The sequence below is a fragment of the Natator depressus genome, chromosome 6 (genome assembly GCF_965152275.1).
Source record: "Natator depressus isolate rNatDep1 chromosome 6, rNatDep2.hap1, whole genome shotgun sequence".
Classification (NCBI taxonomy): Eukaryota; Metazoa; Chordata; order Testudines; family Cheloniidae; genus Natator; species Natator depressus.
Genome location: NC_134239.1, coordinates 95,110,193 through 96,263,625, shown reverse-complemented (window position 1 = coordinate 96,263,625; position 1,153,433 = coordinate 95,110,193).

Here is a 1,153,433-nt window from a genome sequence, read left to right as displayed (position 1 = left end):
TTGGACAATATTACAGTCATAGAAAGGATTTTCTTTTTCCAACTCCTCATGGTATCATTTAACATATTCTGCATTTGTTTTTCAAGTTTGTTTTAAATTTCTTCCATTTAAAAATTGCGGAAAGAGAAATGGAGGTATATGGGGGAAACCTATAGTAGGTTTTTATGAATGGATGTGAGTGTGGTCCATTGTACTGTGTTATGCCATTTTGGAGACAGCAATATAAAGCTGGTCTTTCTTGGGTGATTATTGAGAAACAGGACATGTTGATAATTGAGTGTAAGGGACTGTAAGAGAATCTGAGTTTAAGGAAGATGGCAAAGTTCAGATGTCTTTTTAACAAATCTTATTTGTTGTCCATGCAAAATTCCCATTAGAAATAAACAGGAATTTTGCCTGAACTAAGATGAAGCAAACAAACAAACAAAACAAACAAAAACAAACAGCTTCAAAATGTGTCTGTAACTGTATGCATATTTTCTGAATTAGGCACAGGCTATGTATATTTAGTAATCCTGTTCTAAATTATATGCATATCAATGGTCTCCATTGTATCTATGATTTTAATAAATTCCGGGCTCTTATAGATAGATAGATAGATGCAGTGTTAGTATAGCTGTGTTGGTCCTAGGATATTAGAGAGACAAGATGGGTTAGGTAATATCCTTCATTGGACAAACTTTTATTGGATTGAACAGAGACACTATCTATGGCTTATTACAACCATCTGTAACCCATTCACCCCCCTACCCCCCCCTTTTTTTTGTCCTATGATTGCCGGGATGTTAATGGGCCACTCAACCTTGAATGATCCCTTAGAATATGAGCTAACTACCTATGCTAAACAATCTGTTCCACCTTGTGTTTAGTTGTGGGGTTTGGAGTACCTTTCGCAGATCCAAAGAAGAGCTTTGTATAGCTAGAAAGCTTGACTCTCTCACCAAGAGAACTTGGTCCAATAAAAGATATTATTTCACTCACATTGTGGCTATTGTGTAGTTTTCTTCATCTATAGATTTAAAAGCCTTTCAGAAAGGAAGGGAAACACTATCCCCATTATACAGATGAGAAAATTGAGGAACAGAGAGTAAAATGACGTAAGTAAATGTTCCACATAGAATCATTTACTTTTCTTAGGTCCACAAAGCATGTGACAGATAAAAAACTACTGGCTGGTGAATATCTGAAGGTTGCTGGGAAGCCTACACACTCAAAAATTTGAAGGCTTTTCCAAATGATCAGAACATCCTGCATCCACAAAATGGGACTGGAAGAAGCTTTCTCATAAGATTTTTTGGTATTTTGTCATTCTGGCCATGCCAGAAATATCATCAGCAAAACCTTTACCCCTGTATTTTGGCAGTTGAAATAAAGGACAGAGGCAGAGAACATGAGTTTTTTCCTTTCTCTCTAAAGACGAACATTTTCAAACTTCATAGGTCAATTAGTATTTTAACTGGATCAGTTCACCCATTCCTAATAAGCACAATATGATTCTGGTCAATGTAATGTAAGACACCTCTGATTTGAATGTGTGTCTACAATTCCTATTTGGTTTAAGTTTCAGGCACTGATCATTGAATTTGGAGGGCAATTATAGAAAATCAACCTTTATTAAACAGCATCTGTTTAGAAAATGATTCAAGGGGGTGAAAAATAAATTTCACATTTATTTTGTTGGGAGAAGGCATAGGGGTTTGAGTGGTTACATTATAAAGAAAATCCTTTGGAAAGCTGGCCTCAAATTTTGAGGTATTCAACATCAATATTTAGTTGCTGAGGAAAAAATTATTTGACTCAATGTTAAGTGATATGTCGCCCATTCATTGCCTTTCATAGAACAAAAAAATTCTGAAAAGAGCTCCTTTATATTATGAATGACTGTTCTATAGAGATTTCCTGAGGGAATATTTTCTCAAATGCTTTATAAATATTGAAATGGTAAATTTATAAATGGTAAATTTTGCAGGTTTTTCTTAATTCCCAGTTCTCCTCAATTTTCTTTACAACACAATCCTCATTCTGAATAATTGACCATTCAATCTTAGATCCTTAGCTGTCTTTCCACTCAGCTGATCCAGGTTGTGACATAGTGGTTAGGAATGGCATGAGGAAAGCTTGTGTTGATACTACCTGTGCACATTCATTCATACAGACTATTCTTCTGATACCTTTCACAAGAACTAAATTCATTCCCAATGACCTTTGAACAATTTAATCCTGAGATTACAAAAAGGGGGAAAAAGAAACACTTACCTTAGATCATATAAAGTAGGCAAATATCTGAGTGAGGTGCAGAATAGTTAATGGTTTAATAAAACTCTAACATTGTGATCCTGGTAACACAGATGTACACGCTTAGCTTTTAGAAAATCAAATATTGTTCCTGTTGATGTTGTGACAAGTAATTTCAACAACAATACACATTTGGCCAACTCGACAATGTAGTACGCCTCATCCTTTGAATTGTGCATGGTTTTCACTGTGCTAAGAATGACAACAATTACAGAACTCACATGCATCTGCCAAGCGAACAGATGGCCTTGTAGATGGGAGAATGAGAAAGAAAGAAAGAAAAGACAAGTTAAAATAAAACCCCAAATCACAAAGATAACTAAACTAAAAACGGATACACAGGGGCAGGAAAAAATCATTTACAGCGTCAGGAAAAATGGAAACTGCACCTTTGACATTTTCAGGGGAGCACAAAAGCATTGGATTGAGATATTTTGGGTTCATAATCCACCACTTCTAATTCCAGCACCTTTGGTTTGGGTAGGCCATTGTTATATCTACAATAGTAATGCTCCTAATTCTGGTCCTGGTAAGACTGATGTGCAAGGACTTCATTAGGAACAGATTGTAAAGCAACTCTTAGTATTGTTGAAAAGTGTAGGGTATACAGATCTGGAGGATGAAGTGGTCTGTTTATCCATTACATGTGTGTAGCATGGGCAGCGGAAATACAAGCTTCTCTCACACAGCACCATCAATGGGCCTCAGCCTTGTTTTTGGAGACTGCCTTTATCATGAGCTGGGAGTTCTGTCTTTGTGGCTTGTTTAGCTCCACCTAAGCAGAGCATGCTAGTTAATTTAGTGACAAACACAGAGGTGGTATTTATAACATGGACAAGTTTCCAGCAGGAACATGTCCAAGAATGCTAAAGAAATTTCACACAGGCCACCAGAATTACCTGGTTTAACGATATTGGTTACTGCAGGTCCGAGCTTGATTTAGACCAGTGGAAGACTTGAACTGATGCACTCTGACCATCTCATCTCCCCAACTCGGGCAGTGGTTTTTTTTTTGTTTGTTTGTTTTTTTAGTACCCCAGTGACCAATGGTCGGAAGTATGATCCATATTTGATCAATGTCAATAGTAGACTATGAACTATAAACCCTAAAGATTATCAATATCACTATAATTGCCATAGCTCTTAGGAGCCCTAGTCATGAACTAGGACCAGATTGTGAAATGTACTGTACAAACACAGAACAAAGACAGTCCCTGCGCCCAAAGATGTAAGTATGATGTAAGTAGAAGATGTAAGTATAAGACAAGAGACAACACAGATGGATAGAGAGAGAGAGACAGGAGAGTACAAGGAAACCATGACACAGTGTTGGTCAACATGATAGACTTACTTAGGCTTAGAATCTCCAGTGCCTAGTGGCACATGAGGCAACCCATTTTTCACACTCCCTTCTGACCAGAGCAAGAAGTTTGACTCCATCGTAAGTTGTCTCCATGATGGCATATTTTAAAGAATCCCTATTGAGGTTACAGGGACAAAGCATCCCGATGTGTAGAAAGAATAGTAAATATGGTAGGCAACCAGCTTGGCATAACAGTGAAATCCTTGCTGCTCTTAAATACAAAAAAGAAGCTTACAAGAAGTGGAAGATTGGACAAATGACCAGGGATGAGTATAAAAATATTGCTCGGGCTTGCAGGAGTGAAATCAGGAAGGCCAAATTACGTCTGGAGTTGCAGCTAGCAAGAGATGTTAAGAGTAACAAGAAGGGTTTCTTCAGGTATTTTAGCAACAAGAAGAAAGTCAAGGAAAGTGTGGGCCCCTTACTGAATGAGGGAGGCAACTTAGTGACAGAGGATGTGGAAAAAGCTAATGTACTCAATGCTTTTTTTGCCTCTGTCTTCACAAACAAGGTCAGCTCCCAGACTACTGCACTGGGCAGCACAGCATGGGGAGAAGGTGACCAGCCCTCTGTGGAGAAAGAAGTGGTTCGGGACTATTTAGAAAAGCTGGACGAGCACAAGTCCATGGGGCCGGATGCGTTGCATCTGAGAGTGCTAAAGGAGTTGGCGGATGTGATTGCAGAGCCATTGGCCATTATCTTTGAAAATTCATAGCGATTGGGGGAGGTCGCAGATGACTGGAAAAAGGCTAATGTAGTGCCCATTTTTAAAAAAGGGAAGAAGGAGGATCCTGGGAACTACAGGCCAGTCAGCCTCACCTCAGTCCCTGGAAAAATCATGGAGCCGGTCCTCAAGGAATCAGTTCTGAAGCACTTAGAGGAGAGGAGAGGAAAGTGATCAGGAACAGTCAGCATGGATTCACCAAGGGCAAGTCATGCCTGACTAATCTAATTGCCTTCTATGACGAGATAACTGGCTCTGTGGATGAGGGGAAAGCAGTGGACGTGTTGTTCCTTGATTTTAGCAAAGCTTTTGACACAGTCTCCCACAGTATTCTTGCCAGCAAGTTAAAGAAGCATGGGCTGGATGAATGGACTATATGGTGGATAGAAAGCTGGCTAGATTGTCGGGCTCAATGGGTAGTGATCAATGGCTCCATGTCTAATTGGCAGCCGGTATCAAGTGGAGTGCCCCAGGGGTCGGTCCTGGGGCCGGTTTTGTTCAATATCTTCATAAATGATCTAGAGGATGATGTGGATTGCACCCTCAGCAAGTTTGCAGATGACACTAAACTGGGAGGAGTGGTAGATACGCTGGAGGGTAGGGATAGGATACAGAGGGACCTAGACAAATTGGAGGATTGGGCCAAAAGAAATCTGATGAGGTTCAACAAGGACAAGTGCAGAGTCCTGCACTTAGGACGGAAGAATCCAATGCACCCCTACAGACTAGGGACCGAATGGCTCGGCAGCAGTTCTGCAGAAAAGGACCTAGGGGTTACAGTGGACAAGAAGTTGGATATGATTCAACAGTGTGCCCTTGTTGCCAAGAAGGCCAATGGCATTTTGGGATGTATAAGTAGGGGCATAGCGAGCAGATCGAGGGACGTGATCGTTCCCCTCTTTTCGACATTGGTGAGGCCTCATCTGGAGTACTGTGTCCAGTTTTGGGCCCCACACTACAAGAAGGATGTGGAAAAATTGGAAAGAGTCCAGCGGAGGGCAACAAAAATGATTAGGGGACTGGAACACATGACTTATGAAGAGAGGCTGAGGGAACTGGGGATGTTTAGTCTTCAGAAGAGAAGAATGAGAGGAGATTTGATAGCTGCTTTCAACTACCTGAAACGGGGTTCCAAAGAGGATGGCTCTAGACTGTTCTCAGTGGTAGCAGATGACAGAACAAGGAGTAATGGTCTCAAGTTGCAGGGGGGGAGATTTAGGTTGGATATTAGGAAAAACTTTTTCACTGTGAGGGTTGTGAAACACTGGAATGCGTTACCTAGGGAGGTGGTGGAATCTCCTTCCCTAGAAGTTTTTAAGGTCAGGCTTGACAAAGCCCTGGCTGGGATGATTTAGTCGGGGATCGGTCCTGCTTTGAGCAGGGGGTTGGACTAGATGACCTCCTGAGGTCCCTTCCAACCCTGATATTCTATGATTCTATGGCAGCATCCCATGATGGCACTGCTCATCATAGAAAGTCACCTTTTAATAGATCATTCTGTGATACATCATTCTTCCTCCTCTAGTCCTTGTCTTCCCTGCAGGGGAAATCCTGCCTAAGACATACTTTGTGCTTCTGCCATTGTAGTCTGATGACATAGAAATTACTGAGAGTTTGGCACTCTAATTATGTAGTCCACAGTCTGCTGACCCATTCATATTCATTTTGTGTACTTCCACCATCTGACACATTTCTGAGGCATGCAATCTCATTTTGGTATGTAGATATATCTTCTTATTCTTCCAGATGTTTGTTTGACAAACAGGAAAATGGTCCACTGATTTTACCAATTCTAGCCTTCACCTGTTTAGTGAGCTGGCCATTAGCAGATATTGTAATTCCAATATAGATGCTGAGTAATCAACTCTTTGGTACTCTTCTCCACCAATCACACATCTCCCAATGTTGACAGAACTCTCTTATCTCCAAGTTCCAAGGAGGATAACGAGACAGCTTTGTGCCTGTTTAAGAGGATCTCATCCCAAGAGTGAGGGACAGCATGGGAAAGCCTGAAGGTCCTTCTTTGAAAATGTAACAAGTGCTTAATGGAGGCTGGCATCTAGATATAATGAATTGCAATAATCCAGCCTACAGGTCACAAAGGCACATTGATCATCATAGAAAGTCACCTTTTAATAGTAGCAGCATTGAGGAGTCTTAAAGAATTCCAAGGCATCAGGCTGATATGATAATCTGGCCTGGGAGTAAATTTCCTTAATAGAGGGTGACATAAAATTCTTTAAAGACAGGTTGGGAGTGTGATCAACCTTACAGGAAGAAGTGCAAGAAGCACATATTTGCTCCTTTCATCTCCAGGTAAAGAACTAGTACCTAGTGCTTTCCTCCTAGAATACATCAGGACATTGTCACTTGGTCACTTCAGCTCTGTAAGCCTTTTTCTCCTCACATCACCCTTCCAACCTATTCACAGAGGAGCAAGAACATGAACTTGTCTTCAATCCTGAAAAAGCTTTGCACATTTCTGTGTGGCAAAGCACAATTGGTAAAAAGAACTCTTTGTGCATTAGCATCCTCGTCAAGCGTGTGTGTGTCCTGCATATTTTCTTTTTATACGGACCTTACAATCAACAAAGTTAATGACACACCACTGGTATTTTTAATCTGAAACCTCTGGCAAGGTAGTTGAGTTACTATGTATGATTAATTACAGAAATGTGGAGATATTAACATATTAATGTGGGAAAAAATGACTACAGTCTGGAGGTCTTTCCAGGTTTTCTTTGGCTTCATACTATGTTTCTTTTAGTTACATTAAAAAAAGAACAAACAGACTGAACTCATTGTTAGGAGAGGCAAGTAAAATAATTTATATTAAATATTTGGAGACTGAACACAGCAGGGCATATTCTGATCTCATTTACTCTAGCGTGACTCTACAGTAACTTCATTTATTTCAAAGCAGGTACTCCTAGTTTACATTGGTATTAGTCAAAGTACAATCTGGCCCACTGATTTTTAAAGAACAAACAAACAAAACAGGCTATACTGGTTCAATTTGACCCACAGAACTTTTCCTTCTCACACATACATATTGGCTATATCTGCAGCTGCTATAAATCAACATTGCCCCACTGAAGTCACAATAGAGCTATGCCAATTAATACCAAATGAGGATGTGGTCCACTGACTTCAGCAGGAGTTGTACATGCATATATGTGGCAGAATTTGATTCACTGTATGGTGATCTACCTACCTTTCCATATATATGTCATCTCTTTCTATGACTGAGTCTGTCTCTTTCTAACTTCCAAATATATTATACTCTAAGTATTTATTCTTTTTATCTGGTAGTTTGGACAAAGGTCAATATCTTAAAGGTTAAAAGCCACTAGTTTTGTTGAATGCAGGGATTTGGTATTTGAAAATCCATCCTTGTGAAGATACACTTACTAATAAACTAGCGTCCCTGATGAGGTCTCAAGAATATCTCTTTATTTTCTTTAAGGAAAATCTATCTAGCTTTAAAGGTCAAATGTTAAATGACTGCTGGCGTTGATTTATGGCTAATAGTCACTTAATTTCTGTTATGGGAACTCTGGGGACAGGCTTGGTCTCCAGGCTGTGATAAAATGTGGTTTAAGTATACCATTTATTACTTGTCCCTTTATGATTAATTGATCATTTGGAATGCTGATTATTTAATCATCCAAAATATCAATCAGCAGCCAGTTAGACAATAGCCGTAAATTGCTTTAATACCAATGTCCAGGTGGCCGCTAGAAGAAAAAAGTCCCTCCCATTTAAGGGCTGACTTCGATTTTGCTGTCAAATAGGCGCTAGGAACATCATCTCCTCACCACTTCCTGCTGAAAGCTTAGTACAGCTCAAGTATTTTACCAAAAGTAAGTCTCTGAAACTTTTGAATCAGGACTTTTACTCAGCAAATGTCTGAGATGTTTTCATTTCCAAGATAAGTTACTGTCCACCATGCAGTCCATGTTCTGTCTGACTATCACAGGAACTTCTGTTTGGGTTGGCCACATAGAAATGTACAAAGTCACAGTAGATCAGGACATCAATGAAATTAGCGACAGTTCAGACTGCTACTGTGGTAGCAGCCAAATTCATATCACAATTAAGTATGTGCTCCCGTCCAATGAGATTGAATCTATTAGGGAAGAATACCGTTTTTGGCATCCTTCTCAATAATTGAAGTTAGCATTTAGTATTGTTCTACTGATATACGGTGGGCCAAATAATATGTTTGATGTAGATCCAGTGTAACTGAGATCACAATCTGACCTACTGAGTCTCTGTACCTGAAGAAAATAGCATGGTTTAGAATTCAAAGCAAGAAGCTGGGACTCATCACACTTGGGTTCTGTTCCCATCTCTACCACTCATTTACCATGTGGCCTCTGTTGTGATAATTGGGCCTACAAATTTGCCTTAAATTGAAAGCTCAACTGTAAAAGAAAAAAAAAGGGGAGAGGGGAGTGAAAGTTCCTAAATTGTCCCAATGACCTGTTATATAAATTTGTTTAAGAAACGATGTAAGAAGGAGCCCAAAAAACTGAATTAATTTAAGCAAAGGGTTTTACTGCTACCACTCAAGGACTGTGTTAAGATTATGACTGGTAAACAAGAGGAGTAGAGGACTGGAAATCAACTAACCAAAACTGATCAGCTAACCTAATGGATTCAGAAATGAGGCCTATAGGTGGACAAAATAATGAGAGGCTGGACTATTTCACCCACAACTCCCTTTTGGGCTTCTTAAAAAGGAAAGATGTTTGGGCAAATAAGCAGAGGAAAGCTGCTTCACAGCTGCCTATTAGAATGCTGGCTGACTTAAAGATAAAACATGGGGAAGCAGTGAGCTTTGCCATCAGAGCTGCTACCCACACTGTCTCCTGGAACCCTGGGCTTCATCCTGATTCTAAGAGATGTCCTGACCAGACTGGGCCAGAGAAAGGGACCCAGATGGCATTACCTCCTTTATCAGTGCTCCAGCTAAATCCCAGACACCAACTGGGAGGTGAGACTTTATCCCCCACATGCCATGTGCTCCCTCCCCAACTGTGTCCTTTTCCTTCACCATCTTATTTCTTCTCTTTCCTATCTCTCTTCTTTTACTGAGCCATTCAAGACTACAGGTTTTACAACACTGGTGTAGGCCTATGACCAGAGAGCAACTCAAAGGAATAGCCTAAACAGCCGCATGTGGGGAAATTTTGTCAGGTCTCAGTGTGGTTGATAAGACAGTGTGCTGTGCCTGTGTTTTTCCAGCAGTGATGCTGCAACTGAGAGTCAATGCCAGTGACAGAAGCTGCATTTTCTGTCTTGGCTAATCTTTTCTCTCCCCTTTTCTGTGTGTGCCTTATCTTTTTAGGAAATGGAATCAGACTTTAACAACAGTACCAATAACAACTAACTCCAGCCCATCTCAACCAAGTTCTCTTTTCCCCCAAAAAGGACAGTTATCACCTTTGATACCCTCCAAGAGTCTGTTAAACAAGGGGTGTTTCTTTTTAACGACTCTCTACAGCTAAAGGGAAAGGGAACTAGGGATGTTGTTAAAATGAGAGCATATATTTAAATTTCAAATGCTTTACCTGCTTTTCCTTCTTTTCTGTATCTTTAACAAATGGTTAAAAGGATTTTTAATGTTGGGTTTGCCCTAGTACTAAGCAGGCCGAAGTCTTCATCTGCCATTTCCTGAGCTTTGTTCAAAACTGGTTAATGGTGGACAGTGACTGGATTATATTAACACCTTTCACTTTTTGGCCCCATATTTTCCATCTAAATTAATACAACCCCTCTATGCCTCAATTTAGCCATTTATAAAATGGGTATAATAATCTTAACAGTTAAAACCAGTTTTTAATAGTGAGAGTGGGTAACCATTGGAACAAACTACCAAAAAAAGTGGTGGATTCTCTATCTCTTGATGTCTCCATATCAAAACTGGATGTCTTTTTGGAAGACATGCTTTAGTTGAACACAAATTAGTGAGCAAAACAGAGGGGTAACTGAATTAAGTTTAATGGCCTGTTGCATACAGGAGGTCAAAATAGATGATTTAATAGCCTCTTCCAGCTTTAAACTCAGTTAATCTGTGAAATCTATGTATCTTTATCTTTTCACAAGGGTGTTGAGGCTTAATTAATAAGCATCTCTTAGGTAAGTTAATAATAGGCTGTAATTAAATAATTATATATATATACACACACACATAGCTATAATAATAATTATAATCAAAACACTTCCTATACTTTAGCCCCTTGTTTGGGACTCTAATTTCACAGACCATTGCTTCAGAACATTGTACACCTCAGAGTGGAAACTAACTTCCGTCATGTATAAATAATTATGGTAAATTTCAGAAGTTTATTGTACATATTTGGTGTCCTATCTCCAAAGAGAGGAGAGAGGTTGCTGAGGAAGAGTGTGTGTGTGGGGGGGGGGGGCGGCATTGGAGACATTAGCCTGCTGCTGACCTATATTTCATTTTAATCTGAAATGACTCCTATATGAAAAATAAAATCCTTAAACAATATCATAAAGCTACCATATCATTTGGTACAATTGGCATTCCCTGCTTAGGAGAAGCCCTGGACACATGGTACATTGGCAGGGCAGTGCAGGGGCCCAGGACTGGAATTTCATGGCCTACATATGATATAATTGAGTAACAGTCACAGAAGTGTATGGGAGAAGCTTGAACAGCACCTGCGTTTACTATTCTTGGCTCAAGCTGAGCGCTGTTTGTCATTTGTCGGGGCACCAAATTTCCCAATAATTAAAAAAGACCTCCCATATATTTCAAATACCACAGAGTGTTGTTATCCTTTGAAAATGTAAATCAAAGAGTATGTTCCTCATGCTAGTATGCTAACTAAACAGTGTCTCATTTCCCATTCCAGAGGCCCTATAATTATTCTCCAAAATAACTGATTTTTTTTTTCTGAATGTCATCAATTTAGTGGTTTCTGTCAGCAAGCATTTTCATCAATGTTTCTTTATGGCTGTTAGCAGTTCCCTGTTGGTACGTGTCTCACCTCCTGATAAAGGCTGGAGAGGAGTGCCTCAGTGAAATCTGCATCATTCAACTTCCTTCAGATGTGGTGCAAGACCATAACTAAGAACTTAATTGCACATTTGCTAACCAAGTCCACGGAAAAAAGACATTGCAGGCAAATAATTATGATTTATTGGCAGCAATGAGTTAAGCCTACAAAGGCCAAAGGTTCAATCTGGATATATGTCTGAATTTATGTTAACTACAATAGTCTAGAAACCAGGATGCAAAAATCCCAAGAACAATATTTTCCATGTAAGGTCCTGTATTTCAGGGTCTGGTAACATTGGGAATAGTACTTGTCTTTTTTGTGGCACTTTGATATCTGATCCCAGCCAGATTAAGAGGGAAGAGATGCCACCAGGTTTAAAAGAAAAAAAAAACACACCTTTCTGAACTTAAAAGGTTTCATTTGTTTCTTATTTTACATGGACCGGTTCATCCATTCTAACTTATCAGAGTGGTCTAGATTTCGCAAAAAGAAAAGGAGTACTTGTGGCACCTTAGAGACTAACAAATTTATTTGAGCATAAGCTCACGAAAGCTTATGCTCAAATTTGTTAGTCTCTAAGGTGCCACAAGTACTCCTTTTCTTTTTGAGAATACAGACTAACACGGCTGTTACTCTGAAACCTGTCTAGATTTGTTATTGGAAATGCTGTATTTTTGTAAGCTTCCTATTAATTACTCAGAGGAGTTTTACTTAGTCTGTTTCTTCAACCACTTGCTATGCAGCAAATTACTACCTGTGTGGAAGGCTACAGTAGAGTAGAGCATTAAATATAACTAGATTAAGTACAATATGTAATTAACACTAAATAACATGAGTGAAATCTTGGCCCTGTTGAAATCAATAGCAAACCTTCAGTTGACTTCAGTGTGGACGAAGTTTGCTTTTAATATCCCCTATTGAAGTAGGTTTGTAGAGAGGCAGGACTCACCGGTGCAGGACCTCCCACTAGTCATCCGGGGAGTTAGCTCTTCCAGCCCAGGAGCACCCTCTGCAGGCCAGTGTCCCACTTGCCTTAGGCCCCCATGTCTCTCCCAGACCCCAGTGCCCCTTTATCTTGGGTGCTGCCCCCAGCAGTACATCCACTCCCACCCAGGGGAACCCCCAACCCTCTATCCCCACCTCACTTCAGTCTATGGCTACTGCCAGTCACCATCTAGCCCCCACTCACTGGGGCAGACTGCAATGTACAAGCCATTCATCATTGGCAAAGGGGGGGTTGGACCAGCTGCCTTTGCCTACCCTGGGCTGCACCTCTGCAACCCCAGTACTCTTCCCAGCCTTTAACAAAGCCTGCAGCCTGGGGGGTTTCCAGGCTGGAGCTCCCCCAGCCTTCCTCCAGCCCTGCTCGACTCTAGGTACCTTACTCAGCTCCAAAGCAACCAGGCCCATCTCTCTCCACAGCTAGAGAGAAACTGCCTGAGCTCCTGGCTCACAGCCTTTTATAGGGCCAGCTGTGGCCTGATTGGGGCATGGCCCCAGCTGAGGCTGCCTTCCCCACCAGCCTCGCCTTTGGCTCACCGCCCCAGCCCTATACCAGGGCTGGCTGTAACCCTTTCAGGCCTGGAGCGGGTGACCACCCCGCTACAAGGTTGTACTCAAAATGATAATTATATTAGTCTGAGCTGGTGAAATTGTTAATAATTATAGTTTATCAGACAAAAATGGCATTTTCACTATTGGCAAATAATATGTAAACTCATCTTAATTTCTGCATGTCTGAGTCATTTTGAAGTATGGTATTTGCAGAATAGTTGACACAAATAATATTCAGCATATGGGTTATTCACAGATTATTCCTCCTAACTATTTGTATGACATGACATTGTTCACACTCCCTGGCTGGATCACTTAGTTTAAACCGTAGAAGAAAAGGAAATAACGAATAACAAACTTTTGAGTGCGAATTTTGGACAAATATTCATTCATGAAACTTTTGGGTTTCACAAGTATTTCCCTGAATAACCTAAGTAAGTGTTGCAATCCTTGGAAAAAATAAATGGTATGTGACCCTATGAATAACATGAGAGTGAATTTGCTACACACATTCCTAACATAATTCAAACATCTTTATTTAGGCTTGTGACCAACTCTGCTATTAATGCATTATGTGAGTGTGAAAGTTTCCTCTCTCACACACATATTGGCAAGAACTTCACAACTGGTATCACTGGATTTCAAGGACATGTCCTGGGAGATATTTGGTTGGAGCAGGTTCTAAATACCTCTGGCATGTTCAGAAAGAAATAAGAAAGGAGCAGAGTGGAATACAGAAAGATAAAGGATGTTGAAGAGTGAGACTGTGTTACTATTAATAATTGTGGGCTAGATTGTCACTGGTAGGCATGCAGCCTTGTGCTGGGGGCAAGGTGGAGCTTTGCTACCTCTGAAGGAGAAGAGCTCTTGATTCATATGGGGAGGCACAGTAATTTATGACATCATGCTATAGGATGAAGAATGCTTACCCACAGCATGGCCACTCTGTCAAGCATGTGGGGAAAATTGGAGCCAAGTCTTTATCTATTCCCCTTGTGGAGAGTTGCTACTAGGGGAGAGCAACAGTAGCCTCTTTTCTCCCCTGAGAGGAGAGGAGCTGCGATTCTGGACCAGAATGCACACTATGCCATCGTATGCCATCATGTACACCTACATGGGCATAATCTAGCTTTGTACTTTTAAAGCTCCAACTTCACCACAACTCTACCGAGATTCAATAAATAATATTTAGCATACCACAAAATATACAGGGCCTGATTTTGAGTGGCTCTGGTTTTTTAAGTCCCAGTTTCCTTCTTGAAAATAATTGAGGTAAAATTGTATCTGTGTCGGCACAGTTGTTTGTGGGTATAAAACTGTGCCTGAAATTACATAGACCAGTTTGAGACACTTCTTTTTAGATCAGGTAAACTGTATAATAACCAAATAGGTGACTAAAAAGTTGGAGACAGACAAAGGAAAAGGCATCTGGCCCAACCCTGCTTGGTCATATAGAGGGCCACTGTGACACCAGGCTTTTCAGGTAGATGCAAACAGAGAAAATGAGGAATCCTGGGGGCTTCCAGTTGGAATTCTTGCTGTTCCGGCAAAGAAATATGGTGATGGCTGAAAAAGCTGTCTCCAGTATAAAGAACAGTCTGTGACCCAATATCATACTCCTAAAAGTCAAGTTTTATAAGTGACAAATTACAGTCAACGTATTGGGTTGTACCTGAAGCAAGCCAATATTTTTATACCTGTCACAGGTAGAGCAAGCAGAACCTACATGATTTAGTGCTGGTAGCCTGTGCACTTCACAATGTAATACTGTCCCTTTGTTAATCAGCATGGGACTAAAAGCTCTTTCAGAAAGTCCCTCTGCCTCATCCAAAGATATCCATCCAAAGTTTTACACAGCTGTAGCCCTAATTTAAACTTGAAGATGAGATTGTTTCTATTTTAGATCACGAGGGAAGCTTCTCGGGAAAAAGTGAACCTGTGTGGACATGCAAGATCGACTTACTTAAATCTGAGGCTCAATGTCAACTTAACTTTCTAGTGTAGACATGGCCTAAACGGTTACATAACAGTCCATATTCAAGTCATTGGAGTTGGTAAGTCAACAGCAACATCACAGTTAAAACTGGAGACTTTGGCTTGTAGCTCCTGCTCCCTCCATTACAGTTTGGCTTTATAAAATGTATTCTACGATAAAGTGATTTAAATACTGCTAAACTTCAATACCATGTAACATTGTTAAATACTGGTCTCAGTTATGAAATCCTTGACTCACGGTAAGCGGTTACTCACATAAACAGTCCTAGTCAATAATGAGTAAATTTACACAGTAAGGCCCTACAGAAGGAAACATAAATAGTTGTTGCCTATATTTTGTTGCCTTATTTTTGGCCCTAGTAAAATCAGTAAGAACTGATAGAGAAAAAGTTACAAAATGCAAACAAATATAAAATGTATTTTAAATAAAAATTAGTATTAAAATCCCATTATATTCCATGAACACAATTCATCCACAATTCAATTATTTTGGGTTTAACTTTTAATATATATTATATTTCTTGATTTTTAACTGTGCACATACAAATAAAACAGTAATAACATTTTGAGCTCAAATAATCCTACCATAATATGCAAAACCAGCCACGTAAAATCCTTACAAAAGCTTTAGTCTAATATTTTCTAATAAGTGGCAGAGATAAGGCCCAGAGAATAAACTTTATTGCATATTATTATTGTCCCTATCCATCAACAATTTCTTAGGTCAGAAAAGGGAAAACCCATTTCCCTCACTCATTTTTATCAGTTTGTTATTAGCTGACTTTTGACCAATAGGAGTTGGTGGATTATTAGGAGTCATTGATTCTTTTGTGAAAAAAAGTAGAACTGGGAATTCCAAGGATAGGTTCCTGGGTTAGTGGTTCTGTTGTGTGGTGTGTGGTTGCTGGTGAGTATTTGCTTCAGGTTGGGGGGCTGTCTGTAGGCAAGGACTGGCCTGTCTCCCAAGATTTGTGAGAGTGATGGGTCGTCCTTCAGGATAGGTTGTGATGCGTTGGAGATGATGCGTTGGAGAGGTTTTAGTTGAGGGCTGAAGGTGATGGCTAGTGGCGTTCTGTTATTATCTTTGTTGGCCCTGTCCTGTAGTAGGTGACTTCTGGGTACTCTTCTGGCTTTGTCCGTTTGTTTCTTCACTTCAGCAGGTGGGTATTGTAGTGGTAAGAATGCTTGATAGAGATCTTGTAGGTGTTTGTCTCTGTCTGAGGGGTTGGAGCAAATGTGGTTGTACCGTAGAGCTTGGCTGTAGACGATGCATCGCGTGGTGTGGTCTGGGTGAACCCATCACTCTCACAAATCTTGGGAGACAGGCCAGTCCTTGCCTACAGACAGCCCCCCAACCTGAAGCAAATACTCACCAGCAACCACACACCACACAACAGAACCACTAACCCAGGAATTTATCCTTGCAACAAAGCCCGTTGCCAACTGTCTCCACATATCTATTCAGGGGACACCATCATAGGGCCTAATCACATCAGCCACACTATCAGAGGCTCGTTCACCTGCACATCTACCAATGTGATATATGCCATCATGTGCCAGCAATGCCCTTCTGCCATGTACATTGGTCAAACTGGACAGTCTCTACGTAAAAGAATAAATGGACACAAATCAGATGTCAAGAATTATAACATCCATAAACCAGTCGGAGAACACTTCAATCTCTCTGGTCACTCGATTTCAGACCTAAAGATCGCAATATTAGAACAAAAAGACTTCAAAAACAGACTCCAACGAGAGACTGCTGAATTGGAATTAATTTGCAAACTGGATACAATTAACTTAGGCTTGAATAGAGACTGGGAGTGGATGTGTCATTACACAAAGTAAAACTATTTCCCCATGTTTATTTCCCCCAGCCCCCGCTGCTCCTCGGACGTTCCTGTTCACTGCTGGAAATGGCCCACCTTGATTATCACTACAAAAGGTTTTCTCCCACCACCACCAGCTCTCCTGCTGGTAATAGCTCATCTTAAGTGATCACTCTCCTTACAGTGTGTATGATAACACCCATTTTTTCATGTTCTGTGTGTATATAAATCTCCTCACTGTATTTTCCACTGAATGCATCTGATGAAGTGAGCTGTAGCTCACGAAAGCTTATGCTCAAATAAATTGGTTAGTCTCTAAGGTGCCACTAGTACTCCTTTTCTTTTTGCAAATACAGACTAACACGGCTGCTACTCTGAAACCTGTGCTCAAGTGAGTAGTTCCACTGAGGTCAATGGGACAATTATGCACGCATTTAAGTGTTTGCGGGATCATGGTCTTAACACCAATTTCTTTTAAGTTTCTTATGCAGGTAGAATTACAAGCTCCCTGCTGATGTTTGTAATACTGATATATGCTGTGTATGCTGTATATGATTTCTGACATTTTCTGGCTCTATGCCCCCGTTACCCTCTCACACACACAAACAAATGATCTGCAGGTCAAAGCCCCTTTGACGGAGATAAAAAACATTACTTTTTCTGATTCATTTATAAGAATTGTGCTGTCAGGCCTTTTCCAAACAAACAAGATACAGAATAAGAAAACCTTTTTGCATTTGCTAACATACAGCTCCTTGATTTGAATACCTTTGTTTAAAAGGTTCAGATATTTCTACATTGAAAACAGTTGACAAATTTCAGGGCTTCTTGCTGATGATTTTTTTTAAATTTTCCTCTCCCTCCTGCCTCAAATGAATATATAAAATTAATATAATTAACACATACGGATACTAATGTGACCCAGGTTGTATGAGTCAGAGTCTCAGCAGCACTATTTGTAAAATCTGAATTCCCCAGGGTGCCTTTTTATTTGTTGTCAAATAACACCTTGCAGCATAAGTGAGATCACCTATTCTCTGCCTGTGGCACATATAAGTCTAGTCGCCTGTGGGCTATAATACTTTGGTCTAATTTTGGTTGTTATAATTTGTGTATGGATGCTGAGTGGTATTGGTGACCTGTGATATTTAGGTCAGACTAGATGATCTGGTGATCCCATCTGGTCATAAACTCTGACTCTGTGACCTGGAATCTGACAAAGCCTGGGTCAATATCCAGTTTCATTTACCTAAGTTTTACTTGTACTGGGCATCAATATTTTGGCTCCCGTCACGTCTCTTCAAACTTAAATTATATATTTTTTTTAAAAAATGTTATTGAGAATCTTCTGCTTTACACAATTAATCCTGTGTTCTATGGATGCTGGGTGCCAGTAAAGACAGTGACATTTCTTTTACACTGCAGAAGCCCATAGTGAGCCATTTTTTAGCTCATTTCTTCCTGTGTAAATCTGCAGTAACTGCACTGGCTTCATTTACTTTGGATTTACACTGATACAGTATATCTGAGATTAGAATCTGTCCCAGAATGTTTTATTCCACTGATGTTTCACATTGGCAGGATAATTTGTGTCTCAAGTTTAGTAAAGGAGTAGGATTTTCTTCCAGACTTGTTTATTCTCTGATGTGAATGACATATGCTCAAACTGTAGGTCTGGTCCGAGACTTGTGAGTTTTTAATGGACAAATAAATACAAGTTATGCACGGAGATGAGCAATTTAGTCTTTTCAGTTTGTGAATATCTAGTTGAATCTCAAATTACTTGATTCTGCATAATGCAAAATTCAGTATCTGAAATTCAGTTCAGCTCTCCATGTGCCCAGATGTGATACTATGTAAAGGGGTTATTAATAAGGTTCCTATTAATGTCATGGGCAAAAATAGTATTAATTTCAATGGGAGCAGGATTGAGCCTGTATTTCACATTGGTATCTTTCACTAAAGGATCCCACAACACTTTACTAAGATTAGTTTAGTAATTCTCACAACTCCCCTGCAGGATATATATTATCCCTGTGGTATAGATGTCAAAACTGAGAACAAAGGGGCCAGCTTTGGGTGCCCTCATTTATGGTGAGTACAACCTGTCTCCGACAGGAGTTCCACCGATTTCAGTAGGATCACTCCACTTGTAGAATAAGCGTGAGTAAGGGTGTCATCATCTGGAACTAAGTGAGATGCATAAAGCCTGGAGCGGGTCAGTGGCAGAGGTAGGATTTTAACTTTATTTCTGAGTCCTTGTTCTTTGTTTAGACTATTAGAAAATGCTGCTGCTTAGGGCTAGTTTAGCTCCCTCATACAATATTGGCTGCCATTATTTTCTCTGTTTGGTGCAAATTACTGAGCACAGTTCTGCTCCTATTGAAACCAATGGGAGAAAAAAAATCCAATTAACTTCACTGGAAACAAGGTCAGGCAATGTTGTGATAGTGATTTGTATTTTCCCTGAAGTCAGTGATGAACTCTCCTATTGACTTCCATATAATGCAGGATTAGTTCCTAGACATCATAGCAATCTGCTCCAATACTGTGAGCTGTGTGGCACTGTTGGTAGAACCCAGGAAAAAATCCAATAGGTTCAGATATGGTGGAAGCCAAATCCCTGCAATTCCTAATTTAATGTATATTTTTCCTGCAACATCTTATACATTTTCAGGATTCACAGGAGGGATTTGAATTCACATCACCTACGTCCCAAGTAAGTCCCTTAATCACCAGCTATATAGTCTTTCTTACTCTTTCTTTCTTTGGTCCAATGACTAGTTAGCTATTTATAAAAAAGTGAACCAGCATCAGCAGGACAGATTGAGAGCATCTTTCCCCAGAGTAGCCTATAGCTGATGGCTAGGACACACACATGCATACACATGTTTTCTGAAGCTGACCAATTCCAAATATTTTCATAACCAAAGTAAATATTTGTTATGATTTTTCAGTTTGCTGGCCAAACTGAAACATCAATTATTTGCCCTGCTTAACCTATAAGGCAGTCCCTTAGCACAATTTTAATGGAAAGTACTTCTTTGGCTTTCTTTTTCCCCTATGACTTAGGTGAGGACAGTGACTCACAAGCCAATATTAGAGTCACTAATGATCACAGTTGTGATACTGTTTTCAGCATTGTTGAAGAAACTTCACAGTTTGGGCATTTGTGAGAAGGCCAATAAAATTTACTTTGATCAGTAAATGATCACCAATCATCAAAAGGTGGGAACATTAGCCCTTTCAAGATACTCTTCTCATTAAATCATTTGCTTCAGAAAACTTCTTTGGGAGGTCAGAGAACTAACATCACCAGCGCACAGGGCAGACAGATATTTCACTCGTGAACCCACATTTTCTTGGGCTGAAACCCTGTACATTGCCAACCTGAATGGTCTAAAAGCCCATAGCACTCCTGGGACCCTGTTGCAGATCTCTTGCTTCATATGCTGATTATCTTTTCAAATGAAGCAATAGTGGTATAAAGAAATGCTTAGCCTCCAGAAAAGATGGGCAGTTAGGGACTACTGTGAACTACTGAAGATTCTGGCTTCAGAATACATTAAAACAAGGTGTGTATTTGTTTGTTTGCTATTTAAAGCAATGCCAGAATGTAGTGTGCCAACAGGTCAAATGCGGGAGATTATGTCAGTTACCAATTTTGTAGAATATATTTTCCCACAGCCCCATTTCACTTCCATTTTAATGCATGTAGTGCAATATGATTTACAATGTAACCATAACATTGCAGCTATTCATTCTCCTCTTTTTACATATATATAAATGTGATGGACCCATCAAGATGAACTCATATCACAGTTGTGTATGTGATCTTATTACTGTACCCCAGCCATTATTTTTCAACGTGTGTGTGTGGGAGGAGGGAGGGGCAGGCACTCCTGGTGAGAACATCAGAGGCAGGGAAGTTCTGGGCTGTATAAAACTACAAGACACCAAATCCATTGCTTACACTTGCTACATACATGCTGCTGTGTATGAAAATAAACTCAGTCTTATTCTCCCCTTGTTTCCATTGTAGTTCCTTAACATAGCTGACTATGAGAACAGATCGTATACACAGTGCAGGAGGATAAGCAGTGCAGCAGGATAAGGCAGTAGTCCACCAGCCCAAGTTTCTCCATTCTGCTCCTGTCGTACTCAGGTCAGCTTTGGGTAGCACCAACACACAATCTCCCATCAGCAGCACCGGGTCAGAACTACTAGAGAGCGGAGGGGGAATGAGGAGGAGAGGGGAAAGCAGTAAGGAGAAAATGTGTAAATAAGCAAAAAAGAAGGGGGCAGGAGGGAAAAGACAACAAGGAATGGGGAAAAATAATAGACAGAAAAGAAAGCGTGAGTGAGAAAATGGACAGAAAAAAAGAAAGATGCCAGCAGCTGTACCAGGGAATGTGTGCAAAGGGTGCATATCGGCTTGTTCATCCTAGGGTAGCAGGCTCCACTGAAAGAAGGTTGGGAACAACTGCTGTACTTGTGGCCTTTATTTATCTCATCCGCCTCTGTTGTTATTCTCAACCGTTATGCGATCTCCACAATTAGATGTATAGCACTTTGGGGCAGGGACCAAGTCATGCATTTATATAGAGTATGCAGTGAAAGGAATCAGCTCCACTAATTTTCCCTATCTTCTCTTGCTTTTTTAAAAATAGAATTCAAGAGACAGGATGTCTCTTAATCTGTCTCTCAACTGGGGAACTATTTACAGTGACAAATTAATCACAGACCAACCAGTTCGACCTCCATATTTTGGGAGGGCCTCTGAATTGGTCCCCCCGCTTTAGTATGTTTTCCATCCCCTCCTCTCTGTGCTCTGGTAGTTTGAAGTAATTACGCACAATTTCTGGCTGTCTGCCCTTACTCTTATGACTACAGATGAGTGAATTGGTTCAGATTAAATAAGAGTTGAACCAAACTTTCATTCATAAATGGAATTGAAACCGAACACTTGAAGGTCCAAAGAAATTTGGCTAACTCTCTTTAGTCCATTATTTCTTCTTTGCACTTCCAGGTTGCATCCAGGAACAAAAGCAAAATGGTCTGAGAACAACCTTACAGAAGTTTTTAAGGGCTTTTTTCTTCAGTTCCAGCTAGGACAAGAAACATAAGCATAAATCATTAAAGGTAATGGGGGAAAATTGCTAATCTATTTTCAGTGTGATAGTGGTTCTTCTTTTTATGAGCAATGGCTGAGGGGAGTCCTACTTTGCTCTGAACTGGTTCTCCCTTCCTTGGTTTAACCTGCTGTAAGTATCTGAGAGACAAGGGTGGACCCCTTCCCAGCATATGATAGCCATGTTGAACATATATGCTCTTTGGTTTGGACAAGGCTTAATGACCTTTATTGATCCAAATGCTACTTAATTGCACATAATAGGAAGCAGTTATTCCTTAGTTATTCCTTCCTATCATTGATCATGGAGAATTAGCACATTGTGCAGATAAAGCAACTGTCCTTTGCTGGTTGGATATTCAGTAATGGTAAGTTTGGCAGATTCATTCCCTTGTGTGCTTATATTGCATATGACTGGGGGTTGCACATAATCATTCAGGTCCTTCCATACCTGATAGAAGGTGCTGAATGGACAAAGGAGGGTTAGTGGTTTATAGATTACTGTAAGGGGAAATAAATGCAGTGTTTTTATTAAGTCCATGATTCTTAGTGCCTCACAAAGTTATGAACTTAAGTTCTCAGGGTCGTCTTTTTAAGGCGTTGTGCAGGTTTCCTTTGAGGATGAGAACTCAGAGTTCAGATACTGACTGATTATTTAATGGAAAGTGTTCACCGATGAGTGATAGGGTGCTTTTGTCTTATCATGTTTCTGTGGGAGTTCATCAGAGAGTGTAGTGATTGTCTTGTTTCACCCATACAGTCGTTATTGGTATATTTAGTGCATTGGATGAGGTACACCACATGTTGTGACAGGCATGTTTGGGACACAGGGATCTTGAAAGGTGTGTTGTGGAGGGTATTCATTATCATAGTAGTGGAGATATGGCTGCAGGTTTTGTATCTGTTTTTATGGTAGGGTCTGGTGCTGCTTTAAGTTGGTATGTCCTGGTCTGTGGGGTGCTTGCTTCTGAGGATGAGCTTAGCGAGGTTGGGGGTGTTGTTTGAAGGCCAGAAAAGGGGGTTCTGGAAAGATTTATTGCGGGATGTGGTCTCTATCAAGAATGGGTTGCAATTGTTTAAAGATAGCCTATATGGATTCCAGTGTGAGGTGGCAGGTGACAACTAGATGTATGTGGTGGGATGGGTTTTTTTCTCCTTTATTGAAGCAGATTCTCTTGAGGTATTTGGGTGGCCCATTTCACGATGCCGTCTAATTATCTGGTGGAGCGTCCTTGTTTGGTGATGGTAGTTTTAAGTGTGATAAGGTGTATATCCTGGTTTTTCTCCTCAGATCATATTCTGTGCTATCTGAGTGGCTGACTCTAGCTAACAGATTTCTTGGTGTGCTTGGGTGGTTACTGGATCTGTGAAGGTAGGTCTGGTGATCCGTGGGCTTCTTTTTCGAATTGTCTGAAGGTTTCCATTGCTGAAGCTGATCCTGGTATCTAGGAAGTTGATGCCAGCATGGGAGTGTTCTAGAGACAATCTGATGGATGGACAGTGGTTGCTGAAGATGTGGTGGAAATCTGAGGGAGTTTATATTGTCTGTCCAGGGAATGAAAATATAATTGAGGTATCTCATTGATTTCATGGTTCATTTGTTCAGAAATTCTTCCTCAGGGTGGCTCATGAAGAGGTTGGTTTATTGCAGAGACATCCTAGTACCCATAGTAATCCCTGATGGCCAGGATAGAAATAAACAAGCATTTCTCTGCTCAGCATCCCTTCTCCGGTATCTCTTGTTCACATTCAAATTCTTTGGTTAGACAGAAGGCAAGCCTTATTAAGGAGGGTAAGAAGCCAAATTCTAAGATCCTTACTAAAGATGATCATGAATTTTCTGACTAAATATATTTTTTATTGGAAAATGCTAATTCATCAAAACTGAAATGGTTCGCAGAAAAGGGTCAGTTTTCTTGACTCTACCGACTTGAAAAAAGTTTCAAAAGTGTGAAAACGGTTTATTGTGATGGCCTGAAGGTTAAGATGCTAACCTGATATATAGGAGATCTGGGTTCAATTCCCTGTTCTGCAGACTTACTCTGTGACCTTGGGTGTGTTACTTAATGGATCTGAGCCTCAGTTCTTTATTAATAAGATAGGACTAATAGTACTCTACCTTACAGCAGTGTTTTTGAAGAGAAATACATGAAAGATTGTGAAGCATTCAGATATGATGATGATGGCCAAATTACCAAATTGGAATTTGAACAAAACCACTTCTATTATTGCCAAAAATACTATTAAGTATTGATTTAACAATCACACATGATCATGAGCTTGTAATTTCTTATCATCTGCAAGACAGCTCTAGCAGCATGGCACCCCTGAATGTTTGGTTGAGGCATTTGTTCAGTCCTTCAATGATCTGGAGGAAAGTGCCACATTTACTGAGTTAACACCACTATTTCCTGCAACACCTTGGGATCTCCTTGGTCTCACATCTATGTCCAGATACTGCTTAGCATGTGATATCTAATGAAGTGACAACTACATTTTCTATGACCCTTGATTCTTCTCAATGATACTCTACAATTATTCTTAATACTTATAATCATATTTGGAAACATGACTTAAGGAACCAATGGAACAGTGAAATGAGGAAATAATCTAAAAAGCACAATTCATTTTTATCACTTATGAACGCATTTGAAATTTGAAGTAAGTGATGGGTTATTGCTAGCATGCTCTGATTATTCCATGGAGATACACTAAAAATGAAAAACCCAGAGAGAGGCTGTAGTAACCAAATAATTGATTAACCAATTCATCATCACAAGTAAATTAAATTCATCAGATCCAAATAACATAGACAAAACAGAGACTTTATATAAATGGAGCTGAGATGGTAGTGATTAAAAAACTGCCAGCTGTTACTGTGATCAGGACCGTCTCTAGGCACTAGCAAAGCAAGCACGTGCTTGGGGCAGCACATTTCCAGGGGCGGCACATACATAGGTGCCGGCTTCACCAGGTGCCGGTGGGTGCTCGCACCCCCCCACCCCCGGCCCCACCCCAACTCCACCCCCATTCCAACCCCTTCCTCAAATCCCCAGCCCCACCTCCTCCCCCGGGCGCACCATATTTCCCCTCCTCCATTGTCACACGAAACAGCTGTTTCGCACAGCAAGCCTGGGAGGGAGTGAGGGAGGGGGGAGAAGTGGAGCAGCGTTGTGCTCAGGGGAGGAGGTGGAGCAGAGGTGAGCTGGGGGGGAGGGGGGCACGGGGAGGGCAGCAGGAAGTTACCCTCGGTGGGGGTCAGAGGAACCTCTCCCTGCCCCAGCTCACCTCCCTTCCGCCTCTGCCTCCTCCCCTGAGCGCGCCAGTGCTCCACTTCTCCCCCCTCCCTCCCAGGCTTGCCGCAAAACAGTGAAATGGGGGGAGAAGCGGAGAGGCGACCCTGCCTGTGATGAATAAACTCTGTACTGTATTGATCTGTGTTTGTGTGTGCGTATTTATATATAAACTAGTAGATTTTAGCTGATTAGCAAATTACATTTTTTTATGTCTTGCTTTATGAAGAATATGTGAAGCTCGGGCTGTATTATTACCACATAATAATCATTAATTACTTCTAAAGTGAGAGCTTGAAAATGTTTGAGGCTTATGGGATGGCTACCTTCCCTTTAACTAATGAGGTACTATCGTATCCATGTTTCAAAAAAGGATATTGAACCAAGGTCCCTTCAGTCCATCCATTTCATATGGAAATGTGTTGATTCCTGACAGGTTTTGAAAACAGTAGAGGGTAATTCCAGACTCCTGGATGCCATTAACGCCTTCTCTGTCTTTATAAGTAGCCCCTAATGTCCAAGTTGCTCGTGAACTTTTGCTGGGCATCTAATGACTTTCTCAGTGAACTCGTTAATATCTTTACAAAGCAATGAGTTGTGTTGTCTAGTGATTAGAGCAGGAACCTTTAGGTTCAATCACTGGCTCAGCTACTTGGGAAAATACTCTTTGTGCCTTAGTTTCCCCATCTGTGACATGGATTTAATAACATTTAACTATCTCACAAGGGATCCAACCCATCTTCTACTAAAGTCAATAGAAATTTGGAGCAAGCCCAAGTGGTATTCTCATGTATGATACTGAGCTCTTTGCACTTCTGTTCCCTTTCTGATCTCTGAGAGAAGCCACTCAAGTGTTAGGCCTCATGGCCTTACCTGTCTTGATGTGTTTTGTATCATAAACCATATGGACAACAGCTTCTCTACGTAGTGTCTTTATTCAGGCAACACATATGTGTCTGCAGTGGTTAGCAGGAAACCACCTGCTGCAGTTGCCAACAATGGACTATCCAGCCACACGTTTCCTTGTTTAACTATTATTATTATACACATTGTAGCATTTATCCCCTTTTAAATACTTATTACCCAATTTACAAAAGCAACAATAATAATTAGTAATACATTTCAAATTGCAAATAATAAATACATAGAGAAAGAAATTGATGATCTCAGTCACTGTTACACTGTATAATTCCATTACGTAGGTGGACCATTTCTCACACATAGAATGCCTCCATTCAACCTCTGCAAAAGGCAATTCCACCATCACTGCTGCTTTTTCAGGAACAACTTTTGGTTCAAACTTGTCATGCTGTGATGTGGTAACTTGAACAGTTGGTCCATGAGGCTGATCTTGTGTCAGGCTGCTGCCCCTCAAGACTTCCAGAACCTGGTGCTGAACCTAAATGGGGATTCTCCAGTGGCAATTCCATTTCTTCTATACTAACATCTCCAGTGTTTAACATAATCCTTTCTCTCAGTTGATCCACATGTCAGTATACAATCCTGCCATCTCCCAGAATTACCATGTAGGAGACTGGTCCTGTAATATCTTGAATGATAGCTGACATCCAGTTGGGATGAGGACCAAAGATTTTAAAATAGCTTCACCAACAGTAAAACTATGTTCTTTAGCATGTTTGTCATGTTGCTGCTTTTAATTCTGTTGTTTTGGTGGTATTCTTCCCCATTAAGTATGGATGCACAATGTCTAACCTTGACCTTAGTTTCCTTCCATTAACATCTCCACGAGGGACAGGCCTGTGGCTGACTACAGTGTTATCTGACAATTAAACAGGTAACGAGATGCTTTCATGTCTATAGTACATCCAAGTATTTTTAATAACCTCTTTAAATGATTGGATGATGGACGTTAAGGTGCCAACTTAACATGTTGGATGTTGTTTTGTTTCATAAACCTTTAGAATTCCATGCTAGTAAAAGAACTTCTGTTATCTGACACAAGTCTTCCAGGTAAACCAGGGATACTAACACTAGTCCTTAGTTTTTCTCGTGACTTCACTCGTGGACACATTCATGGGATAGATGTCTACCCATTTGGAATGTTTATCCACTAATATAGAAAATATTTTCCCCAGAAATGGTCCAGTATAAACAATATATACTCGCCTCCGAGTCTTATCTGGCCACTCCCAAAGATGGAACAGAGTCACAATATAGGAGCTTTTGGAATCTCTTGATAAATATAACAGGTTTGCACTTTACTCTCAATATGAGGCCAGCTTCCTATAACCTGTTGAACACTTCTGCTAAATGTTGTAAATGTTCTGTGTCTGTTGTACCAGTGATTAGTATAACATTGAGATATACTGCCATGTGTGGAATTCCCTGAATCAATCATGGTTCTTTGGAAAATAGCAGGGACTGAGGACACACCAAAAGGTAAATGATTATATTTAAACAGTCCTTTGTGACTATGAACAGTGATATACCGCTTGGAATTTTTTTCCAAAACAATCTGTTGGTAGACATGGCTCATGTCTAACTTGGTGAACAAACCCTCCTGCGAACACTGCAAACAGATCCTTAATTTCTGGAATTAGCTACTGTTCTAATTGTGAGACCGTATTTACTGTCAGCTTATAGTCACCACATATGTATGTGGAGTCACCCGGCTTCAACACTGGTATTATTGCTGCAGCCAATTCAGAAAACTTAACAGGTTAAATGATACCAGTTGCCTGTAGCCTTGTTTCCTGTGTGCTATTTTCACCTCCCCAGGCTCCTGTGGCTTGTGTTTGTAAGTCCTGTTCAGTTTTATTTGCAGATTCCATAGCCTGGGCCAATTTTAGAGCTGTTTCAAATGTTAACTGTGGTTCAGACAATAATCTCCTTTGCATTTTGTCATCATCAATGCCACAAACTAATCTGTCGCTTAGGTTTGCATCAGGCTCACCCCATAATTACAATCTTGAGAAAGCTGCCGCAGTGCTGCCACAAATGTCCCTACTGTTGCCTCTGCTTTTCTTGACAGAGAGTTAAACTTAAATCATTCTATTATTTCACTGGGTGTTGAGTTAAAATGATTTCTTTACAGATTTACTAGCTCCTCAAAAGTTTTATTTCCAGTTTTTTCAGGGGTTAACAGGTTTCTCTTTAAACTGTAAGTCTTGGCTTCTACACTGCTGAGTATGATAGCTTTCTTCTTACCTTCCTCAGTAACATGATCGGCAGTGAAAAAATAAGATATTTTACAGTATTCTTCCCAAGTTTGGTGTTGCAGATTAAATGGTGAAATAGTCCCAGAGGTTGCAGCCATTTCTCATGTATCTGTAAGAGTTTGTAGGCCTTACTTTCAGATGACTTCCCAGGCCTCTTTCTTTCTTTCTTTCTTTCTTTCTTTCTTTCTTTCTTTCTTTCTTTCTTTCTTTCTTTCTTTCTTTCTTTCTTTCTTTCTTGTTCTGGAGGTTCAGGTCCACCTTGTTGCCACATGGTGTGTTGTAAACCCACATACAGCAGCTTCTTAGGTATTAATAGTCTCTTTTTCTGGCAACACACATATGTCTGCAATGGTTCTGTAGATCCCCACTTCCTGCAGTTATTGACAACGAACAAACCAAACCAATGGACTATAAGGTAGATAGAAAGCTGGCTAGATCATCAGGCTCAGTGGGTAGTGATCAATGGCTCCATGTCTAGCTGACAGCCAGTATCAAGCGGAGTGCCCCGAGGGTCAGTCGTGGGGCCAGTTTTGTTCAATATCTTCATTAATGATCTGGAGGATGGCGTGGATTGCATCATCATCAAGTTTGCAGATGACACTAAACTGGGAGGAGTGGTAAATATGCTGAAGGGTACGGATAGGATACAGAGGGACCTAGACAAATTAGAGGATTGGGCCAAAAGAAATCTGATGTGATTCAATAAGGACAAGTGCAGAGTCCTTCACTTAGGATGGAAGAATCCCATGCACTGCTATAGACTAGGGACCGAGTGACTAGAGGCTACAGTGGATGAGAAGCTGGATATGAGTCAACAGTGTGCCCTTGTTGCCAAGAAGGCACAAGGCATTTTGGGCTATATAAGGAGGATTGCCAGCAGATTAAGGGACATGATCATTCCCCTCTATTTGGCATTGATGAGACCTCATCTGGAGTACTATGTCCAGTTTGGGGCCCCACACTAAAAGAAGGATGTGGAAAAATTGGAAAGAGTCCAGTGGAGGATAACAAAAATTATTAGGGGGCTGGAGCACATGATTTATGAGGAGAGGCTGCGGGAAATGGGATTATTTAGTCTGCAGAAGAGAAGAATGAGGGAGGATTTGATAGCAGCTTTCAACTACCTGAAAGGGGGTTCCAAAGAGGATGGATCTAGACTCTTCTCAGTGGTAGCAGATGACAGAACAAGGAGTAATGGTCTCAAGTTGCAGTGGGGGAGGTTTAGGTTGGATATTAGGAAAAACTTTTTCACTAGGAGGGTGGTAAAGCACTGGAATGGGTTACCTAAGGAGGTGGTGGAATCTCCTTCCTTAGAGATTTTTTAAGATCAGGCTTGACAAAGCCCTGGCTGGGATGATTTAGTTGGGGATTGGTCCTGCTTTGAGCAGGGGGTTGGACCAGATGACCTCCTGAGATCCCTTCCAACCCTGATATTCTATGATACTATGGTTCTATGAAAACCAGACAGCAACTCATTTCCTTTTTTTGACTATCTGCTCACTCCCCCAATGGTCAGTTCATTATACACATTATAACAGCGTGGAATTCCTCCACTATTAGACCTGTGTCTGGATACAACAACACATCTATGATTTATTAACATGCAGGTCCAGCTGGACACCTGTGTTTCTTCCCTTCAGGAGTTTGTGACCAGTGACAAACAGCCTTTTTAGAACACGTAGGTTTATGTAGCAAATGGGACAAAAGAGTAGAGAAAATTAATTTAAAATAACAGTCTACACACTTATCTAAACGTATTTAATTTTACATTTCATTGAAAGCCAAGTTACATAGGCTTCCCTCTTGAGTTACAGGAACAGAACAAACCTAACTTACATTCTGCTATCAAACCGAACCCGAACGCTAAGCACTTATGACCCAACCTGGTCTCAATTTTCCTTCCAGATATGTTCCTCAGCCTATGTCTACACTACAGACCTTACAGTGACACAGCTGTACCACTGCCGCGACACCTCTGTAAGGTCTCCTGTGTAGCCGCTCTACACCAGTGGGAGAGACATAGTGCTGTACACACCGTTGCTTTTATCAGTGAAATTTACGTCATCCGGGGGGGTGTTTTTACACACCCCTAACTAACGTTTTGCTGACAAAAGTGTTAGTGTAGACAAAGCCTCCGTCTGTTTCCTTCTATGAGGGAAATTCCCCTTTCTCAAAGCCCTACTCTCAAAGCCTTCTCTCTCCCTAAAGACCTTTGTTACAGGGCCTAGATGTGAAGTCGTTCTTTTGTTGCAGACTGTTTTTTCCCATTGACCAGCCCAGCCCATTGAAGGAAATGCCCTTGTGATAGTTGCTCCTTTGTTTGGCAGTTGGATCTATTCAGCCTTCATAGTTTGCAATCACAGGCCTTACGAGGGTGTGGGAATGTGCTGAAACTGTCTGCCCTTGACATTTCAGCCCTCCACCTCAGGAATCCGACAAAATCCTTTTGGGGTACAGAGCAATAGTAATCACTAAGCACCTACATATCCGATTTGCCAGATTTACTTAAATCTAAACTGAGAAAGGTATTCTAAGATTTTAAGTCATTAAGTGGAATGATTGGCTTTACATGGGTCATTCTAAACAGTCTGTTTTGGTAACCCAGTTACAATACCAACAGATCGGCCATAGAAAAGCTTTTGGAGCTGGAGAGAAGGCCATGGGAATCCAAATAAATGTTTAGGCCCGGACAGTATGACACATCAGCCAAGCAGAATTCAGGGATGCTGTGGGAGCTAGAGAGAAGGCTGTGGGCTTCTGAGACAGCACTGAGAATCTCCAAGTCCCAGGCAAGCAGCTGAGCTGAGACTGGGTAGTGATGGTTGCCCAAGACAGCACTGAGAAGCATAATGGAAGTTTGTGTGGTCAACTTACATATGTGTCACTTACCTTTATTATTTTCAATGTTGCTAAAATGAGCCCTGAATAAGGGAACCAGTACCCTGACTATACTACAAAACTGATGACTCTAAAACCATTTTCAAGAGCTACACTTAAAGATGGTTTTAAGTCAATGAACTGCTCATGTGCCTAAAGTTAAGCATGCACATGAGGATTTGCAGGATCATGGACACAGCTGACTATAGAAATAGATAAAATGTGTACAGTTCTGCAAACTCATGGAAAAAACTTTTAGAAGTTCTCTACAATTTAGTTCTTCCCTTTTAAGAATGACCCAATTGGCATTTTGGGGTAGAATCTTTTTTTAACATTTTAAAAATAAACAAAAGGTGTATATTTCCATATGAACACAATTTAACTGAGATACTGCCTCATTCTTGCTGAAAATGATGCCATTTAAGCATAAAAATTCTATGCAAAGCATGAAAAACTGAGTTACATTTCAAATTTGTAGCGACATGCAAAAATCTTGAGCATGTTGAATATTGTGGCAAATACTTTACACACCTTTTATTTAAGCAGTCATCTTCCACATTCTCTTTATTATCTTAGATATTTACATTATTTCTCCATTATAAATCATATTAACCTTCTGCATAATAGTGCAGTAAAATAATAATTCTCCATTAACAGGCTTTCGCCATGGAAATTAACATTGTACCACCAATTCAGATTCATGCTATATTTCTTCTTACACCATCTTTTGCTGTCTGTTTCCCCCCTCCCGCCCCCCACCAAGCATCACTGTTGTGGTTTCTTTTCCTTCTCCCATTCTAAGAATCTTCCATCCTGCTCTGTATATTTATCAGTACTTCCCTCTCCAGTCAGATCTCTCTACTTAAATGACACTTCTTCCCCTTCAATGACCATTCAACAAGTATAGATAGAAGAGATAAAATAAAATATTGTAGCAAAGGTGGCACAGAAAACAAGGAAAATCATGCATAATATAACTGGTTTTCTGGCTTGACTATAACACGTTGGAAAGTTTTTAGCACTATGAAAGTATCTTTGGTGGAAAATTAGTGAGTAAATGGGGTGGGAGGAAATTGTGATTGTCTTTTTTTCCACCCAGATATAAACATTTCAGAATTTAGAGAAAATTCATCAAGCTCAAGGAACCAGTATGTCAGTGTCTACTAGGCCTGGACAAACTAGTTTGGGAAAACAATAAAGCCCATTCCCAAAACTTTCCTCCATTTCCAAAACCAAAACCTGAAATAACATGTTAGACAATAGTTCTAGATAATACTCAGGTCTGCCATGAGTGCAGAGGACTAGACTGGATGACTTCTTGAGTTAGGCAAATACTGGAAAAAAGGCTGCTCTTGTCATAGTCCTGGGCCAAAGAGAGGAGGCATTAATAGTAATCTCCTGAGTCTATCTTTCCAGTCCAGTATTTCAGACTCAAGAAGTCTGGTTAATTCATTTAGCACCTGAACATTTCGGTTCTTATCTGGAAAAACAAAACTGAACTTGGAATATATTAAGGTCCAGCCATCACTAGTCATGAATAAGACCCTGGCCTTGTAATAGATATCGTGGTGTTTGTGGCCAGAAGGAACCATTAGAGCATATACTCTGACTTACTACATACCATAGGAAGTGAAACAAATAGGTAAGATTCAATTTACTCTGACTTTATGATAGAACAGAATTCACATTCATTGATATTGTAATGTTCCTGCTAATGTGAGCGTGCACCTCTGCCCTCGCTCGGTAGCGTCAGAGCTATTCAACTGTCTCTCATACTCCCTAGATGACTAACTAAAGGAGGTTCACCTTTAGCTCAGCTGGTAGGGGCCTGTGATTTTGGAGCATGGGGATGCAAATTTTTCCCCCATTTCCCCTGTGGACTTCCAAGGGGCTATAATGTGCAGCATGGTGACTAGATGATCCCTGTGAAGTTGCTAGAAGCCAACACATTCATTGCCACTCTGATTCACATAGATCAGGTCTTCAGTTCTCACATAGAAGTTACTTGTAATATTATTTCATTAAAAAAAAAGACAAACACACCAGTAATTGTGTGTGTGTGTGCGTGTGCGCACTCACCAAATAGCTGCTTAAAAGGGGACATATTCTTCAGTTGAATATTACATGCAAAGAATGTGTAAGTGCAGTTACCATGGCCACCTTGTTGGATTCCCAAATTGCCAATGTATCATTTAATTATCCCCAGGGATATCATTTGGAATAAAAGCTGCTTTTTGAATAGAGATGTAAGTGAAACGAAATTCTTTGACAGGACTCTTGACTGAAAAGATTTCTATTAGAATCCAATTATGTTAAACTGTGAAATGTTAAAAGCACTTCATCACAATGTACACCTCCCCCACCTCTCCTTAAATACAACCCTATGCTTGGTTCACCTGCGGCCCTCTTTTAATGGGAGCCCAGAGGAACTGTGTTATGGAGCTGGGGAAACTCAGAAGTATTCATCTCACTTCTTTTAAAGCCAAATTCCAACCTCTTTAATAAGCATTCTGACAAGGCACTGTATATACTCCCTGGGTAATCAACCAAGTTCACATGCAAGCCATAAGAGTGCAAAGCAGTGCTACCACAGTGATCTTACTCAGCATGAACAGCACCATTGTGCTCACAATAATGGTAAAGAGGTTGCTAGGTGAGAGTGGAATACAGTTTGGGGTTGACTTGCTAAGCTCTTTATACTGTACATCCTTGACAGCACATATTAGGGTGTAAAATTTACCATACACCAATACAAGTGTAAGTGGAGCCTGAGTGTAAGCACAAGTAAGATTATGTCCTAGGAGTAGCCCTCCAGTGTCAAAGGGTAGCTGACCCTTTGAGATCCTTTATTAAACACACCAACCACTATAACAACAGTGTCTGGACAACACAACAAAACAGAAACATCCAAAATATATAAATGTCAAAACCAGAGACCAAAAGTAATGCAAGAGAACACAACCTGCCCTTCCCTTTCATCATCTCCATTTCACTTGACAGGAGAACCCTGGCATTGAAGAGTCACCACATCCTTCAGATACAGTCCATTTGGCATCTTAAGTCCAGCCAAAGCAGAAGTCAACCACAACTAGTTGCCTCTGCTCAATCCTGCTATGGGTCCTCCTTCTCTCTGTAAAGTGCTCAAGATCCTGCTTCTGGGGTCCTCTCAAAACCTGGACACAACCCCAGGTCCTCAATACACAGAAAGAAATCCTTCCATGGAAAATAAAAGATAGAAAAAAACAAAGGAAAACAATCATAGCTAACAACAATAGCAACATGTTCACAGTCATTTCCAATGACCTCTTCCCCCTGATGTTATAGTCTCTTGGATAGTGATACAAGTACAGTGAACTGTACTGTTTGTCCAGCATACCCCCCCACCCTCCCGCACCAAACACAATAATCACTTTCCAATTCCCACCATAGCACAAACAAAATCACTCCCCCAAATCCTCTTACTCCTTCACCCATTTTCCCTGAACGTGCTCCCAAAGGTTTCTGGGTCAAAAGATGAGAGGCCAGACAAAAACTTGGACATACCTCTTCCACTTCCTCTAGGCAGTGCTTCCTCTCTGCACACCTCAGTACCCCCAGCTCCTTCCAGATTGTCTGTACCAACTCATCCAGGCAAGCCCAAATCAGTGGGGTTTCTGGAACACCACCTCATACCTCACTTTCCAGAGGGACATACATACAACTACATTGATGAGACAGAGGGTCTCCTTTACCCAGGGCCATCCCTAGGGCGGTGCGGGGCCCAGGGCAAATCAACCTGTGTGGGGCCCCCCTTATCATTTCTATATAGGTGAAATCTGGTTACAGTGAATTTCAAGGGCAGCTGCTGGCCGCAGGTTAAATATTGATAGCACCCAGCTGTATAATTGTAATGTTGTTATATGATATTGTAGTTCTTTTTTATAATTATAATGAAGTTCATATAATTTAAAAAAACCTCACCAATCCTGATCAGTGTCACGCTGCTTACATTCTGAAATCCACCTTCCTAGACTTCCTTGCAGCAAACTCACTTCCCAGGTGCATATCTTCTGTGGATTTTTAAAAAATGTAATAACACATTCACAACACTGAGATCCCATGTCTCGGGAACTGGGTGGCTCTTGGAGGGCCTATATGTGTCCTGGTGCTACAGGACCCCAGAATCCTCCAGCATGGAGGAGGGGCTCTAAGATCTGCTTTCTCTGGGGGCGAGGAGGGAGAGGGGAGGCGGAAAAGCACATACATGAAGAAGTACCCCAGTCCTGGTGGGTGGTGGAGAGAGCCGTGGGTGGGTGGTAGAGAATACCCCAGGTCCTGGTACTGTGGGGAGGGGGACCCCCAAGGCCGGAGAGCTGAAAGGCAAGGAGGACCCTGAGGCAGGAGGTTGATAAGGGCTGGCCCTGGCCTGGAGGTGTCATTGGAGGACCCCATCCAGTGCTGGGAGAGGGGAGAAAGGGCAGTGGAAGGGGGAGGTGTGGGGCACTGGAGGGACACCAGTGCTGGTTGACAGGCGAGGGATGATGCAGACTACTGGCTGGCACTCATCTGTGCTAGGGGCAAGGGGGGGCCTGTGCTGGTGGAGGGTCCAACTGGAAAAGGGAAGGGACTTTCTGAGGCAGAAGGGAAGGGTCAGGGTCAGCCTGGGTCAGCCTGCCCTGACACTAGTGGATGGGGGCACTAGAACCTTGTGGTGGCAGGCGATGCCAGGAGCCAGCAGAACGCAGTGGGCTGGGGCCGGGTCACCCACTGCTACTGCCGCAGAGACTGAGCCCAAGCCCAAGGGGGCTGTGGGCAAGAAAAATAAATAAACACCTGGGCCAGTGAGTGTGGGGCGCGGGCCAAGAAGGCTAATGACATATTGGGCTGCATTAGTAGGAGCATTGCCAGCAGACCGAGGGAAGTGATTATTCTCCTCTCTTCGGCACTGGTGAGGCCACATCTGGAGTATTGCATCCAGTTTTGGGCCCCCCACTACAGAAAGGATGTGGACAAATTGGAGAGAGTCCAGTGGAGGGCAACTAAAATGATTAGGGGCACGTGACTTATGAGGAGAGGCTGAGAGAACTGTGCTCATTTAGTCTGCAGAAGAGAAGAGTGAGGGGGGATTTGATAGCAGTCTTCAACTACCTGAAGGGGGGTTCCAAACGCTGTTCTCAGTGGTGGCACATGAGAAAACAAGGAGCAATGGTCTCAAGTTGCAGTGGGGGAGGTTTAGGTTGGATATTAGGAAACACTATTTCACTAGGAGGGTGGTGAAGGACAGGAATGGGTTACCTAGGTAGGTGGTGGAATCTCCATCCTTAGAGGTTTTTAAGATCAGGCTTGACAAAGCCCTGGCTGGGATGATTTGGTTGGGGATTGGTCCTGCTTTGAGCAGGGGGTTGGACCAGATGACCTCCTGAGGTCTCTTCCAACCCTAATCTTCTATGATTCTATGATTCTCCTGGGTCTTCTTCCCCAACCTCTCCAAACTACTGGCTCTCCTGAACCCTAACATCCTCTCCACTTGTTCACTGCTCTCAGGAGTAATAGTGGAAAGAAATCACCCTGCTAGGGCAGGGTCCCTAGAGAAGTCCTTCTCCCAGACTTGGAAGATGGCCCCTTCTCTGCTGCCCCAGACCTCCTGGGCTGCCCAAAACTGTTCTCCATTACCTCCCATTTGTGCCCTGCCATTAGTGAAACATCTCCAAATGCCTCCTTCTGTCCTCCTCCCTTTGTCATCAAACTCCTTCTTCTTCACCTCTCCCCTTGAATAAAAGCCTTGCTGAAGGGAATCAGATCTTCCCTGCAGATCTCCTGAGTCTCCAACCTGGAGCTACAGGACAGTCACCAACCCTCGTGACTCAGCAGTAACTGGGAGGCAGTTAATTAGGGAAGGAGTATCTAAGCAAGATACAAGGTTAAGGCAGGCAGCCTGAACCAGGTAGCCTGAACCAAACAAAAACAGTTCTCACAGGGCAGGAAGCCTGGGTTAAGCAAAAGGCAAGCTCCTAGGGCAAAAAACCTAAAGGGGGATCATGGAAACAGAGAGCTCCCTGGGAATCCTACCAGCCCAGAGATCCTAAAAGAAAGGTCTCTGGAGATGGGAATATCCTAGCAGAAAATCACAGTAGGCAGATAGCCTGGGAAGGTACCACATAGCTTTTGGAGTGGCCCTTGAGAGACCTCCGTGGACACAGACAGCAGAGGAAGACTCTACCTAAGCATCATCAGGAAACCTGAGGTGAAAGCAACCAGAATTCAAGAGAGGTGACAGATGAGTGGGACTAACTGAGTCCCTCAGCCAGGAAGATGAGATAGAAAGGTATTGGTGCACGTCTGTGTGAGACTTTCTGTTGAAGACTTTCTATTAAATAAAGGTCACCATCTGGGGAGGATGCTTTTTAATACCCAAGCTGTTTAAACTTGTTTATACTCCAGGTAGAGGGAAACTGAAGCAGGACTCACTTGCAATACTAGGCCTGACCTGGGTGGGGGAGGAGCCAGGGTGACCTCCCATACCTTCACGAGTAGTAAGTCTCAAGTGCCCTGTCAAATGAACAGGATAAAAAAGGGAGTGGAGAATGGAAATACCTGGGGAGACACAGATTTAAGCATCATCCTCATCATGCTAATGAGCTGCTTTGCTATGTGTTCCCCTCTTACACCACACTCCTGGCAAAGAGTGATGGCTATGCAAGCTGCACACCCATTGTCAGGTTCAGAGACCTGTGCACTTCCTGTTACACTTCTCAGTCTCTACCTTGTCCTTATACATACAACACTCCACTCCTGTGCTGGGCCAGGAGTCTCTATCAGAAGGAACACAGATTTTACTTGTTCAGTAAAAACAAAACAAAATTAAAAAAAAACCAACACTTTCTATGAATAGCAGATGTGTTATCAACCTGAGATTCTGAAAGCTCCAAATTCACTGGTAATGTCTGCTCAAAGCAAGAAATCTGGGGGCTGGAATAAATGGCATCTTTTAAAATCAATACTATGTAGTCATGATGTGTGTCTCAATACCTGTCATTTCAGTTTACACAGCATGTAATTTCAAGCTGCTGGCTCCCAGCCAATGTGCTTTTGTACTGTATTTTATTTTATTAATCTCTAAGCATTTGGTCTAATTACTCCAGATTTTGCTCCTACTAGGAAACATAGAGTCAATGATCTCCTCCATTACATTTCTTCCTGCCTTAGAGCTGGGCTGGAGGCATAGAAAAACAAATACTCAAATTAAGAATCAGAGTTGGCTCTCTAGCCCAATACTGTAGAGTGATGCCCAATGTGGGCCCAATTCTCAAATATGGAAACCTGAATTATGGGAATCCGATATTTGGATACTTAGGAACTTAGGTCTGGAAATTAGGCATTTGTCCACTTAAGTATTCATTTGAGCTAAATATGGGGTTTTGGATTTCTTGTTTCAGTGCCCAAGTCTGAAAGCTGAGCTTCCCTGTCTTACTACAGTCTTGGCCATTTATGATTATACCTATTCTGCTAGAGAAGAGCATCATCTTTAGAGGAAATCAGTGTTTTATAATAGAACTCATCCTTCAAGGCAGACATACCCCAGCAGAACAGAGGACCTTTTCAGTCCATAAGACTGTAATCCCAAGTGAGTGGATATGGATCCGAAATCTAAAGGAAAGGAGAGGAAAGCTGGAGGAGCAAACAGCATCTTCATGAAATATGGGGATGAACCTAATTAGGAGTGTCTAGTGCCTAGCAGCAAGGTCCACTCATCACTGCTGGGGATACCTTAAGTGGGGTAGAGAAAGAGAGACAGAATAAAATATAGCTCATCAGCTGTGGCCTAATTAAAGCTGTATGGCATGATCCGTATTTAAAATCTGGGGCATGGGGCCACAGTATATTTTCTTAGCTAAACATATGGTCAGAAAACGTGTTTGACTCACTCCTGTGTTTTGCTGTGGAATGTGACATTGTTCTGTTATATCTGTTTGTAGGGTGAGTTAAATTAAGCTTGAAATTATGTGAGAAAAGTCTGGCTCAGGGAAATTCTGCAGCTATTATGACCATGATTTGACAGTGGCAGAACGTACAGCAACACTGTAACAGAGGGCTCAGAGCAGCAGGCAAGAGGCATAAATGAGACTCTGGGTACCATGTCCCTTTGTTTGGAAAGGCTTTTGAGACAGGTCATGGTCATGAAACAATAAAAAAGAATTCTTCAGAAATACCCACTAGGTCCCCCCTGTTTTGCCACTGGCATACTCCTGTGGCTACTAGTTTGAGATGCATGTCTGGGAGTAAAATGGGGAATGGGTTCTAGTGGCAACCACTGTGTAAATGCAAAGTAATATGCTGGTCAGTGGTAAGGCAGTAATGAAAAAATGATCATAAGCACCTGTGACAGTTGGGAGTACCATTGGGCTAAAATAATTTCTGGATCTTGGATCCAGGCCTATAGGAATATGCTGAATTCATTGCACTCTTTTTCTTCCTCCCTGTAGCTGGTGGGTGGGAAAGGGATGAAAACTTGGGCCCATGCTTTCCTTCCCCCCCCCCCCACTCTCCCCACTTGCTGGCCAGAGTGGCTGAGTGAGTGCAAGAGTGATCAGAGTGGGGGTGAAGTAATTTACTGCTTGTATAGACCAGCAGTAGATTCCACCAGGAGGAAGCAGGGAGGGCATTGTAACTCAGAGGCACGTCTCCTAATCAGCGTTCTTCCTAGAATGGAATAGTTTATTTGTCACCCGTTGTCAAGGCTTCATCTAAATTAAAAATCTAGTTAACAGTGGGTTAAGAATGACTACTAGTGATTTGCCACAGAGTCATGTTCTGTGAGGGTCTATATGTAATGCTTTTTCTAAAGCAGGATGAGTTTATGGGGATTGGTTCTATAGCCATGTAAAATGATTGCGAGTTCTAGGGTCAACTTTCTCCTTGTGAGGAAAACAACCATTCAAGACCATTACTAGATTTCATGTTGTTTTTTTCTTGCAATTTGTAGCCACCTATTCAGAGGGTCAAGTATGTGAATACTGTAGGTACGTAGATGAGTACTCTGAAATGCACAATGAATGAAGGCGATGCACAATCTCCTACCTATCTTACAATAAAAAGGTAGTTTTCTTTATATTCGGGTGTTATTTTCTTCTAAGTTGTATAGAAAAGTGAATAAATGATTCTATTTGTATATATTACAATTTAATCTTGATACTGATTCTAGTTGCTAGATGTCTTAAATCTGTTCCCTTTCTCTTATACTTACTTCAACATCGAATGCAACATTTGTGGTCCGCTCAGGAGTATTTAACAAGTGTAGTAAGCAGATGACAAGGCCTTGATTATATTTTCTGGCAGCAGCAGTATCTTGTTGGGTCAGGGCTAGGTTTCCTAGCAAGTTTCTTGTCTGTTTCCTTTTCTGGTGGTAATCTAGCCACCGGAATAAAAACTAATTTTGTTGTTGTTGTTGATTTTTGACCTGGGAAATGTCTTATATTGTTAGAAACATGCACCATATTGTGATGTTGAAAAGAAGTTTGATGTTTGAGCTCTTAATTTCCCACGCTCAGCTTTGTTTTTCATAATAAGATATGAGTAATTGTCCTAATGCCCTATGCACATTTATCTCCACCTCCTTATACCATTTCCCCCCAGTAAAAATAAGTTATCAAAAAGTGTTGTTTCACCAGTGTCCATAATCTGGGCAGAATGCTGTTGTATTACTGTAAGAATTTGTAATGAGGAGATCTTTCTCTGCATGACATGCTCAAGGGGGAAAAAAAATCAAAGTTGGCTAATATGCCATTTCCATTTGGTCACAAAACACTAAGTAAAGGTGGTCTTTTATACTTTTGCATGCTTCAAAGTGAAAAAAAGTGGCTGGATGTGAATTTGCCCCAAACAAAATGGCAATGACTTGTCACCCTTTCAAAGCTCTAGATATTTATTATTTAATATTTATTCTATTTTCACTATTAAATCTGACTAGAAATCCTGCTTTCATTAAAGTTCACTCCTGATTTCTAGACCCAAATGTTTTAGATCTATTCAGATAATCTGATATACTTTCTAATATACTCATCTCAATGTATTCAGACGTCCAAATTCCTTGAGGTTTGCATATCCTTGTTCGAAGTCGAAACAATTTTCTTGTGTACACATTTTAGTACCTAGATGGAGACTGTGTCTGTTTAACTGCAATAGGTGGCCTGCTGTAGCTGTGCCACTTATGACTTGTAACCTTAGATTCTAAAAGATATGCACACGAACAAGATCATGAACTCTGTGTAGCAGGACACAATGAGCCCAGTGCCAAGGCAGTTGGCAGATACATGGAGTGGATGTGGGAACAATCTTTTAACTAGGTTGTAGGATGGCTGCAGAGCTGCTACAGAAAGATTAGTTAATTCTCATGGTCTTCAGCCTGCTTCAGAGTGGAACAGAAAGACAGGAGAATTGATAGTGTGCTGGATTTGCCCCTTAAAGAATAATAGCTACAATGAATATAGTAATAATACATACATGTTTCTCCAAGAGGATAACCACCACTCAGTAAAACTGGTAGTATGCAGTACTATAGAAAGGGTAAATGAGGAAAATAATGGAAATCCTGTGTTTCAGTTCACTAGTGGATCCAGCCAGCCCTGGATACTTGTTGAAAATAAACATATAGCAGATTTGGGTATGATAATGGTTTTTATGTTGAAGAATTGCCACTTCATGGCAGTACATTGGCCAAACTGGACAGTCTCTACATAAAAGAATAAATGGACACAAATCAGACGTCAAGAATTATAACATTCAAAAACCAGTCGGAGAACACTTCAATCTCTCTGGTCACGCGATTACAGACATGAAAGTTGCAATATTATAACAAAAAAAACTTCAAAAACAGACTCCAAAGAGAGACGGCTGAATTGGAATTAATTTGCAAACTGGATACAATTAACTTAGGCTTGAATAAAGACTGGGAGTGGATGGGTCATTACACAAAGAAAACTATTTCCCCATGTTTATTCCCCCCTCCCCCGCACCCACTGTTCCTCAGATGTTCTTGTCAACTGCTGGAAATGGCCCACCTTGATTATCAGTACAAAAGGATCCCCCCCGCTCTCCTGCTGGTAATAGCTCACCTTATCTAATCACTCTCGTTACAGTGTGTATGGTAACACCCATTGTTTCATGTTCTCTGTGTATATAAATCTCCCCACTGTATTTTCCACTGAATGCATCTGATGAAGTGAGCTGTAGCTCACGAAAGCTTATGCTCAAATTGATAACACTGAATATCATAGTTTGGTAGTTTTGATAAATTGATATTAAGACTCTGAATTTACTGCATTAATAAGGGTTGGATTAAAGACTAGCCAAGAAGAGCCTTCCTCCAAAATGCAAAAATGAATCCTTTACACAAGAGGAAGAAAATGAAATTTTGGCTCAACTATTTTATTCCCACTGTGAAATCTAATAACTTATGCTCAAATAAATTGGTTAGTCTCTAAGGTGCCATTCCTTTTCTTTTTGCTGTTGCATAGTGAACCTAAATCTTTGTTCCGCTGAAGTGAGTGGATAAAGTTCCCTAATTTTGGTCTTTAATCATAGACTCATAGGACTGAAAGTGACCTTGAGAGGTCAACTAGTCCAGTCCTCTGCACTCATGGCAGAACTAAGTATTATCTAGACCATTCCTGATAGGTGTTTGTCTAACCTGCTCTTAAAAATCTCCAATGATGGAGATTCTACAACCTCCCTAGGCAATTTATTCTAGTGCTTAATCACCCTGATAGGTAGGAAGTTTTTCCTAATGTCTAGCCTAAACCTCCCTTGCTGCAATTTAAGCCCATTGTTTCTTGTCCTCTCCTTAGAAGTCAAGGAAAGCAATTTCTCTCCCTCCTCCTTGTAACAACCTTTTATGTACTTGAAAACTGTTATCATGTCTCCCCTCAGTATTCTCTTTTCCAGACTAAACAACCCCAATTTTTTCAATCTTCTTTCATAGGTCATGCTTTCTAGACCTTTATTCATTTTTGTCACTCTTCTCTGGATTTTCTCCAATTTGTCCACATCCTTCCTGAAATGTGGTGCCCAGAACTGGATACAATACTCCAGTTGAGGCCTAATCAGAGCGGAGTAGAGCAGAAGAATTACTTCTCTTGTCTTGCTTACAACACTGCTGCTAATATATTCCAGAATGATGTTCACTTTTTTTGCAACAGTGTTACACTGTTGACTCATATTTAGCTTGTGGTCCACTATGACCTCCAGATCTCTTTCCGCAGTACTTCTTCCTAGGCAGTCATTTCCAATTTGGTACGTGTGCAACTGAATGTTCCTTCCTAAATGGAGTACTTTGCATTTGTCTTTATTGAATTTCATCCTATTTACTTCAGACCATTTCTCCAGTTTGTCCAGATCATTTTGAATTTTAATCCTATCTTCCAAAGCACTTGCAACCCCTCCCAGCTTGGTACTGTCCACAAACTTTATAAGTGTACTTTCTATGCTATTATTTAAATCATTGATGAAGATATTGAACAGAACCGGACCCAGAACTGATCCCTGCAGGACCCCACTCATTATGTCCTTCCAGCATGACTGTGAACAACTGATAACTACTCTCTGAGAATGGTTTTCCAACCAATTTTGCACTCACCTTGTAGAAGCTCCATCTAGGTTGCATTTCCCTACTTTGGTTATGAGAAGGTCATGTGAGACAGTATCAAAAGCTTTACTAAAGTCTACCACTTCCCACCCTATGCACAAGGCTTGTTACCCTGTCAAAGAAAGCTATCAGGTTGGTTTGACACAATTTGTTCTTGACAAATCCATGCTGAGTGTTACTCATCACCTTATTATCTTCTGGATGTTTGCAAATTGATTGCTTAATTATTTACTCCTTTATCTTTCCCAGTACAGAAGTTAACTTGACTGGTCTGAAATTCCCCGGATTGTCCTTATTTCCCTTTTGATAGATTGGCACTATAGTTTCCCTTTTCCAGTCTTCTGGAATCTTACCTGTCTTCCATGACTTTTCAAAGAGAATCGCTCAGATATCTCCTCAGTCAGCTCCTTGTGTATTCTAGGATGAATTTCATCAGGCCCTGGTGACTTGAAGACATCTAATTTGTCCAAGTAATTTTTAACTAGTTCTCTCCCTATTTTAGCCTCTTCAGATCCTACCTCATTTTCACTGTCATTCACTATGTTAGACATCCAATCACCACCAACCTTCTTGGTGAAAACCGAAACAAAGTCATTAAGCACCTCTGCCATTTCCTCATTTTCTGTTATTATTTTCTCCCCCTCATTGATTAATGGGCCTACCCTGTCCTTGGTCTTCCTCTTGCTTCTAAGGTATTTGTAGAATGTTTTCTTGTTACCCTTTATGTCTCTAGCTAGTTTGATCTCTTTTTGTGCCTTGGCCTTTCTAATTTTGTCCCTACATACTTATGTTATTTGTTTATATTCATCCTTTTTAATTTGACCTAGTTTCCACTTTTTGTAGGACTTTTTAAAAAATATTTTCATTAACATCTGAATATCCTAGCTTTATTCATAAGAGAGGGATTTATTGGAGTAGCAATATGGCAAGAACTGGTTATTTTTTCTTTCATTTGTGTTTATAAAAAGTACCTATCCCAATGGCTCCTTCAAAAATCATATTCAAAACATATTGTACCAATAGAAAGAAAATCTTCCAGTACAACAACCTTGCCTTCTTAGCCTCTAATTCAGCCCTGGCGAAAGCAATATGATCATCCATGATGACATGCAAAGCACTTCTTCAAATATGTATATCTTTTAGTCTAAATTAAATGCTTTTGGTTGCCGTAAGTGAGCCAAATATTTACACATTGTGAAACACAGCAAAACACTCTGATTGCTCAGGCCACAGCCAGTACGAATATGGTTAGCACTTAGATACCACGGTGGTGAGTGCTACTAGAGAGAAAATGCTGAGAGAGAGAGAGCTGGGTAGATAGATGGAGTTCTCTTTGAAACAATTTGCCCATCTGATTCTTGCATTTTATTAACCAGGAAACTGAAGCTGCATTGCTGCTCACACAGTCAAAAATTAATCAAAATTAGTTTAACATTTTCCACTAAATTAACATTCTGACCGGTGCTAGAATTATAGATTTTATTTCATCTTGAACCACATAACTCATTCTCATGCATGACATCCCAGCTGATTGGAAAGCTGGGTAATAGCTGGAAGGGAGCCAGTTGAGCCAGATCCAGTACCAAGTGCTAAGCTTTGACACATTACCCTTGAAGAGAATATTTGAAACAAAATTAAAATTTGTCTGCCAAAATTGAACGTTTTACACTATTCAGTAGCTAATTACTAGGGGGATCTCAGAAGTGCAGGCTTGTCTCTGTTCCAGTCCACTCGTTTTAAACTGTTTACTGTAGGTTCTATAATTTGCACTAAATCCTGTAGGTTTCCAGATGAAATAAGAGCTCTTCACACAAATTGCATGCTTAGAAGTCTCCACTTTTATCAAGAAACAGAGTATAGAAAACTATGATATGACGGAAGCAGTCACTTCTCTATCATGGTCTTTAATGAAATTTCATACCCATACAAATTTGACAGTGTAGCAACATTGGGAGTGCAAAGTGTAGACAGGTTTGTTAATATCCACTTGTCTCTTGTCTTATTCTTAAGTTGTAAGCTCTTTGAGGCAGGGACAATATGTTCCTTCTGTGTATGTATAGTGTCTAGAACAATGTGGTCCTTGTTCATGATTGGGGTTCTAGGCACTATCATAATATGAATAACCAGTAATAATAGTAAGGCTCCAGGTGGCCTTCAATGTTTTCAGCACCATGTCACATAGCTCTGTTAAGACTGGATCTACAAAATGAGGTGCTTAAATGATGGTGCTCTGGGCTATGCTATTGCTCCCTCTGTTGTGACCACCCCTTGTGCATCTGAACCTGTATTAGCAATGGTGGGGTATATTATTAAAAATATATCCAAGTGTAGATAAGACCAATGCAAGAAGCCACTTCAAGGAAAAATTGGAATTCCAATTAGAGCATTTTAATTAAACAGGATAATTACTAATACTAAAAATTAGAATGAGTTATTTATGGGAAGGTATTAAAAACAAGCCACCCTGAGCTTTTAAACACTAGATTTTTACTACATGCAAGGTCCTGATTCTGAATTAAGGAGAAACTATTTTTACTCTGAATGAAGAGTTCAATCCAAAGTCCATTGAGGATAATGAGAACCTTTCGGTTCTCCTCAATGGGCTTTATATCAGCTTCTCATGTAGGAAATTTGAACTTGTGGAATTTGCAGAAATAGATGGCACCAAGATCCTCCATTCACAGCCCATTCTCTAACTCTAAGCTTGTTACCACCATGAAGTGGAGATTGCTGTTAACTGGTCAGGAAGTCGCTGGAGAGTGGCATTCTTCCATAAATGCATAACCGGCCTCTACAGTGCTCCCAGCTCCAGCACCCCAGAACCTGGGCTTGTATCCAACAGTATATATTCTTGCCGATCTGACCACTGGATAGGCCAGCTAAATGCTGTGTCCTGAGTTGGAATATCGGTTCTTTGTGTTGAAGCTGCCACCATATTCCTTATCCAAACTGAGAACTAATGAATATGAAATTCTGTTGTCTGTGCTTGGAGGGAAGTGGTACTGAGCCTGATTGTCTCAATTATCTAAATAAGTGGTTTCCATATCTCCCTTCTTTGATCCCACCCAGAAATGTTAAAACACTCCAGCTTAGCTCTGTAAATTTGAGCAGTATTTTTCAGAAGTGGTTAGGGGCCTTGGCCAAAGTCCAGTGGGAGTCTTTCCATTGTCTTCAGTGGACTTTGGATCAGGCACCTGAAGAGCGGGACGAAGGATTGTCCAATTGTTAATGTACTAGCCTGGAACTTGTGAGACTTGGGTTCAGTGGCTTGCTCCATAATAGACTTCCTGTGTGATCCTCGGCACTTTAGTTTCTCTGTACCTCGGTTCTGTGAAAGATACTTTCCTACCTCTCAGGAGTGTTGTGTGGATAAATTAACAAAAAGGAGTGTGAGGTTCTCAGATAATATTGTGGTGGGGACTGTATGAGTATCATAGGTAGAAACAAAACTTGATAAGTAATTGGGAGGCTGTTCCAAGAATAAGTGATGGTGTCAGAGAGAGCATCAAAGAGAGCCTACTGAGCAAGAAGGAGCCAAAGAAGTAATGGGAAAAGAAATATAGACAGAAGCACAGTTATGACATACTTTAGTGCTTCTAAAATGAGGAGGAGGAAGATCATTTTGATATGCACTTCTAGAAGAACCTTACTGCTTATGACCCTTAGTCTGACTGCTGTACTTTCCTGAGTCATCTCTGCATCCATGACAGCCTCTGTTTAAAATGAGACCAAATCTGTCCTCACGAGCCTGGTGTCTGATAGAAAGATATCAAAGTGAGCAAAAGAGCAGATCATATAAGTAAACATAATGAATTTAAATAGGTGTATTTTCAAACCTTTGTGCAAGTTTCTATCCATCAAACCTCAACTCTCATCAAAGTCAATGGGATTCACTCAACTAAAACGTCACATCATACTTTGAAAATGTTTTCCCCTCAGGGAACATGTCGGAAAAAAATTTAAAAGAGTTTCATGTACAGCTAAGCAACACCTGATTTTTAATTTACTTTTCAGCTGCTAATTTATCTCCAGTCTTCTAATCAGTCTTCATACTCTGAAACAAAATTTACTTTAGAAACACATTTGCTTAATCTGATTTGTCCTAATCAGGCCTGGATCATAAAGGTTAATTTTTGAGCACTTAAATATAAAATGTGTGTTTTCAATAGTATTTGTGTGCTTTTCCCCTTCCTGGAGTGAGTGCTTCATGAGAGCCGAAGTCTACAATAGCCTAGGTGACAGCTGAACTGCCACTTATTGATCACCTTTCATTACTGGACTGTCCTAGGGAGCCACCTTTGTAGATTTTTGAATTTCATGCACTGGACATATTACAAACAGCTTTACATCAAAGATAATGAAGATCCCAATGAAACAGGTGGAGTGTATCAGTGGAAAATGAGGAGTTGACTTAGAATATGAGAGATCACACATTGGCTAAGATCAAAGACTTGTCTAAATGATAATGAAAAACTGGCTCATCAAAGCTGTGTTTAATCTTTATGCTTGTTAAATATCAGCTAATTTTCTTCTCACAGAAAAAGAATCCTTGATTTTCTGTGGGTGGGAGCAGGTGCATAAGAAGCCAAGGACCTTATCTTAGCTCTGTCTTTGGTATCCAATGCCATTTTATTAGCCAGCATATAGTTCCTAAGATCATAAATTGGAAATGGAAAAGATCTTACTGCAGTAATTCTTCTTCTTAAAGTGCCTAATTATGGTCCAGTTGCCTGACTTAGATACTCACATTGAAAATATAGGTTTTATTTACCTGACCAACACTACCAAAGTGAAGCAAATGGAAAGTCCATATAGGCAGAAACTGGCACGGAATTTCCAAATCCTGCAAAAAGCAAAGAAAAATGTTTGCTCCTTCTTTAAAAGCAATAATGTTCATAACATCCAAGCCTGAATCTTGGCAGACTTAGTCATCTGCTAAAGCTATTTCAGACTTCTCTCTACCATTAACATTATTAAGCCTGACATACCTCCCCACCCAACTCTGGTTGTGCAACCTCATTTCATTACATTATTTTTTCCAATTTATGCCATAGTTTTATCTGTGTTTAATAGTGCAGATGTTTAATAGCATGTCATAATAAAATACATAATAATGATGTGTGGCACTGTTCAAACATCAGTGAATTAATTATAAATATAGTAATATACAAGTTCAGAAGTTACGGGAAATTAAAGACACATAGTGATGCAAGATAACTTAATTCTTTAATGAGCTGGCCTCTCTTTTGCACAATTACATGGATGCTTTTGTCTAGGCCACTCTTGGATTTTACAGGTTAAATTTAACACAGACTTCTGTTGTCCTCTGCTACAGAGACCTGGTAGAGAGCTCCCAAGGTGGAAAGACTGCCATGGGGAGTTGAAGTTAGGAGGGCAGAAAGTAGCCGAAATCTCCTCTGCACTGAAAGGCTAATAGGAGACCTGCATTCTAAAAAAGTGGGCAGAACTGGCTAGGAATCACCAGCATGTCAATGGGATGTGTTTGCTCAGAACTTCATTACAGCTCCTGTTAGTAGGACTCCTCTAGAGCCCTTGCTGGGATTGAAAGAATTCTCCATCTGGTGAAATCTGACATGGAAGTCAGGCATCAACCCTGCCTGACTGTGCCCCTGGGTGAGCCCCCATCTGCCTCATGGGAGAAGTAGTTCACAACTCACTGTGCCATATTCAGTTCTACAATATAAGTGATGCAAAAAGAAGCAGTGGTTCCCAGCTCTTTCAACTGTATCACTTTAGCAGAATAAGATGTCAGAGGTAGTAAGCCAATGAACTCGAAGTCTCTGTGCTGAGGTCTGGTTAGCCCTCGCAACCTGATGCCCATTTAATTGTGCGTGGTCTAAAGTGCAGTGGAACATGGCCCACTCTGAATCCAGGAGTCTGAGAGACAGACTCTGGGAATTGAAACAGCTCAAGCTTCATTGTATAATAAATCACTTCTAATGTGATATTGCACATTCCTGCACATTGGAAAAAATAACCCCAACTATACATACAATATTATTGGGGCTAATTTAGCTACAGCTAATCAGGAAAAAGATCTTGGAGTCATCATGGATAGTTCTCTGAAGACGTCCACATAGTGTGCAGCGGCAGTCAAAAAAGTAAATGGAATGTTAGGAATAATTAAAAAAGGGATAGAGAATAAGATGGAGAATATCTTATTGCCCTTATATAAATCCATGGTACGTCCACATCTTAAATACGGCATACAGATGTGGTCACCTCATCTCAAAAAAGATATACTGGCATTAGAAAGGGCAACTAAAATGATTAGGTGTTTGGAACGGGTCCTATATGAGGAGAGACTAAAGAGGCTCGGACTTTTCAGCTTGGAAAAGAGGAGACTAAGGGGGGATATGATAGAGGTATATAAAATCATGAGTGGTGTGGAGAAAGTGAATAAGGAAAAGTTATTTACTTGTTCCCATAATATAAGAACTAGGGGCCACCAAATGAAATTAATGGGCAGCAGGTTTAATACAAATAAAAGGAAGTTCTTCTTCATACAGCGCACAGTCAACCTGTGGAACTCCTTGCCTGAGGAGTTTGTGAAGGCTAGGACTATAACAGGGTTTAAAAGAGAACTTGATAAATTCATGGAGGTTAAGTCCATTAATGGCTATTAGCCAGAATGAGTGAGGAATGGTGTCCCTAGCCTCTATTTGTCAGAGGGTGGAGATGGATGTCAGGAGAGAGGTCACTTTGTCATTAGCTCTTAGGCTCACTCCCTCTGGGGCACCTGGCATTGGCCACTGTTGGTAGACAGGATACTGGGCTGGATGGACCTTTGGTCTCACCCAGTATGGCCATTCTTATGTACTAATGAATAACAGAAATCAGAGAGGCGATAGCCCTCTTAGATCATTTCTGTCTTCCAGCAACAAAAGGAAATTTCCTACAGGAATGTTCTCTAGTAGTGCTTTGTCCAGCGTAGTTTCATAAGACTGAGACTATGAGGCTTCTACGTTGGTAAGCATTTCTTGTTTTCAGAACTGATGAACACTATGTGCTTCTATCAATATATCAGGAAAGATCTAACTATAAGCTCATATTGTGGGTATTTATTTTTTATATTAAATGTATGTAATAGATAAGTAAAATAGGTGCAACCATTGAGCTTCTGCTTAGCTGTCAATACAGCTGTTGGTGCTGGAAGGTAAAGACACCCTAACTTGACTGTTGTACACATTTTCTCATCTAAAAATTACAGAACAACATTTGAATGTAATATATAAATACTAAGGCCAATATTTTCAAATGTGGGGGCTTAACATTAGGTACTTAAATTTGTAAAGTCCAAGTGGTGTCTTAAAATTCCACCTGTCTTCTTGGGGACTTTCTGTTCTGCAGGTGAACTGGATTTTTTTATACTGAGTGACTGTTTAAAAAACAAAACAAAAACACTCTCTTACTCCAGGAGAGTTGGGATTGTAATGGTCTATCCCTTTATTTAGGCAACTAAATCAGTTGCCTGATTGTCAGAGGTCCTAAATAACTACCACTGCCTTCAATGAGAGTTTTACATGCTTATCACCTTTGGAAATTAGATCACATGTATTTAGGTACGTAACTGTTCAAACAGACACGAAGCAACCACACATTGATTGTTCATAAATAATGGACTTGTTTAATTTGATCACTAACACATGATCCTCCCAAAAGTTTGTCATCACTCCTCCAATTTTACTGATGCTACAGATGGAATAGAACTAAAATACTAGACCTAAACATTCCCAATCTTTGGACTGTTGTCCCCTACCTTTATAATAAGCTAAAGCAAATCTCCAGTTATGGATGACACTGAAATTTGAAGTGTTCAGAATCCTGATCTGGATCTGATTTTTGTATCTTGAGTCTACCTCCCATCATAAGGGCCTGATAATGAGTCAATTAAAATCAGTGGAAAAAACTCCAGTTGGCTTCAATGGTGAAGAACTTGGGCCTTTTTTCACCTTTCTGGCCAATTGGCTGAGTTGAGAAACCACTTAGCCTGTAGCCTAGCCTCAGAGCAGAAACTCTGTTGATTTCATGAACAAATCCATATTCATTCTCAGCAAGGAAATAGGGAATGAACACTTCATTTGTTCTCTTATTGATTAGGTATGAAAAAAAACAGCTGGGTTAGCAAAGTAATTGATCTGATCACTGCAAGTGTACAGTTCATTATGTAGGTCAGTAGAGACAGGGATATTAAAACTCATTCTGTTTGGTTTAGGTATCATTTTTGTAACACTAAGTGGCAATGAGCAGGGAAAGGGGTTTGTAATAGGAAGAGTCAGTTATAGAGACAGTTATTATCCCAGCTGGCAGCAGCTCCCAATCACTGGCACACTACTTGTTATTCAACGTTTGCCACTGTTCCTGGGCCATTCATCTTTCCCTTGCCTTTTGGTGTTAACTATGTAGCCTATAGGTGTAGGTATGTGCTAGGTAACCCATAGGCATAAGTTAAGGCAGTAAAGCAATGAGCCTACAGGCCTCAGGCCAGTAAGACAATAGCTTAGATAAACAAGGTATAAGGCCCCAAAAACCTAGCATACACAGTTAACCAGGTGTAACCCTAGGTCATATCATATAACAAGATGGAATGCTGTAATGATCAAACTGCTGACACAGGTAACCACAAGATGCTGGTTTATACCAGCTTGGGATATTGTAAGTTGGGTACATCAGCAGATGTCTGGCCACAAGATTGCCATGGTAACTAATTGTCTGCAGTGTTGTTGTAGCCTTGTTGGTCCCAGGATATTAGAGCGATAAGATGGGTGAGGCAATATATTTTATTGGACCATTTTATTGTTGGCATCTAATTGATGTGTATCCTAACAAGCTTGAGGTAAAAGGGGTAGTAACCTATGGGAGAAGTGCACCCCAGCATTAGTAGGGTGAGAAAATACAAATAAGGAAAAAGGGATGAAACCCGTACTGGATGTGCATTAGGCATAATGGCATCAATGTAACAGGTTATAAAAGTTGTATCCCGACCTGTGTGCCTTGGGAAATGTAACTATTGGGAGATGCCAGATGGTGACCACTGACAATGATGATGATGGTGAATCTGATGATGGAGGATGATGACTAACACTTTAGGTACTTTTGCAAGGGATGGTGTGAGTATATGGATGCTCAGACATACATTCTGTATTATCTCTATCCACCTTGCTAAACTGGAGCATTTATGACTTTACTAATTGTGTTTATAAAACTATTGCAAATTCAGAAGGTTTAACCTAAGTGTGAGGGTTGCAATTGTGGACATTGGGGTTTCCAACTGACCGGTAATTCTAACAATAATAGGCCTAACTTTGGGACAATAACCCACCAAACACCAGAGTGTTAATTAGGAGTTCTTAAGCAATCAATACACAATCAATAGATCAGGCAACAACTACAGTTCCTGCCCCAGTCAATACTAAATGGTGACCTTGTTGCTCACTATTTGTACTAGACCCTAGTGTATCTTTACTATTTATCTCTCATTAAATAAGAATGGGAAAGTTTAGACATCAGAGAAAGTTTCCTGTCACTGAGATCTATTAGGCTATACCAGGGATCAGCAACCTTTGGCACGCAGCCTGTCAGGGAAGTCAGCTGGGGGGCTGGGATGGTTTGTTTACCTGCAGCGTCCGCAGGTTCGGCAGATCACAGCTCCCACTGGCCGCGGTTCGCCGCTCCAGGCCAATGGGGGCTGCGGGAAGTGTCACAGGCCAAGGGATGTGCTGGCCGCCACTTCCCGCAGCCCCCCATTGGCCTGGAACAGTGAACTGCGGCCAGTGGGAGCTGCGATTGGCTGAACCTGAGGATGCAGCCGGTAAACAAACTGGCCCAGCCCACCAGGGGGCTTATCCTGGCGGGCCACGTGCCAAAGGTTGCCGATCCCTGGCTTAACATATTCACAGAAACATTAGAGAGAAATGGAAAAGTTGGAATTACCTCAATGGCATTCCAGTGTGAGCTTCTGCATATCATTAGTATCTCAGAAGATGGTCAGACAGAAGTCTGTCTTACTATATGGCACCAAAACGTGAAGACTTGTCAAGACCCTATCATCTAAACTCCAAGTTTTTATAAACAGCTGCTTTAGACAAAAATCCTTATCAGATGACCAGAAAAAATCACAAGTGAAGAGCTTTGGATGAGGATGAAGCAGAAACTGATAGGAAAGGAAATTATTAAATTAAAATGGAGATGGCTAGGACACACATGGCTAGAACAACGGGCACTGGGCTGGAATCCTCAGGGCAAGAGGCGACAAGGTAGACCAAGGACAACTTGGAAATGCACAACTGCAAATAATCCAAATGACATGGGAAGAAGATAAGAGACCACCAAAGATGGAAGGCAGTGGTGAAGGACCTGTGATTCCTCATGGAATACAGATGCATAAGTCAGTAAGAAAGGAAGTCACAAGGAATTTGATGGCAGTCCTGCTTGCATGTAAAGCCAATATCTAGGATTTCTATAATTTGAGGTAATCTTCCCACATTCACCAGTAAAACAATGTAGGACTCTAGCCAAGCTGGAAACATCGTTCCATATTCCAGGTGAAATACTGGAGTGATGCTAAACAGCGGAGAGCACAAGTCAAAGGTAGCTTAAAGTTCACCTTTAATTGCTCTGGTCTTGGAGTTGTTCTGTGCACTGTTCAAACACTATGAGGGCTGTGCTCATTTATGCCAGAAACAGGTATCCCGGCCACAACTCCTTTCTTATAGCCCATCACTGGCAGCAGGGAAGGTGTGTGGCCTTGTAGCCTTTATGCCAGCTGTACACCAGAAGAGTATCTTCCACAGCTGATCACACAACGTTTAGGGTCAGGCAATGCTGTCGAGGCAAAGTGGGAGGATCTGCTTCTCTGTTTTCCAAATATTTTTTTTCAATTGAAGACCAAAGGGAGTGAATTACAGAGTTGCTGTCACAATAGAAATAACATATTAAAAAAATAAAATTCTGGCCTGAAAAAAATATCCCTTCTTGTCAACATTCAAAAAGTGTAACTGATTTTAAATAAGAGACATAAACACACCAGACAAATTTAAATACATAAATAAAAATTCTAAAATAAAGAAAGGAGATCAAAAGACAAAACAGAAGCCCAAGAGGCTACATGGTCATGTGAGGAGGACTTAGAAAGAGAAAAGAATCCTTCTGTCCCTAAGAATGATGATTCTTGTAAGTCTTGGGGCCAAATATTGCATTAATTACTTATACCCTGTGCAACCCTATTGAAGTCAATGGAATTACATAGGGTGTAAATCAGCACAAAAATATGGTCATGTGATCCTCGGAAATAATTTCTATTTTTAGTAAATTTTCTAAAGCCTTTTGTTTTACATTATCTAAATGTGGTTCCTAAGCTACTTAATGGTGTCCTTTAAATAGTGTTACAAATGATCCATATTAATAGCTGCCAAAAACAGAGACTGATCTTTCATTACTTGAATGAGAATATGTTTCTTCAGTCATCATAAATATCATCATAATTCCAATTTACTTCGTCTTCAAAAAGAGACAACTAAAGATCAAATAAAGGAGAAGAAAGAAGCAGAATGATGGAGGAGGAAAGTGGATGAATGTTAATTTGATGTGTTTATAGAGTTTAGGTCTTTAAACAGTCCCCATATTTCACAGACAAAGTGAATGTATTTTGGAATGGAATTTTGTACAGTGTGTGGTTGTTAAAATGGGCTTCCAGGATGGATCAAAGTAATCCAAAATCTGACCAGGCCACCTTCATGGTGCAGTGTGAGAGCCAGCTCTTTGTAAAACATTTATTTATACCACAACCAGTATGATGATCAATAGAGAGATTACTCTCCAGTCATAATGTCCTTTAACGCAAGAAAGGAGAAGAAGTAGGAAACTCCATTATATTCACTGAGAACCTCATCATACAGATTGAATTTACTCACAATATGCTTGGATATGCCAGTGATGAGCATTATAGAAAATCTAAGGTAGGTAGGTTGGTGCAGAGGACTGGGAGATAACTTGGCCCTGGATAGTTTAAAGCAGAGATCTCAAGGAGGAAAGAAGGTCCTGGGTTCTACTGGCCCTGGGTTCTACTATGGACTCTGCCTGTTGCAATGTGCAACCTTGGACATCCGTCATATACTTCCTCTATTCCTCAATGAATCCAACTCTAAAATAATGGGACGATAACACTTATCGCCTTTGCTCAATATGAGACTTGATTAATCAGGGCCATACTCCAACTGAATAGCATCATACTTCACAGTTAGCCCCATTGGTTTAACTGGGACTACTTGTGAAGCAAGGTACTATTGAATATGACTAAGGGAAACTTAATATTAGTAAAGTATTTTGACACCCTGGAATAAAATAATCTACTATAAGAGTAAAATATTTTGTTGGTGGCTTTATTATTATCACCTTCATCATGCAAAGTCATCCTATTTAACTTTGGCCTTTCAGATGGAATAACCCTTTGAGCCTATGGTCCATTCTGCCATGCTTGCTCCGCTGCTTCTTCATGCATCTCTGAGTTATCCCTCTCTCAGCCCTCTCAGCTCCTGTATAAACATTTAATAAGTTCCAGGTAACTGTTTCATGTCAGGCTGCTATTTTTACTGACTGTTCATTTTAGTCAAGTATTCATTTTAGAATATGTTAATGATCATCTTCTACTGCTCTATAGACGGAGCACAGTGCACAGTGAATCCGAAACATGTAAATATCACAAAGGCAGTTTTTAAATGTAAGAGATTTGTCCAAAAGAATCAAGGAAACCACAAAGCCACAATCAATGTCATAAAAAAGGTACAAATTAACGTCAAGCTCTATAATTACCTTACAATTTAGAGCCCTCATATATATGCAGATAATATGTCTTTGTAATGTGACTGAAATTATATTTCTGAAAACAGATGCTTTCTCCTACCATCTGTGATAAGCCTGTTTGTACCCCTGCCTTACTCCTTGCCTAGAAGCCAAAATAAATAAAACAAAAATTGCTTCCTGAAAGGCATTGGTAAAGTAACCTCAGTTCATTAATTTTCATATCACATCATTTTCCCATTTCTGTGCAGACATCACTGCTTTCTGTGTTATTGGGATCCTCTATTAAAGTTAACCTACTAGTAATTTCACCCCACTGTAATTAGGACCAGACTTTGCCAGGCCCTGAATTAGGAGCACAAGTTGGGAGAGGGAAAAAGAAGTTTGAGGAGCCTTCAGGCCTCTTCTGCCCATGTTCATGCCACAGTCAACATTATGATCATTACACACTTTAAGTGCCAGGACCTAGGATCCAAGGTCCTGGCAGTTGTGCTAGAAACCCAGAACAGAGTGAGGAGGGGCTGGGAGTGGATGTGGTATGGCTCTCTCAAATGCATATTCCCTGACATATGCATTTGTCAGAAAGGCTTGCTCAAGGTGTCAGAGAGGCTGCATCCTTTCAAAAGGCATTGCAGTGTCAATTTTCTCTTTGGACTCCTAGAAGCATTCTAGTTACCATATGGGTATTTTTTTCTCAGCCTCCCCATAAGGTTTTGTGCCTTAGCACTGCCCCATATAAAGGGTGTGATTGGCAGCCACAATTTAGCTCTTAGACTTTAAACTCCTCCTGGTCAGGAACTTTATCATTCATTATATTTGCTTATAAAGCACCTCAGACACTTTTTGCTGCTACACAAAAAAGTCTTAATATAACCTTCAGCACAGCTGCAGACTAGGCTGAGCGGCAAATAAATAGGCAGCACAGCCATCTTGACTCTCTATCCAAAGGGGTGGGACTGAACAATGTTGGCTACTATTCATTTTCTTGAAACTTGCCACCATGCATTATTATCATAGCCAGGTTTGATGGCTAATTAGTAGCTTTGCACGTTTCATTTATACTCTCTCCCTCAATATTATGAAACATTTTTTCCCTTCCTCTGCACCCTTTACTTTTTTCCATGAGAATCTCTTATTTGAAATGTGAATATAGGAAGCAATAAAAAAAGGTAACAATAAAACCTGGCCTTGACAAAAACTGAGAAAACAATTTGAGAGAGAAAAGAAAAGATTCTGTGCCCACCTGAGTTTAATGGTTCAGAACACTGGGATTCAACATGAAGTTTATTTCTGCCCCTCATGTTCTGTTTGGAAGCCTCTGAGAATGACACTTCAACATTTTCTCATTTAGTGGCTATTTTATAGAAAGGACAGTACTGTGTCCCTGAGTCTTTTTTATGGCCAGGATACCACTGTGTCATTCATCCTTCCTCCCTCATTATAGACTGAAATAATTGTTCTGACTCAAGATGATATGGGGACCATCACAGCTGCAAAATGTAGAGGGTGAAACAAAAATACTTCAGATTATCCAAAAGTTTCTAAAGTTCAGTGCTTTCTTCAAGCTGAACCTTGGATATGTTGGAAGGGGATGAAACACAATGGTGTCAGACAGTAAACCTTTGAACATGTTGGGTCATTCATTGATGGTTTTTAGTCCTTTTAAAAACACCATTAATTGAAATATAGACTGGGCAGCCGAACTTCAATACCCAGAAAGATACTGTATTAAACAAGCAATTTATTCAACCAATTTGATAAAAGGGTGATAAGTAATGGCCAATATGGATTAGTCAAGAACAGATCATGCTAAAGAAACTAATTTCTTTCTTTGACTGGGTAACCTGCTTAATGGATTTGGGGAAGCAGTAGGTGTGAGCTTTAGCTAGGCTTTTGACACTGTCCCAAATGGCATTCTCATAAAAAAAATAGGAGAATATGATCCAGATGAAGTGAACATAAGGTGGGAGCACAACTGGTTGAATGCTGTTTTCAAAGAGTAGTTATCATTCGGTCCCACAGGGGTCTGTCTTGGGTCTGATTCTATTCAATATTTTTATTACTGACTTGGATGATGAAGTAGAGATTATGCTTATAAAATTTGAGAATGACACCTCAAGATGGGAGGGGTAGCAAGTACTTTGGAGGACAGGATTAGACTTAAAAATTACCTTAATAAATTGGAGAACTGGTCTGAAATAAACAAGATGAAATTTAAGAAAGACAAGTAGAAAGTACTACAAGTAGGAAGAAGAAATCCAATGCTCACATACAAAATGGAAAATAACTTGCTAGGCAGTAGTACTGCAAAAAAAGATCTGGGGGTCATAGTGGATCATAAATTGAACATGAGCAGACAATGTGATCCAATTGTGAAAAAGGCTAATATCATTGTGGGGTCTATTAACAGGAGTATCATTATGTAAGACATGCAAGCTAACTGTCCTGCTCTACTCATCACTGCTGAGGTCAGTTAGGGGTACCACATGGGAAGAAAGATGTGATCAAATTGAAGAGTCCAGAGGAGAGCAACAAAAATGATCAGAAGTTTACAAAAGCTGATCTATGAGGAAAGGTTGAAAGATCTGTACTTGTTTAATCTAGGGAAGGGAAGGCTGAAGGGGACAAAGAGGAAAAACATGATAATAGACTTAAAATATTTAAAAGGTTATAAAGAGAATGGTGACCAATTGTTCTTCATGTTTATCAAGATAGGACAAGAAGTAATTGGCTTAGTCTAAAGCAAGAGACATTCAGTTTGGCTATTAAGATAAACTTTCTACATATAATGATATTTAAGCACTGGAACAGGTTATCTAAGAATGTTGTGAAATTCCTGTCCATGGAGGATTTTAAGAAGAGATTAGACACACATCTCAGGGATGGTCTAGCTATACTTGATCCTGCCTGAGTGCAGGGCGATGTCCCAGGGTAACACTGAACCTTTAAGAAGGAGCAGGGCCAGTGCATCTTTATCTTATCAGCACACTCCAGTTTGGTCAATTAAGAGGCACCTGGGCCTACAGTAGAATAGAGACACAGAGAGAGAGAGAATTGGAGTTGCCTGAGTGGAAGTCAGAGACAGGTGAGATCTGTCAGGGACCAGGAGTCTCCTGGAAGATCTTGAGCCAGAAGGAAATAGATGGTGGTCCCTTATAGAAGGCTGAAGGCAGGGAAAGCTGCAGGTGGGGTTTGTTGGCTAACATCTCCAAGCTAGATAGCCAGGGCAGGAGGGCTGAAGGCAGGGGAGCAGCATAGGAGCTTACCCTCTGACATTTCCAGGATAGGAAGGCTGGAGGAACTGTGAGAGGGCCAGAGAGAGTAAAGGATGCTTCCTGGCAAGGATGCTCCCAGCAGGAAAGCTGCTTCCAGTGGGGAAGAATGGGGTTGCACTTGAGTTGGAAGGGCTAGGGTGGCTGTCCTGTAAAAAGGACAGGAGAGGACTGACAAAGAGAGTCCAGGCGAGATTGAAGGCACCAGTGAGTAATATGTGGGACATCAAGGAATAATAATATGTCTTGGGTTTTAATGACTGTTTGCACTGGGGTGAGAAATGGATTGTATGTTTCAGATTTATATTTTGGACCATTCCAGCCCTGTGGAGGGCATTATTGTAGCAAGAGAGCCTGAGGTGGAGTTACTGGGGACTCTGAAAGAGGAAACTGAAGCAGGCATGCCTATCAAGCCACCACATTTTACAGGGGTGGACTAGATGACCTCTTGAGGTCCCTTACCACCTTACATTTCTATGGTTCTCTGGTTATTGATCTTTTTTTTCCATTGGTTTATAATTTAGATGGAGTTATTTCCCCAAATTATATTGCATGTAGACACAGTGGAATAAATTCTGTTCCATGTTATAACCTCAGGATGCTGGTATTGTGTTCATAGAGGAAGATAGACATCAAAGTTAAAAAAGATATTTTTTAAATCAAAATACTAAAATTAGAGCCACTCAGGGTGTGTTTATGGCATGGCATATAGTTTGTATTGACATGAATTTGAATGACCGCGTTACATGTGAGTGAAAAGCCATGCACAAACTATGCAGGGTCACTACAATTGAGTACTAAGAAAAAAAAATGACAGTGAGAAATTTTAAATGTAGATGCTTAAAGTTAGGCATCTCCTAACTAAAAGTTAGCTTGATCTTCAGAGGTCTTAAGTACCCTCAATCTCCATGGACGTAAATAGAGCTTATAGGTTTTCATTGTTCCAAACTGCATGGAACTTGGTGCGATGAATGCAGGTTGCAGGAGGGAAGAATTTGGAAGCATCAGGATGTCAGTCTGCATGCACATGGCTAGAATTCTCAACCATAGTTGCAAAAGCCCTGTAAATAGTGCTTTAATAAACAGACATGCCATGTTGTTATTACCTAGCAATAGTATATGAAACACTTAGCACTACTGAAGATTAGACCACCACAGCCCCTATCAGAGCCCTCTGGGCTCCATGCTTTGGGGAGCCCCATGGGGTGGTGCGATTGGCCAGCATGGTCGGTCCTGAAAAAGATGAATCTGTCACTTCCGCCTCAGGCCCTGCACCCCCCTAGGGACGGCCATGGCCCCTATCCTGCACTGTTTAGCATTCAGGTGGATTGCTATGCCTGCTCAGAGCGTAGCTGAAATCCACAAGCTTCCACGAGCTGCAGCAGCTTGCTTGCTTTATACTCAGTGCAAAGTCAGGACCTTATTTAGATATATGATTATGGGTATAGTTTATTAATTTTGAGTACCCAAATAGGCCCACATCACATCACATGGCCCCATGTCTATAGCCTAAATAACAGAGGGAGGATATTTTAGAAAATCTTCAGGTCCAAATTCGTCACTGGACACTCTAAATTACAGCAAAAATTAATCATTACAATTTTAAAAATAAAACTGGTATGATTTGTAAATACCTTTGTTTCTAACTGCAAGTTGTGTTACTTTCAATATGCTGATGGTGTAGTGACAGAAAAGTTAGTCCTCATTTTCAAAACCGCTAAATATTTCCTAAAATATGCTTTTAAAAAAATCACCTATGTCACAATTATATGGTGAATTCTGGCAAGGAGCAAGGGGTAGAAACAAATTCTTTATACCATAAGACAGCTTGGCTTCCTCGTTCCTTATGTGATATTGCTTTCTTCTCTAATGATGATATTTCACAAGATAGCAGACCTTAAAACTGTCAGTGGTCCAGGATGGAAGACAAGTGCAACTTTCAATTCTTGCTTTTCCTTGGTCGACTTGTTTAGGGCACAGGAGAGAAAAAAACCAAACATGTTTGGGGTAGATAATTTTTATTAAAACAATAGAAGCGATGTGAAAAATAACAAGCCTGGAATCTTGATCAGTAGTTTTAGCAAAGATTATTGGGCAGAACGCAGATGAGGTCAACAGTGAAAAATAAACACAATTTGATTTTTGATGCAAGGACTTTGTTCTATTTTTGTAGAAACAGATACATTTATTCCTTTACTACCATGCTCATATAAGTGTTCTTTACACAGTGTGTGTGTGTGCGTGTGTGTGTGTGTATCTGTGTGCGCATGCATGCCTCTAGTTAGAGAGAAAATATGGGGTAGGGAACGGATTCAAAGAAAATACCTTTAAAGACATTTCATATCCACCTGACTTCACTGGGATTAGAAATAACATTGATGTAAATACAGCGAGAAAATTGTTTTCATGGACTATCCAACCCAATCACAAGGGGGAAATATTAGAAATCTTTCAAGAAAGCCTGATCCTGGGAGTGTTCCAGCTTGAAATGATTACTAGACCAAAGAGATTCAGAAATTTAAACCTTCAGAGTTATTGCCGTAAACATGGTTACATGAAAATGGATAATCCCCAAGGGACTTTAGTGGAGTATACCTCCAAACTGTTTGAGGTTGACCAATTATGGCATGTGTGTAGAAATCTCCAGAGAGAGAGAGAGAGAAAACCCATGTGGACATATAGTGGTTAAAGTGGATTGAAATAGAATGAACTCTATCTGCACCAGTCAGGAGGTGTGGGACTTGTGTAACAGTGCTGCTTATCCAAGGCAGGGAGAGTAAGGGGAGGTCTTTCTCTGTTTTGAACAGATGGGGAGCTGTGCTCATCCCCTGGGTCCCACTTATTGTAGCCTCTGGATATTCACAGAGAGTTACATATGGCCAGATCCGCCCAGCTGTAGTCAATTGGCATAATTCTACCAGACAAAAGTGTCTGTCTCATAATATAGAGACATGGAAAATAAAGGTATGACGTCCAGACTTTCTTGTACACACGTACACACACACACACACAGAGTATCTAAAGTAATTAACTAAACCTTGTGTAATGAAACTACGCTACAAATCTATCTGGGAAACAAAAAGATAGTGAACATGCTGTAGTCCTGCAATTTCAGCTCCCTTAATGCAGTTATAAATTAATGTATTATTAACTGTGAATTAGAAACTAGGCCATTCTTTTTAACAAGAGCTTTAATTTGAAACTTTAGGGTCCAGCCTGCCTATGTTATCCTGGAGCTGACATTGCCCTTTTCCACCTATATTGACTTATAGTTTGTCCAGTGGTTAGGGAGCCTAGGACTAGACCTAGGACTTGGCAGATCTCCTGCTTCACCACAGACTTCCTTTGTGATATGGGGTGAGTCACTTTGTCTTTCCGTGCCCCAGTTTCCTACCTCAGAGGGGTGTTGTGAGGATAAATACATTAGAGACAGTGAGGCACCAAGATACTAAGGTGATGGGGGAAGTACAAGTATCTAAATTAGACAGATTGTGTGTCCTGACAGACTTAGACATGAATAATGCAAAACTGCTTGTCTTTTATTTGTGTTTAGCCTCATTTTTGTCCATGTGTGAACTTAGGAGAATTTACATTTCAGATACAACTTGATTGTCTGTCTGGTTTTGCCTAGCAACTGTAATAAAAGGTAACCAAATCTAACCAAGGTTCAGTGCAAAGTTCAATACTGGTGTTATCTTAAACTAACACCCATAGAGTCCTCAAAAAGCATCCTTATTAATCCCACTGATCTTTCTAATGAATGACATTTAGCAACCCATTATTCAGTTATCTTGTTCCAATCCAGGTACCTGGTATGTGGACTACCTTACTCACTTTTTAATACCATGTGTTCAATCCTATGATGTGCTGAGTGCTGTAAAATTTCTCATTGGGAATTGATGGCCATTCACAGAAGAGGCTCAACTCCTCATAACAGTGAGCCCCAAATCAATCATTCAGTCAATCAATCAATCAGTCAAGATGCCCATTCAGTACATTGATCTAACAAGACTATGTATGTCATCCAGAGGGAAAGGACTTGTATTAATCCAACACTATAGGAAGATGTGAAGGTCTGGCAGTGAGTAGCTCACATTATGTTTCAAAAGTGTATAATTTTAACATTTATAGGTTAGTTTTAAATAATATCATATACTATAGTGGTACTTCTTCCAGAGAGGTTAATGAGGCAATGAGTTAAAGCACTAGTTTTACACTTTTGGAAGAGTGGCTTCAAATAACACTTAGGTTATAACATTACATTAATTTTATTTCAGCTACTCACTCCCTTTGGGGCACTTTTTACACATCACAAAAACACTGCATAGTTAAGATAATTGGATCATTAAGCCTTAGACTGCATATATTGCAGGGAAGGACTAAAATACTTTGGGATTAATAGATTTTAAGGCCAGAAGGAACCATGATATCATCTAGTCTGTATATATGCTATATAACATAGGCTATAGAATTTCACCAAATTACTCAGCATTCAGCCCAATCATTTGTGTTTGATTTACTATATTGTTATGACAGAGGATTGAATGAAACCTCTTTGAAGCTGGTGGGCATTACTGACACTCTTCATTCACGATAACTGTAATAAACAATCCTTTATGGAACCAAATACCTAGCTGAAACAATAAGAGCCACCATGCAAAATACAGGCAAATGGCAAGGCTTGAGTAGAAGCTGAACTATGCGGCCCACAGGGTTTCCCTAGAAACTAACATTGCAAATGCAGAGGCTGGAGTACTGATTGATGGAGCTCTGTGTGTGCAAGAGAAGCAGCGGAAACAAACAGAAGAGCACAGAGAAGGACCAAAGAGGCTCCAGACATAGCCAGAGAAGCCCTGTTAGCATGACCCTGAGAAAAAAGCTAAGACATAGAGAGCTTTTGGATAAAGTGCTAGCTGAAAGAGGCTTAGAAGTAAAGAAGCTATCTCCTGTTGTTTGATTCCTGCTGTGATCAAAAGGGAACAGGACTTTAGACATTCTTTATAAATTAACAGGATCGTACCAAAGAAATACCTGACTCCAACATCAGTTTCTCCTCCTAACAGAAATACTTTGCTAGACTCCAAAAACTGTCTAATTGTTTGGCTCAAAAAATGGTAACAATATCTTCCAGAAAGCCATCGAGTCTTGAATTAAAGTCTTCGAGAGACGGAATCCTCTACATCCCTGTATGTGAAACTTCAGTGCTTTCAGGTCTTTGCTTTCAATAGCATCATTTACTTCCCTTCCACGCACTGCATCTTACTGGCCAAACTCACTCATAGGACAAACCCTGCCCTCACTGAAGTTGAAGGGAGTTTTGTTATTAACTTAAATGAGAGAAAGGTCAGGCCAGTATCCAGTATATACATAAAGGATAAAAACCAAGGGCAATATCCTTGGCTATTGTAACTAGGGGGGCAGGTCCATTGACATCAATGGAGCTAGAATGATTTACACCAGGTCTGGATTCAAGTGAGCACTTCGACAACTGAGTTCATGCAATTAGTCCTGCTGGGTATGTGTGATAAAATAAACCTATGGCACTGAGTCTCAGAGCCTGGGTCAGCAGACCTGGGCTCAGGGGATGGGGCTAAAAATAGCAGAGTAAATGTTTGGGCTCAGGCTAGAGCCTGGGCTCTCAGACCTTTCCCCATCATGGGATCTCAAAGGCTGGCTTCTATATGGGCCTAAATGTTTACAATGCAATTTCATAGCCCCACAGGCCAAACTCCATGAGCTTAAGTCAGCTGATCTGGGCCAGCCTTGGCTGTGCCACCAGTCTTTTATTGCAGTGTAGACATATAGACACCAGCTGGACTATTCACATAAGATCTGCAAGATGGATCCTCAGCCCCTTTCTCAGGATGTAATTATGGGATAATTAGCAAGAATGATATAAATATTTTGTTTTACCTTTTAATGGTGAGGCTAGATCAACAGATGGGCAATCGAAAAGAACTTAGCTGCAGGATTAAAAGGCTAAAGTCAATAAAGAGAAATGCGTACAAAAGGCAAAGCTATTAGCAGAAATTTATTGATGTCATTCAGTGTCTTGTCCCAGTCTTGCTCTTTATTGCTCCCTCTATTTCTGTCCTTGCAGGAAGGAATCTCTCAGATCCACATAGGGAAAAGAAACAAAGCACCTACCACCCAAATCTCACTGCTTCCCTCAAAGCAACGGCTGCTTTCTTGGAACAAGTTGCTTCTGTCAAGTGCTGAGAGGCTGTGGTTTGATTCTAGGGGTATGTCTGTGAAGTGAAGAAAGCACAGTCGCAGCCATCAGCAGTGTGATTCAACTTTCAACAGCCCAAACATAGTTAAGCCTCTGGAATTGTTGGCCCCTAAAGGAAGATAAAAACCAAGGCAAGGGAATTAGTGTGATCTTGCACCATTAAACAGACATGTGCACCACTGTGATAGATTCCTTCTTTCTTATTGCCGCTATTTAGTACTGCTTTGAGTAATGGCACCAAAGAGCAAAGCACCAAAACAAAGGGGGAAAAGAGACAAGAAAATAAAGGGGATTAAAAAAAAACCCATCAGAGATTGGAATAATATAGGTTTCCCACAGGCAGTCCAAAAATATGCACAAGAGGAAGGGTTAGAGGAAAGAATCATGTCTGTGGTAAAAATCACTCTGACGAGCTGGTGCTCATTGGCTAATAGAAACTTCCTCCTGGAGGCTACAGTAATTTATATGATTCAGCTTTGTTTTTAATTAAAAGAGAGAGAGAGGTTTATACATTAGACATCGTAAAACATATGTCCTATCGGACTGTTTTTGGAAATTTTCACTTGGTGGAGAATGGCAACTCTCTTTAAATACAAGAGACCATTGAAGTTTGTGTTTCTTTAATCCTTCTCGTATTTTAGCAACAAAGGCAACATTAAGGTGGGGATTTATAAAGGAGCCTTCGGGAGTTAGGTGCCTAAATCTCATTGACTTACAATATGATTTTGGTGCCTAGCTCATGTGGAAATCCCAGCCTAAAAGCTCACATGGAAGCTCATGTGGAAATCCCAGCCTAAAAGACTGGCATAAATTAAAACAGCCTCAACACTGTTCTAATTCATGTCATGCTGCCTGTGGCCCAGTCCAGGGGTAGACAAGGCAGGAAGGCAAGAGTTGTTTTGGCAGAGAAGGATAGTCAGAGTGCAGGGAAGCCTGGGTCATACACACTTTTAGTTTCTTCCATACGCCTGGTCATACTCCGGAGAGGGTGGTGTAGGAACTGCTGCAACAGCTCTACACTAATAAAGATTTCCCTTTGTGGGAAAAATCTTGAGTGGTTTTAAAGCTCCTTTTGCACAGCTGGATCAGGATCTGGCCCCAAGTATATACATACACATATCCACTGCACAAAATGGAGAGGACTATGTCTTCCAGTTATGAAATCTTGATGTATTTTTGAATTTAGTTCAGCTTGCTCACATGTCTTAAAGGAAGAATCACCCTAGCCTCTTTAATCTCAGTAATTATTCCCACTTGGTATGAACTCATTTCTAATAAGTGATACCATAAATAAGAAGGAGACCTTCATGTGGAAAAAGGAGACCATGATTTTATTGACAGTTTAGATATAGGTTCTTTATGTATTTATTTATTTAGTCTCTGGCTATTATTTAATTTCCAGATTAGTTTTGCAGACTCCGTTTGGAGGCCGTTTCTTTCCAGTGTCTATGACGTCTCTGGGAAACACTTTAGTCTCTTAGCCTAATTGCCAGCTCTGGTGATATTTGTCTCCTGCCAATGGAGAGTGTGAGAAATAATAAGGGCTTTCTCTCTATGACACACAGATCTCTGCCTTTTTGGAAGTGATTCTGTTAGTTATCTATGTGTTATATACATATTTCTTTCTTGAAACACAACTATGGTGAAGGAGTTGCTGGGCCTGCTGAATACTGTCTGTGTTTAGTAAAGCTTCATTCTGCTCTTTGGGGGCTCTCAAGAATGTTGTTTTTTCCAACACTGTAGTGAATTTAAATACAAAAACATAACATGAAATTCACAGATCCTCTGGAGAATGAAAAGGAACTCAAATGGGTTATGTGTGACAAAGTTTCATTTCATCTCATTTTCAACATACAGTTTATATGAAAACTGAGGGATTTTTTACTCCCCCCGCCATCCATCTAAAGATGCTGGGCTAAATTCTACTCTCACTCATATTGATATAAATCCAAAGTAACTCTACTGAAATAAACAGTTGTTCAGGATGCACCTGGTTGTAGCTGGGAGTTGTATCTGCCCTGTTTCTTTCAAAAATAGCTTTAATTTAGTTCTGCATAGTAAGGTAAGCATACATAACACCGCAAGACAAGAATAAATTGTAAGTCAAAGGAGCTGAATGCAAGCATATATACAAAGTATGACAATGGCTCATTACTGACTCTAACAGACAAAGCCTAAGATCTCATCTTTTTGTTAGTTTTTGCACAAAGGAGGGTTAACTTCAGGAAGGCTTTGCAAAAACTTGCTTGAATTACAGGACAATGTGCCTCCACAAGAGGGCAAAACAAACAGGCCAGTTCTATTTTATTAGAGCAATTCATTGCACCCCACAGACAGTCCAAGAAATAGGGCTTTGTGTGCATGACCGGGAGTGGGGATTGTGTGGCATAAATCTAATCCTCCAAATGCCAGCTTCTGCAACTCCAGCCTTTGGGATGGAATGTTGGCTGCAGCTCCTCTGTGCCATTTTCCTAAAGTATTAGAACAAACTGGTTCCACATCATCATAGATACTGTAGCCCTTTCATGAGTCCTACTTCACGGTCACTCCATGTAGAGCCAATTAATATGCCTTCCGTGATATGCAGGCCCACTGGTGCAATGGCTCTGTTGTTTCCCAAACCCTACATAGCCCTGCTGTGGGGTCTAAGAAGTCACCCTTAAGGTAGTGTTTCCTAAAGTGTAGGTTGTGCCCAAAGAATAAGCAAGGAGGGGCATGGAAGATGTATTAATAAAGATGAGTAGACCTTAACAACAGGATGAAGAGTTACAGGATAGGGGCGTGATTGCATTCATTTTTCCTGAAGCTCAGCTCAGCTTTCAAAAGTCTGGGAAATTCTGCCTAAGTAATGTAGATCTTTCATGTGTGAGCATATATCAATCACAGAATCATAGAAATGTAGGGCTGGAAGGGAGCTTTACAGGTCATCTATTTCATCCCCCTGTACTGAGGCATGAGCAAATATGCCTAAACCATCCTTGGCAGGTGTTTAACTAACCCTGGGATCGGCAGTCTCTGGCCTGCAGCCCACCAGAGTAAGTCCCCTGGAGGGCCGGGCCAGTTTGTTTACCTGCTTTGTCTGCAGGTTCGGCCGATCGCAGATCCCACTGGCTGCGGTTCGCTGCTCCAGGCCAATGGGGGCTGTGGGAAGTGGCGGCCAGCACATCCCTCAGCCCGTGCCTGGCGGGCCACATGCCAAAGGTTGCCGATCTCTGGTCTAACCCTGTTCATTAAAACATCCAATTTGGGGGTTTCTACAACCTCCATTGGTAATCTATTTCAGAACTTATCTATCCTTACAATTAGAAAGTGTTTTCCTAATATATAACCTAAATATCTGTTGCTGCAGAATAAGTCAAATACTTCTTTTCGTACCTTCAGCGGACATGGAGAACAATTGATCACTGTCCTCTTTATATCCATCCTTATCATATTTGAAGACTGTTCATAGAATATCAGGGTTGGAAGGGCCCTCAGGAGGTCATCTAGTCCAACCCCCTGCTCAAAGCAGGACCAATCCCCAATTTTTGCCCCAGATCCCTCAGTGGCTCCCTCGAGAATTGAACTCACAACCCTGGGTTTAGCAGGCTAATGTTCAAACCACTAAGCTATCCCTCCCCCAGGTCCCCTTTCAGACTTCTTTTCTAAAGACTAAACTAAACAGACTAGCCAATTTTTTTTAACCTTTCCTCAGAGGTCAGTTTTTCTAAACCTTAATAATTTTTGTTGCTCTCTTCTGGTCTCTCTCCAATTTTTTTCTACATCTTTCTTAAAATGTGTCATCCGAAAGTGGACATAGTACTCCATGTGAGGCCTCACCAGTGATGAGTAGAGCAGGACTCTTATCTCTTGTGTCTTACATACAACTCTCTTGCTAACAGACTCCAGAATGATATTAGCCTTTTTGATAACTGCATCACATTGTTGGCTCATGTTCAATTTGTGATCCACTATAAGCCCCAGATCCTTTTGTGCAGTTATACTTCCTAGCCAATTATTCCCCATTTTGTATTTGTGCATTAGATTTTTCCTTCCTAAGTATAGTACTTTCTACTTGTCTTTATTGAATTTCATCTTGTTGATTTCCAACCAATTTATCAAGGTCATTTTGAATCCTAATCCTATTCTCCACAGTGTTTGCAACCTCTCCCAGCTTGGTGTCATTCTCAAACTGTATAAGCATACTCTCCACCTTATTATCCAAGTCATGAATGAAAAATATTGAATAGCACCAGACACATGTAGGACCCCAGCTGATACGTCCTCCCAGGTTGACAGCAAACCATTGACAATTGCTCTTTGAGAACAGTCTTCAATCAGTTATGCACACACATTACATTAACTTGATCTAGACCAGTGTTTCCCAGACTTGGGATGCCGCTTGTTCAGGAAAAGCCCCTGGTGGGCCTGGCCAGTTTATTTACCTGCAGTGTCAGCAGGTTGGCCGATCGCAGCTCCCACTGGCCGTGGTTCGCTGCTGCAGGCCAATGGGGGCTGCAGGAAGCGGCACGGGCTGAGGGACATACCGGCCGCCGCTTCCCGCAGCCCACATTGGCCTGGAGCGGCAAACCGCGGCCAGTGGGAGCTGCGACCGGCTGAACCTGAGGACGCGGCAGGTAAACAAACCTGCCAGGCCCCCCAGGGGCTTTTCCTGAACAAGCGGCATCCCAAGTTTGGGAAACACTGGTCTAGACCGTATTTCTCTAGTTTGCTGAGGAGAATGTTGTGGGACAGTGTCAAAAGCTTTACTAACATTAAGATAAATCATGTCTACTGCTTCCTCCCTATAAACTAGGCCAGTAACCCCATCAAAGAAGGAAATTAGTTTGGTTTGGCATTATTTTTTCTTGACAAATCAATGTTGCCCATTACTTATCACCCTATTATCCTCGAGGTACTTAGAAACTGATTGTTTAATAATTTGTTCCAGGATCTTTTCAGGTATCAGTTAGGCCGACTGTCTATAATTTCCCAATGTATTTGTTCCTTTAGGTGAATGTAATTTTTTACCCCATTAATGTTATTGTGAATGGCTTATTTCCATCTCCTCGGTATGGCTCGTCTAGACATGACTTTTCATGTCTTAAGATTGGCAACACTATCCAATATCCCAAATATGCACAAATGATGGTTGGATATTAGTGCCCAATATTGAAGTACGTACTTTGAATACACTTGTCAAATCATTGCTCAGTTTCTGGCAGCAGTAGAGGCTATGAGATAAACTGGCCTCTGTTATCTATCGGTCTAATATTTACTGTAATTTGCCAACTCAGCTTGGAGTAAATATTCTGATGTCCAGTGAACTCTGCTCACTATATATAGGTTTGGCAAAAGTCAATTTTTATTTTTATTTTTTCATTATTTTAACAGATATCAATGTTTATTTTAAGCATTTTTTCCCTATTTTTATCAATTTAAATTATCACTGTTTGGAAAATTATAGAGGGGTCAGACAATCTGAGGATCAGACAATAATTATTTAATGACAGTAGATCTTGAGATTTTAAAAGTTAAAGATTTATAACCATTAAAACACCAATTGTCAACATCACATTTCAAATATTAAAAAAAAGTTAATATCCTTAAGTCAAACTCTAACTTCTCAAATAGCATTTTTCTTACATCACCTCTCTGTACATTTTGATTATTGCCAGAAATACTTTGTTTTTTTTGTGTGTATGGAGAAATCAATATTTACTGACATTTACCAATAAAAATCTAATCCTTCTGAGCCTAAATATAGTGGGCCAAATTCTGCTCAAGATACTCCACCTTTACATCAGTGTAACTCATCTGAAGTCAATAGAGCTTAACTGTAGAATGCCCTCTGAGTCTTTTGCACAGCGTTCTAGCCAAATATAATTTTAAATATATTCTTTACCAGCAGAAGATTCCACAGAGAACCTCTGCTCATTTAAACCTGATTGTTCTTCAACTTCAGAAACAGGCTATAGTCTTTGTATTTTTCAGGACCATTTCCTCTTCGTAATGCCATTTAGGGCCTTATTGTACCCTTTTTCTCCCTGAAAATCTGTTTCTCTTCCTCCTTGAATACAATATTAAAGTGATCTAGGATAGATCGGATCTAGTATATTATTGAGTCAGAGGAATAAAGTTATTTTAGTGTATTCCCAACTCTGACTTTGTACTTCCAGTCTCTGATGCTCAGGAGGAAGAACACAATGTGATTCCTATGCTTAGAAGAGTATCAGTGACGGGTGGAATGTTTCCTCCCACTCTTTTGGACATAACAGTCTTAAAAGTAAGGAACAGAGACTGAAGAAGAAAGGAAACATACACTCATCTCAGAGACTGGAGACAAGACATGACATGGACATAAAACTCCACAAATAGCAGGCTCCATAATCACATGCTATGTTCTCACAGCCTGTTACTACAATCACTTGAAAAATAGGAAGAGATTCTTGTGAGAGTTTTCATGAAAGCTTTATTCCATTTTTTCAAATAAATATTTTAAAAACTATTCATCAGCTCTTCAGCTTGGTCAAAACTTGAGGTGACATTTATTCTTGAAAAAAATGGAAACATTTTGATAAAATGTTGACTGTTTTGTCTAAATTTTTTAATTACAATTTTTTTAAACATTTTGAAGTTTTTTGATCTGTTCTCCTTATTACTAGGTGTCAAGGTTCCTTCCCCACTCTGAACTCTAGGGTACAAATATGGGGACCTGCATGAAAGACCCCCTAAGCTTATTCTTACCAGCTTAGGTTAAAAACTTCCTCAAGGTACAAACTTTGCCTTGTCCTTGAACCCTATGCTGCCACTACCAAGCGTGTTAAACAAAGAACAGGGAAAGAGCCCACTTGGAGACGTCTTCCCCCCAAAATATCCCCCCAAGCCCTACACCCCCTTTCCTGGGGAAGGCTTGATAAAAATCCTCACCAATTTGCATAGGTGAACACGGACCCAAACCCTTGGATCTTAAGAACAATGAAAAAGCAATCAGGTTCTTAAAAGAAGAATTTTAATTAAAGAAAAAGTAAAAGAATCACCTCTGTAAAATCAGGATGGTAAATACCTTACAGGGTAATCAGATTCAAAACACAGAGAATCCCTCTAGGCAAAACCTTAAGTTACAAAAAGACACAAAAACAGGAATATTCATTCCATTCAGCCCAGCTTATTTACCAGCCATTTAAACAAAAGGAAATTGAAGGCATTTCTAGCTAGATTACTTACTAATTTAACAGAAGTTCTGAAGAGCATTCCTGACCTGGTCCCGGCAAAAGCATCACACAGACAGACAGACCATTTGTTCCCACCCCTCCATCTTTGAAAGTATCTTGTCTCCTCATTGGTCATTTTGGTCAGGTGCCAGCGAGGTTATCTTATCTTCTTAACCCTTTATGGGTGAAAGGGTTTTGCCTCTGGCCAGGCGGGATTTTATAGTTCTGTATACAGAAAGGTGGTTACCCTTCCCTTTATATTTATGACACTAGGTCACACCTTTGGCTCAGATCAGAGCAGCATGAATTTATGAGATCAAAAGGTCTGGAGTGCAATCACTAGTGATGATTATGGTGGCAATGCATGCTTCACACACTGTAAAACAACTCACTTACAAAGCTTCATTTTTGAATGGGATCAAGTTGCAGGCTTGAGCACATCCCATTACAGTAATCTAATAATGAGGTGAAAAAATCAGGGATTATAGTAGTGAAAGCCTACATCTGAAACAAAAGGTTGCATCTTCTTGCCAGATATACTTAAAAACTGCAGTTTTAGCCATTTCTGCTGTTTGATAACAAAAATTGGAGGGATGTAACAAGACCTTCCAAATTACAAATTCAAGTCACAGGTGTTGGACTCACCCCCTTAATCAGAGGAATTGAAATATTGTTTACTATATCTTCTTGTTGCTTCCTCCAGGCAACTAATATCCCCTCCATTTTACCCGCATTGAGTCACAGGAAGCTACCTTCTATCCAAGCCCTAGACTCAGTGAGACACTGCATAATGCCCTCATCTGGACCATGTGAATCAGATGAAATGGAGACAAAAAAAGCTGGTTGTTGTCAGCTGACTGAAGGCAACACAATCTGTACCTCCTCACCAATCCTCCTCCAAATTTAGAAATAATGTTGGGTTGACCAAAACTGCATTTTTTTGTTGAATAAACTATTTACCTGAAAAAATTCACCCAGCTCTAGACAAGACAGAACACACTGCAGTCCCAAAAGAGTAGCACCCTAAGGGTAGAGGAGCAAATACATTTGTAAACATAAGAGTCCTTTCATGCATAGATCATAAAAAGAAAAAAAACCCACTAAATACATTGCGTGATTTAGGAGATCTCTCCTTCACTGCTGACACCAACATCCACCTTGCCATGGAATAGTGTAAAGCTTGAAATCAAGCCAGTACTGATGTTTTCTATTGTGACAAAGTTCCTCCTCTACCTTGGGGGTCCTGCACTTATTGGCAGATTTGCTTGCCTCGGAGATTCACGGCAGCCCTCAGTTTGGCCACTTTTGCTAGTGGCTCAAACCTGTCATCCACTCAGCTAACCTCATCACTGGCCAGCATGGGGGAAACAGAGAACAATCCCCACAGTCTCTGTGTCCCACCTAGTGGGTCGGGGATAGGCCAGATCCCCTTCCAATTTAGACCTTCCCTTCTGGTGTTTCTCAAAGACCAGGTCAACTCCTCCTGTGTCCAATCAGGAGTTGGGTAGGGGATGGGGGGAACCTGGGCCCAGTCTCTACACCAAGTTCCAGCCCAGACCCCTGTGGACAGCAGCGGTCTACAATGTTCCCTGTATCAGCTGCGTGACAGCTACAACTCCCTGGGCTACTTCCCCATGGCCTTCCCCCAGCACCTTCTTTATCCTCACTGCAGGATCTTCCTCCTGAAGCCTGATCACGCTTGAACTCTTCAGTCCACCAGCAGCACACCTTCTCACTCCTTGCACATTCCCCTACTAACTGATGGCAGGTCCTTTTTAAACCAGGTGTCCAGATTAGCCTGCCTGCCATAATTGATTCTAGAAAGTTCTTAATTGGCTCAAGGTGTCTTGATTAGCTTGCCTGTCTTAATTGGTTCTACCAGGTTCCTGATTGCTCAAGGGCAGTCCCTGTTCTGGTCACTCAGGGAACAGAAAACTGTTTATCCAGTGGCCAGTATATTTGCCTTCTACCAGACTCCACGCCCACTGCTCGGTGTCCCCGTCCGGTTCCCTCCCTCTCACCCTTTGATTGAGGGGAAGAGCGAGAGACCCCAGCCCCAGCCGTTGCCGCTGTGGATACCATCATCACTGTCACCTAGGAGGGGTCCTATCACACATGGTGTACGTCTCCCCCACCCCCAAACTGCCCACCCCGCAGCCGTGCCCATCTTGTCGGGCACTCTCAGGAGAGGGATAATCGGTGACACGGGGCGTGGCACTAGGTAACTCAAGGGGGTGGAAGACCATGAGTGTCGAGGAAGCCCCCCCGCTCTGGGCCCAGGCTAGCCTGAACACTTCTCCCTCCTGAAGGCTGCTATGTTATACCTTGTGTTTGCTTTTGTTTTGTTGCATAGTTTTGCTTTATCCTTTTTGGTGATTCTTGGTAAGTGTTACACAAATAAAATTATTTTCTGCTTCAAAAACCAGACTCCAGTCCTCTGCTCGATGTCCCTGTCCGGTTCCCTTCATTTGACCCTTTGACCACACTCCTGTCCCTGTTGTTCATTAGTTGTCCACTGTAATTATTTGGTTTTCCAGGTCCTGTGGACCCTCCCCCCCTTAGGCTGGGGGGGGGGATCCTTTAGCAGTGGGCGGGCTTCGCCCACCCACTTCCTGGATCCCAATAAGACCAGACTCCAGTACCCCACTGGTCTGGGTCTGTCACACTATATATATCTATTAAAAGAGGAAGGATGGTCCATTAGTTAAGGGGCTCACCTGGAACTTATGAGATCTGAGTTCAATTACCTGCCCAGTCACAAGCTTCTCATGTGAGCTTAGGCAAGTCTTTTTACCTCTTTGCCCTTCAGTTTCCCATCTGTAAAATGGGGATAATGGTAATCCCTGTGTCACAATCCTGTTGTGAAAAGCAATACATTAAAGACTGTGAGGTGCTCAGATACTCTGGTGATGGAATATATATTACCAGAGAGATAGGGAATGGACTGGATCTCAGTGCAGTGAAATATAATTTTTTCTCAGAGACTTACTCATTTGATTACCATAAGGCTTCTAATTCATTTCAGTCTTGTGTACATGTTATAAAAAGACAAATATTTACTTAACTGTAAATGATAGCTTCTCCCTCACAGTTCATTATTGAAGAAGTCCTCTTGGTTGATATCTTGTTGCTACTTCCATTTTCTGTTTTCATCCTGTAGCTGAGTTAAAGTCTTGTTCCTTTTACAACCCACGTACTGATGCAACACTCATTATTTTAGATTCACTTTTTCCCAGATGATGGAGTGGTGTGGATTGCCAAACTTCATACACTATCTACCAATCTTTATTAAGGGGGAAGAAAAGGCTCTTTAAAATAAAAAGGGCTTATGTATCACTGGAAACAAAAAAAACCACCACATTCAAAGAATGTTTAAGGTGGCTAGAGAAAAAAACGAATGAAAGGAAATGTTAGTGAAGGGTGAAAGGTACCATATGTCCTCCAAAGCCTAGGCACAATGGGGAACCATCTTAATGGCTTTCTTAATGCACCCTGTTGTGCCTAGGTATTGAAGGGCATATGGTGCATTTCACCCTGAACTGTGAATTTCCTGAAACAGCTGTAATGTTCTTTTAATGTTTTTGTGGATAATTATATAGCTTCAGAATTTTTTTTTAACATTTTCCCCTCATAGTTATTAGAGGGCACTTATACTTTGCAACGGCATACTATGCCTAACCATCAAAGCTTCCCTCTTGAATACTTTGAGCTTCTGTTTGTTTTTGGTATTTATTATTTACTGTGCATACATTGCACCTTACTATATGGCCTTTATGTTGCATGTCCTTACATGGTGTATGCAGCAGGGAATGTGAGTCTGCTGTGCTCCTGCACAAGTGTCAGCAGAGGTGGTGCTTGGGCAGATGGGAGGTTAAGCAATGGGTTTAGTCCTCTGCAGCTGTTGGTAGTATGTGTCAAGCATGTTGTGTACCCACTATCAAGTACACAGGATAAAAAAGGAGACAGTGAATGACTACACAGTGAGTGTCTCTGAACAAACCTGAGATTAACTATGATCTCAGCTAAGCATGTTCTTCACTGGCCTCTTTCCTACTACTAGATAGGACCAGTGTGTGTGTAGAAATGTGGAGAGTATGGGAGTGCATAGGGAAGGGTGACAAACTGCTCTTGGTCAATCCCTAAAAAAGATTACTCTCTCCTTTCACCCAACAGCATGAGGGAAAATGTGTTCATGTTACTGTCAACCCCAAGCAATGAAAAATCATGACACTAGTTCAAAAGTCATAAGTCTTTATTTTAATACATTCTAAATATGGATTTTTATTTGTTCTCTAGTTTCTGAAATTTTTGTGTGCACTTGGGTCACTCAATCATAAGGACTAGAAACATTACTACTATGACTAAACTACTAATACCTAAAAAATAAAGTGTCCCACCTTATTTTTATAGGAGCTCTGATTACATAATCAATGTTGCCAGCTATTGGTATTTTACCACAAGTATTTCATGTACCAAGTGCTGGCTAATAACATAAGAAGACTCTACGCTCATAAAACGAAATTGACTTTTTATTGAGAGAACTATTGAAAAAGATGTCACAACTACAGATAGTATTGGAGCCATGTGTGCATAGTTTGTCTTCCTGGTGCCTTCTCCAATCTCTTCCAACCTGCAATCTGTGCTCCTCCCTCAAAGTTCCATACAGGTTGCTCCAGCAATTACTTTTCAGTACATTTTTTCCCCTAAAAGCTCAGGCTTCTGGAGTCATGTGAATACATCTGAATCCCAGCTTTCATTTTTGAAGGGACTCTAATGGGCTTCCCTTCCCCCCTTAGCTGTGTTGCAGGTGGGTGTGATTTGAGAGACAGGTTGGAGGAATGGGCATTGAAACAAAGTGTTCTTTCAGTGGGTTTGCTGCCTATCACCAACTCTCTAGGAGTCAGGCACTGTGGTCTGAGGGCTCTGGCTGCATTATTGGATTTTTAGATAATGTGGTCTTGCCTCGTTCCTTCAAATATCCTTGATGTTACAATTAGTTTCTAGCCCTCAGGGTTATGGAGAAAAGCCCCAATACACCCTGAAGGCTCAAAGAGCACAAGGCTAAAAATAGAGCATAGAATGTGTTTTGGAAGTCTGTCTCATGATTCTGGAATAGCTGGAGTTGGCAATACTCAATAATTGATACATCAATTAACAAAAATAAAAACAGTAAACAAATATTCAAAACACCTTCAAAAGTACTACTTAATATAAACAATGTAAGCCCATTTCTAGATCTTTATCTATTCCAGAGTCCACACGTGTTGCCCAGCTTCCCTCCCCAGGTTGCTCATGTATGGGTGAGTAATGAGGTTCTCTTTGACTCTCTTCCATGGGTCCAAGGTCCCAGTCATTTAGATAGGGCCTGATCTTCTGAAGTGCTGGGGCTGGACTCACGCAGTGCCAGAAATATGCTTTTGCTCATCAACCAACACATGTACAGTAGGTCCTGGAAAACATGCTCATGACTGAGTTTGACTAATTGTCACTGTATCTCTCTGGCTGTATTTTTTGCTTGAATGTTATGTTTTGCTTGCCAGGTCCTATATATCAAACCTTAAATCAATATAAGAAAGTTTTAAAAAACTGTTAAAAATTCCATTCTCTTTCCTTCTCTCATCCCCCATCCACCAACTTTCCTGTACAGTTTGTACTCATTTTCAACCCAAACACCACCTGTCATACATGGAAGCATTGATGGAAATGAAAACACCAGGAACTTCGACAGCAAAACAAATGCAGCAGTGAAAGATTTATGAACACAAGAGAATTTCTGAGCTTCTTTAAAGTTCAAAGCAGCTCTATCCAAACTTCCTTTTAAACCCAAAATAACTAATCTGATAGCTCAATAGCTGCCTATGGCTTGCAGATTAAAAACAAGCTGATCACTAAGGGTATGTCTATGCTGCAAATAGATAACCATGAATGGCCCATGCCAGCTGACTCGGGCCCTGGCTAAGGGGCTGTTTAATTGTGGTGTAGATGTTCAGGGTTGGGGTAGAGCTAGGGCTCTAGGTCCCAATTTTTGACATACTTAGTACCCATATTAAGAATAAATTCACTCCAGAGAAGTGGTCCTGTGCAAAGCCCCATGTACCATTTAATTCCCTGAAATCTATCATAAAGAGTTAAGGGTGGTTTAAATGATGCATAAGGCCTTGTTCAACATTACAAAAGAAGAACTATATATTCTTATCCCCAACAAATACGAATCAGCCTGTTTTCTCCTATTGCAAATTCATGAAAATTCAATCACATTTTTCTTTCACTTTTTTGGGTTGACATTTGGGGGGAAAAAAAAAAAAACACCAACAACTTTGACCAGTTCGATTATTGTTTGAAATGTCCATGCACACATCATGACCATGTGTCAAGACATAAAATTGTTGAAAATTTCAGCTAGCTCTACTCATTAAGAAACGAATGTACAAAATATTAGCGCCATCTGTTGGTGAAAATTTGGAGCTGCAAATTATTTTTATTTGCATAATAGGTTGAATTTTTTATAAACTGAATCAGTGACGTCCAATCACTGGGATGACTTTAAGATTACAATTACCACTGTATCCCAGTGGGTGATTCTAGTATGTCAGTTCAAGAAGGGTTTCTTTCTTGATGGATGAGTTTACCTAGGGGAGTTGAGAGTGTGCATTCTGTTAACAAATACATTGTCTTAAAAAAGGCTAGGTTGTGATTCTTTTAGTCAAGTGGAATAGTACCCTACGTTTCAAGTAGTCCCATTGAAGTCAATGAGGCTACTTGTTCAGTGAGGGTAATACTCATTATCAGGAAGACTGTTTGGCCCAAGTTTCTTGTTTCTTGTCTTTGTGATATCATACAAGTCCCAAATAAAGGAATTATGGAAGAAAATGTTTTATAGTATACAGTTTGATTATTTCATATTAACATGGTGGTTCCTGATTTTCTGTTGGACTTTGCATTTCTTCTGTATTATGGATAAATGTCTGTTTTAGAATTAGTCACTATAAAGAACTCTGAAAAGATGGTGGACTGATTGAAACAATAGATTCATGTTACATTTCAGAAAAAAAGAATGCATCTTTCTTTGCCTAATGTTACTGCTGAAGATTGAAAATGGACATTTGGCCTTTGGGCTTTATGCTACTGAAGGATCTTTGTGTTTATTTTATTTTAAGTGTGGAAAATAAGGCCCCAATCCTTCAAAGATCTCCTCAGGACTACAAGGCTACACCCACACAGATACTACTGCAGGACTGGGGCATTATAAACACAAAGCCTGCTATTTTAGAGACATGTTAAGATAGGAAATTTAAAACTGTAAAGAGTCACTAAGCGCAGGAGTTATATGTCTCCTTTAACAAGATTAATTTGGCTACAGTGCACAAACTTACCTTTGGTATTGTGTTGATGTAGTTTATTAAATTACATTTCCGTTTCTCCCCCCTTCAGCTTAAAGTGAATGGTGGGGGAGAAAAAGACTGAGGCCTTGTCTTGACTAAGATAAAGGCTGAGTTAAGGTTGAGGTTTACGAACTAAACCCAAATTTCCTAGTGCAGATCCATGCCAGGCAACATCTTTTATTTTACCCTGCAACTTGATCTGCTAAAATCAAGCTAAAAGTACTACCCTGCATCCACACTAGAAAAACTGGTCAAGTTTGACTGCAGTTTAGTTAGATCATGTAACGTAAATCTGACCTGAACTTCCACTTTTCCTAATCAAGACAAGGGCAGAGTGAGAGAGCAAGAGAAAGATATATTTTGGCAGTGCATAACCTTAACAGGGTTCAACATTTAAATGCTTCCACTTCGGCTTTGAAGATTACATGATTGAGATGCAGAAAGGTTTCATCCCACCTTTTGTGCTGCTGTTCTTTGGTTGGAGACAGTTCTCTGCATGGCTAGGTAATCTGTATCAGTGTGCATTTGCAGTGCAACAAGATATAAATGTCATATCTTTGTTAATGAAAGTGTAGAACTTGCAGAACACAGCAAAAATGTGGAGACAATCTAAAATCATGGATCCACATTTTGTTTTCACTCTCTTGTGCCTGATGTTAAAACAATTTTTGAAGCACTTTGCTGGGTGAGTTTCAGAGAGGCAGTTACAATGTCTATCATGCAAATAATCCAACCAGTAGTTTAAAAGCAGCGGCCTCTGTGCCTGTCAGACCAAAGGCAGAGAATGTGTGGTTTTCCCATTCCATATAAGATATGCAAAGGGCGTAGAGAATTTGTAACACTGCTAAAAATCTCATCAGATTTCTACTGAGCCTGATTTTCCAAACCTTTTTAACATTTTTTAATCTACTCCCCCTTCCCTCCACAGTTTCACACTTCAGCCATTTTTGTAGTAGCCACGCGGGAAATGGGGGGCGGGAAATGTTCTATAAACCTTTACGATGTAAACATTTTGATATTTTTCACCCTTCCTGAAATCAAAAATAATTGAAATAAATTTTCTTAAATGAAAAATAAATCATTTACACACGCACGTGTACACACACACACAAAATCAACTTTAACTCAGAGACTACATTGGTCAGATCTTTAGCTGACATGTATGGCAGTTTAGCTGGTGCAAACTGGCGTAGCTCTATTGAAATTAATGGTGTTACACCAGTTTACATCAACTGAAGATCTGGCCCCAAACATGGAAAGCTTTAGCCCAAAAGGATTTTTGTTTGTTTACCAGGGAGTCGTTATGAGCATCTGAAAAAGTGAAATATAATAAAACACGTAGCTAGCAATTGCCAGTGAACGCTACCGTTGATTATTGACAATGATAGCCCTCAATAGTCAAAATGACAATGGTATTTTCCATTAATGGAATGCAATACTTTGGTAAAAGTAGAAAGCATGAAGCATTACATATTCATTCCTTTAGTGACAGCCACTATTTAATAGTAACCACATGGAAAAGACAATTTGTTCCTGAGACTTTTCTATTGCGATTCCCTTGACTGCAGTGGGACTCCTCATGTGAGTAAAGGCTACAGGAAGAGGCACACAAAATGGCTGCACAACATTATGTACTGCAATAGTGTCTGATCACACACACCTTTACTCATGCAAGAAATATTTGCTTATGTGAATAGTCCTGTTCATGTCAGTGATGACTTGCATGAAGTAAGGCTTCACAGGGTCCAAGCTAAGGTTTGTTTCTAATAAGCCACCAAAGTTCAGTTGTTTAAGTTAACCTTTTTTTTTTTTTTTTGAAACTTCATAGAAGGTTCAGTTTGGGTTTGATTTGAATGTTTGGGGTGAAGGCCTGGGTTGGTTATTTTATATAAATGAGGTTGCCCATCCCATGCAGATAACTAGATATTTGGAGTCACTCATTTCTTTCTGATCTTTAATCTTAGATGTTTTTAGAGTAAGTGTTTTTCTCAAGGGCCCAATCTGCCCCATATTCTGGCATTTGTTTTTAAAATTCAGTGCTATGTAGGAATTTTATGAGTGAGTCTTATGCAGTTTAAAGAAGAGACTGGATATGGTGATTGGGGATATAAGACGATGCCTACCATCCCGCTTATTCCCAGAGAAGACAACACCTACCTTCCCAATTATTCCTGATTCAAGGTGGGTTCTATCTGTGTATCACCTTTGGCACACAAATGGGGAATCATATCCTAAAAAATATATGTTTGGAGATTAAAAATTAAACAGAAGGGAACCCATGGAACATCAGATAAATCCTAAGAGCATTCTGATTTATTTCATTTGTTTTAAATTAAAATGAATGATAAAAAATGTGGGGATATTGATTAATATACTGAATGAGTGGCACATCTGAAAGCCTTATGTAGTTTCATTGCTTATCTGCATGCTGAATTTATTGCAGTACATGGAGCATTATGAAAGACTGATCAAATTCCTTTTTCAGAATAAATGCCAAATAACATGGCATTATGAACTCATATGTCAACTGCCAATATACCTCATTCCTGACCCATAACACTTCCTTGGTATTTCAGTCTGCCTTAGCCTCTCTTGGACACATATCTTGTTGAAAGTGTACCAGATTATGTGACTGTTTTTCGAAGTGGACATATGAGGTGGTTAGATCTAGTATCCAATCCACCAGACCCATTTTCTCTTATGACCTAATCTGGTAGTTTTCAGCCTGTGGTCTGCAGACACTGTGGGGGGTCTTCAGAATATATCCGAAATTTCCAAAGGGGTCTGCACCTCCATTTGAAATATTTAGGGGTTCACAAATAAAAAAAGATTGAAAACCTCTGACCTAAGCCAATAATTCATCCCAGAGGTAGGTCATTGCACAAACCCACATTGTCATCTCCTACCCCATCTTGAGTTGCATCTGTACAATCACCATGGAGAATACTGGGCTTTGTATCATTTAAAGATGAGATCAGGTCTCCTACATAAGGAGAAAAATAATCACCATTAAATATAGCTTGCCAGATGGACTTCAGTTATAGTGTATAACGTGGACTTCAGTTATAACAGACCTGAGAGGTCCACAGAGTATGAGATATTTAACTATTTTGGGAGATATATCCTGAGATGAGTTAAAATCAACAATGTAGGAAAGTATGTCAGAGTGGAAGTGAGCTGTATACCACATGCATATAGATACATACTGACTGGAAAGCAAATATTTCTTATTTGTAATAATGTGAAGCTATGCATGAATGGAGCTGACTTATGAAAAGACTCAAAACAAGTATTGGTAGCCAGTGGCAGTTTAGAATGCTAAAGGGGCTAAGATGGAGGATGCAAAATTAATTCAAGAAGGAGTTCAGTTTAGATGAGGAACAGATGTATCTACCAATTCCTAAATAGCTCAGGTACGGTTTTATTTATATATTAGGGTCAGGGCACTTTATATATTATGATTATGTGGGCATGTACATTGATGCATAATAGCAGATTATTTTAAAATTGCATTATAATTGTGTTCCATTATAATTGTGTTTTTGTCCCAATTAATCTCCAGTCCTTATAATTATGAAGAAAACCTTCAAACCGTGAATCAAATGTAAACTGATGCAGTGTGGTTTGCTTGAGTCTGTGGACAGACCCCACATGTTCATTGTCAATACAAAAATCTGAACTACAGCAGAAATTGAACACTTTGGGCAGTGTCAAATAAGTGGAATGTTCTACATTTACAAAGGGTCAAATTCAGCCACCTTTATTCATTCTGGGTAGTGTGACGGGTTAGAATCCCCATTCCGGGATGCCACCTGATGTGCTGGGGTCCCAATGAGCCTGCCTGTCCCACTAGCCTGGGTTCCCCTTATTCTGTGCTGCTGTGTCAGACTCTCAAGCCCCCTTCCAACACACACAGGTAGGGACACACCCAGCCGTAAAATCACACAGAGTCTGCATTCAGCTTTGTGTAAGAGGACTCAGCTCAGGGATTGCCCAGCACTCAAGTGCACACACTCTCCGTAATGTAAACCAACAATTATATTGTCTTGAGCTGTATAGAGATCTATACAGCGTAAGCTCATGAAATTCGCCTCCTCCCTCAATATGGAGGAAGATATGTCCAGCTTTTTGCCCCTCCCCCAGTTATGAATTGCACAAATTGGGTTTTAGAATAAACAAGAAACAAGTTTATTAGCTACAAAAAGTATATTTAAGTGATTATAAAGGATAGCAAACAGAACAAAGTAGATTACTGAGAAAATAAAACAAAACACACAAACTAGGCTTAATACATTAAAGAAATTGGCTACAAATAGTAATTTCTCACCCCAGATATTGTTTTATGCAGGTTGAAGAGTTTCTAGAAGGTAAACTGCACTGCTTGCAGCTTAAATCTCCAGGTATTCATTTCACAGATTGACCTTTCTCGCCTGGGCTCAGCCCCTGCCTCCCCCCAACCCTGCCCCAGCTTAGTTGCTTTGTTTCTTCAGGTGTTTTCAGCAGTCTTTCTTCTTGGAGGGGAGGCAGTGGAGAAGAGCCTAGATTAACTCACTCCCCAGCCTTAAATAGCATTTGCATATGGCGGGAATCCGTTGTTTCCCAGTTTGACCCCCAGCCCCTTCCCATGGAAAAATACCAGCATTTCAAGATGATATCCGGTACCAGGTGACATGATCACATGACCCTGCAGTGTCAAAGCAGCATCTCATAGAATCATAGAATATCAAGGTTGGAAGGGACCTCAGGAGGTCATCTAGTCCAACCCCCTGCTCAAAGCAGGACCAATCCCCAATTTTTTGCCCCAGATCCCTAAATGGCCCCCTCAAGGATTGAACTCACAACCCGGGTTTAGCAGGCCAATTCTCAAACCACTGAGCTATCCCTCCCCCCAGACTTCAGGAAACTTCTCAGGAAGGAGGGAGATTAGTATCTTCAAAGTCCTACTGTCCTTCCTAATAGCCCACCCAGGCTGTTTGCATACTGTCTGGTGAAAACACAGTTGTAATTATTACATAGTCAATATTTCTAACTTCAAATACAGAAATGATACATGTGTAACCCTTCTGCCAGGCCAAGTTGATAGCAGCAAGGGCCGGGTTCAGTACACAGGGGTTCCCTCTCATCAAAGCAAATACAAAACTGGCTCGAGCCCCCACCCAGTGACCTGGGAAAATCTTACACACCCCCTGGGCGCCTCAAAGAGGCAATACTTCCCCTCTCGCAAGCACAGAGTCTCGGTGTAGTAGAGAATCTTTAATAACATGAGGTAAACGACATCAGCATTAAATTGGGAAAACACCACAACTAGTGTTCATTAACCAAACCATGAGCAAAGACCCACCCCAGAAAATTGGGCCACATCCTTTCCCTCGGGTTCTTGAGTCCCAGAACCCAAACGTCTCTTGAGTCCAGCAATCCTCAAATCACCCAAAATCCAAAAAAAGTCCAGCCCCAGAGTTCAAAAGTTCATCTGCAGAGTGTTACTCCCCAGTCTGGCTAAAATGTGCCTGGGTGTGGGGGAAAGAGGTAAGGGGTACCTTACGTGTCCTGAAGCTGACTGCCCCACAGGGCTCTGCTCTGCTACGCTGTCTCACGAACGGCTCCGCTCCACCACGACCGGCTCCGCTCTGCACAGCTCGCGGTCTCACGAACAGCTCTGCTCAGCTCGCCGTCTCATGACCGGCTCCGCTCCACCACGACCGGCTCCGCTCGGCACAGCTCGCTGTCTCACGAACACACCGCTGTCTCACGACCGGCTCCCTCTGCACAGCTCGTCGTCTCACGAACACGCCGCTGTCTCACGAACGGCTCCGCTCCACCACAACCGGCTCCACTCTGCACAGCTCGCCGTCCCACGAACAGCTCTGCTCAGCTCACCGTCTCACGAACACGCCGCTGTCTCACGAACAGCACCACTGCACTCTAGATCTTCCGGCTCCCCACTACTTGACCCAGTGCTCAGTGATTTCAGCTCTTAGCGATTTCGGCTCATAGTAGTGGGGGCCTTAGTGCTGGTGCACCATAAGGCCAAAGTGAATGCAGCACAGTACCTGTAGCAAGACTCTTAATAGACCCAAAATTAGCTCTGACATTTCACAGTGGAGAGAGACAGAGGTGCAATTGGTGCTTCAGGCCCTCACAAAGGGGCCCACACCACCAGGTACTAATGCCTGTCTCAAGTCTCTCTCCCCTCACAGAGTTTTGGAACCCATGTCCCTTGCCTAGCGAGTGCTACTCAGTTGATGGTGAGTCCCTCCATCATAACAAAAGGCCAAGTACAGTTCCAAGCACAGTTCCCATAATCAGGGTAATAACAATTTACTCTTCCTGCCCCAATAACAAAGACACTGGGGATCCCACAACAGCCAAAGTGACCATTTGAGCAGTTATGGCCTCATTCTAGGCGGGGTGGGTGTGCCTATGCAAATTGAGATCAGCCCCTGAAGTTCTTTTCCACTACTTGCCACACCTCACCACCAGATGTCAGGGTGGAGCCCATCCTGACTCTGCTTACACATGCATACACATTGGATAATCATTTTCAGTAAATCATAACCTTTCCAATGATACCTCATATGACCCATATTGCATAAAACATATCTTAGTTATGACATATTCATATCATAACAGTATTTATATGAAGACTATGGGGCATAATGTCACAGCTAGTATTTCACTCTGACCTGGATCTTACATCACTGAAGTCAATGGGAGCTTTGACACTGATTTTAATAAAAGCATGATCAGGTATCTGTGAGCAGTCAAATTGAACTATTCAGATGAAACTATTAAGGTAGCAACTCACTATTCAGAGGAAAAGAGGTAAAATGTGGCCCCAAATTAATCAACGTTTATTGTGTTATCAAAACATTATATACCAGATTGTGCATTTACATTTCCCTGACACTCACTTACTCTGTACTAACCCATCCACACCAGCTCAGAGGTGCTGGCTAGTGTGTCGGGGATGTGGCACCAAGGTTCCACGCACTTCCCACCATTCTCCACACCCTATGCATGTGCTCTGGGGTACACAACACCCAATTACCCATCCATTACTATACCCAAGGTCCTGTGAGGGATATGAGGTTGTCTTACTCCCTTCTAGGTCCCTGAACACATGCATAGGCCAGGCTAGGATTTGTCCCTATATTCCCTAATATGGTCAGTTACCAGCATACTTTCTTGTATGCGCTAACCTTTTAGTATTCCCTTTATTTGTCTGTTTATTTTTGTTTTTACTTTTGCTTCAAGAATGCAAGGTCTTTATGGCAGAGGATGTCTTCTGTTATATTTAGAAAGTCCCTATCACATTGTGGTATTCCTACAAACAAATAATCAATAACAGGAATGAAGAGTGGATTCTTTAGTAATGACTTTACATAGCAAAGTTGGTGAATGAATACATGGGGTTTCTGAATGCGAAGGGGAACTCCCAATGTTAAACTCTAATTGCAAATACAAATATCTCAAATATAGGAATACTTCATGGCTATGACTGAGACAGCGTGACCTGGATTTGGCTTTCTTAGGGAAGATTCAGTAATGAAACATTCTTGCATAAGCAGCGGTAGACATTTGAGTTAAGTCTGTGAATTGTAAGTAAGTACAGACTAAGAGTTCCTAACAGGATGGTTGCTTGTGTCTTATTAGCAAAGATGAAAAGCCAGTGAGTCTTCCAAGTGTGCACATCACTAAAGCTCCACAACCACATTAAAGCTGGAGAAATGGCTGAAGGAAAGCAATTTTAGAATTTTCTATTAGACTTGGGGCTCCATTGAATTTTTAGATTGTAAATAATGCTACAATTATGGTTTAAACATCAAAAATCTTAATACTCTTGGACAATCTCCTTTGATATGTTTTTGTCTGTCTCTGGGTTTTTTGTTTTTTTTTTCTTTCCCTCACTCTACAGAGAGAACAAAATGCTGTTTTGACAGAAAATTCTTAGAACCTTCACAAAGAAAGTTTTAGCCTCAGAGCGAACCCTGATGAATGATTCAAACACAACACCAATCTGATCCCTGAATTTGAATTGCTAATAATAACAAAATTTGCTGCTCATGCTGCTGCTGCTGCTGTTCACTCCTGCTAAGCCAGATGTCTATTATCCATCCTTCTTCACACAAATTAACTTGCTTTCTTTTAGAGAGCCTTTCTCCTGTTTACTGCACTGATTTCTAACATCCAGGGGCAAATTCATGCCTGGTTTAAGCTCTGTTGTAAAACTGTTTTAGACTAGGAATGTTTTTGACTCAGAACCTTCAGACAGATCATATCACAAGGTGCTTTAATATAATCAATGTGGATGGTAAACTTAACCTGCCTTCTAAATTTGATGTAACTGCATTTGGGTACTTAAAACTACTTCGCCAATGGTATGGCTCAGTTGGAAACATTGTCACTTCTGAGCCAGGCATATTTGGTTGAAAGGTCCCCACCAGGACTTGGACTTATACTTAGCAATGACCTGAGTAGTACTGAATGGTAGTTGTCCTTTTAGAGCTGCCATTATGTTGGTGAGAAGCTTGCTCATCTCTTGTGTCTATTTATCTACTTTAGATTGTCCAGTAGTGCCCTTCACTATTGTATCTGAGCACTGTTAGTTTGCAAGGTAAAGACTACAGAACTGTCAGCGCTGGGAGGAACAAATATAAGGTAATCTAGTAATAATAATATTATGTTATTACAGTATTTAGAAACTTTCCTCTCGGGATATTAAAGAAATTTAAAATATTATTTTATTTGTATTTTTGTTGTTTTTACAGGTGGATAAACTGAGGCACTGAGGAATTAAGTTGACTTACCCAGCATTTCTTAGCACATCAGTAACATAGTCAATAATGGAATCCAGGAATAAATCCCTGGCCTCAATGAAAGCAATGGGAAAACTCCCATTGTTTTCAATGCAGCAAGAATTTTATCCCAGGACTACTGACACTCAGTCTCCAGCTCTATCCTCTTACTTTCTTTCAGGACCCCAGCCCCTCTAGACTATCTTCAGTGTGTTCTCATCATGGCATGATTGGAAGATGACTTATCATTTTGGCTTACTCACCTTATGGCTCTATTGTGAAAAGAGCTTAAAAAGAATGTAAATGGTACCCTGGAAAGTAGGAAGAGATAATCTGAGTCTGAAAGGTGCTATTACAATACAATTCATCTTGTGCTGGCACTTGTGAGTGTGTGGTACCAACACAACTTTTGTCACAGGATGCTATTGGCCATTTCATGTGGTGATGTGCCAAACAAAGAGAAAACAGAAAAAGAGAAAACAAAACAGTATTTATTTCCAAACCCTGGGGTATTCCCTGACATAACCTTTCAGCATTAGACCTGCACTGTTCTTGTTATGCTTGTGTATTTCATGAACAGCAATAACGTCTGGATGTACCTGGTACATTTAATAGTATGGCAGGTACATTCTATCTGGATATACTTTACTGTTCTACCAGGATTCAGCTAGTACATTCAACAGCAAAGTAAGTGCTTTAGAACTGGATGTACCTGGCCTATTTAATAGCAAAGCAACTGGTCTTGATGTGTGCATATTTGATATTTACAGATTTACTTAAACTGTCAGCTTTTTGGGGCAGGGACCATATTTTTTTGTTCTGGATTCCTGATCCATGACTGGGGCTCCTGATCATTACAACAATACAAATAATAAATAATAACAGCAATAAAACAGACAGGGACAGATCATATGTTTTAATCTTTGACCTTTACATCCAAAATGACAAACTGTCAATAAATCAACTCTCACATAAAACAAAAACAAAACATTTTTCCACCTCGGGACAAAGATTGAAAATTAAAGTTATGACCCACCCAAAACTCTTATTTCTCCTCCATTCAAGGGATAGAATTTCATCTGCTAAATTCAGTCTCTTAGGCCTCTATCCTCCAGGGAAAAATTGAGCTGATTTTTACTTTACAGGTGCAAAGTTGGCTGAAAACCACCTTCCATGGTGACTAGGAAATCAACCCAGTGTTCAGGGAGGCTCAGATGGGCGTAGGGAAATGGAGTAGGTGTGACTATGGGAAATGGGCTTGGTTAATTCTCCCTTATGCCCTGGAAAGCTCTTGGTGCTGGAATGGCCCTTGACACAGTGAGCAGCTCATGCAGTTAGAACAACCTTTGAGAGGTTCCAATTTACTCCAGATAGGCACAAAGAAGGTATCTGAATCTGAGAAACAAAAAAGTAGTTTAAAGCGCCCCTCTTGAGTATTTGTCAACCAGATCTCAGGATCAGGGTCCACCCTGCTAAGCCATACATGTTGCTGTCACCTGCAGGAATCCTAGAACATTGAAATACTTCCCCAGCCGAACAACCTCCAGCTTCACCAATTTTATCCATTAGCCACATAAGTACCAGCCATAGAGAGTGTGTTATTGTCAAAACTCAGAAGTACATTAGATCATTGTTCTTGGGCTACATAGGTGCATCTTTGCTGGCAGCACCTAAAGGATTCAGAAATGTTTACACAAGCATTTTTCATATGAACAAATAAATCTAGTTAAAAGTTAAACCTGCTCACATACCCCTGCCATTACAAACACTATTTGATGGGGCACTGTGGTTATGCCTTGGTTACTTTCAGTCTCGTCAGGTTGAAACTTGGCATCCACGCTGACAGCCTAGATGTGATTTTCTTTTTTTCCAAGCAAATGTCTTACAATCAGATATTATGTTTGGTTTATTCTACCCAGGGAAGTTTAGTTCAGATAGCATCTGTTTTTTCAGTGAGGACCTACTTTCCTTTGATCCCAATTTCCTGGCTTGGGTGTCTGAGACACAAAAGAGGTCAAATGACTTGCCTGAGGTTAAAGTTAGGTAGAAGGTCATCATCAGCAATTACAAACATTTGGCCCCAGTCTTATCCTCTCACCTTTTTATGGGTATTTAAAGAGTATAAAACCATAAAAATGCAGTGATATGTGTGCATCACTCTCTATGAGTACCAATGAGGATTGTATGGCTGAAGTCCTGTACATCATGTTGAAAAATGAAATATTATAAATGACCATGCTTAACTGCTAAGCTATAATAATAATGATGTGTTTGATTTATTTACATAAGTGTTCAAGGCATTCAATGCATTTTCCAAATGTAAAAAAGGGCATAATCTCTGCCTTGAGAAGCTCACTAACTCAATACAGACAAATAAAAGACACCTTATTTAGTGTTAAGTGAGCAACATTTGCATAGTTATGTCCTTAGACTCCAAATGTGGTGACTAGGCACAAGAGAGTGGTTTGTAGTTTGATGGTGGTAGCCTTGAATTTGAATTTTCTGGCTTAGTGCATGTTTTAATTAAGCCCTTATATTTTATTTTAACACAGGTTTTCCCTTATTAAAGAGTATTGTGATTAGGTGGAGAATTATTGCTGGTGTCCCTTTTGAGATTAATTACTTAAATTATTTTTTTAATATTGCCCATCCTATTTATGGCCATGGAGGTACCTGAACATAAAGAAAACTGTGCAGATCCACTAAACATGGTAGGAAAGCCATGCTTCAGGGAGCTATCAGAGGATTACCATTTCATGTGTAGTTAAGAATTGTGCACTATGGAGATTTCCTCTATCACAATTTACAGTAGTAGTTAGAGGATAGGGAACAAAGATAGCTTGGATTGGGCTGAGCTGTATCAGTGCTAGCTGTAGGAATAGATATTTCATTATTAGTGTGGGAGTGACTATTCAAATAAGCATTGTAAACCACTGTGCTGATGCTTCCAGAAGCCTGAGCTGATGCAGAATGAGCTGAGTGTTCCTTCACTTAATAACAATGCTGTGCTTTCTCTCCTGAAAATCATGACACCTCAACATTTACTAAACAACACATTAAGTCCTCATACTTGAATCCACTCAACTGGCCATGAAGCAATACGCCCTGTGAAAAACAAAACAATCAAAATGTACTAAAACCCTTAGCATTCCAATGGTTTCTAACATTTGGCAGAGGTGGCTGGGAATAGGAAAATGCTATCACCATATTGGCTGCTATGAACTCTTGTCATATTCTTGAGTGCTACAGGTCAGGTTCAAGACATTTGCACAGAGGCTAAATCCATATCCTGGCATCACTTCAGTGGAGTGACTTGAGAGTATTGACACCAGAAATTAATTTGGCTTCCTGGGAGACAATGGCCTGATCCGGTGCCCATTGACTTCAGTGCATAGCTCCCATTGACTTCAGTTGACTTCAAGAAGACAAGTTTAAATTTCTGTCTTGTTTAGGTTTTGTTTAACATAAAGTAAAAAACTGATTATCTTAGAAGTTTTGATTAGGTAATTCTGAGTCAATTATTCCTAATTAGGGGGAATGACTATTCTCCTGTCGCCAGATTAATAGCTTTCTGTTTCAATCTCCATGTACTTAAACACAATTAATTATAAATCTGCACTTTTATTCAGGGAAAGAGCCCAAGCAACATTTCACATTGCTCATTGGGTTCTTATTTTCTTTCATTATTTAATTAGAAACAAGAGGAACTGCAGAAGGTTCAATCTGGACACACACCCTACATTTTGGATGACTGTCCATCCAGGGTAAAATAATGGAGAGGCTGATATGAGACTTGATTAATAAATAATTAAAGAAGGGAAACATAATTTAATGCTAATCAGCAAGGGTTTATGGAAAATAGATACTATCAAACTAACTTGATATCTTTTTTAATGAAATTATAAGCTTGGTTGATAAAGGTAACAGCATTGATTAAAAGAAAAGGAGTACTAGTGGCACCTTAGAGACTAACCAATTTATTTGAGCATAAGCTTTCATGAGCTACAGCTCATTTAGATATATGTAAGTCTTATGACTTCATATCACATGATATTTAAACTAGAAAGATAAAAAATTCACCAGGCACACATTAACTAGTTTAAAGACTGGCTAACTGACAGGTCTCAATATTTATGCAGTGTAGTTCTAGCCGTGTCAGTCCCAGGATACTAGAGAGACAAGATGGGTGAAGTAATATCTTTTGTTGTTGAGAGAGACAAGCTTTCGAGCCACTCGGAGCTCTTCTTCAGGCAGTTGAAGAAGGACTTCAAAGTGTAATAGTAAACAGAAAATCATCATCAAGCAGATGTGTTTCCTTGGGTCCCACAAGGTTCAGTTCTTGGCCCTATGCTATGTATGCTTTTTATCAATGATCTGGAAGAAAACAAAATAATCACTGATAAAGTTTACAGATGATTGGGAGAGTGGTAAATAAGGAAGTGAACAAGTTACTTATACAGAGCAATCTCAATTGCCTTGGTAGTCTGGGCACAAGCAAACAAAATTTGTTTAAATACAACTAGGAACAAAGGCCATACTTACAGGATGGGGGAACTCCATCCTGGGAAGCAGTGACTGTGAAAAAGATGTGGTGGTCATTGTGGATAATGAGTTGAATGTGAGCTCCTAGGGTGGTGCTATGGCCAAAACAGTTAATGTGATCCTTGGATTTATTAACAGGGAAATATTGAAAAGGCATAGAGAGGTTATAGTACCTCTGTATTTGGCACTGATGCACTACTGGAATATTGTGTCCACAATTTAAGAAAGATGTTGCAATATTGGAAAGGGTTCAGAAAATAACCATGAAAGTGATTAAGGAGCTCATTTTATTTGGTTTATCATAAGGAGGTTAAGGGTTGACAATCACACTACTTATATGGGGATCAAATATTTGATAATGTGCTTTTCAGACTGGCAGACAAAGATAAAATAGCAACCATGGCTGGAAGCTGAAGCTAAAAAAGTGTAGACCGGAATTTTTTTTAAACAGTGAGGATAATTAACCATTCAAAAAAATTAACAAGGGTTGTAGTAGATTCTTCATCACCAGCAATTTTAAAATCAAGATTCTCTCCCCCCCTGGCCCGCCCACCTAAAATATATACTTTAATTAAAACAAAAAATGATTCAGGGAAGTTTCATGGCCTGTGTAAAAAAAGGAAGAAGGAGAATCTGGGGAACTACAGACCAGTCAGCCTCACCTCAGTCCCTGGAAAAATCATGGAGCAGGTTCTCAAGGAATTCATTTTGAAGCACTTGGAAGAGAGAAAGGTGATCAGGTACAGTCAACATGGATTCACCAAGGGCAAGTCATGCCTGACCAACCTGATTACCTTCTATGATGAGATAACTGGCTCTGTGGATATGGGGAAAGTGGTGGACATGATATATCTTGCCGTTAGCAAAGCTTTTGATACGGTCTCCCACAGTATTCTTGACAGCAAGTTAAAGAAGTATGGATTGGATGAATGGACTATAAGGTGGATAGAAAGCTGGCTAGATTGTTGGGCTCAATGGGTAGTGATCAATGGCTCAATGTCTAGTTGGCAGGCGGTGTCAAGCAGAGTGCCCCAAGGGTTGGTCTTGGGGCTGGTTTTGTTCAACATCTGCATTAATTATCTGGATGATGGGATGGATTGCACCCTCAGCAACTTTGCGGATGACACTAAGCTGGGGGGGAGAGGTGGATATGCTGGAGGGTAGGGATAGGTCCAGAGGGTGACCTAGACAAATTAGAGGATTGGGCCAAAATAAATCTGATGAGGTTCAACAAGGACAAGTGCAGAGTCTTGCACTTAGGATGGAAGAATCCCATGTACTGCTACAGCCTGGGGACCGACTGGCTAAACAGCGGTTCTGCAGAAAAGGACCTGGTGATTAAAGGGGATGAGAAACTGGATATGAGTCAACAGTGTGCCCTTGTTGCCAAGAAGGTCAACGGCATATTGGGCTGCATTAGTAGGAACGTTGCCAGCAGATCGAGGGAAGTGATTATTCCCATCTATATGGCACTAATGAGGGCACCTCTGAAGTATTGCGTCCAGATTTGGGCCCCTCACTACAGAAAGGATGTGGACAAATTGGAGAGAGTCCAGATATAGGCCATAAGACTAATGGGGAGAAATTGTCTCAAGTAAATTGTACTCCATTTTGCTTTATTTTGTTAGCCTTGAATTAGTAAGAAGAAATTGTTTTGGTTTTATTCTTTGCTTTACGTGTTATTGTTTTTAGAAGGATAGAAGTGTTATGGCTACAATTCTTGCTTTTGAAATTATTTACTGTTTTGTGTGTGAGTAAAGAATGTATAGCATGCTAACAGAGACCAATTCTGATGGGCTGGATGGTCAGCAGGGGAGTGGAGAAATCAAGAGGAATCACCCGGATGGCATATTGACGACCCGAAAGCAAAGGCATATGCCCCAAGGACAAGGTAAAGGGTGGAGCCAGAGGAACGAGATAAGAAACAGCTGCAGATACTCCCAGTGACAATGTGATTAGGAGCAACCTTGGCAAATATTCTCAAGAGCACCATCTTCTGCTCATTACTGCATTCAAATTAAAAGAAGGCTCAAATACTTGCCTTATCTAGAGCATTAATGAGAAACACCCATTAATTTATGCATTATCGATATTAAAATAGTACCTAGAGGTCACAACTGAGCTCAGAGCCCCATTTTACTAATCACTGTCCAAGCACGTTTTCCCCATTTTACAGACTGAGAAATGAGGCACAGAGAGATTAAGAAACTTCCCCATGGTCACACAGGAAGTTTTCAGCAGGTTCAGGGATTAAACCCAGAGCTCCTGCATCCCAGTCCAGTGTCATAATTAAATGATTTTCTCACAGGGCTATCTTTCATACCCAGTACTTTGATGTCAGTACTCATGAAAGTAACACACGATCCATGCATAGAATTGGCATGTGGTGTATAAGCTTCTCCTATGCGGTTTTGAACCTCACTTACTTTGGGACTTAATTGCAACTAACTGTGCTATGGCAATTCTGGTCTAAGCCGCTCTAGCAATGCACCTCAATCTGAGGCAGTCAAACTCTTTTTTCAGTTATGACCTAAGTCTTTGAACTTAGTTCTGTAGAGTTGAAAGGTGGGTGCACTAAGCTATTGTTCCATTTACTTCTCTACATTAGTACCTAATTTCTCTTCAAGATAGGCCTTTTCTGGCAAATGTCTATGGCAGTTTTCTTGGCAGCTGTAGACACAGTCTGGGTCACTGTGCTGGAATTTCACTGCCTATGGTTATAGTCTGTGCCACCTCTGACACCATTATGTCATGAGATGAGCACACAAGTGAGTAGATGATGATGGCGATTTATTCTGAAAAAAGAGCCAGAATGACCTGAAGGAAATTCTTTACACTAAGGACATGGTATATAATTAAGAACATTTATGAACTTAGGAGCTGTTTTGATGTTTCTTTCTATATTTTCTCAAGACAATACTCTTAATGACCTCCTCTATAATTGAAAAAATGGAAAGTCTCTATAAATGTCCGTTAAACTAATACAGACATCACAGAAGATATCCACACAGTATACAACACAGAAAAAGATATAGATACTGTGAGCCAGATCCTTAGCTGGTGTAAATTAATGAACTCAATGGAGCTATGCTGATTTACACCAGCTGAGGATTTGGCCCTCTCAGTGTTCTTGGTGCCTCAGAAAACAAGAAACAAGACATTTCCCTGCTGTGGAGAATGTACAATCTAAATTCAACATAGACAAACAAAACTGGGGGGAAGAGGAGAGGAGAGGATGGATAAGACTAGTAGTTATAAGACCATGCAGTTAGTAAGTCATTGGCACATCTTGTAAGCTCCATTAATTGTTGCTGCTCCCCTCCCACCTCCCCCACACCCATTTAATACAGAAGATACAAATGGCATAGGTGGTATGCCGAGCAAAAGAGAAGGCGTGCTGGGAGTCAAAGAAAATGGAGCTGGAGGGCAGCATTTCCCAGTAGTCATCACTGGCATAAAGGCCCATGGGGAACTATTACATTCTGGTGGAAGTTAGAGGAAACTAAGGCCAATTTTGCTACCTCCGCCAGGATTAGCTTTAGAGTCACCTTTGATATCCACCTCACCCAGCTATTCTGAGTCTTGTCCCAGCACAACTGAGAATTTAACCCTCAAATGCATAGTGAGATCATATGCAGAGATGGCAACAAATATTATTTTTATGTCATATGAGAACAACTAATATATTTGATTAGTTTAGAATAATTACTGTCACATAAATCTAGCCCTTTCAGTAGCATGATCACTGTTTTCCATTATGAAGCAGAGGAGTGAAATCTTATCTGTGTGTACAGAGTTGATCTTAAGATTTGTGGGATGCCAATAGAGAAATTAGATGACGGATCAATTCTCTTTCTAGGGTCATTGTCAAAGTGGACTGATCTGGAGTTGGGAGCAATTTTCTTGTTCCAACCAGCTCCTGGCATTAGAGAAGGAAAGATCAGACTGCCCTCTGTGTCAGCACGGAGCTTCCACAAACAATGGGTATCTAAGTAATCATTTGTGTTGCTTGTGTCTCAGGCTGAACCTGTTAGTAGGGGACAAAACGGTTTTCCTTTCCAGGATGACACTATATATGCTGTATGAGTATATGTGAGACATACTCATAATGAAGTCTTAACACAGATGAGATCACAAAACTTCAGAAATTGCCTGATTTCCTGCTTTATTAAAAAATGAACCAAACCAACTGGTAGGAAGAATTTAATTTAAAAAAGGGTGAAAGACAATTGGGAATCATTTAAGAACACCTTATTAGATGCTGAAAAACCACAAGCCCACAATCAAGGAAGAAGGCCATACTGGTGAAAAAATCAACCTAGTTTAAAGAAGTGAAGTATAAAAATTAAGTAAATAATAAAATAATAATAACAATAATAATAATTAATAATAAATGCAATAAGAGGAAGTTGATAGTAATATATATCAATCAGATATTAGGAATTGTAGAAAATTGATAAGGGAAGCTAATGGACACCAGGAGAAATCCAGAAGAGTTAAAAACAATAAGGAGGTATTTCTTTTCATATATTAGGAACAAAAAGAATCCTGACCATGGTATTGGTCCAATACTAGATGGAAATGGCAGAATTATCAATAATAATGCCAAAAAGCTAGACATGTTCAATCACTATTTCTGTTCTGTATTTGGAGGAAAAAAAGATGACATAGTCTCATCATATGGTGATGATAACACTCTTTCAATTACATTAGTATTCCGGAGGATGTTAAACAGAAGCTACTAATGTTAGACATCTTTACAGTTAGCAGATCCAAATAACTTGAATCCAAGAGTTGTATAAGAGGTGGCTGAGGAGCTTGTTGGATCATTAATGTTGGTTTTCAGTAAGCCTTGGAGCACTAGGGAAGTTCTAGAAGACCAGAAACAAGCAAAGGTTGTGACTTGGTACTGCCAACAGTTTGATCAAAAAACTAGAATAATATAAAATGAACATGGCATACATTACATTGACTAAAAACTGCCTAACTGATAGGTCTCAAAATGTTCTAATAGATGTGTTTCCAATGGGGGCCCACAGGGATCAGTTCTTGGCCTTATGCAATTTAATATTTTTATCAATGACTTGGAAGAAAACATTAAATCATCACTGATAACATTTGCAGATGACACAAAAATTGTGGGAGTAGTAAACAATGAAGAGGACAGTTCATTGATTCAGAGTGATATGGATGCTTGTAAATAGGATACAATAAGAACATAAGAATGGCCATACTGGGTCAGATCAAAGGTCCGTCCAGCCTAGCATCCTGTCCCAGCAACCAATGCCAGGTGCCCCAGAGGGAATGAACAGAACAGGCAATCCTCAAATGATTCATCCCCTGTTGCCCATTCCCAGCTTCTGGCAAACAGAGGCTAGGGATACCATCCCTGCCCAAATATGTGTTTTAATACAGCTAATTGTAAAAGTATACTTCTAGGAACAAAGAATGTAGGCCATACTTACAGGATTGGGGATTCCATCTTGGGAAGCAGTGATAATGAAAATGATTTGGAGATCATGATGGATAATCAGATGAACATAAGCTCCCAGTGTGATGCTGTGGTCAAAAGAACTAATGTGATCTTGGGATGCATGGGACAGGGGAAGCTCAAGTAGGAATTGGGAGGTTATTTTACATTTGTGTTTGGCTCTGGTGTTATCACTGCTGGAGTACTGTGTCCAGTTCTGATGTCCACAATTCAAGAAGGATGTTGATAAATTGGAGAGCATTCAGAGAAGAGCCACAAGAATGATTAAAGGATTAGAAAACATGTGATACAGTGATAGATTCAAAGAGCTCAGTTTACTTTGCTTAACAAAGAGAAGCTTAAGGAGTTACTTGATTACAGTCTATAAGAATATGAGAATAGCCATACTGGGTCAGACCAATGGTCCATCTAGCACAGTATCCTGTCTTCCGACAGTGGCCAACGCTAGATGCTTCAAAGGGAATAAACAGAATAGCTAATCATCAAGTGATTCATCCCCTGCTGCCCATTCCCAGCTTCTTGCAAACAGAGCTAGGGACACTGCAGAGCATGTTTTGCATCCCTGTCCATACTGGCTAATAGCCACTGATAGACCTATCCTCCATGAACTTATCTAGTTCTTTTTTGAACCTTGTTATAGTCTTGGCCTTCACAGCATCCACTGTCAAAGTTTTCCATGGGTTGACGGTGAGTTGTGTGAAGAAATACTTTTTTTTGTTTGTTTTAAACCTACTGCTTATTAATTTTATTTGGTGATTCCTAGTTCTTGTGTTATGAGATGGAATAAATAATACTTCCTTATTTACTTTCTCCACAGCAGTCATGATTTTATAGACCTCTATCATACCCCCCCTTAGTTATCTCTTTTCCAAGCTGTAAAGTCCCATTTTTATTAATCTCTTCTCATAATCTGCCCTCATGCCTTACAAAGCCCTCCTGAAGCCTGAAACAATACAGTCTCTCACTGTTTCCCTCCAGATACTTCCTCAAAATTCCTTCCTTTCACTCTGGTTTATCACACAATCCTCTACTTCCACTCTACCTCAGCTTCTCTCTTTTCTGAAATTCAACTTTTAGTGCTGTAAATCACCAACATATTTTTAAATCTAAGTTCAAACATTATTTTAAAAGCAAATTAGAAGTCATGTACGTAAAACACTTGATATTATTTTACTGTAATGCCTGAAGTTTACATCAGTCCCTCTGGAAACTACATCCCCCAGAATGCCTTGATCCTGGATAAGGGGGCTTACCCAGCTTAACCTGGGCCTTCTCTAAAAAGGTCAATACCCTCTGTTATTGAGGGACATTAAGTGGCTTCAGTGAGGGCAGGTGAAGATATTGCCAGAGACTCATTAGTGAATTAGGTTCTGAAATTGAGAGATGCTGAATTCTTGCAACTCAACATTTCTGGGCCTGATGTGTACCTCACTTACATGGGTATAAATCATGAGTAACTCCATTGAACTCATTAAAAACTCAGTAAAATGAGAGTTTGGTCCAGAGCTCTTGATTGTGGGTTGTATAAAGTCAGCAGTCTAGGTGTTGCATTCCAGGTGCAGAGTAATTTTGGTATAACACCATCCCATGTCTTCAGCAGTTTGTTGTTGTTTTTATACTTGAAATTTCAACAAAAAAAAACAGGAGGGAGAAATTTTCTGAATTATTTTCAAGAAATGCTGTTGTTTGGTTTTGACCAGCGCTAAGGAAAACACAGTGGAGAATTGAGCCCAATGTCTTCCTCTGGCTAGCTTCTCAGGGAAGGGATATAATTATCACTATACTCAGTGCAGTCCTGCTTCATCATCATCCCTGGTCTCCATAGATCAAAAGTGAGGCAAATGAGATTAAACAAATATACAAGTGGAGCTTTTAAAGGGGAAAATGTGTGGAAAACCTCATAGTTTCATAGTTGAAAGCTGATTCGGCCTCATCTCTAGCCAGTTATGATTTCAAGATAAACACTGTCTGTCTGGAGCAGCTGAGTCTCCTTTTGTTTCAGGAAATCTGTCTTTAGCCCATGTAAAATGGATTTGATTTTGCCAGATCAGACTGGTTGCATTGTCAAAATAATGGTTGAACCTGCATTGCTTTAACAGGATACTCTCTCTCACATACACATGCACTGTTTTGACTCCTGCCACCCCAGTTGTGGCTGTCCTTCAGCGTGTTTGACAATTAGATGAAGAGTGGTTAAAGCTTCTCTGGGAAGGACCACAAAATATAAATCACTTTGGACAAAGAAGGTTTTGAATTCTCTTATGGGAAGCAAATTTCTTTGCTATGCAGAAAAGAAATAAAGTAAATAAAAATAAAATGAAATCAATCACATTTAGCCATTGACAGAATATCAGCAGCAGCAGAGGATAAAGGTAATAAGTGCCACAGTTGAGATGATTTGAGATTTCAAAGGAAGTTTACTGCTCTGAATTTTATTTCTGCTGTGACCCAGGCAGGTTGGCATGCCCACCTTCAGGTCCCTTGCATTCATCACACATTATCTCTCACTATTTCATAGGCAGACTGCTGAGGCTGGTATGATTTTTTTTCACACCTGGTTTCCTTAATACAGTCTCACAACCTAGAACTCAGAACAAAGTAGGGATGGGAAAGCTCATTTCCTAAGAATGAACAGTTAAAAAATGAAAACTGGGCAAAAAGGAGGGAGTTTCACATTCCTTCCCCATTTCAAAAATTAAGAGATCACAAGTTCACACACTGTTTTTAATCTATCAGACTGCATGCCGGTTTGAGGTTGGAAAAGGTACAGATACAATGCAGGCTTCTCTCTCTGCCCTATTGCAATTTATCCCTGAACTTGGGTGACTTGTTCTGGGGCAAAAGGACAAACTTAGCCAGGGCCTCATTTGATGAAAGGCAGAAGATTGTGATCAAGTGCATATGGGATCAGGGTTGGAGGAGAGGTTGGCATTTTTATGGAATAATGATGATTAGTAAAAGCAGACTTCTGAAATGTTTCTGTGAATACCTCTACAGCCCAGGCTTCATGGTGTCCACAGATTTATCATCTATAGACAGAAATATAACAGAGGCTTTCAGCACTAAGGTATCTCATTTTGGATAAATCCTGTCATAGAGCTGAAAATCCTGTGCATCATGGACAGCAGGAGCCAAATAGGTCACTCAATGTTTTCCATTCTCATGTCATTCTCTGAAGAACCTCACGACTTAAAAGCTCAATAGTTTGAAGAACAGGTAAAATTGATTCAGTTTCGTAGTGGAAAAGAGGATCAACAATCTGGTAAGGATGGACAAACATATTTGGACAAAAGAGAGACCCAACAACTGACAAGTACTGAATGGACCTGAACTTTTGAAGATTTTTGTTTGTTGCATTTTTCTTAAAATTATTTGCATATGCCTTGTACTCCATGGTTAAGGATAAGACTGAAATCAAAAATATTCCAAAAATTGACACGTTATTTCAAACCCTGACCAAAACTGGAAGTACTGACAACCCCACGAGAAAGTCTGTTCTCCTAAGGCTTTATTGACTAAAGCACTTTCTGGTCTAAAAAGACTTAGATAAGATTCTGAACATTTGAATATGTATACCAAATAAACCTCTGAACTGTCTTTATTTAAGAGGGAAAAATACTATATTTATTTTTCTTTACACTTGTATTTTATAGAGGCAGAAGGAAATGCTGTCTCCCGAAATCTGACTATGATAGGAGATGGGCATCTCTGTGGGGGACAGTGAGAGATAGGAGCCTGAGAGCTGACAGAGATAGAGGATCGGGTAGCAGAGACTAGGCCGATTAACAGGAAGGATAAATAAACGTGAGTATGGTCTGAAAGAAAGAGGAGAGAGAGAGAGAGAGAGAGAGAGAGAGAGAGAGATTGTATGTCTGACAAATCAGGGAGCAAAGAGAAGCTGACAAGATAGAAAAAGACAGCGTTATCAAGGAGATATTTCCTTGGGACATACAGTATAGTATTTTTAGCCAAAGTGGCTGTGAAAGCCTGAGAGATCTGGAGTATATATATATGTTTTTCTTTCACTCCAAAATGAATCAGCAGCTGGATCTGAAATCTGTTATGATCTGACTTGGGCTTATTCTCTTTCTGTGTACAATGTATGTCTTTAATCAAAGGAAATCCAGACCAGGAGACTTATAGGATTATTTTTTAGCAGCTTTGGAAGACAGTTGCTTGTAAAACATGCCAAGAATGAAGTTTCCAGTGGCAACGTTTAACACCATTGTACTTTATTCCCAGGAGGGCATGTTGGCATAGCTTTAAACATACTGAGCTGCTGTTTCTGAGTCTGTGACAAAATACAGCATAAACCTCTCTCTCTGCTTCCTTTGCTTCTCATCCCAACCCCTAAGAGGATAATCTTAGAGGAGGAGCCTAGAGACTAAATCACTTTTCACCCCCAAGGTAGAATCCTTTTCAAGGCAGAGGAATAATGACAATGAACATAAGTTTAGACAGGATATGCCATTCCTAAAATTCTCAAGCCACTTTACAAACTTACAAACACATTGAAATACAAAGGTTAGATACTGGTAGGGGCCACCTCATCCATTACCATTAAAATGCAGCCACCTCAAAGGTGAAATCTGGAAGCTTTTCAGCAGCTCACATCAACACTTAACCAAAGCTTGTGACAGGAATTGAAGATTGTGGGCTCGATTTTCAGTTGCTCCATTCCTGCACTCGAGGCAGGGGCAAATGTAGCTCTTAGCCTCAGCACTGCTCTATCTTAAATTTGGCTTCCCATCACTAGCCAAAAGTGCAAATGCACTCTAGCTACACCACCTCTCTAGCTTCTATTCACCCCAGACATGCATACAACACCCCCTAAACCAGGAGCTGGGAGCAGAGCCAATGTAGAGTCCTTGATGCAGTTCTACACCACCCAGATGCTCCTGTGCAGGTTTTTTTTTTAAGGGTAGCACTTATCCAAATTGCAACTGGATCAGGAAAATAGGATTAACACCAACAACTACTGAGAAAAGAGCTATGGGACCTTTAACAACCACCAATGATCAGAAAACATGGAAGTCTTCAGAAGGTTGGTGAAGCAGGATTTATTCATCCCTTAAGAGAGAGACCCCCATTTTCTTCTTCTGAACCTTTAGAAGGAAACACATAAAACAACCCTGGGGAAATAATTCCCCCACTAACAGTGTTAAGCAAGTCAAATACATTAATATATCAGGTGCTTTAAAATTTAATGAAAAATGGATTAGTTAGCGAACAACAAAAAAGCTAATCTTTACAGCTGAAGCTGCAGCTCTTCCCCAAGCTCCTCTAAATCTTTTCAGTGAAACATATTTTCTGGCTTACTCTTTGATCCCTATCATTTTACAACAGTATGCATCCAAGATATGACATTCTCTTTGGTTTGAAATGATGAAACAGCATATCTGGCAGGGGTACATGTATTGGTACCTGTCCACCTGGGAGTTCCTGCATGTAACCAATCACTGCCGTCACTTCCTTCGAACACACAGCCTTATTTAGAAGAAAATTTGGCAGTCTTTTTCAGACTAAGGTTGTGACATTGCCCCTGATTGATGGTTCCATTTACCGACCTTTAGCAGCACTGCGATTGGCACACAAAGAAAGATGAAATGTGTTCAGGAATCACTGAGTTCATTCTGTTTTTATTAAGGAAGCAGAACATCTTCTGTGTTTTCATTTTATATTATGACTTTTCTTTGGCAATTTGAATGAAAGCTATGCAGAGACCTGAGTTGAATTTAAAGGGGCAGGGCCCCTAAAGGTCTGAAATATGGTATTTTATTTTCTTATTTGCTAGAGCTACTATCTATCTAAGATACATGCATGGCTACCATTACCATAGTATCCGAGCACCTCACAACCTTTAATACATTTATCTTTACAACATCCCAGGTGGTAGGGAAGTGCTTTTACCCCCATCTGCTAAACTGAGACCCATTTGTAAGAAATGAGGCATAGCGAGACAAAATGATTTGCCAGGTTCACTCAGAAAGATTGTGGGGAGAGCAGGGACTTGAACATAGGTGTCCAAAGTTAACTCCCCACCCACTCAACCATCCTTCTTCTACGCTAGAGAATTCTAGAGAGTACACTATATGCTAGAGAATAAAACTCCTGGGATCTCTTTTTATTGCTAAGTCATTACAAAAGACTCCTACCCCACCACCTCATTCTTACTTGGTGATTTTTCTGTCTCCATTTTTATTTTGACATTTGGGGGTTTGTTCTATTTTAGAGTGAGGGTAACCACCCTGGAGAAGGCAATCAATCTACCACACCCATCATCTCTGGAAGCTGAACTAACCAGGAGACAGAAAAGATGGGCAGCTGAGAGGAGTCATAAGAATAACAGAATAAAATAAGCTGCAGTACAAAGGTTGTAATAACAGGCTGCTGATAGTCTCTTCTGTTATTACTATCCATCCCTGTCATATTCTCATCAGACTGTAATTAATGCCTATCACATGCCCTGTGCTCTTCCAGTTTTAGAACTCCCTTCCCACTCTCAGCTCATTTATTTCTTTGACATTACTGCAGTTCTATGTATCTGTGCCTTTTCTAACTTAAGTTATTATAAAGATAATACTTTGCATGGCAGGCAGCATTAGTGAATGTTTATATAAGGGAACAGAGTCCAGAGACTGGGATTCAAAAGCTGGGTCCGCAACTGATTTACTCTATGACCTTGGCCAAGTCATTTGTTTCTCTTTAGCTCAGCTTCCTCATCCGTTAAATGGGGATACTTGATGCAAATGCACTATATAAGAGAAAAGTATTACTATTTATTGTCTGTGATATGGGGACAATTATCATCAGAAAGAAATCACTGTGTAAGTGCAAAGAATTATAGCAAATTTCTAGATCGTACTTTTCCCTCTGGGAACCTGAAAGTGCTGTTTAAATATGCATTAATTAAGCCTTAGTATAGCCATGCAAGGTAGGTAAAGGAAAAGTACTTACCTATAAATTTTGTTCTCTGAAGATATATATCCTAATGGATCACCCATCTTGGATCAATTCTTTCTTAACATGGCCATGCATTAACTCTGATAGCTGGTAAGTCCTCACTTGTTAATTTATGGGTGCATACACATACCCCTGAGGTAGCTTCTCAGACTGCCCATTACAGTTTTATAGGAAGTCATTTTATTTTAAAGGAAAGGTAGGGAATTGGGAGCATAACTCCGCAAAGAAAACCCAACTAAATATAAAAGGGAATGTTTACTGATGGTAAGGTACTACACTTAGCACTACATTGAAAAGGAATAATGAGGAACATCTACAGAGAGTTCATTTCAGCTCTTCATTGTATATATTTGCACTAGACACCTTATCCAATCAGATATAAACATGCCGTGTGACCTGTGTATCCATTCAAAACAGCTCAAATTGGGAATTTCAAAAAAATGGAAGAAATACTCATAGAACATATACTTTCAATCAGCTTCCATCGGTTCAGGTAAAACACTGATGGGATTATTGGGGGGGGGGGGGGATGGTGGAAATTATGAGATGTTCACAGACAATGAAGGAAGAGAACAAAAGGCAAAAGAGTTTAAATAAATTATTTGTATTAGTTCTTTCAATTCTAGTGCTGGATGATTATAACTGATATAGTGGAGTACAGAAATATAGGTAATATCTTTGATAGAATGGACATAACCCACTAAGAGCTTTATATCTCACGTTCTCACAGCCAGGCTTAAAGAGACTCTAGGAATGTCTCACTGAAAAAAGAAGCTCTGTTTTTCTATATTTGATTTAACATCTGCTCTCAGAAGTGGCCTAAAATAGAGCTAAAAGAGTGCTATATTGTTTTGATACATTAGGCAGTTTGACCTCTTCAGATTAATGTCAAAAGTATTGGCATAAATCATTGAAAGCATAGTGAAGAAGAGAGGCTTTGCAATGCACTGGGCTGCGTTGTGTCAACATGCTTTCCAGCATCCTGCACTATCAAACATGCTAGGAATGTGTAATGACAATTGAAATTTTCCTGCATTTATCCTATGGAAACATGGCCAGTCTGGTTGTTTTGCACTGACTTGTTGCACGCAGTTCTGTCAAGATCTCAATACCACAAGTATGCAGGAGAAATTGCAATTAAACTAAAAGACCTTTTTTAAAAAAAAAAAAAAGTATTTTTAAAAGTGAAAAGGATAAAGAATATCCCTTACTACCACTCAGGGATGAGAAAGTCTCTTTAAACTTAGCCTTTAAAACCATTGTGATTTATAATGTCATACCTTACCAGAAAAAAATCATATTCTTCACTATCCATTGCATTATAAAGAAGGAATGTTAATTATCCTTTTTGTACTTCCAATAGCAGGACAGCCTTAATTCCATCTACCCTGAAAATATGCTCCGACCACAAGTATTCGAAAGCAATGTAACACCTGTGAGTCACACAAGAATGAAACAATGACAGCAAAGAGCCAGAATTGTCCTTCTTTGGTGTGAAATGCGTTCGTGATATTATCAGACTGGTCACTTGACATGAAAAAGAGGTATTCACAAGTCTGTCTGTCACAGACTTATGTCCTGTCCAAAGCCTACTGACTTCAGTGGCCTTTGGATCAGGCCCATACTAAGGACCAAAATATCTATTCGTGTAAATGGGCAACATTCAGTTAAAGTCAATGCCGCTACGCCCACGTACGCAAGCAGAGAATATGGTTCTCATAATTAACTGTATAAAATAGCGGTCTGTGCCACATAAGCTATATTCTGTTCAAAGCTGGCCAGAGGATAATAATTCCATTTCACGACAACTTTTGAGGTTTCAAAAGCCAAACCTTTTGAATGTTTACACAAATTACAATTGTGTGGAAATGTCCATTTTTTATTTAAAAGATCTGTTTTTTATTCATCTCTCTCTCACACTAGAAGTAACTAGACCTGGGCCCCTGAAGCCTTCTGGTCAAAAACGTAGTTGAAATCAGTATGTCTCCTTGAAACATTTCAGCTTCAACAAAAAGCATAATTATATTAAAATACATTTAATTGAACATGGTCTGACCAGCTCAAATCACATTTACAAGGTAGGGATGACCCTGAGCCCGGATATATGTGTAGCCCGGGTACTCTTTATACTCACACAAGATACACCTTTGGGAGACACATTTTTAGAACCCGGTCCCACATTTTTCTCTCAGAATCTGAGGGTTTAATTTTGCATCCACAATTAGTTACAGGCATAATTTAGGGCTAGAGTTTCAATGTCCTAAAGCAAAATATTGTAGCCTGATCTATAGATTATGAATAAAAATGCCCAGTTATCACTTTGAAGGTTGATAGGGTCCTTGTCCCAAGATCAGGCCCAGTATTATTAAAATTATTATATAGTTGGGAACCCCGATGTGCATAGGTGCAACACTCACACTATCGGAACTCTTTTCTATTTACAAATCAATAATTTATTAATACCTTGAGCACAGTCACACACACTCTAAGCAGGAAGGTAGATAGAGATAATACAGAAAGTGCATCTGAACATCCATTCTCGCATCATCCCTTGCAGAACACCCTAAAATGTTAGCCTTTATCTTCCTCATTACTGTCACCTTCCTCATCTTCACCATCATTCTGACCCTTCCCAAGAGCTACATCTCCCTCTTCCTCTGCCCCAGGCTGGGATGACACTTTTATAATATGTTACGCTGATGTTACCATGTTTAATGCATCGTCAATAGGGGTTTCTCGCCTCTTCCTGATTTGTATTTTCTTCCCTCACCAATGTTAAGGTGTCCTTCTTCTATAGGTTAGTGTATTTATGATTTCATCCCATTATCGTATATATCAGTTTGTTGCCATGGCACTCTTTTGGTCGGATGTTCCTTCCAAAACCTTCCAGAAGCTTGTGTCAGTTCATGTTCTGTGGTTGGCTGATGTCATTATGGACAAAATTCCCCTCTAAACTCTACTTTCAGTTCCCCAAAACCTAAGTTTATCCATACCAAAATTCATAGGCCTCAAGCATAATGCTAAGTTTCAGAGTAGCAGCCGTGTTAGTCTGTATTCGCAAAAAGATGAGGAGTACTCGTGGCACCTTAGAGACTAACCAATTTATTTGAGCATAAGCTTTTGTGAGCTACAGCTTACTTCATCGGATACATTCAGTGGAAAATACAGTGAGGAGATTTATATACACACAGAACATAATGCTAACTGCTGAAGCCAATGTCTTACAGGATACAAGCCTGTAGGTTCCTTTCAGTATTGCTGAATATAATAAAGCAGAATATAATGCAAAACAGTGAATATAATACAGGTAAGCTGGCCCACTAGGCTATAATATAGGGGCCCAAGCTCACCATACAAGCATATATGGCATTTTCAGAAGGACAATTATGACCTGTGCAAGACCTGGAAATAAGGTATAAATTTTTAACAGTGAAAATAATTAGCCATTGGAATAATTTACCAATGGTTGCGGTACAGTCTCCATCACTGACAATTTTAAAATCAAGATTTTTCCTCTAAAAGATCTGCTCTAGGAATTTGGCGGGGTGGGGGGGGAGTTCTATGGCCTGTTTTAAACAGGAGGTCAGATTGGATGATCACAATGTCCTTGGAATCTATGAATATGCAGGTTCAAAGTACCTAATTGCTCCCACTACTCAGGTATTTAGATGTCTAAAGGACATACACTTCACCCTCAGTTATTTTCACTTGCAATATTGTGGGTCGAAATCTGTCTATTTTGTCATTTATATGGTTTCCATCACCATCAATACCCGAGAAGCTCACAAACATTAGCAAATTTGTCCTCAGAACACTGCTGTGAAGTAAGGTAACATTAATCCCGTTTTACAGATGAGGAACTGAGGCATGGAGAGATAGAATGACTTGCTGATGGGTCACTCAGGAAGTCCGTGACCAAGAATTGAACCCAGGTTTCCTGAGTCCTGGTCCTGAACCATGAGAGCCTTCTTCCTCTCCAAGGACCATTGGGTAAGACCAGGCTGACAATTAGACCTTATGTATCCTGTGTGTATACCTTCTTTTTCCTTCAGAGTTCCTTGAAACTCCATCCAAGATTTACATGCAGATACATCCCACTCCCTACGCAGTTATTCTGTATCCTGAAATCCTAATATACTGAATGTTAAAGGATCCCTAAATAAAGGGCTCATGAAATGTTGTGTTGCCATCATATACAATAATATTTTGCTTTGATTATGCAAATGCAATGTCATATGAATCCATTATGTAAGGTAAATTCTTAAAGCTTGTTACCCTTTCTTCTCCATTTTAACTTGTTTGACTCTAGGCAGAGCTCAGTGGGACCACTCCTGTATAAATGTACTCATGTGCATATGTCAGGGTTCCCTCCCCGCTCTGAACTCTGGGGTACAGATGTGGGGAACCGCATGAAAGACCCCCTACACTTATTTCTACCACCTTAGGTTAAAACTTCTCCAAGGCACAAATCCCTTCTTGTCCTTGGATGGTATTTGCTGCCACCACCAAGTGAGTTAGACAAAGATTCAAGGAAAAGAACCACTTGGAGTTCCTGTTCCCCAAAATATCCCCCCCTAGACCCTTCACCCCCTTTCCTGGGGATGCTTGAGAATAATATCCTCACCGATTGGTACAGGTGAGCAAAGACCAAATCCCTGGCTTTTTAGGACACTAAAGCCAATCAGATTCTTTAAAAAACCAGAACTTTATTAGAAAGAAAAAACAAAGTAAAAGAAACACCTCTGTAAAATCAGGATGGAAGGTAATTTTACAGGGTAATCAGATTCAAAACACAAAGGATTCCTTTCTAGGCAAAACTTTAAAGTTACAAAAACAGGGATAAACCTCCCTCTAAGCATAGGGAAAATTCACAAGCTAAAAAAAAAGATATTCTAACGCATTTCCTTGCTATTACTTACTATTCCTGTAATTTTAGATGTATCATTCAGTAGGAGCTGGATTACTTGCTTGGTCTCTCTCTTTGTCTTCTGAGAGAACACAACACAGAGCACAAAAACAAAAACTCCCCTCCCCACCCGCCCGCCCCAGATTTGAAAGTATCTTCTTTCCCCATGGTCCTTCTGTTCAGGTGCCAACTAGGTTAATTGAACTGATTAACCCCTTACAGGTAAGGGAATTCTGTAATTCTGGCCAAGAGGGATTTTATATTACTGCATACATAAAGGTTGTTACCCTTCCCTTTATATTTATGACAGCATATATGCATGATTGGGGCTTTAGACTGTCAGTTCTCTGGGACCGGGAATTTACTTATCTATGTCTGTCTGTAAATATATTTAAGTCTGTATGTAAATTTACATAGGACTTTGCTATGACCTTATTCAAAGCCTACTTAAGTCAATGAAAAGATCTCCTATTGACTTCAACATGCTTCAGACCATCAGTATCAAATAATATGAAATGCACAATAATACCTACATAAGGAAGTTAGTTTATCACATTTTTGGCATTTTCTTTGGTCAAGCAATTGAGTAGTGAAACATTATATAGACATGAATATGGTTTTGTTCTTTCTGTTCCAGTGTTTAAAAATAAGCAATCTGAGCCAACACCACCCTGGAAGTGCAGCATCAGGGAGAAAGCAAACAAACAAAAACCATACACCTCAGTGACAATTCCAGAAAGTGCAATATGATAAATACACAAAGCACTATGTTACTGTGTTTCAAGGAGGAAAAAATGCTATTAACACCAACCAGGATTTTTAATATCTATGTAAGGCTTTTACTCAGATCTTTACTGCTTGGTATGCTGTAGTAAATGGTTGAGGTCAGTAATGCTGTGGTCTAGAGTGTTGAAATATTTATCCATGGAATGGCCCAGCTTGTTAGTAATGAGAATAGATTGATGATGTTGGAAATGCTTATTAGATCATTTCTGGTTTTACCTATTCATCATTTATCGTTGGCAGACTCTGTAGCATGGGGAAGACAGAAAACATTCTGTAAGGAGAAATTGGGCAAAAAATGAATTTTCAAGTATAGGGGGTTTGTCCCTCGTACATCTATGGAACATCTGAAATGGCTTATTGGCAAGGAGAAATCTGGACAGTAGAAATGCTGAAAGAGACCTAGGGTTGTCTCAGGGACAGAGGTTTGTTGATGAGTTTCCAGTGTAATATGTTGGTGAACAAGACCAATGAAATTTTGAGGCTGTATAAGCAGAGGAAGTTTGTGACAGAGCAGAGAGATAAGAGCCCTTCCCTGTGTGGCTCTGGTTCAACCTCAACTGAAATGTTTTTAATTCTGGGAGCTTCATTACCAAATCTATATTCATAAACTGCAGGGAATTTTGAGAACAGAATTCCGGGAAGGGTTGTCTGCAGGGATTCCTTTTGCAAAAAAATGCAAATTGCAGTCACCTGAAATTCTGAGGCCACTGTGTCCTGGTGTGCTTCAACCCTGGCATACAGCAATCAGAGTGTGCATTCCCCAATCAGGTTCTACCATGGAAAGGATGATTAAAATTGAGGTTGGGGCTTCCCAGAGGCCCAGCTAAAATATGCTGATTTATGCCTCTTCCCTGGTCAGTACCACACTCTTTGCGCGGTTTAGGTGACCAAGGCTTCTCAGCAGAGAGAAAATTGTGAATTCTTTACTCTGGAACCACCTCCCCTCCTGATGAACCTTCTGCCATGGCATAAATTCAATAGTTCAGAAATAATGGAGCCCTATGAGAGATAAATACTATGGCTCATATCTTCTGGTGGTGTATTTAGAGTAAGTCAATGTAGCAATGCCACTTTACACCAGCTGGGGATATGGCTTTGTGTATATATAGCTTGGGAAGAGTGCAACTCATGAAGGATATGGTAACATTCTGCAAGTATTTGAAGTCTGTAAACACCAAGGATGGAGAGAAATTATTTAGGGTCACAGAAGGGGCCATAATTAGAAGTGATGGGATGAAATTAAGAGAGGATAAAAATAGACTGAATATCAGGAACAATTTTCTGACAGTGAGATACATTAGACCAGGGATCGGAAAACTTTGGCATGTGGCCTGCCAGGGTAAGCCACCTGGCAGGCCAGGCCAGTTTGTTCACCTGCTGTGTCCACAGGTTCGGCCGATCACAGCTCCCACTGTCCGCGGTTCGCCGCTCCAGGCCAATGGGGGCTGCCGGAAGTGGAGTGGGCTGAGGGATTTGCTAGCTGCCGCTTCCTGCAGCAATGGGTTTTATTCATGTGATGGCTGAAGAATAAGGTTATTACTTATTTTATCTGTAATAGTTTTGAGTTGTTGTCCTAGGTAAGTACAATTTATTCTGGCTTCAGTTTGTTTCCTTCCTTTTTAGGTTGTCTGTGTGTCCATGAAATGCAAATGCAAAATAAACTCAACTAGTCCAGAAAAAAATAATATTTGATTGCTGTGAAATCACAAAAGCAAATTAAGAGAAATGAAAACATGAAAAACAACTGCACCCTGCAGAGATCTCTATGCCGACAATATGAGATCATCAGCCCTAGGGATACAACTACAGGATCACATAAATAGATTGTTTTACAGAGCGCAGTACATGAGTAAATGCCAAGAAGGAGGAAGCCTAATGGATTGATCTCATGAAAGAGAAATTCATCCCCCTGAATCAGGAAATGTACAAAATTACAAGAAATGCAACAATGAGAGCATTTTGAAGTAGTTTGGCAACAAATTGTGCTTAACCACTGCGGGGATGAGAGGCAGACAAACCCTAAATACGAAGCAGCTTTTATTAGCCTACTCTTTTCATTACATGTATTCTACCTGGTCAAATTATCCTGTCAGTTACACCAAGGCCAATTTAAAATAAGGTCATGTAAAACTGGATTGCTCAAATATTTCTGAGAAGCAAGCACGAGGGAGGCAGGAATGAGGCCAAAATGAGTTCACTTATTGGGCCAGATTCTCTGGTGTGGCCACTTTGCTCTGCAATGCTGGAGCAAACTGGCCCTAAGCCCAGTATAGCCAGTTCATGGGGGGCATGGAGGTTCTTAAGCCACTCCCTCTGCCTGCTACATGCATTGCAGGGAGAAGAATGTGGTGCAGATGCCCCTGCACTGTGGCCATTCTGAGCTGTGTTTTCAGCTCTTTGGGGGATATTTCAGCCTAACATAAATTCCATTCAACTCAGTGAGAGTTGCAGATATTCAGTGCCTCTCAGGATAAGGCCTTTAATATATGTTTGTTCTTGTAGCAAAAAAATATTTTATGTATAGAACAAAAATGAGAAGTGAGAATGAAAGCTCTCAGCCATGACAGTTAGGGTCTAATCCGTCAGCACTTGACTGACATGCACTTATGGCTGATGTTTACACAATAATAACCAAGCAATGTGCAAAGGATGGTTAAAGCACCATTGCAGTCCCCTGAACCTGCTGTTGCTGAATGCAGGTCCAGTCTCTCTACCCCCTATCAGGGTAGCCTGGTGGTGTTGAATTGCATTGAATGCAAACAGCCCCAGGACACAGAAAATACAGCTAAGTATTTGCATGAAACAGGTGAGTCTGTTCCCCAGTTCTTTCATGGTTATTGATTTCCAATTAATTCTGAGTAAAGAGCTGGGGAATTGTAGGGTTCAGTCCCAGGATCAGGCACAACAGAATCAAATTATTTAGTTCAATTTCTGGGTGGGAACCCCAGCACACACAACAGAGAAACTCACACTCTGGGCAAAGCAAAGCTATAACCACTTTTATACTCTTATTAGCACAATTAGTAAAGACAGAAAAACTCAGAAACACATAAAAAGATAGCAAAAATACAGAGTTAAGGTCATCTCTTGTACCATTACTCACTCATATGCTCCCCACTTCCTTGGGGATCTGGTCTTAAGAGACAAAGGTCCCGCCCTATCCTTGGCATGCCAAATGAGTCCGATGGTCCAAATTGCTTTCTTATATGGTGCTCTGGCTTATTATAGGACCTAGAGCTGTCATAACTATTCCTTCAAAAGCCCAGCCTCCCTTGTCCATATCTAACTTCCTCTCCCTAATAATGTTGGGGTACCTTTATCCTCGAGGTTAGTATATTAATGATTGCAGCTAATTATCATATACTTCAATTTGTCGCCAGGGCAAGTTCACAGTTAAGCATTTGCCAACACTTTTATCCTAAAATATCCAAGTCTAGTATCAACATTCAGTGTTCTTGGTGTTACCTGGTATAAACTTCCCCCTTAAACACACCTTTCCCAGTTCCCCAAAACTCAGGGTGACTGTTCAGCCATTTACCTATGTCAAAGTTTACAGATCTCAAACCTTATGTGAACTATGTAGTTAATGTCTTACAGGATACAGTCCTGTAGGTTCCTTTGTGTTACTGTTGAGTAAAATAAAATGCTAAAGCTAACTCTATTGGCTGCAAGTCCATGCTACACTGGCAGCAGGAAAGACACTGATATAATTGCCCCCACATGTGCTCTATGCCAGTGTTTCCCAAACTTGGGAAGCCACTTATTCAGGGAAAGCCCCTGGTGGGCCGGGCCAGTTTGTTTACCTGCCGTGTCTGCAGGTTCGGCCGATCGCGACTCCCACTGGCAGTGGTTTGCCACTGCAGGCTAATGGGGGCTGTGGGAAGTGGCGACCGGAACATCCCTCGGCCCACACCGCTTCCTGCAGCCCCCATTATTAAGTAATATTAAAACAATACAGTCTACAGTGTTTCAATATACAGTGCTCGGTTTTATATCATTGCCATTTTATACCACTGAGTCTCTTGATTACATCAGCGTCTAGCTCTAAATGAAAACAACCTCAAGGCTATATCTTGTAGTGCCTATTCAGACAAAACTTTCACAAAGTCCAATGTGACTTTTGCCAGGAGAATAGAGGATTGGGCCAATATTTTAGATTTTTTTAGGCCTATTAGCATGGAAGCTTCTGCTTCTCTAAGTAAACATGCTATTTCACCTTCTGAGGCCACTCATTATATGGTGGGTGAAGAACATTGGAATTAATTAGGGCAGCGCAAGAGAAATATGCCTTTCATAAGTGTTCCTCATGATAAATCTCTAGGTCACACAGGCAATGTAGTTTGCTCTAGTTTTTATGAAGTCAGATAGTGATTTATTCTCTCTCTCTCTCTCTCTCTCACTCTCCCTCATTTATTTATTTATTTATTTATTTACTTACTTACTTACTTACTTACTTCGTATTAGGGATGGCCATAAACCAAGATGTTCATTTCATAAAAAATTTGGAGGTTCTGGCATTTGTTTTCATTCCGCATCACAACGAAAACAAGCTCTATCAAAAGTTTTCTCAAAAAACATGAGTGAGAGCAAGAGAAGAGAATGTTCTAACTACCGGGCTACTGGTCTCCTGGCTATTCTGGGGTCTCTCTCTTTCTCTGTCTCTCTTTTTTTCTTCCCCTCCCCTTCGGGACTCAAAAACCTTCCTGACAATTGGCATTTTCCAACAAAAAATATTTCATCAAAAAATTCCTGACTTGTTCTACTTATTAGCTACCAACAAAGAGGAAATAAGTTGTAGGCATGTCTCTAAGGAAGGAGTACTATAGTGGGTTATGGTAACAGTGGGAGTCAAGACTGCTGCATTCTATTTCTTCCGATGTTATCAACCCTCTGTAGGGCATTAGGAAAGTCATTTATGTATTTCTCAGATTCTCAGTTTACTCATCTGCTATATGGGAATAACAACACTCATGTCAATTATAACATTTAAATTATGCCTGTCCCCATGTAGATGCTGTGAACACTTCCATCTTGATACAGCCAATATTTGGCTGTCACTGATCTGATGCAGAATTGGGTGGTCCAGAGGACGTACATAAAAGAAGGGCTCCCCTCTGGCTCTTTTGCTTCATATTGGTGAGACAATTCTGAGGAAGTTGCTACCTACAATATTTTGAAGATATGTTGAGGTCCCCTGCCAAGCTCTGGTACCTGATCATTGCACTTCCTCTGCTCTTCACGGTGGTTCTTCAGAGGCATACTAGAAATTGGGCTTAATATGTTTGTAGAGTGATTTGAGACCCGCACAGAACATGCTATAGAAGGGCACAAGGGCTTTTGATAGAAGAGTTCTTGTTGCCCCTTTCTTTTTTGCATTTCTACTTTCAACCCTAGGACAGTCTGTCTGTCTATCTTGATTATTTATTGATTAACTGGAATCATCTTATAATCATTTAAATAAACCATCTTAAATCACCCCCCCCCCTTTTGAATACACAATCTGAAATGTTTTATTGGCTAGAAAAGAATAGCTTGATTGGAAACTGGTGTCATGAGGGAGACTTGGTGGAGATTTCAGCCAAAGCAGGAAGATTCTTGGCAGCTATGTGGGACTTTATTAAGGTACAGGCAAGATGTGTTTTGATGTCAGCTACTGAATTACTACTGGAGCAAATGGATCTTCAGGATCTGAGAAATACTCCAAAATGTGGTTGGTTTAGCTTGAGTGATACATAGGAAATGGAATCACTTTCTCAGTTTTCCTAACTTTGACCATTTTCAGAGGTTTACACAGTCAGAACCAGGCTGGAATGGGAAACAAGAAAACCTGTTCACAAACAGTAAAAAATAAAATCCCACAGCTGATTCAGAGCAGAATATTGTGACTCTAATGATCCTGAATGGCTAAGCTTTTTAGGAGAAGCTGCAGTCTATCACTCAGGTTTACATGCACACTTGGTGATCGACATCTTGGGAAGACATCTGCTATGGTTCAGTGACAACAGATGGTTTGTGTGAATAGCCAAATGCCAATGGAAAGTCTCTGGATTTTCCTTTCTTTTTAATTTTTAATGCAAACAGAATTCAAATATATATATATTATATAAATATATATATATTAATAATTGAATAAACAAGGTCCACTGTTCCGGAATTTAGAGAAGGACCGGGATATCATACAGGAGGATCTGGATGACCTTGTAAACTGCAGTAATAGCAATAGGATGAAATTTAATAGTGAGAAGTGTAAGGCCATGCATTTAGGGATTAATAACAAGAATTTATGTTATAAACTGGGGACGCATCTATTAGAAGTAATGGAGGAGGAGAAGGACCTTGGAGTATTGGTTGACCACAGGATGACTATGAGCCGTCAATGTGATATGGCCGTGAAAAGAACTAATGCGGTCTTGGGATGCATCAGGCAAGGTATTTCCAGTAGAGATAAAGAGGTGTTAGTACCATTATACAAGGCACTGGTGAGACCTCATCTGGAATACTGTGTGCAGTTCTGGTCTCCCATGTTGAAGAAGGATGAATTCAAACTGGAACAGGTACAGAGAAGGGCTACTAGGATGATCCAAGGAACGGAAAACCTGTCTTATGAAAGGAGACTCAAGGAGCTTGGCTTGTTTAGCCTAACTAAAAGAAGGTTGAGGGGAGATATGATTGCTCTCTATAAATATATCAAAGGGATAAATACCAGGGAGGGAGAGGAATTATTTAAGCTCAGTACCAATGTGGATATAAGAACAAATGGATATAAACTGGCCATCAGGAAGTTTAGACTTGAAATTAGATGAAGGTTTCTAACCATCAGAGGAGTGAAATTCTGGAACAGCATTCCAAGGGAAGCAGTGGGGGCAAAAGACCTATCTGGCTTCAAGATTAAACTCAATAATTTTATGGAGGAGATGGTATGATGGGATAACATGATTTTGGCAATTAATTGTTCTTTAACTATTCATAGTAAATAGGCCCAATGGCCTGTGATGGGATGTTAGACGGGGTGGGATCTGAGTTCCTACAGAGAATTCTTTCCTGGGTATCTGGCTGGTGAATCTTGCCCACATGCTCAGGATTCAGCTGATCACCATTTTTGGAGTCGGGAAGGAATTTTTCTCCACGGCAGATTGGAAGAGGCCCTGGGTTTTTTTCCCTTCCTCTGCAGCATGAGACATGGGTCACTTGCTGGAGGATTCTCTGCACCTTGAAGTCTTTAAACCATGATCTGAGGGCTTCAATAGCTCAGACATAGATGAGAGGTTTATTGCAGGAGTGGGTGGGTGAGATTCTGTGGCTTGCATTGTACAGGAGGTCAGACTAGATGATCATAATGATCCCTTCTGACCTTAATATCTATGAGTCTATGAAGAGTCAAGCTCAGTCCCTATCACAGAGAATATTTTATCCTTAACATTTTGTAACATTTACAAAAGTTAAGGGCCCCTGTAGGCCTACACTCCTTGGCTGCATAGAGATACGCTGTTGTTCATGGTTATCAACTATAACACATGACACAAAAATCCCAAAACATATAGACAATTTGAGATGGATAAGACTTACAAAGACACTGAGCCTGTTCTTTCACCCTTCTTGATATTGGTGCAGGATTGCACTTTAGGGTCAAGATGCAATGTATTCAATGATTCTGTGGCCACAGAATTTGCTGAAGAATTCACCCCCCGAGTCGCAACTGTTATCTAGAAAGATAGCTTTCTTTTTCTTTTTGTCTTCCAGAATTTGCAGAAATGCCATAACACTATCTCTAAGAAGAATGACCTGCCTCTGTCATCTCACTCAGACTCCTGTAGACCCCACAACTCCACAACCACAGAACTTGACTTTTCAAGGTGCTATGAGGTTCAGCATTCTTTACATGGAATTTGCCATTTTGCCATAGCAGACACCTGGCATTTTTTTCCTACCTATCCAACAGCTACCTCTTTCTCTTCATCTTTCCAGAGGAGAGGGGCTTAGGTGGATTACTGTACATGCTACCTGCACTGTATCAGGCCAGACACCAGGGGTGAAGGAGCCAGTGTTGGAGTCCAGTTTGCAGACCAGGAGTGGGGGTGGGAGTCAGAAATGTAGGCTAGCCAGCAGGACTGCCTGACAAACAGTGCAGAAGCCCAGGCCCAAAGAGTCAATAAAGCTAGCTCCAAGTTCTTCACTTTTCCAGCACACATGGAAGAGAAGAGTTTCTGCCAGGGCACCTGGACAACATTATGACTGCCTATGGAGATGAAACATCTGCAGAATGCCACAAGAACACAAAACAGAACCCATCACTGGAAATAATCTGTGCTAAAAATAAGGAGGAGTGAATTTTACATCCAGGAGTCTCTTCAAATGTGAGTCATAGCTGTGTGGATGTCTAGGGGTGATTGGGCTGAAAAAAATAAGACTATTTCATGGAGATAGAATACATTAACATTGCCAAGGAATTTAGGGGTGCTTGCTACAGAATTAGGTCCCATTGCAACATGGTTTTCATGCAGCCGTACTTATGGTACACCCTCAAGGGCTTTGTCAAATTTCAAATGATTCAGGACATATGATTTCCCCTTGGGAGACTATTGAACCATTCATTATTAAGAAAATGATCTGGACATGCGGGTGAATGACAGACAGACACAGGGATGGATTTAAGCAGCAAGCTGTAGCTTTATTAATATAAAAATGGGCACTCAGATATCAGAGTGGCTGAGGTGGCTCGGGCTAGCAGTCTGAGTCCAAACCCACCTGACTCTGCTACAGCCCGTGTCATTAGGAACACACGGCACTGCTATTTTTAGCACAGCTGTCTACCCACACTGGGAAGCATGCTCATGGATGCTGTGCAGACCCTGAGTCCAGTGTGGGGTTACAGGACCTCCACCATTTAACCAATTACTCAGGGTTGACACTCTTAAGCCTAACCCCTAGGACTCAGCTTGCCATCCCCTCCATGAGGGAATTAGAGTGTACCAAGGGGGACCTCGTTCTACAAAGACTTCAGGTCCCTTTCTTCTTACAAGCAAAAGGTCCACCAACTATATCTCAGGCCTCATTTACCTCTGGCTGCTGGCCCTTTTAGCATTTAAGACCCACAAGTTGCAATGAACTAATTATTCCTATGTTTCTCCTAAATTTAAATTTCCTAGTCCTCGCCTGTATCTCCATAACATTACAAGGAACTTCGAAAATCCTTCTGGACCACTGCCAATTTGGCCCAACAGGAAAAATTATCCTTCCTAGTCCCCCAAACAGACCTGCAGTATCCTGGAAACATGGTTCAAAATACGCTAACTACAGGGATGGAGGAAGGACAGAGCATCAATCAGAGCAGGCTGCCCCCCCCCAGTGTGAGAAATCGGGGCCTGCAGCACAGTCAGTCACTCGGCAACCTAATGAATTCTTTTGCCTGTAGTAAGTTGCCTGATTGGCTGTACCACCTGACTGGTTGGCAGCATCAGCAGCAGGATCTCAAGCCCAGCAGCAGTTCAGCGGAAGTTCAAAGCCTTTGCCCATGGCTATGATAGCTCCTATGCCTGCTTGATCCCAATCCTGCTTCTTCCTTGGCCTTAACCTTGCCCCATTCCAGGTAACCCTTTCCTTACCCTCGGCACTAATTCCTAATTTCTGACTCTGTCTATGGGTTCCTATTCCTGACTATCAATGCCTGCTCTAACAACTGGGCACAACTCCCCACATTGTGGTCTCTGACACCCACGTGCCTTGAACTGTGCTTCGTAGTTTTACCTTATCATTCATCCTACTTATGCCCCTTTGACCACACTAAACAATTTTCTTCCTTTGAGGAGTAAGTGAGAGCTCCTTAATAGAAATACCACATGAATATTAATACTGTTCCTTTAAGCACTGAATCTTTCCCTGACTGCCTAACAGAATTGTCCATCAACAGGATAATTGTCCATCAGTAGCTTCCCATTGGTGGAAAGCTGTAGAAAGGAGGGCAGATGCATTTAGTTTCACTTTAACAGCAAGAATTAAACAAAGGGCCTTTTGATATAAGAAGTTGTGTGAGTACTCGACCATTTTTCATGTTATGTTAAAGCATAACTTTACAACTCTAGTTCTAGTATGGCGGGAGGAAAGCTCCATTTTTGCTTTCAAGTGAAATCCATACAATTTTTGGCACTTTTTGTCTGTGGTTTTCTCTGTTTTTATTTTTGTTTTATTTTGTTTGTTTTTTTTAAAGGATGGGGGCGATTGCATCCAAACCTCAGACTGATTGGTTTCAGGGCTATAAACCCATATGAACTGAAACGCTGAAAAAACATTTACCAAATGCCCTGTGAAATGAACCTTCTGAATTCCCTATCACTCTGACAGTTTCTCCTTCAAATGGGAAAATAGTAAGAGTTCTTAGAGAAGTAACTTTAGATGAGGGTCAGTACAGATTTGGGGTTAATAAATAACCATCAGAAATAAAGACCTGCATGCCAGGGGTTTGAGTATTCATAATTGTCTCTCATTTGTGATTAAAACTGCAGAGATAAGAGGATCTGATGGAAGACCAGAGAGATTTTATTTCCCAGTTTTAATAGTTGGAAATCAATCAAATCTCCCTTTATTTTATTAATTTCTTTATTGGCAGTATAGTAAAAAAAAACCCTATATATTGGCAGAGCATGTTTTTATGCACTGAGGAGATGTTGTGTTGTTTGTTTGGGCGGGTTTTGCAGTTCATACACATGGTCTTTCTTAGCCTCCTTCTCAGTGACATAAGAACCACACTTTTTTCTTTGCGTTTGATAATAGTGTGGGTAAAATTGACCAGAAAAGAAAAAAGGACACTGAAGATTTGATGAGTTTTCCAGCGCCAACACTGCAGTATGTGATTCGTACTTACAAGTGTAAATTTGCTTCCAATTCTATTCTGCATGTTAAACAGTGACTGATGATGACGGCTGCTGATAATAGGCAATTTAATGGGGGAAAAAAGAATATGTTGATTTAGTGACAGCTGACAAGATAGATTATATTTCAACCAAAACTCTGATCTCAGAGAAAGCTTTGTCGCTGTGTCTAACTTAACTTCCAAGATGCTAATATGGCCTATCATTTATGCTTTATCAGTTCTAAAATCAAGATTCTCAATGGTAATGAATATAAAATGGTAATAAATATGAAATTCTTAAATGGGACATAAGCAGTGCAAAAACTGTCTGGACAGTGTGAATTTTACATTCAGGATCACCACTCAAAAGAGACAGCAGGAATATATTTTGGGATCAAAGTGATTTAAACATGAATCTATCATTTTTGATATAATCAAATCTTCAAATGCTGTTTAGCAGTAGTCACTGAGGAACCTCAAAAGGTCTGGAGGTTAATTTCAGATTAGCACTTTGATTGCAGATAGCTTCTTACCTATACTATTGGATCTACAAAATTGGGACCTGTGTGAAGTGCTGAGTGCTTTAAGCTACCCTTCGTTTCCAGGAGGCTTTGATACTCTCAACAAATGCTCCTAAGATACAGCCCTTGGACAAAATATTTTGTGAAAATTAGATGTCTGGTTCTTCTTGCTTCTTATCAGAATGGAATTACCACAAAAACAGCCATTCTTGTGGTATTTGAGCTGTGTGACAATACAGCTATGTGGGGATCCTTCCTCGCACTGGCGACGTCAGTAAGACTACTCACATAGGAGTGTGAGCATGAGTTATACTATAGGGCTCATGAGGTATAAAACTATGGTGGGGGAATATTGATAAAAGAAGAAATTCGGTTTAATTTGGAGCTATGTTGTGCTTCTTCTTATTATTATTTTATTGTTTATTTATTTTTGGTAGTACCTAAATAAAGCCTCAGTCATGGATGAGACTGTGTGCTAGATTCTGTACAAACAAGGAATAAAAAGATTGTAATCTCTCTGTGGCATAGACACTCTAAGTATAAGAGGAGCCAAGCAGATGCAGCTGATGGAAGTGTGAGGCTGACAAGACAACTCAGGTCAGAGCAATAGCCAATTCACTTGTCTGTGATTATCAAAGAAATGTAAAGTGTACTAATTTACTTGAGTGTTAATTTAGTTCAAAGGACATGTGAATGATATCGTTTTCACTTATTGATTGATATTGATTTACATTAGGTATATCCCTGTACTTAATTAACCCTAGATCAAAAGTATGTGTTAGTATGAAGATGGTAATTTACTTGATGTGTATATTCATGAAAACTAATGAAGGATTGTTTCTTGCTATCACTTTTTTATGTTTACCCATCACATGAGATTGGAACCTTGGAAATGTAAAAGATTGCTAACTTCAAAACACAGATAATTGTGTTCAGCAATGGAAGTTCAAAGACTTGTTTACATTTAGTTAACAGAGGAAGAGCCCATGCTGTGAATGAACAGATTCCCTTCCATGGAAAGACACTATAAGGGATCAATCCTGTATCTCTGAACTATTTTGGATTCTAACAGAATAGAATACTGAACATGTGGATAGAAATCCCTAGAATTATCCTGGGTAACTCTGAGGAACTTTTGAAAATCTAGCAGTTACTACAAACCTGTTAACATTTTGGACTTACAAACTTTGACTCACCTGTTAATGTATTTTACCAGCTTTAACCTCTCATTAACTCTCATTTATTTTCTTAGCTAACAAACCTTTAGTTAAAAACTACAAGGAGTCTGGTGGCACCTTAAAGACTAATAGATTTATTTGGGCATAAGCTTTTCTGATTAAAAAAACACTTCTTCAGATGCTTCTTCTCCATGCCTCTGAAGAAGTGGTTTTTTAACCATGAAAGCTTATGCCCAAATAAATCTGTTAGTCTTTAAGGTGCCACCGGACTCCTTGTTGTTTTTATGGATACAGACTAAAACAGCTAACCCCTGATACTTGAAACCTTTAGTTAGTTTACTAGATAAATTGGCTGCAAACGTTGCCTGCGGTGTGAGATTGAGTGTATCCATTGACCTGGGGTAAGTGATTGACCCTTTGGGGTTGGGAGTAATCTTATGTGATGTGATATCTGGTATAGTGACAAGTATCACAAATTTCAGTTTGTCTGGGTGGCAAGGTAGGCTGGATAGCTTAAGGGATTCCATGGTAACTCCATGGTAAGACTAACGTAGTGATTGAGGAGTGTACATTTGTTACTGGCAGAGTGAAATCTAATTATAGAATATATCACAGTTTGGGGTGTCTGCCCTGTTTTCTGACAGTCTGACCTGAAATTGGCACTCACAGTTGTGAGCCACGTCAGACAGCATGATAATTGGAGTAGTCGGCACAAGATTCACATGCTGCGGGTCAATTAGACTTAAAGATCAGAACGCAACACTATTGAAAGTTTAAATTTGATATTGAGAGTTTTAAGGGTTAAAAATTAGTCACAATGAGTGAATAACAGTCATATGAGGGGTCTTGGGAGAAAAGACCTTGAGGATTTGTGCTCACAAAGAGTATTATCCTTTAAGAAAATAAACTTAGATCAGGAGCTGAGAGCTTAGCTCATGGACTTTGACCAGAAAGCAAGGTCTCAGTTCCCCCCACCCCGCATACCCCAGAGTCTGCAGATTCCTCTGTAGCAGAAATGATTCAGACGAGGAACCTGGAAGCCAAGAATCAACATAAGCATGAAATAAGGATGGTGGAACTCTGAATGGAGGAGAAGAAAGATGCCGTGGAAGCTGAAGAGAAAGCCTGCCAAAGATGCAAAGCTGATGCTGAAATTGAGGTGAGAGACCACCAAAAACTCACAGAGCAGCTGAAAACTGAGAAAGAAGCTCACACACTGTGGCTCCAAGTCCTGGAGAAGCAAATGGATCAGCCTCAGCCAGTGGGTATATTCCTTCTCAACAGCAAGGAATGGCATAAAGCTTGCCTAATTTATCAAGAATCCAACTGCATTTCGGAATTCCTATTCATCTTTAAGAGACTGTGTGATATACATAATATTCCAGGGGATAAATGAATGCCTATCCTCTAAACTAAATTGACTGAAAAAGGCAGGCAAGTCTTTAACAAAATGGAGGTGGATGATGCTATGATATATAAGAACTTTAAAGAAGCTCTATTAAAAAGGTTTAAGATCACCTCTGAGTCCTATCAACTGAAGTTTAGAAATTTAAAAATGTCTGACACTATCACTCATGTGGAATATGTACATAATCTGCGTAGCTAGGTGAAAAAATGGATAATGGGTCAGGGGCTGATGGTAGCTTTGATAAGGTGTTAGATTTGGTGACACAAGAGTAATTATTATGGGTAATCACGGAGGAAATAAAGGAAGACTTATGTGACAAAAAGAGTCCACAATTTTGGTGGCAGCAGAAATTGCTGATGAATATGTTGAGTCAAGGGCTTGAAAGGGGTGCAAACTTCATGAGAAGGGTAATCCCTCTGCTACCCAAGTTAAAAGGGATGAAAGGTTTATAACTAACCCCAACTTTGTTCAAAAAATCTCAAGGGAGCCCCAATTTTAAAACCTCTTACACTAAGGGAAAGCCAGTAATCTACCATGACTGTTGGGCTCCTGGTCATATAAAACCAAATTGCCCAAAACTTAATGTCACCCCACAATCTGTGTCCACAACCCCCAGTGTGAATGCCAATGCGACTACCAGTTTGCATGCAGTGTCTGTCCTGTTTTCTGACAGTCTGACCTGAAATTGTCACTCTCAGTTGTGAGCCACTTCAGGCAGTGTGACAGAAGGAACAAAAGGAAACAATGAGACAGTATTGGTCAGCATGATAGGCAGCAGTTTTAGTACATCATCTGACAAACTGTTCAGTTTTTTTGTACGAATCACAGTAATGGACAATTTTAAAGTAAGGAGTTGAAGGAAGATAATGAAGTAGCTTTGAAGATGTTTACAGGGGGAAGTTTCTCCCAAACCTGGGGGCAGCACGGGAGAAAGCATGAACTATGAACTGGAGGCAACAATCCTATTCTAGCAGGGAGATGGACTGGAAGATCTAATAAATCTTTTCTATTTCTAACTTCTATGATTCCTCTCTTGCATGTGTTTTCTTTTTTTGTTTTTCTTGGCTGAATGCATAACACACATTATGAGGTTCTTACGAGAATAGTAATTAGTGCTCTTGCATGATTTAATTAACAGTGAGGAAGTAAGATTGCCACAATGAATATATTTTCATGAGATTAAGTCAATCTTCCATTTATTTTGAAATATAGGAAGATTTGTTAATTTCTTCCTGCCTACTAGATGTGGGGGGAGACATCCAGACAGCTTTTCTGAATAGGGAATGGATATCTTTATCTACACATTCAGATCTTGAGAATTTATTTGACACACTTAATTCATTTACAGGGAATAAAACATGAAACCACAGTGGTGTCCTGTACATGAGATCTGTTTGTTCAGCATGATCATTACACTGTTATTGAAGCCATGCAATTTCATAATGAAGAATACGAAATCTAAGCCAGACATACAACAACATTATTCTGTCTTTTATCAAACTGGGTGTCCGTGGCTCTTTGAACCTTGAGCTTTCAATAAAAACAGCTCCAGCAATGCAGTTGCAATGTGCAAATTTTTATGAGATTTCAGTGCTGATGTCCTTAACATTATCAAGAAAAAGAACACTAAAAGGACAGTTTAAAAAGCAAATAAAGTTGTGATGTTATAATACCTATTATTTATTATCCCCCTCTGTAAGCAAACACATGGGCCCCAGCTTCTTGCTGATTGAAAACATAAATGTTACGCTCTAGTGTCTTTAAATTGCTGATGTAGCAGATGCTGCAGTGTCTCCTCTCAGCATTACATCAACATATATGAGAAGAATTCCATTAGCAATTGATAACAATTTGACATCTCTGTGATGCTTTGGGTTCTGAATCCCCATGAATGAAGTTGGGATTGGTGAGCTAATTCAGATACAGTTAGAAACACATAGCCCTTTTCACCCACCCCAACCCTGATTTTAAACTGGAACCAAATGTGAATTGAACCTTTTTTGAAGACATTAGTTAACTTTTAAAATATTCTATTTCATTTTTTAGAATGGCTGTTCAGCCTGATATCAGCACTAGAAATACCATGAAACAGGATGGTCTTCAGAGAATTCAGTTCCAAGTCTGAAGATTCAGGAGGTTGAGATATGCATCTAAAATGAATCAGAATTCTCATACTGGATCAAACCAGTGGTCCATCTAGTCCAAGACTCCATCTCCAACAATGATCAATACCAGCTGCTTCCAAGAAACATCCTGGAAACTGTGCAGTGTGATGTTATGGACTAACTTGCCCAGGAGGAATGTTTGTTCCTGTCTCCAATCAGTTAAAGGTTGGCATATCCACTAAAGCATGAGAGTTTATATCCTCTCCAAAAGGGCTGCCGCCATTCAACAGTTTATTGTAAGTTCTTCATTAGATTGATATTCACCTCTTTTGTGAAAAAGGTGATATCATAAATCCTTATGTAGCATTGCTCACTAGGTGATGATTTCACACACAAAAATATGATTATTATCACAGATTCATCTTCTTGATGGATAACATCCTCATCTGAAAATAATGCAAAAGAATCTGCTGAAAAGATATATTTTGTTTGCCAAGGTATACTCTTACATGATTAATCTTTTCCCCCATAAGCATAGCTGATATGGTTATGAACTATATTATATCACCACAAAGGAATTGCCTGAAAAGTTTGTCATAAAAACATCTTGGGATTTTTTCTCTCTTAAGCTAGAATCTGTCTTGAGGTTTTAAAGCATTGGCCTCTATCTATTTCGATGGTTCACACAAGGAATCATGAAGCACTTATTCAATAGTGCAGTTCTCCAGATGAAGTCTTTTTTCATGTGTGGAAAATGTCCCACCACTCTGATGATATCTGCTATTACTCAACTGATTATGGACAAAATGTACCCTGGTGACAATAACACGTTGGAGAAAAGTGTATTGGAAGGCGATGGACCAAACTAACCCAGTACAGCAGCCTTAAAGTGCAACAGAAGATCCTAAGCTGCTGGTTCAATTTGACATTCAAATTAGGGTCAGTCATGCCTTCTAATCTAGAGTGATGATGGAGGTATGAAGGAAGCATTAACACTTCAGAAACCAAGTGTGGAGTAGAAAAACATTTCATGGAGGGCATTTTGCCCTATTGGAATATTGCACTGATCATCATGAGCTACCATTCAAGAGAATAAAATTCACATGAGATGTGCATTTTGTTTTGGCCCACACAGTTATGGAAAGAATGCCTCACTAAAACATGCAAACCTCTTGCCTGCACCTCACCACAAGGGACATAATTTTACATTCAAATTTAGATCTGATTCACACAAACCTAGGAATAGCTCCCTTTCAGTATTATAGCTAATTAGCATGGTTATGTGTGTAGGATCATATCTCTGTACCATTTTGGATATGAATTTAAACTACTTTGTGATATGACATATATATGTATATATATTTTTCAATTTTCACATCATTTCTTAATTCCTTTCTTTTGTCAAACAGACCAAGTGAACCAAGAATAAAAGTCAGAGAAATACATTGTAAGCAATATTTTTAAAAGGCAAAACCCTGAAGTCATTCTATCAAATATTTCCAAAGTCTGACACTTTTGAAAAAAACCCAAAACCACTGGAAATATTCTGGATCTGTTTTAGTAATGTTACTAATTCAGACAGACATTACCACGTGGAATGAAATAGATGTTGAACTCTGAAAAAAGAAAATAAAAAAGGATAAAAACATCTATTATTCACCTACTGTTCGGTGCCATAGCACAAAATCAATGAATTAATGCCACTAAGCTTGTTATTAAGTAAGAGTGCTTACTGGTGGAGGTAGTTTGCTTTGGAAGTCAATGCATTCTCCTGAAATTTGGCCAGACTGCACAAGCATGATGTAGTCTGTTCCATGTGTCTTGCCCTTGAAACATTATTGTAATATCTTTCCATTCCAACAAATCTCACAACCTAAATATGGTGGGGAAGGAGGGGAACAAAAACTGAAGTATAAAAGAAAAATAATATTTCAATAAAAGTTAAAATGACGTTGAATTAATTTATTCAACAGAAATTAGATCTAAAATATCAGTTCCATACTATCAATTGTATTTATTTCTTTAAATTTAAAATAGTGTCTACCCAACTTAATGATTCAACATATACAATAATAATAATTATTAATGTAATAATTTGTCATCCAGATGGATGGTAATGCCCCATCTCAATACAACACTGAAAGTGGAGAAATATATTTTTGGAATGAACTTATTTTCACCCATTTGAGAAAAATTACAAAAATAAGTAGGCACTCTAGGTGCTTATATGGCCACTATCACCATAGTATCTCAACATCTCCCAAGTATTTATGGTTTTAACCCCACAAGAAATGGAGATGATAATAATTCTTCACTCACATCAGATAAGTATTTTTTGTCTCCATTTTTTCCAGATGTGGAACCGAAGCCCGGAAAGATTAAGGGTTTAATCTTGTTCCTTTGCAATCTATAAATGTCTTGCCATTGATTTCAACTGGACTAGGAGCAGATTCAATATGAATTGCTCAGAGTCACTCAAGAAGTCTACAGTAAATCCAGAAATTGAATCCAGATCTTCTGAATCCCAATTCAGTTCCCTAATGGCAAGATCATCCTTCTACCTCTAAGAGAAGTTTGTGAAAATGAAATAAGTAAATAAATAGATAAATAAATAAATAAAAAGTTAAGCAAACTTTTTCAGATTATTCTGAATTTCCCATTGCTGATTGGGACTAGAATTAGCAGAAGAGAAATGCCTGAAAGAGGTTCTTCTTTTGATATGATTGACTGGAAACTGGAGCTTACAAGTCTTACAAGGCAATGAAATATAAGTGGCCAATAGGATTAAAAGCCACAAGAAGCCATTTTTAAACACATTAGAAACCAGACAAACCCTAGTTCAGGTTTAGGTCCATTGCTAAATACAGATGATAAAATTGTAAGTAGCAATGTAGAAAAGGCAGAAATGTTCAAAAGATATTTCTGCTCTGAATTTGGATACAGGGATGAGAATAAAATTAAGCACACGCACAAGTGTATGCAGAATAAGAAAGTGTGTGTTGTTTCTCTTTATCAAAAATCAAGTTTGATTCTCAAAAAAATGATAGCTTAGTAACACTCGTCTCCCCCACGCAAGTTTCTTTCATCCTATGTTGCGTACTTCAATTCTGTTATTAAGCATTCCAATTCTATTCCATTTCTGAGCCAAGACATATCCATGTCCCAAGTAATTCTTGTGGGTTTTCTGATGGTCACAAATAGGAACTATGATGAAAAACATCAGATTCGCTTTCACTTATGATAGGATTTGAACTCAAATTTCCAGCTGTGAAAGTCTAGTTTGTTAACTGACTGTAATCCACATTGCTCGTCATTTGCAACACTGTACGGTAAAGGCTTCACCCTTCACCTGAGAAGTGCAACGCAGACCTTGAACCAGCTGGTGTAAATCAGCCTAGCTTTACTGATTCACTGGAGCACCATTCATGTACACCAGCTTGGGAGCTGGCTTTAACTTTTAGCTTCTAAATTCCAGTACAAACTTGACAGCATACTTCACATTCAGATAAGCACAGAGGATTAAAAAGAGAACAATCCCTCTTCTTGCAATGTCAGACTGTTATCCTATAGTGGTTCTTTGCTTTCATGTAAATTTCAATTTCAATAAATCAAATAGAAAGCAAAATCAGGATAAGAGCTGGCCTCAGTTAGGCTAGCTCATTGTCGTGCATAACACTTCTGGAGAGAATGAAGGTTTGTTGGGGAATTACAGGAATCATTTTTTTCTGTTCAATAGACACTAGAAATTATAGCATCTAAAAATATTACCTCACAAATCTAAATTTGGGCCAAATCCTGAGGTTGTTATTAAGTGTCTATTCAATTTTCCTTCAAGAAAATCTCCCATTGACTTCAGAAGGAGTTTGCCTAAAGACTGAGGGTTAAATATTAGTTTCCCATGAATTTCTCTTGATTTATACCAGTGTAACTGAGGTCACAATAAGGCCCTTAGTCATTTTCTTGCCAGCTTCCTCTGCCCAATACTGATGTCTCACCAAGGCTAGATTCTGATCAGTTACACCCACTAAAATGGGTGGAGTTACTGCAGATTTATATCAACATAGCTGAGATCAGAACATGTCTCGCAGACCACTCTGTGACTCCTTCCTTGAGTCAGAAATAAATCTAGATTTAAAATGTATCATTTGGGTGATATGAAATTACAGTTTCTTGTGCCTTTCAAAAGTAACAATCTGTAAGTAAACACAAATAAAAATATGCCATTCATTCCCTCCCAGGTCTACTCTTCTGTGTTATAAAATTTCTATATTTTTTCCCTTGGATTTTTTCACACTGATTCATATTTGTCATAAAGCTATGCTTCCAGGCAAGTTTATATACAATACCATATCGATGAATAAGAGATAGCTTGACTGCTTACTTATGGCACAATAGATTTTTTCTTTCTTTACAAAAACACTTTTTTGCATTTTTGAGTTTTTGAAAAAGACTCCTTTCATGGTGTTTTTGGTCCACCTGGAAGCAGGAAAAACCACAAATACTGACAGATTTTTAGTTCAAGATCCTGATCTTGCATCCTTTCCTCACGTGAATAAATCCATTTGTCCTGATTCTGATCTCACATTGAAATAACAGCATTGTCTTCAGTTAGGTTTCTCCTGATATACACCATTGCAAGTGAGCTAAAAATAGGTTGAAATTAAAATATTCTCATGGGAAAGGGTCACAGATCAAGCTTCACGTTTGCAGACTCAAGAGATTTTGTTGATTCAGGAAAGCTTTTGACCCATGTGTTACCTCACACTTTCAAGGGTAAGCTTTCCCTTTGGAAAGATATATATTTTCATACACAGTGAAAGAAAAAATGTTGAACATATTTTAATATTATATTGAGCAACCTTAAAATACAGCGTACATATGATTTTTTAAATAAAAAATGGAAATTGCATGTAGGCTATTTATATTTAGTCTTAAACATCACCTGAACTGCGCCACTATTGGCATTTCTTGGAGTCATTATGTATAATTGGTTAATGGGGTATTTATTCTTGTGTTATTGGATCACCTCCAGGGACAATCATTGATGAGTTTCAAATCTCCAGAAAGATTTCACCACAGAGATAAATACATTTTTTTTTTAGATAAAACCAAATACTTTTATTTACATTCCTTTTTCTTTTTAAGTAGTCAGTCTGTTTTAGGGCCTCACTGTAGTTTCAAGAAGTGATGCATTTACTGTTCTTTGGTGCTTTGAATTCCATCCTAGAGCCAAGAAAGATGATGAGAAAAGGAAACAAAGCCCACAGATCTAGACTTCATGAAACACACAGTTAGGAAGTCATGTGCCTCATACATAGAAGAACTTAACCGGTGACCTGTGCTTGCTGTGATTATTTTGGTGGCTAAATTTTTTGTTGCCAGAAGAGGGAAGCTTCCTAATATGTCCACACAATGTGGGAAGTCTCAGTAGTGGTCAGATACCCTGGTATTTTGAAAAGATTACAGAGATGCTGTAGTAATAAATTAAATTATTAGCATTAGTACAACTGCAGTTACATGATGAAGACGCTTTCAGAGCATGATGGTATGACAAAGTCACATTACCTTAGCAACATGTTTTGGGTATGTTAACAAAATGAGTACATTTTATGATTATGATGATAAGCAGCCCCCACTCTGCGATTATCTCTCCATCATATTATCTGTAGGTTCGTAGTCACTACATTATTGTGAATTTGTTCATAAAGGTTAACAGACTTTATTACAGATGGTCCAAACCATAAAGTCCAAATTTGTCTAACGTAATGATTCTGATGGGGAGGATGGAAAGTTCTGATCTCAGGCTTTGTTTGGTCACTTTTACAGATAATGGATATTCTCAAAGTTCAGATCTGGATCTGGATCTGAATCTGGATCTGGCTTGGAAATTTCTCAGAGCTTGGGAGTGTCCAGATCTGGTTTTTTGTTTTATTTGATTTGTTTTCATTTTGATCTATATTTTAGTTTTAGGGTTACAGTTGTCATATTAGAGGAAGGGATATTTAGAGTAAGTATTTAGAGGAGATTGATGCATTTTTAATGGTTGAGCATAGAATTTAGGTTAGGATTCTTGGGGGTTTGTTAGGGTCACCTTTCTGTGCATGTTATTTGGGAGGGGGAAAAACTGGGTTGGGTGGGAAATAGATATTTAGTATCCTTTCTTAGCACCTTTCTTCTAAGTGCACTGATTATTTCATAATATATTGAGATTCTCTACTTTTGCTGCATTCACAGGGTAAAAGTTCAATGAACTGCTCCTCTTCCTAGAATGACAGGTGATTTATACTGCAGTTCTCTCCAGTATGGGTATCGACATGTTTTTGTCCATCATCTATTATTCTTCCAATTACAGGGTAAGAAGCTAAAGTTTAAAGGGATGAAATGATCTTTCACTAAACATGTGGGTCCGGGTTAGATTTAATCATGTGAATATTATAGTATTGGCTTCCTTATTTCTACAGCTTAATCATACAGGTTGACAAGATCCTCCTTGACCACGGTGCTATTAGGATAATTTATGGGATCTTAGGTCTGAGAACTGGGTAACTCAGCAGGGCCAGATAGAGCCTTTCTCCTATATGTCACTAGTTCAAATCTAGCTCATGCAGTATGCACCAAAAGCTGTGATTGTTCAGTGGCCTATTTGAAATGCTTTTGTTGATCTTAATCTTTGTCCGTAGTGACAAGTGTCTCCATCATGAGGCTTTGTAATTGAGCATACCAAGTCAATGGCAAAGCTCTCAATGACAGCAATGGGCTTGTCAATTTTTTTTTAACTATCAGCCAGGAAAAATGACTTTTGTTTCCTAAATAATAATAATAAAAATCCCTAAATAAAATAAACCCCACTAACCTTCCTTCTGTTATTTGAATGTGTTTTGGCCCATGGGATCAAAACCTAAAAGTGTCTTTAGAAACCTGCCTTTCCATTGATCTTGGAAAAATAAGTCTGATGAGAGGTGGGGTGTAATGGGGCTCTTGTGCAGCAGCTGCTTCTTGTGCCCCAGCAAAAGAATCAGCGCACTACCTGTGACTACAAGGTTTTGTGAAAAAGTGGCAAAAAGTCAATAAATACATTAAAAATTACTTAGACTAAATTTCCCAGACTCACTGACACCTCTGCAGATGTCAGCATGAGTGTGAGAGACAATAAATTGCGTGAAATACTACCTTGGAGGAATCATTTGGGGTCTTTACTGCTAAATGATTTGTCATGTAGGTAGGGATAGACAGAAAAATTAAGCTAGATACTGCTAGGCTCCTGCCTCCTCAGGACCCACGTCTGACATGATACATGAAGCCTACATGGCAGAAATGTCAGTAACAACATGTATGTATTGTATATCATAGTAATGCGATTACAATAAATAATAATAAGGATGGGGCAGATTCTGTGCTGGTGCTACTCTACTGAAGTCAATGGAGTTATGCCAGAAGAGAATCTGGCCCAGTAAATTGTTTTTTTCTCCACTAGGCTATGCACAAATCTTTTCCGAGAAAATGAATATTTCTACTGCTGTAATCCCCTGTCCTTCCTCCTACAACTTCACCTTTTGTTGTGTCATGTCTCTAAGTAGACCGAAAACTCAATAGGGCAAGACAATGGCTACAATTTTCAAAGGCTTTTAAGGGATTTAGGTGCCCAAAGCCCATTAAAAGTCAGTGGGATTTGAGCACCTATCTTTATTAGGCTCCTTTGCAAATCCTTTCCTATGTCCTCTTATTTGCACTCTAAGGCACCTCATGCTGTTTTTTGGCACTGAATAATAATAAATAATTATTATAGCTATTGGATTGGCTCATCTCTGGATTGGATCACATCTCTGTAGAACTCAGCTGGTTCAGGTATCAGGAGCTCATAGAAACACTGTTTCATTTCATTTGAGAGTGCATCACATGTGTTTCACCTCCCTTTTGGGTTTAAGCATCCAAAAATTCAAATTAAAATGCAGAAGAAATTATTGAATTTCAAGATCATTGGATTTCCCATTTGTGCTCTAGCACATGATTTGAAAGAGAGTAACTATGAACACCTCTCTCACGCTCTCTCAACAAGGAAAAATAAAGTCGTTTCTGACCCAATTAATATTAACAGACTTTATTGTAACCATCTAACTAATCTAATATTTCCAATTCACTCATCAATGTAGTATCTAAGCACCAAATAAAAAATTAAAAGTCCCAGGTCATTATCCCCTGCTGTCCTCTCCACAAGTGGAGACACAATCTGAGCAGTGCTGAGCAAGGGGGAACGTACTTCCCCTGTTCCCCTGCCCGGCTGAGTAAGGGCTGCGACAATCTAGCTCCGTTTTGTTTGTTTGGTTGTTTGTTTGTTTGTCTGTGATTGCACAATCACTATCACTTGTGCCCATTTATTTTCTTTGCACCAAATCCTGAAGACCTACCTGAGCTGTTAATTGTTTTTTCCCTTTGGAATTCATTTTATTGTAGATTATTTGAAAGAATACCACAGAGATTTCCAGTACATCTAGGAGGACTTTGACTTGATAAACATAGCTCCTGGTCTTGAAGACACTTAACTTTACTTCCATTGACTTCAGTGAGCATTATGATGCAAATGTGTAAGTGGTTACAAGATCAGGGCCATAAGGAATATAATTAATGGATTTATCTGTTTAGGTCTAATAACTCATACTATTTGTTATATGTTTTCCCAGTATTTAAGTAGTTCCATAGCATGTGTATTAAGTCAGCACTTTCTTTATTACATCTCTCAATATTTATATACTTGTGTATCCATATTTTTACCATCTCCGGCAAAGAACATGAATCAAGAAATAAAGTTCTATATTACAATTTTTCACATAATGCTATATTTTGTATTACTGCACAAGTGTATTAGTGACCCATTTTCCAAGTAATGGAAGTCTCCAGCTCTGTTTCTGACACACATTTTTCATGGTTCCACTTTTCTTCCACGACATCATTAATTGAGTTATAAGTATGAGTAACAAATTTAGTTACATTTATCCAAAAAGTTTCTTGTCTATTAGTTAACTGTGGTTTATTCAGATCTTGAAGAATGGAAATTGAGAAATCAGTAGGTATTGTTAAAACTTTTTTGTAAGAATTCAGCCTTGAATTGCTGAAGAGGTTTGAAATATTTTGATTCAAAAAGATAACTTATAAAATTAAAACTCCACTCCCACAAACCTTCTATTTCTTGAGTTCTGAATAACTGTAAGAAAATGGTATTTCACTTTGTACTCCGGCAAATACCCACTGACATCAGAGTAACAGCTGAGAAAGATGCCAAGATTTGACTCTCCAAAAGAAACAAGCAAAAGTTTTTTTCATTAACATAACTCCATATGTCTTAAGCACAATAAATAAATAAACAAATCTTGTGAGCGCTTGATGCTCTAAAGGATAGTAGACACTTCTTAGCCAAGCCAATAAGTACCACTAATTTTGAACAAACACTCCTTTAGGAGGCCTTTAAAACTCAACTATTAGATTTTCTCGAAAGTTAACAATATTTAAATGGCAGAGAGGTAAATCTCATTCATACATTACACTGCCTTGTTCACAAATTTATATGGCACCACTCTGACCTCTGAGTAAAAGAAGGGACCAGGAAGGAGCAAGAGAAAGCACTGAGTGCCGTACCCACACAATTGCACTACTCAGGTATCTAGGTTTGTAATTAGATATTTATAATTTATACACACACTGGCATTTTCCTCCCCCATACACTGCATGTCTGTCTCCCAATGTTAAACAATTCCAAAGATGCTATCCCATTTTTCTTAGCTTAATGAAAGAAGCAGAAGACATTTGTTTGGAGATAGTTTGTCCTGGAAATTCCCAAGGAACTATTGGGCTTTGCAATCCTATCAAGGAGTTGGGTAAAATTCAGCTCTGGCATCTAGTCAGGTGATGTTTGTCTTGAGTGTTGGCTGCATACTAGCCTCAGGGAATCACAAATGTCACTGATGTACTATGCTATAGCTTTGTTGCTTCTCTAAAGAATCTCCTCTGTTAATCTATCTGGCACGCCTGGTAACTTTCAAAACATAAGTAGAGAGGCAATACTGTGGAGCAGAGAGAGTAAGAGAGATTCAAAGGCACCATCCGTCTTGTTGTAGACAGAGAAAATTACCAGTGTGCAGTTGGTATTTTTCATTACTAAGAACATGCAGCAGCTCAGTTTCCACCAGGGCTAATTGATTTTCACAGCTGGTGCATGAAAGGCTAAAGATATGAAACTTGAAAGAGACCCTTTGTCCAGCCCCTGAAGCTTCTCATATCTGCAGGGACATGAAATTTTGTTTGGAATGGGAGAAGCTAAAATACCCAGAAGTAATCCAGGTCACTAGTGTGCTAAGGACACTTATTGATATGTGCATGGTGCGGATAGTTTACAACCGAACATATGGTATTCCTTTAAGCATACAGCTTTTATTGCATTTACATTTATTCGACTCATGTTACCACAATGGTGAAATCAGATCACGTCACATGTGGCATAACTGTCCATCTAATACAATAATGTAAACGTGTTACTATTCACTACAGACAAAAACAGATCTTATAGGAGAGGTGGTTTGATATAGTGTAGTCAATCCTTCAACTTGGGGTACATGTGAAAAATAAGGCCTACAAAATTTGGAGGGGAAAGTAATCATGCATTGCTCTCTCTTTCAAGTCATTTTTTTTCTGTGCATTCATTTTATCAGTTTTCAGCTTGCTAGCCTCTGCCGGTATGTTCTTCCTTAGAAAGTCCAGTGGTAAGACAGGGAGTGAGTCATGGTAATTCTGGAACAGCAGAATACCGCAGTTCCGTCGGGGAAGGTGGGGAAGGAGGTAGGAGCCCCTAACTGATGAGATGGTTGGTTGTGTAGAGACCCCAAGTGGTCTAGGCCATCCTTGTACCAGTCTGGAAGATGTTTAGGAGACAAAATGCTTGCAACCATAAACCACTAAAGGGAAGCTGTAGGACAGAGATACCTGATTTTGATATAACTCATTTCTACCATTAGATAGTATGAGGACATGGTGCAGCCACTTAATTATGGGAAATAGCTAATATTTAAAAACATCTGGGATTTTGTAACAGAAGCATAATATCATAGGATGAACGGGCTGAAAACATTTAGATATCAGCTATCTAGATATTTGGCCCTCAGAAAGGCAAAAATTTAGCCACTTTCATAACAGCAGCTTCTTCATTGTGGGTTCAGTCTGTTCTATGAGCCTCTCTCAGTCTGACAGCTGTGCCTTTAAACTGGGAGAAAACAACATCTGCAGTCTTAAGGTGGCCATTCGTTTCAGTAAATTTGAGGGGCTGAGCAGAACTGGAATTCAGATGCAAGACTTCCAGGGGCCCAGCTCACCTATATTGTGGAAGATACAAAGTGTCACACACTGCCCTGTTCTCTCTTCTAAATGGATGCCAGTCTGTTGTAACCAGACCCAAATCCTGGCTCCACATGTTTCTAAGACCCTTAGGTCTGGGTAGTGATTGGTTACTCTTCCTAACTCTGGGTCTCTCAGGAACACTCTCAGGTACAGACCCCATGTCTGATACCCTTCTTGAGCACAAGGATGCAGAAGTCTGGTCACCAATACCTCAGATGTCCTTAGCCCCCAGTTGCTTAACTACATTCCCCAAGAGTCCACCTGGATGTGGGAACCCCAGTTTCTGCATTAACCCCTACAGGGATTACGTGACACGAAGGCAAGGAAAAGAGGTTTAACAAAGGAATGTCTGAACTACAGACACTTTACTCTTACTGAAGCACACTAAAGAGTTAGATCTTTGACAAACAACAAAATCCTGAATGCAGCCACCCAAGTCTGAGTTCATCCATCATGTAGGCACTAAGTTTGGTCAGAGTCCTTAGGGTATGTAGTTCTTCCTGCCTTTTTTCTTCTTGTATGTGGGCATGGTTGGCCCCTTGCTCAGAGAAGCAGCCATCTTTTAAAACACTCTCTGTCCCTCTTGTTGACCATGTGCTTCCACTGAGGAAATTTCAAGCTCCAGCCCCCACATTGGGTTCTGTGCAGAAAGTTATTCAAAGTGAATGACCCTACCAGTAGAAAGCCCCATGTTCCAGCAGTGAAGAGTCATTCTATGTTGATGCCTTAGATTGTTCTGTGCCCACTTCTCAGACATTGTCTTTCAACTAGGTGTCAAGCCCCCACTACAAAATAGATTCTCTAATCCAGAATGGAGGTTGTAATCCAAAGTGAATGTTACAATGAACAGTACAATTAAAAATGGCTTTCACAAAACAAAATGGAGTTCACTATTTGACACAGACTGCCACCCCTCCCCCACCCCACCCCCCAATCTGTCACACCTACATCTCCTTCAATAACCAGGACTTTTTCATTCATTCTCAGGCCTGATGTATTCAATGGACTCATATCAAGTCAGAGCCCTGACATACATCCAGCAGTGTGACATACATCTAGGTGTGCATGTGAGCAGCATATATAAAAATTACAAAACTTAAATTTGCGTATCATTCTTGGGGAAAAAATATCAGAGACCGCTGTCCTAGATTACAGTTACCAGAGAGAACAGGGTAGGGAAAAGGGGCCCTGTCATCGTGGATATGTTCTCCCTCTCCCCCAAAAGCTGTGATGGTTTCCTCCTTCCATGAGAAATGGTGGGAAGAACACTGAGCTCTGGGAAACATTCATACTAAAACAGCAGTGAAGTGATTTTATTTTTAACAGGGGTGCGGTAGGTGGGAAAGACAAATTTGAGACTGCAAACATTTTGAGACTATAGAGTTTGGGATAATACATGATTGACTTCCTCTTCTCCACAAAGCAGTGCCTTTCTCTCACGCTCCATTTCCTTGCAGCTACTAAACCCTAATAAGATAGCAATGCCTTTATAGTTCTATGTTCTACAGCTATCCTTTCTCACTTCGACTCCTCTGGAGGCTAATATATCTGTCTGCTTACCCGATTACATGAACTCAACACCCACAATAGTTCTATCTATCTATCTATCTATCTATCCCTCAACAAACTTGAGAAAAAAATATTGCAGAGAGGAGAGGGAAGAGGGTAAGTCTGTTGTAACCAGACCCAAATCCTGGTTCCACACGTTTATAAGACCCCTGGGTCTGGGTAGCAATTGGTCACTGTTCCTAACTCTGGTCTCTCAGGAACACTCTCAGGTGCAGACCCTATGTCTGATACCCTTCTTGGGAAGTAGGACACAGCAGTCTGGAGACCAATACCTCAGCTGTCCATGAGCTGGGAGGAGAGATTCCCAGCTCATGGACAGCTCAATATAGCTTCTAAAATAGCAGTGTGTCCATGGTGGCACGAGTGGCTACTCAGGATAGCTGCCCTGAGTACAATCCCATGCGACCTTCTAGATGCATACTTGGGTGGCTAGCCCGAGCTGCTGCTGCTGCCACCGTGGATGCACTGATATTTTTGGGCACTAACTCAAGCAGAACTAGCATGGGTACATCTACACAAGCTATGAATGTGTTTCTCTTGTTTAAGAGTGTTTCTCTTGATTAAAATGTCAGTTGGGCAAGTTAAACACTAGCACACTGCATGAAAGCTTATTGACCCTTTGAGGCCTAAAAAACGTTTTTTTTTACTCTGAAACCTGTTTTTTTAATTGTGATTCCCCACCTTCTTTCTCCTACTGAGAGATTAGTTAGAGTTGCTATTTTGAAAGCAGATGATAACTGTCTACTGAGAACCTCCCCTATTTGGCTAATGCAAGTACCCAAAGTAAATACAGCAAGATAATGATGCCTGCTGGAAAGAGTTTGAAAAAGCCATCATTGTAAAATATGGAGAGGGAACAGGTTACCTAATAGGTCTTTTCCATTACTAGTTTTGATGCTTCTAAGGGTACGTCTACATTTGAGCTGCGAGGTCTGAAAAGTGGTCAGTACACACCTTCTAAAAATCAGGCCTCTGTGTCAGGTGTCTCAAGTTGGGCACCCAAAACTGGAAGCAGGCAAAATCACTTGTCACTTGGTAATAATCAAGGCTGCTGAGTTTTCAATGGTGATTACTCTGCCTGCAGCTTACTTATCCCAACTATTATGTTCGATCAAAGCTTCTATCATTGCTCTAAAATGTTTGACACTAAAATGTTTGACATGTGAGTGAATTTGGCCTTTTTTCTTCTTTGTAGCCCTGCTTCTTTATTTATCTATATTTATTCTCTCTTCAAAGGCATTTGTTTAGAAAATTTATAAATTTAACAAAAAGAAAAAGAAAGACGTTAAACACTACAGGATATGAAACAGATGGTTTACATTATAGGCTAATCCATGCATGCTCTTGGCAAGATATACAGCTGATTCTGTAGCTGGGAGGTTAAAGGTCTGAGTGCATCATAGAAGAGTTATCAGGCATGACTACAGGTGAGCTGAAATCAGGGCAGCTGAATTTGAGTTAAGGTGTGTTTGAGACTGGGTGGAGAAGTGTCATTTGAGGGCATCTCTGCTTATCATCTTGGCCTACCCTGAAAGGCTGCTCTGTCAGAGGCCAAAAGGGCACTGTAGGAATAACTGAATTGTCTTGGGAAAGGAGTGAACTAGCACTGTTGGATCTGTCCACCACTGAAGGTTTCTCAACTTTAAGGGCAAATTGAGTCATGTCAAAAAATGACTATATTTTCGTTTTTGTAGTATTTTATCTTGAGTATTTAAAAAAGCCTACTTTGTTGTTTTTCTGCCCTGTTTTGCAATATGCATCTCCACTGTTGTGTACCTATGTGTATATGTCCCTTGAGATAATGCTAAGAAAACCCTTGTGCTGACTGGCACTTTCTGTATTTGTTTGTTGGTTGGTTTATTTACTTATTTTGAACAGTTGACTCCAAAGTTGTTGACTCCAAAACATGTCTGACTTGCCCTGCACGCAGGAAGCAAACAGCTTCCTGAGAGCCTGGAAGAAACCACATCCCACTGGTGGTGTCTGTGGATGTGCTATACACACAGAGCAACCAGCACAGCAACTCTTGCCACAATACTATGGTGATGACAGAGAGAGAGCTAATCTTCTTTCTGTCACCTCATCATCTAACTTACACCAGTTTAGACCAAGTTTCATTCCCTTAGACTCAGTTAGTGACTCCGGGCCAGATTCTGTCTCCAGTGGTGCTGAGTGGCTGTTATCTCGTGGAATGTGACTGAGATTTTCCATAGTGTGTGGGAGTTCTCACCTGGAAAACGACTGGCATGTCCGGCTTCTGTGCCAGCCCCTTCCTGTTAGTCCCTGTGTAGGGAGCATGCAACGGGAGTGGTCAGTTTGTTTCTGCGCTACATCTATTCTCAGCTAGTGGACGATACCTTTTGTACTTCTATCAGCTGGCGAAGCTTAGAGCAGACTTAGCCTCAGACTATTCTGGCTTCAGTTTGGAAGTAGGCTCAAAGAAAATAAGGGAGCTAACTGGCTTCCTGAGAGCACATCATGAGCAGGTTTTCAGCTGCAGTAAGCTTTCCTAGACTCATGCTCACTTACTGATGTGTATCTTAGGGCTTGTCTACATAACCCGCTGGATGAACCCATTAGTACAGACATGATAAATCGACCGCCAAGCACTCTCCCATTGACTCTGGTATTCCACCAGGGTGAGAGGTGCAGGCGGAGTCGACGGGAGAGCATCAGCTGTCGACTTACCACAGTGAAGACACAGCGGTAAGTAGATCTAAGTACGTCAACTTTGGCTACATTATTCACATAGCTGAAGTTGCGTAACTTAGATCGATCCCCCCCCCTCCACAGTGTAGACCAGGCCTAAGACCCTCTTAAACTTCACTTCAGGCTTTGACTTGCTGAGTCCAAGGGAGTCTAAACTTATGTACGTTACTTGCTGAAAGGCCAGGAGAGAAGGCCAAGAAAAACAGCTAATATGAGGGTGTGACGTTATTGACATGAACTGAGATGATATAGATCATTGTTGCAACCACTGTTATATATTTGCAGCAAATATTGTACAAAGGTTGTTGAGTGAGGTGCCTATGAAAAGATTATGATCTGCTGGTTATGATTATGCTATCTGTGTGCATGTATCAACTTTATGAATATTGGCTATGTACTTGTATCTCAATGTGTTTGATTCTAAGTAGAATTAGTGAAGCATTTGGTCAGCTTCTTTAGAAAGGAATTTGCAGATTAAGTGCCCAATCAAGAAACATTTAACCAGCAAATGGACCTTGGGAGACTCCCAACGCTTAACTGACAATGGACCTTGGGAGACTCCAATCAACATGAGAAGTCTTCCTGGGAATGTCCAAGGTAGCATGTGAACAATGGCTGCTCTCCCTGTAAAGAACTGAGTCATGAATGGCTTGCCCATGTAGCTTGCCCATGTGACTCCAAACTCCATCTTGCTGCTGTGATTTTCCACAGTAAGAACAAAGGGGTGTCCTTTCACATGGCAGAGGATATAAAAGGCCCTGGAAACCCCTCCATCTTGTCTTTAGTCTTGCTTCTTACCTCTGGAGGAACTTTGCTATACACTGATGCTCTGAACAAAGGACTGCATGACCCATCCAAGCTGTGGATGTACTCCAGAGACTTAATTTGAACTTGCAGTTTATTCCATCACTGCTTCAAGCCTGAACCAAGAACTTTGCCATTACTGTATGTAATTGATTCTATTTAACCAATTTTAGCTTTCATTTATATTTCTTTCCTTTTATGAATAAATCTTTAGATTTTAGATTCTAAAGGATTGTCAACAGCATGATTTGTGGGTAAGATCTGACTTGGTTCTGGGGCTTGGTCCTTTGGGATTGGGAGAACCTTTTTTCTTTTACAGGGGTATTGGTTGTCGTAACCATTCATCCCCATAAGGAGCGGTGCTGGTGGAGAAACTGGGAAACTAGAGTGTTTAAGGGAATTACTTGTATGACTTCTGGTTAGCCAGTGGCGTAAAACCGAAGTCCTCTCTGTTTGGCTGGTTTGGTGTGCAAGGAACCCCAGCCTTTGGCTGTAAGTGCCCTGCTCTAAGCAATTTGTCCTTAATTGATACTCTCCGTAGTGTCCCGCCAGAGGCGGCATCATTACAGAGGGTGTAAATTAAAGTGGGTTAATCTATACTGATATAATTAAAACAGTAATACATTCATAAACATCTCTTTAAATAGATGTGTCAGGTCATTAAGGCAGCACCTGAGTTTGATGCAACATGTTTCCTTGAAGCAGATGGGATCCCATCAGTTTGGCGGCGGCCCAGTGAAATTTGCTGGTAGGCTGCACTGTAGCCTCTATGTTTTTACAGTTAGTTTATCTCCAGATAGGAAACTCTGAATAAGAAACAGATGGTAATTAACTCTGGACAGGGCAGAAGTGAAATGTGAAATGAAGAGAGTAGTTCACTGAGCATCAGGACTCCTGGGTTCTATTTCTGACTGCCACTGATTCTCTGTGTAAGGGAAATCACTTAAATTCTGTGTGTCTCTGTTTAGCCATCCGTAAAATGAGCATAATAGTATCTATCTTACAAGTGTGTAATGTAACAACAGCAATATATACTTTGCAGGTGTGTTGAGAAGCTTCTTGTTGTTAATTTATAAGCCTTGAAATCCTCTGAATTTAGATTCACCTTTTACTAGGTATTGTTAATAGTTATTGAACGATAGTCATGTAGACATCTTTTAATATTTGCCTTAACTAGAAAGCTCCAGCCATAAACTGTATCCAGTTTCTCCCTGAAGAACTCTTCAGACTAACTGTCCCCAGGTCTCTTTATTATGTCATCTCTGTTGGCCTGTAACTGTCTTGTTGGATACTGGGGAAATGATCAGACATTACAACTGTCATAAATATAAAAGGAAGGGTAACCACCTTTCTGTATACAGAACTATAAAATCCCTCCTAGCCAGAGGCAAAACCTTTTCACCTGTAAAGGGTTAAGAAGCTAAGATAACCTCGCTGGCACCTGACCAAAATGACCAATGAGGAGACAAGATACTTTCAAAGCTGGAGGGGTGGGAACAAAGGGTCTGTCTGTCTGTGTGATCCTTTTGCCGGGAACAGATCAGGAATGCTCTTCAGAACTTCTGTTAAGTTAGTAAGTAATCTAGCTAGAAATGCGTTAGATTTCCTTTTGTTAAATGGCTGGTAAAATAGGTTTTGCTGAATGGAATGTATATTCCTGTTTTTCTGTCTTTTTGTAACTTAAGGTTTTGCCTAGAGGGATTCTCTATGTTTTGAATCTAATTACCCGGTAGGGTATTTACCATCCTGATTTTACAGAGGTGATTCTTTTACTTTTTCTTTAATTAAAATTCTTCTTTTAAGAACCTGATTGCTTTTTCATTGTTCTTAAGATCCAAAGGTTTGGGTCTGTGTTCACCTGTGCAAATTGGTGAGGATTTTTATCAAGCCTTCCCCAGGAAAGGGGGTGTAGGACTTGGGGGGATATTTTGGGGGGAAGACATCTCCAAGTGGGCTCTTTCCCTTTGCTTTGTTTAATATGCTTGGTGGTGGCAGCATAGGGTTCAAGGACAAGGCAAAGTTTGTACCTTGAGGAAGTTTTTAACCTAAGAATAAGCTTAGGGGGTCTTTCATGCAGGTCCCCACCTCTGTACCCTAGAGTTCAGAGTGAGGAAGGAACCTTGACAACAACTGTGAATTTCAAATGGTACTTTCTCATGCAAATCAAACAAAGAAGCTTTTATTCCCTCTTACACAATAATATCTGTCCAACGTACTTGTTCCCATATCACGTAGCACATGACCCTAGTTGCTTTTAAATATCAAGATCAGCTGTTACATAACTACATACTAGTGGCCACGCTACTTTCCCTTTATACCAGAAAATGACAGAATCATAGTTTCATCAAAAAAGAGCACCTAAGCCCCCTTTTTGCATGTCCATTTGTTAAACACTTCTATGGTCACAGCAAGAATCACCAGCCAAAATATCACCAGCTGCTCCATGTTGTCAATCAAAACCATTATGTTCTAATCAGGGGAGACCTAGGTTTCTGCTGGAGACATTCATGGGAAGGAAGCCCAAAGCAACTAAACAACAACAAGCTAAGCATTTTAACTTCTTCCTTTTCCACTTGCTTTATTCCCAAGAGGATATGGGCCACATTCTCTATTGGCATAACAGCATTGGCTTCAGTGGTATTATGGTAGCACATAATTTGGAGTATGCACTCCTGTTATGTTCAGCACCAAAATACCAGTGAAAATGAGGTAGGATCAAAGGAGGCTAAAATAGGAAAGTTAAAATTTACTTAGACAAATTAGATGTTTTTAAGTCACCAGGGCCTGATGAAATGCATCCTAGAATACACAAGGAGCTGACTGAGGAGCTATCTGAGACATTAGTGATTATCTTTGAAAAGTCATGGAATATGGGAGAGATTCCAGAAGACTGCAAAAGGGAAACTATAGTGCCAATCTATAAAAAGGGAAATAAGGACAATCCGGGGAATTACAGACCAGTCAACTTAACTTCTGTACCCAGAAAGATAATGGACCAAATACTTAAGCAATCAATTTGCAAATATCTAGAAGATAATAAGGTGATAAGTAACAGTCAGCATGGTATTTGTCAAGAACAAATTATTCCAAACCAACCTGATTGCTTTCTTTGACAGGGTAACATGGATGGGGGGAAGCTGTAGATGAGGTATATCTTGACTTTAGTAAAGCTTTTGATACTGTCTCACATGACCCTCCCATAAACAAACTACGGAAATGCAACCTAGTTGGAGCTACTATAAGGTGGGGGCAAAACTGGTGGAAAACCATTCCCAGAGAGTAGATATTAGGGTTCACAGCCATGCTGGAAGGACATAACAAGTGGGGTCATACAGGGATCAGTTCTGGGTCCAGTTCTGTTCAATATCTTCATCAATTATTTAGATAATGGCATAGAGAGTACAGATAAGGTTTGTGGATGATGCCAAGCTGGGAGGTATTGCAAGTGCTTTGGAGGACCAGATGAAAATTCAAAATGATCTGGACAAACTGGAGAAATGGTCTGAAGTAAATAGGATAAAATCCAATAAGGACAAATGCAACGTACTCCATTTAGGAAGGAACAATCAGTTGCATACATACCAAATTGGAAATGACTGCCTAGGAAGAAGTACTGTGGAAAGAGATCTGGGGGTCATAGTGGACCACAAAGTAAACATGAGTTAATAGTGTAACACTGTTGCAAAAAAAGTGAACATCATTCTGGGATGTATAAGCAAGACAGGAGACGTAATTCTTCTGCTCTATTCTGAGCTGATTAGGCACCATATTTCAGGAAGGATGTGGACAAACTGGAGAGAGTGCAGAGAAGAGCGACAAAAATTATTAAAGGTCTAGAAAACATGACCTGTGAGGGAAGTTTGAAAAGATTGGGTTTGTTTAGTCTGGAAAAGAGAATACTGAAGGGGGACATGATAACAATTTTCAAGTACCTAAAAGGTTGTTACAAGGAAGAGGGAGAAAAATTGTTTTTCTTAACCTCTGAGGATAGGACAGGAAGCAACAGGCTTAAATTGCAGCAAGGGAGGTTTAGGTTGGACATTAGGAAAAAATTCCTAACTGTCAGGGTGGTTAAGCACTGGAATAAATTGCGTAGGGAGGTTATGGAATATCTATTGTTGGAGATTTTTATGAGCAGGTTAGACAAACAAATATCAAGAGTGGTCTAGACAATATTTAGTCCTCCCATGAGGCAGGGGACTGGACTAGATGACCTCTCATGGTCCCTTCCAGTCCTATGATTCTTTGATTCTATGAAATAATATGGAGATTGGAGATCTATAAAATATGCCAGAAAGAATGAGTGCTCCTCCAACTGTGGCACCATCCAGCTTGACATTCTTCCCAAACTTTTCTTTGTTCCACACTATGTAGTGAGGGTATTCCTTTGGCCATCTATATACATAATATGATTCACTACAGTCACCTCTGGGTGATGAAGGTGGAACATGACAGCTGCATAACTGCACGCTGCAACATTATTTCAGCAAGAAGTGAGGAAGAATACAACATGGGGTTTAAATATAAGAATTACCAGAGATGGAATTGGACACCCTTGAAATTGCAACATATGTCCTGGGATCTTTGATACCTATAAATGATCAGGATCTCAATGTTACAGCCAGTATGAAAAAGGACCTCTCCAACATCATAGCGACCCATGGCATCAGACTGGTACCTTATGACAGTAGTGCTAACTCAGTAGGAACTGTAACACACACTGAATCACTTGCATTATGTCTGTGCATTGGTGGAGTTTGTCTGTGTATAACTTGCACTTGCAAGAGATAAGAACATTTAGTGGACATTAAGGAATGTGAAGGGGAAAAAGTAGGAAAAACATATAGCTATGAAAATAAAAAGGATGGACCCATTTCAGGAAAGAAAGAAAAAAAAAACCCTTTAACAATGTTCACTCATGACAGGTGGATATAAATCTGAGCAAGTGATTTACCTGACTGATTAGAATGAAAAGAAACTTGAAAATGGTTCCTTAAATAAAACAAACCCCCACTCATCTCAGAAGGCCAATTTTTTTTTACAATAAAATACGATAACATTTAAATGTTGAAAGGGAAAACAACTCAGGAAATGGTTCTAGTGAATCTGAAATTTTACTTGGGATAATTAGAGGTGTGATCTGCAGCAAAACCATCAATCATCTCCTGTGTCAGACTGCTATTTCTGTGGTTAAATTCCAAGCATAACTGGTGTGGTTGGTAATCACAAGTCAGTGGAGACATTTACCAGGATCAAGGTTACCCTGGGTCATATTCTCTTGGATGTAAGTGGCCTCAGTTATTGATGGGCCACACTCAGAAACTCTAGGGTTCAGTTCAAACAAAGCACCCCAAAATAATGGTTAAAGTTAGCTCTATAATGGGTACATACAAGGCTTGATCGAAAGCCTATTAAAGTCAATGGGAGTTTTTCCACTGGCCTCAATGGGCTTTGGATCAGGCCCTAAGAATGTATAGATAATCAAATACTAAGATTGTCATCTGATCCTTACCTGAAATATTCAGGTCCATTGGGTCTGCAAAACTAAGCTGGATATCTCAGAAGATCAGATTTTAACATGGCTACTTTTTACCTTTTGTTTCCAGACACAGTCAGAAGCCATAGTAGAGAAATAATGAGAATACATGAAGAATAATTTTCAAATCTCAGAAGAAAACGTAGATCCAGGGGAGTTTCATGAGATGGTGCAGCCTGACCTTGTTCACTCATCTTTACTAGTCCTCCTTAGGTCCCTTTTTTGTAATAATTCCACCCTGAAGAGTTGTCATTCCTGTTTCATTCTGCTCTGCCCATCCATTGGAGAGAATCAAAATCATACTGATCAGCAACGATGGCAGCCACCCTTGCCAATTCTGATAAGGAGTTTTGGAAAGAAATTTAAGTTACAGCAGAAATCTAGTGTAGGTCTCTCCTTACTGATTCATTAACAATTAAAATGGTTGAGATCTTCCTAACTTTTATAGATGTCAGAAAAGTCTCCTAACTTCTGGATGTTAATTGAAACTGAGCCTGTGCACAATATCCACTTAAGAGAGTGCTCAGCAGTGGATCTTGGATTGTCTGAAAGCTCGATAATAATTTTAAAATGAGAGAGACGAGGTGGGTGAGCTCATATGTTTTATTGAGCCCACTTCAGTTGGTGAGAGAGACAAGCTTTGAAGCTGCACAGAGCTCTTTTTCAGGTCTGGGATGTCTCAGTATGTCACAGCTCAATACAAAATTGAACAGATAGTTTAGCATAAGTCGATGCATGGGTGGCAGGTGAACGAGCCATTGGGAGAGGCTAGCTCCCTCCCCCTCTGCCTGAGGCCCTTCCCCTTCCCCACCCCTTCTGCTCCCAGCTCTGTCCAGAGCCCAGAGCACAAACCTCCCCATTACCGCGGCTGCCAGCCCCCCTGTGCACCAGAGGGCTTGGTGAGCGGCTTTACCTCAGCTCCCCCACCCCAGAGCACTGGGCAGGTGGCATGGCTGGAGCACTCCCAGCCCCGAGTGCAGGGCGAGCAGCATGTCTGGAGTGCCCCCAGCCCCATCCCTGGAGCGAGGGTGGGCAGCACGGCTGGAGCACCCCCAGCCTCAGAGCACAGGGCAGGCAGTGCAGCCAGAGTGCCTCCCGCCCCAGCCAGGTGGGCAGCATGCCCGGAGTACCCTCAACTTCATCCCTGGAGTGTGGCATGGCCCCAGTTCCAATGGCCCCAGCCCTGGGCCATGTGAGCACTGGCCCCACCCTGCCAGCCCCAGCCTCTTGGCCATGGAAGAACGGGAAGGGAACTGGAAACAGGTAGGAGAGCATCTGGGGGCGGAGCATGAGTGGAGCCATGCCAGGTTGTTTGGGGAGGCACAGCCTCCCCCAGCCTATGATACCTGTCACTAATGAGTAGATAGCACATATTTTAAGGGAACATTCAAGGTGGAATGGCCCATTAATATCCCTGTAGTCAAAGGACAAAAATGTGGGGTTAGTGGGTTAAAGATTGTTGTAACAAGCCATAAATCCAGTGTCTTTATAAAGACCATTATTTTTAGTGTCTGGATAAGTTGGGTGGGGGGTTGTTTGAAGGCTAGAAGAGGGGGTTCAACAAAGATTTCTTTCAGTATGGGTATGGTTGTTGTTGTTTTATGATACCCCATATGGGTTCCAATGTGGGTTGGTAGGTGATAACTAGTGGTGTGTGGTCAGAGGGCAGTTTATTTGTGTATTGAAGCAGATTATCTCAGGGTATTTGGATGGACTGTTCCATGATCCTCTCCAAACTCATCATCAGAAGCAAGATCCCCACAAACCAGGACATACCACTCAAAGTGGCAACAGACCCCACCAGAACAACGGATGCAAACCCTGCAGACACATCTTCACTGTTATACTGATCAACACCCCCCCCCCCCCCCACACACACACAACATAACTTTTGAGATCCATGGGTCCTACTCATGCGTATCACAACATGTGGTGAATCTCAACCAGTGCACTAAATGCCCCAATAACACTATGTGGATTAAACCAAACAATCACTGCGCTGTCAGATGAACTCACACAGGAATATGATGAAAGACAAAAGCACCTTAGCAGTTGTGGGTGAACACTTTTCACAAACTGATCACTCTATATAGGACTCATCAGTCCTTACCCTCTAAGGAAACCTGCACAACATTTTCAAAAGATGAGCCTGGGAGCTTAAATTCATAACTTTGCTAGACACTAAAAATCATGGTTTTAATACAGACACTGAATGTATGGCTTATTACAACAATCTGTTACCCACTAAGACACCCTTTTTGTCCTATGTCTACAGTGGTGTTAATCTGCCACTTCTGCTTGAATGATCCCTTAAAATATATACTAACTACGTATGCTAAACTATTCCCTTAGAGAATATGTGCTATTTATGCTAAACAATCTGTTTGATCTTGTGTTTAGCTGTGACACTCTGAGTACCTTTCCCAGACCTGAGGAAGAGATCTGTGTAGTAGGAAAGCTTGTCTCTCTCACCAGAAGAAGTTGGTCCAATAAAAGATATTACCTCATCCACCTTGTCTCTCTAATATCCTGGGACTGACACGTCTACAACATGGCATACAAATTTAAAAATCAGACAGCTAGCTAGACCTTCTCGAGCATTTTTGAAATCATTAGAAACTAAGAAGATGCCTCTGTGGATACAGTTACTTTTCTCCAGATGCCCAAAGGAACTGGAATGTGTATGTGCACCTGTAGCATACTGGAAGGATGGAAAGGGAAAAAAAGAAATGAAAGAGCAATTAGTATGAAGCACGGAGTGGCTGCAGAAGTTAAAAGAAAAAATATTTCTGTTCTTTTCCATCAAAATTGGAGAGGGTTTTTTTGAATAAAAGAATTATTTTGTTTTGGATTTTTTTTATAGTGAAGACAAGGCTTCTTAGGGTAGTCAATATGTGAAATATCTTGTGAGAATGTCTGCATCCAATGGAGCACCGGTCTGATCCAGCATGGCCGTTCCTATATTCTTGTGTAAAAGAGTCGCTCCACTGAACTCATGCAGAGAGTATAAAATTGGTGTAAGTGAGAAGAGAACTGGACATTGCAGCTTTTATTGTCTGTTAATCATTATGCACATTTGATGAGGCTAGACAAATAATAACTAATGTTAATACTAGTAATTTCTTAGAAACGTTAAAAACTCTTTTTTAATCTGGTCCCCTGGACAGGTAAGTGATTGGAGAGAGAAAATCAAATGAGGAAAAATCAGAGCAGTATAGACAAAGATATAATTTCCAGGTTTAATTAACACATTCTTTTTTAAAGTCACAGAAACTATATGGCCAAATGAATGATTGTTAACAGCAGGCAGGCAGGCAGTATTTTTGATGCAAGCTCTGTAGGTTACCCAGGCTACAAACTGCAGATCTCAGCAAAACTGTGCATTCATGGCATAGAAATGAGCCCCTCCTCCTATGGGAGACCAATCCTTAGACCTAAAGAATGAAAGGCCGAGTGTTTGACATGTTTATCTATGACAACTGTGAGCCAAGGATGATCATGTTTGGCAGTTTGAAGTGGGAGCATTTGAGTTGTTTCAACTCTTTTCGGTATTCCCTTCAAATTACAACAGGCTGCTTTGGGTAAACATTGTAAATTGCTCATGATGGCAGGGAGATCGAAGGTCTCTCTCTCTCTCTCTCTCTCTCTCTCCCCTTCCTACACCCCTTTGCTATTATCCCACATTCAGCTTGAGATGCCAGGAGAAAAAAATCAAGGCAGCCTATGGTTCTTCTTTACAGTCATTGATTTCCATTTGACTCTAAACTTTTCCCCCCTTTCCTGATATTCTGGATGAATACCACAAAATGTTACCTGTGAGTATACCTTAGAATTTTAAGTGATGATGTGTGTTGCTATCTTCACACCCATTTAGGCTAGGTACTACAACATTTTTCTATGTCTGAGCATAGTTGCCAAAAGTTGTGTTGACTGATATGATGCCACAGATATTTTCTCCTGGTTTTTGGGGACCACTTAAGCATGTTTAGCACCATGTCAATTAACACCAAACATGTTGAAACATGGCAATAACATCTGACCATTGTAATGTAAGACATGGCCTTAGTGTTCACTTTTCACAAACACTTGAACAATTGACTTTACATGCTTGAATATTTCTGGAAAGTGACTTTCGACCTTGCACATGGAAATACTTGCCCCCGAATTACTTATTATTACAGTAGCACATAGAGTCTTTACTGAAATCATGGTCCCATTGTAGAAAACACATAGAAGCAGACAAATTTCAATATAAATAGATAAGACAGATGATGGGCAAGTGAAAGGAAGTAGCAATACTTCCATGCTAGAGATGGAAACTGAGCGCAGAGAAAATAACGGTTTGATTCATATTTTGTCTTACACAGTTCACCCCTTCCCACTATTAGGCCAGGTTGACGCTACCACTTACTTTGGTATAACTTATGTCACCAAGGGGTGTGAATAAGCCACCCATCTGAGCAACATAAGTTACACCGACCTAAGCACCAGTGTGGACAGTGCTATGTCAGCAGGAGAGCTTCTCCCGCCAGCATAGCTACTGTCTCTCATGGAAGTGGATTATTTATGCCAGCAGGAGAGCTTTCTCCTGTCAGCATAGAGTGTCCTCACCAGATGTGCTACAGTGGAGTAGCTGTGTCAGTGCAGCTGTACTAATGTAGCACTTTGAGTGTAGATTAGCCCTTATTTTCCTTAAAAATCCCAATTATAGTAGCAATCAGATGAATACAGAGCGTTGACATTTCCTTTGTGTCCTGAAACTTAACATGTTCTTATTTTCTGAATAAGATGACCTTTCAAAATAGCATTCAAATTCCTCATAGCTCATCTCAGCACATGGGGACTGTACAATTATTTTACTGCTTATTTAAATTAGGCCTGGAGCCGAAATACAAAATTTGACTTTGGAACCAAACTGCTGTAAAGTTTAGGGAAGTTTTGGTCTGGATTTTGGTTTAGGGCCACCTCTGAAATAGATCATACCAATTCTTTTATATGCAAAATAGGACTGGAAATCTCATGAGAACAATGATGGGAACCCAGATAGGTGAGAAGGTAGATGGGTCATGCTTTCTTCCCCCATTTCCATTTGGAACCCGGAAGAACAGAGTAGCACAAAATAGATAAATAAATAAATGAAATTTAATAATGTCAAGAAAATGTTTTTCATTTCCAAAAGATTCAGGCTCATTTCAAGTCTTGGGCAAAGCGTTGAGTTGGTCCTTATTTTAGCCAAACCACATATACTCATCCATGACATTTGCGTTGAAATTTGGGTGGTGCAAAATATAAAGGTACTGATCCTTTAAAGCCTTACATCAGCCCAGATATGATATCCTTACTCCTGCTGAATAGTGCCTTACTCCACAAGTGGTCCCTCTGAAACCAGAGGGGGGCCCTTATAAAGTACTGCTCATCATGAATAAGTGTATCAGAACTTAGCCTTCTATAAGTATTCTGGCGGGATTCAGTAGTCAGTGAGACTGCTTAGCATGGGCAAGGCCTACTTACTTGTATATGGATTTGGAATATTTGGACCCTTTTGCCTTTTCACTCTTGGGTTCATCCTGCACAGGGACATCAGCGTAATGAGTTTGATGATCCCGTTATTGCCTTGTGCTGAAAAATATTTTGTGACATGTGAAAACCACCATCCACCGATTAATCCTAATGGGTATCTCATGTTACTAGAGATGATTGCTATCAGGAATGGAAAGGGCATTCACCATGTACAGGAAGTTTCCCCTGCTTTCACTATGCTTGATTCCCGCCAGGGTGGACACCTTGAGTTTTCATAAGCACTATAATTCTCCATCTACTCACAAAACATCTGCTTCCATCAGAAAGGTATTGCAAAGAATAACATTTCACCAGTTATATTAGTATTACAAGAGAAAACTCTAGGAAATGCTGTTACTCAAACAGTATTTACTGATACCAGCATGAATGTTTTCCTGATTGTCTTTTTACACATGATGTATTACATCATTTTTTGTACTTATCACAAATGACCCATTTCTAAACTCTTATTAGACGCAAAGAATGACTAATATAAAAAAAGTGTTCTCTAGCTGCTAGAGCAGGGGGCCGAGTAACAGGACTCCTGGGTACAGTTCTTGTCTCTGCTACTGTCTCATACCACGTGATCATATTGTTATTCTTATTATTTGATTGCAGTAAAGCCTAGAGGCCCCAACTATGTATTGCCACTGTGATAAGCATGGTACAAACACCTGGTGAGAAACAATCCTGTCCTTGAAAAGACTACAGTCTAAACAGAAAAGCAAAACAAAGGGTGGGAGGGAAAACAGAGGCACAGAAAGTGCAGAGCAGTGGAAGTGCTAAGAAGGGAACCCAGATTTCCTGACTCCCTGCCCAAATGTACTATTCACTAGACATGTCACTTCATACCACTGTGCTTCAGTTTATCCATCTCTACAATGGGTATAATGTAGTGACTATACTTCATGGTGGAAAGGCAGAGAGGGTGGGGCTGTGATGCTTAGTTAACTGATGTTTCTACAGGGCTTTGAGCTCCCCAGATGAAAGGTCCAGGTGTAATTATTGTGGTTGTGAGATTCCCTTTGGTATTTTTTGAGAGAGAAATGTGACAAGATCAGAAAACTCAAACTTAACACCTGGCCAGAGATTTAAAGAGACAAGTTATTATTGTCCCCAGGGTACAGGGTACAAAGCACTGCATGTAGCATTCTACTCCAGTTTAGCAAAGAGCCAGCAGGTTTCCTTTTACGCTGACTGTCAGAATTATTTTCAGCACATTTCCTTTTTAGATGTTTTCACTGAAGAGGCTACTGTGGTGAAGATAAGACTACAACTTCTCCTGTCTCACTAAGCTTTCCATCCTCCTTCCCTTTCTTGTATCCAAGTCCCTTTCCTGCTGGTTCTTTCCCCCTTGAAAGGGCTGCTACAAAGCCTTTGACAGGACCCTTTGATTTACGTTTATTGAGAGTGTTCAGCTCTTAGAACTACAGCCAAGGTATGTCTGAAACTTTCAATAAAAGGAGAGAGAGACAGAGCAGGCCTGGTGGCTCAGCAGGCAAATGTAAGGTTTGCCAATAAAGACGGTGGGAGAGGCTCAGAGGTAAAACTCCACATAGCTGATGGAAGGTGGGGAGGGGAAGATAAGTAAGACGCATGAGACCTGTTTTCCCCATTAGCCATTTTGGTCAAGTACTAGAGATGGATGTAAATTCTGATATTAAGGAATTAGGGGTGTAACTGGGACTGATCACTCCAGAATAAAGCTACATGAAAAATTATAATCAGTCTTCCCCTGCCCCATTTTTTCAGTATTTTGGAATTTCTTCACAATGTTCAAAATTGGCTTTGGTCATGTTGGTTAATTACATAAGCCTGTATATATGGTGTTTGTAGTAACATTAGTAAGTCATGTGATATTATTTCCCTTTCCTGATTCAATGAGTCATTTAATTAACCAAAACAATGTGGATTCTGAATTTGAATAGTATATCTGAATGTACTGTGAAAACTTTGCTTTCTATACATTTTGGTCTTAAAATTTACGCTTTGCAAACATGTTTGCTAGGGAAGTGCTACCGCTTATATATTTGCAGAACATGGACACAAATTCACTTTCAAAGTCAAATGAGTGTTCACAGAAATGTTTTACCTACTATTCACCCAACTCTACTTAACTCCAAGAATAGTAAAGGATATTTGAGTTGGAAACAAGCCATTCCTCTGAAGGTGACTTAAAGGATGTGTAAAATGGCTTAGGTAAATGCTTTGTTACGGATAAAGGAAAAGAGAAAATTTTGTTCCCAAGCCTTATAATTAGAGATGGGCTTGAATTACAATGTCTGTGTCTGAGCTTTTTGAAAGAGTCGGGGTGTTTCTATCTGAGGTTTTGATTAGTTCATTGCAGACATGAGGTCAAATGCGGATCACATAAGTTTGGGGGTTTTCCAAGTCTGTTCTTTTGGCTCACACCCATCTCTGCTTTGAAATACAGAGGGTGAAAAATCAACCCCTTTGATCCAAACTCTAAATTCTAATACACCTAACTTCAGTCAAATTCAGATTTGGATTTACGGTTTGATTTATGCCCGTTTGTGCTCAATCCAAACATGAACTTGCATGAAGTTCAGTGTATTTGGATTCATTGTTGATATTTGACCTATTTTAGAGAGGTGTCATCTGTGAACTTAGAACACAGGCTGGATCTGCATTCAGGTTTAGGTTTAGGCTCAGCTGTGCTTATAGGCAAAAGAATAATATACTAAGGTGTACAGACAGACAGAGATATGGCCACACAGAAAGAAACATGGAGTGAGAGTGAGAAATGAATCCTGGTTGCGTGCCACCTGAGGCACGTAGCGCATACGCTAAGAAGAAGTTCCTCAGTTTTTGAGATTACTTGAGAATTCTTTAAAATCTGAAGGTAGAATATGTCCCCAGGCTAAAGACCAATCAAATGAATTATTATTTTTGTCCATCTCAGGAACACAAACAAAGAAAATGTGGGGTGAATTATATCAGGAGAAATTCCTATTGGTGAGATCTATTAGATAGGGGAATAATCTCCCAAGGGAAGTGGTGGAACCCTAATCACTGGAGACAGTTAAAACTAAACTGAACAAAACATTGTAGACTATATTGTAGGAAACAAACCTTACACTGCCTAAAGCGGTTGGACAATGAGTTTAAAATATTGTTTTCCAGCTGTACTTTATACATGCTATGGGAACCACTGGAGGGGATTCCTTGTCACATTGCTGTGACAAATTGTCTGGAAAGCTTCAAAATGCACTGAGCAGAAATTCAGTAAACAATGATAAAGGCAAATATGAATATTTTACAGTGGTGTGTGTGTGTGTTTTTATGCAGGCGTAACATACATAAGTTTCATATGAAGTAGCCACAGACAGACACAATTAATACAGTAAAAATATTTTAGGTAAATGAAGGGGGTGGGGGGAGCACTTGGAGTAAAATATGTGTTATCCTTCTTCATTGAAACAAAAAATCCAGTGTCCTCCCCTTCCCTCCCCCTCCCACCAATCTCAGGGATACTTAATGCCTTACATAGCAGCCTGGTGAGCATATGTTCTTGGTTAGGGACCCATTGTTTGTGAAATTGTTGCAAGTTTCAGATTTCTATGTGGCAAGCAGAAAACCCAGCCCCCTGGGTGGTAGCAGTTGGGGCCATTCTGAGGTAGGTAAACATTAAAGTGAGGAATTTATGAGTCTACCACTCAGCTATATGGAACACTGGGCAAGTCTGGGTTGTTTTTTTGGTTTGGGGGTTTGTTTGTTTTTCTGTTGTTGCTTGACTTCAAACACAGCAGAGAGCTACCTGGCTGTAGGTAAAAAGATCAACATCTGCAAATAATAATTGCCACCCTTTGGATTGCAGCTTGCACAAAGGCTGGAAAGAAATTGTGCATGTTTAAAAATGGAGAAAGTTGTGTCTAAGTTCATTGCCTAAAGCATCTTTGCCTAAGAAAATTGACTAGGTTAAAAGAAATGGAGTGGGAGAACGAAACATAATTAGGGGAGCTACGACGTGGCATTCTGGTTACTGTCTGAAAATGTACAAAAGAAAACCCTGGGGATCCTGGATAAATCAAAAATTCAGTGGAAATGAAGCTTGATATTTGGAACTGTGTAAATAAGAAAAAAAAGGTGCACATACAGCAGAAATGGTCTTTGCTTTGGCATACAGGGTCTGCCCAGTGGAACTGCAACTGAGTTTGAGGAATTTCACCACAACTGTAAATGTTTTCATCTGTGAAAGATTAAGGTCAACGTTCATTTTCAGCCATCCCTATTACTGGGTCTTTCTCTGAATGTTCCCCCACTTATTTGCAATATCCACCTGGGATAACAGAGAGTGAGAAAAGGAGAGCAATGTTGTGGTCATTCATTAATATGTGGACCAGTGGATAGACCTTTTGTTATATTTATAGGATAATTTAGGGCTCATTCCTGCAAACATGTAGTGTAGTCCATATTGCTGAGAGTACGATGACCAGATGTCCCAATATTATTGGCTTTGCCTTACATAAGCAACTATACCCCCGCCCCCCCTCAAAAAAGTGTCCCAATTTTTACACTTGCTATCTGGTTACCCTAGCGGAGAGTAACCCCAGCAACTTCACCATTTTCCATCTGTGTGATGTGAAAAAACAACCAGCTTAATGACAAACAAACTTCCGAAGTGATTGACTTCAATGGGACTAACTTCAGTAGTAAGAGTGTTCAGTCGCTGATGTTGGCAGTGTTGGCCTTTAGAGACAAATTCTCGGGTCCCTACTCAATACCTATTTAGGGTTTGGTCATATCATTTAGGCACAGTCCTGTGTTGGAGACATTCCTCCTGAGCTTGCCTGTATGCAGAGGGACTGTGACTTCTGCTGCCCACCTTAATGCTGCATTAGGTCCATTCCCCCACAATCTGTGCCTGCTGCTGTGTCCCTTTATGTTTCTCTCGGTCACCAGATCCACTTCTTTACCCCTCCCCTTTTGAGGCAATGTGCACACTGAAGGGCATAAACAGGGAACTTTCCCTGCACACCAATAAGCAGAGGAACTGCATTGTCACTCTTCAAAGGCTATTGTGAGAATTGGTGCAAATGGGAAGGCTCCCCAAACTCCCATAGAAGAAACAAGCCCTTAGGTTAATCTGGCTCTACAATTTCCCTCAGTGCAGGCTGGAGGTTAATAAGCATAATGGAACCTCATGTGGAGGAAAAAAATAACTATGGTGTGTGCAAATAACAAAAATGTTTATAAAACTCCACAAAACTATTTTCAATTTCCTTCCAGGACATTGCTTGGCCCAGACATTAGGTTTATTGAGAAATTGTTGTTTAGGACTCTTAGACACTATGGTGATGATGATAATTATTATTATTATTATTAATAATAATAATAATAACAAAATAATACATAATTATAATGGTTATTTTTGCATCATAACATCCTAAAACTCAAATGTACGCACTTGTTGAGGCAAAAGAGCTTCATATTAAGAAAATTTGAAATTCTAAATTTTGAAAAAGTTTGAGGTTTTGTTCAAAATATGATCTCTTGTTCAAAGGAGGTCGCTTTTTATAAGGAAACTGACCTATTTTGTTCTTTTTATTAGCAGAAGCAAAAAAAAAAAATCAAAAACATCCTTGCTCAGGCATTTCTGGTAATTTAACTGATTCAAAACTGAGTGTGGAAACTACTAATTCTGAAGTTTTGAAATTTGATTGTGGTTATTTTGTCCAGTGTTAGTTTAAATAAAGCCAAGAGCAGAGCAGGCAAAAAAGAAATTATGTATTCGCTCAGATGAGACTTGCAATTCTGCAGAAAATGACAGGCAGTCACTTCCACATGTGATGGCAGTTGAGTGGAGATCCCTGTTTTTCAAAAGCAACCCGGTTGCAAATTTGCAACATGACAGCAGAAATTCATCAGACAATGCTGAATTTGCAAAATTGATCAAAGGTCTGTATTAACCCTGGATGAACTTTTGGTGGAATTTTGCAACAGCAAAACTCAGAAAGTGTCACCCTGCTTTAGTTCAATCCATTGTAGACCTATCTGATTATAACAGCGCCAAGGTCAAAGGTCTGTCAGTGTGTTTTCAATCCATTTAAGACTCCACCATGACAATTTGTGTTGGACTAAAACCCTGGCATGCAAGTCAAGAGACGGTTTTATTTTTCCTTCAATACATTTGAAAAAAAACCTTGTTTTACGCTGTTGGTTTTTTTTAAAGCTGAACATTAAAAAAATGGCTCCAGGTTTGTTTGTTTTTTACACCCACATAAACACTTGTTCTTTTTAATGAAATTTGAGATGCAGTTACAGGAGATCATAGCATGAGCCACATGCATTTGGGTCCAATTCTACTTGTATTTAAACTGCTGCAAGCCCAATAACTTCAGTGAGATAGCATAGGTGAACCTCAGGGAAGAATGAAATCCATATTTCTCTGGTGCGCGAACAGGACTACAATATACACACATATAAGGTTGTGGCCTGAGGGCCACTTGTGTCCCTTGATGTGCTAAAGTTCAGCTCTTGAGTGAGTTTCTGTAAAGACTGCTCCCTGCTGCTCCGTAAGGGTAGCTCTGAAGTGAGCCAGTAGTGCTCCAGACAGCTTCTGTTCCTTCCCAGCTGATCAGCACCCCCACTAGCAGCCCGCAGCATTGCAGGAGACAGAGTAGCTGTGGCAGCTGCATTGCCTGTTCCCCTGCCAGGCTGTGGGAGACTCTACCAGAGCAGGATAGGAGCTTGACTGACTCTGTCTGAGCCTGAGGAAATAATTACAGTATTGATTGTAGTCCCTTGCTCTTTCTGGTAGAATATATTTGATCCTCAGACCAGGCACCACTGATTGAAGGGATTATTTATAAAATAAACTACTGATGATGCAAAATTCTTCTGGGAATCCATTTTAAAGTTTTGATATAACCTTCCACTCCTCCTCACACACACTGAGAAGGGAAGAAGGGCCAATCCAACAGAAGCCAGTGTTTCTTGCTGCTGACCCATGAAAAATCCGTAAATCTCTCAGGCTCCACAGCTGTGAAGGATACTCCTAGTTTTGGAACCTAAATTTTTCCCTCTCCTATGTCCATGCAATTCAACCACCTTCCTCAGAAAACCACAGGTATTTTCATCCTGATATCTAATGTATTACCTGCCCTCCTTAAATAGCCTAATGACACATTGTACTTGTCAGATGTTATCGTTCAACACTGGGGTAGCCCTGTGAGGAGTAAGTGTCTTTTATTTGTCTTCAATGAGGCAAGGGGATGTAATTGTCTAACACTCTAAACAGTATCACAATAGTGCTGCTGCATAACTGCAGGCCTTATGTGTACAAAAGTGTTTCTTTACTGCTCCCTAAGGTATAATTACCATGAGCTTATTACCTACCTTTATGAATAGCTAGGAGAACAAAGTCCTATTAAACTTCTTTCTTCTCAAGAACTTTAGCCCAATGGACCACAAAGGTACCTGACCAAGAGCATGATTTATTGATTTTGCCCTCACTATGTGATTGTACCCAAGCTCCAACAGCCAAAGCTGGAGGTCCCTATTCAGTTTTTAACTCTCCTTTTACTTAGGCAGAAAACTCTTTGACTTTAATTAGAGTTTTCCCTGATTTGGCCCTCTGACATTTATGTGGCACAGAGGAGTGGATTACAAAGGAGGTGTTTATAGTGGTCTTTAAAGCTGTTTGGAGCCTAGAAAAGATTGATGTTATATCAGGGAGAAATTTAGTGAAGGAGCCATTTTGTTTAAAGTGCTCTATCCATATATATATCTGTGACACAAGTACAGGCAAGAGCCTAACTCCAATGTGTGATGACTCTGACATTTCTGTCTTCCTTTCCTTCTGCTGAGTTCTGGATTGATTCGGTGATGTCTCCACTCTGATCCTGATTGTACCCAAAGAGATGGTACCTCCATACCATTATAAAACACATTCCTCAGTTTGTGTCTGAACTGTATCCTCTCTGTATGATTAGAGTTTCAGATTTAAACAGGGGCCTTGCCTTCTGCATTTCCGCAGTGCTAACCATGCAGTGAGCATTCAGTGTATGGTAACTAACAACAGTTATGTAACAAGTACAATACTCCTTACCCCCGAGAGTTGCTAACAAAGGAATGTCAAAGTTATGGAGTGAACACACCTCTATGACAAAATAAAGGGAGGATGGTTAGAATATAGAATATGGTGTGGTCCCCAGAGGGAAACATATTGCAAACTTATCATTTGTTGTTTCTGGGGAGGGTCCAATAAACCGGCAGCCAAACCTGTATTGCGCTTTTCAGTTACAGAGTCAGTGACCCAACTGTAACAAATTCTACTTTGCCTACCATGGGGTTGCATGTGGTGTAAGTGCTCACTACAGATTTTTACAAGTATTTGGTTTCTATGTTGGCCATCCTAGCTCTTGGGAAGTCTTGCGTGCTGATTTCCCCCAAATACAGAGCACAAGCTTCCCTTGAACTGGGATTTTTTTTAAAAAAATTAATCTCTTTTGAAAATAAAAATCAAGGAAGGGGGAAATTTCAGGGGGAAAAAAGTCCCTGAGCTCTTTTCTAACCCCCCATCTTAAATAGCTTGAAATTCAGTAGGTTCACCCATCGAAACTTGAAATTTAGGACAAGGAACAATGGTCAGAGTAGTGAGAGAGGAAGATAATTCTGGTATCAGTGTTCTGGAGAGTTTAGAGGGAGGAAGAAATTAAGAATAATTTCTATAAGACTATTAAAGAGTCTTGTAAGGGAAATGGTGAAATCCCCATTTTTTTTTCTGGTAATTTAAAACTTGACCAAGCAAAGCATTAAGAGGAAGAGCTCTGTGTAGCTCAAAAGCTTGTCTCTTTCACCAACAGAAGTTGGCCCAATAAACGATATTACCTCACCCACCTTGTCTGTCTAATATCCCAGGACCAACATGGCTACACCACCACTGCAAAAAGCATTAACAAGCAGTGTGTAAGACTCCTGCTATGACCAGGAAATGGAGTAGATGACCTAACTGATCTTTTCCATCTCTAATTTCTATGATTTTGTGGTATCAAGATTAGTGAAATTCATGCATATCAGTACTTCTGTACAGATAATCACCTGGTTATCTTGAGCAGAATGAGTTAAAGTCAAAGGATAAAATTTCATTCGTAACTTTGAACTTTCCAGCCTTTGTCAGTTTGTGTCTAAACCTCAGCGTCTCTAGAACTTTGATGTTTTACTTTAAATGTATATTTGAAATAATGTATACTGGTGCTGCATTTTCAAGGAGACTGTAATTTTATCATGGGAGTCCGGTGACAATGACAAACCATGCAAGCTTTGTTTTTAAGGCTGATGGAGCGAGGAGAGCCCTGAAACAAGATTACTGCCTTCCACTGTAAACTTTGGGGTTTAGCATATATTTTATGCTAAAATTCCAAAGGATGGGGAAGCTCACTACTCCTGATTTCCTTCTCCTTCTGCAATATAGCTTTTTACGAGATAACATGGTATCATCAAACTGTGCAGGAGAATAGAAATGCATTAGAAATAAAATAAATGTGGAGATTATATCTTGTATGTTTCAGAAGGCATATAATTTTCATATTTTTAGTATGCAGTGTCTCTACTGAAAATAACAGATCAAGCAACCCTGTTTTTTAATGACACCAGCAAATGTCTTCATGTTTCTATTATGGACGTCTTTATGCATATAGTGGAAACCAATGAAAACTCAGTATTCATTGCCCTAATTACAGTAGTCATGGCATCATTCTTCATTCAAGACATGTTGTGATCATAGTGGAGTGGCAATATCAAGACTTTAATGGTACCCACTATATACTGAAAATAGATATGTCTAAAATGCCAGCCTTCAGATCACTGTGAACAAATAGGCACAATAGAGCATGATGGTGATGATGATCATTTATTTCATCTTTTATCTAAAGTTCCCAAAGTACTCAACAACTTTACAAACTGATTTACAAATTATGGCCCAAATTCTGAGGTCTTTACTCAGTCAGGAAAACTTGAAATTAATGGGTAAAATCTCAGTAAACACCGAGTAAGGAACTCTGTTTTTAGACTTATGTATACATGAATCACTTCACCCTCTACTGAAATGCAGCCAACTCTTGCATCATCAGCAAATACCGCTGAAGTACTATGCACCTTGATTGAAAAAAAATGCTATGTCGTCAGTGAGAATGGTCCACAAATTATGCTGTGAGAGATTCAGGAATTCATGGAGTTGAATGGAATTACAAATTTCACCATAGCGCTGTACCATCTTCCATCATCCAATAGTCTATCTGACCTGTTTACTCTAGTGTAAAAAAAAAAAAAAGAGCATTCAGAAAATAGAAACTGACCAACTTCTTAGTTACATACAGAAATGCTCCACACAACAGCAAAGGCCAGGCAACATTTTTTTTTAACCTTTGTCATTGATTGCATCTCTTTTAACCAGGCCTTCAAAGATCTATTTATAAGGAGCAAGTAAAACAAACTCCCAGTCAGCAATATGTCATTTTGAGTCAATTGTACATAGACAAAGAGTATGACTTCTTTGGAGGTCAAAATTAGGTCCTATGTACTATTCAATCAAACTTAAATCATATGTTGCATACAATGAAGGCCAAAGACAGCAAAATCTGGCACAGACATATAGATCCATTCAATGTGGCATTGACACCACCTAACGCCCGCCTAACACTAACCATCTTGATACCTTGATTATTACCATAAACTGAGTTACAAACAGAAAAATCAAAGAACTTCTGCAGCTTCACCATTGCAGTCAGAGGGGAATAAGAACGAATCAGTGTTATCTCCAAGCTCAGTACAGATGATAGAAATGTTAACCATACTTACTGCTAAGATATGAAAAGAAAAAACAAACCAACACCAACAAAACACCAGAAGCTACTGATGGAGAGGAGGAAATTGCAAGGTATTGGACAGAGTAAGAGAGCTCCTCTAGAGGTGTTTCTATTCTATACTTCAAAATGTTCTGATGTATTGTTTCCCCTCCTTATTAATAAAGTTAGTTCAAGACTGACTATAGCTGTGTGTGTCTGTCTATATGCCTGTGTGTGTAAGCATTTGCCCCAAACTGCAACTTTTCTTCATGAAGATGTTACAACTTGCCAGCATTTACTGTGTTTCTCAGAGCATTTTTATTGGGCTGTCCTGTAAACACATATCAGTTCATCTACTTGGGTAGCAAATCTAAATAAATTAGGTATGGTTTGACCTCAATATTATAACTATATTTCCTTTATAAAAATGAGAGCAACTTCATATCCTGTGACAGCAACATTTTGTATTGTCATAGGAACATCACACTCTGGAGCACAAGAATGTAAATGCCTGTGATGCGTAGTCGCGGCTCCCAGCGCTGGGTGCACTGTCTATACCGCCACTTTACAGCGCGGAAACTTGCCGTGCTCAGGGGGGTGTTTTTTCACCCCCCCGAGTGAGAAAGCTGCCGCGCTGTAAAGTACCAGTGTAGACAACTCTTTATTCTCTTGAAATTATCTGTGGGAATAAGATAATTAAGGAAGGTTTTCATTTTTCAATCTAATCTAGCCTATTCTTCTTTTTCTACCTCCTAAGAACCCTCTCCTCATCCCATTACGATCTATGGTAAACTCCCCAATGAGAGTAGGAGAAAGAGCAGTACCCAAGTGTCATTATTGGTTTTGGATATTTCGCAGATTGGGACACTTTCTTAGGGGGTTCACAACCGCAGGTCACCATTTAATTCCCCTAACTCAGTGAGAGAGAGGTTTCCTTGTGTTAAACTGGGTGACGGCTTCCTGTTTCCACAATCTGTTATGTTCCCACCCCACACCCAACAAGCTACTTGGACTCTGCTAGCTCTTACTTTGACTTACAGGTTAACACTTGGTATTGCCCAGTTCTCAAATTTCCCAGAAGCATACTCCTGTAGTGTCCAGCCCCTGTCACTGGACACTCTCTGTAAAATCAAGTCCCCAGTCCCCAGAAAACCACTGTACACACCAGTTTACTTGATTCAACTGAGAAGACACATGCTACTTAATGTCACAGCACTGAGGTGATTGTATAGTAAAAGGAGAAAACAAAGAACAGAGATTCACAGATCTAAGTGAGTATTGAGTAAGAACAAAGGAAACATTGATGGTTACAAATAAGAAAAAGTATAACACTTCTAAGAGACTAATCATTACTTTTGACAGGCTAAAATCTTTGTCTAAGATAAATTTCTCACCTAAAGAAATCCTCCATGTCACTAGCTCCCAGGGAAAAGATCCAATGTCCATGGATGCAAAAAGGGCTGTCCTTTTTGCAATTTCAGTGATGGATAACCAGTAAACCTTTGAAATGTATCCTTCTGAAGTATACCCCAGATAAAGTTATTCTTTTCTGCTGCTTGTTCTCTTTTGAATGGACACCGGCTGTTATCTTTCTGTTAACTTGTTTGTCCTGTTTTCCTCAGATGCAAATGTAATTCCCATTGTTTTAGGCTTACTCTGCTTGATTTACATCAGAGACCTGGCAGACAGGTAAACCAATATTCGTTTGTCTGGGAGCAGCTTGTTTATCAACGCTGCGTGGTTACATAGTTTAAACATATTTTCAGTACATACATACAACTTCTTTAATAGCACCCATACATATATCTCGTAATGCTAATAACGATCAGTATGACGTAAGCTTTCATTTAACACCTCACACAACATTCTTTATAGATAAATACAATGAGTTTGTCAGGACCGACAAAAATTGCTGACAGAGTAGGTAACTACCAGTGGGTGTCTGTGTCACACAGCCATATTTTACTGGCCATCTATATTGTCCTATTTTCCAAATTGACTGTCCCTTGAGGTTTACACTCTTCACTTTTCTTCCTGGGATGTTGCCCGCATTATTGAAGGCAGGGAGCCTATTGCCAGTCTCCCTAAGGCAGTGGTTCTCAACCTATTTACTATTGTGGGCCGCATCCAGTACTACCTGTATGGCCCTGAGGATGTCACATGGGCTGCAGCTGTGTGCTGATTGGGCTGCAAGTGGACCACAGGCCGCAGGTTGAAAACCCTGCCCTATAGGGACAAAGTAAATGTATCCCCTGTGGGATAAAAGAAAATCAAACAGGTGTGTTTAGAACAGTTGAAAGGATAATTTAGACAAATATTTTCAGTGTTGGATCTAGGAACATTTCAAGCATTTAGTTGTAAAAAATAAAGGCTAAGTTAAATGAACAAAATGTAAAGAATCCCTTGGATCTCACTAAATGAATAAGTTCTCAAAAAGATGGAGGGTTTCTTTTTCTTTATTAAAAATACATCTGAAATTTGCAAAGACCACATCATTCAAATGGAATTTTTCCCCCCTAATCTTATCTAATGTGATAGCAGCAGCAATGGCATTCCTGTGAAAGAACACTTTGTCAAACCTAAGCATAGCTGCAGGGATTTTATCTGCTCTAACATCTTCGTAAATTTGACAGCTGCCTTTATTATTAAATAAGGAGACATTCCAGCTTCTGTAAGTTATAGCTGTATCTTGGGTGCAAGCTTAACAGAAAGTGATCTTATCATAATTACACTACAATAACAAGACAGGGCTTTTGTAATCTATTGACATGCCCTATAATGTTATCTGATTCTATGGGTACGTGAAGCCTCTGCTTTTCAAAACGTAAGCTGATAAAATAAATGAAGACCAGGCCATATTTCCCTTTGCTGTCATAGGGGTTGGGGCTCGGATGACATATTTTAAGGGGCAGATGAAGTTGGAGAAGTTTCTGGTATGGATTTTGCGGTTTAACCACAAAGACTGTTGAATCTGAGTTTCTGTGACCAGTCTCCGAGGATGAAGAAACAGAGCATTCAGCGTGGAACAATGTTTGTATCCTGGTACCAAGAGTAATGCTAGTCTAAACAAAATAATGCCAGTTTGTGGGTGGTTCTGCTCTAGAGTTGAGCAAATAGTTGATTTTTTTTTCAGTTTGAGGGCTGAACCAAATAATCGGGGGGAGGGAGGGGAATCATTTGAATTTGAACCTAAAGTAATTTGGAGGGCGGGGAGTTAATGAAAATAAAAAGATAAAATGGCCAAAAGAAAACATTTCAAAATGGTCAAAATTAAAAGGATTGAAACTAAAAGTTGAAATGTTTCATTTTCAAATTACCAAAATGAAGCATTTTTAAAAAAATCTGTTTTTTTCAGCTGAAACTAGTTGCCAAATTCCACCCAAATTCAAAAATAGTTTTGGTGACTGCAAAAATGTCTTTTCCCCCCTGAATTTACTATTCATCATCATCATCATCAAAAAAAAAATCACTTGGCTCTAATTGGCTCACCCATACAAAGAAGTAAGGGGAAAAGGTGTGTGTGGGGGGGGGAAGGAGTGAGGGAACACACACGGTGCCAGATATTGAGTCGGGGCATGGTGTCCTCCCTCCTCCTACGCCCCAGAGAGAAAAAAAAGGAAATCAAGAGACAGATGATGACTTTCTGAATCACAATACGGTTCCTAGTCTGCTCCTGAGCAGTGCAGCTCTGTGTTGTCCCATACATAAAGTTCATGGCAAAGCCACAATAGACCTTCGAATGATTAACGATGTATGAACCTCAAAATGTTTCGCAGTTTGATGGAAAAGACATATTAGGTTCTTCCCCCTGCCAATGCAGGATTGCTGCCTACTGCAATTTTTTTGGATTTCATCCAGTCTATTTTCAGTTTCTCGTGACTGCAAAAATTGCACTTGAAATCTTAGAATGGGCTGTTTAAAGACATTTTCACTTCTCTCTGCATGCAGTCTCCCTCACAGTATTTCCATATTTTTACTTCTGGGTGGAAGCAGGAAGTGAAAAAGAAGTGACCCATCACGTATAGAAATCCAGAAAAAAGATCAAATGGAGTTTTTCTTTAAAGCTGCCTGTCAGCTGTTATTTTCCACAGCCCACACTGGCCATGATCAGATATCATGCACAACCACCAGCTTGTCAGGAATGAGTCTGCAAGGTTCCTCCTGAACTAGATGCAGAGGTCTGGGACTGGGTTTGAGAGATAGCACAGGCTCGAACTCATCCAGGCCATTGTCCCTGTGGATTACATACATTTGCATCTTTGCAAGACAAGATGATCTGCGTAGCAATTTAGCCTTTTAGTGAAGGGATATTGTTTACAAACCCTGACCATATTCTATATTTGAGAGCGGAGTTTGGTTTTTATCAGTTGTCTTTGTCTCAGTGGACCCAGTAGGAGACAACTTTATTATTATATTTATTATTTGTTTTTCAGTAAATGTCCAGAAGCCGAAGTCAGCATCAGGGTCCTGTTATGGAAGGTGTTGTACAAGAGATTGTCGGTGCCCTGAAGAGCTTACAATTTAAGACCCCAGTTCTGCAATGGGATGCACGCAGATGCACCCTTACACCCACAGAAAACTTTATTGACTTCAGTGAATCTCTGCAGGCTGGGGAAGAGAGTAGGAATCCAGTTACATGCATCTTATTTCAGAGTCAGGGCTGAAATTAAAATGCAACAAGTAGGTTGCAATCTTAACCAAACAAATTAAGAGAATGGCTCGGGTAGGGAGTGAGTGTAACAGTGACAGGAACATGTGGTTACCTAGACTAGCTCAGCACACCACTAGAAAGTCTTGATATATCAAAAATAAAAATAAATAAATAATAGTTATTGGTAAAAAAGATAGATATCAGTGTCCTGACTGGCCATCTGCCTAGCTGTTATCAATTGGCAGTTTACCATAGGCCTCATAGCAAAAGTAGGACTGGAGGAAGGATTTGGAAGAGCACAGGTTGTCTTTACATATTAGTTTGGACAGAGTGTTGCATTCATAACAATCACCTTGGGAGGAAGTATGAGCTGCTTGTGAGATAAGTGGAGAAATGGAAGAGAAAAATCTTACATCGTTGATAAAAATAATAGGGAGGGGGCAACACAATAAGATATGCACTTGTGTTGCTGAGCCATTGTAAATGACACCCTACTCAATAAACACAAATGAGAGACTTATTTGTGATAAACTGATTTGCTACAAAAGGTTGCAGACCCAACTAGGAGATTCTAATGCCTTAAATAGAAACAGAAGCCCTAAGAACACCAGGAATGAGAACAATGGCTCTCTCTTTCTTTCTCAATAGGGGAACAGAAAAATAAAAATAAAACTGTGCTTTGAAGCCTATATTTATAGGCTTTGATTAGCAGTGTGCTAAATTCCCAACCTATGCAACATGGAAAATATTCCCCTGAAAAGGGCTAGAACAGGCCTTTCCAAATTCCTGCATTTCATAGGCAATGGCAATGTTGTTCGTGCCCTTAAGATATATAGTTTTATGGAATGGGTTCACTTCAAACCATTCAGTTTCAAAACTAATTTTTAAAAGTAATATTAAATAGCAGGTTAAAAACAACACATGAAGCCATAAAAAGTTCCCATTTGTTCTCTGAAAAGATAAAAAGGCAGCAGACTTCTTAATATTGCCTATGGGGGAGTGGGGAAGGGAGGAAAGAATTTTATTTTTAAACTTGGAATGAAAAAATCACTTGATTGACAAATAAAATACAGTCCAACTTTTAAAGAACATCTTAGGCTAAAGCTGTGAGCAGGAATTAAATTAGGTTCTGTGTTCTGTCGCATCTATAGCAAAATTTGAATGTTCCTATTGATAGACGCCGGCAGCCCAAGAAAACACTTGTTTAACAAATTGGGAAAAAATGTCCCAGCTGTTGTTGTTGTTATTATTATTATTTTATTATTTATTATTTATTATTATTTTTATTTTTATTTTATTTTATTAATTAATAATGGTAAGAAGAAAGAAAATCCATCGCTTTGCTGTGCCTAGGTATCACGATACATAGAGGATATGGGTTTGGGTCCTGGTTCTTTAGGAGTTTTGCAGGTGCCCAGCCTCTTTCAGAATCCGACACAGGCCTTCCAATCCTGCAGTTATTACGCTGGTTCGATTCCCACTGATTTCAGTATTATTTCCTCCAATCAAAGAGGAATGGCAGGTTGTGTCTCATATTACATAAGAACATACACTTTACCCAGTATGGAGTAGGAATAGATAATCCACCTTAGTCCAATTGCATGTGAATCATCCCCACTGAAACACTGTAGTGGCCTTGTTCTCCCCATTGACTCCAAGGAAAGTTACTCATACCTGTAGAGAGCTACTTCAGAGGAGAATGAAGATTCATACAGTTTAAGGGCAGACAAAATCATTAGGATCACCTAGTCTGATGTCCTGCATTACATAGGCCATAGAACTTCAACCTGCTTTGGTACATCATAAGTAGTCTCAAAAGTTTCCAAGGGAGGATTACATTCAGGGAAATGTCTGACAACTCACAAGCCAAGAGAATACTTTCAAATCCGCCTTGCACCAGTTGGTTCTGCAGGTGCTAAGCACTTCTCTGCGTTTGACCAGGAATGAGCATCCAATACATCCAAACCTCCTGAGTCTGCAGATTTAGAATGAAGATCACTGCAATCAAGAATAAGCTTTTTTATTGTGGTAGCACCCCAAGGCCTCAATTAGGTTCACAGCTCCATTGAATCATAGAATATCAGGGTTGGAAGGGACCTCAGGAGGTCATCTAGAACAACCCCCTGCTCAAAGCAGGACCAATCCCCAACTAAATCATCCCAGCCAGGGCTTTGTCAAGCCTGATCTCAAAAACCTCTAAGGAAGGAGAATCCACCACCTCCCTAGGTAACGCACTCCAGAGCTTCACCACCCTCCTAATGAAAAAGTTTTTCCTAATATCTAACCTATACCTCCCCCACTGCAACTTGAGACCATTACTCCTTGTTCTGTCATCTGCTACCACTAAGAACAGCCTAGATCCATCCTCTTTGGAATCCCCTTTCAGGTAGTTGAAAGCAGATATCAAATCCCCCCTCACACGCAGACTAAACAATTCCAGTTCCCTCAGCCTCTCCTCAAAAAACGTGTTCCAGTCTCCTAATCATTTTTGTTGCCCTCCACTGGACGCTTTCCAATTTTTTCACATCCTTCTTGTAGTGAGGACCCCAAAACTGGACACAGTACTCCAGATGAGGCCTCACCAATGTCGAAGAGAGGGGAACGATCACATCCCTCAATCTGCTGGCAATGCCCCTACTTATACAGCCCAAAATGCCATTGGCCTTCTTGGCAACAAGGGCACACTGTTGACTCATATCCAGCTTCTCGTCCACTGTAACCCCGAGTTCCTTTTCTGCAGAACTGCTGCCGAGCCATTCGGTCCCTAGCAGGGGTGAAAGTAAGTTAGAGGACTTACCGGTACGCTGGAGTCCTGAGCAGGGGGCGTGGCCTCAACCGGAAGAGGCAGGGCCTTAAATCCCCGGGCCCTTTAAATCTTGATTTAAAGGGCCCGGGGCTCCAGCTGTGGTAGTGGCGGCTGGGAGCCCAGGGCCCTATAAATCACACCCAAGCTACCAGCTGCAGAGGCTGCTGGGAGCCCTGAGGCTCGGGGGTGATTTAAAGGGCCCAGGACTCCAGCTGCCACTACAGTAGTGGAGCCCTGGACCCTTTAAATCACTGAGGAGCCCTGGGGGCTCCCGGCTGCTACTGCTACCCAGGGCTCTGGGCTCTGGCAGAGCTTTAAAGGGCCTGGGGCTCCACTGTGGTAGCAGCTGCTGGAGCCCTGAGCCCTTTAAATCCCTGTCTAAGCCCTGCCGCCCGAGCCCTGGGGTAGCGGTGGCCGGGCTCCATCGGGGATTTAAAGGGCCCCGGGGCTCCAGCTGCTGCTACCACCCCGGCCCTTTAAATGCCCGTTGGAGCCCCGCCACCGCTACCCCAGGGCTTCGGCAGCAGGGCTCAGGTGGGGATTTAAAGTGTCCTGGGAGGGTAGCGGGGGCTGGAGCTCTGGGGCCCTTTAAATCCCCAAAGGAGCCCGGCCACCACTGCTACCCACCAGGGCTTGGGCAGCAGGGCTCAGGTGGGGATTTAAAGGGCCCTGGGGGGTAGCAGTGGAGGAGCTCCGGGGCCCTTTAAATCCCTGCCGCCACTACCCCAGGGCTTTAAATTGCCCTCTAGAAAAGCCGGTCCTGGTACAGCGCACCGGCTCTTACCGGTACGCCGTAACGGGGCGTACCAGCTTACTTTCAGCCCTGGTCCCTAGTCTGTAGCAGTGCATGGGATTCTTCCGTCCTAAATGCTGGACTCTGCACTTGTCCTTGTTGAACCTCATCAGATTTCTTTTGGCCCAATCCTCTAATTTGTCTAGGTCCCTCTGTATCCTATCCCTACCCTCCAGCGTATCTACCTCTCCTCCCAGTTTAGTATCATCTGCAAACTTGCTGAGGGTGCAGTCCACGCCATCGTCCAGATCGTTAATGAAGATATTGAACAAAACCAGTCCCAGGACCAATCTCTGGGGCACTCTGCTTGATACCGGCTGCCAACTAGACATGGAGCCATTGATCACTACCCGTTGAGCCCGACAATCTAGCCAGCTTTCTATCCACCTTATAGTCCATTCATCCAGCCCATTCTTCTTTAACTTGCTGGCAAGAATACTGTGGGAGACCGTGTCAAAGCTTTGCTAAAGTCAGGGAATAACACGTCCACTGCTTTCCCCTCATCCACAGAGCCAGTTTGAATATATTGAGCTGCATGAATATATAAAGATATGGTCCCTCTCCCCAAAGGAGTTTATAATCTAATCTCATGGTTTTTTTAGAAGTTTCCTGCCTCTTAGTCCGGTTGGAAATATTGCAAAAACGGATCCTCTCACAGTTTTTGGCGCTTTTTATCTTTCTGTCTGCTATCTTTCTTGCTGGAACCCAGAGGTGCAGAAAATAAAAAATAATTCAAGTAAAAACTAACTAAAATTTTCAGAACCTTAAGCATGATTTGGCTCAGATTTTGTGTTTGTGTCTTGGGCAAAGATTTAGGTTTGTTCTTATTGTTTCGCCACCAGTTTACCCGTCCCTTTCGGGGTCATATAAAAGAATGAAATGTGATCTCACAGTGCTGCAATCTGTGGGCCAAGTCAGAAGAGCATGAGGAGGAGTTCATATCTGAAATTTGGAGACTCCATTTCATGGAGTTTGCCTGTTTGAAAAATTTCAGGACACAAAAAACAAAGCTTTTTATCATCGTTATTTAGAGCCAGATTATGGCCTGTCTTGCATGCCAGCACAAACAAGGGAGTGGGCATAATGTGTCTCCTCACTCCCTTGTGCCAGTGTACATTACCATCACTTCAAGAACAGGGGAGTGTGGCAGGGTCTGCAAAATGGCTATGTCCTCCCATTCACACAGCTGAGTGGGAAAGGATTGAGAGGGAAGGTAGCCTTGACTTCACCTTCAGTGTGTCTGGACGTGTATAGACCTGTCTCAACAGACTCCCTTCCAAGAGGGAGATTGTGATTCCCTGATTGTGTCACCAGATGACACCAGATTCTGTCATTGTTATCATTATGAGCAAGAACTTACTGTGAATAGTCTAGTTGAAATCAGTGGAGTCAGGTACAATTCAGTTTGAATAAATATGGTGGAGTTTAGATATCTGTGATTACTCACCTCATCCCTTCACTTAATATAGTCTCCTTTTCTGATGAGCTGCATGAAGACTTATACCGATGAGTTTTAATGTTACCCAGGCACAAAGACAACAAATCAAGGTGCCAGTCACATTTTAAAAAATATTTTTATGTCTAATTTCAGTCAAAAACATCTGCTGTTTCAGAGACTCAGCTGTGCCCACCATTGAGAGCTGCTTCAGCTAACAACAGCAAAGAAGATTTGATTTCATGGTGTGCTTGAGGTTTTTTTTTCAGGGTGATGTGTCCAAATTCTTCAATTTGTTTATTCGGATGGCAAGCTGTATGCCTTACACAGTTTAAAGGTTGTTTTACTAACTGAGGGAACAAAAAGCAACATGCAAAAGAGCATCATTTAATGGCTCCCTAAAATCTCTTTTTTTAACAATTCTTGGGTTGTTTTCCTCCGTGTTCTTTCATGTTCTAAGTGTTGAGGAACCAAGTTAAAACTGAAGTTTTGAAGAAGCAATACAATAGGGAAGAGGCCAGGAAGTTTTGTTTGCAGCAACCCCAAATATGGAAATGATAGCACAGGGACGAAATGTAGCGCTCAGATCCCCAGCATGGATTTAGCCTGAGTGAGAACTCCTCTCGCTGGGAGTGCTGGGCCTGCAGAAAGAGCAGGATATCAGAGATGTGATCTACTGTTTGGATCTTAGAGGAGAATTTTTGCCCTGGATGATGAATGTTTGTCTTTAGTTGCAGTCAGAGAAGACACATGAATACCCTAAACGGCCTTTTACACTATTAAATTAAATACAAATACAGGGTACATCAAACTGCCCTGTAATTATGTTCAATTTACTAGCTCCACACAAACATGAACTGTGTAGCCTGGCATTTTATTGCATCTTTTTTTTTTCCACAATGGCTCAAGAAATAGCAGAAGTTAAATAAAAAAGACAAAAGAATTAAAAATTAAAGACCCCTATTGTCCCGGACATGGACTGCTACAACTGCATGATTTTTCTCTCACTGACCTTCCCTTTTATCTAATCTGCCCATTTATATATTGTTTTTACTGGACAAGTAAAGTGTGTTCTTACACTCAACATGCTAGCATTTGTCAGTTTGCCTGGTAGAGGTGGAGGAAGGTGAACTCTGGTATGTGGGGAAGAGAAGTATGGGGAGAAATGGGGTGTGGGGGAGCACATACAGCTTCTGGTATGGGGGGGAGGGGAGAATGGGTGACAATGGTATGGGGGAGAGAGACTTGGGGGTCAAAGAAATTCCCTGGCAGGAAGCAGAGGACAGAAAGAGGGGGCTGCAGGAGCCCCTGGCATTGGGTGGGGGGGAGAATGGGGAACCCTGGTATGGGTATAGGGAGAATACTGGGGACACAGATCCCCTGGCATGAGGGAGGGGGTGAGAGGTTGCAGTGGGCCCCTGAAATAGAAAGGGATGGGAGATAGGCACACAGGAAGCTTGTGGGGAGGAGCAATTAGTGTGTCTAATGTATTCAGCCTACAGTAGTACCTATAACTGTTGTAACCAACAATCATCCACATTTTCTCACATATCTCTCTTGAACAAATATCTTAAAAAAAAGAAAAGGAGTACTTGTGGCACCTTAGAGACTAACCAATTTATTTGAGCATAAGCTTTCGTGAGCTACAGCTCACTTCATCGGATGCATACTGTGGAAAGTATAGAAGATCTTATTATATACACACAAAAAGCATGAAAAAATACCTCCTCCCACCCCACTCTCCTGCTGGTAATAGCTTATCTAAAGTGATCACTCTCCTTACAATGTGTATGATAATCAAGGTGGGCCATTTCCAGCACAAATCCAGGTTTTCGCACCCCCCCGCCCACACACACACACAAACTCACTCTCCTGCTGGTAATAGCTTATCCAAAGTGACCACTCTCCTTACATTGTGTATGATAATCAAGGTGGGCCATTTCCAGCACAAATCCAGGGTTTAACAAGAACGTCGGTGGGGGGGGGGTAGGAAAAAACAAGGGGAAATAGGCTACCTTGCATAATGACTAAGCCACTCCCAATCTCTATTCAAGCCTAAGTTAATTGTATCCAGTTTGCAAATGAATTCCAATTCAGCAGTTTCTCGCTGGAGTCTAGATTTGAAGTTTTTTTGTTGTAAAATAGCGACTTTCATGTCTGTAATCGCGTGACCAGAGAGATTGAAGTCTTCTCCGACTGGTTTATGAATGTTATAATTCTTGACATCTGATTTGTGTCCATTTACTCTTTTACATAGAGACTGTCCAGTTTGACCAATGTACATGGCAGAGGGGCATTGCTGGCACATGATGGCATATATCACATTGGTGGATGTGCAGGTGAACTAGCCTCTGATAATGTGGCTGATGTTATTAGGCCCTGTGATGGTGTCCCCGAATAGATATGTGGACACAGCTGGCAACGGGCTTTGTTGCAAGGATAGGTTCCTGGGTTAGTGGTTCTGTTGTGTGGTATGTGGTTGCTGGTGAGTATTTGCTTCAGGTTGGGGGGCTGTCTGTAGGCAAGGACTGGCCTGTCTCCCAAGATTTGTGAGAGTGTTGGGTCATCCTTCAGTATAGGTTGTAGATCCTTAATAATGTGTTGGAGGGGTTTTAGTTGGGGGCTGAAGGTGACGGCTAGTGGCGTTCTGTTATTTTCTTTGTTAGGCCTGTCCTGTAGTAGGTGACTTCTGGGAACTCTTCTGGCTCTATCAATCTGTTTTTTCACTTCTGCAGGTGGGTATTGTAGTTGTAAGAATGCTTGATAGAGATCTTGTAGGTGTCTGTCTCTGTCTGAGGGGTTGGAGCAAATGCGGTTGTATCGTAGAGCTTGGCTGTAGACGATGGATCATGTGGTGTGGTCAGGGTGAAAGCTGGAGGCATGTAGGTAGGAATAGCGGTCAGTAGGTTTCCAGTATAGGGTGGTGTTTATGTGACCATCGTTTATTAGCACTGTAGTGTCCAGGAAGTGGATCTCTTGTGTGGACTGGACCAGGCTGAGGTTGATGGTGGGATGGAAATTGTTGAAATCATGGTGGAATTCCTCAAGGGATTCTTTTCCATGGGTCATTGTAAGGAGAGTGATCACTTTAGATAAGCTATTACCAGCAGGAGAGTGGGGTGGGAGGAGGTATTTTTTCATGCTTTTTGTGTGTATATAATAAGATCTTCTATACTTTCCACAGTATGCATCCGATGAAGTGAGCTGTAGCTCACGAAAGCTTATGCTCAAATAAATTGGTTAGTCTCTAAGGTGCCACAAGTACTCCTTTTCTTTTTGTGAATACAGACTAACACGGCTGTTACTCTGAAACCTTAAAAAAAATGTCTCTGAAAAAGATTGGCTGGGGTGGCTAATCAGCAGAATATGATGAATGGACTATAAGGTGGATAGAAAGTTGGCTAAATCATTGGACTCAACAGGTGGTGATCTATGGCTTGATGTCTAGTGGGCAGCTGGTATCAAGCGGAGTGCCCCAGAGGTCAGTTCTGGGGCCAGTTTTGTTCAACATCTTCATTAATGATCTGGATGATGGGATGGATTGCACCCTCAGCAAAAAGAAAAGGATTACTTGTGGCACCTTGGAGACTAACAAATTTATTTGAGCATAAGGTTTCGTGAGCTACAGCTCACTTCATCAGATGCATTCAGTGGACTTCCACTCCATACAGCTAAATTCAGTGCCCTGCATAATGACAGGTTTCAGAGTAGCAGCCGTGTTAGTCTGTATTCGCAAAAAGAAAAGGAGGACTTGTGGCACCTTAGAGACTAACCAATTTATTTGAGCATAAGCTTTCGTGAGCTACAGCTCACTTCATCAGATGCATTCAGCAAGTTCGCGGATGACACTAAGCTGGGGGGAGAGGTAGATATGCTGGAGGGTAAGGAGAGGGTCCAGAGTGACCTAGACAAATTGGAGGATTGGCCAAAAGAAATCTGATGAGGTTCAACAAGGACAAATGCAGAGTCCTGCACTTAGGACGGAAGAATCCCATGCACTGCTACAGGCTGGGGATCGACTGGCTAAGCAGCAGTTCTGCAGAAAAGGACCTGGGGATTACAGTGGACAAGCAGCTGGATATGAGTCAACAGTGTGCCCTTGTTGCCAAGAAGGCTAACAGCATATTGGGCTGCATTAGTAGGAGCATTGCCAGCAGATGGAAGGAAGTGATCATTCCCCTCTATTTGGCACTGGTGAGGCCACATCTGGAGTATTGCGTCCAGTTTTGGGCCCCCACTACAGAACGGATGTAGACAAATTGGAGAGAGTCCAGCGGAAGGCAACAAAAATGATTAGGGGGCTGGGGCACATGACTTACGAGGGGAGGCTGAGGGAACTGGGCTTTATTTAGTCTGCCAAAGAGAAGAGTGAGGGGGGATTTAATAGCAGCCTTCAACTACCTGAAGAGGGGTTCCAAAGAGGATGGAGCTAGTCTATTCTCAGTGGTGGCAGATGACAGAACAAGAAGCAATGGTCTCAAGTTGCAGTGGGGGAGGTCTAGGTGGGATATTAGGAAAAACTTTTTCACGAGGAGGGTGGTGAAGCACTGGAATGTGTTACCTATGGAGGTGGTCGAATCTCCATCATTGAGGTTTTTAAGGACCATCTTGACAAATCCCTGGCTGGGATGATTTAGTTGGGGTTGGTCCTGCTTTGAGCAGGGGGTTGGACTAGATGACCTCCTGAGGTCTCTTCCAACTCTAATCTTCTATGATGAGCTTTCAGTGTGATATAATGGCCAACAGGTTAACATGATCCTGGGATGCATAAACAGAGGTATCTGGAGTAAGAGTAGAGAGGTCATTTTTTCTCTCTGTTTGGCACTGGTGCGACTGCTGCTGGAATACTGTGAACAGTTCTGGTTTTCACAGTTGAAGAAGGATGTTGCTAAATTGTGGCTTCAGAGAAGAGCCATGAGAATGATTAAAGGACTGGAAAATGTGTTTTTTAATGATAGATTTAAGGAGCTCAGTGTATTCAGGTTAACAAAGAAAGGGTTAAAGGGTGACTCGATTACTGTCTGTACATAACTACATGGGGAATGAATACTTACTAATGGGCTCTTCAATCTAGCAGAGAAAGGTGTAACATGAGCCAAAGGCTGGAAGTTGAAGCTATGCACATTCAGGCAGGAAATAAGGCATACGCTGATAAAAGTGAGGATAATTAACCATTGGAGCAATTTACCCAGGGTCCTGGTGGTTTCTCCATCACCGGCACTTTTAAAATCAAAATTGGATGTTTTTTTTAAAAAAAATCTGCTCTAGGATTTGTTTTGGGGAAGTTCTATGGCCTGTGTTATACAGGACATCAGACTAGGTGATCACAGTGGTCGTTCTAGCTGTGGAATCTATGAGCCCCTGAAAATAGTGCTGCACAGAAATGTGGTAGTGATGGTAGCTGCTGCAACTACACTGTCAATCCTGATGCCCAGAGTGTTGTGAGTGCTCCAGTGAAAAGCATCTTGTGGGCATTCAGTACATGGTAGATTGATACTCACATAGGGGGTCATAAAATAAAAGGGATCTTCAACCACAGTCTGGCACAGATCGGGTGAAAGACACCCATTACTGATAATAGAGTGTAGTTGATTAAAATAGTCACTCTAAACAGCAGCAAATGACATTTGGACTTAGCACAATGAATTATCTAAACTTCTAACTGATCACAGTCAGCACTATATCACCTCCAATTCTCCACGAACTTGTTTGCTCTTCTGGAGGGAATGCAGTGTTTGATCACAAGTATCCTTCCCCCATTCGAGTTCTAATAATTTTAGGGCTTCTCTGGACTGGGCAGGTGTCTCTCCAATCCATCCCTCAAACTTCTGACTTTCTGTGCTGGTCCTCATGGTAATTTGGTCTTTTTACTGCAGGCTGGAGCTGTATCACTGATGCAGACCATTATCCCATCAAGCTTTGATAATGCATAACCCTGGAGGTCTCTGGTCTTCCTCTGGTGTCAAAGGCACTTCTTGCAGCTCTCCCTTTTCTGGCTTCTTTTCTTAGGTACTTTCTTATTATTTTATGATGCCAAAGGGAAAAGATGTGGCCTCTCTCAGACTAACAGGTATCTTTCTGTAGGCTAGTTTCCTGGATCCTTCCCTCTTTCCTCAGGCTCACAAAGCTGCCCTCCTCTTTCACTTTCCTCTTTCTGCCCACAGAAGATGGTTCCCACATAGTCCCACCCCAAAAACAATTTGATTTTTTTCTATGGAAGGATTCAGCTGTCAATCAAAACATCTTCTGACTGATCCCAAAGCTTCAGATGGAAAGACAGCACTGGTACATTCAAGGTATTTTATATAAACTCTGTTTCTTTTTCATCTTCTGTTGACAGGGATAAAAGGCAATCCTTGCTCTCCTCATTCCCCCTACAGGACTATCAGAAGGTTAATCTCAAAACAATGGACCCCCAGAATCGGTGGAGTTAGCTTTAGAAATATGGGTGGGTCTGAGAAAGGAGGAATGGAATGGAATTTAAAGGGTTCAAGCAATTTGTAATGGAATATGGAGCCTTTTATTGTCTATCATAGGTGGCTGGTTCATAGCCCGTCAAGGATGATAGTGACCCCAAACTGTTACCATCTGAACACTGTTTAATGATCTATGTAAAATGAATTTGCTGGTCTCAGTTCCTTTCCAAGTGCCCAGGTGCGCACATGATATCTGGCACCATTTGGGGCAAATCTTACCAGAATGGCCAAGGAGAGAATGTGTTATAAAGAATGGAGAATTTCTGACTCTTGTATCTGACTCTTCCAGTTTAGAGGGGAGACAAACAGGCATGCACTCTGGCAGTTTGCACTGTACCAGTTCTGTGGATAAACAAAGGACTTCGTTCTCCATGGCTGCTGCTCTCAGACCTTTTATCAACATTAATTTCAATTGGCAAAATAATTTGCAAAATTGATCTTTCCTTGGGCAAGTGATTTCATATTGGTATTACAGAATTTTGTCCAAATGAGGCATCCATACACTCAAACAATTCCCATTTTGCCAGAATGAAAGCAACTTTAATTAGTAGCCAGGAGCAATGAGCTGAATTGATTTTCAGGTTCCAGCACCCACTGGTGAAAATCCATTCCCCATTCCTGCATACAGATTTTCCTCATCAGCGCTTGATGGAGCAATGCATATTTTCCTCATTAATAAATTGGGCCCTTAATTCTATAATTGTGTGTGTTAATAGTGCCAACACTGAATGATTCAGGACGCAGCAAAACTCTTGCCTTTACAGTATAAACACAGTTTAACTTCCATTTAAATTCATCAGCATGGTTTTAATGACACTGAGCTGTTGGAGGGACTGTTTTTGTGATGTGACATAAAGCAGATGAAATCCTGCCCCCTTTTGGTCAGCCAGCATCATATGGCACTGTTTTTTGCAAGTGTAGGTGTATTTTCCCTGGTGTTCTGGACAAATTCCAGTTACTGTAACTGTGGTACAGTGCATTCTGCCAACCACAAAGTCTGCCTCAAGTTCCTTCTGGATATTACATTCTTCTTTGGACTGAACTGTTGTGTAGAGTGGCTCTGATTAGTTGAGCTGCTACAGTGTTCCACACCGGAAAATAGAGAAAATTCTACCTTTATTATGGCTTTATTTCAGTAGAGGGTGACTTAATTCCATATGGTCCATATCCTGAGATATTCTGAATAGCTGGAACTCCCACAGAATTAAACAGCAGTTTACTGAGTAAGGATTGAGTGAAGAAAAGAGTAAGGTCCTCAGGATTTTGCATAATATTTCTCTATATTATCAAATTGCTCGGGGATGAAAGGTGTTATAGATTTAAGGTATTATTAATGGCATACATCTTAGAGTCCTTACTCAGCAAAACTGTTAGCTAAGTCACAGTCACCTTGGTATGCAAGCTCACAGAGTGAGTTCTCACCCCCATGCATGGTTCCTCCTCCACCCCCACCTCCAGCACCTTCTTACAGAGTGGAACCACAGTGGTTCCTCTGCCAAGGAGACCCTCCATAGCTGGAGATGTGTAGACTGGATTTTCTCATAAAACCATCTTACATTCGAGATGGGGCTGAACCAGAATGCCAAATTTGAACCCTCTGAACTTTGGTGAAGCTTGGACCTGGACGCAAACATGGCAGCTTGGGCCCATCTCTCTTTTAAATAGGTTTGTTAGTTCAGAGTTTTTATATGGCTTACTCAGTGAATGTTTGCTAAGCCCTTTGAGTTCTCCACATGAAAGACTAACGTACCCCATCTATAATCTCACTGTTCTTTCATCTCAAGTTTTTTCTGTGGCAGCCCCTTCGGCACAGATCGTACTCCGCGGCTGCAGCTCATTTTAACAAACAACTGGAAACTGTGCTTTTTCAGGGGTATTTTCAGTATTAGTCACTGCTGGTTTCTGTGTAGGTCTCCACCTCTACCCCTTTAAAGAAGGAAATGGTGCTGCAACACGTGACTTTTTAAATATTTTACCCAGGTTGTATATTGTTTGCTTGATGATGGCTTTAAGTACTTTGAGTGTTTGGTCAGTACCCTGAGTGCCATGCTGAGGATGAATTAATGACTACAGATGTAATAACAGGATCCTCCCACAGGAAAAGCACAGGAGGGCATCACACCTTACAGAAAAAAGAAAAGGAGGACTTGTGGCACCTTAGAGACTAACAAAATTTTTTGAGCATAAACTTTTGTGAGCTACAGCTCACTTCATCGGATGTATGCATGCATTGGATACAGAGTTTCCCTTCTGGTAAAAGCTGGGGGTCCAGCCCTTTAACCCTCATGAGAGTCACTAAGATCCACACAGATCTTGTGTGATACAGCTGTGTGATACAGCTGCTTCCATACTGACTCTGGGATTCTCTTCCTCGCTGCAGTGCTAGGGACTCCTGCAGGATCACCCCTTCAAAGCAGGATTGCAAGGCACAGAGTATAGAGCGATAGAAAATATGTTTAGGGTGTATAAACTTTCCCAAATATTCTCCAGAGGGCTTGGTAGGGGGAAACAGATGTCCCACCATTGGCCTGGTCTGACTTTATTCGCAGATCTCTAGCCTCTAAGTAAAAACTGAGGGCTAGACTGTGATTTTACTACAAGCCCCAATCAAGGGGCAACATGTAGCTGCATTGCCCCAGGAGCAGACTAGGGACCAGAAAGTCAGAGGCAGGGCCAGCTCTAGGTTTTTTGCTGCCCCAAGCAAAAAAATTGCTACCCAAAGGTCCGAGAGCGCAACTGCCCAAGCAAAAAAAATTTTAAAAAAGCATGGGCGGAATGCCGCCCCTGGAATTGTGCCACCCCGAGCACGTGCTTGCTTTGCTGGTGCCTAGAGCTGGTCCTGGTCATAGGGACACTCAGGAAAGTTCTCTAACCACTGGCCATCCTTGCTCTGCATAGTGAAAGAAGGTGCTCTCACTTTTGCTCTGTGACTCACAATATGTGTAGTCCCCACAAAGGAGTCAGGGGGCACCCGGTATACCCTTTTCCCCTGCTCTGCCATGTAATACAGTTCATAACTGAGAAAGAAAGTACTGCAGCATTTGGCCCATACATGTGTACATGTGTGAGGCATCTATAGCCATTACAGCACAAAACCTGCCTTGATATGTGGGTGTATGTATATCTAATTTTCCCAGGCTTATTTGACAGCAGAATCATATCCCCAAAAGAAAAAGTTAACCAACACAAACAAACAAAAAACATCCAAAAATAGCCCTCATTAGTTTATCAAATTTTGTGAAATGCCAGTTGCTCTTAATGACTACTGCATGCTAGAACTGAGACAGTAATATCAGCAAGCCAGCACAAATGGAAAATAGGATTATACCATTCCCTTTTAGCCCTGCCAACATTTGACACTGCAGGAATGCAAACAACCTTTCTGTTATATTATATGTCAGTTCGGCAATTGATAGGTGTGACGACCCCTTTGGTGTGTGGACTAAGTTAAACGCAATCACTTTCAGGTCTCCCGCTAATGCACTTTAAAAAAAAATGCTTTGGGGAGTCAAATTGGCACAATCTTTGCAAAGCCATTTCTCGAAAAGTAAAAGTAAAAACAAACAACTTGGCACCTCCAATGAAATGGCAGTAACCATTTTTTGCTGTTGTTTGGCTAATGATGGATGTCTTTAGGTTGCATGACTTGTAGGATCTTTGGGGTTGCCAATGGGAAGTTTTTAGTCTGTCTTGATGCAAATCTGAAATGAACACTCTGGAGCGGGCTAGCCAACTGGCTAGAAAGATATACTTTTTGGTTTGCCTTCGGAAACAAAACTGAACTGCTTCAGTCCCTTGTCCTTCAAAGGGGAAATTAAAATGAAAATATGACTGTTATAATAAAATGATATGGCTGTCACAAATGAAAGATCATCAACCCCTTCAGTAAACAGGATTATGGAAAATACTGGAGGGAGAGGGGAAAGGGAATAGGGGAAATAGACAATGTTTTTGCTACAAAGTGTTTTGATGTGTGATCAGCAACATTATGTCCTCAAAGGATTTCCCCGCAACACATACACGCACACAAACACACGCACACACACTCTCCCGCTGCCTCTGAATGCTCAAAAACTTGCATGGGACCCATCTGGCAAGCACAAAAAGCCAAGATAGCCCTAGAAAAGGTCTGTGTTGAATTGATTTCAGGAGGGGCACAGATTTAGGCTTATTTAAATTGGCTCAACCAGCCTTTCTGTGAAAAGTGGAAGCAAGTAAATAAATATCTGTTCAAAAAGCAACCCAAATGCTAGTATAAAAGCATTTACAAGGAGTGTATCAGTGTCCAGTCAGACACAAGCAAAGCTTTGATACACAAACTAGATTCAGTGGTACTGCTAATTGCCCTTTTTACCTCACTTCTTACTTCTTTTCTCCTCCTCATGATCTTTGCTGAAGCATTAATAAATTCTCTTTGAGTTAGGGCTTAGTCACTTTAAAGCTCATTTTCATCCTATTTAAGTGTTTAAAGGTATGGCATTCACACATGCAATTTATAGTAATGAGTGTGTTTCGCAAGCCTGTGTATCCATCAAAAGCAATCAACGTTACCATTGATATTTATTCATTTATTTTGACTTCATTTGAAGTGCCTGTCCCTGGCTATAGATGTTTTTAGAATAATAAAAATCTGCAAATATGAGAAAGGAATTTAACAGAAAATACAGGGGCATCTTCAGCTGCCAAGGGAAAACCAAACTAACAGCTAGCTACAGTGACGTTCCCACATCTGACAACTCACCCATCCCTGTCCTCTCCACAAGGCCCCAATCCAAAGTCCATTGGAGTTAACGGAAAGACTCCTATTCATGTCAGTGGGCTTTGAATCAGACCCAAAATGTTGTGTACTCTGAAGGTTAACAAACACAGGCTCTGCCAGACCAGTCCAGATGAAGATATCCATAGAGTTGGAGACATTTAAAAATGTACCCAACCTCTAGCTGCTATATTGTAAACCAAGGACATGTTATGTTAAGTATATCTATTAATGGCAACCACAGTGAATTATTAAATGATGATAAGGGTTTAGGTAACTGGATCCCAACATCTAGGACTTTATAGTTTAAAACCAACACCTTAAACTCCATCTGGAAGCTCAAAAGCAGACAGTGAAAATCATAGAGCACTAATGTGATCTGCTGTCAGTGGGAAGTGTCATTTAATAAGAAGATAATTGCATCCTGCTCTAGCTTCAGCTCCCTAACAGCATAGCCCCATGTTGACCTCACTGCAGAAGGCTAAATTTGAGGTGGCAAAGTAGTATGAATGGAGTTTCACTTCCTAGGAAAAAGCTGCAGTCTGCAATCTTCTTTCTTGAGAGCAGATTGCGATGGTGAGGAAACTACAGCATCTAAGGATCCAATTGACCCCCACATTTTAAACCTGCATAACCAATGGCGATGCGCACACACACACACACACACACACAATTTAAGATGCTTTAAAAGGGCCTGATTTTCAGAAAGTGCTGATCCCCCATGCTCTGAAAATTATTCCACTTTAAAGTGTTTCAAATTGGGGCATTCTAATAACTAGTCACTCCTGAAAGAATTAGCTGTAATTTTCTGCAACTCCTCTGGATGCTTCTCCCAGCCTGCCAACAGTAGTTCTGTCTTGATTGGAATGCCCCTCAGCCAGTTAGTCGTCCTCCATTCATGTCAATCTCATTCACACAGTGGGTCATACATACCACTGAGCAAGATGGGGCAGATGGGATGGAGAAATACTGGCTAAAATTTTCAAAAATAGGAGCCTAAAGTTATAATTCAAGGATAGGATTTTCAAAAATGTCTAAAACCCAGTTCATCAAAGGTATTTAGGCACCTAGCTCCCACTTAAATCAATGAGAATTAGGCTGAATCCTCAAAGGTATGTAGGTGCCTAAGTGACTTAGGGCACAAGTCTCATTGCAAATCAATGGGATAGGGCGCCTTGATCACTTAGATGCTTTTGAAAATCCCATCCTCATGTAACTAAATATGGAGTTTGGCTAACTTTAGACTCCTTTTATTTTATAATGCTAAAGAATGTGGTGGACACTTAACAGAACAAACAGAAAGGTGTGGTCCTTGCGCTCTAAGGGGTTTATGAGCTAGTGTAATATCTGAAGTATAGACCAGAGGAAACACAGTAGCAAAGACAGAGGGACAAGTTTTACAGTAATACTCTTTTGTGGTTGTCTGGCAGCCATATGCACATCTTAGTGCTTCAAATGAGGTCTTATTATTTATTAATATGAATATAGTTATTTATTAGTGCCTTTGTTCTTGTAGGGTCCATCTACAATGAGTCAGCAATAACTTATAGTTCCAAAGTATCAAACATGACAGAGAGCTAAACAAATCAGTGTGGACCTTTTACCTCCATCCGTAATTTGGACATTACTTACCAACACCACCAGCACAATTTCTGATTTATCCACAGTGAATGACACAGAAAGAAAAGACTCAGCATTTGTCCCATTTCTCATACTACCATGGAAACAGGACATTGTTTCCATGGTAGTAGAAAGCACAGGTATTATTCACAAAATAACATGATTTTTTCTCACAGCAAGAAAAATAGTTATAAAGTCCAACTAGGTGTCCTAGTTGATAGAACAGTTTTCTGTTGATAGAACAGTTTTCTCCTTCAGAGCCTTCTGAAAACTGACAGGGTCCACTAACTTTCCAGAACAAATCAGAGCAGATTATTCATCTCGCCTCCACTCACAAAATGAAGGAGGCAAAGATCAGCTCATGATAAAGGTGTAATCACAAGATCCGTTTGATACATTTTTTTAAAAGTCCCTTTTTCATTAAAAAAAATCAAAATTCAAAAAATGTTGACCATCTCTTCTAATCGCTCCTTCAATGAACTCAATCCCATCTCAAAGATGAGGTGCAGAGTGTGGTTAGCCATGTAAGTTAAATCAAAATATGCCTGGGACACTCCAATGTTTGTCCTGGCAGCTATACAACTTTAAGTCAACACAGGAGCATCAACAGCTGTGTAGACATTGAGGACACCAGGTAAAATCAACCTTGGCAATTACTCTTCTGCTTCAGAGATGAATCTAGTCAATACAGTTAGTGCATCTGTAGAGCAATACATAACCTTATTCCTTTCTGGGACCCACATATGTGATCAGATCTAGTTTCATAACCAAGATCAGTGGATCTCTAAACTCCATGACCTTGACATAGCTGCATCTCCACACAGAAAGATCCAGTCAGTCCTACAATGTTATTCAGCTAATTAACACATTCTTTGCTTCTGCAACAGTTTCACATTTGGAGGATGATAATTATCATCCTCTGAACCCCACCTCTGATTCTACAACACATAAAACCCCCACCGAACCAGTCCTCAAAATCATCAGAAATTGTTCATCAGAACTTGTTCAACCCCATTTCAGTCCTTGCACCCCAATACTTCCCTCCAACTTCAGATGCTCAGCACCAACCTCCTAGCCTGCTTTCCTCCCCCTCCTTCTCACTGCTATTATTCTCAGCCCCTGTCAAAGGTCACTGAGTAAAATGTTAAAAACTTCTTCCCTTCAGCCTAAAAATAACAAAATTACACACACACTGAAAAAAAGCATCTCTTCACCCTGCTGAATGCTGGTACTTGGTGGTAAGGTCTGGACAGATTGCACTTGTTTAGGGAGCTCAAAACACCAGTTCAGGGCTCTCTGGTGGTCCCATGTATGTATATGTCTGGATTGAGGGGGTTAAAAGGACTCATGCCCTGAGGGCTACAAATATCCGGGGCTGGCTCCAGGTACCAGCATTCCAAGCAGGCGCTTGGAGCAGCAGTCAGAAAGCAGCTTGTCCGTTCCGCCGGCCGCAGCAGCAATTCGGCAGCAGCTTCTCTCTCCCCTGCCGTCTGTAGCGGGAATTTGGCGGCGACAGGTTTTTCGGCTTGGGGTGGCAAAAACGGTAGAGCCGGCCCTGCAAGTATCTACTGGCACGGTGGTCAGATCACTAGTTAAGTTTTGTCACTGATTGAGTGGGAGCAGGGATAGCCTGTATTACTATGGGATAACTGGGGTAGTTGCAAATCAGGATTAGCATGGAAATGAAAGAGGTCTCAGCCTGGCACAAAAGGGAGTGTAGTAGGTAAAGACCCCAATGTATACCCCAAGATTTACTTGGTGTTTGTGTATGGGTGAGTAGTAGTATTGGAACAGATGGGTGTGATGTAGTTCAGAATTTAGGCGCATTGACCTATCAGTGGCAGTGGTCTTGGATTGTATCAACAGAGAATATTTCAGGTAAGGACTGATGCACATCAATAGAGCTGTGTGCTATTCCCCAGTTTTGCACAGAGTCTGCCTTTACTAATTGCCCAGCTATAGTCAGTGTCAATTCATCTGTCACGTTCCTGAGCCCAAACTACTTCACATACTAATATTAAAGTGAACATTCCAACACACCAGAAGACTGTTGGCTTTTAGGGCTAATTCTGATAAATTTACTGTGAAACATACACATAGTAATGCACAGTACAGTATGTTTCCTAGCTCCCCAAGGCCTGGCTAATGGGAAAGGGTGCCCTGTGTTTCATTTTACATCCAAAACCCAGCTGTACAGATGCAGAAATTTAAAATTAAAAATAACCTTGCAGCTGATTCCTTGCATAATTGCTATCTTGTTTTGTTAATACTGTGGCTGAATTATAACTTGCTGAAGCCCTGGAGTTTTGCATGCCGGTTTAGCTGCCTGAATTTGCATTGACATGCTTTTCAGTCATGTGAGTAACTAAATCCTGTGGCCATGAGCGCGCCTGGCAGTATTTGCATTGAAAATCAGTAGGAGATATGGAGAGAATGATATATGGTCTCTCCAGAAATAGATTCAGTGATGAAAACTTTGTGTAATTCAAAATGCTGTTCAGTTTCATTGACTGACTGCATCTGACATACCAGCAATGGCTTAAAAAATAATAATAAAATGAGAGGTAACAAGTAACCCAAGCCACCACCACAATGCAATGCAACTTCCTGTCAGTGTCGTGCAAAATGACCAGTTCTTGCTTGAATGCCATTCATGTTTTAAACCTTAGATTTTTGCTCATGTAAGCAGTGTCAGGATGAGCTCCACCCTGACATCTGGTGGTGAGGTGTGGCAAGTTGTGGAAAAGAACTTCAGGGGCTGATCTCATTTGCATAGGCACACCCACCCCGCCTAGAATGAGGCCATAGCTGCCCAAATGGTCACTTTGGCTGCTGTGGGATCCCCAGTGTCTCTATTATTGGGGCAGGAAGAATAAATGGTTATTACCCTGATTATGGGAACTGTGCTTGGAACTGTACTTGGCCTTTTGTTATGATGGAGGGACTCACCATCAATTAAGTGACACTCGCTAGGCAAGGGTCATGGGTTCCAAAACTCTGTGAATTGAGAGAGGCTGGGGACCAGTATTAATACTTGGTGGCATGGGCCCCTTGGTGAGGGCCTTACATGCTAATTGCATGTCCTTCTCTCTCCACTGTGGAATATCAGAGCTCATTTTCATTTCATTAGAAGTCTAGTTACAGGCTGCTGAGCTCACTTTGGGCTAACAGTGCACCAGCACTGAGGCTCCCCTGCTACAAGCTGAATTCACCAAAGAGCTGAACTGACTAAGAGCTGAAATCACTGAGTGTTGTGTTAAGTAGTGGGGGAGCCTGAAGATATATTGTGGAGCAGTTTGTGGGACGGCTTGAGTGCCTTGTGGACAGGCTGGTGGAGCAGTTCGTAGGACGGCGGGAGCTGCTGGTGGGACGTGGAGCAGTTTGTGGACCAGCTGGTGGAGCAGTTCGTGGGACGGTGGGAGCTGTTTGTGGGCCGCGGAGCAGAGCTGAGCTGAGCGAAGGAGTTTGTGGGGTGGTTGGCGGAGCAGAGCGGAGCAAAGGCCTATGGAGCTGTGGGGCGGTCAGCTTCAGATCATGTAAAGTGCCTCTTACCCCCATCCCATCTCCACCCAGGTTGGGAGGTAAAGCTCCGCAGATAAACTTTCGAACTCTGGGGCTGCCCTGACCAGGTACAGAGACTTTTGGGTCATTGGACTTTTGGGACTTTGGGTGATTTGGGGTTGCTGGACTCAAGAACCAAAGGGAAAGAGGCATGCCCCAATTTGCTTGGGGTGGGTTTTTGCTCATGGGTTGTGTTATGAATCCTGTTGGTGGTGTTTCCCCAACATAATGCCACATTGTTTCTCTCTGTTATTAAAAGGCTTTTTGCTACACTCAGACTATGTGCTTGCGAGAGGGGAAGTATTGCCTCTTGGAGGCGCCCAGCGGGGGTGGTATATATTTGTCCCAGGTCACTGAGTGGGGACTCGAGCCGGTTTGCATTGTGTTATTGGAATGGATCCCCTAGATATTGAACCCGGCCCTTGTTGCTGCCAACTCTGACGGGCAGAAGGGTTACACTCACATTTATGAACTTGGGCCACTTTGCTGATGGACAAAGCTTTTAATTTCAGATTCAGGTTCAGCTACATTAAGAAACCCTCCCATCATTAATTCAAATCTCAATCTAAATTCCAACTGAGCTTCTGAAATTAAAAAAAATTGCAGATAACACGTTTTCAAAAATTATTGATTTAATTTGTTCCATTCCTCTTTACTTCCAGATATCTTTCAAGTGACTAGTGCCCACAGATGGTGATCCTGTGAGACCATTTTCACAGCTAATATTGGAAATATCATGAGAACGTCAAAGACCTGGCAAAGCTTCTGTAATTGAGGATGCATTTTTGACCTCAGCCATTCTCTGAATGTTGCCATTGCTGCTATACGGTAACATAAGAACTCTCTATCCTGTTCCTCTCTGTGGCCAGTACCAGATGCTACAATGGAAGGTGCAAGGAACCCCATAATGGGGAATTATTGAGTAACATGCTTATGGGGTATCTTCTGACCTCCAAAGTTATTTGTGTTTGTCTTATCGTCTGATGGATGAGGATTTATAGCCTTTTTATGCTTGTCTAATGTAACTGGATAGTATGAACACTGTGTCAGGTAACAAAGCAGTTATAGCTGTAAATCTGGAACTCTGGAATATGCAGAAGTGTTATCCTATGTGAAATACAGTGTCTTTATCAGAATATTGCTATTTGGGTTTTATTAGAACAACTGTATTTGTTTGCTGAGCTTCTGAAAGCTTCTCAGTTAGCAGTGGAGAACTAGAGCAGATGGGTTTCATTAAATTGGCCCAGCCCTTTCTCCTTTAATCACCTTACTCATCCAATCTAAGGAGGGCGGGGAAATGTAGACATATGAAAAATCTCTCTCTCTTTCTCTGCAAGGCATCTGCTGAGACCTCATTCATCACCATGAAAGGTGTGAATGGATAGCTGTGTAATACCCCAAGGTCTTGTCTGCTCTGGTGTATAGTGCCTAACCTCTCCTCTGTTAAAGGAAAGGCTACATGTACTTTTGTCAACCTGTCAGCAAACACTTCTCCCTTGATACTGTTTGCTAAGTCCCCCCAGACAATGTCAACGTTTGGTAAATGTTTCATTTTGAAGGGACCCCTGGATATGGTTCTCATGATCATGTCTTTTTATTTTGTTCCATGATGAACAACTTTGTGTGTGTGTGTGAGAGAGAGAGAGAGACAGACACAGACAGACAGACAGACAGACAGAAAAAGTGAGAAGTGGATCTTTTGTCTCCCTTGGGTCTTGAGGCTTAAAAAAATCCCAGTGCCAGCTCCAAAATTAAGCTTTTTGACCATGGGTTTTATGGATGTGAATGACATATGTACACATCCATCCCTCGGTTCTTGCTCTTAACAGGAAGACTAGTCCACTGACTCATTCAGGATATAAGAGTAACCAATACTCTCATGCTGCTTAAGATCAGATGCTCAATTCTTTCCAGAAAAATCCTCCCTTTCTCTACTACAGCCTCATGCTGCATGTTTTTTGTTTTTTTTTTGTTTTTTTTCATATTCACAGATTATAACCCACATTGAACTTCAGTCATGGGTACCATGGCATTTCAGTCTAAAGACACCAAGACTGATGACTAGCTCAAATGGGAACATTTTTAGTCATACTGGGCCAAATCCGGAGTGCCTTACTCAGTTCTGAGTTACTCCTTCAGAAAAACTCTCTTGGGAGCTACTCTGTTTTTCCTTCTTCCTCACTCAGGCATCAAAGACATTGTCATCAGGATTTGGCCCAATAATAACAGAGAACCAAATCCTGGCAGTGCTGAAAGTTTTTCTGTATGAAGTATTTCCCAGACAATTTCAAATCATTAACAAATTTGTAAAAATCATGGCTAGTTTGTGGACAGTTTCATGAAGTAAAACAGCATTAACCTTGATAAGTAAGTTGTTCACTGAATAATTACAGTAGCTCTCAGGACCTTGAGGTGACGTCAATGGAACCTGGATCAGCCCTTATGCAGAAGTGTTCTCTCCTTTAAAAAGTTAAATAGAAATGAGAGATAGGTCCAAAATGGAATGTTGCATCCAAATGCCTCTGAATGTTGTGGAAAGATGTGGATTCAAACTCTGGACCCACACTTCAGTACATATATTGAAGTCAGAGCCTATTTCTATAATGATTTGATCCAGAACTTTGAGTTTGAACATGCCTGGAGGTTGATGGCGGAGGATCTGAAATCACGATGTGAATCCGGATCAAAATATTGCAGTTTTGGCTCATATCTTATAGGAACAAAACAATGCAAAAGAAAGGAAAAAGACTTGTTATTTTCAATATCCGATTCATAATGTAAGGAAGGATGCCTGCCTTCAAGACACAGCATGTCTATGAATGACCTGTCTTTTGTGGTATGGTTGCCAGAACAGCTCTGTTTCACATTCTCTCTGTGGTACCTCTCACAAGATGACATTCTTATACCCTAAGGAAATCCCTGGCAGTATATATTAATGTAAAGGAGAGATCAGAACTTTCCATGAAGAATCTGAGCTGAATGTTCATAGCATACACTGTAGCCACTGTGTTGCCTTAACAGCTAGATGTGGACCAGAGAGCTGTGAGGCCAGGGTGGAAAACAAAGAGATTAAAAATAAGCAGATTCAATAGTACTATACAATTAAACTACCCAGAATATTTTTTAATATACAGTCATTAGATTTCTTATGCAGCCATTGCAAACTGTGAAAGAATCTGATACAAGCTAGCTAAAGCAGTAACAGTTCAAATTAAGTGTCTTTGATAGGCATTTAATTTCTGTATAAGAAGACAGTAATTGCATGTTAAATAAATACCAGCAGATTATTAAAAAACAACAGGAATAACAGTTATGTACAAGCTAGCTAATAGATCTCACACAGAGTGAAACCTCATTAAGTATGTTTTTATTAGACAGTTGGTATTGCATCACCACTTAATAAATATCTGAAGCAAGCTAATTCTTTACATTTATTAAGATAGGTATCATAAATACAAACCAATTGATTGCCATAACTTCTAATAACATATTTATTGTCTCTCACTGAGGCATACATCTTAAGTAAAGGGAATTCCACAGTAATGTGAAAATACAGAAGTACAGTGAATACTGATTTAGAAAACATTTCTCTGTCAGTCTGCTTGTCTTATGTGCAATGGTGATAGCCATATGATAAATGGTACAGGCGTGATACATTGCAGTTGTCATGCTCTCTAAACCACCTGATCTTCCATCTGCTCAATAGTCTGTCTTCATTGGGATAACATTCCAAAGATCAGCCCATAGTCAATAGAGCTGTTTGGGAAACTATTTTTTCGTGGACAAAGATGACTTCATTTATCTCAAACTCAAGCTGATTTCTTTTTCACATATTACTGAAGCTCAGTAAGTTTGTTTCAGGTTTGATACAAATTTTGAGCAAAGGTTCAAATCGTTTCTTATCCAAAACAGCAGAGAATATCTGATTAAAATTAAATCAGCAAAACAGCAATGCTGCTGTATTTCCCTCAACCATTTTGACTCAATGTCTACTTGGGTAATTAGTTTATTTTAAGAAGTAATTTTCAGTGGCCATATGGGAAAAGTTTATTTGGTGCAAACTAGGAAGGCGGAGATGGAGAAATTGTAGCACAAGAGTTCTTAGGTCACAGCTTCCCCTGTTGTGTTCTCCCCCTCCCCCCCATACTTATCACAACAGATGCATAATGTACTCTTGGTTATTTACCTTTCTAGGAACAAGGTTAAAGCCTCCTAAGGGAAGGAACCAACAAAATATTCTCAGACAAAACAGAATCACTGCTTATATTTCCCTCCTTTGGAGGGTCTTGAACTTTGAAATTGATTTAAAACTCTTTACACTTCCATTGAAAACAACCCCTATGTGCTGCCTGTTCTATCTTCAGAGCACTTGTGTCTCTATAATGATTTTGGTTTTATAAGAATTGGATTCCTGAAACACGGTGCTAGATGAATATTTGGATATAAATAACTTTGTCTACCTATGAGTATGCTGCACTCTATATTCATGTGGCTATCCACAGTCAGTACTATTGAGCAGACAGATGGGCCTATCAGCTTGGATAAAATGGAAAAAAAAAGCCAGAACTGAAACTTTGGCAGAAACTTGGAATGAACTTTATCCATTTCTGAGGTTCAAAAAGTTAAGTTGTATTTGGGGAGTCAACATTGCCTAGTGGATAGAGGATTGGAGAGTGACTCAACAGATCTGATTTCTATTTCCAGCTTTGCTACTGGCCTTCTGGGTGATGTCACCTCCCTGTGCCTCAGTTTCCCCTATCTGTAAAATATGGATAATGATACTGATATCCTTTGTAAAGTGCTTTGAGATCTACAGATGAAAAAAGCACTATATAAGAACTAGTTATTTTTCATGCTTTTTTTTATACATTGGGCTTTTCCACCAGGATACTACTGGCTGGACAAGCCAGCAAGAACTGGAAGTCTTGTGGCAAAGTTCATTCTCATGATATATCCATCCTAACTTACTTTCCAAAGACCTTCCAAGAAATTTGGACATGAGCAGCCAGATTTCTGGATGTTTACGAGTGATATAGGAAGCCCACTGTGGCCTCTGATTGGGTAATAATGATACTGAGAGCAGGAGCTGAGGTGTCCTGTCATGGAACAATGGGAGGCAAATGCCTTACAGAGACACATTTTTACATTGTTATAGTGCAGTTTACTGTCATCCCTTCTATTCCTCCCTGCCAAGGGGGTTGGGTCACTCCCTTCAACACCCCATTTTAGACTGAATTTCTAACCCTCTGGACACCCTCTCCTCTGCCATATTTGGCATTCATGGGCTGTTCTCTGCCCTAGCTTCCTGAGTACCTTTGAAGGACCACCCTAACTCTCATTGCTGGTATCTCACTCTGTGGGCTGTCCCATTTTCTTCAGTGGGACTACTCATGGGGTAAGGGTGTATCTATGGGTGTGGGGGGGGGGGTAGTCTAAAGATTTTTTATACCACTTGATATAAAGGATGTTAGAATCACAGTGGTATGTGCTCACTGGTTTTTGGTTTCCATACCTCTCCAATAACTGATGCATTGGTTTTGCACACTGGGGAAAATCTGGGTCCCTGTGCTTTTCCAAGGCAATCAGAAATAAGCAGTGCTGCATGTCTAAAGGAAAACTCCTGCCTACTTTACATCCTTTCCAATTTGTGGTGGTACCAGCAGTGTTTAAAATGACAGTACATATGTTATGACTGTTTGAATTTTCAAAAGCCTTTGGTTAAATTCTGTATAAATTGGTTCCTACTTAAGATAGAAGCTTGCAAAGATCCTTAATAAGACATGGAAACAGATAAAGAGCTAGTGTAAGAAACAGAAAACAGATACTTCTAGTAAGAGAAACCACGTTCACTCTGGGGGGAAGTATTAAGTGGGTCCCACATGGATTAAGACTCAGATCTCTGCTGCCTTTTATCTGTACAACTGATCCAGACAGTAGGATCAAGTTTAAGTGGTTACATTTGCTGATGCTGATTGGAGAGCAGCAAACACAAAGATAGCTGCCAGAGAAATTCAGGAGGCATAGACACGTTTTCTAGCTGGGCTGAAAACTGACGTACAATATGTAATAGTCACAAATAGATGGTTTCTGATCATGTACTGGTTTCATTCTGGTACACCACCATTGATTTCAATAGATTTACTCCCAATTTACACACAGTAACTGAGAACAGATTCAGGCCCATCAAGCTTAGTATAAGTTTACATTTTTATTCTACAAAGGTAGGGGAGAGAAAGAGAAAAGCAGGTCCCCAAACAAAAACTGAATCAGACAGGCTTAAATCTCATAATAAATAAAGTACTTCTTAAGTGAGGAATTGAGAGCCCCCCAAACTACTCTTCGCACAGTGTGGGCACTATGCCCCTTTTCTGTCCCACCATGCACCCTGATCATAGGGACAACCAGAGGTTGGTTCAGTCCTGAGTCAAACTTAGAACAGCCTCAGGGCTTCTTTAAGGTACATCAGCTAGTAACAGCCCCCAATAACTTGCCCTGGATTCTCAGAGTGCTGGGTACTCCAGGCATGCCCCTCCCACACCCACAGAAAGCATCCTATACCAAGGGCCAGGGGAGGAGGGTTAGAGCCATTTCAGTTGGCTTTACATCACCATACAAGAATTCCCAACCAGTAACTTTAATCAGACTTTCAGTCCCTTTGTGCCAAAGAGCAACAAAAAGGGGTTGGATTAAGGCTGCGGACCTGGTGCTTCAAAACAAAGGTACAAATTAATTCCTGGTATAGCTCCACTGAAGCCATAAATAATTTATCTTGATGGGGTTATGCCAGGGATGAATTTGGCCCAACATGGCTACAGAAATTGATGTTTCAATCATGAAACTCAGTAAAGCTGGTCAAGCATCATGTCACAAAACATGGCAAAAGGGACTGAGATGGCTAAAGAGAATCTTTCATTTCTAGGTCACTGGTTCTAATGTGGCCCATGCAGGGTTTGAGTTTAAGTCATTACCAACTGGTGGCTGTTCTGTGTAAAATTATGAGATGGAGTTTTCAACCCTATCCCAAGTGATCAATTGGCCATATCACAGAAACCATCTTCAAAGAAGCTCCCTTACTGACAGTCAGCAGAGAGACCAAAGGATTGAATGGTAATAAACCTTTGGAATAACTTCCCTAGGGACATAATAGATTCTCCATCACCTGAAGTCTTTAAATCAAGACTGGATGTCTTTCTAACAGATATGCTATAGTTCAAACAACAGTTAAGGACTTGATGCAGAAATTACTGGTTGAGTTTCTGTGCCCTGTTTTATTTAGGAGGTCAAACTAGATGACCAGAATAGTCCCTTCTGTCCTTTAGTATATTCATATATATTTAGCCTCTCCAATCCCTAAAGGTAGCCAATCCATGCTAAGGGTGACGTCCATTGGTAGGTCAGTGTGAGGAAACCTGCACTGCTATGTTGCCCCTATTCTGTGAATGGAAAGCGGACTTTAGGTTTCAGAGTTGTCAGTCAATTCACAAGCACTAAATTTACTTAGAAACATGTCTAAACAGTTCCATTCATTGAACATTTTATAAAATGGGGAGAAAACAACACAGAAAGTCAACTTTCATTTAATAATGATAAAAAGGAAATAAATGGAGGACATGAGAACAAAAACATATCTGTGTAGCATGAAGAGCCAGGCATTTTACGGAGGTCTGTGAGAGGATTACTTCTTTAAATGTGCTGGCACAATAGATGCCACAGGCTGTAATCATAGTTAGTGGGAAAATCTGCTTCTCAGATTTGATTGATCAATGTTAATGGTAATGACATCACCAAAAAAGGTAACCAAAAATGTAAAACAACAAGGAACTTTATAGGCTCAGCCAATAACTCTGCCTATAATATGTGCAGCTACCTCTAAGGATAATGCAACAGAGGATAATAAAGCAGGAGGAAAATCAAGGATCCAGAACATCCCTTAGTGTTCTCTCTAAACCATACAGTTTAGTGATGGGAACTTTCTGGGAACATGCAGCTTAAAGATGGATCAGTCACATAGTCTGCACAATTTTGGGGGTGTGAAGGCTGTATTCTCAAACCTGGCCAGCACTAAGCACAGGCCAAGAGTATGACTGCAAAGAGCCCTGCGTCACCAGGAGCCCCAATGCAGTTGCTCTCAGGTTCCCCACCCCTGCCCCACCGAAGCCCAAAGCTTTGAGTTGGATCAAAGATTCCAGGACAGATGCAAAGGAAAGAGGTTAATTGGAAGATAAGATCCTGCACTTAAGAGACAGATATGGGAAGTGGATATTGACAATTGAGTGGGTCCCAGCAAAGAGGTACTTGAACCTCAGTATTATCTCTTAATATAAGTGGGGCGAGGGAATGGAGGTCCTAGTGAGGAGGCACCCATGGCCACAGGCATAGCCAATTAGGCAGGAGAAAGAGTCAGCTGGCAAAGTGGGGAAGTTGAGGAATCAGCCTGTGACTACAGAGGGGAACATTTGTGTAGACTTGGATGGACATTGGTGTGTGAAGTGTAGAAACCCTCCATGGTAAGTCCTTCCAATCTGATCTGATCACCAGAACGCTCCCTGGTCTCTCAGTCACAGGGCACTCTCTTCTCTCCACTCCCTAGACCTTTAGTAGTGAGATGCCTCACATGTACCATCTTCTGTATGGCCTGTCAAAAATCAGGCAGTACCCTGTCGCCTGCCTGAAAGTTGAGTCTGAATAAATAAAGTGATTATCATGCCCTATGTCAGTATACCCCAAATGTTTGACAGCAACACTCCAAAGGCTGGGGAAAGAGTTCCAAAGGAAGGTCAAGGCTGTCTGTCCTAACTAGATTTGTTGGAGCTCACTTGGAACTTTTCCAAGCAATTGTTTGGCAGAGCTAGTGTTGTGATGTGCTGTGACTTCTTGTGTGCATGTATCTTCCACTATGTGAACGATCTCCAGTCAGAGACCCCTATCCTAGTTCAGATGTGGCCAGAGCAAGTTGTACATATGGAGAAGTGGCTAACCATTACTATTCCCCAAGCTCTAGAGACTGGATCCTGCAGTGGGAAGTCTCTTCTTGGCAGGCATCTTCTCCTTGTGGTTAGTCATCTCCTGCCAGCTGAACTTTAGGGAGGACTTTCACAATGTGGAATCTTCAGGATTAATATTGCCAAATGGTGACATTATGAAATAACTTATTTTTTGATTATGCAAATTGAGGATAAGTTTGAATTCATCCAATCTTGTGGCTAAAAGCTGGACCAGAATCTGAGTCCTTTCTTCTAACTCTGCCTGTTGAAAGATCCCTACTGAAGAAAATAGAAAGGAGTATAAATGATGGCTAGTGAAGTATAAAAGTATAATTAGGCAGGTAAAAAAACAATTTGAAGAGCAAGTAGCAAAAGACACAAAAACTAACAGCAATATTTTAAGTGCATCAGAAGCAGGAAGCCTGCCAAACAATCAGTGGGGCCACTGAATGATCAAGGTGCTAAAGGAGCACTCAAGGAAGACAAGGTCATTACAGGTAAGCTAAATACATTATTTGTATCAGTCTTCACTGCACAGGATGGGAGGGAGATTGCCAAATGAGCCATTCTGTTTAGGTGACAAAGCTGAGGAACTGTCCCAGATTGAAGTGTCACTAGAAGAGGTTTTGGAAAGAATTGATAAATTAAACAGTGATAAGTCACCAGGACCAGATGATATTCACCCAAGTTCTGAAGAAACTCATATATGAAATGGCACAACTACTAACTGTGGTATGTAATTTAGCACTTAAATCAGACTCTGTACCAGATGATTGGAGTATAGCTAATGTCATAATGATTTTTTTTTAAAGAATCTAGAGGTGATCCTAGCAATTACAGGCCATAAGCCTAACTTCAGTGCCAGGCAAATTGGTTGAAACTATAATAAAGAACAGAGTTATCAGACACATAGATAAAAACATGCTATTTTGGGGAAGAATCAACACATATTTTGTAAAGAGAAATCATGCTTCACCAATCTATTAGAATTTGTTGAGGGTGTAAACAAGCCCGTGGCAAGGTGATCCAGTGGATGTAGTATACTTGTACTTTCAGTAAACCTTTGACAAGCTTCCTCACCAAAGGCTCTTAAGTAAAGTAAGCAGTCATGGGATAAGATGGAACGTCCTGCCATGGATCAGTAAACAGTTGAAAGGTACAAAACAAAGGATAGGAATAAATGGTCAGTTTTCACTGTGGAGAGAGGTAAATAGCAGGTTCCCCCACGAATCTGTACTGGTACCAGTGCTGTTCAACATATTAATAAATGGTCTGGAAAATGGGATGAACAAGGAGGTGGCAAAGTTTGCAGATGATGCAAAATTACTCAAGATAGTTTCATTCAAAGCTGAATGTGGAGAGTTACAAAGGGATCTCACAAAACTGGGCAACAAAATGTCAAATGAAATTCAATGTTGATAAGTGCAAAGTAATGCACACTGGAAAACCTAATCCCAACTATATATACAAAATGATGAGTGCTAAATAGCTGTTACCAGTCACAAAAGAGATCTTGGAATCATAGTGGATAGTTCTCTGAAAATATCTGCTCAGCTTGCAGCTGAAGTAAAAAAAGCTAACAGAATGTTAGGAACCATTAAGAAAGGGATAGAAAATAAGACAGAAAATATAATAATGCCACTACATATATCCATGGTATGTTCACACTTTGAATACTGCATGCAGTTCTGGTCGCCCCAATTCTAAAAAGATATATTAGAATCTGAAAAACTATAGAGAAGGCCAACAAAAATGTTTAGGGCAGGGATCGGCAACTTTTCGCAAGCATCCCTTCAGGGAAATCTGCTGGCTGGCCGGGATGATTTGTTTACGTGCAGGGTCCGTAGGTTTGGCTGATCGCAGCTCCCGTTGGCCGTGGTTCGCCGTTCCAGGCCAATGGGGACTGTGGAAAGTGGTGTGGGCCGAGGGATGTGCTGGCCATCACTTTCCGTACTATCCATACAACTCACAGTCAACCTGTGGAACTTGTTGTCAGAGGATATTGTGAAGACCAAGAGTATAATTCATTTTAAAAAAGAATTAGTTAAATTAATGGAGGACAGGTCCATCAGTGGCTATTAACCAAGATGGTCAGGAGCACAATCCCATTCTCTGAGTGTCCATAATCTTCTGATTGCCAGGAGGTGGGAATGGATGACAGGAGATAGGTCACTCTGTAATTGCCCTGTTCTATTCATTCCCTGTAAAGTATCTGGCACTGGCTGCTGTCGAAAGACAGGATACTGAACTAGAAGGACCATTGGTCTGACCCATATATTTTTATAGTATTATATTCTTATGCTCTTATCATTCTGGACCTAGTCACTGCAGAAGAGAACAGGTGCTGACATCTGAGGATTTTAGATTCTACAAATGAACTCCTTAACCTATAAATAAATCCTTAAGGTCTTGATAAGTGTGATTTCTGTGGACATCCTCCAATTTTGTCTGGGAGGGAAAAAGAGTCCATAAATAAGTATTGTCTAGGAGCACCTATTCAGATACAAGAGGAATTGGGAACATCAGCCAAACAACCGTTTTCCTGGTTCTTACTGTTGGTTTTTCTGTTTTAATAAATCATGTCTCAGAACACCTGGTAGTTAAACCCTGAACAACCTCTGAATAGCTGGATCTGTTGAATGGTGATTTCTTTTTCACAGTTTTCTTAAGTGTCCTGCTAGGGTTTTTTTTCTAATCTCAGGAAAAGTTGTTTTCTTGTAAACCAATTTTCATTTCTCATTTGAAAATATCTCTCTGTCCCTCTCTCTCTCTCTCTCTCTCACACACACACACACATACACACACTTCTGTTGTGTTAAACGGTAAGTCAAGCTGCAAGCTCTTAAGAAAACTCATTCCCTTTGAACATATACAAACATACTGGTTTTCCTTTGTTATACCTATCAAATGGTGTGTGTGTGTGTGCAGGCATACACACACACAACATCTGATAGGTCAGACATAGGAAGGTTAAAGGGATAAACTGATAGAAAACGTATAATCTACACATATAATCTGCAATTTATATGATGGTCAGCTTTCATTGCAAATTCTAAATGAACCATGGAAGAATTTGTTGGTGTCTTGGTTTCTACCTATAAAATGTGTCAATTCTTTTTATTTTTTCCACATTAAATCCCTTAGCTCATGAAGCATATGCAGAGATTACCCAAACAGGTACAAGAAGATTAAAATAAATGCCATTCATCATACTTGCTCTTTTTTAGACAAGTTGCTCCCCTGGCTTTAAATCAGTCAGGAGCTAAGGCAAATTGGCAGTTCTATTCTACATAAGTTTTTTATACCGTGCTCATCATTATCATATCTGAGCATCTTCCAGTAGTGCGTTAAGCAACATGATTTACACATCTGTCACATGTGGTTTGTTTTTCATCTTCTTCCCCAGAAGGAGAAGCATGTGGAGTGGAATGATTTGGTAAGGGTTTTATTTATTGATTTATTTGTTAAATAAATATACATATTGCTGTGTGTTTGTATTCGAGAAATCAAGATCAAACACATATGTCTAACACTTGGAGCAGGAAGTGGTGTGGTTTGTGATGGTCCTTAGGTCCAGGGGGAATTCATTCCACAGTCCCACACTCATCCCAGAGAAGGTTCTTTCTCCTGTATAGAGGAGTTTTAATCTCATTGTTGAGAGTGCCATCGTGCCAGAGGAGTAAAGTATTGATCAGCTTACACCAGCTACATCTGAGTAATAGGTTTTCAGACCTGGATGTGAAAAGAATCATCCTAAATTTGATTCTAAGGACTCTCAAGGAAATCCACTTACCATAAGCAGACATTTTATGTAATATTCAAGATCATAATATGACATCGTGAAAACACTTGCCTTTGCTCTAGAAACCATAAACTTTTATCATCGTAAGAAGCGAGTTTTTCATAGACACCGATAATTAAAATGTGGAGTAATTTAATAGAATAGGAATGAAGAGTTAAATCAATGTAAATCTGCAACTACACCACTTTAGTCTATGATAGGAACAGTTTTTAGAAGATAAATAGGGTCAGTGATTTGATGGGAGATCTTCAAAGGCAATTTAGGTTGTTGTAGGAGGTAATGCTAGTGAGTCAGTAAGGTGGTGCTATTTCCTGTGGATGAGTATTAAACAAATCCTTCATAGTTTTAAGGGATGGTGTGATACTAGAGGTGCTATATTTCATACAAAGTGTAAATTGAGTTTCATACCACTTTTTGACCTCTCCCTGTCTGCAGCCAAGATCATCCAGGATAATATAGTAGGGAGACCATATGATGCTGCCTTTAGGGACCAGGTTCAGGGCTTTCCTGAGGGAAGGATTTACTGCTCCTCTGTAGGTTGCGCTCCTACCAGTAGAGCTGGGCAAAATTTATCAACTTTTTTTTCTGTTGGAAAAAGGTTTGTTGTGATTGACATTTTCTGTGGGAAAACAATGATTTTGATTAAATGCATGGATTTTCCAATTTTGAAAATTGAAACAACAAAAATAATTTGAAATCAACATTTAAAAGTAAACCTTTTTTTTCAATTCAAAACAAAATATTTAATGCTGAAATGACATCTTGAAAAAAAATCCATTCTGAGATGTACAGTCATTTTACTTTGATCATTTTCTGTTTCAAAACTTTTCAAAAGTTTTTTTTTTTCATTTTCAATTTGTCCTCAGATTTTTACTTTTGTTTTGACTTTGAAAAGAAAACAATGTGGATATTACCTGTGAATGTAAAAGTCTGCACCTTTACCTACCAGGGATTGGAAAAACCTAAGTCTTCCCACTTTTAAAGGATGGTGCATCACTTTTAGGAAGCTTTCCCCAGTAATGGAGCAGCAGAAGAGCCTAGCTATGGTCTTCTGAAAGACAGCCACCGACAGGTATTAGAAGGGAAGGTGGAGTGTTTAAGTCCAACCATGGATGAATCATACAGCATTTAAAGCCAGAAAGGACCCCAGATCATGTAAAAGTAACATAGCTACTAAAGCGAGGGGAATGTTAGACGAAAAGCAAAACAGGTTGAAAGATCTTTCTATGACTTTTAGTGAAAGATAAAGTAGCTGAAGAGCAGAATAAATCCTTAAAAATGTGTGCGAGAGGGATGGCTTGCCACATTCTCCTTTATACCAATCCTAACAATGAAGCTGAATTACAAGCAGATGAAGAAGTTCCCATGGCCAGCCATAGTGGAAAAGGCGTGCTATGCCACATATCCTCAAACACTGTCATTTGACCAAGCCAGAGCCTTGTGCAGGCAATGAATCATTTCCTGCTGTGGTTTTTCTCCTTTTTTCCATTACTGCTTTATTTACAGTTGGGATGGAAAAAAAGCTTTCACTTTTTTCCCCCTTTTACTAAGTGAAAGAGGAAGAAGAGCAGAAAATATCTTTTAGTTTTTCCCCTCAATAGAAATCAAGTCTGATCGTACACACGCAGAAACACAAACCAGATTGGCTTATGGATAGAAAGTATTAACAAACGAAAGATAAGATCAGATCCTGTGCCAACCTGCAAATATTTATATGCTGTCAGGTCTTTGGAGCGTCACCCCGGCATCTTAGCAATGGGCTACAAGGTGGTTCTGACTTCTATTACCTTTTTGGTTTTCATAGCTGCCTATGAAGACTGCCATTATTTTATTGTATTGTTTGTGTAACCCAATACCTTTGGGAGCTCTACTCCCCTTTTAGGCCAGAAAAATACAGCTAAGCACAATAGGGTGAAAATGAGCATAGGAAACTCTACGGTGAAAAGCAAAACCAAACTTCTGCAGGATGAAAGTATTAAAGTTGTGGACAAGTCCTCCACTGGCTATAGGGCTGATGGAAATCTGTAGGACATTTTGCTACATTCTGCGGAATTCCAGTCCTCCATATTCAATGGAAATGTTTCAAAAATCTTCATGGACCCAATCCCACGGTTCTCACAGAAGCTAATGGGATTATTTTCCTGAGTAAAGAGTGAGTATACACAACAGAATTTGGTCAAAGGAAACCTCAGGGGGATTTTTAAAATCACATGCAGTCAAATACATATGAAAACACCGCCTAGCACATTATTAGGGCCAGATCTTCAGCTGACATAAAGCAGTGTAACAACACTGAAGTCAGTGATGAGTTAAACCAGTTGAGGATATGGACCTAATGTATTTAATCAGTAGCTTTATTCCATTTATGCTTGTCCTGAAAGAAAAACTCTCTCCCACTGCCCCAAGGTCTTTCATTAATTTCTCAGGATTTTCCAACCTCCACTGTAGTTTTTCCCACCCCCTCTCTCTCCTTGAAGATTCTAAATCTCTTGATATACTTCGTGTCCCTCCGTTCCCTCCAAGACTCCTATGCTGAGCAATTGAAAACATAAAATATTTGTTAGAATAGTCAGTAATTCTTTGCAACTATGCAACTGATAGTAACTAGATAATCAGGAGAGGACAGCTAGAGAAGTGAATGGAAAAAAGAGAAAGAGTAAAGGAGGAAAAGACAAAAGAGTAAGAGTGAGCTTCTTTGGCAAAGGATGAAGAAGAAGAGGTTATAGCCCCTTGTAAGCATGATCAGTGCGGTTTGGCATTTAGATAAGATGGAAGTAAATCAGCCAGTGTACCTTAGCCAACAGATATTATTAACGTTGCCCCACCACTACCAATACAATAGGAGCACTATACAAGAGAATAACACCTAACACAAGTTCATGCAAACACTATACCACATTTTTATAATAAGAACAAACTATCTGAAGACTGCAGAGAAATATAGGGAAATTGTAGTATATGAAGACGTGACTTTCACAGAATAATGGTTAAAAAACATACAAATCAACAAACACACTAAAACAAATCTTCTGTTTATTCATCCTGCACAAGCACTGCCATAATAAACATTTTGTATTTCTCATCTCTAGCCTACTTCACCCACTGCCCCGTTTTTGTCTTATATATATATATATATATATATATTTCCCTATACCGGCTTTAACTAATTTCGGTCAGTGTTACAAAACAGATTCACCAAAAAACAAAAAAACAAAAAAATCCACCAACCCTATAGATTTGGAAGGTTGCAAACAATATTTACACACATACATGCACACACATAAATCTGGAGGCTCAAACATGTCTTCTTGTCAATTCCCAGACTTCTACACTTTAAACTCTCTATGTGAGTTGGTAGATCTGTCCAGGAATGTGTGAAGTAAAGGCCTCTAACTGCCCCAGAGATCCGATGTTTTGTATTATTGTGCCTCTGAACTTTGTTTTAAAACAACTTAAATTTTTAAATAACCAGATTTTCATTAGAGCTGATCAGGCATTGCAAAAAGCAAAATCTGAATGGCCACTCAGTTTGACTATTTTCCTGCCTCATTGCAATTGCTAATCACAGATATTCATACAAACTGTGTTTTGGTCATTTTGCAGAATGGCTGCTGTTCTGCACATGAAATAACCATATTGGCCATTTCTATTTAATAACAGTACATAATAATTGTAGTGTCCTAGGCTCAGGTCCTCAAAGGTGTTTAGGCACGTAGCTCTCAGGGTGTTAGGCACCTAAATACCTTTGAGGAGCTGGGCCCAAGTGTACAAAGAAGTTTAAAATCAAGAGTGAATGCCTCCTCACCTTACACACATGAGCAGCCCTATTAGGATTGATTGAGGCTTTTCCTATGGATAAGGCAAACATCACTGTCCTCAGACTGGTGGCAGCTCTATGCATTAGTTAAGCCTAGAAGTTATTTTGGAGGCAGTGCAATGCAGGGAATAAAGATGGGAACTTAGTGTCTGATCTCCTAGGTTCTCTTCTCAGCTCTGGCATTGGCTCTGGACAAGTCAGATGGAGCCAGTATTTTTTATTTTTAAAGAGTTCAGCGCCATATTTTCAGGTGCTCATGAACCATAATTAGAGCTAGAGCTTCTACAGAGCTCTGCTCCCATTTAGCCACGTAAATAAAAGCTATATTTTCAGAACTACTCAGCACAAAGCAGCTCCCACTCTGACATTTATGGGCACTCAGCATGCTGAGCTCTTTTAAATATATGGCCCAGATTGTGGTTGCTGTGCATATCTCAAAAGCTGGCTCTCAGGCTCTCTGTGCTTTGATTCACCTCAAAGAAGTTGATGTATGACTTATCTATGCCACATGCATTTTGTTGAGTAATATTTTTATTGAGCTTTGAGATCCTGAGATGAAAGTCACTATAGAAATAAAAATATTATTATTATTTAGCTGGACAAGAAATAGCATGTCTGAGCACTGCCAAATCCATTAGACAGTCTAAATTTTCCTTACACCTCATTATAAAGTCAAATGTATTTAGACATCTAGGGCTCTGGAATGGACCATATCACATAACTGGAGAATCTACCTTTAAAAAGAACATCATAACCAAAGCATTCAGTTTTTTAAAAAGTAACCAACACTATTCCTTTCTTTCAGATACACCACTGAATTCTACTCATTTAAAAGTCTTTTAGGGCTTGTATTATGTTCACAGCAGACGCCGTGCTGTTGGATATGGCTTTGCTGTTCACTTGCTTTAATTTGAAATGAGATGTTAAAAAAACACCACTCTTTGAGCTGCTTCTCTTGTGTAAAGGGAAGGAAAATGGAAGTGTAAATTGAAGATTTAGGAGCTATTTCTTAGTTACAAGAATTATATTCTGTTAAGTAACAAAATTAGGTGAGGTGGGAAAAAAATCTTAGTGACCAGTAAAAGCTTCAGTCTTTACCAGCTATAAGGGATACATACAGTAAGTACCTGTGCTTTTGAAGAGAAAGTTTTAGGTGAAATGTACAATATAAGGTCACAACTGTTTTTATAAGTAATTTTTACACAACCAAAAAAAAAAAATCTACCAAAAAGTGGTGGTGGCTTTTGTAGTTGTTCTGTTTCTTTTTTGTTACGCAGTTCTTGTCTACTTTTAATGGGAATTAAGGCTTTAATGGTATCCGCCTTATTTTCAGAGCCAATAAACCCATATGGTGAGGAGGGGAATCCTAAAAGCTTGAAATGGAAGCATTACATAACTCAAATACTATTAAATAGATATTGTCAAAGTAATCTGAGACCCCCAAACTCCTTTTCCCCATAAATAAATGGGTTTTAGAAAGTTTAACAGGACTAGGCTATATAGATCCATGAAATTGGTTTTATATTCGTTCAGGATTAGTCAAACATTTCTCTGAGGTGCTTGTGAATGCAAACAACAGCTATGTGCTAGCACATGAGATCAAAACAGTGAAATTTACTAGAAACAAGAGAAACTGGACAATGTAGCTTCAGTGTTCAAGACGAGTGAAATGGAGAAAAATTAATGAATCCTGGCAGAGCAGTTTTGGGGCCAGTGCGCCATGTGCACAAGAGAGGATGTATCCCACAACTGGTTCCCTCGACATGAAGTACCATATAGTGGTGTTATAAAATCATGTAAATAGGTTTCCTGATCCCCTGAGGAGCTTTATACAGATTCCCAACTCAAATTATTTGCATTTTTTCCAGTTTTTTTTTTTACTATCTTATACAGTGGTCAAAATTTTGCCAAAAAAAATCAACATTTTGATACAACTTTTTTTCTGCATTTTTTTACTTACCCCAGTCTGTACAGAGTGAAGAGAGGAGGTATCTGTGTAAAAGTAACAATAATTTCACTCTTTTATATACATTAAAACACGTTCTCATAGTATTAAGTTCCCTTGTATTTAGTTGATCTCCTTACTTTTATAAAGCATGTAGGAAAATTATATATGCCAAGCTGCGCATACGTGGGATTTTCTAAATTGTTTTTTTTTTTTTTAAATACAGCTTAGAATAGTGCTCTTTATGTTTGTTAAAAGTATATTATAAAATATACAGGAGGAGCATGAGGCACAAGTTAACATTAATGCAGCGTAAGGCCCTTAACATTTTCATTTCCTGAATTTTGATTGTTTAATATTGAAACGTCAGTGTTACATGAATGAACTTTTTGGCATATATTCACATCACAGTAAGCTGCATTTTATGGCATTGTTTTGCATGTTTGTTGCATTGATGCTTGTGTTCTGTTTGATGAAGTGAGCTCTATTTAATGTTGGATCCAAAGTCCAAAGAAGTTAATAGGAGTCATGTAATTGACTTAATGGACTGAGTCAGGTTCATAGTTTGTACATCAGTTTAAATGGGTAGGGGCATTACCATTGCCATAATATGTTGAACACTGATTCTGAACAGCACAGTATTCATTTAACAGCTTGCTAATTGATGTGGAAATTATATCAATTGATGCTTTACAAGATACATGCTGGGTAGTCATATAGTTCTTCCTACATAAGCACTACATGCTTCGATCATCAGCAGTCAGTTAAAAGGCTTTCAAAATATATGTAAAATATCAAATTGTTTAGCTGACAAATATTTAATTGTAAAAGCTGCTTAATTCCATCTTGATACTTGTCGGTTCCTCTGCTGTTTCATGGTGCGTCATTTTATTGTAATCTAGGTAATTACTTGGGCAGTCAAAGATTCACTTGATGGATGATGATATGATGATCTGTTATAGCAGGCCCTTATCAGATTGCAGTTTGATGCTGATCACTTCCCATTTGAACAATGAAATAGCAATCACACTCCAGCAGAACACTTGAAACAGGTGCTGTCAATTTCATGTGAAGGATGGTCTTGACACAGCAAAACCCCTTGGATTAGGTGAAAGGGTCAAACTCGTACCATGGCTAGTGTCAGCTGGATGCAACCCTAGGATTGGATTTCTCTTTATTTTAATCCATAAAATAAAAAATAGAGATCATCTGGCTGTTTGTGTCATTTAACACAGGTTGGAATTCCTAATATTTTACATACAGTAACTTACTGTACAGTACATTCAGTCTGCAGAAAGCTCAAAGAAAATTGGTTTGGTACTTCAAAAGAGATGAGTGCTTAATGTTTGTAATGTTAGACAGTTAACCAGCTCCACTGGCTCTGAGCATCCTTCTCACTTTGGACAGAATGGCTACTTCTTGCTGTGCTATTAACTGTTCTTGTGCCATTTGAATTGCTGGGTGCATCTATCTGAAGGTTACATGGGAAGAAAATGTTTTCACTCTGTGTGAAATAATTTTTAGTTTTTTGCCTCGTTACTAATTTTAATTTAGGTCACCTTGTTCAGTCTAGAGAAATAAATAAATAAAACTTCTTTACATAGCATTACTTTGTATAGACTGCAGGGACATAAAAGGATACTATAAAGAAGAAAGTTTAATTATAGTTGCTAGTCAAGAAGGACAGCACAAGAAGTAATTGCCTTAAGTTTTAGTGGTAAAAACGTAGGCTAAATATAGGACAAAAGCTTTAGCACTGGAAGTAGGGTTAAACAATAGAATAAGCTGTCAAGAAAAGTTCTGTTATTGTCGCCACTGGAGTCAATCACGGCTAGGATGGATGCCCATCTAGCAAGGCTAGTTTAGGGATAATTTCACCCAATCTTGTCATGATGATGCAGATGGAGCATAGTATCTAAAGGCCAAACTGTGCTGTTAAAGCACTGGCTCACATTGGGTGTAGCAGATCTGTTCTCTCTTCGAGACTCTTGGCATGGGATTTTGCAGGATCCTGCCCTGAGAGGGCCAGTGCACAAATGTACTGAGCAGGCTATACCAGCTCTTCAATCCCATCCAATTAAAGCTTATGCTATCCATGCATCTGTCAGGTTTCCTTACATTTCATGGTTTTCTCCATTATGAAATGACTCAAGATTTGGAGCATCTACTATGTCACTTGAAGGACTGTTCTGCTGCAGTACAGTAGATTTTTCCATTGCAAATGCTTATGGATATTTAGCTGGACTGAAGGCCCAGTTCTACAGTCATTAAAGGTAATAGCCAAGCCAAACTTCCATTGCATTTAATAGATGCAACTGATTCCACAATTAGATATATTGAATAAAGCTACTAGCTGTATGAGTTTCTAGCCTGAGACATGTTGAGGAAGATTTTTAGGAATGCATTTTGCAAAATCTCTGGAAATGGGAACTAATTCAGGAATTTGGTGGCCAAGCCTCAGGAATTCATCATTTTGCATGCTGGTTACTCTTCTCCATCCTGCATATTCTGGAGAATAGCATGAAAGTTTCATGGGATGAATTGAACATTACTGAACTTATTGGAAAATTGTTCTTGGGCACCAAACGCCAACTATAATATCATATCACCAATTACATGTTCAAACCACCATCAGTAATGTCACTTAATTGCATGCTGGGATATTTAATTCAATCCAAATGGCAAAATATGCATTTGAGTTTGATTAGTTTATTACATAAATGCATTAGCTGGTTTCTTAAAATTGATTGGTAAGGTTTCAGTTTTGTGCAGGAAATTGCTATCTTAATCCAAGTACTTCTCTCTTTATTCTCCATTTACACACAAAAAACCCACATGACACTGCCACTAGAAAATGAAATTACCTTGATCAGAGTTTTGACTCATAAATCACAAGAGAAAAAAGATGGGCTATCCCATGAATCAGAAGTTCAACTGTTTGCTTTCCCATACATATGTATGCTGCTAACAGATTGCTCTCTCACTTGAGAAAGTATATTGTCCCATTCTTTGTTCCTGTCACTAGCCTCCTATCCATCTAACCTCCTAATGCATCCACATCAAAACTGCCTCCCTGGTTTACAAGGCTTGATCCTCAGCTGGAGTAAATTGTCCTAGCTCCATTAAATTCACTTACATCAGCTGAGGATCTGGCCCCAAGTCACTCTGGATTTTCTTCACTCTATCATGCTAATATGATATTCAAAGTACATATCACCCAGATTATTTAATTTGATCAGAATCTCATGCAGTGGCCTCATTTTCTCTCAAGAATAGAGATGAAGCTACAGTTCTCTTTCCCAGTATACATACTTACATGATTCCCATTGCTGTAGTATCTGAGTTCATCACAAACATTAATGAATTTACCTCACAACACCTTTGTAAGGTAGTGAAACATTATTACTCTGTAAGAAACCCAGTAGACTAAAGAACAGAGAGATTAAGGGCCAATGGTCACTGAAGTTAAAGGACATTGGATCAAGCCCCAATTGATTTACCCGAGGTCACACAGGAAGCTTTTGGGGGAATTGAAAAATGAAATGAGCTTGTAAGTCCCAGTCTAATGCATTAACCATAAGGCCATCCCTCACTTGGAAGACCCTATAATGATGCAAAATATCATTCAGCAATAATGATCTGAATAATTAAATACATGTTTATTTATTGCATCTGAAGAAGTGAGGTTTTTACCCATGAAAGCTTATGCTCAAATAAATCTGTTAGTCTTTAAGGTGCCGCCAGACTCCTTGTTGTTTTTGTGGATACAGACTAACATGGCTACCCCCTGATACTTGATATATTTTTATTGTGTTCCTGATCTTTTAATGTATTTTTTTTTCACAGATTTTCTAGCAAATGAGTCTACTGGCAGGATGTACCCCATTTTGAGTGAATACTGAAGAATATTCAGGAAAAACACATTCTGATTTCATACTCACAAGTGTTTGTACAAACCACCTGATTCTAACAGTTGTGTCCATTGACCCTGACACAGAAATTTATCAACGGACCTACATGTCTGGTTAAAACAGTTTGAATTTTGAAAATTTACAGTGAACACCAAAATAACATCATACAGGCCAAGAATTCTTTGCTACAACAATTCAGTAAATAATTTTGAGTTCACAGGATAAAAGAAAAAAGAAAGTCAAAATTAGCTGAATAAATTATTACTTACAAATTATTTCCCCGGTGTTGGCATATGGCATATAGAGTTCAAGAAGCTCTGAAAAACTAAACGGAACAAAGTGCTGTAATTTAAATTATAGGGCTTTTTTAAAGGAAATATATTTCTGAGAACAGTTGTTAAATATCCTGTGAATATGTGGGAAGTGCTAAGTTTTTGCTCTTGAATTTATTTTTTAAGTGAAAAGCAACCAGCTAGTTATAATGGATGGTGTAAAAGTTTAAAATCGTCAATTTGATTTGTATAGCCATAAAACTTATTCCTATTGATTTACTCCAGCCTCACAACTGTGAATTCTCTTATGTTCTTTTTACAGTGCTTGCCATTTCTAAGATATGTTACGATCTGAAATGGGGATTTATTTCTATAACATTTTGGTGTTCTACTAAATTATTAAAAACGCTAGTATAATGCTTTATATTTTGCGTATTGTATGGCACCTGCTCTAGTCCTTAAGGAGGTTTCTGTGTCTGTTCATCACTGCACATTCAGCTCTGCTGACTGCACACATACTGAGTTCCAATACATTCCAGTAATGAATCATAGAAAATAATCATTTACCAAACAGTTTGGCTGGTCAGGACTTTAAAATGTAAGCCTTTCTAATGGCCTTTGAAATTTCTCAAAGTTTAGAAATATTTTTATTAAATAATAACCATCATCATATCTGTTCAACCCCTAAACCACTCTGTTGAAAGATGTGGTAGAACTTGATAGAGCTGGTGTAACTATTACTTACTAATTCATTACTTATTTTACCCCCTTTTTGACTAGAGCATCATTTATGTGGACTGATCCTGATTTTCTTTGCAAGTCTTTGTTACCCATAAGAATTTGACAACTAGTTCAGAGTCATAATTTTCAGTCCATGGGTTGTTCACAAATTGCCCATCTTGACTTCTGATTATTAGTGTTATGTGGCTGGTAGCTTAATTCACTGAGGGCTAGATTGTGCCTGTAGGTACAACCCTGAGCAAACTTTGGCGCTTCAGCCACAATAACCCAGGAGTAGCTCTGGGAAGCATTGTTCAATTGTGGTATGAAGAGTTTTTGAAGATGTAAGCCATGGCTGTGTGCGAGATGAAAAAAAAGCATTCTTCGCTTCCAACATACCATCTGCAAAGTACCAAAAAGTGAAACACTTCAGGGTGTTGGACACATTGGTTAATCTTTGCTGTCTCCACCCAGAGGCAATTTTTTTCTCTTTGGAATTTTTGTATTACTTGAGAATATGCTTGATTCACAGATTCATATATTATAAGAAAGAACCACTGTGATACTCTAGTCTAAATAACACAAGCCATATTTCCCTGAAACAACTCCTGTTTGAATTAGAACACATCATTAAGGGGGGAAGATCCTGTATAAAAATTCCCAGCGATGGATAATCCAGCACAACTCTTGGTAAATTGTTTCAACGGTTAATCAACCTCACTATTACAAATGTGTGCCTTATTTCTAAGCTGAATGTATCTAGCTTCATCTTCAAGCCACTGGATCATGTTATACGCTTGTCTACTAGATTAAGGAGGCCTCTGTTACCAGTTTTCTGTCCCCTACTTATAAACTATGATCAAATCACTCCTTAACCCTTTCATGTATTTGATCCCTCCATTAGAAAGACAAGACAAGCCCAGGTATGGAAGAACTGAAGGGATTGCAGGTGAGACCAAGGTAGCAAGGATTCTTGGAGAACTGTTTTAAAGACGTTTTGATGGAGAACAGAAAGTGACTGAAAGACAAGGAGGGAGATTCCACTCAAATCATAGGAGCTTCATGGTATGTCATGTGAGTCAAGAACTGGAGAAAGAGATGAACAGAGAAGTAAGAAGAGCAGACTGAGAGGAGTACAGGGTACAAGAGGGGAAGCAGAAAGAGAAATGATAAACTCTTATTTGTAGCCACATCTGTGGGAAACAAACATTTAGGCTTAAAGACACCAGAATTGATAACAGCCTTGTTGTTAGAAGCATGGTTGTTGTTATCATTTGATAGATGCAAATTTAATTGATTACCTTGGTTCAATTTCATGTAAGCAGGTGCCCATATCTCAAAACCATGATCACAAATGTCACCAAATTTCATTGTCGGTGCTCTCAGCAGGAAAAGATCATGGACAGAAAGGACAATGGAACCTGAATCCCCTCTGACCTTAGACATGTCCTCCTAGGGCAGGTCTAAGGCTCAATGGAAAGTCATTGTATGTATGGAAAGCTTTCAGTGCCTCTGACTTTGCTAAAGAAAAGGAGGACTTGTGGCACCTTAGAGACTAACAAATTTATTTGAGCATACGCTTTCATGAGCTTTTTGCAAATACAGACTAACACGGCTGCTACTCTGAAATCTGACTTTGCTGTAGCTGTTCTGTGGGTAACTGCTTCATTTGCAAGGGCTGTCAACCTAGCGCCTTTCACAAGCACAACCTTCACTTAGGGGAGAGGTAAAGTACTGCTATGAGATTATGAAAAGGATTATTGTAAATTTAAAACAGTGTGTAATAATTGGTTTCAGAGTAACAGCCGTGTTAGTCTGTATTTGCAAAAAGAAAAGGAGTACTTGTGGCACCTTAGAGACTAACCAATTTATTTGAGCATGAGACTGGATTTGTGCTGGAAATGGCCCACCTTGATTATCATACACATTGTGAAGAGAGTGGTCACTTTGGATGGGCTATTACCAGCAGGAGAGTGAGTTTGTGTGTGGGGGGGCGGAGGGTGAGAAAACCTGGATTTGTGCTGGAAATGGCCCAACTTGATGATCACTTTAGATAAGCTATTACCAGCAGGAGAGTGGGGTGGGAGGAGGTATTGTTTCATGGTCTCTGTGTATATAATGTCTTCTGCAGTTTCCACAGTATGCATCCGATGAAGTGAGCTGTAGCTCACGAAAGCTCATGCTCAAATAAATTGGTTAGTCTCTAAGGTGCCACAAGTACTCCTTTTCTTTTTGTGTAATAATTGAGAACCAAGCCACAGTAGAAATTAAATTAGAGAGAAGAAGAGGGGCTAGTCTAGAGAGCTCTATAGAATATATCAATTTTACAGCACTAGTTTATGTAAATAAATGAGAGAGCTCTTTCTAAATTGTGGAAGACGTGGATATTTTAAATAAACACATGAATGTAATGCCGTTAAGGAGAGGGAAAGGACGTGTGCCAAGAAAATAAAAAGAGCTTGAATGACTCACTGTCCAAAAGCAGTGTGGGTTTTAATTCCTTCACTTTTGAATTAAGACATGTGTTGCCTCTTGGTAACTCACACTGTACCTGCTGAAGACTTCCTTTATCTTATTATATCTTAAAAAGCAATGAGGTCTTGGACACTCTCTCTTTGTTTTTCCTGCACAGCACAATACAGCATTGTTGATTGCCAGATGGAAACCAGAGTACAAACCAGTTCTATTCCAGGGCCAAATTCTGCCACTTTTGTTCATGCTGAGTGGTATGTTAACCTGCAGACAATCCCACTGGAATACATGAGTGAAATACTGGATGCACTGAAGTCATTGGCAAAACTCCCACAGACTTCATCCACGATTTCACCCAATAGACCTATCTGTAAAGTAAGTAAAAATTGAGTAAGTACTTCAAGGTTTGGTGCTTATTTATGTATTTAGTTTTAACTTGGTTTGTTACTTGTTTTTTTCATGGCTCAGTTCATTTTCCCTTTAGAATGTTAATTATAAAGAGAAAACCACTACATTCTTAAAATCGATGACCATCATAGCAATATTCCCAAATACAGCTGATGAAAACATTCAGAATATATGTAACAAAGCATACATTGATTTTTTAAACTGAGGTCTAGTGAGGTTAAGAGATTTTCTCACAGTCACAGAGTAGGTCAGTGGCAGAGCTAGGTCCCTGCTCCAACCAATAGAGGACACTATCTCTGCAGAAGTTGATTATTTCAACGTGTGATGCTTTCAAGCATGACCAGTTTTGCCAAAGTTATGGCCATGTGTTTGAAGTCACTACAACCTCTCCCTTTAAACAACCTATAGAGGAACTAATGGGGAAAAGATTCCTTTTGATTCCCGGAAAGGAATCCTGACATTCTGTCAAAGGCTGAATGTTTCTCCGCAACCTCAGAAGAAGAGGTCCATCTATCCTTAAATTTTTCTCACAGAAAAAATTTATGAAGGCAGATGGAAAATGGAGGAGCAAAGTTGCACTTTGAAGAAGACGTTACACACAAGAGATCTTAGTTTGTCAATTGCATCCAGATGAGTTCAGCTTCTTTCCAGGGAGGATTTTTTTAAAGGGTAAAATAGTGACAGTTGAACTCTGGTTTTATGTGGCTGTTAACACATGGTAAAATAACATGGCTCACCCTGTCTCCATTATGAAATTCAGCATGGTTTACCGCAGTAGAGTCAGGTTTAGTAAATTAGACCAACTAACTTTCAACCACGTTCTTAGCAAATACCAACATATCATTAGAACAAAGTAGATCTGGAATGTTGTTTATACAAGGAGGTTTCTCCAAATTTAACTAGCATTTGAGCTGTTCTTGAAGGAAAACAGGCTGTGCCAACGCAACTGCTGCAAAACAATGAACTCAACTGTTATTTGGGAACATATGAGCAACTAAGATACAGGACCATGGTAGAAGCATAAGTGGCCCATTTGAGAGCTTAAACAGTTCAGGATGAACAGTGTCTCTCAGTGCCTCTGAGCTTTGATGTACTTTATGTATGTATTTTACATCCTTCAGGAAAGCCCACTGCACTCAAATGCACAGCCAGTCTTCTAAAAAACCCTGCATATATGGTTGGACTATCCCAAAACCAAAAACATTTTTTGGAGGGAGGAGTGGAAAGAGTCATGTTATATTTGTTTCCTTTCATTTTATTGTTAGCACTGGTGAAAGATTCTGTGCAGGCAGCTCCAGAGTGTGAAGTCTTATATTTATCCATAGGACAGAAACAGCATAGGCTGTGGCAGTGTGAGCTTCCAGCATGCTGCTTTCTACTAACGTTGAACTAGATTTTCAGAGGGTGGATTATTTCCCATGACTCACTCAGATCTTGGCCTCTCTGCTGAAATTGCAAACAACTGTGCCACTGAACGCACTGGGCTTTGCGCTTTGAGAGCAGTGAAAATAAGGAAGACATTTTAAGAGTAGTGATTTGAATTTCGAAAAGAATATTTGTTTTGGGGCACCACCAAATTTGGTTTCATCTCAATTTAGGGTCACATGAACTGAAAAGTAAATACTGGATTGAGATAGAAAGTCTGTATCTGTGAACCTGGGAATTCTGCAGACAAAATATTTAGAGTGGGGTCAGTATGACTGATAAAAGACGCTATCCAAATAACAAAACGGAAAGGAGTACTTGTGGCACCTTAGAGAATAACCAATTTATTTGAGCATAAGCTTTCGTGAGCTACGGCTCACTTCATCGGATGCTCATGAAAGCTTATGCTCAAATAAATTGGTTAGTCTCTAAGCTGCCACAAGTACTCCTTTTCTTTTTGTGAATACAGACTAACACGGCTGTTACTCTGAAACCTATCCAAATAACAGTTGATTTCACACAACATGTTCAAGCTATCCTTCTCTGTCTAGACTAGAGATCAGCCCAAACAATAACCCTGGAGTTCTGATTCAGATTTCAGATGCGCAGCTGAGCCCTTCCCCTATAATGGGCTATCCCTATAAAATATCAGATCTGACATTGCCTCAGAACCTTTGGATCTGTATCTTCTATCCTGTTGTTTAGTGCCATCTGTAGCATAGTCTGTGTCCTCCACCACCCCAGCAACCCTGTCCCACTATAAATCAAACTAGGGGAGGCAGGGTTATAATCTATGGGCCCTCAACCAATATCTGATTCCCAAAGCAGCCCAGATGGAGTCAGGGATTGGGCAGTGACCCTCCTCCCTCTCCTGTCCTGATGCTGCAATAGGGGGAGATTGAGTAGTGAGATGATCCCCCCATCTAGTTTCCCTGGAAGAGTTAAGAGGACAATAGATCAAATGGGAACTACTTAATAGCCTTCAAAATCCTTTGAATAATTTGATTTAGAGGAGCAGGAGACACGATAAAAATAAGATAATTGAACGAGCAAAATGTTTCCCAAATGATTCAAAAATAATTATGGTCACCAGGTTGATAACGTTGTGAGAAGGAGTGAGCAGCTCATAAAGACGAATGATAGACATGACACGCCAAATGAGAAACAGACAGAGATGAAGATATGCACATGTAAGTGAAGAAGGCCTTTCTTTCTTTAATGTTCAGTCAGGGCAAGGGTCTCCATTAGCATATCTTTATGGGGTGAGAGGAGCAGGAGATAAAAAAGACAGAGAGAGAGAGAGAGAGTGAGAGAATGTCCAGGTCTGAGTTAAGATTGCGTCTTTTAGTGACAAAAACCTCTGTCTAAAAAAATAACCATATTTCTGAAGTTTGCTCCCTTTTATTATTAGAGTGGTTAGTGCGAGTGATTGATGGTGCTGGATCCTGAAGCCATTTATGTGTCCACAGTGGTACAGTGCAGGCAAATGCAGAGCGTGCCTCTCCTGAACTGGCCCATCAATTTGTATTAGCCCAGATGTGACATGGGGAGTTCAGTTTTCATGATCCATTTACTGTCTTTTGAGACTGCTAGAAAGGGTGCCAGATAACTGCAATTGTACTGGTAAGTTTTAGGATGCAGACACCTTTATGTTCACACCTATAGACCTTGGCAATTAACTATTTGATAGGCATCAAAGCCACTGCCACAGTATCCCTTCACCACCTCGGTTTGAGGTTTCTTAAGGTCTCTCCAAGAAAGTCAGATACATTTAAATAAGTGATTGTGTTTGAAGTGTAAGTCTGTTTCCTGAAAATGTTTCCTAACTGGAGCGCATCCTCTCAGAGGTATTAGATTGGTATTTCAGTATATCTGCCCTAAAGGATTCACAGCGCATTGCTCCTTTTGATTAGCAGCAGAAGTGAAATGTTGTTACTACTACAGTTCAGGTAAATCGGGATGTCTTAGAAAACCTCTTGCTCTCCCCTTCCCCACAACCACAGTGTCAGATCAGAGGGCCTCTGGAGATTCCAGAAGGCTTTCTTCTAGGTTTAGATCTCATGTCTTATCAGCAACCTTTCTGCATGCTTAAATCCAGGTGTGAGTCCTGTCATGCGACCTTAGCAAAATGAAATCGCAACCAGAGCCCCTCTCCCACCTCAAATATGATTCACAGACTCCTTTGCTCCCTTGGAATGTTTAGGGTGTCTTGCAATATCTTGATAAAACTCCGTAGTGTGTCTGTTTCAGTAAATTCCATAATTCAGAGAGAAAAAAGCAGCTATGACAGCACTCACCCAAACACAGGCTCAAATATTCAAATGTTCATGCCTAATATTAGGTTTCTAATTTGATGTTTCAGCTTCAAAATTAAAATGGGTGCATTTTCAGAGATGATGAGCACTTCCAGTTCCCATTTACTTAAGGCTAGTACAAAAGTGTTTTTCTACATTGTTAGTTATTTTATACATAACATCAAAACGTGTTCTCTTTTTGTTCACAAAATTTCAGAATATAAATTTTCAGGCCAGCTTTTATTTTTATGTATCTATATATCTCAGTGTCTATAGATATATGGATATAATAGAAATATAAATTAAACAAGGTATATAGAATAAATGAGTAGCGGAGTTAAAACAAACATTGTTTTTAACTCCTTCAGTTACAAATAGTAAATCTAGGCACTGCTATATAAAGGAAAACAGTACCTCTTATCAATTGTTGCCTGAACAATAGCAGATAAATTACAATAGCAGATCATTTAAATTGCTGTAAGAGGGTTGTCTGACAGATTTATTTACACTCTCTAATCTTGCATGTTTTCCCCTTTTGGTTTGTAAAGGCTTGTGATAAAACCAGTCCTTTCCCATGAGATTTCCACTTCACTTGGCAGACTGCAGAGCTTTCCATAAGGTTCAAAAAGCACCCAAATTTAACCTCCAAATCATCTGTTTTTCTCCTCTCACTTTAATTACGCTATCTAGGTAGCTAGCTATAGTGCAGGCAGGTGGTGTAATGCTAGACAGCACATCTATGTAGGAGTGAAGGGGATTGCCATGGCCAGATCTCATTCTGATAGTAGAGGGTGCAGTGTTCTGGCCTGTCACAGATGGAACTGGCCTTTTTTAGGGGGCAGCCATGATTGTTTGGACATCTGATAGCATTGAGGGGTCCAAGAAAACTCCAAGGCTACAGATCAACTTAATTTATGGTTAAATGCCCTTGAATATGAAGGATGCTATAGCAGAGCAAGCTGTTTGAACCACTTCCCTCTTTCTATCAGCATAATCTCAGTGTTGCTTGCATTCTTCTTTAAGCAGCTGCTCTTCATCCAGGTGCTGGTCTAAGCTAGTCATTGACAAATCTGAGAGAGGGTTGGGGTTTTTTACCATTGATTTTTAAGTAAAGGAGATGTAAAGCTGGATGTTATCTCCATATTGCTGAATGTTGTCTCATCAGATCTTCCAACACCTTTACATAGATGCTGAATAATGTTGGGGAAGAGGGTCCCCTGTGGGACACTTCAGGTGAGGACTTTGAAGGGATCAATCTGAGATGAATAACCTTGGCCATTTTGGGGAGCTATTGTTTACCTCTGGGGCTTCCAAGCTCCTTCTGTTTACCAAGATGAAAAAGAGGTGAATTATCCCACCACATCACATAGTCTTTCTCCTACTGCCACAATAGACAATCACATCTATTAAAGCGTATAATGTGTTCCTCAAACAGTTGTGAATAAAAATAAATAAATAAAACAAAGTCTTTTTTGGACAGAAGAATAGGCTAACTCTGCCAAACACATTGTTTGCTATGAACTGCTCACCCACCTCTAGTCACTTAATACTTGTTGAAAGTAGGTGTCTTGCGTTGAAAGTATCACATTGACTTACTATGTTTCCAAGAATTGTTATTCATATGGGTAATGCACTATCAGCAAGAGAGTCAAAATAAATAAAGTGTGTCATGTCACCATGCATCAAAGACACAATTAACTTGTGCATCACTCCAGTACTTCTTCGTTTTAATTCTCTTAGTGCCAGTGCATGTACGTGGATTCAGCCGGTGTGGCGAAAGTGACTGGAGCTCAACATCATCGGATCTACATCTGTAGATTCTTTTTATGATATTTATCCTGATGCATTGCAAATATTAGTAACACTAATATAATATGAACCTTATCTTACAAAAAAAACTTTGCCTTTCCACTTACAGTTTAGCTATCTGTCTATCATAAACACATATGGAAGAATCACTACACCCAGTCCTGAAATATTGCCACTTCTGAGAAGGAACATGATAGCTCTTTAATAGTACACGGTAATACTTTATAAATTCCTTCATGGTCAGTTCTGACACTATGTAGAGGGGCATTTTAACAAACAACCAGGTGCCTAAGCTACTGCCAACTATTAGGATGGACTATCAATTATTTTTCTTATTGCTAGGAATAGTTATTTAGTAGGTCTTGTTGTAACTTAGCTTAGTTAAGGCAAAGTCAGGAGGGAGGAGGGGTGAACCTGACTCTCTGTGCCCTGAACCTGACCTTATATGCCCTTTTTCTTGAAGTGTGGGGGTGAAAGTCTGTGAAAAAGAGGCAGTCTGGAAATATGCACACCTGCCAGACTAAAGACCCCAAACCACATTCTGTTTTTGGCATACCTTGTAACCTTTGCTTTTGCTCCATTTGATCAGCTATGTAATACTTTTGATTGGCATGTTTTTGTAAGTTTTGGGGTATAAAAGGGGAATTGGAAGTCTGGGTCAGCGGATTGCATCGTGGACACATTGAAAAAATCCCCAGCTGCGGACAGAAAGCTGGCCACTGGAGATCAGCCGAAGGCAGCTGGAAACTCCTGAGGGGTAATCCTCAGGTGTATTTTGCAGTTTGGGGTGCTCTATAACCTATTGCATTTGTGTGTGCTTGAGACTAAATAAAGCAGTGACTTTGAGTAAAGGTGTTCTAATGGGAATACTGGAGACTAATAAAGTACTGGCTTTAAGTGGTTTTGATGTGTTTGTGCCAGGCATATAGCAGACGGAGGTGCTGCAGCTCCCTTAGTCTGTCCTGATACCGACTCACAAAGAGTAAAGTTACCATGAGCCTGGGGTTTGGTGGAACCTCAGGTAATGAGGGTTACCAAGAGCTTTGGATTCCAGGGGAACCCTGGATAACACCTATCATCTTTCATTAACTTTTGAGTTGTTGATGCTCACCTTCAATCAGTCGAACATGCCATCCTCCACTGTCCACTAGTTACGTTTTCAAAGAAACTCCTTTCAGATTCCTTCCATAGTGCCCAACATGCTTAGGGAGTTCTCCCTGTTCATATCCACAAAGCTTCCTCATTAGCCACCTTCAAATCCTACCACAAAACTTTTCTTTGCTGTGGTGCCTCCATAGGACTTGACAGAAGTTAGGCTGCTAGTGTGAAGAGACCACTGCCTCTCATGATGACCAATACTGTATCATTGTATTCTTGTTTCACCCTGTCTGACTGTGTCCTTTTGTCTCTTGTCTTATGCTTAGATTGTAAACCCCTTGGGGTAGGGGCTATTTTTTAAATCTGTGTTCATAAATCTCATAGCACATTGGGGGCCTGGACTTTGACTAGGGATCCCATATACTACAATAATAAAAATACTAAATAATAATCAATAACAACAGCTCAGGACAGGAAGTGAAGAGTATAATTTTCAGAAGGCAGAGTGTAATTATCCAAACTAGAATTTTACCAGGACATTGGGGTTATAACACCCCTGCTTTTTTGTCATGGGATCTTTAATGAGCTCAGGTAGTCGGGATCATCGTGCTAGGTCCCAGCCAAATGACAGTTCTCTTTAGAGCAATGGAAGGATTAAAGTGGATTATCTTAATTGGATGCATACTACAAAAAGAACAGGAAAAACTTTCAATTATCTTTAGCAGATTGTTAGGAAGAAAGAGCTTTGCGGCAAAAATCTATGATCCCCCAAGAGAACCCTTTAAAGTGTCACATAATGAAAATGTCCGGTCATGTAGATCAAACCCCAATAGACAACTGCATCTTTTTAGACAGTGACCCCAGCATTTCAGGCAGGCTGATGGTCCAAGTGCAAAGATGAGGTCAGAGCTCAGGCTTGGGGCTGCATGTCAGGGGGATTTAAATTTATAATTAGGGGGTTGTTTTCCCTCATTGTCTTTGTATCCTACCATTAAACAAAAAGGAACTGGAAGCCTCATTCTGGGGTGGTTTAGTCTCTCACCCTTCACCACTGTGACACTAACACGTCAGACAAATGAAAACAAATGAACAGTGACTAAAACGTGTGGGGCTGTCTCTTCTGCATAACCTGAGTCTGTGAACTTTCCATAGTTAGCCTTCCAGGTGAAACTAGAACTTGAAAGCACAGTATGTGACTTGTCTTTTTTTTAGGTTGTGCTCCACCTACCTCATGATTACAATATTTTTGGCTAGATGCACAAAAATCTGGTAAAAGGCTCAGCACAATTTTTTTTTCCAAGAGATACTTATTATTATTGTTGTTATTATTGTAATTGTGGAATGCTGAGTGTGTTCTGCATTATACAAACATAACTGAAGACACATCACCAAATCCTTGCTCACCGTCTAATTAGATGCTAACAATATAGATGAGATTCATGTAATATGCTGGATGAAGTATCAGCCTTGATGGGGGTGGAGATCGTTCAAATGGAGGAGCATAGGTTCATAGAACTGTATTTTAAACATTCTTAGCTAGCTTCTGCGTATTCTTCCTGATGGACTGATTGGTGAAGAGATTCCATAGGCAAAATAAAGAACATAGGGCAGTGTTTTTAAATGTATAATGCAAGAATCCTAAGCATTGACTGTAAGCACCGGAGGCAATCTCATGATGGGATGCCTCAGTGTAAGCCGGGCTTTGGTAACATTAATTCATGGTGGGAAACTATATCGTGTTCCCCTCTCATTCTAACATGAAAATCACCACCTGTAACTTTGTGATGGTAAGTACAGGATATTGTGGTACTGATAGTCATGCATAATAATCAGAGGGCCTTCCAGTGTAAGAGGTCTCTTGCATGATGATGCAGGCACACTCAGGATCTGCACGCTCAACGTCTGTAGGAGTCTTTTTGTTATGTACCTAATTGAGGTGTGGTTTATACTCACTCTGGATTCCTGATGAACTGAGGCTGCAGTATACTCACAAGGAAAACACTCTTGGCTGCCTGACCAAACTAGAAAGCATGTCAATATGAGGAAACAACGTGTTCTATTTCACACAGCCAAGAAATTGATCTAGCTCAGCAGGTGCAGAACGAGGCAACATGGCTATTACTGAGAATGGCCAGAGGACATTTTGCTTGCTTAATGTTTTGTTCTATGCATTGTCTGTTTTTTTTGCATGGCTTTGGGGGTTTAGTTTTAATATCCAATGCATGTAATGGATTGGCTCCACTCCTGCGCTTATGCCATTTTATGCACTAGTTGCCTCCTGAAATTCAGACGGCATGGGGCTTTAGTTGTGAGTAGTGTTGTCCAGGCTGCCTGTATCCTTGCAACTTCAGTACTGGATTCCAGCATTCTGCCTTCTTAGCTTGGGAAAAGCTCTGGACTTTTAAAACATATGGGGACTTATCCTCAAATGCTGTGAACTGCAATAGCTCCCCTGCAATCAACAGAGCTACACCTATGTACAACAGCAGAACTCTAGTCTATTAGGCACAGGAAAGAGAGGGGACACTAAATTTGCATCTACACTCTTGAATGCTCGTTTACTTTTGTGTAGATATTAGGATAGCTTTTCAAAGGCACAAATGGCAGCTGTCACCTAACTCCTCCCATTTAAATCATTGACCTGTAGACACCTAACTGCCATATTTTCTGTTGAAAATCTCCTCTGTTATCTTTTGCACCATCAATTTGCCAACTGTATTATCGTTAAAAGAAAAGGAGTACTTGTGGCACCTTAGAGACTAACCAATTTATTTGAGCATGAGCTTTCGTGAGCTACAGCTCACTTCATCGGATGCATACTGTGGAAACTGCAGAAGACATTATATACACAGAGACCATGAAACAATACCTCCTCGCACCCCACTCTCCTGCTGGTAATAGCTTATCTAAAGTGATCATCAAGTTGGGCCATTTCCAGCACAAATCCAGGTTTTCTCACCCTCCGCCCCCCCCCCCCACACACACAAACTCACTCTCCTGCTGGTAATAGCCCATCCAAAGTGACCACTCTCTTCACAATGTGTATGATAATCAAGGTGGGCCATTTCCTGCACAAATCCAGGTTCTCTCACCCCCCTCCAAAAACCACACACACAAACTCACTCTCCTGCTGATAATAGCCTATCCAAAGTGACCACTCTCCTTACAACGTGCATGAAAATTAAGGTGGGCCATTTCCAGCACAAATACAGGTTTTCTCATCCCCCCCCCCCAAAAAAAAAACACACACACACACAAACTCACTCTCCTGCTGGTAATAGCTTATCCAAAGTGACCACTCTCCCTACAATGTGCATGATAATCAAGGTGGGCCATTTCCTGCACAAATCCAGGTTCTCTCACCCCCCTCCAAAAACCACACACACAAACTCACTCTCCTGCTGATAATAGCCTATCCAAAGTGACCACTCTCCTTACAACGTGCATGAAAATTAAGGTGGGCCATCTCCAGCACAAATACAGGTTTTCTCATCCCCCCCCCCCCAAAAAAAAAAAAAAACAAACACACACACACAAACTCACTCTCCTGCTGGTAATAGCTTATCCAAAGTGACCACTCTCCCTACAATGTGCATGATAATCAAGGTGGGCCATTTCCAGCACAAATACAGGTTTTCTCACTCCCCCTTTTCCCAAAAAAACCACACACACACAAACTCACTCTCCTGCTGGACCATTGTAGGGAGAGTGGTCACTTTGGATAAGCTATTACCAGCAGGAGAGTGAGTTTGTGTGTGTGTGTGTTTTTTGGGTTTGGATTTGTGCAGGAAATGGCCCACCTTGATTTTCATATACATTGTAAGGAGAGTGGTCACTTTGGATGGGCTATTACCAGCAGGAGAGTGAGTTTGTGTGTGGGGGGGCGGAGAGTGAGAAAACCTGGATTTGTGATGGAAATGGCCCAACTTGATGATCACTTTAGATAAGCTATTACCAGCAGGAGAGTGGGGTGGGAGGAGGTATTGTTTCATGGTGTCTGTGTATATAATGTCTTCTGCAGTTTCCACAGTATGCATCCGATGAAGTGAGCTGTAGCTCACGAAAGCTCATGCTCAAATAAATTGGTTAGTCTCTAAGGTGCCACAAGTACTCCTTTTCTTTTTGCGAATACAGACTAACACGGCTGTTACTCTGAAACCTGTATTATCGTTGACTCTCAGAGACAGAACTTGTGTGTGCAACAGTCTTTGTGGACTCACAATTTCATATTTAAATGCTTATGCTTGAAAAACTGAAAGCACAAATCGAGAGTCTGGTTTGAAACTCATTTTTAAAACTTTAGCTCAAAGTGGCCTAAGCCCATCTTCCAAAATTGCAGACACAATTTTCCATGACCAAGTTGCATGTGTGAAACCTAAAATGTGTGGAGGAAAACTGCATTCCCAATTAGTGTATGCACCAGTACAGTTTCTGAAAAATTACATGTCTGCAAGAAACTGAGATTGATTCTTTGCGGTATTCAACACTCTAGACTTCACTTATATGAACTCCCATGGCAACTAAGGGCATTCAGCACCTTAGATGTGACATTCAGCACCTCGCAGAATCAGGACTTGAGCCTTCAATTTCACAGGTGGCTCTGGAAAATTTGACTGGAAAATTTTGATTGCTAGATTTGAGGGATAATATCAGTTTTGCGATGTTAAAGACATTTTAGCTGTGATTGAGCTGCGATTGAGCTCAGCTGCATTTTGTGTATATGATGCCTGAGCACTTTTTTGGAATGGAAGGTACTATATGTTCATTATTATTATTATTACTACAATTTGTCACCGCTATAAAAAGAAGAAACAGATTCCATTCAAGACTGAAAAGGACTTGAAAAGGCATTGTAACAGTTTAAACAAAGTATGCTGCTAGTCTTAAGAATCAGAAAGAAAACATATAAACTGATACAGATATAGCTTTGCCTGTGTGTATGCGCTCACACACGCACGTGCATACCCACTCATGGAACTATCATTGGCATAGAATAAGGTGTATTCAAAAAGACAACGTTAAAATTATTTCTTGTCTTACAACACATTTTCTAAGTTATAACTTTAGGGTGAAAAAAAATCTAGTCTCAGACAAATCTTTGCATTGGGCAATACTTTGTGTAGCCTACTAGCCTTAAGAGGACATAGATTCAAGACATGGAAAAAGGGGTGTACTAACAAATCGGGTATATTATTGATTTTGTGAATTGACTGCACAACACCAAATATGTCTGATTAATTAGAATCTCGGATTCTCAGGAGATAAGTTACAGGGAGTCAATGGAATAAGGACACACACACACACTATGTGATGGGCCAGACTCAACTGCACTGCTGAATAAACGTGTAATTCCCTCCACAAGCAATGATTTGCTCCTGGGCAAGGGCTGGTTCTGTAGTCACCATTGCCCTCTCTCAGAGGTTCCATGAGGGGGGGAAGAGGGAAACTTTATTTTCTAGAGGGGACTTCATAAGATATTGTCAGTGAAGACAGCAGCGGGGTTTGCACACTTTTCTTTCACAACAAGTGATTTCTATTTTTCCAGTTACACTGGAATCCTGCAGGCCCCCTACCAAGAGGAGGCTGCAGCTACCTTGTTCTATCACAACATTCCCCTGGTATTCTTCCCAGCACTGAGGAGCTTGTTTAGCTTATGCCAGGAGATTCCTCTTTAAACCAAAGAAATATATCCCAATGCCTATTTGCATTCATTGCCATTGTTTCCTTATTTGAATGAGTTCAGTGATGACATAATCCAAATCGTAACAAGGGACTAGACTTGAAGCTGCAGCTGTGACAACTAGGCAGATCCTCAGATGGTATAGATTGTGATAGCTCAATTGAAATCATTAGCCAAGATGACAAAATAAACTAGTTTGCATCTCCATCACACTTCTTCTCTGAAGAAACAATGGTTGGCAGTTCCACACAGCCATGACTAACTGACTGGATGATCGAGAGCACTATTGTGTAGAATTGGTGAAAAATGGAATGTCAGTTTAGCTGGAAATTTCAATATAATTTTCATCTCAAAATGGAATAAAAAGGCCAAAAAATCCTGCAAAAACCCCCCAAATTTCCAATGCTTTTCCATCGCAAATTGTAAAAAGAAAAAACAAAACAACACAAGTATTTATTTTAAACGAATGAAATGTTACAATTTGGATTCAATTTAAATTTTGAGATTTCTACTTGGTAGAAGTGTAAGCATGGCCATCTGGAGTTTATTTTTCAGTTGGGCAGGGGAAGGGAAGATTGGGTGGTCCCTCAGCTTCAGACACACATACCTCCCCACCCCCACAAAAAACAGCCAATCAAACAAAACACAATGTCAAAAATATAATCACCATGGATAATGAGGGGGTGTGAAGAGGTGTCAGAGGAAGGAGAGGATAATATGGAGGACATAAGAGTTGGAGGAACCATCCTGGCAGCCCTACAGAGATCAATAGAAGCAGATGGCCCACACCACAATTTATAAAGTCTCTCCAGAACTCCTGTGTAACAAAAAGCCCACCTAAAGAGCTTCAGTGCTCAGTGACGGAAATACCACCCCATATCCCTGTTCCCTCCCATCAAAGATTCAGAGGGTGGGGAGTAAGATAAGCTCTGGCAGCCCTACAGGGAACTCAAGTAGCTCATGGTCAGGTCCACAATGTGTAAGGCCTGCCTAGAATCCCTGTATAAGAATACGCCCAACCTAAGAACTGCAAATTGCAATGGTCAGTGAGATGAACATTAGCCCAAAATCCATTCTCTCTCCTCAAATATTGGGGTACAGGGGGTGTTAAGGTTCAGCTGTCCCATAGAGAACCTGACAGGCAGAAAACCAGTCATACAATGTATCTGAGCCCACCCCCAAGCACCATCTCAAATAGAACATCAGTTCAACCTCTGAGACATGTGGATCAACTGAGCTGATCACACCCTTGCACAATATGGGTACACTCACTGAATCATAGAACATCACTTAGCAAGTTGTAACAAAACTTGGTCACCAGTCACAAATTACAGAGTCTCAACATAATTTTGTGAAAAAAATAGAAATAATATCCTGATTATTTCTATTGGATTTTGTTGTTGATGATGAAAGACGGAAAATTTAAAAAAAACGTTCTTAAAACAGTTTGCTTTATTTGAAATAGCAGTTTTAGACAAATTATTTTCCTATTTGAAAAAAAAAATGACTACCTCTGTCACTGCATGCTCAGAATCCTGGAACAAAACTCAGGGAACTACAACTAACATAACAAAAGGGACATTCATTAAAAGGATAAAATTTGATACCTTTTAAAATGATGTTTATTAGTCAGAAATTTTAGATGGAAAAAACTTTCCAGTGCAGACCTAGTGTCTCCATCATGCTATCTCGATGTACTAGAGTACATTAGGGACAAATTTTGGAAGCACAGAACACTTGGTGTGCATTGAAATAACAATGTTTGTGCTATAAAATTGAGAAGAATAGTTAGATTATCTGAGCCCCCTGGGAAACTGCTCACATATCTGGATAATTGGAAGTTCTGATTATCAGAGGTCAGTATACATAGAGTCTGTGGAACAGAGACTTGTGTGGCAATTCATTAGAAAGAAAAACTAGATAATTATGTTTCAAGTAATCAGGATCCTACTGTTACTGTGTGCTCAGCCAACTATGCATGAAGTCATCTAATGTGCACACACAAATTCTTTGAAATATTTGTTCATTATACTTTCTATGTGTTTGGCTGTCAAACTGTCATCCATGGGCCACCAAAATACTATGGAGCCTGCTCTAGTGAGCCAAAATATTAACAGAAGGGATGGAGAATAAAGTGGGAGGAGAAGATCCATAAGCAGATCTCTTTCTGATGAAGTGGTCCACAGAACATAAAAGATGGAGGACCACTGGCCTAGCTTATGAAAAACTGTCAAACTCCAGAGCATGTAAACTTAGGATGTGTATTTTCAAGCTGGTTCTCTCCCTATCTCCTTCTCCCCATCTTCCTGTGGAAAACAGAAGTCATTCATTCATGGTGACTTTGAAGAAAAGCAAGACAGTGAGGGTGCCTGTCTGATAAGCAGTTACTCTATTAGTGTTTCCGTTTCAGGAGGGACAGAGAATTCTGTGCTAATTATAGAGCATATCATTAAGACACATAACGGTTCCTTTTATCTCCTCAACAGAGGACAGAAGACAGAGAAAATGTAATGGAGGGAATCGCTTATTATTTGAAACTAATTCAGAAGACTTTATTGTGTGGTAAAGCCCCAAAAGCTAGTTATATACAGATTTAGTTTAAAAAACAAATCATTACTCTGTCAGATACAGACTTAGCCTTTAAGGAATTACTTCATAAACGTAATTAAAGGCATTAATCCTTTAAAAGGCAAATTAACGTTCTAAGTGATTGGTATAGCCAAGAGATTTAAACTATAAATTCTGCTAAGCAGGTGTATTCCATCTTTCATTTCTTCTCCTTTTTTAATTACCTTGTTTTGACTCATATTTTCTTTGGCATTTAAAATAGAGCAAGTACCAATACACTGACAAGAACAGACTCTGATTACTCTTCCTGATTTGGAAAATAAAGGGAGATCAGACTGAAAATTATTTGGGATCCCAATGGCTTCTTGTTGCATTTGAGGTTTGTGTATAAAAAATAGTAATAAAACATTGTTATTATTATCATACAAAGAGGCCACATAGCTCACGCAAAAGAAGGAAATCGCTATTGGAGGGCTCATATAATTTTAGGGTGAGATTTTCAAAAATTCTCAGCAGTGACCTAACTTTGTTCCCACTGAAGTCAATAGGAGAACATCGTAGCTTTGTGCTCTATGGAAGGACAGTTAGTCCAGTACTTAGCGCTTTTGAAAATTCCACCTTCAGCCCAGTAACTTAGGAGCTGCCAGACTGGATCAGATCCAGGAGCCAGCAAATCCTGGAGCACAATGTTAGTATTCTTCTAAGATGTGTAGCCATTAATTATGATAACTCTGGATAGTGTTGATAGCCATATAAATATCCAACCCCTTTTTGATTCTTGATAATATCATGACCTCAGTGATGTCCTGTAGCAATGAATTTCACAGTTGAATCACACAGGGTATTAAAAAGGAGTTCTTTCTCAAAAATTTAAGCCTACGAATATTGATTAGGTTCAACCCTTTTTTTTTTCCAGCTGTCACCATGGTAAACAATTTTGAAAATGCAAACTATAGTTTTCCTCAGATCAGATTCTGATCCCCTTAGTTTGGCTTAGTAGCCATTTGTTTCATGAATAGTCCATTTTTAGACAGAAATAATTGCAGCTGAAACTGATATCATTTAGACATCTCTGTATCAGAGCTGTAGTTGCAGTCAGGTACATAAACATCCAGATGACGTAAGTGGTGCCTACAAATAATTGAAGGCATAACATTGCTCCTATAATAATTTGCAGATGCAAAACTGTAGATGCAAAGAAGCCTGATTTGAAATCCTTTGAAAACGATAAATGTATATGGGCTCAATGGTGGCATTGTCACAAGCCCTGTGTTAGGGACAATACATTGCTTTGCTGCCCTTTCAGCGGCCCACAAGGAAGATTATGATTTACTCCCCGATCTCCCTGATGCTCCATAGAATCATAGAAGACTAGGGTTGGAAAAGACCTCAGGAGCTCATCTAGTCCAATCCCCTGCTCAAAGCAGGACCAACCCCAACTAAATCATCCCAGCCAGGGCTTTGTCAAGCCGGGCCTTAAGAACCTATAAGGATGGAAATTCCACCACCTCCCTAGATAAACCATTCCAGTGCTTCACCACTCTCCTAGTGAAATAGTGTTTCCTAATATCCAACGTAGACCTCCCCCACTGCAATTTGAGACCATGGCTTTTTGTTCTGTCATCTGCCACCACTGAGAACAACTGAGCTCCATCCGCTTTGGAACCCCTCTTCAGGTAGTTGAAGGCTGCTATCAAATCCCCCCTCACTTTTCCCTTCTGAAGACTAAATAAGCCTAGTTCCCTCAGCCTCTCCTTGTAAGTCATATGCCCCAGTCCCCTAATCATTTTTGTTGCCCTCCACTGGACGTTTTCCAATATTTCCACATCCTTCTTGTAGTGTGGGGCCCAAAACTGGACACAATACTCTAGATGTGGTCTCAATAGTGCCAAATAGAGGGGAATAATCACTTCCCTCGATCTGCTGGCAATGCTCCTACTAATGCAGACCAATATGCTGTTAGCCTTCTTGGCAACAAGGGCACACTGTTGACTCATAGCCAGCTTCTTGTCCACTGTAATCCCCAGGTCCTTTTCTGCAGAACTGCCACTTAACCAGTCATTCCCACGGCTGTAGCAGTGCATGAGATTCTTCCGTCCTAAGAGCAGGACTCTGCATTTGTCCTTGTTGAACCTCATCAGATTTCTTTTGGCCCAATCCTCCAATTTGTCTAGGTCATTCTGGACCCTGTCCCTACCCTCCAGCATATCTACCTCTCTCCCCAATTTAGTGTCATCTGCAAACTTGCTGAGGGTGCAATCTATCCCATCATCCAGATCATTAATGAAGATGTTGAACAAAACCAGCCCCAGAACCCACCCCGGGGCACTCCACTTGATACCGGATGCCAGCTATACATCGAGCCGGTGATCACTACCCACTGAGCCAATGATCTAGCCAGCTTTCCGTCCACCTTATAGTCCATTCATCCAATCCCTACTTTTTTAACTTGCTGGCAAGAATACTGTGGGAGATTGTATTGTATCACATCCACCCCTTTCCCCATATCCACAGAGCTAGAGAGGCATTAAACCACAACAGCTGGTGCCTAGTTCTGCATACGCTCCCCAGTACACTGGCACAGCTATGCTGCCAGGCACATTGGGTAGGGAGCCAGAGCTAAGACTCGACCTATCCCCTGCCAGCTGTGTGAGGTGGGGACATAGCAGCTCTTCAGCTCTCCCCCTGTTACTACCCACAATGCAGTTAGCTGGTGCAGCGCTGTTTAGTCAGGCTGTGAATTGGCCCTATGGTAATAAAACATCATAACTCAGCCTCCTGATAACACATAGGATTATTATTCAACTTTAAAAAGCCTTAGACAAATAATGTACTTTTGGTTTGCTTCTTTCATAGTTCCAAGCTGATTAAAATGCAAAATGTAAGTTTCTCAAATTTTAGTCAATTTTATAGTTTGTTTTTCATCTCTGTTGTCTTTTGGGATCACAATACAGCAAAATGTTTGGGTTTGGGGGAAGAATATAGATTCCATTGATATTTATAGAAATCATGAAAACATTTCTATTCATATTAGGCTTTTGTAAAAGACAGCTCTGAATTTGGGGCCTAAAGCTAGTTGATACTGTCCCCTCTGGAAATTGTGCTGATATCATTAATTTTTCTATTCAGTATTTTCACTTTGTACCTGTTATTTTGTGCTATGATCCTTGCCCAGAGCTTGCATTTTAAGTACACAAAATGCAGATACTGTCAGTGAAGTGTGCAGAGAAATGTTAAGTTAAATCACTTTCTCAAAACATGAATGTGACTACAGGAATGAGATGACACAGGATGTTAATGTATTAGTCTTGGCTTTATCCCATGGAGACCTGACTCCTTATTTTATTAGGTCACTAGTTATGAACTAAAATGTGTTTACAGGTCTTGTCTTTGGAGTAATGGCCCCCACATTCCACCACCACCATCCATGGCCATTGGAATTAGGCAGCCGGTTAAACTGGTGCAGTTCAGCTGTCCAAGAGAGGAGATAATCAAGGGGTTCTCTACATTGCTAAGGGATAGGTATCTGGGATGGAATGTTCATGGGTGGGTTGATGGAGTCAAAAGTCAGCCACAGACTCTTCTGACATAGAATCATAGAATCATAGGACTGGAAGGGACCTTGAGAGGTCATCTAGTCCAGTCCCCTATCTGATGGCAGGACTAAGTATCATCTAGACCATTCCTGACAGGAGTTTCTCTAACATGCTCTTAAAAATCTCCAATGATGGAGATTCCACGAGCTCGCTAGACAATTTATTCCAGTGCTTAACCATCCTGACAGTTAGGAAGATTTTCCTAATGTCCAACCTTAACCTCCCTTGCTGCAATTTAAGCTCACTGCTTCTTGTCCTATCCTCAGAGTTTAAGAAGAACACTTCTTCTCCCTCCTCCTCATAACAACCTTCTATGTACTTGAAAACTGTTATCATGTCCCCTCTCAGTCTTCTCTTTTCCGGACTAAACAAACCCATTTTTTCCCAATCTTCCCTCATAGGTCATGTTTTCTAGACCTTTAATATTTTTTGTTACTTTTCTCTTTCTCCAATTTGTCCACATCTTTTCTGAAATGTTGCACGCAGAACTGGACACAATACTCCAGTTGACGCCTAATTGGCATGGAGTAGAGCAGAAGAACTACTTCTCATGTTTTGCTTACAACACTCCTGTTTATACTTCCCAGAATTATGTTTGCATATTTTGCAACAGTGTTACACCATTGACTCATATTTAGCTTGACCCCCCCAGACCACTTTCTGCAGTACTCCTTCCTAGGCATTCATTTCCCATTTTGTACGTGTGCAACTGATTGTTCCTTCCTAAATGGAGTACTTTGTATTTGTCCTTATTGAATGTCATCCTATTTACTTCAGACCATTTCTCCAGTTTGTCCAGATCATTTTGAATTTTAATCCTATCCTCCAAAGCACTCGCAACTCCTCCCAGCTTAATATCATCCACAAACTTTATAAGTGTAGTCTCTATGCCATTATCTAAATCATTATTGAAGATGTTGAACAGAACTAGACCAAGAACTGATCCCTGCAGGACCCCACTCATTATGCCCTTCCAGCATGACTGTGAAGCACCGATAACTACCCTCTGGGAATGGTTTTCTAACCATTTGTACACCCACCTTATAGTAGCTCCATTTAGGTTGTATTTCCCTAGTTTGTTTATGAGAAGGTCATGCAAGACGGTATTGAAAGCTTTACTAAAGTCAAGATATACCATGTCTACCACTTCCCCCCTATTCACAAGGCTTGTTACCCTGTCAAAGAAAGCTATCATGTTGTTTGACGTGATTTGGTCTTAACAAATCCATGTTGACTGTTTCTTATCACCTTATTATTCTCTAGATATTTGCAAATTGATTGCTTAATTATTTGCTCCATTGTCTTTCCTGGTACAGAAGTTAAGCTGACTGGTCTGTAATTCACTGGGTTGTCCTTATTTCCCTTTTTGTAGATTGGCACTATATTTTCCCTTTTCCAGTCTTATGGAATCTCTCCCGTCTTCCATGACTTTTCAAAGATAATAATGGTGAGTCTGGATTATGGGTCCACCGAGCTACTTCAGCAATGGGACTGAAGAAATGTCCATGAAGGGGCTCTGCAACCACATCCTTGGTTTGGGGTAGAATGCGTCCTCCTACTCTTCCCCACATGTATTTCCCCAGAGTCCAATCTGGCCACTTAGGCTGTATGCTGTGCTATTTTTTTCACAGTGCCTAGTAAATGTTTGCCTATGTTACAAATCCATGACATAGTGTAGCACAGTAGTTAGGGAAGAATTAGACCGGGAATGCCAAGGATATCACAAGTCACTACTAAGATTCCTTGTTAGACCTGTTTGTTTAGGGGATGGGAATGTTAGTAGCTTCCATAGTACCTGTCGTAATAGTATCTGCCTTAAACCAGTGCCATCTGGCCTTTATTTTACATGAGCACCAAATTCAAGAATATCACAACAAAAACTACTTTTAAGCAAGCACATGTTTTTAAAAATCCCCAAACATATAATATTTTGGAACAGTTTATTCCTCTGCATCTTTGATTTTCTGCATAGATTTGAGCCTAACTATTCAGACAGCAGGCAGAGAGCTGTTTTTTTTAAGCTTTACATTGTGACATTGCACCATCCCATCACATTTATCATACCAGCCCTTTAATATTTTCACTTTTGCTCTATAATCTGCTGTGAGAGTTTGCAGGACATGTGATGACCCCATCAAAATTGTCACGGTTGTAGAGAAACTGCCCTGGGTAGCATCTTGATTTTGCAGTGAATTTAATTATAGATTTCAGAGTAACAGCCGTGTTAGTCTGTATTCGCAAAAAGAAAAGGAGTACTTGTGGCACCTTAGAGACTAACCAATTTATTTGAGCATGAGCTTTCATGAGCTACAGCTCACTTCATCCGATGAAGTGAGCTGTAGCTCACGAAAGCTCATGCTCAAATAAATTGGTTAGTCTCTAAGGTGCCACAAGTACTCCTTTTCTTTTTAATTATAGATATAACTTGTGATTCTAAACTAGAGCAGGTCAAATAGAAAAGGGGAAATATTTTTGGAACATTTGTTTGAAAATTTTCTTCCTTTTTTGAAATTTCAAAAATTTCAAATTTCAGCAAGCTCTGTAGTTTGCCAAAAATTGGAGAAAAAAATGTAAGTGAATTTTGTCAAAATTTCCATTTATTTTTAAAATACCATCTTCTACACCTGTGCTGCACACAGTCTACATAATATAATGTTTAGATTCCTATTCAGAGAACAAATCATCCTCTCCAGATATTACAGGACTCTAATGCAGTGAGCTACAATATATCAAATGAGCTATTGTACAAAATTCATATCAGGGTTTGGTTAGCTGTATTGCCAACTCTGAACATTCAAAAATCATAAATCAGACTCTCAAAAACATCAGATTGACTTAAAAATGAGGGATTTTTTAAATGATGAAAAACAAAGAGGGAAGGGGTTTTTTGTTTGTTTTTTTTTTGTTTTTTTTTTGCTTTCTGGTATTGTTCTCATTGTCCACTGAAGGTAAAACAAGAAGTGCTTAATGTGCAGCAAGAGAGATTTAGTTTAGATATTAGGAAACATGATCTAATTATAAGAGTTGTTAAGGACTGGAATATGCTTTCAAGGGAGGTTGTGGAATCCCTATCACTGGAGGTTAAGAACATGTTGGACAAACACCTGTCAGGCATGGTCTACGTTTACTTGGTCCTGCCTCAGCACAGGGGGGCTGGATATGATGATTTCTCAAGATCCCTTTCAGCCCAAATTTATATGATTCTATTTCAGCATTTAGGGTGCACTTGGGTCACATTTTCAAGCTTTCCCCCCCCTGCCACCATGGGAGCTAGAAATTTGTTTTATAAAAACTGAAATCTAAGATTCTCATGTAATCCCATGACTCCAGGAGGTGAAGGTTTAAGAAAAAACACAAAATATTGTGAGACATGACCAGATTAAATTAGAAATCCTGCATCAGCAGTGTAAGATTGTGGAAAGGAGAATACAAGCTGCGTACAATGAGAAAATTTGTCTTTCCTGTGGTCTATTAGTGAAATAAAAATGTCTGGCCACTGGTGGAACTTCACTGACTTCACTGGAGCTCTCCAGAGATGAATTTGGCCTGAATATTTTAACATACCTATCGTTGCCTTCTTTCAGTTTCAACATATGTATGTTACAGTATAGTCAGAATCAATGAATCCTGAACTCCTTGATATATAGACACCCCTATGCCATATGTTAAAGATAGTCAAAGAGGTTAAATCAGGATATTATTCAAAATGCCTGCCCTTAGTAATTCAGTGTGGGTTACCAGATATTGCCATTTTCCACTAAGGTGGAAACTTAAGGCACTTTTTGTTTTACTTCCAAACCTCCAACAATAAACGCAGTAATACAATCTCCTTTACATCTTAATAATTGCCAGGGTAAATTAACAGGCTGTTAATGTTTTGATTTATGAATTGGAGGCCCTCTCTCTGTGCTGGACTTCAAGAAGATTGAGCTGTCTCCCATGTTCCCTGAAAGTAAGTAAATGACTGTTTATTCATTCCCTTGATTAGAAGGCTGCCCTGAAGCGAGATGCAAGAGGCTCCTTAATAAATGTGAGACTCCCTATGCTTTGTTTTGCTTTCTGGATTTAGTGCTAAACATTAAAAGGAATTGGAGATTGATTTTGTGTAGGGAGTAGTGCCAGATAAAACAGGCAAGCGAGCAGCCTTGTTCATAGAAACAAGCTCTGTTATCATGAGAGGACAGAGAGCTATTTGAGTTTTAATGTTGGTGCTACTGAGCCGTTGGGAGGATTTTTCAAAAGTGTCATCGGCTAATGAATTGGCATCTGAGGTCTCTCTTTATTTTAGCTTTACACGGTAACCATTTGGGTCAAAAATCATCAGTACTTAAGTGACCTTGTACAATTATAATCACGCTCCTCTTTCCATATATTGACAAATTAAATACTAACTGCCCAAGTGCATTTGCCTTCAGCCAGGCCATTGGTAAAGGAATACAAGAGAAGGGGAAAAGAATTATTAACTTGCTAATACATTATGGATTTTTTGTTTTCCTATCTGAGGATTGTTGTCCTTTCCATATTTCATAACCTGGTGATCTGGAGATGCATCACAAACCAATTTCTCCCAATTTATCTCCTGCCTTTCCTTTTTGCAGCGGGATGCTCCCATAACTTCTTTAGTTGTCAGAACAAGTGAGTGGTTTCAACTGCAGCTGATAAATTAGCTAACAATGTGGGTAATAAATGTAGCAGTCACTTCCCTACTCAGGGCAATTTACATGTCAAGTTTAAAGAGACTCTTCTCTTGTGTTCTGGGATTCAGAAGCACATCTAGTAAAATTTGCTAATGGAGCTTTTGCTGAGAGGTAGCCAAAGTTGATAGATAAATAGGCAAAATTATTTTTTCCTTGCTACCAGTAAGATGAAAGTTGCAATACTTGAACCTAAACTGAGGGATTGGCTTTTTTTTATAAAAAGAGACTATACCTCTCCACTAAAATTCCTCTGTGACACACAGTCATCTGTATAGCAAGCTCAGCAACAGTAAATAAGCTAGTTGTAGCTTTAGAGGGAATGTGATTTTAGGGACTGATCTCCAGTACTGTATGTAAGATAAGCCTGGAGACTAGGCAGGGAAATGGGAGAGATTGACAAAAAAAGTTAGAGAAGGCTTATGTATGAATGCCAGCATTTCAGGGGGAAGGGAGACAGAACCCATTAGTCCCAAATTTTCAATAGTGAACACACATGCACTTTGTACATTTCCAACTTGTGTTCCCAGTACCCAAAACCACATATGTGAGTCAGGATTGTGTGCATACATGCATGCACAAATCCTAAACTTTCATAACCTGTATTAATTATTTGTTTTGTCTTAGCCTATAAGCCTGAGACATGGACAGCACCCCGGTGTGCTGACTGCTGTACCAGTGTGCACTGGGCATTGTATGTGCAATAGTGAAAACCTGGGCCTAAAACTATAAACCTGTTTCTGTTTTATAATTCCTCTGAACAGGACAAATCCTGTAGTCCTTACTCCATGTTTTTACTGAGCTGCAAATTTTGTCTAAGCCACTGGAGAGTAAATAATGAGTATGGATCTCTGGGTTGGACCAGCCTTCTTAAGCCCACCTATTCATCTTTGCTACCTGGGTGTCCTTGATTCCAGCTTTAACATTTTTTTCTTCCTTTACTTCTTCAAAAGAGCTTTTGTTCTCTTTCTTCTGAGTACACTTTATCCCGCTTAGTAAGAATATTTCTGTTTTTCTGTACAGTGAAGGTACAGGTCTCAAATGCTTATGCATGGGGAAAAAAATCTGTTTCAGTTGAAAGGGATGGGAAGGTGAAGTTTAGCATTAAACATTAGAAGATTTTGCACTGATTATTTCAGGTATGAAAGAAAAACATCCCTAACACTTGTATTGGTAATGGTGCCCCTTTCACACATTAGAGGATCCATGAAAGGATGTGTGTCACTACAGAATTCAAGGTTTAATTTTCATGACTACGTTTTATATAAATATCTTTAGTCCTCGTGGTTGTGAAGATACCCTTCGAGATCTGACCCAATCCAGGACTGTCCAGCTGCAGGCAGCCTAAAACAGCCCTGAGAGACTTGTAAAGTAGCTTATTTCTTCTCAGTGGTGTATTAACTCCAGTACTTCACAGCTTCTCTTCAAATCTCTGGTGGTCGGAGAACAGAAAAAACAGCCTTTGGAATTACAGACTCGGGGGGTCCCACATGCACTGGAAAATTGATCCACTGGGAATGATGGCTCTATGTTAGCAATGGGTGCTGCTGGACTATGTTGAAAATAGTTTAATTGCCAGCAAAAATGGGGGCACACATACGTTTTGATCATGTTTTCTTTAACTGTGCTGGGATGTTTTCATCCTAGAGTTGAACTCTTTACAATGCCGATTCTGGAGGACTCTATGCTGACAAGCATTGTTAGAAATGGATCAGGCCTAGTGTAGAAATGGCTAAAAAGACTATCTTAAAGTTTTCACCCCTCCACACACACACCTTTATTGTTCATTTTGAGCATCTTTCACACAAAGTAGTTTGGTAATATCAGCATCCTTAGGGCTCATCATGGAAACGTGAAAGCATGACCCATTTAAACCCTTAAACATTACCCTAATTGTTCTTCTGACTAGAGTCACTTCAGGGAGTTAAGGATACCCAGCAAAGAACAGACCTGAGGCCTTCAAGCTGAACACCCCAGATGGGCAAGACGCTGTGATTAAATAAATAAGAAAAAAACGCCAAGGTTTCTGTTTGAGAGGGTTGTTTTTGTTTTGATTTGATTTTTTTTATATCAACAAAATGTTCGTTTTATAAAAATTCGGAAAAAAAAACCTTTTTAAAAAACTGTTTCTACATCTTTACAGAGAAAGTTATTTTTTCTTGGATTAACATATGCCCTTCTTGTTGTTTCTAGAAAACTTTCCTTTACAGAGCATGGATTTACCTTAAAGTAACCCACTTAAGATTTCCCATGTGCCCTTCGTTTTACATTTGGAATTGTGCTACTTGCCAGCCTGGCTTTTCATTTTTTACAAGGAAGTGTGATTAGTTCCAAACTGGCTTTTGTTTTTAAAACTGCAAATGTCATAGGTTCTAGCCTATTTTTTGTTTTTAAAAAGGGGAATTCTGTTTGTTGTCAGCATGATTTTTCATTTTAAAGAAAAATCTCCAGATGGAGACCTTTGCTATTGAAGAGTTGACCCAAGACACAAACAGACTGATAGAAATGCAATTGAACACTTTGAAAAGGCATCTTGGATCTCCTACATTGTTGCTTTTCTGAACTATGGAATTCAATTTCTTTAATAATGACACAACAATTGCTTGCTAATTTGCATACCAGTCCTGTCCCAATTCTCATCTCAAAAGCCTAGATCCAGTACTGCTTTCACATGATTTATTCCATGTACCTCTCAACATATGACTTTGTTAATCATGTCTTTCCCCCCATGAATTGGAAGTAGTTTTGTTGTATCCATCTGTTGCCTTTATGAAAGATTGTTCATTTCTGAAGTATAGAGTCAGATAGTCTTGTGTGTTTTGCGTACCTGTGTTTCTCTAACAAATATTAATAGCAAAAATATGACATATATTCAAAGATGAGGTAGTAATGGTGAAATAGCTAGTTTAGCCCTGGAGACTGACTGAAGTCCTCTGCTGAAGAACAGAGCAGATACAAGTAAAGGCAGATGCAGTGAGGTTTCCCACCAATATGCCTCTATCCTGTTCAAGACAGATTATCTCTTAGGTCTGAAAGGTATAGTTCAGTGTCTGTCTTAATGATAATTCATTGGCCACTCTGCCAAGAAGACGAATCAGTGTGACAGTAGTTTTGTGATCTGGACATTTGTCCACTGAGAGCGGCACAGATGGCATCAGATTTCAGTCACTTTTCACTTGTGAAAATACATTTATCTGAATTCACAACACCTCCATCACATCTTTTTTGTGGCATTTTCATCAAGGAGGCTAAAATCTTCAATGGTCACTGGAGACTAAACTGTTTTCTTACTCTCTGCCCCCTTTGAAAATCCAGGACAGGGTGGAGTCATAATGTTGGGGCAGCATGAGGGAAGCTTGGACAGCCTCTGCCCATTGATAAATTTGAGGGCTATTGATTTGATACTCTTCATCAACATTAAATGAAAAATATAAGATTTGGTATTAAATAGTAGAAAGATTCTAGAATCCGTGTCCAAGTAGCTAATCTCCAGAATCAGCCATACACATGATTATTAAGCACAAACAAGTATATTACATGCCCCCAAATAATCACAGTGAGCTGCCTTTGTTACCTGTTCAGCCCGTCTCTCATAAATCACTCAATAGTTCTTGCTGATCCCTCAAAAGGAACGAACAACTGTTTTGGTTTCTATGTTTAAACAGCTGTTGGTAACAAGATAAATGTGGCTGAGTTACTAAATGAACCAAGGAGTGGGCAATAGGAAATGGGATACAGAGCCTTTGACCCTTAGGATGCTGCTTCAAATCCAACCTCAGATAGTAGTGACTGAAAGTCATTATCATCTGATGACCGTTTGACCTATGTAAACTGAGCTGTGGATCTCAATACAGCTCCTTGTGCACAACTTACCTCAGAAGAATTAGCCCTCTTGTTGGCACAGTCAGCATAGGCCACACTCTGAAGGGACTGGGAAAATATACTTCCCAAAGGGTGCTTCTTCAGGCCACCTTTCAGGCACACTGAATTATCCCTGAATACTGTAAGCAGTAAGGAGGAAGCTTGTGCTGATGTTTTGTTGGTAAAGTTGCTAGAGGAATTCAGTTCCTAGGGTCGTCAGTCCAATACCTTTCAGCATTCACTAACTCGACTCAATACAAATAATAATAATTTTAAAGAATGAATGAGTTACTGTACTTACACATGTTTAGAATATATTTGACAGCAAGAAAATTTCTTTAATTATTAACTTATGTATAGCAAAGTAGTGCCTAGAGGGCCTAACCAAAATCAGGGTCTTATTTTGCTATGCACTGTATAAACACACAGTAAGAGACTGTCCCTACCCCAATATGGTAATAATCTAAACAGACAGTAGTGTGGAGGGGAAACTGAGGCAGAGAATGGTGCAGTGATTTGCCTCAGGTCAAAGAGCAGGTCAGTGGCAGAATCAGGAATAGAACCCACTCTCCTGAGCTACAATCCAGTGCTTTATCCATGAAACCTGCCCCTCTCTCTGCATATTCTTACTAGAAAAGCTGCTAGTTTAAAAACATATTTTTATATAGACCCCAATGGGCAGTCTTTGTCTTTAGTTTCTTTTCCCTCTGGAGAACCCATGATTTGTGCAATTAATTTAAGTCAACTGGATGTCCTTTAGTAAGAGTCCTAAAGTGGAGGTAGCCTTGGCTAATACGGGCAAAAGCTGTATTTGGAATGCTTGTGACCCATTTCTTTTAATACTCTGGTATATAGGTCCCCGAAGGACTATTATGGTTAACTGTTATTACAGATTGTATTTTACTGTTGCTGAAGGTTGTTTTAAAGTGTGTTTTTTTGCTGTTGGACATGAACATATTTTTGAAGTAGGTTGCTTTACTGATGTGTGAGTGTCATAACAGCTGAGAATTTTACAGTACATTGCACCCATAAACAATATTTCTTATCAAACTTCATTGCAGGTTAAGGTAATGGTCCTGGGAACTGGGCTAAAAGTTAACCAAAAGCAATGTCTGTTAACTGAGCCTGTTTTTGTAACTTACAGTTAATATATTCCATGAATGTCCACAGGCCTTTACTGGACAAAGACCTGTAGATCTCTAAAATTGCCAATACATCCTAAATCTGGTTCAAATAGGGAGTTAATTCTTCCACTGCTTCTGTAGAAGAAAGGCAGCCACAATTTGTTTACCAGAAACCTCAGTATTGCCAAAAACTATTCACAAACATTTCAGAAAATTCTAAAGAAAATTTTATTTGGACCGTGTTTCTACCCATTAACTTTTCACAGTCATCAAGATTTCATCAAATGGGTGTTCTTCAAAAGTAAATTTGGAGCCCTACCTGAGATTCACTTAATCATGAAATCAAATCTGTGTCATGACAAACAAGAACATTACAACTAATAGAAGTAGTTTATAAAGGCTAGGTCATCCAGTCAGACGACTGGAACACTACCATGTGACTCCAATGACCAGTGCTACAGTTCAACTATTAAATCACAAATATAAGATATTCAGTTTAATTTCCTGCCTTTCTGCTCACCTATCTTACATACATTTAGGTACCTATCACTGTGCTGAGTGTCCACATCTCTTAATGAAGTAACAACGCATTTCTCAGGCTTTGTCTCATCATTTATACTATTTGTAGCTAAGAGCCACAGTGAACAGTTCAGGAGAAATGCACAGGATAAAATTCATTCACACAAAACCTCTCAATTTTTTGATGAGCCATGCGTGCAAATCCAACTCCTACACTCTAAGAAATAACAACCAGACAAATCCTTTGTTATCTCTGATAATGATCAGCAAAAGCTACTTTGTGATCTTCTTGATGTTACCCTTCTATTCCTTTCTCTTACCCCCAGCTGATTACATGCAACCCTGCCAACTTAAATCTTAACTTCAAATCTACATTTTTTGAGGCAGGTCCCAGTGCTTTATTTGTCTATTAAATCTCCTGGACATACTGTATTATGTACATAATAATATCCAGAGATAGCTCTAAGTTATGTGAAAAAGAGTAGTCCAAGGTTTGTAAGAGGTGATAAAAGCAACCTTATGGCTGACGGCTTTATAGCCTGACCTACTAAAAGCAATGCAATGTTCTTAGACTCATAATTAATAATAGTTGGCACTGATATATCATCTTTCATCCTGGGGTCTGAAAGCCCAACCATCTACCTGTCAGCAGGTGCTATTAGTTCCATTTTACACACAGCTAAACTGAATGTAAGGGGATGCTTCAGGTCAGCCTGATTGACCGAGTGGGCAGGCTAATCAGGGAGTCAGGAGGCCAGGGGGGTCCCGTCCTCCCTGTGACCTGGAATTGCCTGGGTCAGACAGAGTGGGGCCAAGCTAAGGAGAGAGCAGGGGCCCGAGCTGAGCTGGGGAGCAGAGCCGAGCCAGCCAGAGGGACCAGAAAAGCAGCCCAGGGAGATTCTGTGCTGGGAGCAGAGCTGCAGCCACAGAGCCAGAGACACAGCCTCACGGAGAGCAGATCCTGTGCTGGGAGCAGGGCTGCAGCCACAGAGCCTGGGCAAAGGGCCCAGCGCAGAAAGACACCCCCAGCCAAGGGTCCTTGCAGGCCAGACTGGGAGGGGGAATCTTAGCCCGAAGGGGGGCTGACGCTGGGAAGAAGGGTTCCACCACCCAAAGCCCGGAGGTATGTGGCCACCACCAGAGCAAGTGTCCAACCTGTAGCATCCCTGCAGCACAGCCAGGGCCTGAGAAGAAGGCCTGGGACCTACAAGGAACAGACTGTAAACTGCCCCGATGTTCCAGAGACACTGTTTGTAATGTTCCCTGCCACAGAGCGCGGTGATGTTCTTTCCTTTAACCTTTCCTATTTTTCCTTATTCTTTTTAGAATGAAAGCAAATGAAAGTTACTTAATCAACAATTAAATTGTTTGTAATGATCAGTGGGTCAGGGAAGTGCCCACTGCAGAGAGTATATCCTGGAGTGGGGACACCCTAGCCTCTGTCCTAGGTGACCACAGCAGGGTTGGGGGTTGAGCCCCCCCAGGAATCCTGCGCTCAGCTTGTCGGTGTTACGAGGACTCTGTCAGACAGGAGAGTGGAAGGGGAGTCCTCAAGGGCAGGGGGGTCTCTGGGTAAAGTAGGTGGGAGCGAGGATTCAGATCCTTTCGCTAGCCCACTTCACTGGGGTAGTACAGAAGCCAGGAAAGTTCCTCACAATAGTGGGACCATTCCCCTGCTTACATGAACAAAATGGTCACAGTTAGTTACTTGCTTCAGTTTGTATGGTGAGTCATAGTAGCTCCAAGGACAGATCAGAAGCCTTGACTCTTATTTCTTTGTTTTAATCACTAGATCACACTCTCTGCCTTTGTTTCAAGACATGGTGCAAAATCGTGAGACGTACTGAGTGTACAAATCTCCTAATGAAGTCGATTCATGTCTGAATTTATGTCTATCGAGATTTTACCCATCTATTGTACTTTGGATGTTTGGAATGTTTCCATAGTCTCTGGATGTTCTTTGTTTAAGATTATTGTTTATCTCTTTATGTTAGTACACCTGTTTTCCCCTTAGGAGGCAACTGCTAATTTATATAAGAATCTTCCATTTGGGTATATACTGGATGTTTAAGAAGCAGAGATCTGAAGGACACAGCAAAAGAAACAAAGTTACAGTAGTGCCTATTCCAGGATCAGATATAGCTCCAGGGCATCAACTGTTTACTGCTATGGAGGAGAGATATGAGCAATCACTGCTGCCCCTGCATATGCACTCCGTATTCCTGCAAGCACAGATGTTGGAAGGAAGGCAGGAGGTGAGCCTGCCAAGGGAAAGGTTGTAATGATCATTACATAATAGCAGGAGCATACCAGGAGGAGAAGAGGCAGAGAAGAACAGGTTAACTGCTCAATAAATGGAGGAAAAAACCCAACAACAACAAAAAAGATAACGCTGCAGTTTAGAGTCCTTGGGGCAAATCCAGTCCCATTGTAAGAGGGTGGATCTGCACTGAAGTCAGTATTAATGCCAGGACTGAATTTATTTCTTTGCATCTTTATTTATTCTTCCATCCTGTTTGCTCAATCCATAAAACAGGGCATCATATTGGAGAGATACAAATACAATATTATTTTTTAAAACCTCCTCCATAGGAAAGCTCTTTGACAATGATTAATAGGTAGACAGACTGACACCTTAGGCAAGAAGGCAAAAGCTCTGATTTTGAAGGGTAAAAAGTTCATGCTCCTGCTGAATTCCAAGTTCCCTGGTTTCTATTACGTTTTTATTATTGTAATTTTTGTGCGACTGTAGCCGGACCTCTACTAACCTCACCATTTTGAAAGCTGAAGGAAAAGTTGCTGGCTGCAGTCAGACAGGAAACCCTCCCTCCACCCTCTAAACCCAACAACGCCTCATAAAGATATCAGATCACAGATTAAAACAGAATGACTTGAAAGTTCAAAAATAACAAGTCTCCCTCGGTGTGTCTGCTATTAAAAATTGCTTTTAACTTATTGATGGTGGAAAACCCAGGAGATGGACCAAAATAATATTACTATTCTCAAGTTCTCGCACTCCCTTTTTGACATAAATGTGGAAAATTGACTTTTAAATTTTTACTAAAGACAAATAAATTGTGGCTAATGGAGCTTTGCGGCCAGCCATACTAATGTGTAATAATTTCTATGAAAGAAAGAAAGAAAGAAAGAAAGAAAGAAAGAAAGAAAAGAAAGAAAGAAAGAAAGAAAGAAAGAAAGAAAGAAAGAAAGAAAGAAAGAAAGAAAGAAAGAAAGAAAGAAAAAGATGAAACTCTAGCATTAATCCATGTGTTGGTGACATTTTCAGTGTTTCTTTTTCCACTTGTCTTCTGATTTGAGTTTTCTCATCACAGATTTCAGCCGCTGTCTTTCTTCTTCAATCAAGTCCCCATTCAGGCCCCAATTTGGCATGGTACCAAAGCAAGCCCCATTGAAGTCAATGGGACTGTGTATGTGCTTAAAGATAGGCACATCCTTAAGTACCTTGTTCAGTTAAAACCTCAGGTGTAAGGCGTGAAAATGGGGGAAGTGTTCTGCTCATGAACCCCCATCTTCTCCTGCTATTCAAATGTACAGAGAAACCCTGTTATGTGTATTGAGAGCTTCTTCATGAACAATTTGGCGACACTGAACACAACATGACGGAGATGAGAAACAACCAGCTTGCATGTGAGGAAGAAAAAAAATAAAGACAAATGATCAGGTTCAGTGATTTAACTGAATCACTGTCCTTAGTAAAGCCGGGTGAAATAATTGACACTGGAAAATGTATTCATCAAATGTAGTCTCTCTTCTTCTTTGCAAATTGGCCACAAACTGACTGATTTTTTTACATATTTGTTCATTGTTCAAAGCTGCTCAGGTAAGGTTTTGTGGGAGTTTCCCTAGGAAGAATCCTTCAAGTAGTTGCTATTTACAATTCAATGTGCAAGGAGTGTGCCTTGTCACCTGAGTCACAAGTCCACAAGCATTGCAACCTCAGATTCATAAGGTTCTTTCCCTTAAGCCAAATTTGATTTTGTCACCAAATAAAATTTCATTCACTGATTTATTGAATCACACCTATGGACCACATTTTTTATTTTCATGAACATGGATGAGCATAACTTCACTCATTTGAACATTCACAAAGAAGGAATAAAAGCATGTCAATGTGAAATCCTATTTAGAAAGCACCAAAATGTTTGTGAATGATTATTCTTACTACTCTAATAGCTCCTCTCTTCTTCCCCTGGCTGAATGTTCTTAATATGGTATATGTATCTCCTACTCTTCTGATACCCCTAAATGAGGATGTTATCATCTGCAGCAATTGCAATAGGCATAACAAGCTGAATTTCAGACCAGAGGGAATTTCTTCGATCTACTCAAACACACAATAGTGAGATTTGCAGTAGAAATGCCTGAACGAATTTGACTATAGCAATACAAATGAGCATGAGGGTTAACTCTTTAGAGACCGTCGGCATAAAATCAGTGTAAAAAGCTACCAGATTAGAATGGTAGTATTTGACACGCGGTGTACACTTGTTTTCACGGGACAAGGTCATAGAGAATCAAGGCCATAGAAGCTAACACTTCTCTCACTTTCATACATGTAACTCTGCAGACTACCACAGCATTACTCTCTTCACTATAGCAATGCAAGTAAGAATGAGGCTGAACTCTTTGGAGAATGTACATGTATTCCACACAGCATATCCTAAGAATTCATTTCTCTGAAAGACTGAAAAATTACAGCATTCTCACTTAAGATGCAGGACTGTTTTTATATGCTGTTGTAGTACGATAGGAGCCAGTCTTTCTATTGAGTTCAATGGGCTTTGGATCTGGCCTTAGGTGCATTGCCAAGGACACATTAGGTATGACATTAAGGCTCCAGTTCAGCAAAGTATTTAAGCATGTGTCACTTCAGTGAGACTACTCACAAATGGATGTATCTTGTTGAATCAGGGCCTACCTGGACAGATCACATAATCACAACCTTTCCATCTTTTTAAATTGACATGGTCCTCTCAGTTTTAATTAAGAGGAGATTAGAGTTCCAAAGTCGAGTTGATTTTGTTCTGCTTGTGTTTCTGAGTTATATACTTCCTGCTACACATAAATCTATTTCTGTCAGATTGAACTGGCTTGCAATAAGGATTGGTTTATCTTTATCTTTCTAGGGAAAACCTGTCTCTCCTAGCTCTGGCCAACCAAACTCCCTGGAGAAACCACTTAAAAGAATTGAGATTAGCTCCAAAATTCATGAAATCAGTATGATTCATCCCCAAATCTCTTCCACAAGACCCCCCACAACAGCTCCTTCATTTTGTTGGTAGGCAAGTACACCTGTTTGAAGAGCATTTTGCAACATGGCTAGCAACCTGGAGATCCTCTCTCACAAACCCATATGGTCCTCTGCCTTCTCTAGCACTGAGCTAGACAGCTGCACAAGTCTGACCCAATTGCCTTTTTCCATTGGTAGCATGAAGACCCTTATCCCTTGTCTGCTGGAGAAGAGGGATGCTCTCTTCAATAACATGCAGGAGAGCTGAATTTTGTTTCTGGCTCTGCCACTGACTCACTGTTTGACCTTGGCAAGTCAGTTAGGGGCTAATCTTCCCCACTGTTGTTAGCATGAATAAACAGGCTTTGCAAAAGTGTGGGTGGAGAGAACATAATCCTGCCTTCTCAGGCCATATTACTTCTCTCCTCAGTCAGCCCACATCTACACCAGCTGCCTTTTCAATGGCACAGAAGGAGCCCCAGTGGAACTGGGCTTCATGGAATAGGGGAGCATACACCCTGGGGATTGGGTCCATGCATTTTGACAGTCCTCCCTTCTAATCCTGCAGCAGACCACCAGTTCTGTGATGTGCAGAACCCTCTGGAATCACAGAAGTGTGTGCAAGATTTGGCCTTCAATCTTTGTGTCTCAGTTTGCCCATCTGTAAAACTGGTATAACCAATGGGGTATTGTGAGTTTAAACTACCTAAATGGTTGTAAGGCTCTTTGAAATTTCCCTGGGACAGATTGTAGGACTGCAAAACATCACCATTTATGTATTATTCTCACTAACAGTCACAATTTTGTTTTCCTATAGCTGCAGGGCTGTTTTGTGTGGTTTTTTTGGGGGGAGGGGTGTTCTCCCCTGATACATGTTGACACCACATAGTATAGCAAAACACACTCTTTGCGTTCCTCACTTCCAGACATCTTGTTGGAGAAGCCAGCATCGAGGGTTACCATAATGAGTCCACGCTCCTTCCCTCCAAGGAGAGTTCAAAATTTACTCAGTGAGAAGAAAGACATATGTCCTTGGTGTATCCTCGAACCTGCTTATTTATCTTTTGTAAATCAGATAATCCTCCTTCTAACCTTGAACTTTCCTGGGTCTTGACCTAGCTGGTCTTGCAAAAATAGACCAGTCAATCATGCTCTTCATCTCATTGCATGGGGTAGAGGGGACTATAGTGAGAGAATAGAAAATACTTATGTCACTAATTCCTTTTCACCCACAGGCAAAACCTCTTCACCCAATTAACTAACACCAGGTGCACACTTGAATGCATCTGAGGTATGCAGTGTATTCACAAGCTCTACTTTTAACTTGGCAGACAGACATATAACCTGCCCCTGACTAGCTTACTTTACTGGGGCTGTGAAAACTTAGTAAATGAAGGGCCCTTTTATCCCTGAAAACTGGAAAAAGATCATAGGTTTTTTCAGTGTAAATAACAACTGTCCTGACCAAGCAAAATCCAGTAATGCTCCATACATTAAGAGAGCCATTCTTTATATGGACCAATTTATCAAGATAGACAAGTGGCAGCACTTCACAAAAAATCAGGACACATTACAGCGCTTGAGCAGCATTTTGTGCTAATGCTCTATAGGAACAAGTAATAATCCCTCCTGAAGACCCACCTCTTCCAGGATGTTTATGAATAACCAAACAGCATGATTATAGGGGAGTTTGGGGTGGTCTGGTCACTTTACAAGTTTCTTCCCCTTTCTTCAAACCCCATTCCTTCTCTGCCTGTTTCTTCTGCCAATTTTTAGTTAGTGAGGCTGAATGTTTTAAACCTAACTCACTAACGTGAGACTCTTAAATCCATATTTACACATCTAAATAAAAGCAGCCTGACTTTCAGAAGTATCGAACCACAGCAAATACAACTGAAGTCAAAGGGAGCAGAAAGTTCTCAGTATCTCTGAAAATCTGTCCTTAGGTGTCTCAAGCTGACCAGACAACAAAATCAAGGCACCCAGAATTAATGAATACTTTTGAATATTTCTCCTGAACAAGGGAGATTGGAAACACTAGCCCCACTAGCATGAGCCTGTCTCCCCAGACTTGGAGACTCACTGCACATTAGAGTGTAGACATACCACCAGTGTCAAGGGACGGCTTCATGAGCAATCGCCAAACTTTTTTACATGCTGCTAGTACCCTACTTGCCTGTACAGAAGCAGTTTCCTCAGTAGTTGATCCAATGGGGTATATTCTAGCCCTCGCTGTGACCACTTTGCACTGGCTTACTGGTTTATTTGGCCAGATGAAGAATGTCCTGCATGAGGAAATCCACCCATGTCACAGAACTAATAGCCAGCTCTGTTTGACTCTCATAAGAATTGGAGGGAACAGTTGGAGCACTACAGATGCTCTGATAAGCCCTGGCTACCAGAATCATCCAATGTTGGCTATTGAAAGAGATGTAACTTTGAATATCTCCAATGCTGCTCTAAGGTGTCCCTCTAGGTTGGACCAATGACTGTCAGCCCAGGAAACCGCAAAGGTGGCTTTACATCAACCTGTTCCCCTTCATAGGCTGCCCCAGCTGCCAAATAGCTAATACCAAGTATCTAGGCAAAAGTTCTCCATGCTGGACTTCACCAACTAAGGCCTGCTCTACACTGGGTGGGGGCGGGGGGGGAACAATCTAAGTTACGCAACTTCAGCTACGTGAATAAAATAGCTGAAGTTGACGTACTTAGATCTACTTACCGTGGTGTCTTCACTGCAGTAAGTCGACAGCTGACACTCTCCTGTCAACTCTGCCTGCGCCTCTCGCTCTGGTGGAGTACCAGAGTTGACGGGAGAATGCTCGGCAGTCGATTTATCGCTTCTAGACTAGACGCGATAAATCGACCCCCGCAGGATCGATCGCTGCCCATCAATCCAGCAGGTAATGTAGACAACCCCTAAGAGGGAGTGGGTCCATAATTGCAAATTATAACCTATAATTCCTCAAGCATCTCAAGAACTGTAGTCAGTATTTACTGGAATTCAAGCAGAGACGACATCACAAGTGTTTCCATCTGTCCTTATATGGGCTGTGAAGTCAAGTCCAAATCTGAATGATTTTACCTGAGAAGTGAGCAGAAAATTCATTAGAATAAAATACTTGTTTCTGGATCCAGATGAATAAAGTCCAGATTCACTAGACTATTTGTTTACCAACTAGAATAGTTCCATCAATTAAAACTTTGCAAATGTTTTGGTGGATACAAAGAAACCCTTCTTTTCCTGCACTGCCACAGCACAAGACCTATTGTTTTTATGCTGCCAAATTAGTCAGACTCAGATTGAGACTCCTGCCAACGATGATCTGCCCACCATCCTTCCTAGCTTGTCCTTACAAAGACAAGCTTCTCGCTGGCATAGCCCACAGGTTAAGAGTTTTGTCTGTATAAGGGCTTAGTTTGGACTTGGCAATAGTTACCTGGGGGACCACAGGAGTTTGGCTTTTCTCTGAGTTATAAACCTGAAAAACATACGAGATGTGGCACTTTTCCAGCTTTCAGTGGTCATTCTGGAGAGCCGTTATTCAGTGCTAAGGGTGATGGCTAGATGCAGAAATACTCTGATTCACTTTACATGACGATTCCAGTCATCAAACAGTGAATGAAACAATGAGCAATGTCATTAAAGATGTCCAAAATGATATTGTTGGTGGACATCTAACCAGATGTAATGGCCTTCTGATGGACCAGCCCTCCATAATGATGTTCTGATGATGACATACTTTTACAGTGAATTCCAATAACTATGCTTTGGGCCAGATGCTCAGCTAGTGTAAACTGGCATAGTTCCATTGACTTCAGTAGACCTTGGTTGGTTTACAGCAGCTAAGGTTCCAGCCATTAGGGATGGGAATGAGTACCAACCTTTTCCACATCTTACCTCCCACTTCAATAATACCCAACATGTAGCTTTCTATATAATCTTCCAGATCCAGATTGTTGATGAATTCCATGCAGTGCTTTTATCCTCTCACCTAACAAATAATTTATAAAACCAAGTACTCTTCACAGGAAGGAGTCATCTACTGTTTTTGCCGACACTCCATTTGAGCCAACGGCAAGGCTACCAGTATGCTTAGGTTCTGTGTATAAACAGCACAGATTTATAATAACATAGTTTTTGAAAAGTCAAAACATTTAGAAGAACTGGTTGAAAAAATAACTAGAGGCTACTCTTGCCATACATATTTCCACTGTTCAGCAGCCTCTTCTTAGTGGTAGCAGCTCATCTCTGGGTCTCTTGGCTCTAATTACATACACACCATGTTTACAGGGCTGATAAGTCAGATTTAAAATGGCTCTGGTCTGAGAATGTTTATCTCAAAGGTGGGGGGGAGAGGAGCGGAAGCCTTTCTAGCTCTACAGGCTCCACCCTGCAGGGTACAAGGCACTCGTGTGAGATGCAAAGAGACTCAGTTCCTATTGAGGTCAGTAGGAGTTAAAGGCATCCAGAACCTCACAGAACCTTTACCACAGTGCTCTTTGCAGGACGGAGCCAAGCTCAGATTGAGTATAAATCAATGGACCAGACTCCATTACAGTCACTAATATAAGCCTGATCTGAATTTGGCCCTAGAGGTTTTATAGTTTCATAGTGTGTTTTTAATTGTTTTCATAATACAGTAATAATGCTGAATGCTTACTACACAGGGCACTTACTGGCTTCAGAGAACTAAGATGTGTGCTCCTGTTAGCTCATTGCAGGGCATGTAGTTATACCTCCTCTCAAGAGGATCCATGGGAGTAACAGTGAGCAGAACCAAGGGCAGGATTAATGGTCCTAAAGGTCCAATCTGGCTTTCATTTGAGCCAACGGCAAGGCTACCATTGATTTCAATAACTGCTAAATCAGACCCTAACTTCACTCTTTACCGCTCTCGTTTTAAAATGTTGTTTACTATGTAAACCCTGCTGCTTATCAAGAGAAAAAATAGTGAAGAAGCTTAAAATTTTCCTCTAGTTATATTTCCCTTGGTAAAAGACTGGCTTTATCATCATCACCAGGAGTCATGGAAAAGGAAGAGAGCTAGACAAGTTGAACATATGGACACCGAGCCATTTTCCTACAACAATAATAATCTGACAGCAAGGCTTAAAATTTCTTTCTTGGCTTACATGACGTTTCATTTCTCTTGCAAAGCCACCCAGGATAACACAATACATATTTGCAAAAAGAAAAGGAGTACTTGTGGCACCTTAGAGACTAACCAATTTATTTGACCATAAGCTTTCATGAGCTACAGCTCACTTCATTGGATGCATACTGTGGAAAGTGTAGAAGATCTTTTAATATACACACAAAGCATGAAAAAATACCTCCTCCCACCCCACTCTCCTGCTGGTAATAGCTTATCTAAAGTGATCACTCTCCTTACAATGTGTATGATAATCAAGGTGGGCCATTTCCAGCACAAATCCAGGGTTTAACAAGAACGTCTGAGGAGGGGGGAATAAATGGACACAATTCAGATGTCAAGAATTATAACATTCATAAACCAGTTGGAGAACACTTCAATCTCTCTGGTCATGCGATTACAGACATGAAAGTTGCTATATTACAACAAAAAACTTCAAATCCAGACTCCAGCGAGAAACTGTTGAATTGGAATTCATTTGCAAATAGGATACAATTAACTTAGGCTTGAATAGAGACTGGGAGTGGCTAAGTCATTATGCAAGGTAACCTATTTCCCCTTGTTTTTTCCTACCCCCCCACCTCCTCAGACGTTCTTGTTAAACCCTGGATTTGTGCTGGAAATGGCCCACCTTGATTATCATACACATTGTAAGGAGAGTGGTCACTTTAGATAAGCTATTACCAGCAGAAGAGTGGGTTTGTGTGTGTGGGGGGGGGGGGGTGAGAAAACCTGGATTTGTGCTGGAAATGGCCCAACTTGATTATCATATACATTGTAAGGAGAGTGATCACTTTAGATAAGCTATTACCAGCAGGAGAGTGGGGTGGGAGGAGGTATTGTTTCATGCTTTGTGTGTATATAAAAAGATCTTCTACACTTTCCACAGTATGCATCCGATGAAGTGAGCTGTAGCTCACGAAAGCTTATGTTCAAATAAATTGGTTAGTTTCTAAGGTGCCACAAGTACTCCTTTTCTTTTTGCGAATACAGACTAACACGGCTGTTACTCTGAAACCTGACAATCCATATTTATTTTCTGAAACATTCTCACACAAACAGCTTCCCCACGAGCTTTATGGAGGAGCTACACAAGGGTAAATGGCAGGGGAAGAGAGGAATTAAGATGCATGGCAAAGGGGAGAACTCAATGTTCTCAGGTGTGATCTGAAACTAAATGGAAAGTTGATGAGGCAGATGTTTAAAGGAAGGCTGAAAATTCAGGGGAGAAGGTTCTTGCACCGATGGTGGCCATATTGTGTGAGAAGACACAAAGGAGACAGGTGCTCGGTGAGCAGAGAGAACAGAAAGGAGAATAAAAAAGGGTTAAGGACAATGAAGTAGACGCGTTAAGTCTGTGGAGAGTTATTGAACTGGAACCTGACATGGATAAGTCAATTGCAGGGTCTGGGGAGATGCAGTGATGCATCTGTGCCTCTTGTGCAGGAGTAGTTGACTGTAATCTTAGACTGGCTTTGAATGGTTTGGCTTATTTACAACTACAGCCTGATGGGAAATGGTTTACCCATCTTGTGAAAATTATCAAGTTTCAGATATTTTTGCCTATTCCAAATCAGAACAAAAATTGTAAATCTGAAAAATTTCCTTGAACTGAAAATTAAATAAAAAGAAATTGTTCTACTCCAATTTTTTTTACTTTTGATTTCAACCAAAAATCCACACAAAACAAAAGCTATAATTAGCTTAAGTTATGACATGACAGTTCATTTCTTGAACTGGAAAACCAGATTTTTATTTATTTAAGAACGGCAAAATGCAACATTTAGACAATTTTGAAACTCTTTTGTCAAAGTCTGTTGAATCAAGAAATTCATTGAAATCGACCTTTTCCCATGCAAGTGCTGTTTCAACAAATCAGCATTTTCTGATGAAAAAGCATTGCACTGAAAAATTCCTGTCTAGTTCTATATACTAACTTTCTACTTCCTCTTGGAGGGAAAACAAAACCAAAACAAAAACACACACAACAGCCAGTGCATGAAGAAACTGGGGAGAAAACCTTTATCCTCTTCGTATACCCTCTTGGCTCAATCTTCAAAAGCAATAGAAGTTTCAGTTTGGTTTGGAACAGCTTTTTCTGGCGCTTACCCAAACGTCTCAGCTAGAGCTAGGGATCTTGTGGGAATGGGAGAAAACGAAAAACAAAAGAAAAATGTTCTTTTTGCCTCTAAAAAGGGTTAATTTGAGATTTGGGCAAAGGTTAAAGGTGGGACAAGGTAAATGCAAACTGATTTGCCCATCTCTACTCTGAAGCATTAACCAATCTTTGCCATTTGCCCAACAGCTGTGGGATTTTGTAAACACATGAATTTTCACTGAGGATGTCAGCCTCAGCAAAACTACAACAAACAAACCATTTAAAGACAAAGCTTGATTAGTTGAAGAAAACATCTGCAGAGTTTAGCCAGAAAACCCAGCAAACCTTCATCTTTTGTAAGACAATTACTTACACCCACTGATTGCTTACTGTTTAGCAACAAAAGGAAAGTATAATGATTGCAGATACTTTTCATGCGAAGTCTTGCACTTAAGATGCTTTAAATAAATGGACAAAATGACGGTGTAAAACCCATCAGGATATACTGCTGATTCATGCACTATTATCAATGATTGGTCCAGGTGCATTGGAGTAGCGGTGTTGATTTTCTCCCTCGGAAATGTTTTCTTTTCCATGTGGTTTAGTTTTATTTTGTTTGCAAATGTAATTTGTCAAAACACTTCCAAACAGGCATTGTTTCAGTTTAGGATAAATATTTAGGTTTAGGGACAGGAGAGGCAACAGTTAGGGTACTGGCATGGAATTCATGAGACCCAAATTATTCCCAGATTTGCCACTGACGCACAGTGTGATTTCCGTTAAATTACTTCACCTCATTGTACCTCTGTTTCCCTGCCCATCTTTGCCTGTGTTGTATGTTTAGATTGTAAGCGCTACAGAATAGATCTTGTCTCAGACGATGCGTGTGTACAGCACCTAGCACAATGGAGACCAAATCACAATTGGTGCCTCTAGGTGCTACCATAATACCATAAAAAATTATAAAAAGAGTTGGAATCCAGACCTGCTGGACGGAATCAGAGTTGGGCAAATTCTGCAACAATTTCCCCCTGTAAATGCTTGCCTACATTTTGAAACACGTTTGCTTTAGCTGTGCTTGCAGCCCTTTTGTCTTCACTCTCAGAGTGAAATTCCCTCCTATGCAGACCCTTAGAATAAGGCTTATTTCATTCACTCAGCTCTACAGGAAATAGAGTCCAATTTTCCTGACTCCCACTCCTATCCTGCAACCATAAAGCCACCACCCAATCTCCTCATAAGCTCTCCTACATGCTTTAGCTCAGGGATCGGCAACCTTTGACACGTGGCCTGTCAGGGAAATCCGCTGCTGTTTTTTTACCTGCAGCATCCATAGGTTCAGCCGATTGCAGCTCCCAATGGCCACAGTTCATGGTTCCAGCCCAATGGGGGCTGCAGGAAGCGGCGGCCAGCACATCCCTTGGACCGTTTCCCGCAGCCCCCATTGTCCTGGAACGGTGAACCGCGGCCAGTGGGAACTGAGATCGGCCGAACCTGTGGACGCTGCAGGTAAACAAACCGTCCCCTTATCCATATGTAGCTTTCCAGATACCCTAACTGGGATTCCAATTGGTGTAAGCTATTTGCATCAATAATGTGTTAATATACTTCCCAATGTTTCCACTATGTTAATGCAGTTAACTTCATAGTTACACATACTAAAAATCTCCTTTTATTCCAAAATAAGACAGTGAAGGACACAGGGAATGAACTGTTCAGTTGTTGATCTGACACAGAGGGGTTATGGGGAGCAGAGAAGACCCAACCACAAAGTGTTCTGCCATAGTGTAGTATACTGGGTACAACAGAAAGGAGCATAGTCTTAGAGGATAAGAATAATTAACCCAGGGGAAAAAACAGTCTATTCTAAAACTGTTTTCAATCTCTCTTTGCCTAGCAAGATGCTGGAAAGCAGAAACTTATTCATGCTTAATACATTGTCTCATAAATTAAGCATCCTTTCTTTTTTTCCCGTTTGTTATTTATTCATGAACTTGCCCCAAGTTCTGTGAATGTATCTGGTATTTATAAATATTCACAGAGTAGTTCGAAAAAATTCTCTGCCTCTAGATTGTTTGTGAACTATTGTCTACTTGTTATTCATGGTGCACAATGGGCACCTAAGTCACATTGTAGAATTTCCACTTCCCTGACTGGATGACTGAAACATTTTTTAATCAGGAGAATAGCAAATTAAAAGTAATGGATAATAAATACTCCTCTTAGAGAGACCAACTGGGTGAGGTAATATCTTTTATTGCATCAGTTACTGCTAGTGAAAAGGGGTCTTCTTCAGGTTCCCAGTAGGGGAGCTCTGTGTAACTTGAAAGCTTGTCTCTCTCATCAACAGAAGTTTGTTCAATAAAAGATATTACCTCCCCCACCTTGCCTCTAATATCTTGGGGCCAACGCAGCTACACTACTGCAGAATATTTCTGTTGTCACATGGATAGATATTCCCCAAATATTTATATGAATAACAACCCATTTGGATGGATGTTTGATAAGAGCCAATAAAAAGAGACATACATGTAGTTGAACTAAAAAGCCATTCGGAATTTGAATGAACACTGTTTTTGCAGTGTTCAACCAGTTCTCCTTGAACAAGATATAAATTTATGAAGTGTTCCTACATTTCCTGACAGTCATCCGTTACTAATCTGTCAGATTAACACTGAGTTTGCTGTGCCCTGCAAGTTCCAAATGCTCTGTACAGCCTCCATTGGGAGCATTAGCCTTTTAGGAAATCTGAGCAAAACATTTCACATATGGAGGTGGAAAGAAACCTGTCTGTCACACAAAAGGTGTGAGATGACTTGTACAAAAGTAGCCAAACTACCAAACACTATGGTTTTACATTCATAGTTATAGAACTGTGAATAAAAATGCAAACCTAAAAGGACCTGAACCAAGATCGGAAACTTTTTCTGGAGGGGCTACAAGTTTGCGTAAAGAAGAAAACATGGAAATTATAAGGGGGATTTAATAGGCACTACAAAGAGAGAGAGAGAGAGAGAGAGAGAGAGAGAGAGAGAGAGAGAGAGGCACTACAAAGAGAGAGAGAGAGAGAGAGAGAGAGAGAGAGAGAGAAGATTCTTATGTCAGCTTGAAAAAGAAACCCAGTCATAATGGCCTTTCTAACCAGGTAACTTTTTACACCATGCTTAGGTACATGTTTTCTCAGCTTGCTGCAAATTAGAGAAAAAGAAACAAATTTGAATTATGGGTGTTAAATTAGCCACTGCAGGGCAGTTGCTTCTGTCCCACATGTCCATTAAAATTGTCAATACACACTACTAAGTTGCCCATGGGGCATGCTATAAAGTTGTATGAAATCTGGCCTATCTACTTGATGCATAAGTAAGGAGAAAGAAGTTTTCACAATTGACTGGTCTAGTTCTCTAGAGCAACCTCCCTGTGTCACAGAATCCTAGAAATTTGACACAAAGAACTTTCCTCTTTCCACAGGCAATGCAATATTCAGTAAATACCCAAGTGTTTTGCCATGTTTAGTTAGAAATTACTCAAGTGATGAGATTAGAAGAGACCCAGGTGATGACTAAAGCCTGATAAAAATTTAAAATTTAGATTGACCTAGTACATTGCTCAGAGGTGTGAAAAATTCAACCCCGGGAGCGCTGTAGTTAAACAGCCTAATTCCCACTGTAGGCACAACTAGGTCAATGGAAGTGGCCTGTGTTGACCTAGTTACTGGCCCTTGGGGAGGCGGATTACCTACATCACTGGAAAAACCCCTCCTGTCTCTGTAGGAAATGTCTACACTACAGCACTGCAGTGACCGTAGCTTAGACATGGCTTAATAGGCCATAACTGGGATTTTCAAAGGTGCGTACAGGAATTAGGTGCCCAACTGCCATTGAAACAGGCTTTTTTGAAAATTCCAGCCCATGTCTACAACAAAGAATATTACAGAAAAATTCCTGCTGGTGCTAAAACTAGTTCATCTGACTCAATGTTAGCACTGGTGAGAGCCCTAGGTTTTTTATTGTTATGTCAGTTAAAACTGCTGAATGTAGGTTCAAATGGCATGGTGATAAAAACAGGTCTGGCCATGGGCACCTTATTCACAATAGGTCTCTCACTGGTGCCAGTGACTATTCTAATGTCCAACAGATCTCATTCTGAGGCCTCCTCTCTCCCCCACCCCCCCGCGTTGTTCTTCTAAACTATCTTTTTCTATAGTTCATCCCATTTATCCTAATTATTTCTTCCTGGAGTATCCTACACTATTCTGTGGCAGTATATTTAACTATTTACATATTATGCTCCCTCCCCATATAGCTCTCCTTTAAATCTTAAAGGACTGTGCAGTAGAGAGACAGGGAGCCATTTTGTGTTTATTTGAAGTAGATGCCCAACTACCATTAAAAGTAAGTGAAATTTAGGCACCTACGTCCTTTGAAAATTTCCCCCTTCGTCAATCATGTTTGACAATTATCCATTCAACCTTTCCTGCTACAGTATTAAAGAAACCCAAAAAGATGTGAGCTGTCACTTTCTAGACTGTTTCTGTACCCAAGTGAAGCCAAATTCATATTGATCAAAGTGAGGTATTTGCAGAGCAAAATAAACTGAATCATCTATATAATTTATGGCTTGTTATGTTTGGTGATAAACAGATGCTTTAATTGAGTTCGAGTTGTGGGCCTTTAAACCCCTCTGCCTGAGTTTTATCACCTTCAGTAAACAGGGCTTCGGAAAGGGAATAGATAAGTGAGTGTATTGATCCTGGATACAAATAGGAGGCTGAGGCCCAGGTATTTGCCTTGTTGCTGTGCAAGGCTCCTCAGATACAAATATGCCTACCTGCTCACAGAATATGTACCTGTAGAAAACCAGATGGTCGATGTGACGCAGTATGTATAGAAAATGGGAGATCACAGCAGTTAGCACAGATTTTAGAAAGAGAAGTTTAAGGAGCTGAACACGGAAGGACACCTAACTGTGTCTGAATTAGAAATCGTGGTGGGTATTACCTTTTGCTGATTTTCTGTGAATTTTCCAGCCATGTTACTGGGAGATTTAGTGATTGGATACTGGGCTGCTGGGATATGAGTGGTATGTGATGTAGCAGTAAAATAATAATATCATGCGGCTGATGAGGATTCAACTTCCACTGCATCCTCTGGGAATTGAGGATACTTAGCATTTCACAAGGAGGATCAGGTCTTTTGCATTTTTCTATTGAGGCTCTCAGGCTGCTGTTATAATCATTATTTTCCTCTGAGACATGGGTACCTATTTTGGTCTCATTTTACAGATAGGGAAACCGAGGTACAAAGAGGTTAAGAAAATTGCCTGAGGTCTCAGTGGAGCAGCTGGCCATAGAATCCAGGACTCCTGACTAGAGCTTTGTTAACCTTTTGTAATTTCTGTTCTGCCACCCGAGAAATAAATAGTTATCTCCATTCTTGGCTTAGATGCTTTCTGTCACATCAGCTCAGAGATATTAGAATACTTACTATGTAGTGAAAATGTGTCAGTTGTACAAGCCGTTGCATAGTTAATTATATATAACATTTTCATATATCAATTTAGCATTAGTGATTTTAAAGGTGTAACTGATTTTACGGAAGGGCTAATCTTGTGTTTTTAAAAGGTGTATCTTTTTTTCCACAGTTTTATCCATTTAAAATATGTATCATGTGCAGTGGCCTATGGCTAAGACACTATATTAATAAACTAAATTAAACCTTGCGTAAATGGAACCTGGACGACCAAATGTTTTCATTGTCACCAAATACCAAATCATGTGAGAATTCACGTTTTATACTGGGGAATATCCATGTCGTAAATCAAAATAACCAATCTATGCTGCAGTAGAGATGCTCAACACCCTCACAGGTTTTATACATAGCTAAGTCTAAATTGCAAAGTTTTCATCCAGCTTTGAACCTTTTGAGTTGTTCAACTCCTGAATTTTGGTACTATCTCAGGCCTAATTGTGTGCAATGCCCAGTGGAGCATTTGGGGAGATTGAGTAATTGTTCTGTAACTATCCAAGTAGACTGAACGTATTCAAGAGAGGTGATAGTTAACAGAATCTTAGTGTATTAGCTCCAAGTCCCAGAGGTCTGGGACACAACTCAATCATTCATCCATTATGCATTTACGTAATTTTATTAGCAGCTTTGCAGATATTGATTAAAAAGGTAAACTTCTCTTAATTAACTCTGACCACTCAGGAAAAAAGACCAGGGGCATCAATGTGGAGAACACAGTGAAAATCTCTGCTCAACGTGCAGCAGTGGGCAAGAACAGAGACAAAAGTGTTAGGATGCATAAAGAATGGGATAGAAAAACAATACTGAGAATATTTTAGTGCCATTTTATAAATTGATGGTATGCCCTTGCCTAGAATATTGTGTTCAGTTTTGGTCATCCCATTCCCCAAATGGTAGCAGAAATAAAATGGATTCAGAGAAACGCAAGGAAAATTATTAGTGGGCTGGAAAAAAATTATGAAGGGAGATTGAAATGATTTATACTGTTTTGTTGAGAGAGGAGGTAAATAAGACGGGACATGAAAGAGAGAGAAAAATAATGAATGATTTAGGGAAGATAAATGGGATGATCCTATTTACCCTTTCTAAAAATGCAAAACAAGGGGACTCACAACAAAACTGAAGGGCAACACATTTTAAAAATGATAAAAGGAATGACTTTTAACACATTGCATACTCAACCTATGGAACTCATTGCCACATGATATCATGGTGTTCAAGGTCTCAGTGGAATTTTAAAAAATAATGAAATATTATTTTAGATATGATAAACATTCATGTTTCAGGGCATAGACCAAGTACCTAAACTGTCTTTCAGGCAGTTTTGCACTACTAGGGGTAGACTCTCAGCTGGTGAAAAATTGTTCTAGTTCCACTGAAGTCAATGAGCTATGACAATTTACATCAGCTGAAGATCTGACCCCTGGAAGTGCAAAGCTGTTGTAGTATGGCAGAGATCTGGCCCAAGATCTTTAAAGTAATTTGGTAAAAGCTCAACTGATGGTGACCTCTCCGCAGAACACATTTTTAAAAGGAGATTATTGTGGCTCAGCTGTGGAATTTAGAAGATTGAGCCACTTTGACTCTACAAATGCCAGTGAAAGGAAGCAGTTTTGTAGCTGAAGAGTTGTCTGTTGTTTGGTTTATTTTCACTTTTAAAATTGACATGACTCACCTCTGTGAAACAGTGGGCAAAACAGACAAAGAGGGTTGGGCCAAAGGCTTTGTTTTGACACATGAGTCACTGAGTGGTGAAAAAAATGTGGATCAGTTGTCTGGAAAAATGTTCCAAACTTGTCTGGATGTCAAGGACATTTTGCCAAGAGTGTGATGTGGTCCAGGGGAGCATTAACTGTTGGGTTTTTATCTTTGCTGCCCCCCCCCCCACCTCCCCGCTTTCCTTTTTCTATACAATGTGCTGGAGAGTGGTGAAAAAATGCAGGCATCCCACTTTTGACAAAGGAGACATGTTAATTAGGCTGAAGAGTTATGACGGTTATCTCAAAAGGGGTGTGTCTCCCTCTATGCAACTGCCAGTATATCCATTTAAATTTAATGGGAAACAGGATCCTCTCCCCATGTGGAACCCTTCAAGGGGGCAGGGAGAAAATGAAGCACCTTCACATTGCCTGAATCTGTGTGATTGATCTGGCAACAAAGTGCTGCATTGTCAGCCAATGGGCAGGCAGAGACCATTGGAAACAGGATGTTATTTAGGTAGAGAAGTGTTTGTTAAACAGAGTGCAACCTGTATTATGCAATCAAGCCAATCAAAGAACTAACAAAAATTGGCTGACTAACGGAGGTCATCTCCCAGTGAAAATGGAGCAGAATTTAGGATGTTCGTGTGTGATTGCTTCCAGAAGTTCGTGTGTGATTGCTAACTGTAAGTTAAAGTTAAGCCAACTTGTTCTTTGTATAAAAGGTGAGATTCTATGATAAATAATATGGTCTGCTGCCTATGGCATGCTTGATTCTGTCTTGCTCTGCAACTTGTGGAGTCATTGACACCAGTGCAAATTGTATGTAAAATACTTCAAATCAGAATGGTAGCATTTTACAACTAATCCGCACTTACTTTCTTCTAGTGTAAATAACAGATAAGGTGCAGGGCAATAGAAAGAGGGCCACAGGGTTATAAGCTGCATTATGTATCAAGTAAAAAATCAGTGGTTGGCTTTACCACATAATTCACAATGGATTTCTGTCCACATCACAATTATATTATTCAGCAAGAATGGCCATCCACACCATTGCACAACTATAAAGACTATCCAGCTTGTACTGTAACTTTGTCAATACTTTGGCACTAAGTCTCTATTACAATGATTCATTCAAAGTGTCCTGAACCTCAGACCTTTCATTGTCTTACAAGAATTTTACTCTTTTTTTCAAAAGGTTTGGGTAAGGAGGTAAATAAGTGATAAATAGACCTGCTCAGGATTTTTTTCAACTGTATAATTAATCTGATGAACAATGAAGTTCCTGGAAAATTTCAATTTTCCTGAAAATTTTCTATTTTCCACGGGGAAAATCAAAATGAAATATTTCAGTCCAAGTCAGTTTAACCCAAATTGGATACATGTCATCTTGTTGACCTAACCCAGAATGTTTTGTTTCAAATCAGTTTGACACAACATTAAACTTAATTTCCCTATTGTGGTGCATTGCTTCATGGGAGTTGTAGCCTGAGACTTCATGCTCTCCTATGGGCTGCTTACCAGGAATGACTACCTTTTCCATGATGCAATAAGGGCTCCCCTCTAACCAAGCTGTGTGATGCATCATGGGAGTCATGAGGGTGGGCACATCATAGGAGATGTAATCCAACCAGGCAGCCTGGCCCATAGACAAGAATGGGGTCAGCAGGCTCCTGAACTAAAACTCCCAAAAGGCAATGCACCACAATAAGGAAATGAATGTTGAACTGACTCAAAACTGGTTCTATTTGGAAATGTCAAAACATTTCATTTTGACATTTTTGATCAAAAATGTCTGGGGACAGTTTAAATATTTTGTTTCAGTGAAAAATATGAAAATAAAATGTTTTGACATTTCTTAATTGACTTTTTTTGGAATATTTTGTTCCAGGAAAACTTTTGGTATTTCAACTTTTCGTCCTGATTTGGGATGAAAATAAATGTTGAAATTAGGGCTGTCAAGAAATTTAAAAAAATTAATCTTGATTAATAGCATTACTAAAAAATGTAATCATGATTAATCACACTGTTAAACAATAGAATGCCATTTATATATCTTTGTATGTTTTCTACATTTTCAAATATAGTTATTTCAATTACAATACCGAGTACAAAGTGTACAGTGCTCACTTTATATTATTATTTTATTACAAATATTTGTAAAAAAGAAAATAAATAGTATTTTTCAATTCACCTAGTATAAATGCTGTAGTGCAATCTCTTTATCATGACATTTGAACTTACAAATGTAGAATTATGTGCATTCAATTATTCAAATTATGTGCATTCAAAAATAAAGCGATGTAAAACTTTAGAGCCTACAAAGTCCACTCAGTCCTACTTCTTGTTCAGCCAATCGCTCAGACAAACAAGTTTGTTTACATATGCAGGAGATAATACTGACCGATTCTTGTTTATAATATCACCTGAAAGTGAGAACAGGCGTTCAAATGGCACTGTTGTAGTTGGCGTCACAAGATATTTATGTGCCGGATGCACTAAAGATTCATATGTCCCTTCATGCTTCAACTGCCACTCCAGGAGACAAGCGTCCATGCTGATAACGGGTTCTGCTCGATAACAATCCAAAGCAGTGCAGACTGAAGAAAGTTCTTTAGAAATCTCACATTGATACCTTCTTTGTGTTTTGTCAAATCTGCAGTGAAAGTGTTCTTAAAACGAACATGTACTGGGTCATCATCTGAGACTGCGAAAACATGAAATATATGGCAGAATGCGGGTAAAACAGAGTAGGAGACATACAATTCTCCCCCAAGGAGTTCAGTCACAAATTTAATTAATGCATTATTTTTTCACTGAGCATCATCAGTATGGAAGCATATCCTCTGGAATGATGGCTGAAGCATGAAGGGGCATACGAATGTTTAGCATAACTGGCATGTAAATACCTTACAATGCTGGCTACAAAAGTGCCATGTGAATGCCTGTTCTTACTTTCTGGTGACATTGTAAATAAGAAGTGGGCAGCATTATCTCCCATAAATATAAACAATTTTGCTTGTCTTAGCGATTGGCTGAACAAGAAGTAGGACTGAGTGGACTTGAAGGCTCTAAAGTTTTACGTTGTTTTGGTTTTGAGTGCAGTTATGTAAAAAAAAATCTACATTTGTAAGTTGTACTTACACGATAGAGATTGCACTATAGTACTTGTATGAGGTGAATTGAAAAATACTATTTCTTTTATTTCCCATTTTTACAGTGCAAATATTTGCAATCAAAAATAATAATATAAAGTGAGCACTGTACATTTTGTATACTGTGTTGTAATTGAAATCAATATATTTGAAATGTAGAAAAAATCCAGAAATATTTAATAAATTTCAATTGGCATAATATTGTTTCACAGTACAATTAAAACTGTGATTAACCACGATTACTTTTTTTAATCACAATTACTTTTTTTGAGTTAATTATGTGAGTTAACTGTGATTAATCAACAGCCCTAGTTGAAATATCAGAATTTCACAGAATGAAAATTCATAATTCTGCTCAGCTCCAGTGCCAAACTGTGTTCTCTACCCTCTGTCTTACCCATTAATTTTCACTTCTAAGTTCCAAATCTTTTATTCAATTGATAAGATGCCATCTAAGTTTAAATGGAATGTAGCAGTGCACAGGCCATTGAGGAAATAATGCTCAATTTGTGACTCATGGGCATATTCTGAAGTGTTCTTTGACCCTTTATAAAGAAAAAAAAAACAAAATAAAAACCAACCAAACAAATAAAAATCTTTGATATTTTAAAGAGAAGGTCCAGATCAGTTCTTATTTTATCTAAAACTGGTTAGCCTTTCATTGCATTTTACCTAGAGAATAAAATACTTTAACAAACACTGAAAAGAAAAAAATAATCATTACTAAAGACAAATCTAGAAATATTTCCTGGAAGCAACATTGCGGGGTGGCTATTCTGAATTTTCCCTCTCTCTCTCTCTCTTCTCCTCCCTGCCCCTCCCCTCCCCCCCCCCCGCATTTATTTATTTACTTGTTTATACTAAAGTGCTAGGATGAGATGAGAAGAGGTGGGTTGGCAGGGTAGGCATGTATCTGACCTTGTGCCAGATTTGCAAGAAATCTGGTTATTTCTCCAAGGCAAGCCGCATTAAGTGTGCTTCTCATAAATGTTATACCACAGGTGCATACAGTACTTTTTAAAAAGTCCTCATTAAGGACTAAAACTAGAAAACAGAGGTTGTTATGCCGCCAGTGACCTACCACGTATCTGCAAGCCATGACAAATTTGTTCCGAGCTAAGAACAATAAGTGTGTTATTAAAAGTTCATAATGCTTTGAATTTGGTTCCCCTTTATTTAATGACACACAGCCATTCAGAATTAATTACTGCTCAATGATACCAAATTATATTTAAATGTTCCATTTTTGTGCCCATTACAGATACTTACCGCATAATGTAGAAAGAACGGTCACTAAGATCTAATAGTCAAAGTGATTAGCTCATGATTTGGTTGAATCTCTTAAATGACAGACCTGGTGAGTTTTTAAAAATAGTACACATTTTTCCAGAGATTTTAGCATGTAGCAAGACGTTACCTGTGTCCACGAAGCTTTAAATACATACATACAGTATGTGTATTCAGTGAGAGAAGGGTTCGAATGAATATCCTGGACATGAACATCCCCCATTTTTGAAATAATTTGGAAGTCAAAGGCAGAGCTGGATCTGATTCTTGCAACTGCTCCAAAAGCTGGACAACTAAGAGCAGCAAATCATTTATACGACAAATACTGTCCTTTTATCTGGTTTTATCATGCATGAGGAGATTTGTATGGCTTGTCCAGAATTTGAGGAATAACTTATACAAATATATTTCAGTCCACGGCTTGTTAGTAAACTACTTGCTTTGACTGTCTCTTCAGCTACTCAGCACTGATGATGTGTGATTGGTCATCTACACCACATTGTTTTTACTGCATTTTAAAGTGACTGAAAATAAAATATAGTACATAAAATAAAATCGGAAATCGGAGATTTTCAGGTAGCACTTGCTTTTGTGTGGTGGGAAACTTTACCAAATCACAAGTATTTGTGAGTTTCACCCTACATAGACATTGGACATTGTTACTGTAAAAATAAAATCACATCTACAAATATTTGTGGGAAAGGGTTGAAAATACTATTAAGACTCATAAGTTTCATCTGAATGAATGTTTGTGACTCCCTTTTGCTGTATTAACCTAGCTCTGCCTGCCCCACTTCTATAATGGACAGAACCAAAGCCCCACATCCAGATCTGGATTTCAATCTAAAAAGTTTGAGTCAAACGATCTCCATTTTAGATGGAGAAATTATGATACAGGGAGATTCATTGATTTGTCCAAGGTCTCACAATAGAGCAGCCTTAGAGATGGAAGGAACAGAACGAAAGTTAACTGCCTTCCAGTTCCCAGCTCTAATTATGAGACCAGAAAGTTTAACTTAGTCTGAATCATGAAAAACAATCTCTAAATTGTATGGCGTGGTCATTGATAAAGAAGATAACTTAAGATGATTTTGATGTTTTAAAAAATTGAACAGTCTGAAACTAACAATTTTCTCTTCAGAAACCTGAAGAAGAGCTCTGTGAAGCTTGAAAGCTTGTCCCTTCCACCAACAGAAATTGGTCCAATCAAAGATATTACCTCACCTACCATGTCTCTCTCATATCCTGGGATCAAAACAGCTACAACTGCACTGCTAACAATTTCACATTTGGTGTTCATGTGTGAAAAACTGATTCTATCTTTTAAGGCACTCCAAATATCTTTAAATATTTACAGATTTTGATGCAGGCTGAAGAGCAAAACGAGCTTTTTGCATTAAACTGCAGTTTTCTACATGCCAGATGAGTTTTTAATTTTCACGGATACTCTGAGATGAGAATGAAAAATAGTTAGCTATATTGTAAACTTGCAAGGCTTTGTTTGAGAACAATCTTGAAATATACAAGACGCAAAGGATCGCTGCCCTGAGGATCTTATCATACAATGTAAGGTCCCAATCCTACCATATAATGCATGCAATTGCAATCCTGAAATGAATGTGAATCCTCATGATCACAAGCGGCTTCCCATCTGGAAAAAAACAGTTGCAGGATCAGGCCCTAAAAGACAAAGAAGAGACATTAGAAGCAGCAGGTGACCTTTATTTAAATACTAACGGGGTGGTGACAGTGTTTTATTGCGTCATACAGAATATAAAACCAAACGGACTTCCCCCTCATTTAAGAAAAGCTGAGTGAAATTTTCACAGTGAAGCTCAAAACATATATGAAAGTGACAAAACCTTTACTAGATGACATCCTGGCGCCATTGAAATCAATGGGAATTTTGCCATTAACTACAAAGGGGACAGGATTTTGAGCACCTGGTTTGAGGTTTCATTACAAGCTCAGAACTCAGTCTAGCAAAAGGTTCATATATCAGGAAACCAGCATGGATTTATGGTTTAATGTTTAAACTATGAAAACCTTGGTTGTTTTGCATAGTTTGGGTGCAAAACCTGAAGAAATTCATCAATTACTGTGTAGTTTCCCTTTGAGGTTTTGGGTTTGATCAATCTGTAAGTGAAAGTAAAGCACAGGGTATATAAAACAAACCGCCGAAAACAGAGGATGAAATGTGTCCAAACCTATGAGACTTGAGGCTACTGCAGTGAGCGTTGTTGTGCTTTATCCTACACCTGAATCCAGGGAATTAACATACTTCAAAATGAAGATGACTTTTCAAATGTCATTTAAAAGTGGGATTGAGATTGAGGCAGATATCCAGGGGAAGGGCGTTCCACCTGTCATTAGTTTTCTTATTCTGGCAACTAGCATCAGTGAGGCATGGATGCATTTGTTTATTTTGTCTGAGTATAGATATGGCAACACAGATCCCTGATTTACAACAGTTTGCTGCGTTATTGTAAAGACAACAAATAGCCTTCAGCATCTAGACTATGTTCTAAGCAGAAAAAAAATCATACCAATGCCATGCCACTTATTTCCACATAGTGTTATCCATGCACATGTATCAGGAGATGGAAGAACTCTGCACAAGTTCAGTTAAACTATTGTGAAGAAGGGTGTAATGGCCAAGAGACACGAGAGTCATCAGTTTCTAGTACTTCCTATGCTCAGATCCCATTGTTTTATATGAGAGAGAGAGAGAGACAGACAGACAGACATTTCACTTATATTTATACTGAATTATAACAAGGATGTAACTAGATGCAGAGCAATAGGAAGGATGTTCTAGGTGGATTAAAAACAGAGTGAGAAGTACCTTCCATACACCATGGAAAGGTTGAGATTAGATAATCAATAATCTTCATAAAACATTCCTTTTCCATATAGGGACTTTCAAAGATTGAATCTGAAGTCAGCAGATTTATACCAGAGATAGAATTCCTCTGAGATCATGAAGTCTAGAGAGTGGGCCAAGCTTATGTTTTCAGATGTGTCACAGTCTCTTATACATTCTCATCTTATGTTACATCTAGTACAATGCGGCTGTTCTGGTTCCATTGACCTTTCATTATGCAGGAAAATCCACCAAAGCCACCTTCTCTTATGGTGTGTCCGATCTAGCCAAACTACTATAGGGACCCCAAGTCCTCCCCATGCTACAAACTACCATAGTTGAGATCAATGGAGACATTCAAGATGGAGCCTCCTTTGCTATAAATAAGAGGAAACTGTTCTCAGGATGTTCTCCATGAGGGGTCAAAACTCTGAAAATGATTTTCCCCCTTGGTTAGCAGAGTCTAATCTTTTGGGCACATTACAAAGATCCTCTTGTCTCACAGGCTCTTATGGAGGCTGGGGGTTCGTAGCTGGAAGGACTGGTGATCGAAGAATGGCTTAGGTGGGGTATTATATAGTTAGGTAGTGTCTTCAGTCTATTACTTGGCAAATTTATAGTTGAAAAAATAATGAAGGAAAGTACTCACAAATTAGACTTTCTAATTATGTGTTTAATATCTTGGTAGGTGCTTAGAGCTCCAAACATGTACCAGAACAATGGAGGAAAATAGAAATATTGTAGATCAGATTATTTACTTAAGTGCCTATATGGCAGTCCTGGTAATTCTCTACCTGGCCAGAACCAGCAAGTGCAGAGATGTGCTACAGAGAGAAAAAGTTAACTGAAATGTAACATACCTCAAAAGAGGTGCAGTACATGTTCAGTTCAAAGGATGAGGAAAGGTTTAAGTCACTTCTTAATTTATCTAAGCTAGGTCCCCTTTCCCTGCTTATCACTGAAAGTTATTAATGACATTCCCAACAGGTCACAGAAAGCCAGAATCCAAGCATGTTTAAGAATGGTGATGAGCAATCCACAAGAAGTGAGGTAGTTTGGCTAATATACACAAGAATGAATAAAAATATCCAGATGGTTCTTTGAATCTCTTTAGTGAATAAATCTTGGTAGAAATTTCTTGCAAAGAGATTTTATTGCAAGGTTTTCAGTACTTTCTGGGTCTGGCTGAGTTGGGATCATGGTGACAGTATTGTAGTGAACTTGCTGCTGCATGACCACTCCCCTCTACTTAATGGAGTTAGAGCTGATCAGATATATGTCACCGGTGTCATGCTGCTAACACCAGAAGGAGATTCAACTTCAGCTCAAGTCATAGATGTCTTGTGCTTTTGGAGCAGGAGTCTTATACCAACTCTTATGAGGAAGCTGAGTGGCTAGGATTTGAGTGTAGAACATAAAATAAAATCTAAATAGGCAGTAGATTTGTTTTTTCCTACAAGAGTTTGGTATTTCCACAAATTGTCCTAGCTGACAGTAAAAAGTTCAGAAGAGAAAAGGCAGATTTTTTATTAAAGTTAACCCAACTTTTTCCAAATGCTTAAACCCGGCTTATAACCTGCATGGCTATAGAGAATACTAAAAGTGTCATACTGAGCAAAACTCACTGATGTCAATAGTGTTACACCAGGGGAGAATCTGACCCATTTTGTTTATTTTGAATTAATAGCTAAATGATCTTAACTGATTCCATACCCCATTACACCTGATTCCATACCCCATTATACTAGTGTTATGTCAGTGTAACTCCACTACGCTGATTTCAAACCAGCATAATGGAGTAAAGAATCAGGCCTGGATTGTATCAAACTTTCTTTAGCAAGCCTTAGGATTTCAGTTTTTCATTAGGACAGTTCAGGAGAACAAGGAAAGCTGCCCGTGCTGCGTCTATGGTGAAGGTATGTAAGTCAAAATTACTGGCACGGTTGTTAAAAGCCATTTAAAATCAATGAGCTCTAAATTAAACTAAAGATTGCTTTGTCTTGTAAAGTTTTAATTCTTTGGCCATCTGTCTTTTACATGCTTTCATTTCTGTGACTGTAACACAACCTTTTAAATAAATCTTCCTTCTCCCATTAATCTTTAGTCCTTTACACTTTTTTTTTAATGCCTTTAGTACTACTTTGGAAACTTACACCAGTTACATGAAAAAAATTGACTCTTTCAAAGCACAGCAGGCTTATAGGTTTCAGAAGAGGTTGATTTAACCTTTAAAAATACTTAACAGTGAATTGATTTGAGATGATTTGGAGAGTTCAGTAGGTTGCTGAATTTGACTAGCACCTCTGAAAATGGAGTTTCGAATTTTGGCTGTGGAAAGAAAGGGAATAAAGAGTTTGGTGGGTTGCTAATAGACTATTGTGTTCCCATCACAAAACTATACAATCCAACCAACTTTTCTGCTTCAATGTGTCAGTACTCTGTTTAGCAGAGGTCTTGCACCTGGTATAATAGAGGCGTCTACAAAACAGATTGGAGATATGCTTACAGAATTCCTCAGACATTCAGATTTGGAACACGGAGATATATTTCAAATAGCATTTGAACTGGAAATAGGAACAGGCTTGACGGAGCAGAGGGTGCTGCAGGTTAGACCTAACCGAAAGAGCTAGAGAGCTAAAACATGTAGGGAAACTTGTCATCTACACATAGAGTGCCTCGCGCAACCCGGTGCTAACAGTGCCTAGACATATATGACATGTAATTCACACAAAATTACTTGCAAGCATATTCACTGACTCAGAATGACATTGGTGGTTCTAAAACATCCTCTCCTTTCTCTTTCTTGGCTAAAATGTAATAAAAGGAAACCAGTGACTACAGACAACCTTCATTCCTCCAAACTGAAGGCCTCACAGCCCATGTGATCAGGTCACAGACAAGACTAATATAAAGTGTGTTGTTACCTGAAATATGTATGTAAAGGGTAAAAGACAGGTGTCTTTTCAGTGATCTCTGGTTCACAGATCAGATTTATAATTTGAGATCTTTACTGTGCTTAAGGGGGGAGGAATAGCTCAGTGGTTTGAGCGTTGGCCGACTAAATCCAGGGTTTTGAGTTCAATCCTTGAGGGGGCCATTTAGGGATCTGGGACAAAAATTGTGGATTGGTCCTGCTTTGAGCAGGGGTTTGGACTAGATGACCTCCTGAGGTCCCTTCCAACCCTGATATTCTATGTTAATAAATGAGCATAACAAATGTCAAGATTCTAGCTCAGAGAGAACATTGAAACAGTTGTAACAATCACTGAATGACCTATTACAAGCATCCATATCCTGCATGTATGAGCCTGGTACTTGAAAGACCTGGGTTTGATTCCTTACTCTACTGCAGACTTCCTGTGTCACTTTGGGGAAGTCGCTTAATGCTTATCTACCTGGCACAACAAAGCATACTGGAGTTTGTGATTTGTAGAGTGCTCTAACATGCTGCATTCTAGCTGTTCTGTATAGTACCCTCTGGCACTCACTAAAACATACCCAGTTCATGCTGGTATAGTCCTGCTTCCCCTCATTTCCAAAGGGATACAAGCACTCCCTTCTAGCTCTGGAAGGTGAATGTTATTCTGTACAGAAAAGTTATCTGAGGAATTTTTTTTAAAGAAATTTCTTAAAAATTATTTTTGTTTCTGTTCCTTTAAGGCCTGTGCAGTTGGGCTCATGGCCTTACAGACAGAGGGATATGAAATATGTTATCAGTAGAAAAAAACCCTAAAATATATGAAATATTATTCCTACAAAATATGTGAAAAAGAGAATGCATGTTAGATGGTGTAATATAATGGGGTTATTGGTGCTTGTTCAGGGCAACCTGCATGACTCACTCATGGCTAAGCCAATCCAAGAGCGATGTGTCTATCCACAGGATAAGTTTGTGCCTCAGATGACACTCCCATACAGGGATGTCACAGGCAGTAAGAACTCTCCTTCCATCCCCATGTGGACAGTCTTGACCTTGGATTTAGGCACAGAGGAAAACATCAGATTACTTCTCTATTTACTGCTCCCAGGGAGCAGGGGAGAGGACAAAAGAGTGGGTGGGATGTGATGCCAAAGTCTAGGGCCTCACTGAACACTGACAAATCCATAGCTGGAAACCAGTCTGGCTCACCTGTGGGTTACTATAGTTAAGATATTAGTGTTATAAGAATGTGTTTAGATATTATGGAATGCTTGTAAGATTCCGCATGTATGGATCCTACTTATAATAGCTGTATCCCATGTTCTAATGTTATATTGAGTGTTTTCATTTTAAACTTCTATAATTGTATAACTGGCCAAACAGGAAAAGAAGCATTAAATAAGATAAAGTGCTTGTCCTGCACACAAAGTGGTCCATTAAAGGCAAATGAAGTATTGTATAGCAAAGGGCAGAGACCTTGTTGATTGCATTCCTCAATTCCTCCAGCAAGGGGAGGCCTGTGCATGAACTCATCCTACCAACTGGGATTTTGGGTTGAAGGGGATTCAAATCCTTGACAAGGAGAAACTGGAATCTTTGTGCTGTCTGGACTTTGAGGGCAAAGATTCCTAAACATAAGCAAGAGATCACCATGGTATTTGGCACGGATCAGACCTAAAAGAAACATATATTTCACAAAAAGAAAAGGAGTACTTGTGGCACCTTAGAGACTAACATTAGTCTCTAAAGTGCCACAAGTACTCCTTTTCTTTTTGCGAATACAGACTAACACGGCTGCTACTCCGAAACATATATATTTCAATATTTGCTTCTCACAGAAGCTTATATTACCTTTTTAAAATCTAAGACTGTAACTCATTTGTTTGTATGTTCCTGTTTCAAACTTGTAAATAACCCTTATTTCTTTTCTTAGATAATAAATCTTTTCTTAGCCCTAGTCTACACTACGGGGTTAGGTCGAATTTAGCCTCATTACGTCGATTTAAAAATGACTGCGTCCACACAACCAACCCTGTTCCATTGACTTAAAGGGCTCTTAAAATCGACTTCTGTATTCCTCCCTGATAAGGGGAGTAGTGCTAAAATCGACCTTGCTGGGTTGAATTTGGGGTAGTGATTATGCAAATTGACGGTATTGGCCTCCGGGAGCTATTCCAGAGTGCTTCATTGTGATCGCTCTGGACAGCACTTTGATCTCCGATGCACTAGCCAGGTACCCAGGAAAAGCCTCAGGAGCTTATGATTTTCATTTCCTGTTTGAGCAGCATGGCAAACTCAGCAGCACAAGTGACCATGCAGTCCCCCCAGAATCATAGAGCGTAGAATGTTTCTACGCTCCCCCTATCATCTCCGTCCCGGAGGTTATCGCAGATAAGAAGGCAAAAAAATGCCCTCTTGATGACACGTTTTCTGAGCTCATGCAGTCCTCCCGCACTGATAGGGCACCACTTAATGCATGGAGGCATTCAGTGGCAGTGTCCAGGAAAGAATTAAGTGAGTGCGAAGAGTGGAGGCAGGACACAATGCTGAGGCTAATGGGGGAGCAAACGGACATGATGAAGCATCTGTTGGGGGAGCAAACAGACATGATGAAGCATCTGTTGGAGATGCAGGAAAGCCAACAAGAGCACAGACCCCCGCTGCATCCACTGTATAACCGCCTACCCTCCTCCCCATGTTCCATAACCTCCTCACCCAGATGCCCAAGAGCGCAGGGGGAGGCTCCAGGCACCCAGCCACACCACTCCAGAGGATGTCCCAAGCAACAGAAGGCTGTCATTCAAATAGTTTGATTTTTAGTGTGGCTACAATAAGCAATGTCACCTTGTCCTTCCCTCCTCCCCCACCCCATCCAGGCTACCTTGTCCGTTATCTCATTTTTTTAATTAATAAAGAAAGAATGCATGGTTTCAAAACAATAGTTCCTTTATTTCGAAGGTGGGAGGGTGGTTGGCTTACAGGGAATTAAAATCAACAAAGGGAGTGGGTTTGCATCAAGGAAAACACACACAACTGTCACACTGAAGCCTGGCCAGCCATGAAACTGGTTTTCAAAGCCTCTCTGATGCGCAGCACGCATTGCTGTGCTCTTCTAATTGCCCTGGTGTCTGGTTGCTCAAAATCGGACACCAGGAGATTTGCCTCAGCCTCCCACCACCATAAATGTGCCCCCCTTACTCTCAAAGATATTATGGAGCACGCAGCAAGCAGCAGTAACAATGGGAATGTTGGTTGCGCTGAGGTCTGACCAACAGCGCCAGCGCGCCTTTAAACGTCCAAATGCACATTCTACCACCATTCTGCACCTGCTCAGTCTATAGTTGAGCTGCTCCTTACTACTGGCCAGGCTTCATGAGCCATGGGAGCAAGGGGTAGGTGCGACCGCATGGTGCTGCCAGCTGGGAAAGCAGCCTGAGGCAGAAGCCTCCAGCTCGCAGGAGAGCAGAGTTGCAGTGGAAGCGATGGAGCCGTACACCATGCCCTGGAGGTTGCTAGGAGCAGGACAGGGAAGACGTTTCCAGAACCCCCAGACAAGCTACCTGTCCGACGAGGACGGCTACCAGTCCTACTGCACCGTCTGCTGCAGAGTTGTAGGAGAGCAGAGTTGCATTGGAAGCGGTGGAGCTGTACACCATGGATGAGGACGGCTAGCAGTCCTACTGCATCGTCTGCTGCGAAGGCACCCAGGAGCTGCTGCTGTGTAGCAATGCCAGCTGCTGCAGGTGCTTCTGTGTCGAATGCTTGGAGGTCCTGGTAGGACAAGGTACCTTGGCCAAGGAAAAAGAGCAAGAGACCTGGAGCTGTTACATATGTCAACCATAGAAGTGCTATGGGGTGTTACAACGCTGACTGGACTGGAATGTACGGCTGCAAGACTTCTTCACCAGTGACAAAGGACAGGAATATGATGCACCTAAAATCTAAAAAGGCCCGCATATTTCCCAGAGTCACTACCCTTGATAAGAGAATGTCAATGATTGCATTGGCTACTTGGATCACAGAAGCCCCCACAGCAGACTTGCCCATAACAGTAGTGGTGACAGTGAGCTGAGCTGGCTCCATGCTTGCCGTGGTATGGCATCTGCACTGGTAACCCAGGAAAAAAGGTGTGACACAATTGTCTGCCGTTGCTTGCATGGAGGGAGGGGCGACTGACGACATGTACCCAAAACCACCTGCAACAATGTTTTTGCCCCATCAGGCATTGGGAGCTTAACCCAGAATTCCAATGGGTGGTGGAGACTGCGGGAACTGTGGGATAGCTACCCCAGTGCACCGCTCCATAAGTCGATGCTAGCCACAGTAGTGAGGACGCACTCCGCCGACTTAATGCACTTAGTGTGGACATATGCAATCGACTGTATAAAATCGAATTCTAAAAATTGACTTCTATAAAATCATCCTAATTTCATAGTGTAGACATACCCAAAAATCTTGAGTTGGTTTATTACAGGATTAGCTATTTTGAGATCTGAGTACAATTGGCCTGGGGTAAGTGATTGGTCCTTTGGGACTGGGAGTAACTGGAATATTTTGGTGATTTGGGGTATAAAATGATCATCTATCACACAGTCCAAGTTGCCTCAGCGGCAAAACAGACTGGAATGCCCAAGGGGACTGTCTGTTACTTGATGGTAAGACTGTTATAGGGCTTTAGGAGTTCACACTTGTTACAGGGTCCATGAAATCTAACTATAGAACATACAACCAGTTTGAGGTTTCTACCCTGCTTTTCAACAGTCTACCCTGAGGTTGGCACTCACGGTCGTGAGCCACTCCAGACAACGTGACAACTGGGGAAATGGGCAGATCCCTTCTCACTGACCAGAGAAGATGAATCATTTGAAGAACTGTGAGAAACAATAGTACTTTAAGACTGGTACAAGCCTCAGCAAATTAATAACCTTTAAGAGCAAGGGTGAAGCAGGGGAGAATTTGTGACATAATCATATGTCTCCAAGTCACAATGTCTCCCAAGAGTACTCCAGTTTACACACCAAGCCTTGCTCTGGTTTGTGTCTAACATCAAAATCTAGACCTGAATGAGTACCTTAAACCACACCACTACATCATCAATATAAAATTATAATTAGCTGTGGGCAGGTGCAATTGTAAATAGATACACATATTAAACCCATATGTTAAAGAATTAGACAAAATTGGATAGATATATTTATTAGTTAGAGGGACCTAAACGAAACCTCCAGATTTAACTCCTTTGGACTTGGTGAAGTGGAACTTGGATTTACATCTAAACTTCTCAGTGGGCTGTTTGGTCAAACCAAAATACTGGATTTCAGTAATCCTGAATTTTGAGATTCTTTGGCTCTGCCTCTGGATCTACATCTTGCAGCTCTGTCCCTTTTCTCTCTCTTGCTCACATACTGAGTGCATTTCATGTTGTCATGAAATTGCCAGACCAATCTCCTGACTGAAGATAAATATGCACACTGAACCTAGAAATTCTTGATGTTCACCCAGTACTGAAAACTAGCTGCCCACAATCTATACATATGCTGTGACAGAAAATGAACATGTTAAAAAAATGCCTCCTTTTCTATGGAATACACTTTCCTTTCCCTCTTTAGAGCAAAGGACTGGCTCATGCAGCCTCTACTCACAGGAGTAAATCTCACGGAAGCTGATGGAACCACTCCTGTGAGTAAGGATGGCAGGATCTTCCTTATTTAAATATTAATTCAAAGCAACACCTTTCAGACTGATGAACACATTATTGTGAGCTATAACTGGACCTGTGAAAGGAACAACTTTCTTTCAGAGGAATAAAGGACATTCTGTGCCCATATGAATAAATGTGGTCCTGTAGGAAGAATGCCAGCTCCCACACGAATACATGACAGAATATACTGAGCCTTTGCTCTCCACCAAGGCAATGCATTTAAGGAATCTCCTCCATTTTCCTTGCACTGCTCTGTCTGCTCTTGTCTCCTGTACGTTTTGCTATTTTTCTTGTGTAATTTAGATAGTTAATCTACCACGGGGCTTGCATTGTTCCTCCCAGATGGAGTGCCCCAAAGGAAGCAATGTGAGTGCTGCACTTTCAACCTCCTCCGTTTCCTGCTGCTTCCTGCCACTCCGTGTGTCAGATGGATAATCAAATAATGTGAGCCAAGCATTGTCCTTCCATTTCTCCCCCACCTCCTGATGGATATGCTGTGGAAATGGGGTCATTAGTCTTCCAGACAATCTATCACCTTGCATGCCCTTCTGTTAAACCTCAGATTACACAGATGAAGAAATGGACAAGACAGGGTTTGGTTCTGATGGTGGCTCACACCAGGAAAGTGCTAATGCTCAGAGTCCAGAGTGGAGTTAATTTACTCATGATGAAGCACTAGTATACTATTTTTTTTTTATTTCCAGGGAAGAGAAGATGAAACAACTGAGGGTTCCTGAACTCCTTTCTCAGACAGCATGTGCCATGATCACCATTAGTGTTGAGGAAACCTGCCTACTGCTCAATGGATTTGAAATGACCATTAACTTTCCCTCCATCCATGGTTATAAGCCTGATACTGCTGCCATGGACATCAACAGGACATCATTCATTTCCTTTGGACATAACGTAACCAACCCAGGGAAACAGTTGTTCTTTCGAAAATAAAAGGTTAGATCTACTTGTATCTTGTGTAAATCCACAGAAGCCAGTGGAGTTACTCTGTATTTGTACGGTCGTAAGCAATCTGAGAATCCAGTGCATAACCTCATGAATACCCAGCTTCAACCTTAGTAAATGTATGAGTTTAATAACAAGAGAGGTTGAGCTACTAGCACTCATCTGAACTGGGGGGCAGACAGGTTCCCACCCCCCCCTTCACAAAGCTGAGACAGCAGTTTGCAGTGTGAATTAACTTTTTTTTTTCCTAAAAGCAGCACCCTCCTTTTTATAAGAGCCATTCACAGGAACCAAACACGGTGATCACAATAAAGAGATATGTTTACAATGGAGTATAGTGGAACTGGAAGCCAGAGAATACATACAGCAGCCATAATATAGGGTTGCCAACTAAAGGCAAGGCCAGTCATGTAGGAGCTTTTTCATTATAAGTGTGTTGGGATGGGAACGCTAGGGGAAGTTTAATGAGAGGCTGTTAACGTAGAAGAATACACTGACTAGCAGACATTTATAAATTGTCATAATTCACAAGTTAATTAGCACTGTATAATGATGAACAAGAACAGTCAACTCCCCCGCCTTCCCCCCAAAAAACAAAACAAAACAAAAAAACCCATGGTAAATCAGTCTTATCCCTTTTACAGGGAGATGCTTATATACCAGGCAATGAACAGTACCTAATGGAACATCAGTCACACAACAAAAAATATTCTTTAGGTCAGGGTCTCTAAGCCAGACCCCTATGCTTAAGCACAGACTCAAGCCTTCCCCCAGGTTCTCTATCAAGCATTCTTACAACTACAATACCCACCTGCGGAAGTGAAGAAACAGATTGATAGAGCCAGAAGAGTTCCCAGAAGTCACCTACTACAGGACAGGCCTAACAAAGAAAATAACAGAACGCCACTAGCCGTCACCTTCAGCCCCCAACTAAAGCCCCTCCAACGCATTATTAAGGATCTACAACCTATCCTGAAGGATGACCCAACACTCTCACAAATCTTGGGAGACAGGCCAGTCCTTGCCTACAGACAGCCCCCCAACCTGAAGCAAATACTCACCAGCAACCACATACCACACAACAGAACCACTAACCCAGGAACCTATCCTTGCAACAAAGCCCGTTGCCAACTGTGCCCACATATCTATTCAGGGGACACCATCACAGGGCCTAATAACATCAGCCACACTATCAGAGGCTCGTTCACCTGCACATCCACCAATGTGATATATGCCATCATGTACCAGCAATGCCCCTCTGCCATGTACATTGGTCAAACTGGACAATCTCTATGTAAAAGAATAAATGGACACAAATCAGATGTCAAGAATTATAACATTCATAAACCAGTCGGAGAACGCTTCAATCTCTCTGGTCATGCGATTACAGACATGAAAGTTGCGATATTACAACAAAAAAACTTCAAATCCAGACTCCAGCGAGAGTCTGTTGAATTGGAATTCATTTGCAAATTGGATACAATTAACTTAGGCTTGAATAGAGACTGGGAGTGGCTAAGTCATTATGCAAGGTAACCTATTTCCCCTTGTTTTTTCCTCACCCCCCCCCCGACGTTCTTGTTAAACCCTGGATTTGCGCTGGAAATGGCCCACCTTGATTATCATACATATTGTAAGGAGAGTGATCACTTTAGATAAGCTATTACCAGCAGGAGAGTGGGGTGGGGGGAGGTATTTTTTCATGCTTTGTGTGTATAAAAAGATCTTCTACACTTTCCACAGTATGCATCCAATGAAGTGAGCTGTAGCTCACAAAAGCTTATGCTCAAATAAATTGGTTAGTCTCTAAGGTGTCACAAGTACTCCTTTTCTTTATGCTAGCTATTGACATGTTTAAGCATCGAGCTTTTTGCTAGTACAACTCACCATCTTTTCCCACACTAATGTGAACTGGGATTTTTCTTTTTTTACTGAGAAGAGTGATAAGTGAACTATCCTATAGACACCTCACAAATAGCTTAAAGCACATATTTAAACACATGGCTGCATAGCACATTTGTCATGGCAAAGGAAGTGTATTAAACCACAATTTTGGTCTTACCTGCAGGTGTGAGACCACCCTGTGTTTACTCATGCTACATAACAGTGCCCTGGAAAAGTAATGGGCAAAATTTGAATCAGTTACGTTGGTGTAACCGCAGTGTGTGAAGATTTAGGCACCATAGGGTTCATATAGTCCCACAGCATGCTTAGCTACATCTTCAGCATATCCCCATGCTAACTTAGCACATTTTGGTATGTAGCCAGAGTCTTTATTTCCCTGTCCATACTGGGTCAGAGAAACCCTGTACATATAGGTATATTCAAACATGATTGTACCTATCATGATTCTGGTCCCAGTGTGGACAGGAACAATGTTTTTTCAGTGGCACAAACCATATTGTTAAAAGACTACAACTTAATAAAGTATTGTTAGTTAGTTCTTGTATACTGATTAGCACAAGAGGAATCTTGTACAATTGAATGGGTTCCATAGCACTATTATTTATGGAGTTGTTTCGATGCATTTATCTGGATAAGTGTATCATGGTATCTGGGCACCTTACAAGGTCTTTCATGCTCAAAAAAGGTATGTGGACAAATTCTTTCTTTACTTCCCCAAGGCAGCTAGCATTACAGGATTCCACCCCTTTCCTCTCCCTCTCATACTTTCTTTGCTTCCTTTTTAACCTTTTACTTTCTTCCTTTTTCTTTTCTTTTTTTTTGGAGGGGGGGGGGTGTCAATTTTTTAAAATGGCCTTGTAGGAAGGCTAAGATGAAGAAGTGAGTTGTTACACTTTGCTGTGAAGTCACTGAGATTTTAATGATTTCTGTTGCCAGCACTGGAATGGCAAAAATACACTCCATCTGCAAGTGAAAAGGTTGTGGTGGTTTTATTTTTTTCCTCTTCCTTGGGAATCACCTATAGTCTCTTGGCTAGCGAGTAACTTCTTTAGCAGCATTAATGACAAAGTTACCAGCATAAATTGGATGCCTCTTTATTCATCGCATAACTATGTCTAACCAATAGCCCTACTCTGAGTGGAGTCAGACAAACTGGAATCATTCCATTTTTCTGAGGGAAGGGGCATGGGGGAGGGAAATCAGCTAACCCAATGAAACTCCCAATCATTAAGGAAGTAAAGTTCCTGTTACAAGAGAAGACAAAAAAAAAAAAAACACCTTCTCTGTAATGAACATAGCTAGCCAGAGAGGCAAACATTTAACTCAGGAGTTACCCAGACTTGACCTCCGATCAACTAATTATCTTTCAGGCTTTAGGCTTCCCAATTTCTAAGCCTTAAGTTATTAATGGGAAGCCTAAACAATCAACCATGAGAGCAGTATTTTAAGAAGTTGGTAAGGTAAACCGGTTTGATTGCAAAAAAAAGAATGGACCCTTACCAAGACCTCTTGTGCGGTTTGAAGTAGTTCAGCTAGGTTTTTGTTGTTGTTGTTTGGATCCATTCTCAGTGACTACCAGTTTACTTTCAGCCCTCTGCATCAGGACTTGTAAATTCTTGTAAAACAATCCTTTTCACACTTATCCTTATCATCTTTATTTGTCTTTTCCAGAAAGGATGAATCATACCGTTGAGACTTAGTTTAAAAACACATTTGGATTCTGACCTCAGCAACAGGGAGATTGTCCCTTATAATATATTTCTTTCACCAGCTGGACATCTTTGCAAAGACAAGGAGATTATATCCTGACAAAATTAAATATGTGAAGCCAACACCCCATATCCATAGATGGGGAAATCGAAGAACCCTCAGGTAACTACAGATTAAGGCAGGGATTAGCAAATTTTGGCACCTTGCCCGTCAAGGAAATCTGCTGGCGTATCGGGATGGTTTGTTTACCTGCAGTGTCCGCAGGTTCGGCTGATTGCAGTGTTACCCAGGGTTCTTTCAGCCCAAAGCTCTTGGTAACTTTTACTCTGTGCGAGCTAGCGTCAGGAAATAAATCAGGGGAGACACAGCCGTCCAACCGATTAGATGGCTGGCACAAACAGGACACCACAAGAGTGCTTTCACTTAAAGCTAAACTTTACTTAGTCTCAAGCACCTATACACACGTCTGCAACAGGTTAGTAAAACACCCCCAACCCTTGATAATTACCAAAGCTGAGTGTGGCTCTCGAGTGGCACAGCGGCAGCCCGTCTGCCGGTGGGAAACACAAGAGGCATCCAGAGAGAGAGTCCATTCCTGAAGAGTCCCCCATCTCAAACTTTTTCCCCTTATTTATATATTAGTAATAGAATGACATGTCCCTTAAAGCAAGCTTGTTAAGTAAGCAGTTTCAATGGTCAAGCGAGAGGTTCCTTCTCATTATCGATGAACCAGGTGTGGGTTTTTCCAGAGTTAGGAGCCTTGAGGCCCCAATAGACATTCCTGCGGCACATCCTGCTCTTCTAAGATACATGTATCAACAACTTCAACACAATTCTTATCAGGAAGGATGCGGGGTCAAGCTGCCCTTTCTGTGGCACCCAACCTCCCCCCCCCTTCCTGCCTTGGTTAAGCTAAGCCTGGTGATTTGGCTAATTTACAGCCTGCTGACTTGGCTGCTTTTAGCAATAATCCATAGTGGTTTCAGGCACTTTACTGGTTTGCCAACGTCTCCCCGTACAGCAGCTCCCATTGGCCACGGTTCGCCGTTCCAAGCTAATGGGGGCTGCGGGAAGTGGCGTGGGCCGAGGGAGATGCTGGCTGCTGCTTCCCGCAGCCTCCGTTGGCCTGCAATGGTGAACTGTGGCCAGTGGGAGCTGCGATCGGCCGAACGTATGGATGCTACAGGTAAACAAACTGTCCCGGCCCGCCAACAGATTTCCCTGATGGGCCGCGTGCCAAAGGTTGTCGACAGGATATTCAACTGGAAGATTACTTCAAGATAGTTGAAGGTTTTCTCTGATGATAGGCACAACAAAAGAAATACAGTCACCAGAGCTGATGGTCTGAGACCTCTGACAAGTCATCTAAGAAATCACTTGCAAAGAAGATTGAGTCACCAACTCTAAAAGTGTACATAAAACATTTAGTAGCTTTCTGTAGAGCACTATTCTGCACTAATGGAAGGTGATGAAGTAAATGACCCTGAAATTACTTCTCACCCTTAGCATTTGCAACTGAGCTTTAACTCTTCTGACCAGACGGGAAAAGGAGATTGTTACCTCCTCTTTTCCTCAACCCTAACCTCATTCCAAACAATTTCATTCACTCTTTCTCCTCATCTCTGCTTCAGACTCAAGAGAGGAAACGTTCAAGAGGATTCAGACTATCTTGACCTAACACCATGTCACTGACTTTTCAGCAAAAACAGGTTTTTGTGTCAAGTCTGACAAGACGTTCAAAACAGTTAAGGAGGTGTATAAGAGATCGAGCAATAAAACTGATGCTGGACACATTGTGAGACACATGATATGATGTATTATCATTTATCAGGTTTCATGGTTAGGAAATTTTGTAATAGAGATGATTTTCTATAAAAACAACAACAACAAAAAACAAACGCTACCGTACCTGGCCTGTTAGTGGTTTGACATATTCAGGAACCTCAGAGAAATGTTATTTCCAGAACATCCACATTACTGCCTTGCCAATATCAGATTAAGATTTCTAGTGATATTCTGACTACTGCACAAGCGAATGAAATAATCCACAGCCAAACTCTTATCCTTTTCTCTAATGTTATACCCCTACTTTCAAACAGGTTGGGCCTGGTTTTAGAGGAATAGGGGAAGGGAGGGAGAGCAAGACATGATGAGAAAAGCTAAAGGGCTTGTGTCTTTTTTACACTGGCTAGAAAGGATTAAATGTCCATTTTCATTTTCTTTTGTTCCAGGCAATCTCATTAAATCCAGTGGGGAGGGAGGGTCTGGTACTGGAGAGATGGAGAGATTTCACTGAAAAGGTTAAGAGCAATTGGATATGATGGGATTTACACCTCTTTGGGAGTGCTTTCTGAAAACCCATTACATTTGTGTAGGATCATCTATGCAAGCTGAACCGGGCATGTCTTTTATCATTCTACTTAATCTTTCCAATTGCTGGCTGAATGGCTACATTTTAAAGAGACACTACACCAGTTTAAACACTTGATTTGTCATCTTGCGAGTAAGAAAACAAACTGTCCATAGTATGTGTCAGAATGCAATACAGTCCTGCTGTAGAGATTTACTATTTGTGGCTTATTTCATTACTAAGGAATGTCAACATACTTATCCGTTGCTTTATAATTTTCTTTTTTTTCTCTCTTTAATTTTTTTTTTTGACACATGAAAGCTGAAGCATAGGGTCACAAGATCAAAGTATGCTAACTACAAGTGTCATCTATAAAATTTAGTCTTTAGTAATGATACTATGTATAAAATGCATGCTAGATGATCTACATCAAGACATCCATTGATACCAAATTTGTGTTTATTTTTCCCTGTCTGGACACGAGTGTAAAGACATTTACTCCTTTTAAGTTGTAATCAACAATTCTTTCACCAATTCTGAACACACTGGAGGTTTGTTAGGTTTTTATTTTCTGACTATTATATACTCCCCCCCCCCCGCCCCAGCTCAGATTAGAAGAGACACCCCTATCAATTCCTTGGTGTTTGCTGGAAGATTTAGCTAATTTACCAATCACAGCATGCACATTTTTGGTCAGAGGCATATTTTTTTATTCAGAAATTGACATACGTTATTTTTATGCTGGGGGTTTGGGAAAAACCTCTGTGAAACTGGTGGCTATGACTGCTGCCCTTCATTCAGGATAAATGTAAGAAACAATCAAGCTGCTTTATGGAACAATATGAGCCCCCACCCAAAACACAGGCATATGGCAAGGCTTAAGTAGAACCTGAACCATGTGGCCAAACACGTTGGTTATCACTATGGCTTATAACTATCTGTAACACCATCTACTCATGCCTGTAACATGTTGATAATATATGTTAATTTATAAACTCTTTATATGGAATTTTTAAACGTAACCTTAAAATAAAGTGTGACTTGTATACATTGCGGTAGAATCCATGACCCCAATCAGGATCAGGGCCCAGTGGTGCTAGGGGCTGTACTAATATATAAAGAAGACACAGTTCCTGCTCTGAAGAGCATACAGTGTAAAAAAAAAAGTGTGCGTGTATGTGTGTGTGTGTGTGTGTGTGTGTGTGTAGGGAGGATAAACCATTCAAGAAAAGTCATTAAGATAATACACACATTGTGTGACCCTCTATCCCCACCGCCACCACAGTTTTAACACTTTTCCCACTAACTTTTATATTTTTGTGTCCAAGATCTATTACCTCCAGCTGTTACACACCTACCTATTGATTAAAAAATTAAAATAAAGGTTCATAATACGAAATTCACTTTCTGGGCCAATGCTCAAGCAAAGCTTTTAAATTAAACCCTATCACATGTCCGTCTACATGGCAACCCCCTGTTCTTTCTTTATGTGCTCTCAATTAAGGAAAGGTGGAATTTTTTGGCTCAAACTCTTTCCAGGGGGAAAAATGTAGATTCAGCTATACCAGAGCATTCCACAAGGTCATGTTCATTTTGCTAAAGTGTGTGATTTAAAAAAAAAAAAAAGAAAAGAAAAGAAACAGGAATCCCGAAGAAATAAATTTTAAAACAATCAAAGTGTTTCATTTGGATATTTTTGAAACCAAATGGTTCAATTTATTGGTTCAAAATGACTTTTAAAATTTCATTTAATTTTATTTTTAAAACCAATAACATGTTTAAAAGTGTATTTGTCAAAGCAAATATTTTGTTACACCCAAAACAATTTGTTTTTACTTTTCAGTTCACTGAACTTTTAAAATATATATATATATATTTGGTCCAAACCAAAACTGTTTGTTTTTTTTGTCAACAAACTCAAAAATCCATTATTCACACACATCTCTCTATGCCTCTCCCGGACTGCAGACATTCCATTCTGTCAACAGGAGGAGCATGGTACTCATGAGGGATGGACAACGTCTGGAGTCCCATCTATGAGAAGGTGTAGCAGCCAGCATTGTCTTGGGGAGAAATCTCCACTTCCAAATATTCAGGAGTGATGTCATATCAGACTGGAGCCCCTATGAATGGAGTTGGGCTACTGAGACAAAATCTGAGATATTGGCAAGAGGAGGGATGGCAAGCCCCTTCTGGCTTCCCCCCCCCCCACCATTGCACTTTTGTGCTGTGTGGGATCCTGTCAAGTGTATTTGTGCTAAACAGGCGAGATGAGTGTCACAAACCCCATTATAAAACCTGTTTGAAATCATGTAGACAGGTCCTTACAGTAGGTTAACACTGCCAGCTGCTCAGAGGTTTAGAAGAAACCAGATCCACTCAAACAACAAAAACAAAAAAAAAACCCTCTTACCTTATTTTACCTCTAATCTAGGTGGTGTTCATTGCAGAGCCAGATCCCCAGGCTTTTAGCATCTAAATCACCCAAGTACTTTACGAATTATATAAATCAGATTGGTTCAGGACTGAACAAAGTAGCATTAATTGCATTTTATTTAAATAACCAAAACGTATTGTGAAATTCATGCCACAGATAATTGTGCTTTACATCACATGCACCATGCCCCTGCTATTCCCACATCAGCTCAATGCAATTTTACAACAGCTCCAGCTCAGGTCAGTAAACTTCTGAAAGCACCGTGTAGTATCATAAGGGGGAAATTAAAATAAAGGTTAATGTCATTTTTTATGGGTGACTGTTCTTTGAAAAGACCAAGAGGAAGGTAGCCTCTGAAGTCTGATATATTTATTAGTCTGAGCACCATCCAAGAGTACCAAATACAGCTGTCAAGGTTGAGCTCATCATCTCACAAGGAGGTTTACACGTGTCTGTACCAGTAGCAGCAGCAAGCATTGCTGCACTATTTTCACGCTGAAACTGGCGGAACCAAAGATGGTAGCAGAGGACTGCATGCAAGAGCCAGGGACATAGGATAAAATGATTTGCCGTGCCACTGCCGAATTCAAGATCAGTCTGTGACGGATTTCTCCTTTTAAAATAAATAACAGTAGGAGGAAGTTATATGTTTAATAAACATTATACATACTGACATAGGAAAGATACATTGGTTTGCATCCTAGATCACACAGGCTTTTAAATATACAAGTAAGGAGTGAATTTAATCCTAGTGAAAAGTTCTGGACTGATATCCCTGCAGACTCAGCAATCCTCTATTACTCCAGTGAATAGGTACAGCATGGGGAGCAGCTTTCACACAGCCGTTGCCCCTATATGCTTCATCCCAGAGCTGAAGGGATCACCTCTCTTGGTGTGAAGGCTAGCTCAGAATCCTTGGCTTCATTTCCAAGAAGACCAATAGGGAGCCAGTTAGAGCCGATTAAATGCTAGTGTGTTTTTGTGAGGTGTACACTAATTACTGTATTATTTGTATTACAGTTGCACCTTGGAGCTCCACATGAGATCAAGTACACTGCTGAATTAGGTACAACATACACATAAGTAGGCCTGAACAGCTTACAGCCAAAGCCAGACAATGGATAGGAGAGAGGAAGGATCATTGTCTCAATTTAGCAGATGAGGAACTGGGGCACCAACCTCACTCAGGAAGTCTGCTGAAGAACCAGAAACTGAGTCCAGATTTCCCGAGTCATTCCTCAACTGCAAGAACATTTTTTTTTTACACCAGGCAGTAGAGCTTAGGACCACCAAGGTACTTTGCAGAGACCAACGAACAGTAAGTACATAACTGATATGAGATGGATTTGAACCAGTGATCTAGAAGTGAAAGGTGTTCTGACCTGTTACCAATGCTTTGAAAATGACACCATTATAAGACAGAACAAAAATAATTAGCACAAAGCCCACCAGTGTTAGATTGCTATCAAAACAAAATATGGAGTCCTCTACAATAATGTTATTGAATTGTTCGTGTGTGTGTGTATATAGGTATACCTTTTGGTTGACGCATAAAAAATAATTGATTTGTTTAGGGTTTGGATGTTTGCCTTTTTAATAAACTGGTGCTTTATGAATTGAGCTGATCTATGCAAAACATATTGGTATGTGTGAATCAATACTTGGAGAAATATATTTGTTATGGCCATCTGAGCCTTACTGGTTTTGATGTTTAATAAATTAGTTTACATAAAATTTGTGTATTTGTGCAATAAAATGATTTGTTATAGTTGATTTTTAAAAAATTCAACTATAACTGTTAATCAGCTTTCTGTTTCTAATGGCTCATTCAATTCTTTGATGTAGGAAGCTACATTTATTATGATTTTCAAAACATAAAAATAATGATAGACCCATTGTGTAAGTGGATTGACTCTGTTTATCTAATAAAGTACAGTTACAAGTGCATATATCTCATTTTATTAATTTACCTTAGCTCAGAATATACATCAAGTAAACTGTACACTGTATCTAAAGGCATCTTAAATATACTTCACAATTGCACTACATCACCACCACACTTTTAGTGTATTCCAAAAGCATCGTTCACTGCAATAATACCTTGAAATGCCTCTTTATGGCTTATTGGAGAAGTATTGCATTTTCATTAAATGCAAATATAACTGTGACCACATACATAGAGCCACCATGTCTCATCTGTAGGGATTGAACTGAGTAGGTTGAACCCTAGAAGCACAAGTCCCTACCACTTGAGATAAAAGAGTAAGGGCCTAAACCAAACTCCATTGAAGTCAATGGGAGTCTTTCACCTGACTTCACCAGGCTTTGGCTCTAAATGCACTAGCTGCCAGTAGATGTTTAGCCTCCCTGTGGGAGTGGCTAGAGGAAGACATGATCATATATACTAAGCCAATGTAGGACATCAGTTTCTCAGCTCCCCACCAGAATTTTTTTTTTTTTTGTGGGGGGAGAGGGGAGCAATTTACACATCAGTGAACCAAATAAAGTTCCAGATGTGGACAAAGAACACTTTGGATTAAACAAGCTACACAGGATACAGAAAGTGAGACCTGATGCCTTCAGCAGAGATCTTCAGAAGTAGTTTGCTGACAGTCTGTTCCTTTTCTTAGAAGATAACAGTATTGGGTGCAAAGAAAGAGGGACAACGGAGGCCCACTCTCTAACACATCTTTGGCACAGAAGGATCCTGGAGGCAGATTGCTAGTGCCCTACTTCCCAATTCTTAAGTCAGTAGGATTGCTGGAAGAGTCTGCTGGCAACTTGCTCCCCATTCCAAACTTAACGGTATCCAGCCCCACTCCCCCTTCTTTGGAGACAAGTATCATCAGTAAAGACTGCCCATGGCCAATTTCACCCTCACCTGCCACTTCACCCCAGGAGATAGACACATTCATCAGACAGACAGTGTGTCAGAAGCAGCCCTCTCTATAGCAGTCCTGGAGTTTCCTGGCTGACCTTGACCCTTTCTGCTGTTCATTAAGGACCTTTTCCATGGTAACACTTAAACTCAAATAAATTGAAGTAAATTGCAAATAGCTGCGTTTGATGTGTTTTGCATCTGTCCACCCATGTGGGGTGTATGTGGTTTGGATAGCATGAGAAAGAACAGCTGTCGATATTTACTTTTTCTGGGGAAGACTACTTTTCTTTTAAGGGAAGGTGGAGGAATACCAAGAGGGGAAGCAATCCCTTAGACCAGTGTTTCCCAAACTTGGGAAGCCGCTTGCTCAGGGAAAGCCCCTGGCGGGCCAGGCCGGTTTGTTTACCTGCCGCGTCCACAGGTTCGGCCGATCGCGGCTCCCAATGGCTGCGGTTCACCGCTGCAGGCCAATGGGGGCTGTGGAAAGCGGCGTGGGCCGAGGGACCTACTGGCCGCCGCTTCCCGCAGCCCCCATTGGCCAGGCACAGAGAACCATGGCCAGTGGGAATTGTGATTGGCCGAACCTGTGGACGTGGCAGTTAAACAGACTGGCCCGGCCCACCAGGGGCTTTCCATGAACAAGCGGTTGTTAGGATACAGATATTCAGGCCTGTCTGCAAAGGCCTGTACTTTAAGAATTTAGGTGTATTCTTATCACTTGGCTAGTTAGAGGTATAAAAGAAAGAATCAAAATCACTGTCTGCCAGTGTAAGGTCCTTCTCTTACTGTGATAGTCTGAGGCCCTGTTCTTAGGCTAAGGCCTTTGGCTAAGCGACAGAGGCAGCCATAAGCTGGGAAGCAACCGGTCACATCCTCACATTCCAAACTAGTCACATTGAAAGAAGGTGCTATTGGGCTGTTAGGACTACAATCCTGTCCTGATAGTGCCTATCACCTCCAGAGAAAGGGAAGTGCCTAGAAGATGTAAAAGGAAATTTAGGTTGATAGTTTTCTGTCTGGTAAGAACTCACTTATCAATAGACACAGCTGGGAAACTCTTATGTCTTTATAGATGTAGTTGTGATATCCTCACTTCTGTATTGTTTTGTCATTATAGTTCCCACTTTGCTATTGTTTATTGACATGGTCTCTGTCTGGTTCTGTGATTGTTTCTGTCTGCTGTATAATTAATTTTGCTGGGTGTAAACTAATTAAGGTGGTGGGATATAATTGGTTAAATAATCATGTTACAATATGTTAGGATTGGTTAGTTAAATTTCAGGAAAATGATTGGTTAAGGTATAGCTAAGCAGAACTCAAGTTTTACTATATAGTCTGCAGTCAATCAGGAAGTGGGGGGTGGGTGTTTGGGTGGGGGAGATGGGAACAGGGAATGGGGGTAAGGAAATTGGAATAATGTTTTGCTAAGGGTAGGAATGGGAACAGGGACACAGGTGTAAGGCTCTGTGGTGTCAGAGCTGGGAAGGAGGATACTAAGGAAGGAAACTGGAATCATGCTTGCTGGAAGTTCACCCCAATAAACATGGAATTGTTTGCACCTTTGGACTTCGGGTACTGTTGCTCTCTGTTCATGCGAGAAGGTCCAGGGAAGTAAGTGGGTGAAGGAATAAGCCCCCTAACAGTGGTGTCCCAAGTTTGGGAAACACTGCCTTAGACTAATCATACTGTACAAACTGCACTGCTGAGAGAACAGAGAATGCATTGTGCTGCTGCACAGCAGAGCCAAAAGCATGGATGTGTGTCCCTTTCATTTGGAAAGCTGGAAAAAAAGTATGCTGAAATGCATCTAACACACTTTAAGGCAGATTCACTGACTGAAACATGAACTGCTAAGCAGACCAGCGGTTGAGTGCTTCAGATGGGAAACAGGCTGAGTAATTTTTGGAAAGCAGAAGCAGTGCTAGATCTGTTGATAGAATTGTTGTGTCTTGCATTCATGGTTTCTTCCTGAATGATTGATAGAGGCGCACTGACAGGAGCTCACTACCCCAGACCAAAATTATCAGGCTAATGAGTCAATGGTAGAAGGCGGAGGTGTGAAGGTGGGATCTTATATAATAATAATGATGTTTAAGAATAAAATAGTGATGACAGCTTTAAAACAACTTTTAATACCTTAATGTCACAGCGGCCAGATGCACGTCCATGAGAACTGGCAAGACATGTAAACTGCATTGTTCACCCTTCTTGCTCTTGTTAAATCACATTCACTGCCATTTGTCTACACACTGCTTCAACTGTAAAGCATCTACGGCAGGGGAGTACTTTTAGAGAGAGCTGTGTACCACTCGTAGTTTCACTTTGTAGATGTTCACGCAAGAAAGGGATCCAGACTAAATCCCTGGATCCGAACATGCTTAAAACTTTGGGGAGTTGGATTTGGATCCAAAATGCAACAATTGTCCTCTCTGATATATTTAGCTATGCAACTGTTTTGATTGTGTTTTCTGGGTACAGCACCTTTAATTGAAAGACTCTACAAATCTGCAGAGGCATTTTCTGAGTGAAGCTAATGGAGCATGTTACTGAGGAGATTCTTGTTTTCTCTCTCTAGGGTAACCATTTTTGTTCTCTTTGTGGGAATTTCCTTAATCTAAATTAAAAAAAAAAACACACATATTTGCGATGAAAGCACACAGCTGATTTTTGTGCATGTCCAACATAACTGCATCATCCCTATAATGGGTTAATCCAAAACCCTGTTGTGAGCACCCCCAAACTGCGAGAAAGCACAGATCCATTTTTTGGATTCCGACTCTGCATCTCAGGCCTATCTCGAGTTTGTGCAAATATTTGTTTTGACTTATACCAACACAGAGTTAACACTCCTGAGTTTCACTTAGAGCTTCCAAGGGCATAGATGCATACACACATACACACACACACACACAAGCTCATGATTTGTTAAAATGATGGGATAGGTACTAATTCTCCCCTGCTGTGATGTCATCATGGGAAATGTTTGATCTTGTCTCTTTGACAGCAGCATAGCAGCAGACCCAAGCTTGACAGATTTCATATTTTACACACTGCAATGCCACCATGCGGGAGGTCAGCATCTTGTCTCCTGTTAGGATGTCATTGTATTTCTTCTTAACAAATACACTGCAAATCCTAACGAATAAATTGATTTGTCTTTCTTAAACAGATTTATCCTTAGATAATAGACCTAGTTTCTGTTAGGTACAAAGGCAGCATCCAGGCTATGACTTCCAACAGCTTAATCAATCACGGATATTTCAGTCTGCATCAAGACAGTTTGACCTGCCCGTTAAATCTTTCCTCTGTGCACAGATGGAAGTACACAGTTAATTTATCAAGAACTAAAATTCATACAAGTACTTGAAATATTTAAGTTCTTGGATATATAGGGACAATTGTGAGCAGTAAAGACAAGTGTGTTTTTCATAGTGCAAGTGCTCTTGGTAATTCTGAACTGATTTGGACATTTTGCTGGTGTGATCCTAAAAACCCAGTGGTGGCACTAGCCTTTCTTGACTGGCAAGGTGTTTCCATAGAAAAGCATGGTCTGTGACAGTGAAAAGAATAAATCATGGAAATATTTTCCAGTCAGAACTGGTTTTGGAGCATACCAAGGGGCTTGGCAATTCAAAAGGTGGACCTAAAAGAATCTGAAGCAGATTGCTTACTCTTATGATTATTATCATGAGTCTCATGACATTTGGTTTTTATTTAACGCCTCGAACACTGAAATCAAGAGAATCTCAGTTTTCATGTTTTTAAAGTAGATTTCTAGTCCTCAAGGTTATAGAAGAAAGCCTGAGAAGATCAAGCAAACACACCCTAAAAGCCCAAAAACTTGAAGCCAATTTTTTTTAAAAAAACATATACAATGAAGCTCATGGGGCTTGACTTGTAATTTTGCAATGTTTGGAGTTGCCATGCTGCAGCCATTTTTCTATACACTCCAACTGTTAAGGAGACCATGGTTCAATTTCCAGTCAGTTGTGCTGTTTGGTTCTTTTTTCTAATATTGTTCTTTTCTATCATAATTATCCATCTGGAAATTTTTGTAAGTGATTGGCTCTGTCATCAATTCATTTCACAGCCTTTCCTCATTCTTTGCCCTGTAAACCTTCCACTTCAATTCATGGGGGAAATGGAAGCCTGGGGCTAGTGTGTGTAGGTGCAGGATTCACATTAGGGGGAGCCGGGGCAGAAGAGGGAGTACAGTTGATCCTTGTCTGTTATCAGCAGAGGGAGAACACCTTCTTTCTTTCCCTAGTGTAAGGGGGTAGTTTCCCCCCCTCACAACTCTCCCTTTCCCTCCTCCTTGGCTTAGTTGGCCTCTTCTTGTATCTGTCTATGTTAGCCACTTTGTGTGTGGGTGTGTGGAAGATTGATCTGATTCTCCTTTGGGCATGTTTACATATGGAATTAATTTCAACCATCATTGGCCCTCTACCACTGTAACTGCACCAGTGCAAGTCTCAGCTGTATAGGCAAGGCCAGTTGTGATTTGCACCAATGCCCAATGGAGTTTTCCCCTGGTTGAAACCACAGCATTCTTTTTGTCTAAACTTGAGGTTTGAACTGGAGCAGCTATACTGATAGGGCCACTTCATCCACCTTATTGTGGACACAGCGAACTGATCCCCTTGCTTTCCCCAGTTTTTTTTTTTTTTGCCCACAGTTCCCCTGCCACCAAGTGGCTTCAGTGGTGTGGAGGGCTTTGTGTCAGCTCACCACACCAGTGTGAATTTCTCCTATAATATAGGACCTGAAGAAGAGCTCTGCGTAGCTCACAAGCTTGCCTCTTTCACCAACAAAAGTTGGTCCAATAAAAGATATTACTTCACCTACCTTGTCTTTCCTGTAATATATGCAGGCTAATTTGGGCTAATCCCTTTAGAAGTCACTTAAAAAACAACAAACCAATCAAGTTTCTATTTTGGAAAGAGTTAAAAAAATATCATAAAGGAGCAGGAAACCATATCTTGAAATGTGTCCTTCAAATTCCTTCACAGCCAGGTCATGGCGTTCAAGTGCCAGTTCACTCCACAACAACATCAGGTGGAGAGAGACAGCCTGCCAGCATTTTCCCAGTTCAGGGCCAGCAGGAGCACTTATTTCCACAGGCAACCTGAATTGCTAAGCTAAAATGCCATACATTAATTATTGCATTATAATATAGGTCAGCCTCAGTGAATAAAAATTACAACACTAGTCATTCACTGATAACACTAAGTCTGTTCCCTTGCATCAAAATAAATCACTCCAGCTGTACAGCACACATTTTAATAGAAATATAGTAGATAGGATCCTACGGTTAACAGTTTCTGCCATAAAACTCTTGTATTTAAATTGTGATTAAGGTAATACAAATGACTGCAAAATTAGAATCCTCTTCCTCTACTGATCTACTCCATTATTGTGTTAAGAATTGTACTTTGAGTGCTAAAAATATGTTTTTAACACTTATTATGGGCTCTTGGCTGATGCAGTAGCAACACAGCCACAGGAGAGTGAGCTAGATTCTACTTAGGCTCCTGAATCATCAGTAGATTAGTTAACTAAGTTCCAAACAGAGCTATACAAAATAAAATGTAATAATATTAATAATTAATAATAAAACAAACAAAAACAAACAAAAAAGTGGCCCTGTGTTTCATCACAGAGTTTCAAAATTCTATTCCCTCCCGACCCCCAGCTGTAGTTCTGAATGCAGTGAATATATTATGGTTAAGACTAAGATTTTGTCCTGGTTATTTTTAGTAAAAATCATGGACAGGTCACGGGCAACAAACAAAAATTCACAGAAGCCCTGACCCATCTGACTTTTGCTGCTGCTCCATGGTTTCCCCTGCCACCCTGGTGGGAGGGAGCTGTGGGGTTCCCCCTCTGCCTGTGGCAGCTGCAAGGTAGCGGGGGCAGGAGTCCCTCCACCCACCGTGGTTGGGAGCTGCAGGGTGACCCCATTTCCTAAAGAGAAAATGGGACACCCCCAGCTGCTTGCCTGAGGCATCTCCCTCAGGTGCCAGGCTGTCCCCTGTCACTGGAACCAGAGGAGGGCTGCCTCAGAAGTCTGTCACCTATCGCTGGAACTTTGCAGGGGACTCCCTGTTGCCTGTCGCTGCTGTCGCCTATCACTGGAACCCTGCCAGGGCCCCACTAGCTGTCAGCTCCAGAGTCTGCAGCCCCTGGGGCTGAAGCAGAGAATGTCCTGGAGGTCTCTGAAAGTCATGGATTCCGTGACTTCCATGACCTCCATGACATAAACATCACCTTAATCATAGTTAGCGATGTATGAGACAGAAAGAACAAATATGAATTGAGTTTAATAGTGTCAGACCAATTTACAATAGACAAGTGTCCACATCACCATCACTTCTCCTCCCTCCAAAAAGAAAGAAATCTACCACCCCAGTTGTCACTAATTAGGAGCTCTTGGTAGTCACAGCAGAGAGGCCAATAAGTAAGAAGCCAGAGGTACATTCTCACTCAAAAGATAGGCCAGGTCTGAGACAGAGAGCATTGTGTAAGTGGAAAGCCTCCATTTCTTCAGTAGCCTGTCTGTGGCTAGAGGACTTCAACCATCAGAGCTGTCAATTCAGCTCCTTTCACAAACATTAAATTTATTATATTTACTTTAAAACCATGAGATTGAGTCACTACTGAAGAAGTGGCCATCTAAAACAAACATTCATCCCAACACCTCACTGGTAGGCAGTCCTGGTCTCATTACCATGGAAGAACACTAAAATGTATCATTTTTATGTTTGCATAAATACTCCACATTGCTGTATCAAACAGCCCCCAAAGGTGTGTGCAGCCATTAATTTCCAGCTGCACTCTTTAGATGTGTACAGGTATTGCTTTGATGACAGTTTATTTTAAAGCAAAAGCAACAAAACAAAAGGAAAGTTATTCAATGCACTCACAAGAATGGGCTGTCATTATCAAAATGCATTGGTCGTTTCTGCAGGAACTTAACACATATTTGACACAGGAAGAATGTCTCTACTATTGTCCTAAAGAAGAAATGTTAAAGGGCTTTATGAGGTCAACTCTACTGACTGTGCACCACCATTCATAACACAACCTGTTCAGACTGGTGTTCACTGAAATAATCATGGTAGAATATTTGATTGAAATGTGTTCCCTCTTATTAAATGATGGGTTCAAAACCCAGAGAATGTCAACCACTTCTCAGTATGTAATTCAAGTAGATTAGTGCTCAAGGTGAAACACTGAAGGGGAGATTTAACTCAGGGATGCGTTATTACATTATTGGCACTGCAAAACATAGAAACAAAACAGTTTAATGTATAAAGTGCCTCACATCTCAAGGTCGTTTAGTAAAAAGATACAGAGCAATTTAATAATACAGCCAATGAACAAATTAAGCAACAGAGAAACAAGCAAGTCTGATTGAAACAATGACAGTTTTTTCTGCATTATCTCCTGGCAACAGCTAAGGCAAAGTAATGGTGAGATACGTTAGCCAATATCAGATATTATCGAGCTTCCCAGCAATAACTGAATATAATACTTGAGTCTACAGTATCATATAAGGTCCTGCAGGTGAGTAGGTATTAACATTCCCCTTTTGTAGGTGGGGCAACTGAGGATTAGAAATTTTAAACCATCTGCCAAACACAATCCATTTGTCTACAACAGTTGCCTTAAATTGCTCTCCTCCACCTATGTCTTAGACATTACCAAAATAGCTTCTACCCTCCTACTCCGCTGAAACTAGTCTTATGAAATTCTTAAATGACTTCTTCCTAACCAGATCTCAGGGTCTTGGTTGCATTCTCATCCTCTTGATCTTTGGACTGCTTTTGACACTGTTCTGTACCATCCTAAACATTGATCAAGGAGTGACCTGACTGCAGAGCAAGCTTGGTCCAAAATTTGAAGGTCAAGAAGGGCATCCTGAAACTATTATAGAATTACAACAACAGTAATATTTTGCATTTGCAGAACACCTTTCCTCCAGGTAGCGCAGATCGTTTGTATACATTAAGCCTCACAACACCCGTGTGAAGTAGGTATGTTACTAGATCTGTTTATGAGATGAGTATGCTGAAATGACTTCCCTCAGGTCACACAGTGAGTCACTGACAGAGTCAGCTATAGAATCTAGGCGTCTGGACTCTCAGGCATGCATTCTAACCCCTAGACACTTCCTCTGGCAATTAATCTAGGCATGAGTTATGTTCTCACTCCAGCTGGTGCCAGTCAGAAGCCAAACAGAAAACTAAACATAAGTTACTTATACCAGGAAAGAATGGGTAGATGAAATGACATACAAATTACACCCAGGATATTTTGTTTCTGGGGGGTCAAGGGAAGGAAACATACATGTAGAGTGACCTTTAATTTCAGGAAGAGGATCGATACTGTAATACCTGCAAACTGGAAAAACTGAGTACAGTTGGGTGCAAGAATTGAAGTACATGTGAGTATATCAGCTTCAGTAAATTGGTGGTAATAATGTGGGAGGTATGAAGCACATTTGGAGCACCTAATTGCCTCAATTTTGCTAGAGAAAACAGTTGCAAATCTTTCGCAGCTGTGAGGAAATAGAAGTAGACATGTTCTTTCACAACATAAGAGCTACAGTATCTTATACATGAGGTGGATGATTTTTTTGTAGCTTTTCTAAATGCTTTGGGCGCCCTATGATACTCAATCCCCTCAAGAGCTCCTCAAATGAAAACTAGTAAAGATTTACATCACACACACAGTGTAATTTTTCTATTAAATTAAATGAAAAATAGTATTTGTCTTTCACATAACTGAATGGACCCCTTCTTTGGACAGACAGCACTAATAACAGTATCATCTATAGAAGAAGATTTCGGGGACGTCACTGTGTGTGTCATTCTGATATCAGTGTGAAGCGATGGAAGCAGCTACATGCACAGCTAAGAGTTCCTTTTATTCAGAATATAACCAGGTCTAGTCATCACTGGCCCTGTGGGAACCAGACAAAAGAGTAGGCTATATAGCGGAGCTCTACAAAGTGCAGCTCACAGTGGATGTTAGGGTGTGGTTTATCCCTCTGACATCTGGTTCCACAGTGCCTTAGTTTCTCTGTTCTGTATAATCTCTCATACGCACACCAAATTTTAAAGTTCAAAGCTAAATCTCCCAAGGTGGGGGTCTCAGGATGAGAGAATTTTCTGTATAAGAGTTGAACTATAATTCCAATATCCATACCAGAGACATGGATTTCATGAGAGGACATTGCCATCAAGTCAATCAGTTCTCAAAGTCTTTCACCTTCCCCTCATGTTTCCCTATGGAGAGGCTCCCACCTTTACAGCTCAATACCCTCTTCCCCCAACAGGGAGCTGTCACTACCAGTCCTCAATTACAGAAGAAACTCTGACTCTTGCCAAGAACAGGCTGCCTCTTATCTCCCCATCCACCTGGCTCCAAATCACCTGATCTCAGTCCTTCAAGTCCAGTGATTGAGGAGAAAAATCAGCACAGGTCAAAACTGGAACTTGGACCCTTGAAAAGACCAAGCTTACCTTATGATAGTGGAAAAGTTTGTCAATAATATCTTTTCTACTTATCTTTGACTTTGTATCTCCCTGTTCCCGCCCGCTCCCCGCCCCCGCCCTCCGTCCCCTGCTCTATTTTGAAAGTCACAGAGATTTGAGAAAGTTATTGCAAAAAAAAGAATTCACCCAAAACATACCCAGACATGAGACAAGTATCTGAATTATTATATCCTATGCATTTCTTTTCAGAGTAGATCAATGCTTCTTTAAACTCCCTGTGACAATCAAAATACAGTAGCCTAGGAACTGGGTCACATTTTTATAGTCTGTGGTATTACTCTGAATGCTAAATGAAAAGAGAGGACTGAACCAAGAGCAACATTTTGCAAATATCCCCTCTCTCTCTCTCTCTCTCTCTCTTTCCTCTCTTTTAAAAACACATTTACAATTATTTTTGGCAACTGTAACCAGTCCTCAGGCAATACATGAATGAAAACCAAACAAAGGACAAATAGGCTAGAACAAAATATGTACTGGACTTTTCCAGTGAAACAAATGCTGCCTTCCTCTATGGAAGCACAGAAGGCCCTAAATGCAGAGCAGAAGGGAAGAGGATAGGTGGTGCAGAGGTTATATGGAGGAAATGCATTTTCCTGTGCAAGGGCAACTATGGTATATGGTTCCTTACACTGTAGCAGTGCAGATGAGGGAATGGGGTTGAGTGCAAGATAAGGGCAAGAAGGAGGAAGGAGATGGAGAAAATGGGCAGTGCTGCTGCCATCTGGATCTTGAATCTTTCCTCAAAGGAGGCACACAAGAGTCCTAGTTGCTCTCAAGCTTACTTAAGAGCTATGGATAGAACTATGTGAAATGTTTCTAACAAAACCTCAAAACTAGCCTAGTTTGGGAGTTTCGTAACAAATCTGATGTTTCATGTAGGTTTGCAAAGATCTATGGCTATTGTAGCATACCTGGCCGGAATTTAGAGTGCAATTTGTGCCCAAATGCAGAAAAGAGCCGCACATATTATTTGAGGGCCTTTCATCAAGAGCCTTAAATAATTTAATCTATTTGGTTTATCAAAAAAAGAAGATTGAGGGATGATTTGATTACAGTGTATAGTGAACTTCATGGGGAGAAACTATCAGGTATTAAAGGGCTCTTTAATATGGCAAAGAAAAGCATAACAAGAACCGATTGCTGGACAAATTAAATTGTTTGTTAAAGCCAGCCAAATTCAAATTAGAAATAAAATCTGTGCTTTAATAGGGAAAGTGATTAAATACTGGAACAGGGATTGGCAACCTTTGGCATGTGGCCCGCCAGGGTAAGCACCCTGGTGGGCCAGGCTGGTTTGTTTACCTGCCGCTTCTGCAGGTTCAGCCAATCGCAGCTCCCACTGGCCACAGTTCACCGCTCCAATCCAATGGGGGCTGAGGGAAGCAGTGCGGGCCAAGGGATGAGCAATATATTTTTGACAGAGAAGATGCTTTTCACTGTTTAAATGGACTGAAGCCACACATTTCTGAGCTGACTATCTAGATTTCATACTATTATTCATGGATGTTTGGATCTAGAGTTTTGGTTTGGCCCATGTTTCGTTTCTGGGATTTTTTTTTTCCAAATAATTATCTGGCAGGCACAACTAAGACACTTCCTCATCATGTCAATGCAGTTTTATGAATCTCAAACTTTTGTAGTTCATGCCAGAAAAAGAAAAGACTTAGAGTTACTCATTCATGTGTATTAGAAATTCATGGTTTAATAATTTCCTCCTGTTAATCATATTCTGTGAATTGCTGTCTTAATTTTTTAAATGTTCCTTCATTTGTTTTTGTTCTGAGTTCAGTCTTATGCATATTTCCTCCCTGAAATATCTTTGGACGCAAGCTCTTGATGTAATTGGATATGCCATAATTCATGATAATATTCATGTTATAATGAATTGTTCACTTATTTCTGGAAACTATAACATTTATATGACATGAATGGATTATGTATCTATATTTGCCAGAGGTGATTCAAAATGCAACATTCAAATCTGGGTTTGCATATTGCATGTTGGAGGTGTTCAAACAAGTCTAGATTTTTAATTTATCTAATTTAATCTATAACTATTGTATCTGAATGACTTGACACAGGCTCATTCTTGACTCTGGGATGTAAACCCCATTAAGTCATGTGGACATGTGTCCTTGAAACCTATTATTCTCCTTCCATTTTCCTCTTGGTAAGTGATTCTGAGCCCTTTTAACTGCCTCTTGTGGCACTAAGGATTTGTAACATTGCTGCTGGTTTTATTCACAAGTCTGCAGAACCTGTGATGAGGGTTGTTGTTTTGTTTTTTTTTTTAAATTGCATATCTGCTTCATTTCTGCCTATATTATCTGTATCGTTATTGCTTTGTGCAGTTATTTTCATTATCTGGAGAAAACTCATTCACCAAGGGCAACATTTTTAAAAGTGCCTATGTGATTTAGGAACCTAAGTCCAATTTCCAAAAGTGACTCAAGCACTTAGGGGCCCAAATCCCAAATGACTTAAAATCAGGTTTGTGTCATTTCTCCACTGAAAAAAAGGGTTGTAATTGAAGTCAGTGAGGTTATCACCAGGGGCAAATTCAGCCCTGTCTCATGTAGATAAGGAATCTTTGCACCGCTTATGACCTCAATTGTCTCGCAATTGAGCAGATATTGTAGTAGTTAATTTGGAACAATACTGTACAAATGTTTCACAGGATAAGAAGGGCAATCAGAAGGCACTTCAAATTCAGGCTAAGATAAATATAAAATATGAAATAAACAAGTGCAAGTAACAGAGCCTGGACCCTTAATTAATATAGTGTGCTGACAGCAATGCTGAGCAGTTAAATGCTTTGTTTTTGCTCACAGACCCTTTAACCTGTGTTTGGCCCAGTCCTGGGAATTATAGTGCAGGAGGGTTTCTCATTGTTTTTGTTTCAAAACAGAAATAGGAATGAGTGGTATAGCTTGAAATAAATAGCATCCCACTTAAGCCTTTTTCTAGACTTATTTGAACCTTTTTTCAGGTTCAAACAAGCTCAGGTAAGGTTTACATATATGTCTGACATTTTTTATATTTCTAGGCCCGAGCAGATGTAGGAAATACGTCTCACCTCTGCAATCTTATAATCCCCAATTCCCTACTTCCCCCTCCAGGTCATCAAGAAGGTGGCAATGAATATCATCTCTTCACCCATAGCTTTGTCCTGATCCTCTATGAATCCCTTCACTGACTTCTGCATCAAGCTAGCTTTTCATTCTTGTCTTCAAAGTTCTGCACAATTGTGCCCTGCCAAAATCTCTGTTTTTGTTTCTCATTGTGACCACACCACTTCATTCCTTTTTTCACCTCCATAGTTTCTTCCATGCTATTCCATATGTCTGCAACCGGTCTAGTGGATAGGTAGGTCCCTGGTCTCAGAAGCCCTGAGTTTTAGTCCCTGCTCTGCTACTGTCCTGCTATTTGACATTGGACAAGTTACTTGATCTCTGGGTCTCTTTCCTCTCACAACCTTTTCTGTTTAGATTTAATTTATTTAAGGAGTAAGCTCTTAGGGGCAAGATTTTAACATGTGAGTACGGTGCCTAGCACAATGGGCCGCCGATTTCACTTGGGGTTTATAGCTGGTACAGTAATATGAATAAAAATAATAATCCACCACCTGTTATGCCTTTTCCTGCCTGGCCACAAAGCATGATACATTCTCCCCACCACAATTCACTATACTTTTTCCCAATTCAAGTACCTCCCGAAGACTCACTTCTACAGTGACAACAATCAGTGATTAAAATTGAACATTTGAAATGTTCAGTGCAAATCCCTCTTTATGCATCCAGTCTTCTCCAGTTCATTATGTTAGAATGTACATTCTCTAGGACAAGGACTGGATATATTTTAGAACTTGCCAAATACATTGTAGTACTTATACAATAAATATTAATATATAACCCAAATGGGCAAGAAATTCCACTATGTTATAGATTTAGTGCATGAGGAGAACAGAACAATGCCATTCACCCCTTCAATTGATTAACTCTTAATGACGTACATTTGGTTCTTTCCTTTACAAGACTGCTTGTCTTGAGGCTGTAATATATACGGGCATGTGTATGTAATATATATACCCATCTATATTACAGCTTCAAGGCAAACAGTGTTTTATACATAACACACCAATCTCAGATATAGACTAAGCTCCAAACATTAACAATATAAATAAATGGATAGATGGAGTGCTCCTTACTGGAGAAAAACAAAATCTTGCTCCAAGGGGCCAAGTTCTGTGGGAAAAAATGTGTTTCTGTCTAAATTTGGCTGGAAACCTCACTTCTTCATTATCGCTCCTGCCTGTGGCCCATTTGTTATATTACTGAGGGTTATACAATGCTGTCAGCTGCAGGGAGCAAGGAAGAAAGATTAGGTAAAGGGGCACTCAGATCAGTTTTTCCTTATGGCCAATTTTAGTGGCAGAAAAACATAACCAACACAATTGTTTTTGTTTTCTTTCTTTAAGGAAGGATGGGGGATTTTTACATGTGCTGGTTTCTGCACCCTCTTCCTCCAGTAGATCACCTTGAATTCCAATACAGCTGTGAAACTGCCAGCAACAACAATCTGAAAATTACAAACTGGGGGGTGGGGGGGGGACAGGATAGGATTAAAAAAGAGAAAGCAGGAAAAAAAGAAACTTCTTTTCTGTTTACACAAATACTTCACCTATTGCCACTGATGTGCAGACAATCTAGCTGCACAGATAGTACTTTGCAGTTATTCAGCCCCTTTCATCTAAGAATGTCAAAGCACTTTACAAACTCGAATCTAAGCCTCAAAAAACACTGGGCTGCAGTTATTATTACCCCCATTTTACAGCTGAGGTAAAAGGGGGCACTGAGGTTAGAACACTCAAGGCTTTCAGTCTCCTAATTAATCTTTGCTTTTCATTTCTTTCTTCCAGTATTTACTTGTAAGTTATCATCCAAATGGCCTAGATGAAAAGAATACATTTAAATTCTATGGGACCCTGAAGAACCGTACAGACTTTATGGGACAAGTGCTGGTCACCTTTTTCACAAGAGTAGCTCCACCTGTATTCCCAATTCTGCTCCTGCTGAAGTCAATAGGATATTAGTCATTGATTTCAGTGGGTGCAGATAATGAGGATTTGGCCCTATTTATAAAGGGCCTCTGCCTCTCCTCTGCCAATGTACTCAGGCAGCTGCACAGAAATGTAAAAGTAAACAAAGCATAAAATAAAAGGACAGAAAAGCCACATGATGCGGAGCAGCAGTATTAGAAAAAGTGCGGAGGATCCTGTAGTGTATGACACCCAAAACACAATTATTTTCAGATGTCTTTAAAACTCTATTACATTTCCATGACCATTATCTATCTACAGGATATTTATCCCCATAGCATTTGAGCTCTTGCAAAATATATCTCAAGGAGTCTTAATGATGACTAATTCAGGTATAACATTCACACATCCCCAAAATGGATTTTTGTTTAATCTTCAGAAACACTGGGTTAACTTCTCCACAGCCCCATTTTTTCCTCACTTGTCAGGACAACACGTGACTAGAGTAGAGATACTGAAATATGTTAAGACAGTGCAGTCAAGGGGAATTTTTCCATTGACTTCAACAGGGCAGGATTTCACCCCCGGTAGATTGAAGGAGGAAGTATTAGACATTTCTAACAACACACAATAAAAAAGCCTGCTTGTTGTCGCAAGATTTCCAGCCCAGTTTTGTCAACATAATGGGTTTAATTTTTTTAAATGGACCTTGATTTTTTCCCTGTTGCACATTATAGATGCTCAATCTGGAACTCAAGTTTTGAATCCTTGCGGGGAGGAGGGGAATTCAGAGCCTGAACTCTAGCCTGAGCTGCAAGGTTTTCAGCACACTAGTGCGAGCCCTGCTACCATGAGTCTGCAGACGTAGGCTGGGAGACTTATTCCCTGATGCAGTGGAGACATACCTATGGAGACCTGCATCTGGTCCAGTAGGTTCAGGTAAGATGTGGTTAGGCATCTGCCTTTTGGGTGTTCCTCCAGACCTTTATATGCTCTCCTATCACTCATTAGGGCTATTGCATTTGTGAGCTAAAAACTGTTTTATTGAACCCATTGTTTTAGGGCAGTCAGTTTTGAGGAAAAGCTATAAAAATAATTAGATTTTCTGGTCATGAGGCTTATTTCCTAATCTATTGTTTATAGCCAAACAGGAAACCAGTGGCATTAGTCACTGGACGGCTATTGGGTAATTGTGTCAGCTTTATCACTTCCTGAGCTAATGCTTGTAGGAAGTGAATGTAAAAACAATAAAATTTTCAGTGGAGGTCCAATTACCATGTAAAAAATAGAAAACCAATAAGAGTTTAACATTTGACTGCAACTTCAATATAATGTAGCTAACTGGAAATAAACCATAAAAATGGCCATCTGCCAGCTGAATGTATTGACCTATACCATATAGTTTTTTTGTTTACTTCTGGACATATCTCTGGTAATGTACTAATCACTATTAAGTTCCAACTTTGAAAGAATTCCTTTTGTTTTCTCAATTACATATTCGAACATACCAGCAAACTTCTGGTAAGTGAACTTTATAAAAGTGAAAGAATATATGGACTCCAACCAAAAAGCTGGTTTCAAATAATATCCAGACCTAGATAGAGATCAGAATTTTCAAATAGACCCTATCTGAGTAGAGCAAAACCCTACAACCGGTCTTCTCCAAACTTTGAAGTATCTGAAATCTAGATCCAGGTGTGAATTTCACACTATAGGAATGAATAGAAGTGAAATACTAATTATAAAGATATCTAAGCAGGCCTCTGAAAATTAAATTGAACAACAGTCATATAGAATGAGAACAGTTACCTTTCTATCCTTTCTTAGTGATAATTCTGCACACTGGTATCTGATTCAGGCGGAGACTGGGGCTTAGTATATAAATTAGAAGTAAACTATTGAATAAGAAACAGATGTGCAGTGTAGAAACACCCACGGATAGTATAATAGGTCTCTCTCTCATTTATATATATATATATATATATAGTGTGTGTGGGGGGGTGTATTTATACATTGAGAGGTTAATGGTTGCTACTGACAAGGGACTAGACAGCTTTTTCTGAAGCAGTTACCTGAGAAAAGAGTGGTACCAATCCACTTTGGCACAATATCTGTGCATTGAGAAGTTTACACTCCACCAATAAAACAGAAATATATATAGTGCAAAGTATACTGCATGCATTTCTCTCATTATATATACACACACACCTATGTTAGAAGTATATTTAGGTTGCAAGGTCAAGCACTCAAAAGTTGAGAAATGCCAGAATAAAGGTTGCCTTCCAATTTGTTTTCCTTTTTCAGTGAAATTTCACTTCAATAAAAAAGTTCCAATCAGTTGTAGAGCTGTTCAGAAAATAGAAAACTTTTTTTTCCACAAACAATTTTCAATAATTTGTTTTCCTTTTTCATCACAGTTTTCTTTCTAAAGTCTACAGACATTTTCTTACCAGCTCTATTGCACACAATTACCCATTTCAAACTTCACAGTGGAAAAAGCCACAGAACAAACTCTTGTGTTCTAGGAGCACAGACTTGACACCAGTTGAGCTGAGAGAGAATCACTCCTAGACATTATCAATATAATAATATATGACACAAAGGTGGGCAGCAAGGCAGTGTGGTACACAACCACATTAACCAGTATGTTATAATATATTCAAAAAGGCACAACTGGGTGAAATACTCTGTATGTTCACTCACCTTGAAGATAACATATAGAATCATGACTCAGTCATCATCTCTCTTTAGAGCTGATACCAGTTGATGTGTCTAATTGCCTATATAGTTGAATGAGAAAGTAGTTTGTACACAATCCCACCAGTTAAGAAAGGGGGGAACTATACCACATTCTTTCATCTTTTGATAGAGAACCAGAGCACATGGTGAAATCAAAGGAATCACACTTTGTTTCCATCTTGTACATCATTCAGACAACACTGCCCTCAAGGAAGCAACCAGCACTAAAGGCATACCCACAGTCTTGCTTGTAGAAGCAAACTTTGTGTCCAACATGGCAGATTTTTTTTAAAGTCATGCTACAAGTGTGTGTTACAGAACCAGGCTGGACTACTGGTACCAGAACAGTCTCAGACTTGTCCTGATTACCAAAATTTTAGCTCACTGCTTGTTCATAAAGGGATACAGTGGATGATCTGTAATCCAGTTTTAAAAGTAATTTTTTACTTAGTACTAACAATCATGTTATGGAAACCACAGTCCACACAAGAGATCCACTTCCTGGACACTACAGTGCTAATAAACATTGGTCACAAACACCACACTATACCGGAAACCTACTGACCGCTATTCCTACCTACATGCCTCCAGCTTTCACCCTGACCACACCACACGATCCATTGTCTACAGCCAAGCTGTGTGATACAACCGCATTTGCTCCAACCCCTCAGACAGAGACAAACACCTACAAGATCTCTATCAAGCATTCTTACAACTACAATACCCACCTGCGGAAGTGAAGAAACAGACTGATAGAGCCAGAAGAGTTCCCAGAAGTCAATTACTACAGGACAGGCCTAACAAAGAAAATAACTGAACGCCACTAGCCGTCACCTTCAGCCCCCAACTAAAACCTCTCCAACGCATCATCAAGGATCTACAACCTATCCTGAAGGACGACCCTTCACTCTCACAAATCTTGGGAGACAGGCCAGTCCTTGCCTACAGACAGCCCCCCAACCTGAAGCAAATACTCACCAGCAACCACATACCACACAACAGAACCACTAACCCAGGAACCTATCCTTGCAACAAAGCTCGTTGCCAACTGTGCCCACATATCTATTCAGGGGACACCATCACAGGGCCTAATAACATCAGCCACACTATCAGAGGCTCATTCACCTGCACATCCACCAATGTGATATATGCCATCATGTGCCAGCAATGCCCCTCGGCCATGTACATTGGTCAAACTGGACAGTCTCTACGTAAAAGAATAAATGGACACAAATCAGATGTCAAGAATTATAACATTCATAAACCAGTCGGAGAACACTTCAATCTCTCTGGTCACGCAATCACAGACATGAAGGTCGCTATCTTACAACAAAAAAACTTCAAATCCAGACTCCAGCGAGAAACTGCTGAATTGGAATTCATTTGCAAATTGGATACTATTAATTTAGGCTTAAATAGAGACTGGGAGTGCTAAGTCATTATGCAAGGTAGCCTATTTCCCCTTGTTTCCCCCCCCCCCCACGTTCTGGTTAAACTTGGATTTATGCTGGAAATGGCCCACCTTGATTGTCATGCACATTGTGGGGAGAGTGGTCAGTTTGGATGAGCTATTGCCATCAGGAGAGTGAGTTTGTGTGTGTGTTGGGGGAGGGGGTGAGAAAACCTGGATTTGTGCTGGAAATGGCCCACCCTGATTATCATGCACATTGTAGGGAGAGTGGTCACTTTGGATGAGCTATTACCAGCAGGAGAGTGAGTTTGTGTGTGTATGGGGGTGGGGGCGTGAGAAAACCTGGATTTGTGCTGGAAATGGCCCACCTTGATTATCATGCACATTGTAGGGAGAGTGGTCACTTTGGATAAGCTATTACCAGCAGGAGAGTGAGTTTGTGTGTGTGTGTTTTTTTGGGAAAAAAAAAAGCGGGGGAGGGGTGAGAAAACCTGTATTTGTGCTGGAAATGGCCCACCTTGATTTTCATGCACGTTGTAAGGAGAGTGGTCACTTTGGATAGGCTATTACCAGCAGGAGAGTGAGTTTGTGTGTGTGGTTTTTGGAGGGGGGTGAGGGGGTGAGAGAACCTGGATTTGTGCAGGAAATGGCCCACCTTGATTATCATACACATTGTGAAGAGAGTGGTCACTTTGGATGGGCTATTACCAGCAGGAGAGTGAGTTTGGGGGGGGGGGGGGGCGGAGGGTGAGAAAACCTGGATTTGTGCTGGAACTGGCCCAACTTGATGATCACTTTAGATAAGCTATTACCAGCAGGAGAGTGGGGTGGGAGGAGGTATTGTTTCATGGTGTCTGTGTATATAATGTCTTCTGCAGTTTCCACAGTATGCATCCGATGAAGTGAGCTGTAGCTCACGAAAGCTCATGCTCAAATAAATTGGTTAGTCTCTAAGGTGCCACAAGTACTCCTTTTCTTTTTGCGAATACAGACTAACACGGCTGTTACTCTGAAACCTGCTTTGGTTTGGTAATTCTCTGCATAGGACTAATGTATATCTGGAATTGCATATTTTAAAGAAAGTTTGTATCAGTTTAGCTCTGCTCTCCATGATAATTAATTGACTACAAAGATTATAGTGAACCTGATCTGACCTATGGTTTTTCATTAAAAACATACTTAATTCATAGTCCCATTTGGAGACAGGATACTAGACTAGCTAGCCCACTGATCTGATCTGGTATGGCTGTTCCCATGTGAATTTTGACTGAGTTTTGCTCTGAGGCATTAGCTTTATTCATACTTCTATCTCAAATAAAAGTTTGACGGGTGTTGAACTCATCTAGATCACAACTAGATAAAATATTTGTGCCAGCTTGTGCAAAGGGGAACATCTGAGTTTCATATGACTCTACTAATAAACATTCTATATTAGTTTTTGTATACAGTGATCTCAAAATTTAGTGCCAAAATTCTTTATGATCTTGTTTCCCATGATGCATTTGTGATGTCTAATCAAAGAGTTGAGAAAAACAAAGACAGATGGCAATGGATTAATTTTAGCACTATTTTATTATAGAGCAGATATGCCCATTACACAGCTATCGACTGTGTACAGCATCAGCTTGTCTTTTTTCAGTTCTGATAGTGCAGGTGTGACCTGCAGCCCTTCTGCTATTCCAGGCTTGAGATACATCTAGAGTTGGACTTAGAGATGTGTAAATAATGTGGTCCCACATGACACACCTTTGCCCACCCACTCCACTTGGTATCCTAAATTATGAGCCTGGGAGGAGTGTCTTCAAGTGAAGGTTTTCTTTTCTAAATGGGAAGATGGAAGGGAGGCAAATGGCAGGACCCACATGTAAATGATGTGGGAGCCCTGCTCTTGGAGTGGAATACTGTCACTAAAATGGCAGACCATTAGATAATTCTTGTATTCCTCTAAAACTAAGAAAGACCATGCCTACCAACCTGCAATACCCTCTCCCATTCCATCCTATTTTCCTAGTCTAGGCCTACACCTCTTGTTAGCACTTAAACGAGGGCAGGGATCGTCAACCTTTGGCACGCGGCCCACCATCGCACTTCCCTGACGGGCTGCATGCCAAAGGTTGACGATCCCTGAACTAGGGTGACCAGATAGCAAGTGTGAAAAATCGGGACGGGCATGGGTGGGAGCGCGTAATTGGTGCCTATATAAGACAAAACCCCGAATATCGGGACATCTGGTCACTCTAACTTAAACATACTGTGCTCTGCCTTATGTGGTGGCTTTCCAGAGTGCACGAATGTGTACAAGGATGATGTCAGTGCCACTGCCCTAAAAGAACAGTTGAATTTGCATCTAAGGACATGAGAGTCAAGTGCATTAAGTCTTTATGTCTAGGACCCCCTCAACCACCTTAAACTAAAGCTATTCACTTATTATGGTGGGATGGCATCTTTACTTTCACCTACATAGCACCACGCACTGCGATAGAACAATAAATATATATGGCCAGATTTTGTTCTTGTTACTTACAATAAGTAGCATCTAACTTCACAAGTAGTCCCACTGAATTCCCTGCAATTCCTTGTAGATTAAAGTGCCATTCAGCACAAGTAAGGGGAACAGAATTTGGTCCATAATAATTACTGTCCCTTTCAGGTTGTTTTTAAATGCCCACGTAAATGGTTATACTGAAACATGACTTTAGAAAATGGTGCAGAGTAAAACAGTACTGCAGAGACATTTTTTAAAAAACCATAAAGAAAAACAACTGCTTCTTGATAAACTGACAGAAATAATTTCAGTTCAACATTAGAGAACAAAAGCTGAAAGTGAAAGTTTTAGCCATAGGGGTCCAACCAAAGCGAAGCTGCCAAAGACAGTAAAAGTAAGCTCTTATACAAGGGAAAGTAATTTTTCATACTTCTGTGAAATTATGGCTGAGTCTTTCATTGTGGAATATTACACTGGATTTAAAGTGCAGAAACGTGCAAAGAAAACCTTTCAGGCTAATGTCACAGTCCATCTGCTGGTACAGAGTTTATTTTGCTGACTGTTTTATTTGGATAATGTGATTTGTTCAAAATAAGAAATGCAGTACGGTTCAATCTTTAATGATATGGCACAAAGAAAGTGCATTGCTTTACTGTCCATATAAAATTATTACTATGACACCTGAAAGAACTGACATACTTTAAAAGGGGAAAAAATGTGATTAATGTAATGCTCATGAAAGTTTGTTAGCATGACAGCACTAGGGAGTGAAGTTTTTCATCCTCAGAACAGGGTCAGTTCAGATAGCAGCAGGACACACTTCCTTCACTGTTCTTCCAATATACCTCAACCCTGAACCTTAGGAACAAACTCTACAGAGGAGAGGGGAGTTGAGTCTTTATGATCCATTCAGCCATTTGCCTCTCTGCTGGGAACTGCTAATTGTAGTGGTATTTCTGTGAAGTAAAAAGCTGTCCAATAGAGACTGGACTGTGACCACTACCTCACACCTCCTGTGATGTATTGAGGACCTTCAACTCCAGTTGGCTTCAGTGGAAGTTGAGTGAACTCAGTGTCTTGCAGGACTGAGCCTCTCTCCTCCACAAAAAAACCCCAACACCACCAGAACTAAAAAATCCTGAGTCACTAACATTCTGGGCTGGATTTCCACTGGGAACCTAGTTATGAAAGTATTCTTGTATCCCTCACGTCCAGTCACCAAGGAACTTACAACCCTCCTCAGATTTCTAAAACAAGCCCACTATTTAACTCCCATTTTCACTTTATATGGCCAGCTTTCCATCTCAATACAGACAACTGACCTTCCTTTCTCTTATCCAAGCAGAGCATTTCCAGCCATCTTGTCAACTATTTCACATCACAATGGTGTGGGTACCCTTCATTTTTACCCAGATGGAAGTTTGATAACCATCATAATAATACATAACACTTACATGTGGTCTTTCATCCACAGTTCTCAGAGAACTCAAGAAGCATTAATTAGGTAAGCCATATAACTTGGGAGCCAGGGAAGTGTTTTTATCCTCATTTTTTAGATAAGTAAAATTGAGTCATAGAAAGGTTAGGTGACTTGCCCAAGGTCATCCAAGTCAGTGGCAGAGTCAGGAAGGGACGGCAAGATTGTTTGCTGTTCTAACCACTAGACAAACTGCATCCCTAAATCAGAAAGGCTATATGAAATAAAAAGTAGGAACACCCCAGATTCAAATATGCCACCATGTTCCTCTAATCTCCGCCCTGTTGCTTCTATTTCTCAAACACATAGGCTGGCACTTATCAAGGCCTAAATTTCCCCTGGCCTTGACAGACACTAACTGGGGTGATCATAACTTGAAACCTGTGCCATTGCCTATGTGACTTTTTTTTTTTTTAAGAGGAGCTCAAATCTCCTTTAGATCAGTTAGCTTATTGGCTCTCATTGCCCTAATTGTGCTCACCTGTAAAATGAAATAAAAGAAAGCAAAACAAAAACAAAATATGTTCCTTCCCTTTAGATTGGAATCTGGAACACTGGTTATCATTGGGATTGGCCACTTTTTGTCTGAGCCCTCCTTTATCATGGAGATAGAGCTACATGTAAGGCTATCCTCTCCCAAATGGACAGGAATGTTATCAAAATAAACCTGCCAGAAGCCCCTCTTTCCCTCCCTCCACAGTAAGTGAAATATTAGACTGCTTTGAAAAAGGTGGGGGGAAGCCCTCAATTAGGCTGAGCAAGATTGAGATGTAATTTTATATGTAAATGGTATTTTAACTTCAGTGTTGTTATTGAATCCTGCATTCAATTACATTGCAGTTGCACTGTTAATGATTCCCTATGTAAATATACAGTATCATACCACAAACCAAGAGTAAGGTGGTTAACAAGAGGTCACACTGTTTAAAAAAAAAAAAAAACAGATAAGATGTAGCTTTGGGCTGCTTTGACCTAGCCTTCCATGTACTTTTTTTGTGCATGTTCAGATAGGTTATGATTTCAACCCTTTATCCTCACTTCACATTCTCCTTTTCTTTAGTTAACCTTCCACTATACTTTAAGATCTCTTTTGACTACAATGCCTAAAAGGCTATATGGGCCATAAAACTGAATATCTCTGAGATTTCTCACTGGAACAGTAGCACAGCTGTTCTGAAAGGATGAGCTACGTTTTTATTCCATGTGCAATTTCTGCCACTTTGCTGCAGCACTACACTGTGGTGGGGTCTAGACAAAAACTGAATCTTGTCTAACTTAAAAAAAACAATTGTGAACTTGAAGACTGAAGTGCTAGGAACCATAAGTATTATGAAGTTGAACATTATACCTTTGAGATGACAGTGGAGTTAGTTTTTTGTCAAACTCCCATGTCCCCTAGGTCAGAGGTTGACCTATGAGGTTGAGAAAGAGAGAGAGAGTAGACACTTTAAGAACAGCTGCTTCAGGAAGAAACTTCTCCTGTAATACAGATAACTTAAAACAGCAATAGCAAGTGTTACAAATTAATTTAGGTTATTATAGATGTGTCTTCAAAGTTACTCAGAGGTTTAATAACTCAAATTGAAAAGAGGTACATAACAGAGATAGTGAGAAGAATCCAAGACATGTTTAGTTGCCTATCATTCCAAAACATTTTATAAGCCATACTAACTGATTGAAAATATGTATAGGAATAATTTCACCCACCACTGAAATGCAGCCACCTCAAGGGTCAAATGTGGCAGCTGTCTAAACATTTAGACAAATGTTGCTAGACAAAGAAATGAAGAATGCCATAGCCACAAGAAACTTCCACGGGGCTTGTATACAGACAATAATATAGAAAATGAATTGTTTCTACACAGAATGTTTCACCAAGTTTTCCCGAAGAAGCCTGTGGCTCTTTTAAACTCCCAACATTCAAATATGTATTCACAAGGTATTTAAAAATATTTTATTATAATAATTAGCATTGTGGAAGCTTTACTGAAAATACATCCCCCAATTACCAACTATGTGGAGTAATCTTCCACCAAACCAACTGAATTTATCCCAAGTGTAACTCTGTTATTTCCAACAGGCTTACATCAATGATAAATCTGTTCCTGTTTCAAAATATCACATCCTTCCTGGTATTTCTGAGGTCAGCTTGTGTTTTGTCATTAATGTCAATGGGAGTGGAAGTCAAGTCATCAAGTCATCTAAATGGACTAAATTAAAGGGCAGTACACTTCAGGCTAATAAAAGACAAAGAGGTTTTTTGTGCAACATAGAATCAATCTTTGTCATTCACTGCAACAGGAAGTCATCAAGGGTGGATTTTAAAAAGAACTGGATCATATTATAATATTTGTGGATATTTAAGCAAAAACTATAACAACAAGAGGCAATCAAATCTCATGCTCCAGGGTGTAAAATGATCATAATTAGGGATCAGGAAGGAATTTTCTTATGTAAAACATTGTACAATTGTCCAGGTGCAAGAGAGGGATCAGGTATTAGTCAGGGTTGGGGTAGGATGCCAGTTATGGTCTGTGATATAGGTTCCTATTAAAACACAGATGTTTACTTTAATTGTAGGTAACGTACAAGAAAATGTTCCCGTGCTTCAGCCAAACAGATTGCATTGTATAAAAGACTGCAACAGATTGTTAAGAAAATATATGTTACATTTTAAAATAAATAAAAATAAGAGCAGTGGGATTGTGAGATGGGTTTTTAGTGTTGTCATAAAGCAAAAATGTGAAGCACAGATCCCTCAGAGACAGTTAGGTCCCATAACTCAACTTTGCATTTTATCCAACACATGGACCTAGGTTAATATCGGCTAATATTACTAGATTACTAGTCATTTCTGCTTCATAGGGACATTCCACCTCATCTTCAAGGCTGTTCTGCCAGCAGGGAAAGAGACACAGCAGATCCAGGGCATAGGTAGCAAAAGGAACATGCTTACTCAGGAAAAACAAGAAAGGAGAAACTTCTTAGTTCATGGCTGCCCAGAAAGTATTGCTTGCTCTGTCACAGAGCCACAAGTAGGCACACACGATGGTTCACAAAAGGACGGGCTCTAAAAGGGCCAGGCAATCTAAACAGTGTACACCAAGGGTTCTCAAACTAGGGGTTGGGACCCCTCAGGGGTGGTGAGGTTATTACGTGAGGGGTCACAAGCTGTCAGCTTCCACCCCAAACCCCGCTTTGCTTCCAGCATTTATAATGGTATTAAATATATTAAAAAGTGTTTTTAATTGATAACGGGGGGGGGGGGATCACACTCAGAGGCTTGCTATGTCAAAGGGGACACCAGTACAAAAGTTTGTGTATACCAGTGATTCTCAAATAGATTGTGTAAAATTTTGGATTTAGGCTTCTAAATCATGGACATGCTTTTGCAAATGTTACTCTTTCACTATAACAGCCACTCTCATCATTCGGAGAAGAGCCAGAGGAATGATTAAAGGATGGGAAAACATGTTTTATAGTGAAAAACTCAATCTATTCATCTGATCAAAGAGAAGATAAAGGAGTGACTTGATCACAATCTATAAGTACTTACATGGGAAATATAAATTTGATAATAGAGGGCTATTCAATCTAGCAGACACAGATATAACAAGAGTCAATGGCTAAAAATTGAAGTTTGACAAATTCTTACTAGAAAGATGCAAAATTTTAACAGTGAGCTAATTGAATACTGGGACAACTTACCATGGGTTCTTGTAGATTCTCTATCACTGAAATATTTTAAATCACTATTGCATGTTTTCTTTCTAAAAGATATGCTCTCATTCAAGAACAACTGTTAGATTTGAGGCATGTATTAACACAGGAAGTCCTATGGACTGTGTGATACAGGAGGAGGTCAGACTTGATGATCACTGTGGTCCTTTCAGGCCTTAAAATCTATGAAACCTAGCACCATTCTCTCCAAGTTTAACAATTTATCCCATTCAGTTACTTTTAACAAAGAGGATGAGAAAAAGGAAAAACATGAAGGAGACAAAACTCATCCCTCACATAAGCAGACACAAGCAAGTGCACAACTGAATATTTAATTGTGCCAACTTATGGCATGGATCCATTACTTGTATGACTTTAAATAGTCATTGTCATGTAAAATTTGCCCTAAAATGTAGGGGCCAAGCACAGCTGATGTAAATTATTACTGCTTTGTTGAAGTCCACAATAGGGTCCCTTTAAAACTAGAAGAAAGCAGTATACTGCAAAAGTTGGACCCTTAAGCTCCAACCAAAGGAGACAAGTCCCCATAAATAGTCAGATTCTGCACCCCCTACTCATGCTGAATAGCACTTGGCAGGTAGCTCCAGTAGTCCATTGAACTAAGCATGAGTTCCTGCTATTTAGAGTAAGCCTTAGCAATTGGCAAGCCAGTTTTCAGCATAGTGTGCTAGTCTGCCACACAATAAGTCGCTGTATAGGCAAGCCCTCAACGTTGCAGATTGTGCCTCAGTGTGGTTGTGAATGCTTCCTTAAGTAACAAAGGATGAGGTGTCAGTTGCTATTTTAATACTTAGTCATGCCATGGGTGCAGGGGACTGGACTGGATGACTTCTTGAAGTCCCTTCCAGTCCTATGATTGTATGATAGCTACTTTTTTACAGAGAGGGAGAAGCAGGAAGATCATTGCAGAGACACTTGAAATCAGGTAAAGTGCACAGCCTTCCCTTCTGACTTGACTCATTTTTTCCACTGAGGTACAATTAAAAAAAGCTTGCCTTATTTCAGATAATGTTATTTTCTAGTGCTGGGACTGAGCCCCAAAATTAGGATCTTAGATTCTAATTCCTCCACAATATCTGTGTTATGGGATATGTAATTTTGTTGTAGGCCCATGCCTCTGTTGCAAAGACTGTCATTTTATTATCCCAGGTACCCCCCCCAAAAAAAACATGTATAGTTGGTCTTCATCTTAGAACGCTCACTTTGACATGAACAAGTGATTGTGCCCTTAAAAGCGGTGTGCTCCAGTTTGTGTACAGAAATAACCACTTGCACATACTGTTGAGGTGATGGTCTACTGCTTTTCCACAGCCGATGTGGTTTCTGCAAGTACAAATGATACGTATGCTCACTATTGCAGGTGCAATGAATTGCAAACTCAGGAGTGGGCCTTCAAAAACAGATGTACACTGAAAATGGCCTAAATGTACACTGAAAAAATAATGTTTCAACTTTTTTTTTGTTTTATCAACTGCCACAAATAGCTTCTGCTAAGAGTTCGAAACACACAGCCTATCAATTCCAATTCCCTTTAGCTCTGTTTAAAAAAAAAGAATCCATTGTTGGTAGCTCATATTAAAGATAAATTTATGAGAACTTATTGATCTATTAAATTAAGGTGCTTGCTTTTCAAGCTTCTGGAGTAAGAAGTCCTAATGAAATAAACTCTCTATAGTGGATTTAGCTCATTCAGCCCCCAAGGGATAAGAAGTCCCCATTCACCATACCCTACCAGGCAAATAAGTTGATACAGGAGAGGTACACAGGGCCAATTATATCTCATGGAAACTGATTGCTTTTTTTTATGCCTTTGGTCTTACTGTTCCCTTTGGGTTAGATTTGAGGCTTACTGACATGATACAAAGGAAAAGGCTTATATTCTTCTTGCTTGTAACTCTATAAATTTGTGGATAGCCTTTACTCAGCAGTTGTTTTATTGAAGTCCCTCCGCTCAACAAGTTTATCCTTCAGTAAAATAAAATACATTCAAGAATTAAGCACAAAATTCCTTTCTTTATTTCATTGCTGATATTTTCTGACCATAACCCTAATAATGAATATTTCCACACAAACAGAACTGTCTCAAAGGAATAATTCAAACCTCACAACCTCTCTGTCAGTGTCACTATCCCAAATTTCACAGATTTAGAAACTGAGGCAAATAGTAATATTGTGTCTTGCAGAAAGCCTATGTCAGTGCTGTGACTCAACCACACATTTCCCACATCCTAGTCTGATTCCTTAGTCATAAAAACACTTTTGCTGCCACTAGGAATCATAATCCAAAACAGTTAATACTGAGGAAGTTGTATGGGGACTAAGCTCTCACAAGACATTGGGACAAGTGACCCCAGTTAGCAGATGATTGGTAGCACAGGTTTCACTGTCTCCTATTTTATATTCCAGCTATGTAAATAGAAAAAGGACAGCAGTTTTTAGGTTATTTGCACTGTTGAAAGGCACAAGCAGATGGAAGTAAGAATTTTCTTGGACAAAACCTGTTCTAGAAGACCAAATAGTGCAAAAGAAAACTGTATCATCATCATATTAAAATTGTTTGTCTTCATAGTGACCAGAGGGCATTTATTTATTTTTTTAAAAAAGCTAACTGAAACCAATAGTTACAAATAAATCAGAGCCCCTCCTCCCCCCAGCACGCGATATGCCATATAAATAACACAGAAACCACATACCACAAATAAACCCTTGAGCCTATCCCTAAAAGGCAACATCGGTCATCTCTGGCAGACAAAATGGGATTGATTTCCAGAATCACAAAGCACTGAGAGAAAACACTTTGCCTTAGTGGAGCTGTAGCCATATTTCCCTAGTTCACTGATTAAGGGCATCTTTAAGTGACCCTCAGTGTACTCATAAGGTTGCTGAGCTTATACTACAGGCTTGTTTACACAGCAATTTGGTGTGCACTGTGCAGCAAGCCAGGGTCTAAATCTACAGTGCTCTATCCTGCCGCGTACTAAATGGCTATATTGGTCCTGCTACCACATACTAGAAGTTCTCTAGTGAACTTTGACCTATTGCTGTTTGACAGAGCACCATGGAACTTGTAGTGTATAGTGACATGGTGTGTAGAGTGCTGTTGTACATTAAAACTCCATGTGATGTGTGTGAGTGCCTACCTTTGAATCCTGATGCCACTGGTGCCCTGTACTGGAATGTGAGCTGTATAGCATGGGCCATACATGTAAGCAGACAAGGTTAATACATTCACAGTGGAGCATGATACAGAAATTTAGACTGAAAGTCAATTTTTTCCACTTATAGTTTATCTTCTAATTGGGGTAGCAGAACCATCACACCTCTCACACCTCCTGCCTCCTGTTTTCTGCGGATTACTTTCTGCATCAGTAGTAACATGCATCAGTTTTCAATCCAGTGCTGCTTATCAGGTCCTAGTGCTTTTCCACCTCACTAGATCGTGGCCTGCTGCCACATAGCCAATGACTGGTGGTTGTGACTTTGGAAGAGTGATCAAACGAGGGGGATCGATAAGAAACAAGACCAGCATTGATCAAACTGGACAAAAACACAAGTGTATGACATTGCAAAAAAAAAAAAAAAAAAACCCACCAAAAACCCTCTCCCTTCTGCGTGTCCCACTAATAGACATTACCTTGTCAGACTAGACACTCTGTTTTCCTGACAGATTGTCCCAGAATCTGTTTCAGAGTATATTTGCTTATGAAAATATTTTTACAGAGAGCAAGGGCCACCAGAGAACCATGCATATTCACACACACGGGTGCACACAATACTGTACTGCTGTAGGGGTGTAATGTTCAGAACTGTCTTTGTCTGAATTGTTTCTCCTTCCCCTTCTGCAACCTCCAGGGGAAAAAAAAAACAACACATTTTTTTAAATTGCTTTGGGCCATGTAAATGTAATTTTAGTAAATTAAGACATTATCCTGGCTGGTTTATGACTAGTTCACTGTGTCTTAATGCTCCCTCCTCCTTACTTTGCAACATGAGACCTCAATAGACAATCCCATGATCTTTCCAAGACCATTCTGTGGACTTTTGTGATTCAAGGCAACAGCAGGTGATATTCATTTTGCAAAGAGAATTTCAATGCTGGTGAAATATGTCATGTCAACAGCCCTAGAAAATAAGTATTACTTTGTCTAGCCAAATAAAGGATTCACCAACAGCAATGGCAATTCAAGCTTTCTCCACACTGCCCCACCAGTGTACCTCAAAGTGCATCTGGAACAGTCACTTCTATGGTGAAAGAGTTTAGTCTCATAAAGAGGCTGGGTGATTACCATAGTCATTTTCTCATCCGTGGTGCCCCTGGAGGCTGCCAGCCAACTTTTTTTGTGGTGGGGGGAAGGTCTTAAATGGCTTGGCCAAGTCACAGAGTCCAAATGAACCCCTTCCAGGGTACTAAAAAGAGTGCAGCAAATAAGACTGTCTTTGCCTTTGCAAAGTCTTCAGTCTGGCTCTGGGTCCTTTTAATGCAGCCCTTCGCTTAGGCTCCCAAATAAGCCCTGCCCACTTTTGGCATTTATGTGTGGCTGTTAGGGGAACTCAGGACCACCTATTACTCTGGGTTCCAACCCAGGTACCTTATATACAGCAGGCACATACCACTCACTTCAATCCCTTGCAGCTAGCTCCCTGGGCCTCTTTCAATCAGGTACATTAATCTCCAACCTAATTTTAGGGCCAACATCTTCAGGTCCTTCTCTCTTTGCTATCTCAATGTAAAGTCAGCCAACCATAAACTCTGGCTACTTGTTGGGCTCCTTTGGCCACGGAGGAGGAGGGAGGAGGAGGAGGAGCACCAACCTCCACTCCTCTCCTCCCACCCAGGAACTGATCTACTAAGGCCTTATAGCTCTTTTTATCTCAGCCTGCTGGGCTATGATTGGCTGTCACTAGCCCTTCTAGCCCTTGGAGGACCAGGTCTCTCTAGTTTCTAAGATGACTGCCCCAGTGAGGCCTCTCCAGGCAGGCCTGGAGGACCTACCTTTGCTGCTCCCATTTTCCTGCATCTTGGGGTGGGGTGTAGCACAGCAGCAGGGCCTCCAGCAGGGACACAAAAGACTGGTACACCCCATCATAAGTCACCATGATCTTTTCAATCCTTAGACTGTCAGTTGAGACTCACAAAGGGGTTCCAGGCAGCATCAGTAGTAATGACAGTTTCATTATGTGGGCAGTTTTACACAGGGAATTGGACTGAGATTCAACAAGTAACTTCATTTTAGCCATTGCAGAGCCATCAGAAAGCAAGATTTTTGGGTGGAATATGAATAGTATGACATTCAGGAGTGCTTTATTTCCTGCCCCAGTCACTTGACTAGTTATAAAGGGTACTAAACCTGTCATGTGGCTGCTGTTACAGGTAGAGCTAAGCTGAACTAATTTTTCAATAATGATCTAGAAGGGATTGGTTTTACAGCTGAAGACCATGACCCTAAATTATCTACTCCCTGCACAAAAGAGGAAGCATTATAAAGTAACCGTTCTGCCAGATGTTAACAGTAGCAAAAAAAGGGACAGATACAATTATCTAGGAGTTCCTTCTGGGAACTTAACCAATAACACTGGCTCAGGCTCCCACCAAGAATCCTGACAAAGATAATAAAACTGTATTACCATCAAACACAAAACGTAACTGATTTTTGACCTAGATGCCCCAACCAGTCACATAACTGAAATGCACCTGAGGCCTGGCTCATTTATTCATTTCCCCTTGTTCACCAACAGATACTAGCAGAGATCTCCCTCCCCTATGGAACCGCTGTCCATCTGGCGTTCTCAAGCAGATCTGGACCACTCTTTTATTTCTTCACCAACAGGTGTTAATAGTGAGCTCCTTATTCTCTAGGGGCTTCAGGCCACAGGGCTTACAGAAACTACCTCTCATCCCCAAAACTAGAGCTGGTCAAAAAGTTTTCAGTGAAACAGTTTTCTATCAGAAAATGCCATTTTGTCAAAATTAAAATGTTTTATGGCAGAGTGTTGATTTCAACAATTGTTTTGGCAGAAGAGTTTCAAAACAATTAAAAATTGAAATCACATATTGCATTTCAACTGCATCTTTTTTATTTCAACATATTTATATAATATTATATTATATTATATTGATTTTTAAATTGTATATTTATTTTATGCTATATTATGTTTTAAAACTATTTAAATGAAACCTTTTGACATTATCAAAACAAAACATGTCAATACAGTCACTTTAATATTTCCAAATCCAACTTTTTCAGAATTTCTAATTTCCAATTTCATGGACATTTAAAAATGTTGACTTTTCATCCCAAATCAGGATGAAAACAAGTTTTGAAATGTCAGAATTTCCTGTGTTATAGATATTTCATTTTTCAACCAGCTCTGTGCAAAACTATTGCTAATATCAAATATCTGAGTTTGGGATTGATCCAGAATTTTCTCTCTGTGTTTTTAACGGGCACCTCAGGTTGTTACTGCACAATCTGGAACCCAGAGACATTCTTTCAGAAAAATTCTGGGATGTGGGGGGCAAAGTTGTACCAGCAATCCTGCTTCCCCTCCCTGGTGAGGATGTGGCTGCTCATGAATGATTCACAGGCCAGACCCATCCTACAGGGGTTGGGGAGGTGGCAGGCTGGGGATGGGGTTGTCTCACCAATGGCTGGCCCAGGGCAGCCATCAAGGCCTGGCTCACTCCATGTTCAGCTCCAGCCCAGCCCATCGCTGGTGCTCCTATCTGGTAGGGAGTTGGGGATGACACTGACAAAACAGCAATTAGGAGCCTCGGCCCTGTCCACCTCTCAGAAGCTCCTACAGTCCCAGGGGAGACAGTTCAGTGCCAGCTGACAATGAGCTATGAAAAGTCTGGGGGGGTGGAGCAATTGTCCCTCCACCCGCACCATAACAAATGACGTCTGAAACCTTTATTATGTGAAGCTCTTGGTCAACCAGCTCTTGTCTGCAGAGTTCAAAACATGTTTTGTATTTTAAGTATGCTCTTATGACAAAATTCTGCTTGCTTCCAAAACAGGAACATAGCTTCCGTTAAAATAATTGAAAAGCATCTTGATGCATCTGAGGACAGAATTTGGCTTTTAAATTTCTACACTGGAAAATATTTATGGCTGTTAGGCAATAGTAAAATAGAAGAGCCTAGAGTCCTGCCAGTCAGGGTTCATAATGGAGACCATAAGTCTGTCTTGTCCTGATGCAGAGATGTCTGGTTTTGCAACCCCACGAGAAGCATCTATTTCACACAACCATGGACTCTGCTCTTACTTCTGTCTTCCTTGATAGATGCCTAGAATTTGCTTGTGGTTTGAGTTCACTGGGAACAATAATCTCCAGTTGGTCAGTTCTTTACTCAGGCCCTTTGTGTCTCGGCTGGGTTGTGGGTGGCCAGACCGAGTAGTAAGAGCCAGAGTCTACAGTCATAAGACTGGGGTGAGGAGTCATCTGGATCAGGATTCCAGGAGGTTGAAAGCAGGAGACAAGTTGGAGATCAGAACCTCAAGTCAAGACCCAGAGTTAATCCAAGTGAAGATACCAGGAGGTCAGAGTCCAGAGACAAACTGGAGGTCAGAACCACAAATCCGATGCCATGTGTCACCCCAGGTCAGGATGCCAGAAAATCAAGCCAGGAGAGCAGGAACACCTATTGAGCATCTGGGGCATGGGCAAGTGCAAGCCCGCCCACATTTAAAGACTCCTTCCCCCAGCCTAAGGGGAGAAGCTACCAAAACCAGAGCCTATATGAGAACAGGGGACAACTAATGGAAAAACAGGGATGGGGGTAAGATTATAATGGAGTCAGAGGGGGACACTGAGTAGAGAATCCTGGACAGTCCCAGTGCTCTTAAAAGGCATCCAGGGAGCCAGTGGACATGTCCCAGAGGATATGTAATCTAAGGGAAGAGCGGAAATAGTCTCCACAATTGCAAAGCACCTCCCGGAGCAGGAGCACACAAGGCACACAGTCCAGAACAGGGTGGAGCCCAGTTGTTCAGACAACTTCCTGTTCCTGCTGCTGCTGCTGGACTAAGTAGGGTTAGCAGGCCAATCAGATGCTCTGACAATAGTACTGCAGGGGTAGAGCCTCAAACCGGTGCTTGGCTTCATAAGTCCTAAGTAGGCAATCATCAGCAAGCTACCAGATGGAGGGTTGTAGCGTGGCTGCTCCTATAAACCCTGGAGAGCCATGGGGCATGACACTTTGTGAGAATGTAGCCTGTATCCACTCCGATGTGACAGGTAATGCTGCCAATAAAGGAGGAAGAGCAGCCCTGGCTATATTTTATGACTTCTTTTGGCCTCATGTTGTTCATCCTGCCTTACTGGATGTGTAATAGTACTTCTGGGTAAACAAAGGCAAGTGAAAGAAATTGGCTGAAAGGATTCAGAGTCATAAGAGATCATTACTTCCTAAGGTGGAAGTAATTCACTTTTCCTTCTCTTTGCTAAAAGTTGCTTCACTGTACTCTGGATCTTTTCAGAGGAGTCTTTAAATGATTTTATAAGTGTGTCATATAGAGCTATAATTATCGTTTGTGATTAATCCTACCCACGCTAGAAAACTGTGTAAGCTTCTTTACCAAAGGGTATGTTTTAAGTTTCTGTTCCAAATGTATAATGTATAATGTAATTTGACAAGTGTTATGGTTGGGGGCGGAAAGGGGGAATTGGAAAAGAGAAATGTAAGCTAGAAGTGTTCTCCTTCTGCTGGGTTGGAGGGATTGCATGGGAGGAATAAGCCATGCTTCTGTTCTTTGATATGATCCTGAGAGGTACCAAGCACCTACAGATCCAGTTCCCAGCCCTGACTACGACTGATTCGTGTTGCCTTTGCAGTGCAACCTCCTGATTCCAAAGTGCTCCTCAAACCATCTTCACCACTGCCATGAAGAGAATGAGCTCTGCTGTTTGAGAAAGAATCACCTCCAGATTGCTGTCTGAAGCTTCATGGAGGACATTTAACCTCTGGCTTTTAAGTATGAACATTTTTGAGGCTCCTAAAAGCTTCATCTTCCCCAATAATTTTGGGGGATACTGCTTCTGTTTCCCACTCCTGTGAATTCAGAATCCTCAGTACTCAAATGAAGCTGCAGGTACCTAAATAAACTCTTGAGAAGCTATTCTATGTCCTACTTTTGAATAGTGAAAACCATTTCCACTATGGGGGACAATTTAACAGCAAAGCCAACTTGTGGCTACAAAAATAGCAGGCAGGAAGTTCTCACTAATTCTAAGTAATCATTTACTTAAATTATCGTGAGGCGAATTTGTCACATCCAAAAACATAGCGTACCAATGATTAAAGATACACTATGATTCATTATTACAGTCAGCTCCAGCTTATATCCTCTAAAAGTCATTATCAGTTTATCAGTTTGCATTACTATAATTGTTAATAGATATCACTTCATTGAGTAATTTTGAAAAGAGAACTAAAATTAAAATAGTGACAAAACTATGCTGAAACAAGGCAAGATTATAGAAATACAAATTCCCATCTTTATTTTTTCCCTTTAATAAAAACTGCAAATAAGTCCTACATTATAACACCTTTAATAACGATTTCAACACCTTTCCGCCCATAAAAGTTGAAGGAATCTATTTTTTAAAAGCTCCGATTAATTAAACACATTGTAACTAACTGCTGTCTCAGTTCCACTGGGGTAATTCTAGGGAAATCAAAGAAGTTACCCTTAATTCATACCAGCATAATAGAGATCACAGCTCAGGTTCAGATTTCCAAACCTGCCCAAATTAGATGTCTATTCTTCTAGATTCCTTTCAAAATTTCAGCCTTGATCATCTGCTACTGAGAGTTAACCGTGGTACCCAGGAAGAAGGCAATTGATAGAATATACCTCCTATGCTGCTGAGTATGTCAGGTACTGTAAATATGATGGCTGTCATCTTGGCCAATACACCAGAGATTTAACTTGGTACTTCCAGAGCTGCTACAGCTTGAGTTAATAGCCAAGGCTCACTAGCTGCGGCTGTATGGATCAGGAACAGAGGGGAACCTGTAACATACCCTCCTAACTGAGATTCATACGCAACAGTAAAATGAGCTGTTGAATACTACAGATGTGTCCAGTCACAATGCATATGGAGTGAACATTTCAGGTACACCTTGGCAGGACACACCTACTTTACTAATGAAAACCTGCTGTGTTCTTGCCAGTGCCTTGCACTTCCAGGTAGAAGATATCTACCGTGCTAAGGAACATTACAATTGACCCATGAGTGTGATGTTATTTTAAACTAACTAGCTCACTAGTCACATGTATATTATTAGATATAATGACAGCTATTAATTAATAACATGCATATTAGTATGACAGAAACATGATAGTTCATCAAATATGAACTGGGTGTGTGCAAGACCTTTCACGACTCTGCAGAGGATTAAAGTATCTCTTTTTTTCCTCCCTTTAGCTTTCAGTTAAAGGCATTAGATTGTAGATGAGATGGAATTATTTTTGTTTAGAGTCCTTATTTAAAAAAAAGAAAGAAAATGCCTTTTTCAATAAAACAAATTTGAGGGGGGGAGTATTTTTTCTCAATTTTAGAGGTTTTTGTTGAACTCTCCCCCTCAAAAAAATGTGAGGATGTTTTGGGGGGTTTGGTTGCTAACCTCTGAACAGTTTGGGGTTTTGGTTTTTAGATGAAAATGATATTACATCATTTCCTGACCAGCTCCACCAGACTTGAGTTCTTCAAAGAATGAAATATTTTCTTTAGCCACAGGACATAGGTAACATGAGAACAGCAGTGGAAACTTCCTCACATTACCATTGCCAATGTTCCTCAGCCCTGCTCTGAAACGGCTCCATTAAATTATTGACCGCTCCCTGAGAATGCCAAGGAGGTGCCAACTAGCGGTTTAGAACCACACGTTGTGGTTGGTTTGTGGTGTGAACACCTGCCAATATATTTTATCTATCTTAAGTACTTATATACATCCCCCTCACTTACTGTAGTGTCTGAGCACCTCACAATCTTTAACATATTTATTCTCGTAACACCCCTGTGAGGTACAGAAATTATATTATCTCCATTTTACAGATGGGGAACTGAGGCACGGAGAGGCTAAAGTGAATGCCGCACAAGAGAGGCCACATAAGAAGTCAATGGCAGACCAGGGAATTAAACCTGGGTCTCCTGCGTACCAGACTAGTGACCTAAATACTGGACCTGTCCCCTAGGAATTGGCCTGAGACCCATCATAGTATTTCACTTAGGACACTGAACTGCTGATAATGAGCATTTGTCACTGGGCATACATATGTATGAAACCAAAGGAGGTGGCTGTGTTGTTTCCCCCTGTGAACTGGGTTCATTTATAAGCCTCATGAAGGTTCAGCTGCTAAAATCTATTCAAGACACAGGCTGTAGGTAGTGACTGGGAGGCCGGCAGTAATCCAACCTTGAAAGAGCAGAGGAGCAGATAAAGAGCTGTGACCTATTGATCAGAGCTGCATTTCAATGGGCACAGTTTTTATATCACAGATTTCATGAGAGAAATATGAAATTTTTAAGGAAGGTGACACTTTCACTGCAGAGATGCCATCTCAGTTTAAAAAATATATTGATCTTGTACAAAAAGGGTTAGAAAAGAAGCTAGTTCAGCCACATAAAGATGTAGAAACAAGGCCATGTAAGGAAAGTGTTAGCTGGTTAAACAGAACACAGTCATGGCTAACATACACCCCTTTTTCTTGTTCATATATTGGAGCTCCTGAACTGGGCACCAGATGTAATGATTTTACAGCCTAACAGATTATGATCTCTTGAAAATATGTTCTTACGGCCATACGCAAGCACCAGTAACTGGCCTCAGTAGTGGATAGTTATTATTTCTACATCTGCACCCTCATTTTTAGAGCACATTCCTCAGCTTCTGTAAATCAAAGTAACTCTATTGTCTTCACTGGACCTATCTTGGTTTACTTCAGGCCCTAAGCACGCCAGCTTCTGTACAGCTCCATAGAAAGCACAGTTCCTGCCCCAAATAGCTTAGAATCATGGGACTGGAAGGGACCTTGAGAGGTCATCTAGTCCAGTCCTCTGCCTCAAACAGCTTACAGTTTATGAAGACAAAAATATAGGAAGGGTTGGGGGAAAGAGATACTATTACAACCAGAGTGAGGAGGGTGATGGTTGGTGCATGTTTCATTATCTCCATGACCTTTGCATTGCTGTTTTTTTTTAATGTTCATTAGTATAGGTAGAAATAAATAAATATCAGTGTTGATTTGTTCCTTGTAGCTGTCACAACAGAAGTAGGTCTTATAATTGGATTTGAATGAGAAGAGAGTGGTGGCCTGGTGAGCGGTCTTTCATATGCGAGAGGTGAGCTAATGAGAGGACAGAGGTGATTTCAGGAAAGGTGGACAAATCGGGCACTGAAGCTGATATTAGTGAAGCAGAAGGAACTGGAAGAGAACAGGAAATCTCTGTGGGGCACCCAGATACAGGTGTCTGCATAGCTGCCCTGCACAGGATGCTCCATCCAGATGGTAGAAGTAAACTCTCTGCAGGATAAAGAAATCCTATTGTCACATGGGGGGTAGGATGACAGATGTGAAGCTGATATGCAATCATTTTATGTACACTGTATATAACCTGGCCAGTGAGGAGAAGTTATTGTGCACTGGAAGTTCTTTCATGACTGTATCGATTGAACTTATATAGGGAGTGGCAGAATGCTTATTATACACCTATACTGCCCAAATTCAATGGGGCCTGAACAGGGAGGAGACACATGGCTTCCCAGGTAAGAACACCCAAGTGCACACTTGAAAGATAATGGCATCTTTCAAGACTCTAGGCCAAAGTGACACACTGCTCTTTTCCCAGGAAGGGAGGCTAGACACCTAAAGGCCTATAAACAGTTAAAAAGTTATTTGATTTCTGAAAAGGGGGGTGAATTGCCAGGGGCTGTCCAGACAGTGTCAGTAAGCCCTGACAGTGAAACAAGCTGACAGAGAGAGGCTCTGTGGAAAAGTCTATAGGTAAGTCCTACAAGGTCCCCTTGTGGATTACGATTCAACACCTGGCAAGGCTGACATGTGTGTAATGTGTTTTACTGATTTTAGATCTGTTTTCTCTGAAATGCTTTTGTCTAAACAAATAATACTGTGCTTTAAGGAGGCTTTTTGATAACTGTATATCCTCAGGTTTCAGAGTAACAGCCATGTTAATCTGTATCCGCAAAAAGGAAAGGAGGACTTGTGGCACCTTAGAGACTAACAAATTTATTTGAGCATAAGCTTTCGTGAGCTACAGCTCACTTCATCGGATGCATTTTCCGCTGAATGCATCCGATGAAGTGAGCTGTAGCTCACAAAAGCTTATGCTCAGATAAATATGTTAGTCTCTAAGGTGCCACAAGTCCTCCTTTTCTTTTTGTATATCTTCAGTCATTGCTCTCAAAGGAAACAGAACTGCTGAGTCTGGACAAACTTTAAAAATTAAGGGAATTAGTTAGGAAAGTGGACTGGACTGAAGAACTCAAGGATCTTAATGTGGAGGAGGCTTGGTATTACTTTAAATCAAAGTTGCAGAAACTATCTGAATCCTCAAAAAGAAAAGGAGTACTTGTGGCACCTTAGAGACTAACCAATTTATTTGAGCATAAGTTTTCGTGAACTACAGCTCACTTCATCGGATGCGTGAGCTGTAGCTCATGAAAGCTTATGCTCAAATAAATTGGTTAGTCTCTAAGGTGCCACAAGTACTCCTTTTCTTTTTGCGAATACAGACTAACACGGCTGTTACTCTGAAACCTATCTGAATCCTGCATCCCAAGAAAGGGGGGTAATCATTGGGAAGGGGTACAGACCAAGCTGGATGAGCCAGCATCTCAAACAGAGAATTAAGAGAAAGCAGAAAGCATACAAGGAATGGAAGATAGGATGGATCAGCAAAGAAAGCTACTTCTTGGAGGTCAGAAAGTGTAGGGATAAGGTGAGAACTGCCAAAAGCCAAGCAGAGTTGGACCTTACAAAGGAAATTAAAACCAATAGTAAAAAAGAAAGAAGGAGTGGGACTGGTAAACACTGTGGATAGGGTTGAGATTAAAGATAATCTAAGCACGGCCCAACACTTAAACAAATACTTTGCCTCAGTTTTTAATAAGGCTAATGAAGAGCTTAGGGGTAGTGGCAGGGTGGTTAATGGGAATGAGGATATGGAAGTAGAAATTACCACATCTGAGGTGGAAGTCAAATTCAAACAGTTTAATGGGACTAAATCAGGGATGGGGGAGATAATCTCCATTCATGAATATTAAAGGAACTGACACATGAAATTGCAAGCCCAATATCCAGGGTTTTTAATGAATCTATAAACTCGGGGGTCATACCCTAGGACAGGAGAATTGCTAATATAGTTCCTATTTTTAAGGAAGGGAAAAAAGTGACCCGCGAAACTACAGACTTTTAAATTTGACCTCAATTGTATACAAGGTCTTAGAATAAATTTTGAAAAAGAAAGTAGTTAAGGACATAGAGGTAAATGGTAATTGGCATAAAATACAGCATGATTTTACAGAACCAGACCAACCTGATCTCCCTGTATGAGAAGATAACTCATTTTTTAGACAAAGGAAATGCAGGAGATCTAACCTATCTGGATTTCAGTAAGGCATTTGATACAGTTCCACATGAGAAAATATTAGTTAAATTGGAGAAGATCGGGATTAATATGAGAATTGAAAGGTGGATAAGGAACTGGTTAAAGGGGAGACTACAATGGGTCATACTGAAAGATGATATGTCTGATTGGAGGGAGGTTACTTCTGGAGTCCTCAGGGATTGGTCTGCGGACTAATCTTTTTGAACATTTTTATTAATAACCTTGGCACAAAAAGTTGGAGTGTGCTAATAACATTTGTGGATGGCACAACATTGGGAGGTATTGCCAATACAAAGTACCAGCATATCATACAAGATCTGGACAACCTTAAAAAATGGAGTAAAATAAATGGATGGAAATTAATAGTGCAAAGTGCAAGGTCATGTATCTAGGGACTGACAACAAGAATTTTTGCTATAAACTGGAGACTTCTCAGTTGGAAGTGGCTGAGGAGGAGAAAGACCTGGGTGGATTGGTTGATCACAGGATGACTATGTGATGCAGGATGCACCACCAATGTGATGCAGCTGTGAAAAAGACTAATGCAGTCGGAGGATACATTAGGCAAGGTACTTCCAGTAGAGAAAGGGAAGTGTTAGTACCATTATACAAGGAAATGGTGAGACCTCATCTGGAATACTGTGTACAATTCTGGTCTTCCATGGTTGAGAAAGATGAATTCAAACTGGAATAGGTGCAGAGAAGGGCTACCGAGGATGATCAGAGGAATGAAAAATCTACCTTATGAGAAGAGACTCAAAGAGGATGGCTTGTTTAGCCTAACCAAAAGAAGGTTGAGGAGCTATATGATTGCTCTCTATAAGTATGTCAGAGGGATAAATACCAGGGAGGAAAATTGGTTAAAATTAAGTGTCAATGTTTACACAAGAACAAATGGATATAAACAGGCCATCAACAAGTTTAGGCTTGAAATTAGATAAAGGTTTCTAACCATCAGAGGAGTGACGTTCGCGAAAAGCCTTCCAAGGGGAGCCATGGCGGGGGGGAGGAGGGAGAACATAACTGACTTCAAGAATGAGCTTGATAAGCTTATGGAGGGGATGGTATGATGAGACTGCTTACAATGGCATGTAGATGATCTACAACTGTTAGCAGCAAATATCTCCAAAGGCTAGTGATATGACACTAGAAGGGGAGGGCTCTGAGTTACTACAGAGAATTCGTTCCCAGGTGTCTAGCTGGTAGGTTTGGCCACTTGTTCAAGGTCTAACTGATCAGCATATTTGGGGTAGGGATGGAATTTTCCCCGGGTCAGATTGGCAGAGATTAGGCATGGGTTACTTGCATGAGGCAAGGTTTAAAGTAGTGTAAATGGTGGATTCTCTGTAACTTGAAGTCTTTAAATCATGACTGGAGGACTTCAGTAACTCAGCCAGAGGTTATAGGGCAATTACAGGAGTGGGAGGGCAAGGTTCTGTGGCCCGCAAGGTGCAGACATTAAAACTAGATGATCATGATGGTCCCTTCTGGCCTTAAAGTCTATGAGTCTATGGACACAAGTCAGAGCTGTTCAAGTAAATCATGGCTGATACACGGAGAACTCAACCCAGGGCCCAGTGTGGGAGTGGGGGAACCTCGACAGACAGGTGACAGCTTGAGGCCTAAGACATATAGGGATGAACGTGGACAGAGCAGGAGGGGTCAGAGGTATAGCTTGCCTGTCACCTATGACAGGAAAAACTCAAGAACAGGATACCAATGGCAGATCTTTTATCCTTCCCCTTTCTCGACCCACCCTTGTCCTTTCCTCAGTTGACCCTTGTGCACTGCTGCATAGGGAGCTGGAAGTCATTGATTCCTTCACAACATAAGGGGTTTGCACATCCCTGCATCAACCCTCCACAAAGCTATCTTCCTGCCCCTAACACAACAGACTGAATCTCAGAATCCTGGCTATGGGGCCTGGCTCAAGAAGCCATAGTCTGCATTGCTGACACAACTAAGGGTCAGCTTGGAGTCAGAATAGATGAGCCATGACAAGTCAGAATCCCAGTGGGTCCACTGAGGTTGTACAGCAGGGGCAGGGTGGGGGCAGAGCAGGGGAACCTTGAACCTGTCTTGAGGCAAGGTATCAGGAAATGCAGCAGGGTCTGTCTACAGCAGTAAGCCATGGTCCACTTAGTTGCAGAGACAGCCTCCAGCTGTTTCCTCCAGGCCTGAAAAAGTGTGCCTTAGCCAACTGGGGCCTCTGTGGATGGGACATCCAGTGAAACTTGAGCCCACAGGACATCTAGGCTGTTGCTCCCAACACTGTCAGAGTTGTCGAATGGTGGTGTGGACATGGTAGCTGCCTGGGAGCCAGTACATGTGGGTTGTAGATTGGCAGATCCTCAAACTGTGCCCATACTTCTTCCAAGGGGATATACAAGGTTGCACGGATGCAAACTGGATTTTCTTGCTACTGCAAAAAAGTGATGAACAATAATGTCACCTTCTTGCTCAACATATCTGCTTCCAGTGTATCTTCTAGTCATATCTTACTTCACTGACACAGCTAACTGTGCGCTATAGATCCAATGAAGCAAACAAACGAGTGCATTGGATTCTATTATGGCACACACATTATCAACAAAATAATAATCTGCACACCAACCTCAAGATCTTTATAACTGGTAACAAATTAGAAACAGCACAGATTGATTTTGACTAGCCAAGCTGAGTTTCCATGGCTCACAGTTAGAAAAATCTTTTGATAGGTACCAAAAACAAAAAACAAACAAACAAAAAAAACCCTAAGCAAATTTGATAATGAAGTCAGGGAAAGAACAAACAGGGAACCCCCTCAGGGTCATTTTCATAGAACACCTCTCCTGACTTTGCATGAACTCAAGCTCTGTGAAAGAGTCTCATTGCCACCACGCCAAAAAATAGACCAAAACATTGTACATTTCATGGCCAAATTCAACATGGCTTCGAAGGGTATTTTTATAAAAAAGTAATAGAAGTAAAAGAGTCTAACTAGCCATCCATTGTAATCATCATATAAATATAATTCACATATGTACTGTATATATACTTACATTCCCCTTCTTTGAATATGAAGGATGAAATTGCCTATCCCATTTTCTTTCTGAGATTCCCATTGGCTGAGGTGACACCTTTAGCAAAGGCGAAACTGATCAACCTGAAAGGTCCCCACTGAACTCAGCCAAGGCTGAACATGACCTCAGCAGCTGTTTCTGCTTTTAAGGTCACTGAGAACCTTATAAACTGTTTTCGTTTCCCTCCCTCCCTAGGATTAAATAGCAATATGGTCAAGAATAACTGACTTGCATGTAAGTCTCAAGAGTGAGTCCAAAGACAATAAATATACCCAATGCAGAGATAAAAGGTTCAGAAAAAGATCCATTTGGGGTCATCACCACAATTAGTGGCTGATCCTCTGATACAACTTGCTCCAGCTCTTGCCCACTGATAATGTGCTGTTAAATCAAAAATGCATCTGTCACCACATCTTTCTGGCAGTGTCTGTATCCTCTGGGGTTAGATGAACCAGTTAGGATGAAAAAACTGCTCAAATATATACAAACTATGTAGAATAGCCTCTCAGCAAGGGAAGAAATGGAAGCTTGGTAACTTTAAGCTTCTATGGATAAAACATTAGTAAATGTACTGTAGAGAACAATCCTGCATTGGCAGAGAGCTGAACTGGATGATCTACTAAGTGTTTTCCATTGGTTTTGCTAGAACTGACCAAACCCTTCCCAAACCTTCCCCTGTTTCCACAACTAAAGTCCAACTGAACATTTTCTAAAATGCTGATATGTTTGGATCTTTTCTTTTCCTCCCTATTCTCCTGCTGGAGTCAGGACTGCAAGTGCCAGAAATCTCTCTCTCTCTTTCCCAAGGGACTGGGTCTGCTGGACTTTACAGTTGCTTGGCACAGCCAGGACAGCCTAATGCAGCTGTAGCAAGGCTAAGAAACTGGCCCAAGAAATATGGAATGATTGCCCAGAAGCATCCAAAATGTCCCATGTTATACCAGCCCCTGTTGCCAAAGGCGCACTATTCACAGACACAGTGTTGTGCAGTGCAGCTGTGAAAAAAATTCATAAGTAAATTGAACAGCAAAATCATAGGGTTACATTTGCTATTCACAAATATGCTCTGATTTAATAAATAGCCCATAAGAATAGCATACATTTTGAGTAAAAATGAATCTTTTTTCCCCCACCAAAATGTTGAGATGTTTGAGAAAATTTGGAGAAAGAGTAAGGGGCAACATAAAACTATCATCTCCTGGTAATAGAAGGAAATTTCTCTCCATGGATGGAACTGTATCACATAATTAGGGGCATGATAAGGATTTTATGCCTTACTCTGAAAAATACTATTTATTTATGTGTCCATTCATTCTATTTTGGTAGCACTTACAGACCCCAGTCAGGGAGCAGTACCCTATCGTGTTAGACACTGAACAAACACAATCCACAGAAAGTCCTTGCCCCAGAGAGCTTCCAATCAAAGGTTGTTGTCCATTTTGAGATAAAAGATACCTGTCTAAACAGACTATTGGCCTGTTTCCACATGGCAATTCTTGGTTCTTATGCCAGCTCAGTAAAATGAGGGGTAAAGGAAGATATGGAGGGCAGTAATTTATTAATATAGCAATCAGATAGAATTCTTTTCATGGTTGCTCCAAAAGTCACCACTGAAATCAGTGTAAGAAATCCGTGCTTGCCTAGCATTTCATGGTTGTCTGAAGCTCCACTCAAAACTTCATGATGGCAACACAGTAAGAGCTTGGATCCTTCTTTTCTGGCTCCTAATACTAGAGCTACAGGAGAATCTCTATTAAGTCTTACTATGATCCATGGTGAGCTGTTCTGTTATTATCTAGCTGTGAGCAGGTGCAATATACACATTGTAAATGAGCCTTAAATCCTTTAGATGGATTTGCATTCTATTTATTTACAGGTTTCAGAGTAGTAGCCGTGTTAGTCTGTATCCGCAAAAAGAACAAGAGTACTTGTGGCACCTTAGAGACTAACCAATTTATTTGAGCATGAGCTTTCGTAAGCTATGCATCCGATGAAGTGAGCTGTAGCTCACGAAAGCTCATGCTCAAATAAATTGGTTAGTCTCTAAGGTGCCACAAGTACTCCTTTTCTTTTTGTTTATTTACAGTACTCATTAGTTACAATCCTTTCATTCTTTGAGCCAGATCCTCTGCCCCATTAAGTCAGATTTCACTGTCAAAAAGTGATGCTAAAGTTGCTATAGGGGCAGCTAAAGATTCCCCTCTGATGGAAGCCAGCATACTCAGCTTTATTACAGCTCCTCTTGGTCCCATCCAGGGTAGGGTGCATAGCAGGGAAAGGCAGGGTATTCTAGGGGCAGGAGGAGATGTAGCTAGACCTTGATGTGCTTTGCTGATCTTCTGCCAGCAGATCTGTCTCTGAAGTTATGTCTACACTGCAGTTAAAACCCCACAACTGGCCTGCCACCTGATTCGGGCTCATGGCTCGGGTTGTCAGGCTGTTGAATTGCAATATGGATGTTTGGGCTTGGGCCACAGCCTGGGCACTGGGATCCTTTCATCTCGCAGGGTGCTAGACCCTGGGTTCCAGCCTAAGCTTGGAATTATCCACTGAAATTAAACAGCCCCTTACCTCAAGTCCGTGAGCCTGAGTCAGCTGACATGGGCCAGCCGTGGATGTCTAATTGCAGTGTAGATAAACTCTAAAGGACTCTTCTTGTAGGCATAAGCTGGAGTAGCCCAGAAGTTACTGTAATGTGCACTGGGGAGTAGTTCAGCCTACTAGCCCCATTCCCAGGATTGAAGCAGAAAGGTGGTTTTAAGCCAGCTCTACTTCCCCATCCCAGCCACAGAGCTCAAAGCAGCTGAAGTCTCCCTCTGTGTTTATACTCCTGTCTGTTGTTTGTTTGTTCAGATTATATGTCCTTCCACCACCATTCATTTGAGCTCTTTTTCATAGCATTTGTTTCAGTCACCTGAAATATAACATCCTCCTTCTTTTTATAACTATCTTAAAACATGCAAATAAGTACAGTAAGTTAATGGTATAAGGGGTGGATAAGAATATGAAATTTGACAAAGGTTCGCCACTCTCTTACAACAGAAATTAGACAACGACAACAACAAAAAATCCCCAGGTTCCTTATGGCCGTGCTTCTAAATTCTTACTCTCCAATAATTATAGGCAATAAGAAAGGAGAGAAGAGCAAATAAAAGAGAATCATTGATCCATAAAGTGAAAACAAAAAAGGAAATGTATTAGTGGGTACGTGAGTTTAATATACCTTAAAAAAAGTTGTTGTCTGGGTCCATTTCCAAGGAACTAAGCAAACAATTATATAACCTATAATTACTTAGCTTGCAAGTTACTTAGAGGCAGGTCAGTATGTCCTGGTGTTTGACTGAAAGGACTAATGAAAAAGGGGCTCTCCGCTTGTTCTTTGCTTGGGGGAAAATTATTTATTAAATAAAATCCAGGGGCTTAAAAGGGCATTAGTGGTTTGTTTTCTGGTTTCCATAGGAAATAAATATTCCACAATCAATTTTGTTTCTTTCTTAATAAAAGTGAATGTAATGCTGATGGAAGGTGTCAGACTGGTAGTCTTGGAGAATGCAAGCCCTTTGTTTCTCCATAGAACAGGGAAGACATTGGAGGTAGCACTGTAAGCTTTCCCCAAACTGCCCCACCATCATAAACTAATTTTGCTCGGGAGGGAATCTCTGGAAGCCAGAAATATAAATATCTCTTCAGTGTGTGGCCTCTCTCCTGAGATGGCCAACAAGAGGTTTTTCTTGTATGTTTCTTTATTAATTGTGTTGTGGATCAGGACCTCACTGCTTAGGTGCTGGGGAAAAAAAAGGAACAAAAAGATATTCCCTGCCTCCAAAAGCTTAATGTCTAAGTGAACTTGCTTTGTTATGCAGACACAAGCTCCCAATAGGAACTAGACTGAGTCTGCCAACTCTTAGGTAAGGTTATGTGTCTGTGACAGACATGACTTCAGTGACAAAACCCATGTCATTTAGGGTTCTTTCATTAAAAAGTCATGGAATGAGATCCTGGCCCTATTGAAGTCAATGGGAGTTTTCCATTGGCTTCACTGTGGCCAGGATTTCACCCATGGTCATTGCCACACTGTCCAGCCTGCTACTGAGCAAGATCCTCTCCTGGATATGACAAATATGGCTCTGCATGTTTCCAGTAGAGTGGAGCACAGATTTTCACACAGTTTTAAACCATTACGTAAATATCACATCTTATGGTAAAATGAAGGACAATTATTTGCCTTTTCTCATAATTTCCCATGGAAAAAACACTTAACATCATTTAATATATTGTGTGTCATTAATTAATAGGTCTTTTTAAGAAGAAAAAATAAGATTTTTTTTTAATATTGTGCCTGATGAAGCCATGAGTTCTCATGGTGAAAAACTAGTCTTATATAATGGGTCATCACATAGTTACTTTATTAAGTTCCAACAGGTGTCAGATGAAAACCAGTTATCCAAAAGTGAAAGACTCACTATCCCCTTATCAATCACCCTTTGGTAAGATCACTGGGGATGTGATGGTTCACCAAATCTTTCGGACACTTGGACTACATGATGTTCTTGCTTCCAGTTAATGGTGGCTGAGTACACAAAATGGCTGTGGTTTAATTTCTCTTGTAACAACAAGCACCTCACCAGAGTAAGGGCAACTCAGTCTCAAGGATCCTTGTTGTCTCATTGCAGGATCACTCCATACTGTTCTATCATCCCATGCTAGCTATCTGAATCAGTTTCCCTTCGGTCCTGTGCTCTGGATTTTCCTCGAAGGGGCTTTTCCCCACCTCTTCCTAAATTTCCCAGGCCTTTTCTTCCTGCTGCTCTGTCTCATGCTTTCTGAAGGATTGCTAGGAAAAATCCTCCCCGCCATGACTCCCTTCCTATGGTCATTGTTTTTCTATGATATCACTAAATCACTTATTCTTCCTGAGAGCCCAGTTGTCCACAAAGGACAGTGGAATTCTCCCTGCTCTGGCTCTGTTACTGTGACACTTTTGGATTACCCCAGGGGTAGAGGATGAAACACCACCACCTGCTTACAGTGAAAGGGAACCTTGTCTGTGCCCATGGGGGAAACTCACCCAAAACTACTGGGGGCTGGTTACACAAGCGCCCAACTATAGGCTCCACAAGCCTTACTCTTTCTGTCTGCAGGTTAGGAATTTGTGCACCTCAGTCCTTAGCCTCCCTGATTGAGTCCTTGGGGCAGAGCAAAGAGAACCTGTGGCTAAATATCTGGAGAGAGTTAGCCCCCAGAATTCTGCTCTGGCCCCAGAGCACAGGTCCTGCCAACCCATCTGTACACCCCACTTCATTACACCTGAATGCCCAGTCCCTTGACTTCTGGACACCCACAATGTGCACAGATTTGCTGCCTCCATGGAAGCAGCGCACCCCCCATTCACTAGCTTCACCTCAGTTCAACATTCTCCTTATCACACAGCACGCAGTAAAACAAAGCAGAAGCTTATTTGACAAAGCTTCAGATAAAGATTCAAACAGAAGCAAGTATAAGGATTGCAAACATTGTTACAGATAAAAAAATGCAATCTAGAGCCTATATGTATTAAAAAGTTTCTTTCCTCTCTAATAAGGTATTTCTCACCAAGCATCCATCTGTATACTACTTGTCTAGTAGAGATAGCTGGGATCTACTTTTCTTGTGACACTCAGGCTGGCAGAACCTCACCTCTCTAATGGATGTGCATTCTCTCTCCTATTATACAGTTCCAGACATTTGTCTCTTTTCATAACCAGGATGTTTTGTTAACTTAAATTAGCCCCTGTTGGTTCACCTATTGAAGTTTTTTTTCTCCAGTCATTTTGTATTTTGTAAAGGTCCAAGGCCACACCTGGTCCAGAATTTCAACACTTGGCTGAGTTGAAAGATGTCAATTATTCTCACTCTTGATTGAGTTAGCTCTGACCCCAGGTGACCAGTTTCACTTCCCGCAGCTTTGGGACACAATAATCTTCATGTTACGTAACTCTGAAAATATTTTCTGTACATACATCCCACAATAACCATGACAACCATCAAGTTCTTAGCTTCGACAGAGACCATATATGGTCCCTTTCAGTCACATATAGTGAAGATGGCAAACACAGGGGAAACATCGGGGGCATGTCTAGTCAGGTCTCTGTATATAGCCATGTAACCGTGTACCCCTCCCTCTGTTGCCAACAAGAGGTGCCAGGGGCACAGTTACAATACTGGATTTTTTCCAGCCTCCTCTATTGGTCACTTATTTGCACAATGACTGGGTATACATGAACTAGTGCTCTTTCCTATACTAAGGTTGGAGTCGCTTTGGATTTGGGTCCCTTGAATCAGTGACTGGATAATTTCCCCTCCTATCTAGCCAATCAGAGGTAGATCTGGTGGGATCATCCTCACTCTGCTCCTCTTTGCCTAGGACTAATTCTTTCACCTCCCACTAGGCCTTCCAGGCTCCTTCTCCTTCTTAGTACTCAGGTAACTTTAATTTTATTTTATGTTAGGAGGAATTTATATGTAGCATTAGCCCATTGGGTGGACATTTTTGTTTTATACCTTTTGTGCATGGTTCCAATAAAGACAGGAATTTTATGTTGGCTAATGTTAAAGTAGAGCTAGACCTGCACCGCAAAGTTTAAATCCAGACTTCACCAAACTTCAGAGGAGTTCAAATCAATGCGAGGATTTGGGATGGATTCTGTTTTAAATTGAACTGACCCACTCTTTCCCCCAGTATAAAGTTATAGCTGCTCAGTAACTCACTCTTGTCCATCTAATACACTCCTCCCAAATGGCCTTCTTGGCACTTCTCTTAAAGACTTCCCACCTAAAACTGGTATTGATCCATTTAGGATGTATGCAGATTCCTTCAGTCCCGGCAACTGGACTCATAAATAATCTCTGACTGCCACCAACATGACTGGCCTGTCCCCTCCTCATAAACACATGGTCTAATCATTAATTCCATAGTCATTCCGGAGTTTTGCAAGTGGGGCCAACAAATGAGTGACCAGAGCTGATAAATGTATTGGGCAATGAAAGACTAAAGTGTATGAGTAAGCAATGGAGAAGAGAGAGAAAACTGAGTCAGGTTATGAATAAGGCAGGAAACAAGCCAAACACCCTTCCACAAAAACAAAGAAACAAAAAACAAAACAACCCTCCCCAACCTTGAGTACTCCACAAAATATCAGAACCTGAGGAGGAAAACGTGGAGACATTTAACGGTGCTACAGCCTTCCGCAAGCCAACATTTTCTAAATACTAGTCATATAGGAACTCAGTTTAGGGCCTAGATGGTGCCTTCAGAATCCAGAAGAGGAAAACAAGCTGTGGATATAAATACTTAAATAGGGCTTTGCAAAGCTATAAACTGGGGTGGATGTTGTTGTAATCACAACTGGGCATGTCTAAATCTAGCCATTCTCACCTCAGGCTCTCAACAAAATCTATTAAACCTACTTGCTTCACTGACCTCTCAGAGCTGGTATATGCCTAAACAGCCCTGTCAAGGGAAGAACAAACTTTTCAAAGCCTTCAAAAGGCCTGTGGGACCTCTATGCCTATTTGCTTCCTTTATTCCAAAATTCATCGGAGAAAGACAGAAGTGAAATAACACAAATGATTTATTTGTTATCAATTCAACTCCCTGTGAAAATCTTTCTAGAGAAACAAATATGAAACAGTTGTCTGGTTAAAAATCTGTCCTAAAAATAAACCCTAAATGCCTTCTTTTTAACTTGGATTTATACAATGGACCAGAGAGGCCAATGTAGTTTACTGAGTAATATTTTTTAGTTTGGAAAGCATCGTGCAAATAATTTCCATTTTAAAATACAGAAAGAAAAGAAAAACCATGGATGAACACATGATAAACCCTAGTATCTTATATTTTGAAAATGTTCATGTCTTCATCCCCAATCTTTCAATGAGCTCTGTGCAAGTGTAGAGCAGTTGCTGTTTTATATACGAATGTGAGGTATGGCTGTGGAGACCAAAGGTCATTGTCTGCTTTAGAAGGCAGTGCCCTGGATTGCAGAGGGAGAGATCAGCCAGAGATAGCCCACAGTTTACAGTGAGCTCTGGTTTCTGTGTCATGAAATGCTTCAATAAAAGTCACATCATTTTTAACTTTGAGCTCTCCTTGCTTTAAGGCAATGAGCAACACACTTTAATAGAGCTCCATGCAGGTTGAAGTGTCTGCCTGTGTGGATGCAGTATTAGGTTCTGAGCCAAGGTAAACATCTATCTATCTATCTATCTATCTATCTATCTATCTATCTATCTATCTATCTATCTATCTATCTATCTATCGAGTTGTAGTTACTCAGATTCTTGCAGGTTAAGGAAATAAAACAACTGCTATCATTAACTTATTCTGGGGAAAAATCTTTATGTCTCTTGTGGTTACAGGGAGACCAATACCTCTTCCACCCCACACTCCCAACCCCCAGAAAAGAAGGTGTTATTACAGCTTGGTTATTGTGTCTGCTCATAAAAGGGTGGAACAACTTAGCAGTAATCAGTAACACTATAACATTTATTTACAGTACACAGTACCTCTGCAGAACACCTCTAGATGGTCATTTTCAGAGTTCTCATAATATGTGGTTTAACAGGCATTGGTGAGGCCTCATCTGAAGTACTGAGTCCAGTTTTGGGCCCCACACTACAAGAAGGATGTGGAAAAATTGGAAATAGTCCAGTGGAGGGCAACAAAAATGATTAGAGGGCTGGAGCACACGACTTATGAGGAGAGGCTGAGGGAACTGGGATTATTTAGTCTGCAGAAGAGAAGAATGAGGGGGGATTTGATAGCTGCTTTCAACTACCTGAAAGGGGGGTTCCAAAGAGTATGGATCTAGGCTGTTCTCAGTGGTACCAGATGACAGAACAAGGAGTAATGGTCTCAAGTTGCAGTGGGAGAGGTTTAGGTTAGATATTAGGAAAAACTTAGGAGAGTGGTAAAGCACTGGAATAGGTTACCTAGGGAGGTGGTGGAATCTCCTTCCTTAGAGGCTTTTAAGGTCAGGCTTGACAAAGCCCTGGCTGGTATGATTTAGTTGGGGTAGGTGCTGCTTTGAGCAGGGGGTTGGACTAGATGACCTCCTGAGGTCCCTTCCAACCCTGATATTCTATGATTCTATGAACAGGAACCTGAGGTGGTTGAAGGGAGAATGATGATTAGGTTTTTTTCCCATACAATAGGGACAAGTTGGGGGCATTGAGAGGAAGGGTTTCCTATGGATTTTGCTTAGAAACTGAACTTTCACAGACAATTATTTTATTTTAAGTGGATGGGGAGAAATGTATTTCAATTCAGAACAATTTACATTGATCCTCATTTCCTCCTTCTGACATTTCTACAATAAATTATCATTTCCATCTCTTCTCCATCCCATCGCACACTCACTGAAAAAGTGGTAATGCCTCTTACAGGGCTCCAGCCTCAAAGATCTCTTGTTGACATTCAGAAATTCCCAGTAAATTAGGAAGTTGAGCCTAAATTTTCAGAAATATTCCAGTATGGTTCTGGCTTTTCAGGACTGGCTGTTTAAATAATGTTCAAATCCAGGTTAACCAGGAACTGTCTTTAAGAACTGTGTTCAAACATTTTTATTGTACAAGCACAGAAAGGATTGAAGGGCACTGGTTGGCATCTGAAGATTCCTAGGTAGCATTATCTATGAGAGTCAGAATATTTCAAGGCCCTTTCTTCCCTGTGTAAAATAATCCTAAAGTTGTCACACGTTTAGTGGGGAACATCTGGCTGCATGAATAAAAGCAAAAGCCGTCTTGTACAATTTATGAATCCATTTCCCTGCTTATACCTGGGGCCAATTTTTTTTGTTTTGTTTTTATTTCCCCCCCCCCCCACAAACCCCTCACCACAGCCCTCACTCATATAACTTTGTCATTTTTAAGTATTTTAAGATGGTTTTCACTTTCTGCCTGTCCCAATAAATCCACCCTAAATTCCTCATGCTTGTAACTGCAGTATCTCCTCAACTAGCAGATTTATAGTTCACTGAATGGTTAAATTCCAAATAGAGCTGCTTTTAGAACAATATCAAAAAAGGAATATTTGAAATTAGAGAGAAGTCCCAAATTATTTTTTTTTAATTTTTTTACTAGAGTTTTATTTAATGTTTTTACATTTCAGCAAAGTTAAACAAAGCCAAAGTTAAAGAGTTCAGTGCTGTTGTTACTGAATTGCAAAACAATAATATTAATGGAATTTGTGGTTAAAAACGATATGTTAAATAATATGTAACAATAATATGTCAGGTAAATGTATGTTTTTCCTCTGCAGATCGCAAAGTGGTTTATAAAGGTGGGTAAATATGAACATGGAAAATGGAGGCACAGAGGTGTAAAGTAACTTGTCAAGAATCCTATAGTTTGTCAATGCAAGAGTGAAATTTGTGCTGTTTCTCTCAGAGCTTGTCTAAGGACAGGTCTACACTTAAAATGCTGCACCGGTGCAGCTGCACCGCAGTAGCACTTCAATGAAGACGCTACCTAGGCCAACGGGAGAGCATCTACTGTGCACGTAGCTAATCCACCTCTGTGAAATGCAGTAGCTATGCTGACGGTCCCGCCGACATAGCACTGTCTACACCAGGGGATAGGTCGGTAGCACTGCTTCGCTCAGAGGTGTGGATTTTTCACACCCCTGAGCAATGTAATTATACCGATGTAAATTTGTAATGTAAACTTGGCCTAAGAGAAGCTGTACAGCTTCTAAAACAGGGATTGGCAACATTTGGCACGTGGACCGCCAGGGTAAGCCCCCTGGTGGGCAGGGCCAGTTTGTTTACTGGCCACATCCACAGGTTTGGCCGATCGCAGCTCCCACTGGCCGCGGTTCGCCGTTCCAGGCCAATCGGGGCTGCGGGAAGCGGCGCAGGCTGAGGGATGTGCTGGCCACCGCTTTCCCCAGCCCCCATTGACCTGGAGCGGCAAACTGCAGCCAGTGGGAGCTGTGATCAGCCGAACCTGTGGACATGGCCAAACCTGTGGGCTTACCCTGGTGGGCCGCGTGCCAAACGTTGCCGATCCCTGTTCTAAAACATTATAGTTAAAACAGTACAACCCTCGTACTGTTGACACATTTATGTTGACATAGAGTGCTTTATACTGTTATAGCTTTCCCCATACTTGAAGGGGAATAAGCTACATGGTATATGACAACTTTTATATTGATATAATTGCATCCCCACTAGGGATTGTAGTGGCATAACCATTCCAGTAAAAAAAATCACACTCCTAACTGAAATAGTTTAGACCAGACGTTGCATTAAACTGGCTTTAAGGGCTTACAGTCTTTGCATCCTACTGAACCTGAGCTGCTCCCTGAGAGCCTGTCCAAGCTGCATCAGCCTCCCCGGACTGCACAGAATCTCCTTCACAGCACTACTGCTCTGGCCCTGCCCCTCACATGCCTGCACCTCCAGCTTGATGCCAGAATAGCCAGGGCTTGCGAGGGGTCCTTGGAGAACAGATTTATAGCTGTCTTCCATAATTGCTTGGCTGGCTCAGGGTTTTTTGAGAGCACCTTTTCTTTCAACTGGCATAAAGGGGCCATAATAGGAGTGACGCTCTCACCCTGTGTTTGTTGATAGACAATCCTATACTTATTTCATATTATTCAGGTGAATACATGTAGTCAGATCTCATGCTTCAGGACATCAACTGACCCAGCTGCAGGGATCTGGATGAGCTTCTATTTCCCTAGACGATTACTCCCACCCACTAGCAGCATTACAAAATAGACTATGTATGTTATGGGAGGTGGGGGTATCCTGTCCCTCTTATGTATCTAGTGTTGGACAGTGCTGGAGGCAGTTTGCCAGATTAGATGGGCTATGTTCTGAGCTGTAATTCCATTTCCCTAAACAGTGATTCCTATTATAAGATCTGGATGGGAGAGAAGGGGTGGAGTGATATTGTCTTTGGAAAAAGCTGCTGACTTTATGAACCTTTCCAGTGTCTATGTGTGTGCGTATGTTTTAATGTTTGTATAGTGTATATTATACACTGCCAGTGTATATTAGATGGGCTACAAATTCATTCCTAACTTTCACCTTATCATTTCATTGCAATTCAGTTCAGGACTAGCTCATTCCAAAGCTCCATATTTTTTTCTTTATGTCTACACTTTCCAAGTCTCTATGCATGCAGTAGTCCTTTAATTCACAGAGAAATTCCTGTTATTTGAATAAGCATCTAGGAAAGGGTCTCTTGCCTAGTACTTCACAGACACATTCCTTTACTTGGATACATGTTATATTGTAGGAATGAGAGAAGGTAAGAATTGAACAAAGACGATAATTGGAAACAAACTGAATCCAAAACTATTGTGAAGTCTGGAAAAGTTTGGTCAACTTGAAAAAAAAAATCTCTAGATGTATGTATAAATATAATATTATTGATATTTATTTGTATTCCATTAGTACCCGCATATTAAGACGTCATCCCTGCTCAAAATTGAAAGAAGAAAAAAAGCATCTCAAAAGAAGGAGAAATACTGAAATACCGCCAGAAAGGGTTAGGGTTAGGGTTGATGGTATTTCTTTCATTATTACAATGAGGCAATATGAGAAATCTCATGGGAAAACCTCTTCCTATGAGCCTTCCTGCCCAAATTCCATTCCAGATAAATTTCATTAACCTTCAGGTTAACTCAGTGGTTCTCAACTGTGGTCCACCGCTTGTTCCTGGAAAGCCCCTGGCGCGCCGGGCCGGTTTGTTTATTGCTGCATCCGCAGGTTCGGCCGATCACGGCTCCCAGTGGCTGCGGTTCACTGCTCCAGGTCAATGGGGGCTGCAGGAAGTGCAGCGGGCCGAGGGATGTGCTGGCCGCCGCTTTCTGCTGCCCCCATTGGCCTGGAGCAGCGAATCGTGGCCACTGGGAGCCGCAATTGGCCAAACCTGTGGACACGGCAGGTAAACAGACTGGCCCGGTGCTCTAGGGGCTTTCCCTGAACAAGCGGTGGACCATAGTTGAGAACCACTGGGTTAACTGAACCACCCTGCTATATATTTAGCATTGAAATGAGCCCAAACCAAAACCCTATATCTGAAACCAACATTGGGAAAATTCAAATCTGCATCTAAACTTCACACCTAGCACCACACTCTATGGCTGGCTAAAATGGAATGAGGATAGGAACAACAGAGAATAGAGCTGACTGAAAAACATGACATATTTTTGTGAAAATAACAATTATTCCACCCTTTATTTTATATTTTGCACCTTTTGTACAAAATTCAAAACTTCTATGAACAATTGCGTCAATATTTGAAAAAAAATAACAAACAGCTCCACATTTTTGATTAGTTGGTCAAAAAAATGTGACCCTGGCCAACTTGGAGGTATACTGCTGTCAAGGTGGCTTAGTCCTTATTTTACTCAGAAAAGGATTCAAATAAGGATCCCTGTTGCACATAGATCTGAAGGAAAAATCTGTCCATGGTTTTCTTGGTCAGTTTCGATGGGACTAAACTATGGTGAACTGAATTCTAAAACCATGATTCAGACCTGTCTGCTAAGAGTAGCTGTAAGGAACTTCTGGAGGAAGCTATTCTCAGTGCAAACAAACAAGCTTATTGGTCCCACAAAAACCTAAGAACAATTTACAGATACACAGATGTAGGAAACTCCTGTAACACTGGCAACACTGAAAAACCATCTTTGTACTTTTCTAGCAAGAATCGTGTTGAAATATGACTCTGGCTAATCCAGTTAAAATGTAATGCAGACAGAGTTTTAGATAAAAAGGGCCAGATGGTTAGCTGGGGTAAATTGAAGTAAGTTGACTTCAGTGAAGTCAATGGAGCTATACCAATTTACACCACCTAAAGATCTGGCCCACCATTGTAATATGTAATCTCTATCTTCTAGAAGGGCTACACTATGAAGGAAGGACAATACCACAATCTTTTCACATGCAGCTCTATTACACAAAACCCAATAAACAGGTTTTCAAAATAAACAGGGTAGGAAAAAGAACCGGCACTGATGAGAGTTGACATGATTTTAAATGTGATAGTTGCCTGCACTGACCTTCCACATAAATCACCAGGATAAGCACTGTAAGGAACTGATTGCAGCTCAGAACATTACCCAAAGGAAATGGTACAAATGTTCCGTAAGTAGTTATTGGACAAGCTGAAATAACATGTTACTCAAACCATATGAAAGCACTCCCACTGTAATGTTAGAGAAGTATTTTTTTTTAGGCAAACAGGTATTCAAATTTCCTCATGTATTTTTCTCCCAGTTTGTAAAAATGTACCATGACACCCTTTAATCAGTTATTGTAAGGCACTGCAGACATGCTATGGAGTAGATCCTCACCTGGTGTAAATGGTGCCATTGATGGAACTCTGACCATTTACATGAGGTGAGGATTTGCCCCTATAGATTTTGCATTGTTCAAAGCTGGATTCTGGTGGTGTATTTTGGTAAATTTTCAGGTTGGCTGATGATTTGCCTGAACAATAACTAAATAACAATACTCTGCATTTCTGTTTCCCCTCACCCAAGGATCCCAATTTGCTGTCAGCTTCCCTACAAGGTGGGTACAGGATGTTCTCTCAGATCTGTCTGCCACAGGGTAATCTGATGTACAAAGAAGTTAAAGTGGTTTGCATAGTGTCACAGAGAACCAGTAGCAGAATCAGGGAACAGAACCCAGAAGTCATGACTCAGGCCACCGGCCAATACTCAATTCTCATATAGTGTCAAGTACTTGATATTGCTCTCACAGCCCAAATCCAGGCACCCTGTTTTTATGAAACTGAGGTCTGAGTGCCAAGGAGACATTCAATACACAAACATAATATAATATAATATAATATAATATAATATAATATAATATAATATAATATAATATAATCCTCCAGTGCTCATGTAACAGTGAATCCATCCAATAAACATGGATGGGCTCCTCCTAAAATCATGCACTAGTGAAAAGTGGGGGGGAATCAATATGATTATCATGTACAGCCTCCCTTTATGTGATATTATTTCATTCTTGTTTATCTTTGTATGTGTTTACCATGGACTAAGCTATCAAGTAAATATAAACATTGGAAGCAGAGAGCTGGTAAGGAAGCAGTAAAAGAGAAGGCAGCATAGAGTACCAGAAGGAAACAGACTAACAATATTTTTCCTCTGAATTTTATTTCATTATTTACTCAATTCCCCTTTCTTATTTCACATCTTCCTTGATATCTGTTTAACCAGACCTGCAGCCACCATCGAAGCTGTGATCCCACCATGAAGTTCCAGTTTATGAACCAACCTCCTGCCATTGCATCCTCCGCAGCAGCAACATGAGCCAACTCCCTTTGCTGTTTCACAGTCTGAATACTTTCCTCTTCCCAAAGGGCAATCCTGCTACTGGCAGATCAGGCCAGGGTAGCCTAATGGGTTGCAAATTGTGTTTGAGATATAATATATTACAGACTGTATTCCAAATTATTTTTCAATTCAAATGTAAGAATACAGTAACAGAGGTAAATAATTAGAAGAACAGAGGGAGAGAGAAATATTGAGGTTCAGGCAAGGGAGGGAGGAAATGGTCACATTTTCAGATGGGATGTATAAAAAGATTCATGGATTTATCGAGTTAAGGCCAGAAAGAATAATTAGATCATCTAGCCTGACCTTCTGTATATAACAGGCCATTACATTTCACCCAGTTACTCTTTTATTGAGCCCCATAATTTGTGTGTGTGTTTGGAAAATGTTTTCCAGAAAGGCATCTAGTCTTGATATGAAGAATCAAGAGATGGAGAATCTATCACTTCCTTTGGTAGTTTATTGCATTGGTCAATCATTCTCCCTGTTACAAAAAATTGTGTTTAACATATAATATGGGATTTGTCTGGCTTCAGATTCCAGCCATTGGTTTCTTCATGTCTTTCTCCCCTACATCAGGTGCTCTTTAGTACCTGGTATTTTCTCCCCATGAAGGTACTCACACTGCAATCAATTCACCTCTCAAACTTCTTTTTGATAAGTTAACAAATTGAGCTCTTTAAGTTTCTCATTGTCAGGCATTTTCTCCCAGCCTCAAATAATTTTTGTGGTTCATGACTGCACATGCTTCAGTTTTTCAGCATCCTTTTTAAAATGTGGACACTAGAACTCTATGGCGTATTGCAGTATTGGTCTCATCAATGTTGTATCTACGTAAGATATCAAGATTGTTACTCTATGTGTCACTCTGAATTCTAGAATATCTGTTGAGTAAGTGAGAAGCGATGGAAACATCTACAAGCATGGCTGAGAGCTCCTTATGTTCAGAAAATCACCAGGTTTAATCATGACTGGGGTTCATGGTCTATTACTGTCCATTTTTTAAGTTCTCAAACATTTTGACTTTACAAATTACACCTATGTGTTATTCAGCTACAGTAAGGTATGTATTTATGCCATACAGGAGTCCCAGACAATTGTGATATCAGAGGTAACTCAGTCAATCTCCACCCTTTCTCTACAGCTAATTTGCATGTAACAATTTTATTGGTTATAGTAGAGAGACTACCCAAGTGGTATATTACTTGCCCTAATTGTCATGATCTTTCATTTATTAGTACAGAGATAAAATTACCTCCCTACCCCTACTTACCGCTTCTCTACATCCAAGAGTTGCATTGTCCCTTTTTCCCACAGCATCACACTGGCAGCTCATGTTGAGCTGCCTGTCCACTATGACCCCTAAATCCTTCTCGGATTTACTGCTCTCCAGGATACAGTCCCCCATTCTGTTGGTTTGAATTCCTTGTTCCTAGATGTATAATTTTGCATTTGGCTTTAATAAATACATTTAGTTTGAAATGGGAAATCTTACCAAGCAATCCAGATTGCTCTGTATGAACGCGCTGTAAATTTGTTAGTCTCTAAGGTGCCACAAGTAATCCTTTTCTGTCCTTATTGTAATTTACCGCTCTGTCAATCTTTGTGTCATCTGCAAATTCTATCAGCAGAGATTTTATATGTATTTGTAAATCATTGATAAAAATATTGACTGCATCTGGCCTCATCCCATCCCTATGAACCCCTTTAGAAACACTTCTTTTCAATGATGATTCCCCATTGACAACTACTTTTAAAGATGTGCCATTTACACAGTTGTTCTTAATCCTTTTAATATGAGCTTTATTGATATTGTATAGTGATATATTTTTAAATCAGAATGTTGTGCAGTACTAAGTCAAATGCCTTAGAAAATTGTTATATTATACGTACATAGTTACTTCTATCAAGCAAACTTGTAATTGCCCCAAAGAATGAAATCAGGTTTGTTTGAGAAGTCATAGTTTCCTTAAAACTATGTTCACTGGTGTTAATTTTATTCCGAGCATTTAAATCTTTATCAGTTGAATTCTGTATTAGTTTTTCCTTCATTTTGCCCTGAATTGCTATCAGGCTCATGGTCCAATAGCTACCTGAGTCATCCTGCTTGCCCTTTTAAGATATTGACCCAACATTATCATTCTTCCAGTCTTTTTCTTGGTATTCCAAAGTGTATTAATAATTAACATCATCAGACCAGAGATCTGCCAACTCTTTCAGGACTCTTGAGTATAGGTTATCAGGGCCTGCTGATTTTAAATTGTTTATCATTAGTAGTTATTGTCTAACATCCTCTTTGGTTACTAATTGATTGGAACATATTTCATCACCCTCACATAATAGGAGTGCACCACTCTGCTTCTTTCCAAATGCAGAAAGAAATATTAACACCTTCATCTTTTCTGCATCGTTAACAATTTTACTATTTCCACCTAGTAATGAGCCTATACTATTGCTAGGATTTCTTTTATGCCTAATTCATTTAAAAATCCTTATTGTTCTTGAGCCTGCCAGCTATGGACTTTTCCCTGATGGCCTTTGTTTTCCTTATCAATGTTCTGCACTTCATAACTTCTAATTTATAAATTGCTAGATATCCCCCCCTGCATTTTCCATGTGTTATATATTGCTTTTATATCTCTAACTGCTGTCTTCACTTCGTCACTGAACTAGGATGGACTTTTCGTCAAAATTGTCCTCTTTCTTGATAAAGATGAAGAGCTGATGCAGCAGAAAAATATAAGAAGGCTGTTATAGGTGAGAAGAGGTGCAGAGGGGAAGATTCTCACATTACATCTCAGAAAAAGTAGACTTTTTTCAAATGTTGACATAGCAAAAATTTCCTCTGAATTTTGAGCATCTGCAACATTTTAAAACATTATTGAGCTGATCAAAATATTTGATTTAAAAAAATAAAAATGTCATATACTAGCATAATTTTAAAGTGATTTTTCATGCTGTTTTTACTGGTGCTACTATGAGGGAGAGAGAATATTTGCACACTAGAAGTAACATCCTGGACCTATTTAAGTCAATGGCAAAACTCCCATTGACTTCAATGCAGCCAGGATTTCCCCCTTATTCTGAGGTTAATTTCTGAATAGATACTTCCCTCTTTACCACCAAGAACAGTTTCTATTCCTGCAGGACTGGAAAACACTGATTTCCTACCTCTCTGGTAGGGTAAAGTGAAATGGCTCTCCTTGAGGATCAGCATGCCAAGGGTGAAATTCTTCTGTCTGAAGTCACAAGGAAATTCCAGGTTTTCTTCTCAGCACAGTGGGGTCAGTTTTCAGTGCACTGGTAATGTTAATGATTTTTCTCTGCTTGGCTGCTATGTTCTTCAATTTCCCAGCCTGAGTAGACTATAAAAAAAACGGGATCCAATTTAATGGTCTTGAAAAATGCCAAATAGGATGTGCTGAAAACAAAAGTCCTATTTATCTTCCAAATCATATGCATTTGGTAAGCAACAGGCCAAGCTTTATCCATACAGCCCTGACAATAACACCTCTAATCTGGAGGGAACACCTCCAGGGTGAAAGGGGGCTCATTCCCAATAGTCTATATAATATTTTGCCCCTCTGCTGAGACTGCTAGCAAGGGGCCACACTGGCATAATCATTTGTGCACTAGGAAGTGGGTGGGATCCTACTAAATCATTTCATTTAGACAACCAAAAAGACATGACATAATAATAATTTTCAAAAACAACACTGAGTCCTTGTGGCACCTTAGAGACTAACAAATTTATTTGGGCATAAGCTTTCATGGGCTAAAACCCGCTTCATCAGGTGCATGGAGTGAAAAATACAGTAAGCAGTATATGTATTACCCTCCATGCATCTGATGAAGTGGGTTTTAGCCCACAAAAGCTTATGTCCAAATAAATTTGTTAGCCTCCAAGGTGCCACAAGGACTCCTCGTTGTTTTTGCTGATACAGACTAACATGGCTACCACTCTGAAACCTAATAAATTTCAGTCACTCGCCACTGACCTGAGCAGATATGAACACCCAATGTACAGATATAGGATGCATATCCCACTGTGATTCCTTTGAGGGGGTCCATTCTCCTTATTATTAGCCAACTCAAGCAGGTTTGTTTCTTGTTGTGTTTGAAAGGGAGACCTGGAGACAGATTGAAAATTCAGGAAACTCATGCATAAGGCAGGAAAACACCTTATAAAAACCCTAAAGCTTTTTATATTAAATAATGAACTCCAGCCCAATATTCCATAAGTAGCAAAATGAGATGGAAAAGCCCTATTGGCTAGGTGATCTAGTCAACCCTCCAGCTCATGTTCTGAGCGTACGCAGTCTACAAACCGTATAATTAATTGATACAACAGATTGCAAGGGCACAAGTTCCTGAGCTGGGTTAACGTTATCAAGAGACTGCTATTTTTTATAAAGTGACTGTATTTATTTTTTTCTGCTTAAATTGAGTGGCAGTAAGGCCTGACTGCTATAAACACAGTGTCAAATACAATGACTTTCCCATTGCTTCAGGGGGAAAAGTCAAAAGACAGATGGAAAAAGCAAGTGGCAGAATGGTGTTTCTGTCATAATTATGTTTTATGCAGACATGACTCTGTGTCCATAATAATCAACAGTCTGTTTAGACATTTAGCAAACCAACAGTCAAATGTACTTTGCAGGGTGTGAATTTTTTTTTTATTTCATGACTTGTAGAAATGGGGTTTGAATTCCTGTTAAATTTAACAGGCGGATAATAAAACCTATTTTTCTCCCACACCAAAGCAAAAATGAATGTGTTTCTATCCTTCAGAAAGCACTGGAGACTGCCAAGAAAGCAATATACTGAAGAAGGGAGGCTTGAGCAGGAAGGGAGTGAGATGGAGCTCATAAAGCTCCAGAGAATGAATGAGCAAACTGATTCATATAAATCTAGTATTAACCACTTCCTACTATCACCACAGAAGTGTCCTACAAAAGTTAAACTAAAAAGCTGAGATTTGAAAAGAGTTTGTTAAATGTTTGATATCTTTATTTTTATTCCTCTTCCTCCCTGGTCACAGCTTAACAGGAATGTGAAGTGACCAAGTACAGGAAGACACCCTAGAGGACATTGCAAGAAACTCCATTAGATTCCTTTACTTGGCGTCCTTAGTTTCTGTTTTCTTCTATTGCTTTCAGTTGACAGCCCATTAGACCCAGGAACCAAAATAGACCAATAAGGTGGTAGCTTTGCTCCAGACAAAAGTTGTATTGTTTTAATTATACCAGAATAGTTCAAGCAGTACAATACCCACAGTGTAGATGCAGTTATACTGCTATAAAGCTGGAAGTAAACATTACTGATATAATTGTGCCCACAGGAGGGGTTGTTCTGGTATGTATAGAGATATATATATAACCTCCCAACTGAAATAGTTATACTGGGTCAAAAAACTTTTTTGTAAACCAGGCCTTATCTCCCAACTGGAAGCAGCTGACAATTTTCAATTGGAATTTCTGGTAGAGAAGGCTGCCCTTTATTTCTTGCCCAAACAAGGTCTAGGGAGTAACAGATTTCTAGTCCAATTTAAAAGAGCCTGGGGGCAGTCAGGGTATTCTATAGCTCAACTCTGTGACTGAGGGAGCATTGTTATCCCTACCAACCTGTCAAGACTACAGGGTAAAATACAGGTTCTATATTACATTTCCCACAGAGACACCTCTGTAGTGGGGAAGTCCCTTTAATAGGGAGCTCCAGAAGCAGCTGGAAGATAACATAGTCCTCTTAGCAACAGAGCCATGCTGCTAGGGAGTCAAGGTGGCCATGGTGGGGGCAGAGCCTCTACATGAATGACCTTGGCTTCATGTGGCTCCCCAGGGGATCTATGAGTTTCTGATCTGGACCCTCACTTTCTCCCAAGGGGGACAAACCTCTTGTGGGAGGATACAAAGTAAAGTCCGTGAGGGAACATATGTGGATTTTAATTCACAGCAGCATGATCAAGCCCTAGGTAAGGATTCCAGGATGTAGCTCCTTAGCTTAGGGCATTTTACCAGGCAGACTTAACAGCTTGGTGAAGTGTATAGACATGCGCTACAGAGAAGTCTTGTTGTCCCCACCTGAGGGCTATATTTATAATCAATGGATGAAACACATTTCATACACTGTGTTTCTAGGAGACCTGCCTTACATCTGCACAGCAATTATATTATGAGGAACTTAAGGGAATAGCTCAGAGATTTATATCTTAAAATATGAAGAAAAGATGAAGCTCAATTATTTATGCCAGGAATAGAATCTAATACGTCTCTTATTTGAGGCAGGCCCATCATACAATGATGAGTAAGCATTCAAGATACACTTGGGATGGATTTTTCTGCTCTTTATGGGATAGTGTCTTATTGACCTGTCTACTGTGGTAGAATCTGTGCCCTCCGTCCTTTAGATCAGTGGTTCTCAACTGTGGTCCACCGCTTGTTCAGGGAAAGCCCCTGGCGCGCAGGGCCGGTTTGTCTACTTGCCGCATCCGCAGGTTCGGCCGATCATGGCTCCGACTGGCTGAGGTTCACCACTCCAGACCAATGGGGGCTGCGGGAAGGGCAGCCAGCATGTCCCTTGGCCCACGCTGCTTTCTGCAGCCCCCACTGGCCTGGAGCGGCGAACCACAGCCAGTGGGAGCTGTGATCAGCAGAACTTGCGGACACGGCAGGTAAACAAACCGGCCTGGTGCACCAGGGGACTTCCCTGAACAAGCGGTGGACCACAGTTGAGAACCACTGCTTTAGATGAATAGTCTATTAGGACGGGGATATTAAGACAATCAGAAGCAGTGGGGGGAATGTATGTGTGAGAGCATAGGTGAGTGGGTTTGGGTGTGGCAGGGGCACAGGAAGTGTGAGAGGGTATGGCTTGTGTGCATAGAAGGATATGTTTAGGTGTTGGGGTGGATATGGGTGTTAGATTTATTGTATGAGACCTGGTATGACTGTAAATTGGGGAATAGGGGTTCTGAGTAGAACTGGTTGGAATATTTTCAACAAATTGAAATTGCCTGAAATATTCTGTTTCATTGAGTCAACATGTTTTCTGGAGACAAGTTCACTTTGACGAAGTTGAGGCAGTTTTTCAGGTCCAGGGTTCTGTAGTCATTTCTGATGAGAGAGAAATCCTAATAAAAAATCTTTAATTTCATCACAATTGTGTAGTTAAAAATCAGAAAGGTTTTAGTTTTATTCCAATGAGGAATGAAAACAAATGTTCAAAACCTCAAAAGTTGTCGCAAAATGGACTTGTCCTCCAAACACCTCTAGTTATCGGTGTCACTGCCTGTGTGTAAGCTTAAGAGAAGTTAGACACAATACCAAATATAGGTCTTTATCCAGGAGAGGACTATGTAAAAGCTGAACAAACTCAAACTGTAAAACTGAGTTAGAATACCATCATTTAGCCTCCGAAGAGGAGAGATACAGGCAACCTTGAGCCTCCAGGTGGAGTAAATCAAACCAAGGTTCCCTTGCATTCCAATCACATCTTTTATTGTGTGAGTATCAGACACCTCTCAGTAACACTTTACAACACGTGGTTGATCATTACCAATTCCTCTTGTAGTCATTGCATGGCAATAAACATTAATTGTAATGACCTAACTTGGTTTTACATACTGTGATAGAAAGTCCTGGTCACTAGCACTCATGTGTCTAGGACTGTGCAGTAGTCTGCAATATTCAGTTCAGGGCTAAAGGGCTTTACAGTGAATCAGTCAGAAAACTGCCCTCTTCTCTGAGACTTCATATTATAAAAGAGCCTTCACTTGGATTAAAACAACATGTATTTAGACCTTTATATTTCAGTTACTAAACTGCTTTTAAAATATTAAAGTTGCAATAAGGTTTGCAATTTCAAAGCACTTTTTCCTGCTGGTAGGGAAAAAAATAATATTAAAACAAATAATAATTCTTGTAAGTTTCTGATCTATGTGTGCCCAAAGTAGAGAAATGACTATTTTACATAAACAGTTTGTTGGTTCAGTTTCTTTTATCCGACCAAACATTTCTTAGGGTATTTAACAAATAGCTACTATGTAACGGTTCTAATGCATCTGTGCAGAATCAATGTTCCTAGGTAACTGATGCAATACTATCAAACAAGCAGCACACTGAAAATAAACTACTTGCCCACTGGCAGTTAGCTGCTAGGAAAAGTCTGCTACGTAATAAAACATGGCTGCAGCAGCAGCAAAGCCCACTATTCAACAAGGGGCGGGGGGAGAGAGTTAGGAGAAATAGTCCAAATTTTAAATATTCAAGAGTAATTTCTGATAATTAGAGAAGGAAAGACAAAGTCAGGACTAGTGAGTTCTATTCCTGACCTGCTACCTACTTCTTGTATAAAAAAATACAAAGTTTAAGTTTGGGAGCCTTTGTTTTCCAGCAACAACATCTCAATATGTTGACCTTAAATCTCAGTTTATTTGATACTTTCTGTACCTGCATCTCAGTACAGATTAAACAATGTTGGAAAGGCACTTTGAAAACCGCAGGTCAGAGGCATTACATACAAATTATTATTTATTACTTATGCATGGAGATGGTTTCTATCTGGCTTTTCCTTGTAATTAATGGCCCAAATTCATCTGTGTACTCTGACTCCTTTGTGCTAGCTAGTTCAATGACACAAAGTAGACAAACAGCTGAGTTTCAGACTGTTTTGCAGCATAGAAGCAGCACAAAGCCTCTGGGGCATAAACCTGAAACTGTCCCAATCTCTTTATTTTTGGCCCTCAGATTTTCCTAGCCAGTCATGAATTACCAGGAAATGCCCCTCCTCTTAGGTCATTATTGTTTAAATATAAGCAGAATGGAAAGCTGGGAGATCAATCAAATAATTAGATAATGAGTAGACTGAGGTCCATTTACACCATAGTGCCTTTACATTGCTGTTAAAATGTAAATAGGCCTTAAAGTGGGGGTAAATACAGCTTACCGATTGCTCAGGGATCTGTAATTAGGATATAGCCTCTGATTCAGTTACTTGGTGTAATAAAAATATAACAAATTTAAAATTAGAGGTGGGTCCAAACCAATACTCTTGATCTGAACATCCCAGAGTTTTGGGAGTGGGGGGGATAAGATTGTTGGAAATCCAGATCTAGATTTTGCAGCTGAGGCCTATCCCTGTTTAACAGATATATAAGAGGACCTTCATTTTTATGCGACATATAATTACATTGGGGAATTGACAGGCAAATAGCTTAGTAACTTTCATGTGAGCATTCCACACTGACAAGAATAAAAGGTGTTGTATGCAGTATTGTAGCTGTGTCGCTTCCAGGATAGTAGAGCGATAAGGTGGGTGAGGTAATATTTTTTATTGGACAACTTCTGTTGATCAGAGAGAAAAGCTTTTGAGCTACACAGAACTCTTGTTCAGGTCTGGGAAAGGTACTCAGTCTGTCACAGCTTTCACCTTGAATGGTCCCTTAGAATATGCTTAAATACTATGTGTTTGATCTTGTATTTAGCTGTGACACTCTGGCTATGTCTACACTGCAATTAAAAACCTGTGGCAGACCTGTGCCAGCTGATTCAGACTCACAGGCTCAGGCTAAGAGGCTGTTTAATTGTGGTATAGACATTTGGGCTTAGGCTAGAGTCTGGGCTCTAGGATCCCGTGAGGCAGGAAGGTCTCAGAGCTTGGGCTGCAGCCTGAGTCCAAATGTCTACACTGCAATTAAATAGCCCCTTAGCCTGAGCCCCGTGAGCCTGAGTCAGCTGGTATGAGGCAGCCACGGGTGTCTAACTGCAGTGTAGACATACCCTCTGAGTACCTTTCCCAGACGTGAAGAAGAGCTCTGTGTAGTTCAAAAGCTTGTCTCACTCACCAACAGAAGTTGGTCCATTAAAAGATGTTACCTCATCCACCTTGTCTCAAGATTAAAAAGAGCTTACATCTGTAGTTACAGCACATCACACTCACTTCAGGGCATAAGCTTATCATTAGTGGGTGAAAAGGAACACGTGCTCCCAAGGTTATAGAACTGCACAATAATTTGCATTATGGAGATTTGTATTTGATTTAATGAAATATCTATTTTTGACCACTTTAAGAGACTAGATGGGCTGTTGGCTTGGGTCTGACATGGCAATTTCTATGTTAAATATTAATTCTATTCATAGAAGTTTTGTCACGCATCCAGGCTTTGGCGTGCAACCTTTGCTAATTATTGATTCTAACTGGCCCAGAGCTAAAGGAAACATTTTCAATGCAACTGGCACAATCACTGTTTGTTTCACCAATGTAACAAATGTCATTCAGAAACCCCTTACAGGCTTGTGAAGATTTTTTTGGGGGGGTAGGGAGGGAATGCAAGCAAAGTGGCGGCAGTTCATTAATTCAAACAAAAATAAAATTCTCCTTGTAGACTCAAAGAGAAAAGCTGAGCACTGACCTCTGCTCACTAGGAACTGAAATCTCAGGCATATTTATTTTTCTCTACAAAAATTAAGTGTACGGGGAAATTAAAGGTCCATTTTGAAATGTAAGTGCTTCCACTTGACTCTGGAGGTCCTCAATCACAATCTGAGATGCATCAATGTCTCATTGTAAATAACATGAATAAATGCTTACATGGCTATTAAGAAGGGCAATAAATTTATACTAAATCACATACTCTCCTGCTAAAGTTGCCAGAGGTTTGTCGTGAGGGACAGGGTAAGTATGAAGAAGGATTGCTTATGGAGTCCAAGGGGCCATGAACTCAGAATTAAGACAAATAAAAAAATATAAACTGAATATCAAGGAAAGTTTTCTGACAATAAGCTTTATTAGGCCTTGGAATTTTCTCTTTCAGGAAATCAGAGAAGCTTCATCATTTTAATAATTTAAAATTAGATTGGGCAAAGCACTAACAATTTGCTCTCAAGAATAAACCTGAACCAACAGTGAAGAATTGTCTAAAATACCCAATAAGTTTTTCCTCCACTTTAATTTCTATGACTTCTGGGATTGCCAATCCCTATTTCTGGCAACTTCCTATAAACTGAACCTACAAGACAAAAATAACCTAGGAATAGGTCACGGATTTGTCTAATATAAAAACCAACTAGAAGCATCACATGAGAGGTGAACCACTCCCTGGATTGAACATTTTAAATTCAATTATGCCAGTATATTTATGCCTGTATCTGTAATTTTCACTCCATGCATCTGAAGAAGTGGGTTTTTTTACCCACGAAAGCTTATGCCCAAATAAATCTGTTAGTCTATAAGATTCCACCGGACTCCTCAAATTAAATATCTTCTTTAATTAATTAAAAAACTAGTGCAAACAACCATGCTGTAGCTCAGGGATTGGCAAGCTTTGGCATGCGGCCTGCCAGGGTAAACTCCCTGGCGGTCCAGACCAGTTTGTTTACCTGCCACATGCACAGGTTGGGTCAATTGCGGCTCCCAGTGGCCGCAGTTCAATGTTCCAGGCCAATGGGGGCTGCGGGAAGCAGCGCAGGCCAAGGGATGTGCTGGCCTCCACTTCTCACAGCCCCAGTTGTCCTGGAACTGCGAACCGTGGCCACTGGGAGCTGTGAGCGGCCGAACCTGCAGACCCTCAGGTAAACAAAGAGTCTTGGGGCCTGCCAGGGGCTTATCCTGAACAAGCCGTGAACGAAGTGTGGGAACCCCTGATCTATGATTAGTGAGCCACAAACAAGAACCAGTCACCTACAATCAGGTGGCTTAGGCATCTAAGGTGTTTCTTGTAGGAATGAGTTAGGCACCTACCTCACTCCACATAAAATGGCCAGAAGAGGAGGAGAAAGAGATGATGCTGACCTGATAACTTTTAGCCCAGTGGTTAGAACATTCACCTGGGATGTAGGAGACCCAGTTTCAATTGTCCCCTCGCTGCCAGAGGGGCAAAAAAACAGATTCAGACAGGAGGTTTCCCATGTCTCTGGAAAGTGTTCAAACTATTGAACTATGGGTTATTCTGATCTGGAGCTCCCTTGATCTCTCCTGTTGAAGCTGTTGCACTGTGAATAAATAATGAAAGAGTGATTGGAGCAGGGTGACTGGACCTGGGGTCTTCATGTGCTAGATGGGATCTCTAACCACTAAACTACAGAGTCATTCTCACATACTTGCTTTGTGTCTCTGGCCCAATGGCTCTTTGACATTATTTTCCACAGACAGCGATTGTTTTCACTGATATCTCATTCCTGAGAGTAACTAAGGCACAGAGAGTGCAGCTACTACTGGCATTTTGAAGCTGCCAGGTGGGTATACTGCTGACTTGTTCACTGCAATGCTGCCAACTGACCTCATCGTACAGTGGTTTAGGAAAGTGCCTACCACAGAGAAAGAAATAAGGCAGTCATATTTAGAAAGCTTTGGGAAAGGATTGAAAAATAACTCCAAGGAAATTTTTTTGAGATCTCTTAGGATGATAAAGGGACATCCCTAGTACATCTACAACTCTCCTGCGTGCCTCTCTCCTGCCGACCCCAATGGGGCAATGAACAGATGCCAACTTTACCTCTGTTTGTTGAACCACTACCTTTTCTTGTATGAGTAAAACAATGAAAAGTCAAGATCTTTGTTAACTTGGGGAAGGGTCAGGGTCCATCTTTAAATTTAAACATTGTAAGGAAAAACGCATGCACGCACTTTCCCAGGATCCTTTTCTCTTCATTGGGCTCATCCATGTTTGACTGGTGGGACTAGCTAAACTGCGATAGAGTCTCAAACAGTTTCATGGCATGGTTGGGGTCTCCCAAGATGCATCCCTTCTCCTCACTGTTCATGAAAGGGGTAACTGTCTCAGGCTCCTCCCAGGTATTTACAGTGGTCTGTAGGGTGCTGGTGGGGCCTTCGCCAAGCATGTAAAAGCCTTGTAGAAGCAGCAGGTCTGCAAAATTTCTTCACTTTCATGCAGCACTGCTGCTGATCCCTGTCATACCCTTTTGACTTCGTCCCCTATACAATCTTTTTGTAGCTGTCCATGTTTCTATGGCTGGTCCATAGCTGTGTGTGTAATATCTCCTCTCTACTCTAGGCAGGATCGTGTCTAGTGCATGGAACTGGCATGGTCAATTGGGCAGTTTCATACAATAAGAGAGAGCTGCTCACCGAGGTGGGCAATGGGGAAAAGATATTTCTAAAATACCCAGATGGTTTTAAAGGAGGGGATAGCTTCTGGTCTTCATGACCCCTGGGGCAGTGGAGTTTACAATTATGACCAGAGAAGTCACTGTTGCAGGTACTGGGACACTGTGGGACATCTGCTTGAGGACTGTTAGCATTGACACAGGCCATACTGCATCAGCCTTGGCTCTAAACCATTTGTGGGGGTGGTTTTACTGTATTTCCCTAACAGGCAACTTATTTCAGCTAGAGATAAGAATATAAGAATGGCCAAAATAGGGTCAGACCAAAGGTCTATCTAGCCCAGTATCCTGTGTTCTGACACTGGCCAATGCCAGGTGCCTCAGAGGGAAAGAACAGAACATCACCTTTCGCCCATTCCCAGGTTCTGGCAAACCAAGTATAAATTTGAATGTAGACACATGCACAAATTGGTTGATGCAAGGCAACTTATGTCAACCTAACTTTATAGTGTAGACCAGGCTTCAGTGGCTTATGAGAGGATGGTGTTTCACATCTATTAACAAATAAGGGGATTTAGAATTTTGAAAGTGTATTAGTTAGTATTAAGAAGACACATGCAAAACATTTGTTAGGAAATCAGTAGCAATATGAGCTCCAGAGAGGAGAGCATACTATGCCATCCTAAAGGATGGGGCATCAGGAGTGCACCAAAGTCAAGAATAAAAACTGAGTAAATCCTGATTTAGTACTTTAAGGAGTGCCCCCAAAATTTGCTTTATAAGGGTTAAAGAATGAATGTGTATCACTAGTGAGATTTTTCTTCCAGGATCCAAATAAGGAGAAAAGTTGACCCCACATTATTTAATGTTAAAAATATAGCTTGATATATTGATAGATATATGTGTGTAAATTCCTTGGTGCCTCTCTACTTCCTGGTTTCAGCCAGAAGTGGAAATACTGAAAAAGAATATACTTCTGATCTGACTCAAAATTAGGATATGCTGGAAATATCACAAGAACCTCTTTTTATCTGAACGATTTCTACACCAGAGAGGTTTGACTAATGGTCTGAAATCCTGGAAACATCTGTGAATTTTTTGAGGTTCACCCATCATGAATTCTGTACTCATACATCATGTACCAAAAATCATAGAGTTAGCCTGAGGTATTCATTGCAACAAGATGTAACTCAGTCAAAGAAAATAGCCGGATTCAGATTTTTTTTTTTAAAAGGACATTTATAGGAACAGTGAAAAAATTGCTGAGGATTTTTAAAAAGTTTAGACGGGACATACACCCTCATGCTTCAGGGCATAAGGCAATATCTAAATAACAGGGGTAAGAAGCTTCCTGTACGGACAGAGTATTCCATAACTGCCCATTGCAAAGTTCTTGCACCTCACTCTGAAATATATGGTCTAACCACCATCAGGGACAAGAATCTGTGAGCCAGACCTTAGCTGGTGTAAATTGACATAACTCCATTGACATCAATGGGGCTACACCAACTTACACCAGCTGATGACCTGACCCTAAATTCCTGTTTTCAGGCACTGATTTTTTGCTCATCATATCTGAAAGGGAAGATCTGGATTAAATCTCAACTTCAATTGGTTTCTCAAGTGCATTAAAATAAAAGGCACATCTCCCCATGGAGGAGTATTTGTTCACACAGTGGATTAAATATTCAGTACACTGAACTGGAATTTTGCTTCATTCTTGCACTCATCTTAGTAGGGCTTCATGGCTAATTCCTTGTGCATGGTGCTGCTGAATACAGTGTAAGTCTTATCTCCCTGTTAAATTACAACAGAGATAGCTATAGAGACTGGTCCTTGGGCGACAGTACAGGCACAAGAGGAGTATTGAAGTGTGTGTTGACAGTTGACACACAAGGACCCATAGTTCTGAGGTAGTCATCTGTGTCCATCTCCCTTTTCTTTCTGATGTGATTTTTCACACAACTACTCATCACTCCTACCTCCCACAAAACCAGCAAGTATAAGTTTCCTTACAGTCAGAATTGCAGTGTTTTTATAGTGCTGCTCATGAGCTTGGAACAATGCCAGAAAAATGCCACTGGGTGCCTTAAGCCTCTTAAGTGAAAAATTAATTTTCCATAATATGCCTTATCATTATCTGCGCTGGATCTTAAAACTACTCTGTTGTGCTCCTAGGGAAAAAGTTTACCGAACTCCAAGCAACATATTGTCAAAGGTTCAAGCAACTGAGTAGATACTAAGCAGTCATTAGATCGAGGCCACAATATATAATAGTTTTGCATTGTTAAGTGCATACTGTACATGTTGCCAGCTTGTAATATTAACACTAGGAATGCATTGTTTACATACTGTTCAAAGCCCTGAACCAGTAAAGTACTCAGGCTGGGATTAAGAGGCCTAAGTATTTAGATGTTTAACTCCCATTGAATTTCAATAGGTTTTGTCTCCCTAACTCTCTTAGGCTCTTTTGAAAATCCCACCCTTATGCAGGCACATAATTTTAGGCGTACTCACATGCTTCAAGTATGCACATGCTTAAGTGCTCTAATCAATGGATTCCAAATCTATGTGCCATTGCTAAGGTTTATATAGCAGCCTGAGGATTTTAGATGCCCATTTGCTATTAAAATGAAGGGGAACTGAGTGCCCAAATCTTCTAGGTGACTTTGAAAATCTCAGAGCAGATGGAACACACAGTTCTTCACATGCTGGGACGGATGTTGAATGTTCATATCTTCCAACTGTCCAAAAAACAAATATGTTTTTAATTAGCTATAATGACTTTCATTGGGTTAGTATAACAGTCACAAGAAATATAAAGTAACACCAAAAATGAAGGAAGTTGTCACTCTGAGTGGGGTCCTTTGTTTCAAGCTACATCCAGTTCCATTCCTGGGTTCACTTCTTATGCATTCACCCCATTTCATTCTCAGGTTCACCTCTCAGGTTCAGCTCCAAGTGTTGCCAGCTGGCCAGTTTTATGAATGCCACTGCACGCAGTGTTCCAAGTCTTAAAGGTACGGTAACCACAAACAATCCACACAGTTCTTAAAACAGTTACATAACTGTCAGCATCTTCTCGGCACGATTCAGGGCTTGGCAGTTTTGTTGCAAAATTCCTTAGGCCAAATTATTTTCTATTGCAACTCTATTCAGTAGAGTCATGCCAGGAAGTAATTGAGAGCATTATATCAAAATATATGTCTTGCCTTTAAGGAACCGATAGAATAATGTGTTCCACAGCTGAGAGGAAGTTATGTGACATTAAAAGTACATGTGCATACCTGGGAAAGATGTGGCTATTTCTGAATCTAAGGAAGAGCTAAGGGACCTGTGTACAGAGAAGCTTTTACATCTGTCCATTGATCCTGTTAGATATCTGACAAAGGAGATGAAGTGTTTGCTCCTTGAACCATATGTCCCCCAAGAAAATCATCAGAGAAAAGGAGAGTGCAATCTCAGAACATAGAAATTGACATGCCACATTACAGTTAATATTTACTTATTGGAAAGTATTTATTGAGATACCTTTGAAAGTACTTATTACTCACATACTTGAACCGGAGTTCCTTCTCAGAAAATCACAATTAGAGCTTGTTGAAAAAGGGAAAAAAATCATTTGCGAAAATGTCAAAGTTACTTTTAATTCTAAGGTTTTGGAACAGACCCATTTTTTTCCATATTTTTTCATAATTTGGTTAAAAAATAATATTTTAATAGAAAATTATCCAAGCATTTATCAAAAGTTTTCATTTGTTAAAAAAAAAGTTTTCAAAAAATGAAAAATGTCATTAACATTTTAGACTGTGATAATGATGATTGCAATAGCACCTTGGAGCCCCAGTCATGGAAGAGGACCTTACTGTGTTAGGCGGTGTACAAACACAGAGCACAAAATCTATCCATATCTGACCGAAAGCGCTTCAGTCTTTTTTGCTAAACATTTGGATAAAAATTTCAATGAAAACAAAGCACAGATTGTTCATGAAAAACAAAAACCGACACCATCATTTTTGGTGGAAAAATTGTTTTTGTAACAAGGCCAAGTTTCAGTTAATTTGTTATTGTTTTTGTTGTTAAAAAAGTCCAATCAGATCTAGTCTCCTTGGCTTTCTAATCATACAGACAATTAAAATTACCAGCTTATCTACATGAGGAATATAGATAGAACAGAGGTCCTCATGTTGCTAAAATGCAGGACTCTGTCACTTCGGGCTTGATCCTACACTTACAGAAGTCAGTGGCAAAGCTCCTATTCACTTTAATTGTGTGAGATCGTTGCCATAACCGGGGAGACCTCTCTGGTCATTATCAACAATTTACATATGCCTGTCATCTGTGCCTTTGAAAATCTCCACAATAGTTACTAGAAGGTGAGACAGTCACATGTGAGCAGATCTCATTCCATTCAGTAGAAGGCAACAGAGCCACGTACACCATCGAGGCATTGCACTGCATTACACATGAACAGAACTTATGTGGTTAAAGCCCTAAATACTGTCTCTTGAGTATGACCTTGCAAAAAGCAAAGCAGCTAATCAGTCTGATGTTTATTCAGCCCTGACTGCTTGTGGCTCCCTGTGAAATGCCAGTCCTTCAGACTTCTCAGCCTACTTAATCCATTTTGTTCTAATGCTCTCCTCCCGTCTTTATCTCCATACATCTTCATTACCAGCTCTCTGGTTCACCCTGTTGCTGCAGGGGTTAAGCAGGAGATATTTATTAAATCTAAACTCAAACAAAATGTTAGATAGTACAGAGCCTCTACTGGAAGTATAGAGATAAAAGGCCATTTGCTGGCTTAATTAAAATTAATCAGAAATAATGGACTGTCTTCAGGAGGAATAATATAAACACATAACACTAATCTCACAAGCCTAAATTACACAATAATTTGAGACTCTAAGGCTCATTGATTTAATACAGTATTTAGTGCAGGAGAAGATTTAGGAAAGATCAGAGCCAGTTTCTCTACATGATAAAATTCTTAAACCTTTAATTCAAAACCCTTCCGTAATGTTTTAAAACAATTCCTAATTAAAGCTTCCTTCTGATGTTGACATCAGTTGGAAAGGTTTTTTGTAATGGGATCTTAATAGGCTATTAATACCAGGACAAGATTAAGGGATTTGTTCTCCTGTAGATGAGCATATGTAGCTGCTACTAATATAAATGGAAGCTACATAGCCATATTGATCATAGAGACCCCATGGCACAGAATTTATGGTTCAACCTCATTCCCTGCCAACATATTCTTGGGGAACCTACTTGTTTCAGAACCATAGAAAAATCTCTAGATCCCCACCTCCTCCTTTTTATTTAGTCCACTATTTTTGTTTATCTGATTGTATTGGAAGCATGAAGGAAGGGACCTTCCCCATCCCCCACAAATACATGTGTGTTTTTTTTCTGAGAAAACAATGTCTGATTCTGGAAATGAAGGAAATACATGTATGTGTTAGACCATCCCTTTGGACTTACGTCACTTTGTTCCCACATCAGATCCTGGGTTGATAAGCCTAGGTAGATTAGATTTGAAAGGATAGCTTGTTTTGGTAGTAGTCATCCCATATGACCCAGTGGGCCTGACTTTCCTTTCACTAACAAACTAGCCATTAGTTCAAATTCCATTGAAGTCAAGTGAGTTATACTGGAGTAAAACTGGTGTGAAAGAAGAATTAGGCCAATGGTTTACAGTTAACGGTCATTTTAGGCTTCTTTGGTAGCAACAGCAGGTAATAGCTGGGATGAGGATGTTTTAACAAACTGCTTATCTCTAACCCCAAATAGGTAAAATCTATTTCATTCTTGAATACCTGTGAAAGCAAACTCAACATGTTCCCTCAAGCAATCCAAGATCAATAAAGCGATCTGAATTAGTGCCTCCAGTGCTCATATTCTGTGAAGATAAGGCTAGCTCTCTAGTTGGTGGACATTGAGACAACCTTCACTATGCAGGTGTGTTTTTAACTGGGCACATCGTTTAGAGCTCGTGATCATTCCATGTTATGAGCAAGTAAATATTTGATCTAGGAGTGTACATGAAGAAGTGATTCCTGAATAAAGGGTTTGTGGCTACCGGCCCCGATTTGAGAGTGGTGCGGAACTTCACTGCCTCGGGGTCAGCTCAAAGAGAGACCATTTCCCCAAGAGCCACAGTCCCTTCTTCAGCTCCCAGGTGCTCCAAAGCAGTGTGCCTACTGCACTATCCTTTAGGAAGGTATGGCATGCTCTTCTGTATATGTCTGTCCACATCCACTGGCTGGTGCAGAGGGCTGGGGAAGGTCCATGGTCCCACTCCTTTCCTGCACCATCCTGTTCCCGTGGGGGTCGCTTGTGTCTGCCGGGGCTTTAGGTGGGAGCAGCCTCAGTGGTTAGGGGAGCATAGGGACTGCAGGTGTATCTTTTACTTTCCAAGGTACATTTGTGAACCTCTTTCAGACCATTCTGGAAACTTTAAGTCACCAAGCCAATCTTAATGAAATTCCACTGAAAGATACCACCATTTCTCTGCCAGCTGTGATTGAAAGTATTTACTCTTTCAAAGCCACCGACCTGGAGATGTGCAATATAATGTACAGGGCATACCTTATATGATAGTCACATCAAGGGATGGGAGAGATCCATAACCTCTCCTCCTTCCTGGCCCTTTGAGAGCAGCTTGTGCCCAGACAGGGCACTAGCAGGGATCAATCCCTGCATTCAGTAGACTTCTGGAAGTTCAAAGTGGTTGGCATAGAGCTGAAGGCAGGAAGGCTCTTTAGGTCCCCATGCAGACAGATGCCACCCACAGTCTGATCCTTAATGTTTTTCATAATTTCTTATTGGGATAAAACAATATCCAAGTATTTGGCAATATTTTCCTTGTTCAGACCTGTGCTACTGTAATTCTACATGTGATTCCAATAATGAAAGAAAGAAACTAAATTAGTTAGGTCTCCTTCTTTCCGTATATTTTTTTGGCACTGGTATTGCATGAAACTCAAAATAGCCATTTATGGAAGAAAAAAAAAAGAGAGAGAGAAAGAGAGAGAGCTATGCAAAGAATGCTCATTAGCTACTTTTGAAACATAAATATCTAAGCTATTGAAAACCCCTCCATATAACAAAAGGGCACTGAGTCCATATTATAAGCCCATATTAAAAACCAGTCACCTGTAATGCTTTCTAATTATTATTTTAAAGAAACACAGTAAAAGTCAGGAGGTCTAAATTTTGACTTTCTTTTTTCATACATCTGCTTGCTAACTCCATGTGGTTCCTTGCACACCTCCCCCCCCGCCTCCCCAATTTCTCTGGAAAAAAAAATTAGGACAACATACTCTCACTGAATCCTGCATTTAAAAAAAAAAGAAAAAATTCCCATATCCATAAGCCCAATAACACAATGAAAGTGCACATCTTGAAAATTAAAGAGGCTTATTGGAGATACAAGCTCACACTGAGGCAGGAAAATCAAAATTTGCCTGTGAAAGAGGAAATCCTTTCTCTGTATCAGATGGAACAGTTGTCACAATACAATACTACAATGGAATGTATCCTGTGATACAAACTGCACCCCAAAACTCTTTGCATGATCACATAACTACAGTTATATGTCTGTATATCAGGGATGGGCTAAAATAAGTGTCTTGGATCAGAATCACAATGAACTTTTAATTGAGTACCTGGATCCAAACCTATTCACTCTGTTTTGTTTCTGAGTCAGATCCAAAACCAACTGAAGCCTATTTTATGCTTCTAGTTTGGCTGAAGCAGATTGCGTGATTTCAGGAGATTCCCACTTTTGGGGGGCCAGAAACTCAAGTGAACATATCGCAAGGTTTCACTACCACTGAATTCAAACCTGAACTCTGAAACTTAGACAATAAATTCCTCAGTGCAGAGACTGATTTTTGTTATGTGTTTGAATAATGTCCACCACAATGGGGCTCTGGTTTATGACTGGGTGTCCAGGTGCTACTATGATATACATAGGTAAAATAGCCTCAACTGTCTAAACTTAATCCAGACCCAAACACTGACGCCTTAGCTCTGATATACATTCTTGTGCAAATCAATCACCTTCAAGTCTATTTAATAATATAATATAATATAATATAATATAATATAATATAGTATAAATATATAATATTATATTATTATCCTTGTTATCCTTATATATTATATTATTATATATTATCATTATTATTTCATATAAAACCCCAGCTAAAAGGGGATGGGAGCAAGGGAGAAAAGATGGCTATTTGTATCACTCGTAAATGGCTTGTGAAGTCAATAGATTTCTCAGAATTCCCTAACTTCCATTCACATTGACTGTGCAGTCCTTTGCAGAAAGAAAAGGAGTACTAGTGGCACCTTAGAGACTAACAAGTCCTTTGTCACTAGTTTCCCTTGAATCGGAGCTCTCTAGAGACCAGACTTCAACATTGTGGGAGTGCCATGTCCTCCTTTCTCACCTGTGCAAGAAATGCAACTACCTGATGCCCATTCTTCATTTTTCTCAAGATACAGTTCTAAACTTCCCTCATTGATTTTAAAATGCTTCATGGATTTGCTACAGCCTTCTACAAGTAATTTGTTTCTTCCCCTTTCCCTGCTTTCATCTTCCTCTCCATCTCTCTCCCTTCTGCAAATGTTTGCCTCTACTGATGTGAGAACCTTCTCCTTTTCAGCTCCTGGTGTTTGGAACACAGCAGGTTTCTCCCTTGACTATTCTCCTTAAATGTCCTCTTTCTCTTTATTACATATTAGGGAACTCAGCTTATTTCCTTAAAGGCTCTTTACAAAGTAAAGTTTTATTGTGATATTTATTGTTACTGCTGTATGATCTGATATGGGACAGTAGGTATTCCCAGAGAAACAATTCCCTTCTCCTCAGAAGAAACTTAATTTTCCTGCCTTATGGCATAGTCTAGGTAAGATGCTTCATTGCCTTTCCTATTAAGCTCACCTTCCCCACCAGGATTGCTTTATACTGGAACATTTATAGTAAAACATTGTTAATGCCTCTGGAAACTCATCTGTGCAACATGAATTTTCCTGTGTGTGACTGGTATTCTTATTATAGTATCAACCCCTCCCGCAGAGAGGCTTTCTGGGAGATGAAGAGTCAGCAAAGTAGCATATTGTAATGTGATGTAGAGCACCATAAAGTGGTATGGACTTTCAGTGCAGTTGAGAGCCAGAAGCCTGCAGCAGCCTCACAACCGGAGCAGTAGCCTCAGGAGAGCCATCTAATGAAAATGCACTGTAATTGTACGAATAGGTGTTGTTCAGCAAAGCTTTATTGCAGCTTGCCACTTTTGTTGGGCGGCTTTTTGACTGTAGTGGGGAGACTGCATGGGGGCAGGGCTCCGCATCTCTCAGGAGGTGAACTGCAAAGTGAGAAATCAGGACAAATTGGAGTTGTCCTTGCCAGTGACAGCATTTGGGTGGCTGGAATGTATGCAGCCTGCTCTATAGTGAATGTTGTGCTGGCTTCGCAGTGTGGAGAACGAAGGCCTCTGTTTATACACAGAACAGGTACAGCACAGGCCGTACCAGAGCAACCTTCTCTCCTCACTCCTACACCCCACCCCACCAAGTTGACTCAGGTTCACAATCTCTCTCAAATGCTGATGTTTTTCTTCACTGGTTTTGGTCATTTTCTTTCTCCCTCTCTAGGACTGAGCCTTCACATTCTCACATAACAACTGCCACAACACACTCTGTGGTGCTACCCTCTGCAGGCTGTGTTCTTCTTGGGAAGGTGACAGAATCAGGGGTAGGGGGGAAAGGCAGTACAGAGGAGGAAAATAAGGCCTGCATGCTGAACCCAGGCTTCACAAAGACCTCACTTTTTTCCCTTATGTATCACTCTCCTCTCCTTCCCATGCCCTACTCAAATAAAACTCTCAACTGGGGCAGTGACAATTTAACTGAACTGAGCTTAGTTAATGTTGCTGCTGTTTGGGTATTGAAGTGCCTGCATTACTGTGGCAAGGTGCAAAGGCATTTTCACCTAAAGAGCTCCTGGCAATCACATAGGTGATCCTATAAAGGAAACGGGGAAACAAAGTCGGCTATCACCAAGAAAAGGTGTACCTTCTCTGCTCTCAGCTGGTTGAAGCTAGAGAGGCCTCAGGTGGCTATGACCCAGTAGCCTGAGTGATTTGCCAGCTTTGATTTTGGTTTTTGGCCATAAAACGATTCCTGAAGAAATGATGTGAAGAGACCTCTTGTTGGACTTTTATTTTTCTTTCTTCGGCTGGTCAGCCTGCACACCAGCTTACAGTTACTCTTCCACTCTGGAAGCACACAAAGTCCAGCATTCAAGTGGGGGTTTCCATAAATAACATGGCATGAGATAGAGTGTTGAACACCATGACCAACATTTCAGACAGGCCAGGTTTTTATTGAGGGTAAGAAGCAAACATCCATGGTCAGATCCTCTTCTGTACCAAGAAGGGGAAGGGGCTACCAGAGAGTCTATGAAGGTTCCTCAATTCTTATGAAAGATCTACACCTGCCTCAGGTCCATCATAGGCTAGAGTTGTCTGGGAACTGCGCTAATCTATGTCATCTGACAATATTCCCCCAAAGACCATATGATAGGGAGAGCTGGAGCAGAGCCAGCTCCAGACATACACCACCTTTAATATGCTTCCTATGACAGAGCCGGATGCATAAAGTGGCACAGGAACAGGTATGCCAGCTCAGTGCAAAATGAGAGCTCATTTATTCTAGGGGAAATCTCAGCTGGCCATATGCACCTGCTTTCTGGCCTCCAGATTTTGACCTACTTCTTTCCTAGTGGTAAACTGTGCCCATGACTTTCATACTTTCCCTAGAAACTAACTTTTTCATTACCTCTTTAACAGTGACCTGTTTTTCCTCTTCCCAGAATTTGATCATGCTTATCACCACTATCTTTCTAAAGGATATCAATGTCCAGTGATCCCCGCACTAAAAACACAAACACACATATACACACATTCATAAATTAGCTCCCTGGCCAGGTCCTTCATCCACTTATTTATCAACTGGAGGTGACCTCAGAATTCACAACGAATAATTGATTTCAGAATTTTCTTTTTCTATTTTTCTGTTTCTGAGTTAACAAGCAGATAGCAATATCACTGAATGTATTGATTAATCACATTTATCTGTGAATTTCTTCAACAAATAACTATTGATCTGCAGATCATTCCAAAATATTGCATTCCAATAGCCAATTTGAAATTCATTTTGTAACATATAAATAACTATTTATATAGCTTATATAATTAAGTTACAGGGTGAACTGCAAATAGTTACTTGCATAAGCTATCTATACGTTACTGAGCAAATTGTGAATTTCATATTGATTGTAATATTTGCAATTCATACTGTGGTGGTTGTTAATGTGCATTTTACAATTGCATATGCAGTTTAAAAAAAGTATAGGAGCATCTCCACTAAAAACAGATCTGGTCAAAATATAGAATAAAAAACCGATAACGTTGTCTCTTTTCCCTCGATATTCACAAGTGTGATAAAAATGTTGTCAATGTTTCAATTTTTTTTTTAAATCAACCATCTCCACTACAAAAATGCCTTCATGTGTATTCTTGTTAGTAAAGCTTAAGCATCTGAGTGACAGAGGAAACAAATATGAAAAGTTCATGAACCAGTCAAATTCTAATTTACTTTCAGATCAGATCAAATATGTGCACAGGGGGTGGGACAAGGAGTTTCTACAATGCACTATACTCTACTACTACTACTTTCTTCTTCTTCTTCTTCCTCCAATTTGCCCATCACTTTGGAATCTATTAATTCAGAACCAAACTGAAACCTTTTCTGTTGCCCATAAAGGGCATCTGATCTCTCCTACCAATGTTTCAACTGTTATTTCCTAATTGGATTTTTTTTTTATTTTGCTTGTTCTCATCCTATACCCAATGAAGTGTATGGCAAAGCTCCCACTGACTTCAGTTAATAAAGGAGAAATACATTGTTAGAAGGCAAGATGCATCATGAAGTCTCTGAAGCCAAGCTGTGTCTGATTCTATCTCTGTTTGTGAAGTCCATAGATGAAGGCCCTCCACTGAGAATGCCTGCCACCTTTCAGCTGCTCTACTCACTTCCAGAGACTGAACCTTGTTTCTTTTTAAGGATGTGTATACAGCTGGTTGAATGTTTTCTGACAGAACACTTTCCATTGGAAAATGCTAATTAGACCTAATCGAAACAGTTCACGGGAACATGTTGATTCTGTCAAAATTTTAGACAGAAGCCAGCCAGGCAGGTCAGTTGCCCAGCTGCCCAGTGGGCAGACTGGCTCTCCAGCTGCCTGTCCCCCTGAGACTGGCTCCCTGGCTGTCCAGCTCCCCAGGCTGCCTGCCTGGTGGGCGGGCTTCCTATTCTGCCCGGTTTCCTAGCTTGCCGGCTCCCTGCCCAGAATTTACAAAAATAGTTCTCTCAAAAAATTGAAAAGGCAAAATTTTCCATGAAAGGGAAGTTCTGGTTCCCACACAATTGAGGGGAACTTTGACACAACACTAGATGTATATGTGTTGAGATTTAAGGAAATGAGAGTGGGTTGAGGGTTACATCATAATGGCCCCAATTCAGGAAGATACTTCAGCGCGCACCTAATTTCAGGAACCACCTCAGTGCTCACTGAACTAGCAAATGTGGTTTATAAAAATACTCATTTTGCTTTTGTTCTTTACTTCAGTTCATGCCAAAACTGTTTCTAAGTGAAGAGAGGGTAAGGGTTTTTTTCAACTGACTTGCTCAGTGCTTTGAAAAATTCTGGTGGGGTTTCAAAGGAACTTGCCCAAAGGATGAGAGCATGCATCTAGGTATCAGCAGGAGCTAAGGCCCTGATTTGGTCAACCCAATATCTAATCTCAGTCTCTGCTGACTTTAAGGTGCCTGCCAGCTGGAGTGAAGAAAATCTGCTACTGAAGACCTGGAGCCAGGAGCGCCTTGTTTGAAATCCTTTGGTATTTTTCAGTTAAGGTAAGGAAGTTGGGGACACAGAGAAATGATCCATTTTCAAGAAGAGTCAGTGCTGATTTATGCTTTATCTGGGCTTGTAAAAGAAGACCTTTGAGAAGACTGAAAAAAAGTTTTTTTTTGATTGTTTGTGCATCATAAATGTTGACTTTTTAGCTGCGTGTTACTTTGTGCTTCCAGGATCCCATATGGCTGATTCAAATTAGCTACATGAGATACTCTTGCATTTGTTTGTCCAGCTGAGGTGATAAATTTTGTCTTCTTCCTGTTGAACATTTTTTTAAAGGAGGACTGGGGCCAGAGAACACCTGCATATAATACTACCATCATGGTGATAAATACCAGGAGATACTAATGCCTTCAGCAGACTGACTAGGCTATGGTAAATAGGGCAATGCAGGCTGAAGATTTCAGAACATTTTTCTTGTTTTGACAAACCAAAGAAGGAAAAGAAGAGAGAAAAAAATACTCAAATGCCTGCATCTGATGTGTTAGATTATTCACACCTAAGTAAAATAAAATTAAAAGAACAATATAGGATCTGTCGACAGGTGAAGGGAATTTAGACTAGAAAGGAAGTTAAATATAAATATGAATATCATTGTCAGGTGAAGAGTCTTTTGGCAGGTAATGAAAAAAGAAACAGTGTTGGTGCATGTTAACCTAAGGGAAAAGCATTCACAAATGTATGGAAGGAGAGTAATCAGCTTCCGAGACAGAAACTCATTGTCTGCCAGTGGGAATGCAGCTGTTTGCCTAGAGATTACTATCAAAGAATGTGGGCATTACAATATAAACAAAATATGTGATAGGAGATTCCTTCAGGATTTGCAAGGTGCTCAATGAAGCGGAGAAATTTAGAGGTAGAGAAAAGCAGATGTCTGCAGCCATCATGTGAGTTTACAGCAGAATCATATTCTCTCTAGCTCCACAACTAGATTGTAGAGCTCTGTGGATAACTGATTTTTTGGTTTGCTGGCAATTCTGAAAAATTGAAAAAAAATCATTTCAGTCCAATTCAAAACAAAAATTTGGGGCAAACTAAAAGGTAGGAAAAAACCTGTTTTGGATCGAATGAAACATTTTGTTCATCCTGAAATAAAATGTCTTGTTTTGATTTTGAGCATTTGTTAATGTTTCTTCATTCCAAAAATAAAATTAAAGGAAATCTCCAAACAACCTAAATGTTTCATTTTGAAAATGTTGAAACAAGATATTGAGACATTTTTTTTAGAGCCATGAATAATTTAGCAAAACCAACACGGATTTACAAAATCAACCCCCCCACCCTCTTTGAATCTGCATTTTTCATTGAAAAAAATTGGACTTAAAATGTTTCACCCAGCACTACTAGATTGTGGCTGGGGCTACTAGGTACCTGTGGGAGGGAAAGCTGTCATTACACTTCTGCTCTGCATACCTTGGAACTTAGAATCATAGAATCATAGAAGATCAGGGTTGGAAGAGACCTCAGGAGGTCATCTAGTCCAACCCCCTGCTCAAAGCAGGACCAACCACAACTAAATCATCCCAGCCAGGGCTTTGTCAAGCTGAGCCTTAAAAACCTCTAAGGATGGAGATGCCAACACCTCCCTCGGTAACCCATTCCAGTGCTTCACCACCCTCCTAGTGAAATAGTGTTTTCTAATATCCAACCTAGACCGCTCCCACTGCAACTTGAGACCATTGTTCCTTGTTCTGTCATGTGCCACTACTGAGAACAGCTGAGCTCCATCCTCTTTGGAAACCCCCTTCAGGTAGTTGAAGGCTGATATCAACCCCTCCGCCCCGTCACTCTTCTCTTCTACAGACTAAACAAGTCCAGTTCCCTCAACCTCTCCTGGTCATGTGCTCCAGCCCCCGATCATTTTTGTTGCCCTCCTCTTGACGCTTTCCAATTTGTCCACATCCTTTCTGTAGTGGGGGGCCCAAAACTGGATGCAATACTCCAGCTGCAGCCTCACCAGTGCCAAATAGAGGGGAATAATCACTTCCCTCGATCAGCTGGCAATGCTCCTACTAATGCAGTCCAATATACCGCTAGCCATCTTGGAAACAAGGGCACACTGCTGACTCATATCCAGCTTCTTGTCCACTGTAATCCCCAGGTACTTTTCTGCAAAACTGCTGCTTAGCCAGTTGGTCCGCAGCCTGTAGCAGTGCATGGAATTCTTCTGTCCTAAGTGCAGGACTCTGCACTTGTCCTTGTTGAACCTCATCAGATTTCTTTTGCCCCAATCCTCCAATTTGTCTAGGTCGCTCTGGACCCTATCCCTACCCTCCAGCATATCTACCTCTCCCCCCAGTTTAGTGTCATCTGCGAACTTAATGAGGGTGCAATCCATCCCATCATCCAGAACATTAGTAAAGATGTTGAACAAAACCAGCCCTAGGACCGGCCCCTGGGGTACTCTGCTTGATACCGGCTGCCAACTTGACATCGAACCATTGATCACTACCTGTTGAGCCCGACGATGTAGTCAGTTTTGTATCCACCTTAAAGTCCATTAATCCAGTCCATACTTGCATGTGGAGGAGTAAGCAAAGCAGAGGGTGCATAGGCTGTGGCTCCATGCTCCCCTAGCTGAAGCAATGTGATGGGTATCATAATTTACTGGTCTAGGCCAGCAGCAAGGGACTACACTCTCCCCACTCCCCTACATGAGAGAATGGAGGAAGTTGGGGAGGAATTGTGATATAGAAGGGTGTCTCTAAACTACAATGTCCTGGAGCTGCTCCTGAGGCAGTGCAGCTGACTCACCACCCCTTTCCCAGGCCCATCTCTGAAGTCACAATTTCACTATTTCTAGCAAACCCATCACCGTTGTGTCTAGGCACCACTACCACAGGCTATTTATTAAGCCATTTACAAAAAAGTAATAAGGTACCATAGGCTTCAAAAACAATTAAAACAAGCAAACAACACTAGTGGGGTAAGTGGGCAGAGTTCCACTGGAGACAATGGAGTTGCTCCTACTACCAAAATTAAATGTGGCCCCAGAGTACCCAACCTCTCATGATTTGGTTGACAAAGTAATTAGAATATCATTAGCTACATGGAGGGAAATACTAGAGGAAACAAAATAAGACTTCAGTGGAGAGACACGGCATAGAGACAGCCGGCAAGCCCATGTATCCTTCTAAATGTTTATAAATGAAGAACAGCTCTTCCCTGGAATTCCAGAAACACAAAATAAGTGATAAACCTCATCAGGGGACAGCAATAGTTACTCTATTGTGCTAATATTACTAATTCTCCATCGATGTTTTTGTTTACACCTTTCTGTATTAAAAGCAGCATCACCAGATTTGTGCATCTGCCTACTCAGTATTGCTAGGGACATTGGTTAGGAAGCATAAGTCAGCTCATTAATAAATAATGTGAGCATGCTCTAGGTAATTGTTTCTCCAACATTTTCATTTTAAATTAGATATTGTTTCATGAGCCTCCTCCTCACCCACTCCCAATGGTGAAGACAACCTCCCTTCTAATTTGTCCTCTCATAACATCTCCATGACAACATTAATTGCATAACTAGAAAAGTTTTGGTAAAAAAGTACTTTTTGCACTATATTTTAATGCAACCAAGGAGCTAGAAAAAAGGAGGGGCATGCGACCAGCTGGGTCTCCACAGACCATTAGCAGTCCACGGACCACATCTGGGGAATCTCCACTGTAGAGTGTATTTAGAGTGGATGGAAGAATCAGTTAGGCATCTGCTACAGATCTGAAGGCAAGTTTTACTAGTAATTATCACATGTTCAAATACTAGTGAGAAACAAATTTTAAATTTATGTGAGCATCCACACCTGAAATCTCATTACAGATTATGCTCATTCACGCTAGGAGAAGAAATAAGATGATGTGATTACATGACACACGTATTATCAGACACAAACGTGCTACTACCTTTGTTCTAACAGCAAGCTCTACCAGACTGTGCAGCCATGCTCTGCATCCCAGGTTCCCCTAGGACCCATCATCACTCAAAATCCTACAAAATTATCTCATCTCTAGCGTTACCAACTTCTACTTGCCTCAAAACCTGACACCATTCCTGTGGCGACAGATTGGCCTGACTGTACCCAAGAGATCAACATGTGTAGATGTTTCATGAAGATCCCTCCCTGAACAAACTGATACAACCTGAGAAGAGAGCAGTTTCCACCTTCCTAAGAGATGGAACAATCTGCTTCTGCCTGGTGCACCAGGCCCACTGGGCAGCCCACAATAGGGTGCGGGTTATTGTTATGCTAAGTGCAGGGGACTAATATTGCACCTTTGAATTATTTCTGACGTACAGGGGGAAGGGATGGTTTCTTGTGCCCATTCTCACTAGTCCCTAGACACACCTGCATAAATCAAAATCTTTCCTGTATTGCGGCAGAGCCATCTATAGGATCCGGCTCTCCAGGCTCCCATAGCAGTGTTTAACCTTCACAGCTTTATCTCATAAGAGGTTCAATCCAATCATTAAGAACTGGTCTAAATCCCTTTAAAGCCAATGGGAGTCTTTCTGTTGATTACAATGGGAGCTGGGTCGAAACCTAAATCTTCAGCCTGTAACTAAGGCTTTAAAATATTCATTGTCATCTTAGGAACTCAGGTACTGTCCAGACTTTCAAACGTTTTTACCAGCAAATGCCATCATGCTTCACTATAGCAACAGTACAGCAATTTAGCAATCCTGTGCATCTGTGAGAAACACTTTGATTATAACCCTGACCTGAGCCTAACAGGCAAATGGAAGTGTAAGCCCATAGTATTTCATGCGAGTCCACAGAGAGCTGTTCATAGCCTTGATCTCTGCCCCAGAAGTGGCTACAGCTTTAGTTACCATTATTCCTTCATTAAAGTTCATACTTACATTACATGGATGAAATAAAGCTCTCTTGCAAAAAATACTTCAGCTAAATAAAGAAAAGAATATTTTAGCAGGACCTGCTGCCCCTGTCTGACTGCATCATATCAACCCAGAGCAAAACAAAGGGTCTGAGAGTCTATTTGCTGCCACTCATAGTAATTTTGGAGGTGTTTTTGTTTTATTTTGTTGCCACTGTATGTTTCTATTGATTGAGTGGCACTTTCTCTCTCTCCCTCTCAGAGTATAATGGTGTACACTGAGCAATGCTTTTCTAAGAATAAAAAGTTTCTATGTGGTAAGCACAAGCTGGAGATCTGTCACCTCCACTAAGAAGTGTTTGACACAGCATGCGTTCAGCAGAATATCTAATTTTTCTGTACACTCGGTGAAGCACCAAGACATATAGCTTTCCCCCTCTGATCAAGGGTAAATGAACTGGCTACTGGAATTGAGGAAATGCCCAATCTCACAGGGCTGATCATGGCCTATCCTTCTCCCCGGAGTAAGGGATAAAAGGGAAGGCATCCTCCTACACCATTCCACCACTTTCCATATGCAAGGGGAAGCAGTCTATGCAGAGCCACTCCTTGTGCAGATGGGCACAAGGGAAAACACAAGGAGGAAGCTGTCTTATGTCTGCATTCCCAACATGCCAGCCATGTTATGCCAGAGTCTCAGGAAGTGTAAAAGGTATAGACTTTCCCAAAGGAGCAGGGAAAGTTCCCAGGCGGCTTCAGGAGCAGTTCTACAACACTGTGGGCTAGATCGCAAATTGACAATGTAGCCTAATATTAGCTAAAGCTCTCAACACTTTATGGGCTATGTGGGATTGAAAGGTGTAAGGAGTCGATACTACTATACAGGAAAGCTGGTACGGAAGGGGATCCTGAGGTAGAAGCACTGGATCAAATTCACCAAAGTCAGTCCAGAGTAACTTCACTGAAATCAATAGAATTACATTACAGCACTGTAAATGGGAGCAGAATGTAGCCCTTGGACTCAGCTCGGACTTACAATTTTCAACGGAAAGGACACACACACACACACACAAAGATGTAAGTGTTAAAATATAAAACAAAAATACTGTAATTTCCCAATTTTTCTTGAGCTTCTTCCTTAAGAGGAAACCGTTTTCAAAGGAGCTACAGAAATAAGGCTCAAGAAACAATAGGGAAAGAACAAATAAATATACTCAGGAAGGATGGGGTGTATGCTGGTACAGCCTTTCATATTTTAAACCATTCACTTTTGTAAAGATGTCTGTAATGACATCTGCTAGGCAGAGACAGCTCCTGGTGTCTCCAGGAACGTCAAATTAAGTAGCTAAAAATGGGGCTTTTTTTGAAAGGAGAAAGTAACGTCACCTTCGGAAGTGCTGCTTTTGTTGGTTGAGTATCCGGGAGTGGCAGCATCCAACACAGCTGGTGCATAATGGTTTGGAACTAGATCAAATGGGCAACATTTCTGTTACAGCCACTGAACGCACCTCTAATTGCTATCCCTGCCATTCTATACTCAACCCAACAAGCAAATAATTCATTTGAAAGTACCAAAATACTACCCATTGTGTTCAAGTCGTCTCTACAGATAATTGCCCCATCCCAGGTCTGGAGGTTTCAATTATAGCCATTTCTCTGCTCCCACACTCAACATTTGTTTGGACAATTAAAATATTGCACTTTAAGGTGATACAAATAGAGACTATTTTGGTGGATAATTTCTACAATTTATAATTCGGCATCTGGCTGATATTTCAGTAACACATTCTTAAACAACTGGAAATCACCAATATCCCTTAGGGAATCCTTGGAGGACAGATTTTTATTTGAGATTGTATAATAAGAAGCCAGAAGCAAAATAAAACCAAAAGGATCCAACAATAATAAATTAAAATGCCATTAAACTTGCTTTTTCCATTCAGTCAAAGCCAGAGTTACAGTGAAATGATCCCTTCAGAAGTTTGCCAGTCCTTTGAATTTGTGATCAACATTCTCAGTCTCTCATTTTTATTAAAAAAAGAAAAAAAAACCTGGCAGAGAACAGGGAGCCATGTCTAGATTTCAGCATCAGGAGCTGATATCACATCTGTTCAACAGGACGATCAGTGTTTTCTTTAAGTCTAGGAAGTGTCTGCAGCATTAAAGTGGACTTATAATGTTTAATAAATTACAGTTTTACATGGTGTTCTTTGGTATAGGAGGGCAATTTATTAGGCTTATGCAAAACTGAAACATTTTAATGCAGGAAGGCCAGTTTTCACCCTTGGTGAAAACAATCTGTTCTATGCACTTTCATCCTTTTCTTTTGATAGGAGGAATAAAATGAGCCATGACTATTTACTCTGAGGTTGTCTAATAGTGAAAGCGTCTCTTTTGAATGTTCATTACTGGAGTCTCAGACTCTGATGAGATTCCACATGCTCCTAAGAGCATGTAAGCTTGATCTCCTTAGGACTCCATGTAAGGGGATCTCAGAGGAATCTGAATTGATACTGTTTACATAGCTCTACCAACAAAAGTCGTATGTTTCTATTAGGGGTGAGAGAACTGGCAGTTAGGGTACAGCATAAAATGTACCCAGAACTTTGTCAACATAAGGAATGTAAACATAAGAACGGCCATACTGAGTCAGACCAGTATCCTGTCTTCCAACAGTAGCCAATGGCAAGTGATTCAGAGGGACTGAACAGAACAGGCAATCACTGAGTGATCCATCCATTTTTGTCCACTCCCAGCTTCCGGCAATCAGAGCTCTAGGGACGCTGAGAACATGGGATTGCATCCCTGACCATCTAGGCTAATAGCCACTGATGAACCTATCTTCTTTGTACTTATTTAACTCATTTTTTGAATAGTTATACTTTTAGCCTTCATAACATCCCCTGACAATGAGTTCCACAGGTAGACTGTGCATTGTGCAAAGAAGGGCTTCCTTTTGTTTGTTTCAAACCTTCTGTCTATTAATTTCATTAGGTGACCCTTGGTTCTTGTCTTATGTGAAAGGAGTAAACAGCACCTCTTTATTCACTTTCTCCACACCATTCACAATTTTATAGACATCTATCATAACCCTCTTAGTTGTCTCTTTTCCAAGCTGAAAAGTCCCAATTTTTTAATCTCTCCTCATACAGAAGCTGTTCCCTACTATTAATCATTTTTGTTGCCATTCTCTGTACCTTTTCCGATTCTAATATATATATATTGAGATGGGGTGACCAGAATTGAACACAGTATTCAAGGAGTCTGCATACTATGGATTTATATAGTGGCATTATGATATTTTTTGTCTTATTAACTATCCCTTCCCTAATGGTCCCTAGCATTCTGTTAGCTTTTCTGACTGCCGCTATAAACTGAGCAGATGTTTTCAGAGAACTAACTATTGACAATGACTCCAAGCTCTGTTTCTTGAGTGGTAACAGCTAATTTAGACCCCCATCATTTTGTATGTATAGTTGGGATTCTGTTTTCCAATGTGCATTATTTTGAATTTATCAGCATTGAATTCATCGGCCATTTTGTTGCCCAGTAACCCAGTTTAGAGAGATCCCTTTGTAGCTCTGCACAATCTGCTTTGACTTTCTTGAGTAATTTTGTATTATCTGCAATTTTGGCCACCTCACTATTTGTTCTTAACTTGAACTGAACTTCTAAGATTTGAAAAATAAAAAAATGATTAATTTTCGTATTTTTTCCCTCTTATCTTCATGCCCCTATTTCACTCCTAGTTCTGTCTGAATGACAAAATTGCTCTTATTTCTGGCCAATCTAATAGTACCATATGAACTAATGGAAATCTCATGTTGTTGTAAGATTGCTCAGACCAAAGGACTTGGATAGAGTGTAGATGAACATCTCAAAAAATATGGGGAGAAATCCTGGCCCTTTTGAAGTCAATGGCACCACTCCTATTGATTTTGATAGGGCCAGGAATTCATCTGAGACGTTTATCCCAATGTAATCAAAACTCTACACATTCTGAGGTTTCTCCATCACTACTTGCTATGCCATTTTGATGATCTCTAATGGAAATAAGTGGCATGACATAAGAAATAATCCCTAACAGACACTTAGGGAGATGAGTGACACGTGTCACTTCCTTCCCTCATCTTGTTGATATTCCCTTCAATGCCACAGCAGGACTCATGCATTTTCATTTTCATTCATTTCATTCTCCCCCCTCTAAATACTTTTCAGGTGATTGTACCTCAGCTACCAAAAAGATTGAATTTTCATGGCTGCATTATCTGGCTTGATTAACCCAATGCCAGCCTAAAAACTAGCCAGGTAGGATGGCCTCCTAATATGAAAATATTCACCATATTATCTAGCCCGGATAGTTGTGAAACTAATTGTCATAATATGAACCAACTATAAATGTATGCAATGATGTCTGCCTGAGTCTGCAAGCCGCCTGAAACAATAGCTTTAAGAAGTGTGAACTGCCCCATTCATCTCACTGGGGTGTTAACTCTGAACTCTGACAATGTTAATATCAGCACTGTTAACACTCTTTCTGCTGATCTGTGTATGCAAGAAGGAAGTGAGACAATCATGCTATGAAGCATGCACAGCCTACTTTGGAGGTGCATCTTGGTGTCATGAGTGGATGAAGCTTGGTTTATGGATGAAACAAGGGAGCAAGCATCACAACATTTTTCCAATTGACCCTTGTTTTTTAAATCCCATGTGGACAGGATTGTTTAGTTCAAGGAACAAAACTAAGGAATTTTGTCCCTGAGCAAGTTCACTCTCACCTTGGCTGTATTCCAAGTCTGTTATAAGGCTAACAGACCTTCTAATTGGTTCAGTTCTTCTCTGATCACCTTTCATTTGGCAAAGGTTGGTTTATTGTGGGCCATTGGGCCCAGCTCTGTGTTTTCACTGGGATATTCGCTATTCTAAAGCAGCTAGATATATTACAAAGGTAAACAAACACATTCCATCAGTACTTTCACAGCTTGTATGCATTATATCAATTCTTTCTGACAGATCAAATGGCTTGGATGCAGTCATCATAGGTTGAGGAGGTCAGCAATGAAGCTAGGTTTCACCACAAGCATCCCCAAAAGCTAGCATTTCTCGGTAGTAAGCAAATCACATTAGAAAACTGTGAAAATATTTTGGCTTGATAAGTCCATTTGGCTTCTGATGAAAATCACTTCTTTGTGGCCTGGAATGTCTTCATTTTATTTTATTTTTGGTGGGAACGGTGAACACTATTTCATTCCAATTACATTTTAAAAACTCCATTTAAAAAGAAAAAAGAAGACGAATATGAGAATATTCAGCACAATGAAAGGTGACTGAATTATCTCCTGTCCCTTTTCCCCTCCGTTGCAGTTTATAGTTATAAACTATATATATTCATATATATGTGTATATACTATATTAATGAATATATTTTTTAAAACAGCTTTTCAAATCTATTATTACTGCAATCCATTTTAAGTATGAGAGCTGAATTGTTCTTGCACCTTTAGGTGAATAAGATAGACAAGCTAATTGCCTTTTAGCTTACAGAGTCTTTTGCTACAGGATCTCATTATCATATTCTTTCATGACTAAATGTGTCTTGGGTTTTGAGGGAGAGCATACTTCCCTTATCACTTAAGCACACTTATTTGAAATACCACGTCATCCCACATCTTCACACATGACCTCTCTTATAATCCCCCCCGAGCCCTCAGTGAATGATCCTGTTCTTATACTTTTTTTTTTCTTGGTTCATTCTATCTACCTGCCTGTTGGGCACTCTTATGGCACTAATTCCCATAAAATCTAGGTACCAAGTTCAATCAGTGTTTCAGTTTGGTCTAGTGGTTAAGTGGAGAAGACTGAATAATAATTCCTGTTGTTGGCTTTGCCACTCACTAGTCTGAGACTTTATTAGTTCCCAGTCCTACAAGGCATATACTTGGTCTTATTTTCACACACTGAGCAAGGCCATGGAAGTCAATAAGACTACTCACATTGTTCAAAGTTATGCACACGCATAGGTCTTGGCAGCATTGGGGCCTTCACTCTACTGATCTGGGATTAGCCATCTATAAAATGGGTAGAGTAACACCTATCTCATAAGAGGGTTGAGGCTTTAGTTATTAATATTTGTGAACTGCTTTGGAATCCTTGGGTACAACAGCCTATGGAAGTGCAATATACTATTTTTTAAATATTTTAGCAACTTGAGACTGTGTATACAGCACATGCCAATATAACTGCCATTATAAAAATATAAAAGTTTAGCAAAGCACTTCATCAAGTAGGAAATATTTAGCTATTGTTTTAAAAGAAAAAGTAAAATGTGAACTGAAGATAATATGCTGTGTACCTAGGCAATCATGTCACCATCTCTTATATTCTCTTACCCACAAAGTTAAGCCCTTACCTAGACCCCACAACCTAGGTTTCTGAATATGCAGAGCACATTCTTTTTCTATTGACTATAATAGAAGGTCATCTTAAATTAGCAGCACACTTGGAAGTACAGGAGTAAAGGGGTTAACTCATATCCTCGGTCATGTTATTCACTCTCAGTAGGGTGCAGCATGTCCTCTCTTCCATTACTTACCAGCTCTCTTTGCTAGTGCAGAAAGGATTTGAGACCATGATGTCGGGTACCTGTTCCATCACATGGGGGTGGGGGGGAGCCAGCCCTAAGTAGCCTTTATGCTTGGAGGAGTCCAACACCTGTAATTGCACAGGGAACACAAGAAAGGCATGGATAGGCTGATGGTCTCTTCCCTTCCAACCCCCAGACTTCTACCTCTTCCCTGACCATCCACCCACCTGGCCACAACCTGGACCTAATTCTGTGACTCAGAGGAAGTCATCAGCCTCTCTGTAGCTTGAGTTTTCTGTGTATAAAATGGGGATAATACTACTTACCTCCTTACAAGTGCTGTACCTCATGGGGATATTTGTTCAGTGTTCAGAAGATATGCTACAAAGCTTCACATAAGTGCTAAGCAGCAGTAGTAGTATTAAGGTGTCACGAATGAGGCAGAGAGAAAAGTTTGAGAATATGACTGGGTGCTATAAAATTTGAAAGATGACTGTGTTTAGTATTATTATATTTTGTTCTTATTTATTTTTAAAATGCCTGAAGAATTTGTCAGTCAAATAGTTACTACACTATTTATTTTGCAGAAATTACAGTATATGATAAAGACTTTAAAAAGCATTTTAGTGAAATAAGAAAAAAGCAGTTGAGATAAGTGAATATTTTCTCCTTTTAAGAGAATCTGCCATGCTAATCCTAATCATATCCTATGCTTAGAGAATATCATAAGTACCACCATGACTCTGATTTAATTTACTAAAATGTGCTTGGCAATATGATAGCAGGGGCAAAACAATAAAACTAAAATAAAGTATTGTGGCTATGACCATGGACATTTCTACTATATCTAAATTAGGAATGGCTGGAAAATTTTCCAAAAAAAAAGAAAAGAAGGTTCTAAATTTGTATTCATTTCACACTGAAGTGTAAATGAAATCTTTCAGATTTTTTCAAGAGAGCAACAGGGTTACCCTCCAGCCTATTCAGTAGCTTGATGCTTAGGTCACTCTTCTCTAATGTGGGAAACAGAGATTCAAGTCCTAATCTGAATTAGCTACTCTTCCATATCCTATGAGAATGTCCTAACCACCAGCTTATAAAGTTTCTCTTTCTGGCCCAATGAATGTTTAATTATTTATATGAAGTGACACTGCTCTATCAGGTGAGACTGAGAGGTGTCCATTTTTTTTTTAATTGAGGGGTATTTAGAGTCAGTATTTTGTCTGGATCCATTATAGAGATAACTAGCTAATCTCAGGGTAAGTAAAAAGAAGGCATTTTATTCAGTCATAGAGAATTGTCACTAGGTCAGGGATTCAGGATACCATTGCTTCCAATATTTCTACCTACTTGATATTAGGGTGAGAAGGGACCACAAGGGTCCTTTAGTCTAACCCCCTGCTAAGATGCAGGATTTGTTGTGCCTAAACCATCCAAAACAGATGACTACCCAGCCTCCATTTGAAAATCTCCAGAGAAGGAGCTTCTACAACCGCCCTAGGCATCTGTTCCATTGCCCTACCATTCTTACAGTTAGGAAGTTTTTCCTGAGATTTAATCTAAATTTGCTATGCTGCAGTTTGAACCCATTGCCTCTTGTCTTTCCCTGTGTAACAAGAGAGAACAACTTTTCTCTATCTTTTTTATGGCAGCCTTTCAAGTATTGAAGATTGCTATCATGTCCCCCCTTAATCTCCTCTTTTCCAAACAAAACATACCCAGTTCCTTCAGCCTTTCCTCATATAGCTTATCTTCCATCCCTTTGGTCATCTTTGTCACTTGCCTCTGGATCCTTTCCAGTTTCTCTACATCCTTTCTATACATTGGTGACCATCCCTGGACACAGTACACCAGCTGAGGCCTAACCATTTCCGAGCAGAGCGGTTCTATCACCTACTGTGACTTGCATGCTATGCCTCTGTTAATGCAACCTAAAATTGCATTTGCTTTTTTTTGCAACAGAATCACATTGCTGACTCAAGTTACTTGAAACTCTGTTCTTTATTAAATAAATTTATACTTGTTTTCACTATAAACATATCTATGTGCTGTGTTTCAAGCGGGGCTGTGTTCTAAGGTATAACTGGTAAGCTGGGGTGTATTCTTCCTTTGGAAACAGCTGATCTGTAAATACTGTGATAGTGTCCAACAGAGCAGGGGCTCGGCACTCCAGGGGGATGCTTAGAGGGTTCAGGGGTTGCAGTGCACCTATCGCTAACCTGCAGAGGGACAGAAGAGCCTGCATAGGCAGAGAGGAGAGTGCTTGTGTTGTCTGTAGAGTCAGGGAGCTGATCCCGGGCAGGCACATACAGGGCTTCCTGTCACTAATGGCAGGTGGTATCAACATACTTCACAGCCCCAAGTGTTCCTAGGAAGTGTGACAGGGGTCCTGCATGGCCCCCCAAAATGAGGGAGCACTCCCACAGCAGGGTTTTTTGGAAAGAGGGACCAGCAAATTAACTGATTCACAACTTCCCACAACACCTGGTGTCCACTGTGTTAAAGCTTTCGATGGGAGTTAAAGCAGTCCCTTCCCAACAGAAAATATAAGAAAGCAGAGTTTCTAGCTCTTGTGATTTGTCCAAATTATATCTATAACTGCATTCACAAATTTATGCGAGCAAATGCACATACATTTGTGCCAGAACCTCCGGTCTTCCATTTTGAAAATTTGGCCCTTAACATATCATCCTGCTCTGCAGAAGACACCTTCTTACTCAAGAGATCTCTTCCTAATGGAGGGACTGTCCTGCCTGACCCTTAAGCTCCTGGCCCAGGAGGCTAGCCCCCGGCCCTTTCCCTGCTGTCTCCCCTTCCCCGCAGCCTTAGCTCGCCATGTCGCCAGTGCTCTGGGTGGCGAGGCTGCGAGCTCCTGCTGTTCTGAACAACATGGTAAGGGGGTAGGGAGCTGGGTGGGGGGTTGGATAAGGGCAGGAGGTCCTGGGGGGCAGTCGGGGGACAGGAAGCAGGGGGTGGTTGGATGGGGTGGAGGTTATGGGGGGGGCTGTCAGGGAGCGAGGGTGTGGATAGGGGTCAGGGAAGTCAGGGGACAGGGAGCAGTGGGGGTTGGAAGGGGGTGGGGTCCCGGAGGGTGGTTGGAGTGTGGGGGGGTCCTGGGAGGGGGTGGTCAGGGGACAAGGAGCAGGGGGGGTTGGATGGGTCAGTGGTTCTGAGGGGGGAAGTCAGGGGCAGGAAGTGGGAGGGGGTGGATCGGGGGTGGGGGCCAGGCTTTCTGGGGAGGCACAGCCTTCCCTACCTGACCCTCCATACAGTTTTGGAACCCCGATGTGGCCCTCATGCCAAAAAGTTTGCCCACCCCTGTCCTAATGTGTACTCATATCTGCTCTCTACATTGTTTAGCATAATTTTCACTACTTTAGGCAATGAAGAGCCAATGGAGTCATAGAATCATAGAATCACAGGACTGGAAGGGACCTCAAGAGGTCATCTAGTCCAGTCCTCTGCACTCATGGGGAATAAATATTATCTAAACCAGCCCTGAAAGGTGTTTGTCTAACCTGCCCTTAAAAATTTCCAATGGTGGAGATTCCACAACCTCCCTGGGCAATTTATTACAGTGCTTAGCCACCCTGACAATTAGGAAGCTTTTCCTAGTTTCCAACCTGAACTGCCCTTGCTGCAATTTAAGCCCATTACTTCTTGTCCTATCCTCAGTGGTTAAGAAAAATAATTTTTCTCCCTCCTCCTTGTAACAACCTTTATGTACTTGAAAACTGTTATCATGTCCCCTCTCTTCTTCTCCAGACTAACCAAACCCAATTTTTTCAATCTACTTTCATAGGTCATGTTCTCTAGCCCTGTAACAATTTTTGTTGTTCTCTGGTCTTTCTTCAATTCGTCCCATGTCTTTCCTGAAATGTGGTGCCAAGAATTGGACACAATACTCCAGCTGAGGCCTAATCAGCGCGGAGCAGAGTGGAAGAATTACTTCCCATATCTTGCTTACAACACTCCTGCTAATAAAGCCCAGAATGATTTTTTTTTGCATCAGTTTTACACTGTGGACTCATACTTAGCTTATGATCCACTGTTATACCCAGATCCATTTCTGCAGTACCCCTTTCCCATTTTCTATGTGTGTAACTGATTGTTCAATCCTTAATGGAGTACTTTGCATTTGTCCTTATTTTATTTCATCCTATTTACTTCAGACCATTTTGCTAGTTTGTCCAAATCATTTTGAATTTTACTCCTACCCTTCAAAGCACTTGCAACCCCTCCCAGCTTGGTATCATCTGCAAACTTTATAAGTACTCTCCATGGTACTCTCCATGCCATTATCTAAATAATTTCTTATTGTATTGAACAGAACTGGACTCAGAACTGATCCCTGTGGACCCTACCCTTCCAGCTTGACCGTGAACCACTGATAACTACTCTCTGGGAAAAAAAATCCCAAACATTTATGCACACACCTTATAGTAGTTTCATCTAGGTTGTATTTCCCTAGTTTGTTTATGAAAAGATCATGCAAGACAGTATCAAAAGCCTTACTAAAATCAAGATATACCACATCTACCACTTCCCCCCATCCACAAGGCTTGTTACCCTGTCAAAAAAGCCATTAGGGAGACTGAGCTGGATTCTGTCCTGCATCACACATCATCAACAGAATTATTAACTAATTAGCAATTGCAGAGTCCTTACTGCTGTTAACAATACATAACCCGCAAATAAGTCAGCTTGACATTCAGATCCTAGGTTGAATTTGCAGATCTGGCCATTGGAAATAAAGCCTTTTTATCTATAACTTGAATAGATTTGGTCTGCAGTCCGTGACAGATAAAAACTATGGAACCCCAAGATATTTGTTTACAATATCACTTTTCAGAGTAATAGGTTTTTCACTGAGATGAAAAGGGGAAGTTCACACCTCTCAGAGCCGAACACCTCTCAGAGCTGCAGATTTGGAAGATAAAATTGCACAGGTTTACAGTTGGGTAGAAATAGATTACAAGATTTTTTTTAAAAAAAAGGTGCCCAATATTTAGGCTTCTGAACTGAGGAAACTAACTTCGAGCATTTTTTTTTTTAGAGATTCAAAAATTTAAAGCTTTATGAACCAATAAAACACAAACTGTCAACATCACATGTCAAAATATACAAATTAAATATCCTTTAATCAACAAAGCATACCTGTTTTCACTATTCGTTCATTAATCCATTTGAAACGTGACAAACCTCACAAATTTAAATCCCTGCATTTTGGCTCTAATAAGTTCTCAAGCAGCATTTTTTTTATTTTGCCCATCTGTAATTTTTGCTTATTTTCAATGAAAATATTTTTGTCAGTTTTTGTGTGGGGTGAAGTCGATGTTTACTAGTGCTTATGGATAATCTAATTCTTCCAAGTCTCAAAACAAGCCTGGGAGAAATATATTGTGCCAGAAAATTTGAAAGCAGCAGTTGTGAAGCTCAGAAAGGCCTTGCTAGGCCTTGCCACTAATTGTCAAATGTCAGGGTGTGGAGGATTTCGGGGGTCTTGGGAATTGTGGAGAAGAAGGTTAAATGGGCTTTTTCAGGGAATTGTATGAGGAGGAGCTGACTCCAAAGGTTCAAATAGGCATCCAAACCAGACAATGAAACTGTTTGCCTATCATAATAGAGCATAGTGCACTGTAAGTGGCTTTATATCATGATGGCAGAACCCACTCATGAGGCCTTCTCCAGTTCCAACGGACACAACCTTACAGGCACTTGAAAGGAATGCTCTAAAGCTATAAGGTTTGTTTCTTTTACATAATTAATTGCCAATAATTATTTAAGTTACCAAGGAGGTCCTGATAGGTACCACGAAGGAATAATTAGAGCATCCTTTTTGAAAATTTTGAACTTTTCTTTTTTTAAAATAGTGAAACCCTAAATTCTATAAAACTGATGAGATTGACAGAGAAGCAACATGAGAGCATACAGACAGAATCCAACTTTGGACCATGGGGTGGAGGGATTTCTTGATGATCTCAATTTCTATCCACAACTAACCCCACCCCCACCCTTGCTCATTTATTAATTCCATCCTGCACTCCCCAAGGTTCCTTCAGTCAAAATGGCAAAATATTATGCTGAACCCTTTCTCTTTCTTTTTCCTGAACAGCTCAATGTCTTCATTGGGTATTCTAACACATCACGCTTTTCTGTTACACTGATTGTTGGCCAGGTGTCAGTGCCACTATTTCCTAAACTGACTTAATTATTGCTGTGTAGTACATTACATTTGACTGTTTATTGTAAAATCAATATGACTGACATTACAATCAATATTGTTCATTGTTTTAAAATGTTGTACAATGATCAGCATGTCATATTAATGGCAGACAAGCCTGAGTGTGCACTATTAAGGAAGTTTTAGCATGGTACATTTTCAGATACCTCCACTCATGACCTTATGTCTTTCAGGTAAGAAATCTTGAGCAGTTACTCACCCTTGTTAAATAGCCAGTACGAGGCTATGATGAAGTAAATGTACTAATAATATTTGGCATTTAGATAGCACATTTTCTCTGAGGATCTCAAAGCACCTCAAAAACATTAATGAACACAACCCTCATGACACTACTCAGACGGGTAGGCCAATTGACAGAGGAATAAAGGCCAACATTTTTTGGAGGAGAATGCACATAGCTGAACATTTCATACACCAAAGCACACAAGGAGGCCAGAGCTCTGACTGAACATATTCCTAACGTTCTGATACACATTGGATGTGTGTCACATGAAGCTTGTACTTGTAAACTTCTGTACACACACTTTTGAAAATGCAACCAAATGTGATTTCCCATGGTCACACAGTGGGTCAGCGGCAGAACTGGAATAAGTCAAAAGTCCTGATTCAATGTCCCCCACATTGACAACTAAGCTGAATTTCTTCTCATGAAAACAAGTGGTGAGTTGGAAAAAAGAAGTAGAGGTAGTCTTCCAAGCTCTGCCCACAATATATATTGCACCTACATGAGACACCACTCATAATAGATTGTTCAAATGTTCAAAATCTTATTTTTGAAAAGAAGAAGAATATCATTCCATTGGTTACACATGGTTTATGTTTTCAAATGTGTCTCAGCAACCAAAACACAGATTTAATTTTTTAATGAAAACTTAGGTTCTGTAGAACAAGAAAGCAACACAAAGGAGATGTTGGTACAGTACACCACCACATACCAGATCAGTCCTAGCCCTTCATGAACTCATTTATTTTTCTACAACATGCATCTAAATGGGTTACTGGGAAAGTGTATCTTTGTGTGTCTTATTTGCAGTAGACTGAAAAGATCTTCATGATAGGAACCTTGTCTTCTCACTAGAAGCAAGGGGAGACTAAACACTTGAATTAAAACTCTACTTGCACACATACTAAATCTGTAATTGGCTGACTCCAAATACTTGATCCAAACATTCTCCAGACCAGATACTTTGAAATCTGACTCGAAATCTGAACTCTCATATTTCAAGGCGTTCAGATTTGGTGCTTGGAGTCAGCTCATTGCAAACTGTGAAGGACCATCACATCTTCTTGTACACAATGGTTGCAAAGCACCCTAACACCCATTCCAATTAAGAAATAAGAGCAACAATAATAATAGTCTTCCAACTATCACAGTCAGCAGCTGTGATGTGTCTGGGTCACTGCATGTATTTCTTACAAAAGTGGTTAAATCCCCATCATCTGAGCCATTTAAAACTCCAGTGGGTAAAGCAATAAAAAACATATTTTAGGGAACAATCATGCAGTGTTTGGGATGGATTAGAATACCTCGTAAGTCTGTTCCAGCTTCACTAACATGCTACTCCGATGTAGAAATGGATCTGAGAGCAGACCCTTCTATCTCCAAGTGGGCTTTGCCAGTAATGGGCTCTGCCATTCAATTATGTAATTTGACTATTTTTACAGGTTAATAAAACCTATCCTCTGCTTGAGTGGCATGTAAATTATCACTGGATTAAATTAGTGGCATCTGCCATTGATTTGAGATTTCACCAGATGACAGACATTGCAGCACTGGCAGCAGTGATGAGAAAACATGTTACCTCAGAGATAGTTTTTCTTTGCTTTTCCCTACCTAATCACTACCTTTTTCTGCTTGCAATTATGATAATGTCTGCTTCAGGTACCATCCAAATTATTACCCCTGGAGCTACCACGTGAGATATTTAGTGCCATTGGCTCCTGGAAAGCAAATAGTTTCCCTTATGATAAATGACCAATAAGTGGGGGTGGGGAGAAGGGAACAAAGATTGTGACACTGCTGACTCCTATTAAAATATTCTGGTTTACAAATGGTAATAAAGTATTACTGAGTATAAGTGTCAGTTTGATTTACCTTGCTTCATCAAAGCTATTGAGCATTAAAGAATTTAAAAATCAAGGCTCTCTGCTGAGTGCAATGGGATGTCATATTTTGCATAGACAGTCAGTGGTGAGAATACTAACAAGTATTAATTTGTTAACATTAGATATAGCCCCATAGTGAGATCTCAAATAAAACAAACAGGAACAGCTGACTGGCCTGCATAGTCACCATATACTGGATTCCCTGGATACTCAAAGCTTGATATTCAAACCTTTACATGGGTGAATAGTCCCATTAAAGTCAATAAAGAGTGAGGGCTTCTACTCATGTGAATATGGGAGTGAAAGGGACACAATATAAACACGGAAGAGAACATGGGTGAATCTGAAAGATATGAAGAATATGAGGAAAGACATGGCTGTTCATAGTGTCTGAAGCTGACATCCTGGCATCTCACATGTGTTTTTGTGCCTCACAGATCAGACTACACAGCCACAAGGTTGTGAACAAATGTCACATAGGAATGTGTAGGCTCCCACTGAAGACGTGGAATGACATTTGGCCCTTTTTTCAAATCAGTTTTTCACATCTGTCATTCTTAGAATGTTTACAACATTTATTAATAGTTGCTTTCCATTCAGGCTTGTCCTATGCTGTGTCTTCAGAGTCATCAATATTTATTCCGCATGAGTTGAGATTCTGTTTCAGGATGTCTTTGAAGCATTTATATGGATGAACCTTGCTCTGCATTCTGAGGACCTTTTTCGGAGTCTATCATCATCCATTCTGATAATATCCATTCATCATCCATTCTGATAATATGACCTGTCCATCTAAACTAAGCTTTGATAATCATTGCCTCCAGGCTGGTTGTTTTTGCTCTTTCAGTGATGTTAAAGTTTGACATCTTGTCTTGCCAGCGCACCTTCAGAACAAAGCAAAGATAGCATGTGAGACATTTTTCAAGTTGCTTGATGTGTGCACAGTAAACTGTCAATGTTTCACATCTGTATAAAAGGGATGCCGTCACTGCTGCATTGTATAACATCAGTTATGGAGCTAGTTTGATGGTGTGCTGGTTGAGTATCCTGTGGTGAAGTGTTTCAAAAGCCTGGCTTGCCTTTCATATTCTATTTGATATTTCTTGATCCAGGGAACTGGCACTTGAGATGGTACTGCCACATTATGTAAGGTGGTATGCATTTAGTTTTTACCACAGTAGTAGTGGTTGATGGGGTTTGTCGGAAGAGGACTTCATGTTTTTTTCCAGGCTGATGGTGACCCTGAACTATTTAATTTCCTCCGAGAACATGTCAAGGACAAGTTGTTGCCTGTTGGTCACTTTCACTATGACTAAGAAGAGCTTCACAAGAGTTCCTCAAGAACTTTTATCTTTGCAATAAACCTTCAGGAATTGAAGAGTTTTCCACCAGTTCTGTACCCTATGTAGAGGCCCTTTTGAAGGTTGTCAGCTGAATAATTCAGAATGTCTGGAAAGAAGAGACCATAGAGGACCAATGCCAGGATGCAGCCTTGTTTTACCCCTTAGATATGGGGAATGGTTTAGAGAGACCACCACCTGAGAATACTTGATCAGACATTTCTTCATGAAATTGACATATGGTATTAATTTGATGTGGCAGGAAAACTTTTCTAGGATTTTCCAGAGGCTATTTCTTCTCAGTGTCAAACACTTTTTTAGATAAATGAAAACAGCATGTTTTGTTCAAAGCATTTTTTCTCAATCTTTCTCAGAACAAAAAATCATGGCTGTGGTATTCCTACCTGATTTAAATCCACATTTGGGTCTCTGGTAAAAGCTTCTCTGATACTGTTGCAATAAGCTGCTTGAGAAAAATATGAAGCTGAAGACTTTACCACTTTCAGATACCAGGGAGATACCCCAGCAGTTGCCAGAGTGAGACGCATTGCTTTTCTTTTTGTATAATATAACTGATTGCATTTGGAAATCTGAGGAATTTTCTCAGTTTTCTACATGTCCTTTCTAATTTTGTATAGATTGTTGACAGTTTTGGGGCTTCCAAGTTTAACACTGTCCTTGCCTGGTGATTTGCCTGGCTTTGTTTGATAACCTTTTTGCACTTCTTCAGTGGTGGGTAACTTGGCAATTTCTTCATGTAATGGGTTAGTTCCTCTAGCACCTGTTGTTTGACAGTAGAGGGATGGTAGAATAGCTCAGTAAATTGCTGCACCCATCTTTCAAAGATACCTCTCTTGTTCATGATTAAGGTAGATCTATTTGAACTCTTTAATGCAGCAGGCCCCAATTTCAATGAGTCACGAATGGCTTAAAGGGAGTCATAGAGCAACACTGTGTTGTTTGTATCAGCACAATCCTCTATTTCAGGGATTGGCAACCTTTGGCATGTGGCCTGTCAGGGAAATCTGCTGGTGGGCCAGGATGGTTTGTTTACCTGCAGCGTCCGCAGGTTCAGCCAATCGCAGCTCCCACTGGCCACGGTTTGCAGTGCCAGACCAATGGGGGCTGCGGGAAGTGTCATGGGCCAAGCGATTTCCCTGACAGGCCGCATGCCGATCCCTAATCTATTTCTTTTTCTTTCTTTTCCTACCAGTTATCCTGTAGAACACAAAGATGATTGTGAGCCTTGGCTGGCAGGTACTTGAATTTGTCTCTCTTTGATGTTATTTCTTTGTTGTTTTGCCAAGACATAAATGCACTATTTTCATTGGTTTCAGAGTAGCAGCCGTGTTAGTCTGTATTCACAAAAAGAAAAGGAGTACTTGTGGCACCTTAGAGACTAACAAATTTATTTATTTCAGCATAAGCTTTCGTGAGCTACAGGTCACTTCATCGGATGCATTCAGTGCAATTGAGGATCTTTTTTATTTTCTTATCATTTTCATCAAACCAGTCCTGGTGCCATCTTTGATTTTTGCCTAGAGTTTCTTCTGAGGCTTGAAAGATGACTGATTTGAACATATTTCAAGTGCGTTATTGGGTGATGATGTAATGACATCAATTTTTTCCTCCCAGTTTCACCTGTGTTTTTCTTGATAAAGTGGATGTCTCAGCTTTGCTTTGTTCAATTTTTGTTTAATCTGTTCAGCATTGTTTCACTGAGGGACAACAACGTGTGTATTTAAAATGGCTCTGATAATGCCGTGGTCAGTCCAATGGTTTGCTCCTCCCATCGCTCTGGTGATCTTGATGCCCCAATGTCTCTTCGCCATATAATGACACAGTCAGTCAGTCAGCTGCCAGTGCTTTGATCTCAGATACATCCACAAAATTTTATATTTGTCAGCTTTCCAGAAGATTGTGTTGGTAAGAATGAGCTCAGCTCAGCAAACTTGCTGAATAGGAGGAGACCATTGCTAGTCCTTTTACTGACTCCATTTTTCTTCACTATGCTACTCCAAGCTCTCTCTCTTTTCCAGCTCTGGCATTAAAATCTCCCAGAAGTATGAGCTTGTCTTTACTGGGTATAGGTTTGATTATGTCATCCAAATCAGAATATAACCATTCTGTACTGTTCAATGTTGGAGCACAAATACTGACAAGAGTAGAAAAACATGACTTTCCAGTGGGAAGACATAGAGTTATAAGATGTTCATTTCTGCCCACAGGTACGTTTTTCAGTGATTTCAGGAGGCCTGTTTTTAATAGTCAAACCAATGCCATCAATTCTGTCTTCCTCTGTTATAGGTGTAGCCAACTCCTAGTTCCTTTATGGAGCCACTGTCTGCAAGTCTGGTTTCAGTGTTGCGGCTGTGTCTAGCAAGTGGTCTTGATGTGCCATCAGTCTGCATGTTCCATGTTGCCACAGTGAGAGCTCTTATAGAACTACTGTGTGGATGGTCCACGAGTCATGGTGAACTGGCAAGATTAAAGCTAGGCAACCAATGTTTAGGGCACCTTTTCTAGGCCCTTCCCTTACTAGGGTGAGCAGTGCAGTCCTAAAAAAAGGTTGCTCTGACATCATTCCTGCCCAGCGTTCCAGGCTGAATGACCAGAGTTCCAGGTTGCCTGCGTGCAGCTTTCTGACTATAATCCCCAGTGTTCATCTACACCTATCACTTCAGCACTTGCCCATTGGCACAGGGCTGTCTTTCTTAATGACGTGTGAATGCCTGTGCATTAGAAGACCATTACACAGGGTCAGTGTCACTCTCTTGGCTGCTGTATCAAAAACCAGTAGCACATAAAGTGTGCAATGACAGGGAACATCCTTAGCTGCTGTGGATAGACATCAACATCTCTTGTGCCTTGTCAAGCCTTACATATTCCACAATACATTTCTGCAGTGCCTGTCTAGTCACGGGATCAAGATGTATCCTCTGCCAAGTCTGCCAAAGCAGTCTTTGTGTGATGGGGATAGGCATTTTCCCTCATGGCTACCATAGCACATCCCTCGGACAGCGCCGCTTCCCGCAGCCCCCATTGGCCTGGAACGGCAAACCGCAGCCAGTTGGAGCTGTGATCAGCTGAACCTGCGGACGCTGCAGGTAAACAAACCATCCCGGCCCACCAGCAGATTTCCCTGATGGGCCATGTGCCAAAGGTTGTACTAGCTATTTGGAGTCATAGGAGAGACTTTGGTGCAAAGTGAAAACCAATGAAAGAGAACCATTCAAAGAGTGTCCTGACTTTCAGAGGTACTACCTCTCCTTGTACACCCCGTAGAAAAGGTACAGAATGAAGAATGTTCTCTGGAAGCATGCCCCACCCCGCCTACTGTCAAATGTCGCCAGCCATCACCTATCATTTCTAAACACAGCTGCATGAAAAGATTTCATTCATATAAAGCCCAAGAAATTAGGCTATGATATATGATGTGTGGGGTGACTTGGGAATGCAACACAGTCCCTCATCAGACCTGCTCCAGTAAGCTAGAATAGTGGCTACAGCGCCCCTGTGCTGTTTGCATGGGATGATGGTGTCACCAGACCACATATACGCAAAGACTATAATTAATTATGTGCTTTTACAATACCTAGAACAATAGGACCTTTAAGGTGCTATTGCAATATCAATGTTAAATGATATTATATTATGTGCAGAACCCTACAGACCCCTCTCCTGGCCAGCATCCATGAGTTCCACACAGAAGTGACAAACACCATGACAAAGTCTCTCCTCATGAAATTTGCAGCCAATTGTTCAGACTCAGGAGGTTCCAGTCAATGTTGGCATGGAGGCATGCTTCACCAGTATCTGCACCATGTAGACTTGATGTAGGAATTAACAGATGTAGAGGGTGTTCTTCTGCTTCTCTTTGTCACAGATGAATGTTACTCTCTACATGTATTTTGTCGTAGCTTTCAGCACTAAAGAAGCATTAGAGTCTCTATCCCATGGCAAAACTCAGTGTGTGTGAGTCCTGCATATTACCACAGTCAACACTTAATTAATGTTGATTGTAGGAAACAATTCTATTTAGATGAGCCAAAGAGCGCATTCCCTTCAGTCAAGTCTTCAGGAGGTGTGCAGAGTTTGTCTCAGATTAAACAGATTAGACATTTCTTACATACTTCTCAGGTGCCTTTTCTCTGTTTGCTCCTAATCTACCTGTGTGCTCTGAGATAACCTGATCCAAACTGCCTACCTTAGGAATATAGGTACTGTGACATTCCCATATTCTTCATGGAAATATGGTTATGATATGAATGTGGTATAACTAAGATATACTTTATGCAAGAGGGCTCATGTGAGGTATCATTGGAAAGGTTATGACTTACTGAATGTGTTTATCCAATTTGTATGCGTGCATCATTTTTATATCTGAAGCTGGGAATGTTGACCATGTCTCTGTATTTCAAATGTGCTACGTTGGATGAGGCCAAACAATGTTAGTGGCTTATTGAAGAAATGCACACAAGCATAAGGATTACCCCAGGAACTGTGTGCAACAGAAACCTCTCAGAGATAGCACTACGCAATGGGAACTGTTTTACCCAGGCCACAGCACAAAAACTTTCCAGCAAGTGGGGAGAAGATATAAAAGAGGAACAATGAAAACAGGAGGGGACCTTACTCTCCCTACAACAACACACCTGAAATCACCTGAGGAACAAAGACTGAACTGTGGGAAGTGATGGTCCCAGGCGGGAAGGATTTTTAGCCTGTGTAAGAAAATCTGGGAAAGCCAAGGCAACTTGTGCCTTAAGAATCTGTCAGCCTGTTTACCACTCAGGGTGAGAATTTGCTAATTTTTATCCTACCCATCTAGTGCGTTTAGCTCAGTTTGTGGCTTTTGTTTATTTACTAAGGTAATCTGCTTTTTTCTGTTTGCTATCTCTTTAACGACTTAAAATTCGCTTTTAGTAGTTAATAAACTTGTTTCTTGTTTATAATATAACCCAGTTTGTGCAATTCATAACTGGAGGGGAGGCAAGAAGTCATGCACATCTCTCTTCACGTTGAGGAAGAGGGTGGATTTTTATGAGACAGTATTATTTTGGGTTTATCTCCCAAAAGGGGTAGGAACGTGACTGCTGGTGGGAGTCCTCTCACACAGAGCTGACTTCAGTCTGTCTGCAGCAGGGTGTGGCCTTACCTGTGTGTGTGTGATGCAAGAGGCCAGAGAGCCTAATTCAGCAAAGCCGGGAGAGGGAACCCAGGCTGGTTGAGCAGGAGAGGCTCATGACTCTATCCTTAGAATTTTCTTTAAAAAAAAATCAGATTTTTTTTCCTTTTTCTCCCACATTGTATGTCATGTTCTGCATTAACTAGTTCTTGTTTGGCCAGAAGATGTTAATACCAGACAACTGAAAGGAAGAGCCTGCACTCAAGAGATTTCTCAAAGAATTTTACAAACTTTTGAGATTTGTGCAGTTTGGATAAACTTTGCAGCAACATCCAAAAATCTCAGGCATTTATCCAGAGCTTTGAAGGTTCTCTCATCATTTCTTAAACACACAGTTTGGACATGAAAATAAAAGAGGGTGATTCAGTTGTTTTACCTTCTCAGTTACATATTTAATTACACAGAACATTTTAAATAAAATATCCAAGCATTTAAATGATTGAACCATTGTCCAATGACCCATAAAACTTGTATAAGCAACATCAAATAATTAGTTGACTCTTGAGTGCTCACTAGCTGTTTTTATGCACTGGAAAGCATAGGAGGGTTTTTTGGTGCACTTTCTTCATTATTATACTACTAGTGGAAGTGACAAATTAAACCATTGCATAGGCTAAGTTCATATCACAAGAGTCTTTTCTGTCTTTGGTGTTTGGTTTTTGGGAGTACCTAGTTAAAAAGAAAGAATTTCCTATTCTAAACAGTTATGCGGTGGAAGTGGCTTCATTTCACTGGGGATTACAAAGATTCATGTTTTCTTGTTCTTCGTCTTTGATTTGTACATTGAAAAAAAGTATGGTGCAGTAGAGAAGACCGTGGCATGAGAGTGCCAGTTCCAGCTCCCACATTCATGGGGCCAACCCTAGCCTGACAGTGCTTCTAGGCAACTGTAAGATCAGCTGCTGGTGTAGGGTCAAGGTTCTGGCTATGTTAGCAGGGAGCTGTTCTTCTTGTAATCTCCAATCAGAATCCAGCCCATTTATGGCACAAGTGTTACAAAGTGACCAGATCTCAAAAGACAATCTCAACTGATGTTCGAGTGATCCACATACATGCACAGACACATATATGTTAATTTGATTATTAATATTATGCATGAGTGATATACATGCTCACGCATGCTGGCATGTGTGTGCATATATATGTATATGTTAATTTCATTGTTAATATCACCAGTTTAAAACCATTACCATCTATCATTTATTCCCTCCCTTAGACAATAAAGTGGGCTTTATGCACTAGAGTTATCACCAGTGTCAACCCTTACAGGTACTTAATAGTCAAAATGAAAAGATATTAAAAATCACTATGCATATTAAAAACAGAAAGTCAAGAATGTCCTATGCCATTAAAGCTGCACAGGGAATTGGAATGTTAGTAGCTAGAATAATAAGCGCATCATTTAGAATGTGTCCAAGAAACCAGGGATAACACCCATACTCCTGAGAAAAGTGGCTTTTGATTTTTAATGATCAAAGGCTGCCAGTACTTCTTGTTTGTGTACCAAAATAATAATAATGGTGGCATAAGATTTAAATTTCACCTAATAGAAATATTGCTGTTATAACACAGTCTTAAGCGATTACTGCCACCCACTCCATACATTTCATTTGGCATCTTTTTTCAACAATTACATCACCATTGTAAACACCCACAGCTATGAAACACAAACAGTATGTAGGTTATGGGGTGGATGCAGCAGAAACTGCTACAATTGGCTCTCTTCGGAGGGATCCGCTTGTATGTAGTGAAACACAAGTCATTTGCTACCTTCACTATGACTTAGGGAGCATGTTCATGTACTATGTTACTGTGGCCTCGCTATGTCAAAATTGGATTAGTCTGAAGTGAAGATTTTTTTCAGTTGAATATGATCACCCCACCCACCCAAAAGAGTGACTCTGAAAAAGACTTTGTAGTCATGGTGGAGAATCAGTTGAACATGAGTTCCCATTTCAACACTGTGGACAAAAAGATTAACGTGGTCCTTGGATGTACAAACAAGGAAACATGGAGCAGGAAGGTTAAGTATTGGTGTCCCTATTTCAAGAAGGATGTCGATAAATTGGAGAGGATTTAGAGATGAGTCATGAGAATTGTTAAATAATTAGGAAACATGCCTTATAGCAATAGATTCAAGGACTTCAGTCTATTTATCTTATCAAAGAGAAGGTTAAATGGGTGATTTGATCACAGTCTACCTCTACCTACATTGAGAATAAAAAATTGATAATAGAGGGCTCTTTAGTCCAGAAGACAAAGTATAACATGATCCAATGGCTGGAAGTTAAATAGAGACACTTTCAGACTAGAAATAAGGTACAAATTTTTAAGTGAGTTTAATTAGCCATTGAAACAACTTACCAAGGTTTAACCAAAGTTTAACCAAGGGCTTGCCCCCACCAAGGCACCTTGCTGCACTTCACTGGGGTGATACAGGCAAGTCAAGCCTCAGTTTTCCTTGCAGTCTCTGGGGCCAACAATATTGCTCATCTTCACCAACATCAAATGATGGTCTCTTCACCACCCAGGAGAGGAATATATATTATCCTCCTCAGCATTCAATTCAAGCCCTGCTTCTGGACATAATTTATTAGTTTACGTATACAGATCCTTTTAGGTAAGACAATTCTCAAAACCCCCAAAAGTAAGGTAGGTTAAAATGCAGGCTACCTCCCTGAAAGTCAGCAACCACTCCATTCCCCAGTTCCTCTCTCTCCATTCTCCAGGCCATTTACCTGAGAGTTAACAGCCCTCCTTCCGTTCCTGTACCCTTATTCCAGAGCCTCCATACATCTACCAATTCTCCATGTTTCTTGTGTCTCTTCTCCCACAGCTCTTAATTCAGGGCTTCTGTGAGAGGACTCCCAGCAGTATTCCACTCCATAGACCTTTTTGCCAGTGAGTCCTACAACTGCTCATGGGGATCTCCATCCAGAAACAGCCCTATTTCCTGGGCTCTGCCTGTATTGACTGATCTGGTTCATCCCCTTTACACAGCACCTCTGCAGAACTCTTCTACTTTCCCCATTCTGACCCAGTTCTCTCCAGCAGTTCCCATCTGCAGCACTGTCCCAACAGTTCTTTCTCTGTGCTAAGTCTCTTCACCAGCAGCTCCCAAAGACTTCTCTCCTGTGGGTCATGCAGCTCCCTCCAGGCAACTTTCATCAGCTCCCTGCTGCTTCTTTTTTCTTCCATTTCTCAACCACCGCCTACGTCTTTATAGAAGCTAGGTGCCCTCAATCAGGCCTCATCAGGTGGCAACTAACTAATCACAGGTGAACTGACTCCATTCCCTCTTAAAGGGGCCAGTCACCCTGTGACACAATTGTTTTGGTGGATTCTTCAGCACTGGAAATTTTAACACCAAGATTGGGTGATTTTGACAAGATCTGTTCTAGTTCAAGCAGGAGTTAATTCAGGGACATTTTATAGCCTGTGTAATGCATGCGCTCAGTCTAGATGGTCACAGTGGTCCCTTCCAGCATTATAATGTATTAAAACAAAAGACGCTCTGTAGCAGGGTGGACTCACCACTGGAGCACTGGTGGCTAGACATCATATAGCAGCTCTCTCCTGTCTACTGCCCCCTACCAGTGATCACTCTAGTCCTGCATTGGTCTACCTCTTCTTGTGACTCAGCCCACCAGCCAGATCACTTTAAAGTCTCCCTCTTCTGGGGTAAACAAGGATTCCAATAAACTAAACTGAAATAAATGTATCTCTTCACCTCTTCCCAGGTTCACTATGCCACAGACTCTTCACCTCTTCCTGGGCTCTGTGAGGATGTCCCTTTGTGCAAAAGAACACCTCTCAGAGCTTTCTTTCTTGAGGCCTGGCTCCAAAATCAACCCTCTTTCTCCTTCTTATCCTAGAATCAAAGATGATTAGGGTTGGAAGAGACCTCAGGAGGTCACCTGTCCAACCCCCTGCTCAAAGCAGGACCAACTCCAGCTAAATCATCCCAGCCAGGGCTTTGTCAAGCCAGGCCTTAAAAACCTCTAAGGATGGAGATTCCACCACCTCCCTAGGTAAAGCATTTCAGTGCTTCACCACCCTCCTAATGAAATAGTTTTTCCTAATATCCAACCTAGACCTCCCCCACTGAAACTTGAGACCATTGCTTCTAGTTCTGTTATCTGCCACCACTGAGAACAGCCGAGCTCCATCCTCTTTGGAACCCGCCCCCTTCGGGTAGTTGAAGGCTGCTATCAAATCCCCCCTCACTCTTCTCTTCTGCAGACTAAATAAGTCCAGTTCCCTTAGCCTCTCCTCATAAGTCCTGTGCTCCAGCCCCCTAATAATGTTTGTGGTCTTCCATTGCCCCCCCCTCAATTTGTCCACATCCTTTCTGTACTAGGGAGTCCAAAACTGGATTCAATACTCCAAATGTGGCCTCACAAGTGTGAATAGAGGGGAATAATCATTCCCCTCGATCTGCTGGCAATGCTCCTATTAATGCAGTTCAATATGCCATTAGCCTTCTTGACAACAAGGGCACACTATTGACTCATATCCAGCTTCTCATCCACTGTAATCCCCAGGTCCTTTTCTGCAGAACTGCCGCTTAGCCAGTCGGTCCCCTGCCTGTAGCAGTGCATGGGATTCTTCCATCCTAAGTGCAGGACTCTGCACTTGTCCTTGTTGAACCTCATCAGATTTCTTTTGGCCCAATCCTCCAATAAGTCTAGGTCACTCTGGACCCTATCCCTACCCTCCAGCGTATCTACCTCTCCCCCTAGCTTAGTGTCACCCACAAACTTGCTGAGGGTGCAATCTATCCCATCATCCAGATCATTAATGAAGATGTTGAACAAAACCGGACCCAGGACCAACCCCGGGGGAACTCAACTTGATGCTGGCTGCCAACTAGACATCAAGCCATTGATCATTACCCATTGAGCCCAACAATCTAGCCAGCTTTCTATCCACCTTATAGTCCATTCATCCAATCCATACTTCCTTAACTTGCTGGCAAAAATACTGTGGGAGAAGATATCAAAAGGTTTGCTAAAGTCAAGGTATATAACATCCACCGCTTTCCCCATATCCACAGAGCCAGTTATCTCATTGTTGGTGACACTGGGCACTACTCTAGGTAACTTGGTGGAAGACCACAAGTGTCGATGAAGCCCTCTTGCTCTAGGCCCAGGCAAACTGAAGCCCCTCCACTCCTTGAACTTTCTGTGACCCTGCACAACTATGAGGAAGCTAGCACACAAACAGACAGGTTTGCACATGGCTCGCTAGCCAAGGCAAGCTTCGGCCTGGGAAACGTATAGATAAGGCAGAAATGTTTAGCAAAAACCAGTAACAAATAGACCCAAATAAGGCAAGGCTCGGGCAATGCTACTGAGGAAAAACACAACTGGCTGCTTTAGCTGATTGGCTATGGTATTGTACGGGGCAACAGGTAATTGGTTGCATAAGCTTGTGTAGTGAAGTAGGCAAAGGTATACAATGTATACTGGAATCTGCATGCGGGCTGCAGGATTTGAGACAGCTCAGTCTCCCTGTGCCCTATTTGAAGCTTCAAATAAATATCTCTGCTTCTCCACCCCGTTGTGGTCATTGGCGCGACACATACCGGGCAACGAACCCAACTGTTGCTTGCCTCGGGCACTCTGCGCCGGCAACATCATCATAGAAGGCAGTCAGGTTGGTCAGGCACTGCTTGCCATTGGTGAATCCATGTTGACTGTTCCCGATCACCTTCCTGTCCTCCAAGTGATTCAAAATGTATTCCTTGAGGACCTGCTCCATGATTTTTCCAGGAACTGACAGGAGGCTGACTGGTCTATAGTTTCCCAGATTCTCCTTCCCTTTTTTAAAGATGGGCACTATAGTTGCCTTTTTCAATCATCCGGGACTTCCCCCGATCACCACGAGTTTTCAAAGATAATGGCCAATGGTTCTGCAATAGCATCAGCCAGCTCCCTCAGCACCCTGGTATGCATTTCATCCAGCCCCATGGACTTGTGTATATCCAGATTTTCTAAATAGACCTTAACCTGTTCTTTCACCTCTTAGGGCTGCTCACCTCCTCCCCACACTGTGCTGCCCAGTGCAGCAGTCTGGAAGCTGATCATGTCTGTGAAGATCAAGGCAAAAAAAGCATTGAATACTTCAGCTTTTTACATATCATCTGTCACTAGGTTGCCTCCCCCATTCAGTAAGGGTCCCACACTTTCCCTAACCTTCTTCTTGTTGCTAACATACCTGTAGAAACCCTTCTTTCTACTCTTTATATCCCTTGCTAGCTGCAACGCCAATTGTGCTTTAGCCTTCCTGATTACACACTTCCTGAATGCTCGAGCAGTATTTTTCTACTCCTCCCTAGTCATCTGTCCAAGTTTCCACTTCTTGTAAGCTTTGTTTTTGTGTTTAAGCTCACCGAAGTTTTCTCTGTTAAGCCAAGCTGGTCGCCTGCCGTATTTGCTATTCTTTCTGCACATCAGGGATGGTTTGTTCCTGCACCCTCAATAAGGCTTCTTTAAAATACAGCCAGATCTCCTGGACTCCTTTTCCTCTCATATTAACCTCTCAGGGGATCCTGACCGTCAGTTCCCTGAGGGACTCAAATTCTGATTTTCTGAAGTTCAGGGTCCATATTCTGCTGTTCTCCTTTCTTCCTTTTGTCAGGATCCTGAACTCGACCATCTCATGGTCACTGCTGCCCAGGTTGCCACCCACTTCTACTTCCCTTATCAATTATTCACTGTTTTTGAGCAGAAGGTCAAGAGGAGCACAGTCCCTAGATGGTTCTTTCAGCACTTGCACCAGGAAATTGTCCCCAACACTCTCCAAAATCTTCCTGGATTTTCTGTGTACTGCTGTATTGCTCTCCCAGCAGATGTCAGGGTGTGTCAGGGTGCTTCCATGCCATCTTTTCCAGAGGCCAATAGGGGAACTCAGGGCCTCCCTCTCCTCTAGATTCCAGTCCAAGGCCCCTGTGTTGAGTGGATAAGCTCTCCCTAAGAAGCTTCACTGACTCCATGGACTTCTTTCTACCTTGCTTTTCTTTCAGGCCCTTTTCCAACACCCCTCCCTGGCCTTACTGTACATCTTCCTCTGTTTAGGTCTTTCCTTCACTCTCTAGCCAGTCAGTCCCTCTTTTCCTACACCTACACCTTCCCCCCTAGGCTTCCCACTTTTAGGCTTACCACCCAGCCCCCCCCCCCGCCCCGCCCCAGGCCCAGTTGGGCTTCATCTTCAGTCAGCTCTGGCCCACCCTCCAGGTGCCACAAGCTGCCTTAATTAAGTTTCCTAGATCCAGTGCCAGTATAGGGTATATACCTCATCACATCCTCTCTCTTGAACTCACCCTGGAACATCACATCCTCTTCATCTTGCTCACCCTGGAATCCCATCTTTACGTTTCAATCGGTTCTCTCATGGGCTACACCCCAGATAGCTTGCAGCTGCCAGGCATTGACTTGGACCACTTTACCCCTACCCTTGGTAGATTTTCTGCCATTGGGAATCCACAGACCAGGCTCTGCTGCTTGACTCAGATGAGTAACACCTCCAAATGGATTGTGCAGTTCAGATAAGTATTATCCAGGCTCATACTCTGAACTTTTGCAGATTGAACCATTGTTAGTCCTAGAATTACTGCTTCCAGAAGGTGGCCATATACTTTCTGTCACCCTATCATTGTCTTCCCTGTTCTGCTGCATGTGAATGGCATTTTTTTCCCTTTTGTGTGAACAAATCATTACAAACTCCTCACCAATGCTTTTAGTATTTATTTCAAGAATATGACATCTTGTTCCCCTCCAACTACTTCATCCAGATGCCTCTAGTGATGCATTCTAATGGTGATGGCTTGAGTGTTAGTTTACATGCTAAATAATGCATGGTGAGGAAAGTCACATAAGTAAAAACACCAGGAGAAAGTGTAAGAAATAGGTTTAGGGGTTTTGGCTTGCCTGTTTTTTTTTTGTTTTGTTTTTTTCCCAAATTCATTGTATATTTTAAGACTCAAGCCAAATCAAGAGATAGAGCTCTTTAGGGTGCAACAACTATATAGAAAATCTCTCCACTTTATGGGAGGGAGGATACAAAGACTATTCCTTCAACAAGACAATGCTCAGATCACTGCTGAGGAGTTTGCAATGAACTGTTTAGGAAAAAAAGAGTGTAGGGGAAGACATCATCCAAGAGTCCTTTGCTGTTCCACAGATGAAGGAAAAAAATCTGATATGCATATAGAGGCGTAAAGTCAGATATGGAAAACAGGCATATCAACCCAGGATCAGGATCATTCCCTGCAGTATAATATATTCCCCAATGCTTAATCCAAGCCAAGTCTGAATGGATGTGGAAATGACTCAGAAGGCTAATTTAGCCTTACAGTGTTAGCTGTATAGCCTTAGAAGAGTTTTGTAATTTATTTTACATATTTCTAAATAAAATGCATCCTCCACTTGGCCTCCATGATTTTCCCCTTGAATTTAAATGGATTTAGTTCTTATGAAAGGCGGCAAATTGACATCCCTGGAGATTTAAGCCTTCTACCTCTCCAAAGAACCCCTTTTTGTGAGGTACTGAGATCATAGCTCAACAGTGACACCACCCAGAGTGAAGTCTTATGTGGGAACATAGGAAAAAATGAATTAATCCACCCTGTTCCTTTCAGTCTTCACTATTTTTCATATGCCACACAGTGAAGGTGAAAACAGAGAGAAGTCAGTTATTTTAAAGAAATTCATTTACTAACATTGTTTGAAAAAATTACCAGATTCTTGTGCAATTTTTCCATAAGAGGAGATACCTCTGAAGACAGTAATTCATATAAAATAATTTGAGTGCAGCTTTTATTTTTCACTCCTCCTGAATTGACTTTTGGTACTGGAGAAATGTGCCAGATTGGCAGCACTGGAGATAAAATCCTGTTATTTTTCTATAGAAATGGAGCATGGGCAACAGTAGTGCAAATATAAGCAATTGGTGGATGTTTATCTGTATCACTGAAATAAATAGCAGACTTACTAACATGTGTTTGATTCATCATGTGGCTACTGGCTGGTCTACAGCACATATAAGACAACACTAGATCTAGATTCTAGATACGAGATAATCCTACAGATAATGCAGATTCTCACTCAGTTCAGTTGTGATTTTTGAAAGAGAAGATCCTTAACGGATAGTGATCAATGTCTCCATGTCTAGTTGGCAGTCGGTATCAAGCAGAGTGCCCAAGAGTCAGTCCTGGCGCCGGTTTTGTTCAGTATCTTCATTATTGATCTGGACGATGGAGTGGACTGCACCCTCAGCAAGTTTGCAGATGACACTAAACTGGGAGGATTGTAGATATGCTGGAGGGCAGGGATAGGATATAGAAGGACCTAGACAAATTAGAGGATTGGGCCAAAATAAATCTGATGAGGTTCAACAAGGACTAGTGCAGACTCCAGCACTTAGGATGGAAGAATCCCATGCACTGCTACAGACTAGGGACCAAATGGCTAGGGGTTTCAGTGGACAAGAAGCTGGATATGAGTCAACAATTTTCCCCATGTTGCCAAGAAGGCTAACAGCATTTTGGGATGTATAAATAGGGGCATTGCCAGCAGATCGAGGGACGTGATCAATTCTACATTAGTGAGGCCTCATCTGGAGTACTGTGTCCAGTTTTGGGCCCCACATTCATAGAATCATAGAATCATAGAATATCAGGGTTGGAAGGGACCCCAGAAGGTCATCTAGTCCAACCCCCTGCTCGAAGCAGGACCAATTCCCAGTTAAATCATCCCAGCCAGGGCTTTGTCAAGCCTGACCTTAAAAACCTCTAAGGAAGGAGATTCTACCACCTCCCTAGGTAACGCATTCCAGTGTTTCACCACCCTCTTAGTGAAAAAGTTTTTCCTAATATCCAATCTAAACCTCCCCCATTGCAACTTGAGACCATTACTCCTCGTTCTGTCATCTGCTACCATTGAGAACAGTCTAGAGCCATCCTCTTTGGAACCCCCTTTCAGGTAGTTGAAAGCAGCTATCAAATCCCCCCTCATTCTTCTCTTCTGCAGACTAAACAATCCCAGCTCCCTCAGCCTCTCTTCATAAGTCATGTACTCTAGACCCCTAATCATTTTTGTTGCCCTTCGCTGGACTCTCTCCAATTTATCCACATCCTTCTTGTAGTGTGGGGCCCAAAACTGGACACAGTACTCCAGATGAGGCCTCACCAGTGTCGAATAGAGGGGAACGATCACATCCCTCGATCTGCTCGCTATGCCCCTACTTATACATCCCAAAATGCCATTGGCCTTCTTGGCAACAAGGGCACACTCTTGACTCATATCCAGCTTCTCGTCCACTGTCACCCCTAGGTCCTTTTCCGCAGAACTGCTGCCTAGCCATTCGGTCCCTAGTCTGTAGCGGTGCATTGGATTCTTCCATCCTAAGTGCAGGACCCTGCACTTATCCTTATTGAACCTCATCAGATTTCTTTTGGCCCAATCCTCCAATTTGTCTAGGTCCTTCTGTATCCTATCCCTCCCCTCCAGCGTATCTACCACTCCTCCCAGTTTAGTATCATCTGCAAATTTGCTGAGAGTGCAATCCACACCATCCTCCAGATCATTTATGAAGATATTGAACAAAACCGGCCCCAGGACCGACCCCTGGGGCACTCCACTTGACACCGGCTGCCAACTAGACATGGAGCCATTGATCACTACCCGTTGAGCCCGACAATCTAGCCAGCTTTCTACCCACCTTATAGTGCATTCATCCAGGCCATACTTCCTTAACTTGGTGACAAGAATACTGTGGGAGACTGTGTCAAAAGCTTTGCTAAAGTCAAGAAACAATACATCCACTGCTTTCCCTTCATCCACAGAACCAGTAATCTCATCATAAAAGGCGATTAGATTAGTCAGGCATGACCTTCCCTTGGTGAATCCATGCTGACTGTTCCTGATCACTTTCCTCTCATGTAAGTGCTTCAGGATTGATTCTTTGAGGACCTGCTCCATGATTTTTCCAGGGACTGAGGTGAGGCTGACTGGCCTGTAGTTCCCAGGATCCTCCTTCTTCCCTTTTTTAAAGATTGGCACTACATTAGCCTTTTTCCAGTCATCCGGGACTTCCCCCATTCGCCACGAGTTTTCAAAGATAATGGCCAAGGGCTCTGCAATCACAGCCGCCAATTCCTTCAGCACTCTCGGATGTAACTCGTCCGGCCCCATGGACTTGTGCACGTCCAGCTTTTCTAAATAGTCCCTAACCACCTCTATCTCCACAGAGGGCTGGCCATCTCTTCCCCATTCTGTGATGCCCAGCGCAGCAGTCTGGGAGCTGACCTTGTTAGTGAAAACAGAGGCAAAAAAAGCATTGAGTACATTAGCTTTTTCCACATCCTCTGTCACTAGGTTGCCTCCCTCATTCAGTAAGGGGCCCACACTTTCCTTGGCTTTCTTCTTGTTGCCAACATACCTGAAGAAACCCTTCTTGTTACTCTTGACATCTCTTGCTAGCTGCAGCTCCAGGTGCGATTTGGCCCTCCTTATATCTTTCCTACATGCCCGAGCAATATTTTTATACTCTTCCCTGGTCATATGTCCAACCTTCCACTTCTTGTAAGCTTCTTTTTTATGTTTAAGATCCGCTAGGATTTCACCATTAAGCCAAGCTGGTCGCTTGCCATGTTTACTATTCTTTCGACTCATCGGGATGGTTTGTCCCTGTAACCTCAACAGGGATTCCTTGAAATACAGCCAGCTCTCCTGGACTCCCTTCCCCTTCATGTTAGTCCCCCAGGGGATCCTGGCCATCTGTTCCCTGAGGGAGTCGAAGTCTGCTTTCCTGAAGTCCAGGGTCCGTATCCTGCTGCTTACCTTTCTTCCCTGCGTCAGGATCCTGAACTCAACCAACTCATGGTCACTGCCTCCCAGATTCCCATCCACTTTTGCTTCCCCCACTAATTCTACCCGGTTTGTGAGCAGCAGGTCAAGAAAAGCGCCCCCCCTAGTTGGCTCCCCTAGCACTTGCGCCAGGAAATTGTCCCCTACGCTTTCCAAAAACTTCCTGGATTGTCTATGCACCGCTGTATTGCTCTCCCAGCAGATATCAGGAAAATTAAAGTCACCCATGAGAATCAGGGCATGCGATCTAGTAGCTTCCGTGAGTTGCCGGAAGAAAGCCTCATCCACCTCATCCCCCTGGTCCGGTGGTCTATAGCAGACTCCCACCACTACATCACTCTTGTTGCACACACTTCTAAACTTAATCCAGAGACACTCAGGTTTTACCACAGTTTCGTACCGGAGCTCTGAGCAGTCATACTGCTCCCTTACATACAGTGCTACTCCCCCACCTTTTCTGCCCTGCCTGTCCTTCCTGAACAGTTTATAACCATCCATGACTGTACTCCAGTCATGTGAGTTATCCCACCAAGTCTCTGTTATTCCAATCACGTCATAGTTCCTTGACATCACCAGGACCTCCAGTTCTCCCTGCTTGTTTCCAAGGCTTTGTGCATTTGTATATAAGCACTTGAGATAACCTGTTGATCGCCCCTCATTCCCAGTATGAGGCAGGAGCCCTCCCCTCACAGACATTCCTGCCTGTGCTTCCTCCCGGTATCCCGCTTTCCCACTTACCTCAGGGCTTTGGTCTCCTTCCCCCGGTGAACCTAGTTTAAAGCCCTCCTCACTAGGTTAGCCAGCCTGCTGGCAAAGATGCTCTTCCCTCTCTTCGTAAGATGGAGCCCGTCTCTGCCCAGCACTCCTCCTTCATGGAACACCATCCCATGGTCAAAGAATCCAAAGCCTTCTCTCTGACACCACCTGCGTAGCCATTCGTTGACTTCCACGATTTGACGGTCCCTACCCTGGCCTTTTCCTTCCACGGGGAGGATGGACGAGAACACCACTTGCGCCTCCAACTCCTTTATCCTTCTTCCCAGAGCCACGTAGTCCGCAGTGATCCGCTCAAGGTCATTCTTGGCAGTATCATTGGTGCCCACGTGGAGAAGCAGGAAGGGGTAGCGATCCGAGGGCTTGATGAGTCTCGGCAGTCTCTCCGTCACATCGCGAATCTTAGCCCCTGGCAAGCAGCAGACTTCTCGGTTTTCCCGGTCAGGGCGGCAGATAGATGACTCAGTCCCCCGGAGGAGAGAGTCCCCGACCACCACCACCCGCCTTCTCCTCTTGGGAGTGGTGGTCGTGGAACCCCCAACCTCAGGACATCGCATCTCATGCCTTCCAACCAGCGGAGTCTCCTTCTGCTTTCTCCCCCCAGACATATCATCTGGTCCACTCTCCGCAATGGTACCTGTGGAGAGAACATGAAAGCGGTTGGTTACCTGTGTCTGTGTTACTGGAACCCGGACATTCCGCTTACCTCTTCTGGAGGTCACATGTTGCCAAGCTTCTTCACTGGCCTCTTGGCTCCTCTGTGCAACCTGCTCTATATCTTTAGAGCTTTGTGCCCCTAGAAGCCTATCCTGTGTTTTGTCCAGAAAATCCTCAGTTTCTCGTATGCAACGCAGGGTCGTACATTACAAGAAAGATGTGGAAAAATTGAAAAGCGTCCAGCAGAGGGCAACAAAAATGATTAGGGACTGGAACACATGACTTATGAGGAGAGGCTGAGGGAACTGGGATTGTTTAGTGTGCAGAAGAGAAGAATGAGGGGGGATTTGATAGCTGTTTTCAACTACCTGAAAGGGGGGTCCTAAGAGGATGGATGTAAACTGTTCTCAGTGGTAGCAGATGACAGAACGAGGAGTAATGGTCTCAAGTTGCAGTGCGGGAAGTTTAGGTTGGATATTAGGAAAATACTTTTTCACTAGGAGGGTGATGAAGCACTGGAATGCGTTACCTAGGGAGGTGGTGGAATCTCCTTCCTTTGAGGTTTTTAAGGTCAGTCTTGACAAAGCCCTGGCTGGGATGATTTAGTTGGTGTTGGTCCTGCTTTGAGCAGGGGGTTGGACTAGATGACCTCTTGACGTCGCTTCCAACCCTGATATTCTATGATTGTAAGTCTATTTCCATGGATGATGGTGAAGCCCATTCAGACACAGCATGTGGTATTGATGACCATGAAGTCTATGATACCATGTAATTGTATATTTATTATAACTTTTCATACACTATCCCAGCAGCATGCTTCCTTTAGGCCCTAATCCTTGCAGTCAGTGGGTATGTTTACACTTCGAAAAAAGGTAACTTGAGTTAGCTAGCTCTCATTACGTAATTCAGATTTAAACAGCAGTAAAGACAAGACAATTCGGCTTTGAACTCAGGCTAGCAGCTCAATTTCGATGCCAGGTTCCCTGATAGGCTTTAACTTGACTGGCTAACCTCAGTTTAAGCCCAGTTGCTGCATTTTCACTGCTATCTGAACCGGAGCAAGCTAACATGGGTTAGCTAACCTGAGTTAAGAACAAACTGAGGCTTTTTTAAGTGTAGACATACCCCAGGGGAATATTCACATGCACAGCCATTCTTATCTTTGCAATATTGGAGCCTTCACAATGGCTGAAGCGCAAAAGATTTGGAGTTTGGAAATGCGTTGGATAAGCACCAGAGATTTCAGATACTTTTGTGAAGCTTTAAAAAAAACATTTGGAATCTGCATAATTTGGCTGGGTATTTTATTAGACTAGACGTCCCATACTCCCTGGAAATCCCAGAAGAATAGCCTTTATCATGATATGTCAGTCTGAGCTGAAGCCCAGAAGGCAGTTCACAAATAGAAATGGTTGAAATAGGAAAAGTAAGTTTTCCAGACTAGTTTCAGAGTAACAGCCGTGTTAGTCTGTATTCGCAAAAAGAAAAGGAGTACTTGTGGCACCTTAGAGACTAACCAATTTATTTGAGCATAAGCTTTCGTGAGCTACAGCTCACTTCACCGGATGCATGCTGTGGAAACTGCAGAAGACATTATATACACAGAGACCATGAAACAATACCTCCTCCCACCCCAGTCTCCTACTGGTAATAGCTTATCTAAAGTGATCACTCTCCTTACAATGTGTATGATAATCAAGTTGGGCCATTTCCAGCACAAATCCAGGTTTTCTCACCCTCTGCCCCCCCCCACACAAACTCACTCTCCTGCTGGTAATAGCCCATCCAAAGTGACCACTCTCTTTACAATGTGTATGATAATCAAGGTGGGCCATTTCCAGCACAAATCCAGGTTTTCTCACCCCCCCCCTTTTTTTCCCAAAAACCACACACACAAACTCACTCTCCTGCTGGTAATAGCTTATCCAAAATGACCACTCTCCTTACAATGTGTATGAAAATCAAGGTGGGCCATTTCCAGCACAAATCCAGGTTTTCTCACCCTCTCCCCCCCTCAAAAAAAAAAACCCACACACACACACAAACTCACTCTCCTGCTGGTAATAGCTTATTCAAAGTGACCACTCTCCCTACAATATGCATGATAATCAAGGGGGCCATTTCCAGCACAAATCCAGGTTTTCTTTTCTTTCCTTTTCTTTTTTCCAGACTAGTTCACCCTTGCTGAGTTTGGATGAGCCCCACAAAGTCTGGGTATATCCTACCTTCTTCTATCCCTTTTTCTCCATTCTTTTCATGTTTTCCTTTCATCTCAGCATTACCATGTCTTTCCCTTGACCCTATTGTCATGTTGTCCAGACTATGTAATTCTCTTAGTCTGATCCCTTACTTCTTTTCAAAGAGTAAAAATGTCTGATTTCCCACACCTGATGCAATTTTTCTCCACCAAAACTCTTTCATTTCCTTAATGTCCTGATAAGTACAGCCTTTCAAGTCCATCTCCCAATGCGCTAATGTAATTCTGCACTCTGGGTGAAACAACACTGTATTTAAGTTCTTGGCCATTTCCCTCTATCCTTTTGTTCATATTCTGTGACTGTGTGGAGCTGTTTCTCCTCTCAGCAGATTTACACCAGTGTTACATCACTGGTGCTACCCCTGATTTTCACCAGTGTCGTGTGAGTGTAGCCTCAGGCTCTGTGTGTTTTAACTCTATCACAGACGCATTAGCGGACTGATTTTTTAGATGTGCTGATTTCCCACAACTTTTAATCCAAAAAATGGGAGCTGCAATTGATCAACACCTCTGAAAATCATTCTTTAAATCACCACCCACCACTAGAATCACGACCCACATTCTTGTTATAAAAGTATCAGTCAAACCATGTTCACTTTGGGGGAACTTTTGTAAGCTTTTAGTCATGCTGGTGAGCACTCAATCATGCAAGTAGTCCTAATTACATCCAATCCTTAACAAGGTTAGCTTGTGAGTGTGTGCTGTATCTTCATGATACAGTAGCTTGGGGTTGTTTTATATGATGTTCTGAAATTTTTATAGTTTCCCAGCCAGAACTATATGTATTTTCCATAAATACTGGGGAAAGAAGGCAATAACTTTGATATTTGCGAGAAGAGGTACATAAAACAAAGAGCAGATGGTACATTTTTTTCCATCTTAAATGGAAATGGGTGACATTTCAAATATTCTTGACACTGAATCTAACCCCTTTCTCTTATAAGAGGCATTACTCATAGTCTTTCACTTTGTTTCTTCAATAAAAGTACCATTACACTGGGAACGATTCTGTCTCTCTGTTTTCATTGTTCTGTAGTGTGTATGTATAATTTATTGACTGAAGAAATGCTCAGCTCAGCTGTATCTTTATTTTTTCCCAACTAAAGGCCTGATCCTCAGCCCATTGAATGGCAAAAGTCCTATTCATAGAATCATAGAATATTAGGGTTGGAAGAGACCTCAGGAAGTCATCTAGTCCAATCCACTGCTCAAACCAGGACCAACACCAACTAAATCATCCCAGACAGGGTTTTGTCAAGCCGGGCCTTAAAAACCTCTAATGATGGAGATTCTACCATCTCCCTAGGTAACCCATTCCAGTCCTTCACCACCCTCCCAGTGAAATAGTGTTTCCTAATATCCAACCTAGACCTCCCCCACTGCAACTTGAGACCATTGCTCCTTGTTCTGTCATCTGCCACCACTGAGAACAGCCTAGCTCCATCCTCTTTGGAACCCCCCTTCAGGTAGTTGAAGGCTGCTATCAAATCCCCCCTCACTCTTCTCTTCTGCAGACTAAATAACCCCCGTTCGCTCAGCCTCTCCTTGTAAGTCATGTGCCCCAGCCCCCTAATCATTTTCATTGCCCTCTGCTGGACTTTCTCCAATTTGTCCACATCCCTTGTGTAGTGATTTCATTGGAGCAGGATCAAACCCTTTCCTGTTCCCCTTTACCGGTTTTATAGCTGGAGTCTCTGAAGAACAAGGAGTTAAGTGACTTGACTAAGGTATTGAGTGTGTAAGTAGATTATTCCTTTTTAGAACACAAGATCATCCTTGTTCTCTATTTCTTTGCTCTAAAGACTGCACCTCAGGAACCACATGCTCAGAACCACCTTTCTAGCACTCAGTGTGTTTGAGGTTGGGGGTGTCACACAAAGGTGGCTCTAGGGAGCAATTTATAACAACCTCAGAACTGCTTTAAGTTGCACCCAATGCAAATAGTACCAACAAGCTGTTCTGACAGGTGGGTATCATTGGGGCATAGGAATAACATGGCCATACCCCCTTACACAAAGCACATCTCCTTTAACAACTGGAACTCTCAAGAGGGTGGCAAAGCCAACTTTACATATTATTTGCACCACTGGAGCAGTGTAAAGCAATGTTAGCAATGCCTAGAATCTGGTCCAAGATGTCTCAAACTTGCCACAATGTAGTCTCAGTATGTTGTCACCTGATGAGATTTTAATTGTTGAGAACGTGCTGCTCAGCTGCCATTATTATTAATGAGCTGTGTGTACACCATAGGTATTGCAAACTTCTCAGACTCATAAAATCAGAGCTATCCTTTTGCACTCAGCCTTTATTTGCTCTTACTCCAGGAGCTTAAAATCAAATGCATGGTCCTGGCCTTCATAACCACCAAGTCTCTATGGTGTTAGCCGGGTTTTTTTAAAGCATCTTTAGGATTTGTTAATATTTGCTAAGTGCTTTGAAAATGTACAATGTATATAAGCGCTAAGCATTATTATGACAGGTTTCAGAGTAGCAGCCATGTTAGTCTGTATCCACAAAAAAGAAAAGGAGTACTTGTGGCACCTTAGAGACCAACAAATTTATTTGAGCATAAGCTTTCATGGGCTACAGCTCACTTCATCGAATGCATCCAATGAAGTGAGCTGTAGCTCACGAAAGCTTATGCTCAAATAAATTTGTTAGTCTCTAAGGTGCCACAAGTACTCCTTTTCTTTTTAAGTATTATTATAGTGCTGGTGAAAAGTGCTGGCTAGGGCCCTACCAAATTCACGGTGCATTTTGTTCACTGTCAGAGTCATAGGATTTTAATAATAATAAATTTCATGATTTCAGCTATTTAAATCTGAAATTTCATGGTGTGGTAATTGTAGGGATCCTGACCCAAAAAGGAGTTGTGGAGGGGTCACAAGGTTATTGTACGGGGGCGTTGCAGTACTGCTACCCTTACTTCTGCGCTGCTTCTGCGGTGGCACTGCCTTCAGATCTGGGCAGCTGGAGAGCGGTGGCTTCTGGCTGCGATCCCAGCTCTGAAGGCAGAGCCGCCACCAGCAGCAGCATGGAAGTAAGGATGTCAAGGTATGGTATTGCCACCCTTACTTCTCCGCTGTCCATTCATACCTTGGCCTTTCCGCTGAGCAGAGTCATCCCTTGGGTAGGGCGAATCGGGGCAACCGCTCCAGGCCCCACACTTTGGAGGGCCCCGCGGGCCGGTGCGATTGGCTGGCGTGGTCAGTCCCGGAAGAGACAAATCCGTCACTTCCGCCTCAGGCCCCGCAGGCCCCCAGGGACAGCCCTACCGCTGAGACAGCCAATAAGAGTATCCACTGTGAGAGTTTGCATATTATTTTCAATTTAATATTTGTGAAAAACCTTCCACTGGAGTTTAACAGACAAGAAAAAACACTTTTTTTTCCCCCTCTTTTCCTATGCGTAGTCAGAAGTCCCAGCTACTTCCTACAATTTATGGTGGGTTTTGGCTTTAGATTCCAAACCAGATCTTGATGAGAAAAGACAAAACAGTATTTTTTAAAAAGTTCTTTTAATTGGTAATCCCATTTACTTTATCCCTCTTTTAGAGATTCTATATTTCATGCAAAAGGCCACATAGGTATGCTTAATTCAACAAGTTATTGGGCTAAATGCAAGCATTGCAGGCTGATATTCTATGTGTTATACAGGTCAAACTAGATAATCGTAAAGGATCTTACTGGCTATAAAATCTGTTAATCTAATAGATGCAAGATATTGTTGACTATTATTTTGGGGGTACAGAGGATGATTTGTAGTGTTTGCAGCAGCAGTGGCATAAAAGAATTGGCACTGTGGCATTGGATGGCTACCCAGTGATGAAATGTCCTTGTCATTAGGAGTTGCCCTGAGACCACCATTTCAGCAAAAATCACTACTCTAACTGGTACCCTTAATGGCAATGACAAGAAAGGGAATATTTTGAAGTGGGAAGCTTGCAGTTCTGCAGTTGATATTGTCATTCTGGCAGGCGGTGTGCAATTCTACAAGCCTGAAACCTCTGGATGCTGCTGTGATGTTGTTGGGGTCTCCTATGGGTTTCAGAGTTACATTTGGGGCATTGGGAGTCTTGCTTTTGACTGTACTGTGGATTAGGCCTTTGGAGAACATATCATGCCAGTAGAAAAAAATTTTTATTCCACTCCACAAGCAGATAGGCTTTGTAAGTAGTATGTTCAGTGTAAGAGCAAAAACAACATTTGTGAGGGGATATTTGAGAGTGAGAGGTTGAACTAGCTTATTAAACAAAATAAGTTGTTTAAAAGCTCAGGATTTATCCTATTATGTTTAAGTATCTACAGCAAGTTTTCCAATGCTTAAAAAAATCTTAAACCTCTGGCTTGTTACCTTTTATGGAAATAATTTTGTAATCTCAAATAATTTTCTTCATTAGCATAAAGTGATGGCTACCATAATATTTGGGCGTACACCGAAGGCAACAAGGCTGAGCAAAGTACATCCAACTTGTTTTCACATTTGTTTGGAGATTGGGGAGGGAATGAGAAAATCCCAGTCTGACTTCATTGATTATTTGGGGACAATGATCCCAAAATAATGTAATACTAAATTCCTTGTTGGAGGAGGGTTTTGCTATGATTTGTTAGTGAGAAGAAGCTGAAAATTTCAGAAGGCCTGATTCAAAGCCCATTGAAATCAATGCGAATTTTTTTATTCAGTTCAGGGTACTGGATCAGGCTCAGAGTAAAAAAAAAAAAAAAAAAAAGATTTGCTGATATGCATGCCTCATATGGTGCCTTGAATTTAAGGAGTTTAAATTGAGGGGACATTGTTCTAGCAGGAAAATGGCTAATGTAGAGGTAGGCCTAAATGGGATCCCAAGTGGTTTACTGCTGCACAGCTCTAACTGGAAACTGCTCTCCTTTGGGGAAGTAAATCTAATAGGCAGTAGGGCCATTACTTTGTCTTTGGTAGCAGGTATAAATCTGAAGTCTTTGGAATGGCAAGAAAATGGAATGGGAGAAACTGAAGCCAAACCCAACTGAAGTCTGGTTTTCAGGAAACAGTATGAGAGGTATCTAGCTCTGCAGCTTTGGAGTTTCATTAACATAGAACCAACATTGAGCACGAAGTGATTTAGAACAAGAGGCCAAAGGATCTAGAATTTTCAGGTTGAAATTAACCAGCACTGAAATTCAAAATTGATTGGGAGAAAAAAATGTGTGGGTTTTCTTTTGGTAACAATAAAGAACTACAGTAATTTTCTCCAAGGAGACCATACTCAGCCAAGGAGCTGTCTGAAATCTAGAGATGGGCGAATCAGCATTATCTAAATATGGTCCTAGGCTATCTGCAATGCTAATGGAACCAAACAGAGCTCACAACTTTTCAGACTGAAACCTCAGAAATACACGAGATTCACCTGTTCTTGGAGATGGGGAAATGGTATTTATCAATATGATCCTAAACCAAATTCTACCACTTTCAGAAATATAACTGTTAGCTGTTGAATTTGAGAGACTGAGCCAACCAGTTAGGAACAAAGTCAGCAAGTCACAAAGACAGTAAGGAATAAACACACATTTTGAGTCATAAAATGGCTAGATTGTCTCCATCTCTCTATGGGAGCTAAAGAGGGAGTAGCTTATTGAATGAGCATCCCTCACCCTCTTTGTTGCCATAGACAGGAGTCTTAGTATCTTGAGTCAGACAGTGCTATGAGTCCATGTCCAGTGACACTGGTGGTGCTAGACAGTGCATAGTGGAAAGAGATGGATAGGACAGAGGATGAGACATGATCCCACCTCATAAAATCATAGAATATCAGGGTTGGAAGGGACCTCAGGGGTCATCTAGTCCAACCCCCTGCTCAAAGCAGGACCAATCCCCAACTAAATCATCCCAGCCAGGGCTTTGTCAAGCCTGACCTTAAAAATATCTAAGGAAGGAGATTCCACCACCTCCCTAGGTAACGCATTCCAGTGTTTCACCACCCTCCTAGTGAAAAAGTTTTTCCTAATATCCAACCTAAACCTCCCCCACTGCAATTTGAGACCATTACTCCTTGTTCTGTCGTCAGCTACCACTAAGAACAGTCTAGATCCATCCTCTTTGGAACCCCCTTTCAGGTAGTTGAAAGCAGCTATCAAATCCCCCCTCATTCTTCTCTTCCGCAGACTAAACAATCCCAGTTCCCTCAGCCCCTCCTCATAAGTCATGTGTTCCAGTCCCCTAATCATTTTTGTTGCCCTCCGCTGGACTCTTTCCAATTTTTCCATATCCTTCTTGTAGTGTGGGGCCCAAAACTGGACACAGTACTCCAGATGAGGCCTCACCAATGTCGAATAGAGGGGAACGATCACGTCCCTCGATGGGCTGGCAATGCCCCCACATATACATCCCAAAATGCCATTGGCCTTCTTGGCATCAAGGGCATGCTGTTGACTCATATCCAGCTTCTCGTCCCTAGGTCCTTTTCTGCAGAACTGCTGCCAAGCCATTCGCCTCCTCTCTGTACCAGCCAGTGGAGCTGGCCCCATGAGGTGGGGAGTGCTTGATGCACTCTTAAAAAGGATGTCAAGCTGTTTAGTGTGGCTCATGACCATGAATGCCAACCTCAGGGCAGACTGTTAAAAAGGAGGGCAAAAACCCCAAACTGCTTGTGTGTTCTGTACATAGATTTCACCAACAAAGTATCAAGTGTGAACTTCTCAAGCACTACAATGGGTTTAACATGGAGTTACAGACTGCCCTTGTATACTCCGATCTATCTTGCCACTTAGGCAAGCTTGCCTTTGTGACAGATGGTCTCTCACACCAAGAATCACAGTAATATTCAGGTTACTCCTAGTCTCACAGGACCAGTCACTTACTCCAGGTCAATTGTACGGTAGATTTCTTACCAAAAACAATACTTGTAGCCAAATGGGTAATAAACTAACCAATGATTTAATAACTAGGGAAAAGAAATGAGTTATCTGACAGGGTTAAAGTAGGCAAACATACATGCACAAATGAGTTACAGTCTTAGGTTCCAAAAGGTGATAGTAGCTGCTATATATGCAAGCTCAGTGTGTCCTTTAGGGCTAAACAAACTAAGCAGCTCTGGGATCCCTTGCTTATGCTTAGAAATACTGCCCTTTCCGAATTCCATACAACATAGTGATAACAGTTTTTCAGGTATTTTTATCCCCTTCCCCCAGAGCTCAAGTTGATGGCATGAGGGTTTGTGGGATGAGGGTTTTGTTTCCACTTCATGGATGTGGGAGGAGCAATCTTTTTTGACCCAGAGAGAAGACAATATTGCATTCTACTTACTAGCAGAGACTACCATCCTCACTGAACTTGCTAAATAACATGAATATTTTATCTATTTGATTGTGCTGCAACCAAATTTTTGCTGCTAGAATATGTCAACAACTTTACTTGTTTCATTTTTTGTGTGACCCTCTGTGCCTTACCTATTAAACTTTCTGTACGTTCCTTCTTAATGCCATCGGTCCGGCCTGTACTGTAAGAAAGAAAATCTATAAAGAAAGATGGTACGTCAGGCAAAAAAAAAAGTTCCCCTCAAATAACAATTTAATTAATCACAAAAAGAACACAAGATGGGAGTGGGGTGGGCAGGGAAGAGGTGAAAAAATCTCTTGTTATTTCTCAGCACACTGCCTTATTTAGAGTCTCATTCTTGTAAAACTGTTACCCTGGAAAAAGCTGAAAATAATTAAATTAAGCCAGATGACTGAAAATAATTAAATTAAGCCAGATAGTCATGTGGTGTGAATGAACCTGGCTCCTTTGACTTCAGAGAAGTTATGCTGGTTTACACCAAGTGATGATCTGGGCCCAATATATTTAATGTAATTGGATTCTAAAATATATGTCCTAAATTTCCACTGGCTTCAAGGGTGCAAGATCAATACCCCATTACTAGGCACCCCCAGGAACTGGGCTGTGGTTAAAGGTCTGTTAGCAGGTTAAATTGTTACTCACAGCATATAATCCATGGACCTTAAGCCATTTCCGACTGTTCTGGAGGCAGGCTGTCAGTGAGTGGTTTCTATTGTTACAACGGTAACTAACAGGAGGACATTGCAGAACAAGGAACCTGCAAACCCCTCCCCATCCGAAGCCCCATGGCAGATCAGTGCAACCCCAAAAGTGAACTATCCTCTTGCAGGAGGGAGTGTAGCCAGGGTAACCTAGAATGTACAGATTCAGCACACCCCTTAGAGAAGCTTGTGTCAGCAGGGCTCCCCTGCAGTCCTTTAGCACCACGGGTGAGTGGGGCAATACAAGAAGTGCATCAGCCTTTGCTCTACAACCTCACCAATATACCGGAACCATGAGCAATAACGGCATTTGTAAAGAAAAGATCAAGCCAGATAAAGCATGATGTTTATTTATTTATTTAATCGTTCGGATGATATTAGCAAGTTAATGGATGAAGGGAAGGCAATGCAGTAAATGTCATATATCAGGACTTCAGCAAATCATCTGATATGGTGACTCATATCAATAATTCAGCTTGGCTTGGATATGAGCACTGTCAGTAGGACTGAAAAACTAAACTGAAGAGCTATATACAAACAGCAACAAAAAAAATGACACAATACTCAAGAGTGAGAGGGATGGCTAGCAAGATTGGTACCAGTCCTGGTCTTTTGTCACATATTTACTAATGATCCGGAAGATGGATATGCTGCACAGTAATTACATTTTCAGGGTATGTTAATGTAGGCCAGGGATCGGCAACCTTTGACACGTGGCCCGCCAGGGTAAGCCCCCAGAGGGCCGGGCTGGTTTGTTTACCTGCCGGGTCTGCGGGTTCAGTCAGTTGCAGCTCCCACTGGCCGCAGTTCACTGTTCCAGGCCAATGGGGACTGCGGGAAGCGGCGTGGGCCAGTGGGAGCTGCAATCGGCTGAACCTTCGGATGCGGCAGAAAACAAACCGGCCGGGCGTGCCAGGGGGCTTACCATGGCAGGCTGCATGCGCAAGGTTGCTGATCCCTGATGTAGACCCTCAGTTTAGCATGTGAATAGGTCCATTGAAATCAACTGGACAAGTCACATCTCATGTTTAAAGTTAGGCATGTGTTCAATTACCTTGTTGACTTGGGGCCTTCATAAAGTGCTGCATATAATTTTAGAAAAAGAGAAATAGTGAAAAGAGATCTAGGGAGGTTACATATTTGTGCAGGAAGCAACAAATGAGATTAATCCTGGATCAGAACAAACTAATACATCTGGGAGAAACTAACCCTAAACACAGAAAGTCAATGGGAGGTAGATATTTGGAAATCAAAAAAGACTTAGGGCGGGACAGTGCAGAACCAAATATGAGCTTGCAATGTAAATTTGGGATGCTCCATAGGCATAATGTTGCAGAATTGGGAGGTAATCGATTATGCCTACCTATACAGGTGGTGAATAGCTTTGTGCATCACAATACCAGGAGAATATTCACAAATTGCAGAGAACTCAAGGGAGCAGGGGGGAATAAAATAAAGGGACTTCAGAGATTGATATAGGAGGTAAGGTTAAAAAGATTAAATATCTATACTCTAGTCTGATTATACAATAGCTAATGGCTGGGTCCTGCAAACACTTATAGACAGGCTTAACTTTAAGCATGTGAGCAGTCTCATTAAATTTAATAGGACTATTTACATGCATAAAATTAAGCACAAGTGGTTGCAGGACAAGGGCGTAAGAGAGAATATGGAAACAATGGAGCTGGTGGAAAAATGCCAGATATTTTTCAATGGAAATTTTGAAGAAAATAAATGGGTGGGGAAAATAAAAAAAACAAAATCCAAATCACAAAACAAAACCCAAATGCTTTTGGTTTTCTAAAACAGCATTAGATTTTGGTTCTAATTGGAAATATTGACACTAAACTATAGGAAAGTTTAGGCTGAATGCGAGAAGAATGGTAGTTTAAAAACTGAACACTTGTAGTCTCTTCAGGTTCTTATACAGATCTGGTTACTGTAGCAGCTGAGGACCTTGGGGCCTTTCTAAACCAGAAGAGAAAAGAAAAGAAAGAAAAAGAAAAGAAAAATCCTGACAGGTTGATCTATTAGACCCTGAAGCATTCCCCAAAGGAAGTGAGAAATAATACAAACATGTAAAATTCTATCTAATTAATCAAACATATAATTCAGGGAGAAATCCTGATGTGCATGACGGACAACATGATCTAACAGACCTATTCCATCTATGATTATGAGATGTACAATGAAGTCTGCATTATTATTAATTATTAGTGTTATTTGAGGCCCCAACCAAGAACAAGGCCCCCTTGAGTTGTGTTCTTAATATTCACATAATAGGAGACAGATCCTGTCCCGAACACTTTATACGATAAAAGACAAGCTAGACAAACAGTGGGGAAAAGGAAATATTGCTATCCCCATTTTACAGCTAGGGAAGTGAGGCACAGATGGATCACATGACTTTCTGAAAGTCACACAGAAAATTTGTGGAAGAAAAGGGAAGTGAACACAGCTCTCCTGAGCTCTATGCCAGTGCCTCGGTGTTTTAACCATAACCCCCCCCCCCCCTTTTCTCTTTATTGTACATTCACCATATGACCAGAAGAAAATAAAAAAGTTCAAGGTAAATCTCTCTCTTCCCCTCAAATACACACACAATCCCTCAAATTCCATTTTCCATATATAAAAAAAAAGAAACACCCTACTCTAGCAAGGTAACGTTGCACAAATTGACATCTGAGTTTAAAAATTCTCTATGGTTCCCTTTGTTTGGATTTAGTTAGCTTAGTTGAATTATGACTTTCTTTAAAAGTTTTTTCAAGGGCTTCCAGATAATGTATGTGCCAGACCAAAGCAGAGGCAGTCTCAGCCAGCCTCACAATTTATCCCCACAGTAAGCAAAATCTCACCTTTTAATTTCTTAAAATTATCGAGGGCTATGCTCAAAGGAGACACGGTGAAAGCTTTGTAGGAATTGCCCAACCTGCAGCCAGCTGCACATGTTTTAGATTTTAGAGATTAAAGGTTCAGAGTTTATCAGAGCTCCCTGAAAGCCAGATTATAACCTCTGGCCTTGCACATTTTTCTCTTTGCGCCAGTGGAAGTTTAAGCAGAGGAGCATGTGCTCCAGTTCATTTTCATACAAATGTACGTTATCTGAGAAAACATTTTATTTTCTTGAACCTTTCCCTTAGTCAAGGTATTTGCTTCCTTGATTCATTTTACCCTTCATCAAGTAACTATGGTGGCACACTGGATGGACCAGCGACAAGATCATTGGTTTACTATTTCTCCACGTATGAGAACTTATAACCAAAAAAACTACATTACCCTGAAAACATATATATTTTTAGCTGATAGGCTGGGTACCAAAGTGATTTGGTATTGGTCTACTTGGAGTTTCTTAGGCATTCAGGGTAAACAAGTTATTTACCAAAGGGGGAAAAGTGATTGCTTGAGTTTTCTTATTCAAGAATGATCAAAGAAAGGGATAGTGGATGTTCTTGCAACATGGTTCACATATTTGCTATTTATCATTACTAGAACATACTTGGCACTATGACCTTTCTATTAATTGGTACAGACTTTGATGTTGAAAACCATGCAGGAAAAATATTATAAAGTATGGGATGTTATTTTTCTTCTTCCAGTGTGTATTCAATAGGGAACAGCATCACAAACACTATTACTCTTAATGTGTGCATATCCTTCTGATAAAAAAGGGTGTTTGTAAAACATTACATAGAAAGCTTTATTAACTTATACTTTTAATGATTTTTCAATATTCTATTTTCATTTTGAATATTTTATTGATATGAACTAGAAATAAATCCTTCTGCAGCAGGCTAATACAATTAGCTTAACTCTTTCCACCATTTGATGGCTGTCTCTGGAGGTACTGGCCCAAAGGGAGAGGTCAAATGTATGTTTGATACCAGTGCCCCCTTTCTGACAATGATAAAGGCCATGATTCAGCAAAGCACTCAAGTGTGCCCTTACGTTCATCCCTGTTCAGCGAACTACATAAGCATGTGCTTACGTTCCATTGGTGAAGGCCTTGATTCAGCAAGCTATTTAAACATGTCAACTTCATTTGGACTACTACATATGTTGAAAGTTACACATATGCATAATGAAAGGTTTCAGAGTAGCAGCCGTGTTAGTCTGTATTCGCAAAAAGAAAAGGAGTACTTGTGGCAACTTAGAGACTAACAAATTTATTTGAGCATACGCTTTCGTGAGCTACAGCTCACTTCATCAGATGAGCTGTAGCTCATGAAAGCTTATGCTCAAATAAATTTGTTAGTCTCTAAGGTGCCACAAGTACTCCTTTTCTTTTTAAATATGCATAAGCGACTTTCTGAACCAAGGCACTAGAAGTTAAACAGTATTTAAAGGCAAGCCCTAGGGACAGTAAAACCATGAATCTGGATAAAGAAATCTAAGTCCTCTCTCACTGTCTAATCCAGTGTGCCAGCTCAGCAGCTTCAGAGGAAATCCAGCAGCATTCACAGTGTGTAGCTCTGGCGACATAAGGTTCTTGTTTTTGTTTGAGCAAACATGCCAAACCCACAGAAAACTGTTTGAATAATCATATTTCTTAACTAGATACGGTACAAGCATAAGATACCATATAATGATAGCAAGGGCTTCCTCTCTCCGGCTTCATATATTCAGATGTAAAGGAACTGAGTTATTAAGGAGTAATAAAAAAGTAAACACAGGATCTGGGTTGTAAGCAAAATAAATTAAGGAATGAAATAATCTCTCAAAACAGTGCATTTGGCTTTAAAATGTTTGGTCCAATTTGTTTATATATATATTAATTGCTCCTTCACACTCCTCATTTTCAAGGCCCTGCATATGTCCTTGCACATTCACATCTAGTCTCTCCTTTTCTTCTTTATGTCCTATACTCTATCCAATCTATCCAATCTTTTCTGCTAAGTGTTCCCTTTGGGCTTACCTACACCCAGTTTTTGTACTGCTATACCTATATTTGTTTAGAAACAGATATAGTGAAAGCAGGACAACCCCCTAGTGTGGACAGAGTTACACTGGTATAAAGATGCTTATATCAGTGTAAGCATATAAGCTATATTGTCCCTAAACTGATAAAGTGGTGCAGACACTGAGTGTAGACCAGCCCTAAGAGCAATGGGCTGGAGCAGGTTTCTGCTAAATTGAGCTCCCAGACTGGAGTGAATAGAATGGAACAGGGCATATAACCTGTGTAAGGCCTGTTGTTGTTTTTTTTCCTAACTCACTCTCCATTCCCAGGTGCTCACATGTAGCACTGGGAACCCAAAGGACCAATTTGCTTTCAGTGAAGAAGTGGTCTCCCCAGCTAAAAGCAAGCATTTGGGTGGGTTTCCAGAGGGATACTAGCACCTTGTCCAGTAGGTCTTTCCAAGGACAAGCTCAGCAATTCACTTTTGGCTAAATAGCATTCACTTACACAGTAGGAAAGAATAATTCCCTACACTGCAGGAATGGCTGGGTGAAATTTAATAGCCTGACTTATGCTGGAGGTCAGACAAGATGATCATAGGGGTCCCTTCTGACCTTAAAATATATGAATCTATGGCTCTATGCTTGAAAGAATCCTCTAGATATTAGATACGGACTAACAGCCGGAACAGTGTGCAGAAAGGTAGGAAACTTTCTTTTCTTTTCCTGCATAAAGATCTGGCAGAAGAGAGATTGGCTGCTGTTTTTCTTTTCTTCCCTTTCTTTTCTTTTTTACAATCTTCCCCCATATGCATTTCAGACACAGTGTCAACTTTTTCCTTTCCCCTAAGGCAACCCATGATTTTAAAAGCTTCTATCCCGTTTGAATGAATTGGTTTTTATTAGATTTAGGAGTTACATATAATGAGTACAAGTATGCACTATTCAAGGATCTTTACAGGACAAACTGTACAGCAGAATGGAATGTGTACAAGGCACACATATATATATATATATAATGTAATCACTTGAAATTAGTGTGATAACCAGGCAATACTGAATCACGTGGTTCAATTGCCTTCAAAAATGAGAGAAGGGGCAGATTTGAACTATCCTTACTATACTTTAAAAGCTAATCATAAATGGTAAAGAGCTGGCTTATGTACTTTCACTGCAGTGTACATCATTTAGTTCCTCCTAATTTTCATGAACAGCGAACAAATGAAGGGTAGACAATGGACAGATTGTGTTTATTCTTACGGATTAGCTTTCCAATTCAAACTGTCTGCTGCCTTCCAAAAAGTACAATTTGCTAGCTCCAAAAAGTGATCTTTCAATGAGAAAACAAAACAAACAAAAACAGTGTCACCATGTGGCCACACATATCTGTTATCTGTATACATTAAACAAGGAACCCACACTCCCCCTGAAGCTCTGGTACAGGCCACTGTCTGAGACAGGACATTGAGCAAGACGGACCCTGGCCTGACCGCAGCTCTTATTTTCTTATGTTCTAATGGGTGGGAGCCATTACCACTTTGGGGCAATTTGTTTCCCCACTCAGGATAGTTTTCTGATGTGATTTTTTTTTCTTCCCCATGAAAGCCAAAAAGGGAATGTGAGGTCAAGAAGAAAAGAGTGCATTCGAGAGGGAAACCACAGGAAAATGTGAAGGTTCCTCTGTTTATGGGGACTTCATGCTCTCATCCACAGGTGATTTGTGCTAAGTCTCTACAGAGACAACAGAAGAAAGGGATTATCAGATAACTCGGTGGTTTTGTAAAGAAAGACTCGGTGTTGCATCTAACTCCCTCATCTACATATAAAACCCTCGCACAGGAGTTGGTGGTGCTTTCAACTTGACCTAGATGGCACGGCTGGAGGTATGGGTTAGAGTCCAGGTTTTGCATTTGGTGAGGCTGGTGAACCACCCACCTTGCAGTGAGGATGCAGGCTAAACCATTTGAGTGCCGATAGTCATCCAGTGCTTTCCCACAATTCTTCCCATATCCCAGAATGACAGACAAGTTCTCCCACAATTTACTGGGCAGAATCATAGAGTGGCTCAGTTTACTGGAGCACAAAGCAGCATGGGGTATGCCCCCTGAAGTCCTAGTGGCACACAAGTGAGTGCAGCACCAGTGAGAACACAATAACTTGTGTAGTTCTGGTGGCTGCTCACATCCAGGCTAGGCTCAGACTTGGCTGCTGATCACCTGGGCTAACTCTGCAGAGAAGACATATGCTAAGGCAAAGCGGCAGTAAGCCAAAGCTGCTACCATCTGGTTACTGTCATTTGATCTGTTTACCTGTGTTAAATATGTATAAATTACTAATCACCCATATCATCTTGAGATCCAGTTGGTGACCACAGTTCAGTCACTACCAGACCTGTCAAAAGATTACCATCATAACTGAAACACAGTATAGGAGCCAAAGATTGAATGGAGCAGAGAGTTAAGTTCCCTGGGTGAAATCCTAGCACATCACAAATTTTCACACCACAAAAACAAAACAAATCCAAATAAAAAAAGTTTTGCAAAATTCAAACTATCATGAATTCCCTTTATTCACAAATACAAAAGTCTACTAATAAAAAAATAACAAGCGCTTTTGGGTTCCTCTCAATTGTTTGTTGCCAATTTGGGACAATCTCAAAGAGGCCTGATTTTTCAGAGGATGGATGCTCAGCTGTTCCTGAAAATCAGCCCCCTTTCATTTATCTCAAGTTAGTGAGGGGGGGAAAAGGGAGCTCCCCAAATCACTGGTCACTTTTGAAAACAGTGGGACACATTTGTTAAGTGCCTCTCTTTGACAAAACCTTTCCCTCCCCTTCCAACCAAGGGCCAGTGCTACAAAATGCTCAGTGTCTCTTGCAAGGTTGTGTGCATCTTTGAAGATGCTTGGTACCTGGTAGGTTCAGGCCTTTAAGGCCCAATGCTGATCCTCTGAAAGTCAATACAAAACTCCCAAAGGGCCTGTGGTAACATGGTTGTGTATCAGACACCTCTGGGTTGAAATGTGGTAACTGCTCAATGGTACATAGTAACACTGCAAAAACATTAGGACAGAAAGTGAAGAAGAATATATCCTTTTGAAATTACAGTGAGAATTTTATGTAGGCCCGATGTAATTTTATATTTTAGTATCATAATTTAGGGTTTGTTGATGATAATCAGGCATGAAATGAAAAAGAAAGGGAAAAAAAATCCAAACACCAATTCAGTTTTTGGTTCAGACAGTGGTTTGTTTATAAAGCTTTAATGACTTTCACATTTTCAGCTTCATCTGGGGAGCTCCACGCCATTACAGTTAGCTGTGGATGGACTATTCAGTGTTTGTAGAGCAGAAAGAAATCACATCTACAGATTGCTTTTCTTCTAAAGCCTTCTGTCCCATGGGGGCAACAAACTGGATTTTTACGCTGTTAAAAATGAAAAGCAGCATAATTTCTCAACAATTATAAATAACTGCAAATGCCTGTGCAGATTTCATTCAGCACTACCCCGAGAGACATACTGTATCCTAACAGCCAGAACTGATGGCCTTTCTGTTGAGTACTCTGGAGCCAGTACAAGTCTGGCTTCTTTTTTGGTGACCCAAACCGACTGTTAAAATAGCAAGGATCTGCAAACATTCTCTTGCTTACTCCCTTTCTTTCTTTATCTCCCACTTTTTGTCCACTCATACAACTTATGAGCCAAGGATCTTGGTGTAACTATAATATTTGTTGTCACAAGTATGGACCTTTTTGGTATACACACTTGTGACATACTCACCTCCGTGGTGCCCTTTTGGGTTCCAATGGGGCACTATTCACTTTCTCTGTTGTGAGGGCCTCTAGTGGTCCGTTGCCCCCTTGTATGGGTCTGGTGCAATGGTGCTCTAGCCTTCTGGCTAAAGGCACACTTGAGTTGCACCCCTTTCAGGGTATTAAAGTCCAAAAATAATGGAATACTATGAACTCAGATTTCAGAGTGGTAGCCATGTTAGTCTGTATCATCAAAAAGAACGAGGAGTACTTGTGGCACCTTAGAGACTAACAAAGCATCTGATGAAGTGGGTTTTAGCCCACGAAATCTTATGCCCAAATAAATTTGTTAGCCTCTAAGGTGCCACAAGTACTCCTCGTTCTTTTTGATGAACTCAGGATTGTCCAAGGCATTTTTGGCAGGACCCCACCCTTCTATTCAGAGTTTGTCTTCATGCAGCCAGTCCTTTTATTTAGTTCTCTTGGGCCTGGTCATCTCAGCTACTGGGAGGCTCATCCAGGCAGCAAGTTGTCTCAGATGGTTAGCTGAAACTAGGTTTCCCTCACCTAGGGGGAAGTGGAACTCTGCTCTCTTTGTGGATAGCGCCAAGCTAAGCTAGGCTTTCTCCTTTTAACTCCACTCTCCACTACTTCATCTGCTACCAGTGGTAGCAGGGGCCAACCTGATCCTCATTAACCCTCATCTTGCTAGTGTGGAGCCTGTATGCCCCATCACAGCACTAAAACAAATATCTTCATATTCTTAGGGATTTGAGCCCTCCCCTCACTGCCCCCATGTACATAAAAGAATGATTACCAAAGATTCTGCTGTTTTTCTGAATGAAGGTTCATGAGAGACCATTATGTTGATTCTGCCACACTTACTTTGCAAGTTGCATAGTTACTTCCTCTGCAGGCAGCCCTATTGAAATAAAATTTGGAATTGAACATGGCAGCCATTTAACAACGCACTGCAACAAGGACCGGAGATGAAGAAGAGAGCTGCATGCACTAAAAACTGCAGATTGTATTTACAAATTTTGCCAGGACCATAGGATTAACATCCTTAACTTTTGCAAAAGGGTCATAGGAATTTTAACATACCTGGGTAAACAGTAACTGTATGCATCTTAACAGCACACTATCCCCTAGCACCAAGATGAGGTGTTGGTTAATTACCAATTCAGGCAGAAGACTGCTACCTTATATGCCCCTTTTCTTAATTTGTGCTAATGGAACAATATTTTGCAAACACTGCATCTTTTTTAGAGCCCTGAGATACATTTCATTGTATATTCAGCAAGAAAAGTTTTATTCAAACGCAATCTTCCACTGAAGATAAAAGATTGCACCCATTGTTGGCATATTCAGAACAATAATGGAAATATTATTTAAAACAGCCTTGTGACCATGTATTATTGAACATAGCTTTGCCACTGGAAAGAGTCCTGGCCTTCTTGTTTTTCAGACTTGGTGGATAAACCTGGGGGTAGAAGAATGTTTTAGGGGATGTCCCTGTCTGGAATGTGTATTAACAGCGTTCTGATTACTGGCCAGGCAACTTCTTAATATTAAAATGATTATGAGGTTTGTGAAATAATAAAATACCACTTAGATCTGAATAGGATGGATTGCATTAAATGTGTACTGTACTGTTCTGAGAATTGCAAGTTCAAGCAAAGTTCAGAGACTTACTGTTTCAGTAAAGAAAAACATGGGCATGGAATCAGGCTTGCATTAGCGGAATCCTATCAGAAAGGTATCTTCTGGCTTCTAAACAATAAACATACCATACCAAACACATGGGCATTGGAACCAAGGTACAAATCCTGCTGAATGCCCTCAGTTCCCCCACACTAATTTAAGACATGTGAGGTAATTCTAGGGGAGAAGATTTTCAGGCCTGTATGCCTTCAATGAAGACTATAATCAAGAAAATCTTTTCTGTCTGCTTCAGTTTCATATAATTAAAATCTGTCTATCATTATGGGCTGAGCTAAACTGAATGTCCTCTCTTTATAATGTGTGTGTGTGTTTTTGGTGACTCTCAAAGTCATAGGTAGTTCAGTTTACTGTACTAAAATGCATTTTCTACCGGTATATTTAGAAATAATAAACCAGGTTTAAAAATTAAAAAGGAAGCTCTATGAACTTCCTCCAGCTGACCTCAGACCTCTCTCTCTCTCACTGTCTGGACTTGTATGGCTGAGCACCTCACAATCTTTAATGTATTTCTCCTTTTTGTGGCCCACTGTTTTAAATGGTGCCTGCTGAACAGAGGTGTATTTGGGGCCTTCATTAAAGTATGATTGTTCAGCCTTTTAAGATCTTTGGCTAAGAGGTGTTATAGAAGGTGTTTCTATGCAAAACACTGTAGGGTATTTGGTAAGTACACTGCAATTAGCTACTTTCTTGCCTGAATCCAAAGTTCAGCATTGGATTTCAGATGAACCATGGAGCTCAATCTGATTTACTATTGTGTAACATTTTAGAATACCTAATATCCCTTATGGGCTTTGCTTTATTTCATCACCAGTCATGACTGATGAGCCCAGAGTCTGTACCACAGCTTCAGGGAGAGCAATCTAAACCGTATCTGAATGGTGTCAAATTACCCAGCTCTAACGCAGACATTCTTCCTCAGATGTAATTAATGAAGGCTTCTCTTATACAGAGCTCCCACAGGGATTCTGTTTACAAATAAGAAGAGCAATGTATTGCAGCTTCCTCGTTCTCCCTTCTGGCTGCCAATTCCTCTTCTCAGACAGGCCCAGCAGTCCCTGTCTCACTTTCTTTTCATTGTTCTGTGAACATCATTGAAGGTGGCTTTAAGATGAAAAAAGTTAGTTCCAGTTCCTATCCCTCCACTTTGTCTGAGACAGCCAGCTCGCAAGCCAGGTTTGATCCAAGAAGGACTAGCAAAAGCGGGGAGTGAATAAAGAAAGGTGTTCATGAAAAACCACAATAGGTAGCAGGACACAAGGGCAGAAGAGAGTGAGGGCTGGCATAGGTGAGTGTGAGATGAGGACCTTGGAAGAGAAAGGAAAGACACAACATGTTGTAGTTGGATGCATCTTGCAAAATCTTTATCCTGATTAATGGTGCAACCTCCTGTGACAAATATGAGCCAGAATCAAATCTGAACCTAATAAACAATGTATAACTTAGTTGGACATTTATGTAGCTTGCCCAAAATACTCAACCTCTTGCTGATAAAAGCATGTGAATGTTTGTCTGTGTGTATGGCTCTACCACGTTTATATATTTAACACTCTAGATTTATAACAAAATATTTACCAATCTTGTTTAAAGAAGACACTCAGCACACAGTGATTTTCACCTGCAGTGCTCCAAGGGCTTCATGGAGCTAAGGCTAGATTGTGCCCTATGTGAGTGCACAAGAAATGGAGAAGTTGCAAAGACCTTCTTTCTTCATTGCACCTGAACCTCTATGCTCAAGCACAACAGAATCACAGACAGTCCTTGTGCTTTGTGCTGGTTGGGAATTTTCCACCCAAATGATTTTTTTCATTGGAAAATGCTGATTCTTTGAAATAAAACTGTTTGCAGAAAAGTAGCAGTTTTGATGTATCTCCTGATAACTATTGGTGGGATGGGAAAACCATTTCCTGCCCAGCTCTGCTCGTGCTCATCTGAATGCTAGGACTGCACCAGATTAGCACCACTAGCCAACACAAAGGGTTCAGGAGTAGCCATGGATTGTATCTTTCGGAAGCACAAGAGCTCCTTGTAGCCCTCGGGGGACATGGCAGCTTCACATCACCTAAAACTGGGACTGTGCCTATATATCAGTTTTGTTCCTATGTTAGTAAATGTCATCATCCCCACTATACAAAGGGCAATCACTCAGGGAGTGGTTTCCTTACTCAGTGACTGGCAGATGTTCAGCACCATGCAGTTTCAGGCACTCTGTCTATATAGTACTAAGCCCACCATCATCATTCAGTAAATAGTAAACCCAATATTGTCATCATAAATAACAATGAGGAATTAACAGTGAGACATCTTCTGCCTACTGGAACCTGCAGTCTCTGTAGGCAACACCTGCTGATTGCAATTTAAGGTGACTAGAGCACATTTTGTACAATTCAGGGGCCCATGCTTCCTCCATGGACCACACTCTTTTCACTCCTGCACTCCGCAGGAGGCTACACAGCTCTCGCCACACTCATGATCCCATTTTACTACAATCCAATTAAACTGCCATGCTTTTCCCATGGATGCTGATGTTTGTGAGTCATCACAAGCCCAGCCTCCCTTTTTCCCCCTCTGTCCTTCAGTGACCTCAGAGTCAGATGCTTGTGACATCACAGTCTTGGTTTGCTACCATGGAAGTAGATTGTAATGTCTTCAAAATTGTCTAGTGCCATCTGTCAGTGAAACTGACAGGAGGAAACATGCTGCTTATAGAGATTGTAGCTTATATCTAGACACAAATCTCTAGATAACCCTCAATAATCGGAAGGGAACATGCAGAAGAAGTTTATGACAGTTAAATGTAAATTTGCTTGTAAAATTGCATAAGCTCTTTTATTAATGCTATGTGCATTAACAGGGAGGTATTCCATTTAAGATTTAATGGCAGATGGAATTTTATGGGAAGAAAATTGGATGTAACATGTCAAGGGAGGGAGGCTTCATGCAGAAAATGTCAAGGAGAGCCAAGTATTGTAAGAGTCATCTAGATTTCATGTGATCGTATTTTTCAGTCTGGCAACAAGAAGATCTCTACAAGCCAACTCCCCATGTTCTTGGGCAATTCAGACAATGCAGAACTCAGTCCATGGGCTACACCCTTGCCAAATATAATCAGAGAAACTTCTTTTTCATTCATTAAATACCCTGTCAGGAAGATAACCAGGAACAGGGTAAAAAGAAAGTACAGCCTTAGATTTATGTGCATTCTTTTATGAGGCTGAATCTACCTGTCTAACAATGAGATTCCATTCATCCATATGTAAAATTGGAGGAGTGGCAAGGAAGAGGACTATTTGCCTCCAAAGAAACTCTGCTTACTCAGGGTAACCATTATACCTGGAGGCATGTGAGAAGACAGAAATGATATTAAATACACTGAAGACTTAGGTTTTCCATTTTATTCTGACTTTTCTGAAATGGTTTGATTGTGGAAAACAAAACAAATAAAAATAATCCCTTCCTCTCTCTCAAATGTAAGATATTCACTCCAAATGGGAGTTTTGTTTTCAGTGAATAGGGAACTACTTTCCCTCCAGAAATGATCTCAGTTCTGAGGGAAGGAAAGGCAAATACTTCAAAATTTGATTTGGACAAAAATCTCTTTGGATCAAAAGGATGCAAAATTTTGCCTGCCACCTGATGTGAAAATGGCTATTTAATGGGGAAAAATGTCTGGGTTGTGAAATGGCCCACAATGAAATGATGAATGATGCAAACAAAAAAATGCAAAACAAGCCTCATACTTTTTGCACAGCTCCTATTTACATTTGGCTCTCTCTCTCTCTCTCTCTCTCTCTCACACACACACATACACACAGTGAAAAGGAGAAATTATAGAGAGGATCAGCAAAATCACTGTGGGGACTTTACGTTTATATTGGCTCCCCTTGTTGGCCTTAATGTTGACTTGTCATTATGTTTACTCCTGAGAAGTGTGTCCTACTGCTTATGGATGGATTATTCTCTTCTGTGGAGAAACTATCTGACCATCCATCATTATGTCAGTCCTTGGCTTTACTCAGGTGCTGTCTATTTTCTTGGCTTGTTGAGGAAATTTTGTTGATCCATTGTGATCTGTTTTCCTGTTAGCTGTTTTCTCTGTTGTGGTATTGATGGTGCCCACAACACCCATTGGGGATCTGAGCCTTCATCTATTGAATGGCCAGACTTTCATTGCTTCAGTGGGTGCTGAACTGAGTCTTGATTGCTCTTCTTCATCTATATGTATTTTTATTCACTCTGCCAGGTAGGCAGGCAGAGCTTCAGAGTCTCAATCCATGGATAAGACGATGGTCTAGAGAGGAGGGGTTTACATTTATTAGGAACTGGGGAAACTTTTGGGATAGGGGGAGCCTATACAGGAAGGATGGGCTCCACCTAAACCAAAGTGGATCCAGACTGCTGGCACTTAGCATTAAAAAGGTTGCAGAGCAGTTTTTAAACTAAGAGATGGGGGAAAGCCGATTGCTGCAGAGGCGCATGTGGATCCGACAGAGACTTCTCTTAGAGGAGAGTCTATTGATAGAGATTCTCTAGGTTTTAGTCAGGAGGAGAGGATGAAAGAGGACAAAGTATGGGCCAGATCAGATGAGAAACATTCACATAAATAATCTGACACATCAGAAAAGGGCAGACAAATAAACAGTGACAAGTTTTTAAAGTGCTTGTACACAAATGCTAGAAGTCTAAATAATAAGATGGGTGAACTAGAGTGCATCGTGTTAAAGGAGGATATTGATATAATAGGCATCGCAGAAACCTGGTGGAGTGAGGACAATCAATGGGATACAATCATTCCGGGGTACAAAATATATCGGAAGGACAGAACAGGTCATGTGGGGCCGGGGGGGAGTGGCACTATATGTGAAAGAAAATGTAGAATCAAATGAAATAAAAATCTTAAATGAGTCCACATGTTCCATAGAATCTCTATGGATAGTAATTCCATGCTCTAATAAGAATATAACAGTAGGGATCTATTATCCACCACCTGACCAGGACAGTGATAGTGACAATGAAATGCTAAGGGAGATTAGAGAGCCTATCAAAATAAAGAACTCAATAATAGTGGGGGACTTCAATTATCCCCGTATTGACTGGGTACATGTCACCTCAGGACAAAATGCAGAGACAAAATGTCTCGATACTTTAAATGACTGTTTCTTGGAGCAGCTGGTACAGGAACCCACAAGGGGAGCGGCGACTCTCGATCTAGTCCTGAGTGGAGCGCAGGATCTGGTCCAAGAGGTAACTATAACAGGATCACCTGGAAGAGCCACCGTGGCTTAACAACCATGTAAAAGAAGCAGTGAGAGATAAAAAGGCATCTTTTAAAAAATGGAAGTCAAATCCTAGTGAGGTAAATAGGAAGGAGCATAAACACTGCCAAAATAAATGTAAAAATGTAATAAGAAAAGCCAAAAAGGAGTTTGAAGAACAGCTAGCCAAAAACTCAAAAAGTAATAACAAAATGTTTTTTAAGTCCCTCGGAAGCAGGAAGCCTGCTAAACAACCAGTGGGGCCCCTGGATGAACAAGATACAAAAGGAGCACTTAAAGACGATAAAGTCATTGCAGAGAAACTAAATGAATTCTTTGCTTCAGTCTTCACGGCTGAGGATGTTAGGGAGATTCCCAAACCTGAGCCATCTTTTGTAGGTGACAAATCTGAGGAATTGTCACAGATTGAAGTGTCATTGGAGGAGGTTTTGGAATTAATTGAGAAACTTAACGGTAACAAGTCACCGGGACCAGATGGCATTCACCCAAGAGATTTGAAAGCACTCAAATGTGAAATTGCAGAACTATTAACTATGGTTTGTAACCTGTCCTTTAAATCAGCTACTGTACCCAATGACTGGAAGATAGCGAATGTAATGCCGATATTTAAGAAGGGCTCTAGAGGTGATCCTGGCAATTATAGACCGGTAAGTCTAACGTCAGTACCGGGCGAATTAGTTGAAACAATAGTAAAGAATAAAATTTTCAGACACATAGAAGAACATAAATTGTTGTGCAAAAGTCAACCTGGTTTCTGTAAAGGGAGATCATGTCTTTCTAATCTATTAGAGTTCTTTGAGGGGGTCAACAAACATGTGGACAAGGGGGATCCAGTGGACATAGTGTGCTTAGATTTCCAGAAAGCCTTTGACAAGGTCCCTCACCAAAGGCTTTTATGTAAATTAAGTTTTCATGGGATAAGAGGGAAGATCCTTTCATGGACTGAGAACTGGTTAAAAGACAGGGAACAAAGGGTAGGAATAAATGGTAAGTTTTCAGAATGGAGAGGGGGTAACTAGTGGTGTTCCCCAAGGGTCAGTCCTAGGACCAATCCTATTCAACTTATTCATAAATGATCTGGAGAAAGGGCTAAACAGTGAGGTGGAAAAGTTTGCAGATGATACTAAACTGCTCAAGATAGTTAAGACCAAAGCAGACTGTGAAGAACTTCAAATAGATCTCACAAAACTAAGTGATTGGGCAACAAAATGACAAATGAAATTTAATGTGGATAAATGTAAAGTAATGCACATTGGAAAAAATAACCCCAACTATACATACAATATGATGGGGGCTAATTTAGCTACAACTTATCAGGAGAAAGATCTTGGAGTCATCATGGATAGTTCTCTGAAGACGTCCATGCAATGTGCAGCAGCAGTCAAAAAAGCGAACGGGAGGTTAAAAATCATTATGAAAGGGATAGAGAATAAGATGGAGAATATCTTGTTGCCCTTATATAAATCCATGGTGCGCCCACATCTTGAATACGGAGTACAGATGTGGTCCCCTCATCTCAAAAAAGATATACTGGCATTAGAAAAGGTTCAGAAAAGGACAACTAAAATGATTAGGGGTTTGGAACGGGTCCCATATGAGGAGAGATTAAAGAGGCTAGGAATTTTCAGCTTGGAAAAGAGGAGACTAAGGGGGGATATAATAGAGGTATATAAAATCATGAGTGGTATGGAGAAAGTGAATAAGGAAAAGTTATTTACTTGTTCCCATAATATAAGAACTAGGGGACACCAAATGAAGTTAATGGGCAGCAGGTTTAAAACAAATACAAGGAAGTTCTTCACTCAGCACACAGTCAACCTGTGGAACTCCTTGCCTGAGGAGGTTGTGAAGGCTAGGACTATAACAGGGTTTAAAAGAGAACTGGATAAATTCATGGAGGTTAAGTCCATTAATGGCTATTAGCCAGGATGGGTAAGGAATGGCGTCCCTAGCCTTTGTTTGTCAGAGTGTGGAGATGGATGGAAGGAGAGAGATCACTAGATCATTACCTGTTAGGTTCACTCCCTCTGGGGCACCTGGCATTAGCCACTGTCGGTAGACAGGATACTGGGCTGGATGGACCTTTGGTGTGGCCATTCCTTATTGTGTTACCTTCCTTATTGTCATTGTTGACCTACAAAAATGTATTTACAGTGAAGGATGCTGCTTATTCTGATACATAGAAAGGGAAGGACTTTGGACTTAATTCTGCTTCTACTAAAGTCAACAGGAGTTTTGCCACTGACTTCTATTGGGGCATGATCCTACCTATAGTCCAGGCACTCCAAAAGAAAGTGTTAGAGTTTTTATTTTTTCCAGGTTAAAAAACCAAATGATTTACACAGGTGATGAATGTGTTGCAATTAAAGAATTGCCATATTATTTAGTACTACTTTGGAGAAATGCTACTCAAGTGCTTTCAGCAAGCTCTAGCTTTTTAAGATTATTTGAGTAAAAATTGTTCATTAAATGTCTGTTGGCACAGGCCCCTGGACTGAATCTTAGTGTAATGCAGTTAGGCTGTCAGCCCACTGCATCTAGCTACCTGCCTGAAAAAAAATGTGATAAGGCTCTGTAGTTACGTCTGTGCAGAAATCAGCGGTTTTGGGACAGAGGGATGAATGTTTTCACTGGTTCCAGGCCTGCAGTTTGGCTTTAAATTCTCAATTTTAAACAAAACCCAAAAGCTTCAAGTGAAACTCACATCAAAACATGAAGTTCCTCCTCGTTGTACATCAAAACCAGGAGAAATGGCAAGTTCCCTGTTTTTCACGCTATGTTATAAATTAGTCTGGATTCTGCATAGAGAGGAACGTTAGTTGGACCCCATATTTAACTCCATCCCCAAACGTACTGGGGAGAAGAATCAAACTCTTTGCCAAAAAAAACCTGTCTGTTTTCATAGCTGGGCCTCTGTTTACAATGGTCAAAACTGCAACACTAAATCCAAGCACCTCTAAATGTATATAGTTAAACGCACATTTTCCAGTTCAAATCCACTTTAGATAAAACTAGACCCTCTATCGAGCATATCATGAAACTTCAAACTCAGTATGTTTTGGATGGCTTGGGTTTCTTTTCAAACACTTCTGCACAGCTCTGCCAGAAACAAGTTAAATATTGTACTATGAAAGTTGTAGTGGATAGGGGGCATATGGTGAGGGGGGGAAATGGATAGTTTTCTACCAACGAAAAAGAAAAGAAGAGGAAAGCATAATGACCTGTTTGATCCATTTGTGTTCCATGAGTGTGTATTCCAACCAATAATACACACCAAATTGTTTTTCTAAGGAAATGTATGTCTCTTGCTTTCCAGTTCCCTCTCAGATAGCACTATACTCAACAGGATGGCATATTCCCATCCACCCCCCATTTCCTCGCTACACACCTATTTCATCCCTGTATGGCAGGTTTGAGAGATCAAACTCACTTCTCATGCCCTGATGGTAATGTTGTTGAACTATAGTGGAAAGCTCTGTTTCACCATAAACAACATAGGCCCATCCTCAATGGTTTGACTGAATAAAGAATCAACTTCTTTATGAGATGTTTATTTCTTCTCCATACTGAAATCAGGTAGATGTTTTAGTTTTGTTTTACACACTATGTTTTATTTATTTGAACAGAGTCTGCTACCGGGCTAAGGAAACAGTGAAATTCATCCTGAGAATTAACCCAGCCAAGGCCTGTGCACCATTTAAATCTCATGTCAGCCCTCTGCTTGGTGATAAACTTCATTCATTGTGAATAATCATCTGATTTCATGGAGCTCCCTTGTTAATTAAATTTCACATAATGAATCTTTGTGCGTATGGGTTACTGATGTCCATTGTTTCATTCAAAATGCTGCTGCAAAGATCATTGTCCTGGCCATGTTGAACCATGCCACCTCTCTCTCTTTGCTTCCCTCCACTGGGTCCCCCTTCTCCATCACATCAAACACAAGTTAATTGTCTACATTTTCAAGGCTCTTCATGCCCTAGCACCACTCTACTTCTCATCCCTCATTCACAACTGAGATGTTGAATCCTGCCTCTGCTCTGCATGCAATGCAAACCTTCATTGATCATGTGTTAAATTTTCAAACATCACCTTTGTGCTTTTCTCCTGTGCTGTGCCTCATGCTAAGGAGGAGCTTCCTGTAAACATCTGCAAAACTAAGACATTATCTTCATTCATATTCCCCCTTAAAACTCTCCTTGTTGGGAGGTGTAGTGGGGCAGTTACCCCGCTCCTGAGATAAAAAGAGTGAGAACAGCTGAGGGAGGCTGACTGAGTAGCTGACCACAAGTGTGGCCAGCTCAATCAGGGCCCAGCTGGCCTTGATAAGAGAGCTGTGGGGGAGGTGCTGAGGCAGAGTCTCACCCCAGTCTTGGAGTGGGAAGGGCTTAGCTGCCTGGGAGCCCAGGGTACCTGAAGCAGAGAAGTGCTGGGGAAGGGCAAGAGGAGCTGGGGAGCTCTAGCCTGGCAAGTCTCCAGGCTGAGGCCTTGTTAAATGCCTAAGGAGGTACTGGGGCTACAGAGGTGCAGCCTGGGGATAGGCAGAGGCATCTGGTCCAACCCCCTTGCCAATGATGAGTGGCCTTTACAGACTGCAGTTTGCCCCAGAGAAAGGGGGCTAGATGACAACTGGCAGTAGCCACTGAGGCAAGGTGGGCTTAGAGGGTTGGGGGTTCCCCTGGGAGGGGAGACCCAGAGTGTGGGGGTACTGTGGTGGGCAGAACCACAAAGTAAAGGCACTGGGGTCTGGGAGGGACACAGGGCCTGAGGCAGACGAGACATCAGCCCATAGAAGGCGCTCAGTGCTGGAATGAGCTCATTCCCAGATGACCAGCAGGAGGCGCTGTGGTGGTGTCTGCGATCTGCTACAGGAGGCCTACAAACAAAACTTGACAGTGTTTCAGTAGCTAGTGTGCTTTGACCACTGCCTATCATGCTGACCAGCACTGACTCCTTGTTTCCTTGTCCTCCCCTCTCTGTATCCACCTGCTGTCTTTAGACTTAGGGTCTAAGCTCTCTCAGGGAGGGATCATCTTTTAGTTCTGTTTGTACAATGCCTTGCAGAATGGGATCCTGGTCTGTGACTGGCACGCCTAGATACTACCACAATACAATCAATAAGTAATTTTAAAACTCATTGGCATGTGATTAGCCAGTAAAAATTAAAGGCTCCAGGGATCTGAGCATTGATGCTTAACATTAAAGGTGTTTTGTGCCTTTCAAGAGACACCTGATATCCCAGAAAGCATCAGGACCTAGCTCTGCCATACGTAAATCCTTGTTCTGAGCTCCTTTCTGCTTAGCTGTTGTGCCATTTTTTCTTCCTCAGCAAAAAAATACACATAAAATAACACCGCCAAAAGCCTTAATTCTTGGAAACCTGCTAACAAAGTTATGCCATCTATTAAGACCTGTCAGTTGCTCTGAAAATTTTAAAGCTTGCAGTACATTGTAGTGAGCACCCAGTTCATTTAGAATGTAGCATAAATGTTTTGCCTTGCATAAGATCAATGGCTTTATTTTTTTTAAATGGCTAGTGAAACAAAAAGTTATCATTTGTTATGCATTTTTCTCTAATGAGTGCCCTTGGGCAAATGTGCATTAGAGATCTACATTTTCCTCTTAAGTCAGCTTGTAGTGTTTATAACAACAGTTTGAAGCTTCTGCATTGTGACAGGAAACGTAACCCAAGGCTTCAGCTCTCAAAACAAAATAAATAGTTTGGTCTGATTACATTTTGGACTCTTGTGTGAATTTCATTCACATGAATGGGGATGTTTGGAAACTACTGTAAACCCTTCCATTAGCAGAGACCATCAGAGAAAGAGGAATGTAAGAAATTAGAAAGTGGCTAGAACGACCACTCACATTATTTCTACCAATTTTGCATCATTTCTTAGACCCCAATCTCATACAGCTGGAAGACAATACTCAGACATTATAGTTGAGGCGAAGCATGGTCTTGTGGTCAAAACACAGGCTGGAGAGTCCAGAGAGCTGGATTCTAGTCTTGGTTCTGCCACTGATTGTGTGTGACCCTGGAAATTCACTTAACTTCCCTTTACCTCAACTTCCCCGTATGAATAATGCAAATAATGGCACGTCTCTCGCCTCAGATACTTGTGATTCTTTTCTTTTAATGTCTGTTGTAAAGATCTCTGGGATCCCTGGATGAAAGTCCCCAATCAAGTAGAGAGTATTAAAATAATAAGAAATTGGTTGAAATGGTTTCCCTGTAGTGGAATATTCATAAATATTAAATCCTAGCTTTCTAGATTCCCCTTGTGCTGCCCTTGGTTAAAATGTTTCTTTTGTTCTTGTCACTACGGAAATCAAAACATAAAAATCTACACTCAGTAAAGTGCAGGGGCCTGCAGTTTCCTGGATCTTCTATAGACATCTTTTTGAACAAAGGCTTACTTCAGTTTCTCTGCAGTCCTCCCTTTTCTTTCCAAAGCAATTTTGAAAGTATCTAGATAACCTTTTTTGATTGCTTCTCCACTTTATTGTCTTTCATTCAAAACATATAATTTGTAGGTATCTATAGAAAGACATGTGTCCCTATACATAATGCATAAACCTTATCTATACATAATGTATAAGAACAAACATTGAACCATATAATGCTGTTATAGCATGAACCAGTGCAAAGCCATATATAAAGCAGTTTTGAATGGGATACTGGAGGGAAATTGCTCTAATCGGAAAAAAGAAAAGGAGGACTTGTGGCACCTTATAGCAAATAAATTGGTTAGTCTCTAAGGTGCCACAAGTCCTCCTTTTCTTTTTGCGAATACAGACTAACACGGCTGTTACTCTGAAATCTAATCTGAAAATATTAGGAACAACTATTTTTCTGACTTGCACTCTGTGCAACCATAATAAAGTCACATACTTCTGTGGACTGAGAATCATAGAATATCAGGGTTGGAAGGGACCTCAGGAGGTCATTTAGTCCAACCCCCTGCTCAAAGTAGCACCAATCCCCAAATAAATCATCCCAGCCAGGGTTTTGTCAAGCCTGACCTTAAAAACTTCTAAGGAAGGAGATTCCATCATCTCCCTAGGTAACGCATTCCAGTGTTTCACCACCCTCCTAGTGAAAAAGTTTTTCCTAATATCCAACCTAAACCTCCCCCACTGCAACTTGAGACCATTATTCCTCGTTCTGTCATCTGCTACCACTGAGAACAGTCTAGAGCCATCCTCTTTGGAACCCCCTTTCAGGTAGTTGAAAGCAGCTATCAAATCCCCCCTCATTCTTCTTTTCCACAGATCCTAAACAATCCCAGTTCCCTCAGCCTCTCCTCATAAGTCATATGTTCCAGTCCCCTAATCATTTTTGTTGCCCTCCGCTGGACGTTTTCCAATATTTCCACATCCTTCTTCTAGTGTGGGGCCCAAAACTAGACACAGTACTCCAGATGAGGCCTCACCAATGTTGAATAGAGGGGAACGATCCCATCCCTCGATCTGCTGGCAACGCCCCTACTTATACAGCCCAAAATGCCATTGGCCTTCTTGGCAACAAGGGCACACTGTTGACTCATATCCAGCTTCTCGTCCACTGTGACCCCTAGGTCCTTTTCTGCAGAACTGCTGCCGAGCCATTCGGTCTCCAGTCTGTAGCGGTGCATGGGATTCTTCCGTCCTAAGTGCAGGACTCTGTACTTGTCCTTGTTGAACCTCATCAGATTTCTTTTGGCCCAATCCTCTAATTTGTCTAGGGCCCTCTGTATCCCTCCAGTATATCTACCTCTCCTCCCAGTTCAGTGTCATCTGCAAACTTGCTGAGGGTGCAATCCACACCATCCTCCAGATCATTAATGAAGATATTGAACAAAACCGGCCCCAGGACCGACCCCTGGGGCACTCCACTTGACACCGGCTGCCAACTAGACATGGAGCCATTGATCACTACCCGTTGAGCCCGACAATCTAGCCAGCTTTCTATCCACCTTATAGTCCATTCATCCAGCCCATACTTCTTTAACTTGCTGGTAAGAATACCGTGGGAGACTGTTTCAAAAGCTTTGCTAAAGTCAAGGAACAACACATCCACTGCTTTCCCCTCATCGACAGAGCCAGTTATCTCATCATAGAAGGCAATTAGTCACACATGACTTGCCCTTGGCGAATCCATGCTGACTGTTCCTGATCACTTTCCTCTCCTCTGAGTGCTTCAGAATTGATTCCTTGAGGACCTGCTCCATGATTTTTCCAGGGACTGAGGTGAGGCTGACTGGCCTGTAGTTCCCAGGATCCTCCTTCTTCCCTTTTTTAAAGATGGGCACTACATTAGCCTTTTTCCAGTCATCCGGGACCTCCCCCAGTCGCCATGAGTTTTCAAAGATAATGGCCAATGGCTCTGCAATCACATCCGCCAACTCCTTTAGCACTCTTGGATGCAGCGCATCCTGCCCCATGGACTTGTGTTCGTCCAGCTTTTCTAAATAGTCCCGAACCACTTCTTTCTCCACAGAGGGCTGGCCACCTCCTCCCCATGCTGTGCTGCCCAGTGCAGTAGGCTGGGAGCTGACCTTGTTCGTGAAGACAGAGGCAAAAAAAGCATTGAGTACATTAGCTTTTTCCACATCCTCTGTCACTAGGTTAAAAGAAAAGGAGTACTTGTGGCACCTTAGAGACTAACCAATTTATTTGAGCATAAGCTTTCGTGAGCTACAGCTCACTTCATCAGATGCATACTGTGGAAAATACTGAAGACGTTTTTATACACACAAACCATGAAAAAATGGGTGATTATCACTACAAAAGGTTTTCTCTCCCCCCACCCCACTCTCCTGCTGGTAATAGCTTATCTAAAGTGATCACCCTCCTTACAATGTGTATGATAATCAAGGTGGGCCATTTCCAGCACAAATCCAGAGTTTAACAAGAACTTCTGAGGAAGGTGGGGGGGGTAGGAAAAAAACAAGGGGAAATAGGTTACCTTGCATAATGACTTAGCCACTCCCAGTCTCTATTCAAGCCTAAGTTAATTGTATCCAATTTGCAAATGAATTCCAATTCAGCAGTCTCTCGCTAGAGTCTGGATTTGAAGTTTTTCTGTTGTAATATCGCAACTTTCATGTCTGTAATCGCATGACCAGAGAGATTGAAGTGTTCTCCGACTGGTTTATGAATGTTATATTTCTTGACATCTGATTTGTGTCCATTTATTCTTTTACGTAGAGACTGTCCAGTTTGACCAATGTACATGGCAGAGGGGCATTGCTGGCACATGATGGCATATATCACATTGGTGGATGTGCAGGTGAACGAGCCTCTGATAGTGTGGCTGATGTTATTAGGCCCTGTGATGGTGTCCCCTGAATAGATATGTGGGCACAGTTGGCAACGGGCTTTGTTGCAAGGATAGGTTCCTGGGTTAGTGGTTCTGTTGTGTGGTATGTGGTTGCTGGTGAGTATTTGCTTCAGGTTGGGGGGCTGTCTGTAGGCAAGGACTGGCCTGTCTCCCAAGATTTGTGAGAGTGTTGGGTTATCCTTCAGGATAGGTTGTAGATCCTTGATAATGTGTTGGAGGGGTTTTAGTTGGGGGCTGAAGGTGACGGCTAGTGGCGTTCTGTCACTAGGTTGCCTCCCTCGTTCAGTAGGGGCCCACACTTTCCTTGACTTTCTTCTTGTTGCTAATATACCTGTAGAAACCCTTCTTGTTACTCTTAACATGTTTTGCTAGCTGCAACTCCAGGTGTGATTTGGCCTTCTGATTTCACTCCTGCATGCTCGAGCAATATTTTTATACTCTTCCCTGGTCATTTGTCCAATCTTCCACTTCTTGTCAGCTTATTTTTTGTGTTTAAGATCAGCAAGGATTTCACTGTTAAGCCAAGCTGGTTGCCTGCCATATTTACTATTCTTTCTACACATCGGGATGGTTTGTCCCTGTAACCTCAATAAGGATGCTTTAAAATACAGCCTTCTCTCCACCTAGGGTTGGAGAAAAAAAAGAGAACCACCTGATAATGAATTACCTGTTTTAATACGTATGATGAACATGGTATAGATAGGTAGCTAGATCTGCAAAGAATTTTCCCCTTACTATCACATTATTATCTGATCATTACTCTATAGCTGAAGAGGATGAAAACCATTACACAGGGTTGTTCTGGAACTTTGCCACTCTGGGTCAGTACAGATTTGATGATGTTTTGCAACATTGTCTCCCCACTGGATTCAGCTACCACTAGGTCAGCATCCTAGTTTCTAATGGTATCTCATAGACATTCTGGGGCAGCTTTCGTGCCACTGCTCCTCTGATGTGGCACAGATGCCACTCTGCCTGTCTATCACAATGAGTACTAAAGAATTAACTATCTGCATGTTACTCAAGGATATCACCTCCCATTCCCCCGCAAATCATGGTTTGAGATTACAAAGTAACAAGAAGCTCAGACCAAGTGGTCTTTACATACTGCACTACTGGATAAACATTTAGTAGGCAGTATGTCATAGGGTACTCACTCACCATGGGTGGCACCTCCTCCTGGCTGCTCTGGGCAATAGCTCTCTTCCAGGTCTGACATCTCCCTTTATAGTCTCTCCACCCATTGTCCTTCCTCTCACTCTGTGGCTCCGCTTTCGATCAAGGACTGTAGCTTCCTCTTTGTGACTAAGCCTTCTGGTCAGGTCACAGAGTTTCACTGGACCTGCTGTCCAGGCACTGCCATTCTGCCAGCGGCTGGTAGGGGAATCTGAGACCACCCACTAGTCTGGGTTCCAGCCTGGATGCCCCACAACCATGCTGTCAAGGTCTGTTCCGTCCCTACTCTTGCTGCTGTCTCCCCCGAACTGCTTCCTACACACCTCCCACAGGAGTGCTTCTCCACCTTCTCTCTTCTGGGTACACACTTCCCTCAGGTCCAGGTTTCTACGTTTTTCCTGGGTTACCCTTCTTCCCTCTCTAATGCACAGAGAGTAGCTTCAGACTTCCTCACTGCAACCATTTCTGTTGCCAGCTTCCTGGCTTTATACTAGCCCAGCCCCGCACCTGCTCAGCTGAGCTCCATTTGCCAGTCAGGGTTTGCTTCTCTAGCCTAAACCCCTCATCTGTCTCACTTATTGGCTCTTTCTCAGCTTCCTTTCCCTTTCAAGGCTGTTGTGGGGTGAACATCTCATCACACAGTGGTGTCAGTTTTTCTAACCTTTATTTTAACAAAAACTAATTAACATGCCTTTCACTCACATTAAGATCTTTAAAAAAATAAATAGCTCAAATGTGGAAGCTTTATTAGGAATCATGACGAACAATGACTTACAAAATAGTTCCATTACTACTTTATGTTCCTATTATCTTAATCCTGAATACCATTAATCAGCTTTGTTAATTGAATCAGTGGAAAGAAGTGGCAATAAAATGCAGGATGGGTCTGTAACTCAAAGATGGAGCCCATAAAATGCTTCAGAATTGTCTTGAAAAGTCAAAAAAAGAATGACAGTGGAATGAAAGCCTGCCACAGTTTTGAGGTATGAAGCTGTAAAGCGGAAGTGGAGATATAATTTATGCAGCTACTTGAATAGGGAATCCAAACAAACAAAAAAACAGATCATCCCAGCAGCAAGTATAGCGAAAGTGGTCAATTTTAATACCCCCTATATGATTAGGTGTTATTTATTTACTGATCTACATGGACACCATAACTTTATAGAAGTTAAAATATACAAATACAAATTCAGAAATCAAAATCCTTGTCCCTATGAATTTACAGTCCAAAGCCCAAGTCAGACACTGAATTCCATATGAGTGAACCTCTGTATCTGTAGAGCCCATAAAAAATGGCTTCATTTGAAAGCAGGTATTCCCTCACACAGAGCCCAGCAGTGAGAATGGGACCTATGGTCTGATCCTGGGCTCTCTAAAAATCAATGGGGGTCTTTCCATTGACTTGAGTGGGTTTTGGATCAGACCGCAGAGCCATGAGTATGTACATTAAAATGCAGCAACAGCAAATTACTAGCATATGCTCTTTAAAGGGACAATAAACTAGGTCAAATGAAAACCAAAACAACACATAGGAACAAATTATTTCAAATGTTTTTGTATATCAAGCACAGTGGAAAAAGTTTTTTTAAAACAAAAAAGCATACCCCTGTGGTATTTTGCAATCCAAACTACGTAATATTGGACTAATGCATCTCAACCTAAAAGTGAAACTGAGTAGAAATTTAGAGCCGGCCAAAAGATGGGAAAAGAGAAAACCACAGACATTTTGGTAAATTGAAAAGCATTTCCCATCCACCACGTTTTCTAATGATTCAATCTATTCTTTTGTTTGTTTCTCTATTTATTTCTTCTAATTTAAAGAAAAAAATCTACATTTTAATTTTTCTGATTTGGAAAATAATCCCACCTTGTGAATTAACACACAACATTACACAGTAAGAAAACAAACACTAAAACAAAAATTGGAACAAAATATCAAACAAGAGAAAAAAGAAAAAGAAAACCCACCCAATTTTGCATAAGAATCAAAAGGCTGATATTTTTCCAGTTTATTTATTTTGTCACAAATATTTGAGATTTTGTATCTGAAATCTTAGCTTGTATATTTAGTGCAGTTATCCATCTAGTCTGTCCCCAATAGTGCCTGAAGACAGAGGAGATGGCCACAATGACAAATTGGAAGATATAAATCCTGTTCTATTTCCTCTCCCCCTGCAACTCCCCCAGTATTACAATGCACCTAAGTATGCTATACTTTCCATATCATTGATAGAAATTGTTTTGGCTGAGCTCTGCACAGATTGTCTAACTTTACTGAGGATTTCCCTTTAAAGGCTATTAACATGTGGTTTCGATAGACAGTCAAATGTCCCCTGAAGTATGAGCAGGAAGTGGGGTCTTCTTCAGTGTCTGCCATTGGAATGACTGCTAAGTGGACTCAAAGTGGTATCACTCTCACATATATTACTCCTTCCTTAACCATTGAGCTTCTGGATTTCATGCAATCACCTGGGCTGCTTAAAGAACTTTCATTTCTTAGGACCTGGGCAGCCTGCCTACCTTTTCACACACTTAATCAAACCAGACAAATCAGACTTAAAAGGGAAAAGAAAAAAAATTGCTGATGGAAAAAATAACACAAGGTTTTGTTATTCTAAAGAGGGTTCACATTTGTTTTCAATATGGACCTTGAATATACTGAGGAAAATTGAAATGGTATGTTTCTTCGAAGGCAGCAACAACATGAAAATGAATGAAAAGGGTGATTCAAGACTGCAGAGAATATCCGGCGCACAATACCATTTTGATATGAGTAATTTCCAAGCCATTACTTTGCTCTACTTGGTTGCATTTTTCATGGGGGTAAAACAAACCAGGCTAATAATTGCTGCAGCCGGGCTATGTTCCCCTCACTGAAACACTTTTTTCTTTATTTAAAGGACAGCTGTTTTTACCCATGCACTCTAGGTAATGCCACTGTTATTTTATCCACTGCTTGGCTTTTAGCGTAAGCCAGAGGCTGTGGTTATCAGTGATGCCAGGAAATGAAAGAAAAGCACAGCATCTTTAGCCCAGGAGGTAAAATAACCCTCTGAAGTGAGTCATCTGGTCTGTTTCACCCTAGAGTAAAAGAATCTGTTATTTGCTAATTTCTGTTTATTTATTTTCGTATCAGATTTGCCTGAGCTAGAACAAGGCACCATTAGTAATACCATATGCAGACTTCACACCAATAAAGCAGACATTAAATAAAAGCCAAATTTGTTCAGGATGAAGATTATATGGGTGTCTGTCAGTGGTTCAGTAGTCCAATACATGGTGTTGTCTCTTGCATTTCTCACTCCTCCCTGGGATGCTTCTAGACTAAACATGGCTTTTTGATTAGCTTGACACTACATCTTTGGCTTTTGAAAGTTTAGTTTCCACATCTTCCCCCCACCCCCAACTCCTCTCAGTGTTGGCATTTTGCTTCCAAAGTTTCTTTGCAAGAGTATTTTGTTGTTACTTTTGTTAAGAGAGTGTCAAGGAATAAGCTACCAGCTTCTGTCCACCTAATTGTATAACTAAGCAAACTGCTGCAACCTTCATAGCCTTGGTTTAGGGGCATAATTTTTTGTTGCCATGCAAATGCTTTGATTGGAAAGGCCATGAAGCCAAAGGGAACTCAAGCAAACACCAAACTCTAAAGAACAATAGAAATCAAAAGTAGGTTATTCTCCTGCTTATCACAGATGAAAAAGATGAGCTCAATTTTGTTCTGAATCTAATGACTAATATGTTGGGTTTTTTTCAGAATGACAGTCAAGGAAGTGCCAGGAGGCATCCTTAGCACGTTCTTACATTTGTTCGTACACAGCTGTGTAACAAAATATAATTGGGGTATGCCCCTCATAGTTACTGGGCAGTAAGCATCTACAACTCCCACTTAAGTCAATGGAAGGATACTCAAGACCTCTGGAAATCTAGCCATTTCTTTGTAAGGGAATCTAATGTGATTTTGGAGGTTCCTGAAGTCTGTACTGCTTGCTCAAGAGTGTCTGTGCAGCACCAGATTCTACCTAGGGTTGTCACTGGTGCAATTTTGTTTCCGGGACAGGTTTGTACATCATGGCACATCTTTGCATCAGCATATTATAAAACATCATAATGATATGGCATCAAAATACCATCACAATTTGAGGTCTCTGGAAGTTAATTCAGGACCTGTAACCAACCTACAAGGTTGAGGGTTCTGAAAATGAGATGTTTTTATCCATTGCATCAATGGATCATTTTATGGTGCACCTGACCACTTATATAATCCAAATATATGGGTGGGTGGCTATAACTCATCCCTGAGAGGCAATATATGCCCTAGTATTACACCGTAGACAATTCAGATAATAATAACATGCTGCACTCATATTCCCCAATGTGATATGCACATAATGTGCCAGCAAACACTCCCTTAAAAACAAAAAGGGCAGGCAAGGGGGAGGTAGAACCACTAAGACCATAAAATCCCAGTGTCTGTGAATCGTAAAAGGCAGAGAAGCTATCTGAATGACACAAAACTGAGATCAATCCTTCAGTAATCCCCAATGTTAAGTGTAATAGAAATATTAAAAAGCAGCAAGGGAAAATCAAATCTAATTGATTTAATTTTTCAATCAAGAGTTCAGCAAGTTCTTTTTTTATTATTTTATCTTATCATGAAAAAGCAACAGATAAACTTTTCTCTGGTAAGTGGTTAACTTAAAATATCATCCATTCTATGGCTCCTACTCTGCAATCGGATCCTTGAGGGCAGACCCTGGGGCCTGCGTGGAGTCTCACTGCAGTAAATAAGGCCCCACACAGGCCCATTGGTCTGCCCAGTTACTGGAACTGGGTCCGTGTTAGGTGACATGCCATATCTGATAGGTCATTATAGCTCAGTGATCATGGTCTCACTTGTTTTTCCTGGGGAATCATTAATTTGCAGAAATGGAGATGGAAGATTATTTTTAATAGGGTAAAAGAAAGGGCAAACGTTTAATTTGGATTTTACCACAATAATGTTAAGTAATAGGCATAACTACTTAGTGAATGATTTTGAAAGACACATTTCTTGATTAATGTCACCTCTTCTTCTGTTCTGGAATTATCTGTGAAAAGGTGGTGAGTCTCAAATGTATTTGTTATTTGTAATATTTTGTGGAAGAGTTCCTAGGAATCCTCTTTTGTATATAGCTCATTCCTATATGAAAACATTTGTTATGCGTGTTCAGAATTCAAGCAGTTTTGACAGGGCACTGTCGTGATTACAGTGGCTAGCTGTACCTCTGTATCGGTCTTTCTGAGTACACACATTTCAGGTCTTAGACATCTGCCTCCTTCCTGCATCTGGGTGGAATTTCACAATTCTCCCACACTTTGACTGAGACCATGGTCACATTGCCCAGTGTATGTCAACCACTTATTGTTCTGCAACTCTGACTGGGTTTGGGGCACCTCCATTTCCTCCCTTCAGGAATGAAATGACCCGTGAATAATACTGCCAAACAGCCTGTCATGAATACAAAGGGAAGAGTAACAACCTTCCTGTATACAGTACTATAAAATCCCTCCTGGCCAGAGGCGCACAATCCTTTCACCTGTAAAGGGTTAAGAAGCTCAGGTAACCTGGCTGGCACCTGACCAAAAGGACCAATAAGGGGACAAGATACTTTCAAATCGGGGTGGGGCGGGAAGGTTTTGGTCTGTCTGTTCTGTGTGCTTGCTGGACACAGATCAAGGAAGCAAGCAATCCAACTCCATTAGAATCAGTAAGTACTAGCAAGGGAATGTGTTAGCTTATTTTTGTTTTGGATTGTGATTTTCTTTGTGCTGAGAGGAAGGTGTATTCCTGGTTTTCTTTTTGTAACTTTAAAGTTTGGCCCAGAGGGAAATCCTCTGTGTTTTTGAATCTGATTGCCCTGTAAGATTATCTTCCCTTCTAATTTTACAGAGGTGCTTCTTTTACCTTTTTTCTTTCTAATAAAGTTCTGTTTCTTTTGGAATCTGATTGGGTTTTTTTATAAGTGTCCTGAAAAACCCCAAGGTTGGTCTGTGCTCATCTTGTTTATTCTCAAGCCTCGCCAGGAAAGGAGGTATGGGGGCTTGGGGGAATTTAGGGGGGAGTAGGAACTCCAAGTGGTCCTGAGTTTGTCTAAATCACTTGGTGGTGGCAGCATTACCTAATCCAAGGTACAAGGGAGAATTTGTGCCTTGGGGAGTTTTTAAGCTAAGCTAGTAGAAATAAGCTTAGGGAGTCTCTCATGTGGGTCCCCACATCTGTACCCTAGAGTTCAGAGTGGGGAGGGAACCCTGACACAGCCATGTTCTTGAAAGAAAGCAAAGTACATTTATTTAGGGGCAGGAACAAAGCATTCAAGAAAAAAGGATTATAAAACCGCCCACGTGTAGGCATGTCTATCTTACCTAAAGCATTACCATCCCATAATGGAGATGAAGACAGGCTTATCTTCTTCAGAGAGTCTGGTGGGTTCCTTTTTCTGACTGGATCTCTATCGTATCCTGCTCTGCTCCCCATCTCCCAAGCATCTGTTTCTTCTTCAAGGGTTGGTGGGTTTCCCCCACCCCTCCTACCGCAGTCAAACAGTTCTGTAGGCTCTGTGGGATGGGTGGGAAGGGGGAACTAGGGTTGGAGCTAATAATTTTGGTATTGTCCCTTAACAAACCTTATATGGAAGCTGTTACATAACCATTATAAGCCATCTCCTCCTTCTGTTCTAGAATTGTCCCAGATGATCTCTTGAGCCTTGTCTTCATTAGGAAAAGGTGTGTTCTTACCCTGTGTTAGCTAACAAGCGGTAACTAATATGATGTACAATCCTAAAGAAGATAAGCAATTTGCGGTTTTAACTAGGGCTGGCCAGAAAACAATAATTCCATTTTGTGAAAAAAATTGAGATGTGAATGTTTGTTTTCATTCCTACGTGAAAATGTTTTAACCAGTTCTTCTTTTTACACATTAGCAGGTTGAGATAAATCCTGAGCTCCACGGTAGTGGGTTACCTCAAGCTATTAAATTGTTTGTAAGCTACAAACTGCCTGATTTTCATGGGGATCTTACCATATTAGATAACACATGATAAGAAAACAGCTTTTTTGACTAGTGAAGAATCACCCATCTGGAAAAAAGACACTAATTCCAAAATGTGTCCAGCAATAAAAACCATGACAGTGGCAGGCCAATATACAGCACTAACATTACTAAGGCCGTGTCTACACTAGAGAGTTTACAGCAGCCCAGGTGTACCAATGCAGCTGTGCTGCTGTAAGATCTCCTGTGTAGCCACTCTATGCTGACGGGAGAGAACTCTCCTGTTGACATAATTAAACCACACCCAATGAGAGACCATAGCTATGTTGGCCAGGGAGTGTCTCCCACCAACATTGTGCTGTCCACATCAGGCTTCTATTGGTGTAACTTATGTTGCTCCGGGGGCTGTTCTTCTACATTCCTGAGTGACATAATTTATGCCAACAAAAGTGCTAGTATAGATATAGCCTAAAGACTCGTATTTGTGGCAGGTATATCACATGGTATTGCTTCTGTTCCCTGACCGGCTAAACTTCGTTTTTAGAAACCGGTTGCTAGTATGAGTAATCAAGATTATGAATTTGAGATTTACTTTCCACAAATAGTCCGCAACATCTGCTGAAAATTTGCTTTTATTGCTGGGCTCCTGGCAGCAAACTTGTTCACAGAATATTCATGGGGAATGAATGAAAAAGGGATATGAACACAGTCAAAGTCAATTAATTTCAAACGCTGAACAAATATGCTTGAAAGGTTTTTGCTGTGTTTGCCCTGCTCTAATAGAAATATAAGAACTGACTTCCCCTATAAAGCATCTAAATGTACTTTGATGGAATGACTCACGTAAGTAAGGGATTGAGCCCTAAAAGATGTGGCCAAGGAAATACAGGGTTTGTTCCCATTGAAATCAATGGGGATTTTGCTGTTAGCTTCAACAGGAGCAGGAGCAGGCCCATAATACTTAGCTCTTTTCATCTTCACAGTCCTTCACAAGCATTGGAAAAGATTTCCTGTAATATTCTGTAGCCTAGTACTCTGTCCATGCCCATCTCCCCTTGGCACACCACACACAAGCTCCATTCAGCAGAAAATCTGAGCCATTTACTAAATACTTACAGTGTGGCTGGAAGGGGAGTCTTAGCCAGTATTACAAAGGAGGAAACTGAGACAGAAAGGTTATGACAAATCCTCAGGGGCACAGAAGAAGTCAATGTTGGACCAAGGGTTGTAAGAATTCAAGAGATCCTGACTCACAGGTTTGTACTTATACCACTAGGCAATACTTCATCCTGGCTGTCTGATCCTTAATCCACATTAGTTCTCTGCCCTGTCCCTATTATTCAAAGGCTCTACACAGAGAAGCAATTCCAGAGGTCCTATATAACTTTGAATCCAGAGGCTCTTAGTCAGTATTTAGTCTCTCCTTACTCCCATTAATGTCCATTGGAGTTTGCCAGAGCAAAGGGTAAATGAAAACTGCCAGAGGGCCTCAGGATTTGGCTCTACTTGCAGATCTTTCCTGAACGTATCTGGAGTATTTTTATATTCAGGATTTTAAAGTACTTAGTCATTCCCCATAACAGTTCATGTTCCTATTATTAAATGGCTAAGGATGTAAGAATGGCCTTACGGGGTCAGACCAATGGTCCATGTAGCCCAGCATCCTGTCTTCCAATAGTGGCCAGTGCTAGGTGCTTCAGAGGGAATGAACAGAAGAGAGCAAGTTATTGAGTGAGCCATCTCCTGTTATCCAGTCCCAGCTCTTAACAGTCAGAGGTTTAGGGACACTCAGAACCTGGGGTTGTACCCCTGACCATTTTGGCTAATAACTCTTGACGGACCTCTCTTCCATGAACTTGTTTGTTTTTTATCTGAGTTATACTTTTGGCCATTTTGTGAGATCACTTTCTGTAACTTTTCGTGGTCAGCTTTGGACTTAAATATCTTGAGTAATTTTGTATCACCTGCAGACTTTGCCACCTCATTGGTTGCCCCATTTTCCAGATCATTTATAAATATGTTGAACAGCACTGGTCCCAGTACAGATCCCCAGGTGGCCTTGCTATGAATCTCTCTCCACTGTGAAAACTGGCCATTTATTCCTGTCCTTTGTTTCCTTGCAAGTAGTTATTGATGCATGACAGGACCTTCCATGACTGCTTAGTTTGCTTAAGAGCCTTTGGTGAGGGACTTTGTGAAAAGCTTTCTGAAAGTCCAAGTATGCTATATCAACTGGATCACCCTTGTCCATATGTTTGTTGACCACCCTCAATGAATTTTAACAGATTGGTGAGGCATGATTTCCCTTTGCAAAAGCTGTGTTGACTCTTCCCCAAATAATTGTGTTCATCTATGTATCTCCTAATTCTGTTCTCTACTATAGTTTCAGCCTATTTGCCTGGACTTAATTTTATTGGCCTTGATTGTCTGTGGAGCCTTTAAAAAAAGTGTTCCATTAGCTATTCATCAGTCATCTGGTACAGAGGCTGATTTAAGCAATAGGTTACATGCCTCAGTTAGTAGTTCTGCAATTTCATATTTGAGTTTCTTCAGAACTCTTGGTGAATAGCATCTGGTCCTAGTACTTATTACTGTTTAATTTGTCAGTTTGTTCCAAAACCTCTACTGACATCAGTCTGGTATAGTTCCTCAGATTTGTCAACTAAAGCTGCCATTACCGCAGACTGCCTTTGTTAACACTCCTAATTGTAGACACTAGATGTGAGAATGACCTGGTGTGTCCACCATGGGGAGATGATTGCAAGGAAGCACTCAGGGGCTGGGACAATGTACCTTGCATCTGTGACTCTAATATACGGTACTATCGCAACCTATCAGTGCAAGTCTTTTCTGCAGATGCCTGCTGCTTCGCATTGTGCACAGTACGCTTTTTTCCCCTGAGTGAGTGTGTAGTGGCCACACCACCGAGAGTAATGCAGGTGGAAAGAGCTTTCAGATATTCAAGCTTGTTCAGAGTCCTTGGGGGCTGATTGCTGTCATGTTTGAGTGCATTAGGAAGGATGATTCTTTGTGTGTGAATCCTCACCCTCTGAATGTGTGACTTGTCCTTTTGGTTCAGGCTCCACATTACTGGTTTGATTTTTCTCCTCTGTTCAGAAACTCATCATTCTCCATACAACTATTTCCTTACCCCACTCGATTAAGTGCTTATTTATTTTTTTCCTTCCTCACATCCTTCATCTTTGTCCACATGGGTGTGTTTATTACTGGTGTGCTATTGTCATGGTATCAGCAAAAGACACACAATGAGATTCAATTTGGGGACATGCACTGCAGCTTGTATAATCTGTAAAATTTAAGAAGGTGCTCCCCAACCTTGACCAGATGCCTGTTTGTCAAAACAGTGACCCCCAATTATGCTTTCACTTACAACTGACGTCATCGATGCCAACGGAGTTACTCCTAATTTACACTAATGGAAATGAGAACGCAGTTTGGGCCTACTATCTGCAGTCTGTCTTCTGGTCATGCTTTGTAATGGCTGTTACATGACAGTAATAATAAATCACAAAATCACTTTCTACTAACACTGAACAAGGAACATTATTGGGATATGTAAAACACCCTTATCCATAAGGCTGGCTGAGAGAGCGAGCATACACGTGTTCTCTCTGTCCTTTCCCCCTCCAAACCTTTCTTGTAAAGCCTATGTCTTGAACCATCCTCCAGCCCCTTCATGTCTGGCTTTCCACCATGGATTTAAAGAACCTGTATACATTCCTCACAATGGCTGGTGTTACTGTTCCAAAGCTGCATAAGAAAGTTGACAAAAACAGAAGAAAACATCCTTACCAGCTACAGGTTTCAGAGTAACAGCCGTGTTAGTCTGTATTCGCAAAAAGAAAAGGAGTACTTGTGGCACCTTAGAAACTAACTAATTTATTTGAGCATAAGCTTTCGTGAGCTACAGCTCACTTCATCGGATGCATACTGTGGAAAGTGTAGAAGATCTTTTTATATACACACAAAGCATGAAAAAATACTTCCTCCCACCCCACTCTCCTGCTGGTAATAGCTTATCTAAAGTGATCACTCTCCTTACAATGTGTATGATAATCAAGTTGGGCCATTTCCAGCACAAATCCAGGTGAGAAAACCTGGATTTGTGCTGGAAATGGCCCAACTTGATTATCATACACATTGTAAGGAGAGTGATCACTTTAGATAAGCTATTACCAGCAGGAGAGTGGGGTGGGAGGAAGTATTTTTTCATGCTTTGTGTGTATATAAAAAGATCTTCTACACTTTCCACAGTATGCATCCGATGAAGTGAGCTGTAGCTCACGAAAGCTTATGCTCAAATAAATTAGTTAGTTTCTAAGGTGCCACAAGTACTCCTTTTCTTTTAGCAGCTACAGAGAGTTAAAGAAGAGGAAAATGTTGGAGGTTATTATAAACTAACAGCTGCTGCAATGAATCAAAACTCATCTTCCTGGTTCTGAATCATTAGATATCTCCCAGATCAAAATACAAGGCATGCTGCAACTATTAATAATAGCAATACATTGTACTTTTGTAATATTTTTCACCCAAAAATCTCAAGTGCTTTACAGAGATGGATAAGTATTATTATTATTTCCATTTTACAAACAGGTAAGAAAAGGCATCAAGTGAAATGCTCCAACCACTATCTGGGCAACTTAAAATAATAAGGGTAATAAAATGTCATGGCTGTCAGCAGAAGCTGCCTGCCTTCAAGGGTCAAGAAGGAACTTTTTCTTTGCTCAACTGGCCATCTGTGTTTTGATGATTGTCTTTATCTTAAGCACTTGATATTAACCACTACCCAAGACAGGATATAAGACTAAAAGGACAAATGGTAGATTCATCAATTATCTGTAAAAATTTGTAAAACAGGGAAAAAAGACCCTGTGACAGGGGGCACTCACCTTTTGAGTGCTGCCTAATGACTGGGAGTGGTACTGCAAGTCTTTTCCCCCCACTCCTGGCATCCTGACCTCACTAGGTGGGTCTTCAGTAGCTCAGACCTCCAGCCACGCCACACCATCAACATGAACTCTTCCGGCATACCAAGAGTTAATCAAACTGTCCTCACCAGGGTCTTCAGCCCCATCTATGGGCCCTTTAAATCCAGCCCTTCAGTCAGACCTCTAAAGAAGCCTTGTCTCCCGCTCAGGGCTTAGGCCACTTTGCCAGTGGGGTAACCCAGCCCACCCACTATTCCAGGTTCCAACCCAGGATCCTATAAGCAGCAGACTTCCTTTAATTAGTTGCTGCTGCATTTCCTGGACCTCTTCCAACGTGGTCCCTTTACCTTCACCTGTTATCTTAGGGTTAAAGTTCATAGGTGCTCTTTCTCCTGGGTCCAATAAATCATGCAAGGTGAGCTCCTTTGGCCAGAGAGGAGCATCTGGTCCTTTCTTGCCATTTGGTCCCAACCAGGAACTGACCTACTCAGCCCCTTCAGCTCCTTTTATCTGAGCCAGATGGGCTTTGATTCCATGAGGCCTTTCTAGGCAGCCCTGGAGCACCCACTTCCACTGCTCCTTCCTGGGATAGGGTGCAGTAGGACAGCAGGGCTTCCAGCAGGGGAATATGAAGGGCCAAATACACCCCATCACAGACCCAAAATACATGAGTAGAGACTATTATTATACAAAACAAGCTGCTTATTTATTTTAAAAATTGAATATATAACAGTATTTTAGATAATTGTACACGTCTTAATGTTTTCAGATTTGGAGACTTTTTGAGCTCAATATGAGAAGGACAATGTTAGTTAAAATCCACACATGAAAAAGAAATTCACAGTAAACCTGCTCTGTCATTTTAAATATTTTTTTAAAAAAGTATACACTGCTAAATAGAAAGAATTTCCAGACCCTTCGTATGTGTTCTGAAAAGTCTCTCTCAGTATTCAGACCAGTAATAGCTATGCTTGTGACCATGTATGGAAATTATTATCCCATATTGCAACCACAAACCCTGGAGCAACGTATGATGGTAGTGAAAGAAAGTCCAACGCTGCTGAACAACAACCCCTAATGGCTGGTTTTAGTAATGATATTGGGAGAAGGGAGACAATTTTCCTTGGCTGGAGTTTGTTGACAATAATGCTGAGTCTTTTTAACAGGAGTATTGGAAGAAGGGGAAGTTAATTAATTAATATTATTACTACACTTTCATAGTACCTGTAATCTGAAGATCTCAAAGCATTTTACAAACATTTATGAATGAAGCCACATATCACCATAGGTAAATATTATTATCCACATATTACAGCTAGGTAAAATGAGGCATAGAAAGGTTAAGGGACTTATCTAAGATCACACATAGAGTCGGTGGTGTAATCAGGAATCAAATCACTAAGAGGGTGGTGAAACACTGGAATGCGTTACCTAGGAAGGTGGTAGAATCTCCTTCCTTAGAGGTTTTTAAGGTCAGGCTTGACAAAGCCCTGGCTGGGATGATTTAACTGGGAATTGGTCCTGCTTCGAGCAGGGGGTTGGACTAGATGACCTTCTGGGGTCCCTTCCAACCCTGATATTCTATGATTCTATGATTCAAACCCAGAGGTCCTAGCTGTAACCCCTGAACAACACTCCTTCACAGAGATACTTTTCATGTCCACAAGACACTGTCTCATGGAAGATCCCTGGTGCGGAGAGGGAAACAAAAACAAATTTGAAACACGTATTTTCATAAAAGCATTTGAATAAAAAACAAATGCAAATAAATGAGGTAATATGGCATATAAAACCAGCACGTTACATGCCAAGAGCATCCTGGAAGATTTTTCTTTAAATTAAAAAAAATATGACAAAGTGTTTTTCAGTTCAGAATGTGAAAAATGATAGAACAAGTTATCTTTTTTTAAGATGCAGACTCTACTGGAAATCCAAGTACTTATGAGATCCTATGTTAATGTAGAAATAATAAAAGATTTGTGAGAAGAATAGAAAGGTGACATTATAACAGAGAAAAATAGAAGAACATGAAGTAAACCAGCCATTCTTTGTTCTGTCATGGGTCCTTTGAATAATTAAACAAAATTGTAATTGCTCCTGAACAGATGCCAACAGGAGACGTGATAAACTTTATCAAACATAGATCAGAACTGGGCAACTCCAGGGGTGGCAACAGAATATGGAGCCTTGCAACTCTGGGTCCATGTCTGAATGCAGTCCAGGCTGGTAATGAATCTTATCAGTTGGTGTCTGGACTGATGTGAAATGTGTTAGTAATTTTCATCCAGAATGTAGTGGATAGGTGTCTACATTATAAAATCTGCTCTTATAATTGGCACTAGTTTGATCCCAAATTGACAGCAATAAGATCAACTACTAAGTGGCTGGCGGACAATGAGCTACCCTCTTGCCCAGAGGTAGTCTCTGGGACAGACAGGCTACAGATATGTTGGTGATACAATGTTAAGAAATTCGCACTGGCACTGTCCGGGTTATGTCCTTTGTCTAAACTGAGTTCAACTCTACAAAGTCTTGTATGTAGCACCTGCCATACACTTAGAAAAAGAAGAAAAAAAGGAGCAAATGAATGTGAACTTAACTAGAAGTCAAACAAACAACAAAGAATACTTCAGTAAATATGGGAAATGGTCACAATACACATACTGTCATCCTGCAGCCAAGTGGTAGCAGATGTTTTGCAGGTCAGTTTCCCAGTGGAGGAGAAATTAGTGATGCAGAGTCTTGATATATGCTTAGTGTAATTTGTTTTATTTACACAAATATACCAGTCTTGGAATAGAGGTGGTTGCAAACAGAATTCAGGCAATTGCCACTTTCAGGTTGAATCATTTTCTGATTTCCAGAGAGCAAGTATGCCTCAAGAATTGACTCTCATCAGAAGCCAAGGCTCAGATCAAGCTCCCCTGCTGCTCATACAGCTCCATCTGCACAGAATCTTGTATAACCATGCACGACCAAAGCTAACAACAACACAGCATGGCTTCCTAGAACTGAAGATTTGCTTTCACAATACTGAACTTAGAAGACTACACATTCTCTAACAGGGCCACCTGCTGACTCCTGTCTTAACAATATCGATGAGTCTAATATGAATGAGTCTAATTAAGTGGCAAACACAATGTTTTGTCATATAACATGTATTCCCTTTCTTCATTTTTAAGGTTAAGAGTGGCATGAGGGTCATAACTAAGGCTAAGGGGGTGACATCTTAAAAGAAAAAAAATTAGGTGGATTATCAAAGGAATGTTCCTAACGGTGAGGTCTATCAAACTCTGAAATAATCTCCCAGGAAGATGTGGAAGCCTCAAACCATGACTTATTTAACCTAGACTGAGTAAATCTCTGCAGAATATATACTGGCTCTCTAGACCTAATAGTGTCTGTTCTTTCTGTATCTATGGTAGGTCAAATTCAGAGATGATAAATAAGGAGGTCCATGTTCCATGCTGTAAGTGGATATGAGGAGTTCATAGGGAGAGTAATGATGTTTATACTGGAGTAATTTACATGCTAAGGAACTAGGGGAAAGTATCAATCACACCTCCATAAACACTCTGAGCCAAATTAACTCCCCAGTTTAGCTACCAATGTCAGTGGAGTTATATCAGGGGATGAATTGGGCCCATGTACATCACAGAATTAGGCCTATAATTCCATTGTGATACCATCTGTCACAACAACCAAATCATTCTTCTTCCCTGATGTCTTCTCCAATCCCATCCTTATAGAATCAGGCCATCATATGGGGGATTGCAAGCTTTCTCCTGGTTCCACACTTTGTTACCTAAGCTGCCATGCAGGGTTACTTGATGACCCCATTATCTGTACATGTTTGCAGCCACAGATCGTTATACCACCGCTCTGCTCGTTAGGCTGATGAGTACTGAGACAAATGAACAATCAGACATTCAGCAGTAGCCAGGATAACACCATGTCACCATCTGCTTCTGCAGTTTAAAAGAGCCCCATTATCAGTGTGCATCAGCTAAGACATTAGGAAGCAAGACGCTATTTTCTTTTAAAATAGTAGTAATAAAAAAGAAATCCTGTTTATTTTGAATAACAGCTGTCACCTGTTTAATACATAATTTAAACCTGGAGCAGATACTCCTGTCCCCTCCAATATTTTTGTTTATTTGGTTAGGTTTTGTTGTTGTTTGTTTGGTTGTTTTGTTTTGTTTTTTGTCTTCAAGTGGAAGCTAGTTGGAACAACACAGTTGATAGGCCCGTGAGAATAAGCTGGTGAGTTATGATGACAAGAACCACTCTGAAGTGTCTGAATGGTGGATCATCCAGGAGAGAAAAAGAAAGATTAGGGCCTCAAATCTCTAGTGGGTAATTCAGTTCCTATCCAACATGCTGGATCCTGGTAAATTTATGTTATTATTTGGAGTATTGGACAAATGCTCTCCAAACAATTGTGATATTGTTAGCAGGATACTGTATTATGAGCTGGGCATGATTTTATTAATACCTGCTTTCTGAAGAAGTGGACAGTTTTATTTTAAGTCATTTTAAAGCCGGATGACAATGCTGACATTGAATTCAGAGGTTCCAGCTGACGAGCATTGCAAAAAGATTGAAAAGCTGTGGTTTGCAATGTAATTTCAAACACTGATGTATCTAAACAAAATAAAGTAACTAACAGCCAGCTGAATGTTAACAGCTTAATGCTCAGGATGGCAAAAGGAGAAGAGAAGCCTCAGTTGTGCTGATGTACAGATAATAATAATAGTAACAATATGTCCATCCTATCCCTTTTTGTGTATTTATATATATATATGTATGTCTCAGTTGTGTTTATCTTTATAGGTTTAGATTGGAGCCTCTCCCTGCAGTCTCGTGCTTCTGCCCTGGGATTTGAAACCACCTCTGGCCATACAATTCCTGTGCACAAGGACTGGAGGACACTTGTGCCTAGAGTGGCACTAAGAAAATGATAGGGAGGAAGGAGGAGGGATTTCCTGGTGCTACCCCTCCCCACTGTACTGGCTAGTGGAGCTTGGCAAGTGCAGGGGAAGTTTGTGAGGCACCCTGTAAATGGGCATAGCAGCTGCAGCTCCTTCTGTGCCCTCCTGGAGGCGGTGACTGACTCAGGGAGGCTGTTCCCAAGTTGATGTGCCTTTCTGGCTAGCCCTCCCTGATGTGCCATGACATAAAGCCATAACCTAGCCCACATTAAATAGTACATACTAGCATATAGCACCTTCCATCCCAATCTGAGAGAGCTTTACAAATGCAAATACAAACCATGTGCAGGGATCAGTTCACCTACCACAGAAATGCAGCTACCTCCTCTCAGGTCCTCCAGATTCTGAAACACCAGCCTCTACTTCTTCAACTAAAGGAGAACTTTGATAGCTGTTACTTATAATAGTACATTTCCATATCCACTCTCTGGGTCATTTACTGAGAGGCCAAGAGCCCACACTCATTCATGTACACAAAGCCAGTACATTATTGCATCCCCTGTGGAATTACTAACATCATCATCTCCTCGAGCAGCTAGGTGCTTTGGGAGATCTCCCTTCAAAGCGCTGACCAGGTCCGATGCTGCCTACCCTGAGTGGAGCTACGTAGGGTCAGGCTGGGCACTAAATAGAAATAAATAAAATGGATGTTTATTCAAGTAAATCGATGATCCCTCCCATTATCTGAATAAGGGTGAGGCCAGATCTGTTTATGTTCTAGCAGCAAGGCAGCTCGGCACAAACAATTGAAGGAAACCCCAGGAAGCCTGTGCACTGATCCTTTAGGCAGAGTTTTTGCCAGAGACAGACAGAAACTATTACAATAAGAATTTTTTCCTGTGACTTTCTGTTCCATTAAATGATGCCACCACTGAATGCATGCCAAACTGCTAATGAAAGAACTCTCGTGCTTAGCAGACGGGGTGAACACTGGAGACTTCAATGTTATGTCAGCCTGCCTGGCTCCGGTGTTGGCTTTTGTCCAGAGAGGATATCTGCTTTGATTCCTTATATCAGAGCACACAATAGACTGAGGCATGGGGGCTGGGAGGGGAGGAGGAGAAAGCAATGCCAAGCAAGTGGCTCTATCCAAACTTCACAGCTGTCCAGCAACCTCTGTAACGGACTGAACCAAATACATGGATTCGAGCACCCTCAAAGTTTAAAAAAGTTTAGAGTCAGAACTCAGCCTTGACTCTTTGGATATGTCAACTTCTTTTTCCTTAGTGGATGAAGATACAGTCCTAGGAGTGATGATGTTGGAATGATGGACAGTAGAGCTGGTCCAAATTTTTTCGCCACCAAAATTTTTGAGTCTGGAGCCAAAAAAAAAAAAAAAAAATTCCCAAACCAAAAGATTTTGGCTGAAAATATTTTGAAGAAAAATGACATTTTTTGTGGAAAGCAGGCACCTTTTGAGAAAAAAATTGTGTAATCGAAAACCCAAGTTTCTGTGGAAAACCGGTTTAGTCGGAAGATTTTCAACCAGACATACCGGAGAGCCCTGTAGATACATGAAGTCATATAAGTTACTTTGGAATAGTGGAGCAGATTTATCTGGCTGTATGCCTGTCATTGGAATGGTGGGACCTTCTGCAGGTAAAAAAGACTAACTCATTTCAGAGGGAACTCTGACACATCTAGGGCGGCTTAACAGACAGCTATAGTTCACATACGCATTTGCTGAAGCAACAAAAGTTTGAAGTTTGTTTTTATTTCTTTCAGGGAAAAATATACTTTGAACAAACCCAATCCCCATGCCCATCCCTTTACTGCAAGTGACCTTCAGGGTGTAAACTCTTTGCACAGTGGCCATGGGAAGTGACCTTGCAGTTCTCAAACCAGTCGCTGCATGACAGCCAGGGGACTCTGAGCTTTAACTGCCTATACTCAGGGCTGTGGCCAGGCAATAGCCCTATGTGCTTCTGCTCTGTTGATTATTGGATTGCTTTATTTTTCCACACCACTCCCTCCTTCTGCTTATTCTCCTCGTGCTGCCAGACTCCAGGCATGTTTATTCCTATCTAACACCCCCCACCCACCAAAACTACCAGTGCACGCAGCAAATCTTCCCTCTGGAAAAGAAATATTTACAGAGGCTTTAAGTGCCATAGCAATTACATGTTTATTTAGACTTGTTTGTGCTGGTAGCTGGACCCCATAGGGCCCACTAGAGCATACGTGACCCTGTGTGAGGAATACAAGCTTTAAAGTATGTCACCAAGTAGAAAGAAATATTCCTGGCAGCTGAATTTGTAGAAATGCTGTCCCAGTATTCCAGACAACCATGGCATGGGAACTTAGTCCAAGCTATTGTATTGTACGTACAACAACGTAAAGAATGTACCATATGAACCGGACTGTGGCTATGAAATACAGCTCCTTCCTTGAGTTTATTCAGGTAAAAGCAGCCTAGATGTCACTATTAACTTGCAGTAAAAAGTGCGCTTTTCACATGGGACACCCTTTTTGCATTAGTCTGTAAGGCCACCGCTCTCTCTACTTTAATATCCCTCCTCAAGACCCAGTAGACTGTGACATCTAGAAGAAATCAGCCAATCAGTGACAGTTGGATTGTGTATCAGTTGAGGAGAACTGACTGTATTTTATTTTTAACAGAAAGATTTGGTATATTCAAGATTGCTCAAGCTGTACAATAGCTACCCTTGTAGGTTTGTTTCACTCAGCAGTGAAAGAAACAGATGCATTAAATAATACAATAAAACTAGTCTAGCAAGTGTGTCTGGCATATTGCCCACTATTCATTCTGTATGGTCAAATAAACCTAGAAAAGAAAAAAAAATATATCAAGGCTTTCATATGTATTCCTTGTAGTAAAATGAATCCCATAAAATCACCCCTCTCTTTGGGGAGGGCAGACTGAGGTGTGTGTGTAAGGGAGATGAGGGAATTCTCTATATTATGAAAGCTGGAAAATTTAGGGGCAATAAACAATAGACATAGAATAGCAGTGCCAGAAAGTTTTCAGGCAATAATTTAAACTTGTTTGAGCTGTAAATCTCAAGATATTTAATTTTTTGTAATGGGCATTTTGGGGCTGTGTGTTTATGGTATATAATTATTATTTATTTGCATGGGTCAAGATATGTGCAGGGCACTTAGACAAAAGATGAGTTCCCTGATTCAAAGAATTTACATTCTAAGTACGAAGAAAGAAAGGAAGAAAAAAGAAAGGAAGACATGTTTTCTTTCTATAATCATCATAGTCATAATAAATACTTTTACAGTTGTTTTTATTACTCTCACAGTTGTGCTTTCTCATCCCCAATAGTCTGTGGTGGGACAGAGCTGGTGACATCATTGTCTTTTTATAGGCAGTGATAAGGGTCTGAGTTCTTCATCCTGTCAACAGTGAGTGTGACTGTCTGAAGGGCAAGGATATGTCGGTGCACCTGGGACACATTTGTATAAATACACTTTCTGCCTCTCCATTGTCCTCAATCCCACCCACAGCCCACTTGACATGAGGGAGCAAGAAGGAGGGGGAAGCCTTGCAGCGAGAGGGACTGAGGAGGGAGGACGCTGGCTTGAGAATGCAAACACTTTTTTTTTTTTTTTGGTGGTTCACAGAACCAAAGCAGTGATTTATGGATCTGTCCTTTTTCCCTGTCTGATTCTTGTTCAGTTATCTCCCATTATGACCAGTGACATATATAAAATATTTGATTTGTCGCTTATCTCTACACTACTCTATACATACATATGGCCTAAGCAGAGAAAACATATCTGCAGTGTGTGTCTTGTACATTTCCTTCTCACTAAACTTAAGTAAACAGACTGCAGTTCAGATCTGATACACTCCTCCTTGTTCCTTATTTATGTACAGCACTATCTCGGCCTTAAACACGAAATACATATAAGCCCTACATTAATAATGCTCAGCTTCTGACTAAAAGGCATCAAATGCTTTCCCACTGTGCTCATATTTGGCAAAGACTTTGACCGGAGACATCTCACATTTTTCAAAACTATACATTGTCCATTGTATAGTATAACATAGGTTTGTTCCCTACTATATTTGCTTTAATGTGAGGATTTTGTTTATTTGATTTTGTTTTTATATCCTTTATGCTACAATCAGGGATGGATGAACTAGCTTGGACTAAATTAGAAATGGCCAAAAATCAACAACCCCAAACTCTTACCTCCCCCAAATTTGAGGTAGATTGATGTCTCATACCCACATCTAAATTTTGCTAATGGATCCTTCTTTTATAGCAAGCTATCCCAAAAGCCCAGCTCGAACATGTAGAAACATTAAAGCACTTGAAAACTGAGATCCAGATTGTTTGGCCTATCTCTGTGTCAAATAAGAAACAATAAAATGTCTTCCTGAAACTCAAACTGAAGTTAAAATCTTTATTTTTAGGTTCAAAAAATGTTAGGATAACATTATTATATTAATTAATATTTATATTATTATTCCTGTTCACTTTAGGTATTTCTTTATATCCCAGTTACAGAAGCAGAGATCCTAAAATCCTGTTCCAGAATCCCCACAGTATTTCCAGCATATCCTGAAACATAAAATGCCAGAAATCTCATGAGAAAGTTCATTCACATGATATTTCCCACCCAATTTTGCAGCCCCAAAAGAGATGATAATGAACACTTAAAGTTTTCAGTGGTCTTTCAAAATAAACCAAAGTTCCAATATTGTTCAGCTGTGCCTGTCTTTAACCACAAAGTTCTTTCCTTTTGTATATTTAAATATTTTTATCCTATGTGAGGGGCTATATTTCCTCATAGCCTTTTTGTCATGACAGTGCCAATATTAATAGTTTTTACTTTAATAAAATAATATTGCACTTATATATTGCCACATTTTCAAGGATCCAAAAATGCATTACAGGAGCTAATAAATTAAGCCTTGAAAGCTTTCCTGTGTTGCAAAATTTATTTTCATAGATTAAAACATTTTCCTGCAGCTCTCAAAACATTGATTGATTAATTCCTCCTTACATCTACAGAAAGACTTTTCATTCTGTATACGACCAGCCTTAGGGGTGTGCGATGTGGTCAGGAGGCCTTGGACTCCTGGATCGGGGGTGTTGCGGATGAGCTGGGGATTGGAGCCCCTGGCCAGACAGGTGGGGATCAGGTGATGGCACCCGGATCTGCCAATCTGGAGGGGAAATAGAGGCAGCAGGGCTTGCTCCTGCAGAACCAGCAGGCCAGCCTCTGGGTCCTCGCTTCCTGTGGGCCTGGGCAGTGGCTGCGCCTGGTAGGTGATCAAGTGACTTGTGGACAAGGGAGCCCCCGGCATCAGAAACTGTTCCCTGTGCAGCCCACCTGGGCTTTGGGGCCAGGAACTGCTCCTCGCTCCCTGCACCCCACACTGCTGTTCTCAAACTCAAATAAAGGGCACCAAAATACATGTTCACCCAGGGCAGAATTTTCCATAAGGCTGGACCTGATTCTGGACCAAACCCTCATCAAAATATATGTGTGTTTGAGTTAGGGTCTTGGATCAACTCATTATAGAGAAAAGGGACAGGCATGAAGTTCAGATCTAACACAGAATAAATGAATGGCAGAAGCAGAAATGGATCAGAACCCAGAAGTCCTGACTCTCAGGCTCCTTCTGTAACTCTTAAGGGCAGGTAGTCTTTCCACCTGATGCACACTCATGTCAACCCCAGTAAGACTAGAGGGAGATACGCAGCGGAAGGTGGAGGCCTCAGAGGACTATGGCGAATTCAGCAAAAAATAGTCTTTTGAGGACTCTCCTCCTCAACTGCCTTTTGCTGATTTAATACTGACTTTCCCCTTGTACTAACACAGATGTTTCTGATGTGTGGGTGTAAGATATAATTTTAATATAAGATTCAAGTTCTCCATTAACTTACTTCCCTCTTTGCCAAGCGCCCTGAGAAAGAACCTGAGGCAAGGCAAGGAAAATGAGGAGAGTGCTTCTTTTTATATTTTTTAAAACTTGGAATGAACTGTTCTTTATATCTTAAAAAGCAGCAAATGATGAGAATGTAATACACCATAGAGAGTCCCCATGTATTGAACATACTGTCACAAATGCCAATTTGGAAATGGGACAGCCCGCTTGCCACAGTAGACATACCTTGGTTAAAAAGAAATGTGAAAATCAGTTACCACCCCCCCCCCCGTCCATATGACATTCCCTGGAAGGACATCCACACCAGCCTTCCCTGTGAGCTCCCCTGCATGTAGCCCATATGTTCAAATCATTATTAAATGAATATGCCAGAACACTATGTTGTGTGTGTGAGTTAAGGTTGCATACATAACACAACATTAGAGAAAGTTATGGTATTTAAGATAATGTAACCTACTACTCCTTAACCCAGAGACCCACCCCTTTTACATATAGAACAACCATCATACCACACAGACAAAACACCACTATTTTAAGTCTGCCTCATATAGAGATGTGAGCCTTCCAGCCACTCCTCCCCCAAACAAGCGAGACTCCTCCCTTATTCTCTAATCTGCACTTTTGTGGAAAAATTACACCTCACTCATGTTTAGGGAATCTTGATTCTTCATCTTGTCTCTTACAGTGACTACTCACTCTCTGCCACTGATTACGGCTTCTTCAGTTTCGTTCCATACCACTGCCAGCCCTTTTTCATGGAATGCACTACTACTGCTTATGTTTCATGATATAAGCCACCAACTAACTATTTTAGGGTTAGGAAGAAAGTTTGTATAATTGTCCACTATGGAGGCTTTACACCTTACAGAGACTTCTCTTGTTGGGGATGGGATGTTAGATTAGATGGACCATTAATCTGATCTGATCTATCAAATTCTATATTCAAGGCTATTTAATTATGAAGAGCAACATTACACAACAGTTAATGACAGGATGTAAGGAAGACTACCTCATTCATTTCTAACTGCCAGGGGGAGCAGAGGGATGTGTATGTAATATCCTACATTGGAATTTGGCTAGGATATTGGTTATCAATCCTGCACTTGCAAAAAGTGCCATGCAGTCTTCAATATTCTTGAACGGTTAGAAGCTCAGTATGGTTAGAAGGCAGCTTTCCCAGCAGTACAGTCGCTCTAATGCGATAGTGAGGCATCAAAAGAAGTAGTAACTCAGACCCCCCTGGCGAATCATGAACACCACCACTTCTTTCAGACTCCGAATTTTCCTTGGAGTTCTCCCATCCAAATCCAATCTGATTAACATGTGAGCTCCAGCATGATCACAATGCAAGGTTGTGTGACCACAGGTGGTATGCATTCCATAGCTTCAAAATGGTATGTTACAAATCACCCTTTGTCAGGATACGCTGCTGGAGAGGCAGAGGGAAAGACGTCACCGTAAGTTCAATAAGATTTGAAATAAATGATGGAGTTATGTTTAAGAAAAAATAGGACATTATGGCAAAATATGCAGTAATCCTCTTTATTTATGAACAAGCCAGTCATGTAAAATCTACACCCTGTGGAGTAACTGTAGGTGCTTAATTGACTGCCTGTAAGCAAACCATTACAACTCTATTACTCCATCAACTGCAGGGAAGACACAGTGGGGAAAAATAACTTGTAAGTAAAGTTTTCACACCCCTGCTTGGTGGTGAACTCCTCAGCTGCCTTTTGCTGAATCTGTAATGTATCTATTTTTTTATACTTTGAGTCTGCAACGTTGGCATACACAGCACACCCTGCAATGACAATTGTGCCAGACAATTAGAAACGAGTACAGCCTTGTGTAAAAATGTGCAGTTCCTAGTAAAGGCAATGGCTTTAATGGAAGAATTACCAGAGCAAGAAGCTCAAAAAAAGGTCCATTGACATTGTTTTACTTTTAAACAGCGATTAGATGTCACTGATGGAGATTCAGCTGTTCTTGTTTATCCTCAGTTTGGATCTCCCTGGTGATCACCTCCCTGGAACTAAAGAAAGCTGCAAACAGAAGGGGAAAAAAGTGGAGAGGTAATAGATATTTTAAAAGATAAAATCTAACTTTTTTATTGGCAGTAAAATATATGTTGCATGTTGAAAGGTCTCTTGCTAACATTAGGTATGTGTGTAGCACTGACCTTTCCATTTTGAGCTTATGGACAAAACTAAGATATTTAGATCAGGGCCTCTATGCAAAGCAATAATATCAAACTTTACATTCCTCCACTGCAGCTTACCTCATCCTAGTTATTGATTTGTCTGTTTCAGCTTCCAAAATAGACCAGAAACAATAAGACATAGGGAAAAAATAGTTATTTTCCATCTCCTTCCAATTAGTTGAATATCCTAAAAAAATCCAGAGTCTTCATGAAGACCAATGACCCATGCAGGAGCAGGATTGCATTATGGGAAATGTGCCCCAGACCTCTGGTCTGCCCAACATTTCTATGATTAAGACTCCCGAGTCGATGAATTTTTTTGAATGCATAAATCAAATAAATCAAATCAAATCAAAATAAAAAATGCAGGCTTTTTTTAAAAGTTTCCAAAACTTCCTGATTCTAGTTGAACCAGAAATTCCAACCAAAGACCAACTGGAATCCCAAAGTGCAGCAGCAAATGTGAACATGGAAAAAAAGTCATAGTTTGTTACAAGAGCGATGTACTCTTTTGAACCCCAGGAAATATTTGGTTTGAATTCAGTTCAAGTTGTGGGAAAAGTTTGGGTTGGTTCATGTTTCATGAGAATGAGTTCACCAGTCTCTACTTATCACTATAGATTAGTTAGTTCTTTCCTATGGTCCATGGACACATGCAGACATGGTGCAAACATGAAGAAGCAAACTCTGGAAACAGCTTTTAGAGAAGCTGGTTAGGTGTAGGTCCAAAAACGTGTGTTTCCCTTTTAAAGCAATGGGCATGGAGAAGGCAGTTGTTGCAACTCAGATTTTTGTAAGTCCTATGATTCTGTGAATCCTTATTATTGCTGCTCTCCCAACAGATGCTCAGTTCTTTGTGTAGGACATTATCACTGTGAACCAAGGGAGTGTGGGATGGTGCGTGGATGGAAAGGATTTCACTTCAAGCTCTGAATGCAGCTGGAGGCTCAGCCTCAGAGTTCCAGGATTCTGCATTCCTAAATCACACATTGTTGCATTTGCTCCCCACAGCCTAGCCATCAACATTTGGTGGGAACAAGTTCACCAGAAAACCCTCAGCTGAGTCTTTCTGTGTTGAATAAAGCCCCTGAGGATGCAATTACCGAGGGAAATTTGGGGTAGAGAGAAGATCAGAAGGAACCAGTCTTTTCTCTTCCAAAAGATGTTTTACTACCCACACATTCATCTTGTTAGCCTTGATGGATTTACCCTTAATGCTTACAATTCTTTGTCATTAATCCATCATAAGAGATTTGCCTTATCCCACAGGGAGAGCCAAATATGGTTCTACATTTTTCTATACACCATTTTCTCTCCATCTTTCTGTTTTCCCTGTTGCCAATATGTTTCCACAATAAATCTCAAAACAAGCTCAACACCACTATATATCTCCTTAGAAATTGACACCATCTAAGTGAATGATCTACTGCACATGAAATAAAGAAAATCCCCAGTAATGTGCAGGGAAACCTCTCAATATGAAGGTAGTGGAAGCACAGTTATGTCACTCGCAAACCTAACATCTATAGCAAGCTTTTTACCTTGATTTTCTCTTTACCTCTTTTCCTTAGAAAATTACTCAGAAAATTGGGGCCTGTTCCTAGTTTTTATCCCCCAGAAAGTAAAGAGTAAAACATAAATTTCTCAGCTCACACTTTTCAATCTGCTTAATTGCTGCCATTAATTCTGCTTAGAAACTAAGAGTGAGATTGCATAATGCTTTCTTCAGGGGGAGCATGCAAAGAACCTACTCCCTCCCTCGGGCATCCAAAGTCAGGGCCCGTCATAATCCCAGCCCCTGAAACTTTCTGACCACAGGGTCTTCTCCCAAAGGAGAAGGGGAGAGATCTAGACCATAGTCTCAACCATTGCATTTCTCCCTGTCTTGTTTTGATTATTGACTTGTCTGCTTTGGGCTACAAAAATAGATAGGAGACAATAGGAAAAACAATATAACTCTTTCCCCTCTCCCTCCAGGGGCTGCAGGGATCAAACAGACTACATCATTCTCATGGATAGTTCAGCCTGTGTAGTCCTGTACTCCAGGCCACTCTTTAGAGCCAGGAGTTAACTGGCCCTAGACAATCATCTATTGAACAGATGGAATGTGAAAAGAATAACAGCTCCCCACTTTAAGAAGGGGCTTGATTCTGTGTGGTGCTGAGCCCTGCTAATAAATATAGCATTCAGTAGGAGTGGAGAGGAGAAAGCACCATCCAGGATGGAGCCTTTGTTTTATCTGCTTTATTCACAAAGCTTGTGAATGGACTTGACTACTCCAAACTGGATTTTTGTTTCACTGAGTTCATTGTAAATAAGGCAGGGGGTGCCATAAAAGGCAAACCAACAAAAGCATATTTATACAGACAACTCATAACAGAGCTGTCTTACAGGTAACAAGAAAGAACGAAATCTTCAGTCACCCTCTCATTCCTGAGAGCCAAGGGACCATCATGTGCCTTCTCTCACTTCCTTTTCCCTGGCAGGGAGCAGAGCTTTTATCTGAGGATTACAGATTTCATCACTGCAAGAGGCCTTATATATCCCTGTGCCATGGATTTCACATTCTAACCTGTGGTCTATCATTGCTACACAGAGATATCTTTTGTGTTCTGTAGACTGAAATTTTGAGAGCCAAGCATAGAGTTGGCAGAGCAGGTTAGGTGGGGATTTGTGTCAGGCTCTCTCTCTCTCTCTATGCAAAGAAAGTGGTGCATAGAGTGGGGGACCTATGGACATACTGGTTCTATGTCCACCCCACAGCATTGTTCCAGTTTATTATCCTGTGTTTTCCTCATTTTAAATTGTCTCAGGAAATAGAGGTTTCACCATCTGAAAACATTTTACAAATAGTGAGTCAGCCCCACAAACCCTCTGTGAGGTTGGTAAGGTTTATTAGTTCTATTTTAAAGATGTTGAAATTGAGGCACAGAGAAGTGAAGTGATGTGTCCCAAAGCCACACAATAAGTCAGTGGGCAGAGCGAGGAATAAAACCCAACTCTAAGTTGCATGCTGTAACTCTCAGACCACAATTCCTCTCTTCCAAATTTAGCAATTTAGTTTTTCCAAGGTTTATTCTTATCCTGCTCGAGAGGAAGACATTTCTGTTTTTTATTTGTTTCTGTGTTTTTTAATGAAAAACCCATGCACTCAATGTGTATTCAGAGATCTTAAAATGGCTTTCAGTACGATACTGAGGGCTCATTTTTATGATCTTAAGGCTGCAGCAAACACACTTTCCAGTCTTTTTTACTTTAATGTTGTTGTTTTTTTTCATATTCACAAAACAGTGCCTGTCCCCAGAAAAAAATAAACGTGCTCCCTGGGGATTCCACTCTTGGACTCAAAGCATGGGTGCATGCATAGTATTAGTTCTGATAAATGAGGCCAGGTATGTTTTAATAACCTTCGCTGTGGAAGGCATTTTTGCACTACTCTTGCTCTCAGTCAGTTGCTGTGTATCTTGGCAAAGCCAGGTCTGTTTCTGAGGAAAGAAAACTATTTCCATCTTTAATAAGTCATTCCAAGTTTCCTGTGATGTTATAAATAATCGGGCAAGCAGCCGGCTTTATTCTGCTTAATTCGATATGGCAGATTTGGAGAGGAGAAAAGTTCAGTCTCAACATAAGCTCTGGAGCTGGACTTTGACCAAGTCTCCCCCCCTGCACTTTCCTGATGAGATAAAGTTTATCATAAAGCACACTTACCAAGGCAGCTGAGACAGGGCCTGGCCTTCATGTCTATTTACTGAAAGCGCCCTGTTCATACTCAAGTGCCCTGCGTGCTGTGGACATGAGGTCACACTATGCCAGGTTTGCTTTGGGGAGTTGGCAGCTGCACTGACAGTGTTAGCTAATACACTTGCCATTCAGGGAAAAGAAAGTGCTTGCAACACAAAGTTTAAATTAGTTCATGAGTAATTGAAAAAGGAAGTATAAAGTCACATGCCTTCATATGCACATAGGGCAATGCTTACAGTGCCTGGATGGTTGTGGAGGTCAGGTGCCCTCATGCCAAATTGAATGCCTTTTCTGAAGCTTGGGGAGGTGCAGTATTCTTCAGGGGACATTGGAAGGTTGTATATTCTAGGCATGTTAGAAGGTTGCATAGCTCATTTGGATGAATATTCATGAAGGAAAAAGTTGATTGAGGAGATGCATTCCTTCATAACAGTGAGAGAATGAGTGGCCGTGTGGTCTAGTGGATTAAACTGGAATTTAAGAGACTAGGATTCCATTCCTAGCTCTACTTGTGATGTTCGGCATGCTCTTGGGCAAATCATAGAGTTTAAAGCCAGAATGGACCACCACATCATGTAGTTTGACCTCCTATATATCACAGGCCACCAATACCATCCACCCCTGCAAGCTAAATCCAACAACTAAAATTAGACTAATGTATTACAGTCCACAGGAGACTGTACTGTTATGTGCCACAGGCAGAGAATAGGAAGGACAGAGGTGCACCAGTGCCCAAGGACCTCCGAATGTCAGGGAAATGGCAAGTCACTTAAGCTCTCTGTCTCAGTTATTCCTTTTGTAAAACGAGGAGGATAATGATCTATCTACCTGACTCACAGATGTAGAGTGAAAATTAATTAGCTAATGTTTGTAAAATGACATACAAGTCCTAAGAATTATTACTATAGGCCAAGGAAGTACATTGATGATGACCATTACTTTGAAATAACAGGGACAGATTTTTTTTTTGTTTGAATGCCTCAGGTTATATTTGCAGATCAAATTCATTTCCAAAATACAACCCAGATGTATTGTTATGGATTTTTTAATAAAATTATTGCTTAAAGGTAAAACATAATAATACAAAAACAACTTTCTTTGGTGAGTCATAATATTAAGTAATTTCCTTTTAAAAATAAAACTAAAACCTCAGTTTGTTCCCTTAGCTCATCTGGTGCTGTTCCCGAGGTGATTACACATCCAACTTGGATCTAGTATTCTTTCTAACTGACTCAGCATTCCTAAGAAAATGCTCAAATTGGGAATCAGAATATTTTCTGGTTGAATTACCCTTTGGATCTGGAAAACTGGTATGAGAAAAGCAAGATGTTCTTGGATAAATTATGACATGTCTTCCTATAGCTCCCACTGACTTGCTGAGAGAGTCCCAGATTAACCTTTCTAATCCTCTCTCCCTTATCTATTTTGCAATCAGGCATTTGCCAGAATTTAGGGAATTTCTTTTCAGGATTGAAAATGCCCCTGTAGCTAGTACAATGTAGTATACAATGAAAGAAAAGTGTTACATTACTCTATGTAAATCAAGTTATGGTTACATAACACAATCTGACTGCTGCCTAGAAATTCAGGCCCTGGCTCTGATTTACTGTTCAGGTAATATAAAGGGACCTGAAAATGGGAGTACATGCTCTATAAGGCCTGTTTACATGGCTAGAAGAGTGGAAAGCAGTCGGGGTGGGGATCCAAATCAGCCCCTTATAAATTTAATCCTGGCATGAAGAGAAAGAACATAGGCTAGGAATTTCAAAGGCTCCTAAGGAAATTAGGCCTCTAACTTTCATTGACTTTCAATGGGAGTTGAGTGACTAATTCCCTTAGGCCTGTTGAAAATCCTAGCCATAATGGTTAGCCTGTGTGTCTGACTGCATTGTTGTTTAGTGGCTGGCAGACTACTATTATGCAGAGTTTCCTTTAGGTAGAGGCTTGTGTTTCAGGGACTCAAAGTCTTTGATTCTACACTTGATGCTGCATGTTTGCGGGTTAGCTGACAACTGTATTGTTTTTACCTGTGGTTTTCCTACAATATCACTTCTAACAAGCTAACCAGGAAGAAAGCTGGTCACCACTCTGTTTAAGTCAATAGTAAACCAGTGCCCCAGAATCAACCACACAACTAGCAGTCAAGTAACCTGTAACAAACCAGTTATCTCTGGGTCATCAAATTTTGATCCATACCACTATTATTATTTGTATTACAGTAGTGTCTAGAGGCCTCAGCCCAGATAGAACTTCTTAAATGTTGTACATACACATAAGAGACAGCCTATGCTCCAAAGTGTTTCCAATTTAAGTCGAGAAGACAAAAAAAGGTAAGAGACAAGTAGCCCAAATGGGAAATGGCGGCACTAAATGGTTAAGTGACTTGCCTAAGGTAGAAGTAGTCAGTGACAGAGATGTGATTTGAACGCAGAGCCCTGCCCCCAGTATAGCCTAAAGCCTAAGCAACAAGATCATCCTACCTCTTTAGTCTCAAGAGCCCAACTTAAGATAAACACAAACCTCCAGTAGCCTGGGCTCTCTACCAACGGACATCAGAAATGTAAATAATCTCTATCTCACAGAGAGGTATATGTCTCTAAAATCCAAGTTGGCTTGTGATCCAACCAAGGAACGGTGGGATACATAAAAAAACACATTCAGTCAATATCTGAAACAATCATAGATGTAAAACAGACAGAGGAACGTAAAAAGCTAAAAGTTCAAGGTGAGTAATGATGATGGACTCTATGGATCTGATTAGCAAACAAACCTCTAAACAACTATTCTTTGTTCTAGTGAGGCAAAATTCCCAGTACACTCAGCATCTGAGCATTTGTTAATTTATTATATGTGAGGCAAGGTCACTGGATGCTTTCCCCACAATCAATAACATTAGAAAATATATTAATTCCTGGCCTCTGTAAAAGTCTTGCAACCAGTAACACCTTTCTGGGGGGAGAGGGAGATGCCTGGGAAGAGCCAAAATAAAATATAGAAAATGTCATTTCTAGATCCCTTGTTTGAACCCAAGCCAAGTTGTTAGTGATCAAAAGTTATAATCTGAAGCCCAATTTTCGAGCTTGAGTGTCTCAAGTTAAGTATCTATATCTAGTCATCTAAGTGCTGATTTAACCAACTACATTTCCATTTAATCCCTAAATCAAAACTTATGTTCCCTAATATGGATGTTAGTGACTAATTTTAGGCATCCATGCAGGAAAACTGGGCCTTTGTGACTACCTGGTGGATAGTGTAACATGCATTTAGTGATATAAATCCAGTAATAAGTGTAGAGGTGATCCCTAGGAAGACAAAAAAAAATGTCATTGGAATTGATAACCTTGTCTATAGTCCCCCACACAAAAGAAGGACTGGCTGGGCCATGGAGACTGAAAACATAGTTTGCACCTCTAATGGGACTGTCCCTTCAGGTAAGGGTTGAGGTATATTAGCAGGACAGCTTGCACAGTTATTGTCTTCCTGCTGAGTGATGAAATGGCACTGTTGATGAGCATTAAATTAGATTTTCTGATAACCTGTGGTGATGAGCAATGCACCCAACTGCCCGCTGAGGCTTCTTAAAACAATAGTCTTTAGTATTCCAACTTTTTATGAACCATGAAGTTATATAGCATGGATTCACCAAGGGCAAGTCATGCCTGACTAATCTAATTGTCTTCTATGACGAGATAACTGGCTCTGTGGATGAGGGGAAAGCAGTGAACGTGCTGTTCCTTGACTTTAGCAAAGCTTTTGACACGGTCTCCCACAGTATTCTTGCCAGTAAGTTAAAGAACTATGAGCTGGATGAATGGACTATAAGGTGGATAGAAAGCTAGCTAGATTTTTGGGCTCAACAGGTAGTGATCAATGGCTCCATGTCTGGCTGGCTGCTGGTATCAAGGGTCGGTCCTCGGGCCCGTTTTGTTCAATATCTTCATTAATGATCTGGAGGATGGTGTGGATTGCAAGTTTGCAGATGAGACTAAACTGGGAGGAGAGGTAGATACGTTGGAGGGTAGGGATAGGATACAGAGGGACCTAGACAAATTAGAGGATTGGGCCAAAAGAAATCTGATGAGGTTCAACAAGGACAAGTGCAGAGTCCTGCACTTAGGACGGAAGAATCTCATGCACCGCTACGGGCTATGGCTATGGCTATGCAGCAGTTCTGCAGAAAAGGACCTAGGGGTTACAGTGGATGAGAAGCTGGATATGAGTCAACAGTGTGCCCTTGTTGCCAAGAAGGCCAATGGCATTTTGGGCTGTATAAGTAGGGGCATTGCCAGCAGATCGAGGGACGTGATCGTTCCCCTCTATTCGACATTGGTGAGGCCTCATCTGGAGTACTGTGTCCAGTTTTGGGCCCCACACTACAAGAAGGATGTAGAAAAATTGGAAAACGTCCAGCGGAGGGCAACAAAAATGATTAGGGGACTGGAACATATGACTGATGAGGAGAGGCTGAGGGAACTGAGATTGTTTAGTGTGTGGAAGAGAAGAATGAGGGGGGATTTGATAGCGGCTTTCAACTACCTGAAAGGGGGTTCCAAAGAGGATGGATGTAGACTGTTCTCAGTGGTAGCAGATGACAGAACGAGGAGTAATGGTCTCAAGTTGCAGTGGGGGAGGTTTAGGTTGGATATTAGGAAAAACTTTTTCACTAGGAGGGTGATGAAACACTGGAATGCGTTACCTAGGGAGGTGGTGGAATCTCCTTCCTCTGAAGTTTTTAAGGTCAGGCTTGACAAAACCCTGGCTGGCATGATTTAGTTGGGGATTGATCCTCCTTTGAGCAGGGGGTTGGACTAGATGACCTCCTGAGGTCCCTTCCAACCCTGATATTCTATGATTCTATGGGGAAAAAAATAATTTCAAAACAATGTTTGCTGCCTCTGTGTAGTATCATCTATTGTTTTAAAAAGAGCCAACATAGGACTCAATCCTGCAATCCTGAAAGAAGTTTTAAACAGGGGAATCACTGACCTGGACATAGCATAGCTGGCTAAAAGATGTAATTGTTGTAAACCCTGGCTTGGTACTACAGCTGCAATTATTTTATTTATACAAAAAGCAAAAGAAATTTCCTGGTAGAAAAGTACATTTCCTTGAGATTCATTCATTTTTGACTGGTCCTTTATCTTGTGTGAATGTAGATCACTAGACTCTCTGAGGACAGCTCTTGCCCAATTTATATAGGTGCACAAAGCCCCCAAAAGCAGCAGAACCAATTCCTTCTTAGTGCACAGTGGCAAGCAAGTCCTGGAGACACCATACGGGGGACTCCACGTCTTGTATAGCAACAGCAGTCTCTGGTGGGACACACAGTTTGGGGACAGAGGCTGGTCCAGAAAAGTGGTAGGGGAATAGTACAATGGCTGTTCATCTGCACAGATCCCAGGGAAATATGGACAAGACCCAAAGGTCACCCAGTCAATCCCCCTACGGGACGAGATAGTTTTCCATCTTCCAAATGACAAGTACCAAACTTCTACTACTTCCCTTTGGATGTGATGGGGGGGGGGGGTTGTTTCTTGGTTGGTTTTGTGTTTTGTCCTTTGTAAAATCTACAGATGGACCTAAACCACAAAAGTTAGATCTGTTTTATGAATTAAAATAATAAATTAATAATAATAAAAACAGTGTTTCATTTTCTCAGCAACCCAATCTAATTATTACCATCAGGTTCAATTGGTAAATTTGCTATTTTTCCCCTGAGTTTGAAAGTGAAAGACTTCAGACTCCTATTTATTTTCCTTTCCGCCAGTGCTGTCAAAGTGTTCCATGCCAGCTACTCCTACCACCTTCTTTTCCCTTTTATAAGGTTTGATTTGCCAGTAAAATAAATGTATCATATATGTATTGCCATAAAAGCTCACACTTCTGCATTTGTTTCCTCCTTTGTTAGCAGTCCATAGTAGCCACATGTTCACAGCATGGATTTCTGGCAGGAGCACCCTTCATTTAATTTCCTAGCATAGCCCTTACAATGGTGGCAAAGTCAGGCCAGCCAAATGCATTTTTCCTTCTATAATTGCTCAAAATGTTTTCATAAAGCCTTTGACTTTTTACAAACAAGGGAGTGATCATCAGAGACTTGTCCAGACACACGAAGGGTTGATGGTCAGTAGATCTGAGGAGATCAAAGAACATTATTGAGAAGGCTGGAGTTTGCACAGCAAGAAACAAATATATGCTTTAGTTTTTTTTTAAGTGTTGTTCAATCATTGTATTAATGTGATTTTTTCTAATTCTCAAAGGTCCTGAGCATAAGAAAGATCTGCAGCTTGAAAGAGACTCAAATGTCAGAAGCTTAAGGGGTCACTGGCTTAGTACTGGCAGCAGAATGATGAAGGGTACACACTGAGGGTGGGGAATTTGCACAGTATAACATTTTTGCCCACTTTTTGGCAGCTGTCAATGCTAAAGGAAAACAAATTTAAATGACATTGATTTTAACCTTCAGTTCTCAGAACTGAGGATAGGAATAATAATACTCTACACTTCCCCACTGAACAATATGAGGGAAATACCCCAAGGGGAAAACTCACAGTTTCTCTACTCCCACACCTTTCACGGGAGGGGATGATCACCGAGAGATATAAACAGTATACAGTATTGTCACTGTTCCGCTTGCATGTTGTCACCAAAATAATTTAACAAAACATTCTGGAGTGGAATAATTTAATCCTATGGACGGAAGGGGACTACCAGTTGTGTGAGTGCTGTTGCTTATCTGACCTTAATCTAACCATTCATAGTACAGAGAAGATAGATGGAAGCCTGCAAATGCCAGAGATGCAGTTTTTCACCTCAGCCCCATTGATGTTTCAGCTTTCAAGTCTTTTGGTGCAGAATGCCGTTTGTCTGGCATGCAGTTGCAACATTCAATGTAAAAAATATTTCCCCAAACAGGAAAGAAACTAAGAGGAATCTTGGTCTTCTAGTCCAATGACAGAATTATCAATGATGATTTCTTTAGTCATGAAAATTAAGGACTACATTGTAACAATACAATCCACTCTCAGTATGGAGTGGTGCTCTGGGTACAGAGCAGGGAATGAACTGCTACTCCAAGAATTAGTCCGGTCTCTGCTTGCTCCAGGGTTAAATTGATCCGTGCTAACCCATTACCAGGCACAGATGACTTCTCCCTCTTCATAGCCTCAGCTGTGCAGTTCAGTGTGTTCTGTAGGGGATGATCGAGTCAACGCTCCATAGATTTCCCCCCTCTCAACTCCCGCTGCCCTGTGCTTCCCTCACACCATGTAGGGAAGTAAAGAGGCAGCTGAAATGTCTTTCTCCCCTGCTTGAGAACATACAACAAGCAAAGATCTTGCCCTGAGTTTGCAGTTCAATCTTTCCTAAGTTTTCTGCTTGCATGTTACACAATCTTGGGTACATGTTACACAATCTTGGGTACATGTATCTCCATGGAGTTAAAAAATACATACAGTGTGCACTTTGTCTTTAATAGAAAACTCTGGACCAGATTCTGACCTCAATTACACTGTCATAAACCAGCAGTAACTCCAATGATTTGAGAGGAATTCCTCTGGATTGAAAAGGCATAACACGGATCAGAATATAGCCATACGAATCTAGCAAAAAAACTGCAGAGCTTTCATATACAATCAGCAGGTGGGATTTCCAAATGGCTTTTTCTTTTTAATTGCACACTTAAAATATCAATTATTCATGCCCTAATCCAGTTTATGACATTATCTGGAGGATACAAATCACTATTTCATAAATTTTGTTCATTTCATTCAAAGCCTTGAGCAGTTTTCAGCTTCTACTTAGGTTTTTTGTCCTTTGTGACTTCAAAATGTAAGAGGCAGGTTATTTTTGTTTGAGTTTTGTTTCTAATATTAAAACAACACAAGTCTTAGTGGAGGGTGAAAAAAGCTGTAAGTGCCACTATGTCTATGTAGCCTCGCTCCAAACACAGACATTCCTTCCAGCCATGGGGCAGTCACTAAGGCAACTTCACATTATGGCACAGCTAGTGACATGTTCCCTATAGTTATTGACAGGGCAGGTATTTTCCTCAATGTACTTCAGTATTGATGGTTCTGCTTCAAAAACCTGTCCCGCCCTGGGAAAAAAACCTGCTTTTAAAGGTTTACTCTGGTATATGTGGCTATGAAATCACAAGACATTCAGATTCTCCTTTCTATGTACTGCACCTTTAAATCTAAGGAGGCTTGCTGCTTCTCAGCTATTTATCAGGAATAAGAGGGGATTCCTAGTGGAGGATCTCAGAGAAAGAGAATGACTCTGCTCTTTCAGTCTCTCTCTCACAGACACTTTGGACCAGATTCGCTACTGGTATAAATTGGCACCGCTTCACGGAAGTAAAATGAGCTGTTCTACGTTACACCAAGAGAGAATTTGGCCCAAAGTGTCTTTTTGTTTTGTTATTCTTTTTGTTTGCTGTGCTCCATTATCTAAAACAAAAATAGTCTATTATTATTATTTATTTATGATTACAGTAACATTCAAAAGCCCCAAATCAGGGCTCATATCCCATTGTGCTAGACCCCGCAGAAACACATAGTAAGAGACAGTCCGAGCCCCAAAGATTTTACAAAGAAAGAGGAAAGAAGGGGGACAAGCATACAACAAAGCATTCAGGGGGATGATAGCCACCTATGCTTTTTAGTTTCAATACTTTTATTTCTTTTCACTGCAAGAAAAGTAACATATTTTACAAATGGTGGGGGACAATCAAAATACATATTTGTTTGTACACATTTGTTATATGCACATATTGAACTGCATTATTGATTTAAACGCCATTCTTATACAAACTCCACATGAAAGTGAACCTATTCACAACTCAGGCCCACATAGGTGATAAAAGTAAAAATTGATCAAAGCACCAAAACTTGTCCCCTATAACCCCAATACATATCAACTGATCAGGAGACTAAGCAGCTTAAAAACCTCCATTGTGGTTTCCTACCCACAGGCGTCCCAACCCTTTCTCAATATCCATTTAAAGAGATGGACATTCACCAAAAAAAAACAAAACAAAAATCAAAACCACAGAAACACCATGTTGTGATAGTTCTCGGAGTATGCAGGACTATGAGTCACCTTCTTAACCCCCTGGTTCCAAGAAGAGGAAGACTTGTTGGTGTTTAACTGTGTGTCCGCTCCCTGACATCACCAGCCTGTTAGCCACCCAAACACTCTCTTCTGATCTATCTCAGCCCTTATTTTGCCATGCAGGTTAACAATAGATGTACCCCAGTCCCCTGAGTCCCTTTAAAGCATTCCCCATAGTCTCCAGTGCCCTTATCCACTCAACACTCACATAGACTAACACATGTATTTGGGCATAAGCTTTTGTGGGCTAAAACCCACTTCATCAGATGCATGCAGTGGAAAATACAGTAGGAAGATAGATAGATATACAGAGAACATGAAAAAATGGGGGTTGCCATACCAACTCTAATGAGACTAATCAATTAAGGTGGGCTATTATCAGGAGAAAAAAAAAACCTTTTGTAGTGATGAAGTGGGTTTTAGCCCACGAAAGCTTATGCCCAAATACGTTTGTTAGTCTCTAAGGTGCCACAAGTACTCCTCGTTCTTTTTGCTGATACAGACTAACACGGCTACACTCTGAAACCTGTCAACACTCACAGAAATGCCAGGTCGACTGTCCCAAAGGAACAATGCTTCTGTGATTCAATTCAGGATCAGTTTCTTGTATAATATCACAGCACTGAGATATACTTATAGTGAAAACAATGATAGCTTTATTATCAAAGATTTGAGATATCAAAGATGAGTTATGATAATGGAAACAAAAGGGTTACATATCCAACAAAATCATAACATGATTTCTAGAGTCTAAACTTATCATGATAAAATTATGTCTAAAGAAGATTCTCTCACCCCAAATGTCCTTTGCGGCATTTCTACCAAGCCTGGTTGAGATCCCATTTTCATGAATGTAAACACGCTGTCAATTTACTTTCTAGTTGCAGGATAAAGAGCTATCTTCTTGCCTTCTACTTCTATCTCCAAAATTAATTGCCTGTCCTCAGGAAAGTAAAACAAAAACAAAATATTGCTTGTAATTTTCCTGCATCCCTGATTCTTTCCTGTGGGGTACACATCCTCCTATCAACTCCATATGTAGATGTGTGGTTTACAATGCTTAATTTACATGCCAAACAGATAGACAAATGAATAAACATCTCTTGTCTGTCAGAAAACCTGTTTGTCAATTCTGCCATGCTGCAAACATTAAAAGATTAATTCAATATGCATCCTCAACTCTTTATTTAGTATCTGCACATACATTTCATAATGATATTAATGATCAGCATGATCCTGGCTTTCATTTAATATCTCATATGACATTCTTTGGTGAATCAGAATCCATATACCAAGATCAAGATATTCTTGTAATCCCCTTTGCCAGTTGGCATTGAGGGGTTCATAAGTCACACATGTACATACATGGGAGATCCTCAGTCTAACACTGATGCTGACTTTTCTAGACATACTTTGCTCTTTGCAGATGGAAAACATAAAGCTTTTGACTACAAATTATTGCTATTTGGAAATACGCTATAAAATTTCCTGGACATTGGGCCCAAACTGAAGCTCTGGATGTGAACATCCTCAGATTTTATCTGTCAAGTTCCTTGCATATAATGGTGCCATAAAAATAATCATCAATAATAATATGGGGATGTTTGAATCAGGATTTAAACCTAGTATCTCAGGCCAATTTTTTTGTATTGAATGTGGGTGGTGTTGCACCCCAAATGAACTTTCCCAGATTATTTTCTATGTATTTTAGTTTCATTGTTTGAATTTTTTGATATTTTATGTTTATATTTTTGACTGGGTAGGCTATGCGGTTTTGTTTACAGGCTCTGTCTTTGACTTTTTTTTTTTATTGTAACTTCATGTTTCATTATTTCTGTTAGGATGCCAACAAACCCTAAGGCATGGATGCTTATAAATTAAAATACATTATTATTATTACTACTATGATTACTAAAAATATTGTGTTACGCCCCTTGGGTCATGAATGAAATGTACAGTTTTAGAAGAAAGGAAATCAATCATTTACGTTACCACTAAAATGTAACAAAAAATGCACATGCCTTTTCATATACAATAATAATTATACTTTGCACTCACATAGCTTAGCTGAGGAGCTCAGGATCTCAAACACTTTACAGACATTGATTAATTAAGCCATACAATCCCTGTGTTACAGATGGGATAGTCAAAACATATACAGGTGAAGTGATTTACCAAAGGTCTCAATGAATCGTTGGCAGAGTCAGAACCCCAGAGTCCTGAATGTCTGTGTCTTGCTCAGTCCTCCAGAATAAGGCGAAGTAAAAATTTTTAAATGATTTGAAATAATTTTTCTCCAAAAATTGCTTTTTTTCTTTTTTATAAAAGAAAACATATATATGAGCTGACCCCAATAAAAAAGCATTGAAAATTAAAAGAACCCTTAAAAAACTTAATTATAAACAGTCACAAAGGAAACTAGCATGGTTTTTGGAAGGAGATAAGTGTATACTGTTCAAATGATAAAAACATTGGCTGAGTTGTCTCATTAAGTTTGCCTAACATATATAATTATTATGATTGATACCACATGGTATTCAGAAATCAATTCAGTCTTAAAAAATATGAATTTTTTTCCAGTGGGTGGTTGGCTTGTATGCGTGTGTGACGTTTTGTATTCTTAACAGTATCCAGAACTATGTCTATGATACAGCTGGATTTTCTCTGTTGTTTCTTAGGAGCTGCATCCTCAGCTGGTATAAATTCGTGTAGGTCCATTGCCTTCAACAGCACCATGAAAATGTACCCCAACTGGAGATTATATTAAAGAAAGCAACAGTGCTGTTGCTATTGACTTTGAGCAGTACTGAGATCACCTTTGTTTGCCATTAATGTTTTGAGTGTGGATGAAGGATACCAGACTAAGATCCCTAGAATGAAATCCTGTCCCCTTTTAAATCAGTGGGAATTTTGCCATTGACTTGACTGAGGCCAGAATTTCATCCCTGGAGACTGAAGTCCTCTGGTTAACTCTTAGTACATGTATAAAATGGTGTTCAGCATTGATTTCAAATTCCCTTTTGTTTTCCATTCAGGTTTTCAGTGTATTTACAGTGTGAAAGAAGGACACTAGCCAAAGAAGTATAGCATGGGCAGCAGCAGTGCAAGCTTTCCTTCCACCATCTTGCCAATAAATTTTGTACTAGATGGACCACATCTGTGAAAGAAAGCAGCTTTCCGTCTCCACATGCAATATAACCTTTGTCACCACAATCAAACTGTCAGCAAAAGGTGTCATTTTCATGCCTTTGGGGGGGGGGAGGGTGAGCGGGGGGACACCTATATGCTAGAAGCTGAATCAAGCCCAGCCATCTCATTTCAGTCATCAGGTGGGAATGCTTTTGGGTCACTTCAACACTGGCTAGAATGGGTAATGACACAGAGATGAAAGGCTCTTATCTCATTACCATTCTCTGAGCCATTCAGTCTAATTTCTACTGCATTTTAGGCACCGTCCTGAGCACTGTAGGAGCACATAGAAACATTCCTCATGCTATGGTCCATGCTATGTCACCTCACCTTGAGTTTTGTGAAAGAGAAATAGCAGCAAATGCAAACATTCAGACCTGTGCTACTTTATAGAGCAAAACATTTTCAGCGAAAAAGGAAAGCTTTGTTGGAATAATCTGCTAAACCTGAAAAACAAGGCTTTGCAGCAGACAAATTCTTTGACCTGTGTGTTTATGTCAGACTTCTTTTGAACAATCATATAGTTTGTTGATGCACAATGTGCAGTTCAATTTACATTTTAGAAACAAACCAGTGCTAGACCAACCTCCCACTTTTAGTTTGCAAAATCACAGTGTGTATGAACAAATTGTTAAGGTCCCACAAAATGTATTTTTATAGTATGTGTCTGGAGAGGAAAATGTGTATTTCTGATGTTATAATTATAGGGCTGTCAAAATTTATATTTACAAACCCATACATCAGAAATTTAAAACTCTCCCATAAAACTCATATAAAAACTAGCAAATAAGATTTTCAGGCCAGATTTATGGTTTGATTATGCTTTTAAAAACTTTATCTTGTGTATTGTGGAAATCTCCCTTGTACTAAAGAAGTCAATAGAGCTGCCATGGAGACATGCTCCCATTTGGGGTGCAATATGGATTGAGTGGATTGAGCACAAGCCAAAGATTTAGGAACATCTGAGTTCTATGGTAAACTTCTAAAAAGTACTTAAGTGACTTAGAAGCCAAAGGCCAGTTTTCAAAAGTGACCTAGACATTTAGAAGTAGAGCTGCTGGGAAAACTTTTCATTGAAGGTTTTTTGACAAAAATGTTGTTTTTGTCAAATTCAAAATGTTTTGAAAAAGTGTCAATATTGACAAAATTTTGTTAAGAAAAAACTGAAAGTAAGTTTCTGACAATGTTTACGTGTCACATTTTGATATTTTTGGAATAGAACACTTTGATTTTTCATTTTGAAATGACTTTTTAAAATAAAATTAATTGGTTTTATACACACACAGTTTTAAAAGGTTAAAACCAAGATGAAATACTTTATTTTTTCTAAATTAAACAGTTTGATAAACTTGAAACAATTTATTTTTACATAATTTCATAGGATTTTTTTTCATTCCATTTTGGAATGGAAACAAAAATTGAAATCACAGAATTTCCCATTAATTGGAAAATCAAGTTCCTGCCCAGCTGTACTTAGGAGCCTAAGTCCAACTGAAAGCCAATAGTGTGACCCAAGAACCACTTCCTATCAACTTCATAAGGGGGTTACAGAAATATCTTGATTTTGGAATGTACATTCTGGTTCATCAAATCATGTCATGTAGGGTCTTAAATGAGAGCTGGAGACACAGTCATGAATACTGTTATGAAATGTATATACAAATATTATGTAAGGAGTTATGTATATATACTGAAAATATGTTCTTAGATTCTGCAGCAAGATAGAAGTCACCAACAGAAGTGGAGAAACAGATTTCCTGTCAGACAAATGAAGTTTATTCACCTGTCTCTCCATCAGGATATTAATTAATGTAAGCTACCACAATGGATATCTAGTTACTTACAAAGTCATCAGAAAGACGTGAAGTCAACAAGGAGGCAGCGCACAGGAAAACTAAGTGACTGTGAGGGGGAAGGGTGGAGGGGTTTCACTGTCTCTGAGGACAGACAATGAATTTGGGGTATTATAAATAGAAGGCACCTAGGAAGTAACAGACAGCATATTAGAAAAGGAGTACTTGTGGCACCTTAGAGACTAACCAATTTATTTGAGCATAAACTTTTGTGAGCTACAGCTCACTTCATCCAATGAAGTGAGCTGTAGCTCACGAAAGTTCATGCTCAAATAAATTGGTTAGTCTCTAAGGTGCCACAAGTCCTCCTTTTCTTTTTGCGAATACAGACTAACACGGCTGTTATTCTGAAACCAGACAGCATATTTACATTCATGAAAATGGGATCACAACCAGCCTTGTCTGCAAACTCTGCAGAAGACTCTGGGAGAGATAAGGCTTCTATAGACTGGAGGCTAAATTATTTGTTAAGTTTAATGTCTAGAAAGTGTGCTATAATTTTGCCTTATATGTAAATTTGAGGGGGTGTACTTGGCCTTTGTGGTCCCCTGCTGGCAGCCCTGCAGTCCCACTACACCCCAACCCAGGAAAGAAGCAGTAAAAGCGTGTCCCCTAGCCCTGCCTACAGAGGCTGCACGGAAACAGCCAATCAAACCCCAGCAGGCTCAGATAAGAGGAGCTGTAGAGGCTTGGTGGGTCTGGCTGGAACCAGAGGGGTGAGGCAGGGTGCTGCCTATCCCTTCTGCCCAAAGGAACTCAAGGGATAATCAGAGTCTGATTCTAGTTACATTTGCTTAAGCTGGGAGAGAGAGGACATGAGAACTTTAATCCTGAGGTAAGGGGTGAAGATAAAGGGGCTAAGTAGGAAGAGGCCCAGGGAATGCAACAAGAACTAATTAAAGAAAGCAGTATGCTGCTGCTGTTTATAGGGTCCCTGGGATGGAACCTGAAGTAGCAGATGGGCTAGGTTCCCCACAGGCCACTAGTGATATGGTGTAAACCCTGGGGAAGGGACAAGGCTCATTTGAAAGCCCAAGAGAAGGGCTGAATTTGAAGTGCCAATAGCTGGGACTTAAGACCCAGATGAGGGCAGATAAACAGTTTGGTTGGACTTTTGCTACCCCAGAAGGGGTTTATTTTCATTGTGTGACCTGGCCAGAGGATGGAGTCACTGAAAAACCATGAAGGGAGGTTGACAATCTACAGAGGGTGCCAGGAGTGTAAAAAGGACTGCAATGCCTCACACAGTCACAAGAAGGTGCTCATAGAATCATAGACTTTAAGGTCAGAAGGAACCATTATGATCATCTAGTCTGACCCCCTGCACAACGCAGGTCATAGAATCTCACCCACCCACTCCTGTAACAAACCCCTAACTTATGTCTGAGTTATTGAAGTCCTCAAATCATGGTGTAAAGACTTCAAGGTGCAGAAAATCCTCCAGCAAGTGTCCCGTGCCCCACGCTGCAGAGGAAGGCAAAAAACCCCCAGGGCCTCTGCCAATCTGCCCTGGGGGAAAATTCTTTCCCAACCCCAGATATGTCAATCAGCTAAACCCTGAGCATGTGGGCAAGACTCACCAGCCAGACACTCAGGAAAGAATTCTTTGTAGTAACTCAGATCCCACCCCATCTAACATCCATCATAGGACACTGGGCATATCTACCGCTAGTAGTCACAGATCAATTAATTGCCAAAATTAGGCTATCCCATCATATCATCTCCTCCATAAACTTATCGAGCTTTGTCTTGAAGCCAGATATGTTGTTTGCCCCCACTGCTTCCCTTGGAAGGCAGTTCCAGAACTTCACTCCTCTGATGGTTAAAAACCTTCATCTAATTTCAAGTCTAAACTTCCTGATGGCCAGTTTATATCCATTTGTTCTTGTGTCCACACTGGTACTAAGCTTAAATAATTCTTCTCCCTCCATGGTATTTATCCCTCTGATATATTTAGAGATAGAAATCATATCTCCTCTCAGCCTTCTTTTAGTTAGGCTAAACAAGCCAAGCTCATTGAGTTTCCTTTCATAAGACAGGTTTTCCATTCCTCAGATCATCCTAGTAGTCCTTCTCTGTACTTGTTCCAGTTTGAATTCATCCTTCTTAAACATGGGAGACCAAAACTGCACACGATATTCCAGATGAGGTCTCACCAGTGCCTTGTATAATGGTACTAATACCTCCTTATCTCTCCTGGAAATACCTTGCCTGATGCATCCCAAGACCGCATTAGCTTTTTTGACAGCCATATCACATTGGCAGCTCATAGTCATTCTGTGATGACCAATACTCCAAGGTCCTTCTCCTCCTCTGTTACTTCCAAGTAATGAGTCCCCAGTTTATAACAGAAATTCTTGTTATTAATCCCTAAATGCATGACCTTGCACTTTTCACTATTAAATTTCATCCTTTTACTATTACTCCAGTTTACAAGGTCATCCAGATCTTCCTGTATGATATCCTGGTCCTTCTATGTATTGGCAATACCTCCCAGCTTTGTGTCATCCACAAACTTTATTAGCACATTCCTGCTTTTTGTGCCAAGGTTAGTAATAAAAAGATTAAATAAGATTGGTCCCAAAACCGATCCCTGAGGAATTCCACTAGTAATCTCCTTCCAGTCTGACAGTTCACCTTTCACTGTGACCCACTGTAGTCTCCCCTTTAACCAGTTCCTTATCGACCTTTCAATTTTCATATTGACCCCCATCTTTTCCAATTTAGCTAATAATTCTCCATGTGGAACCATATCAAATGCCTTACTGAAACTGAGGTAAATTAGACCTACAGCATTCCCTTTTTCTAAAAAAATCTGTTACCTTCTCAAAGAAGGAGATCCGGTTGGCTTGACATGATCTACCTTTTGTAAACCCATGTTGTATTTTGTACCAATTACCATTGACCTCAATGTCCTTAACTATTTTCTCCTTCAATTTTTTTTCCAAGACCTTGCATACTACAGATGTCAAACTAACAGGCCTGTAGTTACCTGGATCACTTTTTTTTTACCTTTCTTAAAAATAGGAACTATGTTAGCAATTCTCCAGTCATACGGTACAGCCCCTGAGTTTACAGATTCATTAAAAAATCTTGCAATTTCATGAGCCAGTTCCTTTAATATTCTTGGATGAAGATTATCCGGGCCCCCTGATTCAGTCCCATTAAGCTGTTCAAGTTTGGCTTCTACCTCAGATGTGGTAATATCTACCTCCATATCCTCATTCCCATTTGTCGTCCTACCATTATCCCTAAGCTCCTCATTAGCCTTGTTAAAGACTGAGGAAAAGTATTTGTTTAGATATTGGGCCATGCCTAGATTATCCTTAACCTCCACTCCATCCTCAGTGTTAAGCGGTTCCACCTCTTCTTTGTTTGTTTTCTTCTTATTTATATGGCTGTAGAACCTTTTACTATTGCTTTTAATTTCCTTTGCAAGGTCCAATTCTACATGGCTTTTGGCCTCTCTCACTTTATCCCTACATGTTCTGACCTCAATAATGTAGCTTTCATTTCTGATCCCTCCCATCTTCCACCCCTTGTAGGATTTCTGCTTTTTCTTAATCACCTCTCTGAGATGCTTGCTCATCCAGCTCGGTCTACAACTCCTGCCTATGAATTTTTTTCCCCTTTCTTGGGATGCAGTCTTCTGATAAGTTTCTGCAACTTTGACTTGAAGTAATTCCAGGCCTCTTCCGCCTTTAGATCCACAGGTTTTTCAATCCAATGAACTTCCCTAACTAATTTCCTTAATTTTTTTTAAGTTAGCCTTTTTGAAATAAAAAACCCTAATCACGGATCTATTTTTATTTATCCTTCCATTTAGTTTGAACTGAATTAGCTCATGATCACTTGAACCAAGGTTGTCTCCTACAATCATTTCTTCTATGAGGTCCTCACTGCTCACCAAAACCAAATTTAAAATGGCTTCCTCTCTTGTCAGCTCAGCAACTACTTGGTGAAGGAATCCATCAGCTATCGTATCCAGGAAAATCTGAGCCCTATTATTATTACTAGCACTTGTCCACCAGTCTATATCTGGAAAGTTAAAGTCTCCCATGATCACACAATTCCCATTATTATTTACTTCTTTAAAAATATTAAAGAGGTCTCTATCCATATCCAATCAGATCATAGCGGTCTATAGCACACCCCAAGCACTATCCCAGGGCAAGCTCTAGTAGCTTTCTTCCCCGATATGATTTTTGCCCAGACAGAGTCTGTCTTATCCATTCCATCACCTCTTACTTCTTTACAGTCTACCTCATCATTGATATACAATGCTACTCCAACACCTTTGCCTTTATTTCTGTTTTTCCTAAACAGCACATACCCTTCAATACCTGTACTCCAGTCATGACTATTATTCCACCATGTTTCTGTTATCCCTATAATATCTGGTTTTACTTCCTGCACCAGTAGCTCTAGTTCCTCCATATTATTACCTAAGGTCCTAGCATTAGTGTACAAACATCTTAATTTTTGCCCTTTGGCTTTGCTCACATTCTTTACCCAATTGGGCACAGACATTCTACCACCAATATTACCTATTAGATTGGTATGTACACTGCACTTCCCCCTTATGTCCATTCTCCTACCCACGGCTGTATCCTTTCTTACTTCATTTTCTTCCCTCTCAAAGAGAATAACTGGAGTGGAGATTACCTGCACATCTCCCAACCATCTCCCCCAAATTCCTAGTTTAAAGCTCTCTTGATCATTTGTGCCATCCTCCATCCTAGAAGTCTATTTCCCTCCTTACTCAGTTGAAGTCCATCCCGAGAGAACAGTCCTCTGTCCATGAATGCTTCCCAGTGGCCATACATCCCAAAGCCCTCCTTATAGCACCACTGCCTGAGCCATCTGTCGAGCATCATAATCTTGTCACACCTTTGTTGTCCTTCTCTAGGAACAGACAGAATCCCTCTGGAAATCACCTGAGCCTTTATTTCCTTTAGCTTCTTCCCCAGCCTGGCATAGTCTCCCTTGATATGTTCCAGTGAAAATCTAGCGATATCATTTGTTCCCACATGAAGGATAATCAATGGATTCTTTACAACTCCCTTTAGGATCCTCTTCAACCTCAGGTCCACATCCCATATCTTAGCACCTGGCAGACAGCATACTCTTCTGTTCTCTGGATCACCTCTTGTTACAGGCCCGTCTATTCTTCTCAATAATTCTTCTCAGGTGAGTCTGCCTATTACTGTACCCCTTTCATTTCCAATATCCTTACTCAGTATCACTTGAATCTTTGGTAAGAATCTTATTATTATCCTCACTATAAATATATATCAGTACTTTAATATTAAGCAAAATGTTGCTCCTGTGGGACTCATACAAGCTGATGTGTACACTGTCCCCTTTGGGGACAGCAGACCAGGTATTTCTGTGGGTATGGATACAACAGGGGAATGCTTCAAAGGGACTCAGGGACTGGGGTGCACCTATTGTTAACCTGCAAGGCAAAGTAAGATCTGGTATAGCCCAGAGGAGAGTGCTTCACTGACTACCTGGCTGGTGGTGTCAGGAAGCTGAAAGCCAGTTAAACATAAACAAGTCTTCCCCATGCTGAAGTCCAGGGAGTAATAATGTGACTCACAGCCCTGAGTACCTGAGAACCATCACAAATAGCACTAAATTCCTAAGTGCCTAAGACATTTTTGAAATGGAATTTAGGATCCTAAATCACTTAGGTGTTTTTGCAACTATTAGCCTTGGTCTCTCACCTCTTCTACTGATTCTTTGTGTAGCCCTTAGTGAGCTGCTTAACCTTTTCTTCCTCTCAGTTTCTCACACTGCTCTACCAGTCTTACTGGAGGTTAGTGATGCTTCTTGTGTTAATATTAAGTTTCAGAGTAACAGCCGTGTTAGTCTGTACTCGCAAAAAGAAAAAGAGTACTTGTGGCACCTTAGAGACTAACCAATTTATTTGAGCATAAGCTTTCTTGAGCTACAGCTCACTTCATCAGATGCATCCAATTGAATTGTGCTTCTCTTTTCTTCCTGCTAGCTGCTATTTCTTTGAAAACACAATATAGAGTCCTAGGGTTTGTTTTGTTTTCCTATTTCACCACTCTCTATTCTGCAGCACCAACACAGTGCTAGCTATCACTGTTTTAGAAAACGATTGTCAAACATATTTCTGCTTCACATGTTTTCATCTGTCCATGTCAAGGTTCCTTCCCCACTCTGAACTCTAGGGTACAGATGTGGGGACCTGCATGAAAACCTCCTAAGCTTACTTTTACCAACTTAGGTTAAAACTTCCCCAAGGTACAAATTAATTTTACCCTTTGCCCTTGGAATTTCCACTGCCACCACCAAACTTTAACTGGGTTTACTGGGAAATGTAGTTTGGACATGTCTTTCCCCCCAAAATCCTCCCAACCCTTGCACCCCACTTCCTGGGGAAGGTTTGGTAAAAATCCTCACTAATTTGCATAGGTGACCACAGACCCAAACCCTTGCATCTTAGAACAATGAAAAAGCATTCAGTTTTCTTACAAGAATACTTTTAATAGAAGTAAAGGAATCATCTCTGTAAAATCAGGATGGTAGATACCTTACAGGGTAATTAGATTCAAAACATAGAGAATCCCTCTAGGCAAAACCTTAAGTTACAAAAAAGACACACAGACAGGAATAGTCATTCTATTCAGCACAGTTCTTTTCTCAGCCATTTAAAGAAATCATAATCTAACACATACCTCGCTAGATTACTTACTAAAAGTTCTAAGACTCCATAAATTCTGTCCCTGGCAAAAGCAGCAAACAGACAGACACAGACCCTTTGTTTTAATCCCTCCTCCGAGCTTTTGAAAGTATCTTGTCTCCTCATTGGTCATTTTGGTCAGGTGCCAGCAAGGTTACCTTTAGCTTCTTAACCCTTTACAGGTGAGAGGATTTTTCCTCTGGCCAGGAGGGATTTTAAAGGGGTTTACCCTTCCCTTTATATTTATGACAGTCCACACTGCAGAATTGTGTTTAATATAGCCACAGTAAGGCATCCATCCTGATTTCAGGTCATTACTGGTTTCAGCATGGTCGGGCAGGATGGGTGAGGAGAGTAGAAGTCTATTGAGAGAAAAGAGCCCCTAAGGATGTTACCCCAAATAGGGAAGGAATAGAGACCAGTGTCCAGGAACCCCACCTTCTGAGCAGTGGGAGGGCAGGAAGAATGCAGAGAAAGAGACCTGGGCTTCTGGTATTTGTTTGCAAATAAAAAGAGTACAAAAACAAATTGAGTGACTTCCCAGGGTTTTTTTTTGTTTTGTTTTGTTTTGATTTCTTTACCAAAAATTGCTCCATTGATCAAAGTGACAATTTCCAAGTCCATAATATGGTTCTTTGCCTCAGGGGTGTGTTGGAAAGAAACAGTAAGCAACAAGTTATTTACTCTAGAAATAATGTTTCCTGCACATATGCACCAGGGTCTTTTGCTTTTGTTTCTTTTCCCAGTTGAAATTTCCAAAAGGTTTTTTAACATGTGAAATTAGTGCACACTTCAATCAAAATAAATATTCAAAATCAGCTTTCTAACAGTCCCTTGACTAAGGATGTGTAAGGGAGAACTTGATGGCTCTAAAGAAGTCATTATATTCCATCAGATCAATAATATACATGATTTTGTAAAGCCATTACTCGAGGACACAAACACACTGTGTATGACAGACTGCAAGTATAATTCCATGAGCTCTTCCTCAGGTCTGAGAAAGGTGCTCAGACTGACACCCTGAATACTTTTTCCAGACCTAAGGAAGAGCCATGTGTCACTCAAGAGCTTGTCTTTCTCAACAACAGAAGTTGGTCCAATAAAAGATATTTTACCTCACCCACCTTCTCTCTCTAATATCCTGTAACCAACATGGCTACAATAACAGTGCATGCTATAATTCCAAGGCAGAAATATGGTTGACTGGATAAATTATAGGAATTTTTAAAAGTCTCCAAGTCTGTACACACACATTCATCTATTTAAAATAATAGGCCTGATTTTGCAGGCATTACTCAGGCTATAATCATATTGACTTCAGCAAGAATTTGGAGAATTTTGGGGCAAAAAATGTTTTATTTTAAGGATAGCGATGTGAAAGGTGCAGTGAAAAGTACCATATTGACGGATTGTCATGGAGAAGGAGGCCATTAATCTGAAAATCATGCCTCAGACAGCAGAAATGTCAGGTTCCTCCACATCATTGATTGACTTGGACCATGATTTCTGACCACTTTTAGGGGTGAGAAAGATGTTTAGTTTCCATAAAGGATTCAACCCCTTGTCTTTTTCTTGGGCTGTGGTAACAATGATGCCAATTCATGCCCTTTGTGTTGATGATTTTGTCTCTGGACACTAGGTATTGGATTCAGTCATCTTCTTTCATGCCACAGAGCAGCGGTTAGAGAGTAATGGGCTAATAAATAACATAGGCTAATAAATAATACAATAAAATAATAATAATTAAAAATAAGCTTGCTTGATATGAACCTGTAATGATGAAGTAGGTGGTTCTGTAATCCTAGCAGGGCCTGACCCAATACACAAAGTCCCCACACTGACTTCAATGGGTGTTGGGACAGGTCTCCTGATAAAAAAGTAAACAAAAAATACTAATTTAAATGAGAGCTCATACATGCTTCAAAGGATTTATTTTTTTACTTTAAAATGTTCACTTTTGTAAATTCACAAAAAATGTATTTAAAAATGCCCATTAAAATCATTAAAATAAAGTAGAGTATTTGGCTTTAACCCTCAACTGTCAGGAAAGTCAACACTATTCCTGAGACTTCATCATTAACACACTTTCTTGTGCCTCAGCATTCTTGATGACTTGATTCCCTAAAAGAGGTCCTCAGAACAGTGTGGGGATGGGAGGGGAACAACTTTGTATTTCCTGTCAGCTAAAATACCCAGGCACAAGAGGAAAGGTTTAACACCAACATGCTATTTTTACTAACACACACACACACAATTGTCTAATCACAGTTCTCCTCTGGTGGTCGCTCATTTCCAGTCAGCAGGCAATGCCAGTGTCATGCTGTGATCTGCTAGCATGGTGCACCAGATCTTGCATTACAACAAAAACACATGGCACATTAATCAGGAAGGAGAGGGGGGCACCTATTTTTGTTCTCATGTTCATTCTGAAGCACAAATTTGCCTACACAAAAATTATTTCACAAAATCATTTAATTTGCATTTTAACTTCTCAATATGTTCTTTATGTATATCTATGTAACCCAGTTTATCTAAATCTATAGCTTGTTATCTACGTGTAGCTAAATACATCAAGTTTGGGAAATTCTTTTTATAAAGGGGGGTGGTCTGAGTAGTCCTTACAGTATTACACCAGATATACCCTGATGCAACTGCTTTGAAAGACTAGTGAGGAAACAGGTTCACACAGTGGTAAATCAGGCCCTCAACAAATAAATGACTCCTTCAGGACTTGATCCCATGGTCTATACCCAAGCAAACCTCCCTCTAAATCAACGGGCCAAATTCTGAAGACTTTACTTAATCTTTATTCAGGCAAAATTCTCATTGAACTCAGTGGGCTCACCTTGAAATTCTTAGGGCCAGATTCTGACTGCCCTGTATGCAGGTAATCAACCGTGCGTGGTAACATGACCCAGACAGAACTTCAGTGCCTGAGTTCAGGGCATAGATGCTGGAACTAGGGGTGCTGGGCGTACTGTCATATCCCCTGGCTTGAAGTGGTTTCCATCATATACAGCAGTGGTGAGCAACCTGCGGCCCGCGGGCTGCACGCAGCCCACCAGGGCAATCCACCTGCAGGCCATCAGACAGTTTGTTTACATTTGCATGGCCCCCCGCAGCTCCCAGTGGCCATGGTTCACTGTTCCCAGCCAATGGGAGCTGCTGGAAGAGGCAGCCAGCATGTCCCTGCAGCCCGCACCGCTTCCCGCAGCTCCCATTGGCTGGGAACAGTGAACCATGGCCACTGGGAGCTGTGGAGGGCCATGCAAATGTAAACAAACTGTCTCACGGCCTGCTTGGAATTGGGGAGGCAGTAAAAGTGAAAAATAAAGAGGAAAAAATGTTTAAGAAGCTTTTATGAACCTCAGCAAAAACTCAATTTTGGGTCTTGTTCAAGCTTTAGATGAAAGTTCTTCTTTTAATCCAAACTACCTTAGTCACCCCTAGTTCCTTGTTGTTTTTATTAATTGTATTATACATTCTTCCCAACATTCTTATTCAATTATAATTTATCATTTGAATGAATACGATTTATGTAAGTATTCTAAACCAGTGCAGCACTTCACTAGACAACTACTGTATGTAGAACTTATTCAGTTTCTTGAGTGTGCCCAATTCTTTATTCCTTCTCCACCCAAAACCTTCATGCCCTTATATTCCTTCTCCACCCAGAACTTTTGTGCCCTTATATTGCAGGTATAGGCATTAAGAAGCTCCTGCTCAGGCTTATGTTTGCTCTATATAAATATTTCTGGCTGTATCTATTCCATTACTTTCTAAATAGAACAAAAACTTTCAAGACTCCCTTCCCTATGATTGGCTACTATGTGTATATACACGCATAAGGGAAGCCCACAATATGCTCCCTGATCCTGCATTCAGTACATTCTCACTCTCCTGCTTTAAATCCCTACAGACTCGCTCTTTTAGACTGGCCTTCCAGTGCTGTCTTCCATTTATGAGTTTTTACCAGTCTTTGCTCCTTCAAGCTAGCAATGTTATAACTTGCAATGAGTTTTAAAAAAGTTTTAAAAGCTACAGATGTAATTCAGCCTCAGAATGAAACAAAGCTAACATATGTATGCAACTAAATTACAACTCATGATCTTTTGCTGATATGCTTCTCCTTTCACACCATACATCAAGGCACAATTTCTTAACAGTCGGGATGTCCACATAGTAGATGTGTGGGAGTTTACCTTCAAGCCTCGATAGATAGACATGCATTAGCTTTGCTCAAGCTAATGCATGGAAAATAGCAAAGTAGACATTGCAACAAGGCCAAAGGCATGTGCTTCCCATCTGAGTTAAAACCCAGCTGACCCCTGGGTCCATACTCAGGTGGCTAACCCATGCTGCAACATCCACACTGCTATTTTTAGTGTGCTAGCTGGAGTAAAGCTAGCATATATCTGTTTACCCAGGCTCCCAGATGCAGTTTAGACATCAAAGTTGTAAATAACAGACAACTAATCTAAGAATATGGTGGGTTCTCCATCATTTGAAGACTTTATATCAAGAGTAGATATTTTCTAAAAGATATGTTCTAATTCAATAAGAATTTATGAGCTAGGTGCAGAAATTATTTGGAGAAATGTATGAGCTCAGTCTAGATAATCATAATGGTCCATTCTGGCTTTCTAAAAATCTATGAATCTATCATCTTTTGACACATTTGACCACTCCTTTCTGTTCTATGTCCAGCTGAGGGTCCTATCCTTCAAGGTGACCAAGATCATTGGAAGCTGTTCAGAACTTCTCAGGTGGCACTCAGCACTTCAAGGATCAAGAGCTTATGATCTCATATTTCACGTGTTTAGCTTTATTCACATGCCTAGTCCCGTTGTACTTAATGGAATTGTCACATGCCTGTGTGTAAACATTTCCAGGACTGTGATCTTAGACTGCAAGATCCTTCTAAGTTTTTTAATGAAATATGAAGGAAAGAGCATGGGGTGGGGCATCAGGGAGTCCCAAGTTCTAGTCCACCTCTGATAGTGTGTTGGTATATGGACATGGGTTAGTCACTTCATCACTGCCTCGGTTTCCCCATATGTAGAAATGGGGAGAATAATTTCCTTCATCTCTGCCATATGGAGTTTTTGTGAAGATGCAATAGTTTATATTTATACAGGACTGTGGAATGCTTAACACTATATAAGTAGTAAGTTTTATTTTATTTTATTTGTATTTATTTATTTTATTTATTTAGTTATTTAATTATTTAATTGATTTTGCAAAGCACCATTCATCCCTCTGGCACCTCAGCAGTAAACAACAATAACTATAAATGTTTTCTTTCTTAAAATTGTCAGCATTTATTCATAATTTTGTGTGTTGGTAAAGAAATGGCATGCGTTTTCCCTCTGAAGTACTGCATCAACACAGCAGTTTGTTTCATTAAGTGCTAGCTGCTCAGTGTGTGTCACAAAATTAAAGCCTGAGAAGATGAATCATACACAACGGCAGAGGTCAAGGAGCCGTTTATTTTATGAATGTCACTAACAGGCATAATATTTCTCTGAATCAAGGAAATAGTTGACTCTTATCATTGCAAGCCTCTGTATAATTAAAGGGTATCTATCCTTCCCAAGGTTTTGTTTGTATAAAATTGTTTTTTAGAAGGTGGGCGGGAACCCTCTCATTTTGCTATTTTTGTGCTGCAGCATTTCTTAAGTGACAGTAGTTTGGATGCTTAAAGTGTCAAGGGTAGGATTAATAAATTCAAGTTATTTTTAAAGAGAGCGAAAGACAGTCAAGGAACTGTTTAACGGCTATTTAGCAAAACTGGATAGGATATTTTTAAATTGAGCCAACAAGGTTTATAATGTGAGCTAAACATTGCAAGTTGGGCTGGGAAAATGTATCAAATAAATCACCAAGTGCCATCCCTTTTATAAACTTCTTTGGATTCCCAGAGTATTTAACAAAATTGTTACCATGTGTTAGTTACAGTATGTGAAAATGTAGTAAGAAATGCATTGACTTGTCAATTTGTATCTTGGCTGGAGCAGTCACAGAGATCCAAGGCAATGCCTAGTGCATCTTCCACTCAAGGGTTCCTGCTGGCTAGGGCAAAAATCCACCTCTTGATGCGCTATTGAGCTGCTTCCGGAAGCAGAAACAGAAGCCCAGTGCTCCCCTACTGTGCTTGTTACCAGCAAACACTTGTTCCTTATGGCAGCATACAGAGTAGCTAACTGGATGCTAGGCATGCTCCTTAGCTTACAGACCATGCTCCTGCTTGCAGCATCTCTTTGAGCATGAGGGAGAGATTCTGCTCCTCTCCCCATGTCCCTCTTTCACACCAGTGCAGCAGGAGGAGTTGGTAATCCTAAATATATCAATGGATGTGTTATCAGATGTGTTTGGCTGTGTGTGTGTGTGTGCATGTGTGTGTCCCGTCCCAGCTCTGTGCAGACAGCTGGCATGGCAGACCTTGAGTGAACTGACCAATGACCACAAGATCCATTAAGGTACAAAGGCACCTGGCCAGGTTTACTGTCAATGAGACATGGTCCTGCAGATTCTACAGGACCACTAACACATGTATGCCCATTACAATGAACGCAGCTCAGTGAATGGTGGGACTTTCCATTCCCCCCTAGGCTGGCCAAAGATACTCCCTCTGAGATACCTCTTTATAAACTGATACAAATAAGTTACATAGTAACCCTCTGTTGTATCTGGGGGCCACACATTATCTTGTATATTTTGGTTCAATCAAAACATCTCTATCCATGTTGTCATCCTGATTCTATCTTTAAGATGGGTCAGTGTGTTCCTGTTATCTTTGGGGAATGTGCTGGTATTGGGGTGTTCTGGTACCATCTTTCTGGAAAGTGTTTGCATGTGTGTTCTTGTGCCTAGCACTGCTTAGGAATGTGTTTCTGCAATATCAAACCTGTTCTTGCCAGATTCTGTGAACAGGCCCTGCCTTTTCCTCAGCAGCGCTTTGACCCCTACTTTAGTTTAGGTCTCAGGCATCATACCAGGCCTCTAATCGAAGCACTTATGTTTCAGACTCTCTTCCTACTACAAGATGAAAATGGTTTGAACAAAGAGGGAATATTATTTTGCTGGTAAATTTAAAAATAAGGGTGATCCTGATCCCACTGAAATCAGTGAGGCCCAATGTTGTTTTGCAATGGACTTTGATGGGAGCAGGAGAAGACCATAATATATGTAGGATGCAGCAAAACATGTATTCAAATAACAAATGCCATTATTATTGTGCTAGGTGAAACTGTGCTTTTGGGACCCAAATATCAGTGGGAAGGGAGAAGTGGCCTGCTGAGCTTAGAGACAGTAGCAGGCCAAACCCTTTGCTTGGGGAAGATTCAGACATGAATCCAGACTCAGCATCTCCAAACCATATCTACTGGAGATCATCATAAAGGTGGGGAGGGACAAAGATTGAATGGGAAAACTATTGAAGAAGTTTGGTCTGAGGCTGATACCGAACCTCTTCCTTTCACTACATCTCGTTAGTGTCATATACCATTCCCTTTATACACATGTGCAACTACAACTGATGAGTATTCCTTATTAGTCTCAATGAAAGTTGCACTGACAGATCAAGGGCAGTCTGTGGGCTCTGGCTGTCAAATTAATTTGTTATCATTAAAGGACAGTGTAATAAGATAAACCCCCAAGCACAACATTGATACTTAAAGAACATGTTTCACCTCAAAATAAATGTTAAGATACATTCTCTATTGGGGAAAAAAAGAAACTTGCTAATTTCTGAGTTTTCTCGTATAGGAGAAACGGGGAACCATAACTGATGGGGAAGCAAGGCTGGAGAGACAGGACAAGTAGAAAGACAGAAATGGCTGGGGATGAAGAATAGGGAGACAATAGTTAGATATCAGGATGATAGGTACATTAGATAGATAACTTAGCTGTATTAATTGAAAAACGTCACTTGCTATTAAGGACAAATCCTGACTCCTCTTACATGTCTAGCCACAGTCCCAGAAGCAAAACCACCATGTGGCTTCGGAAGGCTCTGCAGAGTCGCTCTACATCTTAAGAACTTTGAAGCCTATTCCCCTGTTGATCCCACACAGTGGAGCTTGGTCTTGGAGCAGTGGAATAGTAGTCCTGGGGGTGGTGAATCTGTCATCATGTTCCACAGAATAGAGATGCAGAAGTAGCAAAGGCTACTGCAGCCTGAGAGCCAGTACAAGACAGATTTTGTGGGATCAACGTCTGGTTACTCTGTTTTGATACAGAGTTGGAGATGATTATGGCCATAAAGATGTTTGCATGAAAACACCATGTAACCACCCCTACTGCTCATCCCCCATCCAAAGACATCACCTTTGTTTCTATGATTACAATGTTGCAAATAGAAGATTGTGACCTTGGGTGAGGAAGGAACAGTAGGAGCAAAGGATGTCTTCAAAGAAGGAAATATCCTGTTTCCAAGCAGATGTCAATAATAAAGAAGGCGATAAGAGAAAATACATGAGGTCAGAGGCAGGACAGTTGTCACTGAGTCTAATGTTTTTGCACATTTTCCACTAGCTTCAGCAGTTCTCTTTTTTTTAGAGGCCCCTTTGAGTCTAGATTGAAAGGCAGTCAGGGCTGTAGAAGTGATTCTTTGACAGCCTAACCCTAGACTATTCAGTTTGTTCAATATGAAAGTGAGACCTTTGTAACAAGGAAGTGATGAGGAAACTCCAGGACCTCAGGAAAATGAAATAAGCAGAAAGGCAAAGGGGAATCTGTTTTACTACTGAGGCAGTTAAATGGGATTATGATCTCCAGCCCAAAGATGGGGCATGTCAGAAACCTGCCATGCACATTTCTTGCCTGGTGCTGCTTTATGAATCCCAAAGCAGCTGCTATACCACTGCTGTCAGGAAAAGCCTCACCTAGCTTATTGTTTTGGACTTTATGATAGTAAATATTAATGATATAAAATTAGAATTCTTCATGGCAGGGCCATCAATCTGTCCCACGGGCCTTATAAACTATAAATTTATGTTGATCTTTGACTTCCAGATTATATCTTTAAACTTTAAATTCAATGGATATATCATCTTAAAGGTTAAAGGAATTAGCTTGCAGTCACACATACATATACATCATATATATTCAGACTGCCTCTTCTCATGGTTCATATTATTTATATGTGTATGTATGGGTATATGACCATGAGAAGAGCCAGTCTGCATTCAAACCACCTTGTGCAATGCTCCTATTGAATCTCCCTAGCTAAGCACAGATATGCAGATCAGTACTTGTACGAAGTATTGTAGCAATGTCAGTCCCAGGATATTAGAGGTAGGTGAGGTAAGATCTTTGATTGGACCACTTTCTGTTGTCTCTCTCACCAGCAGAAGTTGGTCCATTAAAGGATATCACCTCACTCAACTCGTCTCTCTAAGATCATCGAATCATAGAATATCAGGGTTGGAAGGGACTTCAGGAGGTCATCCAGTCCAACCCCCTGCTCAATCCCCAACTAAATCATCCCAGACAGGGCTTTGTCAAGACTTACCTTAAAAACTTCTAAGGAGATTCCAGCACCTCTCCAGCTAACTCATTCCAGTGCTTCAGCACCCTCCTAGTGAAAAAGTTTTTCCAAATATCCAATCTAAACCTCCTCCACTGCAACTTGAGACCATTACTCCTTTTTCTGTCATCTGCTACCACTGAGAACAGTCTAGATCCATCCTCTTTGGAACCCCCCCTTCAGGTAGTTGAAAGCAGCTATCAGATCTCACCGCATTCTTCTCTTCTGCAGACTAAATAACCCTAGTTCCCTCAGCCTCTCCTCATAAGTCATGTGCTCCAGCCCTCTAAGATCAGGACTTGGACAGTGTAATGGTCCTCACTCGGGGTCTGGTTGGGAAGTGTGGCCTAGTGGTCACAGCCACAATCCCGGACTGCCAAGGGGGTTGTGGGGAGGAGAGCCTGGGCCCTCCTACTCCACCAGGCTCCGACCCAGGACTTCTTTCTCTTGTCTCTCCCCCACTCCCTCCTGGGGTCAGCTCAGTCCAAGGGCTTCACCTGGTGGGGAAATCCAAACCAAAAGAAGTAAAAGGTTGTTACCAATGTCCACGGTCACAGGATTCTTCCCTCTCTGGTTGTCTCTGAGGTGGGCCCTCCCTTCCTTCAAGGAGGGCCCCTTTGGGCAGCGGTGTCAGAGCCTTTAGGCTTCCCTCTGCTCTGCTGAAGCTGTGGGCTGCAGGTCTACTCACTTCCAGCTCTGCCCCACAAATGAGCTACTTCCCTACCTTTTAATTTCTCCAGCAGATGGAGCATTTGCTGAAGGTTTGGTGGGGCTGGCTGAGCCCAAATGGATCCCTTAGTCCCTTGTTGCTCAGTGTGGGGTTTGTAAACCCCATCACACACCCTCCCCTTCAAGATGGAGCCTGGGGAGCTGGGGCTATCCCATTCCTTCCCCCCCCCCCCGCCCTTCCCATGGAAAGAAGTCAGCATTCTGGTGGGCTTTCCTGGCTTGATGCTGAGTTTGGAATGTGTAGGGCTGAAGAGACAGGTACCATGCATCAGATGGGGGGTTGTGTCCTTCATGGTGGTTAGCCATCTTAATTGGGCATGGTCAGTGACAAGTTTGAAAGGGTTTCCCAGGAGATAGTATCTGAGTGAGTCTACGGCCCATTTTACTGCCAGGCCCTCCTTTTCTATGACAGAGAAGGCTCATTCTCATGGGAACAGCTTGTGGCTCAAAGAGAGCACAGGGTGTTTCTCCCCCTTTATTTCCTGAGATAGAACACTGCCCAGTCCCACATCAGAAGCATCTGTCTGCAAAATGAATTATTTGGAGAAATCTGGACTTAATAGGACCAGTTCTGTACAGAGGCATTCTTTCAGTTCTTGAAAGGCTTTTTCACAGGCCTTAGATCAGTGCACTTTCATGGGGCTGTAGTTTGTAACCAGATCTGTGAGAGGGGCTGCAGTCATCAAGAACCTCAGTACAAACCGGTGGTAGTAGCCAGCAAGTTCCAAAAAACTCCTTACCTATTTCTTGGTGGTAGGGCATAGGGTGTCCTTGAGGGCCTGGACTTCATCTATAAGGGGCCGGATCTGGCCTTTCCCCAAAATATATCCCAGGTAGGTGGTTTCTTCTGACCCTATTTTACATTTTACAGGGTTTGCTGTTAGTTCAGCCTGTCACAGGGAGTGGAGCACGGCCGCAACTTGGGCCAGATGTTCTTTCCGGGTTTGGCTGTAGATGAATACATCATCTAAATAGGCTGTGGCATACGAATTATGGGGCTGCAAAACGTGGTGTTAAGGCGTTGGAACGTCGTGGGTGCCCCATGGAGTCTAAAGGGCATAGTTTGAAACTGGTATAGGCCGAATGGAGTGGCAAAGGCAGTTTTTTCTTGCAATTCTGATAAGTGGGATTTGCCAATATCCCTTTGTTAAGTCTAAGGTGGTGATATACCGAGCTTCACCCAGCCAGTCTAGTAGTTCATTCACATGGAACATGGGGTAGGCATCAGATTTGGAGATTATATTAACCTTCTGGAAGTCAATGCAAAACCGGACAGTCCCATCTGGGTTTGGGACTAATATGACAGGGCTTCGCGACTCGCTGTGGGATTCCTCAATGACCTCAAGCTCCAACATGGCTGGGACTTCCAGTTTTACTGCTTCACACACTTTCTGGGGAAATGGCTGGGGGTTCTCCCAGACGATCTGTCCATGTTGAGTCTGGATGTGATGGTGCATGAGGTGGGTCCTTCCTGGTTGGGAGGAAAACACTGTTGGGAATGCTTTCACTAGGCTCTGCACCTGGGATATTTGTTAAGGGTGAAGTTGTTTCACCACCAGTATAGCCTCTGGGGACAGGAGATAAGGCACTTGGGGCCCCAGTTCTGGTTCAGGAGGGTGAGGGGCGATGAATAGTCTTTCTCATTCTTTCCATGCCTTCAGCAGGTTGATGTGATAGACCTGGGTGGGCTTCTGTTTGTCAGGTTGTTTAAGCTCATAATTGACTGGCCCAACTTGGCACACAATTTCATAGGGTCCTTGCCACTTGACCAGTAGTTTAGACTCCGTACTCAGGAGAAGAAGAAGGACCCGATTGCCTGGCCTGAAAGTGCATACCTGTGCTCCCTTGTTATAAGAGCGTTCCTGGGTTTGTTGGGCAGTGAGGAGGTTTTCTTTAGCCAAAGCTCCCACAGTCTCAAGTCTCCCCCATAGTCTCAACACATATTGTACGACATTTTGAGTTTTCAGAGTTTGTTCTTCCCACATCTCCTGGACCAGGTTGAGGATTCCCTGGGGCCCATTTCTCATATAAGAGCTTGAATGGAGAGAAGCCTTTAGAGGCTTGTGGAACTTCCCAAATGGCAAACAGGATGGGTGGGGGGATTAGTTGATCCCAATGGCGCAAATCTTCTGGCATAAACCTTTTCAGCATCTGCTTCAGAGTTCTGTTGAAGCGTTCAACCAGGCCATCCATCTGCAGATTTATCTCCATATAAACTGAGATATGGAGGTTCTTTACTTTCAGAAGATCACAGACCTGTTTCATCAAGCGGGAAGTGAAGTTCATGCCTTGGTCAGTGAGACTCTCCTTGGGAACTCCTACTCAAACAAAGACTTTCAATAGTTCCATGGCAATAATCTTTGCATTGGTGTTACTTAGTGGGATTGCCTCAGGATAGTGAGTAGCATAATCAACTATCACCAATAGGTGTTTGTATCTGGTAACACTTTTTTCTAGGGGGATGACAAGGTCTATACCAGTTAGTTCAAAGGGGACATCGGTGACTGGGAGAGGGATGAGAGGGGCTTTCTTCCACCTTTTGGCCTGACCAGCTGGCATTCCAAGCAGAAGTTGCAGAAGTTTGGTGCAGCTGTGGCGGGACAGGGCTGGCTGAGCCCAAAATGATCCCCTAATCCCTTGTTGATCAGTATGGGGTTGTGCACCCCATCACAGACAGGAAATCTCCAAAGAAAACGCAGTGTGCTGTCTGAAAATCCCATGGTTCTTTTGCACAGATAGCATATTTTAACCCTGATGTCCTGAATAAATTCCATTTGGGGCAAACACACTGCACCACCCTATTCTGTCCCTGCAGTTTCTATCTAGGGGCATGTGTGGGCATAGATGAGGTATTCTTCTTTAGTGCCTTTCCTAAACTGCATGTAATGTTTCTGTGCTCTGTTATATAGCTATCATTGGTGGGAGTGACAGAATCCCTGAAATCCTTACCTGAGTCTTATTCAAGACCTGATCTAACTCCGACTGAATCAAAGGAACATTTCCCATTTTCTTCAGTGAAAGTTGCATCAGGCCCTCAGCCTTTACTCAGTCAAAACAGTTAAAGAGGTCTATGGGAGCTACAGTACACTGAAGACTGAGTAATAACATCAGTCTTTAAGCAGAAATGAGATTCTGACACTGATCCAGCCCTCGTTTCATTGAGTAAATAGGTTTATTTAATGTTAGCCAATGGAGAGGTCTACTAAATAATGCCAAAGGGAAGTTCTGCTTAAAACTGATAGCACCATGTCTCCAAGTAAGTACTGCTGGATTTTCCCCACATCCTATATGATATATCTGTTGAATAAGATGTAATTTGCTTGGGTGTGTTTTGCTTAACCTGCTGAAAAATATTAAATCCCCCCCCCCAATCTAAATGAACTGTGTACAAAATCAGCAGTATGTATGCATTAAATGAAAGATAAACCAGGAATCTTGTCATGATGTATAAAAATACACACATAGGCTATTTCTTGTCCAGAAAGAAAATCATTCAGAAGTTTGCTTTACTGTAGTCAAAAATTTTAAAATTTCTGTCACCATGAGGTTTGCATTATACATGTCCCATTGGTGTGGAGAAAATCAAGAGACAATGCCATTAATAGTGATAAATAAATAAATAAAATTATCAGAACAGAGCCAGCCTGTTAATAAACCTCAGTCAATAAACCTCAACCTTCAATTTTTTTTTCTTTAGATCAGAAACTTTCAAAAGCAGATGAGGAAAAGAGATACTGGAGACAGAACCAAATGGTCTCAAATCAACAAGAAGAAATCCAATTAACACAAGTGCAAAGTACTACACTTAGGAAGGAAAACACAAATGCACAACTTCAAAATGGGAAATAACTAGGTAGGTGGTAGAATTTCTGAAAAAGATTTGGGGATAGTGGGTCACAAACTGAATGAGTCAACCATGTGATGCAGTTGCAAAAAAGGCTAATATTCTGTGGTGTGTTAACAGGACTGTCATATGTAAGACATGGGAGGTAATTGTCAGACTCTACTCAGCACTGGTGAAGCCTCAGCTGGACTACTGTGTCCAGAAGTGACAACTTTCTCATTTCCCCAGGGTGCTCGACCCCAACTCTGCCCTAGGCCCTGCCCCCACTCCACCCCTTCCCAAAGGCCCCACCCCCACTCTGCCTCTTCCTGCCCCCGCTCCACTCCCACCCCGCCTCTTCCCACCCCGTTCTGCCCTCTCCCCCAAGTGTGCACTGTCCTTGCTCCGCATCTTCCTGCCCCTGTTTCTCCCCCTCCCACCAGCGCCTCCTGCACACCGCTGAATAGCTGATCAACAGCAGGTGAGAGGTGCTAGAGGGAGGGGCCACCGGTGGGTGTTGAGCATCCACTATTTTTTTTTCTGTGGTTGCTCCAGCCCCGGAGCATCCACGGAATCAGCACCTATGACTGTGTCCAATTCTGGGTGCCACAGTTTAGAAAAAAATGTGGATAAATTGGAGCGTGTCGAGAGATAAGCAACAAAAATGATAAAAGGTTTAGAAAACCTGAGTTATAAGGAAAGGCTAAAAAATATGGGCATGTTTAGTGTTTAGAAAAGAAGACTGAGGGAAGACCAGATTACAGTCCTTAGATATGATAAGGGCTGTTACAAAGAGAATGGTGAACACTTGTTCTGCATGTCCACTGAAGGTAAAACAAGAAGTAGTCTTCTTAATCTATAGTGGTGGAAATTTAGGTTAGATTTTAGGGGAAAAAATGTTTCCACTATAAGGATAGGTGAGCACTGGAATGGGCTTTAAAAGGAGGTTGAGGAACTGGGGATTTTTAAGAACAGGTTGGTCAAATACTGTCAGGAATAGTCTAGGTTCACTTGGTTCTGCCGCAGTGCAGGGAGCTCAACTTGATGACGTCTCAAGGTCCCTTCCAGCCCTACATGTATATGATTCTATGACTGAGCATTGAGCTACAGAATATTGTTTGGAAGGCTAGGTTCTTGGTGTAAATGGGTACAACTTAGATGAGACATATGGATCTGTACCCATTTATACAAGGGGAGGATCTGACTCTATGCTTTGCAAACGCAAAGATAAGGAAGGAAAGTCAGCTGGAAATCAAAAGATACCCAAAGAGAAAGTTGGAAGGAGCAACACAATGTGAGTTTTCTTTAATCAAAGAAGCTGCCATGCTATGGCAAAAATAAAACTGAAGATCTTCAAAAGGCTGATGACCATTAGCTGTATAAACCATACATAATAAACAGTGATGGATGAAACTCAGAACTTTTGAAAGGCACTCAGAATTTTTCTACTTTCATCAAAAACTTCCAATTATCTTCTATGTATGAATAGGTTAGAAATCTAATGAGAAGAGACTTATTTGTGAGATTATCAATATTTTCTAGTTTCCATCAGACTGGAAACACACACGTTCTGATTTTTAGTCTTGATTCTGATGATCACAATCAATATCCTGACTGTTTGCTTACTTTGAAATTTCATTACAAAAATGGCTAGAGAAAGTGGTTACTGTCTGAGTTTTTGGAAAACAGATGGAACTTGCAAGATGATCAGATTAGAAATAAAGACAAATTTTAGGGTACTTTTCCAGTAACAGTTTTCCTACAGATGTGGTATTCCCTATAATTTGCAGTGTTTAAATCAAGAGTAGATGTCTTTCTGAAAGATACTCTAGCTCAGTCAGAAGTTTTGTCTTGATGCAGGAATCACTTGATTCCTATGGCCTGTATTATACAAGAGGTCAGACAAGATACTTTTTTAACAGCTATGATCTCTCCCATGAATCTTATTGCTTTAAAGTGGATTCAAATCCTGTTGTTTTTTTTAACTCTCAGAAATAGGGATTCAAAGCCACTTCAGTCTCCTACCAGTTCAGAACAAAGCCAGCAGACAGAGACCACATGAAATAAATCGGCGTCTACGATTTATAATAAGGCCGGCAGCTGGGTTAAGAGCTGGTCTAAGGCCTCATTTTATCAGCCTGACAATCCCCAACCACCACCACCAATAGCAAGGGCACAAGTAACAATGTAATTTTTAGGAGGTGACAATTTTAGGGGTTATCAGCCTTTACATACAGTCATTTAAGTCATCTTTCTAAGCTAAGACTATGACTCTTCCTCAAGATACTGAAATACTTAATGCTTAGTCCCTGCCCCAATAAGCTTATCTGTTTGTTCCGTGTGTGTACAGTGGATAGCACAGTGGGGCCCCGGTTCCAGACTGGGGCTCCTAGCTGCTACCACAATATAAATAAACAAACAACAACATAGCTGCTGACCTGGACCTGATTCAAACCAAAGAGCTAACAGTGAAAGATAACACTCCCCATACCAGGTTTTAATATTGAACCTTACAGCAACTAAGTATGTGGGTCTGTGTATGTATGGTTTGTACAGCTGGTACTAACTGTTGCAAGAATCTCTCTCTATACACTACTGAGGCCTTCTTTCACCTTAGTACAGAGATCGGCAACCTTTGGCACACGGCCCATCAGGGAAATCCGCTGGCGGGCCGGGATGGTTTGTTTACCTGCAGCGTCCACAGGTTCGGCCAATTGCAGCTCCCACTGGCCGCAGTTTGCCGTATTTAACAAAGAACAGAGATTAAAATGATAGCAAGCAGAAATACTGGCAACAAAGGTTTACATATAAAATAAAATCATAAACTGTTCTCTAGAGCCTAAACATAATATAATGGTCTCCTCTTGTCTAATAAGGTACTGTTTACCCAAAGACCTTCTCACAGCATTTTTCAAACAGGATGTCTGATACCCTCCTTTCATAAGACCAAGACCTATGGCAGTTTGTTTCCCCAGATGAAGGATGTTTCAGGGGTTTCTCTGCCCACTAGATATATTAGGCCAGTCCTTTATTCTTCACCTGTAAACAATATTCTCTCTCTCCCTCTCCCCGCCCCCGCCCATGTTCACCTCCCCTTGTTAATTTCTTCTCCTGAAATCCCCACAATCTCTTCATTAGCATTTAACTCAGTATACAAATAGACTTCCATTGTAGGACACACAGTGGTCAGCCACTGTCTCCTACCTCCTATCTACTGTTTGGTGGAACTTGCATGTTACCTCTGCTTTACCTGCCTTTAACTTCAAGGCTTTAAGAGCATACTTTTTTTATATATCATATGTCATATCTCCTTACATATTATCTGCATATACATCTCACAAAGATTACAATAACCAGTGTAACACAGGCTTTTAGTAGAGACCTCATATGCCAGCCTTTAGTGAATCATTATGCATATAACTGACCTGGCCTGTTGTCATTTTGTTTAATTATTCTTTATACAGCACAAAAGAATGAGGGGCCTATTGCAAATGTGAATGGTTAATTAACCGATGGTGATGAATGATTATGAATAGTCCCAAATTTCTCTTCATGCTCTAATTCCCCTCCCTCTTCACCATTTCCCTGTTACTACAGTCATTTTAATGGGTTTTTGACCTATGTTTTTAAAAGCATGAGTAGGGATTTCCCTTAAAGCAGATATCAACAATAATGTGTGGCTCATCCTGCAGGCAGCACTGTCATTCATGGAATAATCTGAGTAAGCAACTTGCCCCAAGAGGTATTTATACATTACCTTTGCAACGTGTCCCCGGGGCCGAATGAAAAGGCAAATTAGGTAACACTAAATCCATCCACTACCAACCTCAACACTTCATCATTTGATACACACCGCTACCTTATTAGGGCATATATGTCTCTCCTTCCCCTTGGTAAAATGTGTTGATAATGTAGCAAAACTGTCTGCAATAGTTTCAGACCAAACAAGAAACTTGTATTAACACAGAATGTTAAAATGTGTTGTTGAATTTATTTGGTTATGTGTGACTGTAGTTAGTGCATTGTGATGTGTGTCTTTTTCCTTCCACTCCCAAAAGGAGAAGAAGCAAGTTCTCCAGACAGATCACTGATTAATGTTCACTACTCTAAACTTTCATTGGCTTCAGGCATTGTTTATTTAAAATATTCAGCTGAGTCTCAAAGCCAACAACATTCCCCCAGGGTGCCCATTAGGCAGAAGGGCAGCACAGTTGTAAACAATCTATTTTGTAAAGTCGAGGAATGTGATAGAAAAGACATCTAAGTGGTATTTGGTAAATATTTCATACTCTGGAATGCACAGCTTGCAGGCAGAGAGAAAAAATGTGGAAGACAATTTAGAAACAGTTTCCCCAGAAAAGAAACCTCTCTACAAATATTCCAACAATAAAAAACAAACTGATACTGGCTCAGGTGACCGGTGAGCAATAACAGTTGCAGAGATTTGGAGATCCCTTTGCGTGTTCCATATTCCAATATACAGAGTATGTACCTATAAAAAACCCTAGCCAATGAATGATGGCTTGCAGGGCAGATGAAGATAACTGGTACTTACTTTATGTATTTATAATAGAAATATAATATACTATAATATAATATAATTATAATAACAATAATAATTAATACAAGCTTATGTATGCATATCAACATTATTATAGGTGATTGTGTCTTTCTCCTCACACTCTTTGTATGTCTTCTCAGATTATAAACTCTTTGGGGCACTGATTCTGTCTCTCTTTGTGTTTGTACAGCATCTAATGCAATGGGACTGAGGCCTCTGAGAACCACCACAATATAATGTATTACCTTTACTAATAATAATATTGTCAATACAGCTTGATGGAAGTTGGCAGTTTCAGTCGTCAGGTGATCATGAAGCCTGACTTTAGCACTGAGTTTCAAATTTGAATGAACTCAAAGATTTAAAGTGAAACTCATCTGTATATAGTTTGTTTCGCCTGTTATTTTCGTTGCTTTGGATGATTTGTACATCTGGCCAAACTGTGGTAAACATGCATTATGGATGTGATTCTCACTTGCACTTAAGCCCCCTTTACAGTACAAGAATAGTATAAAGGGGCCTTTGTGTACATGACCTATGAATTTAGCTACCTCGATTTCCCCTGGCTTTAAAAAAATAGGGACTCACTTAGGTCACTGAGTAGATGTTCGATTTCTGTGGAATGTACTCATTTGTGTTATATGACTGGTTGCATGGGTCATACAATATTATTTTTGCCCACTGATTGTTTTTAAGCAGAAGAATAATGAATGATAAGTAATGACTAAGGAACTCTAGCAAATTTTCAGGGGGATAATCACTTGTTTTTAAATTTTCAGGATTCAAGAATCTTTCAATGAACTCCCCATGGTAAATACAAATACTGTAAATCCACAAATCATCACAGTCGAAATTCAGCACTATTAATCATGAAAAAAAAAGTCTCATTTTTATACTCTTTGACCATCTCTAAAGGCTTTGAGTCCAAATAGTAAAGCTGACATACTTGCCCAGAACTCACCCCTTGTTCATGGAAAGAATTGCAAAACTCAGCAAACTTTCTGGTGATAACTGAGTTAATTTCAGTTTTTAAATGAAATCCAGTACCAGCCTAGTTTCTTCTAGTTTCAGGTTACTCAAAAATTTGAACATCTTGGAAGGTAATCTTTGACATGCATTGATCAATTTTTGTTGAATTGCATCAGACTGCATGTGAACTGCGTCTGTTGTATAGATATTCTGCTGTTCTTAGTGTGTTTAACAACCCAAGTAATTATATTTGGGCACTTCCGAACTAACTCAACAGCAGCTAGAGCCTGGCATTGCTTGCAGTCCAGAGCACCCTCTTCAAAATGGAGGATCGGTGAGCTTTGGTCTCTTCAGCTACATCCCATCTCCTTACATAATAATAGTGCCTGTTCCACACAGATACGACTTTTACATATTCCTAGTTATAACGTTGTGCCAATCCGGTGGAGCAGGCACATATACAGATTAATTGTAATTAAAATATATATACACATTCAAGAGAAATAATATCCAGTAAAATACTCCATACCTTCCAAAGCTGACACGTGGCTCCCTCTGCTCACTCCAGTTACGTAAATGCCCATGAAAGGCCTTGTAATGTGCTCTGAGGGTGAATGGTTTAGCTCCTGTCAGATCAAGGGACATGGGAGTGAATTCCAAACTCAAGGACCCTGCACTGAGAAAGCCTTGCCATTAGCTCCCTATAAAATAAATAGGCAGGTTGTTAGCTTGATAGCCTTAGCTGGTCTCACATAAGGGGGAGACTGTCCATAAGGTAGCATGTCCTGAATCCTTTACCAAACATTGTAAATAAGTCAACTTTAATTGCACCCATAAATTAGTGAGAAACCAGTGCACAGATATAATATGCACTGTGTGAGAAGCACTGACTAAGAAGCAACAGATGAAATTTCGGAGTCAACTTCAGGTATGCCCCAAGTGGAAGACTTGCAATACATCTAGTCTGGAGATGACAAGGGCCTTGATAATAGTGGTAAGAGACACATCTGAGAAGAATGGTCACAACCTCTTATGCAGAAAAGTGCTTTCTGTCGCTGTTATCTAGGTATGTGTATATCAGTGTTCAGCAAAGAACTAAAATTAAACTGGAAAAAAGGTGAATTGGTTGACCATGTCTAAAAATTTATGCTCAGGAATGAGCAATACTTTTGCTAACTTTACCAGTGAAATAGTCTGAAATGTCAGAGAGAGAGAATAAGCCAGATTTATTATAATCAATATTATTTAAATGGAAACTAATTCAAGTTTCAACATGGATGTACACAAGTAAAAGTGTAAATTGTTGCATACAGGTGAAAAGATCTAATTTCGCGCAGATTTAGAACCACTCTGCAACAAATATTATTGAATTAGCTATAATGTCCATGACATCAAGCTAAACTAACCGGAGAGGAAATAAGATACATAGGAGCTATCAAAAACCTTATATAGCGAGGTATTACAGTACAAGTCTTTCAGCTAGCTGCAGTTCAGATAAGAAGTTCTTGCTAATAACTTCCAATCTGCAAATAAGTATTGGACAAATCCTGCTGAATTACATAAGAATCCATGTTTACTTTTAAAATGATCACTTAGGTTCTGATCCAATGCATGGTGAGGTTAGTAGAATGACTCTCATTCACTTCAAAGGGAGTAGATTCAGCATTTACTAGATTAAAACTGGAGATGCGCTGAATGATACTATATCCAGCAGATAAAAAGGTGAACAATCATTTTTAAAAAAGAAATATTAAAGGTCCTAAATTCTTTAGAGAATATGGATCAAATTCTTGTCTAACACTCGTTCAAACACATTTACCTCAGAATGTGGATCAGAATTATGTACCCCCTTGTGCAATCTGAGTAATTGACTTTGTATAGTAAAGGAGGTTTTAAGGAACAGAATTGTAGCAACAGCAGCTACTCTCCAAGTCCCCGTCCCCGCATCCCCTCCAGCAGTGGATCCATATAGCCAGAAACATATCAGTACTGCCCAGCCTTCCTGCCCTGAAGCTGTGGAAAGTCACTGCTAAGAAATGAATCTCAGTGCATAGGGAACAACAAAGTCACCTTGCATGAATATTCCGTGGGCTCCCCCAACTGTAGGGAATTTTAATGGCTTTGTTGTATTTAAGGAAGGGGACAGGTTTGGGATACACTACATGTGTTGAATTCAGAACTACAAATGAATTTTCTCTTTTATATATCTGCCAAGACCTACATTCAATCTCAAGACTTTTCCTTGCCAATCATTATTGAAACCATCTGAACACCTAAACCAAAGCATGTATCTGCACTGTATTTCAACATTTTGTCGGGAAATACAGCATCTTGACCTTAAACTTGGCAGGTACACTTCTCATTGACTGATTTTCAGATGCTTTGTTTTGAAAATCTATCAGTTTGCAAATGACATTGAGGAACACGATCTCACTCTATGTCCAGCTACAACTGAGAAGGATTGCATTTTCCTGGAACTTATCCATTTCTTGAAAAAATATTAAAGTTAATATGATGATCAAGAAAGGAGAAAAGGAAAGTAATGAAGATAGAAAGGTGCCAGAAACTATGCCAGTGAAAGTCACACAGACCCAACATATCTTGTTTTCATTTTAAATCTGACTATGCAGAAAGTACTTTTAGAGGGGCAAAGATAACTAATTTCTCATGCTCAGGTAATGGTTAGTCTTTCTGCTAAGAATCTGCATTAACATCAGCTCTTGAGATTTTATCATGAATCTCACAGTATTTGATGGAGTTGTTTTCTTAAAGTCCCAGCTCCTGGAGTCAGTTGAATACATGAGAATCTCAGCTTTCATTTTGAAAAAGAAGTAAGTTTGCTGTCTTCATGCTTACAGATAATACTTAAAGGTTCAAAACTAGATGGTTAAATAAAAATAACCCTATCTACATTGTGAATGTTAAACCAATCTCCTGATTTTTGGAGGGCAGGGGAGCTGACTCATGATGTTTGAACTTTTGAAGTCAGCAGTACTGATACTGACAAGGGTATCAAATAGTGCCAGTGGCTTTGATGATTTTTAATCCATTATAAAAAGGATTGAGACCATTAAATAACTCAACACAAGCCAAACCTCCATATGCTGGAGAGAACTTTAGGTCTCAAAATGGATTTGATATTGAGGCAAAAGGCTTGGTATCTCATTACCATTCCCTGGAGACAACCAGTTTCCCATCTTCAGCAACTTTAGTTCTATTTTATCTTATTACTCCTTTATGATGTGGAAAAATAAAAGTGAATTTCTTCTGTAATGTAAACATTTTATAGGTTAAGTAACTACTAAATGCAAGGCTTTTGCATTATTTTTGGATAACTGGAACCTATAGATAATTCATTGCCTATACTTCTTTTAACTCAGTAGAGTGAACAATTTTAATAAGATTCAACTCTGCATAAGTTGGCTTACTTATAATTTAAGTAAAAGCAGGTATCATCTGTTGAGCCAGACACACAAGCCTGCTGCAACAAAGATCCAGGGTCTGAACCACATCCCCAAAGCTACAGGCTTTAACTGAAAACCACTCAGCAGGTACTTCTGTCTTCAGAACCCAGACACTCAGCTCCCAATGGGATCCAGATAAATCCATTTTACTCTGTATAAAGTTTATACAGGGTAAACTCATAAATTGTCCGCCCTCTATAACACTGATAGAGAGAAATGCACAGCTGTTTGCTCCCCCAGGTAATTGCTTACTCTGGGTTCAATAATAAACAAAAGTGATTTTATTAAGAATAAAAAGTAGGATTTAAATGGTTCCAAGTAGTAACAGACAGAACAAAGTAAGTCACCAAGTAAAATAAAGCAAAAACACGCAAGTCTAAGCCTAATACATTAAAAAACTGAATAAAGGTAAATATCACCCTCAGAGATGTTCCAATAAGCTCCTTTCACAGACTAGCCTCCTTCTTAGTCTGAGTCCAATCCTTTCCCCTGGTACAGTTCTTGTTAGTTCCAGCTCAGGTGGTAACTGGGGTTTTCTCATGACTGCAGTCCCCTTTATTCTGTTCCAACCCCCTTTTATATCTTTGGCCCAAGGCGGGAATCCTTTGTCTCTCTCTGGGTTCCCACCCCTCCTTCTAAATGGAAAAGCACCAGGTTTAAGATGACGTGGTCCAATGTCACTGTGAGAGCTCATTCTTCATTACCCACAGGGTGCCCCTCATGTCCACAAGAAGGCTTGCAGATAAATAAACCATCTATGGCCAATTGTCCTAGTGAATGGGTGCCATCAAGATTCTAAACCACCATTAATGGCCCACACTTTGCATAATTACAATAGGACCTTAGAGTTAACTTCATATTTCGAGTTTTAGATACAAGAATCATACATACATACACATAGGATGAATACACTCCATAGATTATAAGCTTTGTAATGATACCTTACAAGAGACCTTTTGCATAAAGCATATTCCAGTTACATTATATTCACATTCCAAGCATATTTTCATAAAGCATATGGAGTGCAACATCACACCATCCATCTACTTGCTGGTTTGTATTATTTATCTCACCTAAAATTGTCTCTTTGTGATTTGGTTGAACAGGTTAGAATTGATAAGACATAATTTGCTCTTCTAAAGAAAAACCATTAACAGAAAATACTGTTAAAGATAGGCTCCTGGATAAAATTTTCAAAGGCACTTGAGTGTTTTAGGAATCCAAGCCCTCTTGTCTTTCAGTGACATTCAGGTTCCTAAATGCCTATGTCATATTTAGAAGTGAGACTTGGGCACCCATGAGTCCATAAACTAAATAAGTGGCCTGATTCTCAAAAGTGTTGTATCCCTAACAACTCTCACTAAAATCAATTGACACTGTATGCACTCTCTGCAATTGAATTAAGCATCTAATCATGGGCACATTTTTAAAGATTCTGACATGCTTGAATAAATATCCCAAATTATCTGTGGCAATGCAGGTAATCATCCAAAAAGTGAAGACTTGTCACATGTCAATAATTATTATGAGGGAACTAGGTTTCCCTTTCTGATAATCTAAAATGAGGCAAAAGTAGAATGATTATATAGGATATCACTGGTGTAATGCTGTAACATTCTTCTTTCCACTGGAGGTGGGTCAAGTTAAGTAACAACCACCATAGCCTGTCAAAAAATTTGATTCAGCTATGCACTTTAACACTCACTTTATTGTTCCATTCTTGAACATGGAAACAACACTAATTCTCTTTAAAAAGAAGATCCACCTTTCAGAGGAGGATCTGAGGAGTGCAAGGCCTTGGTTCTTCCTGGGGTTAATCAGGATAGACCAGATCCAAGCATACAGCCTCTATAAACTGAGGATTAAGGTTGAGGGTACCAACTTCTGCTTCTCCCATTCAACAGGATGTCAGAATGGAAAATGTGTCAACATATATTTTATAGGAGAATTTGAGCATACTTGTGTCATCAGGAGAGTGTATCAATCCTTCAAAACTACAAACTCATGTGCCAGTAGTTTACATCAACAGTATGGGGAAATTCATCCCTGGTGTAACTCCAATGAAGCCAACAGTTAGCCTAGTGAGAAATTTAGTGCAATATTTCTATAGGTCTATAAAATCAAAGCAAGGTCATATTTTTAAATATAACTAACAATCATTGTCTTAAAACAGTAAAATGAAGGACTTAAAAGGAAAGATGGTAGCATTTAAGTGAAAAGTGCGACTAAAGCCTTCGTTATAAGTGTGTTTGGCTTGGGACCTCTCCATCATGCCTTCTGTGTACAGCACATTATTATTCTACTACAGGTCAACTCAGCCCATGGGTTTCTTCACATTCTCACTGAACTAAGCTCACAGATACCAAATTCATAAAGAAGTTAGTGGGGTGGGGGATCAACCAGATTTGTATCAAACTAGTTCAAAACTTCCAACTGGCAATAAGCTGAGGCCTTAAATAAATAAATAAAACAAGAAGGAATTCTTAAGTGATATTCAAGTATAAAATAATGCATGTGGGTTACTGGAAGTACAGGGCTTATTTTTATCCATGTAAGGGAATGAAATAAAGGATAGCACCATTAAGCAGTTCTTTTTGCTTATGTGCATTTACCATGGGTACAATGTCTCTGCTGGACTATTAAATCCTTAATTAGAAACATTTCTGTCAAGCTGTGCTACTGCGTTCATAAGAAGCAAATAAGATCAAAGACATAGAATTTCTTTTCCTTTTTTTCCCCTTTGTTCTCCTTGTTAGTGAGGTCGAACGTAAGCTTGTTATCCAAAATTATGTGCTGAACAGCACTGGGGGGTGGTTTGTTTTTAAAGGAGAAATACTCTCCATTAATAGTTGTTCTAGATGGACTTTACCTCCAATGCAACTCACCCCAAATACATACTGTACTTAAAATACTCCAACCAAGTCAACCAGAGAAGAGATGCTTTATCATCTGGGATAGGACTGTTACTTTCTCTTCCCTGCACAGAGTACATGACTAATCTGGATAGGAGATTGAATCTCTGCAGTACTTTAGGGTATATCTTAATTATGCTGCTCTTCATAATCACTAATTAGTAGCAGTGAAGGATGATAAATTTAGACTTGCATACACACTGGTTTATGGGATTACATTAAAACTACACTAATGACTTCTATGGATTGATTTTTGTCCTAGTCTGGTCTATTTTTTTTTTAAACTGGGGTTAATAAAGGATGCCTGTTTCAGCCTCAGCTAGGGGCATACCTTAGAGATAGGGACATTGGAATAAATTAATATTTACTATGTTCTCTGAGTTCCTCAGAGGATGTTTAAAGAAGGAAAAGTGTTATTATTTAACTTGGCAAATTAAGATCCAAATTAGCCATCAAGAAATGAGAAAAATATATATGCTCCTTTTCTCATGTATTCAGTTATTTTATGGTGGTGACTATGGGGGAAGGAAGGATGTAGAAAATGTCAAGGACAGGGCTAAAATATATATAATTGTTGGAGTGAATGGCCTGTGTAGAAAATGAGTTGTGCAATTTCATACACAGGGCCAAATTCAGCTCATGTGTTAGTGGGTGAAATTCCCATCACTTCAATAGGAGATGTGACCATTTACATCCATTCTGAATTTAGTCCAAACAGTAAAAAGAAAAGGAGGACTTGTGGCACCTTAGAGACTAACCAATTTATTTGAGCATAAGCTTTCATGAGCTACAGCTCACTTCATCGGATGCAGTCCGATGCTCAAATAAATTGGTTAGTCTCTAAGGTGCCACAAGTACTCCTTTTCTTTTTGCGAATACAGACTAACACGGCTGCTACTCTGAAACCAGTCCAAACAGTGTTAACATTGATTGACTGAGAGAGAATAACATATGGGGACAAATTATCTGCTGGCTTAACATCCTGGTCCTCAGTGGAGTTTTGCCACTGCATAATTTGGCCTTTGATTTATCTTGTATTTCACTCGCTAATCTGCTCTCTTATATATAGAAATATGTAGTTATAAGTTTAGCAAGAGTGAAATCAGAGCCATAATTTTGCATCTGATTTTATGTTTATAATGCCACAGATCTTTACTACATGAAATCCTCTTAACCATAAGAGGGATAATGTTTTCAGTGCTCCTTGTTTGAGGAAGGATTAATAGATTTAATGGATTGGCAAACAAAGACTTCAGTTCATTGTAACGTTTTTATTTCTTGATCATTTTGTTTTCAAAGATGTTAAAGTAAATAGATGTGAGTGAAGACAGCTTAAATTAACTGCTATGATAATGGAAACAGTCTTTCCAAGCCAGAAAGCAGAGCTACTGGCCAACTACCCACACCATAACAAATCCTCAGAGCTACCTAATGGACAGATGCTGCTATTGTTCTGGCTGATGCCTCATAGACATATTTCACATCTGGCATTCAATTGCTTTGTTCACCTTGTTTGGATTTTAAAATCTGGACAGACAAATTGACTCGTGATTAGCATAGAGCCATGTATGTGCTTGGCAGAGGCTCCCTTGCATTGAATTACTTGGCCCAGTGGCTTGCAGCAGTGATCAGCTTTGCAAAAAATAATTAAAGTATATTGGAACAAACTCTGCCCTTCCCTAAGCAGGAGCAACACTCACAGAAGTCAATGGGAGTTGTGTTCAATTATGATATGGTAAAATTTGGCCCAATGTCTCTTCAGCAGAGCTAGAAAAATACCTTAGTTCTCAATGGGTTTGTCTGTGTGCCAGAAATACTTAACATAGCTTTGCAGACCTTGCAGTTTGAAATGGTTTAGGCTGAATGAACCCACAGTCAATTCTTGTTACCAACTCTTGGGCAAGAAACAGATTCAAGTGTGTCACCATTCAGGACAACTGCATCTGAATTCCCCCTCCATGGTCCACCAAAGGCATCTATTTTTAGGCTTCCAGCTGTCACCCATTACCTTGCTTGGGAAGAGGCACATGTGTCTCCCCCTCCTGATGGGGATTTTTCCATGCTGAACTGTTCCATGTGTACACTGGGATATTCCCAGTAAGCGAAACTCCTGAAACAGACCAATATCTGCATGTTGCTTGCTCTCCAAAGGCTTTCAGCATAATTGTCAGCAACTAAGTTACCACACCTTTCTAAGCAAGCACATTTATTCTTAAGGTAAAAACATTACAGAGAAAAATATAAAAGCTCCTGCATGCATGGTAAAAGCATCAGTCATATGAGGGCCTCAGTAGGCCAAAGTCCTTCCAACCATTCCCAGGAAGGATTTTTCCTGGGGATAGAAGGTCCTGTCCATTTGTCCATTTGCTGGATAAGAAAAAAAAAGGTCTTAAGTCAGAAACTCAGGCTATTTGTCCATTATCTGTTGGTCTCTGGAGAATCCAGTTTGAACTCTCCAGCTGGAGACATACTCTGTGTTACAGCCTGAGTGAATTTGCATAACCACCCACACTGTTCTTAGTTCCTTGAGGAGCTGGGGTCATCGTCCCTCATGGAATTACATCCAAGCCCTGGCCCAAAATGATACATAAATTTAATACAGTAGGATCTCCCAAAGAGATATCTTCTGCAATATGTCTGGTATATGTATGGGTTAAATGGTACATCAGATGTGTCTACTTGCCAGTCTGGGAAATATTATATGGACTTTTGCAGCAAAGGCAGATCCCTATGCCAAATTCATCAGCAAAGAGCAGCCTTTGAAGACAGAGCAGAAAAGTTGATAGAAAGCTTCACAGAGCAGAATAAGGCACAGTCTTTGAGATATAAACCCATAAAAAATCTAATGAAGAGAGTGGAGGGAGTAAATGAATGTAAACATCATCCCTTCAACCTAGGTTTCACATAAAAGTAGCAAAATAATAATTAAAATACCAGAGTGCTTTAAAAAAACGTTAGGGAACTCTGGTTGATGCCAATAACTCTTGAAAATGGATGATGTAAAAGGTTGAGCTGACCCTTTAAGGGAGTTGGAGTTCATATGTACATGTGCCAGGCTTAGCACATCTTCCCTAGTGGACGGTAGGAATACAAGTGTCACATGATGGGGAGCATGTGACTAAGAACCAGGGCTGCTAAGAAACATAAGGGTGGCCTATGATCATTCAGGGACAGCAGTGAACACACTTTCAGCAATGAAAGTGAACATTCCACAAAAGAGCAGGAAGAATATCCAGGAAAGGGCCAGTGATGAGACCTGAGATGAGTCACACTCCAGAATGTTTAACTAGAAGGCCTGGAAGAGGGACCTGAAGGAAGTAATTGCCAGCTAGGAAGACTGGATGACCAGGAGCCCATTATGAGGAAAGCCTCAGCAGAAACAGGACTAAGAACCTTGTGCAAAGGGGGGAGGTCCAGTAGGAAGGGTGGGTGGAAACTTTTTGTGTAATTTTGAACTTTGTGTTAATAAAGCAGACTCCCAAAGGTGATAGTTAATGAGACTACAACTGCAATGTAAAGTCTGATAAACTGGGGAGAAGGAGAAACTGAGGTAGTGGCAGGGCCAAAGAAGCCATACCAGGTAAGCCCTTCTACAGATGGTGATGCTATAAAGCCACAGGAGGGAAAGAAGGAAATAAATGAATTTATTTAAGGCTCTGAGTATTAAAACAGAGCCCTGGAAACTGTGAAAGAACTGTAGGGATTATTCTATTGTCTCCTTTATGTCTCTCCTGGGTTTTTCTGTATTTTGCATCTGAAGCAGAAAACTAATCTATCATCTAATTGCCATACCTCAAGGATAAGCTACAAATTGCTTACATCATTTCTCTTACCTCCTTTTCTACCCAGCTCTCTGATCCCCTTTCTTACTCAACTTTAAACAAATCCAAATGTTGTCTTTTCCATTACACAAGATGCACTATTTTTACTCTGATTTTTTTTCAAATATTTATGAAATTATGCACAGGGGACCAAAATTATAGAGTCTCTGTGAATATAACAGTCCAATTAACCTCTGATTGAGGTGGGGAGGGTGTTTCCTTGTTTTTTCTCCAGTTGCTTATACTTATAATTGACATTTAATCACACCAAGTTCATTTTACTTGCAGAAGCCTGGAAGCTATGTCAGGATTCTGCTTTGGTGACTAAACTTATTTACATTTTTTCCTAAATGTTTGTAATGTCTTTCAGCTGTTTATTAAATGTGTATTGTATGTGTTTCTTTATAGGGTATAAGAAGAAAAAAAGATTAGTCATCAGGTCATTGTGAGATATTGAGGATGACCAAGGTCAATTTTCTATTTAAATTCAGGACAGAAAAATATAACTTCAGCTTAAAAATCATATTTATAGAACAATGAAGAATATTATAAAAAAGAACTGGAATCTATTACAGTAGGACCAAATTCACTATTATTGTCCATACCTAAAAACCCATTGAAGTCCACCCATTTGCATCAGCAGTGGATTTGGCCCACAGCATAAAATTAGTTCTCCAGAGTGTGGAGCTGTATTTGAGAAGGGCTGTCCACATTTTATAGGCAATTTTATGCATGTTAAGCATTAGCGTTGAGCCCTCTAACAGCGGTCAAGATGTCCAAGATGAAAAATTCAACTCTTCGTTTAGATCATTAATCCTCTAATGCTTGAGGTTGTTCAGATGTGATGTCCAAGTTTGGCCAACAGGTCATTTTCAAAGTTCAGCTACAGGTTTACATATTTCAATCCAAATTTTAGAGCTGTTCAGATCTAGGGGTTTGGTTTGGATTCTCACTAAAAAGCACAATACTTATATCACAAAACCTTCAATACAATTAGTTTTACAAGGATACCATAGGAAGACTAGAACATGAAGGCTGAGCTCCTCTCCCCACTGTAGAGTTGGTCTCCCTTCAGATGAGAAATGGAATAGACTGATGGGTGTCACATGAGGAAAGCTTTAGCTTTCTGCCACATGAAGCAACTGGGACCTTGTATTGCAATCCTTGCATCTTCCTCTGACTCACTAGAGTCCAAGCTTATTCCTATTATGGGTTTATAGCTCAAAGACTGTGCCTTATTCTGCTCTTGAATGTCATGTTAGGACACAGCACTATGATTCCAGTTCTGGAATAAGCAAGATCCAGGTTGCAGTGATTGGTGAAACCTCAAAAACAGAATTGTTCCTATCTGAAAACTTCAGATCCAAACTTCCCAAGACTGGGGGAGTTTGAGTTCTTTATTCTGGTTCATGTGCTCTTAACAGGTCAAATTCAATTTGAATTAGTATCCAAAGGTCAGACATTTAACTACATATTATTCAGTGTAAGCACTATAAATAAAAAGCTTCTCTCATGGTTTCTCAGAACTGCCACCCCAAGACACAACCAAGAATTACAGAGACAGCATCAGCATGAAAAGTTATGGCGGGAAAACATCAGAAATTTTCAAAGCTCAGTTTGGGTGACTATTCAGGCTGGATCTTAGCTTACCTGCCCTGGTTTAACAATCCCTAGTTTTGAGATGAAGTAGACCTTAATAATTATTAGTACTAAGGAGAAATCAGGAAGATTTTGTTTTATTCATATGTTGTATGGGATCAATTTGTTTGAGTTTATGTTGATGAAGAATTTTTTATTACTTCTATTTAGTTGTTTTCTTTCCCTGGGGAATGCAAGTTGACATGGTGGAGAGGATTCTGTGCTCCAGTGACCCTGAGAACTATGCTGGTGGGAGTTTTAACTTCTGCTACGGTTACCCAAAATGGCAGGTCAAAAGGTGAGGACCAGACAAAAAGTAATTCACTGGTCCTCCAGGATGGGGAGTTGAGTGATACTCCAATTTACATATCCTCATAACAAAAAGTAAGTTATAGAAACACAACAGAGTAGTCATTCTGGAAAACAGTATGCCAAAGAAATGTACTGTCAATGTATCATCATAGGAATGAGGAGTCTTGGTGAAAGCCAACAGGAAGCCAAGACACTCAGGAGTTCTTTACTATTTTAAAACAAACTAGGAAAATAGGTTTCTGGAACATTCTGGTTGCCACTCACAGGGAATAGAATTAATTATGATTCCCAAAGCAAAAAGATCAGCTATAGACTGGGAACCAATTAACAGCTGATTGCTTTGAGCTAGGTTTCAAACCTGATATATGAACATGTCAATTATACAGAGTCACACACCAACAGACAACTACAATGTTGAGATCAAAGATCAGTTTGACAATTGCCTACACACTGATTGAAAATATTTCCAAGCATGGCATCGCTTAGAAGGGAGGGACTTCAGTGCCAAGGTTGAGGATGACAACAGTGGAGTGGAGAAGGTGATGAGGAAGGAGAATTGGTTCCCAAAATCAGAAGGGTGAGAGACTGGTAAAACTGTCTTGTATCTGGACTCCTACCTGGTGGAATACTATTCCCACACAAAGATATCTATAAGGAGTACTATTCACACACAAAGATATCCATAAAGAAACTTGGAATTCCCCAGATGGAGTCACCAGGAACCAGACTGACCAACTATATACAGGAAGGAAATTTAGATCAACTCTCCAGGATGTCAGGGCATACAGAGGTGCTGAGGATGGAAGTGACCACAATTTGTGTGGCAACACTGAAGATCAAACTTAAGAAAAACAAGAGCACCAAGAAAATTGACAGCAAAAGTCTAGCAGACAAACATTATAGAAGAATTTCAAACTGAACTGAAGAACAGATTTCAGGTGCCATGAGTTATAGATCCATCGCAAGAAGTCAACTTTTACACACCATGGTCCCATCTGTATAATAGTACAGTATAATAGATACCACTATAACTACAGTTCGTTAAGAGCCAAAGTAAAACATCAACTCCTCAAAAACATCTCCAGAAAAAGAAGTAGCAAAAAATCTGAAGATAACAAGGGAAAAAGCTGTAAAAAGCAGAGGAAGAAGAAACAAGAGGAAATACAAAAAACTAATGACACCCACAAAGAAATTACACTCAGAGCGATTGTAATCGTTCCACATCATGACATCTCACATCACAAAGAGAAGAGAGACAATAAAAAAGTTAAAACCTCTGAATGCTGCTAGTTAAGACCAAGTCACTATGGAAACATTTAAAGCTTATGATGATGAGGGCATCAATAAAATCACTGAACTTTTCAACAAAGTATGGGTCCAGGAAAAGCTCTAGGACAATGAAAATGGAATTATAATGAAAATACCAAAGAGAGGTTACCAAACCAACTACAACAACTGGCAATGTGTTACACTCCTTTCAATAATAGGCCAAGTCTTCAACAGTATCATCTTAAGGAGAATAAAAATAAAGTGATTGAGGCAAAGCTAAGGGAAGAGCAGACTTTGGATTTTGAACCAGAAGATCATGGGTCTATCAAATTTTCACCCTAAGCATAATCAAAGAATGTTGAATGGCAAAACCCACTTCTTATAAATTTGTTAGGAAAGCATTTGACAGCCTCAATCTAAATTCACTCTGAAACATCTTGAACTGTTATGATATGCCAAGAAAAATAATTAACATCAAGTCTTTATATCAAGCCGCAGATTGCATACTTAAGGTAAATGCAGACTTTTGTGAATGGTTTAACAGACACTGGTGTAAAATAAGGATCTGTGGGTCAAAAACAGTACACTAAAACATTTGGCATAGCTCATCTAAGTAATAGCTCAACCAACATGCAAGCAAAAATCAAACAACTGTTCAGCATTGCAAAATGGATGGGGTTAATAATAGATTCTGAAGAAACAAATCTAATGAGAAAGCCTGAAAATCCCAATGGAAGCATTACTTTGGAAGGCAAAGGAATGCACAAGGGGAGTCAATTCCCATACCTTGGCAGTAACATGCAAGCCCATGGGGATATCCAGAAGGAAATAATATCATGAATTGGGAAGGCAGCAGCTGCATTCACCAGCTCAAACAAGATTTGGTCGTTGAAAATCTACAATTTAAAGATCAAGCTAATCTTCAACTCAAATGTTATTTCCACTTTAATATAAGGATGTAAAAAGTGGAAACTCCCAAATGTACAGACAGACATCTAAATGCTCAAAGTAAAATTCTGCTTCCGTGCTTATGGCCCTAAGGTGCACAATCCAGCAGTCAGGGAATTACAGGACAACAGCGGTGCTCTGGCCACACATTTTCCCCTGGACTACACCAGCTACAATAGATTGTACTGGTAAAGAGTCATACATCTTATTCTATACCAATTGGAGGTTCTTTATTACGCTGGCCCTTTAGTCCTTTTTGCCACCTGAGCAGTGCAAAATAGCTACAGTTGGACTGATGATGTGGCCCATTGTCTATAGTTTTTTTCATGTACTGCATGCTAGATACTAACAGGAGAGGATGCCAGGCTTGTAATAAGCTGGCTCTTTATTAAGAAAGCTATTCACAGAAGTGCTGCAACTGGAGCTAGTATTCTAGGAACTTGAATACAGAATAACTGTGCCTCTTCCAAACTCTTCCATTCTGCAACCTGTGCTCCTCCTTCCACGTTCCAAGCAGATTACTGAACATAGGGAAAGGAAGAACAGACAATTACACTAGAAGTCTTCTAAACCAGCTGCTTGTCATTCAGTTACATTAGGTAGGCACTTTATTTTCTTCTTAATTAGCAAACCACATTTAGAAGTATGTTTACTAGGGATTCTAAAAGCTTGTCAGTAATTTTCACTCGGGCTTCTTAGTTTTCTAAGTCTGCATTTGGCAGAGATCAGTGAAATAAATTACTCACAAGAAAGTGCCAATCAAGTATGTAAAACTCCCTGTTTCCTACAGGCACAGCGCTTCATTAAGTTTATTACTAGGTTGATGCTAGCTTTGAAGTGGCCATGTTATGCAGTAAGCTCTGGCAGCCTCTGGCTATCTTCTGCCAGGTCTGTCACTTCACAGTCTGCATCTGAGTTCCAGTGTGCGTAAATCAGTGACTCTAAAGGAGATCTCATGTGAACAAGTTCCTAGGCAGGGAAATAATCTTTAGCATCGGCAGGCTATCATGCTTTTCCATACCCCCCACCCCAATAACACAGTCCCTTGCTGCACTGTTAGCAGCTTTATTTACAAGATAAAGTTCTCTAAGGTCTGAGCAGTAATCCATTCAGACCACACACACACGCACACGCAATCACTTGCTAGATGACGGGAGATATATATTGGGAGGCACATGTTTGAAAGAGCTTAGAGCCTGAGTATCAACTTCTCAGCACCAACAAATGGGGCCAGATTTTAAAAAGTGTACATTGAGGCACTTAACTAAGGACCAGATTTGGGGCAATTTATTGAAGTTAAGTGGCTTGCTCAAAGTCACAGAGAATCAGTAGCACAAGAGGGAGGAGAAATTCAGGAGTCATGATTCCAAGTTTTGTGTTATCCTTACTTGTGGAGGAAATGTAGGTTTTCTCCAGATAAAGTGATCACCAAGGTCAATGAAAATAATAAAAGGAACATAACATTTCCCCCTAAAACTAGCTCTTCTTCCTAAGAGCATGTATTCTAATCCAGCAAAAATTATCTAGGTAAGCAGCAGGTAAGCAGCAGGATACGGACCCTGGACTTCAGGAAAGCAGACTTCGACTCCCTCAGGGAACAGATGGCCAGGATCCCCTGGGGGACTAACATGAAGGGGAAGGGAGTCCAGGAGAGCTGGCTGTATTTCAAGGAATCCCTGTTGAGGTTACAGGGACAAACCATCCCGATGAGTCGAAAGAATAGTAAATATGGCAGGCGACCAGCTTGGCTTAATGGTGAAATCCTAGCGGATCTTAAACATAAAAAAGAAGCTTACAAGAAGTGGAAGGTTGGACATATGACCAGGGAAGAGTATAAAAATATTGCTCGGGCATGTAGGAAAGATATCAGGAGGGCCAAATCGCACCTGGAGCTGCAGCTAGCAAGAGATGTCAAGAGTAACAAGAAGGGTTTCTTCAGGTATGTTGGCAACAAGAAGAAAGCCAAGGAAAGTGTGGGCCCCTTACTGAATGAGGGAGGCAACCTAGTGACAGAGGATGTGGAAAAAGCTAATGTACTCAATGCTTTTTTTGCCTCTGTTTTCACTAACAAGGTCAGCTCCCAGACTGCTGCGCTGGGCATCACAGAATGGGGAAGAGATGGCCAGCCCTCTGTGGAGATAGAGGTGGTTAAGGACTATTTAGAAAAGCTGGACGTGCACAAGTCCATGGGGCCGGACGAGTTGCATCCGAGAGTGCTGAAGGAATTGGCGGCTGTGATTGCAGAGCCCTTGGCCATTATCTTTGAAAACTCGTGGCGAACGGGGGAAGCCCCGGATGACTGGAAAAAGGCTAATGTAGTGCCAATCTTTAAAAAAGGGAAGAAGGAGGATCCTGGGAACTACAGGCCAGTCAGCCTCACCTCAGTCCCTGGAAAAATCATGGAGCAGGTCCTCAAAGAATCAATCCTGAAGCACTTACATGAGAGGAAAGTGATCAGGAACAGTCAGCATGGATTCACCAAGGGAAGGTCATGCCTGACTAATCTAATCGCCTTTTACGATGAGATTACTGGTTCTGTGGATGAAGGGAAAGCAGTGGATGTATTGTTTCTTGACTTTAGCAAAGCTTTTGACACGGTCTCCCACAGTATTCTTGTCAGCAAGTTAAGGAAGTATGGCCTGGATGAATGCACTATAAGGTGGGTAGAAAACTGGCTAGATTGTCGGGCTCAACGGGTAGTGATCAATGGCTCCATGTCTAGTTGGCAGCCGGTGTCAAGTGGTGTGCCCCAGGGGTCGGTCCTGGGGCCGGTTTTGTTCAATATCTTCATAAATGATCTGGAGGATGGTGTGGATTGCACTCTCAGCAAATTTGCGGATGATACTAAACTGGGAGGAGTGGTAGATACGCTGGAGGGGAGGGATAGGATACAGAAGGACCTAGACAAATTGGAGGATTGGGCCAAAAGAAATCTGATGAGGTTCAATAAGGATAAGTGCAGGGTCCTGCACTTAGGATGGAAGAATCCAATGCACCGCTACAGAGTAGGGACCGAATGGCTAGGCAGCAGTTCTGCAGAAAAGGACCTAGGGGTGACAGTGGACGAGAAGCTGGATATGAGTCAACAGTGTGCCCTTGTTGCCAAGAAGGCCAATGGCATTTTGGGATGTATAAGTAGGGGCATAGCGAGCAGATCGAGGGACGTGATCGTTCCCCTCTATTCGACACTGGTGAGGCCTCATCTGGAGTACTGTGTCCAGTTTTGGGCCCCACACTACAAGAAGGATGTGGATAAATTGGAGAGAGTCCAGCGAAGGGCAACAAAAATGATTAGGGGTCTAGAGCACATGACTTATGAAGAGAGGCTGAGGGAGCTGGGATTGTTTAGTCTGCAGAAGAGAAGAATGAGGGGGGATTTGATAGCTGCTTTCAACTACCTGAAAGGGGGTTCCAAAGAGGATGGCTCTAGACTGTTCTCAATGGTAGCAGATGACAGAACGAGGAGTAATGGTCTCAAGTTGCAATGGGGGAGGTTTAGATTGGATATTAGGAAAAACTTTTTCACTAAGAGGGTGGTGAAACACTGGAATGCGTTACCTAGGGAGGTGGTAGAATCTCCTTCCTTAGAGGTTTTTAAGGTCAGGCTTGACAAAGCCCTGGCTGGGATGATTTAACTGGGAATTGGTCCTGCTTCAAGCAGGGGGTTGGACTAGATGACCTTCTGGGGTCCCTTCCAACCCTGATATTCTATGATTCTATGATCTGCATTGAAGTTGTCCCAGAAGTTTGCTTTGACACATAGTCGCTTGATAAACACATTATGCAACAATATCTCAATTACTGTATTTCAGACCAGAGCTCAGTCTTGATCTGTATGTTGCTTATTTCCACAAAATGCAGCCTCACCAACAACATGAACCTTGAGAAGAATGTCAAGTAGAGAGAAAAAGTTGTCTTTGTTGTCTTATTGAAGTTACGTCTTGCTGAAATAAGTGCTTACATTTATATAAAACCTTTCATTTCCACGGATCCCTAAGTGCTTGGCAAACAACATGTATATATGAATCATTTTGCATAGAAAGGAATCGTTTCACCCACCGCTTAAATGAAGTCACCTTGTTGCGTGGAACATGGCACAACAGATTAGGACAAGAAGTGAAGGTTGAATGCCAAAATAAAGTTTGACAAATGAAGAATTTGATCACTTTCTCAAGTCAGGAAGTGAGGCTATTCCTTATGAAGAGACCAAGATCAAAACACAAAGAAACCCCAACAACCTAAAATACTGTTTCAGTTGACGGAAAGATATTTATAAAAGATAGATGCAGGATTTAACACTTGACACTTAACTCAATCAAATATAAAACGAATAAAAAGATAAAGCTTATAAACAGATAAAAGCTCATTGTTGTGCTCCATGCAACAGCTTTTTGAAAAGATTGCTAACGGCAATTTAAAAAGGGAGATAGCTCCCTGGTATTTCTGAGGTTGCTGTACTGGCTCAAATACTATGGCATAGGTGCTTGGACAGATTCAGTTCAATAGAAACTATGTGGTGTTTTCCTCACACAAGATAAAGTATCTGCTTTCAGCCTAGATTGCTTTGCAAGCCTGGTTCTCAGAAAAAGACTTCCCACTTTCCTCGAGACCCTGTGTCATAATAACACTCCTACTTTAAGGGCTTGACCCTGGGCTCATTGAAGTCAATGGCAAGTCTCACCTTGCCATTAATGTGCAGGATCAGGACTTGAGACAGGACTGCCTTTGGAGCCCACTGTAGTCTCACTTTGACTGGTCATGCTTGCCATGGAGTGGCTAAGCATATTGCATATCGGTCAGTGCAGCAAAAGCCCTTTTACAAACATTAATCAATCCTGATGACACATCTGAGAGTTAGGTAAGTTTTTATTACAGAAGTTTCACAGACTGGTAAACAGACAGGTTAAATTAGGTTACCTACAGGATCGGTGTCAGACCTGAGAAGAGATGCCAGGAGTCCTGCTGACCTCCAATTCCCTGAGGTAACCAGGAGATAAATTTCCCACTCCACACTAACATAGAAGTAACTTAGTTAAACTTTTCTGGACCAGTTCTATCCCAACTCATATTAAATTTACCTGCAAGGTTTTCCTCATGCAAAGTCAAATCTCAGTATATCTTCACTATAGCACATACATAGCAGAGGTCATTGCAGCTTAAAGAACTCAGAATCTCTATTTCTTTTAAAGAACATATAGTATTTTAATTGTGCATACCACAGCTCATTTAATAATAAATATCATTTATGCTTAATAGTCATACTAATAATTTATGGAGGTGCCTTTCATATACTTTAATCCACAGTAACTACTGATATGCTGCTCAGAAAAGCATGCCAAAAGGGACCCATTTTACCATTATTTCTGATGAAGGACAACAGCTGTAGCACTGTAATTTACTTCCCTCCAGGTACTTAGTCTCCTATCTAGTGGCAGGAAACGCAGGACTACATTACTGGAAATTTCACAGTCTTATTATTGAAAATGGCCTGGCTGGCAATAGAACTGAGATTCTAGCTAGTGGTGGTGAAACTGAAGATGCTAAATTGTTCATATATGAACACACAGAGAGGGAGATTACCCAGACAATCGCTTCAGGTTTGCACTTTGATAAATGCAGTTCTATTTCTAACACAACTTCTGCTGTCATCACAGAGGTCAGTATTGGGATTTCAGCAGTGGCAAGTATTAGTGCCCTTGGGCAGAGTTCATAGTCACATGACATCAGAGTTGAGTCAGGTATGCCAGACAGGTTATGACAGTGTTGGGGGACCAAGTGGAGAGGACTGCCAAGACTTTTCATTGGTTAGGGCTCTCTTATTAATCCTTTAATGCATTATTGTTTGAGAAACACTTCATTCTGAACACTTATTTAAGTAAAATGGTGGTTTAATTGCAAAAGAATTAATATGTATATGACCATGCCCCCGCTCACCTCCCAAAAAAAGATACAGATTCCAATCTCAGCTGAAATCATTTGGGAACATTTAAACTTCCAGGGCCAGATGCCCAACTGTGGCTGAGGGATTGGCACAAATTAAGGGAGGCTGACACAAAGGTGTCTTTTTTTGTCCCCTGATGTTGGAGCTGGTATATACTAACCCAGTCTGTAAGAACATAAGATTGACCATAGTGGTTCAGATCAATTGTCCATCTAGCCCAGTATCCTGTTTTCTGACAGTGGTGAGTGCCATATGCTTAAGAGAAAATGAACAGATCTGGGCAATTACAAGTGATCCATCCCCTGTCACCCAGTCCCAGCTTCTGGCTGTCAGAGGTTCAGGGAAACCCTGAGGCTGGGGTTGTGTCCCTGACCATCTTGGCTCATAGACTTTGATGGACCTACCCTCCATGAACTTATCTAATTCTTTTTTGAATCCCATTATACTTTTGGACTTCCCCTGGCAACAAGTTCCACAGGTTGAATGTACATTGTGCAAAGAAATATTTATGTTTGTTTTAAACCTGCTGCCTATTAATTTTGTTAGGTGACCCCTGGTTCCGATGTTTAGTGAAGAGGTAAATAACACTTCCCTCTTCACTTTCTCCACACCATTCTTTGTTTTATAACCCTCTATCACATCCCTCCTTAGACATCTCTTTTCTCATCTTGACCAGTCCCAATCTTTTTAAACTCTCCTCATACAGAAATTATTACATATTCCTAATAATTTTTGTTGCCCTTAAATGTAACCTTTTCAGTTCTAACATATCTTTGTTGCAATGGGACAACCAGAACTGCATGCAATAATTATGTTGTGGGCGTACCATGGAGATATATCGTGGCATTATGATATTTTCTGTCTTATTATCTATCCCTTTCCTAGTGGTTCCTAACATTGATAGCTTGTTTCACTGCCAGTGCACATTGAGTGTATGCCTTCAGAGAATTCTCCACAGTGACTCCAAAATCACTTTCTTCAGTGGTAATAGCTAATTTAGACCTGTTCATTTTATATTTATAGTTGGGGGGATTATGTTTTCCAATGTGCATTACATTGAATTTCATCTGCCATTTTGTCACCTCATCACAAATTTTTGTGAGATCTCTTTGTAACTCTTTGCAGTCAGCTTTGGATTTAACTATCTGAAGTAATTTTGCATCATCTGCAAACTTTGCCACTTCACCGTTTACCCCCTTTTCCAGCTCACTTATGAATATGTTGAATAACACAGTCCCAGTACAGATCCTTGGGGGATGCAGGGATCTCTTTCCACTGTGAAAACTGACAATTTATTCCTTCCCTTTGTTTCCTATCTTTTAACCATTTACTGATCCATGAGAGGACCTTCCCTCTTATCCCATGATTGCTTAGTTTGCTTAAGCGTCTTTGGTGTGGGCCTTGTGAAAGGCTTTCTGAAAGTCCTAGTACACTATATCAACTGGGTTACCATGATCCACATGCTTGACCTCAAAGAAGTCTAATAGATTGGTGAGGAGTGATTTCCCCTCATAACAGCTATGTTGACTCTTCCCCAACATACTGTGTTCATCCATGCGTCTGATAATTCTATTCTTTACTACAACCAATTAGCCTGGTATTGAAGTTGGACTTATGGGCTTGTAATTACCAGTATCACCTCTGGAGCCCTTTTTAAGAATTGGGTTTATATTAGCTATCCTCCAGTCATCTGGTATAGAGACTGTTTGAAGTGATAGTTCTGTGATTTCATATCTGAGTTCCTTCAGAACTCTTGGGTGAAGACTATCTTGTATTGTTTAATTTATCAATTTGTTCCAAAACCTCCTTTATTGGCATGTCAATCTGGGACAGTTCTACAGATTTGTCACCTAAAAAGAATGGCTCAGGTGTGGGAATCTTCCTCACATCCTCTGCAGTGAAGACACATGCCAAAAAATCATATAGCTTCTCTGCAATGGCCTTATCTTTCCCGAGTGCTCCTTTCACACCTGGACCATCCAGTAGCCCCACTGATTTTTTAGCAAGTTTTCTGCTTTGATATACTTTTAAAACCATTTTGCTGTTAGTTTTTGAGAATTTTGCTAGTTGCTCTGCAAATTCTCTTTAGGCCTGCCTAATTACGCTTTTACACTTGACTTTCAAGAGTTTATAATCCTTTCTATTTTCCTCAGTAGGATCTGACTCCCAATTTTTAAAGTATGCCGTTTTGCCTCTAACCTCTTGTTTTGCTCACCTCTTTAGCCATGGCACCATTTTTTGTCCTCTTACTGTTATTTATTTATATTTTTTATTTGGGGGTATACTTGTAGTTTGGCCCTCCATTATAGTGTTTTTAAGTACCTTCAAGGCATTTCACTCTTTAAATTTTCATTTAACTAGCTTCCACATTTTTGTGTAGTTCCCCTTCTTGAAGTTAAATGATACCATGATGGGCTTTTTGGTATTTCCCCCATATACATACAAGCATGTTAAATGTAATTACAGTATGGTCACTATTACAGAGCAAAAAGAAAAGGAGTACTTGTGGCACCTTAGAGACTAACAAATTTATTTGAGCATAAGCTTTCGTGAGTTACAGCTCACTTCATCGGATGAATGCAGTGGAAAATACAGTGGGGAGATTTTATATACACAGAGAATATGAAAAAATGGGTGTTACCATACACACTGTAACGAGAGTGATCAGGTAAGGTGAGCTATTACCAGCAGGAGAGGAAGGAAAAACACACCCTTTCGTAGTGATAATCAAGGTGGGCCATTTCCAGCAGTTGACAAGAACGTGTGAGGAACAGTGGTGGGGGGAGGAAATAAACACGGGGAAATCGTTTTACTTTGTGTAATGACACATCCACTCCCAGTCTTTATTCAAGCCTAATTTAATGGTGTCCTGTTTGCAAATTAATTCCAATTCAGCAGTTTCTCATTGGAGTCTGTTTCTGAAGTTTTTTTTGTTGAAGAATTGCGACTTTTAGGTCTGTAATGGAGTGACCAGAGAGATTGAAGTGTTCTCTGACTGATTTTTGAATGTTATAATTCTTGATGTCTGATTTGTGTCCATTTATTCTTTTATGTAGAGACTGTCCGGTTTGGCCAATGTACATGGCAGAGGGGCATTGCTGGCATATGATGGCATATATCACATTGGTAGATGTGCAGGTGAATGAGCCTCTGATTGTGTGGCTGATGTGATTAGGCCCTATGATGGTGTCCCCTGAATAGATATGTGGACACAGTTGGCAACAGGCTTTGTTGCAAGGATAGGTTCCTGGGTTAGTGTTTTTGTTGTGTGGTGTGTGGTTGCTGGTGAGGATTTGTTTCAGGTTGGGGAGCTTTCTGTAAGCAAGGACTGGCCTGTCTCCCAAGATCTGTGAGAGTGATAGGTCATCCTTCAGGATAGGCTGTAAATCCTTGATGATGCGCTAGAGAGGTTTTAGTTAGGGGCTGAAGGTGATGGCCAGTGGCGTTCTGTTATTTTCTTTGTTGGGCCTGTCCTGTAGTAGGTAACTTCTGGGTACTCTTCTGGCTCTGTCAATCTGTTTCTTCACTTCAGCAGGTCTGTATTGTAGTTGTAAGAATGCTTGATCTTGTAGGTGTCTGTCTCTGTCTGAGGGTTGGAGCAAATGCGGTTGTATCCTAGAGCTTGGCTATAGACAATGGATCGTGTGGTGTGGTCTGGATGAAAGCTGGAGGCATGTAGGTAAGTATAGCGGTCAGTAGGTTTCCGGTATAGGGTGGTGTTTTTGTGACCATTGCTTATTAGCACTGTAGTGTCCAGGAAGCGGATCTCTTGTGTGGACTGGTCCAGGCTGAGGTTGATGGTGGGATGGAAATTGTTGAAATCATGGTGGAATTCCTCAAGGGCTTCTTTTCCATGGGTCCACATGATGAAGATGTCATCAATGTAGCGCAAGTAGAGTAGAGGCATTAGGGGATGAGAGCGGAGGAAGCATTGTTCTAAGTCAGCCATAAAAATGTCGGCATACTGTGGGGCCATGCAGGTACCCATAGCAGTGCCGCTGATTTGAAGGTATACATTGTCCCCAAATGTAAAATAGTTATGGGTGAGGACAAAGTCACAAAGTTCAGCCACCAGGTTTGCCGTGACATTATCGGGGATACTGTTCCTGACGGCTTGTAGTCCATCTTTGTGTGGAATGTTGGTGTAGAGGGCTTCTACATCCATAGTGGCTATGCTGCTGTTTTCAGGAAGATCACCGATGGATTGTAGTTTCCTCAGGAAGTCAGTGGTGTCTCGAAGATAGCTGGGAGTGCTGGTAGCGTAGGGCCTGAGGAGGAAGTCTACATAGCCAGACAATCCTGCTGTCAGGGTGCCAATGCCTGAGATGATGAGACGTCGAGGATTTCCAGGTTTATGGATCTTGGGTAGCAGATAGAATACCCCTGCTCAGGGTTCTAAGGTTGTGTCTGTGCAGATTTGCTCTTGTGCTTTTTCAGGGATTTTTTTGAGCAGATGGTGTAGTTTCTTTTGGTAACCCACAGTGGGATCAGAGGGTAATGGCTTGTAGAATGTGGTGCTGGAGAGCTGCCTAGCAGCCTCTTGTTCATATTCCGACCTATTCATGATGATGACAGCACCTCCTTTGTCAGCCTTTTTGATTATGAGGTCAGAGTTGTTTCTGAGGCTGTGGATGGCATTGTGTTCTGCACGGCTGAGGTTATGGGGCAAGTGATGCTGCTTTTCTACAATTTCAGCCCGTGCACATTGGCAGAAGCACTCTATGTAGAAGTTCCATCTGTTGTTTCGACCTTCAGGAGGAGTCAACCCAGAATCCTTCTTTTTGTAGTGTTGGTAGGAAGGTCTCTGTGGGTTAGTATGCTGTTCAGAGGTGTGTTGGAAATATTCCTTGAGTCGGAGATGTTGAAAATAGGATTCTAGGTCACCACAGAACTGTATCATGTTCGTGGGGGTGGGGGGCAGAAGAAGGGGCCCTGAGATAGGACAGATTCTTCTGCTGGGCTAAGAGTATAGCTAGCTAGATTAACAATATTGCTGGGTGGGTTAAGGGAACCACTATTGTGGCCCCTTGTGGAATGTAGTAGTTTAGATAATTTAGTGTCCTTTTTCTTTTGTAGAGAAGCAAAGTGTGTGTTGTAAATGGCTTGTCAAGTTTTTGTAAAGTCCAGCCACGAGGAAGTGTGTGTGGAAGGTTGTTTTTTTAATGAGAGTATCCAGTTTTAAGAGCTCATTTTTAATCTTTCCCTGTTTGCTGTAGAGGATGTTGATCAGGTGGTCCTGCAGTTTCTTTGAGAGTGTGTGGCACAATCTGTCAGCATAGTCTGTGTGGTATGTAGATTGTAATGGATTTTTTACCTTCAGTCCTTTCGGTATGATGTCCATCTGTTTGCATTTGGAAAGAAAGATGAGGTCTGTCTGTATCTGTACGAGTTTTTTCATGAAGTTGATGGATTTCCACTCCATATGGCTAAATTCAGTGCCTTGCATAATGACAGGTTTCAGAGTAACAGCCGTGTTAGTCTATATCTACAAAAAGAAAAGGAGTACTTGTGGCACCTTAGAGACTAACAAATTTATTTGAGCATAAACTTTCGTGAGTTACAGCTTACATCATCGAATGCATGCAGTGGAAAATACAGTGGGGAATCATAGAATCATAGAATAACAGAGTTGGAAGGGACCTCTGGAGGCCATCTAGTCCAACCCCCTGCCCAGAGCAGGACCAATCCCAACTAAATCATCCCAGCCAGGGCTTTGTCAAGCCTGACCGTAAAAACTTCTAGGGAAGGAGATTCCACCACCTTCCTAGGTAACGCATTCCAGTGTTTCACCACCCTCCTAGTGAAAAAGTTTTTCCTAATATCCAACCTAAATCTCCCCCACTGCAACTTGAGACCATTACTCCTTGTCCTGTCATCTGCTATCACTGAGAATAGTCTAGATCCATCCTCTTTGGATCCACCTTTCAGGTAGTTGAAAGCAGCTATCAAATCCCCCCTCACTCTTCTCTTCCGTAGACTAAACAATCCCAGTTCCCTCAGCCTCTCTTCATAAGTCATGTGTTCCAGACCCCTAATCATTTTTGTTGCCCTTCGCTGGACTCTCTCCAATTTCTCCGCATCCTTCTTGTAGTGTGGGGCCCAAAACTGGACACAGTACTCCAGATGAGGCCTCATCAGCGTCGAATAGAGGGGAATGATCACGTCCCTCTATTTTATATACACAGAGAACATGAAACAATGGGTGTTACCATACACACTGTAACGAGAGTGATCAGGTAAGGTGAGCTATTACCAGCAGGAGCGGGGGGGAACCTTTTGTAGTGATAATCAAGGTGGGCCATTTCCAGCAGTTGACAAGAACGTGTGAGGAATGGTAGGGAGGGGGAAATAAACATGGGGAAATGGTTTTACTTTGTGTAATGACACATCCACTCCCAGTCTTTATTCAAGCCTAATTTAATGGTGTCCAGTTTGCAAATTAATTCCAATTCAGCAGTCTCTCCTTGGAGTCTGTTTTTGAAGTTCAGCTATATTCACTTCTTGGACCACATCCTCTGCTCCACTTAGGACTTGATCAAGTATTGCCTCTCCCCTTGTGGGTTCCTGGACTAGCTGCTTCAAGAAAAGCTGGACTTGAGCAAGTCCATGGGGCCAGATGCAATGCATCCAAGGGTGCTGAGAGAGCTGGCTGATGAGATTGCAGAGCCATTGGCCGTTATCTTTGAAAATTCATGGTGATCTGGGGAGGTCCTGGACAATTGGAAAAAGGCAAATATAGTGTTCATCTTTTAAAAAGGGAAGAAGGAGAATCTGGGGAACTGCAGACTGGCCAGTCTCACCTCACTCCCTGGAAAAATCATGGAGCAGGTCCTCATGGAATCCATTTTGAAGCACTTGGAAGAGAGGAAGGTGATCAGGTACAGTCAACATGGATTCACCAAGGGCAAATCATGCCTGACCAACCTGGTTGCCTTCTATGATGAGATAACTGGCTCTGTGGATATGACGAAAGCAGTGGCCATGATATACCTTCACTTTAGTAAAGCTTTTGATATGGTTTCCCTCAGTATCTTTTCCAGCAAGTTAAAGAAGTATGGGCTGGATGAATGGACTATAAGGTGGATAGAAAGCTGGCTAGATAATTGGGCTCAACTGGTAGTAATCAATGGTTCGATGTCTAGTTGGCAGCTGGAATCAAGCGGAGTGCCCCAGGGGTTGGTTCTGGGGCCGGTTTTGTTCAACATCTTCATTAATGATCTGGATGATGGGATAGATTGCACCCTCAGCAAGCTGGCAGATGACAGTAAGCTGCGGGGAGAGGTAGATATCCTGGAGGGTAGGGATAGGATCCAGCGTGACCTGGACAAATTGGAGGATTGGGCCAAAAGAAATCTGATGAGGTTCAACAAGAACAAGTGCAGAGTTCTGCACTAAGGAAGGAAGAATGCTATGTACCACTATAGGTTGGGGACCAAATGGCTAAGCAGCAGTTCTGCAGAAAAGGACCTGGGGATAACAGTGGATGAGAAGCTGGATATGAGTCAACAATGTGCTCTTGTTGCCAAGAAGGTGAACAGCATATTGGGCTGCATTAGTAGGAGCATTGCCTGTAGACAGGGGGAAGTGATTCTTCTCCTCTATTCAGCACTGGTGAGGCCACATCTGGAGTATTGTGTCCAGTTTTGGGGCCCCCACTACAGAAAGGATGTGGACAGATTGGAGAGAGTCCAGCAGAGGGCAACAGAAATGATTAGGGGCTGGGTACATGACTTATGAGGAGAGGCTGAAGGAACTGGGCTTATTTAGTCTTCAGAAGAGAAGAGTGAGGGGGGAATTTGATAGCAGCCGTCAACTACCTGAAGGGGGGTTCCAAAGAGGATGGAGCTAGGCTGTTCTCAGTGGTGGCAGATGACAGAACAAGAAGCAATGGTCTCAAGTTGCAGTGGGGGAGTTTAGGTTGGATATTAGGAAAAAACTATTTCACTAGGAGGGTGATGAAGCACTGGAATGGGTTACCTAGGGAGGTGTTGGAATCTCCATCCTTAAGAGGTTTTTAAGGCCCGGCTTGACAGAGCCCTGGCTGGGATGATTTTGATGGGGTTGGTCCTAGTTTGAGCAGGGGGTTGGACTAGATGACCTCCTGAAATCTCTTCCAACCCTAATCTTCTATGATTCATGACATTATCTGGAAGGAAAATCGAAACTGTGGGATCATTTCCCTGCTCCAGCTTGATGATCTCCTTCCCTAAGACTTTCATCCTCCTCAGCAGCACCCAGAGGCTGTTGGATTTCGGATGGGACTGCTCTACTGTGTCCCAGAAAGTCTCTTGCATGTACCTCTCTGTCTCCCTTAGTTCCTCCAGTTCAGCCACTCTGGTCTCAAGAGCCCATCCTCCGTCCTTGAATTGTTTGCACCATGTGCACACATTCAGCACCTGCCCACAAGGCAGATAATCAAACATGCTGCATTCAGTGCAATAAACTGGATAGCTCCCACAGCTGCTGGACTTCTGCCTGCATTATTTTTACTCTTGCTGGAGTTTTTTGTTTGTTGTTTTTGGACTAAGTTCAGAGAAAGTGTGTTGGGTGTAGAGGTTGGTAGTTTTTCTCTCCTTGCTCCTATTTCCTTTCTAGGGGGTTTTCTGGCACCCTTCTAGGAGTTATGTTGTAATCCCGCAGCCTCCTCTTCCTACATCTGAAATCTCACTACTACCAAACTCTCCTAACCTTGGTAGCTCACACTGTCACAGGGCTCTCTTTGCTCGTGAGCTGGACCTGGAAGGCATGCCTCTCTAAACTCCCTCACAAAACGCCCCTCTTGGCTGTTCTGGTTCACTAGCTCCTCTGGTCATTTAGGAGTGGCTTTTTAAATCCTGGTTCTCCCTGAGTTAGCCCCACTCTTTTGCCAAGGGATCCTAAAGGGCTCAAAGTATAGCAGACTAGAACCTTGTAAGCATGCTCTACAACACATACCAGTGTCCTCAAGGGGAGGTTTTGGCAGCCAATCCCCAAACCAGAGGCTGGGAGAGGGTGGACAGGGGCCACTACACTTGTTCTACATCACTCAAAGATTCCCCTTCAGCAGGATAGCTCCTTTAAGGACTAATGCCCTGCGTTTAGAGCAGCTTTGTGCCAGTGGAACAATGGAAAGCACGCACAGTGATGCTCATAATTAGAATTATGCTCTCCTCTTTTTATGCTATTGCTACTCTGTAGTGCTAGTGGTTTTGTCTTCACAGCCTGCTCTCAAATACAAGCACTGTAAATCTCATGGGACATGCTCTGAGCCAGCCTGCACAGCACATTCGGAGTGATTCAGTCCAAGTCACACTTTTTGAATGGTCCCCGAGAGCCATGACTTTAAATAAAATGAACCACTCTCTGTATTAGACATTAACTACTCCTGTGTCTCAGAAGCATATGTATGGCTCTGGGACTTATACAATTCTATTCATTTTATATGATTGCCCCAGCTCTTTGATTTCCTTTCTTTTAAAGTTTCTGAGCAAATGTAATGGTCCTGAAAGTGACAGAGTGAAAACACTGGTTCTGCTAGCTATAGTGTAGGCAGGTGCAATGCAGATTTTCATGTGGAGGGATCCCAATGCACTTCAGTTCTGACCTTCATCAGTTGTGGTATGTAACATTCTTGGCCTTATGACATGTCATAAAACAAGACTGAAACTGGGAGTGCGGAGAGGTGCATCAAAATGATCCAACTAAGACTGCACATCATCATGTGATGAAATAAGCCATGTTTTATTTTTATGTCCTTTTGATTTTAAAATGTAAATTAACAGCCTATGAGCTTTCAAGGATTCTAAAGCAGACAAACACTGTATATAGGAATCACTTCACCTACTACAGAACTGAAGACACTTCATTCAGGAGTGGAATGAAGCAGGTTAACAGTACAGAGCAACACAAGGCAAGTTTAAGACAGGAAGTGAAGGATCCTGTAACCAATTAAACTTGATAGGAATTTTAGGCAATGGGCCAAATTGCCTAAAAAAAATTAGAAATATTTTTCACACCCATTCTGTTTTCACTGCCTGTGAGCATTCATGCATTTGATTTTGACTCATAAGAATGCTCACAGGGGCCCTGATCCAGCGGTCAGTGAAATGAGTGGGGAAAAAAAACTCCTTGATAGCTATTGGATCAGACCTCAAAACCACATTTTATGTTACATGTTACAATACTCACAAACATCAAATTGCACATGGGAGTATTTGCACTGGAACTGCTATATTAATTTGGGGTGGGACACAGCTTAATGCAGCAGCCAGAAACAGGTCTCAAAGCCCTACTCCTACCACTAAAAACTAGAGCTGCTTGGAACATCTTTTCCATAATGGTGTTTCACTGAAGTGGAAACATTTCACAGAGAAATGTTAGTTGTAAGGGTTTTGTTTGTTTGTTTGTTTGTTTGGAGGAGGCCAGTGAAGACAGGAAGGGAAGAGAGAAGGAAAGAAAGAGACAGACACTAACTACAGCTGGGGTGAAGAAGACCCAGGTTCAAATTCCTGCTCTGCCTGGAGCAGAGGAGAGGGTTTTTTTTTTTTTTATCCCAGATCACTTCAAACTGGGATCCTTGAAAGCTCTTAGGTAAAATTTAGTTTGCTCATTTATAGTTAAAAAATCAAAATAATATAAAAATAAAACACTGCTTTATAGAATCCTTAGCTAGGTCCTTCTGCTACACTCGCTCTCCTCCCTCAAGATTTCAGTTCAGTTATCTGTTCACAACTTGTTTAATGACATTTCATGATGTCCAAAGTATTATATGCCAGAACTGATGTAGGTTGGAACTGAAGTCATCGGCATCACTCCATGGATCTTCCACATTGCAGATTGCACACTGTGACAGGGTCGGGCCAGTTGGCTATCGGAGAGTAATAGAAGGCAGATATATTAGCCCCAGGCTAAGTAGGTCCCTTTTCCCTGGGTAAGGTAATAGGGAAGGTTCCAGAACAATCAGGAACCTTCTGGAGACAATTAAGGCAGGCTGAATAGAACACCTGCAGCCAATCAAGAAGCTGCTAGAATCAATTAAGGCAGGCTAATCCAGGCACCTGGGTTTTAAAAAGGAGCTCACTTCAGTTTGTGGTGTGCAAGTGAGGAGCTGGGAGCAAGAGGCTCTAGGAGCTGAGAGTGAGAACGCAGACAGTTGGAGGACTGAGGTGTACAAGCATTATCAGACACCAGGAGGAAGGTCCTGTGGTGAGGATAAAGAAAGTGTTGGGAGGAGGCCATGGGGAAGTAGCCCAGGGAGTTGTAGCTGTCGCACAGCTGTTCCAGAAGGCACTCTAGACAGCTGCATTCCACAGGGCCCTGGGCTGGAACCCGGAGTAGAGGGCAGGCCCGGGTTCCCCTCAAATCCTCCCAACTCCTGGTCAGACACAGGAGGAGTCGACCTGGACTGTGAATTCAGAAAAACGGCCAAGCTGAGGGCTGCCGTGAAGCTCCAAGGCGATCAAATCCGCCAATAAGTGCAAGACCCACCCAGGTAGAGCAGGAACTTTGTCACAACACACACACACACACACACATACACACTCTGCCTGACATAATTCCATTTTTGTGAAAATGTTCCAAAGTATTTGCTTTCCAAAAGTCTTTCCTTAATCTTGTTTAATTCCACTCTCTCCATGAGAGATTCAAAGCCATAGTGATGTCTTCAAACCATCTCCTGAGTCTAAGATTGAAGCTCATTCAATCATGAAACAGATGTAATATCTTGTGACTTCTGATCAATCACAACTAACCAACACAGTTCTAATTATTGAATGTCAAGTAAATAGTATTTGCAAGCAAACTGATCAATCCATAGAGTTAAAAAAAAAACCTCACAAAAACTGAGTATATTTGCAAAACATGAGAAGAAAAAGAAGCTAAATCTGACAAGTGAATTATTTGCTGTGAATTTCCTCAGACCTAATCATTAAACTAAACCCTCTTTACTCAACACGTTCTGTATGAAAAACTGTTTTCATTTCTTCCTAGTTGCATAAAGGTCTTTCATTCAAAATTTCACTTTATTCTACTAATTAATTACTGATGCCTTTGCAGCTCTAACTTTAAAATGCTATTTGAAAGGAAACATGTTTTTGAGTCAATATCAATCATCAAATTGTTGTTTTTTCTCAAAGGAAAAGACGACGCTTAGAGGAAATTAATCTTATGTCTGCACTACATTTGTTGCCATATAAAATGTGTTTATTTCTTTGTTTGTTTGTTTGTTTTATTTTTGGCCTTAGGAGAGATTACAGCATCGCTGACATTCATTTCATTTATAAGTTATTATATAATGTGTTTTCAAATGAGCTTCTGTTTCTTGGTATCATATGAATTTTTTATTTCTAAAAAGGTGGAATACAGTGCAGTGCCCTTATAATCAAAGTGCTATGGTAGGTGTCTAGTGAGTTTGCTGTTCTTTGGTCAAACAGTCTGATTTTGATCTTATTGCCAGGTCTGCTGCCTCTTCAGTGCCCCCTCATGGCCAGTTGTGGCTCTGCAGCACCCTCCCTCAGTTTTCCTCTCACACAGGGCTCCTCAAGAACTCCACAAAGGCCTAATAACACCATCACTTCTTAGAGGTTTAGGTTATTAATAAAGTTAAAAATAAACACACAAGAGACTTCCACCCCAATCTCAAGTTGGGCACAGTATCCCTGAGGTGTCTGTCTATCTTCAAGTTTCCAAGATAGGCATAGTTCTTCAGCCCTACCCAGGCCACTCCCTGCAGCCCATCCTGGGCTCCATTAAACACGCTCTGTTCTCATCTGAGCAACCACTCTGGGGTCTTTCTACCTGCCATCTTGCACAGGCTCACAATGCCCAAGTGACCCCATAGGCCCAAACCCTTCCCCTTGGAAAAGGGTCTCCTACAGGAACCTCCTGCTCTCTGCAGCCTTAGCCACAGTTTCCTCTTCCTGTTGCCTTGGCTATTTAGAGACACCAGTTGTCCTCTGTCAGGCCCCATCGAGAGGCTGTTAATGAGGCTCTGGTGGGCCAGGGCAGTTCCTCCTTAAAGGGCTCAGCTCACCCTGTGACATAGCCAGTGAAGCCAGTGGAGTTCTGCCCACGTAAAAGCAGTGTAAGCGAGAACAGAAGCAGGCCCTCAGCATCTGAGGTTTACTGTAATTCTGTACAGTGTTCTGGGCTAGATTCTCCAGTGCAATGTTGGGGTATCCTTTGGACACAACAGACGGACATGCAATTAGGGTATCCTATGTCTTCAGATACAACCAACGGACACACAGGAATACATGGAGACTGGAATCTTTGGTTACGGTTGTGCATTTATTGTAGCAGAAGCTCAGTTACACCCTGCAGAAGCACAGCAGTACCAATAGTTCACCTCCCCTACATCCCGAGGCATGAGCACCAAGATCGTTTTGCATTTCCCCTTTATTGTAATCATCAGCCCTCCCCCTCCCCAGGTGGGCAGTTCTGGTCTCGGTCCAATAATTGCCCTCTAATTTTCCTGCTAAATTCCCCAACCCTGTTTACGTTTACCCTCGCTCATGACCATTGTTGCCATGATAAGGGGTTCTTATTGAGCACTTAGCTGTCTATCAGTGAACACCTGCAAGCTTGTGGTTTTGCTGGTTTCTGTCTGCGTCTTCCACCGGCAACTTACCACACAGAATCAATGTCAGATAGAGCCAGCCCCCCCACATGCAATATGACCACTTTTCCCAGCACTGCTGGCCCTAAAGCTGGTATATCCAATCCCAGGATGCTCACCCTAGTGGCAGGTGGGGGGATGGCATAGTGATGAAACTCCAGTCTAGAAATTCTTACCCACAGATCTCTCCTGATGCTGTCATATGTGCTGTGGCCAGGGGAAATTGGGCATGTCCAGGAGGCCACTATGCTGCACTGCTCTCTAGTGCATACTCCCTATACTTCTGGTGCAGGATTATTTCATGCAGGATCTTTTCAAGTGCTTTCTACAACTGAGCTTTAAATGTCCCCAAATGATAGGGTTTATACCACTCCCCTTGAGACAACATTCTGCAGTGTTGCCAACTCCTGAAATTTTATCACGAGTCTCATGATATATGGATGAGTTCAAGTATCTAGGGGTCTTATTCATGAGCGATGGGAAGCGGGAGCATGAGATCAACCAGCAAATTGGCCTTCTGGTGGCAGTGATGTAGGCGCTGTACTGATCCGTGGTGGCAAAGCAGGAGCTGAGTTCTTGGAAAAAAGCTCTCGGTTTACATATTGATCTATGTCCCCATCCTCATCTATGGTTATGAACTTTGAGTAATGACCGAAAGGATGAGATTGCGGGTACAAGTGGTGGAAATGAGGTTTCTCTGCAGAGTGGCTGGGCTTATTCATGAGCGATGGGAAGCGGGAGCATGAGATCAACCAGCAAATTGGCCTTCTGGTGGCAGTGATGTAGGCGCTGTACTGATCCGTGGTGGCAAAGCAGGAGCTGAGTTCTTGGAAAAAAGCTCTCGGTTTACATATTGATCTATGTCCCCATCCTCATCTATGGTTATGAACTTTGAGTAATGACCGAAAGGATGAGATTGCGGGTACAAGTGGTGGAAATGAGGTTTCTCTGCAGAGTGGCTGGGCTTACTCTCTGAGACGGGGTGAGGATCTCAGCTATTCGGGAGGGCCTTGATTTAGATCTGCTACTCCTTCAGATCGAAAGGAGCCAGTTGAGGTCTTTCAGGCACCCGATAAGGATGCTCTGGGAGGTTTCTGTTGGAACTCTACCAGGCGCATTTCAGTGGACGTTCCACATTCCCTGAGGCTGATCCAGGACACACTGGAGGGATTATATCTCCCAGCTGTCTTGGGAATGCTGGGGAATCCCCCAGGAGGAGTTGGAACCTGTTGCGGAGGAAAGGTAGGTCTGGCCCTCCTTATTCTCCATGCTGCTGCCATGACCCTCACCAGGAAAAGTGGCATAAAGGAAAAAGAAGATGAAGAAGTCTCATGATATTTGGTATTTTTCTTAAAGCCCCATCTCCTGGAGTCATGTACCAGCATGAAAATCTCTTTCATTTAAAAAAAAAATTAGGTTTTTAGCTCTTATAATTGTGGAAAAAATCTGGAAAACATGAATTGTAATCCCCAAATTCTCTTTAGTTTTAGGTGTCCAGAACTAAACAGTCAGCCCATCCAGTCTATCCTACCTCGTTCCTATAGCCCCCATCACCATCGTATCAGACCACCTGCCAAGTATTTAAAATAATGAAGAACAATAGCAATACAGATGTTTTCAAGAGAGCCATACTGAGAAGTCCTTCCTGAAGCACTTTCCAGAGGTAACTATTATTATCCTCATTTTAACAGTAGGGAAACAGAGGCCCAGAAAGATTAAGTAACTTGTCCAAAGTTACACAGCAAGCCACTGACAGAGTCCAAAACCCAGAGGTTCCAATTCCCAGCCAAGTGCTCTCACCATTAAATGTCTGCCTCCCATTGGGCTTTCTTCTGTTTTTATTATTATATTCTATGGTCAATATAACAATAAAACATTTGAACAGAAGAAACGCAGCAAGGGTCAAATGTAAAGTTGATTGTATTACTGTAAAATCCTATACTTCATAGCCATGATGAATGTTCTTCATTTAAACTTTTGAATTTGAGATTCTTCAAAGTGTTGTGCCCCTGTATGTATCACAACCTGGGAGGGGAGTTTAATGTTGCTTCAATTTGTTTGTTTGTTTTTCTGTGACAGAAGAAAAGCAGATTTGCTGATAGCCTCCCTGATGCCTCATAGAAATCTTTGAAGCTCACGCTAATTAGCTGCAATTCTGCTAATATATCCGCATTTGCTTGCTTTTATTTATTTCTCTTGTTTTTTATGACTAAGAATATTTCCAAGAAAGCGGGCTCTTACCAGTTGGTTGCTTTTTAGTTCATCTGCTCCTGCAGCTTGTTCTTTGCTTAAAATCATACTCCCATGTTAGTGACACCGAGCCGACTCCTGTAGTCATTAGGCCTTATGTAATGAATCCATGCATGGCAGACAGCAGATACAATTACTATATAAATCAAACACACATGGGGGAGCCAGGAATAGAACCATGATCCTTCAGTTTCAAAACACTACAGGGTCTGCTCATTTGTGCTATGGCCAGCTGGTCCTTTACCTGCTCTGTGGGGCAGCCACTGCAAAGCAACACCATTCACTAATAGCTGCAAACTCAGTATTTCACACTAACTCAAGAAAAACTCTCTTTGACTTCAGTGTATTTCTTACTAATGCTAAGCTCTTAAGTAGTAGCATCTGTCCACAATGCTTTCTATTATCTTCAGTAGGTTATCCTATCCTGGCAGATGATGACCTCGCCTTAGGGCTTGTCTACACTGGCACTCTACAGCGCTGCAACTTTCTCGCTCAGAGGTCTGAAAAAACACCTCCCTCAGCACAGCAAGTTTCAGCGCTGTAAAGCACCAGTGTAGACCATGCATCAGTGGTCAGAGCTACGCCCCTCGTGGAGATGGGTTTTTTTAGAGCGCTGGGAGAGCTCTCTCCCAGCTCCCAGCGCTCTGCCATGACTACACAAGCCATGTCAAAGCTTTAAACGTTGCCAGTGTAGTCAAGCCCTAAGTTACACAAGCTTTTGTCATCCCTCGGCTGAACTACAGAAACGTCATTACATGGGCACAAAAAACATCAGTGCTTAGGAACCTCCAAGTAATACAGAACACTGCAGCACATCTCCTCAGCAACACAGACTATCTCAAGCACATCAAACCTTTTCCCCATCCCTGCAATGGTTTCCCACAGAATTTGGAATCAAGTTCAAGGTCTCAGTCCTTATATTCAAGGCGCTCCATGACCTGCACCTAAAAGACTGCTTGAAGCTCTGGAATGAAGACCACGATCAACATCTTCACTCCTCTGGCACAACAGAACTTCCTATAGTAAGGGTGTCATAAATATAAAGGGAAGGCTAACCACCTTTAAATCCCTCCTGGCCAAAGGAAAAACCCTTTCACCTGTAAAGGGTTAAGAAGCTAAGATAACCTCGCTGGCACCTGACCAAAATGACCAATGAGGAGACAAAATACTTTCAAAGCTGGAGCAGGGGGGGGAACAAAGGGTTCGCTCTGTCTGTGTGATGCTTTTGCCGGAACCAGAGCAGGAATGCAGGTCTGAACTCCTGTAAAGAGTTTGTAAGCAATCTAGTTAGATATGCGTTAGATTCTGTTTTGTTTAAATGGCTGATAAAATAAGTTGTGCTGAATGGAATGTATATTCCTGTTTTTGTGTCTTTTTGTAACTTAAGGTTTTGCCTAGAGGGGTTCTCTATGTCTTGAATCTGATTACCCTGTAAGGTATTTACCATCCTGATTTTACAGAGGTGATTCTTTTACTTTTTCTTTAATTAAAATTCTTCTTTTAAGAACCTGATTGCTTTTTTCATTGTTCTTAAGATCCAAGGGTTTGGGTCTGTGTTGACCTATGCAAATTGGTGAGGATTTTTATCAAGTCTTCCCCAGGAAAGGGGGTGTAAGGCTTGGGGGGATATTTTGGGAGGGGAGACATTTCCAAGTGGGCACTTCCCCTGTTCTTTGTGTAACACTTTGGTGGTGGCAGCTTTTAACCTAAGCTGGTAAGAATAAGCTTAGGGGTCTTTCATGCAGGTCCCCACATCTATACCCTAGAGTTCAGAGTGGGGAAGGAACCTTGACAAAGAGTGAAGTTAAATTGTATGGGAACCAGAACTTTCTTGAGGACTGGTCCGACAATGTGAAATGAACTCCTGCAGACCATAACAAACCTCACCACCTTCTGCTCCAAGTGCAAGACATGTTTTTTTGACCTTGACTTCTCCAACATAAATGTATAGCAACAGGAATATTTCTTTAAAAAAAAACCCAAAAAGGATGAGAGAACAAACACCACATGATAGATGAATAGTTGCATTACTTAATGCATTACTGGAAGGTGCTCATATACTACAGTGATAAGCACAATATAAGAAGCTACACAGAATAGGATGTTTCGCTTGAGTAAAGACTGCAGGACTGAGTCCATCATATATAGAGATGAGTGAAATTATTCAGAACTTTTGCCCAAAGCAATAGGTTGTATGGGCCAAATTCAGTCTCTGACAGTAGATCCAGTTCTAATTAATTCTTTCACATTATTTCTGCTTATTTTTCATATATGCAGTATTTTTGTATTCTTCAGTCAGACACAAAGCATTAAATGAACCCACAGAAACGGGAGAAAAGAAACAACCCTGGATTTGCTATGGGAAATGAGTAGTCGTTAATACAGAAATAGTCACTGAGAGGGAGGATGAGGGAGCACTGGAGTTCAAACCACCAACTTCAGACAACGGACCAAAAAAAGAACATATGAGTAACGTATTTCCATCACATTGACCATAGTGTAAGTTCAAGGAGAGATCCCATTATAAAATTTGAAAGCCAAAGTCATTTGGAAATGGTATGAAGGGCTGAAATGAAAGATCAGTGACAAAACTTTCACCTTAATGAATCGCCAGAATGATCTTCCATGCTATATACTGCAGCAAGTGGTGTCTGTTTATTCCCTGTATTATCAGATGTTCAAGTGAATCATCTGCTAGACAGGAAAAGATTTTAGTTGGTTAGTGTGAATAAGGCATAGTGTATAGGCTTCTTTTATGGTTTTCTCTTTACATTTAGCTCACTCTGATGTTCTTTCCATGCTGGGTGACATCGGGAAAGGATGCAGTCAAATGATAAGGATGGAACAAAGATCCCTTTTGTGTACTAAGCAGTAAATCACTTGCAGAAATGACTATAGGAGTTGGTTGCAAAAATCTCTTTCTGCCCTGTATTAATGCGTAACTGTCAGGTTTGGTGGTAAATAAATTAAGGTGTGTAGATTTTAATTACTAAATAAAAGTTATGGCCCGTCCCGTGGGGAAGGTGTTGCATTTAGGATGTATGGCCATTGGGCCATGTCACACAAGAGTTTTAAACCATTTAGCAAGTATGTGCCTAATTTGAGTACATAATCACCATTACTACATATTCACATACATAACTGCATTTGCAAAGACCACAATTAGCCATTTACACATGCAAAGTATGCAATAGAGTTGAGAGAGTTAATATCTCACAAGACTGGACCATAGAAAACAGTAGATGTGACACACACCAGCCCATACATGACATGGTTCGCTATTCATCCTTCAAGTTCAAGAATGACTATGACATCACTGATTGGTTTGGTTTCTGTGAACACGTCAGTGGCTGATCAAGACAATTTGAGCTTTGAACGGTTTATGGCACACTGAACAAGAGATTCCACTATAGGTTGCTTGATTAACAGCGGATATGCTGCTGTTGCGATACTTATGCTGCTGGCACTTCTGCTCTATCTCAGCAGTTCTCCTTTGCCCATAGACTGTAGCTCCAATATGGATGAGACTTCACCAGGTAGAATGATCATGAACGAGATCTTCCCAGAACTCTGGGTCAATGCTGAAATGCCTCAAGTATAACTTAAGGGAGTCCTTGAAACGTTTTTTTCTGGCCTCCCTGAGAGCGCTCCCCGCGCTTTAGCTCACCATAACAGATCATCTTTTTCTTTCAGTTGCTCATCTGACATTCTGGTGACGTGGCCTGCCCATCTCATCTGTGATTTCATCAACAGAGTATGACATGGTAAGCGTCTGCTGTCAGTCTCTGCTGTCTGTCATCTGCTGCACAATGTTCCTTTGTTCCTTTCTGGCCGATAGCGGGACATCTGGTAGTACTGGCACAAATGGGAAATGCATCACAACAAACAGTTCCAAGAAACATAGGAGTAAGTAGTTCTGTGGAAATGTCAAACAATGACAAAAGTGATTTCACTGCACATTGACGTCTCATTTTCTATTAAAAACAGTATGTAGCACATAGATAAGCCATAGAGCTCAAACCACTTTGTCAAATTAGGTAAGCATTATAAACCACATATTTTATATATGAGATGACTGATTCATAGATTCTAATGCCAGAAGGGACCATTGTGATCATCTAGTCTGACTTCCTGTATAACTCTGTCCGCAGCACTTCCCCAAATTAATTCCAGTTGAGGGACTGTCTACATGGGAACACTGAGGAAAATTAATCTGAATTAGCTAAAATTGTGACTCAAACGTGGATTAGTTAAACTTCATTAGATACCTTGTATGGATCTTCCCAATCAGAATTAAAATGGACTCCATTTAGTTTAATTTACTTAAGTGAATTAAGATAAATCAAATTTGGGCTATTTCAATTCTTAATGAGAGAATCCACACAGAGAGTTTAAAGGAGTTTAAGTAATCTGCTTTTAATTCAGACCTTTAGTTAATTCAATTAACTTTCCTGAGTGTCCCCATATTGAGAAACCCTGAACAATAAAGAGGTTAAAATGAGCTGTTCCTAGTCACACAAAGAGTCTGTGGCATAGCTGGGAATATGGCTCAGGTCTCTGGATTTGCAGCACTGTGTTCAGTCCATTGAGGTATGTCTACACTGAAGATGGGAGCAAGCCTCACTGTCCACTAGACAGATTTGTGCTAATGGGTCTCACACTAACACTAAACATTGCTGTGTGGACATTATGGCACCAGCGGAGGCTCCGAATAGCTACCTGATCTTAGACAGAGAGGGTAAGGTGGCCTTGAATTTAGGTGGCTAGCCTGAGCCTCTGCTGGTGCCACAACGTCCACGTGGCTATTTCTAGCATTCTACCATGAGCGCCACTAACACAAGTCTGTCTATATGGGTCGGGAGGTTCGACATACTCTGACGCTAGCTAACCTCTTGGTATGAGCAACGGAATTGTGTGGAAGGGATCTGTTTAGGTATGTGGGGGTTGAGAAATGAGGGACATAGAGATTTAGAGTAAGTGTGAGATATCACTGGTGACTGAATGAAAAGTGGAACGATGACTGACCCTATAAAAAAGACTCTTTAAAAACATTTCCCTCGTCTCCCAAAAAATGTTCCAATGACTGAAGAAGAAGGGATGAACCCCATAGTAATTTTGACTGCCCCTAATTTTAAAATGTTATTTTGTACAATATTTTCCTTAGTTCTATAGCTTCCTAATTCTTTTCATCAAGCAACCTTCTCCTTCATTTCCATCCTCACAACTCACTTCTTTTGTTCACTCCTCTATCACAAGATGCTCTGGTATTTTATATTCTTACTTCTGATTGTTTAGAACCAGGTTATGACTCCATTTCTCACACTGAGAGTAGTTCCTTACTCTGTAAGTAGTCCACATGATCACTCATAAAATAAAGGTACTACTTAATGTGAGTAGCAGTGGTACAGTCTCATTCTACATGCTGTGTTGTATATATCTAATTTCTGTGTGTGCCAAGGGGAGGGGGGATGATCCTGGTTTTTATTCCTGGCTCTGCCACCAACTTCCTGTGTAACCTTTGGCAAGTCACTTTTCTACATAGTTCAGTTTCTTCACCTACAATTTAACGATAATGACCTTCTTCACAGGGGTGAGACTTTATTACTAAATATTTGTAAAACCCTTTGAGATCCTCAAATGGGAGGCACATTAGAAATTCAGTGCATTATTACTGATCCATACTGTAAACTCATTGAGGCATCACCTTTCTTCATCTTGATAATGGAACATGTACACCTGTAGTCCCATACAAATAGGAACATACTAAGATCACTCTCTCTTTCTGGTTTTGATTGTGCTCTGCTGTCTATTACATGGACTTCTCATACTCTCTAAATTTACATTGTACAGATGCTCAGATTTATGGTGGAACTTCTCATTGACAGGCCACTTTAAGATGTGTTTTGTCAGCTCATGGTATATGTGAGCATATATTTATATGGGTAATTTTCTCAAAAAGCTGATGTGTGCTGCATGAGGCCATGGTCATCAAACTTTCAAACATTTGTTCAAGGAAAAAATATTAAATATTTTCAAAAGTTAAAGTGCTAGAAGTCTAGCAGTAGCAACTAGAATCAACCATTTATGCCAGAAGGACTGGCACAGTGGTTTCAGCACCAAATTTAAATTAATGAGATTAGGATTTTGTGACAGTAATCTTGGTCAAAAATAACCCACTCTTAACAGCTTCGTATGTGATATTTTTCCAGGCAGCTGCCCTCCTACCCCCAGAAGTGGTTGAATTTCATTGGTGAAATGGCTGCTGCATATTTAGTTTGTAAACCACTTAAGTATAATTTGAGATACAAGAGAATATATTAAATTTAAGATCCAGAATCTGATATCTTTACATTGAAGTTATGGAGGAAAGTACTACTTAATGTGAGTAAGGTACTATTCAATGGGTCACATTGTGATAACCTTTATTCCTGATGTGTAGTGAAAATAGTCAAGGAACAATGTGCAATTCAGTATAAAATGAGCCTCAGAAGACACTGTCGATTGCTACATGTAGCATTCAGCGGCTCATAAATAGCAAACACTTCGATGCCCCAAACCTAAATGACAACAGACAGAAGTGCTACTTCCCTTGCCAAATTACTTTGTTCAAATTGACAAACTACCAGTACTTTAGAAAAGGATTGAATTCATCTTTAGACACACTGCAACACATGAGATGCTTAGTTTGATTAAATCAGTAGCACTACCGTTTAAATCATAGTGCAAGCTTATTTTATTTCGAGAACAATTGTCCTTCATGCACTACCATTTTTGGGGGGGAAAAGGGTGGGAGGAAGGATGGGGGAGAGCTCCAGCATAGTGGTACTAGCCACAGTAAGGCTTTTCTATCACTACACCTGTATACAATAGTCTTCTCGTTAGAGTGTTGGCTAATCCCTCTTTCTTAAAGAATAGGTTCAACTCTATGAACATTGCGTGACTGAAAGAAAAATTACATGCTTTACTTGTAGTTACCTATCCATTAATTTTACAGATCCGCCCAATAATGTCATTACGGGTTCTGCAACAACTATTGGCCCATTTCCTGAAATGTACCAAACTGATTCTTCCTACCCTAAATGTAGAAATTCATACAGATAAAGAACTTCTCACTGTTATATTTGTCAGAAAGGCAAACCAGCTGTACATCCATAAGTAACACCTCAAAAAAAAAAAAAACATTAGGCTCACAGAGATTCAAAATGGAGAATGGAAGAGTCTGATCTGGAAGTACCAGCTCCGAAAGAGGGCTCATATTAGAATGACATCAGAAGTACCATGCTATCGTGAAACATTATTACTGAAAGCCATGATTTCTGAAAGTGGTATCACCAGGAATAGGTTAGTGCCCTTAACGGATAGGTGCTCATTACAATGCTTTGCCCTTACATAGCACCTTTCATTTCAGAGTACATAATACAATGACACACATTACTAAATTAAACTACACAATATCTCAGAGAGACACAGAAATATTACTGCTCTCATTTTGGGGGTGTATATTCTGAGGTATAGAGATGTTAAATAATCGTGGAATTAGGTCACACAATGAGCCAATGGCAGACTGGGAAGCAGAGGCCAACAATGATAATCTTGACCCCAGCTCTAACAACTAGCAGACTATGAGCAAAAGAGCCTCACACAGTAATAGCCACCTACTCCTCATGGTTGGCTGTAGCTTCCATTTGTGGCACCATCTTAGCTTTTGTTAAGAGCATTCTCTCCTTGCATTATCTAAATTCCAAACTGTACTTTCCCAGACATAACAAGGAATACAAATATCTTGGCCTGGGGATGGAACAATGAATTCCATGCCTCAAGACCAATCATTTATAAATTTGATAGAATCACTTTGCTATCCAACAAGCGATGATGAATAATGCCCTCTCCTCCAGCTTTATTTTCTCACATGTAACTAGCTGGTTTGATATCTGCATTTTAAAATAAATGTCATTAGTGTTAACACCAAGGAGCACTTATTGTTTTGTGCCTTGAGGGCATTTTAATGTAACCTTTCTGCCAGGTAGTGTTGGCAGCAACCAGGGTTGGGTTCAATATCTAAGGGTTCCTCTTAACAGTACAAAGCAGAACTGTCTCAAGCCCCCATCCAATAATCTGGGAAAACTACACATCACCTCTGGGTGCATCTGAGAGGCAATACTTCCCACATCTCGACTGCTGAGTCTGTGTATAACAAAAGACAGCTTTTAGTAAAAGGAAAAGGGAACTCAGCATTAATTTGTGAAAGCACCACAATTCGAAAAGCATGTGACCATAAGCAAACACCACCCCAACAGTATGTTAAGCAGTGTCCTCTGCCTCAGTTTCCCACCTTCTGGTATGAAAGTCCGAAGAATGAATGTCCCTTTAACATGACACTCACATTCCCCTCCACTGCACAGCTCACTCAGAATTGGTTGTTCTTGGTCAGTGAAGACCCAGAGTTCAGAGGTGCATTCAGGGTTCACTTCCCAACCTGAAAAGGGGGTGTTGAACAATGTCTCTGCTGCTGCAACTGGTTTACTGGTAATGCTATCTCTGCTGCTGTTTGCTGCTTCTTGCCACTGCTGCTGCTGTTTTCCCTGCCACTGTTTTCTCTGTTATCACTGCAGCTGCTTGCCACTCACTGCCACTTCTGCACTGGCGTGTTCTGAGGTTCCATTGCTTAGGCCAGCCTTATTGATTTCACTGGGTAGCAGTGAACCTCAGTGTTGTTTTTCATTGGAACACTCTCTGCACACTTGGTCTAAGGCTTAGTCCCTAGATCTGCTCCTCAATGATTCATCACTAGTCCACACCACGACAAGAACACCCTCTCTCTTTCATTGGGATTTGGCATCCCTACTCCCTGCTTAGTAAGTGAGATTCAGTTTAGGGTGACCCCCTCAGTTAGAACAGGCTAAGTACAGTTCTGCTGCCCTTTATTCATACAATAAGGATAACATTTCAATGCCCCTGTATTCAATACTAAAGTGAAGTGCAACCGAAAATTAGCCCAAAGTGATCACTTTGGCAAAGCAGCTCCATATGCTGAGCACTTAGGCAGAGTAGGCGTGTCTATGCAAATACTGTCTGCTCCTGAAGCCCTTTCCCCCCATTCATCACTAGAAGTTAGGGGAGAGCTCATTCAGACCCAGCTTACATTAAAATATGAATTCCATAAAGTATGTCAGCTCAGAACAGCATGACCTACTTGTATGTATGTGTCCTGATTTCCATAGGTGCTGAGCTATTCCAACTCTCATTAAAATCAATGGGAGCTGCAGCTGCTAACACTTTGAAGAATAATTCCAGTAATATTTACAACCAATCCAAATGAGAGAGGTCAGGAAAAAAAACAACAACATTGCCATAGAGATCAAGCCTTACTCACAAGAAGACTTTTTGGTCTCGTATATGCATCCTCTGACCTATTGTTTCTTTCAAGGGGGTCTTGAAAGAAGTAGTTAAAAATAGTTTTAGGAGGCTATACCTTGGCCTGGGCTCTTTCGAATCTCACAAGCTAAGCAGAGCCATACCTTCCAGTCAACATGAGGACTGAAAAATCTACTCGGAAAAGCCAGGATGCTATAAGAAATGGCTGAAATGATTCAATATCAAACTAATACCCTTGCATAGCATTAGGAGGCACTGTGATGCAAGAGGAGCCACCTTTTGATGAAGTGAGGGCTACTGGTTATCATTAAAAACCCTATTATACTTTGTGAGAATAAGGGTGTTAGCCCTGATGTCTGGGACAAATACCAAATTGAATAGTCACATTCTACCTACCTAAAAGTCCCCCTGCAGTTTCAATTATAGAGTATTCATTGTTATTGGATCTATAGGGTTGCTGCATAAAGGCTTTTTCCACCTTCTACCCCAGTGGCAAGTGAAGTGATCTCGGAGTTTGTGAAGTTTTTAAAGCTCTTTCGATGAAAGGCAGTCTATAAATATCAGTTATCTGATCAGCTCAATTTCTGAATGCCACATAAAGAGGGATATCTTGATACTCTTCCCAGACCTTTTTTGTGCAATCAAACCTCCCTCCTCTGCATATTCTATTTCCACCTTCTAATGATTGGAGATGTATAATCAGACCTCAGAAATGAGGCATGCTGCTGCATCATTCATAATGAAATGCATTCTTTCTTACAGCGACACAGGGTGCAGCTGGCTTCTATGCTGTTAGCAAGAGCATCAATCCAATAAGCAAACATTCAGTCTTAGCTGATGTGCTTTTCTGTTTAGCAACATTTGTTTTAATTGCTGGGCAGATAGGACCAAACTGTACCCAATACATCTACCTGTCATTTCAATGTCTGGGTGCATAAAGGCACAGAAAAATTAATAATGACCAATGTAATACTTATCCATTACCAGAGGCTGCTATGTAAAGAATATTTAGTAAGTGCATGGTGATCACATCAGCTAGGACATTACATTGCTGGAAGCAATTACTATTTATGACGCACAAGGTTCAAAAGTAGCATCAATTTGAGCTGCACAGAGGAGGATAAAACAAACCCACAGAAGAGCAGTGTTCCTAAAATACTCTAACATGCATTATTAAATTTTTTCCCCCACCCACCTTTTGCCAGAATATTAGAGAGACAAAGTGGGGTCATTTCTATGTTTATGAGGGATACTAAAAATTCCAAAATAACGAGTGAGCAGCATGGATATGATATAGAGACAAGGTCAAAAAGAATAAATTTCTACTCTTGAACAGTGCACGCGCGCACACACACACACGCAGAGACATGGGAATTGCTGCTTAAGACATTCTCTGTTCTTTCTCTACAAATGTGCAATAGAGCTTATTCAGAGCCAGTATCTCATATGTAATATATTTAGCTAGCGTAACAGACAGAATATTAGCTCTTAGCAATATTTTGCAAACACTACGCCTGCTTTGGGCTCATCGCAGGAAGGTACAAGTGTTCAATAAATCAAATCAAACATGGTTATTGGGTAACCTAACAACTATTGTCTCACTGGGCCTGATCCCACAAGCACTCTGGGCCAGATTTTTAAAGATATTTAGGAGATGAAACATTCAGATAGGAACTTGGGCACTTTTGGAAATCCCACTAGGTGCCTAACTACCATTGTCCAGTAGGCACCAATCTACATCTTTAGGCACCTAAATAACTTCAGAAATCTGTCCCTCTGTTACTAGAACTCTCTCTCTATATATATGAGCATGGGGGGAAACACCATTGCACAAAAGGATATAAGACCAACAAACCCTTTTATTTGTGACCAAGGCAGGTTTGAATCCCATCCCCTAGAAGTAAAAACAAGCCAAAAGTGAGGAAGATTTGAAATGTTGATCCTTCTCTAGTAGCATGCCTCCAGTGTTTCAACATCCTTTCCCAGCTGTTAGCCTGTGATAAACCCCTGTAGCAGGGATAATTATGATCACCAAAAGGAGGGGGGAAAGGAGTGAAAAATCTGTTTGTTTGTTTTCCATTTAAGCAAAAATGTTTTCTTATACCAAAAGAAGGAGGCAAAAAGTGCTTGATAATTTTATATGAAGTGCAGGTGTTGGTAATGTTTATATGTTGAGCATCAAAAATATACTAAGTGTATTGTAGAAAGCAAAATGATCAATTTATGTAATTTGAAGGAAGGAGAGGGGTTGTAAATTTTCCAACAGGCCTAGATCCCTTGGAATTTTACCAAAAAAATATTTAAAAAATTAAAAATTGACTCTGTGTGATTTCCCTGTGAATTTTATTTCCCATTTGGTGCCATCTGGTCTGTTTCAAAGTATATTTATTTAGACTTAGTACAATTTCTCTTCAAATCTTACTGTACAATCTTTAATATACAACACAGATAAACACCAGCTGTTTTTGGTCAAAATAATGGCCCTTTTTATAAATCTTTTTTGTTTTACAAAGTTTTTGCCTCTTTTTAAAAATAATCATTGTAATTTTTCATTTTTGTTGAAAAAATTCTTTATAAGTTTATCAACATTCTTAATTTTACAAAAAAATTTCAGTTTTTGCAGTAAAGAAAAAAATTCAATAAATATTTCAAAACGAAAGAACTTGTGGGTTCTTTAAAATGAAAAAATGGCTGTATTTGAACCCAGCACAATGGATCCAACTTTGAAATTTCAAGATCTTGCACCATTTTTTTTCTTCCATTTTCCAGGAATCTCTAATAAAATATCCCAATATGAATCTAACGGAAAGGTTCTGCCAGTACCAACAAGACATGATATATTCATGCCTAATGTGCCAATACAAAACAAATTCTTCCACAGGGATTAAAACCTCCAAATCAATCACCCAAAGCCCAAGAAATGAAGCTTGCAATATTCCCAGAAAGTTAAGGGCTAGTCTCCAGTGGAGTGATACTGATTTACATAAGCTGATGAGCAGGCCATAGATCAGTACATTCTCAGACCAAGGGGATAAGAGAAAAAAGCCCAACCAGCAGACTCTCTTCTAAGAACTAGAGAACTGTGATACTGTTTACTCTCCAGAAACATCATCTCTCTGGCAGGGGTGATTTAGAAATATTCTGAAAGTAAGTGAGCCCCATCAGGAGCAGAATTATCACCACAAACCTCCTTCCATTTGGTGGTGGACTTTTAACAAGAGACTCCCAGAATCCCTCTCTGGCAGGTCTCTTTCTTTGTCTCACCTCCCAGGCTTTTTCTGACTTAGTATATCAGTCTTGGAATCTTTGCTCTACTCATATGGAGTCCTCTGTCCAGTAAATGAAAACAGATAGAAGCAGGGTGGCTGCTTTGCAGCTCTGTGTTTCCTTCCTAAATCCACTGAAGCATGAAGTTTCACTAACAGAGAAATTAAAATACATGGTTCCTTGGTTTTCAGGAATGCCGCATTGATTTAAGATTAAGCTCCAATGCTACCCAAGCCAGAGACAGGGTTAGGACAGGAGAGATAATGGATACACCAGGCCAAAAGTTAGGATAACAGATAAATAATCAACCATTGCAGAAGAGGAACTATATGGGGAGTAAGATAATGCAGATTACTTTACGCTGGGAATTGAAATAGCTTGTGGTAATGATTAAACACTGAAATACACTGGTAGTTTGAAAGATAACAGCAGAAAAGCATCCTTCCCTGCCTTGAAAATCATATCCTGAAAATGTTAGGATTATTATTATTTTTATTTGAAACATTACCTTAATATAATAAAATGTGCTTGGCTGATTTTCCAAAAACATTTAAAGGAGATGTTTTCCCATTTGGGCTTCCCATTAGCTATAACCAATATGTGTATTTATTTAAGACTTTTTCAGGTTCCTCAGAGCTCAACTCATTTTCTTTCACTTCTACCTCTAAAAGAGACAGCACACCTTTTGCAATCAAATGCATGCATCATGGGCCTGATTCGATCTCAGTCACACAAAGTAATGAGGGGTAACATCACTAAGGTCAGTGTCATTCGACCACCATACAACTTCATAGTTTTATTTTATTGTACTTCTAGTTAATCTATTTCTTATTAACTACTAGACAAGAGAAGATACATTTCCATGCAATAGGACCTATCTGGTGGCTGTGCTCTGACAAGTGCAAGATCTGGGTTCAATTCCTCATTTGAATCTATTGTTTCTCCAAGCTACCAGAGTTTGGGAAATGCTGCAGGAGCAAAGCATTCGGTTCTCACATCACTGAGCAGTGATCCCTTTTGCAGCCAACCCAGATAGTATGTGAATATTGGAATCATGGTCTATTCCTCCTTAATCCATAACCCAGGGTCAGTCATGGGCATACATTTTCTGCATGTGTTGGAGAGGGAAGGAATGGAGGTATCATCAGAGTTCCTACAGGTATGCAGAAGTGTTTTCTTGATGTGCAGGGGAGGTCCCCATATTTTAATATGCAGACGCATGTGTGGGACATAATGGGGCACAATCCAGACTAGTGAGGGGCTGTGTCACCCCTCCCCTGAAACCTAGGGTACCTTACAATGCCTTCCTGTAGTAGCTCCCACCTCAGCCACTCACAAACAGCCTTCCAGCATGCAAGCTACACCCTGAGTGTCTGTGGGTAACTGCAGTCTGCCAGTCACACCATGGCTCTCACCAGCCTTGCTTATACTGCTGGGTGACCTCAACACACACTCATTCCCAGATTTTCCCCTAGAAATTTACATCCTGTACTGCCAGCCCTCTCCGGGACAGTACAAATATATTAAGTCCATTATTCCTTTAAGGTATCGGTTCTCAACCCACGGCCCATGGGCCACATGCGGCCCATTTAGCACACAGCTGCGATCCAGCTCAGCTGTGTGCTAAAGGGTGGTCTACATTTCGGGGTCCCGACAGGTTCCCAGCTGCCCAGTGTGGAGGGGTATGAACTGCCATGCCGCCCAGTGCTGCGGGGTTGGGGTCAGGGCTGCTGGCCCACCCTGCGTGGTTGGAGTCTGGGGGTCGGGGCTGCCCACCAGCCTTGCAGGGTCAGGGTCTGGGGCTCCTGGACAGCCCCACATGGCGAGAGTCCGGGGTCAGGGCAGCCAGCTGGTGGGGGTCCGCAGTGGGTATCCAGGGTCCAGGGTCAGGGTCCAGGCTCCCGCTGCCCTGACACCCGGCCCCTGGGACCCAGGTAACACATTGTGGGCCGCATAATGTGTAATAAGTTGAGAACCACTGCTTTAAGGGAATAATATGTCAGTTTATTATTGTAAATGGAGTTACCCCCAACCTTCAGCTGAAACACACTAGATTAGATAAAACAGTAACACAAGTTTATTAACTACAAATAGATAACATTTAAGTGAGTATAAGTAATAAGGCATAAAAGTCAGAAATGATTGCAAGTAAAATAAAGATAAAACACTAATATCCGCCTAAGAAACTATCTTAGTTGCAAAGCCAACTTTCTTAGCACATGCTCCAGCATATTACTGACCAAACTTTCAGGTCAGGACCCCTCCCCCAGAATCGAATGGCTGTTTCTTTTTGTCTTCTCAGATGCAGAGAATGAGGTAGGCAGGGAGAAATATAGAGGTGTCTTGGGGTCTTTGTCCTTCCTTTTTTATAGTTCCTGTCCCACTCTTGAAAAACTATTGCAGCTGAGAACGAGGAGATAAAGAGACTATTGGAAGGATGTTCCCCGCTGGGTTTTTTCACCTATTTGAACTTCCTTTGTTTTCTCTTCCTGCTTGATGACTCTGTTTGCTCTCTGAGTGCAAATTACGGCAAGCACACATTTAATTGTTTTGGACAGACCTGTTTGCCGACTTCTGCTTGGGCAGGGCTGTGGGGTTTGGAACATGTATTAATAACATCATAGATGGGAATCTTGTAACTTCACATACGGTGTTCTCATACATATTTTATCAAGTGATACTTTACAAGGCCATATTTTGTATAATATTATTACAATAGTGTGAAAGGTGTGAATACAGGTGTGTAGTCTGTCACAATGTGTCATTTCTAAAACTTTATGGCCAGAAATATCAATTTTAAGGGGAACTGGTAGGAGAGGGGAAAGAGTGAATAGACTGGGAAGGGAAGAGAACTTCTGAATTCTCAACCTGCAACGGCAAGACAAAACAGTGTAGAAATAGAAAGCATTCATTACTGTGAGAGAATGATAGTGCAGCACAAAAGCACATAGGATCTATGGCTCTTAGTGATGGATAAGAAGAGCTCTCCGCCAGGGCAGACCAACGCATCTTGCAACTTAATGCTTGAGGTTACCAACTGTATGGCACGATTTTCCCTCTCACCTGGGACTGAGGAAAAACACATTTATTTTGCAGAAATTATGGAGAGGATGTGTTGCAATAGATCATATCTAATCCATCCACATAGGACTGTTCCCTACTGTATGTTCCCTAGTGCCAAGTTCAAACAAATTCTAACTATCTCAAACACAGGAGATTCAGACACATCCCTTCACAGATTTTTCCACAACCTAACAGATTCCTACTGAGCCAAGTTCACCTCTGCATGGAAGGGATGGTTGGGAACAGAGATGGTTGAACCATGTAAAAACAATTTTGTGGTGGACAAAATGAAATATCAAAGTTGTTTCCACTTTGTAGGGTTCAAAACAGAACTTTTGTTTTTTGGAACACCTTTTATGAATTGTGTTTTGGAAAATGGCAAATTTTCAATTATTTGAATTTTGATTTTTCCTCTCCCTCTTTTTTTGATACTGAGTGCAATAAAATGAAAGCTGCCCAGGTTTTTGCTTTCAATTTTCATTTTTTAAAATTCTTATGGTTCTTTGTGCTCTAATAAGCTGAGCCACTATATTAATTCTTTCCCAGTGGATTGTGGGTGAACTTGTCTCTCCTTTCTGAAGACACAGGAGAATTGTGGGAAGGGTCTGGAGGACTAGCAGCCCTTGAGTGGAGCTAGCCTGGGTCCACACTGTGGATTGGTTGTGTTAGCTGCTGGCGAGTAGTGCTAACTTGTGTTTTAGCTTATACTCCTTTTTGGTTCAGCAGACTTGAGTTAAAAGCACCGCCACACTTGAGTTAATGGTTTTTGTGTGAAGACAGGAGTCATGCTGGGGGCCAATTCAAATGATAATTCAAGTTAATTTTGCACTAAAGACAAGCCTTTTGCTCTGTCAGAAAGAAGCCACAAGAAACAGCTCCCCCAATGGTCCAGTTTGGAACTACTGCTCCTGTTTTAACTTTCTCTTTGAACAAAACATTCAATTAAATAAGAATCTGGAATATGAGTTTTGCCGTAATATTCTAGAAAATAAACACCAGTACGGACAAAATGGCCTTCTTCTTCAATGACATTACACATGCAACCCCAATGATTTTTCTACTATGCAGACTACATTTTTTTCCCTTTCTCAGTTTCTTCCCATTGCTCTATAATGGTGCCAATCCACTTATTTAGATGTGAGACAGTTCCATCCCTCCCCTCAGCCCTGATTAAATATAATAAATGGTTCAGCATGGTGCATTTGCTTAATACAGTTATACACAGTCAATTGTCTTCACTTCTAATGGAACATTATGCACATTAAACTTAGTAAGGCTTAAATGCTCCATCTGCTCTGAAGACAGAGTGTAAAATACTGTCTTTGACATGTTTTTTGCTGTACTGTGTACGTATCATTGTTATAATGTATTGAATATAGTAAAAAGTCAATAGCGATCAGAGCAATTTTGTTTCGTAGCTTTAGTTCTTGGATGACTTGCATGTTGAAAGAGGCTTGTTTTGAAGCTAGGGAGCTTTGGCATCATTCTAAATTAAGTCCATACAATATACTTGGTTTTGGAAGTAGAAGACTCAGTGAACTGGTCAAGTGACATGGAACCTTTCATCCCTGGCTCACCCACTCAGATTCCACCCAGGTTGGCAGTGATTGAATGTAATCACGATTTGATGACTGCTTAGTCATGAAATCATGAAATGAGGTGGTCATGTCTGTCTAGTTCCTATTGAATCTTGGTGTTTCTACTGGTGTTCCTGTCACACACAGGATGAGAAAAACACTACCAAAGCTAAGGAATGATTGGGTAATGCTGACTGAATGACCACTTACTCCCAAAAATGATCTTTCCAGGTCAATATGGAGTCACTTCAGAGGGGCAGTGTGAGGGAAGCTTGCCTTGATATTTCCTAGGTTGTATATTTCTGGGGAAATTGCATACTTAAATGTCCAGAATGATCAGTCCAGCACCTTTCACCAGCTCTAAATCACTTCTGGTATAAATAACACTATTATTTTTAAAAGTGAAGCTCAAAACAGGCAGAAGAATTGTGTGTGTGTGTGCATGCATTTATGTGTGCGCATGTGTGTGCGCGTGCATATGTGTGTTTTGTACACATAATAATAATCTCAATGTAGGAAAAAAACATAATTATTCGATATATAAGTAAATTGTAAAGTCACATTTTCAAACTTTACACACACACACAAATGCACATGCATGCACTATGCATGCAATACTTGCATTTAACAGGACAAACAGTTAAACACCGTGCAAGTCAAGAATTTTCACAAACACATGGTGTGCACAATCACCTGATAAGTGCATAAGAGCGGGTATTAGCCCAGACTAATGTGAATTGTATTATTTCAGCAGGCACAATCCTTTTTCACAGGTATAACTTATGAAAATTCAGCCCATAGTCAATGCCATATTAAATCGGATGAGATGCATGTGTAATGGTGATAAGTCCATTTTTCCTAACAGAAACAATTTTCAAGACCCCAAATAGTAGCTAGCTGCTAGGATGTAAAAGGGTGACATTATTAATAATGCTACAGTCATTTCTAAAGCACTCATCACTGTAGCCAGTTGGATGCATTTTATAATGCATACATTTTCATATGCAAGAACACCCTGGATAACTCTCCCCCCTAATGAGTGGGTTAGACTCCATGTGGTGCAGCCAATTTATCAGAATAGTGCCTGCATGAAGAGATGATTTTTGCAGTTTGCCCTGAAAATAGCAAGGTATAGACTCAATCTGATCTTTGATGAGAGCAAGTTCCAAAACAACAAGTTCCCAACCAACAAATCCTGTATGCTGGCTCCTATGAGGTTTGTCCTAGGCTTTTGTCAGGCACAGTGACCCCGCTGACCATGATTGCCATGGCAGGGCATGGAGAGAAAAATGACCTTACAAGATGCCAAGGCCCAGACCATGCATTGTATAGGAGGACCAAGATCTTCAGGGCCAAGACCCTTATTTTCAACTGGGCTTCAACTCAGCCTCAGATGAAGCATGGGCACAACTGGGAGTACTTCTATAGGTCTGCCTCCACAAGACTGGTAGTTTCTAGGTCTATTCACCTATGTAAACTTTTGCTTTTTTATGTACTATGTCTTGAAATCTTTAAGGACTCTGTACTTTACAGAGAGAGGCAGCCAGATAATTTACAGCTCAGTGCAAAGATTGTTTGCTCTGCCATGGAGACTTTACTTTTGTTTTTTCTCGCTCCCAATCTAAAATTCAGATCATTCTGACCATAATTTTCTGTCTACAATTTTTGTTCAGCAACAACGTAACAACAGATGCAAACTTGCAGCTCTGCCCATAATTAACAGTGGGTAAAAGATTGTGGATGCAGTGATTTGCAGATTTAAACTTGTACCCGCCCCCCCCACAAAAATAGAGGCTATCTTTGAAAAATTAGAGCTAACATGTCTATTACAAAGTTGTTGTAATACAACTAAATAAATGAGAAAGTACACTTGCTTTGTAATTAGGTATCTTCTATTTCCTTATTCTTTGAGAGATTAAAGCCAGTATGTTTTATTACTAATGAAACTAGAAAGCTGCTCTTGAAAACAAATAGACACTCCAGTGTTTTGAAACATGTGGCTTTAGTTTTGATCAACATTTGGGGATACTCTCACATTTGCAGAAATACATGGAAAAGCCAGGAAACTAAAAGAAGTTTTACCTACTTTCTGATACCATTCAGAGAGTTTTCTGATCTGAGGGTTATTAATTCTTTCTTTAGTCTTGGATGAATTAGGAAGCCAAGATCTTTGAGGTGGAAGTCAATTATGTGTAAAGAGAGTCCATTATTTACAGCACCATTATGTCCCCAATTCAATTATGAAAGTCTATCCCAGTCGTCTGGAAATCACCCAGCCTTATTAACTAACATGTCTGGGTAAATTAAAATATTATGATTGAGGTAAATCATGGACCACCCAGAGGAATTGAACAGGAGTCTGATGTCTTCTTCAGTACATTTCTCATACCGTAAACTCCATTAAAGAAGACATGTTATAAAGCAGAAAAGAATAGAGATGGCAAGATTTTGCATGTGTGTGCAAGGAAAAGGCAGATTTGAAAGTCTGACTTTTCTCTCTGAGGAAAAGAAAAGAGGGTCTAAAGAGGCTGCACCTAACAGAAGAAGAGATGAGGATGCTACTGTATTGTCATGATTAAAAATTATAAGGCCATTGTTTCCCACTTGTCAAAGCAGTCTGATAAAAAAAGACGAGTGGCTCTTAGCAAAATGCTTTCCTGGATGAATCAATGGAACAAAGACAAGAGTCCACAACAAATCACTAAATAGATCCTTCAGTTTTCTGTTTTCCTGCTTGCTGATATTTTTATATTCTCATTTCCAACATTTTAGTTTTGCTGTTTAGCAGTAGCAACAATGACAAACATTGACCATTTAGTACCCAAGTGATGCTACAATCTGATACCAGTGTCAGAAAAAGACCTCTGAGAACCTGTTCATCTCCTTGTTTGGGAACCAAGTTAGCAAAGTCTTTCTTTGTTTTTAAGTCTTTGTTTGCAACCTTGAAGTATATTTAGTTGAAACTAGCAAATTCCTGCCATAAGGTCAAATGAGGACCAACATTATCATAAAACAGGATTTTTGTGCCCTCCACTGGATTATGTAAACTGAACACACTTTCACCCTGAGCTCTTAGCACAGGATTCAACTGGTCTTGTCATGGGTAAAACATGAGTAAACTTAGAACTGTTCACTTTTGTTCTCAGTGTCACCCTTACCTCATTCCTGTTCTTGCTCTCTGCCTTCTATCTCCCAATTAACTTGCCTGCCGCCTTCCTAGTGCACCTGTGTACTCTGCCTCACCACTCATCCCCGAGTAGCAGAAGAGTTGTTCTGTTTCATATTCCTTATGGAAAGAGGCCCACATGCACCGTGCCCACCATGTCTCAGCCAATGGCCCAGCTCTTGCAATGTTCTGTGTCTTCCCTAGTGGCCCCCCCAGTCTGAGAGATGGGGTGGGTATCAGTAGATGGGGTGGGGCAAGTACAGCATGTCAGGAGTGTAGCTGATGGAGCATAGACAGGTGGGCATGGGGGTCCACCAGTCAGCACTCACTGTAGCAAAAAAGCAACTCTACTAGCCAATTCTTGAGCCTCAGAGCTGGCCAGTCCCTATTATAATTATTTATTTTGTGTGTTACTGTGGTGCCTAGGAGCCCTAGTAATGTACCAGGATCCCATTGTGCTAGGTGCTGTACAAACAAAGAACAAGGAGACCAGTAACTAAGGTGTGAAACTTGCATAAATTGTGCCTAACAGTTGAATCCAGCTTTTTTTAAAAGGTCCCTGGATCTTGAGAAACACTGCAGATGCATGATTTATAAGGGTCTAGGGCTTATCATTTAAAGAAATGGTGTTGTCCATCCTTGTTCCCTATGGGCAGTAGAGTCTTCACTTTTTAAATAGAAAGAGTTAATTTCAAGGAGTTACATTATAACGTCTGAAAAATGCAGATAATTTAAGATGAATTGTTCATGCAGAGAAATCAATTTTACAATTAAATGAGAGATTCAACACCTTTTTTGCAATTTAATAAATCATAATAACAGAAGAGATGGGTTGGGGCTAAACTTCTCAACCCTGCTGTCTACCTGCAGACACAGCCAAAACACCCCTGGGGAATAGAAAAACAATAACTCCTTTCCCTTTCCACTGAGCAGGGACATTCATTCACAGGAATGACAGACACACAGACAAAGTCAGATTTGCTTTTAGGAAACAAGATCTCAATCCACTTTTCAGTCCAAACAAAGACACTTTGCCTAGTGCTTGGAAAAGTGATTGCCATGATTCCAACTCCTGGCCTCTTACTCCTAGCTCTGACAATGACATGTTGTGTCTACTCTCAAAACCCCAGTTTCAATATCTATAAAGTGGGGTTTATAAAAATGAATTGCCTACCTGAAAGAATGTAAGTATAAATTGATGTCTGCAAATTACTCTGTGATCCTCAGATGGAAGGAGATAATTAATTCCTGAGTTAAGTTGGGGGTGAACATTTAAATATAGATGCCACTTTGCGCAAAATCTTGTAAGTGAATTTATTGCTGGTGAAAGATGCCAGTCTGACAGCATTAGAAACTATGCAGACAGCATGGAAAGCAGCCGCACAAGCTTCCTCCATGCCAGATCTTGCCAACATGCCTCTGTTTTGACATGCTGCCAAGTACAGCCAGCTATATTGGTTGTTTTGGTGATATGGATATTTGACCATTAGGAAATGGACTGAGATAAAACATTTCTCTTATCTGAATATATGTCATTGAAGAAATAGGTCACGGACATACCTACCAAACCAATTATTGAAAGGACCTGTTTATTACCTTCCTTCCTATTTTCTCCTTGACCCCCAACTCTTCACTTGACATTGCTCTGAACTCACACAATAAAAGTAGGTGGGCAATTATTTTAAAATACAACGACTATTCCTTTTCTCTCTCAAGACTAGCTCGTGTAACATTGTCAAGGTATACACACTTTCAGCAAAACAACCTTACTTGGAGCCTTGCTGATGGATTCCCAACTGGTTAACACTAGATATCAAAGTTACTATTGTCAAACTAAACACCAGCCTTTGATATCATTCCTGTTTCTGTGGAAGCTGTGTACTTGACTTCTCCCTGCCCCCCTTCCCCAGTTTTAGGTTATGGATTTGATGTTGTTGAGGGGGAAAAAATAAGGAAAAGGGAATCACTGCCACAGATCCTGAAACTGTGACTCACCAATCTGTTGTCTTGCTATGATCTAGTTACAGTGAAGAAGATATCAAGCTTCCCCACATACCAAGAGCACTTCAGTTTGCAAACTCAAGATCTGCGCAACTCTGATGAAAGTGGCAACAGCTGAAGTGCATAGGTGTCTTACAAGGGCTTTAGATGGTGCACCTCCCTTTGAGTTAGTTTTGTTTTATTGTGCCTGACTGTGGCTATGGGACACCATCTTTGGAATGAGACACAAAACCAAAGTTCTTACTACTTATCATCATTAAATGAGTGGCATAGCACTTTTTCACAAACCACAGATGAATTCCAATTATTTTGAATTCTACTTCTTTACATTCTAAGTTTCATGTTCCAAACTGTGGTGTAACGTTCCTGTTCCCTGCCACATTCCACCCCAGAGTTAGCTGCATTTCAATGATGGGTGAAATTATTCCTGTATTTACAGTTTTTAAAGAGCTTTGAAAGATTATTTTACATTCCTACAGCATCTTTCAAAACAAAAGCGTTTTGAAGATTTTTTGTTTTGTTTTGTGTTTTGAGGACTTTTTATGCTGATTCATCCTCCAAATACAAGGAGTTTACAAAACAAATCCCAGATCTGATTTCTTTGAAGGTCAGCAAATTATTTAAGCTACTCAACCACTGCCTATTGCAATGAGATGTGTCCCTTTAATAAGCAAGGAGTTATTACATTGACCAATTACTTTAACATTACATTACACTGTCCTACACAATAAAGCAGCCTGGTCACAACAGACATGCACAGAGTGCAAGAGAATGGTATTTTCTCCCTCTTTTTTTTTTCTTTCTGGCTAGCTGATTATGCAAAGTAGTGTGAAGGTCAGTTCTTCCCAAAACAATTGCAGAGTCCCTTTTATAGTTCTTCTGTTTTACCACCAATAAAAGAAAATTACAGGGGCATATGAAAATGTCAGAAATATGCAGCTTTCATGGGTTGTTCCAGCACTTAGGATGGCTCTCCATAAATTAGACAACGGAGTAGTATGGAATAGGACTGGATAACTCAGGAAGTAGAATAAGGTGGCTTTCAAATCTACTATAGGTTACTGAGATTCAGCCTAGTACATTAGTAATCTACTGCTAAGAAGGCCTGATGGTGTTCTAAATAAGACAGATAACTCATTCCTGTTGCTAGGTGGGAAGTGGGCTTTTCACAAGAACCATCTCCTATGGGTGTTACCTTTCTTCATAGTCTCAGTAGAGAGGTCATGAAATGAATATCTCCGAAGACTGTTGCCTATATATGGTCCCTTTCCAGACACATCTGAGGGGCATCAGGACACCACCATGGTACTGTAGCATGTGCTACTGCTCTCCATGCTGTACCTAACAGAGCTGGGCACTCCTGAGTTTTGATCCTCCTCTCGCTTGTGAAATTATAGTTGAAGACAGATGTTCAGTCTCATTTTATCATATCCAAACCAGTTTGTCTTTCCCAAGAGCGTCTTTATTGCCTCATGGAACTCATAGGGTCCCAAACTTAACAAAAAATAGAAATTCTTTCTAAGTCTAGGCTATGATAACAAAACCAACACAAGCCCAATTATCATGCAGGGGACCAGATATCCTGGAGGAATTAGTTCACCAGACTTTGAAATCCTCACAATCAATTTGCCACAAACTCAACTGTAACTGTCCAGTTCCAAAGCAAAGATAAAAGGAGTATGTATTCAAGTGTGAGATCAGAAACAGTCAATGGAAAATCTACCAGTGTAACATCATTGTCCTTTTCAGGGAGGAAAATATGCTCTTTCCAGACAAGGTTCATTGTTGAGTGCAGCGTGCTTTGTTCTCCACTGAAAACAAGACATATCTACAACTTGAAGAGATTAAATGAACCACAGTAGCTGATAATCTGAATGTATTTATCACCTCAATTTCATAGGAGGGATGTATTTGACCCTAACCCTGCTCAATGCTCATGCAGTGATGACTCTGCTAAGAAAGTATTGGCTAGAACAGGTGGCTTCTTTTGTTGGGCCCTTCCACCAGTTTGTGTATTTGTGTGGGATTTATCATGAGAGGGTAAAGAGAAATCTTTTTACAATGGCTCTCCAGGACAATGCTTTCATTTTCAGAGGTGTGGCATTTTAAATCACGTGTTTTCTAAAAGTCTATAGGACATTTAGAGACATTGAAGCACCAGGATTCATCTGTTTTGAGGGGGAGGGGGATTAAAAGGCCGTTCTGCTTTAAAAAGAAAACAAAGGCATCCAAATGGAAACTCTACTTACTTCTTGGCCAGTGAAACAGGGTAATGGAGGCTTGGGCTGTTTGGCCTCATCCCTTCTTTATTCTCTTAGCTACAAGAACAGTTAAGTGAAAGAAAACCTCCCAGAGAGAATAAAGGGAAATATTTAGGAAGATTAAGTGCTGGCTTTCCATGATTCTGACAAGCAATGGGATGCATGAGGCATTAGAGATGCTTAGAAGAGAAAAACCATACAGACGACAAATGGAACCTCCCTAATAGCACAGTAGTTATTTCCTTTGGATTCTTTCTGACGACAGACAAAGGAAAATAAGTATGCCTGGACAGGTTGGTAAATGTAACCTAAACTGTGCTGGCAAAAGAATGCATAATAATTATAGTCAGTATTGGTTGCCCAACTCTTCTCAAAATACTGTTTTCATTTACTTGCCAGACTTTACCTGTTTGGGCTGAAATTTCCGCTGTTGGCTGTTTTCTTCAGGCTGATTTCTTTTTTAAAATTTTAGCTAAAATAGCTCAACCCCTTCTGAGAATGAGACTAAGGAGATATATTTTGTTTTCCTATGGTTAAAAAATATTCTTGCCACTGTTTAGCTGAGAATTTGTCATGCCTCCTTGCTTTGGAGTAAGGGATTAACCTTTGGCAAGGGGGTCACCTTGGTGTCAGGGATGTGTCTTTTGCTCAACCTGTGAAAAAACTTCACTTTATCTAAATGATAAGCCTTTGAAAAATTGCATTTTGCACATGCTCAGTGGAGACTTGTTAGAGTTTGGCAGCTGAAGATTCCAATTGCATTGAGCATGCTCCAGCCAGGCCTACCGGGATTGAGCAGGTGTTTCCCTGTAATTATTGCTCATAGTTGTTGAACATGAGAACTGAGAGCAGGAAGACTGTATCTCTCCTGTGCTCTCATCTTCTTCTTCTGATGCCAGCACAACATGGAGGAGGAAACTCCCTCACTCAAATGGAGAGGGACCAAGAGCCAGACTTAGGGCTGGGTGGAAGGGGGAATGGAATGGGACAAGGACCCAGGGGTGAGAATGGGACATGGAACTGGTGGAAGGAGAGACACTGGGACTGAGACTGGATAGGCGAGACAATGGAAGCAAGGAGACAGAGGAGAAGTATGGGCCTGGGAGCTGGGGTAGGTAGAATACTGTGACCGGCCTTGACTTCGCCACCTTAACTTTCTTTTAACATCATTTCTTGTGTGTAATTTATATATATATATATACACACTATGAAGCCAATATTCCATTTCTTGAGGATTCTAGCTATGCAGAGGTATAAGGGGGAAATAAGACTTTAAATGGATACTGTGCTTCTACCTTAACTATTTTGTATGTGTGTATTTATAAACTGTCTGTATGTATATGGGAGACAGAGGCAAGACTCTGCAAGTAGAAATGGAAAAGAAGTAGAGGCTGAGGAGTGTGCACATTGTGAAATCATAGAATAATAAAAATGTAGGCCTGGAAAGGACCTTGAGAGGTCACCTAGCCCACCCCTCTGTGCTGATCCAGAATCAAGTATACTTCGACCATCCATCACAGTTTTTGTCCAACCTGGTCTTAAAACCCTCCAGTGTCAGGGATTCAACCTCCTCCCTTGCTAACCTATTGCAGTGCTTAACTACCCTTATAGTTAAAAAGTTTTTCCTAATATCTAACCTAAATCTCCTTTGCTGCAGATTAGGCAGATTACTTCTTGTCCTATCTTTGATGGATATGGACAACAATTGATCACTGTCCTCTTTATAACAGCCCTTAATATTTTTGAGGACTGTAATCAGGTCCCCACTCAGTCTTCTTTTCTCATAAGTAAACATGGACAGTTTTTTAAACTTTTTCTCATAGGTTAGGTTTTCTAAACCTTTTATCATTTTTATTGCTGTTCTCTGGTCTCTCTCCAGTTTGTCCGCATCCTTCTTAATGTGTGCATCCCAAAATAAGACACTCCTGTTAACATACCACAGAATGATTTTTGCCTTTTTTTTTTTGCATATTTAATTTGTGATCCACTATTGCCCACTTTTCTGCAGTTCTACCACGTAGCCAGTTACTCCCCATTTTGCAACTGTGCGTTTGATTTTCCCTTTCTAAGTGTAATACACTTCACGCTTGTCTTTATTGAATTTCATCTGGTTGATTTCAGACCAATTCTCCAATTTATCAAGATCATATTTCTGTGAATAGCAAAAACTATACTGCATATATTTTAAAATATGTAAACTATAGATACTAAGTATTTTAAAATTGCCTTAATTTTCCCCCGCCCCCCATTTTGGTCCTTTTTTAGTTTTTCTTTTTGTCCATTAAATTGAAGAATAAACTGGCTGGAGGGGTTATCCAGCAGGCAGGCACTCTAACTTTTCTCATGGCACTGCCAAATCATCTCAGTCCTAATATGTAGCAATGCCCCCTCCCATCATTTCATGCAGTTTATGGTCTCCCTCATTCCCAAGAACAGCCTGGCTGTTCGAACCCTGGAACCCCCATGCTGTTATTTCAATTTACCCAATTCCTAATGAAACCTGCTTGGTTATTCTAGTCCTGAACTTCTCCAATACATTATCCTAACTCACAACAACACTTTAGATTCCAGCCTTTGGCTGCTTTTGATCAGGTGCCAAACGGTGACATGGTTTAGACTATGATCAGGAACAAGGGACCTAATGCTCTTTGGCACTAATACCTTTTTACATCACTCTGGCATTGTAAAGAGGCCTTAAGGTGACTGTTTAATTAAGGATCCTTTCCGCTGCCAGAATGATGCAAAGAAGCCCAATAATCAGGCATAACATTTTTCCTAGTGAAATAATCAAGGTTTAAACTGAAATCTAATGCACTAACAACTGTGCCACCTAATACCCAAATCTCAGTTCAGCTCTTTACAGGTAAAGAAGTAAAGGGAAACTGATTTAAAAGGCAATTTGTTTAAAAGGGAATGATGTGTTATATGTAAGCCTTCCCCAGTGGTTTATTTGTGCCACAGCTGAGCCTTGGCACCCCTAAGCTCGGCAGTTCAAAGTCTCAGCACCTCAGGCCCTGCTGCATCAATAAATGTAAAAAAACCTACTTGAGCCCCAGTACCTCTTTCACTATAAATTAAGCACCGGCCTTCTCCCTATCTTAAAAGAGCTCTCTTCATTCTTCAGGTTTAGACAAGTAACTCTCACCCATTCACAATCATCTGGATGCAAAACAACTTCCCTATCATGTGTGTGACTTGCTCCTGCCCTCCAAAACTGAAGATGTTCCTAACGGGGCTCCAAATTAGTTATACCAGGATTTATGCTACACAATAGAATAACATCATTTCTATGCAAGGATTTGATCATGCAAGATGTTGAACACTTTCAGCAGGAATTGAGGATGCTCATCAACTCACTCGACCCAGGAAAACATTCATATATAAAAGGAAAAAAAGAAAAAGAATTTGCCAGCACATTTGCTTCCAGGAGTATTACAATAGCTTTTTCTTTTGTGGCATGATTCCTAGTCAAATTATGCAGTGATTAGTCTATTTTGGTTCCTGCATTGAATATAGAGCTTAATTGCTCAAAGTGAAACACTTGGCTATTGAATTTAGAAAAGAAAGAAATAAGAGTCATTTTGGCTGAGCCTGTCTTGCAGCAGTGAGACACCATGCTATCATTTTGGAAGTTCAGCTTAGAGGAAAAACTCTGGTTCCTGCCTGGATCACAACCAACAGAGACTGAATGCATTTAAGAAGTGATGCTTCTCTTCACTCTCCTGGGGGAAGATACTGCCTGTCTGTAATAAGTTAACTATGCAGTAGTAGAATCATAGAATATCAGGGTTGGAAGGGACCTCAGGAGGTTATCTAGTCCAACCCCCTGCTCAAAGGAGGACCAATCCCCAATATTTTTTTTATTATTTTCCTCCCAGATCCCTAAATGCCCCCCTCAAGATTGAACTCACAACCCTGGGTTTAGCAGGCCAATACTCAAACCACTGAGTTATCCCTCCCCCCTCTGAGGGTAGTGTTGCTTGGATGGCACTTAGACTTGACCAAGGATGAGCTGATTTGCTAAGTATACTGTGTCTCTTGGAATAGTAGGGTGGCTATACCTCACAAGTAGATGGATAACTGTTTGGCAGGGGACTGAACAGTTTCCATCCATATAAGCCTCAGGGAATAAGGCACAGGCAAAAGCCTAACTGAAGAGGCTTGATTATTATCCAGAGAGGGTAGATGTCAGATCCTCAGCCCAGGACAGGATGGAAGCTCTTAAAACAGCTTCTGTTATTGGAGTCCCCCATCTTAGTAGGCATATGAGAGTCACTTTGTTTCAGTGCATCTTCTTCTGCAAATGTACACCGATGAGGAATCCGTGTCTGAACATCGGACAGATGTGGCCGTGAGTTTTCGCCACAGCCTCTTTTGTTTGCTCATGCTTCAATTTAGCTTTTCTTCTCTTCTGCTGTTCTTGCTGGCTTTAACCACAGACAAGGTACATAAGACAAGGTACATAAGTAGGGCCCTACCAAATTCGTGGCCATGAAAAAACATGTCACAGACAATGAAATCTGGTCTTCCCCCATGAAATCTGGTCTTTTGTATGCTTTTACTCTATACTATAGAAATTTCATGGGGGGAGACCATCATTTCTCAAACTGGGGGCTTCTCACCCAAAAGGGAGTTCCAGGGGGGTTGCAAGGTTATTGCAGGGGGGTTGCAGTATTGACACCCTTTCTTCTTCGCTGCCTTCAGAGCTGGGTGGCCAGAGTGGGGCAGCTGCTGACCTGAGGGCCCAGCTACGAAGGCAGCATTGCAGAAGTAAGGGTGGCAATACCATACCATGCCATCCTTACCTCTGCACTGCTGCTGGAGATGGATCTGCCTTCAGAGCTGAGGTTCCTGGCCAGCAGGCACCGCTCTCCTGCTGCCCAGCTACAATAACCTTGCGACCCCACCCCACAACTCCTTTTTGGGACAAGACCCCTACAATTACAATTACCATGAAATTTCAGATTTAAATATCTGAAATAATGAAATTTATTATTCTTAAAATCCTATGACCGTGAATTTGGTAGGGCCTTATACACAAGAGAGGCTGAAGTAAAACCATAGAATAGAGAAACTAAGGGAGAAATGGAGTAGCAAGTATTAGAGTGAAGGTGAACAATCAAAGGAAAACATAAAATTTAGGTATAAAGTGTTATAACTGTGGTTCCCAAATATTTCTGTATTTAGTATATGCTCAAATAGAGCATGTTAATGTTTTTTTTTTACTGTAGTCATGTGACCTCTTAACTCATGTTATATGTAGATCTGATTTTGCTTTAAATCTCCAAACTTTAGGTTTTATTTTTTTCCCAAAAGAAGATACAAATCTTTTAATATATCTAAACGATCTTATCAACTCTGCATACAACAAAAATCCTTAAAATGCTGAAAAATAAATGAAGAAATTGCCTCAGCTTTATGCTGGAAGAAACAATTAATTTGAAGTGCTATGGTTCTTAATAAGCAGATTCATCTTTTGTGTCATTAAAGCAAATGTAACTGAGATTGAGGTTTTACTATTTGCTTCTTAATTAGAATGAAAGTCACACATATTGGGAAAGTTAAATTAACATGTTATCAGAAATGCAGTGTCAGGAGAGTTTCACATTATGCTGCCTTTAAAGTTGTGGGGTTATCTTGGGATAAATTAGTGATAAAAAGGTAGGACAAAGAATTATGCTCACTATTCACGTCATTCTGCTGGAAAAAGAGAGCTGCAGGATACAGGCTTACTGGGACACTCTTTCCATTTTTTGCTCACTGCCAAGTCCATAATTTTATGGAGATAAATTCCCCAGCTGGAGCTCAGAGAGTTACATGCCCTAATCCAATACTTGTGAAAAGGGGAAGAACAGTAGCCCTGGAAACTGCAGTTAGCCATAGATTGGTTAATACAACATGGACAGTCGCCCACAGTCATGAGGGGCACCCAGTTATAACTTCAAAACACTTGACACTGAAATGTGCAGCAAAAAAGAAAAGAACAGCTGTACCACCATCTCCAACCCCCTGAACTGAACAGCAAAGGGGAAAAATAGGACTATGAAGACAAAATATAATTTGTATATTAAATACTGGCAAAACGTGCTGGAGACTGAAGTGTTGTATTCATGAAGGGCCTGATCCAAATTCAGTGATGTCAATGGGCATTATTCCATGTACTTCAGTGGGCTTTGGATCAGGCCTGCACCAACAGATTCAATACAAACTTCCTTACAGCACTGTCAATATGCCTCGCCCTCAACCCTGATGTGGAGGGATCTTCTTCTCAAGCACAAGATGGCCGTTCAGTCTCTATGACCTATTCACTCCTTGGCTGCTCTGCTGAGAAAGCCAGCAAGGGTTACAGCTGGTTTCTAACTGTGGTGGTGGGATGTTGTGGTGATATGACACCTGTCCCCTGGGAACAGGACTGAGACTCACTCATTTCATGCAGGCCTCCAAAGAAACACACTCTTTTCACCCCTGATTGATCTACCCTAGGTGTAATCAGAAACACAGCTTTGTAAAAAAATATGTACCTGTACTATATTTCCCTATTCCTCCTCCAATCTCCCCTCCTCCACACACACACATTTTTAATATAGTGTTTATATATACAAAACCTAACTAGGTTTACTTTTATTTTGGCCAACATAATTTGGCATTTCTGATACTTTTTTTATGAGCTTTAAGTAGATGGGCTAAGGCAGCGCAGGATGTTCAAATATCTCAGAGGCTCAAAATCACTCAAATCATCCTGTCCAGAAGTAACTGGACATTTCATGAACTGGTATTTTCAAGCATTAAAGAAAGCACGTACTTTTCAGTTCTGAAAGACTTCTCTGTTAAATAACTAGCTTCAAAAGCCTGGTGATCTTCTGTCAAGCAGGCCAGTTCCCCCCAAGCTTGCCCAGCTCAGCTGTTGCCCCTCTTATCATTTTTTTAAAACTAAAAGAAAACACACATAAGCTGCTTTATGGGTGTCTCATACACATTAGATTATTCTAAAGTTTATAAAATAGGGAGTTCTTTGAATAAAAATATCAAACAAACTCTTTATAAGATAATTAGCAATGGGCTCTGGGTTGTAGTTAATGGGGATATTTATACTGCAAATATTAATTTGATATATTTGAGGAAATCATCCATTCTCCCTTAAGTGATGAGGGAGACTTTTTTCGGGGAGAGGGGGGTGCAGATTAATGTTTTTTGTGGCATGAAGATCATCATTAAACAATCTCATTATCTCTGTTTGAATGAAAAAGCAATGATGCAGAAGCAGCAAATTTCAGCATACAGATGGTATATTAGCTTGCATCCAGTATATTTGTAATCATTGTGCTTATTTTTATATAGGCTTTGAGGCTGAACTTCCAAATGCTGGATTATTTTTCCTGTACTGTACTCTATACCCTTGGATTTCCTGCCAAAGTTCTTCAAAGTTACCAGAATCCTGTAGTGTTCACACCACTGCAGACACTAATGCAGCTAACAGTTGAACAAAATTTTGCAGAAATACAGTGCTTAGTGCTCTCTTCATCTTTGCAAACCTTAACTGATCACTCATCACAATATATGTAGTAGGTATTTTGTTATCCCCCAATCCTGAGAAGGGTAAATAAACACAGGGAGGTTAAGTGACTTACCCAAAAAATCAAGTCATTGTCAAAGCTGGGACTATGCAGGAATTACACCACTGTAACCACATGATGAGCCTTGCTGCAGCTCAAGAAATCTGGTGTTTTCACTTGCTACTGTAGCTAGGAGTACCAGAGTAGAAAGCACTGACTTTTATTGGGCTTTAATAATTGGTAATATCTAGCAAAACTAAGCAAAACAGAGGCTCTGTGTTATATAGTGGGAAGAGAACCACTAGTTAGTTGGTGTTGGTCCCACTTTGAGCAGGGGGTTGGACTAGATGACCCCCTGAGGTCTCTTCCAACCCTGATCTTTTATGATTCTAAGTCACAGCCACCAAGTGAGGGAATCATTATTTTTACAGCCACATGCTGAACTCACTCCTAGGCACAGAGAGGAGCCAGCCAACTATATACCATCCTTCCTTTTTTACTGGAGCATCCTCCATGCAAGACATCCACACTTGGGGATGGAGCAAAAGGGGAAGGGATGGGTAGGATTAGAGGGATGCTCCATGCTCCATCCCAGCAACCACCATAGTCTCCACCTCCATACAATGGAACCCACTTCAGGGGGATTCCCTGGGACATCCACCAGCAGATTCTCTCACATTCTAGGTCCCCACAAGCAGGCAAACTTCATTCATTTAAAGGTGAAGTACACAGAAAACAGTATTCCCAGTTACATAATCTACACCTTTATTATCCTACAAATTAGTTTCAAGATTTTTTCCTGTACAAATCAGGTCAGTCCTAGAAAGCTGCAAAGGGTAATAACTACTAGATATATAATTGTCTCTTATTTTATTTTTTTCATTACAGTTTATTTCTACCTTCCAAGAGATCTAGCACCAACAACATCCATCTTGGAAGATGTATGAAATGATGGGGGCAGGAAGGATGTGTTATTTATTCTATTATTAATTTGATAAACAATATTTCTTTATTCAAAAAGAGAGAGATGATACTGGATGTAAATGAAAAATTCTGATAGCTAGGAGTGACACACTGAAAAGAAGCTTTACCTGACAAAATCACTAATATACATAAAGCACCTTGGTCCAGTGGTCAAAGCATTGTGCTAGGACTTAGGGAACCTGTGTTCTATTCCTTGTTCTGTCCCTTATCTGCTATATGAACAGAGCTATCAGAAACTTTCCAAGTGACTTTTGGTCCAAAACTTGCATTTTTTTCTTTAAAATGTTTATTTTTAAAAAAAAGCTTTTTTTTTTTTTTAATAAAATTGAAACACAAAAGTGTACCTTGTGTGGTTTTGGATTTTTTTTCTCTCGGTGTTGGTTTCCAGTTTTCAGTTTTCGTTTTTCCTTTTTTAAACTCCTTTTACCCCTCCTCCCTTGTTTTTAGTGACAAAATAGAAAAAGGGTGGACTCAGAAAATAAGAACAGAAAATCAAGGGTGGGAAATCATGACAACCAACTCCGCAAAAAAACTGAAGAGAGAAATCTCAACAATAAACAGTTTGTTTCAAACTTTGAATACATGAAAATACTAATTTTAGAAAGCATTAGAACAAACATAACTTTGAAATTTATAAAACTTCTCACAAAACTCTTTTTTCCATTTCTCAGCCAGCTCTGCCTGAGAACTTGGGCAAGTCACATCCCCTTTCCAGCTCACTTTTCCTGTCTGTAATATGAAGATAACAATATGTTGTTTCCTTTAAAAGTGCTTTTAGATCTATGAGAGAAAAGCACTAAGTATGATTGTTCAAAAATGGAAAAAAAGAGAGAAAAGAATCATGATCAAAATCTGTTTCACAAAATCTAAACTGTCTAGTCAAAAGCAGCTTCAAAATATGGCAAGGGACAACAAGATAAGACAGAAACATTTCTAGCTGCTGGAAACACTGACAAAAGAAATCTCTGAAACTAGTTATGGACAGAGATACATACAGACACACAGGAATGAAACATCTTGAACTCTTTTTCTCATTAATGTTGTGCCCAGGCTCCAGTTTATACAAAAATGCCCAATGTCATAAAAATAATGTACCACCAACTAACCCTTCTGTAAACACAAGAGATGATGATTAAGCCTTTTAGTTTGAAAAGGCTGCTGTTTAGGAAAAGGCAAACAGATTGGTGATGAAGTCATCAACCTCTAACATAATTAAGCAGTGCAAGCAAAAACACACGGAAAATGTAGCTAAATCATTTTTCCTCTTAGTTAAGTTAATAAAAAACAGTATTTTCTTCTCAGGAAGGATGGGCCCAACTGGTTGTCACCTGTTTAGTTTGTATTCTGGATCCACCCTTTGAACAATAAACCTAACTTCAGTACCAGGTAAATTGGTTTAAATTATAGTAAAGAAGAGAATTATCACACCCATAGATAATAAAATTTGTTGGGGAAGAGTCAACAGTGCTTTTGTAAAGGGAAATAATGCCTCACCAATCTATTAGAATTCTTTGAGAGGATCAACAAATATGTGCAGAAAGGTGATCCAGTGGATAGAGTGTACCTGGACTTTCAGAAAGCCCTTGCCAAGGTCCCTCACCAAAGGCTCTTAAGCAAGAAAGCAGTGCTGGGATCAGAGGGAAAGTCCTTTCATGGATCAGTAAATGGTTAAAAGACTGGAAACAAAGGGTAGGAATAAATGGCCCTTTTCAGAATGGAGAGAAGGTAAATAGTGGGGTCCCCCAAGGATGTGTACTGGGACCAGTGTTGTTCAACATATTCATAAATGATTTGGGGAAAAGGCTAAACAGTGCAGTGGCAAAATTACACAATAGTTAAATCCAATGCAGCCTGCAAAGAATTACAAAGGGAATCTCAAAAAAATGTGTGACAAGTTAACAAAATGGCAGATGAATTCAATATAAATAGATGCAAACTAATTGACATTGAAAAAAAAATAATCCCAATGATACATAAATAGTTATGGGGTCTAAATTAGCTGTTAGCTGAAGAAAGCTCTTGGAGTCACTGTGGAGAGTCCTCTGAAGACATAGACTCAATGTGTAGTGATCCTCAAACAAGCTAACAATGTTAGGAACCACTAAAAAGGGTTAGATAAGACAGAGAATATCATAATGCTACTATATATATCCATGGTACATTCACACCATCATTACTGCACATAGTTCCAGCCATCCCATCTCAACAAATATGTATTATAATTTAAAAATGTACATTGAAGGGCAACAAAAAATATTAGTAATATGGAACAATTTCTGTATGAGGAGAGATTAAAAGTCTGGTCAGCTGAGAAAAGAGACATCTAAGTGGGGATATGATAGAGGTCTATACAATCATGAATGGTGTGGAGAAAGTGAACATGGAAGTGTTATTTAACTCTTCACAAAAACTAGAACCAGGGATCACCTAACAAAATTAAGAGGCAGCTAGTTTAAAACAAACAAAAGGAAGTAAAGGAAGGGCAGTCCAGAACAGTGAAGAAAATTGGCAGCATGTGACCTCCAGAAGAAGAAAGAGGAGCACTCATGTGCCCCCAATGCAGATAGAGGTAATAAACCATTTTCACGCTCTCTGCATGGGTACTACAGCAGAGAATGGTTTGGAAGAGTTATCTGAGGAAAGGGATCAGAAGAAGACCCCATCAACAGGAAGGCATGGGATGGTCCAAGAGGAAGAGATGGGTAGTGGTGGTCAGGGACTCCCTGCTAAGGGGGATGGAGTCATCCATCTGCCGTCCAGACCTAGGGTTACCTAGGGAAGTGGTGGAATCTCCATTCTTAGAGGTTTTAAGGCCCAGCTTGACAAAGCCCTGGCTGGGATGATTTAGTTGGGGTTGGTCCTGCTTTGAGCAGGGGGTTGGACTAGATGACCTCCTGAGGTTTCTTCCAACCCTAATCTTCTATGATTCTTCAAACAATTCATAGCCAATCTGTGGAACTCATTGCCACAGGATATTGTGAAGGCCAAATGTATGATGGAATTCCAAAAATAATTAGATAAGTTCATGGAGCAAAAGTCCATCAATGGCTATTAGACAAGATGGTCATGGATGCAGCCCCATGCTCTGGGTGTTGGTAGCCTCTGACTGCTAGAAGCTGGGTGTTGACGAGAGGGGGTGGAACACTCCATCATTGCCTGGACTGTTATTCCCTCTGAAGCACCTTACAATGGCTTCTGTCTGAAGACAGCTTACTGGACTAGATGGACCATTGGTCTGGCCCAGTATGGCTGTTCTTCTGTTCCCATTTTCCTCTTCCTCCTTTCTATAATATACAAGGAAGTTGCTACAGATTTAGGCTGAGGTTCCCAATGATTAAGGTTAGCAGAAGCCTTATCCAGCTGTAATTAGTTTTGTGCTTTTAAGTTTTCCAAACTTGTCAAATACTTTTCTGGGATTATCTCTCTAGCAAGAGAGATCTGTAGGATGTTTTTCTTTGCTCCCACGGCACGTCTGTGTCAGAAATCTCACACACTCCAAAAGCAAGACAAAAGGCTGGCTATTTTTAAATTGTTTTTTTAGTGTGGAAATACATGTCCCCCTACTTTATTCTGGCAGAGTGAGTCATTGAAGTCCAAGCGTGGAGTCCTGTATGGAGTGGTCTCTTTCTTGTTTTTTTTTTATTGTCAGGAAGCTTTACGGTTTCAGTGGTTTGCTTCATGGGCAGTTCTCCCACCCCCAAATTAAAAGTGTTCTTTCTGTCAGAAAGGAGCTGAATTAGTTGGCTGTGCTGTGAGATCAGTGCAATTGATAGTAATGTGATAAACACAGACCCTAGAACTCTAGCAGTAGTAATTGTCCTGAATGGAGAGAGTTTCTCCTACTGAGCTTTTTTTCAAAATGAATGCCCTCCCACTGACTTCAATTGAGACAGGATTTTAGCATGGTCTTTCATTTCAGTTACATGTGCAAATGTAGAACAGAGCACATGAACTATATGATCACCATATGGTGATCTTAGCTTCCATGTGGATTAAAGACATTCCACCCACACCGGTAAAATCATTAGTATTCTGGGTGAGTTATAGAATTCCATTGCATATTGCAGCCTCAAACAACATGATCAAGTCCTAGCTTCAGTCTTATGCAAATGTTTACTGTCTTGTGACCATTAAGCTTGATGGTATGAGCGTGAGATGAGGTTTTCTTATAAGCAACGGCAGCTCTCGTTATTTAAAAGACTATACTAATGTTACTTCTTCCCAGCCTGTGGTCCCAAAGCTGGTAAATAGAGAAACTGGGTCCAGAATGTAAAATCTCTGAAAAGGGCTCTGCATGGCTCTAGTTGCTATTTTCAAGATTTATGGTTCTAAATATACACTGGCTAATATCCCCCTTCTGAAATGGTAACTCTACAGACTGCTTGGCATGAGTACAATCGTTCACAGCTGTCTGCAAGTTGCCATTAAATACAGAACAGCATTTCTAGCTGCTCCCCGCATACTATCACCAAACAATGTTCAGCTGATTCCTCTCTCTGCACAATTACTCCAAATGATCAAACCAACCCAGAGAGCCAACTGCAGCTGTACAAAGGAATAACAAAGGCAAAATGCACGGATTCATTTCAAGTAACCAGAAGTCGGGGTGCATCTAGAGTTCATGACTCTTTGGTACAGTATCCTAGTTCCATGTTATTCTTCTCCTAATTTCAAGTGACTTAACAGCCCAAGAGAGATCGAAACAGAGAGCACTCTGAGATTAGTCCAGGCTTCTTCAGTCTATCATTACAATATTTCATCTGTATTTAGTCTGCATCTATGCATTCCCCTTACCCCACCATCTCCCTCACCTGTGCAAGATAGTGACCTATAATATATTCACCAATGATTTGTTCAGTCCAGTTTTAAATGTGTTGGGTTACAGTCTCTCACCACTTCCATCTCTTTGAAAATGGGAAGTATTACAGAAGTGCTAAATATTATGATTATGCAACACAAATTGTATTAGCGCTTTTGGCTGCCGTATCACATTGTGAACTCAGATCTGATATGTTGTTCCACTTATCACTCCATATGTGTCTTTCAACACTAGTGCTGTCCAAGTGTCTGCCTCCCATTCAAAATCTGTTTTGGATGAGGGACATGTTCAGAGAAGCATAAAAAAAGTGCTTTCCCAAGCCATTCCTCTGAACTAGGTCAGAGAAACTTAAAGAAAGTCATGGGCTGTTCAAAAATGAAGTTCTGTCAACACAGAAATGCTTCATGACATTGGGTTTGTTTCACTACAATTTCATTTTAGAGGGGGGAAAAATTCCAATAAATTTGAACATCAAGTTCCAACATTTTATTAGACAGCAATATTTTTATTTTTTCATTTCAAAATCACATTTTGTTTGGTTGGTTATTTTGTAATATAACCTAAGTGTGTATGTATATATATATATAGGCACAAACAAAATTAAACATTTAGATTGACCCAAAATGATTTTTTCTTTTTTTTTTTTTTTGGAATTTTCCTTCATGGAGAACTTTCACCTTTTAGGTTTTTTGCTCCCAATCAGAATGAAGCCACATCTCAAAAACCTTTATGAAACAGAACTTCCATTCTCTGCACAACTCTGTTCTGAACCTCCTGAAGGGTTTTCTCTCAAATTCATATTTATAGTCAAAGAAGTTTTATGACCAACATGATGCACTTAAGTTGTTTTGACCCTCTAAGCATGCTGCAAGTTGATAAGCAGATTGAAGACCAGGATGTTACATACTTGCTGCTTAATATATTATCTTTCTAAGAAACGCTTATTGGAAATATCCTCAGGACAGGAACAGCAATGAGAGAGCAATCAAAAGTAGGCTTGATATGTATGATTATAGAAAGAGACACACAGAGTGGGTGAGGCTATATCTTTGACTGCATAAACTTTGTTGGTTAGAAAGACAAGCTTCTGAGCTTACTCAGAGCTCTTCTTCAGATATTCTTTTGACCTGAAGAAGAGCTCTGTATAAGCTGGAAGGCTTGTCTCTCTCATCAACAGAAGTTGGTCAATAAAAGATATTACTTCATCCACCTTGTCTTTCTAATTCCTTGGGACCAACATGGCTACAAGAACACTGCATTATAGATGTATTCGTCAAAAACAGGTAAAGAAAACAGTTTTCTCAAAGGGAGACCTTGCCAAAAATTGCCTTTATATAGGGAGAGGTTTTTCTAAAAGGAATATTTATCATAGAAAGTTATGTTGTTGAAAATAACATTTTTTCTGGATTTGGAGGAAATAAGGATTTCCTATCAAGGGTGTGGATCGGGAAGAAGGATATTGACAAACTAAGGGTTCTTTTTGAGAGCACTGCCTGCTAAAAAATAACAGTCCTTTTATTTTGTTCTTTCCCGAAGAGCTTGGATTGGTGAAAATATCAATCTTTTATCAAGAGCAGAGCCTGGGCTGAGAATAATGTGCTAATGCTAATTTCAGTGGCAGGGTTGGTAATGGTCATCTTACGTTACACTTTACTCTTGATTAAAGTGTCTCCGTCTGATTCTCAAAATATGACACAGATCATTTAGCTGCAGCTGCTTTTCTCTCTGTCCTTTGCTCTGCTTGGAGACAACATGGATGCCTGCCAGGGTCCCACATGATAGCTGGGTCAATTTGAATAATTCTAGGGCTCTCTGTGAAGTCATATGGTTGAATCACGTCAGTTGCAAGGCTCAAGATACAGGTCATCCTCTTCCCTTGCTGCTTCTCATGCTCTTCTATGAGAGCTACGCAGTTCATTCCCATGGGGGATTCAGATGAATAGCTGATATGTCCAGAATAGTTGTATGCTGGTGGGGAAAGTTTGTTGAATAATGTGGAGAAGGATTTCTATTAAACAGAAGATGGAAATCTTCCAACTTGCCACAACCATGACTTAGATACGGAGGAAATGTTTTTTTCAGAGGTTCAATTTATTGCCTTGGAGTGAGCGTGAAACAACTTATACTCCACTTCAAGAAGCACTAGAGTATGAGAAATGAATATTACACTTGCAGTTCAGTGAGACCCTGTTGGGCTGGGCACCCATGATATGGGGACCTGCTATGTCTGTTGTGTGGCATCATTATCTAAACCAAGCCTTTGCTATCCATGGGGATGCTTGAATTGTAGAGAGTTGTCACTTTCACTATCAGTCAAGAAGTTTCTCATGAGTTAAAATTTTGCCTCCAGAGTTGTTAGTCATATTAATTGTAGAACAGCTCCCATTTAAGCAATAATGTGCTATTCTATGCTAATGGGGGTCCGATGGTCAAAGAATCTCAGGGCTACGCTTCCAAGTGCTTGGTACCCACAGCTGCAGCTAGATTTTCAAAGGACCTCAGCTCCTGTTTGGGCATCTAAACACAGGCCAGAATTTCAAAAGTGTTCAGCAACAAGCGGCTCCCACTATCACTCTTCTGAGCACTTTTGAAAAATGTGCAACTTATTTTGTTGCCTAAATGGGGAATTGACCTATTTTCAAAATCACATTTGTGACATACAGACACAACATTCACATAAACACCCAGATTAATCATGTATAGCAAAATTCTAAATAATATTGTTCAGCTCAAGAGTAGATTTGATTTAATTATACAGTGAAACTAGTTACACTTCCAGAATGAACCAGTGTAGTAAGACTTGTACAATTAGTGGGTTCATTCTCCACAGCTTTGCACCTTGTGTAATTATTTACATCTTGGTAGCATTTTACACCAACTTTGACCAGGTGTAAATAACTACACAAAGAATCGGTCTTTAAATCTGCATACATTTCAGGTGACTGCAAATATTTCCCACAATTTCAATTCTCGTTGGATTCACAAATTCAAATTTTCCTTTGAGGTTTGGGTTTGACTGAAACACTAAAACCTCAGGCAAAGCTGTCAACTTTCATCTTGTTTTACATCAGTGCCATTTGAAACCAGTAAGTATCCTAGATTCATTCCATTTTAGGTCCAGATTTGCTATAAAAGGTTCCTAAAACACAGTGAGCTATTTCCCAAACCTGGATTGCACTTTCATTGTAAGATTTGTGTAGAGTAGTTGATTCCTACAAAATCTGTGGCCTGTACTTTATGCCATGGGATAAACATCCACAATATGTAATGAACGTATTTTCTTATGCACTGAATGTGTTGCATCCTCTTCCCTTCTCCATTGTCTAGGTGGATCTTACTGTGTAGGTAGAAAGAAGCAGGATTTTGTGACATCGCTGAACACCACCATCCATGAAATATTGTTATTTGTATTATAGCAGCAATCAGTGGCCTCAGGCAAGGTCATGCCCTAGTGTGTTAGCACTATAGAAGTACATACAAAGACACAGCTCCTTCATGTACATCTTGTCTTCTAAGGCAAGTGGCACACCAAAGGGTGACAAGGAAAATGATAGAATCAATATATACAGTTTGTGCATGCATATAATAGGAGCCACTTTGTTAAGACTAGCTATAGTATGTATCTACAATCCCAACTGCTCCCTCAGCCTAGTCATCATTAATTAGCCATTTCCTTGTAAGTGTTACAGTCAAGGTGGCTCTTGAGGAGATATGTGAAGATTTGTCAATTCTGCTGTGATTCCCAGGTGTGATTGAGGTCGGGGCTGACTGGGAGCTCCAGCTCCAGGGCAGAAAATGTCATGGAGGTCAACAGAAGTCATGGATTCCATGACTTCCGTGACCTCCGTGACATAATCATAGCCTTACCAATGACCTACCAACTGGTGATAGTACCATTTCTGATACTGATACTCCTCTTTCTTCCACCTCTATCTCTTCTCATCTTACAATATGTTGGCCAATTATTGTGGGATGGGATTTTCAAAGCCACCTAAGCGACTTTAGATGTACAATTTCCATTAGGAATTGTGAACATAACCTCTTTTTAAAATCCCAGTCAGAAATGTAATGGGCAAGGTGGGAGGGTTTCAGAGCCCAGGCTCCAGCCTGAGCCCCAATGCCTACACTTCCGTTTTTAGTCCTGCAGCATAGCCCTGCAAGACCAAGTCAGTTGATCCAGGCTCTAAGGGTATGTCTACACTCCAATTAGACACTCGTGGCTGGCCTGTGCCAGCTGACTCGGGCTCAGGCTAAGGGGCTTAGGACCCTGGGGTCTAGGACCCTGCGAGTTGGGAGAGTCCCAGAGCCTGGGCTCCAGCCCAAGCCTGAACGTCTACACTGCAATTAAATAGCCCCTTAGCCTGAGCCCCATGAGCCCAAGTTAACTGGCATTTAATTGGCGTGTACCCTAAGCATTTTGCCATTGACTTCATTGGGAGCAGAATCAAGCCCTATATGTTTAGTCTGTCTTCCTGACGCAGCTTGCTTTTGTCCCTTTGCCAGTCAACATGACTGCTCACTTGGCCTTTATTTTCTCTGTTGCTTGAACTTCAATCAAAAATAATGTAGCCAGTCTATTTAAAAAAAACCACACAGAACAAGGAAACAATGCAATATTCCTAAATCTAGCATAGAAATATAAGTTTAGTGCTAATGTTCATTTCCACCCCCGTAAATAGATGTTAAATATGAAGCGCCATTCTACAGATGGTGAAAAATATCAGAACGCCAGCCACTGCAGCTGTGTGTAACATTGTTATCCAGTTCTGTGGAATACACCTTCTTGAGTAGATGCCAGTTTAATAATGCTACATTATTTTAAATTTGTCTAGCATTCCCTAAAGTAACAGGCACCATATATTATCCCCTTTTAATGCTATTTCCTTACTGGATACATCTGGAGACTACATTATTGCTCAACAATAGTATGAATGGAACACAAAACACTTTAAAATAATTTCTCCCCCTTGTCTGCATCTGGAACAGCATAACACACACTGAAATATCAAATATTCTTTGATGCAAAATCACACAGATTAAAGCAAAGGGAAAAAACTTGGGACCTTCTAGATCCTACAAACTGTGTGTAGAAAGAAAATGTCACTGAGTTTGTTATCAAAATGATGCCTAAAACAATTAGGGCCTGATCCAAAGCTCACTGAAATACATTGAAAGACTCTCAATTATTTCAGTGGGCTTTGGATCAGGCCCCCCAGTGAATCCAATGGTGTCTTTGTACAGTTTCAAGTAAAAACAAATAGACATAAAGCTTCTTAATTCAATTTTTGGTGGGGAAATGATCAGAAATATGAAATCCCGAGAGATAGCGTGATTGTTCCAGATCATGCATCATTGTGCAACTATAGAGGCCATATACAGTTCAGCAATTTCCTATTGAGATCAATTATATTACTCACATGAGTAAGGGTTTCATAAATGGCCTCACCGAGCCTGACTGTGCTCACAGTGGTGAGCATTTACTCATGCAAGTGGTCCAATTGTCTTCAGTGGGATTACTCACACATCAGTGCTCACCAGTGTGAGGAAAGGCTGTGAAAGAAAAGCAAATACATCTGAGCTCTTCGAGGCTGATCCAATAGCCATTGACTTCAATGGATCAACCCTTTAGTGAACACATTTTAAAAGAAAAATGAAGTATGAATAAAAATGAGTAACTGTCTCCCTTGTTGCATACTACTCACTCAGTCTGCACGAAGAAATCCCTTTGACATCTGTCTTATTTTTTTCCCAAGATACAATCAACACTTCCAGTCAGAATGTCTTTTGCTTTAGATTAAGAGAACACCACCGCTAGAAAGAACAAAAGTATAATCTCTGCAAGAGAGGACACAATGAGTGTATCTCCTCTGTGACAGTCTGCACTGAACTGAATATAAAATGACTGCCAGTTTCTGTAGGCTACTCTTAGAATTCAAGGTGCAGTCCACAGAAAACAAAGTCAGAACAGTTACATAGATAGTTAAACACTTGCAGTGCATATTTCGGTGTATGCAACTCCCATTGAAATTATTTGATCAATACGTTTTTTCAGTTGTTTTCAACTTCTATATGTGTGGCAAATATCATGCACTTTATGCCTTGGTATGGGCTTGTCCACACTTACAGTGCTGCACCCAACAGTGCAGCTGCGTCGCTGTAGAGCTTAGTGAAAACACTACCTGTGCCAACAGGAGAGCTTCCCCTGCTGGTGTAGGTGCTCCACAACCCTGAGAAGAGGTAGCTATGTTGACAGGAGAAGCCCTCCTGTTGACATAGCGTGGTCCACATTGGTGGTTAGGTTGGTACACTACGTCACTGAGTGGATGCAGTTATATTGGCATAAGTTGGTAGTGTAGACCAAGCCACAGAGTGTGACATGACACGCTTTACAAACTAAAATATGCCTGTTCTTTTGTTTCCAGTGAAGACAGACATTAGCAGAGATCAGGAGACCCACCAATGCGGTAATATGGTATTATTTCTGTAGCATATTTCATCCAAGGATCTAAAAGCACTTTATGTTTTGTAATGAATCTACTAGTGGGAGCTAAGGGGTAACTTATTGGCATGAAAGTTCAGGTAAGGATTTGAGCTTCCTTGTTAAAGGGGCAGTAAAGTGAGTGGATGGACACTACAGTGCTGGGGCTATAGAAGTATCATTTAAAAGTGGTTGAAAATTTTCAGACAGAACAGTTTTCCATCAGGAAAGGCTGATCTGAAAAAAAAAAGTATCAAAGAACTTTGTTTCGATAACATGAGAATGTTTTGTTTTGATGTGATTGTTTTGACTTCTGTATGATACTATAACAAATAAAGTACTTCAATGTTATTGAAATGGATTGTTTTGATAATGTTGTTTCAAGACTTCTGAGACTACTTTCCTCCCTGAATTTCATTTCGTAGGAAATTATGAATTTTTTCTTCCCATTCTGGACAAAAGGAAATTTGGACATGTCAGACTTTCCCCTGGAGGGGGAATTCTGAATTTTCAACACCTCCAGTATTGTTGTTATTTTTATTATTATCAGCATTGTTTGTATTTTGATATTACCTGTGGGGTCTGATCATGGACAAGGACCCCAGCATGCTGGGTGCCATACAAATACAGAACCAAAACATGGTCTCTGCCCCTAAGAGTTTAAAATTGAAGTTTAAGACATGTAGATAGACACATAGGCAGGGAGTCTTGTGAAGATATGAATCTCTCATCCCCTTCCTCTCCAGATTTTCCCTGTGTACACTTCCAAGTGGAACAGAGCTGTTTCCCTGTTTATCCTGCCTTGGGTATCATGTTGATGTTAATGGGGAATCGGACATTGAGTTCTTACATTAATTAGGTTAGCCTCACAACACCCCAGACAGGTAGATTTAAAAAAGAGGGGAGGACTCACATGTGACTTTTCCCCTGATTTGTAAGTATTTGTGCCTTAACAACTCACAAAACAGTGAAAAGCATATGACTATAGTCTCAGGAAAATTCAGACTCAGTTAAGTAGCTGAGAATCAAGGACTGAACTACTGTAGAACACAAGTAGTCTCCTGTGATTCAAAATGTAACATTTTCTGGGACATTTAAGAGCCACTAATCTGTGTCTTAAGACCATCAAGCACTTCCCTAAAGAATTATAGAGCACATATAATTAATTAAGGGGAAAAGCAGTGCTGCAGCAGTGCTAGGAGAACTCTGTTCCATGCCAAGTGCTGTGCACAGTACTACAGGAGCAGCCCTGTTTGCTCCAGCCAGCATTGTGTCTGATCTGCATGTGCTTTATGTCACTAACCAGGCTACCTCACATCAGATACTAAAGAGATTACAGCTGAATCCAAACTATCTGGTCTAGTTGATGGGATAAATCAGCTGAATGAGACAATGTCTGTTGATGTCTGATTTATACAAATCCACTCTATACATTGAAGCTGTCAAGAATTAATGTCTGATGGAGGTTCCAATGTAAGATAGATTTTTGGGATGGAAATAGACAAGCATTCATCAGTTAGGAAAGGAGCGATATTCCAAGCTGCATTCCATAACGTGCAGCCATCCTGCCTGATGAAGGGACGAAGGGTTAAATATGTGCAAACCGAGAGTACCAAATGATGAAATATAATGGATCACCTAACCTGCTCAGTGAATAAACCTGCTCCTCATATATAGGTCAGGAATCATATAATATACCTGCCATTGTTAATTTATCCCAGTAGCTGTTTCAAACACACTCAGATTATAAATATTCAGTGAAAGAATGCAGTTGTTTCAGAGCAAGATTTACCATGCAGGCAGGATTTAAATGGAGTTGAAATTATGCCATTGTCCATCAGGGCTGAGCTGTTGTATTAAGGGTATGTATTATTGTGGGATGGGATTGTCTGTAACCTCTCTAGGGGAGGATGTGACAGGTATTGGAACCCCATGCAGTATCTTGGGGGTCCATTATTTTAAATGAATGGGGAGAGCTACCATAGCTCCTCCGGGAAATAAAAATAGTCCATGGTGATTAAGACGAATCAGCCAGGTTGTAAACCCCCTCCCCAACCTCCTGGGGAGGCTCACATATACTAGTTCATATTAAATTCTCCAAATACCAACAGACAAAGAAAGGACTTTTGGATAGACATTGTGAGATTAAACTGACTCTGAGCCTTCTTTCTGATCCAGCAAACAGACAGAACATTCTGTGCAAGGGGAGCAACCAATCCTTGTGGAAGAGTTGGAAGGACTTGCCCTACTAGGACTCCATAAGACTGATGAGTGATCGATGATAAGATTTTTAGCATGCATGTAATCTTATTTGTAACATGTTTTCTTTGTCGTGCTTTCACCTTAAGAATAAGTGTGCATGCTTATGAAAGACAGTATGGTAACTTGTAACTGCTGGCAATTATACAGTTCATAGCCTTTGTAGAGAAAGCAAAGCACAAATGCTAGCCTGTTTAGGCAGTCTGGCTTGCTGGGAATATCAGAGTAAGGCAGGGAACTGTGCAGCTTTTAAAGATCCTCTAGTCAGGAGGAAAGAGACATAGGTCTTTGCCCAAGGGATGTGAGAGCTGAGGAGTCAGGAGCCGAGAGTGGGTTTCCTCGAGGGACCACAGAGGTGGAATGCAGGTGCAATTTCCCTGAACTGTGACATATGTTCTCTCCCCTAAAGAACTGGCTGTAACTAAGTTGCTTGACCAGTATCCTAGGATAACTCACATATTTATTCCCCGGACAGCTTTTAATCATTACTTGTCACAACCAGGACATGGTCAGTCATACCTAGTGGTCAGTGTGGGAGTCAGAGCAACTCAAGTACCTGGAGATCAGAGGCAGGCCAGTGGGTAGACCAAAAGTCAGACATCAGGACCCAGGCAGTGTCAGGTTACCAGGAGATCAGGGTCAGCCACTAGGTTATAGACAACAATTGAATAACAAAGTCAAGGACAAACCAGGGTCAGAAGACAGAGTCTAAGGTCTATTGAAGCAGAGTCTGAAGCACAGACAGACAAGCAGCTTAGGTTGTTGCTCAGACAGCACCCCTTCAGGCCTTCCTGGTTTAAGTACTGGTGCTGGTCAATCAGTGAGCTGTGAGGGGATGCCACTTAGGACTTGCTGGGTGATTCGTTCTGCTGAGCCCAGCCTCACAGGGTCTTCCCAGAGGCTTTCTGTGGTGATTTGGTGGTGTCTATAGCCCATGGCCCAGGTTCCAGCAGTTCAGGTTCTGACATCATATTTCAGCTGTACATATCATTAATATTTTGCTAGCAGGCCACCATTCAGTCTTCAAAAAACGTGAGTTGTTTAACAACCCTCCCATGTAATTTATCCCACTGGAACCTGTGGAGTGAGCTGTTAGTGAAGATCTAAGTGCCCAGTGCAAAGCAAGCAGGCTTTAATTCTTTCACACACCACCTCAGTACAGAGTTCTTGTTGTGCCATGGGAAGGGGCAAAGCTGGAAAAGCATGTTGGAAAATTAGGTTGCAATTAGGAGGCAGGTTTTATGGGTTTTTTAAAGTTATTTCTTTATTATCATACACTTACTGGAATTTCAGGAGCTCAAATTTCATTTATTCTGATCTTCAGAATGGTTGAAAATACTTTGGAAAAGCTATTGTGACAAAGTTCCTCCTCTGCCTTGGTGGGTTCTGTGCTTTCTGGCGGATTTGCTCGCATCAGAGATTTATGGCAGTCCTCACTTTGGCTCCTTTTGTTAGTGGCACAAACCTGCCATTCACTTGGCTAACCTCATCACTGGCCAGCATGGGGGAAAGGAGGAGAATAATCCCCGCAGTCTCTGCTGGCCCACCTAATGTTTTGGGGGACAGGCCAGAGATCTTCCACTCTGGTGGGACCCACAGTCCAGATCAACTCCTCTTATATCAAATAGGGAGTTGTGGGGATAGGGGGAACCTGGGCCCGCCCTCTACTCTGGGTTCCAGCTCAGGGCCCTGTGGATTGCAGCTGTCTGTAGTGTCTCCTGTAACAGCTGCATGACAGCTACAACTCCCTGGGCTACTTTCCCATGGCCTCCTCCAAACACCTTCTTTGTCCTCACCATCGAACCTTTCTCCTGATGTCTGATAATGCTTGTACTTCTCAGTCCTCCAGCAGTATGCCTCCTCACTCTCAGCTTCTGGCGCACCTCTTGCTCCCAGCTCCTCACATGCACCTCACTAACTGAAGTGAAGTCCTTTTTAAAACCAGCTGCCCTGATTAGCCTGCCTGTCCTAATTGATTCTGGTGGCTTCTTAATTGGCTCCAGGTGTCCTGATTTGACTGCCTTAATTGCGTCCAGCAACTTCCTGATTGTTCTGGAATAGACCATTATCTTACTCAGAAAAAAGGGATCTGCTTAATCTGGGGCTAATATATCTGCCTTCTATCACTCTCCTGTAGCCATCTGGCCTGACCCTGTCACACAATATATTACAAGTTGGATGATTGGAAAATAACCACTAAACAGCATGTATATAGACATATACATACACTAATTTACTAATTGCCTTCACATAGTCACGCTAATGTAGATCACTGATTAATTTTAGATTATTTCTGTGTTGGTTCACAAGTTGCATTGGGAGACTCAGGCTCAAACTAGCAGCAATAACAAGATCGACAAAAACTATAGGAAAGTAGTCAAATAATATATTATGGGCAGAAAAAAAATTCCAACTATTTCTTAGGGTTAGAATATACTATATTTTATGGTATGTGTGATGGTGTAGATGGTGTGTCATCATTGTAGATGGTGTGTCATCATTCCACAGTTATCAAAAGGAATCTAACAAAAGGATCTTTCTTATGTGGAGAGTCATTGGTTCACAGCAATGCATTGGGAACATTCAGATAATGTGTTCTATCACTTAGATTGTAAGATCTTTGGGACAGGCACCAGCTTTCTTATATATATGTAAATTTGGGGCTGAGAACCAAAGGGACCCTAAATCTTGATTGGTGCCCCCAGGAATTATTGCAAATATGTACATCATAATATTCCAAAATAGCTGGATAGATTGATGGTTCAGCCATATACGTTTAAAATTACCTATTGCAGAACTACAGCAGCAGCTGAGGTCTGTGTCTCACCCTCCTATGTTTAAAAGTGTCTGTGGTGTAAGGTAAGTATAGGAGAGGGTCTGGTACTGCATATTTACATGATTCAGCACAGAGCTCCTAATTTTCATGATATTCTCCTGATATTTGTTATTGTTCTTGCAGCCCCAGCTTCTGGAATCAGATTATTACCTCAGAAAATTTTGACCCCTTGTATTTTCAGAGAAAAGTTTGAGAATGTGAATCCTAAAAGCCACAACACCAGAAAGCAAGTAAAAAGAACCCAATTATTTATTATTTGATTTGTAAGCCCCTCTCGTGATTTTTGAATGCTTGGGGCTGTCAACACTGCATGCAAAGAGTTCTCAAGAGCAGTATTAAACATGCCCATCATGACCACCCATACTTTTGCCTCCATTTTCAATCTATGCACATACCTGACTGCTCCCTATTCAATTTCATCTTTGCTGCTGCTGTTACATGTAAACACCATTCTGCACACCCTAGGGAAAAGCATGTATGTAAGCTCTGCTAGAGAGCTGCATGAGAGGATGTCACCATGGTAGTGCATGAGACAGGATGTGCAAGTGACAGAAGAGTGAAGCTGGTGATGCACAAAGTGCTTCCAAATACTCAGGCAAACTGAAAAGACAAAGGAAGGTATATTTTTCTCAATCGCTCACAGTTAAAATAACTTTAAGAGTTACACTTGCAACAATACGTATAAAATGTCCATATAAAATTATTATTTCCAAGCTACCCCTTTAATGAATTAACTCTTCCAACACACCACTGATATAGGTAAGAAATAGATAATACAGGAATCACATTGGCCATCACTGTAATTAAATCACCTCTGCGGCAACCAAGTACCATTGGATCTATCTTAACTTTGAAACCTGATATCAAAGTAGAAAGAAGCATCTATTAGCCACCTAGGTCAGGAGCTCTATGTACGCAAGTTTGCAATCTGTCCTCTCAGTGTAGGTTACCACCAGCACAGGTAATTTAACTCCCCAAACTTACTTGGAGAGATTTACTTCTTTCTCGAATCATCCTTCACCTTCATAGGATTTTACAGATTTTAACTGTATTTTTCCTGTTTATCACATACAATATGCAAATACTGATGATCATGCTTCTGTGATTAATAAACTTTCATCCCATGTTAGAAGAAGAGCTACATTAAGGAGATGTTCAGCACACAACCAGACTCTTATATTTTTGTTATTTTCATCTTTGGGGTACATATAATGATGAAGTGCTCACCCAGCTTTAATTGCCAGAGAGATCAACCACTCTGAACTTGGCTCTCTGCCACATTTCTTGAGATCTTCTATTGCTTTTCTGTTCAAAGTCCTGAACCCAGACAGATACCAGAACCAATGCATAGGATAAGTTGGTATTGGCCTTACCGGATTCCCTCATTTGTTATCACAGTAAGATTTGCAGATTTAAGATTGGGAAAATCTATTTTGTGTCTCAGTTTCTGAAGTTTAGAATAGTTGAACATATTCATATGCAACAGATATTATTAGGCACTGTCATTGTTATCTGCTAATGGATGGGGCTGGAATGTTCTTCTGTTTAGTTCACACTTCCAGTAACATGCTGCAATCTGAAGGGGATTTCTACTCCAAATATGCCTGGATTTTTTTGCAATAGCTCAGGATGGAGTGTCCCCACACTCATGATTTATGTGGATATTTTTAAGCCTTATTTGCCAGCTGGGCTTTTTTGACTGTTCCACTTTGTTTTTTAACAGTGTTACAAGGTTCCAGTCTTTAGTTTTCATTAGACATACAGGGGTGCAACATATAGGATGTGATTCCTGAACAATGTACCTGGGATGTCACTTGTGTAATATGTCACAATTTTGATCAGGTCCTTCTCTGACCAGGTTACTTACAATGAGAGTGACCTGGATCTATCTACCCCTGGATCCAATCCAAGTCCTCTAAGAACACAAGTTGTCATGTTAAATGCATTTGTTGCCTGTATACTCTGGCCTGTAAATGCGTGAACTACTGACTCTGCTCCTAATGCTGCATTGATATTGTAGTTCCTGTCCAAATTCACCCTGTTTCTGAGATGTATCTGTTCTTAATTCAAATAATAAGATAAGACAACTTTAAAACATATACCTTATTCTTAAACTCCTTCCCAAGTCCTTAGCGTCTCAACAAATGCTTCAAAGGATCACTATGTGATGTGCCACAAACCAGTGGAACCCAGTAGTAAAGGAGGAGGTGTTGCTTTGCTACTGAACAGCATGGTACTTTCTGTAATGGTTGCCAACTATCGTATAAGTTACAGGTATATATGTACACCCCTTCTTCTGCTAGATGGAACCAGAACTGCTCAGATCTGTGCCACAGGCCATCTACTGCAACAGCTAAGGCAGATTGTCCTATAGCTCAAGTGGTAGGGGCCTATGCTTTTGAAGAAGGTGGGTTTGTATTCTATCTCTATTGTCATTTTTGAAATTCTGAGTGGTCATGACATGCAGCTTAGTGACAACAGTTAAGCTCCAAGGTGGCCACAGATTTGTTATATTATGTATTTAATCTTTATTATTACATTTGGTTTGGTGCACAGATCTCCCAAAACAATCCATGAGAAAGATTCAAAGAAAGAGCAGAAAAAAAATATAAGCAGTGTTTGTAGAACTCTGGTTTCACATACAACAATCCTAGAAAATCCTCCATCAGCCCATAGTCCCTGAACCAAACTAAGCTGCCTCCAGTCATCCTTGAAGAAGTAATTGTGGAGGGGGATTGAAGAGCATTTTGTAGATGTCAATTTTTTGGAGCCTTGACAATACAACCAACATGCAGGTTCTCTATTTATCTCAATTTCCATGGCCTGTATTCAAATGAATCTCAGTTTCCCAGGCAGGATTAGAGGTGTCCAAGGCTCACAGCCATCACCAAAAGCCAAAACTTAAAAAATGGTCAGCGATGGGTGAACCTCACGTTTAGTTTCAGATAGGAATCTACATCTTTGGGTACTTATGTGAAGCTCTTAATCTGTAAAACTGAACAAGCATTCTTGTGAGATTTTCAGTACGTCCTGACCCTGGTCAGTTTGGGAATGTCCCAAGACAGCCTTTCCCATAGTGTTTTGTCTCTTTGAGTTCTGTCTCAGAACTCAGTTTTGTCTTATTTTATTTCAAAATAAAAAAATAATTTGGAGAAAATTAAGTTACCAGAAGTTTTTCAGATTGCAAAACAAATTCTGGTTGGGGCAAAGCTCAGTTTATTCTTGTTTTATTCAAACCTCTCTATCCTGATATTCTCTGATAACAAGAAGAAAACCACAGGTTAAGAGTGATGGAGAGAATTTGAAAGAACAATATAGCGACTAGTTCTGCAAACTCCTGGTCCTTGGATTTCCATATGGCAGGAAGAGAATCATTGCCATAGAAATATGACTTGTTACAGTAGCAGGAGTGTTGTCTAGTGGTTGGATCAAGAAACTAGTATTGAGGGATCCTGGGTTCTAGTCTTGGTTCTGTTACTGAAACCCTGAGTAAGCCACTCACAGACAGATCTTCAAAAATGGCCATTGATTTTGGGTACCTCCATTTCTGAATGATCTAGTGTTTCACCCTCAAATTCTAGATGACACAGTCTCATGTTGGGCACTCAAAAATGAGGTACCCCAAATCAGTGGCCTCTTCAGAAAATGTTGACCTTAATTTCACTTGGTTTCATTTTAGCCAGCTGTAAAATGGGTAGAACTTAGCTACTCAATAGAAGTGTAGCAAATGTCATTGTAACGATGTTATTGTTTGTTGAGCACTTCCAGATCCTCAGATGAACGGTGCTAAGTGTAGTGTAGTGTCATTAGTATTTCTGCTAGCTTGGCTCTCTACCACACCTGCCTTGCACTGAAACTTTGGGGGCATTATTGGCAGTAATTTTAACAAGTTGGAAAGGGCAGTAGCAAATTCACTGATCTCTGCATGGCTGGCTTAGCATGGCTACCATTAATATTTAGCATTTATATAGCCCTTTACTACTTCAGAATACTGTACCAGTATTAACTAACTCATTTTCTATGTTTATTTAAAATTACAAAATGAGAACAATGTGGCCTTGACTGTCTCAGAGAGGCAAGTGGATTCTCTAGCTTCTTCTCCTGAAGGATCATTGATGCTCTCTTTAATGTATATATTCAGGCTCTGATAGTGCAGCTTTGGGCATCTCAGAAGTGTATAAAATAATAAGGCCTAAACTGAGACAAATGGCTTCCCTCAGCCATAGTGGGAGGACATGTAAAAGCTGTGATCTGGTAATGTCTAACTTTGAACACTCTCAAACACTTATGCATGAAAGCTTGTTTCTAATGCAAATGTTGCAGTTCACATTCTGGTTTCTCAGTCCTTAGCCTGGGAGAAGAACAAAGAGAAAAAAATAAAAGGAAAAAAATAAGTGCAGGGAATGTATCATAGTTGCTGTTATTGAGAGTGTAAGGCTCTTAAGGGAGGAACCTAGTCTTTCTGTGGTCTGTACCTCACCATAAGCCTTCAATTGAGAATCATAATATAGAGGCCAAATGTGGGCAACATAACTCTTGAGGGAAACATTCTTCTCTCCCTACTAGATAGGGCAAGCTCATCCCTAACTAGAAAAAAAAAAAAATTAAAAAGAAAAACAAATAACCCAGATGGAATCACCCTGCATTTCAATCACAGGGAGACTAACAAAACAAAAATCAAATAGACAATGTTAGATTTGGAAATCATGAATACAACAAGAGCCATCATTGCCTTTCAATACCTATCTCTCTCTTCCATTTCAGACTCTGCTGTATTAAAGCCTTCATGTGTTAATAAAACCTGATGTCAATCAGGCCTGTTAGCATTCCTACAAGGGACACCTACAGATCCACCCATCCCTGTTAGCAAAGTTGATTGTTTGGAGAAAGAATATATCCCCATCACTGCCAGCTCCTCTGTGGGATCCTTTATATCAGTGGTTCTCAAAGCCGGTCCACCACTTGTTCAGGGAAAGCCCCTGGCGGGCTGGGCCAGTTTGTTTACCTGCCGCGTCCGCAGGTTCAGCCAATCACGGCTCCCACTGGCCGCGGTTTGCTGTTCCAGGACAATGGGGCTGCGGGAAGCAGTGCAGACCAAGGGACATGCTGGCCGCCCTTCCCGCAGCCCCCATTGGCCTGGAGCGGTGAACTGCGGCCAGTGGGAGCTGCAATCGGCCGAACCTGCGGACACGGCAGGTAAACAAACCAGCCCAGCCCACCAGGGGCTTTCCCTGAACAAGTGGCAGACTGGCTTTGAGAACCACTGCTTTATATCGCTACAAAAACAAAGAGGTCTCTTTGTTTTGGGATGTGAAATCTCATTTATCTGATGGCTTTCCTCATGTTGTAGGATCATACTTGCTCTCTTCTAACATCCCCTGCTCAATGTCCTCTTAACTCAGATTTCCTTGCACATGTCCCTGCCCACAAAATTGTCCGGAGTTGCTGAAGCAAAAAAAACAAAAAAAAAACGCCGGAGCGGCCAAAGCTGCAATATCGGGACAAATGGCGTCCCGACCGTGCATCGGTTGGGACGTGGGACAAAGACCTAAAGATCGGGACAGTCCTGATTTGATCGGGACGGCTGGTCACCCTACTACACACAAATATCACTCATCTAAAACCACAAAAGTTAAAAATCAATAGTTAAAAAAACAAAATATGAAATGGAAAAAAAACATAAAAGACAAGCTGCTTGATTTTTTTCAATGTTAGAAATAACAAGACTGTGCTGTCTTATTTATGTTGAGGCTAAGATAAAGGGACAGGGCTCACTTCCTGGTGTAAGGATAGGAGTCAAGTAGAAGAATGACTCATGCTAATGCCTGAGGATCTGAGTCTGGTGGTAGAACCCACAGAGGTACTTAGGTGTGTAAGTCCCTTCTTTAGGCCCCACTGTGACGCACAAAACCCTTGCTTAGCTGCTACCAAACCTGTTGGCACCTAAACTCACTCAACAACCTAAGTTTTTCAGTAAAGGCTCCCAAGATGCCTATGTTTCTGCCTCTGAGCATGTACTCTGCTGCCTCCAAGTAAGCGTCCAGGCACCTGTCTCCCACCTACGCTCCAGTGTGACTCATGAACCATGGGAAGATAGGTGTTTGGTCTATTAAAATAGGTGTTTGGGGCCTGATTCAGTAGGCATGCTCAGAGGCTGCCTAACTCCACACAAAATGGGGAAGAGGAGGAAGTCCTTCCTTATAACCATTATCCCAGTGGTTAGAGTGCTTGCTTGTCATATGGCAGATCCCTGTTTAAATCCCTTTGCCTCATCAGGAGGAGGGAAGACTTGAACCAGGGGTCTCCCATAGCCCAGGTGCTAAAGGTTATCAAGGAGGGCTTCTTCCCTTCCAACTCTTTTGTGTGGGCAGCCTCCAAGCACACCCACCAAATTGGGCTCTGCATATGATATAAGCAGCCAAACAGCTATCTTTCCCCAGTTTGTGAATCACAAGCAGAGATAAGCATCTCCCTGCAGCCCAGACTTAGATGCTCAACTTCAAGAGACGTGTGGCGCTTAAGGCACACTCCTGCCATCAGCATCTCCCATTGGCTAGCTTAGACAGATCCCTGCCTACAGTGCTGGCTGAGTGGATCATAGTCTAAGGGCTTGTCTACACTACCACTTAAGTCAATGTAACTTAAAAGCGTCACTGTGGGGTGTGAAAAAACACCCCCCAAGCGACATAATTTACATTGACTTACAGTGGTGTCTACACTGTGCTATGCTGGGGGGAGATACTTCTGCCTTTCATTGAGGTGGAGTAATTACACTGACGGGAGAGTGATTTCCTGTTGAAAAAGCGCATCTTCGCCAGATGCGCTACATCAGCGCCGCTGCATTGATATGGCAATGCCAATGTAGCGCGGTAGTGAAGACGAGCCCTAAGATGCCCGGAGCCTGGGTGCCTAACTCAGTCTTTGTGGATCGCAGTGTTGTTCCTGTGATTTTCTAGGCACCTAAATCCTTAGCATGAATACCGGCTTAGGAGCCTATGAACTAAATTCTCCCAAACCCATTTGATCTGGATATTCATGCACTGAATAAAAGTGCTGTGTTATCCAACCTGCTCTCACCATGAGTGAATTGAAACTTCATTGCTTTGCACTTTGAATAGTCATTTACACCACTGCAAATAGGTTGTAAAAACACTACCCTCAGAATGGTAGCATTTGACACCCGTTGAGCACAGGTGTAAATGATGACACAAGTTGCAAAGAAGTGGAGAATTAGGCCCTGCTGGCTGCTCTTTACCTCAGAACATGGTCCAGACCAGTTCTGCTTTCCCATTTCCCCCATGTTCCTCTATTCAAATCAGTGATGCAGCTCCCCACTTTCCTCCCTTCTACACTGAGAACTAAATAAAAGCAACGTGAGTTACAAATCTTAGCAGAAAAAGGCTGTGCGGAACTGTTGAAAAAAAAAAGCTTAGAATTTTTTTTGTTAGTGAGATCCAAACCTTTGAGATTTGAAGGCAAACTGGGGGAGGAGGAAGCTTTAAATATCCTGTGACATTCCTGCTGTCCAGATGAATAGAAGCAAACAGGACATCTTTTCACCATTAATTCACGGAACCAAATTGAACTGAATCTAAAAAAAAAAAAATGATTTCACTAGAAAGAGATTCTGCAGTTAAATCATCAGCTCGATTAATGAAATCCAGACAAGAAAAAAAAATCTCATGAAAATATTTCTACTGCTATTTCTTTCCATTAAGGGAACATATGTTGTTTTAAAGTAATTGCAAGTTAAAGTTACAACAATTTGGCTGGGGAGAGGGAGGGGTCTTTGTAGTTTTGCTAATGCAGGGATAGAAGAAAACCTTATTGCATGATCAGTGTTGTCAGATGTTGGCTGCATGTGTGTGTTCTTTCAGTATGCTGTCCCAGCTCTGCGCAGATAGCGGACACAGCAGATCTCGGTCGAACTGCCCACAAAGACTACAAGACTTGATTAGGAGCGAAGGCACCCAGGCAGGTTTATTGCTGACGAAGCATTTTGCTAATGCCCTGGCTCAATGGTTACAGGACCACTAACACATGTATGCTGATGACAATGGACCAGCTCATGAATGGTGGGACTTTCCATTACCCCTAGGCTAGACAAAGACACTCCCTCAGAGACCCCTCTTTATACATTGATACAAATAAGTTATGTATTGTTCCTCCGACCTGGTTAGTTACCACCCTTTACCTTGTACGTGTTGATTTGATCAAAGCATCTCTATCCATCATCCTGACCTTATCTTTACGAGGGAGTTAGTGTGTCCTTGTATCACCTTCAGGGAGTGTGTTTGTACCATACTTGGCATCAGGGTATTCTGGTACCAACTTTCTGGAATGTATTTGCATGAGTGTCCTGTACATAGCACTTCTCAGGAATGTGTGTGTTTTTCCAATACCAGCCCTGTTCTTCCCAGATTCTGTGGGTCTGCACACAGGCATGTTTTATAACAGGGCCACCTTCTGCTCACAGCCTGTCTCTTGGTAACTTTACTTTATATTAGCAAGGCTTGACCACTACTTTAGTTCAGGCCTCAGGACTCACATCTGGTCTCTTATACAAGGTCTCAGGGTCTCTTTCTATTACAACCAACTTGCTCCTTAATTTTAGATATAAAGGTGAACAATGGGAATGGCATATATCAATCCTATTTAATGTATTTTATGGCATTGTAAGATTACTGTGTGCATTTAAATGAACCTCACTTAGGAGCAGGCTCAGCATAAACTGCCTGGCTACAATAAAATATGTAAAGCCTCATTCTGTTGGCAAATATCCTACGCTATTATGTAACAATATAAATATCTTACATATGTATGTTTATTACATGCAAAAAACAAGGTTGCATAGTCAAGCATTTGAAAGTTAGAAAATGCCAGAGTAATGGTCGTTCCTGTAATTTTATTTCTGTCCCCTTCTGCAGCTATCCTGTGCACTGAATGAGGCAGGCATCCTGTGGAGAGAATAGTACACAAGTTTGGAATTAAAGAGTATATTATGATGCGTAAACACACACAGAGGAGAGAATTAAAGTGGCAGCACAAGCAATCATTAATCTAGTGTTACTTAACTTCTGCATGTTTGAGTTTGCAGTCTAAATGATGTTCTTTCAACATATTTTTGATTGTATATAATTTCCTGTGTATATAATTTCCTCTTTTTAAAAGAGTAAATATAAAACAAAATCTATTACATACAACTGCAACCAGCCATCTATCATGCATCAACAGCAGAATTTGAACACTGAACCTTCAGCACTGTCTGAGGAGTGGGAATGGGGGTCCTGCCCCAGAGGTGGGGATGGACTGTCGGAGCTGTATGCTGGGTTTGGAAAGGTGTATACTCAAGGTGAAGTGAGTATGGCCCTCTCCTCCTTTCCTTTTCTACAAGAGGTTGCTCCCAGCACACAGTGTGTGCTGCTGCTGTTGCTTTGACAATTACATGGGCCCAGACTTTGAGAATGTTTCTATTCATATATTATTTTGCCCTGCTGCCAAATTTTTGCTGACAATGCAAGTGACAGAAATAACGACTTCTAACGCTTTATAACTCAGCCAAACCAGAACAGAATTCCATGGGGAAAGCAAAATCAAGTCTCTAGCCCCAGCCTTTCTCCCTTCCAAATTTCAAAGGCCTACTGCAAAGGAGAGGAGAGAGACTCCCCAAGAAATCACAAGATAAGATAAAGTGTTAGTCCATTTAAATACAGATGTTGCCACCAGATTCCCCTATAATTAATTCATCTTTCTGCTTAGGTCCAAATTCTGCAACAAGCTCCATACCTGGAGTAGTTTGCAGGATCAAAGCCTTTGATTGTTAAGCCCCAGTATTATCTCTACAGCTCGTTGCGTATTCTGAGTATTGTATGAATACATATAATAACGAATGAATGAATGAATGTATGAATGAATGAATGCATATAGCATCTTTTAGAGAAAATTATTACAAAAATATTGAGGCCCTGATTTGCCAAGTGCTATGCATGTGGTAACTTGAATAAAGCTAAGCATGCACATAAGTCTTTACAAGTTTAGGGCCTTACAAGACTAATAAACCTGAGCCAAAGTTTTCAAACCTGAGCACTTAAATCTTAAAATATTTGAACAAGTGGCATGATATTCATGGGTGATGAGCCCCAGCAACTCACTTTGGTGGGATTACTGAGTGCTCATCATTTTGAAAATCAGGCCACTTATTTAGATGCCTACACATGGATTTAGTTGCCTAATTTTTGGTAGATAAATTTGAAAATGTTGGCCCTAATTTTTGAAATCCACGCTCCCTTTTGTCAATTTTCTCTTGCTAATAATTGCGAGTTGAGTTATTGGCCAGCACAAATGAGGATGTGCTTGCACCCACAGATCAGGTAGTTAGACTTCCACATGAGGTCCTTATTGGAAGGTACAAATGAAGCACACAGTATCAGATCTCTCTAAAATTAAGATTTTAAACTGTGTGTGTGACATCTTTCATCCACCCACCCAGACACATCAGCCACTTCAGTGCAGCCACCTCTAGGATGCCAGAGCAACTCTGAACAGCAGTGTAGAATAAGCAGTGAAGAACAACATCCAACTGAAACTTCAGGTGAAATTTAGGGAGGCAGAATATAATTATCCAAATTCTAATGTGTGCAGGATGCTGGAATTAACATCATGACCCTTGAGAACATCCCTGACCTGAATCTCTGATGATCACAAATGGCCTCCATTTTGCATCTTATCCAAAAGAGAACATGTATAGAAACACCGGGCCCCTTAACAACCTGTGGCATTGATTCAGTACCAGAGGGAAGAGTGCTACCTAACAAATCGCCAGAACCACTGCATGATGCACAATCAGTAGGATCAGTGTCTGTGTTTAAACATGTATATTTTGTGCACACTTATTGTGTAATTTAAACTCTTGTATATGTCGTTTGTGCTAGGTAGGCCCTACATTTTTCACAGTTCTTTGTGCTAGTAGATCTTGCACTTGTTCTGATCTAAGAGGGCCACATTTCTGACAGGGCAGTTATTAATTCTAAATATTAAAGAAACATAATTCCCATTGAACTGCACAGTAGGGTTTACATAACATATTTCCTTTTGTGGAGTCCAAATCTCTTCCATGCTGCCATTTAATCCCCATGTTAAATCCTGTTTGAATATTTGAAGCAACCATCCTGGGATCTAGGAACTGTGAGTATTCTGGGATTCCCTGCGGGAGTCACGTAGGTAGTTCACCAACTGAGTCTGTTTTAATCAGTCTTTAAAGACCATTTTAATAGAAACAATTGGGTCATATTCCAATTCTTATGTTCCTAAAGCTGGATGGACAGATTTGGACAACAGCTTCTCAAATGAGCAATTATTCTACCCTCCCCTTCTTTGGTAGGAAAGCAGATGGTAATTATTGATGCCAGGCAAGACTAATAATCCATCTTTTCACAGGACATACACAGCATAGTAAATGCATCCACTTCCCCAGTCACATGCCTTAACCATCCCCTGAAGGGACAAACTCTAGGTGTGAATGGGATTTCTGTCTCAGAGTCCACTCAACCCTTGGTCTTTCTGCTGAGACTGCCAACAAGTTTGCCAGTTTTGGCAGGTTTTGTGACCTGTTCACTGGGACTGAGACCCACCAAATGGGAGTCCTATGGCACCATCCCACCTATACTGGATTTTCAAACATCACAGGCTAGAACTGGCCTATGGTTGTATTAATAAATCCATTTTTGGCTCTCGAAATGTTTTCTGTAAACGTGTAGGTTCAAGGAATTGAAAAGCGAAGGGGTGGTACCGAATTGGAAGTTAATGCAGAGAATGATCTTCCACCTTGTGCATGTTTCACAGCTCTGCCACTGTAGTGAGGCCGAGTGGCCTCCCTCTAGACTTGAGAGCAAGGGACCTCCACCCTCCCCCGGTAGGCAGAGCTAGACCTGCCCACCCCCCCTCACCAGAAATACCGGGGCAGGACAGGAAGTATAAAGGGCGGGGGGTGGGGGGGGCTGCAGCTCAGTGGAGCGAGAGCCACAGAAGGAGACAGACTTCTCCAGTCTGCTGCTGACCGCCACAGCTGAGCCCATGCTGTGCAGCACCCTGCTTCTGGAGGAAACCAACCCTTGAAGGAGTTGCCAGGACTGCCATCCACAGTATACTCTGGGGAGACAGAGGACCCTTGGACCACAGAATCCCCTCTCCAGACTGTGGTAGGGAGTAGCCCAGGGAAACCAGATTTTAGTCTAGTTTTGTTGTCGGAGCAGCGGTCAGCGTGTTGCAGCTGGATTCTCCACTGATCCAGTAGGAGAACACTCTGCCACTGTTAGGGCTCTGGGCTGGGATCTGGTGGAGTTGGGTGAGCCTGGGTCTCCCTACTTCTCCCTGCTTCCAACCCCACCCCTGGGGTGGCGGCCTTTGCACTCATAGGCCAGAAGGCCTGTCCTTGGCTTGTGGCTTGCCCTCGTCAGGAGATGGTGAGCCTTAGATTGAGTGTTTGCTGGCTGCCTTAGCCAGGAGGCTTAGGCTAAAGCCTGCTACCTGCTCTGCCCCGCCCAAAGGGCCAAAGCCTTAGGCTGTTAATTACTGCCAGCCCCAGCCAGGAGACTGTGGGCTAAGGACTGCTCACTGCTCTGCCCCGCCCGAGGGGGCTAGAGCACCAAACTTACTGGTTGTTTCTCTCTGCTAGGCAACTACAGCGTTATAGACTTCTTACTGCTTGGCCCCGCCAGAAGGAGAAAAGCCTGAGTGCTGATGCCTGAAACACAGTGAGGTGAAGTTGCCTCCCTCCCCACCTGAGAGCGAGGGACCCCTACAGCTACTGATTAACTGTTCTGACAAAATGAATAGTCATGGTGCTGTTTGTGGGTGTACCAAATACTATCCTCTATGGACAGAATGAACAATAACTCAAACATAAATAACAACAAGAAATTGCTGGTGACATTTTATTCAGCAAGTCAGCATTGAGTGTAACGAGTGTATTTTTCCTAAAGAGTTCCTCACTGATTGTTGATATTATGGCTGATTCCAGTGCTACTTAATAACTCACCTTAAAATAATATTCTCCATGGGTGAAATTCACTCTGCAGAGGTCCTGCCCATAAACTCTGCACCACTTAAATCCTCAAATTACCCTTAAGTGGAATTCATTAAGTGAGCCTGGGGTTGACCCTTGGCACAAGGATGAATTTCACCCTGTAGGAACAAATCCCAGATTATAATAAACAAAATAAAAAAGCTGGATCTTGAGATCTTCCTTAATTTTCATGAGAGTTTGCCTTAGTAAAAATCTCAGGATTTGACCTCAGAAGTACAAGCGATGACTCTATGCTGCATAAAATCTTGTTGTTACCCAGGCAGTTTAACTTGTGGCTTTCTTCAACTACCTCAAATTCCAAAACCCATAGAATGCATCTAAAAAGAAATCAGCTCTGTGTATATGTCTGCCGTGTGTGTGTGTGTGCGTGTGCGCGTGTGTACGTACATGAGTGCATGCATATTATTCTTCATTCTGCTTAAAGTTATTTGTTGTCACAAATCATATTCTAGCAAACTACAGAATGGAAAATATGCCAGAGTTGATGTACAGCGTATAGAAAAGCTACACAAACATATACTAGTGATTTCAGAAACCAAAATGAGCCAAACTCTCATCTGCAGTGGAAAGTTCCAATTCATTAGACCTCCACATCTGAGAGAGAGTGGGGGACTTGTTTGCTGCACTTATGGGAAAATGATATTCCCTGTTATTATTTAATTTTTGTGGTGCACCATAAGTATACAGGTTTCAGAGTAGCGGCCATGTTAGTCTGTATCCGCAAAAAGAAAAGGAGGACTTGTGGCACCTTAGAGACTAACAAATTTATTTGAGCATAAGCTTTTGTGAGCTACAGCTCACTTCATCAGATGCATTCAGTGGAAAATACAGTGGGGAGATTTATATACATAGAGAACATGAAACAATGGGTGTTACCATACATACTGTAACCAGAGTGATCACTTAAGGTGAGCTATTACCAGCAGGAGAGCAGGGGGGAGAGGAGGGGAGGGAACCTTTTGTAGTGATAATCAAGGTGGGCCATTTCCAGCAGTTGACAAGAACGTCTGAGGAAAAGTGTGGGGGGGTGGATAAACATGGGGAAATAGTTTTACTTTGTGTAACAACCCATCCACTCCCAGTCTCTATTCAAGCCTAAGTTAATTGTAGCCAGTTTGCAAATTAATTCCAATTAAGCAGTCTCTCCTTGGAGTCTGTTTTTGAAGTTTTTTTGTTGAAGTATTGCCACTTTTAGGTCTGTAATCGACCAGAGAGATTGAAGTGTTCTCCAACTGGTTTTTGAATGTTATAATTCTTGACATCTGATTTGTGTCCATTTATTCTTTTACGTAGAGACTGTCCAGTTTGACCAATGTACATGGCAGAGGGGCATTGCTGGCACATGATGGCATATATCACATTGGTAGATGTGCAGGTGAACGAGCCTCTGATATTGTGGCTGATGTGATTAGGTCCTATGATGGTGTCCCCTGAATAGATATGTGGACACAGTTGGCAATGGGCTTTGTTGCAAGGATAGGTTCCTGGGTTAGTGGTTCTGTTGTGTGGTGTGTGGTTGCTGGTGAGTATTTACTTCAGGTTGGGGGGCTGTCTGTAAGTAAGGACTGGCCTGTCTCCCAAGATCTGTGAGAGTGATAGGTCGTCTTTCAGGATAGGTTGTAGATCCTTGATGATGCGTTGGAGAGGTTTTAGTTGGGAGCTGAAGGTGATGGCTTGTGGTGTATTGTAGAAACACATCAACACTTCCCCCAACCCTCACCTAAACACACTGAGGATCTGACTGGGAGGGGGGTTGCTCTGGGTTTGGAGGGGAGAGGGGAGGTTCTAGTGACAGAAGGGCCAGATTAGGGTGTTTGTATCTAGAAGCCCTCTCATTTAGACCATCAGTTTTTATAGTAATTAAAATCCTTGGTGGCCAAGAGATAGTGCTGGCCTGGAGCTGAATGTTGGAAGGCTACATGAAAGAAGTGGCTTTTATAAAGGGATTTGAAAGAGAAAAGAGGGGACATCTGGAGGACAAAAAGTCAGAGGTTCTTTTGAAGGTGTGAAGTCAGAGGTGGGCAGGGACAGTTTTTGTTCCACAGACGTCAATGTAAGTGTTGATCCTGTCTAGCACAGGCACATGTATAAACACAGGCAAAAAGTGATGAACAGAGCATGGAGTGCCAGAGCATTTGCTCTCAGATCTGCATGGTCACCAGATTATTCCTGCCTAACAGTAGGTGCTTGGTGTAAAGGGAGGGTTTATAGCTAAACATCTCAGTAGCATGCTACACTTTAGCCCATGTCTCTTCAGCACCTCACTTCATTTTTACTCAGCTCTCTTGACAATTAGGGAGCTGATTCCCATTCTGTGCAAAATACTGTCCCTCTCACATGACCTTACTTACAGCTATAGTCCAACTCACACTTCTGCTGGAAGGCAACAGGTTTGTATTCTTTGCTACCCACTCCAAATGAATTTGCAGGATCAAGACCACAAAATATGCGGAAATTATTTCTCACCCAATGTTCCTGGGTCAGCATTTGGTGTTTTACCTGTAAGAATATTGGCATAACGATTGCTTATGAAATGGACTGTAACAGTGAGATGGCCTGTGCTGTTGACAAGTCTTGAAAATATCTAAATCCTCATAATCTTGGGTATTCTGCTATGAGGAAATAAAGTACCTTAACTTTTTGCAGTTAGTTCTGTTTTTCTGGCTGGAGGTCAAGGAAAATGTCTGCTTAACATCCTACAGCTTGATCAATCTGTGTTAAGGAAAAATATGGCAACAGAATGATGGGGTATGGAGAATAGCGTGACTGTAGCTCAAAAGAGGATGGCAGAAAGCACTATTGTTGGAATTCCAGTACTTGTAAATTGAAGCCAGCTGCTACATGCTATTCTGTACGTTGTTACAAAATCTTGAAAGTGACTTATAGAGGAACAATGTGTTGTTGACTATTTTTAGTGAGTGTGACCTTCAGTATTGCAAAGGGGACTTCAAAATTATGCTTGCTGTAGAACTGTTGGGTCCGATTTTCAGTCTAAACATTCCTAGATCTCTAGTTTTGTGCCTATAAAATTCCACATGCAAATAATTTTACATATAATTTTGCATTCATAATTATTTGCAGGTGCAATCAAAACACATCAACTTCTAAGTGCCTCATTTTTAGATGGAGTTGGGAACCAAGACAAATAAATTGCAAACTGAACCCACCACTTTTTGTGCCTGCAATGTGACCTACTGTTAGTGATATGGCATCATTGTTGTACAAGGCATTGTGCACCAGGAGAAAGGTGCAAAACATGTATCAGGTCTTTGCTACAAGAAACTTATAATTGCAGGTATCATAGGCCTCATCCTCAACTGGTGCATGAGCATAGGTCTATCTGGCCCATCATGTGCACAGAACAATTCAAGCTAAAGCCAGATGTTCTGGTACAATACAAACACAGCACAACGGGTGTCATTACATCCAGAATACTTCGCAGAACAGGAAACGCATTCAGGAGTTTCTAGGAGGAGGGGGGAAAGTTGAGGCTTAGTGAAAATTAATTGCAATCACCTGCTGATCTAAGTATCCAGAGTGTCATGAAAGAAGGTGCAAAGTCAGAAATGAGTGAAAGCAACAAATTGGAAATGATGGAGGACAGGGAGTGGGTGGACACAGAATGAGATGATGGCTGAGGTACATATATTAATCCTCTAGAGCCCCAATGCACATTGGACATTCCCTCATTTATCTAGAGGAGTTGCAATTCCCATTCTAAATAATAGAAAGCTCCCTTTGGCACAGCAGCAAAAGTGCCTCAATCACTGGCTTTAAAAAGTGCTGAACATTTGAGGTGATAAGTTTGCCAAGTGCTGTGGGGATAGAAACTTCAGAGGGGGGTAGCAATGTGAAATCAATGATCTAATGTGTGGAGAAGTAAAACGGAGGTCTGTAAAAAATACCAGCTGTCTCTATGAGCTATACCACCATAATTCAAACTCCCACTAAACAGTGCTGGAGTCTGGATTTGCACCCTGGAATATATACCTCTTTTCCAAGAGCAGTGATAATGTCTTGCCATATGGTCAAAGGATGGCTTGTCTGAACAGTAAGTATGTCACTCTTGAATTATCATTGTAATATTAAGTCAAAATTGAAAAGGGAGAGGAGAACAGAGCAGTAATAAATGTTGCCATTGTTAATCTGAGTTCCCTCACTCCACCAAAACTGTCATCATAAAGATTAGAGAGAGAGCACTGGCTTTGTCCTCCTTCCAGAGAGAGAAAGCTTGGAAATAGGCATGTGGGTTAACATTTGCTGTGGTTCCCCTTCTTGTGACTGGCAGCAAGGCAGTAGTTGGTAGGACCACCCTGATAAAATGGCAGGAGGTGGCTAGTTGAGTTTCCACTGAAAAAAGTAAGTACAATCCAAGTAGCTGATAAAATAATAATAGTGGATAATTAATAACTAACTAGGAAACCAAATAAAGTAATCATTTATATGTAGAGTGGCTCAATAGTCTATGAATGAAGTAAAGCAAAGCATGGTTAAACTAGTCCCTCATCATTCCAAGGAGCATGAACTGAGTTGCTAAGTTTGCACCGTGGAACTTTTATATTAGACCTTAAAATCCCATTGCCCTGTTTGCTGCTTATGAATACTGATGACGTGCAGGAAGGCTTCAGAAAAGTAGGGATTGTTTTAAATTTCCCCTTCTCCCTCAGAGGTTTTCAGTATCCAATTATTCAATGAAAACTGTTGATCCATCAAATATTCAAAAATGTGTGACTGGAGCACTAACATCACATGATATTATTTCTATTTTCCATTTGGATCCCCAAACACTTATGAACAGGAAATTGCCCAAACAAATCACTGGGCAGCTGTGCTTGGGTGATCATCCATTTGTTTTAATGCAGGGATCTGCAACCTTTGGCACACGGCCCACCAGGGTAAGCCCCCTGGCAGGCCAGGCCGGTTTGTTTACCTGCCGCATCTGCTGGTTCAGCCAATTGCAGCTCCAGGCCAATGGGGGCTGCAGGAAGCGGCGGCCAGCACATCCCTCATCCCATGCCGCTTCCTGCAGCTCCCATTGGCCTGGAACGGCAAACCGCGGCCAGTGGGAGCTGAGATCGGCTGAACCTGCGGACGCGGCAGGTAAACAAACCAGCCCAGCCTGCCAGGGGGCTTATCCTGGCGGGCCACGTGCCAAAGGTTGCCAATCCCTGTTGTAATGTTTGACCACATTTCTGACACCCAGATACAAACTCTGGGGTTGCAACATGGAGAAAATATATCTCTATGCAAGAGATTTTTCTGCTACTTGGGCATCTCCACGCCCATGCAGGCAGCTACTTGTGAACAAGCATATTAGTATAGATATTCAGGATTATTTCAGAGATGAGTCATAAATAAAATAAGGAGCTAAATTTGTCATATAATTAATTTGGAAAGATTCATTTTAGCAGCTCTTAGACCTGACGGTACAATTTTTTGTTTTATTTTGTCCTCCTCACAAAGTTGTCTCAAAAATTATATATACAGTGTTGTTTTTTTTAAATCAGCATCCTGGCAAAAGGGTGCTTTTAGGTTGTCTGAGTTTCTCCCACATACACACATTAAATTTTGAATAAAAGTATTTGATTTGGGGGTGAAATAGTAAAGTAGTTTTAACTCTCTCTCTGCTTGCATTTATTATTAACGTAAAAAGGAGCTTTGCAAATTTCTGAGATGGCCTGATGTTAAAAGTACCAGGAAATATATTCTTTTCAACTACAGATTATAGGAACAGGCAGCCAAATGAAGTAAGCCTCTCAACTTCCATTTCATACAATTCATTTTCCAACCTCAATTTCTATGAAACCCATTGCTGAACTCCAGAAAATAATTATTGCACTCTTGAAATCTACAATGCAGTGGAGGTCTCTTTAAAAATAAATTTACTGAAAGCTTTCCGATTGGGTATTGTTGATTTCTTGTTAGGACATTGGACCACAAAGCAGATAGTGTAACAAGCTTGGTAATGCATCTGAGACTGTTTTCTAGCCTTTCCCCATAGAGGTTCTTGGATCCTTTCAATGTGGCTGTATAAAATATAAATGAAGTCCTTTATGCACTGCTGTAACTCAAACCCTGTTCCAGGCCACTACTGGAAATGAGATCTGCAGTCTCTGTGCGTTCTCATGTTGGGGGGAATAAATGCAATTACTTTGGAGTATATAGACAAAAGAATACTAAATCCTGAACACACACACACACACACACACACACACATACACGCACGCGCGCGCACTATTTGTTATGGTTAGGTTAAGGTACAAAATCATCCTGAATGCCTCTTGGAGTACGCAGCCCATGGCTCTTTACAGTAACAACATAATACAAAAGTGCTCTTTCAAAGAGAATAACCAGAACAAACAGATTACATTTAAGATGAAATATAAAGGCCTCTATTGACATTGGATTTTGAACCTTGTTCAGAGAGATTTCTAAATTCATGGCAGATGGTAAATAGAGATGGCTCCAAACCAAAACCCAAAACACTTCCAAAGTTTGGGGGTTCAGAATCTGAACTCAAAGCTGGGCGGAACAAAGTTGGTTCCTATCTCTATGACATGGAGGGAAAAATTATTCCCAGACATCCCTGGTGCATGGAAAAAGAGGAAGAGGCGGGGTTAACATTCAGCTCCCAGTTTTGCCATTTGAATCTATATCTAAACAGTAACTAAAGGAACGAGATCCCTGGGGCTTCAGCCTACATTCAGAAGACCCACCTATTCCCTGAATCATTAGGAGTACAATGCAACCAAATCATGTGTTTGCTTTGTGTTGCACTGTATTTTATTTGCTGTGCCTTTAGATGATAAATTTACCAGGACAGAGAGCTGTGAATTGTTTGGCATACCAGACCTATATCAGCATGTACATTGACAGTGCATTATAAAAATAATACATACAATGAACAATCAATACGACTAATAATTAACTTTCCGGAATAGCCAGAATAGGCTGAGGACTCTTTGTGTCTGTCCCTGTACTTGTGTACAAAGGGGTAAAAGATGCAGAAAGCCTTCCCCCCACTTGCATCTCTTTAAAGAGACTGGGAATAATTCTAATCCTTGCACTAGAGTATCTGAGGGATTTAGAAGGGAATAGAGCAGTGCCACACCCCACTTTGTTATGATTAGGGGTCTGGAACACATGACTTATGAGGAGAGGCTGAGGGAACTGGGAATGTTTAGTCTACGGAAGAGAAGAATGAGGGGGGATTTGATAGCTGCTTTCAACTACCTCAGAGGTGGTTCCAGAGAGGATGGTTCTAGACTATTCTCAGTGGTAGAAGAGGACAGGACAAGGAGCAATGGTCTCAAGTTGCAGTGGGGGAGGATTAGGTTGGATATTAGGAAAAACTTTTTCACTAGGAGGGTGGTGAAACACTGGAATGCGTTACCTAGGGAGGTGGTAGAATCTCCTTCCTTGGAAGTTTTTAAGGTCAGGCTTGACAAAGCCCTGGCTGGGATGATTTGATTGGGGATTGGTCCTGCTTTGAGCAGGGGGTTGGACTAGATGACCTCCTGAGGTCCCTTCCAACCCTGATATTCTATGATTCTATGAGATGTCACAGTGGCTGAAATCCGTACTCCCAGAGGTTTGCCCGAGGCCACTATCTCCAGCAGCTCTCTCTGGGGCCGTGTGACTCTATATTACCCCTTATTGTGAGCTGTATATTAAAGGAACAATGCTTGTAAATCTGTCAGGAACCATTCATTCCAAACATGCAGAGTACCATAGATAATAGCAGTGATAGTATTTAGCCCACATAATCTTCATAGTCCTTCACAAATATAAATTAATGCTCATAATGCATCTGTGAATATTCTCCACACTACCTTAGAGATGGAAAAAATGAAGCATAGAGTGGTTGTCACCTCCCCAAGGCCACAGAAGTTATCAGTGTCTGAATTGGAACCAAAAAAAAGCAAAAGGTCCTTGCTTTCAGTCTTATCTTGTCTTAATTATATATTCTCTATAGCAGGAATTCTCAACTGTTTTTGTACTATTATCTCATACCCACTTGCCCACCACCAGTCCTCTTCATATGCACCCCAGCACACTAAATCTGAGTTCCCAAGTGCTTCAGAGCAAGGGCTCTGAGAAATTACCTACTAGTTTATGAGAGGAGTTCTGCCTGTCTGACAAGTTCTCTTCTTAATTCATAAAGCAGATTCTCCATCACCCGAACTTTAGCACTGATCCAAAAGAGTCTTATATACTGTAGGTAAATCTGGTGTATATAATAATGGTTTGAGACAGTCAGGGTGCTTAGAGTCAGTGAACATAGTGGTCTGGTGTACTGGTACTTATCTCAAGCTGCTATCTTGTTCTATAGAATCTCAGTTTTCCTTGAAAAGCAAATGTAGGTATCTAGCTGTGATAATTGTGAAGAAAACTTCAAAAATGTGAACTATACATAACTAATCTAGACAGGAGTCTACAGAAAGCCTGGAACAGAGTGTGAACAGCCTCATTCCTCTCTGTGACGTATTAACTCAGATGTGCAATGATGACCTTTTGAACATCAACACTATTTCAATCCTCATGTGAAGAAGAGGAGAGAGGATGAGATGGGCACAATTTCTGGTGAGTTGCGTCTCATTTTGGTGCCTCAAATGTGTGGTGTTTGGGAGACAACACTGTTTTCCCCCACTTAAGAAGCCAAGCAGCCTATACAGATTGAGGGGGGAGAGGGGAAGAAAGCCAAGCTCAAGAAGACCAATAGATTCAAGAGAGCATGCGCAATCATATTTTAAACAACACGCACAAGGTACTGTGAGTGATGGCTCATTCTGACAACTCATGTGGAAGGAGTTTTTTTCTGTGGGTAAGGTTTTAAAGAATACCACCACCTTTTCCCCACAATTTGACCTCTGACCAGCCATAATGGAGACAAGTATTATGCAAATTTTGATGCTAATTTACATCAATCCTGGGTACAGCCGTCCTTGTCATTCCAGTCCTGGCTCCCCTGCCCTAGAGCAGGGGTTCCCAAAATTGGTTTGTGGGCCGCAAGACACTGTTTACCTGAGCGTCCGCAGGTACAGTCGCTTGCAGCCCCCAGTGGCTGCGGTTCTCCGTTCCCAGCCAATAGGAGCTGCTGGAAGTGGTGGCCCGGTAAACAAAGCACCTCACGCCCGTTAGGGGCTTACCCTGAACAAGCTGCAAAACAAGTTTCGGAGCCCTTGCCCTGCAGAAATAGTCCCTCCAAATTACAGTAGAGTTACATTGCCACTATCTGTGCTGTACCCATTCTGTGAATAAAGGGAGGACTTGAGCCTTCAAAGTTGTCAAGATAGCACTTTTTATTAGAACTAAATTATTCTCACTCCCAACAAAAAACTTAAAAAATAATCCAGCAAAACGGGAAGCTTTAACCAAGTGAAAAGAATATTCAGTCAGACAATGAACAAATTAAAATATGTCCTTGCTTTGGTCCTTGCTGAAAAACAATCCTGCCTAAACATACCCTACAAAACAGAGAGAACCATTTAGCATGAGATAGTATCAGGCCTTCTCTTTCTGTGTTTATCTGTCTATCCATTTGGCTTTCAAAAGAAAATGCATGGACATATTTAAAGCAAACCAGCAACATGATTAATAAGGACACCACACTGAGACACATAAAACTGCCCTGTCTCCTTCGTCTGTTCTCCTGGTGCAGTGATTAACCTTTGAGTTTATGAGTATTTTTGCACTTGCTTCAAATAAAATATTTTATGAGTTCTTACCTCCCAGGCAACTTGGATTAAACTTATCAGGTCAGGAAGATAGTGGCCCATAATGTCTGTTCCCTCGGAAATCATATCTGGCTCCTCACTATATTATCAGAATATTCTTTGCACAAAACAGATGGAAACATCAAGGCAAGAGACAAGACAACTTGTTAAGGTCACATTCCACCCTCCTATACATCAGTCATGCTTAATTGATTCCTAGCCCCACCTAAAGACAGATTGCAATACATTATGAGGGGTGAGAGTATGAAAAGATCATTTTCATTTCCCCATTAATTCCCATTTAGAATGGCTCCTGCCTCTGCAAAAGTTTCTTTGGCAGCATACTTGTTAATGACTGATCGCTGCCTTTCAACCCAAAACCAGGGCACAAGCAGGCAGATTTATTTTTTTGTGAAATGTCTCCCTTTCTGACACAGCATTTCAGGTATCCTGCTCTTAGTGTCATGCTGAACAAACAAACAAACAAACAAGGAGACTGAAAGAAAGTGACTGGACTAAGCCCTGGAGATTTCGCAGGTAATGCTGTTTAGTTTCCTCCTCACACTCGTGACAGCACATCTCCTTCCACACTGTACATAGACAGACTCAGTCATTCTGATGCTTTCCCCAAGCCTTGTCTTTTGAACACGGTGGATGAATAATTTGGTGTCAAATCTGAACCTGCCTTACTTCTCCAAATCATTTAGGGAAATTGAAATAACATGAATGCAGGGCTGTAAATATTTTTAGAAATCTTACTGGCTTTTCAGAATGTGCTTTATTTTTTATACATTAGAATGTAATGCTCGTGAAAAGGGACAGACTGACAACATTATAAATTCTGTTCATAAAATAGTTAACATAGAAGCACAGGAATAGCCATATCAGATCAGACTAAGGTCCATCTACTTTTATTGTTTTATTAGAGCTGGTTGGGAATTTTTTTTGGATGAAAAGTTCCTTCATCAGAAAATGCTGATTCCATCAAAACCAAGGCATATCAGTTTTGACAAGACTTTTTGTTGGAAAGGTATGGTCAAAACCAGACAGAACAAGCTCCTAGAATAGCCAACAGTCCAGTAGTTACGTCACTCACTAGGATGTGAAAAACTCAGTTTCAAGTCCCTGCTATACCTGTCTTGAACCTGGGTCTTCTACATCCCAGGTGAATTCCCTGACCATTTGTGTCTCTCCCCATTACCTTGTGTATTTGTGTGACAGTTTTCTAAAGGGTTCATTTTCATTTCAACGAGAAACAAAAACAAATTTTGAAAAAAAAAATCCGAAATGCGTTTAGTTTTTTTCACTCAGCCCTAGTCATGGACCCGGACCCCATTGTGCTAGGTGCTGTACAAACAGAGAAGACAAGGATAATCCCTGTCCCAAAAAGCTTACAATCTAAGTGTCTAGTTCACTATCCTCCCTCCAACAGTGTCCTGTACCAACTGCTTCAGAGGTACGCGCAAATTCAGTATAAAGACTGTCATGTAATGTCGCCCAGAAGGGACATTTTGTTCCAAACCCAATCAGTGACAGTAAAAGTGTCCTTTACATATGTCCCATCAAAGAACTTTACTCCCAATACGGAGGGACTGACCAATAGGAGGGAAAGCAAGTAGTTCAGCAGGTAGTTCATTCAATCCTCTGCTCAGGCAGCTTACAAATGGGTGGGTGGAAAGGAAACCACTCTTACTTGTGATTGGATTCACGTGGACACAACCATACACTAGGTAACAGACTGAACATGCCAGCTCATTGCAAATATTATTGGCCACTGAGAAGTTCTCAGGATATAACAACTTTCAGTTCTGATGACTTCAGTGGGCTAGATTTAAACAGGTGATCTAGATGTAAAAGGCTCTGCAGTCCATTAGTTTGTGTCATCCAAGTGCCTCTGAATACACTTTGGATTGCTGGAGTTTGGAATGTAAGTGGCATTTGGGGCTCTTTAGTTTAGTATCCGTATGTTCTCTGCTTGTACCGTAGATGTTTGGATCAGACCATAAGGATGCAGCAAAGATCATGCCAAAACGTTCTCGTCTGAGCTAAAGTTATGGCACGAGGGCCACTGGCTACATTGTATGTTCACCCTTTAAAAAATGTGAACCAGATGTTCAGTAGTGGTGTAACTGGAAAGTAAAAGCTTGAATCTTTTGTTTGTAACTGCTACTAACACCTGCCTCATTTCCCTCAGCACTCCCCGGAACCTTTCATTTGTGCTGAAACAAAGGGGGGGGGGGATTACTGTGTCTGTCTGTCCAATCTACTTCAGAAATTGGCTCCAGAGTGAAGTTTGCTGAACAGAGCAGCAGCACCTCTGCAGTATTGTCTGCATCAGAAATATACTGTATATATACACACTGTAGAAATCTTTTTTCAGAGCTCAGTCATTTAGATGTAAACGGTCACAGCTTCATTGCAAGATACTGTCAGGTCAGGAGAGGGGGAAAATGAAACAGATGAATTTCCTTTGCAGTTTCCCACTGGGATAACTCTGTTGAAATGCCAGACCAGCTCTACTGGTTTCTGCATCAACAGATGGTAGACGGCATTCCTTGTGTTTATTTCCCATTCGGTAAATCGCAGGTCACATCTGGTCCAGCCTCTGTGTGTTCTGAACAGATGGAAACTCACGTTCTTTATCAGCTGTCATGAAAAAGGTATAAGGAGGGGAGAAAGGGAGGTGGGATGGAGTGAAAAGAGGAAACCAGAGAGAATGCCTTAAGATGATACAAAACTTCACAGCTGATGAGGTCTGAAGATACTATGATGGCAATTGTGATAGATAGATAGATAGATAGATACTTAAAACACTATTTTGATCGTTCATTTACAAGAAAGTAAATAAGCCCAAGGGCTTCAAGACTCACATTGTGTCCCATCTAGATTTGACAGTTAAGGAAAGGAAGACTCCCAAAATTGTCCCCGCTGCCCCTCCTCACAGGGCAACAGAGAATAGGTAGGAACTCCCCAAACTAATACACATTTTTCAGCCATTTGCCATCATGGTGTTTGTTTTAGATAGAGATGGTTGAAAAATGCCATATAAAAAGTTGGCACATTTTTCGTGCGTGTGTGAATGAGCGAGTGAGTGAGTGACAGAGAGAGAGAGTGACAAAGAGAGATATGTTAAAACATTATATGGCATTTTTGATCATCTCTATTTTTAAAAAAGTTATACAATTTAATATGTGCGTATGTCTTTTCATTTCTTTGTGACATTTTGGAATTTTGGTGACATTTACATTGCATTCTGAAGTTCAAAAGTGGTAGGCAAAATACAGATACTCAGATGCAAAAAAGTGCAACTATTTTGTTGATTTTTTGGTTGGAATTTGAAATTTGAATTTAAAATATGATAAAAGATTCAAATTTTTGAAATGTCAACCCACTGCAATTTAAAAATAATTACATTGCCTATAAGCTGGTAAGTGGCTCTGGATCCAAGTCATTTCACATGTGTGTGCACACGCACACGCTATACTGCATATGTAGATGCACACTCTAAACACCAACTTTGCACACACACATCCATACCACACACAAATACACAGAAGATTATGATTTTTAGATTATGTATTAATTAGATTGATTACTTAAGAATCCCAGTTACCACTTTGAGGGTTGACAGGTTCTTGTCCCAAGATCAGGCCCAGTATTATTTAAATTATTATATAGTTGGGAACCCCAATGTGCACAGTTGCAACACTCACACTATAGGAACTCTTTTATATTTACAAATATAGTTTATTAATACATTTAGCACAGTCACTAACACCCCGACTGAGTAAGATAGATAGAGATACTAAGGAATGTACCTCTGCACATCCATATACTCACACCATCCCTTGTAGAACATCCTGAAATATTAGCCATCATCTTTCTCATCACCATTACTTTCCCCATCACCACCAGTGGCCATCATTGTGGCACCTCCCAAGGACTAGATCTCTCTCTCTCCTACCGCCCCTAGGCCAGGATGCCTTTTTATAATACGTTACAATGACGCCGCTACGTTCGATGCATATTCAGTAGGGGATTTTTTTCCTTTTCCTTATTTGCATTTCCTCACCTCACTAAAGTTGGTGTGTCTTTTTTCCTATAGGTTAGTATATCAGTGATCTCAACTGATTATCGTGTATGTCCTTTCATTACCATGGCCCTTTTGTGGTTAGGAATCACATTTGTTATTTCTGTCTTAACTAGTTATTTCGGTTCTTTCCAAGTTCCAAGTTGTGGTGTACCTGTTAAGTTTAAAAGGGTATGAACTTAGGAAAGTCCCTATGCCAACCTGCTTTAACGCATCATGTATGTTAAAGGTCACAGACATATATGGACCTTATGGTTTAGCTCATCACCTTCTATCTAGGTGAAAGGTCCCAAACACATTTATGCTGACTTTGCCTTAGCTCAACATACAGGATGTGGCCTGCAGGTCTTTTGTTTTACAGCCAAAATATACTCTAATATAAACCTATAAACCTTTTATAAATAAACAAATAAACACATAACAAAATAAGAAACATATAAGAAAAGATATATATGCAAGCAAGCAGGCTAGCCTTAGATGTATCTCAAGTACCTGTTATGTATGTCAGTTCATTGCCAGGACTCTTGTGTGGTTAACTCATGTACCTGTGGTCAGAACTTCCCCTTAAACTTTATTTTCAGCTCCCCAAATACTTGGGGTTTTCTGTTGGGCCATTTATCTGTGCAAAGTTTATCTGTTCAAAGTGCTTAGGCCTCAAGCCTTATGCTAACTTGCTGAAGCTAATGTCTGACAAGATACAGGCCTGTAGGTTTCTTGCATTACTGCTGAATATAATACAAAGCAGAATATAATGCAAAACAGTAAATATAATAAAGGAAAACTACCCAACTGGGCTATAGGGGCAAAAAACAACAACAAAAAACCCACTATCTTGGTGCCATGAAGGAAGGTTATGACCAGACTGGAGTGCCAGAAGTAAGTGACATACAGCATACAAGAGAGTATGTGCAGACGTTTGGAAGTACGGCTTTGTGGGATATGAGGAACTCTGCAGCTTGCTACCATGAAGCACAGTTAGTTTAGGCCCTCTCTCTTTGAACAGGCTGTTCTGACACAGCGCCACCATTCCTGGCATTTGAGTGGCTTACACAACTCAGGAGTCTGCAGATATATTTTCCTAGGTACCATTACTTGACAATAAATAAATAATAATAATAAATAAGTGCTACCTCATAATGGAATGCTGCCTCCTGAGCAAAACGGCTGCACAGTAGACACAAAAGGGACAAAAGACCACCTCAGGATGAACAGGAGGATCACAGAAGAGGCAAAACAAAAAAAGAAAAAAATAGAGATGGTGTGGATAGACTAAAAGCATATGCGAGTGTCCCATATGCATGGATCATTGAGACACTGAAAATGCACATTTCCTTTCTGTGGTTAATCAGAACACTTGAAACTACCTGGAATGGACTCTCACTGATGGGAAAGAGGAAGCTTTCAAGGGGATTCCTCATCAACAATGCTCTTAGCGGTAGCGATACTGCTGCTGACACGGCTGCTCCATTAGATAAATTGTGGTTATCATATCAGCAAAAAGCAACAGCCAGTTAAATATTGGTTATACATGGATCATCTGAAACTTTATGGATGGACACAAAAGGAGGTAAAAGAGATTGATGGCATGTAGAAAAGTTTGCTAAAGATAAAAAGCTATGGGTTGGGTTGGCTAACTGTGCACCAGGATCTGTAAAGGAGAGCAAACTGGTACAATTAGATGATGTACAAGTAAACAAAGGTATTATTCAAGGTATCTCTCAGCATGGCCCCTACAAATACTTTGGAATCAGGGAACTGTTAGAGTTACAACATAAGGAAGTCAAAGAAGATGGGAGGAAAGAATAGTGCAGAGAAATAAGAACTATTCTAAAGACAAAACTCAACTTGAAGAATTTGATCTGAGCAATTAATATGGGCAATACTAGCAGTATAGGAACTGCTGGAGCGATCAAGTGGAATCAAGAGAAGACAAAAAAATTGACATCCAAACAAGAAAGCTCCTGGCAATGCACACAGTAATGAATATCAAGTAAGATGTGGACAGGATGTATATCCTACGATGTGATGGAGGAAGAGGTCTTCTATCTGTCGAGGAAGCAGTTGACAATGAATAATATAACTTCAAAATATATGAAGAGTCAGCCAGAGTTAAAGATCATCAGGTTGCAATAATGAGTGATGGCCAAACGTGTATCCCACCCCAAGAAAGCATAAAAGAAGGGAAAAGGCAGATTGCCAAAAAATACTCAAAAATATGCACAGAAATTAATGCATGGACAATGGTGGAGAGAGAATCATAGAATCATAGAAGATTAGGGTTGGAAGAGACCTTAGGAGGTCATCGAGTCCAACCCCCTGCTCAAAGCAGGACCAACCCCAACTAAATCATCCCAGCCAGGGCTTTGTCAAGCCAGGCCTTAAAAACCTTTAAGGATGGAGATTCCACCACCTCCCTAGGAAACTCATTCAGTGCTTCACCACCTTCCTAGTGAAACAGTTTTTCCTAATATCCAACCTAGACCTCCCCCACTGCAACTTGAGATCATTGCTTCTTGTTCTGTCATCCGCCACCACTGAGAACAGCCTAGCTCCATCCTCTTTTGAACCACCCTTCAGGTAGTTGAAGGCTGCTATCAAATCCCCCTTCACTCTTCTCTTCTCTTCTCTTCTCTTCTCTTCTCTTCTCTTCTCTTCTCTTCTCTTCTCTAGCTTGAACCTATTAGTGATCGAAGAGTAACTAATCCATGGCTTGCCGAAGGATACCTTAAAAGAGAGACAGAGACTCATTATGAGTGCACAAGAGCAGTCCTTAATGTTTAATTATGTTAGACAGAAAAATTGACTAACAGAACTGCTTCCCAAACTGCACAACATGTTCCAAAAAGGAAGAGACAGTGGATCATGTGTTGAGCACTTGCAGGAGCCATGCTGGGAGAGAATATATGAACAGACACAATGAGGTCACCAAGTGTCTGCATTGGAGCCTCTGTGGCAAGTACCAGGAGTGGTGGGTGAACCACAGGCTTGGGGAGGCTAGCCGCCAGCCCAGCCCACCCCTTCCACCTGAGGTCCCACCCCTCCTGCCCCTCCTTCTCCCCCAGAAGCCCAGAGTCCCTCCTTCCCCCCACAGCCAGCAGCCCCCTCCCCTGGGCGCTTCAAGCCCCAGAGCAACCAGCAGGCAGCATGCGGCCTCCCCAGCCTGGATGGGCAGCGCACAGCCCCCTTTTCCCCCCAGCCCTAGAGCACTGGGTTGCGTGGCCCTTTTCCCCCAGCCCAGCACTGGGCATCCCCAGCCACCCCAAGTCCCAGCCCCAGGAGGCTTCCCAGAAGAAAAGCAGCCTGCCTCGGCCGGGGCCAACTAGTGTCAAGCAGGAGGGGACCTTGGGATGGAGCGGGGGCGGGGCCACGCGGGGCTCTTTGGGAAGGCACAGCCTTCCCCTGCATATCCTACCTGCCACCCATGGCAAGTAGAGATTTAAATGCACCTTGTGGTATTATGACCACTGAATTGAAAGCATTCTAGAAAATGAAGAAGCTAAGGTATCATGGGATCTGGCAATTGTCACAGATCAAACAGTGCTGCCACACAGGATGAACATAGTTGTTGTAAAAAAGAAGACAAACAAGATGATGTTAATTGATATTGCCATACCAGCAGACAGAAATATAGAAAAGAAACAAGAAGAGAAAATGGTGAAATATGAAGAACTCTGGTATGAAATGGAATGATTATGGAAAGCCAGAACAAAGACAATCCCAAGTGAAGCACTTGGAAAAATCCCAGAAGATAATGGTCTTAGGCACTACGTGAACTTTAAGGAAAGTCAAGGGTGAACAAGTGCCTCTGAGCACCTAAAATGCAAGATTTTTGTGGAGGGTTTAACAAAACTCCTGACTACCCAAATCTATGGAGTCAGTTCATGGTCAGGAATTATTGATTGCTCAGAAGGATAAATTTTAGACAATGGCTTTCTCCTTTTTATGCTTAAAGACCATGTAATACTGAGAGATAATAATAATAAAATAATAATAATAATAATAATAATAATAATAATAATAACCTGCTCAGAAACAACCTGTTCAACAATTTTCTAGAAAAAAATTACCACTTTTTTTGCCTTTGTCTTTCAAATGGACATGTTATCCTTCAGCTCAAATAAAGCACTCCCTGGGCATTGCTTTACGATGGGTTATGCTATGAACCACACTTGAAAAGAATGAGAACAGTTCAAGTTAAAGCAGTATATAAAAGAATTGCAGGCAGATTTTTCTCTCTTTTTGTTCCAGACAGGCATGAAAGCCAGCATGGAGGCCTGTACCTAGCCATCATCTTAGCAGCTATTCTGGAGGAGGAGGAACTTTTTATAACCCCATGATGCAAATAACATATCTGACACATGCTGGCTACCTCACGGTAGTATTTCCTGCTCTTGAACACCACCAAAGAAAAAATTCTTCTTAAGGGAGTGGAAAAAAAAAATACACTGCTCTGCTAGTAAGCTGAGAATCTTGTTTTAGTTCCTTTGTTTGTTTGTTTTTAATACCAAAACACTTTTGTTAACTAATTTAAGACCCAATCCTCAGATCCTTAAAAGTCCATTCCTATTTCACCAAAGCACTTAAAGTACCTGTTTAGGTCCTGTTGACCTCAATGCTGAAATTACTTTGCTGAATCTGGGCCTAAAGTAGTCCTCATGCTTAGTAAGAGACCTTAGTTTTAAAAGATTTTTTTGAATGCCTTATCAGAACTGCACCTACAAATATCTGCCAGATGGCCAATATAGGAATATTTAGGCCCCACATTTTCAGTGATTTGGGATGATTCACTTTTTGGGCAGAATTGCTAAGCACCAGATCCAGCTGAAACCAATAGCAGCTGCAGATGCATATCTGAACACTAGGCCCCAGATGTCTCAAGTTAGGCAAGAAGATGGATAAAACAATGGTGGGAGCAGAAGAGGGTAACCATAAGCAATGGTGCTGGCACAGCAAAGGGGGTGAGGTAAGTAAGTGACAAAAGCAGAGATGCATATGGAGAGTGACATGAAACCTAGAAGAAAAGAAGGACCATATAATGATTGCAATAGGTGATGGGATGCCAAGAGCCAAGTTGAAGAATGGAATGATGTGGTCCAAAGAGATTGCAGGAAAGAGATAATATATAGATGTTGTATTCCAAATGGACTGCTAAGGATCAGTAATACATTTCAGATCCACTGCATTATCCAATCACCTTTGGTAAATATTAATAAACTATTCTTAGAGAAGGACATTGCTTGGCTAGTCAAGTTATACTAAAACTCAGAGGTGGCATTGTGTTTTGAGTGCTGCTTAAGAAAATAATATATCTCTAATTCCCAAATAAAATTTTTCAGTTGAATAAACAGTTCACTGTTGTAGACTTAGAACTATTAGCCTATAAATATTTACATTTAATAATTGGGCCACACCATTTGCAGCTCATACACTCAACTTCATCCTTTTCTCCTGTTTTTGCTTTTTTAAAACTTTTGAATACTTCCTTGTATTCTGACACAGATTTTTTTGTTTTCTTCCCATTTTAGTGTGTCAAATCTTTAAACCATTATCTGCTAACAATAGCCTGAAATGTGTATGTGGTGGGTGTGAGATTCATTAGTACGTTCAAATGTGCATGCACTTCAGAGCTTGCATGGGTGCCTGTTTATTGTGTGTATCTTCAAGACTAATACATAGCCTTACTTCAACAGGCAGCTTTGCATATACACACAAACTAATATATTATTGTAATACATATATCACATGCAATGTATTGTATTTTTCTAATAAAACAAGTTGCTTTTATATATTTGAATGATACAAAAGTAGGCTGAAAATCAGAAAAAAAACTGACTAAACCAATTTTTGTCAAAAAATTCCTGGGTTTTACAAAAAGTATGAAACTGAAAACAAAGGAGCTTATTGATGTACACTGCTCTCATTCCAACTATAGGTTAGATCAGCCAGAGGGCTGCTCTAATTTCTGCCAGCTGGCTACAATTCCTAAGGAATCAAACACCAGCTGAACACAGCTGGAATGCAATGTCTTCTGGTCTACACCAATTGACCTTGGCATACTTCTATGTGATGGATGTGGGGCTACTCTCTGATCATTTATGAATACTGTACGTGACCTGGTTATTGGGATGTTGGTTTAGTATAATAGCAGGCTGTAAGGGAAAGCAAGAAGAAAGAATGACGAATAGCTCCAGATAAACCATTCTCCAGTTAAGGGTTGTTAAGAGACCATGCCTGAGCAAGTTGCATTGAAGATTCTACCTGAACTTTAGCCAATTTTGTAGAGCAAATGCTGCAATTCAGAATAGCAAAAGGACTATATAGCTACATCTTTCCAAAGGTTAGGCAGTTTTCAGTCTGATACCCAGAACCTGGTGGGGTGTTTGAAAAAGTTAGGTTTGCCCAGCCCACCACAACAGGATGGTTAGGCTTTACGTAAGATGGATATCCTTGAAGCTGTATATGTACTCCCTATAGCAGTTAATTACAATATGTCTGTACATTGACATAGGAAGACTTATTTTGAGGCCCAGGTAATGCTAGTTCACAATTTTTATAATGCTGGACACACTCCATAAAGCAGGAATAGGCACCTTTGGCCCGCGGCTCTCCAGGGTAAGCCCCCTGGCGGGCCAGGCCGTTTTGTTTAACTGCTGTATGTGCAGGTTCGGCCAATCACAGCTCCCACTGGCTGCGGTTCGCTGCTCCAAGCCAATGGGGGCTGCAGGAAGTGGTGCAGGCCAAGGGATGTGCTGGCTGCTGCTTCCCGCAGCTCCCATTGGCCTGGAGCGGCGAACCATGGCCAGTGGGAGCTGTGATTGGCCGAACCTACAAATGCGGCAGTTAAATAAAACAGCCCGGCCCGCCAGGGGGCTTACCTTGGTGGGCTGCGGGCCAAAGGTTGCCTATTCCTGCTTTATGGAGTGTGCCCATCATTATAAAAATTGTGAACTAGCATTACCTGGGCATCAAAGTAATCCTTCCTATGTCAATGTTGTGCCCATATTGTAATGTACATATACAGCTTCCCTTTGCTGAATGGAATCAGTACTGTTCAGTGGAGTACTATTGGTGGTTACTGAAAAGCCTCAATAATTTAGCTCAACTGCAGGGGTCTGTGTTTTTAGAGCACAAAGTTCTTAGTTTTCTCCCTGCTGTCACCATGGATTTTCATGTGGATGTAACATACTGATGACCTTGAAGCCCTTCTGGACCACAGTTCTATTAGAAAATATACTCAGACTCATACCAGGAAGTGACCCTGGCATCTCACTAAATGGAGGCATATTTAATCCAGGTTTAAAAAAAAAAAACTGCCTGAAAACATCAATCCACAAGCAATTTAATTATGCTTTCTGTTTTCCTCACATAGTATGATTGTATTCCAGACTTATGTTTTGGCTTTTACATCTCAGACAAATGGATGCAATTGTGCTTCTCCTGGAGCCTTGCAATTGGTTAAAACCCTTTCATGAACTGTGCCTGTTCTTAATAAAATCTATTAATCTAATCTTTAAAATAAAATGGGCTTCTTGCCACTGTCCTAATCAGATATTGCTTGTGTTTTTGGGGTTGTTTTATTTTGTTTCCCCCTGGTCACTTCCCAAAGTTCAAAATTATTCCTGCTAATATAGGAGATCACATAAGGGATAAACCTCCCATTTTTACTATGTTGTGAGAGTGGAGATTTATCAGAGCTGTGTTTGAATAATATGTCCCTCTTGTATAGCAACAATAAAAAGCAAAATGATCTGAACATATTGTGATCATGTCTTTGAGGTGCATTACATTCATTATATGACATTCTTATTTAATAGTTACCAGGGGTACCTGATCTGGAGAGATGTCAACTCTGATATTCATTAAAGTAAAAAAGAATAAGCCCCATCAAAAATAGTTGCTTCAAAAACAAGTGGGTAAAAACAGAACCAATACCAAGGTCAGACCAACCCATAAAAGGAGCTTGAGCATTGCTGGTTCAGACATTGCCATGGTTTTTGATTCCTGGCAGAAACAGCTCCTTACTGCTTACTAAATACTAGTTCACACACATCACACAAAATTGTACATGAACAGTCAGGAACATCTTGCACTTTTTGTTAACGCTTAGGTGATAAGAATTAGTTTGATCTTTAGATAAAGCACAGTGCAGATACCTGGGACTCAGTTCTCTAATGCCCTAAACTTGTATATTCATTAACACCAGCACAAACACTACCAAATCATAAAGGTTGTATTTTACACCCATTTTGCATAGATTCCTGAATACAGATGATTTTCTTAAAACGTAAATTCAAGTTCTTCAGGGAAGAAACTGTGTCTTATCAAGTGTTAGCACAGCACCTAATACAATGGATCTGTGGTGGAGTGAAAAGTCGCCAGAATTTTTTAACAGGGGCAAAACAATGTATTTTTCCCAAGCCTTGTTCTCAGAAATGATGTGACAGTTTTGGCTGAAATTTTCCAGAATCCTTTAGCCTAGGGCAGACAGCCAGCAAGGAAAATTTTAGCCAGAACGGTTACCATTTGGTACAATTATAAGCAACTGAAGACACACTCTTATAATGGGGAGTTTATTGAGCACCCTTAATAACAGGGTTGTGCTATCAGTCCCACGTATAATAATAGCGGATTGTACATCCTTCCTGCAGCCATATAGATAGAGATCTGTATTTTCCAGTCATACACATCTTCCTGAAGACTCTGACTCCATTACTACCCCAAAGCAGTAACAATACAGTGAGCCGTTCTTCAGCTGGTGTATATTGTCATAGCTCCATGGACACACACTAATTAACCATCAAGTGAAAATGTTCTGATTAGGAAGCCAGTTCTGACTGGTCTGAAATGAACAACAGAGTTTCCCATAGCAGAGTGCACCAATGTCTCATGTCATCTGGTACCCTGCCTACAGCTGTTTTCAGGACTTGAAGAGTGATGGGAAAGAGAACATAAAGTAGTTTGCATTTGGTAAATTGTGCAGCATTAGTAGGGAGAAAAAATTTCTCGCTAGCCCCCAATGCTGTTCAATTCATACTCTGAAACTTGAGGTTCACTTCCAGACACATTGAAATTAAACAGACAAAAACCTTTTGTCCATTCTGCCTTCCTAATGTAGGGCTCTTCCTTGCAGAATATTGTGATGTTTTGTTTTGTACTGTCTTAGGTAGCTGAAGCTATGGGGCTTCCACCACATTCCTTAGGATACTATTTGAAAACCAAATAGATACTTAGTTTAAAAGATTGTCCTGATGTCAGCCTGAATTTTCCTTTTCCAGATTTCATCCTATTTTATACTCTTAGTTAAAGAGATTCCTCTCTGAGCAGCTTTATAGGCTTTTGCTCTCTCCCTTTGAGAGAAATACCCACGATTACGATCCTGTTTCTTGTAGTCATTGTTAACTAACAAGTAGTTTTAATAATTTTACACTGTCTGTACTACATAACCATCTCTTTAAAATCCCAGTCGGCTACCTGACTTGATTTGATATAGAAGTGAATCTAAGCATTAATGATACTTTAGGTTATTCCTTTTTGTCAGTTCTAAAAAAATCCCACCTATTTTCAAATTTAAATCACAACACAAATCACATCAGAATTTGTTTTTACTATTATCCATGATTAATATTTCACTTCCATATAAAAAATGTCTTTAAGTAACTAATAAACCTAGCTAGAATATACTGCTAGCTGTGCTCAGCGAAAAGACATGTTGAAAGCAAATGTATCTGCATAAATATAATCTAGCTAGTTTATGGATGGGGACTAGTGCTTGGATTCACAATAGTACTTAGGCACCTAAACCCCAGATTTAGGCTCCTAGGTCCTAGTTTTAGGCATCACTATGATCCACGAAATCCCCGCTTGGCTGCCACCCAATCCTACAGGCACCTGAACTCACTTGGTGCCTAAATTTTTGCTATAAAAATTCCCTAGGAACATAAATTAGTGCCCTTTGGGCATGAGGATTGCAGCTGCACTCTAGACAATCAGATGCCTAACTCCTGCATAAGCCTCAGTGTGAGCCACAAACCAGGGGAAGATAGGTACTCTTCTGCTTAACTCACCTGCGAGGCCTAATCCACTATGCATGCTCAAGGGTGTCTACTGAGTAAGGTCCCATTCAAAAATCAGGCTGGAGGAGGAGGCGCTCACTTTATAACTTTTAGCCCAGTGATTAAGGCACTCAGCTAGAATGTGGGAGCACCACATTCTGTTCCTCCCCTCTCTGAATGATGCAGAGAAGGAATTTGAGCAGGGGTCTTCTACCTCTCAGGAGAGGTGTGCTAACTACTGAGCTATGGGATAGTCTGGTGGAGGGGCTCCCTCAGTCTCTCCTGTTGAAGCTGTTCCACTGTGGATAAGTAATTAAAAAGTCATTAGAGAAGGGGGACTGGATCTCCCAGGTAGATGCCCTAACCACCAGGTTATAGAGTCATTCTCACTCTCTCTTGCCCCATGCCCCTAATTATTTGTACAGTGAAAGAGCTTGCACAGGAGAGACTGAGAGAGCCTCACATCAGAATACCCAGTAGCTCAGTGGTTAGGGGCCCCCCTCTGAGAGTTGGGAGACCCCTCTTCAAATCCTCTCTCTCCATCAAGCAGAGGGGGAAATTGAACCTCTTCCACATCTCAAATTGAACCTGGGTCTTCCACATCTTAACCACTGGGCTAAAAATTATAAGGTGGGCATTGATCTCACCACCTCTTTCTCTTTGTGTGGCTATTTTGTACGAAGCAAGGCAAGCACCTAACTCATTCTCATGAGGAATGACTTAAGCCGCCTCACTCCAGGAGAGATATTTCATGGCTGTGGATCGCAAGCAGAGATAGGCACCTCTGTAGCTCAGACTTAGGAGTCTATCACTGTGAGAGGGGCAGGGCTTAGGATGGACGCCTCTCCTCGGCATCTCCCATTGACTGATTTAGGTGTCTCCTATGTCGCATGCTGGCTTTTGTGGATCTCATGTTTAGGCGTCTATCTCTCCCCATAGGGAGCCTCTGCACCTAACTCAGGCTTTGTGGATCCCAATTTTCTAGGCAATGGGGCATTGCATATAATAATTAGAAAATGTGCAAGCCAGCTAATGCCAATATAGACCACAGATGTCACTCACTAATTTAAAGATGATTAAAAATACAATAAAATAACCTAGAAGATCCAGATACAATAGGGTGTAACTATGATGATTTCTGCAAAAGAAAATTGTGTTTCACCAGTCTATTAGAACTCTTTGACTGTGTCAACAAAGTAGTGGCTGAAGGAGAACCAGCTGATATAATTTATTTGAATTTTCAAAAGGCCTTTGAAAAAGTTCCTCACAAGAGTCTAGTAAAGGAATTAAATAGTCATGGGGAGAGAGGCAGAGTATTGATTTTGTGCCTCAGTTTCCTTATTTACAGAATGAGGTTAACAACACTGTCCTAACTCACAGATTTAAGTGATGTTTCCAAACTGCTCTGGGATCCTCAGATGGCAGGGGATACATAAAAACACAGTATTATCCTTACAGTATGATTGATTTTGTAGGGGGTAGCTTTTTTAAAAAAGAATGTTTTTCTCCCCTTCATTTAAAACATTTCTATCTCTTGTAGAAAGTAATGTCTGAGGCTAAATAAATGATCACTCTAAAAATCCATCACAAGCTCGGGATGTTACTGCAAAGTGTTCAAGCTGTGAACTTCTCTTTTATGACATCATTACAAGAGTCTTCCTTCTGTCCCTCCCCCCACAGCTAATTTCTAATCATATTGTTTTATATACCATTTATAAGTCAGCAATTCTGGCTTGTTTAGATTTCATTTTCTGCCTGAGATGCCATGGGCAGCTGCAACAGCTCCAGGTAATGATGCACTTAGCCTAGGTTTACATTTCCTTCATGTTTCCTGACTTAAAACAGCTCTTAATTCTAAGTAATCCCAAAATCTAGCTGAATTGCCTCCATAAAACTGCTGCACACATGGCTCACTGCCCACACCTGTGCTTGCAAAGTCTGGTGCTGCTGAGCGCTGGTTTTTTTTTAGTGCCAGAATATATTCCATCCCTGATTTTTACATGGGATTTAGCGTTAAGGGGGCTGTGTGCGAAATTCAACATGTCAGATTCTTGTGCTTCTCTCTAATTCACCCATTAAAAAAAATACTGAAGTACAATGCCAAACATTTAAGATGGTTTCTCTTTTTTCGTCATAGGAAGAGGAATATGTATGAAAAAAAGAATGAATATTAACATGACTGTGTCACATATCTGTCTATCCCTGTGTGAATAAATAGCTGATGCATCTTAACATCTAATTACTGTACAAAGATTCTGTTTCTATACTAATATAATGTCCTATTTGGTGTGAGATAGGTAGAGTTTGGGACTCTGGAATGGTTTGGTTACTCTGTCAGGAGAGAAATTAGTCTGCCAGCAACACAGTACTGGTAGAGACGTCTTGTATGATATTCTCCATTCAGAGAAAGGGCCAGATTCTGTAGAGCAGTTTAAAGTTGTAAATATGCTACATAAATCAATGAATGATAAAAGGATAAGAACAAAGGAGGGAAGAAAAAGAAATTGGAGGCACGATGGTTTAGAGAATGCTTTTCCTATCCTTATTCTGCTTAGCGCCTTAGGAGAAAGTCCAGGATCTACAGTGTTCCTTCAGGTGCCACTTCTGCCCCTACTTCACATCCAGTCCTTCCGACCTTGTTCTCAACAATTATCACCCCATACCCTCCTTTACCTGAACTGTTGGTCTGTGTCTTGTCCTATGTCCCTTGGCCTTATCTGTCTCAGGGTCTGATCTTGCAAAGTGCTAGGCACCTTCAACTCAGGCACTTGGTTTGTAAGCTCTTTGTAGCAGTGAACATCTGGATGATGGGGTGGATTGCACCCTCATCAAGTTTGCAGATGACAGTAAAATGCGGGGAGATATAGATATGCTGGACGGTAGGGATAGTGTCCAGAGTGACCTAGACAAATTGGAGGATTGGGCCAAAAGAAATCTGATGAGGTTCAACAAGGACAAGTGTAGAGTCCTGCACTTAGGATGGAAGAATCCCATGCACCGCTACAGGCTGGGGACCAACTAGCTAAGCAGCAGTTCTGCAGAAAAGGACCTGGGGATTACAGTGGATGAGAAGCTGGATGAGAGTCAACAGTGTGCCCTTGTTGCCAAGAAGGCTAACGGCATATTGGGCTGCATTAGTAGGAGCATTGCCAGCAGATCGAGGGAAGTGATTATTTCCCTCTATTCGGCACCGGTGAGGCCAGAGCAGGAGTATTGCGTCCAGTTTTGGGCCCCCCACTACAGAAAGGGGGTGGACAAATTGGAGAGAGTCCAGCGGAGGGCCACAAAAATGATTAGGGAGCTGAGGCACATGACTTATGAGGAGAGGCTGAGGGAACTGGGCTTATTTAGTCTGCAGAAGAGAAGAGTGAGGGGAGATTTGATAGCAGCCTTCAACTACCGGAAGGGGGGTTCCTTCAGGTAGTTGAAGGCTGCTATCAAAGGGGCTGCTATCAAAGAGGATGGAGCTCGGCTGTTCTCAGTGGTGGCAGATGACAGAACAAGAAGCAACAGTCTCAAGTTGCAGTGGGGGACGTCTAGATTGGATATTAAGAAAAACTATTTCACTAGGAGGGTGGTGAAGCACAGGAATGGGTTACCTAGGGAGGTGGTGGAAGCTCCATGCTTAGAGGTTTTTAAAGCCTGGCTTGACAAAGCCCTGACTGGGATTATTTAGTTGGGATTGGTCCTGTTTTGAGCAGGGGGTTGAATTAGATGACCTCCTGAGGTCTCTTCCAACCCTGATATTCTATGATTCCTTACTATATGTTTGTTGGGCACTATCTACGTCTGCAAAGGACCACCGTAACACAGCACGGGACATTTGTGCTAGATAGATTATTTTTAATGATACGTTGTAAGAATTGAAAGTTATGGGGTGGGCTCAGTCAATTCCCCAGAAGGTGGTTATCCAAATGTCTAGATCACAAAAGCCACCTTGTCCTGATTTTATAGGGACAGTCCCAATATTTGGCACTTTGTCTTACATAGGCACAGAGGTGAAAGTAAGCCGGTATGGCTTACCAGCAAGAGCCGGTACACAGCCGACTGTACCGGCAGGGGGCTGCTTCCCCAGGCTGGCAATTTAAAAGGGCCCTGGGCTCCTGGCAGTGGCCAGACCTCCTGGCCCTTTAAATCACCATCAAGAGCCCTGGGGCTCCCACCCGCTGCTACCGCTACTATGGGGCTCTGGGGCTGATTTAAAGGGCCCAGGGCTCCCGGCTGCCGCAACCACAACCGGAGACCCAGACCATTTAAATCACCGGCAGAACCCTGGGGTAGCAGTAGCAGCAGTCAGGAGCCCCAGCCCTTTTAAATCTCAGCTGGAGCCCTGGCGTAGCGGCGGCGGCCAGGAGCCACGGAGCTCCAGCAGCGATTTAAAGGGCCCAGGGCTCCAGCCCTTTAAATCGCTGCCAGAGCCCTGGGATAGCACTGGTGGCGCCAGTGGCAGGGAGCCCCAGGCCCTTTAAATCACCGCCGGGCCTTGCTGAAGGGCTGGCTGGAGGAATCTGGCCCCAGCCCTACCTCTTCTTCCCCAGGCTCCGCCCCTTCTGGTTGAGCTGCCCCCACACCTTGCTCAGGACCCCAGCCGCCCTGCGTACTGGTCAGTCCCTTAAGTTACTTTCACCCCTGCATAGGCACCTACTACCCACTACCCCCGTCCTGATTTTTTACTGGTTACCCTACCATCATCACAACTGGTAGCCTTGTTTGCCATCTCAGACTACTGAGCGCCTGACTGGAGCTGGAAAACAAACTACCGCCTCTCCCTGAGAGCTAAGACTTTATTGTATTAATTTCAATGAAATATATGGGCCCAACAAGTCAAAGGTGTTAACATGCCCCTGTAATTGCCAACATCAAACAGTTTTAAGCAGGATCTGGGTTTGAGAAACAGAGACCTCAGCCAACATAGTACCATGGCAAACACATCATTAAACATATTTTTAACCCTTTGTTAAACATATGGAAAAGAAGAAAAAACAGTTAAATCATTTGAAACATCAAGTATTAAGTGAGGCTTTCATAGAATCAGCCTCCTTTTGAAAACCTCCAGAGAAGAAGCTTCCACAACCTCCCTAGGCAATCTGTTCCATTGTCCTACTGTTCGTACAGTTAGGAAATATCCCCTGAGATTTAATCCAAATCTACTGGGCTGTAGTTTAACCCATTGCCTTTTATTGTGCCCTGCGTGACAAAAGAAAACAACTATTCTCCATCTTTTTTTTTTTGTGGCAGCCTTTCAAGAATCTGAAGACAGCTATCATATTGCCCCTTAATCTCCTCTTTTCCAAACTAAACATGCCCAGTTCCTTCAGCCTTTGCTCAACTGGCTTGCATTCTATCCCTTTGCTCATCTTTGTCACTCAGCTCTGGATCCTTTCCAGTTTCTCCACATCTTTTCTATACATTGCTGATCAAAACTGGACACAGTACTCCAGTTGAGGCCTAACCAGCACCAAGTAGAGGAGTACTATCACCTCCCCTGATTGCATGCTATGCCTTTGTTAATGCAACCTAAAATTGCATTTGCTTTTTTTTGCAACTGCATCACATTGCTGAGTCATGTTGTGGTTGTGATCCACCAGAACTCCCAGATCCTTCTCAGCTGTGCTGCTTCCAAGCTAGTTTTCCCCTATTCTGTGATTGTGCATTTGATTTTTCTTCCTTAAGTGTAGCACCTTACATTTGTCTTGTTGCATTTCATTTTGTTGACTATAGCCAAGTTCTCCAATTTATCAAGATCCCTCTGAATTTTACCTCTATCCTCCAAAATATTGGCAACCCCCTCAGCTTCGTGTCATCTGCAAACTTGATCGGTATGCTCTCTATTCCTACAGCTAAATCATTTATAAAGATGTTAAACAATATCCCTTGTTTCCTTTCCCTCTTTGCTCGAGGGAGTTTTTAGAAGGAAGACCCTGTCTAACACCCTTAGTTGGTATTAAAAATGGTAATAACTGTATTATTTAGGGAAACAGATAAAATTAGTTGAGATGGGCTGGAACTAGTGTAATTGCTCTTGTTGTTAAAGTCCAGTCCCATTTCCTAAAAGCCAAAACAAGACAAACGCACACAAGAGGGAAGAGAAAAGAACAACAAATGCAGAAAATGCAGTTTCTGTCTCTGGTGTTGACTCTCACTTGCAATCTCACTGCTGGAGAAACATGGGCATAGCACACAGTACTGTCAGCCACTCTGAGACCTGGCAAACATGCCCCAACATTGGGCTGTTTAGCTGCCTCTTTCTGGTCACAGGGTGACAGCAGTGTTGCAAAGTAGTCAGTCGTTGCTGGATAAGATAGATTCTTATTTGACAGAAGGAAAAAGGAGAGAGAGAGAGAGAGGAAAGAAAACAAGATGGGGAAGGAAAAGGACACATGGTGTACATGTGCGTGTGTGATAAAGTCTCACATCCCAAGTGGTGTTTGGGATTTAGCTGAAGCAAGTGGGGGTATCAATGTCATCTGGGTCCCACTCTTGGCCCATTCTGGTCAGGACACCTCTCAAGATCAGGATGTCAAAGGCCTAACAATGTTACAATAGATCCCAGGATCCCAGAGGATGAGGGGGATGGCAGCTATGATGGTGAAGGTCACTCCTTTCCCTTCTTTCAGCAAGTCACTGTTGCAGTCCATTCCCCCAAAGTATTTTTGAGGACCACAAACGGGAGCGATAGGCAGCATAATAGCTCATCCCCCTCATTATTTTGTCCATCAATTAGGCCTAATGTCCAACTAATCAGTTTTGGTTCATTGATTTCCGATCCCACACTTCTCTTGTTTAGCGGGCATGATCTTAAAGTTTTTGAATTATATCAGTAGGGCTTTTCTTTTACACTAATTCAGTATTTCTCTCTCCATTTTGCACCTTTTCCCGTGAACATTTGTTGTTATAGGTTATTGTGACATTTTATGAACTTTCACTCACTTTTCACAGTTGAGTTTACAATTAGGGTAAATCTATAGGCCCAGTTATCACAACTACCCTTCAGAATAGGTGTATGTATGTGAAGGGAAGTGGGTGCTGCTGTTGCTTGTGCTGTACCGATTTAATGGATAAATAAAGAATTTTACTGTCCAGGGTGTTAATATGATACCGTTCACCAGCAGTACATTTATTTAATTGTGAAAAAAAGAGAAGATATATATCAATACACTTGTTAAAGTTTTCCATGAAGCCTGGGCATCACCTTTGAATATGAAAAGGAAGCACTATAATGAGAAACTATTTAAAGATTATATGGAGCAAAAGGCTTCTCTGAGCTGGAGTTTGGAAAGTAATTTCCTCCTGTGCACCAGAACACTTTTAGGTTTGCCCACACATTCGTTATGATAAATCCTTTGTGCTGGGATCAGAATTGAGTCAGCACAGTCCATTTTTAATCAGCAAAATCTAGCCAGTCTCAGAATTCATCTGGCTCTTTTAAAAATGCTATGATTATTTTATATCTAAATCATTTAGTTTTTGTCCTTATGTATCGTTTCAACATTATCTTCCTACCACAGGCCACAGTTCTTCCCTTTGTGAGTCTGCCCACAATGCCACTGGCTTTGTCCTGATCATGCTGATAAGATGCAGGCTTCCCCACTTCTAATTCTGATTACAATTAAGCAATACAGAAGGAGACTCCAGAGCTTCAGACAAAGGTCCCTTAAGAGTAAGATCTTTGCAATACATACTTTATCCCAGTGAAGCATTTTGTTATTTTTGAAACTGACTATTCTGGACCCATTCTCTGCACATCATCATCACCTCTTCTCCTCCTCCCCATATTTCTAACAGTTCAATGAAAGGCCAGGGAAAAAAAAGAAGCTGAGAAAGAATGGCAAAGAGGTTCAGAGAAACTCAAGAGTTGATTTAACAAGCAACTTACTGTGTCAGGATGAAGAAACAGAAGGTGGCTACAATATTATGACCATTGATGACATTTGCAGTTAAACTGCATTAAGAGAAATCAGATCTCATATCTCGGGGCAGAAAATCATATGAAGGAGTCAGGATTTAAATTAATTCTTCCTTAACCTTGAAAAGGGGCTGGGGTGGAGTATCTTCCATGCACAGTAATTTCATTTCACAGGAGGAACTTAGGAGAATCAGGCCAAACACATTATAGGAGAGTTTCTTCTAAAGAATCAGGGACAGTAATGGTCAATATCCATGCTTTGGTGTTGTATAACATTAAATATTTGTCCTTTGTAGCTCTCAAAGTGCTTAATGCTGGTAAGTAAATGTTATTACCTCCATTTTACAGATGGGAACATGGAGGCACAGACAAACTGCTCAAAGAAAAACCCACTGCGCTGAGTCTAGGCTGGTCAATGGACTTGGACTTGTGGGGCTCAAGGTGTGGGGCAAAAAATAGCAGTGTAGACATACCCCTAGATAACATACAATTTGTTCTACAGAAGGAGTGTGGCATGACCTCGCGAACAGGGTACAGGACTGGGAGTCAGGTATCCTGGGTTATATTCTCAGCTCTGTCGATGACTTATTGTGTGACCTTGAGCAATTTGCCTTTACGTCGTCTGAAACTAGTTGAGCAGATAACAAGTATGAAAAATTGGGATGGAGGAGGGGATTATCGGCTCCGATATAAGAAAAAGCCCCAAATAACAGGACTGTCTGAAACCTGGATAGCGGGGAGGGACTTGGAGCCTGGGCTCCAGCCCAAGCCTCAATGTCTAGACAGCTATTTTTAGCCCTGCAGCCTGAGTCCAAGTCAATTGAATTGGACTCCGAGACTCGGTGCCGGGGGGGGTGGTTTCTTTCCAGTGTAGGCATACGCTATGTGTTCCTAATGATTAGGGATAATAAAATGAAATGAAAAATCCATTATCTTTCATAGGCTCGTTACCAGCAGGTTTAAATCTGGCTGATCTAGGTGTAAAGTGATTAAACCTATATTAAAGAAAAGTCGTGCTAAAATTTCTATATATTTCTGAATGGAAATGCATATCGGTAACTAACAAGAGGGTCTTCTGGGCAATAGTTCTGGATGGCTGCTCTGCTGCGTGAATACTAAAAAAAAAAAAAAACACTTCTCCCTCTACCCCCCTTCATAGGGAAAATGAGATTTTTCATCATCCAGCTCAAGCCAATTTTCTTCCACATTTTTCTGAAAGTATGATTTAATAAATATTTATTTGGTAATGCTTCGAAAGCTCCCCGTGGTTGAGGGCTAATCATGGCTGAATCGAGTCTCTTCTCACACCGACTGCTGAAAAAGAGGAGAAAAAAAGGCTGGCAAAATGGAATATTGTATTAGTTGATGGAGAGAAGAACTGCCTTTGCTGCAATCAGGAATGGAGTTTTCAAATCACACTTGCTTACACAGCAAAAGGATTTTTTGTCTCCCTTTATTCTTCATAAATCTTCTTACCCTGTTTGTTTATTTACTTTTCTATTCTTAGTACTTGCTTGCTAAATCCTTTGGATCAGGAGCTTATAGGGCACAAGCAGTCAGGAACCAAGGGATGGAGGATGTTTGTTTGTTTGCCTTTCTGTTTTAAAATATACACTATGGAGAGGTATTTAAACACACTGCGTGGAGAGGGAAGGTGTCTTTGTGGATTTTGGAACCAGTTTTCATTGAACATCATTTCACTGATCAAGTCTGAATTTATTTTGGTTCCTGTCCTTTTGCTGAAGAGAAGGTATGTGCTGATGTAAGCAATAACATCTGATGCAAATAAGGCTAATTTGTGGATATTTTATTTTCAGCCATGCTCGCACTTACGAAAATCTTATACCTCGATTTATCAATAATGGCACAGACTTTTAAACGAGTCCGTGACATTCCTTCCAAGTACTTCTGAATCTTCCACTTGATTACTTTTAGAAGTGAATTGGGAAGTTGTTCTGATGTCTGAAAACATATTAAAAAAAAACTTTTGTGGATTTAAAATATTACATACTGTAGAGAGAAGCCCTGAAACAGCAAAGGAGAAGAAGTAGCTAGCAAACTTGGTTTATATGCATTGTATAGATACATACACTTAGACAGCATTAGGTCAGTATGTAGCCAGAAAGGACCTGTTCTTGCTCCTATTCGAGTCAATCTTAAAAGTCCCATTGACTTTCATAGTTCAGGATCAGAACCTCAGAGTCAGTCAGGCAGAGATGCGATAAACTGCAGAGCCAGATGATAAATTGCATTTATTGTGCACTTTTGACCACCTCTCCTGCACTCTGCCCACTAATGCATCTCCCCCAGGGCTTATTCTTACATTCCAAACCTCTGAGGAGCTTCCAAACTTCAATTTTATTTTCTAAATCAACATGCCAAGAACAAATGTCCTGCTCTGACTAAAATTACCCTGTCCCAAGACCTAGGACAGGCAATATTCCATTCTGCACCAAGGACACGTTTAAGGCCTAGTATCTTATTACTGGGCAAAGGGAGCTAAGGGAATTTTACATCTTTGGAAAATGGAAATTTCCAGTGAGACACAAGCACTTGCTTCTAACCCTAGAAGTCCCAAGATACTATATAGGGCTTTAAGCCCAGTAAAACTGTGGGAATTCTTGAAAACTAAAACATCTTTTTTGATAAAGGCAGGTTAAAAAAGAAGAGGAAGAATTGTCCCCCAAATAGAACATTTGCACTGCCTACTATACAAAATATATGATAGTGTGTTGTGGTATAAAGCTTTGATTAGCATGCATTTGAGATTAACTGCAGTTATGAGTAATGCAGCCATCCTAAATTAATGCTGATAAAACCTTCAGTTCATACCACAGCACATTTCCTATATTTAAAAAAAAACACTAATGCACAAGCTGCTGTGCATGTGTAATACTGCCCTCCACTGGAAGGAAACATAATCGCACAATCATGTGTCAGAGGCCCTACATTCCTAACAGCACATGGAGAGTCTACTCTAGCCAGATAAGAAAGCATGTTCCTTTGAAGTGGGAGGATATGTGTTCTATCACTGAGGTTGTTGGGAAGAATTCAGTGACTAGAGTGTGCAAAATAGGAACTTCACAGTTGTCACTATCTAGCCATATAGATTCGTTACACTATTGCACATAGCTATATCCAGATCCTTTGCACCTACATAATTCCTTTCATGGGGGGCATGGATCAACATTCATGTTGAACTCCCTGTCAGTACCTGGCCCTGGTTGGGGAAGCTAATGATCCAACCAGTAGACCAAATTCGGTGATGAATCCTGGCCATGTGTCACCTAAGCTACATTGCACATATGTTAAGAAGAAGTTCCTTTCATCTGAGCATCTGCAAAATGTTTTACAAAGGTGAGTTTAATTAAAGCCATCATTTCACCACAGCATTGATTTCTCTGTGGAGCCATTTCCACAGATTGCTCTGACGCTGTTTTAAATCAGCATGTTTTGAATCCTATGGGTTTTTTAGATGAATCAATATCTGAAAAAGAATAATCCCTATATCACATAAAAGGTTAATCTTTCCTTAGAAACAACAGCCACTAACAATTAATCCATGAGAGCCTGAAAATTAAACCTGGATCCTTTGGTTTCAAAAGCTGTGGGGTCAAAATACACTGTCTATCTGCATTTGTGCCTTTGATATTCAGAGCCCCTTTTGAGCCCCTCTCAGATATTGTCTCCACCTAGATATCTGAGTGATGAGTCTGTTTTCACTTCAAAGTTCAGTGGGAGCTCATTCTGTGGAATGTTAAAGAGCATTTTGATGGCCACATGACATAATAAACTGTAATGAGTAAGCAGGTGAAGTACACTGTCTGGATTTTTGGATGGCTATAGAGAAAATACAATTAACCCACACCGAATAAATGCATTTTTACATGCTGTCCAGTTGTTGCATAATGTCGTATGCACATTATGAGCTAGATCCTCCGCTTGTATAAACTGACATTGCTCTATCAAAGTCAGTGGGACTATGCCAATTTACACCAGCTGAGGATCTGGCCATAAAATTCCGTCTTCATTCCCTTTTTCCCCATTTGTACTAACTGTGGTAATGTATTGCGTGTGTGTGTGTATGTGTGTGTGTGTGAGAGAGAGAGAGATGGATTGATAGCATCAACCCTTTTTACATAGGAAATCTAACGCCTGTCACATGGCTCCAGTGACCTTGAAGAGAAAAGAACATATCCCAGTTCCATGAAGCCTCCAGTTCATCCTTCTTAACACTGCATTGATATTAGAATCCATGACCAAGTGCAGCCTGTAAGAAACACACGATTGCAGACCTAGTAAACACCAACATAAATATTTCTGGAGGGTGGCTGTTCTGAGGGATGGAGCCATTTGTCAGCACAGGTGCAGCAGGGTGAGTTAATAGACAGGCACTGATTTTCAGCAATGAGCTCATGCGACAAAGAATAGCTGCTGTCTATTTCCAAGGCACTGACGAAGGTTGGCATCTGGGTACAGAAGGGAATTAAGCATGAAATTAACCAGCTGTGCCACTGAAGAAACTACTGGATAGGTTTCCAATCCACTCTATTGATAGTCACACAAGTTTGGAGACCTACAAATGTGTCTCCATCTATGACTATACACACACACACACACACACACACACGCCTTGGTGTTCTATTTCAGAATCCATCTTCCCTTTGTGCCATGGGAACTGAGATTTCTATTTTTGACACAGATCCGTCACACAATAGAGGTTCTACCACTAGAACATCTTGGACATTGTCCAACGAAAGAAAAAGAAAATATAAAACCAGAGTAAAACACCTGCATCTCCATCCTAATGCTATGTGCCACTCAATGCTGAAAATTTAATACAAAATCTCTCACATGGTGAGATATTCTTTTGGTCAGTTGTTCTGGTACCCATGACTATGTACAGAGGTCTAAAGCAGCAAGAGCAGGAAAAAGACTAGTTAAAGTGACTTGTCACATACAACACAATATAGTATGAATAATCACTTTCAAAAGTGGTCTTAAATAACAAACGCATGTAGAGCTAAGGTGAGTGACAGGGACACCTAACATTTTGGACTAGAGGTGCCACTTCTCTCAAATATGCTTTGATGCCATATCCAGATAGCTCTCACCCATGAGGTTCAGCCTGAAGCTGTCAATGCCTGAAAGTTTTCTGTAGTGGCTCCCCCTTCACTTTCTGCTGTGTTTGAAGAAGGCAGAGGACCTATGCCCATAAAGTGTCAAGATTTTTGTTGTTTGAGAGCGAGGATGGTTGATGTTTCAAAACCAATCTGGGCCAAGTAAAGTGGGTACCTCTTATATACACCTTTTTCCTTCTTCTCCCGTCCCTAATTATTCATCTTAACCCTCCCTTTAAACAGGTTCTCTTCCTCTTAATGAGCTTTTGCTAGGCCTGGTATGGGCTCTCTTCCCTGGCATTCCCCCGGCAGCTGAGACGTTCAGCACAATCAGGCAGGAATTGTAAGATCTTATACAAATTGATCCATTGTTGAATATATCGATTTAACCTTGCCACATCCACCAGGCTCCACACCCAAGCACCACCAAAATAAATGGTTGAATGACAGTCTGCTCAGTAAAATCCTGTGACTAAGCTTGCAATTACTGGCACCATCCATAAATTCAAAAGTATAAAATTGGATCATTTATTCCCGTGAATTAGTGTCCCTGTTAATAGAGTTCTAAATATATAATCACAAATGGCAAATGAAAAATCTTAAACAGGCCCTCACTGTGCAGTTATTCCCAGTTCAGACCAGGGAAATTGGCCAGGCTCATTCACCTTTGGGAACAATGTCTTTGATTCCCCCGCTGTTGGGTGTTCTGGCTAACACTTACTGCAGTAAAACAGGCAGGCAATGGGTTTTATCAAGCTCTGTCAGATCTCAAAAGGATCATGGGATTCCCCTGGTTTATTTTTTTCCTCCTCTTGGTTTTTGGTATAATGCAGATGCCAAACATGAGGTCTTCAGGGGATGTTTAATTTGGATCTGGGCCACCGTCTCCAACTTGTTAGCACAACAATCTCATCTGGAGAAAGACACTGTTCTCTACAGGTAGGCAATAGGAGCGCTAGTATTCAAAGTTACTTGAACTTCTGCCAGATCTGTCTGTGAATACCTTGCTCAGCAGACTGTCTGGAGTTTCTTCTTAAACAATGCACTTTAGAAAATCATAGCCTTTGATTGCGATGGGTTTTGTTGTAGTAAGAAGGGCTCTAAAACAGTGTTGTATCATGAAAGACTATCTGATCCTGTTAGTTGTCAGCATCTGTGCGACGGTTAGTAGAGCCCTTTTGAGGTTATTGAAGTGCTAATGTGCATTAAACTCTGAAGTGTTGTGTTCCAACATGGCTAAGCATCTGATTTCAGCCCTCAAGAGCACAGCACTTCAGACAGGGGCTAAAACTCTTCTACACTTGCTCTTCATTGTGTCTAGGCATTGTCAGACATATACTACAGTGGTTACAAGTAAAAGACCAGTATTTGCCAACAGTTACCTCACAGTGATATGTGAGATTATTATTCTAATTAGTGAGCTAAGTCTCTGTGAAGTACTTAAGTATTATTTGACCCATTCTATACAAGACTAAAGTTGAAGTGACTGCCCATGGTCATAAAACAAACTGGTAGCAGAATTGGGAAGAAAACCAAGACTCCTTCTGATTTCAAATTAGAACTGGAAAACTAGTGCACAAAATTCTCCATACATAATTGTTCAAATTGTCAAGAAGTCTGTTTCAGCAGTGCCTGTGTCCATGGTATGGCTGCTTTCCATGAATATTCTAATGAACGTTTTTATTGCCAGAAACATGCATAGAAAGAGGAAATTTTAAGCACATATTGGAGAATATTTGCAGAAAGAATTCTGAGCTATTAACTGAATTATTTTAGGAGAAATCCAAGCTTAACACTTTACACTCATCCAAACAGGGAAACAAAACACCATTGTGATCTCTGTGTCCAATCAAAATTATCCCATACAGTTCATATAGGCCCCAATTCAGCAAACAATCCTGATTCAGTGAACAAATCAAACACATGCTTAACTTTAAGCACAGATACTGAATATTCACTATTGGCAGCTCACAAACAAGCTACTGGTTAAACATTATTTACTAAAGATATAATTCTGAATAATGAAGAAAACGCTAACCCTTGAACAAAATCAACCACAAAAGGCTAGATTTGTGCCAATTCATAAGGTAAAAATCTTCAAATAAATTAGTGGCTCTGAAGTATACAACCTATCTAGTGCATAATTCATGTTAACTAATTAAGTCCCCTGTATTAACCACTAGACAAACTACAGCTGTTTGCCTACATGATGATTTGTTCACATATTTAAAACACTTGTATTATCTTTTTCCAAGTGGTTCCACTCAAAACCGTCTAAGCAGAGGTCTTGGAATCATACCCAGTGTTTCCACTGCTATGCAGTATTAGGGAACATGCAGCCTTTCAAATGTACTGTCCTTGAGATAGGATTGTTACACCAAGCAGGTTCCCATTGCCCATTTCTGCTCGCTGTCTCTGTCTATGGTATACGTCCCATTGTATCCTAGTTTCCTGTTCAACACTCCCTCTCAAAGCTGTGCAAGATTGTCATTAAAAAAGGCAAAACTTACTGAAAGTTTAAAGGATTTAGAGACCAGCAAGCCTAAGGCTAAATGTAAGCCAAAACCAGGACTGAGTTTCATAGTCAATGGGAGTTTTGCCTATGTAATAAATGACAGACATATATTGGATCTGATTCTGATTTTATGGACATGAGATTAATGTAATTGACTTCAGTGGACCTAAATCCTGAGTTGCACCAGTGTAAGTGAAATCAGAATCAGGCCTGTTGTGCTTAAAGGAAACAACTTTTAAAATTTATAAAATATAAAATATGCTGTACTGTTTATGGGTTTTAGAGTTGGTCATCAAGACAGACTCTCTTTGGAAAATTTGAAAGAAAAAACATATTTCAGGCTAACCCTTGTATGCCAAGTGGTAAAATAGTGGAATACATTAGAATGGAAAGACTAACAGTCTTCACCAGAGCAGTGCTACCAGAAGCCACTATACAGTACTTATTAAATACCCTTGACCAAGTAATTGCATTCTCCCAGGCACAAATTGGGTCTCAGTGTGTCCTAGCAAGCATTTCATTTTAAGGAAGATTTACTTTGGCAAAATATGCTCAATGGAATCAGCTTTAACTGGTTTGAATCCTAATATTAGTTAAAAACCAGGAGATGCAGCATCAGCATTAAAATCCATTAGCACATTTTTCGATTCAGTAGGCTCCAGTTCTTTTTTCATCAGTAGGACACTATGGGGGCCCATTCTCCCCTTTAGCCACATGTGTAACTCATATTCACAACGATATGAACAGACTAAGATGAAACTCTCCCAAAGCATGGAGAGTTTGAAAGCGTCTACTGTTCCCTTCTGTAACCCTGTAATACTGCAGCACTAGGTGAAAATACAATTTTGCATTATGCTACACAATGTGCAACAGAATAACCACACACAACACAAGAGTTAAAATACAGGAGTCAGAGTAGCAGCCGTGTTAGTCTGTATTCGCAAAAAGAAAAGGAGTACTAGTGGCACCTTAGAGACTAACAAATTTATTTGAGCATGAGCTTTCATGAGCTACAGCTCACTTCATCGGATGGTATACGTCCCATTGTATGGTATACCTCCCATTAGCCACTGAATGCATCCAATAAAGTGAGCTGTAGCTCACGAAAGCTTATGCTCAAATAAATTTGTTAGTCTCTAAGGTGCCACAAGTACTCCTTTTCTTTTTGAAAATACAGGAGAAATCTCATGAAAGGGGCTGCTTCTGGGAGATTTCCAGGCCAATTTTGCATCCTCAAGAGGTTAAGAGATGTTTTTCTCTACTTTTGCATGCTTTCTTTAATCCAAACTGAATCTTTACAAAGTTGGCCCAGCATTAGTCAAGACCTCATGTTTTACATCTGGCTAGAAAAATAATACACACCAGCAATGTGCATATTATAATTAAAATATCCAGATTTTATAGCATGTCAGGAAAAAGATTCCCCATTGTTTCATATGTTCCATAGGAAATTGCCCTGTCACTGATAATTGTAAGGGGATTGCAATGTTTCAATTAAGCTTTCTTGTTCTAGGTGCTGCATGTAACATATGGAATCTGAAGAACTTCACTGAGCTGAAATTCAGGGGAAGAGGTGCATTAAAACTAGATGAGATATGACAAAACTTATAAAGCAGAACCTGCCATACTGAGTCATGATAGCCATGAAACATTGCTCACAGTAAAGCTTCCAGTCACGCGTAATTTCTTTCTCTGTCTCTGCCTTCCTTGAGGTCTTCTCTAGAGAAAACTGGCCAGCTCCTTCCTGTCTTCACAAATGTACCCTTCACACAGATGCACACAGAAAAAGGGTAGATTAAGATTAAACAGACCAGCAATCTTGTCTGTGTGCTCCAAAGTAACCTTTTACTCCCAAGCAAGTTTCTAGGGATGGGGTCAAATTCTCTTTTCAGTTAAACCAGTGTAAATGCAGAGTAACTTCACTGAAGTTACTGGAGTTGCTGTGGATTTACATTAGTGTGAACATTTATACATGGAAGATAGTATCTTCTGCCTGAATTGAACCTTGTGTCTTTCCTCTGTACACAATGCAGTAAAAGCTTTGGTATCCGGCATATTGGGGGAATGGAGGGTTCAGATTAGTCAAAATTCTGGTTAACTAAGAATTATACGTACCAATGGAGGGATGGAGTTGGGGTGTGGGAGGGGGCTTGGGGTAGGGGCCTGGGAGGGGTTTTGGGGTGCCGGATCCAGGTGGTGCTCACCGTGGGCAGCTCCCCACAAGAGGCGACACATCCCTGCTGCTCCTAGGGGGAGATGCGGCCAGATTGCTCTGTGCACTGCCTCCGCCTGCAGGCGCTGCCCCCGCAGCTCCCATTGGCCACTGCTCCCAGTCAATGGGAGCTGCAGAGTCAGTACTCAGGGCAGGAAAGGCACTTAGGAGCAGCAGGGACATGTCACTGCTTCCGGGGAGCCCTGCTGAGCCAGGTAGGGACCCTGCCAGCTCAACATCAACTGGACTTTTAATTTGTATTGGGTGATATCAGAAATGCCGGTTTCTAGAGTTTTCTGATTGGTAAAGTGCTGGATAACACTGCTTTTACTGTATCAAGAATATGAGAAAGCCACCTGGACACAGTTGGGTTCCAAATAACCATGTTTTCTAACTATATATAAGCATACAAGGCCTTGCTACATATGCACCCTGCTGCTCTGTTACATTCTGGTGGTTCTGGGGTTAGATGATTTTGTAGCATTTCCATAATGTCAGCAAATGTTAAGTTACACAGCAGGTTATAGGTTTTAGCCATCATTATAGTCAGTAAAACTGCAACCTCTTTCTCATCACACATATCATTAGATCTTACATACTGCGCAAGCTTTTCGACATAGGCGGCCCAGTCCTCTACTGAGCTATTAAACAAGCCCATTTCCCCAACTGCCAGAAATTTTTTGTCCCTTTTCTTTACCCACAAGAACAAATCCTAAACAGCTAGCAAACTGGAACATATTTCTTTACATTCACCTGTCAATCAGTTCAGATTCTCTCCCCAAATACACATAGGAGCTCACAATCAAAACTGAATCAAAATTCCAATATTAGGTAACTCCTTAGCATGGACAATAAAGTTTAAGGATTCTTCCAAAGTCAAGGCTGGTCTCTCATATCTATATTGGTGCAAATCCAGAGAATGATCATTGAATTTACTCGGGTTACTCTAGATTTATACCTCTGAATAGCTCCCTATTATCAGAAACTTCAGGATAATTCCATAGTAGATTGAAGGACAAAATCAGCTCACTCCCATTCAGGGTCTATATGGAGTGGACAGTGGACTAGGAATGTCCCATAGTGATTCCCATCCCCATCTTTGAATTTCCAAGATCCTTTTGAGAAAGTTGCAGGACCCAGATCAATTAATGAATCTGGGCTAAATTCTTCCCTCATGTACACCTATATAAATGTAGATTAGAGGAACTCCACTGAAGTTAGCAGTTCGGGGTATATGTGTGTATATATCTCCTAGGGTTGCCAACTTTCTACTGGCACAAAACTGAACACCCTTGCCTCGCCCCCTGCTCCACCCCTCCTCTGATGCCCCACCCATGCCCCTCCCTTTCTCTGAGGCCCCGGCTGCGCTCACTTCATCCTCCCCGCCTCTCTAGCTTGCTCTCCCGACCCTCACTCACTTGCTTATTTTCACCAGGCTGGCTCAGGGGGCTGGTGTATGAGAGTGTGAGGGCACTGGCTGGAGGTTCGTGCTCTGATGTGGGGCTGGAGATGAGGGATTTGGGGTGTGGGAGGGGGCTCTGGACTGGGGCAGAGGGTTCTGGGGGTGAGGCCTCCATCTGGGGGTGCAGGCTCTGGGGTGGGCCTGGGGATGAGAGGTTTTGGGTGCAGAAGGGTGCTCTGGGCTGGGACTGAGACTTTTGGAGGGCAGGAGGGAGATCAGGGCTGGGGCAGAGGGTTGGAGTGCCAGGGGGGAGTTAGGGATGTGGCTGGGGGTGCGAGCTCTGGGGTGGAGCTGTGGATGGGGGGTTTTCAGGGCAGGAGGAGAATCAAGGCTCGGGCAGGTGGTTGGGGCACAGGGGTGGGGCTCAGGGGTGCAGGCTCCGGGCGGCACTTACCTCAAGCAACTTCTGGAAGCAGTGGCATGTCCCCCTTCCAGTTCCTATGCAGAGGCATGCTCAGGTGGCTCTGAGTGCTGCCCCCTCCGCAGGCACTTCCCCCACAGCTCCCATTGGCATCCCTGGCCAATGGGAGCTGTGTGGGCGGCTCTTGGGGTGGCGACAGAGCCCGCTGACTGCCCCTACACATAAGAGCTGGAGGGGGACATAATGGCTGCTTCCCAGGAGCCACGCAGAGACTAGCAGGGAGTTTGCCAGCCCTGCTGCATGTCACCGCCAACCAGACAGTCAACTGCCCAGTCAGCAGTGCTGACCGGAGCTGCTAGGATCCCTTCTAGACCAGGTGTTCTGGTCACTCTAATATCTCCATGATCATACATATAACACACACATACGTATCTCTTCATGATCAGTTGTTGCCACTTCTTGTAGTTGGTTTTCTGGCCCCAAAATCTGCCTGCCTATATAGTGGCTACATAACTGCTCTCAAGAAAGACTGTAAATGGTACAAGTTTTCCTTTTGGAGAAGAAGAAAGCACAATGAAGACCAGTTGAGATAAAAAATATACTATATGGCACAAGGGGAATTTATTACATTGTAAGCAAATGAATTCTATTTGTTTTCCTTTCTGCTGATGTATTTTTAATGGAAGTGTCCTGTGAGGTAGCAGACATTAAGTGACAGAGAGCATTAGATATTACATTTAGTTATGAAGGGAGTTGAGAGGCTCAGATGCAACCAATCAGAAAGGAAGCAGTCTGGATGGCAGGGGGTACAGAAATGAGATTAAAAAATAAAAACACAGCATAAACATACATACACTGCCATTGCTCATTTTGATCGCAATCCCCTCCAGTGCTCATGAAAGAGATTTGAAAAAGGTTATGAGGTAGGAGCCACCAGCATCATGCTGAAGGGATGAAATAACAAAGAGAGAGAGAATACATGAATAACGAGCTGAAGAGAATGGGATAGAGAGGTACTGAGGAAGGAAGACGGAGTTCCTCAGGCAATGGATGCTGCAGAGAACAGAGGATAAGGAGAGCAGAGAAATTACAGGAAAAGGGTGGAAATCTGCACAACACAGAGAAAATCAGAGAGGGGAAGAACTGAAGAGTATTACAGGTCAGAAAAGCTAGTGGTTAGTGCACTTGGTTAGTGACCTCCAACTCCTTGTCTATCAGGGGGCAGTAGCAGTGCCTGCTTCCTGATCCCAAGCTGGAAGTTTTTGGGTGTCTGATTAGCATCTGGGCCTTTGCCCTTAAGTGGGGCATGGTAGGGGGACCTGGACCCTTCTTGACCACCAGATCCCAGCCCAGGGCCCTGTGGGAAGTAACTTCAGCAAGGTCCTTTCTATAGAGACTAAGTCCACTGCCCCAAGCTACTTCTTGCCTATGTGGTCCTTCAGTTTGGAGTGTGACCCTTACAGTCAAAATAGTCAGCTTCACAGACAAAGTCCAAATGACCAGGGCCCTGCAAGACCTGCTAGTTTTCAAAGTATATGGTGGCTAGAGAAGGCCCTGGGGGCCTTACCCACTCTGTAGTCCCCTCTAAGGCTCCACCTTCTGTCTGGTTTTCTGTAGAAGGATTCTTCTCTCCTGCATCCTGTCCTGGGCTTGCAATCTCCTTTTAACCTGCTTCTCCAAATGGAGCATGTTTCAAGCTTGTACCGGCAGGGCTATCTGGGCCCAGGATTGTCTTTTAACCTCTTTGGGCCAAGTGTGGGGTTTGTATACCCTATCACACCATCATTTAAAAAAGAATTCTCCTGTCTGCAGAGTGTTCTTCCCTCTGAAAAGCTCCCATCTGCATCAGTTGTAGAAAGAAAAGGCATCGAATTGTGAGGGGAGATGACCGGGGATACTTCCCTTGGTCCCAGGCCTCTTTAATGGAAATTATTTGGTAACTTCTGACTGAAGGGAAAGTGTGAGCAACCACCTTGCTTTTTACCTTACATTGCATGTCCTCTTATTTGAATGTTTTATGTCCCGATATGCGAAAAGAGTAGGAAAGACAGGTTAAAAAGTGGTAATGTTGCTACACAAGCTTTGTAACATTTGTTCTATCAAGCCTGAGGCAATATTTCAACGAGCTGCTTCATCCTCCTTTATTACATTTTTATGAACAATAACAGTCACAGAAGCTAGAGAAGGCCTATTAGATTATCAAGTCTCTCTCTTGACTAAGGCAGGATTATTCCTTATGGTACATTTCATAGTGTTTTATACAGCACAGTTTTCAAATTATTCAGGTGATAGGGCTTCCATGTCTTCCTTAGAAAGGCTATTCCATATAAATCACACTTAGGGAATTTTTTCTGAGATTCAGTCAAAATATTCCTCTGCTCAACTACACACCAACGGGGAGGGCAGTATCTCTGGAATTCTGTAAACCTGGAAATACATTTTGCTAGAGTTCCTTCTAATCCCTTTTCCTAAATATTCTTCTACAAGGCTGTTAAGGATCTTGATTAAATGTAGCCCAGAGGTTTTTCATTCACAAATGTACAGAAACCAGAATATTTCCTGAGAGGAGACCACAGACTAGATATAGTGATTGCTTAATATAAATACAGCAGTAACAAATCTTACCATCCATACCTGATTCTCTCAAAAATAATCTCCTCCAAGAGCTGGGCACATCTGTAATAATTAATCCAAACCTTTACCCAAAGTTCAACCCACACCTTTTGAGGTTTTGTAAGAAGTTTAGTTAACTTAGTTTCCTTTTTGTACTTTTGAATTACCAACTACCATCCAGGAATAAAGATATTTATTTTCAGACCAGTTTCCAGATCCAATATCTTGGACATTCTGGATCAATATCTTATTTGTCAGATGCTTATCTGAACCACAGTGAATCTTCAAACTTTTCACAGTACACCTATCAAAATCTGCCAGTGTTTTGTAGGTGAAGGACTTAAGAGATATGAACCCACTCCAACATGTTGTGGTTAAACTGACTCTTTTCCAAATCCAGATGTTTCTATCACTCATTGATGGAGATGTGCAGGATAATCAATGTATCTGCCATCTGCTCCTACCATCTGTGTGCCTGTGGAAAATATAAAACTACCTATAGTTTCACTCTTGGGTATTGGTACCAGTTTAAATCCAAACAGAAAAAAAAAGCATTCACAAATGCTGGACTTGGACATTTTCCATGACTAGGAGGTCTCACAGCAGAGATCCAAAATGAATAAGGAAAATACTTCTTTAATGGGTTGGTGGGGAAATAAGGACTGAATAATATGTTATTGTCTAAGACACTGGTGAGCAACCTGTGGCCCGTAGGCCGCATGTGGCCCATCAGGGTAAGCGGATTGCGGGCTGCGAGACATTTTGTGGACATTAACCATCCCGGGGCTGTGGTTCACCATTCCCTGGAGTTCCCATTCGCCAGGAATGGTGAACCGCAGCCACTAGAATCTGCAGGGGGCCGTGCCTGCAGACAGTCAACGTCCACAAAATGTCTCGTGGCCTGCAGTCAGCCTACCCTGATGGGCCGCAGGTTGACCACTACTCATCTAAAACAAAACTCTTATCTTAACTCTGTCCTACCGTATCTAAATAGGTATAGTGCTCTATACTAAGCACCTGTTCAGCATCTGCAGCTCCCATTGTCTATACTGTGAGATATAGGTGGTCATTGTGACCTTACATTCCATATTCTCTATGGAAATATGCTTATGATATGGATACGGCATAACAGATATTTTATGCACGATAGGTCTTATAAGTTATCATTGGAAAAGTTATAATTTACTTAATTTGATTATCCAATTTGTATGCATGTATCATTTCTGAATCTAAAGTTAGGAAATTGACTATGTAACAATTACAACTGTGTGTGTATTTGAGAGACACCCACCAGAAACCAGGCCATCAGCCGTGATGGGCCATTAGGAAGAAAGAATAAGACTTTGAAGATAAGACTTTGGGGGTGGGGGGAGGAGAAGTTGTGCATATCTTCCTCCACATTGAGGGAGGGGAGAATTTATGAGCTTACATTGTATAGATTTCTCTACAGCTCAAGACAATATTATTTTGGGTGTACTTTCCAGAGGGGAGCTGCACTTGAGTGCTGGGCCATTTCCTAGCTGAGTCTTCTCATAGAGAGCTGTTTTCAGACTCTGTGTGATTCTACAGCTGGTGCATCCCTACCTGTGTGTGTGCTGCCAGAGGCTGATGAGCCTAATTCAGCAAAAACATGAAGAAGGAGGCCAGGTTAGTGGAGCAGCCAGGTTTAGTGAAATCCCAGTACATCAGGTGGCATCCCAGAAGGGGGTCCAACCCATCACAGTCATAATCTCTTGGGATTTGGCCACATTGCACCCATTCTCTCAGGAAAGCAGACAACGGAGACAGGAAGTTTGGGAGGTGGCAGTCAGCTACCAGACAGGATGCATATGCTGATGGCTGGTCTTGTGGTTCAAGAATGGGGTTCTCACTCAGGTGATCTGGCTTCAAGTCCTGTAGATACATAATTGGTCTTTTCTGCTTCAGCTCCATATAGCCTTACTTATTTAAATACTTCATCTGTTGAGTTAACATTGTGCCACAACCTGTTCTTTAGATCTTTGTCCTCTCTGGTACATGAAGATAATCTCCAGAGATTCTATGCTAATCATGTCAACTATTCCTTTGAGGAAGACGGGGTACTAATTGATTCAAGAGAAGCAGGTATTTGGCCTCTGCTCAGAAACCCATTTCTTGAAGCGGACAACCTACCCAACTACTGACCCCAAACTTCCACTATTGGTTAGTATTATGGGAAAGGTAAATCTCATAATATCTGGTTGTCTCCTACTTTCTTGATCATTATCAATTAAGATCCAATCCTTGATCCACCCTCCAGGTTAGGGTTGAGGAACATAGGCAGGGAAGCTTGCACCAAGTGCCCTTGCTGTAACTGTATACTGGATACATGAAAGAGTGCAGTAACAGGGCTGCCAATCTGACATTCACTAGCTCTAAATTAACATGAAATAGCAGTTCAGAAAGGCCTTTCACCTTTCATATCAGTTCTTTATCAGAAGTAAGTGTAGTAAACTACTGGAAAAGATATCCAGAAACCTCCTTCTCTCCCTTTATATGTTAGGACCATCACTTCATTTATCCAGACAGAATCCCTCAAACTGCTCTCAGCTATTTCATCACTGGAGGAGCTTGCCTACATCTCTATCAACTGAAAAAATATTCCTGGGAAGCATATTAACTACTTCAATGTTGCCCCATGTGCTGAATTCATATACAGCACTGCATTAAGGGACTACTAGCCTACTGGGCAACCTATAGCTGTCAGTATATCCAAAGATCTGAAAGCATTTGTTAAATATGATGTGTGTGTGTGTGTATATATATATATATATATATATATATATATATATATATATATATATATATATATATGTTTTCTTCTCATGCTGAACACACCTCTTATTTTACTACTTTCAACATTTCTGCACATAAATTAATCTCAATGGTAACTAATTATGAGTCTTTGCAATGGTTCTCCTTTTTTATTAGGTGGAAGAAATGTCACACCTGGCATTGCAAGACTCCTCATATCAGTAGTCCGTAAATCACTTTTACAGCATAAAATCTGATACATGATTTTCATGCATCATGCTAACAATTCTTAAATAACCTAAGCCTTGGACCAACTAATAAATACAAAATGACTTCACCAAAGAGCTATTTTGTAATGAAAGTGTAGCCGAGTCCCCCAACCAGGCTAACTCCGCATCCATATACATTTGTTTTTTCTATTTATTTTTACCCTAGTACTCATTTATTCAGGACCAAAAATGTCATTAAAAAGAGTTACATTTGCCTGTCAGTGCTCAGAGCCTTCCCAAACATGCAAACTAAAAACCTGCACCTCTAAAAGCCATGAAATTCACTCAACCAAAATATAACCAAATAAAAACAAAATCACAAAAAATTAGGAAAACAGGAATGGCATAGTTAAGGTAATATCTCCCACATCATATTCTCATGCATCCTTAACTCTGGTACCTTTGAGCACCATTCTAAGGAATGCTTCTGAAAAATCTTAGTGACATACCCTTCTCTGAGATGTGCGGAGTTCAGTGACGAAAGCAAAGACCAGTTTGGGGGCAAGCCATTTTACATGTTTGAAATCCTCCAATCCCGGCCCTCAGAAGTTCCTCAAAGAGATGTCTTTACCATATCCCTAACTCAGCCTTATGGTTTAGGGTGAGGACTGCAAACCCACTGCTTGGTCTCCAGTTCAATTGTGATATACAGAGGACAGGGAGAGTTCACAGGTGGGTTTAAATAAAAGTGCATATTTGGAGGTATTGTGGGCGCTTAGAAACTGGAGTTTTGTTAATATGGGTAAAGTAATGTTATATTCCCAGACCTATTGACTTCTCCTGAGACGCAGAGTTAAGATTGTGGTGGGGAACAAGCTAGGAGGAATACATATTTTATTATATACTAACTAGACAATGTGTTCCTGTAAGCTGATGGACAGTTTCACCAGCCAGGGAGGGAAATAAAGATGCAGACATTAAGACCTTTCCTCAAGGCTTCGTTTGTCCACACACACAAAAGCAAATAAACTGGAAAACATTGGTCAACAATCTACACAGGCTTTCCTTGCTTTAACCAACCAGAAGAAGAAATGACATATTTTCTTTTAGGCCCTTTTTGGTCCAGCTTCACCTTCCTTTTATACTCTGTCCCAAAGAGCCACGTGACAGCCAGGAGCCTGTTAATACTTTACAGACTGCAGAGCCCTTACCTTGCCACATGAGCTTTGTGCTTACCTCCAGAATGCAGCTGTTAGACATATATCAAGGTTCCAGGGGCTTCATTTGTCCCTCAAATTGTCCTTCAGACACCACTTGACTAAGCAATCTAAACCAATGAAGGGGCTGAGGCAAACGTTTGAATTCAGGTTCAAAACTATATCCACACTCTCTTTAGAGTGTTCAGATCCATTGTTTGGGTTCAATGCCATCTTCAGCCTAAATCAAGCTGTTTCACAGCGTTCTGATGATTTTATTAGTTTTCAGCCTACTGGAAGGAAAATTGGCAGCTGTCATGCTAGAATGTTATCTTAAAGCAGTTTTCCATCAGAAATTCCTGTAACGTAAGCTCAAATGTTTCCACAGAAAGGCTGAACTACAGAAATGAAAAGCTCAGACAAAAATGTTACACAAATTAAAATTCATTACGTTTAAAAAGTGTCTGCCAAAATTTGCATGTCTCAGATAATGATTCCATAGCAGATCTTGTGTCATGAATGGCTGATACATCAACCTCTTTCCTCCAGAAGGTTGGGTTCAGCAATGGAATATATTAAGTTGGCACAAATTTTCTGTTTTAACTTATTCAGTATACATTTGTCCATGTGGTGGACAAACCACAAAATGTGGTTCAGTGATGATAAACGATTGGCAGCCTCTCCTCACTGGAAAGGCACACAAATGGAATATGTAGCAGGTGTGCTTTGAAGGTCAGAGAAATGGGATGCATTGGTGGACCAAACTAAAGCTTACTCTGCATCTATCCACATGATGCCTAACTTCAGTCTCTTATATTTGATGGCACACTCATTGCAGAGTTCATAAAAATGAAGTCAATAAAATAGTAAGAAATAATAAAATAACCATGAAAAAGGAAAAGCTCTCAGTTCTTTGGATGATGCGGATCATAAAGACCAAGACAAAGTGTGTGAGAGCTAGAGATAATGCATTACGGTTCAAAGGGGTCCAGTTGTACAAGCAGCTTCCAGAGAACATTAGATTAATCCACAATCTGACCACTTTTAGTAAATGCTGCAAGATCTATCTCTTCAGAAAGGCTTTTCTGACATAATCAAAGTGACATTTACAACAATTACATCTTCTCAGAAAAAAATCAATCCTCCAGAAAACCACAAATTATTAAGAGTGTGATCACCAGGATGCTGTATTGCTTTATTGTTTTCAGTCAGACCCTACCCACAAAGACCAGCTTCAATGCTTATTCAGTGTTAATCAAAGTGGGCTAAATAGTAGCTTCCTTGGTGAAACACTCCACTGACATCAATGGAGTTATAATGGGAACTAATTTTGTTCTATGAGTTCACTTTGTGGCATTTTAACCATCAGTCTATCTTCAGGTATTTTACCAGTATCCACAAGATCTGAACACTTCTCATTTTAGATAGGTTAGCAAACTAAGGTCTCTAGTGGACTTCTTGAACTCACTTCTTTAATTATGGGGCCTATACTTGGGGTGGGGATTTAAGTTGGTTAATCATCTAGTTTATTTTTGGTTTTCTTGGTTTCGTTAGATGCTGTAAATGTCATTTTAATTATGATGGAAAAGCTTTACTTAAAGTGGAAGGTCTTGCAGCATTTCCTAAAGCTTCTCAAATACTGGCAGCCAGTACATTAAAAAAAAATCGGCCACATAATGAGTCATACTATAACTGTTTTGTGAATTACCTAAAAAGTGTCTAATATGAATGAATACTAGTATTATTATTGACAATAATATTATGACAATACTGGAATCAGGTTCAAAACCTCGTATTTAGATGGATCACATCATAACTGAAATAAGCTTTATATGAGAAAAAATGGGAAGGGATTATGAGGCAATGAACACCAATTTGACTGTAGATATGGAAACCATTTTCTGCTTTGTTTTCCTATTTGACTCCCATTCTGCATATTCACTAATCTGACTTCAGATATCTACAGTGATGGAGCCTGCATTACCTCCCATGGTAATTGCCTCTTACTGTTCACAACCTTTCCTTAGTGTAGCCTAAACATTTTCTTCCTTAGTTTCAGGACACTGATCCTTCTCCTATCACCTTCTGAGACTGTGGATAATTCCCTGCCTTCAATTTCCATTGTTACCTTGAAGGTATGCAAAAAAAGATGTGGTTGACTAACCAAACAACCCTGAGTATTATTTAAAACAAGGACTATGCAAGATATTAACACTTTCACTGCTGTCTAAAAGATAAACTCTACCCAAATTCATTGAACATACGGTTCAAGCAGCATTATTCTAGGTTAAAGAAATAGCAGTAGAGCTTTGACACAGTCAAAGTGACTTTTCCTCTCTGCTTACTGTAGGGGAACTGGCCTTCACATTGCACTGTGGCCTAAAATAGTTTATAATGGGAAATTCCTGTAATGTTAGCTCAAACATTTCTGCTAATAAGCTAAAGGAAAAAAGTAAGGAGGATAAAGTATTCGGTCATAAACTTCTGCAATGCCAATTAAAATGCAGTCCCATGTTGCATAAGCAGCTGCCAAACTGCGAACATTTTCAAACAGTAATCCTAGGGAGGAGCTGAGCTACACATAGCTTAAAGCATTAACCTTTTGGAGAGGGAGATGGGACTTTCACACTGAAGGCCCTATAGCCTAATGCTTATTGGATTTATTTTCATCAAAAACTGAAAGCTGAAGAGTTTTTTTGTTAAAACCCAAAATATGGATTTGAAAAATTCTACTGTACTGACTCCTGGGAGTTCTAGTTTGGGAACCTCATACCTCCTAGTCTCCTCTATGACCCAGGATCCCCAGCTAGACAACATATTCAACAAAGCACTACAATCTCTCTTCTTGCTGATCTACTATGTGCATCATGGGAGTTCCCGGCTGTGGTGCATAATGGGGGATGTGGGGAGGTCAGGAGGAGTCTAGTCCACAGAGGAGAATGCAGAAATGACACACCTGAAATACAACTCCCATGATACACTGTGGCAGAATTTCTTAATCACAATTTCTGTTTTCAGCCACAATGTTCTTGTTTTTGGCCAAAAATGGAAAACATTTTCTTTTTTCAGTGTTTGGTTATGAGATTACTAATTTAAATTTTCCACAGAAAGCAGACACTTTTTGTAATAAAATAATAATAAGAAGAATAAAATTGAAACCCAATTTTCTATTAAAAAAGAGTTTTGATCGAAAATTTTCAGCTAGCACTAATTTTACCTCCCTTTTTTGAGATTGTACCAGGACATACCTGTCACTTCCCACCTTACTGCTTTCAATTGACATCATTGTGAGTATGTGCCCTTAGACAGACCATTACTATATCATGCCATTTCAGTAGATCTTCCTGTGGTTAAGGATCTGCTAGTTTTCCTGTATAGGCTTTATCTTAGCCTCTAAGTTCCTCTGAAAAGGTCTAATCCACCTGACATTGCATTCATGGTCTGTGGTAAGAGGAACAACTTTTTGCAAATTTTGAGATGAATTACACTAGTCATTTCTAAAGTATCAGACGTAGAAAAGATAGGTGTAAAGGAAACAAACTGGGGACATTTTTAATGCTTTTTTGGAAGAAATTTCTCTCCACCTCAAAAATGTCTAAACCTAAAAATTTCTAATTTAATTTATTCACCCATCTTTGCCAAGATCTGCTGTAAAAGACAACTTATGGAGGGTGGGATTGTTTATTTTGGAAAAAGAGAAACATCAGAAAGTTCCATTGGGTTCAGGAAACCTTTGGAAGACCACAAAAAGTGTGATGGAACTCTGCGTACCCTGAGACTAATCAGGGGCTGGCACTCCAGAAATCTCAAATTCTATTCCCAGTTCTACCTCCTTATTTGCCCTTACTTAAATGGATTTGCATTTCTATAGCATCTTTCAACCAAACTGCAACATTTTCAAACATTAATTACATCTCACCCATGCTGAGGCAGATAGCCAGAATCATCCCTATTCTTCAGAGAGATAAACAGAGGCTCTCAGAGATTAGAGGCCTTGACCCCACAGAAACTTGCACAGATAAATAAGTTTACACAAGAGTAGCCTGCTCACTCTCTGAGAGCAATTTAACCCTGTGCAATGGGTGAGTGCAAGTCCTTTTATGAGGACATTATGAGTGGTGTGGAGAAAGTGAAAAAGGAAAAGTTATTTACTTGTTCCCATAATATAAGAACTGGGGGCCACCAAATGAAATTAATGGGTAGCATGTTTAAAACAAATAAAAGGAAGTTCTTCTTCACTCAGCACACAGTCAACCCATGGAACTCCTTGCCTGAGGAAGTTGTGAAGGCTAGGACTATAAGAGGGTTTAAAAGAGGACTGGATAAATTCATGGAGGTTAAGTCCATTAATGGCTATTAGCCAGGATGGGTAAGGAATGGTGTCCCTAGCCTCTGTTTGTCAGAGGGTGAAGATGGATGGCAGGAGAGAGATCACTTTATCATTACCTGTTAGGTTCACTCCCTCTGGGGCACCTGGCATTGGTCACTGTCAGTAGACAGCATACTGGGCTGGATGGACCTTTGGTCTGACCCAGTATGGCCATTCTTATCTTCTTATGACATCACTGGTTCTTAGGCTCTGTAATCCACAAATGTAACCCTTCTACCAGGTAAAGCCAGCAGCAACCAGAGCCAGGTTCAATATCTATAGGTTCCTTTCCATTGGTACAACATGGAACCAACTCAAGCCCCACCCAGTAACTTGGGAATTTCACACACCACCCCTGGCCGCCTCTGAGAGGCAATACTTCCCCCACTCACAAGCACAGAATCTGAGTGTAGAAAAGATACTTTTAATTAAAGGAGGGAAGTAACTCAGCATTAATTCGGTAAAACACCGCAAATAGGGTTCATAAACATAAACCATGAGTTAAAGACCCACCCCAAGTAGGTTGGGCAGTATCCTTTTCCACTCGGGTTCTAAGTCTAGCAACCCAAAAGTCCCTTTCAGGTGCCCGACCCTCCTCTGCACCCCAATCACAGTTGCGGTCCTTGGTCAGTGCAGACCCAGAGTTCAGAAGGGCATCTACAGATTTTACCTCCCACCTTGGGTAGGGTAAAGAGGTGCCTTATTCACTTCACTGCTCAAGCACTCGCTCGCCGCCCCTCCTGCTGGATGCTCACTGCTTCTACTAGCTACCCTCCTGGCTGCTCCTTGTGCCTATCCCCCGCCGCCCTGCTGGGCGCCTGCTCACTGCTCTTGCTGTGCCTCTCCACCAGCTGCCCTGCTGACCACTCATCATGCCTCTCCGCCACACCAGCCAGCGGTTCACCAACTGACTGTCAGTCGCCTTATGCTGCCACCTGCCTCTCTGCTGTGACCTCTGCACATCAGTTTCTCAGTGATTTTTTTAGCTCTTTGAAGGCTAGGCAGAAACAGTCCTACCACAACTGATTTCAGCTCTGATTGGGCAAATAACATAACAAAGAGGCTCCTAATGAAAAAGCTCTATTCTTTGAACAGTGGGGAGGAACAGGTTTAACCAGTCTAGGGAAGATCCTTGACTGTGTACAGCCTCCTGGCTCGGGATACCTGTCCCCATCCATTTTACTTTCACTGTGCTCTGATATTTGAGCCCCTGACTTAATGAGGTTCTTTCAAGTGAGGGTGGCCCCCTCATTTAGGAGAGGTTAAGCACAGTCATCCTTTCCTGTATTACTACAATAATTACAACATTGGTAACCATATTTCACTACCCCTGCATTCAGTACAAAGGTGATTTGTACCCAACACCAGCCAAAGTTGATCACTTTGACACCGCTGTATGTGCTGAATATGTAAACAGAGCAGGAGCAAACTGTATTTACATAAAAACACCCAAGTCTCTCCGTCTCCCAGCTAACTGTCAGGGAAGCATTCATTCAGACCCTCCTTGCAGCTCCATGCTGGTCTTCTGCACAGGATGAATTATATCCTTAATGCAGAAATAAAGGTGCAAAGGCAGATATATCTGTATATCTAAACTTGTCCATTGTTATCTAATCCCCCACTCCATGGAAATGCAGTTCCCCCAGGATGGAAAATGACAGTGATTTCACAATATACAATACCAGCAGAGAGTTGTTTAAAACAGGAAGTGAAACTAATTCATCTATCTCTCTCAAATGTCCCTCATGTCAAGGTTGTCATTTCAAGGCTGTCTCATTTCAATAGTTTGTTCTCTTTCACAAATAGAAGTTAGTCCAATAAAAGATATTACCTCAACCTCTTTGTCTCTCTAATACCCTGGGACCAAAATGGCTACAACAACACTGCAAACCTCTTTTCAAGGGGCATCACTCATTTTAGTCCCAAAAATAAAACTACATTCCAAGCAAATTCAATGTCCCCTAAATATAATTTCTGAACAATTTTACATCAGAAATAAAAATTCATGAAACTGATGTAACAGAAAAAGTAATTCACACTAAAGGAAGGAATCCCACAGAACTTTAAATTTTCTGCATGAGTAATTTTTTGCATCCCTCATTTTAAGCCTATGTGACACATTGCATGCTACATGCCTTGGCATGTTGAGAGGTATGACAATCTAAATGAAACAGGAACATTTAAGCAGAAAACATTTACATTCCCAAAGCCAGGATGCCCAGGCTAACATCCCCACTCTTGAAAAAAGTAGCAATGGGACAGTGTCGCCTCCTGGAGTTGTGACATGTTGCCCCCCTTAGGATGCCACCTGATGTGCTGAGATACCACTGAGCCTGTCTGTCATGCCAGCCTTGGTCTCTTTACCTGGTATGGCTGGGTTAGGCTCACAAGCCTCTCCCAGCCAAGCTCACAGGCAGGACCACACCCAGCTGCACAGAGAGAGAGAGAGATCTGCTCTGGAAAGATTCAGCCTTGGGGGCTTGCCCCAACGCTTTGATGCCCACTCCCTCTAAGGGGTACAAAGCCAAAGGTTTTATGAAATTCGCCCCTTGTCTCAATGTGGAGGGAGATATGCACAACTTCTTGCCCCTCCCCCACTTAGAAGTTACATAAACTGGGTTTATTATAAACAAGAAATAAGTTTATTAACTACAAAAGGTGAATTTTAAGTGAATATAAGAGATAACAGACAGAACAAAGCAGATTACTGAGCAAATAAAACAAAGTACGGAAGCTAAACTCAATATCCTTAAGAAACAGGTTACAAAATGTAATTTCTTACTCTAAATGTTATTTTAGGCAGGCTGCAAAGTTTCTGTTGTTCAGAGTTCCAGTTATATTTCTTTTCAGACTGGACCCCGTCTCAGTTTGGACCCCCCTGCCCCGTCTTCCCTTCAGGTGGCTTTAGCAGTCTTTCTTCTTGGGCAGAGAGGCCATCGAGAGGCTGGTCTTCCTCCCCACCCTTAAATGGCTTTACATAAGGCGGAAATACTTTGTTTCCCACACTTGACCCTCGCTTCCCTTGGAAACTTACAAGAAGTCCCAGGTAATGTTTAGTATAATGTTTAATATAAAAAAAGATATAAAGCCAGGTCACTACATTGTTTCTCCTTCTAGGGATACAAGTCCTTCCACACAAACAGTCTCAAGCATTCTTCTCTGGCACTTCCCTAATGGTACCTGTTAGGATATAGATATTCAGGCCTGTCTGCAAAGGCCTATACTTTAAGAATTTAGGTGTATTCTTATCACTTAGCTAGTTATAGAAGTACAAAAGAAAGAATCAAAATCACAGTCTGCTTGTTTACAGGCCTTCTCTTACAGTGACAGTCTGAGGCCCTGTTCTTAGGCTAAGGCCTCTGGCTAAGCAGCAGAGGCAGCCATACATCCTCACATTCCAAACTGGTCACATTGAAATAAGGTGCTATTGGGCTGTTGGGAATACAATCCTGTCCTGATAATGCTGATCACCTCCAGAGAAAGGGAAGTACCTAGACGATGTAAAAGGAAACTGTCTGGCATCCTGTCTGGCAAGAACTCACTTATCAATAGCTGGGATGTGAAATCCTCATTTCTTTGTTGTTCTGTCCCTGTAGTCCCCATTTCCCTATTGTTTGTCTGTATAATCTCTGTCTGGTTCTGTGATTGTTTCTGTCTGCTGTATAATTAATTTTGCTGGGTGTAAACTAATTAAGGTGGTGGGATATAATTGGTTAAATAATCATGTTACAATATATTAGGATTGGTGAGTTAAATTTCAGTAAAATGATTGGTTAAGATATAAATAAGCAGAACTCAACTTTTACTATATAGTCTGCAGTCAATCAGGAAGAAAGGGGGGGAATGGGAATGGGGATGGGGAAATTGGAATCATGTTTTGCTAAAGGGGGGAATGGGAACAGGGACACAGGCGAGGTTCTGTGGTGTCAGAGCTGGGAAGGGGGACACTAAGGAAGGAAATTGGAATCATTGCTTGCTGGAAGTTCACCCCAATAAACATTGAATTGTTTGCACCTTTGGACTTTGGGTATTGTTGCTCTCTGTTCATGCGAGAAGGACCAGGGAAGTGAGCAGGTGAAGGAATAAGCCCCTAACAGTACCACTTCCCCAGTGGACAATGGGGGAACCCGGGCCTGCTGGGTTCCAGTCCAGGGACCCTATACATGGCAACGGTGTTGCTCCTTCCCAGGACTCCTTCCTACAGTTTCTGGTCCCCTGTGGATGAACCAGCTCAAACTCCCTCCTCCCAAGGAGTAACTACAGAGGGCTGAACCCAGTAGCCTCAAACACACCACCCTACTCTCAGGCAGTGACTACAGACTACTTCCCTGGAGCCCCTTTCTGTTGCCACCCGCTTTCTGGCTTTATAAACCCAGCCCAGTTCCTCCCCAGATGGACTTCATCAGCCAGTTAAGCCTTAGCACTCCCTGGCTTTTCTCCAAGTGCAGACTATAGGTTAATGGCCTAATTTATCCCATCAGGCCTGGCCACCCCATCACAGGGATATTTAAATATTACAATTTTACATACTGTCTAAAAGACAGTACCTGTGGCATGACAGTGAAGCACTGGCTCAGTACTGAAGCCGAATGGAGAGTGCTTCCTATTTCATCCTCCTAAGAGATGAGTGTTCTCAACTCTAACAAATTTGACAGGGTCTAGAAACACTCAGTACCAAACCAGCTGTGTTAGTAGCGTGGCAGGAATGAGACCTTTATCACCAACACCACTCCAGTTTTCCTTAGAGCTCTCCCATCCAATAAGTTAAGCCTGTATTCTAAAACATTCAATTTTCCTAGAGGCAGTCAAACCCACAGAAAGCATCTTTTATGTTTTGACTGTTTGTTGTTGCTTTTTGTGACAGAATTACATAACTGTTTAAGTTCCAATCTAGAAGTTTTCTTAGTGATTTGAAAATAACACTAATAAAACCAAAGAGACAAGTGGGATGAGATAATATCTTTTATTGGACCAACTTCTGTTGATGAGAGAAACAATACTAAAACTACTAATAATAATAATTAATAATGAAATGAAACATAAGGGGACAAATTCTACACTCGGCTACATATCTGTACAACTCCACTGAAAGCCAGTGTGGTAATGGTATAAATGACAGATGCAGTTAGCCCATTAAGTTGTCCCCAGTGAAAGTGATGGAAGTAACATCAGTTCACAATTAACTTTAAATTGTTTCTCTTGTTTCTTCAGAGACCCAAAAAGCAAAAGGAAAACTTGCACTGTCATGATAAGTGAAGGCTTAATCACAAACAAAGAGGGTTTCAAACATGCTCTTCCCTCCTGTTGTAGCTTAGCCTATTGCAGTTGAGCAAGATGACATCATCAGTAATTGAAACTGATGGAGCAGCTAAGATAACATTCCCCAACCCAATGTAAACACTGATGGATGCTCCAGAGATGTTTTACATTTGCTAGCCTGAGATTTGTTTTATTACACTGACAAGGGTGACCTTTACAATAATATATTTGCTATATAAAAAAAGGAAGGAAACCCTTTATAGCCTGACTTTATTGGCTACAAAATCACTTCCCAGAAACTGATCTGATTACAACCAAAATAACCAACCAAAATGCAACAGTTTACCTGTGATCAATTTAATGTGGTAGTAAAATGCTAATTGTGGACAAAAACGCATTCAAGGTTTGTGATATTGTCTATAAAATCTGCACTGAAACTAGCATTCAATTATGTGTAGCGCATATGGGTAAGCAGATGGCTGAAGGATTATTTTTAAAATCAGGACTTTTGCTGACAAAATATAGAACTGGTAGGGTGTGATCAGAAAGCTAAGAAGAAGTTATTTATGGGGCAGTAAGCACATGTGCAGTAATTGGATTCTTGCTAAGCAGAAGATAAAAAGGATCAGTTTAAAAAGTCTTGTGCATGGAGTGATGAAGAAATAGACAGGCTTTTTCCTAGATACAGATACAACTTCCAAAATGTTATTCTGTTCACTTTTTTGCTGAGTATTAAGAGTAGGTATCTTTTTAGGTCAAGCTGCTTAAGAGACTGAGTTAACACGACTCTGCTGATTTATCAAACCTCCAAACTAAATGCTCGAGGCTGGTGCACAGTTAGAGACTCAGGGCAGATGTGAAATTTTCACTTTCTAAATTAGGCCTTGATGAACAAATTTTGATCAAATGAGATCATTCAAAAAGTCACCCTAAGTTCCAACTCCATGTTGGTCCCAGGATATTAGTCAGGCAAGGTGGGTGAGGTAATATCTTTTATTGGACCAAATTCTGTTGGTGAGAGAGACAAATTTTCAAGCCAGGGAGTTCTTCTTCAGGTCTGGGGCATGTATTCCCAGGGTCACAGCAAAATGCAAGGTGGAATAGATTGTTTTGCATAAGTAGATAGCACATAGTGTCAGGGATCATTTAAGGTAGAGTGACCCATTAACACCTGTGCAATCATAGGACAAAAAGAAAGGGTTAGTGGATTACAGGTTGTTGTAATAAGCGATACATTCAGTGTCTCGGATCTGTCCATATTTTTTTAGTGTCTAGCATAGTAATGAATTTAAGCTCCCAAATTTGTTTAAGTGTTGTGCAGGTTTCCTTTGAGGATGAGAACTAACCCTCTTTTTTGTTTTGGCCCTCTGACTGCAGTGGTGTTAACAGGCAACTCTATTTTCAATGGTTCCTTACAATATGTGAGAACTACTTTTGCTAAACAATCTGTACTAACTTGCATTTTCCTGTGAACCTGGGAATAATTTCCCCAGACCTGAAGAAGAGCTCTATGGGGCTCGAAAGCTTGTCTCTCATCAACAGAAGTTGGCCCTATAAAAGTCTCTAATTAGTGTGCTAAAGCTTTCCTTCTTGAATGTCTGAAGTACTAGAGGGTAGGGATAGATAAACAGTGACAGCTGTAGAGATAAGTTATGGGTTTGGGTGGATCTGGAGCTATGAGGGGGCCAGGTGCATGAAAGGAGAGGAGAGTGGGATAAAGTGGTGCTTTGGAACTAGTGGGTTAAGCAAACTGTAGCCCATGATAAGACAATTCTGTAACAGGCTTTGGGCCTATAAGATATATAGCTTGGCCAAATGGAGCTCAGGCTGAGGAATAGGTTGACACAACTAATTGCCAGGTGTCCTGTTTTTCAACTGGACTATCCAGTCGAAAAGGGACCCTCCTCAGCCTGGTGAAAATGAGTGAGTGAGTGAGGGTAGGGGAGAGCGAGCAATGGAGGGAGGGGGGAGGGAGAGAGCGGGGCGGGGCCTCTGAGAAGGGCCGGGACAAGGGTGTTCGGTTTTGTGCGATTAGAAAGTTGGCAACCCTTGGAAAGTTGTAAGGTTACAGTAATAGTTCTGTGAACTGCTGTTATTTTGGAAAATATGTTGCAATATATCAGTTAACACCACAAGATGACACTAGTAACATCTTGGGGAATTCTAAATTAGTTGCTATGGTAACTATATGACATAAATGTTAATAAATACTAAAGGGACTAATGAGGAGCCTATGGAAAATGGGGGAACCCTAAATTAGTGTGGTGTGGACGTATGGATAAGGAATAAGGGGTTGGAATCCTTATGCATATGAATGAGCCTTAGTGGGCATAAGCATAACTCAGGATAAAAGGTGTTGCCCAGTCTGTGTGCTGGGAGGGAACGCACAGGGAGACACCAGGATGACAGCCACTTCTGATGATGATAGCAGTGAAGATGAAGATGAAGAAGATAATGACTAGCATCACATCTCCCGAGAGATGTGAGATCTGAGTGATGCTAGTCATAGGGCTAAAAACCTTGCACTCTCTCTCTATCTTCTTTCATATTTCAGTGTTCGTGAAATTGTGTATCTGCTTAATGGATTGTTAAAGGGACTTGTGAGATATCACAATTGTTTCTTGTCTGCTTCTCGGGTCTCTCATTCTAATAATAATGATAATAATATTCCTGATGTTGTAGCCTTCACGAGATCGAACCGTTATTGACTAGTACAGTTTAAGAAAATAATTAATATAATCAATACATCGGTCCATTAATAAGGCTACAAACAAAACCCATCATTATGGAAACTTTTTCTTCCTTCCAGAAGGTACAAAAGGCTTTCCCAGCTCTCCTGTGTCCTCTCCTGTGTCCTCTCAGTTATATTTATTCTTCCGGGAAGGTAGGAATTGTTTCTTCTAATTTTCTTTTGACTGAATCTCAGCAAATCTTGTCTGTGTTTTTTGCTAAAATATCCCCCCCATCCCCCAACTTCTGTCCTTCCAGTCTTTCCAGTTCTGTTCTAGTTCATTGATGAATGAGACAGGTTTTAGGGTGACTTACTTATTTCACTAAGAACAAAAAAGAACAAATTACAAAGTAAACACAGCTCTGATGCTGCTGTAAACCACTTTGTCTTATATGACCTCCCTCAGCTCCTGTTGCTGCTTCCTTCCTGTATGCATGAGGAAGTCAACAGGAAGTGTGGTACTGCATAGAGTCCTGAGAATATGTGGCAATTTTATGCTGAAGCTTCTCCCTTGATAAGACAAGACCTTCCCAAACTTTTGTCACACTTTCTTTGTCCCAGGAGATCACACACACAAATTTGAAGAGGCAGACACCATTTACACTAAAGATGACACACTAAGACTTCATTTTGCTGTTAGTCTTTCTGTCCTTCACTTATTGTCTATACATACTTCACTTAAGATTCCTGAGGCTTTAAGAAGCCATAGAAAGACATAGTGTCAATCATGGGCATTTCCCTTTCTGAATGGAATCATAACTGCTCCTCTGCATCATAGGCCTTACTCTGCTAACAGCTAGAGAAGAGTCTCCTGTACCACTAGTGAAAGAGGTCTCAATTTTGGGAGATGATGGAAGCTGAGTTCTACTCCTTTAGTCTCTGTGGCATTTCTACTGACCACAGAGTGACAAGTGTGATGTCCTAGATAACCAGAGATTTATGACAAAATGTGTTGAACAAAGCTAAGAATTCCTGTGCTGAAGGATTTATAATCAAAAGGCAAAAAAGTTGATGCAATACAATGACCAAACACAATGTGGTGCACAATCAAAACAGGGAAGATTCTCAAAGGCACAATAAGGCAACTGGGTGCTCCACTCCATGGAAAGCTAATGGAAGTCAGACATCTAACCTTGTGCCTTTCAAAATCTTGCCTCAGAACTGGAAGACCCACTATTGTATATTATATAGGCACCATGCAAAATATGTGGCACTCCAGAAAAAAATATTATAAGTAATAATGATTAAACATGGAATGAGGTGCAGAGCAGATGATTTTTCTAATAAAAACACAGGGGCAAGGTTGCTATGTTTAAGTGAAATCAGACAAAGCTTCTCCATGAGTTAGGTCAACAATGTTTCAACACTAACCAAGAGCATTTTTTCCTCAGGGTCTTGATGGGGTATGTCCTGACAATAGAGAACAACACAGTGTCTCATCCATCTATATGGCAAAATGGGAATAAACTTCAGACTGCAATGAAACTTCCATGGGGTATCTGCTGTCTAGGGTGACCAGATAGCAAGTGTAAAAAATCAGGATGGGGGTAGCAGATCATAGGTGCCTATACAAGAAATAGCCTCCAAAATCAGGACTGTCTCTATAAAATTGGGACATCTGGTCACCCTACTGCTGTCTCATTTGGGGCAGTGAATGAACTGAGTCATGGTGTGTATTAAAGTTCTTATATTCATTTTAAAAAAATAATTCACTGTTTTGCCTGAAGTCAAGTTATAATTTATAAAATATGCTCATATTTATTATTAACACAAATGTAGATAATCTTCAGTAAGCAAGTCCCTGCTCATCTTTTTGTGCCCTTGGCCAGATCCTCAACTGGTGTAAAATAGTATAGCTCCATGATTCAGATTAGGTGTCTGGCCTTAAATTTTAGGGAAACTACTCCTGCCGTGAATAAGGTAGAAAGGATTTGGTCCAATATCTAGAATATGCTGCTAATTATTGTTCTTTCCATTTAAATCTATATCAGGGCTACATTTGAGATGTTCTGTTAAGGATGTGATCCAGCAACATTTATTTCCTATACTTGCTAGTGCTCAAAATATTAAACCAAAGAGGTTACTCTTTCCAGGTAAAGGTAGGCAGGTCAGTATTGCTGTGGTACACATGCTGTACCGGTAGCTGTTCTGAAGATAAGCAGAGATCTTCTGTCTCTAACTCTACCAACTTGACTCCTTTCATCAACACTAAATTCATGCCACGAAAGTTGTATAAAGAGAAAAATAAAGCCATGCAGGCAAGTTTAAACCAAGGACCATGATCTCTGACTCACATTAAACTTAAATTGCTCTTGGTGTTTCTAGTGCTGCTGCCCCCATGGTATCTGGAAGTCAAGTGGCTGAAACACCACTGAATTCCCCATTCTTATTCTTTCAAGGTTCTGTTTGTACTGACCTTGAGTCAGCTCTGAATCATAAAGGTGAACAGAGCTAGCAAAGTCTCACAAATAATGTCAAATTGGCAAAGAGTATATTTCTGATGTTGCTGTGAAAAAGAACTAGGTACTGCTACTTATCCTGGAACACCTGCCTTTGGTGATCAGAGGCCCTGGGCTTGTATGTAGGGCCCTGGGTACTCCCAAGCATAGTGTGACCAAATTCTGCAGCAGCATTCATGTATTGAATTTTGTCTATTGTTATGAGACAACTTTCATTCTTATCCTTCCACACTAATATACTTAGGGATGACTCATAATTGACAATACTAATTGATGTAAAAATCTGATTATTCTCAGTGGTGTTTATTTTTGAGGATAGGTTTTTCACTATGCTCTCCAAGCAGCTTAGCTTCATTCCCCAGGTCCCATGATGTTGTCCACAAGGCCTGACTAAGACTCCCTACCCCATCACATGTACCAGGGAAGTGTGGAACTTGTAGCTGGCTTTACTTGCTTATGTTCCCAGCTCTCCAGACTTCTTCAAGCAGCCCAGCTCACCAGCCTACATTTCCATCTTCCCCTGTTCCCAAAATGAAAACTGGATGCCAACTCTGGAACCTGGACCCCTTACTGCATGTTTCATGGAATGGTGTAGGGAGTACATGCTGTAATCCACTGAACGCCCCGTGTGGGGAAAATGGAAGAGCAACAGACAGTTTCAGGCTGGTCTGAGCATGGCAAGGTGACAGAAAACAAAACATTAGGTATTTGGCTGCAGCAAAATGATAAATTTCACTTCAAAAAAAGTGAACTCCATGACCTCCAGGCCATAGTCTATATGGCCTTGATTGCAATGAATGTGGCAGTTTTACATTTCTCAGAGCTGGTATTTCAGGCTCTGTGCAGACTTAGATTTATGTTACTCAGGAACACAGTGACTGCAAATGTGTCCATCCACTGCACAAGGGGCAGAAGGAGGAAGGGAAGCTTCTTAACTTCTCCTCCTTTCTTTGCACCCCAAGGAGTGACTGGGCACAAAATGGCCATCAGTGTCTTTGTAATCTGTTTTTGTAACATTTTTATTATAAATTATTAATTAATAGTCCCATGCAAGTTGGTGGGATACTACTTTATAAGTCAAATTAATTGTGATAATAATATGAAGCATAATACCAAAAATGGGGGGCTCTGAGTGAAATAATTCTTTCCTCAGTAACATCTATGTGGCATGAATTCTCATCAGTCAAATAGTTTGAATTTATGAAGTGAAGAGATATCATTTTGTAAGCTCAGCTAAAAAACAATTCATCTTTATTTAGCTTTAATAGAGTGCATTTAAGAAAGGATAGAATGTTCTCACTTGAAGGAAACTCCCCTACGCTTGGGATTCAAGGGGAGAAAAGAGCCTATTAACCAAGTGAATATTGCTTTAACAGCACTGGTTATGTTATTATTATTCTCAGAAACACTGCCACTGATTTCATAAGGAACCAGACAATTAAGGGAATTCAACAAAAACTCAATAGGGTCCCTTAGCAGAGACAAAATTGGATTGCTATGAAGGATTGAGTCACAACTCCCCCAGCTGGTTCCATTAGAAAGAAAGAAAGAAAGAAAGAAAGAAAGAAAGAAAGAAAGAAAGAAAGAAAGAAAGAAAGAAAGAAAGAAAGAAAGAAAGAAAGAAAATTTGCCTTACTGGAAGACATTCTTTAGTCAGACAATTTATTGGGTAAATATAGAGGTAAGTGGGTGAAATTCTATTGCCTGTGATATACAGGAGGTCAGAATTTATGATCTAAATGGTCCTGTCTGCTCTTAAGTAGTTAAGTTAGTTGGTTACATGGTTAAGAAGCTGCCTGGAAATAATTTACATGTCAAAGAAAAACAAACAAACAAAACCAGCCTCACTTTTCTTCCTTTTCACTTTCATGATGGTTTATTCTCTTTCTACCACTATAGACAATAGAAAGAGATTCATTCTCTCTCTGTGTTTGTAAAAATAACGTTATGTGATTGATGGTTGCTGTAATGCCGGGGTTAAGCATTTGCCATTATCACTCCTGAACCGTTCAGGCCACTGGAGATGTATGTTTTATATGTCAAATTTCAGGTGATGCAGTGTTATGGTCCCCTTCTCGCAAGAGATAACTCCAAAGAGCTGCCACACAGGACTCAGTACTGCTAATACCAAGTAACAGGAAATGGCTCCCTGTTCTACAGATTGTGGCACTGGAGATGACAATGACAAAGGAGAATGGAAAAATAGTATGAAATAACAATTAGTAAGAGGACTAAAAAAATGCCACTGTGACTAACCAGAGTAAAAGAGGCAGTGAGAGGAAAAAAAGGCATCCTTTAAATATTGGAAGTTAAATTCTATGGAGGAAAATAGAAAGGAGCATAAACTCTGGCAAGTCAAGTGTAAAAGTAAAATTAGAAAGGCCAAAAAAAGAATTTGAAGAGCAACTATTAAAAGATTCAAAAAAACAACAGCAATTTTTGTTAACTACATCAGAAGCAGGAAGCCTGCCAAACAATCAATGGGGCAACTGGATAACAGAGGTGTATAAAGGAGCATTCAGTGAAGACAAGCTACATTCAGAGAAGCTACATGAATTTTTTGCATCGGTCTTCAGAGCAGAGGATGTGAGGGAAATTCCCACACCTGAGCCATTCATTTTAGGTGACAAATCTGAGGAACTGTCCAACATTGAAGTGTCCACAAAGGAGGTTTTGGAACAAATTGATAAATTAAACAGTAATAAACCAGCAGAACCAGATTAGCACTGCAAGACCAACACCCCTTCTGGGGTTATACTCTGTCTCTTTCTCTCAGTTTGCAGCCCCTCTTTCGCTCCAGGAACTGCAGCTTCCTCTTTGTGACTTGGCCCTCTTGCCAGGTCACTACCGTCCTCCCCTTCCAGGGTTCAAAGTCTTCAAGCACATACCGTCTCAGGCATTCTGCTCTCCACTGCTTGGTCAGTGTCACTCCGCAGTGGCTGATAGGGAAACCTAGGTCTGCCCTCTACTCTGGGTTCCAGCTCAGGGTCCCTCTCTTCAGCAGCCAAGGTCTACCCTATCCTATGCCTTACTGCTCTTCCCCTGAGCCTTTTCTACTTTTTTTGGTTCTTCCCTGCTCTTGGGGTTTGCCATCCCAAACTCCCTTGTCCCAGGGAATAACTGTAGACTATCTTCTATAGTCCCAAACACACCTCCCTTCTCCCAGAGCATGATTTCACAGTACTGCCCTTCAGCCCCTTTTTCTGATCTCAGCTCCTGGGATTTATACAGGCCACTCCTGTTCCTGTCCAGCTGAACCTCACGTCTAATTAATCCCTGCTCCCTGGCTTCTGCTCCAGGTGCATCCTACCTGGCCACCTTAACCCCTTCAGGTCTTGTGTGAGGTAGACATTCTCATCATAACATAAGACAAGAATGAGGGTGTGACATTGAACTCCATATTCTTAATAGTGATATTATTATGATATGTTTATAGCATAATTATGATGCATTTTATGCAAGACTGGTCATGTAAGATGTCATTGGAAAAGTTATGATTTGCTGAATACGATTATCCTGTTTGTATTCATGTATCATTTTTGTATCTGAAGTTATGAATATTGACTATGTATCTGTATTTCAAATGTAGTTATACCTGGGTGACCCCCCACTAAGCAAGATGCTTTCAGTGTAGATAGTGGGTGGGGAAAAGCCAATTCAGGGTAATGAGCCATTAGGGAAAACAATAGGTCTTAGGAGAAGCTTATCCATCACCTGGTGAGCTTTCCTGAAAACGTTCCAAACAGCCTGTAAGTAATGGCTGCTATGACTCAGCAAGGTATCCAAGGGCCTGTGACTAGGCCCATGACTCTGGACTCCATCTTGAGGTGTCAGTGTTTTTCCACAAACTGAGTTTGGGCCAAAAAATTCATGCCATATGCTAAAGCTATATAAGGCAGGGAACGACATAATCTCTGGTTCTTCACTCCCCATACAAGAAGACTCCTGGAAAGATCTGAGGAACAAAGACTGAACTGAGGGAAGTGCTGGACCCAGGCTAAAGGGATTTCTAGACTGTGTATGAAAATCCTGGGGATTCCAAGCTGTAAAGCAAGTGCAGCTTGTACCTTGAGAATCTGCCAGCCTCCTTCTACCATCACTCAGGGTGAGAAACTACTAATTCAAATCCTATCTTCTTAGTATGTTAAGCTCAGTTTGCAGTTTTGTTTATTTACTAGGTAATTTCCTTAGATCTGTTTGCTATCATTTATAATCACTTAAAATCTATCTTTTTATAGTTAATAAATTTATTATATGTTTTAATTTAAAACCAGTGTGCCACAAGTGCCGACTTTCCAAACTGCAGGGGGCTGCTCGATCCCTGGCTCTGACCCAGGCCCCAGCCCCACTCCACCCCTTCCCCAAGGCCTCACCCTGCCCTGCCTCTTCCTGCCCCTGCTCCATCCCTGCCCTGCCTCTTCATGTCCACTTCTTCCCCCTCCCCCGAGCACGCCATGTCCTCGCTCCTCCCCCTTCCTCCCAGCCTCCTGCATGCCATGAAACAGCTGTTCATGGCAGGCAGGAGGTGCAGGGAGGGAGGGGGAGGCACTGATCCACAGGGACCACCAGCGGGCAGGAGGCACGGGGCGGGGGGAGGGGGAGATTCTGATGAGGGGCTTCCGGTGGGTGCTCAGCACCCACCATTTTTCCCCAGGGGTGCTCCAGCCCTGGATCACCCATGGAGTCAGTACCTATGCAGTGTGCCTTTAAGTAAAGTATCTGGGGAAAAATCTCAGCTTCGTCTAGCAGAGGCTGTGGCATTTCCTCTCCACACTGAGGGGGAGGAAAACTGGATAATAAATTCATACTGGGTTTTGACCATGGCAGGACGGTACTCTGAGGTCCTAGACTGGGAAGCTGGTGGTTATTTTGGCCGGAGCCTCTCTATTGTTAGTTTATGTGTTGGCTGATCAGACAGCCTGCATATAACTGCAGCTGGGTGTGTCCTTACCTTTGTGAATGCTGGTGGAGGTGTAGGACCAGGAGTGGGTCTGCAGCTGGTCACAGAAGCACAGTGTGAGAGGGATCCCAGGCTGGTGGGTCAGAGAGCTCAGTGGTACCTCAGTTCCAGGTGACACCCCAGCAGAGAATCCGTCACACAGGGGTCAACAAATGAAATTAATAGGTAGCAGGTTTAAAACAAAAGGATGTACTTCTTCCCACAGTACACAGTCAACCTGTGGTATTCATTGCCAGGGTATGTTGTGAGGGCCAAAAGTATAATTGGGTTAAAAAAAAGAACCCGATAAATTAATGGAGGATAGCTCCATCAATGGCTATTAGCCAAGATGGCCAGGAGCACAATCCCATGCTCTGGGTGTTCCTAAACCTCTGTCTGCCAGATGGATGACAGAGGATGGATCACTTGATAATTGCCTAGTTACATTCATTTGAAGCATCTGGCATTGGCCACTGTCAGAAGACAGGATACTGGTCTAGATGGACTATTGGTCTGACCCAGTATGGCCATTCTTATATTCTTAATGATTAGAAGGGAAGGGGCAAAAGGCATGATAAAAGATAACAAGAAAAAAGATAACAAGATGTTGGCTCATGGTCCTATGCAGCTCAGTTGATCCCAGTTATATGGCAGAGACTCTAGAATCCCATTGTAATGGGGAGGCCTGTCCCTTTAAGCACCAGAGGCCTGGATCCAGCCAGCCCCATACTATTGATCCTGCTTGCCACCCCTCAGATTAATTAATAGAATCAGCTGGGTATAGAGAAGCTAATTCGCTTATAAAGAGAGGCAAAAAGCTGTAGAGAGGAGGATGCTCAAGAAGAGAGAGCCTACAGAATCTGCTGGGAGTGAATAGATTCCAGCATGGAGCCTGAAGTCTTCAGAGTAAATGGATTTAGCCAGGGAAGGCCTGGGAGACTGCTGCCGGCAAAGACTAGGAGGATGGACTGGATGGGAATTTTTGAGAACTTTATTTAGGGACTGATTCTGTTATTTTGAAGCTGGAGTGAGAGACTTCAGCAGAGGCCTTCCAAGGCAGGGAATGGATGTTTGGAATGAGTAGGCTCCTGCAGGGAATCTAGAGGTATCACGTGAAAATTGAGAGATGCCAGAGGGAAGTGGGAAAGACTATGCAGACTACTAGGAGAAAGTCAGTTTCAGGACAAGACCCTGACTCTTCAGGGAAAAGACTCCAGGCAGGGAGACCCCAGTGGGAAAGTAGGGACTTGCTAAAGACTTGAGAAATTTATTTTGTGAATGATTTTGTTATTTTGATACACCCAGCTCCCAGGAGGCATGTGGCTGAACCAGTGAAGATTTGTCTAGTCGTTTTATTTAGGGAGCCCTGAGATAAATAAGAGGGATAATGAAGCGGGGCACCTGCAGAGCAATCTCAGGCTACAAGAAGGCGCTTGGGAGGTGGCTGACCCATTTTCATCCTCTTCCCTCTCTGAATCCTCAAACAGAGTCCCACAGTCCAGTCCATCCTGCATTCTCTTTGTGTTATTTACTCATGTTTATATTAAATCTAATTGATGTTAGCCTCCCATTCAAATGATGGAGTGTCTCATGTTGAGGTATCTTGCCTGGTGGTTCCCTGTGGGCCTATTAATGCTCTCAGTTCTTTAGGACACTATGTCCGGTGCATAATTGCAGCTACCTTTCTTACTGCCCGTTTGCCAAACTTGGCAACCTTGTCCAGGACAACCACCATCAGGACTAGGTTTTTGCTTCCTAACCTTAGGTGGAACAGGCTGGAGGTAGCAACATTTTTAGTACTGGCCCCAGGAAGCAGCAAAGGATTAGTCTGTCACTATTGTACACGATTCTGCAGATCTGACACTGCCATTCTGATATTCAAAAGTCAGATTAGCTTGTATTTGAGGGTTATCCCCTCTTTAACATCATACTTTTTGCCTGCTGAAATCTGTGTTAGGGGCAGACTAACTGGTTAGCGGAGAAGCAGGGTCAGATCCTGAGTAGGTTTAAATTATCTGGTATGTCCCTGTTGACTTCCATGGATCGATGCCAATTTACACCAGCTATGGATCTGTTTCATAAACTCTAGCAAGCGATCCTGATAATGTTCATAAATTCTAACTGCCATTTACCGAGGTGCATGTGCATTATTCCTCATCATAGGTCTGAATGTCAGCTTTAAGCTTCGAATATAAAGCCACAGAACATGGAAAATCAGTAGGCCACTACAGACAAACTCTTATTGTTCTCCAGTGCATACATCAGCATGCTTTACCTGTTGAGACATATGATTGTGGTAAACAAAAGGTCTCTATGCATAAAGTTCTCATTGTCAGCTCATGGGTTTGTATGTGTGTGGTGGCTGGTTAGCTTTACTGGTGACTTTCTTAGATCACATGCCTCTACCCTAATGCCGGCCAAATGAAAGGCATAGGAACATAAGGAAAACATTTAACAAGCCTCTCTTTCTTACCCTATTCATCAGTTGCAGGTTTTGTCAACATGAAGACAAAGCACAGAGTCGAATGGATGTCGAGCTGTGTATCGACATTCTGTAAGACTAGAAAGTGTATAGTGCAGTACTGGCATGGTGGTTAATGTTACAGACATTCTCCCTGTGGGGGAACTTAACTATATGAAATTAATATGTCATGGCCTAGGCTTGCAGCAGTTTAGAGATGCATTAGTAACATGTTTTATTAAATTTCAGTCTAACATTTCCATTTCTCTCCTAGTCAGTATCACTTTGGGTGTTGGTCAGTAAATTCAGATCAGTCAAACCCACTAATGACCAAGTATGGCAATGGAGCAGTACGGAGTTGGTTGATAGGGATGAAAGTATACAGGATGCAAGAAATAGCTGCAAGATTAGATCTCTACTGGGATAAAGCTTGTAATTCAGCTTCTGGTGGTTCATGAGATATTAGACCATATGCTCATCTGAGGTCTGGCAGAGAGGGGACTTATGGGAAGAATGCAAGCATGGAGGTAAAAAGTGAAAAATTCTGCAGCCTCCTCAGTGCTGGTGAAACAAGTGTGGAAAGCCAAAGTGGTGAAGGGAGTCCTGAGAGAATGTATTCAGAGCAGATTCCATGTATGTTTTGATCTTGTGAGATGCCGAAGACCCTCAATTCCCAAGGTGACATCAGCAGGAACTATGTGCCCTCAGCCCCTCACAGGGAGGTGCCCTTACTGTGGGGGAAATGTACTGGTGTGCATAAACCTCCCTCCATATCCACAGTGGACTGGTGAGTCCAGGTGCTTGTATACCTACCAGTGAATACAATGGTGTGTGACATGGTCCTTTGGGAGGTTCTTAGTTACTTCTACTGCCAGTCAACTAACAGCTCACTAAGAGGCTCTCAAGAGCCATACTAACAAGAAAATTAAAACAGAGATAGCTCTGATACTGACACTGAAATGGGTCCCAGAGTTCCCCAAGAAAAGTGAAGCTCGTGATGTATGCAGCACACAGTGTTCTTGATGACACACCATCCTCATCTCATTTTCTCATATTGGACTGTGAATAACAAAGTACCATGGGTCAGTCTCCCTGTTGACTGTTCAGTCTCTTTTCCACAGCCCTCTGTCACCAAAGTGCACAACAGACCCAAAATTTCAGTTTATCACATGGTTGCAGTAAATAATTAATTTCAAATATCTCAGAAGCCCATGTGTAGTATAAAGCACATGCATTGTAACTGTAGTCATGCAAAACAGATGCACTCACATGCATAAGGTGTGCTTGTGCAAACTAAATGCACCTACGCACACAAAGTATATTCACACAATATAAATATACTCACACAGAGTATACTCATACAGTATAAATGCACAACATTTCAAGATGGCTGGAATAAGCAAGCCACAACATTTTCATGACTCTATCCCATCCTCAAACCATTGCAAAGACCAGGCACAACTGTGGTTGGCTTTTGGGCAGCTCGCCTCCTGTGGGACTTTCAAAGATATAGCTATCTCTGCCTGCAGTCACTTCAGTGTTAGGGAGACTGGTATTGTGTTTGTTTTCCTTTTCAAAATGTATGAAAGATAATGGGAAGGAGAGAAAAGGAGTGTGACTGCAAAGTGAACCCCCGACCGAAGTCTGTAGAGCCACTGCTGTAGATCCTAACTGAGTAACTCTAGGAAGTAGCAGACGCAGATCATCCTTTCTATACATTTTTAAAATATATAAAGCATCTAAGAAACTGAACAAGGAAAGAGGAGTTGCACCAAGCCCCAAAATAGTATTTTAAATGTTCTCTAGATGAGCACCTTCTGTTCTCAGTCTGAAATGGGCACACATGTACTACCAGATTTGTTGCCCCCTGCTTGCAGTGTACTCGGAATTCCCAAAATAGATGTGCCATTACACAGAGTACAATCAGCAATGCAGCAGGTGCAGTTAGACAAAGAGCTCCAGCAACAAGTTAATAAAAGACCTAGTGAAAATAGAAAAAAAGAAACTGCTAGTTTCCATTAAAAAAGTCCCCTCTGTGGAAATGGAAAACATTGTTCTCTGGTGTATATATACAGCACATGTCTAGCCATAATTAAGGGCCATATATTTTGCTGGAGTAACTCCATTGTCTTCCATAGAGTTCTGGCAGGAGAGAATTTGGTCCATTTTTAAAATTCTGCCTTTTTAAAATTTGTAACCATCAAAATGTACCCTTTTGATGCTGAAATACTGCAATATTAAATATTAAATGTGGCATATATTATATGACATAATACTAAGTATACTATGCATATAAATATACTGATTGTACACATGTAGCCTCCTCTCACACATACCGTTCTCATCTCAGTGCAGCCCTATAAGAAGCCCCTCTTGGGCTTCCAGTAACTGCATGCAAGCATGTCCTCAAGACCATTAACAGACTTTAGTGCAGATAGGCCATAACGAAGTCCCCAAACATAGTCCATACCCACCCTAACCCCCGTGTGTGTAGTCGTTAAAATCCAGCTTTGATCTTACCAGACCCTGGTGTCTTCTGCCACGCCCACACTCTTTGTCAGTCCTCTTTTGTCGTTCTGCCAGGACAATCACCCTAGTCCTTCCTTTTGGGGTGCATACCTGCTATTCGCAGAGAGAATTCCCACAGCCTCTTTGCTGGTAACATCCTTGCCAGGAGATCATCCCTAACTTGCCCTGACCCTCTCACTATACCTCTTTCTCTCTCTGGCCCTGGAGATGTCAGAGGGTAAGCTCTTCCACTGTTCCCCTGTTTTCAACACTCTCTGGCCCTTGGCTGCAGTTCTGTGGCTCAGATCCAGCTGCTGCTCCTCCTGCCTTCATCCCACTCTCCAGCCCTGGCTCTCCAGCTTGGGGATACCAGCCAGAAAACCCCTCTTACTGATCTTCTGCACTCAGTCTTCTCCAAGGAATCACCTTCTTTCTCTGGCAGCTCTACTCTTCTGCCCTTCCTGACTGAGCCAGTGTGCTCTGACTCATCATAAAAAAATAAGAACATAAGAATGTCCCTACTGGGTCAAACCAATGGTCCATGTATCCCAGTATCTTCCAACAGTGGTCAATGCTAGGTGCTTCCAAGGAAATGAACAGAACAGGCAATCATCAAGTGATCCATCCTCTGTTGTCCACTCCTAGCTTCTGGCAATCAGAGGCTAGGGACACTCAGAGCATGGGGTTGCTTCCCTGATCATCTTGGACCTATCCTCCATGAACTTATGTAATTCTTTTTTTAACCCAGTTATAGTTTTGGCTTTCATAGCATCCATTGGCAATGAGTTCCACAGGTTGATTGTACTCCCTTTTGTTTGTTTTAAACCTGCTGTCTATTAATTTCTTTGGGTGACCCCTGGTTCTTGTGTTATGTGAAGTGGTAAATAACACTTCCTTCTACACTTTCTGCACATCTTTCATGATGTTATAGACTCTATATTCATCTCTTTCCCAAGCTGAATAGTCCCAGTCTTTTTAATCTCTTCTCATATTGAAGCTGTTCCAGACCCTTTATCATTTTGTTGCCTTTTTCTGTACCCTTTCCATTTCTAATCTATCTTTATGGAGATGGAACGGCCATAACAGCACAAAGTTTACAAGGTGTGGGTGTACCATGGATTTATAAAGAGGCAATGTGATATTTTTATTTGATTATCTAACCATTTCCTAATGGTTCCAAATATTCTGTTAGCTTTTTTGACTGCAGCTGCACATTAACCAGATTTTTTCAGAGAACTATCCACGGTGACTTCAAGATCTCTCGTGAGTGATAACAGCTAATTTAAACCCCATTATTTTGTATGCAGAGTTGGTATTACGTTTTCCAATAAGCATTACTTTGCATTTATCAACATTGAATTTCATCTGCCATTTTGTTGCCCAGTCACCCATACAGTTGAGTTGTATCATCTGCAAACTTTGCCACCTCACTGTTTACCCCTTTTTCCAGATCATCACCACCAAGCCTCTAATCACCCCCAGCCGCACCCTCATAATTGGTCCAAATAGGAGCACCTGGACTGGAACAGGAGCGCTGAGCCCAGTTTCATTTAATGGATCTGCTATCCTGTTACACCAATACTAAAATTAATACTATATTCAAGTCTAAATTGAACTAATCACATTGAAAATGTTGAAATGAAACATTTTTTACTTTATTGAAACATGTGAACATTTTCCCATCAAGAATTTAGTCTAAATCAATGCACTCCTGTTATATATTTTGATTTCAACAAAACTGCATTTTCCAAAGGAAAATTGTCCCATCGAGGTTTGTTTGTTTGTTTTGCTTTTGGATGTTTGTTTTTTACAACTCTGTTTAGGCATATTGTAAAGGTGTTGATGTGGTAGCATAAGATACTAGCCACTGCCAGGATGACAAACTATATGAACGAACTGGCTGAAACTGTATTGTGCATTGTGTGCAGCATCGGGTTTTGAAGGGATAAGAATTAGAGATGGGGAAGATAATGCAACTTATAGGTTTTAAGAGCCTCTTTGGTAACTTCATTGGTTTGTTATGGTTGCTGTGGATGATGTCTCAAATTGAATACCAGTTGGGCAGTTTTAGAAGGGGTCAGATAGTTTTACCACCAATATTATCATTTGTACTGTAATCACAGGCACTCAGATATTAGCAATATATATTTAATTCACAGTTAAAAAGATGATCATCATAAATGCCCTGAAATCATTATTTCCCTGTGTGCATAATTTACCAGGTGCATTTCACTTGAAGCATCAATGCATAGTATAAACCATTGCTCAAAGTTGGGTGCTCAGTTTTATGGGTCACCGATCAAGTGTCCCTAGTAGCAAATCTCATGTTTCGACAAACAGATGAGTTCTTTATATATATATATATATATATATATATATATATATATATATATAAATCCTATTGTGATGCAGTAAACATGTAAGAAAGACACGATTAAAAAAAGACAAACTTGCAGAACTGATTCCAACTAGAACATTCTTCATACTTTTCCATAAGTCATTATTTTACCTTTATAGGATTGTTGTTTCAAAGGGAGTTTAAAATGGGATCAATTTTCAAAATAACAGAAAACTGCCATTTGACACAGTTTGAGTCTCATTATGAGTGGCTATAATTTAAAATAAAACAACTCAATTCTTTAAAGAGAAGCAAATGTAAAGCAACTAGTTTATAGGATGATTTCTGGGCTCAGTCAGAGGAATAACGTGAGGGACTCTGAAGATGTCATGAGCAGGGTGGTCTAAAGTATTTTATTTTCTAATACTGCAAGTGTCAATGTCAAACTAATCTAAATTGTGTGCTGTCATGCACAGCCCTGAACAATCCTGTAATTTGTGTTTTTCTCAAACTAGTTTCTCACAAGGGTTCATCTTGAATTTCTGCTTGAGGGTTACCAAATGTTCCTTCCCTCAAAACCATTACCAGGGGGATTGGCTTACTCAAGGGATTAGTAACATAATACAGAAATATACTTTTTTGGGTCACCAGTTCAATTCCAGATCAGGCTGTTTGGGACTACAAATTTTTACCATATGAAATCTATTCATTGGTGTATGGGAAATCTGTTCAGGCTCTCAGTCCAGTTCCCGGTGGACAAGTGTCCATCGCAAAAAATACATTGCCTTGAAGCAGTAGGGAAAATAGGCTCTTCATTGTGCAACAAATCTTCAAACCAGCACTGAGCACTGAGCACCTCTCAGGAATTTTTCAATGATTTTTTTTTTTCATCAGAAAATGCTAATTTGTGAAAAACTGTTCACAGGAAAGGCTTGGTTTCATTGAATTTCCCATGTTGAAATGTTTTTGAAAAAAAAAAAAAGCTTTAGAATTGTTGAAATATTGTTTTTCAACATTTTCTAAATGAAAGTTCCATTTTGGGGGTCAAAATGACTTTTTATTTAGAAATTTTAACTTAATTTACAGTTAAAAATGTAGTTTTTTTTAAAAAGGTCAACATAAAAACAAACCATTTCAAAATTATCAAACTGAAATATTTGATTGACTCAATCTGACATTGGCGGGGGGGGGAAGGGGATTTTCACTTTATGAAGATTTTTAAGATTTTAACTTTCTGTCCCTAATTAGGGATGGGAATTTTTTTTTCAAAATCCCACAAATTATAACAGGATGGGAAAACAGTTTCTTGTCCAGCTCTGGTGCTTAGATATCATGATAAGGTACTCACATACCATGAAGATGGACAACTTTACAGAAAAGTAGATAAACAGGGTAACATAGCCACCACAGCCCTAACATGGAAAGGAGTAGAGGATGGGAGAATCCAAAATAACAGAGAGGACAGATAAATAATTCCAAGAGATATAGATAACAGAAACATTGACAGAAAATAGAGTAATAAGATTCAGGCTTGAAAATGTGCATCTAGTACATCTACGGAAATATAATGTTAAAGACATATTCATTGGGAGGGAGAATGCTAGCAAATGCTTATGCTCAAAGAGACTTCAGGATGAAAACAGAGACCAGATTAAACATGTGTTTGAAGTGCAATATTGTAGCAGAAAAGGACAATATAATTTTATCCTAGACGTGCAAATACTTCATATTATATAGTAACATGTCAACAGTCCCTTTCTGTATTGCTCTGGCAAGACCATACCTTGGATATTGAATTAGTTTCTGGATACTTCATTACTAGAAATATATTAGTGAACTGGAAGCCCTTTGCAGAAAAGTAACAAAGAAAGCAAAAGAGACTGATTGATGAGGGAATACAAAGGAATTAAATATGTTTAGGTTAATGAAGTCTGGAGAAGACTGTGAGGAATTTTAGAATTACTTACCCAACCAAGGTGAATAGGCACAAAAGCAAATGAAATTCTGCGCTGAACCATTCCAAGTAATGCATATTGGAGGGAGTAATTTGAACTACCCATACATCTAACAGGGTTTAAAATTTGCTGGGCACCTCAGGAAAGAGATATGGGACAGATCCTCACCTATATAAATTTTCATAGCCACAATGTCCTAGGCAAACTTTTGTGATAACTTTTATCATTTCAGAGTCCAACACTTGCTAGCAAAGGTGAATGATTTCATTTGAGAAATAGGTGGAGTTATGGCCACAGGAGACAGACATAGAGAGTGTGTGCAAGATGTGGCAGCTGTCTTCTTCACTGCCACTTTGGGCATGAAATGTCACTGTGAGAATTTACACCATCTGAGGATCTGCCCATCGGGCATGTGCACAGCTTAATGAAGACCTCTGCTCCATGTGCAGCAGCAATCAGAAAAGAAAAGAAACTGTTGGGATACATAAGGAACAAGGTGGGGAATAGTATAGAAAATATCATTATGCTGCTATATGAATCAAAGTTTTGACCTCATCTGGAACACTAGGTTCAGTTCTGCAGACAGCAGAGTTCTTGAACATATAAAGGTGCAGAACATAGAAACAATCATATCAGCTACATGCAGATGCTACGTACACCAGAACACCTTTTAAATATTTGTAGCCTATTATTTAGTCTCCCTAGGTTCAGCAGAACTGAACCTAGTGTTCCAGATGAGGTCAAACCTTTGATTTATATCCCTTCTTAGGAAGAATATAGCAGCAACAAAGGGGGTTCAGAGATGATCTGAGAATGTGTAGGGCATGGAAAAACTCTCCTATTACAGTCTACTCTACGTTTTCTTGCACCTGCCTCTGAGGCATCTGGACATTGTTGGAGATAGGACACTAGACTAGAGGGACCAATGGTCTGATTCTGTATGACAATTCCTGTCTTCCTGTATTTTTCCCATATAAAGCTAGACTATGAAAGAACTAAAGGGAGACTTAATAATGGGCTACAAATATTAGAAAGGTGTTCTGGTGTACGTAGCATCTGCATGTAGCTGATATGATTGTTTCTATGTTCTGCACCTTTATATGTTCAAGAACTCTGCTCTCTGAAGGGGCAGGCAGCCTTTTTGTGTTCAGTTTTGACTTCATGGGGAGATCTGTCCTAGATTCTCAGTTGCACCCAGTACTGGCTGGGCACCCAGCAGAGGTTGCAGTTCCATGCCAGAACTGTTTATGGCATAGATCAGAGAAACCTTGGGGCTACTGAAAAGTACCATGGCTGGCTATGGCCCTCAGGGCCCAGTCTACCTTAGTAGCATTCCAGCAATGCCCTTTCTGCCCCTCACATTGGAGCTGTAGTGGAGTGTAGGAGCCAGCTATATTGGCTCTGGGTTGTGTATGGACTCTAGGTAGGGTGACCATAAGCCCTGTTTTGGCTGGGACAGTCCATTGCTGAGGTCCTGTCCTGGCCGTCTTGACTTTTTTGATGAAACTGGGCATTTGTCCTGTTTGCTCTTGCCAAGAGATGGAAGAGGACCATGCGTGGGGAGGATGAATGTATGTGGGGGGGGGAAAGATGAGGCTAGGGAGAGTGGCTTGGGCCCACCGAGGAGGGCCTCAGCCTGCTCCAAACATTGGGGATGAGAGAGGGGCTACAGGCAGCCCCACGTGAGGGAGTGCAGCAAGGAGGTTCAGAGGACCAGCCCCGCTCGCAGAGAGGCAGCGGGGGAGCTTTGTTGACCATCCCCACTCAAGGGGGAAGAGGGCTGTGGGCAGTGCGGGTTGTAGGCAGGTGGCAGGGGGTTTCAGAGGACCAGCCCTGCATGCAGGGAGGCAGTGGGTGGAGGTCAGAGGACCATCCCCCCACACAGGGGGAAGAAGAGTTGTGGGTGGGTGGCGGGGGGACTCGGGCCAGCCCCATGCGCCAGTGGGGAGGGGGACCTCCGTCCAGCCCTGCGGCAGTGAGAGGCAGGGAGTGCTTGAGCTAGCCTTGTGCAAGGGAGAGAAGGGGGCTCGGGCTGGCTTGGAGGTGTCCTGTTTTCCCTTTGGGAAAATATGGCCACCCTAACTCTAGGGAAATCCTAGACACATGGAGACATCCATCAGCTTTGCCACTTCTTTGAAATTTCTGCTGAAATAGTGCTGAGGCATTGAATGAAAAAAAGCCAGTTTATTACTGAAGTTGCAATTGGAGCTGTAACTGAAAGGCATCACGTAGGCCTAATGTTGACATCAAAAAACAAACTGGCCATGCAGAGCTCAGACTCTGTTTCAAGGACCAGACAGTTTCCCAATCTCCCCCTTCAACAAGAAGCGTCTTTATTTAATCCCTGATAACATGACTCCCATCTGAATCTACAAACCAATATTTACATATCATTTTTCTTTCTCTTCCTCATAACCCCTGCATAAATATTCCCACTGAAGGACTTCCTGTGATGCAGGGAGAAGGTTATTGAATGGGTAAAGTGTCATATGTGCTCTTCAGGAAAATTAGAGGCAAAAGGGAGCTGCTAGTTTAGTGCTGAAGATGTTATGCCTGCCATCAACAGTCTATGCCTTACAACTTTAAGATTAGGCAACTTTAAGATAAGTCTATGCCTTATGATTGTGTAACCCATGCTAGGAATGTGTAATTGTTTGTCCTCCTCTAGTGGCTGATTCCCATAATAGGTTTATGAGTCTACGATTGCTTCCAAACTGGAGACTAGGTCCTTTAGTTCAAGCTTTTAGTGGTGACATTTTTAGCTTTGAAGATCCCAAGTTCAAATTCCTCTATCAGGCCAAGATATGCTGGTTACAATTTCTCTAGCAAAAAATGCTAAGAATATATATTGTCCTGCATTTACTGCTTACCAGAAACCACATTATTGCTGTAGCCAGGGACAGATCACCCAGTAGTTCGGGGGAAGAGAAAAAACTCTGCAGAAAAAGAAACATACAGAAGTTCAGCCACAGACACAAACAGATCATGACTAACTTTTTTTTAATTACTTTTGGTGAAAAAAGGAGATACATAAACAGACAATGTACTATGCTCCTAATAGTGATATTTGTTCTAGGCAAACCCTTTGTGATAGTGTTTCTCTTTTCAGAGACTGACACTTGCTAACAAAACGTGAAAGATACCATCTGTGAGATAAGTGGAGTTATAGCCAGAGTAGACAAAGTGAGTGTGGGTGTGTGAGAGATGTAACAGCTGCCTTCTTCTTTACTGCTTCTTTGGGAACATGCAGAACTCCCATGAATAAATGTGTGCACTAACAATTGGCCATGTCACCAGGAGTTCTAAACCACTGCTTGGAAACTATGCTAATGCACATTAGACATGCATAAAGTTGGTAGGCACATTATTCAGAGAGAGAGAGAGAGAGAGATCTGTTTGAAGAGCAAATATCTTCCTAAGTCTATTTCTTGATCAAACCATTTAGCATCGTATCTATATATTGATCCATTGCACCAGGGAATAATATTTGAGATCTTCTTAGGAACTAATAATAAAAGATCCAGCATAACAGCTCCATAGATAGAATAGCTGGGCTGAAAGCTAATCTTGAGCTTTAGATATTGGTTGAGTAAGGTGTAGCAGAAGATGTGCTCTTGTCTTCCTGGGAATTGCAGCTGTGCAGCTCACTACCCACATACACTAAGTGAGGTTTACAAAAGGGCCCAGAGTTGCCCTGACTCTGTGTCTATTAAAATAAATCAATGGTAGCAGAGAGAGGCCAACTCTGAGTGGTTTAGAATATCAACCTGCCAATATGCCTGATTCGTGGACCTCCTTTGCACATTGTTTCTGTACTGTATGTTTAATCTTAATAATTGCTGTTATATTTGCTATTCAGTTTGATATAATACACAATGCAGGACTAAGTACAATATGTTCACTATTCATTTAAAAGCTTGTGATATCCTTAGTCAAATCTTAATCCCAACTCCCCTCAAGGGATTACTGATGTGCATTCACTCTGGGGCTACTTCCTTTCAACTCTGTATTTTTCCATAGCAGCTAAAAGCTTATCATAATTGAAAGCTTTTGTTGCTAACAGCTACCTAGCCAATATATGTTCCTTCCTGAATGAAGGCAGAGAGCTGTTTGCCACCACTACCCACTCAACTCAAAATAAAGTGTAGCTAGCATGACACATTCAAATACTTATTTATCCTGTACCCTTTGCTATTTTGCTATGGGGAACAATAACAGTGATTAAATAGTTTAGCTTGCTTTCCAAAATGAGAATTATTTTTTCGTTAATATAGAAGCAAAAGGGAGTGGGGAATGAACCTATTTAAACACAAATGTTCTCTTTCCATTCCCAGGGGTTTATTCTTTCTCTCTCCCCTTATATTTTTGTTGATGCCATTACAATATTTCTTGCAGCAGAGCAGGTGGAAAATGTCTACTCCCCACCATGACAATGAAGTTCATGAGCTGAACAACACATGGACCACTCTTAGTCAGAACTGAATCCCTTGAAATCTCCCTCATAGGAATATCCGGAGTGCTGTAGGAAATGTGGCTCATGATTCACCAGTGAATTCTTTCCTTTTGAAACAATGTCTTTGCATAGTGCTAGCAGAAGCTGTGTTACTGGAGGTATCACCTTTTGGATGAGATGTAGAACAAAAGTCTCAGCCATTTTTCATGACAAAAAGCACATTCTGGAGAATTTTTTTCAGGGGGAGGAGGGACAGGGCTGCAGAGTAGGGGTGTCAACCATAGGGTTCCTGACACATTCCAAGTTGCAAAATTACATTATATCTAATTGAATTCTCCTTGCATTATTATTACTAGAGGAGATGGTGGTGGTTGTGATGATTGATGATGAAAAAGAAGAGAATGAATACTTAATATCTAATGTTTCTCACACTAACTTCCCTCCCCCCACACAAAGACACACCCTCTAAAACTTCCCACTGCTGCTGCTTCAGTACAGAATTGGTGGCTGGGCAGGAGGGGAGGAATACTATTGTTGACGGTCTCCAGCTGGTCACTGGGATTTTAACCATCATGCTGTGTAACTGTGCTCAGAACAGGTCTACTTAACACGATGGTTAAAACACTGACACCTATCAGAATTTTTTGTATACTTGAACTCCAAAAATTGTTCCCATCAGTGGAGATGAACAGGTGGTGCCACTGGTGGGAAATTGAAGGGAACAAAAGACTAGAGTACTTAATGCTCATGTTGTGCTTTATGTTCAAAGTACTGAATAAACATTAACTAATTTTCACTTATTGTGCCAGATCTTCAGCTGTTGTAAATCAGTGTAGCGCCATGGAAGCCTATTGACAATGGAACTACACTAATTTACACCAAATGAGGATATGCCCCCCTATCTTTAAAATGATGTGTAATGTTTCCTGTGCTTGTTATAGATCTGTCATATTTCACCCCAGAGTTGGCTGCATTCCAGCGATAAGTAGAGGGGCTCCTTATATGTTTAAAGTTTGGTGCAAACCTTCCATTCAACCTAAAGTATTATGTTAGCTCAGCACAAAAACAGAGACTGATGCAAGTTCTCTTGCAGAATACTGATTTCAGTTCTAACTGCATTACAGCTTTATTAATTTCACTACGTTCCCAGCATGGTTTTACTAACATACTTTTACAAGTCATTAATTGTTCATTCTGCCACTCTAGTTTTAATGACATTGTAATTTATTCCCAGATTACCACAGAAATGAACTGTTAACTACTATTTCCAGTAAGTGACCTAAAAAACTGAAAAGTAATAAACATACAAATACATACTTACTAATAAAAGGTTATTCACAGTCATTTCAGAACAATGAGTCAAACTCTTTAGATACAAGGGACAGAGAGATGTAACACTGTAGCAGTTTAGATTCTGAAATGACACTGTGTGCAAGATAAGCTATTATATATTTTACTAAGGAATTCAATCAAATTATTTTTATCTTACATTAAAATTGTATCACCATTTGAAACATGTACTTAACTTTGTCACTCGCTCTATTCCTTCCAAGTTTTGCTTGCCATTCTCAGCAAGAACTCAAAAGGGACAAAAAAAGGCATAAAATGGTTTAAACTAATTGTGTTTTCCAATTGTTCAAATCAAACAATGACAGAGAAAATTAGTTACTCCTTGTGGTCTTTCTAGGGAAGTATTTAGGCACATTAATGGAGGAAGCTTGCTCTGACACTGTCCAGACTGTACTTGGCCTATGGACAAATAGAGGATTTTAGTCTCCAGGGCTGTCAAATAGGCTGGCACTCTTCACCAACATTAAAGTATTCTTTTTAATTAATCCCAGTCTAAAACCTTGTGTGATGGATTTAATCTCATAGTGACACCTGTACAGGCCAGATTGGTCCTACACTCCCTACTGAAAACAATCCTGTAAGATTGAAGACTCTGGAAATGTATCATCACAAAGACAAATATCCTATCTGCCTGTAAGGGAACTCAGCTGGGGCTTGTCCTTCAGCGGGGCGGTGGGGCACCACACTGCCTCACTGCACTCTCGGCTAGGTTGAGGAATACCCAGTCTATGCCCCAGACCTTCAGGCTGGGTCCCGCAAGCAGTTCGATATAAGCCCAGGCCCTGAGCCAGGGCGTGGCAGCAAAGAAACAGTCAGGTGCTCAGGCCCTTAGGCCGGGGCTGAGCTAACAGTCAATATAAGCCCCGGCTCCCAGTTTTAGCAACCAGGGGGAGGGGGAGACGGCCACACGAGATGGGTGGCAGGGGGGACACAGGCCTACCCACTCCACTGCGTCCCAGCCTGGGGCCCTAGCAGCGGTCAAAGACCCGCTGCTGTGTCAGTGGGGATCCTGGCCACAACACACTGACATTGGCTCTGGCAGTGCTGCAGCCAGACTGGGGTCGGCTGCCTCCGGGCTACTTCCGGACTCTCCCTCGTAGGGTACCGGGGTCAGGGTGGTGTCCTCAGAGGGTTCCAGCACCATGGGCTCCTCTGGGTCATCGGTGAGGGGTAGATTTGGCAGCTCCTCTGGTTAGCTGGCAAGGGGCAGACTCGGACGCTCCTCTGGGTGTCGGTCAGCGTCAGGCATTGGCCGGTCCGGCCAGTCCTCGGGTCGGCTGCGGCTTGCCAGGGTCTCCCAAGCCGGACCCAGGCCACGGGCGTCTGGCCTCTCTGGCTGCTGTCACCCAACTGAGCTCTGGGGTTGGGCTTTTCTACTTCCTGTCCTGCACCTTGACCTCTGGGGAGCAGGCGCAGGATCCACTGGCTCCGCCCACTTTGGTGTGTGGGGAGGTTCTTCCCTCGGCGGGGTGGTGGGGCACCGCACCGCCTCACTACACTGCCATAGAGGACAACAGGGGCAGGAAGGAGTGGGGGAGATAAATAGTTCATTCCTTCCAAGGAAGATTGATGTTACAGTGAACATATTTATTTCTGTCTCCCTCTCCCTGTTGCCCCCACATCTCCCCTCCACTTGTCATGAGGATGATCGTGGAAGGAAATAATCTTCTTGATGGGCTTTGTCCAACCTAACTGGTGACAGTTCCATTTCAAATTGTCACTTGGGATACTGTCTTCCAGTCACATGACCCTTTTAGTTTTACTTCAGCCAAGAAGGAGCCCACTTGAGTATTGATGAAGAGAAAGAGAAAGAAAGGTGGACAGTGTCTCTCTACATGATTACCTAGTGTCTGACTATCATATATGTAAGTCAAACTGGGTGCAGTCATGGTCTTTACCTCTGGGCAGAGAGGCCTTAGCCAGTTTCAGTGTGGAAATCACCAAACAAGTGAACTAATTGTAGTAATGATTAATTGTACTAATGGCTCACATTTCCCTCATGACCAGGCACATATATCTCTATTTCCCTCTCTTGAATGGATAGTTTAGCTCTCCATCTAAACCAAAACTCCACATACCTTTTGTGGGGGAAACAAAGTAACAGTCCCAGTCCCTTAGACTGGAGAAACCTAGAGCTCTTTCTTCCTCATATTTCCTCTCATCAGAGAGTGACTCACAGCAAGTCTTACTTATTCCCTACTCTCTCATATATTATGAGCACAAGGAGCTTAGTTAGATCCCTGCCTCCTTTCCCAGATTCCCTCCTGTAGCCTACATTTGTCATGGCTCTCTGGGAATTACAGTCTCCCAAATGCCTTGGTTCTGGTCTGAACCTAGGACAGGGGTGTATTAGCCCACCTTTAAAGGCTAGCCTATTCTTTGTTTTCTATCTGACTCTCTCTCATATGTTTCAGAGTAACAGCCGTGTTAGTCTGTATTTGCAAAAAGAAAAGGAGTACTTGTGGCACCTTAGAGACTAACCAATTTATTTGAGCATAAGCTTTCATGAGCTACAGCTCACTTCATCGGATGCATCCGATGAAAGCTTATGCTCAAATAAATTGGTTAGTCTCTAAGGTGCCACAAGTACTCCTTCTCTCTCATATGCAGATGTCAGAGCTCAACATCTAGAGTCTGTAACCAGGGTATGGCTTTTGTAACAAGAGAGGCTATGTATCTTAGACTTCACTGCAGATGTCAGCTTGGGCACTCTTCCACCACATGAGCTACTGTCTGTGACACTGCCACAGCATGGGGAGAAACTAACCCAAGAAGGTGCACGGTTGCAGCAACTCTGGTCAAGCCGGAGAGTAATCTGTTAAGCCTTATCTGGGATTTATGATCAAGTAGACAAAGAGGCAGGTGCCACAGTAGGCTCCTGAATTTACTTAGTGTGTTATACTCTTTCCCATTGATGCTTTCACTCTGTAAGGATGTAATTTTTGACTCTGGTGAATGCTACTGGCCCTGGATGATTAGTATCTTCTCTATGAGTGTATGAGCTGCCATAGCAAAGGGATGTGGAAAGACACCCTGGACCACAGGAGCAGGATTCCTCCCCTGAATATGAGCATACCTTTGACTTGGTACAATGTGTTGTTCCCTGTTTGAGAATGGGCGTCAGTTAACCAGAGATGTAACTGATTGGTTTCATCTGCCACAGGTCTCCAACTAAACTTAACAGTAATAGTGTCTCATTGAAAGTCTTGAGGAGTTATATGTGCAAGCACATAGACTGGAGGTTGGTATATAGTTCAAGCAGACCCTCATAATAAGAGTGGCCAAATTCAGTTCCATGTCAACAAACTAAGTGTGGTGACTGAGCCCTGCAGAAAACATCAGGGCCAGTACAGATATAAGAAGAGTCTTTTTCCCAGAAGGTTCCGGATAGGCAGCAGGGAATAGATCTTCATTTTCAGATGTTTAAGGTGAGACTGGTATGTCAGGCTACAGTCAAGATTTATTCACAAATACATCATAACTGCCTGCCTGGAATAACCATGTTTTTTGCTACACTGTATCTGCTTCTTACTAGGGCTGTCAAGTGATTAAAAAAATTAATCTTGATTAATTGCACGATTAAAAAAACTAATCAATTAATTGCGCGATTAGTCATTCTGTTAAACAATAGAACACCATTTATTTTATTTTTTTGGATGTTTACTACATTTTCAAATATATTAATTTCAATTACAACACAGAATACAAAGTGTACAGTGCTCATTTTATATTTTTTATTACAAATATTTGCACTGTAAAAAACAAAAAAATATATTTTCAATTCACCTCATACAAGTACTGTAGTGCAATCTCTTTATCATGAAAGTTGAACTTACAAATGTAGAATTATGTAAAAAAAACCCTGCATTCTAAAATAAAACAAAGTCCACTCAGCTCTACTTCTTGGTTAACCAATCACTCAGACAAACAAGGTTGATTACAATTTGCAACCTGCTTGCCTCTTGTTTACAATGTCATCTGAAAGTGAGAGCAGGAGTTCACATGGCACTGTTGTAGCTGGCGTTGCAATATATTTACGTGCCCGGTGGGCTAAAGATTCATATGTCCCTTCATGCTTCAACAACCATTCCAGAGGACATGCTTCCATGCTGATGATGGGTTCTGCTTGATAACGATCCAAAGCAGTGTGGACTGACGCATGTTCATTTTCATCAGCTGAGTCAGATGCCACCAGCAGAAGGTTGATTCTTTTTTGGTGGTTCGGGTTCTGTGGTTTCCGCATCATTGTTGCTTTTTAAGACTTCTAAAAGCATGCTCCACACCTCGTCCCTCTCAGATTTTGGACGGCACTTCAGATTCTTAAACCTTGGGTTGAGCACTGTAGCTATCTTTAGAAATCTCACATTGGTAACTTCTTTGCGTTTTGTCAAATCTGCTGTGAATGTGTTCTTAAAACGACATGTGCCGGGTCATCATCCGAGACTGCTATAACATGAAATATATGCATAGTGCAGGTAAAACAGAGCAGGAGACCTACAATTCTCCCCCCCAAGGAGTACAGTCACAAATTTAATTGACACATTTTTTTTTTAACGAGCATCATCAGCGTGAAAGCATGTCCTCTGGAATGGTGGCCGAAGCATGAAGGGGCATACGAATGTTTAGCATATCTGGCATGTAAATACCTTGCAACACCGGCTACAACAGTGCCATGCGAATGCCTGTTCTCACTTTCAGGTGACATCGTAAATAAGCAGCAGGCAGCAGTATCTCCCGTCAATGTAAACAAACATGTTTGTCTTAGCGATTGGCAGAATAAGAAGTAGGGCTGAGTGGACTTGTAGGCTGTCAAGTTTTACACTGTTTTGTTTTTGAGTACAGTTATGTAACCAAAAAAAAATCTGCATTTGTAAGTTACACTTTCACAATAAAGAGATTGCACTTCAGGACTTGTATGAGGTGAACTGAAAAATACTATTTCTTTTGTTTATCATTTTTAGAGTGCATATATTTGTAATAAAAAATATAAAGTGAGCACTGTGCACTTTGTAGTCTGCGTTGTAATTGAAATCAATATTGAAAATGTAGAAAAACATCCAAAATATTTAATAAATTTCAATTGGTATTCTATTGTTATAGTGCGATTAATCGCAATTAATTTTTTTGAGTTAATTGTGTGAGTTAACTGCGATTGACAACCCTACTTCTTACTATTGAATGTTTCAAAGAATTCCCACTCCATTACTGAATCCTGCCAGTCCCTCCCTCTTATCACCCTCATCTCCACACTTTCATTTCAGTGCCTTCTCCTTTATGCTTCTCCACTCTGTTGACACTCTGAGAATTTCTGTATTCCACTTTAGGAAGCATTCTTTCTGCCTCTGAGTGGAAAGCATTTTGTAAGCCTTTGTGCAAAGGATGCACTATAAATACAATATTTATACTTTTCTTCCTTGTTTTATGCATACACCAGCTTCTGTACTTATGAATAGAAGTATTAGGTAATTAGAAGTGTCAGAATACAAAAAGGGAGAAAATAGAGTCCAAAAACAGTTTAAAAAAATAAAAACCCACAATATTCAAACAAGAGAAGAAAATCCTAAATGGAAATGGGTACCTAATAATTATAAATGATTATTAATAGCATTGATTATTAAGAAACCTAAGCTCTCAGGCTGAATTTTTTTTTAGAATTTGTAGATTAATGAATTAAGGGATTCTATATTTGATGAATTGTGTAATAATATGCCTGGGAGATTTGAAAGGGCTGATTTCCATATCTCTTTGCGTTGATTTAGTTGCAGCTGTCCCCCTCCTTCACAGCATCCACTCTCTAATTTGTTCCCATAAATTCTACACTTACAAGGGTGACTTTATTTTTGTTTTCAGGAACATTATCTCATTTTGGTGGCAGAGGGGCACATCTAAGAATTGTCTGAAGATTCAGCTCATATTCTTTCCTTGTTTTATATTTACCACTTACGCTTCCAGAAAGGAAACCATTACCAGACATTTTCGTATTAAAAGACCTAGGTATTTTGAAATCAATGCCAAAACGCCTTTCAATTGTCATGTTTTGTCTTCATAAAAGACTTTCAGGTTTAGTGAAAAATTTGAATTTCACAGTATTCACTGAAGTGGTTTTGAGAGGGACAATATCCTGCAGATATAAATCCAATTATTTAGTTTCCATGAAATTAGCATAGTTTAAGTTATTTTGATTCCTGCTGGGAGCCTTTGCATCTTTTCTGAGAGCAGAAGCAGAACATGATACAATGAATCTTACAATAAATTAGAGGAGAGCACAAAGCAAACTCTGGGAGTATGGAAAAGTTTGCAATCGCAAGCAAATTTTGCAGCTGATCCAATCGTTAAAATTGACTGAACTAAAACTCCAGACCAAAACACCCCCTAAACTTTGCCGAACTTCTGAACCAAACCCCAAATTCTTAGCTAGACTCCAGTTCAGGGTTTCAGTTTGGCGTCTTCTATAAAGAAACAGTCTCAAACCTCCCCAGAATTTGTGGCCCATTTCTAAAATTATGTATATATGAAAATCTTCCCATTTCAGCTATATCTGAAACTTTATCGCTGGCATCCTATTGAGACACATACACTTGGGGAATGAAAAGAAAAATGACCAATCACACCATGCACATTGCTGAAAGACCAAAACAACAAATCACACTGATCTCAGTCCTAGCTCCAGAATCAACCCAAGTCTGACACCCCATGCAAAATACAGAACTTAATCCACAGCACAGCACATGAACAGCCCTATCTTCTGGACTCAAAATATGTAAAGGAGGAGCCATGAGGATCCTTAAATATAAATAATCAGAATGAAAATCAGTGAACCAGCTGAAAGACACATGTCAAAATAAGGAATCAAAATGTCTGGAACAAATAAGAATTACACACAGTGCTGAAGAGAAGAAACACACTCAATGTATAAACTATAGAGAGAGTGAATTTATATCTTAGTAAAGGGGTGAAAGAAGAATGTCTACACTGGAATTTCATTGGATGGGAATCCCACATTTAAATGCCTTTAAATGTTGGGCCATTCATGAGTCTTGACAACACAATACTTTACATTACATAGAGATGTGATGCAAAATCAAAACTATCAGGTCATGCTGCATTTGTGTCTTCTGCAGTGGACCCAAACTTTATAAGAAAGCAATGCGTAGCTGAAGACTCTGAACTCCCTTAGTCCATAAAAGTAGCAGGAGCAACAGGACAGGGACTGCAGATGGGGAGTTACCAGCCAAAAGAGAAAAGATTAAAATGAGCAAGAAGGTAAGATACACTATGGGAATTCTGCTAATACTTCCCTGTAAATGATAGCATGTGACTCACCAATGCTACCTTCCTGAACTCCATTATTTTGGCCTGCACCTTAGTTCATTGAGAAGTCCAGGGTGGGAATAGTCGTGTAGTATGGTAATTATAGAAATCCTTGGTCATATCTGTGTGTTTCAGAACTTAAAGTAAGCACTTTCTCTATTCACTACAGTATAGACAATGATCCAGCTTTAATCTGAAACAGACTGACATTTTAGTCTAATTACTTTGTGCACATGTGGTTCCTTGTAAATTATCCTTGTTTGCGTTGAAGCTAAAAATCTCTCTTTTCTTCCATTTTACAAAGCCAACAGGAAAGAAAATATGGTTCTGCGGCAATCCCTGCTTTAGAGTTCCCTGGAACTCAGACAACAGCATGGAGTGTTCCCGGAAAAAGGGCTGGGTACAGGTATGTAACTGAGCAATTCAAGCAATGCACTCTGGTTCAGAATTACAGCTTCAAAGAGGTAACCTTAAATAGAGATGGGGCAAAGCCCAACACTTAAAGTCCAAACATGTCCAGGTTTTGAGGTATTCAAAATCCAGATCTAAAGGTGAAACTGTGAGGCGAAGTTCAGATACAGATCCAAACTTCTCCAAATGCTGAGAACATCCATCTATCTCTCCTGCCAGTCATTCATGTATTTATTTGTCTAACCTCCCTTATTTAGTACCTACACTATTTATAGCATGCCAATCAGTGTAGTATATAGGTGTATGGTGTTCGGTAGGTTCAGTGTTCCAGTCTGGATTCATTATCAAGGAAGGCAGCTCAGTTTAGATTCAGAGCAAATGTTCCCAGAGATATGAGGTGTTAGGATTTGTTCCATTACAGAGATGGGCTTGGCCATGACGTTTACATCAGGATCTATCCAAAAGCGCCCAGAGTTCAGAAGTGTTGGGAAGTTTCAAATCCAGCGTTCTGCTTCAGGTCCCTCTCTAATATATGAGCTATAAAAGGTGATGAGTCTAAGCATGGATTTTTCACAAACACTGCAAATTTTAATAGTATTTGTGGTCATTTTGGCATATATTTTGGTGATATTAAATATGCACAACCTGCTTTATGTAGTGTCCATAAAATGGTCTATGAATAAGTTACAGCCAGACTTAAAGAAAGCAACCTATCTCTGTTCATGAGAGACTGCATCAACTATGTGTCAAGTGTGTATTCATAATTTCATCTTGTATCTGATTTTTCTTCAGAAAACACTGTCAACCACAGACAATGAATATAACAGTGGCTATTGAGGTTACTAATTATTTTTTGCATATAATTGTTGTATTTTCAAGAAGAGGTAACTTTTATTATCCTTCTCTAGGTTATTTCAATGGGTATTTCAATAATCACACATCTCAGATTATTATTGGCTGTGTAATGCCCACTTGATTTTGTCTCATTAATTGATAGAGTTATAGATGCCTTTGTACCATTGTTCTGCTTCTTTCCTTTGTCTCAAAGAATGCTCTTTTGAAATTGAGTTTCTGCAACTCCAAAGAGCTTTATTCGTCTTGAAACAGTTTTGCAAATAATAAATCATTCAATGGTAATTGCTCTGTTAACAATGGATTTGCCTCAAAATAGACTATTGAAACTTATTTCAAAATATTGGGCATGATTCTCAGAATTTATTAACATTTAAATTATTCTGAAAATTCTGTCCCGAAAATTTAGAGGTGAGAGAATGGGTTCAGATAAAATAATAAATGAACCACATGATAACTCAAACTAAACAATATCTGTTCAGGAGACAAAAAACCCTGAAAAGTTCTAACAAGTTATTGTTAGGGGGAGGGGAAGGGAGGGAAGTGATATGGAGAAAAAGGGTTGGGTTTTTTTCCATAAATTTTTGCTATTTTTTTTTTCCAGAGAGAACAGGAAGTGGAAACGTTGGAAACCTCACAAGAAAACAGTCCTGAAATTTTCAGAATGCTTTGAAGACAAAAGAGTTTCAGATTCATTTTTTCAGCTAAATGTGTATTCAGGTGCTTCTCCAATCCCACACGTCTTGTTTATGAACAATTTGAGACCCATTTGGCTCTCTCTCCCCACTGGATTCACAACCAGGCATTTCCACTGACTTCCTAAGTAGTCATGATTTGCAGAACTATGACAACCAAGAATTAACTGGTTCTAGCCACAGATTTGTTATGCTGGTGTCAGAGTGAGATATTAAGTCCACTGGCCATGAATTTTTGAGGCCAAGTTTTTTCTAACTAGGTGTATATGTAATGAACTGACTATTTGGTGTTGGATTATATGTTTGTTCTCTACTGGATAGAATCAGAACTTCTCAACTGTGTATCATAAACCCTAGGCTCCTAACAGCTAATAGAGATTCTCCTTTACCTTAAGTAGTGCAGTCTTGTGTATTTGGGAATGAGGATTTAAATTTTCTCACTGCTGCTGCCATGAAGATCAGAGTGGCCATGGTGTGCACATTAGCAAAGGAATTGATCATTTAGTTATTACAGGATTATTATTCTGCAGCACTCCCCTTCCAACTGCTTATTGGACTGACACTGAAAATGGTGGTACCACCCAGCCATAGTTCTGATCAGCAGCAAGGAGGGAAGGGAGATTGGAGTCCACCTAATCAGCAGCTTCCAAAGATGAGGCTAAAATATTAATTCTATCTCCACTTATGTCAAGAAACATTATTTTGGCAAAATCAAATCAGACAACCCCACTGGAATCAAAGGCAAAGAGCAGAAATGTGTGTTAAATAATCCCATGATGGGTGAAAGAAAGATGATCCACAGGGAGTGTGTAAAGAAAGAATGAAAAAGATAAAGGTTGAACCCTGAGCAGGGTTTCGTTTTAAAGGGTCTAAAACACTGAAGCCTTGTGACACTATAAAAGTAAAATGTGATATGTGTTTCCTCATTGGGATTACGGGTTACTATTAAAAATGTCTCTTGTCACATAAAGCTATAGTGTTGGTACTGCAAGGCTAATGTTTTGTTGTTTTTGGGGGGGGGGCGGGGGGAAGTAAATTCCTTCTTTGAGCTGAGAGTAAACTTTGTAGCCCTTGTGGTAAACACAGTGGCTTAGACCACAGCCATCCTTGTAGGCATACGATAGGTTTCTGGAAATACATGGCAGTAAATATGGTTGACCCTTTTGCTATAAATGCACTGACTCCTATTTCAAGAGCTAAAGGAAAATTCCCTACAGCTATTAGCCACATAGGGCCTATGGCACAGAGAAGAGAAGTTCCAATTCCACACAGTAGAGGGCAGCAATAGACATATCCAATAACCAGGGTATTCCACTAACATGGGGTAATCAAAGCACAGAGAGGCTAAGTGACTTGTGAAAGGTTACAGACTCATTCAGTCGTAGAATGAGAAATACTGGTTCCTGACTCTCAGCCCTGTCATCATTCCACTAGACATAATCTGACCTACTGTGAAATGGACTTTTCTTTAATACATATAAAGTTTGCTATAAATGCATTTGTGGTGTCAGGCATTGACAAAAATTGACTGCAAGCTTGGGTGGAAAGGAACTAAACTTTGTTTTGAAATCAGTGATGTATTTTGTACATGCAATTGTTTCCTAATAATCTGAAAGTCCTATAAAGTCAATTTGCAAATTGTCCTAATGTCTAGACCTCTAATGTCCATATACAAAGTCACATAGCTCATCATAATAACAAATATAGGTAAGTGAAATGTTTGGCCTACAGAGGTAAATGTCAAAATGCCCATACACTTTAGTGTCAGTTAAAAGTAAATAAATCTAATGAATGATGATTAGGTTATGGCTTGAAATCCATTCTGGGGTGACTCAAATTAAGTTATCTGAGAAATGATGCAACTGTAAAAATCTTACATTTTGGATACAAAGAAACTCTTGATTGAGTGACCATGTATATTATTACACTTGTCACCATGTCAAGATTGCTATAGCCCAAGGTGCCCTTAGCATACATGGAGAAATTTCTTTGCTGTCAATGTGCATCATTTGAGGCCAGTACTTTATATGGTTCTTCTGAAAATGGAGCCGCACTGGAGCACTTTGAAGGAACACTGCTTTGAGCATTACCTAGTGTAACAGTCCTTGCTTGTCTTGAAACCTTCCTGATAACAGACACCTTGGCTAGAACTTGGCTAGACCATCTCTTGAAGTTTTCAGACCAAGACTGGATGGCTTTTGGGAAGATGTACATTAGCCAAACACAAGTTATGGGGCTCAGTACTGGGGTAAGTAGGTGAATTCCTGAGGCCTCCGATATACAGGAGGTCAGACTAGATGATGTAATGGTCCCTTCTGGCCTTAAAAGCTATAACTCTATGATCTGAATCTCACTTCCTTCCTTTCTTAGAGCCATATTGTGTAAAATAATAAGCAATGATTTTAATGGGACTTGCATGCGCTCAAGATTTGGTCTGCAGTGATAAAACATTTGATACAGTTGAAGGTCATGAAGTCCTGTTTTTTTCTGTCTATTTCTCTAGTGTCCTTTTTAAAATATATTGTAATTAGAAGTGGTCAAATATTCAATGTCAGAAATGTTTGTTGAAATTGTATCCCTTTTTCTGTTCATTTTGACAGTTTGCAATGAGTGATTGATCACCTATGTCACACAGTATTATCCTATTGTTCCTTCCACATGATTGGAAGCTTCTCACACATCAGAAAAATGAATAGCAAATGTCAAATAGTCCATGTCTGCTCCAGATTTTTAGATGAATATTGATTGTGGTAATATTTAAGAAACTTTGGGGATCCACAGACATTTTCACAAATAAGCTAGTGGTTTTGAAAATACTTTCAAACACTGAATGACATGATCTCATCAAAAACAAGGGACTGAAATAACCAGTTTTTTTTTTAATTCAAAAGTACTTGTTTAAAACTGTCTGTATTTCTTCCATTACTTTTAATTACCATTATGATCCCAGACGATTTAAACCACTGCAAAATGCAGTGTTTTGTTTCTTTAGCATTGGAGGCTGGCAGCATTTTATTTATTTATTTATAAGTAAATGTGGGAGCTCTTTCTTTGTGGCTGTGAAGTTACAATAAAGAAACCTGGCAGCAGAGATCAAGTAATAGGACAAGCAGAAACTAATGTTTCTATCTTTACTGGTCTTTTGCATATTTGTTTGCATTCAAACTTAATGAAGGCATTCAATAGGCAGACAGACAATATGATGATGTGGTATAAAAGTTTTATCAGTATATATTGGGGATGACTGCCCAATTTACAAATAGTGAGGCCAAAAGAGCCAGTTAAACAAGTCATCTCAAACACTAGGCCACTCACTCTAGTGAGTCTTTTGCCCGATTACATTGCTTAGGTGGTATGAAAGGGCTGTAATCTGGCTGCAAATGCCCATCAAAAAATTCCTTTGGCATAGGGGAACTCTCTGCTGATTATTACTATGTCAGTTCTGTGTCTGTGCCTCTGCCTCCCCCTCTGCATAGGGGACATGAAAACACAGAAGATGCTATGCTGGGGCTAGGGAGGGGCATGGCAGAGTTCTGTTTTGCTATGCAAATTCTACCCTGGCACAGGGTCCATTAAGAACCCTACATAAGTGTTACAAATTAGAGCTACGGTCAAGCAAATCTATTGTACTACAGGGCTATGGTGACCTTTGGAATTTGGGAGCTTCAGCCAGCTTCACAGAGCCAGAAATGTGAAATGCTCAGGGAGATTAGAGGCTACTAAAATAAAAATCTCAATAATAATGGGAAAGGAGAACTTGTGGCACCTTAGAGACTAACAAATTTATTTGAGCATAAGCTTTCGTGAGCTACAGCTCACTTCATCGGCTGCATTCAGTGGAAGTGTGAAATTGCAGAACTAGTAACTGTGGTATATAATCTATAATTTAAATCAGCTTCTGTACCAAATGACTAGAGGATGGCTAATGTGATGCCAATTTTTAAAAAAGGGCAATTACAGGCCGGTAAGCCTGACTTCACTACCAGGCAAACTGGTTGAAACTATAGTAAAGAAAAAAATTCAGACACATAGATGAACATAATTTGTTGGGGAAGAATCAACATGGTTTTTGTAAAGGGCAATCATGACTCACCAATCTACTAGAATTCTCCCTGACGGGGTCAACAAGCATGTGGACAGGGATTGTAATGGGGCTCAACTCACCAATGCGGCCCCTCCTGCTGGCTGGCCTGGAAATTAGCTCTGGTTTGCTGGTGCACCTTCATCTAGTAACATCTTGCCACCATCACTTCTGCCATCAGGACCCATCTCACTCTGAGGATCATGGTGTCCTCTTCTGGATACAGCGCTCCGGCTGTGCCCCACTCGGTTCTCTCATCCCCACCCCACTTCCGGGGGGCGGCAGTCCTCTGTCCAGCCACTTGCCTCAGTGACAGGCTGCAGTCCACGGTCTAGCCACCTGCATCAGTGGCAACTGGGGCCAAAGGGTGGGACCAGCAGTCACACACTGCATCACCCCCCAACCGCCACCATCTGTTTCCCTGTGCCACTTCCCCGCAGCCATACCACCTTATCCGCCCTTGTATCAGGGCCTCAGTCTGTCAGGGGTCAGCTGGGAGCTCACTCATGCTCCTCTGACTCCGCCCAGCACTGCTCAGACCATGGTGCTGTCTCTTCTCCCACCTTCAGGGCAGCCAATCCTCTCTCCTCAAACTCCAGGGAGTGACTGAAGCTGCTCTGTTCAGCATCCCTTCTTATACGGCCCGAACTGGCCCTGATTGGCTGTCTCTCTAAACCTCCTGATTGGCTGTCTCTACAAACCCTTTCCTAATGGGCTGCTTCTTGTGCAGGCTCCCTGGGCTCCTTTAACCCCTTTTCCAGTGGATATAGTATACTTAGATTTTCAGAAAGCTTTCGACAAGGTCCCTTACCAAAGGCTCTTAAGCAAAGTAAGCTGTCATGAGATAAGAGAAAAGGTCCTCTCATAGATTGGTAACTGGTTAAAGATAGGAAACAAAGGATAGGAATAAATGGTTAGTTTTCAGAATGCAGAGAGGTAGACAGTGGTGTCCCCCAGGGGTCTGTACTGGGACCAGTCCTATTCAACATATTCACAAATGATCTGGAAAAAGAGGTAAACAGTGAGGTGGCAAAATTTGCAGATGATACAAAACTGTTCAAGATAGTTAAGTCCCAGGCAGACTGTGAAGATCTACAAAAGGATCACTCAAAATTGGGTTACTGGGCAACAAAATGACAGATGAAATTCAGTGTTGATAAATGCAAAGTAATGCACACTGGAAAACATAATCCCAAGTATACACATAAAATGATGGGGTCTAAATTAGCTGTTACCACTCAAGAAAGAGATCTTGGAGTCATTGTGGATAATATTCTGAAAACATCCATTCAATATGTAGCGGCAGGCAAAAAAGCTAACAGAATATTGGAAATCATAAAGAAAGGGATAGATAAAAAGACAGAAAATATCATATTACCTCATAATCCATGGTATGCTCGCATCTCGAATACTGTGTGTAGATGTGGTTGCCCCGTCTCAAAAAAGAGATATTGGGATAGGAAAAGGATCAGAAAAGGGCAACAAAAATGATTGGGGTATGGAACAGCTTCTGTATGAGGAGAGATTAATAAGGCTGGGACTTTTCACCTTGGAAAAGCAATAAGTAAGGGGGATATGATTTAAGTCTATAAAATCATGACTGGTGTGGAGAAAATAAATAAGGAAGTGTTATTTACTCCCATCTCATAACACAAGGACTAGGGGTCACCAAAAGACATGAATAGGCAGCAGATTTAAAACAAACAAAAGGAAGTATTTTTCACACAACTCAGAGTCAGTCTGTGGACCTCTTTGCCAGGGGACGTTGTGAAGGCCAAGACTATAACAGGGTTCAAAAAAGAACCAGATAAATTCTTGGAGGATAGGTCTATCAATGGCTGTCAGCCAGGATGGGCAGGGATGGTGTCCCTAGCCTTGTTTGTTAGAAGCTGGGAATAGGCGACAGGGGATGGATCACTTGATTACCTATTCTGTTCATTTCCTCTGGGGCACCTGGCATTGGCCACTGTTGGAAGACAGGATACAGGGCTAGATGGACCTTTAGTCTGATCCAGTATGGCCGCTTTTATGTTCTTATGTTCAGACTCCGCATCTGCATTTAGCAAACCTCTTGTGCAGGAAAAAATCCTGCCCAATATCTCTATATGGATGTTGATATTTTACATATAACATGTTATCATTTCAAAGAGAATCTGATAAAGATGAAGTAGAATATATCAGAATTCTCAGACAGGCTCAGATTTTCAAGATTAGGATTTAACAAACACCTAAAGGAGATAGGCAGGACTTCCACTTTCAACTAATCCAGTTTTAGGGTTTAGTCATTACTGTGTCCTTGAGTTTTCTAAGTAAGACACCTGTCAGTCCTTCCTTCCCTTCCAACTTTCAGTAGAAAAACTACTACATTCTATCATACCACTTTCTAACGTATCTAGTCTTCTTAGTACCTGCAATTGATGTCTCAAGTGACTATTTTCCCATCCTTACTTTTCCTCCTCTCTTTGAAAGCCCTGGTGAATACGGCACTTTGCCTGAGATGTAATGCCTCTTGGTACTTCTGTTTTGGCAATGTATAGCAGAACTCCTAGGAACATCAGCTCATAGTCACAACTGAACACTGGATTTATCTCCAGAATTTATCTGAACTATTCAAACCTCTTAAGTCTGCAAAATTACATTTCAATCTCCCAATAAAAGCCTTTCCTGTGGCATTAAGGTATTTATGGTGTCCTTGCTGGAACCCAAAAATAGAAAAGAAAAAAAAAGTCTTGTCATAGAAGAAGGAGGTATGATGTCCCCGTAATGTTAAAAGGTGTGGAAAAATCTAATTACTGTATTATCACAATTACTTGCACCACAAAGACAATGAGGAGTTTGGTAGCACCTAAAAGACTAACAAATTTACTTGGGCATAAGCGTTTGTGGGTAAAAAAACCCATTAAGAAGTTAGTCTTTAAGGTGTCACTGGACTCCTCGTTTTTCTGGATACAGACTAACATGGCTACCCCTCTGATACTTGCACCACAAAGGGCACTGTTGCCAACAGCGGTTCTGAACTGGGTCACAGGTTAATGTAGCAGCAAAAACATTCCAGCAAGTTCGGGACCTAATCAATGAGTTATTCTCTGCATGTTGCCACACCAAGCAACATTGAGTTTGTCATACCAACGGTGATATGCATATAGTTCTCAACCTGTGAAGGCCCTGTTGCTGCAAAGGGGATAGCAGAGGAGGAACAGAGGGGAAAAATAGGAAAGGGGATTGGATAGAATGGAATGGGAAGGATGAGATGGGTAGCATTCTGGAGCACTAGATAGCAAACTTGGGTCCTCCTATTTGGACTGGACTATATTTGTTTTAACTGAACCCCTGATAAACCTCTACCTATTTTGTGTAAAACCTGTGAGCTGCTCTATCTCCTGAGGCTATGTGCTGACTACAGTTTAGATCCAAGAGTGTTCATGTGTTTGCGGATGGATGAACTGAATGCCTTTCTCCAGCAAGACGTCCAGAACCACCATGGAGTGGTTCTGTTCATGGATAGTTGTTCTTGCACTGGAGGGAGATTTAAAGCAGCAACTAAAACCCTGTGGTGGTCCCTGCAATGTAAATCTACTGTAGCAGAACTGTCTCTAGACTTGTGCCTATCAATCAAAGGCTGTGTGAATCCTCAGACTCTTCTAATATATTGATCCTTTTTTGTTTCCTGCTATAAAATCATCTGCTTACTGACCCTGGGAGCTTCAACCATTACAGCTGCATTTATGCTGGTACATAAGAGCTATTTTCCTAGCTCTCTTTTATTTTACTGGCAAATTTATTTACTGCTTAATTATATGGGACTCATGGACATATATAGAATATGAACAGCTAATAAATTAATTATGATCAGCAGTATTACCAATTGCAATGAGTAGCTGATGCATCTGTGCAATTCTGGTGATGTCCCAGGGTGTTAGTTATTTGCTCAAGCAAAATGGGCCATAATTTAGAAAGGAATTTTTTTATTCTTCATAACCTTGCAGTGACTGTGACAAAGGTGAAAAATAAACACTGTAGTGTTTCAAAAAGTACTCTCAATTTCTTCAGCAGTTATCTGGGTGCTTAGGGAAATGGGCTGATGCTCATGCCAAGCAGTGATGACACTTCTCCAGATATGCTAGGGATATTTTCACCACTGGGATTCAGTATGCAAAAGCCCCATCTGCACTCTGTGTGTGTGTGTGTGTAAATAAATGGACTAAAAGACAGTGTTGGGAAGAAAATTAGGAGTTCTACATCAGGATTTGGTTTTGCAAAACCCAAACCCACAGAGTCTGGATTTTGATCTGGTTTTTTCCCCCCATATCCCCAAAGTTTCCTGTTTTGGCCCACCTCCAATAGAAAAAGACACACACAACAGGAATTGTTCTTGTTTTACCAACCTCATCAGTTGAGAATTGCTTGTGCTGAAAAACCAAGACTGATCTGGGTCCCAACTAGACTGATTGGGGATTTTCCATCAAAATGTTTTTGGTTTTCTTTTGTTTTGTTTTTGAGAGAAAATGAAGTTTCTGAAAAATCAATTATCTCCACAGAAAAAATTCAGTTTTGCTGAAAAACTTTGAATCAATGTAAAATATTTTATTTTAGGTCATGTCAAACCAAAGCAAAAACCGTCGGTTTGTTGAACTTAATTGAAACATTTTGGTTTGGGTCAGTTAGACATTAATCTGTTCTTGCCTGAACTTTTGTGGTGTTTCATGGGAATTGTAATTTATGGGTCTGATTCTCCCATTTTCCTCCATAGGACAAGTTTCCTTCCTGGATAGCATCTCTTATGGTGCACTGCTATATCCCTTCTGGTTGACCTGCTGTGGTACCTCATGGGAGTAACTTGACCACAATGTATCATGCATCACCTCTTAGGCTTATATCACCCATTCCTGTGCAATTATTGAGAAGACAGAGTCCATAGACCCGGATATCACTGAGAACTTCAGTAGGTTCCAGGGCAGTTTTCAGCGTCCAATGTTCCTTTGGAGTGAATACTGTAATGTAAGGGGTCATTCTGAATTGCTGTCTGGCTGGTTATAGATCAGAGCCAGAGTCATTTTGATCATGCTTTCAGAGGCTTTTGCTACTGGCCATTTATTGTTTCTTTGGTGGCCTAGGGTGACTGAACTGAACTATTCTTTAGAGGTTCCTATCATACCTAAGACATAAAAGTCTGTAGGTGATGATGGGCAATTATACATCATCACTGAGGGATGTCCCCAAGAAAACACTAATGTTTCCATCAATGTAATACTCCCATTGATGTCAATGAGTATTGGATGGAACCCTTTTGGATGGGATTTTCTTGGACAGACTGTCAGTTCAAGACTTTGGCCATCACTTTCACAACACCCTGGTCCTTTAAAACTCATGTGTCAGGTCTGTTATGAAATTGTTTTCTACAGTTATACAGTTAGCTCAGATTGTTCCCCAGTTCATACCACCAAACCGACAAGGTTTAATTATTTTAATACTCTCTTAATGGGAGTCTTAGCAGGGCTTCCGCCTTTCTCCAAAAGCTTTTTTCTCTAAAAAAGGGGGAGAAGTGGTGGAATGACCACTCTTGGGGCTCATTCCCTTCTCCCTCCCCACTGCCCTGCCTCAGTTTGTTGTACCTATAAGATACCCTTACATTTTTTTCTAATTGGTGATGATAATATTGGGGATGTTATCAGAAAGTTTCAATATATTTTTAGGAATCGTCTATATTATATTGTACAGTGTCTTGAGCACCTTAACATGGAGAAGAGTGCTGGTTTAGAAATACTGAACCTAAAATTCAGAAGTGCACAACTCCAGTTAAAGTAAATGGGATCAGTTCATACTCAGCTTTCCTGAAAATCAGGCCCATTCCATGTTATTATTACTTCTGTGAATATGCCTCACCACTCCTCCAGTGCTCCCCTAGAGCCCAATATGTTTTCAGTGCTCCCTAGATGGGGTTGTCTTTCTGAAATAGGCCTAAATCCTAGCTAAAGTTAACATATTCCCAGAGTTTCACTGAACTACATCATTATGGAGTGGGAAAAGTGGTAAGACGAAAACCATACTGTTCATTGCTGTGCCTGCTAAGAGGCGACAGAGATGCTAGAATGTAAGTGAGCAATTAGCAAATCCATATTCTGATTAGCTTAGCTAAATTCACGTGTCTCCCAAACTATGGCAGCCAGATATAAAGTGAGCGCCTCATTGCCAGTTCTACCAGGTGATAGGGAATCAGCATCTGAATGGTGTGGCTAGGGCTATCTTTGATGCATATTGCATTCATAGTGTTGGTCACCTCATCATTGAAAAAGACACAACAGACAAAGGAAAGGTCAAGCCAAGGCAGCAAATATTATTAGAGGCATGAGAAGTCTCTGAGGATTCTATAGAAGAAGAAAATCAGGAATAACTCCACTAAAGTTAAAATTAAATTAAATTAAAATAAAAGTGTGATCAGACTCAGGCCCTGTAGCTTTAGATTAGAAAAAGGAAGACATTACAAGCAGATATGTTAAATATACTGTAATGAAGTGGCTTGCATGTTTGCATACCACAGCCTTTTACTGGATGGGATCAGAACTGCTCAATTATGTGTTATAGGCTAAACAACTAAACGGGATTCTCTGTTAAATAAAGTGGTAAGTGTTTGTGCTTTTGGAGCAGAAAAAGCTGAATTCTATTCTGAATGTCCATATAAAGTGATGTGTAGCATAGTCAAAAACAGTCATGGATTTTTTACAATTATACAAAAGAATGAATGGTATAGAGAAAGGTTTCAGAGTAACAGCTGTGTTAGTCTGTATTCGCAAAAAGACAAGGAGTACTTGTGGCACCTTAGAGACTAACCAATTTATTTGAGCATGAGCTTTCGTGAGCTACATCCGATGAAGTGAGCTGTAGCTCACGAAAGCTCATGCTCAAATAAATCGGTATAGAGAAAGTTGTTTGAGATTCTCTTACTTATTTTTTCTCATAACATAAAAAGGAAGACACTCAAATTAAAAGGCAATGTGGAACCTGTAGCCTGCAGGGGTCTGTTGAATTATATATAGATAGATGGAGAGAGAGAATTAATTGTTTTATATTAAATCTGATCATTCTTTAGCTTGATTTATTTCCATTTAGGGCTGGATGAACAAGTTGAAATAAAATGAATAAGAACTGTTATGAATCTGTGCACAAAATCAAACTATAGTCGAGCTCCACAACATTGAAAATTAACTATTTTGCATTATGCTATACCCCTCAGCTTTTCCTAGTCCCATCTGGGAAAATGCACAAGAAAGCCTTTTCTTTGAGACTTAATTTTACAAACCCCAACATGTTTGAATACAACTGGACATAAATCCAAATGTTTGGGTACTTCTCTGAATTGGCGTTTTGAAACTCTGGAGATTCACCCGTCACTGCAGAAGCTGAAGCTCGCTATTCTTTGTAATCTTTTTTCCCTTTAATTGACATGACTTTTTTTATCTAGCTTTTCCTCTCTCTTAATCTAATGCAGCTGAATTATTAATGACTTTATCTTTCTCATCCATCCTCTGAAATGCAGTCAGAGAACGCTAATGTCCAAGTGAATTAAGTATGGCCAGCTTAATTTTGAAAGCTTGCGGAGGCCTCACTTCTACTCTATTTTAAGAATTAAGCCAAAGCTCCCTGGCTCACAGTTAGTGCCTGCTGAGCCTCCAGAGAAGGCTGCGCACTGAATACCAGTAAGTGGAAATTGAAAAGTAATGACAAAATGTGCATCCAGCAGTCCATTAACAGGGCTATTCTTACATTGGGTCAAGTTCCAAAATGCCCTGGTAAGGTTTATTTAATGACTATCCAGCTTTTTTCAGTTGCCTAACACTCTGTCCCACCATATTAGCAAAAGCTGCTTTCTGTTACATGCAACTTCCAGTTACCTCAAGGGCATTTGGGTCCTTCCAATACGTGGAGCACTATGGCAAACTTGTCCCCTATCAACATTTACATGACTTTGAATCACAACAATTTGTCACTCAGTAAATGAATCTAAATGTACCGCATGGCTAACCTCAACAGCTGTTACAAAGACAAAGCCACCAGGAAGCCTGTGGAGCTCATGTCCCTTTTGTGATGCAGCCTTTAATCTACATTAGGTCTGCAGAGAACTTTTTAAAGATAGGCAGTGGTGAGTTATTGACAGAGGGAATTTTATGTGCTATGATTGACCACTCTCGAGATGAAAGTATTTTGTCTACAGAAAGGACCCAGCATGCATGAGTAGCAATACAAGATTTGACCACACCATCCTGCCACTGGAGACTGAGAGGTCCACAGACTCTTTCATGGTGTCCTCCCAATTGCAGAGGATTTAGCCCCCCTTGCCAGCCAATGGGAGCAAACAAAACAAACAAAGGTTGGACAATCAGAGTGGAGGAAAAAAATTAATCTGAGCAGCAGAGCAGTATAGTGTCTCCTGGACGAAGGTGCCCCAGGTAGCTGCCCTGCGTACCTGCCCCTAGAACCAGACCTGCCTCCCAGTAACCATTAAATAAAAAAGCATTTTCATCATTCTAGTCAGCTGAACCAAATTTGAATCAATAGTAACCTAGAAATGAAAGGCTTTGCATCCTACCTCTGAGGAATCCAATCTGTTTCTTGGAGGACATTTTTATTCTTACCTTACACTAAGCTGCTGAGATGCAGTCAGAGCGGTGTTTGTCAAAATCTCACTGGCCTGTGTTCACAATGTAAATGATACTGTGCTGACTCCTGTCAATTCACTCCTGACTTTGACAGACAGTAGTTCTGAGATCTCTTCCAAAAACAGAACTGATTTAAGGTTCAGGTGCATTTGGACACTTGCATGGTGGCTTCCCTTTCAGATGTGGTGGACATCCTGGAAAAAACAGCAATGCGCACACACAATCTGCATGAGGTGTCAGCTTTTATACAGTTCTGCAACATAAGGTAACTCCCTGACTGAACCTCAAGCCCATTATTAGTCCCTCTGCATAACAAACTTATAATACACAAATGTATGTCTTCCAAAAAAGAGCCCTGTATATTATAGAAAGGTTCATGAGTCTGAAAAGATTTTAAGGCATTTTTTACAAAGACCCTCCTGCTCATTAAAAATGAAAAAGTGGATCTTGCTTTTGTATTCACTGAGGAGGAGCAAATCAGAAACAAACTAAACTAGGGCCATGGAACCAATCCCTTCCTATATGGTGCTGTTTCAATGTGATCAAATATTTTGGTTCCTATAAAATATTCATTTTCCTTCTATGACAAAGTGCAGTTAGGTTGGCAAATGTTCTTATGCATCAAGCTCATATCCTAATCGGATACAAATTGCTCTTTTATTGCCCCAGATACATGCTAAACAATGTGGACCATTAAGATCTGTCTCTTGGTAGATCACTATATTTAATCCTTCCTTATGCATTATTTAATATAGATCAAATCACCGCGTGCATGATATCCCCTTCATCATCAGAGTACTGCTGTGTGTGCCACACTCTTCAGAGGGGAAGCTACAGTTGTAGTGTTTGAAAATAAAGCTTGGTGTAAAGTGATGGTCAGTTTGTTGATCCTATTCTGCCTGTGCCATGGAAGAACAGGTGCACAATCAATGAAATAAAAAGGAAAGCAACATAAAATGGATAAAGGGATTATTTATTTATTCTGACATAACATAAGAAAGCTGCAAAAAGTTCCGCGGTGCTGTGGGTTATTATTGATTGGTGTTACTGACCTCCTTCGTAAATTACTTTTGAGATCTATTCATGAAAAGGCCTATATAAGAGCTAGATATTTTAAAATGTATTATTAATTATTATTATTATTTATTTAAATGAATCCCATCACCACAGTATCTGAGTTGCTGATTCAGAGTCAAATTTTTAAAGGGCTTCTTCTCTTTTGGGTACATGCATTCACACTCCTGTGTAATTACTACAATGGTGAATTCAGTTTGGGAAAATATTTGTGCAAAGCAGCATCTGACTGAGCACACACATTTGGCATGTGCACAAAAGCAAAAACATGGTCCTTGTGGTAAGTGATAAAAAAAATCTTAAACTACACAAATAAGAATAACAATTCCTGGGGCTATCAGTCCTCATGTTTCAGGGCAACAACAGATCAGCAGCTGTGGGGTCAGGAAGAAATGTCCATCACCCAGCAGTTTGTAGTACTAGACGATTAGGTAGGTGCCTTAGAGGTAAAAAGAGTTGTTTTTCCCCTGTGATGAATCCAGTAAATATCAGTGCCTAAAGCAGGATGCTAGGCTAGCTGGACCATTAGTCTATCTGTTCTGATGTATCATATTTTGCATTACACTAACAAACCCTTTATTTCCAGGGGTTAGTAATGCTGCAGTAAAGATTCTCTCCAAGCATTCAGCACAGACAGTTCTGCCTAGGAGCCTTTACTTTAAAAAAATGTAAAAAATTATGTTGGCTGTTTTCAAAACCATAGTAGGGGTTTTAGAAATCTTATCTCTATAACAAGCTGAACCAGAACCCTGTATCTGAATACTCCAGAATTTGGGGAAAGTTAAGATCTAGATGTGGATCCAGATCAGAAGTTAGCAGCTGTGCACTGTCTCTAATTCTTTGACTGTTTTTCCTTGACCATTATTGCCTATGTCATGTGGAATTGCTTAGGTGGCTTACATGTGTTGATACAAAGAGGCAGCAGTGATCATTAGAATTAAGCTTGTAAAGATTTCAGGTGTGATGAAATTCAGATACTCATAGCAACAGACACACACAAACACATTGGTAGAAACCTGCTTGAGATGAATATTCCTCAAGCATATTTCTACAAATACTCTAAATTATGTATGTGCATCTCTCTCGCTCTCTCCCTGTGCCAAACAGCTACACATAATCGTGGACATTGCCTTTGCTTACCTTAAAGCTGTGCCAACACCATACAAACACATACACTTTTCAGCTATATTACTAGTGAGCAAAATGCCCAAATCCAAGCAAAATGTCTATTTTACATTGCTACTGGAAAGACACAATCCCTCTGGTTCAATCTGCTAAACTCTCTTGCCATATTAAAAAGCAAGTTCTGTGGCTATGCATATATATCTTGCTCTGAAATCATAGAGTCATAGAAAATTAGGGTTGGAAGAGACCTCAGGAGGTCATCTAGTCCAACCCCCTGCTCAAAGCAGGACCAACACCAACTAAATAATCCCAGCCAGGGCTTTGTCAAGCTGGGCCTTAAAAACCTCAAAGGATGAAGATTCCACCACCTTCCTCAGTAACCCATTTCAGTGCTTCACCACCCTCCACCACCTTCCTAATATCCAACCTAGACCTCCCCCACTGCAACTTGAGACCATTGCTCCTTGTTCTGTCATCTGCCACCACTGAGAACAACCGAGCTCCATCCTCTTTGGAGCCCCCTTTCCAAAGTTGAAGGCTGCTATCAAATCCCCCCTCACTCTTCTCTTCTGCAAACTAAACAAGCCGAGTTCCCTCAGCCTCTCCTCATAAGTCATATGCCTCAGCCCCCTGATCGTTTTTGTTGCCCTCTGCTGGACTCTCTCCAATTTGTCTACATCCTTTCTGTAGTAGGGGGCCCAAAACTGGATGCAATACTCCAGATGTGGCCTCACCAGTGCCGAATACAGGGGAATAATCACTTCCCTCGATCTGCTGGCAATGCTCCTACTAATGCAGACCAATATGCCATTAGCCTTCTTGGCAACAAGGGCACAGTGCTGACTCATAACCAGCTTCTCATCCACTGTAATCCCCGGGTCTTTTTCTGCAGAACTGCTGCTTAGCTAGTTGGTCCACAGCCTGTAGCCGTGCATGGGATTCTTCCATCCAAAGTGCAGGACTCTGCACTTGTCCTTGTTGAACCTCATCAGATTTCTTTTGGCCCAATCCTCCAATTTGTCTAGGTCACTCTGGACCTTATCCCTGCCCTTCCGCATATCTGCCTCTCCCCACAGCTTAGTGTCATCTGCAAATTTGCTGAGGGTGCAATCCATCCCATCATGCAGATCATTAAGAAAGATGTTGAACAAAACTGGGCCCAGGACTGACCCCTGGGGCACTCCGCTTGATACTGGCTGCCAGCTAAACATCAAGCCATTGATCACTACCCATTAAGCCTGACAATCTAGCTAGCTTTCTATCCACCTTATAGTCCATTCATCAAATCCTTACTTTTTTTATCTTGCTGGCAACAATACTGTAGGAGACCGTATCAAAAGCTTTGCTAAAGTCAAGATATATCACATCCACTGCTTTCCCCATATCCAGAAAGCCAGTTATCTCATCATAGAAGGCAATCAGGTTGGTCAGGCATGACTTGCCCTTGGTGAATCCATGCTGACTGTTCCTGGTCACCTCTCCTCTCCACAAAATGGTTTCCTTGAGGACCTGCTCCATGATTTTTCCAGGGACTGAGGTGAGGCTGACCGATCTGTAGTTCCCAGGGCTCTCCTTCTTCCCATTTTTAAAAATGGGCACTATATTTGCCTTTTTCCAATTGTCTGGGACCTCCCCCGATAGCCACGGGTTTTAAAAGATAATGGCCAATGGCTCTGCAATCACATCAGCCAATTCCCTCAGCACTCTCGGATGCATTAGATCTGGACCCACTGTTTCACATAAGGGTCCTATTCTGAGCACCAGTGAACATCAACTGTGAGCACTTCATCTCTACACTTATCAAGGAGCCCTCAGGGCATCACATGTCCAAATTCTGACATGTATCTCTTTCTATGTGTCAATCTATTGATCTACTTACCCGTCTGTTTGTATAGATTCTTATGCTGCACCAATCACCAAATTTCCCATACATCTGATGTGAAACCATAAATCAACCTCAGATTTGCATAAAACAAGACCCAGGTTTGCTTAAAAGCTTCACTGATTGGAAAATGGGAGGAAAAACCTGTAAAAATAGTCATGAAATTCTGTTTGTGATCAAAATTGTATCACCAGTGAAATTTTCTGACCATCTTTAGTCACAAAACTCAGTGTGCCACCTCCAAGTTTTGAATTTGTGAAATATCAAACCAGCTGAGGTTTTTGGAGTTTTAAGTTATGTTATGATCCTTTAGTAGAGTTTTCTTAGGAACTGAGATGCTGGTAAACCAGGTGCCAACTCTTGCAAAGTCTGTAGGCATTAGCTGAGCAGTGACAAATGAATAGCTGGAAATCAGACCAACTCTCCTATATATTAATATTGTTCATGGTAGGTGTTGAACTTGTAAGAATGTGTTTAATGTCTATACTCTATCAAATGCTTGTAAATGGCTGCATGCATTAATCTTACTTGCAATGTCTGTATCCCACACTACAAGGTAATATGTAAGTTTTGCTTTATAATTTTAAAAAATGGCTGCTCTGAACTTGTGAAACTGGGCAGGAAAAGTGGTTCCCCTTCCCATTCAGAAGAACTATGGAGATTAAGTGGGCCATTGTGGAACATCACAGCACAAAGACTGGTTCAATGGTCCTCTTACACCCGCGAAGGTGCTACATGAGAGAAAGCACTTCCCATCAGCTTTAATTCTGGAAAAGGAAAATAAAGATAGCTGATATGAAGATTTTCATCTCTTTGCTGTTTGGACTCTTACAAGGGCTGGAGTTAAGTAATGAAAGCAGGGGTCCCCAGGGTCAACCTGTGTTAACTCTAAAAAGACATTCAGTGTTGACACATTACTACTTCTCTGTCAACTTTTGGAACCATAGACTGAACTCATTTGTATATTTATGTTGTCTGCTTTAATCTGTAAATAGCTCTCTCATTTCTTTTTCCTAGTTAATAAATTCTTAATTAGTTTACTTTAGGATTGGCTACTAGCATTGTCTTTGGTGTAAGATCTAAGGTACCAATTGATCTGGGATAAGTGACTGGTCTGTTGGGACTGGGAGAAACCTGAATATTTTGTGATTTTGGGGGTAAGTAACCATTTATCACTAAAGTCCAGCTTGCCTTGGTGGCAGGATGGATAGGAGTACCCAAAGGGACTGTATGTGACTCCACAGTAAGATTGTTACAGTGACCCAGGAGTTCACATTTGTGATGGGGTTGGTGAAATCTAATTATAGAACATAACACTGGATGGGTTTTCTGCCCTGCTTTTAACAGTCCACCCTGATGTTTGCACTCTTGGCCATGAGCCACTCCAGACAGTATGACAGGGACAATCAACTTATTCAAAATGAACTGCCATCAATCACTAAATAGAGAAATATGTTAGTCTCTAATGCGAATAAATAATTTTAATCAGAACAAACTTCATTCAATGCTATTTCAACACATTTGATGCTGTGTGTTCCATTAATAAAATTACATTTCTCTGAAATGCTAAGATAGGAGAAAATAGTTTGATAGTTTAATCCCATGAATCCTTTTATTATCTCTGTTTTCTAAACTATTAGCACAGTGGCTGTCCATGCATATCCTGTACTCAAATTCTTTTCATGCAGCACACTCAGGGAAAAGGCAAATAAGCAACAAGACATTCACTTCATCATCTGTGCTACAGTACATATAACAGAGTTGTTAAGGTAGCAATTTCCAAATAAAATCTTTACTGCGTAAAAGAGTCTCATATAATTAACAATGGCAATTAAAAGAGTGACATGTTATAGACCACAAAGAAATTCTAATAGCTTCAAAACAAAAGGCAAATCCAGAATGTATGACAGAATCTTAGGAAAGGTAAGGTGCTCAGGAAGATTATTTCCAAGAGAGATTGTTCTTTGTAGTGTGGATGAAAGACTCAGCACTGAGGGTGGTGCATGAAAGTGTCAAGCTAAATTTCCAATCTTTACTGAGTGATTCCAAAGGACTGAAAATCAATGTGGATAAGTGATCCGGTCTTCCACCTAAAACTAGAACCAGACATGCTGGCGGTGGCCAGCACATCCCTCAGCCCTTGACGGTTCCCGCAGCTCCCATTGGCCTGGAATGGTGAACCAGGGCCAGTGGGAGCTGTGATTGGCTGAATCTGCGGACACTGCAGGTAAACAAACTGTCCCGGCCCGCCAGTAGCTTTCCCTGAGGGGCTGCATGCCAAAGGTTGCCGATCCCTGGCATAGAGGGTATACTTATAAAGTTTGTGGATGATACCAAGCTGGGAGAGGTTGCAAGTGCTTTGAAGGATAGGATTAAAATTCAAAATGATCTGGCCAAACTAGAGAAATGGTCTGAAGTAAATAGGATGAAATTCAATAAGGGAAAATGCAAAATACTCTTTTTAAGAAGAAACAATCAATTACACACATACCAAATGGGAAGTGACTGCCTAGAAGGAGTACTGCGGAAAGGGATCTAGGGGTTATAGTGGATCACAAGCTAAATATGAGTCAACCGTGTAACTCTGTAGCAAAAAAAAAAAAAGAAAACATCATTCTTGGATGTATTAGCAGAAGTGTGCCCTTGTTGCCAAGAAGGCCAATGGCATTTTGGGATGTATAAGTAGGGGCATTGCCAGCAGATCAAGGGACATGATCGTTCCCCTCTATTCAACATTGGTGAGGCCTCATCTAGAGTACTGTGTCCAGTTTTGGGCCCACACTACAAGAACAATTTGGAAAAATTGGAAAACGTCCAGCGGAGGGCAACAAAAATGATTAGGGGACTGGAACACATGACTTATCAGGAGAGGCTGTGGGAACTGGGATTGTTTAGTCTGTGGAAGAGAAGAATGAGGGGGGATTTGATAGCTGCTTTCAACTAACTGAAAAGGGGTTCCAAAGAGGATGGATCTAGATTGTTCTCAGTGGTAGTGGATGACAGAACGAGGAGTAATGGTTTCAAGTTGCAGTAGGGGAGGTTTAGGTTGGATATTAGGAAAAACTTTTTCACTAGGAGGGTGGTGAAACACTGGAATGTGTTACCTAGGGAGGTGGTGGAATCTTCTTCCTTAGAAGTTTTTAAGGTCAGGCTTGACAAAGCTCTGGATGGGATGATTTAGTTGGGGATTGGTCTGCTATGAGCAGGGGGTTGGACTAGATGACCTCCTGAGGTCCCGTCCAACCCTGATATTCTATGATTCTGTGGTAAGTGTTGTAAGCAAGACACTCTACTCTGCACTGATAAGGCCACAGCTGGAGTATTGTTTCCAGTTCTGGGTACCACGTTTCAGGAAAGATGTGGAAAAACTGGAGAAAGTCCAGAGGAGAGCAGCAAAATGATTAAAGATCTAGAAAACATGACCTATAATGAAAGATTGAAAAAATTGGGGTTGTTTAGACTGGAGAAGGAAAGACTGAGGGGGGTCATGATAACAGTTTTCAAATCATGAAAGGCTGCTACAAGGAGGAAAGTGAAAAATTGTTCTCCTTAACCTCTGAGGATAGGACAAGAAGCAATGGGTTTAAATTGCAGCAAGGGAGGTTTAGGTTGCACAATCTCCGTAATTGGAGGTTTTTAAGACCAGGTTAGATAAACACTTGTCAGGAATGGTCTAGTTATTATGTTATCCTGTCTTGAGTGCAAGAGACTGGACTATATGACCTCTCAAGGTCCCTTCCAGTCCTATACTTCTATTATTTTATGAAAATCAGAATCATGGTTTGATCTGACCATCCCCATACCTTTTGGTTTGTCATTCCATGCACATTCATATGACTGCATTCTGCTTGCAGCAAATGTTTGGGGAGGAGCTGCTGTTACGATTAATACAGGTATTCTCATGAAAAAGATTATGAACTTCTGTGCTTATTCCAGAAGTGTTCATTGAGTCAGGGAAGAGAAACAAAAAGGTGATTTTTTTTTATTTAGTTCATTATTAAGGATTCTCAGATAACCCTGTGGCCCAAAGAAAATAGGTTCCCAAATACTATTAATCAAATGATTATGAGTAATGACCAAATTTGGGAGAATCACACTTTAATAATAGAAAGAAACAATGTGTAAAATTCAATAAACTGTTCATAACAAAGAGTTTGAGCAGCTATAATTTTCAGCAGGCAGCTAATATAAATCCAGGTTATATCCAGGACTGGAAATGATGAAGTACTATAAGGTAAACTGTTCTCACATTATTTCTGGCTAAACAACAGGGCAGAAGAACAAAAAGCTTCATAAGGTTCTTCTGAGAGTCTTCATATTCTTTAGAGCTGGTCAGAAAATGGAATTTCCATCCTACAAGAAATTCAGATATTTTGAAATTTGTTTTTGTCATAAATCAGGGTGAAAAATTTAAATCTTGAAATATTTCATGGAATGGAAGTTCTGTCATATTTTAATTTGGAAACTTGAAAACAACCTTCTCAAATTATTATCTTTTGATAAAGTCAAAATATAATATCATATGATAGTTGAAATGAAATGAGAAACGCCAAAGTATTCCATTTAGTTTTTTTATTGTTTTGAAACTTTTCCATCAAAATGAATGTTTCCGCAAAATATTTCAAATTTGACAAAACTACATTTTCATCCAGACTACTTCCATTTAAAATTTGTCAATTGGCTCTGATCTTCTTGCAAGGTTTCTGTTCGCACTCTGTGCCCTGAAAACAAGGATAGTTCAGATAAGGTTGGGATCAGCTTCTGAGTTCTCCGTTGCATTTCCAAACCAAACTATTTGATGCTTGCCAACTCTAGTCAGAGTTTGGCATCACATGATGGAAATACTGGTGATAAGAAAGAGGCATCTTCCAGAGTGTCCCTCATGGCTTTGCCCAATCAGCATTAGAAGAACAGTGTCATATCATCATCAGAAGAGTGTTCTGAGGCAGTATCATGATATTCATCTCTGGGTTATCAAGACACTATGTACCTACCTACAGGTGCTTTCTTTGTTTGGAGACGCTTATCGAAGGGGAATTGTCTTCAGACTTGCTCTTTATCTATGATTTGAAATGAGATGTGGTTCAGACAAACTACCAGCCCCCTACTTGCCTATGACAATACATAAATGCTTTGCAAAATTCACTATTCTAGAGTGAGAGTGAGGCTGTTGGAGTGTCTATTGCTAAGGCTACAATTTAGTCATGGAAGTCATGGAATTCCTGACTTCATTCGCGACTTCATCTTCCAGTGGTCAGGAGCTACAGAGTCTCCGCTGCCCACAGGGGCATGGAGCTGCGGGGTATCCCCACTGCCTCTGGCAGCCCCTGGACCTCCAAGCCACCGCAGGCTGTGGGGTACCCCAACATCCCAGTCATCGCTGCCAGCAGGCGAAGCCCCAGAGCTCCCATCTGCGGGGGAGGGGCACGGAGCTGCCGGTGGCAGGGGAACACTCAAGGCCCTGGCTGCTGCAGGCCGCAGCGAACTCCCTTCTGCCAGGAGCTGCCGGTGGTGGGGGAAAACCCCAAACTTGCAGGCGGCAGTGGCGGGGGAACCCCTGAGCTCCCAACCACCAGGGGCAGCGGGGGAACCTCCAGGGTCCCGGCTGCTGGGGGCCCCCAGTTGCTGCAAGCGGCTCCTAGCACCTGCGCAGCTGCCCCACTTCAGGCTGTTGTGGGACCCACAGATCCCCATTTTGTCAGAGATATTTTTAGTAAAAATCACGGACAGGTCATGGCTTCCGTGATTTTTTATTTTTTCCCCATGACCTGTCTGTGACTTTTATTAAAAATATCCGTGACAATATCTTAGCCTTAGCTATTACTAGTAGCGCTACCTCAGTTACCAAGCCCTAGTGAAAACTGACCTCTTGTATTCCTTTTCAGGCATACTAAGACATGAAGCATTTCAGAAACGAGGCTGGTGTGTGGAAAGGAGCTAAGTGAAAAAAGATGTAAGATGCAATATCCAGACCCTTAGAAAAGACTGAACAAACTCCATCCCTCACTTCTCATCTTAAACTGTTGTGCTCTTGGCTCCTTCCATATGAAAATCCTGTGTACGTGTAAGTAATTATTATTTTCCTTCACTTTTTGCTGTAACAAAGTATTGAACCACATGGATGCCTTCTGGCATCTCAAACGATGATGATTTTATGAAACAAAGAGATTTTAAGAAATTTTAAGAGTGAGATTTTAAGAAACAAAGAGAGAGATTTTACATGTCTCAGAGAAACATGTTGCAAAAGCCCTTAAACATAATACCGAGAGACTTCGAAAGAATCCCCACTGAGTGAGACTAGGCAAGTCCAGCTCAGAGAGAAGGGTGGGAAAGGATCGAATTTCAGCTTTAACTTTGGATTGTCTTGCTATTGTGTGTTTCACTTGGATCTTTAATTTTATATATATACACACACGTACATACACCAGTGGGAATGAAGGGACCAAATACCCTATCAACAGATCCAGTCAAATGCAAATGAGTTCTGCATTTTTTTAATATCTATGTGTGCACACTGTAATACAGCTTGGGTGGAATTTTCAAGAGCACCTAAGTAGCTTTTCAACATTCCACTCCCAATTATGTTTAGGATAGTATGACTCCTCAATACGTATTTAAAAACATACGATTTGTTTCCCCAGATCAGGCTAGTGGTCCATTTAGTCTTGTCTCCCACACATTGCACTTAGCTTATTGTTTAATTATGAATACCAAGAGTTGAAAGTGAGATTGTGTTTATTTGGCTGCTTCTCTGATCTCTATTTTTTTAATAATTGGAAGATGGGATAATCAGCTACAACATATGTAATTCAAAATAATTACTATTATTTTAAGAGGCTAAAATAGCATCTGTAATGGGGACATGAATGACAAATTCATCCCTGCTGTAACATCACTGAGGTCAATAGACTGACACCAGGGATTAAGATAACCCAATACAAGGAACTAGATAACGCAGATTAAGTTGTACCAGACAATGGAATCCACCATTTCTCAGGCTTCTGGGTAACTATTGACCAAACTTTGTAAGTAAAGATGGGTTCAGACTCAAGCTGTCTGGAAAATGTGATAAAATTTTTAATACAAAAATGACTCAACATTTTCCTGATGACATTTTTGATGGGGAAAAAATAATTTTTCTACCTGCTCTAGCCTAATTCCTAGAGCTTATTTCTGAAAGTTATGGCCAGATTCCCATCTGATGAAGTGATTGGAGCTATGGCAATTTACACCACCTTTATAATCCCCATTTGTCAGATGTAAAAACAGAGGTAGAGAAGTGAAGTGACTTGCCAAAGGCTACAGAAGAAGTAATTGTCAGAGCCAGGATTAGAATTCAGAAATTCTGGTCCTTTTCCTGACAGAGTACTAGCGTGCCACTCTCCCATTCAGGGATAGTACTAATGCTCTTTTCCTAGGTGTTTTTACTGGGGCAGGGTGATCCAAACTGATGAAGATGCATTGACTATAAGGCACCTGAGAGCTTCACCTAATGAGCATATGGACTGTGGATTCTACAGATCTCATTATGCAATTCTGAGGTAAGATACCACACCAGTCAGATTAAAGAGAACCTTGCATTGGTGAACACAGGTCAACAGGTATTAAAAATAAGGGCTATAATAGTTTGGATTGTGAAGTAAAGTGAAGACGTTCACTGACTGACCTGGGTTTAATTGCATATGTACTGCTTGCTAAATGGCTGACGTCCAGCCTTGATTACTCTGCCTGGCACACTCGCAACACAAAGCTGTACTACATAAGCAGTGGGTAAGATTCTGATTTAATTTACAGTATTGCGGCCCCCAATCATTCAAAAATTGCAAGTCAGAACCTCCCTCCCCCAAAAATTTGACTGGCTTAAAATCCAGGAGACTTTTTGAAAATAATAAATTTGGGGGTCTTTTTTATTTCCCTTCTAGTGTTATTTCCCTTTATGGTTCATGTTTTCAAGCTTTTCTTTGCAACGAGGAGAGCTAGAAATTTACTTTATCTTTTAAATACAAGTTGAGATTTTCACATAATTACATGGGTCCAGGTGCTGGGGCTCGGAGAAAACACCTAGAATCATGAAACTTCTAATAAAATCATGAGACTTGGCAACATTGCAATTACACCAGTATTAAATCCACAGTAACTTCACTGAAAGCAGTGGCATTTTTTGAGACTTGCACCGGGGTAACTGAGATCACGATTTGGCTCAGACTATGTGAATAACCAGCCTTATGCTGGTTACGGAGGATGTCAGGATGCTTGTTAACCCCTAACAGGTACAGCTAAGGGTACAGGATGATTGCTGTAAGCACAAAATACAATGGCTGCCCTGGGCCATGTTGTAAAATTTACAGCAACTTTTAACCCAAGAGCCGCACAGTTTTAGGAAATAACATCAGCAACCACTGTTATAACCAGATAGGGCCAAACTGAGCCCTGACATAAATGCATGTCATTCAGGTAGTGCTGAATTTGGCCGATGGTGTAATTCAAACAATGAGTTGCACAACCAGCAGCTTGGATTTGTCTGAGAATCTCTTCACCTAATGTGATACACATGTGATGATGGTAAAAAAGAGTTCTCCTTCTTTCCCTTGTTACTCAACCAAAACCATTTTTTTTTAAAAAATGCGCGGCCAAAGCTATTATCTTCTCCATCCGCTTATTATAGTAAAACTCTAGCGGAAAAGAGCAGGATACAAAATATTTAACTTTGCTCTCCTTACAAAACAAAGAGAGGAAAATTGCATTAAAAATAATTAAAAACAAACAAACAAACAAAACCCTTTTGCTTGCTAGCAGTTTTTCCTGCTAAGATATACACACAAACCAGATTTCTCTGTTTCAGGAATTCCTTCCAATAACCGCACAGCCTCTGAACTCATCACAGATGTAGCAGATCAGCAAACATTTAAGGATGAGGCTAATAATGAAAGTGGTACCCAAAAGCACTGCTCAAGGGTCTTGCCAGCATTTCCATTGTGAAGTCTGTTTTCAGGTTGGCTCACTTAGCTCAGCGGTAGAAATGACCAAGATCTGATATATGGCACAGAGTGATTGAGAGGGGTTTTTTAATTGGAAATTAATCAACTTTGACTTATTTTTATTTAATTATTTTAGCAAAAGTAATATGTTGCAGTTCTATTGCCATGTCCTTCTGGAGAACTCAAAGTTTCCAATACGTTCATTAAATAAGCTTCACAACATCCCTGTGAGAATATTGAAGTAGTATTATTATCCCCATACTATTTTAAAGATGCAGAACCCAAGGCACAGGTGACACAGAAAGCCATTACCTAAGACTGGATCAGTATCCAGATCTTAAGACTCAAAGTCTTGAAATTTAATCATTAGACTGTGGTCTCTCATGCAGAGCCTCAGACATTGAGGTCTTCTACTCATCCACATAGCAGGTACAACAGCACTTCAGGCTTTCCACAAGGCCCCAGCAATTTGCTCAGATTTTGATCGCAAGGATCACCTATAGCAGGGATCAGCAACTTTTGGCACACAGCCCACCAGGGTAAGCCCTGGTGGGTCTGGCTGCTTTGTTTTCCTGCCACATCCGCAGGTTCGGCCGATCACAGAAAACAGCCTGCTTTCTGCTCCTGGGCTAAGCTTCTCCCAGCTCACACAAGGAACATGGCCTTTTGTAAAGCAGCTGCCCCGAGCGCTTGCCCTCATGGAGTCTGAGTCTACCGACAGTAAACCTATTGAGAATACCTAAAACTATCACACCCAATTTCAGCAACTTATGGCTTTGGAGTGCTAATTGGGCATCGGCCTACCAACAATGACCCAGACACAACTCACTCATCCTCACCCCCCAATAGATCTCTTAAAGAGATATTTCCCTAATAGGCACGTGGGTTATACTTACATACAAAGGTATTCAATAGATGAAGTTCCAATGTAATAAGATGTGGCAGGAATTAACTCATAATGTCAATCTATTATTAATATTATTATTAATGTATATGGCTTGGGATGTGAGAAAGCCTTTTTTTAAAAAAAGAATTTTGGGCAGTAAACTAATAGGGTTTTAAAAATATATCATTCCTGGGGAGCTGAGATACCAATACCAGGAGAATCCTTTCAATGCCAATGACTTGGGGCAAAGGACCGAGGTTTCTTTTACCTCCAGACCCATTCACACATACGCTGCAGTCATAGAATAAAGGAGGATTAATAGATTACAAATTGTCATAATGAGTCATAAATCCATGATGAGAGCATGATTTTTAGTGTCTAACAGAGTTATGAATTTAAGTTTCTAGGCTCATCTTTTGAAAGTGTTGCACACGTTTCTTTTGAGGATGAGGACTGAGAGGTAAGATATGGAGCAATCATTCTGTGAACAGTGTTCAGCCACAGGTGATAAGGTGTTTTTGTCTTTTATCATTTTTCTGGGTGAGTTCATTCAAGAGCATAGTGATTATTTGCTTTCACCCTCATAGTTGCTGCTGGGGCATTTGATGCACTGGATGAGGAACAACACTTATTGGGATAGGCAGGTGTAGGATCCTGGATCTTGAAAGGTGAGCTGGAGCCTATTACTTGACACGTGTAAACCCCATATACTTAACAATCTGTCCCACCTGATATTTTGCTGTTACACTGAGGTTACCTTTTCCAGACTTGAATAAGAGCTCTGAGAAGCTTGAAAGCTTGTCTCTTCCACCAACAGAAGTTGGTCCAATAAAAGATATTACCTCATCCACCTTGTTTCTCTCAATAGAAATACTATATCAAAACATAGATGTCTATAGGGAATATGAACCTGATCCTCATCTTTCGTAGATCAGTGTCTCCACTGAAGTCAATGGACCTCTGACAATTTATTTTAGGTGAGGATCTGGCACTGTCTGTTAACCTATCTGTGGTGGGAGTTAAGATTGTGCATTTGAGTGTGGTCAACAGGAATCTGAAATACACACTGTGGCTGGTTATGTATTAGAAGCACAGGGACTTTATTCTGGAAGTGAGGAGTCAGTGGGTGCACAGTTAAGAAGCGTGGTATTTAATGATAAAGCATTTGCTTTAGCTGACAAATTCCTTGATTTGTAGTGATGGTGTTGATGGGATGTGTACTTGAGAAGCAATAATAATAAGCACATAAAGCTTTTGTTTTAAGTTGTAGTTACAGGTAGTACTTATAAGCTTTTCTCCCATGTCCTTTCATGCAGCCCTCTGATTATTTTTGTTCTTCTTCTTTGAGTTCCTTCCAATTTGTTAATATCTTTCTAGTAATGAGGTGCCAGCTGTGAACTCACCAGTTCTATATAAAGCAAGATTGGCTTTGCAGAAAGAGATGGGTGATGCTTATCATTACAGGATAGCTTGAGGTTATGCTAACCTAGGATATTTTACCTCATTAAAAATTGACCTTAATTTTTCAAGATTTAAAGCCAGCCTGGTGTGAAACTTCCTTTATTGAACAGAGTTTGTATCATGCACATTTGAAAAGGTCCTTTAACTTGTCATTCAAATATAATGGGGTCTTGCTCATCCTGATTGTTATTGCTGTATTTTTCTTTATTGATTTTATAGGCTGTAGCTCAGGATTATAGATCATAGATGGCAGTTGGTGGAGCCAAGCCTGATACTTTCCATGTGTTAGTTTCTGCTGCACAGTTCTTTCTTTGTTTCCCAAATCCATTCAGCATGTCAGTTATATCCCCAATACTGTTTCAGAAACTCTGTTCCATTGTCTCCCCCATCAGCTTACTACAAGGAGCAGACATTTCTTTGGAGTGTGTTTGTGAAGATTGTGCTATGGTAAATAAAACTTCTGTGTGCTTCTATGAAAAAGATCAGTGCTCAAAGACTCATTTTAGGTATTACTATAACCGCTCTGTGAAGAATTTGTTGGCGAATAATTCAAAGAGGATCAATGTGGAAAGCATCAGTGGTTTATATAAACACTCAAATTCCCACCTGATAGGAATGTTCAGCCAAACACTTCATTCTGAATTAAGGGTGCAATGGAATGCCTCCTTATAAACGGGTTGTACCTGGGTCGTTGTGGAAAGAGGATATAGAGGAGAAGAGATGAGGGAAGCATATGGAGGATCGTAGATTCTTTGTGTAAGTAATTAAAGTTACTTCTCCCAGAAGAATGAAGTCCATCTAGTCCCTGTAAGGCTTCCTTACAACACACTCTAATGCACCCATTTTCCACTCTAGACTTGAGTCAGCCTATCTCCCTCTGCCTATGCTCAATTCTCCTGCCTCCTCCTGTTCCCTGCCAGAATATCTACATATGGGCTTTTGGTAGAACTTGCCACTCCCTGTTGGTTACTGGCCTCATGGTCAAGTGGGAGAAACAGGAAATTATGTCACATCAGAATTGCTATCCTGGGGATCAGCTAGGTTGTCCAGCCAAAGAAACCTTCTACATTGGGACGTAGCAAGTTTCCTAAAGGTCAAGACTTTGCAGACCTCCAGCTGCCACTAATGACTGATGGAGGCATACTGATAAATACTTGGTGAACACATATTACAGCTAATGGCGCCATGCCATAGAGGTGTGTTTCCCACAAGTGTCATTAATATAAGATATTGAATTAATAGGCCCCATTATAGACTAGAGATTATGCCTGATAGGGTAGAGCCCTGAATTGTGTATGATATGAGGGTGCAGCAGATTTCCTCCTGGGACTTTTACAGAATGGATATTGGGCAGGCAGCTCCATCACACTTTAAATGAGTACACCATGGTCTCCTCACTCTCCCAGGCCACATCTGCTGGTTGGTGTGGAAGGCAGAGTGGGTCATGGCTATACCCCCATCCTGCCATCTTTGAAAAGCTGCTCCAGTCACTATTGTAGCACAGTAGCTGCTCTGCTCCTCGGTCACATTGGGGACAACTCCTTTACATGATGCAAGTATATGGGAAGGCTCTTTGGCAACTCTCCCAGCTTGTGCACCTGTGCAAAGCAAGTCATGAGCTGGATCTCTGCCATTCTTCAGGAAAGCCTGGAATGGACATCAACCAAATTAAACTAAGCAAACCCATCAGAGACAGGTTCACTTCCAGATAAAAAACATAGCACTATATTCCTCAAGGAGATGCTGTTAACACATCAGCATTAGCATCAATTAGGGTCCTAACTTGTAGGAAGCTTCAGAGTTACCATCTTATGTCCAAAGTTCATAGTGCCAGAGAACAAAATGAAAATTGCAAAAATATTTCCCTTACAAATAATATTCAAAGTACAAAGTTTTATCTTTAAAAATCCCAAGTATTTTTAAAATGAACTACCTGTACTGTATATTTTTTTGCAGAAATCACTTTGTTGTCTGCTATGGGATCTTGCTAAAATAGCTAATGTTATTATTAACACTCTTACATTTACCATTGCAGGTCTCCAGAATTTTTCCCTTCAGTCTCTTGAATTCAGGTGAATGTCCTATATAAGTGCTTTTGTGTTACTGTTATACATACTGCATAATAAAATCTAACTAATTTATTCCATTAATAGTAAAGCACATGTGTCTTGAACAGTCTTGAGACTGTTGTGAATGTGGGATGCCTACAAAAACTTACCTTTGCATGTCGTCTTTCATCCTGAAATATCACTGAGCCCTTTACAAGCAGCACATTGGTACTACTCATCTACAACTGAAGGGCAACTCTTGGGTGGAAACTGATAACATGTCTGTGCTAGAAATATTACACTGAACTCTTTAAGAAGGAAGGTGATTTGGATGGAGTTAGGCCAACAAAGAATTTGGCCCACAATCATTATCTAGCTATCAACTCTTGAATTAGAATTCATTGGATGGGACTGATGTTCATTGAAGCACTGTAACACACTAATTATGAGGAAGGTTAGTTTTTTTTTTAAGGAGCGTGGAGGAAAAATTCAGTGGACCCAAGTAGGCCTAAACTTCCCAAGTAGGCCTAAAACTTTGGACAAGCTAACTGTGTATATGAAGCATAAGAAGAGAGTGTGGAAAATTCCATTAAGAGGCGATTGCAAACAGCACAGCTTAAGAAATGTAACCATAACCGCTAGAAGTTAGAAAAAAAACATTAACCGCAAAGAAAACACCTGTCAATAGCAGGAAAAGCTTGTTTTTGCTAAACTCCAAATAAGGCAAAGCTACTGTTGAAACTTGTACTATATGCCAAATAAGGACAATGCTATTAAAGGAAGTGGATTTAACAAATTGTGGTTTTCAGCAATATAAGCTCCTGTATTTTCTGTATACGCCAGAGCGGCTTTGGCTGACTCTCCCTGTATGTGCATGCTTGAATAAATGGACGTCAGGCTTTGTTCTGATCCAAACACAACGCGTGGTTAATTTTTCCACGACAGGAGGATGTCAACAAATGATGGTGATACTAAAGTTTAGAAAGGGACATTTTGATAAAATAAGGTTAGTCAAAAAGGCCCTCCCCTCAAGTCCAAAATAAAGGCACTATTAAGTCAGATCTGATGTTTAATATATTTATTAACTATATGGAGAGGAGGACTCAGATAGCAAAATGTGCAGATGGCAAAGTTACTTAGCTTAATCCAGTCCAGAGAAGACTGGAACTTTGGGAGGACCTAACCAAGCTAGGTGAATGCGCAACATGTTGGCAGGCAGATGAAACTCAATCATGATAAATGCAATGGAATGTGTATGAAAGGATAGCATCTGAACTACTCATATACTCTACAAGTTTCTAAATTAACTACATCAACCTAGCAATGGGACTTTGGTATCACTGTGGACAGCTCAATTAAAACTTCTGTTTCATGAATATCTATGGTCAAAAAAGCAAAGAAGACGTAGGCTGCATAAGGAATGGAAGAAAAAATATGGAAAATATTATCGTGACTTCATGTTAATTATCAGCACAGCACCCTCTAGAATATTGTGTACAGTACTGATCACCCTATCTGAAAAAGGATATTGCAGAATTAGAGGGATTGAGAAAAGGGCAGTAAGAATGATTGGGGGCATGGAAAAACTCTTGTGTAACAAAAGATTTAAAAGATTGGGATTGTTTACCTTACAAAGGAGATGAATAAGAGAGGATATAAAGAAAAGCATGTAAAATAATGAATGGTACAGAGAAGGTAGATTGGGAATTCTGTTCTTCCTGTGTCAGAACACAAGAATTGAAAGGTGGCAAATTCAAAACCAGTAAAAATATATTTTTTTCACTTTATGTGTAATTAGGCTGTGGAGCTCATTGCCATAGGATGTGAAATACTTTGCAAGATTCAAAGAAGGATTGGGTGATTATGTATAATAAGAATATCCAGAGTTATAATAGTTAATGCTAAAAGAAGATAATGCTATTTTCCTATGATTAATTAGGAAATTCTGATGAAAATATCTGCCCAAGGAAGATTGCAATTGACACATGCAGCAAGCAGTTCCAATTTTTATACAAAATGTTGCTGATCTATCATGGCTTTTTTTTAATGTTCCCCAGGAACATGAGAATTAACATTTCAGATCAAACATAGCATAGTTCAGTGGACAGGGCACTCGCTTAGGAGTCAGGAGCTTGGGTTCTTTCTAGGCTGTTCCACTGATTAGCTGTGTGACCTTGGGAAAGTCATTTCATCTCATCTCTTTCCCTTCCTACCCTTTGCCTGTCTTGTCTATTTAGACCACAGATTCTTGGGGAAAGGAAGTGCCTCTTATTAGGTGTTTGGTATAGTGCCTAGAACAGTGTGACACCAATCTCACTCTAGGTGCTAGTGCAGGGATCTGCAACCTTTGGCACGCGGCCCGTCAGGGTAAGCCCCCTGGCGGTCTGGGACGGTTTGTTTACCTGCAGCGTCCACAGTTTCAGCCAATTCCAGCTCCCACTGGACGCGGTTCGCCATTCCAGGCCAATAGGGGCTTCAGGAAGCAGTGGCCAGTACACTCCTTGGCCCGTGCTGCTTCCACAGCCCTCATTGGCCTGGAGCAGCAAACCATGGCCAGTTGGAGCTGCGATCGGCTGATCCTGCAGACGCTGCAGGTAAACAAACCATCCCGGCCCGCGTGCTGAAGGTTGCTGATCCCTGTGCTAGTGTAATGTGACCTCCATAATACAGCTCGACATGTGATCAGTACTGGATCTGAGAAGAAAATTAATCAGTTTGCACCCTAAAGCAGGAGTCTGTGATTGCCCTTTTTTGTGAGGAGACAGGGAAATGGAAGCACAATAAGAAGACAGTGGGCTGCAGCTCCACTATATCGGATAAAAAAAGGAGGTCTACCTATCAAGACCTGACGTGCATACTTGCAGTGCACACCCAATCCAGTCTATTACAATCATTCTTACTCAGTTTTCGAGTAAGCACTGACTGGTTAAGGCTGCTACCTTGGCTTCCTGTTCACTTCCAAGTGCAATTGAAGGTGCTGATATTGATCTCAAAAGCCCAACGTGATTTAGGTCCTATTCCTATCTACTTGTGAGGCTGTCCTCATTCCACAGATGCTGTCCTGGCAATTGAAGAAAACTGATGGATTCTCTTACTAGAGGTTGCCTGATTTGAGTATCTGGTGGCTCTTAGCAGGAAGTTTTCAGTGGAAGTTTGACATAGGAATCTGCTTTCCCCTTTTCCATTATATAGGTAGCTGGGTGGTCCAGTAGGTTTATCTTCTAGTTTGTTATATAGGGAATCTCTTATGCTTAATCTGTGCTACATTACATTTGGCTGGGTCTATTACCAGGATGGAAACAGTGATAGTATGATTACCATCAAATGCCCCACTATGCAAGTTATTCACCCCTGGATGCTGGTTGCAGCTGCCTCTGGGGCTGAATCTACTTCTGTAAACCTTTTGCAGTTTATTTTCCTCCTCCTGGTGGATAGGTCAATTCTGTCAATTTCACTATCACTTCCACACACCTATAACCAAACTCCGTGAATTCTCTGTTTGACATTTAAAGGCCTCCAACATGGGCTGGGGGCAACTCCTCACACAAGATGTAGTAAAAGCTCATGGCCTGCATCTACAATGAAAAATATAAAAGGGGAGGTTATGGAATACAAGATTTTAAGTCTTATTAACCAGCGAATACATAAGGGATCTTGCAGTTGTATCCAGGAAATTAAAACCATGATATTTGTCCTTAGGTAGCTCATTTGCAGTAAAAATGTCAAGGAGATTTTTCCACTACAAGAAAACACATTAACTCTGTCACTCTGTGTGTGTGTGTGTGTGTGTGTGTGTGCACACGCGCATGTAAGATCACATCCAACTGCAGAGTATAAACTATAAGGACGTCAAAAGATTTACAGTCTATGTGAACTTTCTAAAAAGGCATTTTTAATTGTGAAATGTTCTAAAAGGCACACACAAAAAGAAATATTTCAAACTAAACAGTGCTGAGGCAAGAGAATGAAACAAACCTCCATTTAAAATGAAGACCTGATGTGGGAATTTTCTTAATCACAGGAAAACAAAGAGATGCAAAGTCACCAAGCTGAGACAAACTGAGGAGCCTTATGCCAATACAATAAAAGTTGCTTTATCTGGCATGTTGGGAGAATGGGGGGTGCCGGTAAGTGAAAAATGGCAGTTAACTAAGAGGGAGGGAGTTTGGGTGCAGGAGGGGTTGCAGAGCTGGGGGTTGGAGCGCAGAAGGGGGTGTGGAATGTGGACTCTGAGACCTGCGGTGACCTGTCCTGGCTGCTCCTAGGTGGAGGCACAGCAGGATGTACTTCATGCTGTCTCCACCTGCAGGTGCTGCCCCCACAGCTCCCATTGGCTGTGGTTCCCAGCCAATTGGAGCTGCTGCTCAGCGGTCATGAGGGGCAGGGGGGAGCAGCTTGCAGAGCCGCCTGCTGTGCCTCTACCTAGGAGCAGCCGGAGCCCAGGACAGGTCACCGCTTGCGGGGAGCTGCCCAAAGTGAGTGGCCCCTGGATCCGGCATCCTGCACCCGCTCCTGTGCCCCGCATCCCCTCCCTCACCCAAACTCCCTCCCAGAGTCCACACTCCACATCCCCTCCCACACCCCACACTCTGCTGGCCCCGCACCAACTGGACTATAAACTGGCATTTCAATGAAGATCAGAGCTTTCCGGTTGGTGAAGTGCCAGATACAACAGCTTTTACTGTACATTTCCTCAAACAGTTCCTTGTAGATCAATGGGCTTTTAAAGAGTGTTACCTATTGCTCAAAGAACTACTCAAGCCTCATGGAAATCTTTGTGTTGTTGGAGGGAAGGTACTAAATTAGAAACAAGATTGCTTGTGTATTTTCTGTATTTCTCTGCCTCTGTTTTTTATTACAAAGAAATTTGTGAGACAAGGTGGGGGAGGTAATATCTTTTATTAGACTAACTTCTGTTGATGAGAGAGACAAGCTTTCAAACTACACAGAGCTCTTCTTCAGATCTGGGAAAGGTTCTCTGTGTATCCCAGCTAAATATAAGATCAAACAGTTTAGCATAAGTAGTTAGCAAATATTCTAAGGTACCACTCAAGGCAAAGTGGTGACTTTTAAAAAGGAAAATAGTAAAAGCAAATTCTCTGATGTGCGCTTTAATAACTGTCCATCATGAATAGTATTAGAGCTCTGAACATTCAACAATGCAGACTGATCTGCTACCGTTTGAGCTCTAGGACTAATGATATTATCTGGTAGCAGAAGAATGCATCCCAGAATAGAGAATGGGCCACTTGGTGTCACATGCTGGATCCAGTGAGTGGGCAGGAGAAGCCCAGCCCAGCACACCACAGCCCGGCTTTCTCATCCCCTGGGGTCCCATGACAGGGTCTCTTTTTACTGTATTTGTTCACGATTTAGTACAATAGGGTCCTGGTCATGACTTGGGCTCCTAGGTGCAATGATGATAATGATAATAATATTAATAATTTTCCAGGGCTTTACTAATGTATCTCCTTTATTTTCTGAAATCCAGAAATGAAGGACTCATAATATATTTTCTCTTCATTTTATTTTTTGTCACTGGAGCTGTTATGGCGAAACAAAAGGGTGCCGTGTACATATTAGCTGTTTTAATCTTCTGCACTGATTTAACGGCAAGACTCGAAAATGACAGACTATGAGAGGGAAAAAAGATTTTCTGAGGATACCAACAGTGCTGTAGGTTTCAAGTCTTTCCAGTCCCTTTAGCTTGTGTATGAGGAGTAGAGGAAGAATATTAATCTCCTTCAAGTCTCAGGTATTGAAAAGGAAGAGAGAGTGTGCCAAGGAGATAATGCATCTGCTTCAGACACTCACAAGAGTTGTCACTTTAAATCAAAATAAATTCTAAGCCCAGTGTTAAACTCAAGCATTTTGGACAGTATTTAGCTGAGCTACCGATGTCCAGAAGGTGGCAAGTAGCTTTACCAAAGGCCAAATGAATGGGACTAAATCAACTCCCACCCATATACAACGAATACAGGTTTCAGAGTAGCAGTGATGTTAGTCTGTATCCGCAAAAACAAAAGGAGTACTTGAGGCACCTTAGAGACTAACAAATTTATTTGAGCATAAGTTTTCGTGAGCTATAGCTCACTTCATCGGATACATGCAGTGGAAAATACAGTCGGGAGATTTTATATACACAGAGAACATGAAACAATGGGTGTTACTGTACACACTGTAACGAGAGTGATCAGGTAAGGTGAGCTATTGCCAACAGGAGAGAAAAAAAGAAACCTTTTGTAGTGATAATCAAGGTGGGCCATTTCCAGCAGTTGACAAGAACGTGTGAGGAACAGTGGGGGGGGGGGGGAGGAAATAAACACGGGGAAATAGTTTTACTTTGTGTAATGACACATCCACTCCCAGGCTTTATTCAAGCCTAATTTAATGGTGTCCAGTTTGTAAATTAATTCCAATTCAGCAGTCTCTCCTTGGAGTCTGTTTTTGAAGTTTTTTTGTTGAAGAATTGCGACTTTTAGGTCTGTAATCGAGTGACCAGAGAGATTTAAGTGTTCTCCAACTGGTTTTTGAATGTTATAATTCTTGATGTCTGATTTGTGTCCATTTATTCTTTTATGTAGAGACTGTCCGGTTTGGCCAATGTAGATGGCAGAGGGGCATTGCTGACACATGATGGCATATATCACATTGGTAGATGTGCAGGTGAACGAGCCTCTGATAGTGTGGCTGATGTGATTAGGCCCTATGATGGTGTCCCCTGAATAGATATGTGGTCACAGCTGGCAATGGGCTTTGTTGCAAGGATAGGTTCCTGGGTTAGTGGTTCTGTTGTGTGGTGTGTGGTTGCTGGTCAGTATTTGCTTCAGGTTTGGGGGCTGTCTGTAAGCAAGGACTGGCCTGTCTCCCAAGATCTGTGAGAGTGATGGGTCATCCTTCAGGATAGGTTGTAGATCCTTTCTGGGGACGAGAGCTGAGGAAGCATTGTTCTAAGTCGGCCATAAAAATGTTGGCATACTGTGGGGCCATGCGGGTACCCATAGCAGTGCTGCTGATTTGAAGGTATACATTGTCCCCAAATGTGAAATAGTTATGGGTGACAAAGTCACAAAGTTCAGCCACCAGGTTTGCCGTGACATTATCGGGGATACGGTTCCTGATGGCTTGTAGTCCACCTTTGTTTGGAATGTTGGTGGAGAGGGCTTAAAAGGTAAAAAAATCCATTACAATCTACATACCACACAGACTACGCTGACAGATTGTGCCACACGCTCTCAAAGAAACTGCGGAATCACCTGATCAACATCCTCTACAGCAAACAGGGAAAGACTAAGAATGAGCTCTTAAAACTGGATACTCTCATAAAAAAACAACCTTCCACACAAACTCCCTCATGGCTGGACTTTACAAAAACTAGACAAGCCATTTACAACACACACTTTGCTTCTCTCTAAAAGAAAAAGGACACTAAACTATCTAAACTACTACATGCCACAAGGGGCCACAACAGTGGTTCCCTTAACCCACCCAGCAATATTGTTAATCTATCCAGCTATACTCTAGTCCAGCAGAAGAATCTGTCCTATTTCGGGGCCTCTCCTTCTGCCCCTCCACCCCCACGAACATGATACAGTTCTGTGGTGACCTAGAATCCTATTTTCGACATCTCCGACTCAAGGAATATTTCCAACACACCTCTGAACAGCATACTAACCCACAGAGACTTTCCTACCAACACTAAAAAAAGGATTCTGGGTGGACTCCTCCTGAAGGTCGAAACAACAGACTGGACTTCTACATAGAGTGCTTCCGCCGACACGCATAGGCTGAAATTGTGGTAAAGCAGCATCACTTGCCCCATGACCTCAGCCGTGCAGAACACAATGCCATCCACAGCCTCAGAAACAACTCTGACATCATAATAAAAAAGGCTGATAAAGGAGGTGCTGTCGTCATCATGAATAGGTCGGAATATGAACAAGAGGCTGCTAGGCAGCTCTCCAACACCACTTTCTACAAGCCATTACCCTCTGATCCCACTGAGGGTTACCAAAAGAAACTACACCATCTGCTCAAGAAACAACCTGAAAAAGCACAAGAACAAATCCGCACAGACACTCCCCTGGAACCCTGACCTGGGGCACTCTATCTGCTACCCAAGATCCATCAACCTGGAAATCCTGGGTGCCCCATCATCTCGGGCATTGGCACACTGACAGCAGGATTGTCTGGCTATGTAGACACCCTCCTCAGGCCCTACACTACCAGCACTCCTAGCTATCTTCGAGACACCACTGACTTCCTGAGCAAACTACAATCCATCGGTGATCTTCCTGGAAACACCATCCTAACCACTATGGATGTAGAAGCCCTCTGGAAGTACCTCTGGGTACTCTTCTGGCTCTGTCAATCTGTTTCTTCACTTCAGCAGGTGGGTATTGTAGTTGTAAGAATGCTTGATAGAGATCTTGTAGGTGTTTATCTCTGTCTGAGGGGTTGGAGCAAATGTGGTTGTAACGTAGAGCTTGGCTATAGACAATGGATCGTGTGGTGTGGATGAAAGCTGGAGGCATGCAGGTAAGTATAGAGGTCAGTAGGTTTCTGGTATAGGGTGGTGTTTGTGTGACGGTCGCTCATTAGCACTGTAGTGTCCAGGAAGTGGATCTCTTGTGTGGACTGGTCCAGGCTGAGGTTGATGGTGGGATGGAAATTGTTGAAATCATGGTGGAATTCCTCAAGAGCTTCTTTTCCATGGGTCCAGATGATGAAGATGTCATCAATGTAGCGCAAGTAGAATAGGGGCACTGTATTTTCCACCGCATGCATCCGATGAAGTGAGCTGTAGCTCACAAAAGCTTATGCTCAAATAAATTTGTTAGTCTCTAAGATGCCACAAGTACTCCTGTTCTTTTTACAAAGAATACAATAAGGCAGATGGGCACAAACAGCAAGACTATCCAACAGGTATTTCCACCTACCCTTATTGTTTGACATGTACCCTTTTTCATCAATGACCACAGTTTCTAGTACCTTCCCCTTTCTTTCTGTTCTTCCTCAATAATGAATCAGAAACAAACTAAAAGACTAACCTTAATAGCAGAGTTTAAAAAAAACTAACACTGTATTGATTTTGCAAATCATAGCATCATAGAATCATAGGATTGGTAGGGACCTCAAAGGTCTTCTAGTCCAGTCCCCTGCACTCAAGGCAGGACATAAAATAAAAGCAGCATGTTTGCTATGCAGCTTTTTAATGGGCTCAGACAGACCCCATTTCAGTAAGGTACTTAAGGATAAGAATAGTCTCATTAGATTTTTTTTTTTTGTTTTTCATTTCAAACCAGTGTGTCTTTAAAAGTCAGTTTAATTTGATCTGGGACTGTGGTATTAACCATAGTTGTGTGGTTATTTCAGGACATCAACACAGGACAGAATTAACGTTTTCTGGATGCTCTAATTATATATTTCTACACTTTAACAGGTTTAGATTTCTTTTAAATTGAACCTAAATTTAGGATGACCAGATAGCAAGTGTGAAAAATTAGGATGAGGTGAGAGGTAATAGGCACCTTGTGATAGGGTGTCTGACCCCCACTGGCTCTGATAGGGTTAAAACCCAGCTTGGAGGGTTGCAAGGAAACAGGGTGGTGGCTGCAGCCAAGTAGGGCAGCAGCAAGATCAGCCATTCAGGGTCCAGCTGGCCCATATAAAACAGAGCTGCAGGCCAGAGCAAGGGAGTCTGCTGCAGGAAGCTCCAGGGAGGGGACCAGCTTCCTGGAGGGCTGCAGAGACTACCACTGTGAACAGGGCTGTTAGGGCTTTCAGGCCCGAGGGCCTGGAAAGAGGGTGAAGGAGACAGAGGCAGGAGCCGAAGGTGCTGGAGCTGTGGCGAAATGGCCCAGGGAATAGAGACAGACTGGTAGAGAAAGAAAGGAGGGGCAGTGGGAAGCTGTTGTTTACAGGCTCCATGGGCTGGGACGTAGAGTAGTGGGCGGGCCTGGGTTCCCCCACACTCATTGCTGAAGAAGCGGCCAGGCTATGGACTACCAAGCTGCTGTGAGGAGCAGCTAGACTGTTGCAGAAGGAGTCCCCCAGATTGTGACATGGCTGGAGGGCTGTGCCACGAAACAGAGGCAGTGAGACTGGAACTGCAGTGGGTCTGCAGGAAGAGATAAGGATGGGAGAGCCACCACCACCGGAAGGCACACCCACGGACCAGAGCTAATTCCCAAAATGGCCAGAAGAGGGCGCCAGTGTGCTGAGCGACCCCATGACACACCTGCCAATGCTCCGAATATAGGGACTGTCCCAATAAAATTGGGACTTCCGGTCAGCCTACCACAACTAAGGATTTCTCTGGTTTATAAATCAGTTTTCGGGATAAGTATATCATCTCTGTAATGCATTTTGCCATAAATTAGTGTCACATACTTTCAGCCTTCACTTCAGTTTAATGTAGTGTTTGGAATATACATCTACACAACCCTTTGTGGATGGCAGTGCAACAACATGAAATTTGAAAAATAGTTATTCAGGTAAGTCTGCTTTGGTGACTGTGGTAATCTGAAGGATGTCCTAACCTCTTTGTCAGTTCCACACACTGAAAAAGATAATCAATTTCTGATCTCCATTTCTCAAGTTTTCTGCTTATAGAAAGTTCTGCCCTCATGCACTTCACTGAAGTTCCCATGGCAACTGCATCTCTTCTGTTTGTGTCTGGTTAGGTTTTTGATCTGATGCAGTAACAGCTGGCGGTCATCCTGCAGGCTAAATTAAATAAAGCATTCATTGATTTTACTGGCCTTATAATCTCTCAGTCTCTTGCTCACCTCCTCACCACACATTTGTAAAGAAGCATCGTAGTAAGAGTCTGCTACATAACCCATGCTTCGTTGCTTATATCTGATGATCCTCATATGCCACAGTGTAAGGAGTTATTGGTGTTGCTGAGATAGAAGTGCCTGTTGCAAGTGGAACTGTATCTGGAACCAACTGGTATCTCAGCAGGGAACAAGGACTTGGAAAGATGTAGCCGGCAATCAGGTCGATGCACTTACTAGTGAACGGATGATTTTCAGCCTCTGCTGAATGTTGAATTATTTTATTAGCTGTTAGCCCAGGATATGTACACCATTTTGGATACAATAAGAATTATCTTCTGCCTCTGAACCTTCAGCCAATACCCAGACCAAAATTATTTTGAAGTTCAAGTAATGCAAATTGATATAAAAAACTTCCCATATATAATTTGTGTGCTGCCACTTCACATAGAATCCTGGCCAAGATTTTGAAGCAGGTATTATGGGAAAAGATATTCTTGTGGTGTATCCAGCTCAATTAGAAGTAGGAAGTATCACAAATTAACAAGCAGGAGAATGGGGTGGGGGGAGAGAAAACCTTTTGAAGTGATAAACACCCATTTTTTCATGGTCTGTGTGTATAAAAAATCCTCACTGCATTTTCCACTTTATGCATCCAATGAAGTGAGCTGTAGCTCACAAAAGCTTATGCTCAAATAAATTTGTTAGTCTCTAAGGAGCCACAAGTACTCCTGTTCTTTTTGTGAATACAGACTAACACGGCTGCTACTCTGAAACCTAAAATTAACATTGGTTCTTCCAAGTTTTCAAGCTCAGTTCTCAAGAAGCAAGTTGATGAGATTTACTTATATGCTGCCGAGGGAGAATACAGCCCAAGCAGTGCACGTAGTTAAAATCTAAGGACCATCCAAACGTGGGTGCTTAACTACACTTTGTTGTTATTTTTAAATAGAGCCATGTGAAATGGTCATGCCAAAAACCATTACCACTCAAAACTTATTTTGTTTTGTGTTTTCAAACTCAAAACTCATTTCACTTTTGCCAAAAGATTCAAAAAAGTTTGGTACATTTTCTGAGTGGACTTTGGCCTAGTTTTAAGAGAAGTGTGGCTACTCTATACTTCTACATCAAAAGAATCATGCAAAATTCATAATTTTGGTGTGAAACCATACAAAACTTGATGGTTTTGACTATGTTTCCAAAAAGGTCAAAGGACGAGAATCCACAAGAGTTAACAATGAAGCAAATTTTTGCACACATCCTCATAAAATGTTTAACACAGTAAAAATTTGAACCCCACTGGATTCTCAGGTGAGTTTCTGAGAACACCATTGTGCCTTGAGCAGACGTTCTCCTGGAGAGAGAAACTCTGGCCAAAATGGCCAAGGACCTTGAGATCTGCAAGCCAATGAAAGTTTGAATGTCTCTAATTCAAAGCCACCTATACAACACATAAGCCTTGGTTCTTCAGATATGTGGATGATACCAATTCCAGATGTCTTCAATACTTTGCTGTGATGTCTCTAAATCAGCATTGTACAGCACTCTCTACTCAACCTCTGCCCTCCCTTTCTCTTTCCCCTTTCAACTCTGAGACAGAGGCATACCGAATGAACAGTGTAGGAAAAATTATTCACAGATCCACACTTTGAACATTTATGAGTTCATTTATTTATGAGCTAGATGTTCTGTCTGTAGCTTCTGACACATCTGTGCAAATGGATCAGCATGAAGTGTAATGTGATAAGAAACACCACTGTTAAATGCCCAGGATAACCCAGAGAGGATGAGTAATAAATGCCATATCGAGGTATGTCAGCAAGTCAGTATTTTGTACAATTACTATAACATTATAAAAGTTGGAACTTTTTTCAAATGTAAAGGACTTTCATTTCAGTTTCACCCACTAGCCCCCACTGAATTTGTAGCTACTACCCAAATAATAGCTGACACAATATTTTTTTCTCTTACTCTATACAGCATTTCTAGAGAGTATCAGTCTTGAAAGTTTCATGCCTGATTCTATGTCATCATTATATTTTTTCTCATATCCTCAACTCAAATTTGAAAAACCAGTGGGACAGTCAGCCAAGCTTGTTGAGTATTTCATAATTCTCTTGCCCCAGAAACGTCATGGTCTTATGGGGAGATGGAATTCTTGACCTTGTTTTCCACAAATTAAAGGAGAATCTCTATTAGTTATTATATTAGGTACTACAGTGATGGGTGCCAAATAAAATCCTAACATAGCTAGACACATAGTATCAGGTCTTATTCTCTGCAGGCTTCATACACTAGAGGACAGGGCTTAAAGTCTCTTGGGGCCTGGGACTTCAGCCCTGCGGGGTGCTCCAGGACTCCATTGGGCTTGAAAATATTTATCAGAGCTCTGCTCTGAACAGCTCTGGCTTAATTTAAGCCCTGCTAGAGGGCAACATCAGAGCACACACTTGAGAAGGTCTGACATTCTGTGGTAGAGAGAGCAAGTTTGTGCACTCCAGACACCATACAAGTAGCTGAGCAGACCAGTTTGTACACATTATTGTAACTATGCAAATTACTGACACTGTACAATAGCGGTTAGCCTGGCCTCTGACCTCTGCCTGACATTTGTGTATATACATGTGCATATTTTATGCAAGTCATCATGTCCTTGCCCTTTTGAAAATCCAAGGCAACATGTCATCAAAAAGTTGCACCTCGCTGTTATAGTTATTGTGTGTTAGTTAAATAGAACTTAACAACCCCCCCCATTTTTTAGTTTGAACTATTTTTTAGAATATATAGGATTTTTTCAAATGTAAGTTTATTCCTAAAAATATATTAGTCCATATTTATCCTACACGAAACAGTTTGTTAAAATCTAAATTAAATATATATACAAACACTTTATGACTGCTCTAAACCAACTAATCAAGGAAGACATCTAACACTGAGTTTAATACGTAGGTACTTCAGAACATGAGCAAACATTGATTTTGTTATTATTATCAGTTTTTTATAGTATTTCTGCTTAAAAAGCTTTATCATCCAAAGGGTTGACGTATATCAGCCAGCAGTGTCTCAAATGATCCCATGCAGTGTTTAAAAATCACTACTCCTCCTTTAAATATTAATAATATTAATATTTACAACAAAGTCAAACTTTAGGGTAGGCACAGTTTAAAAAACTGTTTGTGGCCTTTACTCTTACGCACTGACTAGTTACCACACCAATACAAATAATATTTTTGTGACCAAACAGAGTAAAGTTTACTTTAAAAAATGACTTGCCAAAGGAAGAGACTTGTTTGAAACAGCAAAGCTTCCTAGGCACTAAACTAAACACCTGTGTATTAAGCCCCTCAGTTAAGTATTTAATTTAGATTTTTAACATATTTCATTCAGGATAAATATATACTAATATATATTTTAGGAATAAACTTCTAAAAAACTTCTTTTAGGAATACATTTCTAAAAAATAGTTGTTCAAACTAAATAAAAAGCCGGGGGAGGTTGTTAGTGCTATTTAATGAGCACACAATAATGTTTATAGTGAAATGCAACTTTTTGATGACATGTTGGCTTGGATTTTTAAAAAGTATATATATTATGCAAGTCATCATGTCCTTGACGTTTTGAAAATTATATATAATATAAAATCAGTGCAAAGGCCAGAGACCAGGCTAACAGCTTTTGTAAAAGCAAAGATTTGGGGTGAAAGTTGGAAAATCGCTTGAGGGAATGGCAACAGAAAGCATTTCTGCCAGTTTTGAAGGAACAGCAGATTAGATTACTTATTGGGTGTTATCTTCTTCTTAGGTTTCATTGGCTGCTCTTCGGGTTGCCAACCCTCCAGGATTGGCCTGGAGTCTCCAGGAATTAAAGATTATGTCATGTGATCAAATCTCCAGGAATACATCCAACCAAAATTGGCAACCCTAGCTGCTCTCCATCAATCCAGAGAAGTATTTGAGTTTTTTCCCCTCCTGCTTAAATTAATTTTGCAAAATACAATATGGAGGAGGAGGAAACCACACGCGGTCAATGCAAACAATCATTTGAAACTGTGGTTGCATGCAGTACTGGTAATATCTCACTAACAGACAAAACATATCAAGGCCTTGAGGTTGTATTATAATGCATGTGGTGTCCATGGAGAGCCACTTTGACTTCAGTGATTCAATGGCACCCCATAAAGATGAACTGCTGCTCTTATACAGAGGGCCACTGAAATCAGGGACTCAGCAGTCCACCTGCATGGATCATTATACTGGATCAAGATGATGCTCAGTCTACTCTGGAATATTCCTACTGGGCCAAAACCTCAGGTCTTTATACAGCTTTCACTCAGTCATTACTTAGGCGAAATTTCCAATGAAGTCACTAAGTGCAAAGTAAAAATGGAGTAGTGACTCAGGGTTTTGGCCTTCTATTAGTACTAGAGCACTATATTCATAATACTGCAGAACAGTACTATCAAAGGCATATGCTGTCCCCAAATAAACCCTTGCAGCCAAGTGCAGCACTGTGGGTATGGCTCACCTTAATTTTTCTAATTGGGCATCAGTAAGTTCACTTTGCAGGATCTGGCAAGGAGAAGACAACACTGAGACAGACAGTCTATATTGTTATGTTCACACTTTTTTAAAAACTACAGTGGATTTTGTACAAAGTATGCCTTGTGAGGTATCATTTGAAAACTCATAATCTGCTGAACATTATTGTATTGGTAATATGTGTGACATGTTCCAAGTCTAGGCAGCTTCAAACCAGTTCCCCAGAGACAAAAGGCTAAGCAGCACCTCAGCGAGGTGTCAGCATAATCAAATAAACTATCACCTGGTTACGTGGCCATTCTTTGGCAGTAAGAAGGGTTTAAGCAAGAAATGTACATTTTGGCAATGGAACAGATGGAAGTTCTTGTCCCACAGACTTCCGGTCACCTGAACCCCAGCTGGAGATGATTCTCAAAGAAGGGAAACACACTCCCCAGATCAACCTCTTCCCTCCCATTCTCTCTGCCCACAACATCCACAACACCTGAAGGACAAGAAAAGAAGCATAGGACTGGGGGAAGAGTCCTGGCTGAAAGCCATCCAGAAACTAAGACAGCAAAATCATTTAGTCAGAGAGACATTTTGCTCTGAATTCTCTTTAGCTTGTTAAGTTGGTTGCATTTTTACTTTTTATTTTCTAGTAACCAAATTCTAACTTTTGTGCCTCATTACTTGCAATCACTTAAAATCTATCTGTCTGGAGTTAATAAACTTGTTTTATTGTTTTACCGAAGCCAGTGTGTTTGCCCTGAAATGTTTTGGGAACTTCATTTGAGATAACAAGGTTTGTGCATACCATTTTCTACCGCTAAAATGACAGATTTTATATGAGCTTGTATTGTCCAGGAGGGTATAGGACAGCACAAGATGTGCATTTCTGGGGGAAAGACTGGGACTGGGAATTTGCTGGTGTCGCTCTGCAAGGGTTGCAGGCTGATGCACTATAGCTGGGGTTAATTTACATGCTAAAGGCTGTGTGGGAGCAGGCCAGGAGTAGTTGATTTCACAGAGAAGCAGTGTAAAACCACCTCAGGTTGGAGAACTGAGGGGACACAGCTGCCCAACAGTCCAGACTGTACCCTGGGTACTGTCACACACACACAGGAACAAAATAGCGTGTCCCCTTTGGTAAGGTCTCAGGGAAGGAGCAACTGTAACAACAGTTCATGAAGCCCTCACCTCAGGACCCTGGTTCAAAGCTCCCAAACTGAAAGTCCACAAAACAAAGTCTCTGACTAAGTGTGATCAGGCTGGTCTCCTGGAGCCTGAGACAGAACGTGTACACCCATTACAGCCTTCATGACGTGTAGGCCCCTCTTCCTTGTTCAGCTTTCTGTTCCTGTTTAAATAGCCCAGTCCCAAGGTGGTCAGGGTCTTATTGATTATACCTATGCTGTCTTGCTTGTAGGTGCCATCCTGTCTTTTAAAGGCCCAATGCAGGCCTTCATAAGTACCATAAAGCACAATTGTACTAGCATTCTGCCAGTCCTTACAGAACTTTGCACCAGATTCTACACAGGAAAGTTAAAATGCAAGAAAGCAGAGATGTTACTCCTAACTCTAAGGCTGCAAATCATGCATAGTCAATATTACAGAACACACTGTGTGGAATTATTATTGATCATGGCCAGAGGTGAAAGTGGGCGGGTACAGTGTACTGGTAAGAAGTGGCTGCCGGTACCAGCCCGTACACAGCCCACATTAAAGCGCTGCTGTGACAGCGCTTTAATGTCAATGCCCCTTTGGCCCCTGCCCCCCTGGGCCTCTGACGGGGTGGGCAAAATGGGAAGCTGCCCCAGGGACCGGCAATTTAAAAGGGTCCGGGGTTCGCCGCTGCTGCCACTGTTACCACAGCAGCGGCCAGAGCCCCAGGCCCTTTAAATTGCTGCCAGAGCCCCTGGCAGCACGGGCCAGCCAGCTCGGAAGGGCTGGCTGGGGTAGGCTGACCCCCAACCCCACCCCTTCCGCCTGAGGCTGGGCCCCCGTACCAGTAAGAGTTTTATCTTACTTTAATCCCTGATCATGGCCTAAAAACCTAAGGACATCCACAAAGGACAGAACTCTCAATGGAGTATTGCCAACCCATATGGTATTCATTGTACTAGCAGCCCTCCCTAAAAATATTACAAATACAATTGCACTATGCCAGTTTCTCTCATGTGGGATGAGCTGAGCTGCAATGGCTGCTTCCACATCCAGTCCTATTCTTGCACCTCCTCTATTCTTGTCATATTTTCTGTGATTTGCCTTCCTCCCGAGAGACTACAGCGCTCAGCATCCATTAAGGCTCTGTAGATCTTAGTCCCAAAGGGACTTCCAGAGTTCTTCAAATTTAGGCAATCTCTGAGTCCTGTTCACAATAAGAAGGAAGGTGGAATACCCTTTTAAATGGATTACATCAGCAGTTATTGCTCTTAGAATGAGGTCAATGGGGAATGAATTGTGACACCACCATTCACTTCACTGGCAGTCTGTCTGTGGGTTTGTTCTTTTATTAATAGATATTTCTTTACATCTCAGTCACCTTGGTCTCTGTGTGTGTTTCTTTAGTATTCATAATCCACAGCTGTGTAAACCAAATGTGGAGTGAACATACTTTAAAAACACTATGCCACAACCTTTCATGAATACTGACCTTGTGGTCTAGAAATGTCATGGCCAAAGATTAATAGATATAGTATATTTATTTCTCCCATTTGAAAAAAAAAACACAATCAAATATCATAACTGCAATTTGTGCATATATTAAAGGTGCATTGTAATTTACAAGAGATGATAATATTTATCCCAGTCAAAGAGGAAGATGTAAAAAAGCATGAGTAACATAGACCCCTCGTTATAAATCTGTTATGAACACAACGTGTGTTTATGAATATCTTTCCTTAAGCATCAGACACATCTGACGTCTCCTTCTGCTGAAGAAGCTGTAGTTGATTTATTTCTGTAAATTTCTTTCTAAATGTGTAATATAGTGATCAGAGCAGATCAATAGTTGGAAATCCTGACTTCTATTCCCTACTCATCATTAAAGTTTAGTGTGCAGTGTATTAGGATTTATAAGTAGTAGTAATGGACAGTGATATAAAGAGAAATATTCATTCGCATGGGGGCAGGGCACTCTTATTTTTTCCAAAATATTTCCACTAACTTCTAATAAGAGAGACATTATAAAAGAGAGGTCCTCATATACCACTGGGAATTTACATTGTGCTTTAAAAAACATAGGCCCCAGTCCTATAATGGGATCCACACAAATGGACCTTTGTGTAACCCACATGCTTTATACTGCAGCATTTGATTTTGTTTCTTCAAGTGAGGGGAAGTGAAGCAGTGGGGAGGAGACATCGATCTTAGTTGGATATTCTGTGTCTTTGCACACATGCAGAGGGCAAGGTAAGTCAGCTAGAAAGACACAGAGACTTCCAGAAGTCAGTGTGGTAGTTACCAGTAGTTGTTCTGAGGCTGTAAAAGAAGTTTTTGTTGTGGACAATCCACCTGGCAGGTTGTATCCTAGTCACCCTCTGAGAGCCGAGCCAGTGAGAGAAAATGGGGGAGGAGGGTTTGGGGGAAAGGTTATAAATAAGAGAGTTAAAAACAGCCCTGTGTGGATTCAGTGGCTGATCGACACAGGACCAAGAACTGTGTCTGTTGTGAGAGCTGCTTCTCAGTCCCTGTATCACTTTGGATACAGGCTACAGACTTCTGTTTCACCAGCAACTGGGTGGATCAGTTAGTTATTAACCCAAGGGCTGAACTGCTGCTGGTTCTAGAGATCCCCAGGTTGTTTGTTTGCTGACATGGTTCTGAAGCCTTTGCAAGGACGGAGACGCTGCCATCTCAAGCTCTGAAGAGGCTGGATGACATGCGCTACATACTAAGGTCACACTATAAAGACTGAGAAATCATCTCAGAGAAGATCAGTCGAGAATGTGTCTTGATATATTTCTGCTAAAGTATAGAAAATGTTATGCTTAAAATATATCTTTGAATAGATGTAACAGAAATCAAAGGGGGAAAGTCTGTGTAGGGCACACCAGTAGATTTAATAGCTTTTGTTAAAATGTTCCTAGTATTCCAAATACTATTTACAATGTGTTTTGTGCTCAGTAAATGTTGTTTTACTAAGGCCTAAGTCTACACTAGAAAATTGGGTTGGCATAATTACATTGGTCATGGGTGTAAAAAGTCCATACCCCTCAGTGTCATAGTTCAGCTAACTTAAATCTCCATGCAGACAGTGCTAGGTGGACAGAATAATGTCAGCCTAGCTACCACCTCTCCAGGAGGTGAAGTACCTACACCGACAGGAAAATCCCTCCTCTTGGAATAGGTAGAGTCTGTGCTGAAGCTGTGCCACTGTAGCGTTTTAACTGTAGACAAGCCCTATAAAAATGTACGGAATCCTCTCTTTGAAAGTGACTGGGAACTATTAAAATCCATTTATTGGGGTTTTATATATAATACCCCTGAGGCTTAACTATGTGTAATGCTTTCTGAAAAGACAGAACTCTGGCCTGGGCTTCAGCAAAGGTGCAGGAAGAATGGTGTGATAGACAGAAATATACAGAACATTGCCTGAGCACATCTACCCTTGTGTACTTGCACACTTATGGACTCATATCAAAGTGAGTGAGGCTCCACAGAGGGCTTAAAGGGATCATCCCCTGATTCTAAATGGAGGATCAGGGTCACAGCTTGGATACATTCCTTCCCCAAATGGCTTACAAACTAAATAAAATCAGACACATACATACACATATAGATCAGATCCTCAGGTGGTGTAAATTGATGTAGCTTCCCTGAAAAAAGTTAATCTACGCTGTATCACAACAGACCCCCTTGGGACTGTCACCTGATGTGCGGAGATTACCTCTGAGCCCATTTTCCCTGCCAGCTTGGGACTCCAGAACCCTACCTTGTTGACCCAGACAGACAAGCCTACTGCAACACAGACTCAGGTCTGGTCCATGCCCCCAAAGCTGCAGACTTTAACCAAAAACTGGTCAGCACATCACCTATCTCCAGTGCCTAGACAGTCAATGAGATCCAAACTCCTAATAAATAGGTTTTACTCTGTATAAAGCTTATACAGGGTAAACTCATAAATTGTCCTCCCTCTATAACACTCATAGAGAAATATGCACAGCTGTTTGCTCCCCCAGGTATTAATCACTTACTCTGGGTTCATGAATAAACAAAAGTGATTTTATTAAGAATAAAAAGTAGGATTGAAGTGGTTTCAAGTAATAAGAAACAGAACAAAGTAAGTCACCAAGCAAAATAAAGCAAAAACACGCAAGTTTAAGCCTGATATGTTAAGAAACTGATTACAGGTAATATCTCACACTCAGAGATGTTCCTACACACTTCTTTCACAGATTAGACTTCTTCCTATTCTGGGCCCAATCCTTTCCCTGGTATAGTCCTTGTTTGTTCCAGCCGACACCTTAGGTGGAAAGCGGGGGTGTTCTCACGATTGGCAGCTTTCTTTGTTCTGTTCCACCCCCTTTTATAGTTTTGGCACGAAGCGGGAATCTTTTGTCTCTCTGGGTCTGCACCCCTCCTTCTAAATGGAAAAGCACCAGGTTTAAGATGGATTCCAGTATCAGGTGACATGTTCACATGTCCTGTGAGACCCCAGCCTCCATTCTTTCGGCGCTGGCCCGCATGCACTCAGGAAGGTTTGCAAGTAAACAGACCATTTACAACCAATTGTCTTAGTTAATGGGAACCATCAAGCTTCCAAACCACCATTAATGGCCCACACTTTGAAAAAAATGCAATAGGACCTCAGAGTTATACTTCATATTCCTAATTTCAGATACAAGAATGATACATTCATTCAAAGAGGACGAACGCGCTCAGTGGATTATAAGCTTTGTAATGATACCTTAGAAGAGACCTTTTGCATAAAGCATATTCTAGTTACATTATAGTCACACTCATAAGCATATTTCCATAAAACATAAGGTGTGCAATATCATACTTGCTCACCTAGACACTGGATAACAACTCAAGAGTATTCAGGGATCTAGAGAATAATTATGAGATGAAAAGAAGGTGGAATTTAGGAAGGGATTTGAAAGAGAAATATGGAGGTGATTGATGGGTGTGGACAGGAAGTCTGTCCCAATTGTAGAGAGCAGTAGGCCACAAGACGGGGGCCATGAGAGGGAGATGGAAATGAATGCAACAGAGAGGTGGGGGAAGTAGGATGAGGGCAGACAGCAAGAGGGGGAGTAGGTGGAAATGAGACAAAATTCCTAACATTATGGTTTGGGGGCTTTTTCCATCACCTATAAAATACATCATATATGAGGGTTGAGGGGTTGATATTTTTAATTTATTTTATACACCTTACATAAAACATTTATGTTAACTTTAAACTGCCTCTGTACATTCTCTGAGACAGACTCACTTGGGACCTAAAGGGCTTTGATGTGGGTGTGTCTTTTTGAGGTTATACAGAAAGGATGAGTTTTTGTTGTTTGATGTCCCCTATTTGTGCAGATTTTTCATTTCCGAAGATTTATGTTTGACAGGATTATATGGAACTCCATATGAAAATCTGACCAGCAGTTAACTCCCTCCCATTCCCAATTTTTAGATTTTGACCAGATTTAGCCTTTAAATTGCCTGATCTGAGTCTGTCCAAGATCTGCAGTTCTATGTCTTCCCAAATCTAGTTATGTTCTACGGTTAATCAGATACTCGTCTGCATAATTCACCCAGTTGCCTGATAAAATTCTGTCAACTTGATATCCCCATAATAGTCTTACTGGCACTAAGCCTTAGAATAAATCTAGCTAGTGGAATTTTGCTGTAGTCTTTCCTATAGGCCTTTGCATTTGCTTATTTCAATTTTTTTGCATGCTCTCCTTGGCAAGACTTCCTGTTCACTCTCATTCAGTGAATCAGAGTGACTGTTGGAAAGGCAGACATGTAGTTTAAAATCTACAGTGTAAAACCATAAGACCAATTTTTGTTCTCATTTGCATTAATGTGTCATCCATTTTGTTTAAAGAGGGCTGTGTGCTCTCATTCAAGGACAAATTGTTTCTAGAGAGATATAGTTAATATGTATTATTTGTATTGTGGTAGCACCTAGAAGCCCTAGTCATGGATCAGGCCCCCACTGTGCAATGTGCAAACACAAAATAAAAAGATGGTCGCTGTCCCCCCAAAAATATCATCTAAGCAGTGACATGTGGAGACATTTTTAGTAATCTATGTGATGCTTTGGAGTTCACCCAGACCAGTCAGGGGTTCTGTCACTGCCTGCCCTGTAACCCTGGGTGCCTCTGTGCAGTGCAGAGCTCTAGCCCAGAGCCCTGACACCAGCAGGATAGACTCACTACAGTGGTCTCACCCTGGTTTCTACCCGTCCAGATACTCCTTTCAGGGTGACCTCAACAACCCTTCAAAAAAAGTAAAACTATTTCCCCTGTTTATTTCCCCCCACTACTGTTCCTCACACATTCTTGTCAACTGCTGGAAATGGCCCACCTTGATTATCACTGCAAAAGGTTTCCCCCCGCCTCTCGCTGGTAATAGCTCACCTTACCTGATCACTCTTGTTACAATGTGTATGGTAACACCCATTGTTTCATGTTCTCTGTGTATATAAAATCTCCCCACTGTATTTTCCACTACATGCATCCGAGGAAGTGAGCTGCAGCTCACGAAATCTTATGCTCAAAAAAATTTGTTAGTCTCTAAGGTGCCACAAGTACTCCTTTTCTTTTTGTGGATACAGACGAACACAGCTGTCTCTCTGAAACATAGTCAGTATAGTATGTCGATTGCAATGGACTTTTTACCTTCAGTCCATTTGGTATGATGTCCATCTGTTTGTACTTGGAGAGGAAGATGATGTCTGTCTGTATCTGTGTGAGGTTTTTCATGAAGTTCATGGATTTACACTTCATACGGATTGTCATAAATATAAAGGGAAGGGTAACCACCTTTCTGTATACAGAACTATAAAATCCCTCCTGGCCAGAGGCAAAACCCTTTCACCTGTAAAGGGTTAAGAAGCTAGGATAACCTCGCTGGCACCTGACCAAAATGACCAATGAGGAGACAAGATACTTTCAAAGCTGGAGCGGGGTTGGGGGGAACAAAGGGTCTGTCTGTCTGTGTGATGCTTTTGCTGGGAACAGATCAGGAATGCTCTTCAGAACTCCTGTAAAAAGTTAGCAAGCAATCTAGTTAGAAATGCGTTAGATTTTTTTTTGTTTAAATGACTGGTAAATAAGCTGTGCTGAATGGAATGTATATTCTTGTTTTTGTGTCTTTTTGTAACTTAAGGTTTTGCCTAGAGGGATTCTCTATGTTTTGAATCTGATTACCCTGTAAGGTATTTACCATCCTGATTTTACAGAGGTGATTCTTTTACTTTTTCTTTAATTAAAAGTCTTCTTTTAAGATCCTGATTGCTTTTTCATTGTTCTTAAGATCCAAGGGTTTAGGTCTGTGTTCATCTATGTAAATTGGTGAGGATTTTTATCAAGCCTTCCCCAGGAAAGGGGGTGTATGGCTTGGGGGGATATTTGGGGGGAAGACGTCTCCAAGTGGGCTCTTTCCCTGTTCCTTGTTTAACATGCTTGGTGGTGGCAGCATAGGGTTCAAGGACAAGGCAAAGTTTGTACCTTGAGGAAGTTTTTAACCTAAGCTGGTAAGAATAAGCTTAGGGTGTCTTTCATGCAGGTCCCCGCATCTGTACGCTAGAGTTCAGAGTGGGGAAGGAACCTTGACACGGCTAAATGCAGTGCCTTGCATGGTGCCAAGTATCAGAGGGGTAGCGGTGTTAGTCTGGCTCAGTAATCCTGTTTTTCCTTCTTTTTCTGTTTATAGTCTCCAAAACGTAAACCTACCTATACTATGAACTCGGCAGCAGCTGGAGTTCATGATTTTGTAGACACATCTAAGATACGTAATGAAAAAGATAAAGGTTCACGATAGATTGCATAGCTCGCCAACAATTTGACATTTTAAACTCCATCTTTCTTAATGAGTCGTCTCTTTTCTTAAATTCTTTGTTTATAAGGCTTTAGATCTAAAAGCTTGTATTTCTTCAGCACCCATGTATGCATATAACAAAGGCCTGAACAGATGGCTGTTGCTATCTAATGCTAGTCATTCCTTGTTTTAATTACTATAGCAAGGTATGGTTAGCTGAATCACAAAACTATATGTGTTGCAAGATGGGTGGCTTGTTGGCATGGTATGCATACTGATAGAAAGATTAAATAAATGCATTAAAACTATTCTAAAAATGAAAACATATCCTCTTGTCCAATTACCTTAGATTTTCCAGAGATATCCTGCCATAATATAAAATCAAACACAGCATTCTGCAGTCAGATTGTTTTCATTCTGGTGAAGTAAAGGATGGGGGTGGGTTAAAATTGGACCTAGAACAGAAAGTTACCTTCTGCTTTCACTATGGAAGTAGTGGAGTCTCTGTATAATACATACACATAGGCACATGCATACAAAGTTACACCCGGAAATATTCATGGTCCTTCACATCAAGTGTCTTTCAACTGCTCCCATTTCACATTAGCGAAGTTTGAGAGACACTTTGATCCAGTGCCTTCATCTGGACTTTGACAGAGAAACTCTCCCAGTTTAGTTGCCCAAAGAGATCCCTTCCAACGCCAGTACTCCCCTCAGCTTCTGGAGTTAAGACTTTACTTTACCAGAGGTCTGTGTTTCTGAGGTTCTGAACTCAAAATTGTATGGTTTTAGGATAGTTCTATGGGGAAATCCTGACCCTGCCTCTATGACTGGGGAGGGTCTCCTGGCAATGGAGACAGGCTGGTTCAAATGGTCAAAAGGTGGGGGAGGGAGAGGCAGGACTCAAAGGCATTCTGCATAGAACAAATCGATGTCAGTGCACAGAGTGCAGTAGGAGAGACTAGCCAAAAGAGGAGTGGGGCAAGGACGAACATCTTGTCTACAACTTTTCAAGAGAAGCTATAGGCTACATCTACACTATGGGTTAGAGGTGTGATTCCCAGCTCACATACACATTGTTACACTAGCTTGATGACAGCCGGTGTGAATATACATAGTAGAGTATGAGCAGCAGCGGAGAAGGTACAAGTTAGCCATGCTGAGTACAAACCCGCCTGAACTCCATTGGTACGTATGTGGCAAGGCTAAGCCATGCCTCCACTTCTACTGCCCATGCTACTTTGGCTACATGATAAATACTTGTGCTAGCTCAGTGAGAGCTAGTGCAGTATGTGTAGATGAGCTGGGAATCAACCCCCTAACTCACAGTATAGATGTAGCCATGAAACTATAGCCTGAAATAACCTTTCAGCCCATGGCATGGAAGGGAAGGGAGGATTCTATCTCTGCTACTCCTTCACGCATCTACACAGTAGCATGCCCAGCTATCTAGCCTCTGTGCTGACATAAGGATTTGGCCTTGTGGATATGTGGCTATTATGGTGCTTGTATAGCCCTGGATCATTAGCAATAGTAGTAACACTATGGACAGTGTTTATGTCTGGCATTGTAAAAACACAGACATATGAAAGACTGGTGCTTCTTTTCTGCAGTTAGAGGTATGCGGGTATGTATTGATCTCGGTAAAGAGTTTTACTCCTACAGGGTTATTCATGTTTGGAGACATTTCTTCTTGTCTTTGTTGATTTTGGGAGTTTCTCAGATTTAATTTTATTATCTTCCCTCTTTTACAGATTAAAAGAGGTGCATCAAAAAAGGGAATTGAAATCTTTGAAGAGCAGCAGGGAAGAATGTCAGTCTGCTTATACACCTCGCACAAATGCCACCACCTCTTAGCGTTCTGTTTGTACTTCAAATATGTCTCATCCTTGTTTTTACTTTTCAGTAGCTCCTTCTTTCTGGTCATTTGGGTGTCCTGTTGCTGCTCTGTAAATCTCCTAGTAAAAATATTTCCAGGATGTTAATCTTGCCTTAGAGAGACTGCATTGTGAGCACACAAAACATCCATCCCTTGCTCAGGTACCCAGCTATGTATGTGGTTTGTTGCCATCTGGATACCAGCTTGGCTGTGGAGCCAATAGCTCTGCAGAAACAAAGCCAGTTTTGTATATATTTTCTTCTTTTATTTGAAAGATTTTGTTTAAATTTTCTCCCATCTTAACACAAAAGTCTCATCTCCATAAACAAGAGCCATTGTGTCCCCTTTTTAAAAAGTGACTATATATAAACAAAATCATAATGTCAGGGAGACAGATGGATATACCTTGTACATAATATAAAAAGCAATGCCACAAAAGCCGTATCCATATGCTTCCAGACTTTATGGGGTTTGAAATCTGGATCTGAATTTTACAGTGAGGGCTCTTCTCTCATTTGAACCCCTATAAATTGCATCCTACTGTGCACTCACTGATCTCACATCATCGCAAAAATAAAATTAACAAAATCAAGCCAATATTGAACTACTTGTGAGTTTTCAGAGTAGATCAGTAGTAAATACTATAGCTGTATTTAGTCACTGATATAATATTTGACATGTACACTAAAAGACAAGGTCAGCTTTATTAAAAAGATATGGTATCTCAACCAAAGAGAACTTAGTTATCTAATAGTTAACCATTTCCCTGGACAAATTACCCAGGGTACACTTAGAGCTGACTAGATCCTTTGGGGAACTCTGCGGAGAGAGGATGCAAATAGTTAAATCTCATTGTTTCTTGTTTAACTTGGCTCTTTAAATGGTGAAACTTTTTCCCCTTGTACAATAGATCTCATGCCAAAGCCAGCTGCTTATCCACAAGGCAAACAGCACACCTGTTAGTCACCAGAATTGTGTAGGTTATAAATTAGAATGGAAATCTGAACGATTTCTTGACTGCAATAAAAATGCCACTGAAATTGACAAAGATAAGTGAATTAAGGTGAGCAATGATACTGCAGAGTTTTTTTAAAAAGCAGTCCTCTGGTGAAATTGCACCGAGGTCTTTATGCAGCCACAATTATACACATGCTTCAAGAAACATCAACAGCAATTGTCTCCAGTTTTACGTGTTCCCTCCATATGTAGCACAGCAATTCATTTGTAAATTTCCTACAAGGAGGAAGCCTACAAAGGTTTTGAAGCTGTAGAGAATGGTAAAGGATGTATTTAGTAAAGGGTGATAATTACAGCTGGGAAAATAATTCTTAATTAATACTTGATTAAAGTAATTTTGCTTCTTTTTCTGTTTTCAAATAGCCAGCAAATACATCAGGATTTTCTTCAATTAATTAAAAAAGTCTGTACATAGTTCTTGATGTGTACATTTTCCCCCAAAATTTTGCTCATGCAGATACACATGCAAATCTGCATGCCCATGTGTGCTTCTTGTCTGCATGTGAAATTACCACAATTGTGAGAGGAAATGACAATGTGAATCCGCAGTTGGAAAGCAGATGTGGAACTGTGGCCCAAAACAAAGAATTACGTTCTGAAAATGATTAAAAAAATAATAATAACCTTGCCCTTTACTACTTGTTAATCTAAATCAGATGGCTCAAGCTTCAGGTCAACCTTCAGATCTGAATGTTCAATACCCTACAGTTCATATACAAGGTTTTGGTTCAAGTCATTATAGGATATGGGTCCAGTTTTAGAATCTGAATACTTTCAAAAGTGAGGTTTGTCCATGATTTTGGTTAAGGAACTACTTGTTAATCTGGTAATAAAATAGAATAGGAACTGGTTTAGTTATCTTCTACATATTTCTGTAATGCCAGTGATATAAATTAGGTTGTTTCAGTTCAAAAACGAGACTCACACTGGCAATAGGTTTAAGTGAGCATAAGATCACAACTTCAAAATGTTTCGAGATTCAGTTTAGATAACCGTACATGCAACCTGTAGCCAAAATCCCTTTAGTCTTTGAAATGGACTGGAAATCAATCTCTCCCATGAAACTTTTAGTACCTGTGGCCCTGGATGAAGCGAGAAAAGGTGAAGGAAGTGAAAATGAAAGAAAATCGTATGTTAGACAAATTTTTTTGGACTTCAACAAAGGATAAGTTCTATATTGGAAGACCGTTCAAATTGGCTCAAATAAGTCACTTAACCACACTGTGCCTCAATTTATCCTTCTGTACAGTGCGTATAATAATATGCATGTAATACATATATAACCTACAAATCAGTGTGTTATCTTTCTCAACATCCATATATGCATATAATATTTGTAATATATGGTTATAATAATTTAAGAATTTAACTATCTGTTAAATGAGTCTAACAATAAATCCAGAGGGATTGTGAGGATTAATATATGTACTTTGTGAAAGGGGTACTTATATGGTAGATACTATGATATGTACTATTCTGGGATGATAATATAAATCATATAGGCATAGGGTGAAATTTAAAACTTATATATAAATTGTGAACAAGTCTTTGGACCAAATGCAGTGGTGACACAAATGCTAGCGCAATCTTGATTTAAAATTACCAGTGATGGGGTATCCACCATGACTCTTAGTAATTGGTTCCAATGGTTAATTATTCTCACCATTAAAAACATACTCCTTATATGCTCAGGGACTGATTTATCACTGTATTACTCCAGTTTTATGCTGGTGTAACACCACTGAGATGAGGTGAATAGGGCCCTAGGCATTAGTCAAAATCTGGTGTAAGTAGTAAGGTAGCATTTGCATTCAATATGAGGTTGTTTTTTTTTTTAAGAGTGTACCTTGTAAGATAAGGAGAGAGAGTTTTAGCAGTAACTAAAGAGAATGATTGAAGAAAGTTCTAGTTAGTCTTTTAGTTGGTTTTTTTTTAACTCATTCTCTTCACTCCCCACACAGCAACACCCACTGGAAGCTAAATTGGTTTGAGCTGCACTCATTTTTACAACACCTTACAAGAAACTGTTGTTTATGCAGCAATTTACATGACCTTTGTATGTATCACATAGCGACCAGCCAAGAGATGCTGATTTTAACTTCCCCCCTGCAGACTTTCTGTTTTATTTGACTTTTTTGTTTTCACCCTTGTTGTTTTGCAACAATGGTTCATTTTATCATGTTTAAACCAAGTGCCAGATAGATGTTCAGAAATAAAGTCAAATGCACACACAGCACAACCCAGCTCAGGAGTGATAGGAAAGAATGCTAAAAAAAAAAAAAAGGTGGTGAGGGGGAGTGGCGGGGGGAAGGAGACAGGAGACGGGGCATTTACACAAGGCTGTCCCTAAAGTCATGGACTTTCCCTACCACACAATCCTCTCAGTCGCCTACAGGTGTACACCACATGAGCTGGTAAAAATGTACTTGTGAAAGGCTTGATGACAGTTCCATATCTATAATTCATTCATTCCTAATGTGCATCTGTTAGCTATAGAACAATGAACAACGATGGTATAATCTAAGGGTCTGACAGCATTTCTATTATAAACAGGCTTTGTAATCCGACTGTAAAAATTCGCTCCAGACTGAAACTTGGCAGAGAGAGTCTAAGCTCCAGTAACTTGATGGTTTTGTCTTCCAAATAGGGGCCAGACAATCAAGTGGACTTGACCAATTAACAGAATCCCCCATCTGGTGGGGATTCTTGCGGACCAAAAGCAGCAGCACTATCAAAAAAGATATTTGCTCCTCTGGCTGAACCAACCAAACTCAGTTGGAAACTCCTAGGCTAGCTGCAGCTGGAGGTTGGTTTTTTGGACAGAAGCAAAGTTACAAGTTCTCTGGCTTCAGATTTTTTTGCTTCCTAATAACAAATATGGCTCCAGTTATGGAAAACTGGTTATGTTTAATTGTGTTAGGTATTTAGAAAAGCAAACATTACAATTGAGAACAGCTGAGATCATTGTTGAGATTTAAAAATTATTTGCTGTGCATGAACAGTATTATTTGACAAATATTTTTCCTAAAGGATTTGGCCACTCAGTGTGCATTCAGCCTCCATATTTACCTGATTATCCAGTTCACGTTGTACCTGTTAAATATGCATTAAAATATTTGTGATGTTGCACTCCAGATGCTTTATGAAAATATGCTTATGAATGTGAATATGATGTAACTGGAATATGCTTTATGCAAACGGTCTCTTCTAAGGTATCATTACAAAGCTTATAATCTACTGAGTGTGTTCATCCAATTTGTATGAATGTATCATTCATGTATCTGAAACTAGGAATATGAAATATAACTCTGAGGTCGTATTGTAATTATGCAAAGTGTGGGCCATTAATGGTGGTTTAGAATCTTGATGGCTCCCACTGACTAGGACAATTGGTTATAAGTGGTCTGTTTACTTGCAAACCTTCCTGAGTGCATGCGGGCCAGCCCCGAAAGAATGGAGGCTGGGGTCTCACAGGACATGTGAACATGTCACCTGATACTGGAATCCATCTTAAACCTGGTGCTTCTCCATTTAGAAGGAGGGGTGCGGACCCAGAAAGACAAAAGAGTCCCGCTTCATGCCAAAGCTATAAAAGGGGGTGGAACAGAACAAAGAAAGCTGCCAATCATGAGAACACCCCTACTTTCCACCTAAGATGTCTGCTGGATCTAAAAAGGACTGTACCGGGGAAAGGATTGGGCCCAGACTAGAAAGAAGTCTAATCTGTGAAAGAAGCTTATTGGAACATCTCTGAGGGTGAGATATTACCTGTAATCAGTTTCTTAACATATTAGGCTTAGACTTGCGTGTTTTTGCTTTATTTTGCTTGGTGACTTACTTTGTTCTATCTGTTGTTACTTGAAACCACTTAAATCCTACTTTTTATACTTAATAAAATCACTTTTTGTTTATTAATGAACCCAGAGTAAGTGATTAATACCTGGGGGAGCAAACAGCTCTGCATATCTCTCTATGAGTGTTATAGAGGGTGGACAATTTATGACTTTACCCTGTATAAGCTTTATACAGAGTAAAATGGATTTATTTGGGGTCTGGATCCCATTGGGAACTGGGTGTCTGGGTGCTGGAGGCAGGTAACCTGCTAAACTGTTTTCAGTTAAGTCTGCAGCTTTGGGGGCGTGGCCCAGACCCTGCAGCAGGCTAGCATGTCTGGCTCAACAAGGCAGGGTTCTGGAGTCCCAAGCTGGCAGGGAAAATGGGCTCAGAGATAATCTCAGCACATCAGGTGACAGTCCAAAGGGAATCCCTGTGACCGAGCCTGTCACAATATTGTTATTGTTATGTTGTCTTACAGAAGTGCCCACAATGTGCTAGGCTCGTCCACATTTAGGAAGGCACACTTCCTGGCCCAGAAATCTCACAGCCAATTACTTATATCAGTCCTACATGTAGGGAGGACACTTCATGTTTTCTGAAATGTTTCTGCCCCTTCATGACATCTGTAATAATATTAATAAAGGTTATGGATCAGAGCCTCAGCTGGGCAAACTGGAATAGCTCCACTGACTTTAATGCTAAGTCTTCACTGAAAAAGGGAGATGTATTTTTACATTGATAGCTGCTAACTTGAGAGGGCTGTGATTATGTAAAATCCTAGTCGCGACAGGCACTGGCAATTTTTAACCTCAGTGTAGGTAGTCAAGGTCAACACCCTACCCTTGGCCTACGGTCTACCTCAACTAGCTACACTGAGGTTAAAAATTGGCTATGCCTTTATTCCAGTAGGAATTTACATCAAGATAGCTAACACATGTTAGCTAACTCAATGTAAAAAACACACCTTTGTTTGCAGTGAAGACTTAGCCTCAGTTAATGGAGATATTCACGATTTATGCCAGCTGAGGAGCTGGCTCATTATCTCACATTTATAAAGCATCTTTGATCCTTAAAAATCCCAAACGGGATCTTTTACAAAGAAAGCATCTGAAGGTCTAATTAATCTACAGCTGAAATGCAGCCAGACCTGCAATGGAATGTGGGTAGTGCACAGCAAGACTACACATTGAATATAGGACCTGGTTGAAACTACAGGGGAAATTAATGTAAGTAGAGATAATTATGAAGTTGAAATTTGAATAGGACACTGAAACAACTACTTCATACTCTTCCACAAAATGACAAGGGTTCTTTACATTAGTGTTTAGGACTTTGATTTTATGTCTCAGCCAAATACAATTTCTTGGCTTTCTCTGCAGATCCATCAGTAATTGCCACACTTCACACTTTCTCCTGTACTGCACTGCATTCTTTTAACCTTCTCCCTACCTTTCACCTCAGCCCCATGGCCAGATGTTATCCACAGATTCCTTGAAGGGATCTCAGATTTTGGTGTCAGATTTCGTCCCCTAAAAGAAATTATTTAAAAAATAAAACAAAGCATCACTCTAACACTGGATGTAACCAAAATAACAATAACAACTTTAATGCTTGAAAGGAGTTAGTAGACTGGATAGCTCAAGGCACTGGTGATGTGCTAGAGAAACTTTTACTTCTGCACTACTGCTTTGAAATAGCCCAGTTAAGTAATAATAATGATACTGTGCAATAATAAAACTATGGGTGTTTGGAGACCTATGTAAAATTAATTTGGTGGTCTTAGTCCAGTTCCTAAAGGACTGGTATCCACATAACTGTGACAATATATACCCACTGGCAGTCATAGCAGAGAACATAAGAACATAAGAATGGCCATAATGGGTCAGACCAAAGATCCATCTAGCTCAGTATCCTGTCTTCCGACAGTGGCTAATGCCAGCTGCTTCAGAGGGAATGAACAGAACAGGTAATCATCAAGTGATCCATCCTTGTCGCTCATTCCCAGCTTCTGGCACACAGAGGCTAGGGGCACTGTCCCTGCCCATCCTGGCTAATAGCCATTGATGGACCTATTCTCCATGAACTTATCTAGTTCCTTTTTGAACCCTATTATTGTCTTGGCCTTCACAATATTCCCTGGTAAAGACTTTCACAGGTTGACTTTGAATAGAAATACTTCCTTTTGTTTGTTTTAAACCTGCTAACAGGCTAAGGATTGCATGGAATCGGAGACTGAAGGCCAGTCCCTCTTTATCCTAAGAGTGGGAGTGCTGACAGTGCTGTGTCTGTCTAGTGACTAGAGCACTTCAGTCTCCAGAGCGGTCAGTCCATCATTTCTTACACCTAGTAAATCTATTTTGAAATTACTTAAATAGCCTAATTTTTCAAAGTATTGACTTTAAGAAAGAAAGATAAAAAGAAGGACTTAGGACAAATAAAATAAAAATAAAAATGGGAGAATAAAGAACTATAAAAGCTAATAAAATAGCCCGACTCACAAAAGTTCACTTCTACCTAATATTTATAACTTTAATGATAGAAAGGATTTTGAGTAGGTTGCTCACAAACAAAATATGGGACACCATGTTCCTTAATAACTATTGATGATCTCCTTTATTGTCTCTGAGAGGCCATTCAATATATTTGTAACCAGTTCATATAAAGTATTTTGTCAGTACATATGATCCACCAGCTTTCTCATGATGGGTCCAGATCGCCCTATGAAGAGACATATTAGAGAAATGAAATATAGAATGAGAGTGCACCATGTGTACTCAGTATATTAATATTATTCCTCAGAATAAAAGTCTTAAATGTGCAGGCAATATCTTGACAAGATCAATTAAAGTGTATTTTTAGGGTGGGGGGAGGCAGGGGAGAACAGGCAATAAATCAAAAGTATTCCACATTGGAGAAAGGGTATATTTTATAGTAGGTTAGAGTATATCACAGCATGGAAGGTGATTAACAGCATATTAGGTAATGATATAAGTGCCATAAATGAGTTTACATTCTGCAATGTAAATATTCAGCAGTGCTGGTGCATGAACAAAGAAACCAAGATTACAAATGCAGTTTTGGACTATGTCCAGTCTGCTTTCCAATCAGTTTTTTTTTTCCAGAATTCATTTTTTATGTAAAATCATTTATCCAAAACCCTTCTTTGTTCTAGGGATATCATCCTTCATGTCTTAGGAAGAACAAATGGTTTACAATTATTTTTACAGGCAAGGCTTTTAAAACAATTATGATTAAATTCTACCAAAAGTTTGCCTTCAAAATCTGAATATATGCCCCCCATTGCTAGTTAAGTAAATCTAGAACACCTACATACTCTCTCCTTATACACATTCATGGGGACATTCAATGACATTAAAGGGCCAAAAAAAAAGGCTTTTAATTTAAAACAATGTATGATTAACTTGTGGGACATCATCCAAGACAAGGATTCAAAAACAGATGAGATATTTATTTGGATAATTAGAACATTCATATGTTAGATAGGATAAAAAATTAGAAAGACTATATACTCTCACAATTCTGGGCATAATCGAAATTATAAATGATAGAGGCTAGGAGATTTCCTGTATAGGCAGGTTTTTCCATAATTGTCCACAGTGAAGTTTCCTGAACTTTTTTCTGAAGTATCAGGTACTGACAACTGTCAGAAATAGGATACTGAACTAGATGGACCTCTGGTTTGATCTGCAATGGCAATCCCTATGTTATATTCCTCTTCAGAAGGAATATAACATAGGGATTGCCTATGTCTGTTCACTCTACCCAGTCAGAGACTGTAGAGATTAAAAGGTCACTGGACACCAGTGGGATACCTGCAGCATGGTCAACTGAAATGCAATATTCCCTTCAGTGTGCCACCAAAGTCCCCCAATACTGACCCAGAAGAAGTAAAGGTGAGAATCTACATAGCCAATTCATTTTTTGGCTTCAGCTCTGAGCCTGTCACCAGGATGTCTTTTATAGTGCAGGTTTCTGTGACTCATCAATTTAAGACCACAAAACTATGAGACACCAGTCAAAATGAAGAACCAGCAGATGATAGTGGCTGCTTTTCTTTATTATTCATAAGAGCTATGCTTGAACATCTCTGCATATCATTCCCAAGCCCTCTGAACCATCCATATTGTCAGGATATTCTCAGAATTGTGTAATTGTGGCTCTCTGTAATTACTGCCATATCTGAATGAGGGTCAGGCTATTATGCCATGGAAAGAGTAAATATAAGTTCATAACTTCAGTCCCACTCCATTGCCCCCCCCACCCCCATTCTAATCTTAGTTTCCTGTAATGGTCTATGTCTCCATAACTCTGTAAACTAATGAGTGGTCTCTAAGAGTATGTCTACAATACAATACCTGAGACTGGCTTGTGCCAACTGACTCAATCTCATGGGGCTTGGGCTGTGGGCCTATAAGATTGCAGTGTAGACATTTGGGCTCAGGCTGGAGCCCAGACTCTCGGACCCTACAACGAAGGAGACAATGGGAGAGGTGGGCGCTCAGCCAAGATTAGGACGAAAGCCCTGATCCAAAGAAGGTTTTGCATTTACTTCCTCGGATTTGGGATCCAGCACTGAGTTTGTATACATTGGACCCTTTAGTCTAGACATGTGCGAAGTGTTGACTATTAGAAGCTTGTATTGCATGTCTGTGTTATAATCTGTTCAAGAACATTCACTTGTTTTGTATTCTCCTGAATAAAGAGTAAAAATAACTTCCAAAAATATAAAAGGAGTACTTGTGGCACCTTAGAGACTAACAAATTTATTTGAGCATAAGCTTTTGTGAGCTACAGCTCACTTCATCGGTGAGCTGTAGCTCATGAAAGCTTATGCTCAAATAAATGTGTTAGTCTCTAAGGTGCCACAAGTACTCCTTTTCTTTTTGCGAATACAGACTAACACGGCTGCTACTCTGAAACCTTCCAAAAATATGTATAATATGAGGAATATACACTAAATATATTGCCACTTCAGGCATTTTCCTTTTATCTTGAGCCTTGTCTTAACACAGTAGGGAAGAGACACCCTCCTTTACCTAGATAATAACTCAATTTGTAAAGTTTATATGCAAACATACTGTACCATGAAGAATGCATGGAATTCTCTGACAGACAGGCCTCTCTACTCCTTAGCATTCCTTTCTAGTCAGCCTTGCAAATGTGCAAAGTATTCATGGCACCTTTTATAATCCAGCAGGGTTATAGAAATAGGTTAAGTGGATGTTCCTCAGTAAGAATATGACACCCGTACTAAAACAGAAAGGGAAAACCTGACGGTGGGAGAACGACTGAAGCAGAGATAATCTACCCTACAATGAGATAGAAATATAGAAAGGGAAATAAATATACAGAGAAAGAGAGTGGGGCTTCAATAACTTAGCAAATGGAAAATAAGCACAGAGATTTTTTCATATAGAATGTAGCCCACATTGGTAATGACCATGCATATTAATACAAATGCACCTATCAAAATTGTACACTAAAATCCACAACATACTGAAAACTGTCAACATAATGAGACTGTTTCCTCCAAACCTGAGTTACCCAGATAACCCAGCAACCCACCAATCAAGAAAAGGACTGAGGAAAAGATCAACAACCTGAAGCTGTGTCAGACACGTGGGGTAAATAAGTTCCAAGCTTAGGCATCTGCACTGAGAATATCAGACCATGGAAATTCCAGTCTAGAAACTGTTGAAGTTATACACAGGAGGGGAGAGATTTTTTTTTCCAAGATAATCAGGGTCCCCTGTAGGGTTTATAAACAAATGTCAACACCTGACATTGCACCTTAAAACAAATAAGAAACCATAGCAGTCTTTGGAGAAATAGTAGAACATGCCCTGACCAAGTCAATGGACAGCTACATTCTGTACTCCCTGATTTATGATTCAGGCATAAATTAAAAAAGGAGAAGCTTTTTTTCTCTTACCTCCTCCTGAGCTGTACTTTCTTTGCCATGTAACCTTTTCTGTTCACTGTTATGTTTATTTAAAATATTTACAGTGTGTGTCTGTGTTGGGGTATACTCTTCACGCCAGCCCTAAGAGTGTTGAATTAGGCCAAATGGGCCCAATCAGCCAATTAAGATGCAAAAGAGGGAGATGTGGGCTGCGGGGAGGGTGCTAATTAGGAGATAGATCACCTGTGAGGGAACAAGAAAGGCTTCTATAAATCCAGGATGCTGACAACACTCTGGAAGGTGGGAAGAAGGAAGTTGCAGTCTTTCTACATGAGGTAAGTGAGAAGGAAGGCTAGGTAAGGGTTTACCTACTAGGCTTAAAACAGAGGAGTCTGACTAGGAAGGCAGGTGTGATGCTGGCAAACCAGGTCATAGAGTGTATTCAGGTCAATTCACTTGTGTTTTAGTGCAGATCAAAGCAATGAATGTTTTGGGTGTTTAAACTTTGTAAAACTAATAGGATGTTACATGCATTGTTTTTATTTATCTGTGTCCTGTCATAATGTAATAGCAAACATTTACATTCTAAATACCTCTAACTAAATAACTCATCGGACATCAAAGAAGCTTTGTAGAATGCTTACAGGGAAGTGTACCAGATGGAAAGCGGAGATCCCCAGAGACAATCTGTATACCCTGAAAAGACTTTTGTGAAGTTCATTACATCACTGCCACCATTTAGAATTATAAACTGTGATTCACTTGTACATATATTTTACCTACTTTAACCTCTCAAGAACTCTTATTCTTTTTTCTTAGTTAATAAACTAACCAAAGATTTATTATGGAACTGGCTGCCAGCATTATCTTTGACGTAAGATCTGGAGTACCAATTGATCTGGGATAAGTGACCAGTCTCTTGGGACTGGGAGCAATCTGCTGTGGTTTGCTATTTGGTTTTAATAACTTTTTAACACAAAGTTCAGTTTGTCTGGGTGGCAACACTGATAGAATGATCCAGAATGATCACATTTGTTCCTAACTTGGTAAAATCTAATTCTAGAACAAAATACCCATTTGGGGTATCTGTTTCTGTACCTGTTTCTGACAGTCTGTCCTGAGGTAGGCACTCACAGTTTTGAGCCACGCCAGACAGCATGACAGCTAGAGAATGAAAAGCTTGGAGAAGCATCTTCAGAAGTTCTCCAGGGGTGAGAGAAGTTAGGTAAAAGTAGCTGCAGACTTTAACTGCTCATTATAAGGCCCTGGACTGGAACCCAGAGTACGGGGCGGACCTGAGTTCCTCTGCCATCCACTGCACAGTGGTATTGCTAGGGGCAGCGGACCAGAGAGACTGCCTGAGTCACTGCAGGAGTGACATAGTTAGGGCAGGAGGACTGCCTGATGCTGCTGGGGCAGGAGGACACGCCTTCATAGAATCTCAGGGTTGGAAGGGACCTCAGGAGGTCATCTAGTCCAACCCCCTGCTCAAAGCACGACTGATCCCCGACTAAATCATCCCAGCCAGGGCTTTGTCAAGCCTGACCTTAAAAACTTCTAGGGAAGGAGATTCCACCACCTCCCTAGGTAACACATTCCAGTGTTTCACCACCCTCATAGTGAAAAAGTTTTTCCTAATATCCAACCTAAATCTCCCCCACTGCAACTTGAGACCATTACTCCTTGTTCTGTCATCTTCTACCACTGAGAATAGTCTAGAACCATCCTCTTTGGAACCACCTCTCAGGTAGTTGAAAGCAGCTGTCAAATCCCCCCTCATTCTTCTCTTCTGTAGACTAAACAATCCCAGTTCCCTCAGCCTCTCCTCATAAGTCATGTGTTCCAGTCCCCTAATCATTTTTGTTGCCCTCCGCTGGACTCTTTCCAATTTGTCCACATCCTTCTTGTAGTGTGGGGCCCAAAACTGGACACAGTACTCCAGATGAGGCCTCACCAATGTCGAATAGAGGGAAACGATCACGTCCCTCGATCTGCTGGCAATGCCCCTACTTATACATCCCAAAATGCCATTGGCCTTCTTGGCAACAAGGGCACACTGTTGACTCATATCCAACTTCTTGTCCACTGTAACCCCTAGGTCCTTTTCTGCAGAACTGCTACCGAGTCATTCGGTCCCTAGTCTGTAGCGGTGCATTGGATTCTTCTGTCCTAAGTGCAGGACTCTGCACTTGTCCTTGTTGAGCCTCATCAGATTTCTTTTGGCCCAATCCTCCAATTTGTCTAGGGCCCTCTGTATCCTGTCCCTACCCTCCAGCATATCTACCACTCCTCCCAGTTTAGTGTCATCTACAAACTTGCTGAGGGTGCAATCCACACCATCCTCCAGATCATTTATGAAGATATTGAACAAAACCGGCCCCAGGACCGACCCTTGGAGCACTCCACTTGATACCGGCTGCCAACTAGACATGGAGCCATTGATCACTACCTGTTGAGCCTGACAATCTAGCCAGCTTTCTATCCACCTTATAGTCCATTCATCCAGCCCATACTTCTTTAACTTGCTGGCAAGAATACTGTGGGAGACCGTGTCAAAAGCTTTGCTAAAGTCAAGGAACAACACGTACACTACTTTCCCTTCATCCACAGAGCCAGTTATCTCATCATAGAAGGCAATTAGATTAGTCAGGCATGACTTGCCCTTGGTGAATCCATGCTGACTGTTCCTGATCACTTTCCTCTCCTCTAAGTGCTTCAGAATTGATTCCTTGAGGACCTGCTCCATGATTTTTCCAGGGACTGAGGTAAGGCTGACTGGCCTGTAGTTCCCAAGATCCTCCTTCTTCCCTTTTTTAAAGATGGGCATTACATTAGCCTTTTTCCAGTCATCTGGGACCTCCCCCGATCGCCTTGAGTTCGCCTTCCCCCCTCTCCGTCCCCCCACCAAAAGGGAAATCACAGTGACACCTGGCCAGAGGGCCAAGTCATGAAGCAGCCATACTGTGACTCTGTGAGCAAGACATAGAGGCAATGACGGAAGAGAAGAAAGGTGCTGAACCAGATGGAACTAATCCCCAGAACTGCCAGAAGGAGGTGCCACTCAGTGGTGAGTCGAGCATCCTGTGACAGTGTCCTAAAGTCTTTCATGGGGGTTGAATCCTCTTACCTCTGGATGTGTCTGAATCCTCATTACTCAGCAAGTCAATGGGTGAAATTCTGGCCTCATTGAAGTCCATGATAATTTTGCCATTAATTTTAATGCAGCCAGCATTTCATCTGTTTAACGTTCTATAGCACTATCCATCTGAGGAACTCAAAGCACTTTCTAAAAACATTAATTTGACCTCACAAGCCACCTTGTGGGGTAGGTCAGTGATTCCCATTTTACAAATGGAACATCTATGGCCCAAGTGAGTTGTCCAAAGTCACACAGGAAGTCTGAGCCAGAACCAGGAAGGGAGACTAGAGCTCCTGCATCCCACTTCACACCATCCTTAATAACAAAACAATAGTAGTAATTAATAATATGTGGAAGGCAGCCATCAGCCAATGAGACAAGTGCAATCACCAGATTGTAGTTAGTAGTAGTGACTACCATCTAAAAACTGTCTACCAGAACAGAATCCACCCCAGAGATAGACAGCTTGAGAGAGAATCGATTTCTGTTAATTATTTCTCACCTGAAGACTCAGCCACCTTGAAGACATAATTTCCATGGCAGCCAATTGTGATATCCCAGAGGAATGTGACTATGGGAGAGGAGGAGTAGATGCGGATGAACTCTTATGAGACAGATTCTGTTTCTGTACACATTTCTTCAGTAGCCAAGAGGAGAGAAACACCAGAAAAACATAGGAGTTACAAACTGAATGGTTTCTATGCAGAATTTTTTTCAGAAACTTCCATGAGAAATCCTTTGCCATTTTAAATAATAAAAAAAATATTTTTTTAATATACACTCTTCAGTGACAAAGACAGTTTTGATGGGAGTATAATCCTAGCCTCTTTCTAAGTGTCTCCTGAGAACAACTCCCTTAATTCAGTCACAGTCTGTCTTCCCTACTGTTCAGTATGTAAGTCAGACAGCCAAATGCAGGAAATATTGTGACACCAAATTTCCTTATACAGATGTCATTCCATTTTTATTTTGATGTCATAAATACATGATAAAAAAGCATTAAATAGGCAGCAAATTTCATGCAGTCCCATCTGAGGGATAACTCACTCACCTTTGTATCATTAACTGCTGTGGAATATCTAGTTCTCCGGCTGCTTGAGAAGATTATTATTAGTGTTTTATTAGGTTTCTTGGTTGTGCAGTATATTACAGTATAAAAAGACACAAATGCTATAAATTATGGGGGTGGACGGGAAATCATCCCTGGCTCCCTCCGACCTTAATAAGGAACAGTAACAGAAAAGGGAAGTTTGCAATTCCACTAAAGCCCATCTGATGAATTCCACATGTAGACCATGTTCAGAAAACATGACATTTGTTTTGTTTTTGTCAACAAAAAATTAAGCACTAAGATTATTGAATATGTTTATTAATTCTTGTATTTGGAAGATTATCTAACAAGGGTAAAATTACGTGACGTGCAGGGATGAAAATAACCACTTGTTGCCTTGGTCCACAGTACCTGGAAAACATTAGCTTCCTATCTGGGAAAAGATTAATGGACACTAGGCTTAAGTTATAGGGAGACCATATGCAGAGGTGGACACATTTTAGTTTCGGTCGTTTTACTGGACAAATTTTAATTCAAATGCGAAAAAAGTAAATATAACTGACCAATCAATATTGCTCGTGGTATAGAATGAACATGAAACAACTGGAGAACACTATTTCAAGAGGGAGTGATACACGCCCATCAAAAATTAGCAACACTGGCTACATTCATATTTAAACTACTCTGAAATCAATGGCTTTTTTTTAAATAACATAAACCCTTTGGATTATTTCCAAGAAGCAAATACACAAAGGCTCTAAAATTGTGGTGAGCGAATGTACTGGTCCACAGAGCACTTCCAGATTGTCTGTGTTGTATCTTATATCCCAGTGATGTGATGTTTATCATTCTTTGAGTAGTGATACTTCCTCCCAGTCGCAACCCAATTCGAGATTATTCAGGGCTTGTCTAGCTACCCACAGTGCAACGCTCCGGAAGTCAACTCTAGCCTCGGTACTGTGGAAGCACTCTGCCAAGTTAATGCACTTAGAGCATTTTCTGTGGGGACGCACACACTCGAATATATAAAACCGATTTCTAAAAAACAACTTCTATAAATTTGACCTAATTTCGTAGTGTAGACATACCCACAGAGTACTCAGGAAATTAATCTGAATTAACTAAAGGTGCAAATTTAAAATGGATTTGTTACATTACATTGAACATATGCGTGGACACTCATTCAGAATTAAAGTGGCCTTAAATTGTTTAGTTAAATTCCCATTGGAATTAAGATAAACCAAACCAAAGCTTCTTTAACTGTGAATGAGAATGTCCACACAGGAGTTTGATGTAGTTTAACTAATCCACTTTACATCTGTACCTTTAGTTAATTTGGATTAATTTCCTGAGTGTCCCCTTTGTAGACAAACCCTCATTTTTCAATACTAGTTTCCAAAGATTTATTCAACCATCTGCTCAAGAAACTCCCTAAGGATACACAGGAAAAATCCACACAAACACACCCCGGGAGCCCCGACCAGGGGTATTCTATCTGCTTCCCAAGATCCATAAACCTGGGAATCCTGGACGCCTCATCATCTCAGGCATTGGCACTCTTACAGCAGGATTATCTGGCTATTTGGACTCTCTCCTCAGACCCTACGCTACTAGCACTCCTAGCTATCTTCAAGACACCACCGACTTCCTGAGGAAACTACAATACATTGGTGATCTTCCTGAAAACACCATTGTGGCCACCATGGATTTAGAAACTCTTTACACCAATATTCCACATGAGGATGGATTTACAAGCTGTCAGGAACAGTATCCCTGATGAGGCAACAGCACACCTGGTGGCTGAGATTTGACTTTGTCCTCAGCCACAAGCATTTCATATTTGGGGATGATTTATACCTTCAAGTCAGCGGCACTGCTATGGATACCCGCATGGTCCCACAATATGCCAACATTTTTACGGCTGACTTAGAACAATGCTTCCTCAGCTGTCGGCCCCTAGCTCCCCTCCTTTACTTGCACTACATTCATGTCATCTTCATCTGGACCTACAGGAAGGAGGCTCTTGAAGAATTCCACCAGGACTTCAACAACTTCCACCCCACCATCAACCTCAGTCTGTACCAGTCCACACAAGAGATCCATTTCCTGGATACTACTGTGCAAATAAGGGATGGACACATAAATACCACCCTATACTGGAAACCTACTGACCGCTATACTTACATGCCTCTAGCTTTCATCCAGAATACATCACATGATCCATCATCTACAGCAAAGCCCTAAGATACAACCACATTTGCTCCAATCCCTCAGACAGGGACAGACACTCTTTCAAGCATTCTTGAAACTACAGTACCCACCTGGGGAAGTGAAGAAACAGATTCAAAGAGCTGGAAGGGTACCCAGAAGTCACCTACTACAAGACACGTCCAACAAAGAAAGTAACAGAACGCCACTGGCCATCACCTACAGTCCCCACCTAAAGCCTCTCCAGCACATCATCAAGGATCTACAACTTATCCTGGAAGATGATCCCTTGTTCTCACAAACCTTGGGAGGCAGACCAGTCCTCGCTTACAGACAGCCCCACAACCTGAGGCAAATACTCACCAGCAACCACACACTACACAACAGAAACACCAACCCAGGAACCACCCCCTGCAACAAACCCTGTTGCTAACTCTGACAACATATCTATTCAAGTGACACCATCACAGGACCTAACCACATCAGCCACACCATAAGAGACTCGTTCACTTGCACATCCACTAATGTGATATATGCCATCATTTGCCAGCAATGCCCCTCTGCCATGTACATTAGCCAAACTGGACAGTCTCTACACAAAAGAATAAATGGACACAAAGCAGACGTCAAGAATTATAACATTCAAAAACCAGTGGGAAAGCATTTTAACCTCCCTGGACACTCAATTTCAGACTTAAAAGTGGCCATTCTTCAACAAAAAAACCTTCAAAAAAGACTTCAACGAGAAACTGAAGAGCTGGAATTCATTTGCAAACTTGACACCATCAAATTAGGCCTGAATAAAGACTGGGAATGGCTGGGTCACTACAAGAAGTAATCTCCCATCAACTGTTGAGTATGGGCCATCCGCCCTGATGGAATTGGCATCGTTAGCACTACAAAAAGTAATTTTTACTCTGACATTCACACCTTCTTGTCAACTGACTGTTGGGAATGGGACACAGCCACCCTGACTGAATCATTGACCCCCCCCACCTGCTCAGGCAACTCCCATCTTTTCTTGTGTTGTATATTTATGCCTGCCTACTGTACTTTTCACTCCATACATCTGAAGAAGTGGGTCATAGCCCACAAAAGCTTATGCTCTAATAAATTTGTTAGTCTCTAAGGTGCCACAAGAATCAAGTTTTTCTATGATACCTACACAACAAATGTGTACCTTTGTTAGACATTAAGATTAGGACATTCGGCCTGTTGGCAATGCGGGGAGCTTCACTCCTAATAAATGTAAACTCCTACATCTACTAAGGGGAAGCAATGTGACACATACTTTATGGAGACGGGCATTTTTACTAGCAGTTGTATTAAAGTGAGTTGTATTTTCATCTTGTCTCCTTAATAAATCTCATTTCTCATTTAAACAAGCACAATAGTTGTCACAAGAAAAGTGTGCTCAAAGAGGGGATCTGACTCTCAAGGAATCCTGTATTAAGTAGTATACAGTTTTGAAAAACTATTGAGTAACATATCCACCACTGTATCAAAGAGCACTCATCATTCATTCTCATTCAGCTGAGAACAGTCAGCTTTAATGCATTTGTCAATGCCTCCTTTCTTCCTGCCAGCTGCAGCCTTCTTAAATTTGATCACCAACCATGGAAAGCCAAATTTTACAAAATAGGCACCCAAGTTGTGTTTGTCGGTTCACTGGGACATGCATATCCACTAATCCAGCATATAATTAGTAGGGCAGATTGACAAATACCAAGCCTGCCCGTAGGTAGGAAAAAAATCACTTATACATGTACTAGCTCATATATGAGAACTCTCTAAATGAAGTTGAAAAGTGTCATTCTCTTGTACAAGGTGCCTCCTGAGCATGTGTGGTCTTTGACCCCTGTTACTTAATGGGGCTACTCCATCAAGAGTCTCAGTATCTTATATACAGAAAAAATTTAAGCAAAGTTTTCTGATGTCACATAAGCCACTGGCTAACTTTAGAGAGAGATTTAGGCATCTTAGGCAACACTGACTTCAGCATAAACATAATTTTACCCTCTAACAATTTTTTCTTTTCTCATCTCTGATCTATTGTTTACTATATGTGTAAACTTGTGTGCCATCAACCTTAAATTATTCAAGCCTTGTTTAACCAAGATGCAATGTTTGTGTAGAACTTTCGCCATCCAATTCTTAAAGCTGCAGGCAAAGATTCACTTTGTATCTGTATATCTCCTAAACATAGGACTGTAAGAATTGTATCTTTTTGAACCAGCAAAGAATATCTGTTATCATACAACATAAGAAAACTGTTGGTATCTTTGTCAGTGGTTTTGCTACTCATCTGTTGGAAGTTCTGCCTATTCCAATAAGTATTTACCAAATGGGACATTATGGACCATTCCAAAAAAACTGATTTGCTTCCTGTTAATGGTGTTAAAGTTCTGGTTCTTAGGCTAGTAAAAAAGAAACAGGCTTGGCTAGCTGTCCTAAGAATATGCACATGATGGCAAAACAGACACTGTTTCAGCATAAAACAAGGGCTTCTCTAATTTGCATTTTTTGTGACAATATGGAGCCTGTGCAAAATTGCCTCAGTCTGCCTTGGAGGACAGCTGGACTGGGTTCCCATGTCTTGGAATCTCACACTTTTTGCATTCTGGGAAAGACAGAATGTGCTCAGCTCCTGGCAAAGAAGGAATGTCAATTTAGTAAAAAGAAAAGGAGTACTTGTGGCACCTTAGACTAAGAAATTTATTTGAGCATAAGCTTTCGTGAGCTACAGCTCACCGATGAAGTGGGCTGTAGCTCACAAAAGCTTATGCTCAAATAAATTTCTTAGTCTCTAAGGTGCCACAAGTCCTCCTTTTCTTTTTTGTGAATACAGACTAACATGGCTGCTACTCTGAAACCTGTAATTATTTAGTAGTTTCCCTTCTGGCTGGTCAAAGAAAGGCACTGGTGCTTCAAGGCAGTTGCATCCAATCCTCTTTGGCCAAAAAAAAAAAAAAAAAAAGCAGCTGCTACCAGGGATTGTGAAGGTGGGTGGATGTAAAATGTGGGAAAATTTGGAAGATCCTGAGGAAAGTAGTAATATATCTTATTTCTGAATCAGGAATCTAATGGGTCAGATTCATCCCTAGTGTAACTCCAGTGACCTCAATTAAGTTATGGAAGGGATTGGATTTGAGTTACATGCAGGATGTGACCAATATGTATAATGTAGAACAGATTTTTAAGGTCTATGTTCATATGAGACCCCTCTGTGGTTTAGAAGTACCTATTCTAAGGAACTGGAAGGCTCGGGGGATTGATAATGAAATATTGAACCTTTCACCTCTTGATCCCTTTCAAACCTTTCTCAGTTTAATAGCAACCAAAAAATCATTGCTATTTGATGGGTCAGTGACCTAGGATGTTTTGTTTCAAGCCAGTTCCTAATGGCAGGTATCCACCTCACAATGTACACCAGTGTTTGCAATATAAGCAAAGAGACATAGGATTTATTTGACAGGACACAGAACTATACTTTTCACTGAATTACACTTCTAGAACTAAGTCTCATTTGCAGGGCAGCATGGTGAAAGCTTGAACTGTTGATGACCATGTGTCATAAATATAAAGGGAAGGCTAACCACTTTTAAATCCCTCCTGGCCAGAGGGAAAAAACCCTTTCACCTGTAAAGGGTTAAGAAGCTAAAGATAACCTTGCTGGCACCTGACCAAAATGACCAATGAGAAGACAAGATACTTTCAAAGATGGAGGGGGGGCGGTAAAAACAAAGGGCTCTCTCTGTCTGTGTGTTTTTTGCCTGGAACAGAACAGTATGCAGGTTAGAACTCCTGTAAAGGGCTAATAAGCAATCTAGTTAGATATGCGTTAGATTCTGTTTTGATTAAATGGCCGATAAAATAAGTTGTGCTGAATGGAATGTATATTCCTGTTTTTGTGTCTTTTTGTAACTTAAGGTTTTGCCTAGAGGGATTCTCTATGTTTTGAATCTGATTACCCTGTAAGGTATTTACCATCCTGATTTTACAAAGGTGATTCTTTTACTTTTTCTTCAATTAAAATTCTTCTTTTAAGAACCTGATTGCTTTTTCATTGTTAAGATCCAAGGGTTTGGGTCTGTGCTCACCTATGCAAATTGGTGAGGATTTTTATCAAGCCTTCCCCAGGCAAGGGGGTGTAGGGTTTGGGAGGATTGGGGGTGCGGGGGAGATGTTTCCAAGCAGGCTCTTTCCCTGTTATATATTTGTTAGATGCTTGATGGTGGCAGCAATAAAGTCCGAGGGCAAAAGGTAAAATAGTTTGTACCTTGGGGAAGTTTTAACCTAAGCTGGTAAAAATAAGCTTAGGGGGTTTTTCATGCAGGTCCCCACATCTGTACCCTAGAGTTCAGAGTGGGGAAGGAACCTTGACACCATGTTCGAACTCTTTTTTTATGATAGACTTGGAAATCCAGGACTAGCAGTTTGGCACCTTTACTTAAAAATGAACAGATACTTTATGCGCAAGACGTACAGAAAACAACTTCCTCCTGCTACACTTTCAGCACAGCTCTTACTGGTTTGGCCACAGAGAATAGTATTTGATTTAGCTGAAAAACGGATTCCTGGAGTGAAGAAGAATCTCTGTTGCTGCAATGACCTGGACACACAAACATTTGATGGCTGGTCTCTCAAACAAGTTGACAGCTTGATTCTCCTCTCACTTATGACAGTAGAAATCAGGAGTAATTCTATTGACATCAAAAAAGCTCAAGTGAAGTGATTAGAGAATCATACGTTAGGTTTGCACTAGTTTATAGCCATCAGTTAATAGACCAACATGGAACCAAAATCCTCAAGTTCCACAATATATGAAAGGTATTTAAAATATACTCGTTTTCGCAGGATCTAATAAAATCAAATCCTACCTAAAGGGGAATATTATATTTCAGCTGAAGAACACTCTGATTTCAAGCCTCTAGTAGTTTGCTATTGACACAATTCTTTTAGCCTATACCTGGTAAATAATATGACAGATTTTCCTCCCTTTGTGTATTCAAATGAATTTCTTTCCTTTTCCAAACAAGAGACTGCCTTGTACTGCAAACATCATTAATACTTCAGCATGTGCAAAGTTTCATTACTTATACTCCCAACTCTATACATAAGATAAACCAATATCTGATTGTAGATGCCAAAGAAAAGAGTATGCAAATAAGATATCCGCTCACCAATGAAGCAAAGTCTGCAGTTTAATTTTCTTATAGAAACGAAGAATTTGCCTAGAGATAAAATTCAATTTGTGTCTTCTTTTCTCTTTTCATAATTGTGTTCTTGCTCTATTGCTGTATGTATTACCATTATCAAACTACTGTATATTTGATGGTCGCCCGTGGCTATGCAGTGGTCTGTGCTACTAGAAGGCTGAACAGCATCAGGACTACATTAGAGATGGAATGTTTTATTTAAGAACTCAGTTGGTAACTTACTACCATATTTCCCTTTGCAATTTGCTCACCCTAATTGTTAAAACATTTCCTGCTATTTCGGAAGTGCAGAGACTACAAATGCCTGCAGATGAGTCAGAATGGGCCTCTCTGTTAAGAAGGATGCTTTCACTACAATCTTTTGAAAAACTTTATTACACTGCTCAATGCATTTTTATTTGTGTTCTCAAAATGCCAAGCATCTGAATGAATTAACACAGTAGGTCCAGTCCTTCTAAATAAAACAACTCCTTGTGTATGTTCAGTACAGTGACTAGTGATAGGTAAAACTCAGATGGCTCAGCTGTGGATATCAGATATGCAATCCAAAATGTAGAGGTTGATATGAATCTCTTAGGTCCAGATATTGGGCTGGACAACCTGTGAAAACAGACCATGTCATAAGATTGCCAAAATTTCATCACCTTTGTTGAGTCTTAATTTGAGTTTATAGCCATCACATATATGACTAGTATCTGTCAAAATTATTAGGGTAAAACCTAGGGTCCCACCTGTTATACCGGAACTACACAACTACAAGTTCTGTATGGCCCCTGACCCTACAGTCCCTTGCTCACATGAGCAAGCTTTCATCATCTGGATAGTGTCATTGACTTGGCTTCTATTGACTTCAATCAGAACTTAAGTGATAGTGAGCTTTGTGCTCTAAATCTGGACACTTATTGCTAAAGGTTGAGTACCTGCTTATCACTTAAGTTATTAGTTTACTAACATCATTATGTGATTGGATGAAATGTGAGTCTGACTGAATTATGAGAAAAGAATGAGACATACATAGCTTAGCATAAACATGACTAAGGGGGAATGAGATAGCCAACTACAAGCATTTGAAGGATGTAAAGACACTGGAGCCAAGAATTGTTTAAAGTGGTCTCAGGGGGAGAACTAAGGGATGACCCTGAGGGGGGAAAAAAAAAGTAGACTGAATATCAGGAAACATTTCCTAATGATAAGATCTATTAGTTTATTGACTTACCTTCCAAGAATAATAATGGAGGCCCCAGTGCTTAAGCAATTAAACTGGATAAGGCAAAGCTCTAGGAAAGTGTATTGAATGGAACAATCCTAGATATGCAGGGTACAAATGGGAGGGGTTGACTATATGATTTAAGAGAGATTAAAAAATGGTAAAGGGAAAAGCCTGTGTGTCAATAAGAGCACATGAGCTTCAAGGTACAAAAACCTTTGTGGGAGTAACTTCATTTTAACAGCTGTAATTGGAAAAAAATGTAGATCCTATTACCTAGTTTGCCTCCCACTCCCCTCCCCTTTTTAAAAACATTTTATGAGAAGGGAATAATGAAAGATTTATTCTATAAGAGCAAGTTCTCTTTAATAACTGTTCTGTGGTTCTTGTGGGAATACAGGAAAAGAAAAAAAGTACTGCTACTACCATTCTTTGTTAAAAAGAAGCACCCATGAGAACTCTAGCTTCCAGACATGTGACTAGACCTTTAATGGGGAATAGGCGATCTAACCACATGCATATATTCTGTTTTTGCTGAGACATGAGGCCTTTTCTAAATCCTACCCACAAACCAATACACACCTGCATGTCTTCATTTTTTGCCCCACTTTTAAATCACATGCAAATTCCCAGTATTGGTTTACATATTAAATTCCCTGCAAGGGTGAAAAATAAAAGCACATTCACAAGTAACAACCAAGCCGTAGTTCCTTAATGAATTATGTATTCTGTACAGGATATACTTAGACATGACTTGAATTCCTATTCAGAGTACTGGACTGCATGTAGGAACATGGGATTTACTTATTGCAGGACAGTATTTCAGTCAAGCCAACATTCAGGAAAAGAAGAGGATATATAGATTTGCTTTAGTTGAGAGGAATTATGAATTTGATACTACAATGAGACATTCTTAAATAATTTTCACACTGTAGGTCAAAATGGTACAAATCTATTCACACATCTCAAATTAAACCTTGTGAAAGCTAATGGGCATATGCATACAGATCAGATTACTGGATGTGCTGATTTCTGCTGGCAAAATGCAAGTATACTCTTATTCCCCTTTTAAATTGCAATTACAAATTCAGATGCTGGATATATAGCTCATGAATATCTACATTTGAATTAACCCACTTTGAAAGATAAGTAACAGGACTACATTGACACATGACAGTCATTTCAAAAACCCACTTATTGAGGATGGTCAGAAGAGGGGCACACCCTAGCAGGCAACACTTTGTGGAAATTTGGGAGGCTAAGAAGAAACTTCAGTGTTTAGAATCTATAGTGATGGGCACAATAGAAAACCCCAGGTAGGTACTGAAAAAAAAAAATAAAACAAGAACTCATGCCAAAAAATTAATTGAACTCTGTTAGAATCTCTGTTGTATAAAAAAGTTCCATGGGAAATGAACCAGTGAATTACATGGAGTGTGGGGCATTAGGCTCAGGGTATAAACTCAAAACTGTTGTTTACTTGTTTAAATGAAAGCAGAACTGCTAGACTGATGCACAATACATCATGGAAGGGAATTTGTTAGGGTACTTGGGGTGATCTCTTTTTTTAGCAAATCTCTGACTCATATTTGACTATCTGGATTTTGTTAAACAAGTAACAGCTCTATTTTCTATCTTCAAAGAAAGGCTGCATTTGCAGTTAAGACTAAATACAGTAATTTAAAATGCAAATAAAATCCTGTGCTTGATTCTGATGAAAATCTTTCCCCTTCATTTTTAACTCATCTTCCTATCAGCGGATGTAAAACTCCAGCGCGTGGTACAAGTCCAGCACTCTCAGATTACTATCAGCCTGAGATGATCTTGTGCTGGAATATGCTGCTATTATATGCCTCTAAAATCAATAGCTCCCAGTGAAAATTCGCTGCACATTAAGGTAATGATATACTGGTGTAAGATGTACAGTAGAAGCCAGTGTGTTCTATCAAAGACAAAATTTAGCTCGAGCTACCCATACAAGACTCAGGATCAGTCACCTCCATAAAGCAATGACACTTATTCAATTGGCAGAGGGCTATGGATTTTCACACACACACACCCCGGCTCATCTCAAGCTATGAAGTAATGACAATTTATTATCTTTAGGAGTGTGTCTTTTCTAATCTAACACATAAGTGGTAGTAGACCCTTTGTATGAAGAGATTGTTACATGACCTGGGGTTGCAAACAAGATGGCGTATTTCAAACAGTATCCACTTTCCATTCTATTATTGACACACAAATCAGGCAAGTATCAGCTAAGGTGGTGCAGGGAGAGGGGTCCTTTACAGAAGGGAATACTACATGTACTTGAAGGATATAAGCACTCGAGAAATAGATTTATGTTTAGGGCTGTCCAGAGGCCTGGGGAACTAGGAATGATGGGATTAAACTGAGCAAAGACAAATTAAGGCTGGATATCAGAAAAGGTTTCCTTAACAGATATATTAAGATTGTGGGTGTGACACGTTCCCCCCAGAGTGCCACCTGGAACTGGGATACCACTGAGTCCCCCTGACTCACCAGCCTGGGTTCCCTTTACACTGTACTGCTGTGACCAGCCTGACAAGCTTCTCCCAGGCTCCAGCACACATACAGGTAGGGACTCACCCAGCTGCAGTTACATCACACTGTGTTCTTTAACTAACACCTGCATGGGAAGGCACAGATAAGGCACCTCCCAATTCCTAAGGCATATACCCCACTCGAGTGTAAACCCAAAATTACATCATCTTGCGCTGCACAGAGAACTATACATCGTAAGCTCATGAAATTTGTCCCTCTCTCAATGTGGAGAAGGATATGCAACAACTTTCTGCCCCAAGTTATGACTCCCACACACTGGTTTTAGACAAAGCAAAAATAAGTTTATTAACTACAAAGGATAGATTTTAAGTGATTATAAGGGCTAGCAAACAGATCAAAGCAGATTACCTAGTGGGGTATTAGCTGAGAAGCAGTATTCTTACAGGACTTCCTTGTTACCACTCCTAGCATGCTCAAAAGGTTTTTTTTTCTAAAAATCATGCATGTTACACATTTTTAAAGGATTTAACATCAGTTCCAAATTCTTTGTCATAACCAATAAACTGTGTATTATCAGACTTAACAGCACCAGCAAATTAATGACAGGGAGATGTTCCAAGTATGTTCATCATACCACATTTTCTGTTTAGACAGAGGGGTTTGTTTAATATGTATTGTGTTCAACTTCTTCCTGAACCAAAGTATGTGTTCAGATACTGGTCTTTCTTCCCTTTTAGTGTTTTGTCCAGTATTCCCCTCAGTAAAGATTCTCAGTTCATGTATGTCTCTGGAGATTTGGAGAGGTAAAAAATGTAAAAAGATCTTGCATGATACAGGCTGGCCCCCTATGGAGCTGCATTCCATCTCCAGAGCTATGCCAATGCAAAAAATCCCCCCCCCACACACACATGGTTTCTTTGTAATTCTTTCTCTAAGCATTGGGACTTTCCCTACATCCTTCTTCTAGAGGGCTATGATCTTTTAGAAGTTTTTTCTTAGCTGCTTGGTGGATCTTACCTGCCTGAGGAATTCCTTCCTTCTCCCCTTTCTCAGGTGGGTCATTAGCATTTTCACTGACACTCAAGTCTTTAGTAGGATTCTTATCCTGTCTTAAAGAGACAGTTTTCACAAGTACATCAGGAACAGCATTTTGCAAAAGTGGGACCTGGATTGGGATACCCTCTGTCCCCAAGAAGTCTGTTGTATGACTGCTCTTCTCCAGGAGGTCAATTACACAGTTTCCTCTTAAAACCTGAGCCACAGGTTGGGTGCCTGGGAGCACAGATGCCACCCCAGCAAATCTGCCCTGGGCTAACCCACCCCTGTAATCAGTGAGGAGACATTCCTGTATTCCCCCAAATTCCTTCTCAACTTCCTCCTCTGTGCCCCTCCTCTAAAACATACTCCTTTGTGATCTCTAGAGTGGGATCTATCCCCTGCTCTGCTGTGAAGGGCTCACAGCTAACAGCCAGAACAGGCCTCTCACTGGTAGGCACTCCTTCCTCTTTGAATTGGGCTTCCCTCCATCTACAGAGTCCATAGAATCCTCACCCACCTCAGTGGTCTCTAGGATTCCATCCCCCTCCTCTGGGCTTCCCTCTAGGACATATCTCCCTATGCACCCTAGAGTGAAGTCTGTCCCTGCCTAACTGCAACTATTGGCAGCCAGCAACCTGGACAGTTCTCACTGACATGCAATATGCACCCCTCACCCCTGGAATAAACACTGCCTTTAGCCTACCTCTGGTAGCAGACTGTTTTCCACTGCTGCAGAGGAATTAAAGAGACACTCTCCCATTCCTTCAGCAGTTCCTGGGACTTCACCCTTTCCCTCTGGGGTTTCAGCACAATATTCCTTCTTGCTGCCGACAGACCCCTTGACAGACCGAGCTATATTGCAAAAATCATTTCCAAGTAACAATTGTGATGGGCAATCACGTACTGCTGCCACAGTCAATTGAGCTTCTAAATCCTCAGTTTCTATATGCACTTTAGCCAAAGGCACAAGGATTTTGTGACCTCCTACTAACCAAAGCTCTGCCATCTGTCCTGGCAGTATATCTTTTTCCTGGACAAGGTTTCTCCTGAACACAGAAATTTCTGCTCTTGTATCCCTCCACTGAAGGAGGTACTGTGGAGGAGTTCCTTGCCATTAATTCTGACAGCCTTTATGTGCCTCCTGACTGGCTGTGCAGGGGCTATTTTTACAAACCCTGTATGATAAGTGGCAATTGCCTGAGGTACCTCTGTGCTCTGGGTGGCAACATTTCCATGAGTTGTCTGCTGTGTGTTCCCACTCAGCACAGGGCATTTATTCCTCAGGTGCTGAGTGGAATTATAGTGATAGCACCTTCTGGGCTCTTCGGTTTTGACTTGGTGAGGTAAGCGTCCAGCCTCCCATCCACCCTCCTTCTTCCCAGGGGTGAAATGGGAAACTTACTTCCCATGAAACTTAAACCCCTTTGCCTGCAATTTATTTCTAATAGATGCTTGGGTTTGTTCAAATTGATCAGCTAGAGTAGCAAGTTCATCATCAGCTTTCACCTTTTTATCCCATAAACACTATTTTACATCATCACTACATATACTCAGGAAATGTTCCTGATTAACAAGATCACACATTTCTTCAAGGCTTGTTAACACCTTTTCCCCTTACCCACTTATCCAACAAATTTCTCATCTGGTTTACATATGCCACATTACTCATCTCAGCACTCCTCTTAAGGCTTCTAAATTTTACTCTAGGTTTCAGGTGTAATCTGAAACTGTTTTAAAACCATTTCCTTGAATTTACCATAATCTGAAGCATCTCTAATTGGCATCATATTCAATATACCCAGAGCTCTCCCAGACAATGTTTCAACCAAACTGGACATCTTTTGATTCACAGGAATCTCATGGAGTACACACAGCCTCCCAAAGGTAATGAAATATTCAGCAATATCCCGTCTCGCTGTATGCAGGACACATTTGTTGATTTTTGGAGAGGTGGGACTCTCTGGCATGCGCGGGTTCTGGTTCTGCCTCTCTATCAAGTCCAGTCCATGCTTCTTCTCTTTTTCCCCTCTCTTCCATGGCTAGCTTCCGGGCCTCCATTTCTTTGTCTTGCAGTTCCAGGGCCCTTTGGTATGCAGTTTCTTGTCTGGCATTCCCTGCTTCCAATTCTTTTATCTGTAATTGTTTTAATTTCATCTGTCTCTTGTGTTCCTTCTTCCTCTCTTCTGCCTGCAATCTGCTTAGCTCCAGCTACTTACTAGTTTCACTTTCACTTATTTTCCTGCCTTTCTGTCCCTATTTCGCTTGCCCGAAATAAGCAAATAGAAAATAACAAACTGGTAACCACTTTGACTGATCTCTAGCCACCACTATTACAACCATCACCAGTGTATGAAGTGCAAGTCTGACTCAGAGCAACAAGCTGTGCATATGACCCTGCTCGCAGTGCCACTGTGACAGGTTCCCCCAGGGTGCCACCTGGAACTGGAGTACCACTGAGCCCCCCTGACCCACCAGCCTAGGCTCCCTTTACACTGTCCTGCTGTGACCAGCCTGACAACCTCTCTCCCAGGCTCCAGCACACATACGGGTATGGACTCATCCAGATGCAGTTACATACACACAGTGTTCTTTAACCAACCCCTGCATGGGAAGGCACAAATAAGGCAACTCCCAATTCCTAAGGCATATACCCCACTGGAGTGTAAACCCAAAATTATACCATCTTGTGCTGCACAGAGATTTATACAGCATATGCTCATGAAATTCGCCCCCTCCCTCAATGTGGAGAAGGATATGCAACCCCTTTCTGCCCCAAGTTATTACTTATTTTTGCTTTGTCTAACTACAAAAGATAGATTTTAAGTGATTATAAGGGATAGCAAACAGATCAAAGCAGATTACCTAGCAAACAAACAAAACACACAAAATAGCTTCATTTACTAAAGAGATTGGATATGAATAGCAAATTCTCACCCTCAATGATGATTCAAGCAGGCTGCAGAGATTTTTAAGGGGCCAGCTGCACTTTCTTACAGCTTAAAAACCCCAGGTGTTCCTTTCACAGACTAAAAATCCCTTTATCCTGGGTCCAGCTCTTCCCCCCAGTTCAGTCTTTGTTCCTTAGGTACTTCCAAGAGTCTCTCTGGGCCACGAGTCAGTGAGGAATCATGATAATGTCACTTCCCTGCCTTAAATAGCTTTTGCATATGGCGTGAACCCTTTCTCTCAAAGCTTGGTTCCCAAACTGGTCAGTGGAAAAGCACTAGTATTCCAAGATGGAGTCCAGTACCAGGTGACCTGGTTTCATGTCCCTGTAGTGCCACAGCAGCCATTGATTGGAGGCCATTTGTTGTGTCCTCTGGAAGAGTCCCCGGTGAGAGATTAGCTTCTTCTAAGACCTACTGTTTTCTCCTAATGGCTCATCAACCTGAATGGGTTCTTCCCAGACAGCCATCTAGACTGACAGTCTTTTGTCTAGTGGGCATTCCCCAGGTGTAAGCACATTTGTAATAGAGATACAGAGTCAATATTCCTAACTTCAGATACAAAAATGATACATGCATACAAATAGGATACTCATATTCAGTAATTCATAACCTTTCCAATGATATCTCACATGACCTGTTGTGCATAAAATACATTATGATTATGTCATAATCATATCATATCATAACATTACTGTGAAGAATATGGGGTGCAGTGTCACAGTCGGATAGCCTCCTAACACAACACCTGCGCTAGGCATAAGCAGACTAAGGGCCCCCTATTTGCTTTTTCAGTGTGTGTTGTGTGTGTGCTCAGAGGGGCCAAAATAATACTGCGTAGGGCACCCAATGGGCTAATACCGCATCTGCCTGAAGAAAATGTTTGAGACATTTTCACCTGGACAGGCATTTTCCAATTCCTTATTGAATGCAGTTGGACATTTTCTGATAGAATATTGTCTGTTGGAACATGCTGATTTATTGGAAGTGAAACATTTTGCAAAAACGTATCAACTTTGACAAAAAATTGTTTCAAAACAAAAACTGAAAGAAAGCATTCTGATAAGATTGAGACATTCAATTTCTACTTTAGAACAGATGTTGCAATTTTCCATTTCTAAAAGATTGTTTGTTTACATTTTATATTTAATATAATGTAATTTTTTTAAAAAGGCAAAATCAGAACAAAATGTTTCAGTTATGTTGAAACAGAATTTTGTGATTGACATTCTTTGTTGTTATTTTTTTATATTGTATTTATTTGTTAATTCCCCTAACAGGAAATTTTAAACGTTTTGGTTTAGTTCCATTCTGGAAAGGAAAACATTTCAAATTGTGAAAGTTCTCTAAAGCAAAAAATCTGGTTCCACTCTACCCCTCAAATTTATTCATGCTTTCAAATCATTCCCTGAATCATTCTACAAACAATTCCTGGTTTGTAGCTTGTTCACAAGTGATTCATTACGGATATTTAAAATTTGAGCTGTGTTGGTGAGCTATGTATGAACAAAAATCATACGATCTGTTCCTATTTTCTAACTGAATATGAATAATTTAGAGTCAAGTTTTTTATTCAAAGACTTGCATGTATTAGTTAAAAAATCGCTTTCAGTAAATTTTCTCCAATATTTATAAAAAAAATCTTATGTCCATGAAAATCTTCACCGGTAAACTCATTCACAAAAACATCAGTGGAAATAAACACAACAGGGAATTGTGTGTAGGGGAGGCAATTTGTTTAAAATGTTTAATTTGTACTTACGGAATTTTGATTTCAGTATTCAGTTTTCTCTTGGTTTTTTGGTTAGCTGTCCTTGAAGAAGGAAGACAAATCACACAGGTTTGTTCAAAGCAGAAAAACTGTTAGAACAATGTGTGTATACACACTACAGGAAAACAAAGAATAAGAATGAGGGTATTTATAGATACAATACAAACCTAATATGCTTGAAAGCTTCAAGTCAAACCATGAAGCAACAGATGTTTCAAGGTTTACATCCAAAATCCTGGAAAGATACATGATTTATATGTTTTGGTTTTAGAATCTTCTTTATGATGGGAACAGAGTGAGATGAATTGTTCTGTAAGTAACAAATCATGAGATGTTGAAACATATGTTGAAAAGCTTAGTGGCTTGAATTCCATACTTAGCTATTCTAGCCTATGCTTTGCAGCTGAACACATTTAACTTCTGGTTAATACATTTCACATTATCAAATATCATTATTATTGACTCCTTAAGAGTATACAGTGTAACAATGTACTTTAACACAACACCTTAAAAAGGGAAATAAAGCAGCAATGTGTTTTCTTCGATATATTTCAAGTAAGGTGTTTGTGTGTGTGTGTGGTAGTGACAGAGAGAGAGATAGAGAGACAGATAAGCAAACATGCTGTAAGGAGTTATTTTAGATAAGTATCTAGTAGTTTGGATGCTTCTCCAAAATATCCAGAACTTTTAAATTTGTCACATGAACAGGGGGTTTTCATTACACCTTGAATATGATCAGGCCAGAACAGTCCCTAGGAACATTAGGGCATTTTTATTTTCCGTTGGAACGCAAAAGCACAGAGATGCGTGAAAATAAAAAATGAACACAATACCCCAATTAATTAAACCCATGTAGTTATTATACCAATGTAAAAGTAATCTGTCCATATTTGGCCTTGTAAGAGCAACCCAATGCATTTTTACCAGTTTCATTTGTGTGTGAACATTCTCTTTCCCCACCTTCTCTGTACTCCTCAAGCCCCTTCCCTTTTTCTCCCCCAAAATACCACATATGTATGACTGTGTGTCAGGACCACAACATTGAATCCAGACCCCCAGGGGCCATCCTTAGCCATTGCACCTCAACGATGTGCATATACAGTGTGTATACATATATATATATATATATATATATATATATATATATATATATATATATATATATAAACCCTTCTTCCTGGTGGAGACAGCAGCATCCAGGGCCGAGTTCAATATCTAGGGGCCCCTTTCCATTGATACAATACAGAACTGACTCGAGCCCCCAGCTGGGAAATTGGGCGCCTCTGAGAGGCAATACTTCCCCACTCGCAAGCACAGAGTTTGAGTGTAGAAAATAATCTTTTAATAAAAGGAGGGAAGTAACTGGGCGTTAATTCAGGAAAACACTGCAAACAGGGTTCATGAACCATGAGTAAAAGACATCTGCAAAAGTAGGCTGGGCAGTGTCCTTTTCCCCTCAGGTTCTTAAGTCCAGCAACTCAAAAGTCCCTTTCAAATGCCTGACCCTTCTCTGCACCCCACTCACAGTTGCTGCCCTTGGTCAGTGCAGACCCAGAGTTCAGAAGTGGATCTGCAGAGTTGCATCTGGGTGGGGTGAAGAGGTACCTTACTTGCTCAGCTCCTTGGGCACTCGCTTGCTGCCCCTCTCTGTCAGTCACCTTGCTGGCCGCTCACTGGCCACTCCCGCCAGCCTCCCCTGCCGGCCACCTGCACACCGCACCCAGTGTGCCACCTGCTCACCGTTCTTGCCACGCCTCTCCACCAGCCGCCCTACTGGGCACTCATCACACCTCTGCACTGCACCAGCCACTCATTCACCAGCTGACTGTCAGTCGCCTTATGCTGCCACCTGCCTCTCTGCTGTGACCTCTGCACAGGAATCTGAGTAATTTTCTGCTCTTTGCAGGCTGGGCAGAAACACGGCCCCATCTCAAGTGAATTCAGCTCTCAGTGATTTTTAGCTCTCAGCAGGCAGGGCAGGAACACAGTCCCCCCACAACTGATTTCGGGCTCAACGGGTAGTGATCAATGGCTCCGGTATCTAGCGGAGTGCCCCAAGGGTCGGTCCTGGGGCTGGTTTTCTTCAATATCTTCATTAATGATCTGGAGGATGGTGTGGATTGCACCCTCAGCAAGTTTGAGGATGACACTAAACTGGGAGGAGTGGTAGATACGCTGGAGGGTAGGGATAGGATACAGAGGGACCGAGACAAATTGGAGGATTGGGCCAAAAGAAATCTGATGAGGTTCAGCAAGGACAAGTGCAGAGTCCTGCACTTAGGACGGAAGAATCCAATGCACCGCTATAGACTAGGGACCAAATGGCTAGGCAGCAGTTCTGCAGAGAAGGACCTGGGGTGACAGTGGACGAGAAGCTGGATATGAGTCAACAGTGTGCCCTTGTTGCCAAGAAGGCCAATGGCATTTTGGGGTGTATAAGTAGGGGCATTGCCAGCAGATCGAGGGACGTGATCGTTCCCCTCTATTCGACACTGGTGAGGCCTCATCTGGAGTACTGTGTCCAGTTTTGGGCCCCACACTACAAGAAGGATGTGGATAAATTGGAGAGAGTCCAGCGAAGGGCAACAAAAATGATTAGGGGTCTGGAATACATGACTTATGAGGAGAGACTGAGGGAACTGGGATTGTTTAGTCTATGGAAGAGAAGAATGAGGGGGGATTTGATAGCTGCTTTTAACTACCTGAAAGGTGGATCCAAAGAGGATGGATCTAGACTATTCTCAGTGATAGCAGAGGACAGGACAAGGAGTAAGGGTCTCAAGTTGCAGTGGGGGAGATTTAGGTTGGATATTAGGAAAAACTTTTTCATTAGGAGGGTGGTGAAACACTGGAATACGTTACCTAGGGAGGTGGTGGAATCCCCTTCCTTAGAAGTTTTTAAGGTCAGGCTTGACAAAGCCTTGTCTGGGATGATTTAGTTGGGATTGGTCCTGCTCTGGGCAGGGGGTTGGACTAGATGGCCTCCAGAGGTCCCTTCCAACTCTGTTATTCTATGATTCTATGATTTCAGCTCTGATTGGGCATTTACCATAACAAAGAAGCTGCTAATGAAGCGTCTTTAGCTCTATTCTTTCAACAGTGCGGAGGAACAGGTTAAACCAGTGTAGGGAGAACAGTTTATAAGAGTGTGCAGCCTCCTGGCTGGGATACCTGTTCCCACCCCTCTTACGTTCACAGGGCTCTGATATTCGAGCCCCTGGCTTAATGAAGTTATTTCAGCTGAGGGTGGCCCCCTCATTTGGGAGAGGTTACGCATAGTCCTGCTTTCCTGTATTCCTACCATAATTACAACATTGGTAACCATATTTCACTACCATTGCCTTCAGTACTAAGGTGATTTGTACCCAACACCAGCCAAAGTTGATCACTTTGACACCACTGTATGTGCTGAATATGTAAGCTGAGCAGGAGCAAACTGTACTTACATAAACACACCCAAGTCTCTCCCCCTCCCTGCTAGCTGTCAGGGAAGCATTCATTCAGACCCTGCTTACATATATAAAGGCCCTAACAGCAGGAGAAGGATGGTCCTGAGCAACAGACCATTGCCTGCTGGTTGTTGCCTAGACCACTTTGCCCTGCTGCCTCATGTGACCCTGCCTTGTTGTCTGCTAGCTTGCCCAATCTTGTCTCCCCAACCCACTGACCTTTCCCCTTGATTGCATCTTCCTGTGAGGACTCTGACCATTGCCTCGGACTGCCTCTGCTACAGACTGACCTGCTGGCTACCCAACCACTCTCACACCCTTGACTACAGCTCTGGACTTCCCCCATGGGTCCCCTCAGCTACCAGGCATTGCACAGTGCAACTCACATATCTCCCATCATATCAGGAATAAGTTCCAAGATATAATTTCCTTGTCAATGACTATCATGCAAAAGGCATCCACAAAGACATCTATCCTGTACTGACACAAACATCTATTATGTTCTGTTAGGGAAAATGTAAGTCTATAATTTGACTGATTCTAGGCAGACTAAAAAAAAAAATAAATGCAGAAACAGTAGAGTATCCACTCCATTAACAAATATCCTCTATGTACCTAGACTGAAATCCACATGCCTATTCATTCCAGTCTAAGACATATAAAATGAGTCACAACCTGAAGCTCTGTGATAGACAATAAGCTAAGTCAATTGTTTTCAATGACAACTCCTTTTTTATGCATTTTATATTCAGATCAGTCACCATCAGAAATCACCAGACAAACAATTTTGGTTACAAACTACAGCTCTTGTCCTTCAAATGCACAGAAATCACGTTATGCATACAAGCACTCCTCTTGAGATCCCTTGCAGAGCTCACGGCATAAAGTCCGAAGTTAGGGGGTAGGGCAAAAATCTATAACTGCCTTGTTTTTATTATATATGTCAACAAGTTTCAGTATAATGAATATAGCAGGAGTTCTTTAAAAGGGATTTAAATGTGGACAGGAAAGGAGATGTGTGAATCCATATCAGGGGCATCATGAAAAAACCTGCATAGGTGTTTATATGAGAAAATAAAAAAAAATGGATCGCCAAAGATGGGAGCATTAATGGAGGAGGTGTGAGTGGGAGGAGAAACAAGAACTGAGACAAAAGAGGATGGGTAGAGAGGGGCAGGGTATATAGAGCTTCGAAAGAGGTGACAAGAAGCAGCTTGAATTTGATGGGACAATGGATGGGGATCCAGTGAAGGGATTTAAAAAAGGGAAGTGACATGATCAGAAGGCTGGACAAGGGGGATGACTTGACTGCAGCATTTTGTACAGGCTGAAGGGAAAAGGTGTGTGTGGCCAGAGAGGAAGATGTTGCGGGAGCTGAAGCAGATAGAATGAGGGCCTAAACGAGAGATTTAGCTGTGACAAAGAAGCTGGTGTAAAGAAAAGGATGGATCTTGGAGATGTTGAGCAGGAACAAGCAGCAGGATTTGGATATGGCTTTGGTGAGTGGGTCAAAGAAGGCAGAGGAGTACCGAGGTTATATGTTGAAGCCATGGAGAGGAAGGTGTTGACATTTGTTCATGGGAGTAGGGGCTATGTGACAGTTACACACTGAGCTAAAAATAAATAAAAAGCTCTACAAAAGACAAAGCAATTAACGGATACATTTGAACAGAAAGACTCAAGATTTGGGTTATTATATTCATCTTAATGATGAAATAGCATAGTTAGTTTCACAGCAATTTTTTACACGTATTCCTCAGCTAGTCATAACATTTAAGTAAAAAGGGGAGAGGGGGAAGAGTATTAGAAGAGTCAATGTCATAAAAATGTAAAAAAAGAAATGGATTTTTTTCCCCTAAGAAAAATTCTGGCAACGATTTCAATGTCTGATATTAGCTTGTGAGCCCTTTTGGAGAGGAACTTTTTTATTTTGTATGTTTTATAGCAAGTGCTGAAGTGCCATGTATATCAACACTGCTTTATAAATAAAATGATGCCATTAAAGCCATCATTCACTCTCCAAGATGCATTTTCAAAATTTTACAAAGAATGACTATGCTATTGCCATTGACAATCTACCTGCCTTACTCTTTGGACGGGTGACTGCGTAACGAAACTCAACGGTGGATATTATCCCTATTTTACGGATGAAGGAACTGAGGCAGAGATAGGTGAAGTGAATTGCCCACAGTGAGTCACTTGGCAGACCTGGATATAGATGATTCAAGGTACTGTGTTCACATTATAGTCTCCTCTGCAGAAATGAGTTTGAATCCTACTTCTGACAGTGACCTACTTTTCCCCATTAAACCTTATCCTTCATCTGTAACAACACAGACAGAATGGTTGAATAGAAATTTTTTTTCCAGTTCTAATGTGTATAATACACACTCTATATAGTTTATAAATAATGAGCTCCTTGGGCAGGGAGTGTATTTTGTTTTGTGTTTATACAGTGCTTAGCACAATGGGATCCAGGTCTATAACTGGGGCTTGTAGGTGCTACCACAATACAAATAGTGGTTTGTAATAATTTATATCCATGATTTTATATCCATGTCTTCCACTGGCTCACTGTGATTTGGGGTGTCCCTTTACCTTTTTAGGAGTCAGTTTCCTCATCTGTGAAATTGGGATTAATACCCATTTTATCAAGTATTTTGAGATCTTCTGTGTCTGTGTCCATACAGAGTGTTATTGTTATTTTAACATAGCAAGAGTGAACTAATCTTCAAAAACATAGAATTGCAGCTATTCAGGGAAAATGAGAATCACCAAGTGAATCTCTCTAAGGGGAAAATTCTACCAAAGAAAAAGGTGTATGAAAGCAGAATATTTTGACTGTCCAAGTGGTAAGGAGGTACAAACTAAAACCAACATATCCTGACTACACCCATTGAACATAAAACATTACTCCTCTTAGAACACTTAAGGACAGTACCGAAGCACTCTTGTTACCACTTCAAATGTTCATTTGAAATTAAAGTGAAACAGCTTCTGGGTTTTGCATTAATGAGAATGTGATGGGGTGTTCACCTCACACCAGGCCTGAAAAGGTTAAGAAAGCTGAGAAACGGCCAGTTAGTGAGACAGGCCACACATGAAGCTCACCTCAGCAGGTGTGGCCTGGGCTAGTATGAAGTCAGGAAGCTGGCAAAGGAAATGGCTGCTGTGAGGAAGTTTGCACCCATCCTCTGTGAATTAGAGAGGGAAGGAGGGATCCCAGGGAAAAAGCAGAATCCCTGGGATCTTGGCCCTCAGAGAAGCGTGTGGGAGGTGGGTAGAAAGCGGCTGAGGGAGAGAGCAGCAAGACTGGGGACTCAACAGACCTTGGCTATGTGTTGCAGTGTACCTGAGCTGGAACCAGGAGTAGTGGGTGTAATCCCACCTGTTCCCCACCAGCTATTGATAGAGTGGCAGTGCATGGCCAATGGGTCCAGTGAGACAATCTCCCAGAAGGGGAAACCACATAGTGACCTGGACAGAGGGCTGAGTCATGTAGAGGAAGCTGCAGCTCGAGAGGGGCCACAAAGTGAGAGAGGACAAGTGAAGAGATCATATGGAGAGGCATTGGACCTGGAAGAGAGCGGTTTTCCAGGTACCAGGAAGAGGCTGTGAGTGAGCACTCTGTGACAGAGAACAATAGATGTTTCAGATGGTCACTGACAGGGTTAAATGGAAAAGGAGACGTATGGGGGTGGTGGCTGTTTTTTAAAAGAAGGTGACTGCTGTGTGTAGTATGTGCCGATGTCACCAAATCAGAAGGTGTGAAGTGTCCTTCTGGTGCCAAGTTCCAGCCAGGAAATTAAAGGGAGGAGAAAAAATCCTAGCGCTTTTAAAAACCATCACAGTGGTTTTCAGTCAAGCCCTATAGCCTGCTCTTTTTAATCCCACCTAACTCCTAATAAACTCCTCAACCTGGTTTTCTATTTCATTGGGATTCATGTAAGTGAGGTGAGGGACACAATTTCAGGCCAAAGTAAAATAGGGTGTTTTATTTAAACCTAGGTAATTTTACAGAGGTCCCAAGATGGGAAGACAGGAGCCTTCAATCGCTCTCTCTGCAGTCCTAGAGCAAACTGTGTGGTCTCACTGTCTATTCTCCTTGCAACAGGGGAAAGACAACAGTGCAGGACACCTATGTCGTTGGACAGGTAAAAATAAAGGCTAACTGAATTAGGCACAATTTCAGACCACCCTGTCTCCCCAAAGATGTATGGAAACCATCTGAAATGCCACCCTGGAAGAATGAATCCCAGTGAACGAACAGAGGACTTGTTCTAATAGAGTGCATTCATGTGACATTGTTCCTTCACTTGTAAACTTCTGAGTATATCCCTCTGACCATCACTCATAGACCATCCCCCAAGAGAGAGACAGAGCTTCTGACAGCACATGCTGGGAGTTGTTCCTTGCTACCCATAGCTCTGTGGCCTACATGTATCTCCAAACTCACTAAACAAGCTTCTTGTTCTCATGTCCTTGTCACAAACTATATGTTTTTTCCAGAACTGTGCTCAAGCGATGGCTCTCATCATCTCAGCAGTGAGATCCTTCTATGTACAGGTCTCCCCAAAGAGTCAACAAATGGCAGGAGCTCTGTGGTCTGCACCTGGCCACAATCACATATATTAGAAACCCCATTTGATCATATTAGTCTTTGATCTGCCAGTATGCGTGCGCAGGTGGTTCAGGCTTTGCCATGTTGACCAGTCTGCATCAGCCTCACCAGTAAGGTCCTCCTGGGGTTCCAGATCTATTTCAGTGCATCCGACTGCACAGTGTCTTTCATTCCATAACCTCAGTCATGCCTTGCTGGCTAAACAAGCTGTTCTATTTTCCATCCATTCATACAACTAGGATGGAAATAAAATCTCAGTAAGGGTAGGTCTTCTGCCACTTGTTTTATTATAAACAAAGTTAACTAAATGTTTCTGAAACTCAGAATATTTCAGTTCTGACTCAGATGAAGTTTTGGGTGCAGATTGGGTCTCAGTTCTTATTTCATTCTGTCTGGTTCGCACTTCCCTAACAGTAACTCTCATGGGCATTCATAGTGACACTGCACTCTTTAAGGCATATACATTACGCAAGAGCGTGTATGATTTGCAATTCTCAGACTGTTTTAAAATTTTAGACATTTTTGTTTGCTTTGTGTGTGGCTTTTTAAACCCCTTTTAATGGAACACTTCATATCTGAGCAAAGCTCACTCTTTAACAACATGGTGACAGCAAGTTAAATTGCTGATAGTAAGGAAGTGTAATGGGGTTACCTTCTCCAGGATTAAGGTGCATTGACAGAGCTGTGTAGATCCTGCAATTGGAACACATCAAAAATTCAGGTGCATTGTTGGAGATATGAGTGGGAACTTTGCAGTGTAGCTGGCTACACTATGGCTGGCTCTCTAAGAGCCATTAGTCCCTCACCTTCAAAACCATTATATTCATCCAAATGCACTTAGTTCTGACAGCATTCATCTTCCTTTAAAGAAAAAAATGTACATTCAGAAAAGGCAGTGTACGTGTAACCCGTGCTAAGTATAAAATGATTCATTAGAAAGGTCTCTGTGGTTCAGAGCTTGCATCACTTAGATATCTAATTGATCATTAATGCTTCTATGAAATGCAGGACAATGAACAGCAAAGCAGCAGCATTAACCTTATTTAAACATTTGATCGCCACATCTTCCTGATGTTCACTGCATTTAATTCTGCTGCTGCACAAAGTCATAACATTAAATAAGCATTCTGAATGCCAAAGTCTAATGCTCATCCGCCCCCCCCCCCAGGCCATACACCATTCTAAATGTGAGATTGTTCTGGGCGGATCACCTAAAAACTCCTCTTTATGAGGAGAGGGGCTGAAGTGGGGCTGGGGATTGTTCATTGTAAAGTGCTATTGTGTTCTAACCCTGGTAAGGAATGTTCCAGAGGAAAAAAAAGAAATGACTGGAACTGTGGAGGTTGTGTTATTTATACACATTGAATCTTTTTGATTCCTTTAAATTCCTTTGATTCCTCTTGACCTGTATGGGCTCTTGTGGAATGAGCTCTGCAATATAATGGAGCGTTGTGTTTTTAAAAAAAAAAAGCATACTTCCTTTTACCAGTTTTAAATTTGTCGACTCTGTTTCATTGGATGTCTCCTTAAGAGACAGGGTGAATAGGAGCACCTAATTTACCTTCTCTGTATCATTCATTATATCTCATGGTAGTCTCTTCCCTAAACTTAAAAAAAAAAAGTTGTTTCTTTCCAACGTTCTACCATGTCCAGTCCTGCAGCCTTAAAATCCTACTTTACTGACTTTTTTATAGGAACAAAATGTTCATCCGCCAGGATAGATCATCATCTACACAACGGGAATATTTTAAAGCTCCAGGATTATATTCCTTCCCCAACAACCTGAGGCCCCCAGTGAGGCCCCCAGCTGATCTATGAGGGTAAGACCTTATGCCTGCACAGAGCTCTGCTGACCTCAAAGAAGGTACAAGTATTGGTCGGGGGTTGCCCAATTGGATCAGGTTGCAAAATCATAACCTGTGTAGAAGGGATTCCCATTAGAATCAAATGAGAATTTATCAGTCCCTAACACTACAATTTATAATAGTGTTGCAATAATGGTTTGGGCAATTACTGCAGGACTTTGATGTATTCTCTTATTACAGGGTCAGAGGGCCTCAAGGCCAGACCCTGTAATTTAAGGGTGAGATCTCAAATCCAACCTGAGTGCTCACTCAGCAGGAATGCTGAACTCTGTTTCATTGCAATTATTCCAGGATCATCTGTGAAAACAAAATATAATTGCCTCAGAATCATCTCCTTATATGAGGTTTCCCTTTCATTTCTCACTCTTTGGCAACACCCTCCAGAGTTGGCAGATAGGAATCTCACCCCCCCATCTCTAGCCAAGAACTTCGCTACCCAAAAAGTTGCTCTTGCAATACCCAGCTTCCAACAGCATCCCCCTGTCCATATTGATCTGGAAAAACAAGAGCTGTTCTCCATGTAGCACACCTGAATATAAACCTTTGTCTAAAAAATAAATGGCAAGGGAATGTTTCCCATTACATCTCACTGCTGCCCTCTTGATTGTTTTATTGCTCACTTGCTTTCTTTTTCTTTGAGGGATGAGAGGAGAGGACAGGACATGGGGAGTGTAGGCTTATGACACAAAAGGGCTGTTGGAAACTTTAATCTTTTATATCCCTCTGAGTCATAACATCACCCTAAAGAAACTAGTTCCTTTGAGAACGAGCGTTTGCTTATTTTCAGATATCCCATAACCTTTGATCAGGGAGGTACTAATGGACCCCCAGAGTGTTTTCCATTCATGGACACTGTTATTTTTGCATTAGGACTTGTCTATGATTGATGCCTTTGACGTAGCCGGAGCAGCTTCTGGCCCAGAGACAGTGTAGTTATTACAGAAAGAGCCAGTGGTTGGTACAGCTGATCAAACGGTCCCCTCCTGCGAGAAATATCAAGGCAGATTTCAGGGTCTTGTTTGTTCAGGAGTGCAGATGACATGTGCTCAAGAATTGGGGATTGGGGAAATACAGCAGCTCCCATTAAGGTTATCGGCAGGGTTTCTTCTAGCCTCTGTCTTTCCTTACCTACTGGCTTCCTAGTTGCAGAGCCAAACAGCATTACCAGACTTACCTCTGCTGGTTTGTTAAACCTGATTATGTTTGACTGGCTGGTCCAGCATAGTGGGGGAAAAAAAACATTACTTGGCTGAAATAAATGTGCTTTTTTATTTCTTAGCCTAAGGAACCTACCTTAGTCACATTATCATGGAAATTGTGATTTTGTTATCCCATCTTCTAAGATTTTGGCAATTCCACCAGATTGCCTGCATTTTCAGCTTGCATGTCTGGCCAAGTCACTTTCTGGTAGGGGTGTCAATGAGGTGATTGGCTGAGAGACACCTGGGCATCCTAGGGTGGTTGGTAGGGGGTGAGATCTAAGTGTGGGTCATGCAGGAGGAGGTAGATATTGTGAGCAGGATAAGCAGATAGAAAGGCAGCAGAATTGGAGCACACGTCCAAGTAAAAGTGGTGGTTACAGAAAGGATGGGAAATTAGAAAGGGGAGATGAGTCCAAGAGCACATCGTAGGGGTCTAAAGAGGAGCAAGATGAGTATGTGTTTGCTCAGTTTGCCTTCAAGGGAGTCTGAGAGGAATGCTTCTTAGAGATGAATTGCAACATCATACCTTCTTATGATTTTTGCCTTTGTCCCATGACTAATTTTTGAAATCTATGGTGTTCTTATCTAAAGCAAACCATTGTTAAGAACCATCCAGCAGTCTGAACTAGTTGGCACCTAGCCCTCACTGTTGGCATCTGTTGAATGACAGGGGCTGGCATGCGTGTAAAGTATAGACATTGATCCCATGCCGCCAAATTCAGATCAGGATTCCAGCTCCTCAGTGGGTTGGACCGGGGAGATTGGTTTGGCCCGTTATACAGAGAGGGCCCCACTGTGAAATTCAGATCCACACTGATATTCCAACTCCCTGCCAAAGCTGAACAGCACTGGGCTGTTCATATCTGGAGATGTGGTTCATTTTCATCTCTAGTAAAACAATGTGTCACAGATGCTTTTTCCCCCACATGGATGTCTTGGGATCCTCCCTCACTTCAACAACTAGCTTGCTGTATCCTGTAACATTCCCTGCCAGTGAGAAGGGTTGATTGCAGCTTCCTCCAAACCTTTTTTGCCTGGCTGGGATGGTTTGAGTGGGATGGTTTGATGGTTTGAGTGGCAAAGTGTTCACCAGGAATTCAGGCACTCTCCTTACTTTATCATTCCTCTCCCTTGGGTCTGAGTGGGTTGGGTCCACAGGGCTCGGGAAGGAGACCAAAGCCCAGATCTCACATGCAGCAGACATTTGGGCTACCATATCATTACTACTATTAATTATTTGTACTGTGGTAATGGTCAAAGGCTCCAGTCTGGCCTCACTGTGTTGTGAGCTGTACAAACACACAAGTAGACACAATCCCATCAACCACTGTACTTGTGTCACAGTTCCCAAAGTAACTGCACCTCTGACACCTTTGTGGCCCCTTTGAGGAAACTCCACTTAAGTTCCAGGCTTCCAGCCATCACCTGTCACAGCATGGAGTTCTGTGACTCTGTCTTGACAGGGGATTTAGGCTACAATTTTCTGTGATCACCTCAGTACTTTTGACTAGAAAGTCAAAAGTACCTGCACCTGCCATTCTGTTTTCCTAGGCCTAACAAGTGACCAGCCAGCTCCCATAAAGCAAAATATTATTTATTCAGAACAAAAGCATTACCAAGAAAACATATCTTGAAAACAACTAACAGCTTATATGTATGCCTGGCTTCCCAGGTATCACCCATCATGCACAGGGAGACCCTGGCTGGGTTCAAAATACTTCAACTTCTTTCACTGAGCCTATCCTGCTTGCTCAGTTTTTACTTAGTTGATGGGAGTTTGGCCTACGTATAGATGGACTTGAAACTGAACAAGGACCTTGGAGGTTTGGCCCTTTATCAAGGAAAATCTTGAAAGTAGTGTTTTGGATTTTGAAGCTGCTATTCTATACATTAACTACCGGAAGAGAAGACTTCCTATTGATTACACATATTGTAGAGATTAAATATTGTATGCATACTGCACTCACCTTTTTAAAAAAGTAATAGGTATATATATTAGTTCTGCCAAGGGGACATCTAAAGCCTTTCTGATCCCATGAAAATACAGGCATATTATCTGTAGCAAAATGTCCCACTTATGAAATTTCTTGCGTGTGGGTGCACATACAAAACCCCACAGTTAAAGTGGAATCTTTCCACTGTTAGGTTTGTCTCATTTCAAAATGAGGGTAGGGGTGAGAAAAGATTTTAAAGCATATTATAGGTAATTTAAGAACATAAGGACGGTCATACTGGGTCAGACCAAACGTCCATCTAGCCCAGTGGCCACTGCCAGGTGCCCCAGAGGGAATGAACAGAACAGGTAATCAAGGGTATGTCTACACTACCCACCGGATTGGCAGGCAGCGATCAATCCAGTGGGGGCGGGGGGGGGGTTGATTTATCACATCTAGTCTAGACACTGCAGTGAGTAGATCTAAGTACGTTAACTTCAGTTAAGTTATTCATGTAGCTGAAGTTGCATAACTTAGATTGATTTCCCCTCCCCACCCCAGTGTAGACCAGGGCCAGGTGATCCATCCCATTGCCCATTCCCAACTTCTGGCAGACAGGCTAGGGACAACATCCCTGCCCATCCTGGCTAATCGCCAGTGATGGACCTATCCTCCATGAATTTATCTAGTTCTTTTTTGAACCTTGTTATAATCTTGGCCTTCACAACATCCTCTGGCAAAGAGTTCCACAGTTTGACTGTGCATTGTCTAAAAAATACTTCATTTTGTGTTAAACCTGCTGCCTATCAATTTCATTTGGTGACCCCTAGTTCTTGTGTTATGAGAAGGAGTAAACACTTCCTTGTTTACTTTATCCACATGATTTTATAGACCTCTATCATATCCCCACTTTGTCATCCTTCCAAGATGGAAAGTCCCAGTTTTATTAATCTCTCTTCATACAGCAGCTGTTTCATACCCCTCATCATTTTTGTTGCCCTTTTCTGAACCTTTTCCAATATACCTTTTTTGAGATGGTGAGACCACATCTGCACACAGTATTCAAGCTGTGGGTGTACCATGGATTTATATAGAGGCAATATGGTATTTTCTGTCTTATTATCTATCCCTTTCTTGATTGCCAACATTCTGTTTGCTTTTTTTAGTTGCTATGTTGCTGTTTTTTCAAGAGATCAAACTGATTGTCAAACTCAAACGAAACTAGGAATCTTCCTTCTAGTAGTTCATTTAGCTTTTCAAATAGAGAATTTAAAAAAACCCAATCTTTAAAGCAATTCTGGGCTTATCAATCAACTTTCACAGCCAAGCTTTAAAGTTCTGAAAATACAATGTAATATCTTTATTATAGATGGTCAAATTGGTTTGCATAAAACAAGAACTTAGGATCAGATCTGAAAGCCATTTCGTCCAGTATCTTGTCTGACAGTGACCAGTCCTAAATGCTTCAGAGAAATGTGGAAGAGCCCCATACTACCCAGACGTGGGATCATCTGTGCCTCCCACATGGTCTCTTCCTGCTCTAACAGTTCCAATTAGGCTTAGGCCCCAAAGCAGGACGTTTAATATCCCTTCCAAAATTTTGTTATCATTATGATCACTCTGGATATTCTTTATGTCCATATAAGAATTTGGTTTTAATCAATGGTCAAATTTGTTTCCCTAAAACAAGAAAAAAACCAACTCTTTCTCCAAACCAGAAACCAAGCCTGAACCTGTCTATTTTAGGTCTTAAAGACTTTGGTTAATTCTCTTTTCATTATTTGATATATCATGACTCTGGTTCTGAAGCAGAAAGGCTGTTCTTATTTTCCAAATCAGGGTCAGAAAGTATAACCATCAAAGGAAAACCAGTTTTCACGAGATTCCCAGCATTTTTGAATTCCTCACACATTTGAAAACAAAAAAAAAACAAACAAACAAAAAGATTGGTTCATGAATAGGTCACAAAGAGGAGCAAAAGGAGTAGAGAACAGGAAGGTGTCCTATGGGGAGAGGGAACTAGTTAAAACTGAGATAAGCCCAAACCAAAACCTCAGATACCCAACATAAACTCTGAAGAGGTTTTGATTCTAATCAAATCTGAATAGTTCAGTTAGAACTATTTGAAAAAATAAACATTCATATTTTGAAGTAGTTTGCATTTCACAGGGTGCCATTTCTCTTTTTAAATTTAAAAATTACTGTGGAATTGAAATATAAAATAACCTTTCAATACGGTTTTTGGTAAAATATCAGTTGCACATGTTTAAAAGGTCAGTAAAAATGTCACAGAAATGACAAAAAAAATTAGAAAAAGATAATGTCTTTTGACCAAACGAAAAAAAAACCCACCTCTCTCTTGGATTGACCAAAAATGAAAATCTGAATTGAACCCTCTCAGTGGTGGGGAAGTTTAGATCCCAATCTAAATCTAAACTTGAAGACAGATATGAAGAGATTAAGTGGAATCTATGGCTCAAAGAGAGCTCTGGATAGATGAGATGGCACAAGGAACAGAGCAACACCTTAGTGTGGACTGCTGCTGAGATGGGCACAGAGAGGTCCAAATTTAAAAGAGAGAAGTATTCATACGAGTTCACTTTACCAGTCCACCAGAGAAATTGAAGCTTCCACATGTAGAGAGTAAAACCAAAAGAGTAGCCAAGCCAACCAGTACCTGGGAACCAGGGGGACTTCCTGTAATTTCTTCAGACCTGGGTGTTGAACTGTTTTCCCACTGGGCTTTGGTGAAGGTGTGAAGTTGCAAAAAGCAGTTACTGTCATAGCAATATAAACCAAGCAAACAGGAGACTTTGGGGTCATTTCTGCCAATGCTGCTCTCTTCCTTAATAAAAAGAATGAGATGGACTATTTCTTGTTGACCAAAACATTGGCCTAAATATTTATAAAAAGGGCAATTGGTTGAAGTGAAAAAATGAGCTCCCATACAAAAATAAATCTCATTATTGGTGAACAAGTGTAGGCTCCACAGAGAAGCAACATGCTCAGGATCTGGAGTTTTCATAGTATTTACTATCTCAGTGAATGGACTATAGGGAAGGTACTGATTCTGGCCTTATATATTTTTAGGGGTTGTGAAATTACTGGTGTTCCCGCTAAGCAGTTTTCTCCATCCCTTCCTCCTCTCCTGTTTCTGCAAGCACCAACCGAATCCCCAGCGTCTATACTCACCACAAGCATCCCACTATCGACCTCCCCTGTCTATGATCTTACTTTGTTGTAAGCTGTTCCTGTACCCAGTTGATTAGAATACTATGGGGAGCAGCTATGACATCTGACATGGTGAATTTTGCTATGCCGCTCTACCACAGTTATCCCATGACAAAAAGAGGGGAGTCACATGCCATGAAGTATGATATGCATTGTACACCCATAAGTTTCACTCTGGCAGCACCACACAATATGGTTGACTTGCTCTTAGCTATAATAAAGTGATTTATATCAAGACTCATTATTCTAAATGACAGTTGGGTTAAATTTTTCAGTGGAATAGTTTATTCGATGAAGAATGAGGTTTCGGGGGGACTGAAATGATTCACAAATTGTGATCAAATTCAGCCACCAAACTGAAAAATCAATTATTCACTCAGTTCTATTCTTAACCGAGTTTATCCCAGTCCTTAGACTGCATGCAAAGCTGGTGAAAATAATATTGCAGTGAACTGCCTAGTGCACCCTTACCCTCTGACAGGTACAAGAGCTGTTTAATGCTGTGCCATGGAGGATTCTTTAGTTGAAGTTGTAGGAATCTGTGTATGTGGTGCAGAAGGATCTGAGTCCTACCACAGCTGAAGTTTTGAGTGGTCCAGGTGTGGCCCAGTGACAATTATGAAGTCTTTGAAGGTCACAGCAATACTAACTCAGATCTGTTCCAGAAACCTCTAATGTGCATTGGAAGCTTCAGCTGTAATAACCATTTGGAAACTGGCACATTTGGCTCCTGAAAAGAACTTATATTTCCCTCCTTGCTGCCAATGTAAGAGAATGTTCGTTTCATATTTTTAATAATCTTATTAGAATTTGTTGGGGAATTTAATTTAGCAGTCTTGGGGGTAAGGGTTGAATAGCACTAGCCTGAGCCAGACAGGGTTGGCCAGACACTGCTAGCTTTCTCCTCTCAACAAATCCCTGTTATTCCTATCCTGTGAATTTGTCATTATCATTTTTAAGATTGCCAGTCAGAGAAATGCCTAGGAAAATATAAGTCAGATGGTCCTCAAATTCCAAAGGGTTACTGTAATAAGAATATTCATATGTTTACTGATGAGAGATTAGTTGCCATCATTATGCACAAAGGGCCCTGCGCCAAGGCCACTAAATTCAATGGGAAGAGTCCCATTTATTTCAAAGTACACTAGATCAGGCCCAAAAAATTGGAGAGAGAAATTTTCCTAATTGGTGCCCACAAAACTTCATTCTTTGCATGGTTAAAACCAACATTTGTGCATATGAAAGATCTGCATGGGCAAATAGCTGTGTGCATGTGCAAATCTGCAGACACAACCGGAGGCCAAATAATGGTCCCACTTAAACAAATGGGAATGTTACTATTGACATGAATGGGTCCAGGATTTGGGATCAAGTTTGAAAACTGTCCAAAAGCAGCTATCCTCAGCCTTGCAGAGCCTCTTCCTCCTCCCATAAAGAAGCAAAGAACTGCAAAGTCACCATGGAGGGACAGCTGGAACATTGCACTGTGATCAATACAGCACATACTACATTGATGAAGTAGTTGGAAAGCAATATCAAGACACCATGTCATGATAATTTAATTCAACACAAACCCTTCTCCATTGTAAATGATAGGGAGGGAGTGATTCCTTAGCATGCTATCCCTTTGATCACACTTGTGACCGCACAAAAGCCACACATGAAACACTGAACAACCACATGCAGCTTTTGAGCCACAAACTACATATTTAAGTATCATTGTCCTACATGCTTCACTTAACACTGCCTGCTGCTATATTACAGGAGGCTTTGAGCCTACCCATGTCAGCCTCTACCAGCTTGCGTTGCTCCTCCTGATATGTGCTGGGAAGTTGCTAGTAGAGTTGAGCACACATGGCAATGCCTAGATCCAAGGCATCCACTGTATGTGTTGACACTGAAGTCACAACAAAGTTTTCTTACCACCATTAAACCCCCAACATTGTCACTCAAACAGATATAGGTTCAGGTAGGCCAAACAAGAGTAGAGAACGACCTTGCAGCTTGTGCACTCCAGCTCCCAACAATCAAACACCTACCAGTTGGTGCAGGTCAGCCCTGGACTGTACTGCATTGGCCAGTCTAGAGATGCAATGATCACTGAGATTACATCACTGCCCCCCCCCCCACCCCATACCTGTAACTGCATCAGAGAGCATCAAAATATGAAGATTTCCTGCAAGGCCAGCTGCTTGTGCACAGATGCTCTTCCAGTGACATAGAGTGCAGTGATCAGTCAATTGCATGTGCATAGATGTGGCAAAAAGCAGTGAACAAACTGTATAAGGTCTCTTGCCTGTATGTACTGTTCATATCCTCAAAGAGGATCAATTACATATTTTACCAGAATGCTGAAGCAAAAAAGAGTTCATAGCACATAACTGAGCAGGAACTCATTTATCTTCTATTTCCTCCTTTCTTTCCCTTGTCAGTCTCACCCCTGTTGGTGCAAGAACATTCTCCTCTGCAGCTACTGCAGACTAGAAAAGTCTTCCTGTTTCTCTCCATTTCACTGCTTTTCTCCCCTTCTTTTTTTCAAGCCTTAACTCAAGCTTCTCATCTCTCTATTCTTCTATTTCTGGTATTAGTCTTGTGACTGACTGCTCCATTTTATTAACCATTGGTCTTTACTCCACTGCTTTCAGTAATTGATATCTCCGTGTCCTGCCGTAGTTAACTCCGTCAAACATTTTGGAATACAGAGATGCAGCTTGAATGAAAGATTCTATACAAAAATGTTGTGTATCTTACTGTGATTTACAGTGTTGTTTTAGCCACACTGATCCCTGTATATGAGACAGATGAGGCAGGTGCGGTAATACCTTTTATTGGATCAACTTCTGTTGGTGAAAATTACAGGCTTTCAAGCTACATAGAGCTCCTCTTCAGGTCTGGGGATCAGACACTCTGATATCATTTGCAGAGCCTGAAGAAGAGCTCTGTGCCACTCAAAAGCTTGTCCATTCCACCAGCTTGTAAAAACTATTCCCTCACCTACCTTGTCACTGTTGTATCTTAACACAATGGAATAGTTTGGCTTCTCCAAAGGGTTTAACACTTTGCAGACATGGCATGCCAAATTCTACCCTGTTACACCTGTGCAGCCCCATAAATTTGTCCAATTTTGGCAGGGAAATTCTCCACAGGGAGTCACTTCTCATTAATTCACATTTCTAAATAATTAAAGCCATTTAGAGTATTCCAGTAAAAGGGGTTGGAGCAGGGAAATGGGAGTCAGGATAGGGGTTTTCTGATGCTTTTCTGTTAGGGGAGGTGTGACAAAAATATTTGTGCAGAAAATAAGCCCTAAATGAAGGTTTAGAAATACAAAAAATCCACAACGCTGGGGAAATTAGAGGGGGAAATCAAAGCCTAACAGCTGCAAAGTTATACAGGAACTAGAAGGACAAAGAACAAATAAGCTGCCTTAATACAGAATGGAAACTATTCAGCTTCTAGCTGAGGCCAATGTAAATCCTTCCAATCCCATCAGTCTAAGACTCCTTTAAGAAAGTTGTTTCCTGCTACCAGGGAAGCAGGATCAAACAGCCAAATGTAAATGAGCAGTGACACCCTATGCCCTGAAAGTGAGATATCAATAAAAAAGCATGCTGGGGCATGAGACTGACAGAGTGTAAAGTTTGTCCAAGAGCTGTGCAAAAGTGGTGAGCACTTCACCACAACATATCACATGGAAATACTGGGTGATTTCATGACCCTTCTAAATTTGCTTTGCCACAAAATTGAAGAAAAAGCTATTTTCTAACTCTAAAGCTATGAATGTATATGGCCTAGAACACTAGTATATTTTGAAAACAAATATTTTGAATCTGAAAGGCAAAATGTTAAATTCAAACTTTTAAGGCATCTTTTGCCTGGAAATGGTCCCATTATCACTTGAAAAATCTCTCAAAGGGATCCAATGATAGAAAAGAAGAGTCACTAAATTAGTCAACAAAAGTTTTATTTTTGGTTGGAGCCATAATGAAATACAGAAAAACCTCAAACCTTCTTACCCCATTTTACAGATGCTAAAACGGAAAAAAAAAAGAGAGGTCAAGGGCCAAATCCAACCCCCACTGAAACCAGCAAGACTGTTTCCATTGACTTTACTGCAAGTTTGATTGTACCATATGTGACTTGACCAAAGTCACAAGAAGTCAGTGTCAGAGACTAGATTCAAACTCAGAAGTTCCTACTCTCAGACTGCAGACTAAATCCTTTTTCTCTTGCATGATTAGATCATGTAGGGTAGGCCTCATAGGATTTGCATACGGCCCTAAGATGTCTCTGGCAGCGTGGGCCTAGGGATGCGCTGGCCGCCACTTCCCGCAGCCCCCATTGGCCTGGAGCAGTGAACCGCGGCCAGTGGGAGCTGCAATTGGCTGAACTCGAGGACGCGGCAGGGAAACAAACTGGCCCGGCCCACCAGGGGACTTACCCTGGCGGGCCGCATGCCAAAGGTTGCTGATCCTTGCTCTAGTGTATGAGGTAACTGAAGCAGCAGGCCTGATTCCTATATCTCCCCTTGCCCTTTCACAGCCCTGCATAACCAACCCTTGTTATCTGCAAACCCTTTGATGTGCTGTATGCCTCTCTGCTTCTCCAGGGTCTCTGTGCACAACAGACCTGTTGAGTCATGGTGGCAGATTAGCAACATCCTTGAACAGGCTTTCCCTTTTGAACACCAAACCGGTTATACAGAATAAAGAGGAGTAACTCTTTCGGTGTGTAAACGTAACGTTCAGAATATTATCTGTGTTTGAGTTGTGATGAAAGTGAACATTTTGGGAGCATGGTGTTTCTAGTGGCCAAGATACTTGAGTTGGAGGAGCTTAAAAAAGCTACAATCTCAAGGGAAATGTCATTTTAATATTTTTCCCTGCCAACATTAGTTAATACTTGAAAAATATATCCATTATAAAATTCAGTTGGCCCATGGAGAGCGAGTGTGTTAAATTTACAGACTAAATCTAATCATTAAAGTGTGAAATAGGGAGGTTTAATCCTGCATTAAGTGCAAATCGGTACATAAGCTGGAGCTAGCTATGGAGCTAGTAGGCAGCCTCCACATTAGAATGAGTCTAAGAGAAACAATGTGGTTTTAACAAAAAAAGAACAAACCTAAACCTTTCCCAAAAACTCAAAAATCACCCTTTGAGATTCAAAAGTGTTCAGATAATTATAAATTGTTTCATCTTTTTAGCCAACATTTAGCATCTGAATTATAGGCAACAACAAAATCAGATGAGCCTAAACATCACAAAAATGTAGAAAATGAGGGCAAATACCAAAACTCAAGTGTTTAGAAATAAACTATAAGGTGGACTATAAGATGGATAGAAAGCTGGCTAGATTGTCGGGCTCAGCGGGTAGTGATCAATGGCTCCATGTCTAGCTGGCAGCCAGTATCAAGTGGAGTGCCCCAGGGGTCAGTCCTGGGGCCGGTTTTGTTCAATATCTTTATTAATGATCTGGATGATGGGATTAATTGTACCCTCAGCAATTTTGCAGATGACACTAAACTGGGGGGGGGAAGAGGTAGATAAGATAGAGGGTAGGAATAGGGTCCAGAGTGACCACAACAACTTGAGGATTGGGCCAAAAGAAATCTGATGAGGTTCAAAAGGACAAGTGCAGAGTTCTGCACCAAGGACAGAAGAATCCCATGCACTGCTACAGACTGGGGACTGACTGGCTAAGCAACAATTCTGCAGAAAAGGACCTGGGGATTACAGTGAACAAGCAGCTGGATACGAATCAGCAGTGTGCCTTGTTGCCAAGAAGACTAACAGCATATTGGGCTGCATTAGTAGGAGCATTGCCAGAAGATCGAGGGAAGTGATTATTCCCCTCTATTCAGCACTGGTAAGGACACAACTGGAGTACTGCGTCCTGTTTTGGTCCCCACAATACAGAAAGGATGTAGAAAAATTGGAGAGAGTCCAGCAGAGGGCAACAAAAATGATCAGGAGGCTGAGGCACATGATTTACGAGGAGAGGCTGAGGGAACTGGGGTTATTTAGTCTGCAGAAGAGAAGAGTGAGGAGGGATTTGATAGCAGCCATCAAGTACCTGAAGCAGCGTTCCAAAGAAGATGGAGCTAGGCTGTTCTCTGTGGTGGCAGATGACAGAAGCAATGGTCTCAGGTTGAAGTGGGGGAGGTCTAGGTTGGATATTAGGAAATGCTATTTCACTAGGAAGGTGGTGAAGCACTGGAATGGGTTACCTAGGGAGGTGGTGGAATCTCCATCCTTAGAGGTTTAAGGCCCGACTTGACAAAGCCCTGGCTGGGATGATTTAGTGGGTATTGGTCCTGCTTTGAGCAGGGGATTGGACTAGATGATCTCCTGAGGTCTCTTCCAACCCTGATATTCTATGATTCTAACAGCCAAATATTTAGGTGATTATCTGAAAGAAAATGAAACTTGGACCTTTTGAGTTTTCAGCTGAACTGCTGTGACATTTGGGCACCTTCAAAAAACAATGGCACCAACTGAGATCAGCGTAATACAGACAAGTAGATGGAATCCTGGTTTCCCACTGACTTCAGTGGTGTTAGGCTTTTACCCATTGATTCACCTCTATTGCGGCCTACCTACAAACAGATTTTGATGACACACCACAATCTACACTGTGTGTGTGTATGAGTAGCTAGGACTAATTATACTTTTTTAAAAGACATCTGTTTTTATTAACTTTCAGCTGTAAAAGCTTAGGGGTTTCTTTCTTGTTTGTTTTTTAAAAGTATTTTAAATGGCAAATTCTTCTGAAAGTGATGGAATAAAGTGTAACAGCCTTAAGCTAGCACTGAAAAAAAAAAAACTCAGGGTAAGCATTAAAGGGGAAAAAACAACCAAAATCTCAATGTGAGAGCAATTAGGCACTGAAATAATCTCCCATGGGAGATAACAAGGCATCCTCACAGCATGTGAGATTAGATATGTGATGCTAGTAAAAAATAATATCTTACATTTATATAGTGTTCTCTTCCAAAAGACCCTGAAGCACCTTAAAACTCTCTCTGTATAGACAAACTTCATATACATTTAAAAATCATTTCTCCCACCACTTAATTGCAATCACATTAGGAGTAGAAAGTACAGGCTGTTAAGCTTCATACAAGGGTACAGAGCAGTTTAAGATACAACATGAAGAATACTTTAGCCCGGGATACATAGAGATTATATAAACAAAACTGCATTTTTATATCATTGCTCTCATTCACTTAGTTCAAAGCTCACTGAAAGGCATGGGATGTCAGTAAAGGGATAAGCAGGGCAGAAAGAGTAGGTTTAGTTTATTTAAATTCAGACTTGGAGGAAGCCTTTTCTAGCAATGAGATCAATACAGTGGAACTATTTGCTAAGGGAAGCTGAGGCAACATCATTGGAAGTGCTCAGAAGGAGACTGCTTTAGACCATGCCCTGTCCTAGAGCAGGTACGTGGTGAGTCTTGCCCAGCATGGCCTTTCTAACACTAAGCACATATGATTCTCTGACTTTCAAGCACCTCTGAAAACAGGTGTGATGGAACTGTCTGAGAGGCATTGTTTGCTATAAATTGCCAGTCATATATCTGCTTGACATTTCATTGCTGATCAAATGCTCTGAAAGAGAAATCAGTTAATGTTTTTCCTACTAATCATCAGATTGAAGCATAGGGAAATGTCCTCTCCAAACACCCATATAATTTCTATTAACATCAATGGTGATTATGCATGCTTTTGAGAGGATTATACCCATGCAACATAATGTATATAATGTTATTAGATGCACTAACTTGTGTTTAAAATGACATCTCCTTCAAAAGGTGCCAGCTGCCACATATCTGCTGCATTTGAAACCTTGACAACAAATGCACAATTACTTAAAATATCCTGCAGTGCAAGAAATAGGTGGATAAAGCAGCAGTTTCCAGGGATGTGTTAAACACAGGATAGTTGATTTATAAGATAAACCTGAGCTAAGAGGTTCATCAACAGTTAGGTAACATTATACAACATAATTTTCCTCTGCAAACTCATTACAATAGATTGAATTCATGAACCATCAAGTGATCCCTATTACAGAGTCAGGAAATACAGCTTTTCAAGCTTGATCATGTACAAACATGCTTTGAGTCAGCTTGCTGGCTGATAGGGTAAAAATGTGGCAAAAACTGTCTCTTGTTTCCTATTTCTGATTCATTGAAACTAAACCATCTTCCAAAACTCTTTGAAATGGCTAAAAAAAGGTAAACAATTTCTATGGACCTCTGTGAAGCTGTCACAGAGTCACTCACCACACTAATGCTACCTGCTGGCCATTTCGGGAATTAGCTCTGGTCAGCTGGTGTGCCCTTTGGTGGTGGTGGTTCTCCCATCCAGTCTCTGCCTGCAGATTCACTGAAGTTCCAATCTCACTGCCTTGACTATGTCACAATCCAGGTTCCCCCTTCCGGGGGGAGGGGGGGTCTCCTTCCACAGCAGTACAGCTGCTCCTCACAGGGCTTGGTGGTCCATAGCCTGGCCGCTTCTTCACCAGTAAGAGGGGAGGAGACCCAGACTCACCCACTACCCTGGATCCCAGCCCAGGGACCCTGGGAACAACAGCTTCCCACTGCCCTGCTTTTCTTTCTCTACCAGCCTGTCAATTCCCTGGGCCACTTCCCCACAACCCCAGCACCTTCAGCTCCTGCCTCTGACTCCTTCCCTCTCTTCCCACAGCCTCGGGCCTGCAAGTCTTAGCAGCCCTGTTCACGGTACTCATCTCTGCCGCCCTCTAGGAAGCCAGTCCCCTCCCTTTGGCTTCCTGCAGCAGATTCCCTTACTCTGCCCTGCAACTCCCTTTTATATGGGCCGGCTGGGTCCTGATTGGCTGATCCAGCTGCCACCCTAATTGGTTGCAGCCACTGCCCTAATTGACTGTTTCCTTGTAGCACTCTAGGCTGGGTTTTAACCCTATCAGGGCCAGTGCGGGGCAGATGCCCCATTACAGAGGCCTATTAAACAAAGAGTGTGGAAGTCAGCAGATGATGTATTTCTTATCTGTAGGTCTGATCTCAAAGGAGATCCATACATTTTTCGGGTGAGCCATTAGGTAACAATGAGGAATAATGGGATGAAACTGAGAATAAAAAAATTTAGGATGGATATTAGGAAAAAAAATACGAACAGTGATACCTATCTGAATGTGATTTATTTTTCCTCACAAGGAAAGTGGTGGAAGAATCATAGCTAGAGTCATTTAAAAGCAGACAAATGTCTGGAGAACAATCCTACATTGGCAGAGGATCAGAGGAATGGACAAGATCCGTCAACATATGTTAGGTGTTTCTAGAGCTGGTCAAAATGTTTCAAATGCTGACAAAAATTACCAACATATTTTAAAAAATGTTTTAATCACACTGTTAAATAATTAACAGGATACTAATTTAAATATATTATAAATATTTTGGATCTTTTTCTATATTTTCAAATATATTGATTTCAATTACAACCCAGAACACAAAGTGTACATTGCTCACTTTCTATTATTTTTTATTACAAATATTTGCACTGTAAAAAAGAAAAAGAAAAGAAATGGTATTTTTCTATTCACCTCATACAAGTCCACTCAGTACTAATTCTTGTTTGGCCAATTGCTAAGACAAACAAGTTTGTTTACATTTACAGGAGATAATGCTGTCTGCTTCTTATTTACAATGTCACCTACAAGGGAGAACAGGCATTGTCATTGACCTGTTGTAGCTGGCATTGCAAAATATGCTAAACATTCATATGCCCCTTCATGCTTTGACTTGTAGGCTCTAAAGTTTTACATTGTTTTGTTTTTGAGTGCAGTTATGTAAAAAAACTAAAAATAATTCTACAAGTGTAAGTTTTATTTTCACAATAAAGAGATTGCATTACAGTACCTGTATGAGGTGAATTGAAAAATACCATTTATTTTGTTTATCTTTTTACAATGCAAATATTTGTAATAAAAGAATAATATAAAGTGAGCCCTGTACACTTCGTATTCTGTGCTGTAATTGATCAATATATTTGAAAATGTAGAAAATATCCAAAAATGTTTATAACAAATTTAAATTGGTATTCTATTATTGTTTAACAGTGCAATTAAAACTGTGATTAATCACAACTATTTTTTTTAATCTGGTGATTAATTGTGATTATTTTTAATCGTTTGACAGCCTTAGTAATTACACACTGAAATTTGCTTTTGTAGTCTAATAAATAGACAGATAATTTTTTTTTCAGTTACTCACCCAGATCTGTCCTAATTTTACCAGGTTGGATTTATATCAGGCTATGGATATATTGACATGGATTGTGGCTACAGCCAACTCGAAATTTAAATTTTGCGGCAGATAAAAAACACATATGAACTTCCTGCATTTAGCCCTCTAGCAAAGCCTCTGACTATCATGGGGCCAGATTCTGCTGTCCTTATTCATGTTCAGTAGCACCTTACTCCACAAATAATCCCACTGAAACCCTGAATATGAGACCACCTTAACCCCCATTTTCCAGGAGGTTTGTAGATATGGGAGAATGTTATTTCAATACTTGCCAATCAGTCTTTTCCCTGAAGCGTCATTCTTGATTCTACACAACTAAACTCAAGAGGCAGGATTTACTATGTCAACACTATGAAGCATATAGTGCCATCTTTGTAGGTAGGTAGCAGCAAACCCCACATTTGGCTAGGTTTATCAGGAACTGATATTTCTACTGGAAACTGTGAAATATTCCTAATAAAAGAGCACTCCATCTTTTAAATATATTGATTTTTAAAATGATTTGCTGTCATCTTCCGTCTTGAGTTCAAGCTCGACACGCTGCTGCCTTGTTTGTCATGATCAATAAAAACTTCCCCCCCTGATATAACAGCTAAGGATGGAATTGAGATCTAGGCAGGGGACCCAATTTGTGCTAAGTTACCGTGGTCCCCAGGGATTGTTCAAGGAGATGGGGGCCACAGGGATACTGTGACTTTGCATCCCATACCAGCTGCACAGAAGGGATGCTACAGGGACCACTATGCCTGGTCTATGTCACCCAAAGTTTCCCCTATTCTGAAGTGATTCTTCTGTGCCCAGCCAAACTGGATTTAGGGGAGCTTTGAGCCACTAGGGTAGTGCAAATCTGCCCCACGACAAGAAAGAGGCTGCCCCAGGGGTTCTGAAAAGATGCAGGTTTCAGAGTGGTAGCCGTTTTAGTCTGTATCAGCAAAAACAAGGAGTCCTTGTGGCAAAAGATGCAGTTGCATCAAAGTCAGGGAACTCAAAGTAGGAAGAGGTCAACCCAAAACATGAAACTTCAAGCAACAAAGTTGGGAAAACCTATGCAGTTTTGGTGATGTTACGCAACCCCTTTGTCATCTGTGGGCTCCTTTCAGGTTAGGTTCTTGAAATGTGGGCTCTTCTGTGCTGGTATCGTGTCTATAGGTGAGCTGAGACATTGGTGTTTACACCTGGATTATGGTTAGTCCAAGACTCAGGACTGAGGCAAACTCAGGGCTTGGTTTTGAGTGTGGAATTTAGGCCGAAATCTCACAGGGATTACCTGAATGGGATAAAGGGATATGTTGTAAATGTTTAAACCCTTTCATCCCTAAAGGACAGCAACTCATCTAACTAGCTCATGTGACAAGATTTCATCCATCTTGGGCTGAAGCCTTAGACCCTCAGTGCTCCCTGGATTTTGACTGAATCTTGACTGGAACCAGGAAATAGGGCCCCACCTGATTTTGGATTCAACCCAGGACCAGTCCCTGTTCCTGTTCCTGAAATTTTAAGGGGTTCAGATTAATAGTTCCAGATTTGCCTGACCTTTTGCTGTCATAATGCTGAACCTGCCTCAAGAGCTTGCAAAACTGCTGGATCTTACAAGAGTTTCAAACTGGCTCAGAGTGATGGGGCTGTGAATTTCCATTCATCCAGTTGTATTTCAAGCCAACTAAAGTGTAAGAGTGAGTGTGTCTGTGAATTGAGTGTATGTGGCATTTAACAGGAATCTTGCTGTGAACAGCAGAAGGCTTGTTTGCTAAAGTCGTTTTCTACCATGGTGCTCCCTAAACCTGGATTGAATACTCTACCCCAGCGTGCCAGGGTGCTTCCTCATTCAAATCCTCCTAGTTGGATACAGTTAATGGGACTGTGGATGTAATATAGATAACAATCAATGGAAAATTAAAGTCTTGAGTATGTCAATATTATGCATTAACTTTCTACATTGAATCTTCCAGCATGACTTTTTAATGCTTTAATGTGATGTCCACAGCACTAACACCTAGTAGTCAAATGCAACTGGTTTTATTTAAGAGAGAGAAATAAGAAAGAGAGAGAGGGAAAAAGTAAGCACACATTGTCCTCTGTTTCTGTCTTACCAGTGTCTGTCTTCTAGACTGATTTTTATTTAGACAATAGTAATTCTTCTTCTTCTTTCGTATGGCTTGGGTAGGTAGCGACTATTACAAATTTATATCTAACTTTGATAGCCAGCACGTTGCTGCAGCAGTGAACTGGTGAATGTCCTTCAGGTCCCTGGCCAAAAAACAAAGGGGACACTCAGATATGATGTGCTCTATCATTTGAGCCTTGTGACCACAGTCACGTACAGGTGTTTGCCTCATTTTCCATTTAAAGAGGGTTTGTCCACATTTCCCATGAGGTGTCCTGATGCGATTCAATCTGCACCAGTCTTTTTGAACCCAGTGGTTCCTCAACAGGGTCAATGACGAACTGTTTGTTTTCAGTGGTTGAAACACTCATTGAGCCTCAGCATCGAAGTTGGGTGTAAGGATCTTGATGCGGTCCCATAGAGTGTTGTGGGATTTTAATCTCATTTTTGGTGGGTTCTGCAGGTCATCGTGCAGTGGGATCCTTGTGTTTGCATTGACATGATTAAGAAAGCGAGATGTCTGAGCATCTCTTCTAATCTGTGTAGGCTGGATGGGCAATAAGGCTTGGAGCCAGTCAACTGGAGTCAATTTGAGTGTCCCTGACACCATGTACTTAGCATTATTGAGTTGAGTGTCAAGAAGTTTAGTGTGACTGCTATGAAACCACACTGGTGCACAATATTCAGCTGCAGAATATACCAAGGCAATTGTTGCAGTTCATAAGGTCCATGGACTGGAGCCCTGTGATGTTCCAGCCAATTTTCTTATAAGTGCAACACAAGACCTGACCTTATCGTGCGTATTCTCAAGGTGTTGTCAAAAGGTCAAACTGCAGTCCAGTGTAACGCCAAGATACTTTGGATTAGCCTCATGGCTGATGATCTCACTGCAGAACTGCACATCAAGTTTGGTATTAGCCATTTTCTTGTTCAGATGGAAAGTGGTTACCATGTTTTTGGGGGGGGTTAGGCCTAAGTTACCAGCATTGGAAATAATCAGCCATTGTGCTAAGATCTCGGGTTAGGGTTCAGATGAAAGTATGAAGACTTGTATGCTGAACAGCTTGGACAATGTTACTCGCATAAATGAATTTCCTTGACTCCGTTGCTGGCAGATCGGTGGTGTATAGATTAAAAAGTATCGGGGCCAGGACAGAGCCCTGAGGGATGCCATAATTTACTGCCTGATTTAAATAATCTCTTAGGGGCAACTTTTTCCACTGTTTATTGTAAGTGTTTAAATCACAAGATCATTTGTGTTACAAATGCTAAAAAAATTATCCAAGCTAAGGCAAAATACTGCTAGGCAAATGGACCTCGATGAGTCAGATCATTAAAAGGGCAGCTTCCCTTTTTGTGAGGGTCATTTGCACTTGCACAATTTCGCACCCATGTGTTTGCACTTGTTGCTATATTGTGGCTGCTAATCTTGAGGCTTGCTCCTCCAGTTGTCTGTCTGATTGCAGGTGTGAATTACATAGTTAGAAGTGTACATACTCCGATCTACACTTGCAATATATTTGCATCAATATTTGAGTATAAAAAAATCTTTTGAACAATTTACAACAATGTTCAGTCTAGTAAATCATGAAACTGTGAATATCTGATTGGAAGTTGGAACACACAGCTTCAAACCTACCATTTGCTCCTATCAGCCATTTGCCTATTAAAACCTTATTAACAAGCAATGTACTTTGGCTTGGCTAGGGTATAGTCAGACTTTGTAATGAAGTGTATGCAAATAGTCTTCCCCATGATCCTTGTTGCAAATGGCTTCAATCTTATTAGTTACAATAATTTGATTGAATCTCCTGTTTGAAATCGCCATTATGTCTGATGCATTGTGTTCTCAAAAGATAAATGTGTTGTCATTGTTAGGGAAAGAAAGAAAACTAACTCCTCAGTTAATTATGGTCTTTGGATAAAAAGAAAAAACACGCTGAAATACATCACAACATAACATAACATAACACTGTTACTAAAACCTTCTTAACATGGCTAATTGAATGATAGAGTAAGTGGTGTTGCAGAATTTTATTTGGCTGATTGTGTCTTTGAAACCAATGTCAGTAATGTGACCTTGCTGACCCCCTTTGTCATCTGAAATCCCCTTTGCAAATGGCATGTGTGAAATGATCTCAATGAGCCACATCCTGAGAAGAAAAGATTCTAAATAAATTAATACTTTGCCTTGTCCTGTTAATTGATGCTAATGTTATCAGGGCAAAAGGCTGAGCAAGCACCTTTCCATGAAATAAATAAACCAAGACCAAGACAGAGAGACTCTGCAGGGAATGCTGATGCTAACTCTCTAAGGCTGTTTTCACATGCTGTATAGGAAGCAGCTAGCTCATTTTTAAATGTAATAGAGAATTTCTTGTAACAGGAACATGGCACTAGAACTTAGGGCTTGTCTACACTTCCGCACGGAGTCGATCTAAGACGTGCAACTTCAGCTACGTGAATAGCGTAGCAGAAGTCAACGTACATAGATCTACTTACCACGGTGTCTTCACTGCGGTAAGTAAACAGCTGATGCTCTCCCGTCGACTCCACTTGCGCTTCTCATTCTGGTGGAGTACTGGAGTCGACGGGAGAGCGCTCAGCAGTCAATTTATCATGTCTATACTAGACGTGATAAATCGACCCCCGCTGGATCGATCACTGCCCGCCAATCCGGCGGGTAGTGTAGACAAGCCCTTAGATACTAAGGTGATGGGGACAGATAGATGGATGGATGGGGCCAGGGCTTGTTTATACAGAGAATTATTATACATCAACTAGGGTGTAAACCTATAGCACTCTAGCCTGCATGCACTAAGTCTCCATATGGACTTGCCATGCACTAAAAGTTTCTGAGTGCACTTTGACCTATTGTGATATACACATTTATCCTTTCTAGAAACTAACCCAGAACAAAACCATGGGTGTCAACATCCCCAACGTTTGGAATTGTTCAAAATCCAAATGGAGATCTAGATCTGAATTTTTAAATGGCCCCTACTATTATCATTATTTGTTAAGCACTGACCATGCACTCAGCATTGTTCAGGACTTAAGTATTAAGGTACTCCATGCCCTGGAGAGCTTAAAAACAAGACAAGATACAATGGAGACACAGAATAAGGTGCTAATTGTTTTTCTGATTTAAAATATTTATACATTAATAGACAGTAGTAAAAAACCAAAATATCACTTCTGAGCACCCCACGAGAAATTTAGGGTGTTTGTAATCTAGATCCAGATCCATGTTCTGTTCTTTGGACCCATATTTAATTCCACAGAATTACAGGGCAAATCCTGAAGTCCGTGCCCATGCCTTACTCAGGTGCTGTATTTAATGGGAGATTTGCCAGTGCAATAAAAAGAGTGAGAGGCACATGAGACATGTCAGTAGTAAGACTAATATTCAAGTACGCAGCGATTTCAGGAGCAGCAGAGAGTACAGCTTGAGTGCACTTTACCTTTCTCTGCTTAAACTTGTCAACCAATCCACTAGAGCTTCAGTTAGGGGCAAAAGAGGCTTGTCTTTAAATAGGAAAATATATTGGTAGTCACAAGTTATAAAATTGGTCAACCATAATTAAATGGTCTGTTGGCTAGAAGTGAAACACATTCAGATCTTATATGTAACCAAAATGAATAACTGGCAAATTAAGCCATCATTGCAACAAAAAAACATTGTAATAAGAGCCTTTAATGGAACAGAATTCACCCACAATACTTGGCAAAACCAATGTACATAAATAGCTACATAAATTTAAATTTCTTGCTTATAAACTTATACTACTAGACTATTTTCTTCTTGATTCAATTGCTTGTTTTGCTTTGTTTTTTTGTTTTACTTGTTAATGCAGGAGTGTTCAGAAACCGTCTCTTAAAGGTACAATGAGCCAGATAACTCACTGGTGTCAAGCAGCGTAGCTCCAGAGAAGTCTGCAGAACCATGCCGATTTGCACCAGCTGACAATCTGGCCTCTATTGTCAAGTAGTTGAGGTCCAACATTTAGGTTTTATGTAAAAGGGGTTTACAAAACGGAGTACACATATCATCATTTTGTAATATTTGTTGAATTCTGGCACTGCACTTGAAAGTACAATATGCAGGTGCAGACGTAGGCCTGAGCTCTCCTGCCTTCCCACCACAGTTGAGAGTCTATGCAAGCCGGTTAATAAATATTAAATGTGATACACCAGTGCACTAGATAAAATAGAACAGGGTCCCTGACTTTGGGCCTTTCAGTGAGCAGGTGAGCTGCAATCAGGTGGCATCTCTAATAAAAAGCCAGATTCTGACACTTTTACTCATGTTAAACAGTATCTTACTCCACAAATGGTCCCACTGATTTCACTGAAGCTGAGGTGTTACTCATTACTGAGCAAGATTGGAATAATCTGCACCCCCACCCACCCCCCTCAAAATAAGGAGAATACCATGTTATTTAAAAGATCAAGCATCCACCACAAACAAGGAAGAGTAAACACTTAAAGCAAAGAGTTCATAAATACCCCCATTGACTTAAAATTGTTTGCCCAAACTATTCAGCAAATAACAAGGACATCCCAGAAATCAGGAGCAGTTTGCAAGCAATTCACAAACAGAAATAATTCAATGAGTGTAATTGAGAAAATAAATCTACACCGTCAGCATGTCAAGTTATGAGAACCACATCTCTGACCACAACCACATTGGTTGCAAAGGTTTCAGCATCCTCTTTTCCCTTGCATGTCTTCCCCCTTTTCCTTTTTATGAAACCAGGTAGTCCATTACTTTGCATCTGGTTTGCTTCCCCCATTAGATTCAAGTTCTTGTCTCCAAAATGCACTTTAATTACCTTTAATATATATTTGAAATGCTCCAGAGAAGCATTTAATTTCAGCCTTCAATGGGAAAGGAAAAACACAGATCAATAGTAACCACGAAGTGTATGTTGTGGCTTTTCAATTGCAAGGTTTTTATTTATTTATTTCCCTATAAACCATATGCATAGCAGAGACACTTTCGTGGATCCATTGAGCTCTGTGGAGTATGTTGTCTATATCTGTCTGTGGCATATTTTAAAAATTAATGGTGTGTGTAGTGATGTCACTTAGAACTTCAGACTGGCCAGAAACAGCAATTCCATTTCATGCAAAATGTCAGAGTTCCTAAATTTGTTTTTGTTCCAAATCAAAGCGAAAATGAGACATTTGAAAATGTTGATGAAAAAAACATGAGTGAGAGACAGAGCACTGCCCCAAAATAGCCAATAGCCTGCTGAGCACCCTAATCAACACCATTCTTGTGGGGAAGGACAGTACTATTATCCCCATTTTATAGATGAGGAACTGAGGAGCTAAATGATTTGCCCAAGGTCACACAGAATGTCTGTGGCAGAGTAGGGAATTGAACACGGGTGTGACAGAGTGCTAGTTGTAGCTCCCTGAGGTTGCTGCAACACAAAAAAGGCTGCAGGCTTAATTGGAGCCAATCAACCAGTTTCTAGTGGGAATTACTGACACTTGGTGGTAATTGCTGGGCTAATGAGAAAATTGGCTCAGTAACTGGGAAGATAAATAATTGGGAGGAACAGCAGGAAACTCAGAGAGTTAGCTGAGTGGAGGCAAGAAGCTACGGGGAAGGCTCATCCTGCTGTATACCTGTGCTGTATCTTGTCATGTGTGAAAACAGGATTAAGTACCAGACTGTGTGTTCTTGACAAAAACAGGCTAGGCAGTGCTGCTTATTAGGTAGCTGAAGACATGCCCTGTGACACTGGGTCTCCTCTGTCTTAAACTAGTGCCCAAACCACTGAACCAGCTTTCCTTATGCAGGCAAAGCTATCATCAACTTCAGTTGGTGTTCTGCATTCCAAAGGACTGCACTGTCACACCCAGCTTCAGAGACAAACTGGAGACCATAGAGAAAGGTTGTTTTTTTTCCCCCATATGCACAGAGCATCCCCATACTTGCAGTCGTAGTGATTTTGTTTTAGATGAATGGAAACCATTAAATAAGAAAGCATAAAAATAAAGCACAAAGAGAGAGAGCACAAAGTGTCTGCTTTCTAACAGCTCACAAAATAGCAGCTTCTCTTGCTGACAGGCAGACTCTTTAGAAATTAAAAGGTGCAGTAGAGAATACAAAAAAAGAGCAATTGTGTAGCTGCATACAGCACAGAAAGGGGAGTTTTAGTCATAGGGAACTCTCTTTCTCCTTCAAGGTAGAGTGCTCTACCAAACTTCCTCCTAGATGTTAATGGACAGCCTTACAGGGCATGTTTGAAAAAGGACCTGGAAACTCCTCTTCCCTGTCACCTTCAAATGGCACTTAGTCACCCAGAGACATACTAATGATAAATGCTTGGCTAGTCTGCCTCTTGATCCATGTTTTTAGGTAAGGGTGCCATGGAGCAATCAGCCCTACAGTAAATCCTCATTAACAAGTGCATATTTTTGTGTAATCTCTTAGGAAAAGCTTGCTCAGAATATCTATAATACATTCAGGGAATTATAAAGCAGGTAGCCAAGAAAGCAGTCATCATTACTGTCTCTCACGATTAGTCATCTTCTACCATTTAAAGAGCTTTTGATACCACTGGGGCAAACGTTCCCTTATAAAATCATTCTGCATCTATATTAAATCTCACAACTTTTCTATATTTCTGCCTTCCATTGCTCTTTACTAGTGAGACCACATTCTAGCATAAGGCAGACACCAATTTCTGTCCATGGAAGTAAGAGGTGGGAGAAGGGAGGAACAATGTTAGCCTCATTCCACTCAGAGAGAGCCCCTCTGGGAATGCCAGCTCTACAGTACCATCCTGCAAATGCTACCCCAACAGCCAAATTATGGTTGTTCCTGTGTACATAAAGCTAAAGTTATGTGAGGAAGGTTTTGCTGTGCCGCTTTCCCTAGCACATGCATGTGGCACAGATCATAAACTGGTCACTTATGTTTCATACCACTCTGAAATCCTCTGATAATGGTGCTTTGTAAATACAAAGCATGCATTATTAATTATTTGTATTAGAATCTTTAATAACAAATGTGCAGACGGAGTTACTGAAAACACATGTGACAATCATCCTCAAGCGGGTGTGTTTCTGGTGGCGTTCCACAGGGATCGATTCTTGGCCCTACACTATTTGACATTTTTAGCAATGACCTATAAGAAAACATACGATCATCACTGATAAAGCTAGCAAATAACTCAAAGACACGAATAGTAAAAATGATAAGAGGGCAGGTCATGGATACAGAGTGATCTTGATCACTTGGTGAGTTGCGGGCAAGCAAACAATAAGTGGTTTAATACAGCCAAATGAGAATGTATGCAAAAAATTAGGGTGACCAGATGTCCCTTTTTTAAAGGAACAGTCCCATATTTAAGCCCTCTTGCAGGGGTCCCGACTATGTCTTTAAAATGGGCAAATTGTCCCATGTTTTCTTCCTCCCCCACCCCCATCAGTACTGGCAGGTCCTGCTGCTCGCCAGCTGCCTGCCTACCAGCGGTGAGTGGGGGGGTCCAGTGACCAACAATGGGGGTGGGTGTGCAAGGCTGGTGGTGGGACAAAGGTGCAGCACATGGGGCTAGCCGCTCCCTCTGCTGGTCTGTCAGCACAGCCCACACTGCGTGCTGGCTCTTGGCCAGCAGAGCCCCACCCCCTGTCATGTTTCTGGCTGGCACTGTCTGGGAGCTGCCATGATTAGTGAGTGCGGGTAGGCACCAGCCAGTTACGTGTTGCCTCATCCTGTCCCTGGGCTACAGCGCTTAACCCCTTCCTCCCTGCGCTGTAGCCCGGGGACAGGATGAGGCTGGGTCATGTTGGTAGCCAGCAGCAGCCTGGAGGTGTTAGCTGCATTTTGACACTTTGCGGGCAGGAAGGCAGAAGAAATGACTATAAAAGACGTGGGGTCATGGCAGATAATCAGATGAACGGGAGCTCTCAGTGCAATGCTGTGGCTGAATAGTCTAATACAATCCTTAAATGCGTAAACGGGGTAATCTTTAGAAGGGTAGAAAGATTACATTAACTCTGTATTTGGCACTGGTGTGACCGCTACTGAAATACTGAGACCATTTCAAAGATCGTGTTAGCCCTTTGGCCATCAGAGAAGAGCTGTGAAAATGATTAAAGGATTAGATGTGCCTTTTAGTGATAGACACAAGAGGCTCCATCTATTTAGCTTAATAAAGAGGTTAAGGGGTGACTGGAGAAAGTATTTGATAAAGAGCCCATCAATTTAGCAGGCAAAGGTATAACAAGATCCAATGGATGAAATCTGAAGATAAACATATTTAGAATTGAAATAAGGCATAGATTAACAGAGAGTGTATTTAGCCATTTGAACAATTTACCAAAGGTTGTGCTGGAGTCTCCATCACTAGCAATTTTTAAATCAAGATTGGGTGTTTTTCGACAAGACATGCTCTAGTTAAAGCAGGAATTATTTGGGGAAAGTTTTATTTCCTGTGTTATACAGAAGGTCAGTGTAGATGATCAGAGTGGTCCCTCCTGGCTTTATAATCTATGAATCTATTGATCTAAAATGGACAAAGAATTCTTCTCCCTGAAACATTTCCTTTAACTCTCTCTAATACAATATATATATATTGATTTAATCCTGATTGTTAGACTTCTCAGCAGCATTTGGAATAGCACCCCTCACTTTGCAGTACTATTATTTACCTGCTCCATGCAAAATTGCTTGGCTGATATTAATCAATGTTCATGCTCCACACTTTTAAAATACCCATTCGTTTTAATGTATCTTATCTCAGGTTGACAAAAAAAAATTTAGACACTGAAAACTGAACATCAAGTCAATTGGAAAACAAAACAAAAAGTTTGCTGCTAAAACCTGATCGTTTGTTTGCATTGATCAGTAAATGTCTGCTACAAATGCTAACAAGTGCAATCCATAGAAAACATAGATAGAAACATCAATACATTTCCCATGCTCAAATATTGAAGATTTGTATTGGGGATGCATTGAGTTTCTCAAAATCACTTCCTCTGTTTTCACAGAGAATAGGAGAAAGTGATTGAAATCTGGTTCAATTGATTAGGTATTAATATCATTAATAACATCAATATCATTAATAACAACAGATGACATGAGGAGTTAATGATATCTTGTGTGAGTTATTATAGCCACATGTACTTTATTATGCTGTATCAACTGAATGGTTATTACTGGCTGTATTTGTGTTCTGTAGTGAAGTTGAACTCATGCTTGTTATAAGGGAAATTCACTCTTTGAGCTAAAACTCTACCAAGCAGAAATAGAATAACTTATTTCAAGTAATTTAACCAAGTTGTGTTTGTTTTATTAAAAGTTCCAATTTTAAAATACAAGAGACTCATGCATTACCCACAATGGTTGGGGTTGTTGTTGGTTTGAGAAGAATTTATCCCAATTTCAGAATAATATAACTTCTCAGACATATTTAATCCCAGATGTTCAAGAAAAAGCCTCTGCCCAGCAGCCTTTTACATTCTGCATATCTTTGATGATGTTGCAATGAGCATATGTTTAAGGATCGCTTTATTGATATTACATGATGGGTAATGCTTTTCAAGAGCTTGGGTTTTGAACAGAGCTAGCCCAAAACTAAAATCCTAGATTTGAACAATCTACTCAGTAAAGCCTAACCCCAGCTCTGAGCTACTTGGTGAATACCAATCTTTACAATGGCTTGAACCCAAATCCCAGTCTGAACTCTCTCAGATTTTGGAGAAATTTGGGGCCTCTAATTTTAAAAGTTACCTGCAGACAATGTACCTAGAACATCAGATATTTGCAATGTTGTTGTAGCTGTGTCAGTTCCAGGATTTTAGAGAGACAAGATGGGTGAGGTAATATCTTTCATTGGACCAGTTTCTGTTGGGCCAATGAAAGATATTACCTCACCCACATGGCTTCTAGGACACCAGAAGCATGCATGGATTGTTCAAAGGAAAGAGCATCCAAAACAAACTTCAGATTTCAGACCCATGGAAATCTTGACCTGATGCAAGTTGTTGGTTGCTTCTTGGTGTTGTGCCCAGGCCCTCAATCTATGGCTGTTCTCACACTCACAGTGGTTATCCTGCTGGTCCTGCTCATTGTTGAGAGTCGGAAAAGTTATTAGTCACTACAGTTTGGCTGCTTTACAGTGCATAGACTAGGAGTTCAATCACTGCCAGTAATCAGTTCATTTTGAATTTTGTTAGCAGACCTGGTATTGTCTCTTGAAGAAGAGGAGAAGTTAGGGGAGCATCTCACCCTAAATTCCCCCTAAATTTAGGCACTTTCCACCAACTTATTACATTTCTTCATCAAATATTGGATGTTCTTTTTACTTGTGCCATTTTCTAGAGTGAGAGCAATAGGCAAGAAGACAGCACAAAGAACTTTCCCCCCTGAAACCAACATAGTAACAGGACAGGAGATGGATGTAGCCCTAGTCTTGGAACACATCTGATGAATTGAGTGGTAATTCAAAGATCCCCGGTGCCTCCAAGTACTGGGTGATATGCACGCTGCTTCTGAGTACATGACATCCAGAACCCCTCTACTCTGATGCTTCCCTTACACCTCAGAGGAGCAAAGACAGAATTCTGCCCTTGAACTGTTACTAGCCTGACACCGGAAATACTATGATTGGGAGTGAAGAGAAAAGAATGGAAAGTGCCATGTGAGAAAGGTAAGAATCAGAGAAAGAGGCACTTTCTTCCAGCAATGAACAAGGAATTTTATTAGAATAAGGAAAAATGTATGTGATAAAGATTTTTAAATGCATATCATAATAAAGTTAGGACCAAATCCTACAAACATGTACTACCCAAGTATAGTGCTTACTGCTATGAGTAGTCAATAGGGTTTACAATATTAAGCACTATAGTTTGTAGAAAGTGTTTTCTGGTTCATGCCAATATTATAAATATTTTATTTTGCTAATCAGCTAAATTCTAAGGTTTAAGGATTTTTATGTTATTTTTTACACTTCTTATCAGGTCCTCCAAAAACTGCAAATAAAATTTTATGATTCTTGGTTCTGAAAACCAGCAACATCCTAACTGAGATGGTCTCAACTTTCCACTGATGGAATGATACTAATGCTAAATGGCAACATAAATAGTCTAATGAATGATAATTTTACACTGCTCAGCCATAAAATCAATCAATTTTTACGCTCCAGTGCATCACCTCTGCACCTTACAATCCCCGCTGTAATTCTCCATATGGAAATGAGGAATTACTGAATGACTGAACAGTTTATTCATGTAAAAAGCTGAGTTGTAGTCAAACAATGTGCTGCTACAGTTCACAAGAAAACCAGTAATTTCATTTACCAGAACCCAGGACCATACTAAACTAGCAACTTCTTTCGAATCCACATCTTGATAATATGCTTGCTTGCATGGGTGTTATTTAATGCTGAAGAAAGCAAGCAAGCAAGAAAGAAAGAAAGAAAGAAAGAGAAAGAAAGAGAAAATTCCATAAGGTCAAAATTTATTTTTTGGAAAAAAAATAGGAAGGGAAAAATTATCAGTTCCCCTCTACCCCGTTTCTGGACCAATTCTAGCATTGATAACAGAGTCTCTGAGATTTTCAGATTTCTTGTTGCATGTGTTTATGTGATGGCTGCCATCTTGGCTAACACAAGGGACTGAACTAGGTACATCCAGAGCATCTGTGTCTGAAGCTGTAGCTAAAGATTGAGGCCATGCATCTGGGCAAGGGTGCCGGAACCTTTGTAGAAATGGGTGGTGGGCAGTGGGAGCACTGGAGCTAGCACCAGGATGGCCAGGGGACTATGCTCTGAACTTTTAACATAGGCATAATTTGGGGGACAGGGTCAGCATTGCTTCCCCAAACTGCAAGCCTCAGGCAGGCACACTGCAGTACCAGCAGGAGCTGCGCCCAAACTATGCCCATGTTGAAAAATGGGGGCATGGATCTCTTGGTTTTGGCACCATTGATCTGGGGCTATAACAGACTCACCTCTACTGTGGATGGGACATGGTGGGGGCATATAAAACACACTAACAAGAGGGTTACATTTGTTCATTTGTATTTCATTACGGAGTGAGTAGAGGAGTATTCCTTAAAATTTGAGTTCCAAGAAATCACATGAACTACCTGGACATGGAGGAGCTGAGCCTCTCCCTCCAACCTGCCCCCTGTCTAAGTTTGTATAGTACTCATCAGCACTGTTCCCTCTAAGCTGTGCACGTGTGCGCATGCACACAGATCCTAAACCCTGCACACACGGTGAAACACCACATGCACAAAAATTTGCACAGAAGCACAATTTGCACAGAAGAAATTTTTTGCGCACACAGCCCGTCAAAAATTTGCACAGAAGAAATTTTTTGCACACATGGCCTGTCAAAAATGAGAGGGAACATTGCTCATCAGCTCGATGCCTGAGTACTTCCTTCCCCTTTCCTCCCAGAAAATGGGAGCTGGAATCCCCTCATCGTACTCCAAGTGACCAAATGCATCTGCTATGGAACTACAACTTATGAAGCTTCAAGAGTGAAAATGCCACCCAAAAAATGGTCATCAGAACCCCAAAGTCACCAAAATGCTCAGGTATGACACCTTCAGAACTGAAGCTCAGCTCTGAGGTTTATGAATTTACAGTACACTTTGACTGGATAAAAAGGCTGACAAATGTTGGATTCAACAACCACAGAATTGCTCCTTTAACTTTACAAATCAAATGACCTTCCCTCATCAGAATTCAAATGTTTGGGATCAAATGGCTCTGGATTCATCTTCTTCAACGGGTGATGAGTGGTAAGAAGTTTCCATCCCAGGATGTCTCTTCTTGAGAGGTTTCTATAGACTCTTCCAAATCCCTCCTCAAAACTCACTTCCTCCAAAGCGTATGTCAGTAGAAATGCTGTCACCCACTCATTGCATTATAAATAAAAGCTTTAAGAACAGTTCCCTGAGTTTTCCAGTGAATTCTGCATCATATGTCTGTTTAGACCAGGGGTGGGCAAACTTTTTGGCCTGAGGGCCACATCGGGGTTGTGAAATGGTATGGAGGGCTGGGTAGAGAAGGCTGTGCCGCCACAAACAGCCTGGCCTCTGCCCCCTATCCGCCCCCTCCCACTTCCCACTCCCTGACTGCCCCCCTCAGAACCCCCGACCCATCCAAGCCCCCACTGCTCCTTGTCCCCTGACTGCCCCCTCCGGGGACTCCGCACCCCTAACCGCCCCCCCCGGACACCCACCCCCATCCAACCCCCCCGCTCCCTATCCACACCCCTGCCCCCTGACAGGCCCCCCTGACAGGCCCTCCCGACCCATCCAACACCCCCCCCACTCCTTGTCCCCTGACCGCCCCCTCCTGGGACCCCCGTCCCTAACTGCCCCCCCAGAACCCCATCCCCTGTCCAAACCCCCTGCTCCCTGCCCCCCTCCCGGGACCCCCATCCCTAACTGCCCCCCAGGACCCCACCCCCATCCCCATCCAAACCCCCTGCTCCCTGTCCCCCCTCCTGGGACCCCCTGGGACCCCACCCCCTATCCAACCCCCCCTGTTCCCTGTCTCCTGACTGCCCCCCCCCCAAACCTCTGCCCCATCCAACCGCCCCTTGACTACCCCCCAGGACCTCCTGCCCCTTATCCAACCCCCACCCCGCCCCCTTACAATGCCACTCAGAGTGGCAGGACAGGCTTATTGGAAAGCCTGGGAGGTAGGTGGGCGCAAGCCGCGCAGCCTGCACAGCTGCGGGGGAGGAGGGACAGCGGGGGAGGGATCTGGGGCTAGGCTACCCGGCTGGGAGCTCAGGGGCCGGGCAGGACGGTCCCGCAGGCTGGATGTGGCCCGCGGGCCATAGTTTGCCCACCTTGGTTTACACTGTGCACTCCGCAGCCAAGGTTTTTTTTTATCTCCTGTACAACACCGAGCCCTCTGTTGGTGTTTAACTTTACTCTTTGTATCCTCGTAACTAAGAATCTTGAGACTTAATTGACGTATCTATCTTTGAAGATAAATACATAGCTATGAACTTTATGGGCCACATTGTCCCCTTCATCTTTATGGTTGGATGTGCCTAAAGCAGGTAGACCAGGTCAAGAGGGTCATGCAAGAGGACACTTTCACTCTCTCTCCCCTTCTTTCACAGAAGACACTTCTCAAGGGTTCCACAGGTGTGGGTATCTGCAGCAGAAGGATAACAGCTGAGCAGATAGCTTCTTTCCATAGCTTCCAACCCCTCAAAATCCATGACATTCTAGCAGCTGAGATAATACTGACCTAGTTTGGGGCCAAGTCACCCATCTTCTAACTCTACTGAAATCAACTGAAGTACAACAGGGTTTAACTGGCCCATTCTTGTTCCCTGAATGTGCACCACTGTCCTTCTGATGCCAGAATTTGGCCTTAAAATTGTATTGCCTTTTATTATTTGCAAAAAAATATGTGTACAGTTTCTTAAACTCTGTAGCAGGAAGGAAGGCAAGAGGGAGCTGGAGAAGTCTCTTGGCAGAAGGTCAACATTGAAGCAGAAAGAACCAGGGTACCAATCTTTGCCCGTCTACACTAAAGGTTTGCACTGGTATGGCTATCCCAGTGGCTGGCACTAATGACTGTGACCATGGTGAATTCCTTAAATACGGAAAACTGTTTTTGTGGTGTTTTATGTCATCAGTACGTTTTCCTTCAAGCCTGACTCTCCACTGATCATTTGTTTACTAAAATGAAGCCTATAATACATTTTTATGCCCCTTATGATTATTGTTGTTTACAACCTATGTGCTAGGGCTGTAGCAATTCACTGAATATTTATGCAGTGAGAACCCACTATCTTTCCACATCTGGCTTGTTAAACACAGCATGAAGCACCTGGGATTCTCTAAATCTACAACCCACTTGCTGCATCCATTATTCACCTGCACTGCTAGATGGATTTGCAAGAGCTTTACAGTCTTCATAGGGCCTGATGACTGCTGAATGGCGATACCCTCTGTCCACCCCTAACTCCACAATCCCCATCCTTTCTAACTCATATTCAAGCCCGCAGTCTTGCCAAGAAATACACACTGGAAAGCCAAATGTCATTATTTGTTTTGAAAATGAAGAAGCCATTGAGAAGCCTACTGGTTATTAGTATTATTTATCTCTATTGCAAAGTCCCCCAAAGTATTCAATTAGTATCAGGGCCGCAGTCTGCTGTGCACTGTGCAAACACATAGCACAGTGTGGCCCCTGCTCTAAGGAGTTTAAGACAAGAGGCAAGGAGTGAGTATAACAGATAATATCAGGGTGGAGGACTCAGAGATGGCAAGAGGAATAAGAGCACATGGTTACATATATTGACTGAGCAATGGCTTACATCCCTCCTGCCCATCACTCATACTAAGATGATTACAATTAGGGATGCTGTTTTTATTCCCTATAAAATACTTTGATTCTATCTTTTTTAAAACTAGTTGCTTCTATTGCTGTAGATTATTTTCCACATGGGTCAAATCCTGAATCTGAGTGTCCCATCTGAATAACTGGCCTTGGTGCTAGGCAGATACATGTAGAGAGATAGTGGGGAGTAGGCCTGGCCGGAAAAGAAGAATTCCATTTTGTGAAAAAAATTGAAGTTTTTCATAGATTAGAAGGGCAGAAGGGACCATTGTGATCAACTAGTCAGATGTCCTGCATAACACCAGCCAGGCTAACGTTGGCTGTGTTCAGCATTAGGATAAAACTGAGACATTTTGAATTTTTTCATGGAAACAACAGAGAAAGACACATCCAAAATAGCCCCATGGGGAGGGCACTCAACTGAAATCTGGGAGACCCACATTCAAGTCTCTTCACTGCATGAGTCAGAGCAGGGACTTAAACATAGATCTCCCACATCCCAGACGAGCACCTTAACTACTGGGCTATAGAGTCAATCTCTGGATTTCTGGCCCAATCAATATTTAATTATTTATACAAAGTGGAACAGCTCCAACTGGAGACGGAGTGGTTATAGTACTCACCTGCTCTGCATCATGAAGAAGTCTGCATCTCCCATGTCTAACCATCTCCTGGGGAAAAATTCCTGAGCAGCTCTAGTGGGGAGGCACCTTCCACCCAAGATGCTTTTTGACCCAATGGCTCATATAAGGGAGGACTGAATAGCAGCAGATTTCCCTGGCATGGATTTCCTGTGCACTGGTCCGGTGAAATGCTCCTCCCTTAAATGGTTCCCCACATTCTTCAGCTGAACTGCTCTAGTTCTGCTGTCAAGGGATATTCCATAGCGGCAAAGGAGGAAACTGGGCTTGTTCTTATATTAACTTCACTCTGTGAACAGAATACCGCTTAAATTGTCATCCAGTCTTATTTATAATAAGAATAATTAATAAATAATACTTTGCCTTATATCTTATTACAGGGCATGAACTGTCTTATTTTATGCTCTTACAGCATTAGGTACACTGTTGACACATAACAATAATACTGAGATAAAGCCTTTCTGCTAATGATCTCAAAGCATCTTACAAGTATTAATTAATGAGACATATCAAACCACATTCACATATATCCCCCAAATTTGTGGATGCCTGGCTCCATGTTCAAACTCTGTGGCTGCCCCTTTCTCTGTTGTGAGCCAAACCAGAAACTTGAACTGAAGAGACCTCTTTAGGTCAGTTAAGACCCAGACAGATCAAGAGCAAACCATTCTCATTAAGTCCTGAAAAGTGAGTATGATTACAGCCATTTCACAACTGGAGAGACTCTGGCAGAGAAATTAAGCTTTCCCAAGGTCACAAAGCATGTCAGTAACAGAGATAGGAATAAAATCAGTGGTTAAACATCCAACACTTTTGCCACATGAAGGGTGCCATCTTGTTCTCAAAATGACGTGCTCCACACAGCGTGACCTTTCACACACCATGCATGAGATGTCACATTGGCAGTGGTGTTCCCACACTGGTAGGGGGACTACAGTACTACTGTTACTTGGCCACTCAGGACCACACTGTAAAATAATTTTAGTGAAATTGAAAATAAGAAGAATGTGATAATTTTTGTCTGCAATAATTGTTTACTTTTGATTCCTTTGTGAGTCTTATTTAATGACAAAAAATATTTTAAATTAATAAACTAACCTAACTAATAGAATAACAATAACATGAAACTTATGTATAAAAATGAAAGGAGTCTGGGAAATTTAGTCAGATACCAAAGGGGTCCTTGGCAGAAAAAAGTTTGAGTAGACCACACTCCAACAATTAGACTTCACTCTGTCCCACATCTATTGGACACACATCAGATTGTCTGTATTATTATTGGTTTCAGAGTAGCAGCCATGTTAGTCTGTATTCACAAAAAGAAAAGGAGGACTTGTGGCACCTTAGAGACTAACAAATTTATTTGAGCATAAGCTTTCGTGAGCTACAGCTCACTTCATCGGATGCATTCAGTGGAAAATACAGTGGGGAGATTTATATACCTAGAGAACATGAAACTATGGGTGTTACCATACACACTGTAAGGAGAGTGATCACTTAAGGTGAGCTATTACCAACATGAGAGCGCGGGGCTGGGGGGGAGAAAAAACCTTTTGTAGTGATAATCAAGGTGGGCCATTTCCAGCAGTTGACAAGAACGTCTGGGGAACAATGGGGGGTGAAGGGGGTAATAAACATGGGGAAATAGTTTTACTTTGTGTAATGACCCATCCACTCCCAGTCTCTATTCAAGCCTAAGTTAATTGTATCCAGTTTGCAAATTAATTCCAATTCAGCAGTCTCTCGTTGTAGTCTGTTTTTGAAGTTTTGTTGTTGAAGAATTGCAACTTTTAGGTCTGTAATCAAGTGACCAAAGAGACTGAAGTGTTCTCCAACTGGTTTTTGAATGTTATATAAATCTCCCCACTGTATTTTCCACTGAATGCATCCGATGAAGTGAGCTGTAGCTCACGAAAGCTTATGCTCCAATACATTTGTTAGTCTCGAAGATGCCACAAGTCCTCCTTTTCTTTTTGTATTATTATTATTACCACATAGTCTTAATATTGGCTGCTACTTAGAAGCTGTTTTTGTTGTCAATTGCTTTTCTGCTCCTTTTTTTTTAACAGGATCAGTCTTCATAGTGGTTTTCAAAATAAAATTTTTAAAAAACCTAATTTTTAAAAAAATGAGTTGTGCATTCAACAAAAAAACCCAATTTCTAGAACAGATTGTTTCAAGACATGTGCCCATACTTCTGAACTTAAAAAATGATCCATAATGTCATTAGACACTGCACATTGTTATGGGCATTTAATGGAATTTTATGATTGACTGCAGTATGATTCTGCCAGCTCTTTTCCTTGAGCAAAGTCAGAAGAACATCATGAATCAAGGGCAAGAGAAGAATTTGCTATGCAGATACCTTGAGGAACTTTAAACTTGCTGATGGACCAAATTAGATCTTTAATAATAAGTGTGCTCTCATTAAAATACCAACACCTTACCTTAGCTTTCACTCTCTGGTCTGGCTCCTTGCAGCAGGAAACTCATCAGGTTCTTGTTGATTACTTGACACCCATTTGCCTTAATGTAAAATGTTGGCAAAAGTCACTATACCTTCTGAAATGGGAAAATAGCCATGGGAACATTTCAAATACACTGGATGAAACTTTAGTCCTACTGAAATCAATGGAAGTTCTACCACTGATTTGATAGACCCAGATTTCACCGCTGTATTTAGAATACACACTGTGCCTGAAGATTTAATACTGGAACAAACCTATGCATGAACAGGTCCAAATGATGGTTCACCTCACATATTATTCTCAAGTCAGGATGCATATCAGTTTCACAGAACTGAATTCTAGGTGGAGTGTTTTCATCTCCGAAACTTATGAGTTTTTTGGTTCCCATTGAGATGTACACAGGCATAATTTCATTCTAAAGATCTGAGTTCAGAAATAATGCAGGTCAAGAAAATTGTGTTCAGTTTCCATTCTAACTGTGCCCTTTTTCAGTGGTTTATAACTTTTTTCAGATAAGTTCACTTCCCACTTCCTACATATATGTAGAGAGATGGACAGAGAGGTATGTGGTATGGGCAGAAAGGTTTCACTGCCATGAGTTTAGGAAGATTGATTTACTCAATACAGCCCATCCTGTAATGTCATGCAGACCTTAAATTTGCTATATAGGAGCTGATATTAAATATCATTTATTTTTCTTACTTTGTTTACTCAGACCTTTCTCAGGCAGCTTCCATTATTGATGTATGACTGCCATTCTGGGTTTGTTCCCATTCTTGAAGGTTGCTTCTTGCATAGTGATTGTCATAAATATAAAGGGAAGGGTAAACCCCTTTAAAATCCCTCCTGGCCAGAGGAAAAATGCTCTCACCTGTAAAGGGTTAAGAAGCTAAAGGTAACCTCACTGGCACCTGACCAAAATGACCAATGAGGAGACAAGATACTTTCAAAAGCTGGGAGGAGGGAAAAAAACAAAGGGTCTGGGTCTGTCTGTGTGATGCTTTTGCTGGAGACAGAACAGGAATGGAGTCTTAGGGTATGTCTACACTACGGAATAAGGTCGAATTTATAGAAGTCGGTTTTTTAGAAATCGGTTTTATATATTCGAGTGTGTGTGTCCCCACAGAAGTGCATTAAGTGCATTAACTCGGCGGAGTGCTTCCACAGTACCGAGGCTAGAGTCGACTTCCAGAGCGTTGCACTGTGGGTAGCTATCCCACAGTTCCCGCAGTCTCCGCTGCCCATTGGAATTCTGGGTTGAGATCCCAATGCCTGATGGGGCTGAAACATTGTCGCGGGTGGTTCTGGGTACATATCGTCAGTCCCCCCTTCCCTCCCTCCCTCCCTCCCTCCGTGAAAGCAAGGGCAGACAATCGTTTTGCGCCTTTTTTCCTGAGTTACCTGTGCGGACGCCATACCACCGCAAGCATGGAGCCCGCTCAGGTAACCGTCACCGTATGTCTCCTGGGTGCTGGCAGACGCGGTACGGCATTGCTACACAGTAGCAGCAACCCATTGCCTTGTGGCAGCAGACGGTACAATACGACTGGTAGCCGTCCTCGTCATGTCCGAGGTACTCCTGGTCGCCTGTGTGAGGTCGATCAGGAGCGCCTGGGCAGACATGGGCGCAGGGACTAAATTTTTAGTGACTTGACCAGGTCATTCTCTTAAGTCCGGCAGTCAGTCCTATTGAACCGTCTTATGGTGAGCAGGCAGGCAATATGTCCTTCTGCACCGTCTGCTGCCAGCCAAAGATGTAAAAGATAGATGGAGTGGATCAAAACAAGAAATAGACCAGATTTGTTTTGTACTCATTTGCCTTCTCCCCTGTCTAGGGGACTCATTCCTCTAGGTCACACTGCAGTCACTCACAGAGAAGGTGCAGCGAGGTAAATCTAGCCATGTATCAATCAGAGGCCAGGCTAACCTCCTTGTTCCAATAAGAACAATAACTTAGGTGCACCATTTCTTATTGGAACCCTCCGTGAAGTCAACCCTGTAAGCCGTGTCCTCAGTCGCCCCTCCCTGCGTCAGAGCAACGGCAAACAATCGTGCATCTGAGTTGAGAGTGCTGTCCAGAGCAGCCCAATGGAGCACTCTGATTGGGCTAAAACATTGTCGCGGGTGGTTCTGGGTACATATTGTCCGGCCCCCGTTCCCTCCCTCCCTCCGTGAAGGCAAGGGCAGACAATCGTTTCGCGCCTTTTTTCCTGAGTTACCTGTGCGGACGCCATACCACCGCAAGCATGGAGCCCGCTCAGGTAACCGTTACCGTATGTCTCCTGGGTGCTGGCAGACGCGGTACGGCATTGCTACACAGTAGCAGCAACCCATTGCCTTCTGGCAGCAGATGGTGCAGTATGACTGATAGCCGTCCTCGTCATGTCCGAGGTGCTCCTGGCCACGTCGGCTGGGAGCGCCTGGGCAGACATGGGCGCAGGGACTAAATTTTTGGTGACTTGACCAGGTCATTCTCTTTAGTCCTGCAGTCAGTCGTATTGAACCATCTAATGGTGAGCAGGCAGGCAATACGGATTGCTAGCAGTCGTATTGTACCATCTTCTGCCGGGCAGGCAAGAAATGACGATGGCTAGCAATCGTATTGTACCATCTTCTGCCGGGCAGGCAAGAGATGACGATGGCTAGCAATCGTACTGTGCCATCTTCTGCCAGGCAGGCAAGAGATGAGGATGGCTAGCAGTCGTACTGTACCATCTTCTGCCGAGCAGCCATGAGATGTGGATGGCTTGCAGTCCTTCTGCACCGTCTGCTGCCAGCCAAAGATGTAAAAGATAGATGGAGTGGATCAAAACAAGAAATAGACCAGATTTGTTTTGTACTCATTTGCCTTCTCCCCTGTCTAGGGGACTCATTCCTCTAGGTCACACTGCAGTCACTCACAGAGAAGGTGCAGCGAGGTAAATCTAGCCATGTATCAATCAGAGGCCAGGCTAACCTCCTTGTTCCAATAAGAACAATAACTTAGGTGCACCATTTCTTATTGGAACCCTCCGTGAAGTCCTGCCTGAACTACTCCTTGATGTAAAGCCACCCCCTTTGTGGATTTTAGCCCCCTGAAGCCAACCCTGTAAGCCGTGTCATCAGTCGCCCCTCCCTCCGTCAGAGCAACGGCAGACAATCATTCCGCGCCTTTTTTCTGTGCGGACGCCATACCAAGGCAAGCATGGAGTCCGCTCAGCTCACTTTGGCAATTAGGAGCACATTAAACACCACACGCATTATCCAGCAGTATATACAGCACCAGAACCTGGCAAAGCGCTACCGGGCGAGGAGGCGACGTCAGCGCGGTCACGTGAGTGATCAGGACATGGACACAGATTTCTCTGAAAGCATGGGCCCTGCCAATGCATGCATAATGGTGCTAATGGGGCAGGTTCATGCTGTGGAACGCCGATTCTGGGCTCAGGAAACAAGTACAGACTGGTGGGACCGCATAGTGTTGCAGGTCTGGGACGATTCCCAGTGGCTGCGAAACTTTCGCATGCGTAAGGGCACTTTCATGGAACTTTGTGACTTGCTTTCCCCTGCCCTGAAGCACATGAATACCAAGATGAGAGCAGCCCTCACAGTTGAGAAGTGAGTGGCGATAGCCCTGTGGAAGCTTGCAACGCCAGACAGCTACCGGTCAGTTGGGAATAAATTTGGAGTGGGCAAATCTACTGTGGGGGCTGCTGTGATGCAAGTAGCCCACGCAATCAAAGATCTGCTGATATCAAGGGTAGTGACCTTGGGAAATGTGCAGGTCATAGTGGATGGCTTTGCTGCAATGGGATTCCCTAACTGTGGTGGGGCCATAGACGGAACCCATATCCCTATCTTGGCACCGGAGCACCAAGCCGGCGAGTACATAAACCGCAAGGGGTACTTTTCAATAGTGCTGCAAGCTCTGGTGGATCACAAGGGACGTTTCACCAACATCAACGTGGGATGGCCGGGAAAGGTACATGACGCTCGCATCTTCAGGAACTCTGGTCTGTTTCAAAAGCTTCAAGAAGGGACTTTATTCCCAGACCAGAAAATAACTGTTGGTGATGTTGAAATGCCTATATGTATCCTTGGGGACCCAGCCTACCCCTTAATGCCATGGCTCATGAAGCCGTACACAGGCAGCCTGAACAGCAGTCAGGAGCTGTTCAACTACAGGCTGAGCAAGTGCAGAATGGTGGTAGAATGTGCATTTGGACGTTTAAAGGCGCGCTGGCGCAGTTTACTGACTCGCTTAGACCTCAGCGAAACCAATATTCCCACTGTTATTACTGCTTGCTGTGTGCTCCACAATATCTGTGAGAGTAAGGGGGAGACGTTTATGGCGGGGTGGGAGGTTGAGGCAAATCGCCTGGCTGCTGGTTACGCGCAGCCAGACACCAGGGCGGTTAGAAGAGCACAGGAGGGTGCGGTATGCATCAGAGAGGCTTTGAAAACCAGTTTCATGACTGGCCAGGCTACGGTGTGAAAGTTCTGTTTGTTTCTCCTTGATGAAACCCCCGCCCCTTGGTTCACTCTACTTCCCTGTAAGCTAACCACCCTCCCCTCCTCCCTTTGATCACCGCTTGCAGAGGCAATAAAGTCATTGTTGCTTCACATTCATGTATTCTTTATTCATTCATCACACAAATAGGGGTATGACTACCAAGGTAGCCCAGGAGGGGTGGTGGAGGAGGGAAGGAAAATGCCACACAGCACTTTAAAAGTTTACAACTTTAAAATTTATTGAATGACAGCCTTCTTTTTTTTGGGCAATCCTCTGTGGTGGAGTGGCTGGTTGGCCGGTGGCCCCCCCACCGCGTTCTTGGGCGTCTGGGTGTGGAGGCTATGGAACTTGGGGAGGAGGGTGGTTGGTTACACAGGGGCTGTAGTGGCAGTCTGTGCTCCAGCTGCCTTTGCTGCAGCTCAACCATACACTGGAGCATACTGGTTTGGTCCTCCAGCAGCCTCAGCATTGAATCCTGCCTCCTCTCATCACGCTGCTGCCACATTCGAGCTTCAGCCCTCTCTTCAGCCCGCCACTTACTCTCTTCAGCCCGCCACCTCTCCTCCTGGTCATTTTGTGCTTTCCTGCAGTCTGACATTATTTGCCTCCACGCATTCGTCTGTGCTCTGTCAGTGTGGGAGGACAGCATGAGCTCGGAGAACATTTCATCTCGAGTGCGTTTTTTTTTCTTTCTAATCTTCACTAGCCTCTGGGAAGGAGAAGATCCTGTGATCATTGAAACACATGCAGCTGGTGGAGAAAAGAAAAGGGACAGCGGTATTTAAAAAGACACATTTTATAAAACACTGGCTACACTCTTTCAGGGTAAACCTTGCTGTTAACATTACATACATAGCACATGTGCTTTCGTTACAAGGTCGCATTTTGCCTCCCCCCACCGCGTGGCTACCCCCTCAACCCTCCCCCCTCCCTGTGGCTAACAGCGGGGAACATTTCTGTTCAGCCGCAGGCAAACAGCCCAGCAGGAATGGGCTCCTCTGAGTGTCCCCTGAAGAAAAGCACCCTATTTCAACCAGGTGACCATGGATTATATCTCACTCTCCTGAGGATAACACACGAACAGATGTTGCTTGAACGCCAGCAAACATACACTGCAATGCTTTGTTGTACAATGATTCCCGAGTACGTGTTACTGGCCTGGAGTGGTAAAGTGTCCTACCATGAAGGACGCAATAAGTCTGCCCTCCCCAGAAACCTTTTGCAAAGGCTTTGGGAGTATATCCAGGAGAGCCGCGAATGCCAGGGCAAAGTAATCCTTTCACATGCTTGCTTTTAAACCATGTATAGTATTTTAAAAGGTACACTCACCGGAGGTCCCTTCTCCGCCTGCTGGGTCCAGGAGGCAGCCTTGGGTGGGTTCAGGGGGTACTGGCTCCAGGTCCAGGGTGAGAAACAGTTCCTGGCTGTCGGGAAAACCGGTTTCTCCGCTTGCTTGCTGTGAGCTATCTACAACCTCTTCATCATCATCATCTTCTTCGTCCCCAAAACTTGCTTCCGTATTGCCTCCATCTCCATTGAAGGAGTCAAACAACACAGCTGGGGTAGTGGTGGCTGAACCCCCTAAAATGGCATGCAGCTCATTATAGAAGCGGCATGTTTGGGGCTCTGACCCGGAGCGGCCGTTCGCCTCTCTGGTTTTCTGGTAGGCTTGCCTCAGCTTCTTCAGTTTCACGCGGCACTGCTTCGGGTCCCTGTTATGGCCTCTGTCCTTCATGCCCTGGGAGATTTTGACAAAGGTTTTGGCATTTCGAAAACTGGAACGGAGTTCTGATAGCACGGATTCCTCTCCCCATACAGCGATCAGATCCCGTACCTCCCATTCGGTCCATGCTGGAGCTCTTTTGCAATTCTGAGACTCCATCATGGTCACCTCTGCTGATGAGCTCTGCACGGTCACCTGCAGCTTGCCACGCTGGCCAAACAGGAAATGAGATTCAAAAGTTCGCGGTTCTTTTCCTGTCTACCTGGCCAGTGCATCTGAGTTGAGAGTGCTGTCCAGAGCGGTCAAAATGGAGCACTCTGGGATAGCTCCCGGAGGCCAATACCGTCGAATTGTGTCCACAGTACCCCAAATTCGACCCGGCAAGGCCGATTTAAGCGCTAATCCACTTGTCAGGGGTGGAGTAAGGAAATCGATTTTAAGAGCCCTTTAAGTCGAAATAAAGGGCTTCATCGTGTGGACGGGTGCAGGTTTACATCGATTTAATGCTGCTAAATTCGACCTAAAGTCCTAGTGTAGACCAGGGCTTAGAATTTAGTAAGTAATCTAGCTAGGTACGTGTTAGATTATGATTTCTTTAAATGGCTGAGAAAATAGCTGTGCTGAATAGAATGAATATTCTTGTCTGTGTGTCTTTTTTGTAACTTAAGGTTTTGCCTAGAGGGATTCTCTATGTTTGAATCTAATTACCCTGTAAGGTATCTACCATCCTGATTTTACAGAGGTGATTTCTTTTTACTTCTATTAAAAGTCTTCTTGTAAGAAAACTGAATGCTTTTTCATTGTTCTAAGATCCAAGGGTTTGGGTCTGTGGTCACCTATGCAAATTGGTGAGGATTTTTACCAAACCTTCCCCAGGAAGTGGGGTGCAAGGGTTGGGAGGATTCTGGGGGGAAAGACGTGTCCAAACTACGTTTTTTCAGGAACCCAGATAAAGTTTGGTGGTGGCAGTGGAAATCCAAGGGCAAAGGGTAAAATTGTTTGTACCTTGGGGAAGTTTTAACCTAAGCTGGTAAAAGTAAGCTTAGGAGGTTTTCATGCAGGTCCCCATATCTGTACCCTAGAGTTCAGAGTGGGGAAGGAACCTTGACAGTGATTGTTACCTAATCATGGCTAAATAAATAGATAATAATAATAATACTGTCACAGTGCCCAGTTTTCTTTATGGGGATATGTACTGAAAGTCCTCAGAATATAGGACTTCCTCTTCCTTGATTTATCCTTGGCATTCAAGGAAATGTGGTTGTCCTAGTTCAATTCAAACTTTAAGAGTGTGTCAGTTCATCTTAACAGGTTATTCTCTGCATTTTGGCCTCCATTCTCTTCTCTTTGTTGGTGAATTTGTAACCTTGGTTACTCTCGTTAGTGAGGCTTGGGCATGCAGTTCCTGTCAAAGCTTAATGCAGATGCATTTGCCACCCTTCTACACATATTTAAAACAAGAAGTAAAGCCCTGAAATATCCTGTAAGTGTTACTGCCATGTCTCTGTTTCTCTCTGCAGGTACAACATGCACATTCATTCTCAACCATGCTGGTACAAAGAATGGACTCTTACGATAACATACTCTGGAATGCCATTTAAAAAAGGTGTGCAACATTTCTGCATAAATGTTATCATCTTAAAATGCTAAGTTAAATTAAATTGTTACAAAGTCAGAGATATACCATACAGATTGTGTAAAGAACAGAGAAGTACTATCTATGTCTTTCTTGATGGCTACCAGTTGGCAGCCTCAGATCTGCTAGAAGTTGAAATAATAAAGAGGTAGGACTAGAAATCTGGGGTGTAACTCTGGCTTCAGTGAAATCAATGGAAAAACTCCTATTGACTTTAATGAGGACAGGATTACACCCCAGGTCTCCAGCTTCCAAGATAGGTATATTGGGCCCAATCCTTCCTTTGAAGTCACTCAGAAACTTGCAGGCCCAGGCCCAGAGACATTAAATGGAACACAAGACATTTATTTTATTAATAATTCTCTTTTATATACAAAAGAGAGGCCAAAAATGAAAGTATGGTAATATGGATTGAATATGTACCACTAGGAACATGACCCAGATACTATGGTGATGTGAACCTGATTCCACTGAAGACAATGGGAGTTATACCTGAATAAGCTGGAGTAAGGACTTTGGGGTTTGGAATAGAAAGCATTCAGATCAATCGAGCTGCACCAATTTACACCAGCCAAAGATCTGCCCCTTCACATCATTTACAAAACCTATATTTATGGTCTAAATTAAGCCTGCAGCATTCCTTAAAGCATGGGTATTATCTTGGATAAAACTATACTATGGAATAAGCCTAGGAATTTCTGCAGACTGAGGATTTTTTTTAGAACAAAATCATCTGGCTCCCGTCCTGTTCATCAGCCTGACACTCTGAGACCAGAAGAAAGTAAATGAGAAACTCATCCAATCAGGCATGTATTGGCAGAGTTTTCTCAGCAACAGAGGAAAAAACCCAAGACTATGTCACTCAGGATAAACAATGAAAAGGTAAAGCAGCTTGGGCACCCAGAGAAGTTTAAAAGAAAATATTTGTGAGCAAAATATATGTAGGAGTGCAAATGTAAAGCCATAGATTTATTTTTTAGAAATTATAAAATAAGAGTATTATCGGTTTTCATGAGAGATGTGAACTGAGCTGTACCTACCTTGGAGAATGCATCTGAAGAAGTGGGGTTTTTTACCCACAAAAGCTTATGCCGAAATACATCTGTTAGTCTTTAAGGCGCCACCGGGCTCCTCTTTGTTTTTGTGGATACAGACTAACCTGGCTACCCCTCTGATATTCTTCCTTAACATTTCAAATGAATTTTCATACTAATGAAAAGAGCCAGACATAGGGCATGCAGGTGCTACGCAGACTCCACACACACATACACCCATGCACACACTTCAACCTGAAATGTTTCTGGCTCATGTACCTTTGAATCGTGACCTGGAAACCCACCAGAGGGAGTGTTGTCATGCCAATAAAGTATGAAAGTTTATTTTTTGTACCAGTCCATTTAATATACTGCTTTTGAACAAAATATATGAATTGCATATTGCACATATACTAGTTGAAATGTAGCATACAGTACCATTCAACTAAGAGTTGTTTTTACAGTTACTTTGTTTTTACTATTCACGCAAGTGGGAATAAAAAATAGTATTTTCCTTGACTGCAAAATTTAAATCTGTCCTTTGAAAGCAACATGAATTAGTGTGGAGGTGTGTGAAATAGCACTTTCCCCCTTCCCTATGTGGAACAAGTGGGGAAAATATATATATAATTATTCTTTAAATATAGTAAGGATGTGCTGAGCCTAAGAGGTGCATGTAGGCTGGCATCCCTGTCGGGCGAGGGAGCTGAAGCTTTATCTTAAAGACAAGTACTTTGGTGCCTGCATTATATCCAGGTGAAGCGAACATTACCTCATGGTTTTCCCTTATTCTGTGTGTTATACCTCAGATCGTTTACACACCTTCAGTTAATTTGCTACTGGACACATTTCAAAGGGACTTCAACCTGCCCTCCATTTCTAAAGATGCAATTTTGCACATAAAAATCACTAGCTCAGTGCTTATTTTCTTGTCCTATTCTATTCTATTCTCTATGGGATTGTATACTGTGCTCATCACCGTGGTAATTAAGCACCTTCCTGTAGTGCATTAAGCAATGTGGCTAACTTCTGTTCCATGTTGTTTGTTCTTTGACCTCTCCCCAGAAGGAGAAGTGTGTATTAGTATTGCTTGCTGGATAGACATTGCATACCTTCAATTCACACTAGATTTGTGTGTACTAATAGGTTTGCATGTGTCAATGCTATCATTTGCTGGTGTTGAGTAGTACTGGTAGGGAATTTTTCTGATGAAATATTGCATATTTAGTACTGCAGCCATTTCCATTTAGAAGGGTTTTTTCCACAACTAGAGAAGTCAATCACATTTTTTTTAATCAAAAGTTTCGCTTCTGTAGAAAAATCTCCCACCCTGTCACCCCCAGAGAAAGCAGCATTGCAACCCAGCTGGGGTAGTCACCTCCGTTCTGAGAATTACTGCTGTATTTCAATTCCACTCAAAGGAAAATGGTTGTGATTAGCTGCAATCAGAGCTGTGCAAACCATTTGTGTTGAAGCCAGACGCTCCCACTGGAGCTGGGAGCACTCAGCACTTTTGAAAATCAGACATGCCTGTTAATGCTGTGAGCCTAGAGAGCTGGAGAGTCAATGCAAGTTATGTAATGCTCTGATTTCCATAACAATGAATATGCATTAATTCATTTACATAAATCCCCCTTCAGTTCCTTGCTCTTCCTCCCTCTCAGATCAATACATTCTCTCTGCCAAATCCAACATTTCTCACTTGAGTTTCCACTCTTCCCCCACCACTCTAAATCCATTCTTGAGTTTCCCTCCATCACCTTGATCTGGCTTGCCTTTGAATTTCCTCCATGTCCCACCCTCTGCCTCAGGTTCTCCCTATCCCTTTTTCAAATCTCCTTTCCAGTTCCCCTGCTCAAATTTCCCATTTCATAGAATCATAGAGTCATAGAAGATTAGGGTTGGAAGAGATCTCAGGAGGTCATCCAGTCCAACCCCCTGCTCAAAGCAGGACCAACATAAACTAAATCATCCCAGCCAGGGCTTTGTCAAGACAGGCCTTAAAAACCTCTAAGGATGGAGATTCCATCACTGCCCTAGAAAGAAAAGGAGTACTAGTGGCACCTTAGAGACTAACCAATTTATTTGAGCATAAGCTTTCGTGAGCTACAGCTCACTTCATCGGATGCTGTAGCTCACGAAAGCTTATGCTCAAATAAATGTGTTAGTCTCTAAGGTGCCACAAGTACTCCTTTTCTTTTTGCGAATACAGACTAACACGGCTACTACTCTGAAACCTATCACTGCCCTAGGTAACCCATTCCAGTGCTTCACCACACTCCTAGTGAAATAGTGTTTCCTAATATCCAACCTAGACCTCCCCCACTGCAACTTGAGACCATTGCTCCTTGTTCTGTCATCTGCCACCACTGAGAACAGCCAAGCTCCATCCTCTTTGGAACCCCCCTTCAGGTAGTTGATGGCTGCTATCAAATCCCCCCTCACTCTTCTCTTCTGCAGACTAAACAAGCCCAGTTCCCTCATCCTCTCCTCGTAAGTCATGTGCCTCAGCCCCCTGATCATTTTTGTTGCCCCCCTCTGGACTCTCTCCAATTTGTCCACATCCTTTCTGTAGTGGGGGGCCCAAAACTGGATGCAATACTCCAGATGTGGCCTTACCAGTGCCAAATAGAGGGGAATAATCACTTCCCTCGATCTGCTGGCAATGCTCCTATTAATGCAGACCAGTATGCTGTTAGCCTTCTTGGCAACAAGGGCACACTGTTGACTCATATCCAGCTTCTCATCCACTGTAATCCCCAGGTCCTTTTCTGCAGAACTGCTCCTTAGTTGGTCCGCAGCCTGTAGCAGTGCATGGGATTCTTCCGTCCTAAGTGCAGGACTCTGCACTTGTCCTTGTTAAACCCCATCAGATTTCTTTTGGCCCAATTCTCCAATTTGTCTAGGTCACTCTGGACCCTATCCCTACTCTCCAGCATATCTACCTCCCCCAGCACCTTAGTGTCATCCACGAACTTGCTGAGGGTGCAATCTATCCCATCATCCAGATCATTAATAAAGATGCTGAACAAAACCGGCCCCTGGGGCACTCTGCTTGATACCGGCTGCCAACTAGACATTGAGCCATTGACCACTACCAGCTGAGCCCGACAATCTAGCCAGCTTTCTATCCACCTTATAGTCCATTCATCCAATCCCTACTTTTTTAACTTGCTGGCAAGACTACTGTAGGAGACCATATCAAAAGCTTTGCTAAAGTCAAGATATATCACGTCCACTGCTTTCCCCATGTACACAGAGCCAGTTATCTCATTATAGAAGGCAATCAAGGTTGGTCAGGCATGACTTGCCCTTGGTGAATCCATGTTGACTGTTCCTGATCACCTTCCTCTCCTCCAACTGCTTCAAAATGGTTTCCTTGAGGACCTGCTCCATGATTTTTCCAGGGACTGAGGTGAGGCTGACCGGTCTGTAGTTCCCTAGGTTCTCCTTCTTCCCTTTTTAAAAGTTGCCAATTCCCTCAGCACCCTTGGATGCATTAGATCTCAACCCATGGACTTGTGTATGTCCAGCTTTTCTAAATAGTCCTAAACCTGTTCTTTCACGACTGAGGGCTGCTCACCTCCTCTCCATACTGTGTTGCCCAGAACAGCAGTCTGGAAGCTGACCTTGTCTGTGAAGACTGAGGCAAAAAGAGTATTGAGTACCTCAGATTTTTCCACATCATCTGTCACTAGGTTGCCTCCCCCATTCAATAAGGGTCCCACACATTCCCTGACCTTTTTTTTTGTTGTTGCTAACGTACCTGTAGAAACCTTTCTTGTTACCCTTCACATCCCTTGCTAACTGCCACTCCAGTAATGTTTTGGCCTTCCTGATTATACCCCTTCATGCTCGAGCAATATTTTTATACTCTTCCCTAGTCATCTGTCCGAGTTTCCACTTCTTGTAAGCTTCCTTTTTGTGTTTAAGCTCACCAAAGATTTCACTGTTAAGCCAAGCTGGTCACCTGCCATATTTGCTAATTCTTTCTGCACATTGGGATGGTTTGTCCCTGTGCCCTCAATAAGGATTCTTTAAAATACAGGTAGCTCTCCTGGACTCCTTTCCCCCTCATATTAGCCTCCTGGGGATCCTGACCATCAGTTCCCTAAGGGAGTCAAAGTCTGCTTTTCTGAAGTCCAGGGTCCATATTTTGTTCTCTCCTTTCTTTCTTTTGTGAGGACCCTGAAATCGACCATCTCATGGTCACTGCTGCCCAGGTTGCCACCTACTTCTACTTCCCCTGCCAATTCTTCCCTGTTTGTAAGCAATATGTCAAGAGGAAAACAGTCCCTGGCTGGTTTTTCCACTAGTTGCACCAGGAAGTTGTCCCCAACTCTCTCCAGAAACTTCCTGGATTGTCTGTGCGCTGCTGTATTGCTCTCCCAGCAGATGGCAGGGTGATTGAAGTCCCCCATTAGAATCAGGGCCTGTGTTCTGGAAACTTCAGTTAAGTGTCCAAAGAAATCCTCGTCTACCTCATCTTCCTGGTCCAGTGGTCTATAGCACACTCCCACCATGACATCACCCTTCTTACTCTCGCGTCTAAACTTAACACAAAGAGTCTCAACAGGCATTTCTCCAGTTTCATACTGGAGCTCTGAGCAATCATACTGCTCTCTTACATACAGTGCAACTCCTCCACCTTTATTCCCCTGCCTGGCCTTCCTGAACCATTTATACCCATCCATGACAGTGCTCCAGTCATGTGAGCTACCCCATCACGGTCCCCCTGGTCTGGCTCCTCACATCTTTGCCTCTCTCCCCATTTCAAGTTATCTCCTCTCTCTGGATCCCCACACTTGAATTTTGTGACACTCCTGTGGATTTGATGGAGTCCAGAGGGAACCTCTCTGACACTGAGGGTAGGGTATTCTCAACCAAGGGTCCTCAGGTCTGAAACATGCCTTCAGAGATCAGACTGAGTTTACTTCTAATTTTAAATACCCGAGTGAACACAATAATTGCCAATATTTGATTGTATCTCCATCCCTTCAATCTTTTCTCTGGCACTTGTTGCTTATCTTCTCAGCTTAGAAGCTCTTTGAAGCATGAGCCATGTCTTTGTGTGTGTGTACAGTACTTATCACAATGGGTTCCCATCCTGATAGGGCACTACTGCAATGTAAATGAAATAAAATATTAACTTCAGTCTCACTGCCTTCAAATGTAAGACAAGGCATAGAGGTTTGTTGAACAAGCCCTTTCAGTGAAGATGACCAAAAATGGTCCAGTGACAGCTCTTTGGAGGAGGAATTAAGTGGAGAAGAAAAAAGAATAGAAGGAGGGGAGAAATAATAAGAGAGTATGGGGAAAAAAAATCCCTAAAGTAAGATAAAAGAAAGCGCAAAATAATTATGGTTCCTAGGTGGATTCTTGGGCTAATTATGGTTTTAAAACCTTCTGCTTAGGGCTCATATATCACAGTGATGGATGCATCACCAAAACATAGAGAAAAAGAGAGATCCACGGCATTGTACTAATTCACAAAAAAACCAGCATAAACTGAAAATCAGTATCCTTCCTGCAGCAGTAGTGTAAGTACATTTCTCCCAAGTCATATGATACTCTACACCAAATATTGCCAAGCTGGTTCATTTCCAGCTTCTTTCTTAAAGTACCCAATCAGCAGCTGTTAAAATCAAATTAGATATGTACAGTATGACTTCTTCATCAACCGTTAACAAACCTCATTATTTAATTCGTCTCTCAAATTGCATTTAATAGAGACTTAAAGCAATGCCTATGACTGTCACTGGGGTGCCCATTCATTATAAATTTCACTTGCAGGGAGAACTGTGTTTAATCACCACAATTTTTCTCTATCAGTGCCATTTGCATAAGGGCTGGGCAAGCAGGCATGATGAAAAATTGAATCCAGCTAATGTTATTGATTGGGAAGATCTGACCCTGAAACTGAGCTTCATTAATTATCCTGGCTTCCTCTTCAGAAAGCTGAAATATGGAAGATTTCATTACATTACTGCATTGCATGCAGCATCAGTATTGTTCATGGTGCTTACATTATTACATACTCACTCATTAAATGCATGCAATGCTTAATTAGATAGGGACCATATTATATGCTGATAGATGATATAACTGGGGAACGAATAAAATCTTGGAAATATCTAATTTTATGGATTGCTAAAGACTGTAAAGAAATATCTGGATATCTAATACAAAAGGACAGAAAGATAGATTAAGGACCCTGTTTAAATCTTTGGCTTTTATAGCCTGTTTTTTCAGAGGTGCCCACAAATCCCATAAATATCAGTTTGAGGAACAAGTCCTCTGCACCTCTGAAAATGAGCCCACTAGTGTCCAGTGGATTTTTGATACCAGTCATTCCCAAGGGACACTTGCTGAAATATTTTCTCATTGTGAAACAGCACAGCTGCAAATTCAGCATGGCCAGCTCTCGCGATTTTATTGTGAGTCTTGCAATATTTCAAGTTTTATTGAAAGCTCCGGTTCCTAGAGTCTTGTGATCACGTGAGAATCAAATCTCAGCTTTCATTAAAAATATACTTACTTTCTAACCCCCATTGTTGTGGAGAAAATGTTGAAAATGTGATCCACGTGTACCCTGACAGCTCAGAAACCAGAAAGCAAATAAAAAGAACCTAAAATTTAATATTTGGGTTTTTAAAAAAAATCTATTGGGGGGTGGAGAGAGAGAGGCAGACTCATGATTTTTGAGCATTTGGGGCTGCAACTTTCAGTGACTCCGTATAAATCACACAACTGCACCACCAATAAATATTTGCACAGCTGCAAACAAACCGACTTACGCCATTCTGCCACACTTGGGATGGAGTCAGCTATGGGTAACTGGAAAATACATGGCACACTAGTTATCTGCTTGTGTTCTGTTGCTGTAGTTTGCAGGAGTCACCATATATGTTTGTGGTTTTGAAGCAAGACTCTGCTGTCTTTCGTTCTGGGGCACGCTGGCTGATTCCACCGCTTCCTGGCTGCTAACAATCTGTTTGCAGTGCAAATATGTGGGACAATTTTGTAAAGTTTACCATCTTTGGAGACTGTGCAATTGTGCATGCAGAATGTGGTTCTCTGTGCACTCTTTGGTGAACATAGAATGAGAGAGAGAGAAATGTACTTCAGACCAAACGGGGACATTTAGCTCCCAGAAACAGACATAAAATATTGATGGCCTTTAACGGAAACCGCTACAATGTTACTGACTGAGTTGATTACAGAAAAAGTCACTTAGGACCAGATTGTGCTCAGCTACTCTGAGCCCAGGCAAAGAGTAGTCCATAATTACCGTCCCCCTGATGCTACTTCTACACCCCTCCTAAGATGTGAGACAAACCACAAGGTTAATAGACCCACTCCCTGTGGTGCACCAACAAGAGAAGCAGGAGCATCAGGCTGGAGAGGGGGCACATTGTTCCCAACAGGCTGTATCAATCAGTTCCCTGTCCTGCCTGCCTGGGAACTTCAAGAAGAGTTTGAACTCCTTATTCTCCATCAACCCGAAAGTTTGTTTGACTCTAAATGGCACTACTGCATCAGTTGTCAGTATAGCTAAGCTCCAAATTAGAATTTCAGTTTACCTAAAAACGTTTCCAAATCTCTGCTGAAAAGAAAGGGGCAGCTGAGAAATCCCTGTGGCTGCCATTTTATTGACAGTTCCAGTCTGCACAGGAAGCAGAGACTATTGGCATGAACAGCATCAAGGCAGGAGAACGAGATGCAGCCAGAAACACAGGAAATGCCAGAAGGTTTCCATGACCCCTTTAAGATCTGTATTTCCCCCCTAGCTTTGGATGGTTGTTGATACATGCACTAAACCACAACAGAAAGCCAGAAAAGTAGTTCCTTAGTTAATCTTTAAGTTATTCTCTCTGAATGTGTGTGGATTCAAACATCTGAAAGCCAACAGAGACCATTAGCTCATTTAGTCAGACCTCATGTATATCACAGGCCAAGAATTTCATCCAGCTGCTCCTGTATTGAGCTCCATCCCTTGTGTTTAACTAAAGCAGATCTTCCAGAAAAGCATCCCTGCTTGATTTGAAGACTTTAGATGATGGCAAATCCACCACTTCCCTTGGTAGTTTGTTCCAGTGCTTAATCATCGTCACTGTTAAAAAGGTGTGTCTATATTAGGGTATTTTAATGAAATTATTAATTTGCTCAACTTTTCCACTGAATAGCTAGAACCTATGTAATAATCTAATTAATAGTCTAGTGTATGTATCTCTTTCTCTACAAGCTGCAACAACTCTGAGAATAAAATGGCTGCTGACTGAGTGTACAGAGAGTATAGACCAGGGATCGGCAACCTTGGGCACACGGCCTGCAAGGGGAAGCCCCACGGCGGACCGGTTTGTTTACCTGCCGCATCCACAGGTTCGGCCGATCGCAGCTCCCACTGGCCACAGTTTGCTGCTCCAGGCCAATGGGGGCTGCAGGAAGCGGCAGCCAGCACATCCCTCTGCCCACCAGGGGGCTTACCCTGGCGGGCCACGTGTCAAAGGTTGCCGATCCCTGAGGTAGGCATTTAAGGGTGCAGTATGTAGAAACCAAAGGCATCAGAGTTTAATTGTTACAGACACCCCTTATTAGATGTTGATTCTTTTCTCTTTAAAGAAAAAGCAGGGAGCTGGCTGCAATAGTGCCTTATGTATTGTTCTTTCTCCTCTGGAGGTCAGGATAGAAATCCCTACATGACACACAAATATGACTTGCATGGGTCTCTCATCCTAGTCACTAATGGACAGTTGTCTACATCACAAAACTTCCTCACAGTATAGCATGGTAATCGGTCTTCCACATAAGAACTGAACTGGACTGGAATTATGGGGGGAGGGGGAGGAGGTGTCTGGAGGAGATGCTGGTTGGGACAAATGAAATAGCAGGGGGTGTTACACATAGAACTGGCCTACATTTGTGGGGCCTCCAAGACTGGAATAGTAGAGTGTAGTGGTGACTCTTGAGCACTGCCAGCCTGCTATAGGGCTGTCTCCAGCCAGCATTGTCAATCACTTTTTCACAAGCCTCAACTTAACACAAATGGTTTAGAAAACAGAGGGGACAAATGCTTAAAGCACATCTATTGAGCCCAGTGTATAATGAGTTTTGCTCATAGGCTAAGCCTCAGGAGAAGTTAGACTTATATGAAAGCCAAGAGAATATTTTTGTTCTCTATATGTTTCCTCTGCCAAGAGTCAACAAAAGCTTAGCTAAATAGAACCAGCCAGAATGTCATTCTCTGTGTGACTAGGAGAGGTGGAGAGCTTTGCACTTTGAATAGTAATAAGTTACCGACTCCTTTTCTAACTGAGGACATCAGTCCCCTTGAACACAGAGGTTCAGCTCATTAAACAGCAAGGGAACCTTACACTTTTGCATTATGTGGTTAAAAGACAGCAAGATCATAGTCAAGACATATGACAAGACAATGAGATATGATTTTTTTCCAAAGAGCTTTTAATAACTTTAATGGTGTCCAAATATTTTCTGTTTAGTCTGTCTCCCAATGAATCAAAGATCATTTGAATTCCCCTATATTGCCATGATGTTGATTAAAGTAATAAGACAATTGATAACAACATTAAACATGTCACAGCATCATTTGCAGGCTCCAAAGCTCCAGGCAGACCAACTTCCTAAATCAATTAGACTCATGGGGCCAGATTTGTACCTGATGGCTTCAGTGCAGTTGTACCAGGGAGGGATTTACTCCATGATGATGTTAAACAGTGGTGAAGCTTTTGATTTAGTCTGCAGCAAATTCATTCCAGATGCCCTCTGTTTCTGAAATCTCCCCAGACCTTCCCCTGTTAATATCAATGGGGCAAAGTCAAAGGAGGATTAAGGTTTCCTGGAACCCTGGGCAAGAGCAGGTGGGGGGCCCCTCCCCTGGGACTCTGGGCCAGAGCAGGTAGGGGGCCTCTCCCCATTCCTTCCACCTGTGGTCCCGCCCCCATTCTGCCCCTCCACATGTGACCCCACCCACGGTTCCACCCTTTTCTTCCCCTTCCTCACCCCTGTTCCACCCACGGGCCCTACATTCTGCCCCCGCACTGCAGCCCCAAGACTGGAGAAGCTCTGTCCCTCCGCTGTGGCCTGGGGGCGCAGCACATGACCCCCCCATCTCTGAGGCTGCAGCAGGTAGCGAGAGCTCCTCCAGTCCCGGGGCCACAGCGGGGGGTCCCAGTGCTTCTGCCGGGGATGGTGTTGGGGGGGGGGGGCACTGGGGGCTTCCCCTGCCACCCTCTGGCTTCTGCTGAGAAGGGGATGGGGGGCACTGGGGGCTTCCTCTGCCACACACACACCCGGTTTCTGCCAGGGACAGAGTTGGAGGGGGAGTGCTGGGGCTTCCCTTGCTTCCCCTGGCTTCAGCCAGGGCCAGGGGACCGCTGGGGGCTTCCCCTGCAACCAGCCAGCTTCTGACAGGGTTGGGAGGCACTGGGGGCTTCCCCTGTGGCCCCCTGGCTTCTGCCGGGGAAGGTGTCTGGGGTCACTGGGGGCTTTTCCTGTCACCAGGCCCAGCACAGATGCCAGGAAACAAGTTGAGAGGCACAGAGTGCTTCCCCTTCCACCGCCCTGCCCACCCAGCTCTACTTTCTGGGAGCAGGGTCAGGGAGCGCGGGCTTTCCCCACTCACCCGAGCCTCTGGGGCCCGCAGTTGGCTGGGGCCCCTGGGCATGGGCCCCATTGGCTAATCTACCACTGGCCAAAGTATACACAGTGCCTGGTCCAACCATTGACTTTGATGATGTGACACCAGAGATGCATTTGGTGCAGTACAACTGAATTGTGACTGATGTCCTCCTTGTGCATTTTCATAAAAGTAATACATTAAATTCATCTTTATACAACACTTTCATTAGGTTTACAGAAGGAATATTGCCAATGTTATTAAAGTCAAGTACACTTTACAGATAAATACTTAAAGGGATGACATTGTGCTTAAAGGGACACAGTCCAGATAAAAATAAGGGGCCAGATCCTTGGGTGCATCTGAAATGCACAGAGCACACATTAGCAGATGATGTGCAGAGATGGCCAAAAGCACCTTGTTACACTGCCAAGATACTGGCACTGCTCTGCAGAAGCCACTACTCCTTTGCTGTGTTGGAGTAGTCTGAGGGCTGCTCTGGCTTGCAATGCCCTTATACAGTCACAGGGGGCTGAAAATACATCTGAGAATTGGAGTGTCATACAGGGGTCTCAACCAAACCCCCACTCCCCCTCCTTGTTGTTGGCCTCCTTTCATCTGCCAGAGATGGTGGGAATTGCAGCCTATGATGTAGATAGTTTGCTGTGTCCCGCCTACACTGGCAGCAGAAACGGTACGATGCATAAGAGTCCTTGGCTCAGCTCTATGTAACCAACCATTCCACCTACACTGCGTTGATCCTCTGAGTTGATTAAATGGCTCAGGGCACAAATTGGCCATAATGTACCAAGGATCTGGACCAAAATGTAACAGATGTTCTGATCTAGGTTCTTACAATTCACATTAGTAAGAGAAGATTTTTTAAAATCAAATGCCCCTCTCATTACTGCACCCTGATTATTTGGTTTTATTTTTTGCATGTCTTTCATCGTGAGTAGTGTAGCTAGACTGATCCATTTTATGTTTGTGAATAGTTGGTTTCACTTTTCCAGTTTTTATGCACTAGCACAATCATTCTGCAGTCAGGCAACGTTTCATTTGGGAGGGAAGGGGGGATAGCCTCTTTTTATGTATTGACTGATTTAATTCCTGTACACATTTCTGTTCCTATGAAGTTGTCTTCTCTCATCTCCCTCCCCCTCCAGACTTTTTTTGGTTGGTTGGTCAGCTGAGTCTGTTGTGTTGACAATCTAAGGGCCAAATGTGTGATTAAGCTACAGCCCTGCTTTGTGAATAGTTACAGCCACCCTATAGGGCTTTGAGAGGTGATGTACAATGATGCTCTGGGGCAAGCACAGTTTAATGCAAGGCAGGTGAGTGGCATAACTCCCCTATGCCCTTTTTACAGCCAAGGGAAGTGTTAATCCTGAGGAGTCTTTGCCTTCCCCTGAGCACAAGAGTTCTGACTGTACCACCCCTACAAGAGAGCTTTGCAGGGAGAGGCTCCTTTGCGCACCCATACTGAGTCTGGGCACAATCTGGCCTTTAGCGTTGGCTTACCCTACCTCTTTTTTACTCCACATAATACAGTTTTCTTATAGCTGCTGGGAATGCATTTTTTATCATCCAATTGTTAAATGTTTTTGGAGTCTGTTCCAAGGTGATCTCCGGTGACTGAGATGGTTTCTCCAAAGTAGTTTAAAAATGTGCTTCCACAGATTCCTCCTAGGATCTCATTTGTAACTTTTATCACTCAGGTTATAGGGCAAGCCCTGCTGGGGGGTTTTATGACAAAGTTCAAAGGCATATAGACCAAATTTTGAATTGCATGAAATTCCAGTGAGTGCCACCTACTGGATCTGTGCTTCACTTCCCTTTTAAGGAAAAGAAGCAAGTCCGTACAATGGCTGGTGTACTCTTGGGCTCATTGCATACAAAAGAAAATTGGAGAATTCCCCTGTTAGTTTGCAAGACTCTCTTTTATTTTCAGTCACAAAGTGTCAGCATTTCAGCCTAAAGAAAGCCCAAAGGGATGTAAAGATTGAAGCTTTATCCAATGTCACTGAAAATAGATGAAATCATAACTAAATACCAGAAGAGCTTTGTTACATTTGGGTGGAACTGAAATGCTGCTGGAATTACCTGCATTGACTGTGGAGTTTATTATTAATTATTAATTATTATTATTATTTATTTGCTTCCTAAAGAAAGCCTGATTCAGACACAAATTTTAAGTGTGCTTCAAACTGGCCTCTAAATTTTGCACTTACATTTACCTGTGCTCGCATCTGACTACTCCATTTGTGAGTGCAACTGACTGCGGTTGCACAAAGTGGTGAGTGCATAATCAAAAGACTTTTTTTTTTTTTTAGAAAATGGCCCCACACAAGTAAACTGGGCCTATGTGTCTCACTGCAAAAAGAACCTTTACATCAGAGATGGGCAACTGGCTTAGACAAAGCAAGAACTAACTGAACCAGCACCTCCAACACAAATTAAATCAAGCCTGACAAAGTTTGGTTAATTTATCATGGTCCAGACTTTCAGTGCAAACACTCAGATTTAAGCCTGCAAACTCTGGCTAAATTACAAACCCCTTACATTGAAGTTATTCACTCAGACCCCAATCCAGCAAAGCATGTGAGTAGTCACATTGACTTCAGCCATGCAGAGCAGGGAGAACGAGCTGAGAGCCCCCTGCATTCCCTCGTGCTCTATAAGTGAAAGTCCCTCAATCTCCATGCAGGTTGGAACCATTAGCTGGATACAAGGGCCCCTAAACAAGGTCAGTACTTAAGCACATGCTTAACTGTAACTTACAGCTTTCCTGTAGTTGGCCAGAGAAAGTAACATTTCCCCTCTACTTTTAAGCACAAAATATTTTCCCACAGAAAAAAGTATTTCTCCGGGGGGGGGGGGGGGGGCACAAGTGAGAGGGAATATGGTTTGGGTTATAGCAAACGCAACATTTCTTTAATAAAGGGGGCTCATGAGCAACCCTGTCTCTCTAAACAATTTCCAGTAAACTAACCAAATAAACACACAGGCACTGATTCTGCCCTCACTTACACTGGTATATATCAGGAGCAACTCCACTTCAGTCACTGGCATTATATGAGTGTAAGGGAAATCAGGACTTGGCCCATTAACTATGAACTGCCTGTATTTTAATACACTTTTTTTTTTTGGTAGTTTTCTTTCCACTTCAGTCCATTATGCAGGGCTGTTTGTTTCCTATATCGTGGATAATTAGACTGATAGCACTTGGATGCTTCAGGCAGATCCTAGCAGATTGAATTTCTGGTGATATAGAGCTGTGATGAGACTGTACCAGCAATCAACATTGTTTAGAATCTAAACACATTTCTGTGGTTTCTATGGATTGTTTAGGATCAGAATTATTCTCACTCAGGAGACATAAGACCCAATCATGCAATATGAAGTTATCATTCCCACCCCTCCAATATAAATTTTAATACGTCACCAGTGCTGTGAAGGCTTCTCATCACTTTATAGTCCTCAGGGCTTTTATTTCATGGGTAAATTTTGAACATTGGAGCTGTTGGACTTGTTTAAAACAAGACTCTGGTTTAGGTCCTCTGGAGAACAGGGTTTCAATCAGAAACAAAAATGCACACTGTAGTCAAAAATTTTACTCCCTGGTGTGGAGATTACAGAACCAATGCACAATTTGGCACGATAACATAATAGCCTTTGTGTTTAGCAATGTCAAGGGCTGTCAATCTGGCACCTTCTACCAGCACTAAATTAACATACATGAGGGGCTGTTGGAAACATAATTCAGACACTTCTATTCAGGAACACAGGGAAATGCACACACCACATACAGTATAAAACTGTATCATATTCATTGCCTACCCTGCATAATGAAATGCTTGCAGGGTGTGCTTCTGAGATTGAAAAGAGAAAGCCATGTGTCTTGTAGCCACAGCCTTTCCAGGGCCATCTGTTTCAGCATTATAATGTGTGTATGTGGTCATGCCCTACAAGAGATGTTGCCATTTTGCTTTCAGTTTACTAGATGCAAATATAGAGGAGGAGATGTGAGACTATCTATCTATCACATTTATATAGCCCCCGTAACCGTAGTAACTGAGTGACTCACTATCTTTAAATCTGTGAGATAGGGCTGTGCTATTACTATTAATTGCAGCTGCCACTTTGTGATTCATTTCACATGTAGAATGCTACAGAGTGAATTGCTGTGTGCTCTCTCTTTCCCATGGAGATTTTATACATTCGTTTGTATTTACTGTTTTCCTTATTATGAAATAAAAATCTTCAAGTTATGTCCATTCAGGTTTGGTTTTTTGTGTATGAGAAGGGAAAATGGCATTTTCCTGTAGGGCAAGCATGCGGTAGCTACTGAAGGTGAAAGATAGCTCATATTCTCCACTGTCAAAGGAAGCGATGTTGGTAATTCAGTAGGAACCATTGTTCCCTCTAAGTCAGAATCGAACCAATGCTTCAGACAGAGCTGGGCAAACAATTTATAATGCATTAAACAAATTTTGCTTCTTATTTTGTCTGTAAATGTCTCTGAATGATAGCAATAAAAATACCTATAGAGCACTTTTCATCAGTAGATCTCACAGCACTTTACAAAGGAGGTCAGTGTCATTATCCTGCTTTTCTCAAATTTGCCTGTCATTCAGAATTATTTGCCAAACAATTTCTGCATATAATTCTTGATCTGGAGTGTTAATGCCATCAGTGCAAGGCAAGTATTCAAAATTTGCAAAACAAACTCTTTTACACCTGCTAAGATTCTATGTTTAAGTCAAATGGTACATTTCCATCTCAGCACTAAATAGACATAAATATTAGAAGCAGATTTCTGCTTGAATACTTGTGATTACAAATTCAATGTTTGTTTTTGCAAAGTACTCTAATATGGACTTCATATTTCCTATGCTGGTCAACATTTCTGCCTTGTTCACTTGACAATTTTCAGTAAGTGAACTTATAAAATTGTACACACAGTCAAAATGAATTTGTTTTAAAGTGTGAAAAATATTTGAAAAGGTTTTTTTGTTTGTTTGTTTTTTGCTTTTGTTTTTATGGTATAAGCCCAGCTCAAAGCCTAGGATAGTTCCTAGGCGTGCTGTGCTGAATGTATTATTTTAGATAATATTAAAAAACGATGTCATGATTACTTAAGCTCATTAAAGATCCCATTATGCTTTTTTGCACTGGCCTGGCAGTTAGCCTTGATGTCCTAGCCAAACTCCAATTTTGGAAATTGCATTTTCCTTACTTAAATTCCCTCAGTCATTACAATATAATATTTTTCCTTCATCTCCTGTTATGCCTATTAAAGAACTGTATTATTCCACCACTGTGATGGTTGAATTTCAGCAAAGGTGAGAAATTATTTCTGAATAGCTTTGAAATACCACACAAGTAAAAGTGATCTATAAATATAAGTATTGCCGGTATTATTAATCCTGCAGAGAATGTCCATTCCAGTAGGTCCTACCCTGATAGCCTTTGATAAGACAAAAAAAATACACAGTCAGTTAATTTTGAAAACAATATATTCCTAAACCAGCTGACAGGTAACCCCAAAAAATAAAATTATCCCTAATTTTATATGTCAGTTATTGTTTTTCTACAAGTTTCTTCACATTGACAAAACCCCCAGAAGACAGACTGAGGATTTTTGAGTGATAACTGTTACAAAACAAGCCATCAGTGAATGAAATGGTCAAACATAGCAGCAAACATTAAGCAAATTCAAACTCAATTCCACAACCATCTGTGTCTCATTTAAAGCTGATCAAACTGGTGTCTGGGATTTTGACAACAGTAAATTAGAACAGGTTCCCAGCTAATAAGGTGCCCATTTTGTAAAATGGTCATCAAAGACTTTCCTGATTAAAAAAGAAATCCTCTCTTCAAATTACTTTGTAGCAACTGTGGATTTATGAGGATTGTCCCTTAGACTGAAGTTCATGGTTCTGCTTCCACGAATGCATCCTAATCAGTTTATCATTGTTCAATGGGTTTATATTTACTCTTTTCTTCTCCTGTACATAACAAGTGAAAAAGATAAAAGTAGGTCCATGGACACTGAGCGATAAAGCCATCGTAGCCACCAGGTGGCACATATAGTATCACAAAGAGTACATACATACCGGATATTGGACGCACAAAACATGCCCCCCGTGATCATTTGTGGAGGACACACAGATACAGCTCCCCTTCTCCATGTGGCAGGGGATGCTTGGGTGTTATGGTTAGCTTCATGGAAAAGAAGCATCAAAAAGCAGTGTGGACAAAATTCATTCCCTGGTGTGAACGGGCACAGCTTCCACTGCCTTTAGTAGGATGTGCATCTGCCTCCATCAGGCCTGAATTTGGTTCTGTATTCCCAAGAAATTATACAAGAAGGGGAAAGAAATAAAATTAAAACATCCCTTATAGAAAAGTCTTTTCAATTGTAAGAGAAAATTAAGAGTCTTTTAAAATATTTTTAAACCAGTCTGTGGAATTCTATAGTAAGGAAAACAATTCCCCATTAAGTTCTATAGGACAGTTTAAAAATTTTTGTTAAGGAGATCACTTTCTGTTAAAGTATATAGGTTATTAGAATAATTACTAAAGAATCCTGTTTAATTTCTATAGAATCCTATTACTGCCTATAAATCACTATTAATTGGCATTGGCCAGTCTGGAGGCCACCTGTGACTACTACCTCAGAAACGGTTTACTTATGTAAATTTACCCATCCATACCTTGACCCCCAACCCTGTTTGTCTCTTTAACTGTTGTCATAATCCTAGATTGGGAGCTTTCTGGGGTAGAGACTGTACTATGTGTTTGTACAGCACCTAGCACAATAGGTGTCTTTTGGCTGAGTAGGGCCTCTAGGTGCTACCACCATATAAATAATCAACTGGCTTCATCCCTATTCAGCTCTTCTGGATTTTTGCCAGAAAGGAGAGGGAAAAAAAACCGAACCTAAGAAAGAGACAAGAATTATTTCTGAGTGTGAGAGTGTTTTATGACGGTGAAAACTGAGTTTAGGACATCTGGTTTAGATGTTCAGACCAGAGGCCTGTGTTGCTTTGTATGAGTGTTTGTGCACACACATAGGAATCAAGCAGTCACACTTTATCAGGCTCCTTCAGTCGGTACAGGCAGATGAATGAAGCCTGCTGCAATCATTTGTGTATTTATACACTTCAAACCCTATTATTTATATTCTGGCCAGCTGCACAGTTCACCCAGGTGGCTGGTTTACAGGCCATTAAGACCTATAAAAGTGAAAAAGTGTGAAGTACCAAAACGGTGGCTCTAATCAGAGCTGCACCGAATGCCTGCCTCCATCTCCTTTGCCGAAAAACTATAGAGCGAGTCTGCAATGATTTAGCCAGGGGAAAAAGAGCCAGCCAAAGACAGGGAAACATTCAGAAATCTGACCACACGCTTCCCTGATCTGAGACTGCTGAGTTGACAAACCATGGACACTTGATGCACATTTAGCATTAGTGACTGGCTGATATATGATTTTTAGGCAACATTTTTATTTTCTCTTTCCATGTGCTTTGGTGAAGGATGCTACTGTAAGCCACTAGTGAGTGTGTGTTACAGGTCCCCTTGGCTGTTGATGTGGAGAGGATCTGAGTCTGTTGGAGCCCCAAGTACAGAACTTTAGCTCATGCTTTTTAGCTTTAGAAGTCCCCTGTCCAGTTCCTGGTAAATTGTCCAAGATGGACAATCCCATACAATTAAAAAAAACACTAGTATAGGAACTTTTAAATCTAGCTAGTGTGGTGTCCTTCATAATGGAGAAGAGAGGACTCTGCTGTAGTAAACACAGAGGGGATGCATACGGACAGTAAGACCTGCTCTACACTAGGAAAATGACCTGTTCTGACAAGAGGAGTCACCACTGGTTCAATTGACATGGTTTAAGTGCAAACATAGCCCAGGATAAATGATGTTCCACTTCATCTAAAAAAAACATGGCTCAGAGGGAGCTGAGCCCTGAGCCTTCAGTACATGAAGACCCCATGGGCCAAGATAGCAGCAGGGGAGCCCTTCAAGTGTCAATGACTCAGTGCAGAGAAACTGGGTTTGGCACCACCCAGCCCCAGACCTCTCTACCCCATGTCCCTCCATACTCATTCAAGATCCTGAAAATGACTTTCCCCGAAATGTTCAGAACCAAGGTTTTGCTTTAGCCTCTTACATATATAGGAATCAGTTGTGACACTGGTTCCTGATAGTCTGAATATTCTCCAAAGTCTTAGTTATACAGCTCAGGGGTTTTAGTTTGAGCTCATATCTCACATCTGTTAATCCAGTAACTCACCAAGAGAGCTCCAAATAGTTCACATCAGAGGGTACATAATTTAGGACTCTTGAGGCAAATATTGAAAAGTAAAAAGTCTTGAACTGTGCAGGTGAATAAAAGGGGCTTTCAACCTACCTATGCACTGCAAAGATATCTAGAGTTTTGCAATAGGTGGTGAAAAATACCTTAGGAGATAATAAATCTTGATCTTCACCCCTATTACATCCTGTCTGATAGATGGAGAAACTGAGGCACAGAACTACAATGAGGATTTATTCCAAGGCACACTGTGAGGCTGTAGCAGAAAACTCAGAAAGACGCAAATATTTTGCTTGTATATAACAGTGTCTTTCATTTGAGGAGCTCAAAACACTTTATAAACATTGAAACTAATTTAGCTTCCCAACATCCTGTGCAGTAGGAAAGAATTATTGTGATAATTTTAAACAGGAAAGATAGAAAGAAAAGGTGTGTTTGTTTGTGTCTGAGACAGAGAGAGATAAAGGGATGTTTGTTCATTTAACACATAATGAGGGTGAAAAATATGCACCATTTAATAATTGTTTGTATTTAGATTTTTTATTAAGAGCAATTTTTCTCCTTCCCACCCTAATTACGGGGCAGACACGCACCAAGCTGTGAGAAGCAATAGAGCTTGAGATCATCCACAGCATGGCAGGTTAATTCTATAAATGCTTCCTTCCCCACCTGTCTCAGCATTTTATGGAAGCCCTAATGTTCTGTTTTCATTCTCTGATGTCTCCTGATTTAGTGCTTCTATTTACATTCCTTGACACACTTTCACTCTCTCAAGCGGAAGTTGATTAGTTTTTGTTATAACTGTGTGAACTGATCTCAGCACAGAGAGAGAAATGAAAAGATGAGTCGTACCTATTGAAGATTATGGAACTTAATGCAGGGCAAAGTTTATGTTAGACAAAATGCAATCAATAGAACTGGCTGAAGGGAAGAGGAGGAATCACAGCATTTTGTGGTGATGAAGTTATTCTAAATTAAAGCCTATGCTGAACTGATTTTGTCTTCTTAAAAAACACTCTGTCCCCTTCTCTCCTCTACCGTCTTATAGTCCTCGGTGAAACCCTCTCAGTGGGAAACCTTGCTGCACTACCACGTTGCATTTTAGCAGGTTTGGTGGTTCTTTACTAGGGCAAAAAGCTTAGTGAGATTCAAAATAACATTGACAGCCAATAAGAATTGGCAGTAAGAGGTCAGGAAAAAATATTTCTATTATACAACTCAGATTTGAGTTCATTTCCCACCTCTGCCACAGATTCTCTATAGGATATTAGGCAAATCTCTTAATCTCTTGCTGCCTCAGTTTTTAAAACTTCTTCTCTGCCAGCTTTGGTCTGTATTGTCTATTTAGATTGTAAGCTCTTAGAGACAGGGAACATTTTTACTATGTGGTTGTGTAGCACTTAGCAACATGAGGCCTCAATCTCAACAGAGATCTCTAGATACTATTGTAATACAAATAAATATGAATAATAATAATGATGATAATAATTAGCTGCATTGTGAAGGGCTTTAAACCCTCCCTCAGGCCATCTAGCCTTAGCAACCACTGAACTCTGGTTATTGGATTTGATGAAACACTGATCTGTGGGTCTGTCTGCATCAGTCTAATTGTGTGCTGAGCCTTTTAAAAGCAGGTATCCCACTTGGTCACACCACCTTTCTGAGACGACACCTCCCATCAGTCCCTCCTGGAAACAACATCTCCTAGAACTCCCTTTCTTTAAAGGGCGGAGCTCAGAGACCCCGAGGCTATGGGTCTTAAAGAACCTAGCATGCTCTAAATCAGTGGTTTTCAACCGCTTTTCATTTGTTGATCCCTAAAAAAATTTGAAGGGGTCTGTAAACCACAGGTGAAAAAACCACTGCTCTAACTCTCTGGTTACATGTTAGGAAGACTGACATTTCACCCCCTGATCTTGGTCTATCTAGACAGATTTACATGGCACATATAGACACATGTTTGACTTTCAATTTGATATAATTCCATTATATATGTAACCCTTCTGCCAGGTGGAGCTGGCAGCAGCCAGGGCCGGGTTCAATATCTAGGGGTTTCTTTTCAACAATACAACACAGAACTGGCTCTAGTCCCCTCCCAGGAACCTGGGAAAATTACACACCACCCGTGGCCGCCTATGAGAGGCAAAACTTCCTTACTCACAAGCACAAAGTCTGGGTGTAGAAAAGAAACTTTTAATGAAAGGAGAGAAGTCACCTGACATTAACTAGGGAAAATTCTGCAAGCAGGATTCATAAACCTAAAACTGTGAGCAGGACACCCACCCCAGAGTGCATGGGGAAGAGTCTTCTGCCTAATGTTCTTGAGTGCTACAACCAAAAGTTCCTTTACCGTGCCCCCCTCTGCCCCCTCATCGTACCCCACTCACAGTGGTTGTGCTTGGTCAGTGAGGTCCAAGGGTTCAGAAGTGCATCTGTGTGAGTTCACCTCCCATCTGGGAAAGAAGACCCCTGACTTGCTCTGCCATATGAGCACTTGCTCTGCTAGCCACCTCGCCAGCCGCTGCTCCTCACCACCTGGCCGCCCTGCCAGCCACTGCTCCTGGCCATCCTGCCAGCTACTGCTGCTCCTCCTCTGCTGTGAACTCTGTAGGTGATTTTTAGCTCTCAGCAGGCTGGGCATAAATACTGCCCCACCACAAGTGATTTCAGCTCTCATTAACTTAACATAACAAAAGGCTCCTAATTAAATCTATTTAGCTTTGTCTTTGAACAATGGGGAGGAACAGGTTAAACCAGACTGGCAGACCCTTAGGGAGAGTCCAGAACTCCTGGCTAGTTTCAGAGTAGCAGCCGTGTTAGTCTGTATTCGCAAAAAGAAAAGGAGTACTTGTAGCACCTTAGAGACTAACCAATTTATTTGAGCATAAGCTTTCGTGAGCTACAGCTCACTTCATCGGATACAACTCCTGGCTAGAACACTTAGGCCCACCTCTCTTATTTTCACAAGGCTCTAGCATTCGAGCTCCTGGCTTAATGAGGTCCTTTCAGCTGAGGGTGACTTCCTCATTTGGGACAGGTTAAGAACAGTTCTGCTCCCGTTTACTCATACAATAAAGACAGCACCATTTATCATTGCATTTCACTACCCCTGCATTCAGTTTTAAAAATTTTATTAATTTCTAACCCAACACCAGCCAAAGTTGGTCACTTTGAGCAACACTGCTCTATCTGCTGGATATCCAAGCAGAGTAGGTGTGTTCATGTAAATACAGTTTGCTCCTGAAGTCTCTCCCTCTCCCACCTAGCTGTCAGGGTAGAGTTCATTCAGACCCTGCTAACATGTAAGCTATAGGATTTAGAGTGCAGTTCTTTGTAAGGGTTTTATTTGATTCATCTAAGCAAGAGTTGTTTTGTCTTGTACATGTTTTATTTATCTGTGATTTTACAGCACACTCATTAGAATCATTTGTACTTTTATTGGTTACATTTTATGTGTTCCTTCAGAAAATAGAGAAACTTGGCTACGATCACAGGGTGATTCAGTGGCTAAGCCAAAATCAAAATTCACACCCTTCCCAATTCTCAGCCTCCCAGAATACACAGCCTTGCTGATCACAGTTATTTTCCCTCTGTTGGCTCATTACTGTTCCCACTGAAGTCAGTGCCAGATCTCCTCACTGCTTTTTTAAAAGGACTGGGACACAAATAGCAATACGACACTTCCCTTCGCTTGCCTCTGGATTGAAGCAAATGACCAGCTCCATGACTGGCAGCTTATTAATTGAAAATGCTTTGCTCACATTCTTTTATTGAAGACCTGCGGCCTGCTCCTCCTCTCACTGACATCAGTGTAAATTATGAGTCACTCCAACCAAGTCAATGGAGCCACACTGGTGTAAGTTCAGTGTGCGAGGACAATAGGCCCCCAGGCCCTCATTCTGATCTCATTTTAAATGAGTTTTATACTAGTGTATGAATCTGTTGAGCTCAGTGAAGTTTTTCTCAATTTCCAGTTATGTAATTGAGATCCAAATCTTACCTACAGAATGTCTTGTCAGAAGTCTCATAAAATAACACATCCCCCATGGTTTACAAAGATCATCTTGTGGATAGGAAAGATGAAGCACACTACACTGCAAGCTACTTGCCTTAAGAGTCTTTCTCTCTCTCTCTCTGGCTGATTCCTCATTTGTAACCCAGTCATCTCCTCAGCACACTAGCACTTTCTTCCTTAATACAGACAAAACCTAGCATGTCAGTAATGGAGAAACACTGATTTGCATGAGGAATAACAACCTTATCAAGCTCTTTGAAGCCCTATCTGCTCCGTTTAAGCACAGACTCTGCATTTGAAGTAGGAGAGGAGACAGGAGAGCCTTAACAGCCATGCCATTTGCAACAGTCAAAGGTTCATTCACTGCCCAAATTTAACCTACCTTATAATTGGTACAACTTAGGCCAAATGTCCTTCAGGTTATAAATGAACTTGTTCCCCCCTTCTCTTTAAATCACAGAATCATAGAACCATAGGGTTTGAAGGGACTGCAAGGGTTATAAAGTACCACTGTGTGGCAGATAATTATTTAGAAACAATCGCTAATCAGCCAATTCTGGCATGGCATAGTACAAAGGTTCTCACTAGGAAACACCCAACAACAGGAGAGCAAGGTGGAAGTTTTCCACCCTAACTCCAACTATAGGAAACAGCTTGTAAAAGGCATTGTGCAGGCATCTTCATGCTTTGGCCCAGCAATAGCCTGACATGAGTGACCGGTCCCTTTAAGAGGGAATGGGGTCCACGTCACCTGTGACTGACTATCGGCTGCCCAATTAAGGGAAAACACCTAGGCCTCAGAAAGGAAGAGAAAGCAGCAGAGGAAGGTATGATCCGGAGATCTCTTGATGTCAACTGGCGGAGGGCATAAGGGATACAAGGGGTCACAGGAATCCCCTGAGTCTAGTACTTATATTCTAGGTCACCAAAATGTGTGTGAGAAGTCTAATAAAAGCCTGCTTCACTCTGGTCATCAATATCCTAGTGAAATGTAGGCACAGATACTATGTAAAGTTATGGATACACACTGAAGAGTATGTTCTTAAGGTCTGTGTCTAGGTTTTCTATCAGACAAGAAATGTTTATCTAGCTGGCTGTTTTCATATAAATTAAATATTGTCTCATTCACAGTGGGTCTCCTTTCACCAGTCTGAACCAAATGGTAATAAAGGACTGTGGAAACTTCAAAGAGGGAAAAGTAACTAGGAATTAAGCAGCAAGGGCTGGAGGGAACCTTGTCTTGAGGTACACATCAGTATATTTGGGGGACAAAGAAGGCACCCTGGCATCGGTAGAAAATGCTTGAGAGAACTTTGAATGAGATAAGTTTCTTTGGACAGGAAGAGAACTTCTTAGTTGAGTTTAGTCTCTAGGAAGCATGTTATGATTTTGTTTTATATGTAACCATTTGTTTCCAATATTCTTACTATCACTTGAATCTTGATTCTTTGTCAATACACTTATCCTTGTTTTCATTATAAATATAACTAAGTGCTGGTCATGAGCTAAATATTACAAGCTGATGTGTAGTGTTCCTTTGGGAACAAGAAGCCTGGTAATTCTGTCAGTGTTTAGCTAAAAAGGGGCTGGATGCTTGAGGGAATGTTCGGAGGACTCAGGGGTTGGTATGGCCTATTGCTAACCTGTACAGATGGAGCAAGGCCTGTGTAGAGCTGGAACGGAGTGCTTGTGATGCCACAGCTGTTGGTTTAATGGAGCTGACCCACATCAGGCAGACAGGACTGCCTCACTCTCAGGGCCGGTAATGGTGAGGTGTCTCACAACCATAGGTACACCTGGGGAGCATCACAAATGGTCTGCTACCTGCGGATCTCTCTGCACTGGGAGGTAAAGGAAAGAACTACATAGAGAATTGCTAATAGGATTCCCGATGGAAGCAGCTGGCGAAGCTGCTGAGACCTAGAAACACAGACCTCAAGAAAGGAGGACTGTGCAACCCCGATGCCAAAGGGAAGGACTACAGGCCAGGGAGGCCAGGATTTTGAAACATAGGTCCAGTAAAGAGACCTGAACCCAAAGGGAGAGACTACAGGCCAAGGAGACTTTATTTCAAGTTTATTTGGACTTAATAAAGTAGAACCGCAGCAGGAGAATTTTGTCTTTACCTTTGGAATATGTGGAGTTCTTGAGGAACCTGAGTGAAGGGGAAACTGAAGCAGGGCACTGCAGAGTCATGCTCAGACAGCAGGGAGTGCTACAGGGCAGACCTACCATTTACATTGCCCCTATATACATGCACACATTATTCCTGTCAGATTCATATATAATCTGCTCAGGGGGAATTCAGGCTTACTTTAGCACTGATTTTGTAACAAATACATGTGTCTATATGGAAAATAGTATATTTTATATATTAGTTCATAAATTGGCCAAAACATTTATGTAGGACTACACAAACTGTTTTGTGCTCCTTTGATCCATTTAGCTGCAACACACACAGGGTCCCTCAAGCTCTAGGTCATCTGTGATATACAAATGAACAAGCAAACAAACAGTAGCCAGATTCATTTCAGGAAACACAAAGCACATCATTCTAGATTTGCTAAAATGGAAAAAAGACAAAACATTGGGGGAAAGTAAATTTCAAACTTCAAAGACTATAATCAATGGACAATTTTAAAAAAGTATAAATTAAAAAACCTCTGCTTCATTTAAAAGACTGATTCTTTTATCAAGTCCATCTTCTGCTATATTATATTTGTAGTACATTGAAACATAAAGGGTTAGATTGATGGCATTTAGGGTCCAAATTCTTGCTCTTAAAAGAAAAAAAATTAATATGAATAGAAATGGTTCCATGACCTAAAAAATTCAATAAAACAGATTTTATTTGGGGATTTAAAATAGAAGTAGTAGCAATAGTCATAATTCCCCAGCAGTGATGTGAAGTCAAACACAATACTAATGTGATAGGGAATCATTTAACAAAACTGACTATTAAAACAAATATAATTGACTAATCTAGCTTCACTGTCCAAGCTGGTGAAATGGTGAACAGAAAAAAAAAAAAGCATAACTGTGTTTTTTTTTAAAGTAAAGTAGATCTCTTACTTTCTGTGTTTCAGAATTATATATAAAAATATTAATAACATATGTGAGGCAGTTTAAGGTTTTTATTTAAAACAAAATATTGCAATGAACTGTTTTGGGATTATGCATCACTGTGCTATACTGAATGGGATCAGAACTATTCAACTGTGTGTCCCAGAGCCTATAATTCTAACAACTAATGCAGATTCTCTTTTAGCTCAAGTCAGCTTTTTGGAAAGGAGAGATGTGAATTCTAGTTCCTTTGCTGCATGTGGTTCTGAATGGCTGCAAAGTGCTGCATAGCAATTACAGTGAAGTCCTAGCTGGGCATGGATCTGTTATAATGCACTATGAGTTTTATGTTCATGCGTCCCTTTACCCTAATTTATTATCGAGCACTGTACTTCATATAAAATAAGGGAGGTGGGAGACAGAAAGATGGAAAAATTAAAAGGAAAAGAAATCACTTTGTGCTTTGTATTTCTCTACCACACATATGAGAGTATTTTGGATGAGTGAGGAAAGGACCATGATAGTCAATCAAGGGATGTACAATATAAGGTAAGTGTAATGTGTATTATTATTGATTCTCCAGTCTTGTCATCATTTGGGGCGGGTTATTCACAGCATTGTTTATGTGTATAGTTCAATCAATAAACACCTGTATTACTCTTCTGGCTACAGTTCTGTCCTTACTGCTTCATCATCTACTCCAGATGCTATGCAGCCTTTCCCTGCCATGATGGATCTGGCTCTTTTCTGGTCTGCATGGTACTGATCCCTCCTCCTATATCCACCCTGCTCTCCCCGCAATCCTCCCTGGAGCCATTTCCATCTGGCTTTCAGAGGAAGTCATTGCATCAGCGAGCTTCCCTTTAATCAGAGCATTGCTTCCATCTCAACTGGCTGGTTAAATGACTGAGGGTTCCATTAAGTGAATGATTTGTAGCTCTCACCCCTTTCACAAACCTTCCCCTACATCCTATACATGGGGTAATAAATTTGAAGTGCCTCTCAGTGTGGCGAGGGAAGCAGACCGCACTTACTTTATAACTAGCAATTAGCCTCAGGGTTTCAGGACTCCTTCTTTTCTCACTGCAACTGAATTTACAGGAAGCGCTGGGAAAACGGTTTGGAAAAGAAAAACACATGCCTTGTTTTGAAGTGTGCGACTGTATTCTTGACACTAGTGGGTTGGCTTCATTCTCTTCTCTCTGATTTACAGCTCCTCAGCACAATGTTACACTGCGATGACATTCTCTCTAGCCTCAGTGATGGGAAATTCTAGATAAAGCTCCTAAATCAGGGATATTCACTGATTAGAGCAATTCCAGTTCCACATATCTGCTACCTGCTTCTGCCAGTAGGGTGCCCATGGGGCGCCTTGGTAAATCCAGAGTGCCCTTAAGAAAGGGGTATGCAAAGTGTAATGCAAGAGTTGCTAAATGATCATCCAGCTGTTTCATCAGTGTAACTTCATGTATGGCCAGCATACAGTTTCCCCTTTGATTCAGTCATTCCAAGGTACCCTTCATATATTCTTTACAACATTTTCTTTCTCATCACTGTGGACACTACTATATTTGTATCTCTACTACCAAAATCACTGAAAACGTATTCTTATGCTGGGAATGCATAGGTAGAAAGCATTCATTTCTCCATCCATTGCTTCTAGCTTGTATGTCTGTGGGTAGTGCTTCCTCCTTCCCTGTTACTCTTTCCAGCTCATTACATATTCCTTGTGATACAGCACATGATGCGTTTACCCGATCCACATGTCCTGTTGGTACTGCTTGTTCCAAACAGTCTGGTTCCATGTCAGCAAGCAGAGGATATGCTCTTGAGAGAACATGTGTAATTGCTAGACTGTTGTCTTGGCTGGAAATCTAGGGCATTTATCAATGCTGATGCTAACCTGGCTGCATTCGATGCCTCGTTCTCTGGGACTGGTTCATTCCTCTGGGTGTGAGAGAGTCTGAGAGAGTCAATAGGAAGTGTGGTACCACATAGTATATCATAGGATAGTGGTAATTTCCTGCTGAAGTTTAACCTAACACATCAGAGACTTTGTGTCAGCCTCGCTGTGGTCAGAGCTAGGGGTATGCACGTGCATTGAAGTGGGATGTAAAGGACTGGTGTGAGCTTTGTCATATAGGAAGTGCCAGGGAGTCTGTTGTGGATGAGAGGAGCCCATAGGTACATTTGTGCAGTGTGATATTAGGGTGTTAAGGCATGTGAAAGAAGGCTGCCTTTCCTTGATGTTTAGTAATTGACCAGTTGGGATTTACACATGAACAAGCCTGAACCTACACAAATGCACACAGAATAAAACCTGATAGTAATGGTTATTCACTGGGACTCCCATCTATCAATGGCCATTATGAAAGGCCAGTCAGCTTTGGAGGATTTCAGCTCTTTAACAATAGGACTCAATAATTCAGTAACACCCCTTACCTGACACACAGAGATATGCTGCTTGACACACTAGGAAAATATAGACAGCAATAAAGATAGAGGTAGCTATAATCAGACAAGCCATTCTAGAACTAGGGGCTTAGACAGCTTCTGGATTCACATGGAGCAATTTCCCGTTGGAAAACTTTAGCAGGTCAGCTTAGTTCAATTGGAGCACCTAAATGTGCAGCTAGAAATCCCCTGGGAATCATGTTTTTTGTCAGCCAATAATGCAGGCAATTTCAGGTGATGGTGGCTATGAGTTACAGTGTGTGCAGGTGGCACGTTCTATAGTGTAATCCAAACCATTTAAGAGGTTGTGTCACTACCCGCCTGGTACCTCTGGGTATTTTGAGTGCTCTGCTGCTGTGGCTCACGGCCTGGGCAGCTATAACCTGCAGAGAAGCATGAAATATCCTGATATCTGTATGCTGTGCACGCTAAAGCCAGCAGCCTGCCTACAACACAACAGCCTCATCCTGGTACCCACCACTCCTGGTTACTACTTGCAGAGGTGACCCCAACACACTCCCAGTCCCAAAATTCCCCCAAAACCACCTGCCCTGAAGTGTCCAGCCCTCTCCTGGAACACTCAGAGAAACAATTAGGTTCATTTGCTCCCTCAAGAGACAAAAGCACATTACAGTTTATGAACGTAACTTAAAAACACCCATCCCTTCAAACACAACACTTAACTGGTTTATTGTAAAAATAAAATATGTTTATTAACAAAAGGACATACGTTAAGTGATGCCAAGTCAAAGGAATAAATTTAGAAAGGGTTACAAACAAATAAAAATAAAAATACATTTTCTAATGGCTAAGACCTAACTTAACAAGCTACAGTCTTTGTTCGAGGTAGTTTCCTTACCAATCTTCCATTCCCAGAGACTTCAACCACCATTGCTGAAGAACCCACCTTCCTCAGCTTGCAAGAGCTCTGCCCCCTTGTGTCCGTCCAGTGATGACTGCCAAGATGGCTTCTTCTCTCTCCATATATTATCTTCCCAAACTCACTGTTTTGTCCCCCGACTCAGTATGACCTCATGCTGTTCATCTCTTCCTTTGGACTTCCCATCCTCCTGCTGATTCATATGTAAACGGGACTTCCATTCTTTGGATTCCACAAAGCTATTTTCCCTCCTGTCTGGGGAAAAAATCTGTTTCACCCTAAGTTTGGTCACAGACTTTAATGGATAATATCTGTGAGAATGAATATTTCCTCAAATACATATATTTCACAATGATATTACTTACCAGGGTGTCATTAGTTTTCAGAAAAGAATGCACTTGATACACTTTTACAATACAGTGATATTGTATACAGTCAGTTGATTCAATTGCTTATCACTTGAGGTTAAGCCCCCTTGTCTTTATAGACCAGTAAAACTTTGGAAAGGATTCTTCTGAGGCTTACACTTCAAAGTAAAGTTAATTCAAGTTGTGAGGAAGACAACATGGAGTCTGGTGGTGAAGGAAATTCCATGCTTTTTCTTTCCCTGCTGAAATGCAAATTGTTCTGTTTCCTGCCATCGCCTACCCCTGCTGTCATAATGGCCCTGTTTACTGTTTATAGGTAAATATAGATCTTCATAGTTTTTCCTAAAAATTGGGTGGGTCAGAGAATCAAATAAACATTTATTTGTCTAAGGCAAACCTGTTTACCAACTTCCCCTGACATGCCTCGTTTAAACATACTTTAGTCATAATTCTAGCATGTACCCGTAACTCTTAATACCCACTGCATACATACATCATGCAAGAATATTAATGAACAGTGAGTAACTAGTTTTCAAATTATACCTCACAAGGCATATTTTGTACAAAGGTTATTACAACAGTGTATAGGGTGTGAACACAGGGGTGCTTAGGATCACATCCGACACACGCTCCTAAGAGCTTCCTGTTGTCTTTGTATTTATGACTTTGAGATGATTCAGTCCACAGGTCTGTGGAGACTACCTAACTTCTCTGTGGCTGAAGTTCTCATCTTCTTTTGCTTCCATTCATATTCCAAGAAGACTCCATGTGGCTCTGGAGCTCTTATATCTTCTAGTAATTCATTCAAATTGTTTAGTCCCCTTTTCTAACATGTTCCTGATCACTGCCAGCACACCACCCTCACCCCTTGGATGGCTGCTCTTAGCTTCTGTCCTCCTTTAGAAATAACAGAGAGAGAGAGAGAGAGAAAGCTTTATTTTCATTTCTTCAATGACTACCCAAGCTCCACTGTCAGTAACTGAAGCTTTATATTTCTTAGAAGCATTGCTGCTGTCTCCTCCTTCACTGACCTCCTGCTCCTTAAGAACATGGTAGTTTTCTTGTATTTACAGTCACCTTTTCTGCAATCGCTCTTTTCATTCGCTGCCTTTGCTTTCTATGTTTACTTAGGCTACAGTCTTTTAACTTCAGTCTGGAAGTCTCCAGCCCTCCTCTGTATCTAAAGTTTCATCCCTCAGATATGATTTAGTCGGGGATCGGTCCTGCTTTGAGCGGGGGGTTGGACTGGATGACCTCCTGAGGTTCCTTCCAACCCTGATATTCTATGATTCTATGCCTCTTTCTTATTTTTTCAACTTCCTGGTTCTCCTCCTTCAGCATGCACTCATTTCTTCTTCTTAATATTCGTATTTCCTCCTTTCGGTCCTTTCTCTCCATGGATTTATCCTATTCTGTTGTGCGCAGGACAAAACATTTTCTCAGCTCAAAGTCAACATTCTGTTTTTTCCCCACCTTTAGTCTCTTTAGTAGCAATTACAGATCTAACAAGGTTAAAGAAACATTGATGTATAGAAGACTGGAAGGACTGATGCCTGTAGGTTCACTGATGCCTGTAGGAAATGGATTGTTGTGGATGTACTCATCTAATTCTGACAGGTGATCCTTGATGAGGAGCAGCAACCTTCTTTGGCTTAAAGGTTTGGCAACCCTCCCTTGGGTTTACGGATTCTTTTTAAGAGAAGCTCTATATTCTTCTCCCTTCATCTTCATGCTCTATGTTCATAGCATCCCAGCTGATACAGAGATACCACCATGATAGGCAACATGGATTAGATACCAGTTTGAGTAATTACATTCTACTTACTTACAATTAGCCCTGCAAATATCTAATGGTATTCTCCACACCTTGCCCTAAACTATAATCCAGATCTTCAGCTGGTATAAAATGACCATAATCCTACTGATTTCAGTTTAGCAATGCTGATTTACACTAGTTGAAGATCTGACATTGTGTCATTGTTTTGCTCTGTGCTGTTAAAAAGATATCCATTTCCACTCCAGATGGATACTATATTTCAGCAGTGAGCTAGGTGATATTTGTATATTGTTCATAGTTTTTAAATAAGGCTCAGTCCAACAAGCATTTATGCATGCAAGTAATCTTACTAACAAGAATAGTCCCACTGATATCTTCTGTTCTGAGTAATAATGGGACTCCAATGGGTCTACTCACATGAGTAAAGATACTCATATGTGTAAGTGGTTGCGGGTCAGGCCCTTAGCTTGCACAGTTTGTCAAGCACTTGAGACTCTTTAGATCAGAAATTCTACATAGTTCTTGATGATGATGATTGTTAGGCCTGGTCTACAGTATGCGGTTATTTCGGAATTAGCCAAGTTAATTAGAAATAAAACTGATTCCGTCCACATGACCAAACTGATTTTTTTCGATTTAATGGGCTCTTTAATCTGATTTCTGTACTCCACCTCGGCAAGTGTGCCCACCTCGGAGTAGTGCTAAAATCGAGATCGCAGTTCCGGGTTACAGGTACTGTGGACACAATTCAATGTTACTGGCCTCCGGGAGCTATCCCAGAATGCTCCCTTGTGACCGCTCTGGACAACACTCTCAACTCCGATGCACTAACCAGGTAGGCAGTAAATGCCTGGGAACTTTTGAATTTCATTTCCTGTTTCGTCACCATCAGCACAGTGACCATCAGCACAGTCCACCATCACAGGCAACCATGCAGAGTCCACCATCACAAGAGACCACGCAGTCCCGGATTTGCAGACGAGCTCCAGCATGGTCCAAATGGGAGGTACTGGATTTCATTGCATGTTGGGGAGATGAATCTGTTATGGCAGAACTACATTCCAAAAAAAAAAACGCAAATATGTACGCTAACGTCTCCAGGGCCATGATGGAAAGAGGCTACTCCAGGGACACAGAATGGTGTCGTACAAAAATCAAGGAACTCAGGCAAGCATACCAAAAAGCCAGGGAGAAGAACAGGTGCTCTGGGTCACAGCCCCATACATGCCGCTTTTACTGTGAGCTGCATGCAATTATGGGGGGTGATGCCACTACTACCCCACCACTGTCCGTGGACACCTGCAAGGGGGGAGTTGCATGGAGCGAGGAGGATGAGTTATTGGAGGACAAAGAGGAGGAGGAGGAGGAGGACAGTGCACAGGCGGCAAGTGGGGAATCCATTTTTCCCCACTAGCCAGGAACTATTCTTAACGCTGGACCCAATAGCCTCCCCCCACTCCCAATGCGGGCTCCCGGACCATGACCCTGGAGAAGACACTTTTGGTGAGTGAGAACCTGATCGGAGCCATGTGGTGGGGGGAAACCCAGCCTTGCTGGGCTGTTTGCGTTTAGTTTAAAGGGCTCATCCCTACTCAGAGCCTCATCGGAGCCACACGGTGGGTGTGGGGAGGGGCAGGGGGCATTGTTGTGTGAAGCAATCATCCCAGAGAGCCCACAGGCCCTCCTTTTATATGGCAAACCCACCAGGCATTGCTTGCTATGGGAAAGGGGGCCTGGCAGTTTGAAAGCACTGAAATGAATGCAGAAGAAGCAGAACACTGTGTGCCCCTAGGCCTTACCATGGCTGCCTGCAAGCTGAATTCTGTTGCCTGGCTGCATGTGATGGCTTACTCACACCAAAGTGGCAGGCACTTCAGTATAGGAGGCAAAATGCAAACTTGTACAGAAAGAACATGTGCTGTGTACTATGAATTGCCTGTTTCCCTGAGAAAGTGTCCCCTTTGTTCTCTAAAATGTATCTTTTAAAATGTATCTCCCTTTTTCTCCTTCCGCAGGTGCAAATGTTTCAACGCAGCCCCTATCTACTCCATCCCAGAGGCTGGTCCAGATTAGAAGGCGGAAAAAATGAACTTGGGACAACATGTTCGCTGAGCTCATGCAGTCCTCTCGCACTGATGGGGCCCAGCTGAATGCGTGAAGGCAAACAATTGTGAAGTACCATAAAGTATTAAATGAACATGAAGAGAGGAGGGACGCACGCGATGAGAGCAGGCAGGATGCTATGGTCAGCTCATGGGGGAGCACACTGACATGTTCCGCTGTCTGGTGGATCTAATGCGGGAAAGGCAGCAAGACCACAGACAGCCGCTGCAGCTCCTGTATAACCACCCTCCCTCCTGCTCAAGTTCCATAGCCTCCTCACCCAGACGCCCAAGAACACGGGGCGGGGGAGGCTATGGGGACCCACACAGTCAACCCCAGAGAATTGCACAAGCAGCAGATAACTGGCATATCCGAAATTTTAATTTGGTTTCTGGACTTGTCCTTCCCTCCACCTCCCTCCCCCTTCCCCAGTCTACCTTCTGATTTCTCTCAATGTGTTGTGCAACAAATAATAAAGAACGGTTTTTAAACAATTGTGACTTTATTTCCTTTCATATATATAGGGGGCAGGTAACTTCAAGAGAAACAAACACAACTGTCACACCGTACCCTGGCCTGTCATGAAACTGGCTTTCAAAGCTTCTCTGATGCGCAGCGCACCCTGCTGTGCACTTCTAATCACCCTGTTGTCTGGCTGTGCAAAATTGGCAACCAGGTGAGTTGCCTCAACGTCCCACCCTGCCATAAACATCTCCCCGTTACTCTCACAGATATTGTGGAGCACACAACAAGCAGCAATTACAATTGGAATATTGGTTGTGCTGAGATCTAACCGAGTCAGTAAACTGCACCAGCGTGCTTTCAAACATCCAAACGCACATTCTACCACCATTCTGCATTTGCTCAGCCTATAGTTGAACTGCTCCTTACTACTGTCCAGAGTGCCTGTGTACGGCTTCATGAGCCATGGCATTAAGGGGTAGGCTGGGTCCCTGAGGATAACTATAGGCATTTCAGCATTCCCAACAGTAATTTTCTGGTCTGGGAAGTAAGTTCCTTCCTGCAGCTGTTCAAACAGACCAGAATTCCTGAAGATGCGAGCGTCATGTACCTTTCCCAGCCATCCCACGTTGATGTCGATGAAACGTCCCTTGTGATCCACCAGTGCTTGCAGCACCATGGAAAAGTACCCCTTGCGGTTTACGTACTGGCCACCGGTGTGTTCCAGGGCCAAGCTAGGGATATGTGTTCCGTCTATCGCCCCGCCACAGTTAGGGAACCCCAGGACATTAAAGCCATCTACAATGGTCTGCACATTTCCCAGAGTCACACCCTTGATAGCAACTGGTCAATGATTGTGTTGGCTACTTGCAGCACAGCAGCCCCCATGGTAGATTTGCCCACTCCAAACTGATTCCTGACTGACTGGTAGCTGTCAGGCGTTGCAAGGTTCCACAGGGCTATGGCCACTCACTTCTCAGTTGTGAGGGCTGCTCTCATATTGGTGTCTTTGCGCTTCAGGGCTGGGGACAGCAAGTCACAAAGTTCCATGAAAGTGGCCCTACACATACAAAAGTTTTGCAGCCACTGGGAATCATCCCATACCTGCAACACTACACGGTCCCACCAGTCTGTGCTTGTTTCCCAGGTCCAGAATCGGCATTCCACAGCATGAACCTGGCCCAGCGCCACCATGATCTCCCAATTGCCACATGCCGTGCTTCTAGGAAGGTCTGTGTCCATGTCCTCATCACTATCGTAATAGCGCTGTCGTCATTTCCTCACCTGGTTTTGCAGGTACTGCACATACTGCTGGATAATGCACGAGATATTTACAATGGTCAAAACTGCAGTGGAGATCTGAGCGGGCTCCATGCTTGCCGCGCTATGACGCATGCACGGGTAATCCTGGAAAAAGGGCATGAAACGTAGGAGAGCAGAGTGGCAGCAGAAGAGGTGCTGTTCAGTTCACAATAGCCAAAAAAGGCAGGTAATGGTTGTCTTCTGTAGCTTTCAGGGCGGCGGGAGCCTAGGACAGACAACATGGAGAAGCTTGGTAGTGCGGCAAGAACGGGAGAGCAGAGTTGGCAGCGGAAGCTGTGCTGCTTGGTTTACGATGGCTGAGCAGAGCTGGCAGAGGAAGTGGTCGATGAGGAACAGAAAGAGTAGATACTTATACAGATTACATAGAAAGACGAGAGGAAATGTGAGGTGGATTCATAGTACCAGGAGAGAAGCGGTGCACCATACTGCACCGTCTGCTGAAATCAGTGTGGCGTCTGCACGCCAAAACGGTGTGAAATGATTGTCTGGCATAGCTTTCACGGTGGCAGGAGTGACTGACGACACACACCCAGAAACACTCATGAGAATGTTTTTTGCCCCATCATGCACTGGGAGCTTAACCCAGAATTCCAATGGGCGGCGGGGGCTGCGGGAACTGTGGGATAGCTACCCACAGTGTACCGCTCCAACATTTGATGATATGTGGACGCACTCCGCCGAATTCATGTGCTTTAGTGGGGACACACAAGACTGAACGTCTAAAATCGCTTCCAAAAATTTGAATAGAATAATTTTGAAATAATTTCGTACTGTAGACGTACCCTTAGTTGCTAGTGCTCTCAGTGAGCTCAGTGCTGAATGTCAATCATTATTACCAGCACTTGAAATAATAATAAAAATCACAGGAGATGTTTCTTTGTTTTCAGGTTCTTTTAGTTTTAAATGCCATCTGGAGAGAAATAGAAATGGCTCTGGCAGAAGGAGAGAAAGTTTAGTGTCTTCAGGTACACACAGTCATAAGGGGCCAAACCCTGCAGTCCTTTGGCAATGTTTTACACTGATTTTATCCCAGCAAAACACCAACTAATATCAGCATGAGCTTAGCCTGAATCAGTGTAAGCCACAAGCTTGCATTTCAGGCTATGATGATGCTAATAGAAGAATAAACATTGTTTCTTTGTTTCGTTTTGGAGTATTTTATATTCCTGGAGACTTGCCAGGCAAGGGGGTTAGAACAGGCTGGAGCTATCCAGAGATAGGGTGTGTTCAGTAGCTGTCAGAAGCTACTGCGGGAAAACACAGGCCGCAGGACTTCCCTGTATTAATTCCTGTTTGAACTAAAGCATAGCTGTTAGAACAACATGCAGCCTTGATTTAAAAATTGCCAGTGATGGAGAATCCACCACAATTTGGTAAATTGTTCCAATAGTTAATTATCCTGACTCTTAAAAATCTGCACCTGATTTCTAATCTGAATCTGTCTAGCTTCAACTTCAATGGCCAGCCATTTAAATTTGAGGGAGGCAGAATCTGGCTTTGAGGGGGTTGCTGATTTGTGGACAGTCCTGGGGATGGTGAAGGAATTAACTTCCCACATAGCCAAGAACTCCTGAAGTAGGGAAGAATCCTTTATTGCCATGAGAACACACTTTGCTACATTTCTGACTGGTGCTGGCCTTCCTCTCTCTAAATGCTTTGGATATTAGGATCTTAATTTCTTCTGCAACTGTACATATGCTCCTTCTCATCCTGTTAACTTTTAATAAATAGATCTCCTCATCGTCTCCTTCTTCTCTCTTCCACTTCACAGAGCAAAAAAGAAAGAAAGAAAACAAACAACAACAACAAAAGGCCTTTGTCCCTCCCCAAAGGAGCTTTCTCTTTGTTAACATGACCTTATATCGTCCCCCTGAATAACATACAATTTGTTTTGTTGTGCCCTGCAGGGCTCCTGTGTGCCCAGAACCCTCGGGCAATGGCTGTGCCGAGCTGGCACACTGTCGCCAAAATGTCATTTTTTAATTATGTGGTTCTGAGGCGAATCTATTATCTACTGCTGAGATGCTGAAATCAAACGATTTATCTCCAAGGCAGCTCAGTCGACAATCTAGAATATATCTCTCTTGTCACTGCAGGAAATAGAATAAAAGGATGTTTTTATTTCTGGTGCTTTATTTTTATAAATTTATTATTTTAAGCTTTGCCAGTGAATTGTGGGTGAGAGGAATAAAGTTCTAGAGCTTCTCCTGGTCCATTCTCACTCCGTGTGCTCCCTGAAGGTGTGCGAAAGTCAGAAAGGATCTAATTGGCCCTCATTCACAGAAATCCTCAAAGCTTACGTGCCAGCACTGTACAATAATTATCTAGGAACAGGTCATCCTGTGGTGGACTCAGGGGAAAAAAATACTCATAACACATCTGAGTGCAGGGAGCACTGTCCAAGTGAACAGCATCAACAAATTGGTTAGGCAACCCGTTTGCCTTAATGAACATAAATAGTAACCGCTGCTTGACATTTCAAGCTAGATGTCTGCACTAATTTGGAAGAGCCTTTATTTCTCACACACTAGGTATTTTCATTTAAATGTAAACTAATGTACCTACCAGCTTATTCACAATGATTCTGAATTATTTCTGCTTTCCCCCTAAGGTACTGAAGCAAATGAAAGAGTTTAGTCTGTGTTCTTTTTTTATCTGCAAAATTCATTACATGCACCGCTCCATGTAGCAGTATCAGAGCTCAAAGCAATTCATATCTATTAACCAACAGATACATTCCAAGTGCTTTTAAAACAATCCTGCACAGCTTTATTTTAAATTAATATGTGTTTTCTATATTTTATAAAATATATATATATATATACTTTTTAAAGTACAGAAGGGAGAGAGATGTTGGAACATTCTCATTCAAAATTGTAATAACTGTACTGCCCTCTAGTGCACAAGTTACAAAATAACAGAACAAATGCAGTTTTTTGAAACTCGTAACTCCCCTCTGTAAATTATCACAAAGAAACCTTCACTGTCATTTGATGGTTTACTAAGTTTAGTTCTAATGGAAGCTTTACAGACAGTTTGTTTGTAACTCCTGGCTCTTTTATTTTTTTAAATGTCCCTTCTGTCATGCTTAAGTAGGACATGGATTTGCTTTGAGTTGCAGACATAAATGTAGAATATGCTCTATTAAACAAACAAACAAACAAAAAACCAAACCTTAAAAGCCATCTAAGGCACATCACATATTAGTGAGTGAATAACCAAGTTCCTTATTATCTGAGAGTAAAGAAAAGTCTTCAGTGGTGACTCATTTGTCTTCAGAATAGGAAGCACATCACTCATTTTAGAAATCATCTCCCTGTACAATCTACAGAATGATCAGCAAAGACCTAAACAGGAGGGGGAAGAGGGCCATAAAATGTACATTATGAACTAAAAGCTTATGCAAAATATTTAAAAAGCAAATTTTGTGAGGATTTGGGGCTACTGTGAATTCTTAAACAAAGATTTATTTAATAACCGTTAGGCAAAGAGAGTCCTTAACTTTCCATCCAATAATGTAGGACTTTATAATTTACTCAGTACTGTGGTATTTGAGCACCATGTCCAGTAGAAGTAAGAGAAAGTACCAGTTTTTTCTGGTGTCATATCAAATTATCATGGGGCAAAATATTTGCAACCAAGACAGTGCAAGCTACAGAATCACCAGAAATAAAGCCTATAATTTTACAATATTAAAAAAGTAGACGTTCAAATGGGTAGATGTCAGATGTGACAGTGATGGACACTTTAGAAATTGATTTAGTAATAATAATGATCTTTATACTGAGGTGTTGTGTGTACTCACAATAACATAACATATCAATAGTTTCTGGATTATTTTCATATTGAATTGTAGACAATATTTTTGCATTTTATGTATTTTCTGCGATATTTCAATACAGTACTATTTACTTAATGCAAGTGATATTTCCCTAAGTATTCAAGTGGTCCAGAAGAGAGAATGTTCAGCACTTCTCGCAATGCCTGTCCAGCTTGTCTTTGAGAATATGGTGTGAAATTACACACCTTTTAGTCATAATTCCAGGGTATAATTTTCAAAGATTTGTGTATGCAATTGCACTCATCATATTTTCACATGCATATTTCACACGGGTTTGAAAATAAGATATTTGCATATGCAAAATAGCCAGTTAGATGAATACCTAGCCATGTGCGTGTGCACTTCCTCAGTTTGTACGTGCAACTGTTGTATTTCCATGAGTACATTAGTGAGGCACAACTGCAACTGCCTAACCTCCACCATCTCTAGTTATACTAGCTACGATAAAATTGACACAGGTTATATCCACCATTATGATTCAATATGGTAGCTGATCACCAACAGGGTCAGGAGGAAATTTCTTCACATTTTATGACTCTATTATTGACTTCCTGTTTGATTTTGGGCAAATCCCTTCATCCCTGTGTGCCTCAGTTCCCCATTTGTAACATAGGAATAATAATATTCCTGACCTCCCACTCTTTGTCTGTCTTGTCTATTTAGTTATTGGGGAAGGAACTGTCTCTTACTATTTTTCTCTAGTCCCTAATATCATGGGGCGCTGATCTGCGTTGGGGCCTCTAAGAACTGCCATAACACAAGTAATATTATAATAATAGTTCACCTCTAAGATACTGGTTCAAATCTATCTCAAGCTGGTGGCGATGTAAAATTGTTCCCATCTTACAGCTGTTTGATGACCTATGGAAAATATGCTGAGTCTCAGTCCAGTTTCTATGAAGAGGTGTCTTCCTCTTTGTTATAATTCAGTGGAAATCTCAGAGGAAAGGCAAAAAAAATGAACAGGACTTGAGACTGTCCTCCCTCCTCACTCCTATAAGTGACCCTTAAATAGTTGCTGCCCTCATTATGGCCTTAATCCTGCCAGACTTTGTATTGCACAAGGTTGTCCGCAATCCAGCTCTACTGGACGAAGAGACTATGTATATGTGTATATTTAATTGGACCTTCCTTGTCAGGGGTTGTACATCTTAACTCCCTTCATCTCAACAGTACAAGGAAGGGATGTGGCCAGAGAATGGATGTGTCCAAGGAGCCAATCGTCATCATGTGAAAAGCTGCTTAGCTGCATGCTCCATGTGGCTTCTGTACAAGAGTAACTTGGCGGAAGCCCAGCAGAGCTCCTGATGCAGGGTCAGGCTACCTGTGCCACTAATACTCCCCTGTACTTTTTACTTTCTGCTTGAAATGCCAGCACTACATACCAGCGCTGAGGGGGATCCAGCCCTAGATCTGTTTAACAGATAATTAGAAGACTTCAGTATTCAGAACTGTTAGTCCACCCACAACTTTCAGACACACAACATTCTGTTAAAACAGAGAGAGATTGTATTATTATTATTATCTAAGGGGAAACACTCTAAATACAGTTAGAAAACTACATGAGAAAAGCTCTAGGTAAACAACTAATTAAAATATATTGTTTCATACTTAAAAATATTAAATCACTATGTTTTGGCTACACAGCATCCTGAATGTATTTCCTTCCACCCCCACACATGACTCCTTGTCCTTAGAAACATATTCTAGAATCTCTCACGACATATCCATTTTTCATCATCATCTCTGCAGGGATTATATGTTAGCAGAGTCAAGTTTATTTTTTCATATTCCCTTCTCACATATAAAGTATTTCCAAATGCTTTTGACGGGTCTCTTGTATTATCTGATTGGGTTTGGCCCAAAAACTTAATGTGTCTGGCCAACAAGAAGAATCCTCATAAAGATAAGGACCAAAAAAATGCCTTGCCTTTTACTAGCAACCTCCTGTTGAAATGCAAACATTTGTGTGTTAAGCAATGGATGCTAAGTGTGGAATTCACTTGATCTACATCAAGTCAGAATAAATAGGCTTTATACTGGCAAGATGTGGAGGGGCTCAAGGTTCCAAATTTTCCCTGTAGACTCAATGCATGGGGTTGCATGATGGCCATTTAGGACTAACCCTAATCTTGACCCCACCACACAACCTGGATCTGGAAAAAACCCACAGCCTAATCTCTTCCCTATTACTGACTTCTGGACTGACCCATGTAAGTCTAGAGCAACACTCTGGGGGTTTGCAGCCCCACTTCCCAGAGCACGCACTCTGCCAGTCCTCCCTTCCCCATGTAGCCCCTAGGTGACACTCCCATACTGAGTAGGGTTTTGCACTGACCCTCCACACTGAGATGAATTTCACTCTAAGTGAGGCCGAACTGGCTCCTCTCATCAATAATTTGGAGGGAGGAATCCCTTAAGGATTGTATGTGCGAGAAAGAAAGGAAGGTTTAGATGATTAAAGAACATGGGCAGCTGCAGAAAAATAAAACAAAAATTATACACTTTGCCTGTGGCTCAGTACCATGTCTCTCCTTTGCTAAGTGCAGCCCCGCTGTAAATTTGCAGCCATCCAGTAGTAAATGGAACAACAGAGGGAAAGGAAATCTAAACTGAAGGTTTTACTGCAGTGATTGATTCTAGCTTTGCTAACCAAAATCAAAAGGGCTTGGTAAGGGATTGACCTTAGGCAAGGATTTCCTTTTTATCCTATTGAATAAATACCAGGTTCGGAATGCTTCAAAGATTCTTGAAATGCTCCGTGGAACTCATGTTGCAAAATATGTTCCTGATGAGATCATACTTGACAGAGCAAATGAAAAAGCTAGGAAAGATTGGAAATGTAGATCTGCCACACTGTAGATCACAGAATCACATGCTACAAACAATAGCTATTCCCACTGTCTTCTGGGTTGTGGTAAATTGCATGTTAAAGGTAGTAAGGAAAGTGAAAACTGCTATGCACTGCTTATTTTCCCTGTAAGTTCATGTACACTAAGGGCTGCAAAATAACAATTTACTGACTTTGCGGGAGAGATGCAGATTTATACCAGCTGAGGATCTGGCCCTGAATACATACCTAAAGCCTGATTCTCCTCTCATTTATGATTACTTTACAGCCATTGTAGTTTCATCAACTTCAATGGATTTACTCCTGATTGGCACGGGTGTAAGTGACATGAGAAACAGGCTGGTATCATTTACACTAGAGAGGTACAAAACTCATTAGCTTCACATTGTAGGGGCTATTACAAAATTGTCTTTGATTTCAATTTGTATGGGTTCCCCTTCTCCACCTGACCATAGCCAGAGTTGTGGGATTTGAAGAAACTCAATATCCTCAGTAAAATGCTCCAGTGCCTGTTGGTTTCCTGTGTACACTGCATGGGACATCTATTTATTCTGAGATTGTTTCTAGTGAGCAAGAAGAGACAGTTTGGTTCAGGTAGAAAAGGTATTTCATTGGAGCTGGGAGTTTCTTTCATGTCTTTTTGGCACTTGTGAGTCTGACAGTTTTGTTAATATTTCATGGCACCTAGCAATTTGTAGATGGGCTGTTTATTTTTATTTTTTTATTTCCTCAAACACATAAAAAAGATATCAGGAGGTGGCGTGGATGGGAAAGGCATAAGCAATCATGTACCTGCCCACATATGATGTAGCCACCTCTTTTGTAGGTGATTCTGGATCTCAGTTCCAAGCAGCTGAAGGGTTTTAGTCATAGGAAGGAATCTGGGAAACAATCTACTTTAGGTTTCATGAAGAACAGAACATGTTTTTCAGACACTGCAAATGAGACATGCATATATACATGAGGAGAAGGCAAGAGCAAATAATGCAGTGGATGCACAGTTGTCCGAAAATTATGGACTCGTTTTCCTTTTCCCTGCTTTATAACATGGAATAGGGAAGATTTGACCCTATATGTTTTGGGATACCTTAAGTATGAAAGTATCTGAGGGGTAGCCGTGTTAGTCTGGATCTGTAAAAGTGGCAAAGAGTCCTGTGGCACCTTATAGACTAACAGACGTATTGGAGCATAAGCTTTCATGGGTGAATGCCCACTTCGTCAGATGCAGTCCGGCGAAGTGGGCATTCACCCACGAAAGCTTATGCTCCAATATGTCTGTTAGTCTATAAGGAGCCTCAGGACTCTTTGCTGCTTAAGTAAGAAAGGCACTGCTATGGAAATCCAAATTCTGTTTTCTTTTCATATATACACAGCCAGGTTGTCCTCCACACCTCAGTACTTAGATCCCATTGTGATGTGCTCCATATAAAAACCCAACAGACAGCTAGATTCCTTCACTTCTTCTGCTGCTATAAACTAGGGGATTTTTTTTTAATTGAAGGGCAATCACCACTTAATGTCTGGTTTTGACAATTCATTGAAGAGTTCACCTAACTGACAAAGCTATTAATATTATCTCCAGTGTAGTAACCACTGGACTCTTCTGAATATGGTTTATAACAGCTTTTAATGCCATGAAAATTAGTTATGACTGTGGGTTAACCACTGGCAGTCAGAATTGTAATGGATTTCCTTTAGTCTGTTAATTAATACAATAGTCATTAACTGTTGTTCAGTTTACCACTGATTTATCTAGACTTTTGTTCAAAGTACCTGACATTGGTACCATTGTCTCTGCAGGGATTATGTTTTATTCTGTGTGTTTACTTTTAAAAATAAAAGGAAACCTGGTGTGAGTTTTTCATAAGATGTGCCCAGATACTGATCTCTTTTAACTTCAGTATTCATTCTGGATTTACACTGGTGTAAACTTGAGCTCAGAATCTGGTTCTAGTACGCCAGGTGTAAATGGAGGGTGAAAGCACATGATGCTACTATGCTAATAAAGGAAAACCTTTTAAGCAATGTGGCATATTTCATATACGATATATGACTGGCAATATGGGATTTCAACTTAAAGTGGAATAGAAAATAGCTCCCCCCAGTGTTGCACTGGAATGGACAATGCTCAGAATTCAAATTCCAAAAGGAATTTTCTGCTTGGCTAAGCAGTGTAATGAAAAAGAGCTTGGTTATTTACTGTGGCTTTCTTTAAAAGATCAGCAACACATTTGCTTCTTCCCTCCCACCCTCATGACTTCGATACCCGACTGCTAAATTGGTCAATTAGTTCCATTAACACATGTAATTAGGCCTGTGTATCTGGAGATGTTAAAATAAACCAACTATTCCCTTACCTTCTTTTTATAGGTAGCTATTTTAGAGGGTCTCTCCTTATTTCCCAATTGTCCAAACCTGTTTTCCTCAAAGACTTTAAAAGATTTTTAAAAGGAGTTCAGCACCTCAGCCCTTTAGAGTTGTCCTCAATTTCACTTCAGTACTTATTTATTAATGAGACTGCTTACTTTCTAGTATCCCTGTTCCTCTTGATATATTAAAGCCCTCCTTATCCTACTTAATTATTAATTAATTCTGCTTTTTGGTTGCCTTCTGCAAGACGTAAGTGATTTGTTACGCCAAACAAAAAAGTTTTTGTTTGCTTATCAGTAAGGCTGTTCAAGTGCACATCCCACTAACACGATCACTGAACATAACAGAAAAGCAACCTTTATTCACATCTTCAACACAAATAATACTGCCCAGAATGTCTCACTGCCACAACAAATTCCCTTGCACTTCCAGCACATAACCAGCCACAATGCACACACCAAGTTCCTCTATATCACACAGAAAGGCACATAACCTTAATTCTGACCACAGCTACATTAACAGATTAATTAACTTATTAATTTCAGCCCACAGTCTTGATAAAGTGTTATTTCTACACTGAAAGGTAAGGTATTGAGGTTAAAGTTGGGGGGCCTGAGCATGATGAGTGTGTGTAATTTTGTGTACAGAAAGGAAAGCCAAGCCCTGAAAATAAGACCCCACATTTCTTAAATCTCCAAAATTTGCTATTTCAGAATCAACTATTTCAACTAGAGCTGGACAGATGACTTATTAGAATGATTTTAGTTTTTTCTTCTGGAACAGCTGAGAAATGTCTTGAATATCTTCAAGATTAGAAAAAATTAACTGAATAGTTTTCTGCGAATAATGTTTTGTTTGGGAATTGTTTGTTGTATTTGATACTCAAACTGCAAAGGGACTGGAGACATAGGTCATATGGGAATAACTCTTAGGCTTTGACTACACTGGGAGCTAGGAGTGTGGCTCCCATCTTATGTAGACATACTCATGCTAGCGTGCTGAAAATAGTAGTGGAGCCTTGGTAGCACAGGGAGTAGCAAGTGGCAGCACCGGCTAGCCACCCTGAGTATGCACTCACAGGGTGCAGGTGGATTTGTACTTGTCATGGCTAGCCCATGCTGTCACTTGCTGCTTCCCATGTTACAATGGATACATTATTTTTAGCATGCTAGCTCAATGAGAACTAGTGCAAATATGTGTACGCAAGCTGGGAAACACACCCGAGCTTCAAGGGTAGACCTAGCCTCAGAATCAGATCTTTAGTGCAAATTCTCAACTTCTGTGAAATTTTCATATATTGGCTTCAGATTTGACCTTTACAGGAACATTCTCGTCATCAAAACTGCTGCCTGGAATATCTTCAGAAAACAAAAAGAAAGGTGGTATGAACTATGGTCAACATGCATTTGTTTAAAAATTAGAGAAAATATTTATGGGAATTTTTCTGGCATATTCTCCCAGCTCGAATATCAACTTACTGAAGAAGGTCTGACAACCAGCTATTTCCTCTTGGATGTATAGAGTGAGTGCTTGCAGTTGAGTAGAGATGGACCTGACAATAAAACTGCAGATTCAAACCCTCCTATATTTGGTGAAGTTCCAATCCAAACCCAGTCTTCATGGGATGACACTCCAGTTTGAGTAGAACTAAAACCTCGGGCCAGGATACCCCCAGAACTTTGGGCAAATCTGGATCCTGAAACTTTGTGGGTTCGGCTGAGACAGCCACTCCTGTCAAAGACAAAAAATAATAGCACAATATCTTTCTAACTCCATGTTAGGACAGCAGCTTAGAACCTGCAATAAGATCCTGATTCTTCTTCAGAATATGAAGGTGCTACTGCAATACACATATATAGCAAAGCAGCAAAACAAATTTGAAAGTCTTTCATTTGTATTTTCATATGTAAAAGATTCTTAACATTGAATAATATCCTGGAATCTCAATTCTGAGTTCTGTGGTTTATATTCAGCTTGATCTTTAATCCTTCACATTCTATTCCAGAAATATTCTTTAGCTCTTAATGTGCATAAAATAATGAAGGTGTCCTAAAGATTTAGACTCCCTTTGCAGAAGCAATGAAAGTGCTAGGGGAGAATTGTGTCTTGGGTGTTTGACTGAGTCGGAGTGTTTTCTTGTAACATACACAGTTCATTGATTTTCTGCTGCTGGGTTTAAGGGTTAAGGGTCAGCATGTGCCTTTGTTTCACAGGAACTCATGCATATTTCTTCTGAGAAATTACATATTTATTTTCATTCTTTGGCTTTAAAGAAAGAAAAACATAATGGACTGTATAAGGTTAAGAACTTTGTTGTAAGCAAACTTTGGTGTTTCTCTGGTACCCATCAATTTAGGTGTCAAGGCATAGAAACTGCAGTAGTTTCAACAATCATCTAGCAATGAATTAGAGTTCCAAATGAACATGCTGATTCTCTTAGTTTTGTCAGCAGCCTTGGGTATTGTTGATACAAGATGATATTGACTCATTCTTGACCTCGGCTATGGTCACTCTTAAGACGCCCTATTCTTTCCTCAAAGAGAGACTCTAGAAGATGGCATTGGACAATAGCTTGTGTTTAAATTGTGAAGATCTTGTGGAGGAAAGAATTTGCCTCTGAGAAAATTAGGTTTTGCATTTAGTTCAGGAATTGCTGAAATCTGTGGTCGTTATCTGTTCTGGGAGTGAGTTCAAGAGTCTTGGCCCAGCTCCCCAGAAAGTATTGTCTCCTCCAAATGGCTGACAGTTTCATTGTTCAGGAGGCATGGAGCTCTCATGGGAGTTCTGGGTGACAAATAGAGTGGTGATCTCTCTGGTGGATAGTACCAATATCAACACAGAGACCTGGAAGTTCACTTTTTATTCAATGGGGAGCCAGTGGACACCTGAATGATATGTTCACAGTGACCTGTGCTGCTCAGCAGATGGTCTACTGTCTACTGTACTAGTTAGAACTGATCTAGGGTTTGGGTACCCATCAGCATTGAAATAATCATTTCAAACAAGAACTCAATTATCCCGTCATAATAAAAACTCCTTTCCACCCCTTCTTTGTTCCAGGAAACAAACCCCCATCCCTCTCTAATTAACCATATCAAATAGAAGCATTTTTCAGAATGCCTGGAAGGTCACCAAATTTGGGCTACTTCACGCAGAAGAGGAAGTCCTGGGACTTACACAGAATGCCTTTCCAGCCATCTCCTCTTTCTTATAGCAATGGGAATCCAGCTCAAGAGTTCTGCATCCCACAGCTGTAGCAGACAGGCATAGGGAGAGAGGTGGTCCCCTCAGGGAGATGGGTCCAAGGCCTGGTTTAGAGCTCTCCAAGCCATAACCAACACCTTAAACTCCACCTAGAGACCAATGGGAAGCCAGTGCAGATCCTGGATCATTCTCCTAGAGGGATGCTCTGCTGAGTAAGCCAGCTGCTGCATTCTGCATCAGCTTCAGTCTCTGGTTTCAAGCTGTAGAGTGCATTTCAACAGTCTAATCTTGAGGTGACAAAAGCACGGCTAACAGTGAAGCAAGGTCCCCTTCTGAAAGGAACGGTGGCACCTGCCTAGTCAAATGCAATTGGTAAAAGGATGACTAGATGCTGGAATATGACTGGCAAAGAGCAGTAGGGAATCACCCCTAAGTTGGGAATCCTAGTTACCATGAAATGGATGGTTCGACACTGGCCTTTAGATTGTAAAGTCAAGGGATGACCTCTTCAGTACTGATCAGACTATTGCATGTTCCAAGGTGTATGAAAGATTTCCACTCTTCAAAGGCGGGACAGACGCTAGAGGCGGATTAGGGGGCTTGTTGGGCCCTGAGCCAGAGCAAGTGGGGGCCTGTCCACACCTCTTTCACCTGCTGCCACCCCCCACCCCAGTGCTCCTGCCCAGCAAATGGGGTTGGGGCACAGGGGCTTCCCCTGCTCCCCAGCAGGAGCACTGCGTGGGAAGGCAGAGCAAATCGGGGTGCGAGGGCGCCCATTTTTCTGGGGCCCCCAAATTGGCTGGGGGTCCTGGGCATGGGCCCCATTGGCCCAGTGGCTAAACTGCCACTGACTGATGCTCTTTGACAGTGAGGGCCCCAGATGTTCTCTGCTGTCCTTCACCAGCTAGGAGAGGCACAGTCCCAGGCAGAAGCTCTGATTGCTGTTTGTGATTCTGTTTCTGCCTCTCTCCCCAGGCCAGACTGCCACTTCTTCTTCCCAAAGCCTTACGACATCCAGCTACGCATCCCTCTCTATTTAAATCAGACCTACTATGCTGTATACACATTGGCTGGGCAGGATTTTTCTTGCTGCTATAGTGGACAACCATGACTACTCTGCCTTCATCACAGCCAGGACACAAGACTTCTAATATCTGAAAATGAACTACTGGGAAAGGTGGTTTTTTTTGGTTTTCAGTCTCATAGACGCTGATATAACTGGATAACGCTGAAAATGCCTATGCTGCTTCCTGCTCCTACTTAGCAGTAACTTTGCGGATGTGCAAATTAACCTCTTAATTTCTACACTGCTGCTTCTACTCTCTCTTATGCCGCTGTCCACACACAGTTATAGGAGAACACATCCAGGCTTTATCAACCTCACTTTTGTCTCTCACCAGTTTCCAAATATTTTTCTGACGGAACCCTGTATTATCCCATATACACTGGTCTTCCACAGCAGCCTTGGGTAATGTTCATACAAGATGATATTGATTCATTTATGACTCTGGCTAGGGTCACACTTAAGAGGTTCTATTTCTTTCCTCAGAGAGAGACTCTGGAAGATGGACAATAGCTTGTGTTTTAAATGTGAAGGTCTTGTGGAGGAAAGAATTCACCTGTGAGAAAATTAGGTTTTGCATTTAGTTCCAGAAGTGCTGAAGTCTGTGGTCAATATCTGCCTCCACCCCCTCCTCTGCCCTAAAGCATACTAGCTCTGATTCTCTTCTCACTTACACTGGTTAAGCAATGTAATGCTATTCACTTCAGTGGGGCTGCACATGGCCTTTGCAGCTCCCTACACAAGGCTTTGCGGTTTTACTACACCTTACTTCAGGAAAGGAGCAGCAAAGGTGAGTCCTTCAGACCTGCCTAGAGTGGCTTCATGGAAGCAGCCAATCAGAGCCAGCAGCCTTTGATAAAAGGAGCTGCAGGGGCCTTAGAATGTCAGTTCTGGGTGGTGTGGTGTGAGGCAGGGCAGGGTAGGGTGGTTCTCTCTGGCCAAAGGCGCCCAAGGACAGATAAAGTTTCGCTGGATTTCTGTTATCCTGGAAAGGGTTCGTTTTGACTGTGTGACCCAGCTGGAAGGCTGAGCGACTGAAGACCCACCAAGTGAAGTCAACAACCTACAGGGCACCAGAAGCGGGGAGAGGCCAGCAGTACAGCATGCACCAGCAGGAGGCACTCAGGGAATGAGTGCCCCATTACAGGCTATAGCACTGACTGAGATCCGAATCAAGCCCACTGTCTGCCTCAGAAGCACCTTTTTCTTTCTTGGAATTTAGTCCCTGGTATGGCTGTATTTAATTTAGTACACGGATATAACTTAATAAGCCCTAGTGTTTTCCCTCTCAGCTTGAGCCGCCTCCCTGTTGTTGTAGTCTCTGTACTTGCGCACAAGCCCTTCTCTCTGGCTGGCCGGTTCTTGCTCATATCACCATACATGGAGTCAGGAAGGAATTTCCCCAAGGTCAGACTGGCAGTGAGTTTAGGAAGGTACACCAAAAAAACAAAACAACAAAACCTACAGTATGTCGTTATGAGTCACTTGCTGGAATTATCTGAGTGTATCTCATTTAACCACTTCCCTGCCCTTGCAAGGGCCTCAACCACTGTTGCACCTCAGTCCCTCCTGATCTCTTTCTGTGGCACATAATAATCTAATCTCCTGTGGGTCTCATTTCCTTTGGTCTAATTTTGGTTGTTGGGTTTAGTGTGTGTGTGTGGGCGGCGGTGGAGTTGTGTGGTGTTGGTGGTTGGGGAGCTACAGGAGGTCATACTGGATGATCTAGTGGTCCCTTCTGGCTTTAAACTCTATTGTAGGTTTCCCTTTCAGCATCTGGGAGAGGGTCGTTTCATTTCTGCTTTGAAATCTCTTTGCCTGAGGTAGATGTTTCCTAAAAGCTGCAACTATAAAAACTGGCAGTCGAATAAATTCTTTGGCTGGGAATGTGAATAAAATTGAATACAGCAGAAGTGGTAAGCAGAAATATTAGGTACAGCAGCTCTCTGTACCAGAGGCAATGGCGAAGGGCAATGTTAAACACCTTGTTGGGCTTCAAGTCACACCAGCTGCATGTTGCTTTTTTATTTCTGCATTTGGCTTTTCTGCATCCTTAGAATCTCCAGTGAATAGCAACAGAAACTCACATGCAGACAAAAAACAGCTCTAGCGAGTCCCGTCACCTCCCACACAACAAAATCCAGCAAGCTCTATGTATTTCACAGCAATTCATACGTTCAATAAATTTTGTCTCTTTATTCTGTTTGCAAATTGCCCGCAAGTAGCTTCAGATTTCTCAAACATGTTTGTTAATAGAATTTATTTACCAAATTCTTGCCTGTTGTTTGTTCGCCAGCAGTTTGTGACAATCATTCACCATTCAAGAAGCTTTGTGCAGTTTGTGACAATCATTCACCATTCCTGAGTTTTGACAGGAATCAAGCTTTGATGCAAATAGTTACAATTTTGACATTCACTTTTCTCAATATTTACTTCCAGCCTGGCTGTTCCATGAACTTCCCTTGCCAGTTAACTCACTTGCTAGAAAGCTCATAGTAAACAAATTTAACAAGGACATGATGTCATTTAAATATTTGTCTATTTAATATTTGTCTATTTCATCAGTCTGATGAAGTTTGATCAATTGTCATGGCTAAATCTTAGGAACATAAGAACAGCCATACTGGGTCAGACCAAAGGTCCATCCAGCCCAGTATCCTGTCTACCTACAGTGGCCAATGCCAGGTGCCCCAGAGGGAGTGAACCTAACAGGTAATGATCTAGTGATTCCTCTTTCCCACTAAATATAAAAATAATACCAGTTAGAATCTAAGGCAGATTCTTTATACTGTCTTGTGTGGCACTGAGCACATGTTCAATAATTAATGGAAAATAAAAACAATGTTGGGAATTCTAAGGTGTTTTAGTGTCATAACCAATAGTTATGGATATTTCCTGTAAAATCCTGGAAAAAACACCATTGAATTAAGTATTTAAGGAGTTAATGGTATTAAAAATTCAGATATTTATGTATTACTGTAGGATTGGATGGAACATCTTCAAGGTGACAACAAGTTTATTGCAATCTCTAGAAAATATTGTGAGCTTCAGAAGACTATGCTGAAGAATGTAGCAGACACAAATGATCTTTTGAGACAATACATGTGAAGTGGAACTCATAGGAAGTACTTGGGAGGAGGGGATTGCAAACTCCCATCTGTGGACTCAGCCCATGAAGCTTTTCCCTGAGGGAGGGACCTATTGTCTGCTGAGCTCATGTTATATGAGGACAGTTCAAAAACAAACTATATAATGGACTAACTGACTTAGCCATGAGTGTGCTTGTTCTGAGGTAAAGCTGTGATAAATTTGTGACCACAGGGGAAAAACATGTGGGCTTTGAAGGACTAATCACCAACCATAGCTCTTGTTGGAATGAGGGGGTGATGATCTCCGGTAAACTTATTAGCATACATGTAGGTTCTCTTATTTTTTTTTAATATGTTTTCTCTAATGCTTTTACCTGAGGAATAAATGTGCTTGCTTAGAAACAGCTGTGTGGTAGCTTAACTATCCAATTATGCTGTTTATTGTCTCAGGAGAAAAGTAAAGCAGGCCAGTTTAGGCAGCCTCACTTTACTGGGGAGGTCACAGTATAGTCTGGTAGCTGTGTAGTCTGGAAATACCCCAGTCAGGAGGGACAGAGATGCGGGTCTCCTCCCAATAGAAGCGATGGCTCAAGAGCTAGGACCCTGAAGTGTGTGTCCTTGGTGGACCTTACAGGTGCAGTTGCCATGAACTATGACAATAACAAAAGGATAACATGATTATTAGACATGGTTTTAAGTTGTCACTATCCCTTTAACATTTAAAGTGGGCCATTACAATGAACTGGCTATAAGCTTCATAGTGCTTACTTTTGTGTTTGTATTATTTGGAGGCAAATAAAGGAAGACACCACAGTGAGAAAATTGTTATAGATTATGTTTTTGATTTGTATGGGCTCACTTGCAAGAGGTTATCAGATTTTTTTCTTTTTCCAATTATACACCCAATATTCTTATGGGCAGTGTTAAGTTTCATTTTTTATTACACCTGCAAAATAGAAGAAATATTTTATAAAAATATAAATTCAGCTAATTTAATTCCTATCAACTCCCTTTATGAGGCATTTCTGCTGATCTTATCCAGTCTGTTCCTGCCTTCTACAGTAATGCCGACTGGCAGTCTATTTTTCACTCTGATTTGTGTTTGTGGAAAGATCAGCAGATTTTTTTTTTTTAAGTTAGGAGGGTGTTGCTGCATGGATGTCTCCAAACACACGGAAAAATCAAGACCTGCCCAAGTAAAACTGGCCACAAGGATGCAACTCAGTTTACTTGTCTCTAAATTCAATCTGACATTGAGTTATCTGCCAATTCTTCCACCATCCACCTACCAGGCAGCTATGGCCTGGATTATCTGTTGAATAGGGCAGTCTTTGCTTTGCAAAACTGACCTTAAGTTAAAGGGTCTTTCCTTTTAGCCCTGTATTTGCATTCATAGTTTCCAAGCTAGATTCAGGGTCAGTGGGAGCAACTTAGGTACCCACATTCAAAACTTACAATTTGGTGTGTTTCCCCTTCCCCCTCCCCCTCCCCCACATCCCTGTGATCATCACTTTTCACAGTGAGGAAATAAGGGGATGCAGTATAGCAGTGAATCTAAATTCCCCATCTGCTCTGAACAGATCATTTCAACTTCATAGTGACAGCAAGCACAGAACTCAGCTCCTGCTCCAAACAGCACAGGCCCTATCATCTGAGCTAAACAAAATTATCCATTAGCTGTTTGCAATACAGGGCATATGACATACAGCCTATCACTTCTGAGTCTCTACTGTAGAGTAATAATAAGAAAACAATACTAAGATATTACTATTATTATTATTAAGATTATTATTAATCTTAATAATAAGATGATAATAATAATTAATAATAATAAGAAAAATAAGGCTTGTTCATCCTAAGAAACAAACATCAGCCTTTCTTATAACTCTAATTCAAACAGAAAAGAACAAGTACTTCTCCATGTGTTTGCTGTTCATTCCCTGTTGCCAATTTATAGCCCCTACTTCACCTGGAGAACGAACCTTAAACTGTCAATTGACTCACTAGCATTTCCCTGTTCAAATCCTTTCTTCTCATCAGGCACATGGGAAGAATTGAACATGGCTCTCTGATATCCTAGGTGAGCTCTAACAACTGTGCTACAGTTCATAATGGAGACTGTAGCCTCCTAAGGAATCACAAGCATCTCTGTGGCTCCAGGTCTTATGTCCAATCCAGGAAAGCATTTGAGCATGTGCATAACTATAACATCCAAATTGTCTCATGAGCATCAGTGGGGCCACTCACATAATTAAATTAAGTATTATCATGCTTTTGTCTTTCTAACATTCCATATTTCTTGCTGGCATTATTCACAGCACTAAGCATATTCTGAAGTTCTTCCCTAGTCTAACCAATAGAGGGAGATGAAGAGCTCCATTGGGTTAGCCTCAGTTACAAAAACTGTATCTACTTAGTGTAGGTTTGGGTACACCCTATTTTTGGAAAAAAATATATAGATAAAGGAACCCTGCTCTAAAAATTCACTCCCCTGCGATTCAGATTTAACTCCTGAATTTGGTCTCACTTAATCTCATCAAAACAGAGATGAAATATAGACAGGTAAATTAACATCTAAAATTTAAAATTTTCCATGTGGTATCTTTAAATGCTAATAGCTGTGTTTAGATTTGACGTGCCATTTATCTCATATGATCTTTTAATAGCTTTAGATATTTGCATTGTTGAAGAATACTTAGGACTTAGAAAAATTATTTCAATACACATTACACCCTAAATGTCAAACATAGCCCTTCTCAGAGAATTCAGGATTCTTGATAAGACCAATATTTTGGACATTTTGAAATTCAACATTCTTAATTATCTACTGAAGGGGTTTCACTTGGATTTCCTTATTTTGATGTAATTCAATTGCACTACTGGAGATCGCTGAAGCATTAAAGAATATCTCCTGGCATTTTAAATTGGCCTAAGAGATTCTGAGAATAAGCATGAATTATGCAAAGAGTATTTTAGAAGAATTTATTGAGACATTTACTCGTGTCTGCTGTCTTTCCCTATGGAGACTTTAAAAAAAAGAGATGATACCAAGAATTACCAATGAGAATTGATCTTAAAATGTACTTTTAGATTTTTATTAATTTCATTTTTAACACTTTCTTTTTTTACTTTACTTACACAAGTGAAGAGTAATGGGCTTGTAGTTAAAGCCCAGGGCTGGCACTCTGGAGATAAAGGTTCTGTTCCTGATGCTGCCTGTTGTGTAATGCTGGACAAGTCACTTACCCCTTTTCTTTGCTTCAGTTTCCCTTCCTGTAAAATGGAGCAAATAATATTTGCCTGAAGGAAGAGAGCTGGAAATATGATAGTGGAAAAAGGAAGGGGTAGAGATGAGACATAGGAGCTGAAGAGGGGAGGAGATTGAAACAGAAGGGAGAATTTAGGTAGAAAAACTGCAGTTATCAATATTGGAATCGGGCGAGGTTGCAGGGGCTAACCCCCTAACCGTGTGAAAAGTACCGATGACGGGATGGGTTCCAAAGTGCTCTGCGGATTGGGAAGCCATCCCTTGTGCTGTGTATGCTGCTGTGAGATTGCGGTCTATTTTTCTCTAGTAGCTGATAAGAAATTGCAAAGTCAGAGCACTGTAGCTAAGAATTCATATTGTTTTCCCCAGACAACAAATAAATAAAGTACCACCTTCAGTTTGCCCATACCACAGTGCTTTCTGCTGTGGATTTTGGAAGGTGCATTCCAAGGTCAGTGCAATCATTATTCTCTCATATGTATCATCACTGTTTATTTTTAATTTGGGACTGGTAAATAAGGCTTTAATGGGATTTTAATGGCATGTTGGACACACTTCAGTGTCCGGAGATGTGGCATCATATCCAGGAATGTCATTATCTGGATTAATTATCAATAGCAGGCAGATATCATTAGGGAGATGCGAAAATGAGGGAGGTAGTAAATGAAATTTACTGGGCAGAGATGCTGGAGGAAAAATAATAAATGAAACAACATCTGAGACGCTGCTGATGGGTGTGTCAAAATCTTTTTTAGTTTGAAATTTTCCATTAAAGCTGACACTCCTTCTGCTGCCCCAGAACCCACTCTGACTGAAAGACTTTTATTGCCAAGAAGTGTAAGCCAAATTCCTCTTTCATGGCTGTAACTATCCAAACACATGTAATATACAGGCTGAACCAGATTGTATTTTTACCTCACGTTAGCTGGTTGCTTTCAACCTTGACCAGATAGCATATGTTAATATACTCCTACTTTGTCTACACTAATAATTTAACACATTTTACCTAACACATATTAAAAACACCCCTTTATTCCTACTGGGATATGGCCGAAGGGAGTCAAAGTACATCTAAAGAATGTTTAAACTGATATAATTTACATGTCCCCTATTGCTTTGTCAGCCCTGGCAAACCATCAGTTTAACATATATTGGTTAAAACATTTTCTAATATGAATTTAAACATGGTTTTATTGTGGATAAGAACGGCTGTGTTTAAAAATTAGTTGGTCTTGATTAACCACAAATCAAGACCAGGTAATGAGATTTTAAACATGACTTATCCCTGTCTATACTGAGTACTGTAGAGACTGGAGACCCACAGGGACTAAACTGTGCTGCTTAACATCATGTTAGGAAAAAATGTGTTACTAACATGATGCATTTTCCCATTCATGTGTAATGTTGCACTGATTGAAAAAGAAACAGTTTGGACCAGTTCAACAACATGAAATTAAATATTTAGATTTTGGAAATGTCAGAGTATCTTGTTTCAGTCAAAAATGTGGGGAGTCATACAACTAGCAATACAAAAATGTTCTGATGCATTCAGAGAAGCAGACATATATTTGGATATTTACTGTCCTAGACAGCTGATCTCGTCCATCATTAAGTCTGTGACACTTACTTTTATGGTACAGTTTATGGCCAAACCATACACACAATAAAATATGTAGTTAAAAAACTCCATGTAGTTAAATATGTAGTTAAAAATCTCCAATTATTCTGGTCACTGACTGGAGCAGTATAATAGATTTACCTACAAAACAAAACCATAAGTGTTTTTTGTGGGAGCTTTGTGTGGTTCAGTCATGAGATCTCTCAGAGAAAATATCGTGCCCTTCTGCAGCGTGCATGCTGCTTTACAAGGAACATGATACATTTCCCCTTAAAATACACCAGAGAAGTTCAAGACTGCAAATCATAGGATGCTATTCCAAGAAAATTAAATGTGTTCCTAACTAGCAACATTTTCTGAGTTTGAGAAGCATTCTCAAGAACAATCAGCCCAGCTCTTCACAAGTCTTTAGCATTGTTTCTTTTAATAGAAAGCTATTGAACATAGTCAAGGCTAAGATTAGACACTATGTATCAGGGATGGAATAGTGTTAATTAAATTAGCCAGGCCATGATGAGGGAGAAGTGAACAAATGGGCTAGATCAAACAGAGATTGTTCATCTGATCCAAATGATAAAATAACATTGAATACTTGCACGACTCCTTCAATCCAAGGAGCTCAAAGTGCTTTACAAACACTAGGACAGATCCTCAAGGGGAACATAACTTCAGGATCTGGCCATCAGTGTTAATTAAGTCTCACAACATCCCTGGGGTAGGCAAGAACTAAAGATGGGCACAAAACAAAACCTGGGATCCAAACACAGAGGCTGATCCAATTTTTACAAATGGCCCCTATCTTTGTATTGATCTGATTCAAAATGCTGAATTTGCAAAATCCCATGTTGCGGTGTGTTTGACGTCTGTGCTCTTCTTTTTATTACTGGAACCTTTTAAGAATCTGGCCCGTTTGCTGTCCACAAAAGGAAAGCAAAAAAGATATTTGACCTTCCTAGAATTCTATATAAATGCGAAAAAAAGAGTCTGGTTTTATCTAGCAGTGGGCTCCTGACCTCAGTGAGACCGAAAATTACTTTGATCAAATGGCTGAAAAAGGTTAACAGATTAAAAGGGATTTCTTCCACCAAAAATCAAGAGGTAACCAGAAGAAAAGACATCAAAGCCAGCCCACACAATGCTCAGGAAGTGTTGAATTTAAATGAAAAGGAATCTTAGAACTAAAATTAAACAATTCACTTTGGCAAAGGGAGAAACCCTGCATTTCTCAGTATCCAGATCTAATAGGAACTTGCTAAATTACCATCTTGTCTGGACTAAATATCTGGGTTCAGGACCCCCAACTTTAAATACCATCTTAAAATTAAATCTGAATAAAAGGATGTCATCAAGTTAATAATATGCTGTATTTTTAAAATGCCACTATCAGTGGATGAATAAACATGAATTTTTTTAAAAACTTAATTGACGTATTGCTATTTTATGCTGCTTACGTTTTTATGCTTCCCTCAAAGCTTATGTAACCCACACACCTCCTGGGTGTGGTGTTCTGTCTCATCTAGTGGCACCGAGACCACTTAAAGAGAGAGATAAAATTAGTCTGCTCTACAGCCTTAGCTAACAGTTAGTTGGCTTTTAGCTCATGCGGTAGAGGCTCATGCACTAAACTGCAGAAGTCCCTGGTTCAGTCTTGCCCACCGACAACCAGGGTCTGTCGGCATTACACTTACACAATGAAGGATAGACTTGTTAGTACTATTTTATTCCTTGTCTTTTTTTCAATATCAGACTCTCATGCACTAGAAAAATCATGCCATGTTTGTGCTGTAGACACTTCAGGGGGAATTTTCAAACTAAAATCATTTTTCTTGGGAATGCTGAACAATGATCATAGCAACACTTTCTTTCACCTTAGTTTTCACTGAACCCCATTATTATACAACTTAAATGTTGGGATTATATCAACAAAACAGTGTCCCTTTAACTTAAAAGTAGTGTTGAGCCAGCCAATCAGAACTCTCTCTCTTCAGAAGGCACTGACGCCTGATTATTGGTTCCAAGTTCAGAGGCATAATCAGAATTATCTTGTCCTGTCAAAAAAAAAATATCCAGTCCAGGATTAACATGAGACCTAGAGGACACTTTTACAACAATATCTGCATTTATATAATGACTCACCCCAAAGAAAATCATTATACAAGCTTACAAAAACCATTGTGCTCACCACTGAAATGCAGCTGCTTCTGGGGTGGAATGTGACAGCTCCTTAACAGCATGCTACAAAAATTTAGAACTGGAATTGAAGACAAATAGTGTACTGGATTTTAACACTATTCACCATTACAGAACTTTGCAAACTTTAATTATTCTTCCAACATTGCTGCAAACTAGATGATTAAGTATTATTATTCCCATTTTATACTTCGCAAATTGAGGTACAGAAAGGTTGTTATCAGAGCTAGTTCAGATATTCAGAATTTCAATTTTTAGGTGTCCTGTTTCCCCAGGATTAAAGCTAAAGAGTTGTTTCTACCAAGCTATTAGTCAAACCTCTTAGTCACCTCCTTTCTCTTATTCAAGACTCATTACGTTGTCTCCTTGGCTAGGCTCTTTCAGCTACTGCCATTTTATGTAACACTACAGAGAGCTGTCTGTATTTTCCCTGACTATATGCTGCTAATGAGGATGGGGGGAAGCATCTCATGTCATACATAGTGGTAACATGAAAATTCACAAGCAAAGGTAGGCAGGGCTGGAACAAAGCAACCTGGAAAATGGTCACCTCCTCATTGTACCTTGTAAATACTTGTCCACTAAACAACCACTAAAGATGCCCATTGTATTTGCTGCCCTCCAGATTGTCTATTCTTCCTCTAATGGCTCGGGGGGGGGGGGGGAGGAGGATGCAGAAGGGAGAGAACCTGGTGGTGCAACTTGTATTCTTTGTTGAGTGATGGAGAAAATAAAATAATTCAAAGTTGAAGAAAAAGTGGAAATATAATGCACTGTACATATATACAAACGTCAAGCAGATCATAGAATCATAGAATACCAGGGTTGGAAGAGACCTCAGGAGGTCATCTAGTCCAACCCCCTGCTCAAAGCAGGACCAATCCCCAATTAAATCATCCCAGCCAGGGCTTTGTCAAGCCTGACTTTAAAAACTTCTAAGGAAGGACCACCTCCCTAGGTAACGCATTCCAGTGTTTCACCACCCTCCTAGTGAAAAACTTTTTCCTAATATCCAACCTAAACCTCCCCCACTGCAACTTGAGACCATTACTCCTTGTCCTGTCATCTTCTACCACTGAGAATAGTCTAGAACCATCCTCTTTGGAACCACCTCTCAGGTAGTTGAAAGCAGCTATCAAATCTCCCCTCATTCTTCTCTTCCACAGACTAAACAATCCCAGTTCCCTCAGCCTCTCCTCATAAATCATGTGTTCCAGATCCCTAATCATTTTTGTTGCCCTTCGCTGGACTCTCTCCAATTTATCCACATCCTTCTTGTAGTGTGGGGCCCAAAACTGGACACAGTACTCCAGATGAGGCCTCACCAATGTCGAACAGAGGGGAACGATCACGTCCCTCGATCTGCTCGCTATGCCCCTACTTATACATCCCAAAATGCCATTGGCCTTCTTGGCAACAGGGGCACACTGTTGACTCATATCCAGCTTTTTGTCCACTGTCACCCCTAGGTCCTTTTCCGCAGAACTGCTGCCTAGCCATTCGATCCCTAGTCTGTACCGGTGCATTGGATTCTTCCGTCCTAAGTGCAGGACCCTGCACTTATCCTTGTTGAACCTCATCAGATTTCTTTTGGCCCAATCCTCCAATTTGTCTAGGTCCCTCTGTATCCTATCCCTACCTGCCACTGTATCTACCACTCCTCCTAATTTAGTATCATCCGCAAATTTGCTGAGAGTGCAATCCACATCATCCTCCAGGTCATTTATGAAGATATTGAACAAAACCGGCCCCAGGACCGACCCTTGGGGCACTCCACTTGATACCGGCTGCCAACTAGACATGGAGCCATTGATCACTACCCATTGAGTCCGACAATCTAGCCAACTTTCTACCCACCTTATAGTGCATTCATCCAGCCCATACTTCTTTAACTTGCTGACAAGAATACTGTGGGAGACCGTGTCAAAAGCTTTGCTAAAGTCAAGAAACAATACATCCACTGCTTTCCCTTCATCCACAGAACCAGTAATCTCATCATAGAAGGCGATTAGATTAGTCAGGCATGACCTTCCCTTGGTGAATCCATGCTGACTGTTCCTGATCACTTTCCTCTCGTGTAAGTGCTTCAGGATAGATTCCTTGAGGACCTGCTCCATGATATTTCCAGGGACTGAGGTGAGGCTGACTGGCCTGTAGTTCCCAGGATCCTCCTTCTTCCCTTTTTTAAAGATTGGCACTACATTAGCCTTTTTCCAGTCATCCGGGACTTCCCCCGTTCGCCACGAGTTTTCAAAGATAATGGCCAATGGCTCTGCAATCACAGCCGCCAATTCCTTTAGCACTCTCGGATGCAACGCATCCGGCCCCATGGACTTGTGCATGTCCAGCTTTTCTAAATAGTCCCTAACCACCTCTTTCTCCACAGAGGGCTGGCCACCTACTCCCCATGCTGTGTTGCCCAGAGCAGCAGTCTGGGAGCTGACCTTGTTCGTGAAGACAGAGGCAAAGAAAGCATTGAGTACATTAGCTTTTTCCACATCCTCTGTCACTAGGTTGCCTCCATCATTCAGTAAGGGGCCCACACTTTCCTTGGCTTTCTTCTTGTTGCCAACGTACCTGAAGAAACCCTTCTTGTTACTCTTAACATCTCTTGCTAGCTGCAGCTCCAGGTGTGATTTGGCCCTCCTGATTTCATTCCTACATGCCCGAGCAATACTTTTATACTCTTCCCTGATCATTTGTCCAATCTTCCACTTCTTGTAAGCTTCTTTTTTATGTTTAAGATCCGCAAGGATTTCACCGTTAAGCCAAGCTCGTCGCCTGCCATATTTACTATTCTTTCGACACATCAGGATGGTTTGTCCCTGTAACCTCAATAGAGATTCCTTGAAATACAGCCAGCTCTCCTGTACTCCTTTCCCCCTCATGTTATTCCCCCAGGGGATCCTACCCATCAGTTCCCTGAGGGAGTCGAAGTCTGCTTTCCTGAAGTCCAGGGTCCGTATTCTGCTGCTTACCTTTCTTCCCTGTGTCAGGATCCTGAACTCGACCAACTCATGGTCACTGCCTCCCAGATTCCCATCCACTTTTGCTTCCCCTACTAATTCTTCCTGGTTTGTGAGCAACAGGTCAAGAAAAGCTCCCCCCTAGTTGGCTCCTCCAGAACTTGCACCAGGAAATTGTCCCCTACATTTTCGAAAAACTTCCTGGATTGTCTATGCACCACTGTAGTGCTCTCCCAGCAGATATCAGGATGATTAAAGTCACCCATGAGAACCAGGGCGTGCGATCTAGTAGCTTCTGTGAGTTGCCGGAAGAAAGCCACATCCACCTCATCCCCCTGGTCCGGTGGTCTATAGCAGACTCCCACCGCTACATCACTCTTGTTGCGCACACTTCTAAACTTAATCCAGAGACACTCAGGTTTTTCTGCAGTTTCATACTGGAGCTCTGAGCAGTCATACTGCTCCCTTACATACAGTGCTACTCCCCCACCTTTTCTGCCCTGCCTGTCCTTCATGGGACAGATTTCATGGGACAGAGGAGCATCAGGGAGCACTTGAACTTTGCAGGTTTTCAAAGTGCCTACAAGTTCAATCCAAAAAGAATAAGCCTGAATAAAAAGGCTTTGCTCTGTTGAAAATACCCCACAATACTTGGGGCAGGGAAAAGGAGGGTGCAGCTACAATGTGCCGACTATTGCAAAATACGCAGAGAAAGCTTGTGCTACTGCTGCTCTCCTCGTGTTTGGATCATGGCTGATTTATGGTGTGTATGGCTCCTCTGTCCACGATCCTATCTGTGAACAATATGCCTGTTTTCCTCCTTCCTCTCCCCCACCCATGCCATGGTATCACTTCTGCAGCATGTAGGTATGCACAGTCCCCCTCAGCTGCATCACCTCTGGCTGGTCCACCCGGATATCAATGTTAGCATCTGCAATTCTACTGACGTCAGTACAGTCGCATGAGTTTGGCCCATCATTTCTATTGTGTTCGTGATTTGAAAGCCAACATTCCTGGGTGGTGAATATCATAATCCCCATTTAAACAGGTGGGAAAAGTGAGACACAAAGGGGTTGAGGCCCAGATCCTCAAAGGTATGAAATCAATGGGAGTTAGGCCCAGGTCCTCCATTTATTTAGGCACCTGAGTTAGTCACAGAGTGGTGAATCGAACACACACCCTGTTTCACAATCCTGTTCCTTATTGACTAGTCTTCCTTCCAAAAATACAGTAAATAAGCAATGGATACCAGCAGCCTTACGCAATGTCCCTGTAAATGAGATCCTCATTCACATCGTTCTGCACTGACCGCATGCTACCATGGAGCAGTGGTGCTCACTCACACCAAACAGGCATGTCCTGGCTATTTCCAAGCATCCTATCCCACTGCATTTTTCCTTTAGTGCAATTGCTTTCAGAGATTACTGTACATCAGGAATAAATCATCCTTTCTGTGCTCTGGTAGTGAGTTTCTGGTGTGCATTTAGCAGAGTTTCAGGAACAGCAGGTAATTTGCATTATCTGTGAACCATCTGAATCTGTGGCAAATTCATTACCAGCTCCCTGGCTCATTACAGATCCAGAAGGCCACTTGATGCAACTCCACCCAGCATTGTGATGTGCTTTGTGATAAGAATTGCATAGAAATCTGTCCAGCATTCTCTCTCTTTTTAAAAAAAAAAACCCTTGATTTATATGATCCTGTCAAACATATAATGATACCAATGCTCGTCTGCTTTAATAAATAGCTGTTTGCAAGACTATAACTTTAATTTATTATGATGTAATTAGCAGTGCTATTAATATTTGCAATGCTTAGTGTCACCAATTTTATTGCTACAAACTTCGTTTATAATGAATAGAATAACGCTATCAGGCATCAGTATTCGTTTACTCAATGTCTCTTCACCAATATATCACACTTTATGGTCCAGAATGAGGAGTAGGAAAGAGAGGCTCTACAAAGGTTGCAGAGTTTATTTCAAATATATAAACATATGTGTCCTTGGTTTTATTTAGCTAATTTTCTTCTGATGAAAGGTTTCAATGGACAGTCCTGGAGACTGAAGTCCTCTCTTTAAACACAGAACAAGAACAGGGTGTGCACTGGGAGTGCAAGTTTCCTTCTCCAGTTAGTGTATCTCAGAGCCTGACTACAGGGATCACCAGGACCCAGACATTTTCTGTGGCCTGTCCAAAACATCTCTAGCCATCAGGTCTGTTCATCTGTGGAATAGTCTCGCAGTGGATATGGTGCAAACATTGGCAGTTGAAACATTTACAGCCGGATTTAACAAAGCTTTGGAGATTACATAGTAATGAGTTTTCCTGCCATGACCCCAGGATATGGATTAGATGATCTGACTGAGATTTTTTTCATCTCTGTTTTCTGTAATTCCATCACAGTGCTCCGCAAAACCCAACAATGACCAAAACTAATCTTCTATAGTCCTATTATTGTAGTATCAGATCGCTTCCCAAGCATTAGTGGATTTAGCCTCACAACATTCCTGTGAGGTAAGAAGGACTGTTATCCCTGTTTTACTGGTGGGGAACTGAGGCACAGGGAGGCTAAAGTGACTTGCCCAAGGTCACACAGGAAACCTGTGGCACAGCAGGGAATTCAACATGGGTTTCCAAGTCTTAGGCAAGTATCTTAACCACTAGACCATCGTTCCAGTCTAAAAATACAAAGAGACACAACTGGTTTGCCAATTGGATACTGTCCCCATTACAAGGGAGGTGCCCCATCCAGTAACACAGGTTCTGCATATGAGGAGGTGATAAAATGAGAATGTGACTGTGAAGGTAGGTAATGATCAGTAATATTCTCCTCCTAAAGTTCCTCTGTGCATCTACAACATAAAGCCATTTCCCATCCCGCAATCTGACAGGTGTCAGTGTAAGAGCCTTCTTTTTTTGCTGCACCTGACCTCTGGGATTACCTTCCTCTATTTCTGTGTCTCACTAATTCTTCATCCATTTTCCAAATCTTCCCCCATCCTGAAGCTTCTCCCTGGGATAGGGGCTGCTGGGGAGCGGGGCTTCCCCCATCCTGCGGCTTTTGCTGGGGACAGGTTTCGGGGGCTGGTGAAGGGGGCTTCCCCCATCCCATGGATTCTGCCAGGGCAGAGTCGGGGGCTGCTGCTGGGGGGGCTTCCCCATCCCACGGCTTCTGCCAGGGATGGCGGGGGGGGGAGCTGTGGAGTTTCCCCCATCCCGCGGCTTCTGCTGGGGATGGAGTGGGGGTGGGGCGCTGTGGGGGCTTCCCCTATTCCACGGTTTCTGCCAGGCATGGGGTCGCGGGGCATGGGGGCTTCCCTGCCGCACCTGCTGGGTGGCAGCCAGGGGGCTCCAGTTGGCCCGGGGCCCTTGGCTGGGGCCCAGTGGGCCCAGTGGCTAATCTGCCACTGACTGCACCACAGTATTTTCTCTAACATATTATGAAGCACAGTGAGGGTAAATGTACAGCCTGGTCCCTAACTGACCTCCACAAATGCATGTGCAAAACTTTGCATGCACATATTTGTGTCTATACTTTGCAGTTGCAAACATAGGATAGAAAGCGCACACTCCTGCGCATCTGAAATAGGTCACATGAGTTTTGCACATTCAGATGCTAACATTTGTACACACGTAATGTCTGACTATTTAACAGGCACATACATATCAGTGTTTGCACACAAGTAGGCACATGCAGAGTGCAACCACTATCTTGTATAGATACCAGATTGCATGCACACAAGGAATTAGAGCCATTTAAGAAGGCCAAAGAAATGTTTATGTACGTGCACAAACAGAAACACATTTTGTGCCAGTTGTTAAGTGTTTAGTTAGTAGACCAACCACTTGAGAAATCAGCATGAAGTCCACTGTATAAATAGAACTGGTGGTTTGTCATAAATATAAAGGGAAGGTAAATACCTTTAAAATCCCTCCTGGCCAGAGGAAAAACCCTTTCACCTGTAAGGGGTTAAGAAGCTAGGATAACCTTGCTGGCACCTGACCAAAATGACCAATGAGGAGATAAGATACTTTCAAAAGCTGGAGGGAGGGAGAAACAAAGAGTCTGTCTGTGTGATGCTTTTGCCGGGGACAGAACAGGAATGGAGTCTTAGAATTTAGTAAGTAATCTAGCTAGATATGCATTAGATTATGATTTCTTTAAATGGCTGAGAAAATAAGCTGTGCTGAATAGAATGGATATTCCTGTCTTTGTGTCTTTTTGTAACTTAAGGTTTTGCCTAGAGGGATTCTCTGTGTTTTGAATCTAATTACCCTGTAAGGTATTTACCATCCTGATTTACAGAGGTGATTCTTTTTTACTGTTTCTTCTATTAAAATTATTCTTGTAAGAACTGAATGCTTTTTTCATAGTTCTTAAGATCCATGGGTTTGGGTCTGTGGTCACCTATGCAAATTGGTGAGGATTTTTACCAAACCTTCCCCAGGAAGTGGGGTGCATGGGTTGGGAGGATTTTGGGGGGAAAGATGTTTCCAAACAACGCTTTCTCAAAAATAAACCCGATCAGACGTTTGGTGGTGGCAGTGGAAGTCCAAGGGAAAAAGGCAAAATAGTTTGTACCTTGGGAAAGTTTTAACCTAAGCTGGTAAAAGTAAGCTTAAGAGGTTTTCATGCAGGTCCCCACATCTGTACCCTAGAGTTCAGAGTGGGGAAGGAACCTTGACATGGTTGTTGCATAGGAGCCAGGTATTTCTTCTGACAATAGCTTTAGAGATAATTTAGCACATAACCATATATTTAAGGTCAGCCAGAGATTTCTTGGACTTTGTTAGAAGAATTGTTTATTTCTCATGACTGAGTTGAAGCTCTTGTAATACTTGAAGTAATTCTAGTCATGATTAAGTGCTTTGTGCTGTAACTTGTGTTGTATGTACAACCACAGTGATATGCTGCCGTTGGAGTTGCCTCCCTGAAAAGAAATACATCTAGGGATGATTAGGTGTTTGATACAAGAAAAATATGGAGACCTTTTACAAAATACAGGATCAGGTCCAAGGGGTGACTATAGCTGGACCGCTTGGTAATAGTGACCATAATATAATTAAATTTAACATCCCTGTGGCAGGGAAAACATCACAGCAGCCCAACACTGTAGCATTTAATTTCAGAAAGGGGAACTACACAAAAATGAGGAGGTTAGTGAAACAGAAATTAAAAGGTACAGTACCAAAAGTAAAATCCCTGCAAGCTACATGGAAACTTTTTAAAGACACCTTAATAGAGGCTCAACTTAAATGTGTACCCCAATTTAAAAAATATAGTAACAGAACCAAAAAAGAGCCACCGTGGTTAAACAGCAAAGTAAAAGAAGCAGTGAGAAGCAAAAAGGTATCCTTTAAAAAATGGAAGATAAATCCTAATGAGGAAAATAAAAAAGAGCATAAACTCTGGCAAATGAATTGTAAAAGTATAATTAGAAAGACCAAAAAAGAATTTGGAAGAACAGCTAGCCAAAGACTCCAAAAGCAATAGCAATTTTTTTTGTAATACATCAGAAGCAGGAAGCTGCTAAACAATCAGTGGGGCCACTGGACGATCGAGATGCTAAAGGAGCACTCAAAGACAATAAGGCCATTGCGGAGAAACTAAATGAATTCTTTGTATTGGTCTTCACTGTTGAGGATGTGAGGAAGATTCCCAAACCTGAGCCATTCTTTTTGACAGATCTGAGGAACTGTCCCAAATTGAAGTGTCATTAGAGGAGGTTTGGGAACAAATTGATAAACTAAACAGTAATAGGTCTGCAGGACCTGATGGTATTCACCCAAGAGTTCTGAAGTAACTCAAATGTGAAATTGCAGGAGCACTAACTGTCATCTGTAACCTGTCATTTAAATCAGCTTCTGTACCAAATGACTAGAGGTTAGCTAATGTGTTGCCAATTTTTTAAAAGGGCTCCAGAGGTGACCCTGGCAACTACAGGCCAGTAAGCCTCACTTCAGTACTGGGCAAATTGGTTGAAACTATCGTAAAGAACAAAATTGTCAGACACATAGATGAACATAATTTGTTGGGAAATAGTCAACATGGTTTTTGTAATGGGAAATTATGCCTCACCAATCTACTAGAATTCTTTGAGGGGGTCAACAAGCATGCAGATAAAGGAGATCCAGTGGATATAGTGTATTTAGATTTTCAGAAAGCCTTTAATGAGGTCCCTCACCAAAGGCTCTTAACCAAAATAAGCAGTCATGGGATAAGAGGGAAGGTTCTCTCATGGATTGGTAACTGGTTAAAAGATAGGAAACAAAGGGTAGGAATAAATGGTTAGTTTTCAGAACGGAGAGAGATAAATAGTGGTGTCCCCCAGGGATCTGAACTGGGCCTAGTCCTATTTAACATATTCATAAATGATCTGGAAAAAGGAGTAAACAGTGAGGTGGCAAAATTTGCAGATGATACAAAACTACTCAAGATAGTTAAGTCTCAGGCAGACTGCGAAGAGCTACAAAAGGATCTCACAAAACTGGGTGACTGGGCAACAAAATGACAGATGAAATTTAATGTTAATAAATGCAAAATAATGCACATTGGGAAACATAATCTTAACTATACATATACAATGATGGGGTCTAAATTAGCTGTTACCACTCAAGAAAGAGATCTTGGAGTCATTGTGGATAGTTCTCGGAAATCATCCACTCAGTGTGCAATGGCAGTCAAAAAAGCAAACAGAATGTTGGGAATCATCGAGAAAGGGATAGATAATAAGACAGAAAATATCATATTGCCTCTATATCAATTCATGGTATGCCCACACCTTGAATACTGCATGCAGATGTGGTCGCCACATCTCAAAAAAGATATATTGGAATTGGAAAAAGTTCAGAAAAGGGCAACAAAAATGATTGGGGTATAGAATGGTTACCGTATGAGAAGAGAGTAATAAGACTGGGACTTTTCAGCTTGGAAAAGAGGCAACTAAGGGGGGACATGATAGAGGTCTATAAAATCGCGAGTGGTATAGACATAGTAAATAAGGAAGTGTTATTTACTCCTCATAATACAAGAAGAAGGGGCCCTCAAATGAAATTAATGGGTAGCAGGTTTAAAACAAACACAAGAGAGTATTTTTTCACGCAACACACTCCTTGCTAGAGGGTGTTGTGAAGGCCAATACTATAAATGGGTTCAAAAGGGAGCTAGATAGATTCATGGAAGATAGGTCAATCAATGACTATTAGCCAAGATGGGCAAGAATGGTGTCCCTAGCCTCTGTTTGCCAGAAGCTGGGATTGGGTGACAGGGCATGGATCTCTTGATGATAACCTGTCTGTTTATTCCCTTTGGGGCACCTGCCATTGGCCACTGTTCAGAGGACAGGATACTGAGCTTGATGGACCTTTGGTCTGACCCAGTATGGCCATTCTTATGTTCTTAAAATATATTGATCATAAAATGTTCAGATACAGGAATGAGGCCATATGTCTTGAAATTCTTATGTAGGGGATTCTATATTGGATAATAGTTAAGATTGTCTGTTTGACCCTTGAGTTTCAACTGAATATTAGTTTCCCTTTAGATGTTATTTACAGATAGTATGACATTCAGTGAAAAAACAGGTAAATAGGTTTTTTTTTAGGCACATAATGCTTTAGGCCTGATCCAGTAAATCACTTAAACAGATGTGTAACTTTATGCACGAGTGATCTTACTGAATTCAAAGGAACAAGTTAAGTTCCTGCTTAATGTGGTTGTGCATATTGGGGCTTGAAGAATTATGGTTACCAAGCAAGTTGTGGAATCCCCATCTCTGTAGGTTTTTAAAGAAAGGTTAGACAAACCCACGTCAGGGATGGTCTAATTATATTTGGTCCTACCTCAGTGCAGGGAGCAGGACTAGATGACCTTTTCAGGTCTCTTCTAGTCCTACATCTCTACGATTCTATGAAACATGACACCAGTATGACTCCTATTTCCACAATAAAGAAAAGATACGGGATATGAGAAAAATTCTCTATGTTAACATTGCCACTGAAGTTGAGGGTGCCCCATTCAATGCTAAATTATTATAAAAATCAGAGACGCAATGAAAATAAATACAGTTTTAATGGAGACACTGACACAGAAGACAGACTAACGTAAATAAGTATACAGACATCTGGCTTCCTTTTATTGAATTTTCATATCAAGTACATTTATCCTATCATAAAATCAAAATTCTTTCTTTTTTATGTTCAGGGTACACTTGAATATAAGAATATTTGAAAAGATGGATTAGACAACTTAGCAAAAACTGTGATTTGACATCTTCCTGCAGAAGAAAAGACTTGATGACTATAGTTCCTGTCATCCCCTGACAAAGGATGACAGTTCTAGTAATAAACCATAGGGCATAGAAACTCAGTGAGCACAAGGCTGGCTAAAACTCTGATTCATGTACTGTAGAGTTGATGTATGAACATAATTTAATTTTATGTAAATGTCAATATCTGCCAAGCACCACAAAGTTACCACAAATATCTCCGGTTGCACATGTAGGAAACAACTATGGTAATGTCAGATACCAAGCTAAGATAACTATTGGCAAATACTGACCTTTCAGTTCAAACTAAGGCACAGAGTAGAAGGAACGGCAGAATATAGACTATAATATGGGCTGGCAATCAGCAAGCTTCATTCGCACAGCTCCACCAATGTACCTTAGTCCTCTTACCCACAGCAGTCTCTTCCATTGCATTCCTGAGTGCCTGTCATTTCAATTTGGGCCACTTTTGAGCAATGAAAAACAATTGTGTTGAAATGTATTTGGTGTTCTGTTTTTTGGACATGCAAAGATTTAGGATAAGATCTCCCAAGTTGACTTCCACTTTTGGCGTGGGCTAAAATTTGAAATCAAATCTTCAGGAGTGTAAGGCATTCACCCACATCACCATTTCAACTACCTTTGGCTGTCCCTTGGTTAGTTTTAATCTGATTTAGAAGAGATTGCCGGTGTCAGTCTTTAGTTTTACCATATTAAACATTGTCTGCTTTGGATTTGGGGCATTGTCATTATGTGTCTTTTAGTCCATTCTGCAATGCCAGTTAAGTCATGGCTGGCACTGATATGCCCAGTGTCGGTGACAAACCAGCTCCCCTAAGACAATTTATACTTGTAGTGGCTGCCTTTGAAGCAAAGAAAGATCAGCTCGTATATAATGGATTTCATAGCAGAAAAGGCCAACAGAAAGTTGTAAATTGAAAAGTCATCCCTGATACGACACAAAGATTGTGAGTGGGTCAGTCACCTCTAATTAAAATATCTCCCATTTAAAAATTACCTGGGATGTGTGTGCTTCAGTCAAGTAATCACAACTAGTTTCTACTTATGTGTGAAGAAAAAGGACCTGGGGTATTTATATGACTAATATAATTACATATTTTTATACGAGCTAGGATAAAAACTTATATGCTATCATTCCTCATGGTTCAAGACATAAACCTATCACCCATCTGAGATCAGGATGAAATTACTCCCTACCCCTTTCATGGAATAGTATGGAACAATTAGCTGCATTTTGGGAGGTTTGCACCTTCTTCTGAAGCATCTGGCATTAGCCACTGTCGGAGACAGGAAATTTGGACTGCATGGACCATGTATTTACTATGGTTTTACTATTACAGAACATGAATTTTCATCTTAAATACAACAGTCCAGATTTGCACTAATTTGCAGTCTGTGTCACTCAACAGCAGTCAATGGGCTGAATTCCGTTCTCACTTTCACCAGCTCCATTAACTATAGAAATTGTTACTGAACAGAGCAGAATTGAGTTTAATGAGATTTCATGCAGCATACATTAGGACAGAATTTGACCCGCTGTGCTTTTGTTTCCATACTGCTGTTGTTGCCGCTGGCAGGAAATTCACTATTAACTTCATTTGCCCCAGTGTTTTAGTCAGTCAGATACATTTATCTGCAGTGCCTAACACAATGAGGCCCCAATCTTGGATGAGGTCTATGGGCACTATCAGACTATAAATAAATAAGATGCTTAGAAGTTTGAGTAACAGGACAAGCAATTTGTGGTATAAACTAGAGGTGAATCAACTTTTATGTTACTATGGTGCAACATCATACATAAGATGAATAAAAAAGTTGATATGTATCTTTACAGAACTTCATATGAGGGTGTCTTTGGGCCTGAAATTCTATTCCCACTTCAACTTTTTCTGAGAAAGGAATAATAATAATTTTCACTTGAAAACCTAACATGGGAACAGTCCCCAGTCCCCATATAAGGTCGGGGTCCCATTTTGGTAGGCTCTGTATAAACACATACTAAGAGGAAATACCTCCTCCAAAGACCTTTGGCCCAGATCCTCAAAGGTATTTAGGCTCCTAACTTCCATTGACTTCAATCCTTAGAAGATCTCTATGCAAGCCAGATAGACAAAGGATGGGAGAAAGGCAGGGTCAACTGTTCTCATTTTACAGGTGGAGAACAGAGGCCCAGAGCATCCAAGGGCACACAGGAAATATATGGATCTGAACTTTGATTAACTGAGTCCTGAGTACTCAACCATGAGACTATCGCTAAAGGAAGAAAGAAGAAAAGAATGAAGCCACCCAAGCTCCCTTTCATCTACTTGAACATTGTGGAGGCAGGACTCACAAATTGTTAGGTCCATATCTGATTAAGGAGAAACTGTGAAAAAGGGGGGCTGAGAGGGAAGAGAAAAAAATTCTAATGGATAAACTGATGCAGGCTATGTCAGCCTCGCAGTAGGACAGAAATCCCTCTGTACCTAAAATAATATTGTGCTTTAATATTGACATATACCACCATGGTCAGCTGGGATCAAACCTAGTCCCTCCACACCAAAAGCACAAGCCCCTACCCACGGGGGTTAAAAGAAGTCTCCCAGTCATAAACTGTTGTAATCACCAGGCAAGTCACTAGAGAGGGAGACAGGATGATGGCTTCAGCCACTGTGTTACATCCATTAGCATGGACGTTCATTTAGCTAGAAAAACTTCTTCTTCTTTTTTTTAAAGCCACTGGTTAGTGTGTGTTACAGGGTCCATGCCAGAGTAAAGATGAGTCTTATTACAAGCCCAGCCAGAGAGCTTTAACTCACACTGTAGCAGCTCATGCTTTTAGCTCTGGAGTTCCCCAATATATTGCCTGTCACATAAGTGGGGGGCTCATCAAGGATTTAAACCAATGTGGGCCTCAGATGCAAGGGGTAGCATGTAAGTCACTGGTTAATGCACACTGTGCAGTTTTCCTCTTTACCCAATGCACACGGAAGATATAAGCCACTTACGTAACATCATGGCTGACCAGCTGGCAACTGAACGGGGACCTCTAGAACTAAAAGCTGGAGCTGCTACATCTTGAACTAAAGAAGCAAGGCTTCCTAGGTGGGGTTATAACAGCTCCTGTACTCTGTGGAGCAAGCACAGAAGGGGAGCGCTAACTGTTAAACGAAGTTAAACTGATTTTGTGAGGCATGTAAGCTCCCCAAAATAGTTCAAGAGATTTGCAAAATCTTGAACTCCATGAGGATTTCCTTGTCCATAGTAAAAACAGTGATATGTTGATCCTGAGTAGTGCCTTCCATAAAGCAATCTTCTAACAGTGACAGTAGTTTTTTTTAAAGTGGTGTATCAGTGATAGACTCCAAATTCAAGCTGGGGCCATGTGTTTTTTACCAGTTGTCCTGATATTTTCAAGACCATCCTGATATTAGAGGCTTTGTCTTATAGTTGCAACTGTACTCCCCCCTACACACACACACACACACACACACACACACACACACACACACACACACACACACACACACACACACAGTCCTGATTTTTCACATTTGCTATCTGGGCACCCTACATATGCTGAAGGATGGATTTTCTAAATCCAATCTCTATTTGACAGGTATGCACTCACAAAGGACATTTATAGCACGGCCACACGACATTCTCGTCTTGATGAAATGGGAAATAACTATCAGTCAAGATGTCAGGGTCTGTATGTCAGTTGTCTGCCCGGACGTCACTGAATGGAATGATCAAAGGAAAACAGTAGCAGGGAGATGTCAGCAACTCATTTATTGGTGCCAGCTGAAAAGCAGCAATGTAAGATAGTTTCCTACATCTTTGCACAAGGAACCCCGAAACCAAGACCCCACCAGTTTGAGATAATATGTTTATTGAAGAAACACACATTTATTGCTAAGAGTTTGCCCATAATCATGTGCAGGGGAGCGATCAGGGTTCATCAAAATCACTCTGGTGAACACGGCTGCTACTCTGCAACCCCGGGTTAACCAGTCTTCGGAGGTGGAACCCTAAGGAGCTAAAAGGCGTTAAAAATTGCCACCATGTTTCTAGGGACATTTTAGACACTGCAGCACATTTTTAACCGGACTGGTTTATCCCTGGATCCTGGGGCAGGTTTCAGCAATTCAAGAATGACGTGCAGGAGTAAACTATGCCACCTCTGCTTGAGATCCTGCCCGATCTCAAATGCTCAGGCAGCATCGGGTCAGAACTTGAATAGGAAACTATAAAAAATAATCTCTGTGCTGAAGACAACAGATCCAATCACTACAGAAATTACACATTCCTCTGAGAACATGAGACCAGAACCCTGTTCTTCAGCTCCAAAACAAGGACCTTTGCTCTTTAAGTTGAAGAAGAACTTGCTTGATTGGTAATTATAGTGGGTCCCTTGCCTATTTTGTGAGCCAGCCACTAGCAGACAACATCTTTCATTCACCCATCTACATACAAAGCCTGTAAATGACAAGATGTCAGTGGTGGAAACTCAAAATGCTGCAGGCACTGATGCTGCTCATTCTGTAGGTAATATTTTCATTTCTGAATCAGGGCAGGACCAGTCCCCAGTCTGGTGCTAGTGGGCAGAGGGCTCGGGGGGAGTGGTTTTGTGATTCAGTAAACGTATAAGCAGTTTTGGTGATTCAATAAATAATGCTCTTCTTCCTCATTCCAGTAATAATCACTGGGGTGTAGGTGTGGAGAGGGAGGATGGTTGTATGGGGAGATTATCCTTCCCTTGATATAAGTGTATCCCTCTCATTAGTATCAATAGTACTACACCTGCACAAAAGGGAACTCAGACTTATTGGAATTTACCTGTTACTAACCTATAATAGCTGCATTTTAAATCAATGTGGAATTGCACTAGTGACTATATATTGCTGAAATACTAATAATTATTCAAACAGATTTACTGAGGTTTCAGGATGATGTTATAATAGTGTCTGTATATTTTATATGCAGTAGTTGTTACACCTCATTAAACAGGCTGGTAAATGATCCATTGCTATTTAATTAATATGCAATGAGTGTGATATTAAACCTTCCATGTAAATTAAATCTTGATTTGAGTCACTTAATTTTAAAGTGTGATTGAAAATTTCTTTGGATTTGAACTGCATGAGCCTGTTTCTTTTACTTGGCTCCCTTCTGCTGCTCTGCTATTGTTGGGCAGATTCTATAGGCATATAGGGAAAAGACTTTAAGAAAAGAAATTTCAACTGAGGAAATTAAAGACAGCCCAAGTAATGACATGAAGGGGTGGGCAGAAATGGGGCCAAGCCACTAAGTACAGGCCTGAATCTGAATTTCCTCAATGCTCAGAAGTATCTGGATTTGCGATTTTGATTCATATCCATCTCTAGTTATGAAGGAAACCCTTAGAAGAGGAGTTTGTGATCTCTTTTTTTTTTTCAGGCTAAGAATCTTGGAGACAGAGTGTTGTAATGGTTGTGTGCTAGTCAGCATCATCTATTTATTCTGGCGACCCAAAATTTGAGCAAACAACCCATCAGTTAGGCCTCAGACAAGGATCAAACATCAAGAGCTCATAAACAGCTTCTACTCAGTTTACACAGGGCTGAATTTTGAATCTACTTGTCTTTATGACAAAATTTTATCTTGTTAGAATGCAACTGTAAAGAGTAACGTTAGCTGATAATGACTCTGACCACAATTTTGTGATCAGTGTAGGTAAGGTAAAAGCACATTTGGTGTGATGCTGGCAGGCCAGATGCCAGTTCTTGCCCAGGCTGCAGGCATTAGTTAAGAATTGACAGCCTCATAGCTAGAGGCCAGACCAAGTCACCTGTATGTTAGTTTTGCTCAAAGTAGTTATTAGTCTTGTATTTAGTGTTTAGACTCTGAGATGCTTATATGTTGCTGCATGTATTAACTGCACTTATAATATCCCCTGTTATAAGGTAATATGTAAGTGTTTGCTCTGTCACTCTAAAAGTGTTTGCTCTGAAACTGTAAACCCCAGAGTCAGGAGAGGAACATTACCAAGTATGAAATGCTAATTTGCTACACAATGTGTTATCTCTTGCCTAACCAAAGAAGGCCCATAGACAAACCATTTGTGGAGCATCCGAGGGAAAAAGATTTTGTTGATTGCTCTCCGTTCATCCATAAAGGGGAGATGTGCAGGTGAACTCATCCCATCATCATGAAGTCTGGGGGAAGAGAATAAAAATCCCTGACAAGAAGAAACTGCATCTTTTTGGCTGTTTGAGCTCTGAAGAGCCAGAGACTCTAGACTGAAGCCAGAGATCCCCAGGGGCTGCCTCCGGTGTCTGCCCTGAAAGACACTTTGAATTGACAGATCACTACAACTTTGTCACTCTTAGGATTTAGATAGTAACTCATTTAAGTGTATATCTTTGCTTCCTTTAACCTGTAAATAACTCTTATTCCTTTTTCCTAGTTAATAAAACTTTAGCTACTTCATCACAGAATTGGCTACAGGTGTTATCTTTGATGTAAAATCTACCGTACCAGTTGATCTTGCGTAAGGGACTAGTCTTATGGGACTGGAAGCAACCTGAATGTGGTGTAATTTTTGGTGTAAGTGACCATTTTTCATTAAATCCAGTTTGTCTGGGTGACAAAATAGACTGGAAAGTCTAAGAGGACTGTCCGTGATTCCATGGTAAGACTGTTATAGTAATCCAGGAGTCACATTTGTTATTGGTTTGGATAAATCTAATTATAGAACATACCACCAGTTTGGGGTGTCTGCCCTGTTTTTGACAGACTGCCCTGAGGTATTTACTCACAGTCGGGAGCCACTCTAGACAGTGTGACATTCAGCACCGTGTCAGATATAGTCATAGTTAAACCCTAATGGAACCAAAAGAATGATCTGAGAAACTGGACCATATTCAACTCTTCATTTTAGTGGAGCTAGACAAAGGGTGAAAATACTGCAAAGTGTCTTCAGAATGTATCTCCTAAATCACTTTTTTAGAGATTAATCGGGGGGAAGGAGGGAGGGAGAGGAGAGGGAGAAGATAGCTGTATGAGCTGAGAGCTCTTTGAGCAGGGATCGGCAACGTTTGGCACACAGCCCACCAGGGTAGGCCCCCTGGTGGGCCCGGCCAGTTTGTTTACCAGCCACGTCTACAGGCTGGGCCGATCGCAGCTCCCACTGGCCGTGGTTCGCTGCTCCAGGCCAATGGGGGCTGCAGGAAGCAGCAGCCAGCACATCCCTCGGCTCACACCGTTTCCCGCAGCCCCCATTGGCCTGGAGCGGCGAACCATGGTCAGTGGAAGCTGTGATCGGCTGAACCTGTGGATGCAGCAGGTAAACAAACCTGCCCAGCCTGCCAGGGAGCTTACCCTGGCAGGCTGTGTGCCAAAGGTTGCCAATCCCTGTCTTAAAGCATTTTGATATAGATACAAATCTCATCAATATAGCCAGTGAAGACCTCCTAGCTTATCCTGTGCACAGCTCAGAGATAGTCACCCATGTATCCCTTCATCCATATTTTCCCCTGAAAAGAGTGAGCTGCCTTGGGGCAGCATTTCAAGACACAAGCAAAGGCAGAAGTGAGAAAGGAAAATTGATAGTACCGATTTTTTTTTCTTGGTGTTACTAAGTGAGCCCCAATTAATTGTGTTACATGCACAATCCAACGTAGGGCCACTAGGTTTCCTTTCATTTGGAGACTCAACCATTGTTAAAATGATTCAAAAATAAGTAGATTCTTAGTGGAAATGTTTGATTCAGAAGAGCAAGTGCACCCGCATAACGTACCAATAGGTTGTGCTAATTTAAGATGGATTATTGAACCACATAAAGATGATACTCTGTACCTATAAGTGAGGGAATTATAGATAGAAAAGACCAAATGGCTGCAGCAATGGCCAAAGCAACACAACAAAGTGTTAAATGCTTTTGTTTCAGTTTTCACCAGAAAGATTAGCAATGATCAGATGACTAAAATAGTGAACATCAGTGTAAATGGGATAAGATCTGGGTCTAAAATAGGGAAAGAATAAATTAGGACTTACTTAGACAAGTTAAATGTCTTAAAGTCAGCAGGCTCTGACAAAATACATCTTAGAATACTTAAGAAACTGGATGGAGAGATCCTTACTGAATGAGGGAGGCAACCTAGTGACAGAGGATGTGGAAAAAGCTAATGTACTCAATGCTTTTTTTGCCTCTGTTTTCACTAACAAGGTCAGCTCCCAGACTGCTGCGCTGGGCATCACAAAATGGGGAAGAGATGGCCAGCCCTCTGTGGAGATAGAGGTGGTTAGGGACTATTTAGAAAAGCTGGACATGCACAAGTCCATGGGGCCGGACGAGTTGCATCCGAGAGTGCTGAAGGAATTGGCGGCTGTGATTGCAGAGCCCTTGGCCATTATCTTTGAAAACTCGTGGCGAACGGGGGAAGTCCCGGATGACTGGAAAAAGGCTAATGTAGTGCCAATCTTTAAAAAAGGGAAGAAGGAGGATCCTGGGAACTACAGGCCAGTCAGCCTCACCTCAGTCCCTGGAAAAATCATGGAGCAGGTCCTCAAAGAATCAATCCTGAAGCACTTACATGAGAGGAAAGTGATCAGGAACAGTCAGCATGGATTCACCAAGGGAAGGTCATGCCTGACTAATCTAATCGCCTTTTATGATGAGATTACTGGTTCTGTGGATGAAGGGAAAGCAGTGGATGTATTGTTTCTTGACTTTAGCAAAGCTTTTGACACGGTCTCCCACAGTATTCTTGTCAGCAAGTTAAGGAAGTATGGGCTGGATGAATGCACTATAAGGTGGGTAGAAAGCTGGCTAGATTGTCGGGCTCAACGGGTAGTGATCAATGGCTCCATGTCTAGTTGGCAGCCGGTGTCAAGTGGAGTGCCCCAGGGGTCGGTCCTGGGGCCGGTTTTGTTCAATATCTTCATAAATGATCTGGAGGATGGTGTGGATTGCACTCTCAGCAAATTTGCGGATGATACTAAACTGGGAGGAGTGGTAGATACGCTGGAGGGGAGGGATAGGATACAGAAGGACCTAGACAAATTGGAGGATTGGGCCAAAAGAAATCTGATGAGGTTCAATAAGGATAAGTGCAGGGTCCTACACTTAGGATGGAAGAATCCAATGCACCGGTACAGACTAGGGACCGAATGGCTAGGCAGCAGTTCTGCGGAAAAGGACCTAGGGGTGACAGTGGACGAGAAGCTGGATATGAGTCAGCAGTGTGCCCTTGTTGCCAAGAAGGCCAATGGCATTTTGGGATGTATAAGTAGGGGCATAGCGAGCAGATCGAGGGACGTGATCGTTCCCCTCTATTCGACACTGGTGAGGCCTCATCTGGAGTACTGTGTCCAGTTTTGGGCCCCACACTACAAGAAGGATGTGGATAAATTGGAGAGAGTCCAGCGAAGGGCAACAAAAATGATTAGGGGTCTAGAGCTGAGGGAGGAGAGGATTATGAGGAGAGGCTGAGGGAGCTGGGATTGTTTAGTCTGCAGAAGAGAAGAATGAGGGGGGATTTGATAGCTGCTTTCAACTACCTGAAAGGGGGTTCCAAAGAGGATGGCACTAGACTGTTCTCAATGGTAGCAGATGACAGAACGAGGAGTAATGGTCTCAAGTTGCAATGGGGGAGGTTTAGATTGGATATTAGGAAAAACTTTTTCACTAAGAGGGTGGTGAAACACTGGAATGCGTTACCTAGGGAGGTGGTAGAATCTCCTTCCTTAGAGGTTTTTAAGGTCAGGCTTGACAAAGCCCTGGCTGGGATGATTTAACTGGGAATTGGTCTTGCTTCGAGCAGGGGGTTGGACTAGATGACCTTCTGGGGTCCCTTCCAACCCTGATATTCTATGATTCTATGATTCTATCTCAGAGCTATTAGCAATTATCTTTGAGAACTCGTAGAAGATGGGGGAGATATTAGAGGACTGGAAAATGGCAAATATAGTATCTATAAAAACGGGAATAAGGACAACCCAGGGAGTTATAGACCAGCCATATTAGCTTTTGTACCTGGAAAGATAATGGCACAAGTAATCAATCAATTTGTAATCATCTAGAAGATAACAGTGTGAGAAGTAACAGTCAACATGGATTTGTCAAGACAAATCATGTCAAACCAACCTAATATCCTTCTTTGACAGGGTAACAAGCCTTGTGAATGGGGGGGAAGCAGTTTATGTTATTTATCAAAACTTTAGTAAGGCTTTTGATACTGTCTCACATGATCCTCTCATAAACAAACTAGGGAAATATACCCAGAACAGGGATCAGCAACCTTTGGCATGCGGTCTGTCAGGGAAATCCACTGGCAGGCCGGGACGGTTTGTTTATCGGCAGCATCCACAGGTTTGGCCGATTACAGCTCCTACTGGCCACAGTTCACCGTTCCAGGCCAATGGGAGCTGCAGGAAGTGGTATGGGCCGAGGGATGTGCTGGCCACTGCTTCCCACAGCCCCCATTGGACTGGAATAGTGAACCGCGGCCAGTGGGAGCTGCGATTGGCTGAACCTGTGGACACTGCAGGTAAACAAACCGTCCTGGCCCGTCAGCGGATTTCCCCGATGGGCCGTGTGCTAAAGGTTGCTGATCCCTGGCCTAGATGATGAACATACTATAAGGTGGGGAAAAAAATGGTTGGAAAACCGTATTCAGAGTAATCAGTGGTTCATAGTCAGGCTGGAAGGGCATATTGAGTGGGGTCCCACAGGGATCTGTCCTGGGTCAGGTTTCATTCAATATCTTCATAAATATATTATGAATATATTCACATAAGGTCATAGAGAGTACACTTATACAGTTTGAAGACAATACCAACGTGAGAGGAGTTGCATGTGCTTTGGAAGACAGAATTAGAATTCAGAATGATCTCAACACACTGGAGAAATGGTCTGAAATAAATAGGATGAAATTCAATAAGGACAAACTCAAAGTACCCCGCTTACGAAGGAATAATGAATTGTATAAATACAAAATGGGAAATTGACTGCCTCAGAAGGAGTACTGCAGAAAAGGATTTGGGTGTTATAGTCTAAATAACAGTCAATAATGTAACACTGTTGCGCAAAAAAAAAAAAAAAAAAAAAAAGCTAACATCATTCTGGGAAGTATTAGCAGGGGTGTTGTAAGCAAGACACGAGAAGTAATTCTTCCACCCTTCCCAGCAATGATAAGGTCTCAGCTGGACTATTGTGTCCAGTTCTGGGCATCAGACTTCAGGAAAGATGTGGACAAATTGGAGAAAGTCCAGGTGAGAGCAACAAAAAAATGATTAAAGGTCTAGAAAACATGGCCTCTGAGGGAAGATTGAAAAACATGGGTTTGTTTCATTTGGGAGAAGAGAAGACTGAGGAGGGACAAGATAAGTCTTCAAGTATGTAAAAGGTTGTTGTAAAAAGAAGGGTGATACATTGTTCCCCTTAACCAATGAGGAGAGGACAAGAAAAAAATTCGTTTAAATTGCAACATGAGAGATTTAGATTAGACATTAGGAAAAATGTCCTAACTGTCAGGGTAATTAAGCACTGGAACACATTACCTAGTAAGGTTTCAGAGTAGCAGCCGTGTTAGTCTGTATCAGCAAAAAGAACAAGGAGTACTTGTGGCACCTTAGAGACTAAGAAATTTATTTGGGCATAAGCTTTCGTGGGCTAAAACCCACTTCATCGGACGCATGCAGTGGAAAATACAGTAGGAAGATATATATACACAGAGAACATGAAAAAATGGGTGTTGCCATACCAACTCTAATGAGACTAATCAATTAAGGTGGGCTATTATCAGCAGGAGAAAAAAAAAACTTTTGTAGTGATAATCAGGATGGCCCATTTCAAAAAGTTGACAAGAAGGTGTGAGTAACAGTCGGGGAAAAATTAGCATGGGGAAATAGCAGCGCGGGCTGAGGGATGTGCTGGCTGCTGCTTCCCGCAGCCCCCATTGTCCTGGAGCAGCGAACCGCAGCCAGTGGGAGCTGCAATCAGCCGAACCTGTGAACTCAGCAGGTAAACAAACTGGCCTGGCCCACCATGGGGCTTACCCTGGTGGGCCACGGACCAAATGTTGCCGATCCCTGGTCTAGATAATACTTAGTCCTGCCATAAGTATAGGGGACTGGACTAGATGACCTATGACCGTCCTTTTAGTCCTACATGTCTATGATTCTATAAAATTTCCACCATAGTTCTAATCTCCTAAAGACCTATACTGCATGTAACTTGAATCTGTATACCATGTCCTATGTTCAGGGTAAGCAGTGATTACAGGGTAAAGAACTATTTTCCATGTATGTATAGACTCAAGTGACCCACCCCTGCCCTTACCATAGCACTGAAGATCAGGGGCCTGGTTTCCTCGTACATTTCAGAATGGTCAGATGCAAAGCCAGAAAGAATGAGGTTTGGAGGCAAACTGAGTTTTCCAAACCTGTCACATTTGTTTTAGGGGAAACAGCTGCCTTCCAGAATTAAAACACAACCATTAAAATCCATTCAATGGAGCTAAAGAACATAGTTTTGAAAAATCCACTGGCTCTGGGCCTGGTTCTCAGGCAGAATAAACTCTTACAAACACTTCTCTGAACTCTATAGCAGAAACAGCATTCATTCTGAAAAGGTAGCTTTTTCTTTCATCTTATTCACTTTGGCAAACAGCCAGAGGCTATTTCATTATCTAAATAATTTGCGACAGTATCTACAGTGTGTTACCAAAACATTTCTCAGGTAGACTCATTTCTGAATGCTTTATTTCAGTGAAATGAGAGGAGAAGGACCTTTCTGGGAATCCTTAATGGCAACTCAGACCTCAGCTGCCAGGTGATTAAGAAACCATTGAGTTTTTCATTCCAGCAGCTACTCTGATGGACGTATGACACGTTAAAAAACGACAGTTCTCTATTTAGGAATCTTTTTAGCTGATGTTGATCTATCTACCACATTGTATCTGGTGGAAAAATGAGACAGACATTGGGTTGCTGATGGGCTCAGTGCTTGATTATTATTATTAATGGTATATTTTGCACATATACTAGCATGTTTTATGTGAGGATCTCAAAGCATTTTACAAATGTGGGTACAATTAGCATTTTTTAGAAGAGGAAATTGAGTCAGAGAGTTTTAGTGACCAAAGTGGTGCAGTGTGAATCAGGGCTTGTCTACAAAGAGGAATGGACTGGAATAGCTATTTTGGAATAAAGCATTCTGAAATGTGATAGTGTGGAATATTTCCTCATCTGGTCACTCTATTCTAGAATAAAAGTCACTTTTGTTCCAGAAAAATTATTGGACTTCCAAAACAGAGTGATTATTCCAGAATGTGAATTAAGAGTAACTTTTATTCTAGAATAGAGTCCATATGGGAAGCTATTCCAGAATACCTTCTGCAATAGCCAGTTCAATCAACTTCCCCAAAATACAGAGTAGGAAATCTGACCATCATGACTCTGCTCTAACTGCTAGACCATGCTATCTACTCTAATTCCTTTTCAGGTTTCCTTCTATAAAACACTCATTGTACAGATTTAGACAGGACTTCTTGCCAAGAGAAACACTTAGGCCCAGATCCTCAAAGGCACATAAGTTCCACTGATTTGTGCCAGTCAAGAGCCCACCAGCAAATCCAATGTCTGTCTCATTTTTTCCCCAAAGAGTACAATGTGGTGGATAGAGCATCAGCTAAACACTATCTTTGGTTGGAGACTGCAAAATACCACTCATGCAATATGGCAACAATGTCAGTTGTTTTTGTCGTCTTGGTTTGGTTTATATTTGTTTTCAGTGGGAGCAGGGTATTTTTGCTTGTTTGATTATTAATATCACTACTTCCCCAAAATATAATACTCTGGGAATCTCTGTTTAACAGTCCCATTATCACATGTGCTTTGGGAGCTCTCCTGTTAGAGTCCACCAAAAATCTTGTCTTGTTTATCCATCCCCAGGATCATTTCCATCTTTGTATTTCCTGGTCCATTATCAGCCCCCAGCTAGTGTCTCTCCTTTGTAATATTCTGCCACTTCCCCTCTCATTTCCTGCTAGCTTCACACTATGTCTCGTTAATCCCACATCAATCCCATTACTGAAAAGTGGACCCTAGCAACTTCCTTTTCTTCAAACCTGGTACCAGTACCTCACAGGAAACTGTGCCATCCTACAAAGAGTCTGTTCTAGCCCACCCTGCTTAATCCAATTACCTTCCCCTTTCATGCTGAATGACGAAACTGGAGAGAATCACTAATTGTTTGTGTACAATTCACTAGCAGGAAAAAAAAATCCATCCAATACATTGGTCACTGTGAACTGTTCACCCTGCTCTAATATTTTTTTTAATTTACAAGATGCTGTGAGGTTTAACTAATTCATATGTATTATGTGTTCTCAGAGCATTGGATGGAAAGCACTACTATGTGTATGGAGAAAGTGGAAATATTATGGCATGTGGATAAAGAGATTTAACAAACAGCCCAAGAATGAGAGGGGAGAAGTAACAGTTCCACCAGCCCTGCTCAGACCAGCTACAAGTGCACGACTTATGGCCAGAGCCATCCACTCAGCATATGCTCTATAGAGGTCACCAGGATCAGATGGATCAGGAAGAGGTAACATTTAGACAACTGAAGTATATATCAAACTCTGTATGCAGCTGAGGGCCCTAAACATCCTTCCTTCCAGGGTGAATTCCATGCACTATGACCAAAATACAAAACGGGGGTTGGGGAGGTTATCCCTCCCTACAGTGCAGATGAATGGCACCTGGACTTTATGCTGCAGATCCAAAAGTCTGCTTGTGAGCCACCCTCCATTCCCAATTACCATTCAGCCCCTGCACAAATTGGAGCAGCTTCAGGACTATTCTAACACATACCACCATTAACAGCCCTGCTGGGCCATTACACTGCCTGATGGTTGCTGAACCACAGGATGTTCCACCAACATCCCTTCTCCCCCTGCCATGTGCCAAGTATGGGTCATATGCAAATAGACCAAGGGAAACACCATCTGATTGTATTGCCTCTTGATTTGCAGTTGTGAGTGTCAAGGATTTGATCCCAGATTACGATACAAGAATATTCCCCCCAAACCATCCCATCTTGCATATATTCCCTCAGTTATTATCATTTGCAATACCTCTGAACAAACATTCTAGCCCCCAATAAAACCTTCCTGCATTACTATTTTCATTTCAGTACATCTAGATATTTTAAAGTAATAAAACAGCATAGCCAATGGTTTCTGAGTGATTGATTGATTATCTTCCCTCTGCTTTGAAGTCAAGAAATATTTGCTTTCCTATAAAAATGTATCACCTCCCACGCCACCCCCGCCCCGTCCTCTCCACACACATAGAGGCACAAACTGCTCCCAGTGCCCATACAGACTGATACTAAAACATCTTGGAATCAACATAACAAAATCACCACAGCTGTGGCTTATCTCTCTTCTCTAGGATAAAATAGAAAATGAGAAGCTAGTGCACCGGGGGTGGAACAAGCAATTCAGATGCAGCATGTAAAGCTCAAGACCAACAGGGTTTTCCAAGCTGCAAGCATAAATGAATTATTTTAAGCGAAAGACATAAAAACACTGCTCGCTCCATCTGTGGTCACTTACAGCTGTGCAAAGTCAGAGCAAAGCAACCAGATCAGAAAAATAGCATTTTAAATATATTTTACAATTACTTTGCACAAAGGTAAATGACTACATGAGCTGCATGGCAGTGGAAAATCGAATCTACAAAATTCCTTTAATCTATAGGCAAACAAGGAGAAGGACACATGGATCATAAAGAATTTTTCTGAATATAGCACATATATGTAAATTATATAGCTCTTCCTTTTTTGTTGCCTGTTTGCAACACTTTATTCTATCCCCTTTTCACATTCTCCTTTCTTAGTCTCCTATTTTCTTTTCTCTGCTACCAAGTCTCTTCTGTCTTTAGTCTCATGACTTTTCTTCTTCGCCTCATCTCTCTGACCTCCTTTCCTCTTCTATCCCTATATATGCTCAGATTTCCAACTGAATCTTAGAGGCCCTAACATATAGCTATAGCAGTAATAGCTTACAGATTTTGTTCTCTAAGTGATCGAATCCCGCTGAGTTCTAGCCCTCTAGATAACAACATAAATATAATGTCCTGGAAGGATACACTCTGTGAGGACTGTGAAACACCTGAAATGGAAAAGCCCTGTGGATTTCATTTAAGGTCTTACCATGAGCTAATAAATACAGTCAGCAAAGCATTCTAACATGTGATCTTAATATTATTCTTTAGTGTATTAATTAAATACTCCCAATAACCTGTGCCATAGATGTAACCCATGTGTATACAGACATGGAAGAAAAGCTAGGCCCCCAGGCTCTTTGAAGGCAAGTAAATTCATGCAAGATCTTATTTCAGGAGCTACAGATTCCATTAAGGAGACAATTTCAAGATACTTTTGAAAGTACATTGCCATAAATTAACAGGAACTCACTAACAATGAACTCTACAAACAAAGTGGCCTGAGCCACATAGAAAATTAAAGGTTATAAATCTAGAGCAAGCATGTAACATTAAAGTGAGTCCAAAGGGTAGTTACAAACGTAATGGGCCCAGTTTTGTTGACAAAATATTCCTAAGGTAAACACTGTACCCGCTGTCAGAACTAATATGGAATATAATGTGTATACTATAAGCAATAGAGTTGGATGAGCTATTCCATACCACAAATATGCTATTAGACCAGTGTTTCCCAAACTTGGGACGCCGCTTGTCCAAGGTAAGCCCCTTGCAGGCCGGGCTGGTTTGTTTACCTGACGTGTCTGCAGGTTCGGCCGATTGCGGTGCCCATTGGCCGTGGTTCGCTGCTCCAGGCCAATGGGGGCTGCGGGAAGTGGCGCGGGCTGAGGGAAGTGCCGGACGCCGCTTCCCGCCAGCTCCCATTGGCCTGGAGCGACGTACTGTGGGCAGTGGGAGCCGCGATTGGCCGAACCTGCGGCTGCAGCAGGTAAACAAACTGGCCCGGCCCACCAGGGGCTTACCCTGGACAAGCGGCGTCCCAAGTTTGGGAAACACTGGCTTAGAGTTATTTGCCTAGTACGTTTGCCCCTTGTCCTGAGTGACTAGCCCATATTCATGGCTGGAGCTGGGAGAGAAAAGGTAATTTTATTTCAGAATTTGATTTCATTCTGATTCAAAAATATAACTTTTTTGAAATTCTCTGTGAAAGGGACTGAATCCTTGGGGCAGTCTGCCTAGTGGGTTGCTCCAGGGCTAAAGACCGGGGAAGCCCTGGGGTCCCTGACTCAAAGGCAGTCCAAGCCATGCACTCTGGAAGCCCTGAAATCCTCAGCTCCAGGGCACTTCAAACTAGCAGTCAGCAAATTCCAACAGGAAAAAAATGGGGGTGGGAATTTTTCTGGCCAGTTGCATCTGGGGCCTTGCCAGGATGCTTCTATTATTAGGAGAAAAAAAAAAGATGATAGAGCCAAGTATCTCTTTGCTACAATCCTGTTTATTTACAAGAAACGTGCACAAAGTCCTGTTTCCCTGGACACAGCAGGAACAAACAGGAGGCAGTTTCCTTGTTCAAAAATCCAAACCTATGCCCCAAAGAGCTCTGTTTCTGCTCCTTCTCAGGGCCATGCTAACAGCTGAGTCCCTAGTTTTCTCTTGGCTTTCCTCATTGTGTGTGTTCTTGGTCTCTCGCGCTCTTGCTCACACACACACAGACACACTTGCAATCAGAACAATGCTACAGCCCCTGCATTTGCCATCAGTCTTCAGGAAAACCCGTCAGCCCACATGACCCAGCCTTGCATGCAGACGGGTGCCTTGGGCAGCGGATTCCATTGTTTCGAGATAACTTACTCCATAGCAGAGCTTAATTCTTTCTCCCATTTAGTGTGACTGAAGGGTGAGTAACATGGCCATCAGCTTTAATGAGGTCTGTGATCAAAAACACACTTCTTAGCTGCATAAAAATAGTTATATTGTCTTAGGGCTTGTCTGCATGTGGAGTTATTCAGGAATAGTTGTTTATACACAGCTATTTCTGAACACCTCCATGTGTGAACAAGCCCGTAGTTGGATGTATGTAGGAGCATTTAGAACTAACGATTCCTCTGGCCTCCAAAACTGCCTGATTTTTTTTTCATGCTGAAATCTCTAATCAAAGGTATATCTTGGGTCAACCATCAAGTTCTAGGTCACTATGACCAATATTTCCTTATACAGAATAAGTAATTTCACACTCATGTGTTGAATTGTGTAGTTAAATTGGCATTTGTGCATACAATCAACCCTTCTGGACATTCAAATGCATGTTGGGTACATGCTCATGACTGAACCTACAGATTTTGTAGCTGCCATTAAAGAAGCCAGTTAAAATACAACCTTTTCCTCCTTGAATAGAACACTGGACTCAAACCCAGGAGGAGCGGATTCTATTCCACTGGCCTGCTGTGGAAAAAGCTTCATCCGCCCTTTGATAAATCCTGATGTGATGGGATGAGTAATAAATGAAAAGCTTTCTACTGGTTAATGGAAGGCTGTTATAGCCACCAAGTGAACCTTGAGAGAACTTATAGTCAGGCCTGATCTTTTAAATTCCAACATGTAGTTTAGGATGGTGGAAAAGAGTCGTTAGGAGAAATTTGCCAACAGGTACACCAGAAGTGGTATATCCTCCATTTCTGAAGGTAAGTATGTTGTATGGACTCCTTTCTATGGCTTACCAACACCTGTGGCACTCATGTTGAACAGGAAGTCTCTAACCCAAAGAACCATTGATGAGCCATGCCTGGATCTGCAGAACTTCCAGATTGGGGTGAAGTGTCTAACTGGTATCCTGAGACAGACTGAAACTGATTGGAAGTCACAGTGGTAGATGAGAAGCAAGTTCAACGAGCTAAGGATGCCAAACTTGTCTTGGCCAAGTTGGTGCAACCAAAGTGACTTTGGCCTTCTCCTGCTTGATCTTGTTGAGAATTTTCAGAGCAATGGTGTTGGTGGATATGTATAGAGGGAGCCCTTCCTCCATAATCTGAGAAAGGCATCTCCTACTGATTGAGGAGTGAGTCTCCCTCTCGAACAAAACTTGCACTTTGTGTACGCTGTGGTGGTAAAAAGGTCCACATCTGGAAACCCCCAGGTTGATGTTGAGGAGTCATGAATCCAAGTCCCACTCATAACCCTGGGGAGCAGTGTCTGCTGAGATTTGTCAGCAATGGCATTCTGAATACCTGGAAAATCAGAAGTCAAGATGACTATCTGGTTGACTATGCATCAGGTCCAGAGTTTTTATTACTTTGGTACAGACTGGGCAGGGAGGCATGCCCCACCCTGACAATTGCTGTAGAACATACAGGCCCTGTTGTCTGTCTTGATCTTGATAGATTTGATTCTGATCTGTGGAAGGAAGTGACAGCAAGCCCATCTGACTGCTCTCAGCTAGAGAGAACATTGATGAGAACAACAGAAGACACTGTTGAGGAGACCATTTGCCCTGCAGGATGAGTGGCCCAAGATTAGCTCCCCATCCCAAGAGGGATGCATTTGATGTGATAACAGTCAGAGGAGCTTGAAAGAAAAGAACTCCTGTACAGACCTTGGAAGTGTTCTTCCATCAATTGAGCAAGCCTAGAACCCAAGACCTGTCTGTCAGGACTGTGCTTGTTTGATATATAAACTGTCCTAAGCTATGACAGAGATGCAATCTGGTATGTTGGATTACAAAGACACAAGCTGCCACATGACCTAACAGGTGTGTAAACCCTGGTTATCACAGCATCTAGAGAGGCTCCTATAAAATCTATTTGTTGAACCAAGGTCAAAATGGACTTTGAGTTTGGAAGCCTAAACTGTGAAAGAACAGCCTTGTAATTTGTGCTGCTGATAGGACCTCTTGATAAGATTGACCCCTGAGTTAGCCAATTGTCAAGATAATGGAAGGTGTGACAGACCCAGACCAGTGGGGTACAGGAGTCTGGTCTTATTGGGATCCAGGAAGTGGGCGGGCGAAGCTAAAGGATCCCCCCCCAGCCTAAGGGGGAGATCCACAGGACCTGGAAGCCAAATAATCACGGGGGACAACTAATGAAAAACAGGGACGGGAGTGCGGTCAAAGGGTCAAACCTAGGGAACCGGACGGGGACACCGAGCAGAGAACCCCGGACAGCGCCCACCGCTCCTCAAAGGCGTCAAGGGAGTCGGTGGACTCCGCCCAGAGGAACTCTGCCCGGAAGCGTGAACGGACAGAGGATCGGAAATAGGCCCCGCAGTCGCAGGAGACTCCATCGGCCAACCTCCTCACCCTGGTTTTATAGATGGCCACTTTAGCCAGGGCCAGGAGGAGGTTGACCAGGAGGTCCCGCGACTTAGTGGGGCCACGGACAGGGAGTGCATAGATAAGAAGGTGAGGAGAAAAGTGCAACCAAAACCTTAACAAAATATTCGTGAGGAGCCGGAATAGGGGCTGCAACCTGGCGCACTCCAGATAGACGTGCGCCAGGGTTTCTCTCACGTCGCAAAAGGAGCAGGTGTCCGGGATTGGGGTGAACCGCGCCAAGTACACGCCCGTGCTCACGGCCCCGTGAAGGAGCCGCCAACTGATATCCCCGGCGGGCCTCAGGACTAAGATGGAATACAGGAGTCTGGTCCTATTGGGATCCAGGAAGTGGGCGGGCAAGCTCGCCCACTGCTAAAGGATCCCCCCCCAGCCTAAGGGGGAGATCCACAGGACCTGGAAGCCAAATAATCACGGGGGACAACTAATGAAAAACAGGGACGGGAGTGCGGTCAAAGGGTCAAACGTAGGGTACCGGATGGGGACACCGAGCAGAGAACCCCAGACAGCGCCCACCGCTCCTCAAAGGCGTCAAGGGAGTCGGTGGACGCCGCCCAGAGGAACTCTGCCCGGAAGCGTGAACGGACAGAGGATCGGAAATAGGCCCCGCAGTCGCAGGAGACTCCATCGGCCAACCTCCTCACCCTGGTTTTATAGATGGCCACTTTAGCCAGGGCCAGGAGGAGGTTGACCAGGAGGTCCCGCGACTTAGTGGGGCCACGGACAGGGAGTGCATAGATAAGAAGGTGAGGAGAAAAGTGCAACCAAAACCTTAACAAAATATTCGTGAGGAGCCGGAATAGGGGCTGCAACCTGGCGCACTCCAGGTAGACGTGCGCCAGGGTTTCCCTCACGCCGCAAAAGGGGCAGGTGTCCGGGATTGGGGTGAACCGCGCCAAGTACATGCCCGTGCTCACGGCCCCGTGAAGGAGCCGCCAACTGATATCCCCGGCAGGCCTCGGGACTAAGGTGGAATACAGGAGTCTGGTAGAAGGCAAATATACTGGCCACTGGTTGAATAGTTTTCTGTTCCCTGAGTGACCAGATCAGGGGCTGCCCTAGAGCAATCAGGAACCTGCTAGAACCAATTAAGACAGGCAAGCTAATTGAGACACCTGGAGCCAATTAAGAACTTTCTAGAATCAGTTATGGCAGGCAGGCTAATCAGGAGACCTGGTTTAAAAAGGACCTCCCATCAGTTAGTGCGGGGGCATGCAAGGAGCAGGGAGTAAGAAGAACTGGAGGACTGAAGAGTACAAGCATGATCAGGCTTCAGGAGGAAGATCCTGCAGTGAGATGCTGGGGGAAGGCCATGGGGAAGTAGCCCAGGTAGTTGTAGCTGTCATGCAGCTGATACAGGGGACATTGCAGACAGCTGCTATCCACAGGGCCCTGAGCTGGAACCCAGTGAGAGGGTGGGCCCAGGTTCCCCCCATCCCCTCAACTCCTGATTGGACACAGGAGGAGTTGACCTGGTCTGTGAGGAACACCAGAAGGGAAGGTCTAATTTGGAAAGGGATCTGGCCTGTCCCCAAAGCACTAGGTGGGACACAGAGACTGCGGGGATTGTTCTCCATTTCCCCCATGCTGGCCAGTGATGAGGTTAGCTGAGTGAACGACAGGTTTGAGCCTCTGTCAGAAGCAGCCAAACTGAGGGTTGCCGTGAACCTCTCAAGTGAGCAAATCTGCCAAAAAGCGTAGGACCCACCAAGAGGAGAAACTTTGTCACAAAGGTGATTATCGTTCCATTACTAGTTGATATAGGTGGGTGGCTACAACCACCATGCCCTTTGAGAATATCCTTGGGGCAGAGGAGAGGCCAAAAGGGAGCATGCGATATTAGTAATGGTCATGGTTGACAATGAAGAAACATCTTTTGAGAGGGACAAATTGCAGCATGAAAATAGGTGTCTTGAATGTAGAGAGTTGCAAACCAATCTCTGACACCTAGGCAGGGTATTATAGCTGCCAGGGTCACCATCCTGAATTTCTACCGTTTCATGTAATTGTTCAGACATCTGAGATCTAATATTGGTCTCCATCCCCCTTTATTTTGGGGGACTAGTAAGTACTTGAAATAAAAATCCTGAAAAATCCAAGGTGTTGAATGGACTCATTTAAAAACAGGCAAGTGTGCAGAGAGCACAACGGAAGGAGAGGACAATGGAAAGGAGAGAAATCGGGGCTGAATTGGGTAGGGTTTTTTGTGTGTGTTAAATTAGAAATTCCATGTAGCAGCTCCAGGCCCACAGAGATTGCAGCCAGACCTACAGGGATGTGTTTACAAATGGCTAAAATCTGTAAGGTCAGCTGTCTAGTGACATCAATAATTAAAGAACAGCAAGACTTAAAATTTGCATCATTAATTTTGTTTCAAAGTTCAACCCTTTCTCCATGCTCCGCTTTTTGCTTTGCCAAGGACAAGTGACCCCTACTTAAAAAGGGAACTCTCAATCACTGTTCATTAGTTAGCTCAAGGAGAAATCTCTTCTTTTTTTAAAATCCTGTCTGAATGCACATGTACTCAGCACAGCACACTAGACTGGGCTACTTCAGTTCATAACTTTCACACTATTTAAATGTTTTTCTTTTAGTTCCTGAATCAGAATGGGCCTGGGATCTTTGGAACTAATGTTGATTTCCCACGGCCATGTTTAGGCTTCCTAGAGGGAGCAGGACAGTGATAACCCAGCAGTCCCAAATTTGCGATAGCTCCAAGAACAAGCCTCTCATAATGATTCCTGGCTGTGTTTTCTGTTATAAGGTTTAGCCAGGTGGGGCTGGGATTTCTCACTGTCACTGCACTAGGGATAAGAAGAAATATAGCTGACTTTTTCAGGAGACAGGCCAGTTCTCGCTTTCAGACAGCCCCCCCAACCTGAAGCAAATACTCACCAGCAACTACACACCACACAACAAAAACACTAACCCAGGAACATATCCCTGCAACAAACCCTGTTGCCAACTCTGTCTGCATATCTATTCGAGGGACACCATCACAGGACCTAGCCACACCATCAGGAGCTCATTCACCTGCACATCTACCAATGAGATATGTGCCAGGAATGCCCCTCTGCCATGTACATTGGCCAAACTGTACAGTCTCTCTGCAAAAGAATAAATGGACACAAATCAGACATCAAGAATTAGAACATTCAAAAACCAGTAGGAGAGCACTTCAACCTCCCTGGACACTCAATAACAGACTTAAAAGGGAAAAGAAAGGGAGTACTTGTGGCACCTTAGAGACTAACAAATTTATTTGAGCATAAGCTTTCGTGAGCTACAGCTCACTTCATCAGATGCATCCGATCACAACAATTTTAAGCCCTCTTTATCTTGACAGGCCTTTAATCTCTCTGTGCCTCAATTCCCCACCTGTGCAATAGGGATAACAGCAGATTTGTTATGAAGCTAAAACCCAGATTTGTAAAGGTATTTAGGCATTGCTGGACTCAGGTTGCAATGCATAACTAACTCAGGAGCCTAAATCTAATTTTCAAAAGGGATTTAGATATTTAGGGGGCCAAAATCGTACACAGTCACTAGGATTTAAGCTCCTACACACCTAAATTGATTCTGAAGGTGAGATTTGGGCTCTGAAATCAGTTAGGTGTTGCAACGCTGAGTGCAGCAATGCCTAAATGTGACGGATTCAGTCACAGAGACCCCCTTGGGGCTGTCACCTGATGTGCTGAGATTACCTCTGAGCCCATTTTCCCTGCCATCTTGGGACTCCAGAACCCTGCCTTGTTGAGCCAGACATGCTAGCCTGCTGCAACACAGACCCAGGTCTGGTCCACGCCTCCAAAGCTGCAGACTGTAACCAAAAACAGCTCAGCAGGTCGCCTATCTCCAGCACCCAGACACTCAGTTCCCAATGGGATCCAAACCCCAAATAAATCTGTTTTACTCTGTATACAGTTTATATAGGGTAAACTCATAAATTATCCACTCTCTATAACACGGATAGAGAGATATGCACAGCTGTTTGCTCCCCCAGGGTTACTTACTATGGGTTAATTAATAAACAAAAATGATTTTATTAAGTATAAAAAGTAGGATTTAAGTGGTTTCAAGTAATAACAGACAGAACAAAGTAAGTCACCAAGCAAAATAAAGCAAAAACACGCAAGTCTAAGCTTAATACATTAAGAAACTGTTTATAGGTAAAATCGCACCCTCAGAGATGTTCCAATAAGCTTCTTTCACAGACTAAAAGAAAAGGAGTACTTGTGGCACCTTAGAGACTAACCAATTTATTTGAGCATAAGCTTTCGTGAGCTACAGCTCACTTCATCGGATGCATACTGTGGAAAGTATAGAAGATCTTATTATATACACACAAAGCATGAAAAAATACCTCCCCCCACCCCACTCTCCTGCTGGTAATAGCTTATCTAAAGTGATCACTCTCCTTACAATGTGTATGATAATGAAGTTGGGCCATTTCCAGCACAAATCCAGGTTTTATCCCCCCCCCCCCCACACACACACAAACCCACTCTCCTGTTGGTAATAGCTTATCTAAAGTGACCACTCTCCTTACAATGTGTATGATAATCAAGGTGGGCCATTTCCAGCACAAATCCAGGGTTTAACAAGAACGTCTTGGGGGGGGGGTAGGAAAAGGAGAGTGGTCACTTTAGATAAGCTATTACCAACAGGAGAGTGGGTTTGTGTGTGTGTGTGTGGGGGGGGGGATAAAACCTGGATTTGTGCTGGAAATGGCCCAACTTCATTATCATACACATTGTAAGGAGAGTGATCACTTTAGATAAGCTATTACCAGCAGGAGAGTGGGGTGGGGGGAGGTATTTTTTCATGCTTTGTGTGTATAAAAAGATCTTCTACACTTTCCACAGTATGCATCCGATGAAGTGAGCTGTAGCTCACGAAAGCTTATGCTCAAATAAATTGGTTAGTCTCTAAGGTGCCACAAGTACTCCTTTTCTTTTTGCGAATACAGACTAACACGGCTATTACTCTGAAACCTTTCACAGACTAGACTCCTTACTAGTCTGGGCTCAATCCTTTCCCCGGTACAGTCCTTGTTAGTTCCAGCAGACATCTTAGGTGGAAACTAGGGGTTTTCTCATGACTGGAAGCCCTCTTTGTTCTGTTCCACCCCCTTTTATTGCTTTGGCACAAGGCACACAAGGCACACACAAGGATGGGTTTACATCAGTGATACAAGTTTATATCTTATTTTTCTAACTTCAGATATAGAAATAATACATGCAAACAAATTGGATGAACACACTCAGTAGATCATAAGCTTTGTAATGGTACCTTACAAGAGACCTTTTGTATGAAACATATTCCAGTTACATCATATTCACACTCATAAATGTATTTCCATAAAACATAACGGAGTGCAACGGAACACTAAGTACCTTTAAAAATATGGGTTTAAGTGCATTTTTGCTTGTGAGGAGCTTTTATATTAGAATAATGTGTGACACAGAAAAGCCCATGAGAAAGGGCTTGCATATTATAGTAGTCAGTAGCATTTCCAGGCCTCAGAGATTGGGCCCTCATGGTGCAAGGCACTGTACAAACACATAGTAAGAGATAGTCCCTGCCCTGATGAATTTATTGTGTAGAGAGAAAACAGACAAAGCATGAGAGAAAATATCATCTTAATTTTACAGATAGGGAACTAAAATACAGTTTCCGTATGCCATGCCCACAGATATCTGTGGCAGAGACAGCAATTGAACCCAGATCTGCTGAGTCACCAACCAGTGCCTTAACTACAAGACCATTTGTCCTCTCTTCGGCTAAGAAACACTTTGCATGTGCATGTGCGTGCATGCGCGCACACACACACACACCTTGTTCATCCATGTATTGAAGGAAGGAATTTCGGGTCAGCATGCAACTTTCATTCAAGTTAATGTAATGGACTGAAAATCTAGAGGATGATAGACACTGGCTTGTCTTCCTAAATTCCTCCTTGGAACGTTTCTGTCCATTGTGCTTTGCCTCTTTCCCACAGTGGCGGAGTGGCTAGGACACCAGCAGGAAGACAGTCACAGCCAGCAGCACTGATGAGCCTGCAGCAGCTGGCTTAACAGCTATGAGTCAGGGCCTGCTGTTTCAGCCTTAGTGACAGACCCCAGCAAAAAGAAAGAGAAACTCTGCTGTGTCTTTGGGTCCCATTTAATCTTACACAGTGCTGAGATCCACTGGGATGATCTGTAGGCTAGAAACTTTGAGGGATGTCACTGAGATATTCTCAGTAGCGGATCTCCTCTTGTGGAACTGTGCCTCTTGCAATCTGTTAGAGTTCAGGCTTGAGGGCCCTTAAAACATTGTTTAGTGAGACATTCCTTTGACCTTTGATGATATAGATAATGGGGGAGGGGGGAACTGAAGACAGATGGATGCCAATGGGGCTGGCTGCTTTTGCTATTTCAAGGCCATAGCACTGTACAGTACATCGATTTGCACTGGTCTCACTTTTTACATGGGGCCCAGATGCCATGGCAGTGAAAGCCAAATAAATCTCTAAGCAGTTTATAGATAATATGGTTTAAAGTGCATCAAAAAGGGAAGAATATGACACATTATAAACTCAGCGTTTTTATACCAAAAGAGTAAGAGTGGATGATTGATAGTAACATTGGGTTGGGAGGCATTTTTCCCCGATAATTATATTTCAGATTTTTTTTCATCACTGACCTTTTTTTTAATCTGCCCAGTCTCTTTCAAAAGCATTAGCAAAAGCAACATTCATGCAATCCAGCTGTTCTTCATGCAGTTCATAGAAGGAGCCCAAGGACCAAATTGACATTTTCTACAAGAGTTTCAAAGAACAACTCCCACTTCAGGACTGCAAAGTACCCTAGCCTAAATGAAGAAACTGTCCCCGAGGCACTAAATCTGTAATTTCAAACTCCACCTTTGCCACTGCAATGCAGAGGAGGATGGGGTTTGCTTTGGAGGGTGTATGTGTGTGTGTGTGGATAGCATCTCAGTGCATGTGTGGAACTGTATTGAGTAGCTATATGTGTGAGTGAGTGTGCAGAAATGGGAGTATGTTTAGGTGTCCACAGGAGGCTGCTGAGAGGATGTATTGAATTCTCTCACCCTCCTACCTGCCCTAACCTCGTCTCCCTCATTCCCAGTGCTGTCCACCTTTTGGGCTGCCCTGCCCCCTTACACACTATACTGCCACTGCCAAAGGAGGAGTTGTGGCCACTTTCCAGTGGCAGACTTTCCACCTCAACAGCCCCCGGTTTATGGCAGGGGCCTTGGACGAATCTGACCCAGTGTTTCCAAAGCATTATGAAACAGTGAGTTAGACACTAGCTGGACAGTGGCTGTGTGAGGCAAATGCAATGCACTAAGCAATACTACAACACAGCTTTGATATTAAAACCTGTTTCTCTGAAGGAGGGAATGATGTTCTGAACTAACAGGGGCTATCACCTATTCTTTCTGCAAAGTGCCAAAGGATCCTTAATTGACACCTGAACACCCCCAACCCGGTCTGAGTCGGAGGATACAGCCTGCGCTTTAACATGTAATCTTCTTTCCTTCCTCCTCTTGGGCCTCCCAACATACAGTTAACCCCATTCCCCACCAGCTCTTTCCCAACTAAGTACCTCTCTTAGAAATCCTGCTAAAACCTGGATCACCTACTAATCATTCCTGATTTTACCGTTGGGCTTCTTCTTTCTGTTCTAATTTGTCCACTTAATGGGCTATTATGTCACATGTCTTAACTTCCCCCTTTCTGAACTGAGTACCAACACCTAGTACATACCCCTCATTGTGCTGGCCTCGCTGATGGCCCACAAGATAAAATCTGACCTTGCGCTAATTGGTCCCTGTACTAAATTTACCATGGCAAATGCAGACATGTTTATGGCCCTGCTAAAAATTAGTCACTCTTGAGTGACCCATGTAATTTGGCCAGCATTGCCCTGCTGCTTTCATGCCAGAATGTGGTTTTGTTTCCTAAATTCCTTCTTGTTAAAATTCATTAAATTTTAATCCATACCCAAAAACTGAGTTAAGTTGCCAGCTATAAAAGATTCCCCCAGGCTAAAAGGATTTGTTTTTTTGTGACACACTGCATCAAACAATAGTTTATATGCTCTATTAATGGGTTCAGTTCATACACTGGGGATAAATAAGAACATTATGTCCTGTCTCCAGTGTGACAGACTCAAGCAAGAATTTAAGCAGCTCAAAGACATGTGATATGTCATGACATTGCATAAAGTGTTGTCATGGACCATGTCGCAATGTACTTCATATTAAAAGCTTAAAACTGCCTGTGTATGTCACTACACCTTGATTCCTCCTCTGCTAAATCCCTTAGCCATGTCTCTATTAATTCTTACCTTGGTGGCTTTTCTTCCCCCCATCTCCAAGCTCCCTGGCTTCCCTAAATCCTGGACTTCAGCAGGCTCAGAATGTTTCTTGTACAAACAAAAGTGTGATCACGCCCCATGTTGTCAAACAACTTCACTTTTTTCCCATCCGTTACCAGATTTAGATCAACACACTGCCCTTATTCCAGAAAGCCTCAGCCTTACCTCATCCTCTCACATATATCTGGGGTCACAATCTGAAGTCACTTAATCCGGCATAAACAATTGATTCAAGGGCTTGTCTACACTGGCAAGTTTCTGTGCAGTAAAGCAGCATTTTGTGCTCAAACTGCAGATGTGTACACACTGCCAAACCACTTTGTGCACAGAAACTCCTCAGTTGCAGCACTGCAAAAAACCCACCTCGAGAGAGTCATAAGGCTATTTGCACAGAGGCTCCAGGGCTCTATTGCCAGTGTAGATATTTGATTGCTTTTTGTGTTGTAATTGGCCTCCGTAGCTGTCCCATAATGCCTCAGGTGACTGCTCTGCTCATTGTTTTGAACTCGGCTGCCCTGGAGACATGCGCCTCTCCCCTTTCAAAGCACTCTTTCGGACAGCCCTTGCGTGCTAGGCTGATCTGCTCTGGGACACAAAGCAAACCAAATGTGGAATGCTTCTGCTGTTGAACACAGAGGCAGGGGTGTGTGTGTGTGGTCGTGGGGGGCGGGGGGGAGAGAAAGAGAGAACTTTGCCATGGGAAAAACCTTTCTTGCCATATTCCTGACTGAAACCAAGAATTGCAAACAATTTAGCAATTATGCAGTGCTTCTTGCTACACTGACATAAATAAACGACTCCTTGCAACACCCCTAAGGTGCAGTTGAGTATTATTGTCCTCATCTGCAGATGGAGAAATTCCATCTATTTTGGTTTTTATACTACATTCACCAATTCTGAGCGCCATGGTAAAATGAGGCAGAGAAGTTCAGGCCAATTTCTTTTAAAATGTCCTCTGATTGTTGATGCCCAGTCTGAGATATCACCAGGATCTCAAGCTAAGCGCTCAGAATGATAGGCCACTTTTGCAATTATTGAACTAAAGAATTTAGACGAGATGACAGTGAGATACTGGTAGCAAATTTAGGTGTCCCCAGTACCCAGATTCATGCTTAATCTATTAGAACATGTTGCCTTCCTAAATACTGACACTATTGTGGCATTTCCTGCCCAAAGGACATTGAATAAATTTGGCTAAATTTTGAATACACATATAAATTGTTCAATGCTTATCCAAAGAGATACTTCAAACCTCTTGGGTCTACTACAATACCACCCTTAATCTGGATTAATCACATCAATTAAATCTAGTGCAAAGTAGAGAGAAGTAACAAACCTCACCTATTTATTTTTCTCCTACTGGGATCTGTGAGCCCAGCAGAGGCTCAGTCTTTGTAAACTGGTGAGAGATCATTGAAAATGCCTTTGTCTGGGGCTTATGATGGTTTACTGGGCTCGTCCGCTAGGTTTTTATTTGCCTTTTCAGAATCCTGAATGAAAATTGTGACAATGGTATTTTTCCTCTCATTTTAGTCACCACTGGCCCATTCACAAAACCATCACATGGTCTGGCAGAGTCTAAACTCCATGTTTAGAATGAAATGAGCAGGTACCTCAGCCCCCTGAATTTCAAATTGGGTTTGTCACTTAAGGGTGGGAACCTTTACATTCTTCTTTCAGCATGGAGGTAGTATGGTAAACCAGTGGGCAGGGAGGGCCTTAGGGGGAATCTGAGAGAGTAGAATGCAAAAAGTATGGGGTCCTCTTGACACATGCCTAGGCCTGGTGTTTCTATGTGGCTTCATTGGCAGAGAAACTTAGACAAGGGAAAGCAAAGCATGCTGCAGGTCTGTGTATTGGGGGAGCAGCATAGAAGAGAGAGCCCATACCTGATGCAGAGTAGGATTGCAATGCATTGGCAGAGTCATTTAAGGGACCAGGACCAACCAGCAGAGTAATTCAGACCAGGATTATTGCACATTGTCAAGGTGGAATCGTAGGTGAGCAGGAAAAGGGTATAGGTCAAAACTGAGGTCATTGGCAGAGCTGGAGGAGTTGGAACAGGACTGTCATAGTAGGGGGTTGTACAGGCCAGAGGTACATTGGCAGAACTGTAGAAGAGGGGCTGGACTGCAATAGCAAATGGGTCACACAAATCTGTGCCAGAGAGCCTCACCTTCCCTATTAAACTGGCACAATTAGCTTCTTATTTCCAAGAGCACTACATTCACTTACCGCGAGAAAATGAAATAAAATTCCATCATCCACTGAGATGATCTCATTCTTTTATTAAGGTCCCAATTGTAGAATCTTTACTCATGTGAATGAGCACTCAGCCATGAGAGTAGTGCCACTGAATTCAATAGGATTCTTTGTGTGAGTAAGTGTTGCACATTCAGGCCCATTAGGTTCACTGGTCCAAATAAATGCACCTGATGGAACCCAGTACCCTTCTTGTACTAGTAAATGGTCCATTTCACCCAGGGTCCAATTGTTTTAAGACTACCCTGCAGCCATTCAAAATTGGAAACTATTTTCTCTTTCCCTTAGTTGTGCTTGTGCTTGTGCCTGTCCCCCTCTACTATTAGTTCCTTGGCTTTATAGATGCCTTGCTTATTCCAACACAGGTGAGCTTCCCCTAAGTAGGGCTTTCCTCTCAGCCTTAATTCTCCCAGCCTGCAGCCTAATTGATTAATTGGCCCATCTAGCCTCCATTAACCCCTTCAGAGTGAGTGTGGGGTGGACACACCATCAAACTCCCCTCTGTAAAAAGCATTTCCTTTTTAAATGGCCATGACCTATATATGCATACCATTTTGTCTCTGTGCCTAGCACTGGGTAGAAGTAATAGATTCACTATGAAATTCCTGCCATTGCTATTTCACTCTGATTAGACTGAATATAGAAGCTTTTTTTTTGGGGGGGGGGACTTTTTCTGGTCCATGTCAGTGACTGTTGATGTTAGTTCTGATGGTATCTCAGGACTGTTTATCTATAAGGACTTACACATTTGAAACTTAAATGAAGTGTCCTTTCTTTTAAACTATGAATCTTCAATGTCCAGCCAACTCTGCCAGGCAACAGCAGATGCATCAAAGCAGAGACACTTAAGAATATGAAAGGGTTAGGGAAATACTAATCCTTCTGGATGCTTGACCTACAAGAGAGACCTTGCTCCCATACAGAGAATAGTGGGGGGCATGATTTTGTATGGAGCCTAATAGGGAGGGATATTCCTCCACACAGAAAGGCTGCTAAAGCGAGAGATCACCAGCAGGCAGGCCTTGTGTACTGCTAGCTAGAGGGATTTTAATCTCTCCACCTTCTTGTGCTTTGTTTCTAAAATGTAAAAGACAATGAGTGGGTACAGATGAGGGCTGGAGAAAGGGCCTCCTGCATGTACCCCTGTATGGACTTTGCTAAAAACTCATCCCAGAGATAATACGGCTTCAAAGATGGAGTATTTTGGGGTCTGTCAAATTCTTATTCAGACAACTTCTTTTGCTACAAAAATGGTACATTCCTGGCACTGTTTACATTGCAGATCTTATCTAAGCTTATAAAAACCCATTGTATAATGTTTTGCTTTGATTGAGTTTTAGCAGTTTACGTTAAAATTGAGAAGTTTACATATACCCAACTGGACAATATGGAATTTGCAGGATTCATTTTGTATCATATTATGAATCAAATCAGCTTTAACTTTCGAAATCTGGTCCAGTTTTGTTCAGTGCACCCCTCATGTATGAGCCCTGGAAGATACTTGAACCTTTTACCTCTAGGTCACTACTGGAAATCTGACATGAGTTGGAGCTGAAAGTTGTTTTCATCTGACAGCCTGTTTAGTTGGCCCACATGAAAAGAACTGATGGCCTTACTCCAGTTCCTAGCTGTCCTAGTAATTCACATTTCCACCTCACTAAAACCATCATCCAAATTGTGTAGCCTTCTGAACAGGCTCAGTAGAGAGGCCAAGGATTGAATGGACAGCTCAACTACCACTTCAGACAACAATGATAGAGACCATGTGGAGAAATATTGTTCTGTCTCTTGTAGCCTTATCAATAGTTAACCAATTGCCCACCCCAAGATGAGAATGTTTACACCTACTTTAATCTGTGAGAGTTCAGCCCACAAGATCGACTACAGTAGAGAGGTTATCAATAGAAAAGGGCTCCATGGTGCACCATAGAGACTACAGAATGTTCTTTAGTTTTATTAGCCAACTGTACAATACATACACTGCAATCTAGTCAAGGGGAAAGAGACCAATACAGAATACATCTATCTGTAGTACTCCCACCACGCCTTGCAGAAAAACCCAAAGTGTTAATCATTATCCTCCATCTCATCATCATAGTGTTAATCATCCTCCTCATCATCATTGTAGTAGGAAGAGAGCCTTAGACATAAGCCCTTGTATTAGAGGCCTGGTATGAGGCAGGACCTGCTCACAGAATTTGACAAGAACAGGGCTGATATTGCATATATACACATTCCTAAGAAATGCTAGCCACAGAGTACTTACGCAAACACATCCCAATATCAAGTGGTACCAGAACACCCTGATATCAAAGATGGTACAAAAACATTCCCCACGGAACACACTGAACCCTCTGAAAAGATAAGTACGTAACAGAAATGTTTTGATTGAACCAACATGTACAAGGTGATGACTAGCCACGTCAGGCGGCAGTGACTAACTATGTCAGAGGCAGTACTAACTTGTTAGTATCAGGATATAAAGAGGTATCTCAGAGAGAGTATCTTTGTCCAGCTGAGGGGGAATGGAAAATCCCACCATTCACTGAGCTGTATCCATTGTCACTGGCATACATGTCTTAGTATCCTTGCAGCGCCTACCAGGCGCTATTACAGTGCTTTGTCAACAATAAACCTGGCCTGGTGCCTTCATACCTTAACGCAGTGTTTCCCAAACTTGGGACGCTGCTTGTCCAAGGAAAGCCCCTGGAGGGCCGGGCTGGTTTGTTTACCTGACGCGTCCTCAGGTTCGGCCGATCGCGGCTCCCACTGGCCGTGGTTCACCGCTCCAGGCCAATGCGGGCTGCGGGAAACAGCGCGGGCTGAGGGACGTACCGGCCACCACTTCCCACAGACCCCATTGGCCTGGAGCGGCGAACTGCAGCCAGTAGGAGCCGCGATTGGCCAAACCTGCGGACGCGGCAGGTAAACAAACCGGCCCGGCCCGCCAGGGGCTTTCCCTGAATAAGCAGCGTCCCAAGTTTGGGAAAACACTGCCTTAACGGATCTTGTGGTCATTGGGTGGTTTGCTCAAGGTCTGCTGTGCCGGCTGTCTGTGCAGAGCTGAGGCAGCACACCGGGAGAACACACACATGCAGCTGAATATCTAACCACAGTGGTGACCCACGACCACTGATCTGGTAAATAAGCGAGCTGTCCTCTGTAGGAATTGCAATCTAACATGAATAAAACCACGAGCTAGGGAATACCCTTATCCCGTCCCTGCAAATCCCCACAGAGTTTGATGAAATTTGAACCCTCTGGATTGCCAGCAAGGAGAAACTTTGGCTGGAAATACTGTGAAATACTTTGAAATACTGTGAAAAAATCCATTCTTGTGGTGTTTCCATGCAGACAGGTGTTGAAGGTGCCAGAATTCTCATGTGAGAGCCTGTCATTGTGAAAACTCTCAATATAATTTTGCAGACCAAGGTGTCAGGGTAGTTTGAACACGATTGTTGGCCCATGCTAAGAAGTTTGCATCTAGATCAGTACCTCTCCCAGAACCGAGGAGATTTGGATCTAGGTATCACAGCATGGGCCCATCACTGCTCTGAGGTGCTTTTAGAGGTTTGCTCATCACTAGTTCTAATGAGCAGCAGTGGTGTTAATTAATGTCTGGAAATCACTCCAGGCTTCAATTAATGTTTAGGAGCTGGTTGTGCTTTTAGATTTTAACCAAAGGTGACGTCAGCAAATGATTTATGAGAAAACAATATTCTAACACTGAGTTTGTTTTTAAAACAACAACTACAAAAGGAATGAAGGGTTAAATTCCATTAGTTTCCTCAAAAAGAACAGGAGTACTTGTGGCACCTTAGAGACTAACACATTTATTTGAGCATAAGCTTTCGTGAGCTACAGCATCCGATGAAGTGAGCTGTAGCTCACAAAAGCTTATGCTCAAATATATTTGTTAATCTCTAAGGTGCCACAAGTACTCCTTTTCTTTTTGCAAATACAGACTACCACGTCTGCTACTCTGACACTTGTCATTAGTTTCCTCATTAGCTATTGAGGACAAAAACTGGTTCCTTCCAAGATCTCTACCTATCAAGCAACTTTGCACACTGAGGGCCAGACTCTGGTCTCAGTTATCCCAAGCTGAATCCGGACACAAGTGGAGTAAATGGACACAAGTGACGTTACTCTGGATTCTCACTATGGTAACTGACATCAGAATTATATATATTCTGTTGACCTGAAGAAGAGCTCTGTCTAAGATCGAAAGGTTGTCTCTCTCACCAGCAGAAGTTAGTCCAATAAAAAATATTACCTCACCCACCTTGTCTCTCTATCATCAGAACTTTATATCAGAGTAGTCAAGAACAGATGAGTCCTGTCTGTCTCTCTTGAGCTAACACCAGAAAGTGACATGCTGACGAAAGACAGTCTGTAATTTGAGCAGACTCTAATTATCAAGTACATGAAAGGATGCTAAATTTGGCCTGAGAACAAAAGCAAATGACTGTTCTTTTAAAATCAGTTACAACGTTTCATCTTAATAATCTCTAGTGCTCATAATCATGCTAGAAAATAGCATCATGTAAAGAGATTCATAAACATTTCTGTGTTTATGTCACTCTTGGGATAATTAGACAATATTTATTACTGAAAGCTGTTTTCCCCCATCCTGTGTTTTCATGGTTGAAATACAGTAAATATATTTGCACAAGGTCTTTTTTCATCAAGTCAATTTTTCTGTCTCTCAGCATGGAAAGAATTGTTCATTTATTCTTGGTGAGGTCTTTGCCTTAAAAACAGTATTTTCTTTTCTTTCCCCTCCCCCCATTCTGCAATGGTTTTGGTTGGTCAGACTAAGAGGAATCCTCTGCACTGACAGGTGAATACCAGAAAAAAACAGTTACCAAATAATGGTCACATGTAAGTATCCTGAGACTCCTCCCCAGGTGGGCCAAGGGTAGCAAAGATGGTAAAAACTATATTTGAGGCAAACTGATATGTCAGGAAGGTGAAAGCAGAGTGAATGCAGTGCTTGCCAGTGCAAACCAAGTATTTATTTCCAGTCCCTTATTTTTCTTCCCACTGTACTGCACAGTTTAGAAGACCTAGCCTTTACTCTGTATATCCATAAAATGGAGGGGAAGATGTCAGAGGCTTCAGCGAGGCAGAGTGCAGGGTACACATTTAATAATTTTATTAAGATGATGTTGAAGTAAAAAAAAAAACGGTACAAAGTTTAAGCATAGAAGTTTCTGGTTATCAGGGAATAAGGTACAAATTATCCAACGGTGTGAAATTCAGTTTAGGAGCGGGTGGTGTAAGGAATACATAATCTGCCATCTCCCCGATTGGGGATAAAAGTTTAACGGGTCAAAGTACAGACATTGAGATATGGAGGTATGTTGTTCATATAATGGCTATGTTCAGGTGTGGAGTATAATGAGTGGATACAATGATGAGGATGGATTTACCCTCATTTGGTGGGATTTAATGTTCAGTGAGTTTATGGTTCCAGTTCATATGGTCCAATGGAAAAAGTCTCTCAGTCCCTTCCCCATAGTTGATGCACAATGTCGTACCGGCTCACATCTCCTGGTACCGTCGGTGGCCGGTGATGTGTTCAATGTAGATGTCCCTGGACCATCGGATGGTGTCTGAGACCAATAGGCGCCATGTGAGCCGTGAGTAGCGTCAACCGATCCCACAGGTCCGCAGCACACGCTCATTGCAGGGGTCCCAAGCACCCAGGGCTCCGACGATCAGGGCATCCATCTGCACCTCGTAGCCCTTCGCTCTCAGGGTGTCGGCCAGGGGGGCGTATTTTTCCAGCTTATGAGCTCGGGCTTCGCGGAAGGCCAGGGTCCTGTTCTCAAAGGAGACCATGACGTCGACAAGGATGATCTTTTTCTGGGCCTCGTCGGTGACTACCACGTCAGGTCGCAACTGGCTGTCAGTACCGGGGATGGCGCAGTTCACAGCGACCTCCCCCAGGCGCGGTGCGATGGCTTTCACCAGTCGGTTCTGGATGGCATTGTGGCGCAGCTGCCAGGCTCTGGAGTGGGGCTTGCAGCTGCACAGGACGTGGGGCAGGGTCTCGTTCGAGTAGCTGCACTTCCTGCAACGCTTGTCTCGGTTCCCATGGTGGATGGCTCCGTTGAGCGGGACTCAATTGAGCCGGGCAAGGTGGATGAACCACCAGTCGGCGAAACGAGTGAAGCCGCCCCGGGCGAGGAAGTGGTTGCTGGCGTTCCACTTGCTGGTCAGTTCGAAGGCTTTACCCTGGTTCGGTTTACGCTTCAGGGTTTCCATGTATAGTGAGTGGATGGCTGCCTTCAGGGTCCTCTCCAGCATGCCCCTGGCGCTTGGGATGATGATGGTGTTGTTGTCAGACCTGATCTGTGGCACCAGGACTCCCAGCTCCTGGCGCTCATCGCACCACTCCCAGCGGCAGCCGATGCGCTTCCCCAGGCGACACATGGCATTGCAAGCGCGGGACCACAGTGAAGCGATGTCGCGCCTGTCCCGTCCGAATTTGCCATCCAGGGAACTGCTCAGGAAGGTCGCGGTGTCTTGGGCTACAATCTCAGTCCTGACCTGAAACATTCCTTGCTGTTCTAGTTCTTGGCATCTCCTGAGAAAAGGCAGAGAGTCTTGTGAGACGTATATATGGGTGGGGTTCATTCACAAAGGATTAGATGGAGATCCACTAAGTTCTTATCACTTGTGAGCCAGGTAAAATTTGGATAGTTTTCCAGTCCAGCTCTGTTGTGAAATTCCAGAATTACAGCTGTGTGTGACTCATCTGAAGTCAGTGAATGTCCTTGAATTTACACCAGCATAATTGAGGATAGAATATAAGCCAGTAGGGTGAACGTCACTCCATGAAGAGACCCAGTACAAAGCTGATGCACCTCTTAAATTCCACATAAGCCCTATGGTGAGGCCTTTAGTGGGATTTAAATGACACATAGGCCTAATACTGGTTCTCTGAGTAGGGGGGGATTTCACAGGTAATGCACAAAATGATTGAGATAAAGTAAAAGCCCATTGATCCCGCCCAGAACTTTCACAACAAAGCTTATGCTCAAATAAATTGGTTAGTCTCTAAGGTGCCACAAGTACTCCTTTTCTTTCAATCATCTTGAAGACTGGAAGCCTTTGCTTATTTGTTGTTACCCATTACTTTTCATTCAGTGCTTCCTCTGAACTTCTAGGTTACAGTAGGGACCAGAGATTAAATGTCTGAAATAACATGAGGCTGTTTCTGTGGCAGTTCCAGGATAACTGTTGGCCCAGTTTCAGTGACCCAAGAGGTTCAGCAAAGTATCCCAAATGTAGGGTGTCTGTCCAAACAGAACCTGAACTCTGAAGCCTAGTCATGTTACATAAATAATAATAATCAATAAAACATTGTACAGTACATAATACTGTGCAGCAAAACACAAAGAAGCTGCTTACTGGAAATTTCTAAACCCACTGTAACTCTGCGGAAAAAAATGCTTAGAGATTCCATCACATCTTTTCACACATCTTCCTCTACTTTCTCCCTCTCAGTAGGTAGCATAATTCAATCCAGTTGCCTTTGACAGCAACCTTTAAGATGGTGATTCTATGGAGGAATTAACTTTGAGAAAATAATTCCATTCTCTGGATATCTTGGCTTCCTGCATTTGTCATCATTTAGAAAAGTAGTTGAAATGTTACCTGGAGGATGGGGACCACAAGGGGCTGAATGTATGCTAAATTTGTTCTGATATGTCTGTGCATCTGGTCGTGGTATGGAGGACTGTAGATCTTTTTTAGTTTCAGTAGCTATATTCAACATTTATCCATTAATATAGGAAAAAACTCAATTAGTGACTCTACAGGGATCATAGTATAGCCCTACTATCTACAATTTAATAGCTACCATATATCATAGAGACCCAATTCCCAGGTAGAGTAGGATGTAAATGGCAGCAGCCCATACATAAAATTTTTAAAAAAATCTTTAAATCTTTGTGACTTAATACTATTCCCATTACCCACTCATATTGTGCATCTTGTAATTTTCCTATAATTCACACCCTGCCGTCTATAAATCAATGCTGCTGCCAGTATTGTGGTTAGACTATTTAATTTCCTGATACATCATTAAAATGAAAGGGAATGGTTTTCCAGCCTGAACTTGTCTGCATTATCAGAGAGTGCTTAACCCACAAACATGATGACTTGAGGCTTGGGTCAGTCTGCCCTCTATGCGTTGGAAGATCTTCATCAATCTTATTTATTTCTACAGATTTCCATTACCCACTTCATAAGAGGCTGCAAGCAGCTCATTGAAGAAATATGGTTTAATAGTGGTCTAGTTCGACCCCTGAACCCAGAGGTTAAACCGAGAGACAGGGTATGATCCTGCGTTCATAGGAAACACACCATACTGATTCAGACTTGTCATCCAGCTAGTTCAGGGATCGGCAACCTTTGGCATGTTGCCATCCAGTGTAAGCCCCCTGACGGGCCGGGCCAGTTTGTTTGTTTGCCGCGTCCACAGGTTCAGCCGATTGCAGCTCCCACTGGTTGTGGTTTGCCATTCCAGGCCAATGAGGGTGGCGGGAAGCGGCGGTCAGCACATCCCTCAGCCCGCTTCGCTTCCCTCAGCCCCCATTGGCCTGGAGCGGTGAACCATGGCCAGTGGGAGCTGTGATCGGCCGAATCTGAGGATGCGGCAGGTAAACAAACCGGCCCGGCCCGCCAGGGGGTGTACACTGGTGGGTCACATGCCAAAGGTTGCCGATCCCTGCAAAGTGACAGCCACAGAAGTAGTATTTCTATCACAGGATTTCTGCTCCAGTCAATTCACTGGAGAAAGTGAAAGAGGGGCCTGCATACCCCACACTGTATGGAGGAAAGGAAGGGACAGGATAGGATAAGAGAAGGAAAAGGTTGACTTAGAACGAAGAGGTTGGTAATACAATCACTTAATTGGAGGAATCTGATATCTAGGGGAGGAAATATTCTCTTCAGTTTCTTTAACAAAGGCCAGGTCTGAGGTTAGTATTTATACTGAACCTGCCAAGGTCCTCACAGGAAATAACCAGCACTTTAAGCACAGTGGGATGGAATTAAAAAGAAAATCATACAATAAACATCCAGATAACTCTAGTTGTAACTGTGGAAACCTGACAAACTGAGTTTAAAAATATCCAAGTTCACACACACTAGTTTTTTTTCTCACTGAGGGCTTGTCTACATGGTAGGGGAATGCACACTACAAAGGTGTGATTTCTAAAGTACACTAATGTGTTGTATGTTAATTGGTCCCTGTAGACTCTGCTGGTGTGAACTAAAAGCTCCCAAATGTTTCAAACAGCACTACGTTAAAGTGCACTAGGGAAATGTTACCATGCACCAGCATGGTCTAGACAGACAAATTACTGTACAACATGTTAATCCACTTTAGAACTCAGACCCCTGTAGTGTGCATTATCCACAGTGTAGACAAGCCCTGAATAATGCAAGCCTCTGCCTTTGTAAAATACACCAGACAGCAAGAAAAAGCCCTGTGGGTCATCCATTCCCTGTGTCCTACAGGAAAGATTTCAGAGTGACAGCCGTGTTAGTCTGTATCCACAAAAAGAACAGGAGTACTTGTGGCACCTTAGAGACTAACAAATTTATTAGAGCATAAGTGTTTGTGGGCTACAGCCCACTTCATTGGATGCATAGAATGGAACATATAGTAAGAAGATATATATAGAGATATATAGACACACACACACACATACATACAGATAAGTTGGAAGTTGCCTTACAAACTGTGAGAGGCTAATTAGTTAAGATGAGCTATTATCAGCAGGAGAAAAAAACTTTTGTAGTGATAATCAAGATGGTCCATTTAGACAGTTGACAAGATGTGAGGATACTTAACTTAGGGAAACAGATTCAATATGTGTAATGACCCAGCCACTCCCAGTCTCTATTCAAACCCAAGTTAATGGTATCTAGTTTGCATATTAATTCAAGCTCAGCAGTTTCTCGTTGAAGTCTGTTTTTGAAGCTTTTGTGTTGCAAAATCGCCACCCTTAAATCTTTTACTGAGTGGCCAGAGAGGTTGAAGTGTTCGCCTACCGGTTTTTGAATGTTATGATTACTGATGTCAGATTTGTGTCCCTTTATTCTTTTGTGTAGAGACTGTCCGGTTTGGCCAATGTACATGGCAGAGGGGCATTGCTGGCACATGATGGCATATATCACATTTGTAGATGTGCAGGTGAACAAGCCGCTGATGGCGTGGCTAATGTGATTAGGTCCTATGATGGTGTCACTTGAATAAATATGTGCACAGACAAATATTGGGCTTCGTTGCAAGGATAGGTTCCTGGGTTACTGTTTTTGTTGTGTGGAGAGCATTTCCTTCAGGTTGGGGGGCTGTCTGTAAGCAACGACTGATCTGTCTCCCAAGATCTGTGAGAGTCAGGGATCATTTTTCAGGATAGGCTGTAAATCTTTGATGAAAGAGTTTTTTGAAAGTGTAACCCACACCTACACAGTATGGCATTCTAGCCCTATCTAGTGGTGGCTGGACAATGTATTGAGCCTGCTGCAGCCTTGCCTAATAGGACTGCATCTTTTACCTAATAGGATTGCATCTTTTACCAGGCAGCAGAGGGTCACACTTTAAGAACTACAGGGCCTAGGTTCACAATCCTCACTGCTGATGACCCACCTAGTGGTCCATAGGGTATGAGCAAACCTGTTCAGGAAAAGTTAAAGAATGGCTCCAGCCTCAACATTTAAATCTGGATTCGGAACACCTAAAGTTCAGGATGTCTACACCTTAGCTATAGGTGTGAAATTTGGATCCAGTTCTGGATTCAGATTCCAATGTCTCCACCTCAGAGTTTGGTGGGTACTTGGATTTTAGGATTTGATTTGGGCCTGATTAAATGGGCCACGTTAACTTTTTGTTTTCTTTTTGCAGCTGCTTCTGTACTTGAAGGCTCCACCTGGGACCAGAAAACAAATGCTGATTAACCATGAGAAAAGTTTTATTTCCTGTGTTTACAGGGCATTTTCCAACCAGCCCCAAAGTGGAAAATATTAGAAATCTCATGAATAAGCTTATCCTGAGATTTCCTTTCCAATTTTGTTTTATGTCAGCAGGTTCCAATAAACTCTGGACAAGCATTCCAACTTTGAAGTGCTCATCTGAGCCCAACTTTCTGAAGTTTACCTAGCAACAGTGTTCAAGGTAGTGGTAGGGGTAGTGATTTTAATTGTAGTGTGTTTTCAGTTGTTTAGCAAGGCCCCAAGCACCTCAGCAAAGGGGTCGGGAAAGCTCTGTAAATAATTATTAGTAGTATATACCTTTTTTTTTAACCATACCTTTGCACAGTGTACGCCAGCTCCCAGCATCAGGCCCTAACAGTTATGTGTAATTGTGAATACATGTTTGAAATGTTAGTAGTGCATATTTTTCCTCTTGGTATATTCCAGTTCTGCTCTACTATTTTCCCTAACCTCAAGAAACCACAAGGTGTGACATTTTTCACTTGTTGCTTTTGGAGACAAAGAACCATCTTTCTACTCTGAGTTTGCTGATAGCTTTGGCACACGTGTATATGCCTTTTTGTTTCTCTGTGGAAGTAAAGTTTTACCACTTCTTGGGGAGGCTAATTCAAGTTTATCTTCTTGGACTTTGGTATAGTCCATAGAATGCTTAGGGAATGATCTTTTCTCCTGTTTGGGATTTTAGGCTCAATATGCTCCATTTCTGCTTTGAAAAGTCTGTTGAATCATTCAGGATAGTGGCAGCAGCATGAGTTTAGTGTGTTCTAAGACATTATCCAGGCAGATCTTTTCCCAGCTGTAGTCACTTGATCACTGAAGAAACCTCCTCCAACCATTATCACCATTTCCTTATTTGCAAGTCATGGCTCCAATCCTGCATCCCAGTCCAACAAGTGGAATCCTATTTCCTTAGATGAGTCATGTGGCATTTTACTTCCTTACATAAATTTTTTTTCTGTTCCTTATTGGATGACTTATGTATCTAACTACATAATCTTTATTCCAATTGTATATTCCACTGTAACACTAACAGCTGTGACATTAACCCTTGAGGTACAGTGTATACAATGGCTGAATTCTCTGTAATTTAAAGTCTTTAACCCATGATTTGAGGACTTCAGTTACTCAGCCAGAGGTTAGGGGTCTATTTCAGGAGTGAGTGAGGTTCTGTGCCCTGCAATGTTCAAGAGGTCAGACTAAATGATCACGATGGTCCCTTCTGATCTTATAGTCTATGAGTCTATGATTTGGTTAGTTACATAAGTAATACAATTAAGGAAGAGAAATAATGCAACCTGATTTAGGCTACTAACCAGCCTAGTTGAATTGCAAATTTTGCAACGCTGAGTTTATTTTGGGTGGATATTCCAACATTCAAACTAAAACTTCACTTTTTTGTGAGTAGTTGCACTCGTAAAGATCAAGTTCCCAAATATTTAGAGAAAGTGAACATGAAATTGGTCACAAATAAGGTTACATTGAATTCACTTTTGAGTTTGTACAAAAAGTCACTATTTTTGCAGCTGTTTGCTCTGCCCTGTGAAATAATCATTATTTTAAATAAAGAAAAAGGAACAAACAGAAAACACAAGAAATCCAAGTTGCTACAAGTTCTTACCTCTTATTTTCTACTGTAAACCATGTTATCCAAGGGCTGAATCCACCTTCACTCCTTTTGTTCCCTGCCCACACTCTTCATGGTTGTTGTTCTTTTCTCATATCTTAGGTCTTTCTTTATATTGTAGCCTCCCCCCCGCCCCCTTTGAAGCTGGGATCTTGTAATTTGTTTGGATAGAAATATGCAATGCATGCTAACAATGCTTTACAAGTAATTAGTAATAATTATTATTAGTAATAATTATATGTGGCTGCTGCTGCCAAATGGCTGCCATGGTCCACTTCAAAGGTGGCAGGTTTTTAGTGGTATGTGAGTTATGCCAGCACATCCAAAGCACGTAAAGCATAAGATCAGAGCCACATAATAAGGGTACACATACATGCAAGGTATGTACAAGAGATTATAAACACAAGGCACTGAAGACCAAGACAGAAACGCTGACCCCTTTGAAGTAAATCACAAACGCCAATTGATTTTAAAGAGGACAGGATTTCACTCCAAACAGGGGTGGGGCAAAGAGTGCTTTCTAGCTTCCTGACACCATTTCTGTACATGATGCTTTTTGTGCAGAGTGACAACTAATTTTTTTTTATTAAGGTTAATGACCCATGTTTACTTTTGGAATGGCAGGTTGTATTATGGATAGTGATGGGCAAAACTCAAAATGACAGGTACAGATTTGTATCCAAACATTCCAATACCAGCAGATCGAGGGATCGAGGGATGTGATCATTCCCCTCTATTCGACATTGGTGAGGCCTCATCTGGAGTAGTGTGTCCAGTTTTGGGCCCCACACTACAAGAAGGATGTGGAAAAATTGGAGTCCAGCGAAGGGCAACAAAAATGATTAGGGGACTGGAACACATGAGTTATGAGCAGAGGCTGAGGAAACTGGGATTGTTTAGTCTACGGAAGAGAAGAATGAGGGGGGATTTGATAGCTGCTTTTAACTACCTGAAAGGTGGATCCAAAGAGGATGGATCTAGACTATTCTCAGTGATAGCAGATGACAGGACAAGAAGTAATGGTCTCAAGTTGCAGTGGGGGAGGTTTAGGTTGGATATTAGGAAAAAAAAATTCACTAGGAGGGTGGTGAAACACTGGAATTCATTACCTAGGGAGGTGGTGGAATCCCCTTCCTTAGAAGTTTTTAAGGTCAGGCTTGACAAAGCCTGGCTGGGATGATTTAGTTGGGATTGGTCCTGCTCTGGGCAGGGGGTTGGACTAGATGGCCTCCAGAGGTCCCTTCCAACTCTGTTATTCTATGATTCTATGATACTGCTTATCTGAACATCTTTGTGCTAGAAACCCTTGAGTGTTTCTGTATTTCTGTGTCTAGTTTTAACTAGCTTTTCTGATGCCTCAGGGACTCATCTGTGGTTCTAAAATAATCCAGAATCTAGTTTAGGATATGTCAGGATTCCTGAGGAAAATGTTCAATGGGAATCTTTTAGGAAGATTTTTTCCCCCAGGAGATTTCTTTGAAATTGTTCGTTTTATACAGGTCTGAGAGTCCACATAAAATGGTATTTCTGTATTTGCATTCCCAATCATAGTGAAATATTACACAGCAGAAGAGGTGTTTGAAAAGTGTAAAACACCCAGAATGGGAGCACACATTTTTTTCCAAGCCCTTGAACAGGTTTCACTCAGGTTGTCTTAAAAATTAGGCAAAGATTGGGGTTGACGCTGGTGGTTCCCACAGCCAAATAAAGAAGGTGTTATTGCCTTGGTTCAGCCGGGCTGTTCACATCTTCTTGCCACAACTATTGGAGATTCTTCCATTCCTCCTTGCAAAGAAAATTATATAGGGCCTGATCCAAGGCCCACTATGTCAATGGGCTTTTTCCCATTGATTTCAATAGGCCTTAGACCAGGCCCATAGGCAGATTAAAGGACAAACCTATGCAACTTCTATCTCCTTTAACTTTACTTACTTTTGAATACAAAATATATATTCATTATTCCAGCTACTTAATCTAAAGGTGTAAACATAATTTTCCTATGAGAAAAGGCCTGCAGAGACTAGACTGTTCATGTACCTTTTGTTCGCAGCTATAGCATTGTGCTGAATTCAGGACACAGCAAAACAAGCATTCATTACATTTTAAGGGATAATAGCTACCGAATAATTTATGGGTGCCAAATGCTACACACAGAGCAGAGAATACAGCTACTTATAACCTAGTAAATTAAAACTAAACTGTCTGTATGTCTGGTATCCTGCATAAGATTAATTGGATCATATCAGCCTTCTAACATTATAAAGATCAAATGCAAGGGAGAAAAGATATAAACTTTGGGTATGTATCCATATATCCTCAACTCAGAAGTTGCTGATTATTTATTGTGCACATAAACAGATGCTGCTAATACTGTTGTGAGAGCCATAGTGTGAGAGTGAAAAATATCTGCCATGCATAGTACAATGAAAGAAAAGGGGCTTGTCCTTTAAGGGGCTCAGTGGCAGCTCCAGTTGACTTCAGTGGCTGCTCAGCAGCAGACATGATCAGATCCAGGCAAACAGGCAGATGAGACCAAGAATCAGCTTTCCTCATCCCTAACCTTTTCTATTAAATGTTGTTTATAGTAACACCTAGGAAGGTTGAAATTGGTATCTATTTTTTTCAATTTAACAGAAAGAAAGAAAGAAAGAAAGAAAGAAAGAAAGAAAGAAAGAAAGAAAGAAAGAAAGAAAGAAAGAAAATCTTCCTTTCAACCCAAGTACACCTATTAATTTATTATTGTAGGGCTACACATAAATTCTGGTCTTTTCACGGTGGTGTTTAATTGCATGATGGCTTGCAACTACTTTGGCTGTATTCACCGGTGTATTACAATAAAGAATCTCATTAGCTGGTTATTGGAGATTTGTTCCTGCATATATGTGCTGTGCCCAATTGTTCGTTATTGTAGCATTGCTCATGTGCTCTGGAGCACCAGCAATATTTATTTATTTATTTATTTATTTACACCTAAAATATAAAAAACGTATTTCTTTATTTAAAAAAATAAGACTCACAGGGACTCTACTGTTAGGCATAAGAAAAAAAACACAATCAAATTATGAATAAACCAACACTGAAAGTGCCCCTTAACATTTTGTTTATTATTTATGACTTACGTACTAAAATCTGGGCAACTAAAACCAAAAGTGATAGAAGGAATAATAGACTGCCAGTTATGATACCTGACCTTGATAAAGGCGCAGCTTAAGTTAAGGGCCGATCCTCGGCTAGTATAAATTGGAGTTGCTCCATTGACTTCAGTGGAACTATGCCAGTTTTACAGGTCTGAGGATCTGGCCATTTATCTTCAGGAGAGGTTCAAAGCAAGTCTAACAAAGGATAACATCAGACACTGACAGGAAAATCACAGAGACAAAGTAAGAAACACTCCCACGCTGAATGAAAATAGATGGCTAAATTTTGCTCTCAGTTAAATTCTTGATGAAGTGTTACCCTAGTTTAATTCTGATGCAACTGAGAGCAGAATTTGCCCCAAAACGTTTAGGGTCCCATTCAGTGGGAGTTGGTTCAGGCCCTTATCTAGCAGATACAGGGTCAAATTCTGATCTGTTACAAAAGTATAAATCTGGTGTATTTTCACTGCTTGTTCTATTGCTGTATCTTGACTTCAGTGGAGTTATTTTGGATCTGTAAATGTTAAAAATGGTGTAACCAATCTAATTTAAAATAGGGAAGACTATCATGGGCCGGATTCACCAATGTAAACTCACAGTAAGTCCATCCAATTTTAAGTGCTAATCTGGATTTACCCCACAGTAACTGAACTCAAAATGTGGATTCATATCTTTGGTACCATAGATAAATTGAAGAAGAGGAGAATAAGGAGGCTAATATTACTGACATTATTCAAGAGATATGTGGGAGTGTAATAACAATCAATACTAATTAATAAATTAAGGCCAGATTGCACGATCCTAACTCACATTTGATTTCTATGGGACTGTGCATAGCAGAAAGTGTTACTCACTGACAGAATAGGGTCCTTAATAATTATGTTTGCAGCAGCAATATCCTTGGGCCTCCACATATGCCTTGGTAGGGTAGGTTAGATGGACATTTTGACATTTTGTTTGGTGGGAGGGAGGTTTCAGTCTTTAAGTAAAAACGATCATTTCTCGAAAAAATGAGGCTGAGGGGAAATCTCATTGTCCATTGGTCGAAACAAAACCATGAAATGTGTTTATTGGCAGGTAGGAGACTTCTATTTTGCTAAAGTTATTTTGAGCATGAGAAATGGTGACTGTTTGCCTGGAGCTAATCCTACTTTGCCCAGATGGGACAGAGTTCTGTTATTTTGGCCATGAAAACATCCGCTTTTACAGGCAAACGTGCTGATTTGGATTGCAGTTTTGGTGAACAATATAAACTGATAATTTTTCACAATTCTGGTCAGATCAGCAGCATGTCTATCATGGCATATGAACTGATCCTCTATTACAAGGACCACATCACACCTCACTCCATCACCACCAGTTTATGAACAGATTTGTAATTAGCTCATTGATAATATGTATGATCTGTAAAATTCAGTGATTACTCAGGATAATTTTTCCTTTAAACCAGCAAGTTTTCTGAGACAACTCTTCTGACTTTCTTGAGATGTGCTGTGTTACTTTACTGGAATGGTCTTCAAAACCAACATCTGAGAATAGACAAGAGGGTTGGGTTGAGAACAAGTATCATACAATATATCATTTTATTAATGCTTCTTGGTTTGTTTCATTTCAAACAACTTTTGACTTTCTTACCCAAAATAGTTATTCACATAATCAAAACACAAAACCTCCGCATCTCCAGACCTCCAGACAAACCCTGTTGACTTTAAGTTGGCATGCTCTTCCCTCTGACTCAACACTGAGCAAATGCTCCAGGAGATTCTGCTTTTTGGATGAGATGTTAAGCTGAGTTCCTGATGTACGGTGGTGACTGAAGATCTCATGGCACTTCTCACAAAAGTTGGCATGCTTGATTTGATGCATTAAACAAATTTTAATTTGGGCTAATCCATATGCTGACTCCCTAAACACCTCCCATGGTTTCAGTAGGGTATGGTTTACTTCTTCATTTCCTCTCCCCTAAGATATTGCATAGTCTTGCTCTGTGTTGTTGTGGTCCTCAATTTTCATTAAAACCAGTGAAAGATGAGAGTGCTCAGTGTCTTGCAGGCTCTTTAACAGCCACCGCCTTCCATCCCTGAGATTGCTGCATTGCAATGGGCTGGGTTGGGGTGGGGATCAATACCTGTATTTATGCAATTTGGGCTAAAGGATGCTGTATAATTGTCAAGTGTTGTTATAAAAGCTGGATATGACTACTTTGTAACTCGGGGGCTCAAAATCTGAATTAAACCACATTTGGAAATGTTCAGGTTGAAAGTTGGGATATTTTGTTCAGATCTGGTCAATTACAGAGATACATACAAGCTGGCATAGAACCAGAATTGTGGTTTGATATCATGTCAATACACTTAGTACTCAAACTGAACCAGAACCCTGAAGCTGCCAGTGGTTCAATAATATTCAGATCACTTTTATTTCCAGTCTGAAGTTTGTTGATCCAGAAGATTCAGATAGTTGGAAACATCATTTCTATTCATCTGAACTGAATTGTTTCTAGAGGTTTGAATATATTAAGATATTTTTTCTTCTTACTGATGTTCATTTTGAACATTTTGGTTCTAGCTAGGAAGTACGGAATACCTTGCAAAAACTGTTTTCAGCAGGATTCCACATCCAATTGTGCATGCATCAGAGAAATGAATAAAGTTTTAGAGAAGGAACAAAAATCTGGAAATATTTTCCTGACTGAACACAGACTTTGAAGCTTTTTAGGTGCACCTATTACTAGATCTAATTCATGTTCTGTGAAATCCAGTCCATGCACGTACTGCCCAAGCAAATGGACTTTTTGTTAGTTGAGTGCTGGGGACTTGCACAACCCCACCCTGGCTTGTATTCCAGCCTATTGACTAGAACAACATTCAAGCCTCTCCATGCCAGTTGTAGGGGTTATTGCAGCTAATTTGTCTCTGTAACCACAGATCCCATGGCCTCCTAAATTTTTCCACTTCTCTGGGCCCTATCACAACCTTCCCCAGTGCCCTGTGCATATTCCACAGTGAGCATGGGCTGCACAGATATCCTTGTGTGGCCACCACACCTGAAATCCTCCCACTTCTGCCCCAAAGTAGGACTTAAGTGGTCCAGAGTCCTCCTGATGGCTCTCTGCACCACAGGGAAATTTCACCCATTAATTCCTACACTGTAGAGATATAGCTTCTACATTCCCTTAGCACTTGAAAGATGAAAAATTCTAGTGTATGAAATTAAACAAACAGAAATTAAGCCGGGAATCTACTTTTCAGTAATCACTGCTCTCAGCTCTGCGTGGAATATGTTTTCTTTGAGTCCCATTTCACAAGACGGTGTGATAAGAAACTAAATCTCCGTTTTGATTGCTTCACTCTGTCAATCCCATTCGACATTATGTTCATTAATTTTAATTACTACATTCATAAATAGTTGATGGTGCTCTGGCCGTGAGCCAAGTTCCTGTGCTCAGTTGGCATGCTGGAGAGTTGATACTGGTATCGCTTCCCTGCAGCACATCACACAAAAGAAGCTGTCCTGCTAATCTGATCGATTCCATTTTAACAATCCCAGTTTTATGAGTGGAATTTACAAGCTATTCATGGTTTTCCATTTTCCTTTTCTGTGGCCTGTCAGACAAACAGAACAATACTTTGCTTCAGCTTTGGAAATAGAACAGAGTCTGAGCAGCTCAGAGGGCCACATTGAGGCTTAATGTCCAATGTGGTCATGCAGCTGCTGGGCATATGGAGCAGGTCTAAATGCGAATGTTTGCCAGGGAATTTCTTATGGGAGACAGTACATGTGTCAGCCCAACTGCAACTTTTAAAAACAAAGTTACTTGGTAGTTTCTGATTCTTATTTTTCCTAAATATCCAATACCACTCCCAGCCTGTAACAGCAGCTGCCCGAAAAAGTAAAGGTCAGAAAATGAGCTAGTTTAGAGAAGCTAATTGTTGTAGCAGACATGGGTGGAAGGTACTACCCTCAATTATTTTTGAAAATGAAAACCTTTACTTAGCTGAGCCCTCAGATCTGATTCCCTGTAAATGCAGGCCTCGTTTTTATATTTCCTTTTTTGGTGTAAGGTAATTTGTTAGGTAAGGTAATTTGTAGGTAAACATGATACTAACGAAAGCATGACATTCATTTCACCTGCCTAAAGCCCAAGTAATGTTCCCTTCATTCCCAGCCTGTTTGAGACTGTCAGAGACTCTCCTGCCCCATTCTGCAGGTATGAGTTGCAAGGCCCTCCACCCTCTGTACCCTCCATGTTCCCTTATTCATCCCCAGGAGCTTAAGTGATGCAAAAGGTCTTTTACTGGCTCTCCAGAATAAATTTCAGGCGAACACTCGTGCATGCCCAATAGTGTTCTACCAATACATTTCAGTCTTGAGCATGAATGACCTCCTAAGAATGTGGACAAAGATATTAAGCTTGGGTCCAGCAAAAGTAATTTTCTCTTGTCCAAGAAAACTATCAGCCACCTGGATAAGACCATTGGTCCTTTTAGCCCAATATCTTGTTTCTTTCAGCAACCAGCGCTACATGCTTATGAGGGAGTTGGAAGAATTGGGAGGGGGGAACCCTGAACAAACAACTATGGAATAATTTGATCCTAGATTAGAGGTTCTCAAACTGTGGTCCGTGGACCACCAGTGGCCCAGGAGCTCCATTCAGGTGGTCCGGGGATTGTTCCCTCTAAGGTGCATGCTTGGGCAATGGCACGCAAGAGAATGAAGGGCCACCCACCTAATTAGTGGATCCATGCAGACATGGCTCCAGTAATTAGGTGCCTGGACCCTAGAGAAGATGCACATGTAAGGTGAGGTGGTGGCCTTGGGGGGAATAGAGGTAGGTGGCAGTGGGGTGAGAAGAGGGGGTGGGGGATATTTGGGATGTGCAGGGCTGCGGCAGCGAGAGAAAGAGACTACTTTCCCAGCTCCAGGGCTGCTACGGTGGGGGAGAGACCTCCCCCCCCCCGACACACACTCCTTCCCAGCCCCAGCTTGGAGGCTGCTGCGGCGGTGAGAGAGGGTACATTCATCACATTAGACTACTGATATTAAAATGTGAGTTGGGTGCTTTTATTTGTAGAACAAAAAACGTTAATTATTATTACTTTTTTTTAATATAGCACTTTTATCTAAAGCACTTTACAATAGTTAGCTAACGGTACAAACAACATTTGGAAAGATCATTAAGTGGTCCACTGAGACCCTCAGCAATTTTCAAGTAGTCTGCCAAAAAAATGTTTGAGAACCACTGCACTCAATGAAATACCCTCCTGACCACAGGCATGGTCCAAATTTTCATAAGTGGTGCTGATTTTAGGTGCCTTGATTTTTGGGTGCACAAATTCAGACACCTTAGGTGTCTCAGTGCCAAAAATTGTTAGAGGAATAGAAACGCTTCCATATAAGGAGACATTGAAAAGATTGTGTGTGCTTAGTTTAGAGACAAGGTGGATAAGAGAGGACATGACAGCAGCATGCAAAATAACTAATGGCATAGAGAAGGTAAATCAGGTGATTCTATTTCAAATGGAATATTACAAGAATAATAAAAGAACAAAAGGATATGTAATGATACTGAAAGTCAGAATATTTCAAACTGATAACAAAAGTGTTTTTCAGACAATACGGAATTAACCTGTGAAACTCAGTGCCACAAGATAGCACAGAGTCCAAGATCTTAGCTGGATTCAAAAAAAGGATTAGACTCATATGTTATCATTAAGCTAATAAATGTCTGATTGTTTTCTGAATCTGGAAACTCCCTTTAAGCTTTTGACCTGTTGAAAGCTAACCATATATTCCTATTGTTTGTTTTCAGTCTCTTTAGATAGTTTCTAATGCATGACAAAACTTTATCCCTCACACCATGATCATTTAGTTTCCTGGAAAAAAATATTGAGGGACTGGGTCAAAGGCTTTTTCAAAGTTCAAGTATACTAGATGTACCTTCAGATCTGGGTGGGAAGAGGACCTTCAATTCACAGGTCTCTCCCTTCCTGAGAAAATACAGTGAGTCATTTACTTCCATGCCACTGTAATCCCTAACCCCCAGACTATGCAGATTCTGTGGGCAGCAACTGAGAGGGTTGGGCAGGGCTGGGGAGGAAACAAATGTCCTTCCCTCAGTAGTCTTGTGAAAATTACTAAGTAAAAATAATTCAGAGTTGCCTCCAGGTCAGGTATCCTATTCTGTGGGATGTTTCTAGGACCAGGAACGGGGCCGTGCCTTTGCATGAATCCCTGGAGATCTCAGGGATTTGGTGGTAGGCCCCATGACCTGTTTCTTGGGAAGACTAATCCTGCTACCTGACAAAATGGCACAAGATGGGGAAAGTAGTGAAGTTTCACTTCAACCTCATGTCCTCTACTGCTGATTTTTTTTGGCCAGAAACAGTGACCCAGCCCCAAACCATCACATCTCAACACCCCTGATTTGTGGAGGATGGGTACGTGGATGTGTGTCTGTGCAGATGGATTGCAACTCAAACCAATACAGATCTGTAATCCCCTGATGTCCTCTCTATATCGGGAACCAAAAGTTTGCAACCAGATTTTCACTGCTGAGGTCCACCTCTGTTCATGTATGATCTCCCATCAAAGTCTATCGCTCCTTTATATACAGGCTCAGGAGATTATTTTCAAATTAATATAATTTTTAAATGACTGAATAACATACTATGGAATTATCTGGAGTAGAAAAGAGCACAATCGTAAAAAGAGTGTAATATGTCAATCTTAAAAATAATTTAGTGTCTAATTGTATGGCTTTTAAATATCAGCCATTGAAAAATACATTTCAACAAGGTAATAATACCTGAACCAGGGCTTGGTACAAAAAATGTGTTCATATATTGTGGATTATTGGCATGAGGAGACAAATGGTATAATTCTATAAATCCACGCTCCAACTGACTGCAGGAAAAGAAAGGGGATACAGAATTTGTGAACCGCTCTGCAAAGATTACATGAGACCTGGGCACAGGAGGGATGATGTTTCTCTAGGGGTTAGTGATGGTTTGAGTTTCAACAGGTTAGCTTTATATTGTAATGACAAACTAGTGTCTATGTGTGACCACTGCTCCTACTAGATAAAATCATCAACTGCATATCATAAGCATTTCCTGCAGAAATCAAAGCATAGTTCTCCCCTAGCACAAATGGCTGGCACTTGAAGTTTTTAACCTGATGGAGCTATTTTCTATCCCACTCTTGTCTTGTAGTTGCCACAAAGTTCCAAAGGACCATAATATGAAGCTTTGTGACTATTGTGAAGTATTCAGTGGCCACAGATTGGTTACAGTATAGTCAACTAAAAGCTCAGATGCTGATCGGAACCTTCATGGTTTGCAAAATCAGTCTGGATCTCACAAGAGTAGGCTTTAACTCATGAGATTTCTTGTACTACCTGCTTCTGTTTAGTGGTGATGGAAGAGGAAATACAAGTCAAAAAGTCTCTCCTGGTGTATGTGGACTTCTTCTCCTGGTCCTGGTCACAGCCCATAAGCCAAATTCTTCTTTGCATCTGAACTCTGCTCAGTGAGGGGGAGTGTATCTATGCATGGGGGGAGGATCATATGGTGCTGATTACATCTCTCTGAACCTGTGGGCTGGTTTATACTAGCCCCAGTCCTGGTGTGAGTTAGAGCAATACAGAAGCTGCTCTGACTTATGTCACTGGTGTATGATCAGGGCTTAAATTCAGCCGGAGTTGTCTAAAGCGGAGCTCTGGCACATTTTTTAAATCTTTGGGGGCCAGTTTCAAATCTATGAGCCAGTTTCAGGGGGTATGCAGGGCCCCATGGCTGAAGCCTGGTGCCCCAATGTGCCCTGCAGGGCAGAAACTCCGAGCCCAGGCACCGCCCCGCCCCCACCCAGGGTCTGAAGCCCCAACTCCCAGTTCCCCCCACCTAGGATTGAAACCCCTCACCCTGGCAGCCCTCCCCCCATAGGGCTGAAGCCCGGAGACCCCTCACCCTGCAGCTGAAGCCCAGAGCCTCGAATGGGGGAGAGGGCATGAGGGGCTCAAGGAAATACTCTGAGAATTTAAGCCCTGTGAACCATCTTAAGAAACTTCTACTCTCTCACTCTAGCCCTAACAGTCACTCTTGTATGACCTTCTCAAACTCACCCCGTACACTGAGATGGGAGGAAGGAGTCAGCTGGTTTACAAGATGGCTCTGCCAATTTTATGCCTGTGGAGAGTCCCCTTCTTCCAGAAGAATTCTCTGCTGCTGAATTAAAACCAGAATTTGGAGGCTTTTTGCTGCCTGAGTGGCTACTGGGGCTGGATTGTAAACAAGAATCTGTCCTCATAAATACAGAAACCTTGAAACTGGAAAACTATACAAGGGTTATCCAAACTTTCCCAGTTCTCAGCAAAGATTTGGGTCAGAGTAGAGTTTGTGTCTTGGGCAAAGGTGCAGGTACAGCAAAGCTTTAAAGTAAAAAGAAGCTACACAGCTCAGCAGGAATTGAGCTGGAAATGATGTCTCAGTAATGGAGCCAGATTTACGTGTTGGTGCATATGGATACCAGAGACTTAGTGTAATTCAATATAAATGTTATAGATGTATAGAACATGTAAAAAATCTTTGGAAAGGTCCCTTCTTTCAGGTTATTGCGATCAATCAATCCAGGTAAACCTACAGGCAGCAGTTATACATAAAAAAAATGATTCAATCAGAGAAAATGACTAACTACGGCAAAGCACATTCAATCAGGGAGAACCAATTTTCTGGGTGATACACTCAACATCTAAAATGAAGTGCATCACAGCCAAGTGAGTTAAACATTCTTCCAAAGAACTAACTCCTATGTATTCAGACAAACAGAACTGAGAACACTACCTGAAACAATGCCATATGGTGTTCCCACTAGTGTAATACCCACTCTTTATTTATAATATGCTTTTCACCATGACCATATTATTTTTATTTTTTAAAAATATTTAAGCTTTATGTCCTAAGTTTATCTTCTTCCTTCCCCCCACCCCGCATCCCACAGAATTTATTTATTTGTTTGTTTATTGTGCAAAAACTAAGTCACATGAGTGAATTTTGCATTTTGTCCTAAAGACAATGGCATTTGTGGTCACTCTGGTGTGTTCCAGCCAGGAATATATTTATAGTTGTAAGCTCGCAATCAAGCTATACACATGATTTCTGGTAACTTTCTCTCTCATTTTCATGCCTTCCTTCAATTCTTCTGATACTTTTCACAATTCTGGACACAGTTGTTGGGAACGTGACAAACAACAAGGACTTAACACACCACAAGAAACTTCTAACTGGAGAGACTGTGTAAACCCACATCAGTACAGAGACATGTTTTGATTGGTAATAATAGACTGAGATAATACCATTTGCTTCCAGGACTTATCCTGACCTTTTCCCAATGGATTTATGTCAGAACAAATCACATAACTCATCATTCACTGAATTTGCTGACTGGCATGCCTGTTTTTGAAAGTTCTGGCTGACAAGGGCTGTAGACAAAGCTATAGTATGCGAACAACCGCACTGGTAAATATCAAGTTAGGGCAACTTTGTGCAAACCAGATCTTACAATAATTTATTTCCGTGCTTTGTTTCCATAGTGATACGACAGGGATAGCAACACTGTGATATAAAGGGGAAAAGTAAGTCTTCATTCATAACGCACCACGCAGTATTTCACTGACATCTAAGTCACCAGCGTGAATCCACCTATGTTAGTAAAAGCCAACATTGTTCATGTCTGATGGCTACTGAATTAGGACCTTATCCTGTACCCATTAGAGTCATTAGCTTTGACTGTTGCAGGTTCAGGCCTTTAGGTTTTAATGGTGGGATTTTCAAAACTGCTCCATGTTGAACTCACTCTGCTCCCAGTGGGAGTTTTACCATGACTCCAAAGGCAGCCGAATTAGCCAATGCTAAGTGTTTTAGCAAATCCCACTCTTAGAATGTCAGGACATGGATTATATCTTCCTTTATGTTTGTGAAGCACTGTCAGAGCTCAAGGCTTGGTCTATGCTAAAAAGTTAGGCTGACCCAGCTACGTCGCTCAGGTGTGTGAAAAATCCACACCCCTCAGTGACATAATTAAGCTGACCTAACCCCCAGACAGTTCTGGGTCGATGGAAGAATTCTTCTGTTGACCTAGCTACCACCTCTCAGCACAGTGTATTACCTAGGCCGACAGGAGAACTCCTCCCATTGTCATGGGTAATGTCTACGAGGATAAGCTACAGCAGCCCAGCTGTGCCACTGTAGTGTTTTAAGTGTAGACAAGCCCTGACAAATAATAATGATGTCTGGTTGTCTGTGAGATTGGTTGGGACCTCAGTATAAATCTGTAAAACCTAGTGAACAAGTATCACCATCTCAAACACCTAGTCCAATCATCCATCTTGCTGGTAGAGAGCAGAGAGCCCAAAGACTGAATGAATATGGACACTGAACTACCATCTTTATTAGCATTATTATAGGGCCACACACCTGAAGCAAATGGTGCAGAGAAATGTTGTCTGTGCCCAGGGGGGAGTCTACATTGGCTGTTGCCATCAGAAACTCTATAGTTTGTCATCTCATCATGGCCCCAATTCAGGAAAATGCTTAAGCGTGTGCTTAAAATTAAGTGCTTTGCTGAATCCAATCTTTATAGAGGTGATTCCTTTACCGTTACATAAAAATGTAACAGCAGAATGTGGGTGTACGTGTTTTTAAAGCTTCCTGCAAATAAGAAAATATGCAGATTCTGAAGTTACTGAACTGGAATATTATGGCTTGATTTAGCTGGCAAATGATGATGATAATGAAAGTAATTTTAGTGAGGTAGTGTCTAAAGACCCAAATCAAAAGTTAAGGCCCTTATGTACAGACAAATAATGCAAAGTTAGTTCCTGCCCAAGAAAGCTTACAGCTAACACCTAGACAACATGCAGCAGTTCTATATGCACAAAAACAGGGGAGAACAAATTTATTGCAAAGATAGAGATTGAAAAATTATGTTCAAAAAGTTACATTAATACGATGCAAAGGGTTACATTGCAAAACTTGCATGAGATGTTTCTGTAACTCTTCTGCCAGGTGCCAAAGGCTGCTACAAAGGCCGCTACAAAGGCCAAAGTTGAATCTGTATAGAAGTCCTTTTTCTAAATATAAATCAAAATATGACTTGAGCCTCCACCCACAGCCATATTTCCACCTCTAGCTCTGGGAATTAAATTTTAACCTCCATTGTTACCTTTCCATGTGGTTCTTCCCCACAAGCAAGCATCTCAGGAGTCCCTGAGATAACAGAATCATGAGGAGCTTTTTATTTGGGGAAAAGGGAAAATAATCAAAAGAAATGTGAAAAACCCTATTATACAAGAAACTGAGCAACCTAAATCTCACAGTTCCAAATAATAATTGTCTAATTTATGGACGTCCAGGACCACAAACCTGACCCATCTAAAACCCCATTCACAGGTCCACTTAGACTGGGTGTTGGTTAACAGGCATCAAGGGGATGGCTCTCCTCTACCTGTCTACTCCAGAGAGAACTACTCTGCCAGATCGTGCTCTGCTTTATGGTTACCTGATCCACATCTCTGATATCAGCTTTTGTTTTGCTAGCCTATTGGGCTAGGGTGCTATGAAATCAGCTCAGTGCTGCTTGTATCTGTCAGTCTATCTGAAGTCAGCTCTGTATTGGGGCTGGTCTGGCCAGCACTTACTGTGAACTCAGCTTTATATCATCATTTCCGTTGCTGTCCATCCAGTCTGGTCCAGTTCTGCAGCTTCACTCCACACAGGGTGCCGAATCTCCAGGTAGGGAACTCAAAGCAAAACCAGACCTTTGAGGCCCAGGGCAGCATCCTTTTCACCTTCCTCTCTGCTGAGCTTAAGTTTTGTTACCCAACAAAGTCCACTACCTCTGACCTCAGTCATGAGTACATCCTGCACAATTCTCATGCCCTTTCATCATCATCACCACCTCACAACAAACAACCACCACCACCAAAACAACAAACTCAGTTGGTGGAATTATGGGTAAACAGCATTATAATTCATGTAAATGAAACTGGCCAGAGCTAGCTTTTCTTCTCCCCTATAGCAGAAGCAGAGCATGGCTTCTAGCCCTGGGGCTTACATCTACAACTAGAATTCTGTCTGAATACCACATACTGGACTGGTCATATTTACACTGGCTGCAAATTTGCATGTGCTCTTGCACAGTTGACAAAGTGGGTGGAATTGCAGTTAACTCATGTGATTAACTTTTCAGTGTGAAATTGTATGGCCTGCTCCCGTTCTACCCAGAAAAATATAGCTGCATAAGAAACTTTACCATGTAATTATTAATGCTGAATTGGCTATTATGAATGTGCACCACAGGGCTCCACTGGATGGAATCAGAACTGTTCAACTATGTGTTATAAACCTTAAATTGCTAAAACCTAATAGAGATTCTCCTTTAGCACAAGTAGCAGGAATCTATATTTTCGGCACAAGATTATCTGAGTTTCACCTCTGCTGTTGCCATAATGTATTGAGTAGCCACAGTGTGCCATGTAATGAAATCCTTGATGGCAGGGGATTCATTACAATATTTTACAGTGTGAGTACAAATTAAAGAACAAACACCCTATCCCTCTCCTTTTAGTTGATTAAAATGCTTATTTTCATTTGGATGTGAAAAAAGAATGATCAGAACTGAAGGCAGTATCCAAAAGGATGGTTTACTTATTTTATGTATTTAATAATATTTTAAAAGTTATTAAATATTTATAGTTTATTTAGGGAAAACACATTAAAGGGTTCCTATTTCAGGATCTAGGCACCTCTGGCAAATATTTAAAACTATGATTCTTGTAAATTACCAGTCTAGTATGTTGCCCTAACTGCAGCACACGACAATGGCCAAACAAAAATATATACTCAGAAATAGAGGTGGTTGGAAAAATTTAGATGGAACAGTAGTACATCAGAAAATGCAATTCCATCAAAATGGTTTCTGAAATGCACAATTTTTTTCAAAAATTAGTTTTGGAGAAATGAAGTGAAATGTCCCATATCGACATTCCCAGGAAAAGATATTTTTTTTCTTTCACAGAGATTTTTCATTTCAGTTTTTAAATTTTGTATAATACTATGTTTTATAAAACAATGTGACTCTTTTTAAAAGCCAAAAGAAACATTTTCAATTTGTCAAAACAAAACTTTTAAATTAATCCAGAATTATTTATTTTCTGAAATCTATTACACTGATAATTTTTAAGGTTTTGGGTTTCAGAACGAAACCAAATTTCAAAAATCTCAAAATCCTCCACAAGACAACATTTCTATTCAAACAGCTGTACGCATGAGGAATCTGAATCCCTTGCTGGATCTCCAAACAAAGTTTAGATTAGAACTGGGCAACTCATTCATAATAAATTCAGTGACTTTTGCCTCTAGCTCAGTTCACAAATTATCAGAAATAATTTGGTTATCAATTTTTGAATAATATTTTTTACAGTCAGTAATTATTGATCTGTAGATTATTTGCACAAAATTCAGTGCAAGTATTTGATATTCAAATTTTGGATTATGGGCTATTGTGATGGCAAAAGCAGGTCTCACCCTATAGTTTTGTTCCCCAACTGGAGGAATATACTTCCATGGCCCTGAGGCCAGGTCTACACTACAGACTTATATCAGTATAACTATGTCGCTTAGGGGTGTGAAAAATCCACACACCTGCGTGATATAGTTATACCGATCTAACCACCAGTGTAGACCAGGGATCGGCAATCTTTGGCCCACGCTGCTTCCCGCAGCCCCCATTGGCCTGGAACGGTGACCCGCGGCCAGTGGGATGGGCTGAACTTGCGGACACTGCAGGTAAACAAACGGGCCCGGCCCACCAGGGGGTTACCCTGGCGGGCCCCGTGCCAAAGGTTGCCAATCCCTGGTGTAGACAGTGCTACGTTGGCAGGCGGACTTCTCCTGCTGACATAGCTACCGCCTCTCAAAGAGATGGATTAACTACACCAATGGGAGAAGCTGCTTTGGTGCAGCTGCACCAATGTAGTGTTTTAAGTGCAGACCTGCCTTGACTCCTAGTTTTCCTGTGCACATACTCCTGATTTCAAATTCAGATTTCACTTTCCACAAAATTGACTTTCCATTTTCTCTAACATTAACTAAAAATTATCTGCTTCTGCAAACAATCCTGCTGGTAATTAATTTAATAAAATAGCCACTAGAACACTGGAAATGAAACACAAAAATAATCAGAATGAATAATAATCTAATAATAAAGTTGCGTGAACACAATTGCAGCACATTTATTTTTAAAAATCAAGTAAATGGGGAACAGTTTCTTGCATTATTATTCAGCTCTAGTTGACAGGCACCCAGACAGAAAGACCATTTTGGATTTGAAAAGTCAAACACAGCAAAGCCATGCTTTGTTGGTAATGGTAACAATTACATCATCCATCACCTTTATAGCAACAGGCTTATTTAATACAGTAACCAACAGATGCTATTCTAGGGTAAAATAGTCAATCTGTTAGTTTTGCTTTAGATATACAGCTGCAATAGCAAGTCAGGCATGAATTTTATTAAGTCTTATGAATTTTCTGTCAGTTCTGGAAGCTGGAGATTTATATCCATTCATGTACTTGGCTCCACTCAAAAATGAAATATAATTTAAAAACAAATACCAGAAAAACATTTCATTCCTGAAATATGCAATTAATAGGTGAATCAAAATATCATCGTTTGGCAGGGATAGCAACATTCCAAGAATCACTCAACAGCTAAAGGTAAATGCGCTGCATAAAGGATCCCTGTCTATTAAGGTTAAGCCCCAACTTAGATATATTTTAAAAGGGGTTTTACTCAGCATAACATGAATGTGAGGAGAAATGTTTTTATGATTTCTTCTTTTATTATTTCAAAGGAAACAGTGCTTTTCTTTTCATTTAAATATGAAACACAGAAGCACTGAGGTAGTGCAGGAAGACAGCAAGGGGTTTGTCTAGAATGTGTCCTGGTTTTAACTTGAGCTGACTGATTGCTAGTTAACTAGAGAAACAAGGAGTACACAATGAGAAATGTAAATCTGAGACATAGTCCATAGTGGAGATATGTAGTGCCTTTAAACTTAATACAGTGGTAATAATTGGGCCTACAAATTTACCCTAGCTGTGAGCTCAACTTTAAAAAGTGGGTGGGAGTTCATAAAATGTCACAATAACCTCTAACAACAAATATTGATGGGAAAAACGTAAGAAAGGGAGACAGACAGATTGAATTAGTCCAGATAAAAAGCCCTATTGATATAACTCAAGGACTGTGTTAAGCTCATGCCTGGTAAACAAGAGAAGTGTGGAATGGAAATTCAGTGAATCAAGATTGGTATATAAGAAATTAGAATTTATTGGTGGACAAAATAATGAAGGGATGGACTATTCCACCTAACACTCCCTTTTGGGGTTCTCCCAAAGGACTTTGTGGGGGGGAGGGAAGGATTAGCAGAGGGGATACCACAAAGCTGGCTGCCTGAAAGAAAGGGAAGGAGTGAATTTAACCATCATGGCTTTCACTCTCACCATCTCCTGGCACACGGACCTTCTTCATTCCAATCCTGAGAGACATCCTGACCAGACCAAGCCAGAGAGAGGGAACCAGATGACATTGCCACCTCCACCGGTTCTGGCTAAATCCAAAATACCATCTGGGATATGAGAATTTGTTTCTCCCCCTACCCCATTCAGTACCTTTACTTCCCTTTCTTATTTCTTCTCTTTCGTATTTCTCTCCTATTTCCTTATGTCTAATAAGACTCTGGCTTAGCCGGCCAAGACTATATATTTTGACAATACTGCAGTAAGCCTGTGACAAGAAAGAGGCATTAAGTTCAGTGTCCTAAACATTGGAAAAATGCATACCCCTGAGCAGCATAGTTAAGCTAACCTAAGTCCACATGTGGACAGTACTGTTCTGATATAACTATTACCTCTCAGGGAGGTGGATTACCTACGCCAATGGCAGAATCCCTCCCTTTGGAGTAGGTAATATCTACACTGATGCTCTACAGCGGTGTTGCTACAGCGGCATCACTGTAGTATTGTAAGCATAGACAAGCTCTGAGAGTTAACACCAGAGACAGAAGCTGCATTTTCCATCTTTGCTATTTTTTCCCTCTTTTCTCTTGTGCATGTTTGTCTTGTTTTGTCTTCTAGAAGGGAGGATTGAATTTTTTTTTTTTTAACAGCAACAAATAGTTTCTGCCCATCTCAACTGACTTATTTATTTCCCCCAAAAGGACAGTTATGACCATCTTTAATACCATCTAAGAGATTGTTAGACAAAGGGCTTTCCCTTCTAAAAATGCTTTCCAGATAAAGAGAAAGGGAACAAGGGATGTTATTAACATAAAATAAGATACTTAATACCTTACATTTCACAGATTCCAAAGCCAGAAGGGACCATTGTGATCATCTAGTCTGACCTCCTGTATAATATAGGCCATAGAATTTCCCCAAAGTAATTCTTAGAGCAGATCTTTTAGAAAAACATCCAGTCTTGATTTAAAAATTGTCAGTGATGGAACAATTTACCAAGGGTTGTGGTGAATCCTCCAACAGTTAATTGTTCTCACCATTAAACATTTATGCCTTATTTCCAGTCTGAAGTTGTCTAGCTTCAACTTTCAGGTGCCTTTTATTGTTTTTCCTTCTTTGAATATATCTTTATTAAGTAGTGGAGTGATTGTAAACAGGGAGTGATGTTGCACAATTAATGGATAAGGAAGTTTATTTTAGTAGACGGTTTTTAGACAGACTAGAGTTAAACCTGTGAATTAGATTCTGCATTTGAATTTTCAGACAGTACAGCATTAGAACCTTCTTGAACAGATGGTCTATCACTGAGACCATATGACATTGTAACTGGGCGCAGAGTCACCGGCAGCACCTCCTGCTGGTTGTCTTAGGGAATTAGCATTCCAGCCTCCAGAGCGCCCTATGTTGGCCAGTGTCTCACCTTGCTGCTGGCTCCAGTGTCCCTCCCAGGACCCTGGTGCCCCTTTTACTGGGTGCTGCCCCCGGCAGTACCCCACAGTTCTGGGTCTCCCGATCCCAGGGGAACCCCTTCCATCCCTACCTCACCTCAGTCATAGGCTCCTGCCAGTCACCTGCTAGCCCCCACGCTCTGGGGCAGACTGGAGTATGAGCCACTCATCATGGGCAAGGTTGGGTTTGGACCTGCTACCTCTGGCTACCCATGGGCTGCCCCCTGCAACCCCAGTATCTAATAGGCCTTACCAGGCCTGCAGCCTGGTACTTTCCTAGGCCAGAGCTCCCTGGCTCCCTTGCCCTTGCACTATCCCGCCTTGCCTTGCCTTGCCTTGCCTTGCCTTGCCTTGCCTTGCCTTGCCTTGCCCCCCTCCCCTCCTGATACTTAGTTAAGCCCCTACAGCCAGGCCCTTCTCCCTCTCTCTCAAGGCAGAGAGAAACTCTCTCTGGGCTTCTGGCTCACAGCCTTTATAGAGCCAGCTGGGCCCTGATTGGGGTGTGGCCCCCAGCTGAGGCTGCTTCCCCAATCAGCCTTTCTCCTGCAACAGCCCTCTCTCAGGGCTGTTTTAAACCCCTCTGGCCTGAGTGGGTAGCCACCCCGCTACAGATCCCCAGTATATCTCTGATGTCTAGAGTTCTCAGTGCAGACTAACTCAGTCACAGCAGATAGGCTAGGCTTAGATACTGTGATATATCCTGCATTTAAAAAATGAAATGCTAATTGGTGTATTGTACTACTTTGGTGAAAGGAATTGTCCCCTTTGATCTGCAGTATAATGAGATTTATTTTGAACTTCAAAGTAATACATAAAAACTGAACAAGGAGATGAGCAGCTACATAAGCACTATATTTTCATGTCCTCTGAGGCCCAAGGATGGAAATTATGAATGCAAATGAGGGACGAGGGGAGAGTTTCTGGAAGTGTCTGAATAAAGGAGTAAGTTTCCCCCAAGAATGTATCTGACCTCTGCATTCTGTCACAACTTCCTTAAAAATCTTGGACTAGGTTCTACTCTGTTATCTGGATGTAAATCTAGCAGAACTTTATTGACTATATTGGCCTTGCTTTTGATTCACACTGGTGTAAGCAGGAGCGGAATCTGACATCTTCTCTCTGGTTTTGCTTGGCTAAATGGTGTGCAATTACAGCACTAACAGTAGTGTCCCTCTGCCTGCCACTGCATGTCATCCTGGTACATAAAGAAAATAAGTTTTCCCACACCTGAGCCATTCTTTTTCAGTGACAAACCTGAGGAACTATCTCAGATTGAGGTGTCAGTTGAGGAGGTTTTGAAGCAAATTGATAAATTAAACAGTAGTAAGTCACCTGGAGAGATGGTATTCACCCAAGAGTTCGGAAGGAACTCAAATATGAAATTGCAGAACTACCTACTGTGGTATGTCACTTATCACTTAAAGCAACCTATGTACCTGATTTTTAAAAAAGCCTCCAGAAGCGATCCTGGCAATTACAAGTCAGTAAGTCTAATTTCAGCACCTGGCAAATTGGTTGAAACTATAGTAAAGAACAGAATAATCAGACATGTAGATGAACATGATTTGTTGGGGGAAGAGAGGGGAAGCTGGGGGAAGAGTCAATACAGCTTTTGTAAAGAGAAATCATGTTGTACCAATCTATTAGAATAATTTGAGGGCATAAACAAACATGGACAAGGGTGATCCAGTGGATATAATGTACTTTGCCTTTCAGAAAGCCTTTGACAAGGTTCCTCACCAAAGATTCTTAAGCAAAGTAAGCAGTAACGGGATAAGAGGGAAGATCCTCTCATGGGTCAGTAATTAGTTAAAAGATAGGAAACAAAGGGTAGGAATAAATGGTCAGTTTTCACAATGAAGGGATGTAAATAGCAGGATCTGTACTATCAGCAGCGCTGTTCAATATATTTCTAATGATCTGGAAAAAGCAGCAAATAGGTGGAAAAGTTTGCAGTGATACAAAATTACTCAAGATAGTTAAATCCAAAGCAGACTGCAAAGAGTTACCAAGGGATCTCACAAAACTGGGTGACTGGGCAACAAAATGGCAGATGAAATTCAATGTTGATAAATGCAAAGTAATGCACACTGGAAAACATAACCCCGCCCCAACTATAAATAAAAAATGAAGGGGTCTGAATTAGCTGTTACCACTCAAGAAAGAGACCTTGGCCTCATTGCAGATAGTTCTCTGAAAACATGCACTCATTGTGCAGCAGCAGTCAAAAAAGTGAACAGAATGTTAGGAACTATTAGGAAAGGGATAGATAACAAGACAGTAAATATCATAATGGCACTGTATAAACCCATGGCACACCCATACCTTGAATACTGTGTGGAGTTCTGGCCACCCCATCTCAAAAAATGATATAAGAAAATTGGAAATGGTACAGAGAAAGGCAACAAAAGATATTAGGGGTATGGGACAGCATCCACATGAGGAGAGATTAAAAAGGCGGGGACTGTGCATCTTGGAACAGAGGTGACTAAGGGGAGATATGCTCGAGGTCTATAAAATTATGAATTGTGTAGAGACAGTGTATAAGGAAGTGTTATTTACCCCTTCACATGGGACAAGAACTAGGGGTCACCCAATCAAATTTTAATAGGCAGCAGGCTTAAAACAAACAAAAGGAAGTATTTCTTCACACAATGCACGGTCAACCTGTGGAATTCATTGCCAGGGAATGTTCTGAAGGTTAAAACTATAACTGGGTTCAAAAAAGAATTAAATACGTTCCTGGTGGATAGGTCCACCAATGGCTATTAGCCAAGATAGTCAGAAATGTAACCCCATGCTATGGGTGTCCTTAGGTCTCTGCCTGCCAGGTGCTGGGACTGGATGACAAATGGATTTGTCAATAATTGCCCTATTCTAGTCAGGTCCTCTGAAGCATCTGGCATTCACCACTGTTGGAAGACAGGATACTGGGATATATGGACCATTGATCTGACCCAGTATAGCTGTTCTTATGACCTGATCCTGCAGTAGGAGCTGAGCCCTCGACTGTGCCCATCTCATTATGGCACAGTGCTGCAGAGCAGGCCTGCACAAAGTTATTTTGTTGTTGAAACCAGCTCACTGATGTGTACAGAGCCCTCTTAGTTCAGTCAAGAAGAAGAAAAATTGTGAGGGCAGACATCACAGCTCAATGGCTTCCTAGCATTTAGTGGCTGATCAAGGGTTAGTGCACCACTAAAGATCAGTGTAGTGTGAGTGTGTGAAAAAAACCAAAATGAAGGGCCAGTTTGCCCTGCTCCCTCTGCCTGTGGACCTCTTCTTTTCTACAAGGAAGGAGTAAGGGGCAACCCCCCTCTCCCCACAATACAAGTGTTAGGAATGAGAAGATTAGGCCAGCGGCTGGGCTGATTCAAACACACATTATCTTCTCACCATCTCCTTGAAGAATCTGCTCAGAAGGAAATATAGCTTGCGGTCATATTAATTTCAGAAGGGAACCATGAAAGCCTTTCTTGAAGGCAAAGTTCTAGGAGCAGCTGGCAGCAGGCCTGTTAGCAGCTCTGTTGGCACCAGAGCTATGCTGTACTGGAGCTGAGGAGAGCATCACGGGGTCTGCAGTCAATATGGAGGCCTACATGCAGAAGGCCCTAACCTACAACAGCTCCCCAGAGATTGGAGGCCAAACTCACTGCATTAACTCCCTGAGGGGCAAGCTCCATCCCAAAGGACAATCGAGGAAAAATTTGTGTGAGGGGTAAGGGGAACCTCTCAGAGATTTCCTTCCCCCTGATCAGCAGGGACTGGGCTCAAGATTCTAAAATCTCAAAAATCTGAGGTATTGATATTGTAAAAAATATAAAAAAATATTCCGTTTTTAAACAAACAAACAAACAAGCCCGAAATGTCAATAATGGCTCATGCTAATACTTTTTGGATACTATTCTGAAAGGAAAACTACGGCTTTTGAGGAATGCATGTTCCTCCAGCTATATTCAAATTGATAAATGAGTGTTTTTAAACAATATTTCCATAATAGAATTGCTTTTGACAGTAAGTGGAAAGATGTGCTATGTAGCTCAGAGGAGCTGACAGATCTATGGATGAATTTATCATAAGGGTTCAATGTTCACATAGGAACCTAGGTATGTTTGTTCCTTCAGTGCTTTTTTTTCAGTGGATCCCCTTCTGATTTCCAAAAAGTGCCAAGCAACTAGCAGTTCCCACTGATGTTAATGGGAGACACTAGGTGCTCAGCACTTGTGAAAATCAGGTAATTGATTTAGGTGGTAAAAAATGGATGTAGGAACCTCATTTTAGGCCCCATTTTTAAAAATATTGGCCTATGTATTTTTTTTTTAAATCTTTGTGAAGCATCATGGGCTAGATCAGTGGTTCTCAAAGCCGGTCTGCTGCTTGTTCAGGGAAAGCCCCTGGCAGGCCGGGCCGGTTTGTTTACCTGCCGCGTCTGCAGGTTTGGCCAATTGCAGCTCCCACTGGCCGCGGTTCGCCGCTCCAGGCCAATGGGGGCTGCAGGAAGCGGCGTGGGCTGAGGGATATGCTGGCCGCCCTTCCCGCAGCCCCCGTTGGCCTGGAGCGGCGAACTGTGGCCAGTGGGAGCCACGATCAGCTGAACCTGCGGACGCGGCAGGTAAACAAACCGGCCTGGCCTGTCGGGCTTTCCCTGAACAAGCGGCGGACCGGCTTTGAGAACCACTGGGATAGATAATTAAGTACTAGAGCTTGCTGGGAATTTTCCAATAGAACGTTTTTCCATTGGTCAACGCAGATTTGTCAAAAGTGAAAAATTTTGTTGAAGCATGTCAATTTTAATGAATTTCCATTTCAGGGAAGCAAGGAAAAAAAAAACATGAAGTGTTTCAGTAATGCCGACACATTTCAGTTTCTGAATGGAATGGAATGTTTTGATTTTCATTTCAAAATGAGTTTTCATTTTGAAATTTGTTTGATTTTGTATTATTTTTTTTAAATTAAATGTCAAAATCAGAATGAAATGTTTCCATTTTATCAAAACAAAACATGTTGATATCCCAGAACTACTTTTTGTCCGAATTTAGTTTTGCTGGAAATTTCAAATTTTTTGTTTTGTTTTGTTTTCATTCTGTTCCAGAACACAACATTTTTTGAACTTGTGGAATTTCCAACGAAACAGAAAATCTGGTTCCCATCCAACTCTACTGTGCATTATATCATTGTCAAATTGTAAAAAAATAATAAAAACTATGCATGTGAACAAATGTAGCAGGGCTATATAATTAAACCTTTTGACAGCATTTTGCAGAGGTTTTTTGGTAAGAATTTATAATCTCATTAAGATGATTCATCCTCTTTTATTTGATTTCTCATTAGCTTGCATTAGCACAAAAGTGTATTATCCATTCAGGATCTGTTTATTAAGTTAAAATAAAAACCGTATCAGTGTTGTGAAAAGTCAGGAGCCTGGCTCACCGGACCCCAGAATGTGCATAATTCATCTATATAGTCACATGTCTGTGATGTCAAGTGTCCAGGAATTAAATACTTTTTAGGGAAGTGGATAGGGTAATGAATTTATATCCCAGGTCAGTGTGGTACTTAACCATGTGCCTAATTAAGCATGTGGGTTCACTTCAATGCAATAACCATCCATGTGCATAAATGAGACAATTGCTTTCTGAGTCAGAGACTTAGGGCTTGACCCAAAGCCTATTGAAGTCAATGTAAATCTTAATTTGGGTTGCCCACGTATGCATTTAATTTAGATTTCCAAAAATATTTTAATTGATATGGAATAAAACCACTGAAAACATGAAAACTGAGATTATTATGCTACATATTATAGGCAGAGCTGGCAATGACTTCTTACAGTTAAGAGAGATAAGGTGAGGTAATATATTTTATTGGACCAACTTCTATTGGTGAGAGAAACAAGCTTTTGAGCTTCCACAAACCCCTTCTTCAGGTCTGAAAAAGGTACTCAGAATGTCACAGACCCTGCCATAACAGATGTAAAACCTGCAGACATATCTCCACTGCTATGATGATAAATACCCTCCACAACACACCTTTCAAGATTGATGTGTCCTACACATGCCTATCACAACATATGGTATACCTCACTCAGTGCACTAAATGCCCCTATAGCAACTATGGGGGCGGGGAAACAAAACAATCACTATAATCCCAAATGAACTCACCCAGAAAAATGAAAGACAGAAACACCATATCACCTGTGGGTGAACACTTTTCACAAAGCATGTGAATCATTCCACATGTGACCTCTCAATCCTCATCTCCAAAGGAAATCTGCACAACTCCTTTAAAAGTTGAGCCTCGGAGTTTAAATTCATATCTTTGCTAAACACTAAAAATTATAGACTTAATAAAGGCACTGTGTTTAGGGTTTATTACAGCAATCTGTAACCTATTAATCCCCCTTTTTGTCCTTTGACTGCAGAGATGTTAATGGGCACTCTACCTTGAATGGTCCCCTAGAATATCTACTAACTATTTATGCGCAACAATCTGTTCCACCTTGCATTTAGCTGTGATGCTCAGAGTACCTTTCCCAGACCTGAAGAAGAGCTCTGTGTGGCTTGAAAGCTTGTCTCTCTCACAAACAGAAGCTCGTCCAATAAAAAATATTATCTCATGCACCTTGTCCCTCTAATGTCATAGGAGCAACACAGCTACAGCAACCCTGCAAAGATCTGATAGTTAAGGTTGCCTCCATTATAAGATTCTGGTTTTAGTTACCAACAGCTTTGCCATACTTCTCCTTGTCAGACTGAAAGTTTTCATTCTGGGTGTCTCCCTCAGACTGAATTATTTTGGAATGTTTCAGCAAAAATTGTTCAGCTATTTCTCAGAATGAGAATTGGGAAAAATATGTTGTTTTGCCCACATTACAATTTTTACAACCATTTTCTTGAGAAGCTTTGGCACCTCCATGTTTTAGAGCAGGGACTGGAAATCTGGCAGTGGCAGAGGTGGTGGCAGGCCATCCCTGTGAAAGTATATCCAAATGAAATAAAGAAAATAGTAGTTTTTCACAGGTGGCAACCAACTGTGTGTTCATTATTTTATGGATGCCCAGCTTGAGACACGTGAGGCCACAACAGGAGCTGAAGTCATTGGGAGCCATGCACTGAACATATAAAGTGCTAGTAGAATGTTAAGGTCTCTGAAACATTAGGCCTCTCAAGTTGGGAACCCAAAAATAAGTGGATAGTTTGAGTTTAGTGAAGTTCCTGGAAGCTCAAATATAGGAGTTTGGGTTTGCCCATTATGGACAAGGGCCATTTGCAAAATTCAGATCCAGATTCAGATTTTAAATACCCCCAAAACAAGGACTTCTTTGCATCTAGGATTTTAGTTCAGTCCCAGAGCTGTACTCCTGATAGTTCACTTAAAGATATTTCAAGTGGCAGTAGTACTAGTTTTGTTTAAACTTCTCCCATTGTAGGTAACTCTGTGTCATGTACCTTGTTGCCACAGCTACAGATGCTTTAGAAATCATTAAAATATATTAATAAATTATGGCAGCAAGGGGATGCACCACTGATCTTCTCAATTCATGTGCATTTAGTGGTAGTCCTTCATCCTTTGCATTTAAGGGGCAATGCTATGTTTGTAATATGAGTTTAAGGTACTGAGATGGAAAATTTCAGCTTGCCAAAAATATCTTGTGACTCAAGGCTTTGTCCCCAGCAGGAGTGGGAACTTTTATTAAAATCCCAGCATTTTGATGTTAATTAAAATTGCATCAAAGTGGCTTATTCCTTAAGATGGTATCAGTAAAACGAAGTTGAAGTGAGCTCCTGTTTTTCATTCATAGGTAAGAAATTGGTCAGGTGGGACAGATTTCAGAAAAATCTGAGCATACATCTGTTATTTGCAGATGAAACTTCATAGACTAGGGTGATCCATCATATTTTCATTCAGAATTGATGTTTATTTTACATATATTATTAATTTTAAATGAAGTGCCTATGAAGAATAGTAGACTATTACGTTTATCTTATAGATACCAGAGCACTACGGATCTGATCTTGCAAACATCAAAGCCCCATTGACTTCAATGAAAGTTCCACCTACAAGAGCAGCTACCAGGCCTGATCCTACCAGTCCAATACCATTAATGGAACTGTTGCCATTGACTATCATGGATGCAGGATCAGGACATTGGCATGAAAATACAGAGATCACTTTATACAGCATTGAAATTCATCAACCACAGGAGTGGAATGTGGCTGCTGTTTAATAGTGAATAGCAACCCTAGGCAATAGTTTAAACTGGAATGTAAAGGAGAATAGCATCCAAATGAAATTGCAGGTGGAAATCTAGGTAGGATTTGGATATAGAGATGTAGATTGATATGGACATACTAAAATAACATTAAGATGTGTGAAATACTTGAAATTAAACTTAAAAATCTCGAAAATCAACATTTTCCCATTTCACTTTGATTCTTCAAAAATGATCTAGATTTGCAAGAAACCTGTGACATTTCTTAGGGTTTTTTGATGAAAAATAGGAACATTTTTCATAAAATGCAAAATTTTCAAAAGTTTCAAAATTCTTTTGAATTAATATCAGTTTGCATCCACAGCGTGTGAAATTTCAAACTATGTATGACTTCAATGTGAAAATCATGATTTAGCGGAAATTTCACCCCCACCCCTCACACTCCCACCCACCTGCAATTTCTGGGTTACAGAATGGCTTGAAGAAACTGATGACGGCTTTCACAGGCAATTTTTGAAAAGACTGTGACTTTTGTATAGCTTTGTCACCTTGCTTAATCTCCATATTGAAACAAAATGAGGAAATATTTTTAAACCCTATTTTAGGACCAGATCCAAAGCCCATTGAAGTCTGTGGCAAAACTCCCATTGATTTCAAATCAAGTTCTTTCTGCAGAAGAAAGCCAAGTTATGGAAGAAAAGCTGCTCTTGCTTTCTAATTTTTCAATGAAAAGCTGCTACCAGTTTCTCATTTTTGCCCTCTATTCATATTGCAAGGTACTGAGCACCAACTGGGAGATGCTGCCCTCTCTCAACTCCTATTAAAATCACTGATAGTTGAGTCAACGTGGCTCATTCCAGAACATGCTCAGTATCTTGTCTCTATGCTAGGTTGAGGGGGGTGGAAATAATTTGAGATATACTCCTCCATTTACCTAGAAAATGTACTGCCTCGAGCTCTCTACTCAGCTTGAGTGCCTTTGCTGACAGCATCTGTGGCATTGTTCCATGGAGAGAAAGAGAGAGAGAGATGATCCATCTCACAGGTAGGCAGGTCCCAAACCACTGATGGAGTATATTATCCATCTGGAAGACCACAGTTAGACTGGACAAATGGGCGGATGTATAGGGAAGCCAGCCAGGGAGAAAAGAAGAAGACCAAGAGAAAGGAAGACTGAGGTCCAAATTCAAACCTGATGTAAAAAGGCACAAACCTATGGCCAATGGATTTGCAGTCTCTTACATTAAGCATCTTACATGCAAGTCTCTTACTTCCAATTTGGCTCAGACAAAGAGAAACAAAGGGAAGAGAAACAGACAGAAGAGAAGAGATGAATAGATGCCTTGGCAATTCTGCTGAGCCAAGGGAAGGCCAAGAGACTGAAATGTAAATGCATGTTACAACTACGAGAGAAAGACACACATTATTTACTCATCTGGGTAATTGTGCCCTTGAAAATTATAGGGCATTTTGTGAAACATTCCAAAAGTGCTCCCAGAATTATGTCAAAGGCTCACAAAAGATTTAGATTCATGTAAAACAAAAACTCCTTTGAATTTCTCTCTCCCTCTCCATTAATATTAATTTTAAAAAGTCACATCAAGCCTCTGAAGAGGTCATTTCTGCTCACATGGAATGAGAATGTTGCAGCCCATTAGAAATGCATCTCTATTCTACATGTCACACTGGACTGTTCTTAGCTGCCAAGATAAAGATGTCCTCATAAGTGTGGGCAAATGTCTGGAAATTATATTTGGCAGAGAGTTGCTGTAATAGAAACACAATCATAATTGAGACATTTAAGCTGCCCCAGTACAAGAAATCCTCTCTGTACATCTGTGCTTCCTGGAACTTTAAACACCAGGGGCTTGATTTTAATTTGCCTAATGTCATGTTCCTGTCAGTAATGATGTCTAAGAACTATCCTGTTAATCTCTCCAATATCAATTTCACAGACAGTGGTCATCGGAACTCTATTAGATTTCTCCAGGTAAATTCACTTTGCAGGAGGATCCTACATCAAATAGACATTACTGTGAGTGGGAATTGTATGCAGTTAATAAAGAAGACTCTTCCTGGGCAAAAGCCAGGACACTTACTGTTTAGCAGTGTTCTTCTGTCAAAGGGACAGGACTTTGAGTGAACCAAAGGTCTGGTGGAGATGGAGATGAATGCACAGTTTCCCACATGGAGTCATTCTGTAACTTAGTGCAAGTCTTATTTTCCATCCCTGGTTAAATTGCAACGGCAGGCTGGGAAACCTGAGGCCTGAGCAATGAGGACCATAGAATCCAAAGCCTATATACATATTTGTTTTTCTGTTAAATTGCCACCACTAGATAGCCAGACTCTGCTGTAGTGACTGGATGTCTAAAGACTACATTTGGATTTCAGAGACACCTATACAACCCCAGGGTGTCAGTGGAGTTTCACAAGTTTCACAGACAGCAGATTTTGGGTCAGAGTCTCAAACTATGGCAGTCAACAGCACAATGGTGCAAAATGTGGAAACAGAAAGCAAAACTACTCAGAAATCACCTTTCATTAAAACAATGCTGTTAAATCAATTCACTGGCCATTGATGACCTGGAACCAAATGCTATTCACCCAAGAGTTCTGAAGGAACTCAAATATGAAATTGCAGATCTACTAAAGGTGGTATGTAACCTATTGCTTTAACCAGCTTCTGTACCAGAATTTTAAATCCCAATTTTAAAACTGGCTCCAGAGGTGATTCTGGCAATTAAAGGCCAATAAGCCTGACTTCAGTACCAGGCTGTGACACTCTGTACTTCAAAGTAGCATGCTGGAACTCCCATATTCACCACTGTGATATGATTATGATGTGTTCTGTACAAAGTATGTCTTGTGAGGTATCATTTAACAAGTCTTGATTTGTTGAACATTAATAACCTGTTGATTATGTGTACTATCATTGTATGTGAAGTTATGAAGTATTTCTATCTGTGTTACTGAAATATGTTGTGATGTTGGGAGATGCCCATAGCTGGCCTTTCAGTAACAACAAAGGGTCAACCATGACTGGCCGGACAGGCATTGATGGCCCATCAAGAAGAATCCACTCTCCCAGAGGCTCCTTAGAGAAGGCATGAAGGCAATAGGGACTGCCTGACCCCATGTCACAGCAAGGATTATTCTAGCAGCTGGAAGAAAGTAGAAAAGAGGGACAATGACATCATCTCTTGGCCTCTTTCCTCCCACATCTCAGCACCTAGAAGATCATCTGGAAGACAAAGACTCTGAACTGGGGAGATTGGTCCCAGACTGGGAAGGGAACCCAGCCTGTGTATGGAGAACGGTGAGCTTCCTATAATATCTGCTAGGGTGAGAGACTGTTTGATTCAAATCTGGCTTAGTATGTGGAATTTAGACTGAGAATTTATTTTTTCTCTTAAGTAACCAACCCTGATCTCTGCCTGCTACTTATAACCACTTAAAATCTATCTTTCTGTGGTTATTCTGTTCTATATTTGACCTAAAACAGTCTGATTTTGGTTAAAGTGCTTGGGGAATCTCAGCTCAGATTACAAAGGCTGGTGCATGTCCACTTTCCTGTGAAGAAGTGGCAAACCTATTAATGAGCTTGCATTGTCCAAATGAGTCTTGAGCAGTGTAAGATGATACATTTCTGGAGAACCAGGCTATGGGATGGGGTGATTGTGCGGGTCCTCTCTCTATATGATTCATGGGTGTGTCAGGGAGCATTCATGCAATTTAGCTGGGTGTGGGGCTCCATGTGATGATGGCAAGAGGGGTTTTCTGCTTGTCACTGGCATAGCTTTGTGAGAGACAACCCAGGCTGGAGAATTAAGGAGGCACAGCGATCCCACAGTTCCAGGTTGTTCCCTGGGGATTCTGTCACATGGGAAAATTAGTTGAAACTATAGTACAGAACAGAATTATCAAGCACATAGATGATGAATATGATATGTTGGAGAAGAGTCAACATGTTTTTTTAAAGGGAAATCATGTCTCACCATTTTATTAGAATTCTTTGAGGGTATCAAACAAGCATGGGGGCAAGGGTAATCCAGTTGGTATTGTATACCACGACTTTCCGAAAACCTTTGACAAGGACCATCACGAAAGGCTCTTAAGAAAAGTAAGCAGTCATAGGACAAGAGTGAAGATCCTTTCCTGGATCAGTAACTGGATAAAAGATATGAAACAAAGGGTAAGAATAAATGATCAATTTTCACAATGGAAAGGGATAATGCAAAGTACTCCACTTAGGAAGGAACAACCAGTTGCACACATACAAAATGGGAAATGACTGCCTAGGAAGGAGTACTTCAGAAAGGGATCTGGGGGTCATAGTGGATCAAGAGCTAAATATGAGTCAACAGTGTAACACTGTTACAAAAAAAGCAAACATCATTCTGGGATGTATTAGCAGGAGTGTTGTAAGCAAGACATGAGAAATAATTCTTCCGCTCTACTCTACACTGATTAGGCCTCAACAGGAGTATTGCGTCCAGTTCTGGGCGCCACATTTCAGGAAAGATGTGGACAAATTGGAGAAAGCCCGGAGAAGAGCAATAAAAATTATTAAAGGTCTAGAAAACATGACCCATGAGGGAAGATTGAAAAAAATGGGTTTGTTTAGTCTGGAGAAGAGAAGACTGAGTGGGGACATGATAACAGTTTTCAAGTACATAAAAGGGTGTTACAAGGAGGCAGGAGAAAAATTGTTCTTCTTAACCTCTGAAGATAGGACAAGAAGCAATGAGCTTAAATTGCAGCAAGGGAGGTTTAGGTTGGACATTAGGAAAAACTTCCTGTCAGAGTGGTTAAGCACTTAAATAAATTGCCTAGGGAGGTGGTGGAATCTCCATCATTGGGGATTTTTAAGAGCAAGGTGGACAAACACCTGTCAGGGATGGTATAGATAATACTTAGTCTTGCCTTGAGTAAAGGAGACTAGACTAGATGACCTCTCGAGGTCCCTTCCAGTTCTATGATTCTATAAATAGTGGAGTCCCCCAAGGATCTGTACTGGGACATGTGCAGTTCAACATATTCATAAATGATCTGGAAAAGGGAGCAAACAGTGAGATGGCAAAAATTTGCAGATAATATTTGCAGTCCAAAGCAGACTGCGAAGAGTTGCAAACAGAACCTACAGACTGGGTGAAAGGGGAAACACAATGGCAGATGAAATTTAGTGTTGATAAATTGAAAGTAATGCACATTGGGAAAAATAATCCCAACCATACATACAAAATTATGGGTTCTAAATTAGCTGTTACCACTCAAGAAAGAGATCTTGGAATCATTGTTGATGATAGTTCTCTGAAAACAACTGCTCAATGTGCAGTAGCATCCAAAAGAGCTAACAGACTGTTAGGAACCATTAGGAAAGGGCTAGATAAGACAGAAGTTATCATAATGCCAGTATATAAATCAGTGGTATGCCCACACCTGGAATACTGCCTGCAGTTCTGGCTGTCCCACCTCAAAAAAGATATATTAGAATTGGAAAATGTAAAGAGAAGGGCAACAAAAATGATTAGGGGTATAGAACAGCTGCCATATGAGGAGAGATTAAAAAGACTGGTACTGTTCAGTTTAGAAAAGAGACATCGAAAGGAGGGATATGATAGAAGTCTATAAAATCATGAATGATGTGGACAAAGTGAATAGGGAAGTGTTATTTACCCCTTCATATAACACAAGAATCTGGGGTCACCCAATCAAATTAACAGGGAGCAGGTTTAAAACAGACATAAAGTAGTACTTCATACAACACACAGTCAATTTGTGGAACTCATTGCCAGGGGATGTAGCGAAATCCAAAATATAACTGGGTTCAACAAAGAATTAGATAAATTCCTAGCAGATAGGTCCATCAGTGGCTATTAGCGAAGATAGAGATGCAACTGCATGCTCTGGGTGTCCCTAAACCCCTGACTTGCCAGAAGATGTGACTGGATGACAGAGGATGGACCACTTGATAATTTCCCTGTTCTGTTCACCTCCACTGAAGCATCTGGCACTGGCCACCGTCAGAAGACAGGATACTGGGCTACATAGACTATTGTATAGCCAACTTTATGTTCTTATGTGACGGTCATGGAGGCTGTACACACTGCCCCAGTCACAAGGCAGGTGTAGCGAACACAGAAAGGCTCCACAACCTTGGGAGGAGGAGGTTTCTTCCCATCCTACCCACATATATGTCCCCCAGCAACCAGCCCAGATATCTAGGCCCAGCTGGCCACTGAGAACAGGATTTATCTCATTGTGTTTGGCCTGTCTTTAGGATTATTTATGGAATCTGTTATCCTTTTAGTTAGTGTCTGGGCATCTGCCTTTTCTGTCCTCCTCAGAATAGTATAAGCTTCATTCACATCTCCTCACATCCCTTGTTTTTTATCAAACATATAAACTTTCCTAACCTGTTCTGAGAACTATAAAAAACTCCACCCAGATTCCCATATACTTCTGAGCCAACTCTTCCTATGACACGATGCTCTAACACTGGAGCACTACTCCAAAAACCATCTCTTTGAATGGTGTCAGAATTAGCCATTTTGATACAAGCTTCATTATTATCTTAACACATGCTTGAGCGTTCCTAGCAGCTAGGAACAGCAGGGAGGTGGGAAGAGGTCTGAAAGTGTGACATTTACAAGTCTATAATTTGGCACATTGCTGTTTAAAATAACACAATGCTGTTAAAAAGTATATGGGCCTCTTTCATATTGGATGGAATCTCTTGCACTATTTAAGATGTATAAATTCAGGCTGTTTCTCACCAGCCATCGGAAAACAGATTAGAATTAGGGTTTTTTTTTTGTTTTTAAATTCAGCTTTACATAAAAATGCAACTGATTTTCAAAATGTGAGATTCAAAATGTGTTATTTGTGTGAGGGAATTGAAAACACAGGACAACAATTTTAATTGGAAATTTTAAAAGTTTATGACTGGGATTATAAATTTTAAATGCATTGGATGCTTCTGGAAGCCATAATTAAAGTTTACAAATTGTCTCTTTTATCCTGTAATCATCATTCTGTTTCACAGTCAGGGCAGGGAACTGGTCATGTGAGCCAACAAACCTCAATAAGTCACCGCGGACTGTCGGCTTTTGTGCTTTTTGTTACACCCATCCAACATGAATAATCCCTCACGCTGGGGGCTTGAATCCAAAACGTGAAACTCTGCTGCATCCAAGGGAGGGTCTTGCTGATTTATTATTTATTATTATTATTATTTATTTACAGAGCACTGAAAGCATTTTGTAGTGTTCTGGACCAGCAGGTTCAAATCTAACATGGGCTGACATAATATATGGGATGGAGGGTTCAGGAGGCATTGCAGTGGTACCTTCTCAAGGGGTGTGATCTGCACTAGAGGCTTTAGAGAAGAATTGGGTCTGGGGGGATTTGCAGAAAGGGAGGGGCTGCAGACCTGGGCTATGTGAAACTCACAGGAATGACAATTTCAGTGATCAGCTGCCAGTCAGAGTAGAATATTTTGTTTTGGAAACACTGTGTATTGGTGTTTCTGGAACACATTTTTCCCCAGGTTTTCCAGTTTGTGAGAAATTTTGAAAAAAAATATGGTTTGGGTCTGATTTGGAACCAAAAAATCCTGAATTTTGTGTATAGCTTTACTATATGCATGTATTATCAGTTGTGATCATGGTACATTTTGTACCATTCATGGGTTTCTAAACTTGGTATGTAATTAAAAAAAAAAATAGCGAGTTCTTTCTCTATGTGACTTGTATCCTGCATTGTTGAGATCTTTGGAATATTTTTATGCAAACATGATTTATAGGGTGCTCAGCATGTGTGTGTGTGTGTGTCAGTGTCTGTATCTGTGTTGAACTGTTTTTCTGTCCCTTTATTTCAATGACATCTCATAACAAAGCTCTCCCTGTTTAAGGCATGAATTTGGATCTCTGTTCAACATGCCTGCCTTTTAGAAATAAAAAATGGATAAGAATGGAGGAAACGAACAGTCTGGCACCAGCCTGGGAATGAACAGGCAGCTGCTGGAGTGTCCCAGTATAAGGCACTTAAACCAGCAATGTCTGTTCACTGTCATTGTGACAAAAAATAAACCCAAATACTTCTGCACGTGTATTTTCAAAGTGACACCCAAACCTTGTGCTACAGCCATCATAACCCCAGCCCCCTGGGCAAGTTGGCAGCAACCTCAACAGATGTCAAAGGCAGGGGAGCTGTCTGGGAAAGCTCCTGGGAACTCCTTGTTGAAATTCTACCATCAAACTGAAGATGAGTGATTCCCCTGCCTCTGATAGTGCTCAGCCTCCTTGTCAGAAACTACTTAACTTCTCCTGCCAGGGAAAAACTTTTTTCTATAATATTCAGTCTTATCTTAGTATAGGGCTGCTGCCTACAAGATATACCCTCACACCAACAAAATAGACACCTACATGTTGTCAAAAACATTTCAAACAATTTAGTTCACTATACTGGAGCCACATGAATGTTATGTTGCTTATGCAGTTCACTGGACTGGAGTAAAAAAAACCTCTTCTGTGGATTATTAGCTCATTGAGCTGGATTCACAAACTCTAGAGCAGTGTACATAATTCACTGCACAGAAGTTGCACTTGTTATGTTACGGTTAGTTAATTAATCTCCCTTTGCTGGCTGCCTGCTTCTCCTTGTAGCAGCAGTAAGAAATATATATGGTGGATCATAAAAACATTTAAAAACAAATCATATTCTTGGTGTCAGAGTAGAAGATCTATGTATAGTCAAATGTATAATCAGAGAGGAAATCTAATGAGGTGGTTAGTATTTGAAATATTTTCTCTGATGCGAACTCTAAGGGATCATCGCTGTCATACAGTTCTGCCTACAAAGTTATTCTACAACCAGAATTTTGCATTTCTGTGTCTTAGCTGAGATTTATTAACATTGTTTCATTTTTTCTTTCTTTGTTTGTTTTGGTTTTTTGTTTTTGTTTCAAGATATCAGAGGAAAAAAGTCTCCCTCAACATTTGAGGTCTATACTCATTATTTTAGGTATAGGATAGTGTTTTAAGTGATGCATTTTTGGCCCTTTGCTCTTCTTGCATCCTAAAAGTTAAATGATAAATGAATGAGAATTGAGAAGGGAGCTAGATAGCTCAGGTTAGTGGGACTGGGCATTTACCATTTCTAGGTCACTAGTTCACGTCAAGCCAGGTCAGTAATGAATAAAAGCGCTGAGCATCTGATGGCTGTGTAGTGGCCTATGCAAAATGAGCTTGGTGGTACCTCAATTTTGTTTCTCAGTGGATAGGTGCACATGTTACAAAAACACCAATGGCACCCTTGGCATTCTCAGCAGAGAGGCCATGAGGAGTCAATGGGCGTGGACGATAAATTCCCCCTTTAATCCCCGACAGCTCAACTCTGTAAATCAGGGCACTGGGAAATCTTGCTCTGCGGTGCATGCATTGTAACTGTTGCATGGATAACAATGTTTCAGACTCTAGAGTTATAATAATCTGCCACCTTTTACCAGCATTAAATGCAGCTGAAAATTTATTGATCATCATCCTCAATTGTTCAGGCTATAAGAAGGGAATAAAAGGGGTGTTCTTCCTCAAGGTGGACCTTATGTCATTTCCTGTATCAGGGACAGTTTGAATGTCATATTCAGAGACACAGAAACAATGCAGCATAGGCAACTGTAGTGCAAGCTTACTCCCATCATTCCCTCAAATTCCTGGAGTGGTCCCCTTTACAGGTCAGAAATGAGTTTGGTATCTATGTACCACTCAGTCCTTGGAGTCTATGTTGAGAGTATCAACACGGGGGCCAGTTATGACAATGATTTTTTGCAGTGGGTATTCGTCCACAAAATATCCAGGAGAAGGTAATTCCAAAGTTCATTCATTATTAATCTCAGTGGAGAGGAAGGATGGTTCAGCAGTTGGAGTAGCTTGGGAGCAAGAAGATCCAGGTTTAATTCCTTATTCCACTACAAACATCCTGTGCTACCTTGGGAAGCCACTTAGTCTTTCTGTGCCTCAATGCCCCATCTGTAAAATCCTACTATCCTACCCCTCAGGGCTGTTGTGAGGATAAATACACTGAAGACTGTGAGGAACGTGGACACTATGGTGATTGGGATTTTATAGGTACCTAAAATAGCTAAAAGATGACTATTCCTATACTTAGTCCCTCAAGTCATCCATTTCTCTAAAATAGTATTCAATTCTGCAGCTCTGATCATGTATTCCAGAATACAACCTGATGCCAGTGCACAAAGAGGTGCCTCCTGGCTGATCTGCTCTCCCTGCGTTTTCAAATAGTTCTGGCTCCTAAAAGATTATTATTGCAGTTAAAAGAATTATAAGTTTCATAAATTATGATTATGCACTTGCATTTCTTTTTATTGATCCTTTAGGGGAAACTAATTTAATAACCTAGATGAGGCTGTATCTGTATTTGTTGGGGAAATTTGTTCAGAGTTATGAAAATGACATTGTCAAATGATTCAACTGGTCCTTTGCCAGAGTGCTTCCCATTAGGATATAACCAGCTACATAAACAAGACCCCAGAATTGTCCCACAATGTCAACATGGCAGGTGTGCATGTTCCATGATTTTGCCCTTTAAAGTGTACCACTATCCAGTAATTATGCTTTTAATGGTACTGTAGCATATACTATTGGAATAATGTTTCAACATTTTAATTATTAAAGAGAGGAGTTCAGCATCCTCAGCCCATTCTGTTCTTGGCTTGTTTATTGGCACTGCTATCAAATGGAACCAGGTTGCAACGGTCAGTTTTATGTGAAATATAACCTCAGATAAGCTATGGCCAAGTGGATTTATAATACAAACAACTATTGTTTCATGTTCTTCTGGGAGGGAGGATGGTTCAGGGGTTCGGGTGCAAACCTGAGACTTAGACAGAAATTTGGGGTTACTTTGCCACAAACTCCCAATGTGACTGTGGGCAAGTCACTTAACTTCTCTGTGTCACAGTTCCCCAAAGGTAAAATGAGGATAATATTACTCCCTTACTTCATGGGCTGCTGTGAGGACAAATACATCATGAAGCACTCAGATACCACCGTAACAGGGAGGGCATATCAGCACCTCAGATACACAGGGTTCCTGCTGCCTCAGGATAAAAGAGCAACAACAACTTCAAAGGCTTTTCATAGTTAGGTTCTAAGCGAAGGTCCAAGGGAGGTTCTGCATAACCAAAGAAGAACTTCAAAATAACTTACAAGGGGCTTCCTTCAGCTGAGGGGACAGATTCTGGCCCTGCTTTTGTTCCCTGTATGTTGCTCCTGCAGTACAAAGGGACTATAATGTCCCTGTGGAGAATTCCTCTACAGTGGAAGCACTGTACAGCCAGCATAGGTTGCTCGAAGCCGTCATCGGTGCCTAAAGCACCCAGCACAGGGGTATTCTAGCGCCTGGGCAGGGAGAGAGGAAGTAACACTTTGCGCTCTAGCAGTTCTGGGCTGCAGAACCAATTGAGGCTCTTGTAAATTATGTGAGCCCCCAGCGTTGGTTTGACTGAATTCAGCGGCCAGTGCTGACTCCTGAATAAATTCAGAATCAGGGAGGTGCAAAGATGGTTTATAGCCAGCTTTGTCCTCCCCATTCCTGGGCTGCACTCCTGAGAAGTACAGCACAGAATCTGTCTTAGGTTTGTCCCTGAGGCAGAAAGCATGGCCTTATCCACCACAAAGTTCAGCTCCCCTTCTGCCACCAATCCCTCTAGACCTTTGACACTGCCTTCACTCATGCCTCATCTTTCAAATGTTACCACTATATCTATTCAAATTAGACACTCAAGTCCTCAGGGCTAGGACCAGGCTTACCTCACTGATTACCTGGATTCTAAAAGTGCTCTGATTATAAAGCTCTATGCATGTCAGCAGCTATATGGAAGTAACAAATAATGAACCAGGCAGGAAAAGGTCTTCTCCTGCCTGTCAAGGTTTATCATTCCTTGTGATTTAGCCATTTAAATAAAATTAAAAAAAATATATCCCTTTTGAATCTCCGTCCTCTGAGATAGGATAGCCAGGCTACTACACTCTCCAGAATGCCCATCACTTATAGATGCATGAGGAATTAGGTAATTCACTTCAGATGGGCTCAGTAACAGCACCCTCAGGCCCGAGTTTCCGGGTAATCCCTTCATTGAGATTCAAGGTGTTTTCCCTATTCAGGGGGAGATTATTAACCCCCTCCTTATCAGTCACCAGTTAGAGTCCTTTTTACAATTTTCATAAATAAGAATATGCCAGAGACCAAAACCCATCACGTATGCCCCATGCAAGTACAACAAAATATTGACAGGAAAAATAACTTATTTCATGACCAGATGACTCTCACTGAGCCATCCAAACTCACTTCCACGCCACATCACCCTCAAAAGTATAGATTTTCCTTTCAATCTCTTCTGGCCCTTGTGCTGTTTTGTACAGTGGAGCTATCATGGACTAAGAGACTACAATCCTTTCCCCTTCTCTAATTTCTAAAATTGAGCTGCAGAACAACATTCCCTGTCCTCGACAGGTTGACTTAACCACAAGAATCAATCTCAGATATATTATGCTCCATTTCCACTACCTAACAGATCCTTGTGCAGGGAGAACTGTTTAACCCATTTTCTTTTTTTCCTCTCTCAACTGCTTCTGGCAATTTTTTTACACAGGTCACTGAGTGTGGCAGTGAGCATGCACACACACACACATGAACGCACACACACACACACACACAGTGGGTAGTAAGATATCAGATTATAAAGTTCTACACAGAGACGTTTGTTATGCATTGCTCAGAAAAATGCTGATTCCTGCATACCCAATGTGAGCCGTATTATTTACAAAGGCAGAGCAATCCAACAGTTTCATTAAGCAGGAATGGGCCCCATGACTGGCATGAAGATGCTGTGTTTTGATTCTTCCCCTTTACCTAGCAGCCAGGCAGCCACTACACTTCTGCCCTCCATAATTACAGGAAATCGTTATTAATATGATTTAAAACTGATTTGGTCACAGTTGTTAGACCAATAAAAAGCCACAGTGTGTTGTATATTAAAAATCCACTGGTTTAAGTGTAAATACATTCATTGCTAGGGATGAGTGTACCAATCGGGATAATATTAAATCCAGGTTGAACCTGCATCAGATCCATCTGCCTGGGTGCTTATATGGACTTTGTCATCACAGTATCTTAGTGGTTAACAATCATTAATGGGCTTTATCCTCACAACATCCTGGTGGGGCAGGTAAATATTATCATCCCGAGTGGGCAGTTGGGGAACAAAATCACAGAGAGATTTAGGCCTGTTCCACACACAGATTTAATACCACTATATCAGTTAGATGTGTAATATTTTGATGTTCTAGTTATCCCATACAAATCCTAGTGTGGACAAAGTTATACCTGTATTATCTTATTCCTCTTTCCATTCAGCGTTGTACCCCTTGAACTATTCCAGTATAGATAAAGTAGTGCAACTTTTGTGTGTAGACAAGGCCTAAGTGACTTCCCTGCGGTCACACAGGAAGCCTGTGGCAGAGTTGGGCCTGAACCCAGGTCTCTCAAGTCCCAGTCTTGTGCCTTAGCCACAAGATTAGCTTTACTTACCTCTTCAAATACTTCCTTATTTGAAATAAACATGTACTCTAGTAGGCTACAGTACAGCTAGTCTAATTGTTTGCTGTGAACAGTTTATGACAATATAGTCAGTATTGTGTTTCCAATCACAACTAGACGAGGATCTTGATTAATTTGTTCAGGTTTCACAGTGGTTTTATAGCATGTTTTCAGGAACGTACGTGAGCCTCTAGACTGGGGTTTCTCAAACTTCATTGCACTGTGACCTCCTTCTGACAACAGAAATTAGTACATGACCCCAAGAGGGGGGTCTGAGCTTGCATGAGCCCTGCTGCCCCAGGCAGGGCTGGGGGGGCAAAGCCGAAACCCAGGGGCTTCAGCCCCAGGCAGGAGGCCTGTAACCGGAGCCCCGCTGTCCAAGGCTGAAGCTGTTGGGCTTCAGCTTTGGCCCAGGGCAGTGGGGCTCGGGTTTTGGCCCCAGGCCACAGCACGTCTAAGCCAGATCTGGAGACCCCATTAAAACAGGGTCATGACCCACTTTGGGGTCCCGAACCGCTGCTCTAGACTGTTCACAAAGTGCTGGGAGTGAGTAATCATCTATTAATCAGTAGTCACTCTTTAGGTTTTGTGACTGCTTACTTAAGTCACATAGCATTATTTCTGTTCCCTGATTGGATGAGCTGACCTTTACAAACTTTGTCTTCCATCTAAAATTATGCGTGGGCTTTGAAACGGATTGCTTCAGATCTCCCCTACGTGATCTGGAAAAGGTAGAGAAGAGGGACAAGAATTTATTAATAAATATATAGCATGTCTCATCTCAACACATTTGCAAAGGTGGGTGTCATCCTTATTTTATTAAAGATGGAGAAACTGAGGCACGGCTGAAGTATCTTACCCAAAGGCATAAAACAACTCAAAACCTGGAATTAAAACAATACCTGGTTGCTCCCAGTCTCATGCCCTAACTGCTGGACAAAAATGCCTCAAATAAAGAGACGTCACTAATTCGACAAAGTAATAGTTTTTGCTACTGTAGGATGAGTGAAGAAGAGATGTACAACAAAGATAAAACTGGGATTGAATACCAGGCAACCCCTTTTAACGGTGAGGTGTAGATTCCTAAGTGCCCAAATTCCTTTTGAAATAAGATTTAGGTTCCTAAATCGGTTAGGGGTTGCGATGCTGAGTGCAGCAACACCTAAATACCTTTAAAAATCTGCACCTAAGTGGTTGTCACTTTTGAAAATGGAATGAAGGCTTCTAAGTCATTAGACAGTTTTGAAAATATTACCCGTAGACTAGATAAATCCTTGGACAATAGATTTTAGGAAACATCCCACACTGGCCAACAGTGGAGAAAAAGAACAAAATAGCTCTTTCCCATCTCTAATTTCTATGACTTTCTGACTTTATAGATGCATATTATAGTAAACTCATTAGCTATGGGATCTGTGCTTTTTTTGATGCATGCATATCATTCCAGTAGGTACTAATGAAGTTAATTCTTGCACTGTGACAGGAAATATACTCCGAGGAAAGATGACTTCCCTGATTTTGATAGGTGTCATCCAGGTTCTGACACAGATTAATAATCTGTGTTTACATCAAACCACTGGATTTTACACTGTGCCCAGCCCAGGTTTTATGGTTGCCAGATGCTGTCGAAAAATTGATAGTAGTTCTTAAACAAATCTGGCAAATACTTTGCTGGTAGCTATAGTTTGCTTTAAGATACTGGGTAATTCAGATGCTCAAAGTTAGAGTTTGATTACTGAATGCTTTATAAAATTTGCAATAAACAATCATAAAGTGATTCAGCCACAGTCTTTAATATCTCCTTACTGAGAGCATTATAAAGTCCCATAGAATTTATTTTTAATGGATCATTTGTAATTTGAATACAGCACATTCTCTTTATGTTCCTTGTAGAACAGAAAGTAATACAATCAAACCTAATCACCATCTACATGGGGTGATATTGATAATATTAGCTCTGTTTTTTAGTACAATGATTGCTTTCAAAGCTTAGTTCAAAAGGTTACTTCTCTACATGTTCCATTGTTATTCACAATTTCAGAGTTATTGAGTCATAGATCAAGCCAGCAGTTTCTCTTTGGCTAAAAAGAAGAGATTCTTACTTATTGCCTCATCATTGATTAAGCCAGAGGAAAATTAATGTTTAATAGCTGCATAGTTCCAGCACGTGTACATTTTTGACCTTATTGTTAAAATCAAGTATTTCAACACCATTATCAATGTAATTTACCTGAAGAAGCCGCTGGTATTTGGGGAGAAAGAGTGAATCTTTACTAACTAATAATTATTTGGGATTTACTTTACTACTAATAATTATTTGGGATTATTGCAAAAACAGCTTTTGTGCCTGTGCAAGTACAGCTTTATTTGGCAAGTGTTTAAAAATTCCCATTGGCACTTGAAGAGAAAGAAAGGTTGCCTGTAAATATGGATGAGTAAGACTTTTTTTTTAATGCAGGAGCACATACTTCAGTACAAACACATCCAAAGACCAAAAGCAGCTGCAATTTTCTTTTGTATCTCTGGCTTTCAAAGGAAATTAAATGAGTGATCTTCAGCACCTGTCCTCACTCTGCCACATGGCAATCATATCGGGGACTGGCATTGTTGTTCAGCAGCTGGGCCCGTCTGTTTCCACAAGGGGATGATGAGAATACTTGAAATCTTTCATGCAGTAAGGGCTGTGATGTTCATGTGTCTCATGTTACTGAGACAGGTTGTCATTGTCGGGAGTCAAGACACTGCTTGTGATGGGTTTGGAGGACATTCAAATGCCTTCAGATTGTTCAAAGTAGTTTGCTTTCTGAGTGTGCTTTCCAAGGATGCCTTTGAACACTGACCCCAAAATATCAAAGGAGATCAAGGTAAAGCAGACAGAGTTATACATTAGTGATAATAGAGGTCCTCCCTATTCACAGAACAGCTACACCCAAAGCAGTGGCAGTGGAAGCCAGCCTCCTGACCATATGCCCTGGCCCTGACCTAGGGGGATCATTCTAGCTCAGAAGAAAGCTGTCTCCCTCTCCATGCAAATAGCTAGCCACGGTGCTGAGACAGCCAATAAGGGTGGTGGTAAATGTTGTCATGTGAATATTTCTTCATTGGGCACTGGACTGAACCCACTAATTAATTTTACATAATCCACCCAGCTGCTTGTAACAACTTTCAATCACTTACTTGTGTCAGCACACATAAAGAGCAGAGTTAGGCTTCCCCCTTATAAGCAACATGTGAGCATCTTCTACTGGTTGCAGAAGGAGTCTAGGAGTCATTACTCCTGGCTTCTGTTCCATCTTTGCCCCTGATTGGTGGTATCTCCTTGGGAAAGACACTCTCGAGGCTCACTTTACCTCTCCATGAAAGCAGCACAAGAACAACTACCTACCAGGAGTGCTATGAGTCCGAAGTAATGACCGAGGGAACTAATGAGTTAAATGATGATTGTAAAGTGTGCTGAGGTCCTCAATGTAAAAAGCTATAAGTAAATGCTCAACATGGGGCTAGCAATAACCTGTCCTTTCTGTCTGGATGAGGAAAGGGTCCCAAATTATTAATTATGATTATTTATTAATTATTGTTGTTGTTATTATTGGGTCACTTTATGGAAGAGTTTGAGAATAGCTGGCATAAAGTATAATTATGACACCAACATAAATAACTCTTTCCCCCATCCACCTTGATAAACTTCTTTTCGGACAAAAACAGTTAACAAGCAATATCATTTGTGAAGCCTTGAGATAACCAGATAAACATTGTGATTATTCCCAGTGTAATCCCTCTGAGAATGCAATTATTAAAGGGAATCTTTTCTAGACTTGACAACTCAGCTTTTCATTAACCCATTCTTCATTAGCGTTATTAATATTATAGTAAAGAAGTGACATCCTCCAGACATATTTGGGAATAAAAAGGAGCATGTTCTGTTGAGGGAATTAGCTGTGTTCAGCCCTGGATGAGTTATACTGACTGACATCTGGCATTACATTAATCTTATACGCTTTCTATTAGTTTTGAGTTAAATTGATTATCTCATAAGTAGATATTTGCAATTAGCACTCCAATACCCCCATCTTCCTTGAGCTATCATCCAGCTTGCAATCAAAACAAGAACATTTTTCCCCATACCATCATGAATAGAATGCAGCTAAGATAAGTCAAACACACAGAAGGAAATTGGACACCCAGTTCCCATTAATGTTAAAGGGAATTAGGCATCTACATCTTTCATGCAGCTTTGAAAATCAATGCAGATCTCATTTGAATTTGTTCCTTGAAGAATCTTACTAAGGTTGCTGTTAACGTTTTTGAATTTCATTTTTGGTCACAATCCCTAACTAATTCAGGGCCAGATTTTCACAGGTATTTAGGCACCTACAGCAGCAGATAGGCACCTCTTGGGATTTGCAAATGTGCCTAAATGAACTAGGCACCTAATTGCCATTGATTTCAGTGAGGGTTGGTCTCCCATCCACCTCAGCTGAGATTCTGTCCACAGCAATGGCAATAAGAAGTAGGGCTAAAATTAAGGGCTAATGATTTATTATGGAGAAATTGTGCTCTAGAGAGTCTCTTGGTATGTTTTGTGGGAGCTTAGTTTTATGGAAGGAAATTTGCATTCTGACAGTGCTGTTGAGATAGCCCTTGAATACTGAGTTATTGTTCATAGTCCTTCGTAACAGAAATTGACCTCTGAACTTACATGTGTAACCATCCAGATAAGTATTTCTAGTGTTTCAGTCAGCACCATACCTCAGCACCATAATGCTTTTCTTTTGTGGTCTGCAATGTGCTTTACAAACATTTACTCGTGAAGAGTTATCACTTCCCCGGAGGTAATTACGTTTATTCTCGTTTTACATATGGAAAATGACGCACAGCTGGGATGAATGACTTTTATCTTAGGTCACAATGTATGTCTCTCTTTGGAGCTGGGTGTGTGAGTCCCAGCTCACTGTAGACATACTTGTGCTATCTTTCATCGAGCTAGCACACTAAAAATAGTAGTGCAGCTGGAGTAACACCGGCAGTGGTGAATGATGGCACAGGCTAGCCTTGCTGAGTACATACCCACCTGACCTCTGTGGGTACGTAGTCGGCATGGTTAGTCTCTGCCACTGATTGTTGCTGCCTCTGCTACCTTGGCTACACTATTGTTTCTAGCATGCCAGCTCCATGACAGCTAGCGCAAGTGTGTTTCCTCAAGCTGGGAATCACACTCCTAGGTCCAAGTGTAGATATAGCCAGTGAGTCAGTGGCAGAGCTGGAAATAGCAGATTCCCATTCCCTTATGGTAACCATTAGCTGCATAGAATGTCTGCTTTTGTAGAGAACAATATTATTCCACAGATTCATTCAGCAGCCTGTGGGAACAACAAGAATGCGGAGTCTAAGGTTGTTTTGGAGCAGAGTGATAAAGAAAGCAGGTAACATTCTTCACTCAAAGTGTTCTGTGCTGTCTAGAAAAATCACTCTGCTTTCCTGGGCACAGTCTTTGTCTAGGAATATCTCAGAGGAAGAATCTGTTGCTTTTCAACAGACAAGGTCTTTATTTCTGATTATCACATTAGTTATAACTTGTATTACCAGGCCAACGAGCACATTTCTTAGTTAATTAAAAGTTGTAATATGTTCCTGGCAGCAAAGACAAAGAATTTTCCTGTTACAAGAACAGCTTTCTTAGCAGTTGCAAAGGTTATTCCGTTATTATTATTAATTATATTATGCTTATTATTGTTGTTGCTATTTTTAATTGCATTCTACCTGGTACTGTAGCTTTGAGACTAGTGGGGTTTCCATGTTCATATTCAGTCACTAATGTTCATCCCCAAAGACAGCAGCATATCAATGGCAGATGACACACTCCCTATTTCTATCTGTCTAGATATTTATATACCATGGTATCCGACCACTTAGTAAGTTTGTACATTACTATGGGTGTTCCACCATGCAGCCATATTCTCTCTTCCTCCCCATTTCCAGAAAGAAGAGTGAGTTTTCTCTCACTCTCTCATACACACACATACACAGAGAGAGAGAGAGAGAGAGAGAGACACAACACTTTCCATCATCTGCTTTCTCTTCAACTAATTTTCACGGTAAATTCTGGCAAAGAGATGAGTTTTCATTTAATTACAAAGAGAGGAAGATCTGGGATCTCCCTTGGCTCCTCTAGAAGGGGAGTGGTGCTAGGACTAACCTGAGATGCAGACAGTGCTGTATCTCCAGCTATCGCTAATCCCACGCTCGCTTCTGATGGTATTCAGTCACTAAGGATCATGGCTCTCTTGGGAGGCTGTGGGTTCTAGGACTACAACCAGCCCACATATTTTTAAACGTCACTTCTTTTGTCCACAGTAGGTGTGAAGTGGTATTTAAAACCACGGTAAACAACACATGGCAGCTAAACTGATACATTTTAACCATCACTCAGTTTCCCCATCTAAACAATCCCACAGTGTTTCTCCTTGCCCCCTATCATCCCAGGTTCCCAGTCAGCCAGCTGCTTTTCATGCAGAAGATGAGCTCATCGGGGAGTAGCCTTATTAGGTTTTGATGTCAAAAAGAGCAGGAAACTCAGGCACTGGGAGACAAACTGATATCCCCAAGATCATATAGGATCCATGGCAGAGCCAGGAGCCCCAATTTCATGACTGCCAAGCCTGTGCTTTAATGCCCATCTAGCCTTCCTCTTACTGAGCTTGGGAACTGCTGTATACAGCCTGAAAGGGGGTGATCCTTATCAGTTGTTTCAGGATGTCCATTTTGTATGTCATTGTAACTGACGGTCACTAACCAGTCACTAAGATATTGTGATTTGGCCAAATACAAAAATGTGCTTTTACATCAAAATTGTCAAAAAAAAAAAAAGCATCGGCTACTTATCAGCAAAACTCAGATGGCTCAGAGGGTCAGTTTGGTTCAAGATCCAAGATGCTGTTTGATTTAGCAGCCCTGCTTCCAACTCCCATTCTGCCATGAGGGCAGGAATGACAGGCAGAAGAAAAAAAAGCCCTGAGCACACACAACCCCTACGTTGCTAAAATTTGCAAAAGAAAACTGGCTTCCCTGTTTGTTCTAAATAATGGCAGGTAGTAGCCACCCATAGTGTCTGAACGTGGCTGTAATTCACTCCTCAGGATTGACCGCTGCAATTCCTGAGCTGTGAGAGCTGTCATCAAATAAATCCCAGAGAGAGGATTACAACCTTGTGCATTCACTTGATGGCCATCTATTTTCCAAAATGCCTTGGGTTAGTAAGAGTGCTGCTACAGCTGCCAAATTCCCCTACAACCCTCAGTGAAGACAGAACAAGGAGTGTTATTTAGCATTTATATTCCACGAGCTCCCAGAGACTCCAGTCAGGACCAGGCCCCATTGTACTAGGCCCTGTACAAACACATAAGTCACAGCCCCTGCCTTGGAGAGTTTACAACCCAAGATACGTACGTCATCTACAGCAGGAAACATATTGGGTTTATATTAGGAAAAATTTTATAGGTTAACAAAATGACTAGTTATATGAGTACACCACTACCCTCCACAGATTGGAAAGAGAGGAAGAGCTGAGCTGTGTGCCATAGGTCCTACAGTTAGTGGTGAGGTAGCGGAACCAGGGAGATGGGGGTGACTGCAGTGGTGAGCTGGAGCCGGTTCGCACCGGTTCGCTAGAACCGGTTGTTAAATTTAGAAGCCCTTTTAGAACCGGTTGTTCCATGAGGGACAACCGGTTCTAAAAGGGCTTCTAAATTTAACCAGCCAAAAGTGGCGCCTTAGGCACCGACTCCATGGGTGCTCCAGCCCTGGAGCACCCAAGAGGAAAATTCTCTCCCCATCCTATCCCTCCTCTCCCACATTCACAAGGAAATCCCTCCTGCCCACCCCCCTCATTAGTGGATTTCTCCTTTAGTTTATACAGTGGATGCTGTTGGAGCAGAAGGATCTGAGTTCTAACCCTGCTGCCATTAAGACATTTCAAATGGCCATGGCATGTAGCAAAGGGCCAACCATAAGGTTTCTGGATGGTCACAGACTTGTTAAAATACTTCCCAGCTCCAATGAGGTGTGTTAGCTGAGGTCTCTGCAGAACCCTATGTAAATGCCTGTTAACAATAATAATAATAATAATAATAATTTTAAAGAGGCAGAAGTCCTGAGCTAATCCATTCCAAAGTGCTTTAGTCAGTATGGCAGAAAAAGCACCTCAGCAGATACATGTCAGTCTCCTTGACTTTCACAGAGACAATTACAGTAATGGGAAAGAATCATTGTACTCAAGCCTCTCAAAGGTGCCAGTTGTACCTGATGTGACTGGACTGTCTCTCAGCTGGGACACTCCACTGTGTCTTGACTGGGGAATTCTTGTTTCACTTATGTGCTTCCTGCACTCACATGCATCCAAATGGAAGCACATAAGCAAGATCTTTAAGAAGATCTTAAAGCACTTTGCTAGTGTTAGGCAGTCAGATACCTTGGTGAATAGTGTGGTATGAATGCCTGGAGAGAGATTTCTTAGAACATTAATGAATTAGCCTCACAGAATACCTGTGGTGTGTAATAATCATAATTCTCTTTACTCATATTCATAAATAGAGGTACAGAGATGTTAATTGACTTGCCCAAACTCACACAGTCGGTCCAAGGCATGGCCAAAACTGTAACCCAGATCTCTGGATTCCCAGTCCTGAGCTTCATGTCACCATGCCATGACATGTCAGGCATCCCATCTAACCATGTTGTGCTTCAGTTTATCCATATGTATAATGGGGACAATGACACTTATCTGTCTCCTCTGGCAAGGATTGGAGGAGGCAGGGAATTGCCAGGTTTGAGATGTTTGAATGAAAGGCATGTTAAGTGTATTTATTATTACTACAACATCAACACAAATGGGAGGCTATTATTAATGATTATTATGACACCTTGGGCTCTACAGACAGAGGTCACAGTCTCTGCTCAAAGGAGGTTATGATCTAAGGCCCAGATCGGCATACACCAGTGTAGAGTCCTAATAAAGTCAGTCGGATAGTCTTTTGCAGAATCTGGGCTGGACCGAAATCAAAGAGAAGCAAAACATTGCAGATACATGTGCTGCACTGGGTGACACTCTGATCCAGTGAAGATATCGTTGGAGGCGGCAGTTCATTTGTGCATTTGTGACGTTTTGTTTGATCATCTCTCTTTAGTTGATTTTACAGAGATAATCTTCATACCACTGTAACTGCTTGCTACTGGATGGTGCTGTTTGTTGTGCAGAGCAACTACTAGTGTTAGAAATCTATATTCATGTCAACATATATACCCAATGTTTTGAAAGGGACAGCCTGTAATTTCTGTAGTAAGTATGAAGGCACATCCAAGTCATCTCATTATTATTGTTTGTTATGGATAACTCATGCAAGGTAATAGGTCAGTCTACTGCTTAGGAACCTCTTAGCAAATGACTAGAGATAAACAGTGAACAGACAGAGGCAAGTTCTACAAGGGAAGCTATTCAACTCCCAGGGCTGTTCCATAGGAATTGAGGGCCTTACAATTTAAAAACAACCAATCAAAAAGAAAGCAAAACAAAACCCCAACCCTAGACTTCAGCTTTGTGATGAAACCTGAAGATAAAGTGGCAGACAGATGAACTGAGTAATTGTGTTGCACAGAACTGAGCAAATATTGATTTTGGGGGGGGCTCAGGAGCCAAACCAAAAAATCTTTAAATTTTCAGACTGAAATTGATGTTTTTCAATCTCTCTTACCAAAATGAAAATGTGGAAAAAACAAAAGTTTCAGGTTGAAAAAAACTTTTTGTTCAACCCAAAATTATTTTGTTTGTTCATTTTATTTCATTTTTTGTTGTCGTCGTAGTTTTTTTACCTTTTAATAAATATAAATAGATTTCTGTTTTGAAAGAAAAAAAATCAAAATGTTTCATTTCAAAATGGGTGGAAAAAAACTATTTTGACTTTTTCAAAAATTTCTCTCCCTGGTTCAATAAATACCCCCCTCTACCTGATTCAAAGCAGGGAGTTGAACTGGGGGTCTTATCACCTCCCACGTGAGTGCCCTAACCACTGGGCTCTCAGCTATTTTAGAGAGCAAAAGGCAGAGTGTCTTGCTGTTTTTTTCATGAAAAATTTGGGAAAGCCTTGAGTTTGTTCATCAGAACAAAAATAAATTGCAAAACTTCAAAACATTTTCACATACCAGAATGCTTGTTTTGTGGCCAGCTCTAATCCCCCTTGGTGCAAATGTGATGAAGTAGTTTCCTGTGCCATCAACTCTTCCTCTTCACACAGCCTAGAGTAGGGAGCATGAAAGAGGTGGGATGGGGCAGACAGGAGATGTGGCAGGATAGAGCTCTGTGATGCCATTCCTCCATTGGCATAGGTTATATTAAGGATCCTAAATTGTTGGCACAACTTAGAGCAACTCTTCACCTGCTCAAACTCGTGTCAGGGTTGGGGTCAGCTCTGAGAAGTCAAGAGCTGTAACCAGATCCCCAGACATGTCCTCCCTTTCTCCTGTGGTGAGGCAAACCCTGGTGCAGCCCTTTGTCTCAAGACTTGAAGAAAAGCTACCAAGAAAGCTCAAAACAGCCAGGAAAAAGATAGACACCTCACTAGAGTAGGGAGATGAGTATGTAACACCCACATACACACAGTAGAAAATGCATTAATATCCTTGTAGATACAAGGCAGCATTCTGATCAGCTGGACGCACCCAGGGAATATAATGCGATCCCTTTGAATTACTCCAAACAAAGGGTGCTTATTCTTTGAAAAGATACACTTGGAATTGTCTGTAGCCCAGCCTGAAAGAGAGAAGGGGGATGTGGTGGTCCATGCACAGGATGGGGCAGAAGGGTTCATATTTTTGTCTCCTATTTCTCATAAAACTCCCTCAATGCACCTGGGCCAGACACTTGTAAATCTCTGTGCTTCAGTTTCCCCCATCACCTGTAAAGAGAGAGCACTACCATCTGCTCACCCCAGGGGGGGTGTTTGTTGCTTTTTGAGTATTTATTAATTAGTTAATGTTGGCAAAGTGTGTTGAAGGTGTTAACTATTACTCACAGCAATTCACTGATGCAAACTCATGTTTGCTAGTATAATTTTCTCACTGTGCAGCACTTTGCCTGCCTCCTGACTCTATTAGGGCTGATAATTGAGTCAGTCTCTGCATGAGTATTTAAATGTTTTAATGCTTTGGACAATGCTTACTTAGGAAGCTTTTTATGTTTACTTTGGGACAGTTAGAATTCCTTTGCATTTCTTTTTCTTTTCTTTTTAAGGCTGAAGGTGCATGGGCCTTGGAAAGGTACATGTTATAAATGAAACAGAATAAGATAATTAAATGACTAAGAGTGAACTTAGACACACACGTGCCCAGGTTCTTCAGAGGAGGGGAAAAGGAGAGAGAAACCCACTGGGACCAGCTGTCACAAGCTCCATACTTCAAATATCTAGTAAAATGAAATATCAGATACCAGACCCACAGCTTGGATGTGCATGGAAAAATTAGCTCTTTCAGCCACATTACAGAACTGAAATCTATCATACTTACAGCACAGCTTATGACCAGAGCATCTGAATACCTCACAACATATGTGTGATGCACTGCTATCCCCATTCAACAAGTGGGGAACTGAGGCACAAAGAGACTATATGACTTGCCTAAGGTCCAACAGAAAGTCTGTGTTGGAGGAGGGAATTGAACCTTATTCTCAGGCCAGCACCCTAACCACTGAGCCAACCTTCTCCCCTGGAAAAAACTATTTATACTATGTAATGTATTTATACTATGCAATGTTGCCAATCCTTACAACTTTCTTTCAAGTCTTGTGATAACTTGGTGTTTTACTTAAAGCCCCAGATCCTTGAGTCATGTATATATGCAAGAATCTCAGATTTCACTTTTTTTTTTTAAACTAAGTTTCTAGCCCTCCTGGCAGCAGAGAAAAGCTTGAAAACATGAGCCCTAAAGGCTCAAATAAAAAAGAACCGAAAATGTATTCTTATTGTTTTGAAATCTCATGATTTGTGGGCTCAAATTGGTTTGCACCTGTCCGCATGTTCACAGAGGGATGGAAAAAAACATTGTTTTCCAGACACACATGGTTTTTAGCCCAGCTCTGTCATGCCCCCCTACACACATCCTTACCCTGACTTCATGCTCCTTTCTTACTCTTCTGATTCTACCTTCTGCCATAGTCATAACATATTTCATCCTTCTACCTCACTGAATGGCTTTCCTTTTTTCATTGTCAGTGCCCTGTGGACACTCTTGAAGCATGGACATGATCAGTATAGCTCAAATTTCTGTACCTCTCTAGAGAGTCTCAGTGCCTTGATTTAAGGAGCTGCCAGTAGCTGAGGACCCAACGGGTCCCATTCTGAAAAGCCTGTAGGAATTGTGAGCACATTTCAGCCATCCCAACAGCACTAGCCCATCCCTTTATACAGCCTGCTTCTAGTGAAGCTACAGTGTTTCCAACTCCATCTTTGCCCACAAATCTCTTTTAAAATTTCTCTCAATGAGGTCCACTTGAAATCAGGTTTAAAACACCTCAAAAAGGGTGACATCCAGGGACAGTTTGTGGCAGGGTTTGTGCCCATACTCAGTGTGGTTACTCACAGGGGTTAAAGTAGGAGGTGTGAAGGTCTGAAAGCAGAAGAAGAGTTCCCCCTGCTGACCCCTCCCTCTGGGCAATGAGAGTGCTTCTTCCTTTGACCTACCCCTCCTCATCACCCCCATACAGCAGGGATCACTTACTTTGCTCAGTGATTGCAAGCAGCTCACATCACCAGGAAGGAAGGCAAGAGAAAGCAGCCATGCAAGCCCCCCACCCACATCCCACAGTGGGAATCCTGATTCTGGAGAAGCGTGTGATGATTTGTTCAAATTGGACTATCCTCCACAATGGTCAGAGAGGCAGTAAGTGGCTGTTAGAGGAAGCCTGACAAAGAGTCATCTTCTTTAGTAGCCTGAAATCCTGCGCTCTATATTGTTCATGATGTGGCTGTATCTACTCCAGCAATATTCACAGCTGCATAGAGAATGACAATTTATCCTTTAGATCTGCCTTGCGCTTCTGTGGTTTTACACTTCATTTGCAACTCAGAGAAGGGCTGTTGAATGTCTCACCAATTTTTTTTTTTTCTTTTTTGGTCTGAGGAATTACTGGGGCATTGAATCTCTCAAGGGAGAAGAAGACACCCAACCTACAGCTCGTGGGGCATACACTGCCCACCAGAGCATTTCATAAGGCCCACGACCTGCTTAAACACAATATGCTAATGGCTGATTCATTAACATTTTGTCCTGTTTACATCATTTTAGTTTACACAAGTTTGTAAATAGACAATACTGTATATAGAAACAACTTATCTAAGTCATACAAAAGTAGCTGAACTTAAAATATAAATCAATACAGGTGACTTTAAATCTTATTAAAATATATAGAATCTGTAAATATGTAGGTTTATGTGGCCCTCCTCTGTAATAAGGTTGGGCACCACTGCTTTAGGGAGAAGGAGGCAGCAGGAGATAAGCAGGCCCAGGACATTTTACATCTTTTCCTGTCCTTTTTTGCACAAGAAAGAGCATTATACTTAGCTATGCACAAGGACCCTGCATTTTAAAATAGCCAGTTTCTTTCCTGACTAAGGCAGAGTGAGATAATCCAGATTTATTAGCTATATAACAGACATTGAATCCAAGCATCTCTTGTCCCGTTCCTACCAAGAAATTGCACGTCAATGTGGATGCCTGGATGGGCAATTATGATATGAAAACACTCATTTACACATGATGGGTGGAATCAAGGCCCCATTAAAGTCAATGGAAATTTTGCCACTGATTTCATGGGGCCTAGATTTCACCCTATGATGACACTTGTTTGTGTGATGATGGTCAAATACTCATTCACATAGACTAATTCTCTCCCCAAACTACTACATCAGTAGGTTTGCACAGAGTCGGATTTGTTCTAATTTGGCACTACCACAATATAAATAATCATCATTTAGGCAAAGAAAACTGGAAGCATGAACAATTACACAAAAGCAGGAAAAACAATGGTACAAATATGATTGTTGAATCACAATTCAAGTTTGCACATATGCTTGTGAATGCTTCCTGCAGTCATGCGACAGCCACAGGAGCTGAGAATAACTCATGATCTTTATAGGTGGCAAACTTCATCTGCCGTGATAAATTTACAGCTGTTTAAATTGTCAAGGCCCTGGTATCTTCACAAGGAAAAGGGCTAGAAACTTTTCTTTTTTTTAAATGAAAGCTGAGATTAACCCTGACATCAGATGTGTTGCCAACTCTCACGATGTTAGCATGAGTTTATGATAATTACTGTTTTTCATAAAGCCTCAGCACCTGGAGTCAAGTGAATATGTAAGAATATGAGCTTTCATTCTTTTTTTAAATGTATCTAGCCTTCACAGTTGCACAGAAAAACTTGAAGATGTGACTTGAGTGTCCCCTAAAGGCTCAAAAGCTAGAAGACAAATAAAAAGAACCCCAAATATATTATTTTTAAAAAACTCACAATGTTTTAAGCCAGTCTCGTTATTTTGGGTGGGGAGGATGAGTAAGGGGGGGCTGACTCATGATTTTTGAACGCTTTGGGTTGTCAATAATGGCAGTTGCTGATTCCACAGCCCCTGGGGTGGTTCTAGAAGACAGGGAGAATCCGGGCCAGTGATTCTCAAACTTATTTGATTGGGCCCCTCTTCTTTGTGTCTGTTGCAGGGGTGACAGTAAGGCGGTATGCTGACTTTAAACCACAGTAGGGACCCGGCAGGGCTGCGGACGGGGGGTGCAAAAGGAGCAGGGACGTTAAAGCACTGCTGCCGCTGCTCCCCATCCGCCACCCCCGGGGGGCAAAAGGAGCAGCTGCCCTGGCACCAGCGATTTAAAAGGGCCTGGGGCTCCGGACACTGTGGCTACTGCCGCAGCGGCCAGAACCCCGGGCCCTTTAAGTCACTGCTGGAGCCCCGGCGGGCGAGCGGGCTAGCTGGGGGATGCTGACCCCTTCCCCAGCCCACCCCACCCCTTCCACCCGAGGGCCTGCCTCTTCCGGGGGGCGGGGGGGACTTCCCCCCTCCCCCAGTACCAGTACGAGAGAAATTTTACTTTCATCCCTGGCCTGTAGTCGTATATGCCCCCCTCCCCAGTACATATACCACACCCAGCTCGGAAGGCAGAGCAGAGAGCAGCAGCCACTGGCCAGGCCCCCAGCAGCAGAACAGAAATAAGGGAGGCAATGCCACCCCAGGGCTGACAGCTGCAGCTCTGCCCCCTCCAGGTGAGGGACTGGGGGGTGTAGGTAAGGAGAGCCTGAGCCTGAGCCTGGGCTGCCTCCTGATGAGGGACTGAGGGAGGGGGAGGAAGGAGAGCCAAAGTCCAGGAGGCGGGGCTCTGGCTGTTCCCTCTATCCCCACCTCCTGGGTGTACCCAGTCCTTCAGCAAAAGCCCCAGTCACCTGAGGCTGACAGACAGAGTGCTTAAAAAGAAAGCACACAGCTTGTGCCTCCATTGACACATTCCCATGCCTCCCTTGAGAGGCCTGCCCCGTAGTTTGAGAACCACTGCTCAAGGCTACAGGACAGAACAAGAACTGAACCTTTGTCTGAAACTCAAATCTCATTTTCCCCATTACACTTTTATTCTTGCTGATGACTCCAAGCAGACAGGCTCTGACCAGGGCTGGAATACTATGAGATATATTAGTATGATATGATTTCCAGCCTAAATGGAAACAAGAAATACTGGAACTCTCCCAAAAGAGCCTGTCATTGCAAGGTGTACAGCAAGAGGCTGGATCGGTTTAGAGATGTCTGAATAGACAACCACATTATAGGTGCTTTTAGAAAATGAAAATGAACTTCTGAAGCTTTTCAAGTTTGCCATAGATGGGTGACGTTGCTGCATGGTAGAAAAAGGGGAACTGGAGTATAAGCATGGTCTCATACCACAACCTATAGATCCAGATTTCATTCACTTCCAGAATTCTAGGGTGTTCTCATGGAGGGTTCTTGTTCCATCCCTGATAAGGCTAGGTGCCATTCGTAAAATCTGGATTGGCATTTGTCATAAATATAAAGGGAAGGGTAAACACCTTTAAAATCCCTCCTGGCCAGAGGAAAAACCCTTTCACCTGTAAAGGGTTAAGAAGCTAGGATAACCTCGCTGGCACCTGACCAAAATGACCAATGAGGAGACAAGATACTTTCAAAGCTGGAGCGGGGGAGAAACAAAGGTTCTCTCTGTCTGTGTGATGTTTTTGCCAGGAACAGAAAAGGAATGGAGTCGTGGAACTTAGTAAGTAATCTAGGTAGATATGCGTTCGATTCTATTTTGTTTAAATGGCTGATAAAATAAGCTGTGCTGAATGGAATGGATATTCCTGTTTTTGTGTCTTTTTGTAACTTAAGGTTTTGCCTAGAGGGATTCTCTATGTTTTGAATCTGATTACCCTGTAAGGTATTTACCATCCTGATTTTACAGAGGTGATTCTTTTACTTTTTCTTCAGTTAAAATTCTTCTTTTAAGAAACTGATTGCTTTTTCATTGTTCTTAAGATCCAAGGGGTTGGGTCTGTGTTCACCTATGCAAATTGGTGAGTATTTTTATCAAGCCTTCCCCAGGAAAGGGGGTGTAGAGTTTGGGGAGGATTTTGGGGGGAAAGACATTTCCAAGCGGGCTCTTTCCCTGTTATATATTTGTTAGACTCTTGGTGGTGGCAGCAATAAAGTCCCAGGGCAAAAGGTAAAATAATTTGTACTTAGGGAAGTTTTAACTTAAGCTGGTAAAAATAAGCTTAAGCAGTTTTCATGCAGGTCCCCACATCTGTACCCTAGAGTTCAGAGTGGAGAAGGAACCTTGACAGCATTTGAGTTCTGATTTCAAATGTCCTGTTAGTGCTGAAGTGCTTGGATCTAAGGATTATGGCTATCTCTAATGGAGCACATCTGACCTCTCTGCAGAGATATAGATCAGGTGGAAGAGCACACATAGCTAGGATGCATTATGATACTGTGTATATGTAACACAGCACCATAAGGAAAAGTTACTTTCAGATAGATATCATATTTCATAGCTCATAAGTTTATCTACCAAAGCTTAGTACATAACCTTTCTCCATGACATCTATACCTCTATTTATCCATTTTCTTCTATACCTTCTCATCTTCCTTTGCTTCTCTCCTCTTTTCTGGCTTGTCTTTTGGGGGTCCACTTAAATAACCCGCTCCCCATTCCCATAACAAATATGAACACACAGGGCTTGAGTTTCCTCTCTCATGCCAACTTTACTGTAGGGTAACGCTATTGATTTTAGTGGTGGTACTCCTGATTTACACCAGTGTAAGCAAAAAGAGAATCAGGCCCATAGAATCAACAATGTCTACAGAATCACCTTACCTGTTGTGTTAGTGTCAGTTCTCTTTTGCTCACATATATGACATTCTTTATCCTTCTAGTATGCCAGCTGAATTTCTGCTTGCAATTGACTATTGTTCCAGCAAATAATGTATTAAAATATTGTTTTACAAAAGGAAGTGTGTGACTAATCCTTTGAGGATGGCTGCATACTGTGGAATTAGAGTGGATATTAGCACAAGGAAATAACAAGGACAATTTAATGAATGTGTCAAAGAATGACAATGTCACACAAATGCAGCTGGGGTCAAAGCACAAGAGAAATGTAACAAACACAGCTCTATAACTCAGTGCGGAGATTACACGAGGGACCACTGAGCTGCTCTTCTCCAGGGAGGGATGCACTGCAGGAATCGAGGTACATTAGGTGACATATGATGGCTCCTACAAAAGTTTTCCATACTTCCCAGAAGGAACTCCGCTGGCTTCAGAGCAGTCTACATTGTTGCAATAAGATGATGAATGTTTTCACTGAGATTAATACCCAGGCAACATTGGTTCACATGATTTAGGGGGTCAGAGGATTCTCCCAGCTTCTTGCATGTTAGAGTGTTCTTCCATGGCTGGACTGTGCAAAGCTGGCACTTTAAGGAATGTAATGTTCAGATTGTTACCACCTGTGAACAAGCTTCAGTCTCAGGCTACTGAGAGCGGAGATGGTTTGTTCATAGCTCCCCAGACACACAGGTGGGTCCGTTTTCGAATACATTGCCATTCTCCTCCCCACGGATTGTAGCCATTAATCTTTACTTTAGTCATAAGATCTGTTTGCTGGTGTGTTTAATAAATGTTGGCCCCAAGCCATGGGAGCTGTCTGTTCTCTTTTCTGGCACTACACTTCTTTAGCTTCTTGTTTTACAGACTTATGCCCTATCAAGTTAAAGGAGAAATGTAAGCGTGGCTCAGCTAGACCACCAAGGTCTGTTCACACTAACTGATTGATATATATTTTATATCCTGACAAGCAGACCAGGCCCTTGGGGACTGTCAAGTACCTGATTAAATTGAATCACCAATGTTCATTTATTATGGATTCACATATCACTTTTCATCATAGCTCTGGGCAGCTGTGTAAACCTTTCCTTTTGTATCTTCTTAACTCTTTAGGGGTTTATTTTCCTAATCTTCCCCTCATTTATTTTTATTTTCAACCAACTCATGGTTTTAAAAATGCTGTGTTTGTTCTTTTGAAAAACGTGATTGGGACTAGTGGGGTAAAGCAAAGACAGGGAAGTTACACTGGTAGATGCATTTATTCAGCACAGGACTGAACACCAGGGAGAGACCTCAGCTTTCAACATGCTTGATTTAATAAGAGTGGCTGCTCACTCCAAAGAGAAGGGAAGGCAGATTGCAGCACCAGGCGGATGAAGAGCCCTCAGTGAGATGCAGGTGGCAAATGAAGTGTTTCCGTTGTAAAGGGGTGTGTTATGTACTGTGTAGGTGCTGGGAGGAATCATAGAATCATAGAATATCAGGGTTGGAAGGGACCTCAGGAGGTCATCTAGTCCAACCCCCTGCTCAAAGCAGGGCCAATCCCCTGCTTTGAGCAGGGACCAATGATTACAGCCAAACCTCTTTGCTCTCCCTAGCCTCCATTTCCCAAAACTCTTCTGCTCTCAGCCTCTCGCTGATGTTTTAAAAGAAGTGGCTTAGAAAACCATTTCTTTTTTGGAGTTTCCTGCTCTGTATTTCTGAAGTATTTGGAGAGTGTTCATGCTGTGCATGGGTATGTATGTATCTACATACATGTTTATATGTGCATACATTTGGGATGAAGTAGGTGCCTGTATGTATATGCACAGTTGGGTATAGGTGCATATGGGAGGAATCAGGTGAGTGTGTTTGTGTGTGTACATGCATGCTTGTGTTTGCATGCCTTGGGGAGGAGCTGGGAGGGTGTATGTGCTTGCTTGTGACTGTGTGCATTTAGGAGGCATCTGTAGGGGTTGATCCTTTTTCTGTTCTCTTCTTCACTTAGTCTCTTGGACATGGTTAGAAAAAACAAAACCATCATCATCAAAAGGTATGTTTCTCAAGTTGTTCCATGCACAATCACTCCCTTCCCTCTTACTGACATGCATGAGTTACCTCAGCCCATCTACTTCCCTCTCCAGCACCAGCTAGACTAAATTTCCTAATGCTGCACAAGTTCCCTGTGTTCATTTTACCAGCCCCTCTATTGCCCTATTATTATGGGGTAATTTCAATTCTCCATTGGCTCAGTGGCATGATTCTTAACATACTTGTAGGTTTCATTGAGAGATCCAGAGGCAAGAACACATGGAAACAGCATGGATACACATCCAAACATCACACACAAGTAACACAATCATACCCAACCACCCACATCTACACATGCATGTCACATATGTATCACACACACACACAAACTCATGCAGACATACCACATGCACATCCAAACAGCATAATTCTCCCTACATAAATATCACACACACACATCCAAACACACACACAAATCTGTGACACCTCATGCACAACCAGCACAATCACACACCCCGATATCACGCATGTACCCCAACATTCTACCAGCACACACAAATATAGCATACGAACATGCCTGCCTCCTCCAAGCTGCACATGCCCAAACACACTTGCTCTTGTGAGCAAAGAGCAGTCGTTCTCACAGGCTTGTGCAGGGCTTATTCTCCCCAGTTCACAACTCTGGCAAACAACCTTTCTGCATCCCTAGCCTTAAAATCTATGCATTCTCTCTCACACACACCTTCCTTTTAAAGGTTGCTGTGGAGATGAAAGGGGTGGGGGCTATTCATATGCCTGTCTTGGTTAATTCTTTTTTTTTCAATTTTTTCCCAATGCATTTTTGATTGTTTGCTATTCCTCAAAGGCTGAAATTCAATATGTAAAAATGCATTTTAAGAGATGAATCAGCTTCTAATGTCAAATTCAATAAGCTCAGCCCATTATTATAAGAGGAGAGGAGGCAATGATGCCCCAAATTTCAACTATTTTCAGAGACACTCTGAGTTGAAAATTAAGGATAAGTTATTGAAGTGCTTAGAAACCAAACTGATATTCAGAAAATGGAACTCACATAATGATTTTTCCATCCAGTTTATTTATTCTGAATCCGATAGCCATTAATACACTCTAAACTCCAGGGAACTGAAGGCACAAATGTAGAGTTATTTTCCTTATCTTGTTTGCAGAGAAAAGCTGAATTTCAGGTCATCAGAAAGAACTATAGTTACCGTAAAGCTGCTGCTCTCCCGACTTCCTTTGAGCTGGGCAATGCCCACAGTAAGGGGCTTATATCAGGAGGATCACTCAGGGTATGTCTAAACTGCAATTAAAAACCTGTGCCAGCCAACTTGGGCTCACAGGGCTCAGGCTCGGGGGGTTGTTTAACGGCAGTGTAGACATTTGGCCTTAGGCTGTAGTACCTTGCAAGGGGGAGGGTCCCGGAGCTCAGGCTGCAGTCCAAGCCTGAAGGTCTATATCGCCATTAAACAGCCCCTTAGCCCAAGCCCCTTAAGCTGAGTCAGCTAGCACGAAGCAACCATGGGTGTCTAATTGCAGTGTAGGCATACCCTCAGAGGCACTCTGTTTCAGGAGGGCAAATTTCCTCCAGGAATTCCCCAGTGCTAGAGCTGTGCAAATAACTGAATTTTCAGTTTCCTGGTAGTTCCAGAACAAAAAAATAGAAGAAAAAGAAATCAAATTTTTGTTTGACGAGAAATGGACAATACACTTCTGGGCAGCTAATAGGGCCATGCTGTTATCAAGGAGGTAAGAAAAGTCATTGACTATAGAGGTACATGGCATTACAACACCTAAAGAAATGCTAAAAACCTCAAAAAGAAGCTGAAGAGCAGGATGAGAAGAAAAATGACATTTGCAGTGGAAGCTGGACTCAAGCTGCTGCTCCAGCAAGGAGGCATACAGTTTATTGGCTAGCTGGAAGCAGCCATCCTTCTTCACATTACTTGCTTTTGTGTTTAATAGCTGGGCTTTCTTGAGGAGTTATTCATCTGGTTGCACGCACAAAGACTTGACTGGCACTGGGAAGGACTCATCAGCTTTCATTCTGTTCTGTTGCTTTCCTCTCATTGTAGAACAAGGAAAGAAAACTGTTTCTTCCCCTTTTCCTAGAAGCCCGGCATGAGGCATTTGTTTTGAATTACACACCACCCTTTCTTCATTCAGAAAGTTTAGATTGTGAATTCCTTGGTCCATTAGATCTGATCATGTACTTTTGATACTTTTTCTTTCGACAGGTCAGAGTCTGACACCTTTCCTAAGACTGAGTGGAAGGTACTGCTACTCCTTTTGTAAGTCAATAGCACTGAAAATTGAAGGGCCTTAGGGCAGGTCTATACCTAAAACGCTGCAGCTGTGCCGATGTAGCACTTTAGTGAATACACCGTTATGACAATGGCAGAGCTTCGCCCATCAGCGTAGTTAGTCCACCTCTGCAAGAGGGGTATCTCTGATGGTGGGAGAAAGCCCTCACATCGACACAGTGCTGTCTACACCATGGCTTAGGTCAGTATAACTGTGTTGCTCAGGGGTGTGGATTTTTCATGCCCTTGAGCAAAGTCGTTATATTGATGTAAATGTTATAGTGTAGATCTGGCCTTATTCACCTCTCTCTTACTCCAGTGCAACTCCATTGACTTCAATGGAGCTGTTCCTGATTTACACCTTTATGAATAGGAGGAGAATCAGGCCTGAAGTATTTTATGTAGTCATAGGAAAAGCATAATACCAGCAGCAGCAGTGAATGCAAACTTCCCCCACATCACATGACCGTGTGCCTTGTCAAAAATGTCCTTGAAGGAGCACTCCTTGAGTTGAGAGCTAACTCACTCTTTAGCCTCTCTGATGAGACTCCCAATTGTAGCATTTTTTTTTAAAGTTGTGAAAACCTGTCCATTTGAGACTGGACAGAGATCACCATATTTCACATTCACAGATAGAAATAACTTCTAGCTGCTACCGACCTGGGTCAGAGTCAAACCAATGCCTTATGGAGAAAAGGTTCTCTACCTATCCACTGACCTATCCAGCAACTCATCTGCCACTGATACTTCTCTATGGTATTCATATAAAACGATTCACCCTACAGAGCCCTCTTCCAACTACAGGGCAAATGTGATTTTTAATAAAGGTATTCATGGACTTAAGGCAGTAAAATCCCCACCTCTCCCTTTACTTTTGTTTCTAGCCTCCAATAGCAGCCATTCTGGGGGAGAAAGGGGGTGGTGGTGGTTAGGAACAACACAGAGGAACCCTGCATGCTGTAGACAATTTATAACACACTAGTTTGATTATTTAAGAGAACATAGACTAAGACTGAATAATTATGCAAAAGATAAATCATCTAGCCATGTAATTAACTCAAAATTACAATGGCAATAAAGGTACAGTTAAATACTCATTGATACATTAAAATTGTGAAAAATGTTAATATATTTAATTGGCATTTAACAAGATAGCTTGCCACAGCTAATTAGATATCAATTTACATAGTTAATAAATGTCAGTACTTTTAACTGTTAAGCCCACATCACCAGAAAATGCTTATATGTGGTTGGGTCTGTTTTATTATTAGATATTATAGAGACTACTAGCTGTCTATTATTCTGGTTGCCTGACACTTCTAGTTATAAGACACTGTTTTCAGCTGCAAAGCTTTAACAATTTGGGATGAAATTTTCCATGCTGGGTATCTCCCTCAGGCTGATCTTTTCTGGAAAACTTCAGCCAAAACAGTTCAGCCATTTCTGAGACTGAGGTGAAGGAAAAATACATTGTCTTCCCCAAGTTCAAAAAAATTCTTGACATCTTTATTAAAATGCTTTGGAAAAAAAGACTTTAAATTTGGTTGAAGGGTGGCCTTTGTGACAGAGATGTGCCTTTTGGCACCCCCAGGAAAATTTATGGCCATGTTATAAGCCTTTAAAAATGTGTAGTTTGCACATGCTCAGTAGACACTTTCTGGAGTTTAACAGCTAAAATCTAATTGGGTGTACTTCATTTTCCGAGTGCCTAACTTGAGACCCTGGAGTCTGGTTTGCAGAAGTGCTGAGCACTCATAACTACAACTGAGCTCAATGGGAGCTGTGCTTTGAACATACAAAATGCTATATAATGTGTCATCCTCTGAGGTATCGTGTTCCAGACATCTCAAATTGGACCCCCACAAAAGTTAGTGGAAACTTTTGATGTTAATCTCTCTGTGCCTCAGTTCCCCCTTTGTAAAATGGGCATACCTCCCCCTCACGGGGGTGTTGTGAAGATAAATAATGTTTTAAGTACTCTGATTCTATAGTGATGAGTGCCATAGAAGAGCCCATGATTAAATTAATAATTGTGTATTCAGAGCACAGTCTGAAAAGTGTGCTGTAAATAAGGCATGGTGCTACACACTAAACGAACAGAATTCAAAATATTGAGGCAGAGGTGTTGTTGAAAAAAACAGTTTAATTCTTGGGGCTGCTCAGTGCTGGAGTACACCAAATCCCTAAGGTACCTGTATCATGCCAGGTGTATAACGACTCACAGGCAAGCCCTGTGAGCACTTCAGCAGCTGGTCCTTGTAGTTAGTAGGCCTGGTGGGTCCCAATAGCCACTCAGACACATGGCTAAATGAAATTGTATTTTACTTGGGCTGGCAGGAAAAAGGCTGCAGATAGCCTAGGTACAGAGATGTAAACAGTTACAGTTCAAAGTCAGCAATGGCAGTTGTTGTTTGGGACTCCATCAGGAATCAAGGCTCTTCAGTCCTAGAACCTGGGCTGCCTTCTCCCACCCACTTTCTATTCAAACAAATAGAATTGTGCAGGTTTTCATGCCAGGCTCAGTTGGTGTTTGTTATTGGGGATATATCATAATTAGGGTTGCCACATCTTCCCAGGACTGGCCCTTTCCTGAGGTAGATGTCCTGGGAAATCTGTAAAGGTGCTTAGTTCACAGTGTCCAGTTTTATGGGCTAAGAGTGATCCTGGATGTCTTGGGGTTTTTTACCTTCAAAGTGGCAACTCTAATCATAATGGATGTGAACAAAGGCATGAATTAAAGTTGCACAACCAGCCTAAATTCTGGAATTTCCTATCTGCTGAGTGATTGACTTTACAACCTGTCAGGGTTCCCTCTCCCCTCTGAACTCTGGGGTACAGATGTGGGGACCCGCATGAAAGACCCCCTAAGCTTAATTCTACCATCTTAGGTTAAAACTTTCCCAAGACACAAATTCTTCCTTGTCCTTTTAGTATTGCTGCCACCACCAAGTGAGTTAGACAAGGATTCAGGAAAAGGACCACTTGGAGTTCCTGTTTCCCCAAAATATCCTGTCCCCCCAGCCCCTCCCCTTTCCTGGGGAGGCTTGAGAATAATATACCAACCAAATAGATAACCAAGGTTAGCACAGACCAGACCCTTAGGTTTTTAGGACACTAAAAACCAATCAATCTTAAAAACAGAACTTTATTATAAAGAAAAAAGTAAAAGAAGCACCTCTGTAAAATCAGGATGGAAGAAAATTTTACAGGGTAATAAAATTTAAAACACAGAGGATTCCCCTCTAGGCAAAACTTTAAAGTTACAAAAAAAACAGGAATAAACCTCCCTATTAGCACTGGGAAAATTCACAAGCTAAAGCAAAAGATAATCTAATGCGTTTCCTTGTTATTACTTACCATTTGTAATCTTAGATGCTTATTTCAGGTAGGGTTTTAGGAGATGTGTTTTTCCTGCCCTGGTCTCTCTTTGTTCCGGTGAGAACCACAAAACCTCCCCCCACAGATTTGAAAGGATCTTCTTCCCTTATTGGTCCTTTTGGTCAGGTGCCAGCCAGGTTATTTGAGCTTCTTAACCCCTTACAGGTAAAGGAGGGATTTTATGCTACCCTTATCTGTATGTTTATGACACAATCTTAATAATATTCTTTTACCATAGGTTTTTGCATGTAATATATATAAACATGCAATCATGGTCTCTATATTCTGCATACATCTTATAAAGGAAAATGTCTCTTTTAACAACTAATTGTGGTGTATAGTTAAAGGTATTGGACAATCATGTTTAATTCAGAATAGGACTTAATTCTCTGCCAGGGGCCAATGGCAACAACAAGACCTGTGTTCAAACTGTTTAGAAATTCTTTTATAAAATCATTCAAACTATGGCTCAACACTCCACCCAAAACCATACTCCTACTTCTGAATCTGAGAAGTTATAAAATAACCTCCCTTGAAATCCTTCCACATAGTGTTTAACCTCTCTCAAGCACTCAGTTGCAGAACTGGTCAGGAATTTTCCATTGAAAAGTGTTGGATGGAAAATGCAGTTTCTGCCAAAGTGAAATTTTCCATGGAAAATTTTCAGTTTTGCTGAATTTCTTTGATTTTCCATGGGAAAGTTCTAAATGAAAATATTTTGGGCTGGGTTGGGCTGACCCAGATTGAAACATTTTAGTTTGTTGAATGAATTGAAAGGTTTTGGTTTGCTTCTGTTTGACATGTATTGGTCTCCTTGTGATCTGCTGCAGTGCCTCAAACAATTTGTATTTCAGGTGCTTCGTGTCCCCATTCTCCTCTATGGGTCAGGGTCCCTGTCTGCAGTATATTCTCCAGGATGCATCACAGTCTCCCCTCTGGTTGAACTGGCTCAAGGCAAAATTAGTCACATGACTTTTTCAACATGAGAGGTAGTCCAGATGAGGAGCCTGGTCCATCGAGGAGAATGGGGATGGGGGGGGGGGTGGCATGAAACACACAAACTGCAATTTTCATGAGGCACCTTTCTGCTCAGAGGGACACAGATTAATGCTGATACAAGCTGAGATTAAATGCTTTGATTTGGGTGCAGCAAAACAGTTTATTCCAATCAAAAAATGTCAAAACAAAATATTTTTGACTTTTCTAAATCAAAATGTTTCAAAACTTTTAATATTTCCATTTTTTGTCCCAATTTAGGAAGAAAACAATTTTTTTTTAAATATTAGAATTTCCCAGGGAACATACATTCTGATTTTCCACGAACTCTACTCTGGACTCCTTGGGAACATGGAACCACAAATACCATTTACTGGGAAAAAGGGAAAAAGCAAGTACAAGAAACACAATATTCACATACACATTTACATAAACACAGCAAAGTCCAGTCAATGTAGGAGTTTGGCAAACCCAACAGTTCCAAGTATTATTTGTCTGGCTTGTTGAGATGCCGAACTCTACAAACCCCATTCATAGGTCCAGTTAGACTCAGTGTGTATGTCTATAATGAAATCAGAGGTGTGACTACGGCATGTATAGACATACCTGAGTTGCTCAAAAAAAGCAGTGAAGCGGTGGCTGCATGGACAGCAGCACAGTCTGCACAAGCCCACCTGGGACCCTGGGCAACTATCTGAGCAGTTAACCCATTGGGATATCTGTGCTGCCAGAACTTCACTACTACTGTTATTCGAGCTAACTAGAACACAGCTAGCTCAGGTATGTCTACATGTGCTGCAGTCATGCCTCTGACTGCAGTGTAGATGTACCTAGTGTAGGGAACAGAGGCCATATTTAGGCCTGAGTAGCATTAGCTGGCCAAATGTTAAAGTTAGCATTATTAAGAAATGCTCAAAGCAACTTTCTGGCTTGTAGGCAAAAGGTTATCAGGGTAAGGTCACTCACTTGCTCTAGACTTTGTCCCCATCTCATATAGTTATTTTCCCAGTGTCATAATTAACTTACTGTCACAAGGATGTGTGTAAATGAGTGAATGTAATGCTGACTAGTCATTAATTATATTTAAACAGTTACAACATTTATGTCCCTGACCTAAGTGCCAGTCTGTTGCCAACGCCTTCTCACATGAGTGTCTCACATGTCCTGCTTACAGTGTGGACTTTGGCTTGTGGTCAGCAATGGGTTTTTCAAGAAAATGTCCACTTCAGATTGGAATCTTCTGCTCTAACCTCAGTTCGAGATTCCTAATTATTGGTCCATGATGAACTATAGCCAATATGCTGGGATTTAGGCAAGGGTGGTCCTCAGGCTGAGCCAGAGGACACATAACCCTACAAAAGATGCTAGTTATGAGGAAAGAGGGGATGGGGGAACTCTCTCACACCAGTGCTGCCTGAAGTTATAACCTGCTGTCTGCCTTAGAGTGGCCATCCAAAGATGGACTCTGACCACTGGTCACACCAAGCTGAAGTACAACTAAAAGAGAGAAAAGACTGGCCATTTCCCCACATGTGAGAGTTCAAGTGACATCTTATTATGAAGTTACAGGTAAATATTAACTTACTTCCAAACTAAGATCAATCACGTGATCTAAAGAGAAGACGGTATGAAAGTCCTTCTTCAGAGCAATTCGAGGATGCTCAGATCACTCCAATGCCCATTGTGTGTGTCTTTGTGTGTTACTAAGACCAAGTCCACATTACAGACCTATGTCAGTACAACTACTTTGCTCAGGAGTGTGAAAATTCCACACTCCTGAGCGACGCAATTATACTGACTCAAACCCCCGGGTAGACAACACCGTGTCGATGGGAGAGCTTCTTCCACCAACATATTTACCGACTCTCGAGGAGGTGGATTAACTATGCTGACAGAATAATCTCTCGCATTGACGTAGGAGTGTCCTCACTACAGTGCTAGCGTGGCGCATCTGTACATGAATACAAGCCCTGACTGTTCCTCAGAGCAGACACTGAAACCCTAAGTCTATTATCCAAACTGTAAGACATCTCTGGGTTAAACTAGTTGTTCTAAAGCTGCTCTACATGTGGGATTCTAGAAATCATTGTGTGTGTGCACAAGTCTGCCAGAAAGCTGCAGGCGCTGTGGTCAAGTGGGGAGGGGAAATACATTAGGTAAACAAGAGCTTGAGGTACTTTCTGTGAATAGGGAAGCTTAAAGGGAGAAAGCAGCCAGAGAAGGAAGTTACCAGGAAATCATTTTAAGAGCTGTATTCCTTAAAAGCAAGGCAAGGAATAGCCTCTGCCTTTGACAGTCACTTAGCTAAATGGCTTAAATCAGAGCTAATGGCTTTTCCCCTTAACCTGCCCATAAAACCTTAAGAGAATTGTTTTCCTTCACTTGTTTATTATAATCAGATTTAATTACCAATTGCAGTAACTGCTGAGCCAGATAAATTGAAACATGGATTTATTGATTATATTTCAATTATAACCTTAACCTGACCATTGCACTGTACCATTATAACTTCGGTCAGGAAAACTATACATTAACTTAGCTGGTGACAGATTTCGCTTAAACTTATATTTGTTCTATAACTGCTTGCTTAGTCTTTTAATGAATTTATAAAAGATTAACCAGTTTAGTGTGTTTCTCAAAATGTCAATGCAGACAAAGAAAGGAGAAAAGGCTGAAATCATTAAAAATCATTCCTGAGCCTATCCTATATTTTAATTACTTGAGATAACACCCTATTATCCAGATGCTAGTGTTAATCCAGTAATAGATCTCCTCTTTCTGTCTGATCCAATCCAGAGAAGTCCACTCTACCAGGTGCCACCCCAATATGCAGCTACCAGATCCATTTCTGTGACATAAGTTCTGCTACTGCTCATCTGATCAGGCCTCACTGTGAAATTAGCTCTGTGCAACCCCTGGTCTGGCCAGGTCCTTGCTGTGAAGTAAGCTGTGCACCACAGCTTGTCCAGTCCCATACAATCATGGCTGATGTGATTTTAGAGCCATTGGCCATTATCTTTGAAAACTCATGGAGATCGGGGTAGGTCTCAAATGACTGAAAAAAGGCTAATGTAGTGCCCATCTTTAAAAAAGGGAAGGAGGAGGATCCGGGGAACTATAGGCCAGTCAACTTCACCTCAGTCCCTGGAAAAATCGTGGAGCAGGTCCTCAAGGAATCAATTCTGAAGCACTTAGAGGAGAGGAAAGTGATCAGGAACAGTCAGCATGGATTCACCAAGGGCAAGTCATGCCTGACTAATCTAATTGCCTTCTATGACGAGATAACTGGCTCTGTGGATGAAGGGAAAGCAGTGGACGTGTTGTTCCTTGACTTTAGCAAAGCTTTTGATACGGTCTCCCACAGTGTTCTTGCCAGCAAGTTAAAGTAGTATGGGCTGGGTTGAATGGACTATAAGGTGGATAGAAAGCTGGCTAGATCATCGGGCTCAATGGGTAGTGATCAATGGCTCCAAGTCTAGTTGGCAGCCGGTATCAAGCGGAGTGCTCCAAGGGTCGGTCCTGGGGCCAGTTTTCTTCAATATCTTCATTAACGATCTGGAGGATGGCATGGATTGCACCCTCAGCAAGTTTGCAGATGACATTAAACTGGGAGGAGTGGTAGATACACTGGAAGGTAGGGATAGGATACAGAGGGACCTAAACAAATTAGAGGATTGGGCCAAAAGAAATCTGATGAGGTTCAACAAGGACAAGTGCAGAGTCCTGCACTTAGGACGGAAGAATCCCATGCACTGCTACAGACTAGGGACCGAGCGGCTAGGCAGCAGTTCTGCAGAAAAGGACCTAGGGGTTACAGTGGACGAGAAGCTGGATATGAGTCAACAGTGTGCCCTTGTTGCCAAGAAGGCTAACAGAATTTTGGGCTGTATAAGTAGGAGCATTGCTAGCAGACCGAGGGACGTGATCATTCCTCTCTATTCGGCATTGGTGAGGCCTCATCTGGAGTACTGTGTCCAGTTTTGGACCCCACACTACAAGAAGGATGTAGAAAAAATGGAAAGAGTCCACCAAAGGGCAACAAAAATTATTAGGGGGCTGGAGCACATGACTTATGAGGAAAGTCTGAGAGAACTGGAATTATTTAGTTTGCAGAAGAGAAGAATGGGGGAGGATTTGATAGCTGCTTTCAACTACCTGAAAGGGGGTTCCAAAGAGGATGGATCTAGACTGTTCTCAGTGGTACCAGATGACAGAATGAGGAGTAATAGTCTCAAGTTGCAGTGGGGGAGGTTTCCTAATATCCAACCTAATATCCGCTTAGGTTGGATGTTAGGAAAAACTTTTTCACTAGGAGGGTGGTGAAGCATTGGAATGCATTACCTACGGAGGTGGTGGAATCTCTTTCCTTAGAAGTTTATAAGGTCAGGTTTGACACAGCCCTGGCTGGGATGATTTAGTTGGGGATTGGTCCTGTTTTGAGCAGGGGGTTGGACGAGATGACCTCCTCAGGTCCCTTCCAACACTGATATTCTATGATCCCATTCAGGGTTCAGACAGGAAACCCAGAGCAAAACAGAACTCTGGAAGAGAGTCCCTGTTCCCTGGGATAGAGCTCCTGGTCTCTAAGGGCATGTCTACACTTACTGGTAAATTGGCACTGCTGCATTTGATGCAGCAAGTGTCGATTTAGTGGGTCTGGTAAAGACATGCTAAATAGACGGGAGAGCACTCTCCCATCAATTTGTGTACTCCATCTCCCTGAGAAGCGTAAGGGAAGTCGATGGGAGACACTATCCCATCAACACATTACAGTGTAACCACCACAGTAAGTGAATCTAACTATGTTGGCTTCAGTTACATTATTCACATAACTGAAGTTGCGTAAGTTAGATCAATTTACCATGGTAGCGTAGACTAGCCCTTACAAGATGCAGCCCTTGACATGCTCTTCTGGAACTTGAATCCCATTCCCAAGTCAGAGTCCACTACCCATAAAGTCAGAGGACCCACTTACTCCAGGGCAGATCTTGCACAGTTCTTAGGCCTTTCAGGTGTAGAGGCACAGTAACCATCTATTATCATTTATGCAACCAGCCTATAGAGAAATCCTAACAAAAGCAACAAAACAGTGTGGTGTGAAACTAGGGGAAGCTGATTAGAACTGGCTTTTCCTCTATGAAAGAAGCAGAGAGTTCCATCCCTTTAAACCTTCTAGTTCTGGGGCATATATTATTATTTATGTAGTGCCATATATGTACTTGAAGAATATAAGGGATTTAATTTCTCATGTTTCAGGACATAAGCCAAATACTGACGGACAGAGCTAGAAACAATTTCTCTTGTGGGCAATTCATTCCATAATTATTCACTGCAGAGTTCCTTGAGCCCATCTCTGAAGCATTTTAGCACAAACTATGATGTGTTGCCTGAAATTCATGTGGCAAAGTGTGTTATTTGGCTATTCACTGTTTGTCAGTCACTGTTTTGTTCTTTACTTCCGAGTTCCACTCAGAAAAGCAGGGAGCAGAAAAAAATTTCAGGTGACTAGACACACACCTTAGGAAACAAACAGCAAGTGATCAAAGTGAATGTTTCACAAACACACCATAGAATGAAAATGGATTGTCTAAAGTATTCATTGAATCCTTATGAACAACATAAAATACTGTCAGTTCATAGATGACACGATAACAAGCAGGGAATCTCAATTCAGGAAGCTCTCTAGGCCCTTTGCTAATGGGCATTAGTAAAACAGTGAGTTAAACAAGAATTTGAAAAGCTACGAACAATAACTTAAAAGAATCGCTTTAAAAAGCCAACTTCAAACAAGGCATTAAATAGTTTGCTAATTAATTTGTATAAAGCTTCCCCATTTTTAACTAGCTGTTTAATTATATTTAATTATAAGGATGCATAAAAATGGCCATGATAAGAAATAAGTCTTTTTTTTTTTCCTAGACATAAACATTACAGAAGGGACAGGACAATTTTATTTTGAAGGCTTAGATAACAATCAGTGAATGGGAATGACGGGTTCCCTTCAATTTGCCTTAATGCCAGTCATCCATGTGTAACTGTCCTGAAGAGAATATGGAAATCTATGGCAGGAACAAAAGGGACAAAAGACTGGGCACAGAGTCGAAGACCAGAATGAGTAAAAAAGTGGAGTGAGTCCCACGTGCTTTCTTCTCAGAAAACTGATTCAGAGCTATGTGCACCAGGAGCAGAGTGATTTATGCCAAATGTGCTTAGATACCGGGGCCACACTTTCACACTATAGTAGTAGTTCCCATTGAAGTCAGTTGAAGTTGTGAATGCTCCATACTTCTGAACATAGCTGGTCAAACATGATAATGAGTCTGAGAAAATATTTGAAAAATTCAAAGTAACTTTCATTCTGCAGGTTTCAAAAAAGAAAGATTTTTTTCATTTATGCAAATATTTATCCGGTGCAAAAGACCCACTCAGAAGCTATCATCCTTACTTGGTCTTCCAGCAAAGGACTGGTGGGCTTCCTGAGTCAAAATAGTCTTAACCGCATGTGTTACACTTTGCCAATCAGGCAGCTAGAACCAATTCCATGTGACCTACAAGAACAATCGCAATAAACCCAACATTTTCGTAGTCATTGTACTACCAAAAAAGACCACCAAAAATCATAAAATTACTTCTACTCAAAATAGGCAAATTTCAACACCAAGAAATCACTCTGAATAGTCTCTCTAATTTTCTATTTATTTTTCAGACTAGTTTTAGGTCTTTAATGACTCAATGACTATTTCACCACTTCTCTTTGGGGTTTATTCCACACTCATAAATTTTTATTTTAAGAAATGTCCCCTTGTATTCTTCATACATTTCCCTGCCCTTAATTTTATTTACATAAAACTGGTAATACAACTTCTATTTGGAACACATCTGGTATTTCCTTACTCTATTTGATGTTGAAACCTTCAAAATACCAGCAAACAATTATTCTCTTCCATGACTTGTTGAAAGAACTAAACAAGTATAGTTTAGTTCTTTCTTCAGAAATCAGTCCCATCAGCCTCATAATTTTTGTTGCCTTTTGTTGAATTTCCTAAAGTTTCTCAGCATCATTAGGAATTGGGTATCAGAGGAATGAAGGCAGTTAGTAGCAGTATTAGAGAAACAGACATTGCTGAAGAAAGTGGGTCAGATTCTATTCTCCTCAACATGGATGTAAATTTGGAATAACTCATCATTTGTTGTTTATGTAGTGACATTTATGGAGTTATTCCAAATTTAAAACAATGTAACTGAGACCACACTTGGCCCTAAAGTATAACCAATGTAATCAGGTAACGTGTCAAATTATCTTTTATTAATCACAATACTAGTTTATTCTAAATCAAGCTTTTTAAAAACTGTAATTATTTTAATCAGGTTCCTGTATTTTTAAAATTCTGCTAGCCATGCATTCGGGATTATTTTGATTCTAAAATTCTTCTGAGCACGCATACTGGATTATTTTGATATTTAAAACCGTAAAGACTTGGAATACAATTTACTCATATGAAACATGTTAATGTACACAAAATAAATGGAGATATGTGAGGCTCTCAAACAAAAATGCAGCAATATACGTTTACCTAGAAGTGTAATTCAAGAAGTTTTAATGGACAATTCATAATAGTGAGAAATATATATATATTGATCATTCTAATCCACAGATTTTTTTTCACAACCCAATTTGTGAGTACAGTTGTGGTAGCTGCACACACAATTGAGGCACACAGTTGGACACATGAAAGTACATTTTTATCCCCTGGATGGACTTCAACCATGTGTTGACAAAATCTGTTTTCACATATACAGGTTTCTGCGCTTTCTAAGTGCAAATACTCACATGAATTTGAACAAATCTAACACCTGCATGGAGAGAAGTGTTAGAATTTGTACCCACAGGTAAAATCCATGTTATTCCAATGGATTTTGCAGGTACATGTGTGCTGGAATTAGAATTTTTGATGTGCACGTGGACATAATCCACATCCAAAAAGTGCAGACAACTCTATCTGTTTGTGCAATTTTGTGCATGCAGAAATATAGGCTGGGTGTAGATCTGGATGAAGATTTGCCCCCTGATTTTAGCCCCTCAGCGCTTGTTTGGTTGACTGCTTTGTCACCTGTCATAGTTATGTTTTTCTATACTTAGAGAACAAATAGATACTTTCAATTAGAATGTTCTTGGTTATATTAAGAGAACAATAAAATAAGAACAAAGTATAGTCAATATAAGTGATTGGACATGTATATATGTCTCTAGTGGTGGTCTGCTCTAAGAACAAAGGTGTCTACTGGGGTTGTCAAGGCTGATTCCCCACTCTGGCACTTCAAGTGCAGAAGGTGGGAGCCCGCAAGGATTTTTAAAAATTAATACTTGCCACTCCAGGCTTGTATTAAACGCCCAAGATTACAGCTTCTCTCTGACCTTGGCTTGGTAAACACTGCCACCACCCAAATACAAAACCCTTTTTGGAACCCAGGAAGACACACTTGGGAATTCCTTCCTGTGGGGTACCTTCAAACCATTTCACACACACCACCCCCTAGGGAAGAGCTGAGAAAGAAAACAAAAGAAATTATCTGTTGCCATCAGCTATTTAAACAACATATCCACAAACCTCTTAGGACACCAAAAATCCAATCCTCTTCTTAAAAAAAGAAAAATTGTATTAAAAATAAAAAAAGAAAGAAAATGCATCTGGAACTTAGGCTTTTGCTAGATTTTAAAAGAGCAGTTCCAAAAATTAATCACAAAAATAACTTTCTTGGGGGTTCATCTTAAAGGTTACAAGCAAACAAAAACATCTGGGGATAGCACAGAGGAGTCCACAAGCCAATAAGAAATAACCCTAATCACGTCTTCTCAGACATTCCCTGATTACTTACGTACTTGGGGTTTCAGATAAGTCGGGTTGAGGTATGATTAGATGCTTTTTCATACTTGGTTTTAAAGCTGCTTACAGAATTGATGCTCTGTGTCTCTGTTCTTTCCCGGAGAACCACAACAACAGACAAAGGGAAGTTTTTTCCAAATTTTAAAAAGTTCTAGCCCTCCCATTGTCTCTTTTGGTCAGGTGCCCACTCCTTTTCCTTTACCTGGGGGACTTGGTTAACCCTTTACAGGTAAATCAAGCAGAGAACAGCCACCAAGAGGGACTTGATAGCTAACGGGCTGGCTGAGTGTCCATAAAAGGGAGCTATCCCATCCCCACCCCCTTCATTTATCAAAGGGGTGAAATCCTGAGCCCACAGAACTCAATGGGAATCTTTCTATTTGCTTAAATGGGGGCAGGATTTTCACCTGGACTTTTCTCATAGAGAGACTGCTTTTGAAAATGAAAGTGTGGAGCACAGAAAACTAAAAGCAGTTTTATAGTTAAATATACCCCCACAGGGCTGGTCAGAAAAAAAATGACAAGATATTTTTTCATCATTATTTGCCAGTTCATTGAAATTGAAACATTTTATGGGCCTGTGTCAGTTGTGACAAAGTTCTGCTGGCAACCAGGAAGGAATCCAATGGGAACCTGCCTGTCAGGCAGGTTTTGAAACCTCTGGGAACCTTCCTGTTTTTTTTGCCAGCTTGTCCACTTGGCTCCTCATCAGCCCACCTGGAGGGAGGGAGGAAGCTGAAAGTCTGGAAGCTCTGAAAGCCCCAGGCTAAGAGCTCTTCAGCAGCCCCAGCTTCCAGGTCCCCAGCTCCAAGGGAACCTGCCAGGTGAACTGCCCCAGAGCCAGCGCACCCAGCAGAACTGGGCAGAGAATGGTAATTCGATTTTGTGGAGAATTTTAATTTTTTTTATAATCATTCCAAATCAGAATGGAAATCAAACCTTGAAATCTTACACAAAATGGAATAACCATTCTCTGCCCATCTCTGACACACCAGTCAGTTTGCAGTGATGGTTTTCAGTGCAAAAGGCTCATCAGATAAACATCCAGAAATACAGATGGTTAGCCAGATTATTGAAATGATCCGAGGCGAATGAGACACGTTAGGCTCGAAGTCTCATATGGATAATTTTTCCCATGAGATGGCCAGCACTTGTAAACAGGAGGGAAAGCTTTTCTAGACATTTCAGAAAATTATTAATTCTTTATTTGGTCATGGTTCAGTGACAGGAACTTATTTGTCGAAACCATCTCCCCATTCCCTACATACGTACAACACTGCTGCAGATGTTTCAGATATGGCATTCTGTGGGAAGAAAAAAAAAGAGGCTCTTCTTCCCAATTACGTTCAGCTCAGCTCTGATTAAACCTATTAATGTGCTATCCAGATTCCTATTCACCGTTGCTGCATGAACACCACACATGTAGGTCCAAAGAGTCACTTACCCGCCAGCCCTGGTGGACCAAGAGTTTTTGATCAAGTGTCACCAGCATAATTTGAAACCAGGTGGTGTTAAACCAATTAAATTTTTTCAATTGATTTTTGCATTTTGTGCAGTAGGGGAAATTTGTCGATGTTCATTTTGGAAATGAGGTAACAATGATTCTGAAATATTGCCAACTCGCAAAAAGTGAAGTCAATATCAATTCATTAGCAAATTAATGGGACTCTGACTTTAGTGTAAATAGCAAGTAACTGTGCAGCTGGCAGCGCTAAGTGAGCAGTCAGAGAGCATCAGATGTAAATCCTGAAAGAAACTGAGAAGGTCAGAGGTAAGGGGATTTCAATCAAGGAATTAACATTGTTCCTGGGAGCCAAATGATTTGCACATTTATGTCTTAAAACAAAGCGTGTTACCAGGACCCTACCACAATTAGGTAATGGTCTATGACTAGGGATCCTAGGCCTAGTAAATAATAAATTAATAAATTAATTAGTTAAATAATGAAATAAAACAACAACAATAACAATAATAAATACCTGAGCACTAGTATTAGGATCCACAATACCTCTTAAATAGTGACAGAAGTGTGGTTCTTGCTGCCCCAATTTAAAGATGCAGCAAACCACTTCCCCTAATGCAACCCTCCTGTTGTGCTGCAGAACCCCCAACACACACACACACACACATATATATATATCCGGTCAGCATCCTGGAACATAAGAGCAAAGGTGTGGGGAGCACTAACTATCCTTGGAAAAGGCATAGCGCTTGCCCACTATTTGAGAAAACCTGATAGGTAGAAATAAGCTCTTCATCTCCCCTGCGTTCCAGTGCACATGTTCAGGGTGTCACAACATTAAGCCTTCTGGGTTTGCTCAACATTAGAATAACAATAACACAAACTGTAGTGATTAAAGTCAGAGCCCATAACGCTACAGCACAACTACTGTAAACCATTGGTGTGTTGGAACTACTTGTCAAATACTGTACCACATTTTTAATAAGGGTTAGGTCAATGGCTGTTAAAAACAGTGTCAATAAAGTCTGTTTATTCAAAAACGGCAAACTTTGAGATTTCTGGAGGAGAAACCCACAAGTCTGGAGAGAGGCCTTTTGCGAGCAGCAGGACAAACCCCCTATCTGGTAGAGCTGGGAAAATGGCCAAAATTCTGAGTGCGGGGAGGATCATTACAATTTTACATTCTTACACTCAGTTATTTCAGTTATGAAATTTGAAATTGTATACTATTTATGTTTCCATATTGTGGCCACTATTAAAGCACTTTGGCATTTACATTCCTGTTTGCTGTGCCTAATTCCAGATAGGAGCCCTGGTATTCCTGCCTGGAAATCCACATTTGAAGACTATGATCCAGATCCACCAGTTTAAGACACACATTCCATTCCTTCTAGCATGGTGTGTGCTTAAGTGCTCCGAATTCTTTATAGACCCAGAATGTTTATAAACTCAGTGCTGAAAGGGTTCCTATAGGAAGCTGAAGTGTGATAGACAGGACAAGATCTTTAAGGCGCACCAAGAATATTGATGGGTTTCAGAGTAGCAGCCGTGTTAGTCTGTATTCGCAAAAAGAAAAGGAGTACTTGTGGCACCTTAGATACTAACCAATTTATTTGAGCATAAGAATATTGACTTTCTGAAACTGACTAGATGAGGGGAGCTAGTTCCAGCAATTCAATGGACTCTATTGGGCGCAAGCCTACCCCAGTTTATAAAGGAGTGCAATCTGTTGAGGACTGTCTCTGGGTCACCACACTACATCCCTCTTCGCACAAGCCAAAGCAACTGCCCCTCCCCCCGCTCTCCTGCTGGCAATGGCTCACCTTACCTGATCACTCTCGTTACAGTGTGTACGGTAACACCCATTGTTTCATGTTTTCGGTGAATATAAAATCTCCCCACTGTATTTTCCACTGCATGCATCCGATGAAGTGAGCTGTAGCTCACGAAAGCTTATGCTCAAATAAATTTGTTAGTCTCTAAGGTGCCACAAGTCCTCCTTTTGATTTTTGCGGATACAGACTAACACGGCTGCTACTCTGAAAGCTGATTAACTCCAGTGTTATTTCAATCAATTCCCCAGAAGGAAGTTAGCTATCTGCACAGCATTCAGCAATGGATTGTTATTAAAGGGACATTTTGTGGGGGGAACATTCAAAGCAAACATTTTTCCAATTCTTGTCAAATCTTTTTTTTTTTTTAAATTCATCTGGAGTTTTATCTGAGGGCTCCTTCATCAAAGAGTGATTTACTTTGTACTGAATACCTCAAGTCGAATATCCTTCTTCTGTTTACACATCAGTCTGGCCCCTGCTGCATCACCCATTTAAAACACAGCGCTCAAGTGTCCTTGTCTTAGAGGCTGTCTTTCCACTAACCAAACACTTCTAAATTAATTTAATCAGTGCACTTGTTAGTGTTATTTCTCCCCCCACCCCCGAGAATTTAAAACATCAGAAAACTATTTTCTCTGGTGTTATAACAGCAACATAACATCTCACAAACAATCCCTGGGTGCTTTAAAGTCTAAACACAGCAGCAGCCAACAATTTTTTCTCTGTGATTTAAAACAAATGCATTTCATCTACATGAGAAAAGGAGGGAAGGAAGGAAGGATGACCCAATGGTCAGAGCCCAAGCTCAGGTCTCATATAAACCCAGGTTCAATTCCCTGCTCTGCAGGTGTCCTGTGTGGAACCTTTAGCAAGTACTTTAATCTCTGTGCCTCCTTCTCCCACTCCCATCTGTAAAATGAGGACTAGAGAACAAACCTATCTCCCATAGGAACACATTCTAGATTGTGCGGTGCTTAGATGCTGTATTATATGTAACAGAGTCATATAAGTACTTTTCAGAGGTGGAAAGATTCCTAACATCTTCAAACATGTTGAGGAAATCTAATAAATATGCAGAGTAAGTGCATTTATAGTCACAAATTGTAAAATACCCACGTAGGATTCCTTAATTAGTCCCTCTCAGTAGCTTCAAGATCAAATTGGCTCATTTCACAAATAAAAAAATGTTTTTCCTAATTGCCAGTGCCACAAACCTGGCCTGGAGGTATCTGAAAATCAAGCTGGTTTCTTTGTGTCTCTTAAATTACCATTGGTGATACAGGTTTACTATGGGAACATAGCAGACAATGTTGTTAATGATGCCTCAGACAACTTCAGCAGCTGTAAGTGATCTGTGGTGCAAACAATAATTGGCAAAAATATCATGTCAGTAAAGAGCAGATTATATTGAGTTACCACATGCCATTTTACATTGTTTCTCTTTATTTTTATTCGAGCCACAAAAAAAAAAAAAAGAATGTATGGTCAAACCAAACCAGAAAAATATTGCAGAGCATAGAGCAGGAGGGGAAGGAATCTAGGGAGCTTAGGATCTGCACTGTGAATATTGAATTCATGCTTATGTGTACTTCATTTTTTAGTCTCAGTGCCTTACGGAAAACCCAGTAATCACAATGGTTGGGATCCACAAAGGTCCCATTTTTAGGCACCAATGCAATCTACAAAACTCCTGCTCAGCTGTTGCCTAAACTTGCCTACATTTTGGCAGTAAAAGCTCCCTAGGCACCTATGTTTCTACCACTGAGCATGCACACTGCTACCTCATTCTAGGTGCCAGGGCACTATCTCCCACCGAAGCCCCAGGACAATCCACGAACCAGGGAAAGATAGGGCCCCTCACGTGATATAGGTGGAGGAGTGCCTATCTGGTAGGCATGCTCCGACGCCACCTAACTCCACAGGCTCTACCAAATTAACGGCCATGAAAAACGAGTCATGGAGTGTGAAATATGATCTCCCCTCTGAAATTTGGAGTGCAGCCGTGGGCTCCAACCCTGTGCAGGGCTCCAAGTGCTAGTCCAGACCAGGGATTGAGGCTTCCTCTTCCCCTGCAGGGGCCACTCCTAGGGGAGGTCATACACACCCCCAGGATCTCCCCCGGCTGCAGGAAGCTCCGGTGCTCCAGCTGTCATCCCCCCTCCCAAGACGGGAGGCTGTTACTTGAGCTGTCACCCCACTGCCACCCAGGGAGGCTGTGGCTCCAGCGGTCACCCCCCCGACCTGGGGATGCTGCAGTTTGAGCTCCAGCCATGATTCCCATGCATGGAAAGGCTTTGGCTCCAGCTGTTACCTCCCTGTGGGGAGGCTGCAGCTCCAGCTGTCAGGCTCCCATGGGGGCAGGAGACTGCTGGGAAAACCAGACACATGTTAACCCACCCCACAATACCTTGCGACCCTCCCTTCCGTGCTGCTGCTGATGGTGGCGCTGGCTTTAGAGCTGTGAGCTCGGCCAGCAGACACTGCTCTCTGGCAGTCCAGCTCTACAGGCAGCACCCCTGCCAGAAGCAAGACAGAAGAAAGGGTGGTAATCCCACTACCCCCTTGCAATAGCCTTGTGAACCCAACTTCCCTGCCCCTTTTGGGTCAGGATCACATGGGTTACAAAACCCTGACATTTCAGATGTAAACATCTGAAAGTGAAATTGACTAATTTTAAAAACCCCTGGCCATTAAATTGACCAAAATGGACCACAAATATGGTAGGGCCTTACCTATAACCTTTAGCCATGAGGTAGGGTCCTCGCCAGGGATATACAAGACCTGATTCAAGTCCCCTTTCTGCCAGATGAGAAGGAATTTAAACAGCAATCTGACACCTCTTAGGTGCATGCTCTAACCACTGGGCTATGGAATAGTTGATGTGGGGCTCCCTCAGACTCTCCTGCTGAACTTGCTCAACTTTAATTGAACATGAATTAGGCCAGAGAACAAGTTAAAATGACTGTAGCCCAGTGGTTACAGCACTCACCTGCGGGGTGGCAGATCCCCATTCAACTCTCTTCATTAGACAAAGGTGGGACTTGCACTGGTGGTCCCCCACACCCTAGATTGTGAGTACACTAACCACTAGGCTAAAGGGAGGTCATCTTTCTCTTCCCTTCTCCTTCCCACCACCCCAGGCTGTCTTGTGGAGTTAGGTGTCCCCTGAGCTTGCCCAGGGCCATCCTTAGCCATAGGCAGAATAGGCAGCCACATAGGGCACCACTCTGCCTAGGGCACACTGTGCTGGGAGTCCGGAAGCAGTGGAGCAGGTAAGAGCAGGGCTGCCGGGTCCTAGAGAGAGCCAAATGCAGCACGGTCTGAGGGAGGAGATTGGCTGCTGGGGTCTCTGGGAAGGGGAAACTCACCTGTGAGTGTGACTCTCTCCCTCGGCGTGAGGTGAGGCAGGCTTGTCGGCTGCAGTATCCTTTGTTGCCCCCCATAACGTCCATTCTTCTCCCCCACACCACGGAGCACCCCTCTCTCCCCCCTCCCCTCCGGCTGGGCTGGGTTGGGTGAGGGGAAGGGGTGGGGGCTGACTGGCTGCATGCTGAGGAATAAAAGTGAAAGTAACACACTTCCTGGGCTGCCAGCCAGGATTGGAAGGGTCACACGCAACTGGCTGGGCCAGATAGCATGTGTGAAAAATCAGGTCAGGGGGTTGGGGTAGGGGGTTGGGGTAGGGTGACCAGATGTCTCACTTTTATAGGGACAGTCCCAATGTTGGGGTCTTTTTCTTATATAGGCTCCTATTATCCCCCTCCCTCCGTCCTGATTTTTCACGCTTGCTGTCTGGTCACCCGAGGTGGGGGTAATTGGTGCCTATATAAGACAAAGCCCCAAACAGCGCCCTACAAAACCAGGACATCTGGTCACCCTAGCTGGGGAGCACGTCTCTCCCCGGGGCTGGTCGCGATCCATCTCATCCAGGGGGGAGCTGCGCAGGGCAGGATGAGCTGCTGTGGCTCCATGGGTGCCCCGTCCCTGAGATCAGATGCTGTGCTAACTTCACCATGGTCTGCTGGGTTGGCGGTGGTGACCATTGGCGTGTGAGCGGACCTCAGGGTTTGCTGCTGCTGTTGCCACTCTGCACCCCAAGAGGTGCATTTTGGGGTACTGCAGTTTTCAGACCAGCAGGCTGGGGGATGAGTGAGCCAAGCATGAAAGCAGTACTGTGTTGCAATTTAGATTGTCATTTAACAAATTTGTTTGCCAAAAATGCTGGCTAACCATCCTGAATCCAATTTCAATATTTTTTTTTGGTAAAAAAATCAATAACTTAGCCAAAACCAGAAAATTAAGTTGTTGACAATTATTTGTGACAAGTTTGGTTTGGGGCAGGGAGTGGGCCAGTATTCATCAGAGAAACAAAAATGGTTGACTGGCTTTCCAATAGCCCTGTTACTGCTAAATAGAGCCCTCCACCAACTGTAATATGCTCATCTCCTTACTAGTATATAGAGGGACCATATGTTGTACTAAGAGTCTCTTGCTTTTATTCCCCAGTGAGTCAGTATAGCTTTTGCCAGCCCAGAGGTTGGGCAGCCAATGTCTTAGGTTTTCACAATGTTTTGTCCAAGTTTCATAAAGTAAATACACGGTTAATGTGAGTTTAAAAGGCCAGGGACGCTTCCTTGTGAAGAATCTGTGCAGCAGAGCAGGCTAGAGCTGTGAACGGGTCAGTTTCTGATGGAACTTTAGAGGCAGCGATTTATCGTGTATTTCTGGTCGTGCCCAAAATGTGCTGCTATTGCTAATGTCTTTCCAAACAAAAATAAGGCAAACAGGACTCCTGTCACATTTCTGTGCTGCCTTAATCGAGAGGAGATGATTCTGTGCTGACTGCATTTTGGTCACTTTGTGCTTTACCTAGGAGTAAAACTAGGCTTATATTTTGCCACTGTTTGGAAACCCAGCTTATTATGGATAATGCCATTGATCTATTTACATTATAAGGTGGATATAGAGTTGGAACTAACATTAAGACTGATGCCCACTATACATTTAAAACTAAAAAGTGGCTTTGTAAAAATAACATGGGTTTCCAACTCTACTGGGTCTCAGTCAGGGTGGAGCGCCTTGTGACTCACTCAAGGTTACAGACTCATGACTGTCCTATATTACAGCTTTCAGAGTAGCAGCCGTGTTAGTCTGTATTCACAAAAAGAAAAAGGAGTACTTGTGACACATTGGATGCATCCGATGAAGTGAGCTGTAGCTCACGAAATCTTATGCTCAAATAAATTTGTTAGTCTCTAAGGTGCCACAAGTACTCCTTTTCTTTATCCTATATTAGTTATTTTAGATAATATTTCTGATAATCTGATAATTTAAACAGTTATTTCTTTAAAAACACCCTTATAAGTTATGTTGTATCAAAAACAACTTTCCGGGTCACAAAAAAGAAAATGGAAAGATGAAATAGGATTAGCTGTGCAAGCACAGAAGGGTTTTATACTTATGTTTGTACATCATGAAAACAACGAAGTTGATCAAAATCGTCAAGTAACTGCAGAAGAAAATTTTTATGCAGACGAAGCTCAGGAAACGCAACAACACACAGATCGTATCATTTGAAACAGATGCAGACACAAAACAAGAAATTACAACAGTTGAAACTGTACTAGCATGGGATATAGATGACATTGGCACATGGCCGCAATCTTTAAACAACGAATTCCATGCCATTATACTTGAGAGAGGCCCTGGGAGAATAAAAGGTCTTGAATATCCTAAAGACATTAGAGGTAGGAAATTCACAGAAAACAATTACTACAAAAGACTTTCTAATGGTGAAATTGTCAGCAGACGGTGGCTTGTGTACTCTAAATGGAAGGATGCTATATTTTGTTTCCCATGCAAGCTTTTCAATAGTTGCAATTTTAAGATAGCAACCATGGGTATGAATGATTGGAAAAATCTTAGTCACATATTACTGCAACATATAAAGGCACACCACCACGTTGAAAGTATGCACAAACTGTGTGGGCTGAGTATAAGGTTAAAAAATCAGACAACTCTTGATGCCCGAAATCAAAGATTGCTGGAGTCAGAGAAGCAGCATTGGTGTCGTGTTCTTGAACGTCTATTATCTATTGTTGAATATCTATCAACAAACAATCTTGCTTTTAGAGGAAGCGTTGAGAAATTATTCCAGCCCAAAAACGGTAATTTTTTGGGCCTTGCTCAACTGCTGGGAAAATTTGACACAGTGATGAGTGAACATCTTTGAAGAGTAACTGAAAATGAAATACATGACCACTATTTGGGACCAAGAATTCAAAATGAACTGATCATGCTAATGAGTGATAAAGTGAGAGACAAAATTGTTTCACTGGTTACTTTGGCAAAATATTTTGCCGTAATTCTAGATTGCACTCCGGACATAAGTCATCAAGAATAGATGTTGTTAGTAGTGAGATTTGTCGACATTAGTGATTCAGCACAGATTACAGTTAAGGAATCATTTATCACATTTTTAGAACTAGAGGACACTACAGGTTTTGGACTTCTTCAAGCTCGCACTGATGAACTAAAATGAATGGGATTGTCCATAATGAACATTAGAAGACAAGGCTATGATAATGGTGCCAATATGAGAGGATGCATTTCTGGCGTGCAAGCTAGATTGCTGGCAGAAAATCCATGAGCCTTTTTTGTTCAGTGTGCATGCCACAGCCTTAATTTGATTTTGTGTGATGTGGCCAAGACTTCTGTAGAAGCTATTTCTTTTTTTGGTTTGCTGCAATGCATTTACGTGCTCTTTTCAGCTTCCACTCAACGATGGCAAATATTCAACGCACATGTCAATGGTATTACCGTTAAGCCTCTATCTGAGACATGCTGGGAAAGCAGAGTAGAAAGTGCAAAAACATTGAGATATCAGTCTGAGGAAGTTTTACGAAGTACTGGTTGCTCTTTCGGAAGAAGCCAGAGATCCAAAAGCTAAAAGTGAAGCACAGTCATTGGCCTCTGAAATATCCAGCTTCAAGTTTCTAACATCTGTCATCTGGCATGACATTCTTGTTAAAATCTCAAGTGTAAGCAAAATAATGCAGAGTCCAATGATGCAGCTTGATTCAACACTTACCTTACTAAACAACACATGAGACTTTTTAGTGAAATACAGAGAAAATGGATTCAAAGAAGCACAGGTTACAGCAAGAGAGCTTGCACAGGCAGTCAGTGTAGAACCAAAATTTCCATGTCTGAACATGACACGAGTTTCAAGGAAAAAATGGCAAGAGGAATATGAAGGTGCAGATGAGCCCATAGATGATCCAGAAAAGAAATTTGAGGTTGAATTTTTTAATGTTGTGATGGATAAAGCAATATCTGCCATTGATGAAAGGTTTAATACCTTACAAGCACACCATAAACAGTTTGGATTTTTGTATGACATAACTAAATTCAATGAAATAGGAAAACAAGAGCAGCAAATGACGAAGTGCAAGAACCTAGAGAGCCTCCTGAAGCATGGTGATAGTTTTGATTTAAATGGACTTGAACTGTATGAAGAATTGAGTACATTGTCATCAATGTTGCCACATGCAAAATTGGTGATGGACATTGTACAGTTTATTCATATCAGCAAACTTGTTGACATATATCCTAATGTGTACATTACCACTCGTATTCTACTGACAATTCCTGTAACAGTAGCATCAGGAGAACGGAGTTTCTCAAAACTAAAGCTCATTTAAAAACTATCTCCATTCTACAATGAGTCAGGAATGATTGAATGGTCTTGCTATTCTTGCAGTCGAACAAGACATCACTTTGTCTTTGTCATACGATGACATTATTACTGATTTTGCAGCCAAAAAAGCCAGAAAGATTACTTTTAATTAAAAACAATCCTTGTTTCAATACTTCTTTGTAGAAATGTCCAATAAAATGTTGACAAATTAAAAAAATTATATTATTTGCATCATTCTGTCAATAAATCAGAATTTTTTCTATAGCGCTACTTCTTTCATGCTAGTCCATCAGCATTACAGTGTGCTTAATTAAGTTAAACTGTTTTTAATAAAGCGCATGTGGCAAGTTTTCCAATACTGTAAGCTTATATTTGTGTTGCTAAGAGCAAGTCAGGCATAGGGGCACCAGTTTAATAATCCCGCCTAGGGCACCATAAATCCTAAGGACGGCCCTGAGCATGCTACCATGTTGGGCCTTGCATGTGACTTTAGAGGAGGAGCACCTCTGTTCCCCTTGTTTGTTGATCACTAGAAGAGATAGTCACCCAAGTCCAGGCTTCAGGGAGGGACCAATCCATCGGCTAGCTTGGGTGGATCCCCACCTAGCATGCTGGATTTTGTGGATCACATTCTAAAACACCTCTCTCTCCCCATTTATTGTGTAGGGAGTCTAGGTACCTAACTCAGGTTTTATGGGTCACAGTGGTGTTCCTGTGATTTTCTAGGTACCTAATTCCATTTGGTGGATCTGGGTTAATATGCAAAAAAAATTCTGCATGTCAGTTAGGCCCAAATTTTCAAATTGGCTTCTAACTTTTGATTCCTCTATTTTTGGGTGCGCAACTTTAGAAGTGTTATTTAGGTATCTGATTTTGACCTGGTGTATAAAATTTGGCACCCAAAAACCTTTTCAAAAACGGAATTCCCCAAGTCCTCTTTCTCTCAATTTCATCATCTGTGAAATCCTGGCAACAATAATTCTCTACCTTACAAGGGATTTGTGAGGTTTGACTGAATGTCTGCAAAGCCCTTTGAGATCCTCAGATGGAAGGCGCTATCGAAATTCAAGGTATAATTAACCACAGTTATTAACTTTCACAATAAAACTTCTACAGCCAAAAACTCCAGTAATTGTACTGACCTAGCTTGGCATAAGTATCAGATAGAAGCCTCTGCTTACAAATAAATCTGTCATTGCACCTTAAGGCTTGTCAAATTCAGGGCTCTAGCCACAGGGAGAAAGTGTCAGAGATGCAGGATCTCCATATGGAAACACTGTTGTTGGTGGGGATAGTTCCCATTGCAGAACATGGCATTATGAATGCTTGATCTTCTCAGGGTGCAACAATTCTTCAGCACTGTGGACATTTTGAACAAGCCAGCAAGTGAGAAGACAATGCATCTTCTTTTCAAAAGTGAGATGAAGGAGTTGTTCTCCTAGAGATAGAGGACTTTGAGATATAGAGTTTAAGGCCAAAAGGGACCACTGGATCATCTAATCTGACCTCCTGTTTATCACAGGCCACGAGCACCTGCACACTAAACCCAACAACCAAAATTAGACCAAAATATTACAGCCCACAAGACGCTAAACTATTATGTGGCACAGGCAGAGAATTGGCAATACTGAGGTGCACCTATACCCCAGGCTCCTGCAATGGCCGGGAATTAATGAAGAGAGAATGTTTTGTGCCCTTTCAGAGCAATGGCCCTCCTCATCCAGTGTCCCATTTCCAACAGTACCCATATCTGATGCTTAAGAGGAAGGAGACAAAAAAACCACTATACATTGGTGGGAGGGGGGGAATCCCCTGCAGGTGACTGGCTAAAGCCATGAACCATGAGCTTTTGGAACATAAGACATAAACCAGAAGACACACCCTGGGCTGCCAAGCCTTGCCCCCATCCATCAAAAGCAAGTCTATCATACAATCCCACTTATAAATTTATCTAGCTCTCTCTCAAACTAATTATGTTGTTTGCCTCCATAACTCCTATTGGGAGGCTGGTCTCTGATGGTTAGAAATTTCTTCTAGTTTCCAGATTGAATTTGTTCATGGCCAGTTTATACCCATTTCTACCAAAATTGTCTTTTAGCTTAAATAGCTCCTCACCCTTCCTGGTGTATATCCCCCTGATGTATTTATGCTAGGCTAAACGAGCCAAGCTCTTCAGTCTTCTCTCATAAAATAGGCCCTCCATTCCCCTGATCATCCTAGTAGCACTACTTTGTGCCTGTTCTAGTTTGTATTAATCTTTCTTGAATATGGGTGACCAGATGAGGTCTCACCAGGGTCCTGTACAAAGTCATTAATTTTTCTCTCTCTGTACTGGAAATGCCTTGTCCGATACATCATAGGATCACATTTGCCTTTTTTGCAGCTGCATCATATTGGTGGTTTTTAGTTATCTGGTGAACAACCCACACAACCAGGTCTTTCTCCTCCTCTGTCACTTGCATCTGATGAGCCCTCAACTTATAGCAGAAATTCTTCTTATTAGTCCCGAAGTGTACGACCTTGCATTTTGTACTATTGAATTTCATCCCATTTCTGTCACTCCAATCTTCAAGGTCATCCAGATCTTCCTGGACAATATTCTGATCCTCCTTTGTATTTATGATGCCTCCCATCTTTGTATCATCATCAGGTTTCTTTTACCACACTCCAACTTTTTGTGCAAACGTCATTCATACAAATATTGACCAAGATTGGTCCCAAAACCGATCCTGGAGGAACTCCACTAGTAACATCCCTGCAATCCAACTTGAGAGGTATTGAAGGATAAGTGCCAATTATGCAGAAAATTATACTGAAATGAGAATAAAAACACAGTTTAAAGTACAATTGTCCTTTTCTCATTTGTGCCAAAGAGTGTGTTTGAACATCACTAAATTGGTTTAGTCAGTGTCACTTATGTTTAAATTTAGGATGTTTTATGAAGTAGGAAACAATCACAGTGGCACAGGAGTATGTGTTAGGATCAAAACAAATGTCACACAGAGTGAGGAAAAGAAAGATCAGCAACTTCTGTATCTCTGCTGAAACTGATTACACTGGAATTATGCCACTGGAGAATTAAACAAGTCAGATGCTTTATTATAATTAACAACCCACTCAGACATGTGACTACCATCTTGGTAGAAAAAAAACTTTCAAAAACAAGGGGATGAATTTTATGCATATGAAAGCGAACTATTGATACTGCAGGCTAGAGCCAGGCATAGTGCAGTATACAGTATATATAAAATGCCGCATCCAGTTCTTCCAAGGCACCAGGAGTTATCAAACCTCACCTCTCTTATAAAAAAAGAGGAGGTGAGGTCTTTTGTAAAGGAGTTCTGTCATTCACCGAGATTCACACTGAGGACGGTGGAATTAGAGAGATCACAGACACTTGCTAGTTCATTCCTGGCAAGCTCCCAGGCAGCTTTTTCATGTTTATCTCAATCCTGAACTACATTAGGCCATTACACACTTAGGAGCCCCAACACAGCTCTAAAAAAATATGTCATAACTTGACCAGATCTAACAATCCTGTTGAGATTTATTTGTCAAATAGAAATAAAAAATTGAATGCCAGCAACTCCCATGATAAACTACCTGCCCTCCCCAAATGGAGGGGCATGGTCAATCATGGGAGATGTAGGCCGATTATGGAGCACAGCCTAGAGAGAAGAATGGGAGCATGAAGCACCCAAACTACAGCTCTGATGAGGAATGCTGGCGCATTTCCAAATCAAAATATTTCAATTCCATCTAAAGGGAGAGGGGTGTCTTTTTTTGTTGGTATTGAATTTTTCCATGGAAAATTTAGACCAAAAATATTTTTGACAAACTTTTTCATAGGAAAAAGAAAACCAAAACATTTTCAGACCAGCTAGTAAATAGGTAAAAGAATTACCTCAGCCACATTTAAAATGCAGCCACAACTAGGGTGGCATACAGCAACTGAAGATTACTATATACAATTGAAAATGCAGGGATAATTTCGGGACTCAGAATGTTGTCACCCACTTTCATGGAATCATAGAGAGACATCAAGCGGCAATCTAGTTCATCTCCCCATGCTGAGGCAGGATTAAGTATACCTAAATCATCTCTCACGGGTATTTATCTAATCTGTTCTTAAAAACCTCCTATCACGGGATTTCCACAACCTCCCAAGGAACCTGTTCCAGTGCTTAAGTAGACTAAATATCCCTTGCCTCAAACTGATTACCTCTTGACCTGTCCTCAGTGGACATGAAGAATAATTGACCACCGTCCTCTTCACAACCACCTTTTAAATATTTGAAAATTGTTACTGTGTCCCCCTTCAGCCTTCTCTTCTCTAAAAGAAATATGTCCAGTTCTTTCAAGGTCACGTTTTCTAGGGGCTTGTCAGAACTTAAACGGCTAGAGCGGCACAACTACACCACTGTAGTCCTTCAGTATAAACTCTACCTATGCTGACGGGAGGGGTTCTCCTTTTGGTGTAGGTAATCCACTTCCATGAAAGGCAGTAGCTAGGTCGACGGAAGAATTCTTCTATTGACCTAGCGCTGTCTACACAGGGACATAGATCAGTTTATTTACATTGCTCAGGGGTGTGGATTTTTGAACCTACATTTCTTGTGTAGACCAGGCCTTACTCTTTTTTAGTTACTCTCCTCTGGACTCTCTCCAATTTGTTCACATCTTTCTTAAAGCATGGTGCCCAAAACGGGACACAGTACTCCAGCAAAGGCCCCACCAGTGCCAAGTAGAGCAGAATAGTTGTCAGGGTTCCTTCTCCACTCTAGGGTACGGATGTGGGGACCCGCACGAAAGACCCCCTAAGCTATTCTTACCAGCTTAGGTTAAAAACTTCCCCAAGGTACAAACTATGCCTTGTCCTTGAACCGTATGCTGCCACCACCAAGTGTTTTAAACAAAGAACAGGGAAAGAGACCACTTGGAGATGTCTTCCCCCAAAATATCCCCCCAAGCCCTACACATCCCCTTTCCTGGGGAGGCTTGAGAATAATATCCTAACCTATTTGTTACAAAATCATCAAAGACCCAAACCCCTGGATCTTGGAACAATGGAAAAATCAGTCAGGATCTTAAAAGAAGGATTTTATGAAAAAAAAAGGAAGGTAAAAATCATCTCTGTAAAATCAGGATGGAAAATGCTTTACAGGGTACAGATTCAAAACACAGAGGATCCCCCTCTGGGCAAAGCCTTAAAGTTACAGAAAACAGGAATAAACCTCCCTCTTAACACAGGGAAAATTCACATAAAACAAAAGATAAACTAATCCGCCTTGCCTGGCTTACCTATATTGGTTGCAATATTGGAGACTTGGATTAGGATGGGCTGGAGAAGATGGATTTCTGTCTGGCCTCTCTCAGTCCCAAGAGAGAACAAAAAATGTAAACAAAGAGCACAAAACAAAAGCCTTCCCTCCCCTCCCCCAAGATTTGAAAGTATCTTGTCTCCTTATTGGTCCTTTGGGTCAGGTGCCAGCCAGGTTAGCTGAGCTTCTTAACCCTTTACAGGTAACAGGATGTTGCCTCTGGCCAGGAGGGATTTGATAGCAGTGTATACAGAAAGGTGGTTACCCTTCCCTTTATATTTATGACAACAGTTACATCTTACATTTGATGCTCCCCTTAATATATCCCAGAATGACATTTGCCCTTTTTGCAACTGCATCCCACTGTTGGCTCCTTCAATTAGTGATCTACTATAATCAACAGATCCCGTTCTGCAGTACTATACCCTAGCCAGTTTTTTCTCATTTTGTAGTTGTTCATTTGATTTTTCCTTCCTCAGTCAGTACTTTGCACCTGTATTAAATTTCAGCTTGTTGATTTCAGACTAATTCTCCAATTTGTCAAGGTCTTTTTGAATTCTAATCCTGTCCTCCAAATTGCTTGCAGCACTTCCCAGCTTGGTGTCATCCACAAATTTTATAAGCATCCTCTCCACTACATCATCCAAATCTTTCAATAGTTCTGGACCCAGGACAGATCCCTATGGGAACCGACTTGATATGTCCTCCGAGTTTGACAGCAAAGTGTTGATGACTGCTCTTTCAAACAGTTGTGCACCTTCTGGTAATTTCATCTAAGCCCATATTTCCCTAGTTTGGTTACTAAAATATTATGTGGGACTATCTCAAAAGTCTTACTGAAATCCTTTCTAATGGGAATTTGTTCAGAACTTTTGTTTTTTCCCAAAGGTTCGTGGTTTGATTCACCAAATTCTGAGTAAAGGCTCAGATATTTTATCCAACCCATCACAGTTGTGCTGATGGTTTTATACTGTGAAAATTGCACACGTGGAACTACCATTAAAGTCAAAGAGAGTTTTATATGTCCACATTTGATGTCAGTGTTCTAAGCACAAATTTTGGTATGTTATGGAGCTTCTAAGCTTTGATGCTTTTGTTTTTTTTATAGCTTCACAAGTTTGCTTAGTTCATCTCGATCACTGAAGCAAGAGGTATTTTCAGCACAACGGTGAAAAATTAATGAATATTTTCCATTAAATTATACAAAAATGTTCAGTTGTCTCATTTAGATATGGGGCTTCTCAGACTTTTCTTTCCGATGAAATTATATGTCATTTTTAATTGACAGCAGCAGAAATTAAATGTCAACTTTTGCATTTCAAAGTCAATTTTTCTTGAATGGGTACGTTTAGATTTAAAAACTGGCTCATCACAACTGAAAACCTCACTATGTGGCAAATAGGCACATTTGGGGGTTTAATAGGAAATACTGTTATGCTGGTGGTTGAGTAAAACCTTGTTAAAGCTGGGAAGAGGTAACAGCTGCCCTTCTTTCAAGGTAAATGTAAGAAGCAATTAAGTTCCTTTCTGAAGTAAGATAGCTGAAATAGGAGTCACCACACAAAACACAGACTGCCTAAGGGTTGCCAATTGTCTAATCACACAAACCCAAACACCCTTGGCCTGCCCCCTGCCCCTCCCGTTCTCTAAGGCCCTGCCCTGCTCACTACACCCTCCCCTTCCGTTGCTCGCTCTTCCCCACCCTCACTCACTTTCACTGGGCTAGGGCAGGGGCTTGGAGTGCTGGAGGGAGTGCAGGCTCTGGGAGGTAGTTGGGGTGCAAGAGGGGGCTCAGGGCTGGGGCAGGTGGTTGGGGTGTGAGAGGGGGTGAGGGGTGGGGGCTCCTGCTGGGTGGCACTTACCTCGGGTGGCTCCCAGTGGGTGGCTCAGCAAGGCTAAGGCAGGCTCCCTGCCAGCCCTGGCCCGGTGATGCTCCCAGAAGCAGCCGGTATGTCCCTGTGGCCCCTGGGGAGGGAGCAGCCAGGGGGCTCCGCGCACTGCCCCTGCAGCTCCCACTGGACACTAGGAGCTGCGGAGTCAGCGCTCGGGGCGTGGGCAGCACACGGAGACACCACCCCCTCCCCAGGGCTGCAGGGACGTGCCAGCCACTTCCGGGAGTGTAGCGCCAGGGCAGGCAGGGAGCCTGCCTTAGTCCTGCTGTGCCATCGGACTTTTAGCACCTAAAAATCTCCCAGTTTGGCTTCAGTAGCCTCTGGGAGATAGAGCCTGATTCCGGGAGACTCCAGGTGAAACCGGGAGGGTTGGCAACTCTAGGCCACATGCAATGCTGGTCAGAAATTGATATATATGGATAGAAGGCTTTTGCTGGATACTGTGTGTGTGTGGGGGGGAGTGTTTGTGGTTGTGAGCAGAAGAAGAGAGAGGTACCTAGCGACCAGGCAGAGAGAACCAAGCAGACAACACAAGGACTGGAAATGTAGTCTTGAAAAAAAGCGAAGAGACTGAGCTTTTTTGACAGAGTACTGGCTGAAAAAAAAGGCTTAGAACTGTGAGTAAAGATGGTGCTTCCAGTTTTATTTCATTTTTTCCCAATAGTTTTCAGGAAACATGGCTTTGTATACTTTCTTTCTAAACAACCACGGTTGCATCAAAGAAATCCCTAACTCCATTATCAATGTTCGTTCCTAATGGAAACAACCCAGAGGATTCTAAATATCATAGAATCATAGAATATCAAGGTTGGAAGGGACCTCAGGAGGTCATCTAGTCCAACCCCCTGCTCAAAGCAGGACCGATCCCCGACTAAATCATCCCAGCCAGGGCTTTGTCAAGCCTGACCTTAAAAACTTCTAGGGAAGGAGATTCCACCACCTCCCTAGGTAACGCATTCCAGTGTTTCACCACCCTCCTAGTGAAAAAGTTTTTCCTAATATCCAACCTAAATCTCCCCCACTGCAACTTGAGACCATTACTCCTTGTTCTGTCATCTGCTACCACTGAGAACAGTGTAGATCCATCCTCTTTGGAACCCCCTTTCAGGTAGTTGAAAGCAGCTGTCAAATCCCCCCTCATTCTTCTCTTCTGAAGACTAAACATACCCAGTTCCCTCAGCCTCTCCTCATAAGTCATGTGTTCCAGTCCCCTAATCATTTTTGTTGCCCTCCGCTGCACTCTTTCCAACTTTTCCACATCCTTCTTGTAGTGCGGGGCCCAAAACTGGACACAGTACTCCAGATGAGGCCTCACCAATGTCGAATAGAGGGGAACGATCACGTCCCTCGATCTGCTGACAATGTCCCTACTTATACATCCCAAAATGCCATTGGCCTTCTTGGCAACAAGGGCACACTGTTGACTCATATCCAACTTCTCGTCCACTGTAACCCCTGGGTCCTTTTCTGCAGAACTGCTGCCGAGCCATTCGGTCCCTAGTCTGTAGCGGTGCATATTGCATATTGGCTAACCACTCAAGGTAAACAGTAACAATCCTTAACCTTCAAATTTCAAGTAGTTTCACTTTTATTGTGACTATTTTATGCTCTAGTTTCAGTCATACAATCAAAGTTTCTCACATTTTAAAAGCAAAAATTAATAAACTACAGGAGTATAACCGTATAGCTCCAATATCTTTAATGGTGGTTTTGGATATTTTAATGTCCATACAAACTGAGCATTTTTTAACCATTACAAAAGTCACAAAGCCATCTTGACTATCAATGTATATTAAGACACCATTCTATTTGATAGAAAGTCAATATACGGATGACCAGATTCCAACAGATAGCACTAAATCTCCCAGTGGGAGAAGGAGATGCTGGAATTAGGGGTGTGGCAGCACACCCAGCTTGAATTAATAATTGCAAACAAATACTTTAGTTTTGTTCAGTGGATTTCAGCACCCCTACTATAAAAACTGTTCCAGTGCCCCTGGGGCAGGGATGGCTTTTTGTATGTAACACACTAGCTAAGTTTGTGTTGGTACATGCTTCTAGGGGATAACTTTATGTGCCCAATGGAATTTCCCTAATGTTCATATTGACAAAACCATCGTGTCTGTCAATGTTTCTTTTCACTGCTAAACACGGGAACATGAAGATTGTGTTGCGTTCATTAATAAATCAATGTCTTTCTCGGTTCCTTTCTCACTTGTTGCTCTCTGTGGAAAGCATGTGGTGTGACTTGAAAGCAGCTGCACATGTTTGACTCTGCTGTTCTCTAAAACAATTAAAGTAAATTTCAAAAAATTGTCCAGTTACTGTCTTTAGGAATTAAAGCCCCCACCCTAACACATTAAGCATTGTGTATTTTTCTAAAGGCTTGTCTATATGGAGACTTGGTGCACGGCCAACTGGGGTGTAAATCTATACCAAACTAGCTTGCCACATGGACCCTGCTGCTGTGCACTAAGGGTATGTCTACACTGCAAACACCTGCAGCTGGCCTATGCCGGATGACTCGGGCTAAGGAACTTGGGCTTAATCTAAGGGGCTGGTTAATTTGTAGCGTAGACTTTGTGGCATGGGCTGCAGCCCGAGTTCTGGGATCACAGTTAAACAGCCCTGCAGCCTGAACCCGAGTCAGTTGGCACAAGCCAGCCGCAGGTATCTAACTGCAGTGTAGTTACACCCTAAGTAATATTCGTAATAGCTCAACCATATCTGTGTATGTTAAAGTGAACAGTGAGTTAAAACATTTATGGGAGGTTTGAGAAGTACCAATAGACCACAGCAGGACCCAACATTAATGTAATGTCACTTTAATGTACTCACTTTCAGCTAGTGAAGAATAAGGAGAGGGTGGGGTGAGGATTGGAGAGAGATGACTTTACAGAATATGCTAATTTTCCAAACAATTTTAATATAACATCTTCTTTAAGGGGAAAATAATCTGTTTCTCAGAATTATTAAAAAAATTAAAGGGGTAAAAGAAAATTTAATTGACTATAAATAAAATGTGCAGTTGGTTGAGAGTAGATATGGAAGTACTAGCAAGATAAAGGCTGTTATCATGTGTCCCCAGTAACTTTTCATAAAGCCTGAACTGTAGAGAGACTGAGTTCAAATGTATCCACGAGTTCTGGGTGCCTGCTTTGAGATGCCTAGGACTTGATTTTCAGAGTTCTGAGCACTGCATAGCATGTTTTATGTTCAAAGCACAGCACCCACGGACTTTAGTCTCAGCTGTGAGTGCTCAAACCCAGGTGTCTCAGGTCAAACACCCAGAAGATAAGGAGCACCCAATTAGTGTTCACCTGTGAAGTTTGGTTTAAATGACTTTCCCAGCATCACATAGGAACTGAGTGGCAGAGGAAGGGATGGAATCCTGTTTCCAGTGCACTATTGAACTGTGTTAAGTGTATGGGTGGTGCGTGAACCATTGGCTAGAGGAGGCTAGCCCCCAACCCCAACCCTTCCACCTGAGGCCCCGCCCCTTCCACACAACCCAGAGTCCCCCCATTGCAGCTGCCGGCCACCACCCCAGGTTGGCTAGTGCTAGGAGGGAGAGCGTGCCATGACAGCGCTGCAGCCCCCTGCCCTGAGCCCTGGAGCGCCGGGAAGGAGAGTGCATGGTGGCGCTGCTGCAGCCTCCATAGCCCTGGGAAGGCAGGCTGTGTGGCCCCGGCCCCTGGAGCACTGCTCAAGCGTGGCCATGGGGGTGGAGTGTGGGTGGGGCCATGCCTGTCTGTTTGGGGAGGCACAGCCTCCCTACTCACTGCCCATGCTTAACTATATAGCATCCTGTTTGATCCTACAATCCCTGCCTCATTCAGTATCCAACTTCTGGGGAGGGGGGGGGGGAATGAAGCAGGAGTCCTACAGACAACAGCTTCCTCCACTATAGGTTCATCCTGTGCATTAAATGAGGAAGGGGTCCTATGAAAAAAATATTATGTGATCATATCATTAAAAACCATATTGTAACTCATATGCACTGTAGGCCAAATGTATGTTGCATGGAGAACTGCAGTTCTGGTATTTCCTAATTTGAGTGCTTCAGTTTTGCCTCCTTAACAGTGTTTTGTTTTAATGTAAGGATTTTGTTTTGTTGGTGTGTGTAATTTCCATTTTTTTTTAAAGCAAATGGGGCCGGGGGGAGATCTGGGGGAGACAACAATTCCAGCATCAGGCATGATATTGACACCAACATGGCAAATTATCAGGGTTAGATACTTTAGATCCACCAGCCAGGCCTCTTCCTCTTGAGCTAAGAGAGTAACTGATAGCAGTAGTAGGTTGTCATCATCTGTGTGAACCCGTATTAGAGGGGGATGAAACACACTGTGCCAATAGTTTTCACAAATATTTGCTGAGGCGTGAGGAATGGTGAGATTGAGCAACCTTGGGTCCCATTCGAGGCTCGGGAGGGGAGTGTGCTCTAGTGGACACAGGCTCTTCTCCTCCATCTCCTCCAACCTGTCTCTTTCCCAGTCCCATAATTTCTCACCCAGGCTCTTTGTCCTACTCCCACTATACTTGCTCAACCATTACCAACCTACCTCCTCACCCCCACAACCTCCAAATCCCAGTTTCCTTACTGAATTGGTCTCAGTGTCTCCTACACAACAACTGCCTCTTTCTCTACACACACAAAGAAGTCCCAGTTTCACCAGGCTCTCTGACCCAATCTACTCCTTCCTCTCTCAGCCCAGATCTTGTGGAAGGAACAGCAAAAGACACAGCCCTGATGCAAAGGATGCCCACTGCAAAATTTCAAGTTCCTCCAAAGCTTTGGGGGCATGTAGAAGAGGGACAGTGCACCCCCTCATAGCTGGGCACGGCATAGAAGGCTCTCCTTCTCTGCCCCCCACCTCTGCCAACAGCCACTCCAGCCCTACATTAGTCTCCTTGTTATGATTCTATCCTCCAACATATAGTCCCTCCCTTCTGGGGTAACAGAGAGATCCACCAAACAATAATCCAATGACCTCATGCCATGTCTTCATCCTGACCCTGGCTCAATAGTCCTTACACTTCTTGTATCAGAGGGCTTTCATGCCACCTTCATCAGTGGCTGGTAGGGGAACCCAGACTCTCGCTCTAGCATGGGTTCCAGTCTAGGCATCCTGTAGCAAGCAGCTAAATTCTGCTTCCTCAGATTCTTTGCTGTCACCCTGGAATAATTCCTATCTCAGTTTGTCTCTAAGATCTTTTCCCCAATCCCTTTCTGGGCTCATTCCTCCACACTCTTCACTGCTTTCAAGCTCTTTTTAGCTCTTTTATCAGGCAACACTCCCCACAGCTTTCTCCCTAGAGGCCCAGCTCCTGTATGAAGGCTTTCTGTGTGTCTAAGTCTCTTTACTCCAGGAGCCTGACCCCCAGGCTGCCTGGCGGGAGGCGGGGGGGGGGTCTTGCCCTTTTGTCAAGGCTCACCACAGGAACTCACTCAGCTCTAATGATTTTCCAGTATCTCTCCTAGACTTTTGCCATAGCTCCCTACTCTGGCAAGGTTCCCAGGGCCTATGCTCTCCTCCTACTACCCTGAAGTTCTTCTTTTATTAATTTCCCAGCTCCTCCCCAGCTGGGCCTAATACTAAATTGGGTCTGGCCTACCCTCCAGGTGCCATGGGGTGTCCTAATTGCCCTCTGGTATCAGTCAACCTTTTCAGTCACTGTTCATGTGGTGTACACACCCCATCATGGAGCATTACAACATTTCAAAGAAAAGGTCACTAGACCGATTTTTTTTTATTTGAAAAACAACACATTTTTTCTATAACCTTATTCTCAGAAACAGTTTAATTGTTTTGGCTGAAACTTTCTAAAAAACTTCAACTTGAGGCAAACATTAGGCAAGGAAAATTTCAGCCCATACAGCTAAAGTTAGAAGCAACTGAAAGCAGAGTCTTAGAATGGGAAGTGTTGGGCAACATTAGTCATAGGTAATGCTACCAGCCTCACCCTATAGTGTTTATAAAAAGCAAACAGAAGTTTCACATGTGCAAACAAACTATGGTTAATTAGATGAAAGGATCAGAGTCAGAGCTTGGGTTCTGCTAGTATCTACCTGGTTGTGGGTTAGTGTTAGAAGGGTCTGTTCCACCATAGGTCTTGAAATGTGCAATGTCCATTTTGCACACATTGGAAGCTAGGCTGTAGTCTAGTTCACCTGTAGAAGACCAGCCTCCAGTTTAATCCTTTCTCTGCCCAGTGTGACAGGCAAAGAATCTGCTGCTCTCAGGTTGGTGGGAAAATACTTTCTAAGAAAGCACTTGTCTAGCATCTAACTTAATGTTGCTCTTGCAAGCAATTACACAGGTTTCTCTATAGGTAGCAACTAACTGAAGTCTTCCTTTAAAGAGGAAACATGGTCCAGTGGATAAGTGGAGAAGCACACCATGTATAATTCAAACCACAGCAACGCTTTCAGGAGGCAGAATGTAATTACCCAAGTGATGATCAAGGTGTTGACCTCCTACCCTCGGGAAAAGTACCAGGTGATTTTTAACAACCACAGCTCAGACCTCTATTTTTTTCTCAGACAATAGACAGCACCTCAGAATGGACTCAGTATTAACTCAGTGCAGAATGTGCTATCTACCGAACCCCCAGGACTGTATTTTCCCCAACAGCTTGAGTTTCCTGTGTGGACTCTCATTCAAATATTGGCCAGATCTTTTGAGGTCAAGTAAGACTATGGTGGGATAGCAGATTTAACAGAGATGTATGCTTTAAAAGAAATGTTTCATAGGCTGTTCTCTCCTTTTGGTTCAGTGAGTTCAAGATGGCATTTCATTATTCTTGTAAGTGATGTGTGAGGAATATCGAAGAACATTTAAGACTTTGTTTAGGAAACGTTTATACAGTTTTATTGAGTGACTAAGTCAAAGGATCAGAAGTATTAAAAGGTTTCCTGTTGTATGACCTTTTCATACCCACAAACCGCAATCCATTTCTTCTGTCACATGCCAGAACTTGGGTCAGCTTTAATGCTTTTCATAGGACTTGGCTTTTTTTTAATGGTGTCCGTCAACATACACTTTCCTAACACCGAGAAGAATGGGCAGTTTTACTGCAAACTGTGCATTTGATTATCTTAATTCACCCCACAGTTACAGCAATCAGCAGGGATGTGGAAAGTGCACAGCAGATCATCTCCCCTTGACATTTTCTTCGGGTTCTTCAAGCACTTTCCTCATCATCACTGTGAGTGTTTCCAAACTTCACAGAACCTCCAACATTTAAATTATACAATGCTGACCCAATTGAACAAGGTTCATAACACAAATGCTTTGGTGCAAAGGAGAAACAGCAGATTTTGTTGAAATTGGACTCTTCAGTTTTTGCTCTTTTTTTCTCCTTTCTAACAAAGCTTTTTCTATAATTGGCAATTAACCTTCAAAACCTCTCCAGCCCTAAACTTCCAGTCCAGTGACTGTCTCTTTGAAAGGGTTTATGGTTAATCACACATAGTGGAGGAGGGAATGCTTTGCACTGTATCAGATTATTGAAAATCTTTTCAGTGTGAGTAATTAGAGCTTCTGGTAGAGAGCCAGTTTTAGGGCTGGTTCAGTAGAACGTGTCGGAGAGGCATCAGAGTGGGGGGGATCTTTTTTTTCTGAAACGGAATGATCATTGTTTCACCTGCAAAGCATACTTGAGGTCACTGGCTTGTTCAGTCACTCTCTGTATGTGTGGTGGAACCAGCAAAGCTGATTAAAGCCTCTGGAGAGAGACACTTTACAGCAAAGTAATTGTGAGAAGAGAGAGCTTAACAAAATGAATGTAAAAACCAGGAAAAGAGAGAGACTGATGAGTGATCCAATTGTAATGCTCTAGAGTGGCAATATGTACCTTGGACCTGAGAAACCATTTCCCAGTGCAAGTTTAATCAAAACTGATATGTTCCCATGAAAAGTTTCAGTTTTGACTAATTCCCATTTTCCAACGAAAAACCATTTATTCAAAAAAAATTCCCGACTGGCTGCAGTGGGGAATGACCCCGTTGTAGTGCTCTAGGATGGCATCATGCACCTAGAGTGGCATCTACATCCATCTGGAGAGTTAAGATTGGTTAAAATCAAGTGGGTATATCCCACTTGGTGATCTGATTCCTGTGACTGCAGGAGGGAGATGGCACTAATTTCTTCCCACCATCTTCTATAATTCAGCTGGGGGATTCAATAATTGACCTAATTAATCTGCTTATAGCTCTGTACGTAGGTAGACAGGGAATGTCATGTGATAACAGCGATGCTACAGGAGCAAGTTTGGAGGGTCACAGCCATACAGAAAATCTAATAGTAGGGAATGAACATGCCTCACAGTTAATCATGGAGCCACTTTTCATTTATGCCAGCCAAACATCTTGATTAGCCAATAACCACAATAATGGCTTAGCAATTAATTAATTTGATTTTAGGGCTGAACCTGTGCTTGGCACTGTACGTGCACATAATGAAAGATGTTTGAGTTCTTGTCACTGGATGTAAATACCATTGCATAAAAAATATTGTAGAATCTAAATGAAGCAAATGGTCATGCAACATGGTGATATGAAGGAATACACACATAAAAACATCTAGAAATATATTTGAATTTTTAGCTCTTTGGAGAAAAGATCAAGTGCAATAAAAATGTATCCCTTCTACAGACTCCCACAAGCCCAAATCTAGACATTTTGAATTCTACAAATAATTCTGTGGACCTATTTCTCTTCCCACTCCAAGTTCACTCCTTTGTAACTGCATTGACTTCAGCGGAGTTTCTTTTGATTTATACTGGGGGAAGTGAGAGCAGAATCAGGCGCAATATTTTTCACCCTCCCAACCCCCCACCTTACCATTATTAAAGTCATACAATTATTTAAGCAAAAGTTAACAAAAATACAAACATTTTAAAAAATTAAATACACCCTCCTACAACCCCCCCACCCAATCAGCTAGATTGATAGCAGTGAAACTAAAATACAATTAGAATCACATCCTCCATTAGTGTACTTCAGCATAGCCCCATTGATTTCAGTGGTGTTGTGCCAGTTTGCAGCAGTTGAGGATTTGGCTCACGATCTTTACATAACCTCTGTAGGTGTTGCTGCCGCTCCTTCTGGCAATGGGGTTTGCCTTTACAGCTAACGGCAAGTGCAGGGTCAGTAGTTCCATCCCATCACCGAGATGGATTAGTCTCTCTGAACAGTCTCTGTACTGCACATTGGGAACTATGCATATTAATGTATTTACTGAACCCATTCAATGTACTTCATAAACATTTGTCTGCTTTCCATTGGAAAGGTAACCTCTTACAAATGATAATGGCATAACTTGAATTAATTCTCTAGAGGCAAACATGGTTTATAATTATGCAAAACTATAATTATGCTGCTTTCCCTGCAAATTTGCACATGGGTGAAGAGTGGCTCAGGGGGTTCAATGGAGTGAAGTCCCCAATACCACTGCTGTTTGCTAATTGGGCTCATGAAAAGTTCAGAGTAATGATTTTACATGCCAGTATTAATCTGCCAAGTACCAATTATGAGTCCCAGCAGGGAGCAGAAAGGCTACCAAAAATAGCAAACATACACACAGATGGCAATAAGATAAATAGTGCGAGGTGGGAGCGAGGCAGAGAATGTAACAATGACTGAAATAAGCAAACTCCCTGAATGCAAGCAAGGAGTTGAGGAAACATTGGAAGTAAGAAGAAATACTAACAGGAATCTTGGATGGCTTCTTGATATTGGCCACAGGATATAGAGCCTTCCATTGTTGGGTCAATGGTTTGAATACAAGACGGTTGGGAGTGACCATTGTCTTAGTCTCACATAGCTGTTTGGTGGCCTGTGACTGACATTGGGGGTCTCAGTCCAGCTCCTATGAACAGGGATTCGCATCTCAAAACCTACCAATTTTAGTGCATGATCCACATCACAATAATATCTGTTAGAGTTGGGTTAGGCACAGAGCTGGCAATGCTAGCAGCGAAGCCAACGCTTACCCTTTAACTCAAGAAACTTTTCCTCTAGGTCAGGTTTGAGGATCTTTTACTCCAACTCTCTGATTTTGAACATGGTCTAGTCATATAATTTATTTTTTTGTTTTGAGTTGCTTCTTTTACACTTACTCAAATAAATCCAGCTCCAATTTTATTTGCTCATCTCTCAAGATGATTCTTCTTCCATATTTCAAGATTGTTTCTGTAACTTCCTTCAGTCCTCCACTGTGTTTGAAATCCTTCCTAGTTTGGCATAGGACTTTATAAGGATCAAATGTTACATTTAGGCACAAATCCAGCAAAGCACTTAAGCACACGAGTAAATTTAAGCACTTAAATCCTCTCTCTGACTTCCATGGGACTACTCACATGCATAAAGTTGTATACCTTCATGGTATTCTAACATCTTTCAGCAGAGAACCTCAAGGTGCTTTGCAAATATTAAGTTAGCATCACAACAACCCTATGAGATAAGTTTTATCACATCCATTTTACGGGTGAGCAAATTCAATGCACGGAAAAGTTAAGTGACCTGTACCAGGGGTCACAATGCAAGTAAGAAGGATGTTTTGATTTTCCTGCATCTAAACCCTAGACAAAGTAATCCTGTCAGCTGTATCTATCTTATGGCCAGATTTTCTAATGGTTTAATGGTGCCTGCTCACCACTCAGATGATGTAAAGAGGCAGTAATCCAGCCATAAATGATATGGAGGATTCCATGAAGCACAAATATGCCAGCATATGGGGTGTACTGAAGGAGGCAGGGGGTATGTTGAGGGAAGGGAGGATGTTTGGTAGATCTCTGCTATGTTGTACCTATCCTCTACTAATGTAGAGTTCATTAAGGACGCTGCATCATCAGTGGAACATAGAGTGGTCTGTCAGCAGCACTAAATTGGATTAGGGCCAGAGTTGGCCTTCTGAATCAGAGCCACCAATTCTCCGGCTTCAAGGACAGCACAAGAGGGACAGGAAAAAAAATCCTTTAGATTTTGCTTTAGATCTCCAATCTACACATCAAGGGCCCACTTAAGTCAAAAGGATTTTTGCCTTCCATAGGATCAAGTTTTGGTCAAAACTAGATATGAATAGAAAACAGGCCAAGTTCTGTCTTGTTGTACAGAAGGTAGATGTAACTAAATTGGAGTCCATGGAGTTGGATCTGATTACAACAGGATGGAATTTGGCCAATATCTTTACTAAAAGAATTGTATGCTAACTTTAGAACATTAATTGGCTTTATAAAGCTGCTTTGTTTGCTCGGAATAACTGTATTCCACTTGCTTATTCTTCTAAAGGTTTTATAATTATTATTACTTCTTTAGTAATTTAACCCTAAGATACCACAGAATCCTGTCTACCATAATTCCTGTGACCTACTGATCAGGATGGACTGGCACAGGTAATAGAGAGCCATAGTCTCATTCCCTGTGCCACCTTTCATTCCTTGAACACTGGGGACACCAGCCCATTCAAGTCAATGGGAAATCACATTCTGAAGCACTGTGCTATATTATTTCATCAATTCATGCCCTACAGTCACTTGAACTTATGGCCAAAGTTCCATGAACTCTCCAATATATGAAGCACACAATACACTTATTAGATCTTAAATCAAAATGTCTAATCATGACCTTACCATTATTAAAGTCATACAATTATTTAAGCAAAAGTTAACAAAAATGGTAAGAGTACAGTCGCATTTGTTCTCTGCTCTGCTCCTGTCCACTCTGGTTCTCTTCTCATTTCCTAATTCTTTAAGATGTTTAGCAAACAAAGTAAACCAAGGCAATATTTCTCCTGTCCATGTGTTTGCTTAATGCCGGATAACACTGCTAGAAGTAACATGAATGGAGCAAGTAAAGAACACACTCTTAACACTGGTGCTTAGAGCTTAGTTAGTACTTTATATCCTGAAACCCTATACAAATATTAACAAATTAAATCTCACAATTCCTATAAGGTAGATAAGTCCCTTTACAGATGGGGAAACTCGGACACAAAAATGTTAAGTAACTTAATCAAGTAAATCAATGTTAGTGTGAAAGAGAACAGAGGAGGTTCTTCCTTACCCTGTGCACAATCCAATGCTGCCTTTCACTAGACCATAATATTAATATTGAAATAAACAAGCAAAAAACCCGATATATTGTCTGGTCCCTACTATTGTTGACCTCTGGCCTTTTCCCACTCCTTATCCTATTATTTTTGACATTGCTGATGCTGTATTGGCATCGTCCTTAATATCATCAAGTCCTCTGTGCTCCCCTACTCTGCTGTGAATGCCAGCTTATCTCTTTTAGTATACCCACTTGTCTCAATCTAATTTTGGGCCACCCACATCTGAGCTAGAAACCTGGAAGAAGATTAGGATGCAGTTCTGTCCTCCCTAACTGCTACAGTATTGGCATCAGCAAAAGGAAAACATATCATCAGAACGCTGATGTATGGTAAGCTCCTAGAGAGGATAATTTTTAAAGCAAAAACTTTTTTGGTCATCTGGCATTATATTAATCAAAGATTCTTTTGGGTGAGAAGCATTTGATTCTTAATGCTCCTAACAGCAAGTCTGATTCTCCTGCACACTACTAAAATTACTCATTCTTCAATTTAGATCGCTACCTTCAGGGTTTGAAGATTGGTCACCTTAGTGAGAGCTTAGTCGAATGGAAAAGTCTTAAGAGTTATAAAACTCCATACCATCTGGCTAGGGAGAGTTATCTGAGATAGACGCAGCAGCTGTTAAAATGTAAGAATACATCCTCACCCATGCTACATTATTTATGTAATTTGCAAAAGCATCATTCACACACACCTGCATTTTATTGTGAAAAAGTTCAACCTCTTCTTTCTCAAAGCATAATTTCAGTACAGAAGGTAGGACAATGCAATTAATAATGAGGAAATTCTGGAGTACCTGGGTTTGCAGCTACCTAGATTTACAAGGTTCAATCTGATTATACAAATCACACGATATAAGGGAATTATTTATATCTTCTTAGCACAATTAAGTGTAAAAAGGGAAAATTCTCTGTTCCTTGCCTTTGTTAATGGCCCACTTAGGAGGACAAAGAATTGTTGGCCATTGGTTTTTTGCCAGAGTACAATACGCTAGCATTGACTATATGCCAAGCATGGATGGATGTCTGTAATTCTGTGTGAGTTACGGTGGTTTAAAGGCTTGAGTGTCAGAAGAAAGCAGAACTTTTTCCACCACTGTTGTGAAAATCTGTTGTAGGAAGGGGCGGGGGGCGTAGTGGCAAAAGAACAGCAATATAGCAGCGAATATGGAAAACAAATGTATGACCAAACTACAACCAAAGTACTGAAGGTAAAAAAGGGTGGACAGAGAAATGAATTAATGATGAGAGAAGGGATGAAAAATAGCAACTCAGTCCAGTCAGAGACAAGTTATTTAAGCATAAACCTTCCAGTTCACTGCACCTGATCACAGGACAGTGTAGAAACTCTTCCTGTGTTCATTACTTGTCTGAATCAGCTGCCTCTCTGGAGAATGCATGTGGAAATTATTCATCTTCCCACTTTCTCTTTATGTTCCTTCTCTCCATCTGAGATGTTTTCAGAAGCAAGAGTATACAGAGATATTTGGAAACCCTGCCAATTCACACTGCAGTGGATTAGGGACACTATAGGTCTCTAATCAGACTGAAATCTTTCAAAGGGGTTGATGGGCAGGAAAAAATCTTCATCTTAAATATTTGCCACCTTGGGTATACTAGAGCCTTGCTGTGTATAAAAACCCACTGAAGGAAAAGTACAGTATATATTTATCAAGAAAAATACATAAAGAGAATGTTAAAGTTGCATCATTCAGAAATCAGGAAATGACAAAGTAAAGGTTGCACACAAAACCTTAACTCTGTCCCCTTTAGTATATGAACACCACCAACTTCACCTTGAATAGTCTCTTACAACATGGTAACTCCTAAGGCAAAACAATGTGTTCCACCATGTATTTAGCAGTGACACGGGTAATACCTTTCCCAGATCTGAAGAAGAAATCTGTGTAAGCTCAAAAGCTTGTCTCTCTCACCAACAGAAGTTGGTCTAATAAAAGATATTATCTCACCCACCTTGTTTCTCTAATATTCTGGGACCAGCACAGCTGCAACAACACTGCAAACACAAAACATTTGTCAAATACTATATTCTGTCAGAGCATTTTTTCCTGCAACCTTCAATATATCTTCTGTTACTGTACACTAATCTGTGTATGCTGGTCAGAATCTAGGAAGGTTATCTAGGTGAGATATGCAATTAATAAGACAGAGCTTGTGTAGAAAGAAAAGATGGCTTTCTGGCTGATACACTGCATTGGCACGCAGGAGGTCCAGATTAAATTGCCAGCTCTGCCCCAAACTTCCATGGTGACCTTGGGCAAGTCACTTAGGTCCAGATTCTCAAAGCCATTTAGGAGCCTAACTCCCACTGAAGTCAATGGGTGTTAGGCACCTAAGCATCTTTGAGGATCTGGGTCTTACTCGCTCTGTACTTCAGTTCCCCATCAGAAAGAATGAGGATAACAATACTTCCTTTATTGCACCTTTTCTTTCTAACCTCTATTTAGATTGCAAATTCTATGGGCATTTTGTAAATGGTATGTAATTAACTGAATAACCCTAATGTTCTCTTCATGCTTCCGCCTCCCATGGAATTTCCTAGGTATTTTAAAAGAAAAAATAGAAAAAGGAAATTCCATAATATGAAACATTTTGCCTAGATTCCAGCAGAACCCATTAACCTACACAAGGTAGACATTCAGTGAGGCACTGGCTCTACAAAACACCAGTCTAATTAAGAACTAACCTTACTCACTGAGGAAAGAGTAGATCTTGCCTCACTGAGTGAGCACTTTTGCACTTTCAATGATATATGATTCCTACAGAGCTGCTGGTTTTGAATCCAGTGGATCCCAGATTCATATTCTAGCAGACTAGTTCCCTCCTAACAACATTACCCAAAATAAATAGTTGGTTTCGGTGGGTATACGGACAGAGAATCAGAAAGAAGTGTTTATTAGACCTCCCACTACTTCTGGTATTTGTTGCTTGATATTTTTCTGACAGTCAACAGGATTTGTATAACTGAATGTTCACATTTTAAATATCCCTCAGTAAATAAAAGCAGTTGAGTTAAACAGCAACAGTTTAGAGTGAGCGGCCAAATATAAAACAAAACCCCAGAGTGCTTGCATGAACGGGTCAAGTCTGAAACAGCCACACCAAGCATTATGCTGGTGCTTGTTTTTCTGCTTGAATTTTTAAACACTTCCATAAATTGGACAAAGCAGAAGTGAAAGAACATGAAGAATAGAATGGAGAGGACAGTTAACAGCAAGTACTGTAGCATGCTTGAATGAATAGGTGATCGTAATTCAGTATGCATTAAACCTATGTTAGGTGCTAAGCAAGGGAGCTGGTCTTTAAATGCTGTGAAACTCTTTGTCTCTAAGTGATTTCAGGGGGGGGGGGTGTGTGTGCGCGTACATGCAGTTACATTGCTGCAGGCCTGTTGTGATACTCATTTTCCTAAAGTCATATTAATTTAGGGTTTGGATGCTTAATTTTATTTAATCCCTTCACAGCCTGGTAATAACCTCTGATACATCAGGAAACAGGTTAAGTGCTGCCTAGTATGACACTTTGAAGTTCAGACAAAGGGCCCAGTTCTGACTTCTCTTACACCTGTGCAATTTCTTTGAGGCTAGCTAGTTTGCATGTGTGTAAGTGACTGCAGATTTGGCCCACAGACATTAGTGCTATGAGATGCATCAGCTACTTTCCTTTAAACTGCTGCATCACTTCCCAGTGTACCAAGTGCATTACCTTTGAAGAGGGTGGCACCAAGATGAGTTGTAATTGTTTGAAAAGACATGGCAGGTTTTGGTATAAGCTACCACATTATCTGGCATGGCGTAAAGCCAGGTGCTATTAGCCAGCTATATGGTGGCAGCTCCCATTCACTCAAACTCAAGAGAAGTATCTTGAGCTGAGAAAACTGTAGCCTCGAAGTGAAGTATTCTTTTGAACAGGGTTTCACAAGGGGTAATCCATTATCTCCACAAGGATCAGCTTGTCTCAGAACAACTTCTTCAGTAGATGAGGTACCATTTTTCCTAGAGCATCAGGCTCGGGACGTCCACCTGCTTCATCTCTTTCCTGAGACAAAGATTTAATATGGGTAGTGCAAGGACCATTTCACATAGCATTTGTGTCTGTCCTACAGCATCCTGGAGCACTGATAAAATAGAGGAGGCTTTTGCAAACATGTCATATTTGTAGGTATCCTTCTCCAGACACAAAATGGCTGGTGGTGCTTCTTCCCTGTGATGATCCACTCTAATGCAAGGGGAAGCTGTTTCTCCTCACCTTGCCATAAGAAGATCCAGTGCAGTATGAATGGTTTCTCTTTCCCCTCATTATACAACAATGAACACTGTTGTGCAATAGCAGAGGACACCTAGGGTGCACTGTTTGGAGCACCATAAGGGAAAGTGTCAGAACTGACCTGAGCAGACTTATAAAATCAGCTAATTTTCTATTCCATGGGTACCCCAGCAGAAGCAGTGAATGTTTGCACAGGCTAAAAAATTAAGACTGTGTAATATAATAACAAATAATGATCTGTAATGCTCTAGATTCAAGGATCACAATTTTTTACGAATTAAGCCAAGATCTAAGTCACACAAAGGTTAGCTGTAGAGCTGGTCAAAAAATATGTGCATCTCGTGGGGAGGTCAAGAGTCCATGGGAAATTTTCTCTTTTCAGCAAAAAACCAAGCACCAAAAATGTTCAGCCAGAACCTCAAAATATTTTGTTTTTAGTTTTTTGACAAACCGTCAGTTTTCCACAAAAATTAGATACTTTTTCAAATAAAATGTTGTTTTACCAAAAGTCCAATTTTCTTTCCAAAAACAGTTTCCATGGAAAGATTTTGACCAGCCCTAGTTAATCGAGTGCTGGGCGGGGGCTGGGGTGGGGAAAGCCCCCACACCTCGACCCCATTTCCCTGGCAGGAGTGGCAGAGGAGCGCGGGTGGGGACTGCAGGCGGAAGGGGTAAGGAGGGGCCCCCACTTGCTCTGGCTTAGGAACCACAAACCTCTAATTTGCCTCTGGGCTTAGACCAGGATTCAAACCCAGTGAGTGGGGAGGGTCTTAGAGCCCAAAGTTGAATATCTACTCTGCTATTTTTAGCCCCGCAGCACAAACCTGGTGAACCCATGTTGGTTTACTCGGGGCCAGACTCTCTCCTGCAGGGTTCTTTTTGCTGTGTAGATGTACCCTAAGTAGCAACTCCATGGGCTGATGGAACTCCATTCTTGATTTTTATGGCAGCCCCTCCAGGTCATGGTTGAGGCATGTCAGCAGAAGGTAGTGAGATGGAAGCTTGCACTGCAGCTCTGTCTCATCTCAGACTGCTACTGTTCAGAAACTAAATAGAGGGCTTCAGGCTCTCAGCTGCAGGCTCTGTGCCTGGTATTTTTCAACAGTAATAAATTTACTTTAAACAGTTGAACAAAATAAGGGGGCAGTGGAAGGTAAATGCAGCAGTTTAGCTTGATTGATACCAAATCACTTGTGTTCAATACTTATTTCATGGCTTTCATTGCCCTTCTTACACCTGTATAAATCTACCTAAAGTAGGCACTTATAGCAGATGTGCATAAATGAGGGGATCCTACACACCATACGATTTTACTTCAAAGGTAAATAAATTAGAAGGTGTTTAGATTTGGTCCTTTCCCTAGCAATAAAAATGTACTGATGCTCCAGAAAATGCATGTAGAGAGCAATAAAATTGTCACCATCATCATATATGAAAACATGCATCATCGAAGGGAAAAGGAAAAGTCTGAGTCTGTTCTCTAAAGGAAAGTCCACAAAGGAACAAAGTGTTTCATAGTCAGAACAAGCCAACCACTGCAGTTTATAGTTTGTAATCCATGGAACAGATCCTGAAGTCCTTACTGAAGTCAATGGGAGTTTGCCAGAGTCAGGAGTGAACACAAGCTGAGGGCTAGATCGTACTGCCCATAGAAAGGCAGAATCCACCTGGGACTCAACGTTTATGATACCTCTTTATGGGTGTGACATATCCTTTGGCATGCAGCCAGTCAGCTACACAGGCCAGCACATTGTGGGGGCCAGAACCTCAACACCCACTGCCTCCTCAACTGTGCACCAGGAGCACATCTCAGCACGTTCCCCTGAGCACTTCCAGCAGCAATACCCTGATGTGCCTGCTCAGGGCCCTGGGGGGATTCTAACTCCCCTTTGCTCTTCTGGACAGCACATAAGGGCTAAGAACTATAGTGGGGTGCTCAGGATTTCCCTGTGTATAGAAAAGCTGTTCCCCGTGCTGAAAAAAGTGAGGAATTTATCATAGCCTGGAAGCAGCAGCTGTGGCAAAATAGTGCTTAAAGTGCACTCTTCAGCCACAAAGTTCACTTTGTATTTATTTATTTATTCTGGATTTGCCACCCCGACCGCTCACTTTCAGCACTGGCTCATCCTCTTCTAGCAGCAAACAGTCATTTCTAAGACAAAGGGTGTTAAAATGTTTGTTAAATAGATAAAGAGAAAGTAGAAGCAAGTTACCACTGTCCATCATAGCACAAGGCCTGCTCTTCTACCCTTGTACACTGATGAAAAGTGATGCAACTTTATTGAAACCAATATGCCAGATCCTCATACAGCTGCACTGAAGTCAGTGGGGCAATGGGCCGGTAGCCTCTGACTTTGATCACTGTTGTCAGTGAGTGCCAAATGTGAAGGTGTTTTCTTTTGTTTTATGGGAGAATGGGGACACCTATCTGCTAAGAACTTGACTGGGACATCTGCTTCAAAGATGCCATCAAACAGCCATCAGATCACTCCAGTTTTTGGCCACTCCTGAGCTGGATTCAGTGGCCAAGAAATAAAAAGCCCAGTTAGGGAACTGCCTCTCACCTCAGCTGTCCAGCCCACCTCTAGAATTTTCTTGTTGTGGAACTGATGTGTCCTTGTGGATACTTTCATTAAGATTTGTTATTAAATGTTTGGCATTAAACATTACAAATACAGAATCAGATGAACAAGACCCATTACTGTTAACAGTTGTGCCTTTGACTCCCTAAACTCCACATTTAATATTTGCATGTCAAAGTGCTTTTCAATTTCCATTACATTTCTTTGTAATGTGTAATTTTTTTCCTGCCTTGGTATTGATTTGCCTTTACTCACATCACACAGACAGTACTTATGTTGCTGCCCTGTACCTGAAATAGTAGCAATCACCTGTAGTTGGGGAACATTTTGAATAGAGTGGGTACTAAACCAAGTGGCATTAACTTCCAAAACTCTTTCTTAGAAAGCAACTGGACTACACAGGAATTTGGTAATAAATTTTAGCCTTTCACCTGTAGATAACTTGATCAAATCCAACCAAGGTTATTGACCTGACATTAATACTACCTGCAGTTGTTGGGTGTCTTCTGTGAAAGGAGTTAGTGAGTCTTCATCCAGTTTTTGTGGGCAGGTTCCTTCATCACAAACCCATTTCAATTAATTAGCAAAAGTTGTTGGACTTGCCAGAAAGGTCAAAGGCTGTTTAGACATGGAGCCCAAACTACTCTCTTTGTTATAGATGTGGCTTTTCCAGGTCAAGGAATTAGTTACACTGGGGATGCAGAGTTTCCACAGTGACTGTCTGTGATACATAATCACACAGTTTATATCTCCAATCCTGCACTTTTTGAAAGCACGGATGGTCTGATTTTCAAAGCCACTGAGTTCCTGCAAACCCTATTGACTTCAACACTGTTAAGAGCTCGGCACTCTTGAAAATCAGGCCATAAATTCACTATAAACCCCCCAGCACTTCAAGATAATTCCATGTCCACATCTCGGCTACTGGGGCAAAATTTCTTTTGGGCATATTTTCTTGTAAAAATGATAATCTCTTAAAATATCTACTATTTGCAAGCCTTCCCGTTCTTTCTCCTGGAGTGGTAAATAAAATCTTTATGAAGAAATTCTGAACTGTGGTGGTATTCAGTGACCAGTGATACAAGTAAAATTCCACAAAATTTCAAAGATTGAATGTGGTGATTTTAGAGTGCAATCACATCACTTGATTACAATTAGACATATAATAATGACACTCTTAGTGCTTTCAGAACACTTTACAAAGGAGCTAAGTATCATTATCCCCAATTTACAGATGAGGAAACTGAGGCATGGAATGGTGACATGACTTTTCCGAGGTCACCCAATAGGCCAGTGGCAGAGACAGGAGTAGGATCCAAGTTTCCTGACTCCCAGTCCAGTTTTCGAGCCGTGACGCCACACTGCTTATTCTATAGATACGTGGTTTGGTACGTGCCCAAGCACTAGTTATGCTGAAAGGAAAATAGCTCTTATGAAATCCTGGATCTCCTTTAGGTTGATTGCTCTTAATACAGCATGGCTTTACTGTCATTGAGACTAGAATTATTCATGTTAGAAAGGATAAAAGTAGAAAGAGATGTTGTGAAGGCATATTAAATTATTATCAAGGGCACGATGAAAACAGATCCAGTCCTTGCCTTTTACTTCTGCCTCTGTGTAAGAACAAGAGGACACAAGTTGAAGTTAGCAGAGGGTAAATTTAAAACATACAAAGGGAAGTTTATCTTTACTTGACCCTTTCGGACTCACTGCTGAAGGAGATCTTCAGTACAAATAATATTGCTGGCTTTGAAGAGGGACTGGCTAATTTAATGGCCATCAGTAAAGTTTACAACTTCTGTATAGAAAGCAAAGACAAAGGGCCAATGTGAATAAGGAGTAACTTTGGCTAAATCTGTGGACTCTATGCTAGACTGACACCAATGTATCTCAAATCATAACTCAATCAATGTATTTAAAACTCACAATCTGGGGCATAAGATGATCCAATTCTCAGAGTTCAGCATTTCATAGATTGTTAGCATTTTTGATTTTTAGGAAGGGGGGAAATTTGTTCTCTACCCTCTGAAATATCAAGTAACCGTCATTCCAGGAGGCAGGGTGCCATGATGCATAAAACTATAGAATACTGCCAAATGCTATGATCTTAAGTCCTTACCAATGCAATGCACTACTAACTGTACATCTAGCTGTTATAACAAAATATCGTTCACATTTTCTTATTTGTATTCAGCAGAAATAAGCAGTTGAGTTATCTAAGGGGGGAAATACATAGAAATTAACTGAACTAATGCATGTTGGACAGCCCTGAGTTATTAAGAAGTGTTACTGTCTTGTCTGCTTCTAACTGATGAGATTTTGTAAAACTTGAGTTGCGGGCATTCTCAGACTCTCTCCCTCCCTCCCTCTGTTTGAATGTCAATTTACAATACGTCACATATGCATAAGATGGAGCGCAGATAAATTGGATATATACATGACACCAAACTAAAACTGAAAAGACAAGAAGCATATAAGTCTTTGTGAGCACCTCTACTGGGAAATAATATGACAGATCTTGTGTGAGCAGAATCTTTCCCATTGACGTTGATTAGTCCTTCACTGAAGATGCACTTCCTGAAAAATTCATGTGTTTCATGTTCTCTCTCTGCTTGGTATTAGCTCTGGTGAATAGTTGATCTGTTACTGGGAAGTATGTGCCTATACTGATGGGCTCTGCACTCATGGGAACCTTTGAGGAAACAGACTTACACAGGAGTCATTATGGATAACTCAGTGGAGACATCTGCCCGCTGTGAAGTAGAAATTGAAAAAAGCAAATAGGATGTGTATAAAAAGGGGAACTAGAAACAATACAGGAAATACTGTAATGAAGACGCATTGTATAAAAGGGCTCCTGGTCATGTCACTTTAAGATGGAATGGACCAGAGAAGAGCAATAAAGACAGCTATAGACACCGTGAATCACATACATAGGCTTTTTCAGTGCACACCCCCGCCAACCCCCAGGAAGAGTCCTGGGAAGGAACTGTGTCTCCGAGAGTCGCATTTCCTGCTCTAATAATGACAGGTTTCAGAGTAGCAGCCATGTTAGTTTGTATCTGCAAAAAGAAAAGGAGGACTTGTAGCACCTTAGAGACTAACACATTTATTTGAGCATAAGCTTTCATTAGCTACAGCTCACTTCATTGGATGCAAGTATTGGAAAATACAGTGGGGAGATTTTACATACACAGAGAACATGAAACAATGGGTTTTACCATATACACTGTGACGAGAGTGATCAGGTAAGGTGAGCTATTACCAGCAGGAGAGTGTGGGGAGGAGAGGGGACCTTTTGCAGTGATAATCAAGGTGGTATCCCCGATAATGTCACAGCAAACCTGGTGGCTGAACTTTGTGACTTTGTCCTCACCCATAACTATTTCACATCTGGGGACAATGTATACCTTCAAATCAGCAGCACTGCTATGGGTACCCGCATGGCCCCACAGTATGCCAACACTTTTATGGCTGACTTAGAACAACGCTTCCTCAGCTCTCGTCCCCTAATGCCCCTACTCTACTTGCGCTACATTGATGACATCTTCATCATCTGGACCCATGGAAAAGAAGCCCTTGAGGAATTCCACCATGATTTCAACAATTCCATCCCACCATCAACCTCAGCCGGGACCAGTCCACACAAGAGATCCACTTCCTGGACACTACTGTGCTAATAAGCAATGGTCACACAAACACCACCCTATACCAGAAACCTACTGACTGCTATGCTTACCTACATGCGTCCAGCTTTCATCCAGACCACACCACACGATCCATTGTCTACAGCCAAGCTCTGCGATACAACCGCATTTGCTCCAACCCCTCAGACAGAGAAAAACACCTACAAGATCTCTATCAAGCATTCTAACAACTACAATACCCACCTGCTGAAGTGAAGAAACAGATTGATAGAGCCAGAAGAGTACCCAGAAGTTACCTATTACAGGACAGGCCCAACAAAGAAAATAACAGAACGCTACTAGCCATCACCTTCAGCCCCCAACTAAAACCTCTCCAACGCATCATCAAGCATCTACAACCTATCCTGAAGGATGACCCATCACTCTCACAGATCTTGGGAGACAGGCCGGTCCTTTCTTACAGATAGCCCCCCAACCTGAAGCAAATACTGTCCAGCAACCACACAACAGAACCACTAACCCAGGAACCTATCCTTGCAACAAAGCCCGTTGCCAACTGTGTCCACATACCTATTCAGGGGACACCACCATAGGGCCTAATCACATCAGCCACACTATCAGAGGCTCGTTCACGTGCACATCTACCAATGTGATATATGCCATCATGTGCCAGCAATGCCCCCTGCCATGTACATTGGCCAAACTGGACAGTCTCTACATAAAAGAATAAATGGACACAAATCAGACGTCAAGAATTATAATATTCAAAAACTAGTCGGAGAACACTTCAATCTCCTTGGTCACTTGATTACAGACCTAAAAGTGGCAATTCTTCAACAAAAAAACTTCAGAAACAGACTCCAATGAGAGACTGCTAAATTGGAATTAATTTGCAAACTGGATACAATTAACTTAGGCGTGAATAAAGACTGGGAGTGGAAGTGTCATTACACAATGTAAAACTATTTCCCCATGTTTATTTCCCCCACACACACACACAGACACATACACTGTTCCCCTGACGTTCTTGTCAACTGCTGGAAATGGCCCACCTTGATTATCACTACAAAAGGTCCCCACCCCCCCACCGCTCTCCTGCTGGTAATAGCTCACTTTACCTGATCACTCTTGTTACAGTCTGTATGGTAACACCCATTGTTTCATGTTCTCTGTGTATATAAAATCTCCCCAGTGAATTTTCCACTGCATGCATCCGATGAAGTGAGCTGTAGCTCACGAAAGCTTATGCTCAAATAAATTTGTTAGTCTCTAAGGTGCCACAAGTACTCCTTTTCTATTTCCTTCTCTGGCTCCCCCCTTGCTCCAAAGGAGAAGGAATCTCCCACAGGTCCATACCAGTAGCAGTCTACTTCCCCGTCTGTGCTGGTTCAGTGGGCTCTGCAGGCTGGCATGTTGGAGGGGTTGGAGCCAAGACTCCGTCCAATCCCTACATGGCTCTGTCCATTGCTTCTCCACCTGCCCAGAGTGGCACACAGCATTGCCCTTTCAGATTCTCTTTCTCCTAAATGTACAGATTAGTGATGTTGGAAGACTACAGAGGGGGTGCTTTAAACCCCATCAGCAAGCTGTACCTCTATGTAGGGCAAGTCACAAGAGGTCATCCCCCAACTGTGGATTAATGTGGTGACTTTCAGCCATGCATCTTCTTCCCCAGCTGGAGCACCCATGGCTCACCCTTGGTGCCAGAGTCTACACAAGCTGAGGCAGAAAGCCATATAAAAGTCTACTCCTTTGTGCAACCTTCGAAGCAATTTGCATTAATAATAATGCTTATTTTTTTGTTTCAATCCATCCCCATCCTCATCCCCTGCTCATTTCTTACTTTGGTCTAAACCATGTGGGTAATTCTCCTGCAAGGGATCTCCAATGAGATGAAGAGGGAGCTTTATTAAATGTACAGGAGAAATGGCTGCCAAATGTTTTTTTTTATATAGACAGGAGGCAAAGAATGCTTTATTAGACTCTCCAGTCAAATGGTTTCCTATGGGGGGAGGGAAGGAAAATAAAGAAGAAGATGGTGGAGCTTGAAGGCACAAATCGTCTCAGTTCACACAAGCTCTTTGATAATGCTTTGAAAATTGATATGATGCATTTTACCCAACATTCAACTCCCCCTTGCCACCCTCTTTGAAACAGCCTATTCAGCATGATTTTTTTCTTAAGTTAGCCTTGACTGAAATATTCTTTCACTAGTTTCCCTATGTACTGGACGTCATTGCACAAAAACAGTCAGGGCTTTGGATTTTAAAAAATAGCAAATTATCTTTCTGCTTCCCAACCACCCCTCCCACTTCAGAATATTCACTGCCATTTTTAAACTGCTGGGTGGGGGAGAGTCATTTTGTGAGTGACTGTCATGGCACTAACATGGCTTTTGAGATAACCAAAAGTAATAATAACAGTGGTGATAATAGCACAAAAATCCTCAGTCAGACATCCCATTATACAGGAAGCCCAATCTTTTAGAACTGCCATTCTAAACTATTAACCATTCAGTCCGCTGCACACCTTATTAAATATAATAACCTGAACATAATATTGTACCATTCAAGCCCTGTAAAACAGATGGAGTATTAGTGTTTTATTTAAATTGCACAGCTACATAATAGCAGACCAATAATGTCCTGATGACATTTTAAATGTTTTAAGTTAATTTAGTGCTTATGAAAGATACTAGACTGACAACGCTGGGGAGTGGAGTCCTTACTGATTCACACAAATCATTGGGAGTCCGAGGTAGCGTCAGTGCAAGCTGCCTTTCACCTCCAACTAAGGGCTTGGCTACACTTGCGAGTTAGAGCGCATTAAAGCAGCCCCGGGCACCCTAACTCACTACCCATCCACACAGGCAAGGCACGTAGAGTGCTCTGACTCCATGGCTAGAGTGCTGCTGGTACTCCACCTCGGCAAGAAGATTAACGCTTGAGGCGCCTTGGCTGAAACACCTGGGCGTCAGTGTGAACGAGGTGTTGCATTACTGCGCTCTGATCAGCCTCCGGAAATGTCCCATAATCCCCTTAATCAAATGGCCACTCTTCTCACTGTTTTGAACTCGCTGTAGGAATGCGGATATGCCCTTTGAAAGCTCCATTTCTGATAGCTGGCATGCTTATCTACTCCGTGACAAAGCAACCATTACTGTGGAATGCTGTGTGTGTGAGAGAGAGGCCAGAGGGGTGGGGGTCTGCTGCTGTCTGAATTTACAAGACAGCATGCTGACATGCTTTCAGCCCCCCCCCCCCCGAAACCCACTCTCTCTCCCCCCACATGCACACAACATACTCCCTGTCACACTCCACCTCACCCCCCCCCATATTTGAAAAGCACGTTTTAGCCACTTGCATGCTGGGATAGCTACCATAATGTACTGCTCTCTGTTTCCTTTGCAAGAGCTGCTAATGTGGCCACACCAGTGTGCTTGTAGCTGTCAGTGTGGACAGATTGCAGCACTTTCCCTACTGTGCTCTACAAAGTCTGGTTTAACTCAAAGCGCTCTATATCTGCAAATGTAGCCATGCCCTATGTCCTAGAGGGACCATCTCTGGGGGAGGAAAATTATACAGCCACCATCTCCATTGTGCCCTTGGCCTCTCTACAGAGATTACCATGATATCAGTTAGTGACCTTGTAGCTAGTGCACCCTGAACTAGGACTCAAGGCTCTTTTTCCTGCTCTACCACAAACCTGCTGTGTTGCCTTGACCAAGTCACTTAATCTCTGTTTCCTTGTCCACCCTTGATCTGTAGAGTTAGTCAGAAAGTGATGGGTTTTTCCACAGAAAATTTTCACAAAAACATTTTTTTTCTTGTTTTGGTCAAAATTTTCAAGGAAAACATTTGACCTTTCACCAGAAAACCAAAACTTTTCTACCAAAAATTGCTGAAAACTGGGGGGGGGGGGGGGGGGGGGGGGGGGAATGAATGTCAGCTGAAAAAAAGGAAAAATCAAACATTTTTGAGGAAAGCAGAATCTTTCCAGAAAAAAATATTCAATTATTCAAAAATCCACCTGTCCACTGGAAAAAAATGTTGACAGAATATTTTCAAGCAACCCTATTCATCTTGTCTATTTAGACTGCAAGCTCTTTGGAGCAGGATCCATCTCTTACTATGTGTTTGTACAGTACCTAGCACAATGGGGCTATATTTATGGTTGGAACGAGCGAGGTGCTACTGTCATACAAATAATAAATAACAATAAATCATGTCTAACAGGCTTGCACTGAGGTCAGACATGAACAAGGATTCATTACCTGATGAGGGGAAAGCATCCTTAAGTCTGTTTTGCACCATCAGTGAAGTGCAAAGAGGATTTACTGGGGCTGGGAATCTGGCCCAATAAAATGATGCTGGTGTAAAATAGCATAAGTGAGAGGAGAATGGAGTCCCTAGTGGGTTGTTGTTTAAAAAGTTATTTCAAAAATATACTGTATGCAATGATCATTGCAGTAGCTAAATGCTGCTCAGTAACACAGTTGTGAATTGTGCCCACTTATATTTTAGCACCTTTGAGCTTTGCCTTTTTCCTCTTTCCTGCTAATATTTTCTTTTATGAGATTCTTAAATAGCACTTTTATGTAAATAGGCCCTCTGTACAATCCTTAAGGGCTGCCTTCCCTTTCTAGTTTCCTCAATAATGTTATTCCTCTCCCCACGTCTTCAGCAAATTTGAATTTTGGATTGAAAACAATACTGATTAAAATCCACTTCACTGATGATGACCCCGTTTTAAGAAAACTTAAGATGGACAGGAAGGATAGCTTCTGGATAGGTCTGCCGTCTGTATGTCACTGGTCCCATCTGGAAACTCAGGTAGCTCATAACATGTATGAAATTGAATCTGTTAATTTAAATTAGCTTCGGAGAGAGTTCTCCTGAGTGATGGTATTTCCCATTTGCACAAGACAATGTGCGAGCCAGGAAATTGTTATTTGGGTTACTTTGTATTTTTAACCACTGGAATGAAAATAAATTGCTTCCCAATAACACCTCACTGCCACTAAAGCAGTGATTTCAACGGTGAGCTGGGGAATAAGGTTTGCAAATTGTTTCCTAAATTACCCTAAAATAAATCCAACTGTGAGAAAACACTTGGATGGAATTTACTATTATTCACCAACCCTCATTACCTTAAAGAAAGAGAGCAATCCAACAATCACCCCCTCTTACCACCCCAGTGGCAGGCTCTTTTTGCTGGAGCATTACTGACTTTCCTTTTCTAAGTTAATTTGTTTGTCTAATCCCCTTTATAAGCAAGCAGTGAGCCGAAGGACATAGCTCATGCAGTGAGAGGTTAATGAAAGCCTCTTCCACGGATTCAAGAGTTCACCTGCTCCTGACAAGCAGAAGCCAAGCTGGTCACTTCTCAGATCAGTGGGCCCTGCGGGAGGAGGAAATGACATTTATCTTTGTTGTGCTAAAATGGTGCATGCTATTGGCCAAGTAACGAATGATTAGTAATGCTCATTCATAAGCTTCACTGTGTCTTCATCCCAAGATCTGTCTATATCCCTCCGTCTCTCCTACCTACCCACATAGGCACTTGTGCCAAAGAACATTCAAAAGTTGTTTTAAATGTCTTGGGGCCTATTATGTAGACTAGACTTTTGCTGCTGTTCAAGTAAATGCCAAATAATATTAAGGGAAAGGATTTTACAGGATAGGTAATTGTATAATATCACAAAACTACTTCTCAAGAACAAACACTGCTGCAATGTAAGCACAGAATATGACTCAAGCTCAGACATTACTGGCTTCATGTTCCACTAAGGAGAGAGACTGAGATGAAAGGAGCAGAGAAAAAGGAAGAGAAAATATGTCTGTATGAAAAAAACATGCAATGAAAAATGAAGCAGAGAACAGGAAGAATGAAAAAAATAAATGCAAAGAAACAGGAAAAGGGAGCCTAGAGGAAAATGTGAAAGAAAAAATAAATATACATGGGCCAGGTATAGTGGTGACAGAAACGGGGCTGTCAGTTCCACATTGGGTGTGAGTCAGAAACGAATGCAAGTGGTAAAGGTGTGTAATTTGCATGGATCTGGATTGCAGTGAGTTCCAGCATGATGGCAAATTGCACATACATGATGAGGAGGGCAGAAAGATCATGTAGCAAGAAAAGCAACTAATCAGTGGTGCAAGATCCCTCCTTCAGACCATTTAGCATGTAAGTTTTGCCCATACATTGAATACCAAATTGGTGCGATTTGCTCTGCTTAATCACACCCACCCTTTTCTAGTCCAATGAATAATTTATACTCCCATATATATCACTATTGAATTTGGCCCACTACACGAGCGACACACTCTTGGGTAAATTTAGCTTTTCGGGGATTTTTCCTATCCCCACAATGTAGCACAGGCTTCTCTTTAACTAGAAAAACATTTTTGTTTTAATTTTCCGACTGTGAAATAAAACGTGAGTTTAAATGACAGGAAAACAGGTTCATGATCTTGGACTACTTTTATGAATCCACAGCCTAATTTGAGAGGCTCATAACACCTTGAACTACATTAGGTTTGCCAGTTGCTAGTGAAAAATTTCCTACTTCCTGGCCAAGCAGATGACTGTGAGGAGTGCTTGAAGCTTAACTAGCTAATGTTTGGAAATTCTTTGAGATCCTAAGAAGAACTATTCCTGATGTTGTTTGTTTGTTTGTTAAGAGATTCTAGGTGAACAGCCACATTTTCCTTAAGTGAATATATGCCACCTGCTCCAACTACTTCCTTCAGCAACAAATTCCATCAACTTTTGATGGAAATATGACCCTTGTAGACTGTTTTCTGTTTTAATCACCAGTGATGCACTCTCCCAAATGCTGAGTAGGTCTTTCCCCAGATCCTTAAAATTAAACTCTTCAATGAAGCTTTTTTCACCCCCAGCAAACTCACTCCCTATGTGATCTTTGACAATTCATTTATTATGCGTATCTCTGTTTCCCCATCTATAAAATAGAGATAATAATCCAGGAGTGGTCCACATTCTAATGATACACCTAAATTGAAAACCTATGTTACAAATGGTAGTTGGACTCTTTCAATCAGGTGTGCTGATATAACTTCCACCAACTCTTGTGACTGCTTCTTTCAGACCATATTATTATGATATTATCTCAGTCTTGTCTGGATTAACTCATAGCCAGCTAGTATCTTCAAAACCCCAAATTCTTATAGACATTGGGGTTATTTGACCTACTGCTCTAGATGGGGATATAGATGTAACGGCGACAGACCCTGGTTGTTGGCGGGCAGGGTCGAACCGGAGATCTCTGAAGCTTAGTGCATGAGCCTCTACCGCATGAGCTAAAAGCCAGCTGGCTATTAGCTAAGGCTGTAGAGCAGGCTCATTTCTCTCTCTCTCTCTCTCTCTCTCTCTAAGTGGCCTCGGTGCCACTAGATGGGACAGAACACCACATCCTGGAGCTGTGTGGGTTACATAGACATGACACGGATGGGGATCTGGGTATTATCAACATAAAGGTACTTAGGTGCCTAACTGCCTCTTTAGGCACCTAAATCCTACATTTAGGTTCCAGTGACAGTCTCAAAACCACCCTCAATTGTTGCCTAATCCTGTAGCTGCCTAAAGTCCCTAGGTGCCTACGTTTCAGCCAGTAGACATATGCAAAGCTGCCTAAGTCCTGACTCTGCCCCATAGCTAATGAGATGCTCAGACCCCTCACGCTGGCCTAAGCCCTGTCAGAATTCTTAAACTAGGGGTTCCCCTTCCTATATTTCCAGAGGAGCCCAATTCTGTAGGCACACCTATAAAATCAGGCATCACACAAACAACAGCTGGGGGAGAGCTGAACAAGAATTGTTCAGGCTGAGACAGACAGGAGTGTCCTGAGTACCCAATTGCCCAGTGGTTAGGGCACTCCACCTGGAATGTTGGAGCCGCATTGCAAATCACCTCTCTGCCTGATTTGCAGCAGGCACTTGAACCCATGTCTCCAAAATCCACACTGGGTGTCCCAACCAGGATATTGGGTACTCTAGGGCAGGTCTCTCAAGGTCTCCTGTTGGAGCTCTTCCACTTTGTATAAACAACAACATATTTATTGGAGCAGAGAGTGACACTGACATTCCATCTTTCAGAGAGAAAACCCACTCTAGAATACCTAGTAGCCTCATGGTTAGGCACTACCCTGGAATGTGAGTAGTAGAGAGTCCCTGGCCTGAATTGCTTACTGAGGCATTGTTCTTTCTATGGCAGTAGATAGCTCAGTCCAAGCTTTAGACATTTTGTTTGCACAGGGACATGAAAATTCTTCACAGTGGGAAAAACTCAACTCCGTAACTGCTAACCTCTCGGAGGACTTCTGCTGAGCAAGATTTTGCAGAGACTATGGTGGAGGTGAAGAAACCTTTCACAGAACTGTCCTAAGGCTGAAGCTCAAACTGCTTTGAGACTAAAGCTGTATGACTCACTTGACATCTTTTCCATGATTTGAAGACAGGACACCTTTCTAAAAGATATGCTCCTCTAGACCAGAAGTTGTGGAGATGAAGCAGGAATCACTGGATGGAATTCTATGACCTATGTTCTGGATGAGGTTCCTTGTGTCCTTAAATTCCATGTAATTGCTGCCGCTCCCCTAAATAATATTCTTGAATGGCATTTTGATTTAAGAAATTAGATTAAGAAGTCAGATGGGATAGATGGGAGAGGCTGCCTGACTACATAGCTGGTAGGAAGAGCTGACCCATTAAACTGTGGTATTAAAAATACCCAAGGCAAGATGACAAAGAGGGTGATGATGAACAGAGAACTGTGTTGCTTAAGAGAATGAAGAGCTCTAAACTCCCCTTCTGACTATGGCAATGAATGAAGAGAAGAATTGTTTTAATGCTCAACATCAAAATGAAGATCTGGAGGCAGCAGAAAACAAAAGGCACATAGCAGACTGTACAATGAGCATAGCTCTGCAACAAAGAAAGCTGCATCCTACAGACTGATGGGATCTCACAGTAAGCCGGATACTGTGTGTTTTAAGTGATGTTTAAACTCTTAATGCCCACAAGAAGGTGGTTTTTATGTTCCTAAGAGATGCAAGATGTTATGTTTTATTTCATGCTTGGGACTGTGTGAAAATAAAAGAAGAATCCAGCCTATGAAAAAGCTTCAGTTCCACTCACATAATAATTTCCTCTGTGTCGGAGTTATTGCCTCACCATTTGCTGTATTGCTTACAAGCAAACATTAGCACATCATGAAACCAGATTATTGGTTTGAAACCCACATAAATAAGGTAAAACCCACAGCTTTTATGGTGAAAGAGATGTTATTACGCATCAATCAAATGAATGATGGCACTGCATGCTCATAGGCAATAAAACACAAGTGTTCCACTCCTGGGTCATTCCCCACATACTGTTACTGCCCTGCCTCCCAGGCTCAGTGATTTGAGAGAAGAGTTGTGAGAAATTCAGCCTCTTTGGTTCATGCTGGGTGTGAAGAGTTGGCTCTAGTTCATGTGGGGTTTGCGTGCATTGGATTTTATCTCGGAGTCTGAGGTTAAAGTAAAATTCTCACTTGGAACCTGGCTTGTTTCAAATTCACCTTCTGGGTTCACTTGAAACCTCTCTCTGAAGTAACCTGAAACACACCCTCTGGGCTCAGTTGAATTTTGGGCCATGAACATTCATAATGTGACCTAGGTTCACTTTGAAACACAGTCTCTGGACTCCCTCTGGGCCCCTGAGTTTACATGAAAACCCAGCCTCTGGTCTCACTCATAATCCAGTCCGAGGTTTTTAAAACACTCTATTAAGGCTCAGTCAGAATACATCCCAGGTTTCAGCCCAGGCTTAATGGAACATTGGCAAAGCTCAGCAAATCTTTCAGAGGAATGTAGCCTCAGGATTTGGTTTACAGAATCCCCCCTCCACTCCCCAGCAGGCAAATTAAAGAAATGCTGATGTATCTATACTAGAAAGCCACCATCCTGGCCTCCTCTCAGAGACACTTAAAAGAAGCAGCACTCTCTCCAATATGCAAATATGAACTCTATGTTTAAATTACCCATTGCACTCTTCAGCAAAGAGTGAATAAAATCTAGTAATTATATTGCATTGATATGCACACTCAGAAAGCAAGAGTTATTTTCAAAGGTCAATTATTAAATTAACCCCTCTCTTTCCATCTCTCGTACACACACACATACTCAATCTCTGTAAAGATTTTACACAATAAAGTTTTATTTTTTGCTTTTTGCTAGCTCTTGATATTGTCCTTGTGAGCAGATGGGCTGAATTCTATGCAACGACTGGTAGAAGTTCATGGGTGAGCAATGCACACACCCAAAACATACCCCAGTCTGCACATGCATGAACAATAGTCCAGCCTGCAGTAGGATAATTGTATATAAAAATAGTTAATTTGGTGTTTAACTCTCCAGTCATTTTGCTGTCAATGCATGTATGACTGCAGGTGTACTTTCACGATGTGCACAAAAGTGTCCATGTTTTCTTTCTTTATTTCACATAGGCACTACTAATAGGCAAGCTGCAGCACAGGGAGATTTGGAGTTCAGATTTGGTTTATATAAGCAAGCATCAAAAGTTTGCTCCTACAGGTGAAGTTTATTTTAACTGCCCATACCTCTTGTGTCTGCAATGCACTGGAAATCTGTTGAGACTTAGCTTTCTTGAGAGATTTTGGGTACTTTCTGCAAAGGGGTGCATAAACACCATCAGAACCATCAGAACCTGATGAATGTGAAGGGGAATCTGAGGCCTGTTGGGGGCTTCATAATTTGTTTTTTCTCTTTACTTCTCCATGATGTCAGACGGTGGTATCACCAGGAAATCTGGAAGGAAGAAGCAGGGAAATCCTAAAAGCCTCCCCTGGCTTCTAGAGAAGAAGATTGCTGGGTTTTCATTCCCAGCCTCCAGGAAGGGGAAGAAAGTCCAGTCTTTTTATTTTCTTCCCACCAGCTTCAAGGGATAGGAAGCTGTGCAGCAGGGGGTGGGGGTCAGAGTGGAGAGGTCTTCACTCCTCCTTTCTGAGACCAGGAGATGGGAAGTCTAAGTATCTCTTCTGTCTGTCTCTCACTCTCTTTCCCCTGCTAGGTTGGGAGGAGAGAGATGGGAAGAAGCACTGACCAGAATTTTTCTCTCCTGTCTTGGCCTAGTCCCTACACATGACCCTTTGATGCCTTTTAGCAGCCACTTTTCAGAACAGAACCATATTTTAAATGCTTTCCTTGTGAGGGTTCTGACAAGATTAGCTCAGTGGTTCTCAAACAATTTCAAACACACCTGGAAGGGAAGGTGGTCCATGCGATCAGGAAAGGGAGAGGTGTGCAATACAATCTCTATAGTAAGCTTGCAGGGTAGATTCTCAAAGGTACAAGTGGCACTAACTCCCAGTTAGGCACCTGAGTGCCTGCCATTGTGGCTTTGAGAATCTACCCTGAAAGCTTACCATCAAGATTGTATTGCAAACCACTTCCCCACCCTTTCATGATCATATGGACCACCTTCCCTCCCATTAGCCATAGAATAAAACCCTAAAATAAACAGGATAACTGGCCAAAAAACAGGAACATTTTTCCAGAGGAAAAAAATTATGAAAAATGTTTCCTCTTTTTTTCCTCGCTGCAATTCAGATTTTGAAAATTTTATGCTAGCCCTAGTAAGCAAAAGCTAAATAAGTTACATGGAAATATACTATTAATCCCACCTAAAGACCCATCTCTGTTGGGCTGCCTATAGAACTTATTGTCAGTATCACACATAAGTAACTTGGGTATAATTTACATGCCCTTCATTTAATAAAGTAGATTAATTAACGTAATTGCAAATATGTTGCCCCCCCTTCCTCCTATCTTCTGCTGAATTTTATCATCCTTTAGATTATAAGCTCCCTGGGGCAGCCCTCATCCCTTCTCTTCTGTTTGGAAGATGCCTAGCACACCATGGACACTAGTAGAAATATATTGTGATCATCGTAAGAAAACCGTAAATAGATTTTTATCTCTTTACTACAATTCAGCATCTGGAAATCAGGAGGAGGAGCCAGGACTGTGGGACCAGCCAGTTCTCTCCTAACCACCAGCCAGCTTCCTCCCCTCCCCCGGTCACCCACGCAGCACAGTTTGAGAACTTTTGAATTAGTTCACACATGAAGTACGCTGAAGAGACAAAGTGCAAAGAATTGTTGTTATTTGAACAAACATGGTGAACTGAGTTCTCCTGCATCAGCTCAGTCTGGTTTGTCCCTTCTGCCCATCCAGAATTATCTACAAAATGGCTCTGTCACAGGATGAGCTGGACCTTCAATAGGAGCTCAGTACAAAGCTCTCCCCGGTGACTGGTTTCCTACTAGATTATGTGACTGTAAGCCTTAGCAAAGCCTGCTCGGGAAGGTGGTCAGGCTGTGAAAGAGCTCCCAATTGCTCAACGTCAGGGACATCTGAAAAAAACCAGCAACCGCTGCTGCTTGTTGGTGAGAATCTCCCTTACACAGGGATCTGGGCCAATACCGGTCTGGTTTCCTTATTGAGAGGGAACTGGGGAATAAGCCCTGAAGGGTCTTGTCTACAGACACCCTGAAAAGGGCTCCGGAGAAGGGCTAACAGGAAGCAGACTGTCATAGGAAATGGTCATAGGGAAAGGTGAAGCAGGGGCAGTTTGATTTTGGGGTAGAAGGAGCTTCATGGTCTAGTGTCTCAAGGCAAGCATCTGCGGTAGATAGGGCATATATTCACCCTACAGTGCCACCTAGAGGTAGTGAGGAAACCTCGGCAGCTTAGGAGATGGCTTTAGAGAGCTGAGGGCCAAGAGAGACTGAAGGACTGTCTTAGCCCCTCGTATAAAGAGAAAAGCTTGCATAGACACTTGCAGGAGGACTATAGCCCAAGGAGGGAAAAGGACTTGTTTGTGAAAAGTATTTTTTGTGTGTCGTTGGCCTGAAAAAGTATTGCGTGATAAGGTTCTGGTCCATGACTGGTTAATGTAATAATAATTATAAATAATAATAATAACTAAACATAAGCCTTACCTCACCAACCTTGTCTCTCTCATATCCAGCAACCAACATTGCTACAACAACATAAAAATTCTTTATTTAAAAAAAATAACTGAGTCTTTTAATAACTCAAAATAACTTTTGTCTTCTGTTGTTATAGCCTTTAAGATTCACATTTTCAAGATTCTCTCTGCAACCATGAGGACTACAAACTAGCTTTAAAAAAAAGGAATTTCAGAGTTTCATGTAATCACATGACTTCAGGAGTTGAGACTTTAAGGAAAGCACCAAATATTCATGATGACATTGCGAGAGACATTGAAGGGCCAATCTGACGAGCCTGCCCCGTGGAGGGAAGCAGAGGCGCAGCCATGCTTCAAGCAGTAAGCAGCATTCGCAGCTACTTCGGGTCTCCCCATCTCTCCCAGGATAAGAACTGAGCCACAATGAAAGGCTAGATCAGCAAAGGAAGAATCGCAGGATGCCTCCAACTAATCAGAAACAAGCAATGGAGAGGAATGGTGTCCAGGGGGGAGAGGATGGCCAAATGATTTGCGAGTTTCCCTGAGGTGCCCAATGATATATGGGAGGCTTATGGTTATCAGGCTAGGCCTGCATTCTGAATATTGATCCCCTTTGCCTAAGAATTAAGTGTGCCATAAATCCACTGCTTCCCCTTTTTCTGCAGGCTCAGCAGAGATGGAGAGAGAGAGAGAGAGAGAGAGAGAGCGAGGATAGGAGGGATGGAGCTGTGGAGAGGGGAGTGAGAAGAGAAGCATCTGAATGCAAAGCTTTGCCTGGAAATCATTTCCAAGCTGCCTACCCATCCTCCCCTCCAAACATTTAAAGTGTGTTAATGTGGTAATTAATGGCAGGGAAGTAGTCTAATGTTCCCAAGGCATATAAGACAGCATTTGCATTAAAGAAGAGTTGGGGAAGGTAAAGATGCTGTGCTATGCATTTAAATGGCCTGCACAATGCTTCTCTTTGTTTACTTATTCTCTAATTCTTTATTTTTCTTTCTTCTCCCCCTTAGATCCCCATTAAAGCAGCCTTGATGGTGCCGCCAGTATTTATTCTGGACTGCAGCCTGGACAGCTGCTAATTCTACTCACCCCTGGCAACAGGTCTAAGAAAGGACATGTTTATTTTACCATGGTGGAATTGCACACTGACTTCTTTTCTTTTTTTTTTCCTTTTTTTTTTTTTTTTGGTATGGCATGAATTACATTTTGAGAGCTTTCAGCATGACATGTGACTAGGCTTTTCATCTGTTTTTGTTGTGTTATTTATCAGGGGTGTGTGGGTGTGTGTGTGACTTAACTCCTCCAATCAAATAGCAAAGGGGGCAATATCATGACAGTTGTGTGCCTTGGAATATACATCTCAACCACTGGGCACACACAAACTGAATCAGAAAATGTCTTTGTCTTGCAGGGACTATGCCATCGTTGAGATTAATTTAATCTTGAGGGAATTTGGTTTTGTGACTATGTCAAATTCACTTCAGGTGAAAGTGAAAATAGTTTGGAAAAGTTAGGTCATCCAATCATGAAACAGAAACAATACCATGTGACCTAGGTGTCCAGTCACCCAGCTGGCATAGCAAATATCAAATAATGAAAGAATGGGTACTACAGTTTGTGAACAATTCACTGGCTAAAATTTGTTCACACAAAACATTAATTGGCTAATTTTGAATGACATAAAAATTATCTGTTCACAATTCATAAACAAATATAAAGGCTACAGTAATTGAATGAATAGTTTGCATTTAATAATCTCACCTGTACTCTTAACTCCATGCTAATGCATGGTTTCATCTACTGAATTTCCAGCACCTCTTCCTGCAGTAGCCTGCATTTCACTTTGGGCTCTGCAGTCTAATTATTCACAGATTGAAACCTGTTTCGCCAATTAAACTGGTCAGATCTACCTCCAATCTTCATAGAATCATAGGGCCAGATTTTTAAAGGTACTGAGGCACCTAAAAATGCAGAGAGACACCTAGTGTGATTTTCAAATGCACTTAGGTACCTAAGTCCCACTGAAAGGAACAGCCAAAGCAGCCTGTAAGCAGTTCCATTCAGCACCATAGCACCCCATGCCATTAGATCGTGGTGTTGCAGGGGTCTTCACCTCATACACCCCCTGCCCTGGTGATTGCCTCTTATGTGATGACCTGTTTCTGTCCACTATTTCCGTGTCCCAGCTCTCCAGCCAAGTCACCTCTTTCCAGTTTGATCAACTTCCAAGGGTAACAAAAGTCCAGCTAAAGAATTCTTTCAAAGCAATATCCAACCAAAAGTTCCTCCTACCCCTCTCAGGCTATGTCAAAGTTCCCACTCTTTGTCTCTACTCCTAGGAACTGCAGAGTTTTTCCTTTGTGCCTTTGGCTGAGTACTGCCTTACAAGGCTTTTCCCCCAGAGATCCTTCTTCTAACAGGTTTTCCCACTGCTTCCCCTCCATGGTGACTCTGGCAATTTCACCTGGGACCTTCCTACTTCTTCCAGGTCCTATCTCTAGCCTCCCACCAGAACCTAACCTGATCCCTGTGGTTCTGTCCAGCATGCCTTCACCAGGCCATTCCACAGAGAGAGGAAATGCCTCTCTTCTGAGTCTTCTGCCTCACTAAGTTCTATTCCCCCCTCTGTGTACCTGTGTACCCCCTCTACCTGACTCCAGCACCCAGACACCCAGCTCCCAATGGGATCCAAACCCCAAATAAATCCTTTTTACTCTGTATAAAGCTTATACAGGGTAAACTCATAAATTGTCCACCCTCTATAAGACTGACAGAGAGATATGCACAGCTGTTTGCTCCCCCCAGTCATTAATCACTTACTCTGGGTTCATTAATAAACAAAAGTGATTTAAGTATAAAAAGTAGGATTTAAGTGGTTCCAAGTAATAACAGACAGAACAAAGTAAATTACCAAGCAAAATAAAACAAAAACCTGTACATCTAAACCTAATACAGTAGGAAACTAAATGTAGGTAAATCTCACCCTCAGAGATGTTCCAATAAGCTTCTTTGACAGACTAGACTCCCAATCTTTTCCCCTGGTACAGTCCTTGTTCCAGCTCAGGTAGTAGCTAGGGGATTTCTCATGACTGCAGCCCCCTTTGTTCTGTTCCATCCCCTTTTATAGCTTTGTCACAAGACAGGAATCTTTTGTCTCTCTGGGTCCCCACCCCTCCTTCTAACTGGAAAAGCACCAGGTTTAAGATGGATTTCAGTACCAGGTGACATGGTCACATGTCCTGTGTGATGTTACTGACATAATCTGGGACTGTATAGATCATTGTGGCAACCAAGGTCCTGTAGTGGCACCAAATCTTATATAAAGGGGGTCAAAATCTAAGACAAGGTTATGGTTTGCTGGTTATGATTATGCTGTCTATATGTGTGTATCATTTTGTAGTTGAAGTTATGCATATTGGCTCTATACCGTCTGTATTTCAAACTTGTGCTATGCTTCTGGGTGACACCCCAGACAAGTTGGTGTCAGCTCTGCCTAGCCTGCTTGATGGCCCATTAAGGACCATCAGCTATACAATTGACCCATTGAGAGAAGGCAGACACGCCTTGGGAATCAGCAAGGTATGCAGGGACATGCCTATGGACAGAACTCTGAGGTTTTTCCAGGCCATGTGATGGACAAAGAAAGAAAGACCACATGGCAAGAGAATATAAAAAGCTGCTGCAGCTCCTCCATCTGGTCTTCAATCCTGCTTCTTACCTCTGGAGGAACTTGGCTACACTGAAGCTTTGAACCAAGGACTGAAAGACCCATCCCAGCTGTGGATGTTCTCCAGAGACTTGGTTTGAACCTGCAGTTTATTCTATTACTGCTGCAAGCCTGAATCAAGAACTTTGCCATTACTGTATGTAATTGATTCCATTTAACCAATTCTAACTCTCATCTGTATCTTTTTCCTTTTATGAATAAACCTTTAGATTTTAGATTCTAAGGGATTGGCAAGAGCATGATTTATGGGTAAGGTCTGATTTGTATATTGACCTGGGTCTGGGGCTTGGTCCTTTGGGATCGAGAGAATCTTTTTTCTTTTACTGGGGTATTGGTTTTCATAACCATTCATCCCCATAATGAGTGGCACTGGCAGAGATACTGGGAAACTGGAGTGTCTAAGGGAATTGCCTGTGTGACTTGTGGTTAGCCAGTGGAGTGAGACCAAAGTCTTCTCTGTTTGGCTGGTTTGGTTTGCCTTAGAGGTGGAAAAACCCCAGCCTTGGGCTGTAACTGCCCTGCTTTAAGCAGTTTGTCCTGAATTGGCACTCTCAGTTGGGTTCCACCAGACCCAGCATCGTTACATCCTGTAAGACCCCAAGCCTTCATTCTTCCCAGCCTGACTCACAGGAAGGCTTGCAAGTAAACAGATCCATCTACAGTCAATTGTCCTGGTTAATGGAAGCCATCAAGATTCCAAACCACCATTAATGCCCCGCACTTTGCATAATTACAATAAGCCCTCAGAGTTATATTTCATATTTCTAGTTTCAGATACAAGAATGACACATTCATACAAATAGGATGAACACACTCAGTAGATTATAAACTTTGTAATGATACCTTAGAAGAGACCTTTTGCATAAAGCATATTCCAGTTACATCATATTCAGATTCATAAGCATATTTTCTTAAAGCATCTGGAGTGCAACATCACAGTAATCCCCTCCTAAGTAACTACAAACACACACCCCAAAAAGTTGTGGAACTACCATGCCATTTGTTGTCATCCCATTGTTCACTCTGCTTGTGTGTTCTACCCTTTCCCCTATCTTGTGTCTGTCTTATCTAATTAGATTGTAAGCTCTTTGAGGCAGGGACCATCTACTGTTCTGTGTTTGTACAGCACCTAGTACAATAGGGCCCTATTCTTGGGTGGTCCTTAGGCACTACCACAATAAACATGTTAAATAAAAATATCCCAGGTGAGTGTAATAACCACCAAGCTATTGGCTAATGTGGGGTAGGGTCTCTCTCTCCCTCTCTGGTTTGGACCAGAGATTTCATCCCAGACTTAAGAAACCTTACTGACTAAAGTTTAGTCAAAACCACTACATTTCCATGAAACATTTTGGTTTCAATGAATCAGCAGTTTCTAATAAAAATATGTTTTGTTGAAAAATTTCCAACCAGCTTTTGGTCAAAATGCCTATGCGGTATGACTGGAGTTATAAAAAAAAATATGACCAACAGGATAAAGGGAAACTATGCAACTTCTTGGCTCCATAGCAGCATACTCTTGGAAAAAGAGAAGAAACTGATAAACTTGCCATGAGAGGAAATACAAAATGGTCTGCAGTTTCACATGCCCCATTACCCCACTGATGGGACAACTTTCTTTTACATTACTGCATTAAGGAAAGAAGGAAGACAGATTCCCTCCAGCACTTCATTTCCCAAATCACTGGGAATTCTGAATTAAGACACTTGTAGAGTTAATATAAAGAACTGAACTGGCAGCTTTATTCAGCACATTCAGCTGGGCTGGAGGTGCACATGAAACTGACCTATCTCCAAAATACCCTGCCCCAGAATTCATTGGTAAAAACCAGGGATGAGATCTTCAGAGTCTCCACTTGAGGGATTCCAAAGTCTTGGCAAGAACATGAGAGGAGTTCTCTCCTGACATTAAACTCACCAAATTTCCCCACCCCCAAAATAAACGACAGTGTCTGCAAGTCCTGATTTCTGTTTTATTCAGACAGATCTACCTATCAATCAGTATCAGTGGCTAGTCAAAGCTTTTTAATGCAGTAGAACTGAGTCATTCTAGGACAATATTTGGATAGGACATTCAAGTGAAAACGCAGAAGATTTTCATTTCTAAAGCACCAGAGACTGGCACACTGTTTGTGTGTGTGTGAAATAGCCTTTAATATATTCATTGGTGTGTTGTGTGAAAATCCTCCAGGCCCTCTGAACTTTTAAAAGATGTTACTTCTTATTGATTTCCTGCAGTCAACTATGAGACACATTCTGTGATTCCTAATAACATACACACAGAGAAAACTCAGGCAATAAAAGTGTTTATGATGTTGTAGCATGAGGAATGAGTGTAAAAGTATCTCAATTCAATCATAACTGTATTCCCGACTGAACTGCTATTGTAAAACCAGAGATGAAAGGAACGATTAATTCATGGAGACTGCAGTTTGACAACAGCATGTTACTGTCATCTTGTGAGTTTTACAATAATGTTATTTTCTTTATGTATTTTACTCACACTCACATTTGCATTGGGCACTTGCATGGAAAATGGACATTCCATTCTTCAACCTACTGATTAACAGGAGACTCTCACTGATGTAGGATAATAAATAAATAAATAGTATACCTAAGAGACAAGGTAGGTGAGTTAATATCTTTTACTGGACCAACTTCTTTTTTAGAAGACCCCTGTGTAAGCTCAAAACCTTGTCTCTCTCACCAACAGAAGTTGGTCAATAAAAAGATATAACCTCGCCCACTTTGTCATTCTAATATCCTGGGACCAACACAGCTACAGCAATACTTTCTACAATAATACACCTTACATTTATACTGTCCGTTTTATACGGAATGATCCCAAGATATGTTTAGGAAAAGATCCAGTGAGGAATCTGTTTCAAAATTAATATATCTTATCACAGGGAGAGTGTAGCCTGACCTTTTAAGGATATGGACTTGATGATATAATCGTTCTTTTCCATCTTTATTTATTGTGATTATAAAATATATGGGTCTGAGCTTCTCTCCAGTTCTGCTGGTGAAGGAAAGGTGAACTCTGAGAATCTGGCAAAGAGGTAGTGGAAGGGATGGTTTAGTGGTTCTTTATCATGCTACCTCTTCCCCAAGTTACCTGGAACCCATCTTCTCTGATGCCCTGTTTCTGCCATCATTAATCATATTAAAAATTATCTTACCAGATGAGCACTCTGTTGACTACAGTGGGACCACTTTTAGAGTTAGATATTACTTCATGTACGTTAAGAGCGGTGGAAGGACTCTCGAGCTGAGGACATTGCCAGGGACGTGCATGATTACAGCTTGCTGCATAATCCACTAGGACATAACAGTGTGAAATAATGTTACCTCTACCAACATTATTTCATGCTGCTTTCCACATCATGTTCTGACCATATACACCCAGGAGCTAGGAAGGGGCTGAAGAGGATGAGAGAGCTATGCCATCATGAGAAAAGCAGCAGGACTGGGTGGTCAGACAAAGGCACTGATTCTACATAAAAAGCTTTCTATGGATGGATGGTTCTAAGATCCACAGGTCTGGGGAACCAAATTCCAAATCACTCTGTGAGGACAGCAAACCAAGCCCCTCCATTGGAGACATTAGAGGGAACTCAGCAACTTTCTGGCATTCAGATTACTAGCCTCTGTGAGGGGTTTTGTGTTTAAGGGACACAATATGGCCCAAACTATCTATGTTTTGGATATAGCTGTTTGCATATTGTTAGAATTACAGAGCAAGCAAGTATGCAACTACAAGTAGCTTGTGAAATGAGCCAAGACAGACAGACCTCCTCTCACTCTTAAAATGTCCTTTTCTCAAAATGGTTTTGCAAGCCTCCAAGAGCATTTGTCTGCATCAGGGGATGTGTGGAGCTGATAAACAGCTAGAGGTAAAAGCGTAATTAGAAGATCAGAGTTAAAGGTTACAGATATGCATGTTTGAATTCCTGCTGGTTAGGGAGATTACTAGCATCATATATAACATTTCAAAAGTTTTTGAGGAGGAAGATTAGCTGAGGTACTCGTTTTCTTTCTTTCAAACTATTTAGCTGCACAAAAGGAGCAATTCTGTCACTTAAGGTGCTGCTGCTGCTGTTGGGGAAACTTGATTCATCAACAGTATTCAGCAGTCCTTGGTTTCTGAATCAGGAACATATGTCACTGCTTTTGATCTTTAATCTTTTGTGTGTGTGTGTGTATGTGTCATCCGAGCTAGAAGCATGATTTGACAGTCCTTTTAAGCTTCAGCCTTCTCACCTTCTGGGAGAAACACAGGGCGGGGTTGCATGAAAAGTTCCTTCTTCCTTTTTTGGAGCCCTTCTTTGTGTTCCCTACACATCTGACAAAAGTGACAGGTTCAGTGATTAAAATACTACCAGATAAAACTTGAAAGTGTTGATCACAGCAAGGCAAAAATAGCCATTTTTTCTGACATCTATAGGTTAGCGCAATGAATGCTGGCCTATTTACTGAGTCACAGACAGTAAATTATTCTACATTTTGCAAGGTTTAATAATGGAACCATGTCACTCATTTGTCAAGTCAAGTGGAAGATAGAAATAACTGATTTCCAAACATTGTAAACCTTGCTACCTTTTTTTTTTTAAATCAGCCTTTCAAAAGCATGGAGCACCGTGAGATTTCAGAATTTTCTCCACTTCCCTATTGCAAATCCATCGGGGATGCCTGACTTATCTTTGCCAAATGGAGCACTTCTGCTGGGACAATGCTGTCATTTACAAAGGCATTCATTTTGCTTCCCGGACTTCTTGACAAAGCTGAATTTAGGATGAGATGCCTGTACAATCTACTGAAAGAATGGGTACGGTCACCAATACTGCAGGATTTGCAATGAGCTGGCTTGTTTTCATGTCCACCGCTGGCCTCTACTGGAAGGAATCACAGCTGATCATTTGTACAATTGCTCCTATACTGCTAAATGCTAAGGGAGATTTCCCTTTAGTTCACTGTTCAGGGAGGCCTATGCTTTGGCTGAAGGGGGATTAGAGTTCTATACCCGCTATCTTGTAGGTCAAATAGCCATCACGTGCAGCATGATGACAACATAACATCCCCTTAGTGGTCATAGAGAGCTGGTATATTTTGAGCCAGGTGTTTAGATCACTATTCCCACTTTCTGTGGTATAAGAATTTAAAGGGACATTGTCAGATTAAAAAGCATACATTAAAAAAGGTGTTTGTCTAGACTGCTAATCACAACTCTGGGATTAGTCAAACTGAACAAATTTTCCATTATTATTTGCATTTCAATGACACCCATGACAGGAAGGACAGTCTTGTGTGCAACGGGACTCATGGGACATGGGTCCAATACCGAGCCCTGCCACAAATTTCCTGTATGACCATGAATAAATCATTTAATCTCTCTGGGCCACCATTCCTTATCACTGGAGAGGGGCTAATACTTCCTTCCATTCCATGGGCTAGATAACTACTATTTGTACCACAGAAGTGCCTAGGGTCCCAGCTGAAACTGAGGGCCCATTGTAGGCTGAGGAACAAACACATAACAAGTGACACTTCCTGCCCCAAGGATCTTACAATCTAAAGAGACAAAGCAGGAGAGGGAGAGACAGAGCGGTGAGGTAATTTGCCCAAACTCATGCAGCATATCAGTAGCAGAGCTGGGAGTAAAACTCTGATCTCCTGTCTCCCAGTCCAATGCTGACTAGACCACGCTGCTGGGGAGGCAAAGTAGTGGGGGGGAGGTGCATAAAAGTACATCTCTAGACAAAGGCCCCACTCGATACTGGGGACTCATTGTGCCAGGCACTGCACAAACACACAGACCGAGATATCTTCGCTGCCTGTTCTATTACTACTGTTGGTTTATTCTTCTAATTTCTCTCAACCCAGAGAATAGCTGTTTGGCTTTTATTTACAAGCATATTCCAGTGTTATTTCCAGCTCCTCCTGTGCTGTCGTGGTGCCGTACAATGCTTGCATTGCAAACACGGCAGGAGAATGTTTTGTTTGTTTAAGAAAAAGCTGTTGCATTTGGTGTGTTTTTTTCCCCTTTAAATGTCAGGGAAACGTTTCAATTGGTCTAGCCTGAAGTTTTGTGACTCTTGTTTATATACGACCTCTGTTTGGGGCCCAAACTGCTCTTTTCATTGAAATTGTTGGTTTCAATCCACAGGTTTTGAATTCATTGTTGGTTTTCTTCTTCTTGTTCCAGGTTCTATAGCCTGGTGACAATAATACTCAGTATTTGTATAGTGCTTTATATTTTCAGATCTCTGTGTAAACATAAATTAATTCATCCCCACAGGGTGAAGTGCCTAAATATAATTCATCCCCACTTTAAAGTATCGACAATTTGCCCAAGGTCCTGTGTAGCACAGTCAGGATTAGAAATCAGGAGATCCCAGCTCTCAGGTTCATGTTCAGTCTACTAGCTCACATCACCTCGTGCTGCTGATAAGAAAGACGTCATAAAAAACAAATGACTCACTTGGGCTGAACAGGTTTACGAAGTGCACCACAGATTAATGATATTTTCATGTGGACTTTTAAGTCATGATTAATTTGTTACATTTTAGCAGTTTTGTTTGGATAAGTATTAAAATGTTATCTGCTTCACTGAACATCTTTCATCTAAATATTGGGATGGATCAGGTTTTCTGGAGAGATTTTATTTTCAGTCTCTGCTGAAACTAGAAAGCTCAAAGGCATGTGGGACAATTCAACTAAACCAATGGTTTTCTTGGACTTTTTTGAGACACCAAACAAATTAGCAAAAACAACAAGAGTCCTTAAGGTCCCACAAGGACTCCTCGATATTTTTGCTGATACCGACTAACACGGCTACCACTCTGAAACCAAATAGATTCGGCTTCCTTACAACTTTTAGGTGAACCAGTTTGCCTTTGTTTAAAAAAACAAAAGTATTATTGCTTTAATGGGTCTTCGCTGGAGAAAACCTCAGAATATAGGTTTTGCCATGCTGGATCAGATCATCCATCTCACTTTGCTTCAATGTACAGGCTGCAGCAATAGCCAACACTTGATGCATCAGAGAAAAATGCGGTAAAATATGTATAACACACCCAGCTAATTTTTCAATGTTATCCATGAAAGAGACAGTTCCCCCCTTAGCCCTGTGGAGGTCACTTCCAGTGATAGGTGAACTGATTCCAATAAAATAAGAATCCATCCCCCAAACACGTGACTGTCTTGTGGAAGTGCTTCTAACTAGCACTTCCTATACACACTCAATGAAGTAGCCAATAAACCTGGACTGCTTCACTCTTTACCACAAATAGAATTGCCAGATTCCAGTCCGATCCTTCCCAGTAAGGAGCCAGAAGGAGAGGAGCCCCCATCCACTGGGCAAACTCTATGAGTCAGAAATCTTAGGCGTCGGGGAGAGGAGTCCCTTTCCCATCTGCAGCCCCCAACAGGGGTCAATCTGAAGCAGGGCTCTCAGAAGAATCATGCGGAGAGGAGCTGGGATAACTTAGAATCATAGAAGATTAGGGTTGGAAGAGACCTCAGGAGGTCACCTAGTCCAACCCCCTGCTCAAAGCGGGACCAACCCCAACTACTTCCCCATAAAGAAGCCCTGGGCAAAACCCCTGCACTTTGGCTTTGAGTGAGAGAGAAAAGAAAATTTCGTCTCACATGCAGAAATCCATTGCTTCATTATCCCCATTTCCCAAGATATTTTATACGCCATTCTATTATTTGTTAGATTGTAAACCCTTCAGATTAGGGATTGTATCTTTTCTGCATTTGTACAGCACCTAGCACAATGGGATCATCATCCTTTGGCTACTATCATATTACCAGTATTAACTAATACAACTACCATACGTTTATAAAGCATATTATCCAGAAATTTACTATCCATTGATTGCCAAGACTCTGTACTGCTGATGGACAAAGCAATGCAAATGCTCCTTATGCCATAATAGGCAAAAATAACTCTATTGCCCTGCTAGATTTCCAGCTATCCAAGAAACCAAGCCCCTGGTCTTGTGATACAATATCTATAGTGGGTCTCCTTGAATGGCTGCATTTCAACATCACCACTCATTTCACCTGGCAACTTTTCAGTGCCAATTTGGAGGTCAGGCAAAATGCTTCAAGTGGTCAGGAGCTCACAACTCACTTTGATTATCGGATCTTGTCTCCTACTAGCATATTTGTTATGCCACCAATGGTGCAACTACATTACAAAAAAACTAGGGAGCTCAATGTGAGAATGTATTAATCCTACAGCTGCATTGAGGAGAGACATAAACAGGACAGTAAAATGTTAAGGGAGACATGTTCTCCTGAACTCTCAATTTGCTTGTGATTACATGTATAGTTGTACATAAGTATTCACTGAATTATTTGGACAAACAATTTTCAGCCTGTGGGTTGCTCATGAACTTTGACTATTTGTTACACTTTACTCATGATATGCGGTTGGTCACCTAAGTCATATGGTATTGTTTCTGCTACCTGATTGGATGAGTGAAACTAACAAATGACCATCAAAGAATACTCTTGTTCACTGGTCAATACAGGAATTAATGTTAGTTTCCAAACACAAGTGTAAACAAATACCCATTTGGTGAACATTCCTAATTATCACAGGAAAAAAGGAAGTGAGCATGGTTGAACTGAACAAGTTTGGATTGGAAGGGAGGTTTGAGAAGATTGAATATCACAGACAAAAAGCTCTGCCTCCCACTCTAAATTTGATTCTTGTAAAGTCTTGAGTTACTTTTGGAATTTTGTTGAGGAAATACCGCAAAGGGAAGGCGTATTATTAGCATTAACTTGATTATATTGAATTTTCAGTTCTGTGAATCCTGCAAATGCAGAACTGAAACATCCGTCTCTCTTTCCTTTATTAGTGCAATCCCTGAGGCACCCTAACTTTGGAGACCTAACATCAGGAGAGCAGGATAGCTTCAAAGACAAAGCCTCAGACTTGAGGTTGGAGGCTTCCATCAGGATCCAACTTGCAGTCCTCAGTCACGTGCTGCGTCTTGGCTTGGCTTCTGAAGCAGTGCAGTGCATCTCATAAAATAGTTGTTATGCTATTTGACACACAACTAGGAATCTCTGCTAAGGGGATGGGATTGAAAACAGAAATTAACTCACCAACCTGGAGAAATCTGTCAATGTAGAAAATACACATCTTCTGCCCCCATGGCCCAACACCCTCTGACAGAGGGAATTCCCAGACTACCTGAGATGTCACTACACTGGAGGCTCTCCAAGAGCAGAATGCACTACATCTGTTTGCAGAAGTGAGCTGCATCTTCAGCAGGAAAAAATCAACCGCAAGGAGCCCACCTGGAGGTCAGAAAGGTCTTTATGAATTACTGCTTGACTACCTTACTGGAAACTAGACCATCTATCCTTGATGGCCCCAAAACAAAAACCCTGCAAGCAGGTGAAGCTCAAGAGGATTAACCTGGTATAGGCTTGTTCTTTCCCTCACCAAATTAGCCAGCACCTCAACTCCCTTCAGCAGATTCTGCTGATTCAGTGGTGCACTCTCTACATATGCCTCAGGGGTGAATGCCCTGTGTTTTATTGGGCTCATGATGATAGTGATCTTTAGTCTAGAGAAGGGAGGGGGCTACTTCCTGTGGGAGCTAGCCCCAGTCTGTTGTTGTCATAGTGGTTACCCACTAGCCAGGTGAACAGGAAGTTTTGCTGGCTGCACCCTTTTGGTGGCTCAACCAGGGAAAGAATGATGAACAGCAGCTCTGTCAAAGCTGAGGCTTTACCCTGAGCTCAGCCAGCAGCTACTGCAGCAGAAGAGGATTCCATGAACCTGGAGAGAATGGGTGCATTATTCCCTCTCACCCTGTGGTCCAGATTCCCTTATAGATTGTACAGTCCCCCCAAAAGCCTGCTGAGAGGGCACAGACACCTAGTCCCCTCCTCTTCAAAGAGAGGGAGAAGGGACTACCCTGCCCCATGAAAAATAGTAGCTCTGAATGCCAGACACTCGTTCAGGGAGCAGTTGTTGGGGATGGGCAAGAGAGAGCAAAACCAGCCAGCTGTGACAAAGCTATTTGTGTGTGAGTCTTCTCTCCTGGGGTGCAAAACTGGCAGAACCTCTCACCCAGGTGCAGCTGAAGTGAGTTTGCCATTCAGTGCAAATGTTTCACACAGCAACACAGCTCTCCCCCTCCAATCATCACTGCCTCTGGGGAAAGGTGAGACAGAAGGTAAATGAGCAGCATCCCCGTAGGATAGTGACACTCTCCCACATTGCACCTCTTCTGTCCTTTTTATGAAGCTGGGTGGGGCAGGGAAATGAAAAGCATCCAGTTTCCTTACAGCCTTTCCATTGTACTTTATAATCTGTTTCTTTTTTTTATGAAAAAAATATATTTATTTGTCTTAGCTCCCTCCTGCAAAAATGTAAAATCCAATAAGTTAGCCTATTCCTTTTGTCAGCCCAGCAATAATGCTCTTTTTATTTCATGTAGAAGCACTCAGTCCTTTATGATAGGGGAAAGAATCAGAATAATGAAAAAAATAAATCAAGCTGCATCTCCCTTTTATTTCATTTCCTCTTGCCATTAACTTTGTGTTGACAAACATTTCTCACGTCGGAGGATTCAAAGCTCTCTGAGCAGCAACTTTTATAGCTCGCAGTGAGATTTTGTGAGAAAAGACAACACCCTCCCACAGAAAGCCATGGCTGTCACGTCAGCTACTTGCCCTGAGGTCAGTTTGGAAATGTGGGCTCCTACAAAATGACCCAGGAAGCTCTTATCATTACCTGGCATCCACCACCTTCCCCTCCTCTTCCCTTCTCCTTTCCTGCCCCCAGTGAGCTGAAGGGAAAAGACTGGGCCATAGGCCATTCTGTGAGGGTCAGGGACCCAGATCAATATCTGGTCTACCGAAAACTCTGTAACCTAGTTCTGCTTCTAGATGGTAAGAGGCTCTCTGATCTGGGAAAAAATAAAATGAATGCCCAAAGGCAGGCAGGATCAGACTTGGGGAAAAGTGAGAGGGCCATGTGTGAGGATGAGCAGCAGGTCAGATGTAGCAGCCTGGCTGTGAATGGAAGGTGAGGAAGCAGCCAGCCTGGGAGCTGGATCTGAACAGTTAAGAGCAAAGCTGGAAAATAGCCAGCTGCTGGCAGGAGGGCATGAGTAGCAGAATCAAGGGGAGTGGCCTGCATAGCTGGATGACAATAGAGAGGGGCCCCAAAAACTACTACAAACACCACCACTGATAGGTGGACTAAGTGCTGCCTGGTGGGAACCAACTGTGCTTCACTGACCTTTAAAAAATGGATGGACTAGAAGGGCAAGAGGAATCCCTTGAGGCACAGTTATTCTTATATCCCTCCACAAGGCTGGCACCTAGAGGCTGAGAGAAGAACCTAGATTTTCTACTGCAGCTGTTCAAGTCATTGTGGGGAAAGTGAGACAGAGGTAAATCACATGACTTGCCCAAGGGAAGTAGTAATCTGGCATTTAATGAGTTTGTTATGCACAATGCTATCAGTGAGGAAGTGACGATAGATCCTAAGACAATAGATCCACTTTCTGTCGACCACTAGCCCCAAACAGCTAGAGTGCATCTAACAAGGAACATATTCTGCATGTGTGGGTGACTAACTTAAACATGTAAACATGCACAGTAAACATATAGGGAAGGTACTGGCTGGTTGGGTCTGTGTGAGTGGCATAACCACAGTCAGCCCCTAAAGGGCCTGGTTTCTCCCAGATGGGAAGGACCCTGTCTCAGGAAGCAACTCTAAGAGGATGCTAGCCTTTTACAGTAATAAACAGATATTGTTCTCTTGTTAAACAGAGTTTTTGCCAGTGGCATTATTCCAGGAATGCCGCATAACTGTGCTAACCCACCAATAAGGAGACTGTGAGATCACGTAACAGTATATAGTGACTAGGCTGGGCTCTGCATGAGGCATTGGCTCCTCCCCTGTGCCTGGGGTAAGGTGCTGTCCAACCAAAGGAGTACAAGTCAAATACAGATATATTTTTAATACTTTGCCAAGAAAGAAAAGGAAAAATAATCTTCCCTGGTAGAATTTCCGTATTTGTGCCACTCTAAACTATCCTTCCAGATTAAAATGGGACAATTGTTCCATTGCAGACAGATGGCCCTGGAAAAAGCAGCTGAATTCATTTCTAACAATATCCCTGCAGAAGCCAAGATGCCCACACAATATTCTATATATATACCCAAGAAAGAAGAATTAAAATAACTAACAAACACTGTGTTTCTGGCCAAATCTTCCATATAAAATAGCCCGTTGCCCAATAATATTGTCCACAGCAACAGCTGAAAAGCCTTTTAATGAGGATAAGAGGGAAGAAAACACAACAAATCCCTCTACTACTTTTGAATAAGGTTTCCCTGTCTGAAGAGAGGCTACCCAATCACATCTGCTTGCCTAGGTTCTAGTATCTTATCCATCACCTTGAGACAAGCTCTGCTCACCTTATTCACACAACTAGTAGGAGAAGTCTAGGGTGAATGTTGATCTGCTCAACTGAGCTAAAAGGCACTGTACTGTGTCCACATTAGGACAATGGTTGTGGTTAGGTCAAGCACAGTTAATGCACCATGTCATCTAAAACCATTTATCTAGTGTTCACAATCCCTAACATGTCATTTCCCCCAGGGAAAGAAAACAAACAAAGAAAATGTGTCAGAAATTCCTGCTGCACAATCCAGATTCGTAGAAGAATAGGTCTTAAGTTCCCACATAAATCTAGGAACTCTGCCTGTAGCTTGTACTTTCCTCATGTCCACCATGATCTCTCTTAGGGAAGGATGAAGCCATTTGAAGGGCATAAGGGGAAAAACAAACAGACAAACAAACCCATCCTCCTTCCCCTCTCAAACTTTTGTGAATATTTGGAATCAAACTCTTCTTCAAATTGAGCTAGAGAGAAAGTTAGAATTGCTCTATAGCCCAGAGGTTAGGCACATGTTCCAGTCCCCCAGCTCCAGTGAATAGTTAATTATTTATACATCGTAGAATAACTTCAACAAGAGAGATTGAGAAAGAATTACCCTAGAATGCCCCACAATCCAGTAGCTAGGGTGCTCTCCTGAGACAGGAGAGACCCAAGTTTAAATCCCTGCCCCACATCCGTCAGAGAGGGGGTATTGAACCTAGACCTACCAGGTCCTGGGTGAATGTTTTATCACTAGGCTAAAGACTACGAGGGGGAACACCACCACCTCCTTTAGCTATTTAGTACAGGTTTAGGTATGCTCAGAACATGTCTACCTCTAGAGGCGAGATAGGTGGGGGTATGCCTTGTTCATGAATACTGCCAGGGCTTAGGTGCGAGTTAGGTACCAAGCTGCAGGACAGTATCAGGATTTAGGTTGCAGTGTGCGTGCCCAGATGCTGAAATGTAAGCATCTCTGGGACTTGAGGAGTGGAAGCTTAGGTCCTCTAGAGATTTTAGGCACCTGGAGCGATGGACAATTGTGTGTGCATGTGTGGAGGGGAATGACGAATGTCAGTGGCACCTAAATGTTGGACTTAGAAGCCTATAATGTCAGTTAGGCATCTACATCCCCCTTGTGAATCTCACCCTAAATGTCTCCTGTGTACTGTACAGCACCCTCACATCAATGGGAATTATAGGTGCTTAGCACCTTGCTGGATCAGCACTTTAGCGAAGCAGGTAATATTACCTCCATTTTAAAGATAGGTAAGCTGAGGTACAGAGAGGTAAAGGGACTTGCCCATAATCACACTGTGACTCAGTGGCAGAAGCAGCAGTCCCCATTGCCAGTCCTGTGCTTTAATATCTTAGACCATGCTTCAGCTTTTGCTTGTGGGGAGAAGGGGTTGTTAATTAAGGGCAAACATGGAATGTGCAGCTGAGGCAGCAGCCACACCATGTTCCCTCCCCCCGTGGTACAACTCATGCAACTCAATATTTGCAATTAAATGGCCCTCTTCATCTTTACTAACTTTCCTTTCTCCTTATTTGTTTTTGATCGGCATGTTCTTCCCAAACGCACACGAGTTAATTCTGTCCAGGATGGGAAAGGTTCCCCTCTGGCCCCAACAACTCTGTGACTGGCATAAACACTAATACAAAAAAGAAATGACCTCCTAATTATGAGTGATTTGCTCTCTCATCCCCAGGTGATAGAGGCATAATTTTGACGAAGAATTGAAAGTCAGGGATCATCAAGTGATTTCACTCCAGATTAATTTCCCTTGGCAAAAGTGCAAAATGGTTGAGGTCTGAGCATGGAGCTGCATTTTATCTGCCCAATTCAGCCTGGAATAATAAAACAGTCTTATCTGCTAGCCATTTTAATTCATTCTCTGCAATTTAATTATGCTTCCATGCAAAACCACCTGTGACCTTCTGTCTGGTAATGAAATTCTAACCCCCTCCTCACACACCTCCGAGCAGAGGACAGCGTATTCCTGGAGGGCAATGAGAAATAAGGACTGTGACACTTGCAGCAGGAGGCATCTGCTCACGCTCTGTCTCTCTCCAGTTAGCTAGCAGTTAGAGGCTTGCCACCTGGGTTCCCTTGTAAGTGTACAGAGCTATAGCAGATTCTGTTGTGCTGAGAGCCATCCTCTTGGAACAAATTAGGAGCACCTAGGTGGGCTGGCTGCTGGAAGGCAAAATGATGTATTGCATTTCCTCTAATGCAGGAGCAGAAAAGTGTTTGGTGTGGCAACAGGAAAATATCACATCTTTTTTCCTTCTTTAGATTCTTGGGAAAGTTATAAGACAGAAAAAATCTTTCATGTTTCTTTGTCTAAAAAGAAAAAAAAATGAAAGGAGCTGAGATGTATTAAATGTCCTTGTCTTTAAAACCTCTGCTTGTTTGATGTTAACTTAAGGGAAAACTTTATCCTATGTGAGATGAGCATTTTTGATCTGTGTTTCTGGTCATCAGAACCTGCTAACTGAAGGTAGTTTCTGGATTAAACCAGTGGAGGGTATTTTATTTAAACACAGACAGTTCATAACAGGTTCCTCCAGGCAGTGAGAATGAAGGACCCAGCTATCTTAACTCGGTTTAGCTCCAAGGCAGACTGGTTCCCCAAGTGCTTGTTTTACATCCCTTTCCCTCGCTGTGGCTTACAACAAATCTTGTTATTTAGTACCAGAGCTGCTGGAAATTTTCAGAGCAGAATTTTCCAATCACTTGATTTTTCAACATTTCAAAGTTACTTACCATGCTAACTTGGAATAAATTAAAATATCAAAAAAATTTGAGCAACGAAAAGTGCCAAAAGATTTCCAATCAGAAATGTTGAATTGGAAACTGTTGATATTTTGCATCAGAAAAAATTGACGTTTCAAGAACATTTTCCATCTTGATTCACCTGTTTGAAAAGTTGAAAAAATCATCAAAACCAACATTTCCCTGTTTCCAATTTCAATAAAACCGGGTTTCCTGATGGGAAAACATTTTCGTCAAAAAATTTTAATCAGTTCTGGGTGATGCCTTTTGTTCAAGGATTGAAAAGCAGTTTACAAAAGTCAGTAACTGTCATGATGCCCCTTTTTTTAGGGGAACTGCAACACGGAGAAAATTGTCCAAGGTTGCACAAGTCCGCAACGGAGCTGGGAATGGAACCTAGACCTCCTGAGGGGCAGTGCTGTGCTCTAAACCTGAGGTCACGACAAATATCAGGGGTCACAACTACTCTTCCCTCTCTACATTGCTAAATGGGAGAGAAGTGCTAGCTAGATGGGAGACTGGCTGAGGGAGGTTCTGGCAGTGAAAAGAATGTGACCCACTGCACTAGACTACACATGCCAGAAAATTGCTGCCTGGCAAAGATATACATACAACTCCACTAATTGAAAGGACTTGTTTCTATACTGGTATCATATCTGCTATTTCCCCCTGCCCCAATAAAGTAGAAGTCCTACATGAGCCAGTTCTAATTGTGCATCTCCTCAGGCACATGACTGTCTCTTTCTACCAGCGAGCACAGAGGTTCATTAAAAAGTACATATAGCTCACAGGTTGAAAAAAAACAAAACCTTGCTTGATGAGGTTTACTGACAGCCTCTCTCATTGAGACACATGGAGCTTTGGAACTTGTTGAAGCATTAAAACTGAATGAGGGTTTGTCTTGTTTAATTTTAGTTTTAGAAAGGCACACAGGAGCAGGAAGCAGAAGGAAAGAGGAGGACAATCATATCTGGATGAATCAGAAGGTATATAATACACATGTTAGAAAGGAATAGTTGCCACTGAAGAACTTAAAAGTTAAAGTATTGCTTTAACTTTATGGTTTGTGGACTATTATGCTCTGAACCTAGAACCTGCTTCTGATGAAACAGTTGGGATTCAAGTGAGAAAATGAAAAGGACAAACTCATCCCAAGTTCTGTTCTCATGGAGTTCATGTATTTAGCTTGGATTTAATTCTAATCACAATTCAAGCCCTGTCTGTAATAACAGTATTTGCCTCTAATTTGCATTCAGTTTCTGGGCTTGCTATTGGGAAGTATCAATTGTGCCCTTATCTACAAGTGGAGTCAGTGGGACATGGGAGCACCTCACAGCACTGGGCCTTTTGAGCAGTTCAGCTCCCTAGATATTAAAGATGTGCTCATTTTGTGCTGCGATCATTCTCCAACTAGCAACTACTGTCTATTTAATTTTTTTTGCTTGCCTCCTTTCAAAACACAGCTTTAGTAAGTGCATCACATATCATTGAGCACCAGGGAGCAGCATCTCATTTTCTTGCACCCCACTACATGGGATCCAGTATGATGCCAGCTACACCAGCTCTATATCACTTTGCATCACACATTTAAACAACCACTAGTTCTTTTAACAAATGGTGTCCTGTCCCCAGTAGCTGATGTCCATAGACCCTCCTGTGTTTTGAGGTGAAAGCCTGTACTAGTGAAGAACCATCAAGAAGACTTCACCTTCATGAGTAAATACTTATGGTTCCAGAACTCACTCCATTGGGAATTTCATAGGTCTTGTTGTCAAAGTCGTATTCAAACTGAGTTCCCAGTGTTCAGTGGATATTGGGGATGGGCTTCTCTGATAAACCATTGGCTCAGAGGAGGCTAGGTAACAGAACATCATAATGAAATCGCTGGTGTGTATATGTGTACTTTCCTCTGCTGGATGGAAGGAGAATTGCTCAACAGTCTGTCCATTTATTAATTACTATTATTATTAATTATTATTATTAATTTGGATTGTGGTGATTCCTGAGCTTTAACCAGGGGCCAGGGAACCGTTGTGCAAGCACTGTAGAAGCACAGAACATCAAAGAAGTTACAACCCAGGTGAAAGAGGAGACAAGTAGATACAACAAACAGATGAGGGGGACACAAGGTAACAATGAGATGATTATGGATCCTAAGTTGCTGACAACCGATAGAAATACAGCTCTGGATCAGGATGATCTGCATTTGGTCTCTGCCGTCATATGAAACGAGGAGCCATAGTAAACAGAAGATGGCCATAGATTTAAGAGTCATTTCACTTACTACTAATGGAATTGCCACTGGGTTGGAACACAGCACTGCTATAGAACATGTATGAAGAAACGAAGAGAAAAGTTGTATGCAACTGAAGCTGTGCGGAGTATTTGACAAGCCAAAATCCACCTATTTCCAGTGAAATGTGGTCAGCTCACCTGAACTGACATCTCAATTCTTGTGGGGAATAGTACTTCCTTTTATTGCCACAGTGGTATAATAGTGGCCGAGGACTAGTAGCACAGTAATATGTTCTAGGAATTTTGTGTAGGTTAAGAACTGTTCTATATCAAGGGTATTAAAAAAAAGTCTCCACAGCTAGAATAGCGCCGTAACAATTTAGACTTCAACAAAGAGGATTTAAAATGGTAATGAATATTCAAAGAGAGTATAGTAAAAAGAATTCTTAAGCCTTTCTGGATCATTTTTTCTATTGTGATATAAATAATCCTCTAATTATTCCACCTATGAAATATGCATATATTAATTAAGAAAACGATTACAGCTCACTATATATGCTATTGTGTTCTTAATAAGCAAGCTTATTGGTTGAGCTGAATTCAGTGGGAAATAATTAAGCCTGTAGAATCTGGTTACAACAAAAATCAGTCGAGGCAGAGGGAGCATAATGGCTCATAAAGGTGAGGTATTGTAACATTAATCAGGAAAATTAATAGCCTGGAGAATCAGAGGGTCAGCTGCTTTGATACTAGGAAACCTGGGGAAAAGCAAGGAGTGCCTGTAGAAAGGAGGACTCACTGCTAGTATGCCCCCTTATGGCTGGGCTTGGCATAGCAGATCTTTTGTCTTCTAGTACCCCATTCCCTCGATGCTGATCAAGATTTATCTTTGTCTATGCTGATCTGTCCGTGACCGTAACCAGGGCAGGATGAGCAGGGTAGCCGCCCAGGGCGCAAAGCTACGGGGGGCCTAAAAATGGGTTGGAAACAGGGCAACACAATAAAGCCTTGCACAGTGGGGGTTGGTCAGGCCTACTAACCTTCCCTGTGGCCAGCCTCCCAGGCTTCCTCCTGGCTCAGTGCCCTCTGGTTCTAGCTCCAGGATTCAGTTCTCCAAGGTTTTTTTCTGACTTTAATGAAAAAGCAGAAACTCCCAGTTACCTCTCTCCTGAATTTGAAATTCCCCCTACCTGGTGCTCCTTCCATTATGAAGACCCAGCTCCTCCCCAAATGAGTTTAATCACCATTTATGCCTACCACCCCTCCAGGTGTCACCCAGTGGTCCAATTGGGCTCAGTCTCCTGTTAATCCATGGTTAACCAGGGTGGAGTTTGTACATACTATCACAGTGTGGGAGGTTAACATTAGTGACAACAATATAACTATGTAGCATCTTTCAAATGGAGATTTCCCAAAGGGCTTTACAAACTGGGTATGAATGGATGAATATATAATTCACCCAACTCTGAAATACAGCCACTTCTAGTGTGGAACAACACAGACACAGTGTACTAGCAATAGACATGGTTGCATTTTTTATTGTGAATTATAGGTTTTGCTGACTCCTGAAAATGTTTAAATAAGAAAATAATAAATACCAAATAACTAAACATAAATAGCAACTCAGGAATAGTTAATACTGTTGGTCATAAAGAAATATGCTTGTCTGCATGAGAATAAGGGTATTTTTACAAAGAATAACCACTCCCCAAATCATTGTTTGAACAAAAGTCTATTCAGAATAGTGTTAGTGAAAGGGCAATGAGAAGAATGCCAATCAAAGAGAAGTCTTGAATGTGTTCATGATTACTGATTTGGAGTCTGTCCAACTAGTAAAATTGCACAATAGGATTGCCCAAAGAGCATGTGTGTGTTTGTTTTTAACTTTAAGAAAGTAATGGAAGAAAAGTGTTTGCAATTAAAATTGCACGCGGAATGTAGGTAGCTACAGTGGAATACTCAAGTTGGAATTTGCCCAATACTCCAAGCCAAATAACACTGCTCTTTTGGAAAGTGTCATATGTGGCCAGAGACTGTTTCATGTCTCATAGAAGATCAGGGTTGGAAGAGACCTCAGTTCTGTGCCCACTAGTATCATGGTGTAGCAGTGGTTCAACACTTATTCAAAGAGAAGAGCACCATATCTATCTAGGTACATTTATAGAGTGTCCATCCATACCAATACAAATTATGTTTTCCTTGGTTGTCCCCCAGTCCTACAATAGTTTTGGGGACCTGACGAGATGCCACCTGAGACTTCCTTTCCACCTTTTATTTTTGTTCTCTGAGGGGTGGCATCTCTGAATTCATCAACCCTTTTTTCTTTCTCTACTACCATATTAGGGATCTATTTTTATCTTCATGCTCTCTTTTTTGTCTCTCACTCCCTCTTTCTCTGTTCAGTCAAGGCTCCATTATTTTCCTACAAGACACTATCTCTCTTTCTCATAGGGCTTCATTAGGACATCTTAACACAACTGAAGAGGTGAGATATCTGAGACATTAGTGACCAGTCAGTGTAGAAAAGTGTAGAAAACTTGGTCGGCATCAAATCAGCTAACTCAATTCCTCATAATCACATTTAAAAACAATGAGGCAGATCCACAGCTGATGTTTGATGCCAACTGAGGATCTGTTCCAATATCATCTTCTAGAAAAACAACAACATATACTCACTTATTTTTCTTTTCTTTTCTTTTCTTCAACAGCCCTTTCAGTTTGCCTCATGCCTCTCTCTGTCCCCAAGCCTCGTACCTTCTCCCTGTGCTTCCATACTGTTCTCATTTTCCTTCTTACCATCTCATTTTTTCTTGGCCCAACTTTCCTTCTTTTGCTGCATCATCTTTTACTATCAGTCCCTACCTTGACACAAAGACATTTGACTCCATAACTTTCCCTTGTCATATATTAGCGTTTTCTGTGCTACTGATTCTATGATAAATTTGGTAGGTGGTAGTAACACTGCAAAGTGAAATGGCTGTGTGAGCTGCTCCCTCTCTCCCAATGGGTCAAGTGGCCTCTTTCCCTTGTCTGTGGAGCATTGTTTTTCATGACTGACTTTCAGTCCCACAAAGGTTTGAAATTTACTCCCATCACTTCCCTTGTCCTTATTTGTTGTTTCCCTGTTTTTCTGATGTTTAATTACTGGCACCATCTAATTGTATCTAACCTTCAGGAATTTCTGTTTGCTGCCAGTCCTGAGGGGAGGAAAGAGAGAATTGAGTTTAAAAATGCATATGCTGTCCTTACTGTGCCATAACAAAATTTGCATGGTACCAATGACGTTTGAATCTCTCTCTTAGGATGACTAAGATAGTTCAACCAGCTGCACTCAAATTGCACTGAAAATGGATACTTTGCAAATTCTCCCCCTAAATGAAAGTTTAAATTACAGAAAGATGTCTGACCGGTTATCTCTTACTAAAGTGCTTTACAATTTGCATATAAACTTCATTTCTTTTTCTAATTACACAGAGTGAAATGCATTCATATTCCCTTTGATTATGAGCTGGTCTTGCCAAACACCTGTGACTGCCACAAATTCTAATTTGTTATTTATTTACTTCAAAGCAATCTTATTATCTAAATGATTCAAAGCATCAAAGGCCTTAATTATTGATAGTCAAAATTCGATAGGGTTACGCTTTCCATGTCCTTGGGCTGAAGGCGCATCTCTGCTTTCTTCTCCTCAAGTACACACTTGGCTGAGCGAGAGGACATACGATTCTGCTATTAAGCGTATTTGAAATCAAATTTCTGCTTAATTGCAAGTAGATTTAGACAATATCAAAGAGCCAAGATTGACAGCTGCAATCTGCTGGCTAATGAGATTTTTTTTTTTACCCTTGCTTTTACTTCTGTAGTCAAAACAAATATTGTACGTACAGTATGCCTGTATTCTGCAAGCCTGATTCTGATCTCACTGATAGCAGTACTCCATGGGCATCACTCCATTCACTTCAGTAGTTACTCCTGATCTATATTATTCAAGTCCCTACATGCATATGACATGCATTTTATGATCCTGATTTTTATTTATACCAAGGTCTCTTTATTCTATTTTGGCAGTGTAAAGGGACCATAAATGGGGTGCAAATGCCAGATCAGTGAAAAAGTGCCATAGTGTAAACAATAATCTAGCCATGTGTGTTTTACTTGATATTTGTATGTTTAGCGCACATATATGCAAACTATATGTGTGTGCATCATATTAACATGAGTGCCTGTTAGCCCTAGTACCAGGACTAAGGAGAGTAAATTAAGGATGAAATGCATGATCTACGTACAACACACACATGCATATCATGCAAACATAGACAAAATGCACCTGCATACGCAGTATACACATTCCCATGTATAATACGTACATTGTATATCCATGGAGGTATAAGGGTTACCATTCCTCAGGGGCTGATTAGCCCTGCTCACTGCACATGAGAAAGAACTGGAACTTAATTAGCTGACCCTTCTAAAAGAGGGCAGCAGGAGCTGGGGGAAGGAGACTTTGGGTATGTCTACACTGCAATTAAAACCCGGCAGCTGGCCCATGCCAGCCGACTCGGGCTCACAGGGCTCTGGCTGCGGGGCTGTTCAACTGCAGTGTTGACTTTTAGGCTTAGGCTGGAGCCTAGGCTCTAGGACCCTGCAATGTAGGAGAGTCCCAGAGCCTGGGTTGCAGCCTGAACTAGGGTGTCTATGCTGCAATTAAACAATTCCACAGCCCAAGCCTCAGTCAGCAAGCATGGGTCAGCTGCGGGTTTTTGAATGCTGTCATAAATAGAAAGGGAAGGGTAAACCCCTTTAAAATCCCTCCTGGCCAGAGGAAATCTCCTCTCACCTGTAAAGGGTTAAGAAGCTAAAGGTAACCTCGCTGGCACCTGACCAAAATGACCAATGAGGAGACAAGATACTTTCAAAAGCTGGGAGGAGGGAGAGAAACAAAGGGTTTGTGTGTCTGTCTACATTTTGTCTTTGTCGGAGATAGACCAGGAATGAAGCCTTAGAACTTTTAGTAAGTAATCTAGCTAGGTATGTGTTAGATTATGATTTCTTTAAATGGCTGAGAAAAGAATTGTGCTGAATAGAATAACTATTTCTGTCTGTGTATCTTTTTTGTAACTTAAGGTTTTTGCCTAGAGGGGTTCTCTATGTTTTGAATCTAATTACCCTGTAAGGTATTTACCATCCTGATTTTACAGGGGGGATTTCTTATTTCTAATTACTTCTATTTTTATTAAAAGTCTTCTTGTAAGAAAACTGAATGCTTTTTCATTGTTCTCAGATCCAGGGGTTTGGGTCTGTGGTCACCTATGCAAATTGGTGAGGCTTTTTATCCAACATTTCCCAGGAAAGGGAGGGTGCAAGTGTTGGGAGGATTGTTCATTGTTCTTAAGATCCAAGGGTCTGGGTCTGTAGTCACCTAGGCAAATTGGTGAGGCTTTTTACCAAACCTTGTCCAGGAAGTGGGGTGCAAGGTTTTGGGAAGTATTTTGGGGGGAAAGACGTGTCCAAACAGCTCTTCCCCAGTAACCAGTATTTGTTTGGTGGTGGTAGCGGCCAATCCAAGGACAAAAGGGTGGAATATTTTGTACCTTGGGGAAGTTTTGACCTAAGCTGGTAAAGATAAGCTTAGGAGGTTTTTCATGCAGGTCCCCACATCTGTACCCTAGAGTTCAGAGTGGGGGAGGAACCTTGACAAATGCACTGTAGACATATACACCCTTCAGAAAGCTGAAGGGCTGTGTGCCCTCTGGACTGCTACTGGAGCTATTGCAGAAAGAAATTGATCCAGAAACAAAAGGGTCAGAAGGGAGACTGTGTGAAGTCCTTCACTGCTGAGGTTCTATGATGCGAGCCAGGACATTTGGGGTTGCTGAAGTTATTGGTGTGAGGGACAGGTTTGGGGAAGAAACTACGTGTCCTGCACAGTATTTTGTGGGAAGTGTCTGCAAGGTTTAGATTTGTTTGTTACAAAGGCTTAACATAAAACTACTAACCCTAATGGAAACTGCTTCCCTGGATTCCTTGAGAGAGACAGACAGAATTACTCAGGAAGTGAGCTGGCTCAGCAAGAGCAAAACCTGCGCTGGTAGGAGGAAGGTGCTATAAGATAGGCCCCAATTCTTTTACAACATCCAACCACAGACTGCGTCAGTTCTCAGCTAGTGTAAATCAGGCTCCCACAGGATCTAAACCAATATGTGGATGAATGTACAATGTGTGTGTTACATATTCATATGCGCTATATCTAGGTGTTCACAATGTGCATGTGTATTTGTGTTGGTGTGTGTATGTTGTATCACATATTTACTCCTTAATTTACTCTCTGCTCCCTGAATTCAGGAGTTTGTTATTCCTGTTATATATGATGCTGTATAAACATTTTCCCACTGTGCTTTCAGTGCTTGTTGTGACACGCTCAGCTGTCACAGGAAAAATACAGAGCTACCAGCTCCGGTCTTGGCAAATTGGAGGGAACTGATTTTTTCAGATATTTTGATATTTTGTTCAGATATATATGATTGCAGCTATTCTAAATATGCACCTTGTCATCCAATAATCATTTGCAATGTTATTATTTCAGGTATTTAGTTTCTGAAGGCATTTGGATTTATAAAGGCAGGGATACAACTTTAAAATCCCTACACAAAACAGGGTCCCTCTCATCAATAATCCATCTGGGATCAGACCCACAGGCAATTGCTGAAGACGTGAAAGGCATGGGGAACAATTATAAACAGGTGATATGTGAATCTCCCCAGTGCTAATGGTAAAAGATTGGAAGTGACCTTGAAACTAAAGAACTGCACTGTTCCACTAAGTAGGCTTGCTAAATGGCTGCATTTATCGGACAAGAACATTTTAACACTACTAATGGCTTATATTAACAATAAGAAAGTGACAACACAAAGCATATATCAATGTTCAAAAAAATTGAAGATTCCCTTACTAGAGCATAGTGTTTAAAAACTCTGACATGTCACACCCTTAAGAAAGCAACATAACAATTGCTGGACCAAACAGCAAATTATGAAGTAATGTGGCAACTACTACTCATAGAACTCATAAATGGATAATATAAAAATAATAGAGACAGTGCTCAAATCCTCAAGTTAAATGCAATGTATGGATCAAAAGTTCATATAACACATATATCAAGGAATACGGGTAACTCTTTTTAGGTCCAAAATTGAAAGTTTTGGTCAATTAAAAACAAAAAAGTATTTTGCAAAAGCTAACAGGACTAAAAATATTTCCAAGATTTTTTTAAAAATTTCAAATATTTTTTAAAAAATTATACTTTTCCCTGCTCTGTTTGGAACAACGACAGATTTATGAAGGCACAGAGTGTACTTAGTGGAAACAGAAAGGGAAATAGACTAATCAGGTTTCCCTGATGAAGCTGTGCGACAGACAAAAGGAAACAGCCTAGATGACAAAAAGTGTATTAGATTTGTAAGTGGTTTTTATTTTAACATTACGATATATTATTAACAGAAGGAAATAAAATGATTTAACTGTAATGCCTGCCACGTCTTTAAATCATTGGTTAATTGGATTCCCTTGGTAACTAGTAAAAGCAAAGTCCCTGCCTGTCCAACTCTCATAATGGTTTATCAATATATTTTCAGTACCATTTTGACTGATAACAAGTTAAGGACCTGATCCAAAGCCTATTGCGGTCAATGGAAAGTTTCCCATTGACTGCAGTGAGCTTTGCATCATGCCCTAAGTAAGTTGTCTTGTATAACTAATGTTATAGCTATTGTTCAGCACCAGAAGCAGGAGAGACTCCTGCACTAGTCATCAGACCCTCTGTCCATTTTTGTAAACAACTCTTATGTTCTATATTGATATTTGTACCACGCTGCCATTTGTTTTTAAAATCTGTGTTATTGTTAACATAGTTAACTTATTTATCAGTATTATGGTAGCTCCCAGAAGCACCATTCAGGATTGTGTGTACAAACATGTACTGCAAATAAGATGCAGTCACTGCCCCCAAAGAATTACAATCTAATTCAGCTTACATCATACTTTTAAGTTATCATTATTGTAAAGCTATTCTCTGCTCTATTCGATGTGATACAAATCAAAACCTGGCCATAATCCATCTCTAAAGAATGATACTATGTGCGTGAGGATACAAGTAAGCAAGTGTTGAACCTAGATACCCTGCATTGATTAAAAGGGGTTAGGGCCAAATTCTCTCCTGACTTACTGTTCAACCTGTGCAATCTCTTAAACGTCAAAGGATATGCACAAAGGAGATTTGCAAATTGGAAGTCAGGACTAATTCTGCTTAAGTGCAGGATTGATTGATTTGAGACAGTAAGTTGTTGTGGTCCTTTCTACAAGACTACGTATTTCATACCTCATTGTAGAGAAGAAACAGGACTGAGTTGTAGTGAATATAAAGGGATTCTTTATTTGATGCCACTGGCCTCAGAGAGGGCCCTATAGTTTGTGAGCTAGAGAACAAATGGGAACTATCTAAACACAGCTTGATTACCCTGACCTGGACCAGGCAGTCATGGAAAGATTGCTGACCATTCTGCACTCACCAGCACATTCACAAAAGCACTTTACACTCTCAAGAGACACTCCTCAAACCTGAGTGATCTGGCTAGCTATTGAAATTGCATCACTCCTCTGTCCAACAGGGGAGAGAGAGAGAGAGCACGCCTCCTGCACATTAACAGACTGCTGAGGGAGTGGGAAGGAGCCTTGCCTTTAGCTTCCCCACACCTTTCCCAAATGATCTCTTAAAGTGCATGAGTGGTTCTGATGTTATTGATTTGAGCTGGGACCATATAGATCATTGTTGCAACCAAGGTCCTGTAGTGGCACCAAAGGGGGTCAAAAGAGGGTGTCTAAGACAAGGTTATGGTTTGCTGGTTATGATTGTTATCATTTTAATAGTTGAAGTTATGAATATTGGCTCTATACTGTCTGTATTTCAAACTTGTGCTGTGCTTCTGGGTGACACCTCAGACAAGTTGGTGTCAGCTCTGCCTAGCCTGCTTGATGGCCATTAAGGACCATCAGCCACACAACTGAACCATTGAGAGAAGGCGGGCACATCTTGTGACTCAGCAAGGTATGCAGGGACATGCCTATGGTTTTTCCAGGCCATGTGATGGACAGCTTGTCTTTGGAACGAAGAAAGAAAGACCACATGTCAAGAGAATATAAAAAGCTGCTGCAGCTCCTCCATCTGGTCTTCAATCCTGCTTCATACCTCTGGAGGAACTTGACTACACTGAAGCTTTGAACCAAGGACTTAAAGACCCATCCCAGCTGTGGATGTTCTCCAGAGACTTGATTTGAACCTGCAGTTTATTCTATCACTGCTGCAAGCCTGAACCAAAAACTTTGCCATTACTGAATGTAATTGATTCCATTTAACCAATTCTAACTCTCATCTATATTTCTTTCCTTTTATGCATAAACCTTTAGATTTTAGATTCTAAAGGATTGGCAACAGCGTGATTTGTGGGTAAGGTCTGATTTGTATACTGACCTAGGTCTGGGGCTTGGTCCTTTGGGATGGAGAGAACCTTTTTTTCTTTTACTGGTATTGGTTTTCATAACCATTTGTCCCCATAACGAGTGGCACCGGTGGTGATACTGGGGAACTGGAGTGTCTAAGGGAATTGCTTGTGTGACTTGTGGTTAGCCAGTAGGGTAAAACCAAAGTCTTCTCTGTTTGGCTGGTTTGGTTTGCCTTGGTGTGCATAGAAACCCCAGCCTTGGGCTGTAACTGCCCTGTTTTAAACAATTTGTCCTGAATTGGCACTCTCAGTTGGGTCCCGCCAGAACCAGCCTTGTTACAGTGGTAAAATCGTATTGGAAGCAATTGTGAATGGCAGAGAAATGGATTACCCTGCTGCTCGGCTTGCCCAAGGCTGATCTGCCACAGGTTCCACCCGCAGCCATTCCAGGATCAATGAAATGCTTTATTTATGCTCACTCACTGCTATCACTTGTCAGTGATGATCTCTTGTTGTGCACCTCAGAACACAGATAACATGAACACAATGTGGCACTCAATTAACCACACATGTCAATCAAGAAACACCGGTGCATCACACTTTGTAACTGCACTAGGGCCCTAGACAGAGGCATTTCATTAAAGCTGTTTACTGTATGTTTGCCGGTCCCAGGCATCCCTCATCCTTCAGACTGATTCCACAGACACAAAAGAAGCAGGGCGAGATGAGAAAATAGAGGCTTCATTTACCCCACTGCAGATCCAGAGAGTTCACATTTTTCAGGCTCATGTCCCCTCATAACCTATCCCCCTACCTTCTGGAGACTTCCAATATGTGAAATGTATCAGGGATCTTAATCCTGTTCAGAGGGGGTAGGTCTGTCCATGTCACAGTACTGACCTTGTGGGCAGTCTCAGCAGAGAGGCCAAGGATTGACTGCACCAGGGAGATACCTATTTTCTCATCCTTTGAGGTGGCCCCTCCATGTCAGAACAGAGGCATGTTGGCTGGGCCTTGTGAGAGATGCTTGCTCTGCTACTGCCCATTCTGTACATGTTTCATAGATACATATGGGATTTTGGTCTTCAGGGCTATCCATCTGTTACCTGTCTCCTGCACCAATGGCACACAGAACTTTAAGAGAAAAAAGCGTCCCCCCTCCCCCCCCCCACACACAAACACTTACAGTTGAAGGAATGACAGAGGTTTAGCATCAACTTATCAACATGTCCTTTAAAATCAGTCCCAGGTGCACTGTGACACTCTCCCCAGGATGCTAAAACTCCATGTGAGCACCTAAACCCATAGCAATGGCAATATGTAACTTACATTATATTACATAGATCATGTTCATAAATGGGGATCTTAATTTGATGCAACACTCAAAGCTATTAACGTGCAATTGAGATTGAGACAATTAATGTACATTTTGTAAAGCTTGTAAATCTACTGTCTATGAAGGAGCAACAGGAAGTCACCTCTAGATAAATGGAACACAGCTGTGAGGGAATGAGGAAGAAATGGGGGAATTTTCAAGAGAGGAAGGCAGATGCCAATATGTTGTGGAATTTATTCGTGTCAGACTAAATCCTTGTCCCTGCACCAAGCCCAGGTATTTTAGATGGGTGATTGTAGGATTCCTACAAGGTTCATGCGCTTGGCAACATTCAGGGCACACCCGGAGTGTTGTGCAGGAGCTGCGCACACACAGCTCCTCTCAAGGGCATGAACCTTGGAATCTCGCCCAGATGACATGAACCGTGGGAAGCCTCCCAGGACTGGGCTCAAAGCCCGAGAGCAAGGAATGCGGTAGATAGAAATTGGTAAATAAGAATGTTAAACAAAGCCAGTGTATTCCTTTTATCTGTTGGAGAATGTAATGCGCGGGGGGAGAGAAGGAATAAAGGGGAAGGTGGAAAGCTGACAGGCAGCAGCCCGTTAGCAGACCAGCTCGCTTGCTTGCTAAAAGCTGTGTTTCGTCTTGTCATTGAACCGCAACAGGTGATCTCGGATTGGGAGAATTTTCTGTGATCCCGAGTTGTATGAAACACAGATGGACATAGGAGTTGGAAACAAAGAAGGTTGATATTGCTGGAAGAGTAGAGGTTGGAGGGCAGGTGAGGGATGGGAACATCATAAGAGACCAGTTACAAATAGAGCTGGTCAAAAACTTTCCAACAGAAGTTTTCTGTGGGAACATGTTGATTTGATGAAATCAAAATGTTTAATGGGAATGTATTGATTCTGTCAAAAATGTCGTGGGAAATTATCGAGATGCTTTTATAAGACTAAAATATTTCATTTAGACTAGTATAAGTATAGCCAAAATGATAAAGTGAAAAAGAAAATGTGTATACAAAACACTTCAATTTTATCAAAGTAAAATTTTTCAATAAGGTCAACATTAAATATTTTTGGAATAAAATAAATTCTGAGATGTCATATTTTCATCCCAATTTGGGATGGAACCAAATTTCAAAAATCTCAGAATTTCCTGCAGGACAAAAATTCCGAACTCCAACCAGCTCTAGTTGCAATGTGTAGGCTCACCCTCCTTTTCCTCTCGCCCGCAATGCCACTACCCCTTTTCCCTCTCTTCCTTCAGTCTCCCAAATTATCCCTTCACATGCCAGCCTCTTAGATGCATCACTCCATTGATGTGATTTCCATAAGCTATATCTCTGTATCATTTGGCATATAGGTGGGTGATGGGGCTGGCTTAGTGCTAATGAGCACAGGAGGATCAAAGGGTGAAAGTTTATTGTTTTACATTTTGTCAAAATCGTGACCAGCTCTAATTAATTGGGCAAAAGAAGGAAATAAGAGTGGCTGTAGGCAACTGTGGGAGCAGGCAATCCAAGTCCTGCATTGTTGGAGGGGCGGGGCAGGGCGGCAGTAAGAGGAGGAAGAGCAGAGAGGAGAGTCTGGGGTTTGCTGCAGAAGGTGGTGTGTATGTATCTGGCTCTGTGGACAACTGAGGCACATGGACAAGGAAGGACCAATTGCAGAATAGTTTGGGAGTATGATGGGACAAATGAGATGTATCCTCCAAACCCAGGGCAATGGAAAATGCTTTGCAAAACTTGAACCAATCAAGAGGTAAGCCACCCACTGCTCCTTCTCCTCTAATGGAAGGAAAGTGAAGTATAAAGAACATTCATTGATAAGGCATATGAGCACATCTTTATTTTCCTTGGTTTTAAGAATTCTGAGAGCATTTTCTTTCTCCTTTTTGCATCTGTTTGCAATTATACTACAAAGCTCATATCTCACAGGCCTTAGGGTCTTTTGCTTCTATCCCAGGAAGCATGTGGTTCCATTTCTTCGGAGGGGGGTGGGAGAGGAGGTTGATGACACAAATGGTGAGTGATGCTGGTTGAAGGAGATGGACGATCTGTGTACTAATAAAACCAGAGTGTCATTCATGTTTCAGACTGCTCTGCTGCCATAACATATATATTGAACCTCAGCCCTTCTGTCCTTTTTTAATCAATTCCCTTTCCCGGCTTGGGGCGGGGGGAAGCACTCACAACAGCTGAAAAGCAATAAACTCCTTATTTCAAGAGGATGCAGTGACAGGTGGGTGCAGCAATAGGTGGGTTCACTGAGGCAACACCTAAAAGTTCAGATGTTGTGCCATGCTTGCCCAAACCTCTGGAGTTTGCAGGACTGGACTGGAAGTCTCCCAGGAACAGGCTTTTCACTGAGATTTCATTATTTAAAATACAGTACTGAGTGATTTAAAGATGGCTAATAATAATGGTGCTCAACTAATGCAACGATAAGTACAACAAAAAAATCTCGGTGATTTGATCAATAGCAGCCTGTCACCTCCAGCCCCTCTGTCTCGCTCACTGTGTATCTAAACACCTCAGAAGATGAAGGGCAGATTTGTGAAACCCTCTAATTCAATGGTGACCATGTAGGAATTGCTCCTGTCAATAAATACCCATCAACAGGAATAAGGGATCCACAAATGGGATCTGAAAATGCATCATTAAGTAGAATGCAGAACTTTCCTGAATTCTCTCTTTTTAAAACGTGCTCTTACAGTCACAGGACCTTGTGGTTAATTTCTTCTGACTCAGATGTCTTACAATGAGAGGAATCATAGAATCATAGAATATCAGGGTTGGAAGGGACCCCAGAAGGTCATCTAGTCCAACCCCCTGCTCGAAGCAGGACCAATTCCCAGTTAAATCATCCCAGCCAGGGCTTTGTCAAGCCTGACCTTAAAAACCTCTAAGGAAGGAGATTCTACCACCTCCCTAAGTAACACATTCCAGTGTTTCACCACCCTCTTAGTGAAAAAGTTTTTCCTAATATCCAATCTAAACCTCCCCCATTGCAACTTGAGACCATTACTCCTCGTTCTGTCATCTGCTACCATTGAGAACAGTCTAGAGCCATCCTCTTTGGAACCCCCTTTCAGGTAGTTGAAAGCAGCTATCAAATCCCCCCTCATTCTTCTCTTCTGCAGACTAAACAATCCCAGCTCCCTCAGCCTTTCTTCATAAGTCATGTGCTCTAGACCCCTAATCATTTTTGTTGCCCTTCGCTGGACTCTCTCCAATTTATCCACATCCTTCTTGTAGTGTGGGGCCCAAAACTGGACACAGTACTCCAGATGAGGCCTCACCAGTGTCGAATAGAGGGGAACGATCACGTCCCTCGATCTGCTCGCTATGCCCCTACTTATACATCCCAAAATGCCATTGGCCTTCTTGACAACAAGGGCACACTGTTGACTCATATCCAGCTTCTCGTCCACTGTCACCCCTAGATCCTTTTCTGCAGAACTGCTGCCGAGCCATTCGGTCCCTAGTCTGTAGCCGTGCATTGGATTCTTCCATCCTAAGTGCAGGACCCTGCACTTATCCTTATTGAACCTCATCAGATTTCTTTTGGCCCAATCCTCCAATTTGTCTAGGTCCTTCTGTATCCTATCTCTCCCCTCCAGCGTATCTACCACTCCTCCCAGTTTAGTATCATCCGCAAATTTGCTGAGAGTGCAATCCACACCATCCTCCAGATCATTTATGAAGATATTGAACAAAACCGGCCTGAGGACCGACCCCTGGGGCACTCCACTTGATACCGGCTGCCAACTAGACATGGAGCCATTGATCACTACCCGTTGAGCCCGACAATCTAGCCAGCTTTCTACCCACCTTATAGTGCATTCATCCAGCCCATACTTCCTTAACTTGCTGACAAGAATACTGTGGGAGACCGTGTCAAAAGCTTTGCTAAAGTCAAGAAACAATACATCCACTGCTTTCCCTTCATCCACAGAACCAGTAATCTCATCATAAAAGGCGATTAGATTAGTCAGGCATGACCTTCCCTTGGTGAATCCATGCTGACTGTTCCTGATCACTTTCCTCTCATGTAAGTGCTTCAGGATTGATTCTTTGAGGACCTGCTCCATGATTTTTCCAGGGACTGAGGTGAGGCTGACTGGCCTGTAGTTCCCAGGATCCTCCTTCTTCCCTTTTTTAAAGATTGGCACTACATTAGCCTTTTTCCAGTCATCCGGGACTTCCCCCGTTCGCCACGAGTTTTCAAAGATAATGGCCAAGGGCTCTGCAATCACAGCCGCCAATTCCTTCAGCACTCTCGGATGCAACTCGTCCGGCCCCATGGACTTGTGCACGTCCAGCTTTTCTAAATAGTCCCTAACCACCTCTATCTCCACAGAGGGCTGGCCATCTCTTCCCCATTCTGTGATGCCCAGCGCAGCAGTCTGGGAGCTGACCTTGTTAGTGAAAACAGAGGCAAAAAAAGCATTGAGTACATTAGCTTTTTCCACATCCTCTGTCACTAGGTTGCCTCCCTCATTCAGTAAGGGGCCCACACTTTCCTTGGCTTTCTTCTTGTTGCCAACATACCTGAAGAAACCCTTCTTGTTACTCCTGACATCTCTTTTTTAGGAGTTTTTAGGTAAATGTGTTTAGACAGGAAAATCTTCCAGGGTACCCTACAGGTGATGATGCTCTCAGTCTTATCTTCTATGGAACTTTGCTCAATAACCACAAGCCCTGCCTGACCCTTCTGACTTGAATCCTATGGTGAAGGTAATGGGAACTTTTCTGTTAATGTCAGTGGGGCCAGGATTTCAGCCATAGGAACTTTAGCTGAAGTTTCCCCAATGAGAATAACCAGTGTAGCAGGGAGTAGAGAGAAACAGAGAGAAGTGGTCCCTCCTACTGCATGGTTAAATATGGTCAATGGCCATATCATTTGCTTTCATCTGTCGCAGCCAGAACATTTTGACTTGACTCCATTGCCAAAATCCAGCCCACAGTCCCGTGCATACAGACATTTTCCCCTACAGTCTCTTCAGTCTTCTAGCTTTTCTAACATCCTGTTTTTATACCAAGATAACACGTATGCACACTCCCCTTTACTTCCTAAAAGGAAACTTTCTTCCACCCTCTCTATCATTATGTAGCAAATAAGAAAATTCATAACTCTGCTCTCTCTTCCCCCTCAGGATTTGTATCCTATATCATTTAACTTTTCCTGACATCTTTCTCCCCCCTCTTTTATATTACAAGTTTCCTTTAAGCAATGCAAACCTGTATTTGCATCTTTGACAGCAAAGGAGAGACTGACTGATGGAAGCAATGCTCTGTTTGAATAATGCAGGATGTTGTGACACTGACAGTAATAAAGAGCCCTAAATAATAGGTCCTCCTTGATACAATTTAAAATTATGCAGCCTATTGTCTTAGCCACCAGCATGCTGCTTGTGCCTCAACAATACAGCTGAGTTCCATCCATCTCAATGACAGCTGACAACGGGAGACTAATTTTTCTTAAAAATACTTCCCAATCACTTTTTGCTGTAATTAAATCAACATAATAAAGAGTGCAGCGGAACACAAGGTACAGGAAAAGGGCTTTCTGTTTCATGACATTTCAGAACAAACAATAGACTCATGCTTTACCCATCACTGCCCTGTAGGAAGTCACTGTCAAATGAATTGCAAGGGTCACCTGCTCAAAGACAGGATCTGCTTTCCTCCACATTGTCATTATTTGTTTCTGGTAGGCCAACAATTACAAATAACAGGAGGGAAATTGTTGTAGAATGATAAAACCTCCTGGGCAAAAATCTTCAGCACGTGTAAATCCATTTAAGTCATTTAGAGCTGCACCATTACACAGCAGCTGAGGATCTGGCCCTGAGAATTTTAATTATTGTCTTAGTAGATGTCTCATTTTATTCAGTACTTTATTTACCATATTAATACAAGTCATAGGGAACTTGGAAGATGTTCAAAAGGTGAAAAATGGGTTCGTCTCAGGTGTACTTTAAAGTATGCTTAAAGTTGATAGAACTTATATCATTAAAGTGTTTCATTAAGTGATACAGATTTCAAACAACAGGTTTTGATTATATAGCTCAGTAATTAGTGAGATATATATTTTTATTAAGGTACTGATTTTTGGAAAATGTTTTCAGTATCAGGGGTTAGAAGGTTAATTACCAGGGCTGTAAAAAAATTGATCCAGTAAATTCAAATGGAAAAATAAATTCAAATGCCCCAATTCAGCAAAGTGGTTAAGCACATAGCTAAAGTTAACCATATGCTGAAGTCCCATAAAAGACAATGAGACTTGAACATGTGCTTACAGATGGTTTGCTGAAAGAAACCTCAGAATAGTCATAAGGCAGAAAGACCATCCAATCTAGGGGTGAGAATGTGTGCTGTACCTTTGAAAGGCAGAGGCAGAACTTGCAGCCCGTGAGGAATATGGGACTAAAGATGGATTTACGTACCTTTGTGCCTTCCCAACCTGGGCTGCTCCACGACCACCAGGGTTCTGCTGGAGTTGCAGCAGCCAGTCCCTGGCTGTGTTTAAGCAGCAGCATGGCTCAGAATCGTTGCCATACTACATTCTGTGAATGCCCCTGCCCCCCAAAATACCCTTCATCTCCCACTTCAGTCCTGATATGCCCCCTACACCAACCTTAATGAAGGGTCACCAGAGGGCAGAATTACAGCTGTCTTCTACAGTTCCTGCACTACAGAATTCTTCCCTGGGATGGATCTGTGGCCTTCGAGCTATTATACACTGCTTTAGCCCTTTTACCCACTGTAAAGGGGATGAAACAGGTGAGGGGATCTCACTCTAATGTTCTCTTCTAAGATACATTGTAAATTAATGTGTTGCTAATTCAGGAATCTTCTCCTTTGCAGCTGCCTCCATTTGGAATAGCCTTCCACTTTTATTCCAGTACACCTACTCCCTCTATCCTTCTCAAACAAATCCAAGTTACATTTTCAGTTGACTGTAGGATGAGGTATCCAAAACAAATATTGCCATTTGGCTAAAGCTGTGTTTTTTCATTTGAAAACAACATGAAGAAAATGTCTAATTTTGAGGAGTTAATGTGGTGAAAACACCACAAGTCTCCCCCCTCACCACCATGGGGAAAACTGCTTGCCTGGCTTGGAGGGAAAGGATGATCCTTACTCATCGCAGATTTTGAAATTTTGCAAAAATTATCAACTTTCTCCAGCTGGTAAAATTCAGCCATTTTTACTCTAGATAAAATTGCCAAACAAAGTCAAAAATGGCAAAATGTCTTTTGAATACACCTGGAAAAACTCCTGAGTAAAGTTGTCAGAGTACAAAAATATAATAGATGCAAAATAAAAATGGATGATTTCATGCAATTCTCCACATGGGGAAAATCCAGCTATGTTTGTGGGAATTTGCAAACCTTCACCTAAAACTCTAGCAGAACAATTGTGCATTGGGTAGGATATAGTCAGCTATACATGCATGACCTAAAAGGCAGTGTGCATCTCTGACTTCTGTGATTCTTTTGTGCTTGAAGATACCAGCTCCAAGAACTTCTCCTTGGGCCTTATTAGAGTCTTCAAGGATCAGTGGGGACCTTTTCTAATGTCAGTATTGCTTGGAAGTATCATCTTAAGGTCCAGGGACAGCTGGTTGTGCAACTCTTTCTTAGCATGGTACAGTAGGTTACTGCTTCTTTTTGCTTCTGACTTGAAGCAGGAATAGAAATCAATGACCCCATATGTCAAAGGTCATTCAACATTTCCTTTATTGTATATGATAAATCAGCAAAGTAAAATCCCATTCCCAGTGTCTGATAGACATGTGAAAACAGCCTCAGAAAAGCTGATAAAGGAAAGAGCAAGAGTTTCTTCTAATGCTATCTCACAACTGACTGAATTTAGGAAACAAAGTCTGCAGTCACTCCTATTGATTCAAGCAATGCTGTAAACATCTGCTATGCAGTGTTCCATCCCATCTGCTTATAAGAAGAGTAACTTAACAACAGGTTTTGTTTTGTTTTCTTTTCTTTTTAAATCCTAGTCCTAACAAGAATGAAAAGAAATGTACCAAAGTGATATGACCTTACCATATAAGGAAAATAGAAATATCCATTTTCCATTAAGAAAGGGAAAAAAACAACTTGCACATCTGTCTCTGATTTTCCAGTGTTGACCTAATTCTAATACCCACATCACACTCAAAGTGCCCCGACAGATGTTTGATAATGAATCTGCTTTGAAACTCATCCAGAGAAACAAAGTCTGTTGAGAGAATCCAATCCGCTAGCACATGGGGAATAACTTTAGATCAGCCTGGAGCCAGCTAATAAAATTATGCTTGTACAGTACTTTACCTGGAACACTTACTAAAAGTGTGAATGCAGTAAATGAATGAGAATGGGCTGAAAGTGTCTCTAATCCATCCCCTGCCTGCCTGTAAGGTACAAAGTCAACAGAACCAGCTACTTCTGAGGACACTGGTGATTCATATTTGTAACTATAAAGGGACACTTTTTAGCTTAGTTTAAAAAGGTGAGAGCAATCTTGGCCATGGAACTTTCTTTAGTTCTCCATCTAAAATGCCCCTCTTTATTCTCCCATGGCTGTCCCATCTAAGATGTGTTGTATTAATTTAGATGGAATATATGGATCAAAGGTTTTAACATAACCCAGTCATGGTCCAAAATTAAACAGTTTTAAACAAGCTTTAGGGTTTGGTATACGGAGACCTTAGCCTGCTTAGTACCATGGCAAACACAGCATTAAAAATCCTTTTAACCTTTTATTAAAGATGCAGGGGGGGGGGAAGGAAAAACAGCTAAAGCATCTGAAATGTAGAGTATTAAATAAGGCTTTTATTTTAACATCCCTTATTCCCTCTCCCCTGGAGCTAGAGAGATAAAAAACATTTGACGGTCTTTTAGATGGTATTAAAGATGGTAATCACTGTCCTTTTTGGGGGGAAAGAGAAGTTAGTTGACATGGGCTGCAGCTGTTATTGCAGCTAAATTCTGATCCTGTTTCCTAAGAAGACAAACACACACAAAAGGGCGAGGGGGGAGGAACAGTAAAGATAGAAAATGCAGCTTCTGTCTGGTTTGACTCTCTCTTGCAGCCTCACTGTTGGAGAAGCATAAGCACAGCACACAGTCTTTTCAGGCACTCCAAGACCTTGCAAATTCGTAGCAGCATCAGGCTGTTTAGGGCATTGCTTTTCGCTGCCGCTTTCTAGTCACAGATTTACAGCTCTGTGGCAAAATATACAGTGTTGGCCAACTAAGCCAGACTCTCCTTAGACAGAAGGGAAAGGAGGAGGGATAGGAAAGAGGAGAAATAGGGTAGGGGAAGGAAAGGACACACAATGTGTGTTGGGGGGGAGGAGGCGGGGGGAATGGGGTGACAGTCTCACATCCCAAGGGGCATTCAGAATTTAGCTGAAGCTGGTGGAGATGGCAATGTCATTTGGCTCCCTCTTTCTGGCCTGGTCTGGAAATCTTTCAGGATTAAGATGACAAAGGACTGAGGTCCCATGAGATCTTGGAGGTGGCAGCCATGATGGCAAAGCTCACTCCAGTCGCCATTTTTTCTTCCAAAAGTCTCTATCTTTAAGAACCCACAAAGGCAGTGGTGGGTGGAGTAGCCCGTCCCCTCATTATTGTGTCCACCAACTAGGCCTTGTTTCTGACACACCCATTTTGGTTTAGATTTCTAGTTCCATAGTTCTCGTGTTTACCAAGTATCATCTTAACACAGTCCTCCAGTTATATTAATAGCCCTTTTTGTTTGGCCTCAGTCTATTTGCCTCCCTTTCATACCTTTTCCCCTCAACATTTGTTATTGTGACATCTTATGAACATTCACATACTTTTTACAGTTGAGTTCACAGTTAGGGTAAATTTGTAAGCCCAGTCACCACAACAGCTCCCCTGAGCTTCCCAGAAAGATTCCCCTCATGTAGCTATTTCCTCCTCAGTAGCCTCTCTCTGGAAGTACATCCCTCAACTAAGACCCCTCTTGGTGTCATAAGCAGGCAATACAGTTAAGAATAGCCAGTCTTTTCCTATCTTCTCCTTTTAATGGCATCCAAAATATCCCTCTGTTTAAAGTTCCCCCTGGAAATGCCCAGCCATTACCACTCCCTATCCAGAAACCCCCTACACCACCTGCAACTAACTGTGTGGCCACAAGTGCATTTCAATCCATTGAAGGGGTGCATTATTTATTTATTTATTTTTTTGTTACTGTGGTAAGTTTCCACGGGGTAGGCAAGGCCTGAGTTTGAATGTGGTGCTCTCTTTTTCCTTTCTCTCTCTGCTCTCAATGGTTGTGTGTCACCTAGCCAAAATAGGGCAAGAAGTGCCTACACTACAAACCAGCCACTACTTATGAAATCATAGGAACAGTCCTACTGGGTCAGGCCTATGACTCATTTAGTCCAGTATACTCTCTCCAACTGTGGCCAGTATAGAGATATGACAGTAGAATATTATAATTTAGAGCAGGGATCGGCAACCTTTGGCACACGGCTGATAGGGGAAATCCACTGGTGGGCTGGGACTGTTTGTTTACCTGCAGCGTCCGCAGGTTCAGCCGATCGCAGCTCCCACTGCTCCCGCAGCGCGGGCCAAGGGATGTGCTGGCCGTCGCTTTCCACATCCCCCACGGGCCTGGCACGGCAAACCGTGGCCAGTGGGAGCTGCGATTGGCCGAACCTGTTGACGCAGCAGGTAAACAAACCATCCCGGCCCACCAGCGGATTTCCCTGATGGGCTGTGTGCCAAAGGTTGCCGATTCCTGCTCTAGTCCACTGTGGAAAATAACCAGAAACATGTGGTGTATGCAGCTACCAAACTGAGGTCTCTGCTTTTTGTCTACCACACCTTTATGTTTTGGAGGTAAAAATGTTCATGTGCCAAGACAGCAGCTATTTCGCTCTCGGGTTTTACTCCAGCTTTTTACAGAGGAGACGCACAGACATCGTACTGTCTTACAAAGACTTTACTTTTGTTATTACTTGTAGTTTTGCAGGTTCTGGCTTCTTAAAGAGCTGAGCAAAACTCTGGATTTCAGTTCAATTGAAAGTTCAGTATTTCAACATTTGTTTTCATCCTGATTCAATATGGGACACTGAAATGTCATTTTTTTTTCATGGAATGAACAATTTCTCCTTTGGGACAAGCTCCCTGCCTGGACTACATGTCCCATGATGCACGTGTAGTCATGTGACTCCCATAATGCACCGCACATCACCAGAGGGGGGACAGTAGAGCATCATGGAGATACAGTCCATCAAAGAAGCGTGGCCCATAAGGAAAAATGGGGGCATGAGTTACCTAATCTGCAAATCCATTGAGGCATCACAGGACCATTAGCTGATGCAATTGAATGTTGAATTGACTCAAAACTAAGTATTTTAATTCAATTCAAGAAAACAAACTTTGGATTTGGAAATTGATTTTGCAGACACTGCATTTCCCATTGAAAAATCATTGATGGAAAATTCCTGACCAGCTCTACTTTTGGGGGTGTATTTTCTCTTTCTCTCTAAGTTATTTTCAAAATCCATTTTTTGCACTTCTGAAAAGTGCTGCATTGAGAGACCTGAAGTTCTCAGTTTATCCACAGATCTTGGGCAGTAATAGTGCAAGTTTTCTCTCATGCTGCTCCAACCATGCTTTGAGTATGACCTGGAGGGATCCAACTCAGTAGTGAGAGGAGAGTGCAGTCTCCGGGGCCCAGTTCAATCTAGTGGAATGTCCAGACAGTTGTGGAATGCAAATCTCCTTATGATACTAAAAACCTGACAGTCACAGCACAGCACAATCCTACTCATCTGGTATGGCAGCCAAACCCCACTGCATGTCACTCCAGATCAAACAGAGAGCAACATGGAATTAAATGTGGCTGTCAATCTGGCCAGCTTTCGTGGCACTCTTCATTTGTGAGCTCCGATGGAAAAGACAAAGGGAATTTAATCAGCTGCTCAACCTGAGCCTCACCAGTAATTGGATAGCTTTTGACTGGGGTAATTTTATTTATAAAGACAGTTTGGATCTCCACATTTAGTGCAAAACCTTGCAGCTCAGCTCCAGTAATTAGATTCTTCAGACATTGTGTAAGCAGCATATACAAGTCCATGGCACAGCAAACAGGTTGGTATTAGAACAAAGCTCCTGGGGCAAGGACCATATCATCTTTTATGACTGGAAAGCTCCTAGCACATTGTGGGTCTTACCAGAAACAAATAATAAATAATATTTTTATGGGACTATGCTACTTTTCAATATTATTTTAGCACCTTAGATGGAAAAGAGTGTTGGGCACAGGATACCTACAAAGACAGCATAGTTTCAAATGGGAAAACATGTTTTGCAAAAGTTTTCCCAACATTCTTCCACCAGAACCCTCCTCCCCCCATTGCATTATCAAAATATTAACATTTCACAAATGATCGGACTCATTCTAATAATGACGATGATGATGATACCTAGAGAGTGATTATCAATAACCTAGGGAGAGATGAAGATTCAGGTGCAGAAATGTTTCTAGATGGGCTAAGGGCCAAATCTTTCCTTTAGCCCTTGAAGCGGCAAAGGATGTGTATATCCTTTGTGGTAGAGAAGAGACAAAGCTCTCTTGTAATGAATACAAAGGGGATTCTTTATTCTGGCTGCTAGACACAGACAGGAGCCTGTGATCCTGTCTCCCAGAGTAACTCAAAATAACCTGTGCTGCGTTATATCAGACCACGCGCAGTCAGTCACCCTATGGCAGGGATTGGCAACCTTTGGCCCGCGGCCCACCAGGGTAAGCCCCCTGGCGGGCCGGGCCTGTTTGTTTACC